Here is a 1,153,433-nt window from a genome sequence, read left to right on the forward strand (position 1 = left end):
TTCGATAACAAATGACGAAAACGGACTGATTTCACAGGTTCTTACTACATATGAAAATTTTTCACATTCTCCTGTGCAACGCGGCTGTTATTCCTCGTTTGATGCAAAATCTTAAGTTCCTAGCTCATGTCCAAGTCACCAAAGAAGGGTAAAAAGTCAATAATCGATACGTAAAACTTGAATTGTACTTCTTCTTACTGGCTATTACATCAACTTAGAAGCTTCATCTGTGTTCTACTATGGTGCTTTTAGTGTCTCCGCATACCGCAGCACGCGACATAGCTTTTCAGTCGATAAATGTAACTGTTTCAGACGGAAGTGCGGCCAGTGTGACGATCTGGCTTTAAGTCGATTCGATAACAAATGACGACAACGGACGGATTTCTCAGGTTTTTACTACATACGAACACTTTTCTCATTCTCCCGTGCAACGCGGATGCTAGTCCTCCTTTCATGCAAAATCTTAAGTTCCTAGCTCATGTACAAGGCACCAAAGAAGGGTAGAAAGTCAATAATCGATACTTAAAACTTGAATTGTACTACTTCTTACTGGCTTTTACATCAACTTAGAAGATTCATCTGTGTTCTACTATGGTGCTTATAGTGTCTCCGCATACCGCAGCACGCGACATAGCTTTGCAGATGATATGACACCCGTTTCAGAGAGAAGAGCGGCCAATGTGACGATCTGGCTTTAAGTCGATTCGATAACTAATGACGAAAACGGACGGATTTCTCAGGATTTTACTACATACTAACGCTTTTCACATTCTCCCGTGCAACGGGGCTGCTAGTCCACCTTTGATGCAAAATCTTAAGTTCCTAGCTCATGTCCAAGGTACCAAAGAAGGGTAAAAAGTCAATAATCGATACCTAAAACTTGAATTGTACTACTTCTTACTGGCAATACATTAACTTAGAAGCTTCATCTGTGTTCTACTATGGTGCTTTTGGTGTCTTCGCATACTGCAGCAGGCGACATAGCTTTTCAGACGATAAGTACAACCATTTTAGAGAGAAGAGCGGCGAATGTGACGATCGGGCTTTAAGTCGATTCGATAACAAATGACGAAAACGGACGGATTTCTCAGGTTTTTACTACATATGAACACTTTTCACATTCTCCCGTGCAACTCGGCTGCTAGTCCTCCTTTCATGCAGAATCTTAAGGTCCTAGCTCATGTCCAAGGCAGCAAAGTAGGGTAAAAGGTCAAAAATCGATACCTAAAACTTGAATTGTACTTCTTCTTACTGGCTATACATCAACTTAGAAGCTTCATCTGTGTTCTACTATGGTGCTTTTAGTGTCTCCGCATACCGCAGCACGCGACATAGCTTTGCAGACAATAAATGTAACCGTTTCAGACAGAAGAGCGGCCAATTTGACGATCTGGCTTTAAGTCGATTCGATAACAAATAACGAAAGCGGACAGATTCCTCAGGTTTTTACTACATATGAAAACTTTTCACATTCTCCCGTGCAACGGGGCTGCTAGTCCTCCTTTGATGCAAAATCTTAAGTTCCTAGCTCATGTCCAAGGCACCAAAGAAGGGTAAAAAGTCAATAATCGATACCTAAAACTTGAATTTTGCTACTTCTTACTGGCTATTACATCAACTTAGAAGCTTCATCTGTGTTCTACTATGGTGCTTTTAGTGTCTCCGCATACCGCAGAACGCGACATAGCTTTGCAGACGATAAATGTAACCGTTTCAGACAGATGTGCGGCCAGTGTGACAATCTGGCTTTAAGTCGATTCGATAACAAATAAGGAAAACGGACGGATTTCTCAGGTTTCTGCTACATATGAACACTTTTCACATTCTCCCGTGCAACGCCGATGCTAGTCCTCCTTTCATGCAAAATCATAAGTTCCTAGCTCATGTCCAAGGCATCAAAGAAGGGTAAAAAGTCAATAACCTATACCTAAAACTTAAATTGTACTACTTCTTACTGGCTATTACATTAACTTAGAAGCTTCATCTGTGTTCTACTATGGTGCTTTTAGTGTCTCCGCATACCGCAGCACGCGACATAGCTTTGCAGACGATAAATGTAACCGTTTCAGACAGAAGTGCGCCCAGTGTGACGATCTGGCCTTAAGTCGATTCGATAACAAATAAGGAAAACGGACGGATTTCTCAGGTTTTTGCTACATATGAACACTTTTCACATTCTCCCGTGCAACGCCGATGCTAGTCCTCCTTTCATGCAAAATCATAAGTTCCTAGCTCATGTCCAAGGTACCAAAGAAGGGTAAAAAGTCAATAATCGATACCTAAAACTTGAATTGTACTACTTCTTACTGGCAATACATTAACTTAGAAGCTTCATCTGTGTTCTACTATGGTGCTTTTGGTGTCTTCGCATACTGCAGCAGACGACATAGCTTTTCAGACGATAAGTACAACCATTTTAGAGAGAAGAGCGGCGAATGTGACGATCGGGCTTTAAGTCGATTCGATAACAAATGACGAAAACGGACGGATTTCTCAGGTTTTTACTACATATGAACACTTTTCACATTCTCCCGTGCAACTCGGCTGCTAGTCCTCCTTTCATGCACAATCTTAAGGTCCTAGCTCATGTCCAAGGCAGCAAAGTAGGGTAAAAGGTCAAAAATCGATACCTAAAACTTGAATTGTACTTCTTCTTACTGGCTATACATCAACTTAGAAGCTTCACCTGTGTTCTACTATGGTGCTTTTAGTGTCTCCGCATACCGCAGTACGCGACATAGCTTTGCAGACGATAAATGTAACCGTTTCAGACAGATGTGCGGCCAGTGTGACGATCTGGCTTTAAGTCGATTCGATAACAAATAAGGAAAACGGACGGATTTCTCAGGTTTCTGCTACATATGAACACTTTTCACATTCTCCCGTGCAACGCCGATGCTAGTCCTCCTTTCATGCAAAATCATAAGTTCCTAGCTCATGTCCAAGGCATCAAAGAAGGGTAAAAAGTCAATAACCTATACCTAAAACTTAAATTGTACTACTTCTTACTGGCTATTACATTAACTTAGAAGCTTCATCTGTGTTCTACTATGGTGCTTTTAGTGTCTCCGCATACCGCAGCACGCGACATAGCTTTGCAGACGATAAATGTAACCGTTTCAGACAGAAGTGCGGCCAGTGTGACGATCTGGCCTTAAATCGATTCGATAACAAATAAGGAAAACGGACGGATTTCTCAGGTTTTTGCTACATATGAACACTTTTCACATTCTCCCGTGCAACGCCGATGCTAGTCCTCCTTTCATGCAAAATCATAAGTTCCTAGCTCATGTCCAAGGTACCAAAGAAGGGTAAAAAGTCAATAATCGATACCTAAAACTTGAATTGTACTACTTCTTACTGGCAATACATTAACTTAGAAGCTTCATCTGTGTTCTACTATGGTGCTTTTGGTGTCTTCGCATACTGCAGCAGACGACATAGCTTTTCAGACGATAAGTACAACCATTTTAGAGAGAAGAGCGTCGAATGTGACGATCGGGCTTTAAGTCGATTCGATAACAAATGACGAAAACGGACGGATTTCTCAGGTTTTTACTACATATGAACACTTTTCACATTCTCCCGTGCAACTCGGCTGCTAGTCCTCCTTTCATGCAGAATCTTAAGGTCCTAGCTCATGTCCAAGGCAGCAAAGTAGGGTAAAAGGTCAAAAATCGATACCTAAAACTTGAATTGTACTTCTTCTTACTGGCTATACATCAACTTAGAAGCTTCATCTGTGTTCTACTATGGTGCTTTTAGTGTCTCCGCATACCGCAGCACGCGACATAGCTTTGCAGACAATAAATGTAACCGTTTCAGACAGAAGAGCGGCCAATTTGACGATCTGGCTTTAAGTCGATTCGATAACAAATAACGTAAGCGGACAGATTCCTCAGGTTTTTACTACATATGAAAACTTTTCACATTCTCCCGTGCAACGGGGCTGCTAGTCCTCCTTTGATGCAAAATCTTAAGTTCCTAGCTCATGTCCAAGGCACCAAAGAAGGGTAAAAAGTCAATAATCGATACCTAAAACTTGAATTTTGCTACTTCTTACTGGCTATTACATCAACTTAGAAGCTTCATCTGTGTTCTACTATGGTGCTTTTAGTGTCTCCGCATACCGCAGTACGCGACATAGCTTTGCAGACGATAAATGTAACCGTTTCAGACAGATGTGCGGCCAGTGTGACGATCTGGCTTTAAGTCGATTCGATAACAAATAAGGAAAACGGACGGATTTCTCAGGTTTTTACTACATACGAACACTTTTCTCATTCTCCCGTGCAACGCGGATGATAGTCCTCCTTTCATGCAAAATCTTAAGTTCCTAGCTCATGTACAAGGCACCAAAGAAGGGTAGAAAGTCAATAATCGATACTTAAAACTTGAATTGTACTACTTCTTACTGGCTTTTACATCAACTTAGAAGATTCATCTGTGTTCTACTATGGTGCTTATAGTGTCTCCGCATACCGCAGCACGCGACATAGCTTTGCAGATGATATGACACCCGTTTCAGAGAGAAGAGCGGCCAATGTGACGATCTGGCTTTAAGTCGATTAGATAACAAATGACGAAAACGGACGGATTTCACAGGTTTTTAATACATATGACCACTTTCCACATTCTCCCGTGCAACGCGGCTGCTAGTCCCACTTTCATGCAAAATCTTAAGTTCCTAGCTGATGTCCAAGGTACCAAAGAAGGGTAAAAAGTCAATAATCGATACCTAAAACTTGAATTGTACTACTTCTTACTGGCTATTACATCAACTTAGAAGCTTCATCTGTGTTCTACAATGGTGCTTTTGGTGTCTTCGCATACTGCAGCACGGGACATAGCTTTTGAGACGATAAGTACAACCATTTTAGAAAGAAGAGCGGCCAATGTGACGATCGTTCTTTAAGTCGATTCGATAACAATTGACGAATACGGACGGATTTCTCAAGTTTTTACTACATATGAACACTTTTCACATTCTCCCGTGCAACTCGGCTGCTAGTCCTCCTTTCATGCACAATCTTAAGGTCCTAGCTCATGTCCAAGGCAGCAAAGAAGGGTAAAAAGTCAATAATCGATACCTAAAACTTGAATTGTACTGCTTTTGAATGGCTATTACATCAACTTAGATGCTTCATCTGTGTTCTACTATGGTGCTATTAGCGTCTCCGCATACCGCAGCACGCGACATTGCTTTGCAGACGATAACTACAACCGTTTCAGAGAGAAGAGCGGCCAATGTGTAGATCTGGCTTTAAGTCGATTCGATAACAAATGACGAAAACGGACGGATTTTTCAGGGATTTTACTACATATGAAAACTTTTCATATTCTCCCGTGCAACGCAGCTGCTAGTCCTCCTTTCATGCAAAATCTTAAGTTCCTAGCTCATGTCCAAGGCACCAAAGAAGGGTAAGAAGTCAATAATCGATACCTAAAACTTGAATTGTACTACTTCTTACTGGCTATTACATCAACTTAGAAGCTTCATCTGTGTTCTACTATGGTGCTTTTAGTGTCTCCGCATACCGCAGCACGCGACATAGCTTTGCAGACGACAAGTACAACCGTTTCAGAGAGAAGAGCGGCCAATGTGACGATCTGGCTTTAAGTCGATTCGATAACAAATGACGAAAACGGACGTATTTCTCTGGTTATTACTACATACGAACGCTTTTCACATTCTCCCGTGCAACGGGGCTGCTAGTCCTCCTTTGATGCAAAATCTTAAGTTCGTAGCTCATGTCGAAGTCACCAGAGAAGGGTAAAATGTCAATAATCTATAATTAAAGCTTGAATTTTTTTACTTCTTACTGGCTATTACATCAACTTAGAAGCTTCATCTGTGTTCTACTATGGTGATTTTAGTGTCCCCGCATACTGCAGCAAGCGACTTAGCTTTGCACACGATACGTACAACCTTTTTAGAGAGAAGTGCGGTCAATGTGACGATCTGGCTTTAAGTCGATTCGATAACAAATGACGAAAACGGACTGATTTCACAGGTTCTTACTACATATGAAAATTTTTCACATTCTCCTGTGCAACGCGGCTGTTATTCCTCGTTTGATGCAAAATCTTAAGTTCCTAGCTCATGTCCAAGTCACCAAAGAAGGGTAAAAAGTCAATAATCGATACGTAAAACTTGAATTGTACTTCTTCTTACTGGCTATTACATCAACTTAGAAGCTTCATCTGTGTTCTACTATGGTGCTTTTAGTGTCTCCGCATACCGCAGCACGCGACATAGCTTTTCAGTCGATAAATGTAACTGTTTCAGACGGAAGTGCGGCCAGTGTGACGATCTGGCTTTAAGTCGATTCGATAACAAATGACGACAACTGACGGATTTCTCAGGTTTTTACTACATACGAACACTTTTCTCATTCTCCCGTGCAACGCGGATGCTAGTCCTCCTTTCATGCAAAATCTTAAGTTCCTAGCTCATGTACAAGGCACCAAAGAAGGGTAGAAAGTCAATAATCGATACTTAAAACTTGAATTGTACTACTTCTTACTGGCTTTTACATCAACTTAGAAGATTCATCTGTGTTCTACTATGGTGCTTATAGTGTCTCCGCATACCGCAGCACGCGACATAGCTTTGCAGATGATATGACACCCGTTTCAGAGAGAAGAGCGGCCAATGTGACGATCTGGCTTTAAGTCGATTAGATAACAAATGACGAAAACGGACGGATTTCACAGGTTTTTAATACATATGACCACTTTCCACATTCTCCCGTGCAACGCGGCTGCTAGTCCCACTTTCATGCAAAATCTTAAGTTCCTAGCTGATGTCCAAGGTACCAAAGAAGGGTAAAAAGTCAATAATCGATACCTAAAACTTGAATTGTACTACTTCTTACTGGCTATTACATCAACTTAGAAGCTTCATCTGTGTTCTACAATGGTGCTTTTGGTGTCTTCGCATACTGCAGCACGGGACATAGCTTTTGAGACGATAAGTACAACCATTTTAGAAAGAAGAGCGGCCAATGTGACGATCGTTCTTTAAGTCGATTCGATAACAATTGACGAATACGGACGGATTTCTCAGGTTTTTACTACATATGAACACTTTTCACATTCTCCCGTGCAACTCGGCTGCTAGTCCTCCTTTCATGCACAATCTTAAGGTCCTAGCTCATGTCCAAGGCAGCAAAGAAGGGTAAAAAGTCAATAATCGATACCTAAAACTTGAATTGTACTACTTTTGAATGGCTATTACATCAACTTAGATGCTTCATCTGTGTTCTACTATGGTGCTATTAGCGTCTCCGCATACCGCAGCACGCGACATTGCTTTGCAGACGATAACTACAACCGTTTCAGAGAGAAGAGCGGCCAATGTGTAGATCTGGCTTTAAGTCGATTCGATAACAAATGACGAAAACGGACGGATTTTTCAGGGATTTTACTACATATGAAAACTTTTCATATTCTCCCGTGCAACGCAGCTGCTAGTCCTCCTTTCATGCAAAATCTTAAGTTCCTAGCTCATGTCCAAGGCACCAAAGAAGGGTAAGAAGTCAATAATCGATACCTAAAACTTGAATTGTACTACTTCTTACTGGCTATTACATCAACTTAGAAGCTTCATCTGTGTTCTACTATGGTGCTTTTAGTGTCTCCGCATACCGCAGCACGCGACATAGCTTTGCAGACGACAAGTACAACCGTTTCAGAGAGAAGAGCGGCCAATGTGACGATCTGGCTTTAAGTCGATTCGATAACAAATGACGAAAACGGACGGATTTCTCTGGTTATTACTACATACGAACGCTTTTCACATTCTCCCGTGCAACGGGGCTGCTAGTCCTCCTTTGATGCAAAATCTTAAGTTCGTAGCTCATGTCGAAGTCACCAGAGAAGGGTAAAATGTCAATAATCTATAATTAAAGCTTGAATTTTTTTACTTCTTACTGGCTATTACATCAACTTAGAAGTTTCATCTGTGTTCTACTATGGTGATTTTAGTGTCCCCGCATACTGCAGCAAGCGACTTAGCTTTGCACACGATACGTACAACCTTTTTAGAGAGAAGTGCGGTCAATGTGACGATCTGGCTTTAAGTCGATTCGATAACAAATGACGAAAACGGACTGATTTCACAGGTTCTTACTACATATGAAAATTTTTCACATTCTCCTGTGCAACGCGGCTGTTATTCCTCGTTTGATGCAAAATCTTAAGTTCCTAGCTCATGTCCAAGTCACCAAAGAAGGGTAAAAAGTCAATAATCGATACGTAAAACTTGAATTGTACTTCTTCTTACTGGCTATTACATCAACTTAGAAGCTTCATCTGTGTTCTACTATGGTGCTTTTAGTGTCTCCGCATACCGCAGCACGCGACATAGCTTTTCAGTCGATAAATGTAACTGTTTCAGACGGAAGTGCGGCCAGTGTGACGATCTGGCTTTAAGTCGATTCGATAACAAATGACGACAACGGACGGATTTCTCAGGTTTTTACTACATACGAACACTTTTCTCATTCTCCCGTGCAACGCGGATGCTAGTCCTTCTTTCATGCAAAATCTTAAGTTCCTAGCTCATGTACAAGGCACCAAAGAAGGGTAGAAAGTCAATAATCGATACTTAAAACTTGAATTGTACTACTTCTTACTGGCTTTTACATCAACTTAGAAGATTCATCTGTGTTCTACTATGGTGCTTATAGTGTCTCCGCATACCGCAGCACGCGACATAGCTTTGCAGATGATATGACACCCGTTTCAGAGAGAAGAGCGGCCAATGTGACGATCTGGCTTTAAGTCGATTAGATAACAAATGACGAAAACGGACGGATTTCACAGGTTTTTAATACATATGACCACTTTCCACATTCTCCCGTGCAACGCGGCTGCTAGTCCCACTTTCATGCAAAATCTTAAGTTCCTAGCTGATGTCCAAGGTACCAAAGAAGGGTAAAAAGTCAATAATCGATACCTAAAACTTGAATTGTACTACTTCTTCCTGGCTATTACATCAACTTAGAAGCTTCATCTGTGTTCTACAATGGTGCTTTTGGTGTCTTCGCATACTGCAGCACGGGACATAGCTTTTGAGACGATAAGTACAACCATTTTAGAAAGAAGAGCGGCCAATGTGACGATCGTTCTTTAAGTCGATTCGATAACAATTGACGAATACGGACGGATTTCTCAGGTTTTTACTACATATGAACACTTTTCACATTCTCCCGTGCAACTCGGCTGCTAGTCCGCCTTTCATGCACAATCTTAAGGTCCTAGCTCATGTCCAAGGCAGCAAAGAAGGGTAAAAAGTCAATAATCGATACCTAAAACTTGAATTGTACTACTTTTGAATGGCTATTACATCAACTTAGATGCTTCATCTGTGTTCTACTATGGTGCTATTAGCGTCTCCGCATACCGCAGCACGCGACATTGCTTTGCAGACGATAACTACAACCGTTTCAGAGAGAAGAGCGGCCAATGTGTAGATCTGGCTTTAAGTCGATTCGATAACAAACGACGAAAACGGACGGATTTTTCAGGGATTTTACTACATATGAAAACTTTTCATATTCTCCCGTGCAACGCAGCTGCTAGTCCTCCTTTCATGCAAAATCATAAGTTCCTAGCTCATGTCCAAGGCACCAAAGAAGGGTAAGAAGTCAATAATCGATACCTAAAACTTGAATTGTACTACTTCTTACTGGCTATTACATCAACTTAGAAGCTTCATCTGTGTTCTACTATGGTGCTTTTAGTGTCTCCGCATACCGCAGCACGCGACATAGCTTTGCAGACGACAAGTACAACCGTTTCAGAGAGAAGAGCGGCCAATGTGACGATCTGGCTTTAAGTCGATTCGATAACAAATGACGAAAACGGACGGATTTCTCTGGTTATTACTACATACGAACGCTTTTCACATTCTCCCGTGCAACGGGGCTGCTAGTCCTCCTTTGATGCAAAATCTTAAGTTCGTAGCTCATGTCGAAGGCACCAAAGAAGGGTAAAATGTCAATAATCTATACCTAAAGCTTGAATTTTTTTACTTCTTACTGGCTATTACATCAACTTAGAAGCTTCATCTGTGTTCTATTATGGTGCTTTTAGTGTCTCCGCATACCGCAGCACGCGACATAGCTTTGCAGACGATATGACAACCGTTTCAGAGAGAAGAGCGGCCAATGTGACGATCTGGCTTTAAGTCGATTCGATAACAAATGACGAAAACGGACAGATTTCACAGGTTCTTACTACATATGAAAATTTTTCACATTCTCCTGTGCAACGCGGCTGTTAGTCCTCGTTTGATGCAAAATCTTAAGTTCCTTGCTCATGTCCAAGGCACCAAAGAAGGGTAAAAAGTCAATAATCGATACGTAAAACTTGAATTGTACCACTTTTTACTGGCTATTACATCAACTTAGAAGCTTCATCTGTGTTCTACTATGGTGCTTTTAGTGTCTCCGCATACCGCAGCACGCGACATAGCTTTGCAGACAATAAATGTAACCGTTTCAGACAGAAGAGCGGTCAATGTGACGATCTGGCTTTAAGTCGATTCGATAACAAATGACGAAAACGGACAGATTTCTCAGGTTTTTACTACATATGAACGCTTTTCACATTCTCCCGTGCAACGCGGCTGCTAGTCCTCTTTTCATGCAATATCATAAGTTCCTAGCTCAAGTCCAAGGCACCAAAGAAAGGTAAAAAGTCAATAACCTATACCTAAAACTTGAATTGTACTACTTCTTACTGGCTATTACATCAATTTAGAAGCTTCATCTGTGTTCTACTATGGTGTTTTTAGTGTCTCCGCATACCGCAGCACGCGACATAGCTTTGCAGACGAAAAATACAACCATTTCAGAGAAAAGAGCGGCCAATGTGACGATCTGGCTTTAAGTCGATTCGATAACTAATGACGAAAACGGACGGATTTCTCAGGATTTTACTACATACTAACGCTTTTCACATTCTCCCGAGCAACGGGGCTGCTAGTCCACCATTGATGCAAAATCTTAAGTTCCTAGCTCATGTCCAAGGTACCAAAGAAGGGTAAAAAGTCAATAATCGATACCTAAAACTTGAATTGTACTACTTCTTACTGGCAATACATTAACTTAGAAGCTTCATCTGTGTTCTACTATGGTGCTTTTGGTGTCTTCGCATACTGCAGCAGGCGACATAGCTTTTCAGACGATAAGTACAACCATTTTAGAGAGAAGAGCGGCGAATGTGACGATCGGGCTTTAAGTCGATTCGATAACAAATGACGAAAACGGACGGATTTCTCAGGTTTTTACTACATATGAACACTTTTCACATTCTCCCGTGCAACTCGGCTGCTAGTCCTCCTTTCATGCAGAATCTTAAGGTCCTAGCTCATGTCCAAGGCAGCAAAGTAGGGTAAAAGGTCAAAAATCGATACCTAAAACTTGAATTGTACTTCTTCTTACTGGCTATACATCAACTTAGAAGCTTCATCTGTGTTCTACTATGGTGCTTTTAGTGTCTCCGCATACCGCAGCACGCGACATAGCTTTGCAGACAATAAATGTAACCGTTTCAGACAGAAGAGCGGCCAATTTGACGATCTGGCTTTAAGTCGATTCGATAACAAATAACGAAAGCGGACAGATTCCTCAGGTTTTTACTACATATGAAAACTTTTCACATTCTCCCGTGCAACGGGGCTGCTAGTCCTCCTTTGATGCAAAATCTTAAGTTCCTAACTCATGTCCAAGGCACCAAAGAAGGGTAAAAAGTCAATAATCGATACCTAAAACTTGAATTTTGCTACTTCTTACTGGCTATTACATCAACTTAGAAGCTTCATCTGTGTTCTACTATGGTGCTTTTAGTGTCTCCGCATACCGCAGTACGCGACATAGCTTTGCAGACGATAAATGTAACCGTTTCAGACAGATGTGCGGCCAGTGTGACGATCTGGCTTTAAGTCGATTCGATAACAAATAAGGAAAACGGACGGATTTCTCAGGTTTCTGCTACATATGAACACTTTTCACATTCTCCCGTGCAACGCCGATGCTAGTCCTCCTTTCATGCAAAATCATAAGTTCCTAGCTCATGTCCAAGGCATCAAAGAAGGGTAAAAAGTCAATAACCTATACCTAAAACTTAAATTGTACTACTTCTTACTGGCTATTACATTAACTTAGAAGCTTCATCTGTGTTCTACTATGGTGCTTTTAGTGTCTCCGCATACCGCAGCACGCGACATAGCTTTGCAGACGATAAATGTAACCGTTTCAGACAGAAGTGCGGCCAGTGTGACGATCTGGCCTTAAGTCGATTCGATAACAAATAAGGAAAACGGACGGATTTCTCAGGTTTTTGCTACATATGAACACTTTTCACATTCTCCCGTGCAACGCCGATGCTAGTCCTCCTTTCATGCAAAATCATAAGTTCCTAGCTCATGTCCAAGGTACCAAAGAAGGGTAAAAAGTCAATAATCGATACCTAAAACTTGAATTGTACTACTTCTTACTGGCAATACATTAACTTAGAAGCTTCATCTGTGTTCTACTATGGTGCTTTTGGTGTCTTCGCATACTGCAGCAGACGACATAGCTTTTCAGACGATAAGTACAACCATTTTAGAGAGAAGAGCAGCGAATGTGACGATCGGGCTTTAAGTCGATTCGATAACAAATGACGAAAACGGACGGATTTCTCAGGTTTTTACTACATATGAACACTTTTCACATTCTCCCGTGCAACTCGGCTGCTAGTCCTCCTTTCATGCAGAATCTTAAGGTCCTAGCTCATGTCCAAGGCAGCAAAGTAGGGTAAAAGGTCAAAAATCGATACCTAAAACTTGAATTGTACTTCTTCTTACTGGCTATACATCAACTTAGAAGCTTCATCTGTGTTCTACTATGGTGCTTTTAGTGTCTCCGCATACCGCAGCACGCGACATAGCTTTGCAGACAATAAATGTAACCGTTTCAGACAGAAGAGCGGCCAATTTGACGATCTGGCTTTAAGTCGATTCGATAACAAATAACGAAAGCGGACAGATTCCTCAGGTTTTTACTACATATGAAAACTTTTCACATTCTCCCGTGCAACGGGGCTGCTAGTCCTCCTTTGATGCAAAATCTTAAGTTCCTAGCTCATGTCCAAGGCACCAAAGAAGGGTAAAAAGTCAATAATCGATACCTAAAACTTGAATTTTGCTACTTCTTACTGGCTATTACATCAACTTAGAAGCTTCATCTGTGTTCTACTATGGTGCTTTTAGTGTCTCCGCATACCGCAGTACGCGACATAGCTTTGCAGACGATAAATGTAACCGTTTCAGACAGATGTGCGGCGAGTGTGACGATCTGGCTTTAAGTCGATTCGATAACAAATAAGGAAAACGGACGGATTTCTCAGGTTTCTGCTACATATGAACACTTTTCACATTCTCCCGTGCAACGCCGATGCTAGTCCTCCTTTCATGCAAAATCATAAGTTCCTAGCTCATGTCCAAGGCATCAAAGAAGGGTAAAAAGTCAATAATCGATACCTAAAACTTAAATTGTACTACTTCTTACTGGCTATTACATCAACTTAGAAACTTCATCTGTGTTCTACTATGGTGCTTTTAGTGTCTCCGCATACCGCAGCACGCGACATAGCTTTGCAGACGACAAGTACAACCGTTTCAGAGAGAAGAGCGGTCAATGTGACGATCTGGCTTTAAGTCGATTCGATAACAAATGACGAAAACGGACAGATTTCTCAGGTTTTTACTACATATGAACGCTTTTCACATTCTCCCGTGCAACGCGGCTGCTAGTCCTCTTTTCATGCAATATCATAAGTTCCTAGCTCAAGTCCAAGGCACCAAAGAAAGGTAAAAAGTCAATAACCTATACCTAAAACTTGAATTGTACTACTTCTTACTGGCTATTACATCAATTTAGAAGCTTCATCTGTGTTCTACTATGGTGTTTTTAGTGTCTCCGCATACCGCAGCACGCGACATAGCTTTGCAGACGAAAAATACAACCATTTCAGAGAAAAGAGCGGCCAATGTGACGATCTGGCTTTAAGTCGATTCGATAACTAATGACGAAAACGGACGGATTTCTCAGGTTTTTGCTACATACGAACGCTTTTCACATTCTCCCGTGCAACGCGGCTGCTACTCCTCCTTTCATGCAAAATCATAAGTTCCTAGCTCATGTCCAAGGCACCAAAGAAGGGTAAAAAGTCAATAATCGATACCTAAAGCATGAATTTTTTTACTTCTTACTGGCTATTACATCAACTTAGAAGCTTCATCTGTGTTTTATTATGGTGCTTTTAGTGTCTCCGCATACCGCAGCAAGCGACTTAGCTTTGCACACGATACGTACAACCATTTTAGAGAGAAGAGCGGCCAATGTGACGATCTGGCTTTAAGTCGATTCGATAACAAATGACGAAAACGGACAGATTTCTCAGATCTTACTACATATGAAAATTTTTCACATTCTCCCGTGCAACGCGGCTGTTAGTCCTCGTTTGATGCAAAACCTTAAGTTCCTAGCTCATGTCCAAGGCACCAAAGAAGGGTAAAAAGTCAATTATCGATACGTAAAACTTGAATTATACTACTTCTTACTGGGTATTACATCAACTTAGAAGCTTCATCTGTGTTGTACTATGGTGCTTATAGTGTCTCCGCATACCACAGCACGCGACATAGCTTTGCAGACAATAAGTACAACCCTTTCAGAGAGAAGAGCGGCCAATGTGACGATCTGGCTTTAAGTCGATTCGATAACAAACGACGAAAACGGACGGATTTCTCAGGTTTTTACTACATATGAACACTTCTCACATTCTCCCGTGCAACTCGGCTCCTAGTCCTCCTTTCATGCAGAATCTTAAGGTCCTAGCTCATGTCCAAGACACAAAGAAGGGTAAAAAGTCAATAATCGATAACTAAAACTTGAATTGTACTTCTTCTTACTGGCTATACATCAACTTAGAAGCTTCATCTGTGTTCTACTATGGTGCTTTTAGTGTCTCCGCATACCGCAGCACGCGACATAGCTTTGCAGACAATAAATGTAACCGTTTCAGACAGAAGAGCGGCCAATGTGACGACCTGGCTTTAAGTCGATTCGATAACAAATGACGAAAGCGGACAGATTTCTCAGGTTTTTACTACATATGAAAACTTTTCACATTCTCCCGTGCAACGGGGCTGCTAGTCCTCCTTTGGTGCAAAATCTTAAGTTCCTAGCTCATGTCCAAGGCACCAAAGAAGGGTAAAAAGTCAATAATCGATACCTGAAACTTGAATTGTACTACTTCTTACTGGATATTACATCAACTTCGAAGCTTCATCTGTGTTCTACTATGGTGCTTTTAGTGTCTCCGCATACCGCAGCACGCGACATTGCTTTGCAGACGATAAGTACAACCGTTGTCGAGAGAAGAGCGGCCAATGTGACGATCTGGCTTTAAGTCGATTCGATAACAAATGACGAAAACGGAGGGATTTCTCAGGTTTTTACTACATATGAACACTTTCCACATTCTCCCGTGCAACGCGGCTGCTGGTCCTCGTTTCATGCAAATCCTTAAGTTCCTAGCTCATGTCCAAGCCACCAAAGAAGGGTAAAAAGTCAAGAATGGATACCTAAAACTTGAATTGTACTACTTCTTACTGGCTATTACCTCAACTTAGAAGCTTCATCTGTGTTCTACTATGGTTCTTTTAGTGTCTCCGCATGCCGCAGCACGCGACATAGCTTTGCAGACGATAAGTACAACCGTTGTCGAGAGAAGAGCGGCCAATGTGACGATCTGGCTTTAAGTCGATTCGATAACAAATGACGAAAACGGAGGGATTTCTCAGGTTTTTACTACATATGAACACTTTCCACATTCTCCCGTGCAACGCGGCTGCTGGTCCTCGTTTCATGCAAATCCTTAAGTTCCTAGCTCATGTCCAAGCCACCAAAGAAGGGTAAAAAGTCAAGAATGGATACCTAAAACTTGAATTGTACTACTTCTTACTGGCTATTACCTCAACTTAGAAGCTTCATCTGTGTTCTACTATGGTTCTTTTAGTGTCTCCGCAAGCCGCAGCACGCGACATAGCTTTGCAGACGATAAGTACAAACGTTTCAGTGAGAAGAGCTGCCAATGTGACATTCTGACTTTAAGTAGATTCGATAATAAATGACGAAAACGGACAGATTTCTCAGGTTCTTACTACATATGAAAATTTTTCACATTCTCCCGTGCAACGCGGCTGTTATTCCTCGTTTGATGCAAAATCTTAAGTTCCTAGCTCATGTCCAAGGCACCAAAGAAGGGTAAAAAGTCAATAATCGATACGTAAAACTTGAATTGTACTACTTCTTACTGGGTATTACATCAACTTAGAAGCTTCATCTGTGTTGTACTATGGTGCTTATAGTGTCTCCGCATACCACAGCACGCGACATAGCTTTGCAGACAATAAGTACAACCCTTTCAGAGAGAAGAGCGGCCAATGTGACGATCTGGCTTTAAGTCGATTCGATAACAAATAAGGAAAATGGACGGATTTCTCAGGTTTTTGCTACACATGAACACTTTTCACATTCTCCCGTGCAACGCCGAAGCCAGTCCTCCTTTCATGCAAAATCATAAGTTCCTAGCTCAAGTCCAAGGCACCAAAGAAGGGTAAAAAGTCAATAACCTATACCTAAAACTTGAATTGTACTACTTCTTACTGGCTATTACATCAATTTAGAAGCTTCATCTGTGTTCTACTATGGTGTTTTTAGTGTCTCCGCATACCGCAGCACGCGACATAGCTTTGCAGACGAAAAATACAACCATTTCAGAGAAAAGAGCGGCCAATGTGACGATCTGGCTTTAAGTCGATTCGATAACAAATGACGAAAACGGACGGATTTCTCAGGATTTTACTACATACGAACGCTTTTCACATTCTCCCGTGCAACGGGGCTGCTAGTCCTCCTTTGATGCAAAATCTTAAGTTCCTAGCTCATGTCCAAGGCACCAAAGAAGGGTAAAAAGTCAATAATCGATACCTAAAACGTGAATTTTGCTACTTCTTACTGGCTATTACATCAACTTAGAAGCTTCATCTGTGTTCTACTATGGTGCTTTTAGTGTCTCCGCATACCGCAGCACGCGACATAGCTTTGCAGACGATAAATGTAACCGTTTCAGACAGAAGTGCGGCCAGTGTGACGATCTGGCCTTAAGTCGATTCGATAACAAATGAGGAAAACGGACGGATTTCTCAGGTTTTTGCTACATATGAACACTTTTCACATTCTCCCGTGCAACGCCGATGCTAGTCCTCCTTTCATGCAAAATCATAAGTTCCTAGCTCATGTCCAAGGCATCAAAGAAGGGTAAAAGGTCAATAATCGATACCTAAAACGTGAATTTTGCTACTTCTTACTGGCTATTACATCAACTTAGAAGCTTCATCTGTGTTCTACTATGGTGTTTTTAGAGTCTCCGCATACCGCAGCACGCGACATAGCTTTGCAGACGAAAAATACAACCATTTCAGAGAAAAGAGCGGCCAATGTGACGATCTGGCTTTAAGTCGATTCGATAACAAATGACGAAAACGGACGGATTTCTCAGGAATTTACTACATACGAACGCTTTTCACATTCTCCCGTGCAACGGGGCTGCTAGTCCTCCTTTGATGCAAAATCTTAAGTTCGTAGCTCATGTCGAAGGCACCAAAGTAGTTTAAAAAGTCAATAATCGATACCTAAAGCTTCAATTTTTCTACTTCTTACTGGCTATTACATCAACTTAGAAGCTTCATCTGTGTTTTACTATGGTGCTTTTAGTGTCTCCGCATACCGCATCACGCGACATAGCTTTGCAGACGATAAATGCAACCGTTTCAGACAGAAGTGCGGTGAGTGTGACGATCTGGCTTTAAGTCGATTCGATAACAAATGACGAAAACGGACGGATTTCTCAGGTTTTTGCTACATACGAACGCTTTTCACATTCTCCCGTGCAACGCGGCTGCTACTCCTCCTTTCATGCAAAATCATAAGTTCCTAGCTCATGTCCAAGGCACCAAAGAAGGGTAAAAAGTCAATAATCGATACCTAAAGCATGAATTTTTTTACTTCTTACTGGCTATTACATCAACTTAGAAGCTTCATCTGTGTTTTATTATGGTGCTTTTAGTGTCTCCGCATACCGCAGCAAGCGACTTAGCTTTGCACACGATACGTACAACCATTTTAGAGAGAAGAGCGGCCAATGTGACGATCTGGCTTTAAGTCGATTCGATAACAAATGACGAAAACGGACAGATTTCTCAGATCTTACTACATATGAAAATTTTTCACATTCTCCCGTGCAACTCGGCTCCTAGTCCTCCTTTCATGCAGAATCTTAAGGTCCTAGCTCATGTCCAAGACACAAAGAAGGGTAAAAAGTCAATAATCGATAACTAAAACTTGAATTGTACTTCTTCTTACTGGCTATACATCAACTTAGAAGCTTCATCTGTGTTCTACTATGGTGCTTTTAGTGTCTCCGCATACCGCAGCACGCGACATAGCTTTGCAGACAATAAATGTAACCGTTTCAGACAGATGAGCGGCCAATGTGACGACCTGGCTTTAAGTCGATTCGATAACAAATGACGAAAGCGGACAGATTTCTCAGGTTTTTACTACATATGAAAACTTTTCACATTCTCCCGTGCAACGGGGCTGCTAGTCCTCCTTTGGTGCAAAATCTTAAGTTCCTAGCTCATGTCCAAAGCACCAAAGAAGGGTAAAAAGTCAATAATCGATACCTGAAACTTGAATTGTACTACTTCTTACTGGATATTACATCAACTTCGAAGCTTCATCTGTGTTCTACTATGGTGCTTTTAGTGTCTCCGCATACCGCAGCACGCGACATTGCTTTGCAGACGATAAGTACAACCGTTGTCGAGAGAAGAGCGGCCAATGTGACGATCTGGCTTTAAGTCGATTCGATAACAAATGACGAAAACGGAGGGATTTCTCAGGTTTTTACTACATATGAACACTTTCCACATTCTCCCGTGCAACGCGGCTGCTGGTCCTCGTTTCATGCAAATCCTTAAGTTCCTAGCTCATGTCCAAGCCACCAAAGAAGGGTAAAAAGTCAAGAATGGATACCTAAAACTTGAATTGTACTACTTCTTACTGGCTATTACCTCAACTTAGAAGCTTCATCTGTGTTCTACTATGGTTCTTTTAGTGTCTCCGCATGCCGCAGCACGCGACATAGCTTTGCAGACGATAAGTACAACCGTTGTCGAGAGAAGAGCGGCCAATGTGACGATCTGGCTTTAAGTCGATTCGATAACAAATGACGAAAACGGAGGGATTTCTCAGGTTTTTACTACATATGAACACTTTCCACATTCTCCCGTGCAACGCGGCTGCTGGTCCTCGTTTCATGCAAATCCTTAAGTTCCTAGCTCATGTCCAAGCCACCAAAGAAGGGTAAAAAGTCAAGAATGGATACCTAAAACTTGAATTGTACTACTTCTTACTGGCTATTACCTCAACTTAGAAGCTTCATCTGTGTTCTACTATGGTTCTTTTAGTGTCTCCGCATGCCGCAGCACGCGACATAGCTTTGCAGACGATAAGTACAAACGTTTCAGTGAGAAGAGCTGCCAATGTGACATTCTGACTTTAAGTAGATTCGATAATAAATGACGAAAACGGACAGATTTCTCAGGTTCTTACTACATATGAAAATTTTTCACATTCTCCCGTGCAACGCGGCTGTTATTCCTCGTTTGATGCAAAATCTTAAGTTCCTAGCTCATGTCCAAGGCACCAAAGAAGGGTAAAAAGTCAATAATCGATACGTAAAACTTGAATTGTACTACTTCTTACTGGGTATTACATCAACTTAGAAGCTTCATCTGTGTTGTACTATGGTGCTTATAGTGTCTCCGCATACCACAGCACGCGACATAGCTTTGCAGACAATAAGTACAACCCTTTCAGAGAGAAGAGCGGCCAATGTGACGATCTGGCTTTAAGTCGATTCGATAACAAATAAGGAAAATGGACGGATTTCTCAGGTTTTTGCTACACATGAACACTTTTCACATTCTCCCGTGCAACGCCGATGCCAGTCCTCCTTTCATGCAAAATCATAAGTTCCTAGCTCATGTCCAAGGCATCAAAGAAGGGTAAAAAGTCAATAATCGACACCTAAAACTTGAATTGTACTACTTCTTACTGGCTATTACATCAACTTAGAAGCTTCATCTGTGTTCTACTATGGTGCTTTTAGTGTCTCCGCATAACGCAGCACGCGACATAGCTTTGCAGACGACAAGTACAACCGTTTCAGAGAGAAGAGCGGTCAATGTGACGATCTGGCTTTAAGTCGATTCGATAACAAATGACGAAAACGGACAGATTTCTCAGGTTTTTACTACTTATGAAAACTTTTCACATTCTCCCGTGCAACGCGGCTGCTAATCCTCCTTTCATGCAAAACCTTACGTTCCTGGCTCATGTATAAGGCAACAAAGACGGGTAGAAAGTCAATAATGGATACCTAAACCTTGAATTGTACTACTTCTTACTGGCTTCTACGTCAATTTAGAAGCTTCATCTGTGTTCTACTATGGTGTTTTTAGTGTCTCCGCATACCGCAGCACGCGACATAGCTTTGCAGACGAAAAATACAACCATTTCAGAGAAAAGAGCGGCCAATGAGACGATCTGGCTTTAATTCGATTCGATAACAAATGACGAAAACGGACTGATTTCTCAGGATTTTACTACATACGAACGCTTTTCACATTCTCCCGTGCAACGGGGCTGCTAGTCCTCCTTTGATGCAAAATCTTAAGTTCGTAGCTCATGTCGAAGGCACCAAAGAAGGGTAAAAAGTCAATAATCGATACCTAAAACTTGAATTGTACTACTTCTTACTGGCTATTACATCAACTTAGAAGCTTCATCTGTGTTCTACTATGGTGCTTTTAGTGTCTCCGCATACCGCAGCACACGACATAGCTTTGCAGACGATAAATGCAACCGTTTCAGACAGACGTGCGGTCAGTGTGACGATCTGGCTTCAAGTCGATTTGATAACAAATGACCAAAACGGACAGATTTCTCAGGTTTTTAATACTTATGAAAACTTTTCACATTCTCCCGTGCAACGCGGCTGCTAGTCATCCTTTCATGCAAAACCTTAAGGTCCTAGATCATGTCCAAGGCACCAAAGATAGCTAAAAAGTCAATAATCGATACCTAAAACTTGAACTGTACTACTTCTTACTGGATATTACATCAACTTAGAAGCTTCATCTGTGTTCCACTATGGTGCTTTTAGTGTCTCCGCATACCGCAGCACGCGACATTGCTTTGCAGACGATAAGTACAACCGTTGTCGAGAGAAGAGCGGCCAATGTGACGATCTGGCTTTAAGTCGATTCGATAACAAATGACGAAAACGGAGGGATTTCTCAGGTTTTTACTACATATGAACACTTTCCACATTCTCCCGTGCAACGCGGCTGCTGGTCCTCCTTTCATGCAAAACCTTAAGTTCCTAGCTCATGTCCAAGCCACCAAAGAAGGGTAAAAAGTCAAGAATGGATACCTAAAACTTGAATTGTACTACTTCTTACTGGCTATTACCTCAACTTAGAAGCTTCATCTGTGTTCTACTATGGTTCTTTTAGTATCTCCGCATACCGCAGTACGCGACATAGCCTTGCAGACGATAAATGTAACAGTTTCAGACAGAAGTGCGGCCAATGTGACGATCTGGCTTTAAGTCGATTCGATAACAAATAACGAAAACGGACGGATTTCTCAGGTTTTTACTACATATGAACACTTTTCACATTCTCCCGTGCAACTCGGCTGCTAGTCCTCTTTTCATGCAGAATCTTAAGGTCTTAGCTTATGTACAAGGCACCAAAGGCAGCTAAAAAGTAAATAATCGATACCTAAAACTTGAACAGTATTACTTCTTACTGGCTATTACATCAACTTAGAAGCTTCATCTGTGTTCTACTATGGTACTTTTAGTGTCTCCGCATACCGTAGCACGCGACATAGCTTTTCAGACGATAAGTACAACCATTTTAGAGAGAAGAGCGGCCAATGTGACGATCGGTCTTTAAGTCGATTCGATAACAAATGACGAAAATGGACGGATTTCTCAGGTTTTTACTACATATGAACACTTTTCACATTCTCCCGTGCAACTCGGCTGCTAATCCTCCTTTCATGCAGAATCTTAAGGTCCTAGCTCATGTCCAAGGCAGCAAAGAAGGGTAAAAAGTCAATAATCGATACCTAAAACTTGAATTGTACTACCTCTTACTGGATATTACGTCAACTTCGAAGCTTCATCTGTGTTCTACTATGGTTCTTTTAGTGTCTCCGCATACCGCAGCACGCGACATAGCTATGCAGACGATAAGTACAAACGTTTCAGTGAGAAGAGCTGCCAATGTGACGATCTGACTTTAAGTAGATTCGATAATAAATGACGAAAACGGACAGATTTCTCAGGTTCTTACTACATATGAAAATTTTTCACATTCTCCCGTGCAACGCGGCTGTTAGTCCTCGTTTGATGCAAATTCTTAAGTTCCTAGCTCATGTCCAAGGCACCAAAGAAGGGTAAAAAGTCAATAATCGATACGTAAAACTTGAATTGTACTACTTCTTACTGGGTATTACATCAACTTAGAAGCTTCATCTGTGTTGTACTATGGTGCTTATAGTGTCTCCGCATACCACAGCACGCGACATAGCTTTGCAGACAATAAGTACAACCCTTTCAGAGAGAAGAGCGGCCAATGTGACGATCTGGCTTTAAGTCGATTCGATAACAAACGACGAAAACGGACGGATTTCTCAGGTTTTTACTACATATGAACGCTTCTCACATTCTCCCGTGCAACTCGACTCCTAGTCCTCTTTTCATGCAGAACCTTAAGGTCCTAGCTCATGTCGAAGGCACCAAAGCCAGCTAAAAAGTCAATAATCGATACCTGAAACTTGAATTGTACTACTTCTTACTGGCAATTACATCAACTTAGAAGCTTCATCTGTGTTCTACTATGGTGCTTTTGGTGTCTTCGCATACTGCAGCACGCGACATAGCTTTTCAGACGATAAGTACAACCATTTTAGAGAGAAGTTCGGCCAATGTGACGATCGGGCTTTAAGTCGATTCGATAACAAATGACGAAAACGGACGGATTTCTCAGGTTTTTACTACATATGAACACTTTTCACATTCTCCCGTGCAACTCGGCTCCTAGTCCTCCTTTCATGCAGAATCTTAAGGTCCTAGCTCATGTCCAAGACAGCAAAGAAGGGTAAAAAGACAATAATCGATACCGAAAACTTGAATTGTACTACTTCTTACTGGCTATACATCAACTTAGAAGCTTCATCTGTGTTCTACTATGGTGCTTTTAGTGTCTCCGCATACCGCAGCACGCGACATAGCTTTGCAGACAATAAATGTAACCGTTTCAGACAGAAGAGCGGCCAATGTGACGACCTGGCTTTAAGTCGATTCGATAACAAATGACGAAAGCGGGCAGATTTCTCAGGTTTTTACTACATATGAAAACTTTTCACATTCTCCCGTGCAACGGGGCTGCTAGTCCTCCTTTGATGCAAAATCTTAAGTTCCTAGCTCATGTCCAAGGCACCAAAGAAGGGTAAAAAGTCAATAATCAATACCTAAAACTTGAATTTTGCTGCTTCTTACTGGCTATTACATCAACTTAGAAGCTTCATCTGTGTTCTACTATGGTGCTTTTAGTGTCTCCGCATACCGCAGCACGCGACATAGCTTTGCAGACGATAAATGTAACGGTTTCAGACAGAAATGCGGCCAGTGTGACGATCTGTCTTTAAGTCGATTCGATAACAAATAAGGAAAACGGACGGATTTCTCAGGTTTTTGCTACATATGAACACTTTTCACATTCTCCCGTGCAACGCCGATGCCAGTCCTCCTTTCATGCAAAATCATAAGTTCCTAGCTCATGTCCAAGGCATCAAAGAAGGGTAAAAAGTCAATAATCGACACCTAAAACTTGAATTGTACTACTTCTTACTGGCTATTACATCAACTTAGAAGCTTCATCTGTGTTCTACTATGGTGCTTTTAGTGTCTCCGCATACCGCAGCACGCGACATAGCTTTGCAGACGACAAGTACAACCGTTTCAGAGAGAAGAGCGGTCAATGTGACGATCTGGCTTTAAGTCGATTCGATAACAAATGACGAAAACGGACAGATTTCTCAGGTTTTTACTACTTATGAAAACTTTTCACATTCTCCCGTGCAACGCGGCTGCTAATCCTCCTTTCATGCAAAACCTTACGTTCCTAGCTCATGTATAAGGCAACAGAGACGGGTAGAAAGTCAATAATGGATACCTAAACCTTGAATTGTACTACTTCTTACTGGCTTCTACGTCAATTTAGAAGCTTCATCTGTGTTCTACTATGGTGTTTTTAGTGTCTCCGCATACCGCAGCACGCGACATAGCTTTGCAGACGAAAAATACAACCATTTCAGAGAAAAGAGCGGCCAATGAGACGATCTGGCTTTAATTCGATTCGATAACAAATGACGAAAATGGACGGATTTCTCAGGTTTTTACTACATACGAACGCTTTTCACATTCTCCCGTGCAACGGGGCTGCTAGTCCTCCTTTGATGCAAAATCTTAAGTTCGTAGCTCATGTCGAAGGCACCAAAGAAGGGTAAAAAGTCAATAATCGATACCTAAAACTTGAATTGTACTACTTCTTACTGGCTATTACATCAACTTCGAAGCTTCATCTGTGTTCTACTATGGTTCTTTTAGTATCTCCGCATACCGCAGTACGCGACATAGCCTTGCAGACGATAAATGTAACAGTTTCAGACAGAAGTGCGGCCAATGTGACGATCTGGCTTTAAGTCGATTCGATAACAAATGACGAAAACGGAGGGATATCTCAGGTTTTTACTACATATGAACACTTTCCACATTCTCCCGTGCAACGCGGTTGCTGGTCCTCCTTTCATGCAAAACATTAAGTTCCTAGCTCATGTCCAAGCCACCAAAGAAGGGTAAAAAGTCAAGAATGGATACCTAAAACTTGAATTGTACTACTTCTTACTGGCTATTACCTCAACTTAGAAGCTTCATCTGTGTTCTACTATGGTTCTTTTAGTGTCTCCGCATACCGCAGTACGCGACATAGCCTTGCAGACGATAAATGTAACAGTTTCAGACAGACGTGCGGCCAATGTGACGATCTGGCTTTAAGTCTATTCGATAACAAATAACGAAAACGGACGGATTTCTCAGGTTTTTACTACATATGAACACTTTTCACATTCTCCCGTGCAACTCGGCTGCTAGTCCTCTTTTCATGCAGAATCTTAAGGTCCTAGCTTATGTACAAGGCACCAAAGGCAGCTAAAAAGTAAATAATCGATACCTAAAAATTGAACTGTATTACTTCTTACTGGCTATTACATCAACTTAGAAGCTTCATCTGTGTTCTACTATGGTACTTTTAGTGTCTCCGCATACCGTAGCACGCGACATAGCTTTTCAGACGATAAGTACAACCATTTTAGAGAGAAGAGCTGCCAATGTGGCGATCGGTCTTTAGGTCGATTCGATAACAAATGACGAAAACGGACGGATTTCTCAGGTTTTTACTACATATGACCTCTTTGCACATTCTCCCGTGCAACGCGGCTGCTAGTCCCAGTTTCATGCAAAATCTTAAGTTCCTAGCTCATGTATAACTCAACAAAGAAGGGTAAAAAGTCAATAATGTATACCTAAAACTTGAATTGTACTACTTCTTACTGGCTATTACATCAATTTAGAAGCTTCATCTGTGTTCTACTATGGTGCTTTTAGTGTCTCCGCATACCGCAGCACACGACATAGCTTTGCAGACGATAAATGTAACCGTTTCAGACAGAAGTGCGGCCAGTGTGACGATCTGGCTTTAAGTCGATTCGATAACAAATAAGGAAAACGGACGGATTTCTCAGATTTTTGCTACATATGAACACTTTTCACATTCTCCCGTGCAACGCCGATGCTAGTCCTCCTTTCATGCAAAATCATAAGTTCCTAGCTCATGTCCAAGGCATCAAAGAAGGGTAAATAGTCAATAATCGACACCTAAAACTTGAATTGTACTACTTCTTACTGGCTATTACATCAACTTAGAAGCTTCATCTGTGTTCTACTATGGTGCTTTTAGTGTCTTCGCATACTGCAGCACGCGACATAGCTTTTCAGACGATAAGTACAACCATTTTAGAGAGAAGAGCGGCCAATGTGACGATCGGGCTTTAAGTCGATTCGATAACAAATGACGAAAACGGACGGATTTCTCAGGTTTTTACTACATATGAACACTTTTCACATTCTCCCGTGCAACTCGGCTGCTAGTTCTCCTTTCATGCAGAATCTTAAGGTCCTAGCTCATGTCCAAGACACAAAGAAGGGTAAAAAGTCAATAATCGATACCTAAAACTTGAATTGTACTTCTTCTTACTGGCTATACATCAACTTAGAAGCTTCATCTGTGTTCTACTATGGTGCTTTTAGTGTCTCCGCATACCGCAGCACGCGACATAGCTTTGCAGACAATAAATGTAACCGTTTCAGACAGAAGAGCGGCCAATGTGACGACCTGGCTTTAAGTCGATTCGATAACAAATGACGAAAGCGGACAGATTTCTCAGGTTTTTACTACATATGAAAACTTTTCACATTCTCCCGTGCAACGGGGCTGCTAGTCCTCCTTTGATGCAAAATCTTAAGTTCCTAGCCCATGTCCAAGGCACCAAAGAAGGGTAAAAAGTCAATAATCGATACCTAAAACTTGAATTGTACTACTTCTTACTGGATATTACATCAACTTAGAAGCTTCATCTGTGTTCTAATATGGTGCTTTTAGTGTCTCCGCATACCGCAGCACGCGACATAGCTTTCCAGACGATAAATGTAACCGTTTCAGACAGAAGTGCGGCCAGTGTGACGATCTGGCTTTAAGTCGATTCGATAACAAATAAGGAAAACGGACGGATTTCTCAGGTTTTTGCTACATATGAACACTTTTCACATTCTGCCGTGCAACGCGGCTGCTACTCCTCCTTTCATGCAAAATCTTAAGTTCCTAGCTTATGTCCAATGCTGCAAAGAAGGGTAAAAAGTCAATAATCGATAACTAAAACTTGAATTGTACTACTTCTTACTGGATATTACATCAACTTAGAAGCTTCATCTGTGTTCCACTATGGTGCTTTTAGTGTCTCCGCATACCGCAGCACGCGACATTGCTTTGCAGACAACAAGTACAACCGTTTCAGAGAGAAGAGCGGTCAATGTGACGATCTGGCTTTAAGTCGATTCGATAACAAATGACGAAACGGACAGATTTCTCAGGTTTTTACTACTTATGAAAACTTTTCACATTCTCCCGTGCAACGCGGCTGCTAATCCTCCTTTCATGCAAAACCTTACGTTCCTAGCTCATGTATAAGGCAACAAAGACGGGTAGAAAGTCAATAATGGATACCTAAACCTTGAATTGTACTACTTCTTACTGGCTTCTACATCAATTTAGAAGCATCATCTGTGTTCTACTATTGTGTTTTTAGTGTCTCCGCATACCGCAGCACGCGACATAGCTTTGCAGACGAAAAATACAACCATTTCAGAGAAAAGAGCGGCCAATGAGACGATTTGGCTTTAAGTCGATTCGATAACAAATGACGAAAACGGACTGATTTCTCAGGATTTTACTACATACGAACGCTTTTCACATTCTCCCGTGCAACGGGGCTGCTAGTCCTCCTTTGATGCAAAATCTTAAGTTCGTAGCTCATGTCGAAGGCACCAAAGAAGGGTAAAAAGTCAATAATCGATACCTAAAACTTGAATTGTACTACTTCTTACTGGCTATTACATCAACTTAGAAGCTTCATCTGTGTTCTACTATGGTGCTTTTAGTGTCTCCGCATACCGCAGCACACGACATAGCTTTACAGACGATAAATGCAACCGTTTCAGACAGAAGTGCGGTCAGTGTGACGATCTGGCTTCAAGTCGATTTGATAACAAATGACCAAAACGGACAGATTTCTCAGGTTTTTTATACTTATGAAAACTTTTCACATTCTCCCGTGCAACGCGGCTGCTAGTCATCCTTTCATGCAAAACCTTAAGGTCCTAGATCATGTCCAAGGCACCAAAGATAGCTAAAAAGTCAATAATCGATACCTAAAACTTGAACTGTACTACTTCTTACTGGATATTACATCAACTTAGAAGCTTCATCTGTGTTCCACAATGGTGCTTTTAGTGTCTCCGCATACCGCAGCACGCGACATTGCTTTGCAGACGACAAGTACAACCGTTATCGAGAGAAGAGCGGCCAATGTGACGATCTGGCTTTAAGTCGATTCGATAACAAATGACGAAAACGGAGGGATATCTCAGGTTTTTACTACATATGAACACTTTCCACATTCTCCCGTGCAACGCGGTTGCTGGTCCTCCTTTCATGCAAAACATTAAGTTCCTAGCTCATGTCCAAGCCACCAAAGAAGGGTAAAAAGTCATGAATGGATACCTAAAACTTGAATTGTACTACTTCTTACTGGCTATTACCTCACTTTAGAAGCTTCATCTGTGTTCTACTATGGTTCTTTTAGTGTCTCCACATACCGCAGTACGCGACATAGCCTTGCAGACGATAAATGTAACAGTTTCAGACAGACGTGCGGCCAATGTGACGATCTGGCTTTAAGTCTATTCGATAACAAATAACGAAAACGGACGGATTTCTCAGGTTTTTACTACATATGAACACTTTTCACATTCTCCCGTGCAACTCGGCTGCTAGTCCTCTTTTCATGCAGAATCTTAAGGTCCTAGCTTATGTACAAGGCACCAAAGGCAGCTAAAAAGTAAATAATCGATACCTAAAAATTGAACTGTATTACTTCTTACTGGCTATTACATCAACTTAGAAGCTTCATCTGTGTTCTACTATGGTACTTTTAGTGTCTCCGCATACCGTAGCACGCGACATAGCTTTTCAGACGATAAGTACAACCATTTTAGAGAGAAGAGCGGCCAATGTGGCGATCGGTCTTTAAGTCGATTCGATAACAAATGACGAAAACCGACGGATTTCTCAGGTTTTTACTAAATATGAACACTTTTCACATTCTCCCGTGCAACTCGGCTGCTAATCCTCCTTTCATGCAGAATCTTAAGGTCCTAGCTCATCTACAAGGCAGCAAAGAAGGGTAAAAAGTCAATAATCGATACCTAAAACTTGAATTGTACTACTTTTGAATGGCTATTACATCAACGTAGATGCTTCATCTGTCTTCTACTATGGTGCTTTTAGCGTCTCCGCATACCGCAGCATGCGACATTGCTTTGCAGACGATAAGTACAACCGTTTCAGAGAGAAGAGCGGCCAATGTGACGATCTGGCTTTAAGTCGAATCGATAACAAATGACGAAAACGGACAGATTTCTCATGTTTATACTACTTATGAAAACTTTTCACATTCTCAAGTGCAACGCGGCTGCTAGTCCTCCTTTCATACAAAATCTTAAGTTCCTAGCTCATGTCCAAGGCACCAAAGAAGGGTAAGAAGTCAATAATCGATACCTAAAACTTGAATTTTACTACCTCTTACTGGCTATTACATCAACTTAGAAGCTTCATCTGTGGTCTACTATGGTGCTTTTAGTGTCTACTCATACCGCAGCACGCGACATAGCTTAGCAGACGATAAATGTAACCGTTTCAGACAGAAGAGCGGCCAATGTGACGATCTGGCTTTAAGTCGATTCGATAACTAATGACTTAAGCGGACAGATTTCTCAGGTTTTTACTACATATTAAAACTTTTCACATTCTCCCGTGCAACGGCACTGCTAGTCCTGCTTTGATGCAAAATCTTAAGTTCCTAGCTCATGTCCAAGGCACCAAAGAAGGGTAAAAAGTCAAGAATGGATACCTAAAACTTGAATTGTACTACTTCTTACTGGCTATTACATCAACGTAGATGCTTCATCTGTCTTCTACTATGGTGCTTTTAGCGTCTCCGCATACCGCAGCATGCGACATTGCTTTGCAGACGATAAGTACAACCGTTTCAGAGAGAAGAGCGGAAAATGTGACGATCTGGCTTTAAGTCGAGTCGATAACAAACGACGAAAACGGACGGATTTCTCAGGGATTTTACTACTTATGAAAACTTTTCACATTCTCCCGTGCAACGGGGCTGCTAGTCCTCCTTTGATGCAAAATCTGAAGTTCCTAGCTCATGTCCAAGGCACCAAAGAAGGGTAAAAAGTCAATAATCGATACCTAAAACTTCAATTTTACTACTTCTTACTGGCTATTACATCAACTTAGAAGCTTCATCTGTGTTCTACTATGTTGCTTTTAGTGTCTCCGCATACCGCAGCACGCGATATAGCTTTGCAGACGACAAGTACAACCGTTTCAGAGAAAAGAGCGGCCAATGTGACGATCTGGCTTTAAGTCGATTCGATAACAAATGAAGAAAACGGACAGATTTCTCATGTTTATACTACTTATGAAAACTTTTCACATTCTCAACTGCAACGCGGCTGCTAAATCTCCTTTCATGCAAAATCTTAAGTTCCTAGCTCATGTATAAGGCAACAAAGAAGGGTAAAAAGTCAATAACGGATACCTAAAACTTGAATTGTACTACTTCTTACTGGCTATTACATCAATTTAGAAGCTTCATCTGTGTTCTACTATGGTGCTTTTAGTGTCTCCGCATACCGCAGCACGCGACATAGCTTTGGAGACGAAAAATACAACCATTTCAGAGAGAAGAGCGGCCAATGTGACGATCTGGCTTTAAGTCGATTCGATAACAAATGACGAAAACGGACAGATTTCTCAGGTTTTTACTACATATGAAAACTTTTCACATTCTCCAGTGCAACGCGGCTGCTAGTCCTCCTTTGATGCAAAATCTTAAGTTCCTAGCTCATGTCGAAGGCACCAAAGAAGGGTAAAAAGTCAATAATCGATACCTAAAGCTTGAATTTTTCTACTTCTTACTGGCTATTACATCAACTTAGAAGCTTCATCTGTGTTCTACTATCGTGCTTTTAGTGTCTCCGCATACCGCTGCACGCGACATAGCTTTGCAGACGATAAATGTAACCGTTTCAGACAGAAGTGCGGCCAGTGTGACGATCTGGCATTAAGTCGATTCGATAACACATGACGAAAAAGGACGGATTTCTCAGGATTTTACTACATACGAACGCTTTTCTCATTCTCCCGTGCAACGCGGCTGCTAGTCCTGCTTTCATGCAATATCATAAGTTCCTAGCTCAAGTCCAAGGCACCAAAGAAGGGTAAAAAGTCAATAACCTATACCTAAAACTTGAATTGTACTACTTCTTACTGGCTATTACATCAACTTAGAAGCTTCATCTGTGTTCTACTATGGTGCTTTTAGTGTCTCCGCATACCGCAGCACGCGACATAGCTTTGCAGACGATAAGTACAGCCGTTTCAGAGAGAAGAGCGGCCAATGTGAAGATCTGGCTTTAAGTCGTGTCGATAACAAATGACGAAAACGGACGGATTTCTCAGGGATTTTACTACATATGAACACTTTTCACATTCTCCCGTGCAACGGGGCTGCTAGTCCTCCTTTGATGCAAAATCTTAAGTTCCTAGCTCATGTCCAAGGCACCAAAGAAGGGTAAAAAGTCAATAATCGATACCTAAAACTTCAATTTTACTACTTCTTACTGGCTATTACATCAACTTAGAAGCTTCATCTGTGTTCTACTATGGTGCTTTTAGTGTCTCCGCATACCGCAGCGCGCGACATAGCTTTGCAGACGATAAATATAACCGTTTCAGACAGAAGCGCGGCCAGTGTGACTTTCTGGCTTTAAGTCGATTCGATAACAAATAACTAAAACGGACGGATTTCTCAGGTTTTTGCTACATATGAACACTTTTCACATTCTCCCGTGCAACGCGGCTGCTACTCCTCCTTTCATGCAAAATCATAAGTTCCTAGCTCATGTCCAAGGCACCAAAGCCATCTAAAAAGTCAATAATCGATACCTAAAACTTGAACCGTACTACTTCTTACTGGCTATTACATCAACTTAGAAGCTTCATCTGTGTTCTACTATGGTGCTTTTAGTGTTTCCGCATAACGCAGCACGCGACATAGTTTTGCAGACGATAAGTACAACCATTTCAGAGAGAAGAACGGCCAATGTGACGATCTGGCTTTAAGTCGATTCGATAACAAATGACGAAAACGGACGGATTTCTCAGGTTTTTACTACTTATGAAAACTTTTCACATTCTCCCGTGCAACGCGGCTGCTGGTCCTCCTTTCATGCAAAACCTTAAGTTCCTAGCTCATGTCCAAGGCACCAAAGCCGGCTAAAAAGTGAATAATCGACAACTAAAACTTGAATTGTATTTCTTCTTACTGGCTATTACTTCAACTTAGAAGCTTCTTCTGTGTTCTACTATGGTGTTTTTAGTGTCTCCGCATACCGCAGCACGCGACATAGCTTTGCAGACGATAAATGTAACCGTTTCAGACAGAAGTGCGGCCAGTGTGACTATCTGGCTTTAAGTCGATTCGATAACAAATAACTAAAACGGACGGATTTCTCAGGTTTTTGCTACATATGAACACTTTTCACATTCTCCCGTGCAACGCAGCTGCTACTCCTCCTTTCATGCAAAATCATAAGTTCCTAGCTCATGTCCAAGGCACCTAAGAAGGGGAAAAAGTCAATAATCGATACCTAAAACTTGAATAGTACTACTACTTACTGGCTATTACATCAACTTAGAAGCTTCATCTGTGTTCTACTATGGTGCGTTTAGTGTCTCCGCATACCGCAGCACTCGATATAGCTTTGCAGACGACAAGTACAACGGTTTCAGAGAGAAGAGCGGCCAATGTGATGATCTGGCTTTAAGTCGATTCGATAACAAATGACGAAAACGGACAGATTTCTCATGTTTTTACTACTTATGAAAACTTTTCACATTCTCCCGTGCAACGCGGCTGCTAATCCTCCTTTCATGCAAAATCTTAAGTTCCTAGCTCATGTCGAAGGCACCAAAGAAGGGTAAAAAGTCAATAATCGATACCTAAAGCTTGAATTTTTCTTCTTCTTACTGGCTATACATCAACTTAGAAGCTTCATCTGTGTTCTACTATGGTGCTTTTAGTGTCTCCGCATACCGCAGCACGCGACATAGCTTTGCAGACAATAAATGTAACCGTTTCAGACAGAAGAGCGGCCAATGTGACGACCTGGCTTTAAGTCGATTCGATAACAAATGACGAAAGCGGACAGATTTCTCAGGTTTTTACTACATATGAAAACTTTTCACATTCTCCCGTGCAACGGGGCTGCTAGTCCTCCTTTGATGCAAAATCTTAAGTTCCTAGCCCATGTCCAAGGCACCAAAGAAGGGTAAAAAGTCAATAATCGATACCTAAAACTTGAATTGTACTACTTCTTACTGGATATTACATCAACTTAGAAGCTTCATCTGTGTTCTAATATGGTGCTTTTAGTGTCTCCGCATACCGCAGCACGCGACATAGCTTTCCAGACGATAAATGTAACCGTTTCAGACAGAAGTGCGGCCAGTGTGACGATCTGGCTTTAAGTCGATTCGATAACAAATAAGGAAAACGGACGGATTTCTCAGGTTTTTGCTACATATGAACACTTTTCACATTCTGCCGTGCAACGCGGCTGCTACTCCTCCTTTCATGCAAAATCTTAAGTTCCTAGCTTATGTCCAATGCTGCAAAGAAGGGTAAAAAGTCAATAATCGATAACTAAAACTTGAATTGTACTACTTCTTACTGGATATTACATCAACTTAGAAGCTTCATCTGTGTTCCACTATGGTGCTTTTAGTGTCTCCGCATACCGCAGCACGCGACATTGCTTTGCAGACAACAAGTACAACCGTTTCAGAGAGAAGAGCGGTCAATGTGACGATCTGGCTTTAAGTCGATTCGATAACAAATGACGAAACGGACAGATTTCTCAGGTTTTTACTACTTATGAAAACTTTTCACATTCTCCCGTGCAACGCGGCTGCTAATCCTCCTTTCATGCAAAACCTTACGTTCCTAGCTCATGTATAAGGCAACAAAGACGGGTAGAAAGTCAATAATGGATACCTAAACCTTGAATTGTACTACTTCTTACTGGCTTCTACATCAATTTAGAAGCATCATCTGTGTTCTACTATTGTGTTTTTAGTGTCTCCGCATACCGCAGCACGCGACATAGCTTTGCAGACGAAAAATACAACCATTTCAGAGAAAAGAGCGGCCAATGAGACGATTTGGCTTTAAGTCGATTCGATAACAAATGACGAAAACGGACTGATTTCTCAGGATTTTACTACATACGAACGCTTTTCACATTCTCCCGTGCAACGGGGCTGCTAGTCCTCCTTTGATGCAAAATCTTAAGTTCGTAGCTCATGTCGAAGGCACCAAAGAAGGGTAAAAAGTCAATAATCGATACCTAAAACTTGAATTGTACTACTTCTTACTGGCTATTACATCAACTTAGAAGCTTCATCTGTGTTCTACTATGGTGCTTTTAGTGTCTCCGCATACCGCAGCACACGACATAGCTTTACAGACGATAAATGCAACCGTTTCAGACAGAAGTGCGGTCAGTGTGACGATCTGGCTTCAAGTCGATTTGATAACAAATGACCAAAACGGACAGATTTCTCAGGTTTTTTATACTTATGAAAACTTTTCACATTCTCCCGTGCAACGCGGCTGCTAGTCATCCTTTCATGCAAAACCTTAAGGTCCTAGATCATGTCCAAGGCACCAAAGATAGCTAAAAAGTCAATAATCGATACCTAAAACTTGAACTGTACTACTTCTTACTGGATATTACATCAACTTAGAAGCTTCATCTGTGTTCCACAATGGTGCTTTTAGTGTCTCCGCATACCGCAGCACGCGACATTGCTTTGCAGACGACAAGTACAACCGTTATCGAGAGAAGAGCGGCCAATGTGACGATCTGGCTTTAAGTCGATTCGATAACAAATGACGAAAACGGAGGGATATCTCAGGTTTTTACTACATATGAACACTTTCCACATTCTCCCGTGCAACGCGGTTGCTGGTCCTCCTTTCATGCAAAACATTAAGTTCCTAGCTCATGTCCAAGCCACCAAAGAAGGGTAAAAAGTCATGAATGGATACCTAAAACTTGAATTGTACTACTTCTTACTGGCTATTACCTCACTTTAGAAGCTTCATCTGTGTTCTACTATGGTTCTTTTAGTGTCTCCACATACCGCAGTACGCGACATAGCCTTGCAGACGATAAATGTAACAGTTTCAGACAGACGTGCGGCCAATGTGACGATCTGGCTTTAAGTCTATTCGATAACAAATAACGAAAACGGACGGATTTCTCAGGTTTTTACTACATATGAACACTTTTCACATTCTCCCGTGCAACTCGGCTGCTAGTCCTCTTTTCATGCAGAATCTTAAGGTCCTAGCTTATGTACAAGGCACCAAAGGCAGCTAAAAAGTAAATAATCGATACCTAAAAATTGAACTGTATTACTTCTTACTGGCTATTACATCAACTTAGAAGCTTCATCTGTGTTCTACTATGGTACTTTTAGTGTCTCCGCATACCGTAGCACGCGACATAGCTTTTCAGACGATAAGTACAACCATTTTAGAGAGAAGAGCGGCCAATGTGGCGATCGGTCTTTAAGTCGATTCGATAACAAATGACGAAAACCGACGGATTTCTCAGGTTTTTACTAAATATGAACACTTTTCACATTCTCCCGTGCAACTCGGCTGCTAATCCTCCTTTCATGCAGAATCTTAAGGTCCTAGCTCATCTACAAGGCAGCAAAGAAGGGTAAAAAGTCAATAATCGATACCTAAAACTTGAATTGTACTACTTTTGAATGGCTATTACATCAACGTAGATGCTTCATCTGTCTTCTACTATGGTGCTTTTAGCGTCTCCGCATACCGCAGCATGCGACATTGCTTTGCAGACGATAAGTACAACCGTTTCAGAGAGAAGAGCGGCCAATGTGACGATCTGGCTTTAAGTCGAATCGATAACAAATGACGAAAACGGACAGATTTCTCATGTTTATACTACTTATGAAAACTTTTCACATTCTCAAGTGCAACGCGGCTGCTAGTCCTCCTTTCATACAAAATCTTAAGTTCCTAGCTCATGTCCAAGGCACCAAAGAAGGGTAAGAAGTCAATAATCGATACCTAAAACTTGAATTTTACTACCTCTTACTGGCTATTACATCAACTTAGAAGCTTCATCTGTGGTCTACTATGGTGCTTTTAGTGTCTACTCATACCGCAGCACGCGACATAGCTTAGCAGACGATAAATGTAACCGTTTCAGACAGAAGAGCGGCCAATGTGACGATCTGGCTTTAAGTCGATTCGATAACTAATGACTTAAGCGGACAGATTTCTCAGGTTTTTACTACATATTAAAACTTTTCACATTCTCCCGTGCAACGGCACTGCTAGTCCTGCTTTGATGCAAAATCTTAAGTTCCTAGCTCATGTCCAAGGCACCAAAGAAGGGTAAAAAGTCAAGAATGGATACCTAAAACTTGAATTGTACTACTTCTTACTGGCTATTACATCAACGTAGATGCTTCATCTGTCTTCTACTATGGTGCTTTTAGCGTCTCCGCATACCGCAGCATGCGACATTGCTTTGCAGACGATAAGTACAACCGTTTCAGAGAGAAGAGCGGAAAATGTGACGATCTGGCTTTAAGTCGAGTCGATAACAAACGACGAAAACGGACGGATTTCTCAGGGATTTTACTACTTATGAAAACTTTTCACATTCTCCCGTGCAACGGGGCTGCTAGTCCTCCTTTGATGCAAAATCTGAAGTTCCTAGCTCATGTCCAAGGCACCAAAGAAGGGTAAAAAGTCAATAATCGATACCTAAAACTTCAATTTTACTACTTCTTACTGGCTATTACATCAACTTAGAAGCTTCATCTGTGTTCTACTATGTTGCTTTTAGTGTCTCCGCATACCGCAGCACGCGATATAGCTTTGCAGACGACAAGTACAACCGTTTCAGAGAAAAGAGCGGCCAATGTGACGATCTGGCTTTAAGTCGATTCGATAACAAATGAAGAAAACGGACAGATTTCTCATGTTTATACTACTTATGAAAACTTTTCACATTCTCAACTGCAACGCGGCTGCTAAATCTCCTTTCATGCAAAATCTTAAGTTCCTAGCTCATGTATAAGGCAACAAAGAAGGGTAAAAAGTCAATAACGGATACCTAAAACTTGAATTGTACTACTTCTTACTGGCTATTACATCAATTTAGAAGCTTCATCTGTGTTCTACTATGGTGCTTTTAGTGTCTCCGCATACCGCAGCACGCGACATAGCTTTGGAGACGAAAAATACAACCATTTCAGAGAGAAGAGCGGCCAATGTGACGATCTGGCTTTAAGTCGATTCGATAACAAATGACGAAAACGGACAGATTTCTCAGGTTTTTACTACATATGAAAACTTTTCACATTCTCCAGTGCAACGCGGCTGCTAGTCCTCCTTTGATGCAAAATCTTAAGTTCCTAGCTCATGTCGAAGGCACCAAAGAAGGGTAAAAAGTCAATAATCGATACCTAAAGCTTGAATTTTTCTACTTCTTACTGGCTATTACATCAACTTAGAAGCTTCATCTGTGTTCTACTATCGTGCTTTTAGTGTCTCCGCATACCGCTGCACGCGACATAGCTTTGCAGACGATAAATGTAACCGTTTCAGACAGAAGTGCGGCCAGTGTGACGATCTGGCATTAAGTCGATTCGATAACACATGACGAAAAAGGACGGATTTCTCAGGATTTTACTACATACGAACGCTTTTCTCATTCTCCCGTGCAACGCGGCTGCTAGTCCTGCTTTCATGCAATATCATAAGTTCCTAGCTCAAGTCCAAGGCACCAAAGAAGGGTAAAAAGTCAATAACCTATACCTAAAACTTGAATTGTACTACTTCTTACTGGCTATTACATAAACTTAGAAGCTTCATCTGTGTTCTACTATGGTGCTTTTAGTGTCTCCGCATACCGCAGCACGCGACATAGCTTTGCAGACGATAAGTACAACCGTTTCAGAGAGAAGAGCGGCCAATGTGAAGATCTGGCTTTAGGTCGTGTCGATAACAAATGACGAAAACGGACGGATTTCTCAGGGATTTTACTACATATGAACACTTTTCACATTCTCCCGTGCAACGGGGCTGCTAGTCCTCCTTTGATGCAAAATCTTAAGTTCCTAGCTCATGTCCAAGGCACCAAAGAAGGGTAAAAAGTCAATAATCGATACCTAAAACTTCAATTTTACTACTTCTTACTGGCTATTACATCAACTTAGAAGCTTCATCTGTGTTCTACTATGGTGCTTTTAGTGTCTCCGCATACCGCAGCGCGCGACATAGCTTTGCAGACGATAAATATAACCGTTTCAGACAGAAGCGCGGCCAGTGTGACTTTCTGGCTTTAAGTCGATTCGATAACAAATAACTAAAACGGACGGATTTCTCAGGTTTTTGCTACATATGAACACTTTTCACATTCTCCCGTGCAACGCGGCTGCTACTCCTCCTTTCATGCAAAATCATAAGTTCCTAGCTCATGTCCAAGGCACCAAAGCCATCTAAAAAGTCAATAATCGATACCTAAAACTTGAACCGTACTACTTCTTACTGGCTATTACATCAACTTAGAAGCTTCATCTGTGTTCTACTATGGTGCTTTTAGTGTTTCCGCATAACGCAGCACGCGACATAGTTTTGCAGACGATAAGTACAACCATTTCAGAGAGAAGAACGGCCAATGTGACGATCTGGCTTTAAGTCGATTCGATAACAAATGACGAAAACGGACGGATTTCTCAGGTTTTTACTACTTATGAAAACTTTTCACATTCTCCCGTGCAACGCGGCTGCTGGTCCTCCTTTCATGCAAAACCTTAAGTTCCTAGCTCATGTCCAAGGCACCAAAGCCGGCTAAAAAGTGAATAATCGACAACTAAAACTTGAATTGTATTTCTTCTTACTGGCTATTACTTCAACTTAGAAGCTTCTTCTGTGTTCTACTATGGTGTTTTTAGTGTCTCCGCATACCGCAGCACGCGACATAGCTTTGCAGACGATAAATGTAACCGTTTCAGACAGAAGTGCGGCCAGTGTGACTATCTGGCTTTAAGTCGATTCGATAACAAATAACTAAAACGGACGGATTTCTCAGGTTTTTGCTACATATGAACACTTTTCACATTCTCCCGTGCAACGCAGCTGCTACTCCTCCTTTCATGCAAAATCATAAGTTCCTAGCTCATGTCCAAGGCACCTAAGAAGGGGAAAAAGTCAATAATCGATACCTAAAACTTGAATAGTACTACTACTTACTGGCTATTACATCAACTTAGAAGCTTCATCTGTGTTCTACTATGGTGCGTTTAGTGTCTCCGCATACCGCAGCACTCGATATAGCTTTGCAGACGACAAGTACAACGGTTTCAGAGAGAAGAGCGGCCAATGTGATGATCTGGCTTTAAGTCGATTCGATAACAAATGACGAAAACGGACAGATTTCTCATGTTTTTACTACTTATGAAAACTTTTCACATTCTCCCGTGCAACGCGGCTGCTAATCCTCCTTTCATGCAAAATCTTAAGTTCCTAGCTCATGTCGAAGGCACCAAAGAAGGGTAAAAAGTCAATAATCGATACCTAAAGCTTGAATTTTTCTTCTTCTTACTGGCTATTACATCAACTTAGAAGCTTCATCTGTGTTCTACTATGGTGCTTTTAGTGTTTCCGCATAACGCAGCACGCGACATAGCCTTGCAGACGATAAGTACAACCGTTTCAGAGAGAAGAGTGGCCAATGTGACGATCTGGCTTTAAGTCGATTCGATAACAAATGACGAAAACGGACGGATTTCTCAGGTTTTTACTACTTATGAAAACTTTTCACATTCTCCCTTGCAACGCGGCTGCTGGTCCTCCTTTCATGCAAAACCTTAAGTTCCTAGCTCATGTCCAAGGCACCAAAGAAGGGTAAAAAGTCAAGAATGGATACCTAAAACTTGGATTGTACTACTTCTTACTGGCTATTACATCAACGTAGATGCTTCATCTGTCTTCTACTATGGTGCTTTTAGCGTCTCCGCATACCGCAGCATGCGAAATTGCTTTGCAGACGATAAGTACAACCGTTTCAGAGAGAATAGCGGCCAATGTGACGATCTGGCATTAAGTCGAGTCGATAACAAATGACGAAAACGGACGGATTTCTCAGGGATTTTACTACATATGAACACTTTTCACATTCTCCCGTGCAACGGGGCTGCTAGTCCTCCTTTGATGCAAAATCTTAAGTTCCTAGCTCATGTCCAAGGCACCAAAGAAGGGTAAAAAGTCAATAATCGATACCTAAAACTTGAATTTTACTACTTCTTACTGGCTATTACATCAACTTAGAAGCTTCATCTGTGTTCTACTATGGTGCTTTTGGTGTCTTCGCATACTGCAGCACGGGACATAGCTTTTCAGACGATAAGTACAACCATTTTAGAGAGAAGAGCGGCCAATGTGACGATCGGGCTTTAAGTCGATTCGATAACAAATGACGAAAACGGACGGATTTCTCAGGTTTTTACTACATATGAACACTTTTCACATTCTCCCGTTAACTCGGCTTCTAGTCCTCCTTTCTTGCAGAATCGTAAGGTCCTAGCTCATGTCCAAGGCACCAAAGAAGGGTAAAAAGTCAAGAATGGATACCTAAAACTTGAATTGTACTACTTCTTACTGGCTATTACATCAACGTAGATGCTTCATCTGTCTTCTACTATGGCGCTTTTAGCGTCTCCGCATACCGCAGCACGCGACATTGCTTTGCAGACGTTAAGTACAACCGTTTCAGAGAGAATAGCGGCCAATGTGACGACCTTTCTTTAAGTCGATTCGATAACAAATGACGAAAACGGACGGATTTCTCAGGGATTTTACTACATATGAACACTTTTCATATTCTCCCGTGCAACGCGGCAGCTAGTCCTCCTTTCATTCAAAATCTTAAGTTCCTAGCTCATGTCCAAGGCACCAAAGAAGGGTAAGAAGTCAATAATCGATACCTAAAACTTGAATTGTACTACTTCTTACTGTCTATTACATCAACTTAGAAGCCTCATCTGTGTTCTACTATGGTCTTTTAGTGTCTCCGCATACCGCAGCTCGCGACATAGCTTTGCAGACGGTAAATGTAACAGTTTCAGACAGAAGAGCGGCCACTGTGACGATCTGGCTTTAAGTCGATTCGATAACAAATGACGAAAGCGGACAGATTTCTCAGGTTTTTACTACATACGAACGCTTTTCACATTCTCCCGTGCGACGGGGCTGCTAGTCCTCCTTTGGTGCAAAATCTTAAGTTCGTAGCTCATGTCGAAGGCACCAAAGAAGTGTAAAAAGTCAATATTCGATACCTAAAGCTTGAATTTTTCTACTTCTTACTGGCAATTTCATCAACTTAGAAGCTTCATCTGTGTTCTACTATGGTGCTTTTAGTGTCTCCGCATACCGCAGCACGCGACATAGCTTTGCAGACGATAAATGTAACCGTTTCAGAGAGAAGAGCGGCCAGTGTGACGATCTGGCATTAAGTCGATTCGATAACACATGACGAAAACGGACGGATTTCTCAGGTTTTTACTACATATGAACGCTTTTCACATTCTCCCGTGCAACGCGGCTGCTAGTCCTCCTTTCATGCAATATCATAAGTTCCTAGCTCAAGTCCAAGCACCAAAGAAGGGTAAAAATTCAATAACCTATACCTAAAACTTGAATTGTACTACTACTTACTGGCTATTACATTAACTTAGAAACTTCATCTGTGTTCTACTATGGTGCTTTTAGTGTCTCCGCATACCGCAGCACGCGACATGGCTTTGCAGACGATAAATGTAACCGTTTCAGACAGATGTACGGCCAATGTGACGATCTGGCTTTAAGTCGAATCGATAACAAATGACGAAAACGGACGGATTTCTCAAGGTTTTTGCTCCATATGAACACTTTCCACATTCTCCCGTGCAACGCGGCTGCTAGTCCTCCTTTGATGCAAAATCATAAGTTCCTAGCTCATGTCCAAGGCACCAAAGAAGGGTAAAAAGTCAATAATCGATACCTAAAACTTGAATTCTACTACTTCTTACTGGCTATTACATCAACTTAGAAGCTTCATCTGTGTTCCACTATGGTGCTTCTAGTGTCTCCGCATATCACAGCACGCGACATAGCTTTGCAGACAATAAGTACAACCCTTTCAGAGAGAAGAGCGGCCAATGTGACGATCTGGCTTTAAGTCGATTCGATAACAAACGACGAAAACGGACGGATTTCTCAGGTTTTTACTACATATGAACACTTTTCACATTCTCCCGTGCAACTCGGCTCCTAGTCCTCCTTTCATGCAGAACCTTAAGGTCCTAGCTCATGTCGAAGGCACCAAAGCCAGCTAAAAAGTCAATAATCGATACCTGAAACTTGAATTGTACTACTTCTTACTGGCTATTACATCAACTTAGAAGCTTCATCTGTGTTCTATTATGGTGCTTTTAGTGACTCCGCATACCGCAGCACGCGACATAGCTTTGCAGACGATAATTACAACCGTTTCAGAGAGAAGAGCGGAAAAATGTGACGATCTGGCTTTAAGTCGATTCGATAACACATGACGAAAACGGACGAATTTCTCAGGTTTTTACTACATATGACCACTTTGCACATTCTCCCGTGCAACGCGGCTGCTAGTCCCACTTTCATGCAAAATCTTAAGTTCCTAGCTCATGTCCAAGGTACCAAAGAAGGGTAAAAAGTCAATAATCGATACCTAAAACTTGAATTTTGCTACTTCTTACTGGCTATTACATCAACTTAGAAGCTTCATCTGTGTTCTACTATGGTGCTTTTAGTGTCTCCGCATACCGCAGCACGCGACATAGCTTTGCAGACGATAAATGTAACCGTTTCAGAAAGAAGTACGGCCAATGTGACGATCTGGCTTTAAGTCGATTCGATAACAAATAAGGAAAACGGACGGATTTCTCAGGTTTTTGCTACATATGAACACTTTTCACATTCTCCCGTGCAACGCCGATGCTAGTCCTCCTTTCATGCAAAATCATAAGTTCCTAGCTCATGTCCAAGGCACCAAATAAGGTTAAAAAGTCAATAATCGATACCTAAAACTTGAATTCTACTACTTCTTACTGGCTATTACATCAACTTAGAAGTTTCATCTGTGTTCCACTATGGTGCTTTTAGTGACTCCGCATACCGCAGCACGCGACATAGCTTTGCAGACGATAATTACAACCGTTTCAGAGAGAAGAGCGGCCAATGTGACGATCTGGCTTTAAGTCGATTCGATAACAAATGACGAAAACGGACGGATTTCTCAGGTTTTTACTACATACGAACGCTTTTCACATTCTACCGTGCAACGCGGCTGCTACTCCTCCTTTCATGCAAGATCATAAGTTCCTAGCTCATGTCCAAAACACCAAAGAAGGGTAAAAAGTCAATAATCGATACCTAAAGCTTGAATTTTTTTACTTCTTACTGGCTATTACATCAACATAGATGCTTCATCTGTGTTTTACTATGGTGCTTTTAGTGTCTCCGCATACCGCAGCAAGCGACTTAGCTTTGCACACGATACATACAACAATTTTAGAGAGAAGAGCGGCCAATGTGACGATCTGGCTTTAAGTCGATTCGATAACAAATGACGAAAACGGACAGATTTCTCAGGTTCTTACTACATATGAAAATTTTTCACATTCTCCTGTGCAACGCGGCCGTTAGTCCTCGTTTGATGGAAAATCTTAAGTTCCTAGCTCATGTCCAAGGCACCAAAGAAGGGTAAAAAGAAAATAATCGATACGTAAAACTTGAATTTTACTACTTCTTACTGGGTATTACATCAACTTAGAAGCTTCATCTGTGTTGTACTATGGTGCTTATAGTGTCTCCGCATACCACAGCACGCGACATAGCTTTGCAGACAATAAGTACAGCCTTTCAGAGAGAAGAGCGGCCAATTTGACGATCTGGCTTTAAGTCGATTCTATAACAAACGACGAAAACGGACGGATTCCTCAGGTTTTTACTACATATGAACACTTTTCACATTCTCCCGTGCAACACGGCTGCAAGTCCTCCTTTCAGGCAAAATCTTAAGGTCATAGGTCATGTCCAAGCCACCAAAGCCGGCTAAAAAGTGAATAATCGACGCCTAAAACTTGTATTGTACTACTTCTTACTGGCTATTACATCAACGTAGATGCTTCATCTGTCTTCTACTATGGTGCTTTTAGCGTCTCCGCATACCGCAGCATGCGACATTGCTTTGCAGACGATAAGTACAACCGTTTCAGAGAGAAGAGCGGAAAATGTGACGATCTGGCTTTAAGTCGAGTCGATAACAAACGACGAAAACGGACGGATTTCTCAGGGATTTTACTACATATGAACACTTTTCACATTCTCCCGTGCAACGGGGCTGCTAGTCCTCCTTTGATGCAAAATCTTAAGTTCCTAGCTCATGTCCAAGGCACCAAAGAAGGGTAAAAAGTCAATAATCGATACCTAAAACTTCAATTTTACTACTTCTTACTGGCTATTACATTAACTTAGAAGCTTCATCTGTGTTCTACTATGGTGCTTTTAGTGTCTCCGCATACCGCAGCACGCGACATAGCTTTGCAGACGATAAATGTAACCGTTTCAGACAGAAGTGCGGCCAATGTGACGATCTGGCTTTAAGTCGATTCGATAACAAATGACGAAAACGGAGGGATATCTCAGGTTTTTACTACATATGAACACTTTCCACATTCTCCCGTGCAACGCGGTTGCTGGTCCTCCTTTCATGCAAAACATTAAGTTCCTAGCTCATGTCCAAGCCACCAAAGAAGGGTAAAAAGTCATGAATGGATACCTAAAACTTGAATTGTACTACTTCTTACTGGCTATTACCTCAACTTAGAAGCTTCATCTGTGTTCTACTATGGTTCTTTTAGTGTCTCCACATACCGCAGTACGCGACATAGCCTTGCAGACGATAAATGTAACAGTTTCAGACAGACGTGCGGCCAATGTGACGATCTGGCTTTAAGTCTATTCGATAACAAATAACGAAAACGGACGGATTTCTCAGGTTTTTACTACATATGAACACTTTTCACATTCTCCCGTGCAACTCGGCTGCTAGTCCTCTTTTCATGCAGAATCTTAAGGTCCTAGCTTATGTACAAGGCACCAAAGGCAGCTAAAAAGTAAATAATCGATACCTAAAAATTGAACTGTATTACTTCTTACTGGCTATTACATCAACTTAGAAGCTTCATCTGTGTTCTACTATGGTACTTTTAGTGTCTCCGCATACCGTAGCACGCGACATAGCTTTTCAGACGATAAGTACAACCATTTTAGAGAGAAGAGCGGCCAATGTGGCGATCGGTCTTTAAGTCGATTCGATAACAAATGACGAAAACCGACGGATTTCTCAGGTTTTTACTAAATATGAACACTTTTCACATTCTCCCGTGCAACTCGGCTGCTAATCCTCCTTTCATGCAGAATCTTAAGGTCCTAGCTCATCTCCAAGGCAGCAAAGAAGGGTAAAAAGTCAATAATCGATACCTAAAACTTGAATTGTACTACTTTTGAATGGCTATTACATCAACGTAGATGCTTCATCTGTCTTCTACTATGGTGCTTTTAGCGTCTCCGCATACCGCAGCATGCGACATTGCTTTGCAGACGTTAAGTACAACCGTTTCAGAGAGAAGAGCGGCCAATGTGACGATCTGGCTTTAAGTCGAATCGATAACAAATGACGAAAACGGACAGATTTCTCATGTTTATACTACTTATGAAAACTTTTCACATTCTCAAGTGCAACGCGGCTGCTAGTCCTCCTTTCATACAAAATCTTAAGTTCCTAGCTCATGTCCAAGGCACCAAAGAAGGGTAAAAAGTCAAGAATGGATACCTAAAACTTGAATTGTACTACTTCTTACTGGCTATTACATCAACGTAGATGCTTCATCTGTCTTCTACTATGGTGCTTTTAGCGTCTCCGCATACCGCAGCATGCGACATTGCTTTGCAGACGATAAGTACAACCGTTTCAGAGAGAAGAGCGGAAAATGTGACGATCTGGCTTTAAGTCGAGTCGATAACAAACGACGAAAACGGACGGATTTCTCAGGGATTTTACTACATATGAAAACTTTTCACATTCTCCCGTGCAACGGGGCTGCTAGTCCTCCTTTGATGCAAAATCTGAAGTTCCTAGCTCATGTCCAAGGCACCAAAGAAGGGTAAAAAGTCAATAATCGATACCTAAAACTTCAATTTTACTACTTCTTACTGGCTATTACATCAACTTAGAAGCTTCATCTGTGTTCTACTATGTTGCTTTTAGTGTCTCCGCATACCGCAGCACGCGATATAGCTTTGCAGACGACAAGTACAACTGTTTCAGAGAAAAGAGCGGCCAATGTGACGATCTGGCTTTAAGTCGATTCGATAACAAATGAAGAAAACGGACAGATTTCTCATGTTTATACTACTTATGAAAACTTTTCACATTCTCAACTGCAACGCGGCTGCTAAATCTCCTTTCATGCAAAATCTTAAGTTCCTAGCTCATGTATAAGCCAACAAAGAAGGGTAAAAAGTCAATAACGGATACCTAAAACTTGAATTGTACTACTTCTTACTGGCTATTACATCAATTTAGAAGCTTCATCTGTGTTCTACTATGGTGCTTTTAGTGTCTCCGCATACCGCAGCACGCGACATAGCTTTGGAGACGAAAAATACAACCATTTCAGAGAGAAGAGCGGCCAATGTGACGATCTGGCTTTAAGTCGATTCGATAACAAATGACGAAAACGGACAGATTTCTCAGGTTTTTACTACATATGAAAACTTTTCACATTCTCCAGTGCAACGCGGCTGCTAGTCCTCCTTTGATGCAAAATCTTAAGTTCCTAGCTCATGTCGAAGGCACCAAAGAAGGGTAAAAAGTCAATAATCGATACCTAAAGCTTGAATTTTTCTACTTCTTACTGGCTATTACATCAACTTAGAAGCTTCATCTGTGTTCTACTATCGTGCTTTTAGTGTCTCCGCATACCGCTGCACGCGACATAGCTTTGCAGACGATAAATGTAACCGTTTCAGACAGAAGTGCGGCCAGTGTGACGATCTGGCATTAAGTCGATTCGATAACACATGACGAAAAAGGACGGATTTCTCAGGATTTTACTACATACGAACGCTTTTCTCATTCTCCCGTGCAACGCGGCTGCTAGTCCTGCTTTCATGCAATATCATAAGTTCCTAGCTCAAGTCCAAGGCACCAAAGAAGGGTAAAAAGTCAATAACCTATACCTAAAACTTGAATTGTACTACTTCTTACTGGCTATTACATCAACTTAGAAGCTTCATCTGTGTTCTACTATGGTGCTTTTAGTGTCTCCGCATACCGCAGCACGCGACATAGCTTTGCAGACGATAAGTACAACCGTTTCAGAGAGAAGAGCGGCCAATGTGAAGATCTGGCTTTAAGTCGTGTCGATAACAAATGACGAAAACGGACGGATTTCTCAGGGATTTTACTACATATGAACACTTTTCACATTCTCCCGTGCAACGGGGCTGCTAGTCCTCCTTTGATGCAAAATCTTAAGTTCCTAGCTCATGTCCAAGGCACCAAAGAAGGGTAAAAAGTCAATAATCGATACCTAAAACTTCAATTTTACTACTTCTTACTGGCTATTACATCAACTTAGAAGCTTCATCTGTGTTCTACTATGGTGCTTTTAGTGTCTCCGCATACCGCAGCGCGCGACATAGCTTTGCAGACGATAAATATAACCGTTTCAGACAGAAGTGCGGCCAGTGTGACTTTCTGGCTTTAAGTCGATTCGATAACAAATAACTAAAACGGACGGATTTCTCAGGTTTTTGCTACATATGAACACTTTTCACATTCTCCCGTGCAACGCGGCTGCTACTCCTCCTTTCATGCAAAATCATAAGTTCCTAGCTCATGTCCAAGGCACCAAAGCCATCTAAAAAGTCAATAATCGATACCTAAAACTTGAACTGTACTACTTCTTACTGGCTATTACATCAACTTAGAAGCTTCATCTGTGTTCTACTATGGTGCTTTTAGTGTTTCCGCATAACGCAGCACGCGACATAGTTTTGCAGACGATAAGTACAACCATTTCAGAGAGAAGAACGGCCAATGTGACGATCTGGCTTTAAGTCGATTCGATAACAAATGACGAAAACGGACGGATTTCTCAGGTTTTTACTACTTATGAAAACTTTTCACATTCTCCCGTGCAACGCGGCTGCTGGTCCTCCTTTCATGCAAAACCTTAAGTTCCTAGCTCATGTCCAAGGCACCAAAGCCGGCTAAAAAGTGAATAATCGACAACTAAAACTTGAATTGTATTTCTTCTTACTGGCTATTACTTCAACTTAGAAGCTTCTTCTGTGTTCTACTATGGTGTTTTTAGTGTCTCCGCATACCGCAGCACGCGACATAGCTTTGCAGACGATAAATGTAACCGTTTCAGACAGAAGTGCGGCCAGTGTGACTATCTGGCTTTAAGTCGATTCGATAACAAATAACTAAAACGGACGGATTTCTCAGGTTTTTGCTACATATGAACACTTTTCACATTCTCCCGTGCAACGCGGCTGCTAATCCTCCTTTCATGCAAAATCTTAAGTTCCTAGCTCATGTCGAAGGCACCAAAGAAGGGTAAAAAGTCAATAATCGATACCTAAAGCTTGAATTTTTCTTCTTCTTACTGGCTATTACATCAACTTAGAAGCTTCATCTGTGTTCTACTATGGTGCTTTTAGTGTTTCCGCATAACGCAGCACGCGACATAGCCTTGCAGACGATAAGTACAACCGTTTCAGAGAGAAGAGCGGCCAATGTGACGATCTGGCTTTAAGTCGATTCGATAACAAATGACGAAAACGGACGGATTTCTCAGGTTTTTACTACTTATGAAAACTTTTCACATTCTCCCTTGCAACGCGGCTGCTGGTCCTCCTTTCATGCAAAACCTTAAGTTCCTAGCTCATGTCCAAGGCACCAAAGAAGGGTAAAAAGTCAAGAATGGATACCTAAAACTTGGATTGTACTACTTCTTACTGGCTATTACATCAACGTAGATGCTTCATCTGTCTTCTACTATGGTGCTTTTAGCGTCTCCGCATACCGCAGCATGCGACATTGCTTTGCAGACGATAAGTACAACCGTTTCAGAGAGAATAGCGGCCAATGTGACGATCTGGCATTAAGTCGAGTCGATAACAAATGACGAAAACGGACGGATTTCTCAGGGATTTTACTACATATGAACACTTTTCACATTCTCCCGTGCAACGGGGCTGCTAGTCCTCCTTTGATGCAAAATCTTAAGTTCCTAGCTCATGTCCAAGGCACCAAAGAAGGGTAAAAAGTCAATAATCGATACCTAAAACTTGAATTTTACTACTTCTTACTGGCTATTACATCAACTTAGAAGCTTCATCTGTGTTCTACTATGGTGCTTTTGGTGTCTTCGCATACTGCAGCACGGGACATAGCTTTTCAGACGATAAGTACAACCATTTTAGAGAGAAGAGCGGCCAATGTGACGATCGGGCTTTAAGTCGATTCGATAACAAATGACGAAAACGGACGGATTTCTCAGGTTTTTACTACATATGAACACTTTTCACATTCTCCCGTTAACTCGGCTTCTAGTCCTCCTTTCTTGCAGAATCGTAAGGTCCTAGCTCATGTCCAAGGCACCAAAGAAGGGTAAAAAGTCAAGAATGGATACCTAAAACTTGAATTGTACTACTTCTTACTGGCTATTACATCAACGTAGATGCTTCATCTGTCTTCTACTATGGCGCTTTTAGCGTCTCCGCATACCGCAGCACGCGACATTGCTTTGCAGACGTTAAGTACAACCGTTTCAGAGAGAATAGCGGCCAATGTGACGACCTTTCTTTAAGTCGATTCGATAACAAATGACGAAAACGGACGGATTTCTCAGGGATTTTACTACATATGAACACTTTTCATATTCTCCCGTGCAACGCGGCAGCTAGTCCTCCTTTCATTCAAAATCTTAAGTTCCTAGCTCATGTCCAAGGCACCAAAGAAGGGTAAGAAGTCAATAATCGATACCTAAAACTTGAATTGTACTACTTCTTACTGTCTATTACATCAACTTAGAAGCCTCATCTGTGTTCTACTATGGTCTTTTAGTGTCTCCGCATACCGCAGCACGCGACATAGCTTTGCAGACGATAAATGTAACAGTTTCAGACAGAAGAGCGGCCACTGTGACGATCTGGCTTTAAGTCGATTCGATAACAAATGACGAAAGCGGACAGATTTCTCAGGTTTTTACTACATACGAACGCTTTTCACATTCTCCCGTGCGACGGGGCTGCTAGTCCTCCTTTGGTGCAAAATCTTAAGTTCGTAGCTCATGTCGAAGGCACCAAAGAAGTGTAAAAAGTCAATATTCGATACCTAAAGCTTGAATTTTTCTACTTCTTACTGGCAATTTCATCAACTTAGAAGCTTCATCTGTGTTCTACTATGGTGCTTTTAGTGTCTCCGCATACCGCAGCACGCGACATAGCTTTGCAGACGATAAATGTAACCGTTTCAGAGAGAAGAGCGGCCAGTGTGACGATCTGGCATTAAGTCGATTCGATAACACATGACGAAAACGGACGGATTTCTCAGGTTTTTACTACATATGAACGCTTTTCACATTCTCCCGTGCAACGCGGCTGCTAGTCCTCCTTTCATGCAATATCATAAGTTCCTAGCTCAAGTCCAAGCACCAAAGAAGGGTAAAAATTCAATAACCTATACCTAAAACTTGAATTGTACTACTACTTACTGGCTATTACATTAACTTAGAAACTTCATCTGTGTTCTACTATGGTGCTTTTAGTGTCTCCGCATACCGCAGCACGCGACATGGCTTTGCAGACGATAAATGTAACCGTTTCAGACAGATGTACGGCCAATGTGACGATCTGGCTTTAAGTCGAATCGATAACAAATGACGAAAACGGACGGATTTCTCAAGGTTTTTGCTCCATATGAACACTTTCCACATTCTCCCGTGCAACGCGGCTGCTAGTCCTCCTTTGATGCAAAATCATAAGTTCCTAGCTCATGTCCAAGGCACCAAAGAAGGGTAAAAAGTCAATAATCGATACCTAAAACTTGAATTCTACTACTTCTTACTGGCTATTACATCAACTTAGAAGCTTCATCTGTGTTCCACTATGGTGCTTCTAGTGTCTCCGCATACCACAGCACGCGACATAGCTTTGCAGACAATAAGTACAACCCTTTCAGAGAGAAGAGCGGCCAATGTGACGATCTGGCTTTAAGTCGATTCGATAACAAACGACGAAAACGGACGGATTTCTCAGGTTTTTACTACATATGAACACTTTTCACATTCTCCCGTGCAACTCGGCTCCTAGTCCTCCTTTCATGCGGAACCTTAAGGTCCTAGCTCATGTCGAAGGCACCAAAGCCAGCTAAAAAGTCAATAATCGATACCTGAAACTTGAATTGTACTACTTCTTACTGGCTATTACATCAACTTAGAAGCTTCATCTGTGTTCTATTATGGTGCTTTTAGTGACTCCGCATACCGCAGCACGCGACATAGCTTTGCAGACGATAATTACAACCGTTTCAGAGAGAAGAGCGGCCAATGTGACGATCTGGCTTTAAGTCGATTCGATAACACATGACGAAAACGGACGAATTTCTCAGGTTTTTACTACATATGACCACTTTGCACATTCTCCCGTGCAACGCGGCTGCTAGTCCCACTTTCATGCAAAATCTTAAGTTCCTAGCTCATGTCCAAGGTACCAAAGAAGGGTAAAAAGTCAATAATCGATACCTAAAACTTGAATTTTGCTACTTCTTACTGGCTATTACATCAACTTAGAAGCTTCATCTGTGTTCTACTATGGTGCTTTTAGTGTCTCCGCATACCGCAGCACGCGACATAGCTTTGCAGACGATAAATGTAACCGTTTCAGAAAGAAGTACGGCCAATGTGACGATCTGGCTTTAAGTCGATTCGATAACAAATAAGGAAAACGGACGGATTTCTCAGGTTTTTGCTACATATGAACACTTTTCACATTCTCCCGTGCAACGCCGATGCTAGTCCTCCTTTCATGCAAAATCATAAGTTCCTAGCTCATGTCCAAGGCACCAAATAAGGTTAAAAAGTCAATAATCGATACCTAAAACTTGAATTCTACTACTTCTTACTGGCTATTACATCAACTTAGAAGTTTCATCTGTGTTCTACTATGGTGCTTTTAGTGACTCCGCATACCGCAGCACGCGACATAGCTTTGCAGACGATAATTACAACCGTTTCAGAGAGAAGAGCGGCCATAGTGACGATCTGGCTTTAAGTCGATTCGATAACAAATGACGAAAACGGACGGATTTCTCAGGTTTTTACTACATACGAACGCTTTTCACATTCTACCGTGCAACGCGGCTGCTACTCCTCCTTTCATGCAAGATCATAAGTTCCTAGCTCATGTCCAAAACACCAAAGAAGGGTAAAAAGTCAATAATCGATACCTAAAGCTTGAATTTTTTTACTTCTTACTGGCTATTACATCAACATAGATGCTTCATCTGTGTTTTACTATGGTGCTTTTAGTGTCTCCGCATACCGCAGCAAGCGACTTAGCTTTGCACACGATATATACAACAATTTTAGAGAGAAGAGCGGCCAATGTGACGATCTGGCTTTAAGTCGATTCGATAACAAATGACGAAAACGGACAGATTTCTCAGGTTCTTACTACATATGAAAATTTTTCACATTCTCCTGTGCAACGCGGCCGTTAGTCCTCGTTTGATGCAAAATCTTAAGTTCCTAGCTCATGTCCAAGGCACCAAAGAAGGGTAAAAAGAAAATAATCGATACGTAAAACTTGAATTTTACTACTTCTTACTGGGTATTACATCAACTTAGAAGCTTCATCTGTGTTGTACTATGGTGCTTATAGTGTCTCCGCATACCACAGCACGCGACATAGCTTTGCAGACAATAAGTACAACCCTTTCAGAGAGAAGATCGGCCAATTTGACGATCTGGCTTTAAGTCGATTCTATAACAAACGACGAAAACGGACGGATTTCTCAGGTTTTTACTACATATGAACACTTTTCACATTCTCCCGTGCAACTCGGCTCCTAGTCCTCCTTTCATGCAGAACCTTAAGGTCTTAGCTCATGTCGAAGGCACCAAAGCCAGCTAAAATGTCAATAATCGATACCTGAAACTTGAATTGTACTACTTCTTACTGGCAATTACATCAACTTAGAAGCTTCATCTGTGTTCTACCATGGTGCTTTTGGTGTCTTCGCATACTGCAGCACGCGACGTAGCTTTTCAGACGATAAGTACAACCATTTTAGAGAGAAGAGCGGCCAATGTGACGATCGGGCTTTAAGTCGATTCGATAACAAATGACGAAAACGGACGGATTTCTCAGGTTTTTACTACATATGAACACTTTTCACATTCTCCCGTGCAATTCGGCTGCTAGTCCTCCTTTCATGCAGAATCTTAAGGTCCTAGCTCATGTCCAAGACAGCAAAGAAGGGTAAAAAGTCAATAATCGATACCTAAAACTTGAATTGTACTACTTCTTAATGGCTATACATCAACTTAGAAACTTCATCTGTGTTCTACTATGGTGCTTTTAGTGTCTCCGCATACCGCAGCACGCGACATAGCTTTGCAGACAATAAATGTAACCGTTTCAGACAGAAGAGCGGCCAATGTGATGATCTGGCTTTAAGTCGATTCGATAACAAATGACGAAAGCGGACAGATTTCTCAGGTTTTTACTACATATGAAAACTTTTCACATTCTCCCTTGCAACGGGGCTGCTAGTAATCCTTTACTGCAAAATCGTAAGTTCCTAGCTCATGGCCATGGCACCAAAGAAGGGTAAAAAGTCAATAATCGATACCTAAAACTTGAATTTTGCTACTTCTTACTGGCTATTACATCAACTTAGAAGCTTCATCTGTGTTCTACTATGGTGATTTTAGTGTCTCCGCATACCGCAGCACGCGACATAGCTTTGCAGACGATAAATGTAACCGTTTCAGACAGAAGTGCGGCCAGTGTGACGATCTGGCTTTAAGTCGATTCGATAACAAATGACGAAAACGGACGGATTTCTCAGGTTTTTGCTACATATGAACACTTTTCACATTCTCCCGTGCAACGCCGATGCTAGTCCTCCTTTCATGCAAAATCATAAGTTCCTAGCTCATGTCCAAGGCATCAAAGAAGGGTAAAAAGTCAATAATCGATACCTAAAACTTGAATTGTACTACTTCTTACTGGCTATTACATCAACTTAGAAGCTTCATCTGTGTTCTACTATGGTGCTTTTAGTGTCTCCGCATACCGCAGCACGCGACATAGCTTTGCAGACGACAAGTACAACCGTTTCAGAGAGAAGAGCGGTCAATGTGACGATCTGGCTTTAAGTCGATTCGATAACAAATGACGAAAACGGATAGATTTCTCAGGTTTTTACTACTTATGAAAACTTTTCACATTCTCCCGTGCAACGCGGCTGCTAATCCTCCTTTCATGCAAAACCTTACGTTCCTAGCTCATGTATAAGGCAACAAAGACGGGTTGAAAGTCAATAATGGATACCTAAAACTTGAATTGTACTACTTCTTAATGGCTATTACTTCAAATTAGAAGCTTCATCTGTGTTCTACTATGGTGCTTTTAGTGTCTCCGCATACCGCAGCACGCGACATAGCTTTGCAGACGACAAGTACAACCGTTTCAGAGAGAAGAGCGGTCAATGTGACGATCTGGCTTTAAGTCGATTCGATAACAAATGACGAAAACGGACCGATTTCTCAGGTTCTTACTACATATGAAAATTTTTCACATTCTCCCGTGCAAGCGGCTGTTAGTCCTCGTTTGATGCAAAATCTTAAGTTCCTAGCTCATGTCCAAGACAGCAAAGAAAGGTAAAAAGTCAATAATCGATACCAAAAACTTGAATTGTACTACTTCTTACTGGCTATACATCAACTTAGAAGCTTCATCTGTGTTCTACTATGGTGCTTTTAGTGTCTCCGCATACCGCAGCACGCGACATAGCTTTGCAGACAATAAATGTAACCGTTTCAGGCAGAAGAGCGGCCAATGTGACGATCTGGCTTTAAGTCGATTCGATAACAAATGACGAAAGCGGACAGATTTGTCAGGTTTTTACTACATATGAAAACTTATCACACTCTCCCGTGCAACGGGGCTGCTAGTCCTCCTTTGATGCAAAATCTTAAGTTACTAGCTCATGTCCAAGGCACCAAAGAAGGGTAAAAAGTCAATAATCGATACCTAAAACTTGAATTTTGTTACTTCTTACTGGCTATTACATCAACTTAGAAGCTTCATCTGTGTTCTACTATGGTGCTTTTAGTGTCTCCGCATACCGCAGCACGCGACATAGCTTTGCAGACGATAAATTTAACCGTTTCAGACAGAAGTGCGGCCAGTGTGACGATCTGGCTTTAAGTCGATTCGATAACAAATAAGGAAAACGGACAGATTTGTCAGGTTTTTACTACATATGAACGCTTTTCACATTCTCCCGTGCAACGCGGCTGCTAGTCCTCCTTTCATGCAATATCATAAGTTCCTAGCTCAAGTCCAAGGCACCAAAGAAGGGTAAAAAGTCAATAACCTATACCTAAAACTTGAATTGTACTACTTCTTACTGGCTATTACATTAACTTAGAAACTTCATCTGTGTTCTACTATGGTGCTCTTAGTGTCTCCACATACCGCAGCACGCGACATGGCTTTGCAGACGATAAATGTAACCGTTTCAGACAGAAGTACGGCCAATGTGACGATCTGGCTTTAAGTCGATTCGATAACAAATAAGGAAAACGGACGGATTTCTCAGGTTTTTACTACATACGAACGCTTTTCACATTCTCCCGTGCAACGCGGCTGCTAGTCCTCCTTTCATGCAAAATCATTAGGTCCTAGCTCATGTCCAAGGCACCAAAGCCATCTAAAAAGTCAATAATCGATACCTAAAACTTGAACTGTACTACTTCTTACTGGCTATTACATCAACTTAGAAGCTTCATCTGTGTTCTACTATGGTGCTTTTAGTGTTTCCGCATAACGCAGCACGCGACATAGCCTTGCAGACGATAAGTACAACCGTTTCAGACAGAAGTACGGCCAATGTGACGATCTGGCTTTAAGTCGATTCGATAACAAATAAGGAAAACGGACGGATTTCTCAGGTTTTTACTACATACGAACGCTTTTCACATTCTCCCGTGCAACGCGGCTGCTAGTCCTCCTTTCATGCAAAATCATAAGGTCCTAGCTCATGTCCAAGGCACCAAAGCCATCTAAAAAGTCAATAATCGATACCTAAAACTTGAACTGTACTACTTCTTACTGGCTATTACATCAACATAGAAGCTTCATCTGTGTTCTACTATGGTGCTTTTAGTGTTTCCGCATAACGCAGCACGCGACATAGCCGTGCAGACGATAAGTACAACCGTTTCAGAGAGAAGAGCGGCCAATGTGACGATCTGGCTTTAAGTCGATTCGATAACAAATGACGAAAACGGACAGATTTCTCAGGTTCTTACTACATATGAAAATTTTTCACATTCTCCCGTGCAACGCGGCTGTTAGTCCTCGTTTGATGCAAAATCTTAAGTTCCTAGCTCATGTCCAAGGCACCAAAGAAGGGTAAAAAGTCAATAATCGATATGTAAAACTTGAATTGTACTACTTCTTACTGGGTATTACATCAACTTAGAAGCTTAATCTGTTTTGTACTATGGTGCTTATAGTGTCTCCGCATACCACAGCACGCGACATAGCTTTGCAGACAATAAGTACAACCCTTTCAGAGAGAAGAGCGGCCAATGTGACGATCTGGCTTCAAGTCGATTCGATAACAAACGACGAAAACGGACGGATTTCTCAGGTTTTTACTACATATGAACACTTTTCACATTCTCCCGTGCAACTCGGCACCTAGTCCTCCTTTCATGCAGAACCTTAAGGTCCTAGCTCATGTCGAAGGCACCAAAGCCAGCTAAAAAGTCAATAATCGATACCTGAAACTTGAATTGTACTACTTCTTACTGGCAATTACATCAACTTAGAAGCTTCATCTGTGTTCTACTATGGTGCTTTAGGTGTCTTCGCGTACTGCAGCGCGCGACATAGCTTTTCAGACGATAAGTACAACCATTTTAGAGACAAGAGCGGCCAATGTGACGATCGGGCTTTAAGTCGATTCGATAACAAATGACGAAAATAGACGGATTTCTCAGGTTTTTACTACATATGAACACTTTTCACATTCTCCCGTGCAACGCGGCTGCTAGTCTTCCTTTCTTGCAGAATCTTAAGGTCCTAGCTCATGTCCAAGACAGCAAAGAAGGGTAAAAAGTCAATAATCGATACCTAAAACTTGAATTGTACTACTTCTTACTGGCTATACATCAACTTAGAAGCTTCATCTGTGTTCTACTATGGTGCTTTTAGTGTCTCCGCATACCGCAGCACGCGACATAGCTTTGCAGACAATAAATGTAACCGTTTCAGACAGAAGAGCGGCCAATGTGACGATCTGGCTTTAAGTCGATTCGATAACAAATGACGAAAGCGGACAGATTTCTCAGGTTTTTACTACATATGAAAACTTTTCACATTCTCCCTTGCAACGGGGCTGCTAGTCCTCCTTTACTGCAAAATCGTAAGTTCCTAGCTCATGGCCATGGCACCAAAGAAGGGTAAAAAGTCAATAATCGATACCTAAAACTTGAATTTTGCTACTTCTTACTGGCTATTACATCAACTTAGAAGCTTCATCTGTGTTCTACCATGGTGCTTTTAGTGTCTCCGCATACCGCAGCACGCGACATAGCTTTTCAGTCGATAAATGCAACCGTTTCAGACAGAAGTGCGGTGAGTGTGACGATCTGGCTTTAAGTCGATTCGATAACAAATGATGAAAACGGACGGATTTCTGAGGTTTTTACTACATACGAACGCTTTTCACATTCTCCCGTGCAACGCGGCTGCTACTCCTCCTTTCATGCAAAATCATAAGTTCCTAGCTCATGTCCAAGGCACCAAAGAAGGGTAAAAAGTCAATAATCGATACCTAAAGCTTGAATTTTTTTACTTCTTACTGGCTATTACATCAACTTAGAATCTTCTTCTGTGTTCTACTATGGTGCTTTTAGTGTCTCCGCATACCGCAGCACGCGACATAGCTTTGCAGACGATAAATGTAACCGTTTCAGACAGAAGTGCGGCCAGTGTGACGATCTGGCTTTTAGTCGATTCGATAACAAATGACGAAAACGGACGGATTTCTCAGGTTTTTGCTACATATGAACACTTTTCACATTCTCCCGTGCAACGCCGATGCTAGTCCTCCTTTCATGCAAAATCATAAGTTCCTAGCTCATGTCCAAGCCATCAAAGAAGGGTAAAAAGTCAATAATCGATACCTAAAACTTGAATTGTACTACTTCTTACTGGCTATTACATCAACTTAGAAGCTTCATCTGTGTTCTACTATGGTGCTTTTAGTGTCTCCGCATACCGCAGCACGCGACATAGCTTTGCAGACGACAAGTACAACCGTTTCAGAGAGAAGAGCGGTCAATGTGACGATCTGGCTTTAAGTCGATTCCATAACAAATGACGAAAACGGATAGATTTCTCAGGTTTTTACTACTTATGAAAACTTTTCACATTCTCCCGTGCAACGCGGCTGCTACTCCTCCTTTCATGCAAAATCATAAGTTCCTAGCTCATGTCCAAGGCATCAAAGAAGGGTAAAAAGTCAATAATCGATACCTAAAACTTGAATAGTACTACTACTCACTGGCTATTACATCAACTTAGAAGCTTCATCTGTGTTCTACTATGGTGCTTTTAGTGTCTCCGCATACCGCAGCACGCGACATAGCTTTGCAGACGATAAATTTAACCGTTTCAGACAGAAGTGCGGCCAGTGTGACGATCTGGCTTTAAGTCGATTCGATAACAAATAAGGAAAACGGACGGATTTCTCAGGTTTTTACTACATACGAACGCTTTTCACATTCTCCCGTGCAACGCGGCTGCTAGTCCTCCTTTCATGCAAAATCATAAGGTCCTAGCTCATGTCCAAGGCACCAAAGCCATCTAAAAAGTCAATAATCGATACCTAAAACTTGAACTGTACTACTTCTTACTGGCTATTACATCAACTTAGAAGCTTCATCTGTGTTCTACTATGGTGCTTTTAGTGTTTCCGCATAACGCAGCACGCGACATAGCCTTGCAGACGATAAGTACAACCGTTTCAGACAGAAGTACGGCCAATGTGACGATCTTGCTTTAAGTCGATTCGATAACAAATAAGGAAAACGGACGGATTTCTCAGGTTTTTACTACATACGAACGCTTTTCACATTCTCCCGTGCAACGCGGCTGCTAGTCCTCCTTTCATGCAAAATCATAAGGTCCTAGCTCATGTCCAAGGCACCAAAGCCATCTAAAAAGTCAATAATCGATACCTAAAACTTGAACTTTACTACTTCTTACTGGCTATTACATCAACTTAGAAGCTTCATCTGTGTTCTACTATGGTGCTTTTAGTGTTTCCGCATAACGCAGCACGCGACATAGCCTTGCAGACGATAAGTACAACCGTTTCAGAGAGAAGAGCGGCCAATGTGACGATCTGGCTTCAAGTCGATTCGATAACAAACGACGAAAATAGACGGATTTCTCAGGTTTTTACTACATATGAACACTTTTCACATTCTCCCGTGCAACTCGGCTGCTAGTCATTCTTTCATGCAGAATCTTAAGGTCCTAGCTCATGTCCAAGACAGCAAAGAAGGGTAAAAAGTCAATAATCGATACCTAAAACTTGAATTGTACTACTTCTTACTGGCTATACATCAACTTAGAAGCTTCATCTGTGTTCTACTATGGTGCTTTTAGTGTCTCCGCATACCGCAGCACGCGACATAGCTTTGCAGACAATAAATGTAACCGTTTCAGACAGAAGAGCGGCCAATGTGACGATCTGGCTTTAAGTCGATTCGATAACAAATGACGAAAGCGGACAGATTTCTCAGGTTTTTACTACATATGAAAACTTTTCACATTCTCCCGTGCAACGGGGCTGCTAGTCCTCCTTTGATGCAAATTCTAAAGTTCCTAGCTCATGTCCAAGGCACCAAAGAAGTGTAAAAAGTCAATAATCGATATGTAAAACTTGAATTGTACTACTTCTTACTGGGTATTACATCAACTTAGAAGCTTAATCTGTGTTGTACTATGGTGCTTATAGTGTCTCCGCATACCACAGCACGCGACATAGCTTTGCAGACAATAAGTACAACCCTTTCAGAGAGAAGAGCGGCCAATGTGACGATCTTGCTTCAAGTCGATTCGATAACAAACGACGAAAACGGACGGATTTCTCAGGTTTTTACTACATATGAACACTTTTCACATTCTCCCGTGCAACTCGGCTCCTAGTCCTCCTTTCATGCAGAACCTTAAGGTCCTAGCTCATGTCGAAGGCACCAAAGCCAGCTAAGAAGTCAATAATCGATACCTGAAACTTGAATTGTACTACTTCTTACTGGCAATTACATCAACTTAGAAGCTTCATCTGTGTTCTACTATGGTGCTTTTGGTGTCTTCGCGTACTGCAGCGCGCGACATAGCTTTTCAGACGGTAAGTACAACCATTTTAGAGACAAGAGCGGCCAATGTGACGATCGGGCTTTAAGTCGATTCGATAACAAATGACGAAAATAGACGGATTTCTCAGGTTTTTACTACATATGAAAACTTTTCACATTCTCCCGTGCAACGGGGCTGCTAGTCCTCCTTTGATGCAAATTCTTAAGTTCCTAGCTCATGTCCAAGCCACCAAAGAAGGGTAAAAAGTCAATAATCGACACGTAAAACTTGAATTGTACTACTTCTTACTGGGTATTACATCAGCTTAGAAGCTTCATCTGTGTTCTACTATGGTGCTTATAGTGTCTCCGCATACCACAGCACGCGACATAGCTTTTCAGACAATAAGTACAACCCTTTCAGAGAGAAGAGCGGCCAATGTGACGATCTGGCTTTAAGTCGATTCGATAACAAACGACGAAAACGGACGGATTTCTCAGGTTTTTACTACGTATGAACACTTTTCACATTCTCCCGTGCAACTCGGCTCCTAGTCCTCCTTTCATGCAGAACCTTAAGGACCTAGCTCATGTCGAAGGCACCAAAGCCAGCTAAAAAGTCAATAATCGATACCTGAAACTTGAATTGTACTACTTCTTACTGGCAATTACATCAACTTAGAAGCTTAATCTGTGTTCTATTATGGTGCTTTTAGTGACTCCGCATACCGCAGCACGCGACATAGCTTTGCAGACGATAATTACAACCGTTTCAGAGAGAAGAGCGGCCAATGTGATGATCTGGCTTTAAGTCGATTCGATAACAAATGACGAAAACGGACGGATTTCTCAGGTTTTTACTACATATGACCACTTTGCACATTCTCCCGTGCAACGCGGCTGCTAGTCCCAGTTTCATGCAAAATCTTAAGTTCCTAGCTCATGTCCAAGGTACCAAAGAAGGGTAAAAAGTCAATAATCGATACCTAAAACTTGAATTGTACTACTTCTTACTGGCTATACATCAACTTAGAATCTTCATCTGTGTTCTACTATGGTGCTTTTGGTGTCTTCGCATACTGCAGCACGCGACATAGCTTTTCAGACGATAAGTACAACCATTTTGGAGAGAAGAGCGGCCAATGTGACGATCGGGCTTGAAGTCGATTCGATAACAAATGACGAAATCTGACGGATTTTTCAGGTTTTTACTACATATGAACACTTTTCACATTCTCCCGTGCAACTCAGCTGCTAGTCCTCCTTTCATGCAGAATCTTAAGGTCCTAGCTCATATCCAAGACAGCAAAGAAGGGTAAAAAGTCAATAATCGATACCAAAAACTTGAATTGTACTACTTCTTACTGGCTATACATCAACTTAGAAGCTTCATCTGTGTTCTACTATGGTGCTTTTAGTGTCTCCGCATACCGCAGCACGCGACATAGCTTTGCAGACAATAAATGTAACCGTTTCAGGCAGAAGAGCGGCCAATGTGACGATCTGGCTTTAAGTCGATTCGATAACAAATGACGAAAGCGGACAGATTTGTCAGGTTTTTACTACATATGAAAACTTATCACACTCTCCCGTGCAACGGGGCTGCTAGTCCTCCTTTGATGCAAAATCTTAAGTTCCTAGCTCATGTCCAAGGCACCAAAGAAGGGTAAAAAGTCAATAATCGATACCTAAAACTTGAATTTTGTTACTTCTTACTGGCTATTACATCAACTTAGAAGCTTCATCTGTGTTCTACTATGGTGCTTTTAGTGTCTCCGCATACCGCAGTACGCGACATAGCTTTGCAGAGGATAAATTTAACCGTTTCAGACAGAAGTGCGGCCAGTGTGACGATCTGGCTTTAAGTCGATTCGATAACAAATAAGGAAAACGGACAGATTTGTCAGGTTTTTACTACATATGAACGCTTTTCACATTCTCCCGTGCAACGCGGCTGCTAGTCCTCCTTTCATGCAATATCATAAGTTCCTAGCTCAAGTCCAAGGCACCAAAGAAGGGTAAAAAGTCAATAACCTATACCTAAAACTTGAATTGTACTACTTCTTACTGGCTATTACATTAACTTAGAAACTTCATCTGTGTTCTACTATGGTGCTTTTAGTGTCTCCACATACCGCAGCACGCGACATGGCTTTGCAGACGATAAATGTAACCGTTTCAGACAGAAGTACGGCCAATGTGACGATCTGGCTTTAAGTCGATTCGATAACAAATAAGGAAAACGGACGGATTTCTCAGGTTTTTACTACATACGAACGCTTTTCACATTCTCCCGTGCAACGCGGCTGCTAGTCCTCCTTTCATGCAAAATCATAAGGTCCTAGCTCATGTCCAAGGCACCAAAGCCATCTAAAAAGTCAATAATCGATACCTAAAACTTGAACTGTACTACTTCTTACTGGCTATTACATCAACTTAGAAGCTTCATCTTTGTTCTACTATGGTGCTTTTAGTGTTTCCGCATAACGCAGCACGCGACATAGCCTTGCAGACGATAAGTACAACCGTTTCAGAGAGAAGAGCGGCCAATGTGACGATCTGGCTTCAAGTCGATTCGATAACAAACGACGAAAATAGACGGATTTCTCAGGTTTTTACTACATATGAACACTTTTCACATTCTCCCGTGCAACTCGGCTGCTAGTCATTCTTTCATGCAGAATCTTAAGGTCCTAGCTCATGTCCAAGACAGCAAAGAAGGGTAAAAAGTCAATAATCGATACCTAAAACTTGAATTGTACTACTTCTTACTGGCTATACATCAACTTAGAAGCTTCATCTGTGTTCTACTATGGTGCTTTTAGTGTCTCCGCATACCGCAGCACGCGACATAGCTTTGCAGACAATAAATGTAACCGTTTCAGACAGAAGAGCGGCCAATGTGACGATCTGGCTTTAAGTCGATTCGATAACAAATGACGAAAGCGGACAGATTTCTCAGGTTTTTACTACATATGAAAACTTTTCACATTCTCCCGTGCAACGGGGCTGCTAGTCCTCCTTTGATGCAAATTCTAAAGTTCCTAGCTCATGTCCAAGGCACCAAAGAAGGGTAAAAAGTCAATAATCGATATGTAAAACTTGAATTGTACTACTTCTTACTGGGTATTACATCAACTTAGAAGCTTAATCTGTGTTGTACTATGGTGCTTATAGTGTCTCCGCATACCACAGCACGCGACATAGCTTTGCAGACAATAAGTACAACCCTTTCAGAGAGAAGAGCGGCCAATGTGACGATCTTGCTTCAAGTCGATTCGATAACAAACGACGAAAACGGACGGATTTCTCAGGTTTTTACTACATATGAACACTTTTCACATTCTCCCGTGCAACTCGGCTCCTAGTCCTCCTTTCATGCAGAACCTTAAGGTCCTAGCTCATGTCGAAGGCACCAAAGCCAGCTAAGAAGTCAATAATCGATACCTGAAACTTGAATTGTACTACTTCTTACTGGCAATTACATCAACTTAGAAGCTTCATCTGTGTTCTACTATGGTGCTTTTGGTGTCTTCGCGTACTGCAGCGCGCGACATAGCTTTTCAGACGGTAAGTACAACCATTTTAGAGACAAGAGCGGCCAATGTGACGATCGGGCTTTAAGTCGATTCGATAACAAATGACGAAAATAGACGGATTTCTCAGGTTTTTACTACATATGAAAACTTTTCACATTCTCCCGTGCAACGGGGCTGCTAGTCCTCCTTTGATGCAAATTCTTAAGTTCCTAGCTCATGTCCAAGCCACCAAAGAAGGGTAAAAAGTCAATAATCGACACGTAAAACTTGAATTGTACTACTTCTTACTGGGTATTACATCAGCTTAGAAGCTTCATCTGTGTTCTACTATGGTGCTTATAGTGTCTCCGCATACCACAGCACGCGACATAGCTTTTCAGACAATAAGTACAACCCTTTCAGAGAGAAGAGCGGCCAATGTGACGATCTGGCTTTAAGTCGATTCGATAACAAACGACGAAAACGGACGGATTTCTCAGGTTTTTACTACGTATGAACACTTTTCACATTCTCCCGTGCAACTCGGCTCCTAGTCCTCCTTTCATGCAGAACCTTAAGGACCTAGCTCATGTCGAAGGCACCAAAGCCAGCTAAAAAGTCAATAATCGATACCTGAAACTTGAATTGTACTACTTCTTACTGGCAATTACATCAACTTAGAAGCTTAATCTGTGTTCTATTATGGTGCTTTTAGTGACTCCGCATACCGCAGCACGCGACATAGCTTTGCAGACGATAATTACAACCGTTTCAGAGAGAAGAGCGGCCAATGTGATGATCTGGCTTTAAGTCGATTCGATAACAAATGACGAAAACGGACGGATTTCTCAGGTTTTTACTACATATGACCACTTTGCACATTCTCCCGTGCAACGCGGCTGCTAGTCCCAGTTTCATGCAAAATCTTAAGTTCCTAGCTCATGTCCAAGGTACCAAAGAAGGGTAAAAAGTCAATAATCGATACCTAAAACTTGAATTGTACTACTTCTTACTGGCTATACATCAACTTAGAATCTTCATCTGTGTTCTACTATGGTGCTTTTGGTGTCTTCGCATACTGCAGCACGCGACATAGCTTTTCAGACGATAAGTACAACCATTTTGGAGAGAAGAGCGGCCAATGTGACGATCGGGCTTGAAGTCGATTCGATAACAAATGACGAAATCTGACGGATTTTTCAGGTTTTTACTACATATGAACACTTTTCACATTCTCCCGTGCAACTCAGCTGCTAGTCCTCCTTTCATGCAGAATCTTAAGGTCCTAGCTCATATCCAAGACAGCAAAGAAGGGTAAAAAGTCAATAATCGATACCAAAAACTTGAATTGTACTACTTCTTACTGGCTATACATCAACTTAGAAGCTTCATCTGTGTTCTACTATGGTGCTTTTAGTGTCTCCGCATACCGCAGCACGCGACATAGCTTTGCAGACAATAAATGTAACCGTTTCAGGCAGAAGAGCGGCCAATGTGACGATCTGGCTTTAAGTCGATTCGATAACAAATGACGAAAGCGGACAGATTTGTCAGGTTTTTACTACATATGAAAACTTATCACACTCTCCCGTGCAACGGGGCTGCTAGTCCTCCTTTGATGCAAAATCTTAAGTTCCTAGCTCATGTCCAAGGCACCAAAGAAGGGTAAAAAGTCAATAATCGATACCTAAAACTTGAATTTTGTTACTTCTTACTGGCTATTACATCAACTTAGAAGCTTCATCTGTGTTCTACTATGGTGCTTTTAGTGTCTCCGCATACCGCAGTACGCGACATAGCTTTGCAGAGGATAAATTTAACCGTTTCAGACAGAAGTGCGGCCAGTGTGACGATCTGGCTTTAAGTCGATTCGATAACAAATAAGGAAAACGGACAGATTTGTCAGGTTTTTACTACATATGAACGCTTTTCACATTCTCCCGTGCAACGCGGCTGCTAGTCCTCCTTTCATGCAATATCATAAGTTCCTAGCTCAAGTCCAAGGCACCAAAGAAGGGTAAAAAGTCAATAACCTATACCTAAAACTTGAATTGTACTACTTCTTACTGGCTATTACATTAACTTAGAAACTTCATCTGTGTTCTACTATGGTGCTTTTAGTGTCTCCACATACCGCAGAACGCGACATGGCTTTGCAGACGATAAATGTAACCGTTTCAGACAGAAGTACGGCCAATGTGACGATCTGGCTTTAAGTCGATTCGATAACAAATAAGGAAAACGGACGGATTTCTCAGGTTTTTACTACATACGAACGCTTTTCACATTCTCCCGTGCAACGCGGCTGCTAGTCCTCCTTTCATGCAAAATCATAAGGTCCTAGCTCATGTCCAAGGCACCAAAGCCATCTAAAAAGTCAATAATCGATACCTAAAACTTGAACTGTACTACTTCTTACTGGCTATTACATCAACTTAGAAGCTTCATCTTTGTTCTACTATGGTGCTTTTAGTGTTTCCGCATAACGCAGCACGCGACATAGCCTTGCAGACGATAAGTACAACCGTTTCAGAGAGAAGAGCGGCCAATGTGACGATCTGGCTTCAAGTCGATTCGATAACAAACGACGAAAATAGACGGATTTCTCAGGTTTTTACTACATATGAACACTTTTCACATTCTCCCGTGCAACTCGGCTGCTAGTCATTCTTTCATGCAGAATCTTAAGGTCCTAGCTCATGTCCAAGACAGCAAAGAAGGGTAAAAAGTCAATAATCGATACCTAAAACTTGAATTGTACTACTTCTTACTGGCTATACATCAACTTAGAAGCTTCATCTGTGTTCTACTATGGTGCTTTTAGTGTCTCCGCATACCGCAGCACGCGACATAGCTTTGCAGACAATAAATGTAACCGTTTCAGACAGAAGAGCGGCCAATGTGACGATCTGGCTTTAAGTCGATTCGATAACAAATGACGAAAGCGGACAGATTTCTCAGGTTTTTACTACATATGAAAACTTTTCACATTCTCCCGTGCAACGGGGCTGCTAGTCCTCCTTTGATGCAAATTCTAAAGTTCCTAGCTCATGTCCAAGGCACCAAAGAAGGGTAAAAAGTCAATAATCGATATGTAAAACTTGAATTGTACTACTTCTTACTGGGTATTACATCAACTTAGAAGCTTAATCTGTGTTGTACTATGGTGCTTATAGTGTCTCCGCATACCACAGCACGCGACATAGCTTTGCAGACAATAAGTACAACCCTTTCAGAGAGAAGAGCGGCCAATGTGACGATCTTGCTTCAAGTCGATTCGATAACAAACGACGAAAACGGACGGATTTCTCAGGTTTTTACTACATATGAACACTTTTCACATTCTCCCGTGCAACTCGGCTCCTAGTCCTCCTTTCATGCAGAACCTTAAGGTCCTAGCTCATGTCGAAGGCACCAAAGCCAGCTAAGAAGTCAATAATCGATACCTGAAACTTGAATTGTACTACTTCTTACTGGCAATTACATCAACTTAGAAGCTTCATCTGTGTTCTACTATGGTGCTTTTGGTGTCTTCGCGTACTGCAGCGCGCGACATAGCTTTTCAGACGGTAAGTACAACCATTTTAGAGACAAGAGCGGCCAATGTGACGATCGGGCTTTAAGTCGATTCGATAACAAATGACGAAAATAGACGGATTTCTCAGGTTTTTACTACATATGAAAACTTTTCACATTCTCCCGTGCAACGGGGCTGCTAGTCCTCCTTTGATGCAAATTCTTAAGTTCCTAGCTCATGTCCAAGCCACCAAAGAAGGGTAAAAAGTCAATAATCGACACGTAAAACTTGAATTGTACTACTTCTTACTGGGTATTACATCAGCTTAGAAGCTTCATCTGTGTTCTACTATGGTGCTTATAGTGTCTCCGCATACCACAGCACGCGACATAGCTTTTCAGACAATAAGTACAACCCTTTCAGAGAGAAGAGCGGCCAATGTGACGATCTGGCTTTAAGTCGATTCGATAACAAACGACGAAAACGGACGGATTTCTCAGGTTTTTACTACGTATGAACACTTTTCACATTCTCCCGTGCAACTCGGCTCCTAGTCCTCCTTTCATGCAGAACCTTAAGGACCTAGCTCATGTCGAAGGCACCAAAGCCAGCTAAAAAGTCAATAATCGATACCTGAAACTTGAATTGTACTACTTCTTACTGGCAATTACATCAACTTAGAAGCTTAATCTGTGTTCTATTATGGTGCTTTTAGTGACTCCGCATACCGCAGCACGCGACATAGCTTTGCAGACGATAATTACAACCGTTTCAGAGAGAAGAGCGGCCAATGTGATGATCTGGCTTTAAGTCGATTCGATAACAAATGACGAAAACGGACGGATTTCTCAGGTTTTTACTACATATGACCACTTTGCACATTCTCCCGTGCAACGCGGCTGCTAGTCCCAGTTTCATGCAAAATCTTAAGTTCCTAGCTCATGTCCAAGGTACCAAAGAAGGGTAAAAAGTCAATAATCGATACCTAAAACTTGAATTGTACTACTTCTTACTGGCTATACATCAACTTAGAATCTTCATCTGTGTTCTACTATGGTGCTTTTGGTGTCTTCGCATACTGCAGCACGCGACATAGCTTTTCAGACGATAAGTACAACCATTTTGGAGAGAAGAGCGGCCAATGTGACGATCGGGCTTGAAGTCGATTCGATAACAAATGACGAAATCTGACGGATTTTTCAGGTTTTTACTACATATGAACACTTTTCACATTCTCCCGTGCAACTCAGCTGCTAGTCCTCCTTTCATGCAGAATCTTAAGGTCCTAGCTCATATCCAAGACAGCAAAGAAGGGTAAAAAGTCAATAATCGATACCAAAAACTTGAATTGTACTACTTCTTACTGGCTATACATCAACTTAGAAGCTTCATCTGTGTTCTACTATGGTGCTTTTAGTGTCTCCGCATACCGCAGCACGCGACATAGCTTTGCAGACAATAAATGTAACCGTTTCAGGCAGAAGAGCGGCCAATGTGACGATCTGGCTTTAAGTCGATTCGATAACAAATGACGAAAGCGGACAGATTTGTCAGGTTTTTACTACATATGAAAACTTATCACACTCTCCCGTGCAACGGGGCTGCTAGTCCTCCTTTGATGCAAAATCTTAAGTTCCTAGCTCATGTCCAAGGCACCAAAGAAGGGTAAAAAGTCAATAATCGATACCTAAAACTTGAATTTTGTTACTTCTTACTGGCTATTACATCAACTTAGAAGCTTCATCTGTGTTCTACTATGGTGCTTTTAGTGTCTCCGCATACCGCAGTACGCGACATAGCTTTGCAGAGGATAAATTTAACCGTTTCAGACAGAAGTGCGGCCAGTGTGACGATCTGGCTTTAAGTCGATTCGATAACAAATAAGGAAAACGGACAGATTTGTCAGGTTTTTACTACATATGAACGCTTTTCACATTCTCCCGTGCAACGCGGCTGCTAGTCCTCCTTTCATGCAATATCATAAGTTCCTAGCTCAAGTCCAAGGCACCAAAGAAGGGTAAAAAGTCAATAACCTATACCTAAAACTTGAATTGTACTACTTCTTACTGGCTATTACATTAACTTAGAAACTTCATCTGTGTTCTACTATGGTGCTTTTAGTGTCTCCACATACCGCAGCACGCGACATGGCTTTGCAGACGATAAATGTAACCGTTTCAGACAGAAGTACGGCCAATGTGACGATCTGGCTTTAAGTCGATTCGATAACAAATAAGGAAAACGGACGGATTTCTCAGGTTTTTACTACATACGAACGCTTTTCACATTCTCCCGTGCAACGCGGCTGCTAGTCCTCCTTTCATGCAAAATCATAAGGTCCTAGCTCATGTCCAAGGCACCAAAGCCATCTAAAAAGTCAATAATCGATACCTAAAACTTGAACTGTACTACTTCTTACTGGCTATTACATCAACTTAGAAGCTTCATCTTTGTTCTACTATGGTGCTTTTAGTGTTTCCGCATAACGCAGCACGCGACATAGCCTTGCAGACGATAAGTACAACCGTTTCAGAGAGAAGAGCGGCCAATGTGACGATCTGGCTTCAAGTCGATTCGATAACAAACGACGAAAATAGACGGATTTCTCAGGTTTTTACTACATATGAACACTTTTCACATTCTCCCGTGCAACTCGGCTGCTAGTCATCCTTTCATGCAGAATCTTAAAGTCCTAGCTCATGTCCAAGACAGCAAAGAAGGGTAAAAAGTCAATAATCGACACCTAAAACTTGAATTGTACTACTTCTTACTGGCTATACATCAACTTAGAAGCTTCATCTGTGTTCTACTATGGTGCTTTTAGTGTCTCCGCATACCGCAGCACGCGACATAGCTTTGCAGACAATAAATGTAACCGTTTCAGACAGAAGAGCGGCCAATGTGACGATCTGGCTTTAAGTCGATTCGATAACAAATGACGAAAGCGGACAGATTTCTCAGGTTTTTACTACATATGAAAACTTTTCACATTCTCCCGTGCAACGGGGCTGCTAGTCCTCCTTTGATGCAAATTCTAAAGTTCCTAGCTCAAGTCCAAGGCACCAAGGAAGGGTAAAAAGTCAATAATCGATATGTAAAACTTGAATTGTACTACTTCTTACTGGGTATTACATCAACTTAGAAGCTTAAACTGTGTTGTACTATGGTGCTTATAGTGTCTCCGCATACCACAGCACGCGACATAGCTTTGCAGACAATAAGTACAACCCTTTCAGAGAGAAGAGCGGCCAATGTGACGATCTGGCTTCAAGTCGATTCGATAACAAACGACGAAAACGGACGGATTTCTCAGGTTTTTACTACATATGAACACTTTTCACATTCTCCCGTGCAACTCGGCTCCTAGTCCTCCTTTCATGCAGAACCTTAAGGTCCTAGCTCATGTCGAAGGCACCAAAGCCAGCTAAAAAGTCAATAATCGATACCTGAAACTTGAATTGTACTACTTCTTACTGGCAATTACGTCAACTTAGAAGCTTCATCTGTGTTCTACTATGGTGCTTTTGGTGTCTTCGCGTACTGCAGCGCGCGACATAGCTTTTCAGACGATAAGTACAACCATTTTAGAGACAAGAGCGGCCAATGTGACGATCGGGCTTTAAGTCGATTCGATAACAAATGACGAAAATAGACGGATTTCTCAGGTTTTTACTACATATGAAAACTTTTCACATTCTCCCGTGCAACGGGGCTGCTAGTCCTCCTTTGATGCAAATTCTTAAGTTCCTAGCTCATGTCCAAGGCACCAAAGAAGGGTAAAAAGTCAATAATCGATACCCAAAGCTTGAATTTTTCTACTTCTTACTGGCTATTACATCAACTTAGAAACTTCATCTGTGTTCTACTATGGTGCTTCTAGTGTCTCCGCATACCGCATCATGCGACATAGCTTTGCAGACGATAAATGCAACCGTTTCAGACAGAAGTGCGGTGAGTGTGACGATCTGGCTTTAAGTCGATTCGATAACAAATGATGAAAACGGACGGATTTCTGAGGTTTTTACTACATACGAACGCTTTTCACATTCTCCCGTGCAACGCGGCTGCTACTCCTCCTTTCATGCAAAATCATAAGTTCCTAGCTCATGTCCAAGGCACCAAAGAAGGGTAAAAAGTCAATAATCGATACCTAAAGCTTGAATTTTTTTACTTCTTACTGGCTATTACATCAACTTAGAAGCTTCATCTGTGATTTACTATGGTGCTTTTAGTGTCTCCGCATACCGCAGCAAGCGACTTAGCTTTGCACACGATACGTACAACCATTTTAGAGAGAAGAGCGGCCAATGTGACGATCTGGCTTTAAGGCGATTCGATAACAAATGACGAAAACGGACCGATTTCTCAGGTTCTTACTACATATGAATATTTTTCACATTCTCCCGTGCAACGCGGCTGTTAGTCCTCGATTGATGCAAAATCTTAAATTCCTAGCTCATGTCCAAGGCACCAAAGAAGGGTAAAAAGTCAATAATCGACACGTAAAACTTGAATTGTACTACTTCTTACTGGGTATTACATCAGCTTAGAAGCTTCATCTGTGTTCTACTATGGTGCTTATAGTGTCTCCGCATACCACAGCACGCGACATAGCTTTTCAGACAATAAGTACAACCCTTTCAGAGAGAAGAGCGGCCAATGTGACGATCTGGCTTCAAGTCGATTCGATAACAAACGACGAAAACGGACGGATTTCTCAGGTTTTTACTACGTATGAACACTTTTCACATTCTCCCATGCAACTCGGCTCCTAGTCCTCCTTTCATGCAGAACCTTAAGGTCCTAGCTCATGTCGAAGGCACCAAAGCCAGCTAAAAAGTCAATAATCGATACCTGAAACTTGAATTGTACTACTTCTTACTGGCAATTACATCAACTTAGAAGCTTCATCTGTGTCCTATTATTGTGCTTTTAGTGACTCCGCATACCGCAGCACGCGACATAGCTTTGCAGACGATAATTACAACCGTTTCAGAGAGAAGAGCGGCCAATGTGACGATCTGGCTTTAAGTCGATTCGATAACAAATGACGAAAACGGACGGATTTCTCAGGTTTTTACTACATATGACCACTTTGCACATTCTCCCGTGCAACGCGGCTGCTAGTCCCAGTTTCATGCAAAATCTTAAGTTCCTAGCTCATGTCCAAGGTACCAAAGAAGGGTAAAAAGTCAATAATCGATACCTAAAACTTGAATTGTACTACTTCTTACTGGCTATACATCAACTTAGAATCTTCATCTGTGTTCTACTATAGTGCTTTTGGTGTCTTCGCATACTGCAGCACGCGACATAGCTTTTCAGACGATAAGTACAACCATTTTAGAGAGAAGAGCGGCCAATGTGACGATCGGGCTTTAAGTCGATTCGATAACAAATGACGAAATCTGACGGATTTTTCAGGTTTTTACTACATATGAACACTTTTCACATTATCCCGTGCAACTCAGCTGCTAGTCCTCCTTTCATGCAGAATCTTAAGGTCCTAGCTCATATCCAAGACAGCAAAGAAGGGTAAAAAGTCAATAATCGATACCAAAAACTTGAATTGTACTACTTCTTACTGGCTATACATCAACTTAGAAGCTTCATCTGTGTTCTACTATGGTGCTTTTAGTGTCTCCGCATACCGCAGCACGCGACATAGCTTTGCAGACAATAAATGTAACCGTTTCAGGCAGAAGAGCGGCCAATGTGACGATCTGGCTTCAAGTCGATTCGATAACAAATGACGAAAGCGGACAGATTTGTCAGGTTTTTACTACATATGAAAACTTATCACACTCTCCCGTGCAACGGGGCTGCTAGTCCTCCTTTGATGCAAAATCTTAAGTTCCTAGCTCATGTCCAAGGCACCAAAGAAGGGTAAAAAGTCAATAATCGATACCTAAAACTTGAATTTTGTTACTTCTTACTGGCTATTACATCAACTTAGAAGCTTCATCTGTGTTCTACTATGGTGCTTTTAGTGTCTCCGCATACCGCAGCACGCGACATAGCTTTGCAGACGATAAATTTAACCGTTTCAGACAGAAGTGCGGCCAGTGTGACGATCTGGCTTTAAGTCGATTCGATAACAAATAAGGAAAACGGACAGTTTTGTCAGGTTTTTACTACATATGAACGCTTTTCACATTCTCCCGTGCAACGCGGCTGCTAGTCCTCCTTTCATGCAATATCATAAGTTCCTAGCTCAAGTCCAAGGCACCAAAGAAGGGTAAAAAGTCAATAACCTATACCTAAAACTTGAATTGTACTACTTCTTACTGGCTATTACATTAACTTAGAAACTTCATCTGTGTTCTACTATGGTGCTTTTAGTGTCTCCACATACCGCAGCACGCGACATGGCTTTGCAGACGATAAATGTAACCGTTTCAGACAGAAGTACGGCCAATGTGACGATCTGGCTTTAAGTCGATTCGATAACAAATAAGGAAAACGGACGGATTTCTCAGGTTTTTACTACATACGAACGCTTTTCACATTCTCCCGTGCAACGCGGCTGCTAGTCCTCCTTTCATGCAAAATCATAAGGTCCTAGCTCATGTCCAAGGCACCAAAGCCATCTAAAAAGTCAATAATCGATACCTAAAACTTGAACTGTACTACTTCTTACTGGCTATTACATCAACTTAGAAGCTTCATCTGTGTTCTACTATGGTGCTTTTAGTGTTTCCGCATAACGCAGCACGCGACATAGCCTTGCAGACGATAAGTACAACCGTTTCAGAGAGAAGAGCGGCCAATGTGACGATCTGGCTTTAAGTCGATTCGATAACAAATGACGAAAACGGACAGATTTCTCAGGTTCTTACTACATATGAAAATTTTTCACATTCTCCCGTGCAACGCGGCTGTTAGTCCTCGTTTGATGCAAAATCTTAAGTTCCTAGCTCATGTCCAAGGCACCAAAGAAGGGTAAAAAGTCAATAATCGATATGTAAAACTTGAATTGTACTACTTCTTACTGGGTATTACATCAACTTAGAAGCTTAATCTGTGTTGTACTATGGTGCTTATAGTGTCTCCACATACCACAGCACGCGACATAGCTTTGCAGACAATAAGTACAACCCTTTCAGAGAGAAGAGCGGCCAATGTGACGATCTGGCTTCAAGTCGATTCGATAACAAACGACGAAAACGGACGCATTTCTCAGGTTTTTACTACATATGAACACTTTTCACATTCTCCCGTGCAACTCGGCTCCTAGTCCTCCTTTCATGCAGAACCTTAAGGTCCTAGCTCATGTCGAAGGCACCAAAGCCAGCTAAAAAGTCAATAATCGATACCTGAAACTTGAATTGTACTACTTCTTACTGGCAATTACATCAACTTAGAAGCTTCATCTGTGTTCTACTATGGTGCTTTTGGTGTCTTCGCATACTGCAGCGCGCGACATAGCTTTTCAGACGATAAGTACAACCATTTTAGAGACAAGAGCGGCCAATGTGACGATCGGGCTTTAAGTCGATTCGATAACAAATGACGAAAATAGACGGATTTCTCAGGTTTTTACTACATATGAACACTTTTCACATTCTCCCGTGCAACTCGGCTGCTAGTCATCCTTTCATGCAGAATCTTAAGGTCCTAGCTCATGTCCAAGACAGCAAAGAAGGGTAAAAAGTCAATAATCGGTACCTAAAACTTGAATTGTACTACTTCTTTCTGGCTATACATCAATTTAGAAGCTTCATCTGTGTTCTACTATGGTGCTTTTAGTGTCTCCGCATACCGCAGCACGCGACATAGCTTTGCAGACAATAAATGTAACCGTTTCAGACAGAAGAGCGGCCAATGTGTCGATCTGGCTTTAAGTCGATTCGATAACAAATGACGAAAGCGGACAGATTTCTCAGGTTTTTACTACATATGAAAACTTTTCACATTCTCCCGTGCAACGGGGCAGCTAGTCCTCCTTTGATGCAAATTCTTAAGTTCCTAGCTCATGTCCAAGGCACCAAAGAAGGGTAAAAAGTCAATAATCGATACCCAAAGCTTGAATTTTTCTACTTCTTACTGGCTATTACATCAACTTAGAAACTTCATCTGTGTTCTACTATGGTGCATCTAGTGTCTCCGCATACCGCATCACGCGACATAGCTTTGCAGACGATAAATGCAACCGTTTCAGACAGAAGAGCGGCCAATGTGACGATCTGGCTTTATGTCGATTCGATAACAAATGAAGAAAACGGACGGATTTCTCAGGTTTTTACTACATATGAACACTTTCCACATTCTCCCGTGCAACGCGGCTGCTGGTCCTCCTTTCATGCAAAACCTTAAGTTCCTAGCTCATGTCCAAGCCACCAAAGAAGGGTAAAAAGTCAATAATCGATACCTAAAACTTGAATTGTACTACTTCTTACTGGCTATACATAGAATCTTCATCTGTGTTCTACTATGGTGCTTTTGGTGTCTTCGCATACTGCAGCACGCGACATACCTTTTCAGACGATAAGTACAACCATTTTAGAGAGAAGTGCGGCCAATGTGACGATCGGGCTTTAAGTCGATTCGATAACAAATGACGAAAACGGACGGATTTCTCAGGTTTTTACTACATATGAACACTTTTCACATTCTCCCGTGCAACTCGGCTGCTATTCCTCCTTTCATGCAGAATCGTAAGGTCCTAGCTCATGTCCAAGACAGCAAAGAAGGGTAAAAAGTCAATAATCGATACCTAAAACTTGAATTGTACTACTTCTTACTGGCTATACATCAACTTAGAAGCTTCATCTGTGTTCTACTATGGTGCTTTTAGTGTCTCCGCATACTGCAGCACGCGACATAGCTTTGCAGACAATAAATGTAACCGTTTCAGACAGAAGAGCGGCCAATGTGACGATCTGGCTTTAAGTCGGTTCGATAACAAATGACGAAAGCGGACAGATTTCTCAGGTTTTTACTACATATGAAAACTTATCACATTCTCCCGTGCAACGGGGCTGCTAGTCCTCCTTTGATGCAAAATCTTAAGTTCCTAGCTCATGTCCAAGGCACCAAAGAAGGGTAAAAAGTCAATAATCGATACCTAAAACTTGAATTTTGCTACTTCTTACTGGCTATTACATCAACTTAGAAGCTTCATCTGTGTTCTACTATGGTGCTTTTAGTGTCTCCGCATACCGCAGCACGCGACATATCTCTGCAGACGATAAACGTAACCGTTTCAGACAGAAGTGCGGCCAGTGTGACGATCTGGCTATAAGTCGATTCGATAACAAATAAGGAAAACGGACGGATTTGACACGTTTTTACTACATATGAACGCTTTTCACATTCTCCCGTGCAACGCGGCTGCTAGTCCTCCTTTCATGCAATATCATAAGTTCCTAGCTCATGTCGAAGGCACCAAAGAAGGGTAAAAAGTCAATAATCGATACCTAAAGCTTGAATTTTTCTACTTCTTACTGGCTATTACATCAACTTAGAAACTTCATCTGTGTTCTACTATGGTGCTTTTAGTGTCTCCGCATACCGCAGCACGCGACATAGCTTTGCAGACGATAAATGTAACCGTTTCAGAGAGAAGAGCGGCCAGTGTGACGATCTGGCATTAAGTCGATTCGACAACAAATGACGAAAACGGACGGATTTCTCAGGTTTTTGTTACATATGAACACTTTCCACATTCTGCCGTGCAACGCGGCTGCTAGTCCTCCTTTCATGCAAAATCATAAGGTCCCAGCTCAAGTCCAAGGCACCAAAGCCATCTAAAAAGTCAATAATCGATACCTAAAACTTGAACTGTACTACTTCTTACTGGCTATTACATCAACTTAGAAGCTTCATCTGTGTTCTACTATGGTGCTTATAGTGTCTCCGCATACCACAGCACGCGACATAGCTTTGCAGACAATAAGTACAACCGTTTCAGAGAGAAGAGCGGCCAATGTGACGATCTGGCTTTAAGTCGATTCGATAACAAACGACGAAAACAGACGGATTTCTCAGGTTTTTTCTACATATGAACACTTTTCACATTCTCCCGTGCAACTCGGCTCCTAGTCCTCCTTTCATGCAGAACCTTAAGGTCCTACCTCATGTCGAAGGCACCAAAGCCAACTAAAAAGTCAATAATCGATACCTGAAACTTGAATTGAACTACTTCTTACTGGCAATTACATCAACTTAGAAGCTTCATCTGTGTTCTACTATGGTGCTTTTGGTGTCTTCGCATACTGCAGCACGCGACATAGCTTTTCAGACGATAAGTACAACCATTTTAGAGAAAAGAGCGGCCAATGTGACGATCGGGCTGTAAGTCGATTCGATAACAAATGACGAAATCGGACGGATTTCTCAGGTTTTTACTACATATGAACACTTTTCACATTCTCCCGTGCAACTCGGCTGCTAGTCCTCCTTTCATGCAGAATCTTAAGGTCCTAGCTCATGTCCAAGACAGCAAAGAAGGGTAAAAAGTCAATAATCGATACCTAAAACTTGAATTGTACTACTTCTTACTGGCTATAAATCAACTTAGAAGCTTCATCTGTGTTCTACTATGGTGCTTTTAGTGTCTCCGCATACCGCAGCACGCGACATAGCTTTGCAGACAATAAATGTAACCGTTTCAGACAGAAGAGCGGCCAATGTGACGATCTGGCTTTAAGTCGATTCGATAATAAATGACGAAAGCGGACAGATTTCTTAGGTTTTTACGACATATGAAAACTTTTCACATTCTCCCGTGCAACGGGGCTGCTAGTCCTCCTTTGATGCAAAATCTTAAGTTCCTAGCTCATGTCCAAGGGACCAAAGAAGGGTAAAAAGTCAATAATCGATACCTAAAACTTGAATTTTGCTCCTTCTTACTGGCTATTACATCAACTTAGAAGCTTCATCTGTGTTCTACTATGGTGCTTTTAGTGTCTCCGCATACCGCAGCACGCGACATAGCTTTGCAGACGATAAACGTAACTGTTTCAGACAGAAGTGCGGCCAGTGTGACGATCTCGCTTTAAGTCGATTCGATTACAAATAAGGAAAACGGACCGATTTCTCAGGTTTTTGCTACATATGAACACTTTTCACATTCTCCCGTGCAAAGCCGATGCTAGTCCTCCTTTCATGCAAAATCATAAGTTCCTGGCTCATGTCCAAGGCATCAAAGAAGGGTAAAAAGTCAATAATCGATACCTAAAACTTGAGTTGTACTACTTCTTACTGGCTATTACATCAACTTAGAAGCTACATCTGTGTTCTTCTATGGTGCTTTTAGTGTCTCCGCATACCACAGCACGCGACATAGCTTTGCAGACGACAAGTACAACCGTTTCAGAGAGAAGAGCGGTCAATGTGACGATCTGGCTTTAAGTCGATTCGATAACAAATGACGAAAACGGACTGATTTCTCAGGTTTTAACTACTTATGAAAACTTTTCACATTCTCCCGTGCAACGCGGCTGCTAATCCTCCTTTCATGCAAAACCTTACGTTCCTAGCTCATGTATAAGGCAACAAAGACGGGTAGAAAGTCAATAATGGATACCTAAAACTTGAATTGTACTACTTCTTACTGGCTTCTACATCAATTTAGAAGCTTCGTCTGTGTTCTACTATGGTGTTTTTAGTGTCTCCGCATACCGCAGCACGCGACATAGCTTTGCAGACGAAAAATGCAACCATTTCAGAGAAAAGAGCGGCCAATGTGACGATCTGGCTTTAAGTCGATTCGATAACAAATGACGAAAACGGACGGATTTCTCAGGATTTTACTACATACGAACGCTTTTCACATTCTCCCGTGCAACGGGGCTGCTAGTCCTCCTTTGATGCAAAGTCTTAAGTTCGTAGCTCATGTCGAAGGCACCAAAGAAGGGTAAAAAGTCAATAATCTATACCTAAAGCTTGAATTTTTCTACTTCTTACTGGCTATTACATCAACTTAGAAACTTCATCTGTGTTCTACTATGGTGCTTTTAGTGTCTCCTCATACCGCAGCACGCGACATAGCTTTGCAGACGATAAATGTAACCGTTACAGACAGAAGAGCGGCCAATGTGACGATCTGGCTTTAAGTCGAGTCGATGACAAATGACGAAAACGGACGGATTTCTCAGGGATTTTACTACATAAGAACACTTTTCACATTCTCCCGTGCAACGGGGCTGCTAGTGCTCCTTTGATGAAAAATCTTAAGTTCCTAGCTCATGTCCAAGGCACCAAAGAAGGGTAAAAAGTCAATAATCGATACCTAAAATGTCAATTTTACTACTTCTTACTGGCAATTACATCAACTTAGAAGCTTCATCTGTGTTCTACTATGGTGCTTTTAGTGTCTCCGCATACTGCAGCACGCGACATAGCTTTGCTGACGATAAATGTAACCGTTTCAGACACAAGTGCGGCCAGTGTGACGATCTAGCTTTTAGTCGATTCGATAACAAATAACTAAAACGGACGGATTTCTCAGGTTTTTGCTACATATGAACACTTTTCACATTCTCCCGTGCAACGCGGCTGCTACTCCTCCTTTCATGCAAAATCATAAGTTCCTAGCTCATGTCCAAGGCACCAAAGAAGGGAAAAAGTCAATAATCGATACCTAAAACTTGAATAGTACTACTACTTACTGGCTATTTCATCTGTTTTCAATTTTACTACTTCTTACTGGCAATTACATCAACTTAGAAGCTTCATCTGTGTTCTACTATGGTGCTTTTAGTGTCTCCTCATACCGCAGCACGCGATATAGCTTTGCAGACGACAAGTACAACCGTTTCAGAGAGAAGAGCGGCCAATGTGACGATCTGGCTTTAAGTCGATTCGATAACAAATGACGAAAACGGACAGATTTCTCAAGTTTTTACTACTTATGAAAACTTTTCACATTCTCAAGTGTAACGCGGCTGCTAATCCTCCTTTCATGCAAAATCATAAGTTCCTAGCTCATGTCCAAGGCACCAAAGCCATCTAAAAAGTCAATAATCGATACCTAAAACTTGAACTGTACTACTTCTTACTGGCTATTACATCAACTTAGAAGCTTCATCTGTGTTCTACTATGGTGCTTTTAGTGTTTCCGCATAACGCAGCACGCGACATAGCTTTGCAGACGATAAGTACAACCGTTTCTGAGAGAAGAGCGGCCAATGTGACGATCTGGCTTTAAGTCGATTCGATAACAAATGACGAAAACGGACAGATTTCTCAGGTTTTTACTACATATGAAAACTTTTCACATTCTCCCGTGCAACGCGGCTGCTATTCCTCCTTTGATGCAAAATCTTAAGTTCCTAGCTCATGTATAAGGCAACAAAGAAGGGTAAAAAGTCAATAATGGATACCTAAAACTTGAATTGTATTACTTCTTACTGGCTATTACATCAATTTAGAAGCTTCATCTGTGTTCTACTATGGTGCTTTTAGTGTCTCCGCATACCGCAGCACGCGACATAGCTTTGCAGACGATAAATGTAACCATTTCAGACAGAAGTGCGGCCAGTGTGACGATCTGGCATTAAGTCGATTCGATAACACATGACGAAAACGGACGGATTTCTCAGGTTTTTACTACATACGAACGCTTTTCACATTCTCCCGTGCAACGCGGCTGCTAGTCCTCCTTTCATGCAATATCATAAGTTCCTAGCTCAAGTCCAAGGCACCAAAGATGGGTAAAAAGTCAATAACCTATACCTAAAACTTGAATTGTACTACTTCTTACTGGCTATTACATCAACTTAGAAGCTTCATCTGTGTTCTACTATGGTGCTTTTAGAGTCTCCGCATACCGCAGCACGCGACATAGCTTTGCAGACGATAAGTACAACCGTTTCAGAAAGAAGAGCGGCCAATGTGACGATCTGGCTTTAAGTCGATTCGATAACAAATGACGAAAACGGACGGGTTTCTCAGGTTTTTACTACTTATGAAAACATTTCACATTCTCCCGTGCAACGCGGCTGCTGGTCCTCCTTTCATGCAAAACCTTAAGTTCCTAGCTCATGTCCAAGGCCCCAAAGAAGGGTAAAAAGTCAATAATCGATACCTAAAACTTGAATTGTAATACTTCTTACTGGCTATTACATCAACTTAGAAGCTTCATCTGTGTTCTACTATGGTGCTTTTAGTGTCTCCGCATACCGCAGCACGCGACATAGCTTTGCAGACGATAAATGTAACCGGTTCAGACAGAAGTGCGGCCAGTGTGACGATCTGGCTTTAAGTCGATTCGATAACAAATAACTAAAACGGACGGATTTCTCAGGTTTTTGCTACATATGAACACTTTTCACATTCTCCCGTGCAACGCGGCTGCTACTCCTCCTTTCATGCAAAATCATAAGTTCCTAGCTCATGTCCAAGGCACCAAAGCCATCTAAAAAGTCAATAATCGATACCTAAAACTTTAATAGTACTACTACTTACTGGCTATTACATCAACTTAGAAGCTTCATCTGTGTTCTATTATGGTGCTTTTAGTGTCTCCGCATACCGCAGCACGCGATATAGCTTTGCAGACGACAAGTACAACGGTTTCAGAGAGAAGAGCGGCCAATGTGACGATCTGGCTTTAAGTCGATTCGATAACAAATGACGAAAACGGACAGATTTCTCATGTTTTTACTACTTATGAAAACTTTTCACATTCTCCCGTGCAACGCGGCTGCTAATCCTCCTTTGATGCAAAACCTTAAGTTCCTAGCTCATGTATAAGGCAACAAAGAAGGGTAAAAAGTCAATAATGGATACCTAAAACTTGAATAGTACTACTTCTTACTGGCTATTACATCAATTTAGAAGCTTCATCTGTGTTCTACTATGGTGCTTTAAGTGTCTCCGCATACCGCAGCACGCGACATAGCTTTGCAGACGAAAAATACAACCATTTCAGAAAGAAGAGCGGCCAATGTGACGATCTGGCTTTAAGTCGATTCGATAACAAATGACGAAAACGGACAGATTTCTCAGGTTTTTACTACATCTGAAAACTTTTCACATTCTCCCGTGCAACGCGGCTGCTAGTCCTCCTTTGATGCAATATCTTAAGTTCCTAGCTCATGTCGAAGGCACCAAAGAAGGGTAAAAAGTCAATAATCGATACCTAAAGCTTGAATTTTTCTACTTCTTACTGGCTATTACATCAACTTAGAAGCTTCATCTGTGTTCTACTATCGTGCTTTTAGTGTCTCCGCATACCGCAGCACGCGACATAGCTTTGCAGACGATAAATGTAACCGTTTCAGACAGAAGAGCGGCCAATGTGACGACCTGGCTTTAAGTCGATTCGATAACAAATGACGAAAACGGACGGATTTCTCAAGTTTTAACTACATATGAACACTTTCCACATTCTCCCGTGCAACGCGGCTGCTACTCCTCCTTTCATGCAAAATCATAAGTTCCTAGCTCATGTCCAAGGCACCAAAGAAGGGAAAAAGTCAATAATCGATACCTAAAACTTGAATAGTACTACTACTTACTGGCTATTACATCTGTTTTCAATTTTACTACTTCTTACTGGCAATTACATCAACTTAGAAGCTTCATCTGTGTTCTACTATGGTGCTTTTAGTGTCTCCTCATACCGCAGCACGCGATATAGCTTTGCAGACGACAAGTACAACCGTTTCAGAGAGAAGAGCGGCCAATGTGACGATCTGGCTTTAAGTCGATTCGATAACAAATGACGAAAACGGACAGATTTCTCAAGTTTTTACTACTTATGAAAACTTTTCACATTCTCAAGTGTAACGCGGCTGCTAATCCTCCTTTCATGCAAAATCATAAGTTCCTAGCTCATGTCCAAGGCACCAAAGCCATCTAAAAAGTCAATAATCGATACCTAAAACTTGAACTGTACTACTTCTTACTGGCTATTACATCAACTTAGAAGCTTCATCTGTGTTCTACTATGGTGCTTTTAGTGTTTCCGCATAACGCAGCACGCGACATAGCTTTGCAGACGATAAGTACAACCGTTTCTGAGAGAAGAGCGGCCAATGTGACGATCTGGCTTTAAGTCGATTCGATAACAAATGACGAAAACGGACAGATTTCTCAGGTTTTTACTACATATGAAAACTTTTCACATTCTCCCGTGCAACGCGGCTGCTATTCCTCCTTTGATGCAAAATCTTAAGTTCCTAGCTCATGTATAAGGCAACAAAGAAGGGTAAAAAGTCAATAATGGATACCTAAAACTTGAATTGTATTACTTCTTACTGGCTATTACATCAATTTAGAAGCTTCATCTGTGTTCTACTATGGTGCTTTTAGTGTCTCCGCATACCGCAGCACGCGACATAGCTTTGCAGACGATAAATGTAACCATTTCAGACAGAAGTGCGGCCAGTGTGACGATCTGGCATTAAGTCGATTCGATAACACATGACGAAAACGGACGGATTTCTCAGGTTTTTACTACATACGAACGCTTTTCACATTCTCCCGTGCAACGCGGCTGCTAGTCCTCCTTTCATGCAATATCATAAGTTCCTAGCTCAAGTCCAAGGCACCAAAGATGGGTAAAAAGTCAATAACCTATACCTAAAACTTGAATTGTACTACTTCTTACTGGCTATTACATCAACTTAGAAGCTTCATCTGTGTTCTACTATGGTGCTTTTAGAGTCTCCGCATACCGCAGCACGCGACATAGCTTTGCAGACGATAAGTACAACCGTTTCAGAAAGAAGAGCGGCCAATGTGACGATCTGGCTTTAAGTCGATTCGATAACAAATGACGAAAACGGACGGGTTTCTCAGGTTTTTACTACTTATGAAAACATTTCACATTCTCCCGTGCAACGCGGCTGCTGGTCCTCCTTTCATGCAAAACCTTAAGTTCCTAGCTCATGTCCAAGGCACCAAAGAAGGGTAAAAAGTCAATAATCGATACCTAAAACTTGAATTGTACTACTTCTTACTGGCTATTACATCAACTTAGAAGCTTCATCTGTGTTCTACTATGGTGCTTTTAGTGTCTCCGCATACCGCAGCACGCGACATAGCTTTGCAGACGATAAATGTAACCGGTTCAGACAGAAGTGCGGCCAGTGTGACGATCTGGCTTTAAGTCGATTTGATAACAAATAACTAAAACGGACGGATTTCTCAGGTTTTTGCTACATATGAACACTTTTCACATTCTCCCGTGCAACGCGGCTGCTACTCCTCCTTTCATGCAAAATCATAAGTTCCTAGCTCATGTCCAAGGCACCAAAGCCATCTAAAAAGTCAATAATCGATACCTAAAACTTTAATAGTACTACTACTTACTGGCTATTACATCAACTTAGAAGCTTCATCTGTGTTCTATTATGGTGCTTTTAGTGTCTCCGCATACCGCAGCACGCGATATAGCTTTGCAGACGACAAGTACAACGGTTTCAGAGAGAAGAGCGGCCAATGTGACGATCTGGCTTTAAGTCGATTCGATAACAAATGACGAAAACGGACAGATTTCTCATGTTTTTACTACTTATGAAAACTTTTCACATTCTCCCGTGCAACGCGGCTGCTAATCCTCCTTTGATGCAAAACCTTAAGTTCCTAGCTCATGTATAAGGCAACAAAGAAGGGTAAAAAGTCAATAATGGATACCTAAAACTTGAATAGTACTACTTCTTACTGGCTATTACATCAATTTAGAAGCTTCATCTGTGTTCTACTATGGTGCTTTAAGTGTCTCCGCATACCGCAGCACGCGACATAGCTTTGCAGACGAAAAATACAACCATTTCAGAAAGAAGAGCGGCCAATGTGACGATCTGGCTTTAAGTCGATTCGATAACAAATGACGAAAACGGACAGATTTCTCAGGTTTTTACTACATCTGAAAACTTTTCACATTCTCCCGTGCAACGCGGCTGCTAGTCCTCCTTTGATGCAAAATCTTAAGTTCCTAGCTCATGTCGAAGGCACCAAAGAAGGGTAAAAAGTCAATAATCGATACCTAAAGCTTGAATTTTTCTACTTCTTACTGGCTATTACATCAACTTAGAAGCTTCATCTGTGTTCTACTATCGTGCTTTTAGTGTCTCCGCATACCGCAGCACGCGACATAGCTTTGCAGACGATAAATGTAACCGTTTCAGACAGAAGTGCGGCCAGTGTGACGATCTGGCATTAAGTCGATTTGATAACACATGACGAAAACGGACGGATTTCTCAGGTTTTTACTACATACGAACGCTTTTCACATTCTCCCGTGAACGCGGCTGCTAGTCCTCCTTTCATGCAATATCATAAGTTCCTAGCTCAAGTCCAAGGCACCAAAGAAGGTTAAAAAGTCAATAACCTATACCTAAAACTTGAATTGTACTACTTCTTACTGGCTATTACATCAACTTAGAAGCTTCATCTGTGTTCTACTATGGTGCTTTTAGTGTTTCCGCATAACGCAGCACGCGACATAGCCTTGCAGACGATAAGTACAACCGTTTCAGTGACAAGAGCGGCCAATGTGACGATCTGGCTTTAAGTCGATTCGATAACAAATGACGAAAACGGACGGGTTTCTCAGGTTTTTACTACTTATGAAAACTTTTCACATTCTCCCGTGCAACGCGGCTGCTGGTCCTCCTTTCATGCAAAACCTTAAGTTCCTAGCTCATGTCCAAGGCACCAAAGAAGGGTAATAAGTCAAGAATGGATACCTAAAACTTGAATTGTACTACTTCTTACTGGCTATTACATCAACGTAGATGCTTCATCTGTCTTCTACAATGGTGCTTTTAGCGTCTCCGCATACCGCAGCATGCGACATTGCTTTGCAGACGATAAGTACAACCGTTTCAGAGAGAAGAGCGGCCAATGTGACGATCTGGCTTTAAGTCGAGACGATAACAAATAACGAAAACGGACGGATTTCTCAGGGATTTTACTACATATGAACACTTTTCACATTCTCCCGTGCAACGCGGCTGCTACTCCTCCTTTCATGCAAAATCATAAGTTCCTAGCTCATGTCCAAGGCACCAAAGCCATCTAAAAAGTCAATAATCGATACCTAAAACTTTAATTGTACTACTACTTACTGGCTATTACATCAACTTAGAAGCTTCATCTGTGTTCTACTATGGTGCTTTTAGTGTCTCCGCATACCGCAGCACGCGATATAGCTTTGCAGACGACAAGTACAACGGTTTCAGAGAGAAGAGCGGCCAATGTGACGATCTGGCTTTAAGTCGATTCGATAACAAATGACGAAAACGGACAGATTTCTCATGTTTTTACTACTTATGAAAACTTTTCACATTCTCCCGTGCAACGCGGCTGCTAATCCTCCTTTCATGCAAAACCTTAAGTTCCTAGCTCATGTATAAGGCAACAAAGAAGGGTAAAAAGTCAATAATGGATACCTAAAACTTGAATTGTACTACTTCTTACTGGCTATTACATCAATTTAGAAGCTTCATCTGTGTTCTACTATGGAGCTTTTAGTGTCTCCGCATACCGCAGCACGCGACATAGCTTTGCAGACGAAAAATACAACCATTTCAGAAAGAAGAGCGGCCAATGTGACGATCTGGCTTTAAGTCGATTCCATAACAAATGACGAAAACGGACAGATTTCTCAGGTTTTTACTACATATGAAAACTTTTCACATTCTCCCGTGCAACGCGGCTGCTAGTCCTCCTTTGATGCAAAATCTTAAGTTCCTAGCTCATGTGGAAGGCACCAAAGAAGGGTAAAAAGTCAAGAATGGATACCTAAAACTTGAATTGTACTACTTCTTACTGGCTATTACATCAACGTAGATGCTTCATCTGTCTTCTACTATGGTGCTTTTAGCGTCTCCGCATACCGCAGCATGCGACATTGCTTTGCAGACGATAAGTACAACCGTTTCAGAGAGATGAGCGGCCAATGTGACGATCTGGCTTTAAGTAGAGTCGATAACAAATGACGAAAACGGACGGATTTCTCAGGGATTTTACTACATATGAACACTTTTCACATTCTCCCGTGCAACGGGACTGCTAGTCCTCCTTTGATGCAAAATCTTAAGTTCCTAGCTCATGTCCAAGGCACCAAAGAAGGGTAAAAAGTCAATAATCGATACCTAAAACTTGACTTTTCCTACTTCTTACTGGCAATTACATCAACTTAGAAGCTTCATCTGTGTTCTACTATGGTGCTTTTAGTGTCTCCGCATACCGCAGCACGCGACATAGCTTTGCAGACGATAAATGTAACCGTTTCAGACAGAGGTGCGGCCAGTGTCACGATCTGGCTTTAAGTCGATTCGATAACAAATGACGAAAACGGACAGATTTCTCAGGTTTTTACTACTTATGAAAACTTTTCACATTCTCCCGTGCAACGCGGCTGCTAATCCTCCTTTCATGCAAAACCTTAAGTTCCTAGCTCATGTATAAGGCAACAAAGAAGGGTTAAAAGTCAATAATGGATACCTAAAACTTGAATTGTACTACTTCTTACTGGCTATTACATCAATTTAGAAGCTTCATCTGTGTTCTACTATGGAGCTTTTAGTGTCTCCGCATACCGCAGCACGCGACATAGCTTTGCAGACGAAAAATACAACCATTTCAGAAAGAAGAGCGGCCAATGTGACGATCTGGCTTTAAGTCGATTCGATAACAAATGACGAAAACGGACAGATTTCTCAGGTTTTTACTACATATGAAAACTTTTCACATTCTCCCGTGCAACGCGGCTGCTAGTCCTCCTTTGATGCAAAATCTTAAGTTCCTAGATCATGTGGAAGGCACCAAAGAAGGGTAAAAAGTCAAGAATGGATACCTAAAACTTGAATTGTACTACTTCTTACTGGCTATTACATCAACGTAGATGCTTCATCTGTGTTCTACTATGGTGCTTTTAGCGTCTCCGCATACCGCAGCATGCGACATTGCTTTGCAGACGATAAGTACAACCGTTTCAGAGAGATGAGCGGCCAATGTGACGATCTGGCTTTAAGTCGAGTCGATAACAAATGACGAAAACGGACGGATTTCTCAGGGATTTTACTACATATGAACACTTTTCACATTCTCCCGTGCAACGGGACTGCTAGTCCTCCTTTGATGCAAAATCGTAAGTTCCTAGCTCATGTCCAAGGCACCAAAGAAGGGTAAAAAGTCAATAATCGATACCTAAAACTTGACTTTTCCTACTTCTTACTGGCAATTACATCAACTTAGAAGCTTCATCTGTGTTCTACTATGGTGCTTTTAGTGTCTCCGCATACCGCAGCACGCGACATAGCTTTGCAGACGATAAATGTAACCGTTTCAGACAGAGGTGCGGCCAGTGTGACGATCTGGCTTTAAGTCGATTCGATAACAAATGACGAAAACGGACAGATTTCTCAGGTTTTTACTACTTATGAAAACTTTTCACATTCTCCCGTGCAACGCGGCTGCTAATCCTCCTTTCATGCAAAACCTTAAGTTCCTAGCTCATGTATAAGGCAACAAAGAAGGGTAAAAAGTCAATAATGGATACCTAAAACTTGAATTGTACTACTTCTTACTGGCTATTACATCAATTTGGAAGCTTCATCTGTGTTCTACTATGGTGCTTTTAGTGTCTCCGCATACCGCAGCACGCGACATAGCTTTGCAGACGAAAAATACAACCATTTCAGAAAGACGAGCGGCCAATGTGACGATCTGACTTTAAGTCGATTCGATAACAAATGACGAAACCGGACGGGTTTCTCAGGTTTTTACTACATATGAAGACTTTTCACATTCTCCCGTGCAACGCGGCTGCTAGTCCTCCTTTCATGCAATATCATAAGTTCCTAGCTCAAGTCCAAGGCACCAAAGAAGGGTAAAAAGTCAATAACCTATACCTAAAACTTGAATTGTACTAATTCTTACTGGCTATTACATCAACTTAGAAGCTTCATCTGTGTTCTAACATGGTGCTTTTAGTGTCTCCGCATACCGCAGCACGCGACATAGCTTTGCAGACGATAAATGTAACCGTTTCAGACACAAGTACGGCCAGTGTAACGATCTGGCTTTAAGTCGATTCAATAACAAATGACGAAAACGGACGGATTTCTCAGGTTTTTGCTACATATGAACACTTTTCACATTCTCCCGTGCAACGCGGCTGCTAGTCCTCCTTCCATGCAAAATCATAAGTTCCTAGCTCAAGTCCAAGGCACCAAAGAAGGGTAAAAAGTCAATAAACTATACCTAAAACTTGAATTGTACTACTTCTTACTGGCTATTACATCAACTTAGAAGCTTCATCTGTGTTCTACTATGGTGCTTTTAGTGTCTCCGCATAACGCAGCACGCGACATAGCTTTGCAGACGATAAGTACAACCGTTTCAGAGAGAAGAGCGGCCAATGTGACGATCTGGCTTTAAGTCGATTCGATAACAAATGACGAAAACGGACGGGTTTCTCAGGTTTTTACTACTTATGAAAACTTTTCACATTCTCCCGTGCAACGCGGCTGCTGGTCCTCCTTTCATGCAAAACCTTAAGTTCCTAGCTCATGTCCAAGGCACCAAAGAAGGGTAATAAGTCAAGAATGGATACCTAAAACTTGAATTGTACTACTTCTTACTGGCTATTACATCAACGTAGATGCTTCATCTGTCTTCTACAATGGTGCTTTTAGCGTCTCCGCATACCGCAGCATGCGACATTGCTTTGCAGACGATAAGTACAACCGTTTCAGAGAGAAGAGCGGCCAATGTGACGATCTGGCTTTAAGTCGAGACGATAACAAATAACGAAAACGGACGGATTTCTCAGGGATTTTACTACATATGAACACTTTTCACATTCTCCCGTGCAACGCGGCTGCTACTCCTCCTTTCATGCAAAATCATAAGTTCCTAGCTCATGTCCAAGGCACCAAAGCCATCTAAAAAGTCAATAATCGATACCTAAAACTTTAATTGTACTACTACTTACTGGCTATTACATCAACTTAGAAGCTTCATCTGTGTTCTACTATGGTGCTTTTAGTGTCTCCGCATACCGCAGCACGCGATATAGCTTTGCAGACGACAAGTACAACGGTTTCAGAGAGAAGAGCGGCCAATGTGACGATCTGGCTTTAAGTCGATTCGATAACAAATGACGAAAACGGACAGATTTCTCATGTTTTTACTACTTATGAAAACTTTTCACATTCTCCCGTGCAACGCGGCTGCTAATCCTCCTTTCATGCAAAACCTTAAGTTCCTAGCTCATGTATAAGGCAACAAAGAAGGGTAAAAAGTCAATAATGGATACCTAAAACTTGAATTGTACTACTTCTTACTGGCTATTACATCAATTTAGAAGCTTCATCTGTGTTCTACTATGGAGCTTTTAGTGTCTCCGCATACCGCAGCACGCGACATAGCTTTGCAGACGAAAAATACAACCATTTCAGAAAGAAGAGCGGCCAATGTGACGATCTGGCTTTAAGTCGATTCCATAACAAATGACGAAAACGGACAGATTTCTCAGGTTTTTACTACATATGAAAACTTTTCACATTCTCCCGTGCAACGCGGCTGCTAGTCCTCCTTTGATGCAAAATCTTAAGTTCCTAGCTCATGTGGAAGGCACCAAAGAAGGGTAAAAAGTCAAGAATGGATACCTAAAACTTGAATTGTACTACTTCTTACTGGCTATTACATCAACGTAGATGCTTCATCTGTCTTCTACTATGGTGCTTTTAGCGTCTCCGCATACCGCAGCATGCGACATTGCTTTGCAGACGATAAGTACAACCGTTTCAGAGAGATGAGCGGCCAATGTGACGATCTGGCTTTAAGTAGAGTCGATAACAAATGACGAAAACGGACGGATTTCTCAGGGATTTTACTACATATGAACACTTTTCACATTCTCCCGTGCAACGGGACTGCTAGTCCTCCTTTGATGCAAAATCTTAAGTTCCTAGCTCATGTCCAAGGCACCAAAGAAGGGTAAAAAGTCAATAATCGATACCTAAAACTTGACTTTTCCTACTTCTTACTGGCAATTACATCAACTTAGAAGCTTCATCTGTGTTCTACTATGGTGCTTTTAGTGTCTCCGCATACCGCAGCACGCGACATAGCTTTGCAGACGATAAATGTAACCGTTTCAGACAGAGGTGCGGCCAGTGTCACGATCTGGCTTTAAGTCGATTCGATAACAAATGACGAAAACGGACAGATTTCTCAGGTTTTTACTACTTATGAAAACTTTTCACATTCTCCCGTGCAACGCGGCTGCTAATCCTCCTTTCATGCAAAACCTTAAGTTCCTAGCTCATGTATAAGGCAACAAAGAAGGGTTAAAAGTCAATAATGGATACCTAAAACTTGAATTGTACTACTTCTTACTGGCTATTACATCAATTTAGAAGCTTCATCTGTGTTCTACTATGGAGCTTTTAGTGTCTCCGCATACCGCAGCACGCGACATAGCTTTGCAGACGAAAAATACAACCATTTCAGAAAGAAGAGCGGCCAATGTGACGATCTGGCTTTAAGTCGATTCGATAACAAATGACGAAAACGGACAGATTTCTCAGGTTTTTACTACATATGAAAACTTTTCACATTCTCCCGTGCAACGCGGCTGCTAGTCCTCCTTTGATGCAAAATCTTAAGTTCCTAGATCATGTGGAAGGCACCAAAGAAGGGTAAAAAGTCAAGAATGGATACCTAAAACTTGAATTGTACTACTTCTTACTGGCTATTACATCAACGTAGATGCTTCATCTGTGTTCTACTATGGTGCTTTTAGCGTCTCCGCATACCGCAGCATGCGACATTGCTTTGCAGACGATAAGTACAACCGTTTCAGAGAGATGAGCGGCCAATGTGACGATCTGGCTTTAAGTCGAGTCGATAACAAATGACGAAAACGGACGGATTTCTCAGGGATTTTACTACATATGAACACTTTTCACATTCTCCCGTGCAACGGGACTGCTAGTCCTCCTTTGATGCAAAATCGTAAGTTCCTAGCTCATGTCCAAGGCACCAAAGAAGGGTAAAAAGTCAATAATCGATACCTAAAACTTGACTTTTCCTACTTCTTACTGGCAATTACATCAACTTAGAAGCTTCATCTGTGTTCTACTATGGTGCTTTTAGTGTCTCCGCATACCGCAGCACGCGACATAGCTTTGCAGACGATAAATGTAACCGTTTCAGACAGAGGTGCGGCCAGTGTGACGATCTGGCTTTAAGTCGATTCGATAACAAATGACGAAAACGGACAGATTTCTCAGGTTTTTACTACTTATGAAAACTTTTCACATTCTCCCGTGCAACGCGGCTGCTAATCCTCCTTTCATGCAAAACCTTAAGTTCCTAGCTCATGTATAAGGCAACAAAGAAGGGTAAAAAGTCAATAATGGATACCTAAAACTTGAATTGTACTACTTCTTACTGGCTATTACATCAATTTGGAAGCTTCATCTGTGTTCTACTATGGTGCTTTTAGTGTCTCCGCATACCGCAGCACGCGACATAGCTTTGCAGACGAAAAATACAACCATTTCAGAAAGACGAGCGGCCAATGTGACGATCTGACTTTAAGTCGATTCGATAACAAATGACGAAACCGGACGGGTTTCTCAGGTTTTTACTACATATGAAGACTTTTCACATTCTCCCGTGCAACGCGGCTGCTAGTCCTCCTTTCATGCAATATCATAAGTTCCTAGCTCAAGTCCAAGGCACCAAAGAAGGGTAAAAAGTCAATAACCTATACCTAAAACTTGAATTGTACTAATTCTTACTGGCTATTACATCAACTTAGAAGCTTCATCTGTGTTCTAACATGGTGCTTTTAGTGTCTCCGCATACCGCAGCACGCGACATAGCTTTGCAGACGATAAATGTAACCGTTTCAGACACAAGTACGGCCAGTGTAACGATCTGGCTTTAAGTCGATTCAATAACAAATGACGAAAACGGACGGATTTCTCAGGTTTTTGCTACATATGAACACTTTTCACATTCTCCCGTGCAACGCGGCTGCTAGTCCTCCTTCCATGCAAAATCATAAGTTCCTAGCTCAAGTCCAAGGCACCAAAGAAGGGTAAAAAGTCAATAACCTATACCTAAAACTTGAATTGTACTACTTCTTACTGGCTATTACATCAACTTAGAAGCTTCATCTGTGTTCTACTATGGTGCTTTTAGTGTCTCCGCATAACGCAGCACGCGACATAGCTTTGCAGACGATAAGTACAACCGTTTCAGAGAGAAGAGCGGCCAATGTGACGATCTGGCTTTAAGTCGATTCGATAACAAATGACGAAACCGGACGGGTTTCTCAGGTTTTTACTACATATGAACACTTTTCACATACTCCTGTGATACAGGGCTACTAGTCCTCATTTCATGCAAAATCTTAAGTTCCTAGCTCATGTCCAAGGCACCAAAGAAGGGTAAAAAGTCAAGAATGGATACCTAAAACTTTAATTGTACTACTTCTTACTGGCTATTACATCAACGTAGATGCTTCATCTGTCTTCTACTATGGTGCTTTTAGCGTCTCCGCATACCGCAGCATGCGACATTGCTTTGCAGACGATAAGTACAACCGTTTCAGAGAGAAGAGCGGCCAATGTGACGATCTGGCTTTAAGTCGAGTCGATAACAAATAACTAAAACGGACGGATTTCTCAGGTTTTTGCTACATATGAACACTTTTCACATTCTCCCGTGCAACGCGGCTGCTACTCCTCCTTTCATGCAAAATCATAAGTTCCTAGCTCATGTCCAAGGCACCAAAGCCATCTAAAAAGTCAATAATCGATACCTAAAACTTTAATAGTACTACTACTTACTGGCTATTACATCAACTTAGAAGCTTCATCTGTGTTCTACTATGGTGCTTTTAGTGTCTCCGCATACCGCAGCACGCGATATAGCTTTGCAGACGACAAGTACAACGGTTTCAGAGAGAAGAGCGGCCAATGTGACGATCTGGCTTTAAGTCGATTCGATAACAAATGACGAAAACGGACAGATTTCTCATGTTTTTACTACTTATGAAAACTTTTCACATTCTCCCGTGCAACGCGGCTGCTAATCCTCCTTTCATGCAAAACCTTAAGTTCCTAGCTCATGTATAAGGCAACAAAGAAGGGTAAAAAGTCAATAATGGATACCTAAAACTTGAATTGTACTACTTCTTACTGGCTATTACATCAATTTAGAAGCTTCATCTGTGTTCTACTATGGAGCTTTTAGTGTCTCCGCATACCGCAGCACGCGACATAGCTTTGCAGACGAAAAATACAACCATTTCAGAAAGAAGAGCGGCCAATGTGACGATCTGGCTTTAAGTCGATTCCATAACAAATGACGAAAACGGACAGATTTCTCAGGTTTTTACTACATATGAAAACTTTTCACATTCTCCCGTGCAACGCGGCTGCTAGTCCTCCTTTGATGCAAAATCTTTAGTTCCTAGCTCATGTGGAAGGCACCAAAGAAGGGTAAAAAGTCAAGAATGGATACCTAAAACTTGAATTGTACTACTTCTTACTGGCTATTACATCAACGTAGATGCTTCATCTGTCTTCTACTATGGTGCTTTTAGCGTCTCCGCATACCGCAGCATGCGACATTGCTTTGCAGACGATAAGTACAACCGTTTCAGAGAGATGAGCGGCCAATGTGACGATCTGGCTTTAAGTCGAGTCGATAACAAATGACGAAAACGGACGGATTTCTCAGGGATTTTACTACATATGAACACTTTTCACATTCTCCCGTGCAACGGGACTGCTAGTCCTCCTTTGATGGAAAATCGTAAGTTCCTAGCTCATGTCCAAGGCACCAAAGAAGGGTAAAAAGTCAATAATCGATACCTAAAACTTGACTTTTCCTACTTCTTACTGGCAATTACATCAACTTAGAAGCTTCATCTGTGTTCTACTATGGTGCTTTTAGTGTCTCCGCATACCGCAGCACGCGACATAGCTTTGCAGACGATAAATGTAACCGTTTCAGACAGAGGTGCGGCCAGTGTGACGATCTGGCTTTAAGTCGATTCGATAACAAATGACGAAAACGGACAGATTTCTCAGGTTTTTACTACTTATGAAAACTTTTCACATTCTCCCGTGCAACGCGGCTGCTAATCCTCCTTTCATGCAAAACCTTAAGATCCTAGCTCATGTATAAGGCAACAAAGAAGGGTAAAAAGTCAATAATGGATACCTAAAACTTGAATTGTACTACTTCTTACTGGCTATTACATCAATTTGGAAGCTTCATCTGTGTTCTACTATGGTGCTTTTAGTGTCTCCGCATACCGCAGCACGCGACATAGCTTTGCAGACGAAAAATACAACCATTTCAGAAAGACGAGCGGCCAATGTGACGATCTGGCTTTAAGTCGATTCGATAACAAATGACGAAACCGGACGGGTTTCTCAGGTTTTTACTACATATGAAGACTTTTCACATTCTCCCGTGCAACGCGGCTGCTAGTCCTCCTTTCATGCAATATCATAAGTTCCTAGCTCAAGTCCAAGGCACCAAAGAAGGGTAAAAAGTCAATAACCTATACCTAAAACTTGAATTGTACTAATTCTTACTGGCTATTACATCAACTTAGAAGCTTCATCTGTGTTCTAACATGGTGCTTTTAGTGTCTCCGCATACCGCAGCACGCGACATAGCTTTGCAGACGATAAATGTAACCGTTTCAGACACAAGTACGGCCAGTGTAACGATCTGGCTTTAAGTCGATTCAATAACAAATGACGAAAACGGACGGATTTCTCAGGTTTTTGCTACATATGAACACTTTTCACATTCTCCCGTGCAATGCGGCTGCTAGTCCTCCTTTCATGCAAAATCATAAGTTCCTAGCTCAAGTCCAAGGCACCAAAGAAGGGTAAAAAGTCAATAACCTATACCTAAAACTTGAATTGTACTAATTCTTACTGGCTATTACATCAACTTAGAAGCTTCATCTGTGTTCTACTATGGTGCTTTTACTGTCTCCGCATACCGCAGCACGCGACATAGCTTTGCAGACGATAAATGTAACCGTTTCAGACAGAAGTACGGCCAGTGTGACGATCTGGCTTTAAGTCGATTCGATAACAAATGACGAAAACGGACGGATTTCTCAGGTTTTTGCTACATATGAACAGTTTTTACATTCTCCCGTGCAACTCGGCTGCTAGTCCTCCTTTCATGCAAAATCATACGTTCCTAGCTCATGTCCAAGGCACCAAAGCCATCTAAAAAGTCAATAATCGATACCTAAAACTTGAAATGTACTACTTCTTACTGGCTATTACATCAACTTAGAAGCTTCATCTGTGTTCTACTATGGTGCTTTTAGTGTCTCCGCATAACGCAGCACGCGACATAGCTTTGCAGACGATAAGTACAACCGTTTCAGAGAGAAGAGCGGCCAATGTGACGATCTGGCTTTAAGTCCATTCGATAACAAATGACGAAAACGGACGGATTTCTCGGGTTTTTACTACTTATGAAAACTTTTCACATTCTCTCGTGCAACGCGGCTGCTGGTCCTCCTTTCATGCAAAACCTTAAGTTCCTAGCTCATGTCCAAGGCACCAAAGAAGGGTAAATAGTCAAGAATGGATACCTAAAACTTGAATTGTACTACTTCTTACTGGCTATTACCTCAACTTAGAAGCTTCATCTGTGTTCTACTATGGTTTTTTGAGTGTCTCCGCATACCGCAGCACGCGACATAGATTTGCAGACGATAAATGTAACAGTTTCAGACAGAAGTGCGGCCAATGTGACGATCTGGCTTTAAGTCGATTCGATAACAAATGACGAAACCGGACGGGTTTCTCAGGTTTTTACTACATATGAACACTTTTCACATACTCCTGTGATACAGGGCTACTAGTCCTCATTTCATGCAAAATCTTAAGTTCCTAGCTCATGTCCAAGGCACCAAAGAAGGGTAAACAGTCAATAATCGATAAATAAAACTTGAATTGTACTACGTCTTACTGGCTATTACATCAACTTAGAAGCTTCATCCATGTTCTACTATGGTGCTTTTGGTATCTCCACATACCGCAGCACGCGACATAGCTTTGCAGACGATAATTACAAACGTTGTAGAGAGAAGAGTGGCCAATGTGACGATTTGGCTTTAAGTCGATTCGATAACAAATGACGAAAATGACGGATTTCTCAGGCTTTTAGTACATATGAACACTTTTCACATTCTCCCGTGCACCTCGGCTGCTAGTCCTCCTTTCATGCAGGATCTTAAGTTCCTAGCTCATGTCCAAGCCACCAAAGCCAGCTTAATAGTCAATAATCCTTACCTAAATCTTGAATTGTACTACTTTTTTCTGGGTACTACATCAACTTAGAAGCTTCATCTGTGTTCTACTATGGTGCTTTTAGTGTTTCCGCATACCGCAGCACGCGACATAGCTTTGCAGACGATAAACGAAACTGTTTCAGACAGAAGTGCGGCCAATGTGTCGATCTGGCTTTAAGTAGATTCGATAACAAAAGACGAAAACGGACGTATTTATCAGGTTTTTACTACATATGAACACTTTTCACATTCTCCCGTGCAACAGGGCTACTAGTCCACATTTGATGCAAAATCTTAAGTTCCTAGCTCATGTCCAAGACACCAAAGATTGGTAATCAGTCAATAATCGATAAATAAAACTTGAATTGTACTACTTCTTACTGGATATTACATCAACTTAGAAGCTTCATCCGTGTTCTACTATGGTGATTTTAGTGTCTCCGCATACCGCAGCACGCGACATAGCTTTGCAGACGATAATTACAAACTTTGTAGAGAGAAGAGCGGCCAATGTGACGATCTGGCTTTAAGTCGATTCGATAACAAATGACGAAAACGGACGGATTTCTCAGGCTTTTTGTACATATGAACACTTTTCACATTCTCCCGTGCAACTCGGCTACTAGTCCTCTTTTCATGCAGAATCTTAAGGTCCTAGCTCATGTCCAAGCCAGTAAAGCCAGGTTAAAAGTCAATAATCGATACCTAAAACTTGAATTGTGCTACTTTTTACTGGGTATTACATCAACGTAGAAGCTTCATCTGTGTTCTACTATGGTGCTTTTAGTGTCTGCGCATACCGCAGCACGCGACATAGCTTTGCAGATGATAAGTACAACCGTTTCAGAGAGAAAAGCAGTCATTGTGACGATCTGGCTTTAAGTCGATTCGATAACAAATGACGAAAACGGACGGATGTCTCAGGTTTTTGCTACATAGGAACACTTTCCACATTCTCCCGTGCAACGCGGCTGCTACTCCTCCTTCATGCAAAATCTTAAGTTCCTAGCTCATGTCCAAGGCACCAAAGAACGGTAAAAAGTCAATAATCGATACCTAAAACTTGAATTTTACTACTTCTTACTGTCTATTACATCAACTTAGAACCTTCATATGTGTTCTACTATGGTTCTTTTAGTGTCTCCGCATCCCGCAGCATTCGACATAGCTTTGCAGACGATAAATGTAACCGTTTCAGTCAGAAGTGCGGTCAGTGTGACGATCTGGCTTTAAGTCGATTCGATAACAAATGACGAAAACGGACGGATTTCTCAGGTTTTTAGTACATATGAACACTTTTCACATTCTCCCGTGCAGCGCGGTTGCTAGTCCTGCTTTCATGCAAAGTCTTAAGTACTTAGCTCATGTCCAAGGCACCAAAGAAGGGTACATAGTCAACAATCGATAACTAAACCTTGATTTGTACTACTTCTTACTGGCTATTACATCAACTTAGAAGCTTCATCTGTGTTCTACCATGGTGCATTTAGTGTCTCCGCATATAGCAGCACGCGACATAGCTTTGCCGACGACAAGTACAACCGTTTCAGAGAAAAGAATGGCCAATGTGACGATCTGCCTTTAAGTCGATTCGACAACAAATGACAAAAAGTAACAGATTTCTCAAGTTTTTACTACATATGAACATTTTTCACTTTCTCCTGTGCAACTCGGCTGCTAGTCCTCCATTCATGCAGAATCTTAAGGTCCTAGTTCATGTCCACGGCACCAAAGCCAGCTTAAAGGTCAATATTCCATGCCTAAAACTTGAATTGTACTACTTCTTACAGGCTATTACATCAACTAAGAAGCTTCATCTGTGTTCTGCTATGGTGCTTTTAGTGTTTCCGCATACCGCAGCACGCGACATAGCGTTGCAGACGATAATTGTAACTGTTTCAGACAGAAGTGCGGCCAATGTAACGATCTGGCTTTAAGTTGATTCGATAACAAAGGACGAAAACAGACGGATTTCTCAGGTTTTTACTACATATGAACACTTTTCACATTCTTCCGTGCAACAGGGCTACTAGTCCACATTTCATGCAAAATCGTAAGTTCCTAGCTCATGTCCAAGGCACCAAAGATTGGTAAACAGTCAATAATCGATCAATAAAACTAAATTGTACTACTTCTTACTGGCTATTACATCAACTTAGAAGCTTCATCCCTGTTCTACTATGGTGCTTTTAGTGGCTCCGCATACCGCAGCACGCGACATAGCTTTGCAGACGATAATTACAACCTTTGTAGAGAGAAGAGCGGCCAATGTGACGATCTGGCTTTAAGTCGATTCGATAACAAATGACGAAAACGGCCGGATTTCTCAGGCTTTTTGTACATATGAACACTTTTCACATTCTTCCGTGCAACAGGGCTACTAGTCCTCATTTCATGCAAAATCTTAAGTTCCTAGCTCATGTCCAAGGCCCTAAAGAAGGGTAAACAGTCAATAATCGATAAATAAAACTTGAATTGCACTACTTCTTACTGGCTATAACATCAACTTAGAAGTTTCATCTGTGTTCTACTATGGTGCTTTTAGTGTCTCCGCATGCCGCAGCACGCGACATAGCATTGCAGACGATAATTACAACCGTTTCAGAGAGAAGAGCGGCCAATGTGACGATCTGGCTTTAAGTCGATTCGATAACAAATGACGAAAACGGACGGATTTCTCAGGTTTTTACCACATATGAACACTTTCCAAATTCTCCCGAGTAACGCGGCTGCTAGTCCTCCTTACATGCAAAATCTTAAGTTCCTAGCTCATGTCCAAGGCCCTAAAGAAGGGTAAACAGTCAATAATCGATAAATAATACTTGAATTGCACTACTTCATACTGGCTATAACATCAACTTAGAAGTTTCATCTGTGTTCTACTATGGTGCTTTTAGTGTCTCCGCATGCCGCAGCACGCGACATAGCATTGCAGACGATAATTACAACCGTTTCAGAGAGAAGAGCGGCCAATGTGACGTTCTGGCTTTAAGTCGATTCGATAACAAATGACGAAAACGGACGGATTTCTCAGGTTTTTACCACATATGAACACTTTCCAAATTCTCCCGAGTAACGCGGCTGCTAGTCCTCCTTACATGCAAAATCTTAAGTTCCTAGCTCATGTCCAAGGCACCAAAGAAGGGTAAAAAGTCAATAGCCGATTCCTAAAACTTGAATTGTACTTCTTCTTACTGGTTATTACATCAACTTAGATGCTTCATCTGTGTTCTACTATGGTGCTTTTAGTGTCTCCGCATATAGCAGCACGCGACATACCATTGCACACGATAAATGTAACCGTTTCAGAGCGAAGAGCGGCTAATGTGACGATCTGGCTTTAAGTCGATTCGATAACAAATGACAAAAACTGACGGATGTCTCAGGTTTTTAGTACATATGAACACTTTTTACGTTCTCCCGTGCAACTCGGCTGCTAGTCCTCCTTTCATGCAGAATCTTAAGGTCCTAGCTCATGTCCAAGGCACCAAAGCCAGCTTAAAGGTCAATAATCCATGCCTAAAACTTGAATTGTACTACTTCTTACTGGCTATTACATCAACTTAGAAGCTTCATCTGTGTTCTACTATGGTGCTTTTAGTGTTTCCGCATACCGCAGCACGCGACATAGCTTTGCAGACGACAAATGTAACTGTTTCAGACGGAAGTGCGGCCAATGTGACGATCAGGCTTTAAGTAGATTTGATAACAAATGACGAAAACGGACGGATTTCTCAGGTTTTTACTACATATGAACACTTTTCACATTCTCCCGTGCAACAGGGCTACTAGTCCACATTTCATGCAAAATCGTAAGTTCCTAGCTCATGTCCAAGGCACCAAAGATTGGTAAACAGTCAATAATCGATCAATAAAACTTGAATTGTACTACTTCTTACTGGCTATTACATCAACTTAGAAGCTTCATCCGTGTTCTACTATGGTGCTTTTAGTGGCTCCGCATACCGCAGCACGCGACATAGCTTTGCAGACGATAATTACAACCTTTGTAGAGAGAAGAGCGGCCAATGTGACGATCTGGCTTTACGTCGATTCGATAACAAATGACGAAAACGGCCGGATTTCTCAGGCTTTTTGTACATATGAACACTTTTCACATTCTTCCGTGCAACAGGGCTACTAGTCCTCATTTCATGCAAAATCTTAAGTTCCTAGCTCATGTCCAAGGCCCTAAAGAAGGGTAAACAGTCAATAATCGATAAATAAAACTTGAATTGCACTACTTCTTACTGGCTATAACATCAACTTAGAAGTTTCATCTGTGTTCTACTATGGTGCTTTTAGTGTCTCCGCATGCCGCAGCACGCGACATAGCATTGCAGACGATAATTACAACCGTTTCAGAGAGAAGAGCGGCCAATGTGACGATCTGGCTTTAAGTCGATTCGATAACAAATGACGAAAACGGACGGATTTCTCAGGTTTTTACCACATATGAACACTTTCCAAATTCTCCCGAGTAACGCGGCTGCTAGTCCTCCTTACATGCAAAATCTTAAGTTCCTAGCTCATGTCCAAGGCACCAAAGAAGGGTAAAAAGTCAATAGCCGATTCCTAAAACTTGAATTGTACTTCTTCTTACTGGTTATTACATCAACTTAGATGCTTCATCTGTGTTCTACTATGGTGCTTTTAGTGTCTCCGCATATAGCAGCACGCGACATACCATTGCACACGATAAATGTAACCGTTTCAGAGCGAAGAGCGGCCAATGTGACGATCTGGCTTTAAGTCGATTCGATAACAAATGACAAAAACTGACGGATTTCTCAGGTTTTTAGTACATATGAACACTTTTTACGTTCTCCCGTGCAACTCGGCTGCTAGTCCTCCTTTGATGCAGAATGTTAAGGTCCTAGCTCATGTCCAAGGCACCAAAGCCAGCTTAAAGGTCAATAATCCATGCCTAAAACTTGAATTGTACTACTTCTTACTGGCTATTACATCAACTTAGAAGCTTCATCTGTGTTCTACTATGGTGCTTTTAGTGTTTCCGCATACCGCAGCACGCGACATAGCTTTGCAGACGACAAATGTAACTGTTTCAGACGGAAGTGCGGCCAATGTGACGATCTGGCTTTAAGTAGATTCGATAACAAATGACGAAAACGGACGGATTTTTCAGGTTTTTTCTACATATGAACACTTTTCACATTCTCCCGTGCAGCTCGGCTGCTAGTCTTCCTTTCATGCTGAATCTTAAGGTCCTAGCTCATGTCCAAGGCACCAAAGCCAGCTTAAAGGTCAATAATCCATGCCTAAAACTTGAATTGTACTACTTCTTACTGGCTATTACATCAACTTAGAAGCTTCATCTGTGTTCTACTATGGTGCTTTTAGTGTTTCCGCATACCGCAGCACGCGACATAGCTTTGCAGACGACAAATGTAACTGTTTCAGACGGAAGTGCGGCCAATGTGACGATCTGGCTTTAAGTAGATTTGATAACAAATGACGAAAACGGACGGATTTCTCAGGTTTTTACTACATATGAACACTTTTCACATACTCCCGTGCAACAGGGCTACTAGTCCACATTTCATGCAAAATCGTAAGTTCCTAGCTCATGTCCAAGGCACCAAAGATTGGTAAACAGTCAATAATCGATCAATAAAACTTGAATTGTACTACTTCTTACTGGCTATTACATCAACTTAGAAGCTTCATCCGTGTTCTACTATGGTGCTTTTAGTGGCTCCGCATACCGCAGCACGCGACATAGCTTTGCAGACGATAATTACAACCTTTGTAGAGAGAAGAGCGGCCAATGTGACGATCTGGCTTTACGTCGAATCGATAACAAATGACGAAAACGGCCGGATTTCTCAGGCTTTTTGTACATATGAACACTTTTCACATTCTTCCGTGCAACAGGGCTACTAGTCCTCATTTCATGCAAAATCTTAAGTTCCTAGCTCATGTCCAAGGCCCTAAAGAAGGGTAAACAGTCAATAATCGATAAATAAAACTTGAATTGCACTACTTCTTACTGGCTATAACATCAACTTAGAAGTTTCATCTGTGTTCTACTATGGTGCTTTTAGTGTCTCCGCATGCCGCAGCACGCGACATAGCATTGCAGACGATAATTACAACCGTTTCAGAGAGAAGAGCGGCCAATGTGACGATCTGGCTTTAAGTCGATTCGATAACAAATGACGAAAACGGACGGATTTCTCAGGTTTTTACCACATATGAACACTTTCCAAATTCTCCCGAGTAACGCGGCTGCTAGTCCTCCTTACATGCAAAATCTTAAGTTCCTAGCTCATGTCCAAGGCACCAAAGAAGGGTAAAAAGTCAATAGCCGATTCCTAAAACTTGAATTGTACTTCTTCTTACTGGTTATTACATCAACTTAGATGCTTCATCTGTGTTCTACTATGGTGCTTTTAGTGTCTCCGCATATAGCAGCACGCGACATACCATTGCACACGATAAATGTAACCGTTTCAGAGCGAAGAGCGGCCAATGTGACGATCTGGCTTTAAGTCGATTCGATAACAAATGACAAAAACTGACGGATTTCTCAGGTTTTTAGTACATATGAACACTTTTTACGTTCTCCCGTGCAACTCGGCTGCTAGTCCTCCTTTGATGCAGAATGTTAAGGTCCTAGCTCATGTCCAAGGCACCAAAGCCAGCTTAAAGGTCAATAATCCATGCCTAAAACTTGAATTGTACTACTTCTTACTGGCTATTACATCAACTTAGAAGCTTCATCTGTGTTCTACTATGGTGCTTTTAGTGTTTCCGCATACCGCAGCACGCGACATAGCTTTGCAGACGACAAATGTAACTGTTTCAGACGGAAGTGCGGCCAATGTGACGATCTGGCTTTAAGTAGATTCGATAACAAATGACGAAAACGGACGGATTTTTCAGGTTTTTTCTACATATGAACACTTTTCACATTCTCCCGTGCAGCTCGGCTGCTAGTCTTCCTTTCATGCTGAATCTTAAGGTCCTAGCTCATGTCCAAGGCACCAAAGCCAGCTTAAAGGTCAATAATCCATGCCTAAAACTTGAATTGTACTACTTCTTACTGGCTATTACATCAACTTAGAAGCTTCATCTGTGTTCTACTATGGTGCTTTTAGTGTTTCCGCATACCGCAGCACGCGACATAGCTTTGCAGACGACAAATGTAACTGTTTCAGACGGAAGTGCGGCCAATGTGACGATCTGGCTTTAAGTAGATTTGATAACAAATGACGAAAACGGACGGATTTCTCAGGTTTTTACTACATATGAACACTTTTCACATACTCCCGTGCAACAGGGCTACTAGTCCACATTTCATGCAAAATCGTAAGTTCCTAGCCCATGTCCAAGGCACCAAAGATTGGTAAACAGTCAATAATCGATCAATAAAACTTGAATTGTACTACTTCTTACTGGCTATTACATCAACTTAGAAGCTTCATCCGTGTTCTACTATGGTGCTTTTAGTGGCTCCGCATACCGCAGCACGCGACATAGCTTTGCAGACGATAATTACAACCTTTGTAGAGAGAAGAGCGGCCAATGTGACGATCTGGCTTTACGTCGAATCGATAACAAATGACGAAAACGGCCGGATTTCTCAGGCTTTTTGTACATATGAACACTTTTCACATTCTTCCGTGCAACAGGGCTACTAGTCCTCATTTCATGCAAAATCTTAAGTTCCTAGCTCATGTCCAAGGCCCTAAAGAAGGGTAAACAGTCAATAATCGATAAATAAAACTTGAATTGCACTACTTCTTACTGGCTATAACATCAACTTAGAAGTTTCATCTGTGTTCTACTATGGTGCTTTTAGTGTCTCCGCATGCCGCAGCACGCGACTTAGCATTGCAGACGATAATTACAACCGTTTCAGAGAGAAGAGCGGCCAATGTGACGATCTGGCTTTAAGTCGATTCGATAACAAATGACGAAAACGGACGGATTTCTCAGGTTTTTACCACATATGAACACTTTCCAAATTCTCCCGAGTAACGCGGCTGCTAGTCCTCCTTACATGCAAAATCTTAAGTTCCTAGCTCATGTCCAAGGCACCAAAGAAGGGTAAAAAGTCAATAGCCGATTCCTAAAACTTGAATTGTACTTCTTCTTACTGGTTATTACATCAACTTAGATGCTTCATCTGTGTTCTACTATGGTGCTTTTAGTGTCTCCGCATATAGCAGCACGCGACATACCATTGCACACGATAAATGTAACCGTTTCAGAGCGAAGAGCGGCCAATGTGACGATCTGGCTTTAAGTCGATTCGATAACAAATGACAAAAACTGACGGATTTCTCAGGTTTTTAGTACATATGAACACTTTTTACGTTCTCCCGTGCAACTCGGCTGCTAGTCCTCCTTTCATGCAGAATCTTAAGGTCCTAGCTCATGTCCAAGGCACCAAAGCCAGCTTAAAGGTCAATAATCCATGCCTAAAACTTGAATTGTACTACTTCTTACTGGCTATTACATCAACTTAGAAGCTTCATCTGTGTTCTACTATGGTGCTTTTAGTGTTTCCGCATACCGCAGCACGCGACATAGCTTTGCAGACGACAAATGTAACTGTTTCAGACGGAAGTGCGGCCAATGTGACGATCTGGCTTTAAGTAGATTCGATAACAAATGACGAAAACGGACGGATTTTTCAGGTTTTTTCTACATATGAACACTTTTCACATTCTCCCGTGCAGCTCGGCTGCTAGTCTTCCTTTCATGCTGAATCTTAAGGTCCTAGCTCATGTCCAAGGCACCAAAGCCAGCTTAAAGGTCAATAATCCATGCCTAAAACTTGAATTGTACTACTTCTTACTGGCTATTACATCAACTTAGAAGCTTCATCTGTGTTCTACTATGGTGCTTTTAGTGTTTCCGCATACCGCAGCACGCGACATAGCTTTGCAGACGACAAATGTAACTGTTTCAGACGGAAGTGCGGCCAATGTGACGATCTGGCTTTAAGTAGATTTGATAACAAATGACGAAAACGGACGGATTTCTCAGGTTTTTACTACATATGAACACTTTTCACATACTCCCGTGCAACAGGGCTACTAGTCCGCATTTCATGCAAAATCGTAAGTTCCTAGCTCATGTCCAAGGCACCAAAGATTGGTAAACAGTCAATAATCGATCAATAAAACTTGAATTGTACTACTTCTTACTGGCTATTACATCAACTTAGAAGCTTCATCCGTGTTCTACTATGGTGCTTTTAGTGGCTCCGCATACCGCAGCACGCGACATAGCTTTGCAGACGATAATTACAACCTTTGTAGAGAGAAGAGCGGCCAATGTGACGATCTGGCTTTACGTCGAATCAATAACAAATGACGAAAACGGCCGGATTTCTCAGGCTTTTTGTACATATGAACACTTTTCACATTCTTCCGTGCAACAGGGCTACTAGTCCTCATTTCATGCAAAATCTTAAGTTCCTAGCTCATGTCCAAGGCCCTAAAGAAGGGTAAACAGTCAATAATCGATAAATAAAACTTGAATTGCACTACTTCTTACTGGCTATAACATCAACTTAGAAGTTTCATCTGTGTTCTACTATGGTGCTTTTAGTGTCTCCGCATGCCGCAGCACGCGACATAGCATTGCAGACGATAATTACAACCGTTTCAGAGAGAAGAGCGGCCAATGTGACGATCTGGCTTTAAGTCGATTCGATAACAAATGACGAAAACGGACGGATTTCTCAGGTTTTTACCACATATGAACACTTTCCAAATTCTCCCGAGTAACGCGGCTGCTAGTCCTCCTTACATGCAAAATCTTAAGTTCCTAGCTCATGTCCAAGGCACCAAAGAAGGGTAAAAAGTCAATAGCCGATTCCTAAAACTTGAATTGTACTTCTTCTTACTGGTTATTACATCAACTTAGATGCTTCATCTGTGTTCTACTATGGTGCTTTTAGTGTCTCCGCATATAGCAGCACGCGACATACCATTGCACACGATAAATGTAACCGTTTCAGAGCGAAGAGCGGCCAATGTGACGATCTGGCTTTAAGTCGATTCGATAACAAATGACAAAAACTGACGGATTTCTCAGGTTTTTAGTACATATGAACACTTTTTACGTTCTCCCGTGCAACTCGGCTGCTAGTCCTATTTCATGCAGAATCTTAAGGTCCTAGCTCATGTCCAAGGCACCAAAGCCAGCTTAAAGGTCAATAATCCATGCCTAAAACTTGAATTGTACTACTTCTTACTGGCTATTACATCAACTTAGAAGCTTCATCTGTGTTCTACTATGGTGCTTTTAGTGTTTCCGCATACCGCAGCACGCGACATAGCTTTGCAGACGACAAATGTAACTGTTTCAGACGGAAGTGCGGCCAATGTGACGATCTGGCTTTAAGTAGATTTGATAACAAATGACGAAAACGGACGGATTTCTCAGGTTTTTACTACATATGAACACTTTTCACATTCTCCCGTGCAACAGGGCTACTAGTCCACATTTCGTGCAAAATCGTAAGTTCCTAGCTCATGTCCAAGGCACCAAAGATTGGTAAACAGTCAATAATCGATCAATAAAACTTGAATTGTACTACTTCTTACTGGCTATTACATCAACTTAGAAGCTTCATCCGTGTTCTACTATGGTGCTTTTAGTGGCTCCGCATACCGCAGCACGCGACATAGCTTTGCAGACGATAATTACAACCTTTGTAGAGAGAAGAGCGGCCAATGTGACGATCTGGCTTTACGTCGAATCGATAACAAATGACGAAAACGGCCGGATTTCTCAGGCTTTTTGTACATATGAACACTTTTCACATTCTTCCGTGCAACAGGGCTACTAGTCCTCATTTCATGCAAAATCTTAAGTTCCTAGCTCATGTCCAATGCCCTAAAGAAGGGTAAACAGTCAATAATCGATAAATAAAACTTGAATTGCACTACTTCTTACTGGCTATAACATCAACTTAGAAGTTTCATCTGTGTTCTACTATGGTGCTTTTAGTGTCTCCGCATGCCGCAGCACGCGACATAGCATTGCAGACGATAATTACAACCGTTTCAGAGAGAAGAGCGGCCAATGTGACGATCTGGCTTTAAGTCGATTCGATAACAAATGACGAAAACGGACGGATTTCTCAGGTTTTTACCACATATGAACACTTTCCAAATTCTCCCGAGTAACGCGGCTGCTAGTCCTCCTTACATGCAAAATCTTAAGTTCCTAGCTCATGTCCAAGGCACCAAAGAAGGGTAAAAAGTCAATAGCCGATTCCTAAAACTTGAATTGTACTTCTTCTTACTGGTTATTACATCAACTTAGATGCTTCATCTGTGTTCTACTATGGTGCTTTTAGTGTCTCCGCATATAGCAGCACGCGACATACCATTGCACACGATAAATGTAACCGTTTCAGAGCGAAGAGCGGCCAATGTGACGATCTGGCTTTAAGTCGATTCGATAACAAATTACAAAAACTGACGGATTTCTCAGGTTTTTAGTACATATGAACACTTTTTACGTTCTCCCGTGCAACTCGGCTGCTAGTCCTCCTTTCATGCAGAATCTTAAGGTCCTAGCTCATGTCCAAGGCACCAAAGCCAGCTTAAAGGTCAATAATCCATGCCTAAAACTTGAATTGTACTACTTCTTACTGGCTATTACATCAACTTAGAAGCTTCATCTGTGTTCTACTATGGTGCTTTTAGTGTTTCCGCATACCGCAGCACGCGACATAGCTTTGCAGACGACAAATGTAACTGTTTCAGACGGAAGTGCGGCCAATGTGACGATCTGGCTTTAAGTAGATTCGATAACAAATGACGAAAACGGACGGATTTTTCAGGTTTTTTCTACATATGAACACTTTTCACATTCTCCCGTGCAGCTCGGCTGCTAGTCTTCCTTTCATGCTGAATCTTAAGGTCCTAGCTCATGTCCAAGGCACCAAAGCCAGCTTGTTGTTGTTGTTGTTGTTGTGGTCTTCAGTCCTGAGACTGGTTTGATGCAGCTCTCCATGCTACTCTATCCTTTGCAAGCTTCTTCATCTCCCAGTACCTACTGCAACCTACATCCTTCTGAATCTGCTTAGTGTACTCATCTCTCGGTCTCCCTCTACGATTTTTACCCTCCACACTGCCCTCCAATGCTAAATTTGTGATCCCTTGATGCCTCAAAACATGTCCTACCAACCGATCCCTTCTTCTAGTCAAGTTGTGCCACAAACTTCTCTTCTCCCCAATCCTATTCAATACCTCCTCATTAGTTACGTGATCTATCCACCTTATCTTCAGTATTCTTCTGTAGCACCACATTTCGAAAGCTTCTATTCTCTTCTTGTCCAAACTAGTTATCGTCCATGTTTCACTTCCATACATGGCTACACTCCAAACAAATATTTTCAAAAATGACTTCCTGACACTTAAATTTATATTCGATGTTAACAAATTTCTCTTCTTCAGAAACGCTTTCCTTGCCATTGCCAGTCTACATTTTATATCCTCTCTACTTCGACCATCATCAGTTATTTTACTTCCTAAATCGCAAAACTCCTTTACTACTTTAAGTGTCTCATTTCCTAATCTAATTCCCTCAGCATCACCCTATTTAATTGGACTACATTCCATTATCCTCGTTTTGCTTTTGTTGATGTTCATCTTATATCCTCCTTTTAAGACACTGTCCATTCCGTTCAACTGCTCTTCCAAGTCCTTTGCCGTCTCTGACAGAATTACAATGTCATCGGCGAACCTCAAAGTTTTTACTTCGTCTCCATGAATTTTAATACCTACTCCAAATTTTTCTTTTGTTTCCTTTACTGCTTGCTCAATATACAGATTGAATAACATCGGGGAGAGGCTACAACCCTGTCTCACTCCTTTCCCAACCACTGCTTCCCTTTCATGCCCCTCGACTCTTATGACTGCCATCTGGTTTCTGTACAAATTGTAAATAGCCTTTCGCTCCCTGTATTTTACACCTGCCACCTTTAGAATTTGAAAAAGAATATTCCAGTCAACATTGTCAAAAGCTTTCTCTAAGTCTACAAATGCTAGAAACGTAGGTTTGCCTTTTCTTAATATTTCTTCTAAGATAAGTCGTAAGGTCAGTATTGCCTCACGTGTTCCAACATTTCGACGGAATCCAAACTGATCCTCCCCGAGGTCCGCATCTACCAGTTTTTCCATTCGTCTGTAAAGAATTCGCGTTAGTATTTTGCAGCTGTGACTTATTAAACTGATAGTTCGGTAATTTTCACATCTGTCAGCACCTGCTTTCTTTGGGATTGGAATTATTATATTCTTCTTGAAGTCTGAGGGTATTTCGCCTGTCTCATACATCTTGCTCACCAGCTGGTAGAGTTTAGTCATGACTGGCTCTCCCAAAGCCGTCAGTAGTTCTAATGGAATGTTGTCTACTCTGGGGGCCTTGTTTCGACTCAGGTCTTTCAGTGCTCTGTCAAACTCTTCACGCAGTATCGTATCACCCATTTCGTCTTCATCTACATCCTCTTCCATTTCCATAATATTGTCCTCAAGTACATCACCCTTGTATAAACCTTCTACATACTCCTTCCACCTTTCTGCCTTCCCTTCTTTGCTTAGAACTAGGTTGCCATCTGAGCTCTTGATATTCATACACGTGGTTCTCTTCTCTCCAAAGGTCTCTTTAATTTTCCTGTAGGCAGTATCTATCTTACCCCTAGTGAGATAAGCTTCTACATCCTTACATTTGTCCTCTAGCCATCCCTGTTTAGCCATTTTGCACTTCCTGTCGATCTCATTTTTGAGACGTTTGTATTCCTTTTTGCCTGCTTCATTTACTGCATTTTTATATTTTCTCCTTTCATCAATTAAATTCAATATTCCTTCTGTTACCCAAGGATTTCTAGCAGCCCTCGTCTTTTTACCTACTTTATCCTCTGCTGCCTTCACTACTTCATCCCTCAGAGCTACCCATTCTTCTTCTACTGTATTTCTTTCCCCTATTCCTGTCAATTGTTCCCTAATGCTCTCCCTGAAACTCTGTACAACCTCTGGTTCTTTCAGTTTATCCAGGTCCCATCTCCTTAATTTCCCACATTTTTGCAGTTTCTTCAGTTTTAATCTACAGGTCATAACCAATAGATTGTGGTCAGAGTCCACATCTGCCCCTGGAAATGTCTTACAACTTAAAACCTGGTTCCTAAATCTCTGTCTTACCATTATATAATCTATCTGATACCTTTTAGTATCTCCAGGATTCTTCCACGTATACAACCTTCTTTCATGATTCTTAAACCAAGTGTTACCTATGACTAAGTTGTGCTCTGTACAAAATTCTACTAGGCGGCTTCCTCTTTCATTTCTTAGCCCCAATCCATATTCACCTACTATGTTTCCTTCTCTCCCTTTTCCTAGACTCGAATTCCAGTCACCCATTACTATTAAATTTTCGTCTCCCTTCACTATCTGAATAATTTCTTTTATTTCATCGTACATTTCTTCAATTTCTTCGTCATCTGCAGAGCTAGTTGGCATATAAACTTGTACTATTGTAGTAGGTGTGGGCTTCGTATCTATCTTGGCCACAATAATGCGTTCACTATGCTGTTTGTAGTAGCTTACCCGCATTCCTATTTTCCTATTCATTATTAAACCTACTCCTGCATTACCCCTATTTGATTTTGTGTTTATAACCCTGTCATCACCTGACCAGAAGTCTTGTTCCTCCTGCCACCGAACTTCACTAATTCCCACTATATCTAACTTTAACCTATCCATTTCAATTTTTAAATTTTCTAACCTACCTGCCCGATTAAGGGATCTGACATTCCACGCTCCGATCCGTAGAACGCCAGTTTTCCTTCTCCTGATAACGACATCCTCCTGAGTAGTCCCCGCCCGGAGATCCGAATGGGGGACTATTTTACCTCCGGAATATTTCACCCAAGAGGATGCCATCATCATTTAATCATACAGTAAAGCTGCATGTCCTCGGGAAAAATTACGGCTGTAGTTTCCCCTTGCTTTCAGCCGTTCGCAGTACCAGCACAGCAACGCCGTTTTGGTTAATGTTGCAAGGCCAGATCAGTCAATCATCCAGACTGTTGCCCCCGCAACTACTGAAAAGGCTGCTGCCCCTCTTCAGGAACCACACGTTTGTCTGGCCTCTCAACAGATACCCCTCCGTTGTGGTTGCACCTACGGTACGGCCATCTGTATCGCTGAGGCACGCAAGCCTCCCCACCAACGGCAAGGTCCATGGTTCATGGGGGGAAAGCCAGCTTAAAAGACAATAATCCATACCTAAAACTTGAATTGTACTACTTCTTACTCACTATTACATCAACTTAGAAGCTTCATCTGTGTTCTACTATTGTGCTTTTAGTGTCTCCGCATACCGCAGCACGCGACATAGCTTTGCAGACGATAAGTACAACCGTTTCAGAGAGAAGAGCGGCCAATGTGACGATCTGGTTTTAAGTCGATTCGATAACAAATGACGAAAACGGACGGATTTCTCAGGTTTTTAATACATATGAACACTTTTCACATTCTCCCGTGCTACAGGGCTGCTAGTCCTCATTTCATGCAAAATCTTAACTTCCTAGTTCATGTCCAAGGCACCAAAGAAGGGTAAACAGTCAATAATCGATAAATAAAACTTGAATTGTACTACTTCTTACTGGCTATTACATCAACTTAGAAGCTTCATCCGTGTTCTACTATGGTGCTTTTAGTGTCTCCGCATACCGCAGCACGCGACATAGTTTTGCAGACGATAATTACAACCGTTGTAGAGAGAAGAGCGGCCAATGTGACGATTTGGCTTTAAGTCGATTCGATAGCAAATGACGAAAACGGACGGATTTCTCAGGTTTTTTGTACATATGAACACTTGTCACATTGTCCCGTGCAACGCAGCTGCTAATCCTCCTTTCATGCAAAATCTTAAGTTCCTAGCTCATGTCCAAATCACCAAAGAAGGGTAAAAAGTCAATAATCGATACCTAAAACTTGATTTTTACTATTTCTTACTGGCTATTACATCAACTTAGAAGCTTCATCTGTGTTCTACTATGGTGCTTTTAGTGTCTCCGCATACCGCAGCACGCGACATAGTTTTGCAGACGATAATTACAACCGTTGTAGAGAGAAGAGCGGCCAATGTGACGATTTGGCTTTAAGTCGATTCGATAGCAAATGACGAAAACGGACGGATTTCTCAGGTTTTTTGTACATATGAACACTTGTCACATTGTCCCGTGCAACGCGGCTGCTAGTCCTCCTTTCTTGCAACATCTTTAGTTCCTAGCTCATGTCTAAGGCACCAAAGAAGGGTAAAAAGTCAATAATCGATAACTAAAACTTGAATTTTACAACTTCTTACTGGCCATTGCATCAACTTAGAAGCTTCATCTGTGTTGTACTATGGAGCTTTTAGTGTCTCCGCATACCGCAGCACGCGACATAGCTTTGCAGTCGATAATTACAACCGTTTCAGAGAGAAGAGCGGCCAATGTGACGATCTGGCTTTAAGTCGATTCGATAACAAATGACCAAAGGGGACGGATTTCTCAGGTTTTTACTACATATGAACTTTTCACGTTCTCCCGTGCAACTCGGCTGCTAGTCCTCCTTTCATGTCGAATCTTAAGGTCCTAGCTCATGTCCAAGCCACAGAGAAGGGTAAAAAAGTCAATAATCGATACCTAAACCTTGAATTGTACTACTTCTTACTGGCTAATACATCAACTTAGAAGCTTCATCTGTGTTCTACTATGGTGCTTTTAGTGTCTCCGTATACCGCAGCACACGACATGGCTTTGCAGACGATAAGTACACCCGTTTCAGAGAGAAAAGCGACCAATGTGACGATCTTGCTTTAAGTCGATTCGATAACAAATGACGAAAACATACGGATATCTCAGGTTTTTACTACATATGAACACTTTCCACATTCTCCCGTGCAAGGCGGCTGCTGGTCTTCCTTTTATGCAAAATCGTAAGTTCCTAGCTCATGTCCAAGGCACAAAAGAAGGGTAAAAAAGTCAAAATCGATACCTACAAATTGAATTGTCCTACTTCTTACTGGCTATTACATCTACTTAGAAGCTTCAACTGTGTTCTACTATGGTGCTTTCATTGTCTCTGCATACCGCAGCACGCGACATAGCTTTGCAGACGATGAGTACAACCGTTTCAGAGAGAAGAGCGGCCAATGTGACGATCTGGCTTTAAGTCGATTAGATAACAATTGACGAAAACGGACGGATTTCTCAGGTTTTTACTACATATGAACACTTTCCACATTCTCCCGTGCAACGCGGCTGCTAGTCCTCCATAAATGCTAAATCTTAATTTCCTAGCTCATGTCCAAATCACCGAAGAAGGGTAAACAGTCAATAATCGATAAATAAAACTTGAATTGTACTACTTCTTACTGGCTATTACATCAACTTAGAAGCTTCATCTGTATTCTACTATGGTGCCTTTAGTGTCTCCGCATACCGCAGCACGCGACATTGCTTTGCAGATGATAAGTACACTCGTTTCAGAGAGAAGAGCGGCCAATGTGACGATCTGGCTTTAAGTCGATTCGTTAACAAATGACGAAAACGGACGGATGTCTCAGTTTTTTACTACATATGAACACTTTCCAAATTGTCCCGAGCGACGCGGTTGCTAGTCCTCCTTTCATGCAAAATCTTAAGTTCCTAGCTCATGTCCAAGGCACCAAAGCCAGCTTAAAGGACAATAATCCATGCCTAAAACTTGAATTGCACTACTTCTTACCTACTATTACATCAACTTAGAAGCTTCATCTGTGTTCTACTATTGTGCATTTAGTGTCTCCGCATACCGCAGCACGCGACATAGCTTTGCAGACGATAAGTACAACCGTTTCAGAGAGAAGAGCGGCCAATGTGACGTTCTGACTTTAAGTCGATTCGATAACGAATGACAAAAAGGGACGCATTTCTCAGGTTTTTACTACATATGAACACTTTTCACGTTCTCCCGTGCAACTCGGCTGCTAGTCCTCTTTTCATGCAGAATGTTAAGGTCCTAGCTCATGTCCAAGGCACCAAAGCCAGCTTAAAGGTCAATAATCCATGCCTAAAACTTGAATTGTACTACTTCTTACTGGCTATTACATCAACTTAGAAGCTTCATCTGTGTTCTACTATGGTGCTTTTAGTGTTTCCGCATACCGCAGCACGCGACATAGCTTTGCAGACGACAAATGTAACTGTTTCAGACGGAAGTGCGGCCAATGTGACGATCTGGCTTTAAGTAGATTCGATAACAAATGACGAAAACGGACGGATTTCTCAGGTTTTTTCTACATATGAACACTTTTCACATTCTCCCGTGCAGCTCGGCTGCTAGTCTTCCTTTCATGCTGAATCTTAAGGTCCTAGCTCATGTCCAAGGCACCAAAGCCAGCTTGTTGTTGTTGTTGTTGTTGTTGTGGTCTTCAGTCCTGAGACTGGTTTGATGCAGCTCTCCATGCTACTCTATCCTGTGCAAGCTTCTTCATCTCCCAGTACCTACTGCAACCTACATCCTTCTGAATCTGCTTAGTGTACTCATCTCTCGGTCTCCCTCTACGATTTTTACCCTCCACACTGCCCTCCATTGCTAAATTTGTGATCCCTTGATGCCTAAAAACGTCCTACCAACCGATCCCTTCTTCTAGTCAAGTTGTGCCACAAACTTCTCTTCTCCCCAATCCTATTCAATACCTCCTCATTAGTTACGTGATCTATCCACCTTATCTTCAGTATTCTTCTGTAGCACCACATTTCGAAAGCTTCTATTCTCTTCTTATCCAAACTAGTTATCGTCCATGTTTCACTTCCATACATGGCTACACTCCAAACAAATATTTTCAAAAATGACTTCCTGACACTTAAATCTATATTCGATGTTAACAAATTTCTCTTCTTCAGAAACGCTTTCCTTGCCATTGCCAGTCTACATTTTATATCTTCTCTACTTCGACCATCATCAGTTATTTTACTTCCTAAATCGCAAAACTCCTTTACTACTTTAAGTGTCTCATTTCCTAATCTAATTCCCTCAGCATCACCCGATTTAATTGGACTACATTCCATTATCCTCGTTTTGCTTTTGTTGATGTTCATCTTATATCCTCCTTTCAAGACACTGTCCATTCCGTTCAACTGCTCTTCCAAGTCCTTTGCCGTCTCTGACAGAATTACAATGTCATCGGCGAACCTCAAAGTTTTTACTTCGTCTCCATGAATTTTAATACCTACTCCAAATTTTTCTTTTGTTTCCTTTACTGCTTGCTCAATATACAGATTGAATAACATCGGGGAGATGCTACAACCCTGTCTCACTCCTTTCCCAACCACTGCTTCCCTTTCATGCCCCTCGACTCTTATGACTGCCATCTGGTTTCTGTACAAATTGTAAATAGCCTTTCGCTCCCTGTATTTTACACCTGCCACCTTTAGAATTTGAAAAAGAATATTCCAGTCAACATTGTCAAAAGCTTTCTCTAAGTCTACAAATGCTAGAAACGTAGGTTTGCCTTTTCTTAATATTTCTTCTAAGATAAGTCGTAAGGTCAGTATTGCCTCACGTGTTCCAACATTTCGACGGAATCCAAACTGATCCTCCCCGAGGTCCGCATCTACCAGTTTTTCCATTCGTCTGTAAAGAATTCGCGTTAGTATTTTGCAGCTGTGACTTATTAAACTGATAGTTCGGTAATTTTCACATCTGTCAGCACCTGCTTTCTTTGGGATTGGAATTATTATATTCTTCTTGAAGTCTGAGGGTATTTCGCCTGTCTCATACATCTTGCTCACCAGCTGGTAGAGTTTAGTCATGACTGGCTCTCCCAAAGCCGTCAGTAGTTCTAATGGAATGTTGTCTACTCCGGGGGCCTTGTTTCGACTCAGGTCTTTCAGTGCTCTGTCAAACTCTTCACGCAGTATCGTATCACCCATTTCGTCTTCATCTACATCCTCTTCCATTTCCATAATATTGTCCTCAAGTACATCACCCTTGTATAAACCTTCTACATACTCCTTCCACCTTTCTGCCTTCCCTTCTTTGCTTAGAACTAGGTTGCCATCTGAGCTCTTGATATTCATACACGTGGTTCTCTTCTCTCCAGAGGTCTCTTTAATTTTCCTGTAGGCAGTATCTATCTTACCCCTAGTGAGTTAAGCTTCTACATCCTTACATTTGTCCTCTAGCCATCCCTGTTTAGCCATTTTGCACTTCCTGTCGATCTCATTTTTGAGACGTTTGTATTCCTTTTTGCCTGCTTCATTTACTGCATTTTTATATTTTCTCCTTTCATCAATTAAATTCAATATTTCTTCTGTTACCCAAGGATTTCTAGCAGCCCTCGTCTTTTTACCTACTTTATCCTCTGCTGCCTTCACTACTTCATCCCTCAGAGCTACCCATTCTTCTTCTACTGTATTTCTTTCCCCTATTCCTGTCAATTGTTCCCTAATGCTCTCCCTGAAACTCTGTACAACCTCTGGTTCTTTCAGTTTATCCAGGTCCCATCTCCTTAATTTCCCACATTTTTGCAGTTTCTTCAGTTTTAATCTACAGGTCATAACCAATAGATTGTGGTCAGAGTCCACATCTGCCCCTGGAAATGTCTTACAACTTAAAACCTGGTTCCTAAATCTCTGTCTTACCATTATATAATCTATCTGATACCTTTTAGTATCTCCAGGATTCTTCCACGTATACAACCTTCTTTCATGATTCTTAAACCAAGTGTTACCTATGACTAAGTTGTGCTCTGTACAAAATTCTACTAGGCGGCTTCCTCTTTCATTTCTTAGCCCCAATCCATATTCACCTACTATGTTTCCTTCTCTCCCTTTTCCTAGACTCGAATTCCAGTCACCCATTACTATTAAATTTTCGTCTCCCTTCACTATCTGAATAATTTCTTTTATTTCATCGTACATTTCTTCAATTTCTTCGTCATCTGCAGAGCTAGTTGGCATATAAACTTGTACTATTGTAGTAGGTGTGGGCTTCGTATCTATCTTGGCCACAATAATGCGTTCACTATGCTGTTTGTAGTAGCTTACCCGCATTCCTATTTTCCTATTCATTATTAAACCTACTCCTGCATTACCCCTATTTGATTTTGTGTTTATAACCCTGTCATCACCTGACCAGAAGTCTTGTTCCTCCTGCCACCGAACTTCACTAATTCCCACTATATCTAACTTTAACCTATCCATTTCAATTTTTAAATTTTCTAACCTACCTGCCCGATTAAGGGATCTGACATTCCACGCTCCGATCCGTAGAACGCCAGTTTTCCTTCTCCTGATAACGACATCCTCCTGAGTAGTCCCCGCCCGGAGATCCGAATGGGGGACTATTTTACCTCCGGAATATTTTACCCAAGAGGATGCCATCATCATTTAATCATACAGTAAAGCTGCATGTCCTCGGGAAAAATTACGGCTGTAGTTTCCCCTTGCTTTCAGCCGTTCGCAGTACCAGCACAGCAACGCCGTTTTGGTTAATGTTGCAAGGCCAGATCAGTCAATCATCCAGACTGTTGCCCCCGCAACTACTGAAAAGGCTGCTGCCCCTCTTCAGGAACCACACGTTTGTCTGGCCTCTCAACAGATACCCCTCCGTTGTGGTTGCACCTACGGTACGGCCATCTGTATCGCTGAGGCACGCAAGCCTCCCCACCAACGGCAAGGTCCATGGTTCATGGGGGGAAAGCCAGCTTAAAAGACAATAATCCATACCTAAAACTTGAATTGTACTACTTCTTACTCACTATTACATCAACTTAGAAGCTTCATCTGTGTTCTACTATTGTGCTTTTAGTGTCTCCGCATACCGCAGCACGCGACATAGCTTTGCAGACGATAAGTACAACCGTTTCAGAGAGAAGAGCGGCCAATGTGACGATCTGGTTTTAAGTCGATTCGATAACAAATGACGAAAACGGACGGATTTCTCAGGTTTTTAATACATATGAACACTTTTCACATTCTCCCGTGCTACAGGGCTGCTAGTCCTCATTTCATGCAAAATCTTAACTTCCTAGTTCATGTCCAAGGCACCAAAGAAGGGTAAACAGTCAATAATCGATAAATAAAACTTGAATTGTACTACTTCTTACTGGCTATTACATCAACTTAGAAGCTTCATCCGTGTTCTACTATGGTGCTTTTAGTGTCTCCGCATACCGCAGCACGCGACATAGTTTTGCAGACGATAATTACAACCGTTGTAGAGAGAAGAGCGGCCAATGTGACGATTTGGCTTTAAGTCGATTCGATAGCAAATGACGAAAACGGACGGATTTCTCAGGTTTTTTGTACATATGAACACTTGTCACATTGTCCCGTGCAACGCAGCTGCTAATCCTCCTTTCATGCAAAATCTTAAGTTCCTAGCTCATGTCCAAATCCCCAAAGAAGGGTAAAAAGTCAATAATCGATACCTAAAACTTGATTTTTACTATTTCTTACTGGCTATTACATCAACTTAGAAGCTTCATCTGTGTTCTACTATGGTGCTTTTAGTGTCTCCGCATACCGCAGCACGCGACATAGTTTTGCAGACTATAATTACAACCGTTGTAGAGAGAAGAGCGGCCAATGTGACGATTTGGCTTTAAGTCGATTCGATAGCAAATGACGAAAACGGACGGATTTCTCAGGTTTTTTGTACATATGAACACTTGTCACATTGTCCCGTGCAACGCGGCTGCTAGTCCTCCTTTCTTGCAACATCTTTAGTTCCTAGCTCATGTCTAAGGCACCAAAGAAGGGTAAAAAGTCAATAATCGATAACTAAAACTTGAATTTTACAACTTCTTACTGGCCATTGCATCAACTTAGAAGCTTCATCTGTGTTGTACTATGGAGCTTTTAGTGTCTCCGCATACCGCAGCACGCGACATAGCTTTGCAGTCGATAATTACAACCGTTTCAGAGAGAAGAGCGGCCAATGTGACGATCTGGCTTTAAGTCGATTCGATAACAAATGACCAAAGGGGACGGATTTCTCAGGTTTTTACTACATATGAACTTTTCACGTTCTCCCGTGCAACTCGGCTGCTAGTCCTCCTTTCATGTCGAATCTTAAGGTCCTAGCTCATGTCCAAGCCACAGAGAAGGGTAAAAAAGTCAATAATCGATACCTAAACCTTGAATTGTACTACTTCTTACTGGCTAATACATCAACTTAGAAGCTTCATCTGTGTTCTACTATGGTGCTTTTAGTGTCTCCGTATACCGCAGCACACGACATGGCTTTGCAGACGATAAGTACACCCGTTTCAGAGAGAAAAGCGACCAATGTGACGATCTTGCTTTAAGTCGATTCGATAACAAATGACGAAAACATACGGATATCTCAGGTTTTTACTACATATGAACACTTTCCACATTCTCCCGTGCAAGGCGGCTGCTGGTCTTCCTTTTATGCAAAATCGTAAGTTCCTAGCTCATGTCCAAGGCACAAAAGAAGGGTAAAAAAGTCAAAATCGATACCTACAAATTGAATTGTCCTACTTCTTACTGGCTATTACATCTACTTAGAAGCTTCAACTGTGTTCTACTATGGTGCTTTCATTGTCTCTGCATACCGCAGCACGCGACATAGCTTTGCAGACGATGAGTACAACCGTTTCAGAGAGAAGAGCGGCCAATGTGACGATCTGGCTTTAAGTCGATTAGATAACAATTGACGAAAACGGACGGATTTCTCAGGTTTTTACTACATATGAACACTTTCCACATTCTCCCGTGCAACGCGGCTGCTAGTCCTCCATAAATGCTAAATCTTAATTTCCTAGCTCATGTCCAAATCACCGAAGAAGGGTAAACAGTCAATAATCGATAAATAAAACTTGAATTGTACTACTTCTTACTGGCTATTACATCAACTTAGAAGCTTCATCTGTATTCTACTATGGTGCCTTTAGTGTCTCCGCATACCGCAGCACGCGACATTGCTTTGCAGATGATAAGTACACTCGTTTCAGAGAGAAGAGCGGCCAATGTGACGATCTGGCTTTAAGTCGATTCGTTAACAAATGACGAAAACGGACGGATGTCTCAGTTTTTTACTACATATGAACACTTTCCAAATTGTCCCGAGCGACGCGGTTGCTAGTCCTCCTTTCATGCAAAATCTTAAGTTCCTAGCTCATGTCCAAGGCACCAAAGCCAGCTTAAAGGACAATAATCCATGCCTAAAACTTGAATTGCACTACTTCTTACCTACTATTACATCAACTTAGAAGCTTCATCTGTGTTCTACTATTGTGCATTTAGTGTCTCCGCATACCGCAGCACGCGACATAGCTTTGCAGACGATAAGTACAACCGTTTCAGAGAGAAGAGCGGCCAATGTGACGTTCTGACTTTAAGTCGATTCGATAACGAATGACAAAAAGGGACGCATTTCTCAGGTTTTTACTACATATGAACACTTTTCACGTTCTCCCGTGCAACTCGGCTGCTAGTCCTCTTTTCATGCAGAATGTTAAGGTCCTAGCTCATGTCCAAGGCACCAAAGCCAGCTTAAAGGTCAATAATCCATGCCTAAAACTTGAATTGTACTACTTCTTACTGGCTATTACATCAACTTAGAAGCTTCATCTGTGTTCTACTATGGTGCTTTTAGTGTTTCCGCATACCGCAGCACGCGACATAGCTTTGCAGACGACAAATGTAACTGTTTCAGACGGAAGTGCGGCCAATGTGACGATCTGGCTTTAAGTAGATTCGATAACAAATGACGAAAACGGACGGATTTCTCAGGTTTTTTCTACATATGAACACTTTTCACATTCTCCCGTGCAGCTCGGCTGCTAGTCTTCCTTTCATGCTGAATCTTAAGGTCCTAGCTCATGTCCAAGGCACCAAAGCCAGCTTGTTGTTGTTGTTGTTGTTGTTGTGGTCTTCAGTCCTGAGACTGGTTTGATGCAGCTCTCCATGCTACTCTATCCTGTGCAAGCTTCTTCATCTCCCAGTACCTACTGCAACCTACATCCTTCTGAATCTGCTTAGTGTACTCATCTCTCGGTCTCCCTCTACGATTTTTACCCTCCACACTGCCCTCCATTGCTAAATTTGTGATCCCTTGATGCCTAAAAACGTCCTACCAACCGATCCCTTCTTCTAGTCAAGTTGTGCCACAAACTTCTCTTCTCCCCAATCCTATTCAATACCTCCTCATTAGTTACGTGATCTATCCACCTTATCTTCAGTATTCTTCTGTAGCACCACATTTCGAAAGCTTCTATTCTCTTCTTATCCAAACTAGTTATCGTCCATGTTTCACTTCCATACATGGCTACACTCCAAACAAATATTTTCAAAAATGACTTCCTGACACTTAAATCTATATTCGATGTTAACAAATTTCTCTTCTTCAGAAACGCTTTCCTTGCCATTGCCAGTCTACATTTTATATCTTCTCTACTTCGACCATCATCAGTTATTTTACTTCCTAAATCGCAAAACTCCTTTACTACTTTAAGTGTCTCATTTCCTAATCTAATTCCCTCAGCATCACCCGATTTAATTGGACTACATTCCATTATCCTCGTTTTGCTTTTGTTGATGTTCATCTTATATCCTCCTTTCAAGACACTGTCCATTCCGTTCAACTGCTCTTCCAAGTCCTTTGCCGTCTCTGACAGAATTACAATGTCATCGGCGAACCTCAAAGTTTTTACTTCGTCTCCATGAATTTTAATACCTACTCCAAATTTTTCTTTTGTTTCCTTTACTGCTTGCTCAATATACAGATTGAATAACATCGGGGAGATGCTACAACCCTGTCTCACTCCTTTCCCAACCACTGCTTCCCTTTCATGCCCCTCGACTCTTATGACTGCCATCTGGTTTCTGTACAAATTGTAAATAGCCTTTCGCTCCCTGTATTTTACACCTGCCACCTTTAGAATTTGAAAAAGAATATTCCAGTCAACATTGTCAAAAGCTTTCTCTAAGTCTACAAATGCTAGAAACGTAGGTTTGCCTTTTCTTAATATTTCTTCTAAGATAAGTCGTAAGGTCAGTATTGCCTCACGTGTTCCAACATTTCGACGGAATCCAAACTGATCCTCCCCGAGGTCCGCATCTACCAGTTTTTCCATTCGTCTGTAAAGAATTCGCGTTAGTATTTTGCAGCTGTGACTTATTAAACTGATAGTTCGGTAATTTTCACATCTGTCAGCACCTGCTTTCTTTGGGATTGGAATTATTATATTCTTCTTGAAGTCTGAGGGTATTTCGCCTGTCTCATACATCTTGCTCACCAGCTGGTAGAGTTTAGTCATGACTGGCTCTCCCAAAGCCGTCAGTAGTTCTAATGGAATGTTGTCTACTCCGGGGGCCTTGTTTCGACTCAGGTCTTTCAGTGCTCTGTCAAACTCTTCACGCAGTATCGTATCACCCATTTCGTCTTCATCTACATCCTCTTCCATTTCCATAATATTGTCCTCAAGTACATCACCCTTGTATAAACCTTCTACATACTCCTTCCACCTTTCTGCCTTCCCTTCTTTGCTTAGAACTAGGTTGCCATCTGAGCTCTTGATATTCATACACGTGGTTCTCTTCTCTCCAGAGGTCTCTTTAATTTTCCTGTAGGCAGTATCTATCTTACCCCTAGTGAGATAAGCTTCTACATCCTTACATTTGTCCTCTAGCCATCCCTGTTTAGCCATTTTGCACTTCCTGTCGATCTCATTTTTGAGACGTTTGTATTCCTTTTTGCCTGCTTCATTTACTGCATTTTTATATTTTCTCCTTTCATCAATTAAATTCAATATTTCTTCTGTTACCCAAGGATTTCTAGCAGCCCTCGTCTTTTTACCTACTTTATCCTCTGCTGCCTTCACTACTTCATCCCTCAGAGCTACCCATTCTTCTTCTACTGTATTTCTTTCCCCTATTCCTGTCAATTGTTCCCTAATGCTCTCCCTGAAACTCTGTACAACCTCTGGTTCTTTCAGTTTATCCAGGTCCCATCTCCTTAATTTCCCACATTTTTGCAGTTTCTTCAGTTTTAATCTACAGGTCATAACCAATAGATTGTGGTCAGAGTCCACATCTGCCCCTGGAAATGTCTTACAACTTAAAACCTGGTTCCTAAATCTCTGTCTTACCATTATATAATCTATCTGATACCTTTTAGTATCTCCAGGATTCTTCCACGTATACAACCTTCTTTCATGATTCTTAAACCAAGTGTTACCTATGACTAAGTTGTGCTCTGTACAAAATTCTACTAGGCGGCTTCCTCTTTCATTTCTTAGCCCCAATCCATATTCACCTACTATGTTTCCTTCTCTCCCTTTTCCTAGACTCGAATTCCAGTCACCCATTACTATTAAATTTTCGTCTCCCTTCACTATCTGAATAATTTCTTTTATTTCATCGTACATTTCTTCAATTTCTTCGTCATCTGCAGAGCTAGTTGGCATATAAACTTGTACTATTGTAGTAGGTGTGGGCTTCGTATCTATCTTGGCCACAATAATGCGTTCACTATGCTGTTTGTAGTAGCTTACCCGCATTCCTATTTTCCTATTCATTATTAAACCTACTCCTGCATTACCCCTATTTGATTTTGTGTTTATAACCCTGTCATCACCTGACCAGAAGTCTTGTTCCTCCTGCCACCGAACTTCACTAATTCCCACTATATCTAACTTTAACCTATCAATTTCAATTTTTAAATTTTCTAACCTACCTGCCCGATTAAGGGATCTGACATTCCACGCTCCGATCCGTAGAACGCCAGTTTTCCTTCTCCTGATAACGACATCCTCCTGAGTAGTCCCCGCCCGGAGATCCGAATGGGGGACTATTTTACCTCCGGAATATTTTACCCAAGAGGATGCCATCATCATTTAATCATACAGTAAAGCTGCATGTCCTCGGGAAAAATTACGGCTGTAGTTTCCCCTTGCTTTCAGCCGTTCGCAGTACCAGCACAGCAACGCCGTTTTGGTTAATGTTGCAAGGCCAGATCAGTCAATCATCCAGACTGTTGCCCCCGCAACTACTGAAAAGGCTGCTGCCCCTCTTCAGGAACCACACGTTTGTCTGGCCTCTCAACAGATACCCCTCCGTTGTGGTTGCACCTACGGTACGGCCATCTGTATCGCTGAGGCACGCAAGCCTCCCCACCAACGGCAAGGTCCATGGTTCATGGGGGGAAAGCCAGCTTAAAAGACAATAATCCATACCTAAAACTTGAATTGTACTACTTCTTACTCACTATTACATCAACTTAGAAGCTTCATCTGTGTTCTACTATTGTGCTTTTAGTGTCTCCGCATACCGCAGCACGCGACATAGCTTTGCAGACGATAAGTACAACCGTTTCAGAGAGAAGAGCGGCCAATGTGACGATCTGGTTTTAAGTCGATTCGATAACAAATGACGAAAACGGACGGATTTCTCAGGTTTTTAATACATATGAACACTTTTCACATTCTCCCGTGCTACAGGGCTGCTAGTCCTCTTTTCATGCAAAATCTTAACTTCCTAGTTCATGTCCAAGGCACCAAAGAAGGGTAAACAGTCAATAATCGATAAATAAAACTTGAATTGTACTACTTCTTACTGGCTATTACATCAACTTAGAAGCTTCATCCGTGTTCTACTATGGTGCTTTTAGTGTCTCCGCATACCGCAGCACGCGACATAGTTTTGCAGACGATAATTACAACCGTTGTAGAGGGAAGAGCGGCCAATGTGACGATTTGGCTTTAAGTCGATTCGATAGCAAATGACGAAAACGGACGGATTTCTCAGGTTTTTTGTACATATGAACACTTGTCACATTGTCCCGTGCAACGCAGCTGCTAATCCTCCTTTCATGCAAAATCTTAAGTTCCTAGCTCATGTCCAAATCACCAAAGAAGGGTAAAAAGTCAATAATCGATACCTAAAACTTGATTTTTACTATTTCTTACTGGCTATTACATCAACTTAGAAGCTTCATCCGTGTTCTACTATGGTGCTTTTAGTGTCTCCGCATATCACAGCACGCGACTTAGCTTTGCACGCGATAAATGTTACCGTTTCAGAGGGAAGAGCTGCCAATGTTACGATCTGGCTTTAAGTCGATTTGATAACAAGTGACGAAAACGGACGGACTTTTCAGGTTTTTGCTACATATGGACAAGTTTCACATTCTCCCGTGCAACAGGGCTACTAGTCCTCATTTCATGCAAAATCTTAAGTTCCTAGCTCATGTCCAAGGCACCAAAGAAGGGTAAACAGCCAATAATCGATAAATAAAACTTGAATTGTACTGCTTCTTACTGGCTATTACATCAACTTAGAAGCTCCATATGTATTCTACTATGGTGCCTTTAGTGTCTCCGCATACCGCAGCACGCGACATAGCTTTGCAGACGATAAGTACAACCGTATCAGAGAGAAGAGCGGCCAATGTGAGGATGTGGCTTTAAGTCGATTCGATAACAAATGAAAAAAAGGGACGGATTTCACAGGTTTTTACTACATATGAACACTTTTCACGTTCTCCCGTGCAATTCGGCTGCTAGACCTCTCTCTCATGTCGAATCTTAAGGTCCTAGCTCATGTCCAAGCCACCAAAGAAGGGTAATAAGTCAATAATCGATAACTAAAACTTGAATTGTACAACTTCTTACTGGCTATTACATCAACTTAGAAGTTTCAACTGTGTTCCACTATAGTGCTTTTAGTGTTTCCGCATATTGCAGCACGCGACATTGCTTTGCGGACGATAAGTACAACCGTTTCAGAGAGAAGAGCGGCCAATGTGACGATCTGGCGTTAAGTCGATTCGATAACAAATGATGAAAACGGACGGATTTCTCAGGGTTTTACTACATATGAACACTTTCCACATTCTCCCGTGCAACGCGGCTGCTAGTCCTCCTTTCATGCAACATCTTTAGTTCCTAGCTCATGTCTAAGGCACCAAAGAAGGGTAAAAAGTCAATAATCGGTACCTAAAACTTGAATTTTACAACTTCTTACTGGCAATTGCATCAACTTAGAAGCTTCATCTGTGTTCTACTATGGTGCTTTTAGTGTCTCCGCATACCGCAGCACGCGACATAGCTTTGCAGATGGTAAGTACACCCGTTTCAGAGTGAAGAGCGGCCAATGTGACGATCTGTCTTTAAGTCGATTCGATAACAAATGTGTAAAACGGACTGATTTCTCAGGGTTTTACTACATATGAACACTTTCCACATTCTCCCGTGCAACGCGGCTGCTAGTCCTCCTTTGATGCAGAATTTCAAGGTCCTAGCTCATGTCCAAGGCACCAAAGCCAGCTTAAAAGTCAATAATCCATGCCTAAAACTTGAATTGTACTACTTCTTACTGGCTATTTCATCAACTTAGAAGCTTCATCTGTGTTCTACTATGGAGCTTTTAGTGTCTCCGCATACCGCAGCACGCGACATAGCTTTGCAGTCGATAATTACAACCGTTTCAGAGCGAAGAGCGGCCAATGTGACGATCTGGCTTTAAGTCGATTCGATAACAAATGACCAAAGGGGACGGATTTCTCAGGTTTTTACTACATATGAACTTTTCACGTTCTCCCGTGCAACTCGGCTGCTAGTCCTCCTTTCATGTCGAATCTTAAGGTCCTAGCTCATGTCCAAGCCACAGAGAAGGGTAAAAAAGTCAATAATCGATACCTAAACCTTGAATTGTACTACTTCATACTGGCTAATACATCAACTTAGAAGCTTCATCTGTGTTCTACTATGGTGCTTTTAGTGTCTCCGTATACCGCAGCACACGACATGGCTTTGCAGACGATAAGTACACCCGTTTCAGAGAGAAAAGCGACCAATGTGACGATCTTGCTTTAAGTCGATTCGATAACAAATGACGAAAACGGACGGATATCTCAGGTTTTTACTACATATGAACACTTTCCACATTCTCCCGTGCAAGGCGGCTGCTGGTCTTCCTTTTATGCATAATCGTTAAGTTCCTAGCTCATGTCCAAGGCACAAAAGAAGGGTAAAAAAGTCAAAATCGATACCTAAAAATTGAATTGTACTACTTCTTACTGGCTATTACATCTACTTAGAAGCTCCAACTGTGTTCTACTATGGTGCTTTCATTGTCTCTGCATACCGCAGCACGCGACATAGCTTTGCAGACGATGAGTACAACCGTTTCAGAGAGAAGAGCGGCCAATGTGACGATCTGGCTTTAAGTCGATTAGATAACAATTGACGAAAACGGACGGATTTCTCAGGTTTTTACTACATATGAACACTTTCCACATTCTCCCGTGCAACGCGGCTGCTAGTCCTCCATAAATGCTAAATCTTAATTTCCTAGCTCATGTCCAAATCACCGAAGAAGGGTAAACAGTCAATAATCGATAAATAAAACTTGAATTGTACTACTTCTTACTGGCTATTACATCAACTTAGAAGCTTCATATGTATTCTACTATGGTGCCTTTAGTGTCTCCGCACACCGCTGCACGCGACATAGCTTTGCAGACGATACGTACAACCGTATCAGAGAGAAGAGCGGCCAATGTGAGGATGTGGCTTTAAGTCGATTCGATAACAAATGAAAAAAAGGGACGGATTTCACAGGTTTTTACTACATATGAACACTTTTCACGTTCTCCCGTGCAACTCGGCTGCTAGACCTCTCTTTCATGTCGAATCTTAAGGTCCTAGCTCATGTCCAAGCCACCAAAGAAGGGTAATAAGTCAATAATCGATAACTAAAACTTGAATTGTACTACTTATTACTGGCTATTACATCAACTTAGAAGTTTCAACTGTGTTCTACTATAGTGCTTTTAGTGTTTCCGCATACCGCAGCACGCGACATAGCTTTCCAGACGATAAGTACAACCGTTTCAGAGAGAAGAGCGGCCAATGTGACGATCTGGCGTTAAGTCGATTCGATAACAAATGACGAAAACGGACGGATTTCTCAGGGTTTTACTACATATGAACACTTTCCACATTCTCCCTTGCAACGCGGCTGCTAGTCCTCCTTTCATGCAACATCTTTAGTTCCTAGCTCATGTCTAAGGCACCAAAGAAGGGTAAAAAGTCAATAATCGATACCTAAAACTTGAATTTTACAACTTCTTACTCTCCATTACATCAACTTAGAAGCTTCATCTGTGTTCTACTATGGTGCTTTTAGTGTCTCCGCATACCGCAGCACGCGACATAGCTTTGCAGACGGTAAGTACACCCGTTTCAGAGTGAAGAGCGGCCAATGTGACGATCTGGCTTTAAGTCGATTCGTTAACAAATGACGAAAACGGACGGATGTCTCAGTTTTTTACTACATATGAACACTTTCCAAATTGTCCCGATCGACGCGGTTGCTAGTCCTCCTTTCATGCAAAATCTTAAGTTCCTAGCTCATGTCCAAGGCACCAAAGACAGCTTAAAGGACAATAATCCATGCCTAAAACATGAATTGCACTACTTCTTACTGACTATTACATCAACTTAGAAGCTTCATCTGTGTTCTACTATTGTGCATTTAGTGTCTCCGCATACCGCAGCACACGACATAGCTTTGCAGACGATAAATGTAACTGTTTCAGACAGAAGTGCGGCCAATGTGACGATCGGGCTTTAAGTAGATTCGATAACAAATGAAAAAAAGTTACAGATTTCACAGGTTTTTACTACATATGAACACTTTTCAAATTCTCACGTGCAACAGGGATACTAGTCCTCATTTCATGCAAAATCTTAAGTTCCTAGGTCATGTCCAAGGCACCAAAGAAGAGTAAAAAAACTCAATTATCGATACCTAAAACTTGAACTGTACTACTTCTACTGTCTATTACATCAACTCAGAAGCTTCAACTGTGTTCTACTATGGTGCTTTTAGAGTCTCCGCATATCGCAGCACGCGACATAGGTTGACACACGATAAATGTAACCGTTTCAGAGAGAAGAGCGGCTATTGTGACGATCTGGCTTTTAGTCGATTTGATAACAAATGACGAAAATGGACGGATTTCTGAGGTTTTTACCACATATGAACACTTTTCAGGATCTCCCGTGCAACTCGGCTACTAGTCATCCTCTCATGTCGAATCTTAAGGTCCTAGCTCACGTCCAAGCCACCAAAGAAGGGTAATAAGTCAATAATCGATAACTAAAACTTGAATTTTACTACTTCTTACTGGCTATTACATCAACTTAGAAGTTTCTACTGTGTTCTACTATGGTGCTTTTAGTGTCTCCGCATACCGCAGCACGCGACATAGCTTTGCAGACGATAAGTACACCCGTTTCAGAGTGAAGAGCGGCCAATGTGACGATCTGTCTTTAAGTCGATTCGATAACAAATGTCGAAAACGGACGGATTTCTCAGGGTTTTACTACATATGAACACTTTCCACATTCTCCCATGCAACGCGGCTGCTAGTCCTCCTTTGATGCAGAATTTCAAGGTCCTAGCTCATGTCCAAGGCACCAAAGCCAGCTTAAAAGTCAATAATCCATGCCTAAAACTTGAATTGTACTACTTCTTACAGGCTATTTCATCAACTTAGAAGCTTCATCTGTGTTCTACTATGGAGCTTTTAGTGTCTCCGCATACCGCAGCACGCGACATAGCTTTGCAGTCGATAATTACAACCGTTTCAGAGCGAAGAGCGGCCAATGTGACGATCTGGCTTTAAGTCGATTCGATAACAAATGACCAAAGGGGACGGATTTCTCAGGTTTTTACTACATATGAACTTTTCACGTTCTCCCGTGCAACTCGGCTGCTAGTCCTCCTTTCATGTCGAATCTTAAGGTCCTAGCTCATGTCCAAGCCACAGAGAAGGGTAAAAAAGTCAATAATCGATACCTAAACCTTGAATTGTACTACTTCATACTGGCTAATACATCAACTTAGAAGCTTCATCTGTGTTCTACTATGGTGCTTTTAGTGTCTCCGTATACCGCAGCACACGACATGGCTTTGCAGACGATAAGTACACCCGTTTCAGAGAGAAAAGCGACCAATGTGACGATCTTGCTTTAAGTCGATTCGATAACAAATGACGAAAACGGACGGATATCTCAGGTTTTTACTACATATGAACACTTTCCACATTCTCCCGTGCAAGGCGGCTGCTGGTCTTCCTTTTATGCATAATCGTTAAGTTCCTAGCTCATGTCCAAGGCACAAAACAAGGGTAAAAAAGTCAAAATCGATACCTAAAAATTGAATTGTACTACTTCTTACTGGCTATTACATCTACTTAGAAGCTTCAACTGTGTTCTACTATGGTGCTTTCATTGTCTCTGCATACCGCAGCACGCGACATAGCTTTGCAGACGATACGTACAACCGTATCAGAGAGAAGAGCGGCCAATGTGAGGATGTGGCTTTAAGTCGATTCGATAACAAATGAAAAAAAGGGACGGATTTCACAGGTTTTTACTACATATGAACACTTTTCACGTTCTCCCGTGCAACTCGGCTGCTAGACCTCTCTTTCATGTCGAATCTTAAGGTCCTAGCTCATGTCCAAGCCACCAAAGAAGGGTAATAAGTCAATAATCGATAACTAAAACTTGAATTGTACTACTTATTACTGGCTATTAGATCAACTTAGAAGTTTCAACTGTGTTCTACTATAGTGCTTTTAGTGTTTCCGCATACCGCAGCACGCGACATAGCTTTGCAGACGATAAGTACAACCGTTTCAGAGAGAAGAGCGGCCAATGTGACGATCTGGCGTTAAGTCGATTCGATAACAAATGACGAAAACGGACGGATTTCTCAGGGTTTTACTACATATGAACACTTTCCACATTCTCCCTTGCAACGCGGCTGCTAGTCCTCCTTTCATGCAACATCTTTAGTTCCTAGCTCATGGCTAAGGCACCAAAGAAGGGTAAAAAGTCAATAATCGATACCTAAAACTTGAATTTTACAACTTCTTACTGGCCATTACATCAACTTAGAAGCTTCATCTGTGTTCTACTATGGTGCTTTTAGTGTCTCCGCATACCGCAGCACGCGACATAGCTTTGCAGACGGTAAGTACACCCGTTTCAGAGTGAAGAGCGGCCAATGTGACGATCTGGCTTTAAGTCGATTCGTTAACAAATGACGAAAACGGACGGATGTCTCAGTTTTTTACTACATATGAACACTTTCCAAATTGTCCCGAGCGACGCGGTTGCTAGTCCTCCTTTCATGCAAAATCTTAAGTTCCTAGCTCATGTCCAAGGCACCAAAGACAGCTTAAAGGACAATAATCCATGCCTAAAACATGAATTGCACTACTTCTTACTGACTATTACATCAACTTAGAAGCTTCATCTGTGTTCTACTATTGTGCATTTAGTGTCTCCGCATACCGCAGCACACGACATAGCTTTGCAGACGATAAATGTAACTGTTTCAGACAGAAGTGCGGCCAATGTGACGATCGGGCTTTAAGTAGATTCGATAACAAATGAAAAAAAGTTACAGATTTCACAGGTTTTTACTACATATGAACACTTTTCAAATTCTCACGTGCAACAGGGCTACTAGTCCTCATTTCATGCAAAATCTTAAGTTCCTAGGTCATGTCCAAAGCACCAAAGAAGAGTAAAAAAACTCAATTATCGATACCTAAAACTTGAACTGTACTACTTCTACTGTCTATTACATCAACTCAGAAGCTTCAACTGTGTTCTACTATGGTGCTTTTAGAGTCTCCGCATATCGCAGCACGCGACATAGGTTGACACACGATAAATGTAACCGTTTCAGAGAGAAGAGCGGCTATTGTGACGATCTGGCTTTTAGTCGATTTGATAACAAATGACGAAAATGGACGGATTTCTGAGGTTTTTACCACATATGAACACTTTTCAGGATCTCCCGTGCAACTCGGCTACTAGTCATCCTCTCATGTCGAATCTTAAGGTCCTAGCTCACGTCCAAGCCACCAAAGAAGGGTAATAAGTCAATAATCGATAACTAAAACTTGAATTTTACTACTTCTTACTGGCTATTACATCAACTTAGAAGTTTCTACTGTGTTCTACTATGGTGCTTTTAGTGTCTCCGCATACCGCAGCACGCGACATAGCTTTGCAGACGATAAGTACACCCGTTTCAGAGTGAAGAGCGGCCAATGTGACGATCTGTCTTTAAGTCGATTCGATAACAAATGTCGAAAACGGACGGATTTCTCAGGGTTTTACTACATATGAACACTTTCCACATTCTCCCATGCAACGCGGCTGCTATTCCTCCTTTGATGCAGAATCTCAAGGTCCTAGCTCATGTCCAAGGCACCAAAGCCAGCTTAAAAGTCAATAATCCATGTCTAAAACTTGAATTGTACTACTTCTTTCTGGCTATTACATCAACTTAGAAGCTTCATCTGTGTTCTACTATGGTGCTTTTAGTGTCTCCGCATACCGCAGCACGCGACATAGCTTTGCAGTCGATAATTACAACCGTTTCAGAGAGAAGAGCGGCCAATGTGACGATCTGGCTTTAAGTCGATTCGATAACAATTGACGAAAACGGACGGATTTCTCAGGTTTTTACTACATACGAACACTTTCCAAATTGACCCGAGCGACGCGGTTGCTAGTCCTCCTTTCATGCAAAATCTTAAGTTCCTAGCTCAGGTCCAAGGCACCAAAGAAGGGTAAAAAGTCAATAATCGATACCTAAAACTTGAATTGTACTACTTCTTACTGGCTATTACATCTACTTAGAAGCTTCAACTGTGTTCTACTATGGTGCTTTCATTGTCTCCGCATACCGCAGCACGCGACATAGCTTTGCAGTCGATAATTACAACCGTTTCAGAGGGAAGAGCGGCCAATGTGACGATCTGGCTTTAAGTCGATTCGTTAACAATTGACGAAAACGGACGGATTTCTCAGGTTTTTACTACATATGGACACTTTTCTCATTCTCCCGTGTAACAGGGCTACTAGTCCTCATTTCAGGCAAAGTCCTAAGTTCCTAACTCATGCCCAAGTCACCAAAGAAGGGTAAACAGTCAATAATCGATAAATAAAACTTGAATTGTACTACTTCTTACTGGCTATTACATCAACTTAGAAGCTTCATCTGTGTTCTACTATGGTGCTTTTAGTGTCTCCGCATACCGCAGCACGCGACATAGCTTTGCAGACGGTAAGTACACAAGTTTCAGAGTGAAGAGCGGCCAATGTGACGATCTGTCTTTAAGTCGATTCGATAACAAATGACGAAAACGGACGGATTTCTCACGGTTTTACTACATATGAACACTTTCCACAATCTCCCATGCAACGCGGCTGCTAGTCCCCCTTTGATGCAGAATCTCAAGGTCCTAGCTCATGTCCAAGGCACCAAAGCCAGCTTAAATGTCAATAATCCATGCCTAAAACTTGAATTGTACTACTTCTTACTGGCTATCATCAACTTAGAAGCTTCATCTGTGTTCTACTATGGTGCTTTTAGTGTCTCCACATATCACAGCACGCGACATAGCTTTGCACACGATAAATGAAACCGTTTCTCGAAGGAAGAGCGGCCAATGTGACGATCTGGCTTTAAGTCGATTTGATAACAGATGACGAAAACGGACGGACTTCTCAGGCTTTTTGTACATATGAACACTTTTCACATTCTTCCGTGCAACAGGGCTACTAGTCCTCATTTCATGCAAAATCTTAAGTTCCTAGCTCATGTCCAAGGCCCTAAAGAAGGGTAAACAGTCAATAATCGATAAATAAAACTTGAATTGCACTACTTCTTACTGGCTATAACATCAACTTAGAAGTTTCATCTGTGTTCTACTATGGTGCTTTTAGTGTCTCCGCATGCCGCAGCACGCGACATAGCATTGCAGATGATAATTACAACCGTTTCAGAGAGAAGAGCGGCCAATGTGACGATCTGGCTTTAAGTCGATTCGATAACAAATGACGAAAACGGACGGATTTCTCAGGTTTTTACCACATATGAACACTTTCCAAATTCTCCCGAGTAACGCGGCTGCTAGTCCTCCTTACATGCAAAATCTTAAGTTCCTAGCTCATGTCCAAGGCACCAAAGAAGGGTAAAAAGTCAATAGCCGATTCCTAAAACTTGAATTGTACTTCTTCTTACTGGTTATTACATCAACTTAGATGCTTCATCTGTGTTCTACTATGGTGCTTTTAGTGTCTCCGCATATAGCAGCACGCGACATACCATTGCACACGATAAATGTAACCGTTTCAGAGCGAAGAGCGGCCAATGTGACGATCTGGCTTTAAGTCGATTCGATAACAAATGACAAAAACTGACGGACTTCTCAGGCTTTTTGTACATATGAACTCTTTTCACATTCTCCCGTGCAACAGGGCTACTAGTCCTCATTTCATGCAAAATGTTAAGTTCGTAGCTCATGTCCAAGGCACCAAAGAAGGTTAACAGTCATTAATCGATAAATAAAACTTGAAGTTTACTACTTCTTACTGGCTATTACATCAACTTAGAAGCTTCATCTGTGTTCTACTATGGTGCTTTTAGTGTCTCCGCATACCGCAGCACGCGACATAGCTTTGCAGACGATAAATGTACCCGTTTCAGACATAGGTGTGGCCGATGTGACGATTTGGCTTTAAGTCGATTCGATAACAAATGACGAAAACGGACGGATTTCTCAGGTTTTTACTACATATGAACACTTTTCACGTTCGCCCGTGCTACACTTCTGCTAATCCACCTTTCATGCAAAATATTAGGTTCCTAGCTCATGTCCAAGGCACCAAAGAAGGGTAAAAAGTCAATAATCAATACCTGAAACTTGAATTGTACTACTTCTTACTGGCTATTACATAAACTTAGAGGCTTCATCTGTGTTCTACTATGGTGCTTTTAGTGTCTCCGCATACCGCAGCACGCGACATAGCTTTGCAGACGATAAATGTAACCGTTTCAGACAGAAGAGCGGCCAAAGAGACGATCTGGCTTTAAGTCGATTCGATAACAAATGACGAGAACGGACGGATTTCTCAGGTTCTTACCACATATGAACACTTTTCACATTCTCCTGAGCAACGCGGCTGCTAGTCCTCCTTTCATGCAAAATCTTAAGTTCCTAGCTCATGTCCGAGTCGCCAAAGAAGGGTAAAAAGTCAATAAACGATACCTAAAACTTGAATAGTACTACTTCTTACTGGCTATTACATCAACTTAGAAGCTTCATCTGTGTTCTACTATGGTGCTTTTAGTGTCTCCGCATACCGCAGCACGTGACATAGATTTGCAGACGATAAGTACAACCGTTTCAGAGAGAAGAGCGGCCAATGTGACGATCAGGCTTTAAGTCGATTCGATAACAAATGACGAAAACGGACGGGTTTCTCAGGTTTTTACTACATATGAACATTTTTCACATTCGCCCGTGCTACGCGGCTGCTAGTCCTCCTTTAATGCAAAATCTTAAGTTCCTAGGTTTTGTCCAAGGCACCAAAGAAGGGTAAAAAGTCAATAATCAATACCTGAAAATTGAAGTGTACTACTTCTTACTGTCTATTACATCAACTTAGAAGCTTCATCTGTGTTCTACTATGGTGCTTTTAGTGTCTCCGCATACCGCAGCACACAAAATAGCTATGCAGACGATAAATGTAACCGTTTCAGACAGAAGTGTTCCCAATGTGAAGATCTGGGATTAAGTCGATTCGATAACAAATGACGAAAACGGACGGATTTCTCAAGTTTTTACCACATATGAACACTTTTCACATTCTCCCGTGCAACGCGGCTGCTAGTCCACCTTTCATGCAAAATCTTAAGTTCCTTGCTCATGTCAAAGGCACCAAAGAAGGGTGAAAAGTCAATAATCAATACCTAAAACTTGAATTGTACTACTTCTTAATGGTTATTACATCAACTTAGAAGCTTCATCTGTGTTCTACTATGGTGCTTTTAGTGTCTCCGCATACCGCAGCACGTGACATAACTTTGCAGACGGTAAATGTAACCGTTTCAGACACAAGTGCGGCCAATGTGACGATCTGGCTTTTAAGTCGATTCGGTAACAAATGAAGAAAACTCACGGATTTCTCAGGTTTTTACTAGATATGAACACTTTTCACATTCTCCCGTGCAAATCGGCTGCTAATCCTCCTTTCATGCAAAATCTTAAGTTCCTAGCTCAAGTCCAAGGCACCATAGAAGGGTAAAAAGTCAATAATCGAAACCTAAAACATGAATTGTACTACATCTTACTGCCTATTACATCAACTTAGAAGCTTCATCTGTGTTCTACTATGGTGCCTTTAGTGTCTCCACATACCGCAGCACGCGACATAGCTTTGCAGACGATAAATTTAACCGTTTCAGACAGAAGTGCGGCTAATGTGACGATCTGGCTTTAAGTCGATTCGATAACAAATGACGAAAACGGACGGATTTCTCAGGTTTTTACTACATATGAACACTTTTCACATTCTCCCGTGCAACTCGGGTGCTAATCCTCCTTTCATGCAAAATCTTAAGTTCATAGCTCATGTCCAAGGCAACAAAGAAGGGTAAAAAGTCAATAATCGATACCTAAAACTTGAATTTTACTACATCTTACTGGCTATTACATCAACTAAGAAGCTTCATCTGTGTTCTACTATGGTGCTTTTAGTGTCTCCGCATACCGCAGCACGTGACATAGATTTGCAGACGATAAGTACAACCGTTTCAGAGAGAAGAGCGGCCAATGTGACGACCAGGCTTTAAGTCGATTCGATAACAAATGACGAAAACGGACGGGTTTCTCAGGTTTTTACTACATATGAACATTTTTCACATTCGCCCGTGCTACGCGGCTGCTAGTCCTCCTTTAATGCAAAATCTTAAGTTCCTAGGTTTTGTCCAAGGCACCAAAGAAGGGTAAAAAGTCAATAATCAATACCTGAAAATTGAAGTGTACTACTTCTTACTGGCTATTACATCAACTTAGAAGCTTCATCTGTGTTCTACTATGGTGCTTTTAGTGTCTCCGCATACCGCAGCACACGAAATAGCTATGCAGACGATAAATGTAACCGTTTCAGACAGAAGTGTGCCCAATGTGACGATCTGGGATTAAGTCGATTCGATAACAAATGACGAAAACGGACGGATTTCTCAAGTTTTTACCACATATGAACACTTTTCACATTCTCCCGAGCAACGCGGCTGCTAGTCCACCTTTCATGCAAAATCTTAAGTTCCTTGCTCATGTCAAAGGCACCAAAGAAGGGTGAAAAGTCAATAATCAATACATAAAACTTGAATTGTACTACTTCTTAATGGTTATTACATCAACTTAGAAGCTTCATCTGTGTTCTACTATGGTGCTTTTAGTGTCTCCGCATACCGCAGCACGTGACATAACTTTGCAGACGGTAAATGTAACCGTTTCAGACACAAGTGCGGCCAATGTGACGATCTGGCTTTTAAGTCGATTCGGTAACAAATGAAGAAAACTTACGGATTTCTCAGGTTTTTACTAGATATGAACACTTTTCACATTCTCCCGTGCAAATCGGCTGCTAATCCTCCTTTCATGCAAAATCTTAAGTTCCTAGCTCAAGTCCAAGGCACCATAGAAGGGTAAAAAGTCAATAATCGAAACCTAAAACATGAATTGTACTACATCTTACTGCCTATTACATCAACTTAGAAGCTTCATCTGTGTTCTACTATGGTGCCTTTAGTGTCTCCGCATACCGCAGCACGCGACATAGCTTTGCAGACGATAAATGTAACCGTTTCTGACAGAAGAGCGGCCAAAGAGACGATCTGGCTTTAAGTCGATTCGATAACAAATGACGAGAACGGACGGATTTCTCAGGTTCTTACCACATATGAACACTTTTCACATTCTCCTGAGCAACGCGGCTGCTAGTCCTCCTTTCATGCAAAATCTTAAGTTCCTAGCTCATGTCCGTGTCGCCAAAGAAGGGTAAAAAGTCAATAAACGATACCTAAAACTTGAATCGTACTACTTCTTACTGGCTATTACATCAACTTAGAAGCTTCATCTGTGTTCTACTATGGTGCTTTTAGTGTCTCCGCATACCGCAGCTCGTGACATAGATTTGCAGACGATAAGTACAACCGTTTCAGAGAGAAGAGCGGCCAATGTGACGATCAGGCTTTAAGTCGATTCGTTAACAAATGACGAAAACGGACGGGTTTCTCAGGTTTTTACTACATATGAACATTTTTCACATTCGCCCGTGCTACGCGGCTGCTAGTCCTCCTTTAATGCAAAATCTTAAGTTCCTAGGTTTTGTCCAAGGCACCAAAGATGGGTAAAAAGTCAATAATCAATACCTCAAAATTGAAGTGTACTACTTCTTACTGGCTATTACATCAACTTAGAAGCTTCATCTGTGTTCTACTATGGTGCTTTTAGTGTCTCCGCATACCGCAGCACACGAAATAGCTATGCAGACGATAAATGTACCCGTTTCAGACATAGGTGTGGCCGATGTGACGATCTGGCTTTAAGTCGATTCGATAACAAATGACGAAAACGGACGGATTTCTCGGGTTTTTAAAACATATGAACACTTTTCACATTCTCCCGTGCAACGCAGCTGCTAGTCCTCCTTTAATGCAAAATCTTAAGTTTCTAGCTCATGTCCAAGGCACCAAAGAAGAGTAAAAAGTCAATAATCGATACCTAAAACTTGAATTGTAGTACTTCTTACTGGTTATTACATCAACTTAGAAGCTTCATCTGTGTTCTACTATGGTGCTTTTAGTGTCTCCGCATACCGCAGCACACGACATAACTTTGCAGACGATAAATGTAACCGTTTCAGAGAGAAGAGAGGCCAATGTGACGATCTGGCCTTAAGTCGATTTGATAACAAATGACGAAAACGGCCGAATACCTTAGGTTTTTACTACAAATGAACACTTTTCACACTCTCCCGTGTATCGCAGCTACTAGTCCTCCTTTCATGCAAAATCTTAAGGTCCTAGCTCACGTCCAAGGCACCAAAGCCGGCTAAAAAGTCAATAATCGATAACTAAAACGTGAATTGTACTACTTTTTACTTGCTATTACATAAACTTAGAAGCTTTTTCAGTGTTCTACTATGGTGCTTTTTGTGTCTCCGCATACCGCAGCACTCGACATAGCTTTGCAGACGATAAATGTAACCGTTTCAGAGAGAAGAGCAGACAATGTAACGTCCTGGCTTTAAGTCAATTCGATATCAAATGAAGAAAACCGACAGATTTCTCAGTTTTTTACTACATATGAACGCTTTAACACATTTTCCCGTGCAACGCGGCTGCTAGTCCTCCTTTCATGCAAAACCTTATGGTCCTAGCTCATGTCCAAGTGACTAAAGCCGGTTAAAAACTCAATAATCGAAAACTAAAACTTCAATTGTACTACCTATTACATCAACTTAGAAGCTTCTACTGTGTTCTACTATAAGGCTTTTAGTGTCTCCGCATACCGCACCCAACGTCATAACTTTGCAGACGGTAAATGTAACCGTTTCAGAGGGAAGAGCGGCCAATGTGATGATCTGGCTTTAAGTCGATTCGGTAACAAATGAAGAAAACGGACGGATTTCTCAGGTTTTTACTAGATATGAACACTTTTCACATTCTCCCGTGCAACTCGGCTGCTAATCCTCCTTTCATGCAAAATCTTAAGTTCCTAGCTCAAGTCCAAGGCACCATAGAAGGGTAAAAAGTCAATAATCGATACCTAAAACTTGAATTTTACTACATCTTACTGGCTATTACATCAACTAAGAAGCTTCATCTGTGTTCTACTATGGTGCTTTTAGTGTCTCCGCATACCGCAGCACGCGACATAGCTTTGCAGACGATAAATGTAACCGTTTCAGACAGAAGTGCGGCTAATGTGACGATCTGGCTTTAAGTCGATTCGATAACAAGTGACGAAAACGGACGGATTTCTCAGTTTTTTACTACATATGAACACTTTTCACATTCTCCCGTGCAACTCGGCTGCTAATCCTCCTTTCATGCAAAATCTTAAGTTCATAGCTCATGTCCAAGGCACCAAAGAAGGGTAAAAAGTCAATAATCGATACCTAAAACTTGAATTTTACTACATCTTACTGGCTATTACATCAACTAAGAAGCTTCATCTGTGTTCTACTATATTGCTTTTAGTGTCTCCGCATACCGCAGCACGCGACATAGCTTTGCAGACGATAAATGTAACCGTTTCAGACAGAAGACCGGCCAATGTGACGATCTGGCTTTAAGTCGATTCGATAACAAATGACGAAATCTCACGGATTTCTCAGGTTTTTACTACATATGAACACTTCTCACTGTCGCCCGTACACCGCGGCTGCTAGTCCTCCTTTCATGCAAAATCTTAAGCTCCTAGCTCATGTCCAAGGCACCAAAGAAGGGTAAAAAGTCAATAATCGATACCTAATACTTGCATAGTACTACTTCTTACTGGCTATTACATCAACTTAGAAGCTGCATCTGTGTTCTACTATGGTGCTTTTAGTGTCTCCGCATACCACAGCACGCGACATAGCTTTGCAGACGATAAATGTAACAGTTTCAGACAGAAGAGCGGCCAAAGAGACGATCTGGCTTTAAGTCGATTCGATAGCAAATGACGAGAACGGACGGATTTCTCAGGTTCTTACCACATATGAACACTTTTCACATTCTCCTGAGGAACGCGGCTGCTAGTCCTCCTTTCATGCAAAATCTTAAGTTCCTAGCTCATGTCCGAGTCGCCAAAGAAGGGTAAAAAGTCAATAATCGATACCTAAAACTTGAATAGTACTACTTCTTACTGGCTATTACATCAACTTAGAAGCTTCATCTGTGTTCTACTATGGTGCTTTTAGTGTCTCCGCATACCGCAGCATGTGACATAGCTTTGCAGGCGATAAGTACAACCGTTTCAGAGAGAAGAGCGGCCAATGTGACGATCTGGCTTTAAGACGATTCGATAACAAATGACGAAAACGGACAGGTTTCTCAGGTTTTTACTACATATGAACATTTTTCACATTCGCCCGTGCTACGCGGCTGCTATTCCTCCTTTAATGCAAAATCTTAAGTTCCTAGGTTTTGTCCAAGGCACCAAAGAAGGGTAAAAAGTCAATAATCAATACCTGAAAATTGAAGTGTACTACTTCTTACTGGCTATTACATCAACTTAGAAGCTTCATCTGTGTTCTACTATGGTGCTTTTAGTGTCTCCGCATACCGCAGCACACGACATAGCTATGCAGACGATAAATGTAACCGTTTCAGACAGAAGTGAGGCTAATGTGACGATCTGGGTTTAAGTCGATTTGATAACAAATGACGAAAACGGACGAATTTCTCAAGTTTTTACCACATATGGACACTTTTCACATTCTCCCGTGCAACGCGGCTGCTAGTCCACCTTTCATGCAAAATCTTATTTTCCTAGCTCATGTCAAAGGCACCAAAGAAGGGTGAAAAGTCAATAATCAATACCTAAAACTTCAATTGTACTACATCTTACTGGTTATTACATCAACTTAGAAGCTTCATCTGTGTTCTACTACGGTGCTTTTAGTGTCTCCGCATACCGCAGCACGTGACATAACTTTGCAGACGATAAATGTAATTGTTTCAGAGAGAAGAGAGGCCAATGTGACGATCTGGCCTTAAGTCGATTTGATAGCAAATGACGAAACCGGCCGAATACCTTAGGTTTTTACTACAAATGAACACTTTTCACACTCTCCCGTGTATCGCAGCTACTAGTCCTCCTTTCATGCAAAATCTTAAGGTCCTAGCTCACGTCCAAGGCACCAAAGCCGGCCAAAAAGTCAATAATCGATAACTAAAACGTGAATTGTACTACTTTTTACTTGCTATTACATAAACTTAGAAGCTTTTTCAGTGTTCTACTATGGTGCTTTTTGTGTCTCCGCATACCGCAGCACGCGACATAGCTTTGCAGACGATAAATGTAACCGTTTCAGAGAGAAGAGCAGAATATGTAACGTCCTGGCTTTAAGTCAATTCGATAACAAATGAAGAAAACCGGCAGATTTCTCAGTTTTTTACTACATATGAACGCTTTAACACATTTTCCCGTGCAACGCGGCTGCTAGTCCTCCTTTCATGCAAAATCTTATGGTCCTAGCTCATGTCCAAGTGACTAAAGCCGGTTAGAAACTCAATAATCAAAAACTAAAACTTCAATTGTACTACCTATTACATCAACTTAGAAGCTTCTACTGTGTTCTACTATAAGGCTTTTAGTGTCTCCGCATACCGCACCAAACGACATAGCTTTGCAGACATAAAATAAAACCGTTTCAGAGAGAAGAGCGACCTATGTAACGATCTTGCTTTAAGTCGATTTGATAACAATGACGAAAACGGAAAGATTTCTCAGGTTCTTACTACATATGATCACTTTTCACATTTTCCCGTGCAACGCAGCTTCTAGTCCTTCTTTCATGCAAAATCTTAAGGTCCTAGCTCATGCCCAAGGCACCAAAGCCGGCTAAAAAGTCAATAATCGATTGCTAAAACGTGAATTTTACTACTTCTTACTGGGTATTACATCAACTTAGAAGCTACTACTGTGTTATACTGTGCTGATTTTTGTGTCTCCGCATACCGCAGCACGCGACATAGCTTTGCAGACGATAAATGTAACCGTTTCAGAGACATGAGCGGCCAATGTGACGATCTGGCTTTAAGTCGATTCGATAACAAATGACCAAAACCGACGGATTTCTCAGGTTTTTACTACATATGAACACTTTTCACATTCTCCCCTGAAACGAGGCTGCTAGTCCTCCTTTCATGCAAAATCTTAAGGTCCTAGCTCATGTCCAAGGCACCAAAGCCGGCTAAAAAGTCAGTAATCGAAAACTAAAACTTGATTTGTGCTACTTCTTACTGGCTATTACATCAACTTAGAAGCTTCTTCTAAGTTCTAGTATAGTGCTTTTAGTGTCTCCGCATACCGCACCCAGCGACATAGCTTTGCAGACGATAAATGTAACCGTTTCAGAGGGTAGACCGGCCAATGTGACGATCTGCCTTTAAGTCGAATCGAAAACAAATTACGAACACGGACAGATTTCTCAGGTTTTTACTACATATGAACACTTTTCACATTCTCCCGTGCAACGCGGATGCTAGTAGTCCTTTTATTCAAAATCGTAACGTCCTAGCTCATGCCCAAGGCACCAAAAAAGGCTAAATAGTCAATAATCGATAACTAAAACGTGAATTGTACTACTTCTTACTAGGTATTACATCAACTTAGAAGCTACTTCTGTGTTCTACTATGGTGATTTTAGAGTCCCGCATAACGCAGCACGCGACATAGCTTTGCAGACGATAAATGTAACCGTTTCAGAGAGAAGAGCGGCCAATGTGACGATCTGCCTTTAAGTCGAATCGAAAACTAATTACGAACACGGATGGATTTCTCAGGTTTTTACTACATATGAACACTTTTCACATTCTCCCATGCAACGCGTCTAATAGTGCTCCTTTCATGCAAAATCTTAAGGTCCTAGCTGCTGTACAAGGCACCAAAGCCGGGTGAAAAGTGAATAATCGATAACGAATACTTGAATTGCACTACTTCTTACTGGCTATAACATCAACTTAGAAGCTTCTTCTGTGTTCTAGTATAGTGCTTTTAGTGTGTCCGCCTAACATAGCTCGCGACATAGCTTAGCAGACGATATATGTAACCGTTTCAGAGAGAAGAGCGCCCAATGTGACGATCTGGCCTTAAGTCGATTTGATAACAAATGACGAAAACGGTCGAATACCTTAGGTTTTTACTACAAATGAACACTTTTCACACTCTCCCGTGTATCGCAGCTACTAGTCCTCCTTTCATGCAAAATCTTAAGGTCCTAGCTCACGCCAAGGCACCAAAGCCGGCTAAAAAGTCAATAATCGATAACTAAAACGTGAATTGTACTACTTTTTACTTGCTATTACATAAACGTAGAAGCTTTTTCAGTGTTCTACTATGGTGCTTTTTGTGTCTCCGCATACCGCAGCACGCGACATAGCTTTGCAGACGATAAATGTAACCGTTTCAGAGAGAAGGGCAGACAATGTAACGTCCTGGCTTTAAGTCAATTCGATAACAAATGAAGAAAACGCACAGATTTCTCAGTTTTTTACTACATATGAACACTTTAACACATTTTCCCGTGCAACGCCTCTGCTAGTCCTCCTTTCATGCAAAATCTTATGGTCCTAGCTCATGTCCAAGTGACTAAAGCCGGCTAAAAACTCAATAATCGAAAACTAAAACTTCAATTGTACTACCTATTACATCAACTTAGAAGCTTCTACTGTATTCTACTATGAGGCTTTTAGTGTCTCCGCATACCGCACCCAACGACATAGCTTTGCAGACGATAAATGTAACCGTTTCAGAGGGAAGAGCGGCCAATGTGATGATCTGGCTTTAAGTCGATTCGATAACAAATGTCGAACACGGACGGATTTCTCAGGTTTTTACTACATATGAACACATTTCACATTCTCCCGTGCAACACGGCTGCTAGTGCTCCTTTCATGCCAAATCTTAAGGTCCTAGCTGCTGCACAAGGCACCAAAGTCGGGTGAAAAGTGAATAATCGATAACGAATACTTGAATTGCACTACTTCTTACTGGCTATAACATCAACTTAGAAGCTTCATCTGTGTTCTAGTATAGTGCTTTTAGTGTCTCCGCATAACGTAGCTCGCGACATATCTTTGGAGACGATAAATGTAACGGTTTCAGAGGGAAGAGCGGCCAATGTAACGATCTGGCTTTAATTCGATTCGAAAACAATTGAAGAAAACATACGGATTTCTCAGGTTTTCACTACATATGAACCCTTTTCACATTCTCCCGTGCCACGCGGCTGCTAGTCCTCCTTTCATGCAAAATCTTAAGATCCTAGCTCATGTCCAAGGCACCAAACCCGGCTAAAAAGTCAATAATCGATATCTAAAACGTGAATTGTGCTACTTCTTACTGGCTATTACACAAACTCAGAAGTTTTTTCAGTGTTTTACTATGGTGCTTTTAGTGTCTCCGCATACCGCAGCACGCGACATAGCATTGCAGACGATAAATGTAACCGTTTCAGAGAGAAGAGCGGCGAATGTACGTCCTGGCTTTAAGTCAATTCGATAACAAATGAAGAATACCGACAGATTTCTCAGTTTTTTACTACATATGAACACTTTAACACATTTTCCCGTGCAACACGGCTGCTAGTCCACCTTTCACGCAAAATCTTAAGGTCCTAGCTCATGTCCAAGGCACCAAAGCCGGCTAAAAAGTCAATAATCGATATCTAAAACGTGAATTATGCTACTTCTTACTGGCTATTACATAAACTCAGAAGTTTTTCAGTGTTTTACTATGGTGCTTTTAGTGTCTCCGCATACCGCAGCACGTGACATAGCTTTTCAGACGATAAATGTAACCGTTTCAGAGAGGAGAGCGGCCAATGTACAAATTAACAAATTACGAAAACGGACGGATTTCTCAGGTTTTTACTACATATGAACACTTTTCACATTCTCCCGTGCAACGCGGCTAATAGTCCTCCTTTCATGCAAAATCTTAATGTCCCAGCTGCTGTACAAGGTACCAAAGCCGGGTGAAAAGTGAATAATAGATAACGAATACTTGAATTACACTACTTCTTACTGGCTATAACATCAACTTAGAAGCTTCATCTGTGTTCTAGTATAGTGCTTTTAGTGTCTCCGCATTACGTAGCTCGCGACATATCTTTGGAGACGATAAATGTAACGGTTTCAGAGGGAAGAGCGGCCAATGTACGATCTGGCTTTAAGTCGATTCGATAACAATTGACGAAAACATACGGATTTCTCAGATTTCACTACATATGAACCTTTTCACATTCTCCCGTGCAACGCAGCTGCTAGTCCTCCTTTCATGCAAAATCTTATTGTTCCACCTCATGTCCAAGGAACCAAAGCCGGCTAAAAATCAATAATCAATAACCAATACTTGAATTGTACTGCTTCTGACTGGCTATTACAACAACTCAGAAGCTTCTTCTGTGTTCAACTATGGTGCTTTTAGTGTCTCCGCATATCGCAGCACGCGACATAGCTTTGCAGACGATAAATGTAACCGTTTCAGAGAGAAGAGCCGCATATGTGACGATCTGGCTTGAAGTCGATTCGATAACATATGACGAAAACGGAGGGATTTCACAGGTTTTACTATATATGAACATTTTTCACATTCTCCCGTGCAAAGCGGCTGCTACACTTCCCTTCATGCAAAATCGTAAAGTCCTAGCTCATTTCCAAGGAACCAAAGAAAAGTAAAAGTCAATAATCGATAACTAAAACTTGAATTATACTGTTTCTTACTGGCTATTACATCAACTGAGAAGCTTCATCTGTGTTCTACTATGGTGCTTTTAGTGTCTCCGCAAACCGCAGCACGCGACATAGCTTCGCAGACGACAAATGTAACCGTTTCAGAGAGAAAAGCGGCGAATGTACGTCCTGGCTTTAAGTCGATTCGATAACAAATGACGAAAACGGCCGGATTTCTCAGATTTTCACGACATATGAACACCTTTCACATTCTCCCGTGCAACGCGGCTGCTATTCCTCCTTTCATACAAAATCGTAAGGTCCTAGCTCATGCCCAAAGCATCAAAAATGGCTAAAAAGTGAATAATCGATAACTAAAACGTGAATTTTACTACTTTTTACTGGGTATTACATCAATTTAGAAGCTACTTCTGTGTTCTACTATGGTGATTTTAGTGACTCCGCATACCGCAACACGCGACATAGCTTTGCAGACGATAAATGTAACCATTTCAGATAGAAGAGCGGCCAATGTGGCGATCTGGCTTAAAGTCGATTTGATAACAAATGACGAAAACGGGCGAATATCTTACTTGCTATTACATAGCCGGGTAAATAGTCAAAAGTCGATAACTAAAACTTGAATTGTACTACCTGTTACTGGCTATTACATCTACTTAGAAGTTTCATCTGTGTTCTACTATGGTGCTGTTAGTGTCTCCGCATACCGCAGCACGCAACATAGCTTTGCAGACGATAAATGTAACCGTTTCAGAGAGAAGAGCGACCAATGTGACGATCTGGTTTTAAGTCGATTTGATAAGAAATGACGAAAATGGACGGATTTCTCAGGTTTTTACTACATATGAACACTTTTCACATTCTCCCGTGCAACGCAACGGTTAGTCCTCCTTTGATGCAAAACCTTAAGGTCCTAGCTCATGTCCAAGTCCGCAAAGCCAGCTAAAAAGTCAATAATCGATATCTAAAACGTTATTGTACTACTTCTTACTGGCTATCACAACAACTTAGAAGCTTCGTCTGTGTTCTACTATGGTGCTGTTAGTGTCTCCAGATACCGCAGCACGCGACATAGCTTTGCAGACGATAAATGTGACCGTTTCAGAGAGAAGAGCGACCAATGTGAAGACCTGGCTTTAAGTCGATTTGATAAGAAATGACGAAAACGGACGGAATTCTCAGGTTTTTAGTACATATGAACACTTTTCACATTCTCCCGTGCAACGCAGCTGCTAGTTCTCCTTTGATGCAAAATCTTAAGGTCCTAGCTCATGTCCAAGTCCCCAAAGCCAGCTAAAAAGTCAATAATCGATATGTAAAACGTTATTGTACTACTTCTTACTGGCTATTACATCAACTTAGAAGTTTCATCTGTGTTCCGCTATGGTGCTGTTAGTTTCTCCGCATACCGCAGCACGCGACGTAGCTTTGCAGACGATAAATGTAACCGTTTCAGAGAGAAGAGCGACCAATGAGACGATCTGGCTTTAAGTCGACTCGATAGCAAATGACGACAAAGGACGGATTTCTCTGGTTTTTACTACATATGAACACTTTTCGTATTCTCCCGAACAACGCTGATGCTAGTCCTTCTTTTATGCAAAATCGTAAGGTCCTAGCTCATGTCCAAGGCACCAAAGCCGGCACAAAAGGCAATAATCGATAAGTAAAACCTGATTTGTACTGCTTCTTACTGGCTATTACATCAACTTGGAAGCTTCTTCTGTGTTCTACTATGGTGCTGTTAGTGTCTCCGCATACCGCAGCACGCGACATAGCTTTGCAGACGATAAATGTAACCGTTTCAGAGATATGAGCGGCCAATGAGACGATCTGACATTAAGTCGATTCCATAACAAATGACGAAAACGGACGGATTTCCCAGGTTTTTACTACATATGAACACTATTTACATTCTCCCGTGCAACGCGGCTCCTAGTCCTCTTTCCGTGAAAAATCGTAATTTCCTAGCTCATGTCCAAGGCACCAAAGAGGCTAAATAGGCAATAATCGATAACTAATACTTGAATTGTGCTACATCTTACTTGCTATTACATAGCCGGGTAAATAGTCAAAAGTCGATAACTAAAACTTGAAATGTACTACCTGTTACTGGCTATTACGTCAACTTAGAAGTTTCATCTGTGTTCTACTATGGTGCTGTTAGTGTATCCGCATACCGCAGCACGCGACATAGCTTTGCAGACAATAAATGTAACCGTTTCAGAGAGAAGAGCGACCAATGTTACGATCTGGCTTTAAGTCGATTTGATAAGAAATGACGAAAACGGACGGATTTCTCAGGTTTTTACTACATATGAACACTTTTCACATTCTCCCGTGCAACGGAGCTGCTAGTCCTCCTTTGATGCAAAGTCTTAAGGTCCTAGCTCATGTCCAAGACCCCAAAGCCAGCTAAAAAGTCAATAATGGATATCTAAAACGTTATTGCACTACTTCTTACTGGCTATTACAACAACTTAGAAGTTTCTTCAGTGTTCTACTATGGTGCTGTTAGTGTCTCTGCATACCGCAGCACGCGACATAGCTTTGCAGACGATAAATGTAACCGTTTCAGAGAGAAAAGCGACCACTGTGACGATCTGGTTTTAAGTCGATTTGATATGAAATGACGAAAATGGACGGATTTCTCAGGTTTTTACTACATATGAACACTTTTCACATTCTCCCGTGCAACGCAACTGCTAGTCCTCCTTTGATGCAAAATCTTAAGGTCCTAGATCATGTCCAAGTCCCCAAAGCCAGCTAAAAAGTCAATAATCGATATCTAAAACGTTATTGTACTACTTCTTACTGGCTATCACAACAACTTAGAAGCTTCGTCTGTGTTCTACTATGGTGCTGTTAGTGTCTCCAGATACCGCATCTCGCGACATAGCTTTGCAGACGATAAATGTGACCGTTTCAGAGAGAAGAGCGACCAATGTGAAGACCTGGCTTTAAGTCGATTTGATAAGAAATGACGAAAACGGACGGAATTCTCAAGTTTTTAGTACATATGAACACTTTTCACATTCTCCCGTGCAACGCAGCTGCTAGTTCTCCTTTGATGCAAAATCTTAAGGTCCTAGCTCATGTCCAAGTCCCCAAAGCCAGCTAAAAAGTCAATAATCGATATCTAAATCGTTATTTTACTACTTCTTACTGGCTATTACATCAACTTAGAAGTTTCATCAGTGTTCTACTATGGTGCTATTAGTGTCTCTGCATACCGCAGCACGCGACATAGCTTTGCAGACGATAAATGTAACCGTTTCAGAGAGAAGAGCGACCAATGTGACGATCTGGCTTTAAGTCGATTTGATAAGAAATGACGAAAACGGACGGATTTCTCAGGTTTTTACTACATATGAACACTTTTCACATTCTCCCGAGCAACGCAGCTGCTAGTTCTCCTTTGATGAAAAATCTTAAGGTCCTAGCTCATGTCCGAGTCCCCAAAGCCAGCTAAAAAGTCAATAATCGGTACCTAAAACGTTATTGTACTACTTCTTACTGGCTATTACATCAACTTAGAAGTTTCATCTGTGTTCCGCTATGGTGCTGTTAGTGTCTCCGCATACCGCAGCACGCGACGTAGCTTTGCAGACGATAAATGTAACCGTTTCAGAGAGAAGAGCGACCAATGTGACGTTCTGGCTTTAAGTCGACTCGATAACAAATGACGACAAAGGACGGATTTCTCGGGTTTTTACTACATATGAACACTTTTCGTATTCTCCCGAACAACGCTGATGCTAGTCCTTCTTTTATGCAAAATCGTAAGGTCCTAGCTCATGTCCAAGGCACCAAAGCCGGCACAAAAGGCAATAATCGATGAGTAAAACCTGATTTGTACTGCTTCTTACTGGCTATTACATCAACTTGGAAGCTTCTTCTGTTTTCTACTATGGTGCTGTTAGTGTCTCCGCATACCGCAGCACGCGACATAGCTTTGCAGACGATAAATGTAACCGTTTCAGAGATATGAGCGGCCAATGAGACGATCTGACATTAAGTCGATTCGGTAACAAATGACGAAAACGGACGGATTTCTCAGGTTTTTACTACATATGAACACTATTTACATTCTCCCGTGCAACGCAGCTGCTAGTCATCTTTTGATGCAAAATCTTAAGGTCCTAGCTCACGTCCAAGTCCCCAAAGCCAGCTAAAAAGTCAATAATCGGTATCTAAAACGTTATATTACTACTTCTTACTGGCTATAACATCAACTTAGAAGCTTCGTCTGTGTTCTACTATGGTGCTCTTAGTGTCTCCACATACCGCAGCACGCGACATAGCTTTGCAGACGATAAATGTGACCGTTTCAGAGAGAAGAGCGACCAATGTGAAGACCTGGCTTTAAGTCGAATTGATAAGAAATGACGAAAACGGACGGATTTCTCAAATTTTAGTACATATGAACACTCTTCACATTCCCCCGGGCAACGCAGCTGCTAGTCCTCCTTTGATGCAAAATCTTAAGGTCCTAGCTCATGTCCAAGGACCCAAAGCCAGCTTAAAAGTCAATAATCGGTTTCTAAAACGTTATTGTACTACTTCTTACTGGCTATTACATCAACTTAGAAGTTTCATCTGTTTTCTACTATGGTGCTGTTAGTGTCTCCGCATACCACAGCACGCGACATAGCTTTGCAGACGATAAATGTAACCGTTTCAGAGAGAAGAGCGACCAATGTGACGATCTGGCTTTAAGTCGATTTGATACGAAATGACGAAAACGGACGGATTTCTCAGGTTTTTGCTACATTTGAACACTTTTTACCTTCTCCAGTGCAACGCAGCTGCTAGTGCTCCTTTGATGCAAAGTCTTAAGATACTAACTCATGTCCAAGACCCCAAAGCCAGCTAAAAAGTCAATAATCGGTATCTAAAACGTTATTGTACTACTTCTTACTGGCTATTACATCAACTTAGAAGTTTCATCTGTGTTCTACTATGAACCTGTTAGTGTCTCCGCATACCGCAGCACGCGACATAGCTTTGCAGACGATAAATGTAAACGTTTCAGGGAGAAGAGCGACCAATGTGACGATCTGGCTTTAAGTCGCTTTTATAAGAAATGACGAAAACGGACGGATTTCTCAGGTTTTTACTACATATGAACACTTTTCACATACTCCCGTGCAACGAGGCTGCTAGTCTTAGTTTCATGCAAAATCTTAAGGTCTTAGCTCATGTCCAAGACCTCAAAGCCAGCTAAAAAGTCAATAATCGATATCTAAAACGTTATTGCACTACTTCTTACCGGCAATTACATCATTTTAGAAGTTTCATCTGTTTTCTACTATGGTGCTGTTAGGGTCTCCGCTTACCGCAGCACGCGACATAGCTTTGCAGACGAGTAATGTAACCTTTGCAGAGAGAAGAGCGTCCAATGTGACGCCCTGGCTTTAAGTCGATTTGATAAGAAATTACGAAAACGGACGGATTTCTCAGGTTTTTACTGCATATGAACACTTTTTACATTCCCCGTGCAACGGAGCATCTAGTCCTCGTTTGATGCAAAATCTTAAGGTCCCAGCTCATGTCCAAGGCCCCAAAGCCAGCTAAAAAGTCAATAATCGATATCTAAAACGTTATTGTACTACTCCTTACTGGCTATTACAATAACTGAGAAATTTCATCTGTGTTCTATTAAGGTGCTGTTAGTGTCTCCGCATACCGCAGCACGCGACGTAGCTTTGCAGTTGATAAATGTAACCGTTTCAGGGAGAAGAGCGACCAATGTGACGATCTGGCTTTAAGTCGATTTGATAAGAAATGACGAAAACGGACGGATTTCTCAGGTTTTCACTACATATGAACACTTTTCACATTCTCCCGTGCAACGCAGCTGCAAGTTCTCCTTTGATGCAAAATCTTAAGGTCCTAGCTCATGTCCAAGGCCCCAAAGCAAGCTAAAAAGTCAATAATCGGAATCTAAAACGTTATTGTACTACTTCTTGCAGGCTATTACATCAACTTAGAAGTTTCATCTGTTTTCTACTATGGTGCTGTTAGTGTCTCCGCATACCGCAGCACGCGACATAGCTTTGCAGACAATAAATGTAACCGTTTCAGAGAGAAGAGCGACCAATGTGACGATCTGGCTTTAAGTCGATTTGATAAGAAATGACGATAACGGTCGGATTTCTCAGGTTTTTACTACATATGAACACTTTTCACATTCTCCCGTGCAACGCAGCTGCTAGTCCTCCTTTGATGCAAAGTCTTAAGGTCCTAGCTCATGTCCAAGACCACAACGCCAGCTAAAAAGTCAATAATCGATATCTAAAACGTTATTGCACTACTTCTTACTGGCTATTACATCAACTTAGAAGTTTCATCACTGTTCTACTGTGGTGCTGTTAGTGTCTCTGCATACCGCAGCACGCGACATTGCTTTGCAGACGATAAATGTAACCGTTTCAGAGAGAAGGGCGACCAATGTGACGATCTGGCTTTAAGTCGATTTGATAAGAAATGACGAAAACGGACGGATTTCTCAGGTTTTTACTACATATGAACACTTTTCACATACTCCCGTGCAACGAGGCTGCTAGTCTTAGTTTCATGCAAAATCTTAAGGTCTTAGCTCATGTCCAAGACCTCAAAGCCAGCTAAAAAGTCAATAATCGATATCTAAAACGTTATTGCACTACTTCTTACCGGCAATTACATCATTTTAGAAGTTTCATCAGTGTTTTACTATGGTGCTGTTAGTGTCTCCGCATACCGCAGCACGCGACATTGCTTTGCAGACGATAAATGTAACCGTTTCAGAGAGAAGAGCGACCAATGTGACGATCTGGCTTTAAGTCGATTTTATAAGAAATGACGAAAATGTACGGATTTTTCAGGTTTTTACTACATATGAACACTTTTCACATTCTCCCGTGCAACGCAGCTGCTAGTCCTCCTTTGATGCAAATTCTTAAGGTCCTTGCTCATGTCCAAGTCCCCAAAGCCAGCTAAAAAGTGAATAATCGATATCTAAAGTTATTGTACTACTTCTTACTGGCTATATCATCAACTTAGAAGTTTCATCTGTTTTCTACTATGGTGCTGTTAGGGTCTCCGCTTACCGCAGCACGCGACATAGCTTTGCAGACGAGTAATGTAACCTTTTCAGAGAGAAGAGCGTCCAATGTGACGTCCTGGCTTTAAGTCGATTTGATAAGAAATTACGAAAACGGACGGATTTCTCAGGTTTTTACTGCATATGAACACTTTTTACATTCTCCGTGCAACGGAGCATCTAGTCCTCGTTTGATGCAAAATCTTAAGGTCCTAGCTCATGTCCAAGGCCCCAAAGCCAGCTAAAAAGTCAATAATTGATATCTAAAACGTTATTGTACTACTCCTTACTGGCTATTACAATAACTGAGAAATTTCATCTGTGTTCTATTAAGGTGCTGTTAGTGTCTCCGCATACCGCAGCACGCGACGTAGCTTTGCAGTTGATAAATGTAACCGTTTCAGGGAGAAGAGCGACCAATGTGACGATCTGGCTTTAAGTCGATTTGATAAGAAATGACGAAAACGGACGGATTTCTCAGGTTTTCACTACATATGAACACTTTTCACATTCTCCCGTGCAACGCAGCTGCAAGTTCTCCTTTGATGCAAAATCTTAAGGTCCTAGCTCATGTCCAAGGCCCCAAAGCAAGCTAAAAAGTCAATAATCGGAATCTAAAACGTTATTGTACTACTTCTTGCAGGCTATTACATCAACTTAGAAGTTTCATCTATTTTCTACTATGGTGCTGTTAGTGTCTCCGCATACCGCAGCACGCGACATAGCTTTGCAGACAATAAATGTAACCGTTTCAGAGAGAAGAGCGACCAATGTGACGATCTGGCTTTAAGTCGATTTGATAAGAAATGACGATAACGGTCGGATTTCTCAGGTTTTTACTACATATGAACACTTTTCACATTCTCCCGTGCAACGCAGCTGCTAGTCCTCCTTTGATGCAAAGTCTTAAGGTCCTAGCTCATGTCCAAGACCACAACGCCAGCTAAAAAGTCAATAATCGATATCTAAAACGTTATTGCACTACTTCTTACTGGCTATTACATCAACTTAGAAGTTTCATCACTGTTCTACTGTGGTGCTGTTAGTGTCTCTGCATACCGCAGCACGCGACATTGCTTTGCAGACGATAAATGTAACCGTTTCAGAGAGAAGGGCGACCAATGTGACGATCTGGCTTTAAGTCGATTTGATAAGAAATGACGAAAATGGACGGATTTCTCAGGTTTTTAATACATATGAACATTTTTCACATTCTCCCGTGCAACGCAGCTGCTAGTTCTCCTTTGATGCAAAATCTTAAGGTCCTAGCTCATGTCCAAGGCCCCAAAGCCAGCTAAAAAGTCAGTAATCGGTATCTAAAACGTTATTGTACTACTTCTTACTGGCTATTACATCAACTTAGAAGTTTCATCTGTTTTCTACTATGGTGCTGTTAGTGTCTCCGCATACCACAGCACGCGACATAGCTTTGCAGACGATAAATGTAACCGTTTCAGGGAGAAGAGCGACCAATGTGACGATCTGGCTTTAAGTCGATTTGATACGAAATGACGAAAACGGACGGATTTCTCAGGTTTTTGCTACATTTGAACACTTTTTACCTTCTCCCGTGCAACGCAGCTGCTAGTGCTCCTTTGATGCTAAGTCTTAAGATACTAACTCATGTCCAAGACCCCAAAGCCAGCTAAAAAGTCAATAATCGGTATCTAAAACGTTATTGTACTACTTCTTACTGGCTATTACATCAACTTAGAAGTTTCATCTGTGTTCTACTATGAACCTGTTAGTGTCTCCGCATACCGCAGCACGCGACATAGCTTTGCAGACGATAAATGTAACCGTTTCAGGGAGAAGAGCGACCAATGTGACGATCTGGCTTTAAGTCGCTTTTATAAGAAATGACGAAAACGGACGGATTTCTCAGGTTTTTACTACATATGAACACTTTTCACATACTCCCGTGCAACGAGGCTGCTAGTCTTAGTTTCATGCAAAATCTTAAGGTCTTAGCTCATGTCCAAGACCTCAAAGCCAGCTAAAAAGTCAATAATCGATATCTAAAACGTTATTGCACTACTTCTTACCGGCAATTACATCATTTTAGAAGTTTCATCAGTGTTTTACTATGGTGCTGTTAGTGTCTCCGCATACCGCAGCACGCGACATTGCTTTGCAGACGATAAATGTAACCGTTTCAGAGAGAAGAGCGACCAATGTGACGATCTGGCTTTAAGTCGATTTTATAAGAAATGACGAAAATGTACGGATTTTTCAGGTTTTTACTACATATGAACACTTTTCACATTCTCCCGTGCAACGCAGCTGCTAGTCCTCCTTTGATGCAAATTCTTAAGGTCCTTGCTCATGTCCAAGTCCCCAAAGCCAGCTAAAAAGTGAATAATCGATATCTAAAGTTATTGTACTACTTCTTACTGGCTATATCATCAACTTAGAAGTTTCATCTGTTTTCTACTATGGTGCTGTTAGGGTCTCCGCTTACCGCAGCACGCGACATAGCTTTGCAGACGAGTAATGTAACCTTTTCAGAGAGAAGAGCGTCCAATGTGACGTCCTGGCTTTAAGTCGATTTGATAAGAAATTACGAAAACGGACGGATTTCTCAGGTTTTTACTGCATATGAACACTTTTTACATTCTCCGTGCAACGGAGCATCTAGTCCTCGTTTGATGCAAAATCTTAAGGTCCTAGCTCATGTCCAAGGCCCCAAAGCCAGCTAAAAAGTCAATAATTGATATCTAAAACGTTATTGTACTACTCCTTACTGGCTATTACAATAACTGAGAAATTTCATCTGTGTTCTATTAAGGTGCTGTTAGTGTCTCCGCATACCGCAGCACGCGACGTAGCTTTGCAGTTGATAAATGTAACCGTTTCAGGGAGAAGAGCGACCAATGTGACGATCTGGCTTTAAGTCGATTTGATAAGAAATGACGAAAACGGACGGATTTCTCAGGTTTTCACTACATATGAACACTTTTCACATTCTCCCGTGCAACGCAGCTGCAAGTTCTCCTTTGATGCAAAATCTTAAGGTCCTAGCTCATGTCCAAGGCCCCAAAGTAAGCTAAAAAGTCAATAATCGGAATCTAAAACGTTATTGTACTACTTCTTGCAGGCTATTACATCAACTTAGAAGTTTCATCTATTTTCTACTATGGTGCTGTTAGTGTCTCCGCATACCGCAGCACGCGACATAGCTTTGCAGACAATAAATGTAACCGTTTCAGAGAGAAGAGCGACCAATGTGACGATCTGGCTTTAAGTCGATTTGATAAGAAATGACGATAACGGTCGGATTTCTCAGGTTTTTACTACATATGAACACTTTTCACATTCTCCCGTGCAACGCAGCTGCTAGTCCTCCTTTGATGCAAAGTCTTAAGGTCCTAGCTCATGTCCAAGACCACAAAGCCAGCTAAAAAGTCAATAATCGATATCTAAAACGTTATTGCACTACTTCTTACTGGCTATTACATCAACTTAGAAGTTTCATCACTGTTCTACTGTGGTGCTGTTAGTGTCTCTGCATACCGCAGCACGCGACATTGCTTTGCAGACGATAAATGTAACCGTTTCAGAGAGAAGGGCGACCAATGTGACGATCTGGCTTTAAGTCGATTTGATAAGAAATGACGAAAATGGACGGATTTCTCAGGTTTTTACTACATATGAACATTTTCCACATTCTCCCGTGCAACGCAGCTGCTAGTTCTCCTTTGATGCAAAATCTTAAGGTCCTAGCTCATGTCCAAGGCCCCAAAGCCAGCTAAAAAGTCAGTAATCGGTATCTAAAACGTTATTGTACTACTTCTTACTGGCTATTACATCAACTTAGAAGTTTCATCTGTGTTCTACTATGGTCCTGTTAGTGTCTCCGCATACCGCAGCACGCGACATAGCTTTGCAGACGATAAAAGTAACCGTTTCAGAGAGAAGAGCGATCAATGTGACGATCTGGCTTTAAGTCGATTTGATAAGAAATGACGAAAACGGATGGATTTCTCAGGTTTTCACTACATATGAACACTTTTGACATTCTTACGTGATACGGAGCTGCTAGTCCTCCTTTGATGCAAAGTCTTAAGTTCTTAGCTCATGTCCAAGACCCCAAAGCCAGATAAAAAGTCAATAATCGATATCTAAAACGTTATTGCAATACTTCTTACTGGCTATTACAACAAGTTAGAAGTTTCATCAGTGTTCTACTATGGTGCTGTTAGTGTCTCTGCATACCGCAGCACGCGACATAGCTTTGCAGACGATAAATGTAACCGTTTCAGACAGAAGAGCGACCAATGTGACGATCTGGCTTTAAGTCGATTTGATAAGAAATGACGAAAATGGACGGATTTCCCAGTTTTTACTACATATGAACACTTTTCACATTCTCCCCTGTAATGCAGCTGCTAGTCCTCCCTTGATGCAAAATCTTAAGGTCCTAGCTCATGTCCAAGTCCCCAAAGCCAGCTAAAAAGTCAATAATCGATATCTAAAACGTTACTGCACTACTTCTTACTGGCTATTACATCAACTTAGAAGTTTCATTAGTGTTCTACTATGGTGCTGTTAGTGTCTCCGCATACCGCAGCACGCGACTTTGCTTTGCAGACGATAAATGTAACCGTTTCAGAGAGAAGAGCAACTAATGTGACGGTCTGGCTTTAAGCCGATTCGATAACAAATGACGAAAACGGACGGATTTCTCAGGTTTTTACTACATATGTACACTTTTCACAATCTCCCGGTGCAACGCGGATGTTAGTCTTCCTTTCATGCAAAATCTTAAGTTCCTAGCTCATGTCCAAGGCACCAAAGAAGGGTAAAAAGTCAATAATCGATAATTAAAACTTGAATTGTACTACTTCTTATTGGCTATTGCATCATCTTAGAAGCTTCATCTGTTTTCTACTATGGTGCTTTTAGTGTCTCGGCATACCGCAGCACGCGACATAGCTTTGCAGACGATAAATGTAATCGTTTCAGAGAGAAGAGCGGCCAATCTGACGATCTGGCTTTAAGGCGATTCGATAACAAATGACTAAACGGACGAGTTTCTTAGGTTTTTACTACATATGAACACTTTTAACATTCTCCCGTGCAACGCGACTGCTAGTCGTCCTTTCATGCAAAATCTTAAGTTCCTAGCTCATTTCCAAGGCACCGAAGAAGGGTAAAAAGTTTATAATCGATACCTAAAACCTGATTTGAACTACTTCTTACTGGCTATTACATCAACTTAGAAGCTTCATCTGAGTTCTACTATGGTGCGTTCAGTGTCTGCGCATACCGCAACACGCGACATAGGTTTGCAGACGATAAGTACAACCGTTTCAGAGAGAATTACGGCCTATGTGAAGATCTGGCTTTAAGCCGATTCGATAACAAATGACGAAAACGGACGGATTTCTCACGTTTTTACTACATATGAACACTTTTCACATTCGCCTGCACAACGCAGCCGCTAGTCCTCCTTTCATGCAAAATGTTAAGTTCCTAGCTCATGTCCAAGGCACCAAAGAAGGGTAAAAAGTCAATAATCCATACCTAAAACTTGAATTGTACTACTTCTCACTGGCTATTACATCGACTCAGAAGCTTCATCTGTGTTCTACTATGGTTCTTTTAGTGTCTGCGCATACCGCAGCACGCGACATAGCTTTGCAGACGATAAATGTAACCGTTTCAGACAGAAGAGCGGCCAATGTGATAATCTGGCTTTAAGTCATTTCGATAACAAATGAGGAAACGGACCGATTTCTTAGGTTTTTACTACATATGAACACTTTTCACATTCTCCCGTGCAACGCGGCTGCTAGTCCTCCTTTCATGCAAAATCTTAAGTTCCTAGCTCATGTCCAAGGCACCAAAGAAGGGTAAAAAGCCAATAATCGATACTTAAAACTTGAATTGTACTACTTCTTACTGGCTATTACATCAACTTAGAAGTTTCATCAGTGTTCTACTATGGTGCTGTTAGTGTCTCCGCATACCGCAGCACGCGACATAGCTTTGCAGACGATAAATGTAACCATTTCAGGGAGAAGAGCGACCAATGTGACGATCTGGCTTTAAGTCGATTTGATAAGAAATGACGAAAACGGACGGATTTCTCAGGTTTTTACTACATATGAACACTTTTCACATTCTCCCGTGCAACTCAGCTGCTAGTTCTCCTTTGATGCAAAATCTTAAGGTCCTAGCTCATGTCCAAGTCCCAAAGGCAGCTAAAAAGTCAATAATCGGTATCTAAAACGTTATTGTACTACTTCTTACAGGTTATTGCATCAACTTAGAAGTTTCATCAGTGTTCTACTATGGTGCTGTTTGTGTCTCTGCATACCGCAGCACGCAACATAGCTTTGCAGACGATAAATGTAACCGTTTCAGAGAGAAGAGTGACCAATGTGACGATCTGGCTTTAAGTCGCTTTTATAAGAAATGACGAAAACGGACGGATTTCTCAGGTTTTTACTACATATGAACACTTTTCACATTCTCCCGTGCAACGCAGCTGCTAGTCCTCCTTTGATGCAAAATCTTAAGGTCCTAGCTCATGTCCAAGTCCCCAAAGCCAGCTAAAAAGTCAATAATCGATATCTAAAACGTTATTGTACTACTTCCTACTGGCTATAACATCAACTTAGTAGCTTCGTCTGTGTTCTACTATGGTGCTCTTAGTGTCTCCACATACCGCAGCACGCGACATAGCTTTGCAGACGATAAATGTGACCGTTTCAGAGAGAAGAGCGACCAATGTGAAGACCTGGCTTTAAGTCGATTTGATAAGAAATGACGAAAACGGACGGATTTCTCATGTTTTAGTACATATGAACACTCTTCACATTCTCCCGGGCAACGCAGCTGCTAGTCCTCCTTTGATGCAAAATCTTAAGGTCCTGGCTCATGTCCAAGGCCCCAAAGCCAGCTAAAAAGTCAATAATCGGTTTCTAAAACGTTATTGTACTACTTCTTACTGGCTATTACATCAACTTAGAAGTTTCATCAGTGTTCTACTATGGTGCTGTTAGTGTCTCCGCATACCGCAGCACGCGACATAGCTTTGCAGACGATAAATGTAACCATTTCAGGGATAAGAGCGACCAATGTGACGAACTGGCTTTAAGTCGATTTGATAAGAAATGACGAAAATTGACTGATTTCTCAGGCTTTTACTACATATGAACACTTTTCACATTCTCCCGGGCAACGCAGCTGCTAGTCCTCCTTTGATGCAAAATCTTAAGGTCCTAGCTCATGTCCTAGGCCCCAAAGCCGGCTAAAAAGTCAATAATCGATATCTAAAACGTAATTGTACTACTTCTTACTGGCTATTACATCGACTTAGAAGTTTCATCTGTGTTCTACTATGGTGCTGTTAGTGTCTCCGCATACCGCAGCACGCGACATAGCTTTGCAGACGAGTAATGTAACCTTTTCAGAGAGAAGAGCGTCCAATGTGACGTCCTGGCTTTAAGTCGATTTGATAAGAAATTACGAAAACGGACGGATTTCTCAGGTTTTTACTGCACATGAACACTATTTACATTCTCCCGTGCAACGGAGCATCTAGTCCTCCTTTGATGCAAAATCTTAAGGTACTAGCTCATGTCGAAGGCCCCAAAGCCAGCTAAAAAGTCAATAATCGATATCTAAAACGTTATTGTACTACTCCTTACTGGCTATTACAATAACTGAGAAATTTCATCTGTGTTCTATTAAGGTGCTGTTAGTGTCTCCGCATACCGCAGCACGCGACGTCGCTTTGCAGACGATAAATGTAACCGTTTCAGGGAGAAGAGCGACCAATGTGACGATCTGGCTTTAAGTCGATTTGATAAGAAATGACGAAAACGGACGGATTTCTCAGGTTTTCACTACATATGAACACTTTTGACATTCTCCCGTGCAACGGAGCTGCTAGTCCTCCTTTGATGCAAAGTCTTAAGGTCCTAGCTCATGTCCAAGACCCCAAAGCCAGATAAAAAGTCAACAATCCATATCTAAAACGTTATTGCAATACTTCTTACTGGCTATTACAACAAGTTAGAAGTTTCATCAGTGTTCTACTATGGTGCTGTTAGTGTCTCTGCATACCGCAGCACGCGACATAGCTTTGCAGACGATAAATGTAACGGTTTCAGAAAGAAGAGCGACCAATGTGACGATCTGGCTTTAAGTCGATTTGATAAGAAATGACGAAAATGGACGGATTTCCCAGTTTTTACTACATATGAACACTTTTCACATTCTCCCGTGCAACGCAGCTGCTAGTCCTCCTTTGATGCAAAATCTTAAGGTCCTAGCTCATGTCCAAGTCCCCAAAGCCAGCTAAAAAGTCAATAATCGATATCTAAAACGTTATTGTACTACTTCCTACTGGCTATAACATCAACTTAGTAGCTTCGTCTGTGTTCTACTATGGAGCTGTTAGTGTCTCCGCATACCGCAGCACGCGACATTGCTTTGCAGACGATAAATGTAACCGTTTCAGAGAGAAGAGCGACCAATGTAACGATCTGGCTTTAAGTCGATTTGATAAGAAATGACGAAAACGGTCGGATTTCTCAGGTTTTTACTACATATGAACACTTTTCACATTCTCCCATGCAACTCGGCTGCTAGTCCTCCTTTCAAGCAGAATCTTACGGTCCTAGCTCATGTCCAAGGCACCAAAGCCAGCTAAAAAGTCAATAATCGATACCTAAAACTTGAATTGTGCTACCTCTTACTGGATATTACATCAACTTAGAAGCTTTATCTGTGTTCTACTATGGTGCTTTTAGTGCCTCCGCATACCGCAACACGCGACATAGCTTTGCAGACGATAAGTACAACCGTTTCAGAGAGAAGGGCGGCCAATGTGACGGTCTGGCTTTAAGCCGATTCGATAACAAATGACGAAAACGGACGGATTTCTCAGGTTTTTACTACATATGAACACTTTTCACAATCTCCCGTGCAACGCGGCTGTTAGTCCTCCTTTCATGCAAAATCTTAAGTTCCTAGCTCATGTCCAAGGCACCAAAGAAGGGTAAAAAGTCAATAATCGATAATTAAAACTTGAATTGTACTACTTCTTATTGGCTATTGCATCATCTTAGAAGCTTCATCTGTTTTCTACTATGGTGCTTTTAGTGTCTCGGCATACCGCAGCACGCGAAATAGCTTTGCAGACGATAAGTAAAACTGTTTCAGAGAGAAGAGCGGTCATTGTGACGATCTGGCTTAAGTCGTTTCGATAACAAATGACGAAAACGGACGGATTTCTCAGGTTTTTACTACATATGAACACTTTTCACATTCTCCCGTGCAACGCGGCTGCTAGTCCTCCTTTCATGCAAAATCTTAAGTACCTAGCTCATGTCCAAGGCACCAAAGAAGGGTAAAAAGTCAAAAATCGATACATAAAACTTGAATTGTACTACTTCTCACTGCCTATTACATCAACTTAGAAGTTTCATCTGTGTTCCGCTATGGTGCTGTTAGTGTCTCCGCATACCGCAGCACGCGACGTAGCTTTGCAGACGATAAATGTAACCGTTTCAGAGAGAAGAGCGACCAATGTGACGATCTGGCTTTAAGTCGACTCGATAACAAATGACGACAAAGGACGGATTTCTCGGGTTTTTACTACATATGAACACTTTTCGTATTCTCCCGAACAACGCTGATGCTAGTCCCTCTTTTATGCAAAATCGTAAGGTCCTAGCTCATGTCCAAGGCACCAAAGCCGGCACAAAAGGCAATAATCGATGAGTAAGACCTGATTTGTACTGCTTCTTACTGGCTATTACATCAACTTGGAAGCTTCTTCTGTTTTCTACTATGGTGCTGTTAGTGTCTCCGCATACCGCAGCACGCGACATAGCTTTGCAGACGATAAATGTAACCGTTTCAGAGATATGAGCGGCCAATGAGACGATCTGACATTAAGTCGATTCGGAAACAAATGACGAAAACGGACGGATTTCTCAGGTTTTTACTACATATGAACACTATTTACATTCTCCCGTGCAACGCAGCTGCTAGTCATCTTTTGATGCAAAATCTTAAGGTCCTAGCTCATGTCCAAGGCCCCAAAGCCAGCTAAAAAGTCAATAATCGATATCTAAAACATTATTGTACTACTCTTTGCTGGCTATTACAATAACTGAGAAATTTCATCTGTGTTCTACTATGGTGCTGTTAGTGTCTCCGCATACCGCAGCACGCGACGTAGCTTTGCAGACGATAAATGTAACCGTTTCAGGGAGAAGAGCGACCAATGTGACGATCTGGCTTTAAGTCGATTTGATAAGAAATGACGAAAATGGACGGATTTCTCAGGTTTTTACTACATATGAACGCTTTTCACATTCTCCCGTGCAACGCAGCTGCTAGTCATCTTTCGATGGAAAATCTTAAGGTCCTAGCTTATGTCCAAGACCAAAAAGCCAGCTAAAAAGACAATAATCGGTATCTAAAACGTTATTGTACTACTTCTTGCAAGCTATTACATCAACTTAGAAGTTTCATCACTGTTCTACTCTGGTGCTGTTAGTGTCTCTGCATACCGCAGCACGCGACATTGCTTTGCAGACGATAAATGTAACCGTTTCAGAGAGAAGGGCGACCAATGTGACGATCTGGCTTTAAGTCGATTTGATAAGAAATGACGAAAACGGACGGATTTCTCAGGTTTTTACTACATATGAACACTTTTCACATTCTCCCGTGCAACGCAGCTGCTAGTTCTCCTTTGATGCAAAATCTTAAGGTCCTAGCTCATGTCCGAGGTCCCAAAGCCAGCTAAAAAGTCAATAATCGGTATCTAAAACGTTATATTACTACTTTTTACTGGCTATAACATCAACTTAGAAGTTTCGTCTGTGTTCTACTATGGTGCTCTTAGTGTCTCCACATACCGCAGCACGCGACATAGCTTTGCAGACGATAAATGTGACCGTTTCAGAGAGAAGAGCGACCAATGTGAAGACCTGGCTTTAAGTCGAATTGATAAGAAATGACGAAAACGGACGGATTTCTCGTTTTTTAGTACATATGAACACTCTTCACATTCTCCCGGGCAACGCAGCTGCTAGTCCTCCTTTGATGCAAAATCTTAAGGTCCTAGCTCATGTCCAAGGCCCCAAAGCCAGCTTAAAAGTCAATAATCGGTTTCTAAAACGTTATTGTACTACTTCTTACTGGCTATTACATCAACTTAGAAGTTTCATCAGTGTTCTACTACGGTGCTGCTAGTGTCTCCGCATACCGCAGCACGCGACATAGCTTTGCAGACGATAAATGTAACCATTTCAGGGAGAAGAGCGACCAATGTGACGATCTGGCTTTAAGTCGATTTGATAAGAAATGACGAAAACGGACGGATTTCTCAGGTTTTTACTACATATGAACATTTTTCACATTCTCCCGTGCAACGCAGCTGCTAGTTCTCCTTTGATGCAAAATCTTAAGGTCCTAGCTCATGTCCGAGGCCCCAAAGCCAGCTAAAAAGTCAATAATCGGTATCTAAAACGTTATATTACTACTTCTTACTGGCTATAACATCAACTTAGAAGCTTCGTCTGTGTTCTACTATGGTGCTCTTAGTGTCTCCACATACCGCAGCACGCGACATAGCTTTGCAGACGATAAATGTGACCGTTTCAGAGAGAAATGCGACCAATGTGAAGACCTGGCTTTAAGTCGAATTGATAAGAAATGACGAAAACGGACGGATTTCTCATGTTTTAGTACATATGAACACTCTTCACATTCTCCCGGGCAACGCAGCTGCTAGTCCTCCTTTGATGCAAAATCTTAAGGTCCTAGCTCATGTCCAAGGCCCCAAAGCCAGCTTAAAAGTCAATAATCGGTTTCTAAAACGTTATTGTACTACTTCTTACTGGCTATTACATCAACTTAGAAGTTTCATCAGTGTTCTACTATGGTGCTGCTAGTGTCTCCGCATACCGCAGCACGCGACATAGCTTTGCAGACGATAAATGTAACCATTTCAGGGAGAAGAGCGACCAATGTGACGATCTGGCTTTAAGTCGATTTGATACGAAAAGACGAAAACGGACGGATTTCTCAGGTTTTTACTACATATGAACACTTTTCACATTCTCCCGTGCAACGCAGCTGCTAGTCCTCCTTTGCTGCAAAATCGTAAGGTCCTAGCTCATGCCCAAGTCCCCAAAGCCAGCTAAAAAGTGAATAATCGATATCTAAAGTTGTTGTACTACTTCTTACTGGCTATAACATCAACTTAGAAGTTTCATCTGTTTTCTACTATGGTGCTGTTAGTGTCTCCGCTTACCGCAGCACGCGACATAGCTTTGCAGACGATAAATGTGACCGTTTCAGAAAGAAGAGCGGCCAATGTGAAGACCTGGTTTTAAGTCGATTTGATAAGAAATGACAAAAACTGACGGATTTCTAAGGTTTTTACTACATATAAACACTTTTGACATTCTCCCGGGCAACGCAGCTGCTAGTCCTCCTTTGATGCAAAATCTTAAGGTCCTAGCTCATGTCCTAGGCCCCAAAGCCAGCTAAAAAGTCAATAATCGATATCTAAAACGTTATTGTACTACTTCTTACTGGCTATTACATCAACTTAGAAGTTTCATCTGTGTTCTACTATGGTGCTGTTAGTGTCTCCGCATACCGCAGCACGCGACATAGCTTTGCAGACGAGTAATGTAACCTTTTCAGAGAGAAGAGCGTCCAATGTGACGTCCTGGCTTTAAGTCGATTTGATAAGAAATTACGAAAACGGACGGATTTCTCAGGTTTTTACTGCATATGAACACTTTTTACATTCTCCGTGCAACGGAGCATCTAGTCCTCGTTTGATGCAAAATCTTAAGGTCCTAGCTCATGTCCAAGGCCCCAAAGGCAGCTAAAAAGTCAATAATCGATATCTAAAACGTTATTGTACTACTCCTTACTGGCTATTACAATAACTGAGAAATTTCATCTGTGTTCTATTAAGGTGCTGTTAGTGTCTCCGCATACCGCAGCACGCGACGTAGCTTTGCAGACGATAAATGTAACCGTTTCAGGGAGAAGAGCGACCAATGTGACGATCTGGCTTTAAGTCGATTTGATAAGAAATGACGAAAACGGACGGATTTCTCAGGTTTTTACTACATATGAACACTTTTCACATTCTCCCGTGCAACGCGGCTGCTAGTCCTCCTTTCATGCAAAATCTTAAGTACCTAGCTCATGTCCAAGGCACCAAAGAAGGGTAAAAAGTCATAAATCGATACATAAAACTTGAATTGTACTACTTCTCACTGCCTATTACATCAACTTAGAAGTTTCATCTGTGTTCCGCTATGGTCCTGTTAGTGTCTCCGCATACCGCAGCACGCGACGAAGCTTTGCAGACGATAAATGTAACCGTTTCAGAGAGAAGAGCGACCAATGTGACGATCTGGCTTTAAGTCGTCACGATAACAAATGACGACAAAGGACGGATTTCTCGGGTTTTTACTACATATGAACACTTTTCGTATTCTCCCGAACAACGCTGATGCTAGTCCTTCTTTTACGCAAAATCGTAAGTTCCTAGCTCATGTCCAAGGCACCAAAGCCGGCACAAAAGGCAATAATCGATGAGTAAAACCTGATTTGTACTGCTTCTTACTGGCTATTACATCAACTTGGAAGCATCTTCTGTTTTCTACTATGGTGCTGTTAGTGTCTCCGCATACCGCAGCACGCGACATAGCTTTGCAGACGATAAATGTAACCGTTTCAGAGATATGAGCGGCCAATGAGACGATCTGACATTAAGTCGATTCGGTAACAAATGACGAAAACGGACGGATTTCTCAGGTTTTTACTACATATGAACACTATTTACATTCTCCCGTGCAACGCAGCTGCTAGTCATCTTTTGATGCAAAATCTTAAGGTCCTAGCTCATGTCCAAGGCCCCAAAGCCAGCTACAAAGTCAATAATCGATATCTAAAACGTTATTGTACTACTCTTTGCTGGCTATTACAATAACTGAGAAATTTCATCTGTGTTCTACTATGGTGCTGTTAGTGTCTCCGCATACCGCAGCACGCGACGTAACTTTGCAGACGATAAATGTAACCGTTTCAGGGAGAAGAGCGACCAATGTGACGATCTGGCTTTAAGTCGATTTGATAAGAAATGACGAAAATGGACGGATTTCTCAGGTTTTTACTACATATGAACGCTTTTCACATTCTCCCGTGCAACGCAGCTGCTAGTTCTCCTTTGATGGAAAATCTTAAGGTCCTAGCTTATGTCCAAGACCCCAAAGCCAGCTAAAAAGACAATAATCGGTATCTAAAACGTTATTGTACTACTTCTTGCAAGCTATTACATCAACTTAGAAGTTTCATCTGTTTTCTACTATGGTGCTGTGAGTGTCTCCGCATACCGCAGCACGCGACATAGCTTTGCAGACAATAAATGTAACCGTTTCAGAGGGAAGAGCGACCAATGTGACGATCTGGCTTTAAGTCGATTTGATAAGAAATGACGATAACGGACGGATTTCTCAGGTTTTTACTACATATGAACACTTTTCACATTCTCCCGTGCAACGCAGCTGCTAGTCCTCCTTTGATGCAAAGTCTTATGGTCCTAGCTCATGCCCAAGACCACAAAGCCAGCTAAAAAGTCAATAATCGATATCTAAAACGTTATTGCACTACTTCTTACTGGCTATTACATCAACTTAGAAGTTTCATCACTGTTCTACTCTGGTGCTGTTAGTGTCTCTGCATACCGCAGCACGCGACATTGCTTTGCAGACGATAAATGTAACCGTTTCAGAGAGAAGGGCGACCAATGTGACGATCTGGCTTTAAGTCGATTTGATAAGAAATGACGAAAACGGACGGATTTCTCTGGTTTTTACTACATATGAACACTTTTCACATTCTCCCGTGCAACGCAGCTGCTAGTTCTCCTTTGATGCAAAATCTTAAGGTCCTAGCTCATGTCCGAGGCCCCAAAGCCAGCTAAAAAGTCAATAATCGGTATCTAAAACGTTATATTACTACATCTTACTGGCTATAACATCAACTTAGAAGTTTCGTCTGTGTTCTACTATGGTGCTCTTAGTGTCTCCACATACCGCAGCACGCGACATAGCTTTGCAGACGATAAATGTGACCATTTCAGAGAGAAGAGCGACCAATGTGAAGACCTGGCTTTAAGTCGAATTGATAAGAAATGACGAAAACGGACGGATTTCTCATTTTTTAGTACATATGAACACTCTTCACATTCTCCCGGGCAACGCAGCTGCTAGTCCTCCTTTGATGCAAAATCTTAAGGTCCTAGCTCATGTCCAAGGCCCCAAAGCCAGCTTAAAAGTCAATAATCGGTTTCTAAAACGTTATTGTACTACTTCTTACTGGCTATTACATCATCTTAGAAGTTTCATCAGTGTTCTACTATGGTGCTGCTAGTGTCTCCGCATACCGCAGCACGCGACATAGCTTTGCAGACGATAAATGTAACCATTTCAGGGAGAAGAGCGACCAATGTGACGATCTGGCTTTAAGTCGATTTGATAAGAAATGACGAAAACGGACGGATTTCTCAGGTTTTTACTACATATGAACACTTTTCACATTCTCCCGTGCAACGCAGCTGCTAGTTCTCCTTTGATGCAAAATCTTAAGGTCCTAGCTCATGTCCGAGGCCCCAAAGCCAGCTAAAAAGTCAATAATCGGTATCTAAAACGTTATGTTACTACTTCTTACTGGCTATAACATCAACTTAGAAGCTTCGTCTGTGTTCTACTATGGTGCTCTTAGTGTCTCCACATACCGCAGCACGCGACATAGCTTTGCAGACGATAAATGTGACCGTTTCAGAGAGAAGAGCGACCAATGTGAAGACCTGGCTTTAAGTCGAATTGATAAGAAATGACGAAAACGGACGGATTTCTCATGTTTTAGTACATATGAACACTCTTCACATTCTCCCGGGCAACGCAGCTGCTAGTCCTCCTTTGATGCAAAATCTTAAGGTCCTAGCTCATGTCCAAGGCCCCAAAGCCAGCTTAAAAGTCAATAATCGGTTTCTAAAACGTTATTGTACTACTTCTTACTGGCTATTACATCAACTTAGAAGTTTCATCAGTGTTCTACTATTGTGCTGCTAGTGTCTCCGCATACCGCAGCACGCGACATAGCTTTGCAGTCGATAAATGTAACCATTTCAGGGAGAAGAGCGACCAATGTGACGATCTGGCTTTAAGTCGATTTGATACGAAATGACGAAAACCGACGGATTTCTCAGGTTTTTACTACATATGAACACTTTTCACATTCTCCCGTGCAACGCAGCTGCTAGTCCTCCTTTGCTGCAAAATCTGAAGGTCCTAGCTCATGCCCAAGTCCACAAAGCCAGCTAAAAAGTGAATAATCGATATCTAAAGTTGTTGTACTACTTCTTACTGGCTATAACATCAACTTAGAAGTTTCATCTGTTTTCTACTATGGTGCTGTTAGTGTCTCCGCATACCGCAGCACGCGACATAGCTTGCAGACGAGTAATGTAACCTTTTCAGACAGAAGAGCGTCCAATGTGACGTCCTGGCTTTAAGTCGATTTGATAAGAAATTACGAAAACGGACGGATTTCTCAGGTTTTTACTGCATATGAACACTTTTTACATTCTCCGTGCAACGGAGCATCTAGTCCTCGTTTGATGCAAAATCTTAAGGTCCTAGCTCATGTCCAAGGCCCCAAAGCCAGCTAAAAAGTCAATAATCGATATCTAAAACGTTATTGTACTACTCCTTACTGGCTATTACAATAACTGAGAAATTTCATCTGTGTTCTATTAAGGTGCTGTTAGTGTCTCCGCATACCGCAGCACGCGACGTAGCTTTGCAGACGATAAATGTAACCGTTTCAGGGAGAAGAGCGACCAATGTGACGATCTGGCTTTAAGTCGATTTGATAAGAAATGACGAAAACGGACAGATTTCTCAGGTTTTCACTACATATGAACACTTTTCACATTCTCCCGTGCAACGCAGCTGCAAGTTCTCCTTTGATGCAAAATCTTAAGGTCCTAGCTCATGTCCAAGGCCCCAAAGCAAGCTAAAAAGTCAATAATCGGAATCTAAAACGTTATTGTACTACTTCTTACAGGCTATTACATCAACTTAGAAGTTTCATCTGTTTTCTACTATGGTGCTGTTAGTGTCTCCGCATACCGCAGCACGCGACATAGCTTTGCAGACAATAAATGTAACCGTTTCAGAGAGAAGAGCGACCAATGTGACGATCTGGCTTTAAGTCGATTTGATAAGAAATGACGATAACGGTCGGATTTCTCAGGTTTTTACTACATATGAACACTTTTCACATTCTCCCGTGCAACGCAGTTGCTAGTCCTCCTTTGATGCAAAGTCTTAAGGTCCTAGCTCATGTCCAAGACCACAAAGCCAGCTAAAAAGTCAATAATCGATATCTAAAACGTTATTGCACTACTTCTTACTGGCTATTACATCAACTTAGAAGTTTCATCACTGTTCCACTGTGGTGCTGTTAGTGTCTCTGCATACCGCAGCACGCGACATTGCTTTGCAGACGATAAATGTAACCGTTTCAGAGAGAAGAGCGACCAATGTGAAGACCTGGCTTTAAGTCGAATTGATAAGAAATGACGAAAACGGACGGATTTCTCATGTTTTAGTACATATGAACACTCTTCACATTCTCCCGGGCAACGCAGCTGCTAGTCCTCCTTTGATGCAAAATCTTAAGGTCCTAGCTCATGTCCAAGGCCCCAAAGCCAGCTTAAAAGTCAATAATCGGTTTCTAAAACGATATTGTACTACTTCTTACTGGCTATTACATCAACTTAGAAGTTTCATCAGTGTTCTACTATGGTGCTGCTAGTGTCTCCGCATACCGCAGCACGCGACATAGCTTTGCAGACGATAAATGTAACCATTTCAGGGAGAAGAGCGACCAATGTGACTATCTGGCTTTAAGTCGATTTGATACGAAATGACGAAAACGGACGGATTTCTCAGGTTTTTGCTACATTTGAACACTTTTTACCTTCTCCCGTGCAACGCAGCTGCTAGTGCTCCTTTGATGCAAAGTCTTAAGATACTAACTCATGTCCAAGACCCCAAAGCCAGCTAAAAAGTCAATAATCGATATCTAAATCGTTATTGCACTACTTCTTACTGGCTATTACATCAACTTAGAAGCTTCATCAGTGTTCTACTATGGTGCTGTTTGTGTCTCTGCATACCGCAGCACGCAACATAGCTTTGCAGACAATAAATGTAACCGTTTCAGAGAGAAGAGCCACCAATGTGACGATTTGGCTTTAAGTCGCTTTTATAAGAAATGACGAAAACGGACGGATTTCTCAGGTTTTTACTACATATGAACTCTTTTCACATACTCCCGTGCAATGAGGCTGCTAGTCTTGTTTCATGCAAAATCTTAAGGTCTTAGATCATGTCCAAGACCCCAAAGCCAGCTAAAAAGTCAATAATCGATATCTAAAACGTTATTGTACTACTTCTTACTGGCTATTACATCAACTTAGAAGCTTCATCACTGTTCTACTGTGGTGCTGTTAGTGTCTCTGCATACCGCAGCACGCGACATTGCTTTGCAGACGATAAATGTAACCGTTTCAGAGAGAAGGGCGACCAATGTGACGATCTGGCTTTAAGTCGATTTGATAAGAAATGACGAAAACGGACGGATTTCTCAGGTTTTTACTACATATGAACACTTTTCACATTCTCCCGTGCGACGCAGCTGCTAGTTCTCCTTTGATGCAAAATCTTAAGGTCCTAGCTCATGTCCGAGGCCCCAAAGCCAGCTAAAAAGTCAATAATCGGTATCTAAAACGTTATATTACTACTTCTTACTGGCTATAACATCAACTTAGAAGCTTCGTCTGTGTTCTACTATGGTGCTCTTAGTGTCTCCACATACCGCAGCACGCGACATAGCCCTGCAGACGATAAATGTGACCGTTTCAGAGAGAAGAGCGACCAATGTGAAGACCTGGCTTTAAGTCGAATTGATAAGAAATGACGAAAACGGACGGATTTCTCATGTTTTAGTACATATGAACACTCTTCACATTCTCCCGGGCAACGCAGCTGCTAGTCCTCCTTTGATGCAAAATCTTAAGGTCCTAGCTCATGTCCAAGGCCCCAAAGCCAGCTTAAAAGTCAATAATCGGTTTCTAAAACGTTATTGTACTACTTCTTACTGGCTATTACATCAACTTAGAAGTTTCATCAGTGTTCTACTATGGTGCTGCTAGTGTCTCCGCATACCGCAGCACGCGACATAGCTTTGCAGACGATAAATGTAACCATTTCAGGGAGAAGAGCGACCAATGTGACGATCTGGCTTTAAGTCGATTTGATAAGAAATGACGAAAACCGACGGATTTCTCAGGTTTTTACTACATATGAACACTTTTCACATTCTCCCGTGCAACGCAGCTGCTAGTTCTCCTTTGATGCAAAATCTTAAGGTCCTAGCTCATGTCCGAGGCCCCAAAGCCAGCTAAAAAGTCAATAATCGGTATCTAAAACGTTATATTACTACTTCTTACTGGCTATAACATCAACTTAGAAGCTTCGTCTGTGTTCTACTATGGTGCTCTTAGTGTCTCCACATACCGCAGCACGCGACATAGCTTTGCAGACGATAAATGTGACCGTTTCAGAGACAAGAGCGACCAATGTGAAGACCTGGCTTTAAGTCGAATTGATAAGAAATGACGAAAACGGACGGATTTCTCATGTTTTGTACATATGAACACTCTTCACATTCTCCCGGGCAACGCAGCTGCTAGTCCTCCTTTGATGCAAAATCTTAAGGTCCTAGCTCATGTCCAAGGCCCCAAAGCCAGCTTAAAAGTCAATAATCGGTTTCTAAAACGTTATTGTACTACTTCTTACTGGCTATTACATCAACTTAGAAGTTTCATCAGTGTTCTACTATGGTGCTGCTAGTGTCTCCGCATACCGCAGCACGCGACATAGCTTTGCAGACGATAAATGTAACCATTTCAGGGAGAAGAGCGACGAATGTGACGATCTGGCTTTAAGTCGATTTGATACGAAATGACGAAAACGGACGGATTTCTCAGGTTTTTACTACATATGAACACTTTTGACATTCTCCCGGGCAACGCAGCTGCTAGTCCTCCTTTGATGCAAAATCTTAAGGTCCTAGCTCATGTCCAAGGCCCCAAAGCCAGCTAAAAAGTCAATAATCGATATCTAAAACGTTATTGTACTACTCCTTACTGGCTATTACAATAACTGAGAAATTTCATCTGTGTTCTATTAAGGTGCTGTTAGTGTCTCCGCATACCGCAGCACGCGACGTAGCTTTGCAGACGATAAATGTAACCGTTTCAGGGAGAAGAGCGACCAATGTGACGATCTGGCTTTAAGTCGATTTGATAAGAAATGACGAAAACGGACGGATTTCTCAGGTTTTCACTACATATGAACACTTTTCACATTCTCCCGTGCAACGCAGCTGCAAGTTCTCCTTTGATGCAAAATCTTAAGGTCCTAGCTCATGTCCAAGGCCCCAAAGCAAGCTAAAAAGTCAATAATCGGAATCTAAAACGTTATTGTACTACTTCTTACGGGCTATTACATCAACTTAGAAGTTTCATCTGTTTTCTACTATGGTGCTGTTAGTGTCTCCGCATACCGCAGCACGCGACATAGCTTTGCAGACAATAAATGTAACCGTTTCAGAGAGAAGAGCGACCAATGTGACGATCTGGCTTTAAGTCGATTTGATAAGAGATGACGAAAATGGACGGATTTACCAGTTTTTACTACAATGAACACTTTTCACATTCTCCCGTGCAATGCAGCTGCTAGTCCTCCCTTGATGCAAAATCTTAAGGTCCTAGCTCATGTCCAAGTCCCCAAAGCCAGCTAAAAAGTCAATAATCGATATCTAAAACGTTATTGCACTAATTCTTACTGGCTATTACATCAACTTAGAAGTTTCATTAGTGTTCCACTATGGTGCTGTTAGTGTCTCCGCATACCGCAGCACGCGACTTTGCTTTGCAGACGATAAATGTAACCGTTTCAGAGAGAAGAGCGACTAATGTGACGATCTGGCTTTAAGTCGCTTTTATAAGAAATGACGAAAACGGACGGATTTCTCAGGTTTTTACTACATATGAACACTTTTCACATTCTCCCATGCAACTCGGCTGCTAGTCCTCCTTTCAAGCAGAATCTTACGGTCCTAGCTCATGTCCAAGGCACCAAAGCCAGCTAAAAAGTCAATAATCGATACCTAAAACTTGAATTGTGCTACCTCTTACTGGATTTTACATCAACTTAGAAGCTTCATCTGTGTTCTACTATGGTGCTTTTAGTGCCTCCGCATACCGCAACACGCGACATAGCTTTGCAGACGATAAGTACAACCGTTTCAGAGAGAAGGGCGGCCAATGTGACGGTCTGGCTTTAAGCCGATTCGATAACAAAAGACGAAAACGGACGCATTTCTCAGGTTTTTACTACATATGAACACTTTTCACATTCTCCCATGCAACTCGGCTGCTAGTCCTCCTTTCAAGCAGAATCTTACGGTCCTAGCTCATGTGCAAGGCACCAAAGAAGGGTAAAAAGTCAATAATCGATAATTAAAACTTGAATTGTACTACTTCTTATTAGCTATTGCATCATCTTAGAAGCTTCATCTGTTTTCTAATATGGTGCTTTTAGTGTCTCGGCATACCGCAGCACGCGACATAGCTTTGCAGACGATAAATGTAACCGTTTTAGACAGAAGAGCGGCCAATGTGATAATCTGGCTTTAAGTCATTTCGATAACAAATGAGGAAACGGACAGATTTCTTAGGTTTTTACTACATATGAACACTTTTCACATTCGCCTGTGCAACGCAGCCGCTAGTCCTCCTTTCATGCAAAATGTTAAGTTCCTAGCTCATGTCCAAGGCACCATACAAGGGTAAAAAGTCAATAATCCATATCTAAAACTTGAATTGTACTACCTCTCACTGGCTATTACATCGACTCACGAGCTTCATCTGTGCTCTACTATGGTTCTTTTAGTGTCTCCGCATACCGCAGCACGCGACATAGCTTTGCAGACGATAAATGTAACCGTTTCAGACAGAAGAGCGGCCAATGTGACAATCTGGCTTTAAGTCATTCCGATAACAAATGACGAAACGGACGGATTTCTTAGGTTTTTACTACATATGAACACTTTTCACATTCTTCCGTGCAACGCGGCGGCTAGTCCTCCTTTCATGCAAAATCTTAAGTTCCTAGCTCATGTCCAAGGCACCAAAGAAGGGTACAAAGCCAATAATCGATACTTAAAACTTGAATTGTACTACTTCTTACTGGCTATTACATCAACTTAGAAGCTTCATCTGTGATCTACTATGGTGCTTTTAGTGCCTCCGCATGCCGCAGCACGCGACAAAGCTTTGCAGACGATAAATGTAATCGTTTCAGACAGAAGAGCGGACAATGTGACGATCTGGCTTTAAGTCGATTCGATAACAAATGACGAAAACGGATAAATTTCTCAAGTTTTTACTACATATGAACACTTTTCACATTCTCCCGTGCAACGCGGCTGCTAATCCTCCTTTCATGCACAATCTTAATGTCCTAGCTCATGTCCAAGGCACCAAAGCCAGCTAAAACGTCAATAATCGATACCTAAAACTTGAATTCTACTACCTCTTATTGGCTATTACATCAACTTAGAAGCTTCATCTGAGTTCTACTATGGTGCGGTCAGTGTCTGCGCATACCGCAACACGCGACATAGGTTTGCAGACGATAAGTACAACCGTTTCAGAGAGAAGGGCGGCCAATGTGTAGATCTGGCTTTAAGCCGATTCGATAACAAATGACGAAAACGGACGGATTTCTCAAGTTTTTACTACATATGAACACTTTTCACAATCTCTCGCGCAACGCGGCTGCTAGTCCTCCTTTCATGCAAAATCTGAAGTTCCTAGCTCATGTTCAAGGCAGCAAAGAAGGGTAAAAAGTCAATAATCGATACTTAAAACTTAAATTGTACTACTTCTTACTGGCTATTACATTAACTTAGAAGCGTCATCTGTGTTCTACTATGGTGCTTTTACTGTCTCCGCATACCGCAGCACGCGACATAGCTTTGCAGACGATAAATGTAATCGTTCCAGACAGAAGAGCGGCCAATGTGACGATCTGGCTTTAAGTCGATTCGATAACAAATGACGAAAACGGATGGATTTCTCAAGTTTTTAGTACATATGAACACTTTTCACATTCGCCTGTGCAACGCAGCCGCTAGTCCTCCTTTCATGCAAAATGTTAAGTTCCTAGCTCATGTCCAAGGCACCATACAAGAGTAAAAAGTCAATAATCCATATCTAAAACTTGAATTGTACTACCTCTCACTGGCTATTACATCGACTCACGAGCTTCATCTGTGTTCTACTATGGTTCTTTTAGTGTCTCCGCATACCGCAGCACGCGACATAGCTTTGCAGACGATAAATGTAACCGTTTCAGACAGAAGAGCGGCCAATGTGACAATCTGGCTTTAAGTCATTTCGATAACAAATGACGAAACGGACGGATTTCTTAGGTTTTTACTACATATGAACACTTTTCACATTCTCCCGTGCCACGCGGCTGCTAGTCCTCCTTTCATGCAAAATCTTAAGTTCCTAGCTCATGCCCAAGGCACCGAAGAAGGGTACAAAGCCGATAATCGATACATAAAACTTGAATTGTACTACTTCTTACTGGCTATTATATCAACTTAGAAGCTTCATCTGTGTTCTACTATGGTGCTTTTAGTGTCTCCGCATGCCGCAGCACGCGACTTAGCTTTGCAGACGATAATTACAGCCTTTATAGAGAGAAGAGCGGCAAATGTGTCGATCTGGCTTTAAGTCGATTCCATAACAAATGACGAAAACGGACGTATTGCTCAGGTTTTTACTACATATGAACTCGTTTCACATTCTCCCGTGCCACGCGGCTGCTAGTCCTCCTTTCATGCAAAATCTTAAGATCCTAGCTCTTGTCCAAGGCACCAAAGAAGGGTAAAAGGTCAGTAATCGATACCTAAAACTTGAATTGTACTACTTCTTACTAGCTATTACATCAACTTAGAAGCTTCATCTGTGGTCTACTATGGTGCTTTTAGTGTCTCCGCATACCGCAGCACGCGACATAGCTTTGCAGATGATAAATGTAACCGTTTCAGACAGAAGAGCGGCTATTGTGACGATCTGTCTTTAAGTCGATTCGATAATAAATGACGAAAGCGGACAGATTTCTCAGGTTTTTACTACATATGAACACTTTTCACATTCTCCCAAGCAACTCGGCTGCTAGTCCTCCTTTCATGCAGAATCTTAAAGTCCTAGGTAATGTCCAAGGCACCAAAGCCAGCTAAAAAGTCAATAATCGATAACTAAAACTTGAATTGTACTACTTCTTACTGGCTATTACATCAACTTAGAAGCTTCATCTGTGGTCTACTATGGTGCTTTTAGTGTCTCCGCATACCGCAGCACGCGACATAGCTTTGCAGACGATAAATGTAATCGTTTCAGACAGAAGAGCGGCCAATGTGACGATCTGGCTTTAAGTTGATTCGATAACAAATGACGAAAACGGATGGATATCTCAAGTTTTTACTACATATGAACACTTTTCACATTCTCCCGTGCAACGCGGCTGCTAATCCTCCTTTCATGCAGAATCTTAATGTCCTAGCTCATGTCCAAGGCACCAAAGCCAGCTAAAACGTCAATAATCGATACCTAAAACTTGAATTCTACTACTTCTTAGTGGCTATTACATCAACTTAGAAGCTTCATCTGTGTTCTACTATGGTGCTTTTAGTGTCTCCGCATACCGCAGCACGCGACATAGCTTTGCAGACGATAAATGTAACCGTTTCAGACAGAAGAGCGGCTAATGTGACCATCTGGCTTTAAGTCGGTTCAATAACAAATGACGAAAACGGACGGATTTCTCAGGTTTTTACTACATATGAACACTTTTCACATTCTCTCGTGCAACTCGGCTGCTAGTCCTCCCCTCATGCAGAATCTGAAGGTCCTAGGTAATGTCCAAGGCACCAAAGCCAGCTAAAAAGTCAATAATCGATACCCAATACTTGAATAGTACTACTTCTTACTGGCAATTGCATCAACTAAGAAGATTCATCTGTGTTCTACTATGGTGCTTCTAGTGTCCCCGCACACCGCAGCACGCGACATAGCTTTGCAGACGATAAGTACAACCGTTTCAGAGAGAAGAGCGGCCAATGTGACGATCTATCTTTAAGTCGATTCGATAACAAATGACGAACACGGACGGATTTCTCAGGTTTTTACTACATATGAACACTATTCACATTCGCCTGTGCAACGCAGCCGCTAGTCCTCCTTTCATGCAAAATGTTAAGTTCCTAGCTCATGTCCAAGGCACCAAACAAGGGTAAAAAGTCAATAATCCATATTTAAAACTTGAATTGTACTACCTCTCACTGGCTATTACATCGACTCAGGATCTTCATCTGTGTTCTACTAAGGTTCTTTTAGTGTCTCCGCATACCGCAGCACGCGACATAGCTTTGCAGACGATAAATGTAACCGTTACAGACAGAAGAGCGGCCAATGTGACAATCCGGCTTTAAATCATTTCGATAACAAATGACGAAACGGACGGATTTCTTAGGTTTTTACTACATATGAACACTTTTCACATTCTCCCGTGCAACGCGGCGGCTAGTCCTCCTTTCATGCAAAATCTTGAGTTCCTAGCTCATGTCCAAGGCACCAAAGAAGGGTACAAAGCCAATAATCGATACATAAAACTTGAATTGTACTACTTCTTACTGGCTATTATATCAACTTAGAAGCTTCATCTGTGTTCTACTATGGTGCTTTTAGTGTTTCCGCATGCCGCAGCACGTGACGTAGCTTTGCAGCCGACCTTTATAGAGAGAAGAGCGGCCAATGTGTCGATCTGGCTTTAAGTCGATTCCATAACAAATGACGAAAACGGACGTATTTCTCAGGTTTTTACTACATATGAACTCTTTTCACATTCTCCCGTGCCACGCGGCTGCTAGTCCTCCTTTCATGCAAAATCTTAAGATCCTAGCTCTTGTCCAAGGCACCAAAGAAGGGTAAAAGGTCAGTAAACGATACCTAAAACTTGAATTGTACTACTTCTTACTAGCTTTTACATCAACTTAGAAGCTTCATCTGTGGTCTACTATGGTGCTTTTAGTGTCTCCGCATACCGCAGCACGCGAGATAGCTTTGCAGATGATAAATGTAACCGTTTCAGACAGAAGAGCGGCTAATGTGACGATCCGTCTTTAAGTCGATTCGATAACAAATGACGAAAGCGGACAGATTTCTCTGGTTTTTACTACATATGAACACTTTTCAGATTCCCCCATGCAACTCGGGTGCTAGTCCTCCTTTCAAGCAGAATCTTTCGGTCCTAGCTCATGTCCAAGGCAAAAAAGCCAGCTAAAAAGTCAATAATCGATACCTAAAACTAGAATTGTGCTACTTCTTACTGGCTATTACATCAACTTAGAAGCTTCATCTGTGTTCTACTTTGGTGCTTTTAGTGTCTTCGCATACCGCAGCGCGCGACATAGCTTTGCAGACGATAAGTACAACTGTTTCAGAGAGAAGAGCGGTCATTGTGACGATCTGGCTTAAGTCGTTTCGATAACAAATGACGAAAACGGACGGATTTCTTAGGTTTTTACTACATATGAACACTTTTCACATTCTCTCGTGCAACTCGGCTGCTAGTCCTCCTTTCATGCAGAATCTTAAAGTCCTAGGTAATGTCCAAGTCACCAAAGCCGGATAAAAAGTCAATAATCGGTAACTAAAACTTGAATTGTACTACTTCTTACTGGCTATTACATCAACTTAGAAGCTTCATCTGTGTTCTACTATGGTGCTTTTAGTGTCTCCGCATACCGCAGCACGCGACATAGCTTTGCAGACGATAAATGGAACCGTTTCGGACAGAAGAGCGGCTAATGTGACCATCTGGCTTTAAGTCGATTCTATAACAAATGACGAAAACGGACGGATTTCTCAGGTTTTTACTACATATGAACACTTTTCACATTCTCTCGTTCAACTCGGCTGCTAGTCCTCCTTTCATGCAGAATCTTAAAGTCCTAGGTAATGTCCAAGGCACCAAAGCCAGCTAAAAAGTCAATAATCGATACCTAATACTTGAATAGTACTACTTCTTACTGGCTATTGCAATCAACTAAGCAGATTCATCTGCGTTCTACTATGGTGCTTTTAGTGTCCCCGCATACCGCAGCACGCGACATAGGTTTGCAGACGATAAGTACAACCGTTTCAGAGAGAATTGCGGCCTATGTGAAGATCTGGCTTTAAGCCGAATCGATAACAAATGACGAAAACGGACGGATTCCTCACGTTTTTACTACATATGAACACCGTTTCACATTCACCTGTGCAACGCAGCCGCTAGTCCTCCTTTCATGCGAAATGTTAAGTTCCTAGCTCATGTCCAAGGCACCAAAGAAGGGTACAAATCCAATAATCGATACTTAAAACTTGAATTGTACTACTTCTTACTGGCTATTATATCAACTTAGAAGCTTCATCTGTCTTCTACTATGGTGCTTTTAGTGTCTCCGCATGCCGCAGCACGCGACGTAGCTTTGCAGACGATAATTACAACCTTTATAGAGAGAAGAGCGGCCAATGTGTCGATCTGGCTTTAAGTCGATTCCATAACAAATGACGAAAACGGACGTATTTCTCAGGTTTTTACTACATATGAACTCTTTTCACATTCTCCCGTGCCACGCGGCTGCTAGTCCTCCTTTCATGCAAAATCTTAAGATCCTAGCTCTTGTCCAAGGCACCAAAGAAGGGTAAAAGGTCAGTAATCGATACCTAAAACTTGAATTGTACCACTTCTTACTAGCTATTACTTCAACTTAGAAGCGTCATCTGTGTTCTACTACGGTGCTTTTAGTGTCTCCGCATACCGCAGCACGCGACTTAGCTTTGCAGACGATAAATGTAATCGTTTCAGACAGAAGAGCGGCCAATGTGACGATCTGGCTTTAAGTCGATTCGATAACAAATGACGAAAACTGACGGATTTCTCAAGTTTTTACTACATATGAACACTTTTCACATTCTCCCATGCAACTCGGCTGCTAATCCTCCTTTCATGCAGAATCTTAAGGTCCTAGCTCATGTCCAAGGCACCAAAGCCAGCTAACAAGTCAATAATCGATACCTAAAACTTGAATTCTACTACATCTTACTGGCTATTACAACAACCCAGAAGCGTCATCTGTGGTCTACTATGGTGCATCTAGTGTCTCCGCATACCGCAGCACGCGACATAGCTTTGCAGACGATAAATGTAACCGTTTCAGACAGAAGAGCGGCTAATGTGACGATCTGTCTTTAAGTCGATTCGATAATAAATGACGAAAGCGGACAGATTTCTCAGGTTTTTACTACATATGAACACTTTTCACATTCTCCCAAGCAACTCGGCTGCTAGTCCTCCTTTCATGCAGAATCTTAAAGTCCTAGGTAATGTCCAAGGCACCAAAGCCAGCTAAAAAGTCAATAATCGATAACTAAAACTTGAATTGTACTACTTCTTACTGCCTATTACATCAACTTAGAAGCTTCATCTGTGGTCTACTATGGTGCTTTTAGTGTCTCCGCATACCGCAGCACGCGACATAGCTTTGCAGACGATAAATGTAATCGTTTCAGACAGAAGAGCGGCCAATGTGACGATCTGGCTTTAAGTTGATTCGATAACAAATGACGAAAACGGATGGATATCTCAAGTTTTTACTACATATGAACACTTTTCACATTCTCCCGTGCAACGCGGCTGCTAATCCTCCTTTCATGCAGAATCTTAATGTCCTAGCTCATGTCCAAGGCACCAAAGCCAGCTAAAACGTCAATAATCGATACCTAAAACTTGAATTCTGCTACTTCTTAGTGGCTATTACATCAACTTAGAAGCTTCATCTGTGTTCTACTATGGTGCTTTTAGTGTCTCCGCATACCGCAGCACGCGACATAGCTTTGCAGACGATAAATGTAACCGTTTCAGACAGAAGAGCGGCTAATGTGACCATCTGGCTTTAAGTCGGTTCAATAACAAATGACGAAAACGGACGGATTTCTCAGGTTTTTACTACATATGAACACTTTTCACATTCTCTCGTGCAACTCGGCTGCTAGTCCTCCCCTCATGCAGAATCTGAAGGTCCTAGGTAATGTCCAAGGCACCAAAGCCAGCTAAAAAGTCAATAATCGATACCCAATACTTGAATAGTACTACTTCTTACTGGCAATTGCATCAACTAAGAAGATTCATCTGTGTTCTACTATGGTGCTTCTAGTGTCCCCGCACACCGCAGCACGCGACATAGCTTTGCAGACGATAAGTACAACCGTTTCAGAGAGAAGAGCGGCCAATGTGACGATCTATCTTTAAGTCGATTCGATAACAAATGACGAACACGGACGGATTTCTCAGGTTTTTACTACATATGAACACTATTCACATTCGCCTGTGCAACGCAGCCGCTAGTCCTCCTTTCATGCAAAATGTTAAGTTCCTAGCTCATGTCCAAGGCACCAAACAAGGGTAAAAAGTCAATAATCCATATTTAAAACTTGAATTGTACTACCTCTCACTGGCTATTACATCGACTCAGGAGCTTCATCTGTGTTCTACTAAGGTTCTTTTAGTGTCTCCGCATACCGCAGCACGCGACATAGCTTTGCAGACGATAAATGTAACCGTTACAGACAGAAGAGCGGCCAATGTGACAATCCGGCTTTAAATCATTTCGATAACAAATGACGAAACGGACGGATTTCTTAGGTTTTTACTACATATGAACACTTTTCACATTCTCCCGTGCAACGCGGCGGCTAGTCCTCCTTTCATGCAAAATCTTGAGTTCCTAGCCCATGTCCAAGGCACCAAAGAAGGGTACAAAGCCAATAATCGATACATAAAACTTGAATTGTACTACTTCTTACTGGCTATTATATCAACTTAGAAGCTTCATCTGTGTTCTACTATGGTGCTTTTAGTGTTTCCGCATGCCGCAGCACGTGACGTAGCTTTGCAGCCGACCTTTATAGAGAGAAGAGCGGCCAATGTGTCGATCTGGCTTTAAGTCGATTCCATAGCAAATGACGAAAACGGACGTAATTCTCAGGTTTTTATTACATATGAACTCTTTTCACATTCTCCCGTGCCACGCGGCTGCTAGTCCTCCTTTCATGCAAAATCTTAAGATCCTAGCTCTTGTCCAACGCACCAAAGAAGGGTAAAAGGTCAGTAAACGATACCTAAAACTTGAATTGTACTACTTCTTACTAGCTTTTACATCAACTTAGAAGCTTCATCTGTGGTCTACTATGGTGCTTTTAGTGTCTCCGCATACCGCAGCACGCGACATAGCTTTGCAGATGATAAATGTAACCGTTTCAGACAGAAGAGCGGCTAATGTGACGATCCGTCTTTAAGTCGATTCGATAACAAATGACGAAAGCGGACAGATTTCTCTGGTTTTTACTACATATGAACACTTTTCAGATTCCCCCATGCAACTCGGGTGCTAGTCCTCCTTTCAAGCAGAATCTTTCGGTCCTAGCTCATGTCCAAGGCAAAAAAGCCAGCTAAAAAGTCAATAATCGATACCTAAAACTAGAATTGTGCTACTTCTTACTGGCTATTACATCAACTTAGAAGCTTCATCTGTGTTCTACTTTGGTGCTTTTAGTGTCTTCGCATACCGCAGCGCGCGACATAGCTTTGCAGACGATAAGTACAACTGTTTCAGAGAGAAGAGCGGTCATTGTGACGATCTGGCTTAAGTCGTTTCGATAACAAATGACGAAAACGGACGGATTTCTCAGGTTTTTACTACATATGAACACTTTTCACATTCTCTCGTGCAACTCGGCTGCTAGTCCTCCTTTCATGCAGAATCTTAAAGTCCTAGGTAATGTCCAAGTCACCAAAGCCGGATAAAAAGTCAATAATCGGTAACTAAAACTTGAATTGTACTACTTCTTACTGACTATTACATCAACTTAGAAGCTTCATCTGTGTTCTACTATGGTGCTTTTAGTGTCTCCGCATACCGCAGCACGCGACATAGCTTTGCAGACGATAAATGGAACCGTTTCGGACAGAAGAGCGGCTAATGTGACCATCTGGCTTTAAGTCGATTCTATAACAAATGACGAAAACGGACGGATTTCTCAGGTTTTTACTACATATGAACACTTTTCACATTCTCTCGTTCAACTCGGCTGCTAGTCCTCCTTTCATGCAGAATCTTAAAGTCCTAGGTAATGTCCAAGGCACCAAAGCCAGCTAAAAAGTCAATAATCGATACCTAATACTTGAATAGTACTATTTCTTACTGGCTATTGCAATCAACTAAGCAGATTCATCTGCGTTCTACTATGGTGCTTTTAGTGTCCCCGCATACCGCAGCACGCGACATAGGTTTGCAGACGATAAGTACAACCGTTTCAGGGAGAATTGCGGCCTATGTGAAGATCTGGCTTTAAGCCGAATCGATAACAAATGACGAAAACGGACGGATTCCTCACGTTTTTACTACATATGAACACCGTTTCACATTCGCCTGTGCAACGCAGCCGCTAGTCCTCCTTTCATGCGAAATGTTAAGTTCCTAGCTCATGTCCAAGGCACCAAAGAAGGGTACAAATCCAATAATCGATACTTAAAACTTGAATTGTACTACTTCTTACTGGCTATTATATCAACTTAGAAGCTTCATCTGTCTTCTACTATGGTGCTTTTAGTGTCTCCGCATGCCGCAGCACGCGACGTAGCTTTGCAGACGATAATTACAACCTTTATAGAGAGAAGAGCGGCCAATGTGTCGATCTGGCTTTAAGTCGATTCCATAACAAATGACGAAAACGGACGTATTTCTCAGGTTTTTACTACATATGAACTCTTTTCACATTCTCCCGTGCCACGCGGCTGCTAGTCCTCCTTTCATGCAAAATCTTAAGATCCTAGCTCTTGTCCAAGGCACCAAAGAAGGGTAAAAGGTCAGTAATCGATACCTAAAACTTGAATTGTACCACTTCTTACTAGCTATTACTTCAACTTAGAAGCGTCATCTGTGTTCTACTACGGTGCTTTTAGTGTCTCCGCATACCGCAGCACGCGACTTAGCTTTGCAGACGATAAATGTAATCGTTTCAGACAGAAGAGCGGCCAATGTGACGATCTGGCTTTAAGTCGATTCGATAACAAATGACGAAAACTGACGGATTTCTCAAGTTTTTACTACATATGAACACTTTTCACATTCTCCCATGCAACTCGGCTGCTAATCCTCCTTTCATGCAGAATCTTAAGGTCCTAGCTCATGTCCAAGGCACCAAAGCCAGCTAACAAGTCAATAATCGATACCTAAAACTTGAATTCTACTACATCTTACTGGCTATTACAACAACCCAGAAGCGTCATCTGTGGTCTACTATGGTGCTTCTAGTGTCTCCGCATACCGCAGCACGCGACATAGCTTTGCAGACGATAAATGTAACCGTTTCAGACAGAATAGCGGCCAATGTGATGATCTGGCTTTAAGTCGATTCGATAACAAATGACGAAAACTGACGGATTTCTCAAGTTTTTACTACATATGAACACTTTTCACATTCTCCCATGCAACTCGGCTGCTAATCCTCCTTTCATGCAGAATCTTAAGGTCCTAGCTCATGTCCAAGGCACCAAAGCTACTAACAAGTCAATAATCGATACCTAAAACTTGAATTCTACTACACCTTACTGGCTATTACATCAACTTGGAAGCTTCATCTGTGGTCTACTATGGTGCTTTTAGTGTCTCCGCATACCGCAGCACGCGACATAGCTTTGCAGATGATAAATGTAACCGTTTCAGACAGAAGAGCGGCTAATGTGGCGATCTGTCTTTAAGTGGATTCGATAACAAATGACGAAAGCGGACAGATTTCTCAGATTTTTACTACATATGAACACTTTTCAGATTCCCCCATGCAACTCGGCTGCTAGTCCTCCTTTCAAGCAGAATCTTTCGGTCCTAGCTCATGTCCAAGGCAAAACAGCCAGCAAAAAAGTCAATAATCGATACCTAAAACTAGAATTGTGCTACTTCTTACTGGCTATTACATCAACTTAGAAGCTTCATCTGTGTTCTACTTTGGTGCTTTTAGTGTCTTCGCATACCGCAGCGCGCGACATAGCTTTGCAGACGATAAGTACAACTGTTTCGGAGAGAAGAGCAGTCATTGTGACGATCTGGCTTAAGTCGTTTCGATAACAAATGACGAAAACGGACGGATTTCTCAGGTTTTTACTACATATGAACACTTTTCACATTCTCTCGTGCAACTCGGCTGCTAGTCCTCCTTTCATGCAGAATCTTAAAGTCCTAGGTAATGTTCAAGTCACCAAAGCCGGCTAAAAAGTCAATAATCGATAACTAAAACTTGAATTGTACTACTTCTTACTGGCTATTACATCAACTTAGAAGCTTCATCTGTGTTCTACTATGGTGCTTTTAGTGTCTCCACATACCGCAGCACGCGACATAGCTTTGCAGATAATAAACGTAACCGTTTCAGACAGAAGAGCGGCCAATGTGACGATCTGGCTTTCAGTCGATTCAATAACAAATGACGAAAACTGACGGATTTCTCAGGTTTTTACTACATATGAACGCTTTTCACATTCTCCCGTGCAACGCGGCTGCTAGTGCTCCTTTCATGCAAAATCTTAAGTTCGTAGCTCATGTCCAAGGGATCAAAGAAGGGTAAAATGTCAATAATCGATAACTAAAACTTGAATTGTAGTACTTCTTACTGGCTATTACATCAACTTAGGAGCTTAATCTGTGTTCTACTAAAGTGCTTTTAGTGTCTCCGCATACCGCAGCACGCGACATATCTTTGCAGACGATAAATGTATCCGTTTCAGACAGAAGAGCGGCAAATGTGACGATCTGGCTTTAAGTCCATTCGATAACAAATGACGAAAAAGGACGGATTTCTCAGGTTTTTACTAAATATCAACACTTTTCACATTCTCCCGTGCAACTCGGCTGCTAGTCCTCCTTTCATGCAATATCTTAAGTTCCTAGCTCATGTCCAATGCACCAAAGAAGGGTAAAAAGTCAATAATCGATACCTAAAACTTCAATAGTACTACTCCTTACTGGCTATTACATCATCTTAGAAGCTTCATCTGTGTTCTTCTATGGTACTTTTAGTGTCTCCGCATTCCGCAGCACGCGACATAGCTTTGCAGACGATAAACGTAACCGTTTCAGACAGAAGAGCGGCCAATGTGACGATCTGGATTTAAGTCGATTCGATAACAATTGACGTAAACGGACGGATTTCTCAGGTTTTTACTACATATGAACACTTTTCACATTCTCACATGCAACGCGGCTGCTAGTGCTCCTTTCATGCAAAATCTTAAGTTCGTAGCTCATGTCCAAGGGATCAAAGAAGGGTAAAAAGTCAATAATCGATAACTAAAACTTGAATTGTACTACTTCTTACTGGCTATAACTTCAACTTCGAAGTTTCTTCTGTGTTCTACTATGGTGCTTTTAGTGTCTCCGCATACCGCAGCACGTGACATAGCCTTGCAGACGATAAACGTAACCATTTCAGAGAGAAAAGCGGCCAAAGTGACGATCTGGCTTTAAGTCGATTCGATAACAAATGACGAAAACGGACGGATTTCTCAAGTTTTAACTACATATGAACACTTTCCACATTCTCCCGTGCAACGCGGCTGCTAGCCCTCCTTCCATTCAAAATCTGTAGTTCCTAGCTCATGTCCAATGCACCAAAGAAGGGTAAAAAGTCAACAATCGATAATTAAAACTTGAAATGTACTACTTCTTAATGGCTATTACATCAACTTAGAAGCTTCATCTGTGTACTACTATGGTGCTTTTATTGTCTCCGCATACCGCAGCTCCTGACATAGCTTTGCAGACGATAAGTACAACTGTTTCAGAGAGGAGATGGCCAATGTGATGATCTGCCTTTAAGTCGATTCGATAACAAATTACGAAAACGGACGGATTTATCACGTTTTTACTACATAAGAACACTTTTCACATTCTCCCGTGCAACTCGGCTGCTAGTCCTCCTTTCATAAAAAATCTTAAGGTCCTAGGTCATGTCCAAGGCACCAAAGCCAGCAAAAAAGTCAATAATCGATACCTAAAACCTGAGTAGTACTACTTCTTACTGGCTATTACATAAACTTAGAAGCTTCATCTGTGTTCTACTATGGTGCTTTTGGTGTCTCCGCATACCGCAGCTCGTGAAATAGCTTTGCAGACGATAAGCACTACTGTTTCAGAGAGGAGATGGCCAATGTGACGATCTGGCTTTAAGTCGATTCGATAACAAATGACGAAAAAGGACGGATTTCTCAGGTTTTTATTAAATATGAACACTTTTCACATTCTACCCTGCAACTCGGCTGCTAGTCCTCCTTTCATGCAATATCTTCAGTTGCTAGCTCATGTCCAAGGCACCAAAGAAGGGTAAAAAGTCAATAATCGATACCTAAAATTTCAATTGTACTACTCCTTATTGGCTACTAAATCATCTTAGAAGCTTCATCTGAGTTCTTCTATGGTACTTTTAGTGTCTACGCAAACCACAGCACGCGACATAGCTTTGCAGACGATAGATGTATCCGTTTCAGACAGAAGAGCGGCCAATGTGGCGATCTGGCTTTAAGTCGATTCGATAACAAATGCCGAAAACGGACGGATTTCTCAGGTTTTTACTACATATGAAAACTTTTCACATTCTCCCGTGCAACGCGGCTGCTAGAGCTCCGTTCATGCAAAATCTTAAGTTCGTAGCTCATGTCCAAGGGATCAAAGAAGGGTAAAAAGTCAATAATCGATAACTAAAACTTGAATTGTAGTACTTCTAACTGGCTATTACATCAACTTAGAAGCTTCATCTGTGTTCACCTATGGTGCTTTTAGTGTCTCCGCATACCGCAGCACGCGACATAGCTTTGCAGACGATAAATGTATCCGTTTCAGACAGAAGAGCGGCCAATGTGATGATCTGGCTTTAAGTCTATTCGATAACAAATGACGAAAACGGACAGATTTTTCAGGTTTTTACTAAATATGAACAATTTTCACATACTCCCAAGCAACTCGGCTGCTTTGTCTTCGTTTCATGCAATATCTTAAGTTCCTAGCTCAAGTCAAAGGCACCAAAGAAGGGTAAAAAGTCAACAATCGATACCTAAAACTTGAATTGTACTACTCCTTTATTGGCTATTACAACAACTTAGAAGTTTCATCTGTGTACTACTATGGTGCTTTTATTGTCTCCGCATACCGCAGCTCGTGACATAGCTTTGCAGACGATAAGTACAACTGTTTCAGAGAGGAGATGGCCAATGTGACGATCTGGCTTTAAGTCGATTCGATAACTAATTACGAAAACGCACGGATTTATCACGTTTTTACTACATAAGAACACTTTTCACATTCTCCCATGCAACTCGGCTGCTAGTCCTCCTTTCATGCAGAATCTTAAGGTCCTAGCTTATGTCCAAGGCACCAACGCCAGCAAAAAAGTCAATAATCGATACCTAAAACCTGAGTTGTACTACTTCTTACTGGCTATTACATCAACTTAGAAGCTTCATCTGTGTTCGACTATGGTGCTTTTAGTGTCTCCGCATACCACAGCATGTGACGTAGGTTTGCAGACGATAAATGTATCCATTTCAGTCAGAAGAGCGGCCAATGTGACGCTCTGGCTTTGTCGATTCGATAACAAATGCCGAAAACGGACGGATTTCTCAGGTTTTTACTACATATGAACACTTTTCACATTCTCCCGTGCAACGCGGCTGCTAGTCCTCCTTTCATGCAAAATCATAAGTCCCTAGCTCATGTCCAAGGCACTAAAGAAGGGTAAAAAGTCAATAATTGATACTAAAACTTGAATTGTAGTACTTCTTACTGGCTATTACATCAACCTAGAAGCTTAATCTGTGTTCTACTAAAGTGCTTTTAGTGTCGCCGCATACCGCAGCACGCGACATAGCTTTGCAGACGATAAATGTATCCGTTTCAGACAGAAGAGCGGCCAATGTGACGATCTGGCTTTAAGTCGATTCGATAACAAATGACGAAAAAGGACGGATTTCTCAGGTTTTTACTAAATATGAACACTTTTCACATTTTCCCGTGGAACTCGGCTGCTAGTCCTCCTTTCATGCAATATCTTAAGTTCCTAGCTCATGTCCAAGGCACCAAAGAAGGGTAAAAAGTCAATAACCGATACCTAAAACTTCAATTGTACTACTCCTTACTGGCTATTACATCATCTTAGAAGCTTCATCTGTGTTCTTCTATGGTACTTTTAGTGTCTACGCAAACCACAACACGCGACATAGCTTTGCAGACAATAAATGTATCCGTTTGAGACAGAAGAGGGGCCAATGTGACGATCTGGCTTTAAGTCGATTCGATAACAAATGCCGAAAAAGGACGGATTTCTCAGGTTTTTACTACATATGAACACTTTTCACATTCTCCCGTGCAACGCGGCTGCTAGTGCTCCTTTCATGCAAAATCTTAAGTTCGTAGCTCATGTCCAAGGGATCAAAGAAGGGTAAAAAGTCAATAATCGATAACTAAAACTTGAATTGTAGTACTTCTTACTGGCTATTACATCAACTTAGAAGCTTAATCTGTGTTCTCCTAAAGTGCTTTTGTGTCTCCGCATACCGCAGCACGCGACATAGCTTTGCAGACGATAAATGTATCCGTTTCAGACAGAAGAGCGGCCAATGTGACGATCTGGCTTTAAGTCGATTCGATAACAAATGACGAAAAAGGATGGATTTCTCAGGTTTTTACTAAATATGAACACTTTTCACATTCTCCCGTGCAACTCGGCTGCTAGTCCTCCTTTCATGCAATATCTTAAGTTCCTAGCTCATGTCCAAGGCACCAAAGAAGGGTAAAAAGTCAATAATCGATACCTAAAACTTCAGTTGTACTACTCCTTACTGTCTATTACATCATCTTAGAAGCTTCATCTGTGTTCTTCTATGGTACTTTTAGTGTCTCCGCATTCCGCAGCACGCGACATAGCTTTGCAGTCTATAAACGTAACCGTTTCAGACAGAATAGCGGCCAATGTGACGATCTGGATTTAAGTCGATTCGATAACAAATGACGAAAACGGACGGATTTCTCAGGTTTTTACTACATATGAACACTTTTCACATTCTCCCATGCAACGCGGCTGCTAGTGCTCTTTCATGCAAAATCTTAAGGTCGTAGCTCATGTCCAAGGGATCAAAGAAGGGTAAAAAGTCAATAATCGATAACTAAAACTTGAATTGTAGTACTTCTTACTGGCTATTACATCAACTTAGAAGCTTAATCTGTGTTCTACTAAAATGCTTTTAGTGTCTCCGCATTCCGCAGGACGCGACATAGCTTTGCAGTCGATAAACGTAACCGTTTCAGACAGAAGAGCGGCCAATGTGACGATCTGGCTTTAAGTCGATTCGATAACAAATGACGAAAACGGACGGATTTCTCAGGTTTTAACTACATATGAACACTTTCCACTTTCTCTCGTGCAACGCGGCTGCTAGCCCTCCTTCCATGCAAAATCTGAAGTTCCTAGCTCATATCCAATGCACCAAAGAAGGGTAAAAAGTCAACAATCGATAATTAAAATTTGAAATGTACTACTTCTTAATGGCTATTACATCAACTTAGAAGCTTCATCTGTGTACTACTATGGTGCTTTTATTGTCTCCGCATACCGCAGCTCGTGACAAAGCTTTGCAGACGATAAGTACAACTGTTTCAGAGAGGAGATGGCCAATGTGACGATCTGGCTTTAAGTCGATTCGATAACAAATTACGAATACTGACGGATTTATCACGTTTTTACTACATAAGAACACTTTTCACATTCTCCCGTGCAACTCTGCTGCTAGTCCTCCTTTCATAAAGAATCTTAAGGTCCTAGGTCATGTCCAAGGCACCAAAGCCAGCAAAAAAGTCAATAATCGATACCTAAAACCTGAGTTGTACTACTTCTTACTGGCTATTACATCAACTTAGAAGCTTCATCTGTGTTCTACTATGGTGCTTTTAGTGTCTCCGCATACCGCAGCTCGTGAAATAGCTTTGCAGACGATAAGTACTACTGTTTCAGAGAGGAGATGGCCAATGTGACGATCTGGCTTTAAGTCGATTCGATAACAAATGACGAAAAAGGACGGATTTCTCAGGTTTTTATTAAATATGAACACTTTTCACATTCTCCCGTGCAACTCGGCTGCTAGTCCTCCTGTCACAAAGAATCTTAAGGTCCTAGGTCATGTCCAAGGCACCAAAGCCAGCAAAAAAGCAATAATCGATACCTAAAACCTGAGTTGTACTACTTCTTACTGGCTATTACATCAACTTAGAAGCTTCATCTGTGTTCTACTATGGTGCTTTTAGTGTCTCCGCATACCGCAGCTCGTGAAATAGCTTTGCAGACGATAAGTACTACTGTTTCAGAGAGGAGATGGCCAATGTGACGATCTGGCTTTAAGTCGATTCGATAACAAATGACGAAAAAGGACGGATTTCTCAGGTTTTTATTAAATATGAACACTTTTCACATTCTCCCGTGCAACTCGGCTGCTAGTCCTCCTTTCATGCAATATCTTAAGTTCCTAGCTCATATCCAAGGCACCAAAGAAGGGTAAAAATTCAATAATCGATACCTAAAACTTCAATTGTACTACTCCTTACTGGCTACTACATCATCTTAGAAGCTTCATCTGAGTTCTTCTATGGTATTTTTAGTGTCTACGCAAACCACAGCACGCGACATAGCTTTGCAGACGATAGATGTATCCGTTTGAGACAGAAGAGCGGAAAATGTGACGATCTGGCTTTAAGTCGATTCGATAACAAATGCCGAAAAAGGACGGATTTCTCAGGTATTTACTACATATGAACACTTTTCACATTCTCCCATGCAACGCGGCTGCTAGTCCTCTTTTCTTGCAAAGTCATAAGTATATAGCTCATGTCCAAGGAACCAAAGAAGGGTAAAAAGTCAATAATCGATACCCTAAACTTGAATTGTACTACTTCTTATTAGCTATTACATCAACTTAGGAGCTTCATCTGTGTTCTACTATGGTGCATTTTTGTGTCTCCGCATACCGCAGCACGCGACATAGCTTTGCAGACTATAAATGTAACCGTTTCAGACACAAGAGCGGCCAATGTGACGATCTGTCTTTAAGTCGATTCGATAACAAAGGACGAAAACGGACGGATTTCTCAGGTTTTTTGTGCATATGAACACTTTTCACATTCTCCCGTTCAACGCGGCTGCTAGTGCTCCTTTCATGCAAAATCATAAGTTCATAGCTCATGTCCAAGGCACCAAAGAAGGGTAAAAAGTCAATAATCGATACCTAAAACTTGAATTCTACTACTTCTTACTGGCTATTACATCAACTTAGAAGCTTCATCTGTGTTCTACTATGGTGATTTTAGTGTCTCCGCATACCGCAGCACGCGACATAGCTTTGCAGACGATAAATTTAACCGTTTCAGACAGAAGAGCGGCCAATGTGACGATCTGGCTTTAAGTCGATTCGATAACAAATGACGAAAACGTACGGATTTCTCAGGTTTTTACTACATATGAATACTTTTCACATTCTCGCGTGCAACGCGGCTGCTAGTCCTCCTTCCATGAAAACCTGAAGTTCCTAGCTCATGGCCAATGCACCAAAGAAGGGTAAAAAGTGAATAATCGATACTTAAAACTTGAATTGTACTGCTTCTTACTGGCTATTACATCCACTTAGAAGCTTCATCTGTGTTCTACTATGGTGCTTTTAGTGCCTCCGCATACCGCAGCACGCGACATAGCTTTGCAGACAATAAACGTAACCGTTTCAGACAGAAGAGCGGCAAATGTTGCGATCTGGCCTTAAGTCGATTCGATAACAAATGACGAAAACGTACGGATTTCTCAGGTTTTTACTACACATGAACACCTTTCACATTCTCCCGTGCAACTCGGCTGCTAGTCCACGTTTCATGCAATATCTTACGTTCCTAGCTCATGTCCAAGGCACCAAAGAAGGGTAAAAAGTCAATAATCGACACCTAAAACTTGAATTGTACTACATCGTACTGGCTATTACATCAACTTAGAAGCTTCATCTGTGCTGTTCTATGGTACTTTTAGTGTCTCCGCATACCGCAGCAAGCGACATAGCTTTTCAGACGATAAATGTATCCCTTTTCAGACAGAAGAGCGGCCAATGTGACGATCTGGCTTTAAGTCGATTGGATAACAAATGACGAAAACGGACGGATTTCTCAGGTTTTTACTACATATGAATACTTTTCACATTCTCGCGTGCAACACGGCTGCTAGTGCTCCTTTCATTCAAAATCTTAAGGTCCTAGCTCATGTCCAAGGCACCAAAGCCAGCTAAAAAGTCAATAATAGATACGTAAAACTTGAATTGTAGTACTTATTACTGCCTATTACATCAACTTAGAAGCTTCATCTGTGTTCTACTATGGTGTTTTTAGTGTCTCGGCATACCGCAGCACGCGACATAGCTTTGCAGACAATAAACGTAACCGTTTCAGACAGAAGAGCGGCCAATGTGACGATCTGGCTTTAAGTCGATTCGATAACAAATGACGAAAACTGACGGATTTCTCAGGTTTTTACTACATATGAACACTTTTCACATTCTCGCGTGCAACGCGGCTGCTAGTGCTCCTTTCATGCAAAATCTTAAGGTCCTAGCTCATGTCCAAGACACCAAAGCCAGCTAAATGTCAATAATCGGTACATAAAACTTGAATTGTAGTACTTCTTACTGGTTATTACATCAACTTAGATGCTTCATCTGTGTTCTACTATGGTGTTTTTATTTTTTCCGCATACCGCAGCACGCGACATAGCTTTGCAGACGATAAGTACAACCGTTTCCGAGACAAGAGCTGCCAATGTGACGATCTGGCTTTAAGTCGATTCGATAACAAATGACGAAAAAGGACGGATTTCTCAGGTTTTTACTACATATGAGACCTTTTCACATTCTCACGTGCAACGTGGCTGCTAGTCATCCTTTCATGCAAAATCTTAAGGTCCTAGCTCATGTCCAAGGCACCAAAGCCAGCAAAAAAGTCAATAATCGATACATAAAACCTGAGTTTTACTACTTCTTACTGGCTATTACATCAACTTAGAAGCTTCATCTGTGTTCTCCTATGGTGCTTTTAGTGTCTCCGCATGCCGCAGCACGCGACATAGCTTTGCAGACGATAAATGTAACTGTTTCAGACAGAAGAGCGGCCAAGGTGACGATCTGGCTTTAAGTCGGCTCGATAACAAATGACGAAAACGGACGGATTTCTCAGGTTTTTCCTACATACGAACACTTTTCACATTCTCCCATGCAACGCGGCTGCTAGTCCTCCTTTCATGCAAAATCATAAGTCCCTAGCTCATGTCCAAGGCACTAAAGAAGGGTAAAAAGTCATTAATCGATACCTAAAACTTGAATTGTTCTACTTCTTACTAGCTATAACATCAACTTAGGAACTTCATCTGTGTTCTACTATGGTGCATTTTTGTGTCTCCGCATACCGCAGCACGCGACATAGCTTTGCAGACGATAAGTACAACCGTTTCAGAGACAATAGCGGCCAATGTGACGATCTGGCTTTAAGTCGATTGGATAACCTATGACGAAAACGGACGGATTTATCAGGTTTATACTACATATGAACACTTTTCACATTCCCCCGTGCAACTCGGCTGCTAGTCCTCCCTTCATGCTGAATCTTAAGGTCCTAGCTCATGTCCAAGGCACCAAAGCCAGCAAAAAAGTCAATAATCGATACCTAAAACCTGAGTTGTACTACTTCTTACTGGCTATTACATCAACTTAGAAGCTTCATCTGTGCTCTACTATGGTGCTTTTAGTGTCTCCACATACCGCAGCACGCGACATAGCTTTGCAGACAATAAACGTAACCGTTTCAGACAGAAGAGCGGCCAATGTGACGATCTGGCTTTAAGTCGATTCGATAACAAATGACGAAAACGGACGGATTTCTCAGGTTTTTCCTACATATGAACACTTTTCACATTCTCCCATGCAACGCGGCTGCTAGTCCTCCTTTCATGCAAAATCATAGGTCCCTAGCTCATGTCCAAGGCACCAAAGAAATGTAAAAAGTCAATAATCGATACCTAGAACTTGAATTGTACTACTTCTTACTACCTATGACATCAACTTAGGAGCTTCATCTGTTTTCTACTATGGTGCTTTTTGTGTCTCCGCATACCGCAGCACGCGACATAGCTTTGCAGACGATAAATGTAACCGTTCCAGACAGAAGGGCGGCCAATGTGACGATCTAGCTTTAAGTCAACTAGATAACAAATGACAAAAAAGGATGGATTTCTCAGGTTTTTCCTACATAGGAACACTTTTCACATTCTCCCGTGCAACTCGGCTGCTAGTCCACGTTTCATGCAATATCTTAAGTTCCTAGCTCATATCCAAGGCACCAAAGAAGGGTAAAAAGTCAATAATCGATACCTAAAACTTGAATTCTACTACTTCTTACTGGCTATTACATCAACTTAGAAGCTTCATCTGTGTTCTACTATGAGCTTTTAGTGTCTCCGCATACCGCAGCACGCGATATAGCTTTGCAGACAATAAACGTAACCGTTTCAGACAGAAGAGCGGCCAATGTGACGATCTGGCTTTAAGTCGATTCGATAACAAATGACGAAAACTGACGGATTTCTCAGGTTTTTACTACATATGAACACTTTTCACATTCTCGCGTGCAACGCGGCTGCTAGAGCTCCTTTCATGCAAAATCTTAAGGTCCTAGGTCATGTCCAAGCCACCAAAGGCGGCTAAAATGTGAATAATCGACAACTAAAAGTAGAATTGTACTACTTCTTACTGGCTATTACTTCAACTTAGAAGCTTCTTCTGTGTTCTACTATGGTGCTTATAGTGTTTTCGCATACCGCAGCACGCGACATGGCTTTGCAGACGATAAATGTAACCGTCTTAGAGAGAAAAGCGGCCAATGTGATGATCTGGCTTTAAGTCGATTCGATAACAAATGACGAAAACAGACGGATTTCTCAGGTTTTTACTACATATGAACTCTTTTCACATTCTCCAGTGCAACGCTATTGTTAGTCCTCTTTTCATGCAAAATCGTAAGGTCCTAGGTCATGTCCAAGCCACCAAAGTCGGCTAAAAAGTGAATAATCGACAACTAAAACTTGAATTGTACTACTTCTTACTGGCTATTACTTCAACATAGAAGCTTCTTCTGTGTTCTACTATGGTGCTTATAGTGTCTTCGCATACCGCAGCACGCGACATAGCTTTGCAGACGATAAATGTAACCGTTTCAGACAGAAGTGCGGCCAATGTGACGATTTGGCTTTAAGTCGTTTCGATATCAAATGACGAAAACGGACGGATTTCTCAGGTGTTTACTACATATGAACACTTTTTACATTCTCCCGTACAAGGCGGCTGCTAGTCCTCCTTTCATGCAAAATGTTAAGGTCCTAGCTCATGTCCAAGGCACCAAAACCAGCTGAAAAGTCAATAATTGATAACTAAAACTTGAATTGTACTACTTCTTACTGGCTATTACATCAAATTAGAAGCTCCATCTGTCTTCTACTATGGTGCTTTTAGTGTCTCCGCATACCGCAGCACGCGACATAGCTTTGCAGACGATAAATGTAACCGTTTCAGAGAGAAGAGCGGCCAATGTGACGATCTGGCTTTAAGTCGATTTGATAACAAAAGACGAAAACGGACGGATTTCTAAGGTTCTTACTACATATGAACACTTTTCACATTCTCCCGTGCAACGCGGCTGCTAGTTCTCCTTTCATGCAAAATCTTATGGTCCTAGGTCATGTCCAAGCCACCAACGGCGGCTAAAATGTGAATAATCGACAACTAAAAGTAGAATTGTACTACTTCTTACTGGCTATTGCTTCAACTTAGCAGCTTCTTCTGTGTTCTACTATTATAGTGTCTTCGCATACCGCAGCAGGCGACATAGCTTTGCAGACGATAAATGTAACCGTCTCAGAGAGAAAAGCGGCCAATGTGATGATCTGGCTTTAAGTCGATTCGATAACAAATGACGAAAACAGACGGATTTCTCAGGTTTTTACTACATATGAACTCTTTTCACATTCTCCAGTGCAACGCTATTGTTAGTCCTCTTTTAATGCAAAATCGTAAGGTCCTAGGTCATGTCCAAGCCACCAAAGTCGGCTAAAAAGTGAATAATCGACAACTAAAACTTGAATTGTACTACTTCTTACTGGCTATTACTTCAACTTAGAAGCTTCTTCTGTGTTCTACTATGGTGCTTTTAGTGTCTTCGCATACCGCAGCACGCGACATATCTTTGCAGACGATAAATGTAACCGTCTCAGAGAGAAAAGCGTCCAATGTGATGATCTGGCTTTAAGTCGATTCGATAACAAATGACGAAAACGGACGGATTTCTCAGGTTTTTACTACATATGAACACTTTTCACATTCTCCCGTGCAACGCGGCTGCTAGTCCTCTTTTCATGCAAAATCGTAAGGTCCTAGGTCATGTCCAAGCCACCAAAGTCGGCTAAAAAGTGAATAATCGCCAACTAAAACTTGAATTGTACTACTTCTTACTGGCTATTACATCAACATAGAAGCTTCTTCTGTGTTCTACTATGGTGCTTATAGTGTCTTCGCATACCGCAGCACGCGACATAGCTTTGCAGACGATAAATGTAACCGTTTCAGACAGAGGTGCGGCCAATGTGACGATCTGGCTTTAAGTCGTTTCGATATCAAATGACGAAAACGGACGGATTTCTCAGGTGTTTACTACATGTGAACACTTTTTACATTCTCCCGTACAACGCGGCTGCTAGTCCTCCTTTCATGCAAAATCTTAAGGTCCTAGGTCATGTCCAAGCCACCAAAGCCGGCTAAAAAGTGAATAATCGACAACTGAAACTTGAATTGTACTACTTCTTACTGGCTATTACTTCAACTTAGAAGCTTCATCTGTCTTCTACTATGGTGCTTTTAGTGTCTCCGCATACCGCAGCACGCGACATAGCTTTGCAGACGATAAATGTAACCGTTTCAGACAGAAGAGCTTCCAATGTGACGATCTGGCTTTAAGTCGATTTGATAACAAATGACGAAAACGGACGGATTTCTAAGGTTCTTACTACATATGAACACTTTTCACATTCTCCCGTGCAACGCGGATGCTAGTCCTCCTTCCATGCAAAATCTTAAGGTCCTAGGTCATGTCCAAGTCACCAAAGCCGGCTAAAAAGTGAATAATCGACAACTGAAACTTGAATTGTACTACTTCTTACTGGCTATTACATCAACTTAGATGCTTCTTCTGTGTTCTACTATGGTGCTTATAGTGTCTTCGCATACCGCAGTACGCGACATAGCCTTGCAGACGATAAATGTAACCGTCTCAGAGAGAAGAGCGGCCAATGTGACGATCTGGCTTTAAGTCGATTCGATAACAAATGACGAAAACGGACGGATTTCTCAGGTGTTTACTACATATGAACACTTTTCACATTCTCCCGTGCAACGCAGCTGCTAGTCCTCCTTCCACGCAAAATCTTAAGTTCCTAGCGCATGTCCAAGACACCAAAAAAGGGTAAAAAGTCAATAATCGATACCTAAAACTAGAATTGTACTACTTCTTACTGGCTATTACTTCAGCTTAGAAGCTTCTTCTGTGTTCTACTATGGTGCTTATAGTGTCTTTGCATACCGCAGCACGCGACATAGCTATGCAGACGATAAATGTAACCGTCTCAGAGAGAAAAGCGGCCAATGTGATGATCTGGCTTTAAGTCGATTCGATAACAAATGACGAAAACAGACGGATTTCTCAGGTTTTTACTACATATGAACTCTTTTCACATTCTCCAGTGCAACGCTATTGTTAGTCCTCTTTTAATGCAAAATCGTAAGGTCCTAGGTCATGTCCAAGCCACCAAAGTCGGCTAAAAAGTGAATAATCGACAACTAAAACTTGAATTGTACTACTTCTTACTGGCTATTACTTCAACTTAGAAGCTTCTTCTGTGTTCTACTATGGTGCTTTTAGTGTCTTCGCATACCGCAGCACGCGACATATCTTTGCAGACGATAAATGTAACCGTCTCAGAGAGAAAAGCGTCCAATGTGATGATCTGGCTTTAAGTCGATTCGATAACAAATGACGAAAACGGACGGATTTCTCAGGTTTTTACTACATATGAACACTTTTCACATTCTCCCGTGCAACGCGGCTGCTAGTCCTCTTTTCATGCAAAATCGTAAGGTCCTAGGTCATGTCCAAGCCACCAAAGTCGGCTAAAAAGTGAATAATCGCCAACTAAAACTTGAATTGTACTACTTCTTACTGGCTATTACATCAACATAGAAGCTTCTTCTGTGTTCTACTATGGTGCTTATAGTGTCTTCGCATACCGCAGCACGCGACATGGCTTTGCAGACGATAAATGTAACCGTTTCAGACAGAGGTGCGGCCAATGTGACGATCTGGCTTTAAGTCGTTTCGATATCAAATGACGAAAACGGACGGATTTCTCAGGTGTTTACTACATGTGAACACTTTTTACATTCTCCCGTACAACGCGGCTGCTAGTCCTCCTTTCATGCAAAATCTTAAGGTCCTAGGTCATGTCCAAGCCACCAAAGCCGGCTAAAAAGTGAATAATCGACAACTGAAACTTGAATTGTACTACTTCTTACTGGCTATTACTTCAACTTAGAAGCTTCATCTGTCTTCTACTATGGTGCTTTTAGTGTCTCCGCATACCGCAGCACGCGACATAGCTTTGCAGACGATAAATGTAACCGTTTCAGACAGAAGAGCTTCCAATGTGACGATCTGGCTTTAAGTCGATTTGATAACAAATGACGAAAACGGACGGATTTCTAAGGTTCTTACTACATATGAACACTTTTCACATTCTCCCGTGCAACGCGGATGCTAGTCCTCCTTCCATGCAAAATCTTAAGGTCCTAGGTCATGTCCAAGTCACCAAAGCCGGCTAAAAAGTGAATAATCGACAACTGAAACTTGAATTGTACTACTTCTTACTGGCTATTACATCAACTTAGAAGCTTCTTCTGTGTTCTACTATGGTGCTTATAGTGTCTTCGCATACCGCAGTACGCGACATAGCCTTGCAGACGATAAATGTAACCGTCTCAGAGAGAAGAGCGGCCAATGTGACGATCTGGCTTTAAGTCGATTCGATAACAAATGACGAAAACGGACGGATTTCTCAGGTGTTTACTACATATGAACACTTTTCACATTCTCCCGTGCAACGCAGCTGCTAGTCCTCCTTCCACGCAAAATCTTAAGTTCCTAGCGCATGTCCAAGACACCAAAAAAGGGTAAAAAGTCAATAATCGATACCTAAAACTAGAATTGTACTACTTCTTACTGGCTATTACTTCAGCTTAGAAGCTTCTTCTGTGTTCTACTATGGTGCTTATAGTGTCTTTGCATACCGCAGCACGCGACATAGCTATGCAGACGATAAATGTAACCGTCTCAGAGAGAAAAGCGGCCAATGTGATGATCTGGCTTTAAGTCGATTCGGTAACAAATGACGAAAACGGATGGATTTCTCAGGTTTTTACTACATATGAACACTTTCCACATTCTCCCGTACAACGCGGCTGCTAGTCCTCCTTTCATGCAAAATGTTAAGGTCCCAGCTCATGTCCAAGGCACCAAAACCAGCTAAAAAGTCAATAGTTGATAACTAAAACTTGAATTGTACTACTTCTTACTGGCTATTACATCAACTTAGAAGCTTCATCTGTCTTCTACTATGGCGCTTTTAGTGTCTCCGCATACCGCAGCACGCGACATAGCTTTGCAGACGATAAATGTAACCGTTTCAGACAGACGTGCGCCCAATGTGACGAATTGGCTTTAGGTCGATTCGATAACAAATGACGAAAACGGACGGATTTCTCAGGTTTTTACTACATATGAATACTTTTAACATTCTCCCTTGCAACTTGGCTGCTAGTCTTCCTTTCATGCAGAATCTTAAGGTCCTAGCTCATGTCCAAGGCACCAAAGCAAGCTAAATAGCCAATAATCGATACCTAAAACTTGAATTGTACTACTTCTTACTGGCTATTACTTCAACTTAGAAGCTTCATCTGTGTTCTACTATGGTGCTTATAGTGTCTTCGCATACCGCAGCACGCGACATAGCTTTGCAGACGATAAATGTAACCGTCTCAGAGAGAAAAGCGGCCAATGTGATGATCTGGCTTTAAGTCGATTCGGTAACAAATGACGAAAACGGACGGATTTCTCAGGTTCTTACTACATATGAACACTTTTCACATTCTCCCGTGCAACGCGGCTGCTAGTCCTCTTTTCATGCAAAATCGTAAGGTCCTACGTCATGTCCAAGCCACCAAAGTCGGCTAAAAAGTGAATAATCGACAACTAAAACTTGAATTGTACTACTTCTTACTGGCTATTACTTCAACTTAGAAGCTTCTTCTGTGTTATACTTTGTGCTTTTAGTGTCTGCGCATACCGCAGCACGCGACATAGCTTTGCAGACGATAAATGTAACCGTTTCAGACAGAAGTGCGGCCAATGTGACGATCTGGCGTTAAGTCGTTTCGATATCAAATGACGAAAACGGACGGATTTCTCAGGTGTTTACTACATATGAACACATTTTACATTCTCCCGTACAACGCGGCTGCTAGTCCTCCTTTCATGCAAAATGTTAAGGTCCTAGGTCATGTCCAAGCCACCAAAGCCGGCTAAAATGTGAATAATCGACAACTGATACTTGAATTGTACTACTTCTTACTGGCTATTACATCAACTTAGATGCTTCATCTGTCTTCTACTATGGTGCTTTTAGTGTCTCCGCATACCGCAGCACGCGACATAGCTTTGCAGACGATAAATGTAACCGTTTCAGACGGAGGAGCTTCCAATGTGACGATCTGGCTTTAAGTCGATTTGATAACAAATGACGAAAACGGACGGATTTCTAAGGTTCTTACAACATATGAACACTTTTCACATTCTCCCGTGCAACGCGGCTGCTAGTCCTCATTTCATGCAAAATCTTAAGTTCCTAGCGCATGTCCAAGACACCAAAAAAGTGTAAAAAGTCAATAATCGATACCTAAAAGTTGAATTGTAGTACTTCTTACAGGCTATTACATCAACTTAAAAGCTTCATCTGTGTTCTACTATGGTGCTTTTAGTGTCTCCGTACATCGCAGCACGCGACATAGGTTTGCGGACGATAAGTACAACCGTTTCAGGAGAAGAGCGGCGAATGTGACGATCTGGCTTTAAGTCGATTCGATAACAAATTACGAAAGAGGACAGATTTCTCAGGTTTTTACTACATATGAACACTTTTCTCATTCTCCCGTGCAACTCGGCTGCTAGTACTCCTTTCATGCAGAATCTTAAGGTCCTAGCTCATGTCCAAGGCACCAAAGCCAGCTAAAAAGTCAATAATCGATACCTAAAACTTGAATTGTACTACTTCTTAAAGGCTATTACTTCAAATTAGAAGCTTCATCTGTGTTCTACTATGGTGCTTTTAGTGTCTCCGCAAACCGCAGCACGCGACATAGCTTTGCGGACGATAAGTACAACCGTTTCAGAGAGAAAAGCGGCCAATGTGACGATCTGGCTTTAAGTCGATTCGATAACAAATGACGAAAACGGAGAGGATTTCTCATGTTTTTACTACATATGAACACTTTTCACATTCTCCCGTGCAACTCGGCTGCTAGTCCTCCTTTCATGCAGAATCTTAAGGTCCTAGCTCATGTCCAAGGCACCAAAGCCACCTAAAAAGTCAATAATCGATACCTAAAACTTGAATTGTACTACTTCTTAATGGCTATTACTTCAAATTAGAAGCTTCATCTGTGTTCTACTATGGTGCTTTTAGTGTCTCCGCAAACCGCAGCACGCGACATAGCTTTGCGGACGATAAGTACAACAGTTTCAGAGAGAAGAGCGGCCAATGTGACGATCTGGCTTTAAGTCGATTCGATAACAAATTACGAAAACGGACAGGATTTCTCATGTTTTTACTACATATGAACACTTTTCTCATTCTACCGTGCAACTCGGCTGCTAGTCCTCCTTTCATGCAGAATCTTAAGTTCCTAGCTCATGTCCAAGGCACCAAAGCCAGCTAAAAAGTCAATAATCGATACCTAAAACTTGAATTGTACTACTTCTTAATGGCTATTACTTCAAATTAGAAGCTTCATCTGTGTTCTACTATGGTGCTTTTAGTGTCCCCGCAAACCGCAGCACGCGACATAGCTTTGCGGACGATAAGTACAACCGTTTCAGAGAGAAGAGCGGCCAATGTGACGATCTGGCTTTAAGTCGATTCGATAACAAATGACGAAAACTTACAGGATTTCTCATGTTTTTACTACATATGAACACTTTTCTCATTCTCCCGTGCAACTCGGCTGCTAGTCCTCCGTTCATGCTGAATCTTAAGTTCCTAGCTCATGTCCAAGGCACCAAAAAAGGGTAAAAGTTCAATAATCGATAGCTAAAACTTCAATTTTACTACTTCTTACTGGCTATTACATCAACTTAGAAGCTTCATCTGTGTTCTACTATGGTGCTTTTAGTGTCTCCGCATACCGCAGCACGCGACATAGCCTTGCGGATGATAAGGACAACCGTTTCAGAAAGAAGAGCGGCCAATGTGACGATCTGGATTTAAGTCGATTCGATAACAAATTACGAAAACAAACAGATTTCTCATTTTTTTACTACATATGAATACTTTTCTCATTCTCCCGTGCAACTCGGCTGCTAGTCCTCCTTTCATGCAGAATCTTAAGGTCCTAGCTCATGTCCAAGGCAACAAAGCCAGCTAAAAAGGCAATAATCGATACTTAAAACTTGAATTGTACTACTTCTTAATGGCTATTACTTCAAATTAGAAGCTTCATCTGTGTTCTACTATGGTGCTTTTAGTGTCTCCGCAAACCGCAGCACGCGACATAGCATTGCGGACGATAAGTACAACCGTTTCAGAGAGAAGAGCGGCCAATGTGACGATCCGGCTTTAAGTCGATTCGATAACAAATGACGAAAACGGACAGGATTTCTCATGTTTTTACTACATATGAACACTTTTCACATTCTCCCATGCAACTCTCTTGCTAGTCCTCCTTTCATGCAGAATCTTAAGTTCCTAGCTCATGTCCAAGGCACCAAAGCCAGCTAAAACGTCAATAATCGATACCTAAAACTTGAATTTTACTACTTCTTTCTAGCTATTACATCAACTTAGATGCTTCATCTGTGTTCTACTATGGTGCTTTTAGTGTCTCCGCGTACCGCACCACGCGACATAGCTTTGCAGACGATAAATGTAACCGTTTCAGTCAGAAGAGCGGCCAATGTGACGATCTGGCTTTAGGTCGATTCGATAAGAAGTGACGAAAACGGACGGATTTCTCAGGTTTTTACTACGTATGAACACTTTTCACATTCTCCTGTGCAACTCGGCTGCTAGTCTTCCTTTCATGCACAATCTTAAGTTCCTAGCTCATGTCCAAGGCACCAAAGAAGGGTAAAAAGTCAATAATCGATACCTAAAACTTGAATTGTACTACTTCTTACTGGCTATTACATCAACTTAGAAGCTTCATCTGTGTTCTACTATGGTGCTTTTAGTGTCTCCGCATACCGCAGCACGCGACATAGCCTTGCGGACAATAAGGACAACCGTTTCAGAGAGAAGAGCAGCCAATGTGACGATCTCGATTTAAGTCGATTTCATAACAAATGACGAAAACGGAAGAATTTCTCAGGTTTTTACTACATATGAACACTTTTCACATTCTCCCGAGCAACTCGGCTGCTAGTCCTCCTTTGATGCAGAATCTGAAGGTCCTAGCTCATGTCCAAGGCACCAAAGCCAGCTAAAAAGTCAATAATCGATACCTATAACTTGAATTGTTCTACTTCTTAATGGCTATTACATCAACTTAGAAGCTTCATCTGTGTTCTACTATGGTGCTTTTAGTGTCTCCGCATATCGCAGCACGCGACATAGCTTTGCGGACGATAAGTACAACCGTTTCAGGAGAAGAGCGGCGAATGTGACGATCTGGCTTTAAGTCGATTCGATAACAAATTACGAAAACGGACATATTTCTCATGTGTTTACTACATATGAACACTTTTCTCATTCTCCCGTGTAACTCGGCTGCTAGTCCTCCTTTCATGCAGAATCTTAAGGTCCTAGCTCATGGCCAAGGCACCAAAGCCAGCTAAAAAGTCAATAATCGATACCTAAAACTTGAATTGTACTACTTCTTAATGGCTATTACTTCAAATTAGAAGCTTCATCTGTGTTCTACTATGGTGCTTTTAGTGTCTCCGCATTCCGCAGCACGCGACATAGCCTTGCGGACGATAAGGACAACCGTTTCAGAGAGAAGAGCAGCCAATGTGACGATCTGAATTTAAGTCGATTTCATAACAAATGACGAAAACGGAAGGATTTCTCAGGTTTTTACTACATATGAACACTTTTCAAATTCTCCCGGGCAACTCGGCTGTAGTCCTCCTTTGATGCAGAATCTGAAGGTCCTAGCTCATGTCCAAGGCACCAAAGCCAGCTAAAAAGTCAATAATCGATACCTAAAACTTGAATTGTACTACTACTTAATGGCTATTACATCAACTTAGAAGCTTCATCTGTGTTCTACTATGGTGCTTTTAGTGTCTCCGCATATCGCAGCACGCGACATAGCTTTGCGGACGATAAGTACAACCGTTTCAGGAGAAGAGCGGCGAATGTGACGATCTGGCTTTAAGTCGATTTGATAACAAATTACGAAAACGGACAGATTTCTCAGGTGTTTACTACATATGAACACTTTTCTCATTCTCCCGTGCAACTCGGCTGCTTGTCCTCCTTTCATGCAGAATCTTAAGGTCCTAGCTCATGTCCAAGTCACCGAAGCCAGCTAAAACGTCAATAATCGATACTTAAAACTTGAATTTTACTACTTCTTTCTAGCTATTACATCAACATAAATGCTTCATCTGTGTTCTACTATGGTGCTTTTAGTGTCTCCGCGTACGGCACCACGCGACATAGCTTTGCAGACGATAAATGTAACCGTTTCAGTCAGAAGAGCGGCCAATGTGACGATCTGGGTTTAAGTCGATTCGATAACAAATGACGAAAACGGACGGATTTCTCAGGTTTTTACTACATATGATCACTTTTCACATTGTCCCATGCAACGAGGCTGCTAGTCCTCCTTTCATGCAAAATCTTTAGTTTCTAGCTCATGTCCAAGGCAACAAAGATGGGTAAAAAGTCAATAATCGATAACAGAACTTGAATTATACTACTTCATACTAACTATTATATCAACTTAGAAGCTTCATCTGTGTTCTACTATGGTGCTTTTAGTGTCTCCGCATACCGCAGCACGCGACATAGCTTTGCAGACGATAAGTACAACCGTTTCAGGAGAAGAGCGGCGAATGTGACGATCTGGCTTTAAGTCGATTCGATAACAAATTACGAAAGAGGACAGATTTCTCAGGTTTTAACTACATATGAACACTTTTCTCATTCTCCCGTGCAACTCGGCTGCTAGTACTCCTTTCATGCAGAATCTTAAGGTCCTAGCTCATGTCCAAGGCACCAAAGCCAGCTAAAAAGTCAATAATCGATACCTAAAACTTGAATTGTACTACTTCTTAAAGGCTATTACTTCAAATTAGAAGCTTCATCTGTGTTCTACTATGGTGCTTTTAGTGTCTCCGCAAACCGCAGCACGCGACATAGCTTTGCGGACGATAAGTACAACCGTTTCAGAGAGAAGAGCGGCCAATGTGACGATCTGGCTTTAAGTCGATTCGATAACAAATGACGAAAACGGAGAGGATTTCTCATGTTTTTACTACATATGAACACTTTTCACATTCTCCCGTGCAACTCGGCTGCTAGTCCTCCTTTCATGCAGAATCTTAAGGTCCTAGCTCATGTCCAAGGCACCAAAGCCACCTAAAAAGTCAATAATCGATACCTAAAACTTGAATTGTACTACTTCTTAATGGCTATTACTTCAAATTAGAAGCTTCATCTGTGTTCTACTATGGTGCTTTTAGTGTCTCCGCAAACCGCAGCACGCGACATAGCTTTGCGGACGATAAGTACAACAGTTTCAGAGAGAAGAGCGGCCAATGTGACGATCTGGCTTTAAGTCGATTCGATAACAAATTACGAAAACGGACAGGATTTCTCATGTTTTTACTACATATGAACACTTTTCTCATTCTACCGTGCAACTCGGCTGCTAGTCCTCCTTTCATGCAGAATCTTAAGTTCCTAGCTCATGTCCAAGGCACCAAAGCCAGCTAAAAAGTCAATAATCGATACCTAAAACTTGAATTGTACTACTTCTTAATGGCTATTACCTCAAATTAGAAGCTTCATCTGTGTTCTACTATGGTGCTTTTAGTGTCCCCGCAAACCGCAGCACGCGACATAGCTTTGCGGACGATAAGTACAACCGTTTCAGAGAGAAGAGCGGCCAATGTGACGATCTGGCTTTAAGTCGATTCGATAACAAATGACGAAAACTTACAGGATTTCTCATGTTTTTACTACATATGAACACTTTTCTCATTCTCCCGTGCAACTCGGCTGCTAGTCCTCCGTTCATGCTGAATCTTAAGTTCCTAGCTCATGTCCAAGGCACCAAAAAAGGGTAAAAGTTCAATAATCGATAGCTAAAACTTCAATTTTACTACTTCTTACTGGCTATTACATCAACTTAGAAGCTTCATCTGTGTTCTACTATGGTGCTTTTAGTGTCTCCGCATACCGCAGCACGCGACATAGCCTTGCGGATGATAAGGACAACCGTTTCAGAAAGAAGAGCGGCCAATGTGACGATCTGGATTTAAGTCGATTCGATAACAAATTACGAAAACAAACAGATTTCTCTTTTTTTTATTACATATGAATACTTTTCTCATTCTCCCGTGCAACTCGGCTGCTAGTCCTCCTTTCATGCAGAATCTTAAGGTCCTAGCTCATGTCCAAGGCAACAAAGCCAGCTAAAAAGGCAATAATCGATACTTAAAACTTGAATTGTACTACTTCTTAATGGCTATTACTTCAAATTAGAAGCTTCATCTGTGTTCTACTATGGTGCTTTTAGTGTCTCCGCAAACCGCAGCACGCGACATAGCATTGCGGACGATAAGTACAACCGTTTCAGAGAGAAGAGCGGCCAATGTGACGATCCGGCTTTAAGTCGATTCGATAACAAATGACGAAAACGGACAGGATTTCTCATGTTTTTACTACATATGAACACTTTTCACATTCTCCCATGCAACTCTCTTGCTAGTCCTCCTTTCATGCAGAATCTTAAGTTCCTAGCTCATGTCCAAGGCACCAAAGCCAGCTAAAACGTCAATAATCGATACCTAAAACTTGAATTTTACTACTTCTTTCTAGCTATTACATCAACTTAGATGCTTCATCTGTGTTCTACTATGGTGCTTTTAGTGTCTCCGCGTACCGCACCACGCGACATAGCTTTGCAGACGATAAATGTAACCGTTTCAGTCAGAAGAGCGGCCAATGTGACGATCTGGCTTTAGGTCGATTCGATAAGAAGTGACGAAAACGGACGGATTTCTCAGGTTTTTACTACGTATGAACACTTTTCACATTCTCCTGTGCAACTCGGCTGCTAGTCTTCCTTTCATGCACAATCTTAAGTTCCTAGCTCATGTCCAAGGCACCAAAGAAGGGTAAAAAGTCAATAATCGATACCTAAAACTTGAATTGTACTACTTCTTACTGGCTATTACATCAACTTAGAAGCTTCATCTGTGTTCTACTATGGTGCTTTTAGTGTCTCCGCATACCGCAGCACGCGACATAGCCTTGCGGACAATAAGGACAACCGTTTCAGAGAGAAGAGCAGCCAATGTGACGATCTCGATTTAAGTCGATTTCATAACAAATGACGAAAACGGAAGAATTTCTCAGGTTTTTACTACATATGAACACTTTTCACATTCTCCCGAGCAACTCGGCTGCTAGTCCTCCTTTGATGCAGAATCTGAAGGTCCTAGCTCATGTCCAAGGCACCAAAGCCAGCTAAAAAGCCAATAATCGATACCTATAACTTGAATTGTTCTACTTCTTAATGGCTATTACATCAACTTAGAAGCTTCATCTGTGTTCTACTATGGTGCTTTTAGTGTCTCCGCATATCGCAGCACGCGACATAGCTTTGCGGCGATAAGTACAACCGTTTCAGGAGAAGAGCGGCGAATGTGACGATCTGGCTTTAAGTCGATTCGATAACAAATTACGAAAACGGACATATTTCTCATGTGTTTACTACATATGAACACTTTTCTCATTCTCCCGTGTAACTCGGCTGCTAGTCCTCCTTTCATGCAGAATCTTAAGGTCCTAGCTCATGGCCAAGGCACCAAAGCCAGCTAAAAAGTCAATAATCGATACCTAAAACTTGAATTGTACTACTTCTTAATGGCTATTACTTCAAATTAGAAGCTTCATCTGTGTTCTACTATGGTGCTTTTAGTGTCTCCGCATTCCGCAGCACGCGACATAGCCTTGCGGACGATAAGGACAACCGTTTCAGAGAGAAGAGCAGCCAATGTGACGATCTGAATTTAAGTCGATTTCATAACAAATGACGAAAACGGAAGGATTTCTCAGGTTTTTACTACATATGAACACTTTTCAAATTCTCCCGAGCAACTCGGCTGTAGTCCTCCTTTGATGCAGAATCTGAAGGTCCTAGCTCATGTCCAAGGCACCAAAGCCAGCTAAAAAGTCAATAATCGATACCTAAAACTTGAATTGTACTACTACTTAATGGCTATTACATCAACTTAGAAGCTTCATCTGTGTTCTACTATGGTGCTTTTAGTGTCTCCGCATATCGCAGCACGCGACATAGCTTTGCGGACGATAAGTACAACCGTTTCAGGAGAAGAGCGGCGAATGTGACGATCTGGCTTTAAGTCGATTTGATAACAAATTACGAAAACGGACAGATTTCTCAGGTGTTTACTACATATGAACACTTTTCTCATTCTCCCGTGCAACTCGGCTGCTTGTCCTCCTTTCATGCAGAATCTTAAGGTCCTAGCTCATGTCCAAGTCACCGAAGCCAGCTAAAACGTCAATAATCGATACTTAAAACTTGAATTTTACTACTTCTTTCTAGCTATTACATCAACATAAATGCTTCATCTGTGTTCTACTATGGTGCTTTTAGTGTCTCCGCGTACGGCACCACGCGACATAGCTTTGCAGACGATAAATGTAACCGTTTCAGTCAGAAGAGCGGCCAATGTGACGATCTGGGTTTAAGTCGATTCGATAACAAATGACGAAAACGGACGGATTTCTCAGGTTTTTACTACATATGATCACTTTTCACATTGTCCCATGCAACGAGGCTGCTAGTCCTCCTTTCATGCAAAATCTTTAGTTTCTAGCTCATGTCCAAGGCAACAAAGATGGGTAAAAAGTCAATAATCGATAACAGAACTTGAATTATACTACTTCATACTAACTATTATATCAACTTAGAAGCTTCATCTGTGTTCTACTATGGTGCTTTTAGTGTCTCCGCATACCGCAGCACGCGACATAGCTTTGCAGACGATAAGTACAACCGTTTCAGAGAGAAGAGCGGCAAATGTGACGATCTGGCTTTAAGTTGATTCGATAACAAATGACGAAAACGGACGGATTTCTCAGGTTTTTACTACATATGAACACTTTTCACATTCTCCCGTGCAACTCGGCTGCTAGTCCTCCTTTCATGAAGAAACTTAAGTTCCTAGCTCATGTCCAAAGCACCAAAGCCAGCTAAAAAGTCAATAATCGGTACCTAAAACTTGAATTGTACTATTTCTTACTAGCTATTACATCAACTTAGATGCTTCATCTGTGTTCTACTATGTTGCTTTTAATGTCTCCGCATACCGCAGCACGCGTCATAGTTTTGCAGACGATAAGTACAATCGTTTCAGAGAGAAGAGCGGCAAATGTGACGATCTTGCTTTAAATCGATTTCATAACAAATGACGAAAACGGAAAGATTTCTCAGGTTTTTACTACATATGAACACTTTTCACATTCTCCCGAGCAACTCGGCTGTAGTCCTCCTTTGATGCAGAATCTGAAGGTCCTAGCTCATGTCCAAGGCGCAAAAGCCAGCTAAAAAGTCATTAATCGATACCTATAACTTGAATTGTACTACTACTTAATGGCTATTACATCAACTTAGAAGCTTCATCTGTGTTCTACTACGGTGCTTTTAGTGTCTCCGCATACCGCAGCACGCGACAGAGCTTTGCAGACGATAAGTACAACCGTTTCAGAGAGAAGAGCGGCAAATGTGACGATCTGGCTTTAAGTCGATTCGATAACAAATGACGAAAACGGACGGATTTCTCAGGTTTTTACTACATATGAACACTTTTCACATTCTCCCGTGCAACGCGGCTGCTAGTCTTCCTTTCATGCAAAATCTTAAAGTCCTAGGTCATGTCCAAGCCACCAAAGCCGTCTAAAAAGTGAATAATCGACAACTAAAACTTGAATTGTACTACATCTTACTGACTATTACATCAACTTAGAAGCTTCATCTGTGTTCTACTATGGTGCTTTTAGTGTCTCCGCATACCGCAGCACGCGACATAGCTTTGCAGACGATAAGTAAAACCGTTTCAGAGAGAAGAGTGGCCAATGTGACGATCTGGCTTTAAGTTGATTTGATAACTAATGACGAAAACGGACGGATTTCTCAGGTTTGTACTACATATGAACACTTTTCACATTCTCCCGTGCAACTCGGCTGCTAGTCCTCCTTTCATGAAGAAACTTAAGTTCCTAGCTCATGTCCAAAGCACCAAAGCCAGCTAAAGAGTCAATAATCGGTACCTAAAACTTGAATTGTACTATTTCTTACTAGCTATTACATCAACTTAGATGCTTCATCTGTGTTCTACTATGTTGCTTTTAATGTCTCCGCATACCGCAGCACGCGTCATAGTTTTGCAGACGATAAGTACAATCGTTTCAGAGAGAAGAGCGGCAAATGTGACGATCTTGCTTTAAATCGATTCGATAACAAATGACGAAAACGGATGGATTTCTCAGGTTTTTACTACATATGAACACTTTTCACATTCTCCCGTGCAACGCGGCTGCTAGACTTCCTTTCATGCAAAATCCTAATGTCCTAGGACATGTCCAAGCCAGCAAAGCCGGTTAAAAAGTGATTAATCGACAACTAAAACTTAAATAGTACTACTTCTTACTGGCTATTACTTCAACTTAGAAGCTTCTTCTGTGTTCTAATATGGTGCTTTTAGTGTCTCCGTATACCGCAGCACGCGACATAGCTTTGCAGACGATAAATCGTCTCAGAGAGAAAAGCGGCCAATGTGACGATCTGGCTTTAAGTCGATACGATAACAAATGACGAAAACGGACGGATTTCTCAGGTTTTTACTACATATGAACACTTTTCACATTCTCCCGTGCAACGCGGCTGCTAGTCTTCCTTTCCCGCAAAAGTATGAGGTCCTAGGACATGTCCAAGCCACCAAAGCCGGTTAAAAAGTGATTAAACGACAACTAAAACTTCAATAGTACTACTTTTTACTGGCTATTACTTCAACTTAGAAGCTTCTTCTCTGTTCTACTATGGTGCTTTTAGTGTTTCCGCATACCGCAGCACGCGACATAGCTTTGCAGACGATAAGTGCAACCGTTTCGGAGAGAAAAGCGGCCACTGTGACGATCTGGCTTTAAATCGATTCGATAACAAATGACGAAAACGGACGGATTTCTCAGGTTTTTACTACATATGAACACTCTTCACATTCTCCCGTGCAACGCGGCTGCTAGTCTTCCTTTCATGCAAAATCTTAAGGTCCTACGACATGTACAAGCCACCATAGTCCGTTAAAAAGTGATTAATCAACAATTAAAACTTAAATAGTACTACTTCTTACTGGCTATTACTTCAACTTAGAAGCTTCTTCTGTGTTCTAATATGGTGCTTTTAGTGTCTCTGCATACCGCAGCACGCGACATAGCTTTGCAGACGATAAATGTAACCGTATCAGAGAGAAAAGCGGCCTATGTGACTATCTGGCTTTAAGTCGATACGATAACATTATGATGAATACCCAAGGATTACTCAGGTTTTTACTACATATGAACACTTTTCACATTCTCCCGTGCAACGCGGCTGCTAGTCCTCCTTTCATGCAAAATCTTAAGGTCCTAGGTCATGTCCAAGCCACCAAAGCCGGCTAAAAAGTGAATAATCGACAACTAAAACTTGAATTTTACTACTTCTTACTGGCTATTACTTCAACTTAAAAGCTCCTTCTGTGCTCTACTATGATGCTTTAAGTGTCTCCGCATACCGCAGCACGCGACATAGCTTTGCAGACGAAAAATGTAACCGTCTCAGAGAGAAAAGCTGCCAACGTGACAATCTGGCTTTAAGTCGATTCGATAACAAATGACGAAAATGGACAGATTTCTCAGGTTTTTACTACATATGAACACTTTTCACATTCTCCCATGCAACGCGGCAGCTAGTCCTCCATTCATGCAAAATCTTAAGGTCCTAGGTCATGTCCAAGCCACCAAAGCCGGCTAAAAAGTGAATAATCGACAACTAAGACTTGAATTGTACTACTTCTTACTGGCTATTACTTCAACATAGAAGCTTCTACTGTGTTCTTATATGGTGCTTTTAGTGTCTCCGCATACCGCAGCACGCGACATAGCCTTGCAGACGATAAATGTAACCGTCTCAGAGAGAAAAGCGGCCAATGTGACGATCTGGCTTTAAGTCGATACGATAACAAATGACGAAAACGGACGGATTTCTCAGGTTTGTACTACATATGAACAGTTTTCACATTCTCCCGTGCAACTCGGCTGCTAGTCCTCCTTTCATGAAGAAACTTAAGTTCCTAGCTCATGTCCAAAGCACCAAAGCCAGCTAAAAAGTCAATAATCGGTACCTAAAACTTGAATTGTACTATTTCTTACTAGCTATTACATCAACTTAGATGCTTCATCTGTGTTCTACTATGTTGCTTTTAATGTCTCCGCATACCGCAGCACGCGTCATAGTTTTGCAGACGATAAGTACAATCGTTCCAGAGAGAAGAGCGGCAAATGTGACGATCTTGCTTTAAATCGATTCGATAACAAATGACGAAAACGGATGGATTTCTCAGGTTTTTACTACATATGAACACTTTTCACATTCTCCCGTGCAATGCGGCTGCTAGTCTTCCTTTCATGCAAAATCTTAAGGTCCTAGGTCATGTCCAAGCCACCAAAGCCGGCTAAAAAGTTGATAATCGACAACTAAAACTTAAATAGTACTACCTCTTACTGGCTATTACTTCAACTTAGAAGCTTCTTCTGTGTTCTAATATGGTGCTTTTAGTGTCTCCGCATACCGCAGCACGCGACATAGCTTTGCAGACGATAAATCGTCTCAGAGAGAAAACCGGCCAATGTGACGATCTGGCTTTATGTCGATACGATAACAAATGACAAAAACCCACGGATTTCTCAGGTTTTTACTACATATGAATACTTTTCACATTCTCCCGTGCAACGCGGCTGCTAGTCCTCCTTTCATGTAAAATCTTAAGGTTCCACCTCATGTCCAAGCCACCAAAGCCGGCTAAAAAGTGAATAATCGATAACTAAAACTTGAATTGTACTACTTCTTACTGGCTATTACTTCAACTTAGAAGCTTCTTCTCTGTTCTACTATGGTGCTTTTAGTGTCTCCGCATACCGCAGCACGCGACATAGCTTTGCAGACGATAAATGTAACCGTTTCAGAGAGAAGAGCGGCCAATGTGACGATCTGGCTTTAAATCGATTCCACAAAAAATGACGAAAACGGACGGATTTCTCAGGTTTTTACTACATATGAACACTTTTCACATTCTCCCGTGCAACGCGGCTGCTAGACTTCCTTTCATGCAAAATCCTAATGTCCTAGGACATGTCCAAGCCAGCAAAGCCGGTTAAAAAGTGATTAATCGACAACTAAAACTTAAATAGTACTACTTCTTACTGGCTATTACTTCAACTTAGAAGCTTCTTCTGTGTTCTAATATGGTGCTTTTAGTGTCTCCGTATACCGCAGCACGCGACATAGCTTTGCAGACGATAAATCGTCTCAGAGAGAAAAGCGGCCAATGTGACGATCTGGCTTTAAGTCGATACGATAACAAATGACGAAAACGGACGGATTTCTCAGGTTTTTACTACATATGAACACTTTTCACATTCTCCCGTGCAACGCGGCTGCTAGTCTTCCTTTCCCGCAAAAGTATGAGGTCCTAGGACATGTCCAAGCCACCAAAGCCGGTTAAAAAGTGATTAAACGACAACTAAAACTTCAATAGTACTACTTTTTACTGGCTGTTACTTCAACTTAGAAGCTTCTTCTCTGTTCTACTATGGTGCTTTTAGTGTTTCCGCATACCGCAGCACGCGACATAGCTTTGCAGACGATAAGTGCAACCGTTTCGGAGAGAAAAGCGGCCACTGTGACGATCTGGCTTTAAATCGATTCGATAACAAATGACGAAAACGGACGGATTTCTCAGGTTTTTACTACATATGAACACTCTTCACATTCTCCCGTGCAACGCGGCTGCTAGTCTTCCTTTCATGCAAAATCTTAAGGTCCTACGACATGTACAAGCCACCAAAGTCCGTTAAAAAGTGATTAATCAACAACTAAAACTTAAATAGTACTACTTCTTACTGGCTATTACTTCAACTTAGAAGCTTCTTCTGTGTTCTAATATGGTGCTTTTAGTGTCTCTGCATACCGCAGCATGCGACATAGCTTTGCAGACGATAAATGTAACCGTATCAGAGAGAAAAGCGGCCTATGTGACTATCTGGCTTTAAGTCGATACGAGAACATTATGATGAAAACCCAAGGATTACTCAGGTTTTTACTACATATGAACACTTTTCACATTCTCCCGTGCAACGCGGCTGCTAGTCCTCCTTTCATGCAAAATCTTAAGGTCCTAGGTCATGTCCAAGCCAACAAAGCCGGCTAAAAAGTGAATAATCGACAACTAAAACTTGAATTTTACTACTTCTTACTGGCTATTACTTCAACTTAAAAGCTCCTTCTGTGCTCTACTATGATGCTTTAAGTGTCTCCGCATACCGCAGCACGCGACATAGCTTTGCAGACGAAAAATGTAACCGTCTCAGAGAGAAAAGCTGCCAACGTGACAATCTGGCTTTAAGTCGATTCGATAACAAATGACGAAAATGGACAGATTTCTCAGGTTTTTACTACATATGAACACTTTTCACATTCTCCCATGCAACGCGGCAGCTAGTCCTCCATTCATGCAAAATCTTAAGGTCCTAGGTCATGTCCAAGCCACCAAAGCCGGCTAAAAAGTGAATAATCGACAACTAAAACTTGAATTGTACTACTTCTTACTGGCTATTACTTCAACATAGAAGCTTCTACTGTGTTCTAATATGGTGCTTTTAGTGTCTCCGCATACCGCAGCACGCGACATAGCCTTGCAGACGATAAATGTAACCGTCTCAGAGAGAAAAGCGGCCAATGTGACGATCTGGCTTTAAGTCGATACGATAACAAATGACAAAAACGGACTGATTTCTCAGGTTTTTACTACATATGAACACTTTTCACATTCTCCCGTGCAATGCGGCTGCTAGTCCTCCTTTCATGCAAATCCTTAAGGTCCTAGGTCATATCCAAGCCACCAAAGTCGGCTAAAATGTGAATAATCTATAATAAAAACTTGAATTGTACTACTTCTTACTGGCTATTACTTCAACTTAGAAACTTATTCTGAACTCTACTGTGGTGCTTTTAGTGTTTCCGTATACCGCAGCACGCGACATGGCTTTGCAGACGATAAATGTAACCGTTTCAGAGAGAAGAGCAGCCATTGTGACGATCTGGCTTTAAATCGATTCGATAACAAATGACGAAAACGGACGGATTTCTCAGGTTTTTACTACATATGAACACTTTTCACATTCTCCCGTGCAACGCAACTGCTAGTCCTCCTTTCATGTAAAATCTTAAGGTTCCACCTCATGTCCAATCCACCAAAGCCGGCTAAAAAGTGAATAATCGATAACTAAAACTTGAATTGTACTACTTCTTACTGGCTATTACATCAACTTAGAAGCTTCATCTGTGTTCTACTATGGTGCTTTTATTGTCTCCGCATACCGCAGCACGTGAAATAGCTTTGCAGACGATAAGTACTACTGTTTCAGAGAGGAGATGGCCAATGTGACGATCTGGCTTTAAGTCGATTCGATAACAAATGACGAAAACAGACGGATTTCTCAGGTTTTTACTACATATGAACTCTTTTCACATTCTCCAGTGCAACGCTATTGTTAGTCCTCTTTTCATGCAAAATCGTAAGGTCCTAGGTCATGTCCAAGCCACCAAAGTCGGCTAAAAAGTGAATAATCGACAACTAAAACTTGAATTGTACTACTTCTTACTGGCTATTACTTCAACTTAGAAGCTTCTTCTGTGTTCTACTATGGTGCTTATAGTGTCTTCGCATACCGCAGCACGCGACATAGCTTTGCAGACGATAAATGTAACCGTTTCAGACAGAAGTGCGGCCAATGTGACGATTTGGCTTTAAGTCGTTTCGATATCAAATGACGAAAACGGACGGATTTCTCAGGTGTTTACTACATATGAACACTTTTTACATTCTCCCGTACAACGCGGCTGCTAGTCCTCCTTTCATGCAAAATGTTAAGGTCCTAGCTCATGTCCAAGGCACCAAAACCAGCTGAAAAGTCAATAATTGATAACTAAAACTTGAATTGTACTACTTCTTACTGGCTATTACATCAAATTAGAAGCTTCATCTGTCTTCTACTATGGTGCTTTTAGTGTCTCCGCATACCGCAGCACGCGACATAGCTTTGCAGACGATAAATGTAACCGTTTCAGAGAGAAGAGCGGCCAATGTGACGATCTGGCTTTAAGTCGATTTGATAACAAAAGACCAAAACGAACGGATTTCTAAGGTTCTTACTACATATGAACACTTTTCACATTCTCCCGTGCAACGCGGCTGCTAGTCGTCATTTCATGCAAAATCTTAAGGTCCTAGGTCATGTCCAAGCCACCAAAGCCGGCTAAAAAGTGAATAATCGACAACTGAAACTTGAATTGTACTACTTCTTACTGGCTATTACTTCAACTTAGAAGCTTATTCTGTGTCCTACTATGGTGCTTTTAGTCTCTCCGCAGACCGCAGCACGCGAAATAGCTTTGCAGACGATAAATGTAACTGTTTCAGAGAGAAGAGCGGCCAATGTGATGATCTGGCTTTAAGTCGATTCGATAACAAATGACGAAAACGGACGGATTTCTCAGGTTTTTACTACATATGAACACTTTTCACATTCTCCCGTGCAACGCGGCTGCTAGTCCTCTTTTCATGCAAAATCTTAAGGTCCTAGGTCATGTCCAAGCCACCAAAGCCGGCTAAAAAGTGAATAATCGACAACTGTAACTTGAATTGTACTACTTCTTACTGGCTATTACATCAACTTAGAAGCTTCATCTGTCTTCTACTATGGTGCTTTTAGTGTCTCCGCATACCACAGCACGCGACATAGCTTTGCAGACGATAAATGTAACCGTTTCAGACAGACGTGCGCCCAATGTGACGAATTGGCTTTAGGTCGATTCGATAACAAATGACGAAAACGGACGGATTTCTCTGGTTTTTACTACATATGAATACTTTTAACATTCTCCCTTGCAACTTGGCTGCTAGTCCTCCTTTCATGCAGAATCTTAAGGTCCTAGCTCATGTCCAAGGCACCAAAGCAAGCTAAATAGCCAGTTTCGATACCTAAAACTTGAATTGTACTACTTCTTACTGGCTATTACTTCAACTTAGAAGCTTCTTCTGTGTTCTACTATGGTGCTTATAGTGTCTTCGCATACCGCAGCACGCGACATAGCTTTGCAGACGATAAATGTAACCGTCTCAGAGAGAAAAGCGGCCAATGTGATGATCTGGCTTTAAGTCGATTCGGTAACAAATGACGAAAACGGACGGATTTCTCAGGTTTTTACTACATATGAACACTTTTCACATTCTCCCGTGCAACGCGGCTGCTAGTCCTCTTTTCATGCAAAATCGTAAGGTCCTAGGTCATGTCCAAGCCACCAAAGTCGGCTAAAAAGTGAATAATCGACAACAAAAAGTAGAATTGTACTACTACTTACTGGCTATTACTTCAACTTAGAAGCTTCTTCTGTGTTCTACTATTATAGTGTCTTCGCATACCGTAGCACGCGACATAGCTTTGCAGACGATAAATGTAACCGTCTCAGAGAGAAAAGCGGCCAATGTGATGATCTGGCTTTAAGTCGATTCGATAACAAATGACGAAAACGGACGGATTTCTCAGGTTTTTACTACACATGAACACTTTTCACACTCTCCCGTGCAACGCGGCTGCTAGTCCTCTTTTCATGCAAAATAGTAAGGTCCTAGGTCATGTCCAAGCCACCAAAGTCGGCTAAAAAGTGAATAATCGCCAACTAAATCTTGAATTGTACTACTTCTTACTGGCTATTACATCAACATAGAAGCTTCTTCTGTGTTCTACTATGGTGCTTATAGTGTATCCGCATACCGCAGCACGCGACATAGCTTTGCAGACGATAAATGTAACCGTTTCAGACAGAAGTGCGGCCAATGTGACGATCTGGCTTTAAGTCGTTTAGATATCAAATGACGAAAACGGACGGATTTCTCAGGTGTTTACAACATGTGAACACTTTTTACATTCTCCCGTACAACGCGGCTGCTAGTCCTCCTTTCATGCAAAATCTTAAAATCCTAGGTCATGTCCAAGCCACCAAAGCCGGCTAAAAAGTGAATAATCGACAACTGTAACTTGAATTGTACTACTTCTTACTGGCAATTACATCAACTTAGAAGCTTCATCTGTCTTCTACTATGGTGCTTTTAGTGTCTCCGCATACCACAGCACGCGACATAGCTTTGCAGACGATAAATGTAACCGTTTCAGACAGACGTGCGCCCAATGTGACGAATTGGCTTTAGGTCGATTCGATAACAAATGACGAAAACGGACGGATTTCTCAGGTTTTTACTACATATGAATACTTTTAACATTCTCCCTTGCAACTTGGCTGCTAGTCCTCCTTTCATGCAGAATCTTAAGGTCCTAGCTCATGTCCAAGGCACCAAAGCAAGCTAAATAACCAGTTTCGATACCTAAAACTTGAATTGTACTACTTCTTACTGGCTATTACTTCAACTTAGAAGCTTTTTCTGTGTTCTACTATGGTGCTTATAGTGTCTTCGCATACCGCAGCACGCGACATAGCTTTGCAGACGATAAATGTAACCGTCTCAGAGAGAAAAGCGGCCAATGTGATGATCTGGCTTTAAGTCGATTCGGTAACAAATGACGAAAACGGACGGATTTCTCAGGTTTTTACTACATATGAACACTTTTCACATTCTCCCGTGCAACGCGGCTGCTAGTCCTCTTTTCATGCAAAATCGTAAGGTCCTAGGTCATGTCCAAGCCACCAAAGTCGGCTAAAAAGTGAATAATCGACAACAAAAAGTAGAATTGTACTACTTCTTACTGGCTATTACTTCAACTTAGAAGCTTCTTCTGTGTTCTACTATTATAGTGTCTTCGCATACCGTAGCACGCGACATAGCTTTGCAGACGATAAATGTAACCGTCTCAGAGAGAAAAGCGGCCAATGTGATGATCTGGCTTTAAGTCGATTCGATAACAAATGACGAAAACGGACGGATTTCTCAGGTTTTTACTACACATGAACACTTTTCACACTCTCCCGTGCAACGCGGCTGCTAGTCCTCTTTTCATGCAAAATAGTAAGGTCCTAGGTCATGTCCAAGCCACCAAAGTCGGCTAAAAAGTGAATAATCGCCAACTAAATCTTGAATTGTACTACTTCTTACTGGCTATTACATCAACATAGAAGCTTCTTCTGTGTTATACTTTGGTGCTTATAGTGTCTTCGCATACCGCAGCACGCGACATAGCTTTGCAGACGATAAATGTAACCGTTTCAGACAGAAGTGCGGCCAATGTGACGATCTGGCTTTAAGTCGTTTAGATATCAAATGACGAAAACGGACGGATTTCTCAGGTGTTTACTACATGTGAACACTTTTTACATTCTCCCGTACAACGCGGCTGCTAGTCCTCCTTTCATGCAAAATCTTAAGGTCCTAGGTCATGTCCAAGCCACCAAAGCCGGCTAAAAGGTGAATAATCGACAACTGTAACTTGAATTGTACTACTTCTTACTGGCTATTACATCAACTTAGAAGCTTCATCTGTCTTCTACTATGGTGCTTTTAGTGTCTCCGCATACCACAGCACGCGACATAGCTTTGCAGACGATAAATGTAACCGTTTCAGACAGACGTGCGCCCAATGTGACGAATTGGCTTTAGGTCGATTCGATAACAAATGACGAAAACGGACGGATTTCTCAGGTTTTTACTACATATGAATACTTTTAACATTCTCCCTTGCAACTTGGCTGCTAGTCCTCCTTTCATGCAGAATCTTAAGGTCCTAGCTCATGTCCAAGGCACCAAAGCAAGCTAAAAAGTGAATAATCGATAACTAAAACTTGAATTGTACTACTTCTTACTGGCTATTACATCAACTTAGAAGCTTCATCTGTGTTCTACTATGGTGCTTTTATTGTCTCCGCATACCACAGCACGTGAAATAGCTTTGCAGACGATAAGTACTACTGTTTCAGAGAGGAGATGGCCAATGTGACGATCTGGCTTTAAGTCGATTCGATAACAAATGACGAAAACAGACGGATTTCTCAGGTTTTTACTACATATGAACTCTTTTCACATTCTCCAGTGCAACGCTATTGTTAGTCCTCTTTTCATGCAAAATCGTAAGGTCCTAGGTCATGTCCAAGCCACCAAAGCCGGCTAAAAAGTGAATAATCGACAACTGAAACTTGAATTGTACTACTTCTTACTGGCTATTACTTCAACTTAGAAGCTTATTCTGTGTCCTACTATGGTGCTTTTAGTCTCTCCGCAGACCGCAGCACGCGAAATAGCTTTGCAGACGATAAATGTAACTGTTTCAGAGAGAAGAGCGGCCAATGTGATGATCTGGCTTTAAGTCGATTCGATAACAAATGACGAAAACGGACGGATTTCTCAGGTTTTTACTACATATGAACACTTTTCACATTCTCCCGTGCGACGCGGCTGCTAGTCCTCTTTTCATGCAAAATCGTAAGGTCCTAGGTCATTTCCAAGCCACCAAAGTCGGCTAAAAAGTGAATAATCGCCAACTAAAACTTGAATTGTACTACTTCTTACTGGCTATTACATCAACATAGAAGCTTCTTCTGTGTTCTACTATGGTGCTTATAGTGTCTTCGCATACCGCAGCACGCGACATAGCTTTGCAGACGATAAATGTAACCGTTTCAGACAGAAGTGCGGCCAATGTGACGATCTGGCTTTAAGTCGTTTAGATATCAAATGACGAAAACGGACGGATTTCTCAGGTGTTTACTACATGTGAACACTTTTTACATTCTCCCATACAACGCGGCTGCTAGTCCTCCTTTCATGCAAAATCTTAAGGTCCTAGGTCATGTCCAAGCCACCAAAGCCGGCTAAAAAGTGAATAATCGACAACTGTAACTTGAATTGTACTACTTCTTACTGGCTATTACATCAACTTAGAAGCTTCATCTGTCTTCTACTATGGTGCTTTTAGTGTCTCCGCATACCACAGCACGCGACATAGCTTTGCAGACGATAAATGTAACCGTTTCAGACAGACGTGCGCCCAATGTGACGAATTGGCTTTAGGTCGATTCGATAACAAATGACGAAAACGGACGGATTTCTCAGGTTTTTACTACATATGAATACTTTTAACATTCTCCCTTGCAACTTGGCTGCTAGTCCTCCTTTCATGCAGAATCTTAAGGTCCTAGCTCATGTCCAAGGCACCAAAGCAAGCTAAATAACCAGTTTCGATACCTAAAACTTGAATTGTACTACTTCTTACTGGCTATTACTTCAACTTAGAAGCTTCTTCTGTGTTCTACTATGGTGCTTATAGTGTCTTCGCATACCGCAGCACGCGACATAGCTTTGCAGACGATAAATGTAACCGTCTCAGAGAGAAAAGCGGCCAATGTGATGATCTGGCTTTAAGTCGATTCGGTAACAAATGACGAAAACGGACGGATTTCTCAGGTTTTTACTACATATGAACACTTTTCACATTCTCCCGTGCAACGCGGCTGCTAGTCCTCTTTTCATGCAAAATCGTAAGGTCCTAGGTCATGTCCAAGCCACCAAAGTCGGCTAAAAAGTGAATAATCGACAACTAAAACTTGAATTGTACTACTTCTTACTGGCTATTACTTCAACTTAGAAGCTTCTTCTGTGTTATACTTTGTGCTTTTAGTGTCTGCGCATACCGCAGCACGCGACATAGCTTTGCAGACGATAAATGTAACCGTTTCAGACAGAAGTGCGGCCAATGTGACGATCTGGCTTTAAGTCGATTCGATGACAAATGACGATACCGGACGGCTTTCTCAGGTTTTTACTACATATGAGCACTTGTCACATTCTCCCATGCAACGCGGCTGCTAGTCCTCCTTTCATGCAATATCTTAAGGTCCTATGTCATGTCCAAGCCACCAAAGGCGGCTAAAATGTGAATAATCGACAACTAAAAGTAGAATTGTACTACTTCTTACTGGCTATTACTTCAACTTAGAAGCTTCTTCTGTGTTCTACTATTATAGTGTCTTCGCATACCGTAGCACGCGACATAGCTTTGCAGACGATAAATGTAACCGTCTCAGAGAGAAAAGCGGCCAATGTGATGATCTGGCTTTAAGTCGATTCGATAACAAATGACGAAAACGGACGGATTTCTCAGGTTTTTACTACACATGAACACTTTTCACACTCTCCCGTGCAACGCGGCTGCTAGTCCTCTTTTCATGCAAAATAGTAAGGTCCTAGGTCATGTCCAAGCCACCAAAGTCGGCTAAAAAGTGAATAATCGCCAACTAAATCTTGAATTGTACTACTTCTTACTGGCTATTACATCAACATAGAAGCTTCTTCTGTGTTATACTTTGGTGCTTTTAGTGTCTCCGCATACCGCAGCACGCGACATAGCTTTGCAGACGATAAATGTAACCGTTTCAGACAGAAGAGCTTCCAATGTGACGATCTGGCTTTAAGTCGATTTGATAACAAATGACGAAAACGGACGGATTTCTAAAGGTTTTTACTACATATGAACACTTTTCACATTCTCCCGTGCAATGCGGCTGCTAGTCCCTCATTTCATGCAAAATCTTAAGGTCCTAGGTCATGTCCAAGCCACCAAAGCCGGCTAAAAAGTGAATAATCGACAACTGAAACTTGAATTGTACTACTTCTTACTGGCTATTACTTCAACTTAGAAGCTTATTCTCTGTTCTACTATGGTGCTTTTAGTCTCTCCGCAGACCGCAGCACGCGAAATAGCTTTCCAGACGATAAATGTAACCGTCTCAGAGAGAAAAGCGGCCAATGTGGTGATCTGGCTTTAAGTCGATTCGATAACAAATGACGAAAACGGACGGATTTCTCAGGTTTTTACTACATATGAACACTTTTCACATTTTCCCGTGCAACGCGGCTGCTAGTCCCCTATTCATGCAAAATCTTAAGGTCCTAGGTCGTGTCCAAGCCACCAAAGTCGGCTAAAAAGTGAATAATCGACAACTAAAACTTGAATTGTACTACTTCTTACTGGTTATTACATCAACATAGAAGCTTCTTCTGTGTTCTACTATGGTGCTTTCAGTGTCTCCGCATACCGAGGCCACGCGACATAGCTTTGCAGACGATAAGTACAACCGTTTCAGATGAAAAGCGGCCAATGTGACGATCTGGCTTTAAGTCGGTTAGATAACAAATGACGAAAACGGACGGATTTCTCAGGTATTTACTACATATGAACACTTTTCACATTCTCCCGTGCAACGCAGCTGCTAGTCCTCCTTCCATGCAAAATCTTAAGTTCCTAGCTCATGTCCAAGGAAACAAAAAAGTGTAAAAAGTCAATAATCGATACCTAAAACTTGAATTGTACTACTTCTTACTGGCTATTACATCAACTTAGAACTTTCTTCTGTGTTCTACTATGGAGCTTTTAGTGTCTCCGGATACCGCAGCATGCGACATAGCTTTGCAGACGATAAGTACAACCGTCTCAGAGAGAAAAGCGGCCAATGTGACGATCTGGCCTTAAGTCGATTCGATAACAAATGACGAAAACGGACGGATTTCTCAGGTTTTTACTACATATGAACACTTTTTACATTCTCCCGTGCAACGCGGCTGCTAGTCCTCCTTTCATGAAGAATCTTAATTTCCTAGCTCATGTCCAAGGCACCAAAGCCAGCCAAAAAGTCAATAATCGATACCTAAAACTTGAATTGTACTATTTCTTACTACCTATTACATCAACTTAGATGCTTCATCTGTGTTCTACTATGGTGCTTTTAGTGTCTCCGCATACCGCAGCACGCTACATAGCTTTGCAGACGATAAGTACAACCGTATCATAGAGAAGAGCGGCCAATGTGACGATCTGGCTTTAAGTCGATTCGATAACAAATGACGAAAACGGACGGATTTCTCAGGTTTTTACTACATATGAACACCTTTCACATTCTCCCGTGCAACTCGGCTGCTAGTCCTCCTTTAATGCAGAATCTTAAGGTCCTATCTCATGTCTAAGGCACCAAAGCCAGCTAAAAGGTCAATAATCGATACATGAAACTTGAATTTTACTACTTCTTACTGGCTATTACATCAACTTAGAAACTTCATCTGTGTTCTACTATGGTGCTTTTAGTGTCTCCGCATAACGCAGCACGCGACATAGCTTTGCGGACGATAAGGACAACCGTTTCAGAAAGAAGAGCGGCCAATGTGACGATCTGGCTTTAAGTCGATTCGATAACAAAAGACGAAAACGGACGGATTTCTCAGGTTTTTACTACATATGAACACTTTTCACATTCTCCCGTGAAACACGGCTGCTAGTCCTCCTTTCATGAAGAATCTTAAGTTCCTAGCTCATGTCCAAGGCACCAAAGCCAGCTAAAAAGTCAATAATCGATACCTAAAACTTGAATTGTACTATTTTTTACTAGCTATTACATCAACTTAGATGCTTCATCTGTGTTCTGCTATGGTGCGTTTAGTGTCTCCGCATACCGCAGCACGCGACTTAGGTTTGCAGACGATAAATGTAACCGTTTCAGACAGAACAGTAGCCAAATAGACGATCGGGCTTTAAGTCGATTCGATATCAAATGACGAACACGGACGGATTTCTCAGGTTTTTACTACACATGAACACTTTTCACATTCTCCCGTGCAGCGCGGCTGCTAGTCCTCCGTTCATGCAGAATCTTAAGTTCCTAGCTCATGTCCAAGGCACCAAAAAAGGGTAAAAAGTCAATAATCGATAGCTAAAACTTCAATTTTACTACTTCTTACTGGCTATTACATCAACTTAGAAGCTTCATCTGTGTTCTACTATGGTGCTTTTAGTGTCTCCGCATACCGCAGCACGCGACATAGCCTTGCGGACGATAAGGACAACCGTTTCAGAAAGAAGAGCGGCCAATGTGACGATCTGGATTTAAGTCGATTTCATAACAAATGACGAAAACGGACGGATTTCTCAGGTTTTTACTACATATGAACACTTTTCACATTCTCCCGTGCAACTCGGCTGCTAGTCCTCCTTTCATGCAGAATCTGAAGGTCCTAGCTCATGTCCAAGGCACCAAAGCCAGCTAAAAAGTCAATAATCGATACCTAAAACTTGAATTGTACTACTTCTTAAAGGCTATTACTTCAAATTAGAAGCTTCATCTGTGTTCTACTATGGTGCTTTTAGTGTCTCCGCAAACCGCAGCACGCGACATAGCTTTGCGGACGATAAGTACAACCGTTTCAGAGAGAAGAGCGGCCAATGTGACGATCTGGCTTTAAGTCGATTCGATAACAAATGACGAAAACGGAGAGGATTTCTCATGTTTTTACTACATATGAACACTTTTCACATTCTCCTGTGCAACTCGGCTGCTAGTCCTCCTTTCATGCAGAATCTTAAGGTCCTAGCTCATGTCCAAGGCACCAAAGCCACCTAAAAAGTCAATAATCGATACCTAAAACTTGAATTGTACTACTTCTTAATGGCTATTACTTCAAATTAGAAGCTTCATCTGTGTTCTACTATGGTGCTTTTAGTGTCTCCGCAAACCGCAGCACGCGACATAGCTTTGCGGACGATAAGTACAACCGTTTCAGAGAGAAGAGCGGCCAATGTGACGATCTGGCTTTAAGTCGATTCGATAACAAATGACGAAAACGGACAGGATTTCTCATGTTTTTACTACATATGAACACTTTCCTCATTCTCCCGTGCAACTCGGCAGCTAGTCCTCCTTTCATGCAGAATCTTAAGGTCCTAGCTCATGTCCAAGGCACCAAAGCCAGCTAAAAAGTCAATAATCGATACCTAAAACTTGAATTGTACTACTTCTTAATGGCTATTACTTCAAATTAGAAGCTTCATCTGTGTTCTACTATGGTGCTTTTAGTGTCCCCGCAAACCGCAGCACGCGACATAGCTTTGCGTACGATAAGTACAACCGTTTCAGAGAGAAGAGCGGCCAATGTGACGATCTGGCTTTAAGTCGATTCGATAACAAATGACGAAAACTTACAGGATTTCTCATGTTTTTACTACATATGAACACTTTTCTCATTCTCCCGTGCAACTCGGCTGCTAGTCCTCCGTTCATGCAGAATCTTAAGTTCCTAGCTCATGTCCAAGGCACCAAAAAAGGGTAATAGTTCAATAATCGATAGCTAAAACTTCAATTTTACTACTTCTTACTGGCTATTACATCAACTTAGAAGCTTCATCTGTGTTCTACTATGGTGCTTTTAGTGTCTCCGCATACCGCAGCACGCGACATAGCCTTGCGGATGATAAGGACAACCGTTTCAGAAAGAAGAGCGGCCAATGTGACGATCTGGATTTAAGTCGATTCGATAACAAATTACGAAAACAAACAGATTTCTCATTTTTTTACTACATATGAACACTTTTCTCATTCTCCCGTGCAACTCGGCTGCTAGTCCTCCTTTCATGCAGAATCTTAAGGTCCTAGCTCATGTCCAAGGCACCAAAGCCAGCTAAAAAGTCAATAATCGATACTTAAAACTTGAATTGTACTACTTCTTAATGGCTATTACTTCAAATCAGAAGCTTCATCTGTGTTCTACTATGGTGCTTTTAGTGTCTCCGCAAACCGCAGCACGCGACATAGCATTGCGGACGATAAGTACAACCGTTTCAGAGAGAAGAGCGGCCAATGTGACGATCTGGCTTTAAGTCGATTCGATAACAAATGACGAAAACGGACAGGATTTCTCATGTTTTTACTACATATGAACACTTTTCACATTCTCCCATGCAACTCTCTTGCTAGTCCTCCTTTCATGCAGAATCTTAAGTTCCTAGCTCATGTCCAAGGCACCAAAGCCAGCTAAAACGTCAATAATCGATACCTAAAACTTGAATTTTACTACTTCTTTCTAGCTATTACATCAACTTAGATGCTTCATCTGTGTTCTACTATGGTGCTTTTGGTGTCTCCGCGTACCGCACCACGCGACATAGCTTTGCAGACGATAAATGTAACCGTTTCAGTCAGAAGAGCGGCCAATGTGACGATCTGGCTTTAGGTCGATTCGATAAGAAGTGACGAAAACGGACGGACTTCTCAGGTTTTTACTACGTATGAACACTTTTCACATTCTCCTGTGCAACTCGGCTGCTAGTCTTCCTTTCATGCACAATCTTAAGTTCCTAGCTCATGTCCAAGGCACCAAAGAAGGGTAAAAAGTCAATAATCGATACCTAAAACTTGAATTGTACTACTTCTTACTGGCTATTACATCAACTTAGAAGCTTCATCTGTGTTCTACTATGGTGCTTTTAGTGTCTCCGCATACCGCAGCACGCGACATAGCCTTGCGGACGATAAGGACAACCGTTTCAGAGAGAAGAGCAGCCAATGTGACGATCTCGATTTAAGTCGATTTCATAACAAATGACGAAAACGGAAGAATTTCTCAGGTTTTTACTACATATGAACACTTTTCACATTCTCCCGAGCAACTCGGCTGCTAGTCCTCCTTTGATGCAGAATCTGAAGGTCCTAGCTCATGTCCAAGGCACCAAAGCCAGCTAAGAAGTCAATAATCGATACCTATAACTTGAATTGTTCTACTTCTTAATGGCTATTACATCAACTTAGGAGCTTCATCTGTGTTCTACTATGGTGCTTTTAGTGTCTCCGCATTCCGCAGCACGCGACATAGCCTTGCGGACGATAAGGACAACCGTTTCAGAGAGAAGAGCAGCCAATGTGACGATCTGAATTTAAGTCGATTTCATAACAAATGACGAAAACGGAAGGATTTCTCAGGTTTTTACTACATATGAACACTTTTCACATTCTCCCGAGCAACTCGGCTGTAGTCCTCCTTTGATGCAGAATCTAAAGGTCCTAGCTCATGGCCAAGGCACCAAAGCCAGCTAAAACGTCAATAATCGAAACCTAAAACTTGAATTGTACTACTTCTTAATGGCTATTACTTCAAATTAGAAGCTTCATCTGTGTTCTACTATGGTGCTTTTAGTGTCTCCGCGTACCGCACCACGCGACATAGCTTTGCAGACGATAAATGTAACCGTTTCAGTCAGAAGAGCGGTCAATGTGACGATCTGGGTTTAAGTCGATTCGATAACAAATGACGAAAACGGACGGATTTCTCAGGTTTTTAATACATATGATCACTTTTCATATTGTCCCATGCAACGCGGCTGCTAGTCCTCCTTTCATGCAAAATCTTTAGTTTCTAGCTCATGTCCAAGGCAACAAAGATGGGTAAAAAGTCAATAATCGATAACAGAACTTGAATTATACTACTTCATACTAACTATTATATCAACTTAGAAGCTTCATCTGTATTCTACTATGGTGCTTTTAGTGTCTCCGCATACCGCAGCACGCGACATAGCTTTGCAGACGATAAGTACAACCGTTTCAGAGAGAAGAGCGGCAAATGTGACGATCTGGCTTTAAGTTGATTCGATAACAAATGACGAAAACGGACGGATTTCTCAGGTTTTTACTACATATGAACACTTTTCACATTCTCCCGTGCAACGCGGCTGCTAGTCTTCCTTTCATGCAAAATCTTAGGGTCCTAGGTCATGTCCAAGCCACCAAAGCCGGCTAAAAAGTGAATAATCGACAACTAAAACTTGAATTGTACTACTTCTTACTGACTATTACATCAACTTAGAAGCTTCATCTGTGTTCTACTATGGTGCTTTTAGTGTCTCCGCATACCGCAACATAGCTTTGCAGACGATAAGTAAAACCGTTTCAGAGATAAGAGTGGCCAATGTGACGATCTGGCTTTAAGTCGATTTCATAACAAATGACGAAAACGGAAGGATTTCTCAGGTTTTTACTACATATGAACATTTTTCACATTCTCCCGAGCAACTCGGCTGTAGTCCTCGTTTGATGCAGAATCTGAAGGTCCTAGCTCATGTCCAAGGCACAAAAGCCAGCTAAAAAGTCATTAATCGATACCTATAACTTGAATTGTACTACTACTTAATGGCTATTACATCAACTTAGATGCTTCATCTGTGTTCTACTATGGTGCTTTTAATGTCTCCGCATACCGCAGCACGTGTCATAGCTTTGCAGACGATAAGTACAATCGTTTCAGAGAGAAGAGCGGCAAATGTGACGATCTGGCTTTAAGTCGATTCGATAACAAATGACGAAAACGGACGGATTTCTCAGGTTTTTACTACATATGAACACCTTTCACATTCTCCCATGCAACTCGGCTGCTAGTCCTCCTTTAATGCAGAATCTTAAGGTCCTATCTCATGTCTAAGGCACCAAAGCCAGCTAAAAGGTCAATAATCGATACCTGAAACTTGAATTTTACTACTTCTTACTGGTTATTACATCAACTTAGAAACTTCATCTGTGTTCTACTATGGTGCTTTTAGTGTCTCCGCATAACGCAGCACGCGACATAGCTTTGCGGACGATAAGTACAACCGTTTCTGAGAGAAGAGCGGCCAATGTGACGATCTGGCTTTAAGTCGATTCGATAACAAATGACGAAAACGGACGGATTTCTCAAGTTTTTACTACATATGAACACTTTTCACATTCTCCCGTGAAACACGGCTGCTAGTCCTCCTTTCATGAAGAATCTTAAGTTCCTAGCTCATGTCCAAGGCACCAAAGCCAGCTAAAAAGTCAATAATCGATACCTAAAACTTGAATTGTACTATTTTTTACTAGCTATTACATCAACTTAGATGCTTCATCTGTGTTCTGCTATGGTGCGTTTAGTGTCTCCGCATACCGCAGCACGCGACTTAGGTTTGCAGACGATAAATGTAACCGTTTCATACAGAACAGTAGCCAAATAGACGATCGGGCTTTAAGTCGATTCAGTATCAAATGACGAACACGGACGGATTTCTCAGGTTTTTACTACACATGAACACTTTTCACATTCTCCCGTGCAGCGCGGCTGCTAGTCCTCCGTTCATGCAGAATCTTAAGTTCCTAGCTCATGTCCAAGGCACCAAAAAAGGGTAAAAAGTCAATAATCGATAGCTAAAACTTCAATTTTACTACTTCTTACTGGCTATTACATCAACTTAGAAGCTTCATCTGTGTTCCACTATGGTGCTTTTAATGTCTCCGCATACCGCAGCACGCGACATAGCCTTGCGGACGATAAGGACAACCGTTTCAGAAAGAAGAGCGGCCAATGTGACGATCTGGATTTAAGTCGATTTCATAACAAATGACGAAAACGGACGGATTTCTCAGGTTTTTACTACATATGAACACTTTTCACATTCTCCCGTGCAACTCGGCTGCTAGTCCTCCTTTCATGCAGAATCTGAAGGTCCTAGCTCATGTCCAAGGCACCAAAGCCAGCTAAAAAGTCAATAATCGATACCTAAAACTTGAATTGTACTACTTCTTAAAGGCTATTACTTCAAATTAGAAGCTTCATCTGTGTTCTACTATGGTGCTTTTAGTGTCTCCGCAAACTTCAGCACGCGACATAGCTTTGCGGACGATAAGTACAACCGTTTCAGAGAGAAGAGCGGCCAATGTGACGATCTGGCTTTAAGTCGATTCGATAACAAATGACGAAAACGGACAGGATTTCTCATGTTTTTACTACATATGAACACTTTTCTCATTCTCCCGTGCAACTCGGCTGCTAGTCCTCCTTTCATGCAGAATCTTAAGGTCCTAGCTCATGTCCAAGGCACCAAAGCCAGCTAAAAAGTCAATAATCGATACCTAAAACTTGAATTGTACTACTTCTTAATGGCTATTACTTCAAATTAGAAGCTTCATCTGTGTTCTACTATGGTGCTTTTAGTGTCTCCGCAAACCGCAGCACGCGACATAGCTTTGCGGACGATAAGTACAACCGTTTCAGAGAGAAGAGCGGCCAATGTGACGATCTGGCTTTAAGTCGATTCGATAACAAATGACGAAAACTTACAGGATTTCTCATGTTTTTACTACATATGAACACTTTTCTCATTCTCCCGTGCAACTCGGCTGCTAGTCCTCCTTTCATGCAGAATCTTAAGTTCCTAGCTCATGTCCAAGGCACCAAAAAAGGGAAAAAGTTCAATAATCGATAGCTAAAACTTCAATTTTACTACTTCTTACTGGCTATTACATCAACTTAGAAGCTTCATCTGTGTTCTACTATGGTGCTTTTAGTGTCTCCGCATACCGCAGCACGCGACATAGCCTTGCGGATGATAAGGACAACCGTTTCAGAAAGAAGAGCGGCCAATGTGACGATCTGGCTTTAAGTCGATTCGATAACAAATTACGAAAACAAACAGATTTCTCATTTTTTTACTACATATGAACACTTTTCACATTCTCCCGTGCAACTCGGCTGCTAGTCCTCCTTTCATGCAGAATCTTAAGGTCCTAGCTCATGTCCAAGGCACCAAAGCCAGCTAAAAAGTCAATAATCGATACTTAAAACTTGAATTGTACTACTTCTTAATGGCTATTACTTCAAATTAGAAGCTTCATCTGTGTTCTACTATGGTGCTTTTAGTGTCTCCGCAAACCGCAGCACGCGACATAGCATTGCGGACGATAAGTACAACCGTTTCAGAGAGAAGAGCGGCCAATGTGACGATCTGGCTTTAAGTCGATTCGATAACAAATGACGAAAACGGACAGGATTTCTCATGTTTTTACTACATATGAACACTTTTCACATTCTCCCATGCAACTCTCTTGCTAGTCCTCCTTTCATGCAGAATCTTAAGTTCCTAGCTCATGTCCAAGGCACCAAAGCCAGCTAAAACGTCAATAATCGATACCTAAAACTTGAATTTTACTACTTCTTTCTAGCTATTACATCAACTTAGATGCTTCATCTGTGTTCTACTATGGTGCTTTTGGTGTCTCAGCGTACCGCACCACGCGACATAGCTTTGCAGACGATAAATGTAACCGTTTCAGTCAGAAGAGCGGCCAATGTGACGATCTGGCTTTAGGTCGATTCGATAAGAAGTGACGAAAACGGACGGACTTCTCAGGTTTTTACTACGTATGAACACTTTTCACATTCTCCTGTGCAACTCGGCTGCTAGTCTTCCTTTCATGCACAATCTTAAGTTCCTAGCTCATGTCCAAGGCACCAAAGAAGGGTAAAAAGTCAATAATCGATACCTAAAACTTGAATTGTACTACTTCTTACTGGCTATTACATCAACTTAGAAGCTTCATCTGTGTTCTACTATGGTGCTTTTAGTGTCTCCGCATACCGCAGCACGCGACATAGCCTTGCGGACGATAAGGACAACCGTTTCAGAGAGAAGAGCAGCCAATGTGACGATCTGGCTTTAAGTCGATTTCATAACAAATGACGAAAACGGAAGGATTTCTCAGGTTTTTACTACATATGAACATTTTTCACATTCTCCCGAGCAACTCGGCTGTAGTCCTCGTTTGATGCAGAATCTGAAGGTCCTAGCTCATGTCCAAGGCACAAAAGCCAGCTAAAAAGTCATTAATCGATACCTATAACTTGAATTGTACTACTACTTAATGGCTATTACATCAACTTAGATGCTTCATCTGTGTTCTACTATGGTGCTTTTAATGTCTCCGCATACCGCAGCACGTGTCATAGCTTTGCAGACGATAAGTACAATCGTTTCAGAGAGAAGAGCGGCAAATGTGACGATCTGGCTTTAAGTCGATTCGATAACAAATGACGAAAACGGACGGATTTCTCAGGTTTTTACTACATATGAACACCTTTCACATTCTCCCATGCAACTCGGCTGCTAGTCCTCCTTTAATGCAGAATCTTAAGGTCCTATCTCATGTCTAAGGCACCAAAGCCAGCTAAAAGGTCAATAATCGATACCTGAAACTTGAATTTTACTACTTCTTACTGGTTATTACATCAACTTAGAAACTTCATCTGTGTTCTACTATGGTGCTTTTAGTGTCTCCGCATAACGCAGCACGCGACATAGCTTTGCGGACGATAAGTACAACCGTTTCTGAGAGAAGAGCGGCCAATGTGACGATCTGGCTTTAAGTCGATTCGATAACAAATGACGAAAACGGACGGATTTCTCAAGTTTTTACTACATATGAACACTTTTCACATTCACCCGTGAAACACGGCTGCTAGTCCTCCTTTCATGAAGAATCTTAAGTTCCTAGCTCATGTCCAAGGCACCAAAGCCAGCTAAAAAGTCAATAATCGATACCTAAAACTTGAATTGTACTATTTTTTACTAGCTATTACATCAACTTAGATGCTTCATCTGTGTTCTGCTATGGTGCGTTTAGTGTCTCCGCATACCGCAGCACGCGACTTAGGTTTGCAGACGATAAATGTAACCGTTTCAGACAGAACAGTAGCCAAATAGACGATCGGGCTTTAAGTCGATTCAGTATCAAATGACGAACACGGACGGATTTCTCAGGTTTTTACTACACATGAACACTTTTCACATTCTCCCGTGCAGCGCGGCTGCTAGTCCTCCGTTCATGCAGAATCTTAAGTTCCTAGCTCATGTCCAAGGCACCAAAAAAGGGTAAAAAGTCAATAATCGATAGCTAAAACTTCAATTTTACTACTTCTTACTGGCTATTACATCAACTTAGAAGCTTCATCTGTGTTCCACTATGGTGCTTTTAGTGTCTCCGCATACCGCAGCACGCGACATAGCCTTGCGGACGATAAGGACAACCGTTTCAGAAAGAAGAGCGGCCAATGTGACGATCTGGATTTAAGTCGATTTCATAACAAATGACGAAAACGGACGGATTTCTCAGGTTTTTACTACATATGAACACTTTTCACATTCTCCCGTGCAACTCGGCTGCTAGTCCTCCTTTCATGCAGAATCTGAAGGTCCTAGCTCATGTCCAAGGCACCAAAGCCAGCTAAAAAGGCAATAATCGATACCTAAAACTTGAATTGTACTACTTCTTAAAGGCTATTACTTCAAATTAGAAGCTTCATCTGTGTTCTACTATGGTGCTTTTAGTGTCTCCGCAAACTTCAGCACGCGACATAGCTTTGCGGACGATAAGTACAACCGTTTCAGAGAGAAGAGCGGCCAATGTGACGATCTGGCTTTAAGTCGATTCGATAACAAATGACGAAAACGGACAGGATTTCTCATGTTTTTACTACATATGAACACTTTTCTCATTCTCCCGTGCAACTCGGCTGCTAGTCCTCCTTTCATGCAGAATCTTAAGGTCCTAGCTCATGTCCAAGGCACCAAAGCCAGCTAAAAAGTCAATAATCGATACCTAAAACTTGAATTGTACTACTTCTTAATGGCTATTACTTCAAATTAGAAGCTTCATCTGTGTTCTACTATGGTGCTTTTAGTGTCTCCGCAAACCGCAGCACGCGACATAGCTTTGCGGACGATAAGTACAACCGTTTCAGAGAGAAGAGCGGCCAATGTGACGATCTGGCTTTAAGTCGATTCGATAACAAATGACGAAAACTTACAGGATTTCTCATGTTTTTACTACATATGAACACTTTTCTCATTCTCCCGTGCAACTCGGCTGCTAGTCCTCCTTTCATGCAGAATCTTAAGTTCCTAGCTCATGTCCAAGGCACCAAAAAAGGGAAAAAGTTCAATAATCGATAGCTAAAACTTCAATTTTACTACTTCTTACTGGCTATTACATCAACTTAGAAGCTTCATCTGTGTTCTACTATGGTGCTTTTAGTGTCTCCGCATACCGCAGCACGCGACATAGCCTTGCGGATGATAAGGACAACCGTTTCAGAAAGAAGAGCGGCCAATGTGACGATCTGGATTTAAGTCGATTCGATAACAAATTACGAAAACAAACAGATTTCTCATTTTTTTACTACATATGAACACTTTTCACATTCTCCCGTGCAACTCGGCTGCTAGTCCTCCTTTCATGCAGAATCTTAAGGTCCTAGCTCATGTCCAAGGCACCAAAGCCAGCTAAAAAGTCAATAATCGATACTTAAAACTTGAATTGTACTACTTCTTAATGGCTATTACTTCAAATTAGAAGCTTCATCTGTGTTCTACTATGGTGCTTTTAGTGTCTCCGCAAACCGCAGCACGCGACATAGCATTGCGGACGATAAGTACAACCGTTTCAGAGAGAAGAGCGGCCAATGTGACGATCTGGCTTTAAGTCGATTCGATAACAAATGACGAAAACGGACAGGATTTCTCATGTTTTTACTACATATGAACACTTTTCACATTCTCCCATGCAACTCTCTTGCTAGTCCTCCTTTCATGCAGAATCTTAAGTTCCTAGCTCATGTCCAAGGCACCAAAGCCAGCTAAAACGTCAATAATCGATACCTAAAACTTGAATTTTACTACTTCTTTCTAGCTATTACATCAACTTAGATGCTTCATCTGTGTTCTACTATGGTGCTTTTGGTGTCTCAGCGTACCGCACCACGCGACATAGCTTTGCAGACGATAAATGTAACCGTTTCAGTCAGAAGAGCGGCCAATGTGACGATCTGGCTTTAGGTCGATTCGATAAGAAGTGACGAAAACGGACGGACTTCTCAGGTTTTTACTACGTATGAACACTTTTCACATTCTCCTGTGCAACTCGGCTGCTAGTCTTCCTTTCATGCACAATCTTAAGTTCCTAGCTCATGTCCAAGGCACCAAAGAAGGGTAAAAAGTCAATAATCGATACCTAAAACTTGAATTGTACTACTTCTTACTGGCTATTACATCAACTTAGAAGCTTCATCTGTGTTCTACTATGGTGCTTTTAGTGTCTCCGCATACCGCAGCACGCGACATAGCTTTGCGGACGATAAGTACAACCGTTTCAGGAGAAGAGCGGCGAATGTGACGATCTGGCTTTAAGTCGATTCGATAACAAATTACGAAAACGGACATATTTCTCATGTGTTTACTACATATGAAAACTTTTCTCATTCTCCCGTGCAACTCGGCTGCTAGTCCTCCTTTCATGCAGAATCTTAAGGTCCTAGCTCATGGCCAAGGCACCAAAGCCAGCTAAAAAGTCAATAATCGATACCTAAAACTTGAATTGCACTACTTCTTAATGGCTATTACTTCAAATTAGAAGCTTCATCTGTGTTCTACTATGGTGCTTTTAGTGTCTCCGCATTCCGCAGCACGCGACATAGCCTTGCGGACGATAAGGACAACCGTTTCAGAGAGAAGAGCAGCCAATGTGACGATCTGAATTTAAGTCGATTTCATAACAAAGACGAAAACGGAAGGATTTCTCAGGTTTTTACTACATATGAACACTTTTCACATTCTCCCGAGCAACTCGGCTGTAGTCCTCCTTTGATGCAGAATCTAAAGGTCCTAGCTCATGTCCAAGGCACCAAAGCCAGCTAAAAAGTCAATAATCGATACCTAAAACTTGAATTGTACTACTACTTAATGGCTATTACATCAACTTAGAAGCTTCATCTGTGTTCTACTATGGTGCTTTTAGTGTCTCCGCAAACCGCAGCACGCGACATAGCATTGCGGACGATAAGTACAACCGTTTCAGAGAGAAGAGCGGCCAATGTGACGATCTGGCTTTAAGTCGATTCGATAACAAATGACGAAAACGGACAGGATTTCTCATGTTTTTACTACATATGAACACTTTTCACATTCTCCCATGCAACTCTCTTGCTAGTCCTCCTTTCATGCAGAATCTTAAGTTCCTAGCTCATGTCCAAGGCACCAAAGCCAGCTAAAACGTCAATAATCGATACCTAAAACTTGAATTTTACTACTTCTTTCTAGCTATTACATCAACTTAGATGCTTCATCTGTGTTCTACTATGGTGCTTTTGGTATCTCCGCGTACCGCACCACGCGACATAGCTTTGCAGACGATAAATGTAACCGTTTCAGTCAGAAGAGCGGCCAATGTGACGATCTGGGTTTAAGTCGATTCGATAACAAATGACGAAAACGGACGGAATTCTCAGGTTTTTACTACATATGATCACTTTTCATATTGTCCCATGCAACGCGGCTGCTAGTCCTCCTTTAATGCAAAATCTTTAGTTTCTAGCTCATGTCCAAGGCAACAAAGATGGGTAAAAAGTCAATAATCGATAACAGAACTTGAATTATACTACTTCATACTAACTATTATATCAACTTAGAAGCTTCATCTGTATTTTACTATGGTGCTTTTAGTGTCTCCGCATACCGCAGCACGCGACATAGCTTTGCAGACGATAAGTACAACCGTTTCAGAGAGAAGAGCGGCAAATGTGACGATCTGGCTTTAAGTTGATTCGATAACAAATGACGAAAACGGACGGATTTCTCAGGTTTTTACTACATATGAACACTTTTCACATTCTCCCGTGCAACGCGGCTGCTAGTCTTCCTTTCATGCAAAATCTTAGGGTCCTAGGTCATGTCGAAGCCACCAAAGCCGGCTAAAAAGTGAATAATCGACAACTAAAACATGAATTGTACTACTTCTTACTGACTATTACATCAACTTAGAAGCTTCATCTGTGTTCTACTATGGTGCTTTTAGTGTCTCCGCATACCGCAGCACGCGACATAGCTTTGCAGACGATAAGTAAAACCGTTTCAGAGAGAAGAGCGGCCAATGTGACGATCTGGATTTAAGTCGATTCGAAAACAAATGACGAAAACGGACGGATTTCTCAGGTTTTTACTACATATGATCAGTTTTCACATTGTCCCATGCAACGCGGCTGCTAGTCCTCCTTTCATGCAAAATCTTTAGTTTCTAGCTCATGTCCAAGGCACCAAAGATGGGTAAAAAGTCAATAATCGATAACATAACTTGAATTATACTGCTTCATACTGACTATTACATCAACTTAGAAGCTTCATCTGTGTTTTACTATGGTGCTTTTAGTGTCTCCGCATACCGCAGCACGCGACATAGCTTTGCAGACGATAAGTACAACCGTTTCAGAGAGAAGAGCGGCAAATGTGACGATCTGGCTTTAAGTCGATTCTATAACAAATGACGAAAACGGACGGATTTCTCAGGTTTTTACTACATATCAACACTCTTCACATTCTCCCGTGCAACTCGGCTGCTAGTCCTCCTTTCATGAAGAAACTTAAGTTCCTAGCTCATGTCCAAGTCACCAAAGCCAGCTAAAAATCAATAATCGATACCTAACACTTGAATTGTACTACTATTTAATGGCTATTACATCAACTTAGAAGCTTCATCTGTGTTCTACTATGGTGCTTTTAGTGTCTCCGCATATCGCAGCACGCGACATAGCTTTGCAGACGATAAGTAAAACCGTTTCAGAGAGAAGAGTGGCCTATGTGACGATCTGGCTTTAAGTTGATTTGATAACTAATGACGAAAACGGACGGATTTCTCAGGTTTGTACTACATATGAACACTTTTCACATTCTCCCGTGCAACTCGGCTGCTAGTCCTCCTTTCATGAAGAAACTTAAGTTCCTAGCTCATGTCCAAAGCACCTAAGCCAGCTAAAAAGTCAATAATCGATACCTAAAACTTGAATTGTACTATTTCTTACTAGCTATTACATCAACTTAGATGCTTCATCTGTGTTCTACTATGGTGCTTTTAATGTCTCCGCATACCGCAGCACGTGTCATAGCTTTGCAGACGATAAGTACAATCGTTTCAGAGAGAAAAGCGGCAAATGTGACGATCTGGCTTTAAGTCGATTCGATAACAAATGACGAAAACGGACGGATTTCTCAGGTTTTTACTACATATGAACACTTTTTACATTCTCCCATGCACACGTGGCTGCTAGTCCTCCTTTCATGCAAAATCTTAATATCCTAACTCATGTCCAAGGCACCAAAGAAGGGTAAAAAGTCAATAATCGATACCTAAAACTTGAATTGTACTACTTCTTACTGGCTATTACATCAACTTAGAAACTTCATCCGTGTTCTACTATGGTGCTTTTAGGGTCTCCACATACCGCAGCACGCGACATAGCTTTGCAGACGATAAGTACAACCGTTTCAGGGAGAAGAGCGGCCAATGTGGCGATCTGGCTTTAAGTCGATTCGATAACAAATGGCGAAAACGGACGGATTCTCAGGTTTTTACTACATATGAACACTTTTCACATTCTCCTGTGCAACTCGGCTACTAATCCTCCTTTCATGCAGAATCTTAAGGTCCTAGCTCATGTCCAAGGCACCAAAGAAGAGAAAAAGTCAATAATCGATAGCAAAAACTTGAATTGTACTACTTCATACTGACTATTACATCAACTTGGAAGCTTCATCTGTGTTTTACTATGGTGCTTTTAGTGTCTCCGCATACCGCAGCACGCGACATAGCTTTGCAGACGATAAGTACAACCGTTCCAGAGAGAATAGCGGCAAATGTGACGATCTGGCTTTAAGTCGATTCGATAACAAATGACGAAAACGGACGGATTTCTCAGGTTTTTATTACATATGAACACTTTTCACATTCTCCCGTGCACACGCGGCTGCTAGTCCTCCTTTCATGCAAAATCTTAATATCCTAACTCATGTCCAAGGCACAAAAGAAGGGTAAAAAGTCAATAATCGATACCTAAAACTTGAATTGTATTACTTCTTACTGGCTATTACATCAACTTAGAAACTTCATCCGTGTTCTACTATGGTGCTTTTAGGGTCACCACATACCGCAGCACGCGACATAGCTTTGCAGACGATAAGTACAACCGTTTCAGAGAGAAGAGCGGCCAATGTGACGATCTTGCTTTAAATCGATTCGATAACAAATGACGAAAACGGATGGATTTCTCAGGTTTTTACTACATATGAACACTTTTCACATTCTCCCGTGCAACGCGGCTGCTAGTCTTCCTTTCATGCAAAATCTTAAGGTCCTAGGTCATGTCCAAGCCACCAAAGCCGGCTAAAAAGTTGATAATCGACAACTAAAACTTAAATAGAACTACCTCTTACTGGCTATTACTTCAACTTAGAAGCTTCTTCTGTGTTCTAATATGGTGCTTTTAGTGTCTCCGCATACCGCAGCACGCGACATAGCTTTGCAGACGATAAATCGTCTCAGAGAGAAAACCGGCCAATGTGACGATCTTTCTTTATGTCGATACGATAACAAATGACGAAAACCCACGGATTTCTCAGGTTTTTACTACATATGAATACTTTTCACATTCTCCCGTGCAACGCGGCTGCTAGTCCTCCTTTCATGTAAAATCTTAAGGTTCCACCTCATGTCCAAGCCACCAAAGCCGGCTAAAAAGTGAATAATCGATAACTAAAACTTGAATTGTACTACTTCTTACTGGCTATTACTTCAACTTAGAAGCTTCTTCTCTGTTCTACTATGGTGCTTTTAGTGTCTCCGCATACCGCAGCACGCGACATAGCTTTGCAGACGATAAATGTAACCGTTTCAGAGAGAAGAGCGGCCAATGTGACGATCTGGCTTTAAATCGATTCCACAACAAATGACGAAAACGGACGGATTTCTCAGGTTTTTACTACATATGAACACTTTTCACATTCTCCCGTGCAACGCGGCTGCTAGACTTCCTTTCATGCAAAATCCTAATGTCCTAGGACATGTCCAAGCCAGCAAAGCCGGTTAAAAAGTGATTAATCGACAACTGAAACTTAAATAGTACTACTTCTTACTGGCTATTACTTCAACTTAGAAGCTTCTTCTGTGTTCTAATATGGTGCTTTTAGTGTCTCCGTATACCGCAGCACGCGACATAGCTTTGCAGACGATAAATCGTCTCAGAGAGAAAAGCGGCCAATGTGACGATCTGGCTTTAAGTCGATACGATAACAAATGACGAAAACCCACGGATTTCTCAGGTTTTTACTACATATGAACACTTTTCACATTCTCCCGTGCAACGCGGCTGCTAGTTCTCCTTTCATGTAAAATCTTAAGGTTCCACCTCATGTCCAAGCCACCAAAGCCGGCTAAAAAGTGAATAATCGATAACTAAAACTTGAATTGTACTACTTCTTAATGGCTATTACTTCAACTTAGAAGCTTCTTCTGTGTTCTACTATGGTGCTTTTAGTGTCTCCGCATACCGCAGCACGCGACATAGCTTTGCAGACGATTAATGTAACCGTCTCAGAGAGAAAAGCGCCAATATCACGATCTGGCTTTAAGTCGATTCGATAACAAATGACGAAAACGGACGGATTTCTCAGGTTTTTACTACATATGAACACTTTTCACATTCTACCGTGCAACGCGGCTGCTAGTCCTCCTTTCATGCAAAATCTAAAGGTCCTAGGTCATGTCCAAGCCACCAAAGCCGGCTAAGAAGTGAATAATCGACAACTAAAACTTGAATTGTACTACTTCTTACTGGCTATTACTTCAACTTAGAAGCTTCATCTGTGTTCTACTATGGTCTTTTTAGTGTTTCCTCATACCGCAGCACGCGACATAGCTTTGCAGACGACAATTGTAACCGTTTCAGAGAGAAGATCGGCCAATGTGACGATCTGGCTTGAAATCGATTCGATAACAAATGACGAAAACGGACGGATTTCTCAGGTTTTTACTACATATGAACACTTTTCACATTCTCCCGTGCAACGCGGCTGCTAGTCCTCCTTTCATGCAAAATCTTAAGGTCCTAGGTCATGTCCAAGCCACCAAAGCCGGCTAAAAAGTGAATAATCGACAACTAAAACTTGAATTGTACTACTTCTTACTGGCTATTACTTCAACTTAAAAGCTCCTTCTGTGTTCTACTATGATGCTTTTAGTGTTTCCGCATACCGCAGCACGCGACATAGCTTTGCAGACGAAAAATGTAACCGTCTCAGAGAGAAAAGCGGCCAATGTGACGATCTGGCTTTAAGTCGATTCGATAACAAATGACGAAAATGGACAGATTTCTCAGGTTTTTACTACATATGAACACTTTTCACATTCTCCCATGCAACGCGGCAGCTAGTCCTCCATTCATGCAAAATCTTAAGGTCCTAGGTCATGTCCAAGCCACCAAAGCCGGCTAAAAAGTGATTAATCGACAACTAAAACTTCAATTGTACTACTTCTTACTTGCTATTACTTCAACTTATAAGCTTCTTCTGTGTTCTAATATGGTGCTTTTAGTGTCTCCGCATACCGCAGCACGCGACATAGCTTTGCAGACGATAAATGTAACCGTTTCAGAGAGAAGAGCGGCCAATGTGACGATCTGGCTTTAAATCGATTCGATAACAAATGACGAAAACGGACGGATTTCTCAGGTTTTTACTACATATGTACACTTTTCACATTCTCCCGTGCAACGCGGCTGCTAGTCTTCCTTTCCTGCAAAAGTATGAGGTCCTAGGACATGTCCAAGCCACCAAAGCCGGTTAAAAAGTGATTAAACGACAACTAAAACTTAAATAGTACTACTTTTTACTGGCTATTACTTCAACTTAGAAGCTTCTTCTCTGTTCTACTATGGTGCTTTTAGTGTTTCCGCATACCGCAGCACGCGACATAGCTTTGCAGACGATAAGTGCAACCGTTTCGGAGAGAAAAGCGCCCACTGTGACGATCTGGCTTTAAATCGATTCGATAACAAATGACGAAAACTGACGGATTTCTCAGGTTTTTACTACATATGAACACTCTACACATTCTCCCGTGCAACGCGGCTGCTAGTCTTCCTTTCATGCAAAATCTTAAGGTCCTACGACATGTACAAGCCACCAAAGTCGGTTAAAAAGTGATTAATCGACAACTAAAACTTAAATAGTACTACTTCTTACTGGCTATTACTTCAACTTAGAAGCTTCTTCTGTGTTCTAATATGGTGCTTTTAGTGTCTCTGCATACCGCAGCACGCGACATAGCTTTGAAGACGATAAATGTAACCGTATCAGAGAGAAAAGCGGCCTATGTGACTATCCGGCTTTAAGTCGATACGATAACATTATGATGAAAACCCAAGGATTACTCAGGTTTTTACTACATATGAACACTTTTCACATTCTCCCGTGCAACGCGGCTGCTAGTCCTCCTTTCATGCTAAATCTTAAGGTCCTAGGTCATGTCCAAGCCACCAAAGCCGGCTAAAAAGTGAATAATCGACAACTAAAACTTGAATTTTACTACTTCTTACTGGCTATCACTTCAACTTAAAAGCTCCTTCTGTGTTCTACTATGATGCTTTAAGTGTCTCCGCATACCGCAGCACGCGACATAGCTTTGCAGACGAAAAATGTAACCGTCTCAGAGAGAAAAGCTGCCAATGTGACAATCTGGCTTTAAGTCGATTCGATAACAAATGACGAAAATGGACAGATATCTCAGGTTTTTACTACATATGAACACTTTTCACATTCTCCCATGCAACGCGGCAGGTAGTCCTCCATTCATGCAAAATCTTAAGGTCCTAGGTCATGTCCAAGCCACCAAAGCCGGCTAAAAAGTGAATAATCGACAACTAAAACTTGAATTGTACTACTTCTTACTGGCTATTACTTCAACATAGAAGCTTCTTCTGTGTTCTAATATGGTGCTTTTAGTGTCTCCGCATACCGCAGCACGCGACATAGCTTTGCAGATGATAAATGTAACCGTCTCAGAGAGAAAAGCGGCCAATGTGACGATCTGGCTTTAAGTCGATACGATAACAAATGACGAAAACGGACTGATTTCTCAGGTTTTTACTACATATGAACACTTTTCACATTCTCCCGTGCATCGCGGCTGCTAGTCCTCCTTTCATGCAAATCCTTAAGGTCCTAGGTCATATCCAAGCCACCAATGTCGGCTAAAATGTGAATAATCTATAATTAAAACTTGAATTGTACTACTTCTTACTGGCTATTACTTCAACTTAGAAACTTATTCTGAGTTCTACTGTGGTGCTTTTAGTGTTTCCGTATACCGCAGCACGCGACATAGCTTTGCAGACGATAAATGTAACCGTTTCAGAGAGAAGAGCAGCCATTGTGACGATCTGGCTTTAAATCGATTCGATAACAAATGAAGAAAACGGACGGATTTCTCAGGTTTTTACTACATATGAACACTTTTCACATTCTCCCGTGCAACGCGGCTGCTAGTCCTCCTTTCATGTAAAATCTTAAGGTTCCACCTCATGTCCAATCCACCAAAGCCGGCTAAAATGTGAATGATCGATAACTAAAACTTGAATTGTACTACTTCTTACTGGCTATTACTTCAACTTAGTGCTTCTTCTGTGTTCTACTATGGTCCTTTTAGTGTCTCCGCATACCGCAGCACGCGACATAGCTTTGCAGACGATTAATGTAACCGTCTCAGAGAGAAAAGCGGCCAATATGACGATCGGGCTTTAAGACGATTCGATAACAAATGACGAAAACGGACGGATTTCTCAGGTTGTTACTACATATGAACACTTTTCACATTCTCCGTGCAACGCGGCTGCTAGTCTTCCTTTCATGCAAAATCTTAAGGTCCTAGGTCATGTCCAACCCACCAAAGCCAGCTAAAAAGTGATTAATCGACAACTATAACTTGAATTGTACTACTTCTTACTTGCTATTGCTTCAACTTGTAAGCTTCTTCTGTGTTCTAATATGGTGCTTTTAGTGTCTCCGCATACCGCAGCACGCGACATAGCTTTGCAGACGATAAATGTAACCGTCTCAGAGAGAAAAGCAGCCAATGTGTCGATCTGAATTTAAGTCGATTCGATAACAAATGACGAAAACGGACGGATTTCTTAGGTTTTTACTACATATGAACACTTTTCACATTCTGCCGTGCAACGCGGCTGCTAGTCCTCCTTTCATGCAAATCCTTAAGGTCCTAGGTCATATCCAAGCCACCAAAGCCGTCTAAAATGTGAATAATCTATAATTAAAACTAGAATTGTACTACTTCTTACTGGCTATTACTTCAACTTAGAAGCTTCTTCTGTGTTCTACTATGGTGCTTTTAGTGTTTCCGCATAACGCAGCACGCGACATAGCTTTGCAGACCATAAATGTAACCGTTTCAGAGAGAAGAGCGGCCAATGTGGCGATCTGGCTTTAAATCGATTCGATAACAAATGACGAAAACGGACGGATTTCTCAGGTTTTTACTACATATGAACACTTTTCACATTCTCCCGTGCAACGCGGCTGCTAGTCTTCCTTTCTTGCAAAATCTTAAGGTCCTAAGACATGTCCAAGCCACCAAAGCCGGTTAAAAAGTGATTCAACGACAACTAAAACTTAAATAGTACTACTTTTTACTGGCTATTACTTCAACTTAGAAGCTTCTTCTCTGTTCTACTATGGTGCTTTTAGTGTTTCCGCATACCGCAGCACGCGACATAGCTTTGCAGACGATAAATGTAAACGTTTCGGAGAGAAGAGCGGCCACTGTGACGATCTGGCTTTAAATCGATTCGATAACAAATGACGAAAACGGACGGATTTCTCAGGTTTTTACTGCATATGATCACTTTTCACATTCTCCCGTGCTACGCGGCTGCTAGTCTTCCTGTCATGCAAAATCTTAATGTCCTAGGTCATGTCCAAGCCACCAAAGCCGGTTAAAATGTGATTAATCGACAACTAAAACTTAAATAGTACTACTACGTACTGGCTATTACTTCTACTTAGAAGCTTCTTCTGTGTTCTAATATGGTGCTTTTAGTGTCTCCGCATACCGCAGCATGCGACATAGCTTTGCAGACGATTAATGTAACCGTTTCAGAGAGAAGAGCCGCCAACGTGACGATCTGGCTTTAAATCGATTCGATAACAAATGACGAAAACGGACGGATTTCTCAGGTTTTTACTACATATGAACACTTTTCACATTCTCCAGTGCAACGCGGCTGCTAGTCTTCCTTTCATGCAAAATCTTAAGGTTCCACCTCATGTCCAAGCCACCAAAGCTGGCTAAAACGTGAATAATCGATAACTAAAACTTGAATTGTACTACTTCTTACTGGCGATTACTTAGACTTAGAAGCTTCTTCTGTGTTCTACTATGGTGCGTTTAGTGTCTCCGCATACCGCAGCACGCGACATAGCTTTGCACACGATTAATGTAACCGTCTCAGAGAGAAATGCGGCCAATATGACGATCGGGCTTTAATCGATTCGATAACAAATGACGAAAACGGACGGATTTCTCAGGTTTTTACTACATATGGACACTTTTCACATTCTCCCGTGCAACGCGGCTACTAGTCCTCCTTTCATGCAAAATCGTAAGGTCCTAGGTCATGTCCAAGCCACCAAAGCCGGCTAAAAAGTGAATAATCGACAACTAAAACTTGAATTGTACTACTTCTTACTGGCTATTACTTCAACTTAGAAGCTTCTTCTGTGATCTACTATGGTGCTTTTAGTGTTTCCGCATAACGCAGCACGCGACATAGCTTTGCAGACCATAAATGTAACCGTTTCAGAGAGAAGAGCGGCCAATGTGACGATCTGGCTTTAAATCGATTCGATAACAAATGACAAAAACGGACGGATTTCTCAGGTTTTTACTACATATGAACACTTTTCACATTCTCCCGTGCAACGCGGCGCTAGTCTTCCTTTCATGCAAAATGTTAAGGTCCTAGGTCATGTCCAACCCACCAAAGCCAGCTAAAAAGTGATTAATCGACAACTATAACTTGAATTGTACTACTTCTTACTTGCTATTACTTCAACTTATAAGCTTCTTCTGTGTTCTAATATGGTGCTTTTAGTGTCTCCGCATACCGCAGCACGCGACATAGCTTTGCAGACGATAAATGTAACCGTTTCAGAGAGAAGAGCGGCCAATGTGACGATCTGGCTTTAAATCGATTCGATAACAAATGACGAAAACGGACGGATTTCTCAGGTTTTTACTACATATGAACACTTTTCACATTCTCCAGTGCAACGCGGCTGCTAGTCTTCCTCTCATGCAAAATCTTAAGGTCCTAGGTCATGTCCAAGCCACCAAAGCCGGCTAAAAAGTGAATAATCGACAACTTAAACTTGAATTTTTCTACTTCTTACTGGCTATTACTTCAACTTAGAAGCTTCTTCTGTGTTCTACTATGGTGCTTTTAGTGTCTCCGCATACCGCAGCACGCGACATAGCTTTGCAGACGATAAATGTAACCGTCTCAGAGAGAAAAGCGGCCAATGTGTCGATCTGAATTTAAGTCGATTCGATAACAAATGACGAAAACGGACGGATTTCTCAGGTTTTTACTACATATGAACACTTTTCACATTCTCCCATGCAACGCGGCTGCTAGTCCTCCTTTCATGCAAATCCTTAAGGTCCTAGGTCATATCCAAGCCACCAAAGCTGTCTAAAATGTGAATAATCTATATTAAAACTTGAATTGTACTACTTCTTACTCTCTATTACTTCAACTTAGAAACTTATTCTGAGTTCTACTGTGGTGCTTTTAGTGTTTCCGTATACCGCAGCATTCGACATAGCTTTGCAGACGATAAATGTAACCGTTTCGGAGAGAAAAGCGGCCAATGTGACGATCTGGCTTTAAGTCGATTCAATAACAAATGACGAAAATGGACAGATTTCTCAGGTTTTTACTACATACGAACACTTTTCACATTCTCCCGTGCAACGCGGCTGCTAGTCTTCCTTTCTTGCAAAATCTTAAGGTCCTAGGACATGTCCAAGCCACCAAAGCCGGTTAAAAAGTGATTCAACGACAACTAAAACTTAAATAGTACTACTTTTTACTGGCTATTACTTCAACTTAGAAGCTTCTTCTGTGTTCTAATATGGTGCTTTTAGTGTCTCCGCATACCGCAGCACGCGACATAGCTTTGCAGACGATAAATGTAACAGTCTCAGAGAGAAAAGCGGCCAATGTGACGATCTGGCTTTAATTCGATACGATAACAAATGACGAAAACCCATGGATTTCTTAGGTTTTTACTACATATGAACACTTTTCACATTCTCCCGTGCAACGCGGTTGTTAGTCCTCCTTTCGTACAAAATCTTAAGGTTCCATCTCATGTCCAAGCCACCAAAGCCGGCTAAAAAGTGAATAATCGATAACTAAAACTTGAATTGTACTACTTCTTACTGGCTATTACTTAGACTTAGAAGCTTCTTCTGTGTTCTACTATGGTGCTTTTAGTGTCTCCGCATACCGCAGCATGCGACATAGCTTTGCAGACGATTAATGTAACCGTCTCAGAGAGAAAACCGGCCAATGTGTCGATCTGAATTTAAGTCGATTCGATATCAAATGACGAAAACGGACGGATTCCTCAGGTTTTTACTACATATGAACACTTTTCACATTCTCCCGTGCAACGCGGCTGCTAGTCTTCCTTTCATGCAAAATCTTAAGGTTCCACCTCATGTCCAAGCCACCAAAGCCGGCTAAAAAGTGAATAATCGATAACTAAAACTTGAATTGTACTACTTCTTACTGGCTATTACTTCAACTTAGTGCTTCTTCTGTGTTCTACTATGGTCCTTTTAGTGTCTCCGCATACCGCAGCACGCGACATAGCTTTGCAGACGATTAATGTAACCGTCTCAGAGAGAAAAGCGGCCAATATGACGATCGGGCTTTAAGACGATTCGATAACAAATGACGAAAACGGACGGATTTCTCAGGTTGTTACTACATATGAACACTTTTCACATTCTCCGTGCAACGCGGCTGCTAGTCTTCCTTTCATGCAAAATCTTAAGGTCCTAGGTCATGTCCAACCCACCAAAGCCAGCTAAAAAGTGATTAATCGACAACTATAACTTGAATTGTACTACTTCTTACTTGCTATTGCTTCAACTTGTAAGCTTCTTCTGTGTTCTAATATGGTGCTTTTAGTGTCTCCGCATACCGCAGCACGCGACATAGCTTTGCAGACGATAAATGTAACCGTCTCAGAGAGAAAAGCAGCCAATGTGTCGATCTGAATTTAAGTCGATTCGATAACAAATGACGAAAACGGACGGATTTCTTAGGTTTTTACTACATATGAACACTTCTCACATTCTGCCGTGCAACGCGGCTGCTAGTCCTCCTTTCATGCAAATCCTTAAGGTCCTAGGTCATATCCAAGCCACCAAAGCCGTCTAAAATGTGAATAATCTATAATTAAAACTAGAATTGTACTACTTCTTACTGGCTATTACTTCAACTTAGAAGCTTCTTCTGTGTTCTACTATGGTGCTTTTAATGTTTCCGCATAACGCAGCACGCGACATAGTTTTGCAGACCATAAATGTAACCGTTTCAGAGAGAAGAGCGGCCAATGTGGCGATCTGGCTTTAAATCGATTCGATAACAAATGACGAAAACGGACGGATTTCTCAGGTTTTTACTACATATGAACACTTTTCACATTCTCCCGTGCAACGCGGCTGCTAGTCTTCCTTTCTTGCAAAATCTTAAGGTCCTAAGACATGTCCAAGCCACCAAAGCCGGTTAAAAAGTGATTCAACGACAACTAAAACTTAAATAGTACTACTTTTTACTGGCTATTACTTCAACTTAGAAGCTTCTTCTCTGTTCTACTATGGTGCTTTTAGTGTTTCCGCATACCGCAGCACGCGACATAGCTTTGCAGACGATAAATGTAAACGTTTCGGAGAGAAGAGCGGCCACTGTGACGATCTGGCTTTAAATCGATTCGATAACAAATGACGAAAACGGACGGATTTCTCAGGTTTTTACTGCATATGATCACTTTTCACATTCTCCCGTGCTACGCGGCTGCTAGTCTTCCTGTCATGCAAAATCTTAATGTCCTAGGTCATGTCCTAGCCACCAAAGCCGGTTAAAATGTGATTAATCGACAACTAAAACTTAAATAGTACTACTACGTACTGGCTATTACTTCTACTTAGAAGCTTCTTCTGTGTTCTAATATGGTGCGTTTAGTGTCTCCGCATACCGCAGCACGCGACATAGCTTTGCACACGATTAATGTAACCGTCTCAGAGAGAAATGCGGCCAATATGACGATCGGGCTTTAATCGATTCGATAACAAATGACGAAAACGGACGGATTTCTCAGGTTTTTACTACATATGGACACTTTTCAAATTCTCCCGTGCAACGCGGCTACTAGTCCTCCTTTCATGCAAAATCGTAAGGTCCTAGGTCATGTCCAAGCCACCAAAGCCGGCTAAAAAGTGAATAATCGACAACTAAAACTTGAATTGTACTACTTCTTACTGGCTATTACTTCAACTTAGAAGCTTCTTCTGTGATCTACTATGGTGCTTTTAGTGTTTCCGCATAACGCAGCACGCGACATAGCTTTGCAGACCATAAATGTAACCGTTTCAGAGAGAAGAGCGGCCAATGTGACGATCTGGCTTTAAATCGATTCGATAACAAATGAAGAAAACGGACGGATTTCTCAGGTTTTTACTACATATGAACACTTTTCACATTCTCCCGTGCAACGCGGCGCTAGTCTTCCTTTCATGCAAAATGTTAAGGTCCTAGGTCATGTCCAACCCACCAAAGCCAGCTAAAAAGTGATTAATCGACAACTATAACTTGAATTGTACTACTTCTTACTTGCTATTACTTCAACTTATAAGCTTCTTCTGTGTTCTAATATGGTGCTTTTAGTGTCTCCGCATACCGCAGCACGCGACATAGCTTTGCAGACGATAAATGTAACCGTTTCAGAGAGAAGAGCGGCCAATGTGACGATCTGGCTTTAAATCGATTCGATAACAAATGACGAAAACGGACGGATTTCTCAGGTTTTTACTACATATGAACACTTTTCACATTCTCCAGTGCAACGCGGCTGCTAGTCTTCCTCTCATGCAAAATCTTAAGGTCCTAGGTCATGTCCAAGCCACCAAAGCCGGCTAAAAAGTGAATAATCGACAACTTAAACTTGAATTTTTCTACTTCTTACTGGCTATTACTTCAACTTAGAAGCTTCTTCTGTGTTCTACTATGGTGCTTTTAGTGTCTCCGCATACCGCAGCACGCGACATAGCTTTGCAGACGATAAATGTAACCGTCTCAGAGAGAAAAGCGGCCAATGTGTCGATCTGAATTTAAGTCGATTCGATAACAAATGACGAAAACGGACGGATTTCTCAGGTTTTTACTACATATGAACACTTTTCACATTCTCCCATGCAACGCGGCTGCTAGTCCTCCTTTCATGCAAATCCTTAAGGTCCTAGGTCATATCCAAGCCACCAAAGCCGTCTAAAATGTGAATAATCTATATTAAAACTTGAATTGTACTACTTCTTACTCTCTATTACTTCAACTTAGAAACTTATTCTGAGTTCTACTGTGGTGCTTTTAGTGTTTCCGTATACCGCAGCATTCGACGTAGCTTTGCAGACGATAAATGTAACCGTTTCGGAGAGAAAAGCGGCCAATGTGACGATCTGGCTTTAAGTCGATTCAATAACAAATGACGAAAATGGACAGATTTCTCAGGTTTTTACTACATACGAACACTTTTCACATTCTCCCGTGCAACGCGGCTGCTAGTCTTCCTTTCTTGCAAAATCTTAAGGTCCTAGGACATGTCCAAGCCACCAAAGCCGGTTAAAAAGTGATTCAACGACAACTAAAACTTAAATAGTACTACTTTTTACTGGCTATTACTTCAACTTAGAAGCTTCTTCTGTGTTCTAATATGGTGCTTTTAGTGTCTCCGCATACCGCAGCACGCGACATAGCTTTGCAGACGATAAATGTAACAGTCTCAGAGAGAAAAGCGGCCAATGTGACGATCTGGCTTTAATTCGATACGATAACAAATGACGAAAACCCATGGATTTCTTAGGTTTTTACTACATATGAACACTTTTCACATTCTCCCGTGCAACGCGGTTGTTAGTCCTCCTTTCGTACAAAATCTTAAGGTTCCATCTCATGTCCAAGCCACCAAAGCCGGCTAAAAAGTGAATAATCGATAACTAAAACTTGAATTGTACTACTTCTTACTGGCTATTACTTAGACTTAGAAGCTTCTTCTGTGTTCTACTATGGTGCTTTTAGTGTCTCCGCATACCGCAGCATGCGACATAGCTTTGCAGACGATTAATGTAACCGTCTCAGAGAGAAAACCGGCCAATGTGTCGATCTGAATTTAAGTCGATTCGATATCAAATGACGAAAACGGACGGATTCCTCAGGTTTTTACTACATATGAACACTTTTCACATTCTCCCGTGCAACGCGGCTGCTAGTCTTCCTTTCATGCAAAATCTTAAGGTTCCACCTCATGTCCAAGCCACCAAAGCCGGCTAAAAAGTGAATAATCGATAACTAAAACTTGAATTGTACTACTTCTTACTGGCTATTACTTCAACTTAGTGCTTCTTCTGTGTTCTACTATGGTGCTTTTAGTGTCTCCGCATACCGCAGCACGCGACATAGCTTTGCAGACGATAAATGTAACCGTTTCAGAGAGAAGAGCGGCCAATGTGACGATCTGGCTTTAAATCGATTCGATAACAAATGACGAAAACGGACGGATTTCTCAGGTTTTTACTACATATGAACACTTTTCACATTCTCCCGTGCAACGCGGCGCTAGTCTTCCCTTCATGCAAAATCTTAAGGTCCTAGGTCATGTCCAAGCCACCAAAGCCGGCTAAAAAGTGAATAATCGACAACTTAAACTTGAATTTTTCTACTTCTTACTGGCTATTACTTCAACTTAGAAGCTTCTTCTGTGTTCTACTATGGTGCTTTTAGTGTCTCCGCATACCGCAGCACGTGACATAGCTTTGCAGACGATAAATGTAACCGTCTCAGAGAGAAAAGCGGCCAATGTGTCGATCTGAATGTAAGTCGATTCGATAACAAATGACAAAAACGGACGGATTTCTCAGGTTTTTACTACATATGAACACTTTTCACATTCTCCCGTGCTACGCGGCTGCTAGTCCTCCTTTCATGCAAATCCTTAAGGTCCTAGGTCATATCCAAGACACCAAAGCCGTCTAAAATGTGAATAATCTATAATTAAAACTTGAATTGTACTACTTCTTACTGGCTATTACTTCAACTTAGAAACTTATTCTGAGTTCTGCTGTGGTGCTTTTAGTGTTTCCGTATACCGCAGCATTCGACATAGCTTTGCAGACGATAAATGTAACCGTTTCAGAGAGAAGAGCGGCCAGTGTGACGATCTGGCTTTAAATCGATTCGATAACAAATGACGAAAACGGACGGATTTCTCAGGTTTTTACTACATATGAACACTTTTCACATTCTCCCGTGCAACGCGGCTGCTAGTCTTCCTTTCTTGCAAAATCGTAAGGTCCTAGGACATGTCCAAGCCACCAAAGCCGGTTAAAAAGTGATTCAACGACAACTAAAACTTAAATAGTACTACATTTTACTGGCTATTACTTCAAATTAGAAGCTTCTTCTGTGTTCTAATATGGTGCTTTTAGTGTCTCCGCATACCGCAGCACGCGACATTGCTTTGCAGACGATAAATGTAACAGTCTCAGAGAGAAAAGCGGCCAATGTGTCGATCTGAATTTAAGTCGATTCGATAACAAATGACGAAAACGGACGGATTTCTTAGGTTTTTACTACATATGAACACTTCTCACATTCTGCCGTGCAACGCGGCTGCTAGTCCTCCTTTCATGCAAATCCTTAAGGTCCTAGGTCATATCCAAGCCACCAAAGCCGTCTAAAATGTGAATAATCTATAATTAAAACTAGAATTGTACTACTTCTTACTGGCTATTACTTCAACTTAGAAGCTTCTTCTGTGTTCTACTATGGTGCTTTTAGTGTTTCCGCATAACGCAGCACGCGACATAGCTTTGCAGACCATAAATGTAACCGTTTCAGAGAGAAGAGCGGCCAATGTGGCGATCTGGCTTTAAATCGATTCGATAACAAATGACGAAAACGGACGGATTTCTCAGGTTTTTACTACATATGAACACTTTTCACATTCTCCCGTGCAACGCGGCTGCTAGTCTTCCTTTCTTGCAAAATCTTAAGGTCCTAAGACATGTCCAAGCCACCAAAGCTGGTTAAAAAGTGATTCAACGACAACTAAAACTTAAATAGTACTACTTTTTACTGGCTATTACTTCAACTTAGAAGCTTCTTCTCTGTTCTACTATGGTGCTTTTAGTGTTTCCGCATACCGCAGCACGCGACATAGCTTTGCAGACGATAAATGTAAACGTTTCGGAGAGAAGAGCGGCCACTGTGACGATCTGGCTTTAAATCGATTCGATAACAAATGACGAAAACGGACGGATTTCTCAGGTTTTTACTGCATATGATCACTTTTCACATTCTCCCGTGCTACGCGGCTGCTAGTCTTCCTGTCATGCAAAATCTTAATGTCCTAGGTCATGTCCTAGCCACCAAAGCCGGTTAAAATGTGATTAATCGACAACTAAAACTTAAATAGTACTACTACGTACTGGCTATTACTTCTACTTAGAAGCTTCTTCTGTGTTCTAATATGGTGCGTTTAGTGTCTCCGCATACCGCAGCACGCGACATAGCTTTGCACACGATTAATGTAACCGTCTCAGAGAGAAATGCGGCCAATATGACGATCGGGCTTTAATCGATTCGATAACAAATGACGAAAACGGACGGATTTCTCAGGTTTTTACTACATATGGACACTTTTCACATTCTCCCGTGCAACGCGGCTACTAGTCCTCCTTTCATGCAAAATCGTAAGGTCCTAGGTCATGTCCAAGCCACCAAAGCCGGCTAAAAAGTGAATAATCGACAACTAAAACTTGAATTGTACTACTTCTTACTGGCTATTACTTCAACTTAGAAGCTTCTTCTGTGATCTACTATGGTGCTTTTAGTGTTTCCGCATAACGCAGCACGCGACATAGCTTTGCAGACCATAAATGTAACCGTTTCAGAGAGAAGAGCGGCCAATGTGACGATCTGGCTTTAAATCGATTCGATAACAAATGAAGAAAACGGACGGATTTCTCAGGTTTTTACTACTTATGAACACTTTTCACATTCTCCCGTGCAACGCGGCGCTAGTCTTCCTTTCATGCAAAATGTTAAGGTCCTAGGTCATGTCCAACCCACCAAAGCCAGCTAAAAAGTGATTAATCGACAACTATAACTTGAATTGTACTACTTCTTACTTGCTATTACTTCAACTTATAAGCTTCTTCTGTGTTCTAATATGGTGCTTTTAGTGTCTCCGCATACCGCAGCACGCGACATAGCTTTGCAGACGATAAATGTAACCGTTTCAGAGAGAAGAGCGGCCAATGTGACGATCTGGCTTTAAATCGATTCGATAACAAATGACGAAAACGGACGGATTTCTCAGGTTTTTACTACATATGAACACTTTTCACATTCTCCCGTGCAACGCGGCGCTAGTCTTCCCTTCATGCAAAATCTTAAGGTCCTAGGTCATGTCCAAGCCACCAAAGCCGGCTAAAAAGTGAATAATCGACAACTTAAACTTGAATTTTTCTACTTCTTACTGGCTATTACTTCAACTTAGAAGCTTCTTCTGTGTTCTACTATGGTGCTTTTAGTGTCTCCGCATACCGCAGCACGTGACATAGCTTTGCAGACGATAAATGTAACCGTCTCAGAGAGAAAAGCGGCCAATGTGTCGATCTGAATGTAAGTCGATTCGATAACAAATGACAAAAACGGACGGATTTCTCAGGTTTTTACTACATATGAACACTTTTCACATTCTCCCGTGCAACGCGGCTGCTAGTCTTCCTTTCTTGCAAAATCGTAAGGTCCTAGGACATGTCCAAGCCACCAAAGCCGGTTAAAAAGTGATTCAACGACAACTAAAACTTAAATAGTACTACTTTTTACTGGCTATTACTTCAAATTAGAAGCTTCTTCTGTGTTCTACTATGGTGCTTTTAGTGTCTCCGCATACCGCAGCACGCGACATTGCTTTGCAGACGATAAATGTAACAGTCTCAGAGAGAAAAGCGGCCAATGTGTCGATCTGAATTTAAGTCGATTCGATAACAAATGACGAAAACGGACGGATTTCTTAGGTTTTTACTACATATGAACACTTCTCACATTCTGCCGTGCAACGCGGCTGCTAGTCCTCCTTTCATGCAAATCCTTAAGGTCCTAGGTCATATCCAAGCCACCAAAGCCGTCTAAAATGTGAATAATCTATAATTAAAACTAGAATTGTACTACTTCTTACTGGCTATTACTTCAACTTAGAAGCTTCTTCTGTGTTCTACTATGGTGCTTTTAGTGTTTCCGCATAACGCAGCACGCGACATAGCTTTGCAGACCATAAATGTAACCGTTTCAGAGAGAAGAGCGGCCAATGTGGCGATCTGGCTTTAAATCGATTCGATAACAAATGACGAAAACGGACGGATTTCTCAGGTTTTTACTACATATGAACACTTTTCACATTCTCCCGTGCAACGCGGCTGCTAGTCTTCCTTTCTTGCAAAATCTTAAGGTCCTAAGACATGTCCAAGCCACCAAAGCCGGTTAAAAAGTGATTCAACGACAACTAAAACTTAAATAGTACTACTTTTTACTGGCTATTACTTCAACTTAGAAGCTTCTTCTCTGTTCTACTATGGTGCTTTTAGTGTTTCCGCATACCGCAGCACGCGACATAGCTTTGCAGACGATAAATGTAAACGTTTCGGAGAGAAGAGCGGCCACTGTGACGATCTGGCTTTAAATCGATTCGATAACAAATGACGAAAACGGACGGATTTCTCAGGTTTTTACTGCATATGATCACTTTTCACATTCTCCCGTGCTACGCGGCTGCTAGTCTTCCTGTCATGCAAAATCTTAATGTCCTAGGTCATGTCCTAGCCACCAAAGCCGGTTAAAATGTGATTAATCGACAACTAAAACTTAAATAGTACTACTACGTACTGGCTATTACTTCTACTTAGAAGCTTCTTCTGTGTTCTAATATGGTGCGTTTAGTGTCTCCGCATACCGCAGCACGCGACATAGCTTTGCACACGATTAATGTAACCGTCTCAGAGAGAAATGCGGCCAATATGACGATCGGGCTTTAATCGATTCGATAACAAATGACGAAAACGGACGGATTTCTCAGGTTTTTACTACATATGGACACTTTTCACATTCTCCCGTGCAACGCGGCTACTAGTCCTCCTTTCATGCAAAATCGTAAGGTCCTAGGTCATGTCCAAGCCACCAAAGCCGGCTAAAAAGTGAATAATCGACAACTAAAACTTGAATTGTACTACTTCTTACTGGCTATTACTTCAACTTAGAAGCTTCTTCTGTGATCTACTATGGTGCTTTTAGTGTTTCCGCATAACGCAGCACGCGACATAGCTTTGCAGACCATAAATGTAACCGTTTCAGAGAGAAGAGCGGCCAATGTGACGATCTGGCTTTAAATCGATTCGATAACAAATGAAGAAAACGGACGGATTTCTCAGGTTTTTACTACATATGAACACTTTTCACATTCTCCCGTGCAACGCGGCGCTAGTCTTCCTTTCATGCAAAATGTTAAGGTCCTAGGTCATGTCCAACCCACCAAAGCCAGCTAAAAAGTGATTAATCGACAACTATAACTTGAATTGTACTACTTCTTACTTGCTATTACTTCAACTTATAAGCTTCTTCTGTGTTCTAATATGGTGCTTTTAGTGTCTCCGCATACCGCAGCACGCGACATAGCTTTGCAGACGATAAATGTAACCGTTTCAGAGAGAAGAGCGGCCAATGTGACGATCTGGCTTTAAATCGATTCGATAACAAATGACGAAAACGGACGGATTTCTCAGGTTTTTACTACATATGAACACTTTTCACATTCTCCAGTGCAACGCGGCTGCTAGTCTTCCTCTCATGCAAAATCTTAAGGTCCTAGGTCATGTCCAAGCCACCAAAGCCGGCTAAAAAGTGAATAATCGACAACTTAAACTTGAATTTTTCTACTTCTTACTGGCTATTACTTCAACTTAGAAGCTTCTTCTGTGTTCTACTATGGTGCTTTTAGTGTCTCCGCATACCGCAGCACGCGACATAGCTTTGCAGACGATAAATGTAACCGTCTCAGAGAGAAAAGCGGCCAATGTGTCGATCTGAATTTAAGTCGATTCGATAACAAATGACGAAAACGGACGGATTTCTCAGGTTTTTACTACATATGAACACTTTTCACATTCTCCCATGCAACGCGGCTGCTAGTCCTCCTTTCATGCAAATCCTTAAGGTCCTAGGTCATATCCAAGCCACCAAAGCCGTCTAAAATGTGAATAATCTATATTAAAACTTGAATTGTACTACTTCTTACTCTCTATTACTTCAACTTAGAAACTTATTCTGAGTTCTACTGTGGTGCTTTTAGTGTTTCCGTATACCGCAGCATTCGACGTAGCTTTGCAGACGATAAATGTAACCGTTTCGGAGAGAAAAGCGGCCAATGTGACGATCTGGCTTTAAGTCGATTCAATAACAAATGACGAAAATGGACAGATTTCTCAGGTTTTTACTACATACGAACACTTTTCACATTCTCCCGTGCAACGCGGCTGCTAGTCTTCCTTTCTTGCAAAATCTTAAGGTCCTAGGACATGTCCAAGCCACCAAAGCCGGTTAAAAAGTGATTCAACGACAACTAAAACTTAAATAGTACTACTTTTTACTGGCTATTACTTCAACTTAGAAGCTTCTTCTGTGTTCTAATATGGTGCTTTTAGTGTCTCCGCATACCGCAGCACGCGACATAGCTTTGCAGACGATAAATGTAACAGTCTCAGAGAGAAAAGCGGCCAATGTGACGATCTGGCTTTAATTCGATACGATAACAAATGACGAAAACCCATGGATTTCTTAGGTTTTTACTACATATGAACACTTTTCACATTCTCCCGTGCAACGCGGTTGTTAGTCCTCCTTTCGTACAAAATCTTAAGGTTCCATCTCATGTCCAAGCCACCAAAGCCGGCTAAAAAGTGAATAATCGATAACTAAAACTTGAATTGTACTACTTCTTACTGGCTATTACTTAGACTTAGAAGCTTCTTCTGTGTTCTACTATGGTGCTTTTAGTGTCTCCGCATACCGCAGCATGCGACATGGCTTTGCAGACGATTAATGTAACCGTCTCAGAGAGAAAACCGGCCAATGTGTCGATCTGAATTTAAGTCGATTCGATATCAAATGACGAAAACGGACGGATTCCTCAGGTTTTTACTACATATGAACACTTTTCACATTCTCCCGTGCAACGCGGCTGCTAGTCTTCCTTTCATGCAAAATCTTAAGGTTCCACCTCATGTCCAAGCCACCAAAGCCGGCTAAAAAGTGAATAATCGATAACTAAAACTTGAATTGTACTACTTCTTACTGGCTATTACTTCAACTTAGTGCTTCTTCTGTGTTCTACTATGGTGCTTTTAGTGTCTCCGCATACCGCAGCACGCGACATAGCTTTGCAGACGATAAATGTAACCGTTTCAGAGAGAAGAGCGGCCAATGGGACGATCTGGCTTTAAATCGATTCGATAACAAATGACGAAAACGGACGGATTTCTCAGGTTTTTACTACATATGAACACTTTTCACATTCTCCCGTGCAACGCGGCGCTAGTCTTCCCTTCATGCAAAATCTTAAGGTCCTAGGTCATGTCCAAGCCACCAAAGCCGGCTAAAAAGTGAATAATCGACAACTAAAACTTGAATTGTACTACTTCTTACTGGCTATTACTTCAACTTAGAAGCTTCTTCTGTGATCTACTATGGTGCTTTTAGTGTTTCCGCATAACGCAGCACGCGACATAGCTTTGCAGACCATAAATGTAACCGTTTCAGAGAGAAGAGCGGCCAATGTGACGATCTGGCTTTAAATCGATTCGATAACAAATGAAGAAAACGGACGGATTTCTCAGGTTTTTACTACTTATGAACACTTTTCACATTCTCCCGTGCAACGCGGCGCTAGTCTTCCTTTCATGCAAAATGTTAAGGTCCTAGGTCATGTCCAACCCACCAAAGCCAGCTAAAAAGTGATTAATCGACAACTATAACTTGAATTGTACTACTTCTTACTTGCTATTACTTCAACTTATAAGCTTCTTCTGTGTTCTAATATGGTGCTTTTAGTGTCTCCGCATACCGCAGCACGCGACATAGCTTTGCAGACGATAAATGTAACCGTTTCAGAGAGAAGAGCGGCCAATGTGACGATCTGGCTTTAAATCGATTCGATAACAAATGACGAAAACGGACGGATTTCTTAGGTTTTTACTACATATGAACACTTTTCACATTCTCCCGTGCAACGCGGCGCTAGTCTTCCCTTCATGCAAAATCTTAAGGTCCTAGGTCATGTCCAAGCCACCAAAGCCGGCTAAAAAGTGAATAATCGACAACTTAAACTTGAATTTTTCTACTTCTTACTGGCTATTACTTCAACTTAGAAGCTTCTTCTGTGTTCTACTATGGTGCTTTTAGTGTCTCCGCATACCGCAGCACGTGACATAGCTTTGCAGACGATAAATGTAACCGTCTCAGAGAGAAAAGCGGCCAATGTGTCGATCTGAATGTAAGTCGATTCGATAACAAATGACAAAAACGGACGGATTTCTCAGGTTTTTACTACATATGAACACTTTTCACATTCTCCCGTGCTACGCGGCTGCTAGTCCTCCTTTCATGCAAATCCTTAAGGTCCTATGTCATATCCAAGACACCAAAGCCGTCTAAAATGTGAATAATCTATAATTAAAACTTGAATTGTACTACTTCTTACTGGCTATTACTTCAACTTAGAAACTTATTCTGAGTTCTGCTGTGGTGCTTTTAGTGTTTCCGTATACCGCAGCATTCGACATAGCTTTGCAGACGATAAATGTAACCGTTTCAGAGAGAAGAGCGGCCATTGTGACGATCTGGCTTTAAATCGATTCGATAACAAATGACGAAAACGGACGGATTTCTCAGGTTTTTACTACATATGAACACTTTTCACATTCTCCCGTGCAACGCGGCTGCTAGTCTTCCTTTCTTGCAAAATCGTAAGGTCCTAGGACATGTCCAAGCCACCAAAGCCGGTTAAAAAGTGATTCAACGACAACTAAAACTTAAATAGTACTACTTTTTACTGGCTATTACTTCAAATTAGAAGCTTCTTCTGTGTTCTACTATGGTGCTTTTAGTGTCTCCGCATACCGCAGCACGCGACATTGCTTTGCAGACGATAAATGTAACAGTCTCAGAGAGAAAAGCGGCCAATGTGTCGATCTGAATTTAAGTCGATTCGATAACAAATGACGAAAACGGACGGATTTCTTAGGTTTTTACTACATATGAACACTTCTCACATTCTGCCGTGCAACGCGGCTGCTAGTCCTCCTTTCATGCAAATCCTTAAGGTCCTAGGTCATATCCAAGCCACCAAAGCCGTCTAAAATGTGAATAATCTATAATTAAAACTAGAATTGTACTACTTCTTACTGGCTATTACTTCAACTTAGAAGCTTCTTCTGTGTTCTACTATGGTGCTTTTAGTGTTTCCGCATAACGCAGCACGCGACATAGCTTTGCAGACCATAAATGTAACCGTTTCAGAGAGAAGAGCGGCCAATGTGGCGATCTGGCTTTAAATCGATTCGATAACAAATGACGAAAACGGACGGATTTCTCAGGTTTTTACTACATATGAACACTTTTCACATTCTCCCGTGCAACGCGGCTGCTAGTCTTCCTTTCTTGCAAAATCTTAAGGTCCTAAGACATGTCCAAGCCACCAAAGCCGGTTAAAAAGTGATTCAACGACAACTAAAACTTAAATAGTACTACTTTTTACTGGCTATTACTTCAACTTAGAAGCTTCTTCTCTGTTCTACTATGGTGCTTTTAGTGTTTCCGCATACCGCAGCACGCGACATAGCTTTGCAGACGATAAATGTAAACGTTTCGGAGAGAAGAGCGGCCACTGTGACGATCTGGCTTTAAATCGATTCGATAACAAATGACGAAAACGGACGGATTTCTCAGGTTTTTACTGCATATGATCACTTTTCACATTCTCCCGTGCTACGCGGCTGCTAGTCTTCCTGTCATGCAAAATCTTAATGTCCTAGGTCATGTCCTAGCCACCAAAGCCGGTTAAAATGTGATTAATCGACAACTAAAACTTAAATAGTACTACTACGTACTGGCTATTACTTCTACTTAGAAGCTTCTTCTGTGTTCTAATATGGTGCGTTTAGTGTCTCCGCATACCGCAGCACGCGACATAGCTTTGCACACGATTAATGTAACCGTCTCAGAGAGAAATGCGGCCAATATGACGATCGGGCTTTAATCGATTCGATAACAAATGACGAAAACGGACGGATTTCTCAGGTTTTTACTACATATGGACACTTTTCACATTCTCCCGTGCAACGCGGCTACTAGTCCTCCTTTCATGCAAAATCGTAAGGTCCTAGGTCATGTCCAAGCCACCAAAGCCGGCTAAAAAGTGAATAATCGACAACTAAAACTTGAATTGTACTACTTCTTACTGGCTATTACTTCAACTTAGAAGCTTCTTCTGTGATCTACTATGGTGCTTTTAGTGTTTCCGCATAACGCAGCACGCGACATAGCTTTGCAGACCATAAATGTAACCGTTTCAGAGAGAAGAGCGGCCAATGTGACGATCTGGCTTTAAATCGATTCGATAACAAATGAAGAAAACGGACGGATTTCTCAGGTTTTTACTACATATGAACACTTTTCACATTCTCCCGTGCAACGCGGCGCTAGTCTTCCTTTCATGCAAAATGTTAAGGTCCTAGGTCATGTCCAACCCACCAAAGCCAGCTAAAAAGTGATTAATCGACAACTATAACTTGAATTGTACTACTTCTTACTTGCTATTACTTCAACTTATAAGCTTCTTCTGTGTTCTAATATGGTGCTTTTAGTGTCTCCGCATACCGCAGCACGCGACATAGCTTTGCAGACGATAAATGTAACCGTTTCAGAGAGAAGAGCGGCCAATGTGACGATCTGGCTTTAAATCGATTCGATAACAAATGACGAAAACGGACGGATTTCTCAGGTTTTTACTACATATGAACACTTTTCACATTCTCCAGTGCAACGCGGCTGCTAGTCTTCCTCTCATGCAAAATCTTAAGGTCCTAGGTCATGTCCAAGCCACCAAAGCCGGCTAAAAAGTGAATAATCGACAACTTAAACTTGAATTTTTCTACTTCTTACTGGCTATTACTTCAACTTAGAAGCTTCTTCTGTGTTCTACTATGGTGCTTTTAGTGTCTCCGCATACCGCAGCACGCGACATAGCTTTGCAGACGATAAATGTAACCGTCTCAGAGAGAAAAGCGGCCAATGTGTCGATCTGAATTTAAGTCGATTCGATAACAAATGACGAAAACGGACGGATTTCTCAGGTTTTTACTACATATGAACACTTTTCACATTCTCCCATGCAACGCGGCTGCTAGTCCTCCTTTCATGCAAATCCTTAAGGTCCTAGGTCATATCCAAGCCACCAAAGCCGTCTAAAATGTGAATAATCTATATTAAAACTTGAATTGTACTACTTCTTACTCTCTATTACTTCAACTTAGAAACTTATTCTGAGTTCTACTGAGGTGCTTTTAGTGTTTCCGTATACCGCAGCATTCGACGTAGCTTTGCAGACGATAAATGTAACCGTTTCGGAGAGAAAAGCGGCCAATGTGACGATCTGGCTTTAAGTCGATTCAATAACAAATGACGAAAATGGACAGATTTCTCAGGTTTTTACTACATACGAACACTTTTCACATTCTCCCGTGCAACGCGGCTGCTAGTCTTCCTTTCTTGCAAAATCTTAAGGTCCTAGGACATGTCCAAGCCACCAAAGCCGGTTAAAAAGTGATTCAACGACAACTAAAACTTAAATAGTACTACTTTTTACTGGCTATTACTTCAACTTAGAAGCTTCTTCTGTGTTCTAATATGGTGCTTTTAGTGTCTCCGCATACCGCAGCACGCGACATAGCTTTGCAGACGATAAATGTAACAGTCTCAGAGAGAAAAGCGGCCAATGTGACGATCTGGCTTTAATTCGATACGATAACAAATGACGAAAACCCATGGATTTCTTAGGTTTTTACTACATATGAACACTTTTCACATTCTCCCGTGCAACGCGGTTGTTAGTCCTCCTTTCGTACAAAATCTTAAGGTTCCATCTCATGTCCAAGCCACCAAAGCCGGCTAAAAAGTGAATAATCGATAACTAAAACTTGAATTGTACTACTTCTTACTGGCTATTACTTAGACTTAGAAGCTTCTTCTGTGTTCTACTATGGTGCTTTTAGTGTCTCCGCATACCGCAGCATGCGACATAGCTTTGCAGACGATTAATGTAACCGTCTCAGAGAGAAAACCGGCCAATGTGTCGATCTGAATTTAAGTCGATTCGATATCAAATGACGAAAACGGACGGATTCCTCAGGTTTTTACTACATATGAACACTTTTCACATTCTCCCGTGCAACGCGGCTGCTAGTCTTCCTTTCATGCAAAATCTTAAGGTTCCACCTCATGTCCAAGCCACCAAAGCCGGCTAAAAAGTGAATAATCGATAACTAAAACTTGAATTGTACTACTTCTTACTGGCTATTACTTCAACTTAGTGCTTCTTCTGTGTTCTACTATGGTGCTTTTAGTGTCTCCGCATACCGCAGCACGCGACATAGCTTTGCAGACGATAAATGTAACCGTTTCAGAGAGAAGAGCGGCCAATGGGACGATCTGGCTTTAAATCGATTCGATAACAAATGACGAAAACGGACGGATTTCTCAGGTTTTTACTACATATGAACACTTTTCACATTCTCCCGTGCAACGCGGCGCTAGTCTTCCCTTCATGCAAAATCTTAAGGTCCTAGGTCATGTCCAAGCCACCAAAGCCGGCTAAAAAGTGAATAATCGACAACTTAAACTTGAATTTTTCTACTTCTTACTGGCTATTACTTCAACTTAGAAGCTTCTTCTGTGTTCTACTATGGTGCTTTTAGTGTCTCCGCATACCGCAGCACGTGACATAGCTTTGCAGACGATAAATGTAACCGTCTCAGAGAGAAAAGCGGCCAATGTGTCGATCTGAATGTAAGTCGATTCGATAACAAATGACAAAAACGGACGGATTTCTCAGGTTTTTACTACATATGAACACTTTTCACATTCTCCCGTGCTACGCGGCTGCTAGTCCTCCTTTCATGCAAATCCTTAAGGTCCTAGGTCATATCCAAGACACCAAAGCCGTCTAAAATGTGAATAATCTATAATTAAAACTTGAATTGTACTACTTCTTACTGGCTATTACTTCAACTTAGAAACTTATTCTGAGTTCTGCTGTGGTGCTTTTAGTGTTTCCGTATACCGCAGCATTCGACATAGCTTTGCAGACGATAAATGTAACCGTTTCAGAGAGAAGAGCGGCCATTGTGACGATCTGGCTTTAAATCGATTCGATAACAAATGACGAAAACGGACGGATTTCTCAGGTTTTTACTACATATGAACACTTTTCACATTCTCCCGTGCAACGCGGCTGCTAGTCTTCCTTTCTTGCAAAATCGTAAGGTCCTAGGACATGTCCAAGCCACCAAAGCCGGTTAAAAAGTGATTCAACGACAACTAAAACTTAAATAGTACTACTTTTTACTGGCTATTACTTCAAATTAGAAGCTTCTTCTGTGTTCTAATATGGTGCTTTTAGTGTCTCCGCATACCGCAGCACGCGACATTGCTTTGCAGACGATAAATGTAACAGTCTCAGAGAGAAAAGCGGCCAATGTGTCGATCTGAATTTAAGTCGATTCGATAACAAATAACGAAAACGGACGGATTTCTCAGGTTTTTACTACATATGAACACTTTTCACATTCTCCCGTGCATCGCGGCGCTACTCTTCCTTTCGTGCAAAGTCTTAAGGTCCTTGGTCATGTCCAACCCACCAAAGCCAGCTAAAAAGTGATTAATCGACAACTACAAGTTGAATTGTACTACTTCTTACTGGCTATTACTTCAACTTATCAGCTTCTTCTGTGTTCTAATATGGTGCTTTTAGTGTCTCCGCATACCGCAGCACGCGACATAGCTTTGCAGACGATAAATGTAACCGATTCGGAGAGAAGAGCGGCCAATGTGACGATCTGGCTTTTAATCGATTCGATAACAAATGACGAAAACGGACGGATTACTCAGGTTTTTACTACATATGAACACTTTTCACATTCTCCCGTGCAACGCGGCTGCTAGTCCTCCTTTCATGCAAATCCTTATGGTCCTAGGTCATATCCAAGCCACCAAAGCCGTCTAAAATGTGAATAATCTATAATTAAAACTTGAATTGTACTACTTCTTACTGGCTATTACTTCAACTTAGAAACTTATTCTGAGTTCTACTGTGGTGCTTTTAGTGTTTCCGTATACCGCAGCATTCGACATAGCTTTGCAGACGATAAATGTAACCGTTTCAGAGAGAAGAGCGGCCATTGTGACGATCTGGCTTTAATTCGATTCGATAACAAATGACGAAAACGGACGGATTTCTCAGGTTTTTACTACATATGAACACTTTTCACATTCTCCCGTGCAACGCGGCTGCTAGTCCTCCTTTCATGCAAAATCTTAAGGTCCTGGGTCATGTCCAAGCCACCAAAGCCGGCTAAAAAGTGAATAATCGACAACTAAAACTTGAATTGTACTACTTCTTACTGGCTCATACTTCAACTTATAAGCTTCTTCTGTGTTCTACTATGGTGCTTTTAGTGTTTCCGCATACCGCAGCACGCGACATAGCTTTGCAGACGATAAATGTAACCGTTTCAGAGAGAAGAGCGGCCAATGTGACGATCTGGCTTTAAATCGATTCGATAACAAATGACGAAAACGGACGGATTTCTCAGGTTTTTACTACATATGAACACTTTTCACATTCTCCCGTGCAACACGGCTGCTAGTCTTCCTCTCATGCAAAATCTTAAGGTCCTAGGTCATGTCCAAGCCACCAAAGCCGGCTAAAAAGTGAATAATCGACAACTTAAACTTGAATTTTTCTACTTCTTACTGGCTATTACTTCAACTTAGAAGCTTCTTCTGTGTTCTACTATGGTGCTTTTAGTGTCTCCGCATACCGCAGCACGCGACATAGCTTTGCAGACGATAAATGTAACCGTCTCAGAGAGAAAAGCGGCCAATGTGTCGATCTGAATTTAAGTCGATTCGATAACAAATGACGAAAACGGACGGATTTCTCAGGTTTTTACTACATATGAACACTTTTCACATTCTCCCGTGCAACGCGGCTGCTAGTCCTCCTTTCATGCAAATCCTTATGGTCCTAGGTCATATCCAAGCCACCAAAGCCGTCTAAAATGTGAATAATCTATAATTAAAACTTGAATTGTACTACTTCTTACTGGCTATTACTTCAACTTAGAAACTTATTCTGAGTTCTACTGTGGTGCTTTTAGTGTTTCCGTATACCGCAGCATTCGACATAGCTTTGCAGACGATAAATGTAACCGTTTCAGAGAGAACAGCGGCCATTGTGACGATCTGGCTTTAAATCGATTCGATAACAAATGACGAAAACGGACGGATTTCTCAGGTTTTTACTACATATGAACACTTTTCACATTCTCCCGTGCAACGCGGCTGCTAGTCTTCCTATCTTTCAACATCTTAAGGTCCTAGGACATGTCCAAGCCACCAAAGCCGGTTAAAAAGTGATTCAACGACAACTAAAACTTAAATAGTACTACTTTTTACTGGCTATTACTTCAACTTAGAACCTTCTTCTCTGTTCTACTATGGTGCTTTTAGTGTTTCCGCATACCGCAGCACGCGACATAGCTTTGCAGACGATAAATGTAACCGTTTCGGAGAGAAGAGCGGCCACTGTGACGATCTGGCTTTAAATCGATTCGATAACAAATGACGGAAACGGACGGATTTCTCAGGTTTTTACTACATATGAACACTTTTCACATTCTCCCGTGCAACGCGGCTGCTAGTCTTCCTTTCATGCAAAATCTTAAGGTTCCACCTCATGTCCAAGCCACCAAAGCTGGCTAAAAAGTGAATAATCGATAACTAAAACTTGAATTGTACTACTTCTTACTGGCTATTACTTAGACTTACAAGCTTCTTCTGTGTTCTACTATGGTGCTTTTAGTGTCTCCGCATACCGCAGCATGCGACATAGCTTTGCAGACGATTAATGTAACCGTCTCAGAGAGAAAAGCGGCCAATGTGTCGATCTGAATTTAAGTCGATTCGATAACAAATGACGAAAACGGACGGATTCCTCAGGTTTTTACTACATATGAACACTTTTCACATTCTCCCGTGCAACGCGGCTGCTAGTCTTCCTTTCATGCAAAATCTTAAGGTTCCACCTCATGTCCAAGCCACCAAAGCCGGCTAAAAAGTGAATAATCGATAACTAAAACTTGAATTGTACTACTTCTTAATGGCTATTACTTCAACTTAGTGCTTCTTCTGTGTTCTACTATGGTGCTTTTAGTGTCTCCGCATACCGCAGCACGCGACATAGCTTTGCACACGATTAATGTAACCGTCTCAGAGAGAAAAGCGGCCAATATGACGATCGGGCTTTAAGTCGATTCGATAACAAATGACGAAAACGGACGGATTTCTCAGGTTTTTACTACATATGAGCACTTTTCACATTCTCCCGTGCAACGCGGCTACTAGTCCTCCTTTCATGCAAAATCGTAAGGTCCTAGGTCATGTCCAAGCCATCAAAGCCGGCTAAAAAGTGAATAATCGACAACTTAAACTTGAATTTTTATACTTCTTACTGGCTATTACATCAACTTAGAAGCTTCTTCTGTGTTCTACTATGGTGCTTTTAGTGTCTCCGCATACCGCAGCACGCGACATAGCTTTGCAGACGATAAATGTAACCGTCTCAGAGAGAAAAGCGGCCAATGTGTCGATCTGAATTTAAGTCGATTCGATAACAAATGACGAAAACGGACGGATTTCTCAGGTTTTTACTACATATGAACACTTTTCACATTCTCCCGTGCAACGCGGCTGCTAGTCCTCCTTTCATGCAAATCCTTAAGGTAATAGGTCATATCCAAGCCACCAAAGCCGTCTAAAATGTGAATAATCTATAATTAAAACTAGAATTGTACTACTTCTTACTGGCTATTACTTCAACTTAGAAGCTTCTTCTGTGTTCTACTATGGTGATTTTAGTGTTTCCGCATAACGCAGCACGCGACATAGCTTTGCAGACCATAAATGTAACCGTTTCAGAGAGAAGAGCGGCCAATGTGGCGATCTGGCTTTAAATCGATTCGATAACAAATGACGAAAACGGACGGATTTCTCAGGTTTTTACTACATATGAACACTTTTCACATTCTCCCGTGCAACGCGGCTGCTAGTCTTCCTTTCTTGCAAAATCTTAAGGTCCTAAGACATGTCCAAGCCACCAAAGCCGGTTAAAAAGTGATTCAACGACAACTAAAACTTAAATAGTACTACTTTTTACTGGCTATTACTTCAACTTAGAAGCTTCTTCTCTGTTCTACTATGGTGCTTTTAGTGTTTCCGCATACCGCAGCACGCGACATAGCTTTGCAGACGATAAATGTAAACGTTTCGGAGAGAAGAGCGGCCACTGTGACGATCTGGCTTTAAATCGATTCGATAACAAATGACGAAAACGGACGGATTTCTCAGGTTTTTACTGCATATGATCACTTTTCACATTCTCTCGTGCTACGCGGCTGCTAGTCTTATTTCTTGCAAAATCTTAAGGTCCTAGGACATGTCCAAGCCACCAAAGCCGGTTAAAAAGTGATTCAACGACAACTAAAACTTAAATAGTACTACTTTTTACTGGCTATTACTTCAACTTAGAAGCTTCTTCTGTGTTCTAATATGGTGATTTTAGTGTCTCCGCATACCGCAGCACGCGACATAGCTTTGCAGACGATAAATGTAACAGTCTCAGAGAGAAAAGCGGCCAATGTGTTGATCTGAATTTAAGTCGATTCGATAACAAATGACGAAAACGGACGGATTTCTCAGGTTTTTACTACATATGAACACTTTTCACATTCTCCCGTGCAACGCGGCTGCTAGTCTTCCTTTCATACAAAATCTTAAGGTCCTAGGACATATCCAAGCCACCAAAGCCAGTTAAAAAGTGATTAATCGACAACTAAATCTTAAATATTACTACTTCTTACTGGCTATTACTTCAACTTAGAAGCTTCTTCTCTGTTCTACTATGGTGCTTTTAGTGTTTCCGCATACCGCAGCACGCGACATTGCTTTGCAGACGATAAATGTAACCGTTTCAGAGAGAAGAGCGGCCAATGTGACGATCTGGCTTTACATCGATTCGATAACAAATGACGAAAACGGACGGATTTCTCAGGTTTTTACTGCATATGAACACTTTTCACATTCTCCCGTGCAACGCGGCGCAACTCTTCCTTTCATGCAAAGTCTTAAGGTCCTAGGTCATGTCCAACCCACCAAAGCCAGCTAAAAAGTGATTAATCGACAACTACAACTTGAATTGTACTACTTCTTACTGGCTATTACTTCAACTTAGAAGCTTCTTCTGTGTTCTAATATGGTGCTTTTAGTGTCTCCGCATACCGCAGCACGCGACATAGCTTTGCAGACGATAAATGTAACCGTTTCAGAGAGAATAGCGGCCAATGTGACGATCTGGCTTTAAATCGATTCGATAACAAATGATGAAAACGGACGGATTCTCAGGTTTTTACTACATATGAACACTTTTCACATTCTCCCGTGCAACGCGGCTGCTAGTCCTCCTTTCATGCGAATTTATAAGGTCCTAGGTCATATCCAAGCCACCAAAGCCGGCTAATATGTGAATAATCTATAATTAAAACTTGAATTGTACTACTTCTTACTGGCTATTACTTCAACTTAGAAGCTTATTCTGAGTTATACTGTGATGCTTTTAGTGTTTCCGTATACCGCAGCACGCGACATAGCTTTGCAGACGATAAATGTAACCGTTTCAGAGAGAAGAGCGGCCATTTTGACGATCTGGCTTTAAATCGGTTCGATAACAAATGACGAAAACGGACGGATTTCTCAGGTTTTTACTACATATGAACACTTTTCACACCCTCTCGTGCAACGCGGCTGCTAGTCTTCCTTTCATGCAAAATCTTAAGGTTCCACCTCACTTCCAAGCCATCAAAGCCGGCTACAAAGTGAATAATCGACAACTAAAACTTGAATTGTACTACATCTTACTGGCTATTACTTCAACTTAGAAGCTTTTTCTGTGTTCTACTATGGTGCTTATAGTGTCTCCGCATACCGCAGCACGCGACATAGCTTTGCAGGCGATAAATGTAACCGTTTTGGAGAGAAGAGCGGCCAATGTGACGATCTGGCTTTTAATCGATTCGATAACAAATGACGAAAACGGACGGATTACTCAGGTTTTTACTACATATGAACACTTTTCACATTCTCCCGGGCAACGCGGCTGCTAGTTTTCCTTTCATGCAAAATCTTAAGGTCCTAGGACATGTCCAAGCCACCAAAACCTGGTTAAAAAGTGATTAAACGACAACTAAAACTTAAATAGTACTACTTCTTACTGGCTATTACTTCAACTTAGAAGCTTCTCTGTTCTAATATGGTGCTTTTAGTGTTTCCGCATACCGCAGCACGCGACATAGCTTTGCAGACGATTAATGTAACAGTCTCAGAGTGAAAAGCGGCCAATATGACGATCTGGCTTTAAGTCGATTCGATAACAAATGACGAAAACGGACGGATTTCTCAGGTATTTACTACATATGAACACTTTTCACATTCTCCCGTGCAACGCGGCTGCTAGTCCTCCTTTCATGCAAAATCTTAATATCCTAGGACATGTCCAAGCCACCAAAGCCGGTTAAAAAGTGATTAATCGACAACTAAAACTTAAATAGTACTACTTCTTACTGGCTATTACTTCAACTTAGAAGCTTCTTCTGTGTTCTACTATGGTGCATTTAGTGTCTCAGCATACCGCAGCACGCGACATAGCTTTGCAGACGATTAATGTAACCGTCTCAGAGAGAAAAAATCGGCCAATATGACGATCTGGCTTTAGGGCGATTCGATAACAAATGACAAAAACGGACGGATTCTCAGGTTTTTACTACATATGAACACTTTTCACATTCTCCCGTGCAACGTGGCTGCTATTCCTCCTTTCAAGCAAATTCGTAAGGTCTTAGGTCATATCCAAGCCACCAAAGCCGGCTAAAATGTGAATAATCTATAATTAAAACTTGAATTGTACTACGTCTTACTGGCTATTACTTCAACTTAGAAGCTTATTCTGAGTTCTACTGTGGTGCTTTTAGTGTTTCCGTATACCGCAGCACGCGACATAGCTTAGCAGACGATAAATGTAACCGTTTCAGAGAGAAGAGCGGCCATTGTGACGATCTGGCTTTAAATCGATTCGATAACAAATGACGAAAACGGACGGATTTCTCAGGTTTTTACTACATATGAACACTTTTCACATTCTCCCGTGCAACGCGGCTGCTAGTCTTCCTTTCATGCAAAATCTTAAGGTCCTAGGTCATGTCCAAGCCACCAAAGCCGGCTAAAAAGTGAATAATCGACAACTAAAACATGAATTGTACTACTTCTTACTGGCTATTACTTCAATTTAGAAGCTTCTTCTGTGTTCTACTATGGTGCTTTTAGTGTCTCCGCATACCGCAGCACGGGACATAGCTTTGCAGACGATAAATGTAACCGTCTCAGAGGAAAAAGCGGCCAATGTGTCGATCTGAATTTAAGTCGATGCTATAACAAATGACGAAAACGGACGGATTCTCAGGTTTTTACTACATATGAACACTTTTCACATTTTCCCGTTGCAACGTGGCTGCTAGTCCTCCTTTCAAGCAAATTCGTAAGGTCCTAGGTCATATCCAAGCCACCAAAGCCGGCTAAAATATGAATAATCTATAATTAAAACTTGAATTGTACTACTTCTAACTGGCTATTACTTCAACTTAGAAGCTTATTCTGAGTTCTACTGTGGTGCTTTTAGTGTTTCCGTATACCGCAACACGCGACATAGCTTTGCAGACGATAAATGTAACCGTTTCAGAGAGAAGAGCGGCCATTGTGACGATCTGGCTTTAAATCGATTCGATAACAAATGACGAAAACGGACGGATTTCTCAGGTTTTTACTACATATGAACACTTTTCACATTCTCCCGTTCAACGCGGCTGCTAGTCTTCGTTTCATGCAAAATCTTAAGGTTCCACCTCATGTCCAAGCCACGAAAGCCGGCTAAAAAGTGATTAAACGACAACTAAAACTTAAATAGTACTACTTCTTAATGGCTATTACTTCAACTTAGAAGCTTCTTCTGTGTTCTACTATGGTGCTTTTAGTGTCTCCGCATACCGCAGCACGCGACATAGCTTTGCAGACGATAAATGTAACCGTTTCGGAGAGAAGAGCGGCCAATGTGACGATCTGGCTTTAAATCGATTCGATAACAAATGACGAAAACGGACGGATTTCTCAGGTTTTTACTACATATGAACACTTTTCACATTCTCTCGTGCAACGCGGCTGCTAGTCTACCTTTCATGCAAAATCGTATTTCCTAGGACATGTTCAAGCCACAAAAGCAGGTTAAAAAGTGATTAATCGACAACTAACACTTAAATAGTACTACTTCATACTGGCTATTACTTCAACTTAGAAGCTTCTTCTCTTTTCTACTATGGTGCTTTTAGTGTCTCCGCATACCGCAGCACGCGACATAGCTTTGCAGACGATAAATGTAACCGTTTCAGAGAGAAGAGCGGCCAATGTGACGATCTGGCTTTAAATCGATTCGATAACAAATGACGAAAACGGACGGATTTCTCAGGTTTTTACTACATATGAACACTTTTCACATTCTTCCGTGCAACGCGGCTGCTAGTCTTCCTCTCATGCAAAATCTTAAGGTCCTAGGTCATGTCCAAGCCACCAAAGCCGGCTAAAAAGTGAATTATCGACAACTTAAACTTGAATTTTTATACTTCTTACTGGCTATTACTTCAACTTAGAAGCTTCTTCTGTGTTCTACTATGGTGCTTTTAGTGTCTCCGCATACCGCAGCACGCGACATAGCTTTGCAGACGATAAATGTAACCGTCTCAGAAAGAAAAGCGGCCAATGTGACGATCTGGCTTTAAATCGATTCGATAACAAATGACGAAAACGGACGGATTTCTCAGGTTTTTACTACATATGAACACTTTTCACATTCTCCCGTGCAACGCGGCTGCTAGTCCTCCTTTCATGCAAATCCTTAAGGTCCTAGGTCATATCCAAGCCACCAAAGCCGTCTAAAATGTGAATAATCTATAATTAAAACTTGAATTGTACTACTTCTTACTGGCTATTACTTCAACTTAGAAACTTATTCTGAGTTCTGCTGTGGTGCTTTTAGTGTTTCCGTATACCGCAGCATTCGACATAGCTTTGCAGACGATAAATGTAACCGTTTCAGAGAGAAGAGCGGCCATTGTGACGATCTGGCTTTAAATCGATTCGATAACAAATGACGAAAACGGACGGATTTCTCAGGTTTTTACTACATATGAACACTTTTCACATTCTCCCGTGCAACGCGGCTGCTAGTCTTATTTCTTGCAAAATCTTAAGGTCCTAGGACATGTCCAAGCCACCAAAGCCGGTTAAAAAGTGATTCAACGACAACTAAAACTTAAATAGTACTACTTTTTACTGGCTATTACTTCAACTTAGAAGCTTCTTCTGTGTTCTAATATGGTGCTTTTAGTGTCTCCGCATACCGCAGCACGCGACATAGCTTTGCAGACGATAAATGTAACACTCTCAGAGAGAAAAGCGGCCAATGTGTCGATCTGAATTTAAGTCGATTCGATAACAAATGACGAAAACGGACGGATTTCTCAGGTTTTTACTACATATGAACACTTTTCACATTCTCCCGTGCAACGCGGCTGCTAGTCTTCCTTTCATGCAAAATCTTAAGGTCCTAGGACATGTCCAAGCCACCAAAGCCAGTTAAAAAGTGATTAATCGACAACTAAATCTTAAATATTACTACTTCTTACTGGCTATTACTTCAACTTAGAAGCTTCTTCTCTGTTCTACTATGGTGCTTTTACTGTTTCCGCATACCGCAGCACGCGACATTGCTTTGCAGACGATAAATGTAACCGTTTCAGAGAGAATAGCGGCCAATGTGACGATCTGGCTTTAAATCGATTCGATAACAAATGATGAAAACGGACGGATTCTCAGGTTTTTACTACATATGAACACTTTTCACATTCTCCCGTGCAACGCGGCTGCTAGTCCTCCTTTCATGCGAATTCATAAGGTCCTAGGTCATATCCAAGCCACCAAAGCCGGCTAATATGTGAATAATCTATAATTAAAACTTGAATTGTACTACTTCTTACTGGCTATTACTTCAACTTAGAAGCTTATTCTGAGTTCTACTGTGGTGCTTTTAGTGTTTCCGTATACCGCAGCACGCGACATAGCTTTGCAGACGATAAATGTAACCGTTTCAGAGAGAAGAGCGGCCATTTTGACGATCTGGCTTTAAATCGATTCGATAACAAATGACGAAAACGGACGGATTTCTCAGGTTTTTACTACATATGAACACTTTTCACACCCTCTCGTGCAACGCAGCTGCTAGTCTTCCTTTAATGCAAAATCTTAAGGTTCCACCTCATTTCCAAGCCATCAAAGCCGGCTACAAAATGAATAATCGACAACTGAAACTTGAATTGTACTACATCTTACTGGCTATTACTTCAACTTAGAAGCTTCTCCTGTGTTCTACTATGGTGCTTTTAGTGTCTCCGCATACCGCAGCACGCGACATAGCTTTGCAGACGATAAATGTAACAGTCTCAGAGAGAAAAGCGGCCAATGTGTCGATCTGAATTATGTCGATTCGATAACAAATGACGAAAACGGACGGATTTCTCAGGTTTTTACTACATATGAACACTTTTCACATTCTCCCGTGCAACGCGGCTGCTAGTCTTTCTTTCATGCAAAATCTTAAGGTCCTAGGACATGTCCAAGCCACCAAAGCCAGTTAAAAAGTGATTAATCGACAACTAAATCTTAAATATTACTACTTCTTACTGGCTATTACTTCAACTTAGAAGCTTCTTCTCTGTTCTACTATGGTGCTTTTAGTGTTTCCGCATACCGCCTCACGCGACATTGCTTTGCAGACGATAAATGTAACCGTTTCAGAGAGAAGAGCGGCCAATGTGACGATCTGGCTTTAAATCGATTCGATAACAAATGACGAAAACGGACGGATTTCTCAGGTTTTTACTACATATGAACACTTTTCACATTCTCCCGTGCAACGCGGCGCTACTCTTCCTTTCATGCAAAGTCTTAAGGTCCTAGGTCATGTCCAACCCACCAAAGCCAGCTAAAAAGTGATTAATCGACAACTACAACTTGAATTGTACGACTTCTTACTAGCTATTACTTCAACTTATAAGCTTCTTCTGTGTTCTAATATGGTGCTTTTAGTGTCTCCGCATACCGCAGCACGCGACATAGCTTTGCAGACGATAAATGTAACCGTTTCAGAGAGAATAGCGGCCAATGTGACGATCTGGCTTTAAATCGATTCGATAACAAATGATGAAAACGGACGGATTCTCAGGTTTTTACTACATATGAACACTTTTCACATTCTCCCGTGCAACGCGGCTGCTAGTCCTCCTTTCATGCGAATTCATAAGGTCCTAGGTCATATCCAAGCCACCAAAGCCGGCTAATATGTGAATAATCTATAATTAAAACTTGAATTGTACTACTTCTTACTGGCTATTACTTCAACTTAGAAGCTTATTCTGAGTTCTACTGTGGTGCTTTTAGTGTTTCCGTATACCGCAGCACGCGACATAGCTTTGCAGACGATAAATGTAACCGTTTCAGAGAGAAGAGCGGCCATTTTGACGATCTGGCTTTAAATCGATTCGATAACAAATGACGAAAACGGACGGATTTCTCAGGTTTTTACTACATATGAACACTTTTCACACCCTCTCGTGCAACGCGGCTGCTAGTCTTCCTTTCATGCAAAATCTTAAGGTTCCACCTCATTTCCAAGCCATCAAAGCCGGCTACAAAGTGAATAATCGACAACTAAAACTTGAATTGTACTACATCTTACTGGCTATTACTTCAACTTAGAAGCTTCTTCTGTGTTCTACTATGGTGCTTTTAGTGTCTTCGCATACCGCAGCACGCGACATAGCTTTGCAGACGATAAATGTAACCGTTTCGGAGGGAAGAGCGGCCAATGTGACGATCTGGCTTTAAATCGATTCGATAACAAATGACGAAAACGGACGGATTTCTCAGGTTTTTACTACATATGAACACTTTTCACATTCTCTCGTGCAACGCGGCTGCTAGTCTTCCTTTCATGCAAAATCGTATTTCCTAGGACATGTTCAAGCCACAAAAGCAGGTTAAAAAGTGATTAATCGACAACTAACACTTAAATAGTACTACTTCATACTGGCTATTACTTCAACTTAGAAGCTTCTTCTCTTTTCTACTATGGTGCTTTTAGTGTCTCCGCATACCGCAGCACGCGACATAGCTTTCCAGACGATAAATGTAACCTTTTCGGAGAGAAGAGCGGCCAATGTGACGATGTGGCTTTAAATCGATTCGATAACAAATGACGAAAACGGACGGATTTCTCAGGTTTTTACTACATATGAACACTTTTCACATTCTCCAGTGCAACGCGGCTGCTAGTCTTCCTCTCATGCAAAATCTTAATGTCCTAGGTCATGTCCAAGCCACCAAAGCCGGCTAAAAAGTGAATAATCGACAACTTAAACTTGAATTTTTATACTTCCTACTGGCTATTACTTCAACTTAGAAGCTTCTTCTGTGTTCTACTATGGTGCTTTTAGTGTCTCCGCATACCGCAGCACGCGACATAGCTTTGCAGACGATAAATGTAACCGTCTCAGAGAGAAAAGCGGCCAATGTGGCGATCTGAATGTAAGTCGATTCGATAACAAATGACGAAAACGGACGGATTTCTCAGGTTTTTACTACATATGAACACTTTTCACATTCTCCCGTGCAACGCGGCTGCTAGTCCTCCTTTCATGCAAATCCTTAAGGTCCTAGGTCATATCCAAGCCACCAAAGCCGTCTAAAATGTGAATAATCTATAATTAAAACTTGAATTGTACTACTTCTTACTGGCTATTACTTCAATTTAGAAACTTATTCTGAGTTCTGCTGTGGTGCTTTTAGTGTTTCCGTATACCGCAGCATTCGACATAGCTTTGCAGACGATAAATGTAACCGTTTCAGAGAGAAGAGCGGCCATTGTGACGATCTGGCTTTAAATCGATTCGATAACAAATGACGAAAACGGACGGATTTCTCAGGTTTTTACTACATATGAACACTTTTCACATTCTCCCGTGCAACGCGGCTGCTAGTCTTATTTCTTGCAAAATCTTAAGGTCCTAGGACATGTCCAAGCCACCAAAGCCGGTTAAAAAGTGATTCAACGACAACTAAAACTTAAATAGTACTACATTTTACTGGCTATTACTTCAACTTAGAAGCTTCTTCTGTGTTCTAATATGGTGCTTTTAGTGTCTCCGCATACCGCAGCACGCGACATAGCTTTGCAGACGATAAATGTAACAGTCTCAGAGAGAAAAGCGGCCAATGTGTCGATCTGACTTTAAGTCGATTCGATAACAAATGACGAAAACGGACGGATTTCTCAGGTTTTTACTACATATGAACACTTTTCACATTCTCCCGTGCAACGCGGCTGCTAGACTTCCTTTCATGCAAAATCTTAAGGTCCTAGGACATGTCCAAGCCACCAAAGCCAGTTAAAAAGTGATTAATCGACAACTAAATCTTAAATATTACTGCTTCTTACTGGCTATTACTTCAACTTAGAAGCTTCTTCTCTGTTCTACTATGGTGCTTTTAGTGTTTCCGCATACCGCAGCACGCGACATTGCTTTGCAGACGATAAATGTAACCGTTTCAGAGAGAAGAGCGGCCAATGTGACGATCTGGCTTTAAATCGATTCGATAACAAATGACGAAAACGGACGGATTTCTCAGGTTTTTACTACATATGAACACTTTTCACATTCTCCCGTGCAACGCGGCGCTACTCTTCCTTTCATGCAAAGTCTTAAGGTCCTAGGTCATGTCCAACCCACCAAAGCCAGCTAAAAAGTGATTAATCGACAACTACAACTTGAATTGTACTACTTCTTACTAGCTATTACTTCAACTTATAAGCTTCTTCTGTGTTCTAATATGGTGCTTTTAGTGTCTCCGCATACCGCAGCACGCGACATGGCTTTGCAGACGATAAATGTAACCGTTTCAGAGAGAATAGCGGCCAATGTGACGATCTGGCTTTAAATCGATTCGATAACAAATGATGAAAACGGACGGATTCTCAGGTTTTTACTACATATGAACACTTTTCACATTCTCCCGTGCAACGCGGCTGCTAGTCCTCCTTACATGCGAATTCATAAGGTCCTAGGTCATATCCGAGCCACCAAAGCCGGCTAATATGTGAATAATCTATAATTAAAACTTGAATTGTAGTACTTCTTACTGGCTATTACTTCAACTTAGAAGCTTATTCTGAGTTCTACTGTGGTGCTTTTAGTGTTTCCGTATACCGCAGCACGCGACATAGCTTTGCAGACGATAAATGTAACCGTTTCAGAGAGAAGAGCGGCCATTTTGACGATCTGGCTTTAAATCGATTCGATAACAAATGACGAAAACGGACGGATTTCTCAGGTTTTTACTACATATGAACACGTTTCACACCCTCTCGTGCAACGCGGCTGCTAGTCTTCCTTTCATGCAAAATCTTAAGGTTCCACCTCATTTCCAAGCCATCAAAGCCGGCTACAAAGTGAATAATCGACAACTAAAACTTGAATTGTACTACATCTTACTGGCTATTACTTCAACTTAGAAGCTTCTTCTGTGTTCTACTATGGTGCTTTTAGTGTCTCCGCATACCGCAGCACGCGACATAGCTTTGCAGGCGATAAATGTAACCGTTTCGGAGAGAAGAGCGGCCAATGTGACGATCTGGCTTTTAATCGATTCGATAACAAATGACGAAAACGGACGGATTACTCAGGTTTTTACTACATATGAACACTTTTCACATTCTCCCGGGCAACGCGGCTGCTAGTTTTCCTTTCATGCAAAATCTTAAGGTCCTAGGACATGTCCAAGCCACCAAAGCTGGTTAAAAAGTGATTAAACGACAACTAAAACTTAAATAGTACTACTTCTTACTGGCTATTACTTCAACTTAGAAGCTTCTTCTCTTTTCTACTATGGTGCTTTTAGTGTCTCCGCATACCGCAGCACGCGACATAGCTTTGCAGACGATAAATGTAACCGTTTCAGAGAGAAGAGCGGCCAATGTGACGATGTGGCTTTAAATCGATTCGATAACAAATGACGAAAACGGACGGATTTCTCAGGTTTTTACTACATATGAACACTTTTCACATTCTCCAGTGCAACGCGGCTGCTAGTCTTCCTCTCATGCAAAATCTTAATGTCCTAGGTCATGTCCAAGCCACCAAAGCCGGCTAAAAAGTGAATAATCGACAACTTAAACTTGAATTTTTATACTTCCTACTGGCTATTACTTCAACTTAGAAGCTTCTTCTGTGTTCTACTATGGTGCATTTAGTGTCTCCGCATACCGCAGCACGCGACATAGCTTTGCAGACGATAAATGTAACCGTCTCAGAGAGAAAAGCGGCCAATGTGGCGATCTGAATGTAAGTCGATTCGATAACAAATGACGAAAACGGACGGATTTCTCAGGTTTTTACTACATATGAACACTTTTCACATTCTCCCGTGCAACGCGGCTGCTAGTCCTCCTTTCATGCAAATCCTTAAGGTCCTAGGTCATATCCAAGCCACCAAAGCCGTCTAAAATGTGAATAATCTATAATTAAAACTTGAATTGTACTACTTCTTACTGGCTATTACTTCAACTTAGAAACTTATTCTGAGTTCTGCTGTGGTGCTTTTAGTGTTTCCGTATACCGCAGCATTCGACATAGCTTTGCAGACGATAAATGTAACCGTTTCAGAGAGAAGAGCGGCCATTGTGACGATCTGGCTTTAAATCGATTCGATAACAAATGACGAAAACGGACGGATTTCTCAGGTTTTTACTACATATGAACACTTTTCACATTCTCCCGTGCAACGCGGCTGCTAGTCTTATTTCTTGCAAAATCTTAAGGTCCTAGGACATGTCCAAGCCACCAAAGCCGGTTAAAAAGTGATTCAACGACATCTAAAACTTAAATAGTACTACATTTTACTGGCTATTACTTCAACTTAGAAGCTTCTTCTGTGTTCTAATATGGTGCTTTTAGTGTCTCCGCATACCGCAGCACGCGACATAGCTTTGCAGACGATAAATGTAACAGTCTCAGAGAGAAAAGCGGCCAATGTGTCGATCTGAATTTAAGTCGATTCGATAACAAATGACGAAAACGGACGGATTTCTCAGGTTTTTACTACATATGAACACTTTTCACATTCTCCCGTGCAACGCGGCTGCTAGTCTTCCTTTCATGCAAAATCTTATGGTCCTAGGACATGTCCAAGCCACCAAAGCCAGTTAAAAAGTGATTAATCGACAACTAAATCTTAAATATTACTGCTTCTTACTGGCTATTACTTCAACTTAGAAGCTTCTTCTCTGTTCTACTATGGTGCTTTTAGTGTTTCCGCATACCGCAGCACGCGACATTGCTTTGCAGACGATAAATGTAACCGTTTCAGAGAGAAGAGCGGCCAATGTGACGATCTGGCTTTAAATCGATTCGATAACAAATGACGAAAACGGACGGATTTCTCAGGTTTTTACTACATATGAACACTTTTCACATTCTCCCGTGCAACGCGGCGCTACTCTTCCTTTCATGCAAAGTCTTAAGGTCCTAGGTCATGTCCAACCCACCAAAGCCAGCTAAAAAGTGATTAATCGACAACTACAACTTGAATTGTACTACTTCTTACTAGCTATTACTTCAACTTATAAGCTTCTTCTGTGTTCTAATATGGTGCTTTTAGTGTCTCCGCATACCGCAGCACGCGACATGGCTTTGCAGACGATAAATGTAACCGTTTCAGAGAGAATAGCGGCCAATGTGACGATCTGGCTTTAAATCGATTCGATAACAAATGATGAAAACGGACGGATTCTCAGGTTTTTACTACATATGAACACTTTTCACATTCTCCCGTGCAACGCGGCTGCTAGTCCTCCTTACATGCGAATTCATAAGGTCCTAGGTCATATCCGAGCCACCAAAGCCGGCTAATATGTGAATAATCTATAATTAAAACTTGAATTGTAGTACTTCTTACTGGCTATTACTTCAACTTAGAAGCTTATTCTGAGTTCTACTGTGGTGCTTTTAGTGTTTCCGTATACCGCAGCACGCGACATAGCTTTGCAGACGATAAATGTAACCGTTTCAGAGAGAAGAGCGGCCATTTTGACGATCTGGCTTTAAATCGATTCGATAACAAATGACGAAAACGGACGGATTTCTCAGGTTTTTACTACATATGAACACTTTTCACACCCTCTCGTGCAACGCGGCTGCTAGTCTTCCTTTCATGCAAAATCTTAAGGTTCCACCTCATTTCCAAGCCATCAAAGCCGGCTACAAAGTGCATAATCGACAACTAAAACTTGAATTGTACTACATCTTACTGGCTATTACTTCAACTTAGAAGCTTCTTCTGTGTTCTACTATGGTGCTTTTAGTGTCTCCGCATACCGCAGCACGCGACATAGCTTTGCAGACGATAAATGTAACCGTTTCGGAGAGAAGAGCGGCCAATGTGACGATCTGGCTTTTAATCGATTCGATAACAAATGACGAAAACGGACGGATTACTCAGGTTTTTACTACATATGAACACTTTTCACATTCTCCCGGGCAACGCGGCTGCTAGTTTTCCTTTCATGCAAAATCTTAAGGTCCTAGGACATGTCCAAGCCACCAAAGCTGGTTAAAAAGTGATTAAACGACAACTAAAACTTAAATAGTACTACTTCTTACTGGCTATTATTTCAACTTAGAAGCTTCTTCTCTGTTCTACTATGGTGCTTTTAGTGTTTCCACATACCGCAGCACGCGACATAGCTTTGCAGACGATTAATGTAACCGTCTCAGAGAGAAAAAATCGGCCAATATGACGATCTGGCTTTAAGGCGATTCGATAACAAATGACGAAAACGGACGGATTTCTCAGGTTTTTACTACATATGAACACTTTTCACATTCTCCCGTGCAACGCGGCTACTAGTCCTCCTTTCATGCAAAATCGTAAGGTCCTAGGTCATGTCCAAGCCACCAAAGCCGGCTAAAAAGTGAATAATCGACAACTAAAACTTGAATTGTACTACTTCTTACTGGCTATTACTTCAACTTAGAAGCTTCTTCTGTGTTCTACTATGGTGCTTTTAGTGTTTCCGCATACCGCAGCACGCGACATAGCTTTGCAGACGATAAATGTAACCGTTTCATAGAGAATAGCGGCCAATGTGACGATCTGGCTTTAAATCGATTCGATAACAAATGACGAAAACGGACGGATTTCTCAGGTTTTTACTACATATGAACACTTTTCACATGCTCCCGTGCAACGCGGCGCTAGTCTTCCTTTCATGCAAAATCTTAAGGTCCTAGGTCATGTCCAACCCACCAAAGCCAGCTAAAAAGTGATTAATCGATAACTAAAACTTGAATTGTACTACTTCTTACTGGCTATTACTTCAACTTATTAGCTTCTTCTGTGTTCTAATATGGTGCTTTTAGTGTCTCCGCATACCGCAGCACGCGACATAGCTTTGCAGACGATAAATGTAACCGTTTCAGAGAGAAGAGCGGCCAATGTGAAGATCTGGCTTTAAATCGATTCGATAACAAATGACGGAAACGGACGGATTTCTCAGGTTTTTACTACATATGAACACTTTTCACATTCTCCCGTGCAACGCGGCTGCTAGTCTTCCTTTCATGCAAAATATTAAGGTCCTAGGTCATGTCCAAGCCACCAAAGCCGGCTAAAAAGTGAATAATCGACAACTAAAACTTGAATTGTACTAATTCTTACTGGCTATTACTTCAACTTAGAAGCTTCTTCTGTGTTCTACTATGGTGCTTTTAGTGTCTCCGAATACCGCAGCACGCGACATAGCTTTGCAGACGATAAATGTAACCGTCTCAGAGGGAAAAGCGGCCAATGTGTCGATCTGAATTTAAGTCGATGCGATAACAAATGACGAAAACGGACGGATTCTCAGGTTTTTACTACATATGAACACTTTTCACATTCTCCCGTGCAACGTGGCTGCTATTCCTCCTTTCAAGCAAATTCGTAACATCCTAGGTCATATCCAAGCCACCAAAGCCGGCTAAAATGTGAATAATCTATAATTAAAACTTGAATTGTACTACTTCTTACTGGCTATTACTTCAACTTAGAAGCTTATTCTGAGTTCTACTGTGGTGCTTTTAGTGTTTCCGTATACCGCAGCACGCGACATAGCTTTGCAGACGATAAATGTAACCGTTTCAGAGAGAAGAGCGGCCATTGTGACGATCTGGCTTTAAATCGATTCGATAACAAATGACTAAAACGGACGGATTTCTCAGGTTTTTACTACATATGAACACTTTTCACATTCTCCCGTGCAACGCGGCTGCTACTCTTCCTTTCATGCAAAATCTTAAGGTCCTAGGTCATGTCCAAGCCACCAAAGCCGGCTAAAAAGTGAATAATCGACAACTAAAACATGAATTGTACTACTTCTTACTGGCTATTACTTCAACTTTGAAGCTTCTTCTGTGTTCTACTATGGTGCTTTTAGTGTCTCCGCATACCGCAGCACGGGACATAGCTTTCCAGACGATAAATGTAACCGTCTCAGAGGAAAAAGCGGCCAATGTGTCGATCTGAATTTAAGTCGATGCTATAACAAATGACGAAAACGGACGGAATCTCAGGTTTTTACTACATATGAACACTTTTCACATTCTCCCGTTGCAACGTGGCTGCTAGTCCTCCTTTCAAGCAAATTCGTAAGGTCCTAGGTCATATCCAAGCCACCAAAGCCGGCTAAAATATGAATAATCTATAATTAAAACTTGAATTGTACTACTTCTAACTGGCTATTACTTCAACTTAGAAGCTTAAACTGAGTTCTACTGTGGTGCTTTTAGTGTTTCCGTATACCGCAACACGCGACATAGCTTTGGAGACGATAAATGTAACCGTTTCAGAGAGAAGAGCGGCCATTGTGACGATCTGGCTTTAAATCGATTCGATAACAAATGACGAAAACGGACGGATTTCTCAGGTTTTTACTACATATGAACACTTTTCACATTCTCCCGTGCAACGCGGCTGCTAGTCTTCGTTTCATGCAAAATCTTAAGGTTCCACCTCATGTCCAAGCCACCAAAGCCGGCTAAAAAGTGATTAAACGACAACTAAAACTTAAATAGTACTACTTCTTACTGGCTATTACTTCAACTTAGAAGCTTCTTCTGTGTTCAACTATGGTGCTTTTAGTGTCTCCGCATACCGCAGCACGCGACATAGCTTTGCAGACGATAAATGTAACCGTTTCGGAGAGAAGAGCGGCCAATGTGACGATCTGGCTTTAAATCGATTCGATAACAAATGACGAAAACGGACGTATTTCTCAGGTTTTTACTACATATGAACACTTTTCACATTCTCCCGTGCAACGCGGCTGCTAGTCTTCCTTTCATGCAAAATCGTATTTCCTAGGACATGTTCAAGCCACAAAGCAGGTTAAAAAGTGATTAATCGACAACTAAAACTTAAATAGTACTACTTCATAATGGCTATTACTTCAACTTAGAAGCTTCTTCTCTTTTCTACTATGGTGCTTTTGGTGTCTCCGCATACCGCAGCACGCGACATAGCTTTGCAGACGATTAATGTAACTGTCTCAGAGAGAATGCGGCCAATATGACGATCTGGCTTTAAGTCGATTCGATAACAAATGACGAAAACGGACGGATTTCTCAGGTTTTTACTACATATGAACACTTTTCATATTCTCCCGTGCAACGCGGATGCTAGTCTTCATTTCATGCAAAATCTTAATGTCCTAGGACATGTCCAAGCCACCAAAGCCGGTTAAAACGTGATTAATCGACAACTGAAACTTAAATAGTACTACTTCTTACTGGCTATTACTTCAACTTAGAAGCTTCTTCTGTGTTCTAATATGATGCTTTTAGTGTTTCCGCATACCGCAGCACGCGACATACCTTTGCAGACGATAAATGTAACCGCCTCAGAGAGAAAAGCGGCCAATGTGACGATCTGGCTGTAAGTCGATACGATAACAAATGACGAAAACCCACGGATTTCTCAGGTTTTTACTACATATGAACACTTTTCACATTCTCCCGTGCAACGCGGCTGCTAGTCCTCCTTTCATGCAAAATCTTAAGGTTCCACCTCATGTCCAAGAAACCAAAGCCGGCTAAAAAGTGAATAATCGATAACTAAAACTTGAATTGTACTACTTCTTACTGGCTATTACTTCAACTTAGAAGCTTCTTCTGTGTTCAACTATGGTGCTTTTAGTGTCTCCGCATACCGCAGCATGCGACATAGCTTTGCAGACGATTAATGTAACCGTCTCAGAGAGAAAAGCGGCCAATGTGTCGATCTGAATTTAAGTCGATTCGATAACAAATGACGAAAACCGACGGATTTCTCAGGTTTTTACTACATATGAGCACTTTTCACATTCTCCCGTGCAACGCGGCTGCTAGTCCTCCTTTCATGCAAATTCTTAAGGTCCTAGGTCATATCCAAGCCACCAAAGGCGGCTAAAAAGTGAATAATCGATAACTAAAACTTGAATTGTACTACTTCTTACTGGCTATTATTTCAACTTAAAAGCTCCTTCTGTGTTCTACTATGGTGCTTTAAGTGTCTCCGCATACCGCAGCACGCGACATAGCTTTGCAGACGAAAAATGTAACCGTCTCAGAGAGAAAAGCGTCCAATGTGACGATCTGGCTTTAAGTCGATTCGATAACAAATGGCGAAAATGGACAGATTCCTCAGGTTTTTACTACATATGAACACTTTTCACATTCTCCTGTGCAACGCGGCTGCTAGTCCTCCTTTCATGCAAAATCTTAAGGTTCCACCTCATGTCCAAGCCACCAAAGCCGGCTAAAAAGTGAATAATCGATAACTAAAACTTGAATTGTACTACTTCTTACTGGCTATTATTTCAACTTAAAAGCTCCTTCTGTGTTCTACTATGGTGCTTTAAGTGTCTCTGCATACCGCAGCGCGCGACATAGCTTTGCAGACGATAAATGTAACCGTCTCAGAGAGAAAAGCGGCCAATGTGACGATCTGGCTTTAAGACGATTCGATAACAAATGACGAAAACGGACGGATTCCTCAGGTTTTTACTACATATGAACACTTTTCACATTCTCCCGTGCAACGCGGCTGCTCGTCCGCCTTTCATGCAAATTCTTAAGGTCCTAGGTCATATCCAAGCCACCAAAGCCGGCTAAAATGTGAATAATCTATAATTAAAATTTGAATTGTACTACTTCTTACAGGCTATTACTTCAACTTAGAAGCTTCTTCTGTGTTCTACTATGGTGCTTTTAGTGTCTCCGCATACCGCAGCATGCGACATAGCTTTGCAGACGATTAATGTAACCGTCTCAGAGAGAAAAGCGGCCAATGTGTCGATCTGAATTTAAGTCGATTCGATAACAAATGACGAAAACCGACGAATTTATCAGGTTTTTACTACATATTAGCACTTTTCACATTCTCCCGTGCAACGCGGCTGCTAGTCCTCCTTTCATGCAAATTCTTAAGGTCCTAGGTCATATCCAAGCCACCAAAGCCGGCTAAAATGTGAATAATCTATAATTAAAACTTGAATTGTACTACTTCTTACTGGCTATTACTTCAACTTAGAAGCTTATTCTGAGTTCTACAATGGTGCTTTTAGTGTTTCCGTATACCGCAGCACGCGACATAGCTTTGCAGACGATAAATGTAACCGCCTCAGAGAGAAAAGCGGCCAATGTGACGATCTGGCTTTAAGTCGATACGATAACAAATGACGAAAACCCACGGATTTCTCAGGTTTTTACTACATATGAACACTTTTCACATTCTCCCGTGCAACGCGGCTGCTAGTCCTCCTTTCATGCAAAATCTTAAGGTTCCACCTCATGTCCAAGCCACCAAAGCCGGCTAAAAAGTGAATAATCGATAACTAAAACTTGAATTGTACTACTTCTTACTGGCTATTATTTCAACTTAAAAGCTCCTTCTGTGTTCTACTATGGTGCTTTAAGTGTCTCTGCATACCGCAGCACGCGACATAGCTTTGCAGACGAAAAATGTAACCGTCTCAGAGAGAAAAGCGTCCAATGTGACGATCTGGCTTTAAGTCGATTCGATAACAAATGGCGAAAATGGACAGATTTCTCAGGTTTTTACTACATATGAACACTTTTCACATTCTCCCGTGCAACGCGGCTGCTAGTCTTCCTTTCATGCTAAATCCTAAGGTTCCACCTCATGTCCAAGCCACCATAGCCGGCTAAAAAGTGAATAATCGATAACTACAACTTGAATTGTACTACTTCTTACTGGCTATTACTTCAACTTAGAAGCTTCTTCTGTGTTCTAATATGGTGCTTTTAGTGTCTCCGCATACCGCAGCACGCGACATAGCTTTGCAGACGATAAATGTAACCGTCTCAGAGAGAAAAGCGGCCAATGTGGCGATCTGGCTTTAAGTCGATATGATAACAAATGACGAAAACCCACGGATTTCTCAGGTTTTTACTACATATGAACACTTTTCACATTCTCCCGTGCAACGCGGTTGCTATTCCTCCTTTCAAGCAAATTCGTAAGGTACTAGGTCATATCCAAGCCACCAAAGCCGGCTAAAATGTGAATAATCTATAATTAAAACTTGAATTGTACTACTTCTTACTGGCTATTACTTCAACTTAGAAGCTTCTTCTGTGTTCAACTATGGTGCTTTTAGTGTCTCCGCATACCGCAGCACGCGACATAGCTTTGCAGACGATAAATGTAACCGTTTCGGAGAGAAGAGCGGCCAATGTGACGATCTGGCTTTAAATCGATTCGATAACAAATGACGAAAACGGACGTATTTCTCAGGTTTTTACTACATATGAACACTTTTCACATTCTCCCGTGCAACGCGGCTGCTAGTCTTCCTTTCATGCAAAATCGTATTTCCTAGGACATGTTCAAGCCACAAAAGCAGGTTAAAAAGTGATTAATCGACAACTAAAACTTAAATAGTACTACTTCATAATGGCTATTACTTCAACTTAGAAGCTTCTTCTCTTTTCTACTATGGTGCTTTTGGTGTCTCCGCATACCGCAGCACGCGACATAGCTTTGCAGACGATTAATGTAACTGTCTCAGAGAGAATGCGGCCAATATGACGATCTGGCTTTAAGTCGATTCGATAACAAATGACGAAAACGGACGGATTTCTCACGTTTTTACTACATATGAACACTTTTCATATTCTCCCGTGCAACGCGGATGCTAGTCTTCATTTCATGCAAAATCTTAATGTCCTAGGACATGTCCAAGCCACCAAAGCCGGTTAAAACGTGATTAATCGACAACTGAAACTTAAATAGTACTACTTCTTACTGGCTATTACTTCAACTTAGAAGCTTCTTCTGTGTTCTAATATGATGCTTTTAGTGTTTCCGCATACCGCAGCACGCGACATACCTTTGCAGACGATAAATGTAACCGCCTCAGAGAGAAAAGCGGCCAATGTGACGATCTGGCTGTAAGTCGATACGATAACAAATGACGAAAACCCACGGATTTCTCAGGTTTTTACTACATATGAACACTTTTCACATTCTCCCGTGCAACGCGGCTGCTAGTCCTCCTTTCATGCAAAATCTTAAGGTTCCACCTCATGTCCAAGAAACCAAAGCCGGCTAAAAAGTGAATAATCGATAACTAAAACTTGAATTGTACTACTTCTTACTGGCTATTACTTCAACTTAGAAGCTTCTTCTGTGTTCAACTATGGTGCTTTTAGTGTCTCCGCATACCGCAGCATGCGACATAGCTTTGCAGACGATTAATGTAACCGTCTCAGAGAGAAAAGCGGCCAATGTGTCGATCTGAATTTAAGTCGATTCGATAACAAATGACGAAAACCGACGGATTTCTCAGGTTTTTACTACATATGAGCACTTTTCACATTCTCCCGTGCAACGCGGCTGCTAGTCCTCCTTTCATGCAAATTCTTAAGGTCCTAGGTCATATCCAAGCCACCAAAGGCGGCTAAAATGTGAATAATCTATAATTAAAACTTGAATTGTACTACTTCTTACTGGCTATTACTTCAACTTAGAAGCTTATTCTGAGTTCTACAATGGTGCTTTTAGTGTTTCCGTATACCGCAGCACGCGACATAGCTTTGCAGACGATAAATGTAACCGCCTCAGAGAGAAAAGCGGCCAATGTGTCGATCTGAATGTAAGTCGATTCGATAACAAATGACGAAAACGGACGGATTTCTCAGGTTTTTACTACATATGAACACTTTTCACATTCTCCCGTGCAACGCGGCTGCTAGTCCTCCTTACATGGAAAATCTTAATGTTCCACCTCATGTCCAAGCCACCAAAGCCGGCTAAAAAGTGAATAATCGATAACTAAAACTTGAATTGTACTACTTCTTACTGGCTATTATTTCAACTTAAAAGCTCCTTCTGTGTTCTACTATGGTGCTTTAAGTGTCTCCGCATACCGCAGCACGCGACATAGCTTTGCAGACGAAAAATGTAACCGTCTCAGAGAGAAAAGCGTCCAATGTGACGATCTGGCTTTAAGTCGATTCGATAACAAATGGCGAAAATGGACAGATTCCTCAGGTTTTTACTACATATGAACACTTTTCACATTCTCCTGTGCAACGCGGCTGCTAGTCCTCCTTTCATGCAAAATCTTAAGGTCCTAGGTCATGTCAAAGCCACCAAAGCCGGCTAAAAAGTGAATAATCGACAACTAAAACTTAAATTGTACTACTTCTTACTGGCTATTACTTCAACTTAGAAGCTTCTTCTGTGTTCTACTATGGTGTTTTATTGTCTCCGCATACCGCAGCGCGCGACATAGCTTTGCAGACGATAAATGTAACCGTCTCAGAGAGAAAAGCGGCCAATGTGACGATCTGGCTTTAAGTCGATTCGATAACAATGACGAAACCGGACGGATTTCTCAGGTTGTTACTACATATGAACACTTTTCACATTCTCCCGTGCAACGCGGCTGCTAGTCTTCCTTTCATGCAAAATCCTAAGGTTCCACCTCATGTCCAAGCCACCATAGCCGGCTAAAAAGTGAATAATCGATAACTACAACTTGAATTGTACTACTTCTTACTGGCTATTACTTCAACTTAGAAGCTTCTTCTGTGTTCTAATATGGTGCTTTTAGTGTCTCCGCATACCGCAGCACGCGACATAGCTTTGCAGACGATAAATGTAACCGTCTCAGAGAGAAAAGCGGCCAATGTGGCGATCTGGCTTTAAGTCGATATGATAACAAATGACGAAAACCCACGGATTTCTCAGGTTTTTAATACATATGAACACTTTTCACATTCTCCCGTGCAACGCGGCTGCTAGTCCGCCTTTCATGCAAATTCTTAAGGTCCTAGGTCATATCCAAGCCACCAAAGCCGGCTAAAATGTGAATAATCTATAATTAAAATTTGAATTGTACTACTTCTTACAGGCTATTACTTCAACTTAGAAGCTTCTTCTGTGTTCTACTATGGTGCTTTTAGTGTCTCCGCATACCGCAGCATGCGACATAGCTTTGCAGACGATTAATGTAACCGTCTCAGAGAGAAAAGCGGCCAATGTGTCGATCTGAATTTAAGTCGATTCGATAACAAATGACGAAAACCGACGAATTTATCAGGTTTTTACTACATATTAGCACTTTTCACATTCTCCCGTGCAACGCGGCTGCTAGTCCTCCTTTCATGCAAATTCTTAAGGTCCTAGGTCATATCCAAGCCACCAAAGCCGGCTAAAATGTGAATAATCTATAATTAAAACTTGAATTGTACTACTTCTTACTGGCTATTACTTCAACTTAGAAGCATATTCTGAGTTCTACAATGGTGCTTTTAGTGTTTCCGTATACCGCAGCACGCGACATAGCTTTGCAGACGATAAATGTAACCGCCTCAGAGAGAAAAGCGGCCAATGTGACGATCTGGCTTTAAGTCGATACGATAACAAATGACGAAAACCCACGGATTTCTCAGGTTTTTACTACATATGAACACTTTTCACATTCTCCCGTGCAACGCGGCTGCTAGTCCTCCTTTCATGCAAAATCTTAAGGTTCCACCTCATGTCCAAGCCACCAAAGCCGGCTAAAAAGTGAATAATCGATAACTAAAACTTGAATTGTACTACTTCTTACTGGCTATTATTTCAACTTAAAAGCTCCTTCTGTGTTCTACTATGGTGCTTTAAGTGTCTCTGCATACCGCAGCACGCGACATAGCTTTGCAGACGAAAAATGTAACCGTCTCAGAGAGAAAAGCGTCCAATGTGACGATCTGGCTTTAAGTCGATTCGATAACAAATGGCGAAAATGGACAGATTTCTCAGGTTTTTACTACATATGAACACTTTTCACATTCTCCTGTGCAACGCGGCTGCTAGTCCTCCTTTCATGCAAAATCTTAAGGTCCTAGGTCATGTCAAAGCCACCAAAGCCGGCTAAAAAGTGAATAATCGACAACTAAAACATGAATTGTACTACTTCTTACTGGCTATTACTTCAACTTAGAAGCTTCTTCTGTGTTCTACTACGGTGTTTTATTGTCTCCGCATACCGCAGCGCGCGACATAGCTTTGCAGACGATAAATGTAACCGTCTCAGAGAGAAAAGCGGCCAATGTGACGATCTGGCTTTAAGTCGATTCGATAACAATGACGAAACCGGACGGATTTCTCAGGTTGTTACTACATATGAACACTTTTCACATTCTCCCGTGCAACGCGGCTGCTAGTCTTCCTTTCATGCTAAATCCTAAGGTTCCACCTCATGTCCAAGCCACCATAGCCGGCTAAAAAGTGAATAATCGATAACTACAACTTGAATTGTACTACTTCTTACTGGCTATTACTTCAACTTAGAAGCTTCTTCTGTGTTCTAATATGGTGCTTTTAGTGTCTCCGCATACCGCAGCACGCGACATAGCTTTGCAGACGATAAATGTAACCGTCTCAGAGAGAAAAGCGGCCAATGTGGCGATCTGGCTTTAAGTCGATATGATAACAAATGACGAAAACCCACGGATTTCTCAGGTTTTTACTACATATGAACACTTTTCACATTCTCCCGTGCAACGCGGTTGCTATTCCTCCTTTCAAGCAAATTCGTAAGGTACTAGGTCATATCCAAGCCACCAAAGCCGGCTAAAATGTGAATAATCTATAATTAAAACTTGAATTGTACTACTTCTTACTGGCTATTACTTCAACTTAGAAGCTTATTCTGAGTTCTACTGTGGTGCTTTTAGTGTTTCCGTATACCGCAACACGCGACATAGCTTTGGAGACGATAAATGTAACCGTTTCAGAGAGAAGAGCGGCCATTGTGACGATCTGGCTTTAAATCGATTCGATAACAAATGGCGAAAACGGACGGATTTCTCAGGTTTTTACTACATATGAACACTTTTCACATTCTCCCGTAAAACGCGGCTGCTAGTCTTCGTTTCATGCGAAATCTTAAGTTTCCACCTCATGTCCAAGCCACCAAAGCCGGCTAAAAAGTGATTAAACGACAACTAAAACTTGAATTGTACTACTTCTTACTGGCTATTACTTCAACTTAGAAGCTTCTTCTGTGTTCTACTATGGTGCTTTTGGTGTCTCCGCATACCGCAGCACGCGACATAGCTTTGCAGACGATAAATGTAACCGTTTCGGAGAGAAGAGCGGCCAATGTGACGATCTGGCTTTAAATCGATTCGATAACAAATGACGAAAACGGACGGATTTCTCAGGTTTTTACTACATATGAACACTTTTCACATTCTCCCGTGCAACGCGGCTGCTAGTCTTCCTTTCATGCAAAATCGTATTTCCTAGGACATGTTCAAGCCACAAAAGCAGGTTAAAAAGTGATTAATCGACAACTAAAACTTAAATAGTACTACTTCATACTGGCTATTACTTCAACTTAGAAGCTTTTTCTCTTTTCTACTATGGTGCTTTTGGTGTCTCCGCATACCGCAGCACGCGACATAGCTTTGCAGACGATTAATGTAACCGTCTCAGAGAGAATGCGGCCAGTATGACGATCTGGCTTTAAGTCGATTCGATAACAAATGACTAAAACGGACGGATTTCTCAGGTTTTTACTACATATGAACACTTTTCATATTCTCCCGTGCAACTCGGATGCTAGTCTTCATTTCATGCAAAATCTTAATGTCCTAGGACATGTCCAAGCCACCAAAGCCGGTTAAAAAGTGATTAATCGACAACTAAAACTTAAATAGTACTACTTCTTACTGGCTATTACTTCAACTTAGAAGCTTCTTCTGTGTTCTAATATGATGCTTTTAGTGTTTCCGCATACCGCAGCACGCGACATACCTTTGCAGACGATAAATGTAACCGCCTCAGAGAGAAAAGCGGCCAATGTGACGATCTGGCTTTAAGTCGATACGATAACAAATGACGAAAACCCACGGATTTCTCAGGTTTTTACTACATATGAACACTTTTCACATTCTCCCGTGCAACGCGGCTGCTAGTCCTCCTTTCATGCAAAATCTTAAGGTTCCACCTCATGTCCAAGCCACCAAAGCCGGCTAAAAAGTGAATAATCGATAACTAAAACTTGAATTGTACTACTTCTTACTGGCTATTACTTCAACTTAGAAGCTTCTTCTGTGTTCAACTATGGTGCTTTTAGTGTCTCCGCATACCGCAGCACGCGACATAGCTTTGCAGACGAAAAATGTAACCGTCTCAGAGAGAAAAGCGGCCAATGTGTCGATCTGGCTTTAAATCGATTCGATAACAAATGGCGAAAATGGACAGATTTCTCAGGTTTTTACTACATATGAACACTTTTCACATTCTCCCGTGCAACGCGGCTGCTAGTCCTCCTTTCATGCAAAATCTTAAGGTCCTAGGTCATGTCATAGCCACCAAAGCCGGCTAAAAAGTGAATAATCGACAGCTAAAACTTGAATTGTACTACTTCTTACTGGCTATTACTTCAACTTAGAAGCTTCTTCTGTGTTCTACTATGGTGCTTTTATTGTCTCCGCATACCGCAGCGCGCGACATAGCTTTGCAGACGATAAATGTAACCGTCTCAGAGAGAAAAGCGGCCAATGTGACGATCTGGCTTTAAGTCGATTCGATAACAAATGACGAAAACGGACGGATTTCTCAGGTTTTTAATACATATGAACACTTTTCACATTCTCCCGTGCAACGCGGCTGCTAGTCCGCCTTTCATGCAAATTCCTAAGGTCCTAGGTCATATCCAAGCCACCAAAGCCGGCTAAAATGTGAATAATCTATAATTAAAACTTGAATTGTACTACTTTTTACAGGCTATTACTTCAACTTAGAAGCTTCTTCTGTGTTCTACTATGGTGCTTTTAGTGTCTCCGCATACCGCAGCATGCGACATAGCTTTGCAGACGATTAATGTAACCGTCTCAGAGAGAAAAGCGGCCAATGTGTCGATCTGAATTTAAGTCGATTCGATAACAAATGACGAAAACCGACGGATTTCTCAGGTTTTTACTACATATGAACACTTTTCACATTCTCCCGTGCAACGCGGCTGCTAGTCCTCCTTTCATGCAAATTCTTAAGGTCCTAGGTCATATCCAAGCCACCAAAGCCGGCTAAAATGTGAATAATCTATAATTAAAACTTGAATTGTACTACTTCTTACTGGCTATTACTTCAACTTAGAAGCTTATTCTGAGTTCTACAATGGTGCTTTTAGTGTTTCCGTATACCGCAGCACGCGACATAGCTTTGCAGACGATAAATGTAACCGCCTCAGAGACAAAAGCGGCCAATGTGACGATCTGGCTTTAAGTCGATACGATAACAAATGACGAAAACCCACGGATTTCTCAGGTTTTTACTACATATGAACACCTTTCACATTCTCCCGTGCAACGCGGCTGCTAGTCCTCCTTTCATGCAAAATCTTAAGGTTCCACCTCATGTCCAAGCCACCAAAGCCGGCTAAAAAGTGAATAATCGATAACTAAAACTTGAATTGTACTACTTCTTACTGGCTATTACTTCAACTTAGAAGCTTCTTCTGTGTTCAACTATGGTGCTTTTAGTGTCTCCGCATACCGCAGCACGCGACATAGCTTTGCAGACGATTAATGTAACCGTCTCAGAGAGAAAAGCGGCCAATATGACGATCTGGCTTTAAGTCGATTCGATAACAAATGCCGAAAACCCACGGATTTCTCAGGTTTTTACTACATATGAACACTTTTCACATTATCCCGTGCAACGCGGCTGCTAGTCCTCCTTTCATGCAAAATCTTAAGGTCCTAGGTCATGTCCAAGCCACTAAAGACGGCTAAAAAGTGAATAATCGACAACTAAAACTTGAATTGTACTACTTCTTACTGGCTATTACTTCAACTTAAAAGCTCCTTCTGTGTTCTACTATGGTGCTTTAAGTGTCTCCGCATGCCGCAGCACGCGACATAGCTTTGCAGACGAAAAATGTAACCGTCTCAGAGAGAAAAGCGTCCAATGTGACGATCTGGCTTTAAGTCGATTCGATAACAAATGGCGAAAATGGACAGATTTCTCAGGTTTTTACTACATATGAACACTTTTCACATTCTCCCGTGCAACGCGGCTGCTAGTCCTCCTTTCATGCAAAATCTTAAGGTCCTAGGTCATGTCAAAGCCACCAAAGCCGGCTAAAAAGTGAATAATCGACAACTAAAACTTGAATTGTACTACTTCTTACTGGCTATTACTTCAACTTAGAAGCTTCTTCTGTGTTCTACTATGGTGTTTTATTGTCTCCGCATACCGCAGCGCGCGACATAGCTTTGCAGACGATAAATGTAACCGTCTCAGAGAGAAAAGCGGCCAATGTGACGATCTGGCTTTAAGTCGATTCGATAACAATGACGAAACCGGACGGATTTCTCAGGTTGTTACTACATATGAACACTTTTCACATTCTCCCGTGCAACGCGGCTGCTAGTCTTCCTTTCATGCAAAATCCTAAGGTCCTACGTCATGTCCAACCCACCAAAGCCAGCTAAAACGTGATTAATCGACAACTACAACTTGAATTGTACTACTTCTTACTGGCTATTACTTCAACTTAGAAGCTTCTTCTGTGTTCTAATATGGTGCTTTTAGTGTCTCCGCATACCGCAGCACGCGACATAGCTTTGCAGACGATAAATGTAACCGTCTCAGAGAGAATAGCGGCCAATGTGGCGATCTGGCTTTAAGTCGATATGATAACAAATGACGAAAACCCACGGATTTCTCAGGTTTTTACTACATATGAACACTTTTCACATTCTCCCGTGCAACGCGGTTGCTAGTCCTCCTTTCATGCAAAATCTTAAGGTCCCACCTCATGTCCAAGCCACCATAGCCGGCTAAAAAGTGAATAATCGATAACTAAAACTTGAATTGTACTACTTCTTACTGGCTATTACTTCAACTTAGAAGCTTCTTCTGTGTTCTACTATGGTGTTTTATTGTCTCCGCATACCGCAGCGCGCGACATAGCTTTGCAGACGATAAATGTAACCGCCTCAGAGAGAAAAGCGGCTAATGTGACGATCTGGCTTTAAGTCGATACGATAACAAATGACGAAAACCCACGGATTTCTCAGGTTTTTACTACATATGAACACTTTTCACATTCTCCCGTGCAACGCGGCTGCTAGTCCTCTTTTCATGCAAAATCTTAAGGTTCCACCTCATGTCCAAGCCACCAAAGCCAGCTAAAAAGTGATTAATCGACAACTACAACTTGAATTGTACTACTTCTTACTGGCTATTACTTCAACTTAGAAGCTTCTTCTGTGTTCTAATATGGTACTGTTAGTGTCTCCGCATACCGCAGCACGCGACATAGCTTTGCAGACGAAAAATGTAACCGTCTCAGAGAGAAAAGCGTCCAATGTGACGATCTGGCTTTAAGTCGATTCGATAACAAATGGCGAAAATGGACAGATTTCTCAGGTTTTTACTACATATGAACACTTTTCACATTCTCCCGTGCAACGCGGCTGCTAGTCCTCCTTTCATGCAAAATCTTAAGGTCCTAGGTCATGTCAAAGCCACCAAAACCGGCTAAAAAGTGAATAATCGACAACTACAACTTGAATTGTACTACTTCTTACTGGCTATTACTTCAACTTAGAAGCTTCTTCTGTGTTCTGCTATGGTGTTTTTTTGTCTCCGCATACCGCAGCGCGCTACATAGCTTTGCAGACGATAAATGTAACCGTCTCAGAGAGAAAAGCGGCCAATGTGACGATCTGGCTTTAAGTCTATTCGATAACAAAGACGAAACCGGACGGATTTCTCAGGTTGTTACCACATATGAACACTTTTCACATTCTCCCGTGCAACGCGGCTGCTAGTCTTCCTTTCATGCAAAATCTTAAGGTCCTACGTCATGTCCAACCCACCAAAGCCAGCTAAAAAGTGATTAATCGACAACTACAACTTGAATTGTACTACTTCTTACTGGCTATTACTTCAACTTAGAAGCTCCTTCTGTGTTCTAATATGGTGCTTTTAGTGTCTCCGCATACCGCAGCACGCGACATAGCTTTGCAGACGATAAATGTAACCGTCTCAGAGAGAAAAGCGGCCAATGTGACGATCTGGCTTTAAGTCGATACGATAACAAATGACGAAAACCCACGGATTTCTCAGGTTTTTACTACATATGAACACTTTTCACATTCTCCCGTGCAACGCGGTTGGTAGTCCTCCTTTCATGCAAAATCTTAAGGACCCACCTCATGTCCAAGCCACCAAAGCCGGTTAAAAAGTGAATAATCGATAACTAAAACTTGAATTGTACTACTTCTTACTGGCTATTACTTCAACTTAGAAGCTTCTTCTGTGTTCTACTATGGTGCTTTTAGTGTCTCCGCATACCGCAGCATGCGACATAGCTTTGCAGACGATTAATGTAACCGTCTCAGAGAGAAAAGCGGCCAATGTGTCGATCTGAATTTAAGTCGATTCGATAACAAATGACGAAAACGGACGGATTTCTCAGGTTTTTAATACATATGAACACTTTTCACATTATCCCGTGCAACGCGGCTGCTAGTCCGCCTTTCATGCAAGTTCTTAAGGTCCTAGGTCATATCCAAGCCACCAAACCCGGCTAAAATGTGAATAATCTATAATTAAAACTTGAATTGTACTACTTCTTACTGGCTATTACTTCAACTTAGAAGCTTATTCTGAGTTCTACTGTGGTGCTTTTAGTGTTTCCGTATACCGCAGCACGCGACATAGCTTTGCAGACGATAAATGTAACCGTTTCAGAGAGAAGAGCGGCCATTGTCACGATCTGGCTTTAATTCGATTCGATAACAAATGACGAAAACGGACGGATTTCTCAGGTTTTTACTACATATGAAAACTTTTCACATTCTCCCGTGCAAAGCGGCTGCTAGTCTTATTTTCATGCAAAATCTTAAGGTCCTAGGACATGTCAAAGCCACCAAAGCCGGTTAAAAAGTGATTAAACGACAACTAAAACTTAAATATTACTACTTCTTACTGGCTATTACTTCAACTTAGAAGCTTCTTCTCTGTTCTACTATGGTGCTTTTAGTGTCTCCGCATACCGCAGCACGCGACATAGCTTTGCAGACGATTAATGTAACCGTCTCAGAGAGAAAAGCGGCCAATATGACGATCTGGCTTTAAGTCGATTCGATAACAAATGACGAAAACGGACGGATTTCTCACGTTTTAGCTACATATGAACACTTTTCACATTCTCCCGTGCAACGCGGCTACTAGTCTTCCTTTCATGCAAAATCTTAAGGTCCTAGGTCATGTCCAACCCACCAAAGCCAGCTAAAAAGTGATTAATCGACAACTACAACTTGTATTGTACTACTTCTTACTGGCTATTACTTCAACATATAAGCTTCTTCTGTGTTCTAATATGGTGCTTTTAGTGTCGCCGCATACCGCAGCACGCGACGTAGCTTTGCAGACGATAAATGTAACCGTTTCAGAGAGAAGAGCGGCCAATGTGACGATCTGACTTTAAATCGATTCGATAACAAATGACGAAAACGGACGGATTTCTCAGGTTTTTACTACATATGAACACTTTTCACATTCTCCCGCGCAACGCGGCTGCTAGTCCTCCTTTCATGCAAATTCTTAAGGTCCTAGGTCATATCCAAGCCACCAAACCCGGCTAAAATGTGAATAATCTATAATTAAAACTTGAATTGTACTACTCCTTACTGGCTATTACTTCAACTTAGAAGCTTATTCTGAGTTCTACTGTGGTGCTTTTAGTGTTTCCGCATACCGCAGCACGCGACATAGCTTTGCAGACGATAAATGTAACCGTTTCAGATAGAAGAGCGGCCAATGTGGCGATCTGGCTTTAAATCAATTCGATAACAAATGACGAAAACGGACGGATTTCTCAGGTTTTTACTACATATGAACACTTTTCACATTCTCCCGTGCAACGCGGCTGCTAGTCTTCCTTTCATGCAAAATCTTAAGGTCCTAGGACAGGTCCAAGCCACCAAAGCCGGTTAAAAAGTGATTAATCGACAACTAAAACTTAAATAGTACTACTTCTTACTGCCTATTACTTCAACTTAGAAGCTTCTTCTGTGTTCTAATATGGTGCTTTTAGTGTCTCCGCATTCCGCAGCACGAGACATAGCTTTGCAGACGATAAATGTAACCGTCTCAGAGAGAAAAGCGGCCAATGTGACGATCTGGCTTTAAGTCGATACGATAACAAATGACGAAAACCCACGGATTTCTCAGTTTTTTACTACATATGACCACTTTTCACATTCTCCAGTGCTACGCGGTTACTAGTCCTCCTTTCATGCAAAATCTTAAGCTTCCACCTCATGTCCAAGCCACCAAAGCCGGCTAAAAAGTGAATAATCGATAACTAAATCTTGAATTGTACTACTTCTTACTGGCTATTACTTCAACTTAGAAGCTTCTTCTGCGTTCTACTATGGTGCTTTTAGTGTCTCCGCATACCGCAGCATGCGACATAGCTTTGCAGACGATTAATGTAACCGTTTCAGAGAGAAAATCGTCCAATGTGACGATCTGGCTTTAAGTCGATTCGATAACAAATGGCGAAAATGGACAGATTTCTCAGGTTTTTACTACATATGAACACTTTTCACATTCTCCCGTGCAACGCGACTGCTAGTCCTCCTTTCATGCAAAATCTTAAGGTCTTAGGTCATGTCAAAGCCAACAAAGCAGGCTAAAAAGTGAATAATCGACAACTACAACTTGAATTGTACTACTTCTTACTGGCTATTACTTCAACTTAGAAGCTTCTTCTGTGTTCTGCTATGGTGTTTTTTTGTCTCCGCATACCGCAGCGCGCGACATAGCTTTGCAGACGATAAATGTAACAGTCTCAGAGAGAAAAGCGGCCAATGTGACGATCTTTCTTTAAGTCGATTCGATAACAAAGACGAAACCGGACGGATTTCTCAGGTTGTTACTACATATGAACACTTTTCACATTCTCCCGTGCAACGCGGCTGCTAGTCTTCCTTTCATGCAAAATCTTAAGGTCCTACGTCATGTCCAACCCACCAAAGCCAGCTAAAAAGTGATTAATCGACAACTACAACTTGAATTGTACTACTTCTTACTGGCTATTACTTCAACTTAGAAGCTTCTTCTGTGTTCTAATATGGTGCTTTTAGTGTCTCCGCATACCGCAGCACGCGACATAGCTTTGCAGACGATAAACGTAACCGTCTCAGAGAGTAAAGCGGCCAATGTGACGATCTGGCTTTAAGTCGATACGATAACAAATGACGAAAACCCACGGATTTCTCAGGTTTTTACTACATATGAACACTTTTCACATTCTCCCGTGCAACGCGGCTGCTAGTCCTCCTTTCATGCCAAATCTTAAGATTCCACCTCATGTCCAAGCCACCAAAGCCGGCTAAAAAGTGAATAATCGATAACTAAAACTTGAATTGTACTACTTCTTACTGGCTATTACTTCAACTTAGAAGCTTCTAGTGTGTTCAGCTATGGTGCTTTTAGTGTCTCCGGATACCGCAGCACGCGACATAGCTTTGCACACGATTAATGTAACCGTCTCAGAGAGAAAAGCGGCCAATATGACGATCTGGCTTTAAGTCGATTCGATAACAAATGCCGAAAACGGACGGATTTCTCAGGTTTTTACTACATATGAACACTTTTCACATTCTCCCGTGCAACGCGACTGCTAGTCCTCCTTTCATGCAAAATCTTAAGGGCCTAGGTCATGTCCAAGCCACCAAAGACGGCTAAAAAGTGAATAATCGACAACTAAAACTTGAATTGTACAACGTCTTACTGGCTATTACTTCAACTTAAAAGCTCCTTCTGTGTTCTACTATGGTGCTTTAAGTGTCTCCGCATACCGCAGCACGCGACATAGCTTTGCAGACGAAAAATGTAACCGTCTCAGAGAGAAAAGCGGCCAATGTGACGATCTGGCTTTAAGTCGATTCGATAACAAATGGCGAAAATGGACAGATTTCTAAGGTTTTTACTACATATGAACACTTTTCACATTCTCCCGTGCAACGCGGCTGCTAGTCCTCCTTTCATGCAAATTCTTAAGGTCCTAGGTCATGTCATAGCCAGCAAAGCTGGCTAAAAAGGGAATAATCGACAACTAAAACTTGAATTGTACTACTTCTTACTGGCTATTACTTCAACTTAGAAGCTTCTTCTGTGTTCTACTATGGTGCTTTTAGTGTCTCCGCATACCGCAGCGCGCGACATAGCTTTGCAGACGATAAATGTATCCGTCTCAGAGAGAAAAGCGGCCAATGTGACGATCTGGCTTTAAGTCTATTCGATAACAAAGACGAAACCGGACGGATTTCTCAGGTTGTTACTACATATGAACACTTTTCACATTCTCCCGTGCAACGCGGCTGCTAGTCTTCCTTTCATGCAAAATCTTAAGGTCCTACGTCATGTCCAACCCACCAAAGCCAGCTAAAAAGTGATTAATCGACAACTACAACTTGAATTGTACTACTTCTTACTGGCTATTACTTCAACTTAGAAGCTCCTTATGTGTTCTAATATGGTGCTTTTAGTGTCTCCGCATACCGCAGCACGCGACATAGCTTTGCAGACGATAAATGTAACCGTCTCAGAGAGAAAAGCGGCCAATGTGACGATCTGGCTTTAAGTCGATACGATAACAAATGACGAAAACCCACGGATTTCTCAGGTTTTTACTACATATGAACACTTTTCACATTCTCCCGTGCAACGCGGTTGCTAGTCCTCCTTTCATGCAAAATCTTAAGGACCCACCTCATGTCCAAGCCACCAAAGCCGGCTAAAAAGTGAATAATCGATAACTAAAACTTGAATTGTACTACTTCTTACTGGCTATTACTTCAACTTAGAAGCTTCTTCTGTGTTCTACTATGGTGCTTTTAGTGTCTCCGCATACCGCAGCATGCGACATAGCTTTGCAGACGATTAATGTAACCGTCTCAGAGAGAAAAGCGGCCAATGTGTCGATCTGAATTTAAGTCGATTCGATAACAAATGACGAAAACGGACGGATTTCTCAGGTTTTTAATACATATGAACACTTTTCACATTCTCCCGTGCAACGCGGCTGCTAGTCCGCCTTTCATGCAAGTTCTTAAGGTCCTAGGTCATATCCAAGCCACCAAACCCGGCTAAAATGTGAATAATCTATAATTAAAACTTGAATTGTACTACTTCTTACTGGCTATTACTTCAACTTAGAAGCTTATTCTGAGTTCTACTGTGGTGCTTTTAGTGTTTCCGTATACCGCAGCACGCGACATAGCTTTGCAGACGATAAATGTAACCGTTTCAGAGAGAAGAGCGGCCATTGTCACGATCTGGCTTTAAATCGATTCGATAACAAATGACGAAAACGGACGGATTTCTCAGGTTTTTACTACATATGAAATCTTTTCACATTCTCCCGTGCAAAGCGGCTGCTAGTCTTATTTTCATGCAAAATCTTAAGGTCCTAGGACATGTCAAAGCCACCAAAGCCGGTTAAAAAGTGATTAAACGACAACTAAAACTTAAATATTACTACTTCTTACTGGCTATTACTTCAACTTAGAAGCTTCTTCTCTGTTCTACTATGGTGCTTTTAGTGTCTCCGCATACCGCAGCACGCGACATAGCTTTGCAGACGATTAATGTAACCGTCTCAGAGAGAAAAGCGGCCAATATGACGATCTGGCTTTAAGTCGATTCGATAACAAATGATGAAAACGGACGGATTACTCAGGTTTTTACTACATATGAACACTTTTCACATTCTCCCGGGCATCGCGGCTGCTAGTTTTCCTTTCATGCAAAATCTTAAGGTCCTAGGACATGTCCAAGCCACCAAAGCTGGTTAAAAAGTGATTAAACGACAACTAAAACTTAAATAGTACTACTTCTTACTGGCTATTACTTCAACTTAGAAGCTTCTTCTCTGTTCTACTATGGTGCTTTTAGTGTTTCCGCATACCGCAGCACGCGACATAGCTTTGCAGACGATTAATGTAACAGTCTCAGAGAGAAAAGCGGCCAATATGACGATCTGGCTTTAAGGCGATTCGATAACAAATGACGAAAACGGACGGATTTCTCAGGTTTTTACTACAGATGAACACTTTTCACATTCTCCCGTGCAACGCGGCTACTAGTCCTCCTTTCATGCAAAATCGTAAGGTCCTAGGTCATGTCCAAGCCACCAAAGCCGGCTAAAAAGTGAATAATCGACAACTAAAACTTGAATTGTACTACTTCTTACTGGCTATTACTTCAACTTAGAAGCTTCTTCTGTGTTCTACTATGGTGCTTTTAGTGTTTCCGCATACCGCAGCACGCGACATGGCTTTGCAGACGATAAATGTAACCGTTTCAGAGAGAATAGCGGCCAATGTGACGATCTGGCTTTAAATCGATTCGATAACAAATGACGAAAACGGACGGATTTCTCAGGTTTTTACTACATATGAACACTTTTCACATTCTCCCGTGCAACGTGGCTGCTATTCCTCCTTTCAAGCAAATTCGTAAGGTCCTAGGTCATATCCAAGCCACCAAAGCCGGCTAAAATGTGAATAATCTATAATTAAAACTTGAATTGTACTAGTTCTTACTGGCTATTACTTCAACTTAGAAGCTTATTCTGAGTTCTACTGTGGTGCTTTTAGTGTTTCCGTATACCGCAGCACGCGACATAGCTTTGCAGACGATAAATGTAACCGTTTCAGAGAGAAGAGCGGCCATTGTGACGATCTGGCTTTAAATCGATTCGATAACAAATGACGAAAACGGACGGATTTCTCAGGTTTTTACTACATATGAACACTTTTCACATTCTCCCGTGCAACGCGGCTGCTAGTCTTCCTTTCATGCAAAATCTTAAGGTCCTAGGTCATGTCCAAGCCACCAAAGCCGGCTAAAAAGTGAATAATCGACAACTAAAACATGAATTGTACTACTTCTTACTGGCTATTACTTCAACTTAGAAGCTTCTTCTGTGTTCTACTATGGTGCTTTTAGTGTCTCCGCATAACGCAGCACGGGACATAGCTTTGCAGACGATAAATGTAACCGTCTCAGAGGAAAAAGCGGCCAATGTGTCGATCTGAATTTAAGTCGATGCTATAACAAATGACGAAAACGGACGGATTCTCAGGTTTTTACTACATATGAACACTTTTCACATTCTCCCGTTGCAACGTGGCTGCTAGTCCTCCTTTCAAGCAAATTCGTAAGGTCCTAGGTCATATCCAAGCCACCAAAGCCGGCTAAAATATGAATAATCTATAATTAAAACTTGAATTGTACTACTTCTAACTGGCTATTACTTCAACTTAGAAGCTTATTCTGAGTTCTACTGTGGTGCTTTTAGTGTTTCCGTATACCGCAACACGCGACATAGCTTTGGAGACGATAAATGTAACCGTTTCAGAGAAAAGAGCGGCCATTGTGACGATCTGGCTTTAAATCGATTCGATAACAAATGACGAAAACGGACGGATTTCTCAGGTTTTTACTACATATGAACACTTTTCACATTCTCCCGTGCAACGCGGCTGCTAGTCTTCGTTTCATGCAAAATCTTAAGGTTCCACCTCATGTCCAAGCCACCAAAGCCGGCTAAAAAGTGATTAAACGACAACTAAAACTTAAATAGTACTACTTCTTACTGGCTATTACTTCAACTTAGAAGCTTCTTCTGTGTTCTACTATGGTGCTTTTAGTGTCTCCGCATACCGCAGCGCGCGACATAGCTTTGCAGACGATAAATGTATCCGTCTCAGAGAGAAAAGCGGCCAATGTGACGATCTGGCTTTAAGTCTATTCGATAACAAAGACGAAACCGGACGGATTTCTCAGGTTGTTACTACATATGAACACTTTTCACATTCTCCCGTGCAACGCGGCTGCTAGTCTTCCTTTCATGCAAAATCGTAAGGTCCTACGTCATGTCCAACCCACCAAAGCCAGCTAAAAAGTGATTAATCGACAACTACAACTTGAATTGTACTACTTCTTACTGGCTATTACTTCAACTTAGAAGCTCCTTCTGTGTTCTAATATGGTGCTTTTAGTGTCTCCGCATACCGCAGCACGCGACATAGCTTTGCAGACGATAAATGTAACCGTCTCAGAGAGAAAAGCGGCCAATGTGACGATCTGGCTTTAAGTCGATACGATAACAAATGACGAAAACCCACGGATTTCTCAGGTTTTTACTACATATGAACACTTTTCACATTCTCCCGTGCAACGCGGTTGCTAGTCCTCCTTTCATGCAAAATCTTAAGGACCCACCTCATGTCCAAGCCACCAAAGCCGGCTAAAAAGTGAATAATCGATAACTAAAACTTGAATTGTACTACTTCTTACTGGCTATTACTTCAACTTAGAAGCTTCTTCTGTGTTCTACTATGGTGCTTTTAGTGTCTCCGCATACCGCAGCATGCGACATAGCTTTGCAGACGATTAATGTAACCGTCTCAGAGAGAAAAGCGGCCAATGTGTCGATCTGAATTTAAGTCGATTCGATAACAAATGACGAAAACGGACGGATTTCTCAGGTTTTTAATACATATGAACACTTTTCACATTCTCCCGTGCAACGCGGCTGCTAGTCCGCCTTTCATGCAAGTTCTTAAGGTCCTAGGTCATATCCAAGCCACCAAACCCGGCTAAAATGTGAATAATCTATAATTAAAACTTGAATTGTACTACTTCTTACTGGCTATTACTTCAACTTAGAAGCTTATTCTGAGTTCTACTGTGGTGCTTTTAGTGTTTCCGTATACCGCAGCACGCGACATAGCTTTGCAGACGATAAATGTAACCGTTTCAGAGAGAAGAGCGGCCATTGTCACGATCTGGCTTTAAATCGATTCGATAACAAATGACGAAAACGGACGGATTTCTCAGGTTTTTACTACATATGAAAACTTTTCACATTCTCCCGTGCAAAGCGGCTGCTAGTCTTATTTTCATGCAAAATCTTAAGGTCCTAGGACATGTCAAAGCCACCAAAGCCGGTTAAAAAGTGATTAAACGACAACTAAAACTTAAATATTACTACTTCTTACTGGCTATTACTTCAACTTAGAAGCTTCTTCTCTGTTCTACTATGGTGCTTTTAGTGTCTCCGCATACCGCAGCACGCGACATAGCTTTGCAGACGATTAATGTAACCGTCTCAGAGAGAAAAGCGGCCAATATGACGATCTGGCTTTAAGTCGATTCGATAACAAATGATGAAAACGGACGGATTACTCAGGTTTTTACTACATATGAACACTTTTCACATTCTCCCGGGCATCGCGGCTGCTAGTTTTCCTTTCATGCAAAATCTTAAGGTCCTAGGACATGTCCAAGCCACCAAAGCTGGTTAAAAAGTGATTAAACGACAACTAAAACTTAAATAGTACTACTTCTTACTGGCTATTACTTCAACTTAGAAGCTTCTTCTCTGTTCTACTATGGTGCTTTTAGTGTTTCCGCATACCGCAGCACGCGACATAGCTTTGCAGACGATTAATGTAACAGTCTCAGAGAGAAAAGCGGCCAATATGACGATCTGGCTTTAAGGCGATTCGATAACAAATGACGAAAACGGACGGATTTCTCAGGTTTTTACTACAGATGAACACTTTTCACATTCTCCCGTTCAACGCGGCTACTAGTCCTCCTTTCATGCAAAATCGTAAGGTCCTAGGTCATGTCCAAGCCACCAAAGCCGGCTAAAAAGTGAATAATCGACAACTAAAACTTGAATTGTACTACTTCTTACTGGCTATTACTTCAACTTAGAAGCTTCTTCTGTGTTCTACTATGGTGCTTTTAGTGTTTCCGCATACCGCAGCACGCGACATGGCTTTGCAGACGATAAATGTAACCGTTTCAGAGAGAATAGCGGCCAATGTGACGATCTGGCTTTAAATCGATTCGATAACAAATGACGAAAACGGACGGATTTCTCAGGTTTTTACTACATATGAACACTTTTCACATTCTCCCGTGCAACGTGTCTGCTATTCCTCCTTTCAAGCAAATTCGTAAGGTCCTAGGTCATATCCAAGCCACCAAAGCCGGCTAAAATGTGAATAATCTATAATTAAAACTTGAATTGTACTAGTTCTTACTGGCTATTACTTCAACTTAGAAGCTTATTCTGAGTTCTACTGTGGTGCTTTTAGTGTTTCCGTATACCGCAGCACGCGACATAGCTTTGCAGACGATAAATGTAACCGTTTCAGAGAGAAGAGCGGCCATTGTGACGATCTGGCTTTAAATCGATTCGATAACAAATGACGAAAACGGACGGATTTCTCAGGTTTTTACTACATATGAACACTTTTCACATTCTCCCGTGCAACGCGGCTGCTAGTCTTCCTTTCATGCAAAATCTTAAGGTCCTAGGTCATGTCCAAGCCACCAAAGCCGGCTAAAAAGTGAATAATCGACAACTAAAACATGAATTGTACTACTTCTTACTGGCTATTACTTCAACTTAGAAGCTTCTTCTGTGTTCTACTATGGTGCTTTTAGTGTCTCCGCATAACGCAGCACGGGACATAGCTTTGCAGACGATAAATGTAACCGTCTCAGAGGAAAAAGCGGCCAATGTGTCGATCTGAATTTAAGTCGATGCTATAACAAATGACGAAAACGGACGGATTCTCAGGTTTTTACTACATATGAACACTTTTCACATTCTCCCGTTGCAACGTGGCTGCTAGTCCTCCTTTCAAGCAAATTCGTAAGGTCCTAGGTCATATCCAAGCCACCAAAGCCGGCTAAAATATGAATAATCTATAATTAAAACTTGAATTGTACTACTTCTAACTGGCTATTACTTCAACTTAGAAGCTTATTCTGAGTTCTACTGTGGTGCTTTTAGTGTTTCCGTATACCGCAACACGCGACATAGCTTTGGAGACGATAAATGTAACCGTTTCAGAGAGAAGAGCGGCCATTGTGACGATCTGGCTTTAAAACGATTCGATAACAAATGACGAAAACGGACGGATTTCTCAGGTTTTTACTACATATGAACACTTTTCACATTCTCCCGTGCAACGCGGCTGCTAGTCTTCGTTTCATGCAAAATCTTAAGGTTCCACCTCATGTCCAAGCCACCAAAGCCGGCTAAAAAGTGATTAAACGACAACTAAAACTTAAATAGTACTACTTCTTACTGGCTATTACTTCAACTTAGAAGCTTCTTCTGTGTTCAACTATGGTGCTTTTAGTGTCTCCGCATACCGCAGCACGCGACATAGCTTTGCAGACGATAAATGTAACCGTTTCGGAGAGAAGAGCGGCCAATGTGACGATCTGGCTTTAAATCGATTCGATAACAAATGACGAAAACGGACGTATTTCTCAGGTTTTTACTACATATGAACACTTTTCCCATTCTCCCGTGCAACGCGGGTGCTAGTCCTCCTTTCATGCAAAATCTTAAGGTTCCACCTCATGTCCAAGCCACCAAAGCCGGCTAAAAAGTGAATAATCGATAACTAAAACTTGAATTGTACTACTTCTTACTGGCTATTACTTCAACTTAGAAGCTTCTTCTGTGTTAAACTATGGTGCTTTTAGTGTCTCCGCATACCGCAGCATGCGACATAGCTTTGCAGACGATTAATGTAACCGTCTCAGAGAGAAAAGCGGCCAATGTGACGATCTGAATTTAAGTCGATTCGATAACAAATGACGAAAACCGACGGATTTCTCAGGTTTTTACTACATATGAGCACTTTTCACATTCTCCCGTGCAACGCGGCTGCTAGTCCTCCTGTCATGCAAATTCTTAAGGTCCTAGGTCATATCCAAGCCACCAAAGCCGGCTAAAATGTGAATAATCTATAATTAAAACTTGAATTGTACTACTTCTTACTGGCTATTACTTCAACTTAGAAGCTTATTCTGAGTTCTACAATGGTGCTTTTAGTGTTTCCGTATACCGCAGCACGCGACATAGCTTTGCAGACGATAAATGTAACCGCCTCAGAGAGAAAAGCGGCCAATGTGACGATCTGGCTTTAAGTCGATACGATAACAAATGACGAAAACCCACGGATTTCTCAGGTTTTTACTACATATGAACACTTTTCACATTCTCCCGTGCAACGCGGCTGCTAGTCCTCCTTTCATGCAAAATCTTAAGGTTCCACCTCATGTCCAAGCCACCAAAGCCGGCTAAAAAGTGAATAATCGATAACTAAAACTTGAATTGTACTACTTCTTACTGGCTATTATTTCAACTTAAAAGCTCCTTCTGTGTTCTACTATGGTGCTTTAAGTGTCTCCGCATACCGCAGCACGCGACATAGCTTTGCAGACGAAAAATGTAACCGTCTCAGAGAGAAAAGCGTCCAATGTGACGATCTGGCTTTAAGTCGATTCGATAACAAATGGCGAAAATGGACAGATTTCTCAGGTTTTTACTACATATGAACACTTTTCACATTCTCCTGTGCAACGCGGCTGCTAGTCCTCCTTTCATGCAAAATCTTAAGGTCCTAGGTCATGTCAAAGCCACCAAAGCCGGCTAAAAAGTGAATAATCGACAACTAAAACTTGAATTGTACTACTTCTTACTGGCTATTACTTCAACTTAGAAGCTTCTTCTGTGTTCTACTATGGTGTTTTATTGTCTCCGCATACCGCAGCGCGCGACATAGCTTTGCAGACGATAAATGTAACCGTCTCAGAGAGAAAAGCGGCCAATGTGACGAACTGGCTTTAAGTCGATTCGATAACAAAGACGAAACCGGACGGATTTCTCAGGTTGTTACTACATATGAACACTTTTCACATTCTCCCGTGCAACGCGGCTGCTAGTCTTCCTTTCATGCAAAATCCTAAGGTTCCACCTCATGTCCAAGCCACCATAGCCGGCTAAAAAGTGAATAATCGATAACTACAACTTGAATTGTACTACTTCTTACTGGCTATTACTTCAACTTAGAAGCTTCTTCTGTGTTCTAATATGGTGCTTTTAGTGTCTCCGCATACCGCAGCACGCGACATAGCTTTGCAGACGATAAATGTAACCGTCTCAGAGAGAAAAGCGGCCAATGTGGCGATCTGGCTTTAAGTCGATATGATAACAAATGACGAAAACCCACGGATTTCTCAGGTTTTTAATACATATGAACACTTTTCACATTCTCCCGTGCAACGCGGCTGCTAGTCCGCCTTTCATGCAAATTCTTAAGGTCCTAGGTCATATCCAAGCCACCAAAGCCGGCTAAAATGTAAATAATCTATAATTAAAACTTGAATTGTACTACTTCTTACAGGCTATTACTTCAACTTAGAAGCTTCTTCTGTGTTCTACTATGGTGCTTTTAGTGTCTCCGCATACCGCAGCATGCGACATAGCTTTGCAGACGATTAATGTAACCGTCTCAGAGAGAAAAGCGGCCAATGTGTCGATCTGAATTTAAGTCGATTCGATAACAAATGACGAAAACCGACGGATTTCTCAGGTTTTTACTACATATGAGCACTTTTCACATTCTCCCGTGCAACGCGGCTGCTAGTCCTCCTTTCATGCAAATTCTTAAGGTCCTAGGTCATATCCAAGCCACCAAAGCCGGCTAAAATGTGAATAATCTATAATTAAAACTTGAATTGTACTACTTCTTACTGGCTATTACTTCAACTTAGAAGCTTATTCTGAGTTCTACAATGGTGCTTTTAGTGTTTCCGTATACCGCAGCACGGGACATAGCTTTGCAGACGATAAATGTAACCGCCTCAGAGAGAAAAGCGGCCAATGTGACGATCTGGCTTTAAGTCGATACGATAACAAATGACGAAAACCCACGGATTTCTCAGGGTTTTACTACATATGAACACTTTTCACATTCTCCCGTGCAACGCGGCTGCTAGTCCTCCTTTCATGCAAAATCTTAAGGTTCCACCTCATGTCCAAGCCACCAAAGCCGGCTAAAAAGTGAATAATCGATAACTAAAACTTGAATTGTACTACTTCTTACTGGCTATTATTTCAACTTAAAAGCTCCTTCTGTGTTCTACTATGGTGCTTTAAGTGTCTCCGCATACCGCAGCACGCGACATAGCTTTGCAGACGAAAAATGTAACCGTCTCAGAGAGAAAAGCGTCCAATGTAACGATTTGGCTTTAAGTCGATTCGATAACAATTGGCGAAAATGGACAGATTTCTCAGGTTTTTACTACATATGAACACTTTTCACATTCTCCTGTGCAACGCGGCTGCTAGTCCTCCTTTCATGCAAAATCTTAAGGTCCTAGGTCATGTCAAAGCCACCAAAGCCGGCTAAAAAGTGAATAATCGACAACTAAAACTTGAATTGTACTACTTCTTACTGGCTATTACTTCAACTTAGAAGCTTCTTCTGTGTTCTACTGTGGTGTTTTATTGTCTCCGCATACCGCAGCGCGCGACATAGCTTTGCAGACGATAAATGTAACCGTCTCAGAGAGAAAAGCGGCCAATGTGACGATCTGGCTTTAAGTCGATTCGATAACAATGACGAAACCGGACGGATTTCTCAGGTTGTTACTACATATGAACACTTTTCACATTCTCCCGTGCAACGCGGCTGCTAGCCTTCCTTTCATGCAAAATCCTAAGGTTCCACCTCATGTCCAAGCCACCATAGCCGGCTAAAAAGTGAATAATCGATAACTACAACTTGAATTGTACTACTTCTTACTGGCTATTACTTCAACTTAGAAGCTTCTTCTGTGTTCTAATATGGTGCTTTTAGTGTCTCCGCATACCGCAGCACGCGACATAGCTTTGCAGACGATAAATGTAACCGTCTCAGAGAGAAAAGCGGCCAATGTGGCGATCTGGCTTTAAGTCGATATGATAACAAATGACGAAAACCCACGGATTTCGCAGGTTTTTACTACATATGAAAACTTTTCACATTCTCCCGTGCAACGCGGTTGCTATTCCTCCTTTCAAGCAAATTCGTAAGGTACTAGGTCATATCCAAGCCACCAAAGCCGGCTAAAATGTGAATAATCTATAATTAAAACTTGAATTGTACTACTTCTTACTGGCTATTACTTCAACTTAGAAGCTTATTCTGAGTTCTACTGTGGTGCTTTTAGTGTTTCCGTATACCGCAGCACGCGACATAGCTTTGCAGACGATAAATGTAACCGTTTCAGAGAGAAGAGCGGCCATTGTGACGATCTGGCTTTAAATCGATTCGATAACAAATGACGAAAACGGACGGATTTCTCAGGTTTTTACTACATATGAACACTTTTCACATTCTCCCGTGCAACGCGTCTGCTAGTCTTCCTTTCATGCAAAATCTTAAGGTCCTAGGTCATGTCCAAGCCACCAAAGCCGGCTAAAAAGTGAATAATCGACAACTAAAACTTCAATTGTACTACTTCTTACTGGCTATTACTTCAACTTAGAAGCTTCTTCTGTGTTCTACTATGGTGCTTTTAGTGTCTCCGCATACCGCAGCACGGGACATAGCTTTGCAGACGATAAATGTAACCGTCTCAGAGGAAAAAGCGGCCAATGTGTCGATCTGAATTTAAGTCGATGCTATAACAAATGACGAAAACGGACGGATTCTCAGGTTTTTACTACATATGAACACTTTTCACATTCTCCCGTTGCAACGTGGCTGCTAGTCCTCCTTTCAAGCAAATTCTTAAGGTCCTAGGTCATATCCAAGCCACCAAAGCCGGCTAAAATATGAATAATCTATAATTAAAACTTGAATTGTACTACTTCTAACTGGCTATTACTTCAACTTAGAAGCTTCTTCTGAGTTCTACTGTGGTGCTTTTAGTGTTTCCGTATACCGCAACACGCGACATAGCTTTGGAGACGATAAATGTAACCGTTTCAGAGAGAAGAGCGGCCATTGTGACGATCTGGCTTTAAATCGATTCGATAACAAATGACGAAAACGGACGGATTTCTCAGGTTTTTACTACATATGAACACTTTTCACATTCTCCCGTGCAACGCGGCTGCTAGTCTTCGTTTCATGCAAAATCTTAAGGTCCTACCTCATGTCCAAGCCACCAAAGCCGGCTAAAAAGTGATTAAACGACAACTAAAACTTGAATTGTACTACTTCTTACTGGCTATTACTTCAACTTAGAAGCTTCTTCTGTGTTCTACTATGGTGCTTTTAGTGTCTCCGCATACCACAGCACGCGACATAGCTTTGCAGACGATAAATGTAACCGTTTCGGAGAGAAGAGCGGCCAATGTGACGATCTGGCTTTAAATCGATTCGATAACAAATGACGAAAACGGATGGATTTCTCAGGTTTTTACTACATATGAACACTTTTCACATTCTCCCGTGCAGCGCGGCTGCTAGTCTTCCTTTCATGCAAAATCGTATTTCCTAGGACATGTTCAAGCCACAAAAGCAGGTTAAAAAGTGATTAATCGACAACTAAAACTTAAATAGTACTACTTCATACTGGCTATTACTTCAACTTAGAAGCTTTTTCTCTTTTCTACTATGGTGCTTTTGGTGTCTCCGCATACCGCAGCACGCGACATAGCTTTGCAGACGATTAATGTAACCGTCTCAGAGAGATTGCGGCCAGTATGACGATCTGGCTTTAAGTCGATTCGATAACAAATGACGAAAACGGACGGATTTCTCAGGTTTTTACTACATATGAACACTTTTCATATTCTCCCGTGCAACTCGGATGCTAGTCTTCATTTCATGCAAAATCTTAATGTCCTAGGACATGTCCAAGCCACCAAAGCCGGTTAAAAAGTGATTAATCGACAACTAAAACTTAAATAGTACTACTTCTTACTGGCTATTACTTCAACTTAGAAGCTTCTTCTGTGTTCTAATATGATGCTTTTAGTGTTTCCGCATACCGCAGCACGCGACATACCTTTGCAGACGATAAATGTAACCGCCTCAGAGAGAAAAGCGGCCAATGTGACGATCTGGCTGTAAGTCGATACGATAACAAATGACGAAAACCCACGGATTTCTCAGGTTTTTACTACATATGAACACTTTTCACATTCTCCCGTGCAACGCGGCTGCTAGTTCTCCTTTCATGCAAAATCTTAAGGTTCCACCTCATGTCCAAGCCACCAAAGCCGGCTAAAAAGTGAATAATCGATAACTAAAACTTGAATTGTACTACTTCTTACTGGCTATTACTTCAACTTAGAAGCTTCTTCTGTGTTCAACTATGGTGCTTTTAGTGTCTCCGCATACCGCAGCACGCGACATAGCTTTGCAGACGAAAAATGTAACCGTCTCAGAGAGAAAAGCGGCCAATGTGTCGATCTGGCTTTTAATCGATTCGATAACAAATGGCGAAAATGGACAGATTTCTCAGGTTTTTACTACATATGAACACTTCTCACATTCTCCCGTGCAACGCGGCTGCTAGCCCTCCTTTCATGCAAAATCTTAAGGTCCTAGGTCATGTCATAGCCACCAAAGCCGGCTAAAAAGTGAATAATCGACAGCTAAAACTTGAATTGTACTACTTCTTACTGGCTATTACTTCAACTTAGAAGCTTCTTCTGTGTTCTACTATGGTGCTTTTATTGTCTCCGCATACCGCAGCGCGCGACATAGCTTTGCAGACGATAAATGTAACCGTCTCAGAGAGAAAAGCGGCCAATGTGACGATCTGGCTTTAAGTCGATTCGATAACAAATGACGAAAACCGACGGATATCTCAGGTTTTTACTACATATGAACACTTTTCACATTCTCCCGTGCAACGCGGCTGCTAGTCCTCCTTTCATGCAAATTCTTAAGGTCCTAGGTCATATCCAAGCCACCAAAGCCGGCTAAAATGTGAATAATCTATAATTAAAACTTGAATTGTACTACTTCTTACTGGCTATTACTTCAACTTAGAAGCTTATTCTTTGAGTTCTACAATGGTGCTTTTAGTGTTTCCGTATACCGCAGCACGCGACATAGCTTTGCAGACGATAAATGTAACCGCCTCAGAGAGAAAAGCGGCCAATGTCACGATCTGGCTTTAAGTCGATACGATAACAAATGACGAAAACCCACGGATTTCTCAGGTTTTTACTACATATGAACACTTTTCACATTCTCCCGTGCAACGCGGCTGCTAGTCCTCCTTTCATGCAAAATCTTAAGGTTCCACCTCATGTCCAAGCCACCAAAGCCGGCTAAATAGTGAATAATCGATAACTAAAACTTGAATTGTACTACTTCTTACTGGCTATTACTTCAACTTAGAAGCTTCTTCTGTGTTCTACTATGGTGCTTTTAGTGTCTCCGCATACCGCAGCACGCGACATAGCTTTGCAGACGATAAATGTAACCGTCTCAGAGAGAAAAGCGGCCAATGTGGCGATCTGGCTTTAAGTCGATATGATAACAAATGACGAAAATCCACGGATTTCTCAGGTTTTTACTACATATGAAAATTTTTCACATTCTCCCGTGCAACGCGGTTGCTATTCCTCCTTTCAAGCAAATTCGTAAGGTACTAGGTCATATCCAAGCCACCAAAGCCGGCTAAAATGTGAATAATCTATAATTAAAACTTGAATTGTACTACTTCTTACTGGATATTACTTCAACTTAGAAGCTTATTCTGAGTTCTACTGTGGTGCTTTTAGTGTTTCCGTATACCGCAGCACGCGACATAGCTTTGCAGACGATAAATGTAACCGTTTCAGAGAGAAGAGCGGCCATTGTGACGATCTGGCTTTAAATCGATTCGATAACAAATGACGAAAACGGACGGATTTCTCAGGTTTTTACTACATATGAACACTTTTCACATTCTCCCGTGCAACGCGTCTGCTAGTCTTCCTTTCATGCAAAATCTTAAGGTCCTAGGTCATGTCCAAGCCACCAAAGCCGGCTAAAAAGTGAATAATCGACAACTAAAACATGAATTGTACTACTTCTTACTGGCTATTACTTCAACTTAGAAGCTTCTTCTGTGTTCTACTATGGTGCTTTTAGTGTCTCCGCATACCGCAGCACGGGACATAGCTTTGCAGACGATAAATGTAACCGTCTCAGAGGAAAAAGCGGCCAATGTGTCGATCTGAATTTAAGTCGATGCTATAACAAATGACGAAAACGGACGGATTTCTCAGGTTTTTACTACATATGAACACTTTTCACATTCTCCCGTTGCAACGTGGCTGCTAGTCCTCCTTTCAAGCAAATTCTTAAGGTCCTAGGTCATATCCAAGCCACCAAAGCCGGCTAAAATATGAATAATCTATAATTAAAACTTGAATTGTACTACTTCTAACTGGCTATTACTTCAACTTAGAAGCTTCTTCTGAGTTCTACTGTGGTGCTTTTAGTGTTTCCGTATACCGCAACACGCGACATAGCTTTGGAGACGATAAATGTAACCGTTTCAGAGAGAAGAGCGGCCATTGTGACGATCTGGCTTTAAATCGATTCGATAACAAATGACGAAAACGGACGGATTTCTCAGGTTTTTACTACATATGAACACTTTTCACATTCTCCCGTGCAACGCGGCTGCTAGTCTTCGTTTCATGCAAAATCTTAAGGTTCCACCTCATGTCCAAGCCACCAAAGCCGTTAAAAAGTGATTAAACGACAACTAAAACTTGAATTGTACTACTTCTTACTAACTATTACTTCAACTTAGAAGCTTCTTCTGTGTTCTACTATGGTGCTTTTAGTGTCCCCGCATACCACAGCACGCGACATAGCTTTGCAGACGATAAATGTAACCGTTTCGGAGAGAAGAGCGGCCAATGTGACGATCTGGCTTTAAATCGATTCGATAACAAATGACGAAAACGGATGGATTTCTCAGGTTTTTACTACATATGAACACTTTTCACATTCTCCCGTGCAGCGCGGCTGCTAGTCTTCCTTTCATGCAAAATCGTATTTCCTAGGACATGTTCAAGCCACAAAAGCAGGTTAAAAAGTGACTAATCGACAACTAAAACTTAAATAGTACTACTTCATACTGGCTATTACTTCAACTTAGAAGCTTTTTCTCTTTTCTACTATGGTGCTTTTGGTGTCTCCGCATACCGCAGCACGCGACATAGCTTTGCAGACGATTAATGTAACCGTCTCAGAGAGAAAAGCGGCCAATGTGACGATCTGGCTGTAAGTCGATACGATAACAAATGACGAAAACCCACGGATTTCTCAGGTTTTTACTACATATGAACACTTTTCACATTCTCCCGTGCAACGCGGCTGCTAGTCCTCCTTTCATGCAAATTCTTAAGGTCCTAGGTCATATCCAAGCCACCAAAGCCGGCTAAAATGTGAATAATCTATAATTAAAACTTGAATTGTACTACTTCTTACTGGCTATTACTTCAACTTAGAAGCTTATTCTTTGAGTTCTACAATGGTGCTTTTAGTGTTTCCGTATACCGCAGCACGCGACATAGCTTTGCAGACGATAAATGTAACCGCCTCAGAGAGAAAAGCGGCCAATGTCACGATCTGGCTTTAAGTCGATACGATAACAAATGACGAAAACCCACGGATTTCTCAGGTTTTTACTACATATGAACACTTTTCACATTCTCCCGTGCAACGCGGCTGCTAGTCCTCCTTTCATGCAAAATCTTAAGGTTCCACCTCATGTCCAAGCCACCAAAGCCGGCTAAAAAGTGAATAATCGATAACTAAAACTTGAATTGTACTACTTCTTACTGGCTATTACTTCAACTTAGAAGCTTCTTCTGTGTTCTAATATGGTGCTTTTAGTGTCTCCGCATACCGCAGCACGCGACATAGCTTTGCAGACGATAAATGTAACCGTCTCAGAGAGAAAAGCGGCCAATGTGACGATCTGGCTTTAAGTCGATTCGATAACAAATGCCGAAAACGGACGATTTCTCAGGTTTTTACTACATATGAACACTTTTCACATTCTCCCGTGCAACGCGGCTGCTAGTCCTCCTTTCATGCAAAATCTTAAGGTCCTAGGTCATGTCCAAGCCACTAAAGACGGCTAAAAAGTGAATAATCGACAACTAAAACTTGAATTGTACTACTTCTTACTGGCTATTACTTCAACTTAAAAGCTCCTTCTGTGTTCTACTATGGTGCTTTAAGTGTCTCCGCATGCCGCAGCACGCGACATAGCTTTGCAGACGATAAATGTAACCGTCTCAGAGAGAAAAGCGGCCAATGTGGCGATCTGGCTTTAAGTCGATTCGATAACAATGACGAAACCGGACGGATTTCTCAGGTTGTTACTACATATGAACACTTTTCACATTCTCCCGTGCAACGCGGCTGCTAGTCTTCCTTTGATGCAAAATCCTAAGGTTCCACCTCATGTCCAAGCCACCATAGCCGGCTAAAAAGTGAATAATCGATAACTACAACTTGAATTGTACTACTTCTTACTGGCTATTACTTCAACTTAGAAGCTTCTTCTGTGTTCTAATATGGTGCTTTTAGTGTCTCCGCATACCGCAGCACGCGACATAGCTTTGCAGACGATAAATGTAACCGTCTCAGAGAGAAAAGCGGCCAATGTGGCGATCTGGCTTTAAGTCGATATGATAACAAATGACGAAAACCCACGGATTTCTCAGGTTTTTACTACATATGAACACTTTTCACATTCTCCCGTGCAACGCGGCTGCTAGTCTTCCTTTCATGCAAAATCTTAAGGTCCTAGGTCGTGTCCAAGCCACCAAAGCCGGCTAAAAAGTGAATAATCGACAACTAAAACATGAATTGTACTACTTCTTACTGGCTATTACTTCAACTTAGAAGCTTCTTCTGTGTTCTACTATGGTGCTTTTAGTGTCTCCGCATACCGCAGCACGGGACATAGCTTTGCAGACGATAAATGTAACCGTCTCAGAGGAAAAAGCGGCCAATGTGTCGATCTGAATTTAAGTCGATGCTATAACAAATGACGAAAACGGACGGATTCTCAGGTTTTTACTACATATGAACACTTTTCACATTCTCCCGTTGCAACGTGGCTGCTAGTCCTCCTTTCAAGCAAATTCGTAAGGTCCTAGGTCATATCCAAGCCACCAAAGCCGGCTAAAATATGAATAATCTATAATTAAAACTTGAATTGTACTACTTCTAACTGGCTATTACTTCAACTTAGAAGCTTCTTCTGAGTTCTACTGTGGTGCTTTTAGTGTTTCCGTATACCGCAACACGCGACATAGCTTTGGAGACGATAAATGTAACCGTTTCAGAGAGAAGAGCGGCCATTGTGACGATCTGGCTTTAAATCGATTCGATAACAAATGACGAAAACGGACGGATTTCTCAGGTTTTTACTACATATGAACACTTTTCACATTCTCCCGTGCAACTCGGATGCTAGTCTTCATTTCATGCAAAATCTTAATGTCCCAGGACATGTCCAAGCCACCAAAGCCGGTTAAAAAGTGATTAATCGACAACTAAAACTTAAATAGTACTACTTCTTACTGGCTATTACTTCAACTTAGAAGCTTCTTCTGTGTTCTAATATGATGCTTTTAGTGTTTCCGCATACCGCAGCACGCGACATACCTTTGCAGACGATAAATGTAACCGCCTCAGAGAGAAAAGCGGCCAATGTGACGATCTGGCTGTAAGTCGATACGATAACAAATGACGAAAACCCACGGATTTCTCAGGTTTTTACTACATATGAACACTTTTCACATTCTCCCGTGCAACGCGGCTGCTAGTCCTCCTTTCATGCAAAATCTTAAGGTTCCACCTCATGTCCAAGCCACCAAAGCCGGCTAAAAAGTGAATAATCGATAACTAAAACTTGAATTGTACTACTTCTTACTGGCTATTACTTCAACTTAGAAGCTTCTTCTGTGTTCAACTATGGTGCTTTTAGTGTCTCCGCATACCGCAGCACGCGACATAGCTTTGCAGACGAAAAATGTAACCGTCTCAGAGAGAAAAGCGGCCAATGTGTCGATCTGGCTTTAAATCGATTCGATAACAAATGGCGAAAATGGACAGATTTCTCAGGTTTTTACTACATATGAACACTTTTCACATTCTCCCGTGCAACGCGGCTGCTAGCCCTCCTTTCATGCAAAATCTTAAGGTCCTAGGTCATGTCATAGCCACCAAAGCCGGCTAAAAAGTGAATAATCGACAGCTAAAACTTGAATTGTACTACTTCTTACTGGCTATTACTTCAACTTAGAAGCTTCTTCTGTGTTCTACTATGGTGCTTTTATTGTCTCCGCATACCGCAGCGCGCGACATAGCTTTGCAGACGATAAATGTAACCGTCTCAGAGAGAAAAGCGGCCAATGTGACGATCTGGCTTTAAGTCGATTCGATAACAAATGACGAAAACGGACGGATTTCTCAGGTTTTTAATACATATGAACACTTTTCACATTCTCCCGTGCAACGCGGCTGCTAGTCCTCCTTTCATGCAAATTCTTAAGGTCCTAGGTCATATCCAAGCCACCAAAGCCGGCTAAAATGTGAATAATCTATAATTAAAACTTGAATTGTACTACTTCTTACAGGCTATTACTTCAACTTAGAAGCTTCTTCTGTGTTCTACTATGGTGCTTTTAGTGTCTCCGCATACCGCAGCATGCGACATAGCTTTGCAGACGATTAATGTAACCGTCTCAGAGAGAAAAGCGGCCAATGTGTCGATCTGAATTTAGGTCGATTCGATAACAAATGACGAAAACCGACGGATATCTCAGGTTTTTACTACATATGAACACTTTTCACATTCTCCCGTGCAACGCGGCTGCTAGTCCTCCTTTCATGCAAATTCTTAAGGTCCTAGGTCATATCCAAGCCACCAAAGCCGGCTAAAATGTGAATAATCTATAATTAAAACTTGAATTGTACTACTTCTTACTGGCTATTACTTCAACTTAGAAGCTTATTCTGAGTTCTACAATGGTGCTTTTAGTGTTTCCGTATACCGCAGCACGCGACATAGCTTTGCAGACGATAAATGTAACCGCCTCAGAGAGAAAAGCGGCCAATGTGACGATCTGGCTTTAAGTCGATACGATAACAAATGACGAAAACCCACGGATTTCTCATTTTTTTACTACATATGAACACTTTTCACATTCTCCCGTGCAACGCGGCTGCTAGTCCTCCTTTCATGCAAAATCTTAAGGCTCCACCTCATGTCCAAGCCACCAAAGCCGGCTAAAAAGTGAATAATCGATAACTAAAACTTGAATTGTACTACTTCTTACTGGCTATTACTTCAACTTAGAAGCTTCTTCTGTGTTCAACTATGGTGCTTTTAGTGTCTCCGTATACCGCAGCACGCGACATAGCTTTGCAGACGATTAATGTAACCGTCTCAGAGAGAAAAGCGGCCAATATGACGATCTGGCTTTAAGTCGATTCGATAACAAATGCCGAAAACGGACGATTTCTTAGGTTTTTACTACATATGAACACTTTTCACATTCTCCCGTGCAACGCGGCTGCTAGTCCTCCTTTCATGCAAAATCTTAAGGTCCTAGGTCATGTCCAAGCCACTAAAGACGGCTAAAAAGTGAATAATCGACAACTAAAACTTGAATTGTACTACTTCTTACTGGCTATTACTTCAACTTAAAAGCTCCTTCTGTGTTCTACTATGGTGCTTTAAGTGTCTCCGCATGCCGCAGCACGCGACATAGCTTTGCAGACGAAAAATGTAACCGTCTCAGAGAGAAAAGCGTCCAATGTGACGATCTGGCTTTAAGTCGATTCGATAACAAATGGCGAAAATGGACAGATTTCTCAGGTTTTTACTACATATGAACACTTTTCACATTCTCCCGTGCAACGCGGCTGCTAGTCCTCCTTTCATGCCAAATCTTAAGGTCCTAGGTCATGTCAAAGCCACCAAAGCCGGCTAAAAAGTGAATAATCGACAACTAAAACTTGAATTGTACTACTTCGTACTGGCTATTACTTCAACTTAGAAGCTTCTTCTGTGTTCTACTATGGTGTTTTATTGTCTCCGCATACCGCAGCGCGCGACATAGCTTTGCAGACGATAAATGTAACCGTCTCAGAGAGAAAAGCGGCCAATGTGACGATCTGGCTTTAAGTCGATTCGATAACAATGACGAAACCGCACGGATTTCTCAGGTTGTTACTACATATGAGCACTTTTCACATTCTCCCGTGCAACGCGGCTGCTAGTCTTCCTTTCATGCAAAATCCTAAGGTCCTACGTCATGTCCAACCCACCAAAGCCAGCTAAAACGTGATTAATCGACAACTACAACTTGAATTGTACTACTTCTTACTGGCTATTACTTCAACTTAGAAGCTTCTTCTGTGTTCTAATATGGTGCTTTTAGTGTCTCCGCATACCGCAGCACGCGACATAGCTTTGCAGACGATAAATGTAACCGTCTCAGAGAGAATAGCGGCCAATGTGGCGATCTGGCTTTAAGTCGATATGATAACAAATGACGAAAACCCACGGATTTCTCAGGTTTTTACTACATATGAACACTTTTCACATTCTCCCGTGCAATGCGGTTGCTAGTCCTCCTTTCATGCAAAATCTTAAGGTTCCACCTCATGTCCAAGCCACCATAGCCGGCTAAAAAGTGAATAATCGATAACTAAAACTTGAATTGTACTACTTCTTACTGGCTATTACTTCAACTTAGAAGCTTCTTCTGTGTTCTACTATGGTGCTTTTAGTGTCTCCGCATACCGCAGCACGCGACATAGCTTTGCAGACGATAAATGTAACCGCCTCAGAGAGAAAAGCGGCTAATGTGACGTTCTGGCTTTAAGTCGATACGATAACAAATGACGAAAACCCACGGATTTCTCAGGTTTTTACTACATATGAACACTTTTCACATTCTCCCGTGCAACGCGGCTGCTAGTCCTCTTTTCATGCAAAATCTTAAGGTTCCACCTCATGTCCAAGCCACCAAAGCCAGCTAAAAAGTGATTAATCGACAACTACAACTTGAATTGTACTACTTCTTACTGGCTATTACTTCAACTTAGAAGCTTCTTCTGTGTTCTAATATGGTGCTGTTAGTGTCTCCGCATACCGCAGCACGCGACATAGCTTTGCAGACGAAAAATGTAACCGTCTCAGAGAGAAAAGCGTCCAATGTGACGATCTGGCTTTAAGTCGATTCGATAACAAATGGCGAAAATGGACAGATTTCTCAGGTTTTTACTACATATGAACACTTTTCACATTCTCCCGTGCAACGCGGCTGCTAGCCCTCCTTTCATGCAAAATCTTAAGGTCCTAGGTCATGTCAAAGCCACCAAAGCCGGCTAAAAAGTGAATAATCGACAACTACAACTTGAATTGTACTACTTCTTACTGGCTATTACTTCAACTTAGAAGCTTCTTCTGTGTTCTGCTATGGTGTTTTTTTGTCTCCGCATACCGAAGCGCGCGACATAGCTTTGCAGACGATAAATGTAACAGTCTCAGAGAGAAAAGCGGCCAATGTGACGATCTGGCTTTAAGTCGATTCGATAACAAAGACGAAACCGGACGGATTTCTCAGGTTGTTACTACATATGAACACTTTTCACATTCTCCCGTGCAACGCGGCTGCTAGTCTTCCTTTCATGCAAAATCTTAAGGTCCTACGTCATGTCCAACCCACCAAAGCCAGCTAAAAAGTGATTAATCGACAACTACAACTTGAATTGTACTACTTCTTACTGGCTATTACTTCAACTTAGAAGCTTCTTCTGTGTTCTAATATGGTGCTTTTAGTGTCTCCGCATACCGCAGCACGCGACATAGCTTTGCAGACGATAAACGTAACCGTCTCAGAGAGTAAAGCGGCCAATGTGACGATCTGGCTTTAAGTCGATACGATAACAAATGACGAAAACCCACGGATTTCTCAGGTTTTTACTACATATGAACACTTTTCACATTCTCCCGTGCAACGCGGCTGCTAGTCCTCCTTTCATGCCAAATCTTAAGATTCCACCTCATGTCCAAGCCACCAAAGCCGGCTAAAAAGTGAATAATCGATAACTAAAACTTGAATTGTACTACTTCTTACTGGCTATTACTTCAACTTAGAAGCTTCTAGTGTGTTCAGCTATGGTGCTTTTAGTGTCTCCGCATACCGCAGCACGCGACATAGCTTTGCAGACGATTAATGTAACCGTCTCAGAGAGAAAAGCGGCCAATATGACGATCTGGCTTTAAGTCGATTCGATAACAAATGCCGAAAACGGACGGATTTCTCAGGTTTTTACGACATATGAACACTTTTCACATTCTCCCGTGCAACGCGACTGCTAGTCCTCCTTTCATGCAAAATCTTAAGGGCCTAGGTCATGTCCAAGCCACCAAAGACGGCTAAAAAGTGAATAATCGACAACTAAAACTTGAATTGTACTACGTCTTACTGGCTATTACTTCAACTTAGAAGCTTCTTCTGTGTTCTACTATGGTGCTTTTAGTGTCTCCGCATACCGCAGCGCGCGACATAGCTTTGCAGACGATAAATGTATCCGTCTCAGAGAGAAAAGCGGCCAATGTGACGATCTGGCTTTAAGTCTATTCGATAACAAAGACGAAACCGGACGGATTTCTCAGGTTGTTACTACATATGAACACTTTTCACATTCTCCCGTGCAACGCGGCTGCTAGTCTTCCTTTCATGCAAAATCTTAAGGTCCTACGTCATGTCCAACCCACCAAAGCCAGCTAAAAAGTGATTAATCGACAACTACAACTTGAATTGTACTACTTCTTACTGGCTATTACTTCAACTTAGAAGCTTCTTCTGTGTTCTAATATGGTGCTTTTAGTGTTTCCGCATACCGCAGCACGCGACATAGCTTTGCAGACGATAAATGTAACCGTCTCAGAGAGAAAAGCGGCCAATGTGACGATCTGGCTTTAAGTCGATACGATAACAAATGACGAAAACCCACGGATTTCTCAGGTTTTTACTACATATGAACACTTTTCACATTATCCCGTGCAACGCGGCTGCTAGTCCGCCTTTCATGCAAGTTCTTAAGGTCCTAGGTCATATCCAAGCCACCAAACCCGGCTAAAATGTGAATAATCTATAATTAGAACTTGAATTGTACTACTTCTTACTGGCTATTACTTCAACTTAGAAGCTTATTCTGAGTTCTACTGTGGTGCTTTTAGTGTTTCCGTATACCGCAGCACGCGACATAGCTTTGCAGACGATAAATGTAACCGTTTCAGAGAGAAGAGCGGCCATTGTCACGATCTGGCTTTAAATCGATTCGATAACAAATGACGAAAACAGACGGATTTCTCAGGTTTTTACTACATATGAAAACTTTTCACATTCTCCCGTGCAAAGCGGCTGCTAGTCTTATTTTCATGCAAAATCTTAAGGTCCTAGGACATGTCAAAGCCACCAAAGCCGGTTAAAAAGTGATTAAACGACAACTAAAACTTAAATATTACTACTTCTTACTGGCTATTACTTCAACTTAGAAGCTTCTTCTCTGTTCTACTATGGTGCTTTTAGTGTCTCCGCATACCGCGGCACGCGACATAGCTTTGCAGACGATTAATGTAACCGTCTCAGAGAGAAAAGCGGCCAATATGACGATCTGGCTTTAAGTCGATTCGATAACAAATGACGAAAACGGACGGATTTCTCAAGTTTTTACTACATATGAACACTTTTCACATTCTCCCGTGCAACGCGGCTACTAGTCTTCCTTTCATGCAAAATCTTAAGGTCCTAGGTCATGTCCAACCCACCAAAGCCAGCTAAAAAGTGATTAATCGACAACTACAACTTGTATTGTACTACTTCTTACTGGCTATTACTTCAACATATAAGCTTCTTCTGTGTTCTAATATGGTGCTTTTAGTGTCTCCGCATACCGCAGCACGCGACGTAGCTTTGCAGACGATAAATGTAACCGTTTCAGAGAGAAGAGCGGCCAATGTGACGATCTGACTTTAAATCGATTCGATAACAAATGACGAAAACGGACGGATTTCTCAGGTTTTTACTACATATGAACACTTTTCACATTCTCCCGTGCAACGCGGCTGCTAGTCCTCCTTTCATGCAAATTCTTAAGGTCCTAGGTCATATCCAAGCCACCAAACCCGGCTAAAATGTGAATAATCTATAATTAAAACTTGAATTGTACTACTCCTTACTGGCTATTACTTCAACTTAGAAGCTTATTCTGAGTTCTACTGTGGTGCTTTTAGTGTTTCCGCATACCGCAGCACGCGACATAGCTTTGCAGACGATAAATGTAACCGTTTCAGATAGAAGAGCGGCCAATGTGACGATCTGGCTTTAAGTCGATTCGATAACAAATGGCGAAAATGGACAGATTTCTCAGGTTTTTACTACATATGAACACTTTTCACAATCTCCCGTGCAACGCGGCTGCTAGCCCTCCTTTCATGCAAAATCTTAAGGTCCTAGGTCATGTCATAGCCACCAAAGCCGGCTAAAAAGTGAATAATCGACAGCTAAAACTTGAATTGTACTACTTCTTACTGGCTATTACTTCAACTTAGAAGCTTCTTCTGTGTTCTACTATGGTGCTTTTATTGTCTCCGCATACCGCAGCGCGCGACATAGCTTTGCAGACGATAAATGTAACCGTCTCAGAGAGAAAAGCGGCCAATGTGACGATCTGGCTTTAAGTCGATTCGATAACAAATGACGAAAACGGACGGATTTCTCAGGTTTTTAATACATATGAACACTTTTCACATTCTCCCGTGCAACGCGGCTGCTAGTCCTCCTTTCATGCAAATTCTTAAGGTCCTAGGTCATATCCAAGCCACCAAAGCCGGCTAAAATGTGAATAATCTATAATTAAAACTTGAATTGTACTACTTCTTACAGGCTATTACTTCAACTTAGAAGCTTCTTCTGTGTTCTACTATGGTGCTTTTAGTGTCTCCGCATACCGCAGCATGCGACATAGCTTTGCAGACGATTAATGTAACCGTCTCAGAGAGAAAAGCGGCCAATGTGTCGATCTGAATTTAGGTCGATTCGATAACAAATGACGAAAACCGACGGATATCTCAGGTTTTTACTACATATGAACACTTTTCACATTCTCCCGTGCAACGCGGCTGCTAGTCCTCCTTTCATGCAAATTCTTAAGGTCCTAGGTCATATCCAAGCCACCAAAGCCGGCTAAAATGTGAATAATCTATAATTAAAACTTGAATTGTACTACTTCTTACTGGCTATTACTTCAACTTAGAAGCTTATTCTGAGTTCTACAATGGTGCTTTTAGTGTTTCCGTATACCGCAGCACGCGACATAGCTTTGCAGACGATAAATGTAACCGTCTCAGAGAGAAAAGCGGCCAATGTGACGATCTGGCTTTAAGTCGATACGATAACAAATGACGAAAACCCACGGATTTCTCAGGTTTTTACTACATATGAACACTTTTCACATTCTCCCGTGCAACGCGGTTGCTAGTCCTCCTCTCATGCAAAATCTTAAGGACCCACCTCATGTCCAAGCCACCAAAGCCGGCTAAAAAGTGAATAATCGATAACTAAAACTTGAATTGTACTACTTCTTACTGGCTATTACTTCAACTTAGAAGCTTCTTCTGTGTTCTACTATGGTGCTTTTAGTGTCTCCGCATACCGCAGCATGCGACATAGCTTTGCAGACGATTAATGTAACCGTCTCAGAGAGAAAAGCGGCCAATGTGTCGATCTGAATTTAAGTCGATTCGATAACAAATGACGAAAACGGACGGATTTCTCAGGTTTTTAATACATATGAACACTTTTCACATTATCCCGTGCAACGCGGCTGCTAGTCCGCCTTTCATGCAAGTTCTTAAGGTCCTAGGTCATATCCAAGCCACCAAACTCGGCTAAAATGTGAATAATCTATAACTAAAACTTGAATTGTACTACTTCTTACTGGCTATTACTTCAACTTAGAAGCTTATTCTGAGTTCTACTGTGGTGCTTTTAGTGTTTCCGTATACCGCAGCACGCGACATAGCTTTGCAGACGATAAATGTAACCGTTTCAGAGAGAAGAGCGGCCATTGTCACGATCTGGCTTTAAATCGATTCGATAACAAATGACGAAAACGGACGGATTTCTCAGGTTTTTACTACATATGAAAACTTTTCACATTCTCCCGTGCAAAGCGGCTGCTAGTCTTATTTTCATGCAAAATCTTAAGGTCCTAGGACAGGTCCAAGCCACCAAAGCCGGTTAAAAAGTGATTAATCGACAACTAAAACTTAAATAGTACTACTTCTTACTGCCTATTACTTCAACTTAGAAGCTTCTTCTGTGTTCTAATATGGTGCTTTTAGTGTCTCCGCATTCCGCAGCACGAGACATAGCTTTGCAGACGATAAATGTAACCGTCTCAGAGAGAAAAGCGGCCAATGTGACGATCTGGCTTTAAGTCGATACGATAACAAATGACGAAAACCCACGGATTTCTCAGTTTTTTACTACATATGACCACTTTTCACATTCTCCCGTGCTACGCGGTTGCTAGTCCTCCTTTCATGCAAAATCTTAAGCTTCCACCTCATGTCCAAGCCACCAAAGCCGGCTAAAAAGTGAATAATCGATAACTAAATCTTGAATTGTACTACTTCTTACTGGCTATTACTTCAACTTAGAAGCTTCTTCTGCGTTCTACTATGGTGCTTTTAGTGTCTCCGCATACCGCAGCACGCGACATAGCTTTGCAGACGATTAATGTAACCGTTTCAGAGAGAAAAGCGTCCAATGTGACGATCTGGCATTAAGTCGATTCGATAACAAATGGCGAAAATGGACAGATTTCTCAGGTTTTTACTACATATGAACACTTTTCACATTCTCCCGTGCAACGCGGCTGCTAGTCCTCCTTTCATGCAAAATCTTAAGGTCCTAGGTCATATCAAAGCCAACAAAGCCTTCTAAAAAGTAAATAATCGACAACTACAACTTGAATTGTACTACTTCTTACTGGCTATTACTTCAACTTAGAAGCTTCTTCTGTGTTCTGCTATGGTGTTTTTTTGTCTCCGCATACCGCAGCGCGCGACATAGCTTTGCAGACGATAAATGTAACCGTCTCAGAGAGAAAAGCGGCCAATGTGACGATCTGGCTTTAAGTCGATACGATAACAAATGACGAAAACCCACGGATTTCTCAGGTTTTTACTACATATGACCACTTTTCACATTCTCCCGTGCAACGCGGCTGCTAGTCCTCCTTTCATGCCAAATCTTAAGATTCCACCTCATGTCCAAGCCACCAAAGCCGGCTAAAAAGTGAATAATCGATAACTAAAACTTGAATTGTACTACTTCTTACTGGCTATTACTTCAACTTAGAAGCCTCTAGTGTGTTCAGCTATGGTGCTTTTAGTGTCTCCGCATACCGCAGCACGCGACATAGCTTTGCAGACGATTAATGTAACCGTCTCAGAGAGAAAAGCGGCCAATATGACGATCTGGCTTTAAGTCGATTCGATAACAAATGCCGAAAACGGACGGATTTCTCAGGTTTTTACTACATATGAACACTTTTCACATTCTCCCGTGCAACGCGACTGCTAGTCCTCCTTTCATGCAAAATCTTAAGGGCCTAGGTCATGTCCAAGCCACCAAAGACGGCTAAAAAGTGAATAATCGACAACTAAAACTTGAATTGTACTACGTCTTACTGGCTATTACTTCAACTTAAAAGCTCCTTCTGTGTTCTACTATGGTGCTTTAAGTGTCTCCGCATACCGCAGCACGCGACATAGCTTTGCAGACGAAAAATGTAACCGTCTCAGAGAGAAAAGCGGCCAATGTGACGATCTGGCTTTAAGTCGATTCGATAACAAATGGCGAAAATGGACAGATTTCTAAGGTTTTTACTACATATGAACACTTTTCACATTCTCCCGTGCAACGCGGCTGCTAGTCCTCCTTTCATGCAAAATCTTAAGGTCCTAGGTCATGTCATAGCCACCAAAGCTGGCTAAAAAGTGAATAATCGACAACTAAAACTTGAATTGTACTACTTCTTACTGGCTATTACTTCAACTTAGAAGCTTCTTCTGTGTTCTACTATGGTGCTTTTAGTGTCTCCGCATACCGCAGCGCGCGACATAGCTTTGCAGACGATAAATGTATCCGTCTCAGAGAGAAAAGCGGCCAATGTGACGATCTGGCTTTAAGTCTATTCGATAACAAAGACGAAACCGGACGGATTTCTCAGGTTGTTACTACATATGAACACTTTTCACATTCTCCTGTGCAACGCGGCTGCTAGTCTTCCTTTCATGCAAAATCTTAAGGTCCTACGTCATGTCCAACCCACCAAAGCCAGCTAAAAAGTGATTAATCGACAACTACAACTTGAATTGTACTACTTCTTACTGGCTATTACTTCAACTTAGAAGCTCCTTCTGTGTTCTAATATGGTGCTTTTAGTGTCTCCGCATACCGCAGCACGCGACATAGCTTTGCAGACGATAAATGTAACCGTCTCAGAGAGAAAAGCGGCCAATGTGACGATCTGGCTTTAAGTCGATACGATAACAAATGACGAAAACCCACGGATTTCTCAGGTTTTTACTACATATGAACACTTTTCACATTCTCCCGTGCAACGCGGTTGCTAGTCCTCCTCTCATGCAAAATCTTAAGGACCCACCTCATGTCCAAGCCACCAAAGCCGGCTAAAAAGTGAATAATCGATAACTAAAACTTGAATTGTACTACTTCTTACTGGCTATTACTTCAACTTAGAAGCTTCTTCTGTGTTCTACTATGGTGCTTTTAGTGTCTCCGCATACCGCAGCATGCGACATAGCTTTGCAGACGATTAATGTAACCGTCTCAGAGAGAAAAGCGGCCAATGTGTCGATCTGAATTTAAGTCGATTCGATAACAAATGACGAAAACGGACGGATTTCTCAGGTTTTTAATACATATGAACACTTTTCACATTATCCCGTGCAACGCGGCTGCTAGTCCGCCTTTCATGCAAGTTCTTAAGGTCCTAGGTCATATCCAAGCCACCAAACCCGGCTAAAATGTGAATAATCTATAACTAAAACTTGAATTGTACTACTTCTTACTGGCTATTACTTCAACTTAGAAGCTTATTCTGAGTTCTACTGTGGTGCTTTTAGTGTTTCCGTATACCGCAGCACGCGACATAGCTTTGCAGACGATAAATGTAACCGTTTCAGAGAGAAGAGCGGCCATTGTCACGATCTGGCTTTAAATCGATTCGATAACAAATGACGAAAACGGACGGATTTCTCAGGTTTTTACTACATATGAAAACTTTTCACATTCTCCCGTGCAAAGCGGCTGCTAGTCTTATTTTCATGCAAAATCTTAAGGTCCTAGGACAGGTCCAAGCCACCAAAGCCGGTTAAAAAGTGATTAATCGACAACTAAAACTTAAATAGTACTACTTCTTACTGCCTATTACTTCAACTTAGAAGCTTCTTCTGTGTTCTAATATGGTGCTTTTAGTGTCTCCGCATTCCGCAGCACGAGACATAGCTTTGCAGACGATAAATGTAACCGTCTCAGAGAGAAAAGCGGCCAATGTGACGATCTGGCTTTAAGTCGATACGATAACAAATGACGAAAACCCACGGATTTCTCAGTTTTTTACTACATATGACCACTTTTCACATTCTCCCGTGCTACGCGGTTGCTAGTCCTCCTTTCATGCAAAATCTTAAGCTTCCACCTCATGTCCAAGCCACCAAAGCCGGCTAAAAAGTGAATAATCGATAACTAAATCTTGAATTGTACTACTTCTTACTGGCTATTACTTCAACTTAGAAGCTTCTTCTGCGTTCTACTATGGTGCTTTTAGTGTCTCCGCATACCGCAGCACGCGACATAGCTTTGCAGACGATTAATGTAACCGTTTCAGAGAGAAAAGCGTCCAATGTGACGATCTGGCATTAAGTCGATTCGATAACAAATGGCGAAAATGGACAGATTTCTCAGGTTTTTACTACATATGAACACTTTTCACATTCTCCCGTGCAACGCGGCTGCTAGTCCTCCTTTCATGCAAAATCTTAAGGTCCTAGGTCATGTCAAAGCCAACAAAGCCTTCTAAAAAGTAAATAATCGACAACTACAACTTGAATTGTACTACTTCTTACTGGCTATTACTTCAACTTAGAAGCTTCTTCTGTGTTCTGCTATGGTGTTTTTTTGTCTCCGCATACCGCAGCGCGCGACATAGCTTTGCAGACGATAAATGTAACCGTCTCAGAGAGAAAAGCGGCCAATGTGACGATCTGGCTTTAAGTCGATACGATAACAAATGACGAAAACCCACGGATTTCTCAGGTTTTTACTACATATGACCACTTTTCACATTCTCCCGTGCAACGCGGCTGCTAGTCCTCCTTTCATGCCAAATCTTACGATTCCACCTCATGTCCAAGCCACCAAAGCCGGCTAAAAAGTGAATAATCAATAACTAAAACTTGAATTGTACTACTTCTTACTGGCTATTACTTCAACTTAGAAGCTTCTAGTGTGTTCAGCTATGGTGCTTTTAGTGTCTCCGCATACCGCAGCACGCGACATAGCTTTGCAGACGATTAATGTAACCGTCTCAGAGAGAAAAGCGGCCAATATGACGATCTGGCTTTAAGTCGATTCGATAACAAATGCCGAAAACGGACGGATTTCTCAGGTTTTTACTACATATGAACACTTTTCACATTCTCCCGTGCAACGCGACTGCTAGTCCTCCTTTCATGCAAAATCTTAAGGGCCTAGGTCATGTCCAAGCCACCAAAGACGGCTAAAAAGTGAATAATCGACAACTAAAACTTGAATTGTACTACGTCTTACTGGCTATTACTTCAACTTAAAAGCTCCTTCTGTGTTCTACTATGGTGCTTTAAGTGTCTCCGCATACCGCAGCACGCGACATAGCTTTGCAGACGAAAAATGTAACCGTCTCAGAGAGAAAAGCGGCCAATGTGACGATCTGGCTTTAAGTCGATTCGATAACAAATGGCGAAAATGGACAGATTTCTAAGGTTTTTACTACATATGAACACTTTTCACATTCTCCCGTGCAACGCGGCTGCTAGTCCTCCTTTCATGCAAAATCTTAAGGTCCTAGGTCATGTCATAGCCACCAAAGCTGGCTAAAAAGTGAATAATCGACAACTAAAACTTGAATTGTACTACTTCTTACTGGCTATTACTTCAACTTAGAAGCTTCTTCTGTGTTCTACTATGGTGCTTTTAGTGTCTCCGCATACCGCAGCGCGCGACATAGCTTTGCAGACGATAAATGTATCCGTCTCAGAGAGAAAAGCGGCCAATGTGACGATCTGGCTTTAAGTCTATTCGATAACAAAGACGAAACCGGACGGATTTCTCAGGTTGTTACTACATATGAACACTTTTCACATTCTCCTGTGCAACGCGGCTGCTAGTCTTCCTTTCATGCAAAATCTTAAGGTCCTACGTCATGTCCAACCCACCAAAGCCAGCTAAAAAGTGATTAATCGACAACTACAACTTGAATTGTACTACTTCTTACTGGCTATTACTTCAACTTAGAAGCTCCTTCTGTGTTCTAATATGGTGCTTTTAGTGTCTCCGCATACCGCAGCACGCGACATAGCTTTGCAGACGATAAATGTAACCGTCTCAGAGAGAAAAGCGGCCAATGTGACGATCTGGCTTTAAGTCGATACGATAACAAATGACGAAAACCCACGGATTTATCAGGTTTTTACTACATATGAACACTTTTCACATTCTCCCGTGCAACGCGGCTGCTAGTCCGCCTTTCATGCAAGTTCTTAAGGTCCTAGGTCATATCCAAGCCACCAAACCCGGCTAAAATGTGAATAATCTATAATTAAAACTTGAATTGTACTACTTCTTACTGGCTATTACTTCAACTTAGAAGCTTATTCTGAGTTCTACTGTGGTGCTTTTAGTGTTTCCGTATACCGCAGCACGCGACATAGCTTTGCAGACGATAAATGTAACCGTTTCAGAGAGAAGAGCGGCCATTGTCACGATCTGGCTTTAAATCGATTCGATAACAAATGACGAAAACGGACGGATTTCTCAGGTTTTTACTACATATGAAAACTTTTCACATTCTCCCGTGCAAAGCGGCTGCTAGTCTTATTTTCATGCAAAATCTTAAGGTCCTAGGACATGTCAAAGCCACCAAAGCCGGTTAAAAAGTGATCAAACGACAACTAAAACTTAAATATTACTACTTCTTACTGGCTATTACTTCAACTTAGAAGCTTCTTCTCTGTTCTACTATGGTGCTTTTAGTGTCTCCGCATACCGCAGCACGCGACATAGCTTTGCAGACGATTAATGTAACCGTCTCAGAGAGAAAAGCGGCCAATATGACGATCTGGCTTTAAGTCGATTCGATAACAAATGACGAAAACGGACGGATTTCTCAAGTTTTTAGTACATATGAACACTTTTCACATTCTCCCGTGCAACGCGGCTACTAGTCTTCCTTTCATGCAAAATCTTAAGGTCCTAGGTCATGTCCAACCCACCAAAGCCAGCTAAAAGGTGATTAATCGACAACTACAACTTGTATTGTACTACTTCTTACTGGCTATTACTTCAACATATAAGCTTCTTCTGTGTTCTAATATGGTGCTTTTAGTGTCTCCGCATACCGCAGCACGCGACGTAGCTTTGCAGACGATAAATGTAACCGTTTCAGAGAGAAGAGCGGCCAATGTGACGATCTGACTTTAAATCGATTCGATAACAAATGACGCAAACGGACGGATTTCTCAGGTTTTTACTACATATGAACACTTTTCACATTCTCCCGTGCAACGCGGCTGCTAGTCCTCCTTTCATGCAAATTCTTAAGGTCCTAGGTCATATCCAAGCCACCAAACCCGCCTAAAATGTGAATAATCTATAATTAAAACTTGAATTGTACTACTCCTTACTGGCTATTACTTCAACTTAGAAGCTTATTCTGAGTTCTACTGTGGTGCTTTTAGTGTTTCCGCATACCGCAGCACGCGACATAGCTTTGCAGACGATTAATGTAACCGTCTCAGAGAGAAAAGCGGCCAATGTGACGATCTGGCTTTAAGTCGATACGATAACAAATGACGAAAACCCACGGATTTCTCAGTTTTTTACTACATATGACCACTTTTCACATTCTCGCGTGCTACGCGGTTGCTAGTCCTCCTTTCATGCAAAATCTTAAGCTTCCACCTCATGTCCAAGCCACCAAAGCCGGCTAAAAAGTGAATAATCGATAACTAAATCTTGAATTGTACTACTTCTTACTGGCTATTACTTCAACTTAGAAGCTGCTTCTGCGTTCTACTATGGTGCTTTTAGTGTCTCCGCATACCGCAGCATGCGACATAGCTTTGCAGACGATTAATGTAACCGTCTCAGAGAGAAAAGCGGCCAATGTGACGATATGGCTTTAAGTCGATACGATAACAAATGACGAAAACGGACGGATTTCTCAGTTTTTTACTACATATGACCACTTTTCACATTCTCCCGTGCAACGCGGTTGCTAGTCCTCCTTTCATGCAAAATCTTAAGGTTCCACCTCATGTCCAAGCCACCAAAGCCGGCTAAAAAGTGAATAATCGATAACTAAATCTTGAATTGTACTACATTTTACTGGCTATTACTTCAACTTAGAAGCTTCTTCTGTGTTCTACTATGGTGCTTTTAGTGTCTCCGCATACCGCAGCATGCGACATAGCTTTGCAGACGATTAATGTAACCGTCTCAGAGAGAAAAGCGGCCAATGTGTCGATCTGAATTTAAGTCGATTCGATAACAAATGACGAAAACGGACGGATTTCTCAGGTTTTTACTACATATGAACACTTTTCACATTCTGCCGTGCAACGCGGCTGCTAGTCCTCCTTTCATGCAAATTCTTAAGGTCCTACGTCATATCCAAGCCACAGAACCCGGCTAAAATGTGAATAATCTATAATTAAAACTTGAATTGTACTACTTCTTACTGGCTATTACTTCAACTTAGAAGCTTATTCTGAGTTCTACTGTGGTGCTTTTAGTGTTTCCGTATACCGCAGCACGCGACATAGTTTTGCAGACGATAAAAGTAACCGTTTCAGAGAGAAGAGCGGCCATTGTCACGATCTGGCTTTAAATCGATTCGATAACAAATGACGAAAACGGACGGATTTCTCAGGTTTTTACTACATATGAACACTTTTCACATTCTCCCGTGCAACGGGGCGCTAGTCTTCCTTTCATGCAAAATCTTAAGGTCCTAGGTCATGTCCAACCCACCAAAGCCAGCTAAAAAGTGATTAATCGACAACTAAAACTTGAATTGTACTACTTCTTACTGGCTATTACTTCAACTTAGAAGCTTCTTCTGTGTTCTACTATGGTGCTTTTAGTGTCTCCGCATACCGCAGCACGCGACATAGCTTTGCAGACGATAAATCGTCTCAGAAAGAAAAGCGGCCAATGTGATGATCTGGCTTTAAGTCGATACGATAACAAATGACGAAAACGGACGGATTTCTCAGGTTTTTACTACATATGAACACTTTTCACATTCTCCCGTGCAACGCGGCTGCTAGTCCTCCTTTCATGTAAAATCTTAAGGTCCACCTCATGTCCAAGCCACCAAAGCCGGCTAAAAAGTGAATAATCTATAATTAAAACTTGAATTGTACTACTTCTTACTGGCTATTACTTCAACATATAAGCTTCTTCTGCGTTCTAATATGGTGCTTTTAGAGTCTCCGCATACCGCAGCACGCGACATAGCTTTGCAGACAATAAATGTAACCGTCTCAGAGAGAATGCGGCCAATATGACGATCTGGCTTTAAGTCGATTCGATAACAAATGCCGAAAACGGACGGATTTCTCACGTTTTTACTACATATGAACACTTTTCACATTCTCCCGTGCAACGCGGCTGCTAGTCCTCCTTTCATGCAAAATCTTAAGGTCCTAGGTCATGTCCAAGCCACCAAAACCGGCTAAAAAGTGAATAATCGACAACTAAAACTTGAATTGTACTACTTCTTACTGGCTATTACTTCAACTTAGAAGCTTCTTCTGGGTTCTACTATGGTGCTTTTAGTGTTTCCGCATACCGCAGCACGCGACATAGCTTTGCAGACGATAAATGTAACCGTTTCGGAGAGAAGAGCGGCCACTGTGACGATCTGGCTTTAAATCGATTCGATAACAAATGACGAAAACGGACGGATTTCTCAGGTTTTGACTACATATGAACACTTTTCACATTCTCCCGTGCAACGCGGCTGCTAGTCTTCCTTTCATGCAAAATCTTAATGTCCTAGGACCTGTCCAAGCCACCAAAGCCGGTTAAAAAGTGATTAATCGACAACTAAAACTTAAATAGTGCTACTTCTTACTGGCTATTACTTCAACTTAGAAGCATCTTCTGTGTTCTAATATGGTGCTTTTAGTGTCTGCGCATACCGCAGCACGCGACATAGCTTTGCAGACGATAAATGTAACCGTTTCAGAGAGTCAATGTGACGATCTGGCTTTAAATCGATTCGATAACAAATGACGAAAACGGACGGATTTCTCAGGTTTTGACTACATATGAACACTTTTCACATTCTCCCGTGCAACGCGGCTGCTAGTCTTCCTTTCATGCAAATACTTAAGGTCCTAGGACATGTCCAAGCCACCAAAGCCGGCTAAAAAGTGAATAATCGACAACTAAAACTTCAATTGTACTACTTCTTACTGGCTATTACTTCAACTTAGAATCTTCTTCTGTGTTCTACTATGGTGCTTTTAGTGTCTCCGCATACCGCAGCACGCGACATAGCTTTGCAGACGAAAAATGTAACCGTCTCAGAGAGAAAAGCGGCCAATATAACGATCTGCCTTTAAGTCGATTCGATAACAAATGACGAAAACGGACGGATTTCTCAGGTTTTTACTACATATGAACACTTTTCACATTCTCCCGTGCAACCCGGCTGCTAGTCCTCCTTTCATGCAAAATCGTAAGGTCCTAGTTCATATCCAAGCCACCAAAGCCGGCTAGAAAGTGAATAATCGATAATTTAAACTTGAATTGTACTACTTCTTACTGGCTATTACTTCAACTTAGAAGCGTGTGTGTGTGTGTGTGTTTGAGGTTTACGAGCGCTAAACATCGTGGTCATCAGCGCCCAAGCGCATAGAAACAGGAACAGAGGCGGTGAAGGGACGAAGACGGACGCCGAACAAGGAGAACGGCTAAAAGACACAGGCCTGACGCAGTTCCAAATGCGCACATACAGAGGCAAAACAAGAGGAGAAGAAACACACTAAAAAAGGAAAGGAAACACAAGGAAAAGAGAACAGATACCGAAGTGAAACAAGGAGGTAATCGTGACTGGCGGACCTCTTACCTAAAAACTGGGTGAGCCAGTCACCCAGCAGCACATTAAAACCTTCTCCCTAAAATCCGAGGCAACAGATTGGACAGGACACAAAACCGTAAAACCTTAACCACAGTCGCTGCGTCGTCTTGCAAAATAGAGGGTAAATCCGGTGGCAAGGAAACCACCGCCCTCTGGTCAGAGAATAAAAGACAGTCAAGTAAAATGTGGCGGACAGTAATCTGGACGCCACAAGCACTGCAGATTGGGGGGTCCTCCCGCCAGAGTAAAAAACCATGCGTGAAGGGACTGTGTCCAATGCGGAGGCGAGTGAGGAGAACCTCATCCCGCCTGTATGACTGGTAGGACGTACGCCATGGTCGCGTAGTGGCCTTTACCATACGCAGCTTATTGTCAGAAACTGCCAACCACTCCTCTTCCCATTGATGCATAACACGAAAACGCAAAAGGGAGGTTACAGCATGGAGGGGGACGGCACATTCAACAACGTGAGGGAGGGAACATGCATCTTTGGCAGCCACATCCGCCAGTTCGTTGCCCCTAATACCCACGTGCCCCGGCACCCAGCAGAAAGAAACCTCCTTCCCCTGCCGTTGCAGGTGGAGTAGGGCATCATGGATGTTCTGGACGACCGTATCCGCTGGGTACAAGTGTTGAATGGTCTGAAGGGCACTCAGGGAGTCAGAACAGATGAGGAACTTAATACTGGGAACACATCTCATCTGCTCCAATGCCCGCAGTATTGCAAACAATTCGGCATCGAGGATGGTAAACACCGCAGGAAGCCGTAACTTGACGACTCGATCAGGGAAAACAACAGCACAACCAACAGTGTCCCCCTGTTTAGAGCCATCTGTGAATACAGGTACATGGTCCGGATGTTGGTTTAAAATATCGTAAAATAAGGAGGTAAAAACAAACGCCGGAGTGCAGTTCCTCCGGTTCTCCGACAAGTCTAAAAGGATGCTGGGCCTCTGGAGCAACCAGGGAGGCAGGCGAGTAAAACCTTGTCGTTGGGGGGCCACACGCTCCACACCAAGGGACTCAAGCAAATGCTTGGCACGAATCCCAAATGGTTTTGTTGCCCTGGGACGACTGGAAAAGAGACGTTCCATAGGCGGTCGGGCAACGGTAGGGTACGCAGGGGAGGTAGGACAGGCAAGGAAATGACACACCCGTCGCACCATGAGGAGTTTCCGCCGGATGGCGAGCGGCGGTTCCCCTGCCTCAGCACACAGGCTGGGGATGGGACTGGTACGGAAGGCACCAGTGGCCAGCCTGATACCCTCATGGTGTGTACTGCGTCAAGGATCTTCAGATACGAAGGCCTTGCTGACCCATACACGGTGCAAGCATAGTCAAGACGCGATCGGACGAAAGCCCTATAAAACTGCAGCAGACGCGCCCGATCTGCTCCCCAGGACTGATGGCTCAGACACTTCAAAATATTCAGTGCCTTCAGGGCCCGCACCTTGAGGTCTTTAAGGTGAGGCAACCAAGACAACTTGGAATCAAAAGTGAGGCCCAGGAACCTCACAGTGTCTCTAAAAGGAAGAACGGTGTCCCTCAGACGCAATTCAGGGGAGGTAAAAAGACGCCGAGAACGATTAAAATGAAGACACACAGATTTGTCTGCAGAAAAGGTAAAACCCGTCTTTGCAGTCCATGCCTCTAAGCGCTTTATCGTAAGCTGTAACTGCCGACTAGCACTGACAAGACTGGAGGAAGAACAGAAAACAGCAAAATCGTCCACAAACAAGGAGCATTGGGCAGGACTCCGGATAGTGGACGTGATACTGTTAATAGCAACGGCAAAGAGGGTGACACTTAAAACGCTGCCCTGAGGAACACCATTCTCCTGCACGTACAAATCCGATAGCACATTACCAACCCGATATCGAAAGAGGCGGTGAGAAAGAAAGGACCGAATGAAGATGGGGAGACGGCCACGAAAGCCCCACTCATGGAGTTGATTGAGGATAAGGCGGCGCCAAGTAGTGTCATACGCCTTATTAATATCAAAGAAGACCCCTAGACAATGCTGGTTACGTAGAAAGGCCTGCTGGATGGCGGCCTCAAGCAGGGTCAAGTTGTCTATAGTGGAACGACATCTCCGAAAGCCACACTGAGAGGGGCTAAGGAGCTGCCTGGTCTCGAGCAGCCAAACCAGGCGGCGGTTGACCATGCGTTCCAACGTCTTCCCAACACAGCTCGTCAAGGCAATACCCCGATAACTACTGGGATGCGTTCGGTCCTTCTCTGGTTTGAGGAGGGGAATCAAAATTGCCTCCCTCCACGAGTCAGGGTACGTGCCAGATAACCACATCATATTGAAACAGTTCAGGAGAACTTCCTTGGATGGCAGCGACAGGTGCCGCAGCATGCTGTACCGGATTTGATCATGACCAGGCGCAGTATCATGAGCCACAGACAGCGCAGAATCCAGCTCCCACATTGTGAAGGGGCAGTTATAGGGTTCAGAATTTAGAGACCGGAAGTCCAAGTGACCCCTTTCGACGGCAGTGCGGTAGCGGCAGAAATCTGGATCACAGTTAATAGTGGCGGTAGATTCCGCAAAATGCATGGCCAGTGTCTGGGCAATGTCTCTCGGCGCCGTGAGGAGACATCCCTGATGCAGCAATGCCGTGATAGGTAGCTGGCTGAGTTTCCCGGAAATCCTCCTGATGGCTTCCCATACTTTCGTAGAACTAGTGGAGCGAGAGATGGAATTCAAGAACGATTGCCATGACTGTCGTTTGCTCTCTTTAATCACCCGCCGCGCTCTGGCCCTTGCCACTCGAAAGGCCGCAAGATTGTCAGCTGAGGGACGGCACTTGAAGCGGCGCAGTGCTGCACGGCGGGCGCGGATGGCTGAGTGGCACTCAGTGGTCCACCAAGGGACAGGACGCCTCTTGGGATGACCGGATGACCGTGGGATGGACGATTCAGCAGCATGAGAGATCACGGCTGCAACATGGTCTACCCATTCGTGGACGCTGGCACGGTGTTCCAAAACAGCCAGTTGACTGAAAAGTGTCCAGTCAGCTCTGCAAAGGTGCCACCGGGGCGGCACTGGTAATGCCACAGCCTCATCCAGGAGGCGAATCCAGAGGGGGAAGTGGTCACTAGAATGGAGGTCAGCAGCAGCCTCCCACAGAGCAGAATCCGCGAGTGCTGGAGAGCAAAAGGAAAGGTCAATAGCCGATGACGATCCGGAAGCAGTACAGAAATGAGTGGGAGCACCAGAGTTGAGGAGGCACAGTTCTTCAGACATCATGACGCTTTCCAGAATGCGACCCCTGGGGCAAGTAGTCGGAGAGCCCCATAAGACATTATGAGCGTTGAAGTCCCCCAGAAGAAGAAATGGGCGAGGGAGTTGGCTAATAAGGTCCGTGAGAGCCTGAGTGTCTATCGCATCCGGAGGTGGTAAATAAACAGAACAGACTGTGAGCCTCCGACCCACAAGAATGTCAACTGCAACTGCTTGCAAGTCGGTGACGAGAGGGAGCTCAGATGAGGGGTGCACATCACGGACAAAAACTGCAACACCACCCTTTGCCCTTTGCCCCGTCAGATCATCTTTTCGATATGCGGTATAGCCGCGTAAAGAAGGAGAATCAGTGGCCCGAAAATGTGTCTCTTGGAGACATAAGCACAAGGGGCACTCTCGTATGAGGAGTTGTAATTCGGCCACATGCGTCCTGAAACCATTCAGGTTCCACTGTAATATGGGAGCCAGTGATGAGGGTGGCTGAACTTTCACCCTGCCTCTGTGCTTTCGAGGAGAGACCGTACTGGCCGGAGATTTATTCCTGGGGCGAGAAGATCGCCCCCGGTCGACATCAATGTCCATAAGATCCGATGACGACCCACGGGAGATGTCAGACAGTACAATGGCATCATCATCGGACCGACGCTGACTAGTCTCCTCAGGTGGCAGAACCTTCATCTTCTGAGGCTTTGTCTTGGGGAACTTGGAATGCAGAGCCTTGTCAACAGTTGGAGGTTGACTCGCCTGGGCAGAAGGCGCCATATGGGGGGAGGCTGGAAGTACCTCAATGTCAGCAACCACGGCCTTGTCCGATGTAGTGGGGAGAGCCGCAGATTGCAAAACAACCGCAGCAGCACAAGTGCACTGGCAAGCGCAGGTTTTAGTGCTAACGCTAGCAACCTCCGTTTGTGTAGCAACAGTGGCCAGTTGTACCGGTTTTTTGAGAGCGGAAGCGAAAGATGTGGAAAACACAGGAGGTTGCATGGCCTTAAAGATCTTCTTGGCCTCACCATAGGGGATGCGCTTAGATGTTTTAATCTCCTGTACCTTCCGCTCTTCGAGATAGATGGGGCAGATCCGGCTCCAGACAGGGTGACTCCCAGAGCAATTCACGCACTTCACAGGCGATGAGCAATCGGCTCCATCATGGGCAGGCTGACCACATTTACCACACGTGGCTATTCCATTGCACCCCAACGTAGTATGCCCAAAGCGCTGACATTTAAAACAGCGCATTGGGTTGGGGAAATATGGCCGTACGGACAAACGTAAGAACCCCGCTTTAACATGCTCCGGGAGTCTCGGGCAACTGAATGTGAGAATAAACGAGTCAGATTTGACGAGGTCCCCATTGACTCGTTTCATAATGTGCTGCACGTCAACAATTCCTTCGTCAGCCCACTCAGATTTTAGCACGTCTATGGGGATATCCACCAAGTCCCTACACGTCACAACACCCTTACTATAGTTCAAAGTGGAGTGGAGCTCGGTCTCGACAGCGTACTCTCCTAGACAATTTGCTTTCCGAAGGGCAGCGACTTGACGGGAACTAGAAGTTTCAACTAACAGAGTCCCATTGCGGAGTCGCTTTACAGATTTCAGTGTTCCTGCAATTCCCTCAAGACCCTTGTGGATGTAAAAGGGAGAAACCCTCTCAAAGCTACCCTCCTTCCTTTTAATAATCAAAAACACATTCTGATTATCAGCATGTGCTCCGTTACTACATTCTGTTAAATCTCTAGCAACACCAGGCGCTGGAGGACTCGCAGCGCGTAGCCGCTTTTTCGATTGGGTGTGTTTTCCTACCAGCGGCCCACCCAAGCCACTGGTAGGGGGAAAAGTAGAGGTCGAAGGGTCCATTGTGGTCCCACGAGCAGCTAGGGAACTAAAAGTCCGCTCAGACAGAGCCCCGCGTGCCTGAGTAAGCCTTATACAACTGGGGTGCGGCAGGTGCCCCAGAGGTTGCCCACTTACGACTGTTCCACCCCAACAGCCATGCATCTTCTAGGCGCGGAGCACACCGAAAGATTGAGGGGTTTTTATAGAGGTTGGCCTTCCTCGCAATCCAGACGGTCAAGCCATGATTACCATTCCCCGCAGCACACAACGTTTCACCGCCGCGCCGTACGGTGGTCGCTGAAGCATGTCCGGGGGTTACGGTGACAGGACACCGGCGGCGCAGACCAGTCCCCAGCTCAGGACCCCGGGGTCGCGAAGCCCGTACTCAGCAAGTGAATGCTGAGCCGATGGGGGGAACTTAGAAGCTTCTTCTGTGTTCTACTATGGTGGTTTTAGTGTTTCCGCATACCGCAGCACGCGACATAGCTTTGCAGACGATAAATGTAACCGTTACAGAGAGAAGAGCGGCCATTTTGACGATCTGGCTTTAAAACGATTCGATGACAAATGACGAAAACGGACGGATTTCTCAGGTTTTTACTACATATGAACACTTTTCACATTCTCCCATGCAACGCGGCTGCTAGTCCCCCTTTCATGCAAAATCTTAAGGTCCTAGGTCATGTCCAAGCCACCAAAGCCGGCTAAAAAGTGATTAATCGACAACTAAAACTTAAATAGTACTACTTCTTACTGGCTATTACTTCAATTTAGAAGCTTCTTCTGTGTTCTAATATGGTGCTTTTAGTGTCTCCGCATACCGCAGCACGCGACATAGCTTTGCAGACGATAAATGTAACCGTCTCAGAGAGAAAAGCGGCCAATGTGACGATATGGCTTTAAGTCGATTCGATATCAAATGACGAAAACGGACGGGTTTCTCAGGTATTTACTACATATGAACACTTTTCACATTCTCCCATGCAACGCGGCTGCTACACCTCCTTTCATGCAAAATCTTAAGGTCCTAGGTCATGTCCAAGCCACCAAAGACGGTAAAAAGTGAATAATCGATAATTAAAACTTGAATTGTACTACTTCTTACTGGCTATTACTTCAACTTAGAAGCTTCTTCTGTGTTCTACTATGGTGCTTTTAGTGTCTCCGCATACCGCAGCACGCGACATAGCTTTGCAGACGATAAATGTAACCGTCTCAGAGAGAAAAGCGGCCAATGTGACGATCTGGCTTTAAGTCGATTCGATAACAAAGACGAAACCGGACGGATTTCTCAGGTTGTTACTACATATGAACACTTTTCACATTCTCCCATGCAACGCGGCTGCTAGTCCTTCTTTCATGCAAAATCTTAAGGTCCTAGGTCATGTCCAAGCCACCAAAGCCGGCTAAACAGTGAATAATCGACAACTAAAACTTGAATTGTACTACGTCTTACTGGCTATTACTTCGACTTAGAAGCTTCTTCTGTGTTCTACTATGGTGCTTTTAGTGTTCCCGCATACCGCAGCAAGCGACATAGCTTTGCAGACGATAAATGTAACCGTTTCAGAGAGAAGAGCGGCCAACGTGACGATCTGGCTTTGAGTCGATTCGATAACAAATGACGAAAACGGACTGATTTCTCGGGTTTTTATTACATATGAACACTTTTCACAATCTCCCGTGTAACGCGGCTGCTAGTCCTCCTTTCATGCTAAATCTTAAGGTCCTAGGTCATGTCCAAGCCACCAAAGCCGGCTAAAAAGTGAATAATCGGCAACTAAAACTTGAATTGTACTACTTCTTACTGGCTATTACTTCAGCTTAGAAGCTCCTTCTGTGTTCTACTATGGTGTTTTTAGTGTCTCCACATACCGCAGCACGCGACATAGCTTTGCAGACGATAAATGTAACCGTCTCAGAGAGAAAAGCGGCCAATGTGACGATCTGGCTTTAAGTCGTTTCGATAACAAATGACGAAAACGGACGGATTTCTCAGGTTTTTACTCCATATGATCACTTTTCACATTCTCCCGTGCAACGCGGATGCTACTCCTCCTTTCATGCAAAATCTTAACGTCCTAGGTCATGTCCAAGCCACCAAAGCCGGCTAAAAAGTGAATAATCGATAATTAAAAATTGAATTGTACTATTTCTTACTGGCTATTACTTCAACTTAGAAGCTTCTTCTGTGTTCTACTATGGTGCTTTTAGTGTCTACGCATACGGCAGCACGCGACATAGCTTTGCAGACGATTAATGAAACCGTTTCAGAGAGAAGAGAGGCCAATGTGACGATCTGGCTTTAAATCGATTCGATAACAAATGACGAAAACGGACGGATTTCTCAGGTTTTTACTCCATATGAACACTTTTCACATTCTCCCATGCAACGCGGCTGCTAGTCCTCCTATAATGCAAAATCTTAAGGTTCCACCTCATGTCCAAGCCACCAAATCCGGCTAAAAAGTGAATAATCAATAACTAAAACTTGAATTGTACTACTTCTTACTGGCTATTACTTCAACTTAGAATCTTCTTCTGTGTTCTACTATGGTGCTTTTAGTGTTCCGCATACCGCAGCACGCGACATAGCTTTGCAGACGATAAATGTAACCGTCTCAGAGAGAAAAGTGGCCAATATAACGATCTGGCTTTAAGTCGATTCGATAACAAATGACGAAAACGGACGGATTTCTCAGGTTTTCACTACATATGAACACTTTTCACATTCTCCCGTGCAACGCGGCTGCTAGTCCTCCTTTCATGCAAAATCTTAAGGTCCTAGGTCATGTCCAAGCCACCAAATCCGGCTAAAAAGTGAATAATCGACAACTAAAACTTGAATTGTACTACTTCTTACTGGCTATTACTTCAACTTAGAAGCTTCTTCTGTGTTCTACTATGGTGCTTTTAGTGTCTCCACATACCGCAGCACGCGACATAGCTTTGCAGACGATAAATGTAACCGTCTCAGAGAGAAAAGCGGCCAATGTGACGATCTGCCTTCAAGTCTATTCGATAACAAATGACGAAAATGGACAGATTTCTCAGTTTTTTACTACATACGAACACTTTTCACATTCTCCCGTGCAACGCGGCTGCTAGTCCTCCTATAATGCAAGATCTTAAGGTTCCACCTCATGTCCAAGCCACCAAATCCGGCTAAAAAGTGAATAATCATTAACTAAAACTTGAATTGTACTACTTCTTACTGGCTATTACTTCAACTTAGAATCTTCTTCTGTGTTCTACTATGGTGCTTTTAGTATTCCGCATACCGCAGCACGCGACTTAGCTTTGCAGACGATAAATGTGACCGTTTCAGAGAGAAGAGCGGCCAATATAACGATCTGGCTTTAAGTCGATTCGATAACAAAAAACGAAAACGGACGGATTTCCCAGGTTTTCACTACATATGAACACTTTTCACAGTCTCCCGTGCAACGCGGCTGCTAGTCCTCCTTTCATGCAAAATCTTAAGGTCCTAGGTCATGTCCAAGCCACCAAAGCCGGCTAAAAAGTGAATAATCGACAACTAAAACTTGAATTGTACTACTTCTTACTGGCTATTACTTCAACTTAGAAGCTGATTCTGTGTTCTACTATGGTGCTTTTAGTGTCCCCACATACCGCAGCACGTGACATAGCTTTGCAGACGATAAATGTAACCGTCTCAGAGAGAAAAGCGGCCAATGTGACGATCTGGCTTTAAATCGATTCGATAACAAATGACGAAAACGGACGGATTTCTCAGGTTTTTACTCCATATGAACACTTTTCACATTCTCCCGTGCAACGCGGCTGCTAGTCCTCCTTTCATCAAAATCTTAAGGTTCCACCTCATGTCCAAGCCACCAAATCCGGCTATAAAGTGAATAATCAATAACTAAAACTTGAATTGTACTACTTCTTACTGGCTATTACTTCAACTTAGAATGTTCTTCTGTGTTCTACTATGGTGCTTTTAGTGTTCCGCATACCGCAGCACGCGACATAGCTTTGCAGACGATAAATGTAACCGTCTCAGAGAGAAAAGTGGCCAATATAACGATCTGGCTTTAAGTCGATTCGATAACAAATGACGAAAACGGACGGATTTCTCAGGTTTTCACTACATATGAACACTTTTCACATTCTCCCGTGCAACGCGGCTGCTAGTCCTCCTTTCATGCAAAATCTTAAGGTCCTAGGTCATGTCCAAGCCACCAAAGCCGGCTAAAAAGTGAATAATCGACAACTAAAACTTGAATTGTACTACTTCTTACTGGCTATTACTTCAACTTAGAAGCTTTTTCTGTGTTCTACTATGGTGCTTTTAGTGTCTCCACATACCGCAGCACGTGACATAGTTTTGCAGACGATAAATGTAACCGTCTCAGAGAGAAAAGCGGCCAATGTGACGATCTGGCTTCAAGTCTATTCGATAACAAATGACGAAAATGGACAGATTTCTCAGGTTTTTACTACATATGAACACTTTTCACATTCTCCCATGCAACGCGGCTGCTAGTCCTCCTTTCATGCAAAATCGTAAGATCCTTGGTCATGTCCAAGCCACCAAAGCCGGCTAAAAAGTGAATAATCGATAACTAAAACTTGAATTGTACTACTTCTTACTGCCTATTACTTCAACTTAGAAGCTTCTTCTGTGTTCTACTATGGTGCTTTTAGTGTCTCCACATACCGCAGCACGCGACATAGCTTCGCAGACGATAAATGTAACCGTTTCAGAGAGAAGAGCGGCCAATGTGACAATCTGGCTTTAAATCGATTCGATAACAAATGACGAAAACGGCCGGGTTTCTCAGTTTTTTACTACATACGAACACTTTTCACATTCTCCCGTGAAACGCGGCTGCTAGTCCTCCTATAATGCAAGATCTTAAGGTTCCACCTCATGTCCAAGCCACCAAATCCGGCTAAAAAGTGAATAATCATTAACTAAAACTTGAATTGTACTACTTCTTACTGGCTATTACTTCAACTTAGAATTTTCTTCTGTGTTCTACTATGGTGCTTTTAGTATTCCGCATACCGCAGCACGCGACTTAGCTTTGCAGACGATAAATGTAACCGTTTCAGAGAGAAGAGCGGCCAATATAAGGATCTGGCTTTAAGTCGATTCGATAACAAAAAACGAAAACGGACGGATTTCCCAGGTTTTCACTACATATGAACACTTTTCACAGTCTCCCGTGCAACGCGGCTGCTAGTCCTCCTTTCATGCAAAATCTTAAGGTCCTAGGTCATGTCCAAGCCACCAAAGCCGGCTAAAAAGTGAACAATCGACAACTAAAACTTGAATTATACTACTTCTTACTGGCTATTACTTCAACTTAGAAGCTTCTTCTGTGTTCTACTATGGTGCTTTTAGTGTCTCCACATACCGCATCACGCGACATAGCTTTGCAGACGATAAATGTAACCGTCTCAGAGAGAAAAGCGGCCAATGTGACGATCTGGCTTTAAGTCGATTCGATAACAAATGACGAAAATGGACAGATTTCTCAGGTTTTTACTACATATGAACACTTTTCACATTCTCCCGTGCAACGCGGGTGCTAGTCCTTCTTTCATGCAAAATCTTAAGGTCCTAGGTCATGTCCAAGCCACCAAAGCCGGCTAAAAAGTGAATAATCGACAACTAAAACTTGAATTGTACTACTTCTTACTGGCTATTACTTCAACTTAGAAGCTGATTCTGTGTTCTACTATGGTGCTTTTAGTGTCCCCACATACCGCAGCACGCGACATAACTTTGCAGACGATAAATGTAACCGTCTCAGAGAGAAAAGCGGCCAATGTGACGATCTGTCTTTAAATCGATTCGATAACAAATGACGAAAACGGACGGGCTTCTCAGGTTTTTACTCCATATGAACACTTTTCACATTCTCCCGTGCAACGCGGCTGCTAGTCCTCCTTTCATGCAAAATCTTAAGGTCCTAGGTCATGTCCAAGCCACCAAAGCCGGCTAAAAGGTGAATAATCGATAATTAAAAATTGAATTGTACTACTTCTTACTGGCTATTACTTCAATTTAGAAGCTTCTTCTATGTTCTACTATGGTGCTTTTAGTGTCTACGCATACGGCAGCACGCGACATAGCTCTGCAGACGATAAATGTAACCGTTTCAGAGTGAAGAGAGGCCAATGTGACGATCTGGCTTTAAATCGATTCGATAACAAATGACGAAAACGGACGGATTTCTCAGGTTTTTACTACATATGAACACTTTTCACATTCTCCCATGCAAAGCGGCTGCTAATCCTCCTTTCATGCAAAATCTAAAGGACCTAGGTCATGTCCAAGCCACCAAAGCCGGCTAAAAGGTGAATAATCGATAACTAAAACTTTAATTGTACTACTTCTTACTGGCTATTACTTCAACTTAGAAGTTTCTTCTGTGTTCTAATATGGTGCTTTTAGTGTCTCCGCATACCGCAGCACGCGACATAGCTTTGCAGACGATAAATGTAACAGTCTCAGAGAGAAAAGCGGCCAATGTGACGATCTGGCTTTAAGTCGATTCGATAACAAATGACGATAACGGACGGATTTCTCAGGTTTTTACTCCATATGAACACTTTTCACATTCTCCCGCGCAACGCGGCTGCTGGTCCTCCTTTTCATGCAAAATCTTAAGGTCCTAGGTCTTATCCAAGCCACCAAAGCCGGCTAAAAAGTTAATAATCGATAATTAAAACTTGAATTGTACTACTTCTTACTGGCTATTACTTCAACTTAGAAGCTTCTTCTGTGTTCTACTATGGTGCTTTTAGTGTTCCCGCATACCGCAGCACGCGACATAGCTTTGCAGACGATAAATGTAACCGTTTCAGAGAGAAGAGCAGCCAATGTGACGATCTGGTTTTAAATCGATTCGATAACAAATGACGAAAACGGCCGGGTTTCTCAGGTTTTTACTACATATGAACACTTTTCACATTCTCCCGTGCAACGCGGCTGCTAGTCCTCCTATCATGCAAAATCTTAAGGTTCCACCTCATGACCAAGCCACCAAATCCGGCTAAAAAGTGAATAATCAATAACTAAAACTTGAATTGTACTACTTCTTACTGGCTATTACTTCAACTTAGAATCTTCTTCTGTGTTCTACTATGGTGCTTTTAGTGTTCCGCATACCGCAGCACGTGACATAGCTTTGCAGACGATAAATGTAACCGTCTCAGAGAGAAAAGCGGCCAATATAACGATCTGGCTTTAAGTCGATTCGATAACAAATGACGACAATGGACAGATTTCTCAGGTTTTTACTACATATGAACACTTTTCACATTCTCCCATGCAACGCGGCTGCTAGTCTTCCTTTCATGCAAAATCGTAAGGTCCTTGGTCATGTCCAAGCCACCAAAGCCGGCTAAAAGGTGAATAATCGATAACAAAACTTGAATTGTACTACTTCTTACTGGCTATTACTTCAACTTAGAAGCTTCTTCTGTGTTCTACTATGGTGCTTTTAGTGTTCCCGCATACCGCAGCACGCGACATAGCTTTGCAGACGATAAATGTAACCGTCTCAGAGAGAAAAGCGGCCAATGTGACGATCTGGCTTTAAGTCGATTCGATAACAAATTACGATAACGGACGGATTTCTCAGGTTTTTACTCCATATGAACACTTTTCACATTCTCAAGCGCAACGCGGCTGCTAGTCCTCCTTTCATGCAAAATCTTAAGGTCCTAGGTGTTATTCAAGCCACCAAAGCCGGCAAAGAAGTGAATAATCGATAATTAAAACTTGAATTGTACTACTTCTTACCGGCTATTACTTCAACTTAGAAGCTTCTTCTGTGTTCCACTATGGTGCTTCTAGTGTTCCCGCATACCGCAGCACGCGACATAGCTTTGCAGACGATAAATGTAACCGTTTCAGAGAGAAGAGCGGCCAATGTGACGATCTGGCTTTAAATCGATTCGATAACAAATGACGAAAACAGACGGATTTCTTAGGTTTTCACTACATATGAACACTTTTCACATTCTCGCGTGCAACGCGGCTGCTAGTCCTCCTTTCATGCAAAATCTTAAGGTCCTAGGTCACGTCCAAGCCACCAAAGCCGGCTAAAAAGTGAATAATCGGCAACTAAACCTTGAATTGTACTACTTCTTACTGGCTATTACTTCAACTTAGAAGCTTCTTCTGTGTTCTACTATGGTGCTTTTAGTGTCTCCACATACCGCAGCACGCGACATAGCTTTGCAGACGATAAATGTATCCGTCTCAGAGAGAAAAGCGGCCAATGTGACGATCTGGCTTTAAGTCGATTCAATAACAAATGACGAAAATGGACAGATTTCTCAGGTTTTTACTACATATGAACACTTTTCACATTCTCCCGTGCAACGCGGCTGCTGGTCCTCCTTTCATGCAAAATCTTAAGGTCCTAGGTCATGTCCAAGCCACCAAAGCCGACTAAAAAGTGAATAATCGACAACTAAAACTTGAATTGTACTACTTCTTACTGGCTATTACTTCAACTTAGAAGCTCCTTCTGAGTTCTACTATGGTGCTTTTAGTGTCGCCACATACCGCAGCACGCGACATAGCTTTGCAGACGATAAATGTAACCGTCTCAGAGAGAAAAGCGGCCAATGTGACGATCTGGCTTTAAGTCGATTCGATAACAAATGACGATAACGGACGGATTTCTCAGGTTTTTACTCCATATGAACACTTTTCACATTCTCCCGCGCAACGCGGCTGCTAGTCCTCCTTTCATGCAAAATCTTAAGGTCCTAGGTCTTATCCAAGCCACCAAAGCCGGCTAAAAAGTGAATAATCGACAACTAAAACTTGAATTGTACTACTTCTTACTGGCTATTACTTCAACTTAGAAGCTTCTTCTGTGTTCTACTACGGTGCTTGTAGTGTCTCCACATACCGCAGCAAGTGCCATAGCTTTGCAGACGATAAATGTAACCGTCTCAGAGAGAAAAGCGGCCAATGTGACGATCTGCCTTTAAGTCGAATCAATAACAAATGACGAAAATGGACAGATTTCTCAGGTTTTTACTACATATGAACACTTTTCACATTCTCCCGTGCAACGCGGCTGCTGGTCCTCCTTTCATGCAAAATCGTAAGGTCCTAGGTCATGTCCAAGCCACCAAAGCCGGCTAAAAAGTGAATAATCGACAACTAAAACTTGAATTGTACTACTTCTTACTGGCTATTACTTCAACTTAGAAGCTTCTTCTGTGTTCTAATATGGTGCTTTTAGTGTTCCCGCATAGCGCAGCACGCGACATAGCTTTGCAGACGATAAATGTAACCGTCTCAGAGAGAAAAGCGGCCAATGTGACGATCTGGCTTTAAGTCGATTCGATAACAAATGACGATAACGGACGGATTTCTCAGGTTTTTACTCCATATGAACACTTTTCACATTCTCCCGCGCAACGCGGCTGCTAGTCCTCCTTTCATGCAAAATCTTAAGGTCCTAGGTCTTATTCAAGCCACCAAAGCCGGCAAAAAAGTGAATAATCGATAATTAAAACTTGAATTGGACTACTTCTTACCGGCTATTACTTCAACTTAGAAGCTTCTTCTGTGTTCCACTATGGTGCTTTTAGTGTTCCCGCATACCGCAGCACGCGACATAGCTTTGCAGACGATAAATGTAACCGTTTCAGAAAGAAGAGCGGCCAATGTGACGATCTGGCTTTAAATCGATTCGATAACAAATGACGAAAACGGCCGGGTTTCTCAGGTTTTTACTACATATGAACACTTTTCACATTCTCCCGTGCAACGCGGCTGCTAGTCCTCCTATCATGCAAAATCTTAAGGTTCCACCTCATGTCCAAGCCACCAAATCCGGCTAAAAAGTGAATAATCAATAACTAAAACTTGAATTGTACTACTTCTTACTGGCTATTACTTCAACTTAGAAGCTTCTTCTGTGTTCTACTATGGTGCTTTTAGTGTTCCGCATACCGCAGCACGCGACATAGCTTTGCAGACGATAAATGTAACCGTCTCAGAGAGAAAAGCGGCCAATATAACGATCTGGCTTTAAGTCGATTCGATAACAAATGACGAAAACGGACGGATTTCTCAGGTTTTCACTACATATGAACACTTTTCACATTCTCGCGTGCAACGCGGCGGCTAGTCCTCCTTTCATGCAAAATCTTAAGGTCCTAGGTCACGTCCAAGCCACCAAAGCAGGCTAAAAAGTGAATAATCGACAACTAAACCTTGAATTGTACTACTTCTTACTGGCTATTACTTCAACTTAGAAGCTTCTTCTGTGTTCTACTATGGTGCTTTTAGTGTCTCCACATACCGCAGCACGCGACATAGCCTAGCAGACGATAAATGTAACCGTTTCAGAGAGAAAAGCGGCCAATGTGACGATCTGGCTTTAAGTCGATTCAATAACAAATGAAGATAACGGATGGATTTCTCAGGTTTTTACTCCATATGAACACTTTTCACATACTCCCGTGCAACGCGGCTGCTAGTCCACCTTTCATGCAAAATCTTAAGGTCCTAGGTCTTATCCAAGCCACAAAAGCCGGCTAAAAAGTGAATAATCTATAATTAAAACTTGAATTGAACTACTTCTTACTGGCTATTGCTTCAACTTAGAAGCTTCTTCTGTGTTCTACTATGGTGCTTTTAGTGTCTCCGTATACGGCAGCACGCGACATAGCTTTGCAGACGATAAATGTAACCGTCTCAGAGAGAAAAGCGGCCAATGTGACGATCTGGCTTTAAGTGGATTCGATAACAAATACGAAACCGGACGGATTTCCCAGGTTTCTACTACATATGAACACTTTTCACATTCTCCCGTGCAACGCGGCTGCTAGTCCTCGTTTCATGCAAAATCTTAAGGTCCTAGGTCATGTCCAAGCCACCAAAGCCGGCTAAAAAGTGAATAATCGACAACTAAAACTTGAATTGTACTACTTCTTACTGGCTATTACTTCAACTTAGAAGCTTCTTCTGTGTTCTACTATGGTGCTTTTAGTGTCTCCACATACCGCAGCACGCGACATAGCATTGCAGACGATAAATGTAACCGTCTCAGAGAGAAAAGCGGCCAATGTGACGATCTCGCTTTAAGTCGATTCGATAACAAATGACGATAACGGACGGATTTCTCAGGTTTTTACACCATATGAACACTTTTCACATTCTCCCGTGCAACGCGGCTGCTAGTCCTCCTTTCATGCAAAATCTTAAGGTCCTAGGTCTTATCCAAGCCACCAAAGCCGGCTAAAAAAGTGAATAATCGATAATATAAACTTGAATTGTACTACTTCTTACTGGCTATTACTTCAACTTAGAAGCTTCTTCTGTGTTCTACTATGGTGATTTTAGTGTGCCCGCATACCGCAGCACGCGACATAGCTTTGCAGACGATAAATGTAACCGTTTCAGAGAGAAGAGCGGCCAATGTGACGATCTGGCTTTAAATCGATTCGATAACAAATGACGAAAACGGACGGATTTCTTAGGTTTTTACTACATATGAACACTTTTCACATTCTCCCGTGCAACGCGGCTGCTAGTCCTCCTTTCATGCAAAATCTTAAGGTCCTAAGTCATGTCCAAGCGACCAAAGCCGGCATAAAAGTGATTAGTCGACAACTAAAACATAAATAGTACTACTTCTTACTGGCTATTACTTCAATTTAGAAGCTTCTTCTGTGTTCTAATATGGTGCTTTTAGTGTCTCCGCATACCGCAGCACGCGACATAGCTTTGCAGGCGATAAATGTAACTGTCTCAGAGAGAAAAGCGGCCAATGTGACGATCTCGCTTTAAGTCGATTCGATAACAAATGACGATAACGGACGGATTTCTCAGGTTTTTACACCATATGAACACTTTTCACATTCTCCCGTGCAACGCGGCTGCTAGTCCTCCTTTCATGCAACATCTTAAGGTCCTAGGTCTTATCCAAGCCACCAAAGCCGGCTAAAAAGTGAATAATCGATAATATAAACTTGAATTGTACTACTTCTTACTGGCTATTACTTCAACTTAGAAGCTTCTTCTGTGTTCTACTATGGTGCTTTTAGTGTGCCCGCATACCGCAGCACGCGACATAGCTTTGGAGACGATAAATGTAACCGTTTCAGAGAGAAGAGCGGCCAATGTGACGATCTGGCTTTAAATCGATTCGATAACAAATGACGAAAACGGACGGATTTCTCAGGTTTTTACTACATATGAACACTTTTCACATTCTCCCGTGCAACGCGGCTGCTAGTCTTCCTTTCATGCAAAATCTTAAGGTCCTAAGTCATGTCCAAGCGACCAAAGCCGGCATAAAAGTGATTAGTCGAGAACTAAAACATAAATAGTACTACTTCTTACTGGCTGTTACTTCAACTTAAAAGCTTCTTCTGTGTTCCACTATGGTGCTTTTAGTGTTCCCGCATACCGCAGCACGCGACATAGCTTTGCAGACGATAAATGTAACCGTTTCAGAGAGAAGAGCGGCGAATGTGACGATCTGGCTTTAAATCGATTCGATAACAAATGACGAAAACGGACGGATTTCTCAGGTTTTTACTACATATGAACACTTTTCACATTCTCCCGTGCAACGCGGCTGCTAGTCTTCCTTTCATGCAAAATCTTAAGGTCCTAAGTCATGTCCAAGCCACTAAAGCCGGAGAAAAAGTGATTAGTCGACAACTAAAACTTAAATAGTACTACTTCTTACTGGCTATTACTTCAATTTAGAAGCTTCTTCTGTGTTCTAATATGGTGCTTTTAGTGTCTCCGCAGACCGCAACACGCGACATAGCTTTGCTGACGATAAATGTAACCGTCTCAGAGAGAAAAGCGGCCAATGTGACGATCTGGCTTTAAATCGATTCGATAACAAATGACGAAAACGGAAGGATTTCTCAGGTTTTTACTACATATGAACTCTTTTCACATTCTCCCGTGCAACGCGGCTGCTAGTCCTCCTTTCATGCAAAATCTTAAGGTCCTAGGTCTTATCCAAGCCACCAAAGCCGGCTAAAAAGTGAATAATCTATAATTAAAACTTGAATTGAACTACTTCTTACTGGCTATTGCTTCAACTTAGAAGCTTCTTCTGTGTTCTACTATGGTGCTTTAAGTGTCTCCGTATACGGCAGCACGCGACATAGCTTTGCAGACGATAAATGTAACCGTCTCAGAGAGAAAAGCGGTCAATGTGACGATCTGGCTTTAAATGGATTCGATAACAAATACGAAACCGGACGGATTTCCCAGGTTTTTACTACATATGAACACTTTTCACATTCTCCCGTGCAACGCGGCTGCTAGTCCTCCTTTCATGCAAAATCTTAAGGTCCTAGGTCATGTCCAAGCCACCTAAGCCGGCTAAAAAGTGAATAATCGACAACTAAAACTTGAATTGTACTACTTCTTACTGGCTATTACTTCAACTTAGAAGTTTCTTCTGTGTTCTAATATGGTGCTTTTTGTGTCTCCGCATACCGCAGCACGCGACAGAGCATTGCAGACGATAAATGTAACCGTCTCAGAGAGAAAAGCGGCCAATGTGACGATCTCGCTTTAAGTCGATTCGATAACAAATGACGATAACGGACGGATTTCTCAGGTTTTTACACCATATGAACACTTTTCACATTCTCCCATGCAACGCGGCTGCTAGTCCTCCTTTCATGCAAAATCTTAAGGTCCTAGGTCTTATCCAAGCCACCAAAGCCGGCTAAAAAGTGAATAATCGATAATATAAACTTGAATTGTACTACTTCTTACTGGCTATTACTTCAACTTAGAAGCTTCTTCTGTGTTCTACTATGGTGCTTTTAGTGTGCCCGCATACCGCAACACGCGACATAGCTTTGCAGACGATAAATGTAACCGTTTCAGAGAGAAGAGCGGCCAATGTGACGATCTGGCTTTAAATCGATTCGATAACAAATGACGAAAACGGACGGATTTCTCAGGTTTTTACTACATATGAACACTTTTCACATTCTCCCGTGCAACGCGGCTGCTAGTCCTCCTTTCATGCAAAATCTTAAGGTCCTAAGTCATGTCCAAGCGACCAAAGCCGGCATAAAAGTGATTAGTCGACAACTAAAACATAAATAGTACTACTTCTTACTGGCTATTACTTCAATTTAGAAGCTTCTTCTGTGTTCTAATATGGTGCTTTTAGTGTCTCCGCATACCGCAGCACGCGACATAGCTTTGCAGGCGATAAATGTAACCGTCTCAGAGAGAAAAACGGCCAATGTGACGATCTGGCTTTAAGTCGATTCGATAACAAATGACGAAAACGGACGGATTTATCAGGTTTTTACTTCATATGAACACTTTTCACATTCTCCCGTGCAACGCGGCTGCTAGTCTTCCTTTCATGCAAAATCTTAAGGTCCTAGGTCTTATCCAAGCCACCAAAGCCGGCTAAAAAGTAAATAATCGATAATTAAAACTTGAATTGTACTACTTCTTACTGGCTATTACTTCAACTTAGAAACTTCTTCTGTGTTCTACTATGGTGCTTTTAGTGTTCCCGCATACCGCAGCACGCGACATAGCATTTCAGACGATAAATGTAACCGTCTCAGAGAGAAAAGCGGCCAATGTGACGATCTGGCTTTAAGTCGATTCGATAACAAATGACGATAACGGACGGATTTCTCAGGTTTTTACTACATATGAACACTTTTCACATTCTCCCGTGCAACGCGGCTGCTAGTCCTCCTTTCATGCAAAATCTTAAGGTCCTAGGTCTTATCCAAGCCACCAAAGCCGGCTAAAAAGTGAATAATCGATAATAGAAACTTGAATTGTACTACTTCTTACTGGCTATTACTTCAACTTAGAAGCTTCTTCTGTGTTCTACTATGGTGCTTTTAGTGTGCCCGCATACCGCAGCACGCGACATAGCTTTGCAGGCGATAAATGTAACCGTTTCAGAGAGAAGAGCGGCCAATGTGACGATTTGGCTTTAAATCGATTCGATAACAAATGACGAAAACGGACGGATTTCTCAGGTTTTTACTACATATGAACACTTTTCACATTCTCCCGTGCAACGCGGCTGCTAGTCTTCCTTTCATGCAAAATCTTAAGGTCCTAAGTCATGTCCAAGCCACCAAAGCCGGAGAAAAAGTGATTAGTCGACAAATAAAACTTAAATAGTACTACTTCTTACTGGCTATTACTTCAATTTAGAAGCTTCTTCTGTGTTCTAATATGGTGCTTTTAGTGTCTCCGCATACCGCAGCACGCGACATAGCTTTGCAGGCGATAAATGTAACCGTCTCAGAGAGAAAAGCGGCCAATGTGACGATCTGGCTTTAAGTCGATTCGATAACAAATGACGATAACGGACGGATTTCTCAGGTTTTTACTTCATATGAACACTTTTCACATTCTCCCGTGCAACGCGGCTGCTAGTCCTCCTTTCATGCAGAATCTTAAGGTCCTAGGTCATGTTCAAGCCACCAAAGACGGCTAAAAAGTGAATAATCGACAACTAAAACTTGAATTGTACTACTTCTTACTGGCTATTACATCAACTTAGAAGCTTCTTCTGTACTCTACTATGGTGCTTTTAGTGTTTCCGCATACCGCAGCATGCGACATAGCTTTGCAGACGATAAATGTAACCGTCTCAGAGAGAAAAGCGGCCAATGTGACGATCTATCTTTAAGTCGATTCGATTACAAATGACGAAAAGAGACGGATTTCTCAGGTTTTTACTACGTATGAACACTTTTCACATTCTCCCTTGCAACGCGGCTGCTAGTCCTCCTTTCATGCAAAATCTTATGGTCCTAGGTCATGTCCAAGCCACCAAAGCCGGCTAAAAAGTGAATAATCGACAACTAAAACTTGAATTGTACAACTTCTTACTGGCTATTACTTCAACTTAGAAGATCCTTCTGTGTTCTAATATGGTGCTTTTAGTGTCTCCACATACCGCAGCACGCGACATAGCTTTGCAGACGATAAATGTAACCGTCTCAGAGAGAAAAGCGGCCAATGTGACGATCTCGCTTTAAGTCGATTCGATAACAAATGACGATAACGGACGGATTTCTCAGGTTTTTACACCATATGAACACTTTTCACATTCTCCCATGCAACGCGGCTGCTAGTCCTCCTTTCATGCAAAATCTTAAGGTCCTAGGTCATGTACAAGCCACCAAAGCCGGCTAAAAGGTGAATAATCGATAACTTAAACTTCAATTGTACTACTTCTTACTGGCTATTGCTTCAACTTAGAAGCTTCTTCTGTGTTCTACTATGGTGCTTTTAGTGTTTCCGCTTACCGCAGCACGCGACATAGCTTTGCAGACGATAAATGTAACCGTCTCAGAGAGAAAAGCGGCCAATGTGACGATCTGGCTTTAAGTCGATTCGATAACAAATGACGAAAACGGACGGATTTCTCAGGTTTTTACTACATATGAACACTTTTCACATTCTCCCGTGCAACGCGGCTGCTAGTCCTCCTTTCATGCAAAATCTTAAGGTCCTAGGTCTTATCCAAGCCACCAAAGCCGGCTAAAAAGTGAATAATCGATAATATAAACTTGAATTGTACTACTTCTTACTGGCTATTACTTCAACTTAGAAGCTTCTTCTGTGTTCTACTATGGTGCTTTTAGTGTGCCCGCATACCGCAGCGCGCGACATAGCTTTGCAGACGATAAATGTAACCGTTTCAGAGAGAAGAGCGGCCAATGTGACGATCTGGCTTTAAATCGATTCGATAACAAATGACGAAAACGGACGGATTTCTCAGGTTTTTACTACATACGAACACTTTTCACATTCTCCCGTGCAACGCGGCTGCTAGTCTTCCTTTCATGCAAAATCTTAAGGTCCTAAGTCATGTCCAAGCGACCAAAGCCGGCATAAAAGTGATTAGTCGACAACTAAAACATAAATAGTACTACTTCTTACTGGCTATTACTTCAATTTAGAAGCTTCTTCTGTGTTCTAATATGGTGCTTTTAGTGTCTCCGCATACCGCAGCACGCGACATAGCTTTGCAGGCGATAAATGTAACCGTCTCAGAGAGAAAAGCGGCCAACGTGACGATCTGGCTTTAAGTCGATTCGATAACAAATGACGATAACGGACGGATTTATCAGGTTTTTACTTCATATGAACACTTTTCACATTCTCCCGTGCAACGCGGCTGCTAGTCTTCCTTTCATGCAAAATCTTAAGGTCCTAGGTCTTATCCAAGCCACCAAAGCCGGCTAAAAAGTGAATAATCGATAATTAAAACTTGAATTGTACTACTTCTTACTGGCTATTACTTCAACTTAGAAACTTCTTCTGTGTTCTACTATGGTGCTTTTAGTGTTCCCGCATACCGCAGCACGCGACATAGCTTTTCAGACGATAAATGCAACCGTCTCAGAGAGAAAAGCGGCCAATGTGACGATCTCGCTTTAAGTCGATTCGATAACAAATGACGATAACGGACGGATTTCTCAGGTTTTTACTCCATATGAACACTTTTCACATTCTCCCGTGCAACGCGGCTGCTAGTCCTCCTTTCATGCAAAATCTTAAGGTCCTAGGTCTTATCCAAGCCACCAAAGCCGGCTAAAAAGTGAATAATCGATAATATAAACTTGAATTGTACTACTTCTTATTGGCTATTACTTCAACTTAGAAGCTTCTTCTGTGTTCTACTATGGTGCTTTTAGTGTGCCCGCATACCGCAGCACGCGACATAGCTTTGCAGGCGATAAATGTAACCGTTTCAGAGAGAAGAGCGGCCAATGTGACGATCTGCCTTTAAATCGATTCGATAACAAATGACGAAAACGGACGGATTTCTCAGGTTTTTACTACATATGAACACTTTTCACATTCTCCCGTGCAACGCGGCTGCTAGTCCTCCTTTCATGCAAAATCTTAAGGTCCTAAGTCATGTCCAAGCGACCAAAGCCGGCATAAAAGTGATTAGTCGACAACTAAAACATAAATAGTACTACTTCTTACTGGCTATTACTTCAATTTAGAAGCTTCTTCTGTGTTCTAATATGGTGCTTTTAGTGTCTCCGCATACCGCAGCACGCGACATAGCTTTGCAGGCGATAAATGTAACCGTCTCAGAGAGAAAAACGGCCAATGTGACGATCTGGCTTTAAGTCGATTCGATAACAAATGACGAAAACGGACGGATTTATCAGGTTTTTACTTCATATGAACACTTTTCACATTCTCCCGTGCAACGCGGCTGCTAGTCTTCCTTTCATGCAAAATCTTAAGGTCCTAGGTCTTATCCAAGCCACCAAAGCCGGCTAAAAAGTAAATAATCGATAATTAAAACTTGAATTGTACTACTTCTTACTGGCTATTACTTCAACTTAGAAACTTCTTCTGTGTTCTACTATTGTGCTTTTAGTGTTCCCGCATACCGCAGCACGCGACATAGCATTTCAGACGATAAATGTAACCGTCTCAGAGAGAAAAGCGGCCAATGTGACGATCTGGCTTTAAGTCGATTCGATAACAAATGACGATAACGGACGGATTTCTCAGGTTTTTACTACATATGAACACTTTTCACATTCTCCCGTGCAACGCGGCTGCTAGTCCTCCTTTCATGCAAAATCTTAAGGTCCTAGGTCTTATCCAAGCCACCAAAGCCGGCTAAAAAGTGAATAATCGATAATAGAAACTTGAATTGTACTACTTCTTACTGGCTATTACTTCAACTTAGAAGCTTCTTCTGTGTTCTACTATGGTGCTTTTAGTGTGCCCGCATACCGCAGCACGCGACATAGCTTTGCAGGCGATAAATGTAACCGTTTCAGAGAGAAGAGCGGCCAATGTGACGATTTGGCTTTAAATCGATTCGATAACAAATGACGAAAACGGACGGATTTCTCAGGTTTTTACTACATATGAACACTTTTCACATTCTCCCGTGCAACGCGGCTGCTAGTCTTCCTTTCATGCAAAATCTTAAGGTCCTAAGTCATGTCCAAGCCACCAAAGCCGGAGAAAAAGTGATTAGTCGACAAATAAAACTTAAATAGTACTACTTCTTACTGGCTATTACTTCAATTTAGAAGCTTCTTCTGTGTTCTAATATGGTGCTTTTAGTGTCTCCGCATACCGCAGCACGCGACATAGCTTTGCAGGCGATAAATGTAACCGTCTCAGAGAGAAAAGCGGCCAATGTGACGATCTGGCTTTAAGTCGATTCGATAACAAATGACGATAACGGACGGATTTCTCAGGTTTTTACTTCATATGAACACTTTTCACATTCTCCCGTGCAACGCGGCTGCTAGTCCTCCTTTCATGCAGAATCTTAAGGTCCTAGGTCATGTTCAAGCCACCAAAGACGGCTAAAAAGTGAATAATCGACAACTAAAACTTGAATTGTACTACTTCTTACTGGCTATTACATCAACTTAGAAGCTTCTTCTGTACTCTACTATGGTGCTTTTAGTGTTTCCGCATACCGCAGCATGCGACATAGCTTTGCAGACGATAAATGTAACCGTCTCAGAGAGAAAAGCGGCCAATGTGACGATCTATCTTTAAGTCGATTCGATTACAAATGACGAAAAGAGACGGATTTCTCAGGTTTTTACTACGTATGAACACTTTTCACATTCTCCCTTGCAACGCGGCTGCTAGTCCTCCTTTCATGCAAAATCTTATGGTCCTAGGTCATGTCCAAGCCACCAAAGCCGGCTAAAAAGTGAATAATCGACAACTAAAACTTGAATTGTACTACTTCTTACTGGCTATTACTTCAACTTAGAAGATCCTTCTGTGTTCTAATATGGTGCTTTTAGTGTCTCCACATACCGCAGCACGCGACATAGCTTTGCAGACGATAAATGTAACCGTCTCAGGGAGAAAAGCGGGCAATGTGACGATCTGGCTTTAAGTCGATTCCATAACAAATGTCGAAAATGGTCAGATTTCTCAGGTTTTTACTACATATGAACACTTTCACATTCTCACATGCAACGCGGCTGCTAGTCCTCCTTTCATGCAAAATCTTAAGGTCCTAGGTCATGTACAAGCCACCAAAGCCGGCTAAAAGGTGAATAATCGATAACTTAAACTTCAATTGTACTACTTCTTACTGGCTATTGCTTCAACTTAGAAGCTTCTTCTGTGTTCTACTATGGTGCTTTTAGTGTTTCCGCTTACCGCAGCACGCGACATAGCTTTGCAGACGATAAATGTAACCGTCTCAGAGAGAAAAGCGGCCAATGTGACGATCTGGCTTTAAGTCGATTCGATAACAAATGACGAAAACGGACGGATTTCTCAGGTTTTTACTACATATGAACACTTTTCACATTCTCCCGTGCAACGCGGCTGCTAGTCCTCCTTTCATGCAAAATCTTAAGGTCCTAGGTCATGTCGAAGCCACCAAAGCCGGCTAAAAGGTGAATAATCGATAACTAAAACTTGAATTGTACTACTTCTTACTGGCTATTGCTTCAACTTAGAAGCTTCTTCTGTATTCTACTATTATGCTTTTAGTGTTTCCTCATACCGCAGCATGCGACATAGCTTTGCAGACGATAAATGTAACCGTCTCAGAGAGAAAAGCGGCCAATGTGACGATCTGGCTTTAAGTGGATTCGATAACAAATACGAATCCGGACGGATTTCCCAGGTTTTTACTACATATGAACACTTTTCACATTCTCCCGTGCAACGCGGCTGCTAGTCCTCCTTTCATGCAAAATCTTAAGGTCCTAGGTCATGTCCAAGCCACCAAAGCCGGCTAAAAAGTGAATAATCGACAACTAAAACTTGAATTGTACTACTTCTTACTGGCTATTACTTCAACTTAGAAGTTTCTTCTGTGTTCTAATATGGTGTTTTGTGTCTCCGCATACCGCAGCACGCGACATAGCATTGCAGACGATAAATGTAACCGTCTCAGAGAGAAAAGCGGCCAATGTGACGATCTCGCTTTAAGTCGATTCGATAACAAATGACGATAACGGACGGATTTCTCAGGTCTTTACACCATATGAACACTTTTCACATTCTCCCGTGCAACGCGGCTGCTAGTCCTCCTTTCATGCAGAATCTTAAGGTCCTAGGTCATGTTCAAGCCACCAAAGACGGCTAAAAAGTGAATAATCGACAACTAAAACTTGAATTGTACTACTTCTTACTGGCTATTACATCAACTTAGAAGCTTCTTCTGTACTCTACTATGGTGCTTTTAGTGTTTCCGCATACCGCAGCATGCGACATAGCTTTGCAGACGATAAATGTAACCGTCTCAGAGAGAAAAGCGGCCAATGTGACGATCTATCTTTAAGTCGATTCGATTACAAATGACGAAAAGAGACGGATTTCTCAGGTTTTTACTACGTATGAACACTTTTCACATTCTCCCTTGCAACGCGGCTGCTAGTCCTCCTTTCATGCAAAATCTTATGGTCCTAGGTCATGTCCAAGCCACCAAAGCCGGCTAAAAAGTGAATAATCGACAACTAAAACTTGAATTGTACTACTTCTTACTGGCTATTACTTCAACTTAGAAGATCCTTCTGTGTTCTAATATGGTGCTTTTAGTGTCTCCACATACCGCAGCACGCGACATAGCTTTGCAGACGATAAATGTAACCGTCTCAGGGAGAAAAGCGGGCAATGTGACGATCTGGCTTTAAGTCGATTCCATAACAAATGTCGAAAATGGTCAGATTTCTCAGGTTTTTACTACATATGAACACTTTCACATTCTCACATGCAACGCGGCTGCTAGTCCTCCTTTCATGCAAAATCTTAAGGTCCTAGGTCATGTACAAGCCACCAAAGCCGGCTAAAAGGTGAATAATCGATAACTTAAACTTCAATTGTACTACTTCTTACTGGCTATTGCTTCAACTTAGAAGCTTCTTCTGTGTTCTACTATGGTGCTTTTAGTGTTTCCGCTTACCGCAGCACGCGACATAGCTTTGCAGACGATAAATGTAACCGTCTCAGAGAGAAAAGCGGCCAATGTGACGATCTGGCTTTAAGTCGATTCGATAACAAATGACGAAAACGGACGGATTTCTCAGGTTTTTACTACATATGAACACTTTTCACATTCTCCCGTGCAACGCGGCTGCTAGTCCTCCTTTCATGCAAAATCTTAAGGTCCTAGGTCATGTCGAAGCCACCAAAGCCGGCTAAAAGGTGAATAATCGATAACTAAAACTTGAATTGTACTACTTCTTACTGGCTATTGCTTCAACTTAGAAGCTTCTTCTGTATTCTACTGTTATGCTTTTAGTGTTTCCTCATACCGCAGCATGCGACATAGCTTTGCAGACGATAAATGTAACCGTCTCAGAGAGAAAAGCGGCCAATGTGACGATCTGGCTTTAAGTGGATTCGATAACAAATACGAATCCGGACGGATTTCCCAGGTTTTTACTACATATGAACACTTTTCACATTCTCCCGTGCAACGCGGCTGCTAGTCCTCCTTTCATGCAAAATCTTAAGGTCCTAGGTCATGTCCAAGCCACCAAAGCCGGCTAAAAAGTGAATAATCGACAACTAAAACTTGAATTGTACTACTTCTTACTGGCTATTACTTCAACTTAGAAGTTTCTTCTGTGTTCTAATATGGTGTTTTGTGTCTCCGCATACCGCAGCACGCGACATAGCATTGCAGACGATAAATGTAACCGTCTCAGAGAGAAAAGCGGCCAATGTGACGATCTCGCTTTAAGTCGATTCGATAACAAATGACGATAACGGACGGATTTCTCAGGTTTTTACACCATATGAACACTTTTCACATTCTCCCGTGCAACGCGGCTGCTAGTCCTCCTTTCATGCAAAATCTTAAGGTCCTAGGTCTTATCCAAGCCACCAAAGCCGGCTAAAAAGTGAATAATCGATAATATAAACTTGAATTGTACTACTTCTTACTGGCTATTACTTCAACTTAGAAGCTTCTTCTGTGTTCTACTATGGTGCTTTTAGTGTGCCCGCATACCGCAGCACGCGACATAGCTTTGCAGACGATAAATGTAACCGTTTCAGAGAGAAGAGCGGCCAATGTGACGATCTGGCTTTAAATCGATTCGATAACAAATGACGAAAACGGACGGATTTCTCAGGTTTTTACTACATACGAACACTTTTCACATTCTCCCGTGCAACGCGGCTGCTAGTCTTCCTTTCATGCAAAATCTTAAGGTCCTAAGTCATGTCCAAGCGACCAAAGCCGGCATAAAAGTGATTAGTCGACAACTAAAACATAAATAGTACTACTTCTTACTGGCTATTACTTCAATTTAGAAGCTTCTTCTGTGTTCTAATATGGTGCTTTTAGTGTCTCCGCATACCGCAGCACGCGACATAGCTTTGCAGGCGATAAATGTAACCGTCTCAGAGAGAAAAGCGGCCAACGTGGCGATCTGGCTTTAAGTCGATTCGATAACAAATGACGATAACGGACGGATTTATCAGGTTTTTACTTCATATGAACACTTTTCACATTCTCCCGTGCAACGCGGCTGCTAGTCTTCCTTTCATGCAAAATCTTAAGGTCCTAGGTCTTATCCAAGCCACCAAAGCCGGCTAAAAAGTGAATAATCGATAATTAAAACTTGAATTGTACTACTTCTTACTGGCTATTACTTCAACTTAGAAACTTCTTCTGTGTTCTACTATGGTGCTTTTAGTGTTCCCGCATACCGCAGCACGCGACATAGCTTTTCAGACGATAAATGTAACCGTCTCAGAGAGAAAAGCGGCCAATGTGACGATCTCGCTTTAAGTCGATTCGATAACAAATGACGATAACGGACGGATTTCTCAGGTTTTTACTCCATATGAACACTTTTCACATTCTCCCGTGCAACGCGGCTGCTAGTCCTCCTTTCATGCAAAATCTTAAGGTCCTAGGTCTTATCCAAGCCACCAAAGCCGGCTAAAAAGTGAATAATCGATAATATAAACTTGAATTGTACTACTTCTTATTGGCTATTACTTCAACTTAGAAGCTTCTTCTGTGTTCTACTATGGTGCTTTTAGTGTGCCCGCATACCGCAGCACGCGACATAGCTTTGCAGGCGATAAATGTAACCGTTTCAGAGAGAAGAGCGGCCAATGTGACGATCTGCCTTTAAATCGATTCGATAACAAATGACGAAAACGGACGGATTTCTCAGGTTTTTACTACATATGAACACTTTTCACATTCTCCCGTGCAACGCGGCTGCTAGTCTTCCTTTCATGCAAAATCTTAAGGTCCTAAGTCATGTCCAAGCCACCAAAGCCGGCATAAAAGTGATTAGTCGACAACTAAAACTTAAATAGTACTACTTCTTACTGGCTATTACTTCAATTTAGAAGCTTCTTCTGTGTTCTAATATGGTGCTTTTAGTGTCTCCGCAGACCGCAGCACGCGACATAGCTTTGCTGACGATTAATGTAACCGTCTCAGAGAGAAAAGCGGCCAATGTGACGATCTGGCTTTAAGTCGTTTCGATAACAAATGACGAAAACGGACGGATTTCTCAGGATTTTACTACATATGATCACTTTTCACATTCTCCCATGCAACGCGGCTGCTAGTCCTCCTTTCATGCAGAATCTTAAGGTCCTAGGTCATGTTCAAACCACCAAAGACGGCTAAAAAGTTAATAATCGATAACTAAAACTCGAATTGTACTACTTCTTACTGGCTATTACTTCAACTTAGAAGCTTCTTCTGTATTCTACTATTGTGCTTTTAGTGTTTCCGCATACCGCAGCACGCGACATAGCTTTGCAGACGATAAATGTAACCGTCTCAGAGAGAAAAGCGGCCAATGTGACGATCTCGCTTTAAGTCGATTCGATAACAAAAGACGAAAACGTACGGATTTCTCAGGTTTTTACTACATATGAACACTTTTCACATTCTCCCGTGCAACGCGGCTGCTAGTCTTCCTTTCATGCAAAATCTTAAGGTCCTAAGTCATGTCCAAGCGACCAAAGCCGGCATAAAAGTGATTAGTCGACAACTAAAACATAAATAGTACTACTTCTTACTGGCTATTACTTCAACTTAGAAGCCTCTTCTGTGTTCTACTATGGTGCTTTTAGTGTTCCCGCATACCGCAGCACGCGACATAGCTTTGCAGACGATAAATGTAACCGTTTCAGAGAGAAGAGCGGCCAATGTGACGATCTGGCTTTAAATCGATTCGATAACAAATGACGAAAACGGAAGGATTTCTCAGGTTTTTACTACATATGAACTCTTTTCACATTCTCCCGTGCAACGCGGCTGCTAGTCTTCCTTTCATGCAAACTCTTAAGGTCCTAAGTCATGTCGAAGCCACCAAAGCCGGCTAAAAAGTGGTTAATCGGCAACTAAAACTTAAATAGTACTACTTCTTACTGGCTATTACTTCAATTTAGAAGCTTCTTCTGTGTTCTAATATGGTGCTTTTAGTGTCTCCGCATACCGCAGCACGCGACATAGCTTTGCTGACGATAAATGTAACCGTCTCAGAGAGAAAAGCGGCCAATGTGACGATCTGGCTTTAAGTCGTTTCGATAACAAATGACGAAAACGGACGGATTTCTCAGGTTTTTACTACATATGAACACTTTTCACATTCTCCCGTGCAACGCGGTTGCTATTCCTCCTTTCAAGCAAATTCGTAAGGTCCTAGGTCATATCCAAGCCACCAAAGCCGGCTAAAATGTGAATAATCTATAATTAAAACTTGAATTGTACTACTTCTTACTGGCTATTACTTCAACTTAGAAGCTTATTCTGAGATCTACTGTGGTGCTTTTAGTGTTTCCGTATACCGCAGCACGCGACATAGCTTTGCAGACAATAAATGTAACCGTTTCAGAGAGAAGAGCGGCCATTGTGACGATCTGGCTTTAAATCGATTCGATAACAAATGACGAAAACGGACGGATTTCTCAGGTTTTTACTACATATGAACACTTTTCACATTCTCCCGTGCAACGCGGCTGCTAGTCTTCCTTTCATGCAAAATCTTAAGGTCCTAGGTCATGTCCAAGCCACCAAAGCCGGCTAAAAAGTGAATAATCGACAACTAAAACATGAATTGTACTACTTCTTACTGGCTATTACTTCAACTTAGAAGCTTCTTCTGTGTTCTACTATGGTGCTTTTAGTGTCTCCGCATACCGCTGCACGGGACATAGCTTTGCAGACGATAAATGTAACCGTCTCAGAGGAAAATGCGGCCAATGTGTCGATCTGAAGGTAAGTCGATGCTATAACAAATGACGAAAACGGACGGATTCTCAGGTTTTTACTACATATGAACACTTTTCACATTCTCCCGTTGCAACGTGGCTGCTAGTCCTCCTTTCAAGCAAATTTGTAAGGTCCTAGGTCATATCCAAGCCACCAAAGCCGGCTAAAATATGAATAATCTATAATTAAAACTTGAATTGTACTACTTCTAACTGGCTATTACTTCAACTTAGAAGCTTCTTCTGAGTTCTACTGTGGTGCTTTTAGTGTTTCCGTATACCGCAACACGCGACATAGCTTTGGAGACGATAAATGTAACCGTTTCAGAGAGAAGAGCGGCCATTGTGCCGATCTGGCTTTAAATCGATTCGATAACAAATGACGAAAACGGACGGATTTCTCAGGTTTTTACTACATATGAACACTTTTCACATTCTCCCGTGCAACGCGGCTGCTAGTCTTCGTTTCATGCAAAATCTAAAGGTTCCACCTCATGTCCAAGCCACCAAAGCCGGCTAAAAAGTGATTAAACGACAACTAAAACTTGGATTGTACTACTTCTTACTGGCTATTACTTCAACTTAGAAGCTTCTTCTGTGTTCTACTATGGTGCTTTTAGTGTCTCCGCATACCGCAGCACGCGACATAGCTTTGCAGACGATAAATGTAACCGTTTCGGAGAGAAGAGCGGCCAATGTGACGATCTGGCTTTAAATCGATTCGATAACAAATGACGAAAACGGACGGATTTCTCAGGTTTTTACTACATATGAACACTTTTCACATTCTCCCGTGCAACGCGGCTGCTAGTCTTCCTTTCATGCAAAATCGTATTTCCTAGGACATGTTCAAGCCACAAAAGCAGGTTAAAAAGTGATTAATCGACAACTAAAACTTAAATAGTACTACTTCATACTGTCTATTACTTCAACTTAGAAGCTTTTTCTCTTTTCTACTATGGTGTTTTTGGTGTCTCCGCATACCGCAGCACGCGACATAGCTTTGCAGACGATTAATGTAACCGTCTCAGAGAGAATGCGGCCAGTATGACGATCTGGCTTTAAGTCGATTCGATAACAAATGACGAAAACGGACGGATTTCTCAGGTTTTTACTACATATGAACACTTTTCATATTCTCCCGTGCAACTCGGATGCTAGTCTTCATTTCATGCAAAATCTTAATGTCCTAGGACATGTCCAAGCCACCAAAGCCGGTTAAAAAGTGATTAATCGACAACTAAAACTTAAATAGTACTACTTCTTACTGGCTATTACTTCAACTTAGAAGCTTCTTCTGTGTTCTAATATGATGCTTTTAGTGTTTCCGCATACCGCAGCACGCGACATACCTTTGCAGACGATAAATGTAACCGCCTCAGAGAGAAAAGCGGCCAATGTGACGATCTGGCTGTAAGTCGATACGATAACAAATGACGAAAACCCACGGATTTCTCAGGTTTTTACTACATATGAACACTTTTCACATTCTCCCGTGCAACGCGGCTGCTAGTCCTCCTTTCATGCAAAATCTTAAGGTTCCACCTCATGTCCAAGCCACCAAAGCCGGCTAAAAAGTGAATAATCGATAACTAAAACTTGAATTGTACTACTTCTTACTGGCTATTACTTCAACTTAGAAGCTTCTTCTGTGTTCAACTATGGTGCTTTTAGTGTCTCCGCATACCGCAGCACGCGACATAGCTTTGCAGACGAAAAATGTAACCGTCTCAGAGAGAAAAGCGGCCAATGTGACGATCTGGCTTTAAGTCGATTCGATAACAAATGACGAAAACGGACGGATTTCTCAGGTTTTTAATACATATGAACACTTTTCACATTCTCCCGTGCAACGCGGCTGCTAGTCCGCCTTTCATGCAAATTCTTAAGGTCCTAGGTCATATCCAAGCCACCAAATCCGGCTAAAATGTGAATAATCTATAATTAAAACTTGAATTGTACTACTTCTTACAGGCTATTACTTCAACTTAGAAGCTTCTTCTGTGTTCTACTATGGTGCTTTTAGTGTCTCCGCATACCTCAGCATGCGACATAGCTTTGCAGACGATTAATGTAACCGTCTCAGAGAGAAAAGCGGCCAATGTGTCGATCTGAATTTAAGTCGATTCGATAACAAATGACGAAAACCGACGGATTTCTCAGGTTTTTACTACATATGAACACTTTTCACATTCTCCCGTGCAACGCGGCTGCTAGTCCTCCTTTCATGCAAATTCTTAAGGTCCTAGGTCATATCCAAGCCACCAAAGCCGGCTAAAATGTGAATAATCTATAATTAAAACTTGAATTGTACTACTTCTTACTGGCTATTACTTCAACTTAGAAGCTTATTCTGAGTTCTACAATGGTGCTTTTAGTGTTTCCGTATACCGCAGCACGTGACATAGCTTTGCAGACGATAAATGTAACCGTCTCAGAGAGAAAAGCGGCCAATGTGTCGATCTGAATTTAAGTCGATACGATAACAAATGACGAAAACCCACGGATTTCTCAGGTTTTTACTACATATGAACACTTTTCACATTCTCCCGTGCAACGCGGCTGCTAGTCCTCCTTTCATGCAAAATCTTAAGGTTCCACCTCATGTCCAAGCCACCAAAGCCGGCTAAAAAGTGAATAATCGATAACTAAAACTTGAATTGTACTACTTCTTACTGGCTATTACTTCAACTTAGAAGCTTCTTCTGTGTTCTAATATGATGCTTTTAGTGTTTCCGCATACCGCAGCACGCGACATACCTTTGCAGACGATAAATGTAACCGCCTCAGAGAGAAAAGCGGCCAATGTGACGATCTGGCTGTAAGTCGATACGATAACAAATGACGAAAACCCACGGATTTCTCAGGTTTTTACTACATATGAACACTTTTCACATTCTCCCGTGCAACGCGGCTGCTAGTCCTCCTTTCATGCAGAATCGTAAGGTCCTAGGTCATGTCCAAGCCACTAAAGACGGCTAAAAAGTGAATAATCGACAACTAAAACTTGAATTGTACTACTTCTTACTGGCTATTACTTCAACTTAAAAGCTCCTTCTGTGTTCTACTATGGTGCTTTAAGTGTCTCCGCATACCGCAGCACGCGACATAGCTTTGCAGACGAAAAATGTAACCGTCTCAGAGAGAAAAGCGTCCAATGTGACGATCTGGCTTTAAGTCGATTCGATAACAAATGGCGAAAATGGACAGATTTCTCAGGTTTTTACTACATATGAACACTTTTCACATTCTCCCGTGCAACGCGGCTGCTAGTCCTCCTTTCATGCAAAATCTTAAGGTCCTAGGTCATGTCAAAGCCACCAAAGCCGGCTAAAAAGTGAATAATCGACAACTACAACTTGAATTGTACTACTTCTTACTGGCTATTACTTCTACTTAGAAGCTTCTTCTGTGTTCTACTATGGTGTTTTATTGTCTCCGCATACCGCAGCGCGCGACATAGCTTTGCAGACGATAAATGTAACCGTCTCAGAGAGAAAAGCGGCCAATGTGACGATCTGGCTTTAAGTCGATTCGATAACAATGACGAAACCGGACGGATTTCTCAGGTTGTTACTACATATGAACACTTTTCACATTCTCCCGTGCAACGCGGCTGCTAGTCTTCCTTTCATGCAAAATCCTGAGGTCCTACGTCATGTCCAACCCACCAAAGCCAGCTAAAACGTGATTAATCGACAACTACAACTTGAATTGTACTACTTCTTACTGGCTATTACTTCAACTTAGAAGCTTCTTCTGTGTTCTAATATGGTGCTTTTAGTGTCTCCGCATACCGCAGCACGCGACATAGCTTTGCAGACGATAAATGTAACCGTCTCAGAGAGAATAGCGGCCAATGTGGCGATCTGGCTTTAAGTCGATATGATAACAAATGACGAAAACCCACGGATTTCTCAGGTTTTTACTACATATGAACACTTTTCACATTCTCCCGTGCAACGCGGCTGCTAGTCCTCTTTTCATGCAAAATCTTAAGGTTCCACCTCATGTCCAAGCCACCAAAGCCAGCTAAAAAGTGATTAATCGACAACTACAACTTGAATTGTACTACTTCTTACTGGCTATTACTTCAACTTAGAAGCTTCTTCTGTGTTCTAATATGGTGCTGTTAGTGTCTCCGCATACCGCAGCACGCGACATAGCTTTGCAGACGATAAATGTAACCGTCTCAGAGAGAAAAGCGGCCAATGTGACGATCTGGCTTTAAGTCGATACGATAACAAATGACGAAAACCCACGGATTTCTCAGGTTTTTACTACATATGAACACTTTTCACATTCTCCCGTGCAACGCGGCTGCTAGTCCTCCTTTCATGCAAAATCTTAAGGTTCCACCTCATGTCCAAGCCACCAAAGCCGGCTAAAAAGTGAATAATCGATAACTAAAACTTGAATTGTACTACTTCTTACTGGCTATTACTTCAATTTAGAAGCTTCTTCTGTGTTCAACTATGGTGCTTTTAGTGTCTTCGCATACCGCAGCACGCGACATAGCTTTGCAGACGAATAATGTAACCGTCTCAGAGAGAAAAGCGGCAAATATGGCGATCTGGCTTTAAGTCGATTCGATAACAAATGCCGAAAACGGACGGATTTCTCAGGTTTTTACTACATATGAACACTTTTCACATTCTCCCGTGCAACGCGGCTGCTAGTCCTCCTTTCATGCAAAATCTTAAGGTCCTAGGTCATGTCCAAGCCACTAAAGACGGCTAAAAAGTGAATAATCGACAACTAAAGCTTGAATTGTACTACTTCTTACTGGCTATTACTTCAACTTAAAATCTCCTTCTGTGTTCTACTATGGTGCTTTAAGTGTCTCCGCATACCGCAGCACGCGACATAGCTTTGCAGACGAAAAATGTAACCGTCTCAGAGAGAAAAGCGGCCAATGTGACGATCTGGCTTTAAGTCGATTCGATAACAAAGACGAAACCGGACGGATTTCTCAGGTTGTTACTACATATGAACACTTTTCACATTCTCCCGTGCAACGCGGCTGCTAGTCTTCCTTTCATGCAAAATCTTAAGGTCCTACGTCATGTCCAACCCACCAAAGCCAGCTAAAACGTGATTAATCGACAACTACAACTTGAATTTTACTACTTCTTACTGGCTATTACTTCAACTTAGAAGCTTCTTCTGTGTTCTAATATGGTGCTTTTATTGTCTCCGCATACCGCAGCGCGCGACATAGCTTTGCAGACGATAAATGTAACAGTCTCAGAGAGAAAAGCGGCCAATGTGACGATCTGGCTTTAAGTCGATTCGATAACAAAGACGACACCGGACGGATTTCTCAGGTTGTTACTACATATGAACACTTTTCACATTCTCCCGTGCAACGCGGCTGCTAGCCTTCCTTTCATGCAAAATCTTAAGGTCCTACGTCATGTCCAACCCACCAAAGCCAGCTAAAAAGTGATTAATCGACAACTACAACTTGAATTGTACTACTTCTTACTGGCTATTACTTCAACTTAGAAGCTTCTTCTGTATTCTAATATGGTGCTTTTAGTGTCTCCGCATACCGCAGCACGCGACATAGCTTTGCAGACGATAAACGTAACCGTCTCAGAGAGTAAAGTGGCCAATGTGACGATCTGGCTTTAAGTCGATACGATAACAAATGACGAAAACCCACGGATTTCTCAGGTTTTTACTACATATGAACACTTTTCACATTCTGCCGTGCAACGCGGCTGCTAGTGCTCCTTTCATGCCAAATCTTAAGATTCCACCTCATGTCCAAGCCACCAAAGCCGGCTAAAAAGTGAATAATCGATAACTAAAACTTGAATTGTACTACTTCTTACTGGCTATTACTTCAACTTAGAAGCTTCTAGTGTGTTCAGCTATGGTGCTTTTAGTGTCTCCGCATACCGCAGCACGCGACATAGCTTTGCAGACGATTAATGTAACCGTCTCAGAGAGAAAAGCGGCCAATATGACGATCTGGCTTTAAGTCGATTCGATAACAAATGCCGAAAACGGACGGATTTCTCAGGTTTTTACTACATATGAACACTTTTCACATTCTCCCGTGCAACGCGACTGCTAGTCCTCCTTTCATGCAAAACCTTAAGGGCCTAGGTCATGTCCAAGCCACCAAAGCCGGCTAAAAAGTGAATAATCGACAACTAAAACTTGAATTGTACTACGTCTAACTGGCTATTACTTCAACTTAAAAGCTCCTTCTGTGTTCTACTATGGTGCTTTAAGTGTCTCCGCATACCGCAGCACGCGACATAGCTTTGCAGACGAAAAATGTAACCGTCTCAGAGAGAAAAGCGGCCAATGTGACGATCTGGCTTTAAGTCGATTCGATAACAAATGGCGAAAATGGACAGATTTCTAAGGTTTTTACTACATATGAACACTTTTCACATTCTCCCGTGCAACGCGGCTGCTAGTCTTCCTTTCATGCAAAATCTTAAGGTCCTACGTCATGTCCAACCCAACAAAGCCAGCTAAAACGTGATTAATCGACAACTACAACTTGAATTGTACTACTTCTTACTGGCTATTACTTCAACTTAGAAGCTTCTTCAGTGTTCTGATATGGTGCTTTTAGTGTCTCCGCATACCGCAGCGCGCGACATAGCATTGCAGACGATAAATGTAACAGTCTCAGAGAGAAAAGCGGCCAATGTGACGATCTGGCTTTAAGTCGATTCGATAACAAAGACGAAACCGGACGGATTTCTCAGGTTGTTACTACATATGAACACTTTTCACATTCTCCCGTGCAACGCGGCTGCTAGTCTTCCTTTCATGCAAAATCTTAAGGTCCTACGTCATGTCCAACCCACCAAAGCCAACTAAAAAGTGATTAATCGACAACTACAACTTGAATTGTACTACTTCTTACTGGCTATTACTTCAACTTAGAAGCTTCTTCTGTGTTCTAATATGGTGCTTTTAGTGTCTCCGCATACCGCAGCACGCGACATAGCTTTGCAGACGATAAACGTAACCGTCTCAGAGAGTAAAGCGGCCAATGTGACGATCTGGCTTTAAGTCGATACGATAACAAATGACGAAAACCGACGGATTTCTCAGGTTATTACTACATATGAACACTTTTCACATTCTGCCGTGCAACGCGGCTGCTAGTGCTCCTTTCATGCCAAATCTTAAGATTCCACCTCATGTCCAAGCCACCAAAGCCGGCTAAAAAGTGAATAATCGATAACTAAAACTTGAATTGTACTACTTCTTACTGGCTATTACTTCAACTTAGAAGCTTCTAGTGTGTTCAGCTATGGTGCTTTTAGTGTCTCCGCATACCGCAGCACGCGACATAGCTTTGCAGACGATTAATGTAACCGTCTCAGAGAGAAAAGCGGCCAATATGACGATCTGGCTTTAAGTCGATTCGATAACAAATGCCGAAAACGGACGGATTTCTCAGGTTTTTACTACATATGAACACTTTTCACATTCTCCCGTGCAACGCGACTGCTAGTCCTCCTTTCATGCAAAATCTTAAGGGCCTAGGTCATGTCCAAGCCACCAAAGACGGCTAAAAAGTGAATAATCGACAACTAAAACTTGAATTGTACTACGTCTAACTGGCTATTACTTCAACTTAAAAGCTCCTTCTGTGTTCTACTATGGTGCTTTAAGTGTCTCCGCATACCGCAGCACGCGACATAGCTTTGCAGACGAAAAATCTAACCGTCTCAGAGAGAAAAGCGGCCAATGTGACGATCTGGCTTTAAGTCGATTCGATAACAAATGGCGAAAATGGACAGATTTCTAAGGTTTTTACTACATATGAACACTTTTCACATTCTCCCGTGCAACGCGGCTGCTAGTCTTCCTTTCATGCAAAATCTTAAGGTCCTACGTCATGTCCAACCCACCAAAGCCAGCTAAAAAGTGATTAATCGACAACTACAACTTGAATTGTACTACTTCTTACTGGCTATTACTTCAACTTAGAAGCTCCTTCTGTGTTCTAATATGGTGCTATTAGTGTCTCCGCATACCGCAGCACGAGACATAGCTTTGCAGACGATAAATGTAACCGTCTCAGAGAGAAAAGCGGCCAATGTGACGATCTGGCTTTAAGTCGATACGATAACAAATGACGAAAACCCACGGATTTCTCAGGTTGTTACTACATATGAAAACTTTTCACATTCTCCCGTGCAAAGCGGCTGCTAGTCTTATTTTCATGCAAAATCTTAAGGTCCTAGGACATGTCAAAGCCACCAAAGCCGGTTAAAAAGTGATTAAACGACAACTAAAACTTAAATATTACTACTTCTTACTGGCTATTACTTCAACTTAGAAGCTTCTTCTCTGTTCTACTATGGTGCTTTTAGTGCCTCCGCATACCGCAGCACGCGACATAGCTTTGCAGACGATTAATGTAACCGTCTCAGAGAGAAAAGCGGCCAATATGACGATCTGGCTTTAAGTCGATTCGATAACAAATGTCGAAAACGGACGGATTTCTCAAGTTTTTACTACATATGAACACTTTTCACATTCTCCCGTGCAACGCGGCTACTAGTCTTCCTTTCATGCAAAATCTTAAGGTCCTAGGTCATGTCCAACCCACCAAAGCCAGCTAAAAAGTGATTAATCGACAACTACAACTTGTATTGTACTACTTGTTACTGGCTATTACTTCAACATATAAGCTTCTTCTGTGTTCTAATATGGTGCTTTTAGTGTCTCCGCATACCGCAGCACGCGACGTAGCTTTGCAGACGATAAATGTAACCGTTTCAGAGAGAAGAGCGGCCAATGTGACGATCTGACTTTAAATCGATTCGATAACAAATGACGAAAACGGACGGATTTCTCAGGTTTTTACTACATATGAACACTTTTCACATTCTCCCGTGCAACGCGGCTGCTAGTCCTCCTTTCATGCAAATTCTTAAGGTCCTAGGTCATATCCAAGCCACCAAACCCGGCTAAAACGTGAATAATCTATAATTAAAACTTGAATTGTACTACTCCTTACTGGCTATTACTTCAACTTAGAAGCTTATTCTGAGTTCTACTGTGGTGCTTTTAGTGTTTCCGCATACCGCAGCACGCGACATAGCTTTGCAGACGATAAATGTAACCGTTTCAGATAGAAGAGCGGCCAATGTGACGATCTGGCTTTAAATCGATTCGATAACAAATGACGAAAACGGACGGATTTCTCATGTTTTTACTACATATGAACACTTTTCACATTCTCCCGTGCAACGCGGCTGCTAGTCTTCCTTTCATGCAAAATCGTAAGGTCCTAGGACAGGTCCAAGCCACCAAAGCCGGTTAAAAAGTGATTAATCGACAACTAAAACTTAAATAGTACTACTTCTTACTGCCTATTACTTCAACTTAGAAGCTTCTTCTGTGTTCTAATATGGTGCTTTTAGTGTCTCCGCATTCCGCAGCACGCGACATAGCTTTGCAGACGATAAATGTAACCGTCTCAGAGAGAAAAGCGGCCAATGTGACGATCTGGCTTTAAGTCGATACGATAACAAATGACGAAAACCCACGGATTTCTCAGTTTTTTACTACATATTACCACTTTTCACATTCTCCCGTGCTACGCGGTTGCTAGTCCTCCTTTCATGCAAAATCTTAAGGTTCCACCTCATGTCCAAGCCACCAAAGCCGGCTAAAAAGTGAATAATCGATAACTAAATCTTGAATTGTACTACTTCTTACTGGCTATTACTTCAACTTAGAAGCTTCTTCTGCGTTCTACTATGGTGCTTTTAGTGTCTCCGCATACCGCAGCATGTGACATAGCTTTGCAGACGATTAATGTAACCGTTTCAGAGAGAAAAGCGTCCAATGTGACGATCTGGCTTTAAGTCGATTCGATAACAAATGGCGAAAATGGACAGATTTCTCAGGTTTTTACTACATATGAACACTTTTCACATTCTCCCGTGCAACGCGGCTGCTAGTCCGCCTTTCATGCAAGTTCTTAAGGTCCTAGGTCATATCCAAGCCACCAAACCCGGCTAAAATGTGAATAATCTATAATTAAAACTTGAATTGTACTACTTCTTACTGGCTATTACTTCAACTTAGAAGCTTCTTCTGTGTTCTGCTATGGTGTTTTTTTGTCTCCGCATACCGCAGCGCGCGACATAGCTTTGCAGACGATACATGTAACCGTCTCAGAGAGAAAAGCGGCCAATGTGACGATCTGGCTTTAAGTCGATTCGATAACAAAGACGAAACCGGACGGATTTCTCAGGTTGTTACTACATATGAACACTTTTCACATTCTCCCGTGCAACGCGGCTGCTAGTCTTCCTTTCATGCAAAATCTTAAGGTCCTACGTCATGCCCAACCCACCAAAGCCAGCTAAAACGTGATTAATCGACAATTGCAACTTGAATTGTACTACTTCTTACTGGCTATTACTTCAAATTAGAAGCTTCTTCTGTGTTCTAATATGGTGCTTTTATTGTCTCCGCATACCGCAGCGCGCGACATAGCTTTGCAGACGATAAATGTAACAGTCTCAGAGAGAAAAGCGGCCAATGTGACGATCTGGCTTTAAGTCGATTCGATAACAAAGACGAAACCGGATGGATTTCTCAGGTTGTTACTACATATGAACACTTTTCACATTCTCCCGTGCAACGCGGCTGCTAGTCTTCCTTTCATGCAAAATCTTAAGGTCCTACGTCATGTCCAACCCACCAAAGCCAGCTAAAAAGTGATTAATCGACAACTACAACTTGAATTGTACTACTTCTTACTGGCTATTACTTCAACTTAGAAGCTTCTTCTGTGTTCTAATATGGTGCTTTTAGTGTCTCCGCATACCGCAGCACGCGACATAGCTTTGCAGACGATAAACGTAACCGTCTCAGAGAGTAAAGCGGCCAATGTGACGATCTGGCTTTAAGTCGATACGATAACAAATGACGAAAACCCACGGATTTCTCAGGTTTTTACTACATATGAACACTTTTCACATTCTCCCGTGCAACGCGGCTGCTAGTCCTCCTTTCATGCAAAATCTTAAGGTCCTAGGTCATGTCATAGCCACCAAAGCTGGCTAAAAAGTGAATAATCGACAACTAAAACTTGAATTGTACTACTTCTTACTGGCTATTACTTCAACTTAGAAGCTTCTTCTGTGTTCTACTATGGTGCTTTTAGTGTCTCCGCATACCGCAGCGCGCGACATAGCTTTGCAGACGATAAATGTATCCGTCTCAAAGAGAAAAGCGGCCAATGTGACGATCTGGCTTTAAGTCTATTCGATAACAAAGACGAAACTGGACGGATTTCTCAGGTTGTTACTACATATGAACACTTTTCACATTCTCCCGTGCAACGCGGCTGCTAGTCTTCCTTTCATGCAAAATCTTAAGGTCCTACGTCATGTCCAACCCACCAAAGCCAGCTAAAAAGTGATTAATCGACAACTACAAGTTGAATTGTACTACTTCTTACTGGCTATTACTTCAACTTAGAAGCTCCTTCTGTGTTCTAATATGGTGCTTTTAGTGTCTCCACATACCGCAGCACGCGACATAGCTTTGCAGACGATAAATGTAACCGTCTCAGAGAGAAAAGCGGCCAATGTGACGATATGGCTTTAAGTCGATACGATAACAAATGACGAAAACCCACGGATTTCTCAGGTTTTTACTACATATGAACACTTTTCACATTCTCCCGTGCAACGCGGTTGCTAGTCCTCCTTTCATGCAAAATCTTAAGGACCCACCTCATGTCCAAGCCACCAAAGCCGGCTAAAAAGTGAATAATCGATAACTAAAACTTGAATTGTACTACTTCTTACTGGCTATTACATCAACTTAGAAGCTTATTCTGAGTTCTACTGTGGTGCTTTTAGTGTTTCCGTATACCGCAGCACGCGACATAGCTTTGCAGACGATAAATGTAACCGTTTCAGAGAGAAGAGCGGCCATTGTCACGATCTGGCTTTAAATCGATTCGATAACAAATGACGAAAACGGACGGATTTCTCAGGTTTTTACTACATATGAAAACTTTTCACATTCTCCCGTGCAAAGCGGCTGCTAGTCTTATTTTCATGCAATATCTTAAGGTCCTAGGACATGTCAAATCCACCAAAGCCGGTTAAAAAGTGATTAAACGACAACTAAAACTTAAATATTACTACTTCTTACTGGCTATTACTTCAACTTAGAAGCTTCTTCTCTGTTCTACTATGGTGCTTTTAGTGTCTCCGCATACCGCAGCACGCGACATAGCTTTGCAGACGATTAATGTAACCGTCTCAGAGAGAAAAGCGGCCAATATGACGATCTGGCTTTAAGTCGATTCGATAACAAATGACGAAAACGGACGGATTTCTCAAGTTTTTACTACATATGAACACTTTTCACATTCTCCCGTGCAACGCGGCTACTAGTCTTCCTTTCATGCAAAATCTTAAGGTCCTAGGTCATGTCCAACCCACCAAAGCCAGCTAAAAAGTGATTAATCGACAACTACAACTTGTATTGTACTACTTCTTACTGGCTATTACTTCAACATATAAGCTTCTTCTGTGTTCTAATATGGTGCTTTTAGTGTCTCCGCATACCGCAGCACGCGACGTAGCTTTGCAGACGATAAATGTAACCGTTTCAGAGAGAAGAGCGGCCAATGTGACGATCTGACTTTAAATCGATTCGATAACAAATGACGAAAACGGACGGATTTCTCAGGTTTTTACTACATATGGACACTTTTCACATTCTCCCGTGCAACGCGGCTGCTAGTCCTCCTTTCATGCAAATTCTTAAGGTCCTAGGTCATATCCAAGCCACCAAACCCGGCTTAAATGTGAATAATCTATAATTAAAACTTGAATTGTACTACTCCTTACTGGCTATTACTTCAACTTAGAAGCTTATTCTGAGTTCTACTGTGGTGCTTTTAGTGTTTCCGCATACCGCAGCACGCGACATAGCTTTGCAGACGATAAATGTAACCGTTTCAGATAGAAGAGCGGCCAATGTGACGATCTGGCTTTAAATCGATTCGATAACAAATGACGAAAACGGACGGCTTTCTCAGGTTTTCACTACATATGAACACTTTTCACATTCTCCCGTGCAACGCGGCTGCTAGTCTTCCTTTCATGCAAAATCTTAAGGTCCTAGGACAGGTCCAAGCCACCAAAGCCGGTTAAAAAGTGATTAATCGACAACTAAAACTTATATAGTACTACTTCTTACTGCCTATTACTTCAACTTAGAAGCTTCTTCTGTATTCTAATATGGTGCTTTTAGTGTCTCCGCATTCCGCAGCACGCGACATAGCTTTGCAGACGATAAATGTAACCGTCTCAGAGAGAAAAGCGGCCAATGTGACGATATGGCTTTAAGTCGATACGATAACAAATGACGAAAACCCACGGATTTCTCAGTTTTTTACTACATATGACCACTTTTCACATTCTCCCGTGCTACGCGGTTGCTAGTCCTCCTTTCATGCAAAATCTTAAGCTTCCACCTCATGTCCAAGCCACCAAAGCCGGCTAAAAAGTGAATAATCGATAACTAAATCTTGAATTGTACTACTTCTTACTGGCTATTACTTCAACTTAGAAGCTTCTTCTGCGTTCTACTATGGTGCTTTTAGTGTCTCCGCATACCGCAGCATGCGACATAGCTTTGCAGACGATTAATGTAACCGTCTCAGAGAGAAAAGCGGCCAATGTGTCGATCTGGCTTTAAGACGATTCGATAACAAATGATGAAAACGGACGGATTTCTCAGGTTTTTACTACATATGAACACTTTTCACATTCTGCCGTGCAACGCGGCTGCTAGTCCTCCTTTCATGCAAATTCTTAAGCTCCTAGGTCATATCCAAGCCACCAAACCCGGCTAAAATGTGAATAATCTATAATTAAAACTTGAATTGTACTACTTCTTACTATCTATTACTGCAACATATAAGCTTCTTCTGTGTTCTAATATGGTGCTTTTAGGGTCTCCGCATACCGCAGCACGCGACATAGCTTTGCAGACGATAAATGTAACCGTTTCAGAGAGAAGAGCGGCCAATGTGACGATCTGACTTTAAATCGATTCGATAACAAATGACGAAAACGGACGGATTTCTCAGGTTTTTACTACATATGAACACTTTTCACATTCTCCCGTCCAACGCGGCTGCTAGTCTTCCTTTCTTGCAAAATCTTAAGGTCCTAGGACAGGTCCAAGCCACCAAAGCCGGTTAAAAAGTGATTAATCGACAACTAAAACTTAAATAGTACTACTTCTTACTGCCTATTACTTCAACTTAGAAGCTTCTTCTGTATTCTAATATGGTGCTTTTAGTGTCTCCGCATTCCGCAGCACGCGACATAGCTTTGCAGACGATAAATGTAACCGTCTCAGAGAGAAAAGCGGCCAATGTGACGATATGGCTTTAAGTCGATACGATAACAAATGACGAAAACCCACGGATTTCTCAGTTTTTTACTACATATGACCACTTTTCACATTCTCCCGTGCAACGCGGTTGCTAGTCCTCCTTTCATGCAAATTCTTAAGGTTCCACCTCATGTCCAAGCCACCAAAGCCGGCTAAAAAGTGAATAATCGATAACTAAATCTTGAATTGTACTACATTTTACTGGCTATTACTTCAACTTAGAAGCTTCTTCTGTGTTCTACTATGGTGCTTTTAGTGTCTCCGCATACCGCAGCATGCGACATAGCTTTGCAGACGATTAATGTAACCGTCTCAGAGAGAAAAGCGGCCAATGTGTCGATCTGAATTTAAGTCGATTCGATAACAAATGACGAAAACGGACGGATTTCTCAGGTTTTTACTACATATGAACACTTTTCACATTCTGCCGTGCAACGCGGCTGCTAGTCCTCCTTTCATGCAAATTCTTAAGGTCCTACGTCATATCCAAGCCACAGAACCCGGCTAAAATGTGAATAATCTATAATTAAAACTTGAATTGTACTACTTCTTACTGGCTATTACTTCAACTTAGAAGCTTATTCTGAGTTCTACTGTGGTGCTTTTAGTGTTTCCGTATACCGCAGCACGCGACATAGCTTTGCAGACGATAAAAGTAACCGTTACAGAGAGAAGAGCGGCCATTGTGACGATCTGGCTTTAAATCGATTCGATAACAAATGACGAAAACGGACGGATTTCTCAGGTTTTTACTACATATGAACACTTTTCACATTCTCCCGTGCAACGCGGCGCTAGTCTTCCTTTCATGCAAAATCTTAAGGTCCTAGGTCATGTCCAACCCACCAAAGCCAGCTAAAAAGTGATTAATCGACAACTAAAACTTGAATTGTACTACTTCTTACTGGCTATTACTTCAACTTAGAAGCTTCTTCTGTGTTCTACTATGGTGCTTTTAGTGTCTCCGCATACCGCAGCACGCGACATAGCTTTGCAGACGATAAATCGTCTCAGAGAGAAAAGCGGCCAATGTGATGATCTGGCTTTAAGTCGATACGATAACAAATGACGAAAACGGACGGATTTCTCAGGTTTTTACTACATATGAACACTTTTCACATTCTCCCGTGCAACGCGGCTGCTAGTCCTCCTTTCATGCAAAATCTTAAGGTCCTAGGTCATGTCCAAGCCACCAAAACCGGCTAAAAAGTGAATAATCGACAACTAAAACTTGAATTGTACTACTTCTTACTGGCTATTACTTCAACTTAGAAGCTTCTTCTGGGTTCTACTATGGTGCTTTTAGTGTTTCCGCATACCGCAGCACGCGACATAGCTTTGCAGACGATAAATGTAACCGTTTCGGAGAGAAGAGCGGCCACTGTGACGATCTGGCTTTAAATCGATTCGATAACAAATGACGAAAACGGACGGATTTCTCAGGTTTTGACTACATATGAACACTTTTCACATTCTCCCGTGCAACGCGGCTGCTAGTCTTCCTTTCACGCAAAATCTTAATGTCCTAGGACCTGTCCAAGCCACCAAAGCCGGTTAAAAAGTGATTAATCGACAACTAAAACTTAAATAGTGCTACTTCTTACTGGCTATTACTTCAACTTAGAAGCATCTTCTGTGTTCTAATATGGTGCTTTTAGTGTCTCCGCATACCGCAGCACGCGACATAGCTTTGCAGACGATAAATGTAACCGTTTCAGAGAGCCAATGTGAAGATCTGGCTTTAAATCGATTCGATAACAAATGACGAAAACGGACGGATTTCTCAGGTTTTTACTACATATGAACACTTTTCACATTCTCCCGTGCAACGCGGCTGCTAGTCTTCCTTTCATGCAAATACTTAAGGTCCTAGGACATGTCCAAGCCACCAAAGCCGGCTAAAAAGTGAATAATCGACAACTAAAACTTGAATTGTACTACTTCTTACTGGCTATTACTTCAACTTAGAAGCTTCTTCTGTGTTCTACTATGGTGCTTTTAGTGTCTCCGCACACCGCAGCACGCGACATAGCTTTGCAAACGATATATGTAACCGTGTCAGAGAGAAAAGCGGCCAATATAACGATCTGGCTTTAAGTCGATACGATAACAAATGACTTAAACGGACGGATTTCTCAGGTTTTTACTACATATGAACACTTTTCACATTCTCCCATGCAACGCGGCTGCTAGACCTCCTTTCATGCAAAATCTTAAGGTCCTAGGTCATGTCCAAGCCACCAAAGCCGCCTAAAAAGTGAATAATCGATAACTAAAACTTGAATTGTACTACTTCTTACTGGCTATTACTTCAACTTAGAAGCTTCTTCTATGTTCTACTATGGTGCTTTTAGTGTGTCCGCATACCGCTGCACGCGACATAGCTTTGCAGACGATAAATGTAACCGTCTCAGAGAGAAAAGCGGCCAATGTGACGATCTGGCTTTAAGTCGATTCGATAACAAATGATGAAAACGGACGGATTTCTCAGGTTTTTACTACATATGAACACTTTTCACATTCTCCCATGCAACGCGGCTGCTAGTCCTCCTTTCATGCAAAATCTTAAGGTCCTATGTCATGCCCAAGCCACCAAAGCCGGCTAAAAAGTGAATAATCGACAACTAAAACTTCAATTGTACTACTTCTTACTGGCTATTACTTCAACTTAGAATCTTCTTCTGTGTTGTACTATGGTGCTTTTAGTGTCTCCGCATACCGCAGCACGCGACATAGCTTTGCAGACGATAAATGTAACCGTCTCAGAGAGAAACGCGGCCAATATAACGATCTGCCTTTAAGTCGATTCGATAACAAATGACGAAAACGGACGGATTTCTCAGGTTTTTACTACATATGAACACTTTTCACATTCTCCCGTGCAACCCGGCTGCTAGTCCTCCTTTCATGCAAAATCGTAAGGTCCTAGTTCATATCCAAGCCACCAAAGCCGGCTAGAAAGTGAATAATCGATAATTTAAACTTGAATTGTACTACTTCTTACTGGCTATTACTTCAACTTAGAAGCGTGTGTGTGTGTGTGTGTTTGAGGTTTACGAGCGCTAAACATCGTGGTCATCAGCGCCCAAGCGCATAGAAACAGGAACAGAGGCGGTGAAGGGACGAAGACGGACGCCGAACAAGGAGAACGGCTAAAAGACACAGGCCTGACGCAGTTCCAAATGCGCACATACAGAGGCAAAACAAGAGGAGAAGAAACACACTAAAAAAGGAAAGGAAACACAAGGAAAAGAGAACAGATACCGAAGTGAAACAAGGAGGTAATCGTGACTGGCGGACCTCTTACCTAAAAACTGGGTGAGCCAGTCACCCAGCAGCACATTAAAACCTTCTCTCTAAAATCCGAGGCAACAGATTGGACAGGACACAAAACCGTAAAACCTTAACCACAGTCGCTGCGTCGTCTTGCAAAATAGAGGGTAAATCCGGTGGCAAGGAAACCACCGCCCTCTGGTCAGAGAATAAAAGACAGTCAAGTAAAATGTGGCGGACAGTAATCTGGACGCCACAAGCACTGCAGATTGGGGGGTCCTCCCGCCAGAGTAAAAAACCATGCGTGAAGGGACTGTGTCCAATGCGGAGGCGAGTGAGGAGAACCTCATCCCGCCTGTATGACTGGTAGGACGTACGCCATGGTCGCGTAGTGGCCTTTACCATACGCAGCTTATTGTCAGAAACTGCCAACCACTCCTCTTCCCATTGATGCATAACACGAAAACGCAAAAGGGAGGTTACAGCATGGAGGGGGACGGCACATTCAACAACGTGAGGGAGGGAACATGCATCTTTGGCAGCCACATCCGCCAGTTCGTTGCCCCTAATACCCACGTGCCCCGGCACCCAGCAGAAAGAAACCTCCTTCCCCTGCCGTTGCAGGTGGAGTAGGGCATCATGGATGTTCTGGACGACCGTATCCGCTGGGTACAAGTGTTGAATGGTCTGAAGGGCACTCAGGGAGTCAGAACAGATGAGGAACTTAATACTGGGAACACATCTCATCTGCTCCAATGCCCGCAGTATTGCAAACAATTCGGCATCGAGGATGGTAAACACCGCAGGAAGCCGTAACTTGACGACTCGATCAGGGAAAACAACAGCACAACCAACAGTGTCCCCCTGTTTAGAGCCATCTGTGAATACAGGTACATGGTCCGGATGTTGGTTTAAAATATCGTAAAATAAGGAGGTAAAAACAAACGCCGGAGTGCAGTTCCTCCGGTTCTGCGACAAGTCTAAAAGGATGCTGGGTCTCTGGAGCAACCAGGGAGGCAGGCGAGTAAAACCTTGTCGTTGGGGGGCCACACGCTCCACACCAAGGGACTCAAGCAAATGCTTGGCACGAATCCCAAATGGTTTTGTTGCCCTGGGACGACTGGAAAAGAGACGTTCCATAGGCGGTCGGGCAACGGTAGGGTACGCAGGGGAGGTAGGACAGGCAAGGAAATGACACACCCGTCGCACCATGAGGAGTTTCCGCCGGATGGCGAGCGGCGGTTCCCCTGCCTCAGCACACAGGCTGGGAATGGGACTGGTACGGAAGGCACCAGTGGCCAGCCTGATACCCTCATGGTGTGTACTGCGTCAAGGATCTTCAGATACGAAGGCCTTGCTGACCCATACACGGTGCAAGCATAGTCAAGACGCGATCGGACGAAAGCCCTATAAAACTGCAGCAGACGCGCCCGATCTGCTCCCCAGGACTGATGGCTCAGACACTTCAAAATATTCAGTGCCTTCAGGGCCCGCACCTTGAGGTCTTTAAGGTGAGGCAACCACGACAACTTGGAATCAAAAGTGAGGCCCAGGAACCTCACAGTGTCTCTAAAAGGAAGAACGGTGTCCCTCAGACGCAATTCAGGGGAGGTAAAAAGACGCCGAGAACGATTAAAATGAAGACACACAGATTTGTCTGCAGAAAAGGTAAAACCCGTCTTTGCAGTCCATGCCTCTAAGCGCTTTATCGTAAGCTGTAACTGCCGACTAGCACTGACAAGACTGGAGGAAGAACAGAAAACAGCAAAATCGTCCACAAACAAGGAGCATTGGGCAGGACTCCGGATAGTGGACGTGATACTGTTAATAGCAACGGCAAAGAGGGTGACACTTAAAACGCTGCCCTGAGGAACACCATTCTCCTGTACGTACAAATCCGATAGCACATTACCAACCCGATATCGAAAGAGGCGGTGAGAAAGAAAGGACCGAATGAAGATGGGGAGACGGCCACGAAAGCCCCACTCATGGAGTTGATTGAGGATAAGGCGGCGCCAAGTAGTGTCATACGCCTTATTAATGTCAAAGAAGACCCCTAGACAATGCTGGTTACGTAGAAAGGCCTGCTGGATGGCGGCCTCAAGCAGGGTCAAGTTGTCTATAGTGGAACGACATCTCCGAAAGCCACACTGAGAGGGGCTAAGGAGCTGCCTGGTCTCGAGCAGCCAAACCAGGCGGCGGTTGACCATGCGTTCCAACGTCTTCCCAACACAGCTCGTCAAGGCAATACCCCGATAACTACTGGGATGCGTTCGGTCCTTCTCTGGTTTGAGGAGGGGAATCAAAATTGCCTCCCTCCACGAGTCAGGGTACGTGCCAGATAACCATATCATATTGAAACAGTTCAGGAGAACTTCCTTGGATGGCAGCGACAGGTGCCGCAGCATGCTGTACCGGATTTGATCATGACCAGGCGCAGTATCATGAGCCACAGACAGCGCAGAATCCAGCTCCCACATTGTGAAGGGGCAGTTATAGGGTTCAGAATTTAGAGACCGGAAGTCCAAGTGACCCCTTTCGACGGCAGTGCGGTAGCGGCAGAAATCTGGATCACAGTTAATAGTGGCGGTAGATTCCGCAAAATGCATGGCCAGTGTCTGGGCAATGTCTCTCGGCGCCGTGAGGAGACATCCCTGATGCAGCAATGCCGTGATAGGTAGCTGGCTGAGTTTCCCGGAAATCCTCCTGATGGCTTCCCATACTTTCGTAGAACTAGTGGAGCGAGAGATGGAATTCAAGAACGATTGCCATGACCGTCGTTTGCTCTCTTTAATCACCCGCCGCGCTCTGGCCCTTGCCACTCGAAAGGCCGCAAGATTGTCAGCTGAGGGACGGCACTTGAAGCGGCGCAGTGCTGCACGGCGGGCGCGGATGGCTGAGTGGCACTCAGTGGTCCACCAAGGGACAGGACGCCTCTTGGGATGACCGGATGACCGTGGGATGGACGATTCAGCAGCATGAGAGATCACGGCTGCAACATGGTCTACCCATTCGTGGACGCTGGCACGGTGTTCCAAAACAGCCAGTTGACTGAAAAGTGTCCAGTCAGCTCTGCAAAGGTGCCACCGGGGCGGCACTGGTAATGCCACAGCCTCATCCAGGAGGCGAATCCAGAGGGGGAAGTGGTCACTAGAATGGAGGTCAGCAGCAGCCTCCCACAGAGCAGAATCCGCGAGTGCTGGAGAGCAAAAGGAAAGGTCAATAGCCGATGACGATCCGGAAGCAGTACAGAAATGAGTGGGAGCACCAGAGTTGAGGAGGCACAGTTCTTCAGACATCATGACGCTTTCCAGAATGCGACCCCTGGGGCAAGTAGTCGGAGAGCCCCATAAGACATTATGAGCGTTGAAGTCCCCCAGAAGAAGAAATGGGCGAGGGAGTTGGCTAATAAGGTCCGTGAGAGCCTGAGTGTCTATCGCATCCGGAGGTGGTAAATAAACAGAACAGACTGTGAGCCTCCGACCCACAAGAATGTCAACTGCAACTGCTTGCAAGTCGGTGACGAGAGGGAGCTCAGATGAGGGGTGCACATCACGGACAAAAACTGCAACACCACCCTTTGCCCTTTGCCCCGTCAGATCATCTTTTCGATATGCGGTATAGCCGCGTAAAGAAGGAGAATCAGTGGCCCGAAAATGTGTCTCTTGGAGACATAAGCACAAGGGGCACTCTCGTATGAGGAGTTGTAATTCGGCCACATGCGTCCTGAAACCATTCAGGTTCCACTGTAATATGGGAGCCAGTGATGAGGGTGGCTGAACTTTCACCCTGCCTCTGTGCTTTCGAGGAGAGACCGTACTGGCCGGAGATTTATTCCTGGGGCGAGAAGATCGCCCCCGGTCGACATCAATGTCCATAAGATCCGATGACGACCCACGGGAGATGTCAGACAGTACAATGGCATCATCATCGGACCGACGCTGACTAGTCTCCTCAGATGGCAGAACCTTCATCTTCTGAGGCTTTGTCTTGGGGAACTTGGAATGCAGAGCCTTGTCAACAGTTGGAGGTTGACTCGCCTGGGCAGAAGGCGCCATATGGGGGGAGGCTGGAAGTACCTCAATGTCAGCAACCACGGCCTTGTCCGATGTAGTGGGGAGAGCCGCAGATTGCAAAACAACCGCAGCAGCACAAGTGCACTGGCAAGCGCAGGTTTTAGTGCTAACGCTAGCAACCTCCGTTTGTGTAGCAACAGTGGCCAGTTGTACCGGTTTTTTGAGAGCGGAAGCGAAAGATGTGGAAAACACAGGAGGTTGCATGGCCTTAAAGATCTTCTTGGCCTCACCATAGGGGATGCGCTTAGATGTTTTAATCTCCTGTACCTTCCGCTCTTCGAGATAGATGGGGCAGATCCGGCTCCAGACAGGGTGACTCCCAGAGCAATTCACGCACTTCACAGGCGATGAACAATCGGCTCCATCATGGGCAGGCTGACCACATTTACCACACGTGGCTATTCCATTGCACCCCAACGTAGTATGCCCAAAGCGCTGACATTTAAAACAGCGCATTGGGTTGGGGAAATATGGCCGTACGGACAAACGTAAGAACCCCGCTTTAACATGCTCCGGGAGTCTCGGGCAACTGAATGTGAGAATAAACGAGTCAGATTTGACGAGGTCCCCATTGACTCGTTTCATAATGTGCTGCACGTCAACAATTCCTTCGTCAGCCCACTCAGATTTTAGCACGTCTATGGGGATATCCACCAAGTCCCTACACGTCACAACACCCTTACTATAGTTCAAAGTGGAGTGGAGCTCGGTCTCGACAGCGTACTCTCCTAGACAATTTGCTTTCCGAAGGGCAGCGACTTGACGGGAACTAGAAGTTTCAACTAACAGAGTCCCATTGCGCAGTCGCTTTACAGATTTCAGTGTTCCTGCAATTCCCTCAAGACCCTTGTCGATGTAAAAGGGAGAAACCCTCTCAAAGCTACCCTCCTTCCTTTTAATAATCAAAAACACATTCTGATTATCAGCATGTGCTCCGTTACTACATTCTGTTAAATCTCTAGCAACACCAGGCGCTGGAGGACTCGCAGCGCGTAGCCGCTTTTTCGATTGGGTGTGTTTTCCTACCAGCGGCCCACCCAAGCCACTGGTAGGGGGAAAAGTAGAGGTCGAAGGGTCCATTGTGGTCCCACGAGCAGCTAGGGAACTAAAAGTCCGCTCAGACAGAGCCCCGCGTGCCTGAGTAAGCCTTATACAACTGGGGTGCGGCAGGTGCCCCAGAGGTTGCCCACTTGCGACTGTTCCACCCCAACAGCCATGCATCTTCTAGGCGCGGAGCACACCGAAAGATTGAGGGGTTTTTATAGAGGTTGGCCTTCCTCGCAATCCAGACGGTCAAGCCATGATTACCATTCCCCGCAGCACACAACGTTTCACCGCCGCGCCGTACGGTGGTCGCTGAAGCATGTCCGGGGGTTACGGTGACAGGACACCGGCGGCGCAGACCAGTCCCCAGCTCAGGACCCCGGGGTCGCCAAGCCCGTACTCAGCAAGTGAATGCTGAGCCGATGGGGGGAACTTAGAAGCTTCTTCTGTGTTCTACTATGGTGGTTTTAGTGTTTCCGCATACCGCAGCACGCGACATAGCTTTGCAGACGATAAATGTAACCGTTACAGAGAGAAGAGCGGCCATTGTGACGATCTGGCTTTAAAACGATTCGATGACAAATGACGAAAACGGACGGATTTCTCAGGTTTTTACTACATATGAGCACTTTTAACATACTCCCATGCAACGCGGCTGCTAGTCTCCCTTTCATGCAAAATCTTAAGGTCCTAGGTCATGTCCAAGCCACCAAAGCCGGCTAAAAAGTGATTAATCGACAACTAAAACTTAAATAGTACTACATCTTACTGGCTATTACTTCAATTTAGAAGCTTCTTCTGTGTTCTAATATGGTGCTTTTAGTGTCTCCGCATACCGCAGCACGCGACATAGCTTTGCAGACGATAAATGTAACCGTCTCAGAGAGAAAAGCGGCCAATGTGACGATATGGCTTTAAGTCGATTCGATAACAAATGACGAAAACGGACGGGTTTCTCAGGTATTTACTACATATGAACACTTTTCACATTCTCCCATGCAACGCGGCTGCTACTCCTCCTTTCATGCAAAATCTTAAGGTCCTAGGTCATGTCCAAGCCACCAAAGACGGTAAAAAGTGAATAATCGATAATTAAAACTTGAATTGTACTACTTCTTACTGGCTATTACTTCAACTTAGAAGCTTCTTCTGTGTTCTACTATGGTGCTTTTAGTGTCTCCGCATACCGCAGCACGCGACATAGCTTTGCAGACGATAAATGTAACCGTCTCAGAGAGAAAAGCGGCCAATGTGACGATCTGGCTTTGAGTCGATTCGATAACAAATGACGAAAACGGACTGATTTCTCAGGTTTTTACTACATATGAACGCTTTTCACATTCTCCCATGCAAAGCGGCTGCTAGTCCTACTTTCATGCAAAATCTTAAGGTCCTAGGTCATGTCCAAGCCACCAAAGCCGGCTAAAAAGTGAATAATCGACAACTAAAACTTGAATTGTACTACTTCTTACTGGCTATTACTTCAACTTAGAAGCTCCTTCTGTGTTCTACTATGGTGCTTTTAGTGTCTCCACATACCGCAGCACGCGACATAGCTTTGCAGACGATTAATGTAACCGTCTCAGAGAGAAAAGCGGCCAATGTGACGATCTGGCTTTAAGTCGATTTGATAACAAAGACGAAACCGGACGGATTTCTCAGGTTGTTACTACATATGAACACTTTTCACATTCTCCCATGCAACGCGGCTGCTAGTCCTTCTTTCATGCAAAATCTTAAGGTCCTAGGTCATGTCCAAGCCACCAAAGCCGGCTAAAAAGTGAATAATCGACAACTAAAACTTGAATTGTACTACTTCTTACTGGCTATTACTTCGACTTAGAAGCTTCTTCTGTGTTCTACTACGGTGCTTTTAGTGTTCCCGCATACCGCAGCAAGCGACATAGCTTTGCAGACGATAAATGTAACCGTTTCAGAGAGAAGAGCGGCCAACGTGACGATCTGGCTTTGAGTCGATTCGATAACAAATGACGAAAACGGACTGATTTCTCGGGTTTTTATTACATATGAACACTTTTCACAATCTCCCGTGTAACGCGGCTGCTAGTCCTCCTTTCATGCTGAATCTTAAGGTCCTAGGTCATGTCCAAGCCACCAAAGCCGGCTAAAAAGTGAATAATCGGCAACTAAAACTTGAATTGTACTACTTCTTACTGGCTATTACTTCAACTTAGAAGCTCCTTCTGTGTTCTACTATGGTGCTTTTAGTGTCTCCACATACCGCAGCACGCGACATAGCTTTGCAGACGATAAATGTAACCGTCTCAGAGAGAAAAGCGGCCAATGTGACGATCTGGCTTTAAGTCGATTCGATAACAAATGACGAAAATGGACAGATTTCTCAGGTTTTTACTACATATGAACACTTTTCACATTCTCCCATGCAACGCGGCTGCTAGTCCTCCTTTCATCAAAATCTAATGTCCTAGGTCATGTCCAAGCCACCAAAGCCGGCTAAAAAGTGAATAATCGATAACTAAAACTTGAATTGTACTACTTCTTACTGGCTATTACTTCAACTTAGAAGCTTCTTCTGTGTTCTACTATGGTGCTTTTAGTGTTTCCGCATACCCCAGCACGCGACATATCTTTGCAGACGATAAATGTCACCGTCTCAGAGAGAAAAGCGGCCAATGTGACGATCTGGCTTAAAATCGATTCGATAAAAAATGTCGAAAACGGACGGATTTCTCAGGTTTTTACTGCATATGATCACTTTTCACATTCTCCCGTGCAACGCGGCTGCTAGTCCTCCTTTCATGCAAAATCTTAACGTCCTAGGTCATATCCAAGCCACCAAAGCCGGCTAAAAAGTGAATAATCGATAATTAAAAATTGAATTGTACTATTTCTTACTGGCTATTACTTCAACTTAGAAGCTTCTTCTGTGTTCTACTATGGTGCTTTTAGTGTCTACGCATACGGCAGCACGCGACATAGCTTTGCAGACGATTAATGAAACCGTTTCAGAGAGAAGAGAGGCCAATGTGACGATCTGGCTTTAAATCGATTCGATAACAAATGACGAAAACGGACGGATTTCTCAGGTTTTTACTTCATATGAACACTTTTCACATTCTCCCGTGCAACGCGGCTGCTAGTCCTCCTATAATGCAAAATCTTAAGGTTCCACCTCATGTCCAAGCCACCAAATCCGGCTAAAAAGTGAATAATCAATAACTAAAACTTGAATTGTACTACTTCTTACTGGCTATTACTTCAACTTAGAATCTTATTCTGTGTTCTACTATGGTGCTTTTAGTGTTCCGCATACCGCAGCACGCGACATAGCTTTGCAGACGATAAATGTAACCGTCTCAGAGAGAAAAGTGGCCAATATAACGATCTGGCTTTAAGTCGATTCGATAACAAATGACGAAAACGGACGGATTTCTCAGGTTTTCACTACATATGAACACTTTTCACATTCTCCCGTGCAACGCGGCTGCTAGTCCTCCTTTCATGCAAAATCTTAAGGTCCTAGGTCATGTCCAAGCCACCAAAGCCGGCTAAAAAGTGAATAATCGACAACTAAAACTTGAATTGTACTACTTCTTACTGGCTATTACTTCAACTTAGAAGCTTCTTCTGTGTTCTACTATGGTGCTTTTAGTGTCTCCACATACCGCAGCACGCGACATAGCTTTGCAGACGATAAATGTAACCGTCTCAGAGAGAAAAGCGGCCAATGTGACGATCTGGCTTCAAGTCTATTCGATAACAAATGACGAAAATGGACAGATTTCTCAGGTTTTTACTACATATGAACACTTTTCACATTCTCCCATGCAACGCGGCTGCTAGTCCTCCTTTCATGCAAAATCGTAAGATCCTTGGTCATGTCCAAACCACCAAAGACGGCTAAAAAGTGAATAATCGATAACTAAAACTTGAATTGTACTACTTCTTACTGCCTATTACTTCAACTTAGAAGCTTCTTCTGTGTTCTACTATGGTGCTTTTAGTGTCTCCACATACCGCAGCACGCGACATAGCTTCGCAGACGATAAATGTAATCGTTTCAGAGAGAAGAGCGGCCAATGTGACAATCTGGCTTTAAATCGATTCGATAACAAATGACGAAAACGGCCGGGTTTCTCAGTTTTTTACTACATACGAACACTTTTCACATTCTCCCGTGCAACGCGGCTGCTAGTCCTCCTATAATGCAAGATCTTAAGGTTCCACCTCATGTCCAAGCCACCAAATCCGGCTAAAAAGTGAATAATCATTAACTAAAACTTGAATTGTACTACTTCTTACTGGCTATTACTTCAACTTAGAAGCTTCTTCTGTGTTCTACTATGGTGCTTTTAGTGTCTCCGCATACCGCAGCACGCGACATAGCTTTGCAGACGATAAATGTAACCGTCTCAGAGAGAAAAGCGGCCAATGTGACGATCTGGCTTTGAGTCGATTCGATAACAAATGACGAAAACGGACTGATTTCTCAGGTTTTTACTACATATGAACGCTTTTCACATTCTCCCATGCAAAGCGGCTGCTAGTCCTACTTTCATGCAAAATCTTAAGGTCCTAGGTCATGTCCAAGCCACCAAAGCCGGCTAAAAAGTGAATAATCGACAACTAAAACTTGAATTGTACTACTTCTTACTGGCTATTACTTCAACTTAGAAGCTCCTTCTGTGTTCTACTATGGTGCTTTTAGTGTCTCCACATACCGCAGCACGCGACATAGCTTTGCAGACGATTAATGTAACCGTCTCAGAGAGAAAAGCGGCCAATGTGACGATCTGGCTTTAAGTCGATTTGATAACAAAGACGAAACCGGACGGATTTCTCAGGTTGTTACTACATATGAACACTTTTCACATTCTCCCATGCAACGCGGCTGCTAGTCCTTCTTTCATGCAAAATCTTAAGGTCCTAGGTCATGTCCAAGCCACCAAAGCCGGCTAAAAAGTGAATAATCGACAACTAAAACTTGAATTGTACTACTTCTTACTGGCTATTACTTCGACTTAGAAGCTTCTTCTGTGTTCTACTACGGTGCTTTTAGTGTTCCCGCATACCGCAGCAAGCGACATAGCTTTGCAGACGATAAATGTAACCGTTTCAGAGAGAAGAGCGGCCAACGTGACGATCTGGCTTTGAGTCGATTCGATAACAAATGACGAAAACGGACTGATTTCTCGGGTTTTTATTACATATGAACACTTTTCACAATCTCCCGTGTAACGCGGCTGCTAGTCCTCCTTTCATGCTGAATCTTAAGGTCCTAGGTCATGTCCAAGCCACCAAAGCCGGCTAAAAAGTGAATAATCGGCAACTAAAACTTGAATTGTACTACTTCTTACTGGCTATTACTTCAACTTAGAAGCTCCTTCTGTGTTCTACTATGGTGCTTTTAGTGTCTCCACATACCGCAGCACGCGACATAGCTTTGCAGACGATAAATGTAACCGTCTCAGAGAGAAAAGCGGCCAATGTGACGATCTGGCTTTAAGTCGATTCGATAACAAATGACGAAAATGGACAGATTTCTCAGGTTTTTACTACATATGAACACTTTTCACATTCTCCCATGCAACGCGGCTGCTAGTCCTCCTTTCATCAAAATCTAATGTCCTAGGTCATGTCCAAGCCACCAAAGCCGGCTAAAAAGTGAATAATCGATAACTAAAACTTGAATTGTACTACTTCTTACTGGCTATTACTTCAACTTAGAAGCTTCTTCTGTGTTCTACTATGGTGCTTTTAGTGTTTCCGCATACCCCAGCACGCGACATATCTTTGCAGACGATAAATGTCACCGTCTCAGAGAGAAAAGCGGCCAATGTGACGATCTGGCTTAAAATCGATTCGATAAAAAATGACGAAAACGGACGGATTTCTCAGGTTTTTACTGCATATGATCACTTTTCACATTCTCCCGTGCAACGCGGCTGCTAGTCCTCCTTTCATGCAAAATCTTAACGTCCTAGGTCATATCCAAGCCACCAAAGCCGGCTAAAAAGTGAATAATCGATAATTAAAAATTGAATTGTACTATTTCTTACTGGCTATTACTTCAACTTAGAAGCTTCTTCTGTGTTCTACTATGGTGCTTTTAGTGTCTACGCATACGGCAGCACGCGACATAGCTTTGCAGACGATTAATGAAACCGTTTCAGAGAGAAGAGAGGCCAATGTGACGATCTGGCTTTAAATCGATTCGATAACAAATGACGAAAACGGACGGATTTCTCAGGTTTTTACTTCATATGAACACTTTTCACATTCTCCCGTGCAACGCGGCTGCTAGTCCTCCTATAATGCAAAATCTTAAGGTTCCACCTCATGTCCAAGCCACCAAATCCGGCTAAAAAGTGAATAATCAATAACTAAAACTTGAATTGTACTACTTCTTACTGGCTATTACTTCAACTTAGAATCTTATTCTGTGTTCTACTATGGTGCTTTTAGTGTTCCGCATACCGCAGCACGCGACATAGCTTTGCAGACGATAAATGTAACCGTCTCAGAGAGAAAAGTGGCCAATATAACGATCTGGCTTTAAGTCGATTCGATAACAAATGACGAAAACGGACGGATTTCTCAGGTTTTCACTACATATGAACACTTTTCACATTCTCCCGTGCAACGCGGCTGCTAGTCCTCCTTTCATGCAAAATCTTAAGGTCCTAGGTCATGTCCAAGCCACCAAAGCCGGCTAAAAAGTGAATAATCGACAACTAAAACTTGAATTGTACTACTTCTTACTGGCTATTACTTCAACTTAGAAGCTTCTTCTGTGTTCTACTATGGTGCTTTTAGTGTCTCCACATACCGCAGCACGCGACATAGCTTTGCAGACGATAAATGTAACCGTCTCAGAGAGAAAAGCGGCCAATGTGACGATCTGGCTTCAAGTCTATTCGATAACAAATGACGAAAATGGACAGATTTCTCAGGTTTTTACTACATATGAACACTTTTCACATTCTCCCATGCAACGCGGCTGCTAGTCCTCCTTTCATGCAAAATCGTAAGATCCTAGGTCATGTCCAAGCCACCAAAGCAGGCTAAAAAGTGAATAATCGACAACTAAAACTTCAATTGTACTACTTCTTACTGGCTATTACTTCAACATAGAAGCTTCTTCTGTGTTCTACTATGGTGCTTTTAGTGTTTCCGCATACCGCAGCACGCGACATAGCTTTGCAGACGATAAATGTAACCGTTTCAGAGAGAAGAGCGGCCAATGTGACGATCTGGCTTTAAGTCGATTCGATAACAAATGACGAAAACGGACGGATTTCTCAGGTTTTTACTACATATGAACACTTTTCACAGTCTCCCGTGCAACGCGGCTGCTAGTCCTCCTTTCATGCAAAATCTTAAGGTCCTAGGTCATGTCCAAGCCACCAAAGCCGGCTAAAAAGTGAACAATCGACAACTAAAACTTGAATTATACTACTTCTTACTGGCTATTACTTCAACTTAGAAGCTTCTTCTGTGTTCTACTATGGTGCTTTTAGTGTCTCCACATACCGCATCACGCGACATAGCTTTGCAGACGATAAATGTAACCGTCTCAGAGAGAAAAGCGGCCAATGTGACGATCTGGCTTTAAGTCGATTCGATAACAAATGACGAAAATGGACAGATTTCTCAGGTTTTTACTACATATGAACACTTTTCACATTCTCCCGTGCAACGCGGCTGCTAGTCCTCCTTTCATGCAAAATCTTAAGGTCCTAGGTCATGTCCAAGCCACCAAAGCCGGCTAAAAAGTGAATAATCGACAACTAAAACTTGAATTGTACTACTTCTTACTGGCTATTACTTCAACTTAGAAGCTGATTCTGTGTTCTACTATGGTGCTTTTAGTGTCCCCACATACCGCAGCACGCGACATAGCTTTGCAGACGATAAATGTAACCGTCTCAGAGAGAAAAGCGGCCAATGTGACGATCTGGCTTTAAATCGATTCGATAACAAATGACGAAAACGGACGGGTTTCTCAGGTTTTTACTCCATATGAACACTTTTCACATTCTCCCGTGCAACGCGGCTGCTAGTCCTCCTTTCATGCAAAATCTTAAGGCCCTAGGTCATGTCCAAGCCACCAAAGCCGGCTAAAAGGTGAATAATCGATAATTAAAAATTGAATTGTACTACTTCTTACTGGCTATTACTTCAATTTAGAAGCTTCTTCTGTGTTCTACTATGGTGCTTTTAGTGTCTACGCATACGGCAGCACGCGACATAGCTCTGCAGAAGATAAATGTAACCGTTTCAGAGTGAAGAGAGGCCAATGTGACGATCTGGCTTTAAATCGATTCGATAACAAATGACGAAAACGGACGGATTTCTCAGGTTTTTACTCCATATGAACACTTTTCACATTCCCCCGTGCAACGCGGCTGCTACTCCTCCTTTCATGCAAAATCTTAAGGTCCTAGGTCATGTCCAAGCCACCAAAGCCGGCTAAAAAGTGAATAATCGACAACTAAAACTTGAATTGTACTACTTCTTACTGGCTATTACTTCAACTTAGAAGTTTCTTCTGTGTTCTACTACGGTGCTTTTAGTGTCTCCACATACCGCAGCAAGTGCCATAGCTTTGCAGACGATAAATGTAACCGTCTCAGAGAGAAAAGCGGCCAATGTGACGATCTGCCTTTAAGTCGAATCAATAACAAATGACGAAAATGGACAGATTTCTCAGGTTTTTACTACATATGAACACTTTTCACATTCTCCCGTGCAACGCGGCTGCTGGTCCTCCTTTCTTGCAAAATCGTAAGGTCCTAGGTCATGTCCAAGCCACCAAAGCCGGCTAAAAAGTGAATAATCGACAACTAAAACTTGAATTGTACTACTTCTTACTGGCTATTACTTCAACTTAGAAGCTCCTTCTGTGTTCTACTATGGTGCTTTTAGTGTCGCCACATACCGCAGCACGCGACATAGCTTTGCAGACGATAAATGTAACCGTCTCAGAGAGAAAAGCGGCCAATGTGACGATCTGGTTTTAAGTCGATTCGATAACAAATGACGAAAATGGACAGATTTCTCAGGTTTTTACTACATATGAACACTTTTCACATTCTCCCATGCAACGCGGCTGCTAATCCTCCTTTCATGCAAAATCTAGAGGTCCTAGGTCATGTCCAAGCCACCAAAGCCGGCTAAAAGGTGAATAATCGATAACTAAAACTTTAATTGTACTACTTCTTACTGGCTATTACTTCAACTTAGAAGCTTCTTCTGTGTTCTACTATGGTGCTTTTAGTGTTCCCGCATACCGCAGCACGCGACATAGCTTTGCAGACGATAAATGTAACCGTTTCAGAGAGAAGAGCGGCCAATGTGACGATCTGGTTTTAAATCGATCGATAACAAATGACGAAAACGGCCGGCTTTCTCAGGTTTTTACTACATATGAACACTTTTCACATTCTCCCGTGCAACGCGGCTGCTAGTCCTCCTATCATGCAAAATCTTAAGGTTCCACCTCATGACCAAGCCACCAAATCCGGCTAAAAAGTGAATAATCAATAACTAAAACTTGAATTGTACTACTTCTTACTGGCTATTACTTCAACTTAGAATCTTCTTCTGTGTTCTACTATGGTGCTTTTAGTGTTCCGCATACCGCAGCACGTGACATAGCTTTGCAGACGATAAATGTAACCGTCTCAGAGAGAAAAGTGGCCAATATAACGATCTGGCTTTAAGTCGATTCGATAACAAATGACGACAATGGACAGATTTCTCAGGTTTTTACTACATATGAACACTTTTCACATTCTCCCATGCAACGCGGCTGCTAGTCTTCCTTTCATGCAAAATCGTAAAGTCCTTGGTCATGTCCAAGCCACCAAAGCCGGCTAAAAGGTGAATAATCGATAACAAAACTTGAATTGTACTACTTCTTACTGGCTATTACTTCAACTTAGAAGCTTCTTCTGTGTTCTACTATGGTGCTTTTAGTGTTCCCGCTAACCGCAGCACGCGACATAGCTTTGCAGACGATAAATGTAACCGTCTCAGAGAGAAAAGCGGCCAATGTGACGATCTGGCTTTAAGTCGATTCGATAACAAATGACGATAACGGACGGATTTCTCAGGTTTTTACTCCATATGAACACTTTTCACATTCTCCCGCGCAACGCGGCTGCTAGTCCTCCTTTCATGCAAAATCTTAAGGTCCTAGGTCTTATTCAAGCCACCAAAGCCGGCAAAAATGTGAATAATCGATAATTAAAACATGAATTGTACTACTTCTTACCGGCTATTACTTCAACTTAGAAGCTTCTTCTGTGTTCCACTATGGTGCTTTTAGTGTTCCCGCATACCGCAGCACGCGACATAGCTTTGCAGACGATAAATGTAACCGTTTCAGAGAGAAGAGCGGCCAATGTGACGATCTGGCTTTAAATCGATTCGATAACAAATGACGAAAACGGCCGGGTTTCTCAGGTTTTTACTACATATGAAAACTTTTCACATTCTCCCGTGCAACGCGGCTGCTAGTCCTCCTATCATGCAAAATCTTAAGGTTCCACCTCATGTCCAAGCCACCAAATCCGGCTAAAAAGTGAATAATCAATAACTAAAACTTGAATTGTACTACTTCTTACTGGCTATTACTTCAACTTAGAAGCTTCTTCTGTGTTCTACTATGGTGCTTTTAGTGTTCCGCATACCGCAGCACGCGACATAGCTTTGCAGACGATAAATGTAACCGTCTCAGAGAGAAAAGCGGCCAATATAACGATCTGGCTTTAAGTCGATTCGATAACAAATGACGAAAACGGACGGATTTCTCAGGTTTTCACTACATATGAACACTTTTCACATTCTCGCGTGCAACGCGGCTGCTAGTCCTCCTTTCATGCAAAATCTTAAGGTCCTAGGTCACGTAAAAGCCACCAAAGCCGGCTAAAAAGTGAATAATCGACAACTAAACCTTGAATTGTACTACTTCTTACTGGCTATTACTTCAACTTAGAAGCTTCTTCTGTGTTCTACTATGGTGCTTTTAGTGTCTCCACATACCGCAGCACGTGACATAGCTTTGCAGACGATAAATGTAACCGTCTCAGAAAGAAAAGCGGCCAATGTGACGATCTGGCTTCAAGTCGATTCAATAACAAATGACGAAAATGGACAGATTTCTCAGGTTTTTACTACATATGAACACTTTTCACATTCTCCCGTGCAACGCGGCTGCTGGTCCTCCTTTCATGCAAAATCTTAAGGTCCTAGGTCATGTCCAAGCCACCAAAGCCGGCTAAAAAGTGAATAATCGACAACTAAAACTTGAATTGTACTACTTCTTACTGGCTATTACTTCAACTTAGAAGCTCCTTCTGAGTTCTACTATGGTGCTTTTAGTGTCGCCACATACCGCAGCACGCGACATAGCTTTGCAGACGATAAATGTAACCGTCTCAGAGAGAAAAGCGGCCAATGTGACGATCTGGCTTTAAGTCGATTCGATAACAAATGACGATAACGGACGGATTTCTCAGGTTTTTACTCCATATGAACACTTTTCACATTCTCCCGCGCAACGCGGCTGCTAGTCCTCCTTTCATGCAAAATCTTAAGGTCCTAGGTCTTATCCAAGCCACCAAAGCCGGCTAAAAAGTGAATAATCGATAATTAAAACTTGAATTGTACTACTTCTTACTGGCTATTACTTCAACTTAGAAGCTTCTTCTGTGTTCTACTATGGTGCTTTTAGTGTTCCGCATACCGCAGCACGCGACATAGCTTTGCAGACGATAAATGTAACCGTCTCAGAGAGAAAAGCGGCCAATATAACGATCTGGCTTTAAGTCGATTCGATAACAAATGACGAAAACGGACGGATTTCTCAGGTTTTCACTACATATGAACACTTTTCACATTCTCCCGTGCAACGCGGCTGCTAGTCCTCCTTTCATGCAAAATCTTAAGGTCCTAGGTCATGTCCAAGCCACCAAAGCCGGCTAAAAAGTGAATAATCGACAACTAAAACTTGAATTGTACTACTTCTTACTGGCTATTACTTCAACTTAGAAGTTTCTTCTGTGTTCTACTATGGTGCTTTTAGTGTCTCCACATACCGCAGCACGCGACATAGCTTTGCAGACGATAAATGTAACCGTCTCAGAGAGAAAAGCGGCCAATGTGACGATCTGGCTTTAAGTCGATTCGATAACAAATGACGAAAATGGACAGATTTCTCAGGTTTTTACGACATATGAACACTTTTCACATTCTCCCGTGCAACGCGGCTGCTAGTCCTCCTTTCATGCAAAATCGTAAGGTCCTAGGTCATGTCCAAGCCACCAAAGCCGGCTAAAAAGTGAATAATCGACAACTAAAACTTGAATTGTACTACGTCTTACTGGCTATTACTTCAACTTATAAGCTCCTTCTGTGTTCTACTATGGTGCGTTTAGTGTCCCCACATACGGCAGCACGCGACATAGCTTTGCAGACGATAAATGTAACCGTCTCAGAGAAAAAAGCGGCCAATGTGACGATCTGGCTTTAAGTCGATTCGATAACAAATGACGAAGACGGACTGATTTCTCAGGTTTTTACTACATATGAACACTTTTCACATTCTCCCATGCAACGCGGCTGCTAGTCCTCCTTTCATGCAAAATCTTAAGGTCCTAGGTCATGTCCAAGCCACCAAAGCCGGCTAAAAGGTGAATAATCGATAACTAAAACTTGCATTGTACTACTTCTTACTGGCTATTACTTCAACTTAGAAGCTTCTTCTGTGTTCTATTATGGTGCTTTTAGTGTCTCCGCATACCGCAGCACGCGACATAGCTTTGGAGACGATAAATGTAACCGTCTCAGAGAAAAAAGCGGCCAATGTGACGATCTGGCTTTAAATCGATTCGATAACAAATGACGAAAACGGAAGGATTTCTCAGGTTTTTACTACATATGAACTCTTTTCACATTCTCCCGTGCAACGCGGCTGCTAGTCTTCCTTTCATGCAAACTCTTAAGGTCCTAAGTCATGTCGAATCCACCAAAGCCGGCTAAAAAGAGGTTAATCGACAACTAAAACTTAAATAGTACTACTTCTTACTGGCTATTACTTCAATTTAGAAGCTTCTTCTGTGTTCTAATACGGTGCTTTTAGTGTCTCCGCAGACCGCAGCACGCGACATAGCTTTGCTGACGATAAATGTAACCGTCTCAGAGAGAAAAGCGGCCAATGTGACGATCTGGCTTTAAGTCGTTTCGATAACAAATGACGAAAACGGACGGATTTCTCAGGTTTTTACTACATATGAACACTTTTCACATTCTCCCATGCAACGCGGCTGCTAGTCCTCCTTTCATGCAGAATCTTAAGGTCCTAGGTCATGTTCAAACCACCAAAGAGGGCTAAAAAGTTAATAATCGATAACTAAAACTTGAATTGTACTACTTCTTACTGGCTATTACTTCAACTTAGAAGCTTCTTCTGTATTCTACTATTGTGCTTCTAGTGTTTCCGCATACCGCAGCACGCGACATAGCTTTGCAGACAATAAATGTAACCGTCTCAGAGAGAAAAGCGGCCAATGTGACGATCTGGCTTTAAGTCGATTCAATAACAAATGAAGATAACGGACGGATTTCTCAGGTTTTTACTCCATATGAACACTTTTCACATACTCCCGTGCAACGCGGCTGCTAGTCCACCTTTCATGCAAAATCTTAAGGTCCTAGGTCTTATCCAAGCCACCAAAGCCGGCTAAAAAGTGAATAATCTATAATTAAAACTTGAATTGAACTACTTCTTACTGGCTATTGCTTGAACTTAGAAGCTTCTTCTGTGTTCTACTATGGTGCTTTTAGTGTCTCCGTATACGGCAGCACGCGACATAGCTTTGCAGACGATAAATGTAACCGTCTCAGAGAGAAAAGCGGCCAATGTGACGATCTGGCTTTAAGTGGATTCGATAACAAATACGAAACCGGACGGATTTCCCAGGTTTTTACTACATATGAACACTTTTCACATTCTCCCGTGCAACGCGGCTGCTAGTCCTCCTTTCATGCAAAATCTTAAGGTCCTAGGTCATGTCCAAGCCACCAAAGCCGGCTAAAAAGTGAATAATCGACAACTAAAACTTGAATTGTACTACTTCTTACTGGCTATTACTTCAACTTAGAAGTTTCTTCTGTGTTCTAATATGGTGCTTTTTGTGTCTCCGCATACCGCAGCACGCGACATAGCATTGCAGACGATAAATGTAACCGTCTCAGAGAGAAAAGCGGCCAATGTGACGATCTCGCTTTAAGTCGATTCGATAACAAATGACGATAACGGACGGATTTCTCAGGTTTTTACACCATATGAACACTTTTCACATCTCCCGTGCAACGCGGCTGCTAGTCCTCCTTTCATGCAAAATCTTAAGGTCCTAGGTCTTATCCAAGCCACCAAAGCCGGCTAAAAAAGTGAATAATCGATAATATAAACTTGAATTGTACTACTTCTTACTGGCTATTACTTCAACTTAGAAGCTTCTTCTGTGTTCTACTATGGTGATTTTAGTGTGCCCGCATACCGCAGCACGCGACATAGCTTTGCAGACGATAAATGTAACCGTTTCAGAGAGGAGAGCGGCCAATGTGACGATCTGGCTTTAAATCGATTCGATAACAAATGACGAAAACGGACGGATTTCTCAGGTTTTTACTACATATGAACACTTTTCACATTCTCCCGTGCAACGCGGCTGCTAGTCCTCCTTTCATGCAAAATCTTAAGGTCCTAGGTCTTATCCAAGCCACCAAAGCCGGCTAAAAAGTGAATAATCGATAATATAAACTTGAATTGTACTACTTCTTACTGGCTATTACTTCAACTTAGAAGCTTCTTCTGTGTTCTAATATGGTGCTTTTAGTGTGCCCGCATACCGCAGCACGCGACATAGCTTTGCAGACGATAAATGTAACTGTCTCAGAGAGAAAAGCGGCCAATGTGACGATCTGGCTTTAAGTCGATTCGATAACAAATGACGATAACGGACGGATTTCTCAGGTTTTTACTTCATATGAACACTTTTCACATTCTCCCGTGCAACGCGGCTGCTAGTCTTCCTTTCATGCAAAATCTTAAGGTCCTAGGTCTTATCCAAGCCACCAAAGCCGGCTAAAAAGTGAATAATCGATAATTAAAACTTGAATTGTACTACTTCTTACTGGCTATTACTTCAACTTAGAAACTTCTTCTGTGTTCTACTATGGTGCTTTTAGTGTTCCCGCATACCGCAGCACGCGACATAGCTTTGCAGACGATAAATGTAACCGTCTCAGAGAGAAAAGCGGCCAATGTGACGATCTCGCTTTAAGTCGATTCGATAACAAATGACGATAACGGACGGAGTTCTCAGGTTTTTACACCATATGAACACTTTTCACATTCTCCCGTGCAACGCGGCTGCTAGTCCTCCTTTCATGCAAAATCTTAAGGTCCTAGGTCTTATCCAAGCCACCAAAGCCGGCTAAAAAGTGAATAATCGATAATATAAACTTGAATTGTACTACTTCTTACTGGCTATTACTTCAACTTAGAAGCTTCTTCTGTGTTCTACTATGGTGCTTTTAGTGTGCCCGCATACCGCAGCACGCGACATAGCTTTGGAGACGATAAATGTAACCGTTTCAGAGAGAAGAGCGGCCAATGTGACGATCTGGCTTTAAATCGATTCGATAACAAATGACGGAAACGGACGGATTTCTCAGGTTTTTACTACATATGAACACTTTTCACATTCTCCCATGCAACGCGGCTGCTAATCCTCCATTCATGCAGAATCTTAAGGTCCTAGGTCATGTTCAAACCACCAAAGACGGCTAAAAAGTTAATAATCGATAACTAAAACTTGAATTGTACTACTTCTTACTGGCTATTACTTCAACCTAGAAGCTTCTTCTGTATTCTACTATTGTGCTTTTAGTGTTTCCGCATACCGCAGCACGCGACATAGCTTTGCAGACAATAAATGTAACCGTCTCAGAGAGAAAAGCGGCCAATGTGACGATCTGGCTTTAAGTCGATTCAATAACAAATGACGATAACGGACGGATTTCTCAGGTTTTTACTACATATGAACACTTTTCACATTCTCCCATGCAACGCGGCTGCTAATCCTCCATTCATGCAGAATCTTAAGGTCCTAAGTCATGTCCAAGCGACCAAAGCCGGCATAAAAGTGATTAGTCGACAACTAAAACATAAATAGTACTACTTCTTACTGGCTGTTACTTCAACTTAAAAGCTTCTTCTGTATTCTACTATTGTGCTTTTAGTGTTTCCGCATACCGCAGCACGCGACATAGCTTTGCAGACAATAAATGTAACCGTTTCAGAGAGAATAGCGGCCAATGTGACGATCTGGCTTTAAATCGATTCGATAACAAATGACGGAAACGGACGGATTTCTCAGGTTTTTACTACATATGAACACTTTTCACATTCTCCCATGCAACGCGGCTGCTAATCCTCCGTTCATGCAGAATCTTAAGGTCCTAGGTCATGTTCAAACCACCAAAGACGGCTAAAAAGTTAATAATCGATAACTAAAACTTGAATTGTACTACTTCTTACTGGCTATTACTTCAACTTAGAAGCTTCTTCTGTATTCTACTATTGTGCTTTTAGTGTTTCCGCATACCGCAGCACGCGACATAGCTTTGCAGACAATAAATGTAACCGTCTCAGAGAGAAAAGCGGCCAATGTGACGATCTGGCTTTAAGTCGATTCAATAACAAATGACGATAACGGACGGATTTCTCAGGTTTTTACTACATATGAACACTTTTCACATTCTCCCGTGCAACGCGGCTGCTAGTCCTCCTTTCATGCAAAATCTTAAGGTCCTAGGTCTTATCCAAGCCACCGAAGCCGGCTAAAAAGTGAATAATCGATAATATAAACTTGAATTGTACTACTTCTTACTGGCTATTATTTCAACTTAGAAGCTTCTTCTGTGTTCTACTATGGTGCTTTTAGTGTGGCCGCATACCGCAGCACGCGACATAGCTTTGCAGGCGATAAATGTAACCGTTTCAGAGAGAAGAGCGGCCAATGTGACGATCTGGCTTTAAATCGATTCGATAACAAATGACGAAAACGGACGGATTTCTCAGGTTTTTACTACATATGAACACTTTTCACATTCTCCCGTGCAACGCGGCTGCTAGTCTTCCTTTCATGCAAAATCTTAAGGTCCTAAGTCATGTCCAAGCCACCAAAGCCGGAGAAAAAGTGATTAGTCGACAACTAAAACTTAAATAGTACTACTTCTTACTGGCTATTACTTCAATTTAGAAGCTTCTTCTGTGTTCTAATATGGTGCTTTTAGTGTCTCCGCAGACCGCAGCACGCGACATAGCTTTGCTGACGATAAATGTAACCGTCTCAGAGAGAAAAGCGGCCAATGTGACGATCTGGCTTTAAGTCGTTTCGATAACAAATGACGAAAACGGACGGATTTCTCAGGTTTTTACTACATATGAACACTTTTCACATTCTCCCATGCAACGCGGCTGCTAGTCCTCCTTTCATGCAGAATCTTAAGGTCCTAGGTCATGTTCAAACCACCAAAGACGGCTAAAAAGTTAATAATTGATAACTAAAACTTGAATTGTACTACTTCTTACTGGCTATTACTTCAACTTAGAAGCTTCTTCTGTATTCTACTATTGTGCTTCTAGTGTTTCCGCATACCGCAGCACGCGACATAGCTTTGCAGACGATAAATGTAACCGTCTCAGAGAGAAAAGCGGCCAATGTGACGATCTCGCTTTAAGTCGATTCGATAACAAATGACGATAACGGACGGATTTCTCAGGTTTTTACACCATATGAACACTTTTCACATTCTCCCGTGCAACGCGGCTGCTAGTCCTCCTTTCATGCAAAATCTTAAGGTCCTAGGTCTTATCCAAGCCACCAAAGCCGGCTAAAAAGTGAATAATCGATAATATAAACTTGAATTGTACTACTTCTTACTGGCTATTACTTCAACTTAGAAGCTTCTTCTGTGTTCTACTAGGGTGCTTTTAGTGTGCCCGCATACCGCAGCACGCGACATAGCTTTGGAGACGATAAATGTAACCGTTTCAGAGAGAAGAGCGGCCAATGTGACGATCTGGCTTTAAATCGATTCGATAACAAATGACGAAAACGGACGGATTTCTCAGGTTTTTACTACATATGAACACTTTTCACATTCTCCCGTGCAACGCGGCTGCTAGTCTTACTTTCATGCAAACTCTTAAGGTCCTAAGTCATGTCAAATCCACCAAAGCCGGCTAAAAAGAGGTTAATCGACAACTAAAACTTAAATAGTACTACTTCTTACTGGCTATTACTTCAATTTAGAAGCTTCTTCTGTGTTCTACTATGGTGCTTTTAGTGTTCCCGCATCCCGCAGCACGCGACATAGCTTTGCAGACGATAAATGTAACCGTTTCAGAGAGAAGAGCGGCCAATGTGACGATCTGGCTTTAAATCGATTCGATAACAAATGACGAAAACGGAAGGATTTCTCAGGTTTTTACTACATATGAACTCTTTTCACATTCTCCCGTGCAACGCGGCTGCTAGTCTTCCTTTTATGCAAACTCTTAAGGTCCTAAGTCATGTCGAAGCCACCAAAGCCGGCTAAAAAGTGGTTAATCGACAACTAAAACTTAAATAGTACTACTTCTTACTGGCTATTACTTCAATTTAGAAGCTTTTTCTGTGTTCTAATATGGTGCTTTTAGTGTCTCCGCATACCGCAGCACGCGACATAGCTTTGCTGACGATAAATGTAACCGTCTCAGAGAGAAAAGCGGCTAATGTGACGATCTGGCTTTAAGTCGTTTCGATAACAAATGACGAAAACGGACGGATTTCTCAGGTTTTTACACCATATGAACACTTTTCACATTCTCCCGTGCAACGCGGCTGCTAGTCCTCCTTTCATGCAAAATCTTAAGGTCCTAGGTCTTATCCAAGCCACCAAAGCCGGCTAAAAAGTGAATAATCGATAATATAAACTTGAATTGTACTACTTCTTACTGGCTATTACTTCAACTTAGAAGCTTCTTCTGTGTTCTACTAGGGTGCTTTTAGTGTGCCCGCATACCGCAGCACGCGACATAGCTTTGGAGACGATAAATGTAACCGTTTCAGAGAGAAGAGCGGCCAATGTGACGATCTGGCTTTAAATCGATTCGATAACAAATGACGAAAACGGACGGATTTCTCAGGTTTTTACTACATATGAACACTTTTCACATTCTCCCGTGCAACGCGGCTGCTAGTCTTCCTTTCATGCAAAATGTTAAGGTCCTAAGTCGTGTCCAAGCGACCAAAGCCGGCATAAAAGTGATTAGTCGACAACTAAAACATAAATAGTACTACTTCTTACTGGCTATTACTTCAACTTAGAAGCTTCTTCTGTGTTCTACTATGGTGCTTTTAGTGTTCCCGCATCCCGCAGCACGCGACATAGCTTTGCAGACGATAAATGTAACCGTTTCAGAGAGAAGAGCGGCCAATGTGACGATCTGGCTTTAAATCGATTCGATAACAAATGACGAAAACGGAAGGATTTCTCAGGTTTTTACTACATATGAACTCTTTTCACATTCTCCCGTGCAACGCGGCTGCTAGTCTTCCTTTCATGCAAACTCTTAAGGTCCTAAGTCATGTGGAAGCCACCAAAGCCGGCTAAAAAGTGGTTAATCGACAACTAAAACTTAAATAGTACTACTTCTTACTGGCTATTACTTCAATTTAGAAGCTTCTTCTGTGTTCTAATATGGTGCTTTTAGTGTCTCCGCATACCGCAGCACGCGACATAGCTTTGCTGACGATAAATGTAACCGTCTCAGAGAGAAAAGCGGCCAATGTGACGATCTGGCTTTAAGTCGTTTCGATAACAAATGACGAAAACGAACGGATTTCTCAGGTTTTTACTACATATGAACACTTTTCACATTCTCCCGTGCAACGCGGCTGCTAGTCCTCCTTTCATGCAAAATCTTAAGGTCCTAAGTCATGTCCAAGCGACCAAAGCCGGCATAAAAGTGATTAGTCGACAACAAAAACATAAATAGTACTACTTCTTACTGGCTATTACTTCAATTTAGAAGCTTCTTCTGTGTTCTAATATGGTGCTTTTAGTGTCTCCGCATACCGCAGCACGCGACATAGCTTTGAGGGCGATAAATGTAACTGTCTCAGAGAGAAAAGCGGCCAATGTGACGATCTGGCTTTAAGTCGATTCGATAACAAATGACGATAACGGACGGATTTCTCAGGTTTTTACACCATATGAACACTTTTCACATTCTCCCGTGCAACGCGGCTGCTAGTCCTCCTTTCATGCAAAATCTTAAGGTCCTAGGTCTTATCCAAGCCACCAAAGCCGGCTAAAAAGTGAATAATCGATAATATAAACTTGAATTGTACTACTTCTTACTGGCTATTACTTCAACTTAGAAGCTTCTTCTGTGATCTACTATGGTGCTTTTAGTGTGCCCGCATACCGCAGCACGCGACATAGCTTTGGAGACGATAAATGTAACCGTTTCAGAGAGAAGAGCGGCCAATGTGACGATCTGGCTTTAAATCGATTCGATAACAAATGACGGAAACGGACGGATTTCTCAGGTTTTTACTACATATGAACACTTTTCACATTCTCCCATGCAACGCGGCTGCTAATCCTCCATTCATGCAGAATCTTAAGGTCCTAGGTCATGTTCAAACCACCAAAGACGGCTAAAAAGTTAATAATCGATAACTAAAACTTGAATTGTACTACTTCTTACTGGCTATTACTTCAACCTAGAAGCTTCTTCTGTATTCTACTATTGTGCTTTTAGTGTTTCCGCATACCGCAGCACGCGACATAGCTTTGCAGACAATAAATGTAACCGTCTCAGAGAGAAAAGCGGCCAATGTGACGATCTGGCTTTAAGTCGATTCAATAACAAATGACGATAACGGACGGATTTCTCAGGTTTTTACTACATATGAACACTTTTCACATTCTCCCATGCAACGCGGCTGCTAATCCTCCATTCATGCAGAATCTTAAGGTCCTAAGTCATGTCCAAGCGATCAAAGCCGGCATAAAAGTGATTAGTCGACAACTAAAACATAAATAGTACTACTTCTTACTGGCTGTTACTTCAACTTAAAAGCTTCTTCTGTATTCTACTATTGTGCTTTTAGTGTTTCCGCATACCGCAGCACGCGACATAGCTTTGCAGACAATAAATGTAACCGTTTCAGAGAGAAGAGCGGCCAATGTGACGATCTGGCTTTAAATCGATTCGATAACAAATGACGGAAACGGACGGATTTCTCAGGTTTTTACTGCATATGAACACTTTTCACATTCTCCCATGCAACGCGGCTGCTAATCCTCCATTCATGCAGAATCTTAAGGTCCTAGGTCATGTCCAAGCCACCAAAGCCGGCTAAAAAGTTAATAATCGACAACTAAAACTTGAATGGTACTACTTCTTACTGGCTATTACTTCAACTTAGAAGCTTCTTCTGTATTCTACTATTGTGCTTTTAGTGTTTCCGCATACCGCAGCACGCGACATAGCTTTGCAGACAATAAATGTAACCGTCTCAGAGAGAAAAGCGGCCAATGTGACGATCTGGCTTTAAGTCGATTCAATAACAAATGACGATAACGGACGGATTTCTCAGGTTTTTACTACATATGAACACTTTTCACATTCTCCCGTGCAACGCGGCTGCTAGTCCTCCTTTCATGCAAAATCTTAAGGTCCTAGGTCTTATCCAAGCCACCAAAGCCGGCTAAAAAGTGAATAATCGATAATATAAACTTGAATTGTACTACTTCTTACTGGCTATTATTTCAACTTAGAAGCTTCTTCTGTGCTCTACTATGGTGCTTTTAGTGTGCCCGCATACCGCAGCACGCGACATAGCTTTGCAGGCGATAAATGTAACCGTTTCAGAGAGAAGAGCGGCCAATGTGACGATCTGGCTTTAAATCGATTCGATAACAAATGACGAAAACGGACGGATTTCTCAGGTTTTTACTACATATGAACACTTTTCACATTCTCCCGTGCAACGCGGCTGCTAGTCTTCCTTTCATGCAAAATCTTAAGGTCCTAAGTCATGTCCAAGCCACCAAAGCCGGCATAAAAGTGATTAGTCGACAACTAAAACTTAAATAGTACTACTTCTTACTGGCTATTACTTCAATTTAGAAGCTTCTTCTGTGTTCTAATATGGTGCTTTTAGTGTCTCCGCAGACCGCAGCACGCGACATAGCTTTGCTGACGATAAATGTAACCGTCTCAGAGAGAAAAGCGGCCAATGTGACGATCTGGCTTTAAGTCGTTTCGATAACAAATGACGAAAACGGACGGATTTCTCAGGTTTTTACTACATATGAACACTTTTCACATTCTCCCATGCAACGCGGCTGCTAGTCCTCCTTTCATGCAGAATCTTAAGGTCCTAGGTCATGTTCAAACCACCAAAGACGGCTAAAAAGTTAATAATTGATAACTAAAACTTGAATTGTACTACTTCTTACTGGCTATTACTTCAACTTAGAAGCTTCTTCTGTATTCTACTATTGTGCTTCTAGTGTTTCCGCATACCGCATCACGCGACATAGCTTTGCAGACGATAAATGTAACCGTCTCAGAGAGAAAAGCGGCCAATGTGACGATCTCGCTTTAAGTCGATTCGATAACAAATGACGATAACGGACGGATTTCTCAGGTTTTTACACCATATGAACACTTTTCACATTCTCCCGTGCAACGCGGCTGCTAGTCCTCCTTTCATGCAAAATCTTAAGGTCCTAGGTCTTATCCAAGCCACCAAAGCCGGCTAAAAAGTGAATAATCGATAATATAAACTTGAATTGTACTACTTCTTACTGGCTATTACTTCAACTTAGAAGCTTCTTCTGTGTTCTACTAGGGTGCTTTTAGTGTGCCCGCATACCGCAGCACGCGACATAGCTTTGGAGACGATAAATGTAACCGTTTCAGAGAGAAGAGCGGCCAATGTGACGATCTGGCTTTAAATCGATTCGATAACAAATGACGGAAACGGACGGATTTCTCAGGTTTTTACTACATATGAACACTTTTCACATTCTCCCATGCAACGCGGCTGCTAATCCTCCATTCATGCAGAATCTTAAGGTCCTAGGTCATGTTCAAACCACCAAAGACGGCTAAAAAGTTAATAATCGATAACTAAAACTTGAATTGTACTACTTCTTACTGGCTATTACTTCAACCTAGAAGCTTCTTCTGTATTCTACTATTGTGCTTTTAGTGTTTCCGCATACCGCAGCACGCGACATAGCTTTGAAGACAATAAATGTAACCGTCTCAGCGAGAAAAGCGGCCAATGTGACGATCTGGCTTTAAGTCGATTCAATAACAAATGACGATAACGGACGGATTTCTCAGGTTTTTACTACATATGAACACTTTTCACATTCTCCCATGCAGCGCGGCTGCTAATCCTCCATTCATGCAGAATCTTAAGGTCCTAAGTCATGTCCAAGCGACCAAAGCCGGCATAAAAGTGATTAGTCGACAACTAAAACATAAATAGTACTACTTCTTACTGGCTGTTACTTCAACTTAAAAGCTTCTTCTGTATTCTACTATTGTGCTTTTAGTGTTTCCGCATACCGCAGCACGCGACATAGCTTTGCAGACAATAAATGTAACCGTTTCAGAGAGAAGAGCGGCCAATGTGACGATCTGGCTTTAAATCGATTCGATAACAAATGACGATAACGGACGGATTTCTCAGGTTTTTACTACATATGAACACTTTTCACATTCTCCCATGCAACGCGGCTGCTAATCCTCCATTCATGCAGAATCTTAAGGTCCTAGGTCATGTTCAAACCACCAAAGACGGCTAAAAAGTTAATAATCGATAACTAAAACTTGAATTGTACTACTTCTTACTGGCTATTACTTCAACTTAGAAGCTTCTTCTGTATTCTACTATTGTGCTTTTAGTGTTTCCGCATACCGCAGCACGCGACATAGCTTTGCAGACAATAAATGTAACCGTCTCAGAGAGAAAAGCGGCCAATGTGACGATCTGGCTTTAAGTCGATTCAATAACAAATGACGATAACGGACGGATTTCTCAGGTTTTTACTACATATGAACACTTTTCACATTCTCCCGTGCAACGCGGCTGCTAGTCCTCCTTTCATGCAAAATCTTAAGGTCCTAGGTCTTATCCAAGCCACCAAAGCCGGCTAAAAAGTGAATAATCGATAATATAAACTTGAATTGTACTACTTCTTACTGGCTATTATTTCAACTTAGAAGCTTCTTCTGTGTTCTACTATGGTGCTTTTAGTGTGCCCGCATACCGCAGCACGCGACATACCTTTGCAGGCGATAAATGTAACCGTTTCAGAGAGAAGAGCGGCCAATGTGACGATCTGGCTTTAAATCGATTCGATAACAAATGACGAAAACGGACGGATTTCTCAGGTTTTTACTACATATGAACACTTTTCACATTCTCCCGTGCAACGCGGCTGCTAGTCTTCCTTTCATGCAAAATCTTAAGGTCCTAAGTCATGTCCAAGCCACCAAAGCCGGAGAAAAAGTGATTAGTCGACAACTAAAACTTAAATAGTACTACTTCTTACTGGCTATTACTTCAATTTAGAAGCTTCTTCTGTGTTCTAATATGGTGCTTTTAGTGTCTCCGCAGACCGCAGCACGCGACATAGCTTTGCTGACGATAAATGTAACCGTCTCAGAGAGAAAAGCGGCCAATGTGACGATCTGGCTTTAAGTCGTTTCGATAACAAATGACGAAAACGGACGGATTTCTCAGGTTTTTACTACATATGAACACTTTTCACATTCTCCCATGCAAAGCGGCTGCTAGTCCTCCTTTCATGCAGAATCTTAAGGTCCTAGGTCATGTTCAAACCACCAAAGACGGCTAAAAAGTTAATAATCGATAACTAAAACTTGAATTGTACTACTTCTTACTGGCTATTACTTCAACTTAGAAGCTTCTTCTGTATTCTACTATTGTGCTTCTAGTGTTTCCGCATACCGCAGCACGCGACATAGCTTTGCAGACGATAAATGTAACCGTCTCAGAGAGAAAAGCGGCCAATGTGACGATCTCGCTTTAAGTCGATTCGATAACAAATGACGATAACGGACGGATTTCTAAGGTTTTTACACCATATGAACACTTTTCACATTCTCCCGTGCAACGCGGCTGCTAGTCCTCCTTTCATGCAAAATCTTAAGGTCCTAGGTCTTATCCAAGCCACCAAAGCCGGCTAAAAAGTGAATAATCGATAATATAAACTTGAATTGTACTACTTCTTACTGGCTATTACTTCAACTTAGAAGCTTCTTCTGTGTTCTACTAGGGTGCTTTTAGTGTGCCCGCATACCGCAGCACGCGACATAGCTTTGGAGACGATAAATGTAACCGTTTCAGAGAGAAGAGCGGCCAATGTGACGATCTGGCTTTAAATCGATTCGATAACAAATGACGAAAACGGACGGATTTCTCAGGTTTTTACTACATATGAACACTTTTCACATTCTCCCGTGCAACGCGGCTGCTAGTCTTCCTTTCATGCAAACTCTTAAGGTCCTAAGTCATGTCGAAGCCACCAAAGCCGGCTAAAAAGTGGTTAATCGACAACTAAAACTTAAATAGTACTACTTCTTACTGGCTATTACTTCAATTTAGAAGCTTCTTCTGTGTTCTAATATGGTGCTTTTAGTGTCTCCGCATACCGCAGCACGCGACATAGCTTTGCTGACGATAAATGTAACCGTCTCAGAGAGAAAAGCGGCCAATGTGACGATCTGGCTTTAAGTCGTTTCGATAACAAATGACGAAAACGGACGGATTTCTCAGGTTTTTACTACATATGAACACTTTTCACATTCTCCCATGCAACGCGGCTGCTAGTCCTCCATTCATGCAGAATCTTAAGGTCCTAGGTCATGTTCAAACCACCAAAGACGGCTAAAAAGTTAATAATCGATAACTAAAACTTGAATTGTACTACTTCTTACTGGCTATTACTTCAACTTAGAAGCTTCTTCTGTATTCTACTATTGTGCTTTTAGTGTTTCCGCATACCGCAGCACGCGACATAGCTTTGCAGACAATAAATGTAACCGTCTCAGAGAGAAAAGCGGCCAATGTGACGATCTGGCTTTAAGTCGATTCAATAACAAATGACGATAACGGACGGATTTCTCAGGTTTTTACTACATATGAACACTTTTCACATTCTCCCGTGCAACGCGGCTGATAGTCCTCCTTTCATGCAAAATCTTAAGGTCCAAGGTCTTATCCAAGCCACCAAAGCCGGCTAAAAAGTGAATAATCTATAATTAAAACTTGAATTGAACTACTTCTTACTGGCTATTGCTTCAACTTAGAAGCTTCTTCTGTGTTCTACTATGGTGGTTTAAGTGTCTCCGTATACGGCAGCACGCGACATAGCTTTGCAGACGATAAATGTAACCGTCTCAGAGAGAAAAGCGGCCAATGTGACGATCTGGCTTTAAATGGATTCGATAACAAATACGAAACCGGACGGATTTCCCAGGTTTTTACTACATATGAACACTTTTCACATTCTCCCGTGCAACGCGGCTGCTAGTCCTCCTTTCATGCAAAATCTTAAGGTCCTAGGTCATGTCCAAGCCACCAAAGCCGGCTAAAAAGTGAATAATCGACAACTAAAACTTGAATTGTACTACTTCTTACTGGCTATTACTTCAACTTAGAAGTTTCTTCTGTGTTCTAATATGGTGCTTTTTGTGTCTCCGCACACCGCAGCACGCGACATAGCATTGCAGACGATAAATGTAACCGTCTCAGAGAGAAAAGCGGCCAATGTGACGATCTCGCTTTAACTCGATTCGATAACAAATGACGATAACGGACGGATTTCTCAGGTTTTTACACCATATGAACACTTTTCACATTCTCCCATGCAACGCGGCTGCTAGTCCTCCTTTCATGCAAAATCTTAAGGTCCTAGGTCTTATCCAAGCCACCAAAGCCGGCTAAAAAGTGAATAATCGATAATATAAACTTGAATTGTACTACTTCTTACTGGCTATTACTTCAACTTAGAAGCTTCTTCTGTGTTCTACTATGGTGCTTTTAGTGTGCCCGCATACCGCAACACGCGACATAGCTTTGCAGACGATAAATGTAACCGTTTCAGAGAGAAGAGCGGCCAATGTGACGATCTGGCTTTAAATCGATTCGATAACAAATGACGAAAACGGACGGATTTCTCAGGTTTTTACTACATATGAACACTTTTCACATTCTCCCGTGCAACGCGGCTGCTAGTCTTCCTTTCATGCAAAATCATAAGGTCCTAAGTCATGTCCAAGCGACCAAAGCCGGCATAAAAGTGATTAGTCGACAACTAAAACATAAATAGTACTACTTCTTACTGGCTATTACTTCAATTTAGAAGCTTCTTCTGTGTTCTAATATGGTGCTTTTAGTGTCTCCGCATACCGCAGCACGCAACATAGCTTTGCAGGCGATAAATGTAACCGTCTCAGAGAGAAAAGCGGCCAATGTGACGATCTGGCTTTAAGTCGATTCGATAACAAATGACGATAACGGACGGATTTATCAGGTTTTTACTTCATATGAACACTTTTCACATTCTCCCGTGCAACGCGGCTGCTAGTCTTCCTTTCATGCAAAATCTTAAGGTCCTAGGTCTTATCCAAGCCACCAAAGCCGGCTAAAAAGTGAATAATCGATAATTAAAACTTGAATTGTACTACTTCTTACTGGCTATTACTTCAACTTAGAAACTTCTTCTGTGTTCTACTATGGTGCTTTTAGTGTTCCCGCATACCGCAGCACGCGACATAGCTTTTCAGACGACAAATGTAACCGTCTCAGAGAGAAAAGCGGCCAATGTGACGATCTCGCTTTAAGTCGATTCGATAACAAATGACGATAACGGACGGATTTCTCAGGTTTTTACTCCATATGAACACTTTTCACATTCTCCCGTGCAACGCGGCTGCTAGTCCTCCTTTCATGCAAAATCTTAAGGTCCTAGGTCTTATCCAAGCCACCAAAGCCGGCTAAAAAGTGAATAATCGATAATAGAAACTTGAATTGTACTACTTCTTACTGGCTATTACTTCAACTTAGAAGCTTCTTCTGTGTTCTACTATGGTGCTTTTAGTGTGCCCGCATACCACAGCACGCGACATAGCTTTGCAGGCGATAAATGTAACCGTTTCAGAGAGAAGAGCGGCCAATGTGACGATCTGGCTTTAAATCGATTCGATAACAAATGACGAAAACGGACGGATTTCTCAGGTTTTTACTACATATGAACACTTTTCACATTCTCCCGTGCAACGCGGCTGCTAGTCTTCCTTTCATGCAAAATCTTAAGGTCCTAAGTCATGTCCAAGCATCCAAAGCCGGAGAAAAAGTATTTAGTCGACAACTAAAACTTAAATAGTACTACTTCTTACTGGCTATTATTTCAATTTAGAAGCTTCTTCTGTGTTCTAATATGGTGCTTTTAGTGTCTCCGCATACCGCAGCACGCGACATAGCTTTGCAGGCGATAAATGTAACCGTCTCAGAGAGAAAAGCGGCCAATGTGACGATCTGGCTTTAAGTCGATTCGATAACAAATGACGATAACGGACGGATTTCTCAGGTTTTTACTTCATATGAACACTTTTCACATTCTCCCGTGCAACGCGGCTGCTAGTCCTCCTTTCATGCAAAATCTTAAGGTCCTAGGTCTTATCCAAGACACCAAAGCCGGCTAAAAAGTGAATAATCGATAATTGAAACTTGAATTGTACTACTTCTTACTGGCTATTACTTCAACTTAGAAGCTTCTTCTGTGTTCTACTATGGTGCTTTTAGTGTTCCCGCATACCGCAGCACGCGACATAGCTTTGCAGACGATAAATGTAACCGTTTTAGAGAGAAGAGCGGCCAATGTGACGATCTGGCTTTAAATCGATTCGATAACAAATGACGAAAACGGACGGATTTCTCAGGTTTTTACTACATATGAACACTTTTCACATTCTCCCGTGCAACGCGGCTGCTAGTCTTCCTTTCATGCAAAATCTTAAGGTCCTAAGTCATGTCCAAGCCACCAAAGCCGGCTAAAAAGTGATTAATCGACAACTAAAACTTAAATAGTACTACTTCTTACTGGCTATTACTTCAATTTAGAAGCTTCTTCTGTGTTCTAATATGGTGCTTCTAGTGTCTCCGCATACCGCAGCACGCGACATAGCTTTGCTGACGATAAATGTAACCGTCTCAGAGAGAAAAGCGGCCAATGTGACGATCTGGCTTTAAGTCGTTTCGATAACAAATGACGAAAACGGACGGATTTCTCAGGTTTTTACTACATATGAACACTTTTCACATTCTCCCGTGCAACGCGGCTGCTAGTCCTCCTTTCATGCAAAATCTTATGGTCCTAGGTCATGTCCAAGCCACCAAAGCCGGCTAAAAAGTGAATAATCGACAACTAAAACTTGAATTGTACTACTTCTTACTGGCTATTACTTCAACTTAGAAGATCCTTCTGTGTTCTAATATGGTGCTTTTAGTGTCTCCACATACCGCAGCACGCGACATAGCTTTGCAGACGATAAATGTAACCGTCTCAGGGAGAAAAGCGGCCAATGTGACGATCTGGCTTTAAGTCGATTCCATAACAAATGTCGAAAATGGTCAGATTTCTCTGGTTTTTACTACATATGAACACTTTCACATTCTCACATGCAACGCGGCTGCTAGTCCTCCTTTCATGCAAAATCTAAAGGTCCTAGGTCATGTACAAGCCACCAAAGCCGGCTAAAAGGTGAATAATCGATAACTTAAACTTCAATTGTACTACTTCTTACTGGCTATTGCTTCAACTTAGAAGCTTCTTCTGTGTTCTACTATGGTGCTTTTAGTGTTTCCGCATACCGCAGCACGCGACATAGCTTTGCAGACGATAAATGTAACCGTCTCAGAGAGAAAAGCGGCCAATGTGACGATCTGGCTTTAAGTGGATACGATAAGAAATACGAATCCGGACGGATTTCCCATGTTTTTACTACATATGAACACTTTTCACTTTCTCCCGTGCAACGCGGCTGCTAGTCTTCCTTTCATGCAAAATCTTAAGGTCCTAAGTCATGTCCAAGCGACCAAAGCCGGCATAAAAGTGATTAGTCGACAACTAAAACATAAATAGTACTACTTCTTACTGGCTATTACTTCAATTTAGAAGCTTCTTCTGTGTTCTAATATGGTGCTTTTAGTGTCTCCGCATACCGCAGCACGCGACATAGCTTTGCAGGCGATAAATGTAACCGTCTCAGAGAGAAAAGCGGCCAATGTGACGATCTGGCTTTAAGTCGATTCGATAACAAATGACGATAACGGACGGATTTATCAGGTTTTTACTTCATATGAACACTTTTCACATTCTCCCGTGCAACGCGGCTGCTAGTCTTCCTTTCATGCAAAATCTTAAGGTCCTAGGTCTTATCCAAGCCACCAAAGCCGGCTAAAAAGTGAATAATCGATAATTAAAACTTGAATTGTACTACTTCTTACTGGCTATTACTTCAACTTAGAAACTTCTTCTGTGTTCTACTATGGTGCTTTTAGTGTTCCCGCATACCGCAGCACGCGACATAGCTTTTCAGACGATAAATGTAACCGTCTCAGAGAGAAAAGCGGCCAATGTGACGATCTCGCTTTAAGTCGATTCGATAACAAATGTCGATAACGGACGGATTTCTCAGGTTTTTACTCCATATGAACACTTTTCACATTCTCCCGTGCAACGCGGCTGCTAGTCCTCCTTTCATGCAAAATCTTAAGGTCCTAGGTCTTATCCAAGCCACCAAAGCCGGCTAAAAAGTGAATAATCGATAATATAAACTTGAATTGTACTACTTCTTATTGGCTATTACTTCAACTTAGAAGCTTCTTCTGTGTTCTACTATGGTGCTTTTAGTGTGCCCGCATACCGCAGCACGCGACATAGCTTTGCAGGCGATAAATCTAACCGTTTCAGAGAGAAGAGCGGAAAATGTGACGATCTGCCTTTAAATCGATTCGATAACAAATGACGAAAACGGACGGATTTCTCAGGTTTTTACTACATATGAACACTTTTCACATTCTCCCGTGCAACGCGGCTGCTAGTCTTCCTTTCATGCAAAATCTTAAGGTCCTAAGTCAGGTCCAAACCACCAAAGCCGGAGAAAAAGTGATTAGTCGACAACTAAAACTTAAATAGTACTACTTCTTACTGGCTATTACTTCAATTTAGAAGCTTCTTCTGTGTTCTAATATGGTGCTTTTAGTGTCTCCGCATACCGCAGCACGCGACATAGCTTTGCTGACGATAAATGTAACCGTCTCAGAGAGAAAAGCGGCCAATGTGACGATCTGGCTTTAAGTCGTTTCGATAACAAATGACGAAAACGGACGGATTTCTCAGGATTTTACTACATATGATCACTTTTCACATTCTCCCATGCAACGCGGCTGCTAGTCCTCCTTTCATGCAGAATCTTAAGGTCCTAGGTCATGTTCAAACCACCAAAGACGGCTAAAAAGTTAATAATCGATAACTAAAACTTGAATTGTACTACTCCTTACTGGCTATTACTTCAACTTAGAAGCTTCTTCTGTATTCTACTATTGTGCTTCTAGTGTTTCCGCATACCGCAGCACGCGACATAGCTTTGCAGACGATAAATGTAACCGTCTCAGAGAGAAAAGCGGCCAATGTGACGATCTCGCTTTAAGTCGATTCGATAACAAATGACGATAACGGACGGATTTCTCAGGTTTTTACACCATATGAACACTTTTCACATTCTCCCGTGCAACGCGGCTGCTAGACCTCCTTTCATGCAAAATCTTAAGGTCCTAGGTCTTATCCAAGCCACCAAAGCCGGCTAAAAAGTGAATAATCGATAATATAAACTTGAATTGTACTACTTCTTACTGGCTATTACTTCAACTTAGAAGCTTCTTCTGTGTTCTACTATGGTGCTTTTAGTGTGCCCGCATACCGCAGCACGCGACATAGCTTTGGAGACGATAAATGTAACCGTTTCAGAGAGAAGAGCGGCCAATGTGACGATCTGGCTTTAAATCGATTCGATAACAAAAGACGAAAACGGACGGATTTCTCAGGTTTTTACTACATATGAACACTTTTCACATTCTCCCGTGCAACGCGGCTGCTAGTCTTCCTTTCATGCAAAATCTTAAGGTCCTAAGTCATGTCCAAGCGACCAAAGCCGGCATAAAAGTGATTAGTCGACAACTAAAACATATATAGTACTACTTCTTACTGGCTATTACTTCAACTTAGAAGCCTCTTCTGTGTTCTACTATGGTGCTTTTAGGGTTCCCGCATACCGCAGCACGCGACATAGCTTTGCAGACGATAAATGTAACCGTTTCAGAGAGAAGAGCGGCCAATGTGACGATCTGGCTTTAAATCGATTCGATAACAAATGACGAAAACGGAAGGATTTCTCAGGTTTTTACTACATATGAACTCTTTTCACATTCTCCCGTGCAACGCGGCTGCTAGTCTTCCTTTCATGCAAACTCTTAAGGTCCTAAGTCATGTCGAAGCCACCAAAGCCGGCTAAAAAGTGGTTAATCGACAACTAAAACTTAAATAGTACTACTTCTTACTGGCTATTACTTCAATTTAGAAGCTTCTTCTGTGTTCTAATATGGTGCTTTTAGTGTCTCCGCATACCGCAACACGCGACATAGCTTTGCAGACGATAAATGTAACCGTCTCAGAGAGAAAAGCGGCCAATGTGACGATCTGGCTTTAAGTCGTTTCGATAACAAATGACGAAAACGGACGGATTTCTCAGGTTTTTACTACATATGAACACTTTTCACATTCTCCCATGCAACGCGGCTGCTAGTCCTCCATTCATGCAGAATCTTAAGGTCCTAGGTCATGTTCAAACCACCAAAGACGGCTAAAAAGTTAATAATCGATAACTAAAACTTGAATTGTACTACTTCTTACTGGCTATTACTTCAACTTAGAAGCTTCTTCTGTATTCTACTATTGTGCTTTTAGTGTTTCCGCATACCGCAGCACGCGACATATCTTTGCAGACTATAAATGTAACCGTCTCAGAGAGAAAAGCGGCCAATGTGACGATCTGGCTTTAAGTCGATTCAATAACAAATGACGATAACGGACGGATTTCTCAGGTTTTTACTACATATGAACACTTTTCACATTCTCCCGTGCAACGCGGCTGCTAGTCCTCCTTTCATGCAAAATCTTAAGGTCCAAGGTCTTATCCAAGCCACCAAAGCCGGCTAAAAACTGAATAATCTATAATTAAAACTTGAATTGAACTACTTCTTACTGGCTATTGCTTCAACTTAGAAGCTTCTTCTGTGTTCTACTATGGTGCTTTAAGTGTCTCCGTATACGGCAGCACGCGACATAGCTTTGCAGACGATAAATGTAACCGTCTCAGAGAGAAAAGCGGAAAATGTGACGATCTGGCTTTAAGTGGATTCGATAACAAATACGAAACCGGACGGATTTCCCAGGTTTTTACTACATATGAACACTTTTCACATTCTCCCGTGCAACGCGGCTGCTAGTCCTCCTTTCATGCAGAATCTTAAGGTTTTAGGTCATGTCCAAGCCACCAAAGCCGGCTAAAAAGTGAATAATCGACAACTAAAACTTGAATTGTACTACTTCTTACTGGCTATTACTTCAACTTAGAAGTTTCTTCTGTGTTCTAATATGGTGCTTTTTGTGTCTCCGCATACCGCAGCACGCGACATAGCATTGCAGACGATAAATGTAACCGTCTCAGAGAGAAAAGCGGCCAATGTGACGATCTCGCTTTAAGTCGATTCGATAACAAATGACGATAACGGACGGATTTCTCAGGTTTTTACACCATATGAACACTTTTCACATTCTCCCATGCAACGCGGCTGCTAGTCCTCCTTTCATGCAAAATCTTAAGGTCCTAGGTCTTATCCAAGCCACCAAAGCCGGCTAAAAAGTGAATAATCGATAATATAAACTTGAATTGTACTACTTCTTACTGGCTATTACTTCAACTTAGAAGCTTCTTCTGTGTTCTACTATAGTGCTTTTAGTGTGCCCGCATACCGCAGCACGCGACATAGCTTTGCAGACGATAAATGTAACCGTTTCAGAGAGAAGAGCGGCCAATGTGACGATCTGGCTTTAAATCGATTCGATAACAAATGACGAAAACGGACGGATTTCTCAGGTTTTTACTACATATGAACACTTTTCACATTCTCCCGTGCAACGCGGCTGCTAGTCTTCCTTTCATGCAAAATCTTAAGGTCCTACGTCATGTCCAAGCGACCAAAGCCGGCATAAAAGTGATTAGTCGACAACTAAAACATAAATAGTACTACTTCTTACTGGCTATTACTTCAATTTAGAAGCTTCTTCTGTGTTGTAATATGGTGCTTTTAGTGTCTCCGCATACCGCAGCACGCGACATAGCTTTGCAGGCGATAAATGTAACCGTCTCAGAGAGAAAAGCGGCCAATGTGACGATCTGGCTTTAAGTCGATTCGATAACAAATGACGATAACGGACGGATTTATCAGGTTTTTACTTCATATGAACACTTTTCACATTCTCCCGTGCAACGCGGCTGCTAGTCTTCCTTTCATGCAAAATCTTAAGGTCCTAGGTCTTATCCAAGCCACCAAAGCCGGCTAAAAAGTGAATAATCGATAATTAAAACTTGAATTGTACTACTTCTTACTGGCTATTACTTCAACTTAGAAACTTCTTCTGTGTTCTACTATGGTGCTTTTAGTGTTCCCGCATACCGCAGCACGCGACATAGCTTTGCAGACGATAAATGTAACCGTCTCAGAGAGAAAAGCGGCCAATGTGACGATCTCGCTTTAAGTCGATTCGATAACAAATGACGATAACGGACGGATTTCTCAGATTTTTACTCCATATGAACACTTTTCACATTCTCCCGTGCAACGCGGCTGCTAGTCCTCCTTTCATGCAAAATCTTATGGTCCTAGGTCTTATCCAAGCCACCAAAGCCGGCTAAAAAGTGAATAATCGATAATATAAACTTGAATTGTACTACTTCTTACTGGCTATTACTTCAACTTAGAAGCTTCTTCTGTGTTCTACTGTGGTGCTTTTAGTGTGCCCGCATACCGCAGCACGCGACATAGCTTTGCAGGCGATAAATGTAACCGTTTCAGAGAGAAGAGCAGCCAATGTGACGATCTGGCTTTAAATCGATTCGATAACAAATGACGAAAACGGACGGATTTCTCAGGTTTTTACTACATATGAACACTTCTCACATTCTCCCGTGCAACGCGGCTGCTAGTCTTCCTTTCATGCAAAATCTTAAGGTCCTAAGTCATGTCCAAGCCACCAAAGCCGGAGAAAAAGTGATTAGTCGACAACTGAAACTTAAATAGTACTACTTCTTACTGGCTATTACTTCAATTTAGAAGCTTCTTCTGTGTTCTAATATGGTGCTTTTAGTGTCTCCGCATACCGCAGCACGCGACATAGCTTTGCAGGCGATAAATGTAACCGTCTCAGAGAGAAAAGCGGCCAATGTGACGATCTGGCTTTAAGTCGATTCGATAACAAATGACGATAACGGACGGATTTCTCAGGTTTTTACTTCATATGAACACTTTTCACATTCTCCCGTGCAACGCGGCTGCTAGTCCTCCTTTCATGCAAAATCTTAAGGTCCTAGGTCTTATCCAAGCCACCAAAGCCGGCTAAAAAGTGAATAATCGATAATTAAAACTTGAATTGTACTACTTCTTACTGGCTATTACTTCAACTTAGAAGCTTCTTCTGTGTTCTACTATGGTGCTTTTAGTGTTCCCGCATACCGCAGCACGCGACATAGCTTTGCAGACGATAAATGTAACCGTTTCAGAGAGAAGAGCGGCCAATGTGACGATCTGGCTTTAAATCGATTCGATAACAAATGACGAAAACGGACGGATTTCTCAGGTTTTTACTACATATGAACACTTTTCACATTCTCCCGTGCAACGCGGCTGCTAGTCTTCCTTTCATGCAAAATCTTAAGGTCCTCAGTCATGTCCAAGCCACCAAAGCCGGCTAAAACGTGATTAATCGACAACTAAAACTTAAATAGTACTACTTCTTACTGGCTATTACTTCAATTTAGAAGCTTCTTCTGTGTTCTAATATGGTGCTTTTAGTGTCTCCGCATACCGCAGCACGCGACATAGCTTTGCTGACGATAAATGTAACCGTCTCAGAGAGAAAAGCGGCCAATGTGACGATCTGGCTTTAAGTCGTTTCGATAACAAATGACGAAAACGGACGGATTTCTCAGGTTTTTACTACATATGAACACTTTTCACATTCTCCCATGCAACGCGGCTCCTAGTTCTCCTTTCATGCAGAATCTTAAGGTCCTAGGTCATGTTCAAGCCACCAAAGACGGCTAAAAAGTGAATAATCGACAACTAAAACTTGAATTGTACTACTTCTTACTGGCTATTACATCAACTTAGAAGCTTCTTCTGTACTCTACTATGGTGCTTTTAGTGTTTCCGCATACCGCAGCATGCGACATAGCTTTGCAGACGATAAATGTAACCGTTTCAGAGAGAAGAGCGGCCAATGTGACGATCTCCCTTTAAATCGATTCGATAACAAATGACGAAAACGGAAGGATTTCTCAGGTTTTTACTACATATGAACACTTTTCACATTCTCCCGTGCAACGCGGCTGCTAGTCTTCCTTTCATGCAAACTCTTAAGGTCCTAAGTCATGTCGAAGCCACCAAAGCCGGCTAAAAAGTGGTTAATCGACAACTAAAACTTAAATAGTACTACTTCTTACTGGCTATTACTTCAATTTAGAAGCTTCTTCTGTGTTCTAATATGGTGCTTTTAGTGTCTCCGCATACCGCAGCACGCGACATAGCTTTGCTGACGATAAATGTAACCGTCTCAGAGAGAAAAGCGGCCAATGTGACGATCTGGCTTTAAGTCGTTTCGATAACAAATGACGAAAACGGACGGATTTCTCAGGTTTTTACTACATATGAACACTTTTCACATTCTCCCATGCAACGCGGCTGCTAGTCCTCCATTCATGCAGAATCTTAAGGTCCTAGGTCATGTTCAAACCACCAAAGACGGCTAAAAAGTTAATAATCGATAACTAAAACTTGAATTGTACTACTTCTTACTGGCTATTACTTCAATTTAGAAGCTTCTTCTGTGTTCTAATATGGTGCTTTTAGTGTCTCCGCATACCGCAGCACGCGACATAGCTTTGCAGGCGATAAATGTAACTGTCTCAGAGAGAAAAGCGGCCAATGTGACGATCTGGCTTTAAGTCGATTCGATAACAAATGACGATAACGGACGGATTTCTCAGGTTTTTACTTCATATGAACACTTTTCACATTCTCCCGTGCAACGCGGCTGCTAGTCTTCCTTTCATGCAAAATCTTAAGGTCCTAGGTCTTGTCCAAGCCACCAAAGCCGGCTAAAAAGTGAATAATCGATAATTAAAACTTGAATTGTACTACTTCTTACTGGCTATTACTTCAACTTAGAAACTTCTTCTGTGTTCTACTATGGTGCTTTTAGTGTTCCCGCATACCGCAGCACGCGACATAGCTTTGCAGACGATAAATGTAACCGTCTCAGAGAGAAAAGCGGCCAATGTGACGATCTCGCTTTAAGTCGATTCGATAACAAATGACGATAACGGACGGATTTCTCAGGTTTTTACACCATATGAACACTTTTCACATTCTCCCGTGCAACGCGGCTGCTAGTCCTCCTTTCATGCAAAATCTTAAGGTCCTAGGTCTTATCCAAGCCACCAAAGCCGGCTAAAAAGTGAATAATCGATAATATAAACTTGAATTGTACTACTTCTTACTGGCTATTACTTCAACTTAGAAGCTTCTTCTGTGATCTACTATGGTGCTTTTAGTGTGCCCGCATACCGCAGCACGCGACATAGCTTTGGAGACGATAAATGTAACCGTTTCAGAGAGAAGAGCGGCCAATGTGACGATCTGGCTTTAAATCGATTCGATAACAAATGACGGAAACGGACGGATTTCTCAGGTTTTTACTACATATGAACACTTTTCACATTCTCCCATGCAACGCGGCTGCTAATCCTCCATTCATGCAGAATCTTAAGGTCCTAGGTCATGTTCAAACCACCAAAGACGGCTAAAAAGTTAATAATCGATAACTAAAACTTGAATTGTACTACTTCTTACTGGCTATTACTTCAACCTAGAAGCTTCTTCTGTATTCTACTATTGTGCTTTTAGTGTTTCCGCATACCGCAGCACGCGACATAGCTTTGCAGACAATAAATGTAACCGTCTCAGAGAGAAAAGCGGCCAATGTGACGATCTGGCTTTAAGTCGATTCAATAACAAATGACGATAACGGACGGATTTCTCAGGTTTTTACTACATATGAACACTTTTCACATTCTCCCGTGCAACGCGGCTGCTAGTCCTCCTTTCATGCAAATTCTTAAGGTCCTAGGTCTTATCCAAGCCACCAAAGCCGGCTAAAAAGTGAATAATCGATAATATAAACTTGAATTGTACTACTTCTTACTGGCTATTATTTCAACTTAGAAGCTTCTTCTGTGTTCTACTATGGTGCTTTTAGTGTGCCCGCATACCGCAGCACGCGACATAGCTTTGCAGGCGATAAATGTAACCGTTTCAGAGAGAAGAGCGGCCAATGTGACGATCTGGCTTTAAATCGATTCGATAACAAATGACGAAAACGGACGGATTTCTCAGGTTTTTACTACATATGAACACTTTTCACATTCTCCCGTGCAACGCGGCTGCTAGTCTTCCTTTCATGCAAAATCTTAAGGTCCTAAGTCATGTCCAAGCCACCAAAGCCGGCATAAAAGTGATTAGTCGACAACTAAAACTTAAATAGTACTACTTCTTACTGGCTATTACTTCAATTTAGAAGCTTCTTCTGTGTTCTAATATGGTGCTTTTAGTGTCTCCGCAGACCGCAGCACGCGACATAGCTTTGCTGACGATAAATGTAACCGTCTCAGAGAGAAAAGCGGCCAATGTGACGATCTGGCTTTAAGTCGTTTCGATAACAAATGACGAAAACGGACGGATTTCTCAGGTTTTTACTACATATGAACACTTTTCACATTCTCCCATGCAACGCGGCTGCTAGTCCTCCTTTCATGCAGAATCTTAAGGTCCTAGGTCATGTTCAAACCACCAAAGACGGCTAAAAAGTTAATAATTGATAACTAAAACTTGAATTGTACTACTTCTTACTGGCTATTACTTCAACTTAGAAGCTTCTTCTGTATTCTACTATTGTGCTTCTAGTGTTTCCGCATACCGCATCACGCGACATAGCTTTGCAGACGATAAATGTAACCGTCTCAGAGAGAAAAGCGGCCAATGTGACGATCTCGCTTTAAGTCGATTCGATAACAAATGACGATAACGGACGGATTTCTCAGGTTTTTACACCATATGAACACTTTTCACATTCTCCCGTGCAACGCGGCTGCTAGTCCTCCTTTCATGCAAAATCTTAAGGTCCTAGGTCTTATCCAAGCCACCAAAGCCGGCTAAAAAGTGAATAATCGATAATATAAACTTGAATTGTACTACTTCTTACTGGCTATTACTTCAACTTAGAAGCTTCTTCTGTGTTCTACTAGGGTGCTTTTAGTGTGCCCGCATACCGCAGCACGCGACATAGCTTTGGAGACGATAAATGTAACCGTTTCAGAGAGAAGAGCGGCCAATGTGACGATCTGGCTTTAAATCGATTCGATAACAAATGACGGAAACGGACGGATTTCTCAGGTTTTTACTACATATGAACACTTTTCACATTCTCCCATGCAACGCGGCTGCTAATCCTCCATTCATGCAGAATCTTAAGGTCCTAGGTCATGTTCAAACCACCAAAGACGGCTAAAAAGTTAATAATCGATAACTAAAACTTGAATTGTACTACTTCTTACTGGCTATTACTTCAACCTAGAAGCTTCTTCTGTATTCTACTATTGTGCTTTTAGTGTTTCCGCATACCGCAGCACGCGACATAGCTTTGAAGACAATAAATGTAACCGTCTCAGAGAGAAAAGCGGCCAATGTGACGATCTGGCTTTAAGTCGATTCAATAACAAATGACGATAACGGACGGATTTCTCAGGTTTTTACTACATATGAACACTTTTCACATTCTCCCATGCAACGCGGCTGCTAATCCTCCATTCATGCAGAATCTTAAGGTCCTAAGTCATGTCCAAGCGACCAAAGCCGGCATAAAAGTGATTAGTCGACAACTAAAACATAAATAGTACTACTTCTTACTGGCTGTTACTTCAACTTAAAAGCTTCTTCTGTATTCTACTATTGTGCTTTTAGTGTTTCCGCATACCGCAGCACGCGACATAGCTTTGCAGACAATAAATGTAACCGTTTCAGAGAGAAGAGCGGCCAATGTGACGATCTGGCTTTAAATCGATTCGATAACAAATGACGATAACGGACGGATTTCTCAGGTTTTTACTACATATGAACACTTTTCACATTCTCCCATGCAACGCGGCTGCTAATCCTCCATTCATGCAGAATCTTAAGGTCCTAGGTCATGTTCAAACCACCAAAGACGGCTAAAAAGTTAATAATCGATAACTAAAACTTGAATTGTACTACTTCTTACTGGCTATTACTTCAACTTAGAAGCTTCTTCTGTATTCTACTATTGTGCTTTTAGTGTTTCCGCATACCGCAGCACGCGACATAGCTTTGCAGACAATAAATGTAACCGTCTCAGAGAGAAAAGCGGCCAATGTGACGATCTGGCTTTAAGTCGATTCAATAACAAATGACGATAACGGACGGATTTCTCAGGTTTTTACTACATATGAACACTTTTCACATTCTCCCGTGCAACGCGGCTGCTAGTCCTCCTTTCATGCAAAATCTTAAGGTTCTAGGTCTTATCCAAGCCACCAAAGCCGGCTAAAAAGTGAATAATCGATAATATAAACTTGAATTGTACTACTTCTTACTGGCTATTATTTCAACTTAGAAGCTTCTTCTGTGTTCTACTATGGTGCTTTTAGTGTGCCCGCATACCGCAGCACGCGACATAGCTTTGCAGGCGATAAATGTAACCGTTTCAGAGAGAAGAGCGGCCAATGTGACGATCTGGCTTTAAATCGATTCGATAACAAATGACGAAAACGGACGGATTTCTCAGGTTTTTACTACATATGAACACTTTTCACATTCTCCCGTGCAACGCGGCTGCTAGTCTTCCTTTCATGCAAAATCTTAAGGTCCTAAGTCATGTCCAAGCCACCAAAGCCGGAGAAAAAGTGATTAGTCGACAACTAAAACTTAAATAGTACTACTTCTTACTGGCTATTACTTCAATTTAGAAGCTTCTTCTGTGTTCTAATATGGTGCTTTTAGTGTCTCCGCAGACCGCAGCACGCGACATAGCTTTGCTGACGATAAATGTAACCGTCTCAGAGAGAAAAGCGGCCAATGTGACGATCTGGCTTTAAGTCGTTTCGATAACAAATGACGAAAACGGACGGATTTCTCAGGTTTTTACTACATATGAACACTTTTCACATTCTCCCATGCAAAGCGGCTGCTAGTCCTCCTTTCATGCAGAATCTTAAGGTCCTAGGTCATGTTCAAACCACCAAAGACGGCTAAAAAGTTAATAATCGATAACTAAAACTTGAATTGTACTACTTCTTACTGGCTATTACTTCAACTTAGAAGCTTCTTCTGTATTCTACTATTGTGCTTCTAGTGTTTCCGCATACCGCAGCACGCGACATAGCTTTGCAGACGATAAATGTAACCGTCTCAGAGAGAAAAGCGGCCAATGTGACGATCTCGCTTTAAGTCGATTCGATAACAAATGACGATAACGGACGGATTTCTAAGGTTTTTACACCATATGAACACTTTTCACATTCTCCCGTGCAACGCGGCTGCTAGTCCTCCTTTCATGCAAAATCTTAAGGTCCTAGGTCTTATCCAAGCCACCAAAGCCGGCTAAAAAGTGAATAATCGATAATATAAACTTGAATTGTACTACTTCTTACTGGCTATTACTTCAACTTAGAAGCTTCTTCTGTGTTCTACTAGGGTGCTTTTAGTGTGCCCGCATACCGCAGCACGCGACATAGCTTTGGAGACGATAAATGTAACCGTTTCAGAGAGAAGAGCGGCCAATGTGACGATCTGGCTTTAAATCGATTCGATAACAAATGACGAAAACGGACGGATTTCTCAGGTTTTTACTACATATGAACACTTTTCACATTCTCCCGTGCAACGCGGCTGCTAGTCTTCCTTTCATGCAAACTCTTAAGGTCCTAAGTCATGTCGAAGCCACCAAAGCCGGCTAAAAAGTGGTTAATCGACAACTAAACCTTAAATAGTACTACTTCTTACTGGCTATTACTTCAATTTAGAAGCTTCTTCTGTGTTCTAATATGGTGCTTTTAGTGTCTCCGCATACCGCAGCACGCGACATAGCTTTGCTGACGATAAATGTAACCGTCTCAGAGAGAAAAGCGGCCAATGTGACGATCTGGCTTTAAGTCGTTTCGATAACAAATGACGAAAACGGACGGATTTCTCAGGTTTTTACTACATATGAACACTTTTCACATTCTCCCATGCAACGCGGCTGCTAGTCCTCCATTCATGCAGAATCTTAAGGTCCTAGGTCATGTTCAAACCACCAAAGACGGCTAAAAAGTTAATAATCGATAACTAAAACTTGAATTGTACTACTTCTTACTGGCTATTACTTCAACTTAGAAGCTTCTTCTGTATTCTACTATTGTGCTTTTAGTGTTTCCGCATACCGCAGCACGCGACATAGCTTTGCAGACAATAAATGTAACCGTCTCAGAGAGAAAAGCGGCCAATGTGACGATCTGGCTTTAAGTCGATTCAATAACAAATGACGATAACGGACGGATTTCTCAGGTTTTTACTACATATGAACACTTTTCACATTCTCCCGTGCAACGCGGCTGATAGTCCTCCTTTCATGCAAAATCTTAAGGTCCAAGGTCTTATCCAAGCCACCAAAGCCGGCTAAAAAGTGAATAATCTATAATTAAAACTTGAATTGAACTACTTCTTACTGGCTATTGCTTCAACTTAGAAGCTTCTTCTGTGTTCTACTATGGTGGTTTAAGTGTCTCCGTATACGGCAGCACGCGACATAGCTTTGCAGACGATAAATGTAACCGTCTCAGAGAGAAAAGCGGCCAATGTGACGATCTGGCTTTAAATGGATTCGATAACAAATACGAAACCGGACGGATTTCCCAGGTTTTTACTACATATGAACACTTTTCACATTCTCCCGTGCAACGCGGCTGCTAGTCCTCCTTTCATGCAAAATCTTAAGGTCCTAGGTCATGTCCAAGCCACCAAAGCCGGCTAAAAAGTGAATAATCGACAACTAAAACTTGAATTGTACTACTTCTTACTGGCTATTACTTCAACTTAGAAGTTTCTTCTGTGTTCTAATATGGTGCTTTTTGTGTCTCCGCACACCGCAGCACGCGACATAGCATTGCAGACGATAAATGTAACCGTCTCAGAGAGAAAAGCGGCCAATGTGACGATCTCGCTTTAACTCGATTCGATAACAAATGACGATAACGGACGGATTTCTCAGGTTTTTACACCATATGAACACTTTTCACATTCTCCCATGCAACGCGGCTGCTAGTCCTCCTTTCATGCAAAATCTTAAGGTCCTAGGTCTTATCCAAGCCACCAAAGCCGGCTAAAAAGTGAATAATCGATAATATAAACTTGAATTGTACTACTTCTTACTGGCTATTACTTCAACTTAGAAGCTTCTTCTGTGTTCTACTATGGTGCTTTTAGTGTGCCCGCATACCGCAACACGCGACATAGCTTTGCAGACGATAAATGTAACCGTTTCAGAGAGAAGAGCGGCCAATGTGACGATCTGGCTTTAAATCGATTCGATAACAAATGACGAAAACGGACGGATTTCTCAGGTTTTTACTACATATGAACACTTTTCACATTCTCCCGTGCAACGCGGCTGCTAGTCTTCCTTTCATGCAAAATCTTAAGGTCCTAAGTCATGTCCAAGCGACCAAAGCCGGCATAAAAGTGATTAGTCGACAACTAAAACATAAATAGTACTACTTCTTACTGGCTATTACTTCAATTTAGAAGCTTCTTCTGTGTTCTAATATGGTGCTTTTAGTGTCTCCGCATACCGCAGCACGCAACATAGCTTTGCAGGCGATAAATGTAACCGTCTCAGAGAGAAAAGCGGCCAATGTGACGATCTGGCTTTAAGTCGATTCGATAACAAATGACGATAACGGACGGATTTATCAGGTTTTTACTTCATATGAACACTTTTCACATTCTCCCGTGCAACGCGGCTGCTAGTCTTCCTTTCATGCAAAATCTTAAGGTCCTAGGTCTTATCCAAGCCACCAAAGCCGGCTAAAAAGTGAATAATCGATAATTAAAACTTGAATTGTACTACTTCTTACTGGCTATTACTTCAACTTAGAAACTTCTTCTGTGTTCTACTATGGTGCTTTTAGTGTTCCCGCATACCGCAGCACGCGACATAGCTTTTCAGACGATAAATGTAACCGTCTCAGAGAGAAAAGCGGCCAATGTGACGATCTCGCTTTAAGTCGATTCGATAACAAATGACGATAACGGACGGATTTCTCAGGTTTTTACTCCATATGAACACTTTTCACATTCTCCCGTGCAACGCGGCTGCTAGTCCTCCTTTCATGCAAAATCTTAAGGTCCTAGGTCTTATCCAAGCCACCAAAGCCGGCTAAAAAGTGAATAATCGATAATAGAAACTTGAATTGTACTACTTCTTACTGGCTATTACTTCAACTTAGAAGCTTCTTCTGTGTTCTACTATGGTGCTTTTAGTGTGCCCGCATACCACAGCACGCGACATAGCTTTGCAGGCGATAAATGTAACCGTTTCAGAGAGAAGAGCGGCCAATGTGACGATCTGGCTTTAAATCGATTCGATAACAAATGACGAAAACGGACGGATTTCTCAGGTTTTGACTACATATGAACACTTTTCACATTCTCCCGTGCAACGCGGCTGCTAGTCTTCCTTTCATGCAAAATCTTAAGGTCCTAAGTCATGTCCAAGCATCCAAAGCCGGAGAAAAAGTATTTAGTCGACAACTAAAACTTAAATAGTACTACTTCTTACTGGCTATTACTTCAATTTAGAAGCTTCTTCTGTGTTCTAATATGGTGCTTTTAGTGTCTCCGCATACCGCAGCACGCGACATAGCTTTGCAGGCGATAAATGTAACCGTCTCAGAGAGAAAAGCGGCCAATGTGACGATCTGGCTTTAAGTCGATTCGATAACAAATGACGATAACGGACGGATTTCTCAGGTTTTTACTTCATATGAACACTTTTCACATTCTCCCGTGCAACGCGGCTGCTAGTCCTCCTTTCATGCAAAATCTTAAGGTCCTAGGTCTTATCCAAGCCACCAAAGCCGGCTAAAAAGTGAATAATCGATAATTGAAACTTGAATTGTACTACTTCTTACTGGCTATTACTTCAACTTAGAAGCTTCTTCTGTGTTCTACTAAGGTGCTTTTAGTGTTCCCGCATACCGCAGCACGCGACATAGCTTTGCAGACGATAAATGTAACCGTTTTAGAGAGAAGAGCGGCCAATGTGACGATCTGGCTTTAAATCGATTCGATAACAAATGACGAAAACGGACGGATTTCTCAGGTTTTTACTACATATGAACACTTTTCACATTCTCCCGTGCAACGCGTCTGCTAGTCTTCCTTTCATGCAAAATCTTAAGGTCCTAGGTCATGTCCAAGCCACCAAAGCCGGCTAAAAAGTGATTAATCGACAACTAAAACTTAAATAGTACTACTTCTTACTGGCTATTACTTCAATTTAGAAGCTTCTTCTGTGTTCTAATATGGTGCTTCTAGTGTCTCCGCATACCGCAGCACGCGACATAGCTTTGCTGACGATAAATGTAACCGTCTCAGAGAGAAAAGCGGCCAATGTGACGATCTGGCTTTAAGTCGTTTCGATAACAAATGACGAAAACGGACGGATTTCTCAGGTTTTTACTACATATGAACACTTTTCACATTCTCCCGTGCAACGCGGCTGCTAGTCCTCCTTTCATGCAAAATCTTATGGTCCTAGGTCATGTCCAAGCCACCAAAGCCGGCTAAAAAGTGAATAATCGACAACTAAAACTTGAATTGTACTACTTCTTACTGGCTATTACTTCAACTTAGAAGATCCTTCTGTGTTCTAATATGGTGCTTTTAGTGTCTCCACATACCGCAGCACGCGACATAGCTTTGCAGACGATAAATGTAACCGTCTCAGGGAGAAAAGCGGCCAATGTGACGATCTGGCTTTAAGTCGATTCCATAACAAATGTCGAAAATGGTCAGATTTCTCTGGTTTTTACTACATATGAACACTTTCACATTCTCACATGCAACGCGGCTGCTAGTCCTCCTTTCATGCAAAATCTTAAGGTCCTAGGTCATGTACAAGCCACCAAAGCCGGCTAAAAGGTGAATAATCGATAACTTAAACTTCAATTGTACTACTTCTTACTGGCTATTGCTTCAACTTAGAAGCTTCTTCTGTGTTCTACTATGGTGCTTTTAGTGTTTCCGCATACCGCAGCACGCGACATAGCTTTGCAGACGATAAATGTAACCGTCTCAGAGAGAAAAGCGGCCAATGTGACGATCTGGCTTTAAGTGGATACGATAAGAAATACGAATCCGGACGGATTTCCCATGTTTTTACTACATATGAACACTTTTCACATTCTCCCGTGCAACGCGGCTGCTAGTCCTCCTTTCATGCAAAATCTTAAGGTCCTAGGTCATGTCCAAGCCACCAAAGCCGGCTAAAAAGTTAATAATCGACAACTAAAACTTGAATTGTACTACTTCTTACTGGCTATTACTTCAACTTAGAAGTTTCTTCTATGTTCTAATATGGTGCTTTTTGTGTCTCCGCATACCGCAGCACGCGACATAGCATTGCAGACGATAAATGTAACCGTCTCAGAGAGAAAAGCGGCCAATGTGACGATCTCGCTTTAAGTCGATTCGATAACAAATGACGATAACGGACGGATTTCTCAGGTTTTTACACCATATGAACACTTTTCACATTCTCCCGTGCAACGCGGCTGCTAGTCCTCCTTTCATGCAAAATCTTAAGGTCCTAGGTCTTATCCAAGCCACCAAAGCCGGCTAAAAAGTGAATAATCGATAATATAAACTTGAATTGTACTACTTCTTACTGGCTATTACTTCAACTTAGAAGCTTCTTCTGTGTTCTACTATGGTGCTTTTAGTGTGCCCGCATACCGCAGCACGCGACATAGCTTTGCAGACGATAAATGTAACCGTTTCAGAGAGAAGAGCGGCCAATGTGACGATCTGGCTTTAAATCGATTCGATAACAAATGACGAAAACGGACGGATTTCTCAGGTTTTTACTACATATGAACACTTTTCACTTTCTCCCGTGCAACGCGGCTGCTAGTCTTCCTTTCATGCAAAATCTTAAGGTCCTAAGTCATGTCCAAGCGACCAAAGCCGGCATAAAAGTGATTAGTCGACAACTAAAACATAAATAGTACTACTTCTTACTGGCTATTACTTCAATTTAGAAGCTTCTTCTGTGTTCTAATATGGTGCTTTTAGTGTCTCCGCATACCGCAGCACGCGACATAGCTTTGCAGGCGATAAATGTAACCGTCTCAGAGAGAAAAGCGGCCAATGTGACGATCTGGCTTTAAGTCGATTCGATAACAAATGACGATAACGGACGGATTTATCAGGTTTTTACTTCATATGAACACTTTTCACATTCTCCCGTGCAACGCGGCTGCTAGTCTTCCTTTCATGCAAAATCTTAAGGTCCTAGGTCTTATCCAAGCCACCAAAGCCGGCTAAAAAGTGAATAATCGATAATTAAAACTTGAATTGTACTACTTCTTACTGGCTATTACTTCAACTTAGAAACTTCTTCTGTGTTCTACTATGGTGCTTTTAGTGTTCCCGCATACCGCAGCACGCGACATAGCTTTTCAGACGATAAATGTAACCGTCTCAGAGAGAAAAGCGGCCAATGTGACGATCTCGCTTTAAGTCGATTCGATAACAAATGTCGATAACGGACGGATTTCTCAGGTTTTTACTCCATATGAACACTTTTCACATTCTCCCGTGCAACGCGGCTGCTAGTCCTCCTTTCATGCAAAATCTTAAGATCCTAGGTCTTATCCAAGCCACCAAAGCCGGCTAAAAAGTGAATAATCGATAATATAAACTTGAATTGTACTACTTCTTATTGGCTATTACTTCAACTTAGAAGCTTCTTCTGTGTTCTACTATGGTGCTTTTAGTGTGCCCGCATACCGCAGCACGCGACATAGCTTTGCAGGCGATAAATGTAACCGTTTCAGAGAGAAGAGCGGAAAATGTGACGATCTGCCTTTAAATCGATTCGATAACAAATGACGAAAACGGACGGATTTCTCAGGTTTTTACTACATATGAACACTTTTCACATTCTCCCGTGCAACGCGGCTGCTAGTCTTCCTTTCATGCAAAATCTTAAGGTCCTAAGTCAGGTCCAAACCACCAAAGCCGGAGAAAAAGTGATTAGTCGACAACTAAAACTTAAATAGTACTACTTCTTACTGGCTATTACTTCAATTTAGAAGCTTCTTCTGTGTTCTAATATGGTGCTTTTAGTGTCTCCGCATACCGCAGCACGCGACATAGCTTTGCTGACGATAAATGTAACCGTCTCAGAGAGAAAAGCGGCCAATGTGACGATCTGGCTTTAAGTCGTTTCGATAACAAATGACGAAAACGGACGGATTTCTCAGGATTTTACTACATATGATCACTTTTCACATTCTCCCATGCAACGCGGCTGCTAGTCCTCCTTTCATGCAGAATCTTAAGGTCCTAGGTCATGTTCAAACCACCAAAGACGGCTAAAAAGTTAATAATCGATAACTAAAACTTGAATTGTACTACTCCTTACTGGCTATTACTTCAACTTAGAAGCTTCTTCTGTATTCTACTATTGTGCTTCTAGTGTTTCCGCATACCGCAGCACGCGACATAGCTTTGCAGACGATAAATGTAACCGTCTCAGAGAGAAAAGCGGCCAATGTGACGATCTCGCTTTAAGTCGATTCGATAACAAATGACGATAACGGACGGATTTCTCAGGTTTTTACACCATATGAACACTTTTCACATTCTCCCGTGCAACGCGGCTGCTAGACCTCCTTTCATGCAAAATCTTAAGGTCCTAGGTCTTATCCAAGCCACCAAAGCCGGCTAAAAAGTGAATAATCGATAATATAAACTTGAATTGTACTACTTCTTACTGGCTATTACTTCAACTTAGAAGCTTCTTCTGTGTTCTACTATGGTGCTTTTAGTGTGCCCGCATACCGCAGCACGCGACATAGCTTTGGAGACGATAAATGTAACCGTTTCAGAGAGAAGAGCGGCCAATGTGACGATCTGGCTTTAAATCGATTCGATAACAAATGACGAAAACGGACGGATTTCTCAGGTTTTTACTACATATGAACACTTTTCACATTCTCCCGTGCAACGCGGCTGCTAGTCCTCCTTTCATGCAAAATCTTAAGATCCTAGGTCTTATCCAAGCCACCAAAGCCGGCTAAAAAGTGAATAATCGATAATATAAACTTGAATTGTACTACTTCTTATTGGCTATTACTTCAACTTAGAAGCTTCTTCTGTGTTCTACTATGGTGCTTTTAGTGTGCCCGCATACCGCAGCACGCGACATAGCTTTGCAGGCGATAAATGTAACCGTTTCAGAGAGAAGAGCGGAAAATGTGACGATCTGCCTTTAAATCGATTCGATAACAAATGACGAAAACGGACGGATTTCTCAGGTTTTTACTACATATGAACACTTTTCACATTCTCCCGTGCAACGCGGCTGCTAGTCTTCCTTTCATGCAAAATCTTAAGGTCCTAAGTCAGGTCCAAACCACCAAAGCCGGAGAAAAAGTGATTAGTCGACAACTAAAACTTAAATAGTACTACTTCTTACTGGCTATTACTTCAATTTAGAAGCTTCTTCTGTGTTCTAATATGGTGCTTTTAGTGTCTCCGCATACCGCAGCACGCGACATAGCTTTGCTGACGATAAATGTAACCGTCTCAGAGAGAAAAGCGGCCAATGTGACGATCTGGCTTTAAGTCGTTTCGATAACAAATGACGAAAACGGACGGATTTCTCAGGATTTTACTACATATGATCACTTTTCACATTCTCCCATGCAACGCGGCTGCTAGTCCTCCTTTCATGCAGAATCTTAAGGTCCTAGGTCATGTTCAAACCACCAAAGACGGCTAAAAAGTTAATAATCGATAACTAAAACTTGAATTGTACTACTCCTTACTGGCTATTACTTCAACTTAGAAGCTTCTTCTGTATTCTACTATTGTGCTTCTAGTGTTTCCGCATACCGCAGCACGCGACATAGCTTTGCAGACGATAAATGTAACCGTCTCAGAGAGAAAAGCGGCCAATGTGACGATCTCGCTTTAAGTCGATTCGATAACAAATGACGATAACGGACGGATTTCTCAGGTTTTTACACCATATGAACACTTTTCACATTCTCCCGTGCAACGCGGCTGCTAGACCTCCTTTCATGCAAAATCTTAAGGTCCTAGGTCTTATCCAAGCCACCAAAGCCGGCTAAAAAGTGAATAATCGATAATATAAACTTGAATTGTACTACTTCTTACTGGCTATTACTTCAACTTAGAAGCTTCTTCTGTGTTCTACTATGGTGCTTTTAGTGTGCCCGCATACCGCAGCACGCGACATAGCTTTGGAGACGATAAATGTAACCGTTTCAGAGAGAAGAGCGGCCAATGTGACGATCTGGCTTTAAATCGATTCGATAACAAATGACGAAAACGGACGGATTTCTCAGGTTTTTACTACATATGAACACTTTTCACATTCTCCCGTGCAACGCGGCTGCTAGTCTTCCTTTCATGCAAAATCTTAAGGTCCTAAGTCATGTCCAAGCGACCAAAGCCGGCATAAAAGTGATTAGTCGACAACTAAAACATATATAGTACTACTTCTTACTGGCTATTACTTCAACTTAGAAGCCTCTTCTGTGTTCTACTATGGTGCTTTTAGGGTTCCCGCATACCGCAGCACGCGACATAGCTTTGCAGACGATAAATGTAACCGTTTCAGAGAGAAGAGCGGCCAATGTGACGATCTGGCTTTAAATCGATTCGATAACAAATGACGAAAACGGAAGGATTTCTCAGGTTTTTACTACATATGAACTCTTTTCACATTCTCCCGTGCAACGCGGCTGCTAGTCTTCCTTTCATGCAAACTCTTAAGGTCCTAAGTCATGTCGAAGCCACCAAAGCCGGCTAAAAAGTGGTTAATCGACAACTAAAACTTAAATAGTACTACTTCTTACTGGCTATTACTTCAATTTAGAAGCTTCTTCTGTGTTCTAATATGGTGCTTTTAGTGTCTCCGCATACCGCAACACGCGACATAGCTTTGCAGACGATAAATGTAACCGTCTCAGAGAGAAAAGCGGCCAATGTGACGATCTGGCTTTAAGTCGTTTCGATAACAAATGACGAAAACGGACGGATTTCTCAGGTTTTTACTACATATGAACACTTTTCACATTCTCCCATGCAACGCGGCTGCTAGTCCTCCATTCATGCAGAATCTTAAGGTCCTAGGTCATGTTCAAACCACCAAAGACGGCTAAAAAGTTAATAATCGATAACTAAAACTTGAATTGTACTACTTCTTACTGGCTATTACTTCAACTTAGAAGCTTCTTCTGTATTCTACTATTGTGCTTTTAGTGTTTCCGCATACCGCAGCACGCGACATATCTTTGCAGACTATAAATGTAACCGTCTCAGAGAGAAAAGCGGCCAATGTGACGATCTGGCTTTAAGTCGATTCAATAACAAATGACGATAACGGACGGATTTCTCAGGTTTTTACTACATATGAACACTTTTCACATTCTCCCGTGCAACGCGGCTGCTAGTCCTCCTTTCATGCAAAATCTTAAGGTCCAAGGTCTTATCCAAGCCACCAAAGCCGGCTAAAAACTGAATAATCTATAATTAAAACTTGAATTGAACTACTTCTTACTGGCTATTGCTTCAACTTAGAAGCTTCTTCTGTGTTCTACTATGGTGCTTTAAGTGTCTCCGTATACGGCAGCACGCGACATAGCTTTGCAGACGATAAATGTAACCGTCTCAGAGAGAAAAGCGGCCAATGTGACGATCTGGCTTTAAGTGGATTCGATAACAAATACGAAACCGGACGGATTTCCCAGGTTTTTACTACATATGAACACTTTTCACATTCTCCCGTGCAACGCGGCTGCTAGTCCTCCTTTCATGCAGAATCTTAAGGTTTTAGGTCATGTCCAAGCCACCAAAGCCGGCTAAAAAGTGAATAATCGACAACTAAAACTTGAATTGTACTACTTCTTACTGGCTATTACTTCAACTTAGAAGTTTCTTCTGTGTTCTAATATGGTGCTTTTTGTGTCTCCGCATACCGCAGCACGCGACATAGCATTGCAGACGATAAATGTAACCGTCTCAGAGAGAAAAGCGGCCAATGTGACGATCTCGCTTTAAGTCGATTCGATAACAAATGACGATAACGGACGGATTTCTCAGGTTTTTACACCATATGAACACTTTTCACATTCTCCCATGCAACGCGGCTGCTAGTCCTCCTTTCATGCAAAATCTTAAGGTCCTAGGTCTTATCCAAGCCACCAAAGCCGGCTAAAAAGTGAATAATCGATAATATAAACTTGAATTGTACTACTTCTTACTGGCTATTACTTCAACTTAGAAGCTTCTTCTGTGTTCTACTATAGTGCTTTTAGTGTGCCCGCATACCGCAGCACGCGACATAGCTTTGCAGACGATAAATGTAACCGTTTCAGAGAGAAGAGCGGCCAATGTGACGATCTGGCTTTAAATCGATTCGATAACAAATGACGAAAACGGACGGATTTCTCAGGTTTTTACTACATATGAACACTTTTCACATTCTCCCGTGCAACGCGGCTGCTAGTCTTCCTTTCATGCAAAATCTTAAGGTCCTAAGTCATGTCCAAGCCACCAAAGCCGGCATAAAAGTGATTAGTCGACAACTAAAACATAAATAGTACTACTTCTTACTGGCTATTACTTCAATTTAGAAGCTTCTTCTGTGTTGTAATATGGTGCTTTTAGTGTCTCCGCATACCGCAGCACGCGACATAGCTTTGCAGGCGATAAATGTAACCGTCTCAGAGAGAAAAGCGGCCAATGTGACGATCTGGCTTTAAGTCGATTCGATAACAAATGACGATAACGGACGGATTTATCAGGTTTTTACTTCATATGAACACTTTTCACATTCTCCCGTGCAACGCGGCTGCTAGTCCTCCTTTCATGCAGAATCTTAAGGTTTTAGGTCATGTCCAAGCCACCAAAGCCGGCTAAAAAGTGAATAATCGACAACTAAAACTTGAATTGTACTACTTCTTACTGGCTATTACTTCAACTTAGAAGTTTCTTCTGTGTTCTAATATGGTGCTTTTTGTGTCTCCGCATACCGCAGCACGCGACATAGCATTGCAGACGATAAATGTAACCGTCTCAGAGAGAAAAGCGGCCAATGTGACGATCTCGCTTTAAGTCGATTCGATAACAAATGACGATAACGGACGGATTTCTCAGGTTTTTACACCATATGAACACTTTTCACATTCTCCCATGCAACGCGGCTGCTAGTCCTCCTTTCATGCAAAATCTTAAGGTCCTAGGTCTTATCCAAGCCACCAAAGCCGTCTAAAAAGTGAATAATCGATAATATAAACTTGAATTGTACTACTTCTTACTGGCTATTACTTCAACTTAGAAGCTTCTTCTGTGTTCTACTATAGTGCTTTTAGTGTGCCCGCATACCGCAGCACGCGACATAGCTTTGCAGACGATAAATGTAACCGTTTCAGAGAGAAGAGCGGCCAATGTGACGATCTGGCTTTAAATCGATTCGATAACAAATGACGAAAACGGACGGATTTCTCAGGTTTTTACTACATATGAACACTTTTCACATTCTCCCGTGCAACGCGGCTGCTAGTCTTCCTTTCATGCAAAATCTTAAGGTCCTACGTCATGTCCAAGCGACCAAAGCCGGCATAAAAGTGATTAGTCGACAACTAAAACATAAATAGTACTACTTCTTACTGGCTATTACTTCAATTTAGAAGCTTCTTCTGTGTTGTAATATGGTGCTTTTAGTGTCTCCGCATACCGCAGCACGCGACATAGCTTTGCAGGCGATAAATGTAACCGTCTCAGAGAGAAAAGCGGCCAATGTGACGATCTGGCTTTAAGTCGATTCGATAACAAATGACGATAACGGACGGATTTATCAGGTTTTTACTTCATATGAACACTTTTCACATTCTCCCGTGCAACGCGGCTGCTAGTCTTCCTTTCATGCAAAATCTTAAGGTCCTAGGTCTTATCCAAGCCACCAAAGCCGGCTAAAAAGTGAATAATCGATAATTAAAACTTGAATTGTACTACTTCTTACTGGCTATTACTTCAACTTAGAAACTTCTTCTGTGTTCTACTATGGTGCTTTTAGTGTTCCCGCATACCGCAGCACGCGACATAGCTTTGCAGACGATAAATGTAACCGTCTCAGAGAGAAAAGCGGCCAATGTGACGATCTCGCTTTAAGTCGATTCGATAACAAATGACGATAACGGACGGATTTCTCAGATTTTTACTCCATATGAACACTTTTCACATTCTCCCGTGCAACGCGGCTGCTAGTCCTCCTTTCATGCAAAATCTTATGGTCCTAGGTCTTATCCAAGCCACCAAAGGCGGCTAAAAAGTGAATAATCGATAATATAAACTTGAATTGTACTACTTCTTACTGGCTATTACTTCAACTTAGAAGCTTCTTCTGTGTTCTACTGTGGTGCTTTTAGTGTGCCCGCATACCGCAGCACGCGACATAGCTTTGCAGGCGATAAATGTAACCGTTTCAGAGAGAAGAGCAGCCAATGTGACGATCTGGCTTTAAATCGATTCGATAACAAATGACGAAAACGGACGGATTTCTCAGGTTTTTACTACATATGAACACTTCTCACATTCTCCCGTGCAACGCGGCTGCTAGTCTTCCTTTCATGCAAAATCTTAAGGTCCTAAGTCATGTCCAAGCCACCAAAGCCGGAGAAAAAGTGATTAGTCGACAACTAAAACTTAATTAGTACTACTTCTTACTGGCTATTACTTCAATTTAGAAGCTTCTTCTGTGTTCTAATATGGTGCTTTTAGTGTCTCCGCATACCGCAGCACGCGACATAGCTTTGCAGGCGATAAATGTAACCGTCTCAGAGAGAAAAGCGGCCAATGTGACGATCTGGCTTTAAGTCGATTCGATAACAAATGACGATAACGGACGGATTTCTCAGGTTTTTACTTCATATGAACACTTTTCACATTCTCCCGTGCAACGCGGCTGCTAGTCCTCCTTTCATGCAAAATCTTAAGGTCCTAGGTCTTATCCAAGCCACCAAAGCCGGCTAAAAAGTGAATAATCGATAATTAAAACTTGAATTGTACTACTTCTTACTGGCTATTACTTCAACTTAGAAGCTTCTTCTGTGTTCTACTATGGTGCTTTTAGTGTTCCCGCATACCGCAGCACGCGACATAGCTTTGCAGACGATAAATGTAACCGTTTCAGAGAGAAGAGCGGCCAATGTGACGATCTGGCTTTAAATCGATTCGATAACAAATGACGAAAACGGACGGATTTCTCAGGTTTTTACTACATATGAACACTTTTCACATTCTCCCGTGCAACGCGGCTGCTAGTCTTCCTTTCATGCAAAATCTTAAGGTCCTCAGTCATGTCCAAGCCACCAAAGCCGGCTAAAACGTGATTAATCGACAACTAAAACTTAAATAGTACTACTTCTTACTGGCTATTACTTCAATTTAGAAGCTTCTTCTGTGTTCTAATATGGTGCTTTTAGTGTCTCCGCATACCGCAGCACGCGACATAGCTTTGCTGACGATAAATGTAACCGTCTCAGAGAGAAAAGCGGCCAATGTGACGATCTGGCTTTAAGTCGTTTCGATAGCAAATGACGAAAACGGACGGATTTCTCAGGTTTTTACTACATATGAACACTTTTCACATTCTCCCATGCAACACGGCTCCTAGTTCTCCTTTCATGCAGAATCTTAAGGTCCTAGGTCATGTTCAAGCCACCAAAGACGGCTAAAAAGTGAATAATCGACAACTAAAACTTGAATTGTACTACTTCTTACTGGCTATTACATCAACTTAGAAGCTTCTTCTGTACTCTACTATGGTGCTTTTAGTGTTTCCGCATACCGCAGCATGCGACATAGCTTTGCAGACGATAAATGTAACCGTTTCAGAGAGAAGAGCGGCCAATGTGACGATCTCCCTTTAAATCGATTCGATAACAAATGACGAAAACGGAAGGATTTCTCAGGTTTTTACTACATATGAACTCTTTTCACATTCTCCCGTGCAACGCGGCTGCTAGTCTTCCTTTCATGCAAACTCTTAAGGTCCTAAGTCATGTCGAAGCCACCAAAGCCGGCTAAAAAGTGGTTAATCGACAACTAAAACTTAAATAGTACTACTTCTTACTGGCTATTACTTCAATTTAGAAGCTTCTTCTGTGTTCTAATATGGTGCTTTTAGTGTCTCCGCATACCGCAGCACGCGACATAGCTTTGCTGACGATAAATGTAACCGTCTCAGAGAGAAAAGCGGCCAATGTGACGATCTGGCTTTAAGTCGTTTCGATAACAAATGACGAAAACGGACGGATTTCTCAGGTTTTTACTACATATGAACACTTTTCACATTCTCCCATGCAACGCGGCTGCTAGTCCTCCATTCATGCAGAATCTTAAGGTCCTAGGTCATGTTCAAACCACCAAAGACGGCTAAAAAGTTAATAATCGATAACTAAAACTTGAATTGTACTACTTCTTACTGGCTATTACTTCAACTTAGAAGCTTCTTCTGTATTCTACTATTGTGCTTTTAGTGTTTCCGCATACCGCAGCACGCGACATATCTTTGCAGACAATAAATGTAACCGTCTCAGAGAGAAAAGCGGCCAATGTGACGATCTGGCTTTAAGTCGATTCAATAACAAATGACGATAACGGACGGATTTCTCAGGTTTTTACACCATATGAACACTTTTCACATTCTCCCGTGCAACGCGGCTGCTAGTCTTCCTTTCATGCAAAATCTTAAGGTCCTAAGTCATGTCCAAGCGACCAAAGCCGGCATAAAAGTGATTAGTCGACAACTAAAACATAAATAGTACTACTTCTTACTGGCTATTACTTCAATTTAGAAGCTTCTTCTGTGTTGTAATATGGTGCTTTTAGTGTCTCCGCATACCGCAGCACGCGACATAGCTTTGCAGGCGATAAATGTAACGTCTCAGAGAGAAAAGCGGCCAATGTGACGATCTGGCTTTAAGTCGATTCGATAACAAATGACGATAACGGACGGATTTATCAGGTTTTTACTTCATATGAACACTTTTCACATTCTCCCGTGCAACGCGGCTGCTAGTCTTCCTTTCATGCAAAATCTTAAGGTCCTAGGTCTTATCCAAGCCACCAAAGCCGGCTAAAAAGTGAATAATCGATAATTAAAACTTGAATTGTACTACTTCTTACTGGCTATTACTTCAACTTAGAAACTTCTTCTGTGTTCTACTATGGTGCTTTTAGTGTTCCCGCATACCGCAGCAAGCGACATAGCTTTGCAGACGATAAATGTAACCGTCTCAGAGAGAAAAGCGGCCAATGTGACGATCTGGCTTTAAGTGGATTCGATAACAAATACGAAACCGGACGGATTTCCCAGGTTTTTACTACATATGAACACTTTTCACATTCTCCCGTGCAACGCGGCTGCTAGTCCTCCTTTCATGCAAAATCTTAAGGTCCTAGGTCATGTCCAAGCCACCAAAGCCGGCTAAAAAGTGAATAATCGACAACTAAAACTTGAATTGTACTACTTCTTACTGGCTATTACTTAAACTTAGAAGTTTCTTCTGTGTTCTAATATGGTGCTTTTTGTGTCTCCGCATACCGCAGCACGCGACATAGCATTGCAGACGATAAATGTAACCGTCTCAGAGAGAAAAGCGGCCAATGTGACGATCTCGCTTTAAGTCGATTCGATAACAAATGACGATAACGGACGGATTTCTCAGGTTTTTACACACAATGAACACTTTTCACATTCTCCCATGCAACGCGGCTGCTAGTCCTCCTTTCATGCAAAATCTTAAGGTCCTAGGTCTTATCCAAGCCACCAAAGCCAGCTAAAAAGTGAATAATCGATAATATAAACTTGAATTGAACTACTTCTTACTGGCTATTACTTCAACTTAGAAGCTTCTTCTGTGTTCTACTATAGTGCTTTTAGTGTGCCCGCATACCGCAGCACGCGACATAGCTTTGCAGACGATAAATGTAACCGTTTCAGAGAGAAGAGCGGCCAATGTGACGATCTGGCTTTCAATCGATTCGATAACAAATGACGAAAACGGATGGATTTCTCAGGTTTTTACTACATATGAACACTTTTCACATTCTCCCGTGCAACGCGGCTGCTAGTCTTCCTTTCATGCAAAATCTTAAGGTCCTAAGTCATGTCCAAGCGACCAAAGCCGGCATAAAAGTGATTAGTCGACAACTAAAACATAAATAGTACTACTTCTTACTGGCTATTACTTCAATTTAGAAGCTTCTTCTGTGTTGTAATATGGTGCTTTTAGTGTCTCCGCATACCGCAGCACGCGACATAGCTTTGCAGGCGATAAATGTAACCGTCTCAGAGAGAAAAGCGGCCAATGTGACGATCTGGCTTTAAGTCGATTCGATAACAAATGACGATAACGGACGGATTTATCAGGTTTTTACTTCATATGAACACTTTTCACATTCTCCCGTGCAACGCGGCTGCTAGTCTTCCTTTCATGCAAAATCTTAAGGTCCTAGGTCTTATCCAAGCCACCAAAGCCGGCTAAAAAGTGAATAATCGATAATTAAAACTTGAATTGTACTACTTCTTACTGGCTATTACTTCAACTTAGAAACTTCTTCTGTGTTCTACTATGGTGCTTTTAGTGTTCCCGCATACCGCAGCAAGCGACATAGCTTTGCAGACGATAAATGTAACCGTCTCAGAGAGAAAAGCGGCCAATGTGACGATCTGGCTTTAAGTCGATTCGATAACAAATGACGATAACGGACGGATTTCTCAGATTTTTACTCCATATGAACACTTTTCACATTCTCCCGTGCAACGCGGCTGCTAGTCCTCCTTTCATGCAAAATCTTAAGGTCCTAGGTCTTATCCAAGCCACCAAAGCCGGCTAAAAAGTGAATAATCGATAATATAAACTTGAATTGTACTACTTCTTACTGGCTATTACTTCAACTTAGAAGCTTCTTCTGTGTTCTACTATGGTGCTTTTAGTGTGCCCGCATACCGCAGCACGCGACATAGCTTTGCAGGCGATAAATGTAACCGTTTCAGAGAGAAGAGCAGCCAATGTGGCGATCTGGCTTTAAATCGATTCGATAACAAATGACGAAAACGGACGGATTTCTCAGGTTTTTACTACATATGAACACTTCTCACGTTCTCCCGTGCAACGCGGCTGCTAGTCTTCCTTTGATGCAAAATCTTAAGGTCCTAAGTCATGTCCAAGCCACCAAAGCCGGAGAAAAAGTGATTAGTCGACAACTAAAACTTAAATAGTACTACTTCTTACTGGCTATTACTTCAATTTAGAAGCTTCTTCTGTGTTCTAATATGGTGCTTTTAGTGTCTCCGCATACCGCAGCACGCGACATAGCTTTGCAGGCGATAAATGTAACCGTCTCAGAGAGAAAAGCGGCCAATGTGACGATCTGGCTTTAAGTCGATTCGATAACAAATGACGATAACGGACGGATTTCTCAGGTTTTTACTTCATATGAACACTTTTCACATTCTACCGTGCAACGCGGCTGCTAGTCCTCCTTTCATGCAAAATCTTAAGGTCCTAGGTCTTATCCAAGCCACCAAAGCCGGCTAAAAAGTGAATAATCGATAATTAAAACTTGAATTGTACTACTTCTTACTGGCTATTACTTCAACTTAGAAGCTTCTTCTGTGTTCTACTATGGTGCTTTTAGTGTTCCCGCATACCGCAGCACGCGACATAGTTTTGCAGACGTTAAATGTAACCGTTTCAGAGAGAAGAGCGGCCAATGTGACGATCTGGCTTTAAATCGATTCGATAACAAATGACGAAAACGGACGGATTTCTCAGGTTTTTACTACATATGAACTCTTTTCACATTCTCCCGTGCAACGCGGCTGCTAGTCTTCCTTTCATGCAAAATCTTAAGGTCCTAAGTCATGTCCAAGCCACCAAAGCCGGCTAAAAAGTGATTAATCGACAACTAAAACTTAAATAGTACTACTTCTTACTGGCTATTACTTCAATTTAGAAGCTTCTTCTGTGTTGTAATATGGTGCTTTTAGTGTCTCCGCATACCGCAGCACGCGACATAGCTTTGCAGGCGATAAATGTAACCGTCTCAGAGAGAAAAGCGGCCAATGTGACGATCTGGCTTTAAGTCGTTTCGATAACAAATGACGAAAACGGACGGATTTATCAGGTTTTTACTTCATATGAACACTTTTCACATTCTCCCGTGCAACGCGGCTGCTAGTCTTCCTTTCATGCAAAATCTTAAGGTCCTAGGTCTTATCCAAGCCACCAAAGCCGGCTAAAAAGTGAATAATCGATAATTAAAACTTGAATTGTACTACTTCTTACTGGCTATTACTTCAACTTAGAAACTTCTTCTGTGTTCTACTATGGTGCTTTTAGTGTTCCCGCATACCGCAGCAAGCGACATAGCTTTGCAGACGATAAATGTAACCGTCTCAGAGAGAAAAGCGGCCAATGTGACGATCTGGCTTTAAGTCGATTCGATAACAAATGACCATAACGGACGGATTTCTCAGATTTTTACTCCATATGAACACTTTTCACATTCTCCCGTGCAACGCGGCTGCTAGTCCTCCTTTCATGCAAAATCTTAAGGTCCTAGGTCTTATCCAAGCCACCAAAGCCGGCTAAAAAGTGAATAATCGATAATATAAACTTGAATTGTACTACTTCTTACTGGCTATTACTTCAACTTAGAAGCTTCTTCTGTGTTCTACTATGGTGCTTTTAGTGTGCCCGCATACCGCAGCACGCGACATAGCTTTGCAGGCGATAAATGTAACCGTTTCAGAGAGAAGAGCAGCCAATGTGGCGATCTGGCTTTAAATCGATTCGATAACAAATGACGAAAACGGACGGATTTCTCAGGTTTTTACTACATATGAACACTTCTCACGTTCTCCCGTGCAACGCGGCTGCTAGTCTTCCTTTGATGCAAAATCTTAAGGTCCTAAGTCATGTCCAAGCCACCAAAGCCGGAGAAAAAGTGATTAGTCGACAACTAAAACTTAAATAGTACTACTTCTTACTGGCTATTACTTCAATTTAGAAGCTTCTTCTGTGTTCTAATATGGTGCTTTTAGTGTCTCCGCATACCGCAGCACGCGACATAGCTTTGCAGGCGATAAATGTAACCGTCTCAGAGAGAAAAGCGGCCAATGTGACGATCTGGCTTTAAGTCGATTCGATAACAAATGACGATAACGGACGGATTTCTCAGGTTTTTACTTCATATGAACACTTTTCACATTCTACCGTGCAACGCGGCTGCTAGTCCTCCTTTCATGCAAAATCTTAAGGTCCTAGGTCTTATCCAAGCCACCAAAGCCGGCTAAAAAGTGAATAATCGATAATTAAAACTTGAATTGTACTACTTCTTACTGGCTATTACTTCAACTTAGAAGCTTCTTCTGTGTTCTACTATGGTGCTTTTAGTGTTCCCGCATACCGCAGCACGCGACATAGTTTTGCAGACGTTAAATGTAACCGTTTCAGAGAGAAGAGCGGCCAATGTGACGATCTGGCTTTAAATCGATTCGATAACAAATGACGAAAACGGACGGATTTCTCAGGTTTTTACTACATATGAACTCTTTTCACATTCTCCCGTGCAACGCGGCTGCTAGTCTTCCTTTCATGCAAAATCTTAAGGTCCTAAGTCATGTCCAAGCCACCAAAGCCGGCTAAAAAGTGATTAATCGACAACTAAAACTTAAATAGTACTACTTCTTACTGGCTATTACTTCAATTTAGAAGCTTCTTCTGTGTTCTAATATGGTGCCTCTAGTGTCTCCGCATACCGCAGCACGCGACATAGCTTTGCTGACGATAAATGTAACCGTCTCAGAGAGAAAAGCGGCCAATGTGACGATCTGGCTTTAAGTCGTTTCGATAACAAATGACGAAAACGGACGGATTTCTCAGGTTTTTACTACATATGAACACTTTTCACATTCTCCCATGCAACGCGGCTCCTAGTTCTCCTTTCATGCAGAATCTTAAGGTCCTAGGTCATGTTCAAGCCACCAAAGACGGCTAAAAAGTGAATAATCGACAACTAAAACTTGAATTGTACTACTTCTTACTGGCTATTACATCAACTTAGAAGCTTCTTCTGTACTCTACTATGGTGCTTTTAGTGTTTCCGCATACCGCAGCATGCGACATAGCTTTGCAGACGATAAATGTAACCGTCTCAGAGAGAAAAGCGGCCAATGTGACGATCTATCTTTAAGTCGATTCGATTACAAATGACGAAAAGGGACGGATTTCTCAGGTTTTTACTACATATGAACACTTTTCACATTCTCCCGTGCAGCGCGGCTGCTAGTCCTCCTTTCATGCAAAATCTTATGGTCCTAGGTCATGTCCAAGCCACCAAAGCCGGCTAAAGAGTGAATAATCGACAACTAAAACTTGAATTGTACTACTTCTTACTGGCTATTACTTCAACTTAGAAGATCCTTCTGTGTTCTAATATGGTGCTTTTAGTGTCTCCACATACCGCAGCACGCGACATAGCTTTGCAGACGATAAATGTAACCGTCTCAGGGAGAAAAGCGGGCAATGTGACGATCTGGCTTTAAGTCGATTCCATAACAAATGTCGAAAATGGTCAGATTTCTCAGGTTTTTACTACATATGAACACTTTCACATTCTCACATGCAACGCGGCTGCTAGTCCTCCTTCCATGCAAAATCTTAAGGTCCTAGGTCATGTACAAGCCACTAAAGCCGGCTAAAAGGTGAATAATCGATAACTTAAACTTCAATTGTACTACTTCTTACTGGCTATTGCTTCAACTTAGAAGCTTCTTCTGTGTTCTACTATGGTGCTTTTAGTGTTTCCGCATACCGCAGCACGCAACATGGCTTTGCAGACGATAAATGTAACCGTCTCAGAGAGAAAAGCGGCCAATGTGACGATCTGGCTTTAAGTCGATTCGATAACAAATGACGAAAACGGACGGATTTCTCAGGTTTTTACTACATATGAACCCTTTTCACATTCTCCCGTGCAACGCGGCTGCTAGTCCTCCTTTCATGCAAAATCTTAAGGTCCTAGGTCATGTCCAAGCCACCAAAGCCGGCTAAAAGGTGAATAATCGATAACTAAAACTTTAATTGTACTACTTCTTACTGGCTATTACTTCAACTTAGAAGTTCTTCTGTGTTCTACTATGGTGCTTTTAGTGTCTCCGCATACGGCAGCACGCGACATAGCTTTGCAGACGATAAATGTAACAGTCTCAGAGAGAAAAGCGGCCAATGTGACGATCTGGCTTTAAGTGCATTCGATAACAAAGACGAAACCGGACGGATTTCTCAGGTTTCTACTACATATGAACACTTTTCACATTCTCCCGTGCAACGCGACTGATAGTCCTCCTTTCATGCAAAATCTTAAGGTCCTAGGTCATGTCCAAGCCACCAAAGCCGGCTAAAGAGTGAATAATCGACAACTAAAACTTGAATTGTACTACTTCTTACTGGCTATTACTTCAACTTAGAAGTTTCTTCTGTGTTCTAATATGGTGCTTTTAGTGTTCCCGCGTACCGCAGCACGCGACATAGCTTTGCAGACGATAAATGTAACCGTTTCAGAGAGAAGAGCGGCCAATGTGACGATCTGGCTTTAAATCGATTCGATAACAAATGACGAAAACGGACGGATTTCTCAGGTTTTTACTACATATGAACACTTTTCACATTCTCCCGTGCAACGCGGCTGCTAGTCTTCCTTTCATGCAAAATCTTAAGGTCCTAAGTCATGTCCAAGCCACCAAAGCAGGCTAAAAAGTGATTAATCGACAACTAAAACTTCAATTGTACTACTTCTTACTGGCTATTACTTCAATTTAGAAGCTTCTTCTGTGTTCTAATATGGTGCTTTTAGTGCCTCCGCATACCGCAGCACGCGACATAGCTTTGCTGACGATAAATGTAACCGTCTCAGAGAGAAAAGCGGCCAATGTGACGATCTGGCTTTAAGTCGTTTCGATAACAAATGACGAAAACGGACGGATTTCTCAGGTTTTTACTACATATGAACACTTTTCACATTCTCCCATGCAACGCGGCTGCTAGTCCTCCTTTCATACAAAATCGTAAGGTCCTAGGTCATGACCAAGCCACCAAAGCCGGCTAAAAGGTGAATAATCGATAACTAAAACATGAATTGTACTACTTCTTACTGGCTATTGCTTCAACTTAGAAGCTTCTTCTGTATTCTACTATGGTGCTTTGAGTGTTTCCTCATACCGCAGCATGCGACATAGCTTTGCAGACGATAAATGTAACCGTCTGAGAGAGAAAAGCGGCCAATGTGACGATCTGGCTTTAAGTCGATTCGATTACAAATGACGAAAAGGGACGGATTTCTCAGGTTTTTACTACATGTGAACACTTTTCTTATTCTCCCGTGCAACGCGGCTGCTAGTCCTCCTTTCATGCAAAATCTTAAGGTCCTAGGTCTTATCCAAGCCACCAAAGCCGGCTAAAAAGTGTATAATCGATAAATAAAACTTGAATTGTACTACTTCTTACTGGCTATTACTTCGACTTAGAAGCTTCTTCTGTGTTCTACTATGGTGCTTTTAGTGTTCCCGCATACCGCAGCACGCGAAATAGCTTTGCAGACGATAAATGTAACCGTTTCAGAGAGAAGAGCGGCCAATGTGACGATCTGGCTTTAATTCGATTCGATAACAAATGACGAAAACGGACGGATTTCTCAGGTTTTTACTACATATGAACACTTTTCACATTCTCCCGCGCAACGCGGCTGCTAGTCCTCCTTTCATGCAAAATCTTAAGGTCCTAGGTCTTATTCAAGCCACCAAAGCCGGCTAAAAAGTGTATAATCGATAAATAAAACTTGAATTGTACTACTTCTTACTGGCTATTACTTCAACTTAGAAGCTTCTTCTGTGTTCTACTATGGTGCTTTTAGTGTTCCCGCATACCGCAGCACGCGACATAGCTTTGCAGACGATAAATGTAACCGTTTCAGAGAGAAGAGCGGCCAATGTGACGATCTGGCTTTAATTCGATTCGATAACAAATGACGAAAACGGACGGATTTCTCAGGTTGTTACTACATATGAACACTTTTCACATTCTCCCGTGCAACGCGGCTGCTAGTCTTCCTTTCATGCAAAATCTTAAGGTCCTAAGTCATGTCCAAGCCACCAAAGCCGGCTAAAAAGTGATTAATCGACAACTAAAACTTCAATTGTACTACTTCTTACTGGCTATTACTTCAATTTAGAAGCTTCTTCTGTGTTCTAATATGGTGCTTTTAGTGCCTCCGCATACCGCAACACGCGACATAGCTTTGCTGACGATAAATGTAACCGTCTCAGAGAGAAAAGCGGCCAATGTGACGATCTGGCTTTAAGTCGTTTCGATAACAAATGACGAAAACGGACGGATTTCTCAGGTTTTTACTACATATGAACACTTTTCACATTCTCCCGCGCAACGCGGCTGCTAGTCCTCCTTTCATGCAAAATCTTAAGGTCCTATGTCTTATTCAAGCCACCAAAGCCGGCTAAAAAGTGAATAATCGATAATTAAAACTTGAATTGTACTACTTCTTACTGGCTATTACTTCAACTTAGAAGCTTCTTCTGTGTTCCACTATGGTGCTTTTAGTGTTCCCGCATACCGCAGCACGCGACATAGCTTTGCAGACGATAAATGTAACCGTTTCAGAGAGAAGAGCGGCCAATGTGACGATCTGGCTTTAAATCGATTCGATAACAAATGACGAAAACGGCCGGGTTTCTCAGGTTTTTACTACATATGAACACTTTTCACATTCTCCCGTGCAACGCGGCTGCTAGTCCTCCTATCATGCAAAATCTTAAGTTTCCACCTCATGTCCAAGCCACCAAATCCGGCTAAAAAGTGAATAATCAATAACTAAAACTTGAATTGTACTACTTCTTACTGGCTATTGCTTCAACTTAGAAGCTTCTTCTGTATTCTACTATGGTGCTTTTAGTGTTCCCGCATACCGCAGCACGCAACATAGCTTTGCAGACGATAAATGTAACCGTCTCAGAGAGAAAGCGTCCAATGTGACGATCTGGCTTTAAGTCGATTCGATAACAAATGACGAAAAGGGACGGATTTCTCAGGTTTTTACTACATGTGAACACTTTTCACATTCTCCCGTGCAACGCGGCTGCTAGTCCTCCTTTCATGCAAAATCTTAAGGTCCTACGTCATGTCCAAGCCACCAAAGCTTGCTAAAAGGTGAATAATCAATAACTAAAAGTTTAATTGTACTACTTCTTACTGACTATTACTTCAACTTAGAAGCTTCTTCTGTGTTCTACTATGGTGCTTTTAGTGTTCCCGCATACCGAAGCACGCGACATAGCTTTGCAGACGATAAATGTAACCGTTTCAGAGAGAAGAGCGGCCAACGTGTCGATCTGGCTTTAAATCGATTCGATAACAAATGACGAAAAAAGACAGATTTCTCAGGTTTTTACTACATATGAACACTTTTCACATTCTCCCGTGCAACGCGGCTGCTAGTCTTCCTTTCATGCAAAATCTTAAGGTCCTAGGTCATGTCCAAGCCACCAAAGCCGGCTAAAAAGTGATTAATCGACAACTAAAACTTAAATAGTACTACTTCATCTGGCTATTACTTCAATTTAGAAGCTTCTTCTGTGTTCTAATATGGTGCTTTTAGTGTCTCCGCATACCGCAGCACGCGACGTAGCTTTGCAGACGATAAATGTAACCGTCTCAGAGAGAAAAGCGGCCAATGTGACGATCTGGCTTTAAGTCGATTCGATAACAAATGACGATAACGGACGGATTTCTCAGGTTTTTACTACATATGAACACTTTCACATTCTCCCATGTAACGCGGCTGCTAGTCCTCCTTTCATGCAAAATCTTATGGTCCTAGGTCATGTCATTGCCACCAAAGCCGGCTAAAAAGTGAATAATCGATAATTAAAACTTGAATTGTACTACTTCTTACTGGCTATTACTTCAATTTAGAAGCTTCTTCTGTGTTCTAATATGGTGCTTTTAGTGCCTCCGCATACCGCAACACGCGACATAGCTTTGCTGACGATAAATGTAACCGTCTCAGAGAGAAAAGCGGCCAATGTGACGATCTGGCTTTAAGTCGTTTCGATAACAAATGACGAAAACGGACGGATTTCTCAGGTTTTTACTACATATGAACACTTTTCACATTCTCCCGCGCAACGCGGCTGCTAGTCCTCCTTTCATGCAAAATCTTAAGGTCCTATGTCTTATTCTAGCCACCAAAGCCGGCTAAAAAGTGAATAATCGATAATTAAAACTTGAATTGTACTACTTCTTACTGGCTATTACTTCAACTTAGAAGCTTCTTCTGTGTTCCACTATGGTGCTTTTAGTGTTCCCGCATACCGCAGCACGCGACATAGCTTTGCAGACGATAAATGTAACCGTTTCAGAGAGAAGAGCGGCCAATGTGACGATCTGGCTTTAAATCGATTCGATAACAAATGACGAAAACGGCCGGGTTTCTCAGGTTTTTACTACATATGAACACTTTTCACATTCTCCCGTGCAACGCGGCTGCTAGTCCTCCTATCATGCAAAATCTTAAGTTTCCACCTCATGTCCAAGCCACCAAATCCGGCTAAAAAGTGAATAATCAATAACTAAAACTTGAATTGTACTACTTCTTACTGGCTATTGCTTCAACTTAGAAGCTTCTTCTGTATTCTACTATGGTGCTTTTAGTGTTCCCGCATACCGCAGCACGCAACATAGCTTTGCAGACGATAAATGTAACCGTCTCAGAGAGAAAGCGTCCAATGTGACGATCTGGCTTTAAGTCGATTCGATAACAAATGACGAAAAGGGACGGATTTCTCAGGTTTTTACTACATGTGAACACTTTTCACATTCTCCCGTGCAACGCGGCTGCTAGTCCTCCTTTCATGCAAAATCTTAAGGTCCTACGTCATGTCCAAGCCACCAAAGCTTGCTAAAAGGTGAATAATCAATAACTAAAAGTTTAATTGTACTACTTCTTACTGGCTATTACTTCAACTTAGAAGTTTCTTCTGTGTTCTACTATGGTGCTTTTAGTGTCTCCGCATACGGCAGCACGCGACATAGCTTTGCAGACGATAAATGTAACCGTCTCAGAGAGAAAAGCGGCCAATGTGACGATCTGGCTTTAAATCGATTCGATAACAAATGACGAAAACGGACGGATTTCTCAGGTTTTTACTACATATGAACACTTTTCACATTCTCCCGTGCAACGCGGCTGCTAGTCCTCCTTTCATGCAAAATCTTAAGGTCCTAGGACATGTTCAAGCCATTAAAATACCAGCTTAAAAGTGAATAATCGATAACTAAAACTTGCATTGTACTACTTCTTACTGGCTATTACTTCAACTTAGAAGCTTCTTCTGTGTTCTATTATGGTGCTTTTAGTGTCTCCGCATACCGCAGCACGCGACATAGCTTTGCAGACGATAAATGTAACCGTTTCAGAGAGAAGAGCGGCCAATGTGACGATCTGGCTTTAAATCGATTCGATAACAAATGACGAAAACGGACGGATTTCTCAGGTTTTTACTACATATGAACACTTTTCACATTCTCCCGTGCAACGCGGCTGCTAGTCTTCCTTTCATGCAAAATGTTAAGGTCCTAGGTCATACCCAAGCCACCAAAGCCGGCTAAAATGTAAATAATCGATAATTAAAACTTAAATTGTACTACTTCTTACTGACTATTACTTCAACTTAGAAGCTTCTTCTGTGTTCTACTATGGTGCTTTTAGTGTTCCCGCATACCGAAGCACGCGACATAGCTTTGCAGACGATAAATGTAACCGTTTCAGAGAGAAGAGCGGCCAACGTGTCGATCTGGCTTTAAATCGATTCGATAACAAATGACGAAAAAAGACGGATTTCTCAGGTTTTTACTACATATGAACACTTTTCACATTCTCCCGTGCAACGCGGCTGCTAGTCTTCCTTTCATGCAAAATCTTAAGGTCCTAGGTCATGTCCAAGCCACCAAAGCCGGCTAAAAAGTGATTAATCGACAACTAAAACTTAAATAGTACTACTTCATCTGGCTATTACTTCAATTTAGAAGCTTCTTCTGTGTTCTAATATGGTGCTTTTAGTGTCTCCGCATACCGCAGCACGCGACGTAGCTTTGCAGACGATAAATGTAACCGTCTCAGAGAGAAAAGCGGCCAATGTGACGATCTGGCTTTAAGTCGATTCGATAACAAATGACGATAACGGACGGATTTCTCAGGTTTTTACCACATATGAACACTTTCACATTCTCCCATGTAACGCGGCTGCTAGTCCTCCTTTCATGCAAAATCTTATGGTCCTAGGTCATGTCATTGCCACCAAAGCCGGCTAAAAAGTGAACAATCGATAATTAAAACTTGAATTGTACTACTTCTTACTGGCTATTACTTCAATTTAGAAGCTTCTTCTGTGTTCTAATATGGTGCTTTTAGTGCCTCCGCATACCGCAACACGCGACATAGCTTTGCTGACGATAAATGTAACCGTCTCAGAGAGAAAAGCGGCCAATGTGACGATCTGGCTTTAAGTCGTTTCGATAACAAATGACGAAAACGGACGGATTTCTCAGGTTTTTACTACATATGAACACTTTTCACATTCTCCCGCGCAACGCGGCTGCTAGTCCTCCTTTCATGCAAAATCTTAAGGTCCTATGTCTTATTCTAGCCACCAAAGCCGGCTAAAAAGTGAATAATCGATAATTAAAACTTGAATTGTACTACTTCTTACTGGCTATTACTTCAACTTAGAAGCTTCTTCTGTGTTCCACTATGGTGCTTTTAGTGTTCCCGCATACCGCAGCACGCGACATAGCTTTGCAGACGATAAATGTAACCGTTTCAGAGAGAAGAGCGGCCAATGTGACGATCTGGCTTTAAATCGATTCGATAACAAATGACGAAAACGGCCGGGTTTCTCAGGTTTTTACTACATATGAACACTTTTCACATTCTCCCATGCAACGCGGCTGCTAGTCCTCCTATCATGCAAAATCTTAAGTTTCCACCTCATGTCCAAGCCACCAAATCCGGCTAAAAAGTGAATAATCAATAACTAAAACTTGAATTGTACTACTTCTTACTGGCTATTGCTTCAACTTAGAAGCTTCTTCTGTATTCTACTATGGTGCTTTTAGTGTTCCCGCATACCGCAGCACGCAACATAGCTTTGCAGACGATAAATGTAACCGTCTCAGAGAGAAAGCGTCCAATGTGACGATCTGGCTTTAAGTCGATTCGATAACAAATGACGAAAAGGGACGGATTTCTCAGGTTTTTACTACATGTGAACACTTTTCACATTCTCCCGTGCAACGCGGCTGCTAGTCCTCCTTTCATGCAAAATCTTAAGGTCCTACGTCATGTCCAAGCCACCAAAGCTTGCTAAAAGGTGAATAATCAATAACTAAAAGTTTAATTGTACTACTTCTTACTGGCTATTACTTCAACTTAGAAGTTTCTTCTGTGTTCTACTATGGTGCTTTTAGTGTCTCCGCATACCGCAGCACGCGACATAGCTTTGCAGACGATAAATGTAACCGTCTCAGAGAGAAAAGCGGCCAATGTGACGATCTGGCTTTAAATCGATTCGATAACAAATGACGAAAACGGACGGATTTCTCAGGTTTTTACTACATATGAACACTTTTCACATTCTCCCGTGCAACGCGGCTGCTAGTCCTCCTTTCATGCAAAATCTTAAGGTCCTAGGACATGTTCAAGCCATCAAAGACAGCTAAAAAGTGAATAATCGATAACTAAAACTTGCATTGTACTACTTCTTACTGGCTATTACTTCAACTTAGAAGCTTCTTCTGTGTTCTATTATGGTGCTTTTAGTGTCTCCGCATACCGCAGCACGCGACATAGCTTTGCAGACGATAAATGTAACCGTTTCAGAGAGAAGAGCGGCCAATGTGACGATCTGGCTTTAAATCGATTCGATAACAAATGACGAAAAAAGACGGATTTCTCAGGTTTTTACTACATATGAACACTTTTCACATTCTCCCGTGCAACGCGGCTGCTAGTCTTCCTTTCATGCAAAATCTTAAGGTCCTAGGTCATGTCCAAGCCACCAAAGCCGGCTAAAAAGTGATTAATCGACAACTAAAACTTAAATAGTACTACTTCATCTGGCTATTACTTCAATTTAGAAGCTTCTTCTGTGTTCTAATATGGTGCTTTTAGTGTCTCCGCATACCGCAGCACGCGACGTAGCTTTGCAGACGATAAATGTAACCGTCTCAGAGAGAAAAGCGGCCAATGTGACGATCTGGCTTTAAGTCGATTCGATAACAAATGACGATAACGGACGGATTTCTCAGGTTTTTACTACATATGAACACTTTCACATTCTCCCATGTAACGCGGCTGCTAGTCCTCCTTTCATGCAAAATCTTATGGTCCTAGGTCATGTCATTGCCACCAAAGCCGGCTAAAAAGTGAATAATCGATAATTAAAACTTGAATTGTACTACTTCTTACTGGCTATTACTTCAACTTAGAAGCTTCTTCTGTGTTCTACTATGGTGCTTTTAGTGATCCCGCATACCGCAGCACGCGACATAGCTTTGCAGACGATAAATGTAACCGTTTCAGAGAGAAGAGCGGCCAATGTGACGATCTGGCTTTAAATCGATTCGATAACAAATTACGAAAACGGACGGCTTTCTCAGGTTTTTACTACATATGAACACTTTTCACATTCTCCCGTGCAACGCGGCTGCTAGTCTTCCTTTCATGCAAAATGTTAAGGTCCTAGGTCATATCCAAGCCACCAAAGCCGGCTAAAATGTGAATATTCGAGAATTAAAACTTGAATTGTACTACTTCTTACTGACTATTACTTCAACTTAGAAGCTTCTTATGTGTTCTACTATGGTGCTTTTAGTGATCCCGCATACCGCAGCACGCGACATAGCTTTGCAGACGATAAATGTAACCGTTTCAGAGAGAAGAGCGGCCAATGTGACGATCTGGCTTTAAATCGATTCGATAACAAACGACGAAAACGGACGGATTTCTCAGGTTTTTACTACATATGAACACTTTTCACATTCTCCCGTGCAACGCGGCTGCTAGTACTCCTTTCATGCAAAATCTTATGCTTCTAGGTCATATCATAGCCACCAAAGCCGGCTAAAAAGTGACAATCGACAAATAAAACTTGAATTGTACTACATCTTACTGGCTATTACTTCAACTTAGAAGCTTCTTCTGTGTTCTGCTATGGTGCTTTTAGTGTCTCCGCATACGGCAGCACGCGACGTAACTTTGCAGACGATAAATGTAACCGTCTCAGAGAGAAAAGCGGCCAATGTGACGATCTGGCTTTAAGTGCATTCGATAACAAGACGAAACCGGACGGATTTCTCAGGTTTTTACTACATATGAACACTTTTCACATTCTCCCGTGCAACGCGACTGATAGTCCTCCTTTCATGCAAAATCTTAAGGTCCTAGGACATGTTCAAGCCATCAAAGACAGCTAAAAAGTGAATAATCGATAACTAAAACTTGCATTGTACTACTTCTTACTGGCTATTACTTCAACTTAGAAGCTTCTTCTGTGTTCTATTATGGTGCTTTTAGTGTCTCCGCATACCGCAGCACGCGACATAGCTTTGCAGACGATAAATGTAACCGTTTCAGAGAGAAGAGCGGCCAATGTGACGATCTGGCTTTAAATCGATTCGATAACAAATGACGAAAACGGACGGATTTCTCAGGTTTTTACTACATATGAACACTTTTCACATTCTCCCGTGCAACGCGGCTGCTAGTCTTCCTTTCATGCAAAATGTTAAGGTCCTAGGTCATACCCAAGCCACCAATGCCGGCTAAAATGTGAATAATCGATAATTAAAACTTAAATTGTACTACTTCTTACTGACTATTACTTCAACTTAGAAGCTTCTTCTGTGTTCTACTATGGTGCTTTTAGTGTTCCCGCATACCGAAGCACGCGACATAGCTTTGCAGACGATAAATGTAACCGTTTCAGAGAGAAGAGCGGCCAACGTGTCGATCTGGCTTTAAATCGATTCGATAACAAATGACTAAAAAAGACGGATTTCTCAGGTTTTTACTACATATGAACACTTTTCACATTCTCCCGTGCAACGCGGCTGCTAGTCTTCCTTTCATGCAAAATCTTAAGGTCCTAGGTCATGTCCAAGCCACCAAAGCCGGCTAAAAAGTGATTAATCGACAACTAAAACTTAAATAGTACTACTTCTTTCTGGCTATTACTTCAATTTAGAAGCTTCTTCTGTGTTCTAATATGGTGCTTTTAGTGTCTCCGCATACCGCAGCACGCGACGTAGCTTTGCAGACGATAAATGTAACCGTCTCAGAGAGAAAAGCGGCCAATGTGACGATCTGGCTTTAAGTCGATTCGATAACAAATGACGAAAACGGACGGAGTTCTCAGGTTTTTACTACATATGAACACTTTTCACATTCTCCCATGCAACGCGGCTGCTAGTCCTCCTTTCATGCAAAATCTTATGGTCCGAGGTCATGTCCAAGCCACCAAAGACGGCTAAAAAGTGAATAATCGATAACTAAAACTTGAATTGTACTACTTCTTACTGGCTATTACTTCAACTTAGAAGCTTCTTCTGTGTTCTACTGTGGTGCTTTTAGTGTCTCCGCATACCGCAGCAAGCGACATAGCTTTGCAGACGATAAATGTAACCGTCTCAGAAAGAAAAGCGGCCAATGTGACGATCTGGCTTTAAGTCGATTCGATAACAAATGACGAAAACGGACTGATTTCTCAGGTTTTTACTACATATGAACATTTTCACATTCACCAGTGCAACGCGGCTGCTAGTCCTCCTTCCATGCAAAATCTTAAGGTCCTAGGTCATGTCAAAGCAACCAAAGCCGGCTAAAAAGTGAATAATCGACAACTAAAACTTGAATTGTACTACTTCTTACTGGCTATTACTTCAACTTAGAAACTCCTTCTGTGTTCTACTATGTTGCTTTTAGTGTCTCCGCATATGGCAGCACGCGACATAGCTTTGCAGACGATAAATGTAACCGTCTCAGGGAGAAAAGCGGCCAATGTGACGATCTGGCTTTAAGTCGATTCGATAACAAATGACGAAAATGGTCAGATTTCTCAGGTTTTTACTACATATGAACACTTTCACATTCTCCCATGTAACGCGGCTGCTAGTCCTCCTTTCATGCAAAATCTTAAGGTCCTAGGTCATGTCCAAGCCACCAAAGCCGGCTAAAAGGTGAATAATCGATAACTTAAACTTGAGTTGTACTACTTCTTACTGGCTATTGCTTCAACTTAGAAGCTTCTTCTGTGTTCTACTATGGTGCTTTTAGTGTTTCCGCATACCGCAGCACGCGACATAGCTTTGCAGACGATAAATGTAACCGTCTCAGAGAGAAAAGCAGCCAATGTGACGATCTGGCTTTATGTCGATTCGATAACAAATGACGAAAACGGACGGATTTCTCAGGTTTTTACTACATCTGAACACTTTTCACATTCTCCCGTGCAACGCGGCTGCTGGTACTCCTTTCATGCAAAATCTTATGCTCCTAGGTCATATCATAGCCACCAAAGCCGGCTAAAAAGTGACAATCGACAAATAAAACTTGAATTGTACTACATCTTACTGGCTATTACTTCAACTTAGAAGTTTCTTCTGTGTTCTGCTATGGTGCTTTTAGTGTCTCCGCATACGGCAGCACGCGACGTAACTTTGCAGACGATAAATGTAACCGTCTCAGAGAGAAAAGCGGCCAATGTGACGATCTGGCTTTAAGTGCATTCGATAACAAAGACGAAACCGGACGGATTTCTCAGGTTTTTACTACATATGAACACTTTTCACATTCTCCCGTGCAACGCGACTGATAGTCCCCCTTTCATGCAAAACCTTAAGGTCGTAGGTCATGTTCAAGCCATGAAAGACAGCTAAAAAGTGAATAATCGATAACTAAAACTTGCATTGTACTACTTCTTACTGGCTATTGCTTCAACTTAGAAGCTTCTTCTGCATTCTACTATGGTGCTTTTAGTGTTTCCGCATATCGCAGCATGCGACATAGCTTTGCAGACGATAAATGTAACCGTCTCAGAGAGAAAAGCGGCCAATGTGACGATCTGGCTTTAAGGCGATTCGATAACAAATGACGAAAACGGACGGATTTCTCAGGTTTTTACTACATATGAACACTTTTCACATTCTCCAGTGCAACACGGCTGCTAGTCCTCCTTTCATGCAAAACCTTAAGGGCCAAGGTCATGTCCAAGCCACCAATGCCGGCTAAAACGTGAATAATCGATAACTAAAACTTGAATTGTACTACTTCTTACTGGCTATTGCTTCAACGTAGAAGCTTCTTCTGTGTTCTACTATGGTGCATTTAGTGTTTCCGCATACCGCAGCACGCGACATAGCTTTGCAGACGATAAATGTAACCGTCTCAGAGAGAAAAGCGGCCAATGTGACGATCTGGCTTTAGGTCGATTCGATAACAAATGACGAAAACGGACGGATTTCTCAGGTTTTTACTACATATGAACACTTTTCACATTCTCCCGTGCAACGCGGCTGCTAGTCCTCCTTTCATGCAAAATCGTAAGGTCCTAGGTCATGTCCAAGCCACCAAAGCCGGCAAAAAAGTGAATATTCGACAACTAAAACTTGAATTGTACTACTTCTTACTGGCTATTACTTCAACTTAGATGCTTCTTCTGTGTTCTACTATAGTGCTTTTAGTGTCTCCGCACACCGCATCACGCGACATAGCTTTGCAGACGATAAATGTAACCGTCTCAGAGAGAAAAGCGGCCAATGTGACGATCTGGCTTTAAGTCGATTCGATAACAAAGACGAAAATGGACAGATTTCTCAGGTTATTACTACATATGAACACTTTTCACATTCTCCCATGCAACGCAGCTGCTAGGTCTCCTTTCATGCAAAATCTTAAGGTCCTAGGTCATATCCAAGCCACCAAAGCCGGCTAAAAGGTGAATAATCGATAACTAAAATTTGAATTGTACTACTTCTTACTGGCTATTGCTTCAACTTAGAAGCTTCTTCTGTGTTCTACTATGGTGCTTTTAGTGTTTCCGCATACCGCAGCATCCGACATAGCTTTGCAGACGATAAATGTAACCGTCTCAGTGAGAAAAGCGGCCAATGTGACGATCTGGCTTTAAGTCGATTCGATAACAAATGAGGAAAAGGGACGGATTTCTCAGGTTTTTACTACATATGAACACTTTTCACATTCTCCCGTGCAACGCGGCTGCTAGTCCTCCTTTCATGCAAAATCTTATGGTCCTAGGTCATGTCACTGCCACCAAAGCCGGCTACAAAGTGACAATCGACAACTAAAACTTGAATTGTACTACTTCTTACTGGCTATTACTTCAACTTAGAAGCTTCTTCTGTGTTCTAATATGGTGCTTTTAGTGTCTCCGCATACGGCAGCACGCGAAATAGCTTTGCAGATGATAAATGTAACCGTCTCAGAGAGAAAAACGGCCAATGTGACGATCTGGCTTTAAGTCGATTCGATAACAAAGACGAAAACGGACAGATTTCTCAGGTTTCTACTACATATGAAAACTTTTCACTTTCTCCCGTGCAACGCGGCTGCTAGTCTTCCTTTCATGCAAAATCTTAAGGTCCTAGGTCATGTCCAAGCCACCAAAGACGGCTAAAAAGTGATTAACCGACAACTAAAACTTAAATTGTACTACTTCTTACCGGCTTTACTTCAATTTAGAAGCTTCTTCTGTGTTCTAATATGGTGCTTTTAGTGTCTCCGCATACCGCAGAACACGACATAGCTTTGCAGACGATAAATGTAACCGTCTCAGAGAGAAAAGCGGCCAATATGACGATCTGGCTTTAGGTCGATTCGATAACAAATGACGAAAACGGACGGATTTCTCAGGTTTTTACTACATATGAACACTTTTCACATTCTCCCATGCAACGCGGCTGCTAGTCCTCATTTTATGCAAAATCTTAAGGTTCTAGGGCATGTCCAAGCCACCAAAGCCGGCTATAAAGTGAATAATCGACAACTAAAACTTGAATGGTACTACTTCTTACTGGCTATTACTTCAACTTAGAAGCTTCTTCTGTGTTCTACTATGGTGCTTTTAGTGTTTCCGCATACCGCAGCACGCGACATAGCCTTGAAGACGATACATGTAACCGTCTCAGAGAGAAAAGCGGCCAATGTGACGATCTGGCTTTAAGTCGATTCGATAACAAATGACGAAAACGGACGGATTTCTCAGGTTTTTACTACATATGAACACTTTTAACATTCTCCCGTGCAACGCGGCTGCTAGTCCTACTTTCATGCAAAATCTTAAGGTTCCACCTCATGTCCAAGCCACCAAAGCCGGCTAAAAAGTGAATAATCAATAACTAAAACATGAATTGTACTACTTCTTACTGGCTATTACTTCAACTTAGAAGCTTCTTCTGTGTTCTACTACGGTGCTTTTAGTGTCTCCACATATCGCAGCACGTGACATAGCTTTGCAGACGATAAATGTAACTGTTTCAGAGAGAAAAGCGGCCAATGTGACGATCTGGCTTTAAGTCGATTCGATAACAAATGACGAAAACGGACGGATTTCTCATTTTTTTACCACATATGAACACATTTCACATTCTCCCGTGCAACGCGGCTGCAAGTACTCCTTTCATGCAGAATCTTAAGGTCCTAGGTCATGTCCAAGCCACCAAAGCCGGCTAAAAAGTGAATATTCGGCAACTAAACCTTGAATTGTACTACTTCTTACTGGCTATTACTTCAAATTAGAAGCTTCTTCTGTGTTCTACTATGGTGCTTTTAGTGTTTCGGCATACCGCAGCACGCGACATAGCTCTGCAGACGACAAATGTAACCGTTTCAGAGAGAAGAACGGCCAATGTGACGATCTGGCTTTAAGTCGATTCGATAACAAATGACGAAAACGGACGGATTTCTCAGGTTTTTACTACATATGAACACTTTTCACATTCTCCCGTGCAACGCGGCTGCTATTCCTCCTTTCATGCAAAATCGTAAGGTCCTAGGTCATGTCCAAGCCACCAAAGCCGGCAAAAAAGTGAATATTCGACAACTAAAACTTAAATTGTACTACTTCTTAATGGCTATTACTTCAACTTAGAAGCTTCTTCTGTGTTCTACTATGGTGCTTTTAGTGTCTCCGCACACCGCATCACGCGACATAGCTTTGCAGACGAAAAATGTAACCGTCTCAGAGAGAAAAGCGGCCAATGTGACGATCTGGCTTTAAGTCGATTCGATAACAAATGACGAAAACGGACGGATTTCTCAGGTTTTTACTACATATGAACACTTTTCACATTCTCCCATGCAACGCGGCTGCTAGTCCTCCTTTCATGCAAAATCGTAAGGTTCTAGGTCATGTCCAAGCCACCAAAGCCGGCTAAAAAGTGAATAATCGATAACTAAAACTTGAATTGTACTACTTCTTACTGGCTATTACTTCAACTTAGAAGCGTCTTCTGTGTTCTACTATGGTGCTTTTAGTGTCTCCACATACCGCAGCACGCGACATAGCTTTGCAGACGATAAATGTAACCGTCTCAGTGAGAAAAGCGGCCAATGTGACGATCTGGCTTTAAGTCGACTCGATAACAAATGACGAAAACGGACGGATTTCTCAGGTTTTTACTACATATGAACACTTTTCACATTCTCGCGTGCAACGCGGCTGCTAGTCCTCCTTTCATGCAAAATCTTAAGCTTCCACCTAATGTCAAAGCCACCAAAGCCGGCTAAAACGTGAATAATCGACAAGTAAAACTTGAATTGTACTACTTCGTACTGGCTATTACTTCAAATTAGAAGCTTCTTCTGTGTGCTACTATGGTGCTTTTAGTGTTTCGGCATACTTCAGCACGCGACATAGCTTTGCAGACGACAAGTGTAACCGTTTCAGGGAGAAGAACGGCCAATGTGACGACCTGGCTTTAGTCGATTCGATAACAAATGACGAATACGGACGGATTTTTCAGATTTTTACTACATATGTACACTTTTCACATTCTCCCGTGGAACGCGGCTGCTAGGTCTCCTTTCATGCAAAATCTTATGGTCCTAGGTCATGTCCAAGCCACCAAAGCAGGATAAAAAGTGAATAATCGACAACTAAAACTTGAATTGTACTACATCTTACTGGCTATTACTTCAACTTAGAAGCTTCTTCTGTGTTCTACTACGGTGCTTTTAGTGTCTCCGCATACCGCAGCACGCGACATAGCTTTGCAGACGATAAATGTAACCGTTTCAGATAGAAGAGCGGCCAATGTGACGATCTGGCTTTAAGTCGATTCGATAACAAATGACGAAAACGGACGGATTTCTCAGGTTTTTACTAAATATGAACTCTTTTCACATTCTCGCGTGCAACGCGGCTGCTACTCCTCCTTTCATGCAAAATATTAAGGTTCCACCTAATGTCGAAGCCACCAAAGCCGGCTAAAAAGTGAATAATCGACAACTAAAACTTGAATTGTTTTACTTCTTACTCTCTATTACTTCAACTTAGAAGCTTCTTCTGTGTTCTAATATGGTGCTTTTAGTGTCTCCGCATACCGCAGCACGCGACATAGCTTTGCAGACGATAAATGTAACCGTTTCAGACAGAAGAGCGGCCAATGTGACGATGTGGCTTTAAGTCGATTCGATAACAAATGACGAAAACGGACGGATTTCTCAGGTTTTTACTACATATGAACACTTTTCACATTCTCCCATGAAACGCGGCTGCTAGGTCTCCTTTCATGCAAAATCTTAAGGTCCTAGGTCACGTCCAAGCCACCAAAGCAGGCTAAAAAGTGAATAATCGACAACTAAAACTTGAATTGTACTACATCTTACTGGCTATTACTTCAACTTAGAAGATTCTTCTGTGTTCTACTATGGTGCTTTTAGTGTCTCCGCATACCGCAGCACGCGACATAGCTTTGCAGACGATAAATGTAACCGTTTCAGACAGAAGAGCGGCCAACGTGACGATCTGGCTTTAAGTCGATTCGATAACAAATGACGAAAACGGACAGATTTCTCAGGTTTTTACTACATATGAACACTTTTCACATTCTCGCGTGCAACGCGGCTGCTACTCCTCCTTTCATGCAAAATATTAAGGTTCCACCTAATGTCGAAGCCACCAAAGCCGGCTAAAAAGTGAATAATCGACAAATAAAACTTGAATTGTACTACTTCTTACTCTCTATTACTTCAACTTACAAGCTTCTTCTGTGTTCTACTATGGTGCTTTTAGTGTTTCCGCATACTGCGGCACGCGACATAACTTTGCAAACGATAAATGTAACTCTTTCAGAGAGAAGAACGGCCAATGTGACGATTTGGCTTTAAGTCGATTCGATAACAAATGACGAAAACGGACGGATTTCTCAGGTTTTTCTACATATGAACACTTTTCACATTCTCCCGTGCAACGCGGCTGCAAGTCCTCCTTTCATGTAAAATCTTAAGATCCTAGGTCATGTCCAAGCCACCAAAGCCGGCTAAAAAGTGAATAATCGACAACTAAAACTTGAATTGTACTACTTCTTACTGCCTATTACTTCAACTTAGAAGCTACTTCTGTGTTCTACTATGGTGCTTTTAGTGTCTCCGCATACCGCAGCACGCGACATAGCTTTGCAGACAATAAATGTAACCGTCTCAGAGAGAAAAGCGGCCAATGTGACGATCTGGCTTTAAGTCGACTCGATAACAAATGACGAAAACTGACGGATTTCTCAGATTTTTACTACATATGAACACTTTTCACATTCTCTCGTGAAACGCGGCTGCTAGTCCTCCTTTCATGCAAAATCTTAAAGTACTAGGTCATGTCCAAGCCACCAAAGCCGGCTAAAATGTGAATAATCGACAACTAAAACTTGAATTGTACTACTTCTTACTGGCTATTACTTCAACTTAGATGCTTCTTCTGTGTTCTACTATGGTGCTTTAAGTGTTTCCGCATACCGTAGCACGCGACATAGCTTTGCAGACGATAAATGTAACCGTCTCAGAGAGAAGAACGGCCAATGTGACGATCTGGCTTTAAGTCGATTCGATAACAAATGACGAAAGCGGACGGATTTCTGAGGTTTTTACTACATATGAACACTTTTCACATTCTCGCGGGCAACGCGGCTGCCACTCCTCCTTTCATGCAAAATCTTAAGGTCCTAGGTCATGCCCAAGACACCAATGCCGGCTAAAAAGTAAATAATCGACAACTAAAACTTGAATTGTACTACTTCTTACTGGCTATTACTTCAAATTAGAAGCTTCTTTTGTGTTCTACTATGGTGCTTTTAGTGTTTCCGCATACCGCAGCACGCGACATAGCTTTGCAGACGATATATGTAACCGTTTCAGAGAGAAGAGCGGCCAATGTGACGATCTGGCTTTAAGTCGATTCGATAACAAATGACGAAAACGGACGGATTTCTCAGGTTCTTACTACATATGAACACTTTTCACATTCTCCCGTGCAACGCGGCTGCTAGTCCTCCTTTCAAGCAAAATCTTAAGGTCCTAGGTCATGTCCAAGCCACCAAAGCCGGCAAAAACGTGAATAATCGACAACTAAAACTTGAATTGTACTACTTCTTACTGGCTATTACTTCAACTTAGAAGCTTCTTCTGTGTTCTACTATGGTGCTTTTAGTGTTCCGCATACCGCAGCACGCGACATAGCTTTGCAGACGATAAATGTAACCGTCTCAGAGAGAAAAGCGGCCAATATAACGATCTGGCTTTAAGTCGATTCGATAACAAATGACGAAAACGGACGGATTTCTCAGGTTTTCACTACATATGAACACTTTTCACATTCTCGCGTGCAACGCGGCTGCTAGTCCTCCTTTCATGCAAAATCTTAAGGTTCTAGGTCATGTCCAAGCCACCAAAGCCGGCTAAAAAGTGAATAATCGACAACTAAAACTTGAATGGTACTACTTCTTACTGGCTATTACTTCAACTTAGAAGCTTCTTCTGTGTTTTACTATGGTGCTTTTAGTGTCTCCGCTTACCGCAGCACGCGACATAGCTTTGCAGACGATATATGTAACCGTTTCAGAGAGAAGAGCGGCCAATGTGACGATCTGGCTTTAAGTCGATTCGATAACAAATGACGAAAACGGACGGATTTCTCAGGTTCTTACTACATATGAACACTTTTCACATTCTCCCGTGCAACGCGGCTGCTAGTCCTACTTTCATGCAAAATCTTAAGGTTCCACCTCATGTCCAAGCCACCAAAGCCGGCTAAATAGTGAATAATCAATAACTAAAACATGAATTGTACTACTTCTTACTGGCTATTACTTCAACTTAGAAGCTTCTTCTGTGTTCTACTATGGTGCTTTTAGTGTCTCCGCATATCGCAGCACGTGACATAGCTTTGCAGACGATAAATGTAACTGTTTCAGAGAGAAAAGCGGCCAATGTGACGATCTGGCTTTAAGTCGACTCGATAACAAATGACGAAAACGGACGGATTTCTCAGGTTTTTACTACATATGAACACTTTTCACATTCTCCCGTGGAACGCGGCTGCTAGTCCTCCTTTCATGCAAAATCTTAAGGTACTAGGTCATGTCCAAGCCACCAAAGCCGGCTAAAATGTGAATAATCGACAACTAAAACTTGAATTGTACTACTTCTTACTGGCTATTACTTCAACATAGAAGCTTCTTCTGTGTTCCACTGTGGTGCTTTTAGTGTTTTCGCATACGCCAGCACGCGAAATAGCTTTGCAGATGATAAATGTAACCGTCTCAGAGAGAAAAGCGGCCAATGTGACCACCTGGCTTTAAGTCGATTCGATAACAAAGACGAAAACGGACGGATTTCTCAGGTTTCTACTACATATGAAAACTTTTCACATTCTCCCATGCAACGCGGCTGCTAGTCTCCCTTTCATGCAAAATCTTAAGGTCCTAGGTCACGTCCAAGCCACCAAAGCCGGCTAAAAAGTGAATAATCGACAACTAAACCTTGAATTGTACTACTTCTTACTGGCTATTACTTCAACTTAGAAGCTTCTTCTGTGTTCTACTATGGTGCTTTTAGTGTCTCCACATACCGCAGCACGCGACATAGCTTTGCAGACGATAAATGTAACCGTCTCAGAGAGGAAAGCGGCCAATGTGACGATCTGGCTTAAAGTCGATTCGATAACAAAGACGAAAACGGACGGATTTCTCAGGTTTTTACTACATATGAACACTTTTCACATTCTCCCATGCAACGCGGCTGCTAGTCCTCCTTTCATGCAAAATCTTAAGGTTCTAGGTCATGTCCAAGCCACCAAAGCCGGCTAAAAAGTGAATAATCGACAACTAAAACTTGAATGGTACTACTTCTTACTGGCTATTACTTCAACTTAGAAGCTTCTTCTGTGTTTTACTATGGTGCTTTTAGTGTCTCCGCTTACCGCAGCACGCGACATAGCTTTGCAGACGATATATGTAACCGTTTCAGAGAGAAGAGCGGCCAATGTGACGATCTGGCTTTAAGTCGATTCGATAACAAATGACGAAAACGGACGGATTTCTCAGGTTCTTACTACATATGAACACTTTTCACATACTCCCGTGCAACGCGGCTGCTAGTCCTACTTTCATGCAAAATCTTAAGGTTCCACCTCATGTCCAAGCCACCAAAGCCGGCTAAATAGTGAATAATCAATAACTAAAACATGAATTGTACTACTTCTTACTGGCTATTACTTCAACTTAGAAGCTTCTTCTGTGTTCTACTATGGTGCTTTTAGTGTCTCCGCATATCGCAGCACGTGACATAGCTTTGCAGACGATAAATGTAACTGTTTCAGAGAGAAAAGCGGCCAATGTGACGATCTGGCTTTAAGTCGACTCGATAACAAATGACGAAAACGGACGGATTTCTCAGGTTTTTACTACATATGAACACTTTTCACATTCTCGCGGGCAACGCGGCTGCTACTCCTCCTTTCATGCAAAATCTTAAGGTCCTAGGTCATGCCCAAGCCACCAAAGCCGGCTAAAAAGTAAATAATCGACAACTATAACTTGAATTGTACTACTTCTTACTGGCTATTACTTCAACATAGAAGCTTCTTTTGTGTTCTACTATGGTGCTTTTAGTGTTTCCGCATACCGCAGCACGCGACATAGCTTTGCAGACGATATATGTAACCGTTTCAGAGAGAAGAGCGGCCAATGTGACGATCTGGCTTTAAGTCGATTCGATAACAAATGACGAAAAGGGACGGATTTCTCAGGTTCTTACTACATATGAACACTTTTCACATTCTCCCGTGCAACGCGGCTGCTAGTCCTCCTTTCAAGCAATATCTTATGGTCCTACGTCATGTCCAAGCCACCAAAGCCGGCAAAAACGTGAATAATCGACAACTAAAACTTGAATTTTACTACTTCTTACTGGCTATTACTTCAACTTAGAAGGTTCTTCTGTGTTCTACCATGGTGCTTTTAGTGTTTCGGCATACCGCAGCACGCGACATAGCTTTGCAGACGATAAGTGTAACCGTTTCAGAGAGAAGAACGGCCAATGTGACGATCTGGCTTTAAGTCGATTCGATGACAAATGACGAAAGCGGACGGATTTCTGAGGTTTTTACTACATATGAACACTTTTCACATTCTCGCGGGCAACGCGGCTGCTACTCCTCCTTTCATGCAAAATCTTAAGGTCCTAGGTCATGCCCAAGCCACCAAAGCCGGCTAAAAAGTAAATAATCGACAACTAAAACTTGAATTGTACTACTTCTTACTGGCTATTACTTCAAATTAGAAGCTTCTTTTGTGTTCTACTATGGTGCTTTTAGTGTTTCCGCATACCGCAGCACGCGACATAGCTTTGCAGACGATATATGTAACCGTTTCAGAGAGAAGAGCGGCCAATGTGACGATCTGGCTTTAAGTCGATTCGATAACAAATGACGAAAACGGACGGATTTCTCAGGTTCTTACTACATATGAACACTTTTCACATTCTCCCGTGCAACGCGGCTGCAAGTCCTCCTTTCATGTAAAATCTTAAGATCCTAGGTCATGTCCAAGCCACCAAAGCCGGCTAAAAAGTGAATAATCGACAACTAAAACTTGAATTGTACTACTTCTTACTGCCTATTACTTCAACTTAGAAGCTACTTCTGTGTTCTACTATGGTGCTTTTAGTGTCTCCGCATACCGCAGCACGCGACATAGCTTTGCAGACAATAAATGTAACCGTCTCAGAGAGAAAAGCGGCCAATGTGACGATCTGGCTTTAAGTCGACTCGATAACAAATGACGAAAACTGACGGATTTCTCAGATTTTTACTACATATGAACACTTTTCACATTCTCTCGTGAAACGCGGCTGCTAGTCCTCCTTTCATGCAAAATCTTAAAGTACTAGGTCATGTCCAAGCCACCAAAGCCGGCTAAAATGTGAATAATCGACAACTAAAACTTGAATTGTACTACTTCTTACTGGCTATTACTTCAACTTAGATGCTTCTTCTGTGTTCTACTATGGTGCTTTAAGTGTTTCCGCATACCGTAGCACGCGACATAGCTTTGCAGACGATAAATGTAACCGTCTCAGAGAGAAGAACGGCCAATGTGACGATCTGGCTTTAAGTCGATTCGATAACAAATGACGAAAGCGGACGGATTTCTGAGGTTTTTACTACATATGAACACTTTTCACATTCTCGCGGGCAACGCGGCTGCTACTCCTCCTTTCATGCAAAATCTTAAGGTCCTAGGTCATGCCCAAGACACCAATGCCGGCTAAAAAGTAAATAATCGACAACTAAAACTTGAATTGTACTACTTCTTACTGGCTATTACTTCAAATTAGAAGCTTCTTTTGTGTTCTACTATGGTGCTTTTAGTGTTTCCGCATACCGCAGCACGCGACATAGCTTTGCAGACGATATATGTAACCGTTTCAGAGAGAAGAGCGGCCAATGTGATGATCTGGCTTTAAGTCGATTCGATAACAAATGACGAAAACGGACGGATTTCTCAGGTTCTTACTACATATGAACACTTTTCACATTCTCCCGTGCAACGCGGCTGCTAGTCCTCCTTTCAAGCAATATCTTAAGGTCCTAGGTCATGTCCAAGCCACCAAAGCCGGCAAAAACGTGAATAATCGACAACTAAAACTTGAATTGTACTACTTCTTACTGGCTATTACTTCAACTTAGAAGCTTCTTCTGTGTTCTACTATGGTGCTTTTAGTGTTCCGCATACCGCAGCACGCGACATAGCTTTGCAGACGATAAATGTAACCGTCTCAGAGAGAAAAGCGGCCAATATAACGATCTGGCTTTAAGTCGATTCGATAACAAATGACGAAAACGGACGGATTTCTCAGGTTCTTACTACATATGAACACTTTTCACATTCTCCCGTGCAACGCGGCTGCTAGTCCTACTTTCATGCAAAATCTTAAGGTTCCACCTCATGTCCAAGCCACCAAAGCCGGCTAAATAGTGAATAATCAATAACTAAAACATGAATTGTACTACTTCTTACTGGCTATTACTTCAACTTAGAAGCTTCTTCTGTGTTCTACTATGGTGCTTTTAGTGTCTCCGCATATCGCAGCACGTGACATAGCTTTGCAGACGATAAATGTAACTGTTTCAGAGAGAAAAGCGGCCAATGTGACGATCTGGCTTTAAGTCGACTCGATAACAAATGACGAAAACGGACGGATTTCTCAGGTTTTTACTACATATGAACACTTTTCACATTCTCCCGTGGAACGCGGCTGCTAGTCCTCCTTTCATGCAAAATCTTAAGGTACTAGGTCATGTCCAAGCCACCAAAGCCGGCTAAAATGTGAATAATCGACAACTAAAACTTGAATTGTACTACTTCTTACTGGCTATTACTTCAACATAGAAGCTTCTTCTGTGTTCTACTGTGGTGCTTTTAGTGTTTTCGCATACGCCAGCACGCGAAATAGCTTTGCAGATGATAAATGTAACCGTCTCAGAGAGAAAAGCGGCCAATGTGACCACCTGGCTTTAAGTCGATTCGATAACAAAGACGAAAACGGACGGATTTCTCAGGTTTCTACTACATATGAAAACTTTTCACATTCTCCCATGCAACGCGGCTGCTAGTCTCCCTTTCATGCAAAATCTTAAGGTCCTAGGTCACGTCCAAGCCACCAAAGCCGGCTAAAAAGTGAATAATCGACAACTAAACCTTGAATTGTACTACTTCTTACTGGCTATTACTTCAACTTAGAAGCTTCTTCTGTGTTCTACTATGGTGCTTTTAGTGTCTCCACATACCGCAGCACGCGACATAGCTTTGCAGACGATAAATGTAACCGTCTCAGAGAGAAAAGCGGCCAATGTGACGATCTGGCTTAAAGTCGATTCGATAACAAAGACGAAAACGGACGGATTTCTCAGGTTTTTACTACATATGAACACTTTTCACATTCTCCCATGCAACGCGGCTGCTAGTCCTCCTTTCATGCAAAATCTTAAGGTTCTAGGTCATGTCCAAGCCACCAAAGCCGGCTAAAAAGTGAATAATCGACAACTAAAACTTGAATGGTACTACTTCTTACTGGCTATTACTTCAACTTAGAAGCTTCTTCTGTGTTTTACTATGGTGCTTTTAGTGTCTCCGCTTACCGCAGCACGCGACATAGCTTTGCAGACGATATATGTAACCGTTTCAGAGAGAAGAGCGGCCAATGTGACGATCTGGCTTTAAGTCGATTCGATAACAAATGACGAAAACGGACGGATTTCTCAGGTTCTTACTACATATGAACACTTCTCACATACTCCCGTGCAACGCGGCTGCTAGTCCTACTTTCATGCAAAATCTTAAGGTTCCACCTCATGTCCAAGCCACCAAAGCCGGCTAAATAGTGAATAATCAATAACTAAAACATGAATTGTACTACTTCTTACTGGCTATTACTTCAACTTAGAAGCTTCTTCTGTGTTCTACTATGGTGCTTTTAGTGTCTCCGCATATCGCAGCACGTGACATAGCTTTGCAGACGATAAATGTAACTGTTTCAGAGAGAAAAGCGGCCAATGTGACGATCTGGCTTTAAGTCGACTCGATAACAAATGACGAAAACGGACGGATTTCTCAGGTTTTTACTACATATGAACACTTTTCACATTCTCCCGTGGAACGCGGCTGCTAGTCCTCCTTTCATGCAAAATCTTAAGGTACTAGGTCATGTCCAAGCCACCAAAGCCGGCTAAAATGTGAATAATCGACAACTAAAACTTGAATTGTACTACTTCTTACTGGCTATTACTTCAACATAGAAGCTTCTTCTGTGTTCTACTGTGGTGCTTTTAGTGTTTTCGCATACGCCAGCACGCGAAATAGCTTTGCAGATGATAAATGTAACCGTCTCAGAGAGAAAAGCGGCCAATGTGACCACCTGGCTTTAAGTCGATTCGATAACAAAGACGAAAACGGACGGATTTCTCAGGTTTCTACTACATATGAAAACTTTTCACATTCTCCCATGCAACGCGGCTGCTAGTCTCCCTTTCATGCAAAATCTTAAGGTCCTAGGTCATGTCCAAGCCACCAAAGCCGGCTAAAAAGTGATTAATCGACAACTAAAACTTAAATAGTACTACTTCTTACTGGCATTAATTCAATTTAGAACCTTCTTCTGTGTTTTAATATGGTGCTTTTATTGTCTCCGCATACCGCAGCACGCGACATAGCTTTGCAGACGATAAATGTAACCGTCTCAGAGAGAAAAGCGGCCAATGTGACGATCTGGCTTTAAGTCGATTCGATAACAAATGACGAAAGCGGACGGATTTCTGAGGTTTTTACTACATATGAACACTTTTCACATTCTCGCGGGCAACGCGGCTGCTACTCCTCCTTTCATGCAAAATCTTAAGGTCCTAGGTCATGCCCAAGCCACCAAAGCCGGCTAAAAAGTAAATAATCGACAACTAAAACTTGAATTGTACTACTTCTTACTGGCTATTACTTCAAATTAGAAGCTTCTTTTGTGTTCTACTATGGTGCTTTTAGTGTTTCCGCATACCGCAGCACGCGACATAGCTTTGCAGACGATATATGTAACCGTTTCAGAGAGAAGAGCGGCCAATGTGACGATCTGGCTTTAAGTCGATTCGATAACAAATGACGAAAACGGACGGATTTCTCAGGTTCTTACTACATATGAACACTTTTCACATTCTCCCGTGCAACGCGGCTGCTAGTCCTCCTTTCAAGCAAAATCTTAAGGTCCTAGGTCATGTCCAAGCCACCAAAGCCGGCAAAAACGTGAATAATCGACAACTAAAACTTGAATTGTACTACTTCTTACTGGCTATTACTTCAACTTAGAAGCTTCTTCTGTGTTCTACTATGGTGCTTTTAGTGTTCCGCATACCGCAGCACGCGACATAGCTTTGCAGACGATAAATGTAACCGTCTCAGAGAGAAAAGCGGCCAATATAACGATCTGGCTTTAAGTCGATTCGATAACAAATGACGAAAACGGACGGATTTCTCAGGTTTTCACTACATATGAACACTTTTCACATTCTCGCGTGCAACGCGGCTGCTAGTCCTCCTTTCATGCAAAATCTTAAGATCCTAGGTCACGTCCAAGCCACCAAAGCCGGCTAAAAAGTGAATAATCGACAACTAAACCTTGAATTGTACTACTTCTTACTGGCTATTACTTCAACTTAGAAGCTTCTTCTGTGTTCTACTATGGTGCTTTTAGTGTCTCCACATACCGCAGCACGCGACATAGCTTTGCAGACGATAAATGTAACCGTCTCAGAGAGAAAAGCGGCCAATGTGACGATCTGGCTTTAAGTCGATTCGATAACAAAGACGAAAACGGACGGATTTCTCAGGTTTTTACTACATATGAACACTTTTCACATTCTCCCATGCAACGCGGCTGCTAGTCCTCCTTTCATGCAAAATCTTAAGGTTCTAGGTCATGTCCAAGCCACCAAAGCCGGCTAAAAAGTGAATAATCGACAACTAAAACTTGAATGGTACTACTTCTTACTGGCTATTACTTCAACTTAGAAGCTTCTTCTGTGTTTTACTATGGTGCTTTTAGTGTCTCCGCTTACCGCAGCACGCGACATAGCTTTGCAGACGATATATGTAACCGTTTCAGAGAGAAGAGCGGCCAATGTGACGATCTGGCTTTAAGTCGATTCGATAACAAATGACGAAAACGGACGGATTTCTCAGGTTCTTACTACATATGAACACTTTTCACATTCTCCCGTGCAACGCGGCTGCTAGTCCTACTTTCATGCAAAATCTTAAGGTTCCACCTCATGTCCAAGCCACCAAAGCCGGCTAAAAAGTGAATAATCAATAACTAAAACATGAATTGTACTACTTCTTACTGGCTATTACTTCAACTTAGAAGCTTCTTCTGTGTTCTACTATGGTGCTTTTAGTGTCTCCGCATATCGCAGCACGTGACATAGCTTTGCAGACGATAAATGTAACTGTTTCAGAGAGAAAAGCGGCCAATGTGACGATCTGGCTTTAAGTCGACTCGATAAGAAATGACGAAAACGGACGGATTTCTCAGGTTTTTACTACATATGAACACTTTTCACATTCTCCCGTGGAACGCGGCTGCTAGTCCTCCTTTCATGCAAAATCTTAAGGTACTAGGTCATGTCCAAGCCACCAAAGCCGGCTAAAAAGTGAGTAATCGACAACTAAAACTTGAATGGTACTACTTCTTACTGGCTATTACTTCAACTTAGAAGCTTCTTCTGTGTTCTACCATGGTGCTTTTAGTGTTTCGGCATACCGTAGCACGCGACATAGCTTTGCAGACGATAAGTGTAACCGTTTCAGAGAGAAGAGCGGCCAATGTGACGATCTGGCTTTAAGTCGATTCGATAACAAATGACGAAAACGGACGGATTTCTCAGGTTTTTACTACATATGAACACTTTTCACACTCTCTCGTGCAACGCGGCTGCTAGTCTTCCTTTCATGCAAAATCTTAAGGTTCCACCACATGTCCAAGCCTCCAAAGCCGGCAAAAACGTGAATAATCGACAACTAAAACTTGAATTGTTCTACTTCTTACTGGCTATTACTTCAACTTAGAAGCTTCTTCTGTGTTCTACTATGGTGCTTTTAGTGTTTCGGCATACCGCAGCACGCGACATAGCTTTGCAGACGATAAGTGCAACCGTATCAGAGAGAAGAGCGGCCAATGTGACGATCTGGCTTTAAGTCGATTCGATAACAAATGACGAAAAAGGACGGATTTCTCAGGTTTTTACTACATATGAACACTTTTCACACTCTCTCGTGCAACGCGGCTGCTAGTCTTCCTTTCATGCCAAATCTTAAGGTTCCACCTCATGTCCAAGCCATCAAAGCCGGCTAAAATGTGAATAATCGACAACTAAAGCTTGAATTGTACTACTTCTTACTGGCTATTACTTCAACTTAGAAGCTTTTTCTGTGTTTTACTATGGTGCGTTTAGTGTCTCCGCATACCTCAGCACGCGACATAGCTTTGCAGACGATAATTGTAACCGTCTCAGAAAGAAAAGCGGCCAATGTGACGATCTGTCTTTATGTCGATTCGATAACAAATGACGAAAGCGGACGGATTTCTCAGGTTTTTACTACATATGAACACTTTTCACATTCTCGCGTGCAACGCGGCTGCTACTCCTCCTTTCATGCAAAATATTAAGGTTCCACCTAATGTCAAAGCCACCAAAGCCGGCTAAATAGTGTATAATCGACAACTAAAACTTGAATTGTACTACTTCTTACTGGCTATTACTTCAACTTAGAAGCTTCTTCTGTGTTTTACTATGGTGCTTTTAGTGTCTCCGCTTACCGCAGCACGCGACATAGCTTTGCAGACGATAAGTGTAACCGTTTCAGAGAGAAGAGCGGCCAATGTGACGATCTGGTTTAAGTCGATTCGATAACAAATGACGAAAACGGACGGATTTCTCAGGTTTTTACTACATATGAACACTTTTCACACTCTCTCGTGCAACGCGGCTGCTAGTCTTCCTTTCATGCAAAATCTTAAGGTTCCACCTCATGTCCAAGCCATCAAAGCCGGCTAAAAAGTGAATAATCGACAACTAAAGCTTGAATTGTACTACTTCTTACTGGCTATTACTTCAACTTAGAAGCTTCTTCTGTGTTTTACTATGGTGCTTTTAGTGTCTCCGCATACCTCAGCACGCGACATAGCTTTGCAGACGATAATTGTAACCGTCTCAGAAAGAAAAGCGGCCAATGTGACGATCTGTCTTTATGTCGATTCGATAACAAATGACGAAAGCGGACGGATTTCTCAGGTTTTTACTACATATGAACACTTTTCACATTCTCGCGTGCAACGCGGCTGCTACTCCTCCTTTCATGCAAAATATTAAGGTTCCACCTAATGTCAAAGCCACAAAAGCCGGCTAAATAGTGTATAATCGACAACTAAAACTTGAATTGTACTACTTCTTACTGGCTATTACTTCAACTTAGAAGCTTCTTCTGTGTTTTACTATGGTGCTTTTAGTGTCTCCGCTTACCGCAGCACGCGACATAGCTTTGCAGACGATATACGTAACCGTTTCAGAGAGAAGAGCGGCCAATGTGACGATCTGGCTTTAAGTCGATTCGATAACAAATGACGAAAACGGACGGATTTCTCAGGTTCTTACTACATATGAACACTTTTCACATTCTCCCGTGCTACGCGGCTGCTAGTCCTCCTTTCAAGCAAAATCTTATGGTCCTACGTCATGTCCAAGCCACCAAAGCCGGCAAAAACGTGAATAATCGACAACTAAAAGTTGAATTGTACTACTTCTTACTGGCTATTACTTCAACTTAGAAGCTTCTTCTGTGTTCTACTATGGTGCTTTTAGTGTTTCGGCATACCGCAGCACGCGACATAGCTTTGCAGACGATAAGTGTAACCGTTTCAGAGAGAAGAGCGGCCAATGTGACATCTGGCTTTAAGTCGATTCGATAACAAATGACGAAAACGGACGGATTTCTCAGGTTTTTACTACATATGAACCCTTTTCACATTCTCCCATGCAACGCGGCTGCTAGTCCTCCTTTCATGCAAAATCTTAAGGTCCTAGGTCAAGTCCAAGCCACCAAAGCAGGCTAAAAAGTGAATAATCGACAACTAAAACTTCAATTGTACTACTTTTTACTGGCTATTACTTCAACATAGAAGCTTCTTCTGTGTTCTACTATGGTGGTTTTAGTGTTTCCGCATACCGCAGCACGCGACATAGCTTTGCAGACGATAAATGTAACCGTTTCAGAGAGAAGAGCGGCCAATGTGACGATCTGGCTTTAAGTCGATTCGATAACAAATGACGAAAACGGACGGATTTCTCAGGTTTTTACTACATATGAACACTTTTCACATTCTCCCTTGCAACGCGGCTACAAGTCCTCCTTTCACGCAAAATCTTAAGGTCCTAGGTGATGTCCAAGCCACCAAAGCCGGCTAAAAAGTGAATAATCGACAACTAAAACTTGAATTGTACTACTTCTTACTGGCTATTGCTTCAACGTAGAAGCTTCTTCTGTGTTCTACTATGGTGCTTTTAGTGTTTCCGCATACCGCAGCACGCGACATAGCTTTGCATACGATAAATGTAACCGTCTCAGAGAGAAAAGCGGCCAATGTGACGATCTGGCTTTAAGTCGATTCGATAACAAATGACGAAAACGGACTGATTTCTCAGGTTTTTATAACATATGAACACTTTTCACATTCTCCCGTGCAACGCGGCTGCTAGTCCTCCTTTCATGCAAAATCTTAAGGTACTAGGTCATGTCCAAGCCACCAAAGCAGGCTAAAAAGTGAATAATCGACAACTAAAACTTCAATTGTACTACTTCTTACTGGCTATTACTTCAACATAGAAGCATCTTCTGTGTTCTACTGTGGTGCTTTTAGTGTTTCCGCATACCGCAGCACGCGACATAGCTTTGCAGACGATAAATGTAACCGTTTCAGAGAGAAAAGCGGCCAATGTGACGATCTGGCTTTAAGTCGATTCGATAACAAATGACGAAAACGGACGGATTTCTCAGGTTTTTACTACATATGAACACTTTTCATATTCTGCCTTGCAACGCGGCTGCAAGTCCTCCTTTCACGCAAAATCTTAAGGTCCTAGGTGATGTCCAAGCCACCAAAGCCGGCTAAAAAGTGAATAATCGACAACTAAAACTTGAATTGTACTACTTCTTACTGTCTATTACTTCAACATAGAAGCTTCTTCTGTGTTCTACTATGGTGATTTTAGTGTTTCCGCATACCGCAGCACGCGACATAGCTTTGCAGACGATAAATGTAACCGTTTCAGAGAGAAGAGCGGCCAATGTGACGATCTGGCTTTAAGTCGATTCGATAACAAATGACGAAAACGAACGGATTTCTCAGGTTCTTACTACATATGAACACTTTTCACATTCTCCCGTGCTACGCGGCTGCTAGTCCTCCTTTCAAGCAAAATCTTATGGTCCTACGTCATGTCCAAGCCACCAAAGCCGGCTAAAAAGTGAATAATCGACAACTAAAACTTGAATTGTACTACTTCTTACTGGCTATTACTTCAACTTAGAAGCTTCTTCTGTGTTTTACTATGGTGCTTTTAGTGTCTCCGCATACCTCAGCACGCGACATAGCTTTGCAGACGATAGTTGTAACCGTCTCAGAAAGAAAAGCGGCCAATGTGACGATCTGTCTTTATGTCGATTCGATAACAAATGACGAAAGCGGACGGATTTCTCAGGTTGTTACTACATATGAACACTTTTCACATTCTCGCGTGCAACGCGGCTGCTACTCCTCCTTTCATGCAAAATACTAAGGTTCCACCAAATATCAAAGCCACCAAAGCCGGCTAAATAGTGTATAATCGACAACTAAAACTTGAATTGTACTACTTCTTACTGGCTATTAGTTCAACTTAGAAGCTTCTTCTGTGTTTTACTATGGTGCTTTTAGTGTCTCCGCTTACCGCAGCACGCGACATAGCTTTGCAGACGATAAATGTAACCGTCTCAGAGAGAAAAGCGGCCAATGTGACGATCGGGCTTTAAGTCGATTCGATAACAAATGACGAAAACGGAGGGATTTCTCAGGTTTTTACTACATATGAACCCTTTTCACAGTCTCCCATGCAACGCGGCTGCTAGTCCTCCTTTCATGCAAAATCTTAAGGTCCTAGGTCATGTCCAAGCCACCAAAGCAGGCTAAAAGTGAATAATCGACAACTAAAACTTCAATTGTACTACTTCTTACTGGCTATTACTTCAACATAGAAGCTTCTTCTGTGTTCTACTATGGTGCTTTTAGTGTTTCCGCATACCGCAGCACGCGACATAGCTTTGCAGACGATAAATGTAACCGTTTCACAGAGAAGAGCGGCCAATGTGACGATCTGGCTTTAAGTCGATTCGATAACAATTGACGAAAACGGACGGATTTCTCAGGTTTTTACTACATATGAACACTTTTCACATTCTCCCATGCAACGCGGCTGCTACTCCTCCTTTCATGCAACATCTTAAGGTCCTAGGTCATGTCCAAGCCACCAAAGCCGGCTAAAAAGTGAATAATCGACAACTAAAACTTCAATTGTACTACTTTTTACTGGCTATTACTTCAACGTAGTAGCTTCTTCTGTGTTCTACTATGGTGGTTTTAGTGTTTCCGCATACCGCAGCACGCGACATAGCTTTGCAGACGATAAATGTAACCGTTTCAGAGAGAAGAGCGGCCAATGTGACGATCTGGCTTTAAGTCGATTCGATAACGAATGACGAAAACGGACGGATTTCTCAGGTTTTTACTACATATGAACACTTTTCACATTCTCCCTTGCAACGCGGCTGCAAGTCCTCCTTTCACGCAAAATCTTAAGGTCCTAGGTGATGTCCAAGCCACCAAAGCCGGCTAAAAAGTGAATAATCGACAACTAAAACTTGAATTGTACTACTTCTTACTGGCTATTGCTTCAACGTAGAAGCTTCTTCTGTGTTCTACTATGGTGCTTTTAGTGTCTCCGCATACCGCAGCACGCGACATAGCTTTGCATACGATAAATGTAACCGTCTCAGAGAGAAAAGCGGCCAATGTGACGATCTGGCTTTAAGTCGATTCGATAACAAATGACGAAAACGGACTGATTTCTCAGGTTTTTACTACATATGAACACTTTTCACATTCTCCCATGCAACGCGGCTGCTAGTCCTCCTTTCATGCAACATCTTAAAGTCCTAGGTCACGTCCAATCCACCAAATCCGGCTAAAAAGTGAATAATCGACAACTAAAACTTGAATTGTACTACTTCTTACTGGCTATTACTTCAACATAGAAGCTTCTTCTGTGTTCTACTATGGTGCTTTTAGTGTTTCGGTATACTGCAGCACGCGACATAGCTTTGCAGACGATAAATGTAACCGTTTCAGAGAGAAAAGCGGCCAATGTGACGATCTGGCTTTAAGTCGATTCGATAACAAATGACGAAAACGGACGGATTTCTCAGGTTTTTACTACATATGAACACTTTTCATATTCTGCCTTGCAACGCGGCTGCAAGTCCTCCTTTCACGCAAAATCTTAAGGTCCTAGGTGATGTCCAAGCCACCAAAGCCGGCTAAAAAGTGAATAATCGACAACTAAAACTTGAATTGTACTACTTCTTACTGCCTATTACTTCAACATAGAAGCTTCTTCTGTGTTCTACTATGGTGATTTTAGTGTTTCCGCATACCGCAGCACGCGACATAGCTTTGCAGACGATAAATGTAACCGTCTCAGAGAGAAAAGCGGCCAATGTGACGATCTGGCTTTAAGTCGATTCGATAACAAATGACGAAAACGGACTGATTTCTCAGGTTTTTACTACATATGAACACTTTTCACATTCTCCCATGCAACGCGGCTGCTAGTCCTCCTTTCATGCAACATCTTAAAGTCCTAGGTCATGTCCAATCCACCAAAGCCGGCTAAAAAGTGAATAATCGACAACTAAAACTTGAATTGTACTACTTGTTACTGGCTATTACTTCAACATAGAAGCTTCTTCTGTGTTCTACTATGGTGCTTTTAGTGTTTCCGCATACCGCAGCACGCGACATAGCTTTGCAGACGATAAATGTAACCGTTTCAGAGAGAAGAGCGGCCAATGTGACGATCTGGCTTTAAGTCGATTCGATAACAAATGACGAAAACGGACGGATTTCTCAGGTTTTTACTACATATGAACACTTTTCACATTCTCCCTTTCAACGCGGGTGCAAGTCCTCCTTTCATGCAAAATCTTAAGGTCCTAGGTCATGCCCAAGCCACCAAAGCCGGCTAAAAAGTGAATAATCGACAACTAAAACTTGAATTGTACTACTTCTTACTGGCTATTGCTTCAACTTAGAAGCTTCTTCTGTGTTCTACTATGGTGCTTTTAGTGTCTCCGCATACCGCAGCACGCCACATAGCTTTGCATACGATAAATGTAACCGTCTCAGAGAGAAAAGCGGCCAATGTGACGATCTGACTTTAAGTCGATTCGATAACAAGTGACGAAAGCGGACGGATTTCTCAGGTTTTTACTACATATGAACATTTTTCACATTCTCGCGGGCAACGCGGCTGCTACTCCTCCTTTCATGCAAAATCTTAAGGTCCTAGGTCATGTCCAAGCCACCAAAGCCGGCTAAAAAGTGAATAATCGATAACTAAAACTTGAATTGTACTACTTCTTACTGGCTATTACTTCAACTTAGAAGCTTCTTCTGTGCTCTACTATGGTGCTTTTAGTGTCTCCGCATACCGCAGAACGCGACATAGCTTTGCAGACGATAAATGTAACCGTCTCAGAGAGAAAAGCGGCCAATGTGACGATCTGGCTTTAAGTCGATTCGATAACAAATGACGAAAACGGACTGATTTCTCAGGTTTTTACTACATATGAACACTTTTCACATTCTCCCATGCAACGCGGCTGCTAGTCCTCCTTTCATGCAACATCTTAAAGTCCTAGGTCATGTCCAATCCACCAAAGCCGGCTAAAAAGTGAATAATCGGCAACTAAATCTTGAATTGTACTACTTGTTACTGGCTATTACTTCAACATAGAAGCTTATTCTGTGTTCTACTATGGTGCTTTTAGTGTTTCCGCATACCGCAGCACGCGACATAGCTTTGCAGACGATAAATGTAACCGTTTCAGAGAGAAGAGCGGCCAATGTGACGATCTGGCTTTAAGTCGATTCGATAACAAATGACGAAAACGGACGGATTTCTCAGGTTTTTACTACATATGAACACTTTTCACATTCTCCCTTTCAACGCGGGTGCAAGGCCTCCTTTCATGCAAAATCTTAAGGTCCTAGGTGATGTCCAAGCCACCAAAGCCGGCTAAAAAGTGAATAATCGATAACTAAAACTTCAATTATACTACTTCTTACTGGCTATTACTTCAACATAGAAGCTTCTTCTGTGTTCTACTATGGTGCTTTTAGTGTTTCCGCATACCGCAGCACGCGACATAGCTTTGCAGACGATAAATGTAACCGTTTCAGAGAGAAGAGCGGCCAATGTGACGAACTGGCTTTAAGTCGATTCGATAACAAATGACGAAAACGGACTGATTTCTCAGGTTTTTACTACATATGAACACTTTTCACTTTCTCCCATGCAACACGGCTGCTAGTCCTCCTTTCATGCAAAATCTTAAGGTCCTAGGTCATGTCCAAGCCACCAAAGCAGGCTAAAAAGTGAATAATCGACAACTAAAACTTCAATTGTACTGCTTCTTACTGGCTATTACTTCAACATAGAAGCTTATTCTGTGTTCTACTATGGTGCTTTTAGTGTTTCCGCATACCGCAGCACGCGACATAGCTTTGCAGACGATAAATGTAACCGTGTCAGAGAGAAGAGCGGCCAATGTGACGATCTGGCTTTAAGTCGATTCGATAACAAATGACGAAAACGGACGGATTTCTCAGGTTTTTACTACATATGAACACTTTTCACATTCTCGCGGGCAACGCGGCTGCTACTCCTCCTTTCAAGCAAAATCTTAAGGTCCTAGGTCATGTCCAAGCCACCAAAGCCGGCTAAAAAGTGAATAATCGACAACTAAAACTTGAATTGTACTACTTCTTACTGTCTATTACTTCAACATAGAAGCTTCTTCTGTGTTCTACTATGGTGATTTTAGTGTTTCCGCCTACCGCAGCACGCGACATAGCTTTGCAGACGATAAATGTAACCGTTTCAGAGAGAAGAGCGGCCAATGTGACGATCTGGCTTTAAGTCGATTTGATAACAAATGACGAAAACGGACGGATTTCTCAGGTTTTTACTGCATATGAACACTTTTCACATTCTCCCGTGCAACGCGGCTGCTAGTCCTCCTTTCATGCAAAATCTTAAGGTCCTAGGTCATGCCCAAGCCACCAAAGCCGGCTAAAAAGTGAATAATCGACAACTAAAACTTGAATTGTACTACTTCTTACTGGATATTGCTTCAACTTAGAAGCTTCTTCTGCGTTCTACTATGGTGCTTTTAGTGTCTCCGCATACCTCAGCACGCGACATAGCTTTGCAGACGATAATTGTAACCGTCTCAGAAAGAAAAGCGGCCAATGTGACGATCTGTCTTTATGTCGATTCGATAACAAATGACGAAAGCGGACGGATTTCTCAGGTTTTTACTACATATGAACACTTTTCACATTCTCGCGTGCAACGCGGCTGCTACTCCTCCTTTCATGCAAAATATTAAGGTTCCACCTAATGTCAAAGCCACCAAAGCCGGCTAAATAGTGTATAATCGACAACTAAAACTTGAATTGTACTACTTCTTACTGGCTATTACTTCAACTTAGAAGCTTCTTCTGTGTTTTACTATGGTGCTTTTAGTGTCTCCGCTTACCGCAGCACGCGACATAGCTTTGCAGACGATAAGTGTAACCGTTTCAGAGAGAAGAGCGGCCAATGTGACGATCTGGTTTAAGTCGATTCGATAACAAATGACGAAAACGGACGGATTTCTCAGGTTTTTACTACATATGAACACTTTTCACACTCTCTCGTGCAACGCGGCTGCTAGTCTTCCTTTCATGCAAAATCTTAAGGTTCCACCTCATGTCCAAGCCATCAAAGCCGGCTAAAAAGTGAATAATCGACAACTAAAGCTTGAATTGTACTACTTCTTACTGGCTATTACTTCAACTTAGAAGCTTCTTCTGTGTTTTACTATGGTGCTTTTAGTGTCTCCGCATACCTCAGCACGCGACATAGCTTTGCAGACGATAATTGTAACCGTCTCAGAAAGAAAAGCGGCCAATGTGACGATCTGTCTTTATGTCGATTCGATAACAAATGACGAAAGCGGACGGATTTCTCAGGTTTTTACTACATATGAACACTTTTCACATTCTCGCGTGCAACGCGGCTGCTACTCCTCCTTTCATGCAAAATATTAAGGTTCCACCTAATGTCAAAGCCACAAAAGCCGGCTAAATAGTGTATAATCGACAACTAAAACTTGAATTGTACTACTTCTTACTGGCTATTACTTCAACTTAGAAGCTTCTTCTGTGTTTTACTATGGTGCTTTTAGTGTCTCCGCTTACCGCAGCACGCGACATAGCTTTGCAGACGATATACGTAACCGTTTCAGAGAGAAGAGCGGCCAATGTGACGATCTGGCTTTAAGTCGATTCGATAACAAATGACGAAAACGGACGGATTTCTCAGGTTCTTACTACATATGAACACTTTTCACATTCTCCCGTGCTACGCGGCTGCTAGTCCTCCTTTCAAGCAAAATCTTATGGTCCTACGTCATGTCCAAGCCACCAAAGCCGGCAAAAACGTGAATAATCGACAACTAAAAGTTGAATTGTACTACTTCTTACTGGCTATTACTTCAACTTAGAAGCTTCTTCTGTGTTCTACTATGGTGCTTTTAGTGTTTCGGCATACCGCAGCACGCGACATAGCTTTGCAGACGATAAGTGTAACCGTTTCAGAGAGAAGAGCGGCCAATGTGACATCTGGCTTTAAGTCGATTCGATAACAAATGACGAAAACGGACGGATTTCTCAGGTTTTTACTACATATGAACCCTTTTCACATTCTCCCATGCAACGCGGCTGCTAGTCCTCCTTCCATGCAAAATCTTAAGGTCCTAGGTCAAGTCCAAGCCACCAAAGCAGGCTAAAAAGTGAATAATCGACAACTAAAACTTCAATTGTACTACTTTTTACTGGCTATTACTTCAACATAGAAGCTTCTTCTGTGTTCTACTATGGTGGTTCTAGTGTTTCCGCATACCGCAGCACGCGACATAGCTTTGCAGACGATAAATGTAACCGTTTCAGAGAGAAGAGCGGCCAATGTGACGATCTGGCTTTAAGTCGATTCGATAACAAATGACGAAAACGGACGGATTTCTCAGGTTTTTACTACATATGAACACTTTTCACATTCTCCCTTGCAACGCGGCTACAAGTCCTCCTTTCACGCAAAATCTTAAGGTCCTAGGTGATGTCCAAGCCACCAAAGCCGGCTAAAAAGTGAATAATCGACAACTAAAACTTGAATTGTACTACTTCTTACTGGCTATTGCTTCAACGTAGAAGCTTCTTCTGTGTTCTACTATGGTGCTTTTAGTGTTTCCGCATACCGCAGCACGCGACATAGCTTTGCATACGATAAATGTAACCGTCTCAGAGAGAAAAGCGGCCAATGTGACGATCTGGCTTTAAGTCGATTCGATAACAAATGACGAAAACGGACTGATTTCTCAGGTTTTTATAACATATGAACACTTTTCACATTCTCCCGTGCAACGCGGCTGCTAGTCCTCCTTTCATGCAAAATCTTAAGGTACTAGGTCATGTCCAAGCCACCAAAGCAGGCTAAAAAGTGAATAATCGACAACTAAAACTTCAATTGTACTACTTCTTACTGGCTATTACTTCAACATAGAAGCATCTTCTGTGTTCTACTGTGGTGCTTTTAGTGTTTCCGCATACCGCAGCACGCGACATAGCTTTGCAGACGATAAATGTAACCGTTTCAGAGAGAAAAGCGGCCAATGTGACGATCTGGCTTTAAGTCGATTCGATAACAAATGACGAAAACGGACGGATTTCTCAGGTTTTTACTACATATGAACACTTTTCATATTCTGCCTTGCAACGCGGCTGCAAGTCCTCCTTTCACGCAAAATCTTAAGGTCCTAGGTGATGTCCAAGCCACCAAAGCCGGCTAAAAAGTGAATAATCGACAACTAAAACTTGAATTGTACTACTTCTTACTGTCTATTACTTCAACATAGAAGCTTCTTCTGTGTTCTACTATGGTGATTTTAGTGTTTCCGCATACCGCAGCACGCGACATAGCTTTGCAGACGATAAATGTAACCGTTTCAGAGAGAAGAGCGGCCAATGTGACGATCTGGCTTTAAGTCGATTCGATAACAAATGACGAAAACGAACGGATTTCTCAGGTTCTTACTACATATGAACACTTTTCACATTCTCCCGTGCTACGCGGCTGCTAGTCCTCCTTTCAAGCAAAATCTTATGGTCCTACGTCATGTCCAAGCCACCAAAGCCGGCAAAAACGTGACTAATCGACAACTAAAAGTTGAATTGTACTACTACTTACTGGCTATTACTTCAACTTAGAAGCTTCTTCTGTGTTCTACTATGGTGCTTTTAGTGTTTCGGCATACCGCAGCACGCGACATAGCTTTGCAGACGATAAGTGTAACCGTTTCAGAGAGAAGAGCGGTCAATGTGACATCTGGCTTTAAGTCGATTCGATAACAAATGACGAAAACGGACGGATTTCTCAGGTTTTTACTACATATGAACACTTTTCACACTCTCTCGTGCAACGCGGCTGCTAGTCTTCCTTTCATGCAAAATCTTAAGGTTCCACCTCATGTCCAAGCCATCAAAGCCGGCTAAAAAGTGAATAATCGACAACTAAAACTTGAATTGTACTACTTCTTACTGGCTATTACTTCAACTTAGAAGCTTCTTCTGTGTTTTACTATGGTGCTTTTAGTGTCTCCGCATACCTCAGCACGCGACATAGCTTTGCAGACGATAGTTGTAACCGTCTCAGAAAGAAAAGCGGCCAATGTGACGATCTGTCTTTATGTCGATTCGATAACAAATGACGAAAGCGGACGGATTTCTCAGGTTGTTACTACATATGAACACTTTTCACATTCTCGCGTGCAACGCGGCTGCTACTCCTCCTTTCATGCAAAATACTAAGGTTCCACCAAATATCAAAGCCACCAAAGCCGGCTAAATAGTGTATAATCGACAACTAAAACTTGAATTGTACTACTTCTTACTGGCTATTAGTTCAACTTAGAAGCTTCTTCTGTGTTTTACTATGGTGCTTTTAGTGTCTCCGCTTACCGCAGCACGCGACATAGCTTTGCAGACGATAAATGTAACCGTCTCAGAGAGAAAAGCGGCCAATGTGACGATCGGGCTTTAAGTCGATTCGATAACAAATGACGAAAACGGAGGGATTTCTCAGGTTTTTACTACATATGAACCCTTTTCACAGTCTCCCATGCAACGCGGCTGCTAGTCCTCCTTTCATGCAAAATCTTAAGGTCCTAGGTCATGTCCAAGCCACCAAAGCAGGCTAAAAGTGAATAATCGACAACTAAAACTTCAATTGTACTACTTCTTACTGGCTATTACTTCAACATAGAAGCTTCTTCTGTGTTCTACTATGGTGCTTTTAGTGTTTCCGCATACCGCAGCACGCGACATAGCTTTGCAGACGATAAATGTAACCGTTTCACAGAGAAGAGCGGCCAATGTGACGATCTGGCTTTAAGTCGATTCGATAACAATTGACGAAAACGGACGGATTTCTCAGGTTTTTACTACATATGAACACTTTTCACATTCTCCCATGCAACGCGGCTGCTACTCCTCCTTTCATGCAACATCTTAAGGTCCTAGGTCATGTCCAAGCCACCAAAGCCGGCTAAAAAGTGAATAATCGACAACTAAAACTTCAATTGTACTACTTTTTACTGGCTATTACTTCAACGTAGTAGCTTCTTCTGTGTTCTACTATGGTGGTTTTAGTGTTTCCGCATACCGCAGCACGCGACATAGCTTTGCAGACGATAAATGTAACCGTTTCAGAGAGAAGAGCGGCCAATGTGACGATCTGGCTTTAAGTCGATTCGATAACGAATGACGAAAACGGACGGATTTCTCAGGTTTTTACTACATATGAACACTTTTCACATTCTCCCTTGCAACGCGGCTGCAAGTCCTCCTTTCACGCAAAATCTTAAGGTCCTAGGTGATGTCCAAGCCACCAAAGCCGGCTAAAAAGTGAATAATCGACAACTAAAACTTGAATTGTACTACTTCTTACTGGCTATTGCTTCAACGTAGAAGCTTCTTCTGTGTTCTACTATGGTGCTTTTAGTGTCTCCGCATACCGCAGCACGCGACATAGCTTTGCATACGATAAATGTAACCGTCTCAGAGAGAAAAGCGGCCAATGTGACGATCTGGCTTTAAGTCGATTCGATAACAAATGACGAAAACGGACTGATTTCTCAGGTTTTTACTACATATGAACACTTTTCACATTCTCCCATGCAACGCGGCTGCTAGTCCTCCTTTCATGCAACATCTTAAAGTCCTAGGTCACGTCCAATCCACCAAATCCGGCTAAAAAGTGAATAATCGACAACTAAAACTTGAATTGTACTACTTCTTACTGGCTATTACTTCAACATAGAAGCTTCTTCTGTGTTCTACTATGGTGCTTTTAGTGTTTCGGTATACTGCAGCACGCGACATAGCTTTGCAGACGATAAATGTAACCGTTTCAGAGAGAAAAGCGGCCAATGTGACGATCTGGCTTTAAGTCGATTCGATAACAAATGACGAAAACGGACGGATTTCTCAGGTTTTTACTACATATGAACACTTTTCATATTCTGCCTTGCAACGCGGCTGCAAGTCCTCCTTTCACGCAAAATCTTAAGGTCCTAGGTGATGTCCAAGCCACCAAAGCCGGCTAAAAAGTGAATAATCGACAACTAAAACTTGAATTGTACTACTTCTTACTGTCTATTACTTCAACATAGAAGCTTCTTCTGTGTTCTACTATGGTGATTTTAGTGTTTCCGCATACCGCAGCACGCGACATAGCTTTGCAGACGATAAATGTAACCGTCTCAGAGAGAAAAGCGGCCAATGTGACGATCTGGCTTTAAGTCGATTCGATAACAAATGACGAAAACGGACTGATTTCTCAGGTTTTTACTACATATGAACACTTTTCACATTCTCCCATGCAACGCGGCTGCTAGTCCTCCTTTCATGCAACATCTTAAAGTCCTAGGTCATGTCCAATCCACCAAAGCCGGCTAAAAAGTGAATAATCGACAACTAAAACTTGAATTGTACTACTTGTTACTGGCTATTACTTCAACATAGAAGCTTCTTCTGTGTTCTACTATGGTGCTTTTAGTGTTTCCGCATACCGCAGCACGCGACATAGCTTTGCAGACGATAAATGTAACCGTTTCAGAGAGAAGAGCGGCCAATGTGACGATCTGGCTTTAAGTCGATTCGATAACAAATGACGAAAACGGACGGATTTCTCAGGTTTTTACTACATATGAACACTTTTCACATTCTCCCTTTCAACGCGGGTGCAAGTCCTCCTTTCATGCAAAATCTTAAGGTCCTAGGTCATGCCCAAGCCACCAAAGCCGGCTAAAAAGTGAATAATCGACAACTAAAACTTGAATTGTACTACTTCTTACTGGCTATTGCTTCAACTTAGAAGCTTCTTCTGTGTTCTACTATGGTGCTTTTAGTGTCTCCGCATACCGCAGCACGCCACATAGCTTTGCATACGATAAATGTAACCGTCTCAGAGAGAAAAGCGGCCAATGTGACGATCTGACTTTAAGTCGATTCGATAACAAGTGACGAAAGCGGACGGATTTCTCAGGTTTTTACTACATATGAACATTTTTCACATTCTCGCGGGCAACGCGGCTGCTACTCCTCCTTTCATGCAAAATCTTAAGGTCCTAGGTCATGTCCAAGCCACCAAAGCCGGCTAAAAAGTGAATAATCGATAACTAAAACTTGAATTGTACTACTTCTTACTGGCTATTACTTCAACTTAGAAGCTTCTTCTGTGCTCTACTATGGTGCTTTTAGTGTCTCCGCATACCGCAGAACGCGACATAGCTTTGCAGACGATAAATGTAACCGTCTCAGAGAGAAAAGCGGCCAATGTGACGATCTGGCTTTAAGTCGATTCGATAACAAATGACGAAAACGGACTGATTTCTCAGGTTTTTACTACATATGAACACTTTTCACATTCTCCCATGCAACGCGGCTGCTAGTCCTCCTTTCATGCAACATCTTAAAGTCCTAGGTCATGTCCAATCCACCAAAGCCGGCTAAAAAGTGAATAATCGGCAACTAAATCTTGAATTGTACTACTTGTTACTGGCTATTACTTCAACATAGAAGCTTCTTCTGTGTTCTACTATGGTGCTTTTAGTGTTTCCGCATACCGCAGCACGCGACATAGCTTTGCAGACGATAAATGTAACCGTTTCAGAGAGAAGAGCGGCCAATGTGACGATCTGGCTTTAAGTCGATTCGATAACAAATGACGAAAACGGACGGATTTCTCAGGTTTTTACTACATATGAACACTTTTCACATTCTCCCTTTCAACGCGGGTGCAAGTCCTCCTTTCATGCAAAATCTTAAGGTCCTAGGTGATGTCCAAGCCACCAAAGCCGGCTAAAAAGTGAATAATCGATAACTAAAACTTCAATTATACTACTTCTTACTGGCTATTACTTCAACATAGAAGCTTCTTCTGTGTTCTACTATGGTGCTTTTAGTGTTTCCGCATACCGCAGCACGCGACATAGCTTTGCAGACGATAAATGTAACCGTTTCAGAGAGAAGAGCGGCCAATGTGACGAACTGGCTTTAAGTCGATTCGATAACAAATGACGAAAACGGACTGATTTCTCAGGTTTTTACTACATATGAACACTTTTCACTTTCTCCCATGCAACACGGCTGCTAGTCCTCCTTTCATGCAAAATCTTAAGGTCCTAGGTCATGTCCAAGCCACCAAAGCAGGCTAAAAAGTGAATAATCGACAACTAAAACTTCAATTGTACTGCTTCTTACTGGCTATTACTTCAACATAGAAGCTTATTCTGTGTTCTACTATGGTGCTTTTAGTGTTTCCGCATACCGCAGCACGCGACATAGCTTTGCAGACGATAAATGTAACCGTGTCAGAGAGAAGAGCGGCCAATGTGACGATCTGGCTTTAAGTCGATTCGATAACAAATGACGAAAACGGACGGATTTCTCAGGTTTTTACTACATATGAACACTTTTCACATTCTCGCGGGCAACGCGGCTGCTACTCCTCCTTTCAAGCACAATCTTAAGGTCCTAGGTCATGTCCAAGCCACCAAAGCCGGCTAAAAAGTGAATAATCGACAACTAAAACTTGAATTGTACTACTTCTTACTGTCTATTACTTCAACATAGAAGCTTCTTCTGTGTTCTACTATGGTGATTTTAGTGTTTCCGCCTACCGCAGCACGCGACATAGCTTTGCAGACGATAAATGTAACCGTTTCAGAGAGAAGAGCGGCCAATGTGACGATCTGGCTTTAAGTCGATTTGATAACAAATGACGAAAACGGACGGATTTCTCAGGTTTTTACTGCATATGAACACTTTTCACATTCTCCCGTGCAACGCGGCTGCTAGTCCTCCTTTCATGCAAAATCTTAAGGTCCTAGGTCATGCCCAAGCCACCAAAGCCGGCTAAAAAGTGAATAATCGACAACTAAAACTTGAATTGTACTACTTCTTACTGGATATTGCTTCAACTTAGAAGCTTCTTCTGCGTTCTACTATGGTGCTTTTAGTGTCTCCGCATACCTCAGCACGCGACATAGCTTTGCAGACGATAATTGTAACCGTCTCAGAAAGAAAAGCGGCCAATGTGACGATCTGTCTTTATGTCGATTCGATAACAAATGACGAAAGCGGACGGATTTCTCAGGTTTTTACTACATATGAACATTTTTCACATTCTCGCGGGCAACGCGGCTGCTACTCCTCCTTTCATGCAAAATCTTAAGGTCCTAGGTCATGTCCAAGCCACCAAAGACGGCTAAAAAGTGAATAATCGATAACTAAAACCTGAATTGTACTACTTCTTACTGGCTATTACTTCAACTTAGAAGCTTCTTCTGTGCTCTACTATGGTGCTTTTAGTGTCTCCGCATACCGCAGCACGCGACATAGCTTTGCAGACGATAAATGTAACCGTTTCAGAGAGAAGAGCGGCCAATGTGACGATCTGGCTTTAAGTCGATTCGATAACAAATGACGAAAACGGACGGATTTCTCAGGTTTTTACTACATATGAACACTTTTCACATTCTCCCTTGCAACGCGGGTGCAAGTCCTCCTTTCATGCAAAATCTTAAGGTCCTACGTGATGTCCAAGCCACCAAAGCCGGCTAAAAAGTGAATAATCGATAACTAAAACTTGAATTGTACTACTTCTTACTGGCTATTGCTTCAACTTAGAAGCTTCTTCTGTGTTCTACTATGGTGCTTTTAGTGTCTCCGCATACCGCAGCACGTGACATAGCTTTGCAGACGATAAATGTAACCGTTTCAGAGAGAAGAACGGCCAATGTGACGATCTGGCTTTAAGTCGATTCGATAACAAATGACGAAAACGGACGGATTTATCAGGTTTTTACTACATATGAACACTTTTCACATTCTCCCGTGCAACGCGGCTGCTAGTCCTCCTTTCATGCAAAATCTTAAGTTCCTAGGTCATGTCCAAGCCACCAAAGCCGGCTAAAAAGTGAATAATCGATAACTAAAACTTGAATTGTACTACTTCTTACTGGCTATTACTTCAACTTAGAAGCTTCTTCTGTGCTCTACTATGGTGCTTTTAGTGTCTCCGCATACCGCAGAACGCGACATAGCTTTGCAGACGATAAATGTAACCGTCTCAGAGAGAAAAGCGGCCAATGTGACGATCTGGCTTTAAGTCGATTCGATAACAAATGACGAAAACGGACTGATTTCTCAGGTTTTTACTACATATGAACACTTTTCACATTCTCCCATGCAACGCGGCTGCTAGTCCTCCTTTCATGCAACATCTTAAAGTCCTAGGTCATGTCCAATCCACCAAAGCCGGCTAAAAAGTGAATAATCGGCAACTAAATCTTGAATTGTACTACTTGTTACTGGCTATTACTTCAACATAGAAGCTTCTTCTGTGTTCTACTATGGTGCTTTTAGTGTTTCCGCATACCGCAGCACGCGACATAGCTTTGCAGACGATAAATGTAACCGTTTCAGAGAGAAGAGCGGCCAATGTGACGATCTGGCTTTAAGTCGATTCGATAACAAATGACGAAAACGGACGGATTTCTCAGGTTTTTACTACATATGAACACTTTTCACATTCTCCCTTTCAACGCGGGTGCAAGTCCTCCTTTCATGCAAAATCTTAAGGTCCTAGGTGATGTCCAAGCCACCAAAGCCGGCTAAAAAGTGAATAATCGATAACTAAAACTTCAATTATACTACTTCTTACTGGCTATTACTTCAACATAGAAGCTTATTCTGTGTTCTACTATGGTGCTTTTAGTGTTTCCGCATACCGCAGCACGCGACATAGCTTTGCAGACGATAAATGTAACCGTTTCAGAGAGAAGAGCGGCCAATGTGACGAACTGGCTTTAAGTCGATTCGATAACAAATGACGAAAACGGACTGATTTCTCAGGTTTTTACTACATATGAACACTTTTCACTTTCTCCCATGCAACACGGCTGCTAGTCCTCCTTTCATGCAAAATCTTAAGGTCCTAGGTCATGTCCAAGCCACCAAAGCAGGCTAAAAAGTGAATAATCGACAACTAAAACTTCAATTGTACTGCTTCTTACTGGCTATTACTTCAACATAGAAGCTTATTCTGTGTTCTACTATGGTGCTTTTAGTGTTTACGCATACCGCAGCACGCGACATAGCTTTGCAGACGATAAATGTAACCGTGTCAGAGAGAAGAGCGGCCAATGTGACGATCTGGCTTTAAGTCGATTCGATAACAAATGACGAAAACGGACGGATTTCTCAGGTTTTTACTACATATGAACACTTTTCACATTCTCGCGGGCAACGCGGCTGCTACTCCTCCTTTCAAGCACAATCTTAAGGTCCTAGGTCATGTCCAAGCCACCAAAGCCGGCTAAAAAGTGAATAATCGACAACTAAAACTTGAATTGTACTACTTCTTACTGTCTATTACTTCAACATAGAAGCTTCTTCTGTGTTCTACAATGGTGATTTTAGTGTTTCCGCCTACCGCAGCACGCGACATAGCTTTGCAGACGATAAATGTAACCGTTTCAGAGAGAAGAGCGGCCAATGTGACGATCTGGCTTTAAGTCGATTTGATAACAAATGACGAAAACGGACGGATTTCTCAGGTTTTTACTGCATATGAACACTTTTCACATTCTCCCGTGCAACGCGGCTGCTAGTCCTCCTTTCATGCAAAATCTTAAGGTCCTAGGTCATGCCCAAGCCACCAAAGCCGGCTAAAAAGTGAATAATCGACAACTAAAACTTGAATTGTACTACTTCTTACTGGATATTGCTTCAACTTAGAAGCTTCTTCTGCGTTCTACTATGGTGCTTTTAGTGTCTCCGCATACCTCAGCACGCGACATAGCTTTGCAGACGATAATTGTAACCGTCTCAGAAAGAAAAGCGGCCAATGTGACGATCTGTCTTTATGTCGATTCGATAACAAATGACGAAAGCGGACGGATTTCTCAGGTTTTTACTACATATGAACATTTTTCACATTCTCGCGGGCAACGCGGCTGCTACTCCTCCTTTCATGCAAAATCTTAAGGTCCTAGGTCATGTCCAAGCCACCAAAGACGGCTAAAAAGTGAATAATCGATAACTAAAACCTGAATTGTACTACTTCTTACTGGCTATTACTTCAACTTAGAAGCTTCTTCTGTGCTCTACTATGGTGCTTTTAGTGTCTCCGCATACCGCAGCACGCGACATAGCTTTGCAGACGATAAATGTAACCGTTTCAGAGAGAAGAGCGGCCAATGTGACGATCTGGCTTTAAGTCGATTCGATAACAAATGACGAAAACGGACGGATTTCTCAGGTTTTTACTACATATGAACACTTTTCACATTCTCCCTTGCAACGCGGGTGCAAGTCCTCCTTTCATGCAAAATCGTAAGGTCCTACGTGATGTCCAAGCCACCAAAGCCGGCTAAAAAGTGAATAATCGATAACTAAAACTTGAATTGTACTACTTCTTACTGGCTATTGCTTCAACTTAGAAGCTTCTTCTGTGTTCTACTATGGTGCTTTTAGTGTCTCCGCATACCGCAGCACGTGACATAGCTTTGCAGACGATAAATGTAACCGTTTCAGAGAGAAGAACGGCCAATGTGACGATCTGGCTTTAAGTCGATTCGATAACAAATGACGAAAACGGACGGATTTATCAGGTTTTTACTACATATGAACACTTTTCACATTCTCCCGTGCAACGCGGCTGCTAGTCCTCCTTTCATGCAAAATCTTAAGGTCCTAGGTCATGTCCAAGCCACCAAAGCAGGATAAAAAGTGAATAATCGACAACTAAAACTTCAATTATACTACTTCTTACTGGCTATTACTTCAACATAGAAGCTTCTTCTGTGTTCTACTATGGTGCTTTTAGTGTTTCCGCATACCGCAGCACGCGACATAGCTTTGCAGACGATATATGTAACCGTTTCAGAGAGAAGAGCGGCCAATGTGACGAACTGGCTTTAAGTCGATTCGATAACAAATGACGAAAACGGACGGATTTCTCAGGTTTTTACTACATATGAACACTATTCACTTTCTCCCATGCAACGCGGCTGCTAGTCCTCCTTTCATGCAAAATCTTAAGGTCCTAGGTCATGTCCAAGCCACCAAAGCAGGCTAAAAAGTGAATAATCGACAACTGAAACTTCAATTGTACTGCTTCTTACTGGCTATTACTTCAACATAGAAGCTTCTTCTGTGTTCTACTATGGTGCTTTTAGTGTTTCCGCATACCGCAGCACGCGACATAGCTTTGCAGACGATAAATGTAACCGTTTCAGAGAGAAGAGCGGCCAATGTGACGATCTGGCTTTAAGTCGATTCGATAACAAATGACGAAAACGGACGGATTTCTCAGGTTTTTACTACATATGAACACTTTTCACATTCTCGCGGGCAACGCGGCTGCTACTCCTCCTTTCATGCAAAATCTTAAGGTCCTAGGTCATGTCCAAGCCACCAAAGCCGGCTAAAAAGTGAATAATCGACAACTAAAACTTGAATTGTACTACTTCTTACTGGCTATTACTTCAAATTAGAAGCTTCTTCTGTGTTCTACTATGGTGCTTTTAGTGTTTCGGTATACTGCAGCACGCGACATAGCTTTGCAGACGATAAATGTAACCGTTTCAGAGAGAAGAGCGGCCAATGTGACGATCTGGCTTTAAGTCGATTCGATAACAAATGACGAAAACGTACAGATTTCTCAGGTTTTTACTGCATATGAACACTTTTCACATTCTCCCGTGCAATGCGGCTGCTAGTCCTCCTTTCATGCAAAATCTTAAGGTCCTAGGTCATGCCCAAGCCACCAAAGCCGGCTAAAAAGTGAATAATCGACAACTAAAACTTGAATTGTACTACTTCTTACTTTCTATTGCTTCAACTTAGAAGCTTCTTCTGTGTTCTACTATGGTGCTTTTAGTGTCTCCGCATACCGCAGCACGCGACATAGCTTTGCATACGATAAATGTAACCGTCTCAGAGAGAAAAGCGACCAATGTGACGATCTGACTTTAAGTCGCTTCGATAACAAGTGACGAAAGCGGACGGATTTCTCAGGTTTTTACTACATATGAACACTTTTCACATTCTCCCTTGCAACGCGGCTGCTACTCCTCCTTTAATGCAAAATCTTATGGTCCTAGGTCATGTCCAAGCCACCAAAGACGGCTAAAAAGTGAATAATCGACAACTAAAACTTGAATTGTACTACTTCTTACTGGCTATTACTTCAACATAGAAGCTTATTCTGTGTTCTACTATGGTTTATTTAGTGTTTCCGCATACCGCAGCACGCGACATAGCTTTGCAGACGATAAATGTAACCGTTTCAGAGAGAAGAGCGGCCAATGTGACGATCTGGCTTTAAGTCGATTCGATAGCAAATGACGAAAACGGACGGATTTCTCAGGTTTTTACTACATATGAACATTTTTCACATTCTCCCTTGCAACGCGGGTGCAAGTCCTCCTTTCATGCAAAATCGTAAGGTCCTAGGTCATGTCCAAGCCACCAAAGCCGGCTAAAAAGTGAATAATCGATAACTAAAACTTGAATTGTACTACTTCTTACTGGCTATTGCTTCAACTTAGAAGCTTCTTCTGTGTTCTACTATGGTACTTTTAGTGTCTCCGCATACCGCAGCACGTGACATAGCTTTGCAGACGATAAATGTAACCGTCTCAGAGAGAAAAGCGGCCAATGTGACGATCTGTCTTTAAGTCGATTCGATAACAAATGACGAAAGCGGACGGATTTCTCAGGTTTTTACTACATATGAACACATTTCACATTCTCCCGTGCAACGCGGCTGCAAGTACTCCTCTCATGCAAATTCTTAAGGTCCTTGGTCATGTCCAAGCCACCAAAGCAGGCTAAAAAGTGAATAATCGACAACTAAAACTTCAATTGTACTACTTCTTACTGGCTATTACTTCAAATTAGAAGCTTCTTCTGTGTTCTACTATGGTGCTTTTAGTGTTTCGGTATACTGCAGCACGCGACATAGCTTTGCAGACGATAAATGTAACCGTCTCAGAGAGAAGAACGGCCAATGTGACGATCTGGCTTTAAGTCGATTCGATAGCAAATGACGAAAACGGACTGATTTCTCAGGTTTTTACTACATATGAACACTTTTCACATTCTCCCTTGCAACGCGGCTGCAAGTCCTCCTTTCATGCAAAATCTTAAGGTCCTAGGTCATGTCCAAGCCACCAAAGCAGGCCAAAAAGTGAATAATCGACAACTAAAACTTCAATTGTACTACTTCTTACTGGCTATTACTTCAACATAGAAGCTTCTTCTGTGTTTTACTATGGTGCTTTTAGTGTTTCCGCATACTGCAGCACGCGACATAGCTTTGCAGACTATAAATGTAACCGTTTCAGAGAGAAGAGCGGCCAATGTGACGAACTGGCTTTAAGTCGATTCGATAACAAATGATGAAAACGGACGGATTTCTCAGGTTTTTACTACATATGAACACGTTTCACTTTCTCCCATGCAACGCGGCTGCTAGTCCTCCTTTCATGCAAAATCTTAAGGTCCTAGGTCATGTCCAAGCCACCAAAGCAGGCTAAAAAGTGAATAATCGACAACTAAAACTTCAATTGTACTACTTCTTACTGGCTATTACTTCAACATAGAAGCTTCTTCTGTGTTCTACTATGGTGCTTTTAGTGTTTCCGCATACCGCAGCACGCGACATAGCTTTGCAGACGATAAATGTAACCGTTTCAGAGAGAAGAGCGGCCAATGTGACGATCTGGCTTTAAGTCGATTCGATAACAAATGACGAAAACGGACGGATTTCTCAGGTTTTTACTACATATGAACACTTTTCACATTCTCCCTTGCAACGCGGCTGCAAGTCCTCCTTTCACGCAAAATCTTAAGGTCCTAGGTCATGTCCAAGCCACCAAAGCCGGCTAAAAAGTGAATAATCGACAACTAAAACTTGAATTGTACTACTTCTTACTGGCTATTGCTTCAACTTAGAAGCTTCTTCTGTGCTCTACTATGGTGCTATTAGTGTCTCCGCATTACGCAGCATGCGACATAGCTTTGCAGACGATAAATGTAACCGTCTCAGAGAGAAGAACGGCCAATGTGACGATCTGGCTTTAAGTCGATTCGATAGCAAATGACGAAAACGGACGGATTTCTCAGGTTTTTACTACATATGAACACTTTTCACATTCTCCCTTGCAACGCGGGTGCAAGTCCTCCTTTCATGCAAAATCATAAGGTCCTAGGTGATGTCCAAGCCACCAAAGCCGGCTAAAAAGTGAATAATCGATAACTAAAACTTGAATTGTACTACTTCTTACTGGCTATTACTTCAACTTAGAAGCTTCTTCTGTGTTCTACTATGGTACTTTTAGTGTCTCCGCATACCGCAGCACGTGACATAGCTTTGCAGACGATAAATGTAACCGTCTCAGAGAGAAAAGCGGCCAATGTGACGATCTGTCTTTAAATCGATTAGATAACAAATGACGAAAGCGGTCGGATTTCTCAGGTTTTTACTACATAGGAACACTTTTCACATTCTCGCGGGCAACGCGGCTGCTACTCCTTTTTTCATGCAAAATCTTAAGGTCCTAGGTCATGTCCAAGCCACCAAAGCCGGCTAAAAAGTTATTAATCGACAACTAAAACTTGAATTGTACTACTTCTTACCGGCTATTACTTCAAATTAGAAGCTTCTTCTGTGTTCTACTATGGTGCTTTTAGTGTTTCGGTATACTGCAGCACGCGACATAGCTTTGCAGACGATAAATGTAACCGTTTCAGAGAGAAGAACGGCCAATGTGACGATCTGGCTTTAAGTCGATTCGATAACAAATGACGAAAACGGACGGATCTATCAGGTTTTTACTACATATGAACACTTTTCACATTCTCCCGTGCAACGCGGCTGCTAGTCCTCCTTTCATGCAAAATCTTAAGGTCCTAGGTCATGTCCAAGCCACCAAAGCAGGCCAAAAAGTGAATAATCGACAACTAAAACTTCAATTGTACTACTTCTTACTGGCTATTACTTCAACATAGAAGCTTCTTCTGTGTTCTACTATGGTGCTTTTAGTGTTTCCGCATACCGCAGCACGCGACATAGCTTTGCAGACTATAAATGTAACCGTCTCAGAGAGAAGAGCGGCCAATGTGACGAACTGGCTTTAAGTCGATTCGATAACAAATGACGAAAACGGACGGATTTCTCAGGTTTTTACTACATATGAACACTTTTAACATTCTCCCGTGCAACGCAGCTGCTAGTCCTCCTTTCATGCAAAATCTTAAGGTCCTAGGTCATGTCCAAGCCACCAAAGCCGGCTAAAGAGTGAATAATCGACAACTAAAACTTGAATTGTACTACTTCTTACTCGCTTTTACTTCAACTTAGAAGCTTCTTCTGTGTTCTACTATCGTGCTTTTAGTGTTTCGGTATACTGCAGCACGCGACATAGCTTTGCAGACTATAAATGTAACCGTTTCAGAGAGAAGAGCGGCCAATGTGACGAACTGGCTTTAAGTCGATTCGATAACAAATGACGAAAACGGACGGATTTCTCAGGTTTTTACTACATATGAACACTTTTCACTTTCTCCCATGCAACGCGGCTGCTAGTCCTCCTTTCATGCAAAATCTTAAGGTCCTAGGTCATGTCCAAGCCACCAAAGCAGGCTAAAAAGTGAATAATCGACAACTAAAACTTCAATTGTACTACTTCTTACTGGCTATTACTTCGACATAGAAGCTTCTTCTGTGTTCTACTATGGTGCTTTTAGTGTTTCCGCATACCGCAGCACGCGACATAGCTTTGCAGACGATAAATGTAACCGTTTCAGAGAGAAGAGCGGCCAATGTGACGATCTGGCTTTAAGTCGATTCGATAACAAATGACGAAAACGGACGGATTTCTCAGGTTTTTACTACATATGAACACTTTTCACATTCTCCCTTGCAACGCGGCTGCAAGTCCTCCTTTCACGCAAAATCTTAAGGTAATAGGTCATGTCCAAGCCACCAAAGCCGGCTAAAAAGTGAATAATCGACAACTAAAACTTGAATTGTACTAATTCTTACTGGCTATTGCTTCAACTTAGAAGCTTCTTCTGTGCTCTACTATGGTGCTATTAGTGTCTCCGCATACCGCAGCATGCGACATAGCTTTGCAGACGATAAATGTAACCGTCTCAGAGAGAAAAGCGGCCAATGTGACGATCTGGCTTTAAGTCGATTCGATATCAAATGACGAAAACGGACGGATTTCTCAGGTTTTTAGTACATATGAACACTTTTCACATTCTCCCGTGCAACGCGGCTACCAGTCCTCCTTTCAAGCAAAATCTTAAGGTTCTAGGTCATGTCCAAGCCAATAAAGCCGGCTAAAAAGTGAATAATCGATAACTAAAACTTGAATTGTACTACTTCTTACTGGCTATTACTTCAACTTAGAAGCTTCTTCTGTGTTCTACTATGGTACTTTTAGTGTCTCCGCATACCGCAGCACGTGACATAGCTTTGCAGACGATAAATGTAACCGTCTCAGAGAGAAAAGCGGCCAATGTGACGATCTGTCTTTAAATCGATTAGATAACAAATGACGAAAGCGGTCGGATTTCTCAGGTTTTTACTACATAGGAACACTTTTCACATTCTCGCGGGCAACGCGGCTGCTACTCCTCCTTTCATGCAAAATCTTAAGGTCCTAGGTCATGTCCAAGCCACCAAAGCCGGCTAAAAAGTTATTAATCGACAACTAAAACTTGAATTGTACTACTTCTTACCGGCTATTGCTTCAACTTAGAAGCTTCTTCTGTGCTCTACTATGGTGCTTTTAGTGTCTCCGCATACCGCAGCACGCGACATAGCTTTGCAGACGATAAATGTAACCGTCTCAGAGAGAAGAACGGCCAATGTGACGATCTGGCTTTAAGTCGATTCGATAACAAATGACGAAAACGGACGGATCTATCAGGTTTTTACTACATATGAACACTTTTCACATTCTCCCGTGCAACGCGGCTGCTAGTCCTCCTTTCATGCAAAATCTTAAGGTCCTAGGTCATGTCCAAGCCACCAAAGCAGGCCAAAAAGTGAATAATCGACAACTAAAACTTCAATTGTACTACTTCTTACTGGCTATTACTTCAACATAGAAGCTTCTTCTGTGTTCTACTATGGTGCTTTTAGTGTTTCCGCATACCGCAGCACGCGACATAGCTTTGCAGACTATAAATGTAACCGTTTCAGAGAGAAGAGCGGCCAATGTGACGAACTGGCTTTAAGTCGATTCGATAACAAATGACGAAAACGGACGGATTTCTCAGGTTTTTACTACATATGAACACTTTTAACATTCTCCCGTGCAACGCAGCTGCTAGTCCTCCTTTCATGCAAAATCTTAAGGTCCTAGGTCATGTCCAAGCCACCAAAGCCGGCTAAAGAGTGAATAATCGACAACTAAAACTTGAATTGTACTACTTCTTACTCGCTTTTACTTCAACTTAGAAGCTTCTTCTGTGTTCTACTATCGTGCTTTTAGTGTTTCGGTATACTGCAGCACGCGACATAGCTTTGCAGACTATAAATGTAACCGTTTCAGAGAGAAGAGCGGCCAATGTGACGAACTGGCTTTAAGTCGATTCGATAACAAATGACGAAAACGGACGGATTTCTCAGGTTTTTACTACATATGAACACTTTTCACTTTCTCCCATGCAACGCGGCTGCTAGTCCTCCTTTCATGCAAAATCTTAAGGTCCTAGGTCATGTCCAAGCCACCAAAGCAGGCTAAAAAGTGAATAATCGACAACTAAAACTTCAATTGTACTACTTCTTACTGGCTATTACTTCAACATAGAAGCTTCTTCTGTGTTCTACTATGGTGCTTTTAGTGTTTCCGCATACCGCAGCACGCGACATAGCTTTGCAGACGATAAATGTAACCGTTTCAGAGAGAAGAGCGGCCAATGTGACGATCTGGCTTTAAGTCGATTCGATAACAAATGACGAAAACGGACGGATTTCTCAGGTTTTTACTACATATGAACACTTTTCACATTCTCCCTTGCAACGCGGCTGCAAGTCCTCCTTTCACGCAAAATCTTAAGGTCCTAGGTCATGTCCAAGCCACCAAAGCCGGCTAAAAAGTGAATAATCGACAACTAAAACTTGAATTGTACTACTTCTTACTGGCTATTGCTTCAACTTAGAAGCTTCTTCTGTGCTCTACTATGGTGCTATTAGTGTCTCCGCATACCGCAGCATGCGACATAGCTTTGCAGACGATAAATGTAACCGTCTCAGAGAGAAGAACGGCCAATGTGACGATCTGGCTTTAACTCGATTCGATAGCAAATGACGAAAACGGACGGATTTCTCAGGTTTTTACTACATATGAACACTTTTCACATTCTCCCTTGCAACGCGGGTGCAAGTCCTCCTTTCATGCAAAATCTTAAGGTCCTAGGTGATGTCCAAGCCACCAAAGCCGGCTAAAAAGTGAATAATCGATAACTAAAACTTGAATTGTACTACTTCTTACTGGCTATTACTTCAACTTAGAAGCTTCTTCTGTGTTCTACTATGGTACTTTTAGTGTCTCCGCATACCGCAGCACGTGACATAGCTTTGCAGACGATAAATGTAACCGTCTCAGAGAGAAAAGCGGCCAATGTGACGATCTGTCTTTAAATCGATTAGATAACAAATGACGAAAGCGGTCGGATTTCTCAGGTTTTTACTACATAGGAACACTTTTCACATTCTCGCGGGCAACGCGGCTGCTACTCCTCCTTTCATGCAAAATCTTAAGGTCCTAGGTCATGTCCAAGCCACCAAAGCCGGCTAAAAAGTGATTAATCGACAACTAAAACTTGAATTGTACTACTTCTTACCGGCTATTACTTCAAATTAGAAGCTTCTTCTGTGTTCTACTATGGTGCTTTTAGTGTTTCGGTATACTGCAGCTCGCGACATAGCTTTGCAGACGATAAATGTAACCGTTTCAGAGAGAAGAACGGCCAATGTGACGATCTGGCTTTAAGTCGATTCGATAACAAATGACGAAAACGGACGGATCTATCAGGTTTTTACTACATATGAACACTTTTCACATTCTCCCGTGCAACGCGGCTGCTAGTCCTCCTTTCATGCAAAATCTTAAGGTCCTAGGTCATGTCCAAGCCACCATAGCAGGCCAAAAAGTGAATAATCGACAACTAATACTTCAATTGTACTACTTCTTACTGGCTATTACTTCAACATAGAAGCTTCTTCTGTGTTCTACTATGGTGCTTTTAGTGTTTCCGAATACCGCAGCACGCGACATAGCTTTGCAGACTATAAATGTAACCGTTTCAGAGAGAAGAGCGGCCAATGTGACGAACTGGCTTTAAGTCGATTCGATAACAAATGACGAAAGCGGTCGGATTTCTCAGGTTTTTACTACATATGAACACTTTTCACTTTCTCCCATGCAACGCGGCTGCTAGTCCTCCTTTCATGCAAAATCTTAAGGTCCTAGGTCATGTCCAAGCCACCAAAGCAGGCTAAAAAGTGAATAATCGACAACTAAAACTTCAATTGTACTACTTCTTACTGGCTATTACTTCAACATAGAAGCTTCTTCTGTGCTCTACTATGGTGCTATCAGTGTCTCCGCATACCGCAGCACGCGACATAGCTTTGCAGACGATAAATGTAACCGTCTCAGAGAGAAGAACGGCCAATGTGACGATCTGGCTTTAAGTCGATTCGATAGCAAATGACGAAAACGGACTGATTTCTCAGGTTTTTACTACATATGAACACTTTTCACATTCTCCCTTGCAACGCGGCTGCAAGTCCTTTTTTCATGCAAAATCTTAAGGTCCTAGGTGATGTCCAAGCCACCAAAGCCGGCTAAAAAGTGAATAATCGATAACTAAAACTTGAATTGTACTACTTCTTACTGGCTATTACTTCAACTTAGAAGCTTCTTCTGTGTTCTACTATGGTACTTTTAGTGTCTCCGCATACCGCAGCACGTGACATAGCTTTGCAGACGATAAATGTAACCGTCTCAGAGAGAAAAGCGGCCAATGTGACGATCTGTCTTTAAATCGTTTAGATAACAAATGACGAAAGCGGTCGGATTTCTCAGGTTTTTACTACATAGGAACACTTTTCACATTCTCGCGGGCAACGCGGCTGCTACTCCTCCTTTCATGCAAAATCTTAAGGTCCTAGGTCATGTCCAAGCCACCAAAGCCGGCTAAAAAGTGATTAATCGACAACTAAAACTTGAATTGTACTACTTCTTACCGGCTATTACTTCAAATTAGAAGCTTCTTCTGTGTTCTACTATGGTGCTTTTAGTGTTTTGGTATACTGCAGCACGCGACATAGCTTTGCAGACGATAAATGTAACCGTTTCAGAGAGAAGAACGGCCAATGTGACGATCTGGCTTTAAGTCGATTCGATAACAAATGACGAAAACGGACGGATCTATCAGGTTTTTACTACATATGAACACTTTTCACATTCTCCCGTGCAACGCGGCTGCTAGTCCTCCTTTCATGCAAAATCTTAAGGTCCTAGGTCATGTCCAAGCCACCAAAGCAGGCCAAAAAGTGAATAATCGACAACTAAAACTTCAATTGTACTACTTCTTACTGGCTATTACTTCAACATAGAAGCTTCTTCTGTGTTCTACTATGGTGCTTTTAGTGTTTCCGCATACCGCAGCACGCGACATAGCTTTGCAGACTATAAATGTAACCGTTTCAGAGAGAAGAGCGGCCAATGTGACGAACTGGCTTTAAGTCGATTCGATAACAAATGACGAAAACGGACGGATTTCTCAGGTTTTTACTACATATGAACACTTTTCACTTTCTCCCATGCAACGCGGCTGCTAGTCCTCCTTTCATGCAAAATCTTAAGGTCCTAGGTCATGTCCAAGCCACCAAAGCAGGCTAAAAAGTGAATAATCGACAACTAAAACTTCAATTGTACTACTTCTTACTGGCTATTACTTCAACATAGAAGCTTCTTCTGTGTTCTACTATGGTGCTTTTAGTGTTTCCGCATACCGCAGCACGCGACATAGCTTTGCAGACGATAAATGTAACCGTTTCAGAGAGAAGAGCGGCCAATGTGACGATCTGGCTTTAAGTCGATTCGATAACAAATGACGAAAACCGACGGATTTCTCAGGTTTTTACTACATATGAACACTTTTCACATTCTCCCTTGCAACGCGGCTGCAAGTCTTCCTTTCACGCAAAATCTTAAGGTCCTTGGTGATGTCCAAGCCACCAAAGCCAGCTAAAAAGTGAATAATCGACAACTAAAACTTGAATTGTACTACTTCTTACTGGCTATTGCTTCAACTTAGAAGCTTCTTCTGTGCTCTACTATGGTGCTATTAGTGTCTCCGCATACCGCAGCACGCGACATAGCTTTGCAGACGATAAATGTAACCGTCTCAGAGAGAAGAACGGCCAATGTGACGATCTAGCTTTAAGTAGATTCGATAACAAATGACGAAAACGGACGGATTTCTCAGGTTTTTACTACATATGAACACTTTTCACATTCTCCCATGCAACGCGGCTGCTAGTCCTCCTTTCATGCAACATCTTAAGGTCCTAGGTCATGTCCAAGCCACCATAGCCGGCTAAAAAGTGAATAATCGAAAACTAAAACTTGATTTGTAATACTTCTTACTGGCTATTACTTCAAATTAGAAGCTTCTTCTTTGTTCTACTATGGTGCTTTCAGTGTTTCGGTATACTGCAGCACGCGACATAGCTTTGCAGACGAGAAATGTAACCGTTTCAGAGAGAAGAACGGCCAATGTGACGATCTGGCTTTAAGTCGATTCGATAACGAATGACGAAAACGGACGGATTTATCAGGTTTTTACTACATATGAACACTTTTCACAATCTCCCGTGCAACGCGGCTGCTAGTCCTCCTTTCATGCAAAATCTTAAGGTCCAAGGTCATTCAGAAGCCACCAAAGCCGGCTAAAAAGTGAATAAACGACAACTAAAACTTGAATTGTACTACTTCTTACTGGCTATTGCTTCAACTTAGAAGCTTATTCTGTGTTCTACTATGGTGCTTTTAGTGTCTCCGCATACCGCAGCACGCGACATAGCTTTGCAGACGATAAATGTAACCGTCTCAGAGAGAAAAGCGGCCAATGTGACGATCTGGCTTTAAGTCGATTCGATAACAAATGACGAAAACGGACTGATTTCTCAGGTTTTTACTACATATGAACACTTTTCACATTCTCCCATGCAACGCGGCTGCTAGTCCTCCTTTCATGCAACATCTTAAAGTCCTAGGTCATGTCCAATCCACCAAAGCCGGCTAAAAAGTGAATAATCGACAACTAAAACTTGAATTGTACTACTTCTTACTGGCTATTACTTCAACATAGAAGCTTCTTCTGTGTTCTACTATGGTGCTTTTAGTGTTTCCGCATACCGCAGCACGCGACATAGCTTTGCAGACGATAAATGTAACCGTTTCAGAGAGAAGAGCGGCCAATGTGACGATCTGGCTTTAAGTCGATTCGATAACAAATGACGAAAACTGACGGATTTCTCAGGTTTTTACTACATATGAACACTTTTCACATTCTCGCGGGCAACGCGGCTGCTACTCCTCCTTTCATGCAAAATCTTAAGGTCCTAGGTCATGTCCAAGCCACCAAAGCAGGCCAAAAAGTGAATAATCGACAACTAAAACTTCAATTGTACTACTTCTTACTGGCTATTACTTCAAATTAGAAGCTTCTTCTGTGTTCTACTATGGTGCTTTTAGTGCTTCGGTATACTGCAGCGCGCGACATAGCTTTGCAGACGATAAATGTAACCGTATCAGAGAGAAGAACGGCCAATGTGACGATCTGGCTTTAAGTCGATTCGATAACAAATGACGAAAACGGACGGATTTATCAGGTTTTTACTACATATGAACACTTTTCACATTCTCCCGCGCAACGCGGCTGCTAGTCCTCCTTTCATGCAAAATCTTAAGGTCCTAGGTCATATCCAAGCCACCAAAGCAGGCTAAAAAGTGAATAATCGACAACTAAAACTTCAATTGTACTACTTCTTACTGGCTATTACTTCAACATAGAAGCTTCTTCTGTGTTCTACTATGGTGCTTTTAGTGTTTCCGCATACCGCAGCACGCGACATAGCTTTGCAGACGATAAATGTAACCGTTTCAGAGAGAAGAGCGGCCAATGTGACGAACTGGCTTTAAGTCGATTCGATAACAAATGACGAAAACGGACGGATTTCTCAGGTTTTTACTACATATGAACACTTTTCACTTTCTCCCATGCAACGCGGCTGCTAGTCCTAGTTTCATGCAACATCTTAAGGTCCTAGGTCATGTCCAAGCCACCAAAGCAGGCTAAAAAGTGAATAATCGACAACTAAAACTTCAATTGTACTACTTCTTACTGGCTATTACTTCAACATAGAAGCTTCTTCTGTGTTCTACTATGGTGCTTTTAGTGTTTCCGCATACCGCAGCACGCGACATAGCTTTGCAGACGATAAATGTAACCGTTTCAGAGAGAAGAGCGGCCAATGTGACGATCTGGCTTTAAGTCGATTCGATAACAAATGACGAAAACGGACGGATTTCTCAGGTTTTTACTACATATGAACACTTTTCACATTCTCCCTTGCAACGCGGCTGCAAGTCCTCCTTTCACGCAAAATCTTAAGGTCCTAGGTGATGTCCAAGCCACGAAAGCCGGCTAAAAAGTAAATAATCGACAACTAAAACTTGAATTGTACTACTTCTTACTGGCTATTGCTTCAACTTAGAAGCTTCTTCTGTGCTCTACTATGATGCTTTTAGTGTCTCCGCATACCGCAGTACGCGACATAGCTTTGCAGACGATAAATGTAACCGTCTCAGAGAGAAGAACGGCCAATGTGACGATCTGGCTTTAAGACGATTCGATAACAAATGAAGAAAACGGACGGATTTCTCAGGTTTTTACTACATATGAACACTTTTCACATTCTCCCATGAACGCGGCTGCTAGTCCTCCTTTCATGCAACATCTTAAGGTCCTAGGTCATGTCCAAGCCACCAAAGCCGGCTAAAAAGTGAATAATCGAAAACTAAAACTTGAATTGTACTACTTCTTACTGGCTATTACTTCAAATTAGAAGCTTCTTCTGTGTTCTACTATGGTGCTTTTAGTGTTTCGGTATACTGCAGCACGCGACATAGCTTTGCAGACGATAAATGTAACCGTTTCAGAGAGAAGAACGGCCAATGTGACGATCTGGCTTTAAGTCGATTCGATAACGAATGACGAAAACGGACGGATTTATCAGGTTTTTACTACATATGAACACTTTTCACATTCTTCCGTGCAACGCGGCTGCTAGTCCTCCTTTCATGCAAAATCTTAAGGTCCTAGGTCATGCCCAAGCCACCAAAGCCGGCTAAAAAGTGAATAATCGACAACTAAAACTTCAATTGTACTACTTCTTACTGGCTATTGCTTCAACTTAGAAGCTTCTTCTGTGCTCTACTATGGTGCTTTTAGTGTTTCCGCATACCGCATCACGCGACATAGCTTTGCAGACGATAAATGTAACCGTTTCAGAGAGAAGAGCGGCCAATGTGACGATCTGGCTTTAAGTCGATTCGATAACAAATGACGAAAACGGACGGATTTCTCAGGTTTTTACTACATATGAACACTTTTCACATTCTCCCTTGCAACGCGGCTGCAAGTCTTCCTTTCACGCAAATTCTTAAGGTCCTTGGTGATGTCCAAGCCACCAAAGCCGGCTAAAAAGTGAATAATCGACAACTAAAACTTGAATTGTACTACTTCTTACTGGCTATTGCTTCAACTTAGAAGCTTCTTCTGTGCTCTACTATGGTGCTATTAGTGTCTCCGCATACCGCAGCACGCGACATAGCTTCGCAGACGATAAATGTAACCGTCTCAGAGAGAAGAACGGCCAATGTGACGATCTAGCTTTAAGTCGATTCGATAACAAATGACGAAAACGGACGGATTTCTCAGGTTTTTACTACATATGAACACTTTTCACATTCTCCCATGCAACGCGGCTGCTAGTCCTCCTTTCATGCAACATCTTAAGGTCCTAGGTCATGTCCAAGCCACCATAGCCGGCTAAAAAGTGAATAATCGAAAACTAAAACTTGATTTGTAATACTTCTTACTGGCTATTACTTCTAATTAGAAGCTTCTTCTTTGTTCTACTATGGTGCTTTCAGTGTTTCGGTATACTGCAGCACGCGACATAGCTTTGCAGACGATAAATGTAACCGTTTCAGAGAGAAGAACGGCCAATGTGACGATCTGGCTTTAAGTCGATTCGATAACGAATGACGAAAACGGACGGATTTATCAGGTTTTTACTACATATGAACACTTTTCACAATCTCCCGTGCAACGCGGCTGCTAGTCCTCCTTTCATGCAAAATCTTAAGGTCCAAGGTCATTCACAAGCCACCAAAGCCGGCTAAAAAGTGAATAATCGACAACTAAAACTTGAATTGTACTACTTCTTACTGGCTATTGCTTCAACTTAGAAGCTTCTTCTGTGCTCTACTATGGTGCTATTAGTGTCTCCGCATACCGCAGCACGCGACATAGCTTTGCAGACGATAAATGTATCCGTCTCAGAGAGAAGAACGGCCAATGTGACGATCTAGCTTTAAGTCGATTCGATAACAAATGACGAAAACGGACGGATTTCTCAGGTTTTTACTACATATGAACACTTTTCACATTCTCCCATGCAACGCGGCTGCTAGTCCTCCTTTCATGCAACATCTTAAGGTCCTAGGTCATGTCCAAGCCACCATAGCCGGCTAAAAAGTGAATAATCGAAAACTAAAACTTGATTTGTAATACTTCTTACTGGCTATTACTTCAAATTAGAAGCTTCTTCTTTGTTCTACTATGGTGCTTTCAGTGTTTCGGTATACTGCAGCACGCGACATAGCTTTGCAGGCGATAAATGTAACCGTTTCAGAGAGAAGAACGGCCAATGTGACGATCTGGCTTTAAGTCGATTCGATAACGAATGACGAAAACGGACGGATTTATCAGGTTTTTACTACATATGAACTTTTTTCACATTCTCCCGTGCAACGCGGCTGCAAGTCCTCCTTTCATGCAAAATCTTAAGGTCCAAGGTCATGCACAAGCCACCAAAGCCGGCTAAATAGTGAATAATCGACAACTAAAACTTGAATTGTACTACTTCTTACTGGCTATTGCTTCAACTTAGAAGCTTCTTCTGTGTTCTACTATGGTGCTTTTAGTGTCTCCGCATACCGCAGCACGCGACATAGCTTTGCAGACGATAAATGTATCCGTCTCAGAGAGAAGAACGGCCAATGTGACGATCTAGCTTTAAGTCGATTCGATAACAAATGACGAAAACGTACGGATTTCTCAGGTTTTTACTACATATGAACACTTTTCACATTCTCCCATGCAACGCGGCTGCTAGTCCTCCTTTCATGCAACATCTTAAGGTCCTAGGTCATGTCCAAGCCACCATAGCCGGCTAAAAAGTGAATAATCGAAAACTAAAACTTGATTTGTAATACTTCTTACTGGCTATTACTTCAAATTAGAAGCTTCTTCTTTGTTCTACTATGGTGCTTTCAGTGTTTCGGTATACTGCAGCACGCGACATAGCTTTGCAGACGATAAATGTAACCGTTTCAGAGAGAAGAACGGCCAATGTGACGATCTGGCTTTAAGTCGATTCGATAACGAATGACGAAAACGGACGGATTTATCAGGTTTTTACTACATATGAACATTTTTCACATTCTCCCGTGCAACGCGGCTGCTAGTCCTCCTTTCATGCAACATCTTAAAGTCCTAGGTCATGTCCAATCCACCAAAGCCGGCTAAAAAGTGAATAATCGACAACTAAAACTTGAATTGTACTACTTCTTACTGGCTATTACTTCAAATTAGAAGCTTCTTCTGTGTTCTACTATGGTGCTTTTAGTGTTTCGGTATACTGCAGCGCGCGACATAGCTTTGCAGACGATAAATGTAACCGTTTCAGAGAGAAGAACGGCCAATGTGACGATCTGGCTTTAAGTCGATTCGATAACAAATGACGAAAACGGACGGATTTCTCAGGTTTTTACTACATATGAACACTTTTCACATTCTCCCGTGCAACGCGGCTGCTAGTCCTCCTTTCATGCAAAATCTTAAGGTCCTAGGTCATATCCAAGCCACCAAAGCAGGCTAAAAAGTGAATAATCGACAACTAAAACTTCAATTGTACTACTTCTTACTGGCTATTACTTCAACACAGAAGCTTCTTCTGTGTTCTACTATGGTGCTTTTAGTGTTTCCGCATACCGCAGCACGCGACATAGCTTTGCAGACGATAAATGTAACCGTTTCAGAGAGAAGAGCGGCCAATGTGACGAACTGGCTTTAAGTCGATTCGATAACAAATGACGAAAACGGACGGATTTCTCAGGTTTTTACTACATATGAACACTTTTCACTTTCTCCCATGCAACGCGGCTGCTAGTCCTCCTTTCATGCAAAATCTTAAGGTCCTAAGTCATGCCCAAGCCACCAAAGCCGGCTAAAAAGTGAATAATCGACAACTAAAACTTGAATTGTACTACTTCTTACTGGCTATTGCTTCAACGTAGAAGCTTCTTCTGTGTTCTACTATGGTGCTTTTAGTGTGTCCGCATACCGGAGCACGCGACATAGCTTTGCATACGATAAATGTAACCGTCTCAGAGAGAAAAGCGGCCAATGTGACGATCTGACTTTAAGTCGATTCGATAACAAGTGACGAAAGCGGACGGATTTCTCAGGTTTTTACTACATATGAACACTTTTCACTTTCTCCCATGCAACGCGGCTGCTAGTCCTCCTTTCATGCAAAATCTTAAGGTCCTAGGTCATGTCCAAGCCACCAAAGCAGGCTAAAAAGTGAATAATCGACAACTAAAACTTGAATTGTACTACTTCTTACTGGCTATTGCTTCAACTTAGAAGCTTCTTCTGTGTTCTACTATGGTGCTTTTAGTGTCTCCGCATACCGCAGCACGTGACATAGCTTTGCAGACGATAAATGTAACCGTCTCAGAGAGAAAAGCGGCCAATGTGACGATCTGTCTTTAAGGCGATTCGATAACAAATGACGAAAGCGGACGGATTTCTCACGTTTTTACTACATATGAACACTTTTCACATTCTCGCGGGCAACGCGGCTGCTACTCCTCCTTTCATGCAAAATCTTAAGGTCCTAGGTCATGCCCAAGCCACCAAAGCCGGCTAAAAAGTGAATAATCGACAACTAAAACTTGAATTGTACTACTTCTTACTGGCTATTGCTTCAACGTAGAAGCTTCTTCTGTGTTCTACTATGGTGCTTTTAGTGTCTCCGCATACCGCAGCACGCGACATAGCTTTGCAGACGATAAATGTAAACGTCTCAGAGAGAAGAACGGAAAATGTGACGATCTGGCTTTAAGACGATTCGATAACAAATGACGAAAACGGACGGATTTCTCAGGTTTTTACTACATATGAACACTTTTCACATTCTCCCATGCAACGCGGCTGCTAGTCCTCCTTTCATGCAACATCTTAAGGTCCTAGGTGATGTCCAAGCCACCAAAGCCGGCTAAAAAGTGAATAATCGAAAACTAAAACTTGAATTGTACTACTTCTTACTGGCTATTACTTCAAATTAGAAGCTTCTTCTGTGTTCTACTATGGTGCTTTTAGTGTTTCGGTATACTGCAGCACGCGACATAGCTTTGCAGACGATAAATGTAACCGTTTCAGAGAGAAGAACGGCCAATGTGACGATCTGGCTTTAAGTCGATTCGATAACGAATGACGAAAACGGACGGATTTATTAGGTTTTTACTACATATGAACACTTTTCACATTCTTCCGTGCAACGCGACTGCTAGTCCTCCTTTCATTCAAAATCTTAAGGTCCTAGGTCATGCCCAAGCCACCAAAGCCGGCTAAAAAGTGAATAATCGACAACTAAAACTTGAATTGTACTACTTCTTACTGGCTATTGCTTCAACGTAGAAGCTTCTTCTGTGTTCTACTATGGTGCTTTTAGTGTTTCGGTATACTGCAGCACGCGACATAGCTTTGCAGACGATAAATGTAACCGTTTCAGAGAGAAGAACGGCCAATGTGACGATCTGGCTTTAAGTCGATTCGATAACAAATGACGAAAACGGACGGATTCATCAGGTTTTTACTACATATGAACACTTTTCACATTCTCCCGTGCAACGCGGCTGCTAGTCCTCCTTTCATGCAAAATCTTAAGGTCCTAGGTCATGTCAAATCCACCAAAGCAAGCTAAAAAGTGAATAATCGAAAACTAAAACTTGAATTGTACAACTTCTTACTGGCTATTGCTTCAACTTAGAAGCTTCTTCTGTGTTCTACTATGGTGCTTTTAGTGTCTCCGCATACCGCAGCACGTGACATAGCTTTGCAGACGATAAATGTAACCGTCTCAGAGAGAAAAGCGGCCAATGTGACGATCTGTCTTTAAGGCGATTCGATAACAAATGACGAAAACGGACGGATTTCTCAGGTTTTTACTACATATGAACACTTATCACATTCTCGCGGGCAACGCGGCTGCTACTCCTCCTTTCATGCAAAATCTTAAGGTCCTAGGTCATGTCCAAGCCACCAAAGCCGGCTAAAAAGTGAATAATCGACAACTAAAACTTGAATTGTACTACTTCTTACTGGCTATTACTTCGAATTAGAAGCTTCTTCTGTGTTCTACTATGGTGCTTTTAGTGTTTCGGTATACTGCAGCACGCGACATAGCTTTGCAGACGATAAATGTAACCGTTTCAGAGAGAAGAACGGCCAATGTGACGATCTGGCTTTAAGTCGATTCGATAACAAATGACGAAAACGGACGGATTCATCAGGTTTTTACTACATATGAACACTTTTCACATTCTCCCGTGCAACGCGGCTGCTAGTCCTCCTTTCATGCAAAATCTTAAGGTCCTAGGTCATGTCCAAGCCACCAAAGCAGGCTAAAAAGTGAATAATCGACAACTAAAACTTCAATTGTACTACTTCTTACTGGCTATTACTTCAACATAGAAGCTTCTTCTGTGTTCTACTATGGTGCTTTTAGTGTTTCCGCATACCGCAGCACGCGACATAGCTTTGCAGACGATAAATGTAACCGTTTCAGAGAGAAGAGCGGCCAATGTGACGAACTGGCTTTAAGTCGATTCGATAACAAATGACAAAAACGGACGGATTTCTCAGGTTTTTACTACATATGAACACTTTTCACATTCTCCCGTGCAACGCGGCTGCTACTCCTCCTTTCATGCAAAATATTAAGGTTCCACCTAATGACCAAGCCACCAAAGCCGGCTAAAAAGTGAATAATCGACAATTAAAACTTGAATTCTACTACTTCTTACTGGGTATTACTTCAAATTAGAAGCTTCTTCTGTGTTCTACTAAGGTGCTTTTAGTGTTTCGGCATACCGCAGCACGCGACATAGCTTTGCAGACGATAAATGTAACCGTTTCAGAGAGAAGAACGGCCAATGTGACGATCTGGCTTTAAGTCGATTCGATAACAAATGAAGAAAACGGACGGAATTCCCAGGTTTTTACTACATATGAATACTTTTCACATTCTCCCATGCAACGCGGCTGCTAGTCCTCCTTTCATGAACATCTTAAGGTCCTAGGTCATGTCCAAGCCACCAAAGCCGGCTAAAAAGTGAATAATCGAAAACTAAAACTTGAATTGTACTACTTCTTACTGGCTATTACTTCAGATTAGAAGCTTCTTCTGTGTTCTACTATGGTGCTTTTAGTGTTTCGGTATACTGCAGCACGCGACATAGCTTTGCAGACGATAAATGTAACCGTTTCAGAGAGAAGAACGGCCAATGTGACGATCTGGCTTTAAGTCGATTCGATAACGAATGAGGAAAACGGACGTATTTATCAGGTTTTTACTACATATGTACGCTTTTCACATTCTCCCGTGCAACGCGGCTGCTAGTCCTCCTTTCATGCAAAATCTTAAGGTCCTAGGTCATGCCCAATCCACCAAAGCCGGCTAAAAAGTGAATAATCGACAACTAAAACTTGAATTGTACTACTTCTTACTGGCTATTACTTCAAATTAGAAGCTTCTTCTGTGTTCTACTAAGGTGCTTTTAGTGTTTCGGCATACCGCAGCACGCGACATAGCTTTGCAGACGATAAATGTAACCGTTTCAGAGAGAAGAGCGGCCAATGTGACGAACTGGCTTTAAGTCGATTCGATAACAAATGACGAAAACGGACGGATTTCTCAGGTTTTTACTACATATGAACACTTTTCACTTTCTCCCATGCAACGCGGCTGCTAGTCCTCCTTTCATGCAACATCTTAAGGTCCTAGGTCATGTCCAAGCCACCAAAGCAGGCTAAAAAGTGAATAATCGACAACTAAAACTTCAATTGTACTACTTCTTACTGGCTATTACTTCAACATAGAAGCTTCTTCTGTGTTCTACTATGGTGCTTTTAGTGTTTCCGCATACCGCAGCACGCGACATAGCTTTGCAGACGATAAATGTAACCGTTTCAGAGAGAAGAGCGGCCAATGTGACGATCTGGCTTTAAGTCGATTCGATAACAAATGACGAAAACGGACTGATTTCTCAGGTTTTTACTACATATGAACACTTTTCACATTCTCCCTTGCAACGCGGCTGCAAGTCCTCCTTTCACGCAAAATCTTAAGGTCCTAGGTGATGTCCAAGCCACCAAAGCCGGCTAAAAAGTGAATAATCGACATCTAAAACTTGAATTGTACTACTTCTTACTGGCTATTGCTTCAACTTAGAAGCTTCTTCTGTGCTCTACTATGGTGCTTTTAGTGTCTCCGCATACCGCAGCACGCGACATAGCTTTGCAGACGATAAATGTAACCGTCTCAGAGAGAAGAACGGCCAATGTGACGATCTGGCTTTAAGTCGATTCGATAACAAATGACGAAAACGGACGGATTTCTCAGGTTTTTACTACATATGAACACTTTTCACATTCTCCCTTGCAACGCGGCTGCAAGTCCTCCTTTCACGCAAAATCTTAATGTCCTAGGTGATGTCCAAGCCACCAAAGCCGGCTAAAAAGTGAATAATCGACAACTAAAACTTGAATTGTACTACTTCTTACTGGCTATTGCTTCAACTTAGAAGCTTCTTCTGTGCTCTACTATGGTGCTTTTAGTGTCTCCGCATACCGCAGCACGCGACATAGCTTTGCAGACGATAAATGTAACCGTCTCAGAGAGAAGAATGGCCAATGTGACGATCTGGCTTTAAGACGATTCGATAACAAATGACGAAAACGGACGGATTTCTCAGGTTTTTACTACATATGAACACTTTTCACATTCTCCCATGCAACGCGGCTGCTAGTCCTCCTTTCATGCAACATCTTAAGGTCCTAGGTCATGTCCAAGCCACCAAAGCCGGCTAAAAAGTGAATAATCGAAAACTAAAACTTGAATTGTACTACTTCTTACTGGCTATTACTTCAAATTAGAAGCTTCTTCTGTGTTCTACTAAGGTGCTTTTAGTGTTTCGGCATACCGCAGCACGCGACATAGCTTTGCAGACGATAAATGTAACCGTTTCAGAGAGAAGAGCGGCCAATGTGACGAACTGGCTTTAAGTCGATTCGATAACAAATGACGAAAACGGACGGATTTCTCAGGTTTTTACTACATATGAATACTTTTCACATTCTCCCATGCAACGCGGCTGCTAGTCCTCCTTTCATGAACATCTTAAGGTCCTAGGTCATGTCCAAGCCACCAAAGCCGGCTAAAAAGTGAATAATCGAAAACTAAAAGTTGAATTGTACTACTTCTTACTGGCTATTACTTCAGATTAGAAGCTTCTTCTGTGTTCTACTATGGTGCTTTTAGTGTTTCGGTATACTGCAGCACGCGACATAGCTTTGCAGACGATAAATGTAACCGTTTCAGAGAGAAGAACGGCCAATGTGACGATCTGGCTTTAAGTCGATTCGATAACGAATGAGGAAAACGGACGTATTTATCAGGTTTTTACTACATATGTACGCTTTTCACATTCTCCCGTGCAACGCGGCTGCTAGTCCTCCTTTCATGCAAAATCTTAAGGTCCTAGGTCATGCCCAATCCACCAAAGCCGGCTAAAAAGTGAATAATCGACAACTAAAACTTGAATTGTACTACTTCTTACTGGCTATTACTTCAAATTAGAAGCTTCTTCTGTGTTCTACTAAGGTGCTTTTAGTGTTTCGGCATACCGCAGCACGCGACATAGCTTTGCAGACGATAAATGTAACCGTTTCAGAGAGAAGAGCGGCCAATGTGACGAACTGGCTTTAAGTCGATTCGATAACAAATGAAGAAAACGGACGGATTTCTCAGGTTTTTACTACATATGAACACTTTTCACTTTCTCCCATGCAACGCGGCTGCTAGTCCTCCTTTCATGCAACATCTTAAGGTCCTAGGTCATGTCCAAGCCACCAAAGCAGGCTAAAAAGTGAATAATCGACAACTAAAACTTCAATTGTACTACTTCTTACTGGCTATTACTTCAACATAGAAGCTTCTTCTGTGTTCTACTATGGTGCTTTTAGTGTTTCCGCATACCGCAGCACGCGACATAGCTTTGCAGACGATAAATGTAACCGTTTCAGAGAGAAGAGCGGCCAATGTGACGATCTGGCTTTAAGTCGATTCGATAACGAATGACGAAAACGGACGGATTTATCAGGTTTTTACTACATATGAACACTTTTCACATTCTTCCGTGCAACGCGGCTGCTAGTCCTCCTTTCATGCAAAATCTTAAGGTCCTAGGTCATGCCCAAGCCACCAAAGCCGGCTAAAAAGTGAACAATCGACAACTAAAACTTGAATTGTACTACTTCTTACTGGCTATTGCTTCAACGTAGAAGCTTCTTCTGTGTTCTACTATGGTGCTTTTAGTGTGTCCGCATACCGGAGCACGCGACATAGCTTTGCATACGATAAATGTAACCGTCTCAGAGAGAAAAGCGGCCAATGTGACGATCTGACTTTAAGTCGATTCGATAACAAGTGACGAAAGCGGACGGATTTCTCAGGTTTTTACTACATATGAACACTTTTCACTTTCTCCCATGCAACGCGGCTGCTAGTCCTCCTTTCACGCAAAATCTTAATGTCCTAGGTGATGTCCAAGCCACCAAAGCCGGCTAAAAAGTGAATAATCGACAACTAAAACTTGAATTGTACTACTTCTTACTGGCTATTGCTTCAACTTAGAAGCTTCTTCTGTGCTCTACTATGGTGCTTTTAGTGTCTCCGCATACCGCAGCACGCGACATAGCTTTGCAGACGATAAATGTAACCGTCTCAGAGAGAAGAATGGCCAATGTGACGATCTGGCTTTAAGACGATTCGATAACAAATGACGAAAACGGACGGATTTCTCAGGTTTTTACTACATATGAACACTTTTCACATTTTCCCATGCAACGCGGCTGCTAGTCCTCCTTTCATGCAACATCTTAAGGTCCTAGGTCATGTCCAAGCCACCAAAGCCGGCTAAAAAGTGAATAATCGAAAACTAAAACTTGAATTGTACTACTTCTTACTGGCTATTACTTCAAATTAGAAGCTTCTTCTGTGTTCTACTAAGGTGCTTTTAGTGTTTCGGCATACCGCAGCACGCGACATAGCTTTGCAGACGATAAATGTAACCGTTTCAGAGAGAAGAGCGGCCAATGTGACGAACTGGCTTTAAGTCGATTCGATAACAAATGACGAAAACGGACGGATTTCTCAGGTTTTTACTACATATGAATACTTTTCACATTCTCCCGTGCAACGCGGCTGCTACTCCTCCTTTCATGCAAAATATTAAGGTTCCACCTAATGACCAAGCCACCAAAGCCGGCTAAAAAGTGAATAATCGACAACTAAAACTTGAATTCTACTACTTCTTACTGGGTATTACTTCAAATTAGAAGCTTCTTCTGTGTTCTACTAAGGTGCTTTTAGTGTTTCGGCATACCGCAGCACGCGACATAGCTTTGCAGACGATAAATGTAACCGTTTCAGAGAGAAGAACGGCCAATGTGACGATCTGGCTTTAAGTCGATTCGATAACAAATGAAGAAAACGGACGGAATTCCCAGGTTTTTACTACATATGAATACTTTTCACATTCTCCCATGCAACGCGGCTGCTAGTCCTCCTTTCATGAACATCTTAAGGTCCTAGGTCATGTCCAAGCCACCAAAGCCGGCTAAAAAGTGAATAATCGAAAACTAAAACTTGAATTGTACTACTTCTTACTGGCTATTACTTCAGATTAGAAGCTTCTTCTGTGTTCTACTATGGTGCTTTTAGTGTTTCGGTATACTGCAGCACGCGACATAGCTTTGCAGACGATAAATGTAACCGTTTCAGAGAGAAGAACGGCCAATGTGACGATCTGGCTTTAAGTCGATTCGATAACGAATGAGGAAAACGGACGTATTTATCAGGTTTTTACTACATATGTACGCTTTTCACATTCTCCCGTGCAACGCGGCTGCTAGTCCTCCTTTCATGCAAAATCTTAAGGTCCTAGGTCATGCCAAATCCACCAAAGCCGGCTAAAAAGTGAATAATCGACAACTAAAACTTGAATTGTACTACTTCTTACTGGCTATTACTTCAAATTAGAAGCTTCTTCTGTGTTCTACTAAGGTGCTTTTAGTGTTTCGGCATACCGCAGCACGCGACATAGCTTTGCAGACGATAAATGTAACCGTTTCAGAGAGAAGAGCGGCCAATGTGACGAACTGGCTTTAAGTCGATTCGATAACAAATGACGAAAACGGACGGATTTCTCAGGTTTTTACTACATATGAACACTTTTCACTTTCTCCCATGCAACGCGGCTGCTAGTCCTCCTTTCATGCAACATCTTAAGGTCCTAGGTCATGTCCAAGCCACCAAAGCAGGCTAAAAAGTGAATAATCGACAACTAAAACTTCAATTGTACTACTTCTTACTGGCTATTACTTCAACATAGAAGCTTCTTCTGTGTTCTACTATGGTGCTTTTAGTGTTTCCGCATACCGCAGCACGCGACATAGCTTTGCAGACGATAAATGTAACCGTTTCAGAGAGAAGAGCGGCCAATGTGACGATCTGGCTTTAAGTCGATTCGATAACAAATGACGAAAACGGACTGATTTCTCAGGTTTTTACTACATATGAACACTTTTCACATTCTCCCTTGCAACGCGGCTGCAAGTCCTCCTTTCACGCAAAATCTTAAGGTCCTAGGTGATGTCCAAGCCACCAAAGCCGGCTAAAAAGTGAATAATCGACATCTAAAACTTGAATTGTACTACTTCTTACTGGCTATTGCTTCAACTTAGAAGCTTCTTCTGTGCTCTACTATGGTGCTTTTAGTGTCTCCGCATACCGCAGCACGCGACATAGCTTTGCAGACGATAAATGTAACCGTCTCAGAGAGAAGAACGGCCAATGTGACGATCTGGCTTTAAGTCGATTCGATAACAAATGACGAAAACGGACGGATTTCTCAGGTTTTTACTACATATGAACACTTTTCACATTCTCCCTTGCAACGCGGCTGCAAGTCCTCCTTTCACGCAAAATCTTAATGTCCTAGGTGATGTCCAAGCCACCAAAGCCGGCTAAAAAGTGAATAATCGACAACTAAAACTTGAATTGTACTACTTCTTACTGGCTATTGCTTCAACTTAGAAGCTTCTTCTGTGCTCTACTATGGTGCTTTTAGTGTCTCCGCATACCGCAGCACGCGACATAGCTTTGCAGACGATAAATGTAACCGTCTCAGAGAGAAGAATGGCCAATGTGACGATCTGGCTTTAAGACGATTCGATAACAAATGACGAAAACGGACGGATTTCTCAGGTTTTTACTACATATGAACACTTTTCACATTCTCCCATGCAACGCGGCTGCTAGTCCTCCTTTCATGCAACATCTTAAGGTCCTAGGTCATGTCCAAGCCACCAAAGCCGGCTAAAAAGTGAATAATCGAAAACTAAAACTTGAATTGTACTACTTCTTACTGGCTATTACTTCAAATTAGAAGCTTCTTCTGTGTTCTACTAAGGTGCTTTTAGTGTTTCGGCATACCGCAGCACGCGACATAGCTTTGCAGACGATAAATGTAACCGTTTCAGAGAGAAGAGCGGCCAATGTGACGAACTGGCTTTAAGTCGATTCGATAACAAATGACGAAAACGGACGGATTTCTCAGGTTTTTACTACATATGAATACTTTTCACATTCTCCCATGCAACGCGGCTGCTAGTCCTCCTTTCATGAACATCTTAAGGTCCTAGGTCATGTCCAAGCCACCAAAGCCGGCTAAAAAGTGAATAATCGAAAACTAAAAGTTGAATTGTACTACTTCTTACTGGCTATTACTTCAGATTAGAAGCTTCTTCTGTGTTCTACTATGGTGCTTTTAGTGTTTCGGTATACTGCAGCACGCGACATAGCTTTGCAGACGATAAATGTAACCGTTTCAGAGAGAAGAACGGCCAATGTGACGATCTGGCTTTAAGTCGATTCGATAACGAATGAGGAAAACGGACGTATTTATCAGGTTTTTACTACATATGTACGCTTTTCACATTCTCCCGTGCAACGCGGCTGCTAGTCCTCCTTTCATGCAAAATCTTAAGGTCCTAGGTCATGCCCAATCCACCAAAGCCGGCTAAAAAGTGAATAATCGACAACTAAAACTTGAATTGTACTACTTCTTACTGGCTATTACTTCAAATTAGAAGCTTCTTCTGTGTTCTACTAAGGTGCTTTTAGTGTTTCGGCATACCGCAGCACGCGACATAGCTTTGCAGACGATAAATGTAACCGTTTCAGAGAGAAGAGCGGCCAATGTGACGAACTGGCTTTAAGTCGATTCGATAACAAATGAAGAAAACGGACGGATTTCTCAGGTTTTTACTACATATGAACACTTTTCACTTTCTCCCATGCAACGCGGCTGCTAGTCCTCCTTTCATGCAACATCTTAAGGTCCTAGGTCATGTCCAAGCCACCAAAGCCGGCTAAAAAGTGAATAATCGACAACTAAAACTTCAATTGTACTACTTCTTACTGGCTATTACTTCAACATAGAAGCTTCTTCTGTGTTCTACTATGGTGCTTTTAGTGTGTCCGCATACCGGAGCACGCGACATAGCTTTGCATACGATAAATGTAACCGTCTCAGAGAGAAAAGCGGCCAATGTGACGATCTGACTTTAAGTCGATTCGATAACAAGTGACGAAAGCGGACGGATTTCTCAGGTTTTTACTACATATGAACACTTTTCACTTTCTCCCATGCAACGCGGCTGCTAGTCCTCCTTTCATGCAAAATCTTAAGGTCCTAGGTCATGTCCAAGCCACCAAAGCAGGCTAAAAAGTGAATAATCGACAACTAAAACTTGAATTGTACTACTTCTTACTGGCTATTGCTTCAACTTAGAAGCTTCTTCTGTGTTCTACTATGGTGCTTTTAGTGTCTCCGCATACCGCAGCACGTGACATAGCTTTGCAGACGATAAATGTAACCGTCTCAGAGAGAAAAGCGGCCAATGTGACGATCTGTCTTTAAGGCGATTCGATAACAAATGACGAAAGCGGACGGATTTCTCACGTTTTTACTACATATGAACACTTTTCACATTCTCGCGGGCAACGCGGCTGCTACTCCTCCTTTCATGCAAAATCTTAAGGTCCTAGGTCATGTCCAAGCCACCAAAGCCGGCTAAAAAGTGAATAATCGACAACTAAAACTTGAATTGTACTACTTCTTACTGGCTATTACTTCAAATTAGAAGCTTCTTCTGTGTTCTACTATGGTGCTTTTAGTGTTTCGGTATACTGCAGCACGCGACATAGCTTTGCAGACGATAAATGTAACCGTTTCAGAGAGAAGAACGGCCAATGTGACGATCTGGCTTTAAGTCGTTTCGATAACAAATGACGAAAACGGACGGATTTATGAGGTTTTTACTACATATGAACACTTTTCACATTCTCCCGTGCAACGCGGCTGCTAGTCCTCCTTTCATGCAAAATCTTAAGGTCCTAGGTCATGTCCAAGCCACCAAAGCAGGCTAAAAAGTGAATAATCGACAACTAAAACTTCAATTGTACTACTTCTTACTGGCTATTACTTCAACATAGAAGCTTCTTCTGTGTTCTACTATGGTGCTTTTAGTGTTTCCGCATACCGCAGCACGCGACATAGCTTTGCAGACGATAAATGTAACCGTTTCAGAGAGAAGAGCGGCCAATGTGACGAACTGGCTTTAAGTCGATTCGATAACAAATGACGAAAACGGACGGATTTCTCAGGTTTTTACTACATATGAACACTTTTCACATTCTCCCGTGCAACGCGGCTGCTACTCCTCCTTTCATGCAAAATATTAAGGTTCCGCCTAATGTCCAAGCCACCAAAGCCGGCTAAAAAGTGAATAATCGACAACTAAAACTTGAATTCTACTACTTCTTACTGGCTATTACTTCAAATTAGAAGCTTCATCTGTGTTCTACTAAGGTGCTTTTAGTGTTTCGGCATACCGCAGCACGCGACATAGCTTTGCAGACGATAAATGTAACCGTTTCAGAGAGAAGAGCGGCCAATGTGACGAACTGGCTTTAAGTCGATTCGATAACAAATGACGAAAACGGACGGATTTCTCAGGTTTTTACTACATATGAACACTTTTTACTTTCTCCCATGCAACGCGGCTGCTAGTCCTCCTTTCATGCAACATCTTAAGGTCCTAGGTCATGTCCAAGCCACCAAAGCAGGCTAAAAAGTGAATAATCGACAACTAAAACTTCAATTGTACTACTTCTTACTGGCTATTACTTCAACATAGAAGCTTCTTCTGTGTTCTACTATGGTGCTTTTAGTGTTTCCGCATACCGCAGCACGCGACATAGGTTTGCAGACGATAAATGTAACCGTTTCAGAGAGAAGAGCGGCCAATGTGACGATCTGGCTTTAAGTCGATTCGATAACAAATGACGAAAACGGACGGATTTCTCAGGTTTTTACTACATATGAACACTTTTCACATTCTCCCTTGCAACGCGGCTGCAAGTCCTCCTTTCACGCAAAATCTTAAGGTCCTAGGTGATGTCCAAGACACCAAAGCCGGCTAAAAAGTGAATAATCGACAACTAAAACTTGAATTGTACTACTTCTTACTGGCTATTGCTTCAACTTAGAAGCTTCTTCTGTGCTCTACTATGGTGCTTTTAGTGTCTCCGCATACCGCAGCACGCGACATAGCTTTGCAGACGATAAATGCAACCGTCTCAGAGAGAAGAACGGCCAATGTGACGATCTGGCTTTAAGACGATTCGATAACAAATGACGAAAACGGACGGATTTCTCAGGTTTTTACTACATATGAACACTTTTCACATTCTCCCATGCACGCGGCTGCTATTCCTCCTTTCATGCAACATCTTAAGGTCCTAGGTCATGTCCAAGCCACCAAAGCCGGCTAAAAAGTGAATAATCGAAAACTAAAACTTGAATTGTACTACTTCTTACTGGCTATTACTTCAAATTAGAAGCTTCTTCTATGTTCTACTATGGTGCTTTTAGTGTTTCGGTATACTGCAGCACGCGACATAGCTTTGCAGACGATAAATGTAACCGTTTCAGAGAGAAGAACGGCCAATGTGACGATCTGGCTTTAAGTCGATTCGATAACGAATGACGAAAACGGACGGATTTATCAGGTTTTTACTACATATGAACACTTTTCACATTCTTCCGTGCAACGCGGCTGCTAGTCCTCCTTTCATGCAAAATCTTAAGGTCCTAGGTCATGCCCAAGCCACCAAAGCCGGCTAAAAAGTGAATAATCGACAACTAAAACTTGAATTGTACTACTTCTTACTGGCTATTGCTTCAACGTAGAAGCTTCTTCTGTGTTCTACTATGGTGCTTTTAGTGTCTCCGCATACCGCAGCACGCGACATAGCTTTGCAGACGATAAATGTAACCGTCTCAGAGAGAAGAACGGCCAATGTGACGATCTGGCTTTAAGACGATTCGATAACAAATGACGAAAACGGACGGATTTCTCAGGTTTTTACTACATATGAACACTTTTCACATTCTCCCATGCAACGCGGCTGCTAGTCCTCCTTTCATGCAACATCTTAAGGTCCTAGGTGATGTCCAAGCCACCAAAGCCGGCTAAAAAGTGAATAATCGAAAACTAAAACTTGAATTGTACTACTTCTTACTGGCTATTACTTCAAATTAGAAGCTTCTTCTGTGTTCTACTATGGTGCTTTTAGTGTTTCGGTATACTGCAGCACGCGACATAGCTTTGCAGACGATAAATGTAACCGTTTCAGAGAGAAGAACGGCCAATGTGACGATCTGGCTTTAAGTCGATTCGATAACGAATGACGAAAACGGACGGATTTATCAGGTTTTTACTACATATGAACACTTTTCACATTCTTCCGTGCAACGCGACTGCTAGTCCTCCTTTCATGCAAAATCTTAAGGTCCTAGGTCATGCCCAAGCCACCAAAGCCGGCTAAAAAGTGAATAATCGACAACTAAAACTTGAATTGTACTACTTCTTACTGGCTATTGCTTCAACGTAGAAGCTTCTTCTGTGTTCTACTATGGTGCTTTTAGTGTTTCGGTATACTGCAGCACGCGACATAGCTTTGCAGACGATAAATGTAACCGTTTCAGAGAGAAGAACGGCCAATGTGACGATCTGGCTTTAAGTCGATTCGATAACAAATGACGAAAACGGACGGATTCATCAGGTTTTTACTACATATGAACACTTTTCACATTCTCCCGTGCAACGCGGCTGCTAGTTCTCCTTTCATGCAAAATCTTAAGGTCCTAGGTCATGTCCAATCCACCAAAGCCGGCTAAAAAGTGAATAATCGAAAACTAAAACTTGAATTGTACAACTTCTTACTGGCTATTGCTTCAACTTAGAAGCTTCTTCTGTGTTCTACTATGGTGCTTTTAGTGTCTCCGCATACCGCAGCACGTGACATAGCTTTGCAGACGATAAATGTAACCGTCTCAGAGAGAAAAGCGGCCAATGTGACGATCTGTCTTTAAGGCGATTCGATAACAAATGACGAAAACGGACGGATTTCTCAGGTTTTTACTACATATGAACACTTATCACATTCTCGCGGGCAACGCGGCTGCTACTCCTCCTTTCATGCAAAATCTTAAGGTCCTAGGTCATGTCCAAGCCACCAAAGCCGGCTAAAAAGTGAATAATCGACAACTAAAACTTGAATTGTACTACTTCTTACTGGCTATTACTTCGAATTAGAAGCTTCTTCTGTGTTCTACTATGGTGCTTTTAGTGTTTCGGTATACTGCAGCACGCGACATAGCTTTGCAGACGATAAATGTAACCGTTTCAGAGAGAAGAACGGCCAATGTGACGATCTGGCTTTAAGTCGATTCGATAACAAATGACGAAAACGGACGGATTCATCAGGTTTTTACTACATATGAACACTTTTCACATTCTCCCGTGCAACGCGGCTGCTAGTCCTCCTTTCATGCAAAATCTTAAGGTCCTAGGTCATGTCCAAGCCACCAAAGCAGGCTAAAAAGTGAATAATCGACAACTAAAACTTCAATTGTACTACTTCTTACTGGCTATTACTTCAACATAGAAGCTTCTTCTGTGTTCTACTATGGTGCTTTTAGTGTTTCCGCATACCGCAGCACGCGACATAGCTTTGCAGACGATAAATGTAACCGTTTCAGAGAGAAGAGCGGCCAATGTGACGAACTGGCTTTAAGTCGATTCGATAACAAATGACGAAAACGGACGGATTTCTCAGGTTTTTACTACATATGAACACTTTTCACATTCTCCCGTGCAACGCGGCTGCTACTCCTCCTTTCATGCAAAATATTAAGGTTCCACCTAATGACCAAGCCACCAAAGCCGGCTAAAAAGTGAATAATCGACAACTAAAACTTGAATTCTACTACTTCTTACTGGCTATTACTTCAAATTAGAAGCTTCTTCTGTGTTCTACTAAGGTGCTTTTAGTGTTTCGGCATACCGCAGCACGCGACATAGCTTTGCAGACGATAAATGTAACCGTTTCAGAGAGAAGAGCGGCCAATGTGACGAACTGGCTTTAAGTCGATTCGATAACAAATGACGAAAACGGACGGATTTCTCAGGTTTTTACTACATATGAACACTTTTCACTTTCTCCCATGCAACGCGGCTGCTAGTCCTCCTTTCATGCAACATCTTAAGGTCCTAGGTCATGTCCAAGCCACCAAAGCAGGCTAAAAAGTGAATAATCGACAACTAAAACTTCAATTGTACTACTTCTTACTGGCTATTACTTCAACATAGAAGCTTCTTCTGTGTTCTACTATGGTGCTTTTAGTGTTTCCGCATACCGCAGCACGCGACATAGCTTTGCAGACGATAAATGTAACCGTTTCAGAGAGAAGAGCGGCCAATGTGACGATCTGGCTTTAAGTCGATTCGATAACAAATGACGAAAACGGACGGATTTCTCAGGTTTTTACTACATATGAACACTTTTCACATTCTCCCTTGCAACGCGGCTGCAAGTCCTCCTTTCACGCAAAATCTTAAGGTCCTAGGTGATGTCCAAGCCACCAAAGCCGGCTAAAAAGTGAATAATCGACAACTAAAACTTGAATTGTACTACTTCATACTGGCTATTGCTTCAACTTAGAAGCTTCTTCTGTGCTCTACTATGGTGCTTTTAGTGTCTCCGCATACCGCAGCACGCGACATAGCTTTGCAGACGATAAATGTAACCGTCTCAGAGAGAAGAACGGCCAATGTGACGATCTGGCTTTAAGTCGATTCGATAACAAATGACGAAAACGGACGGATTTCTCAGGTTTTTACTACATATGAACACTTTTCACATTCTCCCTTGCAACGCGGCTGCAAGTCCTCCTTTCACGCAAAATCTTAATGTCCTAGGTGATGTCCAAGCCACCAAAGCCGGCTAAAAAGTGAATAATCGACAACTAAAACTTGAATTGTACTACTTCTTACTGGCTATTGCTTCAACTTAGAAGCTTCTTCTGTGCTCTACTATGGTGCTTTTAGTGTCTCCGCATACCGCAGCACGCGACATAGCTTTGCAGACGATAAATGTAACCGTCTCAGAGAGAAGAATGGCCAATGTGACGATCTGGCTTTAAGACGATTCGATAACAAATGACGAAAACGGACGGATTTCTCAGGTTTTTACTACATATGAACACTTTTCACATTCTCCCATGCAACGCGGCTGCTAGTCCTCCTTTCATGCAACATCTTAAGGTCCTAGGTCATGTCCAAGCCACCAAAGCCGGCTAAAAAGTGAATAATCGAAAACTAAAACTTGAATTGTACTACTTCTTACTGGCTATTACTTCAAATTAGAAGCTTCTTCTGTGTTCTACTAAGGTGCTTTTAGTGTTTCGGCATACCGCAGCACGCGACATAGCTTTGCAGACGATAAATGTAACCGTTTCAGAGAGAAGAGCGGCCAATGTGACGAACTGGCTTTAAGTCGATTCGATAACAAATGACGAAAACGGACGGATTTCTCAGGTTTTTACTACATATGAATACTTTTCACATTCTCCCATGCAACGCGGCTGCTAGTCCTCCTTTCATGAACATCTTAAGGTCCTAGGTCATGTCCAAGCCACCAAAGCCGGCTAAAAAGTGAATAATCGAAAACTAAAAGTTGAATTGTACTACTTCTTACTGGCTATTACTTCAGATTAGAAGCTTCTTCTGTGTTCTACTATGGTGCTTTTAGTGTTTCGGTATACTGCAGCACGCGACATAGCTTTGCAGACGATAAATGTAACCGTTTCAGAGAGAAGAACGGCCAATGTGACGATCTGGCTTTAAGTCGATTCGATAACGAATGAGGAAAACGGACGTATTTATCAGGTTTTTACTACATATGTACGCTTTTCACATTCTCCCTTGCAACGCGGCTGCAAGTCCTCCTTTCATGCAAAATCTTAAGGTCCTAGGTCATGTCCAAGCCACCAAAGCCGGCTAAAAAGTGAATAATCGACAACTAAAACTTGAATTGTACTACTTCTTACTGGCTATTACTTCGAATTAGAAGCTTCTTCTGTGTTCTACTATGGTGCTTTTAGTGTTTCGGTATACTGCAGCACGCGACATAGCTTTGCAGACGATAAATGTAACCGTTTCAGAGAGAAGAACGGCCAATGTGACGATCTGGCTTTAAGTCGATTCGATAACAAATGACGAAAACGGACGGATTCATCAGGTTTTTACTACATATGAACACTTTTCACATTCTCCCGTGCAACGCGGCTGCTAGTCCTCCTTTCATGCAAAATCTTAAGGTCCTAGGTCATGTCCAAGCCACCAAAGCAGGCTAAAAAGTGAATAATCGACAACTAAAACTTCAATTGTACTACTTCTTACTGGCTATTACTTCAACATAGAAGCTTCTTCTGTGTTCTACTATGGTGCTTTTAGTGTTTCCGCATACCGCAGCACGCGACATAGCTTTGCAGACGATAAATGTAACCGTTTCAGAGAGAAGAGCGGCCAATGTGACGAACTGGCTTTAAGTCGATTCGATAACAAATGACGAAAACGGACGGATTTCTCAGGTTTTTACTACATATGAACACTTTTCACATTCTCCCGTGCAACGCGGCTGCTACTCCTCCTTTCATGCAAAATATTAAGGTTCCACCTAATGACCAAGCCACCAAAGCCGGCTAAAAAGTGAATAATCGACAACTAAAACTTGAATTCTACTACTTCTTACTGGCTATTACTTCAAATTAGAAGCTTCTTCTGTGTTCTACTAAGGTGCTTTTAGTGTTTCGGCATACCGCAGCACGCGACATAGCTTTGCAGACGATAAATGTAACCGTTTCAGAGAGAAGAACGGCCAATGTGACGATCTGGCTTTAAGTCGATTCGATAACAAATGAAGAAAACGGACGGAATTCTCAGGTTTTTACTACATATGAATACTTTTCACTTTCTCCCATGCAACGCGGCTGCTAGTCCTCCTTTCATGAACATCTTAAGGTCCTAGGTCATGTCCAAGCCACCAAAGCCGGCTAAAAAGTGAATAATCGAAAACTAAAACTTGAATTGTACTACTTCTTACTGGCTATTACTTCAGATTAGAAGCTTCTTCTGTGTTCTACTATGGTGCTTTTAGTGTTTCGGTATACTGCAGCACGCGACATAGCTTTGCAGACGATAAATGTAACCGTTTCAGAGAGAAGAACGGCCAATGTGACGATCTGGCTTTATGTCGATTCGATAACGAATGAGGAAAACGGACGTATTTATCAGGTTTTTACTACATATGTACGCTTTTCACATTCTCCCGTGCAACGCGGCTGCTAGTCCTCCTTTCATGCAAAATCTTAAGGTCCTAGGTCATGCCCAATCCACCAAAGCCGGCTAAAAAGTGAATAATCGACAACTAAAACTTGAATTGTACTACTTCATACTGGCTATTGCTTCAACTTAGAAGCTTCTTCTGTGCTCTACTATGGTGCTTTTAGTGTCTCCGCATACCGCAGCACGCGACATAGCTTTGCAGACGATAAATGTAACCGTCTCAGAGAGAAGAACGGCCAATGTGACGATCTGGCTTTAAGTCGATTCGATAACAAATGACGAAAACGGACGGATTTCTCAGGTTTTTACTACATATGAACACTTTTCACATTCTCCCTTGCAACGCGGCTGCAAGTCCTCCTTTCACGCAAAATCTTAATGTCCTAGGTGATGTCCAAGCCACCAAAGCCGGCTAAAAAGTGAATAATCGACAACTAAAACTTGAATTGTACTACTTCTTACTGGCTATTGCTTCAACTTAGAAGCTTCTTCTGTGCTCTACTATGGTGCTTTTAGTGTCTCCGCATACCGCAGCACGCGACATAGCTTTGCAGACGATAAATGTAACCGTCTCAGAGAGAAGAATGGCCAATGTGACGATCTGGCTTTAAGACGATTCGATAACAAATGACGAAAACGGACGGATTTCTCAGGTTTTTACTACATATGAACACTTTTCACATTCTCCCATGCAACGCGGCTGCTAGTCCTCCTTTCATGCAACATCTTAAGGTCCTAGGTCATGCCCAATCCACCAAAGCCGGCTAAAAAGTGAATAATCGACAACTAAAACTTGAATTGTACTACTTCTTACTGGCTATTACTTCAGATTAGAAGCTTCTTCTGTGTTCTACTATGGTGCTTTTAGTGTTTCGGTATACTGCAGCACGCGACATAGCTTTGCAGACGATAAATGTAACCGTTTCAGAGAGAAGAACGGCCAATGTGACGATCTGGCTTTAAGTCGATTCGATAACGAATGAGGAAAACGGACGTATTTATCAGGTTTTTACTACATATGTACGCTTTTCACATTCTCCCGTGCAACGCGGCTGCTAGTCCTCCTTTCATGCAAAATCTTAAGGTCCTAGGTCATGCCCAATCCACCAAAGCCGGCTAAAAAGTGAATAATCGACAACTAAAACTTGAATTGTACTACTTCTTACTGGCTATTACTTCAAATTAGAAGCTTCTTCTGTGTTCTACTAAGGTGCTTTTAGTGTTTCGGCATACCGCAGCACGCGACATAGCTTTGCAGACGATAAATGTAACCGTTTCAGAGAGAAGAGCGGCCAATGTGACGAACTGGCTTTAAGTCGATTCGATAACAAATGACGAAAACGGACGGATTTCTCAGGTTTTTACTACATATGAACACTTTTCACTTTCTCCCATGCAACGCGGCTGCTAGTCCTCCTTTCATGCAACATCTTAAGGTCCTAGGTCATGTCCAAGCCACCAAAGCAGGCTAAAAAGTGAATAATCGACAACTAAAACTTCAATTGTACTACTTCTTACTGGCTATTACTTCAACATAGAAGCTTCTTCTGTGTTCTACTATGGTGCTTTTAGTGTTTCCGCATACCGCAGCACGCGACATAGCTTTGCAGACGATAAATGTAACCGTTTCAGAGAGAAGAGCGGCCAATGTGACGATCTGGCTTTAAGTCGATTCGATAACAAATGACGAAAACGGACGGATTTCTCAGGTTTTTACTACATATGAACACTTTTCACATTCCCCCTTGCAACGCGGCTGCAAGTCCTCCTTTCACGCAAAATCTTAAGGTCCTAGGTGATGTCCAAGCCACCAAAGCCGGCTAAAAAGTGAATAATCGACAACTAAAACTTGAATTGTACTACTTCTTACTGGCTATTGCTTCAACTTAGAAGCTTCTTCTGTGCTCTACTATGGTGCTTTTAGTGTCTCCGCATACCGCAGCACGCGACATAGCTTTGCAGACGATAAATGTAACCGTCTCAGAGAGAAGAACGGCCAATGTGACGATCTGGCTTTAAGTCGATTCGATAACAAATGACGAAAACGGACGGATTTCTCAGGTTTTTACTACATATGAACACTTTTCACATTCTCCCTTGCAACGCGGCTGCAAGTCCTCCTTTCACGCAAAATCTTAATGTCCTAGGTGATGTCCAAGCCACCAAAGCCGGCTAAAAAGTGAATAATCGACAACTAAAACTTGAATTGTACTACTTCTTACTGGCTATTGCTTCAACTTAGAAGCTTCTTCTGTGCTCTACTATGGTGCTTTTAGTGTCTCCGCATACCGCAGCACGCGACATAGCTTTGCAGACGATAAATGTAACCGTCTCAGAGAGAAGAATGGCCAATGTGACGATCTGGCTTTAAGACGATTCGATAACAAATGACGAAAACGGACGGATTTCTCAGGTTTTTACTACATATGAACACTTTTCACATTCTCCCATGCAACGCGGCTGCTAGTCCTCCTTTCATGCAACATCTTAAGGTCCTAGGTCATGTCCAAGCCACCAAAGCCGGCTAAAAAGTGAATAATCGAAAACTAAAACTTGAATTGTACTACTTCTTACTGGCTATTACTTCAAATTAGAAGCTTCTTCTATGTTCTACTATGGTGCTTTTAGTGTTTCGGTATACTGCAGCACGCGACATAGCTTTGCAGACGATAAATGTAACCGTTTCAGAGAGAAGAACGGCCAATGTGACGATCTGGCTTTAAGTCGATTCGATAACGAATGACGAAAACGGACGGATTTATCAGGTTTTTACTACATATGAACACATTTCACATTCTTCCGTGCAACGCGGCTGCTAGTCCTCCTTTCATGCAAAATCTTAAGGTCCTAGGTCATGTCCAAGCCACCAAAGCAGGCTAAAAAGTGAATAATCGACAACTAAAACTTCAATTGTACTACTTCTTACTGGCTATTACTTCAACATAGAAGCTTCTTCTGTGTTCTACTATGGTGCTTTTAGTGTTTCCGCATACCGCAGCACGCGACATAGCTTTGCAGACGATAAATGTAACCGTTTCAGAGAGAAGAGCGGCCAATGTGACGAACTGGCTTTAAGTCGATTCGATAACAAATGACGAAAACGGACGGATTTCTCAGGTTTTTACTACATATGAACACTTTTCACATTCTCCCGTGCAACGCGGCTGCTACTCCTCCTTTCATGCAAAATATTAAGGTTCCACCTAATGACCAAGCCACCAAAGCCGGCTAAAAAGTGAATAATCGACAACTAAAACTTGAATTCTACTACTTCTTACTGGCTATTACTTCAAATTAGAAGCTTCTTCTGTGTTCTACTAAGGTGCTTTTAGTGTTTCGGCATACCGCAGCACGCGACATAGCTTTGCAGACGATAAATGTAACCGTTTCAGAGAGAAGAACGGCCAATGTGACGATCTGGCTTTAAGTCGATTCGATAACGAATGAGGAAAACGGACGTATTTATCAGGTTTTTACTACATATGTACGCTTTTCACATTCTCCCGTGCAACGCGGCTGCTAGTCCTCCTTTCATGCAAAATCTTAAGGTCCTAGGTCATGCCCAATCCACCAAAGCCGGCTAAAAAGTGAATAATCGACAACTAAAACTTGAATTGTACTACTTCTTACTGGCTATTACTTCAAATTAGAAGCTTCTTCTGTGTTCTACTAAGGTGCTTTTAGTGTTTCGGCATACCGCAGCACGCGACATAGCTTTGCAGACGATAAATGTAACCGTTTCAGAGAGAAGAGCGGCCAATGTGACGAACTGGCTTTAAGTCGATTCGATAACAAATGACGAAAACGGACGGATTTCTCAGGTTTTTACTACATATGAACACTTTTCACTTTCTCCCATGCAACGCGGCTGCTAGTCCTCCTTTCATGCAACATCTTAAGGTCCTAGGTCATGTCCAAGCCACCAAAGCAGGCTAAAAAGTGAATAATCGACAACTAAAACTTCAATTGTACTACTTCTTACTGGCTATTACTTCAACATAGAAGCTTCTTCTGTGTTCTACTATGGTGCTTTTAGTGTTTCCGCATACCGCAGCACGCGACATAGCTTTGCAGACGATAAATGTAACCGTTTCAGAGAGAAGAGCGGCCAATGTGACGATCTGGCTTTAAGTCGATTCGATAACAAATGACGAAAACGGACGGATTTCTCAGGTTTTTACTACATATGAACACTTTTCAAATTCTCCCTTGCAACGCGGCTGCAAGTCCTCCTTTCACGCAAAATCTTAAGGTCCTAGGTGATGTCCAAGCCACCAAAGCCGGCTAAAAAGTGAATAATCGACAACTAAAACTTGAATTGTACTACTTCTTACTGGCTATTGCTTCAACTTAGAAGCTTCTTCTGTGCTCTACTATGGTGCTTTTAGTGTCTCCGCATACCGCAGCACGCGACATAGCTTTGCAGACGATAAATGTAACCGTCTCAGAGAGAAGAACGGCCAATGTGACGATCTGGCTTTAAGTCGATTCGATAACAAATGACGAAAACGGACGGATTTCTCAGGTTTTTACTACATATGAACACTTTTCACATTCTCCCTTGCAACGCGGCTGCAAGTCCTCCTTTCACGCAAAATCTTAATGTCCTAGGTGATGTCCAAGCCACCAAAGCCGGCTAAAAAGTGAATAATCGACAACTAAAACTTGAATTGTACTACTTCTTACTGGCTATTGCTTCAACTTAGAAGCTTCTTCTGTGCTCTACTATGGTGCTTTTAGTGTCTCCGCATACCGCAGCACGCGACATAGCTTTGCAGACGATAAATGTAACCGTCTCAGAGAGAAGAATGGCCAATGTGACGATCTGGCTTTAAGACGATTCGATAACAAATGACGAAAACGGACGGATTTCTCAGGTTTTTACTACATATGAACACTTTTCACATTCTCCCATGCAACGCGGCTGCTAGTCCTCCTTTCATGCAACATCTTAAGGTCCTAGGTCATGTCCAAGCCACCAAAGCCGGCTAAAAAGTGAATAATTGAAAACTAAAACTTGAATTGTACTACTTCTTACTGGCTATTACTTCAAATTAGAAGCTTCTTCTATGTTCTACTATGGTGCTTTTAGTGTTTCGGTATACTGCAGCACGCGACATAGCTTTGCAGACGATAAATGTAACCGTTTCAGAGAGAAGAACGGCCAATGTGACGATCTGGCTTTAAGTCGATTCGATAACGAATGACGAAAACGGACGGATTTATCAGGTTTTTACTACATATGAACACTTTTCACATTCTTCCGTGCAACGCGGCTGCTAGTCCTCCTTTCATGCAAAATCTTAAGGTCCTAGGTCATGCCCAAGCCAATAAAGCCGGCTAAAAAGTGAATAATCGACAACTAAAACTTGAATTGTACTACTTCTTACTGGCTATTGCTTCAACGTAGAAGCTTCTTCTGTGTTCTACTATGGTGCTTTTAGTGTCTCCGCATACCGCAGCACGCGACATAGCTTTGCAGACGATAAATGTAACCGTCTCAGAGAGAAGAACGGCCAATGTGACGATCTGGCTTTAAGACGATTCGATAACAAATGACGAAAACGGACGAATTTCTCAGGTTTTTACTACATATGAACACTTTTCACATTCTCCCATGCAACGCGGCTGCTAGTCCTCCTTTCATGCAACATCTTAAGGTCCTAGGTCATGTCCAAGCCACCAAAGCCGGCTAAAAAGTGAATAATCGATAACTAAAACTTGAATTGTACTACTTCTTACTGGCTATTACTTCAAATTAGAAGCTTCTTCTGTGTTCTACTATGGTGCTTTTAGTGTTTCGGTATACTGCAGCACGCGACATAGCTTTGCAGACGATAAATGTAACCGTTTCAGAGAGAAGAACGGCCAATGTGACGATCTGGCTTTAAGTCGATTCGATAACAAATGACGAAAACGGACGGATTTATCAGGTTTTTACTACATATGAACACTTTTCACATTCTTCCGTGCAACGCGGCTGCTAGTCCTCCTTTCATGCAAAATCTTAAGGTCCTAGGTCATGCACAAGCCACCAAAGCCGGCTAAAAAGTGAATAATCGACAACTAAAACTTGAATTGTACTACTTCTTACTGGCTATTGCTTCAACGTAGAAGCTTCTTCTGTGTTCTACTATGGTGCTTTTAGTGTCTCCGCATACCGCAGCACGCGACATAGCTTTGCATACGATAAATGTAACCGTCTCAGAGAGAAAAGCGGCCAATGTTACGATCTGACTTTAAGTCGATTCGATAACAAGTGACGAAAGCGGACGGATTTCTCAGGTTTTTACTACATATGAACACTTTTCACATTCTCCCATGCAACGCCGCTGCTAGTCCTCCTTTCATGCAACATCTTAAGGTCCTAGGTCATGTCCAAGCCACCAAAGCCGGCTAAAAAGTGAATAATCGAAAACTAAAACTTGAATTGTTCTACTTCTTACTGGCTATTACTTCAAATTAGAAGCTTCTTCTATGTTCTACTATGGTGCTTTTAGTGTTTCGGTATACTGCAGCACGCGACATAGCTTTGCAGACGATAAATGTAACCGTTTCAGAGAGAAGAGCGGCCAATGTGACGAACTGGCTTTAAGTCGATTCGATAACAAATGACGAAAACGGACGGATTTCTCAGGTTTTTACTACATATGAACACTTTTCACATTCTCCCGTGCAACGCGGCTGCTACTCCTCCTTTCATGCAAAATATTAAGGTTCCACCTAATGACCAAGCCACCAAAGCCGGCTAAAAAGTGAATAATCGACAACTAAAACTTGAATTCTACTACTTCTTACTGGCTATTACTTCAAATTAGAAGCTTCTTCTGTGTTCTACTAAGGTGCTTTTAGTGTTTCGGCATACCGCAGCACGCGACATAGCTTTGCAGACGATAAATGTAACCGTTTCAGAGAGAAGAAAGCGCCAATGTGACGATCTGGCTTTAAGTCGATTCGATTAACGAATGAGGAAAACGGACGTATTTATCAGGTTTTTACTACATATGTACGCTTTTCACATTCTCCCGTGCAACGCGGCTGCTAGTCCTCCTTTCATGCAAAATCTTAAGGTCCTAGGTCATGCCCAATCCACCAAAGCCGGCTAAAAAGTGAATAATCGACAACTAAAACTTGAATTGTACTACTTCTTACTGGCTATTACTTCAAAATTAGAAGCTTCTTCTGTGTGTCTACTAAGGTGCTTTTAGTGTTTCGGCATACCGCAGCACGCGACATAGCTTTGCAGACGATAAATGTAACCGTTTCAGAGAGAAGAGCGGCCAATGTGACGAACTGGCTTTAAGTCGATTTCGATAACAAATGACGAAAACGGACGGATTTCTCAGGTTTTTTACTACATATGAAACACTTTTCACTTGCTCCCATGCAACGCGGCTGCTAGTCCTCCTTTCATGCAACATCTTAAGGTCCTAGGTCATGGTCCAAGCCACCAAAGCAGGCTAAAAAGTGAATAATCGACAACTAAAACTTCAATTGGTACTACTTTCTTACTGGCTATTACTTCAACATAGAAGCTTCTTCTGTGTTTCTACTATGGTGCTTTTTAGTGTTTCCGCATACCGCAGCACGCGACATAGCTTTGCAGACGATAAATGTAACCGTTTCAGAGAGAAGAGCGGCCAATGTGACGATCTGGCTTTTAAGTCGATTCGATAACAAAATGACGAAAACGGACGGATTTCTCAGGTTTTTACTACATAGAACACTTTTCACATTCTCTCCTTGCAACGCGGCTGCAAGTCCTCCTTTCACGCAAAATCTTAAGGTCCTAGGTGATGTCCAAGAGACCAAAGCCGGCTAAAAAGTGAATAATCGACAACTAAAACTTGAATTGTACTACTTCTTACTGGCTATTGCTTCAACTTAGAAGCTTCTTCTGTGCTCTACTATGGTGCTTTTAGTGTCTCCGCATACCGCAGCACGCGACATAGCTTTGCAGACGATAAATGTAACCGTCTCAGAGAGAAAGAACGGCCAATGTGACGATCTGGCCTTTAAGTCGATTCGATAACAAATGACGAAAACGGGACGGATTTCTCAGGTTTTTTACTACATATGAACACTTTTCACATTCTCCCTTGCAACGCGGCTGCAAGTCCTCCTTTCACGCAAAATCTTAATGTCCTAGGTGATGTCCAAGCCACCAAAGCCGGCTAAAAAGTGAATAATCGACAACTAAAACTTGAATTGTACTACTTCTTACTGGCTATTGCTTTCAACTTAGAAGCTTCTTCTGTGCTCTACTATGGTGCTTTTAGTGTCTCCGCATACCGCAGCACGCGACATAGCTTTGCAGACGATAAATGTAACCGTCTCAGAGAGAAGAATGGCCCAATGTGACGATCTGGCTTTAAGACGATTCGATAACAAATGACGAAAACGGACGGATTTCTCAGGTTTTTACTACATATGAACACTTTTCAATTCTCCCATGCAACGCGGCTGCCTAGTCCTCCTTTCATGCAACATCTTAAGGTCCTAGGTCATGTCCAAGCCACCAAAGCCGGCTAAAAAGTGAATAATCGAAAACTAAAACTTGAATTGTACTACTTCTTACTGGCTATTACTATCTGTCTCGCGTGTGTTTTTGGTGTTTCGGTATACTGCAGCACGCGACATAGCTTTGCAGACGATAAATGTAACCGTTTCAGAGAGAAGAACGGCCAATGTGACGATCTGGCTTTAAGTCGATTCGATAACGAATGACGAAAACGGACGGATTTATCAGGTTTTTACTACATATGAACACTTTTCACATTCTTCCGTGCAACGCGGCTGCTAGTCCTCCTTTCATGCAAAATCTTAAGGTCCTAGGTCATGCCCAAGCCAATAAAGCCGGCTAAAAAGTGAATAATCGACAACTAAAACTTGAATTGTACTACTTCTTACTGGCTATTGCTTCAACGTAGAAGCTTCTTCTGTGTTCTACTATGGTGCTTTTAGTGTCTCCGCATACCGCAGCACGCGACATAGCTTTGCAGACGATAAATGTAACCGTCTCAGAGAGAAGAACGGCCAATGTGACGATCTGGCTTTAAGACGATTCGATAACAAATGACGAAAACGGACGAATTTCTCAGGTTTTTACTACATATGAACACTTTTCACATTCTCCCATGCAACGCGGCTGCTAGTCCTCCTTTCATGCAACATCTTAAGGTCCTAGGTCATGTCCAAGCCACCAAAGCCGGCTAAAAAGTGAATAATCGATAACTAAAACTTGAATTGTACTACTTCTTACTGGCTATTACTTCAAATTAGAAGCTTCTTCTGTGTTCTACTATGGTGCTTTTAGTGTTTCGGTATACTGCAGCACGCGACATAGCTTTGCAGACGATAAATGTAACCGTTTCAGAGAGAAGAACGGCCAATGTGACGATCTGGCTTTAAGTCGATTCGATAACAAATGACGAAAACGGACGGATTTATCAGGTTTTTACTACATATGAACACTTTTCACATTCTTCCGTGCAACGCGGCTGCTAGTCCTCCTTTCATGCAAAATCTTAAGGTCCTAGGTCATGCACAAGCCACCAAAGCCGGCTAAAAAGTGAATAATCGACAACTAAAACTTGAATTGTACTACTTCTTACTGGCTATTGCTTCAACGTAGAAGCTTCTTCTGTGTTCTACTATGGTGCTTTTAGTGTCTCCGCATACCGCAGCACGCGACATAGCTTTGCATACGATAAATGTAACCGTCTCAGAGAGAAAAGCGGCCAATGTTACGATCTGACTTTAAGTCGATTCGATAACAAGTGACGAAAGCGGACGGATTTCTCAGGTTTTTACTACATATGAACACTTTTCACATTCTCGCGGGCAACGCGGCTGCTACTCCTCCTTTCATGCAAAATCTTAAGGTCCTAGGTCATGTCCAAGCCACCAAAGACGGCTAAAAAGTGAATAATCGATAACTAAAACTTGAATTGTACTACTTCTTACTGGCTATTACTTCAACTTAGAAGCTTCTTCTGTGCTCTACTATGGTGCTTTTAGTGTCTCCGCATACCGCAGCACGCGACATAGCTTTGCAGACGATAAATGTAACCGTCTCAGAGAGAAAAGCGGCCAATGTGACGATCTGGCTTTAAGTCGATTCGATAACAAATGACGAAAACGGACTGATTTCTCAGGTTTTTACTACATATGAACACTTTTCACATTCTCCCATGCAACGCGGCTGCTAGTCCTCCTTTCATGCAACATCTTAAAGTCCTAGGTCATGTCCAATCCACCAAAGCCGGCTAAAAAGTGAATAATCGAAAACTAAAACTTGAATTGTACTACTTCTTACTGGCTATTACTTCAAATTAGAAGCTTCTTCTGTGTTCTACTATGGTGCTTTTAGTGTTTCGGTATACTGCAGCACGCGACATAGCTTTGCAGACGATAAATGTAACCGTTTCAGAGAGAAGAACGACCAATGTGACGATCTTGCTTTTAGTCGATTCGATAACAAATGACGAAAACGGACGGATTTATCAGGTTTTTACTACATATGAACACTTTTCACATTCTTCCGTGCAACGCGGCTGCTAGTCCTCCTTTCATGCAAAATCTTAAGGTCCTAGGTCATGTCCAAGCCACCAAAGCAGGCTAAAAAGTGAATAATCGACAACTAAAACTTCAATTGTACTACTTCTTACTGGCTATTACTTCAACATAGAAGCTTCTTCTGTGTTCTACTATGGTGCTTTTAGTGTTTCCGCATACCGCAGCACGCGACATAGCTTTGCAGACGATAAATGTAACCGTTTCAGAGAGAAGAGCGGCCAATGTGACGAACTGGCTTTAAGTCGATTCGATAACAAATGACGAAAACGGACGGATTTCTCAGGTTTTTACTACATATGAACACTTTTCACTTTCTCCCATGCAACGCGGCTGCTAGTCCTCCTTTCATGCAAAATCTTAAGGTCCTAGGTCATGTCCAAGCCACCAAAGACGGCTAAAAAGTGAATAATCGATAACTAAAACTTGAATTGTACTACTTCTTACTGGCTATTACTTCAACTTAGAAGCTTCTTCTGTGCTCTACTATGGTGCTTTTAGTGTCTCCGCATACCGCAGCACGCGACATAGCTTTGCAGACGATAAATGTAACCGTCTCAGAGAGAAAAGCGGCCAATGTGACGATCTGGCTTTAAGTCGATTCAATAACAAATGACGAAAACGGACTGATTTCTTAGGTTTTTACTACATATGAACACTTTTCACATTCTCCCGTGCAACGCGGCTGCTAGTCCTCCTTTCATGCAAAATCTTAAGGTCCTAGGTCATGTCCAAGCCACCAAAGCAGACTAAAAAGTGAATAATCGACAACTAAAACTTCAATTGTACTACTTCTTACTGGCTATTACTTCAACATAGAAGCTTCTTCTGTGTTCTACTATGGTGCTTTTAGTGTTTCCGCATACCGCAGCACGCGACATAGCTTTGCAGACGATAAATGTAACCGTTTCAGAGAGAAGAGCGGCCAATGTGACGAACTGGCTTTAAGTCGATTCGATAACAAATGACGAAAACGGACGGATTTCTCAGGTTTTTACTACATATGAACACTTTTCACATTCTCCTGTGCAACGCGGCTGCTACTCCTCCTTTCATGCAAAATATTAAGGTTCCACCTAATGTCCAAGCCACCAAAGCCGGCTAAAAAGTGAATAATCGACAACTAAAACTTGAATTCTACTACTTCTTACTGGCTATTACTTCAAATTAGAAGCTTTTTCTGTGTTTTACTAAGGTGCTTTTAGTGTTTCGGCATACCGCAGCACGCGACATAGCTTTGCAGACGATAAATGTAACCGTTTCAGAGAGAAGAACGGCCAATGTGACGATCTGGCTTTAAGTCGATTCGATAACAAATGAAGAAAACGGACGGATTTCTCAGGTTTTTACTACATATGAATACTTTTCACATTCTCCCATGCAACGCGGCTGCTAGTCCTCCTTTCATGAACATCTTAAGGTCCTAGGTCATGTCCAAGCCACCAAAGCCGGCTAAAAAGTGAATAATCGAAAACTAAAACTTGAATTGTACTACTTCTTACTGGCTATTACTTCAGATTAGAAGCTTCTTCTGTGTTCTACTATGGTGCTTTTAGTGTTTCGGTATACTGCAGCACGCGACATAGCTTTGCAGACGATAAATGTAACCGTTTCAGAGAGAAGAACGGCCAATGTGACGATCTGGCTTTAAGTCGATTCGATAACGAATAAGGAAAACGGACGTATTTATCAGGTTTTTACTACATATGTACGCTTTTCACATTCTCCCGTGCAACGCGGCTGCTAGTCCTCCTTTCATGCAAAATCTTAAGGTCCTAGGTCATGCCCAATCCACCAAAGCCGGCTAAAAAGTGAATAATCGACAACTAAAACTTGAATTGTACTACTTCTTACTGGCTATTACTTCAAATTAGAAGCTTCTTCTGTGTTCTACTAAGGTGCTTTTAGTGTTTCGGCATACCGCAGCACGCGACATAGCTTTGCAGACGATAAATGTAACCGTTTCAGAGAGAAGAGCGGCCAATGTGACGAACTGGCTTTAAGTCGATTCGATAACAAATGACGAAAACGGACGGATTTCTCAGGTTTTTACTACATATGAACACTTTTCACTTTCTCCCATGCAACGCGGCTGCTAGTCCTCCTTTCATGCAACATCTTAAGGTCCTAGGTCATGTCCAAGCCACCAAAGCAGGCTAAAAAGTGAATAATCGACAACTAAAACTTCAATTGTACTACTTCTTACTGGCTATTACTTCAACATAGAAGCTTCTTCTGTGTTCTACTATGGTGCTTTTAGTGTTTCCGCATACCGCAGCACGCGACATAGCTTTGCAGACGATAAATGTAACCGTTTCAGAGAGAAGAGCGGCCAATGTGACGATCTGGCTTTAAGTCGATTCGATAACAAATGACGAAAACGGACGGATTTCTCAGGTTTTTACTACATATGAACACTTTTCACATTCTCCCTTGCAACGCGGCTGCAAGTCCTCCTTTCACGCAAAATCTTAAGGTCCTAGGTGATGTCCAAGCCACCAAAGCCGGCTAAAAAGTGAATAATCGACAACTAAAACTTGAATTGTACTACTTCTTACTGGCTATTGCTTCAACTTAGAAGCTTCTTCTGTGCTCTACTATGGTGCTTTTAGTGTCTCCGCATACCGCAGCACGCGACATAGCTTTGCAGACGATAAATGTAACCGTCTCAGAGAGAAGAACGGCCAATGTGACGATCTGGCTTTAAGACGATTCGATAACAAATGACGAAAACGGACGGATTTCTCAGGATTTTACTACATATGAACACTTTTCACATTCTCCCATGCAACGCGGCTGCTAGTCCTCCTTTCATGCAACATCTTAAGGTCCTAGGTCATGTCCAAGCCACCAAAGACGGCTAAAAAGTGAATAATCGACAACTAAAACTTGAATTGTACTACTTCTTACTGGCTATTGCTTCAACGTAGAAGCTTCTTCTGTGTTCTACTATGGTGCTTTTAGTGTCTCCGCATACCGCAGCACGCGACATAGCTTTGCATACGATAAATGTAACCGTCTCAGAGTGAAAAGCGGCCAATGTGACGATCTGACTTTAAGTCGATTCGATAACATGTGACGAAAGCGGACGGATTTCTCAGGTTTTTACTACATATGAACACTTTTCACATTCTCGCGGGCAACGCTGCTGCTACTCCTCCTTTCATGCAACATCTTAAGGTCCTAGGTCATGTCCAAGCCACCAAAGACGGCTAAAAAGGGAATAATCGATAACTAAAACTTGAATTGTACTACTTCTTACTGGCTATTGCTTCAACTTAGAAGATTCTTCTGTGTTCTACTATGGTGCTTTTAGTATCTCCGCATACCGCAGCACGTGACATAGCTTTGCAGACGATAAATGTAACCGTCTCAGAGAGAAAAGCGGCCAATGTCACGATCTGTCTTTAAGGCGATTCGATAACAAATGACGAAAACGGACTGGTTTCTCAGGTTTTTACTACATATGAACACTTTTCACATTCCCCATGCAACGCGGCTGCTAGTCCTTTCATGCAACTTCTTAAAGTCCTAGGTCATGTCCAATCCACCAAAGCCGGCTAAAAAGTGAATAATCGACAACTAAAACTTGAATTGTACTACTTCTTACTGGCTATTACTTCAACATAGAAGCTTCTTCTGTGTTCTACTAAGGTGCTTTTAGTGTTTCGGCATACCGCAGCACGCGACATAGCTTTGCAGACGATAAATGTAACCGTTTCAGAGAGAAGAGCGGCCAATGTGACGAACTGGCTTTAAGTCGATTCGATAACAAATGACGAAAACGGACGGATTTCTCAGGTTTTTACTACATATGAACACTTTTCACATTCTCCCATGCTACGCGGCTGCTAGTCCTCCTTTCATGCAACATCTTAAAGTCCTAGGTCATGTCCAATCCACCAAAGCCGGCTAAAAAGTGAATAATCGAAAACTAAAACTTGAATTGTACTACTTCTTACTGGCTATTACTTCAAATTAGAAGCTTCTTCTGTGTTCTACTATGGTGCTTTTAGTGTTTCGGTATACTGCAGCACGCGACATAGCTTTGCAGACGATAAATGTAACCGTTTCAGAGAGAAGAACGACCAATGTGACGATCTTGCTTTTAGTCGATTCGATAACAAATGACGAAAACGGACGGTTTTATCAGGTTTTTACTACATATGAACACTTTTCACATTCTCCCGTGCAACGCGGCTGCTAGTCCTCCTTTCATGCAAAATCTTAAGGTCCTAGGTCATGTCCAAGCCACCAAAGCAGGCTAAAAAGTGAATAATCGACAACTAAAACTTCAATTGTACTACTTCTTACTGGCTATTACTTCAACATAGAAGCTTCTTCTGTGTTCTACTATGGTGCTTTTAGTGTTTCCGCATACCGCAGCACGCGACATAGCTTTGCAGACGATAAATGTAACCGTTTCAGAGAGAAGAGCGGCCAATGTGACGAACTGGCTTTAAGTCGATTCGATAACAAATGACGAAAACGGACGGATTTCTCAGGTTTTTACTACATATGAACACTTTTCACTTTCTCCCATGCAACGCGGCTGCTAGTCCTCCTTTCATGCAAAATCTTAAGGTCCTAGGTCATGTCCAAGCCACCAAAGACGGCTAAAAAGTGAATAATCGATAACTAAAACTTGAATTGTACTACTTCTTACTGGCTATTACTTCAACTTAGAAGCTTCTTCTGTGCTCTACTATGGTGCTTTTAGTGTCTCCGCATACCGCAGCACGCGACATAGCTTTGCAGACGATAAATGTAACCGTCTCAGAGAGAAAAGCGGCCAATGTGACGATCTGGCTTTAAGTCGATTCGATAACAAATGACGAAAACGGACTGATTTCTCAGGTTTTTACTACATATGAACACTTTTCACATTCTCCCGTGCAACGCGGCTGCTAGTCCTCCTTTCATGCAAAATCTTAAGGTCCTAGGTCATGTCCAAGCCACCAAAGCAGACTAAAAAGTGAATAATCGACAACTAAAACTTCAATTGTACTACTTCTTACTGGCTATTACTTCAACATAGAAGCTTCTTCTGTGTTCTACTATGGTGCTTTTAGTGTTTCCGCATACCGCAGCACGCGACATAGCTTTGCAGACGATAAATGTAACCGTTTCAGAGAGAAGAGCGGCCAATGTGACGAACTGGCTTTAAGTCGATTCGATAACAAATGACGAAAACGGACGGATTTCTCAGGTTTTTACTACATATGAACACTTTTCACATTCTCCTGTGCAACGCGGCTGCTACTCCTCCTTTCATGCAAAATATTAAGGTTCCACCTAATGTCCAAGCCACCAAAGCCGGCTAAAAAGTGAATAATCGACAACTAAAACTTGAATTCTACTACTTCTTACTGGCTATTACTTCAAATTAGAAGCTTCTTCTGTGTTCTACTAAGGTGCTTTTAGTGTTTCGGCATACCGCAGCACGCGACATAGCTTTGCAGACGATAAATGTAACCGTTTCAGAGAGAAGAACGGCCAATGTGACGATCTGGCTTTAAGTCGATTCGATAACAAATGAAGAAAACGGACGGATTTCTCAGGTTTTTACTACATATGAATACTTTTCACATTCTCCCATGCAACGCGGCTGCTAGTCCTCCTTTCATGAACATCTTAAGGTCCTAGGTGATGTCCAAGCCACCAAAGCCGTCTAAAAAGTGAATAATCGAAAACTAAAACTTGAATTGTACTACTTCTTACTGGCTATTACTTCAGATTAGAAGCTTCTTCTGTGTTCTACTATGGTGCTTTTAGTGTTTCGGTATACTGCAGCACGCGACATAGCTTTGCAGACGATAAATGTAACCGTTTCAGAGAGAAGAACGGCCAATGTGACGATCTGGCTTTAAGTCGATTCGATAACGAATGAGGAAAACGGACGTATTTATCAGGTTTTTACTACATATGTACGCTTTTCACATTCTCCCGTGCAACGCGGCTGCTAGTCCTCCTTTCATGCAAAATCTTAAGGTCCTAGGTCATGCCCAATCCACCAAAGCCGGCTAAAAAGTGAATAATCGACAACTAAAACTTGAATTGTACTACTTCTTACTGGCTATTACTTCAAATTAGAAGCTTCTTCTGTGTTCTACTAAGGTGCTTTTAGTGTTTCGGCATACCGCAGCACGCGACATAGCTTTGCAGACGATAAATGTAACCGTTTCAGAGAGAAGAGCGGCCAATGTGACGAACTGGCTTTAAGTCGATTCGATAACAAATGACGAAAACGGACGGATTTCTCAGGTTTTTACTACATATGAACACTTTTCACTTTCTCCCATGCAACGCGGCTGCTAGTCCTCCTTTCATGCAACATCTTAAGGTCCTAGGTCATGTCCAAGCCACCAAAGCAGGCTAAAAAGTGAATAATCGACAACTAAAACTTCAATTGTACTACATCTTACTGGCTATTACTTCAACATAGAAGCTTCTTCTGTGTTCTACTATGGTGCTTTTAGTGTTTCCGCATACCGCAGCACGCGACATAGCTTTGCAGACGATAAATGTAACCGTTTCAGAGAGAAGAGCGGCCAATGTGACGATCTGGCTTTAAGTCGATTCGATAACAAATGACGAAAACGGACGGATTTCTCAGGTTTTTACTACATATGAACACTTTTCACATTCTCCCTTGCAACGCGGCTGCAAGTCCTCCTTTCACGCAAAATCTTAAGGTCCTAGGTGATGTCCAAGCCACCAAAGCCGGCTAAAAAGTGAATAATCGACAACTAAAACTTGAATTGTACTACTTCTTACTGGCTATTGCTTCAACTTAGAAGCTTCTTCTGTGCTCTACTATGGTGCTTTTAGTGTCTCCGCATACCGCAGCACGCGACATAGCTTTGCAGACGATAAATGTAACCGTCTCAGAGAGAAGAACGGCCAATGTGACGATCTGGCTTTAAGACGATTCGATAACAAATGACGAAAACGGACGGATTTCTCAGGTTTTTACTACATATGAACACTTTTCACATTCTCCCATGCAACGCGGCTGCTAGTCCTCCTTTCATGCAACATCTTAAGGTCCTAGGTCATGTCCAAGCCACCAAAGACGGCTAAAAAGTGAATAATCGACAACTAAAACTTGAATTGTACTACTTCTTACTGGCTATTGCTTCAACGTAGAAGCTTCTTCTGTGTTCTACTATGGTGCTTTTAGTGTCTCCGCATACCGCAGCACGCGACATAGCTTTGCATACGATAAATGTAACCGTCTCAGAGTGAAAAGCGGCCAATGTGACGATCTGACTTTAAGTCGATTCGATAACATGTGACGAAAGCGGACGGATTTCTCAGGTTTTTACTACATATGAACACTTTTCACATTCTCGCGGGCAACGCTGCTGCTACTCCTCCTTTCATGCAACATCTTAAGGTCCTAGGTCATGTCCAAGCCACCAAAGACGGCTAAAAAGTGAATAATCGATAACTAAAACTTGAATTGTACTACTTCTTACTGGCTATTGCTTCAACTTAGAAGATTCTTCTGTGTTCTACTATGGTGCTTTTAGTATCTCCGCATACCGCAGCACGTGACATAGCTTTGCAGACGATAAATGTAACCGTCTCAGAGAGAAAAGCGGCCAATGTCACGATCTGTCTTTAAGGCGATTCGATAACAAATGACGAAAACGGACTGATTTCTCAGGTTTTTACTACATATGAACACTTTTCACATTCTCCCATGCAACGCGGCTGCTAGTCCTTTCATGCAACTTCTTAAAGTCCTAGGTCATGTCCAATCCACCAAAGCCGGCTAAAAAGTGAATAATCGACAACTAAAACTTGAATTGTACTACTTCTTACTGGCTATTACTTCAACATAGAAGCTTCTTCTGTGTTCTACTAAGGTGCTTTTAGTGTTTCGGCATACCGCAGCACGCGACATAGCTTTGCAGACGATAAATGTAACCGTTTCAGAGAGAAGAGCGGCCAATGTGACGAACTGGCTTTAAGTCGATTCGATAACAAATGACGAAAACGGACGGATTTCTCAGGTTTTTACTACATATGAACACTTTTCACTTTCTCCCATGCAACGCGGCTGCTAGTCCTCCTTTCATGCAACATCTTAACGTCCTAGGTCATGTCCAAACCACCAAAGCAGGCTAAAAAGTGAATAATCGACAACTAAAACTTGAATTGTACTACTTCTTACTGTCTATTACTTCAACATAGAAGCTTCTTCTGTGTTCTAATATGGTGCTTTTAGTGTTTCCGCATACCGCAGCACGCGACATAGCTTTGCAGACGATAAATGTAACCGTTTCAGAGAGAAGAGCGGCCAATGTGACGATCTGGCTTTAAGTCAATTCGATAACAAATGACGAAAACGGACGGATTTCTCAGGTTTTTACTACATATGAACACTTTTCACATTCTCCCTTGCAACGCGGCTGCAAGTCCTCCTTTCACGCAAAATCTTAAGGTCCTAGGTGATGTCCAAGCCACCAAAGCCGGCTAAAAAGTGAATAATCGACAACTAAAACTTGAATTGTACTACTTCTTACTGGCTATTGCTTCAACTTAGAAGCTTCTTCTGTGCTCTACTATGGTGCTTTTAGTGTCTCCGCATACCGCAGCACGCGACATAGCTTTGCAGACGATAAATGTAACCGTCTCAGAGAGAAGAACGGCCAATGTGACGATCTGGCTTTAAGACGATTCGATAACAAATGACGAAAACGGACGGATTTATCAGGTTTTTACTACATATGAACACTTTTCACATTCTCGCGGGCAACGCGGCAGCTAGTCCTCCTTTCATGCAAAATGTTAAGGTCCTAGGTCATGTCCAAGCCACCAAAGCCGGCTAAAAAGTGAATAATCGAAAACTAAAACTTGAATTGTACTACTTCTTACTGGCTATTACTTCAACGTAGAAGCTTCTTCTGTGTTCTACTATGGTGCTTTTAGTGTCTCCGCATACCGCAGCACGCGACATAGCTTTGCATACAATAAATGTAACCGTCTCAGAGAGAAAAGCGGCCAATGTGACGATCTGACTTTAAGTCGATTCGATAACAAGTGACGAAAGCGGACGGATTTCTCAGGTTTTTACTACATATGAACACTTTTCACATTCTCGCGGGCAACGCTGCTGCTACTCCTCCTTTCATGCAAAATCTTAAGGTCCTAGGTCATGTCCAAGCCACCAAAGACGGCTAAAAAGTGAATAATCGATAACTAAAACTTGAATGGTACTACTTCTTACCGGCTATTACTTCAACTTAGAAGCTTCTTCTGTGCTCTACTATGGTGCTTTTAGTGTCTCCGCATACCGCAGCACGCGACATAGCTTTGCAGACGATAAATGTAACCGTCTCAGAGAGAAAAGCGGCCAATGTGACTATCTGGCTTTAAGTCGATTCGATAACAAATGACGAAAACGGACTGATTTCTCAGGTTATTACTACATATGAACACTTTTCACATTCTCCCATGCAACGCGGCTGCTAGTCCTCCTTTCATGCAACATCTTAAAGTCCTAGGTCATGTCCAATCCACCAAAGCCGGCTAAAAAGTGAATAATCGACAACTAAAACTTGAATTGTACTACTTCTTACTGGCTATTACTTCAAATTAGAAGCTTCTTCTGTGTTCTACTATGGTGCTTTTAGTGTTTCGGTATACTGCAGCACGCGACATAGCTTTGCAGACGATAAATGTAACCGTTTCAGAGAGAAGAGCGGCCAATGTGACGATCTGGCTTTTAGTCGATTCGATAACAAATGACGAAAACGGACGGATTTATCAGGTTTTTACTACATATGAACACTTTTCACATTCTCCCGTGCAACGCGGCTGCTAGACCTCCTTTCATGCAAAATCTTAAGGTCCTAGGTCATGTCCAAGCCACCAAAGCAGGCTAAAAAGTGAATAATCGACAACTAAAACTTGAATTGTACTACTTCTTACTGGCTATTACTTCAACATAGAAGCTTCTTCTGTGTTCTACTATGGTGCTTTTAGTGTCTCCGCATACCGCAGCACGCGACATAGCTTTGCAGACGATAAATGTAACCGTTTCAGAGAGAAGAGCGGCCAATGTGACGAACTGGCTTTAAGTCGATTCGATAACAAATGACGAAAACGGACGGATTTCTCAGGTTTTTACTACATATGAACACTTTTCACTTTCTCCCATGCAACGCGGCTGCTAGTCCTCCTTTCATGCAAAATCTAAAGGTCCTAGGTCATGTCCAAGCCACCAAAGCAGGCTAAAAAGTAAATAATCGACAACTAAAACTTCAATTGTACTACTTCTTACTGGCTATTACTTCAACATAGAAGCTTCTTCTGTGTTCTACTATGGTGCTTTTAGTGTTTCCGCATACCGCAGCACGCGACATAGCTTTGCAGACGATATATGTAACCGTTTCAGAGAGAAGAGCGGACAATGTGACGATCTGGCTTTAAGTCGATTCGATAACAAATGACGAAAACGGACGGATTTCTCAGGTTTTTACTACATATGAACACTTTTCACATTCTCCCTTGCAACGCGGCTGCTAGTCCTCCTTTCACGCAAAATCTTAAGGTCCTAGGTGATGTCCAAGCCACCAAAGCCGGCTAAAAAGTGAATTATCGACAACTAAAACTTGAATTGTACTACTTCTTACTGGCTATTGCTTCAACTTAGAAGCTTCTTCTGTGCTCTACTATAGTGCTTTTAGTGTCTCCGCAAACCGCAGCACGCGACATAGCTTTGCAGACGATAAATGTAACCGTCTCAGAGAGAAAGCGGCCAATGTGACGATCTGGCTTTAAGTCGATTCGATAACAAATGACGAAAACGGACGGATTTCTCAGGTTTTTACTACATATGAACACTTTTCACATTCTCCCATGCAACGCGGCTGCTAGTCCTCCTTTCATGCAACATCTTAAGGTCCTAGGTCATGTCCAAGCCACCATAGCCGGCTAAAAAGTGATTAATCGACAACTAAAACTTGATTTGTACTATTTCTTACTGGCTATTACTTCAAATTAGAAGCTTCTTCTGTGTTCTACTATGGTGCTTTTAGTGTTTCGGTATACTGCAGCACGCGACATAGCTTTGCAGACGATAAATGTAACCGTCTCAGAGAGAAAAGCGGCCAATGTGACGATCTGGCTTTAAGTCGATTCGATAACAAATGACGAAAACGGACTGATTTCTCAGGTTTTTACTACATATGAACACTTTTCACATTCTTCCATGCAACGCGGCTGCTAGTCCTCCTTTCATGCAACATCATAAAATCCTAGGTCATGTCCAATCCACCAAAGCCGGCTAAAAAGTGAATAATCGACAACTAAAACTTGAATTGTACTACTTCTTACTGGCTATTACTTCAACATAGAAGCTTCTTCTGTGTTCTACTATGGTGCTTTTAGTGTTTCCGCATACCGCAGCACGCGACATAGCTTTGCAGACGATAAATGTAACCGTTTCAGAGAGAAGAGCGGCCAATGTGACGATCTGGCTTTAAGTCGATTCGATAACAAATGACGAAAACGGACGGATTTCTCAGGTTTTTACTACATATGAACACTTTTCACATTCTCCCTTGCAACGCGGGTGCAAGTCCTCCTTTCATGCAAAATCTTAAGGTCCTAGGTGATGTCCAAGCCACCAAAGCCGGCTAAAAAGTGAATAATCGATAACTAAAACTTGAATTGTACTACTTCTTACTGGCTATTGCTTCAACTTAGAAGCTTCTTCTGTGTTCTACTATGGTGCTTTTAGTGTCTCCGCATACCGCAGCACGTGACATAGCTTTGCAGACGAGAAATGTAACCGTCTCAGAGAGAAAAGCGGCCAATGTGACGATCTGTCTTTAAGGCGATTCGATAACAAATGACGAAAGCGGACGGATTTCTCAGGTTTTTACTACATATGAACACTTTTCACATTCTCGCGGGCAACGCGGCTGCTACTCCTCCTTTCATGCAAAATCTTAAGGTCCTAGGTCATGTCCAAGCCACCAAAGCCGGCTCAAAAGTGAATAATCGACAACTAAAACTTGAATTGTACTACTTCTTACTGGCTATTACTTCAAATTAGAAGCTTCTTCTGTGTTCTACTATGGTGCTTTTAGTGTTTCGGTATACTGCAGCACGCGACATAGCTTTGCAGACGATAAATGTAACCGTTTCAGAGAGAAGAACGGCCAATGTGACGATCTGGCTTTAAGTCGATTCGATAACAAATGACGAAAACGGACGGATTTATCAGGTTTTTACTACATATGAACACTTTTCACATTCTCCCGTGCAACGCGGCTGCTAGTCCTCCTTTCATGCAAAATCTTAAGGTCCTAGGTCATGTCCAAGCCACCAAAGCAGGCTAAAAAGTGAATAATCGACAACTAAAACTTCAATTGTACTACTTCTTACTGGCTCTTACTTCAACATAGAAGCTTCTTCTGTATTCTACTATGGTGCTTTTAGTGTTTCCGCATACCGCAGCACGCGACATAGCTTTGCAGACGATAAATGTAACCGTTTCAGAGAGAAGAGCGGCCAATGTGACGAACTGGCTTTAAGTCGATTCGATAACAAATGACGAAAACGGACGGATTTCTCAGGTTTTTACTACATATGAACACTTTTCACATTCTCCCGTGCAACGCGGCTGCTACTCCTCCTTTCATGCAAAATATTAAGGTTCAACCTAATGTCCAAGCCACCAAAGCCGGCTAAAAAGTGAATAATCGACAACTAAAACTTGAATTGTACTACTTCTTACTGGCTATTACTTCAAATTAGAAGTTTCTTCTGTGTTCTACTAAGGTGCTTTTAGTGTTTCGGCATACCGCAGCACGCGACATAGCTTTGCAGACGATAAATGTAACCGTTTCAGAGAGAAGAACGGCCAATGTGACGATCTGGCTTTAAGTCGATTCGATAACAAATGAAGAAAACGGACGGGTTTCTCAGGTTTTTACTACATATACTTTTCACATTCTCCCATGCAACGCGGCTGCTAGTCCTCCTTTCATGAACATCTTAAGGTCCTAGGTCATGTCCAAGCCACCAAAGCCGGCTAAAAAGCGAATAATCGAAAACTAAAACTTGAATTGTACTACTTCTTACTGGCTATTACTTCAAATTAGAAGCTTCTTCTGTGTTCTACTATGGTGCTTTTAGTGTCTCCGCATACCGCAGCACGTGACATAGCTTTGCAGACGATAAATGTAACCGTCTCAGAGAGAAAAGCGGCCATTGTCACGATGTGTCTTTAAGGCGATTCGATAACAAATGACGAAAACGGACTGATTTCTCAGGTTTTTACTACATATGAACACTTTTCACATTCTCCCATGCAACGCGGCTGCTAGTCCTTTCATGCAACATCTTAAAGTCCTAGGTCATGTCCAATCCACCAAAGCCGGCTAAAAAGTGAATAATCGACAACTAAAACTTGAATTGTACTACTTCTTACTGGCTATTACTTCAACATAGAAGCTTCTTCTGTGTTCTACTAAGGTGCTTTTAGTGTTTCGGCATACCGCAGCACGCGACATAGCTTTGCAGACGATAAATGTAACCGTTTCAGAGAGAAGAGCGGCCAATGTGACGAACTGGCTTTAAGTCGATTCGATAACAAATGACGAAAACGGACGGATTTCTCAGGTTTTTACTACATATGAACACTTTTCACTTTCTCCCATGCAACGCGGCTGCTAGTCCTCCTTTCATGCAACATCTTAACGTCCTAGGTCATGTCCAAGCCACCAAAGCAGGCTAAAAAGTGAATAATCGACAACTAAAACTTGAATTGTACTACTTCTTACTGTCTATTACTCCAACATAGAAGCTTCTTCTGTGTTCTACTATGGTGCTTTTAGTGTTTCCGCATACCGCAGCACGCGACATAGCTTTGCAGACGATAAATGTAACCGTTTCAGAGAGAAGAGCGGCCAATGTGACGATCTGGCTTTAAGTCAATTCGATAACAAATGACGAAAACGGACGGATTTCTCAGGTTTTTACTACATATGAACACTTTTCACATTCTCCCTTGCAACGCGGCTGCAAGTCCTCCTTTCACGCAAAATCTTAAGGTCCTAGGTGATGTCCAAGCCACCAAAGCCGGCTAAAAAGTGAATAATCGACAACTAAAACTTGAATTGTACTACTTCTTACTGGCTATTGCTTCAACTTAGAAGCTTCTTCTGTGCTCTACTATGGTGCTTTTAGTGTCTCCGCATACCGCAGCACGCGACATAGCTTTGCAGACGATAAATGTAACCGTCTCAGAGAGAAGAACGGCCAATGTGACGATCTGGCTTTAAGACGATTCGATAACAAATGACGAAAACGGACGGATTTATCAGGTTTTTACTACATATGAACACTTTTCACATTCTCGCGGGCAACGCGGCTGCTAGTCCTCCTTTCATGCAAAATGTTAAGGTCCTAGGTCATGTCCAAGCCACCAAAGCCGGCTAAAAAGTGAATAATCGAAAACTAAAACTTGAATTGTACTACTTCTTACTGGCTATTACTTCAAATTAGAAGCTTCTTCTGTGTTCTACTATGGTGCTTTTAGTGTTTCGGTATACTGCAGCACGCGACATAGCTTTGCAGACGATAAATGTAACCGTTTCAGAGAGAAGAACGGCCAATGTGACGATCTGGCTTTAAGTCGATTCGATAACGAATGACGAGAACGGACGGATTTATCAGGTTTTTACTACATATGAACACTTTTCACATTCTTCCGGGCAACGCGGCTGCTAGTCCTCCTTTCATGCAAAATCTTAAGGTCCTAGGTCATGCCCAAGCCACCAAAGCCGGCTAAAAAGTGAATAATCGACAACTAAAACTTGAATTGTACTACTTCTTACTGGCTATTGCTTCAACGTAGAAGCTTCTTCTGTGTTCTACTATGGTGCTTTTAGTGTCTCCGCATACCGCAGCACGCGACATAGCTTTGCATACAATAAATGTAACCGTCTCAGAGAGAAAAGCGGCCAATGTGACGATCTGACTTTAAGTCGATTCGATAACAAGTGACGAAAGCGGACGGATTTCTCAGGTTTTTACTACATATGAACACTTTTCACATTCTCGCGGGCAACGCTGCTGCTACTCCTCCTTTCATGCAAAATCTTAAGGTCCTAGGTCATGTCCAAGCCACCAAAGACGGCTAAAAAGTGAATAATCGATAACTAAAACTTGAATTGTACTACTTCTTACCGGCTATTACTTCAACTTAGAAGCTTCTTCTGTGCTCTACTATGGTGCTTTTAGTGTCTCCGCATACCGCAGCACGCGACATAGCTTTGCAGACAATAAATGTAACCGTCTCAGAGAGAAAAGCGGCCAATGTGACTATCTGGCTTTAAGTCGATTCGATAACAAATGACGAAAACGGACTGATTTCTCAGGTTTTTACTACATATGAACACTTTTCACATTCTCCCATGCAACGCGGCTGCTAGTCCTCCTTTCATGCAACATCTTAAAGTCCTAGGTCATGTCCAATCCACCAAAGCCGGCTAAAAAGTGAATAATCGACAACTAAAACTTGAATTGTACTACTTCTTACTGGCTATTACTTCAAATTAGAAGCTTCTTCTGTGTTCTACTATGGTGCTTTTAGTGTTTCGGAATACTGCAGCACGCGACATAGCTTTGCAGACGATAAATGTAACCGTTTCAGAGAGAAGAGCGGCCAATGTGACGATCTGGCTTTTAGTCGATTCGATAACAAATGACGAAAACGGACGGATTTATCAGGTTTTTACTACATATGAACACTTTTCACATTCTCCCGTGCAACGCGGCTGCTAGACCTCCTTTCATGCAAAATCTTAAGGTCCTAGGTCATGTCCAAGCCACCAAAGCAGGCTAAAAAGTGAATAATCGACAACTAAAACTTGAATTGTACTACTTCTTACTGGCTATTACTTCAACATAGAAGCTTCTTCTGTGTTCTACTATGGTGCTTTTAGTGTCTCCGCATACCGCAGCACGCGACATAGCTTTGCAGACGATAAATGTAACCGTTTCAGAGAGAAGAGCGGCCAATGTGACGAACTGGCTTTAAGTCGGTTCGATAACAAATGACGAAAACGGACGGATTTCTCAGGTTTTTACTACATATGAACACTTTTCACTTTCTCCCATGCAACGCGGCTGCTAGTCCTCCTTTCATGCAAAATCTTAAGGTCCTAGGTCATGTCCAAGCCACCAAAGCAGGCTAAAAAGTGAATAATCGACAACTAAAACTTCAATTGTACTACTTCTTACTGGCTATTACTTCAACATAGAAGCTTCTTCTGTGTTCTACTATGGTGCTTTTAGTGTTTCCGCATACCGCAGCATGCGACATAGCTTTGCAGACGATAAATGTAACCGTTTCAGAGAGAAGAGCGGACAATGTGACGATCTGGCTTTAAGTCGATTCGATAACAAATGACGAAAACGGACGGATTTCTCAGGTTTTTACTACATATGAACACTTTTCACATTCTCCCTTGCAACGCGGCTGCTAGTCCTCCTTTCACGCAAAATCTTAAGGTCCTAGGTGATGTCGAAGCCACCAAAGCCGGCTAAAAAGTGAATAATCGACAACTAAAACTTGAATTGTACTACTTCTTACTGGCTATTGCTTCAACTTAGAAGCTTCTTCTGTGCTCTACTATAGTGCTTTTAGTGTCTCCGCAAACCGCAGCACGCGACATAGCTTTGCAGACGATAAATGTAACCGTCTCAGAGAGAAAGCGGCCAATGTGACGATCTGGCTTTAAGTCGATTCGATAACAAATGACGAAAACGGACGGATTTCTCAGGTTTTTACTACATATGAACACTTTTCACATTCTCCCATGCAACGCGGCTGCTAGTCCTCCTTTCATGCAACATCTTAAGGTCCTAGGTCATGTCCAAGCCACCATAGCCGGCTATAAAGTGATTAATCGACAACTAAAACTTGATTTGTACTATTTCTTACTGGCTATTACTTCAAATTAGAAGCTTCTTCTGTGTTCTACTATGGTGCTTTTAGTGTTTCGGTATACTGCAGCACGCGACATAGCTTTGCAGACGATAAATGTAACCGTCTCAGAGAGAAAAGCGGCCAATGTGACGATCTGGCTTTAAGTCGATTCGATAACAAATGACGAAAACGGACTGATTTCTCAGGTTTTTACTACATATGAACACTTTTCACATTCTTCCATGCAACGCGGCTGCTAGTCCTCCTTTCATGCAACATCTTAAAATCCTAGATCATGTCCAATCCACTAAAGCCGGCTAAAAAGTGAATAATCGACAACTAAAACTTGAATTGTACTACTTCTTACTGGCTATTACTTCAACATAGAAGCTTCTTCTGTGTTCTACTATGGTGCTTTTAGTGTTTCCGCATACCGCAGCACGCGACATAGCTTTGCAGACGATAAATGTAACCGTTTCAGAGAGAAGAGCGGCCAATGTGACGATCTGGCTTTAAGTCGATTCGGTAACAAATGACGAAAACGGACGGATTTCTCAGGTTTTTACTACATATGAACACTTTTCACATTCTCCCTTGCAACGCGGGTGCAAGTCCTCCTTTCATGCAAAATCTTAAGGTCCTAGGTGATGTCCAAGCCACCAAAGCCGGCTAAAAAGTGAATAATCGATAACTAAAACTTGAATTGTACTACTTGTTACTGGCTATTGCTTCAACTTACAAGCTTCTTCTGTGTTCTACTATGGTGCTTTTAGTGTCTCCGCATACCGCAGCACGTGACATAGCTTTGCAGACGAGAAATGTAACCGTCTCAGAGAGAAAAGCGGCCAATGTGACGATCTGTCTTTAAGGCGATTCGATAACAAATGACGAAAGCGGACGGATTTCTCAGGTTTTTACTACATATGAACACTTTTCACATTCTCGCGGGCAACGCGGCTGCTACTCCTCCTTTCATGCAAAATCTTAAGGTCCTAGGTCATGTCCAAGCCACCAAAGCCGGCTAAAAAGTGAATAATCGACAACTAAAACTTGAATTGTACTACTTCTTACTGGCTATTACTTCAAATTAGAAGCTTCTTCTGTGTTCTACTATGGTGCTTTTAGTGTTTCGGTATACTGCAGCACGCGACATAGCTTTGCAGACGATAAATGTAACCGTTTCAGAGAGAAGAACGGCCAATGTGACGATCTGGCTTTAAGTCGATTCGATAACAAATGACGAAAACGGACGGATTTCTCAGGTTTTTACTACATATGAACACTTTTCACATTCTCCCGTGCAACGCGGCTGCTAGTCCTCCTTTCATGCAAAATCTTAAGGTCCTAGGTCATGTCCAAGCCACCAAAGCAGGCTAAAAAGTGAATAATCGACAACTAAAACTTCAATTGTACTACTTCTTACTGGCTATTACTTCAACATAGAAGCTTCTTCTGTATTCTACTATGGTGCTTTTAGTGTTTCCGCATACCGCAGCACGCGACATAGCTTTGCAGACGATAAATGTAACCGTTTCAGAGAGAAGAGCGGCCAATGTGACGAACTGGCTTTAAGTCGATTCGATAACAAATGACGAAAACGGACGGATTTCTCAGGTTTTTACTACATATGAACACTTTTCACATTCTCCCGTGCAACGCGGCTGCTACTCCTCCTTTCATGCAAAATATTAAGGTTCAACCTAATGTCCAAGCCACCAAAGCCGGCTAAAAAGTGAATAATCGACAACTAAAACTTGAATTGTACTACTTCTTACTGGCTATTACTTCAAATTAGAAGCTTCTTCTGTGTTCTACTAAGGTGCTTTTAGTGGTTCGGCATACCGCAGCACGCGACATAGCTTTGCAGACGATAAATGTAACCGTTTCAGAGAGAAGAACGGCCAATGTGACGATCTGGCTTTAAGTCGATTCGATAACAAATGAAGAAAACGGACGGATTTCTCAGGTTTTTACTACATATACTTTTCACATTCTCCCATGCAACGCGGCTGCTAGTCCTCCTTTCATGAACATCTTAAGGTCCTAGGTCATGTCCAAGCCACCAAAGCCGGCTAAAAAGCGAATAATCGAAAACTAAAACTTGAATTGTACTACTTCTTACTGGCTATTACTTCAAATTAGAAGCTTCTTCTGTGTTCTACTATGGTGCTTTTAGTGTTTCGGTATACTGCAGCACGCGACATAGCTTTGCAGACGATAAATGTAACCGTCTCAGAGAGATAAGCGGCCAATGTGACGATCTGACTTTAAGTCGATTCGATAACAACTGACGAAAGCGGACGGATTTCTCAGGTTTTTACTACATATGATCACTTTTCACATTCTCGCGGGCAACGCGGCTGCTACTCCTCCTTTCATGCAAAATCTTAAGGTCCTAGGTCATGTCCAAGCCACCAAAGTCGGCTAAAAAGTTAATAATCGATAACTAAAACTTGAATTGTACTACTTCTTTCTGGCTATTACTTCAACTTAGAAGCTTCTTCTGTGCTCTACTATGGTGCTTTTAGTGTCTCCGCATACCGCAGCACGCGACATAGCTTTGCAGACGATAAATGTAACCGTCTCAGAGAGAAAAGCGGCCAATGTGACGATCTGGCTTTAAGTCGATTCGATAACAAATGACGAAAACGGACGGATTTCTCAGGTTTTTACTACATATGAACACTTTTCACATTCTCCCATGCAACGCGGCTGCTAGTCCTCCTTTCATGCAACATCTTAAAGACCTAGGTCATGTCCAAGCCACCAAAGCCGGCTAAAAAGTGAATAATCGACAACTAAAACTTGAATTTTACTACTTCTTACTGGCTATTAGTTCAACTTAGAAGCTTCTTCTGTGTTCTACTATGGTGCTTTTTGCGTCTAAGCATACCGCAGCAAGCGACATAGATTTGCAGACGATAAATGTAACCGTTTCAGACAGAAAAGCGGCCAATGTCACGATCTGGCTTTAAGTCGATTCGACAACAAGTGACGAAAACGAACGGATTTCTAAGGTTTTTACTACATATGAACACTTTTCACATTCTCCCATGCAACGCGGCTGCTAATCCTCCTTTCATGCAACATCTTAAAGTCCTAGGTCATGTCCAATCCACCAAAGCCGGCTAAAAAGTGAATAATCGACAACTAAAACTTGAATTGTACTACTTCTTACTGTCTATTACTTCAACATAGAAGCTTCTTCTGTGTTCTACTATGGTGCTTTTAGTGTTTCCGCATACCGCAGCACGTGGCATAGCTTTGCAGACGATAAATGTAACCGTCTCAGAGAGAAAAGCGGCCAATGTGACGATCTGACTTTAAGTCGATTCGATAACAAGTGACGAAAGCGGACGGATTTCTCAGGTTTTTACTACATATGAACACTTTTCACATTCTCGCGGGCAACGCGGCTGCTACTCCTCCTTTCATGCATAATCTTAAGGTCCTAGGTCATGTCCAAGCCACCAAAGACGGCTAAAAAGTGAATAATCGATAACTAAAACTTGAATTGTACTACTTCTTACTGGCTATTATTTCAACTTAAAAGCTCCTTCTGTGTTCTACTATGGTGCTTTAAGTGTCTCTGCATACCGCAGCACGCGACATAGCTTTGCAGACGATAAATGTAACCGTCTCAGAGAGAAAAGCGGCCAATGTGACGATCTGTCTTTAAGGCGATTCGATAACAAATGACGAAAGCGGACGGATTTCTCAGGTTTTTACTACATATGAACACTTTTCACATTCTCCCGTGCAACGCGGCCGCTACTCCTCCTTTCATGCAAAATATTAAGGTTCCACCTAATGTCCAAGCCACCAAAGCCGGCTAAAAAGTGAATAATCGACAACTAAAACTTGAATTGTACTACTTCTTACTGGCTATTACTTCAAATTAGAAGCTTCTTCTGTGTTCTACTAAGGTGCTTTTAGTGGTTCGGCATACCGCAGCACGCGACATAGCTTTGCAGACGATAAATGTAACCGTTTCAGAGAGAAGAACGGCCAATGTGACGATCTGGCTTTAAGTCGATTCGATAACAAATGAAGAAAACGGACGGATTTCTCAGGTTTTTACTACATATACTTTTCACATTCTCCCATGCAACGCGGCTGCTAGTCCTCCTTTCATGAACATCTTAAGGTCCTAGGTCATGTCCAAGCCACCAAAGCCGGCTAAAAAGCGAATAATCGAAAACTAAAACTTGAATTGTACTACTTTTTACTGCCTATTACTTCAAATTAGAAGCTTCTTCTGTGTTCTACTATGGGGCTTTTAGTGTTTCGGTATACTGCAGCACGCGACATAGCTTTGCAGACGATAAATGTAACCGTCTCAGAGAGATAAGCGGCCAATGTGACGATCTGACTTTAAGTCGATTCGATAACAAGTGACGAAAGCGGGCGGATTTCTCAGGTTTTTACTACATATGAACACTTTTCACATTCTCGCGGGCAACGCGGCTGCTACTCCTTCTTTCATGCAAAATCTTAAGGTCCTAGGTCATGTCCAAGCCACCAAAGCCGGCTAAAAAGTGAATAATCGACAACTAAAACTTGAATTGTACTACTTCTTACTGGCTATTACTTCAAATTAGAAGCTTCTTCTGTGTTCTACTATGGTGCTTTTAGTGTTTCGGTATACTGCAGCACGCGACATAGCTTTGCAGACGATAAATGTAACCGTTTCAGAGAGAAGAACGGCCAATGTGACGATCTGGCTTTAAGTCGATTCGATAACAAATGACGAAAACGGACGGATTTATCAGGTTTTTACTACATATGAACACTTTTCACATTCTCCCGTGCAACGCGGCTGCTAGTCCTCCTTTCATGCAAAATCTTAAGGTCCTAGGTCATGTCCAAGCCACCAAAGCCGGCTAAAAAGCGAATAATCGAAAACTAAAACTTGAATTGTACTACTTCTTACTGGCTATTACTTCAAATTAGAAGCTTCTTCTGTGTTCTAATATGGTGCTTTTAGTGTTTCGGTATACTGCAGCACGCGACATAGCTTTGCAGACGATAAATGTAACCGTCTCAGAGAGATAAGCGGCCAATGTGACGATCTGACTTTAAGTCGATTCGATAACAAGTGACGAAAGCGGACGGATTTCTCAGGTTTTTACTACATATGAACACTTTTCACATTCTCGCGGGCAACGCGGCTGCTACTCCTCCTTTCATGCAAAATCTTAAGGTCCTAGGTCATGTCCAAGCCACCAAAGTCGGCTAAAAAGTTAATAATCGATAACTAAAACTTCAATTGTACTACTTCTTACTGGCTATTACTTCAACTTAGAAGCTTCTTCTGTGCTCTACTATGGTGCTTTTAGTGTCTCCGCATACCGCAGCACGCGACATAGCTTTGCAGACGATAAATGTAACCGTCTCAGAGAGAAAAGCGGCCAATGTGACGATCTTTGCTTTAAGTCGATTCGATAACAAATGACGAAAACGGACTGATTTCTCAGGTTTTTACTACATATGAACACTTTTCACATTCTCCCATGCAACGCGGCTGCTAGTCCTCCTTTCATGCAACATCTTAAAGACCTAGGTCATGTCCAAGCCACCAAAGCCGGCTAAAAAGTGAATAATCGACAACTAAAACTTGAATTTTACTACTTCTTACTGGCTATTAGTTCAACTTAGAAGCTTCTTCTGTGTTCTACCATGGTGCTTTTTGCGTCTAAGCATACCGCAGCAAGCGACATAGATTTGCAGACGATAAATGTAACCGTTTCAGACAGAAAAGCGGCCAATGTGACGATCTGGCTTTAAGTCGATTCGACAACAAGTGACGAAAACGAACGGATTTCTAAGGTTTTTACTACATATGAACACTTTTCACATTCTCCCATGCAACGCGGCTGCTAGTCCTCCTTTCATGCAACATCTTAAAGTCCTAGGTCATGTCCAATCCACCAAAGCCGGCTAAAAAGTGAATAATCGACAACTAAAACTTGAATTGTACTACTTCTTACTGTCTATTACTTCAACATAGAAGCTTCTTCTGTGTTCTACTATGGTGCTTTTAGTGTTTCCGCATACCGCAGCACGCGACATAGCTTTGCAGACGATAAATGTAACCGTTTCAGTGAGAAGAGCGGCCAATGTGACGATCTGGCTTTAAGTCGATTCGATAACAAATGACGAAAACGGACGGATTTCTCAGGTTTTTACTGCATATGAACACTTTTCACATCCCGCGTGCAAAGCGGCTGCTAGTCCTCCTTTCATGCAAAATCTTAAGGTCCTAGGTCATGCCCAAGCCACCAAAGTCGGCTAAAAAGTGAATAATCGACAACTAAAACTTGAATTGTACTACTTCTCACTGGCTATTGCTTCAACGTAGAAGCTTCTTCTGTGTTCTACTATGGTGCTTTTAGTGTCTCCGCATACCGCAGCACGCGACATAGCTTTGCATACGATAAATGTAACCGTCTCAGAGAGAAAAGCGGCCAATGTGACGATCTGACTTTAAGTCGATTCGATAACAAGTGACGAAAGCGGACGGATTTCTCAGGTTTTTACTACATATGAACACTTTTCACATTCTCGCGGGCAACGCGGCTGCTACTCCTCCTTTCATGCAAAATCTTAAGGTCCTAGGTCATGTCCAAGCCACCAAAGACGGCTAAAAAGTGAATAATCGATAACTAAAACTTGAATTGTACTACTTCTTACTGGCTATTACTTCAACTTAGAAGCTTCTTCTGTGCTCTACTATGGTGCTTTTAGTGTCTCCGCATACCGCAGCACGCGACATAGCTTTGCAGACGATAAATGTAACCGTCTCAGAGAGAAAAGCGGCCAATGTGACGATCTGGCTTTAAGTCGATTCGATAACAAATGACGAAAACGGACGGATTTCTCAGGTTTTTACTGCATATGAACACTTTTCACATCCCGCGTGCAAAGTGGCTGCTAGTCCTCCTTTCATGCAAAATCTTAAGGTCCTAGGTCATGCCCAAGCCACCAAAGCTGGCTAAAAAGTGAATAATCGACAACTAAAACTTGAATTGTACTACTTCTCACTGGCTATTGCTTCAACGTAGAAGCTTCTTCTGTGTTCTACTATGGTGCTTTTAGTGTCTCCGCATACCGCAGCACGCGACATAGCTTTGCATACGATAAATGTAACCGTCTCAGAGAGAAAAGCGGCCAATGTGACGATCTGACTTTAAGTCGATTCGATAACAAGTGACGAAAGCGGACGGATTTCTCAGGTTTTTACTACATATGAACACTTTTCACATTCTCGCGGGCAACGCGGCTGCTACTCCTCCTTTCATGCAAAATCTTAAGGTCCTAGGTCATGTCCAAGCCACCAAAGACGGCTAAAAAGTGAATAATCGATAACTAAAACTTGAATTGTACTACTTCTTACTGGCTATTACTTCAACTTAGAAGCTTCTTCTGTGCTCTACTATGGTGCTTTTAGTGTCTCCGCATACCGCAGCACGCGACATAGCTTTGCAGACGATAAATGTAACCGTCTCAGAGAGAAAAGCGGCCAATGTGACGATCTGTCTTTAAGGCGATTCGATAACAAATGACGAAAGCGGACGGATTTCTCAGGTTTTTACTACATATGAACACTTTTCACATTCTCGCGGGCAACGCGGCTGCTACTCCTCCTTTCATGCAAAATCTTAAGGTCCTAGGTCATGTCCAAGCCACCAAAGCCGGCTAAAAATTGAATAATCGACAACTAAAACTTGAATTGTACTACTTCTTACTGGCTATTACTTCAAATTAGAAGCTTCTTCTGTGTTCTACTATGGTGCTTTTAGTGTTTCGGTATACTGCAGCACGCGACATAGCTTTGCAGACGATAAATGTAACCGTTTCAGAGAGAAGAGCGGCCAATGTGACGAACTGGCTTTAAGTCGATTCGATAACAAATGACGAAAACGGACGGATTTCTCAGGTTTTTACTACATATGAACACTTTTCACATTCTCCCGTGCAACGCGGCTGCTACTCCTCCTTTCATGCAAAATATTCTACATCTACATCTACATCTACATCCGTACTCCGCAAGCCACCTGACGGTGTGTGGCGGAGGGTACCCTGAGTACCTCTATCGGTTCTCCCTTCTATTCCAGTCTCGTATTGTACGTGGAAAGAAGGACTGTCGGTATGCTTCTGTGTGGGCTCTAATCTCTCTGATTTTATCGTCATGGTCTCTTCGCGAGATATACGTAGGAGGGAGCAATATACTGCTTGACTCTTCGGTGAAGGTATGTTCTCGAAACTTCAACAAAAGCCCGTACCGAGCTACTGAGCGTCTCTCCTGCAGAGTCTTCCACTGGAGTTTATCTATCATCTCCGTAACGCTTTCGCAATTACTAAATGATCCTGTAACGAAGCGCGCTGCTCTCCGTTGGATCTTCTCTATCTCTTCTATCAACCCTACCTGGTGCGGATCCCACACTGCTGAGCAGTATTCAAGCATTGGGCGAACAAGCGTACTGTAACCTACTTCCTTTGTTGTCGGATTGCATTTCCTTAGGATTCTTCCAATGAATCTCAGTCTGGCATCTGCTTTACCGACGATCAACTTTATATGATCATTCCATTTTAAATCACTCCTAATGCGTACTCCCAGATAATTTATGGAATTAACTGCTTCCAGTTGCTGACCTGCTATTTTGTAGCTAAATGATAAGGGACCTATCTTTCTATGTATTCGCATCACATTACACTTCGCTACATTGAGATTCAATTGCCATTCCGTGCACCATGCGTCAATTCGCTGCAGATCCTCCTGCATTTCAGTACAATTTTCCATTGTTGCAACCTCTCGATACACCACAGCATCATCTGCAAAAAGCCTCAGTGAACTTCCGATGTCATCCACCAGGTCATTTATGTATATTGTGAATAGCAACGGTCCTATGACACTCCCCTGCGGCACACCTGAAATCACTCTTACTTCGGAAGACTTCTCTCCATTGAGAATGACGTGCTGCGTTCTGTTATCTAGGAACTCCTCAATCCAATCACACAATTGATCTGATAGTCCGTATGCTCTTACTTTGTTCATTAAACGACTATGGGGAACTGTGTCAAACGCCTTGCGGAAGTCAAGAAACACGGCATCTACCTGTGAACCCGTGTCTAAGGCCCTCTGAGTCTCGTGGACGAATAGCGCGAGCTGGGTTTCACACGATCGTCTTTTTCGAAACCCATGCTGATTCCTACAGAGTAGATTTCTAGTCTCCAGAAAAGACATTATACTCGAACATAATACGTGTTCCAAAATTCTACAACTGATCGACGTTAGAGATATAGGTCTATAGTTCTGCACATCTGTTCGACGTCCCTTCTTGAGAACGGGGATGACCTGTGCCCTTTTCCAATCCTTTGGAACGCTTCGCTCTTCTAGAGACCTACGGTACACCGCTGCAAGAAGGGGGGCAAGTTCCTTCGCGTACTCTGTGTAAAATCGAACTGGTATCCCATCAGGACCAGCGGCCTTTCCTCTTTTGAGCGATTTTAATTGTTTCTCTATCCCTCTGTCGTCTACTTCGATATCTACCATTTTGTCAACTGTGCGACAATCTAGAGAAGGAAGCACAGTGCAGTCTTCCTCTGTGAAACAGCTTTGGAAGAAGACATTTAGTAATTCGGCCTTTAGTCTGTCATCCTCTGTTTCAGTACCATTTTGGTCACAGAGTGTCTGGACATTTTGTTTTGATCCACCTACCGCTTTGACATAGGACCAAAATTTCTTAGGATTTTCTGCCAAGTCAGTACATAGAACGTTACTTTCGAATTCATTGAAAGCCTCTCGCATAGCCCTCCTCACACTACATTTCGCTTCACGTAATTTTTGTTTGTCTGCAAGGCTTTGGCTATGTTTATGTTTGCTGTGAAGTTCCCTTTGCTTCCGCAGCAGTTTTCTAACTCGGTTGTTGTACCACGGTGGCTCTTTTCCATCTCTTACGATCTTGCTTGGCACATACTGCGACGGGTCAGGCTCTTATCGCGCAGTTTCCTTTCCCTGAAAGAAAATCCACCTACCTCGTTTCTTAGGTAGTTGCTGCACTCGCCTCTCCTGATAGCAGCTACTGGAAAAATTGCAGAAAAGCAGTGTTGAAGAAACTGCAATTTAATAGCCGCTCACCGGAGGCCGCGATACATGTTTGCTGAAATACAATCTATGAGCAATCTTCCTAAATAAATTGAGTTATTGGAATGGTAGTAATTGTTTACTCAAACGAGAACGCGAAGTTGGTAATTCTATTTAAGCTCTTTATTGTCTTTAAGCCTGATCATCAGCCCGCTAATCTACGTTTGAAGAAAGTTCAGTTCACAATTCTATCCACACTCAAACCCCGCCAGAATTAGCTTTCAAAGTTACGGAATTTACTTAACTGCAACACAGACGATTTTCTAACATACACGTTTGCAGTCGATGTTCAATAATAGTTCGTTTTTTTAACGTTAATGCTCGCCATAAGCACTTAGTAAAAGTTTACGAAGTACCGCCACGCTTTTAATTATTAAAGTTACTCGCGTCTTTCGCGGAACGAAAAGTCACAACTCGCTCAAACTCACACTACGCGTTACTGGACTCTTCCAGTCTCAAATCGCACAGTACCGAACCGATGAAGCCGTTTTATGACTTCTTTTTACACATTATTCGCGAGGACACATCAAGCATGTCTCTTCTCGATCACAGTTCCTTCGCGACTCCTCATCCACTCGCGACTCACTCTCCTAGTCTGCTAACCGTCCTCGCATCTCATTGGCTCACACATCACACAGCCAATCAGAATTAACTCTTTGGGTGCGCCTCGCGCCAAAATCTAGCACGCACCAGTCATGACTTCTGAATCATTTACGTCATGATTTCTTGTTACACAAAATTTACTGTATAATTTAACAAACCGAAAGGAAAACTAGACTTTACTTTATTTCCAGAAATTATTTAAATACTCGCGAACGTTCTGGCTGCTTGTACAATACCATACACTCTTGGACATCCGACATTCACTAAGATGGGGAACCACTGGCGACTCTGTTCCCACGGTTACATCGTCTGAACACTTGCGAGTTCCAACCTAGATTTTATACACTTGCAAAGAATGGCGAATGTCCCTCTTTCATTCACTCAGGCACACTCATTCACTCTCACCTACTCATATAAAATAACTGTTCACAAAAATTCAAAACATTTATGGTTTTAACAAAGTTATAGGTGAATTTCTAAAAGTAAAATTCTCAAAATAAATACAAAAGCACGGAAGGTGATTTTGTTTCATAGTTGGATGGTCACTGAAGGTGATCTATACATAATGGTATTTATTTAGACTCGAAAATTGTAGAAATTTGCGTTTTCTGTAAGATTTTTCTAATTTCCAAAATATGCAGGTTTCAAAGCTCAAATTTGGATGACTTATTTTTATTCATAACAGAAACTAGTATATTAACTTTTAATTTCCTCAGGTTCCTCAGTTAGAAGTTATTAAATATGAAAGTTCCACGTTATACACGCGGCTAGTTAGCGCACAGGTCTTACATTCTCACGGTACAGACATGCCATATGGTCGTACGTCAGACGAACGGACACCGGTAATCTGCCCGCTACAGCACATATGCTAATCTGATGGCTACTTTACAGTCTGTCTACATTTCACAGTAAATATTTGATAGAAAACTGTGCGCTCGCACTAGTTGCGACGCCACACACCTCCTGAGGAAACTAAATTTTTTCATTCATGACAAACTTTTAGTTTTCTAAAAAAAATTTCTATTAAAGATTTACTCAAACAGCTATTTAACATTTATAGTTCCTGTACATCAATCATCCACTTATACCTAGGGCTGACGACCTACAAAACATCTTATATCTAAACATGCACTTTTATCATCATTCAAAAAAAAAAATTTTTCAGATTACAAAATTCTATTTACAAATTCCTGAAAGAGAAAACAAACCTAAATACTATCTTGATGTACGTCACACGCACACTAACACTACTATCGCTATGGTGAGCGTCACTTTTTTACCACTTACACTTAAGATTTTGATAGCACTCGTAGTTCGACCGGGTCCTGCTTGGGAGGTCCATTTCAAGTCTCGTGCTACCACCTCTGTTTACTTCGGCGCACCTGAAACATCAGCTGGCCTCAGTTCCCTTTCTAACTGCTACGTCTTAACCTACAGCAGCGATAAATGGCGCTATCTGCTTGACTCTAAAGTCTCATATTTTTGATAAAATTTACTTTACAGTATGTACAATTTTCAAAATTTTTTTTTTTTTTTTTTTTTTTTTTTTAAGTGAAAAGTGAATTGACTTTCCTAATGCAGTACCGAAGTGGCACATTTACTCTTTAATTACTTCTTCATCTCATAATCAAACAAGTTATGGTTACATAAGAAATACTAAGAAAAACAATTCCTACAAATAGTTCACAAATACATAATAAATCTCCGCCAGCACTGGTGACTCTCCAGTTCCTGCACAATACACAACAATATAAAATATACACAAAATTATCAATATTACAATTCTGTCTCCAGGCAATCTCCTGTAGTCCTGTATCATAAATTAAACACTGAAAAATACATATTTACTTATTCATTTATCAACACTACAATCCTTATACTAATCTCTACGACAAACTTGGGGAGCTTTGTGTGTCTCTGGTCAAAAATGGAATCGATGTCATGGGTACTTTCCTCATCTCACATATCTGGAGTTACTTCAATTTCTTGTCAACATCAGGTTTTCTCTAGTCACATTCGGGTTTAATTTACAACTCTCATACTCATACTTCACACACTCAGGTTAGTATTTGTTAAAGCGTTTCCTACTAATCTGCGAAACCTCGTTACCCATACTTTCTAACATACATCCACCTCCTGAGTTACCAACGTCGCCTCAGCTCTGTTTACATTCGTAGCCTCACTTCCTTTTGTTTACAAACATCTCCTCTGTTTACCAACAAACGCCACCTCTGGTTACCAACATTAAGCTTTTTATTTACTCACCTTCGTAGCCTCACTTTTTCCTAATATCGAGCTAGCCAAACACTATGCTCATTCTTTCTCCTTTTCTCACATATTTCTCTTCATTTGACAGTCAGTCCTGCTGCACTGTCCCTTTAACTTAACTTCCTTTACCCCTTTGACAGTCAACCTTGTTGCACTGTACCTTTACTCATTTTACCACTAAATCACCTCCTGAGGCTCTGACTTCATTGAACAGACAGTTTTGCTGTACTGCTCCATTTCCTTTCCTAAACATTAGCTTAATGCTACGTCTTAACATATCGTTCTGTTACTTAACAAACAGCTTCAATGTTCGTCACCATATTTTCTGAGGCTCTTACATTTCTTAGTTATTTTACCTTTCTAAGGGCATTACTCACACCTTAGGCCAAACATTTACTTTACTGAGACTTATTACTTATCTGAGGTATCTTAATCCTTTTTGATTTTCTCTTACACTCATTCCTTACGCTTAACCTATACTGCACTGAGGTTCTTTCCTACTCATTACTTAAACACTTTATCACTTAAAACTACGATAGAGAAGAAGGAAAGACGATAGAATTTTAGTTCTGAATGAAAGAAGAGGTAGGTTGACAATACGGAAAAGAAAGTGGAAGGAATATTGTCAAACGACTCGAGACCTAGTGCTCGTCACGCACTTAGCTCTGCAAAGAGTGCAAAGCTCTCTGAGGTATCTACTCACTCCTGGCCACGTCTCTCTTTTGAACATATCTTTTCAAATCCACAATGTTCCTAAGCCCTAACACCTTATGTGATTTTACAAACTCCAGTCTATAAGCATTTGGGTGAGGCTTCTCTACGATTCTAAATGGGCCCACGTACTCATTATAGCCCTCCAAGAATTTCTCTGTTTTACAAATACATATAGGAAAATCATTCTGCTCAGGATCCTCACATAGCTGCTTACCGATGAAAGGTATAGTAATTAGTTTACCCTTAATTTTTACCATAACATCATTGGTAGAAAAATTCACCCATCCTTCATATTTATTCAAAAAGTCAGCCCCCACCAATATGTCTACACTCAGTCCATTTATAACTAAGAAGTTCTGTCTTATTTCTACTTCCTTAAATGCTATGGGTAGAAACACTTCCTGTTTTACTGTCTTCTTAGTCTTACCGGTTGCTACTACAATGTTCAAGCCACTTACTGGCATCTTAACAATCTGTTTACTGTTAGGGAGTTCATTTACCAAGTTCTGGGATACTGCACAGACTTCCGATCCAGTATCTATCAAACATTTAACTGGTTCATTTAATACTCTTAGCTCTACTATCGGTTGCCCTAAGTACTCTTTATTTATTTTGGGTTCTGCTTCCTCCAATAAATCTTGCACAATTTCTCTCCTTTCGAAGCCTGTCTTTTGGGTGGCAATCACATTCACACTTACAGGGTTTATTTCATGCTTATTATCACCCTCAATTCTAGTGGCAGCTCCTATTAGCCTATCCACTATTGCTAAGTCAAAACATTTTTCCAATATTTCCCCCTCTTTCTCATTAACCTCCTTTTCTACGACCCTATCCAAGGCGTCGTCATTAACCTCTACCTCCTCCTCTAATCTATCCTCTTCTTTGTAACTATCTACAACATCAATTATCTTATCAAGCACAGTCACAACCCTGCCATTATTACTGTTCTCACCCCTATCCGACAGCTCTTCATTAGTTCTACTGTGCATAATGTCTTTCTGATTATTACCCTTATAACTAGTACTTAGTTCTTCAATAAGTGGCTTCTTATGATTATTCTTACAGTTAATTGGTTCATTAACCTCCACTTGACTTAAAGCTACTATCTCTGTCTGTTTTACGTTATCCTCCCTAAATTTTGTAGCAACAACATTTATGTTAGGTGGTCGTTCAGGCTGCTTTCTTATGCATGGTTTTGCCAGCGGATTTAACTTTAAACGCTGTTGCCTACGATCGCCAGCACACTCGTAGACAATTAATGGTTTTCCGAGCGCGGTGCGTCATCACTATGCCTCCAGCTGACCGCCTCACCTCCTGACATCTGTCGGCCGCTGTCATACTGCTCGCGTTCATTGAACCTGTTAACATATGTTCTTCCTCTACCACGTGAACTGCCACGGTATCCGCCGCCTCTCTGAACACCCATCCTATTAATGTTTACATCCGCGCGATTGTCATTCTGCCTAGCAGGCGGGCGATGCTCCCTCCTCATGTTTTCTTCTTCTTTTTGGACGGATTCAACCCTTTCTAAATACTGTACGAACTTGTCAATGTTATCTCGGGGCGCAGATATGATCTTAGTTTTCCAGTTCCACGGTAGCTTATTTTCTACCCCTAATATGATCTGTTCTGTTTCTAACTTATTACTAAGGTAGGACAGAGTTGTTACCCACCTTTGAACAAATCGTTTGATGCCCTCTCTCTTGGGGTCATACTTCTCTCCCGACCAGAACCGATTAAGAACATCCATCTGCTTTCTCTTTCCCCAGTATTCCTCAAAGAACGCTAATTTAAATTCTGACAATTTCGCGTATTTTTCAGAGGCTAAATTCCCCCATACTCTGGCCTCTCCCATCAAATTTGAAGTGATAAAGCCTATCTTTTGTTTATCGCTCCATACTTTCGGCAAAACGTCTTCAAAATCGTTCCAAAATTCTCTGGGGTGCATGTTCTTACTTGGGTCAAATTTTAAAAACTGTCTGTGGGTAACATACGCAACCTCGGTAGATTCAATTATTCCACTGGAAATTATACTACCACTATGGTTAGAAACACACTGTTCTACTTTGGTTAGTCTGCATTCATGCCCACAAAGTTGCTCATTCACACTTTCACTGAAATGGCTTATGTGAGTCTCTAAATTATTGACCTTATTTACAACTTGCTCTCCAAGTTTCTCACACCGAATTTTGGTATCATTTACTTTACATTCTAAGGCGGCATGATTAATTTCATTGGAATTCTCTACCACTTTTATGTGCTCACATACTTTATCTAATTCTGCATCAACATGGGATTTAAATTGCTGTTGATCCTCAGTAACCTGTTCGATTCGTGTCGTCAATTCACTTTGCACTTGAACAATATTTTCTGTACATTCTAGTTTAACCTGCTGTATTTCAACATTTACTTTACTACTGAGCACTGCTAAATCTTGCTTCCAACAGTCTCTGAGATCGGATATTTTGGAATCTAAATCAGCGCCCATTTTAGTCATCTCATTACTTAAATCAGATCCTAATTTAGACATTTTTGAATCCATTTTACTTGACATATTAGTTTCCATTTGTGACATATTAGTTTCCAATTTTGATATACTGGAATCCATTTTTGACATACTGGAATCCATCTTACTTGACATATTGGAATCCAACACGTTCATCTTAGTTAATAGATTCATCAGCATACTGGCGACATTATCCTTCGCCCCCTCATTTGCTGATACAATGTCCCTATTAACATTAACTACCGGCATGGGTAACTGTAACTCACTGGGCACTGACATATTTGGATCTGACTCCAAACTATAATTAACATAGGATGAATCAGTCAAACTACTACTGAAATTGGGTTGAGACACGTCTAAACTAAAATTCATGGGGTCATTTTCCCCTGTCTCCATCCCACTATCACAACTTAGTTCCGCCTTTTTGTCACTTGGTTGAAACTCAGCCATTTTTCTCAGTTTGACTCCACAAACACACAAAGTTTTCAAAAGCACTGTACTTAACTCTGTGCTTCGGCGTGCTGCGTTGCTGCTAGATGAAACTGCGGGTCCGTTCACCATACACTGCAATGCTGTACCAGTTTCCGGGCCCCCGCTCGAATCAGCGCTGCCAACTGCCACTGCTGTCGTCGCCTCTGCGTAGTCTCCGTAGCTCGTCGTCTGCCAGACGCCGTCGTAGACTGCTATTCCAATCGGCGCGTAGTCACCGAAAAATTCTTCCGTTCCGTACAACACATTACAGTTCACGGACACTTTCACTGTCCTTCCTATTCACGTGGCGATATCAATTTGTACGCTACACAGTTCCTACACATAGCGAGCACTTCTGTATTGTCCGGTAATTGTCACTACTGCTTTTTTTTTGAAATTCACTGGAATTTACTATTTTTATTTCCCGGCCGATGCACCACTTGCGACGGGTCAGGCTCTTATCGCGCAGTTTCCTTTCCCTGAAAGAAAATCCACCTACCTCGTTTCTTAGGTAGTTGCTGCACTCGCCTCTCCTGATAGCAGCTACTGGAAAAATTGCAGAAAAGCAGTGTTGAAGAAACTGCAATTTAATAGCCGCTCACCGGAGGCCGCGATACATGTTTGCTGAAATACAATCTATGAGCAATCTTCCTAAATAAATTGAGTTATTGGAATGGTAGTAATTGTTTACTCAAACGAGAACGCGAAGTTGGTAATTCTATTTAAGCTCTTTATTGTCTTTAAGCCTGATCATCAGCCCGCTAATCTACGTTTGAAGAAAGTTCAGTTCACAATTCTATCCACACTCAAACCCCGCCAGAATTAGCTTTCAAAGTTACGGAATTTACTTAACTGCAACACAGACGATTTTCTAACATACACGTTTGCAGTCGATGTTCAATAATAGTTCGTTTTTTTAACGTTAATGCTCGCCATAAGCACTTAGTAAAAGTTTACGAAGTACCGCCACGCTTTTAATTATTAAAGTTACTCGCGTCTTTCGCGGAACGAAAAGTCACAACTCGCTCAAACTCACACTACGCGTTACTGGACTCTTCCAGTCTCAAATCGCACAGTACCGAACCGATGAAGCCGTTTTATGACTTCTTTTTACACATTATTCGCGAGGACACATCAAGCATGTCTCTTCTCGATCACAGTTCCTTCGCGACTCCTCATCCACTCGCGACTCACTCTCCTAGTCTGCTAACCGTCCTCGCATCTCATTGGCTCACACATCACACAGCCAATCAGAATTAACTCTTTGGGTGCGCCTCGCGCCAAAATCTAGCACGCACCAGTCATGACTTCTGAATCATTTACGTCATGATTTCTTGTTACACAAAATTTACTGTATAATTTAACAAACCGAAAGGAAAACTAGACTTTACTTTATTTCCAGAAATTATTTAAATACTCGCGAACGTTCTGGCTGCTTGTACAATACCATACACTCTTGGACATCCGACATTCACTAAGATGGGGAACCACTGGCGACTCTGTTCCCACGGTTACATCGTCTGAACACTTGCGAGTTCCAACCTAGATTTTATACACTTGCAAAGAATGGCGAATGTCCCTCTTTCATTCACTCAGGCACACTCATTCACTCTCACCTACTCATATAAAATAACTGTTCACAAAAATTCAAAACATTTATGGTTTTAACAAAGTTATAGGTGAATTTCTAAAAGTAAAATTCTCAAAATAAATACAAAAGCACGGAAGGTGATTTTGTTTCATAGTTGGATGGTCACTGAAGGTGATCTATACATAATGGTATTTATTTAGACTCGAAAATTGTAGAAATTTGCGTTTTCTGTAAGATTTTTCTAATTTCCAAAATATGCAGGTTTCAAAGCTCAAATTTGGATGACTTATTTTTATTCATAACAGAAACTAGTATATTAACTTTTAATTTCCTCAGGTTCCTCAGTTAGAAGTTATTAAATATGAAAGTTCCACGTTATACACGCGGCTAGTTAGCGCACAGGTCTTACATTCTCACGGTACAGACATGCCATATGGTCGTGACGTCAGACGAACGGACACCGGTAATCTGCCCGCTACAGCACATATGCTAATCTGATGGCTACTTTACAGTCTGTCTACATTTCACAGTAAATATTTGATAGAAAACTGTGCGCTCGCACTAGTTGCGACGCCACAATACTCATCTAACGCATATTGTACCATGGTTTTGAACTTTGTCCACTGATCCTCAACACTATCTGCACTTGAGACAAAACTTTTGTGTTGAGCCGTCAGGTACTCTGTAATCTGCTTTTTGTCACTTTTGCTAAACAGAAAAATCTTCCTACCTTTTTTAATATTTCTATTTACGGCTGAAATCATCGACGCAGTAACCGCTTTATGATCGCTGATTCCCTGTTCTGCATTAACTGATTCAAATAGTTCGGGTCTGTTTGTCACCAGAAGGTCTAATATATTATCGCCACGAGTCGGTTTTCTGTTTAACTGCTCAAGGTAGTTTTCAGATAAAGCACTTAAAAATATTTCACTGGATTCTTTGTCCCTGCCACCCGTTATGAACGTTTGAGTCTCCCAGTCTATATCCGGCAAATTAAAATCTCCACCCAGAACTATAACATGGTGGGGAAATCTACTCGAAATATTTTCCAAATTATTCTTCAGGTGCTGAGCCACAACAGCTGCTGAGCCCGGGGGCCTATAGAGACATCCAATTACCATGTCTGAGCCTGCTTTAACCGTGACCTTCACCCAAATCATTTCACAATTCGAATCTCCGTCAATTTCCTTCGATACTATTGCACTTCTTATCGCTATAAACACGCCTCCCCCTTCACTGTCCAGCCTATCTCTGCGGTATACATTCCAATCAGAGTTTAGGATTTCATTACTGTTTACGTCTGGTTTCAGCCAACTTTCTGTTCCTAGTACTATATGGGCGTTGTGACCGTTTATTAATGAGAGCAGTTCTGGGACCTTTCTATAGACGCTTCTGCAGTTTACTATTAGCACATTAATATTGTTATTCCAAGGTTATTAAGGTTCCACCTAATGTCCAAGCCACCAAAGCCGGCTAAAAAGTGAATAATCGACAACTAAAACTTGAATTGTACTACTTCTTACTGGCTATTACTTCAAATTAGAAGGTTCTTCTGTGTTCTACTAAGGTGCTTTTAGTGTTTCGGCATACCGCAGCACGCGACATAGCTTTGCAGACGATAAATGTAACCGTTTCAGAGAGAAGAACGGCCAATGTGACGATCTGGCTTTAAGTCGATTCGATAACAAATGACGAAAACGGACGGATTTCTCAGGTTTTTACTACATATGAACACTTTTCACATTCTCCCATGCAACGCGGATGCTAGTCCTCCTTTCATGAACATCTTAAGGTCCTAGGTCATGTCCAAGCCACCAAAGCCGGCTAAAAAGCGAATAATCGAAAACTAAAACTTGAATTGTACTACTTCTTACTGGCTATTACTTCAAATTAGAAGCTTCTTCTGTGTTCTACTATGGTGCTTTTAGTGTTTCGGTATACTGCAGCACGCGACATAGCTTTGCAGACGATAAATGTAACCGTCTCAGAGCGAAAAGCGGCAAATGTGACGATCTGGCTTTAAGTCAATTCGATAATAAATGACGAAAACGTGCGGATTTATCAGGTTTTCTACTACATATGAACACTTTTCACATTCTCCCGTGGAACGCGGCTGCTAGTCGCCGTTTCATGCAAAATCGTAAAGTCCTAGGTCATGTCCAATCCACCAAAGCCGGCTAAAAAGTGAATAATCGACAACTAAAACTTGAATTGTACTACTACTTCAACATAGAAGCTTCTTCTGTGTTCTACTATGGTGCTTTTAGTGTTTCCGCATACCGCAGCACGCGACATAGCTTTGCAGACGATAAATGTAACCGTTTCAAAGAGAAGAGCGGCCAATTTGACGATCTGGCTTTAAGTCGATTCGATAACAAATGACGAAAACGAACCGATTTCTCATGTTTTTAATACATATGAACACTTTTCACATTCTCCCGTGCAACGCAGCTGCAAGTCCTCCTTTCATGGAAAATCTTAAGGTCCTAGGTAATGTCCAAGCCTCCAAAGAAGGCTAAAAAAAATAATAATCGACAACTAAAACTTGAATTGTACTACTTCTTACTGGCTATTACTTCAACTTAGAAGCTTCTTCTGTATTCTACTATGTTGCTTTTAGTGTTTCGGCATACCGCAGCACGCGACATAGCTTTGCAGACGATAAATGTAACCGTTTCAGAGAGAAGATCGGACAATGTGACGATCTGGCTTTAAGTCGATTCGATAACAAATGACGAAAACGGACGGATTTCTCAGGTTTTTACTACATATGAGCACTTTTCACATTCTCCCGTGCAACGCGGCTGCAAGTCCTCCTTTCATGGAAAATCTTAAGGTCCTAGGTCATGTCCAAGCCACCAAAGCCGGCTAAAAAGTGAATAACCGACAACTAATACTTGAATTGTACTACTTCTTACTGGCTATTACTTTAACTTACAAGCTTCTTCTGTGTTCTACTATGGTGCTTTAAGTGTTTCCGCATACCGCAGCACGCGACATAGCTTTGCAGACGATAAATGTAACCGTTTCAGACAGAAGAGCGACCAAAGTGACGATGTGGCTTTAAGTCGATTCGACAACAAGTGACGAAAACGAACGGATTTCTAAGGTTTTTACTACATATGAACACTTTTCACATTTTCCCGTGCAACTCGGCTGCTAGTCCTCCTTTCATGCAAAATCTTATGGTCCTAGGTCATGTCATAGCCACCAAAGCCGGCTAAAAAGTGAATAATCGACAACTAAAACTTGAATTGTACTACATCTTACTGGCTATTACTTCAACTTAGAACCTTCTTCCGTGTTCTACTATGGTGCTTTTAGTGTTTACGCATACTGCAGCACGCGACATAGCTTTGCAGACGATAAATGTAACCGTCTCAGAGAGAAAAGCGGCCAATGCGACGATCTGGCTTTAAGTCGATTCGATAACAAATGACGAAAACGGACGGTCTTCTCAGGTTTTTACTACATATGAACACTTTTCACATTCTCCCGTGCAACGCGGCTGCTACTCCTCCTTTCATGCAAAATATTAAGGTTCCACTTAATGTCCAAGCCAGTAAAGCCGGCTAAAAAGTGAATAATCGACAACTAAAACTTGAATTGTACTACTTCTTACTGGCTATTACTTAAAATTAGAAGCTTCTTCTGTGTTCTACTAAGGTGCTTTTAGTGTTTCGGCATACCGCAGCACGCGACATAGCTTTGCAGACGATAAATGTAACCGTTTCAGAGAGAAGAACGGCCAATGTGACGATCTGGCTTTAAGTCGATTCGATAACAAATGACGAAAACGGACGGATTTCTCAGGTTTTTACTACATATGAACACTTTTCACATTCTCTCGAGCAACGCGGCTGCAAGTCCTCCTTTCATGGAAAATCTTAAGGGCCTAGGTCATGTCCAAGCCACCAAAGCCGGCTAAAAAGTGAATAATCGACAACTAAAACTTGAATTGTACTACTTCTTTCTGGCTATTACTTCAACATAGAAGCTTCTTCTGTGTTCTACTATGGTGCTTTTAGTGTTTCCGCATACCGCAGTACGCGACATAGCTTTGCAGACGATAAATGTAACCGTTTCAGAGAGAAGACCGGCCAATGTGACGATCTGGCTTTAAGTCGATTCGATAACAAATGACGAAATCGGACGGATTTCTCAGGTTTTTATTCATATGAACAGTTTTCACATTCTCCCTTGCAACGCGGGTGCAAGTCCTCCTTTCATGCAAAATCTTAAGGTCCTAAGTGATGTCCAAGCCACCAAAGCCGTCTAAAAAGTGAATAATTGACAACTAAAACTTGAATTGTACTACTTCTTACTGGCCATTGTTTCAACTTAGAAGCTTCTTCTGTGTTCTACTATGGTGCTTTTAGTGTCTCCGCATACCGCAGCACGCGACATAGCTTTGCAGACGATAAATGTAACCGTTTCAGAGAGAAGAGCGGCCAATGTGACGATCTGTCTTAAAGTCGATTCGATAACAAATGACGAAAACGGACGGATTTCTCAGGTTTTTACTACATATGAACACTTTTCACATTCTTGCGGGCAACGCGGCTGCTACTCCTCCTTTCATGCAAAATCTTAAGGTCCTAGGTCATGTCCAAGCCACCAAAGCCGGCTAAAAAGTGAATAATCGACAACTAAAACTTGAATAGTACTACTTCTTTCTGGCTATTACGTCAACTTAGAAGCTTTTCTGTGTTCTACTATGGTGCTTTTAGTGTTTCCGCATACCGCAGCACGCGACATAGCTTTGCAGACGATAAATGTAACCGTTTAAGAGAGAAGAGCGGCCAATGTGACGATCTGGCTTTCAGTCGATTCGATGACAAATGACGAAAGCGGACGGATTTCTCAGGTTTTTACTACATATGAACACTTTTCACATTCTCGCGTGCAACGCGGCTGCTAGTCCTCCTTTCATGCAAAATCTTAAGGTTCCACCTAATGTCAAAGCCACCAAAGCCGGCTAAATAGTGAATAATCGACAACTAAAACTTGAATTCTACTACTTCTTACTGGCTACTACTTCAACATAGAAGCTTCTTCTGTGTTCTACTATGGTGCTTTTAGAGTTTCGTCATACCGCAGCACGCGACATAGCTTTGCAGACGATAAATGTAACCGTCTCAGAGAGAAAAGCGGCCAATGTGACGATCTGCCTTTAAGTCGATACTATAACAAATGACGAAAACCCACGGATTTCTCAGGTTTTTACTACATATGAACACTTTTCACATTCTCCCGTGCAACGCGGCTGCAAGTCCTCCTTTCATGGAAAATCTTAAGGTCCCATGTCATGTCCAAGCCACCAAAGAAGGCTAAAAAGTGAATAATCGACAACTAAAACTTGAATTGTACTACTTCTTACTGGCTATTAGTTCAAATTAGAAGCTTCTTCTGTGTTCTCCTATGGTGCTTTTAGTGTTTCGGCATACCGCAGCACGCGACATAGCTTTGCAGACGATAAATGTAACTGTTTCAGAGAGAAGAACGGCTAATGTGACGATCTGGCTTTAAGTCGATTCGATAACAAATGACGAAAACGGACGGATTTCTCAGGTTTTTACTACATATGAACACTTTTCACATTCTCCCATGCAACGCTGCTGCTAGTCCTCCTTTTATGCAAGATCTTAAGGTCCTAGGTCATGTCCAAGCCACCAAAGACGGCTAAAAAGTGAATAATCGATAACTAAAACTTGAATTGTACTACTTCTTACTGGTTATTACTACAACTTAGAAGCTTCTTCTGTGTTTTACTATGGTGCTTTTAGTGTGTCCGCATACCGCAGCACGCGACATAGCTTTGCAGACGATAAATGTAACCGTTTCAAAGAGAAGAGCGGCCAATTTGACGATCTGGCTTTAAGTCGATTCGATAACAAATGACGAAAACGAACCGATTTCTCATGTTTTTAATACATATGAACACTTTTCACATTCTCCCGTGCAACGCAGCTGCAAGTCCTCCTTTCATGGAAAATCGTAAGGTCCTAGGTCATGTCCAAGCCACCAAAGAAGGCTAAAAAGTTAATAATCGACAACTAAAACTTGAATTGTACTACTTCTTACTTTCTATTACTTCAACTTAGAAGCTTCTTCTGTATTCTACTATGTTGCTTTTAGTGTTTCGGCATACCGCAGCACGCGACATAGCTTTGCAGACGATAAATGTAACGGTTTCAGAGAGAAGATCGGCCAATGTGACGATCTGGCTTTAAGTCGATTCGATAACAAATGACGAAAACGGACGGATTTCTCAGGTTTTTACTACATATGAGCACTTTTCACATTCTCCCGTGCAACGCGGCTGCAAGTCCTCCTTTCATGGAAAATCTTAAGGTCCTAGGTCATGTCCAAGCCACCAAAGCCGGCTAAAAAGTGAATAACCGACAACTAATACTTGAATTGTACTACTTCTTACTGGCTATTACTTTAACTTACAAGCTTCTTCTGTGTTCTACTATGGTGCTTTAAGTGTTTCCGCATACCGCAGCACGCGACATAGCTTTGCAGACGATAAATGTAACCGTCTCAGAGAGAAAAGCGCCCAATGTGACGATCTGGGTTCAAGTCGATTCGATAACAAATGACGAAAACGGACGGATTTCTCAGGTTTTTACTACATATGAACACTTTTCACATTCTCCCATGCAACGCGCCTGCAAGTCCTCCTTTCATGCAAAATCTTAAGGTCATAGGTCATGTCCAAGCCACCAAAGCAGGCTAAAAAGTGAATAATCGACAACTAAAACTTGAATTGTACTACTTCTTACTGGATATTACTTCAACATAGAAGCTTCTTCTGTGTTCTACTATGGTGCTTTTAGTGTTTCCGCATACCGCAGCACGCGACATAGCTTTGCAGACGATAAATGTAACCGTTTCAGACAGAAGAGCGGCCAAAGTGACGATGTGGCTTTAAGTCGATTCGACAACAAGTGACGAAAACGAACGGATTTCTAAGGTTTTTACTACATATGAACACTTTTGACATTTTCCCGTGCAACTCGGCTGCTAGTCCTCCTTTCATGCAAAATCTTATGGTCCTAGGTCATGTCATAGCCACCAAAGCCGGCTAAAAAGTGAATAATCGACAACTAAAACTTGAATTGTACTACTTCTTACTGGCTATTACTTCAACTTAGAACCTTCTTCTGTGTTCTACTATGGTGCTTTTAGTGTTTACGCATACTGCAGCACGCGACATAGCTTTGCAGACGATAAATGTAACCGTCTCAGAGAGAAAAGCGGCCAATGCGACGATCTGGCTTTAAGTCGATTCTATAACAAATGACGAAAACGGACGGATTTCTCAGGTTTTTACTACATATGAACACTTTTCACATTCTCCCGTGCAACGCGGCTGCTACTCCTCCTTTCATGCAAAATATTAAGGTTCCACTTAATGTCCAAGCCAGTAAAGCCGGCTAAAAAGTGAATAATCGACAACTAAAACTTGAATTGTACTACTTCTTACTGGCTATTACTTCAAATTAGAAGCTTCTTCTGTGTTCTACTAAGGTTCTTTTAGTGTTTCGGCATACCGCAGCACGCGACATAGCTTTGCAGACGATAAATGTAACCGTTTCAGAGAGAAGAACGGCCAATGTGACGATCTGGCTTTAAGTCGATTCGATAACAAATGACGAAAACGGACGGATTTCTCAGGTTTTTACTACATATGAACACTTTTCACATTCTCTCGTGCAACGCGGCTGCAAGTCCTCCTTACATGGAAAATCTTAAGGTCCTAGGTCATGTCCAAGCCACCAAAGCCGGCTAAAAAGTGAATAATCGACAACTAAAACTTGAATTGTACTACTTCTTACTGGCTATAACTTCAACTTAGAAGCTTCTTCTGTGTTCTACTATGGTGCTTTAAGTATTTCCGCATACCGAAGCACGCGACATAGCTTTGCAGACGATAAATGTAACCGTCTCAGAGAGAAAAGCGGCCAATGCGACGATCTGGCTTTAAGTCGATTCGATTACAAATGACGAAAACGGACTGATTTCTCAGGTTTTTACTACAAATGAACACTTTTCACATTCTCCCAAGCAACGCGCCTGCTAGTCCTCCTTTCATGCAAAATCTTAAGGTCCTAGGTCATGTCCAAGCCACCAAAGCAGGCTAAAAAGTGAATAATCGACAACTAAAACTTGAATTGTACTACTTCCTCCTGGCTATTACTTCAACATAGAAGCTTCTTCTGTGTTCTACTATGGTGCTTTTAGTGTTTCCGCATACCGCAGTACGCGACATAGCTTTGCAGACGATAAATGTAACCGTTTCAGAGAGAAGAGCGGCCAATGTGACGATCTGGCTTTAAGTCGATTCGATAACAAATGACGAAAACGGACGGATTTCTCAGGTTTTTACTACATATGAACACTTTTCACATTCTCCCTTGCAACGCGGGTGCAAGTCCTCCTTTCATGCAAAATCTTAAGGTCCTAAGTGATGTCCAAGCCACCAAAGCCGGCTAAAAAGTGAATAATTCACAACTAAAACTTGAATTGTACTACTTCTTACTGGCCATTGTTTCAACTTAGAAGCTTCTTCTGTGTTCTACTATGGAGCTTTTAGTGTCTCCGCGTACCGCAGCACGCGACATAGCTTTGCAGACGATAAATGTAACCGTTTCAGAGAGAAGAGCGGCCAATGTGACGATCTGGCTTTAAGTCGATTCGATAACAAATGACGAAAGCGGACGGATTTCTCAGGTTTTTACTACATATGAACACTTTTCACATTCTCGCGTGCAACGCGGCTGCTAGTCCTCCTTTCATGCAAAATCTTAAGGTTCCACCTAATGTCAAAGCCACCAAAGCCGGCTAAATAGTGAATAATCGACAACTAAAACTTGAATTCTACTACTTCTTACTGGCTATTACTTCAAATTAGAAGCTTCTTCTGTGTTCTACTATGGTGCTTTTAGTGTTTCGTCATACCGCAGCACGCGACATAGCTTTGCAGACGATAAATGTAACCGTCTCAGAGAGAAAAGCGGCCAATGTGACGATCTGGCTTTAAGTCGATACTATAACAAATGATGAAAACCCACGGATTTCTCAGGTTTTTACTACATATGAACACTTTTCACATTCTCCCGTGCAACGCGGCTGCAAGTCCTCCTTTCATGGAAAATCTTAAGGTCCCATGTCATGTCCAAGCCACCAAAGATGGCTAAAAAGTGAATAATCGACAACTAAAACTTGAATTGTACTACTTCTTAGTGGCTATTACTTCAACTTAGAAGCTTCTTCTGTGTTCTACTATGGTGCTTTTAGTGTTTCCGCATACCGCAGCACGCGACATAGCTTTGCAGACGATAAATGTAACCGTCTCTGAGAGAAAAGCGGCCAATGTGACGATCTGGCTTTAAGTCGATTCGATAACAAATGACGAAAACGGACGGATTTCTCAGGTTTTTACTACATATGAACACTTTTCACATTCTCGCGTGCAACGCGGCTGCTAGTCCTCCTTTCATGCAAAATCTTAAGGTTCCACCTAATGTCAAAGCCACCAAAGCCGGCTAAAATGTGAATAATCGACAACTAAAACTGGAATTGTACTACTTCTTACTGGCTATTACTTCAAATTAGAAGCTTCTTCTGTGTTCTCCTATGGTGCTTTAAGTGTTTCGGCATACCGCAGCACGCGACATAGCTTTGCAGACGATAAATGTAACTGTTTCAGAGAGAAGAACGGCTAATGTGACGATCTGGCTTTAAGTCGATTCGATAACAAATGACGAAAACGGACGGATTTCTCAGGTTTTTACTACATATGAACACTTTTCACATTCTCCCATGCAACGCTGCTGCTAGTCCTCCTTTTATGCAAGATCTTAAGGTCCTAGGTCATGTCCAAGCCACCAAAGACGGCTAAAAAGTGAATAATCGATAACTAAAACTTGAATTGTACTACTTCTTACTGGCTATTACTTTAACTTAGAAGCTTCTTCTGTGTTCTACTATGGTCCTTTTAGTGTCTCCGCATACCCCAGCACGTGACATAGCTTTGCAGACGATAAATGTAACCGTCTCAGAGAGAAAAGCGCCCAATGTGACGATCTGGCTTTAAGTCGATTCGATAACAAATGACGAAAACGGACTGATTTCTCAGGTTTTTACTACATATGAACACTTTTCAAATTCTCCCATGCAACGCGGCTGCTAGTCCTCCTTTCATGCAAAATCTTAAGGTCCTAGGTCATGTCCAAGCCACCAAAGCCGGCTAAAAAGTGAATAATCGACAACTAAAACTTGAATTGTACTACTTCTTTCTGGCTATTACTTCAACTTAGAAGCGTTTCTGTGTTCTACTATGGTGCTTTTAGTGTTTCCGCATACCGCAGCACGCGACATAGCTTTGCAGACGATAAATGTAACCGTTTCAGAGAGAAGAGCGGCCAATGTGACGATCTGGCTTTAAGTCGATTCGATAACAAATGACGAAAGCGGACAGATTTCTCAGGTTTTTACTACATATGAACACTTTTCACATTCTCGCGTGCAACGCGGCTGCTAGTCCTCCTTTCATGCAAAATCTTAAGGTTCCACCTAATGTCAAAGCCACCAAAGCCGGCTAAAAAGTGAATAATCGAAAACTAAAACTTGAATTGTACTACTTCTTACTGGCTATTACTTCAAATTAGAAGCTTCTTCTGTGTTCTCCTATGGTGCTTTTAGTGTTTCGGCATACCGCAGCACGCGACATAGCTTTGCAGACGATAAATGTAACTGTTTCAGAGAGAAGAACGGCCAATGTGACGATCTGGCTTTAAGTCGATTCGATAACAAATGACGAAAACGGAAGGATTTCTCAGGTTTTTACTACATATGAACACTTTTCTCATTCTCCCATGCACCGCTGCTGCTAGTCCTCCTGTTATGCAAAATCATAAGGTCCTAGGTCATGTCCAAGCCACCAAAGACGGCTAAAAAGTGAATAATCGATAACTAAAACTTGAATTGTACTACTTCTTACTGGCTATTTCTTCAACTTAGAAGCTTCTTCTGTGTTCTACTATGGTGCTTTTAGTGTCTCCGCATACCGCAGCACGCGACATAGCTTTGCAGACGAAAAAAATGTAACCGTTTCAAAGAGAAGAGCGGCCAATTTGACGATCAGGCTTTAAGTCGATTCGATAACAAATGACGAAAGCGGACGGGTTTCTCAGGTTTTTACTACATATGAACACTTTTCACATTCTCCCATGCAACGCTGTTGCTAGTCCTCTTTTCATGCAAAATCTTAAGGTCCTAGGTTATGTCCAAGCCACCAAAGACGGCTAAAAAGTGAATAATCGATAACTAAAACTTGAATTGTACTACTTCTTACTGGCTATTACTTCAACTTAGAAGTTTATTCTGTGTTCCACTATGGTGCTTTTAGTGTCTCCGCATACCGCAGCACGCGACATAGCTTTGCAGACGATAAATGTAACCGCCTCAGAGAGAAAAGCGGCCAATGTGACGATCTGGCTTTAAGTCGATTCGATAACAAATGACGAAAACGGACGGATTTCTCAGGTTTTTACTACATATGAACACTTTTCACATTCTCCCATGCAACGCGGCTGCTAGTCCTCCTTTCATGCTAAATCGTAAGGTCTTAGGTCATGTCCAAGCCACCAAAGCCGGCTAAAAAGTGAATAATCGACAGCTAAAACTTGAATTGTACTACTTCTTACTGGCTATTACTTCAACTTAGAAGCTTCTTCTGTGTTCTACTATGGTGCTTTTAGTGTTTCCGCATACCGCAGCACGCGACATAGCTTTGCAGACAACAAATGTAACCGTCTCAGGGAGAAAAGCGGCCAATGTGAAGATCTGGCTTTAAGTCGATTCGATAAAAAATGACGAAAACGGACGGATTTCTCAGGTTTTTACTGCATATGAACACTTTTCACATTCTCCCGTGCAACTCGGCTGCTAGTCCTCCTTTCATGCAAAATCTTAAGGTCCTAGGTCATGTCCAAGCAACCAAAACCGGCTAAAAAGTAAATAATCGACAACTAAAACTTGAATTGTACTACTTCTTACTGGCTATTACTTCAACTTAGAAGCTTCTTCTGTGTTGTTCTACGGTGCTTTTAGTGTTTCCGCATACCGCAGCACGCTAAATAGCTTTGCAGCCGATAAGTGTAACCGTTTCAGAGAGAAGAGCGATCTGGCTTTAAGTCGATTCGATATCAAATGACGAAAACGGACGGATTTCTCAGGTTTTTACTACATATGAACACTTTTCACATTCTCCCGTGCAACGCGGCTGGTAGTCCTCCTTCCATGCAAAATCTTAAGGTCCTAGGTCATGTCCAAGCCACCAAAGCCGGCTAAAAAGTGAATAATCGACAACTAAAACTTGAATTGTACTACGTCTTACTGGCTATTACTTCAACGTAGAAGCTTCTTCTGTGTTCTACTATCGTGCTTTTAGTGTCTCCGCATACCGCAGCACGCGACATAGCTTTGCAGACGATAAATGTGACCGTCTCAGAGAGAAAAGCGGCCAATGTGACGATCTGGCTATAAGTCGATTCGATAACAAATGACGAAAACGGACAGATTTCTCAGGTTTTTACTACATATGAACACTTTTCACATTCTCCCGTGCAACGTGGCTGCTAGTCCTCCTTTCATGCAAAATCTTAACGTTCCACCTCATGTCCAAGCCTCCAAATCCGGCTAAAAAGTGAATAATCGATAACTAAAACTTGAATTGTACAACTTCTTACTGGCTATCACTTCAACTTAGAAGCTTCTTCTGTGTTCTACTATGGTGCTTTTAGTGTCTCCGCATACCGCAGTTCGCGACATAGCTTTGCAGACGATTAATGTAACCGTCTCAGAGAGAAGAGCGGCCAATGTGACGATCTGGCTTTAAGGCGATTCGATAACAAATGACGAAAATGGACGGATTTCTCAGGTTTTTACTACATATGAACACATTTCACATTCTCCCATGCAACGCGGCTGCTAGTCCTCCTTTCATGCAAAATCTTAAGGTCCTAGGTCATGTCCAAGCCACCAAAGCCGGCTATCAGGTGAATAATCGATAACTAAAACTTGAATTGTACTACTTCTTACTGGCTATTGCATCAACTTAGAAGCTTCTTCTGTGTTCTACTATGGTGCTTTTAGTGTTTCCGCATAACGAAGCACACGACATAGCTTTGCAGACGATAAATGTAACCGTCTTAGAGAGAAAAGCGGCCTATGTGACGATCTGGCTTTAAGTCGATTCGATAACAAATGACGAAAACGTACGGATTTCTCAGGTTTTTACTACATATGAACACTTTTCTCATTCTCCCATGCAACGCGGCTGCTAGTCCTCCTTTCATGCAAAATCTTAAGGTCCTAGGGCATGTTCAAGCCAACAAAGGCGGCTAAAAAGTGAATAATTGACAACTAAAACTTCAATTGTACTACTTCTTACTGGCTATTACTTCAACATAGAAGCTTCTTCTGTGTTCTACTATGGTGCATTTAGTGTTTCCGCATACCGCAGCACGCGACATAGCTTTGCAGACGATAAATGTGACCATCTCAGAGAGAAAAGCGGCCAATGTGACGATCTGGTTTTAAGTCGATTCGATAAAAAAGGACGAAAACGGACGGATTTCTCAGGTTTTTACTGCATATGAACACTTTTCACATTCTCCCGTGCAACTCGGCTGCTAGTCCTCCTTTCATGCAAAATCTTAAGGTCCTAGGTCATGTCATAGCCACCAAAGCCGGCTAATAAGTGAACAATCGACAACTAAAACTTGAATTGTACTACTTCTTACTGGCTATTACTTCAACTTAGGAGCTCCTTCTGTGTTCTACTATCGTGCTTTTAGTGTTTCCGCATACCGCAGCACGCGACATAGCTTTGCAGACAACAAATGTAACCGTCTCAGAGAGAAAAGCGGCCAATGTGAAGATCTGGCTTTAAGTCGATTCGATAAAAAATGACGAAAACGGATGGATTTCTCAGGTTTTTACTGCATATGAACACTTTTCACATTCTCCCGTGCAACTCGGCTGCTAGTCCTCCTTTCATGCAAAATCTTAAGGTCCTAGGTCATGTCCAAGCCACCAAAACCGGCTAAAAAGTAAATAATCGCCAACTAAAACTTGAATTGTACAACTTCTTACTGGCTATTACTTCAACTTAGAAGCTTCTTCTGTGTTGTTCTATGGTGCTTTTAGTGTTTCCGCATACCGCAGCACGCAAAATAGCTTTGCAGCCGATAAGTGTAACCGTTTCAGAGTGAAGAGCGATCTGGCTTTAAGTCGATTCGATATCAAATGACGAAAACGGACGGATTTCTCAGGTTTTTACTACATATGAACACTTTTCACATTCTCCCATGCAACGCGGCTGATAGTCCTCCTTCCATGCTAAATCTTAAGGTCCTAGGTCATGTCCAAGCCAACAAAGCCGGCTAAAAAGTGAATAATCGACAACTAAAACTTGAATTGTACTACTTCTTACTGGCTATTACATAGAAGCTTCTTCTGTGTTCTACTATGGTGCTTTTAGTGTTTCCGCATACCGCAGCACGCGACATAGCTTTGCAGACAACAAATGTAACCGTCTCAGAGAGAAAAGCGGCCAATGTGACGATCTGGCTTTAAGTCGATTCGATAACAAATGACGAAAACGGACGGATTTCACAGGTTTTTACTACATATGAACACTTTTCACATTCTCCCATGCAACGCGGCTGCTAGACCTCCTTTCATGCAAAATCTTAAGGTCCTAGGGCATGTCCAAGCCAACAAAGGCTGCTAAAAAGTGAATAATTGACAACTAAAACTTCAATTGTACTACATCTTACTGGATATTACTTCAACATAGAAGCTTCTTCAGTGTTCTACTATGGTGCTTTTAGTGTTTCCGCATACCGCAGCACGCGACATAGCTTTGTAGACGATAAATGTACCATTTCAGAGAGAAGAGCGGCCAATGTGACGATCTGGCTTTAAGTCGATTCGATAACAAATGATGAAAACGGACGGATTTCTCAGGTTTGTACTACATATGAACACTTTTCACATTCTCCCGTGCAACGCGGCTGCTAGTCCTCCTTTCATGCAAAATCTTATGATCCTAGGTCATGTCATAGCCACCAAAGCCGGCTAAAAAGTGAACAATCGACAACTAAAACTTGAATTGTACTACTTCTTACTGGCTTTTACTTCAACTTAGAAGCTTCTTCTGTGTTCTACTATCGTGCTTTTAGTGTCTCCGCATACCGCAGCACGCGACATAGCTTTGCAGACGATAAATGTAACCGTCTCAGAGAGAAGAACGGCCAATGTGACGATCTGGCTATAAGTCGATTCGATAACAAATGACGAAAACGGACAGATTTCTCAGGTTTTTACTACATATGAACACTCTTCACATTCTCCCGTGCAACGCGGCTGCTAGTCCTCCTTTCATGCAAAATCTTAAGGTCCTAGGTCATGTCCAAGCCACCAAAGCCGGCTAAAGAGTGAATAATCGACAGCTAAAACTTGAATTGTACTACATCTTACTGGCTATTACTTCAACTTAGAAGCTTCATCTGTGTTCTACTATGGTGCCTTTAGTGTCTCCGCATACCGCAGCACGCGACATAGCTTTACAGACGATAAATGTAACCGTTTCAGAGAGAAAAGCGGCCAATGTGACGATCTGGCTTTAAGTCGATTCGATAACAAATGACGAAAACGGAAGGATTTATCAGGTTTTTACTACATATGAACACTTTTCACATTCTCCCATGCAACGCGGCTGCTAGTCCTCCTTTCATGCAAAATCTTATGGTCCTAGGTCATGTCATAGCCACCAAAGCCGGCTAAAAAGTGAACAATCGACAACTAAAACTTGAATTGTACTACTTCTTACTGGCTTTTACTTCAACTTAGAAGCTCCTTCAGTGTTCTACTATGGTGCTTTTAGTGTTTCCGCATACCGCAGCACTCGACATAGCTTTGTAGACGATAAATGTACCATTTCAGAGAGAAGAGCGGCCAATGTGACGATCTGGCTTTAAGTCGATTCGATAACAAATGATGAAAACGGACGGATTTCTCAGGTTTTTACTACATATGAACACTTTCCACATTCTCCCGTGCAACGCGGCTGCTAGTCCTCCTTTCATGCAAAATCTTAAGGTTCCACCTCATGTCCAAGCCAACAAAGCCGGCTAAAAAGTGAATAATCAATAACTAAAACTTGAATTGCACTACTTCTTACTGGCTATTACTTCAACTTAGAAGCATCTTCTGGGTTCTTCAATGGTGCTTTTAGTGTCTCCGCATACCGCAGCACGCGACATAGCTTTGCAGACGATAAATGTGACCGTCTCAGAGAGAAAAGCGGCCAATGTGACGATCTGGCTTTAAGTCGATTCGATAACAAATGACGAAAACGGACGGATTTCTCAGGTTTTTACTACATATGAACACATTTCACATTCTCCCGTGCAACGCGGCTGCAAGTACTCCTTTCATGCAAAATCTTAAGGTCCTAGGTCATGTCCAAGCCACCAAAGCCGGCTAAAAAGGGAATAATCGACAACTAAAACTTGAATAGTACTACTTATTACTGCCTATTACTTCAACTTAGAAGCTTCTTCTGTGTTCTACTATGGTGCTTTTAGTGTCTCCGCATACCGCAGCACGCGACATAGCTTTGCAGACAACAATTGTAACCGTCTCAGAGAGAAAAGGGGGCCAATGTGAGGATCTGGCTTTAAGTCGATTCGATAACAAATGACGAAAACGGGCGGATTTCTCAGGTTTTTACTACATATGAACACTTTTCACATTCTCCCATGCAACGCGGCTGCTAGTCCTCCTTTGATGCAAAATCTTAAGGTCCTAGGTCATGTCCAAGCCACCAAAGCCGGCTAAAATGTGAATAATCGACAACTAAAACTTGAATTGTACTACTTCTTACTGGCTATTACTTCAACTTAGAAGCTTCTTCTGTGTTCTACTATGGTGCTTTAAGTGTTTCCCCATACCGCAGCACGCGACATAGCTTTGCAGACGATAAATGTAACCATTTCAGAGAGAAGAGCGGCCAATGTGACGATCTGGCTTTAAGTCGATTCGATAACAAATGACGAAAACGGACGGATTTCTCAGGTTTTTACTACATATGAACACTTTTCACATTCTCCCTTGCAACGCGGCTGCAAGTCCTCCTTTGATGCAAAATCTTAATCTTCCACCTCATGTCCAAGCCACCAAAGCCGGCTAAAAAGTGAATAAACGACAACTAAAACTTGAATAGTACTACTTCTTACTGGCTATTACTTCAACTTAGAAGCTTCTTCTGTGTTCTACTATGGTGCTTTTAGTGTCTCCGCATACCGCAGCACGCGACATAGCTTTGCAGGCGATAAATGTAACCGTCTCAGAGAGAAAAGCGGCCAATGTGACGGTCTGGCTTTAAGTCGATGCGATAACAAATGACGAAGACGGACGGATTTCTCAGGTTTTCACTACATATGAACACTTTTCACATTCTCCCATGCAACGTGGCTGCTAGTCCTCCTTTCATGCAAAATCTTAAGGTAATAGGTCATGTCCAACCCACCAAAGCCGGCTAAAAAGTGAATAATCGACAACCAAAACTTCAATTGTACTACTTCGTACTGGCTGTTACTTCAACATAAAAGCTTCTTCTGTGTTCTCCTATGGTGCTTTTAGTGTCTCCGCAGACCGCAGCACGCGACATAACTTTGCAGACAATTAATGTAACCTTCTCAGAGTGAAAGGCGGCCAATGTGACGATCTGGCTTTAAGTCGATTCGATAACAAATGACGAAAGCGGACGGATTTCTCAGGTTTTTACTACATATGAACACATTTCACATTCTCCCGTGCAACGCGGCTGAAACTACTCCTTTCATGCAAATTCTTAATGTCCTAGGTCATGTCCAAACCACCAAATCCGGCTAAAATGTGAATAATAGACAACTATAACTTGAATTGTACTACTTCTTACTGGCTATTACTTCAACTTAGAAGTTTATTCTGTGTTCCACTATGGTGCTTTTAGTGTCTCCGCATACCGCAGCACGCGACATAGCTTTGCAGACGATAAATGTAACCGCCTCAGAGAGAAAAGCGGCCAATGTGACGATCTGGCTTTAAGTCGATTCGATAACAAATGACGAAAGCGGACAGATTTCTCAGGTTTTTACTACATATGAACACTTTTCACATTCTCGCGTGCAATGCGGCTGCTAGTCCTCCTTTCATGCAAAATCTTAAGGTTCCACCTAATGTCAAAGCCACCAAAGCCGGCTAAAAAGTGAATAATCGAAAACTAAAACTTGAATTGTACTACTTCTTACTGGCTATTACTTCAAATTAGAAGCTTCTTCTGTGTTCTCCTATGGTGCTTTTAGTGTTTCGGCATACCGCAGCACGCGACATAGCTTTGCAGACGATAAATGTAACTGTTTCAGAGAGAAGAACGGCCAATGTGACGATCTGGCTTTAAGTCGATTCGATAACAAATGACGAAAACGGAAGGATTTCTCAGGTTTTTACTACATATGAACACTTTTCTCATTCTCCCATGCACCGCTGCTGCTAGTCCTCCTGTTATGCAAAATCTTAAGGTCCTAGGTCATGTCCAAGCCACCAAAGACGGCTAAAAAGTGAATAATCGATAACTAAAACTTGAATTGTACTACTTCTTACTGGCTATTTCTTCAACTTAGAAGCTTCTTCTGTGTTCTACTATGGTGCTTTTAGTGTCTCCGCATACCGCAGCACGCGACATAGCTTTGCAGACGAAAAAAATGTAACCGTTTCAAAGAGAAGAGCGGCCAATTTGACGTTCAGGCTTTAAGTCGATTCGATAACAAATGACGAAAGCGGACGGGTTTCTCAGGTTTTTACTACATATGAACACTTTTCACATTCTCCCATGCAACGCTGCTGCTAGTCCTCTTTTCATGCAAAATCTTAAGGTCCTAGGTTATGTCCAAGCCACCAAAGACGGCTAAAAAGTGAATAATCGATAACTAAAACTTGAATTGTACTACTTCTTACTGGCTATTACTTCAACTTAGAAGTTTATTCTGTGTTCCACTATGGTGCTTTTAGTGTCTCCGCATACCGCAGCACGCGACATAGCTTTGCAGACGATAAATGTAACCGCCTCAGAGAGAAAAGCGGCCAATGTGACGATCTGGCTTTAAGTCGATTCGATAACAAATGACGAAAACGGACGGATTTCTCAGGTTTTTACTACATATGAACACTTTTCACATTCTCCCATGCAACGCGGCTGCTAGTCCTCCTTTCATGCTAAATCGTAAGGTCTTAGGTCATGTCCAAGCCACCAAAGCCGGCTAAAAAGTGAATAATCGACAGCTAAAACTTGAATTGTACTACTTCTTACTGGCTATTACTTCAACTTAGAAGCTTCTTCTGTGTTCTACTATGGTGCTTTTAGTGTTTCCGCATACCGCAGCACGCGACATAGCTTTGCAGACAACAAATGTAACCGTCTCAGGGAGAAAAGCGGCCAATGTGAAGATCTGGCTTTAAGTCGATTCGATAAAAAATGACGAAAACGGACGGATTTCTCAGGTTTTTACTGCATATGAACACTTTTCACATTCTCCCGTGCAACTCGGCTGCTAGTCCTCCTTTCATGCAAAATCTTAAGGTCCTAGGTCATGTCCAAGCAACCAAAACCGGCTAAAAGTAAATAATCGACAACTAAAACTTGAATTGTACTACTTCTTACTGGCTATTACTTCAACTTAGAAGCTTCTTCTGTGTTGTTCTATGGTGCTTTTAGTGTTTCCGCATACCGCAGCACGCTAAATAGCTTTGCAGCCGATAAGTGTAACCGTTTCAGAGAGAAGAGCGATCTGGCTTTAAGTCGATTCGATATCAAATGACGAAAACGGACGGATTTCTCAGGTTTTTACTACATATGAACACTTTTCACATTCTCCCGTGCAACGCGGCTGATAGTCCTCCTTCCATGCAATATCTTAAGGTCCTAGGTCATGTCCAAGCCACCAAAGCCGGCTAAAAAGTGAATAATCGACAACGAAAACTTGAATTGTACTACGTCTTACTGGCTATTACTTCAACGTAGAAGCTTCTTCTGTGTTCTTCTATGGTGCTTTTAGTGTCTCCGCATACCGCAGCACGCGACATAGCTTTGCAGACGATAAATGTAACCGTTTCAGAGAGAAGAACGGCCAATGTGACGATCTGGCTTTAAGTCGATTCGATAACAAATGACGAAAACGGACGGATTTCTCAGGTTTTTACTACATATGAACACTTTTCACATTCTCCCGTGCAACGCGGCTGCAAGTCCTCCTTTCATGGAAAATCTTAAGGTCCTAGGTCATGTCCAAGCCACCAAAGAAGGCTAAAAAGTGAATAATCGACAACTAAAACTTGAATTGTACTACTTCTTACTGGCTATTACTTCAACTTAGAAGATTCTTCTGTGTTCTACTATGGTGCTTTTAGTGTTTCCGCATACCGCACCACGCGACATAGCTTTGCAGACGATAAATGTAACCGTCTCAGAGAGAAAAGCGGCCAATGTGACGATCTGGCTTTAAGTCGATTCGAAAACAAATGACAAAAACGGACGGATTTCTCAGGTTTTTACTACGTATGAACACTCTTCACATTCTCCCGTGCAACGCGGCTGCTAGTCCTCCTTTCATGCAAAATCTTATGATTCTAGGTCATGTCATAGCCACCAAAGCCGGCTAAAAAGTGAACAATCGACAACTAAAACTTGAATTGTACTACTTCTTACAGGCTTTTACTTCAACTTAGAAGCTTCTTCTGTGTTCTACTATCGTGCTTTTAGTGTCTCCGCATACCGCAGCACGCGACGTAGCTTTGCAGACGATAAATGTGACCGTCTCAGAGAGAAAAGCGGCCAATGTGACGATCTGGCTATAAGTCGATTCGATAACAAATGACGAAAACGGACAGATTTCTCAGGTTTTTACTACATATGAACACTTTTCACATTCTCCCGTGCAACGTGGCTGTTAGTCCTCCTTTCATGCAAAATCTTAACGTTCCACCTCATGTCCAAGCCTCCAAATCCGGCTAAAAAGTGAATAATCGATAACTAAAACTTGAATTGTACAACTTCTTACTGGCTATCACTTCAACTTAGAAGCTTCTTCTGTGTTCTACTATGGTGCTTTTAGTGTCTCCGCATACCGCAGTTCGCGACATAGCTTTGCAGACGATTAATGTAACCGTCTCAGAGAGAAGAGCGGCCAATGTGACGATCTGGCTTTAGGGCGATTCGATAACAAATGACGAAAATGGACGGATTTCTCAGGTTTTTACTACATATGAACACATTTCACATTCTCCCATGCAACGCGGCTGCTAGTCCTCCTTTCATGCAAAATCTTAAGGTCCTAGGTCATGTCCAAGCCACCAAAGCCGGCTATCAGGTGAATAATCGATAACTAAAACTTGAATTGTACTACTTCTTACTGGCTATTGCATCAACTTAGAAGCTTCTTCTGTGTTCTACTATGGTGCTTTTAGTGTTTCCGCATAACGAAGCACACGACATAGCTTTGCAGACGATAAATGTAACCGTCTTAGAGAGAAATGCGGCCTATGTGACGATCTGGCTTTAAGTCGATTCGATAACAAATGACGAAAACGTACGGATTTCTCAGGTTTTTACTACATATGAACACTTTTCTCATTCTCCCATGCAACGCGGCTGCTAGTCCTCCTTTCATGCAAAATCTTAAGGTCCTAGGGCATGTTCAAGCCAACAAAGGCGGCTAAAAAGTGAATAATTGACAACTAAAACTTCAATTGTACTACTTCTTACTGGCTATTACTTCAACATAGAAGCTTCTTCTGTGTTCTACTATGGTGCATTTAGTGTTTCCGCATACCGCAGCACGCGACATAGCTTTGCAGACGATAAATGTGACCATCTCAGAGAGAAAAGCGGCCAATGTGACGATCTGGTTTTAAGTCGATTCGATAAAAAAGGACGAAAACGGACGGATTTCTCAGGTTTTTACTGCATATGAACACTTTTCACATTCTCCCGTGCAACTCGGCTGCTAGTCCTCCTTTCATGCAAAATCTTAAGGTCCTAGGTCATGTCATAGCCACCAAAGCCGGCTAATAAGTGAACAATCGACAACTAAAACTTGAATTGTACTACTTCTTACTGGCTATTACTTCAACTTAGGAGCTCCTTCTGTGTTCTACTATCGTGCTTTTAGTGTTTCCGCATACCGCAGCACGCGACATAGCTTTGCAGACAACAAATGTAACCGTCTCAGAGAGAAAAGCGGCCAATGTCAAGATCTGGCTTTAAGTCGATTCGATAAAAAATGACGAAAACGGACGGATTTCTCAGGTTTTTACTGCATATGAACACTTTTCACATTCTCCCGTGCAACTCGGCTGCTAGTCCTCCTTTCATGCAAAATCTTAAGGTCCTAGGTCATGTCCAAGCCACCAAAACCGGCTAAAAAGTAAATAATCGACAACTAAAACTTGAATTGTACAACTTCTTACTGGCTATTACTTCAACTTAGAAGCTTCTTCTGTGTTGTTCTATGGTGCTTTTAGTGTTTCCGCATACCGCAGCACGCAAAATAGCTTTGCAGCCGATAAGTGTAACCGTTTCAGAGAGAAGAGCGATCTGGCTTTAAGTCGATTCGATATCAAATGACGAAAACGGACGGATTTCTCAGGTTTTTACTACATATGAACACTTTTCACATTCTCCCATGCAACGCGGCTGATAGTCCTCCTTCCATGCAAAATCTTAAGGTCCTAGGTCATGTCCAAGCCACCAAAGCCGGCTAAAAAGTGAATAATCGACAACTAAAACTTGAATTGTACTACTTCTTACTGGCTATTACATAGAAGCTTCTTCTGTGTTCTACTATGGTGCTTTTAGTGTTTCCGCATACCGCAGCACGCGACATAGCTTTGCAGACAACAAATGTAACCGTCTCAGAGAGAAAAGCGGCCAATGTGACGATCTGGCTTTAAGTCGATTCGATAACAAATGACGAAAACGGACGGATTTCACAGGTTTTTACTACATATGAACACTTTTCACATTCTCCCATGCAACGCGGCTGCTAGACCTCCTTTCATGCAAAATCTTAAGGTCCTAGGGCATGTCCAAGCCAACAAAGGCTGCTAAAAAGTGAATAATTGACAACTAAAACTTCAATTGTACTACATCTTACTGGATATTACTTCAACATAGAAGCTTCTTCAGTGTTCTATTATGGTGCTTTTAGTGTTTCCGCATACCGCAGCACGCGACATAGCTTTGTAGACGATAAATGTACCATTTCAGAGAGAAGAGCGGCCAATGTGACGATCTGGCTTTAAGTCGATTCGATAACAAATGATGAAAACGGACGGATTTCTCAGGTTTGTACTACATATGAACACTTTTCACATTCTCCCGTGCAACGCGGCTGCTAGTCCTCCTTTCATGCAAAATCTTATGATCCTAGGTCATGTCATAGCCACCAAAGCCGGCTAAAAAGTGAACAATCGACAACTAAAACTTGAATTGTACTACTTCTTACTGGCTTTTACTTCAACTTAGAAGCTTCTTCTGTGTTCTACTATCGTGCTTTTAGTGTCTCCGCATACCGCAGCACGCGACATAGCTTTGCAGACGATAAATGTGACCGTGTCAGAGAGAAAAGCGGCCAATGTGACGATCTGGCTATAAGTCGATTCGATAACAAATGACGAAAACGGACGGATTTCTCAGGTTTTTACTACATATGAACACTTTTCACATTCTCCCGTGCAACGCGGCTGCAAGTACTCCTTTCATGCAAAATCTTAAGGTCCTAGGTCATGTCCAAGCCACCAAAGAAGGCTAAAAAGTGAATAATCGACAACTAAAACTTGAATAGTACTACTTATTACTGGCTATTACTACAACTTAGAAGCTTCTTCTGTGTTCTACTATGGTGCTTTTAGTGTCTCCGCATACCGCAGCACGCGACATAGCTTTGCAGACAACAAATGTAACCGTCTCAGAGAGAAAAGTGGGCCAATGTGAGGATCTGGCTTTAAGTCGATTCGATAACAAATGACGAAAACGGGCGGATTTCTCAGGTTTTTACTACATATGAACACTCTTCACATTCTCCCGTGCAACGCGGCTGCTAGTTCTCCTTTCATGCAAAATCTTAAGGTCCTAGGTCATGTCCAAGCCACCAAAGCCGGCTAAAGAGTGAATAATCGACAGCTAAAACTTGAATTGTACTACATCTTACTGGCTATTACTTCAACTTAGAAGCTTCATCTGTGTTCTACTATGGTGCCTTTAGTGTTTCCGCATACCGCAGCACTCGACATAGCTTTGTAGACGATAAATGTACCATTTCAGAGAGAAGAGCGGCCAATGTGACGATCTGGCTTTAAGTCGATTCGATAACAAATGATGAAAACGGACGGATTTCTCAGGTTTTTACTACATATGAACACTTTTCACATTCTCCCGTGCAACGCGGCTGCTAGTCCTCCTTTCATGCAAAATCTTAAGGTTCCACCTCATGTCCAAGCCACCAAAGCCGGCTAAAAAGTGAATAATCAATAACTAAAACTTGAATTGCACTACTTCTTACTGGCTATTACTTCAACTTAGAAGCATCTTCTGGGTTCTTCAATGGTGCTTTTAATGTCTCCGCATACCGCAGCACGCGACATAGCTTTGCAGACGATAAATGTGACCGTCTCAGAGAGAAAAGTGGGCCAATGTGAGGATCTGGCTTTAAGTCGATTCGATAACAAATGACGAAAACGGACGGATTTCTCAGGTTTATAGTACATATGAACACTTTTCACATTCTCCCGTGCAACGCGGCTGCTAATCCTCCTTTCGTGCAAAATCTTAAGGTCCTAGGTCATGTCCAAGCCACCAAAGCCGGCTAAAATGTGCATAATCGACAACTAAAACTTGAATTGTACTACTTCTTACTGGCTATTACTTCAACTTAGAAGCATCTTCTGTGTCTACTATGGTGCTTTAAGTGTTTCCCCATACCGCAGCACGCGACATAGCTTTGCAGACGATAAATGTAACCATTTCAGAGAGACGAGTGGCCAATGTCACGATCTGGCTTTAAGTCGATTCGATAACAAATGACGAAAACGGACGGATTTCTCAGGTTTATACTACATATGAACACTTTTCACATTCTCCCTTGCAACGCGGCTGCAAGTCCTCCTTTGATGCAAAATCTTAATCTTCCACCTCATGTCCAAGCCACCAAAGCCGGCTAAAAAGTGAATAATCAACAACTAAAACTTGAATAGTACTACTTCTTACTGGCTATTACTTCAACTTAGAAGCTTCTTCTGTGTTCTACTATGGTGCTTTTAGTGTCTCCGCATACCGCAGCACGCGACATAGCTTTGCAGGCGATAAATGTAACCGTCTCAGAGAGAAAAGCGGCCAATGTGACGATCTGGCTTTAAGTCGATGCGATAACAAATGACGAAGACGGACGGATTTCTCAGGTTTTCACTACATATGAACACTTTTCACATTCTCCCATGCAACGTGGCTGCTAGTCCTCCTTTCATGCAAAATCTTAAGGTAATAGGTCATGTCCAACCCACCAAAGCCGGCTAAAAAGTGAATAATCGACAACCAAAACTTCAATTGTACTACTTCGTACTGGCTGTTACTTCAACATAAAAGCTTCTTCTGTGTTCTCCTATGGTGCTTTTAGTGTCTCCGCAGACCGCAGCACGCGACATAACTTTGCAGACAATTAATGTAACCTTCTCAGAGTGAAAGGCGGCCAATGTGACGATCTGGCTTTAAGTCGATTCGATAACAAATGACGAAAACGGACGGATTTCTCAGGTTTTTACTACATATGAACACATTTCACATTCTCCCGTGCAACGCGGCTGAAACTACTCCTTTCATGCAAATTCTTAATGTCCTAGGTCATGTCCAAACCACCAAATCCGGCTAAAATGTGAATAATAGACAACTAAAACTTGAATTGTACTGCTTCTTACTGGCTATTACTTCAACTTAGAAGCTTCTTCTGTGTTCTACTATAGCGCTTTTAGTATCTCCGCATACCGCAGCACGCGACATAGCTTTGCAGACAGTATATGTAACCTTCTCAGAGAGAAAAGCGGCCTATGTGACGATCTGGCTTTAAGTCGATTCGATAACAAAAGACGAAAACGGACGGATTTCTCAGGTTTTTACTACATATGAACACTTTTCACATTTTCCCGTGCAACGCGGCTGCTATTCCTCCTTTCATGCAAAATCTTAAGGTCCTAGGTCATGTCCAAGCCACCAAAGCCGGCTAAAAAGTGAATAATCGACAACTAAAACTTGAATTGTACTAATTCTTACTGCCTATTACTTCAACTTAGAAGCTTCTTCTGTGTTCTACTATGGTGCTTTTAGTGTCTCCGCACACCGCAGCACGCGACGTAGTTTTGCAGACGATAAATGTAACCGTCTCAGAGAGAAAAGCGGCCAATGTGACGATCTGGCTTTAAGTCGATTCGATAACAAATGACGAAAACGGACGCATTTCTCAGGTTTTTACTACATATGAACACTTCTCACATTCTCCCATGCAACGCGGCTGCTAGTCCTCCTTTCATGCAAAATCTTAAGGTCCTAGGTCATGTCCAAGCCACCAAAGCCGGCTAAAATGTGAATAATCGACAACTAAAACTTGAATTTTACTATTTCTTACTGGCTGTTACTTCAATTTAGAAGCTTCTTCTGTGTTCTACTATGGTGCTTTTAGTGTTTCGGCATACCGCAGCACGCGAAATAGCTTTGTAGAGGATAAATGTAACCGTTTCAGAGAGAAGAGCGGCCAATGTGACGATCTGGCTTTAAGTCGATTCGATAACAAATGACGAAAACGGACGGATTTCTCAGGTTTTTACTACATATGAACACTTTTCACATTCTCCCGTGCAACGCAGCTGCTAGTCCTCCTTTCATGCAAAATCTTAAGGTCCTAGGTCATGTCCAAGCCACCAAAGCCGGCTAAAGAGTGAATAATCGACAACTAAAACTTGAATTGTACTACTTCTTACTCGCTTTTACTTCAACTTAGAAGCTTCTTCTGTGTTCTACTATCGTGCTTTTAGTGTCTCCGCATACCGCAGCACGCGACATAGCTTTGCAGACGATAAATGTAACCGTCTCAGAGAGAAGAGCGACCATGTGACGATCTGGCTTTAAGTAGATTCAATAACAAAGACGAAACCGGACGGATTTCTCAGGTTTTTACTACATATGAACACTTTTCACATTGTCCCTTGCAACGCGGCTTCAAGTCCTCCTTTGATGCAAAATCTTAATCTTCCACCTCATGTCCAAGCCACCAAAGCCGGCTAAAAAGTGAATAATCAACAACTAAAACTTGAATAGTACTACTTCTTACTGGCTATTACTTCAACTTAGAAGCTTCTTCTGTGTTCTACTATGGTGCTTTTAGTGTCTCCGCATACCGCAGCACGCGACATAGCTTTGCAGGCGATAAATGTAACCGTCTCAGAGAGAAAAGCGGCCAATGTGACGCTCTGGCTTTAAGTCGGTGCGATAACAAATGACGAAGACGGACGGATTTCTCAGGTTTTCACTACATATGAACACTTTTCACATTCTCCCATGCAACGTGGCTGCTAGTCCTCCTTTCATGCAAAATCTTAAGGTAATAGGTCATGTCCAACCCACCAAAGCCGGCTAAAAAGTGAATAATCGACAACCAAAACCTCAATTGTACTACTTCGTACTGGCTGTTACTTCAACATAAAAGCTTCTTCTGTGTTCTCCTATGGTGCTTTTAGTGTCTCCGCAGACCGCAGCACGCGACATAACTTTGCAGACAATTAATGTAACCTTCTCAGAGTGAAAGGCGGCCAATGTGACGATCTGGCTTTAAGTCGATTCGATAACAAATGACGAAAACGGACGGATTTCTCAGGTTTTTACTACATATGAACACATTTCACATTCTCCCGTGCAACGCGGCTGAAACTACTCCTTTCATGCAAATTCTTAATGTCCTAGGTCATGTCCAAACCACCAAATCCGGCTAAAATGTGAATAATAGACAACTAAAACTTGAATTGTACTGCTTCTTACTGGCTATTACTTCAACTTAGAAGCTTCTTCTGTGTTCTACTATAGCGCTTTTAGTATCTCCGCATACCGCAGCACGCGACATAGCTTTGCAGACAGTATATGTAACCTTCTCAGAGAGAAAAGCGGCCTATGTGACGATCTGGCTTTAAGTCGATTCGATAACAAAAGACGAAAACGGACGGATTTCTCAGGTTTTTACTACATATGAACACTTTTCACATTTTCCCGTGCAACGCGGCTGTTATTCCTCCTTTCATGCAAAATCTTAAGGTCCTAGGTCATGTGCAAGCCACCAAAGCCGGCTAAAAAGTGAATAATCGACAACTAAAACTTGAATTGTACTAATTCTTACTGCCTATTACTTCAACTTAGAAGCTTCTTCTGTGTTCTACTATGGTGCTTTTAGTGTCTCCGCACACCGCAGCACGCGACGTAGTTTTGCAGACGATAAATGTAACTGTCTCAGAGAGAAAAGCGGCCAATGTGACGATCTGGCTTTAAGTCGATTCGATAACAAATGACGAAAACGGACGGATTTCTCAGGTTTATACTACATATGAACACTTTTCACATTCTCCCTTGCAACGCGGCTGCAAGTCCTCCTTTGATGCAAAATCTTAATCTTCCACCTCATGTCCAAGCCACCAAAGCCGGCTAAAAAGTGAATAATCAACAACTAAAACTTGAATAGTACTACTTCTTACTGGCTATTACTTCAACTTAGAAGCTTCTTCTGTGTTCTACTATGGTGCTTTTAGTGTCTCCGCATACCGCAGCACGCGACATAGCTTTGCAGGCGATAAATGTAACCGTCTCAGAGAGAAAAGCGGCCAATGTGACGATCTGGCTTTAAGTCGATGCGATAACAAATGACGAAGACGGACGGATTTCTCAGGTTTTCACTACATATGAACACTTTTCACATTCTCCCATGCAACGTGGCTGCTAGTCCTCCTTTCATGCAAAATCTTAAGGTAATAGGTCATGTCCAACCCACCAAAGCCGGCTAAAAAGTGAATAATCGACAACCAAAACTTCAATTGTACTACTTCGTACTGGCTGTTACTTCAACATAAAAGCTTCTTCTGTGTTCTCCTATGGTGCTTTTAGTGTCTCCGCAGACCGCAGCACGCGACATAACTTTGCAGACAATTAATGTAACCTTCTCAGAGTGAAAGGCGGCCAATGTGACGATCTGGCTTTAAGTCGATTCGATAACAAATGACGAAAACGGACGGATTTCTCAGGTTTTTACTACATATGAACACATTTCACATTCTCCCGTGCAACGCGGCTGAAACTACTCCTTTCATGCAAATTCTTAATGTCCTAGGTCATGTCCAAACCACCAAATCCGGCTAAAATGTGAATAATAGACAACTAAAACTTGAATTGTACTGCTTCTTACTGGCTATTACTTCAACTTAGAAGCTTCTTCTGTGTTCTACTATAGCGCTTTTAGTATCTCTGCATACCGCAGCACGCGACATAGCTTTGCAGACAGTATATGTAACCTTCTCAGAGAGAAAAGCGGCCTATGTGACGATCTGGCTTTAAGTCGATTCGATAACAAAAGACGAAAACGGACGGATTTCTCAGGTTTTTACTACATATGAACACTTTTCACATTTTCCCGTGCAACGCGGCTGCTATTCCTCCTTTCATGCAAAATCTTAAGGTCCTAGGTCATGTCCAAGCCACCAAAGCCGGCTAAAAAGTGAATAATCGACAACTAAAACTTGAATTGTACTAATTCTTACTGCCTATTACTTCAACTTAGAAGCTTCTTCTGTGTTCTACTATGGTGCTTTTAGTGTCTCCGCACACCGCAGCACGCGACGTAGTTTTGCAGACGATAAATGTAACCGTCTCAGAGAGAAAAGCGGCCAATGTGACGATCTGGCTTTAAGTCGATTCGATAACAAATGACGAAAACGGACGCATTTCTCAGGTTTTTACTACATATGAACACTTCTCACATTCTCCCATGCAACGCGGCTGCTAGTCCTCCTTTCATGCAAAATCTTAAGGTCCTAGGTCATGTCCAAGCCACCAAAGCCGGCTAAAATGTGAATAATCGACAACTAAAACTTGAATTTTACTATTTCTTACTGGCTGTTACTTCAATTTAGAAGCTTCTTCTGTGTTCTACTATGGTGCTTTTAGTGTTTCGGCATACCGCAGCACGCGAAATATCTTTGTAGAGGATAAATGTAACCGTTTCAGAGAGAAGAGCGGCCAATGTGACGATCTGGCTTTAAGTCGATTCGATAACAAATGACGAAAACGGACGGATTTCTCAGGTTTTTACTACATATGAACACTTTTCACATTCTCCCGTGCAACGCAGCTGCTAGTCCTCCTTTCATGCAAAATCTTAAGGTCCTAGGTCATGTCCAAGCCACCAAAGCCGGCTAAAGAGTGAATAATCGACAACTAAAACTTGAATTGTACTACTTCTTACTCGCTTTTACTTCAACTTAGAAGCTTCTTCTGTGTTCTACTATCGTGCTTTTAGTGTCTCCGCATACCGCAGCACGCGACATAGCTTTGCAGACGATAAATGTAACCGTCTCAGAGAGAAGAGCGACCATGTGACGATCTGGCTTTAAGTAGATTCAATAACAAAGACGAAACCGGACGGATTTCTCAGGTTTTTACTACATATGAACACTTTTCACATTGTCCCTTGCAACGCGGCTTCAAGTCCTCCTTTGATGCAAAATCTTAATCTTCCACCTCATGTCCAAGCCACCAAAGCCGGCTAAAAAGTGAATAATCAACAACTAAAACTTGAATAGTACTACTTCTTACTGGCTATTACTTCAACTTAGAAGCTTCTTCTGTGTTCTACTATGGTGCTTTTAGTGTCTCCGCATACCGCAGCACGCGACATAGCTTTGCAGGCGATAAATGTAACCGTCTCAGAGAGAAAAGCGGCCAATGTGACGCTCTGGCTTTAAGTCGGTGCGATAACAAATGACGAAGACGGACGGATTTCTCAGGTTTTCACTACATATGAACACTTTTCACATTCTCCCATGCAACGTGGCTGCTAGTCCTCCTTTCATGCAAAATCTTAAGGTAATAGGTCATGTCCAACCCACCAAAGCCGGCTAAAAAGTGAATAATCGACAACCAAAACCTCAATTGTACTACTTCGTACTGGCTGTTACTTCAACATAAAAGCTTCTTCTGTGTTCTCCTATGGTGCTTTTAGTGTCTCCGCAGACCGCAGCACGCGACATAACTTTGCAGACAATTAATGTAACCTTCTCAGAGTGAAAGGCGGCCAATGTGACGATCTGGCTTTAAGTCGATTCGATAACAAATGACGAAAACGGACGGATTTCTCAGGTTTTTACTACATATGAACACATTTCACATTCTCCCGTGCAACGCGGCTGAAACTACTCCTTTCATGCAAATTCTTAATGTCCTAGGTCATGTCCAAACCACCAAATCCGGCTAAAATGTGAATAATAGACAACTAAAACTTGAATTGTACTGCTTCTTACTGGCTATTACTTCAACTTAGAAGCTTCTTCTGTGTTCTACTATAGCGCTTTTAGTATCTCCGCATACCGCAGCACGCGACATAGCTTTGCAGACAGTATATGTAACCTTCTCAGAGAGAAAAGCGGCCTATGTGACGATCTGGCTTTAAGTCGATTCGATAACAAAAGACGAAAACGGACGGATTTCTCAGGTTTTTACTACATATGAACACTTTTCACATTTTCCCGTGCAACGCGGCTGTTATTCCTCCTTTCATGCAAAATCTTAAGGTCCTAGGTCATGTGCAAGCCACCAAAGCCGGCTAAAAAGTGAATAATCGACAACTAAAACTTGAATTGTACTAATTCTTACTGCCTATTACTTCAACTTAGAAGCTTCTTCTGTGTTCTACTATGGTGCTTTTAGTGTCTCCGCACACCGCAGCACGCGACGTAGTTTTGCAGACGATAAATGTAACTGTCTCAGAGAGAAAAGCGGCCAATGTGACGATCTGGCTTTAAGTCGATTCGATAACAAATGACGTAAACGGACGCATTTCTCAGGTTTTTACTACATATGAACACTTCTCACATTCTCCCATGCAACGCGGCTGCTAGTCATCCTTTCATGCAAAATCTTAAGGTCCTAGGTCATGTCCAAGCCAACAAAGCCGGCTAAAATGTGAATAATCGACAACTAAAACTTGAATTTTACTATTTCTTACTGGCTGTTACTTCAACTTAGAAGCTTCTTCTGTGTTCTACTATGGTGCTTTTAGTGTTTCGGCATACCGCAGCACGCGAAATAGCTTTGTAGAGGATAAATGTAACCGTTTCAGAGTGAAGAGCGGCCAATGTGACGATCTTGCTTTAAGTCGATTCGATAACAAATGATGAAAACGGACGGATTTCTCAGGTTTTTACTACATATGAACACTTTTCACATTCTCCCATGCAACGCGGCTGCTAGTCCTCCTTTCATGCAAAATCTTAAGGTCCTAGGTCATGTCCAAGCCACCAAAGCCGGCTAAAGAGTGAATAATCGACAACTAAAACTTGAATAGTACTACTTATTACTGGCTATTACTTCAACTTAGAAGCTTCTTCTGTGTTCTACTATGGTGCTTTTAGTGTCTCCGCATACCGCAGCACGCGACATAGCTTTGCAGACAACAAATGTAACCGTCTCAGAGAGAAAAGGGGGCCAATGTGAGGATCTCACTTTAAGTCGATTCGATTACAAATGTGAAAACGCGCGGATTTCTCAGGTTCTTACTACATATGAACACTCTTCACATTCTCCCGTGCAACGCGGCTGCTAGTCCTCCTTTCATGCAAAATCTTAAGGTCCTAGGTCATGTCCAAGCCACCAAAGCCGGCTAAAGAGTGAATAATCGACACCTAAAACTTGAATTGTACTACTTCTTACTGGTTATTACTTCAACTTAGAACCTTCATCTGTGTTCTACTATGGTGCCTTTAGTGTCTCCGCATACCGCAGCACGCGACATAGCTTTGCAGACGACAAATGTGACCGTCTCAGAGAGAAAAGCGGCCAATGTGACGATCTGGCTTTAAGTCGATTCGATAACAAATGACGAAAACGGATAGATTTCTTATGTTTTTACTACATATGAACACTTTTCTCATTCTCCCGTGCAACGCGGCTGCTAGTCCTCCTTTGATGCAAAATCTTAAGGTTCCACCTCATGTCCGAGCCACCAAAGCCGGCTAAAAAGTGAATAATCGACAACTAAAACTTGAATAGTACTACTTCTTACTGGCTATTACTTCAACTTAGAAGCTTCTTCTGTGTTCTACTATGGTGCTTTTAGTGTCTCCGCATCCCGCAGCACGCGACATAGCTTTGCAGGCGATTATTGTAACCGTCTCAGAGAGAAAAGCGGCCAATGTGACGATCTGGCTTTAAGTCGATTCGATAACAAATGACGAAGACGGACGGATTTCTCAGGTTTTTACTACATATGAACACTTTTCACATTCTCCCATGCAACGTGGCTGCTAGTCCTCAATTCATGCAAAATCTTAAGGTCCTAGGTCATGTCCAAGCCACCAAAGCCGGCTAAAAAGTGAATAATCGACAACCAAAACTTCAATTGTACTACTTCTTACTGGCTGTTACTTCAACATAAAAGCTTCTTCTGTGTTCTACTATGGTGCTTTTAGTGTTTCCGCATACCGCAGCACGCGACATAGCTTTGCAGGCGATAAATGTAACCGTTTCAGAGAGAAGAGCGGCCAATGTGACGATCTGGCTTTAAGTCGATTCGATAACAAATGACGAAAACGGACGGATTTCTCAGGTTTTTACTACATATGAACACTTTTCACATTCTCCCGTGCAACGCAGCTGCTAGTCCTCCTTTCATGCAAAATCTTAAGGTCCTAGGTCATGTCCAAGCCACCAAAGCCGGCTAAAGAGTGAATAATCGACAACTAAAACTTGAATTGTACTACTTCTTACTCGCTTTTACTTCAACTTAGAAGCTTCTTCTGTGTTCTACTATCGTGCTTTTAGTGTCTCCGCATACCGCAGCACGCGACATAGCTTTGCAGACAACAAATGTAACCGTCTCAGAGAGAAGAGCGACCATGTGACGATCTGGCTTTAAGTAGATTCAATAACAAAGACGAAACCGGACGGATTTCTCAGGTTTTTACTACATATGAACACTTTTCACATTCTCCCAAGCAACGCGGCTGCTAGTCTTCCTTTCATGCAAAATCTTAATGTCCTAGGTCATGTCCAAGCCACCAAAGCCGTCTAAAAAGTGAATAATCGACAACTAAAAACTTGAATTGTACTACTTCTTACTGGCTATTACTTCAACTTAGAAGCATCTTCTGTGTTCTTCTATGGTGCTTTTAGTGTCTCCGCATACCGCAGCATGCGACATAGCTTTGCAGACAATAAATGTAACCTTCTCAGAGTGAAAGGCGGCCAATGTGACGATCTGGCTTTGAGTCGATTCGATAACAAATGACGAAAACGGACGGATTTCTCAGGTTTTTACTACATATGAACACCTTTCATATTCTCCCATGCAACGTGGCTGCTAGTCCTCATTTCAGGCAAAATCATAAGGTCCTAGGTCATGTCCAAGCCACCAAAGCCGGCTAAAAAGTAAATAATCGGCAACCAAAACTTCAATTGTACTACTTCTTACTGGCTGTTACGTCAACATAGAAGCATCTTCTGTGTTCTACTATGGTGCTTTTAGTGTTTCCGCATACCGCAGCACGCGACATAGCTTTGTAGACGATAAATGTAACCGTTTCAGAGAGAAGAGCGGCCAATGTGACGATCTGGCTTTAAGTCGATTCGATAACTAATGACGAAAACGGACGGATTTCTCAGGTTTTTACTACATATGAACACATTTCACATTCTCCCGTGCAACGCGGCTGAAACTACTCCTTTCATGCAAATTTTTAATGTCCTAGGTCATGTCCAAACCACCAAATCCGGCTAAAATGTGAATAATAGACAACTAAAACTTGAATTGTACTGCTTCTTACTGGCTATTACTTCAACTTAGAAGCTTCTTCTGTGTTCTACTATGGCGCTTTTAGTATCTCCGCATACCGCAGCACGCGACATAGCTTTGCAGACAGTATATGTAACCTTCTCAGAGAGAAAAGCGGCCAATGTGACGATCTGGCTTTAAGTCGATTCGATAACAAATGACGAAAACGGACGGATTTCTCAGGTTTTTACTACATATGAACACTTTTCACATTTTCCCGTGCAACGCGGCTGCTATTCCTCCTTTCATGCAAAATCTTAAGGTCCTAGGTCATGTCCAAGCCACCAAAGCCGGCTAAAAAGTGAATAATCGACAACTAAAACTTGAATTGTACTAATTCTTACTGGCTATTACTTCAACTTAGAAGCTTCTTCTGTGTTCTACTATGGTGCTTTTAGTGTCTCCGCACACCGCAGCACGCGACGTAGCTTTGCAGACGATAAATGTAACCGTCTCAGAGAGAAAAGCGGCCAATGTGACGATCTGGCTTTAAGTCGATTCGATAACAAATGACGAAAACGGACGGATTTCTCAGGTTTTTACTACATATGTACCTTTTTCACATTCTCCCATGCAACGCGGCTGCTAGTCCTCCTTTCATGCAAAATCTTAAGGTCCTAGGTCATGTCCAAGCCACCAAAGCCGGCTAAAATGTGAATAATCGACAACTAAAACTTGAATTGTACAATTTCTTACTGGCTATTACTTCAACTTAGAAGCTTCTTCTGTGTTCTACTATGGTGCTTTTAGTGTTTCGGCATACCGCAGCACGCGAAATAGCTTTGTAGAGGATAAATGTAACCGTTTCAGAGAGAAGAGCGGCCAATGTGACGATCTATCTTTAAGTCGATTCGATAACAAATGACGAAAACGGACGGATTTCTCAGGTTTTTACTACATATGAACACTTTTCACATTCTCCCGTGCAACGCGGCTTCTAGTCCTCCTTTCATGCAAAAACTTAAGGTCCTAGGTCATGTCCAAGCCACCAAAGCCGGCTAAAGAGTGAATAATCGACAACTAAAACTTGAATAGTACTACTTATTACTGGCTATTACTTCAACTTAGAAGCTTCTTCTGTGTTCTACTATGGTGCTTTTAGTGTCTCCGCATACCGCAGCACGCGACATAGCTTTGCAGACAACAAATGTAACCGTCTCAGAGAGAAAAGAGGGCCAATGTGAGGATCTCACTTTAAGTCGATTCGATTACAAATGACGAAAACGGGCGGATAACTCAGGTTTTTACTACATATGAACACTCTTCCCATTCTCCCATGCAACGCGGCTGCTAGTCCTCCTTTCATGCAAAATCTTAAGGTCCTAGGTCATGTCCAAGCCACCAAAGCCGGCTAAAGAGTGAATAATCGACAACTAAAACTTGAATTGTACTACTTCTTACTGGCTATTACTTCAACTTAGAAGCTTCATCTGTGTTCTACTATGGTGCCTTTAGTGTCTCCGCATACCGCAGCACGCGACATAGCTTTGCAGACGATAAATGTACCATTTCAGAGAGAAGAGCGGCCAATGTGACGATCTGGCTTTAAGTCGATTCGATAACAAATGATGAAAACGGACGGATTTCTCAGGTTTGTACTACATATGAACTCTTTTCACATTCTCCCGTGCAACGCGGCTGCTAGTCCTCCTTTCATGCAAAATCTTATGATCCTAGGTCATGTCATAGCCACCAAAGCCGTCTAAAAAGTGAACAATCGACAACTAAAACTTGAATTGTACTACTTCTTACTGGCTTTTACTTCAACTTAGAAGCTTCTTCTGTGTTCTACTATGGTGCTTTTAGTGTCTCCGCATACCGCAGCACGCGACATAGCGTTAAAGACGATAAATGTAACCGTCTCAGAGAGAAAAGCGGCCAATGTGACGATCTTTCTTTAAGTCGATTCGATAACAAATGATGAAAATGGACGCATTTCTCAGGTTTTTACCACAAATGAACACTTTTCACATTCTCCCGTGCAACGCGGCTGCCAGTCCTCCTTTCATGCATAATCTTAACGTCCTAGGTGATGTCCAAGCCACCAAAGCCGGCTAAAAAGTGAATAATCGACAACTAAAACTTGAATTGTACTACTTCTTACTGGCTATTACTTCAACTTAGAAGCATCTTCTGTGTTCTTCTATGGTGCTTTTAGTGTCTCCGCATACCGCAGCACGTGACATAGCTTTGCAGACGATAAATGTGACCGTCTCAGAGAGAAAGGCGGCCAATGTGACGATCTGGCTTTAAGTCGATTCGATAACAAATGACGAAAACGGACAGACGGATTTCTCAGGTTTTTACTACATATGAACCCTTTTCACATTCTCCCATGCAACGCGGCTGCTAGTCCTCCTTTCATGCAAAATCTTAAGGTCCTAGGGCATGTTCAAGCCAACAAAGGCGGCTAAAAAGTGAATAATTGACAACTCAAAACTTCAATTGTACTACTTCTTACTGGCTGTTACTTCAACATAAAAGCTTCTTCTGTGTTCTACTATGGTGCTTTTAGTGTTTCCGCATACCGCAGCACGCGACATAGCTTTGTAGACGATAAATGTAACCGTTTCAGAGAGAAGAGCGGCCAATGTGACGATCTGACTTTAAGTCGATTCGATAACAAATGACGAAAACGGACGGATTTCTCAGGTTTTTACTACATATGAACCCTTTTCACATTCTCCCATGCAACGCGGCTGCTAGTCCTCCTTTCATGCAAAATCTTAAGGTCCTAGGGCATGTTCAAGCCAACAAAGGCGGCTAAAAAGTGAATAATTGACAACTCAAAACTTCAATTGTACTACTTCTGACTGGCTATTACTTCAACTTAGAAGCATCTTCTGTGATCTTCTATGGTGCTTTTAGTGTCTCCGCATACCGCAGCACGCGACATAGCTTTGCAGACAATAAATGTAACCTTCTCAGAGTGAAAGGCGGCCAATGTGACGATCTGGCTTTTAGTCGATTCGATAACAAATGACGAAAACGGACGGATTTCTCAGGTTTTTACTACATATGAACACTTTTTACATTCTCCCATGCAGCGCGGCTGCTAGTCCTCCTTTCATGCAAAATCTTAAGGTCCTAGGTCATGTCCAAGCCACCAAAGCCGGCTAAAATGTGATAATCGACAACTAAAACTTGAATTGTACTATTTCTTACTGGCTATTACTTCAACTTAGAAGCTTCTTCTGTGTTCTACTATGGTGCTTTTAGTGTTTCGGCATACCGCAGCACGCAACATAGCTTTGTAGACGATAAATGTAACCGTTTCAGAGAGAAGAGCGGCCAATGTGACGATCTGGCTTTAAGTCGATTCGATAACAAATGACGAAAACCTACGGATTTCTCAGGTTTTTACTACATATGAACACTTTTCACATTCTCCCGTGCAGCGCGGCTGCTAGTCCTCCTTTCATGCAAAATCTTAAGGTCCTAGGTCATGTCCAAGCCACCAAAGCCGGCTAAAGAGTGAATAATCGACAACTAAAACTTGAATAGTACTACTTATTACTGGCTATTACTTCAACTTAGAAGCTTCTTCTGTGTTCTACTATGGTGCTTTTAGTGTTTCGGCATACCGCAGCACGCAACATAGCTTTGTAGACGATAAATGTAACCGTTTCAGAGAGAAGAGCGGCCAATGTGACGATCTGGCTTTAAGTCGATTCGATAACAAATGACGAAAACCTACGGATTTCTCAGGTTTTTACTACATATGAACACTTTTCACATTCTCCCGTGCAGCGCGGCTGCTAGTCCTCCTTTCATGCAAAATCTTAAGGTCCTAGGTCATGTCCAAGCCACCAAAGCCGGCTAAAGAGTGAATAATCGACAACTAAAACTTGAATAGTACTACTTATTACTGGCTATTACTACAACTTAGAAGCTTCATCTGTGTTCTACTATGGTGCCTTTAGTGTCTCCGCATACCGCAGCACGCGACATAGCTTTGCAGACGATAAATGTACCATTTCAGAGAGAAGAGCGGCCAATGTGACGATCTGGCTTTAAGTCGATTCGATAACAAATGATGAAAACGGACGGATTTCTCAGGTTTGTACTACATATGAACTCTTTTCACATTCTCCCGTGCAACGCGGCTGCTAGTCCTCCTTTCATGCAAAATCTTATGATCCTAGGTCATGTCATAGCCACCAAAGCCGTCTAAAAAGTGAACAATCGACAACTAAAACTTGAATTGTACTACTTCTTACTGGCTTTTACTTCAACTTAGAAGCTTCTTCTGTGTTCTACTATGGTGCTTTTAGTGTCTCCGCATACCGCAGCACGCGACATAGCGTTAAAGACGATAAATGTAACCGTCTCAGAGAGAAAAGCGGCCAATGTGACGATCTTTCTTTAAGTCGATTCGATAACAAATGATGAAAATGGACGCATTTCTCAGGTTTTTACCACAAATGAACACTTTTCACATTCTCCCGTGCAACGCGGCTGCCAGTCCTCCTTTCATGCATAATCTTAACGTCCTAGGTGATGTCCAAGCCACCAAAGCCGGCTAAAAAGTGAATAATCGACAACTAAAACTTGAATTGTACTACTTCTTACTGGCTATTACTTCAACTTAGAAGCATCTTCTGTGTTCTTCTATGGTGCTTTTAGTGTCTCCGCATACCGCAGCACGTGACATAGCTTTGCAGACGATAAATGTGACCGTCTCAGAGAGAAAGGCGGCCAATGTGACGATCTGGCTTTAAGTCGATTCGATAACAAATGACGAAAACGGACAGACGGATTTCTCAGGTTTTTACTACATATGAACCCTTTTCACATTCTCCCATGCAACGCGGCTGCTAGTCCTCCTTTCATGCAAAATCTTAAGGTCCTAGGGCATGTTCAAGCCAACAAAGGCGGCTAAAAAGTGAATAATTGACAACTCAAAACTTCAATTGTACTACTTCTTACTGGCTGTTACTTCAACATAAAAGCTTCTTCTGTGTTCTACTATGGTGCTTTTAGTGTTTCCGCATACCGCAGCACGCGACATAGCTTTGTAGACGATAAATGTAACCGTTTCAGAGAGAAGAGCGGCCAATGTGACGATCTGACTTTAAGTCGATTCGATAACAAATGACGAAAACGGACGGATTTCTCAGGTTTTTACTACATATGAACCCTTTTCACATTCTCCCATGCAACGCGGCTGCTAGTCCTCCTTTCATGCAAAATCTTAAGGTCCTAGGGCATGTTCAAGCCAACAAAGGCGGCTAAAAAGTGAATAATTGACAACTCAAAACTTCAATTGTACTACTTCTGACTGGCTATTACTTCAACTTAGAAGCATCTTCTGTGATCTTCTATGGTGCTTTTAGTGTCTCCGCATACCGCAGCACGCGACATAGCTTTGCAGACAATAAATGTAACCTTCTCAGAGTGAAAGGCGGCCAATGTGACGATCTGGCTTTTAGTCGATTCGATAACAAATGACGAAAACGGACGGATTTCTCAGGTTTTTACTACATATGAACACTTTTCACATTCTCCCGTGCAACGCGGCTGCTAGTTCTCCTTTCATTCTAAATCTTAACGTCCTAGGTGATGTCCAAGCCACCAAAGCCGGCTAAAAAGTGAAAAATCGACAACTAAAACTTGAATTGTACTACTTCTTACTGGCTATTGCTTCAACTTAGAAGCTTCTTCAGTGTTCTACTATGGTGCTTTTAGTGTCTCCGCATACCGCAGCACGCGACATAGCTTTGCAGACGATAAATGTAACCGTCTCAGAGAGAAAAGCGGCCAATGTGACGATCTGGCTTTAAGTCGATTCGATAACAAATGACGAAAACGGACGGATTTCTCAGGTTTTTACTACATATGAACACTTTTCACATTCTCCCATGCAACGCGGCTGCTAGTCCTCCTTTCATGCAAAATCTTAAGGTTCCACCTCATGTCCAAGCCACCAAAGCCGGCTAAAAAGTGAATAATCGACAACTAAAACTTGAATAGTACTACTTCTTACTGGCTGTTACGTCAACATAGATGCTTCTTCTGTGTTCTACTATGGTGCTTTTAGTGTTTCCGCATACCGCAGCACGCGACATAGCTTTGTAGACGATAAATGTAACCGTTTCAGAGAGAAGAGCGGCCACTGTGACGATCTGGCTTTAACTCGATTCGATAACAAATGACGAAAACGGACGGATTTCTCAGGTTTTTACTACATATGAACACATTTCACATTCTCCCGTGCAACGCGGCTGAAACTACTCCTTTCATGCAAATTCTTAAGGTCCTAGGTCATGTCCAAGCCACCAAAGCCGGCTAAAATGTGAATAATAGACAACTAAAACTTGAATTGTACTACTTCTTACTGGCTATTACTTCAACTTAGAAGCTTCTCCTGTGTTCTACTATGGTGCTTTTAGTGTTTCGGCATACCGCAGCACCCGACATAGCTTTGCAGACGATAAGTGTAACCGTTTCAGAGAGAAGAGCGGCCAATGTGACGATCTGGCCTTAAGTCGATTCGATAACAAATGACGAAAACGGACGGATTTCTCAGGTTTTTACTACATATGAACACTTTTCACATTCTCCCGTGCAACGCGGCTGCTAGTTCTCCTTTCATGCTAAATCTTAACGTCCTAGGTGATGTCCAAGCCACCAAAGCCGGCTAAAAAGTGAAAAATCGACAACTAAAACTTGAATTGTACTACTTCTTACTGGCTATTGCTGCAACTTAGAAGCTTCTTCAGTGTTCTACTATGGTGCTTTTAGTGTCTCCGCATACCGCAGCACGCGACATAGCTTTGCAGACGATAAATGTAACCGTCTCAGAGAGAAAAGCGGCCAATGTGACGATCTGGCTTTAAGTCGATTCGATAACAAATGACGAAAACGGACGGATTTCTCAGGTTTTTACTACATATGAACACTTTTTACATTCTCCCATGCAGCGCGGCTGCTAGTCCTCCTTTCATGCAAAATCTTAAGGTCCTAGGTCATGTCCAAGCCACCAAAGCCGGCTAAAATGTGATAATCGACAACTAAAACTTGAATTGTACTATTTCTTACTGGCTATTACTTCAACTTAGAAGCTTCTTCTGTGTTCTACTATGGTGCTTTTAGTGTTTCGGCATACCGCAGCACGCAACATAGCTTTGTAGACGATAAATGTAACCGTTTCAGAGAGAAGAGCGGCCAATGTGACGATCTGGCTTTAAGTCGATTCGATAACAAATGACGAAAACCTACGGATTTCTCAGGTTTTTACTACATATGAACACTTTTCACATTCTCCCGTGCAGCGCGGCTGCTAGTCCTCCTTTCATGCAAAATCTTAAGGTCCTAGGTCATGTCCAAGCCACCAAAGCCGGCTAAAGAGTGAATAATCGACAACTAAAACTTGAATTGAACTACCTCTTACTGGCTTTTACTTCAACTTAGAAGCATCTTCTGTGTTCTACTATCGTGCTTTTAGTGTCTCCGGATACCGCAGCGCGCGACATAGCTTTGCAGACGGTAAATGTAACCGTCTCAGAGAGAAGAGCGACCAATGTGACGATCTGGCTTTAAGTCGATTCAATAACAAAGACGAAACCGGACGGATTTCTCAGGTTTTTACTACATATGAACACTTTTCACATTCTCCCAAGCAACGCGGCTTCTAGTCTTCCTTTCATGCAAAATCTTAAGGACCTAGGTCATGTCCAAGCCACCAAAGCCGGCTAAAAAGTGAATAATCAATACCTAAAACTTAAATTGTACTACTTCTTACTGGCTATTGCTTCAACTTAGAAGCATGTTCTGTGTTCTACTATGGTGCTTTTATTGTCTCCGCATACCGCAGCACGCGACATAGCGTTAAAGACGATAAATGTAACCGTCTCAGAGAGTAAAGCGGCCAATGTGACGATCTGGCTTTAAGTCGATTCGATAACAAATGACGAAAACGGACGCATTTATCAGGTTTTTACCACATATGAACACTATTCACATCCTCCCGTGCAACGCGGCTGCTAGTCCTCCTTTCATGCATAATCTTAACGTCCTAGGTGATGTCCAAGCCACCAAAGCCGGCTAAAAAGTGAATAGTCGACAACTAAAACTTGAATTTTACTACTTCTTACTGGCTATTACTTCAACTTAGAAGCATCTTCTGTGTTCTTCTATGGTGCTTTTAGTGTCTCCGCATACCGCAGCACGCGACATAGCTTTGCAGACAATAAATGTAACCTTCTCAGAGAGAAAGGCGGCCAATGTGACGATCTGGCTTTAAGTCGATTCGATAACAAATGACGAAAACGGACGGATTTCTCATGTTTTTACTACATATGAACACTTTTCACATTCTCCCATGCAACGCGGCTGCTAGTCCTCCTTTCATGCAAAATCTTAAGGTCCTAGGTCATGTCCAAGCCACCAAAGCCGGCTAAAAAGTGATTTATCGACAACTAAAACTTGAATTTTACTATTTCTTACTGGCTATTACTTCAACTTAGAAGCTTCTTCTGAGTTCTAATATGGTACTTTTAGTGTCTCCGCATACCGCAGCACGCGACATAGCTTTGCAGACGATAAATGTGACCGTCTCAGAGAGAAAAGCGGCCAATGTGACGATCTGGCTTTAAGTCGATTCGATAACAAATGACGAAAACGGACGGATTTCTCAGGTTTTTACTACATATGAACACTTTTCACATTCTCCCGTGCAACGCGGCTGCTAGTTCTCCTTTGATGCAACATCTTAAGGTTCCACCTCATGTCCAAGCCACCAAAGCCGGCTAAAAAGTGAATAATCGACAACTAAAACTTGAATAGTACTACTTCTTACTGGCTGTTACGTCAACATAGATGCTTCTTCTGTGTTCTACTATGGTGCTTTTAGTGTTTCCGCATACCGCAGCACGCGACATAGCTTTGTAGACGATAAATGTAACCGTTTCAGAGAGAAGAGCGGCAACTGTGACGATCTGGCTTTAACTCGATTCGATAACAAATGACGAAAACGGACGGATTTCTCAGGTTTTTACTACATATGAACACATTTCACATTCTCCCGTTCAACGCGGCTGAAACTACTCCTTTCATGCAAATTCTTAAGGTCCTAGGTCCTGTCCAAGCCACCAAAGCCGGCTAAAATGTGAATAATAGACAACTAAAACTTGAATTGTACTACTTCTTACTGGCTATTACTTCAACTTAGAAGCTTCTTCTGTGTTCTACTATGGTGCTTTTAGTGTTTCGGCATACCGCAGCACCCGACATAGCTTTGCAGACGATAAGTGTAACCGTTTCAGAGAGAAGAGCGGCCAATGTGACGATCTGGCCTTAAGTCGATTCGATAACAAATGACGAAAACGGACGGATTTCTCAGGTTTTTACTACATATGAACACATTTCACATTCTCCCGTGCAACGCGGCTGAAACTACTCCTTTCATGCAAATTCTTAAGGTCCTAGGTCATGTCCAAGCCACCAAAGCCGGCTAAAATGTGAATAATAGACAACTAAAACTTGAATTGTACTACTTCTTACTGGCTATTACTTCAACTTAGAAGCTTCTTCTGTGTTCTACTATGGTGCTTTTAGTGTTTCGGCATACCGCAGCACCCGACATAGCTTTGCAGACGATAAGTGTAACCGTTTCAGAGAGAAGAGCGGCCAATGTGAAGATCTGGCCTTAAGTCGATTCGATAACAAATGACGAAAACGGACGGATTTCTCAGGTTTTTACTACATATGAACACTTTTCACATTCTCCCGTGCAACGCGGCTGCTAGTTCTCCTTTCATGCTAAATCTTACGTTCTAGGTGATGTCCAAGCCACCAAAGCCGGCTAAAAAGTGAATAATCGACAACTAAAACTTGAATTGTACTACTTCTTACTGGCTATTACTTCAACTTAGAAGCTTCTTCAGTGTTCTACTATGGTGCTTTTAGTGTCTCCGCATACCGCAGCACGCGACATAGCTTTGCAGACGATAAATGTAACCGTTTCAGAGAGTAGAGCGGCCAATGTGACGATCTGGCTTTAATTCGATTCGATAACAAATGACGAAAACGGACGGATTTCTCAGGTTTTTACTACATATGAACACTTTTCACATTCTCCCGTGCAACGCGGCTGCTAGTCCTCCTTTCATGCAAAATCTTAAGGTCCTAGGTCATGTCCAAGCCACCAAAGCCGGCTAAAATGTGAATAATCGACAGATAAAACTTCAATTGTACTACTTCTAACTGGCTATTACTTCAACATAGAAGCTTCTTCTGTGTTCTACTATGGTGCTTTTAGTTTTTCCGCATACCGCAGCACGCGACATAGCTTTGCAGACGATAAATGTAACCGTTTCAGAGAGTAGAGCGGCCAATGTGACGATCTGGCTTTAATTCGATTCGATAACAAATGACGAAAACGGACGGATTTCTCAGGTTTTTACTACATATGAACACTTTTCACATTCTCCCGTGCAACGCGGCTGCTAGTCCTCCTTTCATGCAAAATCTTAAGGTCCTAGGTCATGTCCAAGCCACCAAAGCCGGCTAAAATGTGAATAATCGACAACTAAAACTTGAATTGTACTATTTCTTACTGGCTATTACTTCAACTTAGAAGCTTCTTCTGTGTTCTACTATGGTGCTTTTAGTGTATCGGCATACCGCAGAACGCGACATAGCTTTGCAGACGATAAGTGCAACCGTTTCAGAGAGAAGAGCGGCCAATGTGACGATCTGGTTTTAAGTCGATTCGATAACAAATGACGAAAACGGACGGATTTCTCAGGTTTTTACTACATATGAACACTTTTCACATTCTCCCGTGCAACGCGGCTGCTAGTCTTCCTTTCATGCAAAATCTTAAGGTTCCACCGCATGTCCAAGCCACCAAAGCCGGCTAAAAAGTAAATAATCGACAACTAAAACTTGAATTGTACTACTTCTTACTGGCTATTGCTTCGACTTAGAAGCTTCTTCAGTGTTCTGCTATGGTGCTTTTAGTGTCTCCGCATACCGCAGCACGCGACATAGCTTTGCAGACGATAAATGTAACCGTCTCAGAGAGAAAAGCGGCCAATGTGACGATCTGGCTTTAAGTCGATTCGATAACAAATGACGAAAACGGACGGATTTCTCAGGTTTTTACTACATATGAACACTTTTCACATTCTCCCAAGCAACGCGGCTGCTAGTCCTCCTTTCATGCAAAATCTTAAGGTCCTAGGTCATGTCCATGCCACCAAAGCCGGCTAAAATGTGATAATCGACAACTAAAACTTGAATTGTACTATTTCTTACTGGCTATTACTTCAGCTTAGAAGCTTCTTCTGTGTTCTACTATGGTGCTTTTAGTGTTTCATCATACCGCAGCACGCGACATAGCTTTGTAGACGATAAATGTAACCGTTTCAGAGAGAAGAGCGGCCAATGTGACGATCTGGCTTTAAGGTGATTCGATAACAAATGACGAAAACCTACGGATTTCTCAGGTTTTTACTACATATGAACACTTTTCACATTCTCCCGTGCAGCGCGGCTGCTAGTCCTCCTTTCATGCAAAATCTTAAGGTCCTAGGTCATGTCCAAGCCACCAAAGTCGGCTAAAGAGTGAATAATCGACAACTAAAACTTGAATTGAACTACTTCTTACTGGCTTTTACTTCAACTTAGAAGCATCTTCTGTGTTCTACTATCGTGCTTTTAGTGTCTCCGGATACCGCAGCGCGCGACATAGCTTTGCAGACGATAAATGTAACCGTCTCAGAGAGAAGAGCGACCAATGTGACGATCTGGCTTTAAGTCGATTCAATAACAAAGACGAAACCGGACGGATTTCTCAGGTTTTTACTACATATGAACACTTTTCACATTCTCCCAAGCAACGCGGCTTCTAGTCTTCCTTTCATGCAAAATCTTAAGGACCTAGGTCATGTCCAAGCCACCAAAGCCGGCTAAAAAGTGAATAATCAATACCTAAAACTTAAATTGTACTACTTCTTACTGGCTATTGCTTCAACTTAGAAGCATGTTCTGTGTTCTACTATGGTGCTTTTATTGTCTCCGCATACCGCAGCACGCGACATAGCGTTAAAGACGATAAATGTAACCGTCTCAGAGAGGAAAGCGGCCAATGTGACGATCTGGCTTTAAGTCGATTCGATAACAAATGACGAAAAGGGACGCATTTATCAGGTTTTTACCACATATGAACACTATTCACATCCTCCCGTGCAACGCGGCTGCCAGTCCTCCTTTCATGCATAATCTTAACGTCCTAGGTGATGTCCAAGCCACCAAAGCCGGCTAAAAAGTGAATAGTCGACAACTAAAACTTGAATTTTACTACTTCTTACTGGCTATTACTTCAACTTAGAAGCATCTTCTGTGTTCTTCTATGGTGCTTTTAGTGTCTCCGCATACCGCAGCACGCGACATAGCTTTGCAGACAATAAATGTAACCTTCTCAGAGAGAAAGGCGGCGAATGTGACGATCTGGCTTTAAGTCGATTCGATAACAAATGACGAAAACGGACGGTTTTCTCAGGTTTTTACTACATATGAACACTTTTCACATTCTCCCATGCAACGCGGCTGCTAGTCCTCCTTTCATGCAAAATCTTAAGGTCCTAGGTCATGTCCAAGCCACCAAAGCCGGCTAAAAAGTGATTTATCGACAACTAAAACTTGAATTTTACTATTTCTTACTGGCTATTACTTCAACTTAGAAGCTTCTTCTGTGTTCTAATATGGTACTTTTAGTGTCTCCGCATACCGCAGCACGCGACACAGCTTTTCAGACGATAAATGTGACCGTCTCAGAGAGAAAAGCGGCCAATGTGACGATCTGGCTTTAAGTCGATTCGATAACAAATGACGAAAACGGACGGACTTCTCAGGTTTTTACTACATATGAACACTTTTCACATTCTCCCGTGCAACGCGGCTGCTAGTTCTCCTTTGATGCAACATCTTAAGGTTCCACCTCATGTCCAAGCCACCAAAGCCGGCTAAAAAGTGAATAATCGACAACTAAAACTTGAATAGTACTACTTCTTACTGGCTGTTACGTCAACATAGATGCTTCTTCTGTGTTCTACTATGGTGCTTTAGTGTTTCCGCATACCGCAGCACGCGACATAGCTTTGTAGACGATAAATGTAACCGTTTCAGAGAGAAGAGCGGCCACTGTGACGATCTGGCTTTAAGTCGATTCGATAACAAATGACGAAAACGGACGCATTTATCAGGTTTTTACCACATATGAACACTATTCACATCCTCCCGTGCAACGCGGCTGCTAGTCCTCCTTTCATGCATAATCTTAACGTCCTAGGTGATGTCCAAGCCACCAAAGCCGGCTAAAAAGTGAATAGTCGACAACTAAAACTTGAATTTTACTACTTCTTACTGGCTATTACTTCAACTTAGAAGCTTCTTCTGTGTTCTACTATGGTGCTTTTAGTGTTTCGGCATACCGCAGCACCCGACATAGCTTTGCAGACGATAAGTGTAACCGTTTCAGAGAGAAGAGCGGCCAATGTGACGATCTGGCCTTAAGTCGATTCGATAACAAATGACGAAAACGGACGGATTTCTCAGGTTTTTACTACATATGAACACTTTTCACATTCTCCCGTGCAACGCGGCTGCTAGTTCTCCTTTCATGCTAAATCTTACGTTCTAGGTGATGTCCAAGCCACCAAAGCCGGCTAAGAAGTGAATAATCGACAACTAAAACTTGAATTGTACTACTTCTTACTGGCTATTACTTCAACTTAGAAGCTTCTTCTGTGTTCTACTATGGTGCTTTTAGTGTCTCCGCATACCGCAGCACGCGACATAGCTTTGCAGACGATAAATGTAACCGTCTCAGAGAGAAAAGCGGCCAATGTGACGATCTGGCTTTAAGTCGATTCGATAACAAATCACGAAAACGGACGGATTTCTCAGGTTTTTACTACATATGAACACTTTTCACATTCTCCCGTGCAAGGCGGCTGTTAGTCCTCCTTTCATGCAAAATCTTATGGTCCGATGTCATGTCCCAGCCACTAAAGCCGGCTAAAAAGTGAATAATCGACAAATAAAACTTCAATTGTCCTACTTCTAACTGGCTATTACTTCAACATAGAAGCTTCTTCTGTGTTCTACTATGGTGCTTTTAGTTTTTCCGCATACCGCAGCACGCGACATAGCTTTGCAGACGATAAATGTAACCGTTTCAGAGAGTAGAGCGGCCAATGTGACGATCTGGCTTTAATTCGATTCGATAACAAATGACGAAAACGGACGGATTTCTCAGGTTTTTACTACATATGAACACTTTTCACATTCTCCCGTGCAACGCGGCTGCTAGTCCTCCTTTCATGCAAAATCTTAAGGTCTTAGGTCATGTCCAAGCCACCAAAGCCGGCTAAAATGTGAATAATCGACAACTAAAACTTGAATTGTACTATTTCTTACTGGCTATTACTTCAACTTAGAAGCTTCTTCTGTGTTCTACTATAGTGCTTTTAGTGTCTCCGCATACCGCAGCACGCGACATAGCTTTGCAGACGATAAATGTAACCGTCTCAGAGAGAAAAGCGGCCAATGTGACGATCTGGCTTTAAGTCGATTCGATAACAAATCACGAAAACGGACGGATTTCTCAGGTTTTTACTACATATGAACACATTTCACATTCTCCCGTGCAACGCGGCTGTTAGTCCTCCTTTCATGCAAAATCTTATGGTCCTAGGTCATGTCATAGCCACCAAAGCCGGCTAAAAAGTGAATAATCGACAACTAAAACATGAATTGTACTACTTCTTACTGGCTATTACTTCAACATAGGTGCTTCTTCTGTGTTCTACTATAGTGTTTTTAGTGTTTCCGCATAACGCAGCACGCGACATAGCTTTGTAGACGATAAATGTAACCGTTTCAGAGAGAAGAGGGTCCAATGTGACGATCTGGCTTTAAGTCGATTCGATAACAAATGACGAAAACGGACGGATTTCTCAGGTTTTTACTACATATGAACACTTTTCACATTCTCCTGTGCAACGCGGCTGCTGGTCGACCTTTCATGCAAAATCTTAAGGTCCTAGGTCATGTCCAAGCCACCAAAGCCGGCTAAAAAGTGAATAATCGACAACTAAAACTTCAATTGTACTACTTCTTACTATCTATTACTTCAACATAAAGCTTCTTCTGTGTTCTACTATGGTGCTTTTAGTGTCTCCGCATACCGCAGCACGCGACATAGCTTTGCAGACGATAAATGTAACCGTCTCAGAGAGAAATGCGGCCAATGTGACGATCTGGATTTAAGTCGATTCGATAACAAATGACTAAAACGGACGGATTTCTCAGGTTTTTACTACATATGAACACTTTTCACGTTCTCCCATGCAACGCGGCTACTAGTCCTCCTTTCATGCAAAATCTTATGGTCCTAGGTCATGCCATAGCCACCAAAGCCGGCTAAAAAGTGAATAATCGACAACTAAAACTTGAATTGTACTACTTCTTACTTTCTATTACTTCAATTTAGAAGCTTCTTCTGTGTTCTACTACGGTGCTTTTAGTGTTTCCGCATACTGCAGTACGCGACATAGCTTTGCAGACGATAAATGTAACCGTTTCAGAGAGGAGAGCGGCCAATGTGACGATCTGGCTTTAAGTCGATTCGATAACAAATGACGAAAACGGACGGATTTCTCAGGTTTTTACTACATATGAACACTTTTCACATTCTCCCGTGCAACGCTGCTGCTAGTCTTCTTTTCATGCAAAATCTTATGGTTCCACCTCATATCCAAGCCACCAAAGCTGGCTAAAAAGTGAATAACCGACAACTAAAACTTCAATTGTACTACTTCTTACTGGCTATTACTTCAACATAGGTGCTTCTTCTGTGTTCTACTATAGTGCTTTTAGTGTTTCCGCATAACGCAGCACGCGACATAGCGTTGTAGACGATAAATGTAACCGTTTCAGAGAGAAGAGCGGTCAATGTGACGATCTGGCTTTAAGTCGATTCGAAAACAAATGACGAAAACGGACGGATTTCTCAGGTTTTTACTACATATGAACACTTTTCACATTCTCCCGTGCAACGCCGCTGCTAGTCCTCCTTTAATGCAAAATCTTAAGGTCCTAGGTCATGTCCAAGCCACCAAAGCCGGCTAAAAAGTGAATAATCGACAACTAAAACTTGAATTGTATTACTTCTTACTGGCTATTACTTCAACTTACAAGCTACTTCTGTGTTCTTCTATGGTGCTTTTAGTGTCTCCGCATACCGCAGCACGCGACATAGCTTTGCAGACGATAAATGTAACCGTTTAAGAGAGTAGAGCGACCAATGTGACGATCTGGCTTTAATTCGATTCAATAACAAATGACGAAAACGGACGGATTTCTCAGGTTTTTACTACATATGAACACTTTTCACATTCTCCCGTGCAACGCGGCTGCTAGTCCTCCTTTCATGCAAAATCGTAAGGTCCTAGGTCATGTCCAAGCCACCAAAGCCGGCTAAAATGTGAATAATCGACAACTAAAACTTGAATTGTACTATTTCTTACTGGCTATTACTTCAACTTAGAAGCTTCTTCTGTGTTATACTATGGTGCTTTTAGTGTTTCGGCATACCACAGCACGCGACATAGCTTTCCATACGATAAGTGCAACCGTTTCAGAGAGAAGAGCGGCCAATGTGACGATCTGGCTTTAAGTCCATTCGATAACAAATCACGAAAACGGACGGATTTCTCAGGTTTTTACTACTTATGAACACTTTTCATATTCTCCCGTGCAACGCGGCTGTTAGTCCTCCTTTCTTGCAATATCTTATGGTCCTAGGTCATGTCATAGCCACCAAAGCCGGCTAAAAAGTGAATAATCGACAACTAAAACTTCAATTGTACTACTTATTATTATCTATTACTTCAACATAAAGCTTCTTCTGTGTTCTACTATGGTGCTTTTAGTGTTTCCGCATACCGCAGTACGGGACATAGCTTTGTAGACGATAAATGTAACCGTTTCAGAGAGAAGGGGGTCCAATGTGACGATCTGGCTTTAAGTCGATTCGATAACAAATGACGAAAACGGACGGATTTCTCAGGTTTTTACTACATATGAACACTTTTCACATTCTCCCGTGCAACGCGGCTGCTAGTTCTCCTTTGATGCAACATCTTAAGGTTCCACCTCATGTCCAAGCCACCAAAGCCGGCTAAAAAGTGAATAATCGACAACTAAAACTTGAATAGTACTACTTCTTACTGGCTGTTACGTCAACATAGATGCTTCTTCTGTGTTCTACTATGGTGCTTTAGTGTTTCCGCATACCGCAGCACGCGACATAGCTTTGTAGACGATAAATGTAACCGTTTCAGAGAGAAGAGCGGCCACTGTGACGATCTGGCTTTAAGTCGATTCGATAACAAATGACGAAAACGGACGCATTTATCAGGTTTTTACCACATATGAACACTATTCACATCCTCCCGTGCAACGCGGCTGCTAGTCCTCCTTTCATGCATAATCTTAACGTCCTAGGTGATGTCCAAGCCACCAAAGCCGGCTAAAAAGTGAATAGTCGACAACTAAAACTTGAATTTTACTACTTCTTACTGGCTATTACTTCAACTTAGAAGCATCTTCTGTGTTCTTCTATGGTGCTTTTAGTGTCTCCGCATACCGCAGCACGCGACATAGCTTTGCAGACAATAAATGTAACCTTCTCAGAGAGAAAGGCGGCGAATGTGACGATCTGGCTTTAAGTCGATTCGATAACAAATGACGAAAACGGACGGTCTTCTCAGGTTTTTACTACATATGAACACTTTTCACATTCTCCCATGCAACGCGGCTGCTAGTCCTCCTTTCATGCAAAATCTTAAGGTCCTAGGTCATGTCCAAGCCACCAAAGCCGGCTAAAAAGTGATTTATCGACAACTAAAACTTGAATTTTACTATTTCTTACTGGCTATTACTTCAACTTAGAAGCTTCTTCTGTGTTCTAATATGGTACTTTTAGTGTCTCCGCATACCGCAGCACGCGACACAGCTTTGCAGACGATAAATGTGACCGTCTCAGAGAGAAAAGCGGCCAATGTGACGATCTGGCTTTAAGTCGATTCGATAACAAATGACGAAAACGGACGGATTTCTCAGGTTTTTACTACATATGAACACTTTTCACATTCTCCCGTGCAACGCGGCTGCTAGTTCTCCTTTGATGCAACATCTTAAGGTTCCACCTCATGTCCAAGCCACCAAAGCCGGCTAAAAAGTGAATAATCGACAACTAAAACTTGAATAGTACTACTTCTTACTGGCTGTTACGTCAACATAGATGCTTCTTCTGTGTTCTACTATGGTGCTTTTAGTGTTTCCGCATACCGCAGCACGCGACATAGCTTTGTAGACGATAAATGTAACCGTTTCAGAGAGAAGAGCGGCCACTGTGACGATCTGGCTTTAACTCGATTCGATAACAAATGACGAAAACGGACGGATTTCTCAGGTTTTTACTACATATGAACACATTTCACATTCTCCCGTGCAACGCGGCTGAAACTACTCCTTTCATGCAAATTCTTAAGGTCCTAGGTCATGTCCAAGCCACCAAAGCCGGCTAAAATGTGAATAATAGACAACTAAAACTTGAATTGTACTACTTCTTACTGGCTATTACTTCAACTTAGAAGCTTCTTCTGTGTTCTACTATGGTGCTTTTAGTGTTTCGGCATACCGCAGCACCCGACATAGCTTTGCAGACGATAAGTGTAACCGTTTCAGAGAGAAGAGCGGCCAATGTGACGATCTGGCCTTAAGTCGATTCGATAACAAATGACGAAAACGGACGGATTTCTCAGGTTTTTACTACATATGAACACTTTTCACATTCTCCCGTGCAACGCGGCTGCTAGTTCTCCTTTCATGCTAAATCTTACGTTCTAGGTGATGTCCAAGCCACCAAAGCCGGCTAAGAAGTGAATAATCGACAACTAAAACTTGAATTGTACTACTTCTTACTGGCTATTACTTCAACTTAGAAGCTTCTTCTGTGTTCTACTATGGTGCTTTTAGTGTCTCCGCATACCGCAGCACGCGACATAGCTTTGCAGACGATAAATGTAACCGTCTCAGAGAGAAAAGCGGCCAATGTGACGATCTGGCTTTAAGTCGATTCGATAACAAATCACGAAAACGGACGGATTTCTCAGGTTTTTACTACATATGAACACTTTTCACATTCTCCCGTGCAAGGCGGCTGTTAGTCCTCCTTTCATGCAAAATCTTATGGTCCGATGTCATGTCCCAGCCACTAAAGCCGGCTAAAAAGTGAATAATCGACAAATAAAACTTCAATTGTCCTACTTCTAACTGGCTATTACTTCAACATAGAAGCTTCTTCTGTGTTCTACTATGGTGCTTTTAGTTTTTCCGCATACCGCAGCACGCGACATAGCTTTGCAGACGATAAATGTAACCGTTTCAGAGAGTAGAGCGGCCAATGTGACGATCTGGCTTTAATTCGATTCGATAACAAATGACGAAAACGGACGGATTTCTCAGGTTTTTACTACATATGAACACTTTTCACATTCTCCCGTGCAACGCGGCTGCTAGTCCTCCTTTCATGCAAAATCTTAAGGTCTTAGGTCATGTCCAAGCCACCAAAGCCGGCTAAAATGTGAATAATCGACAACTAAAACTTGAATTGTACTATTTCTTACTGGCTATTACTTCAACTTAGAAGCTTCTTCTGTGTTCTACTATAGTGCTTTTAGTGTCTCCGCATACCGCAGCACGCGACATAGCTTTGCAGACGATAAATGTAACCGTCTCAGAGAGAAAAGCGGCCAATGTGACGATCTGGCTTTAAGTCGATTCGATAACAAATCACGAAAACGGACGGATTTCTCAGGTTTTTACTACATATGAACACATTTCACATTCTCCCGTGCAACGCGGCTGTTAGTCCTCCTTTCATGCAAAATCTTATGGTCCTAGGTCATGTCATAGCCACCAAAGCCGGCTAAAAAGTGAATAATCGACAACTAAAACATGAATTGTACTACTTCTTACTGGCTATTACTTCAACATAGGTGCTTCTTCTGTGTTCTACTATAGTGTTTTTAGTGTTTCCGCATAACGCAGCACGCGACATAGCTTTGTAGACGATAAATGTAACCGTTTCAGAGAGAAGAGGGTCCAATGTGACGATCTGGCTTTAAGTCGATTCGATAACAAATGACGAAAACGGACGGATTTCTCAGGTTTTTACTACATATGAACACTTTTCACATTCTCCTGTGCAACGCGGCTGCTGGTCGACCTTTCATGCAAAATCTTAAGGTCCTAGGTCATGTCCAAGCCACCAAAGCCGGCTAAAAAGTGAATAATCGACAACTAAAACTTCAATTGTACTACTTCTTACTATCTATTACTTCAACATAAAGCTTCTTCTGTGTTCTACTATGGTGCTTTTAGTGTCTCCGCATACCGCAGCACGCGACATAGCTTTGCAGACGATAAATGTAACCGTCTCAGAGAGAAATGCGGCCAATGTAACGATCTGGATTTAAGTCGATTCGATAACAAATGACTAAAACGGACGGATTTCTCAGGTTTTTACTACATATGAACACTTTTCACGTTCTCCCATGCAACGCGGCTACTAGTCCTCCTTTCATGCAAAATCTTATGGTCCTAGGTCATGCCATAGCCACCAAAGCCGGCTAAAAAGTGAATAATCGACAACTAAAACTTGAATTGTACTACTTCTTACTTTCTATTACTTCAATTTAGAAGCTTCTTCTGTGTTCTACTACGGTGCTTTTAGTGTTTCCGCATACTGCAGTACGCGACATAGCTTTGCAGACGATAAATGTAACCGTTTCAGAGAGGAGAGCGGCCAATGTGACGATCTGGCTTTAAGTCGATTCGATAACAAATGACGAAAACGGACGGATTTCTCAGGTTTTTACTACATATGAACACTTTTCACATTCTCCCGTGCAACGCTGCTGCTAGTCTTCTTTTCATGCAAAATCTTATGGTTCCACCTCATATCCAAGCCACCAAAGCTGGCTAAAAAGTGAATAACCGACAACTAAAACTTCAATTGTACTACTTCTTACTGGCTATTACTTCAACATAGGTGCTTCTTCTGTGTTCTACTATAGTGCTTTTAGTGTTTCCGCATAACGCAGCACGCGACATAGCGTTGTAGACGATAAATGTAACCGTTTCAGAGAGAAGAGCGGTCAATGTGACGATCTGGCTTTAAGTCGATTCGAAAACAAATGACGAAAACGGACGGATTTCTCAGGTTTTTACTACATATGAACACTTTTCACATTCTCCCGTGCAACGCCGCTGCTAGTCCTCCTTTAATGCAAAATCTTAAGGTCCTAGGTCATGTCCAAGCCACCAAAGCCGGCTAAAAAGTGAATAATCGACAACTAAAACTTGAATTGTATTACTTCTTACTGGCTATTACTTCAACTTACAAGCTACTTCTGTGTTCTTCTATGGTGCTTTTAGTGTCTCCGCATACCGCAGCACGCGACATAGCTTTGCAGACGATAAATGTAACCGTTTAAGAGAGTAGAGCGACCAATGTGACGATCTGGCTTTAATTCGATTCAATAACAAATGACGAAAACGGACGGATTTCTCAGGTTTTTACTACATATGAACACTTTTCACATTCTCCCGTGCAACGCGGCTGCTAGTCCTCCTTTCATGCAAAATCGTAAGGTCCTAGGTCATGTCCAAGCCACCAAAGCCGGCTAAAATGTGAATAATCGACAACTAAAACTTGAATTGTACTATTTCTTACTGGCTATTACTTCAACTTAGAAGCTTCTTCTGTGTTATACTATGGTGCTTTTAGTGTTTCGGCATACCACAGCACGCGACATAGCTTTCCATACGATAAGTGCAACCGTTTCAGAGAGAAGAGCGGCCAATGTGACGATCTGGCTTTAAGTCCATTCGATAACAAATCACGAAAACGGACGGATTTCTCAGGTTTTTACTACTTATGAACACTTTTCATATTCTCCCGTGCAACGCGGCTGTTAGTCCTCCTTTCTTGCAATATCTTATGGTCCTAGGTCATGTCATAGCCACCAAAGCCGGCTAAAAAGTGAATAATCGACAACTAAAACTTCAATTGTACTACTTATTATTATCTATTACTTCAACATAAAGCTTCTTCTGTGTTCTACTATGGTGCTTTTAGTGTTTCCGCATACCGCAGTACGGGACATAGCTTTGTAGACGATAAATGTAACCGTTTCAGAGAGAAGGGGGTCCAATGTGACGATCTGGCTTTAAGTCGATTCGATAACAAATGACGAAAACAGACGGATATCTCAGGTTTTTACTACATATGAACACTTTTCACATTCTCCCGTGCAACGCGGCTGCTAGTCCTCCTTTCATGCAAAATCTTAAGGTCCTAGGTCATGTCCAAGCCACCAAAGCCGGCTAAAAAGTGAATAATCGACAACTAAAACTTGAATTGAACTACTTCTTACTGGCTATTACTTCAACTTAGAAGCTTCTTCTGTGTTCTACTATGGTGCTTTTAGTATCTCCGCATACCGCAGCACGCGACATAGCTTTGCAGACGATAAATGTAACCGTCTCAGAGAGAAAAGCGGCCAATGTGACGATCTGGCTTTAAGTCAATTCGATAACAAATGACTAAAACGGACGGATTTCTCAGGTTTTTACTACATATGAACACTTTTCACATTCTCCCATGCAACGCGGCTACTAGACCTCCTTTCATGCAAAATCTTACGGTCCTAGGTCATGTAAAAGCCACCACGCCGGCTAAAAAGTGAATAATCGATAACTAAAACTTGAATTGCACTACTTCTTACTGGCTATTACTTCAACTTAGAAGCTTATTCTGTGTTCTACTATGGTGCTTTTAGTGTCTCCGCATACCGCAGCACGCGACATAGCTTTACAGACGATAAATGTAACCGTCTCAGAGAGAAAAGCGGCCAATGTGAGGCTCTGGCTTTAAGCCGATTCGATAACAAATGACGAAAACGGACGGATTTCTCAGGTTTTTACTACATATGAACACTTTTCACTTTCTCCCGTGCAACGCGGCTGCTAGTCCTCCTTTCATGCAAAATCTTATGGTCCTAGGTCATGTCATGGCCACCAAAGCAAGCTAAAAAGTGAATAATCGACAACTAAAACTTGAATTGTACTACTTCTTACCTTCTATTACTTCAATTTAGAAGCTTCTTCTGTGTTCTACTATGGTGCTTTTAGTGTTTCCGCATACTGCAGTACGCGACATAGCTTTGCAGACGATAAATGTAACCGTTTCAGAGAGGAGAGCGGCCAATGTGACGATCTGGCTTTAAGTCGATTCGATAACAAATGACGAAAACGGACGGATTTCTCAGGTTTTTACTACATATGAACACTTTTCACATTCTCCCGTGCAATGCTGCTGCTAGTCTTCTTTTCATGCAAAATCCTATGGTTCCACCTCATGTCCAAGCCACCAAAGCTGGCTAAAAAGTGAATAATCGACAACTACAACTTCAATTGTACTACTTCTTACTGGCTATTACTTCAACATAGAAGCTTCTTCTGTGTTCTACTATAGTGCTTTTAGTGTTTCCGCATAACGCAGCACGCGACATAGCTTAGTAGACGATCAATGTAACCGTTTCAGAGAGAAGAGCGGCCAATGCGACGATCTTCCTTTAAGTCATTTCGATAACAAATGACGAAAACGGACGGATTTATCAGGTTTTTACCACATATGAACTCTTTTCACATTCTCCCGTGCAACGCGTCTGCCAGTCCTCCTTTCATGCAAAATCTTAACGTCCTAGGTCATGTCCAAGCCACCAAAGCCGGCTAAAAAGTGAATAATCGACAACTAAAACTTGAATTGTACTACTTCTTACTGGCTATTACTTCAACTTACAAGCTACTTCTGTGTTCTTCTATGGTGCTTTTAGTGTCTCCGCATACCGCAGCACGCGACATAGCTTTGCAGACGATAAATGTAACCGTTTCAGAGAGTAGAGCGGCCAATGTGACGATCTGGCTTTAATTCGATTCGATAACAAATGACGAAAACGGACGGATTTATCAGGTTTTTACTACATATGAACACTTTTCACATTCTCCCGTGCAACGCGGCTGTTAGTCCTCCTTTCATGCAAAATCGTAAGGTCCTAGGTCATGTCCAAGCCACCAAAGCCGGCTAAAATGTGAATAATCGACAACTAAAACTTGAATTGTACTATTTCTTACTGGCTATTACTTCAACTTAGAAGCTTCTTCTGTGTTATACTATGGTGCTTTTAGTGTTTCGGCATACCGCAGCACGCGACATAGCTTTCCAGACGATAAGTGCAACCGTTTCAGAGAGAAGAGCGGCCAATGTGACGATCTGGCTTTAAGTCCATTCGATAACAAATCACGAAAACGGACGGATTTCTCAGGTTTTTACTACTTATGAACACTTTTCATATTCTCCCGTGCAACGCGGCTGTTAGTCCTCCTTTCTTGCAATATCTTATGGTCCTAGGTCATGTCATAGCCACAAAAGCCGGCTAAAAATTGAATAATCGACAACTAAAACTTCAATTGTACTACTTCTTACTATCTATTACTTCAACATAAAGCTTCTTCTGTGTTCTACTATGGTGCTTTTAGTGTTTCCGCATACCGCAGCACGGGACATAGCTTTGTAGACGATAAATGTAACCGTTTCAGAGAGAAGAGGGTCCAATGTGACGATCTGGCTTTAAGTCGATTCGATAACAAATGACGAAAACAGACGGATATCTCAGGTTTTTACTACATATGAACACTTTTCACATTCTCCCGTGCAACGCGGCTGCTAGTCCTCCTTTCATACAAAATCTTAAGGTCCTAGGTCATGTCCAAGCCACCAAAGCCGGCTAAAAAGTGAATAATCGACAACTAAAACTTGAATTGAACTACTTCTTACTGGCTATTACTTCAACTTAGAAGCTTCTTCTGTGTTCTACTATGGTGCTTTTAGTATCTCCGCATACCGCAGCAAGCGACATAGCTTTGCAGACGATAAATGTAACCGTCTCAGAGAGAAAAGCGGCCAATGTGACGATCTGGCTTCAAGTCGATTCGATAACAAATGACTAAAACGGACGGATTTCTCAGGTTTTTACTACATATGAACACTTTTCACATTCTCCCATGCTACGCGGCTACTAGACCTCCTTTCATGCAAAATCTTACGGTCCTAGGTCATGTAAAAGCCACCAAGCCGGCTAAAAAGTGAATAATCGATAACTAAAACTTGAATTGCACTACTTCTTACTGGTTATTACTTCAACTTAGAAGCTTCTTCTGTGTTCTACTATGGTGCTTTTAGTGTCTCCGCATACCGCAGCACGCGACATAACTTTGCAGACGATAAATGTAACCGTCTCAGAGAGAAAAGCGGCCAATGTGACGCTCTGGCTTTAAGCCGATTCGATAACAAATGACGAAAACGGACGGATTTCTCAGGTTTTTACTACATATGAACACTTTTCACTTTCTCCCGTGCAACGCGGCTGCTAGTCCTCCTTTCATGCAAAATCTTATGGTCCTAGGTCATGTCATGGCCACCAAAGCCAGCTAAAAATTGAATAATCTACAACTAAAACTTGAATTGTACTACTTCTTACCTTCTATTACTTCAATTTAGAAGCTTCTTCTGTGTTCTACTATGGTGCTTTTAGTGTTTCCGCATACTGCAGTACGCGACATAGCTTTGCAGACGATAAATGTAACCGTTTCAGAGAGGAGAGCGGCCAATGTGACGATCTGGCTTTAAGTCGATTCGATAACAAATGATGAAAACGGACGGATTTCTCAGGTTTTTACTACATATGAACACTTTTCACATTCTCCCGTGCAACACTGCTGCTAGTCTTCTTTTCATGCAAAATCTTATGGTTCCACCTCATGTCCAAGCCACCAAAGCTGGCAAAGAAGTGAATAATCGACAACTACAACTTCAATTGTACTACTTCTTACTGGCTATTACTTCAACATAGAAGCTTCTTCTGTGTTCTACTATAGTGCTTTTAGTGTTTCCGCATAACGCAGCACGCGACATAGCTTTGTAGACGATCAATGTAACCGTTTCAGAGAGAAGAGCGGCCAATGCGACGATCTGCCTTTAAGTCGTTTCGATAACAAATAACGAAAACGGACGGATTTATCAGGTTTTTACCACATATGAACTCTTTTCACATTCTCCCGTGCAACGCGGCTGCCAGTCCTCCTTCCATGCAAAATCTTAACGTCCTAGGTGATGTGCAAGCCACCAAAGCCGGCTAAAAGGTGAATAATCGACAACTAAAACTTGAATTGTACTACTTCTTACTGGCTATTACTTCAACTTAGAAGCATCTTCTGTGTTCTTCTATGGTGCTTTTAGTGTCTCCGCATACCGCAGCACGCGACATAGCTTTGCAGACAATAAATGTAACCTTCTCAGAGAGAAAGGCGGTAAATGTGACGATCTGGCTTTAAGTCGATTCGATAACAAATGACGAAAACGGACGGATTTATCAGGTTTTTACTACACACGAAAACTTTTCACATTCTCCCATGCAACGCGGCTGCTAGTCCTCCTTTCATGCAAAATCGTAAGGTCCCAGGTCATGTCCAAGCCACCAAAGCCGGCTAAGAAGTGAATAATCAACAACTAAAACTTCAATTGTACTACTTCTTACTGGCTATTACTTCAACTTAGATGCTTCTTCTGTGTTCTCCTATGGTGCTTTTAGTGTCTCCGCAGACCGCAGCAATCGACATAGCTTTGCAGACGATAAATGTAATAGTCTCAGAAAGAAAAGCAGCCAATGTGAGGATCTGGCTTTAAGTCGATTCGATAACAAATGACGAAAACGGACGGATTTCCCATGTTTTTACTACATATGAACACTTTTCACATTCTCCCGTGCAACGCGGCTGCTAGTCCTCCTTTCATGCAAAATCTTAAGTTCCTAGGTCATGTCCAAGCCACCAAAGCCGGCTAAAAAGTGAATAATCGATAGTTAAAACTTGAATTGCACTACTTCTTACTGGCTATTACTTCAACTTAGAAGCTTCTTCTGTGTTCTACTATGGTGCTTTTAGTGTCACCGCATACCGCAGCACGCGACATAGCTTTGCAGACGATAAATGTAACCGTCTCAGAGAGAAAAGCGGCCAATGTGACGATCTGGCTTTAAGTCGATTCGATAACAAATGACGAAAACGGACGGATTTCTCAGGTTTTTACTACATATGAACACTTTTCACTTTCTCCCGTGCAACGCGGACGCTAGTCCTCCTTTCATGCAAAATCTTATGGTCCTAGGTCATGTCATAGCCACCAAAGCCGGCTAAAAAGTGAATAATCGACAACTAAAACATGAATTGTACTACTTCTTACTGGCTATTACTTCAACTTAGAAGCTTCTTCTGTGTTCTACTATGGTTCTTTTTGTGTTTCTGCATACTGCAGCACGCGACATAGCTTTGCAGACGATAAATGTAACCGTTTCAGAGAGTAGAGCGGCCAATGTGACTCTCTGGCTTTAAGTCGATTCGACGACAAATGACGAAAACGGACGGATTTCTCAGGTTTTTACTACATATGAACACTTTTCACATTCTCCCGTGCAACGCGTCTGCTAGTCCTCCTTTCATGCAAAATCTTAAGGTCCTAGGTCATGTCCAAGCTACCAATGCCGGCTAAAATGTGAATAATCGACAACTAAAACTTGAATTGTACTACTTCTTACTGGCTATTACTTCAACTTAGAAGCTTCTTCTGTGTTCTACTATGGTGCTTTTAGTGTTTCCGCATATCGCAGCACGCGACATAGCTTTGCAGAAGATTAATGTAACCGTTTCAGAGAGAAGAGGGGCCAATGTGTCGATCTGGCCTTAAGTCGATTCGATAACAAATGACGAAAACAGACGGATATCTCAGGTTTTTACTACATATGAACACTTTTCACATTCTCCCGTGCAACGCGGCTGCTAGTCCTCCTTTCATGCAAAATCTTAAGGTCCTAGGTCATGTCCAAGCCACGAAAGCCGGCTAAAAAGTGAATAATCGATAACTAAAACTTGAATTGCACTACTTCTTACTGGCTATTACTTCAACTTAGAAGCTTCTTCTGTGCTCTACTATGGTGCTTTTAGTGTCTCCGCATACCGCAGCACGCGACATAGCTTTGCAGACGATAAATGTAACCGTTTCAGAGAGAAAAGCGGTCAATGTGACGATCTGGCTTTAAGTCGATTCGATAACAAATGACGAAAACGGACGGATTTCTCAGGTTTTTACTACATATGAACACTTTACACTTTCTCCTGTGCAACGCGGACGCTAGTCCTCCTTTCATGCAAAATCTTATGGTCCTAGGTCATGTCATAGCCACCAAAGCCGGCAAAAAGTGAATAATCGACAACTAAAACTTGAATTGTACTACTTCTTACTCTCTATTACTTCAATTTAGAAGCTTCCTCTGTGTTCTACTATGGTGCTTTTAGTGTTTCCGCATACTGCAGTACGCGACATGGCTTTGCAGACGATAAATGTAACCGTTTCAGAGAGGAGAGCGGCCAATGTGACGATCTGGCTTTAAGTCGATTCGAAAACAAATGACGAAAACGGACGGATTTCTCAGGTTTTTACTACATATGAACAATTTTCACATTCTCCCGTGCAACGCGGCTGTTAGTCCTCCTTTCATGCAAAATCTTATGGTCCTAGGTCATGTCATAGCCACCAAAGCCGGCTAAAAAGTGAATAATCGACAACTAAAACATGAATTGTACTACTTCTTACTGGCTATTACTTCAACTTAGAAGCTTCTTCTGTGTTCTACTATGGTTCTTTTTGTGTTTCTGCATACTGCAGCACGCGACATAGCTTTGCAGACCATAAATGTAACCGTTTCAGAGAGTAGAGCGGCCAAGGTGACGCTCTGGCTTTAAGTCGATTCGATGACAAATGACGAAAACAGACGGATTTCTCAGGTTTTTACAACATATGAACACTTTTCACATTCTCCCGTGCAACGCGTTGGCTAGTCCTCCTTTCATGCAAAATCTTAAGGTCCTAGGTCATGTCATAGCCACCAAAGCCGGCTAAAAAGTGAATAATCGACAACTAAAACATGAATTGTACTACTTCTTACTGGCTATTACTTCAACTTAGAAGCTTCTTCTGTGTTCTACTATGGTTCTTTTTGTGTTTCTGTATACTGCAGCACGCGACATAGCTTTGCAGACGATAAATGTAACCGTTTCAGAGAGTAGAGCGGCCAATGTGACGCTCTGGCTTTAAGTCGATTCGACGACAAATGACGAAAACGGACGGATTTCTCAGGTTTTTACTACATATGAACACTTTTCACATTCTCCCGTGCAACGCGTCTGCTAGTCCTCCTTTCATGCAAAATCTTAAGGTCCTAGGTCATGTCCAAGCTACCAATGCCGGCTAAAATGTGAATAATCGACAACTAAAACTTCAATTTTACTACTTCTTACTGGCAATTGCTTCAACTTAGAAGCTTCTTCAGTGTTCTACTATGGTGCTTTTAGTGTCTCCGCATACCGCAGCACGCGACATAGATTTGCAGACGACAAATGTAACCGTCTCAGAGAGAAAAGCGGCCAATGTGACGATCTGGCTTTTTAGTCGATTCGATAACAAATGACGAAAACGGACGGATTTCTCAGGTTTTTACTACATATGAACACTTTTCACATTCTCCCGTGCAACGCGGCTGTTAGTCCTCCTTTCATGCAAAATCTTATGGTCCTAGGTCATGTCATAGCCACCAAAGCCGGCTAAAAAGTGAATAATCGACAACTAAAACTTGAATTGTACTACTTCTTACTGGCTATTACTTCAACTTAGAAGCTTTTTCTGTGTTCTACTATGGTGCTTTTAGTGTTTCCGCATATCGCAGCACGCGACATAGCTTTGCAGACGATAAATGTAACCGTTTCAGAGAGAAGAGGGGCCAATGTGACGATCTGGCCTTAAGTCGATTCGATAACAAATGACGAAAACAGACGGATATCTCAGGTTTTTACTACATATGAACACTTTTCACATTCTCCCGTGCAACGCGGCTGCTAGTCCTCCTTTCATGCAAAATCTTAAGGTCCTAGGTCATGTCCAAGCCACCAAAGCCGGCTAAAAAGTGAATAATCGATAACTAAAACTTGAATTGCACTACTTCTTACTGGCTATTACTTCAACTTAGAAGCTTCTTCTGTGCTCTACTATGGTGCTTTTAGTGTCTCCGCATACCGCAGCACGCGACATAGCTTTGCAGACGATAAATGTAACCGTCTCAGAGAGAAAAGCGGCCAATGTGACGATCTGGCTTTAAGTCGATTCGATAACAAATGACGAAAACGGACGGATTTCTCAGGGTTTTACTACATATGAACACTTTTCACTTTCTCCCGTGCAACGCGGACGCTAGTCCTCCTTTCATGCAAAATCTTATGGTCCGAGGTCATGTCATAGCCACCAAAGCCGGCAAAAAGTGAATAATCGACAACTAAAACTTGAATTGTACTACTTCTTACTCTCTATTACTTCAATTTAGAAGCTTCCTCTGTGTTCTACTATGGTGCTTTTAGTGTTTCCGCATACTGCAGTACGCGACATAGCTTTGCAGACGATAAATGTAACCGTTTCAGAGAGGAGAGCGGCCAATGTGACGATCTGGCTTTAAGTCGATTCGAAAACAAATGACGAAAACGGACGGATTTCTCAGGTTTTTACTACATATGAACAATTTTCACATTCTCCCGTGCAACGCGGCTGTTAGTCCTCCTTTCATGCAAAATCTTATGGTCCTAGGTCATGTCATAGCCACCAAAGCCGGCTAAAAAGTGAATAATCGACAACTAAAACATGAATTGTACTACTTCTTACTGGCTATTACTTCAACTTAGAAGCCTCTTCTGTGTTCTACTATGGTTCTTTTTGTGTTTCTGCATACTGCAGCACGCGACATAGCTTTACAGACGATAAATGTAACCGTTTCAGAGAGTAGAGCGGCCAAGGTGACGCTCTGGCTTTAAGTCGATTCGATGACAAATGACGAAAACGGACGGATTTCTCAGGTTTTTACTACATATGAACACTTTTCACATTCTCCCGTGCAACGCGTTTGCTAGTCCTCCTTTCATGCAAAATCTTAAGGTCCTAGGTCATCTCCAAGCTACCAAAGCCGGCTAAAATGTGAATAATCGACAACTAAAACTTGAATTGTACTATTTCTTACTGGCTATTACTTCAACTTAGAAGCTTCTTCTGTGTTCTACTATGGTGCTTTTAGTGTTTCGGCATACCGCAGCACGCGACATAGCTTTGCAGACGATAAGTGTAACCGTTTCAGAGAGAAGAGCGGCCAATGTGACGATCTAGCCTTAAGTCGATTCGATAACAAATGACGAAAACGGACGGATTTCTCAGGTTTTTACTACATATCAACACTTTTCACATTCTCCCGTGCAACTTGTCTGCTAGTCCTCCTTTCATGCAAAATCATGTGGTCCTAGGTCATGTCCAAGCCACCGAAGCCGGCTAAAAAGTGAATAATCGACAACTAAAACTTCAATTTTACTACTTCTTACTGGCTATTGCTTCAACTTAGAAGCTTCTTCAGTGTTCTACTATGGTGCTTTTAGTGTCTCCGCATACCGCAGCACGCGACATAGAGTTGCAGACGATAAATGTAACCGTCTCAGAGAGAAAAGCGGCCAATGTGACGATCTGGCTTTAAGTCGATTCGATAACAAATGACGAAAACGGACGGATTTCTCAGGTTTTTACTACATATGAACACTTTTCACTTTCTCCCGTGCAACGCGGACGCTAGTCCTCCTTTCATGCAAAATCTTATGGTCCTAGGTCATGTCCAAGCCAACAAAGCCGGCTAAAAAGTGAATAATCGTCAACTAAAACTTCAATTTTACTACTTCTTACTGGCTATTGCTTCAACTTAGAAGATTCTTCAGTGTTCTACTATGGAGCTTTTAGTGTCTCCGCATACCGCAGCACGCGACATAGCTTTGCAGACGATAAATGTAACCGTCTCAGAGAGAAAAGTGGCCAATGTGACGATCTGGCTTTAACACGATTCGATAACAAATGACGAAAACGGACGGATTTCTCAGGTTTTTAATACATATGAACACTTTTCACATTCTCCCGTGCAACGCGGCTGTTAGTCCTCCTTTAATGCAAAATCTTATGGTCCTAGGTCATGTCCAAGCCACCAAAGCCGGCTAAAAAGTGAATAATCGACAACTAAAACTTCAATTTTACTACTTCTTACTGGCTATTGCTTCAACTTAGAAGCTTCTTCAGTGTTCTACTATGGTGCTTTTAGTGTCTCCGCGTACCGCAGCACGCGACATAGCTTTGCAGACGATAAATGTAACCGTCTCAGAGAGAAAAGCGGCCAATGTGACGATCTGGCATTAAGACGATTCGATAACAAATGACGAAAACGGACGGATTTCTCAGGTTTTTACTACATATGAACACTTTTCACATTCTCCCGTGCAACGCGGCTGTTAGTCCTCCTTTCATGCAAAATCTTATGGTCCTAGGTCATGTCCAAGCCACCAAAGCCGGCTAAAAAGTGAATAATCGACAACTAAAACTTCAATAGTACTACTTCTTACTGGCTATTGCTATAACTTAGAAGCTTCTTCAGTGTTCTACTATGGTGCTTTTAGTGTCTCCGCATACCGCAGCACGCGACATAGATTTGCGGACGATAAATGTAACCGTCTCAGAGAGAAAAGCAGCCAATGTGACGATCTGGCTTTAAGACGATTCGATAACAAATGACGAAAACGGACGGATTTCTCAGGTTTCTACTACATATGAACACTTTTCACATTCTCCGGTGCAACGTGGCTGCTAGTCTTCCTTTCATGCAAAATTTTATGGTTCCACCTCATGTCCAAGCCACCAAAGCCGGCTAAAAAGTGAATAATCGACAACTAAAACTTGAATGGTACTACTTCTTACTGGCTATTACTTCAACATAGAAGCATCTTCAGTGTTCTACTATGGTGCTTTTAGTGTTTCCGCATAATGCAGCACGCGACATAGCTTTGTAGACGTTAAATGTAACCGTTTCAGAGAGAAGAGCGACCAATGTGACGATCTGGCTTTAAGTCGATTCGATAACAAATGACGAAAACGGACGGATTTCTCAGGTTTTTACTACATATGAACACTTTTCACATTATCCCGTGTAACGCGGCTGCTAGTCCTCGTTTCATGCAAAATCTTAAGGTCCTAGGTCATGTCCAAGCCACCAAAGCCGGCTAAAATGTGAATAATCGACAACTAAAACTTGAATTGTATTCCTTCTTACTGGCTATTACTTCAACTTAGAAGCTTCTTCTATGTCCTACTATGGTGCTTTTAGTGTCTCCGCATACCGCAGCACGCGACATAGCGTTGCAGACGATAAATGTAACCGTCTCAGAGTGAAAAGCGGCCAATGTGACGATCTGCCTTTAAGTCGATTCGATAACAAATGCCGAAAACGGACGGATTTATCAGGTTTTTACTACATATGAACACTTTTCACATTCTCCCGTGCAACGCGGCTGCCAGTCCTCCTTTCATGTAAAATCTTATGGTCCCAGATCATGTCCAAGCCACCAAAGACGGCTAAAAAGTGAATAATCGACAACTAAAACTTCAATTGTACTACTTCTTACTGGCTATTACTTCAACTTAGAAGCTTCTTCTGTGTTCTACTATGGTGCTTTTAGTGTTTCCGCATACTGCAGCACGCGACATTGCTTTGCAGACGATAAATGTAACCGTTTCAGAGAGTAGAGCGGCTAATGTGACTACGTGGCTTTAAGTCGATTCGATAACAAATGACGAAAACGGACGGATTTCTCAGGATTTTACTACATATCAACACTTTTCACATTCTCCCGTGCAACGCGTCTGCTAGTCCTCCTTTCATGCAAAATCTTATGGTCCTAGGTCATGTCCAAGCCACCAAAGCCGGCTAAAAAGTGAATAATCGACAACTAAAACTTGAATTGTACTACTTCTTACTGGCTATAACTTCAACTTCGAAGTTTCTTCTGTGTTCTACTATGGTGCTTTTAGTGTCTCCGCATACCGCAGCACGCGACATAGCTTTGCAGACGATAAATGTAACCGTCTCAGAGAGAAAAGCGGCCAATGTGACGATCTGGCTTTAAGTCGATTCGATAACAAATGACGAAAACGGACGGATTTCTCAGGTTTTTACTACATATGAACACTTTTCACTTTCTCCCGTGCAACGTGGCTGTTAGTCCTCCTTTCATGCAAAATCTTATGGTCCTAGGTCATGTCCAAGCCAACATAGCCGGCTAAAAAGTGAATAATCGACAACTAAAACTTCAATTGTACTACTTCTTACTGGCTATTGCTTCAACTTAGAAGCTTCTTCAGTGTTCTACTATGGTGCTTTTAGTGTCTCCGCATAACGCAGCACGCGACATAGCTTTGCAGACGATAAATGTAACCGTCTCAGAGAGAAAAGCGGCCAATGTGACGATCTGGCTTTAAGACGATTCGATAACAAATGACGAAAACGGACGGATTTCTCAGGTTTTTACTACATATGAACACTTTTCACATTCTCCCGTGCAACGCGGCTGTTAGTCCTCCTTGCATGCAAAATCTTATGGTCCTAGGTCATGTCCAAGCCACCAAAGCCGGCTAAAAAGTGAATAATCGACAACTAAAACTTCAATTGTACTACTTCTTACTGGCTATTGCTTCAACTTAGAAGCTTCTTCAGTGTTCTACTATGGTGCTTTTAGTGTCTCCGCATACCGCAGCACGCGACATAGCTTTGCAGACGATAAATGTAACCGTCTCAGAGAGAAAAGCGGCCAATGTGACGATCTGGCTTTAAGACGATTCGATAACAAATGACGAAAACGGACGGATTTCTCAGGTTTTTACTACATATGAACACTTTTCACATTCTCCGGTGCAACGTGGCTGCTAGTCTTCCTTTCATGCTAAATTTTATGGTTCCACCTCATGTCCAAGCCACCAAAGCCGGCTAAAAAGTGAATAATCGACAACTAAAACTTCAATTGTACTAATTCTTACTGGCTATTACTTCAACATAGAAGCTTCTTCAGTGTTCTACTATGGTGCTTTTAGTGTTTCCGCTTAACGCAGCACGCGACATAGCGTTGTAGACGATAAATGTAACCGTTTCAGAGAGAAGAGCGGCCAATGTGACGATCTGGCTTTAAGTCGATTCGATAACAAATGACGAAAACGGACGGATTTCTCAGGTTTTTACTACATATGAACACTTTTCACATTCTCCCGTGCAACGCGGCTGCTAGTCCTCCTTTCATGCAAAATCTTAAGGTCCTAGGTCATGTCCAAGCCACCAAAGCCGGCTAAAATGTGAATAATCGACAACTAAAACTTGAATTGTATTACTTCTTATTGGCTATTACTTCAACTTAGAAGCTTCTTCTGTGTTGTACTATGGTGCTTTTAGTGTCTCCGCATACCGCAGCACGCGACATAGCTTTGCAGACGATAAATGTAACCGTCTCAGAGAGAAAAGCGGCCAATGTGACGATCTGCCTTTAAGTCGATTCGATAACAAATGACGAAAACGGACGGATTTATCAGGTTTTTACCACATATGAACACTTTTCACATTCTCCCGTGCAACGCGGCTGTTAGTCCTCCTTTCATGCAAAATCTTATGGTCCTAGGTCATGTCCAAGCCAACAAAGCCGGCTAAAAAGTGAATAATCGTCAACTAAAACTTCAATTTTACGACTTCTTACTGGCTATTGCTTCAACTTAGAAGCTTCTTTAGTGTTCTACTATTGAGCTTTTAGTGTCTCCGCATACCGCAGCACGCGACATAGCTTTGCAGACGATACATGTAACCGTCTCAGAGAGAAAAGTGGCCAATGTGACGATCTGGCTTTAAGACGATTCGATAACAAATGACGAAAACGGACGGATTTCTCAGGTTTTTACTACATATGAACACTTTTCACATTCTCCGGTGCAACGTGGCTGCTAGTCTTCCGTTCATGCAAAATTTTATGGTTCCACCTCATGTCCAAGCAACCAATGTCGGCTAAAAAGTGAATAATCGACAACTAAAACTTCATTTGTACTACTTCTTACAGGCTATTACTTCAACATAGGAGCTTCTTCAGTGTTCTAGTATGGTGGTTTTAGTGTTTCCGCATAACGCAGCACGCGACATAGCTTTATAGACGATAAATGTAAACGTTTCAGCGAGAAGAGCGGCCAATGTGACGATCTGGCTCTAAGTCGATTCGATAACAAATGACGAAAACGGACGGATTTCTCAGGTTTTTAATACATATGAACACTTTTCACATTCTCCCGTGCAACGCGGCTGCTAGTCCTCCTTTCATGCAAAATCGTAAGGTCCTAGGTCATGTCCAAGCCACCAAAGCCGGCTAAAATGTGAATAATCGACAACTAAAACTTGAATTGTACTATTTCTTACTGGCTATTACTTCAACTTAGAAGCTTCTTCTGTGTTCTACTATGGTGCTTTTAGTGTATCGGCATACCGCAGAACGCGACATAGCTTTGCAGACGATAAGTGCAACCGTTTCAGAGAGAAGAGCGGAAAACGTGACGATCTGGTTTTAAGTCGATTCGATAACAAATGACGAAAACGGACGGATTTCTCAGGTTTTTACTACATATGAACACTTTTCACATTCTCCCGTGCAACGCGGCTGCTAGTCTTCCTTTCATGCAAAATCTTAAGGTTCCACCGCATGTCCAAGCCACCAAAGCCGGCTAAAAAGTAAATAATCGACAACTAAAACTTGAAGTGTACTACTTCTTACTGGCTATTGCTTCGACTTAGAAGCTTCTTCAGTGTTCTGCTATGGTGCTTTTAGTGTCTCCGCATACCGCAGCACGCGACATAGCTTTGCAGACGATAAATGTAACCGTCTCAGAGAGAAAAGCGGCCAATGTGACGATCTGGCTTTAAGTCGATTCGATAACAAATGACGAAAACGGACGGATTTCTCAGGTTTTTACTACATATGAACACTTTTCACATTCTCCCATGCAACGCGGCTGCTAGTCCTCCTTTCATGCAAAATCTTAAGGTCCTAGGTCATGTCCAAGCCACCAAAGCCGGCTAAAATGTGATAATCGACAACTAAAACTTGAATTGTACTATTTCTTACTGGCTATTACTTCAACTTAGAAGCTTCTTCTGTGTTCTACTATGGTGCTTTTAGTGTTTCGGCATACCGCAGCACGCGACATAGCTTTGTAGACGATAAATGTAACCATTTCAGAGAGAAGAGCGGCCAATGTGACGATCTGGCTTTAAGGTGATTCGATAACAAATGACGAAAACCTACGGATTTCTCAGGTTTTTACTACATATGAACACTTTTCACATTCTCCCGTGCAGCGCGGCTGCTAGTCCTCCTTTCATGCAAAATCTTAAGGTCCTAGGTCATGTCCAAGCCACCAAAGCCGGCTAAAGAGTGAATAATCGACAACTAAAACTTGAATTGAACTACTTCTTACTGGCTTTTACTTCAACTTAGAAGCATCTTCTGTGTTCTACTATCGTGCTTTTAGTGTCTCCGGATACCGCAGCGCGCGACATAGCTTTGCAGACGATAAATGTAACCGTCTCAGAGAGAAGAGCGACCAATGTGACGATCTGGCTTTAAGTCGATTCAATATCAAAGACGAAACCGGACGGATTTCTCAGGTTTTTACTACATATGAACACTTTTCACATTCTCCCAAGCAACGCGGCTTCTAGTGTTCCTTTCATGCAAAATCTTAAGGACCTAGGTCATGTCCAAGCCACCAAAGCCGGCTAAAAAGTGAATAATCAATACCTAAAACTTAAATTTTACTACTTCTTACTGGCTATTGCTTCAACTTAGAAGCATGTTCTGTGTTCTACTATGGTGCTTTTATTGTCTCCGCATACTGCAGCACGCGACATAGCGTTAAAGACGATAAATGTAACCGTCTCAGAGAGGAAAGCGGCCAATGTGACGATCTGGCTTTAAGTCGATTCGATAACAAATGACGAAAACGGACGCATTTATCAGGTTTTTACCACATATGAACACTATTCACATCCTCCCGTGCAACGCGGCTGCCAGTCCTCCTTTCATGCATAATCTTAACGTCCTAGGTGATGTCCAAGCCACCAAAGCCGGCTAAAAAGTGAATAGTCGACAACTAAAACTTGAATTTTACTACTTCTTACTGGCTATTACTTCAACTTAGAAGCATCTTCTGTGTTCTTCTATGGTGCTTTTAGTGTCTCCGCATACCGCAGCACGCGACATAGCTTTGCAGACAATAAATGTAACCTTCTCAGAGAGAAAGGCGGCGAATGTGACGATCTGGCTTTAAGTCGATTCGATAACAAATGACGAAAACGGACGGTTTTCTCAGGTTTTTACTACATATGAACACTTTTCACATTCTCCCATGCAACGCGGCTGCTAGTCCTCCTTTCATGCAAAATCTTAAGGTCCTAGGTCATGTCCAAGCCACCAAATCCGGCTAAAAAGTGATTTATCGACAACTAAAACTTGAATTTTACTATTTCTTACTGGCTATTACTTCAACTTAGAAGCTTCTTCTGTGTTCTAATATGGTACTTTTAGTGTCTCCGCATACCGCAGCACGCGACATAGCTTTGCAGACGATAAATGTGACCGTCTCAGAGAGAAAAGCGGCCAATGTGACGATCTGGCTTTAAGTCGATTCGATAACAAATGACGAAAACGGACGGATTTCTCAGGTTTTTACTACATATGAACACTTTTCACATTCTCCCGTGCAAGGCGGCTGTTAGTCCTCCTTTCATGCAAAATCTTATGGTCCTAGGTCATGTCCCAGCCACTAAAGCCGGCTAAAAAGTGAATAATCGACAAATAAAACTTCAATTGTACTACTTCTAACTGGCTATTACTTCAACATAGAAGCTTCTTCTGTGTTCTACTATGGTGCTTTTAGTTTTTCCGCATACCGCAGCACGCGACATAGCTTTGCAGACGATAAATGTAACCGTTTCAGAGAGTAGAGCGGCCAATGTGACGTTCTGGCTTTAATTCGATTCGATAACAAATGACGAAAACGGACGGATTTCTCAGGTTTTTACTACATATGAACACTTTTCACATTCTCCCGTGCAACGCGGCTGCTAGTCCTCCTTTCATGCAAAATCTTAAGGTCTTAGGTCATGTCCAAGCCACCAAAGCCGGCTAAAATGTGAATAATCGACAACTAAAACTTGAATTGTACTATTTCTTACTGGCTATTACTTCAACTTAGAAGCTTCTTCTGTGTTCTACTATAGTGCTTTTAGTGTCTCCGCATACCGCAGCACGCGACATAGCTTTGCAGACGATAAATGTAACCGTCTCAGAGAGAAAAGCGGCCAATGTGACGATCTGGCTTTAAGTCGATTCGATAACAAATCACGAAAACGGACGGATTTCTCAGGTTTTTACTACATATGAACACATTTCACATTCTCCCGAGCAACGCGGCTGTTAGTCCTCCTTTCATGCAAAATCTTATGGTCCTAGGTCATGTCATAGCCACCAAAGCCGGCTAAAAAGTGAATAATCGACAACTAAAACTTCAATTGTACTACTTCTTACTATCTATTACTTCAACATAAAGCTTCTTCTGTGTTCTACTATGGTGCTTTTAGTGTCTCCGCATACCGCAGCACGCGACATAGCTTTGCAGACGATAAATGTAACCGTCTCAGAGAGAAATGCGGCCAATGTAACGATCTGGATTTAAGTCGATTCGATAACAAATGACTAAAACGGACGGATTTCTCAGGTTTTTACTACATATGAACACTTTTCACGTTCTCCCATGCAACGCGGCTACTAGACCTCCTTTCATGCAAAATCTTACGGTCCTAGTTCATGTAAAAGCCACCAAAGCCGGCTAAAACGTGAATAATCGACAACTAAAACTTGAATTGCACTACTTCTTACTGGCTATTACTTCAACTTAGAAGCTTCTTCTGTGTTCTACTATGGTGCTTTTAGTGTCTCCGCATACCGCAGCACGCGACATAGCTTTGCAGACGATAAATGTAACCGTCTCAGAGAGAAAAGCGGCCAATGTGACGATCTGGCTTTAAGCCGATTCGATAACAAATGACGAAAACGGACGGATTCCTCAGGTTTTTACTACATATGAACACTTTTCACTTTCTCCCGTGCAACGCGGCTGCTAGTCCTCCTTTCATGCAAAATCTTATGGTCCTAGGTCATGCCATAGCCACCAAAGCCGGCTAAAAAGTGAATAATCGACAACTAAAACTTGAATTGTACTACTTCTTACTTTCTATTACTTCAATTTAGAATCTTCTTCTGTGTTCTACTACGGTGCTATTAGTGTTTCCGCATACTGCAGTACGCGACATAGCTTTGCAGACGATAAATGTAACCGTTTCAGAGAGGAGAGCGGCCAATGTGACGATCTGGCTTTAAGTCGATTCGATAACAAATGACGAAAACGGACGGATTTCTCAGGTTTTTACTACATATGAACACTTTTCACATTCTCCCGTGCAACGCTGCTGCTAGTCTTCTTTTCATGCAAAATCTTATGGTTCCACCTCATATCCAAGCCACCAAAGCTGGCTAAAAAGTGAATAACCGACAACTAAAACTTCAATTGTACTACTTCTTACTGGCTATTACTTCAACATAGGTGCTTCTTCTGTGTTCTACTATAGTGCTTTTAGTGTTTCCGCATAACGCAGCACGCGACATAGCGTTGTAGACGATAAATGTAACCGTTTCAGAGAGAAGAGCGGTCAATGTGACGATCTGGCTTTAAGTCGATTCGAAAACAAATGACGAAAACGGACGGATTTCTCAGGTTTTTACTACATATGAACACTTTTCACATTCTCCCGTGCAACGCCGCTGCTAGTCCTCCTTTAATGCAAAATCTTAAGGTCCTAGGTCATGTCCAAGCCACCAAAGCCGGCTAAAATGTGAATAATCGACAACTAAAACTTGAATTCTATTACTTCTTACTGGCTATTACTCCAACTTAGAAGCTTCTTCTGTGTTCTACTATGGTGCTATTAGTGTCTCCGCATACCGCAGCACGCGACATAGCGTTGCAGACGATAAATGTAACCGTCTCAGAGAGAAAAGCGGCCAATGTGACGATCTGCCTTTAAGTCGTTTCGATAACAAATGACGAAAACGGACGGATTTATCAGGTTTTTACCACATATGAACTCTTTTCACATTCTCCCGTGCAACGCGGCAGCCAGTCCTCCTTTCATGCAAAATCTTAACGTCCTAGGTCATGTCCAAGCCACCAAAGCCGGCTAAAAAGTGAATAATCGACAACTAAAACTTGAATTGTACTACTTCTTACTGGCTATTACTTCAACTTACAAGCTACTTCTGTGTTCTTCTATGGTGCTTTTAGTGTCTCCGCATACCGCAGCACGCGACATAGCTTTGCAGACGATAAATGTAACCGTTTAGGAGAGTAGAGCGACCAATGTGACGATCTGGCTTTAATTCGATTCGATAACAAATGACGAAAACGGACGGATTTCTCAGGTTTTTACTACATATGAACACTTTTCACATTCTCCCGTGCAACGCGGCTGCTAGTCCTCCTTTCATGCAAAATCGTAAGGTCCTAGGTCATGTCCAAGCCACCAAAGCCGGCTAAAATGTGAATAATCGACAACTAAAACTTGAATTGTACTATTTCTTACTGGCTATTACTTCAACTTAGAAGCTTCTTCTGTGTTATACTATGGTGCTTTTAGTGTTTCGGCATACCGCAGCACGCGACATAGCTTTCCATACGATAAGTGCAACCGTTTCAGAGAGAAGAGCGGCCAATGTGACGATCTGGCTTTAATTCGATTCGATAACAAATGACGAAAACGGACGGATTTCTCAGGTTTTTACTACATATGAACACTTTTCACATTCTCCCGTGCAACGCGGCTGCTAGTCCTCCTTTCATGCAAAATCTTAAGGTCTTAGGTCATGTCCAAGCCACCAAAGCCGGCTAAAATGTGAATAATCGACAACTAAAACTTGAATTGTACTATTTCTTACTGGCTATTACTTCAACTTAGAAGCTTCTTCTGTGTTCTACTATGGTGCTTTTATTGTCTCCGCATACTGCAGCACGCGACATAGCGTTAAAGACGATAAATGTAACCGTCTCAGAGAGGAAAGCGGCCAATGTGACGATCTGGCTTTAAGTCGATTCGATAACAAATGACGAAAACGGACGCATTTATCAGGTTTTTACCACATATGAACACTATTCACATCCTCCCGTGCAACGCGGCTGCCAGTCCTCCTTTCATGCATAATCTTAACGTCCTAGGTGATGTCCAAGCCACCAAAGCCGGCTAAAAAGTGAATAGTCGACAACTAAAACTTGAATTTTACTACTTCTTACTGGCTATTACTTCAACTTAGAAGCATCTTCTGTGTTCTTCTATGGTGCTTTTAGTGTCTCCGCATACCGCAGCACGCGACATAGCTTTGCAGACAATAAATGTAACCTTCTCAGAGAGAAAGGCAGCGAATGTGACGATCTGGCTTTAAGTCGATTCGATAACAAATGACGAAAACGGACGGTTTTCTCAGGTTTTTACTACATATGAACACTTTTCACATTCTCCCATGCAACGCGGCTGCTAGTCCTCCTTTCATGCAAAATCTTAAGGTCCTAGGTCATGTCCAAGCCACCAAAGCCGGCTAAAAAGTGATTTATCGACAACTAAAACTTGAATTTTACTATTTCTTACTGGCTATTACTTCAACTTAGAAGCTTCTTCTGTGTTCTAATATGGTACTTTTAGTGTCTCCGCATACCGCAGCACGCGACATAGCTTTGCAGACGATAAATGTGACCGTCTCAGAGAGAAAAGCGGCCAATGTGACGATCTGGCTTTAAGTCGATTCGATAACAAATGACGAAAACGGACGGATTTCTCAGGTTTTTACTACATATGAACACTTTTCACATTCTCCTGTGCAACGCGGCTGCTAGTTCTCCTTTGATGCAACATCTTAAGGTTCCACCTCATGTCCAAGCCACCAAAGCCGGCTAAAAAGTGAATAATCGACAACTGAAACTTGAATAGTACTACTTCTTACTGGCTGTTACGTCAACATAGATGCTTCTTCTGTGTTCTACTATGTTGCTTTTAGTGTTTCAGCATACCGCAGCACGCGACATAGCTTTGTAGACGATAAATGTAACCGTTTCAGAGAGTAGAGCGGCCACTGTGACGATCTGGCTTTAACTCGATTCGATAACAAATGACGAAAACGGACGGATTTCTCAGGTTTTTACTACATATGAACACATTTCACATTCTCCCGTGCAACGCGGCTGAAACTACTCCTTTCATGCAAATTCTTAAGGTCCTAGGTCATGTCCAAGCCACCAAAGCCAGCTAAAATGTGAATAATAGACAACTAAAACTTGAATTGTACTACTTCTTACTGGCTATTACTTCAACTTAGAAGCTTCTTCTGTGTTCTACTATGGTGCTTTTAGTGTTTCGGCATACCGCAGCACCCGACATAGCTTTGCAGACGATAAGTGTAACCGTTTCAGAGAGAAGAGCGGCCAATGTGACGATCTGGCCTTAAGTCGATTCGATAACAAATGACGAAAACGGACGGATTTCTCAGGTTTTTACTACATATGAACACTTTTCACATTCTCCCGTGCAACGCGGCTGCTAGTTCTCCTTTCATGCTAAATCTTACGTTCTAGGTGATGTCCAAGCCACCAAAGCCGGCTAAGAAGTGAATAATCGACAACTAAAACTTGAATTGTACTACTTCTTACTGGCTATTACTTCAACTTAGAAGCTTCTTCAGTGTTCTACTATGGTGCTTTTAGTGTCTCCGCATACCGCAGCACGCGACATAGCTTTGCAGACGATAAATGTAACCGTCTCAGAGAGAAAAGCGGCCAATGTGACGATCTGGCTTTAAGTCGATTCGATAACAAATCACGAAAACGGACGGATTTCTCAGGTTTTTACTACATATGAACACTTTTCACATTCTCCCGTGCAAGGCGGCTGTTAGTCCTCCTTTCATGCAAAATCTTATGGTCCTAGGTCATGTCCCAGCCACTAAAGCAGGCTAAAAAGTGAATAATCGACAAATAAAACTTCAATTGTACTACTTCTAACTGGCTATTACTTCAACATAGAAGCTTCTTCTGTGTTCTACTATGGTGCTTTTAGTTTTTCCGCATACCGCAGCACGCGACATAGCTTTGCAGACGATAAATGTAACCGTTTCAGAGAGTAGAGCGGCCAATGTGACGTTCTGGCTTTAATTCGATTCGATAACAAATGACGAAAACGGACGGATTTCTCAGGTTTTTACTACATATGAACACTTTTCACATTCTCCCGTGCAACGCGGCTGCTAGTCCTCCTTTCATGCAAAATCTTAAGGTCTTAGGTCATGTCCAAGCCACCAAAGCCGGCTAAAATGTGAATAATCGACAACTAAAACTTGAATTGTACTATTTCTTACTGGCTATTACTTCAACTTAGAAGCTTCTTCTGTGTTCTACTATAGTGCTTTTAGTGTCTCCGCATACCGCAGCACGCGACATAGCTTTGCAGACGATAAATGTAACCGTCTCAGAGAGAAAAGCGGCCAATGTGACGATCTGGCTTTAAGTCGATTCGATAACAAATCACGAAAACGGACGGATTTCTCATTTTTTTACTACATATGAACACATTTCACATTCTCCCGTGCAACGCGGCTGTTAGTCCTCCTTTCATGCAAAATCTTATGGTCCTAGGTCATGTCATAGCCACCAAAGCCGGCTAAAAAGTGAATAATCGACAACTAAAACATGAATTGTACTACTTCTTACTGGCTATTACTTCAACATAGGTGCTTCTTCTGTGTTCTACTATAGTGTTTTTAGTGTTTCCGCATAACGCAGCACGCGACATAGCTTTGTAGACGATAAATGTAACCGTTTCAGAGAGAAGAGGGTCCAATGTGACGATCTGGCTTTAAGTCGATTCGATAACAAATGACGAAAACAGACGGATATCTCAGGTTTTTACTACATATGAACACTTTTCACATTCTCCTGTGCAACGCGGCTGCTGGTCGACCTTTCATGCAAAATCTTAAGGTCCTAGGTCATGTCCAAGCCACCAAAGCCGGCTAAAAAGTGAATAATCGACAACTAAAACTTCAATTGTACTACTTCTTACTATCTATTACTTCAACATAAAGCTTCTTCTGTGTTCTACTATGGTGCTTTTAGTGTCTCCGCATACCGCAGCACGCGACATAGCTTTGCAGACGATAAATGTAACCGTCTCAGAGAGAAATGCGGCCAATGTAACGATCTGGATTTAAGTCGATTCGATAACAAATGACTAAAACGGACGGATTTCTCAGGTTTTTACTACATATGAACACTTTTCACGTTCTCCCATGCAACGCGGCTACTAGACCTCCTTTCATGCAAAATCTTACGGTCCTAGTTCATGTAAAAGCCACCAAAGCCGGCTAAAACGTGAATAATCGACAACTAAAACTTGAATTGCACTACTTCTTACTGGCTATTACTTCAACTTAGAAGCTTCTTCTGTGTTCTACTATGGTGCTTTTAGTGTCTCCGCATACCGCAGCACGCGACATAGCTTTGCAGACGATAAATGTAACCGTCTCAGAGAGAAAAGCGGCCAATGTGACGATCTGGCTTTAAGCCGATTCGATAACAAATGACGAAAACGGACGGATTCCTCAGGTTTTTACTACATATGAACACTTTTCACTTTCTCCCGTGCAACGCGGCTGCTAGTCCTCCTTTCATGCAAAATCTTATGGTCCTAGGTCATGCCATAGCCACCAAAGCCGGCTAAAAAGTGAATAATCGACAACTAAAACTTGAATTGTACTACTTCTTACTTTCTATTACTTCAATTTAGAATCTTCTTCTGTGTTCTACTACGGTGCTTTTAGTGTTTCCGCATACTGCAGTACGCGACATAGCTTTGCAGACGATAAATGTAACCGTTTCAGAGAGGAGAGCGGCCAATGTGACGATCTGGCTTTAAGTCGATTCGATAACAAATGACGAAAACGGACGGATTTCTCAGGTTTTTACTACATATGAACACTTTTCACATTCTCCCGTGCAACGCTGCTGCTAGTCTTCTTTTCATGCAAAATCTTATGGTTCCACCTCATATCCAAGCCACCAAAGCTGGCTAAAAAGTGAATAACCGACAACTAAAACTTCAATTGTACTACTTCTTACTGGCTATTACTTCAACATAGGTGCTTCTTCTGTGTTCTACTATAGTGCTTTTAGTGTTTCCGCATAACGCAGCACGCGACATAGCGTTGTAGACGATAAATGTAACCGTTTCAGAGAGAAGAGCGGTCAATGTGACGATCTGGCTTTAAGTCGATTCGAAAACAAATGACGAAAACGGACGGATTTCTCAGGTTTTTACTACATATGAACACTTTTCACATTCTCCCGTGCAACGCCGCTGCTAGTCCTCCTTTAATGCAAAATCTTAAGGTCCTAGGTCATGTCCAAGCCACCAAAGCCGGCTAAAATGTGAATAATCGACAACTAAAACTTGAATTCTATTACTTCTTACTGGCTATTACTCCAACTTAGAAGCTTCTTCTGTGTTCTACTATGGTGCTATTAGTGTCTCCGCATACCGCAGCACGCGACATAGCGTTGCAGACGATAAATGTAACCGTCTCAGAGAGAAAAGCGGCCAATGTGACGATCTGCCTTTAAGTCGTTTCGATAACAAATGACGAAAACGGACGGATTTATCAGGTTTTTACCACATATGAACTCTTTTCACATTCTCCCGTGCAACGCGGCAGCCAGTCCTCCTTTCATGCAAAATCTTAACGTCCTAGGTCATGTCCAAGCCACCAAAGCCGGCTAAAAAGTGAATAATCGACAACTAAAACTTGAATTGTACTACTTCTTACTGGCTATTACTTCAACTTACAAGCTACTTCTGTGTTCTTCTATGGTGCTTTTAGTGTCTCCGCATACCGCAGCACGCGACATAGCTTTGCAGACGATAAATGTAACCGTTTAAGAGAGTAGAGCGACCAATGTGACGATCTGGCTTTAATTCGATTCGATAACAAATGACGAAAACGGACGGATTTCTCAGGTTTTTACTACATATGAACACTTTTCACATTCTCCCGTGCAACGCGGCTGCTAGTCCTCCTTTCATGCAAAATCGTAAGGTCCTAGGTCATGTCCAAGCCACCAAAGCCGGCTAAAATGTGAATAATCGACAACTAAAACTTGAATTGTACTATTTCTTACTGGCTATTACTTCAACTTAGAAGCTTCTTCTGTGTTATACTATGGTGCTTTTAGTGTTTCGGCATACCGCAGCACGCGACATAGCTTTCCATACGATAAGTGCAACCGTTTCAGAGAGAAGAGCGGCCAATGTGACGATCTGGCTTTAATTCGATTCGATAACAAATGACGAAAACGGACGGATTTCTCAGGTTTTTACTACATATGAACACTTTTCACATTCTCCCGTGCAACGCGGCTGCTAGTCCTCCTTTCATGCAAAATCTTAAGGTCTTAGGTCATGTCCAAGCCACCAAAGCCGGCTAAAATGTGAATAATCGACAACTAAAACTTGAATTGTACTATTTCTTACTGGCTATTACTTCAACTTAGAAGCTTCTTCTGTGTTCTACTATAGTGCTTTTAGTGTCTCCGCATACCGCAGCACGCGACATAGCTTTGCAGACGATAAATGTAACCGTCTCAGAGAGAAAAGCGGCCAATGTGACGATCTGGCTTTAAGTCGATTCGATAACAAATCACGAAAACGGACGGATTTCTCAGGTTTTTACTACATATGAACACATTTCACATTCTCCCGTGCAACGCGGCTGTTAGTCCTCCTTTCATGCAAAATCTTATGGACCTAGGTCATGTCATAGCCACCAAAGCCGGCTAAAAAGTGAATAATCGACAACTAAAACATGAATTGTACTACTTCTTACTGGCTATTACTTCAACATAGGTGCTTCTTCTGTGTTCTACTATAGTGTTTTTAGTGTTTCCGCATAACGCAGCACGCGACATAGCTTTGTAGACGATAAATGTAACCGTTTCAGAGAGAAGAGGGTCCAATGTGACGATCTGGCTTTAAGTCGATTCGATAACAAATGACGAAAACAGACGGATATCTCAGGTTTTTACTACATATGAACACTTTTCACATTCTCCTGTGCAACGCGGCTGCTGGTCGACCTTTCATGCAAAATCTTAAGGTCCTAGGTCATGTCCAAGCCACCAAAGCCGGCTAAAAAGTGAATAATCGACAACTAAAACTTCAATTGTACTACTTCTTACTATCTATTACTTCAACATAAAGCTTCTTCTGTGTTCTACTATGGTGCTTTTAGTGTCTCCGCATACCGCAGCACGCGACATAGCTTTGCAGACGATAAATGTAACCGTCTCAGAGAGAAATGCGGCAAATGTAACGATCTGGATTTAAGTCGATTCGATAACAAATGACTAAAACGGACGGATTTCTCAGGTTTTTACTACATATGAACACTTTTCACGTTCTCCCATGCAACGCGGCTACTAGACCTCCTTTCATGCAAAATCGTACGGTCCTAGTTCATGTAAAAGCCACCAAAGCCGGCTAAACCGTGAATAATCGACAACTAAAACTTGAATTGCACTACTTCTTACTGGCTATTACTTCAACTTAGAAGCTTCTTCTGTGTTCTACTATGGTGCTTTTAGTGTCTCCGCATACCGCAGCACGCGACATAGCTTTGCAGACGATAAATGTAACCGTCTCAGAGAGAAAAGCGGCCAATGTGACGATCTGGCTTTAAGCCGATTCGATAACAAATGACGAAAACGGACGGATTCCTCAGGTTTTTACTACATATGAACACTTTTCACTTTCTCCCGTGCAACGCGGCTGCTAGTCCTCCTTTCATGCAAAATCTTATGGTCCTAGGTCATGTCCAAGCCACCAAAGCCGGCTAAAAAGTGAATAATCGACAACTAAAACTTGAATTGTACTACTTCTTACTGGCTATTACTTCAACTTAGAAGCTTCTTCTGTGTTCTACTATGGTGCTTTTAGTATCTCCGCATACCGCAGCACGCGACATAGCTTTGCAGACGATAAATGTAACCGTTTAAGAGAGTAGAGCGACCAATGTGACGATCTGGCTTTAATTCGATTCGATAACAAATGACGAAAACGGACGGATTTCTCAGGTTTTTACTACATATGAACACTTTTCACATTCTCCCGTGCAACGCGGCTGCTAGTCCTCCTTTCATGCAAAATCGTAAGGTCCTAGGTCATGTCCAAGCCACCAAAGCCGGCTAAAATGTGAATAATCGACAACTAAAACTTGAATTGTACTATTTCTTACTGGCTATTACTTCAACTTAGAAGCTTCTTCTGTGTTATACTATGGTTCTTTTAGTGTTTCGGCATACCGCAGCACGCGACATAGCTTTCCATACGATAAGTGCAACCGTTTCAGAGAGAAGAGCGGCCAATGTGACGATCTGGCTTTAAGTCCATTCGATAACAAGTCACGAAAACGGACGGATTTCTCAGGTTTTTACTACTTATGAACACTTTTCATATTCTCCCGTGCAACGCGGCTGTTAGTCCTCCTTTCTTGCAATATCTTATGGTCCTAGGTCATGTCATAGCCACCAAAGCCGGCTAAAAAGTGAATAATCGACAACTAAAACTTCAATTGTACCACTTCTTACTATCTATTACTTCAACATAAAGCTTCTTCTGTGTTCTACTATGGTGCTTTTAGTGTTTCCGCATACCGCAGCACGGGACATAGCTTTGTAGACGATAAATGTAACCGTTTCAGAGAGAAGAGGGTCCAATGTGACGATCTGGCTTTAAGTCGATTCGATAACAAATGACGAAAACAGACGGATATCTCAGGTTTTTACTACATATGAACACTTTTCACATTCTCCCGTGCAACGCGGCTGCTAGTCCTCCTTTCATGCAAAATCTTAAGGTCCTAGGTCATGTCCAAGCCACCAAAGCCGGCTAAAAAGTGAATAATCGACAACTAAAACTTGAATTGAACTACTTCTTACTGGCTATTACTTCAACTTAGAAGCTTCTTCTGTGTTCTACTATGGTGCTTTTAGTATCTCCGCATACCGCAGCAAGCGACATAGCTTTGCAGACGATAAATGTAACCGTCTCAGAGAGAAAAGCGGCCAATGTGACGATCTGGCTTCAAGTCGATTCGATAACAAATGACTAAAACGGACGGATTTCTCAGGTTTTTACTACATATGAACACTTTTCACATTCTCCCATGCAACGCGGCTACTAGACCTCCTTTCATGCAAAATCTTACGGTCCTAGGTCATGTAAAAGCCACCAAGCCGGCTAAAAAGTGAATAATCGATAACTAAAACTTGAATTGCACTACTTCTTACTGGCTATTGCTTCAACTTAGAAGCTTCTTCTGTGTTCTACTATGGTGCTTTTAGTGTCTCCGCATACCGCAGCACGCGACATAGCTTTGCAGACGATAAATGTAACCGTCTCAGACAGAAAAGCGGCCAATGTGACGCTCTGGCTTTAAGCCGAGTCGATAACAAATGAAGAAAACGGACGGATTTCTCAGGTTTTTACTACATATGAACACTTTTCACTTTCTCCCGTGCAACGCGGCTGCTAGTCCTCCTTTCATGCAAAATCTTATGGTCCTAGGTCATGTCATGGCCACCAAAGCCAGCTAAAAATTGACTAATCTACAACTAAAACTTGAATTGTACTACTTCTTACCTTCTATTACTTCAATTTAGAAGCTTCTTCTGTGTTCTACTATGGTGCTTTTAGTGTTTCCGCATACTGCAGTACGCGACATAGCTTTGCAGACGATAAATGTAACCGTTTCAGAGAGGAGAGCGGCCAATGTGACGATCTGGCTTTAAGTCGATTCGATAACAAATGACGAAAACGGACGGATTTCTCAGGTTTTTACTACATATGAACACTTTTCACATTCTCCCGTGCAACGCTGCTGCTAGTCTTCTTTTCATGCAAAATCTTATGGTTCCACCTCATGTCCAAGCCACCAAAGCTGGCAAAAAAGTGAATAATCGACAACTACAACTTCAATTGTACTACTTCTTACTGGCTATTACTTCAACATAGAAGCTTCTTCTGTGTTCTACTATAGTGCTTTTAGTGTTTCCGCATAACGCAGCACGCGACATAGCTTTGTAGACGATCAATGTAACCGTTTCAGAGAGAAGAGCGGCCAATGCGACGATCTGCCTTTAAGTCGTTTCGATAACAAATAACGAAAACGGACGGATTTATCAGGTTTTTACCACATATGAACTCTTTTCACATTCTCCCGTGCAACGCGGCTGCCAGTCCTCCTTCCATGCAAAATCTTAACGTCCTAGGTGATGTGCAAGCCACCAAAGCCGGCTAAAAGGTGAATAATCGACAACTAAAACTTGAATTGTACTACTTCTTACTGGCTATTACTTCAACTTAGAAGCTACTTCTGTGTTCTTCTATGGTGCTTTTAGTGTCTCCGCATACCGCAGCACGCGACATAGCTTTGCAGACAATAAATGTAACCTTCTCAGAGAGAAAGGCGGTAAATGTGACGATCTGGCTTTAAGTCGATTCGATAACAAATGACGAAAACGGACGGATTTCTCAGGTTTTTACTACACACGAAAACTTTTCACATTCTCCCATGCAACGCGGCTGCTAGTCCTCCTTTCATGCAAAATCGTAAGGTCCCAGGTCATGTCCAAGCCACCAAAGCCGGCTAAGAAGTGAATAATCAACAACTAAAACTTCAATTGTAACACTTCTTACTGGCTATTACTTCAACTTAGATGCTTCTTCTGTGTTCTCCTATGGTGCTTTTAGTGTCTCCGCAGACCGCAGCAATCGACATAGCTTTGCAGACGATAAATGTAATAGTCTCAGAAAGAAAAGCAGCCAATGTGAGGATCTGGCTTTAAGTCAAATTCGATAACAAATGACGAAAACGGACGGATTTCCCATGTTTTTACTACATATGAACACTTTTCACATTCTCCCGTGCAACGCGGCTGCTAGTCCTCCTTTCATGCAAAATCTTAAGTTCCTAGGTCATGTCCAAGCCACCAAAGCCGGCTAAAAAGTGAATAATCGATAGTTAAAACTTGAATTGCACTACTTCTTACTGGCTATTACTTCAACTTAGAAGCTTCTTCTGTGTTCTACTATGGTGCTTTTAGTGTCACCGCATACCGCAGCACGCGACATAGCTTTGCAGACGATAAATGTAACCGTCTCAGAGAGAAAAGCGGCCAATGTGACGATCTGGCTTTAAGTCGATTCGATAACAAATGACGAAAACGGACGGATTTCTCAGGTTTTTACCACATATGAACTCTTTTCACATTCTCCCGTGCAACGCGGCTGCCAGTCCTCCTTCCATGCAAAATCTTAACGTCCTAGGTGATGTGCAAGCCACCAAAGCCGGCTAAAAGGTGAATAATCGACAACTAAAACATGAATTGTACTACTTCTTACTGGCTATTACTTCAACTTAGAAGCTTCTTCTGTGTTCTACTATGGTGCTTTTAGTGTCTCCGCATACCGCAGCACGCGACATAGCTTTGCAGACGATAAATGTAACCGTCTCAGAGAGAAAAGCGGCCAATGTGACGATCTGGCTTTAAGCCGATTCGATAACAAATGACGAAAACGGACGGATTCCTCAGGTTTTTACTACATATGAACACTTTTCACTTTCTCCCGTGCAACGCGGCTGCTAGTCCTCCTTTCATGCAAAATCTTATGGTCCTAGGTCATGTCCAAGCCACCAAAGCCGGCTAAAAAGTGAATAATCGACAACTAAAACTTGAATTGTACTACTTCTTACTGGCTATTACTTCAACTTAGAAGCTTCTTCTGTGTTCTACTATGGTGCTTTTAGTATCTCCGCATACCGCAGCACGCGACATAGCTTTGCAGACGATAAATGTAACCGTTTAAGAGAGTAGAGCGACCAATGTGACGATCTGGCTTTAATTCGATTCGATAACAAATGACGAAAACGGACGGATTTCTCAGGTTTTTACTACATATGAACACTTTTCACATTCTCCCGTGCAACGCGGCTGCTAGTCCTCCTTTCATGCAAAATCGTAAGGTCCTAGGTCATGTCCAAGCCACCAAAGCCGGCTAAAATGTGAATAATCGACAACTAAAACTTGAATTGTACTATTTCTTACTGGCTATTACTTCAACTTAGAAGCTTCTTCTGTGTTATACTATGGTGCTTTTAGTGTTTCGGCATACCGCAGCACGCGACATAGCTTTCCATACGTTAAGTGCAACCGTTTCAGAGAGAAGAGCGGCCAATGTGACGATCTGGCTTTAAGTCCATTCGATAACAAGTCACGAAAACGGACGGATTTCTCAGGTTTTTACTACTTATGAACACTTTTCATATTCTCCCGTGCAACGCGGCTGTTAGTCCTCCTTTCTTGCAATATCTTATGGTCCTAGGTCATGTCATAGCCACCAAAGCCGGCTAAAAAGTGAATAATCGACAACTAAAACTTCAATTGTACCACTTCTTACTATCTATTACTTCAACATAAAGCTTCTTCTGTGTTCTACTATGGTGCTTTTAGTGTTTCCGCATACCGCAGCACGGGACATAGCTTTGTAGACGATAAATGTAACCGTTTCAGAGAGAAGAGGGTCCAATGTGACGATCTGGCTTTAAGACGATTCGATAACAAATGACGAAAACAGACGGATATCTCAGGTTTTTACTACATATGAACTCTTTTCACATTCTCCCGTGCAACGCGGCTGCTAGTCCTCCTTTCATGCAAAATCTTAAGGTCCTAGGTCATGTCCAAGCCACCAAAGCCGGCTAAAAAGTGAATAATCGACAACTAAAACTTGAATTGAACTACTTCTTACTGGCTATTACTTCAACTTAGAAGCTTCTTCTGTGTTCTACTATGGTGCTTTTAGTATCTCCGCATACCGCAGCAAGCGACATAGCTTTGCAGACGATAAATGTAACCGTCTCAGAGAGAAAAGCGGCCAATGTGACGATCTGGCTTCAAGTCGATTCGATAACAAATGACTAAAACGGACGGATTTCTCAGGTTTTTACTACATATGAACACTTTTCACATTCTCCCATGCAACGCGGCTACTAGACCTCCTTTCATGCAAAATCTTACGGTCCTAGGTCATGTAAAAGCCACCAAGCCGGCTAAAAAGTGAATAATCGATAACTAAAACTTGAATTGCACTACTTCTTACTGGCTATTGCTTCAACTTAGAAGCTTCTTCTGTGTTCTACTATGGTGCTTTTAGTGTCTCCGCATACCGCAGCACGCGACATAGCTTTGCAGACGATAAATGTAACCGTCTCAGAGAGAAAAGCGGCCAATGTGACGCTCTGGCTTTAAGCCGAGTCGATAACAAATGACGAAAACGGACGGATTTCTCAGGTTTTTACTACATATGAACACTTTTCACTTTCTCCCGTGCAACGCGGCTGCTAGTCCTCCTTTCATGCAAAATCTTATGGTCCTAGGTCATGTCATGGCCACCAAAGCCAGCTAAAAATTGAATAATCTACAACTAAAACTTGAATTGTACTACTTCTTACCTTCTATTACTTCAATTTAGAAGCTTCTTCTGTGTTCTACTATGGTGCTTTTAGTGTTTCCGCATACTGCAGTACGCGACATAGCTTTGCAGACGATAAATGTAACCGTTTCAGAGAGGAGAGCGGCCAATGTGACGATCTGGCTTTAAGTCGATTCGATAACAAATGACGAAAACGGACGGATTTCTCAGGTTTTTACTACATATGAACACTTTTCACATTCTCCCGTGCAACGCTGCTGCTAGTCTTCTTTTCATGCAAAATCTTATGGTTCCACCTCATGTCCAAGCCACCAAAGCTGGCAAAAAAGTGAATAATCGACAACTACAACTTCAATTGTACTACTTCTTACTGGCTATTACTTCAACATAGAAGCTTCTTCTGTGTTCTACTATAGTGCTTTTAGTGTTTCCGCATAACGCAGCACGCGACATAGCTTTGTAGACGATCAATGTAACCGTTTCAGAGAGAAGAGCGGCCAATGCGACGATCTGCCTTTAAGTCGTTTCGATAACAAATAACGAAAACGGACGGATTTATCAGGTTTTTACCACATATGAACTCTTTTCACATTCTCCCGTGCAACGCGGCTGCCAGTCCTCCTTCCATGCAAAATCTTAACGTCCTAGGTGATGTGCAAGCCACCAAAGCCGGCTAAAAGGTGAATAATCGACAACTAAAACTTGAATTGTACTACTTCTTACTGGCTATTACTTCAACTTAGAAGCTACTTCTGTGTTCTTCTATGGTGCTTTTAGTGTCTCCGCATACCGCAGCACGCGACATAGCTTTGCAGACAATAAATGTAACCTTCTCAGAGAGAAAGGCGGTAAATGTGACGATCTGGCTTTAAGTCGATTCGATAACAAATGACGAAAACGGACGGATTTCTCAGGTTTTTACTACACACGAAAACTTTTCACATTCTCCCATGCAACGCGGCTGCTAGTCCTCCTTTCATGCAAAATCGTAAGGTCCCAGGTCATGTCCAAGCCACCAAAGCCGGCTAAGAAGTGAATAATCAACAACTAAAACTTCAATTGTAACACTTCTTACTGGCTATTACTTCAACTTAGATGCTTCTTCTGTGTTCTCCTATGGTGCTTTTAGTGTCTCCGCAGACCGCAGCAATCGACATAGCTTTGCAGACGATAAATGTAATAGTCTCAGAAAGAAAAGCAGCCAATGTGAGGATCTGGCTTTAAGTCAAATTCGATAACAAATGACGAAAACGGACGGATTTCCCATGTTTTTACTACATATGAACACTTTTCACATTCTCCCGTGCAACGCGGCTGCTAGTCCTCCTTTCATGCAAAATCTTAAGTTCCTAGGTCATGTCCAAGCCACCAAAGCCGACTAAAAAGTGAATAATCGAGAGTTAAAACTTGAATTGCACTACTTCTTACTGGCTATTACTTCAACTTAGAAGCTTCTTCTGTGTTCTACTATGGTGCTTTTAGTGTCACCGCATACCGCAGCACGCGACATAGCTTTGCAGACGATAAATGTAACCGTCTCAGAGAGAAAAGCGGCCAATGTGACGATCTGGCTTTAAGTCGATTCGATAACAAATGACGAAAACGGACGGATTTCTCAGGTTTTTACTACATATGAACACTTTTCACTTTCTCCCGTGCAACGCGGACGCTAGTCCTCCTTTCATGCAAAATCTTATGGTCCTAGGTCATGTCATAGCCACCAAAGCCGGCTAAAAAGTGAATAATCGACAACTAAAACATGAATTGTACTACTTCTTACTGGCTATTACTTCAACTTAGAAGCTTCTTCTGTGTTCTACTATGGTTCTTTTTGTGTTTCTGCATACTGCAGCACGCGACATAGCTTTGCAGACGATAAATGTAACCGTTTCAGAGAGTAGAGCGGCCAATGTGACGCTCTGGCTTTAAGTCGATTCGACGACAAATGACGAAAACGGACGGATTTCTCAGGTTTTTACTACATATGAACACTTTTCACATTCTCCCGTGCAACGCGTCTGCTAGTCCTCCTTTTATGCAAAATCTTAAGGTCCTAGGTCATGTCCAAGCTACCAATGCCGGCTAAAATGTGAATAATCGACAACTAAAACTTCAATTTTACTACTTCTTACTGGCTATTGCTTCAACTTAGAAGCTTCTTCAGTGTTCTACTATGGTGCTTTTAGTGTCTCCGCGTACCGCAGCACGCGACATAGATTTGCAGACGATAAATGTAACCGTCTCAGAGAGAAAAGCGGCCAATGTGACGATCTGGCTTTAAGTCGATTCGATAACAAATGACGAAAAAGGAAGGATTTCTCAGGTTTTTACTACATATGAACACTTTTCACATTCTCCCGTGCAACGCGGCTGTTAGTCCTCCTTTCATGCAAAATCTTATGGCCCTAGGTCATGTCATAGCCACCAAAGACGGCTAAAAAGAGAATAATCGACAACTAAAACTTGAATTGTACTACTTCTTACTGGCTATTACTTCAACTTAGAAGCTTCTTCTGTGTTCTACTATGGTGCTTTTAGTGTTTCCGCATATCGCAGCACGCGACATAGCTTTGCAGAAGATTAATGTAACCGTTTCAGAGAGAAGAGGGGCCAATGTGTCGATCTGGCCTTAATTCGATTCGATAACAAATGACGAAAAGAGACGGATATCTCAGGTTTTTACTACATATGAACACTTTTCACATTCTCCCGTGCAACGCGGCTGCTAGTCCTCCTTTCATGCAAAATCTTAAGGTCCTAGGTCATGTCCAAGCCACCAAAGCCGGCTAAAAAGTGAATAATCGATAACTAAAACTTGAATTGCACTACTTCTTACTGGCTATTACTTCAACTTAGAAGCTTCTTCTGTGCTCTACTATGGTGCTTTTAGTGTCTCCGCATACCGCAGCACGCGACATAGCTTTGCAGACGATAAATGTAACCGTCTCAGAGAGAAAAGCGGTCAATGTGACGATCTGGCTTTAAGTCGATTCGATAACAAATGACGAAAACGGACGGATTTCTCACGTTTTTACTACATATGAACACTTTTCACTTTCTCCCGTGCAACGCGGACGCTAGTCCTCCTTTCATGCAAAATCTTATGGTCCTAGGTCATGTCATAGCCACCAAAGCCGGCAAAAAGTGAATAATCGACAACTAAAACTTGAATTGTACTACTTCTTACTCTCTATTACTTCAATTTAGAAGCTTCCTCTGTGTTCTACTATGGTGCTTTTAGTGTTTCCGCATACTGCAGTACGCGACATGGCTTTGCAGACGATAAATGTAACCGTTTCAGAGAGGAGAGCGGCCAATGTGACGATCTGGCTTTAAGTCGATTCGAAAACAAATGACGAAAACGGACGGATTTCTCAGGTTTTTACTACATATGAAAAATTTTCACATTCTCCCGTGCAACGCGGCTGTTAGTCCTCCTTTCATGCAAAATCTTATGGTCCTAGGTCATGTCATAGCCACCAAAGCCGGCTAAAAAGTGAATAATCGACAACTAAAACATGAATTGTACTACTTCTTACTGGCTATTACTTCAACTTAGAAGCTTCTTCTGTGTTCTACTATGGTTCTTTTTGTGTTTCTGCATACTGCAGCACGCGACAAAGCTTTGCAGACGATAAATGTAACCGTTTCAGAGAGTAGAGCGGCCAAGGTGACGCTCTGGCTTTAAGTCGATTCGATGACAAATGACGAAAACGGACGGATTTCTCAGGTTTTTACAACATATGAACACTTTTCACATTCTCCCGTGCAACGCGTTTGCTAGTCCTCCTTTCATGCAAAATCTTAAGGTCCTAGGTCATGTCATAGCCACCAAAGCCGGCTAAAAAGTGAATAATCGACAACTAAAACATGAATTGTACTACTTCTTACTGGCTATTACTTCAACTTAGAAGCTTCTTCTGTGTTCTACTATGGTTCTTTTTGTGTTTCTGTATACTGCAGCACGCGACATAGCTTTGCAGACGATAAATGTAACCGTTTCAGAGAGTAGAGCGGCCAATGTGACGCTCTGGCTTTAAGTCGATTCGACGACAAATGACGAAAACGGACGGATTTCTCAGGTTTTTACTACATATGAACACTTTTCACATTCTCCCGTGCAACGCGTCTGCTAGTCCTCCTTTCATGCAAAATCTTAAGGTCCTAGGTCATGTCCAAGCTACCAATGCCGGCTAAAATGTGAATAATCGACAACTAAAACTTCAATTTTACTACTTCTTACTGGCAATTGCTTCAACTTAGAAGCTTCTTCAGTGTTCTACTATGGTGCTTTTAGTGTCTCCGCATACCGCAGCACGCGACATAGATTTGTAGACGACAAATGTAACCGTCTCAGAGAGAAAAGCGGCCAATGTGACGATCTGGCTTTTTAGTCGATTCGATAACAAATGACGAAAACGGACGGATTTCTCAGGTTTTTACTACATATGAACACTTTTCACATTCTCCCGTGCAACGCGGCTGTTAGTCCTCCTTTCATGCAAAAGCTTATGGTCCTAGGTCATGTCATAGCCACCAAAGCCGGCTAAAAAGTGAATAATCGACAACTAAAACTTGAATTGTACTACTTCTTACTGGCTATTACTTCAACTTAGAAGCTTTTTCTGTGTTCTACTATGGTGCTTTTAGTGTTTCCGCATATCGCAGCACGCGACATAGCTTTGCAGACGATAAATGTAACCGTTTCAGAGAGAAGAGGGGCCAATGTGACGATCTGGCCTTAAGTCGATTCGATAACAAATGACGAAAACAGACGGATATCTCAGGTTTTTACTACATATGAACACTTTTCACATTCTCCCGTGCAACGCGTTTGCTAGTCCTCCTTTCATGCAAAATCTTAAGGTCCTAGGTCATGTCCAAGCTACCAAAGCCGGCTAAAATGTGAATAATCGACAACTAAAACTTGAATTGTACTATTTCTTACTGGCTATTACTTCAACTTAGAAGCTTCTTCTGTGTTCTACTATGGTGCTTTTAGTGTGTCGGCATACCGCAGCACGCGACATAGCTTTGCAGACGATAAGTGTAACCGTTTCAGAGAGAAGAGCGGCCAATGTGACGATCTAGCTTTAAGTCGATTCGATAACAAATGACGAAAACGGACGGATTTCTCAGGTTTTTACTACATATCAACACTTTTCACATTCTCCCGTGCAACTTGTCTGCTAGTCCTCCTTTCATGCAAAATCATGTGGTCCTAGGTCATGTCCAAGCCACCGAAGCCGGTTAAAAAGTGAATAATCGACAACTAAAACTTCAATTTTACTACTTCTTACTGGCTATTGCTTCAACTTAGAAGCTTCTTCAGTGTTCTACTATGGTGCTTTTAGTGTCTCCGCATACCGCAACACGCGACATAGAGTTGCAGACGATAAATGTAACCGTCTCAGAGAGAAAAGCGGCCAATGTGACGATCTGGCTTTAAGTCGATTCGATAACAAATGACGAAAACGGACGGATTTCTCAGGTTTTTACTACATATGAACACTTTTCACTTTCTCCCGTGCAACGCGGACGCTAGTCCTCCTTTCATGCAAAATCTTATGGTCCTAGGTCATGTCCAAGCCAACAAAGCCGGCTAAAAAGTGAATAATCGTCAACTAAAACTTCAATTTTACTACTTCTTACTGGCTATTGCTTCAACTTAGAAGATTCTTCAGTGTTCTACTATGGAGCTTTTAGTGTCTCCGCATACCGCAGCACGCGACATAGCTTTGCAGACGATAAATGTAACCGTCTCAGAGAGAAAAGTGGCCAATGTGACGATCTGGCTTTAACACGATTCGATAACAAATGACGAAAACGGACGGATTTCTCAGGTTTTTAATACATATGAACACTTTTCACATTCTCCCGTGCAACGCGGCTGTTAGTCCTCCTTTAATGCAAAATCTTATGGTCCTAGGTCATGTCCAAGCCACCAAAGCCGGCTAAAAAGTGAATAATCGACAACTAAAACTTCAATTTTACTACTTCTTACTGGCTATTGCTTCAACTTAGAAGCTTCTTCAGTGTTCTACTATGGTGCTTTTAGTGTCTCCGCATATCGCAGCACGCGACATAGCTTTGCAGAAGATTAATGTAACCGTTTGAGAGAGAAGAGGGGCCAATGTGTCGATCTGGCCTTAAGTCGATTCGATAACAAATGACGAAAACAGACGGATATCTCAGGTTTTTACTACATATGAACACTTTTCACATTCTCCCGTGCAACGCGGCTGCTAGTCCTCCTTTCATGCAAAATCTTAAGGTCCTAGGTCATGTCCAAGCCACCAAAGCCGGCTAAAAAGTGAATAATCGATAACTAAAACTTGAATTGCACTACTTCTTACTGGCTATTACTTCAACTTAGAAGCTTCTTCTGTGCTCTACTATGGTGCTTTTAGTGTCTCCGCATACCGCAGCACGCGACATAGCTTTGCAGACGATAAATGTAACCGTCTCAGAGAGAAAAGCGGTCAATGTGACGATCTGGCTTTAAGTCGATTCGATAACAAATGACGAAAACGGACGGATTTCTCAGGTTTTTACTACATATGAACACTTTTCACTTTCTCCCGTGCAACGCGGACGCTAGTCCTCCTTTCATGCAAAATCTTATGGTCCTAGGTCATGTCATAGCCACCAAAGCCGGCAAAAAGTGAATAATCGACAACTAAAACTTGAATTGTACTACTTCTTACTCTCTATTACTTCAATTTAGAAGCTTCCTCTGTGTTCTACTATGGTGCTTTTAGTGTTTCCGCATACTGCAGTACGCGACATGGCTTTGCAGACGATAAATGTAACCGTTTCAGAGAGGAGAGCGGCCAATGTGACGATCTGGCTTTAAGTCGATTCGAAAACAAATGACGAAAACGGACGGATTTCTCAGGTTTTTACTACATATGAACAATTTTCACATTCTCCCGTGCAACGCGGCTGTTAGTCCTCCTTTCATGCAAAATCTTATGGTCCTAGGTCATGTCATAGCCACCAAAGCCGGCTAAAAAGTGAATAATCGACAACTAAAACATGAATTGTACTACTTCTTACTGGCTATTACTTCAACTTAGAAGCTTCTTCTGTGTTCTACTATGGTTCTTTTTGTGTTTCTGCATACTGCAGCACGCGACAAAGCTTTGCAGACGATAAATGTAACCGTTTCAGAGAGTAGAGCGGCCAAGGTGACGCTCTGGCTTTAAGTCGATTCGATGACAAATGACGAAAACGGACGGATTTCTCAGATTTTTACAACATATGAACACTTTTCACATTCTCCCGTGCAACGCGTTTGCTAGTCCTCCTTTCATGCAAAATCTTAAGGTCCTAGGTCATGTCATAGCCACCAAAGCCGGCTAAAAAGTGAATAATCGACAACTAAAACATGAATTGTACTACTTCTTACTGGCTATTACTTCAACTTAGAAGCTTCTTCTGTGTTCTACTATGGTTCTTTTTGTGTTTCTGTATACTGCAGCACGCGACATAGCTTTGCAGACGATAAATGTAACCGTTTCAGAGAGTAGAGCGGCCAATGTGACGCTCTGGCTTTAAGTCGATTCGACGACAAATGACGAAAACGGACGGATTTCTCAGGTTTTTACTACATATGAACACTTTTCACATTCTCCCGTGCAACGCGGCTGCTAGTCCTCCTTTCATGCAAAATCTTAAGGTCCTAGGTCATGTCCAAGCTACCAATGCCGGCTAAAATGTGAATAATCGACAACTAAAACTTCAATTTTACTACTTCTTACTGGCAATTGCTTCAACTTAGAAGCTTCTTCAGTGTTCTACTATGGTGCTTTTAGTGTCTCCGCATACCGCAGCACGCGACATAGATTTGCAGACGACAAATGTAACCGTCTCAGAGAGAAAAGCGGCCAATGTGACGATCTGGCTTTTTAGTCGATTCGATAACAAATGACGAAAACGGACGGATTTCTCAGGTTTTTACTACATATGAACACTTTTCACATTCTCCCGTGCAACGCGGCTGTTAGTCCTCCTTTCATGCAAAATCTTATGGTCCTAGGTCATGTCATAGCCACCAAAGCCGGCTAAAAAGTGAATAATCGACAACTAAACCTTGAATTGTACTACTTCTTACTGGCTATTGCTTCAACTTAGAAGCTTCTTCAGTGTTCTACTATGGTGCTTTTAGTGTCTCCGCATCCCGCAGCACGCGACATAGCTTTGCAGACGATAAATGTAACCGTCTCAGAGAGAAAAGCGGCCAATGTGATGATCTGCCTTTAAGACGATTCGATAACAAATGACGAAAACGGACGGATTTCTCAGGTTTTTACTACATATCAACACTTTTCACATTCTCCCGTGCAACGCGTTTGCTAGTCCTTCTTTCATGCAAAATCTTAAGGTCCTAGGTCATGTCCAAGCTACCAAAGCCGGCTAAAATGTGAATAATCGACAACTAAAACTTGAATTGTACTATTTCTTACTGGCTATTACTTCAACTTAGAAGCTTCTTCTGTGTTCTACTATGGTGCTTTTAGTGTGTCGGCATACCGCAGCACGCGACATAGCTTTGCAGACGATAAGTGTAACCGTTTCAGAGAGAAGAGCGGCCAATGTGACGATCTAGCTTTAAGTCGATTCGATAACAAATGACGAAAACGGACGGATTTCTCAGGTTTTTACTACATATCAACACTTTTCACATTCTCCCGTGCAACTTGTCTGCTAGTCCTCCTTTCATGCAAAATCATGTGGTCCTAGGTCATGTCCAAGCCACCGAAGCCGGCTAAAAAGTGAATAATCGACAACTAAAACTTCAATTTTACTACTTCTTACTGGCTATTGCTTCAACTTAGAAGCTTCTTCAGTGTTCTACTATGGTGCTTTTAGTGTCTCCGCATACCGCAGCACGCGACATAGAGTTGCAGACGATAAATGTAACCGTCTCAGAGAGAAAAGCGGCCAATGTGACGATCTGGCTTTAAGTCGATTCGATAACAAATGACGAAAACGGACGGATTTCTCAGGTTTTCACTACATATGAACACTTTTCACTTTCTCCCGTGCAACGCGGACGCTAGTCCTCCTTTCATGCAAAATCTTATGGTCCTAGGTCATGTCCAAGCCAACAAAGCCGTCTAAAAAGTGAATAATCGTCAACTAAAACTTCAATTTTACTACTTCTTACTGGCTATTGCTTCAACTTAGAAGATTCTTCAGTGTTCTACTATGGAGCTTTTAGTGTCTCCGCATACCGCAGCACGCGACATAGCTTTGCAGACGATAAATGTAACCGTCTCAGAGAGAAAAGTGGCCAATGTGACGATCTGGCTTTAACACGATTCGATAACAAATGACGAAAACGGACGGATTTCTCAGGTTTTTAATACATATGAACACTTTTCACATTCTCCCGTGCAACGCGGCTGTTAGTCCTCCTTTAATGCAAAATCTTATGGTCCTAGGTCATGTCCAAGCCACCAAAGCCGGCTAAAAAGTGAATAATCGACAACTAAAACTTCAATTTTACTACTTCTTACTGGCTATTGCTTCAACTTAGAAGCTTCTTCAGTGTTCTACTATGGTGCTTTTAGTGTCTCCGCATACCGCAGCACGCGACATAGCTTTGCAGACGATAAATGTAACCGTCTCAGAGAGAAGAGCGGCCAATGTGACGATCTGGCATTAAGACGATTCGATAACAAATGACGAAAACGGACGGATTTCTCAGGTTTTTACTACATATGAACACTTTTCACATTCTCCCGTGCAACGCGGCTGTTAGTCCTCCTTTCATGCAAAATCTTATGGTCCTAGGTCATGTCCAAGCCACCAAAGCCGGCTAAAAAGTGAATAATCGACAACTAAAACTTCAATAGTACTACTTCTTACTGGCTATTGCTATAACTTAGAAGCTTCTTCAGTGTTCTACTATGGTGCTTTTAGTGTCTCCGCATACCGCAGCACGCGACATAGATTTGCGGACGATAAATGTAACCGTCTCAGAGAGAAAAGCAGCCAATGTGACGATCTGGCTTTAAGACGATTCGATAACAAATGACGAAAACGGACGGATTTCTCAGGTTTCTACTACATATGAACACTTTTCACATTCTCCGGTGCAACGTGGCTGCTAGTCTTCCTTTCATGCAAAATTTTATGGTTCCACCTCATGTCCAAGCCACCAAAGCCGGCTAAAAAGTGAATAATCGACAAATAAAACTTGAATTGTATTCCTTCTTACTGGCTATTACTTCAACTTAGAAGCTTCTTCTGTGTTCTACTATGGTGCTTTTAGTGTCTCCGCATACCGCAGCACGCGACATAGCGTTGCAGACGATAAATGTAACCGTCTCAGAGTGAAAAGCGGCCAATGTGACGATCTGCCTTTAAGTCGATTCGATAACAAATGACGAAAACGGACGGATTTATCAGGTTTTTACTACATATGAACACTTTTCATATTCTCCCGTGCAACGCGGCTGCCAGTCCTCCTTTCATGTAAAATCTTATGGTCCCAGATCATGTCCAAGCCACCAAAGACGGCTAAAAAGTGAATAATCGACAACTAAAACTTCAATTGTACTACTTCTTACTGGCTATTACTTCAACTTAGAAGCTTCTTCTGTGTTCTACTATGGTGCTTTTAGTGTTTCCGCATACTGCAGCACGCGACATTGCTTTGCAGACGATAAATGTAACCGTTTCAGAGAGTAGAGCGGCTAATGTGACTATGTGGCTTTAAGTCGATTCGATAACAAATGACGAAAACGGACGGATTTCTCAGGATTTTACTACATATCAACACTTTTCACATTCTCCCGTGCAACGCGTCTGCTAGTCCTCCTTTCATGCAAAATCTTATGGTCCTAGGTCATGTCCAAGCCACCAAAGCCGGCTAAAAAGTGAATAATCGACAACTAAAACTTGAATTGTACTACTTCATACTGGCTATTACTTCAACTTTGAAGTTTCTTCTGTGTTCTACTATGGTGCTTTTAGTGTCTCCGCATACCGCAGCACGCGACATAGCTTTGCAGACGATAAATGTAACCGTCTCAGAGAGAAAAGCGGCCAATGTGACGATCTGGCTTTAAGTCGATTCGATAACAAATGACGAAAACGGACGGATTTCTCAGGTTTTTACTACATATGAACACTTTTCACATTCTCCCGTGCAACGTGGCTGTTAGTCCTCCTTTCATGCAAAATCTTATGGTCCTAGGTCATGTCCAAGCCAACATAGCCGGCTAAAAAGTGAATAATCGACAACTAAAACTTCAATTGTACTACTTCTTACTGGCTATTGCTTCAACTTAGAAGCTTCTTCAGTGTTCTACTATGGTGCTTTTAGTGTCTCCGCATACCGCAGCACGCGACATAGCTTTGCAGACGATAAATGTAACCGTCTCAGAGAGAAAAGCGGCCAATGTGACGATCTGGCTTTAAGACGATTCGATAACAAATGACGAAAACGGACGGATTTCTCAGGTTTTTAATACATATGAACACTTTTCACATTCTCCCGTGCAACGCGGCTGTTAGTCCTCCTTTCATGAAAAATCGTATGGTCCTAGGTCATGTCCAAGCCACCAAAGCCGGCTAAAAAGTGAATAATCGACAACTAAAACTTCAATTGTACTACTTCTTACTGGCTACTGCTTCAACTTAGAAGCTTCTTCAGTGTTCTACTATGGTGCTTTTAGTGTCTCCGCATACCGCAGCACGCGACATAGCTTTGCAGACGATAAATGTAACCGTCTCAGAGAGAAAAGCGGCCAATGTGACGATCTGGCTTTAAGACGATTCGATAACAAATGACGAAAACGGACGGATTTCTCAGGTTTTTACTACATATGAACACTTTTCACATTCTCCCGTGCAACGCAGCTGTTAGTCCTCCTTGCATGCAAAATCTTATGGTCCTAGGTCATGTCCAAGCCACCAAAGCCGGCTAAAAAGTGAATAATCGACAACTAAAACTTCAATTGTACTACTTCTTACTGGCTATTGCTTCAACTTAGAAGCTTCTTCAGTGTTCTACTATAGTGCTTTTAGTGTCTCCGCATACTGCAGCACGCGACATAGCTTTGCAGACGATAAATGTAAACGTTTCAGAGAGTAGAGCCGCCAATGTGACTATGTGGCTTTAAGTCGATTCGATAACAAATGACGAAAAAGGACGGATTTCTCAGGTTTTTACTACATATGAACACTTTTCACATTCTCCGGTGCAACGTGGCTGCTAGTCTTCCTTTCATGCAAAATTTTATGGTTCCACCTCATGTCCAAGCCACCAAAGCCGGCTAAAAAGTGAATAATCGACAACTAAAACTTCAATTGTACTAATTCTTACTGGCTATTACTTCAACATAGAAGCTTCTTCAGTGTTCTACTATGGTGCTTTTAGTGTCTCCGCATACCGCAGCACGCGACATAGCGTTGCAGACGATAAATGTAACCGTCTCAGAGAGAAAAGCGGCCAATGTGACGATCTGCCTTTAAGTCGATTCGATAACAAATGACGAAAACGGACGGATTTATCAGGTTTTTACCACATATGAACACTTTTCACATTCTCCCGTGCAACGCGGCTGCCAGTCCTCCTTTCATGTAAAATCTTATGGTCCCAGATCATGTCCAAGCCACCAAAGACGGCTGAAAAGTGAATAATCGACAACTAAAACTTCAATTGTACTACTTCTTACTGGCTATTACTTCAACTTAGAAGCTTCTTCTGTGTTCTACTATGGTGCTTTTAGTGTTTCTGCATACTGCAGCACGCGACATTGCTTTGCAGACGATAAATGTAACCGTTTCAGAGAGTAGAGCGGCTAATGTGACTATGTGGCTTTAAGTCGATTCGATAACAAATGACGAAAACGGACGGATTTCTCAGGATTTTACTACATATCAACACTTTTCACATTCTCCCGTGCAACGCGTCTGCTAGTCCTCCTTTCATGCAAAATCTTATGGTCCTAGGTCATGTCCAAGCCACCAAAGCCGGCTAAAAAGTGAATAATCGACAACTAAAACTTGAATTGTACTACTTCTTACTGGCTATTACTTCAACTTTGAAGTTTCTTCTGTGTTCTACTATGGTGCTTTTAGTGTCTCCGCATACCGCAGCACGCGACATAGCTTTGCAGACGATAAATGTAACCGTCTCAGAGAGAAAAGCGGCCAATGTGACGATCTGGCTTTAAGTCGATTCGATAACAAATGACGAAAACGGACGGATTTCTCAGGTTTTTACTACATATGAACACTTTTCACATTCTCCCGTGCAACGTGGCTGTTAGTCCTCCTTTCATGCAAAATCTTATGGTCCTAGGTCATGTCCAAGCCAATATAGCCGGCTAAAAAGTGAATAATCGACAACTAAAACTTCAATTGTACTACTTCTTACTGGCTATTGCTTCAACTTAGAAGCTTCTTCAGTGTTCTACTATGGTGCTTTTAGTGTCTCCGCATACCGCAGCACGCGACATAGCTTTGCAGACGATAAATGTAACCGTCTCAGAGAGAAAAGCGGCCAATGTGACGATCTGGCTTTAAGACGATTCGATAACAAATGACGAAAACGGACGGATTTCTCAGGTTTTTAATACATATGAACACTTTTCACATTCTCCCGTGCAACGCGGCTGTTAGTCCTCCTTTCATGCAAAATCTTAAGGTCCTAGGTCATGTCCAAGCCACCAAAGCCGGCTAAAAAGTGAATAATCGACAACTTAAACTTCAATTGTACTACTTCTTACTGGCTACTGCTTCAACTTAGAAGCTTCTTCAGTGTTCTACTATGGTGCTTTTAGTGTCTCCGCATACCGCAGCACGCGACATAGATTTGCAGACGATAAATGTAACCGTCTCAGAGAGAAAAGCGGCCAATGTGACGATCTGGCTTTAAGACGATTCGATAACAAATGACGACAACGGACGGATTTATCAGGTTTTTACTACATATGAACACTTTTCACATTCTCCCGTGCAACGCGGCTGTTAGTCCTCCTTGCATGCAAAATCTTATGGTCCTAGGTCATGTCCAAGCCACCAAAGCCGGCTAAAAAGTGAATAATCGACAACTAAAACTTCAATTGTACTACTTCTTACTGGCTATTGCTTCAACTTAGAAGCTTCTTCAGTGTTCTACTATAGTGCTTTTAGTGTCTCCGCATACTGCAGCACGCGACATAGCTTTGCAGACGATAAATGTAAACGTTTCAGAGAGTAGAGCGGCCAATGTGACTATGTGGCTTTATGTCGATTCGATAACAAATGACGAAAACGGACGGATTTCTCAGGTTTTTACTACATATGAACACTTTTCACATTCTCCGGTGCAACGTGGCTGCTAGTCTTCCTTTCATGCAAAATTTTATGGTTCCACCTCATGTCCAAGCCACCAAAGCCGGCTAAAAAGTGAATAATCGACAACTAAAACTTCAATTGTACTAATTCTTACTGGCTATTACTTCAACATAGAAGCTTCTTCAGTGTTCTACTATGGTGCTTTTAGTGTTTCCGCATAACGCAGCACGCGACATAGCGTTGTAGACGATAAATGTAACCGTTTCAGAGAGAAGAGCGGCCAATGTGACGATCTGGCTTTAAGTCGATTCGATAACAAATGACGAAAACGGACGGATTTCTCAGGTTTTTACTACATATGAACACTTTTCACATTCTCCCGTGCAACGCGGCTGCTAGTCCTCCTTTCATGCAAAATCTTAAGGTCCTAGGTCATGTCCAAGCCACCAAAGCCAGCTAAAATGTGAATAATCGACAACTAAAACTTGAATTGTATTACTTCTTATTGGCTATTACTTCAACTTAGAAGCTTCTTCTGTGTTCTACTATGGTGCTTTTAGTGTCTCCGCATACCGCAGCACGCGACATAGCGTTGCAGACGATAAATGTAACCGTCTCAGAGAGAAAAGCGGCCAATGTGACGATCTGCCTTTAAGTCGATTCGATAACAAATGACGAAAACGGACGGATTTATCAGGTTTTTACCACATATGAACACTTTTCACATTCTCCCGTGCAACGCGGCTGTTAGTCCTCCTTTCATGCAAAATCTTATGGTCCTAGGTCATGTCCAAGCCAACAAAGCCGGCTAAAAAGTGAATAATCGACAACTTAAACTTCAATTGTACTACTTCTTACTGGCTACTGCTTCAACTTAGAAGCTTCTTCAGTGTTCTACTATGGTGCTTTTAGTGTCTCCGCATACCGCAGCACGCGACATAGCTTTGCAGACGATAAATGTAACCGTCTCAGAGAGAAAAGCGGCCAATGTGACGATCTGGCTTTAAGACGATTCGATAACAAATGACGAAAACGGACGGATTTCTCAGGTTTTTACTACATATGAACACTTTTCACATTCTCCCGTGCAACGCGGCTGTTAGTCCTCCTTGCATGCAAAATCTTATGGTCCTAGGTCATGTCCAAGCCACCAAAGCCGGCTAAAAAGTGAATAATCGACAACTAAAACTTCAATTGTACTACTTCTTACTGGCTATTGCTTCAACTTAGAAGCTTCTTCAGTGTTCTACTATAGTGCTTTTAGTGTCTCCGCATACTGCAGCACGCGACATAGCTTTGCAGACGATAAATGTAAACGTTTCAGAGAGTAGAGCGGCCAATGTGACTATGTGGCTTTATGTCGATTCGATAACAAATGACGAAAACGGACGGATTTCTCAGGTTTTTACTACATATGAACACTTTTCACATTCTCCGGTGCAACGTGGCTGCTAGTCTTCCTTTCATGCAAAATTTTATGGTTCCACCTCATGTCCAAGCCACCAAAGCCGGCTAAAAAGTGAATAATCGACAACTAAAACTTCAATTGTACTAATTCTTACTGGCTATTACTTCAACATAGAAGCTTCTTCAGTGTTCTACTATGGTGCTTTTAGTGTTTCCGCATAACGCAGCACGCGACATAGCGTTGTAGACGATAAATGTAACCGTTTCAGAGAGAAGAGCGGCCAATGTGACGATCTGGCTTTAAGTCGATTCGATAACAAATGACGAAAACGGACGGATTTCTCAGGTTTTTACTACATATGAACACTTTTCACATTCTCCCGTGCAACGCGGCTGCTAGTCCTCCTTTCATGCAAAATCTTAAGGTCCTAGGTCATGTCCAAGCCACCAAAGCCAGCTAAAATGTGAATAATCGACAACTAAAACTTGAATTGTATTACTTCTTATTGGCTATTACTTCAACTTAGAAGCTTCTTCTGTGTTCTACTATGGTGCTTTTAGTGTCTCCGCATACCGCAGCACGCGACATAGCGTTGCAGACGATAAATGTAACCGTCTCAGAGAGAAAAGCGGCCAATGTGACGATCTGCCTTTAAGTCGATTCGATAACAAATGACGAAAACGGACGGATTTATCAGGTTTTTACCACATATGAACACTTTTCACATTCTCCCGTGCAACGCGGCTGTTAGTCCTCCTTTCATGCAAAATCTTATGGTCCTAGGTCATGTCCAAGCCAACAAAGCCGGCTAAAAAGTGAATAATCGTCAACTAAAACTTCAATTTTACGACTTCTTACTGGCTATTGCTTCAACTTAGAAGCTTCTTTAGTGTTCTACTATAGAGCTTTTAGTGTCTCCGCATACCGCAGCACGCGACATAGCTTTGCAGACGATAAATGTAACCGTCTCAGAGAGAAAAGTGGCCAACGTGACGATCTGGCTTTAAGACGATTCGATAACAAATGACGAAAACGGACGGATTTCTCAGGTTTTTACTACATATGAACACTTTTCACATTCTCCGGTGCAACGTGGCTGCTAGTCTTCCTTTCATGCAAAATTTTATGGTTCCACCTCATGTCCAAGCAACCAATGCCGGCTAAAAAGTGAATAATCGACAACTAAAACTTCATTTGTACTACTTCTTACTGGCTATTACTTCAACATAGAAGCTTCTTCAGTGTTCTAGTATGGTGGTTTTAGTGTTTCCGCATAACGCAGCACGCGACATAGCTTTATAGACGATAAATGTAAACGTTTCAGCGAGAAGAGCGGCCAATGTGACGATCTGGCTTTAAGTCGATTCGATAACAAATGACGAAAACGGACGGATTTCTCAGGTTTTTACTACATATGAACACTTTTCACATTCTCCCGTGCAACGCGGCTGCTAGTCCTCCTTTCATGCAAAATCTTAAGGTCCTAGGTCATGTCCAAGCCACCAAAGCCGGCTAAAATGTGAATAATCGACAACTAAAACTTGAATTGTATTACTTCTTACTGGCTATTACTTCAACTTAGAAGCTTCTTCTGTGTTCTACTATGGTGCTTTTAGTGTCTCCGCATACCGCAGCACGCGACATAGCGTAGCAGACGATAAATGTAAACGTTTCAGAGAGTAGAGCGGCCAATGTGACTATGTGGCTTTAGGTCGATTCGATAACAAATGACGAAAACGGACGGATTTCTCAGGTTTTTACTACATATGAACACTTTTCACATTCTCCCGTGCAACGCGGCTGTTAGTCCTCCTTTCATGCAAAATCTTATGGTCCTAGGTCATGTCCAAGCCAACAAAGCCGGCTAAAAAGTGAATAATCGACAACTAAAACTTCAATTGTACTACTTCTTACTGGCTATTGCTTCAACTTAGAAGCTTCTTCAGTGTTCTACTATGGTGCTTTTAGTGTCTCCGCATACCGCAGCACGCGACATAGCTTTGCAGACGATAAATGTAACCGTCTCAGATAGAAAAGCGGCCAATGTGACGATATGGCTTTAAGACGATTCGATAACAAATGACGAAAAGGGACGGATTTCTCAGGTTTTTAATACATATGAACACTTTTCACATTCTCCCGTGCAACGCGGCTGTTAGTCCTCCTTTCATGCAAAATCGTATGGTCCTAGGTCATGTCCAACCCACCAAAGCCGGCTAAAAAGTGAATAATCGACAACTAAAACTTCAATTGTACTACTTCTTACTGGCTACTGCTTCAACTTAGAAGCTTCTTCAGTGTTCTACTATGGTGCTTTTAGTGTCTCCGCAACCCGCAGCACGCGACATAGCTTTGCAGACGATAAATGTAACCGTCTCAGAGAGAAATGCGGCCAATGTGACGATCTGGCTTTAAGACGATTCGATAACAAATGACGAAAACGGACGGATTCCTCAGGTTTTTACTACATATGAACACTTTTCACATTCTCCCGTGCAACGCGGCTGTTAGTCCTCCTTTCATGCACAATCTTATGGTCCTAGGTCATGTCTAAGCCACCAAAGCCGGCTAAAAAGTGAATAATCGACAACTAAAACTTGAATTGTACTACTTCTTACTGGCTATTGCTTCAACTTAGAAGCTTCTTCAGTGTTCTACTATGGTGCTTTTAGTGTCTCCGCATCCCGCAGCACGCGACATAGCTTTGCAGACGATAAATGTAACCGTCTCAGAGAGAAATGCGGCCAATGTGACGATCTGCCTTTAAGTCGATTCGATAACAAATGACGACAACGGACGGATTTATCAGGTTTTTACTACATATGAACACTTTTCACATTCTCCCGTGCAACGCGGCTGCCAGTCCTCCTTTCATGTAAAATCTTATGGTCCCAGGTCATGTCCAAGCCACCAAAGACGGCTAAAAAGTGAATAATCGACAACTAAAACTTCAATTGTACTACTTCTTACTGGCTATTACTTCAACTTAGAAGCTTCTTCTGTGTTCTACTATGGTGCTTTTAGTGTTTCCGCATACTGCAGCACGCGACATAGCTTTGCAGACGATAAATGTAACCGTTTCAGAGAGTAGAGCGGCCAATGTGACTACGTGGCTTTAAGTCGATTCGATAACAAATGACGAAAACGGACGGATTTCTCAGGTTTTTACTACATATGAACACTTTTCACATTCTCCCGTGCAACGCGGCTGTTAGTCCTCCTTTCATGCAAAATCTTATGGTCCTAGGTCATGTCCAAGCCAACAAAGCCGGCTAAAAAGTGAATAATCGACAACTAAAACTTCAATTGTACTACTTCTTACTGGCTATTGCTTCAACTTAGAAGCTTCTTCAGTGTTCTACTATGGTGCTTTTAGTGTCTCCGCATACCGCAGCACGCGACATAGCTTTGCAGACGATAAATGTAACCGTCTCAGAGAGAAAAGCGGCCAATGTGACAAACTGGCTTTAAGACGATTCGATAACAAATGACGAAAACGGACGGATTTCTCAGGTTTTTAATACATATGAACACTTTTCACATTCTCCCGTGCAACGCGGCTGTTAGTCCTCCTTTCATGCAAAATCGTATGGTCCTAGGTCATGTCCAAGCCACCAAAGCCGGCTAAAAAGTGAATAATCGACAACTAAAACTTCAATTGTACTACTTCTTACTGGCTACTGCTTCAACTTAGAAGCTTCTTCAGTGTTCTACTATGGTGCTTTTAGTGTCTCCGCAACCCGCAGCACGCGACATAGCTTTGCAGACGATAAATGTAACCGTCTCAGAGAGAAATGCGGCCAATGTGACGATCTGGCTTTAAGACGATTCGATAACAAATGACGAAAACGGACGGATTCCTCAGGTTTTTACTACATATGAACACTTTTCACATTCTCCCGTGCAACGCGGCTGTTAGTCCTCCTTTCATGCAAAATCTTATGGTCCTAGGTCATGTCTAAGCCACCAAAGCCGGCTAAAAAGTGAATAATCGACAACTAAAACTTGAATTGTACTACTTCTTACTGGCTATTGCTTCAACTTAGAAGCTTCTTCAGTGTTCTACTATGGTGCTTTTAGTGTCTCCGCATCCCGCAGCACGCGACATAGCTTTGCAGACGATAAATGTAACCGTCTCAGAGAGAAATGCGGCCAATGTGACGATCTGCCTTTAAGTCGATTCGATAACAAATGACGACAACGGACGGATTTATCAGGTTTTTACTACATATGAACACTTTTCACATTCTCCCGTGCAACGCGGCTGCCAGTCCTCCTTTCATGTAAAATCTTATGGTCCCAGGTCATGTCCAAGCCACCAAAGACGGCTAAAAAGTGAATAATCGACAACTAAAACATCAATTGTACTACTTCTTACTGGCTATTACTTCAACTTAGAAGCTTCTTCTGTGTTCTACTATGGTGCTTTTAGTGTTTCCGCATACTGCAGCACGCGACATAGCTTTGCAGACGATAAATGTAACCGTTTCAGAGAGTAGAGCGGCCAATGTGACTATGTGGCTTTAAGTCGATTCGATAACAAATGACGAAAACGGACGGATTTCTCAGGTTTTTACTACATATGAACACTTTTCACATTCTCCCGTGTAACGCGGCTGTTAGTCCTCCTTTCATGCAAAATCTTATGGTCCTAGGTCATGTCCAAGCCAACAAAGCCGGCTAAAAAGTGAATAATCGACAACTAAAACTTCAATTGTACTACTTCTTACTGGCTATTGCTTCAACTTAGAAGCTTCTTCAGTGTTCTACTATGGTGCTTTTAGTGTCTCCGCATACCGCAGCACGCGACATAGCTTTGCAGACGATAAATGTAACCGTCTCAGAGAGAAAAGCGGCCAATGTGACAAACTGGCTTTAAGACGATTCGATAACAAATGACGAAAACGGACGGATTTCTCAGGTTTTTAATACATATGAACTCTTTTCACATTCTCCCGTGCAACGCGGCTGTTAGTCCTCCTTTCATGCAAAATCGTATGGTCCTAGGTCATGGCCAAGCCACCAAAGCCGGCTAAAAAGTGAATAATCGACAACTAAAACTTCAATTGTACTACTTCTTACTGGCTACTGCTTCAACTTAGAAGCTTCTTCAGTGTTCTACTATGGTGCTTTTAGTGTCTCCGCAACCCGCAGCACGCGACATAGCTTTGCAGACGATAAATGTAACCGTCTCAGAGAGAAATGCGGCCAATGTGACGATCTGGCTTTAAGACGATTCGATAACAAATGACGAAAACGGACGGATTCCTCAGGTTTTTACTACATATGAACACTTTTCACATTCTCCCGTGCAACGCGGCTGTTAGTCCTCCTTTCATGCAAAATCTTATGGTCCTAGGTCATGTCTAAGCCACCAAAGCCGGCTAAAAAGTGAATAATCGACAACTAAAACTTGAATTGTACTACTTCTTACTGGCTATTGCTTCAACTTAGAAGCTTCTTCAGTGTTCTACTATGGTGCTTTTAGTGTCTCCGCATCCCGCAGCACGCGACATAGCTTTGCAGACGATAAATGTAACCGTCTCAGAGAGAAATGCGGCCAATGTGACGATCTGCCTTTAAGTCGATTCGATAACAAATGACGACAACGGACGGATTTATCAGGTTTTTACTACATATGAACACTTTTCACATTCTCCCGTGCAACGCGGCTGCCAGTCCTCCTTTCATGTAAAATCTTATGGTCCCAGGTCATGTCCAAGCCACCAAAGACGGCTAAAAAGTGAATAATCGACAACTAAAACATCAATTGTACTACTTCTTACTGGCTATTACTTCAACTTAGAAGCTTCTTCTGTGTTCTACTATGGTGCTTTTAGTGTTTCCGCATACTGCAGCACGCGACATAGCTTTGCAGACGATAAATGTAACCGTTTCAGAGAGTAGAGCGGCCAATGTGACTATGTGGCTTTAAGTCGATTCGATAACAAATGACGAAAACGGACGGATTTCTCAGGTTTTTACTACATATGAACACTTTTCACATTCTCCCGTGCAACGCGGCTGTTAGTCCTCCTTTCATGCAAAATCTTATGGTCCTAGGTCATGTCCAAGCCAACAAAGCCGGCTAAAAAGTGAATAATCGACAACTAAAACTTCAATTGTACTACTTCTTACTGGCTATTGCTTCAACTTAGAAGCTTCTTCAGTGTTCTACTATGGTGCTTTTAGTGTCTCCGCATACCGCAGCACGCGACATAGCTTTGCAGACGATAAATGTAACCGTCTCAGAGAGAAAAGCGGCCAATGTGACAAACTGGCTTTAAGACGATTCGATAACAAATGACGAAAACGGACGGATTTCTCAGGTTTTTAATACATATGAACACTTTTCACATTCTCCCGTGCAACGCGGCTGTTAGTCCTCCTTTCATGCAAAATCGTATGGTCCTAGGTCATGTCCAAGCCACCAAAGCCGGCTAAAAAGTGAATAATCGACAACTAAAACTTCAATTGTACTACTTCTTACTGGCTATTGCTTCAACTTAGAAGCTTCTTCAGTGTTCTACTATGGTGCTTTTAGTGTCTCCGCATCCCGCAGCACGCGACTTAGCTTTGCAGACGATAAATGTAACCGTCTCAGAGAGAAATGCGGCCAATGTGACGATCTGGCTTTAAGACGATTCGATAACAAATGACGAAAACGGACGGATTTCTCAGGTTTTTACTACATATGAACACTTTTCACATTCTCCGCTGCAACGTGGCTGCTAGTCTTCCTTTCATGCAAAATTTTATGGTTCCACCTCATGTCCAAGCCACCAAAGCCGGCAAAAAAGTGAATAATCGACAACTAAAACTTCAATTGTACTACTGCTTACTGGCTATTACTTCAACTTAGAAGCTTCTTCTGTGTTCTACTATGGTGCTTTTAGTGCTTCCGCATACTGCAGCACGCGACATAGCTTTGCAGACGATAAATGTAACCGTTTCAGAGGGTAGAGCGGCCAATGTGACTATGTGGCATAAAGTCGATTCGATAACAAATGACGAAAACGGACGGATTTCTCAAGTTTTTACTACATATGAACACTTTTCACATTCTCCCGTGCAACGCGTCTGCTAGTCCTCCTTTCATGCAAAATCTTATGGTCCTAGGTCATGTCCAAGCCACCAAAGCCGGCTAAAAAGTGAATAATCGACAACTAAAACTTCAATTGTACTACTTCTTACTGGCTATTATTTCAACTTTGAAGTTTCTTCTGTGTTCTACTATGGTGCTTTTAGTGTCTCCGCATACCGCAGCACGCGACATAGCTTTGCAGACGATAAATGTAACCGTCTCAGAGAGAAAAGCGGCCAATGTGACGATCTGGCTTTAAGTCGATTCGATAACAAATGACGAAAACGGACGGATTTCTCAGGTTTTTACTACATATGAACACTTTTCACATTCTCCCGTGCAACGCGGCTGTTAGTCCTCCTTTCATGCAAAATCTTATGGTCCTAGGTCATGTCCAAGCCAACAAAGCCGGCTAAAAAGTGAATAATCGACAACTAAAACTTCAATTGTACTACTTCTTACTGGCTATTACTTCAACTTAGAAGCTTCTTCTGTGTTCTACTATGGTGCTTTTAGTGTTTCTGCATACTGCAGCACGCGACATTGCTTTGCAGACGATAAATGTAACCGTTTCAGAGAGTAGACCGGCTAATGTGACTATGTGGCTTTAAGTCGATTCGATAACAAATGACGAAAACGGACGGATTTCTCAGGATTTTACTACATATCAACACTTTTCACATTCTCCCGTGCAACGCGTCTGCTAGTCCTCCTTTCATGCAAAATCTTATGGTCCTAGGTCATGTCCAAGCCACCAAAGCCGGCTAAAAAGTGAATAATCGACAACTAAAACTTGAATTGTACTACTTCTTACTGGCTATTACTTCAACTTTGAAGTTTCTTCTGTGTTCTACTATGGTGCTTTTAGTGTCTCCGCATACCGCAGCACGCGACATAGCTTTGCAGACGATAAATGTAACCGTCTCAGAGAGAAAAGCGGCCAATGTGACGATCTGGCTTTAAGTCGATTCGATAACAAATGACGAAAACGGACGGATTTCTCAGGTTTTTACTACATATGAACACTTTTCACATTCTCCCGTGCAACGTGGCTGTTAGTCCTCCTTTCATGCAAAATCTTATGGTCCTAGGTCATGTCCAAGCCAATATAGCCGGCTAAAAAGTGAATAATCGACAACTAAAACTTCAATTGTACTACTTCTTACTGGCTATTGCTTCAACTTAGAAGCTTCTTCAGTGTTCTACTATGGTGCTTTTAGTGTCTCCGCATACCGCAGCACGCGACATAGCTTTGCAGACGATAAATGTAACCGTCTCAGAGAGAAAAGCGGCCAATGTGACGATCTGGCTTTAAGACGATTCGATAACAAATGACGAAAACGGACGGATTTCTCAGGTTTTTAATACATATGAACACTTTTCACATTCTCCCGTGCAACGCGGCTGTTAGTCCTCCTTTCATGCAAAATCTTAAGGTCCTAGGTCATGTCCAAGCCACCAAAGCCGGCTAAAAAGTGAATAATCGACAACTTAAACTTCAATTGTACTACTTCTTACTGGCTACTGCTTCAACTTAGAAGCTTCTTCAGTGTTCTACTATGGTGCTTTTAGTGTCTCCGCATACCGCAGCACGCGACATAGCTTTGCAGACGATAAATGTAACCGTCTCAGAGAGAAAAGCGGCCAATGTGACGATCTGGCTTTAAGACGATTCGATAACAAATGACGAAAACGGACGGATTTCTCAGGTTTTTACTACATATGAACACTTTTCACATTCTCCCGTGCAACGCGGCTGTTAGTCCTCCTTGCATGCAAAATCTTATGGTCCTAGGTCATGTCCAAGCCACCAAAGCCGGCTAAAAAGTGAATAATCGACAACTAAAACTTCAATTGTACTACTTCTTACTGGCTATTGCTTCAACTTAGAAGCTTCTTCAGTGTTCTACTATAGTGCTTTTAGTGTCTCCGCATACTGCAGCACGCGACATAGCTTTGCAGACGATAAATGTAAACGTTTCAGAGAGTGGAGCGGCCAATGTGACTATGTGGCTTTATGTCGATTCGATAACAAATGACGAAAACGGACGGATTTCTCAGGTTTTTACTACATATGAACACTTTTCACATTCTCCGGTGCAACGTGGCTGCTAGTCTTCCTTTCATGCAAAATTTTATGGTTCCACCTCATGTCCAAGCCACCAAAGCCGGCTAAAAAGTGAATAATCGACAACTAAAACTTCAATTGTACTAATTCTTACTGGCTATTACTTCAACATAGAAGCTTCTTCAGTGTTCTACTATGGTGCTTTTAGTGTTTCCGCATAACGCAGCACGCGACATAGCGTTGTAGACGATAAATGTAACCGTTTCAGAGAGAAGAGCGGCCAATGTGACGATCTGGCTTTAAGTCGATTCGATAACAAATGACGAAAACGGACGGATTTCTCAGGTTTTTACTACATATGAACACTTTTCACATTCTCCCGTGCAACGCGGCTGCTAGTCCTCCTTTCATGCAAAATCTTAAGGTCCTAGGTCATGTCCAAGCCACCAAAGCCGGCTAAAATGTGAATAATTGACAACTAAAACTTGAATTGTATTACTTCTTATTGGCTATTACTTCAACTTAGAAGCTTCTTCTGTGTTCTACTATGGTGCTTTTAGTGTCTCCGCATACCGCAGCACGCGACATAGCGTTGCAGACGATAAATGTAACCGTCTCAGAGAGAAAAGCGGCCAATGTGACGATCTGCCTTTAAGTCGATTCGATAACAAATGACGAAAACGGACGGATTTATCAGGTTTTTACCACATATGAACACTTTTCACATTCTCCCGTGCAACGCGGCTGTTAGTCCTCCTTTCATGCAAAATCTTATGGTCCTAGGTCATGTCCAAGCCAACAAAGCCGGCTAAAAAGTGAATAATCGTCAACTAAAACTTCAATTTTACGACTTCTTACTGGCTATTGCTTCAACTTAGAAGCTTCTTTAGTGTTCTACTATAGAGCTTTTAGTGTCTCCGCATACCGCAGCACGCGACATAGCTTTGCAGACGATAAATGTAACCGTCTCAGAGAGAAAAGTGGCCAACGTGACGATCTGGCTTTAAGACGATTCGATAACAAATGACGAAAACGGACGGATTTCTCAGGTTTTTACTACATATGAACACTTTTCACATTCTCCGGTGCAACGTGGCTGCTAGTCGTCCTTTCATGCAAAATTTTATGGTTCCACCTCATGTCCAAGCAACCAATGCCGGCTAAAAAGTGAATAATCGACAACTAAAACTTCATTTGTACTACTTCTTACTGGCTATTACTTCAACATAGAAGCTTCTTCAGTGTTCTAGTATGGTGGTTTTAGTGTTTCCGCATAACGCAGCACGCGACATAGCTTTATAGACGATAAATGTAAACGTTTCAGCGAGAAGAGCGGCCAATGTGACGATCTGGCTTTAAGTCGATTCGATAACAAATGACGAAAACGGACGGATTTCTCAGGTTTTTACTACATATGAACACTTTTCACATTCTCCCGTGCAACGCGGCTGCTAGTCCTCCTTTCATGCAAAATCTTAAGGTCCTAGGTCATGTCCAAGCCACCAAAGCCGGCTAAAATGTGAATAATCGACAACTAAAACTTGAATTGTATTACTTCTTACTGGCTATTACTTCAACTTAGAAGCTTCTTCTGTGTTCTACTATGGTGCTTTTAGTGTCTCCGCATACCGCAGCACGCGACATAGCGTAGCAGACGATAAATGTAAACGTTTCAGAGAGTAGAGCGGCCAATGTGACTATGTGGCTTTAGGTCGATTCGATAACAAATGACGAAAACGGACGGATTTCTCAGGTTTTTACTACATATGAACACTTTTCACATTCTCCCGTGCAACGCGGCTGTTAGTCCTCCTTTCATGCAAAATCTTATGGTCCTAGGTCATGTCCAAGCCAACAAAGCCGGCTAAAAAGTGAATAATCGACAACTAAAACTTCAATTGTACTACTTCTTACTGGCTATTGCTTCAACTTAGAAGCTTCTTCAGTGTTCTACTATGGTGCTTTTAGTGTCTCCGCATACCGCAGCACGCGACATAGCTTTGCAGACGATAAATGTAACCGTCTCAGAGAGAAAAGCGGCCAATGTGACGATATGGCTTTAAGACGATTCGATAACAAATGACGAAAAGGGACGGATTTCTCAGGTTCTTAATACATATGAACACTTTTCACATTCTCCCGTGCAACGCGGCTGTTAGTCCTCCTTTCATGCAAAATCGTATGGTCCTAGGTCATGTCCAAGCCACCAAAGCCGGCTAAAAAGTGAATAATCGACAACTAAAACTTCAATTGTACTACTTCTTACTGGCTACTGCTTCAACTTAGAAGCTTCTTCAGTGTTCTACTATGGTGCTTTTAGTGTCTCCGCAACCCGCAGCACGCGACATAGCTTTGCAGACGATAAATGTAACCGTCTCAGAGAGAAATGCGGCCAATGTGACGATCTGGCTTTAAGACGATTCGATAACAAATGACGAAAACGGACGGATTCCTCAGGTTTTTACTACATATGAACACTTTTCACATTCTCCCGTGCAACGCGGCTGTTAGTCCTCCTTTCATGCACAATCTTATGGTCCTAGGTCATGTCTAAGCCACCAAAGCCGGCTAAAAAGTGAATAATCGACAACTAAAACTTGAATTGTACTACTTCTTACTGGCTATTGCTTCAACTTAGAAGCTTCTTCAGTGTTCTACTATGGTGCTTTTAGTGTCTCCGCATCCCGCAGCACGCGACATAGCTTTGCAGACGATAAATGTAACCGTCTCAGAGAGAAATGCGGCCAATGTGACGATCTGCCTTTAAGTCGATTCGATAACAAATGACGACAACGGACGGATTTATCAGGTTTTTACTACATATGAACACTTTTCACATTCTCCCGTGCAACGCGGCTGCCAGTCCTCCTTTCATGTAAAATCTTATGGTCCCAGGTCATGTCCAAGCCACCAAAGACGGCTAAAAAGTGAATAATCGACAACTAAAACTTCAATTGTACTACTTCTTACTGGCTATTACTTCAACTTAGAAGCTTCTTCTGTGTTCTACTATGGTGCTTTTAGTGTTTCCGCATACTGCAGCACGCGACATAGCTTTGCAGACGATAAATGTAACCGTTTCAGAGAGTAGAGCGGCCAATGTGACTACGTGGCTTTAAGTCGATTCGATAACAAATGACGAAAACGGACGGATTTCTCAGGTTTTTACTACATATGAACACTTTTCACATTCTCCCGTGCAACGCGGCTGTTAGTCCTCCTTTCATGCAAAATCTTATGGTCCTAGGTCATGTCCAAGCCAACAAAGCCGGCTAAAAAGTGAATAATCGACAACTAAAACTTCAATTGTACTACTTCTTACTGGCTATTGCTTCAACTTAGAAGCTTCTTCAGTGTTCTACTATGGTGCTTTTAGTGTCTCCGCATACCGCAGCACGCGACATAGCTTTGCAGACGATAAATGTAACCGTCTCAGAGAGAAAAGCGGCCAATGTGACGATATGGCTTTAAGACGATTCGATAACAAATGACGAAAAGGGACGGATTTCTCAGGTTTTTAATACATATGAACACTTTTCACATTCTCCCGTGCAACGCGGCTGTTAGTCCTCCTTTCATGCAAAATCGTATGGTCCTAGGTCATGTCCAAGCCACCAAAGCCGGCTAAAAAGTGAATAATCGACAACTAAAACTTCAATTGTACTACTTCTTACTGGCTACTGCTTCAACTTAGAAGCTTCTTCAGTGTTCTACTATGGTGCTTTTAGTGTCTCCGCAACCCGCAGCACGCGACATAGCTTTGCAGACGATAAATGTAACCGTCTCAGAGAGAAATGCGGCCAATGTGACGATCTGGCTTTAAGACGATTCGATAACAAATGACGAAAACGGACGGATTCCTCAGGTTTTTACTACATATGAACACTTTTCACATTCTCCCGTGCAACGCGGCTGTTAGTCCTCCTTTCATGCAAAATCTTATGGTCCTAGGTCATGTCTAAGCCACCAAAGCCGGCTAAAAAGTGAATAATCGACAACTAAAACTTGAATTGTACTACTTCTTACTGGCTATTGCTTCAACTTAGAAGCTTCTTCAGTGTTCTACTATGGTGCTTTTAGTGTCTCCGCATCCCGCAGCACGCGACATAGCTTTGCAGACGATAAATGTAACCGTCTCAGAGAGAAATGCGGCCAATGTGACGATCTGCCTTTAAGTCGATTCGATAACAAATGACGACAACGGACGGATTTATCAGGTTTTTACTACATATGAACACTTTTCACATTCTCCCGTGCAACGCGGCTGCCAGTCCTCCTTTCATGTAAAATCTTATGGTCCCAGGTCATGTCCAAGCCACCAAAGACGGCTAAAAAGTGAATAATCGACAACTAAAACATCAATTGTACTACTTCTTACTGGCTATTACTTCAACTTAGAAGCTTCTTCTGTGTTCTACTATGGTGCTTTTAGTGTTTCCGCATACTGCAGCACGCGACATAGCTTTGCAGACGATAAATGTAACCGTTTCAGAGAGTAGAGCGGCCAATGTGACTATGTGGCTTTAAGTCGATTCGATAACAAATGACGAAAACGGACGGATTTCTCAGGTTTTTACTACATATGAACACTTTTCACATTCTCCCGTGTAACGCGGCTGTTAGTCCTCCTTTCATGCAAAATCTTATGGTCCTAGGTCATGTCCAAGCCAACAAAGCCGGCTAAAAAGTGAATAATCGACAACTAAAACTTCAATTGTACTACTTCTTACTGGCTATTGCTTCAACTTAGAAGCTTCTTCAGTGTTCTACTATGGTGCTTTTAGTGTCTCCGCATACCGCAGCACGCGACATAGCTTTGCAGACGATAAATGTAACCGTCTCAGAGAGAAAAGCGGCCAATGTGACAAACTGGCTTTAAGACGATTCGATAACAAATGACGAAAACGGACGGATTTCTCAGGTTTTTAATACATATGAACACTTTTCACATTCTCCCGTGCAACGCGGCTGTTAGTCCTCCTTTCATGCAAAATCGTATGGTCCTAGGTCATGTCCAAGCCACCAAAGCCGGCTAAAAAGTGAATAATCGACAACTAAAACTTCAATTGTACTACTTCTTACTGGCTACTGCTTCAACTTAGAAGCTTCTTCAGTGTTCTACTATGGTGCTTTTAGTGTCTCCGCAACCCGCAGCACGCGACATAGCTTTGCAGACGATAAATGTAACCGTCTCAGAGAGAAATGCGGCCAATGTGACGATCTGGCTTTATGACGATTCGATAACAAATGACGAAAACGGACGGATTCCTCAGGTTTTTACTACATATGAACACTTTTCACATTCTCCCGTGCAACGCGGCTGTTAGTCCTCCTTTCATGCAAAATCTTATGGTCCTAGGTCATGTCTAAGCCACCAAAGCCGGCTAAAAAGTGAATAATCGACAACTAAAACTTGAATTGTACTACTTCTTACTGGCTATTGCTTCAACTTAGAAGCTTCTTCAGTGTTCTACTATGGTGCTTTTAGTGTCTCCGCATCCCGCAGCACGCGACATAGCTTTGCAGACGATAAATGTAACCGTCTCAGAGAGAAATGCGGCCAATGTGACGATCTGCCTTTAAGTCGATTCGATAACAAATGACGACAACGGACGGATTTATCAGGTTTTTACTACATATGAACACTTTTCACATTCTCCCGTGCAACGCGGCTGCCAGTCCTCCTTTCATGTAAAATCTTATGGTCCCAGGTCATGTCCAAGCCACCAAAGACGGCTAAAAAGTGAATAATCGACAACTAAAACATCAATTGTACTACTTCTTACTGGCTATTACTTCAACTTAGAAGCTTCTTCTGTGTTCTACTATGGTGCTTTTAGTGTTTCCGCATACTGCAGCACGCGACATAGCTTTGCAGACGATAAATGTAACCGTTTCAGAGAGTAGAGCGGCCAATGTGACTATGTGGCTTTAAGTCGATTCGATAACAAATGACGAAAACGGACGGATTTCTCAGGTTTTTACTACATATGAACACTTTTCACATTCTCCCGTGCAACGCGGCTGTTAGTCCTCCTTTCATGCAAAATCTTATGGTCCTAGGTCATGTCCAAGCCAACAAAGCCGGCTAAAAAGTGAATAATCGACAACTAAAACTTCAATTGTACTACTTCTTACTGGCTATTGCTTCAACTTAGAAGCTTCTTCAGTGTTCTACTATGGTGCTTTTAGTGTCTCCGCATACCGCAGCACGCGACATAGCTTTGCAGACGATAAATGTAACCGTCTCAGAGAGAAAAGCGGCCAATGTGACAAACTGGCTTTAAGACGATTCGATAACAAATGACGAAAACGGACGGATTTCTCAGGTTTTTAATACATATGAACACTTTTCACATTCTCCCGTGCAACGCGGCTGTTAGTCCTCCTTTCATGCAAAATCGTATGGTCCTAGGTCATGTCCAAGCCACCAAAGCCGGCTAAAAAGTGAATAATCGACAACTAAAACTTCAATTGTACTACTTCTTACTGGCTATTGCTTCAACTTAGAAGCTTCTTCAGTGTTCTACTATGGTGCTTTTAGTGTCTCCGCATCCCGCAGCACGCGACTTAGCTTTGCAGACGATAAATGTAACCGTCTCAGAGAGAAATGCGGCCAATGTGACGATCTGGCTTTAAGACGATTCGATAACAAATGACGAAAACGGACGGATTTCTCAGGTTTTTACTACATATGAACACTTTTCACATTCTCCGCTGCAACGTGGCTGCTAGTCTTCCTTTCATGCAAAATTTTATGGTTCCACCTCATGTCCAAGCCACCAAAGCCGGCAAAAAAGTGAATAATCGACAACTAAAACTTCAATTGTACTACTGCTTACTGGCTATTACTTCAACTTAGAAGCTTCTTCTGTGTTCTACTATGGTGCTTTTAGTGCTTCCGCATACTGCAGCACGCGACATAGCTTTGCAGACGATAAATGTAACCGTTTCAGAGGGTAGAGCGGCCAATGTGACTATGTGGCATAAAGTCGATTCGATAACAAATGACGAAAACGGACGGATTTCTCAAGTTTTTACTACATATGAACACTTTTCACATTCTCCCGTGCAACGCGTCTGCTAGTCCTCCTTTCATGCAAAATCTTATGGTCCTAGGTCATGTCCAAGCCACCAAAGCCGGCTAAAAAGTGAATAATCGACAACTAAAACTTGAATTGTACTACTTCTTACTGGCTATTATTTCAACTTTGAAGTTTCTTCTGTGTTCTACTATGGTGCTTTTAGTGTCTCCGCATACCGCAGCACGCGACATAGCTTTGCAGACGATAAATGTAACCGTCTCAGAGAGAAAAGCGGCCAATGTGACGATCTGGCTTTAAGTCGATTCGATAACAAATGACGAAAACGGACGGATTTCTCAGGTTTTTACTACATATGAACACTTTTCACATTCTCCCGTGCAACGCGGCTGTTAGTCCTCCTTTCATGCAAAATCTTATGGTCCTAGGTCATGTCCAAGCCAACAAAGCCGGCTAAAAAGTGAATAATCGACAACTAAAACTTCAATTGTACTACTTCTTACTGGCTATTGCTTCAACTTAGAAGCTTCTTCAGTGTTCTACTATGGTGCTTTTAGTGTCTCCGCATACCGCAGCACGCGACATAGCTTTGGAGACGATAAATGTAACCGTCTCAGAGAGAAAAGCGGCCAATGTGACGATCTGGCTTTAAGACGATTCGATAACAAATGACGAAAACGGACGGGTTTCTCAGGTTTTTAATACATATGAACACTCTTCACATTATCCCGTGCAACGCGGCTGTTAGTCCTCCTTTCATGCAAAATCGTATGGTCCTAGGTCATGTCCAAGCCACCAAAGCCGTCTAAAAAGTGAATAATCGACAACTAAAACTTCAATTGTACTACTTCTTACTGGCTATTGCTTCAACTTAGAAGCTTCTTCTGTGTTCTACTATGGTGCTTTTAGTGTCTCCGCATACCGCAGCACGCGACATAGCTTTGCAGACGATAAATGTAACCGTCTCAGAGAGAAAAGCGGCCAATGTGATGATCTGCCTTTAAGACGATTCGATAACAAATGACGAAAACGGACGGATTTCTCAGTTTTTTACTACATATGAACACTTTTCACATTCTCCCTTGCAACGCGGCTATTAGTCCTCCTTTCATGCATAATCTTATGGTCCTAGGTCATGTCCAAGCCACCAAAGCCGGCTAAAAAGTGAATAATCGACAACTAAAACTTCAATTGTACTACTTCTTACTGGCTATTGCTTCAACTTAGAGGCTTCTTCAGTGTTCTACTATGGTGCTTTTAGTGTCTCCGCATCCCGCAGCACGCGACATAGATTTGCAGACGATAAATGTAACCGTCTCAGAAAGAAAAGCAGCCAATGTGACGATCTGGCTTTAAGACGATTCGATAACAAATGACGAAAACGGACGGATTTCTCAGGTTTTTACTACATATGAACACTTTTCGCATTCTCCGGTGCAACGTGGCTGCTAGTCTTCCTTTCATGCAAAATTTTATGGTTCCACCTCATGTCCAAAAAACCAAAGCCGGCTAAAAAGTGAATAATCGACAACTAAAACTTCATTTGTACTACTTCTTACTGGCTATTACTTCAACATAGAAGCTTCTTCAGTGATCTACTATTGTGCTTTTAGTGTTTCCGCATAACGCAGCACGCGACATAGCTTTGTAGACGATAAATGTAACCGTTTCAGAGAGAAGAGCGGCCAATGTGACGATCTGGCTTTAAGTCGATTCGATAACAAATGACGAAAACGGACGGATTTCCCAGGTTTTTACTACATATGAACACTTTTCACATTCTCCCGTGCAACGCGGCTGCTAGTCCTCCTTTCATGCAAAATCTTAAGGTCCTAGGTCATGTCCAAGCCACCAAAGCCGGCTAAAAAGTGAATAATCGACAACTAAAACTTCAATTGTACTACTTCTTACTGGCTATTACTTCAACTTAGAAGCTTCTTCTGTGTTCTACTATGGTGCTTTTAGTGTTTCCGCATACTGCAGCACGCGACATAGCTTTGCAGACGATAAATGTAACCGTTTCAGAGAGTAGAGCGGCCAATGTGACTACGTGGCTTTAAGTCGATTCGATAACAAATGACGAAAACGGACGGATTTCTCAGGTTTTTACTACATATGAACACTTTTCACATTCTCCCGTGCAACGCGGCTGTTAGTCCTCCTTTCATGCAAAATCTTATGGTCCTAGGTCATGTCCAAGCCAACAAAGCCGGCTAAAAAGTGAATAATCGACAACTAAAACTTCAATTGTACTACTTCTTACTGGCTATTGCTTCAACTTAGAAGCTTCTTCAGTGTTCTACTATGGTGCTTTTAGTGTCTCCGCATACCGCAGCACGCGACATAGCTTTGCAGACGATAAATGTAACCGTCTCAGAGAGAAAAGCGGCCAATGTGACGATATGGCTTTAAGACGATTCGATAACAAATGACGAAAAGGGACGGATTTCTCAGGTTTTTAATACATATGAACACTTTTCACATTCTCCCGTGCAACGCGGCTGTTAGTCCTCCTTTCATGCAAAATCGTATGGTCCTAGGTCATGTCCAAGCCACCAAAGCCGGCTAAAAAGTGAATAATCGACAACTAAAACTTCAATTGTACTACTTCTTACTGGCTACTGCTTCAACTTAGAAGCTTCTTCAGTGTTCTACTATGGTGCTTTTAGTGTCTCCGCAACCCGCAGCACGCGACATAGCTTTGCAGACGATAAATGTAACCGTCTCAGAGAGAAATGCGGCCAATGTGACGATCTGGCTTTAAGACGATTCGATAACAAATGACGAAAACGGACGGATTCCTCAGGTTTTTACTACATATGAACACTTTTCACATTCTCCCGTGCAACGCGGCTGTTAGTCCTCCTTTCATGCAAAATCTTATGGTCCTAGGTCATGTCTAAGCCACCAAAGCCGGCTAAAAAGTGAATAATCGACAACTAAAACTTGAATTGTACTACTTCTTACTGGCTATTGCTTCAACTTAGAAGCTTCTTCAGTGTTCTACTATGGTGATTTTAGTGTCTCCGCATCCCGCAGCACGCGACATAGCTTTGCAGACGATAAATGTAACCGTCTCAGAGAGAAATGCGGCCAATGTGACGATCTGCCTTTAAGTCGATTCGATAACAAATGACGACAACGGACGGATTTATCAGGTTTTTACTACATATGAACACTTTTCACATTCTCCCTTGCAACGCGGCTGCCAGTCCTCCTTTCATGTAAAATCTTATGGTCCCAGGTCATGTCCAAGCCACCAAAGACGGCTAAAAAGTGAATAATCGACAACTAAAACATCAATTGTACTACTTCTTACTGGCTATTACTTCAACTTAGAAGCTTCTTCTGTGTTCTACTATGGTGCTTTTAGTGTTTCCGCATACTGCAGCACGCGACATAGCTTTGCAGACGATAAATGTAACCGTTTCAGAGAGTAGAGCGGCCAATGTGACTATGTGGCTTTAAGTCGATTCGATAACAAATGACGAAAACGGACGGATTTCTCAGGTTTTTACTACATATGAACACTTTTCACATTCTCCCGTGTAACGCGGCTGTTAGTCCTCCTTTCATGCAAAATCTTATGGTCCTAGGTCATGTCCAAGCCAACAAAGCCGGCTAAAAAGTGAATAATCGACAACTAAAACTTCAATTGTACTACTTCTTACTGGCTATTGCTTCAACTTAGAAGCTTCTTCAGTGTTCTACTATGGTGCTTTTAGTGTCTCCGCATACCGCAGCACGCGACATAGCTTTGCAGACGATAAATGTAACCGTCTCAGAGAGAAAAGCGGCCAATGTGACAAACTGGCTTTAAGACGATTCGATAACAAATGACGAAAACGGACGGATTTCTCAGGTTTTTAATACATATGAACACTTTTCACATTCTCCCGTGCAACGCGGCTGTTAGTCCTCCTTTCATGCAAAATCGTATGGTCCTAGGTCATGTCCAAGCCACCAAAGCCGGCTAAAAAGTGAATAATCGACAACTAAAACTTCAATTGTACTACTTCTTACTGGCTACTGCTTCAACTTAGAAGCTTCTTCAGTGTTCTACTATGGTGCTTTTAGTGTCTCCGCAACCCGCAGCACGCGACATAGCTTTGCAGACGATAAATGTAACCGTCTCAGAGAGAAATGCGGCCAATGTGACGATCTGGCTTTAAGACGATTCGATAACAAATGACGAAAACGGACGGATTCCTCAGGTTTTTACTACATATGAACACTTTTCACATTCTCCCGTGCAACGCGGCTGTTAGTCCTCCTTTCATGCAAAATCTTATGGTCCTAGGTCATGTCTAAGCCACCAAAGCCGGCTAAAAAGTGAATAATCGACAACTAAAACTTGAATTGTACTACTTCTTACTGGCTATTGCTTCAACTTAGAAGCTTCTTCAGTGTTCTACTATGGTGCTTTTAGTGTCTCCGCATCCCGCAGCACGCGACATAGCTTTGCAGACGATAAATGTAACCGTCTCAGAGAGAAATGCGGCCAATGTGACGATCTGCCTTTAAGTCGATTCGATAACAAATGACGACAACGGACGGATTTATCAGGTTTTTACTACATATGAACACTTTTCACATTCTCCCGTGCAACGCGGCTGCCAGTCCTCCTTTCATGTAAAATCTTATGGTCCCAGGTCATGTCCAAGCCACCAAAGACGGCTAAAAAGTGAATAATCGACAACTAAAACATCAATTGTACTACTTCTTACTGGCTATTACTTCAACTTAGAAGCTTCTTCTGTGTTCTACTATGGTGCTTTTAGTGTTTCCGCATACTGCAGCACGCGACATAGCTTTGCAGACGATAAATGTAACCGTTTCAGAGAGTAGAGCGGCCAATGTGACTATGTGGCTTTAAGTCGATTCGATAACAAATGACGAAAACGGACGGATTTCTCAGGTTTTTACTACATATGAACACTTTTCACATTCTCCCGTGCAACGCGGCTGTTAGTCCTCTTTTCATGCAAAATCTTATGGTCCTAGGTCATGTCCAAGCCAACAAAGCCGGCTAAAAAGTGAATAATCGACAACTAAAACTTCAATTGTACTACTTCTTACTGGCTATTGCTTCAACTTAGAAGCTTCTTCAGTGTTCTACTATGGTGCTTTTAGTGTCTCCGCATACCGCAGCACGCGACATAGCTTTGCAGACGATAAATGTAACCGTCTCAGAGAGAAAAGCGGCCAATGTGACAAACTGGCTTTAAGACGATTCGATAACAAATGACGAAAACGGACGGATTTCTCAGGTTTTTAATACATATGAACACTTTTCACATTCTCCCGTGCAACGCGGCTGTTAGTCCTCCTTTCATGCAAAATCGTATGGTCCTAGGTCATGTCCAAGCCACCAAAGCCGGCTAAAAAGTGAATAATCGACAACTAAAACTTCAATTGTACTACTTCTTACTGGCTATTGCTTCAACTTAGAAGCTTCTTCAGTGTTCTACTATGGTGCTTTTAGTGTCTCCGCATCCCGCAGCACGCGACTTAGCTTTGCAGACGATAAATGTAACCGTCTCAGAGAGAAATGCGGCCAATGTGACGATCTGGCTTTAAGACGATTCGATAACAAATGACGAAAACGGACGGATTTCTCAGGTTTTTACTACATATGAACACTTTTCACATTATCCGCTGCAACGTGGCTGCTAGTCTTCCTTTCATGCAAAATTTTATGGTTCCACCTCATGTCCAAGCCACCAAAGCCGGCAAAAAAGTGAATAATCGACAACTAAAACTTCAATTGTACTACTGCTTACTGGCTATTACTTCAACTTAGAAGCTTCTTCTGTGTTCTACTATGGTGCTTTTAGTGCTTCCGCATACTGCAGCACGCGACATAGCTTTGCAGACGATAAATGTAACCGTTTCAGAGGGTAGAGCGGCCAATGTGACTATGTGGCATAAAGTCGATTCGATAACAAATGACGAAAACGGACGGATTTCTCAAGTTTTTACTACATATGAACACTTTTCACATTCTCCCGTGCAACGCGTCTGCTAGTCCTCCTTTCATGCAAAATCTTATGGTCCTAGGTCATGTCCAAGCCACCAAAGCCGGCTAAAAAGTGAATAATCGACAACTAAAACTTGAATTGTACTACTTCTTACTGGCTATTATTTCAACTTTGAAGTTTCTTCTGTGTTCTACTATGGTGCTTTTAGTGTCTCCGCATACCGCAGCACGCGACATAGCTTTGCAGACGATAAATGTAACCGTCTCAGAGAGAAAAGCGGCCAATGTGACGATCTGGCTTTAAGTCGATTCGATAACAAATGACGAAAACGGACGGATTTCTCAGGTTTTTACTACATATGAACACTTTTCACATTCTCCCGTGCAACGCGGCTGTTAGTCCTCCTTTCATGCAAAATCTTATGGTCCTAGGTCATGTCCAAGCCAACAAAGCCGGCTAAAAAGTGAATAATCGACAACTAAAACTTCAATTGTACTACTTCTTACTGGCTATTGCTTCAACTTAGAAGCTTCTTCAGTGTTCTACTATGGTGCTTTTAGTGTCTCCGCATACCGCAGCACGCGACATAGCTTTGGAGACGATAAATGTAACCGTCTCAGAGAGAAAAGCGGCCAATGTGACGATCTGGCTTTAAGACGATTCGATAACAAATGACGAAAACGGACGGGTTTCTCAGGTTTTTAATACATATGAACACTCTTCACATTATCCCGTGCAACGCGGCTGTTAGTCCTCCTTTCATGCAAAATCGTATGGTCCTAGGTCATGTCCAAGCCACCAAAGCCGTCTAAAAAGTGAATAATCGACAACTAAAACTTCAATTGTACTACTTCTTACTGGCTATTGCTTCAACTTAGAAGCTTCTTCTGTGTTCTACTATGGTGCTTTTAGTGTCTCCGCATACCGCAGCACGCGACATAGCTTTGCAGACGATAAATGTAACCGTCTCAGAGAGAAAAGCGGCCAATGTGATGATCTGCCTTTAAGACGATTCGATAACAAATGACGAAAACGGACGGATTTCTCAGTTTTTTACTACATATGAACACTTTTCACATTCTCCCTTGCAACGCGGCTATTAGTCCTCCTTTCATGCATAATCTTATGGTCCTAGGTCATGTCCAAGCCACCAAAGCCGGCTAAAAAGTGAATAATCGACAACTAAAACTTCAATTGTACTACTTCTTACTGGCTATTGCTTCAACTTAGAGGCTTCTTCAGTGTTCTACTATGGTGCTTTTAGTGTCTCCGCATCCCGCAGCACGCGACATAGATTTGCAGACGATAAATGTAACCGTCTCAGAAAGAAAAGCAGCCAATGTGACGATCTGGCTTTAAGACGATTCGATAACAAATGACGAAAACGGACGGATTTCTCAGGTTTTTACTACATATGAACACTTTTCGCATTCTCCGGTGCAACGTGGCTGCTAGTCTTCCTTTCATGCAAAATTTTATGGTTCCACCTCATGTCCAAAAAACCAAAGCCGGCTAAAAAGTGAATAATCGACAACTAAAACTTCATTTGTACTACTTCTTACTGGCTATTACTTCAACATAGAAGCTTCTTCAGTGATCTACTATTGTGCTTTTAGTGTTTCCGCATAACGCAGCACGCGACATAGCTTTGTAGACGATAAATGTAACCGTTTCAGAGAGAAGAGCGGCCAATGTGACGATCTGGCTTTAAGTCGATTCGATAACAAATGACGAAAACGGACGGATTTCCCAGGTTTTTACTACATATGAACACTTTTCACATTCTCCCGTGCAACGCGGCTGCTAGTCCTCCTTTCATGCAAAATCTTAAGGTCCTAGGTCATGTCCAAGCCACCAAAGCCGGCTAAAATGTGAATAATCGACAACTAAAACTTGAATTGTATTACTTCTTACTGGCTATTACTTCAACTTAGAAGCTTCTTCTGTGTTCTACTATGGTGCTTTTAGTGTCTCCGCATACCGCAGCACTCGACATAGCGTTGCAGACGATAAATGTAACCGTTTCAGAGAGTAGAGCGGCCAATGTGACTATGTGGCTTTAAGTCGATTCGATAACAAATGACGAAAACGGACGGATTTCTCATTTTTTTACTACATATGAACACTTTTCACATTCTCCCGTGCAACGCGGCTGTTAGTCCTCCTTTCATGCAAAATCTTATGGTCCTAGGTCATGTCCAAGCCACCAAAGCCGGCTAAAAAGTGAATAATCGACAACTAAAACTTCAATTGTACTACTTCTTACTGGCTATTGCTTCAACTTAGAAGCTTCTACAGTGTTCTACTATGGTGCTTTTAGTGTCTCCGCATACCGCAGCACGCGACATAGCTTTGGAGACGATAAATGTAACCGTCTCAGAGAGAAAAGCGGCCAATGTGACGATCTGGCTTTAAGACGATTCGATAACAAATGACGAAAACGGACGGATTTCTCAGGTTTTTAATACATATGAACACTCTTCACATTATCCCGTGCAACGCGGCTGTTAGTCCTCCTTTCATGCAAAATCGTATGGTCCTAGGTCATGTCCAAGCCACCAAAGCCGGCTAAAAAGTGAATAATCGACAACTAAAACTTCAATTGTACTACTTCTTACTGGCTATTGCTTCAACTTAGAAGCTTCTTCAGTGTTCTACTATGGTGCTTTTAGTGTCTCCGCATACCGCAGCACGCGACATAGCTTTGCAGACGATAAATGTAACCGTCTCAGAGAGAAAAGCGGCCAATGTGATGATCTGGCTTTAAGACGATTCGATAGCAAATGACGAAAACGGACGGATTTCTCAGGTTTTTACTACATATGAACACTTTTCACATTCTCCCGTGCAACGCGGCTGTTAGTCCTCCTTTCATGCAAAATCTTATGGTCCTAGGTCATGTCCAAGCCACCAAAGCCGGCTAAAAAGTGAATAATCGACAACTAAAACTTCAATTGTACTACTTCTTACTGGCTATTGCTTCAACTTAGAAGCTTCTTCAGTGTTCTACTATGGTGCTTTTAGTGTCTCCGCATCCCGCAGCACGCGACATAGCTTTGCAGACGATAAATGTAACCGTCTCAGAGAGAAATGCGGCCAATGTGACGATCTGGCTTTAAGACGATTCGATAACAAATGACGAAAACGGACGGATTTCTCAGGTTTTTACTACATATGAACACTTTTCACATTCTCCGCTGCAACGTGGCTGCTAGTCTTCCTTTCATGCAAAATTTTATGGTTCCACCTCATGTCCAAGCCACCAAAGCCGGCAAAAAAGTGAATAATCGACAACTAAAACTTCAATTGTACTACTTCTTACTGGCTATTACTTCAACTTTGAAGTTTCTTCTGTGTTCTACTATGGTGCTTTTAGTGTCTCCGCATACCGCAGCACGCGACATAGCTTTGCAGACGATAAATGTAACCGTCTCAGAGAGAAAAGCGGCCAATGTGACGATTTGGCTTTAAGTCGATTCGATAACAAATGACGAAAACGGACGGATTTCTCATTTTTTTACTACATATGAACACTTTTCACATTCTCCCGTGCAACGCGGCTGTTAGTCCTCCTTTCATGCAAAATCTTATGGTCCTAGGTCATGTCCAAGCCACCAAAGCCGGCTAAAAAGTGAATAATCGACAACTAAAACTTCAATTGTACTACTTCTTACTGGCTATTGCTTCAACTTAGAAGCTTCTACAGTGTTCTACTATGGTGCTTTTAGTGTCTCCGCATACCGCAGCACGCGACATAGCTTTGGAGACGATAAATGTAACCGTCTCAGAGAGAAAAGCGGCCAATGTGACGATCTGGCTTTAAGACGATTCGATAACAAATGACGAAAACGGACGGATTTCTCAGGTTTTTAATACATATGAACACTCTTCACATTATCCCGTGCAACGCGGCTGTTAGTCCTCCTTTCATGCAAAATCGTATGGTCCTAGGTCATGTCCAAGCCACCAAAGCCGGCTAAAAAGTGAATAATCGACAACTAAAACTTCAATTGTACTACTTCTTACTGGCTATTGCTTCAACTTAGAAGCTTCTTCAGTGTTCTACTATGGTGCTTTTAGTGTCTCCGCATACCGCAGCACGCGACATAGCTTTGCAGACGATAAATGTAACCGTCTCAGAGAGAAAAGCGGCCAATGTGATGATCTGGCTTTAAGACGATTCGATAACAAATGACGAAAACGTACGGATTTCTCAGGTTTTTACTACATATGAACACTTTTCACATTCTCCCGTGCAACGCGGCTGTTAGTCCTCCTTTCATGCATAATCTTATGGTCCTAGGTCATGTCCAAGCCACCAAAGCCGGCTAAAAATTGAATAATCGACAACTAAAACTTCAATTGTACTACTTCTTACTGGCTATTGCTTCAACTTAGAAGCTTCTTCAGTGTTCTACTATGGTGCTTTTAGTGTCTCCGCATCCCGCAGCACGCGACATAGCTTTGCAGACGATAAATGTAACCGTCTCAGAAAGAAAAGCAGCCAATGTGACGATCTGGCTTTAAGACGATTCGATAACAAATGACGAAAACGGACGGATTTCTCAGGTTTTTACTACATATGAACACTTTTCTCATTCTCCGGTGCAACGTGGCTGCTAGTCTTCCTTTCATGCAAAATTTTATGGTTCCACCTCATGTCCAAGCAACCAAAGCCGGCTAAAAAGTGAATAATCGACAACTAAAACTTCATTTGTACTACTTCTTACTGGCTATTACTTCAACATAGAAGCTTCTTCAGTGTTCTACTATGGTGCTTTTAGTGTTTCCGCATAACGCAGCACGCGACATAGCTTTGTAGACGATAAATGTAACCGTTTCAGAGAGAAGAGCGGCCAATGTGACGATCTGGCTTTAAGTCGATTCGATAACAAATGACGAAAACGGACGGATTTCCCAGGTTTTTACTACATATGAACACTTTTCACATTCTCCCGTGCAACGCGGCTGCTAGTCCTCCTTTCATGCAAAATCTTAAGGTCCTAGGTCATGTCCAAGCCACCAAAGCCGGCTAAAATGTGAATAATCGACAACTACAACTTGAATTGTACTACTTCTTACTGGCTATTACTTCAATTTAGAAGCTTCTTCTGTGTTCTACTATGGTGCTTTTAGTGTCTCCGCATCCCGCAGCACGCGACATAGCTTTGCAGACGATAAATGTAACCGTCTCAGAGAGAAATGCGGCCAATGTGACGATCTGGCTTTAAGACGATTCGATAACAAATGACGAAAACGGACGGATTTCTCAGGTTTTTACTACATATGAACACTTTTCACATTCTCCCGTGCAACGCGGCTGTTAGTCCTCCTTTCATGCAAAATCGTATGGTCCTAGGTCATGTCCAAGCCACCAAAGCCGGCTAAAAAGTGAATAATCGACAACTAGAACTTCAATTGTACTACTTGTTACTGGCTATTGCTTCAACTTAGAAGCTTCTTCAGTGTTTTACTATGGTGCTTTTAGTGTCTCCGCATCCCGCAGCACGCTACATAGCTTTGCAGACGATAAATGTAACCGTCTCAGAGAGAAATGCGGCCAATGTGACGATCTGGCTTTAAGACGATTCGTTAACAAATGACGAAAACGGACGGATTTCTCAGGTTTTTACTACATATGAACACTTTTCACATTCTCCCGTGCAACGCGGCTGTTAGTCCTCCTTTCATGCAAAATCTTATGGTCCTAGGTCATGTCCAAGCCACCAAAGCCGGCTAAAAAGTGAATAATCGACAACTAAAACTTCAATTGTACTACTTCTTACTGGCTATTGCTTCAACTTAGAAGCTTCTTCAGTGTTCTACTATGGTGCTTTTAGTGTCTCCGCATCCCGCAGCACGCGACATAGCTTTGCAGACGATAAATGTAACCGTCTCAGAGAGAAATGCGGCCAATGTGACGATCAGGCTTTAAGACGATTCGATAACAAATGACGAAAACGGACGGATTTCTCAGGTTTTTACTACATATGAACACTTTTCACATTCTCCGCTGCAACGTGGCTGCTAGTCTTCCTTTCATGCAAAATTTTATGGTTCCACCTCATGTCCAAGCCACCAAAGCCGGCTAAAAAGTGAATAATCGACAACTAAAACTTCAATTGTACTACCTCTTACTGGCTATTACTTCAACTTAGAAGCTTCTTCTGTGTTCTACCATGGTGCTTTTAGTGTTTCCGCATACTGCAGCACGCGACATAGCTTTGCAGACGATAAATGTAACCGTTTCAGAGAGTAGAGCGGCCAATGTGACTATGTGGCTTAAAGTCGATTCGATAACAAATGACGAAAACGGACGGATTTCTCAGGTTTTTACTACATATGAACACTTTTCACATTCTCCCGTGCAACGCGTCTGCTAGTCCTCCTTTCATGCAAAATCTTATGGTCCTAGGTCATGTCCAAGCCACCAAAGCCGGCTAAAAAGTGAATAATCGACAACTAAAACTTGAATTGTACTACTTCTTACTGGCTATTACTTCAACTTTGAAGTTTCTTCTGTGTTCTACTATGGTGCTTTTAGTGTCTCCGCATACCGCAGCACGCGACATAGCTTTGCAGACGATAAATGTAACCGTCTCAGAGAGAAAAGCGGCCAATGTGACGATCTGGCTTTAAGTCGATTCGATAACAAATGACGAAAACGGACGGATTTCTCAGGTTTTTACTACATATGAACACTTTTCACATTCTCCCGTGCAACGCGGCTGTTAGTCCTCCTTTCATGCAAAATCTTATGGTCCTAGGTCATGTCCAAGCCAACAAAGCCGGCTAAAAAGTGAATAATCGACAACTAAAACTTCAATTGTACTACTTCTTACTGGCTATTGCTTCAACTTAGAAGCTTCTTCAGTGTTCTACTATGGTGCTTTTAGTGTCTCCGCATACCGCAGCACGCGACATAGCTTTGGAGACGATAAATGTAACCGTCTCAGAGAGAAAAGCGGCCAATGTGACGATCTGGCTTTAAGACGATTCGATAACAAATGACGAAAACGGACGGATTTCTCAGGTTTTTACTACATATGAACACTTTTCACATTATCCCGTGCAACGCGGCTGTTAGTCCTCCTTTCATGCAAAATCGTATGGTCCTAGGTCATGTCCAAGGCACCAAAGGCGTCTAAAAAGTGAATAATCGACAACTAAAACTTCAATTGTACTACTTCTTACTGGCTATTACTTCAACATAGAAGCTTCTTCAGTGTTCTACTATGGTGCTTTTAGTGTTTCCGCATAACGCAGCACGCGACATAGCTTTGTAGACGATAAATGTAACCGTTTCAGAGAGAAGAGCGGCCAATGTGACGATCTGGCTTTAAGTCGATTCGATAACAAATGACGAAAACGGACGGATTTCTGAGGTTTTTACTACATATGAACACTTTTCGCATTCTCCCGTGCAACGCGGCTGCTAGTCCTCCTTTCATGCAAAATCTTAAGGTCCTAGGTCATGTCCAAGCCACCAAAGCCGGCTAAAATTTGAATAATCGACAACTACAACTTGAAATGTATTACTTCTTACTGGCTATTACTTCAATTTTGAAGCTTCTTCTGTGTTCTACTATGGTGCTTTTAGTGTCTCCGCATCCCGCAGCACGCGACATAGCTTTGCAGACGATAAATGTAACCGTCTCAGAGAGAAATGCGGCCAATGTGACGATCTGCCTTTAAGACGATTCGATAACAAATGACGAAAACGGACGGATTTCTCAGGTTTTTACTACATATGAACACTTTTCACATTCTCCCGTGCAACGCGGCTGTTAGTCCTCCTTTCATGCAAAATCGTATGGTCCTAGGTCATGTCCAAGCCACCAAAGCCGGCTAAAAAGTGAATAATCGACAACTAAAACTTCAGTTGTACTACTTCTTACTGGCTATTGCTTCAACTTAGAAGCTTCTTCAGTGTTCTACTATGGTGCTTTTAGTGTCTCCGCATCCCGCAGCACGCGACATAGCTTTGCAGACGATAAATGTAAGCGTCTCAGAGAGAAATGCGGCCAATGTGACGATCTGGCTTTAAGACGATTCGATAACAAATGACGAAAACGGACGGATTTCTCAGGTTTTTACTACATATGAACACTTTTCACATTCTCCGGTGCAACGTGGCTGCTAGTCCTCCTTTCATGCAAAATTTTATGGTTCCACCTCATGTCCAAGCCACCAAAGCCGGCTAAAAAGCGAATAATCGACAACTAAAACTTCAATTGTACTACTTCTTACTGGCTATTACTTCAACTTAGAAGCTTCTTCTGTGTTCTACTATGGTGCTTTTAGTGTTTCCGCATACTGCAGCACGCGACATAGCTTTGCAGACGATAAATGTAACCGTTTCAGAGAGTAGAGCGGCCAATGTGACTATGTGGCTTAAAGTCGATTCGATAACAAATGACGAAAACGGACGGATTTCTCAGGTTTTTACTACATATGAACACTTTTCACATTCTCCCGTGCAACGCGTCTGCTAGTCCTCCTTTCATGCAAAATCTTATGGTCCTAGGTCATGTCCAAGCCACCAAAGCCGGCTAAAAAGTGAATAATCGACAACTAAAACTTGAATTGTACTACTTCTTACTGGCTATTACTTCAACTTTGAAGTTTCTTCAGTGTTCTAGTATGGTGCTTTTAGTGTCCCCGCATCCCGCAGCACGCGACATAGCTTTGCAGACGATAAATGTAACCGTCTCAGAGAGAAATGCGGCCAACGTGACGATCTGGCTTTAAGACGATTCGATAACAAATGACGAAAACGGACGGATTTCTCAGGTTTTTACTACATATGAACACTTTTCACATTCTCCCGTGCAACGCGGCTGTTAGTCCTCCTTTCATGCAAAATCGTATGGTCCTGGGTCGTGTCCAAGCCACCAAAGCCGGCTAAAAAGTGAATAATCGACAACTAAAACTTCAGTTGTACTACTTCTTACTGGCTATTGCTTCAACTTAGAAGCTTCTTCAGTGTTCTACTATGGTGCTTTTAGTGTCTCCGCATCCCGCAGCACGCGACATAGCTTTGCAGACGATAAATGTAACCGTCTCAGAGAGGAAAGCGGCAAATATGACGATCTGGCTTTAAGACGATTCGATAACAAATGACGAAAACGGACGGATTTCTCAGGTTTTTAATACATATGAACACTTTTCACATTATCCCGTGCAACGCAGCTGTTAGTCCTCCTTTCATGCAAAATCGTATGGTCCTAGGTCATGTCCAAGCCACCAAAGCCGGCTAAAAAGTGAATAATCGACAACTAAAACTTCAATTGTACTACTTCTTACTGGCTATTGCTTCAACTTAGAAGCTTCATCAGTGTTCTAGTATGGTGCTTTTAGTGTCCCCGCATCCCGCAGCACGCGACATAGCTTTGCAGACGATAAATGTAACCGTCTCAGAGAGAAATGCGGCCAATGTGACGATCTGCCTTTAAGACGATTCGATAACAAATGACGAAAACGGACGGATTTCTCAGGTTTTTACTACATATGAACACTTTTCACATTCTCCCGTGCAACGCGGCTGTTAGTCCTCCTTTCATGCAAAATCGTATGGTCCTAGGTCATGTCCAAGCCACCAAAGCCGGCTAAAAAGTGAATAATCGACAACTAAAACTTCAGTTGTACTACTTCTTACTGGCTATTGCTTCAACATAGAAGCTTCTTCAGTGTTCTACTATGGTGCTTTTAGTGTCTCCGCATCCCGCAGCACGCGACATAGCTTTGCAGACGATAAATGTAACCGTCTCAGAGAGAAATGCGGCCAATGTGACGATCTGGCTTTAAGACGATTCGATAACAAATGACGAAAACGGACGGATTTCTCAGGTTTTTACTACATATGAACACTTTTCACATTCTCCGGTGCAACGTGGCTGCTAGTCTTCCTTTCATGCAAAATTTTATGGTTCCACCTCATGTCCAAGCCACCAAAGCCGGCTAAAAAGCGAATAATCGACAACTAAAACTTATATTGTACTACTTCTTACTGGCTATTACTTCAACTTAGAAGCTTCTTCTGTGTTCTACTATGATGCTTTTAGTGTTTCCGCATACTGCAGCACGCGACATAGCTTTGCAGACGATAAATGTAACCGTTTCAGAGAGTAGAGCGGCCAATGTGACTATGTGGCTTAAAGTCGATTCGATAACAAATGACGAAAACGGACGGATTTCTCAGGTTTTTACTACATATGAACACTTTTCACATTCTCCCGTGCAACGCGTCTGCTAGTCCTCCTTTCATGCAAAATCTTATGGTCCTAGGTCATGTCCAAGCCACCAAAGCCGGCTAAAAAGTGAATAATCGACAACTAAAACTTGAATTGTACTACTTCTTACTGGCTATTACTTCAACTTTGAAGTTTCTTCTGTGTTCTACTATGGTGCTTTTAGTGTCTCCGCATACCGCAGCACGCGACATAGCTTTGCAGACGATAAATGTAACCGTCTCAGAGAGAAAAGCGGCCAATGTGACGATCTGGCTTTAAGACGATTCGATAACAAATGACGAAAACGGACGGATTTCTCAGGTTTTTAATACATATGAACACTTTTCACATTATCCCGTGCAACGCGGCTGTTAGTCCTCCTTTCATGCAAAATCGTATGGTCCTAGGTCATGTCCAAGCCACCAAAGCCGGCTAAAAAGTGAATAATCGACAACTAAAACTTCAATTGTACTACTTCTTACTGGCTATTGCTTCAACTTAGAAGCTTCTTCAGTGTTCTAGTATGGTGCTTTTAGTGTCCCCGCATCCCGCAGCACGCGACATAGCTTTGCAGACGATAAATGTAACCGTCTCAGAGAGAAAAGCGGCCAATGTGACGATCTGGCTTTAAGACGATTCGATAACAAATGACGAAAACGGACGGGTTTCTCAGGTTTTTAATACATATGAACACTCTTCACATTATCCCGTGCAACGCGGCTGTTAGTCCTCCTTTCATGCAAAATCGTATGGTCCTAGGTCATGTCCAAGCCACCAAAGCCGTCTAAAAAGTGAATAATCGACAACTAAAACTTCAATTGTACTACTTCTTACTGGCTATTGCTTCAACTTAGAAGCTTCTTCTGTGTTCTACTATGGTGCTTTTAGTGTCTCCGCATACCGCAGCACGCGACATAGCGTTGCAGACGATAAATGTAACCGTCTCAGAGAGAAAAGCGGCCAATGTGACGTTCTGCCTTTAAGTCGATTCGTTAACAAATGACGAAAACGGACGGATTTATCAGGTTTTTACCACATATGAACACTTTTCACATTCTCCCGTGCAACGCGGCTGCCAGTCCTCCTTTCATGTAAAATCTTAAGGTCCCTTGTCATGTCCAAGTCACCAAAGCCGGCTAAAAAGTGAATAATCGCCAACTAAAACTTCAATTGTACTACTTCTTACTGGCTATTACTTCAACTTAGAAGCATCTTCTGTGTTCTTCTATGGTGCTTTTAGTGTCTCTGCATACTGCAGCACGCGACATAGCTTTGCAGACAATAAGTGTAACCTTCTCAGAGAGAAAGGCGGCAAATGTGACGATCTGGCTTTAAGTCGATTCGATAACAAATGACGAAAACGGACGGATTTCTCAGGTTTTTACTACACATGAACACTTTTCACATTCTCCCATGCAACGCGGCTGCTACTCCTCCTTTCATGCAAAATCGTAAGGTCCCAGGTCATGTCCAAGCCACCAAAGCCGGCTAAAAAGTGAATAATCGACAACTAAAACTTCAATTGTACTACTTCTTACTGGCTATTACTTCAACTTAGAAGCTTCTTCTGTGTTCTCCTATGGTGCTTTTAGTGTCTCCGCAGATCGCAGCACGCGACATAGCTTTGCAGACGATAAATGTAACCGTTTCAGAGAGAAGAGCGGCAAATGTGACGATCTGGCTTTAAGACGATTCGATAACAAATGACGAAAACGGACGGATTTCTCAGGTTTTTACTACATATGAACACTTTTCACATTATCCCGTGCAACGCGGCTGTTAGTCCTCCTTTCATGCAAAATCGTATGGTCCCAGGTCATGTCCAAGGCACCAAAGGCGTCTAAAAAGTGAATAATCGACAACTAAAACTTCAATTGTACTACTTCTTACTGGCTATTACTTCAACATAGAAGCTTCTTCAGTGTTCTACTATGGTGCTTTTAGTGTTTCCGCATAACGCAGCACGCGACATAGCTTTGTAGACGATAAATGTAACCGTTTCAGAGAGAAGAGCGGCCAATGTGACGATCTGGCTTTATGTCGATTCGATAACAAATGACGAAAACGGACGGATTTCTCAGGTTTTTACTACATATGAACACTTTTCGCATTCTCCCGTGCAACGCGGCTGCTAGTCCTCCTTTCATGCAAAATCTGAAGGTCCTAGGTCATGTCCAAGTCACCAAAGCCGGCTAAAATTTGAATAATCGACAACTACAACTTGAAATGTATTACTTCTTACTGGCTATTCCTTCAATTTTGAAGCTTCTTCTGTGTTCTATTATGGTGCTTTTAGTGTCTCCGCATCCCGCAGCACGCGGCATAGCTTTGCAGACGATAAATGTAACCGTCTCAGAGAGAAATGCGGCCAATGTGACGATCTGCCTTTAAGACGATTCGATAACAAATGACGAAAACGGACGGATTTCTCAGGTTTTTACTACATATGAACACTTTTCACATTCTCCCGTGCAACGCGGCTGTTAGTCCTCCTTTCATGCAAAATCGTATGGTCCTAGGTCATGTCCAAGCCACCAAAGCCGGCTAAAAAGTGAATAATCGACAACTAAAACTTCAGTTGTACTACTTCTTACTGGCTATTGCTTCAACTTAGAAGCTTCTTCAGTGTTCTACTATGGTGCTTTTAGTGTCTCCGCATCCCGCAGCACGCGACATAGCTTTGCAGACGATAAATGTAACCGTCTCAGAGAGAAATGCGGCCAATGTGACGATCTGGCTTTAAGACGATTCGATAAGAAATGACGAAAACGGACGGATTTCTCAGGTTTTTACTACATATGAACACTTTTCACATTCTCCGGTGCAACGTGGCTGCTAGTCTTCCTTTCATGCAAAATTTTATGGTTCCACCTCATGTCCAAGCCACCAAAGCCGGCTAAAAAGCGAATAATCGACAACTAAAACTTCAATTGTACTACTTCTTACTGGCTATTACTTCAACTTAGAAGCTTCTTCTGTGTTCTACTATGGTGCTTTTAGTGTATCCGCATACTGCAGCACGCGACATAGCTTTGCAGACGATAAATATAACCGTTTCAGAGAGTATAGCGGCCAATGTGACTATGTGGCTTAAAGTCGATTCGATAACAAATGACGAAAACGGACGGATTTCTCAGGTTTTTACTACATATGAACACTTTTCACATTCTCCCGTGCAACGCGGCTGCTAGTCCTCCTTTCATGCAAAATCTTAAGGTCCTAGGTCATGTCCAAGCCACCAAAGCCGGCTAAAATGTGAATAATCGACAACTAAAACTTGAATTGTATTACTTCTTACTGGCTATTACTTCAACTTAGAAGCTTCTTCTGTGTTCTACTATGGTGCTTTTAGTGTCTCCGCCTACCGCAGCACGCGACATAGCGTTGCAGACGATAAATGTAACCGTCTCAGAGAGAAAAGCGGCCAATGTGACTATGTGCCTTTAAGTCGATTCGTTAACAAATGACGAAAACGGACGGATTTATCAGGTTTTTAACACATATGAACACTTTTCACATTCTCCCGTGCAACGCGGCTGCCAGTCCTCCTTTCATGTAAAATCTTAAGGTCCCTTGTCATGTCCAAGCCACCAAAGCCGGCTAAAAAGTGAATAATCGCCAACTAAAACTTCAATTGTACTACTTCTTACTGGCTATTACTTCAACTTAGAAGCATCTTCTGTGTTCTTCTATGGTGCTTTTAGTGTCTCCGCATACTGCAGCACGCGACATAGCTTTGCAGACAATAAGTGTAACCTTCTCAGAGAGAAAGGCGGCAAATGTGACGATCTGGCTTTAAGTCGATTCGATAACAAATGACGAAAACGGACGGATTTCTCAGGTTCTTACTACACATGAACACTTTTCACATTCTCCCGTGCAACGCGGCTGTTACTCCTCCTTTCATGCAAAATCGTATGGTCCTAGGTCATGTCCAAGCCACCAAAGCCGGCTAAAAAGTGAATAATCGACAACTAAACATGAATTGTACTACTTCTTACTGGCTATTACTTCAACTTAGAAGCTTCTTCTGTGTTCTACTATGGTGCTTCTAGCGTCTCCGCATCCCGCAGCACGCGACATAGCTTTGCAGACGATAAATGTAACCGTCTCAGAGAGAAATGCGGTCAATGTGACGATCTGGCTTTAAGACGATTCGATAACAAATGACGAAAACGGACGGATTTCTCAGGTTTTTACTACATATGAACACTTTTCACCTTCTCCGGTGCAACGTGGCTGCTAGTCTTCCTTTCATGCAAAATTTTATGGTTCCACCTCATGTCCAAGCCACCAAAGCCGGCTAAAAAGTGAATAATCGACAACTAAAACTTCAATTGTACTACTTCTTACTGGCTATTACTTCAACTTAGAAGCTTCTTCTGTGTTCTACTATGGTGCTTTTAGTGTTTCCGCATACTGCAGCACGCGACATAGCTTTGCAGACGATAAATGTAACCGTTTCAGAGAGTAGAGCGGCCAATGTGACTATGTGGCTTAAAGTCGATTCGATAACAAATGACGAAAACGGACGGATTTCTCAGGTTTTTAGTACATATGAACACTTTTCACATTCTCCCGTGCAACGCGTCTGCTAGTCCTCCTTTCATGCAAAATCTTATGGTCATAGGTCATGTCCAAGCCACCAAAGCCGGCTAAAAAGTGAATAATCGACAACTAAAACTTGAATTGTACTACTTTTTACTGGCTATTACTTCAACTTTGAAGTTTCTTCTGTGTTCTACTATGGTGTTTTTAGTGTCTCCGCATACCGCAGCACGCGACATAGCTTCGCAGACGATAAATGTAACCGTCTCAGAGAGAAAAGCGGCCAATGTGACGATCTGGCTTTAAGTCGATTCGATAACAAATGACGAAAACGGACGGATTTCTCAGGTTTTTACTACATATGAACACTTTTCACATTCTCCCGTGCAACGCGGCTGTTAGTCCTCCTTTCATGCAAAATCGTATGGTCCTAGGTCATGTCCAAGCCACCAAAGCCGGCTAAAAAGTGAATAATCGACAACTAAAACTTCAATTGTACTACTTCTTACTGGCTATTGCTTCAACATAGAAGCTTCTTCAGTGTTCTACTATGGTGCTTTTAGTGTCTCCGCATACCGCAGCACGCGACATAGCTTTGCAGACGATAAATGTAACCGTCTCAGAGAGAAAAGCGGCCAATGTGATGATCTGGCTTTAAGACGATTCGATAACAAATGACGAAAACGGACGGATTTCTCAGGTTTTTACTACATATGAACACTTTTCACATTCTCCCGTGCAACGCGGCTGTTAGTCCTCCTTTCATGCATAATCTTATGGTCCTAGGTCATGTCCTAGCCACCAAAGCCCGCTAAAATGTGAATAATCGACAACTAAAACTTCAATTGTACTACTTCTTACTGGCTATTGCTTCAACTTAGAAGCTTCTTCAGTGTTCTACTATGGTGCTTTTAGTGTCTCCGCATACCGCAGCAGGCGACATAGATTTGCAGACGATAAATGTAACCGTCTCAGAAAGAAAAGCAGCCAATGTGACGATCTGGCTTTAAGACGATTCGATAACAAATGACAAAAACGGACGGATTTCTCAGGTTTTTACTACATATGAACACTTTTCGCATTCTCCGGTGCAACGTGGCTGCTAGTCTTCCTTTCATGCAAAATTTTATGGTTCCACCTCATGTCCAAGCAACCAAAGCCGGCTAAAAAGTGAATAATCGACAACTAAAACTTCATTTGTACTACTTCTTACTGGCTATTACTTCAACATAGAAGCTTCTTCAGTGTTCTACTACGGTGCTTTTAGTGTTTCCGCATAACGCAGCACGCGACATAGCTTTGTAGACGATAAATGTAACCGTTTCAGAGAGAAGAGCGGCCAATGTGACGATCTGGCTTTAAGTCGATTCGATAACAAATGACGAAAACGGACGGATTTCTCAGGTTTTTACTACATATGAACACTTTTCACATTCTCCCGTGCAACGCGGCTGCTAGTCCTTATTTCATGCAAAATCTTAAGGTCCTAGGTCATGTCCAAGCCACCAAAGCCGGCTAAAATGTGAATAATCGACAACTACAACTTGAATTGTATTACTTCTTACTGGCTATTACTTCCATTTAGAAGCTTCTTCTGTGTTCTACTATGGTGCTTTTAGTGTCTCCGCATACCGCAGCACGCGACATAGCGTTGCAGACGATAAATGTAACGGTATCAGAGAGAAAAGCGGCCAATGTGACGATCTGCCTTTAAGTCGATTCGATAAAAATGACGAAAACGGACGGATTTCTCAGGTTTTTACTACATATGACACTTTTCACATTCTCCGGTGCAACGTGGCTGCTAGTCTTCCTTTCATGCAAAATTTTATGGTTCCACCTCATGTCCAAGCCACCAAAGCCGGCTAATAAGTGAATAATCGACAACTAAAACTTGAATTGTACTACTTCTTACTGGCTATTGCTTCAACTTAGAAGCTTCTTCTGTGTTCTACTATGGTGCTTTTAGTGTCTCCGCATACCGCAGCACGCGACATAGCTTTGCAGACGATAAATGTAACCTTTTCAGAGAGAAGAGCGGCCAATGTGACGATCTGGCTTTAAGTCGATTCGATAACAAATGACGAAAACGGACGGATTTCTCAGGTTTTTACTACATATGAACACTTTTCACATTCTCCCGTGCAACGCGGCTGCTAGTCCTCCTTTCATGCAAAATCTTAAGGTCCTAGGTCATGTCCAAGCCACCAAAGCCGGCTAAAAAGTGAATAATCGACAACTAAAACTTGAACTGTATTACTTCTTACTGGCTATTACTTCAACTTAGAAGCTTCTTCTGTGTTCTACTATGGTGCTTTTAGTGTCTCCGCATACCGCAGCACGCGACATAGCGTTGCAGACGATAAATGTAACCGTCTCAGAGAGAAAAGCGGCCAATGTGACGTTCTGCCTTTAAGTCGATTCGTTAACAAATGACGAAAACGGACGGATTTATCAGGTTTTTACCACATATGAACACTTTTCACATTCTCCCGCGCAACGCGGCTGCCAGTTCTCCTTTCATGTAAAATCTTAAGGTCCCTTGTCATGTCCAAGCCACCAAAGCCGGCTAAAAAGTGAATAATCGACAACTAAAACTTCAATTGTACTACTTCTTACTGGCTATTACTTCAACTTAGAAGCATCTTCTGTGTTCTTCTATGGTGCTTTTAGTGTCTCCGCATACTGCAGCACGCGACATAGCTTTGCAGACAATAAGTGTAACCTTCTCAGAGAGAAAGGCGGCAAATGTGACGATCTGGCTTTAAGTCGATTCGATAACAAATGACGAAAACGGACGGATTTCCCAGGTTTTTACTACACATGAACACTTTTCACATTCTCCCATGCAACACGGCTGCTAGTCCTCCTTTCATGCAAAATCGTAAGGTCCCAGGTCATGTCCAAGCCACCAAAGCCGGCTAAAAAGTGAATAATCGACAACTAAAACTTCAATTGTACTACTTCTTACTGGCTATTACTTCAACTTAGAAGCTTCTTCTGTGTTCTCCTATGGTGCTTTTAGTGTCTCCGCAGATCGCAGCACGCGACATAGCTTTGCAGACGATAAATGTAACCGTTTCAGAGAGAAGAGCGGCAAATGTGACGATCTGGCTTTAAGTCGATTCGATAACAAATGACGAAAACGGACGGATTTCTCAGGTTTTTACTACATATGAACACTTTTCACATTCTCCCGTGCAACGCGGCTGTTAGTCCTCCTTTCATGCAAAATCTTATGGTCCTAGGTCATGTCCAAGCCACCAAAGCCGGCTAAAAAGTGAATAATCGACAACTAAAACATGAATTGTACTACTTCTTACTGGCTATTACTTCAACTTAGAAGCTTCTTCTGTGTTCTACTATGGTGCTTTTAGTGTTTCCGCATACCGCAGCACGCGACATAGCTTTGTAGACGATAAATGTAGCCGTTTCAGACTGAAGAGGGGCCAATGTGACGATCTGACTTTAAGTCGATTCGATAACAAATGACGAAAACGGACGGATTTCTCAGGTTTTTACTACATATGAACACTTTTCACATTCTCCCGTGCAACGCGTCTGCTAGTCCTCCTTTCATGCAAAATCTTAAGGTCCTAGGTCATGTCCAAGCCACCAAAGCCGGCTAAATAGTGAATAATCGACAACTAAATTTGAATTGAAATACTTCTTACTGGCTGTTACTTCAACTTAGAAGCTTCTTCAGTGTTCTACTATGGTGCTTTTAGTGTCTCCGCATACCGCAGCAGGGGACATAGATTTGCAGACGATAAATGTAACCGTCTCAGAGAGAAAAGCAGCCAATGTGACGATCTGGCTTTAAGACGATTTGATAACAAATGACGAAAACGATGGATTTCTCAGATTTTTACTACATATAAACACTTTTCACATTCTCCCGTGCAACGCGGCTGCTAGTCCTCCTTTCATGCAAAATCTTAAGGTCCTAGGTCATGTCCAAGCCACCAAAGCCGGCTAAAAAGTGAATAATCGACAACTAAAACTTGAGTTGTATTACTTCTTACTGGCTATTACTTCAACTTAGAAGCTTCTTCTGTGTTCTACTATGGTGCTTTTAGTGTCTCCGCATACCGCAGCACGTGACATAGCGAAGCAGACGATAAATGTAACCGTCTCAGAGAGAAAAGCGGCCAATGTGACGATCTGCCTTTAAGTCGATTCGATAACAAATGACGAAAACGGACCGATTTCTCAGGTTTTTACTACACATGAACACTTTTCACATTCTCCCATGCAACGCGGCTGCTAGTCCTCCTTTCATGCAAAATCGTAAGGTCCCAGGTCATGTCCAAGCCACCAAAGCCGGCTAAAAAGTGAATAATCGACAACTAAAACTTCAATTGTACTACTTCTTACTGGCTATTACTTCAACTTAGAAGCTTCTTTTGTGTTCTCCTATGGTGCTTTTAGTGTCTCCGCAGATCGCAGCACGCGACATAGCTTTGCAGACGATAAATGTAACCGTTTCAGAGAGAAGAGCGGCAAATGTGACGATCTGGCTTTAAGTCGATTCGATAACAAATGACGAAAACGGACGGATTTCTAAGGTTTTTACTACATATGAACACTTTTCACATTCTCCCGTGCAACGCGTCTGCTAGTCCTCCTTTCATGCAAAATCTTATGGTCCTAGGTCATATCCAAGCCACCAAAGCCGGCTAAAAAGTGAATAATCGACAACTAAAACTTGAATTGTACTACTTCTTACTGGCTATTGATTCAACTTTGAAGTTTCTTCTGTGTTCTACTATGGTGCTTTTAGTGTCTCCGCATACCGCAGCACGCGACATAGCTTTGCAGACGATAAATGTAACCGTCCCAGAGAGAAAAGCGGCCAATGTGACGATCTGGCTTTAAGTCGATTCGATAACAAATGACGAAAACGGACGGATTTCTCAGGTTTTTACTACATATGAACACTTTTCACATTCTCCCGTGCAACGCGGCTGTTAGTCCTCCTTTCATGCAAAATCTTATGGTCCTAGGTCATGTCCAAGCCACCAAAGCCGGCTAAAAAGTGAATAATCGACAACTAAAACTTCAATTGTACTACTTCTTTCTGGCTATTGCTTCAACTTAGAAGCTTCTTCAGTGTTCTACTATGGTGCTTTTAGTGTCTCCGCATACCGCAGCACGCGACATAGCTTTGCAGACGATAAATGTAACCGTCTCAGAGAGAAAAGCGGCCAATGTGACGATCTGGCTTTAAGTCGATTCGATAACAAATGACGAAAACGGACGGATTTCTCAGGTTTTTACTACATATGAACACTTTTCACATTCTCCCGTGCAACGCGGCTGTTAGTCCTCCTTTCATGCAAAATCTTATGGTCCTAGGTCATGTACAAGCCACCAAAGCCGGCTAAAAAGTGAATAATCGACAACTAAAACTTCAATTGTACTACTTCTTACTGGCTGTTGCTTCAACTTAGAAGCTTCTTCAGTGTTATACTATGGTGCTTTTAGTGTCTCCGCATACCGCAGCACGCGACATAGCTTTGCAGACGATAAATGTAACCGTCCCAGAGAGAAAAGCGGCCAATGTGACGATCTGGCTTTAAGTCGATTCGATAACAAATGACGATAACGGACGGATTTATCAGGTTTTTACCACATATGAACACTTTTAACATTCTCCCGTGCAACGCGGCTGCCAGTCCTCCTTTCATGTGAAATCTTAAGGTTCCTTGTCATGTCCAAGCCACCAAAGCCGGCTAAAAAGTGAATAATCGACAACTAAAACTTCAATTGTACTATTTCTTACTGGTTATTACTTCAACTTAGAAGCATCTTCTGTGTTCTTCTATGGTGCTTTTAGTGTCTCCGCATACTGCAGCACGCGACATAGCTTTGCAGACATTAAGTGTAACCTTCTCAGAGAGAAAGGCGGCAAATGTGACGATCTGGCTTTAAGTCGATTCGATAACAAATGACGAAAACGGACGGATTTCTCAGGTTTTTACTACACATGAACACTTTTCACACTCTCCCATGCAACATGGCTGCTAGTCCTCCTTTCATGCAAAATCGTAAGGTCCCAGGTCATGTCCAAGCCACCAAAGCCAGCTAAAAAGTGAATAATCGAGAACTAAAACTTCAATTGTACTACTTCTTACTGGCTATTACTTCAACTTAGAAGCTTCTTCTGTGTTCTCCTATGGTGCTTTTAGTGTCTCCGCAGATCGCAGCACGGGACATAGCTTTGCAGACGATAAATGTAACCGTTTCAGAGAGAAGAGCGGCAAATGTGACGATCTTGCTTTAAGTCGATTCGATAACAAATGACGAAAACGGACGGATTTCTCAGGTTTTTACTACATATGAACACATTTCACATTCTCCCGTGAAACGCGGCTGTTAGTCCTCCTTTCATGCAAAATCTTATGGTCCTAGGTCATGTCCAAGCCACCAAAGCCGGCTAAAAAGTGAATAATCGGCAACTAAAACATGAATTGTACTACTTCTTACTGGCTATTACTTCAACTTAGAAGCTTCTTCTGTGTTCTACTATGGTGCTTTTAGTGTTTCCGCATACCGCAGCACGCGACATAGCTTTGTAGACGATAAATGTAACCGTTTCAGAGAGAAGAGGGGCCAATGTGACGATCTGACTTTAAGTCGATTCGATAACAAATGACGAAAACGGACGGATTTCTCAGGTTTTTACTACATATGAACACTTTTCACATTCTCCCGTGCAACGCGGCTGCTAGTCCTCCTTTCATGCAAAATCTTAAGATCCTAGGTCATATCCAAGCCACCATAGCCGGCTAAATAGTGAATAATCGACAACTAAATTTGAATTGAAATACTTCTTACTGGCTATTACTTCAACTTAGAAGCTTCTTCTGTGTTCTACTATGGTGCTTTTAGTGTTTCCGCATACTGCAGCACGCGACATAGCTTTGCAGACGATAAATGTAACCGTTTCAGAGAGTAGAGCGGCCAATGTGACTATGTGGCTTTAAGTCGATTCGATAACAAATGACGAAAACGGACGGATTTCTAAGGTTTTTACTACATATGAACACTTTTCACATTCTCCCGTGCAACGCGTCTGCTAGTCCTCCTTTCATGCAAAATCTTATGGTCCTAGGTCATATCCAAGCCACCAAAGCCGGCTAAAAAGTGAATAATCGACAAATAAAACTTCAATTGTACTACTTCTTACTGGCTATTGATTCAACTTTAAAGTTTCTTCTGTGTTCTACTATGGTGCTTTTAGTGTCTCCGCATACCGCAGCACGCGACATAGCTTTGCAGACGATAAATGTAACCGTCCCAGAGAGAAAAGCGGCCAATGTGACGATCTGGCTTTAAGTCGATTCGATAACAAAGGACGAAAACGGACGGATTTCTCAGGTTTTTACTACATATGAACACTTTTCACATTCTCCCATGCAACGCGGCTGTTAGTCCTCCTTTCATGCAAAATCTTATGGTCCTAGGTCATGTCCAAGCCACCAAAGCCGGCTAAAAAGTGAATAATCGACAACTAAAACTTCAATTGTACTACTTCTTTCTGGCTATTGCTTCAACTTAGAAGCTTCTTCAGTGTTCTACTATGGTGCTTTTAGTGTCTCCGCATACCGCAGCACGCGACATAGCTTTGCAGACGATAAATGTAACCGTCTCAGAGAGAAAAGCGGCCAATGTGACGATCTGGCTTTAAGTCGATTCGATAACAAATGACGAAAACGGACGGATTTCTCAGGTTTTGACTACATATGAACACTTTTCACATTCTCCCGTGCAACGCGGCTGTTAGTCCTCCTTTCATGCAAAATCTTATGGTCCTAGGTCATGTCCAAGCCACCAAAGCCGGCTAAAAAGTGAATAATCGACAACTAAAACTTCAATTGTACTACTTCTTACTGGCTATTGCTTCAACTTAGAAGCTTCTTCAGTGTTCTACTATGGTGCTTTTAGTGTCTCCGCATACCGCAGCAGGCGACATAGATTTGCAGACGATAAATGTCACCGTCTCAGAGAGAAAAGCAGCCAATGTGACGATCTGGCTTTAAGACGATTTGATAACAAATGACGAAAACGATGGATTTCTCAGTATTTTACTACATATGAACACTTTTCACATTCTCCCGTGCAACGCGTCTGCTAGTCCTCCTTTCATGCAAAATCTTAAGGTCCTAGGTCATGTCCAAGCCACAAAAGCCGGCTAAATAGTGAATAATCGACAACTAAATTTGAATTGAAATACTTCTTACTGGCTATTACTTCAACTTAGAAGCTTCTTCAGTGTTCTACTATGGTGCTTTTAGTGTTTCCGCATACTGCAGCACGCGACATAGCTTTGCAGACGATAAATGTAACCGTTTCAGAGAGTAGAGCGGCCAATGTGACTATGTGGCTTTAAGTCGATTCGATAACAAATGACGAAAACGGACGGATTTCTCAGGTTTTTACTACATATGAACACTTTTCACATTCTCCCGTGCAACGCGTCTGCTAGTCCTCCTTTCATGCAAAATCTTAAGGTCCTAGGTCATATCCAAGCCACCAAAGCTGGCTAAAAAGTGAATAATCGACAACTAAAACTTGAATTGTACTACTTCTTACTGGCTATTACTTCAACTTTGAAGTTTCTTCTGTGTTATACTATGGTGCTTTTAGTGTCTCCGCATACCGCAGCACGCGACATAGCTTTGCAGACGATAAATGTAACCGTCCCAGAGAGAAAAGCGGCCAATGTGACGATCTGGCTTTAAGTCGATTCTATAACAAATGAAGAAAACGGACGGATTTCTCAGGTTTTTACTACATATGAACACTTTTCACATTCTCCCGTGCAACGCGGCTGTTAGTCCTCCTTCCATGCAAAATCTTATGGTCCTAGGTCATGTCCAAGCCACCAAAGCCGGGTAAAAAGTGAATAATCGACAACTAAAACTTCAATTGTACTACTTCTTACTGGCTGTTGCTTCAACTTAGAAGCTTCTTCAGTGTTCTACTATGGTGCTTTTAGTGTCTCCGCATACCGCAGCAGGCGACATAGATTTGCAGACGATAAATGTAACCGTCTCAGAGAGAAAAGCAGCCAATGTGACGATCTGGCTTTAAGACGATTTGATAACAAATGACGAAAACGATGGATTTCTCAGGTTTTTACTACATATGAACACTTTTCACATTCTCCAGTGCAACGTGGCTGCTAGTCTTCCTTTCATGCAAAATTTTATGGTTCCACCTCATGTCCAAGCCACCAAAGCCGGCTAAAAAGTGAATAATCGACAACTAAAACTTCAATTGCACTACTTCTTACTGGCTATTACTTCAACATAGAAGCTTCTTCAGTGTTCTACTATGGTGCTTTTAGTGTTTCCGCATACTGCAGCACGCGACATAACTTTGCAGACGATAAATGTAACCGTTTCAGAGAGTAGAGCGGCCAATGTGACTATGTGGCTTTAAGTCGATTCGATAACAAATGACGAAAACGGACGGATTTCTCAGGTTTTTACTACATATGAACACTTTTCACATTCTCCCGTGCAACGCGTCAGCTAGTCCTCCTTTCATGCAAAATCTTAAGGTCCTAGGTCACGTCCAAGCCACCAAAGCCGGCTAAATAGTGAATAATCGACAACTAAATTTGAATTGAAATACTTCTTACTGGCTATTACTTCAACTTAGAAGCTTCTTCAGTGTTCTACTATGGTGCTTTTAGTGTTTCCGCATACTGCAGCACGCGACATAGCTTTGCAGACGATAAATGTAACCGTTTCAGAGAGTAGAGCGGCCAATGTGACTATGTGGCTTTAAGTCGATTCGATAACAAATGACGAAAACGGACGGATTTCTCAGGTTTTTACTACATATGAACACTTTTCACATTCTCCCGTGCAACGCGTCTGCTAGTCCTCCTTTCATGCAAAATCTTATGGTCCTAGGTCATATCCAAGCCACCAAAGCCGGCTAAAAAGTGAATAATCGACAACTAAAACTTGAATTGTACTACTTCTTACTGGCTATTACTTCAAATTTGAAGTTTCTTCTGTGTTATACTATGGTGCTTTTAGTGTCTCCGCATACTGCAGCACGCGACATAGCTTTGCAGACAATAAGTGTAACCTTCTCAGAGAGAAAGGCGGCAAATGTGACGATATGGCTTTAAGTCGATTCGATAAGAAATGACGAAAACGGACGGATTTCTCAGGTTTTTACTACACATGAACACTTTTCACATTCTGCCATGCAACGCGGCTGCTAGTCCTCCTTTCATGCAAAATCGTAAGGTCCCAGGTCATGTCCAAGCCACCAAAGCCAGCTAAAAAGTGAATAATCGACAACTAAAACTACAATTGTACTACTTCTTACTGGCTATTACTTCAACTTAGAAGCTTCTTCTGTGTTCTACTATGGTGCTTTTAGTGTTTCCGCATACTGCAGCACGCGACATAGCTTTGCAGACGATAAATGTAACCGTTTCAGAGAGTAGAGCGGCCAATGTGACTATGTGGCTTTAAGTCGATTCGATAACAAATGACGAAAACGGACGGATTTCTAAGGTTTTTACTACATTTGAACACTTTTCACATTCTCCCGTGCAACGCGTCTGCTAGTCCTCCTTTCATGCAAAATCGTACGGTCCTAGGTCATATCCAAGCCACCAAAGCCGGCTAAAAAGTGAATAATCGACAACTAAAACTTGAATTGTAGTACTTCATACTGGCTATTGATTCAACTTTGAAGTTTCTTCTGTGTTCCTCTATGGTGCTTTTAGTGTCTCCGCATACCGCAGCACGCGACATAGCTTTGCAGACGATAATAGTAACCGTCCCAGAGAGAAAAGCGGCCAATGTGACGATCTGGCTTTAAGTCGATTCGATAAGAGGTGACGAAAACGGACGGATTTCTCAGGTTTTTACTACATATGAACACTTTTCACATTCTCCCGTGCAACGCGGCTGTTAGTCCTCCTTTCATGCAAAATCTTATGGTCCTAGGTCATGTCCAAGCCACCAAAGCCGGCTAAAAAGTGAATAATCGACAACTAAAACTTCAATTGTACTACTTCTTTCTGGCTATTGCTTCAACTTCGAAGCTTCTTCAGTGTTCTACTATGGTGCTTTTAGTGTCTCCGCATACCGCAGCACGCGACATAGCTTTGCAGACGATAAATTTAACCGTCTCAGAGAGAAAAGCGGCCAATGTGACGATCTGGCTTTAAGTCGATTCGATAACAAATGACGAAAACGGACGGATTTCTCAGGTTTTTACTACATATGAACACTTTTCACATTCTCCCGTGCAACGCGGCTGTTAGTCCTCCTTTCATGCAAAATCTTATGGTCCTAGGTCATGTCCAAGCCACCAAAGCCGGCTAAAAAGTGAATAATCGACAACTAAAACTTCAATTGTACTACTTCTTACTGGCTATTGCTTCAACTTAGAAGCTTCTTCAGTGTTCTACTATGGTGCTTTTAGTGTCTCCGCATACCGCAGCACGCGACATAGCTTTGCAGACGATAAATGTGACCGTCTCAGAGAGAAAAGCGGCCAATGTGACGATCTGGCTTAAAGTCGATTCGATAAGAGGTGACGAAAACGGACGGATTTCTCAGGTTTTGACTACATATGAACACTTTTCACATTCTCCCGTGCAACGCGGCTGCTAGTCCTCCTTTCATGCAAAATGTTAAGGTCCTAGATCATGTCCAAGCCACCAAAGCCGGCTAAAATGTGAATAATCGACAACTAAAACTTGAATTGTATTTCTTCTTACTGGCTATTACTTTAACTTAGAAGCTTCTTCTGTGTTCTACTATGGTGCTTTTAGTGTCTCCGCAGATCGCAGCACGCGACATAGCTTTGCAGACGATAAATGTAACCGTCTCAGAGAGAAAAGCGGCCAATGTGACGATCTGGCTTTAAGTCAATTCGATAACAAATGACGAAAACGGACGCATTTCTCAGGTTTTTACCACATATGAACACTTTTCACATTCTGCCATGCAACGCGGCTGCTAGTCCTCCTTTCATGCAAAATCTTAAGGTCCTAGGTCATGTCCAAGCCACCAAAGCCGGCTAAAAAGTGAATAATCGACAACTAAAACTTCAATTGTACTACTTCTTACTTTCTATTACTTCAACTTAGAAGCTTCTTCTGTGTTCTCCTATGGTGCTTTTAGTGTCTCCGCATACCGCAGCACGCGACATAGCTTTGCAGACGATAAATGTAACCGTCTCAGAGAGAAAAGTGGCCAATGTGACGATCTGGCTTTAAGTCAATTCGATAACAAATGACGAAAACGGACGCATTTCTCAGGTTTTTACCACATATGAACACTTTTCGCATTCTGCCATGCAACGCGGCTGCTAGTCCTCCTTTCATGCAAAATCTTAAGGTCCTAGGTCATGTCCAAGCCACCAAAGCCGGCTAAAAAGTGAATAATCGACAACTAAATTTGAATTGAAATACTTCTTACTGGCTATTACTTCAATTTAGAAGCTTCTTCTGTGTTCTACTATGGTGCTTTTAGGGTTTCCGCATACTGCAGCACGCGACATAGCTTTGCAGACGGTAACTGTAACCGTTTCAGAGAGAAGAGAGGCCAATGTGACGATCTGGCTTTAAGTCGATTCGATAACAAATGACAAAAACGGACGGATTTCTCAGGTTTTTACTACATATGAACACTTTTCACATTCTCCCGTGCAACGCGGCTGCTAGTCCTCCTTTCATGCAAAATCTTATGGTCCTAGGTCATGTCCAAGCCACCAAAGCCGGCTAAAAAGTGAATAATCGACAACTAATACTTGAATTGTACTACTTCTTACTGGCTATTACTTCAACTTAGAAGCTTCTTCTGTGTTCTACTATGGTGCTTTTAGTGTCTCCGCATACCGCAGCACGCGACATAGCTTTGCAGACGATAAATGTAACCGTCTCAGAGAGAAAAGCAGCCAATGTGACGAACTGGCTTTAAGTCGATTCGGTAACAAATGACGAAAACGGAGGGATTTCTCAGGTTTTTACTACATATGAACTCTTTTCACTTTCTCCCATGCAACGCGGCAACTAGTCCTCCTTTCATGCAAAATCTTATGGTCCTAGGTCATGTCCAAGCCACCAAAGCCGGCTAAAAAGTGAATAATCGACAACTAAAACTTCAATTGTACTACTTCTTACTATCTATTACTTCAACATAGAAGCTTCTTCTGTGTTCTATTATGGTGCTTTTAGTGTTTCCGCATAACGCAGCACGCGACATAGCTTTGTAGACGATAAATGTAACCGTTTCAGAGAGAAGAGCGGCCAATGTGACGATCTGGCTTTAAGACGATTTGATAACAAATGACGAAAACGATGGATCTCTCAGGTTTTTACTACATATGAACACTTTTCACATTCTCCGCTGCAACGTGGCTGCTAGTCTTCCTTTCATGCAAAATTATATGGTTCCACCTCATGTCCAAGCCACGAAAGCCGGCTAAAAAATGAATAATCGACAACTACAACTTCAATTGTATTTCTTCTTACTGGCTATTACTTCAACTTAGAAGCTTCTTCTGTGTTCTACTATGGTGCTTTTAGTGTCTCCGCATACCGCAGCACGCGACATAGCGTTGCAGACGATAAATGTAACCGTCTCAGAGAGAAAAGCGGCCAATGTGACGATCTGCCTTTAAGGCGATTCAAAAACAAATGACGAAAACGGACGGATTTATCAGGTTTTTACCACATATGAACACTTTTCACATTCTCCCGTGCAACGCGGCTGCCAGTCCTCTTTTCATGTAAAATCTTATGGTCCCAGGTCATGTCCAAGCCACCAAAGCCGGCTAAAAAGTGAATAATCGACAACTAAAACTTCAATTGTACTACTTCTTACTGGCTATTACTTCAACTTAGAAGCTTCTTCTGTGTTCTACTATGGTGCTTTTAGTGTCTCCGCATACCGCAGCACGCGACATAGCTTTGCAGACGATAAATGTAACCGTCTCAGAGAGAAAAGCGGCCAATGTGACGATCTGGCTTTAAGTCAATTCGATAACAAATGACGAAAACGGACGCATTTCTCAGGTTTTTACCACATATGGACACTTTTCACATTCTGCCATGCAACGCGGCTGCTAGTCCTCCTTTCATGCAAAATCTTAAGGTCCTAGGTCACGTCCAAGCCACCAAAGGCGGCTAAAAAGTGAATAATCGACAACTAAAACTTCAATTGTACTACTTCTTACTTTCTATTACTTCAACTTAGAAGCTTCTTCTGTGTTCTCCTATGGTGCTTTTAGTGTCTCCGCAGACCGCAGCACAAGACATAGCTTTGCAGACGATAAATGTAACAGTCTCAGAGAGAAAAGCAGCCAATGTGAGGATCTGGCTTTAAGACGATTTGATAACAAATGACGAAAACGATGGATTTCTCAGGTTTTTACTACATATGAACACTTTTCACATTCTCCGGTGCAACGTGGCTGCTAGTCATCCTTTCCTGCAAAATTTTATGGTTCCACCTCATGTCCAAGCCACCAAAGCCGGCTAAAAAGTGAATAATCGACAACTAAAACTTCAATTGCACTACTTCTTGCTGGCTATTACTTCAACATAGAAGCTTCTTCTGTGTTCTACTATGGTGCTTTTAGTGTCTCCCCACACCGCAGCACGCGACATAGCTTTGCAGACGATAAATGTAACCGTTTCAGAGAGTAGAGCGGCCAATGTGACTATGTGGCTTTAAGTCGATTCGATAACAAATGACGAAAACGAACGGATTTCTCAGGTTTTTACTACATATGAACACTTTTCACATTCTCCCGTGCAACGCGTCTGCTAGTCCTCCTTTCATGCAAAATCTTAAGGTCCTAGGTCATGTCCAAGCCACCAAAGCCGGCTAAATAGTGAATAATCGACAACTAAATTTGAATTGAAATACTTCTTACTGGCTATTACTTCAACTTAGAAGCTTCTTCAGTGTTCTACTATGGTGCTTTTAGTGTTTCCGCATAATGCAGCACGCGACATAGCTTTGCAGACGATAAATGTAACCGTTTCAGAGAGTAGAGCGGCCAATGTGACTATGTGGCTTTAAGTCGATTCGATAACAAATGACGAAAACGGACGGATTTCTCAGGTTTTTACTACATATGAACACTTTTCACATTCTCCCGTGCAACGCGGCTGCTAGTCCTCCTTTCATGCAAAATGTTAAGGTCCTAGGTCATGTCCAAGCCACCAAAGCCGGCTAAAATGTGAATAATCGACAACTAAAACTTGAATTGTATTTCTTCTTACTGGCTATTACTTTAACTTAGAAGCTTCTTCTGTGTTCTACTATGGTGCTTTTAGTGTCTCCGCAGATCGCAGCACCCGACATAGCTTTGCAGACGATAAATGTAACCGTCTCAGAGAGAAAAGCGGCCAATGTGACGATCTGGCTTTAAGTCAATTCGATAACAAATGACGAAAACGGACGCATTTCTCAGGTTTTTACCACATATGAACACTTTTCACATTCTGCCATGCAACGCGGCTGCTAGTCCTCCTTTCATGCAAAATCTTAAGGTCCTAGGTCATGTCCAAGCCACCAAAGCCGGCTAAAAAGTGAATAATCGACAACTAAAACTTCAATTGTACTACTTCTTACTTTCTATTACTTCAACTTAGAAGCTTCTTCTGTGTTCTCCTATGGTGCTTTTAGTGTCTCCGCAGACCGCAGCACGTGACATAGCTTTGCAGACGATATATGTAACAGTCTCAGAGAGAAAAGCGGCCAATGTGACGATCTGGCTTTAAGTCGATTCGATAACAAATGACGAAAACGGACGGATTTATCAGGTTTTTACCACATATGAACACTTTTCACATTCTCCCGTGCAACGCTGCTGCCAGTCCTCTTTTCATGTAAAATCGTATGGTCCCAGGTCATGTCCAAGCCACCAAAGCCGGCTAAAAAGTGAATAATCGACAACTAAAACTTCAATTGTACTACTTCTTACTGGCTATTACTTCAACTTAGATGCTTCTTCTGTGTTCTACTATGGTGCTTTTAGTGTCTCCGCATACCGCAGCACGCGACATAGCTTTGCAGACTATAAATGTAACCGTTTCAGAGAGAAGAGCGGCCAATGTGACGATCTGGCTTTAAGTCGATTCGATAACAAATGACGAAAACGGACGGATTTCTCAGGTTTTTACTACATATGAACACTTTTCACATTCTCCCGTGCAACGCGGCTGCTAGTCCTCCTTTCATGCAAAATCTTAAGGTCCTAGGTCATGTCCAAGCAACCAAAGCCGGCTAAAAAGTGAATAATCGACAACTTAATTTGAATTGAAATACTTCTTACTGGCTATTACTTCAACTTAGAAGCTTCTTCTGTGTTCTACTATGGTGCTTTTAGGGTTTCCGCATACTGCAGCACGCGACATAGCTTTGCAGACGATAACTGTAACCGTTTCAGAGAGAAGAGAGGCCAATGTGACGATCTGGCTTTAAGTCCATTCGATAACAAATGACAAAAACGGACGGATTTCTCAGGTTTTTACTACATATGAACACTTTTCACATTCTCCCGTGCAACGCGGCTGCTAGTCCTCCTTTCATGCAAAATCTTATGGTCCTAGGTCATGTCCAAGCCACCAAAGCCAGCTAAAAAGTGAATAATCGACAACTAATACTTGAATTGTACTACTTCTTACTGGCTATTACTTCAACTTAGAAGCTTCTTCTGTGTTCTACTATGGTGCTTTTAGTGTCTCCGCATACCGCAGCACGCGACATAGCTTTGCAGACGATAAATGTAACCGTCTCAGAGAGAAAAGCGGCCAATGTGACGAACTGGCTTTAAGTCGATTCGATAACAAATGACGAAAACGGACGGATTTCTCAGGTTTTGACTACATATGAACACTTTTCACATTCTCCCGTGCAACGCGGCTGCTAGTCCTCCTTTCATGCAAAATGTTAAGGTCCTAGGTCATGTCCAAGCCACCAAAGCCGGCTAAAATGTGAATAATCGACAACAAAAACTTGAATTGTATTACTTCTTACTGGCTATTACTTCAACTTAGAAGCTTCTTCAGTGTTCTACTATGGTGCTTTTAGTGTCTCCGCATACCGCAGCACGCGACATAGCTTTGCAGACGATAAATGTAACCGTCTCAGAGAGAAAAGCGGCCAATGTGACGATCTGGCTTAAAGTCGATTCGATAAGAGGTGACGAAAACGGACGGATTTCTCAGGTTTTTACTACATATGAACACTTTTCACATTCTCCCGTGCAACGCGGCTGTTAGTCCTCCTTTCATGCAAAATCTTATGGTCCTAGGTCATGTCCAAGCCACCAAAGCCGGCTAAAAAGTGAATAATCGACAACTAAAACTTCAATTGTACTACTTCTTACTGGCTATTGCTTCAACTTAGAAGCTTCTTCAGTGTTCTACTATGGTGCTTTTAGTGTCTCCGCATACCGCAGCAGGCGACATAGATTTGCAGACGATAAATGTAACCGTCTCAGAGAGAAAAGCAGCCAATGTGACGATCTGGCTTTAAGACGATTTGATAACAAATGACGAAAACGATGGATCTCTCAGGTTTTTACTACATATGAACACTTTTCACATTCTCCGCTGCAACGTGGCTGCTAGTCTTCCTTTCATGCAAAATTTTATGGTTCCACCTCATGTCCAAGCCACCAAAGCCGGCTAAAAAGTGAATAATCGACAGCTAAAATTTCAATTGTACTACTTCTTACTGGCTATTACTTGAACATAGAAGCTTCTTCAGTGTTCTACTATGGTGCTTTTAGTGTTTCCACATAACGCAGCACGCGACATAGCGTTGCAGACGATAAATGTAACCGTCTCAGAGAGAAAAGCGGCCAATGTGACGATCTGCCTTTAAGTCGATTCAAAAACAAATGACGAAAACGGACGGATTTATCAGGTTTTTACCACATATGAACACTTTTCACATTCTCCCGTGCAACGCGGCTGCCAGTCCTCTTTTCATGTAAAATCTTATGGTCCCAGGTCATGTCCAAGCCACCAAAGCCGGCTAAAAAGTGAATAATTGACAACTAAAACTTGAATTGTACTACTTCTTACTGGCTATTACTTCAACATAGAAGCTTCTTCTGTGTTCTACTATGGTGCTTTTAGTGTCTCCGCATACCGCAGCACGCGACATAGCTTTGCAGACGATAAATGTAACCGTCTCAGAGAGAAAAGCGGCCAATGTGACGATCTGGCTTTAAGTCAATTCGATAACAAATGACGAAAACGGACGCATTTCTCAGGTTTTTACCACATATGAACACTTTTCGCATTCTGCCATGCAACGCGGCTGCTAGTCCTCCTTTCATGCAAAATCTTAAGGTCCCAGGTCATGTCCAAGCCACCAAAGCCGGCTAAAAAGTGAATAATCGACAACTAAAACTTCAATTGTACTACTTCTTACTTTCTATTACTTCAACTTAGAAGCTTCTTCTGTGTTCTCCTATGGTGCTTTTAGTGTCTCCGCAGACCGCAGCACGTGACGTAGCTTTGCAGACGATATATGTAACAGTCTCAGAGAGAAAAGCGGCCAATGTGACGATCTGGCTTTAAGTCGATTCGATAACAAATGACGAAAACGGACGGATTTCTCAGGTTTTTACTACATATGAACACTTTTCACATTCTCCCGTGCAACGCGGCTGCTAGACCTCCTTTCATACAAAATCTTAAGGCCCTAGGTCATGTAAAAGCCACCAAAGCCGGCTAAAAAGTGAATAATCGACAACTAAAACTTTAATTGTACTACTTCTTACTAACTATTACTTCAACATAGAAGCTTCTTCTGTGTTCTACTATGGTGCTTTTAGTGTTTCCGCATACCGCAGCACGCGACATAGCTTTGCAGACGATAAATGTAACCGTTTCAGAGAGAAGAGGGGACAATGTGACGATCTGGCTTTAAGTCGATTCGATAACAAATGACGAAAACGGACGGATTTCTCAGGTTTTTACTACATATGAACACTTTTCACATTCTCCCGTGCAACGCGGCTGCTAGTCCTCCTTTCATGCAAAATCTTAAGGTCCTAGGTCATGTCCAAGCAACCAAAGCCGGCTAAAAAGTGAATAATCGACAACTTAATTTGAATTGAAATACTTCTTACTGGCTATTACTTCAACTTAGAAGCTTCTTCTGTGTTCTACTATGGTGCTTTTAGGGTTTCCGCATACTGCAGCACGCGACATAGCTTTGCAGACGATAACTGTAACCGTTTCAGAGAGAAGAGAGGCCAATGTGACGATCTGGCTTTAAGTCCATTCGATAACAAATGACAAAAACGGACGGATTTCTCAGGTTTTTACTACATATGAACACTTTTCACATTCTCCCGTGCAACGCGGCTGCTAGTCCTCCTTTCATGCAAAATCGTATGGTCCTAGGTCATGTCCAAGCCACCAAAGCCGGCTAAAAAGTGAATAATCGACAACTAATACTTGAATTGTACTACTTCTTACTGGCTATTACTTCAACTTAGAAGCTTCTTCTGAGTTCTACTATGGTGCTTTTAGTGTCTCCGCATACCGCAGCACGCGACATAGCTTTGCAGACGATAAATGTAACCGTCTCAGAGAGAAAAGCGGCCAATGTGACGAACTGGCTTTAAGTCGATTCGATAACAAATGACGAAAACGGACGGATTTCTCAGGTTTTTACTACATATGAACTCTTTTCACTTTCTCCCATGCAATGCGGCAACTAGTCCTCCTTTCATGCAAAATCTTATGGTCCTAGGTCATGTCCAAGCCACCAAAGCCGGCTAAAAAGTGAATAATCGACAACTAAAACTTCAATTGTACTACTTCTTACTATCTATTACTTCAACATAGAAGCTTCTTCTGTGTTCTATTATGGTGCTTTTAGTGTTTCCGCATAACGCAGCACGCGACATAGCTTTGTAGACGATAAATGTAACCGTTTCAGAGAGAAGAGCGGCCAATGTGACGATCTGGCTTTAAGTCGATTCGATAACAAATGACGAAAACGGACGGATTTCTCAGGTTTTTACTACATATGAACACTTTTCACATTCTCCCGTGCAACGCGGCTGTTAGTCCTCCTTTCATGCAAAATCTTATGGTCCTAGGTCATGTCCAAGCCACCAAAGCCGGCTAAAAAGTGAATAATCGACAACTAAAACTTCAATTGTACTACTTCTTACTGGCTATTGCTTCAACTTAGAAGCTTCTTCAGTGTTCTACTATGGTGCTTTTAGTGTCTCCGCATACCGCAGCAGGCGACATAGATTTGCAGACGATAAATGTAACCGTCTCAGAGAGAAAAGCAGCCAATGTGACGATCTGGCTTTAAGACCATTTGATAACAAATGACGAAAACGATGGATCTCTCAGGTTTTTACTACATATGAACACTTTTCACATTCTCCGCTGCAACGTGGCTGCTAGTCTTCCTTTCATGCAAAATTTTATGGTTCCACCTCATGTCCAAGCCACCAAAGCCGGCTAAAAAGTGAATAATCGACAACTAAAATTTCAATTGTACTACTTCTTACTGGCTATTACTTGAACATAGAAGCTTCTTCAGTGTTCTACTATGGTGCTTTTAGTGTTTCCACATAACGCAGCACGCGACATAGCGTTGCAGACGATAAATGTAACCGTCTCAGAGAGAAAAGCGGCCAATGTGACGATCTGCCTTTAAGTCGATTCAAAAACAAATGACGAAAACGGACGTATTTATCAGGTTTTTACCACATATGAACACTTTTCACATTCTCCCGTGCAACGCGGCTGCCAGTCCTCTTTTCATGTAAAATCTTATGGCCCCAGGTCATGTCCAAGCCACCAAAGCCGGCTAAAAAGTGAATAATTGACAACTAAAACTTGAATTGTACTACTTCTTACTTGCTATTACTTCAACATAGAAGCTTCTTCTGTGTTCTACTATGGTGCTTTTAGTGTCTCCGCATACCGCAGCACGCGACATAGCTTTGCAGACGATAAATGTAACCGTCTCAGAGAGAAAAGCGGCCAATGTGACGATCTGGCTTTAAGTCAATTCGATAACAAATGACGAAAACGGACGCATTTCTCAGGTTTTTACCACATATGAACACTTTTCGCATTCTGCCATGCAACGCGGCTGCTAGTCCTCCTTTCAAGCAAAATCTTAAGGTCCTAGGTCATGTCCAAGCCACCAAAGCCGGCTAAAAAGTGAATAATCGACAACTAAAACTTCAATTGTACTACTTCTTACTTTCTATTACTTCAACTTAGAAGCTTCTTCTGTGTTCTCCTATGGTGCTTTTAGTGTCGCCGCAGACCGCAGCACGTGACATAGCTTTGCAGACGATATATGTAACAGTCTCAGAGAGAAAAGCGGCCAATGTGACGATCTGGCTTTAAGTCGATTTGATAACAAATGACGAAAACGGACGGATTTCTCAGGTTTTTACTACATATGAACACTTTTCACATTCTCCCGTGCAACGCGGCTGCTAGACCTCCTTTCATACAAAATCTTAAGGCCCTAGGTCATGTAAAAGCCACCAAAGCCGGCTAAAAAGTGAATAATCGACAACTAAAACTTTAATTGTACTACTTCTTACTAACTATTACTTCAACATAGAAGCTTCTTCTGTGTTCTACTATGGTGCTTTTAGTGTTTCCGCATACCGCAGCACGCGACATAGCTTTGCAGACGATAAATGTAACCGTTTCAGAGAGAAGAGGGGACAATGTGACGATCTGGCTTTAAGTCGATTCGATAACAAATGACGAAAACGGACGGATTTCTCAGGTTTTTACTACATATGAACACTTTTCACATTCTCCCGTGCAACGCGGCTGCTAGACCTCCTTTCATACAAAATCTTAAGGCCCTAGGTCATGTAAAAGCCACCAAAGCCGGCTAAAAAGTGAATAATCGACAACTAAAACTTTAATTGTACTACTTCTTACTAACTATTACTTCAACATAGAAGCTTCTTCTGAGTTCTACTATGGTGCTTTTAGTGTTTCCGCATACTGCAGCACGCGACATAGCTTTGCAGACGATAACTGTAACCGTTTCAGAGAGAAGAGAGGCCAATGTGACGATCTGGCTTTAAGTCCATTCGATAACAAATGACAAAAACGGACGGATTTCTCAGGTTTTTACTACATATGAACACTTTTCACATTCTCCCGTGCAACGCGGCTGCTAGTCCTCCTTTCATGCAAAATCTTATGGTCCTAGGTCATGTCCAAGCCACCAAAGCCGGCTAAAAAGTGAATAATCGACAACTAATACTTGAATTGTACTACTTCTTACTGGCTATTACTTCAACTTAGAAGCTTCTTCTGTGTTCTACTATGGTGCTTTTAGTGTCTCCGCATACTGCAGCACGCGACATAGCTTTGCAGACGATAAATGTAACCGTCTCAGAGAGAAAAGCGGCCAATGTGACGATCTGGCTTAAAGTCGATTCGATAAGAGGTGACGAAAACGGACGGATTTCTCAGGTTTTTACTACTTATGAACACTTTTCACATTCTCCCGTGCAACGCGGCTGTTAGTCCTCCTTTCATGCAAAATCTTATGGTCCTAGGTCATGTCCAAGCCACCAAAGCCGGCTAAAAAGTGAATAATCGACAACTAAAACTTCAATTGTACTACTTCTTACTGGCTATTGCTTCAACTTAGAAGCTTCTTCAGTGTTCTACTATGGTGCTTTTAGTGTCTCCGCATACCGCAGCAGGCGACATAGATTTGCAGACGATAAATGTAACCGTCTCAGAGAGAAAAGCAGCCAATGTGACGATCTGGCTTTAAGACGATTTGATAACAAATGACGAAAACGATGGATCTCTCAGGTTTTTACTACATATGAACACTTTTCACATTCTCCGCTGCAACGTGGCTGCTAGTCTTCCTTTCATGCAAAATTTTATGGTTCCACCTCATGTCCAAGCCACCAAAGCCGGCTAAAAAGTGAATAATCGACAACTAAAATTTCAATTGTACTACTTCTTACTGGCTATTACTTGAACATAGAAGCTTCTTCAGTGTTCTACTATGGTGCTTTTAGTGTTTCCACATAACGCAGCACGCGACATAGCGTTGCAGACGATAAATGTAACCGTCTCAGAGAGAAAAGCGGCCAATGTGACGATCTGCCTTTAAGTCGATTCAAAAACAAATGACGAAAACGGACGGATTTATCAGGTTTTTACCACATATGAACACTTTTCACATTCTCCCGTGCAACGCGGCTGCCAGTCCTCTTTTCATGTAAAATCTTATGGTCCCAGGTCATGTCCAAGCCACCAAAGCCGGCTAAAAAGTGAATAATTGACAACTAAAACTTGAATTGTACTACTTCTTACTGGCTATTACTTCAACATAGAAGCTTCTTCTGTGTTCTACTATGGTGCTTTTAGTGTCTCCGCATACCGCAGCACGCGACATAGCTTTGCAGACGATAAATGTAACCGTCTCAGAGAGAAAAGCGGCCAATGTGACGATCTGGCTTTAAGTCAATTCGATAACAAATGACGAAAACGGACGCATTTCTCAGGTTTTTACCACATATGAACTCTTTTCGCATTCTGCCATGCAACGCGGCTGCTAGTCCTCCTTTCATGCAAAATCTTAAGGTCCTAGGTCATGTCCAAGCCACCAAAGCCGGCTAAAAAGTGAATAATCGACAACTAAAACTTCAATTGTACTACTTCTTACTTTCTATTACTTCAACTTAGAAGCTTCTTCTGTGTTCTCCTATGGTGCTTTTAGTGTCTCCGCAGACCGCAGCACGTGACATAGCTTGCAGACGATATATGTAACAGTCTCAGAGAGAAAAGCGGCCAATGTGACGATCTGGCTTTAAGTCGATTCGATAACAAATGACGAAAACGGACGGATTTCTCAGGTTTTTACTACATATGAACACTTTTCACATTCTCCCGTGCAACGCGGCTGCTAGACCTCCTTTCATACAAAATCTTAAGGCCCTAGGTCATGTAAAAGCCACCAAAGCCGGCTAAAAAGTGAATAATCGACAACTAAAACTTTAATTGTACTACTTCTTACTAACTATTACTTCAACATAGAAGCTTCTTCTGTGTTCTACTATGGTGCTTTTAGTGCTTCCGCATACCGCAGCACGCGACATAGCTTTGCAGACGATAAATGTAACCGTTTCAGAGAGAAGAGGGGACAATGTGACGATCTGGCTTTAAGTCGATTCGATAACAAATGACGAAAACGGACGGATTTCTCAGGTTTTTACTACATATGAACACTTTTCACATTCTCCCGTGCAACGCGGCTGCTAGTCCTCCTTTCATGCAAAATCTTAAGGTCCTAGGTCATGTCCAAGCAACCAAAGCCGGCTAAAAAGTGAATAATCGACAACTTAATTTGAATTGAAATACTTCTTACTGGCTATTACTTCAACTTAGAAGCTTCTTCTGTGTTCTACTATGGTGCTTTTAGGGTTTCCGCATACTGCAGCACGCGACATAGCTTTGCAGACGATAACTGTAACCGTTTCAGAGAGAAGAGAGGCCAATGTGACGATCTGGCTTTAAGTCCATTCGATAACAAATGAAAAAATCGGACGGATTTCTCAGGTTTTTACTACATATGAACACTTTTCACATTCTCCCGTGCAACGCGGCTGCTAGTCCTCCTTTCATGCAAAATCTTATGGTCCTAGGTCATGTCCAAGCTACCAAAGCCGGCTAAAAAGTGAATAATCGACAACTAATACTTGAATTGTACTACTTCTTACTGGCTATTACTTCAACTTAGAAGCTTCTTCTGTGTTCTACTATGGTGCTTTTAGTGTCTCCGCATACCGCAGCACGCGACATAGCTTTGCAGACGATAAATGTAACCGTCTCAGAGAGAAAAGCGGCCAATGTGACGAACTGGCTTTAAGTCGATTCGATAACAAATGACGAAAACGGACGGATTTCTCAGGTTTTTACTACATATGAACTCTTTTCACTTTCTCCCATGCAATGCGGCAACTAGTCCTCCTTTCATGCAAAATCTTATTGTCCTAGGTCATGTCCAAGCCACCAAAGCCGGCTAAAAAGTGAATAATCGACAACTAAAACTTCAATTGTACTACTTCTTACTATCTATTACTTCAACATAGAAGCTTCTTCTGTGTTCTATTATGGTGCTTTTAGTGTTTCCGCATAACGCAGCACGCGACATAGCTTTGTAGACGATAAATGTAACCGTTTCAGAGAGAAGAGCGGCCAATGTGACGATCTGGCTTTAAGTCGATTCGATAACAAATGACGAAAACGGACGGATTTCTCAGGTTTTTACTACATATGAACACTTTTCACATTCTCCCGTGCAATGCGGCTGCTAGTCCTCCTTTCATGCAAAATCTTAAGGTCCTAGGTCATGTCCAAGCCACCAAAGCCTGCTAAAATGTGAATAATCGACAACTAAAACTTGAATTGTATTACTTCTTACTGGCTATTACTTCAACTTAGAAGCTTCTTCAGTGTTCTACTATGGTGCTTTTAGTGTCTCCGCATACCGCAGCACGCGACATAGCTTTGCAGACGATAAATGTTACCGTCTCAGAGAGAAAAGCGGCCAATGTGACGATCTGGCTTAAAGTCGATTCGATAAGAGGTGACGAAAACGGACGGATTTCTCAGGTTTTTACTACATATGAACACTTTTCACATTCTCCCGTGCAACGCGGCTGTTAGTCCTCCTTTCATGCAAAATCTTATGGTCCTAGGTCATGTCCAAGCCACCAAAGCCGGCTAAAAAGTGAATAATCGACAACTAAAACTTCAATTGTACTACTTCTTACTGGCTATTGCTTCAACTTAGAAGCTTCTTCAGTGTTCTACTATGGTGCTTTTAGTGTCTCCGCATACCGCAGCAGGCGACATAGATTTGCAGACGATAAATGTAACCGTCTCAGAGAGAAAAGCAGCCAATGTGACGATCTGGCTTTAAGACGATTTGATAACAAATGACGAAAACGATGGATCTCTCAGGTTTTTACTACATATGAACACTTTTCACATTCTCCGCTGCAACGTGGCTGCTAGTCTTCCTTTCATGCAAAATTTTATGGTTCCACCTCATGTCCAAGCCACCAAAGCCGGCTAAAAAGTGAATAATCGACAACTAAAATTTCAATTGTACTACTTCTTACTGGCTATTACTTGAACATAGAAGCTTCTTCAGTGTTCTACTATGGTGCTTTTAGTGTTTCCACATAACGCAGCACGCGACATAGCGTTGCAGACGATAAATGTAACCGTCTCAGAGAGAAAAGCGGCCAATGTGACGATCTGCCTTTAAGTCGATTCAAAAACAAATGACGAAAACGGACGGATTTATCAGGTTTTTACCACATATGAACACTTTTCACATTGTCCCGTGCAACGCGGCTGCCAGTCCTCTTTTCATGTAAAATCTTATGGTCCCAGGTCATGTCCAAGCCACCAAAGCCGGCTAAAAAGTGATAAAAGACAACTAAAACTTCAATTGTACTACTTCTTACTGGCTATTACTTCAACTTAGAAGATTCTTCTGTGTTCTACTATGGTGCTTTTAGTGACTCCGCATACCGCAGCACGCGACATAGCTTTGCAGACGATAAATGTAACCGTCTCAGAGAGAAAAGCGGCCAATGTGACGATCTGGCTTTAAGTCAATTCGATAACAAATGACGAAAACGGACGCATTTCTCAGGTTTTTACCACATATGAACACTTTTCACATTCTGCCATGCAACGCGGCTGCTAGTCCTCCTTTCATGCAAAATCTTAAGGTCCTAGGTCATGTCCAAGCCACCAAAGCCGGCTAAAAAGTGAATAATCGACAACTAAAACTTCAATTGTACTACTTCTTACTTTCTATTACTTCAACTTAGAAGCTTCTTCTGTGTTCTCCAATGGTGCTTTTAGTGTCTCCGCAGACCGCAGCACGTGACATAGCTTTGCAGACGATAAATGTAACAGTCTCAGAGAGAAAAGCGGCCAATGTGACGATCTGGCTTTAAGTCGATTCGATAACAAATGACGAAAACGGACGGATTTCTCAGGTTTTTTCTACATATGAACACTTTTCACATTCTCCCGTGCAACGCGGCTGCTAGTCCTCCTTTCATGCAAAATCTTAAGGTCCTAGGTCATGTCCAAGCCACCAAAGCCGGCTAAAAAGTGAATAATCGACAACTAAATTTGAATTGAAATACTTCTTACTCGCTATTACTTCAACTTAGAAGCTTCTTCTGTGTTCTACTATGGTGCTTTTAGGGGTTCCGCATACTGCAGCACGCGACATAGCTTTGCAGACGATAAATGTAACCGTTTCAGAGAGAAGAGGGGCCAATGTGACGATCTGGCTTTAAGTCGATTCGATAACAAATGACGAAAACGGACGGATTTCTCAGGTTTTTACTACATATGAACACTTTTCACATTCTCCCGTGCAACGCGGCTGCTAGTCCTCCTTTCATGCAAAATCTTATGGTCCTAGGTCATGTCCAAGCCACCAAAGCCGGCTAAAAAGTGAATAATCGACAACTAAAACTTGAATTGTACTACTTCTTACTGGCTATTACTTCAACTTAGAAGCTTCTTCTGTGTTCTACTATGGTGCTTTTAGTGTCTCCGCATACCGCAGCACGCGACATAGCTTTGCAGACGATAAATGTAACCGTCTCAGAGAGAAAAGCGGCCAATGTGACGAACTGGCTTTAAGTCGATTCGATAACAAATGACGAAAACGGACGGATTTCTCAGGTTTTTACTACATATGAACTCTTTTCACTTTCTCCCATGACACGCGGCAACTAGTCCTCCTTTCATGCAAAATCTTATGGTCCTAGGTCATGTCCAAGCCACCAAAGCCGGCTAAAATGTGAATAATCGACAACTAAAACTTAAATTGTACTACTTCTTACTGGCTATTACTTCAACTTAGAAGCTTCTTCTGTGTTCTCCTATGGTGCTTTTAGTGTCTCCGCAGACCGCAGCACGCGACATAGCTTTGCAGACGATAAATGTAACAGTCTCAGAGAGAAAAGCAGCCAATGTGACGATCTGGCTTTAAGTCGATTCGATAACAAATGACGAAAACGGACGCATTTCTGAGGTTTTTACCACATATGAACACTTTTCACATTCTCCCGTGCAACGCAGCTGCTAGTCCTCCTTTCATGCAAAATCTTAAGGTCCTAGGTCATGTCCAAGCCACCAAAGCCGGCTAAAAAGTGAATAATCGACAACTAAAACTTCAATTTTACTACTTCTTACTGGCTATTACTTCAACTTAGAAGCTTCTTCTGTGTTCTACTATGGTGCTTTTAGTGTCTCCGCATACCGCAGCACACGACATAGCTTTGCAGACGATAAATGTAACCGTCTCAGAGAGAAAAGCGGCCAATGTGACGATCTGGCTTTAAGTCGATTCGATAAAAAATGACGAAAACGGACGGATTTCTCAGGTTTTTACTACATATGAACACTTTTCACATTCTCCCATACAACGCGGCTGCTAGACCTCCTTTCATGCAAAATCTTAAGGTCCTAGGTCATGAAAAAGCCGCCAAAGCCGGCTAAAAAGGTGAATAATCGATAACTAAAACTTGAATTGCACTACTTCTTACTGGCTATTACTTCAACTTTGAAGTTTCTTCTTTGTTCTACAATGGTGCTTTTAGTGTCTCCGCATACCGCAGCACGCGACATAGCTTTGCAGACGATAAATGTAACCGTCTCAGAGAGAAAAGCGGCCAATGTGACGTTCTGGCTTTAAATCGATTCGATAACAAATGACGAAAACGGACGGCTATTGCTTCAACTTAGAAGCCTCTTCAGTGTTCTACTATGGTGCTTTTAGTGTCTCCGCATACCGCAACACGCGACATAGCTTTGCAGACGATAAATGTAACCGTCTCAGAGAGAAAAGCGGCCAAATTGACGATCTGGGTTTAAGTCGATTCGATAACAAATGACGAAAACTGACGGATTTCTCAGGTTTTTACTACATATGAACAGTTTTCACATTCTCCCGTGCAACGCGGGTGCTAGTCCTCCTTTCATGCAAAATCATAAGGAGCTAGGTCATGTCCAAGCCACCAAAGCCAGCTAAAAAGTGAATAATCGACAACAAAAACTTGAATTGTACTACTTCTTACTGGCTATTACTTTAACTTAGAAGCTTCTTCTGTGTTCTACTATGGTGCTTTTAGTGTTTCGGCATACCCTAGCACCCGACATTGCTTTGCAAACGATAAGTGTAACCGTTTCAGAGAGAAGAGCGGTTATGTGACGATCTGGCTTTAAGTCGATTCGATAGCAAATGACGAAAACGGACGGATTTCTCAGGTTTTTATTACATATGAACACTTTTTATATTCCCCCGTGCAACGCGGCTGCCAGTCCTCCTTTCATGCAAAATCTTATGGTCCTAGGTCATGTCCAAGCAACCAAAGCCGGCTAAAAAGTGAATAATCGACAACTAAAACTTGAATTGTACTACTTCTTACTGGCTATTACTTCAACTTTGAAGTTTCTTCTGTGTTCTACTATGGTGCTTTTAGTGTCTCCGCATACCGCAGCACGCGACATAGCTTTGCAGACGATAAATGTAACCGTCTCAGAGAGAAAAGCGGCCAATGTGACGATCTGGCTTTAAGTCGATTCGATAACAAATGACGAAAACGGACGGCTATTGCTTCAACTTAGAAGCTTCTTCAGTGTTCTACTATGGTGCTTTTAGTGTCTCCGCATAGCGCAGCACGCGACATAGCTTTGCAGACGATAAATGTAACCGTCTCAGAGAGAAAAGCGGCCAATGTGACGATCTGGCTTTAAGACGATTCGATAACAAATGATGAAAACGGACGGATTTCTCAGGTTTTTAATACATATGAACACTTTTCACATTATCCCGTGCAACGCGGCTGTTAGTCCTCCTTTCATGCAAAATCTTAAGGTCCTAGGTCATGTCCAAGCCACCAAAGCCGGCTAAAATGTAAATAACCGACAACTAAAACTTGAATTGTATTACTTCTTACTGGCTATTACTTCAACTTAGAAGCTTCTTCTGTGTTCTACTATGGTGCTTTTAGTGTCTCCGCATCCCGCAGCACGCGACATAGATTTGCAGACGATAAATGTAACCGTCTCAGAAAGAAAAGCAGCCAATGTGACGATCTGGCTTTAAGACGATTCGATAACAAATGACGAAAACGGACGGATTTCTCAGGTTTTTACTACATATGAACACTTTTCGCATTCTCCGGTGCAACGTGGCTGCTAGTCTTCCTTTCATGCATAATTTTATTTTTCCACCTCATGTCCAAGAAACCAAAGCCGGCTAAAAAGTGAATAATCGACAACTAAAACTTCATTTGTACTACTTCTTACTGGCTATTACTTCAACATAGAAGCTTCTTCAGTGTTCTACTATGGTGCTTTTAGTGTTTCCGCATAACGCAGCACGCGACATAGCTTTGTAGACGATAAATGTAACCGTTTCAGAGAGAAGAGCGGCCATTGTGACGATCTGGCTTTAAGTCGATTCGATAACAAATGACGAAAACGGACGGATTTCTCAGGTTTTTACTACACATGAACACTTTTCACATTCTCCCATGCAACGCGGCTGCTAGTCCTCCTTTCATGCAAAATCGTAAGGTCCCAGGTCATGTCCAAGGCACCAAAGCCGGCTAAAAAGTGAATAATCGACAACTAAAACATGAATTGTACTACTTCTTACTGGCTATTACTTCAACTTAGCAGCTTCTTCTGTGTTCTACTATGGTGCTTTTAGTGTTTCCGCATACCGCAGCACGCGACATAGCTTTGTAGACGATAAATGTAACCGTTTCAGAGAGAAGAGGGGCCAATGTGACGATCTGACTTTAAGTCGATTCGATAACAAATGACGAAAACGGACGGATTTCTCAGGTTTTTACTACATATGAACACTTTTTACATTCTCCCGTGCAACGCGGCTGCTAGTCCTCCTTTCATGCAAAATCTTAAGGTCCTAGGTCATGTCCAAGCCACCAAAGCCGGCTAAATAGTGAATAATCGACAACTAAATTTGAATTGAAATACTTCTTACTGGCTATTACTTCAACTTAGAAGCTTCTTCTGTGTTCTACTATGGTGCTTTTAGTGTTTCCGCATACTGCAGCACGCGACATAGCTTTGCAGACGATAAATGTAACCGTTTCAGAGAGTAGAGCGGCCAATGTGACTATGTGGCTTTAAGTCGATTCGATAACAAATGACGAAAACGGACGGATTTCTCAGGTTTTTACTACATATGAACACTTTTCACATTCTCCCGTGCAACGCGTCTGCTAGTCCTCCTTTCATGTAAAATCTTATGGTCCTAGGTCATATATAAGCCACCAAAGCCGGCTAAAAAGTGAATAATCGACAACTAAAACTTGAATTGTACTACTTCTTACTGGCTATTGATTCAACTTTGAAGTTTCTTCTGTGTTCTACTATGGTGCTTTTAGTGTCTCCGCATACCGCAGCACGCGACATAGCTTTGCAGACGATAAATGTAACCGTCCCAGAGAGAAAAGCGGCCAATGTGACGATCTGGCTTTAAGTCGATTCGATAACAAATGACGAAAACGGACGGATTTCTCAGGTTTTTACTACATATGAACACTTTTCACATTCTCCCGTACAACGCGGCTGTTAGTCCTCCTTTCATGCAAAATCTTATGGTCCTAGGTCATGTCCAAGCCACCAAAGCCGGCTAAAAAGTGAATAATCGACAACTAAAACTTCAATTGTACTACTTCTTTCTGGCTATTGCTTCAACTTAGAAGCTTCTTCAGTGTTCTACTATGGTGCTTTTAGTGTCTCCGCATACCGCAGCACGCGACATAGCTTTGCAGACGATAAATGTAACCGTCTCAGAGAGAAAAGTGGCCAATGTGACGATCTGGCTTTAAGACGATTCGATAACAAATGACGAAAACGGACGGATTTCTCAGGTTTTTACTACATATGAACACTTTTCACATTCTCCCGTGCAACGCGGCTGTTAGTCCTCCTTTCATGCAAAATCTTTTGGTCCTAGGTCATGTCCAAGCCACCAAAGCCGGCTAAAAAGTGAATAATCGACAACTAAAACTTCAATTGTACTACTTCTTTCTGGCTATTGCTTCAACTTAGAAGCTTCTTCAGTGTTCTACTATGGTGCTTTTAGTGTCTCCGCATACCGCAGCACGCGACATAGCTTTGCAGACGATAAATGTAACCGTCTCAGAGAGATAAGCGGCCAATGTGACGATCTGACTTTAAGACGATTCGATAACAAATGACGAAAACGGACGGATTTCTCAGGTTTTTACTACATATGAACACTTTTCACATTCTCCCGTGCAACGCGGCTGTTAGTCCTCCTTTCATGCAAAATCTTATTATCCTAGGTCATGTCCAAGCCACCAAAGCCGGCTAAAAAGTGAATAATCGACAACTAAAACTTCAATTGTACTACTTCTTACTGGCTATTGCTTCAACTTAGAAGCTTCTTCAGTGTTCTACTATGGTGCTTTTAGTGTCTCCGCATACCACAGCAGGCGACATAGATTTGCAGACGATAAATGTAACCGTCTCAGAGAGAAAAGCAGCCAATGTGACGATCTGGCTTTAAGACGATTTGATAACAAATGACGAAAACGATGGATTTCTCAGGTTTTTACTACATATGAACACTTTTAACATTCTCCGGTGCAACGTGGCTGCTAGTCTTCCTTTCATGCAAAATTTTATGGTTCCACCTCATGTCCAAGCCACCAAAGCCGGCAAAAATGTGAATAATCGACAACTAAAACTTCAATTGCACTACTTCCTACTGGCTATTACTTCAACATAGAAGCTTCTTCAGTGTTCTACTATGGTGCTTTTAGTGTTTCCGCATACTGCAGCACGCGACATAGCTTTGCAGACGATAAATGTAACCGTTTCAGAGAGTAGAGCGGCCAATGTGACTATGTGGCTTTAAGTCGATTCGATAACAAATGACGAAAACGGACGGATTTCTCAGGTTTTTACTACATATGAACACTTTTCACATTCTCCCGTGCAACGCGTCTGCTAGTCCTCCTTTCATGCAAAATCTTATGGTCCTAGGTCATATCCAAGCCACCAAAGCCGGCTAAAAAGTGAATAATCGACAACTAAAACTTGAATTGTACTACTTCTTACTGGCTATTACTTCAACTTTGAAGTTTCTTCTGTGTTCTACTATGGTGCTTTTAGTGTCTCCGCATACCGCAGCACGCTACATAGCTTTGCAGACGATAAATGTAACCGTTTCAGAGAGAAGAGCGGCCAATGTGACGATCTGGCTTTAAGTCGATTCGATAACAAATGACGAAAACGGACGGATTTCTCAGGTTTTTACTACATATGAACACTTTTCACATTCTCCCGTGCAACGCGGCTGCTAGTCCTCCTTTCAGGCAAAATGTTAAGGTCCTAGGTCATGTCCAAGCCACCAAAGCCGGCTAAAATGTGAATAATCGACAACTAAAACTTGAATTGTATTTCTTCTTACTGGCTATTACTTCAACTTAGAAGCTTCTTCTGTGTTCTACTATGGTGTTTTTAGTGTCTCCGCATACCGCAGCACGCGACATAGCGTTGCAGACGATAAATGTAACCGTCTCAGAGAGAAAAGCGGCCAATGTGACGGTCTGCCTTTAAGTCGATTCGATAACAAATGACGAAAACGGACGGATATATCAGGTTTTTACCACATATGAACACTTTTCACATTCTCCCGTGCAACGCGGCAGCCAGTCCTCTTTTCATGTAAAATCTTATGGTCCCAGGTCATGTCCAAGCCACCAAAGCCGGCTAAAAAGTGAATAATCGACAACTAAAACTTCAATTTTACTACTTCTTACTGGCTATTACTTCAACTTAGAAGCTTCTTCTGTGTTCTACTATAGTGCTTTTAGTGTCTCCGCATACCGCAGCACGCGACATAGCTTTGCAGACGATAAATGTAACCGTCTCAGAGAGAAAAGCGGCCAATGTGACGATCTGGCTTCAAGTCAATTCGATAACAAATGACGAAAACGGACGCATTTCTCTGGTTTTTACTACATATGAACACTTTTCACATTCTGCCATGCAACGCGGCTGCTAGTCCTCCTCTCATGCAAAATCTTATGGTCCTAGGTCATGTCCAAGCCACCAAAGCCGGCTAAAAAGTGAATAATCGACAACTAAAACTTCAATTGTACTACTTCTTACTTTCTATTACTTCAACTTAGAAGCTTCTTCTGTGTTCTCCTATGGTGCTTTTAGTGTCTCCGCAGACCGCAGCACGTGACATAGCTTTGCAGAAGATAAATGTAACAGTCTCAGAGAGAAAAGCGGCCAATGTGACGATCTGGCTTCAAGTCAATTCGATAACAAATGACGAAAACGGACGCATTTCTCTGGTTTTTACTACATATGAACACTTTTCACATTCTGCCATGCAACGCGGCTGCTAGACCTCCTTTCATGCAAAATCTTAAGGTCCTAGGTCATGTAAAAGCCACCAAAGCCGGCTAAAAAGTGAATAATCGACAACTAAAACTTTAATTGTACTACTTCTTACTGGCTATCACATCAACATAGAAGCTTCTTCTGTGTTCTACTATGGTGCTCTTAGTGTTTCCGCATACCGCAGCACGCGACATAGCTTTGCAGACGATAAATGTAACCGTTTCAGAGAGAAGAGGGGCCAATGTGACGATCTGGCTTTAAGTCGATTCGATAACAAATGACGAAAACGGACGGATTTCTCAGGTTTTTACTACATATGAACACTTTTCACATTCTCCCGTGCAACGCGGCTGCTAGTCCTCCTTTCATGCAAAATCTTAAGGTCCTAGGTCATGTCCAAGCCACAAAAGCCGGCAAAAAAGTGAATAATCGACAACTAAATTTGAATTGAAATACTTCTCACTGGCTATTACTTCAACTTAGAAGCTTCTTCAGTGTTCTACTATGGTGCTTTTAGGGTTTCCGCATACTGCAGCACGCGACATAGCTTTGCAGACGATAAATGTAACCGTTTCAGAGAGAAGAGGGGCCAATGTGACGATCTGGCTTTAAGTCGATTCGATAACAAATGACGAAAACGGACGGATTTCTCAGGCTTTTACTACATATGAACACTTTTCACATTCTCCCGTGCAACGCGGCTGCTAGTCCTCCTTTCATGCAAAATCTTATGGTCCTAGGTCATGTCCAAGCCACCAAAGCCGGCTAAAAAGTGAATAATCGACAACTAAAACTTGAATTGTACTACTTCTTACTGGCTATTACTTCAACTTAGAAGCTTCTTCTGTGTTCTACTATGGTGCTTTTAGTGTCTCCGCATACCGCAGCACGCGACATAGCTTTGCAGACGATAAATGTAACCGTCTCAGAGAGAAAAGCGGCCAATGTGACGAACTGGCTTTAAGTCGATTCGATAACAAATGACGAAAACGGACGGATTTCTCAGGTTTTTACTACATATGAACTCTTTTCACTTTCTCCCATGACACGCGGCAACTAGTCCTCCTTTCATGCAAAATCTTATGGTCCTAGGTCATGTCCAAGCCACCAAAGCCGGCTAAAATGTGAATAATCGACAACTAAAACTTAAATTGTACTACTTCTTACTGGCTATTACTTCAACTTAGAAGCTTCTTCTACGTTCTCCTATGGTGCTTTTAGTGTCTCCGCAGACCGCAGCACGCGACACAGCTTTGCAGACGATAAATGTAACAGTCTCAGAGAGAAAAGCAGCCAATGTGACTATGTGGCTTTAATTCGATTCGATAACAAATGACGAAAACGGACGCATTTTTCAGGTTTTTACTACATATGACCACTTTTCACATTCTCCCGTGCAACGCGGCTGTTAGTCCTCCTTTCATGCAAAATCTTATGGTCCTAGGTCATGTCCAAGCCACCAAAGCCGGCTAAAAAGTGAATAATCAACAACTAAAACTTCAATTGTACTACTTCTTTCTGGCTATTGCTTCAACTTAGAAGCTTCTTCAGTGTTCTACTATGGTGCTTTTAGTGTCTCCGCATACCGCAGCACGCGACATAGCTTTGCAGACGATAAATGTAACCGTCTCAGAGAGAAAAGCGGCCAATGTGACGAACTGGCTTTAAGACGATTCGATAACAAATGACGAAAACGGACGGATTTCTCAGGTTTTTACTACATATGAACACTTTTCACATTCTCCCGTGCAACGCGGCTGTTAGTCCTCCTTTCATGCAAAATCTTATTATCCTAGGTCATGTCCAAGCCACCAAAGCCGGCTAAAAAGTGAATAATCGACAACTAAAACTTCAATTGTACTACTTCTTACTGGCTATTGCTTCAACTTAGAAGCTTCTTCAGTGTTCTACTATGGTGCTTTTAGTGTCTCCGCATACCACAGCAGGCGACATAGATTTGCAGACGATAAATGTAACCGTCTCAGAGAGAAAAGCAGCCAATGTGACGATCTGGCTTTAAGACGATTTGATAACAAATGACGAAAACGATGGATTTCTCAGGTTTTTACTACATATGAACACTTTTCACATTCTCCGGTGCAACGTGGCTGCTAGTCTTCCTTTCATGCAAAATTTTATGGTTCCACCTCATGTCCAAGCCACCAAAGCCGGCTAAAATGTGAATAATCAACAACTAAAACTTCAATTGCACTACTTCTTACTGGCTATTACTTCAACATAGAAGCTTCTTCAGTGTTCTACTATGGTGCTTTTAGTGTTTCCGCATACTGCAGCACGCGACATAGCTTTGCAGACGATAAATGTAACCGTTTCAGAGAGTAGAGCGGCCAATGTGACTATGTGGCTTTAAGTCGATTCGATAACAAATGACGAAAACGGACGGATTTCTCAGGTTTTTACTACATATGAACACTTTTCACATTCTCCCGTGCAACGCGGCTGCTAGTCCTCCTTTCAGGCAAAATGTTAAGGTCCTAGGTCATGTCCAAGCCACCAAAGCCGGCTAAAATGTGAATAATCGACAACTAAAACTTGAATTGTATTTCTTCTTACTGGCTATTACTTCAACTTAGAAGCTTCTTCTGTGTTCTACTATGGTGCTTTTAGTGTCTCCGCATACCGCAGCACGCGACATAGCGTTGCAGACGATAAATGTAACCGTCTCAGAGAGAAAAGCGGCCAATGTGACGATCTGCCTTTAAGTCGATTCGATAACAAATGACGAAAACGGACGGATATATCAGGTTTTTACCACATATGAACACTTTTCACATTCTCCCGTGCAACGCGGCTGCTAGTCCTCCTTTCAGGGAAAATGTTAAGGTCCTAGGTCATGTCCAAGCCACCAAAGCCGGCTAAAAAGTGAATAATCGACAACTAAAACTTGAATTGTATTTCTTCTTACTGGCTATTACTTCAACTTAGAAGCTTCTTCTGTGTTCTACTATGGTGCTTTTAGTGTCTCCGCATACCGCAGCACGCGACATAGCTTTGCAGACGATAAATGTAACCGTCTCAGAGAGAAAAGCGGCCAATGTGACGATCTGGCTTCAAGTCAATTCGATAACAAATGACGAAAACGGACGCATTTCTCTGGTTTTTACTACATATGAACACTTTTCACATTCTGCCATGCAACGCGGCTGCTTGTCCTCCTTTCATGCAAAATCTTAAGGTCCTAAGTCATGTCCAAGCCACCAAAGCCGGCTAAAAAGTGAATAATCGACAACTAAAACTTCAATTGTACTACTTCCTACTTTCTATTACTTCAACTTAGAAGCTTCTTCTGTGTTCTCCTATGGTGCTTTTAGTGTCTCCGCAGACCGCAGCACGTGACATAGCTTTGCAGAAGATAAATGTAACAGTCTCAGAGAGAAAAGCGGCCAATGTGACGATCTGGCTTTAAGTCGATTCGATAACAAATGACGAAAACGGACGGATTTCTCAGGTTTTTACTACATATGAACACTTTTCACATTCTCCCGTGCAACGCGGCTGCTAGACCTCCTTTCATGCAAAATCTTAAGGTCCTAGGTCATGTAAAAGCCACCAAAGCCGGCTAAAAAGTGAATAATCGACAACTAAAACTTTAATTGTACTACTTCTTACTGGCTATCACATCAACATAGAAGCTTCTTCTGTGTTCTACTATGGTGCTCTTAGTGTTTCCGCATACCGCAGCACGCGACATAGCTTTGCAGACGATAAATGTAACCGTTTCAGAGAGAAGAGGGGCCAATGTGACGATCTGGCTTTAAGTCGATTCGATAACAAATGACGAAAACGGACGGATTTCTCAGGTTTTTACTACATATGAACACTTTTCACATTCTCCGGTGCAACGTGGCTGCTAGTCTTCCTTTCATGCAAAATTTTATGGTTCCACCTCATGTCCAAGCCACCAAAGCCGGCAAAAATGTGAATAATCGACAACTAAAACTTCAATTGCACTACTTCTTACTGGCTATTACTTCAACATAGAAGCTTCTTCAGTGTTCTACTATGGTGCTTTTAGTGTTTCCGCATACTGCAGCACGCGACATAGCTTTGCAGACGATAAATGTAACCGTTTCAGAGAGTAGAGCGGCCAATGTGACTATGTGGCTTTAAGTCGATTCGATAACAAATGACGAAAACGGACGGATTTCTCAGGTTTTTACTACATATGAACACTTTTCACATTCTCCCGTGCAACGCGTCTGCTAGTCCTCCTTTCATGCAAAATCTTATGGTCCTAGGTCATATCCAAGCCACCAAAGCCGGCTAAAAAGTGAATAATCGACAACTAAAACTTGAATTGTACTACTTCTTACTGGCTATTACTTCAACTTTGAAGTTTCTTCTGTGTTCTACTATGGTGCTTTTAGTGTCTCCGCATACCGCAGCACGCTACATAGCTTTGCAGACGATAAATGTAACCGTTTCAGAGAGAAGAGCGGCCAATGTGACGATCTGGCTTTAAGTCGATTCGATAACAAATGACGAAAACGGACGGATTTCTCAGGTTTTTACTACATATGAACACTTTTCACATTCTCCCGTGCAACGCGGCTGCTAGTCCTCCTTTCAGGCAAAATGTTAAGGTCCTAGGTCATGTCCAAGCCACCAAAGCCGGCTAAAATGTGAATAATCGACAACTAAAACTTGAATTGTATTTCTTCTTACTGGCTATTACTTCAACTTAGAAGCTTCTTCTGTGTTCTACTATGGTGTTTTTAGTGTCTCCGCATACCGCAGCACGCGACATAGCGTTGCAGACGATAAATGTAACCGTCTCAGAGAGAAAAGCGGCCAATGTGACGGTCTGCCTTTAAGTCGATTCGATAACAAATGACGAAAACGGACGGATATATCAGGTTTTTACCACATATGAACACTTTTCACATTCTCCCGTGCAACGCGGCTGCCAGTCCTCTTTTCATGTAAAATCTTATGGTCCCAGGTCATGTCCAAGCCACCAAAGCCGGCTAAAAAGTGAATAATCGACAACTAAAACTTCAATTTTACTACTTCTTACTGGCTATTACTTCAACTTAGAAGCATCTTCTGTGTTCTACTATAGTGCTTTTAGTGTCTCCGCATACCGCAGCACGCGACATAGCTTTGCAGACGATAAATGTAACCGTCTCAGAGAGAAAAGCGGCCAATGTGACGATCTGGCTTCAAGTCAATTCGATAACAAATGACGAAAACGGACGCATTTCTCTGGTTTTTACTACATATGAACACTTTTCACATTCTGCCATGCAACGCGGCTGCTAGTCCTCCTCTCATGCAAAATCTTATGGTCCTAGGTCATGTCCAAGCCACCAAAGCCGGCTAAAAAGTGAATAATCGACAACTAAAACTTCAATTGTACTACTTCTTACTTTCTATTACTTCAACTTAGAAGCTTCTTCTGTGTTCTCCTATGGTGCTTTTAGTGTCTCCGCAGACCGCAGCACGTGACATAGCTTTGCAGAAGATAAATGTAACAGTCTCAGAGAGAAAAGCGGCCAATGTGACGATCTGGCTTCAAGTCAATTCGATAACAAATGACGAAAACGGACGCATTTCTCTGGTTTTTACTACATATGAACACTTTTCACATTCTGCCATGCAACGCGGCTGCTAGACCTCCTTTCATGCAAAATCTTAAGGTCCTAGGTCATGTAAAAGCCACCAAAGCCGGCTAAAAAGTGAATAATCGACAACTAAAACTTTAATTGTACTACTTCTTACTGGCTATCACATCAACATAGAAGCTTCTTCTGTGTTCTACTATGGTGCTCTTAGTGTTTCCGCATACCGCAGCACGCGACATAGCTTTGCAGACGATAAATGTAACAGTTTCAGAGAGAAGAGGGGCCAATGTGACGATCTGGCTTTAAGTCGATTCGATAACAAATGACGAAAACGGACGGATTTCTCAGGTTTTTACTACATATGAACACTTTTCACATTCTCCCGTGCAACGCGGCTGCTAGTCCTCCTTTCATGCAAAATCTTAAGGTCCTAGGTCATGTCCAAGCCACAAAAGCCGGCAAAAAAGTGAATAATCGACAACTAAATTAGAATTGAAATACTTCTCACTGGCTATTACTTCAACTTAGAAGCTTCTTCAGTGTTCTACTATGGTGCTTTTAGGGTTTCCGCATACTGCAGCACGCGACATAGCTTTGCAGACGATAAATGTAACCGTTTCAGAGAGAAGAGGGGCCAATGTGACGATCTGGCTTTAAGTCGATTCGATAACAAATGACGAAAACGGACGGATTTCTCAGGCTTTTACTACATATGAACACTTTTCACATTCTCCCGTGCAACGCGGCTGCTAGTCCTCCTTTCATGCAAAATCTTATGGTCCTAGGTCATGTCCAAGCCACCAAAGCCGGCTAAAAAGTGAATAATCGACAACTAAAACTTGAATTGTACTACTTCTTACTGGCTATTACTTCAACTTAGAAGCTTCTTCTGTGTTCTACTATGGTGCTTTTAGTGTCTCCGCATACCGCAGCACGCGACATAGCTTTGCAGACGATAAATGTAACCGTCTCAGAGAGAAAAGCGGCCAATGTGACGATCTGCCTTTAAGTCGATTCGATAACAAATGACGAAAACGGACGGATATATCAGGTTTTTACCACATATGAACACTTTTCACATTCTCCCGTGCAACGCGGCTGCTAGTCCTCCTTTCAGGGAAAATGTTAAGGTCCTAGGTCATGTCCAAGCCACCAAAGCCGGCTAAAAAGTGAACAATCGACAACTAAAACTTGAATTGTATTTCTTCTTACTGGCTATTACTTCAACTTAGAAGCTTCTTCTGTGTTCTACTATGGTGCTTTTAGTGTCTCCGCATACCGCAGCACGCGACATAGCTTTGCAGACGATAAATGTAACCGTCTCAGAGAGAAAAGCGGCCAATGTGACGATCTGGCTTCAAGTCAATTCGATAACAAATGACGAAAACGGACGCATTTCTCTGGTTTTTACTACATATGAACACTTTTCACATTCTGCCATGCAACGCGGCTGCTAGTCCTCCTTTCATGCAAAATCTTAAGGTCCTAAGTCATGTCCAAGCCACCAAAGCCGGCTAAAAAGTGAATAATCGACAACTAAAACTTCAATTGTACTACTTCCTACTTTCTATTACTTCAACTTAGAAGCTTCTTCTGTGTTCTCCTATGGTGCTTTTAGTGTCTCCGCAGACCGCAGCACGTGACATAGCTTTGCAGAAGATAAATGTAACAGTCTCAGAGAGAAAAGCGGCCAATGTGACGATCTGGCTTTAAGTCGATTCGATAACAAATGACGAAAACGGACGGATTTCTCAGGTTTTTACTACATATGAACACTTTTCACATTCTCCCGTGCAACGCGGCTGCTAGACCTCCTTTCATGCAAAATCTTAAGGTCCTAGGTCATGTAAAAGCCACCAAAGCCGGCTAAAAAGTGAATAATCGACAACTAAAACTTTAATTGTACTACTTCTTACTGGCTATCACATCAACATAGAAACTTCTTCTGTGTTCTACTATGGTGCTCTTAGTGTTTCCGCATACCGCAGCACGCGACATAGCTTTGCAGACGATAAATGTAACCGTTTCAGAGAGAAGAGGGGCCAATGTGACGATCTGGCTTTAAGTCGATTCGATAACAAATGACGAAAACGGACGGATTTCTCAGGTTTTTACTACATATGAAAACTTTTCACATTCTCCCGTGCAACGCGGCTGCTAGTCCTCCTTTCATGCAAAATCTTAAGGTCCTAGGTCATGTCCAAGCCACCAAAGCCGGCTAAAAAGTGAATAATCGACAACTAAATTTGAATTGAAATACTTCTTACTGGCTATTACTTCAACTTAGAAGCTTCTTCTGTGTTCTACTATGGTGCTTTTAGGGTTTCCGCATACTGCAGCACGCGACATAGCTTTGCAGACGATAAATGTAACCGTTTCAGAGAGAAGAGGGGCCAATGTGACGATCTGGCTTTAAGTCGATTCGATAACAAATGACGAAAACGGACGGATTTCTCAGGCTTTTACTACATATGAACACTTTTCACATTCTCCCGTGCAACGCGGCTGCTAGTCCTCCTTTCATGCAAAATCTTATGGTCCTAGGTCATGTCCAAGCCACCAAAGCCGGCTAAAAAGTGAATAATCGACAACTAAAACTTGAATTGTACTACTTCTTACTGGCTATTACTTCAACTTAGAAGCTTCTTCTGTGTTCTACTATGGTGCTTTTAGTGTCTCCGCATACCGCAGCACGCGACATAGCTTTGCAGACGATAAATGTAACCGTCTCAGAGAGAAAAGCGGCCAATGTGACGAACTGGCTTTAAGTCGATTCGATAACAAATGACGAAAACGGACGGATTTCTCAGGTTTTTACTACATATGAACTCTTTTCACTTTCTCCCATGCAACGCGGCAACTAGTCCTTCTTTCATGCAAAATCTTATGGTCCTAAGTCATGTCCAAGCCACCAAAGCCGGCTAAAATGTGAATAATCGACAACTAAAACTTAAATTGTACTACTTCTTACTGCCTATTACTTCAACTTAGAAGCTTCTTCTGTGTTCTCCTATGGTGCTTTTAGTGTCTCCGCAGACCGCAGCACGCGACACAGCTTTGCAGACGATAAATGTAACAGTCTCAGAGAGAAAAGCGGCCAATGTGACTATGTGGCTTTAATTCGATTCGATAACAAATGACGAAAACGGACGCATTTTTCAGGTTTTTACTACATATGACCACTTTTCACATTCTCCCGTGCAACGGGGCTGCTAGTCTTCCTTTCATGCAAAATCTTATGGTTCCACCTCATATCCAAGCCACCAAAGCAGGCTAAAAAGTGAATAATCGACAACTAAAACTTCAATTGTACTACTTCTTACTATCTATTACTTCAACATAGAAGCTTCTTCTGTGTTCTATTATGGTGCTTTTAGTGTTTCCGCATAACGCAGCACGCGACATAGCTTTGTAGACGATAAATGTAACCGTTTCAGAGAGAAGAGCGGCCAATGTGACGATCTGGCTTAAAGTCGATTCGATAACAAATGACGAAAACGGACGGATTTCTCAGGTTTTTACTACATATGAACACTTTTCACATTCTCCCGTGCAACGCGGCTGCTAGTCCACCTTTCATGCAAAATCTTAAGGTCCTAGGTCATGTCCAAGCCACCAAAGCCTGCTTAAATGTGAATAATCGACAACTAAAACTTGAATTGTATTACTTCTTACTGGCTATTACTTCAACTTAGAAGCTTCTTCTGTGTTCTACTATGGTGCTTTTAGAGTCTCCGCATACCGCAGCACGCGACATAGCGTTGCAGACGATAAATGTAACCGTCTCAGAGAGAAAAGGGGCCAGTGTGACGATCTGCCTTTAAGTCGATTCGATAACAAATGACGAAAACGGACGGATTTCTCAGGTTTTTACTACATATGAACACTTTTCACATTCTCCCGTGCAACGCGGCTGTTAGTCCTCCTTTCATGCAAAATCTTATGGTCCTAGGTCATGTCCAAGCCACCAAAGCCGGCTAAAACGTGAATAATCGACATCTAAAACTTCAATTGTACTACTTCTTTCTGGCTATTGCTTCAACTTAGAAGCTTCTTCAGTGTTCTACTATGGTGCGTTTAGTGTCTCCGCATACCGCAGCACGCGACATAGCTTTGCAGACGATAAATGTAACCGTCTCAGAGAGAAAAGCGGGCAATTTGACGATCTGGCTTTAAGTCGATTCGATAACAAATGACGAAAACGGACGGATTTCTCAGGTTTTTACTACATATGAACACTTTTCACATTCTCCCATGCAACGCGGCTGCAAGTCCTCCTTTCATGCAAAATCTTAACGTCCTAGGTCATGTCCAAGCCACCAAAGCCGGCTAAAAAGTGAATAATCACCAACTAAAACTTGAATTGTACTACTTCTTACTGGCTATTACTTCAACTTAGAAGCATCTTCTGTGTTCTTCTATGGTGCTTTTAGTGTCTCCGCATACCGCAGCACGCGACATAGCTTTGCAGAAAATAAATGTAACCTTCTCAGAGAGAAAGGCGGCCAATGTGACGATCTGGCTTTAAGTCGATTCGATAACAAATGACGAAAACGGACGGATTTCTCAGGTTTTTACTACATATGAACACTTTTTATATTCCCCCGTGCAACGCGGCTGCCAGTCCTCCTTTCATGCAAAATCTTAACGTCCTAGGTGATGTCCGAGCTACCAATGCCGGCTAAAAAGTGAATAATCGACAACTAAAACTTGAATTGTAATACTTATTACTGGCTATTACTTCAACTTAGAAGCTTCTTCTGTGTTCTACTATGGTGCGTTTAGTGTCTCCGCATACCGCAGCACGCGACATAGCTTTGCAGACGATAAATGTAACCGTCTCAGAGAGAAAAGCGGCCAATTTGACGATCTGGCTTTAAGTCGATTCGATAACAAATGACGAAAACGGACTGATTTCTCAGGTTTTTACTACATATGAACACTTTTCACATTCTCCCATGCAACGCGGATGCTAGTCCTCCTTTCATGCAAAATCTTAACGTCCTAGGTCATGTCCAAGCCACCAAAGCCGGCTAAAAAGTGAATAATCACCAACTAAAACTTGAATTGTACTACTTCTTACTGGCTATTACTTCAACTTAGAAGCATCTTCTGTGTTCTTCTATGGTGCTTTTAGTGTCTCCGCATACCGCAGCACGCGACTTAGCTTTGCAGACAATAAATGTAACCTTCTCAGAGAGAAAGGCGGCCAATTTGACGATCTGGCTTTAAGTCGATTCGATAACAAATGACGAAAACGGACGGATTTCTCAGGTTTTTACTACATATGAACACATTTCACATTCTCCCGTGCAACGCGGCTGCAAGTACTCCTTTCATGCAAATTCTTAAGGTCCTTGGTCATGTCCAAGCCACCAAAGCCGGCTAAAAAGTGAATAATCGACAACTAAAAGTTGAATTGTACTACTTCTTACTGGCTATTACTTCAACTTAGAAGCTTCTTCTGTGTTCTACTATGGTGCTTTTAGTGTCTCCGCATACCGCAGCATGCGACATAGCTATGCAGACAATAAATGTAACCTTCTCAGAGAGAAAAGCAGCCAATGTGACGATCTGGCTTTAAGTCGATTCGATAACAAATGACGATAACGGACGGGTTTCTCAGGTTTTTACTACATATGAACACTTTTCACATTCTCCCGTGCAACGCGGCTGCCAGTCCTCCTTTCATGCAAAATCTTAAGGTCCTAGGTCATGTCCAAGCCACCAAAGTCATCTAAAAAGTGAATAATCGACAACTAAAAGTTGAATTGTACTACTTCTTACTGGCTATTACTTCAACTTAGAAGCTTCTTCTGTGTTCTACTATGGTGCTTTTAGTGTTTCTGCAGACCGCAGCACGCGACATAGCTTTGCAGACGATAAATGTAACAGTCTCAGAGAGAAAAGCAGCCAATGTGACGATCTGGCTTTAAGTCGATTCGATAGAAAATGACGAAAACGGACGGATTTCTCAGGTTTTTACTACATATGAACACTTTTCACTTTCTCCCGTGCAACGTGGCTGCTAGTCTTCCTTTCATGCAAAATCTTATGGTTCCACCTCATGTCCACGCCACCAAAGCCGGCTAAAAAGTGAATAATCGACATCTAAAACTTCAATTGTACTACTTCTTACTGGCTATTACTTCAACATAGAAGCTTCTTCTGTGTTCTACTATGGTGCTTTTAGTGTTTCTGCATAATGCAGCACGCGACATAGCTTTGTAGACGATAAATGTAACCGTTTCAGAGAGAAGAGCAGCCAATATGACGATCTGGCTTTAAGTCGATTCGATACCAAATGACGAAAACTGACGGAATTCTCAGGTTTTTGCTACATATGAACACTTTTCACATTCTCCCGTGCAACGCGGCTGCTAGTCCTCCTTTCATGCAATATCTTAAGGTCCTAGGTCATGTCCAATCCACCAAAGCCGGCTAAAAAGTTAATAATCGACAACTAAAACTTCAATTGTACTACTGCTTACTGGCTATTACTTCAACTTAGAAGCTTCTTCTGTGTTCTACTATGGTGCTTTTAGTGTCTCCGCATACCGCAGCACACGACATAGCTTTGCAGACGATAAATGTAACCGTCTCAGAGAGAAAAGCGGCCAATGTGACGATCTGGCTTTAAGTCGATTCGATAACAAATGACGAAAACGCAAGCATTTCTCAGGTTTTTACCACATATGAACACTTTTCACATTCTCCAGTGCAACGCGGCTGCAAGTCCTCCTTTCATGCATAATCTTAACGTCCTAGGTGATGTCCAAGCCACCAAAGCCGGCTAAAAAGTGAATAATCGACAACTAAAACTTTAATTGTACTACTTCTTACTGGCTATTACTTCAACTTAGAAGCATCATCTGTGTTCTTCTATGGTGCTTTTAGTGTCTCCGCATACTGCAGCACGCGACATAGCATTGCAGACAATAAATGTAACCTTCTCAGAGAGAAAGGCGGCCAATGTGACGATCTGGCTTTAAGTCGATTCGATAACAAATGATGAAAACGGACGGATTTCCTAGGTTTTTACTACATATGAACACTTTTCACATTCTGCCATGCAACTCGGCTGCTAGTCCTCCTTTCATGCAAAATCTTAAGGTCCTAGGTCATGTCCAGGCCACCAAAGCCGGCTAAAAAGTGAATAAACGACAACTAAAACTTCAATTGTGCTACTTCTTACTTTCTTTTACTTCAACTTAAAAGCTTCTTCTGTGTTCTCCTATGGTGCTTTTAGTGTCTCCGCAGACCGCAGCACGCGACACAGCTTTGCAGACGATAAATGTAACAGTCTCAGAGAGAAAAGCGGCCAATGTGACTATGTGGCTTTCATTCGATTCGATAACAAATGACGAAAACGGACGCATTTTTCAGGTTTTTACTACATATGACCACTTTTCACATTCTCCCGTGCAACGTGGCTGCTAGTCTTCCTTTCATGCAAAATCTTATGGTTGCACCTCATATCCAAGCCACCAAAGCCGGCTAAAAAGTGAATAATCGACAACTAAAACTTCAATTGTACTACTTCTTACTATCTATTACTTCAACATAGAAGCTTCTTCTGTGTTCTATTATGGTGCTTTTAGTGTTTCCGCATAACGCAGCACGCGACATAGCTTTGTAGACGATAAATGTAACCGTTTCAGAGAGAAGAGCGGCCAATGTGACGATCTGGCTTAAAGTCGATTCGATAACAAATGACGAAAACGGACGGATTTCTCAGGTTTTTACTACATATGAACACTTTTCACATTCTCCCGTGCAACGTGGCTGCTAGTCCACCTTTCATGCAAAATCTTAAGGTCCTAGGTCATGTCCAAGCCACCAAAGCCTGCTAAAATGTGAATAATCGACAACTAAAACTTGAATTGTATTACTTCTTACTGGCTATTACTTCAACTTAGAAGCTTCTTCAGTGTTCTACTATGGTGCGTTTAGTGTCTCCGCATACCGCAGCACGCGACATAGCTTTGCAGACGATAAATGTAACCATCTCAGAGAGAAAAGCGGCCAATTTGACGATCTGGCTTTAAGTCGATTCGATAACAAATGACGAAAACGGACGGATTTCTCAGGTTTTTACTACATATGAACACTTTTCACATTCTCCCATTCAACGCGGATGCTAGTCCTCCTTTCATGCAAAATCTTAACGTCCTAGGTCATGTCCAAGCCACCAAAGCCGGCTAAAAAGTGAATAATCAACAACTAAAACTTGAATTGTACTACTTCTTACTGGCTATTACGTCAACTTAGAAGCATCTTCTGTGTTCTTCTATGGTGCTTTTAGTGTCTCCGCATACCGCAGCACGCGACATAGCTTTGCAGACAATAAATGTAACCTTCTCAGAGAGAAAGGCGGCCAATTTGACGATCTGGCTTTAAGTCGATTCGATAACAAATTACGAAAACGGACGGATTTCTCAGGTTTTTACTACATATGAACACTTTTCACATTCTCCCGTGCAACGCGGCTGCTAGTCTTCCTTTCATGCAAAATCTTATGGTTCCACCTCATGTCCACGCCACCAAAGCCGGCTAAAAAGTGAATAATCGACAACTAAAACTTCAATTGTACTACTTCTTACTGGCTATTACTTCAACATAGAAGCTTCTTCTGTGTTCTACTATGGTGCTTTTAGTGTTTCTGCATAACGCAGCACGCGACATAGCTTTGCAGACGATAAATGTAACAGTCTCAGAGAGAAAAGCAGCCAATGTGACGATCTGGCTTTAAGTCGATTCGATAAAAAATGACGAAAACGGACGGATTTCTCAGGTTTTTACTACATATGAACACTTTTCACTTTCTCCCGTGCAACGTGGCTGCTAGTCTTCCTTTCATGCAAAATCTTATGGTTCCACCTCATGTCCACGCCACCAAAGCCGGCTAAAAAGTGAATAATCGACAACTAAAACTTCAATTGTACTACTTCTTACTGGCTATTACTTCAACATAGAAGCTTCTTCTGTGTTCTACTATGGTGCTTTTAGTGTTTCTGCATAACGCAGCACGCGACATAGCTTTATAGACGATAAATGTAACCGTTTCAGAGAGAAGAGCAGCCAATGTGACGATCTGGCTTTAAGTCGATTCGATACCAAATGACGAAAACTGACGGAATTCTCAGGTTTTTGCTACATATGAACACTTTTCACATTCTCCCATGCAACGCGGCTGCTAGTCCTCCTTTCATGCAATATCTTAAGGTCCTAGGTCATGTCCAATCCACCAAAGCCGGCTAAAAAGTTAATAATCGACAACTAAAACTTCAATTGTACTACTGCTTACTGGCTATTACTTCAACTTAGAAGCTTCTTCTGTGTTCTACTATGGTGCTTTTAGTGTCTCCGCATACCGCAGCACACGACATAGCTTTGCAGACGATAAATGTAACCGTCTCAGAGAGAAAAGCGGCCAATGTGACGATCTGGCTTTAAGTCGATTCGATAACAAATGACGAAAACGCAAGCATTTCTGAGGTTTTTACCACATATGAACACTTTTCACATTCTCCCGTGAAACGCGGCTGCAAGTCCTCCTTTCATGCATAATCTTAACGTCCTAGGTGATGTCCAAGCCACCAAAGCCGGCTAAAAAGTGAATAATCGACAACTAAAACTTTAATTGTACTACTTCTTACTGGCTATTACTTCAACTTAGAAGCATCATCTGTGTTCTTCTATGGTGCTTTTAGTGTCTCCACAGACCGCAGCACGCGACATTGCTTTGCAGACGATAAATGTAACCGTCTCAGAGAGAAAAGCGGCCAATGTGACGATCTGGCTTTAAGTCGATTCGATAAAAAATGACGAAAACGGACGGATTTCTCAGGTTTTTACTACATATGAACACTTTTCACTTTCTCCCATACAACGCGGCTGCTAGACCTCCTTTCATGAAAATCTTAAGGTCCTAGGTCATGTAAAAGCCGCCAAAGTAGGCTAAAAAGTGAAGAATCGATAACTAAAACTTGAATTGCACTACTGCTTACTGGCTATTACTTCAACTTAGAAGCTTCTTCTGTATTCTACTATGGTGCTTTTAGTGTCTCCGCATACCGCAGCATGCGACATAGCTTTGCAGACGATAAATGTAACCGTCTCAGAGAGAAAAGCGTCCAAATTGACGATCTGGCTTTAAGTCGATTCGATAACAAATGACGAAAACTGACGGATTTTTCAGGTTTTTACTACATATGAACAGTTTTCACATTCTCCCGAGCAACGCGGCTGCTAGTCCTCCTTTCATGCAAAATCTTAAGGTGCTAGGTCATGTCCAAGCCACCAAAGCCGGCTAAAATATGAATAATCGACAACTAAAACTTGAATTGTATTACTTCTTACTGGCTATTACTTCAACTTAGAAGCTTCTTCTGCGTTCTACTATGGTGCTTTTAGTGTCTCCGCATACCGCAGCACGCGACATAGTTTTGCAGATGATAAATGTAACCTTCTCAGTGAGAAAGGCGGCCAATGTGACGATCTGGCTTTAAGTCGATTCGATAACAAATGACGAAAACGGACGGATTTCCTAGGTTTTTACTACATATGAACACTTTTCACATTCTGCCATGCAACTCGGCTGCTAGTCCTCCTTTCATGCAAAATCTTAAGGTCCTAGGTCATGTCCAGGCCACCAAAGCCGGCTAAAAAGTGAATAAACGACAACTAAAACTTCAATTGTGCTACTTCTTACTTTCTTTTACTTCAACTTAAAAGCTTCTTCTGTGTTCTCCTATGGTGCTTTTAGTGTCTCCGCAGACCGCAGCACGCGACATAGCTTTGCAGACGATAAATGTAACCGTCTCAGAGAGAAAAGCGGCCAATGTGACGATCTGGCTTTAAGTCGATTCGATAAAAAATGACGAAAACGGACGGATTTCTCAGGTTTTTACTACATATGAACACTTTTCACATTCTCCCATACAACGCGGCTGCTAGACCTCCTTTCATGCAAAATCTTAAGGTCCTAGGTCATGTAAAAGCCGCCAAAGCCGGCTAAAAAGTGAATAATCGATAACTAAAACTTGAATTGCACTACTTCTTACTGGCTATTACTTCAACTTAGAAGCTTCTTCTGTATTCTACTATGGTGCTTTTAGTGTCTCCGCATACCGCAGCATGCGACATAGCTTTGCAGACGATAAATGTAACCGTCTCAGAGAGAAAAGCGGCCAAATTGACGATCTGGCTTTAAGTCGATTCGATAACAAATGACGAAAACTGACGGATTTCTCAGGTTTTTACTACATATGAACAGTTTTGACATTCTCCCGAGCAACGCGGCTGCTAGTCCTCCTTTCATGCAAAATCTTAAGGTGCTAGGTCACGTCCAAGCCACCAAAGCCGGCTAAAATGTGAATAATCGACACCTAAAACTTGAATTGTATTACTTCTTACTGGCTATTACTTCAACTTAGAAGCTTCTTCTGCGTTCTACTATGGTGCTTTTAGTGTCTCCGCATACCGCAGCACGCGACATAGTTTTGCAGATGATAAATGTAACCTTCTCAGAGAGAAAGGCGGCCAATGTGACGATCTGGCTTTAAGTCGATTCGATAACAAATGACGAAAACGGACGGATTTCTCAGGTTTTTACTACATATGAACACATTTCACATTCTCCCGTGCAACGCGGCTGCAAGTACTCCTTTCATGCAAATTCTTAAGGTCCTAGGTCATCTCCAAGCCACCAAAGCCGGCTAAAAAGTGAATAATCGACAACTAAAACTTGAATTGTACTACTTCTTACTGGCTATTGCTTCAACTTAGAAGCTTCTTCAGTGTTCTACTATGGTGCGTTTAGTGTCTCCGCATACCGCAGCACGCGACATAGCTTTGCAGACGATAAATGTAACCATCTCAGAGAGAAAAGCGGCCAATTTGACGATCTGGCTTTAAGTCGATTCGATAACAAATGACGAAAACGGACGGATTTCTCAGGTTTTTACTACATATGAACACTTTTCACATTCTCCCATTCAACGCGGATGCTAGTCCTCCTTTCATGCAAAATCTTAACGTCCTAGGTCATGTCCAAGCCACCAAAGCCGGCTAAAAAGTGAATAATCACCAACTAAAACTTGAATTGTACTACTTCTTACTGGCTATTACGTCAACTTAGAAGCATCTTCTGTGTTCTTCTATGGTGCTTTTAGTGTCTCCGCATACCGCAGCACGCGACATAGCTTTGCAGACAATAAATGTAACCTTCTCAGAGAGAAAGGCGGCCAATGTGACGATCTGGCTTTAAGTCGATTCGATAACAAATGACGAATACGGACGGATTTCTCAGGTTTTTACTACATATGAACACTTTTTATATTCCCCCGTGCAACGCTGCTGCCAGTCCTCCTTTCATGCAAAATCTTAACGTCCTAGGTGATGTCCGAGCTACCAATGCCGGCTAAAAAGTGAATAATCGACAACTAAAACTTGAATTGTAATACTTATTACTGGCTATTACTTCAACTTAGAAGCTTCTTCTGTGTTCTACTATGGTGCGTTTAGTGTCTCCGCATACCGCAGCACGCGACATAGCTTTGCAGACGATAAATGTAACCGTCTCAGAGAGAAAAGCGGCCAATTTGACGATCTGGCTTTAAGTCGATTCGATAACAAATGACGAAAACGGACGGATTTCTCAGGTTTTTACTACATATGAACACTTTTCACATTCTCCCATGCAACGCGGATGCTAGTCCTCCTTTCATGCAAAATCTTAACGTCCTAGGTCATGTCCAAGCCACCAATGCCGGCTAAAAAGTGAATAATCACCAACTAAAACTTGAATTTTACTACTTCTTACTGGCTATTACTTCAACTTAGAAGCATCTTCTGTGTTCTTCTATGGTGCTTTTAGTGTCTCCGCATACCGCAGCACGCGACATAGCTTTGCAGACAATAAATGTAACCTTCTCAGAGAGAAAGGCCGCCAATTTGACGATCTGGCTTTAAGTCGATTCGATAACAAATGACGAAAACGGACGGATTTCTCAGGTTTTTACTACATATGAACACATTTCACATTCTCCCGTGCAACGCGGCTGCAAGTACTCCTTTCATGCAAATTCTTAAGGTCCTTGGTCATGTCCAAGCCACCAAAGCCGGCTAAAAAGTGAATAATCGACAACTAAAAGTTGAATTGTACTACTTCTTACTGGCTATTACTTCAACTTAGAAGCTTCTTCTGTGTTCTACTATGGTGCTTTTAGTGTCGCCGCATACCGCAGCATGCGACATAGCTATGCAGACAATAAATGTAACCTTCTCAGAGAGAAAAGCGGCCAATGTGACGATCTGGCTTTAAGTCGATTCGATAACAAATGACGAAAACGGACGGGTTTCTCAGGTTTTTACTACATATGAACACTTTTCACATTCTCCCGTGCAACGCGGCTGCCAGTCCTCCTTTCATGCAAAATCTTAAGGTCCTAGGTCATGTCCAAGCCACCAAAGTCATCTAAAAAGTGAATAATCGACAACTAAAAGTTGAATTGTACTACTTCTTACTGGCTATTACTTCAACTTAGAAGCTTCTTCTGTGTTCTACTATGGTGCTTTTAGTGTTTCTGCAGACCGCAGCACGCGACATAGCTTTGCAGACGATAAATGTAACAGTCTCAGAGAGAAAAGCAGCCAATGTGACGATCTGGCTTTAAGTCGATTCGATAAAAAATGACGAAAACGGACGGATTTCTCAGGTTTTTACTACATATGAACACTTTTCACTTTCTCCCGTGCAACGTGGCTGCTAGTCTTCCTTTCATGCAAAATCTTATGGTTCCACCTCATGTCCACGCCACCAAAGCCGGCTAAAAAGTGAATAATCGACAACTAAAACTTCAATTGTACTACTTCTTACTGGCTATTACTTCAACATAGAAGCTTCTTCTGTGTTCTACTATGGTGCTTTTAGTGTTCTGCATAACGCAGCACGCGACATAGCTTTATAGACGATAAATGTAACCGTTTCAGAGAGAAGAGCAGCCAATGTGACGATCTGGCTTTAAGTCGATTCGATACCAAATGACGAAAACTGACGGAATTCTCAGGTTTTTGCTACATATGAACACTTTTCACATTCTCCCGTGCAACGCGGCTGCTAGTCCTCCTTTCATGCAATATCTTAAGGTCCTAGGTCATGTCCAATCCACCAAAGCCGGCTAAAAAGTTAATAATCGACAACTAAAACTTCAATTGTACTACTGCTTACTGGCTATTACTTCAACTTAGAAGCTTCTTCTGTGTTCTACTATGGTGCTTTTAGTGTCTCCGCATACCGCAGCACACGACATAGCTTTGCAGACGATAAATGTAACCGTCTCAGAGAGAAAAGCGGCCAATGTGACGATCTGGCTTTAAGTCGATTCGATAACAAATGACGAAAACGCAAGCATTTCTGAGGTTTTTACCACATATGAACACTTTTCACATTCTCCCGTGAAACGCGGCTGCAAGTCCTCCTTTCATGCATAATCTTAACGTCCTAGGTGATGTCCAAGCCACCAAAGCCGGCTAAAAAGTGAATAATCGACAACTAAAACTTTAATTGTACTACTTCTTACTGGCTATTACTTCAACTTAGAAGCACCATCTGTGTTCTTCTATGGTGCTTTTAGTGTCTCCGCAGACCGCAGCACGCGACATTGCTTTGCAGACGATAAATGTAACCGTCTCAGAGAGAAAAGCGGCCAATGTGACGATCTGGCTTTAAGTCGATTCGATAAAAAATGACGAAAACGGACGGATTTCTCAGGTTTTTACTACATATGAACACTTTTCACTTTCTCCCATACAACGCGGCTGCTAGACCTCCTTTCATGAAAATCTTAAGGTCCTAGGTCATGTAAAAGCCGCCAAAGCCGGCTAAAAAGTGAAGAATCGATAACTAAAACTTGAATTGCACTACTGCTTACTGGCTATTACTTCAACTTAGAAGCTTCTTCTGTATTCTACTATGGTGCTTTTAGTGTCTCCGCATACCGCAGCATGCGACATAGCTTTGCAGACGATAAATGTAACCGTCTCAGAGAGAAAAGCGTCCAAATTGACGATCTTGCTTTAAGTCGATTCGATAACAAATGACGAAAACTGACGGATTTTTCAGGTTTTTACTACATATGAACAGTTTTCACATTCTCCCGAGCAACGCGGCTGCTAGTCCTCCTTTCATGCAAAATCTTAAGGTGCTAGGTCATGTCCAAGCCACCAAAGCCGGCTAAAATGTGAATAATCGACAACTAAAACTTGTATTGTATTACTTCTTACTGGCTATTACTTCAACTTAGAAGCTTCTTCTGCGTTCTACTATGGTGCTTTTAGTGTCTCCGCATACCGCAGCACGCGACATAGTTTTGCAGATGATAAATGTAACCTTCTCAGTGAGAAAGGCGGCCAATGTGACGATCTGGCTTTAAGTCGATTCGATAACAAATGACGAAAACGGACGGATTTCCTAGGTTTTTACTACATATGAACACTTTTCACATTCTGCCATGCAACTCGGCTGCTAGTCCTCCTTTCATGCAAAATCTTAAGGTCCTAGGTCATGTCCAGGCCACCAAAGCCGGCTAAAAAGTGAATAAACGACAACTAAAACTTCAATTGTGCTACTTCTTACTTTCTTTTACTTCAACTTAAAAGCTTCTTCTGTGTTCTCCTATGGTGCTTTTAGTGTCTCCGCAGACCGCAGCACGCGACATAGCTTTGCAGACGATAAATGTAACCGTCTCAGAGAGAAAAGCGGCCAATGTGACGATCTGGCTTTAAGTCGATTCGATAAAAAATGACGAAAACGGACGGATTTCTCAGGTTTTTACTACATATGAACACTTTTCACATTCTCCCATACAACGCGGCTGCTAGACCTCCTTTCATGCAAAATCTTAAGGTCCTAGGTCATGTAAAAGCCGCCAAAGCCGGCTAAAAAGTGAATAATCGATAACTAAAACTTGAATTGCACTACTTCTTACTGGCTATTACTTCAACTTAGAAGCTTCTTCTGTATTCTACTATGGTGCTTTTAGTGTCTCCGCATACCGCAGCATGCGACATAGCTTTGCAGACGATAAATGTAACCGTCTCAGAGAGAAAAGCGGCCAAATTGACGATCTGGCTTTAAGTCGATTCGATAACAAATGACGAAAACTGACGGATTTCTCAGGTTTTTACTACATATGAACAGTTTTGACATTCTCCCGAGCAACGCGGCTGCTAGTCCTCCTTTCATGCAAAATCTTAAGGTGCTAGGTCACGTCCAAGCCACCAAAGCCGGCTAAAATGTGAATAATCGACAACTAAAACTTGAATTGTATTACTTCTTACTGGCTATTACTTCAACTTAGAAGCTTCTTCTGCGTTCTACTATGGTGCTTTTAGTGTCTCCGCATACCGCAGCACGCGACATAGTTTTGCAGATGATAAATGTAACCTTCTCAGAGAGAAAGGCGGCCAATGTGACGATCTGGCTTTAAGTCGATTCGATAACAAATGACGAAAACGGACGGATTTCTCAGGTTTTTACTACATATGAACACATTTCACATTCTCCCGTGCAACGCGGCTGCAAGTACTCCTTTCATGCAAATTCTTAAGGTCCTAGGTCATCTCCAAGCCACCAAAGCCGGCTAAAAAGTGAATAATCGACAACTAAAACTTGAATTGTACTACTTCTTACTGGCTATTACTTCAACTTGGAAGCTTCTTCTGTGTTCTACTATGGTGCTTTTAGTGTCTCCGCATACCGCAGCACGCGACATAGCTATGCAGACAATAAATGTAACCTTCTCAGAGAGAAAAGCGGCCAATGTGACGATCTGGCTTTAAGTCGTTTCGATAACAAATGACGAAAACGGACGGGTTTCTCAGGTTTTTACTACATATGAACACTTTTCACATTCTCCTGTGCAACGCGGCTGCCAGTCCTCCTTTCATGCAAAATCGTAAGGTCCTAGGTCATGTCCAAGCCACCAAAGTCATCTAAAAAGTGAATAATCGACAACTAAAAGTTGAATTGTACTACTTCTTACTGGCTATTTCTTCAACATAGAAGCTTCTTCTGTGTTCTACTATGGTGCTTTTAGTGTTTCTGCATATCGCAGCACGCGACATAGCTTTGCAGACGATAATTATAACCGTCTCAGAGAGAACAGCGGCCAATGTGACGATCTGGCTTTAAGTCGATTCGATAACAAATGACGAAAACGGACACATTTCTCAGGTTTTTACTACATATGAACACTTTTCACATTCTCCCATGCAACGCGGCTGCTAGACCTCCTTTCATGCAAAATCTTAAGGTCCTAGGTCAAGTCCAAGTCACCAGAGACGGCTAAAATGTAAAAAATCGACAACTAAAACTTGAATTGTATTACTTCTTACTAATTATTACTTCAACAAAATCTTAAGGTCCTAGGTCATGTAAAAGCCACCAAAGCCGGCTGAAAAGTGAATAATCGATAATTAAAACTTGAATTGTACTACTTCTTACTAACTATTACTTCAACTTAGAAGCTTCTTCTGTGTTCTACTATGGTGCTTTTAGTGTCTCCGCACACCGCAGCACGCGACATTGCTTTGCAGACGATAAATGTAACCGTTTCAGAGAGAAGAGCGGCCACTGTGACGATCTGGCTTTAAATCGATTCGATAACAAATGACGAAAACGGATGGATTTCGCAAGTTTTTACTACATATGAACACTTTTCACATTCTCCCATGCAACGCGGCTGCTAGTCCTCCTTTCATGCAAAATCTTAAGGTCCTAGGTCATGTCCAGGCCACCAAAGCCGGCTAAAAAGTGAATAAACGACAACTAAAACTTCAATTGTGCTACTTTTTACTTTCTTTTACTTCAACTTAAAAGCTTCTTCTGTGTTCTCCTATGGTGCTTTTAGTGTCTCCGCAGACCGCAGCACGCGACATAGCTTTGCAGACGATAAATGTAACCGTCTCAGAGAGAAAAGCGGCCAATGTGACGATCTGGCTTTAAGTCGATTCGATAAAAAATGACGAAAACGGACGGATTTCTCAGGTTTTTACTACATATGAACACTTTTCACATTCTCCCATACAACGCGGCTGCTAGACCTTCTTTCATGCAAAATCTTAAGGTCCTAGGTCATGTAAAAGCCGCCAAAGCCGGCTAAAAAGTGAATAATCGATAACTAAAACTTGAATTGCACTACTTCTTACTGGCTATTACTTCAACTTAGAAGCTTCTTCTGTATTCTACTATGGTGCTTTTAGTGTCTCCGCATACCGCAGCATGCGACATAGCTTTGCAGACGATAAATGTAACCGTCTCAGAGAGAAAAGCGGCCAAATTGACGATCTGGCTTTAAGTCGATTCGATAACAAATGACGAAAACTGACGGATTTCTCAGGTTTTTACTACATATGAACTGTTTTGACATTCTCCCGAGCAACGCGGCTGCTAGTCCTCCTTTCATGCAAAATCTTAAGGTGCTAGGTCACGTCCAAGCCACCAAAGCCGGCTAAAATGTGAATAATCGACAACTAAAACTTGAATTGTATTACTTCTTACTGGCTATTACTTCAACTTAGAAGCTTCTTCTGCGTTCTACTATGGTGCTTTTAGTGTCTCCGCATACCGCAGCACGCGACATAGTTTTGCAGATGATAAATGTAACCTTCTCAGAGAGAAAGGCGGCCAATGTGACGATCTGGCTTTAAGTCGATTCGATAACAAATGACGAAAACGGACGGATTTCTCAGGTTTTTACTACATATGAACACATTTCACATTCTCCCGTGCAACGCGGCTGCAAGTACTCCTTTCATGCAAATTCTTAAGGTCATAGGTCATCTCCAAGCCACCAAAGCCGGCTAAAAAGTGAATAATCGACAACTAAAACTTGAATTGTACTACTTCTTACTGGCTATTACTTCAACATAGAAGCTTCTTCTGTGTTCTACTATGGTGCTTTTAGTGTTTCTGCATAATGCAGCACGCGACATAGCTTTGTAGACGATAAATGTAACCGTTTCAGAGAGAAGAGCAGCCAATATGACGATCTGGCTTTAAGTCGATTCGATACCAAATGACGAAAACTGACGGAATTCTCAGGTTTTTGCTACATATGAACACTTTTCACATTCTCCCGTGCAACGCGGCTGCTAGTCCTCCTTTCATGCAATATCTTAAGGTCCTAGGTCATGTCCAATCCACCAAAGCCGGCTAAAAAGTTAATAATCGACAACTAAAACTTCAATTGTACTACTGCTTACTGGCTATTACTTCAACTTAGAAGCTTCTTCTGTGTTCTACTATGGTGCTTTTAGTGTCTCCGCATACCGCAGCACACGACATAGCTTTGCAGACGATAAATGTAACCGTCTCAGAGAGAAAAGCGGCCAATGTGACGATCTGGCTTTAAGTCGATTCGATAACAAATGACGAAAACGCAAGCATTTCTCAGGTTTTTACCACATATGAACACTTTTCACATTCTCCAGTGCAACGCGGCTGCAAGTCCTCCTTTCATGCATAATCTTAACGTCCTAGGTGATGTCCAAGCCACCAAAGCCGGCTAAAAAGTGAATAATCGACAACTAAAACTTTAATTGTACTACTTCTTACTGGCTATTACTTCAACTTAGAAGCATCATCTGTGTTCTTCTATGGTGCTTTTAGTGTCTCCGCATACTGCAGCACGCGACATAGCTTTGCAGACGATAAATGTAACCTTCTCAGAGAGAAAGGCGGCCAATGTGACGATCTGGCTTTAAGTCGATTCGATAACAAATGATGAAAACGGACGGATTTCCTAGGTTTTTACTACATATGAACACTTTTCACATTCTGCCATGCAACTCGGCTGCTAGTCCTCCTTTCATGCAAAATCTTAAGGTCCTAGGTCATGTCCAGGCCACCAAAGCCGGCTAAAAAGTGAATAAACGACAACTAAAACTTCAATTGTGCTACTTCTTACTTTCTTTTACTTCAACTTAAAAGCTTCTTCTGTGTTCTCCTATGGTGCTTTTAGTGTCTCCGCAGACCGCAGCACGCGACACAGCTTTGCAGACGATAAATGTAACAGTCTCAGAGAGAAAAGCGGCCAATGTGACTATGTGGCTTTCATTCGATTCGATAACAAATGACGAAAACGGACGCATTTTTCAGGTTTTTACTACATATGACCACTTTTCACATTCTCCCGTGCAACGTGGCTGCTAGTCTTCCTTTCATGCAAAATCTTATGGTTGCACCTCATATCCAAGCCACCAAAGCCGGCTAAAAAGTGAATAATCGACAACTAAAACTTCAATTGTACTACTTCTTACTATCTATTACTTCAACATAGAAGCTTCTTCTGTGTTCTAGTATGGTGCTTTTAGTGTTTCCGCATAACGCAGCACGCGACATAGCTTTGTAGACGATAAATGTAACCGTTTCAGAGAGAAGAGCGGCCAATGTGACGATCTGGCTTAAAGTCGATTCGATAACAAATGACGAAAACGGACGGATTTCTCAGGTTTTTACTACATATGAACACTTTTCACATTCTCCCGTGCAACGTGGCTGCTAGTCCACCTTTCATGCAAAATCTTAAGGTCCTAGGTCATGTCCAAGCCACCAAAGCCTGCTAAAATGTGAATAATCGACAACTAAAACTTGAATTGTATTACTTCTTACTGGCTATTACTTCAACTTAGAAGCTTCTTCAGTGTTCTACTATGGTGCGTTTAGTGTCTCCGCATACCGCAGCACGCGACATAGCTTTGCAGACGATAAATGTAACCATCTCAGAGAGAAAAGCGGCCAATTTGACGATCTGGCTTTAAGTCGATTCGATAACAAATGACGAAAACGGACGGATTTCTCAAGTTTTTACTACATATGAACACTTTTCACATTCTCCCATGCAACGCGGATGCTAGTCCTCCTTTCATGCAAAATCTTAACGTCCTAGGTCATGTCCAAGCCACCAAAGCCGGCTAAAAAGTGAATAATCACCAACTAAAACTTGAATTGTACTACTTCTTACTGGCTATTACGTCAACTTAGAAGCATCTTCTGTGTTCTTCTATGGTGCTTTTAGTGTCTCCGCATACCGCAGCACGCGACATAGCTTTGCAGACAATAAATGTAACCTTCTCAGAGAGAAAGGCGGCCAATGTGACGATCTGGCTTTAAGTCGATTCGATAACAAATGACGAATACGGACGGATTTCTCAGGTTTTTACTACATATGAACACTTTTTATATTCCCCCGTGCAACGCGGCTGCCAGTCCTCCTTTCATGCAAAATCTTAAGGTCCTAGGTGATGTCCGAGCTACCAATGCCGGCTAAAAAGTGAATAATCGACAACTAAAACTTGAATTGTAATACTTATTACTGGCTATTACTTCAACTTAGAAGCTTCTTCTGTGTTCTCCTATGGTGCGTTTAGTGTCTCCGCATACCGCAGCACGCGACATAGCTTTGCAGACGATAAATGTAACCGTCTCAGAGAGAAAAGCGGCCAATTTGACGATCTGGCTTTAAGTCGATTCGATAACAAATGACGAAAACGGACTGATTTCTCAGGTTTTTACTACATATGAACACTTTTCACATTCTCCCATGCAACGCGGATGCTAGTCCTCCTTTCATGCAAAATCGTAACGTCCTAGGTCATGTCCAAGCCACCAATGCCGGCTAAAAAGTGAATAATCACCAACTAAAACTTGAATTTTACTACTTCTTACTGGCTATTACTTCAACTTAGAAGCATCTTCTGTGTTCTTCTATGGTGCTTTTAGTGTCTCCGCATACCGCAGCACGCGACATAGCTTTGCAGACAATAAATGTAACCTTCTCAGAGAGAAAGGCGGCCAATTTGACGATCTGGCTTTAAGTCGATTCGATAACAAATTACGAAAACGGACGGATTTCTCAGGTTTTTACTACATATGAACACATTTCACATTCTCCCGTGCAACGCGGCTGCAAGTACTCCTTTCATGCAAATTCTTAAGGTCCTTGGTCATGTCCAAGCCACCAAAGCCGGCTAAAAAGTGAATAATCGACAACTAAAAGTTGAATTGTACTACTTCTTACTGGCTATTACTTCAACTTAGAAGCTTCTTCTGTGTTCTACTATGGTGCTTTTAGTGTCGCCGCATACCGCAGCATGCGACATAGCTATGCAGACAATAAATGTAACCTTCTCAGAGAGAAAAGCGGCCAATGTGACGATCTGGCTTTAAGTCGATTCGATAACAAATGACGAAAACGGACGGGTTTCTCAGGTTTTTACTACATATGAACACTTTTCACATTCTCCCGTGCAACGCGGCTGCCAGTCCTCCTTTCATGCAAAATCTTAAGGTCCTAGGTCATGTCCAAGCCACCAAAGTCATCTAAAAAGTGAATAATCGACAACTAAAAGTTGAATTGTACTACTTCTTACTGGCTATTACTTCAACTTAGATGCATCTTCTGTGTTCTACTATGGTGCTTTTAGTGTTTCTGCAGACCGCAGCACGCGACATAGCTTTGCAGACGATAAATGTAACAGTCTCAGAGAGAAAAGCAGCCAATGTGACGATCTGGCTTTAAGTCGATTCGATAAAAAATGACGAAAACGGACGGATTTCTCAGGTTTTTACTACATATGAACACTTTTCACTTTCTCCCGTGCAACGTGGCTGCTAGTCTTCCTTTCATGCAAAATCTTATGGTTCCACCTCATGTCCACGCCACCAAAGCCGGCTAAAAAGTGAATAATCGACAACTAAAACTTCAATTGTACTACTTCTTACTGGCTATTACTTCAACATAGAAGCTTCTTCTGTGTTCTACTATGGTGCTTTTAGTGTTTCTGCATAACGCAGCACGCGACATAGCTTTATAGACGATAACTGTAACCGTTTCAGAGAGAAGAGCAGCCAATGTGACGATCTGGCTTTAAGTCGATTCGATACCAAATGACGAAAACTGACGGAATTCTCAGGTTTTTGCTACATATGAACACTTTTCACATTCTCCCGTGCAACGCGGCTGCTAGTCCTCCTTTCATGCAATATCTTAAGGTCCTAGGTCATGTCCAATCCACCAAAGCCGGCTAAAAAGTTAATAATCGACAACTAAAACTTCAATTGTACTACTGCTTACTGGCTATTACTTCAACTTAGAAGCTTCTTCTGTGTTCTACTATGGTGCTTTTAGTGTCTCCACATACCGCAGCACACGACATAGCTTTGCAGACGATAAATGTAACCGTCTCAGAGAGAAAAGCGGCCAATGTGACGATCTGGCTTTAAGTCGATTCGATAACAAATGACGAAAACGCAAGCATTTCTGAGGTTTTTTACCACATATGAACACTTTTCACATTCTCCCGTGAAACGCGGCTGCAAGTCCTCCTTTCATGCATAATCTTAACGTCCTAGGTGATGTCCAAGCCACCAAAGCCGGCTAAAAAGTGAATAATCGACAACTAAAACTTTAATTGTACTACTTCTTACTGGCTATTACTTCAACTTAGAAGCATCATCTGTGTTCTTCTATGGTGCTTTTAGTGTCTCCACAGACCGCAGCACGCGACATTGCTTTGCAGACGATAAATGTAACCGTCTCAGAGAGAAAAGCGGCCAATGTGACGATCTGGCTTTAAGTCGATTCGATAAAAAATGACGAAAACGGACGGATTTCTCAGGTTTTTACTACATATGAACACTTTTCACTTTCTCCCATACAACGCGGCTGCTAGACCTCCTTTCATGAAAATCTTAAGGTCCTAGGTCATGTAAAAGCCGCCAAAGTAGGCTAAAAAGTGAAGAATCGATAACTAAAACTTGAATTGCACTACTGCTTACTGGCTATTACTTCAACTTAGAAGCTTCTTCTGTATTCTACTATGGTGCTTTTAGTGTCTCCGCATACCGCAGCATGCGACATAGCTTTGCAGACGATAAATGTAACCGTCTCAGAGAGAAAAGCGTCCAAATTGACGATCTGGCTTTAAGTCGATTCGATAACAAATGACGAAAACTGACGGATTTTTCAGGTTTTTACTACATATGAACAGTTTTCACATTCTCCCAAGCAACGCGGCTGCTAGTCCTCCTTTCATGCAAAATCTTAAGGTGCTAGGTCATGTCCAAGCCACCAAAGCCGGCTAAAATGTGAATAATCGACAACTAAAACTTGTATTGTATTACTTCTTACTGGCTATTACTTCAACTTAGAAGCTTCTTCTGCGTTCTACTATGGTGCTTTTAGTGTCTCCGCATACCGCAGCACGCGACATAGTTTTGCAGATGATAAATGTAACCTTCTCAGTGAGAAAGGCGGCCAATGTGACGATCTGGCTTTAAGTCGATTCGATAACAAATGACGAAAACGGACGGATTTCCTAGGTTTTTACTACATATGAACACTTTTCACATTCTGCCATGCAACTCGGCTGCTAGTCCTCCTTTCATGCAAAATCTTAAGGTCCTAGGTCATGTCCAGGCCACCAAAGCCGGCTAAAAAGTGAATAAACGACAACTAAAACTTCAATTGTGCTACTTCTTACTTTCTTTTACTTCAACTTAAAAGCTTCTTCTGTGTTCTCCTATGGTGCTTTTAGTGTCTCCGCAGACCGCAGCACGCGACATAGCTTTGCAGACGATAAATGTAACCGTCTCAGAGAGAAAAGCGGCCAATGTGACGATCTGGCTTTAAGTCGATTCGATAAAAAATGACGAAAACGGACGGATTTCTCAGGTTTTTACTACATATGAACACTTTTCACATTCTCCCATACAACGCGGCTGCTAGACCTCCTTTCATGCAAAATCTTAAGGTCCTAGGTCATGTAAAAGCCGCCAAAGCCGGCTAAAAAGTGAATAATCGATAACTAAAACTTGAATTGCACTACTTCTTACTGGCTATTACTTCAACTTAGAAGCTTCTTCTGTATTCTACTATGGTGCTTTTAGTGTCTCCGCATACCGCAGCATGCGACATAGCTTTGCAGACGATAAATGTAACCGTCTCAGAGAGAAAAGCGGCCAAATTGACGATCTGGCTTTAAGTCGATTCGATAACAAATGACGAAAACTGACGGATTTCTCAGGTTTTTACTACATATGAACAGTTTTGACATTCTCCCGAGCAACGCGGCTGCTAGTCCTCCTTTCATGCAAAATCTTAAGGTGCTAGGTCACGTCCAAGCCACCAAAGCCGGCTAAAATGTGAATAATCGACACCTAAAACTTGAATTGTATTACTTCTTACTGGCTATTACTTCAACTTAGAAGCTTCTTCTGCGTTCTACTATGGTGCTTTTAGTGTCTCCGCATACCGCAGCACGCGACATAGTTTTGCAGATGATAAATGTAACCTTCTCAGAGAGAAAGGCGGCCAATGTGACGATCTGGCTTTAAGTCGATTCGATAACAAATGACGAAAACGGACGGATTTCTCAGGTTTTTACTACATATGAACACATTTCACATTCTCCCGTGCAACGCGGCTGCAAGTACTCCTTTCATGCAAATTCTTAAGGTCCTAGGTCATCTCCAAGCCACCAAAGCCGGCTAAAAAGTGAATAATCGACAACTAAAACTTGAATTGTACTACTTCTTACTGGCTATTACGTCAACTTAGAAGCATCTTCTGTGTTCTTCTATGGTGCTTTTAGTGTCTCCGCATACCGCAGCACGCGACATAGCTTTGCAGACAATAAATGTAACCTTCTCAGAGAGAAAGGCGGCCAATGTGACGATCTGGCTTTAAGTCGATTCGATAACAAATGACGAATACGGACGGATTTCTCAGGTTTTTACTACATATGAACACTTTTTATATTCCCCCGTGCAACGCTGCTGCCAGTCCTCCTTTCATGCAAAATTTTAACGTCCTAGGTGATGTCCGAGCTACCAATGCCGGCTAAAAAGTGAATAATCGACAACTAAAACTTGAATTGTAATACTTATTACTGGCTCTTACTTCAACTTAGAAGCTTCTTCTGTGTTCTACTATGGTGCGTTTAGTGTCTCCGCATACCGCAGCACGCGACATAGCTTTGCAGACGATAAATGTAACCGTCTCAGAGAGAAAAGCGGCCAATTTGACGATCTGGCTTTAAGTCGATTCGATAACAAATGACGAAAACGGACTGATTTCTCAGGTTTTTACTACATATGAACATTTTTCACATTCTCCCATGCAACGCGGATGCTAGTCCTCCTTTCATGCAAAATCTTAACGTCCTAGGTCATGTCCAAGCCACCAATGCCGGCTAAAAAGTGAATAATCACCAACTAAAACTTGAATTTTACTACTTCTTACTGGCTATTACTTCAACTTAGAAGCATCTTCTGTGTTCTTCTATGGTGCTTTTAGTGTCTCCGCATACCGCAGCACGCGACATAGCTTTGCAGACAATAAATGTAACCTTCTCAGAGAGAAAGGCCGCCAATTTGACGATCTGGCTTTAAGTCGATTCGATAACAAATGACGAAAACGGACGGATTTCTCAGGTTTTTACTACATATGAACACATTTCACATTCTCCCGTGCAACGCGGCTGCAAGTACTCCTTTCATGCAAATTCTTAAGGTCCTTGGTCATGTCCAAGCCACCAAAGCCGGCTAAAAAGTGAATAATCGACAACTAAAAGTTGAATTGTACTACTTCTTACTGGCTATTACTTCAACTTAGAAGCTTCTTCTGTGTTCTACTATGGTGCTTTTAGTGTCGCCGCATACCGCAGCATGCGACATAGCTATGCAGACAATAAATGTAACCTTCTCAGAGAGAAAAGCGGCCAATGTGACGATCTGGCTTTAAGTCGATTCGATAACAAATGACGAAAACGGACGGGTTTCTCAGGTTTTTACTACATATGAACACTTTTCACATTCTCCCGTGCAACGCGGCTGCCAGTCCTCCTTTCATGCAAAATCTTAAGGTCCTAGGTCATGTCCAAGCCACCAAAGTCATCTAAAAAGTGAATAATCGACAACTAAAAGTTGAATTGTACTACTTCTTACTGGCTATTACTTCAACTTAGAAGCTTCTTCTGTGTTCTACTATGGTGCTTTTAGTGTTTCTGCAGACCGCAGCACGCGACATAGCTTTGCAGACGGTAAATGTAACAGTCTCAGAGAGAAAAGCAGCCAATGTGACGATCTGGCTTTAAGTCGATTCGATAAAAAATGACGAAAACGGACGGATTTCTCAGGTTTTTACTACATATGAACACTTTTCACTTTCTCCCGTGCAACGTGGCTGCTAGTCTTCCTTTCATGCAAAATCTTATGGTTCCACCTCATGTCCACGCCACCAAAGCCGGCTAAAAAGTGAATAATCGACAACTAAAACTTGAATTGTACTACTTCTTACTGGCTATTACTTCAACATAGAAGCTTCTTCTGTGTTCTACTATGGTGCTTTTAGTGTTTCTGCATAACGCAGCACGCGACATAGCTTTATAGACGATAAATGTAACCGTTTCAGAGAGAAGAGCAGCCAATGTGACGATCTGGCTTTAAGTCGATTCGATACCAAATGACGAAAACTGACGGAATTCTCAGGTTTTTGCTACATATGAAGACTTTTCACATTCTCCCGTGCAACGCGGCTGCTAGTCCTCCTTTCATGCAATATCTTAAGGTCCTAGGTCATGTCCAATCCACCAAAGCCGGCTAAAAAGTTAATAATCGACAACTAAAACTTCAATTGTACTACTGCTTACTGGCTATTACTTCAACTTAGAAGCTTCTTCTGTGTTCTACTATGGTGCTTTTAGTGTCTCCGCATACCGCAGCACACGACATAGCTTTGCAGACGATAAATGTAACCGTCTCAGAGAGAAAAGCGGCCAATGTGACGATCTGGCTTTAAGTCGATTCGATAACAAATGACGAAAACGCAAGCATTTCTGAGGTTTTTACCACATATGAACACTTTTCACATTCTCCCGTGAAACGCGGCTGCAAGTCCTCCTTTCATGCATAATCTTAACGTCCTAGGTGATGTCCAAGCCACCAAAGCCGGCTAAAAAGTGAATTATCGACAACTAAAACTTTAATTGTACTACTTCTTACTGGCTATTACTTCAACTTAGAAGCACCATCTGTGTTCTTCTATGGTGCTTTTAGTGTCTCCGCAGACCGCAGCACGCGACATTGCTTTGCAGACGATAAATGTAACCGTCTCAGAGAGAAAAGCGGCCAATGTGACGATCTGGCTTTAAGTCGATTCGATAAAAAATGACGAAAACGGACGGATTTCTCAGGTTTTTACTACATATGAACACTTTTCACTTTCTCCCATACAACCCGGCTGCTAGACCTCCTTTCATGAAAATCTTAAGGTCCTAGGTCATGTAAAAGCCGCCAAAGCCGGCTAAAAAGTGAAGAATCGATAACTAAAACTTGAATTGCACTACTGCTTACTGGCTATTACTTCAACTTAGAAGCTTCTTCTGTATTCTACTATGGTGCTTTTAGTGTCTCCGCATACCGCAGCATGCGACATAGATTTGCAGACGATAAATGTAACCGTCTCAGAGAGAAAAGCGTCCAAATTGACGATCTGGCTTTAAGTCGATTCGATAACAAATGACGAAAACTGACGGATTTTTCAGGTTTTTACTACATATGAACAGTTTTCACATTCTCCCGAGCAACGCGGCTGCTAGTCCTCCTTTCATGCAAAATCTTAAGGTGCTAGGTCATGTCCAAGCCACCAAAGCCGGCTAAAATGTGAATAATCGACAACTAAAACTTGAATTGTATTACTTCTTACTGGCTATTACTTCAACTTAGAAGCTTCTTCTGCGTTCTACTATGGTGCTTTTAGTGTCTCCGCATACCGCAGCACGCGACATAGTTTTGCAGATGATAAATGTAACCTTCTCAGTGAGAAAGGCAGCCAATGTGACGATCTGGCTTTAAGTCGATTCGATAACAAATGACGAAAACGGACGGATTTCCTAGGTTTTTACTACATATGAACACTTTTCACATTCTGCCATGCAACTCGGCTGCTAGTCCTCCTTTCATGCAAAATCTTAAGGTCCTAGGTCATGTCCAGGCCACCAAAGCCGGCTAAAAAGTGAATAAACGACAACTAAAACTTCAATTGTGCTACTTCTTACTTTCTTTTACTTCAACTTAAAAGCTTCTTCTGTGTTCTCCTATGGTGCTTTTAGTGTCTCCGCAGACCGCAGCACGCGACATAGCTTTGCAGACGATAAATGTAACCGTCTCAGAGAGAAAAGGGGCCAATGTGACGATCTGGCTTTAAGTCGATTCGATAAAAAATGACGAAAACGGACGGATTTCTCAGGTTTTTACTACATATGAACACTTTTCACATTCTCCCATACAACGCGGCTGCTAGACCTCCTTTCATGCAAAATCTTAAGGTCCTAGGTCATGTAAAAGCCGCCAAAGCCGGCTAAAAAGTGAATAATCGATAACTAAAACTTGAATTGCACTACTTCTTACTGGCTATTACTTCAACTTAGAAGCTTCTTCTGTATTCTACTATGGTGCTTTTAGTGTCTCCGCATACCGCAGCATGCGACATAGCTTTGCAGACGATAAATGTAACCGTCTCAGAGAGAAAAGCGGCCAAATTGACGATCTGGCTTTAAGTCGATTCGATAACAAATGACGAAAACTGACGGATTTCTCAGGTTTTTACTACATATGAACAGTTTTGACATTCTCCCGAGCAACGCGGCTGCTAGTCCTCCTTTCATGCAAAATCTTAAGGTGCTAGGTCACGTCCAAGCCACCAAAGCCGGCTAAAATGTGAATAATCGACAACTAAAACTTGAATTGTATTACTTCTTACTGGCTATTACTTCAACTTAGAAGCTTCTTCTGCGTTCTACTATGGTGCTTTTAGTGTCTCCGCATACCGCAGCACGCGACATAGTTGTGCAGATGATAAATGTAACCTTCTCAGAGAGAAAGGCGGCCAATGTGACGATCTGGCTTTAAGTCGATTCGATAACAAATGACGAAAACGGACGGATTTCTCAGGTTTTTACTACATATGAACACATTTCACATTCTCCCGTGCAACGCGGCTGCAAGTACTCCTTTCATGCAAATTCTTAAGGTCCTAGGTCATCTCCAAGCCACCAAAGCCGGCTAAAAAGTGAATAATCGACAACTAAAACTTGAATTGTACTACTTCTTACTGGCTATTACTTCAACTTGGAAGCTTCTTCTGTGTACTACTATGGTGCTTTTAGTGTCTCCGCATACCGCAGCACGCGACATAGCTATGCAGACAATAAATGTAACCTTCTCAGAGAGAAAAGCGGCCAATGTGACGATCTGGCTTTAAGTCGTTTCGATAACAAATGACGAAAACGGACGGGTTTCTCAGGTTTTTACTACATATGAACACTTTTCACATTCTCCTGTGCAACGCGGCTGCCAGTCCTCCTTTCATGCAAAATCGTAAGGTCCTAGGTCATGTCCAAGCCACCAAAGTCATCTAAAAAGTGAATAATCGACAACTAAAAGTTGAATTGTACTACTTCTTACTGGCTATTTCTTCAACATAGAAGCTTCTTCTTCGTTCTACTATGGTGCTTTTAGTGTTTCTGCATATCGCAGCACGCGACATAGCTTTGCAGACGATAATTATAACCGTCTCAGAGAGAACAGCGGCCAATGTGACGATCTGGCTTTAAGTCGATTCGATAACAAATGACGAAAACGGACACATTTCTCAGGTTTTTACTACATATGAACACTTTTCACATTCTCCCATGCAACGCGGCTGCTAGACCTCCTTTCATGCAAAATCTTAAGGTCCTAGGTCAAGTCCAAGTCACCAGAGACGGCTAAAATGTAAAAAATCGACAACTAAAACTTGAATTGTATTACTTCTTACTAACTATTACTTCAACAAAATCTGAAGGTCCTAGGTCATGTAAAAGCCACCAAAGCCGGCTGAAAAGTGAATAATCGATAACTAAAACTTGAATTGTACTACTTCTTACTAACTATTACTTCAACTTAGAAGCTTCTTCTGTGTTCTACTATGGTGCTTTTAGTGTCTCCGCACACCGCAGCACGCGACATTGCTTTGCAGACGATAAATGTAACCGTTTCAGAGAGAAGAGCGGCCACTGTGACGATCTGGCTTTAAATCGATTCGATAACAAATGACGAAAACGGATGGATTTCGCAAGTTTTTACTACATATGAACACTTTTCACATTCTCCCATGCAACGCGGCTGCTAGTCCTCCTTTCATGCAAAATCTTAAGGTCCTAGGTCATGTCCAGGCCACCAAAGCCGGCTAAAAAGTGAATAAACGACAACTAAAACTTCAATTGTGCTACTTTTTACTTTCTTTTACTTCAACTTAAAAGCTTCTTCTGTGTTCTCCTATGGTGCTTTTAGTGTCTCCGCAGACCGCAGCACGCGACATAGCTTTGCAGACGATAAATGTAACCGTCTCAGAGAGAAAAGCGGCCAATGTGACGATCTGGCTTTAAGTCGATTCGATAAAAAATGACGAAAACGGACGGATTTCTCAGGTTTTTACTACATATGAACACTTTTCACATTCTCCCATACAACGCGGCTGCTAGACCTTCTTTCATGCAAAATCTTAAGGTCCTAGGTCATGTAAAAGCCGCCAAAGCCGGCTAAAAAGTGAATAATCGATAACTAAAACTTGAATTGCACTACTTCTTACTGGCTATTACTTCAACTTAGAAGCTTCTTCTGTATTCTACTATGGTGCTTTTAGTGTCTCCGCATACCGCAGCATGCGACATAGCTTTGCAGACGATAAATGTAACCGTCTCAGAGAGAAAAGCGGCCAAATTGACGATCTGGCTTTAAGTCGATTCGATAACAAATGACGAAAACTTACGGATTTCTCAGGTTTTTACTACATATGAACAGTTTTGACATTCTCCCGAGCAACGCGGCTGCTAGTCCTCCTTTCATGCAAAATCTTAAGGTGCTAGGTCACGTCCAAGCCACCAAAGCCGGCTAAAATGTGAATAATCGACAACTAAAACTTGAATTGTATTACTTCTTACTGGCTATTACTTCAACTTAGAAGCTTCTTCTGCGTTCTACTATGGTGCTTTTAGTGTCTCCGCATACCGCAGCACGCGACATAGTTTTGCAGATGATAAATGTAACCTTCTCAGAGAGAAAGGCGGCCAATGTGACGATCTGGCTTTAAGTCGATTCGATAACAAATGACGAAAACGGACGGATTTCTCAGGTTTTTACTACATATGAACACATTTCACATTCTCCCGTGCAACGCGGCTGCAAGTACTCCTTTCATGCAAATTCTTAAGGTCATAGGTCATCTCCAAGCCACCAAAGCCGGCTAAAAAGTGAATAATCGACAACTAAAACTTGAATTGTACTACTTCTTACTGGCTATTTCTTCAACATAGAAGCTTCTTCTGTGTTCTACTATGGTGCTTTTAGTGTTACCGCATATAGCAGCACGCGACATAGCTTTGCAGACGATAAATATAACCGTCTCAGAGAGAACAGCGGCCAATGTGACGATCTGGCTTTAAGTCGATTCGATAACTAATGACGAAAACGGACACATTTCGCAGGTTTTTACTACATATGAACACTTTTCACATTCTCCCATGCAACGCGGCTGCTAGTCCTCCTTTCATGCAAAATCTTAAGGTCCTAGGTCATGTCCAAGTCACCAGAGACGGCTAAAATGTAAAAAATCGACAACTAAAACTTGAATTGTATTACTTCTTACTAACTATTACTTCAACTTAGAAGCTTCTTCTGTGTTGTACTATGGTGCTTTTAGTGTCTCCGCTTACAGCAGCACGCGACATAGCTTTGCAGACGATAAATGTAACCGTTTCAGAGAGAAGAGCGGCCAATGTGACGATCTGGCTTCAAGTCGATTTGATAACAAATGACCAAAACGGACGGATTTCGTAGGTTTTTACTACATATGAACACTTTTGACATTCTCCCGTGCAACGCGGCTGCTAGTCCTCCTTTCATGCAAAATCTTAAGGTCCTAGGTCATGTAAAAGCCACCAAAGCCGGCTAAAAAGTGAATAATCGATAACTAAAACTTGAATTGTACTACTTCTTACTGGCTATTACTCCAACTTGGAAGCTTCTTCTGTGTTCTACTATGGTGCTTTTAGAGTCTCCGAACACCGCAGCATGCGACGTAGCTTTGCAGACGATAAATGTAACCGTCTCAGAGAGAAAAGCGGCCAATGTGACGATCTGGCTTTAAGTCGATTCGATAACAAATGACGAAAACGGACGGGTTTCTCAGGTTTTTACTACATATGAACACTTTTCACATTCTCCCATGCAACGCGGCTGCTAGACCTCCTTTCATGCAAAATCTTAAGGTCCTAGGTCAAGTCCAAGCCACCAAAGCCGGCTGAAAAGTGAATAATCGATAACTAAAACTTGAATTGTACAACTTCTTACTAACTATTACTTCAACTTAGAAGCTTCTTCTGTGTTCTACTATGGTGCTTTTAGTGTCTCCGCACACCGCAGCACGCGACATAGCTTTGCAGACGATAAATGTAACCGTTTCAGAGAGAAGAGCGGCCACTGTGACGATCTGGCTTTAAATCGATTCGATAACAAATGACGAAAACGGATGGATTTCGCAAGCTTTTACTACATATGAACACTTTTCACATTCTCCCGTGCAACGCGGCTGCTAGTCCTCCTTTCATGCAAAATCTTAACGTCCTAGGTCATGTCCAAGCCCTCAAAGCCGGCTAAAATGTGAATAATCGACTACTAAAACTTGAATCGTATAACTTCTTACTGGCTATTACTTCAACTTAGAAGCTTCTTCTGTGTTCTACTATGGTACTTTCAGTGTCTCCGCATACCGCAGCACGCGACATAGCTTTGCAGACGATAAATGTAACCGTCTCAGAGAGAAAAGCGGCCAATGTGACGATCTGGCTTTAAGTCGATTCGATAACAAATGACGAAAACGGACGGATTTCTCAGGTTTTGTACTTCATATGAACACTTTTCACATTCTCCCATGCAACGCGGCTGCTAGACCTCCTTTCATGCAAAATCTTAAGGTCCTAGGTCATGTAAAAGCCACCAAAGCCGGCTAAAAAGTGAATAATCGATAACTAAAACTTGAATCGTACTACTTCTTACTGGCTATTACTTCAACTGAGAAGCTTCTTCTGTGTTCTACTATGGTACTTTCAGTGTCTCCGCATACCGCAGCACGCGACATAGCTTTGCAGACGATAAATGTAACCGTCTCAGAGAGAAAAGCGGCCAATGTGACGATCTGGCTTTAAGTCGATTCGATAACAAATGACGAAAACGGACGGATTTCTCACGTTTTTACTACATATGAACACTTTTCACATTCCCCCTTGCAACGCGGCTGCCAGTCCTCCTTTCATGCAAAATTTTAACGTCCTAGGTGATGTCCAAGCCACAAAAGCCGTCTAAAAAGTGAATAATCGACGCCTAAAACTTGAATTGTACTACTTCTTGCTGGCTATTGCTTCAACTTAGAAGCTTGTTCTGTGTTCCACTATGGTTCTTTTAGTGTCTCCGCATCCCGCAGCACGCGACATAGCTTTGCAGACGATAAATGTAACCGTCTCAGAGAGAAAAGCGGCCAATGTGACGATATAACTTTAAGTCGATTCGATAACAAATGACGAAAACGGACGGATTTCTCAGGTTTTTACTACAAATGAACACTTTTCACATTCCCCCGTGCAACGCGGCTGCCAGTCCTCCTTTCATGCAAAATCTTAACGTCCTAGGTCATGTCCAAGCCACCAAAGCCGGCTAAAAAGTGAATAATCGACAACTAAAACTTGAATTGTACTACCTCTTACTGGCTATTACTTCAACTTAGAAGCTTCTTCTGTGTTCTACTATGGTGCTTTTAGTGTTTCGGCATACCGCAGCACGCGACATAGCTTTGCAGACGATAAGTGTAACCGTTTCAGAGAGTAGAGCGGCCAATGTGACGATCTGGCTTTAAGGCGATTCGATAACAAATGACGAAAACGGACGGATTTCTCAGGTTTTTACTACATATGAACACTTTTCACATTCTCCCGTGCAACGCGGCTGCTAGTGCACCTTTCATGCAAAATCTTAAGGTCCTAGGTGATGTCCAAGCCACCAAAGCCTGCTAAAATGTGAATAATCGACAACTAACACTTGAATTGTATTACTTCTTACTGGCTATTACTTCAACTTAGAAGCTTCTTCTGTGTTCTACTATGGTGCTTTTAGTGTCTCCGCATACCGCAGCACGCGACATAGCGTTGCAGACGATAAATGTAACCGTCTCAGAGAGAAAAGGGGCCAGTGTGACGATCTGGCTTTAAGTCGATTCGATAACAAATGACGAAAACGGACGGATTTCTCAGGTTTTTACTACATATGAACACTTTTCACATTCTCCCGTGCAACGCGGCTGTTAGTCCTCCTTTCATGCAAAATCTTATGGTCCTAGGTCATGTCCAAGCCACCAAAGCCGGCTAAAAAGTGAATAATCGACAACTAAAACTTCAATTGTACTACTTCTTTCTGGCTATTGCTTCTTCAGTGTTCTACTATGGTGCGTTTAGTGTCTCCGCATACCGCAGCACGCGACATAGCTTTGCAGACGATAAATGTAAACGTCTCAGAGAGAAAAGCGGCCAATTTGACGATCTGGCTTTAAGTCGATTCGATAACAAATGACGAAAACGGACGGATTTCTCAGGCTTTTACTACATATGAACACTTTTCACATTCTCCCATGCAACGCGGATGCTAGTCCTCCTTTCATGCAAAATCTTAACGTCCTAGGTCATGTCCAAGCCACCAAAGCCGGCTAAAAAGTGAGTCGATTCGATAACAAATGACGAAAACGGACGGATTTCTCAGGTTTTTACTACATATGAACACTTTTTATATTCCCCCGTGCAACGCGGCTGCCAGTCCTCCTTTCATGCAAAATCTTAACGTCCTAGGTGATGTCCGAGCTACCAATGCCGGCTAAAAAGTGAATAATCGACAACTAAAACTTGAATTGTACTACTTATTACTGGCTATTACTTCAACTTAGAAGCTTCTTCTGTGTTCTACTATGGTGCGTTTAATGTCTCCGCATACCGCAGCACGCGACATAGCTTTGCAGACGATAAATGTAACCGTCTCAGAGAGAAAAGCGGCCAATTTGACGATCTGGCTTTAAGTCGATTCGATAACAAATGACGAAAACGGACGGATTTCTCAGGTTTTTACTACATATGAACACTTTTCACATTCTCCCATGCAACGCGGATGCTAGTCCTCCTTTCATGCAAAATCTTAACGTCCTAGGTCATGTCCAAGCCACCAAAGCCGGCTAAAAAGTGAATAATCACCAACTAAAACTTGAATTGTACTACTTCTTACTGGCTATTACTTCAACTTAGAAGCATCTTCTGTGTTCTTCTATGGTGCTTTTAGTGTCTCCGCATACCGCAGCACGCGACATAGCTTTGCAGACAATAAATGTAACCTTCTCAGAGAGAAAGGCGGCCAATTTGACGATCTGGCTTTAAGTCGATTAGATAACAAATGACGAAAACGGACGGATTTCTCAGGTTTTTACTACATATGAACACATTTCACATTCTCCCGTGCAACGCGGCTGCAAGGACTCCTTTCATGCAAATTCTTAAGGTCCTTGGTCATGTCCAAGCCACCAAAGCCGGCTAAAAAGTGAATAAATGACAACTAAAAGTTGAATTGTACTACTTCTTACTGGCTATTACTTCAACTTAGAAGCTTCTTCTGTGTTCTACTATGGTGCTTTTAGTGTCTCCGCATACCGCAGCATGCGACATAGCTATGCAGACAATAAATGTAACCTTCTCAGAGAGAAAAGCGGCCAATGTGACGATCTGGCTTTAAGTCGATTCGATAACAAATGACGAAAACGGACGGGTTTCTCAGGTTTTTACTACATATGAACACTTTTCACATTCTCCCGTGCAACGCGGCTGCCAGTCCTCCTTTCATGCAAAATCTTAAGGTCCTAGGTCATGTCCAAGCCACCAAAGTCATCTAAAAAGTGAATAATCGACAACTAAAAGTTGAATTGTACTACTTCTTACTGGCTATTACTTCAACTTAGAAGCTTCTTCTGTGTTCTACTATGGTGCTTTTAGTGTTTCTGCAGACCGCAGCACGCGACATAGCTTTGCAGACGATAAATGTAACAGTCTCAGAGAGAAAAGCAGCCAATGTGACGATCTGGCTTTAAGTCGATTCGATAAAAAATGACGAAAACGGACGGATTTCTCAGGTTTTTACTACATATGAACACTTTTCACTTTCTCCCGTGCAACGTGGCTGCTAGTCTTCCTTTCATGCAAAATCTTATGGTTCCACCTCATGTCCACGCCACCAAAGCCGGCTAAAAAGTGAATAATCGACAACTAAAACTTCAATTGTACTACTTCTTACTGGCTATTACTTCAACTTAGAAGCTTCTTCTGTGTTCTACTATGGTGCGTTTAGTGTCTCCGCATACCGCAGCACGCGACATAGCTTTGCAGACGATAAATGTAACCGTCTCAGAGAGAAAAGCGACCAATTTGACGATCTGGCTTTAAGTCGATTCGATAACAAATGACGAAAACGGACGGATTTCTCAGGTTTTTACTACATATGATCACTTTTCACATTCTCCCATGCAACGCGGATGCTAGTCCTCCTTTCATGCAAAGTCTTAACGTCCTAGGTCATGTCCGAGCCACCAAAGCCGGCTAAAAAGTGAATCATCACCAACTAAAACTTGAATTGTACTACTTCTTACTGGCTATTACTTCAACTTAGAAGCATCTTCTGTGTTCTTCTATGGTCCTTTTAGTGTCTCCGCATACCGCAGCACGCGACATAGCTTTGCAGACAATAAATGTAACCTTCTCAGAGAGAAAGGCGGCCAATTTGACGATCTGGCTTTAAGTCGATTCGATAACAAATGACGAAAACGGACAGATTTCTCAGGTTTTTACTACATATGAACACATTTCACATTCTCCCGTGCAACGCGGCTGCAAGTACTACTTTCATGCAAATTCTTAAGGTCCTTGGTCATGCCCAAGCCACCAAAGCCGGCTAAAAAGTGAATAATCGACAACTAAAAGTTGAATTGTACTACTTCTTACTGGCTATTACTTCAACTTAGAAGCTTCTTCTGTGTTCTACTATGGTGCTTTTAGTGTCTCCGCATACCGCAGCATGCGACATAGCTATGCAGACAATAAATGTAACCTTCCCAGAGAGAAAAGCGGCCAATGTGACGATCTGGCTTTAAGTCGATTCGATAAAAAATGACGAAAACGGACGGATTTCTCAGGTTTTTACTACATATGAACACTTTTCACTTTCTCCCGTGCAACGTGGCTGCTAGTCTTCCTTTCATGCAAAATCTTATGGTTCCACCTCATGTCCACGCCACCAAAGCCGGCTAAAAAGTGAATAATCGACAACTAAAACTTCAATTGTACTACTTCTTACTGGCTATTACTTCAACTTAGAAGCTTCTTCTGTGTTCTACTATGGTGCGTTTAGTGTCTCCGCATACCGCAGCACGCGACATAGCTTTGCAGACGATAAATGTAACCGTCTCAGAGAGAAAAGCGACCAATTTGACGATCTGGCTTTAAGTCGATTCGATAACAAATGACGAAAACGGACGGATTTCTCAGGTTTTTACTACATATGAACACTTTTCACATTCTCCCATGCAACGCGGCTGCTAGTCCATCTTTCATGGAAAATCTTAAGGTCCTAGGTCATGTCCAAGCCACCAAAGTCATCTAAAAAGTGAATAATCGACAACTAAAAGTTGAATTGTACTACTTCTTACTGGCTATTACTTCAACTTAGAAGCTTCTTCTGTGTTCTACTATGGTGCTTTTAGTGTTTCTGCAGACCGCAGCACGCGACATAGCTTTGCAGACGATAAATGTAACAGTCTCAGAGAGAAAAGCAGCCAATGTGACGATCTGGCTTTAAGTCGATTCGATACCAAATGACGAAAACTGACGGAATTCTCAGGTTTTTGCTACATATGAACACTTTTCACATTCTCCCGTGCAACGCGGCTGCTAGTCCTCCTGTCATGCAAAATCTTAAGGTCCTAGGTCATGTCCAATCCACCAAAGCCGGCTAAAAAGTGAATAATCGACAACTAAAACTTCAATTGTACTACTTCTTACTGGCTATTACTTCAACTTAGAAGCTTCTTCTGTGTTCTACTATGGTGCTTTTAGTGTCTCCGCATACCGCAGCACACGACATAGCTTTGCAGACGATAAATGTAACCGTCTCAGAGAGAAAAGCGGCCAATGTGACGATCTGGCTTTAAGTCGAATCGATAACAAATGACGAAAACGCAAGCATTTCTCAGATTTTTACCACATATGAACACTTTTCACATTCTCCCGTGCAACGCGGCTGCAAGTCCTCCTTTCATGCATAATCTTAACGTCCTAGGTGATGTCCTAGCCACCAAAGCCGGCTAAAAAGTGAATAATCGACAACTAAAACTTTAATTGTACTACTTCTTACTGGCTATTACTTCAACTTAGAAGCATCATCTGTGTTCTTCTATGGTGCTTTTAGTGTCTCCGCATACTGCAGCACGCGACATAGCTTTGCAGACAATAAATGTAACCTTCTCAGAGAGAAAGGCGGCCAATGTGACGATCTGGCTTTAAGTCGATTCGATAACAAATGACGAAAACGGACGGATTTCCTAGGTTTTTACTACATATGAACACTTTTCACATTCTGCCATGCAACTCGGCTGCTAGTCCTCCTTTCATGCAAAATCTTAAGGTCCTAGGTCATGTCCAGTCCACCAAAGCCGGCTAAAAAGTGAATAAACGACAACTAAAACTTCAATTGTGCTACTTCTTACTTTCTTTTACTTCAACTTAAAAGCTTCTTCTGTGTTCTCCTATGGTGCTTTTAGTGTCTCCGCAGACCGCAGCACGCGACATAGCTATGCAGACGATAAATGTAACCGTCTCAGAGAGAAAAGCGGCCAATGTGACGATCTGGCTTTAAGTCGATTCGATGAAAAATGACGAAAACGGACGGATTTCTCAGGTTTTTACTACATATGAACACTTTTCACTTTCTCCCATACAACGCGGCTGCTAGACCTCCTTTCATGCAAAATCTTAAGGTCCTAGGTCATGTAAAAGCCGCCAAAGCCGGCTAAAAAGTGAATAATCGATAACTAAAACTTGAATTGCACTACTTCTTACTGGCTATTACTTCAACTTAGAAGCTTCTTCTGTATTCTACTATGGTGCTTTTAGTGTCTCCGCATACCGCAGCATGCGACATAGCTTTGCAGACGATAAATGTAACCGTCTCAGAGAGAAAAGCGGCCAAATTGACGATCTGGCTTTAAGTCGATTCGATAACAAATGACGAAAACTGACGGATTTCTCAGGTTTTTACTACATATGAACAGTTTTCACATTCTCCCGAGCAACGCGGCTGCTAGTCCTCCTTTCATGCAAAATCTTAAGGTGCTAGGTCATGTCCAAGCCACCAAAGCCGGCTAAAATGTGAATAATCGACAACTAAAACTTGAATTGTATTACTTCTTACTGGCTATTACTTCAACTTAGAAGCTTCTTCTGCGTTCTACTATGGTGCTTTTAGTGTCTCCGCATACCGCAGCACGCGACATTGTTTTGCAGATGATAAATGTAACCTTCTCAGTGAGAAAGGCGGCCAATGTGACGATCTGGCTTTAAGTCGATTCGATAACAAATGACGAAAACGGACGGATTTCCTAGGTTTTTACTACATATGAACACTTTTCACATTCTGCCATGCAACTCGGCTGCCAGTCCTCCTTTCATGCAAAATCTTAAGGTCCTAGGTCATGTCCAGGCCACCAAAGCCGGCTAAAAAGTGAATAAACGACAACTAAAACTTCAATTGTGCTACTGCTTACTTTTTTTTACTTCAACTTAAAAGCTTCTTCTGTGTTCTCCTATGGTGCTTTTAGTGTCTCCGCAGACCGCAGCACGCGACATAGCTTTGCAGACGATAAATGTAACCGTCTCAGAGAGAAAAGCGGCCAATGTGACGATCTGGCTTTAAGTCGATTCGATAAAAAATGACGAAAACGGACGGATTTCTCAGGTTTTTACTACATATGAACACTTTTCACATTCTCCCATAGAACGCGGCTGCTAGACCTCCTTTCATGCAAAATCTTAAGGTCCTAGGTCATGTCCAGGCCACCAAAGCCGGCTAAAAAGTGAATAAACGACAACTAAAACTTCAATTGTGCTACTTCTTACTTTCTTTTACTTCAACTTAAAAGCTTCTTCTGTGTACTCCTATGGTGCTTTTAGTGTCTCCGCAGACCGCAGCACGCGACATAGCTTTGCAGACGATAAATGTAACCGTCTCAGAGAGAAAAGCGGCCAATGTGACGATCTGGCTTTAAGTCGATTCGATGAAAAATGACGAAAACGGACGGATTTCTCAGGTTTTTACTACATATGAACACTTTTCACTTTCTCCCATACAACGCGGCTGCTAGACCTCCTTTCATGCAAAATCTTAAGGTCCTAGGTCATGTAAAAGCCGCCAAAGCCGGCTAAAAAGTGAATAATCGATAACTAAAACTTGAATTGCACTACTTCTTACTGGCTATTACTTCAACTTAGAAGCTTCTTCTGTATTCTACTATGGTGCTTTTAGTGTCTCCGCATACCGCAGCATGCGACATAGCTTTGCAGACGATAAATGTAACCGTCTCAGAGAGAAAAGCGGCCAAATTGACGATCTGGCTTTAAGTCGATTCGATAACAAATGACGAAAACTGACGGATTTCTCAGGTTTTTACTACATATGAACAGTTTTCACATTCTCCCGAGCAACGCGGCTGCTAGTCCTCCTTTCATGCAAAATCTTAAGGTGCTAGGTCATGTCCAAGCCACCAAAGCCGGCTAACATGTGAATAATCGACAACTAAAACTTGAATTGTATTACTTCTTACTGGCTATTACTTCAACTTAGAAGCTTCTTCTGCGTTCTACTATGGTGCTTTTAGTGTCTCCAAATACCGCAGCACGCGACATAGTTTTGCAGATGATAAATGTAACCTTCTCAGTGAGAAAGGCGGCCAATGTGACGATCTGGCTTTAAGTCGATTCGATAACAAATGACGAAAACGGACGGATTTCCTAGGTTTTTACTACATATGAACACTTTTCACATTCTGCCATGCAACTCGGCTGCTAGTCCTCCTTTCATGCAAAATCTTAAGGTCCTAGGTCATGTCCAGGCCACCAAAGCCGGCTAAAAAGTGAATAAACGACAACTAAAACTTCAATTGTGCTACTTCTTACTTTTTTTTACTTCAACTTAAAAGCTTCTTCTGTGTTCTCCTATGGTGCTTTTAGTGTCTCCGCAGACCGCAGCACGCGACATAGCTTTGCAGACGATATATGTAACCGTCTCAGAGAGAAAAGTGGCCAAATTGACGATCTGGCTTTAAGTCGATTCGATAAAAAATGACGAAAACGGACGGATTTCTCAGGTTTTTACTACATATGAACACTTTTCACATTCTCCCATAGAACGCGGCTGCTAGACCTCCTTTCATGCAAAATCTTAAGGTCCTAGGTCATGTAAAAGCCGCCAAAGCCGGCTAAAAAGTGAATAATCGATAACTAAAACTTGAATTGCACTACTTCTTACTGGCTATTACTTCAACTTAGAAGCTTCTTCTGTATTCTACTATGGTGCTTTTAGTGTCTCCGCATACCGCAGCATGCGACATAGCTTTGCAGACGATAAATGTAACCGTCTCAGAGAGAAAAGCGGCCAAATTGACGATCTGGCTTTAAGTCGATTCGATAACAAATGACGAAAACTGACGGATTTCTCAGGTTTTTACTACATATGAACAGTTTTCACATTCTCCCGAGCAACGCGGCTGCTAGTCCTCCTTTCATGCAAAATCTTAAGGTGCTAGGTCACGTCCAAGCCACCAAAGCCGGCTAAAATGTGAATAATCGACAACTAAAACTTGAATTGTATTACTTCTTACTGGCTATTACTTCAACTTAGAAGCTTCTTCTGCGTTCTACTATGGTGCTTTTAGTGTCTCCGCATACCGCAGCACGCGACATAGTTTTGCAGATGATAAATGTAACCTTCTCAGAGAGAAAGGCGGCCAATGTGACGATCTGGCTTTAAGTCGATTCGATAACAAATGACGAAAACGGACGGATTTCTCAGGTTTTTACTACATATTAACACATTTCACATTCTCCCGTGCAACGCGGCTGCAAGTACTCCTTTCATGCAAATTCTTAAGGTCCTAGGTCATCTCCAAGCCACCAAAGCCGGCTAAAAAGTGAATAATCGACAACTAAAACTTGAATTGTACTACTTCTTACTGGCTATTACTTCAACTTAGAAGCTTCTTCTGTGTTCTACTATGGTGCTTTTAGTGTCTCCGCATACCGCAGCACGCGACATAGCTATGCAGACAATAAATGTAACTTTCTCATAGAGAAAAGCGGCCAATGTGACGATCTGGCTTTAAGTCGTTTCGATAACAAATGACGAAAACGGACGGGTTTCTCAGGTTTTTACTACATATGAACACTTTTCACATTCTCCTGTGCAACGCGGCTGCCAGTCCTCCTTTCATGCAAAATCTTAACGTCCTAGGTCATGTCCAAGTCACCAGAGACGGCTAAAATGTAAAAAATCGACAACTAAAACTTGAATTGTATTACTTCTTACTAACTATTACTTCAACTTAGAAGCTTCTTCTGTGTTGTACTATGGTGCTTTTAGTGTCTCCGCTTACAGCAGCACGCGACATAGCTTTGCAGACGATAAATGTAACCGTTTCAGAGAGAAGAGCGGCCAATGTGACGATCTGGCTTCAAGTCGATTTGATAACAAATGACGAAAACTGACGGATTTCGCAGGTTTTTACTACATATGAACACTTTTCACATTCTCCCGTGCAACGCGGCTGCTAGTCCTCCTTTCATGCAAAATCTTAAGGTCCTAGGTCATGTAAAAGCCACCAAAGCCGGCTAAAAAGTGAATAATCGATAACTAAAACTTGTATTGTACTACTTCTTACTGGCTATTACTCCAACTTGGAAGCTTCTTCTGTGTTCTACTATGGTGCTTTTAGAGTCTCCGCACACCGCAGCATGCGACGCAGCTTTGCAGACGATAAATGTAACCGTCTCAGAGAGAAAAGCGGCCAATGTGACGATCTGGCTTTAAGTCGATTCGATAACAAATGACGAAAACGGACGGGTTTCTCAGGTTTTTACTACATATGAACACTTTTCACATTCTCCCATGCAACGCGGCTGCTAGACCTCCTTTCATGCAAAATCTTAAGGTCCTAGGTCAAGTCCAAGCCACCAAAGCCGGCTGAAAAGTGAATAATCGATAACTAAAACTTGAATTGTACTACTTCTTACTAACTATTACTTCAACTTAGAAGCTTCTTCTGTGTTCTACTATGGTGCTTTTAGTGTTTCGGCATACCGCAGCACGCGACATAGCTTTGCAGACGATAAGTGTAAGCGTTTCAGAGAGTAGAGCGGCCAATGTGACCAACTGGCTTTAAGGCGATTCGATCACAGATGACGAAAACGGACATATTTCTCAGGTTTTTACTACATATGAACACTTTTCACATTCTCCCGTGCAACGCGGCTGCCAGTCCTCCTTTCATGCAAAATCTTAACGTCCTAGGTCATGTCCAAGCCACCAAAGCCGGCTAAAAAGTGAATAATCGACAACTAAAACTTGAATTGTACTACCTCTTACTGGCTATTACTTCAACTTAGAAGCTTCTTCTGTGTTCTACTATGGTGCTTTTAGCGTTTCCGCATACTGCAGCGCGCGACATAGCTTTGCAGACGATAAATGAACCGTTGCAGAGAGTGGAGCGGCCAATGTGACGATCTGGCTTTAAGTCGATTCGATAACAAATGACGAAAACGGACGTATTTCTCAGGTTTTTACTACATATGAACACATTTCACATTCTCCCGTGCAACGCGGCTGCAAGTACTCCTTTCATGCAAAATCTTAAGGTCCTAGGTCATGTCCAAGCCACCAAAGGCGGCTAAAAAGTGAATAATCGACAACTAAAACTTTAATTGTAGTACTTCTTACTGGCTATTACTTCAACTTAGAAGCTTCTTCTGTGTTCTACTATGGTGCTTTTAGTGTTTCAACATACCACAGCACGCGACATAGCTTTGCAGACGATAAATGTAACCGTTTCAGAGAGAAGAGCGGCCAATGTGACGATCTGGCTTTAAGTCGATTCGATAACAAATGACGAAAACGGACGGATTTCTCATGTTTTTACTACATATGAACACTTTTCACATTCTCCCGTCCAACGCGGCTGCTAGTCCTCCTTTCATGCAAAATCTTAAGGTCCTAGGTCATGTCCAAGCCACCAAAGCGGGCTAAAATGAGAATAATCGACAACTAAAACTTAAATTGTACTATTTCTTACTGGCTATTACTTCAACTTAGAAGCTTCTTCTGTGTTCTACTATGGTGCTTTTAGTGTTTCGGCATACCGCAGCACGCGACATAGCTTTGCAGACGATAAGTGTAACCGTTTCAGAGAGTAGAGCGGCCAATGTGACGATCTGGCTTTAAGGCGATTCGATAACAAATGACGAAAACGGACGGATTTCTCAGGTTTTTACTACATATGAACACTTTTCACATTCTCCCATGCAACGCGGCTGCTAGACCTCCTTTCATGCAAAATCTTAAGGTCCTAGGTCATGTAAAAGCCACCATAGCCGGCTAAAAAGTGAATAATCGACAACTAAAACTTGAATTCTACTACTTCTTACTGGCTATTACTTCAACTTAGAAGCTTCTTCTGTGTTCTACTATGGTGCTTTTAGTGTCTCCGCACACCGCAGCACGCGACATAGCTTTGCAGACGATAAATGTAACCGTCTCAGAGAGAAAAGCGGCCAATGTGACGATCTGGCTTTAAGTCGATTCGATAACAAATGACGAAAACGGACGGATTTCTCAGGTTTTTACTACATATGAACACTTTTCACATTCTCCCATGCAACACGGCTGCTAGACCCCCTTTCATGCAAAATCTTAAGGTCCTAGGTCATGTCCAAGCTACCAAAGCCGGCTGAAAAGTCAATAATCGATAACTAAAACTTGAATTTTAATACTTCTTACTGGCTATTACTTCAACTTAGAAGCTTCTTCTGTGTTCTACTAAGGTGCTTTTAGTGTCTCCGCATACCGCAGCACGCCACATAGCTTTGCAGACGATAAATGTAACCGTCTCAGAGAGAAAAGCGGCCAATGTGACGATCAGGCTATAAGTCGATTCGATAACAAATGAAGAAAACAGACGGATTTCTCAGGTTTTTACTACATATGAACACTTTTCACATTCTCCCATGCAACGCGGCTGCTAGTCCTCCTTTCATGCAAAATCTTAAGGTCCTAGGTCATGTCGAAGCCACCAAAGCCAGCTAAAAAGTGAATGATCGACAACTAAAACTTCAATTGTACTACTTCTTACTGGCTATTACTTCAACTTAGAAGCTTCTTCTGTGTTCTCCTATGGTGCTTTTAGGGTCTCCGCAGACGGCAGCACGCTACATAGCTTTGCAGACGATAAATGTAACAGTCTCATAGAGAAAAGCGGCCAATGTGACGATCTAGCTTTAAGTCGATTCGATAACAAATGACGAAAACGGACGGATTTCTGTGGTTTTTACTACATATGAACACTTTTCACATTCTCCCATGCAACGCGGCTGCTAGTCCTCCTTTCATGCAAAATCTTAAGGTCCTAGGTCATGTCGAAGCCACCAAAGCCAGCTAAAAAGTGAATGATCGACAACTAAAACTTCAATTGTACAGCGTCTTACTGGCTATTACTTCAACATAGAAGCTTCTTCTGTGTTCTACTATGGTGCTTTTAGTGTTTCCGCATACCGCAGCACGCGACATAGCTTTGTAGACGATAAATGTAACCGTTTCAGAGAGAAGGGCGGCCAATGTGACGATCTAGCTTTAAGTCGATTCGATAACAAATGACGAAAACGGACGGATTTATCAGGTTTTTACTACATATGAACACATTTCACATTCTCCCGTGCAACGCGGCTGCAAGTACTCCTTTCATGCAAAATCTTAAGGTCCTAGGTCATGTCCAAGCCACCATAGCCGGCTAAAAAGTGAATAAACGACAGCTAAAACTTGAATTGTACTACTTCGTACTGGCTATTACTTCAACTTAGAAGCTTATTCTGTGTTCTTCTATGGTGCTTTAAGTGTCTCCGCATACCGCAGCACGCGACATAGCTTTGCAGACGATAAATGTAACTGTCTCAGAGAGAAATTCGGCCAATGTGACGATCTGGCTTTAAGTCGATTCGATAACAAATGACGAAAACGGATTGATTTCTCAGGTTTTTACTACATATGAACACTTTTCACATTCTCCCATACAACGCGGCTGCTAGTCCTCCTTTCATGCAAAATCTTAAGGTCCTAGGTCATATCCAAGCCACCAAAGCCGGCTAAAAAGTGAATAAATGATAGTTAAATCTTGAATTGTACTACATCTTACTGGCTGTCTCTTCAACTTAGAAGCTTCTTCTGTGTTCTACTATGGTGCTTTTAGTGTTTCCGCATAGCGCAGCACGCGACATAGCTTTGTAGACGATAAATGTAACCGTCTCAGAGAGAAAGGCTGCCAATGTGACGATCTGGCTTTAAGTCGATTCGATAACAAATGCCGAAAACGGACGGATTTCTCAGGTTTTTACTACATATGAACACTTTTCACATTCTCCCATACAACGCGGCTGCTAGTCCTCCTTTCATGCAAAATCTTATGGTCCTAGGTCATGTCATAGCCACCAAAGCCGGCAAAAAAGTGAATAATCGACATCCAAAACTTGAATTGTACTACCTCTTACTGGCTATTCCTTCAACTTAGAAGCTTCTTCTGTGTTCTACTATGGTGCTTTTAGTGTTTCCGCATACTGCAGCACGCGTCATAGCTTTGCAGACGATAAATGTAACCGTTTCAGAGAGAAGAGCGGCCAACGTGACGATCTGGCTTTAAGTCGATTCGATAACAAATGACAAAAACGGACGGATTTCTCAGGTTTTTACTACATATGAACACTTTTCACATTCTCCCGTGCAACGCGGCTGCTAGTCCTCCTTTCATGCAAAATCTTAAGGTCCTAGGTGGTGTCCAAGCCACCAAAGCCGGCTAAAAAGTGAATAATCGACAACTACAACTTGAATTGTACTACTTCTTACTGGCTATTGCTTCAACTTAGAAGCTTCTTCTGTGTTCTACTATGGTGCTTTTAGTGTCTCCGCATACCGCAGCACGCGACTTAGCTTTGCAGACGATAAATGTAACCGACTCAGAGAGAAAAGCGGCCAATGTGACGATCTGGCTTTAAGTCGATTCGATAACAAATGACGGAAACGGACGGTTTTCTCAGGTTTTTACTACATATGAACACTTTTCACATTCTCCCGTGCAACGCGGCTGCTAGTCCTCCTTTCATGCAAAATCTTAAGGTCCTAGGTCATATCCAAGCCACCAAAGCCGGCTAAAAAGTGAATAATCGATAATTAAAACTTGAATTGTACTACATCGTACTGGCTGTTTCTTCAACTTAGAAGCTTCTTCTGTGTTCTACTATGGTGCTTTTAGTGTTTCCGCATACCGCAGCACGTGACATAGCATTGCAGACGATAAATGTAACCGTTTCAGAGAGAAGAACGGCCAATGTGACGATCTGGCTTTAAGTCGATTCGATAACAAATGACGAAAACGGACGGATTTCTCAGGATTTTAGTACATATGAACACTCTTCACATTCTCCTATGCAAAGCGGCTGCTAGACCTCCTTTCATGCAAAATCTTAAGGTCCTAGGTCATGTAGAAGCCAACAAAGTCGGCTAAAAGGTGAATAATCGACAACTAAAACTCTAATTCTACTACCTCTTACTGGCTATTTCTTCAACTTAGATGCTTCTTCTGTGTTCTACTATGGTGCTTTTAGTGTCTCCGCACACCGCAGCACGCGACATAGCTTTGCAGCCGATAAATGTAACCGTCTCAGAGAGAAAAGCGGCCAATGTGACGATCTGGCTTCAAGTCGATTCGATAACAAATGACGAAAACGGACGGATTTCTCAGGTTTTTACTTCATATGAACACTTTACACATTCTCCCATGCAACGTGGCTGATAGACCTCCTTTCATGCAAAATCGTAAGGTCCTAGGTCATGTAAAAGCCACCAAAGCCGGCTAAAAAGTGAATAATCGATAACTAAAACTTGAATTATACTACGTCTTACTGGCTATTACTTCAACTTAGAAGCTTCTTCTGTGTTCTACTATGGTGCTTTTAGTGTCTCCGCATACCGCAGCACGCGACATACCTTGGCAGACGATAAATGTAACCGTCTCAGAGAGAAAAGCGGCCAATGTGACGATCTGGCTTCAAGTCGATTCGATAACAAATGACGAAAAAGGACGGATTTCTCAGGTTTTTACTACATATGAACATATTTCACATTCTCCCGTGCAACGCGGCTGCAAGTACTCCTTTCATGCAAAATCTTAAGGTCCTAGTTCATGTCCAAGCCACCAAAGCCGGCTAAAAAGTGAATAATCGACAACTAAAACTTGAATTGTACTACTTCTTACTGGCTATTACTTCAACTTAGAAGCTTCTTCTGTGTTCTACTATGGTGCTTTTAGTGTCTCCGCACACCGCAGCACGCGACATAGCTTTGCAGACGATAAATGTAACCGTCTCAGAGAGAAAAGCTGCCAATGTAACGATCTTGCTTTAAGTCGATTCGAGAACAAATGACGAAAACGGACGGATTTCTAAGGTTTTTACTACATATGAACACTTTTCACAGTATCCCATGGAACGCGGCTGCTAGTCCTCCCTTCATGCAAAATCTTAAGGTCCTTGGTCATGTCCAAGCCACCAAAGCCGGCTAAAGAGTGAATAATCGACAACTAAAACTTCAATTGTACAGCGTCTTACTGGCTATTACTTCAACATAGAAGCTTCTTCTGTGTTCTACTATGGTGCTTTTAGTGTTTCCGCATACCGCAGCACGCGACATAGCTTTGTAGACGATAAATGTAACCGTTTCAGAGAGAAGGGCGGCCAATGTGACGATCTAGCTTTAAGTCGATTCGATAACAAATGACGAAAACGGACGGATTTATCAGGTTTTTACTACATATGAACACATTTCACATTCTCCCGTGCAACGCGGCTGCAAGTACTCCTTTCATGCAAAATCTTAAGGTCCTAGGTCATGTCCAAGCCACCATAGCCGGCTAAAAAGTGAATAAACGACAGCTAAAACTTGAATTGTACTACTTCTTACTGGCTATTACTTCTACTTAGAAGCTTCTTCTGTGTTCTACTATGGTGCTTTTAGTGTTTCCGCATAGCGCAGCACGCGACATAGCTTTGCAGACGATAAATGTAACCGTCTCAGAGAGAAAGTCTGCCAATGTGACGATCTGGCTTTAAGTCGATTCGATAACAAATGACGAAAACGGACGGATTTCTCAGGTTTTTACTACATATGAACACTTTTCACATTCTCCCATACAACGCGGCTGCTAGTCCTCCTTTCATGCAAAATCTTATGGTCCTTGGTCATGTCATAGCCACCAAAGCCGGCAAAAAAGTGAATAATCGACATCCAAAACTTGAATTGTACTACCTCTTACTGGCTATTACTTCAACTTAGAAGCTTCTTCTGTGTTCTACTATGGTGCTTTTAGTGTTTCCGCATACTGCAGCACGCGTCATAGCTTTGCAGACGATAAATGTAACCGTTTCAGAGAGAAGAGCGGCCAACGTGACGATCTGGCTTTAAGTCGATTCGATAACAAATGACAAAAACGGACGGATTTCTCAGGTTTTTACTACATATGAACACTTTTCACATTCTCCCGTGCAACGCAGCTGCAAGTCCTCCTTTCATGCAAAATCTTAAGGTCCTAGGTGGTGTCCAAGCCACCAAAGCCGGCTAAAAAGTGAATAATCGACAACTACAACTTGAATTGTACTACTTCTTACTGGCTATTGCTTCAACTTAGAAGCTTCTTCTGTGTTCTACGATGGTGCTTTTAGTGTCTCCGCATACCGCAGCACGCCTCTTAGCTTTGCAGACGATAAATGTAACCGTCTCAGAGAGAAAAGCGGCCAATGTGACGATCTGGCTTTAAGTCGATTCGATAACAAATGACGGAAACGGACGGTTTTCTCAGGTTTTTACTACATATGAACACTTTTCACATTCTCCCGTGCAACGCGGCTGCTAGTCCTCCTTTCATGCAAAATCTTAAGGTCCTAGGTCATATCCAAGCCACCAAAGCCGGCTAAAAAGTGAATAATCGATAATTAAAACTTGAATTGTACTACATCTTACTGGCTGTTTCTTGAACTTAGAAGCTTCTTCTGTTTTCTACTATGGTGCTTTTAGTGTTTCCGCATACCGCAGCACGCGACATAGCATTTCAGACGATAAATGTAACCGTTTCAGAGAGAAGAACGGCCAATGTGACGATCTGGCTTTAAGTCGATTCGATAACAAATGACGAAAACGGACGGATTTCTCTGGTTTTTACTACATATGAACACTTTTCACATTCTCCCGTGCAACGCGGCTAAAAGTCCTCCTTTCATGCAAAATCTTAAGGTCCTAGGTCATGTCCAAGCCACCAAAGCCGGCTATAAAGTGAATAATCGACAACTAAAACTTGAATTGTACTACTTCTTACTTTCTGTTTCTTCAACTTAGAAGCTTCTTCTGTGTTCTACTATGGTGCTTTTAGTGTTTCCGCATACCGCAGCACGCGGCATAGCTTTGCAGACGATAAATGTAACCGTTTCAGAGAGAAAAGCGGCCAATGTGACGATCTGGCTTTAAGTCGATTCGATAACAAATGACGAAAGCGGACGGATTTCTCAGGTTTTTACCACATATGAACATATTTCACATTTTCTTGTGCAACGCGGCTGCCAGTCCTCCTTTCATGCAAAATCTTAACGTCCTAGGTAATATCCATTCCACCAAAGCCGGCTAAAAAGTGAATAATCGACAACTAAAACTTGAATTGTACTACTTCTTACTGGCTATTGCTTCAACATAGAAGCTCCTTCTGTGTTCTACTATGGTGCTTTTAGTGTCTCCGCATACCGCAGCACGCGACATAGCTTTGCAGACGATAAATGTAACCGTCTCAGAGAGAAAAGCGGCCAATCTGACGATATGGCTTTAAGTCGATTCGATAACAAATGACGAAAACGGACGGATTTCTCAGGTTTTTATTACATATGAACACTTTTCACATTCTCCCGTGCAACGCGGCTGCTAGTCCTCCTTTCATGCAAAATCGTATGGTCCTAGGTCATGTCCAAGCCACCAAAGCCGGCTAAAAAGTGAATAATCGACAACAAAAACTTGAATTGTACTACTTCTTACTGGCTATTACTTCAACTTAGAAGCTTCTTCTGTGTTCTACTATGCTGCTTTTTGTGTTTCCGCATACAGCAGCACGCGACATAGCTTTGCAGACGATAAATGTAACCGTTTCAGAGAGTAGAGCGGCCAATGTGACGATCTGGCTTTAAGTCGATTCGATAACAAATTACGAAAACGGACGGATTTCTCAGGTTTTTACTACATATGAACACTTTTCACATTCTCCCGTGCAACGCGGCTGCTAGTCTTCCTTTCATGCAAAATCTTAAGGTTCCACCTAATGTCCAAGCCACCAAAGCCGGCTAAAAAGTGAATAATCGACAACTAAAACTTAAATTGTACTACTTCTTACTGGCTATTACTTCAACATAGAAGCTTCTTCTGTGTTCTACTATGGTGCTTTTAGTGTCTCCGCACACCGCAGCACGCGAGATAGCGTTGCAGACGATAAATGTAACCGTTTCAGAGAGAAAAGCGGCCAATGTGACGATCTGGCTTTAAGTCGATTCGATAACAAATGACGAAAACGGACGGATTTTTCAGGTTTTTACTACATATGAACACTTTTCACATTCTCCCGTGCAACGCGGCTGCAAGTACTCCTTGCATGCAAAATGTTAAGGTCCTAGGTCATGTACAAGCCACCAAAGCCGGCTAAAATGTGAATAATCGACAGCTAAAACTTGAATTGTACTACTTCTTACTGGCTATTACTTCAACATAGAAGCTTCTTCTGTGTTCTACTATGGTGCTTTTAGAGTCTCCGCATACCGCAGCACGCGAATAAGCTTTGCAGACGATAAATGTAACCGTCTCAGAGAGAAAAGCGGCCTATGTGACGATCTGGCTTTAAGTCGATTCGATAACAAATGACGGAAACGGAAGGATTTCTCAGGTTTTTACTACATATGAACACTTTTCACATTCTCCCGTGCAACGCGGCTGCTAGTCCTCCTTTCATGCAAAATCTTAAGGTCCTAGGTCATATCCAAGCCACCAAAGCCGGCTAAAAAGTGAATAATCGATAATTAAAACTTGAATTGTACTACATCTTACTGGCTGTTTCTTCAACTTAGAAGCCTCTTCTGTGTTCTACTATGGTGCTTTTAGTGTTTCCGCATACCGCAGCACGCGACATAGCTTTGCAGACGATAAATGTAACCGTTTCAGAGAGAAGAACGGCCAATGTGACGATCTGGCTTTAAGTCGATTCGATAACAAATGCCGAAAACGGACGGATTTCTCAGGTTTTTACTACATATGAACACTTTTCACATTCTCCCGTGCAACGCGGCTGCAAGTCCTCCTTCCACGGAAAATCTTAAGGTCCTAGGTCATGTCCAAGCCACCAAAGCCGGCTATAAAGTGAATAATCGACTACTTGAATTGTACTACTTCTTACTGGCTGTTTCTTCAACTTAGAAGCTTCTTCTGTGTTCTACTATGGTGCTTTTAGTGTTTCCGCATACCGCAGCACTCGACATAGCTTTGCAGACGATAAATGTAACCGTCTCAGAGAGAAAGGCGGCCAATGTGACGATCTGGCTTTAAGCCGATTCGATAACAAATGACGAAAACGGACTGATTTCTCAGGTTTTTACTACATATGAACACTTTTCACATTCTCCCATGCAACGCGGCTGCTAGTCATCCTTTCATGCAAAATCTTAAGGTTCCACCACATGTCCAAGCCACCAAAGCCGGCTAAAAAGTGAATATTCGACAACTAAAACTTGAATAGTACTACTTCTTACTGGCTATTACTTCAACTTAGAAGCTTCTTCTGTGTTCTACTATGGTGCTTTTAGTGTCTCCGCATACCGCAGCTCGCGACATAGCTTTGAAGACAACAAATGTAACCGTCTCAGAGAGTAAAGCGGAAAATGTGACGATCTGGCTTTAAGTCGATTCGATAACAAATGACAAAAACGGACGGATTTCTCAGGGTTTTACTACATATGAACACTTTTCACATTCTACCGTGCAACGCGGCTGCTAGTCCTCCTTTCATGCAAAATCTTAAGGTCCTAGGTCATGTCCAAGCCACCAAGGCCGGCTAAAAAGTGAATAATCGACAACTAAAACTTGAATTGTACTACTTCTTACTGGCTATTACTTCAACTTAGGAGCTTCTTCTGTGTTCTACTATGGTGCTTTTAGTATCTCCACACACCGCAGCACGCGACACAGCTTTGCGGGCGATAAATGTAACCGTCTCAGAGAGAATAGCGGCCAATGTGACGATCTGGCTTAAGTCGATTCGATAACAAATGACGAAAACGGACGTATTTCTCAGGTTTTTACTACATATGAACACTTTTCACATTCTCCCGTTTAACGCGGCTGCTAGTCCTCCTTTCATGCAAAATCATAAGGTCCTAGGTCATGTCCAAGCCACCAAGGCGGCTAAAAAGTGAATAATCGACAACTAAAACTTGAATTGTACTACTTCTTACTGGCTATTACTTCAACTTAGAAGCTCCTTCTGTGTTCTACTATGGTGCTTTTAGTGTTTCGGCATATCGCAGCACGCGACATAGCTTTGCAGACGCTAAATTTAACCGTTTGAGAGAGAAAAATGGAAAATGTGACGATCTGGCTTGAAGTCAATTCGATAACAAATGACGAAAATGGACGGATTTCTCAGGATTTTACTACTTATGAACAATTTTCACATTCTCGTGTGCAACGCGGCTGCTAGTCCTCCTTTCATGCAAAATCTTAAGGTCCTAGGTCATGTCCAAGCCACCAAAGCCGGCAAAAAAGTGAATAATCGACAATTAAAACTTCAATTTTACTACTTCTTACGGACTATTACTTGAACATAGAAGCTTCTTCTGTGTTCTGCTATGGTGCTTTTAGTGTTTCCGCATACCGCAGCACGCGACATAGCTTTGTAGACGATAAATGTAACCGTTTCAGAGAGAAGAGCGGCTAATGCGACGATCTGGCTTTAAGGCGATTCGATAACAAATGGTGAAAACGGACGGATTTCTTAGGTTTTTACTACATATGAACACCTTTCACATTCTCCCCTGCAACGCGGCTGCTAGTCCTCCTTTCATGGAAAATCTTAAGGTACTAGGTCATGTCCAAGCCACCAAAGCCGGCTAAAAAGTGAATAATCGACAACTAAAACTTGAATTGTTCTACTTCTTACTGGCTATTACTTCAACTTAGAGGCTTCTTCTGTGTTGTACTATGGTGCTTTTAGTGTTTCCGCATATCGCAGCACGCGACATAGCTTTGCAGACGATAAGTGTAACCGTTTCAGAGAGAAGAGCGGCCAATGTGACGATCTGGCTTTAAGTCGATTCGATAACAAATGACGAAAACGGACTGATTTCTCAGGTTTTTACTACATATGAGCACTTTTCACATTCTCCCGTGCAACGCGGCTGCTAGTCGTCCTTTCATGCAAAATCTTAAGGTTCAACCTCATGTCCAAGCCACCAAAGCCAGCTAAAAAGTGAATAATCGACAACTAAAACTTGAATTGTACTACTTCTTACTGGCTATTACTTCAACTTAGAAGCTTCTTCTGTGTTCTACTATGGTGCTTTTAGTGTTTCGGCATACCGCAGCACGCGACATAGCGTTGCAGACGATAAATGTAACCGTTTCGGAGAGAAGAGCGGCCAATGTGACGATCTGGCATTAAGACGATTCGATAACAAATGGCGAAAACGGACGGTTTTCTCAGGTTTTTCCTACATATGAACACTTTTCACATTCTCCCGTGCAACGCGGCTGCTAGTCTTCCTTTCATGCAAAATCTTAAGGTCCTAGGTCATGTCCAAGCGCCCAAAGCCGGCAAAAATGTGAATAATCGACAACTAAAACTTGAATTGTATTACTTCTTACTGGCTATTACTTCAACTTAGAAGCTTCTTCTGTGTTCTACTATGGTGCTTTTAGTGTCTCCGCATACCGCAGCACGCGACATAGCTTTGCAGACGATAAATGTAATCGTCTCAGAGAGAAAAGCGGCCGATGTGACGATCTGGCTTTAAGTCGATTCGATAACAAATGACGAAAACGGACGCATTTCTCAGGTTTTTCCAACATATGAACACTTTTCACATTCTACCGTGCAACGCGGCTGCTAGTCCTCCTTTCATGCAAAATCTTAAGGTCCTAGGTCATGTCCAAGCCACCAAAGCCGGCTAAAAAGTGAATAATCGACAACTAAAACTTGAACTGTACTACTTCTTACTGGCTATTACTTCAACTTAGAATCTTCTTCTGTGTTCTACTATGGTGCTTTTAGTGTCTCCGCATACCGCAGCACGCGACATAGCTTTGCAGACGATAAATGTAACCGTCTCAGAGAGAAAAGCTGCCAATGTGACGATCTGGCTTTAAGTCGATTCTATAACAAATGACGAAAACGGACGGATTTCTCAGGTTTTTACTACATATGTACACTTTTCACATTCTCCCGTGCAACGCGGCTGCTAGTCTTCCTTTCATGCAAAATCTTAAGGTTCCACCGCATGTCCAAGCCACCAAAGCCGGCTAAAAAGTGAATAATCGACAACTAAAACTTGAATTGTACTACTTCTTACTGGCTATTACTTCAACTTAGAAGCTCCTTCTGTGTTCTACTATGGTGCTTTTAGTGTTTCCGCATACCGCAGCACGCGACATAGCTTTGTAGACGATAAATGTAACTGTTTCAGAGAGAAGAGCGGCCAATGTGACGATCTGGCTTTAAGTCGATTCGATAACAAATGAAGAAAACGGACGGATTTCTTAGGTTTTTACTACATATGAACACCTTTCACATTCTCCCGTGCAACGCGGCTGCTAGTCCTCCTTTCATGGAAAATCTTAAGGTCCTAGGTCATATCCAAGCCACCAAAACCGGCTAAAAAGTGAATAATCGACAACTAAAACTTGAATTGTACTACTTCTTACTGGCTATTACTTCAACTTAGAAGCTTCTTCTGTGTTCTACTATGGAGCTTTTAGTGTCTCCGCATACCGCAGCACGCGTCATAGCTTTCCAGACGATAAGTGTAACCGTTTCAGAGAGAAAAGAGTCCAATGTGACGATCTGGCTTTAATACGATTCGATAACTAATGACGAAAACGGACGGATTTCTCAGGTTTTTACTACATATGAACACTTTTCACATTCTCCCGTGCAACGCGGCTGCAAGTACTCCTTGCATGCAAAATCTTAAGGTCCTAGGCCATGTCCAAGCCACCAAAGCCGGCAAAAAAGTGAATAATCGACAATTAAAACTTCAATTTTACTACTTCTTAGGGACTATTACTTGAACATAGAAGCTTCTTCTGTGTTCTGCTATGGTGCTTTTAGTGTTTCCGCATACCGCAGCACGCGACATAGCTTTGTAGACGATAAATGTAACCGTTTCAGAGAGAAGAGCGGCTAATGCGACGATCTGGCTTTAAGGCGATTCGATAACAAATGGTGAAAACGGACGGATTTCTTAGGTTTTTACTACATATGAACACCTTTCACATTCTCCCCTGCAACGCGGCTGCTAGTCCTCCCTTCATGCAAAATCTTAAGGTCCTTGGTCATGTCCAAGCCACCAAAGCCGGCTAAAGAGTGAATAATCGACAACTAAAACTTCAATTGTACAGCGTCTTACTGGCTATTACTTCAACATAGAAGCTTCTTCTGTGTTCTACTATGGTGCTTTTAGTGTTTCCGCATACCGCAGCACGCGACATAGCTTTGTACACGATAAATGTAACCGTTTCAGAGAGAAGGGCGGCCAATGTGACGATCTAGCTTTAAGTCGATTCGATAACAAATGACGAAAACGGACGGATTTATCAGGTTTTTACTACATATGAACACATTTCACATTCTCCCGTGCAACGCGGCTGCAAGTACTCCTTTCATGCAAAATCTTAAGGTCCTAGGTCATGTCCAAGCCACCATAGCCGGCTAAAAAGTGAATAAACGACAGCTAAAACTTGAATTGTACTACTTCTTACTGGCTATTACTTCTACTTAGAAGCTTCTTCTGTGTTCTACTATGGTGCTTTTAGTGTTTCCGCATAGCGCAGCACGCGACATAGCTTTGCAGACGATAAATGTAACCGTCTCAGAGAGAAAGTCTGCCAATGTGACGATCTGGCTTTAAGTCGATTCGATAACAAATGACGAAAACGGACGGATTTCTCAGGTTTTTACTACATATGAACACTTTTCACATTCTCCCATACAACGCGGCTGCTAGTCCTCCTTTCATGCAAAATCTTATGGTCCTTGGTCATGTCATAGCCACCAAAGCCGGCAAAAATGTGAATAATCGACATCCAAAACTTGAATTGTACTACCTCTTACTGGCTATTACTTCAACTTAGAAGCTTCTTCTGTGTTCTACTATGGTGCTTTTAGTGTTTCCGCATACTGCAGCACGCGTCATAGCTTTGCAGACGATAAATGTAACCGTTTCAGAGAGAAGAGCGGCCAACGTGACGATCTGGCTTTAAGTCGATTCGATAACAAATGACAAAAACGGACGGATTTCTCAGGTTTTTAGTACATATGAACACTTTTCACATTCTCCCGTGCAACGCAGCTGCAAGTCCTCCTTTCATGCAAAATCTTAAGGTCCTAGGTGGTGTCCAAGCCACCAAAGCCGGCTAAAAAGTGAATAACCGACAACTACAACTTGAATTGTACTACTTCTTACTGGCTATTGCTTCAACTTAGAAGCTTCTTCTGTGTTCTACTATGGTGCTTTTAGTGTCTCCGCATACCGCAGCACGCGACTTAGCTTTGCAGACGATAAATGTAACCGTCTCAGAGAGAAAAGCGGCCAATGTGACGATCTGGCTTTAAGTCGATTCGATAACAAATGACGGAAACGGACGGTTTTCTCAGGTATTTACTACATATGAACACTTTTCACATTCTCCCGTGCAACGCGGCTGCTAGTCCTCCTTTCATGCAAAATCTTAAGGTCCTAGGTCATATCCAAGCCACCAAAGCCGGCTAAAAAGTGAATAATCGATAATTAAAACTTGAATTGTACTACATCTTACTGGCTGTTTCTTGAACTTAGAAGCTTCTTCTGTTTTCTACTATGGTGCTTTTAGTGTTTCCGCATACCGCAGCACGCGACATAGCATTTCAGACGATAAATGTAACCGTTTCAGAGAGAAGAACGGCCAATGTGACGATCTGGCTTTAAGTCGATTCGATAACAAATGACGAAAACGGACGGATTTCTCTGGTTTTTACTACATATGAACACTTTTCACATTCTCCCGTGCAACGCGGCTAAAAGTCCTCCTTTCATGCAAAATCTTAAGGTCCTAGGTCATGTCCAAGCCACCAAAGCCGGCTATAAAGTGAATAATCGACAACTAAAACTTGAATTGTACTACTTCTTACTTTCTGTTTCTTCAACTTAGAAGCTTCTTCTGTGTTCTACTATGGTGCTTTTAGTGTTTCCGCATACCGCAGCACGCGGCATAGCTTTGCAGACGATAAATGTAACCGTTTCAGAGAGAAAAGCGGCCAATGTGACGATCTGGCTTTAAGTCGATTCGATAACAAATGACGAAAGCGGACGGATTTCTCAGGTTTTTACCACATATGAACACATTTCACATTTTCTTGTGCAACGCGGCTGCCAGTCCTCCTTTCATGCAAAATCTTAACGTCCTAGGTAATATCCATTCCACCAAAGCCGGCTAAAAAGTCAATAATCGACAACTAAAACTTGAATTGTACTACTTCTTACTGGCTATTGCTTCAACTTAGAAGCTCCTTCTGTGTTCTACTATGGTGCTTTTAGTGTCTCCGCATACCGCAGCACGCGACATAGCTTTGCAGACGATAAATGTAACCGTCTCAGAGAGAAAAGCGGCCAATCTGACGATATGGCTTTAAGTCGATTCGATAACAAATGACGAAAACGGACGGATTTCTCAGGTTTTTATTACATATGAACACTTTTCACATTCTCCCGTGCAACGCGGCTGCTAGTCTTCCTTTCATGCAAAATCTTAAGGTTCCACCTAATGTCCAAGCCACCAAAGCCGGCTAAAAAGTGAATAATCGACAACTAAAACTTGAATTGTACTACTTCTTACTGGCTATTACTTCAACATAGAAGCTTCTTCTGTGTTCTACTATGGTGCTTTTAGTGTCTCCGCACACCGCAGCACGCGAGATAGCGTTGCAGACAATAAATGTAACCGTTTCAGACAGAAAAGCGGCCAATGTGACGATCTGGCTTTAAGTCGATTCGATAACAAATGACGAAAACGGACGGATTTCTCAGGTTTTTACTACATATGAACACTTTTCACATTCTCCCGTGCAACGCGGCTGCAAGTACTCCTTGCATGCAAAATGTTAAGGTCCTAGGTCATGTACAAGCCACCAAAGCCGGCTAAAATGTGAATAATCGACAGCTAAAACTTGAATTGTACTACTTCTTACTGGCTATTACTTCAACATAGAAGCTTCTTCTGTGTTCTACTATGGTGCTTTTAGTGTCTCCCCACACCGCAGCACGCGACATAGCGTTGCAGACGATAAATGTAACCGTCTCAGAGAGAAAAGCGGCCAATGTGACGATCTGGCTTTAAGTCGATTCGATAACAAATGACGAAAACGGACGGATTTCTCAGGTTTTTACTACATATGAACACTTTTCACATTCTCCCGTGGAACGCGGCTGCTAGTCCTCCTTTCATGCAAAATCTTAAGGTACTAGGTCATGTCCAAGCCACCAAAGCCGGCTAAAATGTGAATAATCGACAACTAAAACTTGAATTGTACTACTTCTTACTGGCTATTACTTCAACTTAGAAGCTTCTTCTGTGTTCTACTATGGTGCTTTTAGTGTCTCCGCATACCGCAGCTCGCGACATAGCTTTGAAGACAACAAATGTAACCGTCTCAGAGAGTAAAGCGGAAAATGTGACGATCTGGCTTTAAGTCGATTCGATAACAAATGACGAAAACGGACGGATTTCTCAGGGTTTTACTACATATGAACACTTTTAACATTCTCCCATACAACGCGGCTGCTAGTCCTCCTTTCATGCAAAATCTTAAGGACCTAGGTCATGTCCAAGCCACCAAAGCCGGCTAAAAAGTGAATAATCGACAACTAAAACTTGTATTGTACTACTTCTTACTGGCTATTGCTTCAATTTAGAAGCTTCTTCTGTGTTCTACTATGGTGCTTTTAGAGTCTCCGCATACCGCAGCACGCGAATAAGCTTTGCAGACGATAAATGTAACCGTCTCAGAGAGAAAAGCGGCCTATGTGACGATCTGGCTTTAAGTCGATTCGATAACAAATGACGGAAACGGAAGGATTTCTCAGGTTTTTACTACATATGAACACTTTTCACATTCTCCCGTGCAACGCGGCTGCTAGTCCTCCTTTCATGCAAAATCTTAAGGTCCTAGGTCATATCCAAGCCACCAAAGCCGGCTAAAAAGTGAATAATCGATAATTAAAACTTGAATTGTACTACATCTTACTGGCTGTTTCTTCAACTTAGAAGCCTCTTCTGTGTTCTACTATGGTGCTTTTAGTGTTTCCGCATACCGCAGCACGCGACATAGCTTTGCAGACGATAAATGTAACCGTTTCAGAGAGAAGAACGGCCAATGTGACGATCTGGCTTTAAGTCGATTCGATAACAAATGACAAAAACGGACGGATTTCTCAGGTTTTTACTACATATGAACACATTTCACATTCTCCCGTGCAACGCGGCTGCAAGTACTCCTTTCATGCAAAATCTTAAGGTCCTAGGTCATGTCCAAGCCACCATAGCCGGCTAAAAAGTGAATAAACGACAGCTAAAACTTGAATTGTACTACTTCTTACTGGCTATTACTTCTACTTAGAAGCTTCTTCTGTGTTCTACTATGGTGCTTTTAGTGTTTCCGCATAGCGCAGCACGCGACATAGCTTTGCAGACGATAAATGTAACCGTTTCAGAGAGAAGAGCGGCTAATGCGACGATCTGGCTTTAAGGCGATTCGATAACAAATGGTGAAAACGGACGGATTTCTTAGGTTTTTACTACATATGAACACCTTTCACATTCTCCCCTGCAACGCGGCTGCTAGTCCTCCCTTCATGCAAAATCTTAAGGTCCTTGGTCATGTCCAAGCCACCAAAGCCGGCTAAAGAGTGAATAATCGACAACTAAAACTTCAATTGTACAGCGTCTTACTGGCTATTACTTCAACATAGAAGCTTCTTCTGTGTTCTACTATGGTGCTTTTAGTGTTTCCGCATACCGCAGCACGCGACATAGCTTTGTACACGATAAATGTAACCGTTTCAGAGAGAAGGGCGGCCAATGTGACGATCTAGCTTTAAGTCGATTCGATAACAAATGACGAAAACGGACGGATTTATCAGGTTTTTACTACATATGAACACATTTCACATTCTCCCGTGCAACGCGGCTGCAAGTACTCCTTTCATGCAAAATCTTAAGGTCCTAGGTCATGTCCAAGCCACCATAGCCGGCTAAAAAGTGAATAAACGACAGCTAAAACTTGAATTGTACTACTTCTTACTGGCTATTACTTCTACTTAGAAGCTTCTTCTGTGTTCTACTATGGTGCTTTTAGTGTTTCCGCATAGCGCAGCACGCGACATAGCTTTGCAGACGATAAATGTAACCGTCTCAGAGAGAAAGTCTGCCAATGTGACGATCTGGCTTTAAGTCGATTCGATAACAAATGACGAAAACGGACGGATTTCTCAGGTTTTTACTACATATGAACACTTTTCACATTCTCCCATACAACGCGGCTGCTAGTCCTCCTTTCATGCAAAATCTTATGGTCCTTGGTCATGTCATAGCCACCAAAGCCGGCAAAAAAGTGAATAATCGACATCCAAAACTTGAATTGTACTACCTCTTACTGGCTATTACTTCAACTTAGAAGCTTCTTCTGTGTTCTACTATGGTGCTTTTAGTGTTTCCGCATACTGCAGCACGCGTCATAGCTTTGCAGACGATAAATGTAACCGTTTCAGAGAGAAGAGCGGCCAACGTGACGATCTGGCTTTAAGTCGATTCGATAACAAATGACAAAAACGGACGGATTTCTCAGGTTTTTACTACATATGAACACTTTTCACATTCTCCCGTGCAACGCAGCTGCAAGTCCTCCTTTCATGCAAAATCTTAAGGTCCTAGGTGGTGTCCAAGCCACCAAAGCCGGCTAAAAAGTGAATAATCGACAACTACAACTTGAATTGTACTACTTCTTACTGGCTATTGCTTCAACTTAGAAGCTTCTTCTGTGTTCTACTATGGTGCTTTTAGTGTCTCCGCATACCGCAGCACGCGACTTAGCTTTGCAGACGATAAATGTAACCGTCTCAGAGAGAAAAGCGGCCAATGTGACGATCTGGCTTTAAGTCGATTCGATAACAAATGACGGAAACGGACGGTTTTCTCAGGTTTTTACTACATATGAACACTTTTCACATTCTCCCGTGCAACGCGGCTGCTAGTCCTCCTTTCATGCAAAATCTTAAGGTCCTAGGTCATATCCAAGCCACCAAAGCCGGCTAAAAAGTGAATAATCGATAATTAAAACTTGAATTGTACTACATCTTACTGGCTGTTTCTTGAACTTAGAAGCTTCTTCTGTTTTCTACTATGGTGCTTTTAGTGTTTCCGCATACCACAGCACGCGACATAGCATTTCAGACGATAAATGTAACCGTTTCAGAGAGAAGAACGGCCAATGTGACGATCTGGCTTTAAGTCGATTCGATAACAAATGACGAAAACGGACGGATTTCTCTGGTTTTTACTACATATGAACACTTTTCACATTCTCCCGTGCAACGCGGCTAAAAGTCCTCCTTTCATGCAAAATCTTAAGGTCCTAGGTCATGTCCAAGCCACCAAAGCCGGCTATAAAGTGAATAATCGACAACTAAAACTTGAATTGTACTACTTCTTACTTTCTGTTTCTTCAACTTAGAAGCTTCTTCTGTGTTCTACTATGGTGCTTTTAGTGTTTCCGCATACCGCAGCACGCGGCATAGCTTTGCAGACGATAAATGTAACCGTTTCAGAGAGAAAAGCGGCCAATGTGACTATCTGGCTTTAAGTCGATTCGATAACAAATGACGAAAGCGGACGGATTTCTCAGGTTTTTACCATATATGAACACATTTCACATTTTCTTGTGCAACGCGGCTGCCAGTCCTCCTTTCATGCAAAATCTTAACGTCCTAGGTAATATCCATTCCACCAAAGCCGGCTAAAAAGTCAATAATCGACAACTAAAACTTGAATTGTACTACTTCTTACTGGCTATTGCTTCAACTTAGAAGCTCCTTCTGTGTTCTACTATGGTGCTTTTAGTGTCTCCGCATACCGCAGCACGCGACATAGCTTTGCAGACGATAAATGTAACCGTCTCAGAGAGAAAAGCGGCCAATCTGACGATATGGCTTTAAGTCGATTCGATAACAAATGACGAAAACGGACGGATTTCTCAGGTTTTTACTACATATGAACACTTTTCACATTCTCCCGTGGAACGCGGCTGCTAGTCCTCCTTTCATGCAAAATCTTAAGGTACTAGGTCATGTCCAAGCCACCAAAGCCGGCTAAAATGTGAATAATCGACAACTAAAACTTGAATTGTACTACTTCTTACTGGCTATTACTTCAACTTAGAAGCTTCTTCTGTGTTCTACTATGGTGCTTTTAGTGTCTCCGCATACCGCAGCTCGCGACATAGCTTTGAAGACAACAAATGTAACCGTCTCAGAGAGTAAAGCGGAAAATGTGACGATCTGGCTTTAAGTCGATTCGATAACAAATGACGAAAACGGACGGATTTCTCAGGGTTTTACTACATATGAACACTTTTAACATTCTCCCATACAACGCGGCTGCTAGTCCTCCTTTCATGCAAAATCTTAAGGACCTAGGTCATGTCCAAGCCACCAAAGCCGGCTAAAAAGTGAATAATCGACAACTAAAACTTGTATTGTACTACTTCTTACTGGCTATTGCTTCAATTTAGAAGCTTCTTCTGTGTTCTACTATGGTGCTTTTAGAGTCTCCGCATACCGCAGCACGCGAATAAGCTTTGCAGACGATAAATGTAACCGTCTCAGAGAGAAAAGCGACCTATGTGACGATCTGGCTTTAAGTCGATTCGATAACAAATGACGGAAACGGAAGGATTTCTCAGGTTTTTACTACATATGAACACTTTTCACATTCTCCCGTGCAACGCGGCTGCTAGTCCTCCTTTCATGCAAAATCTTAAGGTCCTAGGTCATATCCAAGCCACCAAAGCCGGCAAAAATGTGAATAATCGATAATTAAAACTTGAATTGTACTACATCTTACTGGCTGTTTCTTCAACTTAGAAGCCTCTTCTGTGTTCTACTATGGTGCTTTTAGTGTTTCCGCATACCGCAGCACTCGACATAGCTTTGCAGACGATAAATGTAACCGTTTCAGAGAGAAGAACGGCCAATGTGACGATCTGGCTTTAAGTCGATTCGATAACAAATGCCGAAAACGGACGGATTTCTCAGGTTTTTACTACATATGAACACTTTTCACATTCTCCCGTGCAACGCGGCTGCAAGTCCTCCTTCCATGGAAAATCTTAAGGTCCTAGGTCATGTCCAAGCCACCAAAGCCGGCTATAAAGTGAATAATCGACTACTTGAATTGTACTACTTCTTACTGGCTGTTTCTTCAACTTAGAAGCTTCTTCTGTGTTCTACTATGGTGCTTTTAGTGTTTCCGCATACCGCAGCACTCGACATAGCTTTGCAGACGATAAATGTAACCGTCTCAGAGAGAAAGGCGGCCAATGTGACGATCTGGCTTTAAGCCGATTCGATAACAAATGACGAAAACGGACTGATTTCTCAGGTTTTTACTACATATGAACACTTTTCACATTCTCCCATGCAACGCGGCTGCTAGTCATCCTTTCATGCAAAATCTTAAGGTTCCACCACATGTCCAAGCCTCCAAAGCCGGCTAAAAAGTGAATAATCGACAACTAAAACTTGAATTGTTCTACTTCTTACTGGCTATTACTTCAACTTAGAGGCTTCTTCTGTGTTGTACTATGGTGCTTTTAGTGTTTCCGCATATCGCAGCACTCGACATAGCTTTGCAGACGATAAGTGTAACCGTTTCAGAGAGAAGAGCGGCCAATGTGACGATCTGGCTTAAGTCGATTCGATAACAAATGACGAAAACGGACGTATTTCTCAGGTTTTTACTACATATGAACACTTTTCACATTCTCCCGTGCAACGCGGCTGCTAGTCCTCCTTTCATGCAAAATCTTATGGTCCTAGGTCATGTCCAAGCCACCAAGGCGGCTAAAAAGTGAATAATCGACAACTAAAACTTGAATTGTACTACTTCTTACTGGCTATTACTTCAACTTAGAAGCTCCTTCTGTGTTCTACTATGGTGCTTTTAGTGTTTCGGCATATCGCAGCACGCGACATAGCTTTGCAGACGCTAAATTTAACCGTTTGAGAGAGAAAAATGGAAAATGTGACGATCTGGCTTGAAGTCAATTCGATAACAAATGACGAAAATGGACGGATTTCTCAGGATTTTACTACTTATGAACAATTTTCACATTCTCGTGTGCAACGCGGCTGCTAGTCCTCCTTTCATGCAAAATCTTAAGGTCCTAGGTCATGTCCAAGCCACCAAAGCCGGCAAAAAAGTGAATAATCGACAATTAAAACTTCAATTTTACTACTTCTTACGGACTATTACTTGAACATAGAAGCTTCTTCTGTGTTCTGCTATGGTGCTTTTAGTGTTTCCGCATACCGCAGCACGCGACATAGCTTTGTAGACGATAAATGTAACCGTTTCAGAGAGAAGAGCGGCTAATGCGACGATCTGGCTTTAAGGCGATTCGATAACAAATGGTGAAAACGGACGGATTTCTTAGGTTTTTACTACATATGAACACCTTTCACATTCTCCCCTGCAACGCGGCTGCTAGTCCTCCTTTCATGGAAAATCTTAAGGTACTAGGTCATGTCCAAGCCACCAAAGCCGGCTAAAAAGTGAATAATCGACAACTAAAACTTGAATTGTTCTACTTCTTACTGGCTATTACTTCAACTTAGAGGCTTCTTCTGTGTTGTACTATGGTGCTTTTAGTGTTTCCGCATATCGCAGCACGCGACATAGCTTTGCAGACGATAAGTGTAACCGTTTCAGAGAGAAGAGCGGCCAATGTGACGATCTGGCTTTAAGTCGATTCGATAACAAATGACGAAAACGGACTGATTTCTCAGGTTTTTACTACATATGAGCACTTTTCACATTCTCCCGTGCAACGCGGCTGCTAGTCGTCCTTTCATGCAAAATCTTAAGGTTCAACCTCATGTCCAAGCCACCAAAGCCAGCTAAAAAGTGAATAATCGACAACTAAAACTTGAATTGTACTACTTCTTACTGGCTATTACTTCAACTTAGAAGCTTCTTCTGTGTTCTACTATGGTGGTTTTAGTGTTTCGGCATACCGCAGCACGCGACATAGCGTTGCAGACGATAAATGTAACCGTTTCGGAGAGAAGAGCGGCCAATGTGACGATCTGGCATTAAGACGATTCGATAACAAATGGCGAAAACGGACGGTTTTCTCAGGTTTTTACTACTTATGAACACTTTTCACATTCTCCCGTGCAACGCGGCTGCTATTCTTCCTTTCATGCAAAATCTTAAGGTCCTAGGTCATGTCCAAGCGCCCAAAGCCGGCAAAAATGTGAATAATCGACAACTAAAACTTGAATTGTATTACTTCTTACTGGCTATTACTTCAACTTAGAAGCTTCTTCTGTGTTCTACTATGGTGCTTTTAGTGTCTCCGCATACCGCAGCACGCGACATAGCTTTGCAGACGATAAATGTAATCGTCTCAGAGAGAAAAGCGGCCGATGTGACGATCTGGCTTTAAGTCGATTCGATAACAAATGACGAAAACGGACGCATTTCTCAGGTTTTTCCAACATATGAACACTTTTCACATTCTACCGTGCAACGCGGCTGCTAGTCCTCCTTTCATGCAAAATCTTAAGGTCCTAGGTCATGTCCAAGCCACCAAAGCCGGCTAAAAAGTGAATAATCGACAACTAAAACTTGAATTGTACTACTTCTTACTGGCTATTACTTCAACTTAGAATCTTCTTCTGTGTTCTACTATGGTGCTTTTAGTGTCTCCGCATACCGCAGCACGCGACATAGCTTTGCAGACGATAAATGTAACCGTCTCAGAGAGAAAAGCTGCCAATGTGACGATCTGGCTTTAAGTCGATTCTATAACAAATGACGAAAACGGACGGATTTCTCAGGTTTTTACTACATATGTACACTTTTCACATTCTCCCGTGCAACGCGGCTGCTAGTCTTCCTTTCATGCAAAATCTTAAGGTTCCACCGCATGTCCAAGCCACCAAAGCCGGCTAAAAAGTGAATAATCGACAACTAAAACTTGAATTGTACTACTTCTTACTGGCTATTACTTCAACTTAGAAGCTCCTTCTGTGTTCTACTATGGTGCTTTTAGTGTTTCCGCATACCGCAGCACGCGACATAGCTTTGTAGACGATAAATGTAACTGTTTCAGAGAGAAGAGCGGCCAATGTGACGATCTGGCTTTAAGTCGATTCGATAACAAATGAAGAAAACGGACGGATTTCTTAGGTTTTTACTACATATGAACACCTTTCACATTCTCCCGTGCAACGCGGCTGCTAGTCCTCCTTTCATGGAAAATCTTAAGGTCCTAGGTCATGTCCAAGCCACCAAAACCGGCTAAAAAGTGAATAATCGACAACTAAAACTTGAATTGTACTACTTCTTACTGGCTATTACTTCAACTTAGAAGCTTCTTCTGTGTTCTACTATGGAGCTTTTAGTGTCTCCGCATACCGCAGCACGCGTCATAGCTTTCCAGACGATAAGTGTAACCGTTTCAGAGAGAAAAGAGTCCAATGTGACGATCTGGCTTTAATACGATTCGATAACTAATGACGAAAACGGACGGATTTCTCAGGTTTTTACTACATATGAACACTTTTCACATTCTCCCGTGCAACGCGGCTGCAAGTACTCCTTGCATGCAAAATCTTAAGGTCCTAGGCCATGTCCAAGCCACCAAAGCCGGCTAAAAAGTGAATATTCGACAACTAAAACTTGAATAGTACTACTTCCTACTGGCTATTACTTCAACTTAGAAGCTTCTTCTGTGTTCTACTATGGTGCTTTTAGTGTCTCCGCATACCGCAACTCGCGACATAGCTTTGAAGACAACAAATGTAACCGTCTCAGAGAGTAAAGCGGAAAATGTGACGATCTGGCTTTAAGTCGATTCGATAATAAATGAAAAAACGGACGGATTTCTCAGGGTTTTACTACATATGAACACTTTTCACATTCTACCGTGCAACGCGGCTGCTAGTCCTCCTTTCATGCAAAATCTTAAGGTCCTAGGTCATGTCCAAGCCACCAAGGCCGGCTAAAAAGTGAATAATCGACAACTAAAACTTGAATTGTACTACTTCTTACTGGCTATTACTTCAACTTAGAAGCTTCTTCTGTGTTCTACTATGGTGCTTTTAGTGTCTCCACACACCGCAGCACGCGACACAGCTTTGCGGGCGATAAATGTAACCGTCTCAGAGAGAATAGCGGCCAATGTGACGATCTGGCTTAAGTCGATTCGATAACAAATGACGAAAACGGACGTATTTCTCAGGTTTTTACTACATATGAACACTTTTCACATTCTCCCGTGCAACGCGGCTGCTAGTCCTCCTTTCATGCAAAATCTTAAGGTCCTAGGTCATGTCCAAGCCACCAAGGCGGCTAAAAAGTGAATAATCGACAACTAAAACTTGAATTGTACTACTTCTTACTGGCTATTACTTCAACTTAGAAGCTCCTTCTGTGTTCTACTATGGTGCTTTTAGTGTTTCGGCATATCGCAGCACGCGACATAGCTTTGCAGACGCTAAATTTAACCGTTTGAGAGAGAAGAATGGAAAATGTGACGATCTGGCTTGAAGTCAATTCGATAACAAATGACGAAAATGGACGGATTTCTCAGGATTTTACTACTTATGAACACTTTTCACATTCTCGTGTGCAACGCGGCTGCTAGTCCTCCTTTCATGCAAAATCTTAAGGTCCTAGGTCATGTCCAAGCCACCAAAGCCGGCAAAAAAGTGAATAATCGACAATTAAAACTTCAATTTTACTACTTCATACGGACTATTACTTGAACATAGAAGCTTCTTCTGTGTTCTGCTATGGTGCTTTTAGTGTTTCCGCATACCGCAGCACGCGACATAGCTTTGTAGACGATAAATGTAACCGTTTCAGAGAGAAGAGCGGCTAATGCGACGATCTGGCTTTAAGGCGATTCGATAACAAATGGCGAAAACGGACGGATTTCTTAGGTTTTTACTACATATGAACACCTCTCACATTCTCCCCTGCAACGCGGCTGCTAGTCCTCCTTTCATGGAAAATCTTAAGGTACTAGGTCATGTCCAAACCACCAAAGCCGGCTAAAAAGTGAATAATCGACAACTAAAACTTGAATTGTTCTACTTCTTACTGGCTATTATTCCAACTTAGAGGCTTCTTCTGTGTTGTACTATGGTGCATTTAGTGTTTCCGCATATCGCAGCACGCGACATAGCTTTGCAGACGATAAGCGTAACCGTTTCAGAGAGAAGAGCGGCCAATGTGACGATCTGGCTTTAAGTCGATTCGATAACAAATGACGAAAACGGACTGATTTCTCAGGTTTTTACTACATATGAGCACTTTTCACATTCTCCCGTACAACGCGGCTGCTAGTCGTCCTTTCATGCAAAATCTTAAGGTTCAACCTCATGTCCAAGCCACCAAAGCCAGCTAAAAAGTGAATAATCGACAACTAAAACTTGAATTGTACTACTTCTTACTGGCTATTACTTCAACTTAGAAGCTTCTTCTGTGTTCTACTATGGTGCTTTTAGTGTTTCGGCATACCGCAGCACGCGACATAGCGTTGCAGACGATAAATGTAACCGTTTCGGAGAGAAGAGCGGCCAATGTGACGATCTGGCATTAAGACGATTCGATAACAAATGGCGAAAACGGACGGTTTTCTCAGGTTTTTACTACATATGAACACTTTTCACATTCTCCCGTGCAACGCGGCTGCTAGTCTTCCTTTCATGCAAAATCTTAAGGTCCTAGGTCATGTCCAAGCGCCCAAAGCCGGCAAAATTGTGAATAATCGACAACTAAAACTTGAATTGTATTACTTCTTACTGGCTATTACTTCAACTTAGAAGCTTCTTCTGTGTTCTACTATGGTGCTTTTAGTGTCTCCGCATACCGCAGCACGCGACATAGCTTTGCAGACGATAAATGTAATCGTCTCAGAGAGAAAAGCGGCCGATGTGACGATCTGGCTTTAAGTCGATTCGATAACAAATGACGAAAACGGACGCATTTCTCAGGTTTTTCCAACATATGAACACTTTTCACATTCTACCGTGCAACGCGGCTGCTAGTCCTCCTTTCATGCAAAATCTTAAGGTCCTAGGTCATGTCCAAGCCACCAAAGCCGGCTAAAAAGTGAATAATCGACAACTAAAACTTGAATTGTACTACTTCTTACTGGCTATTACTTCAACTTAGAATCTTCTTCTGTGTTCTACTATGGTGCTTTTAGTGTCTCCGCATACCGCAGCACGCGACATAGCTTTGCAGACGATAAATGTAACCGTCTCAGAGAGAAAAGCTGCCAATGTGACGATCTGGCTTTAAGTCGATTCTATAACAAATGACGAAAACGGACGGATTTCTCAGGTTTTTACTACATATGAACACTTTTCACATTCTCCCGTGCAACGCGGCTGCTAGTCCTCCTTTCATGCAAAATCTTATGGTCCTAGGTCATGTCATAGCCACCAAAGCCGGCTAAAAAGTGAATAATCGACAACTAAAACTTGAATTGTACTACTCCTAACTGGCTATTACTTAAACTTAGAAGCTTCTTCTGGGTTCTACTATGGTGCTTTTAGTGTTTTGGCATACCGTAGCACGCGACATAGCTTTGCAGACGATAAATGTAACCGTCTCAGAGAGAAACGCGGCCAATGTGACGATCTGGCTTGAAGTCGATTCGATAACAAATGACGAAAAGGGACGGATTTCTCAGGTTTTTCCAACATATGTACACTTTTCACATTCTCCCGTGCAACGCGGCTGCTAGTCTTCCTTTCATGCAAAATCTTAAGGTTCCACCGCATGTCCAAGCCACCAAAGCCGGCTAAAAAGTGAATAATCGACAACTAAAACTTGAATTGTACTACTTCTTACTGGCTATTACTTCAACTTAGAAGCTCCTTCTGTGTTCTACTATGGTGCTTTTAGTGTTTCGGCACATCGCAGCACGCGACATAGCTTTGCAGACGATAAATGTAACCGTTTGGGAGAGAAGAATGGAAAATGTGACGATCTGGCTTGAAGTCAATTCGATAACAAATGACGAAAATGGACGGATTTCTCAGGATTTTACTACTTATGAACACTTTTCACATTCTCCCGTGCAACGCGGCTGCTAGTCCTCCTTTCATGCAAAATCTTAAGGTCCTAGGTCATGTCCAAGCTACCAAAGCCGGCAAAAAAGTGAATAATCGACAATTAAAACTTCAATTGTACTACATCTTACTGGCTATTACTTCAACATAGAAGCTTCTTCTGTGTTCTACTATGGTGCTTTTAGTGTTTCCGCATACCGCAGCACGCGACATAGCTTTGTAGACGATAAATGTAACTGTTTCAGAGAGAAGAGCGGCCAATGTGACGATCTGGCTTTAAGTCGATTCGATAACAAATGAAGAAAACGGACGGATTTCTTAGGTTTTTACTACATATGAACACCTTTCACATTCTCCCGTGCAACGCGGCTGCTAGTCCTCCTTTCATGGAAAATCTTAAGGTCCTAGGTCATGTCCAAGCCACCAAAACCGGCTAAAAAGTGAATAATTGACAACTAAAACTTGAATTGTACTACTTCTTACTGGCTATTACTTCAACTTAGAAGCTTCTTCTGTGTTCTACTATGGAGCTTTTAGTGTCTCCGCATACCGCAGCACGCGTCATAGCTTTCCAGACGATAAGTGTAACCGTTTCAGAGAGAAAAGAGTCCAATGTGACGATCTGGCTTTAATACGATTCGATAACTAATGACGAAAACGGACGGATTTCTCAGGTTTTTACTACATATGAACACTTTTCACATTCTCCCGTGCAACGCGGCTGCTAGTCCTCCTTTCATGCAAAATCTTATGGTCCTAGGTCATGTCATAGCCACCAAAGTCGGCTTAAAAGTGAATAATCGACAACTAAAACTTGAATTGTACTACTCCTTACTGGCTACTACTTCAACTTAGAAGCTTCTTCTGGGTTCTACTATGGTGCTTTTAGTGTTTTGGCATACCGTAGCACGCGACATAGCTTTGCAGACGATAAATGTAACCGTTTGAGAGAGAAGAATGGCCAATATGACGATCTGGCTTTAAGTCGATTCGATAACAAATGAAGAAAACGGACGGATTTCTCAGGTTTTTACTGCATATGAACACTTTTCACATTCTACCGTCCAACGCGGCTGCTAGTCCTCCTTTCATGCAAAATCCTAAGGTCCTAGGCCATGTCGAAGCCACCAAAGCCGGCTAAAAAGTGAATAATCGACAACTAAAACTTGAATTGTACTACTTCTTACTGGCTATTACTTCAACTTAGAGGCTTCTTCTGTGTTCTACTATGGTGCTTTTAGTGTTTCCGTATATCGCAGCACGCGACATAGCTTTGCAGACGATAAGTGTAACCGTTTCAGAGAGAAGAGCGGCCAATGTGACGATCTGGCTTTAAGTCGATTCGATAACAAATGACGAAAACGGACGGATTTCTCAGGTTTTACTACATATGAACACTTTTCACATTCTCCCGTGCAACGCGGCTGCTAGTCCTCCTTTCATGCAAAATCTTAATGTCCTAGGTCATGTCCAATCGACTAAAGCCGGCAAAAATGTGAATAATCGACAACTAAAACTTGAATTGTATTTCTTCTTACTGGCTATTACTTCAACTTAGAAGCTTCTTCTGTGTTCTACTATGGTGCTTTTAGTGTCTCCGCATACCGCAGCACGCGACATAGCTTTGCAGACGATAAATGTAACCGTCTCAGAGAGAAAAGGGGCCAATGAGACGATCTGGCTTTAAGTCGATTCGATAACAAATGACGAAAACGGACGGATTTCTCAGGTTTTTACTACATATGAACACTTTTCACATTCTCCCGTGCAACGTGGCTGCTAGTCTTCCTTTCATGCAAAATCTTAAGGTTCCACCGCATGTCCAAGCCACCAAAGCCGGCTAAAAAGAAAATAATCGACATCTAAAACTTGAATTGTACTACTTCTTACTGGCTATTACTTCAACTTAGAAGCTCCTTCTGTGTTCTACTATGGTGCTTTTAGTGTTTCGGCATATCGCAGCACGCGACATAGCTTTGCAGACGATAAATGTAACCGTTTGTGAGAGAAGGATGGCCAATGTGACGATCTGGCTTGAAGTCAATTCGATAACAAATGACGAAAACGGACGGATTTCTCAGGTTTTTACTACTTATGAACACTTTTCACATTCTCCCATGCAACGCGGCTGCTAGTCCATCTTTCATGGAAAATCTTAAGGTCCTAGGTCATGTCCAAGCCACCAAAGCCGGCTGAAAAGTGAATAATCGACAACTAAAACTTGAATTGTACTACTTCTTACTGGCTATTACTTCAACTTAGAAGCTTCTTCTGTGTTCTACTATGGAGCTTTTAGTGTCTCCGCATACCGCAGCACGCGACATAGCTTTGCAGACGATAAGTGTACCCGTTTCAGAGAGAAAAGAGACCAATGTGACGATCTGGCTTTAAGTCGATTCGATAACAAATGACGAAAACGGACGGATTTCTCAGTTTTTTACTACATATGAACACTTTTCACATTCTCCCGTGCAACGCGGCTGCTAGTCCTCCTTTCATGCAAAATCTTATTGTCCTAGGTCATGTCATAGCCACCAAAGCCGGCTAAAAAGTGAATAATCGACAACTAAAACTTGAATTGTACTACTTCTTACTGGCTATTACTTCAACTTAGAATCTTCTTCTGTGTTCTACTATGGTGCTTTTAGTGTCTCCGCATACCGCAGCACGCGACATAGCTTTGCAGACGATAAAAGTAACAGACTCAGAGAGAAAAGGGGCCAATGAGACGATCTGGCTTTAAGTCGATTCGATAACAAATGACGAAAACGGACGGATTTCTCAGGTTTTTACTACATATGAACACTTTTCACATTCTCCCGTGCAACGCGGCTGCTAGTCTTCCTTTCATGCAAAATCTTAAGGTTCCACCGCATGTCGGATCCACCAAAGCCGGCTAAAAAGTGAATAATCGACAACTAAAACTTGAATTGTACTACTTCTTACTGGCTATTACTTCAACATAGAAGCTTCTTCTGTGTTCTACTATGGTGCTTTTCGTGTTTCCACATACCGCAGCACGCGACATAGCTTTGCAGACGATAAATGTAACCGTTTCAGAGAGAAGAGCGGCCAATATGACGATCTGGCTTTAAGTCGATTCGATAACAAATGACGAAAACGGACGGATTTCTCAGGTTTTTACTGCATATGAACACATTTCACATTCTTTCGTGCAACGCGGCTGCTAGTCCTCCTTTCATGCAAAATCTTAAGGTTCAACCTCATGTCCAAGCCACCAAAACCGGCTAAAAGTGAATAATCGACAACTAAAACTTGAATTGTACTACTTCTTACTGGCTATTACTTCAACTTTGAAGCTTCTTCTGTGTTCTACTATGGAGCTTTTAGTGTCTCCGCATACCGCAGCACGCGACATAGCTTTGCAGACGATAAGTGTAACCGTTTCAGAGAGAAGAGCGGCCAATATGACGATCTGGCTTTAAGTCGATTAATAACAAATGACGAAAACGGACATATTTCTCAGGTTTTTACTACATATGAACACTTTTCACATTCTCCCGTGCAACGCGGCTGCTAGTCCTCCTTTCATGCAAAATCTTATGGTCCTAGGTCATGTCATAGCCACCAAAGCCGACAAAAAAGTGAATAATCGACAACTAAAACTTGAATTGTACTACTCCTTACTGGCTATTACTTCAACTTAGAAGCTTCTTCTGGGTTCTACTATGGTGCTTTTAGTGTTTTGGCATACCGTAGAACGCGACATAGCTTTGCAGACGATAAATGTAACCGTCTCAGAGAGAAAAGCGGCCAATGTGACGATCTGGCTTGAAGTCGATTCGATAACAAATGACGAAAAGGGACGGATTTCCCAGGTTTTTCCAACATATGTACACTTTTCACATTCTCCCGTGCAACGCGGCTGCTAGTCCTCCCTTCATGCAAAATCTTATGGTCCTAGGTCATGTCATAGCCACCAAAGTCGGCTTAAAAGTGAATAATCGACAACTAAAACTTGAATTGTACTACTTCTTACTGGCTATTACTTCAACTTAGATTCTTCTTCTGTGTTGTTCTATGGTGCTTTTAGTGTTTCCGCATACCGCAGCACGCGACATAGCTTTGCAGACGATAAGTGTAACCGTTTCAGAGAGAAGAGCGGCCAATGTGACGATCTGGCTTTAAGTCGATTCGATAACAAATGACGAAAACGGACTGATTTCTCAGGTTTTTACTACATATGAGCACTTTTCACATTCTCCCGTGCAACGCGGCTGCTAGTCGTCCTTTCATGCAAAATCTAAAGGTTCAACCTCATGTCCAAGCCACCAAAGCCGGCTAAAAAGTGTATAATCGACAACTAAAACTTGAATTGTACTACTTCTTACTGGCTATTACTTCAACTTAGAAGCTTCTTCTGTGTTCTACTATAGTACTTTTAGTGTTTTGGCATATCGCAGCACGCGACATAGCTTTGCAGACGATAAATGTAACCGTTTCAGAGAGAAGAGCGGCCAAAGTGACGATCTGGCATTAAGACGATTCGATAACAAATGGCGAAAACGGACGGTTTTCTCAGGTTTTTACTACATATGAACAATTTTCACATTCTCCCGTGCAACGCGGCTGCTAGTCCTCCTTTCATGCAAAATCTTAAGGTCCTAGGTCATGTCCAAGCGACCAAACCCGGCTAAAAAGTGAATAATCGACAACTAAAACTTGAATTTTACTACTTCTTACTGGCTATTACTTCAACTTAGAATCTTCTTCTGTGTTCTACTATGGTGCTTTTAGTGTCTCCGCATACCGCAGCACGCGACATAGCTTTGCAGACGATAAGTGTAACCGTTTCAGAGAGAAAAGAGACCAATGTGACGATCTGGCTTTGAGTCGATTCGATAACAAATGACGAAAACGGACGGATTTCTCACTTTTTTACTACATATGAACACTTTTCACATTCTCCCGTGCAACGCGGCTGCTAGTCTTCCTTTCATGCAAAATCTTAAGGTTCCACCGCATGTCCAAGCCACCAAAGCCGGCTAAAAAGTGAATAATCGACAACTAAAACTTGAATTGTACTACTTCGTACTGGCTATTACTTCAACATAGAGGCTTCTTCTGTGTTCTACTATGGTGCTTTTAGTGTTTCGGCATACCGCATCACGCGACATAGCTTTGCAGACGATAAATGTAACCGTTTCAGAGAGAAGAGCGGCCAATATGACGATCTGGCTTTAAGTCGATTCGATAACAAATGACGAAAACGGACGGATTTCTCAGGTTTTTACTGCATATGAACACATTTCACATTCTTTCGTGCAACGCGGCTGCTAGTCCTCCTTTCATGCAAAATCTTAAGGTTCAACCTCATGTCCAAGCCACCAAAACCGGCTAAAAGTGAATAATCGACAACTAAAACTTGAATTCTACTACTTCTTACTGGCTATTACTTCAACTTAGAAGCTTCTTCTGTGTTCTACTATGGAGCTTTTAGTGTCTCCGCATTCCGCAGCACGCGACATAGCTTTGCAGACGATAAGTGTAACCGTTTCAGAGAGAAGAGCGGCCAATATGACGATCTGGCTTTAAGTCGATTAATAACAAATGACGAAAACGGACATATTTCTCAGGTTTTTACTACATATGAACACTTTTCACATTCTCCCGTGCAACGCGGCTGCTAGTCCTCCTTTCATGCAAAATCTTATGGTCCTAGGTCGTGTCATAGCCACCAAAGCCGGCTAAAAAGTGAATAATCGACAACTAAAACTTGAATTGTACTACTCCTTACTGGCTATTACTTCAACTTAGAAGCTTCTTCTGGGTTCTATTATGGTGCTTTTAGTGTTTTGGCATACCGTAGCACGCGACATAGCTTTGCAGACGATAAATGTAACCGTCTCAGAGAGAAAAGCGGCCAATGTGACGATCTGGTTTGAAGTCGATTCGATAACAAATGACGAAAAGGGACGGATTTCTCAGGTTTTTCCAACATATGTACACTTTTCACATTCTCCCGTGCAACGCGGCTGCTAGTCCTCCTTTCATGCAAAATCTTAAGGTCCTAGGTCATGTCCAAGCCACCAAAGCCGGATAAAAAGTGAATAATCGACAACTAAAACTAGAATTGTACTACTTCTTACTGGCTATTACTTCAACTTAGAAGCTTCTTCTGTGTTCTACTATGGTGCTTTTAGTGTCTCCGCATACCGCAGCACGCGACATAGCTTTGCAGACGATAAATGTAACCGTCTCAGAAAGAAAAGTGGCCAATGAGACGATCTGGTTTTAAGTCGATTACATAACAAATAACGAAAACGGACGGATTTCTCAGGTTTTTACTAATATGAACACTTTTCACATTCTCCCGTGCAACGCGGCTGCTAGTCTTCCTTTCATGCAAAATCTTAAGGTTCCACCGCTTGTCCAAGCCACCAAAGCCGGCTAAAAAGTGAATAATCGACAACTAAAACTTGAATTGTACTACTTCTTACTGGCTATTACTTCAACTTAGAAGCTCCTTCTTTGTTCTACTATGGTGCTTTTAGTGTTTCGGCATATCGCAGCACGCGACATAGCTTTGCAGACGATAAATGTAACCGTTTGAGAGAGAGGAATGGAAAATGTGACGATCTGGCTTGAAGTCAATTCGATAACAAATGACGAAAATGGACGGATTTCTCAGGTTTTTACGACATATGAACACTTTTCACATTCTACCGTCCAACGCGGCTGCTAGTCCTCCTTTCATGCAAAATCCTAAGGTCCTAGGTCATGTCCAAGCCACCAAAGCCGGCTAAAAAGTGAATAATCGACAACTAAAACTCGAATTGTACTACTTCTTACTGGCTATTACTTCAACTTAGATTCTTCTTCTGTGTTGTACTGTGGTGCATTTAGTGTTTCCGCATATCGCAGCACGCGACATAGCTTTGCAGACGATAAGTGTAACCGTTTCAGAGAGAAGAGCGGCCAATGTGACGATCTGGCTTTAAGTCGATTCGATAACAAATGACGAAAACGGACTGATTTCTCAGGTTTTTACTACATATGAGCACTTTTCACATTCTCCCGTGCAACGCGGCTGCTAGTCGTCCTTTCATGCAAAATCTAAAGGTTCAACCTCATGACCAAGCCACCAAAGCCGGCTATAAAGTGAATAATCGACAACTAAAACTTGAATTGTACTACTTCTTACTGGCTATTACTTCAACTTAGAAGCTTCTTCTGTGTTCTACTATGGTACTTTTAGTGTTTTGGCATATCGCAGCACGCGACATAGCTTTGCAGACGATAAATGTAACCGTTTCAGAGAGAAGAGCGGCCAAAGTGACTATCTGGCATTAAGACGATACGATAACAAATGGCGAAAACGGACGGTTTTCTCAGGTTTTTACTACATATGAACAATTTTCACATTCTCCCGCGTAACGCGGCTGCTAGTCCTCCTTTCATGCAAAATCTTAAGGTCCTAGGTCATGTCCAAGCGACCAAACCCGGCAAAAATGTGAATAATCGACAACTAAAACTTGAATTTTACTACTTCTTACTGGCTATTACTTCAACTTAGAATCTTCTTCTGTGTTCTACTATGGTGCTTTTAGTGTCTCCACATACCGCAGCACGCGTCATAGCTTTGCAGACGATAAATGTAACCGTCTCAGAGAGAAAAGGGGCCAATGAGACGATCTGGCTTTAAGTCGATTCGATAACAAATGACGAAAACGGACGGATTTCTCAGGTTTTTACTACATATGAACACTTTTCACATTCTCCCGTGCAACGCGGCTGCTAGTCTTCCTTTCATGCAAAATCTTAAGGTTCCACCGCATGTCCAAGCCACCAAAGCCGGCTAAAAAGTGAATAATCGACAACTAAAACTTGAATTGTACTACTTCTTACTGGCTATTACTTCAACTTAGAAACTCCTTCTGTGTTCTACTATGGTGCTTTTAGTGTTTCGGCATATCGCAGCACGCGACATAGCTTTGCAGACGATAAATGTAACCGTTTGAGAGAGAAGAATGGCCAATGTGACGATCTGGCTTGAAGTCAATTCGATAACAAATGACGAAAATGGACGGATTTCTCAGGTTTTTACTACTTATGAACACTTTTCACATTCTCCCATGCAACGCAACTGCTAGTCCTCCTTTCATGCAAAATCTTAAGGTCCTAGGTCATGTCCAAGCCACCAAAGCCGGCAAAAAAGTGAATAACCGACAACTAAAACTTCAATTGTACTACTTCTTACTGGCTATTACTTCAACTTAGAAGCTTCTTCTGTGTTCTACTATGGAGCTTTTAGTGTCTCCGCATACCGCAGCACGCGACATAGCTTTGCAGACGATAAGCGTAACCGTTTTAGAGAGAAAAGAGAAAAATGTGACGATCTGACTTTAAGTCGATTCGATAACAAATGACGAAAACGGACGGATTTCTCAGTTTTTTACTACATATGAACACTTTTCACATTCTCCCGTGCAACGCGGCTGCTAGTCCTCCTTTCATACAAAATCTTATTGTCCTAGGTCATGTCATAGCCAAAAAAGCCGGCAAAAAGTGAATAATCGACAACTAAAACTTGAATTGTACTACTTCTTACTGGCTATTACTTCAACTTAGAAGCTTCTTCTGTGTTATACTGTGGTGCTTTTAGTGTTTCCGCATATCGCAGCACGCGACATAGCTTTGCAGACGATAAGTGTAACCGTTTCAGAGAGAAGAGCGACCAATCTGACGATCTGGCTTTAAATCGATTCGATAACAAATGACCAAAACGGACATATTTCTCAGGTTTTTACTACATATGAACACTTTTCACATTCTCCCGTGCAACGCGGCTGCTAGTCCTCCTTTCATACAAAATCTTATTGTCCTAGGTCATGTCATAGCCAAAAAAGCCGGCTAAAAAGTGAATAATCGACAACTAAAACTTGAATTGTACTACTTCTTACTGGCTATTACTTCAACTTAGAAGCTTCTTCTGGGTTGTACTATGGTGCTTTTAGTGTTTCGGCATACCGTAGCACGCGACATAGCTTTGCAGACGATAAATGTAACCGTTTGAGAGAGAAGAATGGCCAATGTGACGATCTGGCTTTAAGTCGATTCGATAACAAATGACGAAAACGGACGGATTTCTAAGGATTTTACTACTTATGAACACTTATTACATTCTACCATGCAACGCGGCTGCTAGTCCTCCTTTCATGCAAAATCCTAAGGTCCTAGGTCATGTCCAAGCCAAAAAAGCCGGCTAAAAAGTGAATAATCGACAACTAAAACTTGAATTGTACTACTTCTTACTGGCTATTACTTCAACTTAGAAGCTTCTTCTGTGTTGTACTGTGGTGCTTTTAGTGTTTCCGCATATCGCAGCACGCGACATAGCATTGCAGACGATAAATGTAACCGTTTGAGAGAGAAGAATGGCCAATCTGACGATCTAGCTTTAAGTCGATTCGATAACAAATGACGAAAACGGACGGATTTCACAGGTTTTTACTACTTATGAACACTTATTAAATTCTACCGTGCAACGCGGCTGCTAGTCCTCTTTTCATGCAAAATCCTAAGGTCCTAGGTCATGTCCAAGCCAAAAAAGCCGGCTAAAAAGTGAATAATCGACAACTAAAACTTGAATTGTACTACTTCTTACTGGCTATTACTTCAACATAGAAGCTTCTTCTGTGTTGTACTATGGAGCTTTTAGTGTCTCCGCATACCGCAGCACGCGACATAGCTTTGCAGACGATAAGTGTAACCGTTTTAGAGAGAAAAGAGAAAAATGTGACGATCTGACTTTAAGTCGATTCGATAACAAATGACGAAAACGGACGGATTTCTCAGTTTTTTACTACATATGAACACTTTTCACATTCTCCCGTGCAACGCGGCTGCTAGTCCTCCTTTTATGCAACATCTTAAGGTCCTAGGTCATGTCCAAGCGACAAAAGCCGGCAAAAATGTGAATAATCGACAACTAAAACTTGAATTGTATTACATCTTACTGGCTATTACTTCAACTTAGAAGCTTCTTCTGTGTTCTACTATGGTGCTTTTAGTGTCTCCGCAGACCGCAGCACGCGACATAGCTTTGCAGACGATAAATGTAACGGTCTCAGAGAGAAAAGCGGCAAATGTGACGATCTGGCTTTAAGTCGATTCGATAACAAATGACGAAAATGGACGGATTTCTCAGGTTTTTCCAACATATGAACACATTTCACATTCTCCCGTGCAACGCGGCTGCTAGTCCTCCTTTCATGCAAAATCTTAAGGTCCTAGGTCATGTCCAAGCCACCAAAGCCGGCTAAAAAGTGAATAATCGACAAGTAAAACTTGAATTGTACTACTTCTTACTGGCTATTACTTCAACATAGAAGCTTCTTCTGTGTTGTACTATGGTGCTTTTAGTGTCTCCGCATACCGCAGCACGCGACATAGCTTTGCAGACGATAAATGTAACCGTCTCAGAGAGAAAAGCGGCCAATGAGACGATCTGGCTTTAAGTCGAATCGATAACAAATGACGAAAGCGGACGGATTTCTCAGTTTTTTACAACATATGAACACTTTTCACATTCTCCCGTGCAACGCGGCTGCTAGTCCTCCTTTCATGCAAATTCTTATTGTCCTAGGTCATGTCATAGCCAAAAAAGCCGGCTAAAAAGTGAATAATCGACAACTAAAACTTGAAATGTACTACTTCTTACTGGCTATTACTTCAACTTAGAAGCTTCTTCTGTGTTGTACTGTGGTGCTTTTAGTGTTTCCGCATATCGCAGCACGCGACATAGCTTTGCAAACGATAAGTGTAACCGTTTCAGAGAGCAGAACGGCCAATGTGACTATCTGGCTTTAAATCGATTCGATAACAAATGACGAAAACGGACGGATTTCGCGGGTTTTTACTACATATGAACACTTTTCACATTCTCCCGTGCAACGCGGCTGCTAGTCCTCCTTTCATGCAAAATCCTAAGGTCCTAGGTCATGTCCAAGCCAAAAAAGCCGGCTAAAAAGTGAATAATCGACAACTAAAACTTGAATTGTACTACTTCTTACTGGCTATTACTTCAACTTAGAAGCTTCTTCTGTGTTGTACTGTGGTGCTTTTAGTGTTTCCGCATATCGCAGCACGCGACATAGCTTTGCAGACGATAAGTGTAACCGTTTCAGAGAGAAGAGCGGCCAATGTGACGATCTGGCTTTAAGTCGATTCGATAACAAATGACGAAAACGGACGGATTTCTCAGGTTTTTTCAACATTTGAACACTTTTCACATTCTCCCGTGCAACGCGGCTGCTAGTCCTCCTTTCATGCAAAATCTTAAGGTCCTAGGTCATGTCCAAGCCACCAAAGCCGGCTAAAAAGTGAATAATCGACAACTAAAACTTTAATTGTACTACTTCTTACTGGCTATTACTTCAACTCAGAAGCTTCTTCTGTGTTGTACTGTGGTGCTTTTAGTGTTTCCGCAGTTCGCAGCACGCGACATAGCTTTGCAGACGATAAGTGTAACCGTTTCAGAGAGAAGAGCGGCCAATGTGACGATCTGGCTTTAAGTCGATTCGATAACAAATGACGAAAACGGACATATTTCTCAGGGTTTTAGTACATATCAACACTTTTCACATTCTCATGTGCAACGCGGCTGCTAGTTGTTCTTTCATGTAAAATCTTAAGGTTCAACCTCATGTCCAAGCCACCAAAGCCGGCTAAAAAGTGAATAATCGACAATTAAAACTTGAATTGTATTACTTCTTACTGGCTATTACTTCAACTTAGAAGCTTCTTCTGTGTTCTACTATGGTGCTTTTAGTGTTTCGGCTTATCGCAGCACGCGACATAGCTTTGCAGACGATAAATGTAACCGTTTCAGAGAGAAGAGCCTCCAATGTGACGATCTGGCATTAAGACGATTCGATAACAAATGGCGAAAACGGTCGGATTTCTCAGGTTTTTACTACATGTGAACACTTTTCACATTCTCCCGTGCAACGCGTCTGCTAGTCCTCCTTTTATGCAAAATCTTAAGGTCCTAGGTCATGTCCAAGCGACAAAAGCCGGCAAAATGTGAATAATCGACAACTAAAACTTGTATTGTATTACTTCTTACTGGATATTACTTCAACTTAGAAGCTTCTTCTGTGTTCTACTATGGTGCTTTTAGTGTCTCCGCATACCGCAGCACGCGACATAGCTTTGCAGACGATAAATGTAACCGTCTCAGAGAGAAAAGGGGCAAATGTGACGATCTGGCTTTAAGTCGATTCGATAACAAATGACGAAAACGGACGGATTTCTCAGGTTTTTCCAACATATGAACACTTTTCACATTCTCCCGTGCAACGCGGCTGCTAGTCCTCCTTTCATGCAAAATCTTAAGGTCCTAGGTCATGTACAAGCCACCAAAGCCGGCTAAAAAGTGAATAATCGACAACTAAAACTTGAATTGTACTACTTCTTACTGGCTATTACTTCAACTTAGAAGCTTCTTCTGTGTTCTACTATGGTGCTTTTAGTGTCTCCGCATACCGCAGCACGCGACATAGCTTTGCAGACGATAAATGTAACCGTCTCAGAGAGAAAAGGGGCCAATGAGACGATCTAGCTTTAAGTCAAATCGATAACAAATGAAGAAAACGGACGGATTTCTCAGTTTTTTACTACATATGAACACTTTTCACATTCTCCCGTGCAACGCGGCTGCTAGTCCTCCTTTCATGCAACATCTTATTGTCCTAGGTCATGTCATAGCCACCAAAGCCGGCTAAATAGTGAATAATCGACAACTAATACTTGAATTGTACTACTTCTTACTGGCTATTACTTCAACTTAGAAGCTTCTTCTGTGTTGTACTGTGGTGCTTTTAGTGTATCCGCATATCGCAGCACGCGACATAGCTTTGCAGACGATAAGTGTAACCGTTTCAGAGAGAAGAGCAGCCAATGTGACGATCTGGCTTTAAGTCGATTCGATAACAAATGACGAAAACGGACGGATTTCTCAGGTTTTTCCAACATATGAACACTTTTCACATTCTCCCGTGCAACGCGTCTGCTAGTCCTCCTTTCATGCAAAATCGTAAGGTCCTAGGTCATGTCCAAGTCACCAAAGCCGGCTAAAAAGTGAATAATGGACAACTAAAACTTGAATTGTACTACTTCTTACTGGCTATTACTTCAACTTAGAAGCTTCTTCTGTGTTCTACTATGGTGCTTCTAGTGTCTCCGCACACCGCATCACGCGACATAGCTTTGCAGACGATAAATGTAACCGTTTGAGAGAGAAGAATGGCCAATGTGACGATCTGGCTTTAAGTCGATTCGATAACAAATGACGAAAACGGACGGATTTCACAGGTTTTTACTACTTATGAACACTTATTACATTCTACTGTGCAACGCGGCTGCTAGTCCTCCTTTCATGCAAATTCCTAAGGTCCTAGATCATGTCCAAGCCAAAAAAGCCGGCTAAAAAGTGAATAATCGACAACTAAAACTTGAATTGTACTACTTCTTACTGGCTATTACTTCAACTTAGAAGCTTCTTCTGTGTTGTACTGTGGTGCTTTTAGTGTTTCCGCATATCGCAGCACGCGACATAGCTTTGCAGACGATAAGTGTAACCGTTTCAGAGAGAAGAGGGGCGAATGTGACGATCTGGCTTTAAGTCGATTCGATAACAAATGACGAAAACGGACGGATTTCTCAGGTTTTTACTACATATGAACACATTTCCCATTCTCCCGTGCAACGCGGCTGCTAGTCCTCCTTTCATGCAAAATCTTATGGTCCTAGGTCATGTCATAGCCACCAAAGCCGGCTAAAAAGTGAATAGTCGACAACTAATACTTGAATTGTACTACCTCTTACTGGCTATTACTTCAACTTAGAAGCTTCTTCTGTGTTCTACTATGGTGCTTTTAGTGTTTCGGCATATCGCAGCACGCGACATAGCTTTGCAGACGATAAATGTAACCGTTTCAGAGAGAAGAGCCTCCAATGTGCGATCTGGCATTAAGACGATTCGATAACAAATGTCGAAAACGGACGGTTTTCTCAGGTTTTTACTACATGTGAACACTTTCCACATTCTCCCGTGCAACGCGTCTGCTAGTCCTTCTTTTATGCAAAATCTTAAGGTCCTAGGTCATGTCCAAGCGACCAAAGCCGGCAAAAATGTGAATAATCGACAACTAAAACTTGAATTGTATTACTTCTTACTGGCTATTACTTCAACTTAGAAGCTTCTTCTGTGTTCTACTATGGTGCTTTTAGTGTCTCCGCATACCGCAGCACGCGACATAGCTTTGCAGACGATAAATGTAACCGTCTCAGAGAGAAAAGCGGCAAATGTGACGATCTGGCTTTAAGTCGATTTGATATCAAATGACGAAAACGGACGGATTTCTCAGGTTTTTCCAACATATGAACACTTTTCACATTCTCCCGTGTAACGCGGCTGCTAGTCCTCCTTTCATGCAAAATCTTATTGTCCTAGGTCATGTCATAGCCACCAAAGCCGGCTAAAAAGTGAATAATTGACAACTAATACTTGAATTGTACTACTTCTTACTGGCTATTACTTCAACTTAGAAGCTTCTTCTGGGTTGTACTATGGTGCTTTTAGTGTTTTGGCATACCGTAGCACGCGATATAGCTTTGCAGACGATAAATGTAACCGTTTGAGGGAGAAGAATGTCCAATGTGACGATCTGGCTTTAAGTAGATTCGATAACAAATGACGAAAACGGACGGATTTCACAGGTTTTTACTACTTATGAACACTTATTACATTCTACCGTGCAACGCGGCTGCTAGTCCTCCTTTCATGCAAAATCCTAAGGTCCTAGGTCATGTCCAAGCCAAAAAAGCCGGCTAAAAAGTGAAAAATCGACAACTAATACTTGAATTGTACTACTTCTTACTGGCTATTACTTCAACTTAGAAGTTTCTTCTGGGTTGTACTATGGTGCTTTTAGTGTTTTGGCATACCGTAGCACGCGACATAGCTTTGCAGACGATAAATGTAACCGTTTGAGAGAGAAGAATGGCCAATGTGACGATCTGGCTTTAAGTCGATTCGATAACAAATGACGAAAACGGACGGATTTCACAGGTTTTTACTACTTATGAACACTTATTACATTCTACCGTGCAACGCGGCTGCTAGTCCTCCTTTCATGCAAATTCCTAAGGTCCTAGATCATGTCCAAGCCAAAAAAGCCGGCTAAAAAGTAAATAATCGACAACTAAAACTTGAATTGTACTACTTCTTACTGGCTATTACTTCAACTTAGAAGCTTCTTCTGTGTTGTACTGTGGTGCTTTTAGTGTTTCGGCATATCGCAGCACGCGACATAGCTTTGCAGACGATAAATGTAACCGTTTCAGAGAGAAGAGCCTCCAATGTGACGATCTGGCATTAAGACGATTCGATAACAAATGGCAAAAACGGACAGATTTCTCAGGTTTTTACTACATGTGAACACTTTTCACATTCTCCCGTGCAACGCGTCTGCTAGTCCTCCTTTTATGCAAAATATTAAGGTCCTAGGTCATGTCCAAGCGACCAAAGCCGGCAAAAATGTGAATAATCGACAACTAAAACTTGAATTTTATTACTTCTTACTGGCTATTACTTCAACTTAGAAGCTTCTTCTGTGTTCTACTATGGTGCTTTTAGTGTCTCCGCATACCGCAGCACGCGACATAGCTTTGCAGACGATAAATGTAACCGTCTCAGAGAGAAAAGCAGCAAATATGACGATCTGGCTTTAAGTCGATTCTATAACAAATGACGAAAACGGACGGATTTCTCAGGTTTTTACTACATATGAACACTTTTTACATTCTCCCGTGCAACGCGGCTGCTAGTCCTCCTTTCATGCAAAATCTTAAGGTCCTAGGTCATGTCCAAGCCACCAAAGCCAGCTCAAAAGTGAATAATCGACAACTAAAACTTGAATTGTACTACTTCTTACTGGCTATTACTTCAACTTAGAAGCTTCTTCTGTGTTCTACTATGGTGCTTTTAGTGTCTCCGCATACCGCAGCACGCGACATAGCTTTGCAGACGATAAATGTAACCGTTTGAGAGAGAAGAATGGCCAATGTGACGATCTGGCTTTAAGTCGATTCGATAACAAATGACGAAAACGGACGGATTTCTCAGGTTTTTACTGCATATGAACACTTTTTACATTCTACCGTGCAACGCGGCTGCTAGTCCTCCTTTCATGGAAAATCTTAAGGTACTAGGTCATGTCCAAGCCACCAAAGCCGGCTAAAAAGTGAATAATCGACAACTAAAACTTGAATTGTACTACTTCTCACTGGCTATTACTTCAACTTAGAAGCTTCTTCTGTGTTCTACTATGGTGTTTTTAGTGTTTCCGTATATCGCAGCACGCGACATAGGTTTGCAGACGATAAGTGTAAACGTTTTAGAGAGAAGAGCGGCCAATGTGACGATCTGGCTTTAAGTCGATTCGATAACAAATGACGAAAACGGACGGATTTCTCAGGTTTTACTACATAAGAACACTTTTCACATTCTCCCGTGCAACGCGGCTGCTAGTCCTCCTTTCATGCAAAACCTTAATGTCCTAGGTCATGTCCAAGCGACCAAAGCCGGCAAAAATGTGAATAATCGACAACTAAAACTTGAATTCTATTTCTTCTTACTGGCTATTACTTCAACTTAGAAGCTTCTTCTGTGTTCTACTATGGTGCTTTTAGTGTCTCCGCATACCGCAGCACGCGACATAGCTTTGCAGACGATAAATGAAACCGTCTCAGAGAGAAAAGCGGCCAATGTGACGATGTGGCTTTAAGTCGATTCGATAACAAATGACGAAAACGGACGGATTTCTCAGGTTTTTCCAACATATGAACACTTTTCACATTCTCCCGTGCAACGCGGCTGCTAGTCCTCCTTTCATGCAAAATCTTAAGGTCCTAGGTCATGTCCAAGCCACCAAAGCCGGCTAAAAAGTGAATAATCGACAACTAAAACTTGAATTGTACTACTTCTTACTGGCTATTACTTCAACTTAGAAGCTTCTTCTGTGTTCTACTATGGTGCTTTTAGTGTCTCCGCATACCGCAGCACGCGACATAGCTTTGCAGACGATAAATGTAACCGTCTCAGAGAGAAAAGCGGCCAATGAGACGATCTGGTTTTAAGTCGATTCGATAGCAAATGACGAAAACGGACGGATTTCTCAGGTTTTTACTACATATGAACACTTTTCACATTCTCCCGTGCAACGCGGCTGCTAGTCTTCCTTTCATGCAAAATCTTAAGGTTCCACCGCATGTCCAAGCCACCAAAGCCGGCTAAAATGCGAATAATCGACAAATAAAACTTGAATTGTACTACTTCTTACTGGCTATTACTTCAACTTAGAAGATTCTTCTGTGTTCTACTGTGGTGATTTTAGTGTCTCCGCATACCGCAGCACGTGACATATCTTTGCATACAATAAATGTAACCGTCTCAGAGAGAAAAGCGACCAATGTGACGATCTGGCTTTAAGTCAATTCGATAACAAATGACGAAAATGGACGGATTTCTCAGGTTTTTACTACATATGAACACTTTTCACATTCTCCCATGCAACGCGGCTGCTAGTCCTCCTTTCATGCAAAATCTTAAGGTCCTAGGTCGTGTCCAAGCCACCATAGCCGGCTAAAAAGTGAATAATCGACAACTAAAACTTGAATTGTACTACTTCTTACTGGCTATTACGTCAACTTAGAAGCTTCTTCTGTGTTCTACTATGGTGCTTTTATTGTTTCGGCATACCGCAGCACGTTACATAGCTTTGCAGACGATAACTGTAACCGTTTCAGAGAGAAGAGCGGCCAATGTGACGATCTGGCTTTAAGTCGATTCGATAACAAATGACGAAAACGGACGGATTTCTCAGGTTTTCACTACATATGAACACTTTTCACATTCTCCCATGCAACGCGGCTGTTAGACCTCCTTTCATGCAAAATCTTAAGGTCCTAGGTCATGTCCAAGCCACCAAAGCCGCCTAAAAAGTGAATAATCGACAAGTAAAACTTGAATTGTACTACTTCTTACTGGCTATTACGTCAACTTAGAAGCTTCTTCTGTGTTCTACTATGGTGCTTTTATTGTTTCGGCATACCGCAGCACGTTACATAGCTTTGCAGACGATAACTGTAACCGTCTCAGAGAGAAAAGCGGCAAATGTGACGATCTGGCTTTAAGTCGATTCGATAACAAATGACGAAAACGGACGGATTTCGCAGGTTTTTACTACATATGAACACTTTTCACATTCTCCCGTGCAACGCGGCTGCTAGTCCTCCTTTCATGCAAAATCCTAAGGTCCTAGGTCATGTCCAAGCCAAAAAAGCCGGCTAAAAAGTGAATAATCGACAACTAAAACTTGAATTGTACTACTTCTTACTGGCTATTACTTCAACTTAGAAGCTTCTTCTGTGTTGTACTGTGGTGCTTTTAGTGTTTCCGCATATCGCAGCACGCGACATAGCTTTGCAGACGATAAGTGTAACCGTTTCAGAGAGAAGAGCGGCCAATGTGACGATCTGGCTTTAAGTCGATTCGATAACAAATGACGAAAACGGACGGATTTCTCAGGTTTTTTCAACATTTGAACACTTTTCACATTCTCCCGTGCAACGCGGCTGCTAGTCCTCCTTTCATGCAAAATCTTAAGGTCCTAGGTCATGTCCAAGCCACCAAAGCCGGCTAAAAAGTGAATAATCGACAACTAAAACTTTAATTGTACTACTTCTTACTGGCTATTACTTCAACTCAGAAGCTTCTTCTGTGTTGTACTGTGGTGCTTTTAGTGTTTCCGCAGTTCGCAGCACGCGACATAGCTTTGCAGACGATAAGTGTAACCGTTTCAGAGAGAAGAGCGGCCAATGTGACGATCTGGCTTTAAGTCGATTCGATAACAAATGACGAAAACGGACATATTTCTCAGGGTTTTAGTACATATCAACACTTTTCACATTCTCATGTGCAACGCGGCTGCTAGTTGTTCTTTCATGTAAAATCTTAAGGTTCAACCTCATGTCCAAGCCACCAAAGCCGGCTAAAAAGTGAATAATCGACAATTAAAACTTGAATTGTACTACTTCTTACTGGCTATTACTTCAACTTAGAAGCTTCTTCTGTGTTCTACTATGGTGCTTTTAGTGTTTCGGCTTATCGCAGCACGCGACATAGCTTTGCAGACGATAAATGTAACCGTTTCAGAGAGAAGAGCCTCCAATGTGACGATCTGGCATTAAGACGATTCGATAACAAATGGCGAAAACGGTCGGATTTCTCAGGTTTTTACTACATGTGAACACTTTTCACATTCTCCCGTGCAACGCGTCTGCTAGTCCTCCTTTTATGCAAAATCTTAAGGTCCTAGGTCATGTCCAAGCGACAAAAGCCGGCAAAATGTGAATAATCGACAACTAAAACTTGTATTGTATTACTTCTTACTGGATATTACTTCAACTTAGAAGCTTCTTCTGTGTTCTACTATGGTGCTTTTAGTGTCTCCGCATACCGCAGCACGCGACATAGCTTTGCAGACGATAAATGTAACCGTCTCAGAGAGAAAAGGGGCAAATGTGACGATCTGGCTTTAAGTCGATTCGATAACAAATGACGAAAACGGACGGATTTCTCAGGTTTTTCCAACATATGAACACTTTTCACATTCTCCCGTGCAACGCGGCTGCTAGTCCTCCTTTCATGCAAAATCTTAAGGTCCTAGGTCATGTACAAGCCACCAAAGCCGGCTAAAAAGTGAATAATCGACAACTAAAACTTGAATTGTACTACTTCTTACTGGCTATTACTTCAACTTAGAAGCTTCTTCTGTGTTCTACTATGGTGCTTTTAGTGTCTCCGCATACCGCAGCACGCGACATAGCTTTGCAGACGATAAATGTAACCGTCTCAGAGAGAAAAGGGGCCAATGAGACGATCTAGCTTTAAGTCAAATCGATAACAAATGAAGAAAACGGACGGATTTCTCAGTTTTTTACTACATATGAACACTTTTCACATTCTCCCGTGCAACGCGGCTGCTAGTCCTCCTTTCATGCAACATCTTATTGTCCTAGGTCATGTCATAGCCACCAAAGCCGGCTAAATAGTGAATAATCGACAACTAATACTTGAATTGTACTACTTCTTACTGGCTATTACTTCAACTTAGAAGCTTCTTCTGTGTTGTACTGTGGTGCTTTTAGTGTATCCGCATATCGCAGCACGCGACATAGCTTTGCAGACGATAAGTGTAACCGTTTCAGAGAGAAGAGCAGCCAATGTGACGATCTGGCTTTAAGTCGATTCGATAACAAATGACGAAAACGGACGGATTTCTCAGGTTTTTCCAACATATGAACACTTTTCACATTCTCCCGTGCAACGCGTCTGCTAGTCCTCCTTTCATGCAAAATCTTAAGGTCCTAGGTCATGTCCAAGTCACCAAAGCCGGCTAAAAAGTGAATAATGGACAACTAAAACTTGAATTGTACTACTTCTTACTGGCTATTACTTCAACTTAGAAGCTTCTTCTGTGTTCTACTATGGTGCTTCTAGTGTCTCCGCACACCGCATCACGCGACATAGCTTTGCAGACGATAAATGTAACCGTTTGAGAGAGAAGAATGGCCAATGTGACGATCTGGCTTTAAGTCGATTCGATAACAAATGACGAAAACGGACGGATTTCACAGGTTTTAACTACTTATGAACACTTATTACATTCTACTGTGCAACGCGGCTGCTAGTCCTCCTTTCATGCAAATTCCTAAGGTCCTAGATCATGTCCAAGCCAAAAAAGCCGGCTAAAAAGTGAATAATCGACAACTAAAACTTGAATTGTACTACTTCTTACTGGCTATTACTTCAACTTAGAAGCTTCTTCTGTGTTGTACTGTGGTGCTTTTAGTGTTTCCGCATATCGCAGCACGCGACATAGCTTTGCAGACGATAAGTGTAACCGTTTCAGAGAGAAGAGGGGCGAATGTGACGATCTGGCTTTAAGTCGATTCGATAACAAATGACGAAAACGGACGGATTTCTCAGGTTTTTACTACATATGAACACATTTCCCATTCTCCCGTGCAACGCGGCTGCTAGTCCTCCTTTCATGCAAAATCTTATGGTCCTAGGTCATGTCATAGCCACCAAAGCCGGCTAAAAAGTGAATAGTCGACAACTAATACTTGAATTGTACTACCTCTTACTGGCTATTACTTCAACTTAGAAGCTTCTTCTGTGTTCTACTATGGTGCTTTTAGTGTTTCGGCATATCGCAGCACGCGACATAGCTTTGCAGACGATAAATGTAACCGTTTCAGAGAGAAGAGCCTCCAATGTGCGATCTGGCATTAAGACGATTCGATAACAAATGTCGAAAACGGACGGTTTTCTCAGGTTTTTACTACATGTGAACACTTTCCACATTCTCCCGTGCAACGCGTCTGCTAGTCCTTCTTTTATGCAAAATCTTAAGGTCCTAGGTCATGTCCAAGCGACCAAAGCCGGCAAAAATGTGAATAATCGACAACTAAAACTTGAATTGTATTACTTCTTACTGGCTATTACTTCAACTTAGAAGCTTCTTCTGTGTTCTACTATGGTGCTTTTAGTGTCTCCGCATACCGCAGCACGCGACATAGCTTTGCAGACGATAAATGTAACCGTCTCAGAGAGAAAAGCGGCAAATGTGACGATCTGGCTTTAAGTCGATTTGATATCAAATGACGAAAACGGACGGATTTCTCAGGTTTTTCCAACATATGAACACTTTTCACATTCTCCCGTGTAACGCGGCTGCTAGTCCTCCTTTCATGCAAAATCTTATTGTCCTAGGTCATGTCATAGCCACCAAAGCCGGCTAAAAAGTGAATAATTGACAACTAATACTTGAATTGTACTACTTCTTACTGGCTATTACTTCAACTTAGAAGCTTCTTCTGGGTTGTACTATGGTGCTTTTAGTGTTTTGGCATACCGTAGCACGCGATATAGCTTTGCAGACGATAAATGTAACCGTTTGAGGGAGAAGAATGTCCAATGTGACGATCTGGCTTTAAGTAGATTCGATAACAAATGACGAAAACGGACGGATTTCACAGGTTTTTACTACTTATGAACACTTATTACATTCTACCGTGCAACGCGGCTGCTAGTCCTCCTTTCATGCAAAATCCTAAGGTCCTAGGTCATGTCCAAGCCAAAAAAGCCGGCTAAAAAGTGAAAAATCGACAACTAATACTTGAATTGTACTACTTCTTACTGGCTATTACTTCAACTTAGAAGTTTCTTCTGGGTTGTACTATGGTGCTTTTAGTGTTTTGGCATACCGTAGCACGCGACATAGCTTTGCAGACGATAAATGTAACCGTTTGAGAGAGAAGAATGGCCAATGTGACGATCTGGCTTTAAGTCGATTCGATAACAAATGACGAAAACGGACGGATTTCACAGGTTTTTACTACTTATGAACACTTATTACATTCTACCGTGCAACGCGGCTGCTAGTCCTCCTTTCATGCAAATTCCTAAGGTCCTAGATCATGTCCAAGCCAAAAAAGCCGGCTAAAAAGTAAATAATCGACAACTAAAACTTGAATTGTACTACTTCTTACTGGCTATTACTTCAACTTAGAAGCTTCTTCTGTGTTGTACTGTGGTGCTTTTAGTGTTTCGGCATATCGCAGCACGCGACATAGCTTTGCAGACGATAAATGTAACCGTTTCAGAGAGAAGAGCCTCCAATGTGACGATCTGGCATTAAGACGATTCGATAACAAATGGCAAAAACGGACAGATTTCTCAGGTTTTTACTACATGTGAACACTTTTCACATTCTCCCGTGCAACGCGTCTGCTAGTCCTCCTTTTATGCAAAATATTAAGGTCCTAGGTCATGTCCAAGCGACCAAAGCCGGCAAAAATGTGAATAATCGACAACTAAAACTTGAATTTTATTACTTCTTACTGGCTATTACTTCAACTTAGAAGCTTCTTCTGTGTTCTACTATGGTGCTTTTAGTGTCTCCGCATACCGCAGCACGCGACATAGCTTTGCAGACGATAAATGTAACCGTCTCAGAGAGAAAAGCAGCAAATATGACGATCTGGCTTTAAGTCGATTCTATAACAAATGACGAAAACGGACGGATTTCTCAGGTTTTTACTACATATGAACACTTTTTACATTCTCCCGTGCAACGCGGCTGCTAGTCCTCCTTTCATGCAAAATCTTAAGGTCCTAGGTCATGTCCAAGCCACCAAAGCCAGCTCAAAAGTGAATAATCGACAACTAAAACTTGAATTGTACTACTTCTTACTGGCTATTACTTCAACTTAGAAGCTTCTTCTGTGTTCTACTATGGTGCTTTTAGTGTCTCCGCATACCGCAGCACGCGACATAGCTTTGCAGACGATAAATGTAACCGTTTGAGAGAGAAGAATGGCCAATGTGACGATCTGGCTTTAAGTCGATTCGATAACAAATGACGAAAACGGACGGATTTCTCAGGTTTTTACTGCATATGAACACTTTTTACATTCTACCGTGCAACGCGGCTGCTAGTCCTCCTTTCATGGAAAATCTTAAGGTACTAGGTCATGTCCAAGCCACCAAAGCCGGCTAAAAAGTGAATAATCGACAACTAAAACTTGAATTGTACTACTTCTCACTGGCTATTACTTCAACTTAGAAGCTTCTTCTGTGTTCTACTATGGTGTTTTTAGTGTTTCCGTATATCGCAGCACGCGACATAGGTTTGCAGACGATAAGTGTAAACGTTTTAGAGAGAAGAGCGGCCAATGTGACGATCTGGCTTTAAGTCGATTCGATAACAAATGACGAAAACGGACGGATTTCTCAGGTTTTACTACATAAGAACACTTTTCACATTCTCCCGTGCAACGCGGCTGCTAGTCCTCCTTTCATGCAAAACCTTAATGTCCTAGGTCATGTCCAAGCGACCAAAGCCGGCAAAAATGTGAATAATCGACAACTAAAACTTGAATTCTATTTCTTCTTACTGGCTATTACTTCAACTTAGAAGCTTCTTCTGTGTTCTACTATGGTGCTTTTAGTGTCTCCGCATACCGCAGCACGCGACATAGCTTTGCAGACGATAAATGAAACCGTCTCAGAGAGAAAAGCGGCCAATGTGACGATGTGGCTTTAAGTCGATTCGATAACAAATGACGAAAACGGACGGATTTCTCAGGTTTTTCCAACATATGAACACTTTTCACATTCTCCCGTGCAACGCGGCTGCTAGTCCTCCTTTCATGCAAAATCTTAAGGTCCTAGGTCATGTCCAAGCCACCAAAGCCGGCTAAAAAGTGAATAATCGACAACTAAAACTTGAATTGTACTACTTCTTACTGGCTATTACTTCAACTTAGAAGCTTCTTCTGTGTTCTACTATGGTGCTTTTAGTGTCTCCGCATACCGCAGCACGCGACATAGCTTTGCAGACGATAAATGTAACCGTCTCAGAGAGAAAAGCGGCCAATGAGACGATCTGGTTTTAAGTCGATTCGATAGCAAATGACGAAAACGGACGGATTTCTCAGGTTTTTACTACATATGAACACTTTTCACATTCTCCCGTGCAACGCGGCTGCTAGTCTTCCTTTCATGCAAAATCTTAAGGTTCCACCGCATGTCCAAGCCACCAAAGCCGGCTAAAATGCGAATAATCGACAAATAAAACTTGAATTGTACTACTTCTTACTGGCTATTACTTCAACTTAGAAGATTCTTCTGTGTTCTACTGTGGTGATTTTAGTGTCTCCGCATACCGCAGCACGTGACATATCTTTGCATACAATAAATGTAACCGTCTCAGAGAGAAAAGCGACCAATGTGACGATCTGGCTTTAAGTCAATTCGATAACAAATGACGAAAATGGACGGATTTCTCAGGTTTTTACTACATATGAACACTTTTCACATTCTCCCATGCAACGCGGCTGCTAGTCCTCCTTTCATGCAAAATCTTAAGGTCCTAGGTCGTGTCCAAGCCACCATAGCCGGCTAAAAAGTGAATAATCGACAACTAAAACTTGAATTGTACTACTTCTTACTGGCTATTACGTCAACTTAGAAGCTTCTTCTGTGTTCTACTATGGTGCTTTTATTGTTTCGGCATACCGCAGCACGTTACATAGCTTTGCAGACGATAACTGTAACCGTTTCAGAGAGAAGAGCGGCCAATGTGACGATCTGGCTTTAAGTCGATTCGATAACAAATGACGAAAACGGACGGATTTCTCAGGTTTTCACTACATATGAACACTTTTCACATTCTCCCATGCAACGCGGCTGTTAGACCTCCTTTCATGCAAAATCTTAAGGTCCTAGGTCATGTCCAAGCCACCAAAGCCGCCTAAAAAGTGAATAATCGATAACTAAAACTTGAATTGTACTACTTCTTACTGGCTATTACTTCAACTTAGAAGCTTCTTCTGTGTTCTACTATGGTGCTTTTAGTGTTTCCGCATACTGCAGCACGCGACTTAGCTTTGCAGACGATAAATGTATACGTTTCAGAGAGAAAAGCGGCTAATGTGACGATCTGGCTTTAAGTCGATTCGATACAAATGGCGAAAACAGACGGATTTCTCACGTTTTTACTACATATGAACACTTTTCACATTCTCCCATGCAACGCGCCAGCAAGTACTCCTTTCATGCAAAATCTTAAGGTTCCACCGCATGTCCAAGCCACCAAAGCCGGCTAAAAAGTGAATAATCGACAACTAAAACTTGAATTGTACTACTTCTTACTGGCTATTACTTCAACTTAGAAGCTCCTTCTGTGTTCTACTATGGTGCTTTTAGTGTTTCGGCATATCGCAGCAAGCGACATAGCTTTGCAGACGATAAATGTAACCGTTTGAGAGAGATGAATGGCCAATGTGACGATCTGGCTTGAAGTCAATTCGATAACAAATGACGAAAATGGACGGATTTCTCAGGTTTTTACTACATATGAACACTTTTCACATTCTCCCATGCAACGCGGCTGTTAGACCTCCTTTCATGCAAAATCTTAAGGTCCTAGGTCATGTCCAAGCCACCAAAGCCGCCTAAAAAGTGAATAATCGATAGCTAAAACTTGAATTGTACTACTTCTTACTGGCTATTACTTCAACTTAGAAGCTTCTTCTGTGTTCTACTATGGTGCTTTTAGTGTCTCCGCATACCGCAGCACGCGACATAGCTTTGCAGACGATAAATGTAACCGTCTCAGAGAGAAAAGCGGCAAATGTGACGATCTGGCTTTAAGTCGATTCCATAACAAATGACGAAAACGGACGGATTTCTCAGGTTTTTCCAACATATGAACACTTTTCACATTCTCCCGTGCAACGCGGCTGCTAGTCCTCCTTTCATGCAAAATCATAAGGTCCTAGGTCATGTCCAAGCGACCAAAGCCGGCAAAAATGTGAATAATCGACAACTAAAACTTGAATTCTATTTCTTCTTACTGGCTATTACTTCAACTTAGAAGCTTCTTCTGTGTTCTACTATGGTGCTTTTAGTGTCTCCGCATACCGCAGCACGCGACATAGCTTTGCAGACGATAAATGAAACCGTCTCAGAGAGAAAAGCGGCCAATGTGACGATGTGGCTTTAAGTCGATTCGATAACAAATGACGAAAACGGACGGACCTCAGGTTTTTACTACATATGAACACTTTTCACATTCTCCCGTGCAACGCGGCTGCTAGTCTTCCTTTCATGCAAAATCTTAAGGTTCCACCGCATGTCCAAGCCACCAAAGCCGGCTAAAAAGTGAATAATTAACAACTAAAACTTGAATTGTACTACTTCTTACTGGCTATTACTTCAACATAGAAGCTCCTTCTGTGTTCTACTATGGTGCTTTTAGTGTTTCGGCATATCGCAGCACGCGACATAGCTTTGCAGACGATAAATGTAACCGTTTGAGAGAGAAGAATGGCCAATGTGACGATCTGGCTTGAAGTCAATTCGATAACAAATGACGAAAATGGACGGATTTCTCAGGTTTTTACTACTTATGAACATTTTTCACATTCTCCCATGCAACGCGGCTGCTAGTCCTCCTTTCATGCAAAATCTTAAGGTCCTAGGTCATGTCCAAGAAACCAAAGCCGGCTAAAAAGTGAATAATCGACAACTAAAACTTCAATTGTACTACTTCTTACTGGCTATTACTTCAACATAGAAGCTTCTTCTGTGTTCTACTATGGTGCTTTTAGTGTCTCCGCATACCGCAGCACGCGACATAGCTTTGCAGACGATAAATGTAACCGTTTGAGAGAGAAGAATGGCCAATGTGACGATCTGGCTTTAAGTCGATTCGATAACAAATGACGAAAACGGACGGATTTCTCAGGTTTTTACTGCATATGAACACTTTTTACATTCTACCGTGCAACGCGGCTGCTAGTCCTCCTTTCATGGAAAATCGTAAGGTACTAGGTCATGTCCAAGCCACCAAAGCCGGCTAAAAAGTGAATAATCGACAACTAAAACTTGAATTGTACTACTTCTTACTGGCTATTACTTCAACTTAGAAGCTTCTTCTGTGTTCTACTATGGTGCTTTTAGTGTTTCCGTATATCGCAGCACGCGACATAGGTTTGCAGACGATAAGTGTAAACGTTTTAGAGAGAAGAGCGGCCAATGTGACGATCTGGCTTTAAGTCGATTCGATAACAAATGACGAAAACGGACGGATTTCTCAGGTTTTACTACATAAGAACACTTTTCACATTCTCCCGTGCAACGCGGCTGCTAGTCCTCCTTTCATGCAAAATCTTAATGTCCTAGGTCATGTCCAAGCGACCAAAGCCGGCAAAAATGTGAATAATCGACAACTAAAACTTGAATTCTATTTCTTCTTACTGGCTATTACTTCAACTTAGAAGCTTCTTCTGTGTTCTACTATGGTGCTTTTAGTGTCTCCGCATACCGCAGCACGCGACATAGCTTTGCAGACGATAAATGAAACCGTCTCAGAGAGAAAAGCGGCCAATGTGACGATGTGGCTTTAAGTCGATTCGATAACAAATGACGAAAACGGACGGATTTCTCAGGTTTTTCCAACATATAAACACTTTTCACATTCTCCCGTGCAACGCGGCTGCTAGTCCTCCTTTCATGCAAAATCTTAAGGTCCTAGGTCATGTCCAAGCCACCAAAGCCGGCTAAAAAGTGAATAATCGACAACTAAAACTTGAATTGTACTACTTCTTACTGGCTATTACTTCAACTTAGAAGCTTCTTCTGTGTTCTACTATGGTGCTTTTAGTGTCTCCGCATACCGCAGCACGCGACATAGCTTTGCAGACGATAAATGTAACCGTCTCAGAGAGAAAAGCGGCCAATGAGACGATCTGGTTTTAAGTCGATTCGATAGCAAATGACGAAAACGGACGGATTTCTCAGGTTTTTACTACATATGAACACTTTTCACATTCTCCCGTGCAACGCGGCTGCTAGTCTTCCTTTCATGCAAAATCTTAAGGTTCCACCGCATGTCCAAGCCACCAAAGCCGGCTAAAAAGCGAATAATCGACAAATAAAACTTGAATTGTACTACTTCTTACTGGCTATTACTTCAACTTAGAAGATTCTTCTGTGTTCTACTGTGGTGATTTTAGTGTCTCCGCATACCGCAGCACGCGACATATCTTTGCATACAATAAATGTAACCGTCTCAGAGAGAAAAGCGACCAATGTGACGATCTGGCTTTAAGTCCATTCGATAACAAATGACGAAAATGGACGGATTTCTCAGGTTTTTACTACATATGAACACTTTTCACATTCTCCCATGCAACGCGGCTGCTAGTCCTCCTTTCATGCAAAATCATAAGGTCCTAGGTCGTGTCCAAGCCACCATAGCCGGCTAAAAAGTGAATAATCGACAACTAAAACTTGAATTGTACTACTTCTTACTGGCTATTACGTCAACTTAGAAGCTTCTTCTGTGTTCTACTATGGTGCTTTTATTGTTTCGGCATACCGCAGCACGTTACATAGCTTTGCAGACGATAACTGTAACCGTTTCAGAGAGAAGAGCGGCCAATGTGACGATCTTGCTTTAAGTCGATTCGATAACAAATGACGAAAACGGACGGATTTCTCAGGTTTTCACTACATATGAACACTTTTCACATTCTCCCATGCAACGCGGCTGTTAGACCTCCTTTCATGCAAAATCTTAAGGTCCTAGGTCATGTCCAAGCCACCAAAGCCGCCTAAAAAGTGAATAATCGATAACTAAAACTTGAATTGTACTACTTCTTACTGGCTATTACTTCAACTTAGAAGCTTCTTCTGTGTTCTACTATGGTGCTTTTAGTGTTTCCGCATACTGCAGCACGCGACTTAGCTTTGCAGACGATAAATGTATACGTTTCAGAGAGAAAAGCGGCCAATGTGACGATCTGGCTTTAAGTCGATTCGATAACAAATGGCGAAAACAGACGGATTTCTCACGTTTTTACTACATATGAACACTTTTCACATTCTCCCATGCAACGCGCCTGCAAGTACTCCTTTCATGCAAAATCTTAAGGTTCCACCGCATGTCCAAGCCACCAAAGCCGGCTAAAAAGTGAATAATCGACAACTAAAACTTGAATTGTACTACTTCTTACTGGCTATTACTTCAACTTAGAAGCTCCTTCTGTGTTCTACTATGGTGCTTTTAGTGTTTCGGCATATCGCAGCACGCGACATAGCTTTGCAGACGATAAATGTAACCGTTTGAGAGAGAAGAATGGCCAATGTGACGATCTGGCTTGAAGTCAATTCGATAACAAATGACGAAAATGGACGGATTTCTCAGGTTTTTACTACATATGAACACTTTTCACATTCTCCCATGCAACGCGGCTGTTAGACCTCCTTTCATGCAAAATCTTAAGGTCCTAGGTCATGTCCAAGCCACCAAAGCCGCCTAAAAAGTGAATAATCGATAGCTAAAACTTGAATTGTACTACTTCTTACTGGCTATTACTTCAACTTAGAAGCTTCTTCTGTGTTCTACTATGGTGCTTTTAGTGTCTCCGCATACCGCAGCACGCGACATAGCTTTGCAGACGATAAATGTAACCGTCTCAGAGAGAAAAGCGGCAAATGTGACGATCTGGCTTTAAGTCGATTCGATAACAAATGACGAAAACGGACGGATTTCTCAGGTTTTTCCAACATATGAACACTTTTCACATTCTCCCATGCAACGCGGCTGCTAGTCCTCCTTTCATGCAAAATCATAAGGTCCTAGGTCATGTCCAAGCCACCAAAGCCGGCTAAAAAGTGAATAATCGACAACTAAAACTTGAATTGTACTACTTCTTACTGGCTATTACTTCAAATTAGAAGCTTTTTCTGTGTTCTACTATGGTGCTTTTAGTGTCTCCGCATACCGCAGCACGCGACATAGCTTGGCAGACGATAAATGTAACCGTCTCAGAGAGAAAAGTGGCCAATGAGACGATCTGGCTTTAAGTCGATTCGATAACAAATGACGAAAACGGACGGACCTCAGGTTTTTACTACATATGAACACTTTTCACATTCTCCCGTGCAACGCGGCTGCTAGTCTTCCTTTCATGCAAAATCTTAAGGTTCCACCGCATGTCCAAGCCACCAAAGCCGGCTAAAAAGTGAATAATCGACAACTAAAACTTGAATTGTACTACTTCTTACTGGCTATTACTTCAACATAGAAGCTCCTTCTGTGTTCTACTATGGTGCTTTTAGTGTTTCGGCATATCGCAGCACGCGACATAGCTTTGCAGACGATAAATGTAACCGTTTGAGAGAGAAGAATGGCCAATGTGACGATCTGGCTTGAAGTCAATTCGATAACAAATGACGAAAATGGACGGATTTCTCAGGTTTTTACTACTTATGAACATTTTTCACATTCTCCCATGCAACGCGGCTGCTAGTCCTCCTTTCATGCAAAATCTTAAGGTCCTAGGTCATGTCCAAGAAACCAAAGCCGGCTAAAAAGTGAATAATCGACAACTAAAACTTCAATTGTACTACTTCTTACTGGCTATTACTTCAACATAGAAGCTTCTTCTGTGTTCTACTATGGTGCTTTTAGTGTTTCCGCATACCGCAGCACGCGACATAGCTTTGTAGACGATAAATGTAACCGTTTCAGAGAGAAGAGCGGCCAATGTGACGATCTGGCTTTAAGACGATTCGATAACAAATGGCGAAAACGGACGGATTTCACAGGTTTTTACTACATATGAACACTTTTCACATTCTCCCGTGCAACGCGGCTGCTAGTCCTCCTTTCATGGAAAATCTTAAGGTACTAGGTCATGTCCAAGCCACCAAAGCCGGCTAAAAAGTGAATAATCGACAACTAAAACTTGAATTGTACTACTTCTTACTGGCTATTACTTCAACTTAGAAGCTTCTTCTGTGTTCTACTATGGAGCTTTTAGTGTCTCCGCATACCGCAGCACGCGACATAGCTTTGCAGACGATAAGTGTAACCGTTTAAGAGAGAAAAGGGACCAATGTGACGATCTGGCTTTAAGTCGATTCGATAACAAATGACGAAAAGGGACGGATTTCTCAGGTTTTTACTACGTATGAACACTTTTCACATTCTCCCGTGCAACGCGGCTGCTAGTCTTCCTTTCATGCAAAGTCTTAAGGTCCTAAGTCATGTCCAAGCCACCAAAGCCGGCTAAAAAGTGAATAATCGACAACTAAAACTTGAATTGTACTACTTCTTACTGGCTATTACTTCAACTTAGAAGCTTCTTCTGTGTTCTACTATGGAGCTTTTAGTGTCTCCGCATACCGCAGCACGCGACATAGCTTTGCAGACGATAAGTGTAACCGTTTCAGATAGAAAAGAGACCAATGTGACGATCTGGCTTTAAGTCGATTCGATAACAAATGACGAAAACGGACGGATTTCTCAGGTTTTTACTACATATGAACACTTTTCACATTCTCCCGTGCAACGCGGCTGCTAGTCTTCCTTTCATGCAAAATCTTAAGGTCCTAAGTCATGTCCAAGCCACCAAAGCCGGCTAAAAAGTGATTAATCGACAACTAAAACTTAAATAGTACTACTTCTTACTGGCTATTACTTCAATTTAGAAGCTTCTTCTGTGTTCTAATATGGTGCTTCTAGTGTCTCCGCATACCGCAGCACGCGACATAGCTTTACTGACGATAAATGTATCCGTCTCAGAGAGAAAAGCGGCCAATGTGACGATTTGGCTTTAAGTCGTTTCGATAACAAATGACGAAAACGGACGGATTTCTCAGGTTTTTACTGCATATGAACACTTTTTACATTCTACCGTGCAACGCGGCTGCTAGTCCTCCTTTCATGCAAAATCCTAAGGTCCTAGGTCATGTCCAATCCACCAAAGCCGGCTAAAAAGTGAATAATCGACAACTAAAACTTGAATTGTATTACTTCTTACCGGCTATTACTTCAACTTAGAAGCTTCTTCTGTGTTCTACTATGGTGCTTTTAGTGTCTCCGCATACCGCAGCACGCGTCATAGCTTTGCAGACGATAAATGAAACCGTCTCAGAGAGAAAAGCGGCCAATGTGACGATCTGGCTTTAAGTCGATTCGATAACAAATGACGAAAACGGACCGATTTCTGAGGTTTTTCCAACATATGAACACTTTTCACATTCTCCCGTGCAACGCGGCTCCTAGTCCTCCTTTCATGCAAAATCTTAAGGTCCTAGGTCATGTCCAAGCCACCAAAGCCGGCTAAAAAGTGAATAATCGACAACTAAAACATGAATTGTACTACTTCTTACTGGCTATTACTTCAACTTAGAAGCTTCTTCTGTGTTCTACTATGGTGCTTTTAGTGTCTCCGCATACCGCAGCACGCGTCATAGCTTTGCAAACGATAAATGTAACCGTCTCAGAGAGAAAAGCGGCCAATGAGACGATCTGGCTTTAAGTCGATTCGATAGCAAATGACGAAAACGGACGGATTTCTCAGGTTTTTACTACATATGAACACTTTTCACAATTCTCCCATGCAACACGGCTGCTAGTCTTCCTTTCATGCAAAGTCTTAAGGTTCAACCGCATGTCCAAGCCACCAAAGTCGGCTAAAAAGCGAATAATCGACAACTAAAACTTGAATTGTACTGCTTCTTACTGGCTATTACTTCAACTTAGAAGCTCCTTCTGTGTTCTACTATGGTGCTTTTAGTGTTTCGGCATATCGCAGCACGCGTCATAGCTTTGCAGACGATAAATGTAACCGTTTGAGAGAGAAGAATGGCCAATGTATCGATCTGGCTTGAAGTCAATTCGATAACAAATGACGAAAATGGACGGATTTCTCAGGTTTTTACTACATATGAACACTTTTCAAATTCTCCCATGCAACTCGGCTGTTAGACCTCCTTTCATGCAAAATCTTGAGGTCCTAGGTCATGTCAAAGCCACCAAAGCCGGCTAAAAAGTGAATAATCGACAACTAAAACTTGAATTGTACTACTTCTTACTGACTATTACTTCAACTTAGAAGATTCTTCTGTGTTCTACTGTGGTGCTTTTAGTGTCTCCGCATACCGCAGCACGCGACATAGCTTTGCAGACAATAAATGTAACCGTCTCAGAGAGAAAGCGGCCAATGTGACGATCTGGCTTTAAGTCCATTCGATAACAAATGACGAAAATGGACGGATTTCTCAGGTTTTTACTACATATGAACACTTTTCACATTCTCCCATGCAACGCGGCTGCTAGTCCTCCTTTCATGCAAAATCTTAAGGTCCTAGGTCATGTCCAAGCCACCAAAGCCGGCTAAAAAGTGAATAATCGACAACTATAACTTGAATTGTACTACTTCTTACTGGCTATTACTTCAACATAGAAGCTCCTTCTGTGTTCTACTATGGTGCTTTTAGTGTTTCGGCATATCGCAGCACGCGACATAGCTTTGCAGACGATAAATGTAACCGTTTGAGAGAGAAGAATGGCCAATGTGACGATCTGGCTTGAAGTCAATTCGATAACAAATGACGAAAATGGACGGATTTCTCAGGTTTTTACTACTTATGAACATTTTTCACATTCTCCCATGCAACGCGGCTGCTAGTCCTCCTTTCATGCAAAATCTTAAGGTCCTAGGTCATGTCCAAGAAACCAAAGCCGGCTAAAAAGTGAATAATCGACAACTAAAACTTCAATTGTACTACTTCTTACTGGCTATTACTTCAACATAGAAGCTTCTTCTGTGTTCTACTATGGTGCTTTTAGTGTTTCCGCATACCGCAGCACGCGACATAGCTTTGTAGACGATAAATGTAACCGTTTCAGAGAGAAGAGCGGCCAATGTGACGATCTGGCTTTAAGACGATTCGATAACAAATGGCGAAAACGGACGGATTTCTCAGGTTTTTACTACATATGAACACTTTTCACATTCTCCCGTGCAACGTGGCTGCTAGTCCTCCTTTCATGGAAAATCTTAAGGTACTGGGTCATGTCCAAGCCACCAAAGCCGGCTAAAAAGTGAATAATCGACAACTAAAACTTGAATTGTACTACTTCTTACTGGCTATTACTTCAACTTAGAAGCTTCTTCTGTGTTCTACTATGGAGCTTTTAGTGTCTCCGCATACCGCAGCACGCGACATAGCTTTGCAGACGATAAGTGTAACCTTTTCAGAGAGAAAAGAGACCAATGTGACGATCTGGCTTTAAGTCGATTCGATAACAAATGACGAAAACGGACGGATTTCTCAGGTTTTTACTACATATGAACACTTTTCACATTCTCCCGTGCATCGCGGCTGCTAGTCTTCCTTTCATGCAAAATCGTAAGGTCCTAAGTCATGTCCAAGCCACCAAAGCCGGCTAAAAAGTGATTAATCGACAACTAAAACTGAAATAGTACTACTTCTTACTGGCTATTACTTCAATTTAGAAGCTTCTTCTGTGTTCTAATATGGTGCTTCTAGTGTCTCCGCATACCGCAGCACGCGACATAGCTTTGCTGACGATAAATGTAACCGTCTCAGAGAGAAAAGCGGCCAATGTGACGATCTGGCTTTAAGTCGTTTCGATAACAAATGACGAAAACGGACGGATTTCTCAGGTTTTTACTGCATATGAACACTTTTTACATTCTACCGTGCAACGCGGCTGCTAGTCCTCCTTTCATGCAAAATCCTAAGGTCCTAGGTCATGTCCAATCCACCAAAGCCGGCTAAAAAGTGAATAATGGACAACTAAAACTTGAATTGTATTACTTCTTACTGGCTATTACTTCAACTTAGAAGCTTCTTCTGTGTTCTACTATGGTGCTTTTAGTGTCTCCGTACACCGCAGCACGCGACATAGCTTTGCAAACGATAAATGTAACCGTCTCAGAGAGAAAAGCGGCCAATGAAACGATCTGGCTTTAAGTCGATTCGATAGCAAATGACGAAAACGGACGGATTTCTCAGGTTTTTACTACATATGAACACTTTTCACAATTCTCCCATGCAACGCGGCTGCTAGTCTTCCTTTCATGCAAAGTCTTAAGGTTCCACCGCATGTCCAAGCCACCAAAGTTGGCTAAAAAGCGAATAATCGACAACTAAAACTTGAATTGTACTGCTTCTTACTGGCTATTACTTCAACTTAGAAGCTCCTTCTGTGTTCTACTATGGTGCTTTTAGTGTTTCGGCATATCGCAGCACGCGTCATAGCTTTGCAGACGATAAATGTAACCGTTTGAGAGAGAAGAATGGCCAATGTGTCGATCTGGCTTGAAGTCAATTCGATAACAAATGACGAAAATGGACGGATTTCTCAGGTTTTTACTACATATGAACACTTTTCAAATTCTCCCATGCAACTCGGCTGTTAGACCTCCTTTCATGCAAAATCTTGAGGTCCTAGGTCATGTCCAAGCCACCAAAGCCGGCTAAAAAGTGAATAATCGACAACTAAAACTTAAATTGTACTACTTCTTACTGGCTATTACTTCAACTTAGAAGATTCTTCTGTGTTCTACTGTGGTGCTTTTAGTGTCTCCGCATACCGCAGCACGCGACATAGCTTTGCAGACAATAAATGTAACCGTCTCAGAGAGAAAGCGGCCAATGTGACGATCTGGCTTTAAGTCCATTCGATAACAAATGACGAAAACGGACGGATTTCTCAGGTTTTTACTACATATGAACACTTTTCACATTCTCCCATGCAACGCGGCTGCTAGTCCTCCTTTCATGCAAAATCTTAAGGTCCTAGGTCATGTCCAAGCCACCAAAGCCGGCTAAAAAGTGAATAATCGACAACTAAAACTTGAATTGTACTACTTCTTACTGGCTATTACTTCAACATAGAAGCTCCTTCTGTGTTCTACTATGGTGCTTTTAGTGTTTCGGAATATCGCAGCACGCGACATAGCTTTGCAGACGATAAATGTAACCGTTTGAGAGAGAAGAATGGCCAATGTGACGATCTGGCTTGAAGTCAATTCGATAACAAATGACGAAAATGGACGGATTTTTCAGGTTTTTACTACTTATGAACATTTTTCACATTCTCCCATGCAACGCGGCTGCTAGTCCTCCTTTCATGCAAAATCTTAAGGTCCTAGGTCATGTCCAAGAAACCAAAGCCGGCTAAAAAGTGAATAATCGACAACTAAAACTTCAATTGTACTACTTCTTACTGGCTATTACTTCAACATAGAAGCTTCTTCTGTGTTCTACTATGGTGCTTTTAGTGTTTCCGCATACCGCAGCACGCGACATAGCTTTGTAGACGATAAATGTAACCGTTTCAGAGAGAAGAGCGGCCAATGTGACGATCTGGCTTTAAGACGATTCGATAACAAATGGCGAATACGGACGGATTTCTCAGGTTTTTACTACATATGAACACTTTTCACATTCTCCCGTGCAACGCGGCTGCTAGTCCTCCTTTCATGGAAAATCTTAAGGTACTAGGTCATGTCCAAGCCACCAAAGCCGGCTAAAAAGTGAATAATCGACAACTAAAACTTGAATTGTACTACTTCTTACTGGCTATTACTTCAACTTAGAAGCTTCTTCTGTGTTCTACTATGGAGCTTTTAGTGTCTCCGCATAACGCAGCACGCGACATAGCTTTGCAGACGATAAGTGTAACCTTTTCAGAGAGAAAAGAGACCAATGTGACGATCTGGCTTTAAGTCGATTCGATAACAAATGACGAAAACGGACGGATTTCTCAGGTTTTTACTACATATGAACACTTTTCACATTCTCCCGTGCAACGCGGCTGCTAGTCTTCCTTTCATGCAAAATCTTAAGGTCCTAAGTCATGTCCAAGCCACCAAAGCCGGCTAAAAAGTGATTAATCGACAACTAAAACTTAAATAGTACTACTTCTTACTGGCTATTACTTCAATTTAGAAGCTTCTTCTATGTTCTAATATGGTGCTTCTAGTGTCTCCGCATACCGCAGCACGCGACATAGCTTTGCTGACGATAAATGTAACCGTCTGAGAGAGAAAAGCGGCCAATGTGACGATCTGGCTTTAAGTCGTTTCGATAACAAATGACGAAAACGGACGGATTTCTCAGGTTTTTACTGCATATGAACACTTTTTACATTCTACCGTGCAACGCGGCTGCTAGTCCTCCTTTCATGCAAAATCCTAAGGTCCTAGGTCATGTCCAATCCACCAAAGCCGGCTAAAAAGTGAATAATGGACAACTAAAACTTGAATTGTATTACTTCTTACTGGCTATTACTTCAACTTAGAAGCTTCTTCTGTGTTCTACTATGGTGCTTTTAGTGTCTCCGCATACCGCAGCACGCGTCATAGCTTTGCAGACGATAAATGAAACCGTCTCAGAGAGAAAAGCGGCCAATGTGACGATCTGGCTTTAAGTCGATTCGATAACAAATGACGAAAACGGACGGATTTCTCAGGTTTTTCCAACATATGAACACTTTTCACATTCTCCCGTGCAACGCGGCTCCTAGTCCTCCTTTCATGCAAAATCTTAAGGTCCTAGGTCATGTCCAAGCCACCAAAGCCGGCTAAAAAGTGAATAATCGACAACTAAAACATGAATTGTACTGCTTCTTACTGGCTATTACTTCAACGTAGAAGCTTCTTCTGTGTTCTACTATGGTGCTTTTAGTGTCTCCGCACACCGCAGCACGCGACATAGCTTTGCAAACGATAAATGTAACCGTCTCAGAGAGAAAAGCGGCCAATGAGACGATCTGGCTTTAAGTCGATTCGATAACAAATGACGAAAACGGACGGATTTCTCAGGTTTTTACTACATATGAACACTTTTCACAATTCTCCCATGCAACGCGGCTGCTAGTCTTCCTTTCATGCAAAGTCTTACGGTTCCACCGCATGTCCAAGCCACCAAAGTCGGCTAAAAAGCGAATAATCGACAACTAAAACTTGAATTGTACTACTTCTTACTGGCTATTACTTCAACTTAGAAGCTCCTTCTGTGTTCTACTATGGTGCTTTTAGTGTTTCGGCATATCGCAGCACGCGTCATAGCTTTGCAGACGATAAATGTAACCGTTTGAGAGAGAAGAATGGCCAATGTGTCGATCTGGCTTGAAGTCAATTCGATAACAAATGACGAAAATGGACAGATTTCTCAGGTTTTTACTACATATGAACACTTTTCACATTCTCCCATGCAACGCGGCTGCTAGTCCTCCTTTCATGCAAAATCATAAGGTCCTAGGTCATGTCCAAGCCACCATAGCCGGCTAAAAAGTGAATAATCGACAACTAAAACTTGAATTGTACTACTTCTTACTGGCTATTACGTCAACTTAGAAGCTTCTTCTGTGTTCTACTATGGTGCTTTTATTGTTTCGGCATACCGCAGCACGTTACCTAGCTTTGCAGACGATAAGTGTAACCGTTTCAGAGAGAAGAGCGGCCAATGTGACGATCTGGCTTTAAGTCGATTCGATAACAAATGACGAAAACGGACGGATTTCTCAGGTTTTTACTACATATGAACACTTTTCACATTCTCCCATGCAACGCGGCTGTTAGACCTCCTTTCATGCAAAATCTAAAGGTCCTAGGTCATGTCCAAGCCCCCAAAGCCGCCTAAAAAGTGAATAATCGATAACTAAAACTTGAATTGTACTACTTCTTACTGGCTATTACTTCAACTTAGAAGCTTCTTCTGTGTTTTACTATGGTGCTTTTAGTGTTTGCGCATACTGCAGCACGCGACATAGCTTTGCAGACGATAAATGTAACCATTTCAGAGAGAAAAGCGGCCAATGTGACGATCTGGCTTTAAGTCGATTCGATAACAAATGGCGAAAACAGACGGATTTCTCACGTTTTTACTACATATGAACACTTTTCACATTCTCCCGTGAACGCGCCTGCAAGTACTCCTTTCATGCAAAATCTTAAGGTCCTAGGTCATGTCCAAGCCACCAAAGCCGGCTAAAAAGTGAATAATCGACTACTAAAACTTGAATTGTACTACTTCTTACTGGCTATTACTTCAACTTAGAAGCTTATTCTGTGTTCTACTGTGTTGCTTTTAGTGTCTCCGCATACCGCAGCACGCGACATAGCTTTGCAGACAGTAAATGTAACCTTCTCAAAGAGAAAAGTGGCCAATGTGACGATCTGGCTTTAAGTCGATTCGATAACAAATGACGAAAACGGACGGATTTTTAAGGTTTTTCCAACATATGAACACTTTTCACATTCTCCCGTGCAACGCGGCTGGTAGTCCTCCTTTCATGCACAATCTTAAGGTCCTAGGTCATGTCCAAGCCACCAAAGCCGGCTAAAAAGTGAATAATCGACAACTAAAACTTGAAATGTACTACTTCTTACTGGCTATTACGTCAACTGAGAAGCTTCTTCTGTGTTCTACTATGGTGCTTTTATTGTTTCGGCATACCGCAGCACGTTACATAGCTTTGCAGACGATAAGTGTAACCGTTTCAGAGAGAAGAGCGGCCAATGTGACGATCTGGCTTTAAGTCGATTCGATAACAAATGACGAAAACGGACGGATTTCTCAGGTTTTTACTACATATGAACACTTTTCACATTCTCCCATGCAACGCGGCTGTTAGACCTCCTTTCATGCAAAATCTTAAGGTCCTAGGTCATGTCCAAGCCACCAAAGCCGGCTAAAAAGTGAATAATCGACAACTAAAACTTGAATTGTACTACTTCTTACTGGCTATTACGTCAACTGAGAAGCTTCTTCTGTGTTCTACTATGGTGCTTTTATTGTTTCGGCATACCGCAGCACGTTACATAGCTTTGCAGACGATAAATGTAACCGTTTCAGAGAGAAAAGCGGCCAATGTGACGATATGGCTTTAAGTCGATTCGATAACAAATGACGAAAACAGACAGATTTCTCACGTTTTTACTACATATGAACACTTTTCACATTCTCCCATGCAACGCGCCTGCAAGTACTCCTTTCATGCAAAATCTTAAGGTCCTAGGTCATGTCCAAGACACCAAAGCCGGCTAAAAAGTGAATAATCGACTACTAAAACTTGAATTGTACTACTTCTTTCTGGCTATTACTTCGACTTAGAAGCTTCTTCTGTGTTCTACTGTGGTGCTTTTAGTGTCTCCGCATACCGCAGCACGCGACATAGCTTTGCAGACAGTAAATGTAACCTTCTCAGAGAGAAAAGTGGCCAATGTGACGATCTGGCTTTAAGTCGATTCGATAACAAATGACGAAAACGGACGGATTTCTCAGGTTTTTACTACATATGAACACTTTTCACATTCTGCCGTGCAACGCGGCTGCTAGTCCTCCTTTCATGCACAATCTTAAGGTCCTAGGTCATGTCCAACCACCAAAGCTGGCTAAAAAATGAATAATCGACAACTAAAACTTGAATTGTACTACTTCTTACTGGCTATTACTTCAACTTAGAAGCTTCTTCTGTGTTCTACTATGGTGCTTTTAGTGTCTCCGCACACCGCAGCACGCGACATAGCTTTGCAGACGATAAAAGTAACCTTCTCAGAGAGAAAAGCGGCCAATGTGACGATCTGGCTTTAAGTCGAGTCGATAACAAATGACGAAAACGGACGGATTTCTCAGGTTTTTACTACATATGAACACTTTTCACAATTCTCCCATGCAACGCGGCTGCTAGTCTTCCTTTCATGCAAAGTCTTAAGGTTCCACCGCATGTCCAAGCCACCAAAGTTGGCTAAAAAGCGAATAATCGACAACTAAAACTTGAATTGTACTGCTTCTTACTGGCTATTACTTCAACTTAGAAGCTCCTTCTGTGTTCTACTATGGTGCTTTTAGTGTTTCGGCATATCGCAGCACGCGTCATAGCTTTGCAGACGATAAATGTAACCGTTTGAGAGAGAAGAATGGCCAATGTGTCGATCTGGCTTGAAGTCAATTCGATAACAAATGACGAAAATGGACGGATTTCTCAGGTTTTTACTACATATGAACACTTTTCAAATTCTCCCATGCAACTCGGCTGTTAGACCTCCTTTCATGCAAAATCTTGAGGTCCTAGGTCATGTCCAAGCCACCAAAGCCGGCTAAAAAGTGAATAATCGACAACTAAAACTTGAATTGTACTACTTCTTACTGGCTATTACTTCAACTTAGAAGATTCTTCTGTGTTCTACTGTGGTGCTTTTAGTGTCTCCGCATACCGCAGCACGCGACATAGCTTTGCAGACAATAAATGTAACCGTCTCAGAGAGAAAGCGGCCAATGTGACGATCTGGCTTTAAGTCCATTCGATAACAAATGACGAAAACGGACGGATTTCTCAGGTTTTTACTACATATGAACACTTTTCACATTCTCCCATGCAACGCGGCTGCTAGTCCTCCTTTCATGCAAAATCTTAAGGTCCTAGGTCATGTCCAAGCCACCAAAGCCGGCTAAAAAGTGAATAATCGACAACTAAAACTTGAATTGTACTACTTCTTACTGGCTATTACTTCAACATAGAAGCTCCTTCTGTGTTCTACTATTATCGCAGCACGCGTCATAGCTTTGCAGGCGATAAATGTAACCGTTTGAGAGAGAAGAATGGCCAATGTGTCGATCTGGCTTGAAGTCAATTCGATAACAAATGACGAAAATGGACGGATTTCTCAGGTTTTTACTACATATGAACACTTTTCAAATTCTCCCATGCTACTCGGCTGTTAGACCTCCTTTCATGCAAAATCTTAAGGTCCTAGGTCATGTCCAAGCCACCAAAGCCGGCAAAAAAGTGAATAATCGACAACTAAAACTTGAATTGTACTACTTCTTACTGGCTATTACTTCAATATAGAAGATTCTTCTGTGTTCTACTGTGGTGCTTTTAGTGTCTCCGCATACCGCAGCACGCGACATAGCTTTGCAGACAATAAATGTAACCGTCTCAGAGAGAAAGCGGCCAATGTGACGATCTGGCTTTAAGTCCATTCGATAACAAATGACGAAAATGGACGGATTTCTCAGGTTTTTACTACATATGAACACTTTTCACATTCTCCCATGCAACGCGGCTGCTAGTCCTCCTGTCATGCAAAATCATAAGTTCCTAGGTCATGTCCAAGCCACCATAGCCGGCTAAAAAGTGAATAATCGACAACTAAAACTTGAATTGTACTACTTCTTACTGGCTATTACGTCAACTGAGAAGCTTCTTCTGTGTTCTACTATGGTGCTTTTATTGTTTCGGCATACCGCAGCACGTTACATAGCTTTGCAGACAATAAGTGTAACCGTTTCAGAGAGGAGCGGCCAATGTGACGATCTGGCTTTAAGTCGATTCGATAACAAATGGCGAAAACAGACGGATTTCTCACGTTTTTACTACATATGAACACTTTTCACATTCTCCCGTGCAACGCGCCTGCAAGTACTCCTTTCATGCAAAATCTTAAGGTCCTAGGTCATGTCCAAGCCACCAAAGCCGGCTCAAAAGTGAATAATCGACAACTAAAACATGAATTGTACTACTTCTTACTGGCTATTACTTCAACTTAGAAGCTTCTTCTGTGTTCTACTATGGTGCTTTTAGTGTCTCCGCATACCGCAGCACGCGACATAGCTTTGCAGACGATAAATGTAACCGTCTCAGAGAGAAAAGGGGCCAATGAGACGATCTGGCTTTAAGTCGATTCGATAACAAATGAAGAAAACGGACAGATTTCTCAGGTTTTTACCACATATGAACACTTTTCACATTCTCCCGTGCAACGCGGCTGCTAGTCTTCCTTTCATGCAAAATCTTAAGGTTCCACCGCATGTCCAAGCCACCAAAGCCGGCTAAAAAGTGAATAATCGACAACTAAAACTTGAATTGTACTACTTCTTACTGGCTATTACTTCAACTTAGAAGCTCCTTCTGTGTTCTACTATGGTGCTTTTAGTGTTTCGGCATATCGCAGCACGCGACATAGCTTTGCAGACGATAAATGTAACCGTTTGAGAGAGAAGAATGGCCAATGTGACGATCTGGCTTGAAGTCAATTCGATAACAAATGACGAAAATGGACGGATTTCTCAGATTTTTACTACTTATGAACACTTTCCACATTCTCCCATGCAACGCGGCTGCTAGTCCTCCTTTCATGCAAAATCTTAAGGTCCTAGGTCATGTCCAAGAAACCAAAGCCGGCAAAAAAGTGAATAATCGACAACTAAAACTTGAATTGTACTACTTCTTACTGGCTATTACTTCAACATAGAAGCTTCTTCTGTGTTCTACTATGGTGCTTTTAGTGTTTCCGCATACCGCAGCACGCGACATAGCTTTGTAGACGATAAATGTAACCGTTTCAGAGAGAAGAGCGGCCAATGTGACGATCTGGCTTTAAGAAGATTCGATAACAAATGGCAAAAACGGACGGATTTCTCAGGTTTTTACTACATATGAGCACCTTTCACATTCTCCCGTGCAACGCGGCTGCTAGTCCTCCTTCATGGAAAATCTTATGGTCCTAGGTCATGTCATAGCCACCAAAGCCGGCTAAAAAGTGAATAATCGACAACTAATACTTGAATTGTACTACTTCTTACTGGCTATTACTTCAACTTAGAACCTTCTTCTGGGTTCTACTATGGTGCTTTTAGTGTTTTGGCACACCGTGGCACGCGACATAGCTTTGCAGACGATAAATGTAACCGTTTGAGAGAGAAGAATGGCCAATGTGACGATCTGGCTTTAAGTCGATTCGATAACAAATGACGAAAACGGACGGATTTCTCAGGTTTTTACTGCATATGAACACTTTTTACATTCTACCGTGCAACGCGGCTGCTAGTCCTCCTTTCATGCAAAATCCTAAGGTCCTAGGTCATGTCCAATCCACCAAAGCCGGCTAAAAAGTGAATAATCGACAACTAAAACTTGAATTGTACTACTTCTTACTGGCTATTACTTCAACTTAGAAGCTTCTTCTGTGTTCTACTATGGTGCTTTTATTGTTTCGGCATACCGCAGCACGTTACCTAGCTTTGCAGACGATAAGTGTAACCGTTTCAGAGAGAAGAGCGGCCAATGTGACGATCTGGCTTTAAGTCGATTCGATAACAAATGACGAAAACGGACGGATTTCTCAGGTTTTTACTACATATGAACACTTTTCACATTCTCCCATGCAACGCGGCTGTTAGACCTCCTTTCATGCAAAATCTAAAGGTCCTAGGTCATGTCCAAGCCCCCAAAGCCGCCTAAAAAGTGAATAATCGATAACTAAAACTTGAATTGTACTACTTCTTACTGGCTATTACTTCAACTTGGAAGCTTCTTCTGTGTTCTACTATGGTGCTTTTAGTGTTTGCGCATACTGCAGCACGCGACATAGCTTTGCAGACGATAAATGTAACCATTTCAGAGAGAAAAGCGGCCAATGTGACGATCTGGCTTTAAGTCGATTCGATAACAAATGGCGAAAACAGACGGATTTCTCACGTTTTTACTACATATGAACACTTTTCACATTCTCCCGTGAACGCGCCTGCAAGTACTCCTTTCATGCAAAATCTTAAGGTCCTAGGTCATGTCCAAGCCACCAAAGCCGGCTAAAAAGTGAATAATCGACTACTAAAACTTGAATTGTACTACTTCTTACTGGCTATTACTTCAACTTAGAAGCTTATTCTGTGTTCTACTGTGTTGCTTTTAGTGTCTCCGCATACCGCAGCACGCGACATAGCTTTGCAGACAGTAAATGTAACCTTCTCAAAGAGAAAAGTGGCCAATGTGACGATCTGGCTTTAAGTCGATTCGATAACAAATGACGAAAACGGACGGATTTCTCAGGTTTTTCCAACATATGAACACTTTTCACATTCTCCCGTGCAACGCGGCTGGTAGTCCTCCTTTCATGCACAATCTTAAGGTCCTAGGTCATGTCCAAGCCACCAAAGCCGGCTAAAAAGTGAATAATCGACAACTAAAACTTGAAATGTACTACTTCTTACTGGCTATTACGTCAACTGAGAAGCTTCTTCTGTGTTCTACTATGGTGCTTTTATTGTTTCGGCATACCGCAGCACGTTACATAGCTTTGCAGACGATAAGTGTAACCGTTTCAGACAGAAGAGCGGCCAATGTGACGATCTGGCTTTAAGTCGATTCGATAACAAATGACGAAAACGGTCGGATTTCTCAGGTTTTTACTACATATGAACACTTTTCACATTCTCCCATGCAACGCGGCTGTTAGACCTCCTTTCATGCAAAATCTTAAGGTCCTAGGTCATGTCCAAGCCACCAAAGCCGGCTAAAAAGTGAATAATCGACAACTAAAACTTGAATTGTACTACTTCTTACTGGCTATTACGTCAACTGAGAAGCTTCTTCTGTGTTTTACTATGGTGCTTTTATTGTTTCGGCATACCGCAGCACGTTACATAGCTTTGCAGACGATAAATGTAACCGTTTCAGAGAGAAAAGCGGCCAATGTGACGATATGGCTTTAAGTCGATTCGATAACAAATGAAGAAAACAGACGGATTTCTCACGTTTTTACTACATATGAACACTTTTCACATTCTCCCATGCAACGCGCCTGCAAGTACTCCTTTCATGCAAAATCTTAAGGTCCTAGGTCATGTCCAAGACACCAAAGCCGGCTAAAAAGTGAATAATCGACTACTAAAACTTGAATTGTACTACTTCTTTCTGGCTATTACTTCGACTTAGAAGCTTCTTCTGTGTTCTACTGTGGTGCTTTTAGTGTCTCCGCATACCGCAGCACGCGACATAGCTTTGCAGACAGTAAATGTAACCTTCTCAGAGAGAAAAGTGGCCAATGTGACGATCTGGCTTTAAGTCGATTCGATAACAAATGACGAAAACGGACGGATTTCTCAGGTTTTTACTACATATGAACACTTTTCACATTCTGCCGTGCAACGCGGCTGCTAGTCCTCCTTTCATGCACAATCTTAAGGTCCTAGGTCATGTCCAACCACCAAAGCTGGCTAAAAAATGAATAATCGACAACTAAAACTTGAATTGTACTACTTCTTACTGGCTATTACTTCAACTTAGAAGCTTCTTCTGTGTTCTACTATGGTGCTTTTAGTGTCTCCGCACACCGCAGCACGCGACATAGCTTTGCAGACGATAAATTTAACCTTCTCAGAGAGAAAAGCGGCCAATGTGACGATCTGGCTTTAAGTCGAGTCGATAACAAATGACGAAAACGGACGGATTTCTCAGGTTTTTACTACATATGAACACTTTTCACATTCTCCCATGCAACGCGGCTGTTAGACCTCCTTTCATGCAAAATCTTATGGTCCTAGGTCATGTCCAAGCCACCAAAGCCGGCTAAAAAGTGAGTAATCGATAACTAAAACTTGAATTGTACTACTTCTTACTGGCTATTACTTCAACTTAGAAGCTTCTTCTGTGTTCTACTGTGTGCTTTTAGTGTCTCCGCATACCACAGCACGCGACATAGCTTTGCAGACGATAAATGTAACCATCTCAGAGAGAAAAGTGGCCAATGTGACGATCTGGCTTTAAGTCGATTCGATAACAAATGACGAAAAAGGACGGATTTCTCAGGTTTTTACTACATATGAACCCTTTTCACATTCTCCCGTGCAAAGCGGCTGCTAGTCCTCCTTTCATGCAAAATCTTAAGGTCCAAAGCCGGCTAAAAAGTGAATAATCGACAACTAAAACTTGAATTGTACTACTTCTTACTGGCTATTACTTCAACTTAGAAGCTTCTTCTGTGTTCTACTATGGTGCTTCTAGTGTCTCCGCACACGGCAGCACCCGACATAGCTTTGCAGACGATAAATGTAACCTTCTCAGAGAGAAAATCGGCCAATGTGACGATCTGGCTTTAAGTCGATTCGATAACAAATGACGAAAACGGACGGATTTCACAGGTTTTTAGTACATATGAACACTTTTCACATTCTCCCATGCAACGCGGCTGTTAGACCTCCTTTCACGCAAAATCGTAAGGTCCTAGGTCATGTCCAAGCCACCAAAGCCGGCTAAAATGTGAATAATCGATAACTAAAACTTGAATTGTACTGCTTCTTACTGGCTATTACTTCAACTTAGAAGCTCCTTCTGTGTTCTACTATGGTGCTTTTAGTGTTTCGGCATATCGCAGCACGCGTCATAGCTTTGCAGGCGATAAATGTAACCGTTTGAGAGAGAAGAATGGCCAATGTGTCGATCTGGCTTGAAGTCAATTCGATAACAAATGACGAAAATGGACGGATTTCTCAGGTTTTTACTACATATGAACACTTTTCAAATTCTCCCATGCTACTCGGCTGTTAGACCTCCTTTCATGCAAAATCTTAAGGTCCTAGGTCATGTCCAAGCTACCAAAGCCGGCAAAAAAGTGAATAATCGACAACTAAAACTTGAATTGTAGTACTTCTTACTGGCTATTACTTCAATATAGAAGATTCTTCTGTGTTCTACTGTGGTGCGTTTAGTGTCTCCGCATACCGCAGCACGCGACATAGCTTTGCAGACAATAAATGTAACCGTCTCAGAGAGAAAGCGGCCAATGTGACGATCTGGCTTTAAGTCCATTCGATAACAAATGACGAAAATGGACGGATTTCTCAGGTTTTTACTACATATGAACACTTTTCACATTCTCCCATGCAACGCGGCTGCTAGTCCTCCTGTCATGCAAAATCATAAGTTCCTAGGTCATGTCCAAACCACCATAGCCGGCTAAAAAGTGAATAATCGACAACTAAAACTTGAATTGTACTACTTCTTACTGGCTATTACGTCAACTGAGAAGCTTCTTCTGTGTTCTACTATGGTGCTTTTATTGTTTCGGCATACCGCAGCACGTTACATAGCTTTGCAGACAATAAGTGTAACCGTTTCAGAGAGAAGAGCGGCCAATGTGACGATCTGGCTTTAAGTCGATTTGATAACAAATGACGAAAACGGACGGATTTCTCAGGTTTTTACTACATATGAACACTTTTCACATTCTCCCATGCAACGCGGCTGTTAGACCTCCTTTCATGCAAAATCTTAAGGTCCTAGGTCATGTCCAAGCCACCAAAGCCGCCTAAAAAGTGAATAATCGATAACTAAAACTTGAATTGTACTACTTCTTACTGGCTATTACTTCAACTTAGAAGCTTCTTCTGTGTTCTACTATGGTGCTTTTAGTGTTTCCGCATACTGCAGCACGCGACATAGCTTTGCAGACGATAAATGTAACCGTTTCAGAGAGAAAAGCGGCCAATGTGACGATCTGGCTTTAAGTCGATTCGATAACAAATGGCGAAAACAGACGGATTTTTCACGTTTTTACTACATATGAACACTTTTCACATTCTCCCGTGCAACGCGCCTGCAAGTACTCCTTTCATGCAAAATCTTAAGGTCCTAGGTCATGTCCAAGCCACCAAAGCCGGCTCAAAAGTGAATAATCGACAACTAAAACATGAATTGTACTACTTCTTACTGGCTATTACTTCAACTTAGAAGCTTCTTCTGTGTTCTACTATGGTGCTTTTAGTGTCTCCGCATTCCGCAGCACGCGACATAGCTTTGCAGACGATAAATGTAACCGTCTCAGAGAGAAAAGGGGCCAATGAGACGATCTGGCTTTAAGTCGATTCGATAACAAATGAAGAAAACGGACAGATTTCTCAGGTTTTTACTACATATGAACACTTTTCACATTCTCCCGTGCAACGCGGCTGCTAGTCTTCCTTTCATGCAAAATCTTAAGATTCCACCGCATGTCCAAGCCACCAAAGCCGGCTAAAAAGTGAATAATCGACAACTAAAACTTGAATTGTACTACTTCTTACTGGCTATTACTTCAACTTAGAAGCTCCTTCTGTGTTCTACTATGGTGCTTTTAGTGTTTCGGCATATCGCAGCACGCGACATAGCTTTGCAGACGATAAATGTAACCGTTTGAGAGAGAAGAATGGCCAATGTGACGATCTGGCTTGAAGTCAATTCGATAACAAATGACGAAAATGGACGGATTTCTCAGGTTTTTACTACTTATGAACACTTTCCACATTCTCCCATGCAACGCGGCTGCTAGTCCTCCTTTCATGCAAAATCTTAAGGTCCTAGGTCATGTCCAAGAAACCAAAGCCGGCAAAAAAGTGAATAATCGACAACTAAAACTTGAATTGTACTACTTCTTACTGGCTATTACTTCAACATAGAAGCTTCTTCTGTGTTCTACTATGGTGCTTTTAGTGTTTCCGCATACCGCAGCACGCGACATAGCTTTGTAGACGATAAATGTAACCGTTTCAGAGAGAAGAGCGGCCAATGTGACGATCTGGCTTTAAGAAGATTCGATAACAAATGGCAAAAACGGACGGATTTCTCAGGTTTTTACTACATATGAGCACCTTTCACATTCTCCCGTGCAACGCGGCTGCTAGTCCTCCTTTCATGGAAAATCTTATGGTCCTAGGTCATGTCATAGCCACCAAAGCCGGCTAAAAAGTGAATAATCGACAACTAATACTTGAATTGTACTACTTCTTACTGGCTATTACTTCAACTTAGAACCTTCTTCTGGGTTCTACTATGGTGCTTTTAGTGTTTTGGCATACCGTAGCACGCGACATAGCTTTGCAGACGATAAGTGTAACCGTTTCAGAGAGAAGAGCGGCCAATGTGACGATCTGGCTTTAAGTCGATTCGATAACAAATGACGAAAACGGACGGATTTCTCAGGTTTTCACTACATATGAACACTTTTCACATTCTCCCATGCAACGCGGCTGTTAGACCTCCTTTCATGCAAAATCTTAAGGTCCTAGGTCATGTCCAAGCCACCAAAGCCGCCTAAAAAGTGAATAATCGATAACTAAAACTTGAATTGTACTACTTCTTACTGGCTATTACTTCAACTTAGAAGCTTCTTCTGTGTTCTACTATGGTGCTTTTAGCGTTTCCGCATACTGCAGCACGAGACTTAGCTTTGCAGACGATAAATGTAACCGTTTCAGAGAGAAAAGCGGCCAATGTGACGATCTGGCTTTAAGTCGATTCGATAACAAATGGCGAAAACAGACGGATTTCTCACGTTTTTACTACATATGAACACTTTTCACATACTCCCATGCAACGCGCCTGCAAGTACTCCTTTCATGCAAAATCTTAAGGTTCCACCGCATGTCCAAGCCACCAAAGCCGGCTAAAAAGTGAATAATCGACAACTAAAACTTGAATTGTACTACTTCTTACTGGCTATTACTTCAACTTAGAAGCTCCTTGTGTGTTCTACTATGGTGCTTTTAGTGTTTCGGCATATCGCAGCACGCGACATAGCTTTGCAGACGATAAATGTAACCGTTTGAGAGAGAAGAATGGCCAATGTGACGATCTGGCTTGAAGTCAATTCGATAACAAATGACGAAAATGGACGGATTTCTCAGGTTTTTACTACATATGAACACTTTTCACATTCTCCCGTGCAACGCGGCTGCTAGTCTTCCTTTCATGCAAAATCTTAAGGTTCCACCGCATGTCCAAGCCACCAAAGCCGGCTAAAAAGTGAATAATCGCCAACTAAAACTTGAATTGTACTACTTCTTACTGGCTATTACTTCAACTTAGAAGCTCCTTCTGTGTTCTACTATGGTGCTTTTAGTGTTTCGGCATATCGCAGCACGCGACATAGCTTTGCAGACGATAAATGTAACCGTTTGAGAGAGAAGAATGGCCAATGTGACGATCTGGCTTGAAGTCAATTCGATAACAAATGACGAAAATGGACGGATTTCTCAGGTTTTTACTACTTATTAACACTTTTCACATTCTCCCATGCAACGCGGCTGCTAGTCCTCCTTTCATGCAAAATCTTAAGGTCCTAGGTCATGTCCAAGAAACCAAAGCCGGCAAAAAAGTGAATAATCGACAACTAAAACTTGAATTGTACTACTTCTTACTGGCTATTACTTCAACATAGAAGCTTCTTCTGTGTTCTACTATGGTGCTTTTAGTGTTTCCGCATACCGCAGCACGCGACATAGCTTTGTAGACGATAAATGTAACCGTTTCAGAGAGAAGAGCGGCCAATGTGACGATCTGGCTTTAAGACGATTCGATAACAAATGGCAAACACGGACGGATTTCTCAGGTTTTTACTACATATGAGCACCTTTCACATTCTCCCGTGCAACGCGGCTGCTATTCCTCCTTTCATGGAAAATCTTAAGGTACTAGGTCATGACCAAGCCACCAAAGCCGGCTAAAAAGTGAATAATCGACAACTAAGACTTGAATTGTACTACTTCTTACTGGCTATTACTTCAACTTAGAAGTTTCTTCTGTGTTCTACTATGGAGCGTTTAGTGTCTCCGCATACCGCAGCACGCGACATAGCTTTGCAGACGATAAGTGTAACCGTTTCAGAGAGAAAAGAGACCAATGTGACGATCAGGCTTTAAGTCGATTCGATAACAAATGACGAAAACGGACGGATTTCTCAGGTTTTTACTACATATGAACACTTTTCACATTCTCCCGTGCAACGCGGATGCTAGTCCTCCTTTCATGCAAAATCTTATGGTCCTAGGTCATGTCATAGCCACCAAAGCCGGCTAAAAAGTGAATAATCGACAACTAATACTTGAATTGTACTACTTCTTACTGGCTATTAATTCAACTTAGAACCTTCTTCTGGGTTCTACTATGGTGCTTTTAGTGTTTTCGCATACCGTAGCACGTGACATAGCTTTGCAGACGATAAATGTAACCTCTTGAGAGAGAAGAATGGCCAATGTGACGATCTGGCTTTAAGTCGATTCGATAACAAATGACGAAAACGGACGGATTTCTCAGGTTTTTACTGCATATGAACACTTTTTACATTCTACCGTGCAACGCGGCTGCTAGTCCTCCTTTCATGCAAAATCCTAAGGTCCTAGGTCATGTCCAATCCACCAAAGCCGGCTAAAAAGTGAATAATCGACAACTAAAACTTGAATAGTACTACTTCTTACTGGCTATTACTTCAACTTAGAAGCTTCTTCTGTGTTCTACTATGGTGCTTTTAGTGTTTCCGTATATCGCAGCACGCGACATAGCTTTGCAGACGATAAGTGTAACCGTTTCAGAGAGAAGAGCGGCCAATGTGACGATCTGGCTTTAAGTCGATTCGATAACAAATGACGAAAACGGACAGATTTCTCAGGTTTTACTACATATGAACACTTTTCACATTCTCCCGTGCAACGCGGCTGCTAGTCCTCCTTTCATGCAAAATCTTAATGTCCTAGGTCATGTCCAAGCGACTAAAGCAGGCAAAAATGTGAATAATCGACAACTAAAACTTGAATTGTATTTCTTCTTACTGGCTATTACTTCAACTTAGAAGCTTCTTCTGTGTTCTACTATGGTGCTTTTAGTGTCTCCGCATACCGCAGCACGCGACATAGCTTTGCAGACGATAAATGAAACCGTCTCACAGAGAAAAGCGGCCAATGTGACGATCTGGCTTTAAGTCGATTCGATAACAAATGACGAAAACGGACGGATTTCTCAGGTTTTTACTACATATGAACACTTTTCACATTCTCCCATGCAACGCGGCTGTTAGACCTCCTTTCATGCAAAATCTTAAGGTCCTAGGTCATGTCTAAGCCATCAAAGCCGCCTAAAAAGTGAATAATCGATAACTAAAACTTGAATTGTACTACTTCTTACTGGCTATTACTTCAACTTAGAAGCTTCTTCTGTGTTCTACTATGGTGCTTTTAGTGTTTCCGCATACTGCAGCACGCGACTTAGCTTTGCAGACGATAAATGTAACCGTTTCAGAGAGAAAAGCGGCCAATGTGACGATCTGGCTTTAAGTCGATTCGATAACAAATGGCGAAAACAGACGGATTTCTCACGTTTTTACTACATATGAACACTTTTCACATTCTCCCATGCAACGCGCCTGCAAGTACTCCTTTCATGCAAAATCTTAAGGTTCCACCGCATGTCCAAGCCACCAAAGCCGGCTAAAAAGTGAATAATCGACAACTAAAACTTGAATTGTACTACTTCTTACTGGCTATTACTTCAACTTAGAAGCTCCTTCTGTGTTCTACTATGGTGCTTTTAGTGTTTCGGCATATCGCAGCACGCGACATAGCTTTACAGACGATAAATGTAACCGTTTGAGAGAGAAGAATGGCCAATGTGACGATCTGGCTTGAAGTCAATTCGATAACAAATGACGAAAATGGACGGATTTCTCAGGTTTTTACTACATATGAACACTTTTCACATTCTCCCATGCAACGCGGCTGTTAGACCTCCTTTCATGCAAAATCTTACGGTCCTAGGACATGTCCAAGCCACCAAAGCCGCCTAAAAAGTGAATAATCGATAACTAAAACTTGAATTGTACTACTTCTTACTGGCTATTACTTCAACTTAGAAGCTTATTCTGTGTTCTACTATGGTGCTTTTAGTGTCTCCGCATACCGCAGCACGCGACATAGCTTTGCAGACGATAAATGTAACCGTCTCAGAGAGAAAAGCGGCAAATGTGACGATCTGGCTTTAAGTCGATTCCATAACAAAAGACGAAAACGGACGGATTTCTCAGGTTTTTCCAACATATGAACACTTTTCACATTCTCCCGTGCAACGCGGCTGCTAGTCCTCCTTTCATGCAAAATCTTAAGGTCCTAGGTCATGTCCAAGCCACCAAAGCCGGCTAAAAAGTGAATAATGGACAACTAAAACTTGAATTGTACTATTTCTTACTGGCTATTACTTCAACTTAGAAGCTTTTTCTGTGTTCTACTATGGTGCTTTTAGTGTCTCCGCATACCGCAGCACGCGACATAGCTTTGCAGACGATAAATGTAACCGTCTCAGAGAGAAAAGGGGCCAATGAGACGATCTGGCTTTAAGTCGATTCGATAACAAATGACGAAAACGGACAGATTTCTCAGGTTTTTACTACATATGAACACTTTTCACATTCTCCCGTGCAACGCGGCTGCTAGTCTTCCTTTCATGCAAAATCTTAAGGTTCCACCGAATGTCCAAGCCACCAAAGCCGGCTAAAAAGTGAATAATCGACAACTAAAACTTGAATTGTACTACTTCTTACTGGCTATTACTTCAACATAGAAGCTCCTTCTGTGTTCTACTATGGTGCTTTTAGTGTTTCGGCATATCGCAGCACGCGACATAGCTTTGCAGACGATAAATGTAACCGTTTGAGAGAGAAGAATGGCCAATGTGACGATCTGGCTTGAAGTCAATTCGATAACAAATGACGAAAATGGACGGATTTCTCAGGTTTTTACTACATATGAACACTTTTCAAATTCTCCCATGCAACTCGGCTGTTAGACCTCCTTTCATGCAAAATCTTGAGGTCCTAGGTCATGTCCAAGCCACCAAAGCCGGCTAAAAAGTGAATAATCGACAACTAAAACTTGAATTGTACTACTTCTTACTGGCTATTACTTCAACTTAGAAGATTCTTCTGTGTTCTACTGTGGTGCTTTTAGTGTCTCCGCATACCGCAGCACGCGACATAGCTTTGCAGACAATAAATGTAACCGTCTCATTGAGGAAAGCAGCCAATGTGACGATCTGGCTTTAGGTCGATTCGATAACAAGTGACGAAAACGGACGGATTTCTCAGGTTTTTACTACATACGAACATTTTCACATTCTCCCGTGCAACGCGGCTGCTAGTCCTCCTTTCATGCAAAATCTTATTTTCATAGTTCATGTCCAAGCCACCAAAGCCGTCTAAAAAGTGAATAATCGACAACTAAAAGTTGAATTGTACTACTTCTTACTGGCTATTACTTCAACTTAGAAGCTTCTTCTGTGTTCTACTATGGTGCTTTTAGTGTCTCCGCACACCGCAACACGCGACATAGCTTTGCAAACGATAAATGTAACCGTCTCAGAGAGAAAAGCGGCCAATGAGATGATCTGGCTTTACGTCGATTCGATAGCAAATGACGAAAACGGACGGATTTCTCAGGTTTTTACTACATATGAACACTTTTCACAATTCTCCCATGCAACGCGGCTGCTCGTCTTCCTTTCATGCAAAGTCTTAAGGTTCCACCGCATGTCCAAGCCACCAAAGCCGGCTAAAAAGCGAATAATCGACAACTAAAACTTGAATTGTACTGCTTCTTACTGGCTATTACTTCAACTTAGAAGCTCCTTCTGTGTTCTACTATGGTGCTTTTAGTGTTTCGGCATATCGCAGCACGCGACATAGCTTTGCAGACGATAAATGTAACCGTTTGAGAGAGAAGAATGGCCAATGTGACGATCTGGCTTGAAGTCAATTCGATAACAAATGACGAAAATGGACGGATTTCTCAGGTTTTTACTACATATGAACACTTTTCAAATTCTCCCATGCAACTCGGCTGTTAGACCTCCTTTCATGCAAAATCTTGAGGTCCTAGGTCATGTCCAAGCCACCAAAGCCGGCTAAAAAGTGAATAATCGACAACTAAAACTTGAATTGTACTACTTCTTACTGGCTATTACTTCAACTTAGAAGCTTCTTCTGTGTTCTACTATGGTGCTTTTAGTGTCTCCGCACACCGCAGCACGCGACATAGCTTTGCAAACGATAAATGTAACCGTCTCAGAGAGAAAAGCGGCCAATGAGATGATCTGGCTTTACGTCGATTCGATAGCAAATGACGAAAACGGACGGATTTCTCAGGTTTTTACTACATATGAACACTTTTCACATTCTCCCGTGCAACGCGGCTGCTAGTCCTCCTTTCATGCAAAATCTTAAGGTCCTAGGTCATGTCCAAGCCACCAAAGCCGGCTAAAAAGTGAATAATGGACAACTAAAACTTGAATTGTACTATTTCTTACTGGCTATTACTTCAACTTAGAAGCTTTTTCTGTGTTCTACTATGGTGCTTTTAGTGTCTCCGCATACCGCAGCATGCGACATAGCTTTGCAGACGATAAATGTAACCGTCTCAGAGAGAAAAGGGGCCAATGAGACGATCTGGCTTTAAGTCGATTCGATAACAAATGACGAAAACGGACAGATTTCTCAGGTTTTTACTACATATGAACACTTTTCACATTCTCCCGTGCAACGCGGCTGCTAGTCTTCCTTTCATGCAAAATCTTAAGGTTCCACCGAATGTCCAAGCCACCAAAGCCGGCTAAAAAGTGAATAATCGACAACTAAAACTTGAATTGTACTACTTCTTACTGGCTATTACTTCAACATAGAAGCTCCTTCTGTGTTCTACTATGGTGCTTTTAGTGTTTCGGCATATCGCAGCACGCGACATAGCTTTGCAGACGATAAATGTAACCGTTTGAGAGAGAAGAATGGCCAATGTGACGATCTGGCTTGAAGTCAACTCGATAACAAATGACGAAAATGGACGGATTTCTCAGGTTTTTACTACATATGAACACTTTTCAAATTCTCCCATGCAACTCGGCTGTTAGACCTCCTTTCATGCAAAATCTTGAGGTCCTAGGTCATGTCCAAGCCACCAAAGCCGGCTAAAAAGTGAATAATCGACAACTAAAACTTGAATTGTACTACTTCTTACTGGCTATTACTTCAACTTAGAAGATTCTTCTGTGTTCTACTGTGGTGCTTTTAGTGTCTCCGCATACCGCAGCACGCGACATAGCTTTGCAGACAATAAATGTAACCGTCTCATTGAGGAAAGCAGCCAATGTGACGATCTGGCTTTAAGTCGATTCGATAACAAGTGACGAAAACGGACGGATTTCTCATGTTTTTACTACATACGAACATTTTCACATTCTCCCGTGCAACGCGGCTGCTAGTCCTCCTTTCATGCAAAATCTTATTTTCATAGTTCATGTCCAAGCCACCAAAGCCGTCTAAAAAGTGAATAATCGACAACTAAAACTTGAATTGTACTACTTCTTACTGGCTATTACTTCAACTTAGAAGCTTCTTCTGTGTTCTACTATGGTGCTTTTAGTGTCTCCGCACACCGCAACACGCGACATAGCTTTGCAAACGATAAATGTAACCGTCTCAGAGAGAAAAGCGGCCAATGAGATGATCTGGCTTTACGTCGATTCGATAGCAAATGACGAAAACGGACGGATTTCTCAGGTTTTTACTACATATGAACACTTTTCACAATTCTCCCATGCAACGCGGCTGCTCGTCTTCCTTTCATGCAAAGTCTTAAGGTTCCACCGCATGTCCAAGCCACCAAAGCCGGCTAAAAAGCGAATAATCGACAACTAAAACTTGAATTGTACTGCTTCTTACTGGCTATTACTTCAACTTAGAAGCTCCTTCTGTGTTCTACTATGGTGCTTTTAATGTTTCGGCATATCGCAGCACGCGACATAGCTTTGCAGACGATAAATGTAACCGTTTGAGAGAGAAGAATGGCCAATGTGACGATCTGGCTTGAAGTCAATTCGATAACAAATGACGAAAATGGACGGATTTCTCAGGTTTTTACTACATATGAACACTTTTCAAATTCTCCCATGCAACTCGGCTGTTAGACCTCCTTTCATGCAAAATCTTGAGGTCCTAGGTCATGTCCAAGCCACCAAAGCCGGCTAAAAAGTGAATAATCGACAACTAAAACTTGAATTGTACTACTTCTTACTGGCTATTACTTCAACTTAGAAGCTTCTTCTGTGTTCTACTATGGTGCTTTTAGTGTCTCCGCATACCGCAGCACGCGACATAGCTTTGCAGACGATAAATGTAACCGTCTCAGAGAGAAAAGCGGCAAATGTGACGATCTGGCTTTAAGTCGATTCCATAACAAATGACGAAAACGGACGGATTTCTCAGGTTTTTCCAACATATGAACACTTTTCACACTCTCCCGTGCAACGCGGCTGCTAGTCCTCCTTTCATGCAAAATCTTAAGGTCCTAGGTCATGTCCAAGCCACCAAAGCCGGCTAAAAAGTGAATAATGGACAACTAAAACTTGAATTGTACTATTTCTTACTGGCTATTACTTCAACTTAGAAGCTTCTTCTGTGTTCTACTATGGTGCTTTTAGTGTCTCCGCACACCGCAACACGCGACATAGCTTTGCAAACGATAAATGTAACCGTCTCAGAGAGAAAAGCGGCTAATGAGATGATCTGGCTTTACGTCGATTCGATAGCAAATGACGAAAACGGACGGATTTCTTAGGTTTTTACTACATATGAACACTTTTCACATTCTCCCGTGCAACGCGGCTGCTAGTCCTCCTTTCATGCAAAATCTTAAGGTCCTAGGTCATGTCCAAGCCACCAAAGCCGGCTAAAAAGTGAATAATGGACAACTAAAACTTGAATTGTACTATTTCTTACTGGCTATTACTTCAACTTAGAAGCTTTTTCTGTGTTCTACTATGCTGCTTTTAGTGTCTCCGCATACCGCAGCACGCGACATAGCTTTGCAGACGATAAATGTAACCGTCTCAGAGAGAAAAGGGGCCAATGAGACGATCTGGCTTTAAGTCGATTCGATAACAAATGACGAAAACGGACAGATTTCTCAGGTTTTTACTACATATGAACACTTTTCACATTCTCCCGTGCAACGCGGCTGCTAGTCTTCCTTTCATGCAAAATCTTAAGGTTCCACCGAATGTCCAAGCCACCAAAGCCGGCTAAAAAGTGAATAATCGACAACTAAAACTTGAATTGTACTACTTCTTACTGGCTATTACTTCAACATAGAAGCTCCTTCTGTGTTCTACTATGGTGCTTTTAGTGTTTCGGCATATCGCAGCACGCGACATAGCTTTGCAGACGATAAATGTAACCGTTTGAGAGAGAAGAATGGCCAATGTGACGATCTGGCTTGAAGTCAATTCGATAACAAATGACGAAAATGGACGGATTTCTCAGGTTTTTACTACATATGAACACTTTTCAAATTCTCCCATGCAACTCGGCTGTTAGACCTCCTTTCATGCAAAATCTTGAGGTCCTAGGTCATGTCCAAGCCACCAAAGCCGGCTAAAAAGTGAATAATCGACAACTAAAACTTGAATTGTACTACTTCTTACTGGCTATTACTTCAACTTAGAAGATTCTTCTGTGTTCTACTGTGGTGCTTTTAGTGTCTCCGCATACCGCAGCACGCGACATAGCTTTGCAGACAATAAATATAACCGTCTCATTGAGGAAAGCAGCCAATGTGACGATCTGGCTTTAAGTCGATTCGATAACAAGTGACGAAAACGGACGGATTTCTCAGGTTTTTACTACATACGAACATTTTCACATTCTCCCGTGCAACGCGGCTGCTAGTCCTCCTTTCATGCAAAATCTTATTTTCATAGTTCATGTCCAAGCCACCAAAGCCGTCTAAAAAGTGAATAATCGACAACTAAAACTTGAATTGTACTACTTCTTACTGGCTATTACTTCAACTTAGAAGCTTCTTCTGTGTTCTACTATGGTGCTTTTAGTGTCTCCGCACACCGCAACACGCGACATAGCTTTGCAAACGATAAATGTAACCGTCTCAGAGAGAAAAGCGGCCAATGAGATGATCTGGCTTTACGTCGATTCGATAGCAAATGACGAAAACGGACGGATTTCTCAGGTTTTTACTACATATGAACACTTTTCACAATTCTCCCATGCAACGCGGCTGCTCGTCTTCCTTTCATGCAAAGTCTTAAGGTTCCACCGCATGTCCAAGCCACCAAAGCCGGCTAAAAAGTGAAAAATCGACAACTAAAACTTGAATTGTACTACTTCTTACTGGCTATTACTTCAACTTAGAAGCTTTTTCTGTGTTCTACTATGGTGCTTTTAGTGTCTCCGCATACCGCAGCACGCGACATAGCTTTGCAGATGATAAATGTAACCGTCTCAGAGAGAAAAGGGGCCAATGAGACGATCTGGCTTTAAGTCGATTCGATAACAAATGACGAAAACGGACGGATTTCTCAGGTTTTTACTACATATGAACACTTTTCACATTCTCCCGTGCAACGCGGCTGCTAGTCTTCCTTTCATGCAAAATCTTAAGGTTCCACCGAATGTCCAAGCCACCAAAGCCGGCTAAAAAGTGAATAATCGACAACTAAAACTTGAATTGTACTACTTCTTACTGGCTATTACTTCAACATAGAAGCTCCTTCTGTGTTCTACTATGGTGCTTTTAGTGTTTCGGCATATCGCAGCACGCGACATAGCTTTGCAGACGATAAATGTAACCGTTTGAGAGAGAAGAATGGCCAATGTGACGATCTGGCTTGAAGTCAATTCGATAACAAATGACGAAAATGGACGGATTTCTCAGGTTTTTACTACATATGAACACTTTTCAAATTCTCCCATGCAACTCGGCTGTTAGACCTACTTTCATGCAAAATCTTGAGGTCCTAGGTCATGTCCAAGCCACCAAAGCCGGCTAAAAAGTGAATAATCGACAACTAAAACTTGAATTGTACTACTTCTTGCTGGCTATTACTTCAACTTAGAAGATTCTTCTGTGTTCTACTGTGGTGCTTTTAGTGTCTCCGCATACCGCAGCACGCGACATAGCTTTGCAGACAATAAATGTAACCGTCTCATTGAGGAAAGCAGCCAATGTGACGATCTGGCTTTAAGTCGATTCGATAACAAGTGACGAAAACGGACGGATTTCTCAGGTTTTTACTACATACGAACATTTTCACATTCTCCCGTGCAACGCGGCTGCTAGTCCTCCTTTCGTGCAAAATCTTATGGTCATAGTTCATGTCCAAGCCACCAAAGCCGTCTAAAAAGTGAATAATCGACAACTAAAACTTGAATTGTACTACTTCTTACTGGCTATTACTTCAACTTAGAAGCTTCTTCTGTGTTCTACTATGGTGCTTTTAGTGTCTCCGCACACCGCAGCACGCGACATAGCTTTGCAAACGATAAATGTAACCGTCTCAGAGAGAAAATTGGCCAATGAGACGATCTGGCTTTACGTCGATTCGATAGCAAATGACGAAAACGGACGGATTTCTCAGGTTTTTACTACATATGAACACTTTTCACAATTCTCCCATGCAACGCGGCTGCTAGTCTTCCTTTCATGCAAAGTCTTAAGGTTCCACCACATGTCCAAGCCACCAAAGCCGGCTAAAAAGCGAATAATCGACAACTAAAACTTGAATTGTACTGCTTCTTACTGGCTATTACTTCAACTTAGAAGCTCCTTCTGTGTTCTACTATGGTGCTTTTAGTGTTTCGGCATATCGCAGCACGCGTCATAGCTTTGCAGACGATAAATGTAACCGTTTGAGAGAGAAGAATGGCCAATGTGTCGATCTGGCTTGAAGTCAATTCGATAACAAATGACGAAAATGGAAGGATTTCTCAGGTTTTTACTACATATGAACACTTTTCAAATTCTCCCATGCAACTCGGCTGTTAGACCTCCTTTCATGCAAAATCTTGAGGTCCTAGGTCATGTCCAAGCCACCAAAGCCGGCTAAAAAGTGAATAATCGACAACTAAAACTTGAATTGTAAACTTCTTACTGGCTATTACTTCAACTTAGAAGATTCTTCTGTGTTCGACTGTGGTGCTTTTAGTGTCTCCGCATACCGCAGCACGCGACATAGCTTTGCAGACAATAAATGTAACCGTCTCATTGAGGAAAGCAGCCAATGTGACGATCTGGCTTTAAGTCGATTCGATAACAAGTGACGAAAACGGACGGATTTCTCAGGTTTTTACTACATACGAACATTTTCACATTCTCCCGTGCAACGCGGCTGCTAGTCCTCCTTTCATGCAAAATCTTATGGTCATAGTTCATGTCCAAGCCACCAAAGCCGTCTAAAAAGTGAATAATCGACAACTAAAACTTGAATTGTACTACTTCTTACTGCCTATTACTTCAACTTAGAAGATTCTTCTGTGTTCTACTATGGTGCTTTTAGTGTCTCCGCACACCGCAGGACGCGACATAGCTTTGCAGACGATAAATATAACCGTCTCAGAGAGAAAAGCGGCCAATGTGACGATCTGGCTTTAAGTCGATTCGATAACAAAAGACGAAAACGGACGGATTTCTCAGGTTTTTAGTACATATGAACACTTTTCACATTCTCCCATGCAACGCGGCTGCTAGTCCTCCTTTCATGCAAAATGTTAAGGTCCTAGGTCATGTCCAAGCCACCAAAGCCGGCTAAAAAGTGAATAATCGACAACTAAAACTTGAATAGTACTACTTCTTACTGGCTATTACTTCAACTTAGAAGCTTCTTCTGTGTTCTACTATGGTGCTTTTAGTGTTTCTGCTTACCGCAGCACGCGACATAGCTTTGCAGACGATAAATGTAACCGTCTCAGAGAGAAAAGCGGCCAATGTGACGATCTTACTTTAAGTCGATTCGATAACAAATGACGAAAACGGACGGATTTCTCAGGTTTTTACTACATATGAACACTTTTCACATTCTCCCGTGCAACGCGGCTGCTAGTCCTCCTTTCATGCAAAATCTTAAGGTCGTAGGTCATGTCTAAGCCACCAAAGCCGGCTAAAAAGTGAATAATCGACAACTAAACTTGAATAGTACTACTTCTTACTGGCTATTACTTCAACTTAGAAGCTTCTTCTGTGTTCTACTATGGTGCTTTTAGTGTCTCCGCACACCGCAACACGCGACATAGCTTTGCAAACGATAAATGTAACCGTCTCAGAGAGAAAAGCGGCCAATGAGATGATCTGGCTTTACGTCGATTCGATAGCAAATGACGAAAACGGACGGATTTCTCAGGTTTTTACTACATATGAACACTTTTCACAATTCTCCCATGCAACGCGGCTGCTCGTCTTCCTTTCATGCAAAGTCTTAAGGTTCCACCGCATGTCCAAGCCACCAAAGCCGGCTAAAAAGTGAAAAATCGACAACTAAAACTTGAATTGTACTACTTCTTACTGGCTATTACTTCAACTTAGAAGCTTTTTCTGTGTTCTACTATGGTGCTTTTAGTGTCTCCGCATACCGCAGCACGCGACATAGCTTTGCAGATGATAAATGTAACCGTCTCAGAGAGAAAAGGGGCCAATGAGACGATCTGGCTTTAAGTCGATTCGATAACAAATGACGAAAACGGACGGATTTCTCAGGTTTTTACTACATATGAACACTTTTCACATTCTCCCGTGCAACGCGGCTGCTAGTCTTCCTTTCATGCAAAATCTTAAGGTTCCACCGAATGTCCAAGCCACCAAAGCCGGCTAAAAAGTGAATAATCGACAACTAAAACTTGAATTGTACTACTTCTTACTGGCTATTACTTCAACATAGAAGCTCCTTCTGTGTTCTACTATGGTGCTTTTAGTGTTTCGGCATATCGCAGCACGCGACATAGCTTTGCAGACGATAAATGTAACCGTTTGAGAGAGAAGAATGGCCAATGTGACGATCTGGCTTGAAGTCAATTCGATAACAAATGACGAAAATGGACGGATTTCTCAGGTTTTTACTACATATGAACACTTTTCAAATTCTCCCATGCAACTCGGCTGTTAGACCTACTTTCATGCAAAATCTTGAGGTCCTAGGTCATGTCCAAGCCACCAAAGCCGGCTAAAAAGTGAATAATCGACAACTAAAACTTGAATTGTACTACTTCTTGCTGGCTATTACTTCAACTTAGAAGATTCTTCTGTGTTCTACTGTGGTGCTTTTAGTGTCTCCGCATACCGCAGCACGCGACATAGCTTTGCAGACAATAAATGTAACCGTCTCATTGAGGAAAGCAGCCAATGTGACGATCTGGCTTTAAGTCGATTCGATAACAAGTGACGAAAACGGACGGATTTCTCAGGTTTTTACTACATACGAACATTTTCACATTCTCCCGTGCAACGCGGCTGCTAGTCCTCCTTTCGTGCAAAATCTTATGGTCATAGTTCATGTCCAAGCCACCAAAGCCGTCTAAAAAGTGAATAATCGACAACTAAAACTTGAATTGTACTACTTCTTACTGGCTATTACTTCAACTTAGAAGCTTCTTCTGTGTTCTACTATGGTGCTTTTAGTGTCTCCGCACACCGCAGCACGCGACATAGCTTTGCAAACGATAAATGTAACCGTCTCAGAGAGAAAATTGGCCAATGAGACGATCTGGCTTTACGTCGATTCGATAGCAAATGACGAAAACGGACGGATTTCTCAGGTTTTTACTACATATGAACACTTTTCACAATTCTCCCATGCAACGCGGCTGCTAGTCTTCCTTTCATGCAAAGTCTTAAGGTTCCACCACATGTCCAAGCCACCAAAGCCGGCTAAAAAGCGAATAATCGACAACTAAAACTTGAATTGTACTGCTTCTTACTGGCTATTACTTCAACTTAGAAGCTCCTTCTGTGTTCTACTATGGTGCTTTTAGTGTTTCGGCATATCGCAGCACGCGTCATAGCTTTGCAGACGATAAATGTAACCGTTTGAGAGAGAAGAATGGCCAATGTGTCGATCTGGCTTGAAGTCAATTCGATAACAAATGACGAAAATGGACGGATTTCTCAGGTTTTTACTACATATGAACACTTTTCAAATTCTCCCATGCAACTCGGCTGTTAGACCTCCTTTCATGCAAAATCTTGAGGTCCTAGGTCATGTCCAAGCCACCAAAGCCGGCTAAAAAGTGAATAATCGACAACTAAAACTTGAATTGTAAACTTCTTACTGGCTATTACTTCAACTTAGAAGATTCTTCTGTGTTCGACTGTGGTGCTTTTAGTGTCTCCGCATACCGCAGCACGCGACATAGCTTTGCAGACAATAAATGTAACCGTCTCATTGAGGAAAGCAGCCAATGTGACGATCTGGCTTTAAGTCGATTCGATAACAAGTGACGAAAACGGACGGATTTCTCAGGTTTTTACTACATACGAACATTTTCACATTCTCCCGTGCAACGCGGCTGCTAGTCCTCCTTTCATGCAAAATCTTATGGTCATAGTTCATGTCCAAGCCACCAAAGCCGTCTAAAAAGTGAATAATCGACAACTAAAACTTGAATTGTACTACTTCTTACTGGCTATTACTTCAACTTAGAAGATTCTTCTGTGTTCTACTATGGTGCTTTTAGTGTCTCCGCACACCGCAGGACGCGACATAGCTTTGCAGACGATAAATATAACCGTCTCAGAGAGAAAAGCGGCCAATGTGACGATCTGGCTTTAAGTCGATTCGATAACAAAAGACGAAAACGGACGGATTTCTCAGGTTTTTAGTACATATGAACACTTTTCACATTCTCCCATGCAACGCGGCTGCTAGTCCTCCTTTCATGCAAAATGTTAAGGTCCTAGGTCATGTCCAAGCCACCAAAGCCGGCTAAAAAGTGAATAATCGACAACTAAAACTTGAATAGTACTACTTCTTACTGGCTATTACTTCAACTTAGAAGCTTCTTCTGTGTTCTACTATGGTGCTTTTAGTGTTTCTGCTTACCGCAGCACGCGACATAGCTTTGCAGACGATAAATGTAACCGTCTCAGAGAGAAAAGCGGCCAATGTGACGATCTTACTTTAAGTCGATTCGATAACAAATGACGAAAACGGACGGATTTCTCAGGTTTTTACTACATATGAACACTTTTCACATTCTCCCGTGCAACGCGGCTGCTAGTCCTCCTTTCATGCAAAATCTTAAGGTCGTAGGTCATGTCTAAGCCACCAAAGCCGGCTAAAAAGTGAATAATCGACAACTAAACTTGAATAGTACTACTTCTTACTGCCTATTACGTCAACTTAGAAGCTTCTTCTGTGTTCTACTATGGTGCTTTTAGTGTCTCCGCACACCGCAGCACGTGACATAGCTTTGCAGACGATAAGTGCAACCGTTTCAGAGAGAAGAGCGGCCAATGTGACGATCTTACTTTAAGTCGATTCGATAACAAATGACGAAAACGGACGGATTTCTCAGGTTTTTACTACATATGAACACTTTTCACATTCTCCCATGCAACGCGGCTGCTAGTCCTCCTTTCATGCAAAATCTTAAGGTCATAGGCCATGTCCAAGCCACCAAAGCCGGCTAAAAAGTGAATAATCGACAACTAATATCTGAATTGTACTACTTCTTACTGGCTATTACTTCAACTTTGAAGCTTCTTCTGTGTTCTACTATGGTGCTTTTAGTGTCTCCGCATACCGCAGCACGCGACATAACTTTGCAGAGGGATAAATGTAACCGTCTCAGAGAGAAAAGCGGCCATTGTGGCGATCTGGCTTTAAGTCGATTCGATAAGAAATGACGAAAACGGACGGATTTCTCAGGTTTTTACTACATATGAACACTTTTCACATTCTCCCGTGCAACGCAGCTGCTAGTCCTCCTTTCATGCAAAGTCTTAAGGTCCTAGGTCATGTCCAAGCCACCAAAGCCGGCTAAAAAGCGAATAATCGACAACTAAAACTTGAATTGTACTACTTCTTACTGCCTATTACTTCAACTTAGAAGCTTCTTCTGTGTTGTACTATGGTGCTTTTAGTGTCTCTGCATACCGCAGAACGCGACATAGCTTTGCAGAGGATAAATGTAACCGTCTCAGAGAGAAAAGCGGCCAATGTGACGATCTGGCTTTAAGTCGATTCGATAACAAATTACGAAAACGGACGGATTTCTTAGGTTTTTACTACATATGAACACTTTTCACATTCTCCCGTGCAACGCGGCTGCAAGTCCTCCTTTCATGCAAAATCTTAAGGTCCTAGGTCATGTCCAAGCCACCAAAGCCGGCTAAAATGTGAATAATCGACAACTAAAACTTGAATTGTACTACTTCTTACTGGCTATTACTTCAACTTAGAAGCTTATTCTGTGTTCTACTATGGTGCTTTTAGTGTTTCCGCATACCGCAGCACGCGACATAGCTTTGCAGACGATAAATGTAACCGTTTCAGAGAGAAGAGCGGCCAATGTGACGATCTGGCTTTAAGTCGATTCGGTAACAAATGACGAAAACGGACGGATTTCGCAGGTTTTTACTACATATGAACACTTTTCACATTCTCCCGTGCAACGCGGCTGCTAGTCCTCCTTTCAAGCAAAATCTTAAGGTCCTAAGTCATGTCCAAGCCACCAAAGCCGGCTAAAAAGTGAATAATCGACAACTACAACTTGAATTGTACTACTTCTTACTGGCTATTACTTCAACTTAGAAGCTTATTCTGTGTTCTACTATGGTTCTTTTAGTGCCTCCGCATACCGCAGCACGTGACATAGCTTTGCAGACGATAAATGTAACCGTGTCAGAGAGAAAAGCGGCCAATGTGACGATATGGCTTTAAGTCGATTCGATAACAAATGACGAAAACGGACGGATTTCTCAGGTTTTTCCTACATATGAACACTTTTCACATTATCCCGTGCAACGCGGCTGCAAGTCCTCCTTTAATGCAAAATTTTAACGCCCTAGGTGATGTCCAAGCCACCAAAGCCGTCTAAAAAGTGAATAATCGACAACTAAAACTTGAATTGTACTACTTCTTTCTGGCTATTGCTTCAACTTAGAAGCTTCTTCTGTGTTCTACTATGGTTCTTTTAGTGTCTCCGCATCCCGCAGCACGCGACATAGCTTTGCAGACGATAAATGTAACCGTCTCAGAGAGAAAAGCGGCCAATGTGACATTCTGGCTTTAAGTCGATTCGATAACAAAAGACGAAAACGGACGGATTTCTAAGGTTTTTAGTACATATGAACACATTTCACATTCTCCCATGCAACGCGGCTGCTAGTCCTCCTTTCATGCAAAATTTTAAGGTCCTAGCTCATGGCCAAGGCACCAAAGCCAGCTAAAATGTCAATAATCGATAACTAAAACTTGAATTGTACTACTTCTTACTAGCTATTACGTCAACTTAGAAGCTTCTTCTGTGTTCTACTATGGTGCTTTTAGTGTCTCCGCACACCGCTGCACGCGACATAGCTTTGCAGACGATAAGTGTAACCGTTTCAGAGAGAAGAGCGGCCAATGTGACGATCTGGCTTTAAGTCGATTCGGTAACAAATGACGAAAACGGACGGATTTCGCAGGTTTTTACTACATATGAACACTTTTCACATTCTCCCGTGCAACGCGGCTGCTAGTCCTCCTTTCATGCAAAATCTTATGGTCCTAGGTCATGTCCAAGCCGCCAAAGCCGGGTAAAAAGTGAATAATCGACAACTAAAACTTGAATTGTACTACTTCTTACTGGCTATTACTTCAACTTAGAAGATTCTTCTGTGTTCTACTATGGTGCTTTTAGTGTCTCCGCACACCGCAACACGCGACATAGCTTTGCAAACGATAAATGTAACCGTCTCAGAGAGAAAAGCGGAAAATGAGATGATCTGGCTTTACGTCGATTCGATAGCAAATGACGAAAACGGACGGATTTCTCAGGTTTTTACTACATATGAACACTTTTCACATTCTCCCGTGCAACGCGGCTGCTAGTCCTCCTTTCATGCAAAATCTTAAGGTCCTAGGTCATGTCCAAGCCACCAAAGCCGGCTAAAAAGTGAATAATGGACAACTAAAACTTGAATTGTACTATTTCTTACTGGCTATTACTTCAACTTAGAAGCTTTTTCTGTGTTCTACTATGGTGCTTTTAGTGTCTCCGCATACCGCAGCACGCGACATAGCTTTGCAGACGATAAATGTAACCGTCTCAGAGAGAAAAGGGGCCAATGAGACGATCTGGCTTTAAGTCGATTCGATAACAAATGACGAAAACGGACAGATTTCTCAGGTTTTTACTACATATGAACACTTTTCACATTCTCCCGTGCAACGCGGCTGCTAGTCTTCCTTTCATGCAAAATCTTAAGGTTCCACCGAATGTCCAAGCCACCAAAGCCGGCTAAAAAGTGAATAATCGACAACTAAAACTTGAATTGTACTACTTCTTACTGGCTATTACTTCAACATAGAAGCTCCTTCTGTGTTCTACTATGGTGCTTTTAGTGTTTCGGCATATCGCAGCACGCGACATAGCTTTGCAGACGATAAATGTAACCGTTTGAGAGAGAAGAATGGCCAATGTGACGATCTGGCTTGAAGTCAATTCGATAACAAATGACGAAAATGGACGGATTTCTCAGGTTTTTACTACATATGAACACTTTTCAAATTCTCCCATGCAACTCGGCTGTTAGACCTCCTTTCATGCAAAATCTTGAGGTCCTAGGTCATGTCCAAGCCACCAAAGCCGGCTAAAAAGTGAATAATCGACAACTAAAACTTGAATTGTACTACTTCTTACTGGCTATTACTTCAACTTAGAAGATTCTTCTGTGTTCTACTGTGGTGCTTTTAGTGTCTCCGCATACCGCAGCACGCGACATAGCTTTGCAGACAATAAATGTAACCGTCTCATTGAGGAAAGCAGCCAATGTGACGATCTGGCTTTAAGTCGATTCGATAACAAGTGACGAAAACGGACGGATTTCTCAGGTTTTTACTACATACGAACATTTTCACATTCTCCCGTGCAACGCGGCTGCTAGTCCTCCTTTCATGCAAAATCTTATTTTCATAGTTCATGTCCAAGCCACCAAAGCCGTCTAAAAAGTGAATAATCGACAACTAAAACTTGAATTGTACTACTTCTTACTGGCTATTACTTCAACTTAGAAGCTTCTTCTGTGTTCTACTATGGTGCTTTTAGTGTCTCCGCACACCACAACACGCGACATAGCTTTTCAAACGATAAATGTAACCGTCTCAGAGAGAAAAGCGGCCAATGAGATGATCTGGCTTTACGTCGATTCGATAGCAAATGACGAAAACGGACGGATTTCTCAGGTTTTTACTACATATGAACACTTTTCACAATTCTCCCATGCAACGCGGCTGCTCGTCTTCCTTTCATGCAAAGTCTTAAGGTTCCACCGCATGTCCAAGCCACCAAAGCCGGCTAAAAAGCGAATAATCGACAACTAAAACTTGAATTGTACTGCTTCTTACTGGCTATTACTTCAACTTAGAAGCTCCTTCTGTGTTCTACTATGGTGCTTTTAGTGTTTCGGCATATCGCAGCACGCGACATAGCTTTGCAGACGATAAATGTAACCGTTTGAGAGAGAAGAATGGCCAATGTGACGATCTGGCTTGAAGTCAATTCGATAACAAATGACGAAAATGGACGGATTTCTCAGGTTTTTACTACATATGAACACTTTTCAAATTCTCCCATGCAACTCGGCTGTTAGACCTCCTTTCATGCAAAATCTTGAGGTCCTAGGTCATGTCCAAGCCACCAAAGCCGGCTAAAAAGTGAATAATCGACAACTAAAACTTGAATTGTACTACTTCTTACTGGCTATTACTTCAACTTAGAAGCTTATTCTGTGTTCTACTATGGTGCTTTTAGTGTTTCCGCATACCGCAGCACGCGACATAGCTTTGCAGACGATAAATGTAACCGTTTCAGAGAGAAGAGCGGCCAATGTGACGATCTGGCTTTAAGTCGATTCGGTAACAAATGACGAAAACGGACGGATTTCGCAGGTTTTTACTACATATGAACACTTTTCACATTCTCCCGTGCAACGCGGCTGCTAGTCCTCCTTTCAAGCAAAATCTTAAGGTCCTAAGTCATGTCCAAGCCACCAAAGCCGGCTAAAAAGTGAATAATCGACAACTACAACTTGAATTGTACTACTTCTTACTGGCTATTACTTCAACTTAGAAGCTTATTCTGTGTTCTACTATGGTTCTTTTAGTGCCTCCGCATACCGCAGCACGTGACATAGCTTTGCAGACGATAAATGTAACCGTGTCAGAGAGAAAAGCGGCCAATGTGACGATATGGCTTTAAGTCGATTCGATAACAAATGACGAAAACGGACGGATTTCTCAGGTTTTTCCTACATATGAACACTTTTCACATTATCCCGTGCAACGCGGCTGCAAGTCCTCCTTTCATGCAAAATTTTAACGCCCTAGGTGATGTCCAAGCCACCAAAGCCGTCTAAAAAGTGAATAATCGACAACTAAAACTTGAATTGTACTACTTCTTTCTGGCTATTGCTTCAACTTAGAAGCTTCTTCTGTGTTCTACTATGGTTCTTTTAGTGTCTCCGCATCCCGCAGCACGCGACATAGCTTTGCAGACGATAAATGTAACCGTCTCAGAGAGAAAAGCGGCCAATGTGACATTCTGGCTTTAAGTCGATTCGATAACAAAAGACGAAAACGGACGGATTTCTAAGGTTTTTAGTACATATGAACACATTTCACATTCTCCCATGCAACGCGGCTGCTAGTCCTCCTTTCATGCAAAATTTTAAGGTCCTAGCTCATGGCCAAGGCACCAAAGCCAGCTAAAATGTCAATAATCGATAACTAAAACTTGAATTGTACTACTTCTTACTAGCTATTACGTCAACTTAGAAGCTTCTTCTGTGTTCTACTATGGTGCTTTTAGTGTCTCCGCACACCGCTGCACGCGACATAGCTTTGCAGACGATAAGTGTAACCGTTTCAGAGAGAAGAGCGGCCAATGTGACGATCTGGCTTTAAGTCGATTCGGTAACAAATGACGAAAACGGACGGATTTCGCAGGTTTTTACTACATATGAACACTTTTCACATTCTCCCGTGCAACGCGGCTGCTAGTCCTCCTTTCATGCAAAATCTTATGGTCCTAGGTCATGTCCAAGCCGCCAAAGCCGGGTAAAAAGTGAATAATCGACAACTAAAACTTGAATTGTACTACTTCTTACTGGCTATTACTTCAACTTAGAAGATTCTTCTGTGTTCTACTATGGTGCTTTTAGTGTCTCCGCACACCGCAACACGCGACATAGCTTTGCAAACGATAAATGTAACCGTCTCAGAGAGAAAAGCGGAAAATGAGATGATCTGGCTTTACGTCGATTCGATAGCAAATGACGAAAACGGACGGATTTCTCAGGTTTTTACTACATATGAACACTTTTCACATTCTCCCGTGCAACGCGGCTGCTAGTCCTCCTTTCATGCAAAATCTTAAGGTCCTAGGTCATGTCCAAGCCACCAAAGCCGGCTAAAAAGTGAATAATGGACAACTAAAACTTGAATTGTACTATTTCTTACTGGCTATTACTTCAACTTAGAAGCTTTTTCTGTGTTCTACTATGGTGCTTTTAGTGTCTCCGCATACCGCAGCACGCGACATAGCTTTGCAGACGATAAATGTAACCGTCTCAGAGAGAAAAGGGGCCAATGAGACGATCTGGCTTTAAGTCGATTCGATAACAAATGACGAAAACGGACAGATTTCTCAGGTTTTTACTACATATGAACACTTTTCACATTCTCCCGTGCAACGCGGCTGCTAGTCTTCCTTTCATGCAAAATCTTAAGGTTCCACCGAATGTCCAAGCCACCAAAGCCGGCTAAAAAGTGAATAATCGACAACTAAAACTTGAATTGTACTACTTCTTACTGGCTATTACTTCAACATAGAAGCTCCTTCTGTGTTCTACTATGGTGCTTTTAGTGTTTCGGCATATCGCAGCACGCGACATAGCTTTGCAGACGATAAATGTAACCGTTTGAGAGAGAAGAATGGCCAATGTGACGATCTGGCTTGAAGTCAATTCGATAACAAATGACGAAAATGGACGGATTTCTCAGGTTTTTACTACATATGAACACTTTTCAAATTCTCCCATGCAACTCGGCTGTTAGACCTCCTTTCATGCAAAATCTTGAGGTCCTAGGTCATGTCCAAGCCACCAAAGCCGGCTAAAAAGTGAATAATCGACAACTAAAACTTGAATTGTACTACTTCTTACTGGCTATTACTTCAACTTAGAAGATTCTTCTGTGTTCTACTGTGGTGCTTTTAGTGTCTCCGCATACCGCAGCACGCGACATAGCTTTGCAGACAATAAATGTAACCGTCTCATTGAGGAAAGCAGCCAATGTGACGATCTGGCTTTAAGTCGATTCGATAACAAGTGACGAAAACGGACGGATTTCTCAGGTTTTTACTACATACGAACATTTTCACATTCTCCCGTGCAACGCGGCTGCTAGTCCTCCTTTCATGCAAAATCTTATTTTCATAGTTCATGTCCAAGCCACCAAAGCCGTCTAAAAAGTGAATAATCGACAACTAAAACTTGAATTGTACTACTTCTTACTGGCTATTACTTCAACTTAGAAGCTTCTTCTGTGTTCTACTATGGTGCTTTTAGTGTCTCCGCACACCACAACACGCGACATAGCTTTTCAAACGATAAATGTAACCGTCTCAGAGAGAAAAGCGGCCAATGAGATGATCTGGCTTTACGTCGATTCGATAGCAAATGACGAAAACGGACGGATTTCTCAGGTTTTTACTACATATGAACACTTTTCACAATTCTCCCATGCAACGCGGCTGCTCGTCTTCCTTTCATGCAAAGTCTTAAGGTTCCACCGCATGTCCAAGCCACCAAAGCCGGCTAAAAAGCGAATAATCGACAACTAAAACTTGAATTGTACTGCTTCTTACTGGCTATTACTTCAACTTAGAAGCTCCTTCTGTGTTCTACTATGGTGCTTTTAGTGTTTCGGCATATCGCAGCACGCGACATAGCTTTGCAGACGATAAATGTAACCGTTTGAGAGAGAAGAATGGCCAATGTGACGATCTGGCTTGAAGTCAATTCGATAACAAATGACGAAAATGGACGGATTTCTCAGGTTTTTACTACATATGAACACTTTTCAAATTCTCCCATGCAACTCGGCTGTTAGACCTCCTTTCATGCAAAATCTTGAGGTCCTAGGTCATGTCCAAGCCACCAAAGCCGGCTAAAAAGTGAATAATCGACAACTAAAACTTGAATTGTACTACTTCTTACTGGCTATTACTTCAACTTAGAAGCTTCTTCTGTGTTCTACTATGGTGCTTTTAGTGTCTCCGCATACCGCAGCACGCGACATAGCTTTGCAGACGATAAATGTAACCGTCTCAGAGAGAAAAGCGGCAAATGTGACGATCTGGCTTTAAGTCGATTCCATAACAAATGACGAAAACGGACGGATTTCTCAGGTTTTTCCAACATATGAACACTTTTCACATTCTCCCGTGCAACGCGGCTGCTAGTCCTCCTTTCATGCAAAATCTTAAGGTCCTAGGTCATGTCCAAGCCACCAAAGCCGGCTAAAAAGTGAAAAATCGACAACTAAAACTTGAATTGTACTACTTCTTACTGGCTATTACTTCAACTTAGAAGCTTTTTCTGTGTTCTACTATGGTGCTTTTAGTGTCTCCGCATACCGCAGCACGCGACATAGCTTTGCAGATGATAAATGTAACCGTCTCAGAGAGAAAAGGGGCCAATGAAACGATCTGGCTTTAAGTCGATTCGATAACAAATGACGAAAACGGACGGATTTCTCAGGTTTTTACTACATATGAACACTTTTCACATTCTCCCGTGCAACGCGGCTGCTAGTCTTCCTTTCATGCAAAATCTTAAGGTTCCACCGAATGTCCAAGCCACCAAAGCCGGCTAAAAAGTGAATAATCGACAACTAAAACTTGAATTGTACTACTTCTTACTGGCTATTACTTCAACATAGAAGCTCCTTCTGTGTTCTACTATGGTGCTTTTAGTGTTTCGGCATATCGCAGCACGCGACATAGCTTTGCAGACGATAAATGTAACCGTTTGAGAGAGAAGAATGGCCAATGTGACGATCTGGCTTGAAGTCAATTCGATAACAAATGACGAAAATGGACGGATTTCTCAGGTTTTTACTACATATGAACACTTTTCAAATTCTCCCATGCAACTCGGCTGTTAGACCTACTTTCATGCAAAATCTTGAGGTCCTAGGTCATGTCCAAGCCACCAAAGCCGGCTAAAAAGTGAATAATCGACAACTAAAACTTGAATTGTACTACTTCTTGCTGGCTATTACTTCAACTTAGAAGATTCTTCTGTGTTCTACTGTGGTGCTTTTAGTGTCTCCGCATACCGCAGCACGCGACATAGCTTTGCAGACAATAAATGTAACCGTCTCATTGAGGAAAGCAGCCAATGTGACGATCTGGCTTTAAGTCGATTCGATAACAAGTGACGAAAACGGACGGATTTCTCAGGTTTTTACTACATACGAACATTTTCACATTCTCCCGTGCAACGCGGCTGCTAGTCCTCCTTTCATGCAAAATCTTATGGTCATAATTCATGTCCAAGCCACCAAAGCCGTCTAAAAAGTGAATAATCGACAACTAAAACTTGAATTGTACTACTTCTTACTGGCTATTACTTCAACTTAGAAGCTTCTTCTGTGTTCTACTATGGTGCTTTTAGTGTCTCCGCACACCGCAGCACGCGACATAGCTTTGCAAACGATAAATGTAACCGTCTCAGAGAGAAAATCGGCCAATGAGACGATCTGGCTTTACGTCGATTCGATAGCAAATGACGAAAACGGACGGATTCTCAGGTTTTTACTACATATGAACACTTTTCACAATTCTCCCATGCAACGCGGCTGCTCGTCTTCCTTTCATGCAAAGTCTTAAGGTTCCACCGCATGTCCAAGCCACCAAAGCCGGCTAAAAAGCGAATAATCGACAACTAAAACTTGAATTGTACTGCTTCTTACTGGCTATTACTTCAACTTAGAAGCTTCTTCTGTGTTCTACTATGGTGCTTTTAGTGTTTCGGCATATCGCAGCACGCGTCATAGCTTTGCAGACGATAAATGTAACCGTTTGAGAGAGAAGAATGGCCAATGTGTCGATCTGGCTTTAAGTCAATTCGATAACAAATGACGAAAATGGACGGATTTCTCAGGATTTTACTACATATGAACACTTTTCAAATTCTCCCATGCAACTCGGCTGTTAGACCTCCTTTCATGCAAAATCTTGAGGTCCTAGGTCATGTCCAAGCCACCAAAGCCGGCTAAAAAGTGAATAATCGACAACTAAAACTTGAATTGTAAACTTCTTACTGGCTATTACTTCAACTTAGAAGATTCTTCTGTGTTCTACTGTGGTGCTTTTAGTGTCTCCGCATACCGCAGCACGCGACATAGCTTTGCAGACAATAAATGTAACCGTCTCATTGAGGAAAGCAGCCAATGTGACGATCTGGCTTTAAGTCGATTCGATAACAAGTGACGAAAACGGACGGATTTCTCAGGTTTTTACTACATACGAACATTTTCACATTCTCCCGTGCAACGCGGCTGCTAGTCCTCCTTTCATGCAAAATCTTATGGTCATAGTTCATGTCCAAGCCACCAAAGCCGTCTAAAAAGTGAATAATCGACAACTAAAACTTGAATTGTACTACTTCTTACTGGCTATTACTTCAACGTAGAAGATTCTTCTGTGTTCTACTATGGTGCTTTTAGTGTCTCCGCACACCGCAGGACGCGACATAGCTTTGCAGACGATAAATATAACCGTCTCAGAGAGAAAAGCGGCCAATGTGACGATCTGGCTTTAAGTCGATTCGATAACAAAAGACGAAAACGGACGGATTTCTCAGGTTTTTAGTACATATGAACACTTTTCACATTCTCCCATGCAACGCGGCTGCTAGTCCTCCTTTCATGCAAAATGTTAAGGTCCTAGGTCATGTCCAAGCCACCAAAGCCGGCTAAAAAGTGAATAATCGACAACTAAAACTTGAATAGTACTACTTCTTACTGGCTATTACTTCAACTTAGAAGCTTCTTCTGTGTTCTACTATGGTGCTTTTAGTGTTTCTGCTTACCGCAGCACGCGACATAGCTTTGCAGACGATAAATGTAACCGTCTCAGAGAGAAAAGCGGCCAATGTGACGATCTTACTTTAAGTCGATTCGATAACAAATGAAGAAAACGGACGGATTTCTCAGGTTTTTACTACATATGAACACTTTTCACATTCTCCCGTGCAACGCGGCTGCTAGTCCTCCTTTCATGCAAAATCTTAAGGTCGTAGGTCATGTCTAAGCCACCAAAGCCGGCTAAAAAGTGAATAATCGACAACTAAACTTGAATAGTACTACTTCTTACTGCCTATTACGTCAACTTAGAAGCTTCTTCTGTGTTCTACTATGGTGCTTTTAGTGTCTCCGCACACCGCAGCACGTGACATAGCTTTGCAGACGATAAGTGCAACCGTTTCAGAGAGAAGAGCGGCCAATGTGACGATCTTACTTTAAGTCGATTCGATAACAAATGACGAAAACGGACGGATTTCTCAGGTTTTTACTACATATGAACACTTTTCACATTCTCCCATGCAACGCGGCTGCTAGTCCTCCTTTCATGCAAAATCTTAAGGTCATAGGCCATGTCCAAGCCACCAAAGCCGGCTAAAAAGTGAATAATCGACAACTAATATCTGAATTGTACTACTTCTTACTGGCTATTACTTCAACTTTGAAGCTTCTTCTGTGTTCTACTATGGTGCTTTTAGTGTCTACGCATACCGCAGCACGCGACATAACTTTGCAGAGGGATAAATGTAACCGTCTCAGAGAGAAAAGCGGCCATTGTGGCGATCTGGCTTTAAGTCGATTCGATAAGAAATGACGAAAACGGACGGATTTCTCAGGTTTTTACTACATATGAACACTTTTCACATTCTCCCGTGCAACGCAGCTGCTAGTCCTCCTTTCATGCAAAGTCTTAAGGTCCTAGGTCATGTCCAAGCCACCAAAGCCGGCTAAAAAGCGAATAATCGACAACTAAAACTTGAATTGTACTACTTCTTACTGCCTATTACTTCAACTTAGAAGCTTCTTCTGTGTTGTACTATGGTGCTTTTAGTGTCTCTGCATACCGCAGAACGCGACATAGCTTTGCAGAGGATAAATGTAACCGTCTCAGAGAGAAAAGCGGCCAATGGGACGATCTGGCTTTAAGTCGATTCGATAACAAATTACGAAAACGGACGGATTTCTTAGGTTTTTACTACATATGAACACTTTTCACATTCTCCCGTGCAACGCGGCTGCAAGTCCTCCTTTCATGCAAAATCTTAAGGTCCTAAGTCATGTCCAAGCCACCAAAGCCGGCTAAAATGTGAATAATCGACAACTAAAACTTGAATTGTACTACTTCTTACTGGCTATTACTTCAACTTAGAAGCTTATTCTGTGTTCTACTATGGTGCTTTTAGTGTTTCCGCATACCGCAGCACGCGACATAGCTTTGCAGACGATAAATGTAACCGTTTCAGAGAGAAGAGCGGCCAATGTGACGATCTGGCTTTAAGTCGATTCGGTAACAAATGACGAAAACGGACGGATTTCTCAGGTTTTTACTACATATGAACACTTTTCACATTCTCCCGTGCAACGCGGCTGCTAGTCCTCCTTTCAAGCAAAATCTTAAGGTCCTAGGTCATGTCCAAGCCACCAAAGCCGGCTAAAAAGTGAATAATCGACAACTACAACTTGAATTGTACTACTTCTTACTGGCTATTACTTCAACTTAGAAGCTTATTCTGTGTTCTACTATGGTTCTTTTAGTGCCTCCGCATACCGCAGCACGTGACATAGCTTTGCAGACGATAAATGTAACCGTGTCAGAGACAAAAGCGGCCAATGTGACGATATGGCTTTAAGTCGATTCGATAACAAATGACGAAAACGGACGGATTTCTCAGGTTTTTCCTACATATGAACACTTTTCACATTATCCCGTGCAACGCGGCTGCAAGTCCTCCTTTCATGCAAAATTTTAACGCCCTAGGTGATGTCCAAGCCACCAAAGCCGTCTAAAAAGTGAATAATCGACAACTAAAACTTGAATTGTACTACTTCTTTCTGGCTATTGCTTCAACTTAGAAGCTTCTTCTGTGTTCTACTATGGTTCTTTTAGTGTCTCCGCATCCCGCAGCACGCGACATAGCTTTGCAGACGATAAATGTAACCGTCTCAGAGAGAAAAGCGGCCAATGTGACATTCTGGCTTTAAGTCGATTCGATAACAAAAGACGAAAACGGACGGATTTCTAAGGTTTTTAGTACATATGAACACATTTCACATTCTCCCATGCAACGCGGCTGCTAGTCCTCCTTTCATGCAAAATGTTAAGGTCCTAGCTCATGGCCAAGGCACCAAAGCCAGCTAAAATGTCAATAATCGATAACTAAAACTTGAATTGTACTACTTCTTACTAGCTATTACGTCAACTTAGAAGCTTCTTCTGTGTTCTACTATGGTGCTTTTAGTGTCTCCGCACACCGCTGCACGCGACATAGCTTTGCAGACGATAAGTGTAACCGTTTCAGAGAGAAGAGCGGCCAATGTGACGATCTGGCTTTAAGTCGATTCGGTAACAAATGACGAAAACGGACGGATGTCGCAGGTTTTTACTACATATGAACACTTTTCACATTCTCCCGTGCAACGCGGCTGCTAGTCCTCCTTTCATGCAAAATCTTATGGTCCTAGGTCATGTCCAAGCCGCCAAAGCCGGCTAAAAAGTGAATAATCGACAACTAAAACTTGAATTGTACTACTTCTTACTGGCGATTACTTCAACTTAGAAGATTCTTCTGTGTTCTACTATGGTGCTTTTAGTGTCTCCGCACACCGCAGCACGCGACATAGCTTTGCAGACGATAAATGTAACCGTCTCAGAGAGAAAAGCGGCCAATGTGACGATCTGGCTTTAAGTCGATTCGATAACAAATGACGAAAACGGACGGATTTCTCACGTTTTTACTACATATGAACACTTTTCACATTCCCCCTTGCAACGCGGCTGCCAGTCCTCCTTTCATGCAAAATTTTAACGTCCTAGGTGATGTCCAAGCCACAAAAGCCGTCTAAAAAGTGAATAATCGACGCCTAAAACTTGAATTGTACTACTTCTTGCTGGCTATTGCTTCAACTTAGAAGCTTGTTCTGTGTTCCACTATGGTTCTTTTAGTGTCTCCGCATCCCGCAGCACGCGACATAGCTTTGCAGACGATAAATGTAACCGTCTCAGAGAGAAAAGCGGCCAATGTGACGATATAACTTTAAGTCGATTCGATAACAAATGACGAAAACGGACGGATTTCTCAGGTTTTTACTACATATGAACACTTTTCACATTCTCCCGTGCAACGCGGGTGCTAGTCCTCCTTTCATGCAAAATCTTATGGTCCTAGGTCATGTCATAGCCACCAAAGCCGACTAAAAAGTGAATAATCGACAACTAAAACTTGAATTGTACTACTTCTTACTGGCTATCACTTCAACTTAGAAGCTTCTTCTGTGTTCTACTATGGTGCTTTTAGTGTTTCCGCATACTGCAGCACGCGACATAGCTTTGCAGACGATAAATGTAACCGATTCAGAGAGAAGAGCGGCCAAGGTGACGATCTGGCTTTAAGTAGATTCGATAACAAATGACGAAAACGGGCGGATTTCTCAGGTTTTTGCTACATATGAACACATTTCACATTTCCCGTGCAACGCGGCTGCAAGTACTCTTTTCATGCAAAATCTTAAGGTCCTAGGTCATGTCCAAGCCACCAAAGCCGGCTAAAAAGTGAATAATCGACAACTAAAACTTGAATTGTACTACTTCTTACTGGCTATTACTTCAACTTACAAGTTTCTTCTGTGTTCCACTATGGTGCTTTTAGTGTCTCCGCATACCGCAGCACGCGACATAGCATTGCAGACAATAAATGAAACCTTCTCAGAGAGAAAAGTGGCCAATGTGGCGATCTGGCTTTAAGTCGATTCGATAACAAAAGACGAAAACGGACGGATTTCTCAGGTTTTTCGTACATATGAACACTTTTCACATTCTCCCATGCAACGCGGCTGCTAGTCCTCCTTTCTGCAAAATCTTAAGGTTCCACCTCATGTCCAGGGCACCAAAGCCGGCTAAAAATCAATAATCGATAACCAAAACCTGAATTGTACTGCTTCTTACTGGCTATTGCTTCAACTTAGAAGCTTCTTCTGTGTTCTACTATGGTGCTTTTAGTGTCTCCGCACACCGCAGGACGCGACATAGCTTTGCAGACGATAAATATAACCGTCTCAGAGAGAAAAGCGGCCAATGTGACGATCTGGCTTTAAGTCGATTCGATAACAAAAGACGAAAACGGACGGATTTCTCAGGTTTTTAGTACATATGAACACTTTTCACATTCTCCCATGCAACGCGGCTGCTAGTCCTCCTTTCATGCAAAATGTTAAGGTCCTAGGTCATGTCCAAGCCACCAAAGCCGGCTAAAAAGTGAATAATCGACAACTAAAACTTGAATAGTACTACTTCTTACTGGCTATTACTTCAACTTAGAAGCTTCTTCTGTGTTCTACCATGGTGCTTTTAGTGTTTCTGCTTACCGCAGCACGCGACATAGCTTTGCAGACGATAAATGTAACCGTCTCAGAGAGAAAAGCGGCCAATGTGACGATCTTACTTTAAGTCGATTCTATAACAAATGACGAAATCGGACGGATTTCTCAGGTTTTTACTACATATGAACACTTTTCACATTCTCCCATGCAACGCGGCTGCTAGTCCTCCTTTCATGCAAAATCTTAAGGTCATAGGCCATGTCCAAGCCACCAAAGCCGGCTAGAAAGTGAATAATCGACAACTAATATCTGAATTGTACTACTTCTTACTGGCTATTACTTCAACTTTGAAGCTTCTTCTGTGTTCTACTATGGTGCTTTTAGTGTCTCCGCATACCGCAGCACGCGACATAACTTTGCAGAGGGATAAATGTAACCGTCTCAGAGAGAAAAGCGGCCATTGTGGCGATCTGGCTTTAAGTCGATTCGATAAGAAATGACGAAAACGGACGGATTTCTCAGGTTTTTACTACATATGAACACTTTTCACATTCTCCCGTGCAACGCAGCTGCTAGTCCTCCTTTCATGCAAAGTCTTAAGATCCTAGGTCATGTCCAAGCCACCAAAGCCGGCTAAAAAGCGAATAATCGACAACTAAAACTTGAATTGTACTACTTCTTACTGCCTATTACTTCAACTTAGAAGCTTCTTCTGTGTTGTACTATGGTGCTTTTAGTGTCTCTGCATACCGCAGAACGCGACATAGCTTTGCAGAGGATAAATGTAACCGTCTCAGAGAGAAAAGCGGCCAATGTGACGATCTGGCTTTAAGTCGATTCGATAACAAATTACGAAAACGGACGGATTTCTTAGGTTTTTACTACATATGAACACTTTTCACATTCTCCCGTGCAACGCGGCTGCAAGTCCTCCTTTCATGCAATATCTTAAGGTCCTAGGTCATGTCCAAGCCACCAAAGCCGGCTAAAATGAGAATAATCGACAACTAAAACTTGAATTGTACTACTTCTTACTGGCTATTACTTCAACTTAGAAGCTTATTCTGTGTTCTACTATGGTGCTTTTAGTGTTTCCGCATACCGCAGCACGCGACATAGCTTTGCAGACGATAAATGTAACCGTTTCAGAGAGAAGAGCGGCCAATGTGACGATCTGGCTTTAAGTCGATTCGGTAACAAATGACGAAAACGGACGGATTTCTCAGGTTTTTACTACATATGAACACTTTTCACATTCTCCCGTGCAACGCGGCTGCTAGTCCTCCTTTCAAGCAAAATCTTAAGGTCCTAAGTCATGTCCAAGCCACCAAAGCCGGCTAAAAAGTGAATAATCGACAACTACAACTTGAATTGTACTACTTCTTACTGGCTATTACTTCAACTTAGAAGCTTATTCTGTGTTCTACTATGGTTCTTTTAGTGCCTCCGCATACCGCAGCACGTGACATAGCTTTGCAGACGATAAATGTAACCGTGTCAGAGAGAAAAGCGGCCAATGTGACGATATGGCTTTAAGTCGATTCGATAACAAATGACGAAAACGGACGGATTTATCAGGTTTTTCCTACATATGAACACTTTTCACATTATCCCGTGCAACGCGGCTGCAAGTCCTCCTTTCATGCAAAATTTTAACGCCCTAGGTGATGTCCAAGCCACCAAAGCCGTCTAAAAAGTGAATAATCGACAACTAAAACTTGAATTGTACTACTTCTTTCTGGCTATTGCTTCAACTTAGAAGCTTCTTCTGTGTTCTACTATGGTTCTTTTAGTGTCTCCGCATCCCGCAGCACGCGACATAGCTTTGCAGACGATAAATGTAACCGTCTCAGAGAGAAAAGCGGCCAATGTGACATTCTGGCTTTAAGTCGATTCGATAACAAAAGACGAAAACGGACGGATTTCTAAGGTTTTTAGTACATATGAACACATTTCACATTCTCCCATGCAACGCGGCTGCTAGTCCTCCTTTCATGCAAAATGTTAAGGTCCTAGCTCATGGACAAGGCACCAAAGCCAGCTAAAATGTCAATAATTGATAACTAAAACTTGAATTGTACTACTTCTTACTAGCTATTACGTCAACTTAGAAGCTTCTTCTGTGTTCTACTATGGTGCTTTTAGTGTCTCCGCACACCGCTGCACGCGACATAGCTTTGCAGACGATAAGTGTAACCGTTTCAGAGAGAAGAGCGGCCAATGTGACGATCTGGCTTTAAGTCGATTCGGTAACAAATGACGAAAACGGACGGATTTCGCAGGTTTTTACTACATATGAACACTTTTCACATTCTCCCGTGCAATGCGGCTGCTAGTCCTCCTTTCATGCAAAATCTTATGGTCCTAGGTCATGTCCAAGCCGCCAAAGCCGGCTAAAAAGTGAATAATCGACAACTAAAACTTGAATTGTACTACTTCTTACTGGCTATTACTTCAACTTACAAGTTTCTTCTGTGTTCCACTATGGTGCTTTTAGTGTCTCCGCATACCGCAGCACGCGACATAGCATTGCAGACAATAAATGAAACCTTCTCAGAGAGAAAAGTGGCCAATGTGGCGATCTGGCTTTAAGTCGATTCGATAACAAAAGACGAAAACGGACGGATTTCTCAGGTTTTTCGTACATATGAACACTTTTCACATTCTCCCATGCAACGCGGCTGCTAGTCCTCCTTTCTGCAAAATCTTAAGGTTCCACCTCATGTCCAGGGCACCATAGCCGGCTAAAAATCAATAATCGATAACCAAAACCTGAATTGTACTGCTTCTTACTGGCTATTGCTTCAACTTAGAAGCTTCTTCTGTGTTCTACTATGGTGCTTTTAGTGTCTCCGCATACCGCAGCACGCGACATAGCTTTGCAGACGATAAATGTAACCGTCTCAGAGAGAAAAGCGGCCAATATGACGATCTGGCTTTAAGTCGATTCGATAACAAATGACGAAAACGGACGGATTTCTCAGGTTTTTACTACATAGGAACACTTTTCACATTCTCCCGTGCAAAGCGGCTGCTAGTCCTCCTTTCATGCAAAATCTTAAGGTCATAGGCCATGTCCAAGCCACCAAAGCCGGCTAAAAAGTGAATAATCGACAACTAATATCTGAATTGTACTACTTCTTACTGGCTATTACTTCAACTTTGAAGCTTCATCTGTGTTCTACTATGGTGCTTTTAGTGTCTCCGCATACCGCAGCACGCGACATAGCTTTGCAGACGATAAATGTAACCGTGTCAGAGAGAAAAGCGGCCAATGTGACGATCTGGCTTTAAGTCGATTCGATAACAAATGACGAAAACGGACGGATTTCTCACGTTTTTACTACATATGAACACTTTTCACATTCTCCCGTGCAACGCGGCTGCTAGTCCTCCTTTCAAGCAAAATCTTAAGGTCCTAGGTCATGTCCAAGCCACCAAAGCCGGCTAAAAAGTGAATAATCGACAACTACAACTTGAATTGTACTACTTCTTACTGGCTATTACTTCTACTTAGAAGCTTCTTCTGTGTTCTACTATGGTGCTTTTAGTGTCTCCGCACACCGCTGCACGCGACATAGCTTTGCAGACGATAAGTGTAACCGTTTCAGAGAGAAGAGCGGCCAATGTGACGATCTGGCTTTAAGTCCATTCGGTAACAAATGACGAAAACGGACGGATTTCGCAGGTTTTTACTACATATGAACACTTTTCACATTCTCCCGTGCAACGCGGCTGCTAGTCCTCCTTTCATGCAAAATCTTATGGTCCTAGGTCATGTCCAAGCCGCCAAAGCCGGCTAAAAAGTGAATAATCGACAACTAAAACTTGAATTGTACTACTTCTTACTGGCTATTACTTCAACTTAGAAGATTCTTCTGTGTTCTACTATGGTGCTTTTAGTGTCTCCGCACACCGCAGCACGCGACATAGCTTTGCAGACGATAAATGTAACCGTCTCAGAGAGAAAAGCGGCCAATGTGACGATCTGGCTTTAAGTCGATTCGATAACAAATGACGAAAACGGACGGATTTCTCACGTTTTTACTACATATGAACACTTTTCACATTCCCCCTTGCAACGCGGCTGCCAGTCCTCCTTTCATGCAAAATTTTAACGTCCTAGGTGATGTCCAAGCCACAAAAGCCGTCTAAAAAGTGAATAATCGACGCCTAAAACTTGAATTGTACTACTTCTTGCTGGCTATTGCTTCAACTTAGAAGCTTGTTCTGTGTTCCACTATGGTTCTTTTAGTGTCTCCGCATCCCGCAGCACGCGACATAGCTTTGCAGACGATAAATGTAACCGTCTCAGAGAGAAAAGCGGCCAATGTGACGATATAACTTTAAGTCGATTCGATAACAAATGACGAAAAAGGACGGATTTCTCAGGATTTTACTACATATGAACACTTTTCACATTCTCCCGTGCAACGCGGGTGCTAGTCCTCCTTTCATGCAAAATCTTATGGTCCTAGGTCATGTCATAGCCACCAAAGCCGACTAAAAAGTGAATAATCGACAACTAAAACTTGAATTGTACTACTTCTTACTGGCTATCACTTCAACTTAGAAGCTTCTTCTGTGTTCTACTATGGTGCTTTTAGTGTTTCCGCATACTGCAGCACGCGACATAGCTTTGCAGACGATAAATGTAACCGATTCAGAGAGAAGAGCGGCCAAGGTGACGATCTGGCTTTATGTAGATTCGATAACAAATGACGAAAACGGGCGGATTTCTCAGGTTTTTGCTACATATGAACACATTTCACATTTCCCGTGCAACGCTGCTGAGAGTACTCTTTTCATGCAAAATCTTAAGGTCCTAGGTCATGTCCAAGCCACCAAAGCCGGCTAAAAAGTGAATAATCGACAACTAAAACTTGAATTGTACTACTTCTTACTGGCTATTACTTCAACTTACAAGTTTCTTCTGTGTTCCACTATGGTGCTTTTAGTGTCTCCGCATACCGCAGCACGCGACATAGCATTGCAGACAATAAATGAAACCTTCTCAGAGAGAAAAGTGGCCAATGTGGCGATCTGGCTTTAAGTCGATTCGATAACAAAAGACGAAAACGGACGGATTTCTCAGGTTTTTCGTACATATGAACACTTTTCACATTCTCCCATGCAACGCGGCTGCTAGTCCTCCTTTCTGCAAAATCTTAAGGTTCCACCTCATGTCCAGGGCACCAAAGCCGGCTAAAAATCAATAATCGATAACCAAAACCTGAATTGTACTGCTTCTTACTGGCTATTGCTTCAACTTAGAAGCTTCTTCTGTGTTCTACTATGGTGCTTTTAGTGTCTCCGCATACCGCAGCACGCGACATAGCTTTGCAGACGATAAATGTTACCGTCTCAGAGAGAAAAGCGGCCAATATGACGATCTGGCTTTAAGTCGATTCGATAACAAATGACGAAAACGGACGGATTTCTCAGGTTTTTACTACATATGAACACTTTTCACATTATCCCGTGCAAAGCGGCTGCTAGTCCTCCTTTCATGCAAAATCTTAAGGTCATAGGCCATGTCCAAGCCACCAAAGCCGGCTAAAAAGTGAATAATCGACAACTAATATCTGAATTGTACTACTTCTTACTGGCTATTACTTCAACTTTGAAGCTTCATCTGTGTTCTACTATGGTGCTTTTAGTGTCTCCGCATACCGCAGCACGCGACATAGCTTTGCAGACGATAAATGTAACCGTGTCAGAGAGAAAAGCGGCCAATGTGACGATATGGCTTTAAGTCGATTCGATAACAAATGACGAAAACGGACGGATTTCTCACGTTTTTACTACATATGAACACTTTTCACATTCTCCCGTGCAACGCGGCTGCTAGTCCTCCTTTCAAGCAAAATCTTAAGGTCCTAGGTCATGTCCAAGCCACCAAAGCCGGCTAAAAAGTGAATAATCGACAACTACAACTTGAATTGTACTACTTCTTACTGGCTATTACTTCTACTTAGAAGCTTATTCTGTGTTCTACTATGGTTCTTTTAGTGCCTCCGCATACCGCAGCACGCGACATAGCTTTGCAGACGATAAATGTAGCCGTGTCAGAGAGAAAAGCGGCCAATGTGACGATCTGGCTTTAAGTCGATTCGATAACAAATGGCGAAAACGGACGGATTTCTCAGGTTTTTCCTACATATGAACACTTTTCACATTATCCCGTGCAACGCGGCTGCAAGTCCTCCTTTCATGCAAAATCTTAAGGTCCAAGGTCATGTCCAAGCCACCAAAGCCGGCTAAAAAGTGAATAATCGACAACTAAAATTTGAATTGTACTACTTCTTACTGGCTATTACTTCAACTTAGAAGCTTCTTCTGTGTTCTGTGGTGCTCTTAGTGTCTCCGCATATTGCAGCACGCGAAATAGCTTTGCAGACGATACGTGTAACCGTCTCAGAGAGAAAAGCGGCCAATGTGACGATCTGGCTTTAAGTCGATTCGATAACAAATGACGAAAACGGACGGATTTCTCATGTTTTTACTTCATATGAACACTTTTCACATTCTCCCATGCAACGCGGCTGCTAGTCCTCCTTTCTGCAAAATCTTAAGGTTCCACCTCATGTCCAGGGCACCAAAGCCGGCTAAAAATCAATAATCGATAACCAAAACCTGAATTGTACTGCTTCTTACTGGCTATTGCTTCAACTTAGAAGCTTCTTCTGTGTTCTACTATGGTGCATTTAGTGTCTCCGCATACCGCAGCACGCGACATAGCTTTGCAGACGATAAATGTAACCGTCTCAGAGAGAAAAGCGGCCAATATGACGATCTGGCTTTAAGTCGATTCGATAACAAATGACGAAAACGGACGGATTTCTCAGGTTTTTACTACATAGGAACACTTTTCACATTCTCCCGTGCAAAGCGGCTGCTAGTCCTCCTTTCATGCAAAATCTTAAGGTCATAGGCCATGTCCAAGCCACCAAAGCCGGCTAAAAAGTGAATAATCGACAACTAATATCTGAATTGTACTACTTCTTACTGGCTATTACTTCAACTTTGAAGCTTCATCTGTGTTCTACTATGGTGCTTTTAGTGTCTCCGCATACCGCAGCACGCGACATAGCTTTGCAGACGATAAATGTAACCGTGTCAGAGAGAAAAGCTGCCAATGTGACGATCTGGCTTTAAGTCGATTCGATAACAAATGACGAAAACGGACGGATTTCTCACGTTTTTACTACATATGAACACTTTTCACATTCTCCCGTGCAACGCGGCTGCTAGTCCTCCTTTCAAGCAAAATCTTAAGGTCCTAGGTCATGTCCAAGCCACCAAAGCCGGCTAAAAAGTGAATAATCGACAACTACAACTTGAATTGTACTACTTCTTACTCTCTATTACTGCTACTTAGAAGCTTCTTCTGTGTTCTACTATGGTGCTTTTAGTGTCTCCGCACACCGCTGCACGCGACATAGCTTTGCAGACGATAACAGTAACCGTTTCAGAGAGAAGAGCGGCCAATGTGACGATCTGGCTTTAAGTCGATTCGGTAACAAATGACGAAAACGGACGGATTTCGCAGGTTTTTACTACATATGAACACTTTTCACATTCTCCCGTGCAACGCGGCTGCTAGTCCTCCTTTCATGCAAAATCTTATGGTCCTAGGTCATGTCCAAGCCGCCAAAGCCGGCTAAAAAGTGAATAATCGACAACTAAAACTTGAATTGTACTACTTCTTACTGGCTATTACTTCAACTTAGAAGATTCTTCTGTGTTCTACTATGGTGCTTTTAGTGTCTCCGCACACCGCAGCACGCGACATAGCTTTGCAGACGATAAATGTAACCGTCTCAGAGAGAAAAGCGGCCAATGTGACGATCTGGCTTTAAGTCGATTCGATAACAAATGACGAAAACGAACGGATTTCTCACGTTTTTACTACATATGAACACTTTTCACATTCCCCCTTGCAACGCGGCTGCCAGTCCTCCTTTCATGCAAAATTTTAACGTCCTAGGTGATGTCCAAGCCACAAAAGCCGTCTAAAAAGTGAATAATCGACGCCTAAAACTTGAATTGTACTACTTCTTGCTGGCTATTGCTTCAAGTTAGAAGCTTGTTCTGTGTTCCACTATGGTTCTTTTAGTGTCTCCGCATTCCGCAGCACGCGACATAGCTTTGCAGACGATAAATGTAACCGTCTCAGAGAGAAAAGCGGCCAATGTGACGATATAACTTTAAGTCGATTCGATAACAAATGACGAAAACGGACGGATTTCTCAGGTTTGTACTACATATGAACACTTTTCACATTCTCCCGTGCAACGCGGGTGCTAGTCCTCCTTTCATGCAAAATCTTATGGTCCTAGGTCATGTCATAGTCACCAAAGCCGACTAAAAAGTGAATAATCGACAACTAAAACTTGAATTGTACTACTTCTTACTGGCTATCACTTCAACTTAGAAGCTTCTTCTGTGTTCTACTATGGTGCTTTTAGTGTTTCCGCATACTGCAGCACGCGACATAGCTTTGCAGACGATAAATGTAACCGATTCAGAGAGAAGAGCGGCCAAGGTGACGATCTGGCTTTAAGTAGATTCGATAACAAATGACGAAAACGGGCGGATTTCTCAGGTTTTTGCTACATATGAACACATTTCACATTTCCCGTGCAACGCGGCTGCAAGTACTCTTTTCATGCAAAATCTTAAGGTCCTAGGTCATGTCCAAGCCACCAAAGCCGGCTAAAAAGTGAATAATCGACAACTAAAACTTGAATTGTACTACTTCTTACTGGCTATTACTTCGACTTACAAGTTTCTTCTGTGTTCCACTATGGTGCTTTTAGTGTCTCCGCATACCGCAGCACGCGACATAGCATTGCAGACAATAAATGAAACCTTCTCAGAGAGAAAAGTGGCCAATGTGGCGATCTGGCTTTAAGTCGATTCGATAACAAAAGACGAAAACGGACGGATTTCTCAGGTTTTTCGTACATATGAACACTTTTCACATTCTCCCATGCAACGCGGCTGCTAGTCCTCCTTTCTGCAAAATCTTAAGGTTCCACCTCATGTCCAGGGCACCAAAGCCGGCTAAAAATCAATAATCGATAACCAAAACCTGAATTGTACTGCTTCTTACTGGCTATTGCTTCAACTTAGAAGCTTCTTCTGTGTTCTACTATGGTGCTTTTAGTGTCTCCGCATACCGCAGCACGCGACATAGCTTTGCAGACGATAAATGTAACCGTCTCAGAGAGAAAAGCGGCCAATATGACGATCTGGCTTTAAGTCGATTCGATAACAAATGACGAAAACGGACGGATTTCTCAGGTTTTTACTACATATGAACACTTTTCACATTCTCCCGTGCAAAGCGGCTGCTAGTCCTCCTTTCATGCAAAATCTTAAGGTCATAGGCCATGTCCAAGCCACCAAAGCAGGCTAAAAAGTGAATAATCGACAACTAATATCTGAATTGTACTACTTCTTACTGGCTATTACTTCAACTTTGAAGCTTCATCTGTGTTCTACTATGGTGCTTTTAGTGTCTCCGCATACCGCAGCACGCGACATAGCTTTGCAGACGATAAATGTAACCGTGTCAGAGAGAAAAGCGGCCAATGTGACGATCTGGCTTTAAGTCGATTCGATAACAAATGACGAAAACGGACGGATTTCTCACGTTTTTACTACATATGAACACTTTTCACATTCTCCCGTGCAACGCGGCTGCTAGTCCTCCTTTCAAGCAAAATCTTAAGGTCCTAGGTCATGTCCAAGCCACCAAAGCCGGCTAAAAAGTGAATAATCGACAACTACAACTTGAATTGTACTACTTCTTACTGGCTATTACTTCTACTTAGAAGCTTATTCTGTGTTCTACTATGGTTCTTTTAGTGCCTCCGCATTCCGCAGCACGCGACATAGCTTTGCAGACGATAAATGTAGCCGTGTCAGAGAGAAAAGCGGCCAATGTGACGATCTGGCTTTAAGTCGATTCGATAACAAATGGCGAAAACGGACGGATTTCTCAGGTTTTTCCTACATATGAACACTTTTCACATTATCCCGTGCAACGCGGCTGCAAGTCCTCCTTTCATGCAAAATCTTAAGGTCCAAGGTCATGTCCAAGCCACCAAAGCCGGCTAAAAAGTGAATAATCGACAACTAAAATTTGAATTGTACTACTTCTTACTGGCTATTACTTCAACTTAGAAGCTTCTTCTGTGTTCTGTGGTGCTCTTAGTGTCTCCGCATATTGCAGCACGCGAAATAGCTTTACAGACGATACGTGTAACCGTCTCAGAGAGAAAAGCGGCCAATGTGACGATCTGGCTTTAAGTCGATTCGATAACAAATGACGAAAACGGACGGATTTCTCATGTTTTTACTTCATATGAACACTTTTCACATTCTCCCGTGCAACGCGGCTGCAAGTCCTCCTTTCAAGCAAAATCTTAAGGTCCTAGGTCATGTCCAAGCCACCAAATCCGGCTAAAAAGTGAATGATCGATACCTATAACTTGACTTGTACTACTTCTTACTTTCTATTACATCAACATAGAAGTTTCATCTGTGTTCTACTACTGAACTTTTAGTGTCTCCGCATACCGCAGAACGCGACATAGCTTTGCAAACGATAAGTACAACCGTCTAAGAGAGAAGAGCGGCCAATGTGACGATCTAATTTTAAGTCGATTCGATAACAAATGACGAAAACGGACGGATATCTAAGGTTTTTACTACATATGAACACTTTTCACATTCTCCCGTGCAACGCGGCTGCTAGTCCTCCTTTCATACAAAATCGTATGGTCCTAGGTCATGTCATAGCCACCAAAGCCGGCTAAAAAGTGAACAATCGACAACTAAAACTTGAATTGTACTACTTCTTACTGGCTATTACTTCAACTTAGAAGTTTCTTCTATGTTCTACTATGGTGCTTTTAGTGTCTCCGCATACCGCAGCGCGCGACATAGCTTTGCAGACGATAAATGTAACCGTTTCAGACAGAAGAGCGGCCAATGTGACGATCTGGCTTTAAGTCGATTCGATAACAAATGACGAAAACGGACGGATTTCTCAGCTTTTTACTACATATGAACACTTTTCACACTCTCCCGTGCAACGCGGCTGCTAGTCCTCCTTTCATGCAAAATCTTAAGGTCCTAGTTTATGTCCAAGCCACGAAAGCCGGCTAAAAAGTGAATAATCGACAACTAAAACTTGAATTGTACTACTTCTTACTGGCTATTACTGCAACTTAGAAGCTTCTTCTGTATTCTACTATGGTGCTTTTAGTGTTTCCGCATACCGCATCACGCGACATAGCTTTTGCAGACGATAAATATAACCGTTTCAGAGAGAAGAGCGGCCAATGTGACGATCTGGCTTTAAGTCGATTCGATAACAAATGACGAAAACGGACGGATTTCTCAGGTTTTTACTACATATGAACACTTTTCACATTCTCCCGTGCAACGCGGCAGCTAGTCCTCCTTTCAAGCAAAATCGTAAGGTCCTAGGTCATGTCCAAGCCACCAAAGCCGGCTAAAAAGTGAATAATCGACAACTACAACTTGAATTGTACTACTTCTTACTGGCTATTACTTCAACTTAGAAGCTTATTCTGTGTTCTCCTATGGTTCTTTTAGTGTCTCCGCATACCGCAGCACGCGACATAGCTTTGCAGACGATAAATGTAACCGTTTCAGAGAGAAAAGCGGCCAATGTGACGATCTGGCTTTAAGTCGATTCGATAACAAATGACGAAAACGGACGGATTTCTCAGGTTTTTACTACATATGAACACTTTTCACATTCTCCCGTGCACCGCGGCTGCTAGTCCTCCTTTCATGCAAAATATTAAGGTCCCAGGTCATGTCCAAGCCACCAAAGCCGGCTAAAATGTGAATAATCGACAACTAAAATTTGAATTGTACTACTTCTTACTGGCTATTACTTCAACTTAGAAGCTTCTTCTGTGTTCTATGGTGCTCTTAGTGTCTCCGCATATTGCAGCACGCGACATAGCTTTGCAGACGATAAATGTAACCGTCTCAGAGAGAAAAGCGGCCAATGTGACGATCTGGCTTTAAGTCAATTCGATAACAAATGACGAAAACGGAGGGATTTCTCATGTTTTTACTACATATGAACACTTTTCACATCCTCCCGTGCAACGCGGCTGCAAGTCCTCCTTCCATGCAAAATCTTATGGTCCTAGGTAATGTCCAAGCCACCAATGCGGGCTAAAAAGTGAATAATCGACAACTAAAACTTGAATTGTACTACTTCTTACTGGCTATTACTTAAACTTAGAAGTTTCTTCTGTGTTCTACTATGGTGCTTTTAGTGTTTCGGCTTACCGCAGCACGCGACATATCTTTGCAGACGATAAATGTAACCGTTTTAGAGAGAAGAATGGCCAATGTGACGATCTTCCTTCAAGTCGATTCGATAACAAATGACGAAAACGGACGGATTTCTCATGTTTTTACTACATATGAACACTTTTCACATTCTCCCGTGCAACGCGGCTGCAAGTCCTCCTTTCATACAAAATCTTATGGTCCTAGGTCATGTCCAAGCCACCAATGCCGGCTAAAAAGTGAATAATCGACAACTAAAACTTGAATTGTACTACTGCTTACTGGCTATTACTTCAACTTAGAAGCTTCTTCTGTGTTCTACTACGGTGCTTTTAGTGTCTCCGCATACCGCAGCACGCGACATAGCTTTGCAAACGATAAGTACAACCGTCTAAGAGAGAAGAGCGGCCAATGTGACGATCTAATTTTAAGTCGATTCGATAACAAATGACGAAAACAGACGGATTTCTCAGGTTTTTACTACATATGAACACTTTTCACATTCTCCCTTGCAACGCGGCTGCTAGTGCTCCTTTCATGCAAAATGTTAAGGTCCTAGCTCATGGCCAAGGCACCAAAGCCAGCTAAAATGTCAATAATCGATAACTAAAACTTGAATTGTACTACTTCTTACTGGCTATTACGTCAACTTAGAAGCCTCTTCTGTGTTCTACTATGGTGCTTTTAGTGGCTCCACATACCGCAGCACGCGACATAGCTTTGCAGACTATAAATGTAACCGTCTCAGAGAGAAAAGCGGCCAATGTGACGATCTGGCTTTAAGTCGATTCGATAACAAATTACGAAAACGGACGGATTTCTTAGGTTTTTAGTACATATGAACACTTTTCACATTCTCCAGTGCAACGCGGCTGCAAGTCCTCCTTTCATGCAAAATCTTAAGGTCCTAGGTCATGTCCAAGCCACCAAAGCCGGCTAAAATGTGAATAATCGACAACTAAAACTTGAATTGTACTACTTCTTACTGGCTATTACTTCAACTTAGAAGCTTCTTCTGTGTTCTACTATGGTGCTTTTAGTGTCTCCGCATACCGCAGCAGGCGACATAGATTTGCAGACGATAAATGTAACCAACTCAGAGAGAAAAGCAGCCAATGTGACGATCTGGCTTTAAGTCGATTCGGTAACAAATGACGAAAACGGAAGGATTTCTCAGGTTTTTACTACATATGAACACTTTTCACATTCTCCCGTGCAACGCGGCTGCTAGTCCTCCTTTCAAGCAAAATCTTAAGGTCCTAGGTCATGTCCAAGCCACCAAAGCCGGCTAAAAAGTGAATGATCGACAACTACAACTTGAATTGTACTACTTCTTACTGGCTATTACTTCAACTTAGAAGCTTATTCTGTGTTCTACTATGGTTCTTTTAGTGCCTCCGCATACCGCAGCACGCGACATAGCTTTGCAGACGATAAATGTAACCGTTTCAGACAGAAGAGCGGCCAATGTGACGATCTGGCTTTAAGTCGATTCGATAACAAATGACGAAAACGGACGGATTTCTCAGCTTTTTACTACATATGAACACTTTTCACACTCTCCCGTGCAACGCGGCTGCTAGTCCTCCTTTCATGCAAAATCTTAAGGTCCTAGTTTATGTCCAAGCCACGAAAGCCGGCTAAAAAGTGAATAATCGACAACTAAAACTTGAATTGTACTACTTCTTACTGGCTATTACTTCAACTTAGAAGCTTCTTCTGTGTTCTGTGGTGCTCTTAGTGTCTGCGCATAATGCAGCACGCGACATAGCTTTGCAGACGATAAATGTAACCGTCTCAGAGAGAAAAGCGGCCAATGTGACGATCTGGCTTTAAGTCGATTCGATAACAAATGACGAAAACGGAGGGATTTCTCATGTTTTTACTACATATGAACACTTTTCACATCCTCCCGTGCAACGCGGCTGCAAGTCCTCCTTTCATGCAAAATCTTATGGTCCTAGGTCATGTCCAAGCCACCAATGCGGGCTAAAAAGTGAATAATCGACAACTAAAACTTGAATTGTACTACTTCTTACTGGCTATTACTTAAACTTAGAAGCTTCTTCTGTGTTCTACTATGGTGCTTTTAGTGTTTCGGCTTACCGCAGCACGCGACATATCTTTGCAGACGATAAATGTAACCGTTTTAGAGAGAAGAATGGCCAATGTGACGATCTTCCTTCAAGTCGATTCGATAACAAATGACGAAAACGGACGGATTTCTAAGGTTTTTACTACATATGAACACTTTTCACATTCTCCCGTGCAACGCGGCTGCTAGTCCTCCTTTCATACAAAATCGTATGGTCCTAGGTCATGTCATAGCCACCAAAGCCGGCTAAAAAGTGAACAATCGACAACTAAAACTTGAATTGTACTACTTCTTACTGGCTATTACTTCAACTTAGAAGTTTCTTCTGTGTTCTACTATGGTGCTTTTAGTGTCTCCGCATACCGCAGCGCGCGACATAGCTTTGCAGACGATAAATGTAACCGTTTCAGACAGAAGAGCGGCCAATGTGACGATCTGGCTTTAAGTCGATTCGATAACAAATGACGAAAACGGACGGATTTCTCAGCTTTTTACTACATATGAACACTTTTCACACTCTCCCGTGCAACGCGGCTGCTAGTCCTCCTTTCATGCAAAATCTTAAGGTCCTAGTTTATGTCCAAGCCACGAAAGCCGGCTAAAAAGTGAATAATCGACAACTAAAACTTGAATTGTACTACTTCTTACTGGCTATTACTGCAACTTAGAAGCTTCTTCTGTATTCTACTATGGTGCTTTTAGTGTTTCCGCATACCGCAGCACGCGACATAGCTTTTGCAGACGATAAATATAACCGTTTCAGAGAGAAGAGCGGCCAATGTGACGATCTGGCTTTAAGTCGATTCGATAACAAATGACGAAAACGGACGGATTTCTCAGGTTTTTACTACATATGAACACTTTTCACATTCTCCCGTGCAACGCGGCTGCTAGTCCTCCTTTCAAGCAAAATCGTAAGGTCCTAGGTCATGTCCAAGCCACCAAAGCCGGCTAAAAAGTGAATAATCGACAAATACAACTTGAATTGTACTACTTCTTACTGGCTATTACTTCAACTTAGAAGCTTATTCTGTGTTCTACTATGGTTCTTTTAGTGTCTCCGCATACCGCAGCACGCGACATAGCTTTGCAGACGATAAATGTAACCGTTTCAGAGAGAAAAGCGGCCAATGTGACGATCTGGCTTTAAGTCGATTCGATAACAAATGACGAAAACGGACGGATTTCTCAGGTTTTTCCTACATATGAACACTTTTCACATTATCCCGTGCAACGCGGCTGCAAGTCCTCCTTTCATGCAAAATCTTAAGGTCCTAGGTCATGTCCAAGCCACCAAAGCCGGCTAAAAAGTGAATAATCGACAACTAAAATTTGAATTGTACTACTTCTTACTGGCTATTACTTCAACTTAGAAGCTTCTTCTGTGTTCTATGGTGCTCTTAGTGTCTCCGCATATTGCAGCACGCAACATAGCTTTGCAGACGATAAATGTAACCGTCTCAGAGAGAAAAGCGGCCAATGTGACGATCTGGCTTTAAGTCGATTCGATAACAAATGACGAAAACGGAGGGATTTCTCATGTTTTTACTACATATGAACACTTTTCACATCCTCCCGTGCAACGTGGCTGCAAGTCCTCCTTTCATGCAAAATCTTATGGTCCTAGGTCATGTCCAAGCCACCAATGCGGGCTAAAAAGTGAATAATCGACAACTAAAACTTGAATTGTACTACTTCTTACTGGCTATTACTTAAACTTAGAAGCTTCTTCTGTGTTCTACTATGGTGCTTTTAGTGTTTCGGCTTACCGCAGCACGCGACATATCTTTGCAGACGATAAATGTAACCGTTTTAGAGAGAAGAATGGCCAATGTGACGATCTTCCTTCAAGTCGATTCGATAACAAATGACGAAAACGGACGGATTTCTCATGTTTTTACTACATATGAGCACTTTTCACATTCTCCCGTGCAACGCGGCTGCAAGTCCTCCTTTCATACAAAATCGTATGGTCCTAGGTCATGTCCAAGCCACCAATGCCGGCTAAAAAGTGAATAATCGACAACTAAAACTTGAATTGTACTACTGCTTACTGGCTATTACATCAACTTAGAAGCTTCTTCTGTGTTCTACTACGGTGCTTTTATTGTCTCCGCATACCGCAGCACGCGACATAGCTTTGCAAACGATAAGTACAACCGTCTAAGAGAGAAGAGCGGCCAATGTGACGATCTAATTTTAAGTCGATTCGATAACAAATGACGAAAACGGACGGATTTCTCAGGTTTTTACTACATATGAACACTTTTCACATTCTCCCGTGCAACGCGGCTGCTAGTGCTCCTTTCATGCAAAATGTTAAGGTCCTAGCTCATGGCCAAGGCACCAAAGCCAGCTAAAATGTCAATAATCGATAACTAAAACTTGAATTGTACTACTTCTTACTGGCTATTACGTCAACTTAGAAGCCTCTTCTGTGTTCTACTATGGTGCTTTTAGTGTCTCCACATACCGCAGCACGCGACATAGCTTTGCAGACTATAAATGTAACCGTCTCAGAGAGAAAAGCGGCGAATGTGAGGATCTGGCTTTAAGTCGATTCGATAACAAATGACGAAAACGGGCGGATTTCTCAGGTTTTTACTACATATGAAAACTTTTCACATTCTCCCATGCAACGCGGCTGCTAGTCCTCCTTTCATGATAAATCTTATGGTCCTAGATCATGTCCAAGCCACGAAAGCCGGCTAAAAAGTGAATAATCGACAACTAAAACTTGAAATGTACTACTTCTTACTGGCTACTGCTTCAACTTAGAAGCTTCTTCTGTGTTCTACAATGGTGCTTTTAGTGTCTTCGCATACCGCAGCACGCGACATAGCTTTGCAGACGATAAATGTAACCTTTTCAGCAGAAGAGCGGCCAATGTGACGATCTGGCTTTAAGTCGATTTAGTAACAAATGACGAAAACGGACGGATTTTTCAGGTTTTTACTACATATGAACACTTTTCACATTCTCCCGTGCAACGCGGTTGCAAGTCCTCCTTTCATGCAAAATCTTAAGGTCCTAGGTCCTGTCCAAGCCACCAAAGCCGGCTAAAAAGTGAATAATCGACAACTAAAACTTGAATTGCACTACTTCTTACTGGCTATTGCTTCAACTTAGAATCTTCTCCTATGTTCTACTATGGTGCTTTTAGCATCTCCGCATACCGCAGCACGCGACATAGCTTTGCAGACGATAAATGTAACCGTTTCAGACAGAAGAGCGGCCAATGTGACGATCTGGCTTTAAGTCGATTCGATAACAAATGACGAAAACGGACGGATTTCTCAGCTTTTTACTACATATGAACACTTTTCACATTCTCCCGTGCAACGCAGCTGCTAGTCCTCCTTTGATGCAAAATCTTAAGGTTCCACCTTATGTCCAAGGCACCAAAGCCGGCTAAAAATCAATAATCGATAACCTAAACTTGAATTGTACTACTTCTTACTGGCCATTGCTTCAACTTCGAAGCTTCATCTGTGTTCTACTATGGTGCTTTTAGTGTCTCCGCATACCGCAGCACGTGACATAGCTTTGCAGACGATAAAAGTAACCGTTTCAGAGAGAAGAGCGGCCTATGTGACGATCTGGCTTTAAGTCGATTCGATAACAAATGACGAAAACGGACGGATTTCTCAGGTTTTTACTACATATGAACCCTTTTCACATTCTCAGATGCAACGCAGCTGCTAGTCCACCTTTCATGCAAAATCTTAAGGTTCCACCTCCTGTCCAAGGCACCAAAGCCGGCTAAAAATCAATAATCGATAACCAAAACTTGAATTGTACTACTTCTTACTGGCCATTGCTTCAACTTAGAAGCTTATTCTGTGTTCTACTATGGTGCTTTTAGTGTCTCCGCATACCGCAGCACGCGACATAGCTTTGCAGACGATAAATGTAACCGTCTCAGAGAGAAAAGCGGCCAATATGACTATCTGGCTTTAAGTCGATTCGATAACAAATTACGAAAACGGACGGATTTCTCAGGTTTTTACTACATATGAACACTTTTCACATTCTCCCGTGCACCGCGGCTGCTAGTCCTCCTTTCATGCAAAATCTTAAGGTTCCACCTCATATCCAAGGCACCAAAGCCGGCTAAAAATCAATAATCGATAACCAAAACTTGAACTGTACTGCTTCTTATGGCTATTGCTTCAACTTAGAAGCTTCTTGTGTGTTCTACTGTGGTGCTTTCAGTGTCTCCGCATACCGCAGCACGCGACATTGCTTTGCAGACGATAAATGTAACCGTCTCAGAGAGAAAAGCGGCCAATGTGACGATCTGGCTTTAAGTCGATTCGATAACAAAAGACGAAAACGGACGGATTTCTCAGGTTTTTACTACATATGAACACCTTTCACATTCTCCCGTGCAACGCGGCTACCAGTCCTCATTTCATGCAAAATCTTAAGGTCCTAGGTCATGTCCAAGCCACCGAAACTGGCTACAAAGTGAATAATCGACAACTAATACTTGAATTGTACTACTTCTTACTGGCTATTACTTCAACTTAGAAGCTTCTTCTGTGTTCTACTATGGTGCTCTCAGTGTCTCCGCATACCGCAGCAGGCGACATAGCAGACGATGAATGTAACCGATTCAGAGAGAAGAGCGGCCAATGTGACGATCTGGCTTTAAGAAGATTAGATAACAAATGACGAAAACGGGCGGATTTCTCAGGTTTTTACTACATATGAACCCTTTTCACATTCTCCCGTGCAACGCAGCTGCTAGACCTCCTTTCATGCAAAATCTTAAGGTTCCACCTCATGTCCAAGGCACCAAAGCCGCTAAAAACAATAATCGATAACCAAAACTTGAATTGTACTGCTTCTTATGGCTATTGCTTCCACTTAGAAGCTTCTTCTGTGTTCTACTATGGTGCTTTTAGTGTCTCCGCATACCGCAGCACGCGACATTGCTTTGCAGACGATAAATGTAACCGTGTCAGAGAGAAAAGCGGCCAATGTGACGATCTGGCTTTAAGTCGATTCGATAACAAATGACGAAAACGGACGGATTTCTCAGGTTTTTACTACATATGAACACCTTTCACATTCTCCCGTGCAACGCGGCTACCAGTCCTCCTATCATGCAAAATCTTAAGGTCCTAGGTCATGTCCAAACCACCAAAACTTTCTAAAAAGTGAATAATCGACGCCTAAAACTTGAATTGTACTACTTCTTACTGGCTATTACTTCAACCTAGAAGCTTCTCCTGTGTTCTACTATGGTGCTTTTAGTGTCTCCGCATACTGCAGCACGCGACATAGCTTTGCAGACGATAAATGTAACCGTCTCAGAGAGAAAAGCGTCAATGTGATGATCTGGCTTTAAGTCGATTCGATAACAAATGACGAAAACGGACGGATTTCTCAGGTTTATACTACATATGAACACTTTTAACATTCTCCCGTGGAACGCGGCTGCTAGTCCTCCTTTCATGCAAAATCGTAAGGTACTAGGTCATGTCCAAGCCAATAAAGCCGCCTAAAAAGTGAATAATCGACAACTAATATTGAATTGTACTACTTGTTACTTTTTATTGCTTCAACTTAGAAGCTTCTTCTGTGTTCTACTATGGTGCTTTTAGTGTCTCCGCATACCGCAGCACGCGACATAGCTTTGCAGACGATAAATGTAACCGATCCAGAGAGAAGAGTGGCCAATGTGACGATCTGGCTTTAAGTAGATTAGATAACATATGACGAAAACGGACGGATTTCTCAGGTTTTTAGTACATATGAACACTTTTTCACATTCTCCCGAGCAACGCGACTGCTAGTCCTCCTTTCATGCAAAATCTTAAGGTCCTAGGTCATGTCCAAGCCACCAAAGCCGGCTAAAAAGTGAATAATCGACGCCTAAAACTTGAATTGTACTACTTCTTACTGGCTATTACTTCAACTTAGAAGCTTCTTCTGTGTTCTACTATGGTGCTTTTAGTGTCTCCGCATACCGCAGCACGTGACATAGCTTTGTAGACGATAAACGTAACCGTTTCAGAGAGAAAAGCGGCCATAGTGACGATCTGGCTTTAAGTCGATTCGATAACAAATGACGAAAACGGACGGATTTCTGAGGTTTTTACTACATGCGAACCCTTTTCACATTCTCCTGTGCAACGCGGCTGCTAGTCCTCCTTTCAAGCAAAATCTTAAGATTCCACCTCATGTCCAAGGCACCAAAGCCGGCTAAAAATCAATAATAGATAACCAAAACATTGAAATGTACTACTTCTTACTGACCATTGCTTCAACTTAGAAGCTTATTCTGTGTTCTACTATGGTGCTTTTAAGGTCTCCGCATACCGCAGCACGCGACATAGCTTTGAGGACGATAAATGTAACCGTCTCAGAGAGAAAAGCGGCCAATGTGACGATCTGGCTTTAAGTCGATTTGATAACAAAAGACGAAAACGAACGGAGTTCTCAGGTTTTTACTACATATGAACACTTTTCACATTCTCCCGTGCACCGCGGCTGCTAGTCCTCCTTTCATGCAAAATCTTAAGGTCCTAGGTCATGTCCAAGCCACCACAGCCGGCTAAAATGTGGATAATCGACAACTAACACTTGAATTGTACTACTTCTTACTGGCTATTGCTTTAACTTAGAAGCTTCTTCTGTGTTCTACTATGGTGCTTTTAGTATCTCCGCATACCGCAGCACGCGACATAGCTTTGCAGACGATAAATGTAATCGTCTCAGAGAGAAAAGCGGCCAATGTGGCGATCTGGCTTTGAGTCGATTCGATAACAAATGCCGAAAACGGACGGATTTCTCAGGTTTTTACTACATATGAACACTTTTCACATTCTCCCGTGCAACGCGGCTGCTAGTCCTCCTTTCATGCAAAATCTTAAGGTACTAGGTCATGTCCAAGCCAATAAAGCCGGCTAAAAAGTGAATAATCGACAACTAATACTTGATTTGTACTACTCGTTACTTTTTATTGCTTCAACTTAGAAGCCTCTTCTGTGTTCTACTATGGTGCTTTTAGTGTCTCCGCATACCGCAGCACGAGACATAGCCTTGCAGACGATAAACGTAACCATTTCAGAGAGAAAAGCGGCCAAAGTGACGATCTTACTTTAAGTCGATTCGATAACAAATGACGAAAACGGACGGATTTCTCAGGTTTTTAGTACATATGAACACTTTTCACATTCTCCCGTGCAACGCGGCTGCTAGTCCTCCTTTCATCCAAAATCTTAGGGTACTGGGTCATGTCCAAGCCAATAAAGCCAGCTAAAAAGTAAATAATCGACAACTAATACTTGAATTGTACTACTTGTTACTTTTTATTGCTTCAACTTAGAAGCTTCTTCTGTGTTCTACTATGGTGCTTTTAGTGTCTCCGCATACCGCAGCACGTGACATAGTTTTGCAGACGATAAACGTAACCGTCTCAGAGAGAAAAGCGGCAATAGTGACGAACTGGCTTTAAGTCGATTCGATAACAAATGACGAAAACGGACGGATTTCTCAGGTTTTTGCTACATATGAACACTTTTCACATTCTCCCGTGCACCGCGGCTGCTAGTCCTCCTTTCATGCAAAATATTAAGGTCCTAGGTCATATCCAAGCCACCAAAGCCGGCTAAAATGTGAATAATCGACAACTAAAACCTGAATTGTACTACTTCTTACTGGCCATTGCTTCAACTTAGAAGCTTCATCTGTGTTCTACTATGGTGCTTTTAGTGTCTCCGCATACCGCAGCACGCGACATAGCTTTGCAGAAGATAAATGTAACCGTCTCAGAGAGAAAAGAGGCGAATGTGACGATCTGGCTTTAAGTCGATACGATAACAAATTACGAAAACGGACGGATTTCTCAGGTTTTTACTACATATGAACCCTTTACACATTCTCCCGTGCAACGCAGCTGCTAGTCCTCTTTTCATGCAAAATGTTAAGGTTCCACCTCTTGTCCAAGTCACCAAAGCCGCTAAAAATCAATAATCGATAACCAAAACTTGAATTGTACTGCTTCTTATGGCTATTGCTTCAACTTAGAAGCTTTTTCTGTGTTCTACTATGGTGCTTTTAGTGTCTCCGCATACCGCAGCACGCGACGTAGCTTTGCAGACGATAAGTGTAACCGTCTCAGAGAGAAAAGCGGCCAATGTGACGATCTGGCTTTAAGTCGATTCGATCACAAATGACGAAAACGGACGGATTTCTCAGGTTTTTACTACATATGAACTCCTTTCACATTCTCCCGTGCAACGCGGCTACCAGTCCTCCTTTCATGCAAAATCTTAAGGGCCTAGGTCATGTCCAAGCCACCAAAGACGGCTAAAAAGTGAATAATCGACGCCTAAAACTTGAATTTTACTACTTCTTACTGGCTATTACTTCAACTTAGAAGCTTCTTCTATGTTCTACTATGGTGCTCTTAGTGTCTCCGCATACCGCAGCACGCGACATAGCTTTGCAGACGATAAATGTAACCGTCTCAGAGAGAAAAGCGGCCAATGTGACGATCTGGCTTTAAGTCGATTCGATAACAAATGACGAAAACGGACGGATTTATCAGGTTTTTAGTACATATGAACACTTTTCACAGTCTCTCGTGCAACGCGGCTGCTAGTCCTCCTTTCATGCAAAATCTTAAGGTACTAGGTCATGTCCAAGCCAATAAAGCCGGCTAAAAAGTCAATAATCGACAATTAATACTTGAATTGTACTACTTGTTACTTTATATTGCTTCAACTTAGAAGCTTCTTCTGTGTTCTACTATGGTGATTTTTGTGTCTCCGCATACCGCAGCACGTGACATAGCTTTGCAGACGATAAACGTAACCGTTTCAGAGAGAAAATCGTCCATAGTGACGATCTGGCTTTAAGTCGATTCGATAACAAATGACGAAAACGAACGGATTTCTCAGGTTTTTACTACATATGAACACTTTTCACATTCTCCCGTGCACCGCGACTGCTAGTCCTCCTTTCATGCAAAATATTAAGGTCCTAGGTCATGTCCAAGCCACCAAAGCCGGCTAAAATGTGAATAATAGATAGCCAAAACTTGAATTGTACTACTTCTTACTGGCTATTGCTTCAAATTAGAAGCTTCTTCTGTGTTCTAATATGGTGCTTTTAGTGTCTCCGCATACCGCAGCACGCGACATAGCTTTGCAGACGGTAAATGTAACCGATTCAGAGAGAAGAGCGGCCAATGTGACGATCTGGCTTTAAGTAGATTCGGTAACAAATGACGAAAACGGGCGGATTTATCAGGTTTTTGCGACATATGAACCCTTTTCACATTCTCCCGTGCAACGCAGCTGCGAGTCCTTCTTTCATGCAAAATCTTAAGGTTCCACCTCATGTCCAAGGCACCAAAGCCGGCTAAAAATCAATAATCGGTAACCAAAACTTGAATTGTACTGCTTCTTATGGCTATTGCTTCAACTTAGAAGCTTCTTCTGTGTTCTACAATGGTGCTTTTAGTGTCTCCGCATACCGCAGCACGCGACATTGCATTGCAGACGATAAATGTAACCGTCTCAGAGAGAAAAGCGGCCAATGTGACGATCTGGCTTTAAGTCGATTCGATAACAAATGACGAAAACGGACGGATTTCTCAGGTTTTTACTACATATGAACACCTTTCACATTCTCCCGTGCAACGCGGCTACCAGTCCTCCTATCATGCAAAATCTTAAGGTCCTAGGTCATGTCCAAGCCACCAAAACTTTCTAAAAAGTGAATAATCGACGCCTAAAACTTGAATTGTACTACTTCTTACTGGCTATTACTTCAACCTAGAAGCTTCTTCTGTGATCTACTATGGTGCTTTTAGTGTCTCCGCATACCGCAGCACGCGACATAGCTTTGCAGACGATAAATGTAACCGTCTCAGAGAGAAAAGCGTCAATGTGACGATCTGGCTTTAAGTCGATTCGATAACAAATGCCGAAAACGGACGGATTTCTAAGGTTTTTACTACATATGAACACTTTTAACATTCTCCCGTGGAACGCGGCTGCTAGTCCTCCTTTCATGCAAAATCGTCCAAGCCAATAAAGCCGCCTAAAATGTAAATAATCGACAACTAATATTGAATTGTACTACTTGTTACTTTTTATTGCTTCAACTTAGAAGCTTCTTCTGTGTTCTACTATGGTGCTTTTAGTGTCTCCGCATACCGCAGCACGCGACATAGCTTTGCAGACGATAAATGTAACCGTCTCAGAGAGAAAAGCGGCCAATGTGGCCATCTGGCTTTAAGTCGATTCGATAACAAATGACGAAAACGGATGGATTTCTCAGGTTTTTAGTACATATGAACACTTTTTCACATTCTCCCGTGCAACGCGACTGCTAGTCCTCCTTTCATGCAAAATCTTAAGGTCCTAGGTCATGTCCAAGCCACCAAAGCCGGCTAAAAAGTGAATAATCGACGCTTAAAACTTGAATTGTACTACTTCTTACTGGCTATTACTTCAACTTAGAAGCTTCTTCTGTGTTCTACTATGGTGCTTTTAGTGTCTCCGCATACCGCAGCACTTGACATAGTTTTGTAGACGATAAACGTAACCGTTTAAGAGAGAAAAGCGGCCATAGTGACGATCTGGCTTTAAGTCGATTCGATAACAAATGACGAAAACGTACGGATTTCTGAGGTTTTTACTACATACGAACCCTTTTCACATTCTCCCGTGCAACGCGGCTGCTAGTCCTCCTTTCAAGCAAAATCTTAAGGTTCCACCTCATGTCCAAGGCATCAAAGCCGGCTAAAAATCAATAATAGATAGCCAAAACTTGAATTGTACTACTTCTAACTGGCCATTGCTTCAACTTAGAAGCTTATTCTGTGTTCTGCTATGGTGCTATTAGTGTCTTCGCAAACCGCTGCTCGCGACATAGCTTTGAGGACGATAAATGTAACCGTCTCAGAGAGAAAAGCGGCCAATGTGACGATCTGGCTTTAAGTCGTTTTGATAACAAAAGACGAAAACGAACGGATTTCTCAGGTTTTTACTACATATGAACACTTTTCACATTCTCCCGTGCACCGCGGCTGCTAGTCCTCCTTTCATGCAAAATATTAAGGTCCTAGGTCATGTCCAAGCCACCAAAGCCGGCTAAAATGTGGATAATCGACAACTAACACTTGAATTGTACTACTTCTTACTGGCTATTGCTTCAACTTAGAAGCTTCTTCTGTGTTCTACTATGGTGCTTTTAGTGTCTCCGCATACCGCAGCACGCGACATAGCTTTGCAGACGATAAATGTAACCGATTCAGAGAGAAGAGCGGCCAATGTTACGATCTGGCTTTAAGTAGTTTAGATAACAAATGACGAAAACGGGCGGATTTCTCAGGTTTTTACTACATATGAACCCTTTTCACATTCTCCCGTGCAACGCAGCTGCTAGTCCTCCTTTCATGCAAGATCTGAAGGTCCTAGGTCATGTCCAAGCCACCAAAACTGGCTAAAAAGTGAATAATCGACGCGTAAAACTTGAATTGTACTACGTCTTACCGGCTATTACTTCAACTTAGAAGCTTCTTCTGTGTTCTACTATGGTGCTTTTAGTGTCTCCGCATACCGCAGCACGTGAGATAGCTTTGCAGACGATAAACGTAACCGTTTCAGAGAGAAGAGCGGCCAATGTGACGATCTGGCTTTAAGTAGATTCGATAACAATTGACGAAAACGGGCGGATTTCTCAGGTTTTTACTACATATGAACGCTTTTCACATTTTCCCGTGCAACGCAGCTGCTAGTCCTCCTTTCATGCAAAATCTTAAGGTTCGACCTCATGTCCAAGGCACCAAAGCCGGCTAAAAATCAATAATCGATAACCAAAACATAAATTGTACTACTTCTTACTGACCATTGCTTCAACTTAGAAGCTTATTCTGTGTTCTACTATGGTGCTTTTAAGGTCTCCGCATACCGCAGCACGCGACATAGCTTTGCAGACGATAAATGTAACCGTCTCAGAGAGAAAAGCGGCGAATGTGACGATCTGGCTTTAAGTCGATTCTATAACAAATGACGAAAACGGAAGGATTTCTCAGGTTTTTACTACATATGAACACTTTTCACATTCTCCCGTGCAACGCGGCTGCTAGTCCTCCTTTCATGCAAAATCTTAAGGTCCTAGGTCATGTCCAAGCCACCAAAGCCGGCTAAAAAGTGAATAATCGACGCTTAAAACTTGAATTGTACTACATCTTACTGGCTATTACTTCAACTTAGAAGCTTCTTCTGTGTTCTACTATGGTGCTTTTAGTGTCTCCGCATACCGCAGCACTTGACATAGTTTTGTAGACGATAAACGTAACCGTTTAAGAGAGAAAAGCGGCCATAGTGACGATCTGGCTTTAAGTCGATTCGATAACAAATGACGAAAACGTACGGATTTCTGAGGTTTTTACTACATACGAACCCTTTTCACATTCTCCCGTGCAACGCGGCTGCTAGTCCTCCTTTCAAGCAAAATCTTAAGGTTCCACCTCATGTCCAAGGCATCAAAGCCGGCTAAAAATCAATAATAGATAGCCAAAACTTGAATTGTACTACTTCTTACTGGCCATTGCTTCAACTTAGAAGCTTATTCTGTGTTCTGCTATGGTGCTATTAGTGTCTTCGCATACCGCTGCTCGCGACATAGCTTTGAGGACGATAAATGTAACCGTCTCAGAGAGAAAAGCGGCCAATGTGACGATCTGGCTTTAAGTCGTTTTGATAACAAAAGACGAAAACGAACGGATTTCTCAGGTTTTTACTACATATGAACACTTTTCACATTCTCCCGTGCACCGCGGCTGCTAGTCCTCCTTTCATGCAAAATCTTAAGGTCCTAGGTCATGTCCAAGCCACCAAAGCCGGCTAAAATGTGGATAATCGACAACTAACACTTGAATTGTACTACTTCTTACTGGCTATTGCTTCAACTTAGAAGCTTCTTCTGTGTTCTACTATGGTGCTTTTAGTGTCTCCGCATACCGCAGCACGCGACATAGCTTTGCAGACGATAAATGTAACCGATTCAGAGAGAAGAGCGGCCAATGTGACGATCTGGCTTTAAGTAGTTTAGATAACAAATGACGAAAACGGGCGGATTTCTCAGGTTTTTACTACATATGAACCCTTTTCACATTCTCCCGTGCAACGCAGCTGCTAGTCCTCCTTTCATGCAAAATCTTAAGGTTCCACTTCTTGTCCAAGGCACCAAAGCCACTAAAAAACAATAATCGATAACCAAAACTTGAATTGTACTGCTTCTTATGGCTATTGCTTCAACTTAGAATCTTCTTCTGTGTTCTGCTATGGTGCTTTTAGTGTCTCCGCATACCGCAGCACGTGACATAGTTTTGCAGACGATAAACGTAACCGTCTCAGAGAGAAAAGCGGCAATAGTGACGATCTGGCTTTAAGTCGATTCGATAACAAATGACGAAAATGGACGGATTTCTCAGGTTTTTACTACATATGAACACTTTTCACATTCTCCCGTGCACCGCGGCTGCTAGTCCTCCTTTCATGCAAAATATTAGTGTCCTAGGTCATGTCCAAGCCACCAAAGCCGGCTAAAATGTGAATAATCGACAACTAAAACTTGAATTGTACTACTTCTTACTGGCTATTGCTTCAACTTAGAAGCTTATTCTGTGTTCTACTATGGTGCTTTTAGTATCTCCGCATACCGCAGCACGCGACATAGCTTTGCAGACGATAAATGTAACCGATTCAGAGAGAAGAGCGGCCAATGTGACGATCTGGCTTTAAGTAGATTCGATAACAATTGACGAAAACGGGCGGATTTCTCAGGTTTTTACTACATATGAACGCTTTTCACATTTTCCCGTGCAACGCGGCTGCTAGTCCTCCTTTCATGCAAAATCATAAGGTTCCACCTCTTGTCCAAGGCACCAAAGCCGCCTAAAAAGTGAATAATCGATAACCAAAACTTGAATTGTACTGCTTCTTATGGCTATTGCTTCAGCTTAGAAGCTTCTTCTGTGTAATACTATGGTGCTTTTAGTGTCTCCGCATACCGCAGCACGCGACATAGCTTTGCAGACGATAAATGTAACCGTCTCAGAGAGAAAAGCGTCCAATGTGACGATCTGGCTTTAAGTCGATTCGATAACAAAAGACGAAAACGGACGGATTTCTCAGGTTTTTACTACATATGAACACTTTTCACATTCTCCCATGCAACGCGGCTGCTAGTCCTCCTTTCATGCAAGATCTGAAGGTCCTAGGTCATGTCCAAGCCACCAAAACTGGCTAAAAAGTGAATAATCGACGCGTAAAACTTGAATTGTACTACGTCTTACCGGCTATTACTTCAACTTAGAAGCTTCTTCTGTGTTCTACTATGGTGCTTTTAGTGTCTCCGCATACCGCAGCACGTGAGATAGCTTTGCAGACGATAAACGTAATCGTTTCAGAGAGAAGAGCGGCCAATGTGACGATCTGGCTTTAAGTAGATTCGATAACAATTGACGAAAACGGGCGGATTTCTCAGGTTTTTACTACATATGAACGCTTTTCACATTTTCCCGTGCAACGCAGCTGCTAGTCCTCCTTTCATGCAAAATCTTAAGGTTCGACCTCATGTCCAAGGCACCAAAGCCGGCTAAAAATCAATAATCGATAACCAAAACATAAATTGTACTACTTCTTACTGACCATTGCTTCAACTTAGAAGCTTATTCTGTGTTCTACTATGGTGCTTTTAAGGTCTCCGCATACCGCAGCACGCGACATAGCTTTGCAGACGATAAATGTAACCGTCTCAGAGAGAAAAGCGGCGAATGTGACGATCTGGCTTTAAGTCGATTCTATAACAAATGACGAAAACGGAAGGATTTCTCAGGTTTTTACTACATATGAACACTTTTCACATTCTCCCGTGCAACGCGGCTGCTAGTCCTCCTTTCATGCAAAATCTTAAGGTCCTAGGTCATGTCCAAGCCACCAAAGACGGCTAAAAAGTGAATAATCGACGCCTAAAACTTGAATTGTACTACTTCTTACTGGCTATTACTACAACATAGAAGCTTCTTCTGTGTTCTACTATGGTGCTTTTAGTGTCACCGCATACCGCAGCACGCGACGTAGCTTTGCAGACGATAAATGTAACCGTCTCAGAGAGAAAAGCGGCCAATGTGACGATCTGGCTTTAAGTCGATTCGATAACAAATGACGAAAACGGACGGATTTCTCAGGTTTTTACTACATATGAACACCTCTCACATTCTCCCGTGCAACGCTTCTACTAGTCCTCCTTTCATGCAAAATCTTAAGGTCCTAGGTCATGTCCAAGCCACCAAACTGGCTAAAAAGTGAATAATCGACGCCTAAAACTTGAATTGTACTAATTCTTACTGGCTATTACTTCAACTTAGAAGCTTCTTCTGTGTTCTACTATGCTGCTTTTAGTGACTCCGCATACCGCAGCACGCGACATAGCTTTGCAGACGATAAATGTAACCGTCTGAGAGAGAAAAGCGGCCAATGTGACGATCTGGCTTTAAGTCGATTCGATAACAAAAGACGAAAACGGACGGATTTCTCAGGTTTTTACTACATATGAACACTTTTCACATTCTCCCGTGCAACGCGGCTGCTAGTCCTCCATTCATGCAAAATCTTAAGGTCCTAGGTCATGTCCAAGCCACCAAAACTGGCTAAAAAGTGAATAATCGACGCCTAAAACTTGAATTGTACTACTTCTTACCGGCTATTACTTCAACTTAGAAGCTTCTTCTGTGTTCTACTATGGTGCTTTTAGTGTCTCCGCATACCGCAGCACGCGACGTAGCTTTGCAGACGATAAATGTAACCGTCTCAGAGAGAAAAGCGGCCTATGTGACGTTCTGGCTTTAAGTCGATTCGATAACAAATGACGAAAACGGACGGATTTCTCAGGTATTTACTACATATGAACACTTTTCACATTCTCCCGTGCAACGCAGCTGCTAGTCCTCCTTTCATGCAAAATCTTAAGGTTCCACCTCTTGTCCAAGGCACCAAAGCCGCTAAAAAACAATAATCGATAACCAAAACTTGAATTGTACTGCTTCTTATGGCAATTGCTTCAACTTAGAAGCTTCTTCTGTGTTCTACTATGGTGCTTTTAGTGTCTCCGCATACCGCAGCACGTGACATAGTTTTGCAGACGATAAACGTAACCGTCTCAGAGAGAAAAGCGGCAATAGTGACGATCTGGCTTTAAGTCGATTCGATAACAAATGACGAAAACGGGCGGATTTCTCAGGTTTTTACTACATATGAACGCTTTTCACATTTTCCCGTGCAACGCGGCTGCTAGTCCTCCTTTCATGCAAAATCATATGGTTCCACCCATTGTCCAAGGCACCAAAGCCGCCTAAAAAGTGATTAATCGATAACCAAAACTTGAATTGTACTGCTTCTTATGGCTATTGCTTCAGCTTAGAAGCTTATTCTGTGTAATACTATGGTGCTTTTAGTGTCTCCGCATACCGCAGCACGCGACATAGCTTTGCAGACGATAAATGTAACCGTCTCAGAGAGAAAAGCGGCCAATGTGACGATCTGGCTTTAAGTCGATTCGATAACAAATGACGAAAACGGACGGATTTCTCAGGTTTTTACTACATATGAACACTTTTCACATTCTCCCGTGCAACGCGGCTGCTAGTCCTCCATTCATGCAAAATCTTAAGGTCCTAGGTCATGTCCAAGCCACCAAAACTGGCTAAAAAGTGAATAATCGACGCCTAAAACTTGAATTGTACTACTTCTTACCGGCTATTACTTCAACTTAGAAGCTTCTTCTGTGTTCTACTATGGTGCTTTTAGTGTCTCCGCATACCGCAGCACGCGACGTAGCTTTGCAGACGATAAATGTAACCGTCTCAGAGAGAAAAGCGGCCTATGTGACGATCTGGCTTTAAGTCGATTCGATAACAAATGACGAAAACGGACGGATTTCTCAGGTTTTTAGTACATATGAACACTTTTCACATTCTCCCGTGCAACGCGGCTGCAAGTCCTCCTTTCATGCAAAATCTTAAGGTCCTAGGTCATGTCCAAGCCACCAAAGCCGGCTAAAAAGTGAATAATCGACGCCTAAAACTTGAATTGTACTACTTCTTATGGCTATTACTTCAACATAGAAGCTTCTTCTGTGTTCTACTATGGTGCTTTTAGTGTCTCTGCATACCGCAGCACGCGACATAGCTTTGCAAACGATAAATGTAACCGTCTCAGAGAGAAAAGCGGCCAATGTGACGATCTGGCTTTAAGTCGATTCGATAACAAATGACGAAAACGGACGGATTTCTCAGGTATTTAGTACATATGAACACTTTTCACATTCTCCCGTGCAACGCAGCTGCTAGTCCTCCTTTCATGCAAAATCTTAAGGTTCCACCTCTTGTCCAAGGCACCAAAGCCACTAAAAAACAATAATCGATAACCAAAACTTGAATTTTACTGCTTCTTATGGCTATTGCTTCAACTTAGAATCTTCTTCTGTGTTCTGCTATGGTACTTTTAGTGTCTCCGCATACCGCAGCACGTGACATAGTTTTGCAGACGATAAACGTAACCGTCTCAGAGAGAAAAGCGGCAATAGTGACGATCTGGCTTTAAGTCGATTCGATAACAAATGACGAAAATGGGCGGATTTCTCAGGTTTTTACTACATATGAACACTTTTCACATTCTCCCGTGCACCGCGGCTGCTAGTCCTCCTTTCATGCAAAATCTTAAGGTCGTAGGTCATGTCCAAGCCACCAAAGCCGGCTAAAATGTGAATAATCGACAACTAAAACTTGAATTGTACTACTTCTTACTGGCTATTGCTTCAACTTAGAAGCTTATTCTGTGTTCTACTATGGTGCCTCTAGTATCTCCGCATACCGCAGCACGCGACATAGCTTTGCAGACGATAAATGTAACCGATTCAGAGAGAAGAGCGGCCAATGTGACGATCTGGCTTTAAGTAGATTCGATAACAATTGACGAAAACGGGCGGATTTCTCAGGTTTTTACTACATATGAACGCTTTTCACATTTTCCCGTGCAACGCGGCTGCTAGTCCTCCTTTCATGCAAAATCGTAAGGTTCCATCTCTTGTCCAAGGCACCAAAGCCGCCTAAAAAGTGAATAATCGATAACCAAAACTTGAATTGTACTGCTTCTTATGGCTATTGCTTCAGCTTAGAAGCTTCTTCTGTGTAATACTATGGTGCTTTTAGTGTCTCCGCATACCGCAGCACGCGACATAGCTTTGCAGACGATAAATGTAACCGTCTCAGAGAGAAAAGCGGCCAATGTGACGATCTGGCTTTAAGTCGATTCGATAACAAAAGACGAAAACGGACGGATTTCTCAGGTTTTTACTACATATGAACACTTTTCACATTCTCCCATGCAACGCGGCTGCTAGTCCTCCTTTCATGCAAGATCTGAAGGTCCTAGGTCATGTCCAAGCCACCAAAACTGGCTAAAAAGTGAATAATCGACGCGTAAAACATGAATTGTACTACGTCTTACCGGCTATTACTTCAACTTAGAAGCTTCTTCTGTGTTCTACTATGGTGCTTTTAGTGTCTCCGCATACCGCAGCACGTGAGATAGCTTTGCAGACGATAAACGTAACCGTTTCAGAGAGAAGAGCGGCCAATGTGACGATCTGGCTTTAAGTAGATTCGATAACAATTGACGAAAACGGGCGGATTTCTCAGGTTTTTACTACATATGAACGCTTTTCACATTTTCCCGTGCAACGCAGCTGCTAGTCCTCCTTTCATGCAAAATCTTAAGGTTCGACCTCATGTCCAAGGCACCAAAGCCGGCTAAAAATCAATAATCGATAACCAAAACATAAATTGTACTACTTCTTACTGACCATTGCTTCAACTTAGAAGCTTATTCTGTGTTCTACTATGGTGCTTTTAAGGTCTCCGCATACCGCAGCACGCGACATAGCTTTGCAGACGATAAATGTAACCGTCTCAGAGAGAAAAGCGGCGAATGTGACGATCTGGCTTTAAGTCGATTCTATAACAAATGACGAAAACGGAAGGATTTCTCAGGTTTTTACTACATATGAACACTTTTCACATTCTCCCGTGCAACGCGGCTGCTAGTCCTCCTTTCATGCAAAATCTTAAGGTCCTAGGTCATGTCCAAGCCACCAAAGACGGCTAAAAAGTGAATAATCGACGCCTAAAACTTGAATTGTACTACTTCTTACTGGCTATTACTACAACATAGAAGCTTCTTCTGTGTTCTACTATGGTGCTTTTAGTGTCACCGCATACCGCAGCACGCGACGTAGCTTTGCAGTCGATAAATGTAACCGTCTCAGAGAGAAAAGCGGCCAATGTGACGATCTGGCTTTAAGTCGATTCGATAACAAATGACGAAAACGGACGGATTTCTCAGGTTTTTACTACATATGAACACCTCTCACATTCTCCCGTGCAACGCTTCTACTAGTCCTCCTTTCATGCAAAATCTTAAGGTCCTAGGTCATGTCCAAGCCACCAAACTGGCTAAAAAGTGAATAATCGACGCCTAAAACTTGAATTGTACTAATTCTTACTGGCTATTACTTCAACTTAGAAGCTTCTTCTGTGTTCTACTATGCTGCTTTTAGTGTCTCCGCATACCGCAGCACGCGACATAGCTTTGCAGACGATAAATGTAACCGTCTCAGAGAGAAAAGCGGCCAATGTGACGATCTGGCTTTAAGTCGATTCGATAACAAAAGACGAAAACGGACGGATTTCTCAGGTTTTTACTAGATATGAACACTTTTCACATTCTCCCGTGCAACGCGGCTGCTAGTCCTCCATTCATGCAAAATCTTAAGGTCCTAGGTCATGTCCAAGCCACCAAAACTGGCTAAAAAGTGAATAATCGACGCCTAAAACTTGAATTGTACTACTTCTTACCGGCTATTACTTCAACTTAGAAGCTTCTTCTGTGTTCTACTATGGTGCTTTTAGTGTCTCCGCATACCGCAGCACGCGACGTAGCTTTGCAGACGATAAATGTAACCGTCTCAGAGAGAAAAGCGGCCTAAGTGACGATCTGGCTTTAAGTCGATTCGATAACAAATGACGAAAACGGACGGATTTCTCAGGTTTTTAGTACATATGAACACTTTTCACATTCTCCCGTGCAACGCGGCTGCAAGTCCTCCTTTCATGCAAAATCTTAAGGTCGTAGGTCATGTCCAAGCCACCAAAGCCGGCTAAAAAGTGAATAATCGACGCCTAAAACTTGAATTGTACTACTTCTTATGGCTATTACTTCAACATAGAAGCTTCTTCTGTGTTCTACTATGGTGCTTTTAGTGTCTCTGCATACCGCAGCACGCGACATAGCTTTGCAAACGATAAATGTAACCGTCTCAGAGAGAAAAGCGGCCAATGTGACGATCTGGCTTTAAGTCGATTCGATAACAAATGACGAAAACGGACGGATTTCTCAGGTATTTACTACATATGAACACTTTTCACATTCTCCCGTGCAACGCAGCTGCTAGTCCTCCTTTCATGCAAAATCTTAAGGTTCCACCTCTTGTCCAAGGCACCAAAGCCGCTAAAAAACAATAATCGATAACCAAAACTTGAATTGTACTGCTTCTTATGGCTATTGCTTCAACTTAGAAGCTTCTTCTGTGTTCTACTATGGTGCTTTTAGTGTCTCCGCATACCGCAGCACGTGACATAGTTTTGCAGACGATAAACGTAACCGTCTCAGAGAGAAAAGCGGCAATAGTGACGATCTGGCTTTAAGTCGATTCGATAACAAATGACGAAAACGGACGGATTTCTCAGGTTTTTACTACATATGAACACTTTTCACATTCTCCCGTGCACCGCGGCTGCTAATCCTCCTTTCATGCAAAATATTAAGGTCCCATGTCATGTCCAAGCCACCAAAGCCGGCTAAAATGTGAATAATCGACAACTAAAACTTGAATTGTACTACTTCTTACTGGCTATTGCTTCAACTTAGAAGCTTATTCTGTGTTCTACTATGGTGCTTTAAGTATCTCCGCATACCGCAGCACGCGACATAGCTTTGAAGACTATAAATGTAACCGATTCAGAGAGAAGAGCGGCCAATGTGACGATCTGGCTTTAAGTAGATTCGATAACAATTGACGAAAACGGGCGGATTTCTCAGGTTTTTACTACATATGAACGCTTTTCACATTTTCCCGTGCAACGCGGCTGCTAGTCCTCCTTTCATGCAAAATCATATGGTTCCACCCATTGTCCAAGGCACCAAAGCCGCCTAAAAAGTGATTAATCGATAACCAAAACTTGAATTGTACTGCTTGTTATGGCTATTGCTTCAGCTTAGAAGCTTCTTCTGTGTAATACTATGGTGCTTTTAGTGTCTCCGCATACCGCAGCACGCGTCATAGCTTTGCAGACGATAAATGTAAACGTCTCAGAGAGAAAAGCGGCCAATGTGACGATCTGTCTTTAAGTCGATTCGATAACAAATGACGAAAACGGACGGATTTCTCAGGTTTTTACTACATATGAACACTTTTCACATTCTCCCGTGCAACGCGGCTGCTAGTCCTCCTTTCATGCAAAATCTTAAGGTCCTAGGTCATGTCCAAGCCACCAAAGACGGCTAAAAAGTGAATAATCGACGCCTAAAACTTGAATTGTACTACTTCTTACTGGCTATTACTACAACATAGAAGCTTCTTCTGTGTTCTACTATGGTGCTTTTAGTGTCACCGCATACCGCAGCACGCGACATAGCTTTGCAGACGATAAATGTAACCGTCTCAGAGAGAAAAGCGGCCAGTGTGACGATCTGGCTTTAAGTCGATTCGATAACAAAAGACGAAAACGGACGGATTTCTCAGGTTTTTACTACATATGAACACTTTTCACATTCTCCCGTGCAACGCGGCTGCTAGTCCTCCATTCATGCAAAATCTTAAGGTCCTAGGTCATGTCCAAGCCACCAAAACTGGCTAAAAAGTGAGTAATCGACGCCTAAAACTTGAATTGTACTACTTCTTACCGGCTATTACTTCAACTTAGAAGCTTCTTCTGTGTTCTACTATAGTGCTTTTAGTGTCTCCGCATACCGCTGCACGCGACGTAGCTTTGCAGACGATAAATGTAACCGTCTCAGAGAGAAAAGCGGCCTATGTGACGATCTGGCTTTAAGTCGATTCGATAACAAATGACGAAAACGGACGGATTTCTCAGGTTTTTAGTACATATGAACACTTTTCACATTCTCCCGTGCAACGCGGCTGCAAGTCCTCCTTTCATGCAAAATCTTAAGGTCCTAGGTCATGTCCAAGCCACCAAAGCCGGCTAAAAAGTGAATAATCGACGCCTAAAACTTGAATTGTACTACTTCTTATGGCTATTACTTCAACATAGAAGCTTCTTCTGTGTTCTACTATGGTGCTTTTAGTGTCTCTGCATACCGCAGCACGCGACATAGCTTTGCAAACGATAAATGTAACCGTCTCAGAGAGAAAAGCGGCCAATGTGACGATCTGGCTTTAAGTCGATTCAATAACAAATGACGAAAACGGACGGATTTCTCAGGTATTTACTACATATGAACACTTTTCACATTCTCCCGTGCAACGCAGCTGCTAGTCCTCCTTTCATGCAAAATCTTAAGGTTCCACCTCTTGTCCAAGGCACCAAAGCCGCTAAAAAACAATAATCGATAACCAAAACTTAAATTGTACTGCTTCTTATGGCTATTGCTTCAACTTAGAAGCTTCTTCTGTGTTCTACTATGGTGCTTTTAGTGTCTCCGCATACCGCAGCACGTGACATAGTTTTGCAGACGATAAACGTAACCGTCTCAGAGAGAAAAGCGGCAATAGTGACGATCTGGTTTTAAGTCGATTCGATAACAAATGACGAAAACGGACGAATTTCTCAGGTTTTTACTACATATGAACACTTTTCACATTCTCCCGTGCACCGCGGCTACTAGTCCTCCTTTCATGCAAAATATTAAGGGCCCAGGTCATGTCCAAGCCACCAAAGCCGGCTAAAATGTGAATAATCGACAACTAAAACTTGAATTGTACTACTTCATACTGGCTATTGCTTCAACTTAGAAGCTTATTCTGTGTTCTACTATGGTGCTTTTAGTATCTCCGCATACCGCAGCACGCGACATAGCTTTGAAGACGATAAATGTAACCGATTCAGAGAGAAGAGCGGCCAATGTGACGATCTGGCTTTAAGTAGATTCGATAACAATTGACGAAAACGGGCGGATTTCTCAGGTTTTTACTACATATGAACGCTTTTCACATTTTCCCGTGCAACGCGGCTGCTAGTCCTCCTTTCATGCAAAATCATATGGTTCCACCCATGGTCCAAGGCACCAAAGCCGCCTAAAAAGTGAATAATCGATAACCAAAACTTGAATTGTACTGCTTCTTATGGCTATTGCTTCAGCTTAGAAGCTTCTTCTGTGTAATACTATGGTGCTTTTAAGGTCTCCGCATACCGCAGCACGCGACATAGCTTTGCAGACGATAAATGTAACCGTCTCAGAGAGAAAAGCGGCGAATGTGACGATCTGGCTTTAAGTCGATTCTATAACAAATGACGAAAACGGAAGGATTTCTCAGGTTTTTACTACATATGAACACCTCTCACATTCTCCCGTGCAACGCTTCTACTAGTCCTCCTTTCATGCAAAATCTTAAGGTCCTAGGTCATGTCCAAGCCACCAAACTGGCTAAAAAGTGAATAATCGACGCCTAAAACTTGAATTGTACTAATTCTTACTGGCTATTACTTCAACTTAGAAGCTTCTTCTGTGTTCTACTATGCTGCTTTTAGTGTCTCCGCATACCGCAGCACGCGACATAGCTTTGCAGACGATAAATGTAACCGTCTCAGAGAGAAAAGCGGCCAATGTGACGATCTGGCTTTAAGTCGATTCGATAACAAATGACGAAAACGGACGGATTTCTCAGGTTTTTACTACATATGAACCCTTTTCTCAATAACCCGTGCAACGCAGCTGCTAGTCCTCCTTTCATGCAAAATCTTAAGGTTCGACCTCATGTCCAAGGCACCAAAGCCGGCTAAAAATCAATAATCGAAAACCAAAACATGAATTGTACTACTTCTTACTGACCATTGCTTCAACTTAGAAGCTTATTCTGTGTTCTACTATGGTGCTTTTAAGGTCTCCGCATACCGCAGCACGCGACATAGCTTTGCAGACGATAAATGTAACCGTCTCAGAGAGAAAAGCGGCGAATGTGACGATCTGGCTTTAAGTCGATTCTATAACAAATGACGAAAACGGAATGATTTCTCAGGTTTTTACTACATATGAACACCTCTCACATTCTCCCGTGCAACGCTTCTACTAGTCCTCCTTTCATGCAAAATCTTAAGGTCCTAGGTCATGTCCAAGCCACCAAACTGGCTAAAAAGTGAATAATCGACGCCTAAAACTTGAATTGTACTAATTCTTACTGGCTATTACTTCAACTTAGAAGCTTCTTCTGTGTTCTACTATGCTGCTTTTAGTGTCTCCGCATACCGCAGCACACGACATAGCTTTGCAGACGATAAATGTAAACGTCTCAGAGAGAAAAGCGGCCAATGTGACGATCTGGCTTTAAGTCGATTCGATAACAAATGACGAAAACGGACGGATTTCTCAGGTTTTTACTACATATGAACACTTTTCACATTCTCCCGTGCAACGCGGCTGCTAGTCCTCCTTTCATGCAAAATCTTAAGGTCCTAGGTCATGTCCAAGCCACCAAAGACGGCTAAAAAGTGAATAATCGACGCCTAAAACTTGAATTGTACTACTTCTTACTGGCTATTACTACAACATAGAAGCTTCTTCTGTGTTCTACTATGGTGCTTTTAGTGTCACCGCATACCGCAGCACGCGACATAGCTTTGCAGACGATAAATGTAACCGTCTCAGAGAGAAAAGCGGCCAATGTGACGATCTGGCTTTAAGTCGATTCGATAACAAAAGACGAAAACGGACGGATTTCTCAGGTTTTTACTACATATGAACACTTTTCACATTCTCCCGTGCAACGCGGCTGCTAGTCCTCCATTCATGCAAAATCTTAAGGTCCTAGGTCATGTCCAAGCCACCAAAACTGGCTAAAAAGTGAGTAATCGACGCCTAAAACTTGAATTGTACTACTTCTTACCGGCTATTACTTCAACTTAGAAGCTTCTTCTGTGTTCTACTATGGTGCTTTTAGTGTCTCCGCATACCGCTGCACGCGACGTAGCTTTGCAGACGATAAATGTAACCGTCTCAGAGAGAAAAGCGGCCTATGTGACGATCTGGCTTTAAGTCGATTCGATAACAAATGACGAAAACGGACGGATTTCTCAGGTTTTTACTACATATGAACACTTTTCACATTCTCCCGTGCAACGCGGCTGCAAGTCCTCCTTTCATGCAAAATCTTAAGGTCCTACGTCATGTCCAAGCCACCAAAGCCGGCTAAAAAGTGAATAATCGACGCCTAAAACTTGAATTGTACTACTTCTTATGGCTATTACTTCAACATAGAAGCTTCTTCTGTGTTCTACTATGGTGCTTTTAGTGTCTCTGCATACCGCAGCACGCGACATAGCTTTGCAAACGATAAATGTAACCGTCTCAGAGAGAAAAGCGGCCAATGTGACGATCTGGCTTTAAGTCGATTCAATAACAAATGACGAAAACGGACGGATTTCTCAGGTATTTACTACATATGAACACTTTTCACATTCTCCCGTGCAACGCAGCTGCTAGTCCTCCTTTCATGCAAAATCTTAAGGTTCCACCTCTTGTCCAAGGCACCAAAGCCGCTAAAAAACAATAATCGATAACCAAAACTTAAATTGTACTGCTTCTTATGGCTATTGCTTCAACTTAGAAGCTTCTTCTGTGTTCTACTATGGTGCTTTTAGTGTCTCCGCATACCGCAGCACGTGACATAGTTTTGCAGACGATAAACGTAACCGTCTCAGAGAGAAAAGCGGCAATAGTGACGATCTGGTTTTAAGTCGATTCGATAACAAATGACGAAAACGGACGGATTTCTCAGATTTTTACTACATATGAACACTTTTCACATTCTCCCGTGCACCGCGGCTGCTAGTCCTCCTTTCATGCAAAATATTAAGGGCCCAGGTCATGTCCAAGCCACCAAAGCCGGCTAAAATGTGAATAATCGACAACTAAAACTTGAATTGTACTACTTCTTACTGGCTATTGCTTCAACTTAGAAGCTTATTCTGTGTTCTACTATGGTGCTTTTAGTATCTCCGCATACCGCAGCACGCGACATAGCTTTGAAGACGATAAATGTAACCGATTCAGAGAGAAGAGCGGCCAATGTGACGATCTGGCTTTAAGTAGATTCGATAACAATTGACGAAAACGGGCGGATTTCTCAGGTTTTTACTACATATGAACGCTTTTCACATTTTCCCGTGCAACGCGGCTGCTAGTCCTCCTTTCATGCAAAATCATATGGTTCCACCCATGGTCCAAGGCACCAAAGCCGCCTAAAAAGTGAATAATCGATTACCAAAACTTGAATTGTACTGCTTCTTATGGCTATTGCTTCAGCTTAGAAGCTTCTTCTGTGTAATACTATGGTGCTTTTAAGGTCTCCGCATACCGCAGCACGCGACATAGCTTTGCAGACGATAAATGTAACCGTCTCAGAGAGAAAAGCGGCGAATGTGACGATCTGGCTTTAAGTCGATTCTATAACAAATGACGAAAACGGAAGGATTTCTCAGGTTTTTACTACATATGAACACCTCTCACATTCTCCCGTGCAACGCTTCTACTAGTCCTCCTTTCATGCAAAATCTTAAGGTCCTAGGTCATGTCCAAGCCACCAAACTGGCTAAAAAGTGAATAATCGACGCCTAAAACTTGAATTGTACTAATTCTTACTGGCTATTACTTCAACTTAGAAGCTTCTTCTGTGTTCTACTATGCTGCTTTTAGTGTCTCCGCATACCGCAGCACGCGACATAGCTTTGCAGACGATAAATGTAACCGTCTCAGAGAGAAAAGCGGCCAATGTGACGATCTGGCTTTAAGTCGATTCGATAACAAATGACGAAAACGGACGGATTTCTCAGGTTTTTACTACATATGAACCCTTTTCACAATCTCCCGTGCAACGCAGCTGCTAGTCCTCCTTTCATGCAAAATCTTAAGGTTCGACCTCATGTCCAAGGCACCAAAGCCGGCTAAAAATCAATAATCGATAACCAAAACATGAATTGTACTACTTCTTACTGACCATTGCTTCAACTTAGAAGCTTATTCTGTGTTCTACTATGGTGCTTTTAAGGTCTCCGCATACCGCAGCGCGCGACATAGCTTTGCAGACGATAAATGTAACCGTCTCAGAGAGAAAAGCGGCGAATGTGACGATCTGGCTTTAAGTCGATTCTATAACAAATGACGAAAACGGAAGGATTTCTCAGGTTTTTACTACATATGAACACCTCTCACATTCTCCCGTGCAACGCTTCTACTAGTCCTCCTTTCATGCAAAATCTTAAGGTCCTAGGTCATGTCCAAGCCACCAAACTGGCTAAAAAGTGAATAATCGACGCCTAAAACTTGAATTGTACTAATTCTTACTGGCTATTACTTCAACTTAGAAGCTTCTTCTGTGTTCTACTATGCTTTTTTTAGTGTCTCCGCATACCGCAGCACGCGACATAGCTTTGCAGACGATAAATGTAACCGTCTCAGAGAGAAAAGCGGCCAATGTGACGATCTGGCTTTAAGTCGATTCGATAACAAAAGACGAAAACGGACGGATTTCTCAGGTTTTTACTACATATGAACACTTTTCACATTCTCCCGTGCAACGCGGCTGCTAGTCCTCCATTCATGCAAAATCTTAGGGTCCTAGGTCATGCCCAAGCCACCAAAACTGCCTAAAAAGTGAATAATCGACGCCTAAAACTTGAATTGTACTACTTCTTACCGGCTATTACTTCAACTTAGAAGCTTCTTCTGTGTTCTACTATGGTGCTTTTAGTGTCTCCGCATACCGCAGCACGCGACGTAGCTTTGCAGACGATAAATGTAACCGTCTCAGAGAGAAAAGCGGCCTATGTGACGATCTGGCTTTAAGTCGATTCGATAACAAATGACGAAAACGGACGGATTTCTCAGGTTTTTAGTACATATGAACACTTTTCACATTCTCCCGTGCAACGCGGCTGCAAGTCTTCCTTTCATGCAAAATCTTAAGGTCGTAGGTCATGTCCAAGCCACCAAAGCCGGCTAAAAAGTGAATAATCGACGCCTAAAACTTGAATTGTACTACTTCTTATGGCTATTACTTCAACATAGAAGCTTCTTCTGTGTTCTACTATGGTGCTTTTAGTGTCTCTGCATACCGCAGCACGCGACATAGCTTTGCAGACGATAAATGTAAACGTCTCAGAGAGAAAAGCGGCCAATGTGACGATCTGGCTTTAAGTCGATTCGATAACAAATGACGAAAACGGACGGATTTCTCAGGTTTTTACTACATATGAACACTTTTCACATTCTCCCGTGCAACGCGGCTGCTAGTCCTCCTTTCATGCAAAATCTTAAGGTTCGACCTCATGTCCAAGGCACCAAAGCCGGCTAAAAATCAATAATCGATAACCAAAACATGAATTGTACTACTTCTTACTGACCATTGCTTCAACTTAGAAGCTTATTCTGTGTTCTACTATGGTGCTTTTAAGGTCTCCGCATACCGCAGCACACGACATAGCTTTGCAGACGATAAATGTAACCGTCTCAGAGAGAAAAGCGGCCAATGTGACGATCTGGCTTTAAGTCGATTCGATAACAAAAGACGAAAACGGACGGATTTCTCAGGTTTTTACTACATATGAACACTTTTCACATTCTCCCGTGCAACGCGGCTGCTAGTCCTCCATTCATGCAAAATCTTAAGGTCCTAGGTCATGCCCAAGCCACCAAAACTGGCTAAAAAGTGAATAATCGACGCCTAAAACTTGAATTGTACTACTTCTTACCGGCTATTACTTCAACTTAGAAGCTTCTTCTGTGTTCTACTATGGTGCTTTTAGTGTCTCCGCATACCGCAGCACGCGACATAGCTTTGCAGACGATAAATGTAACCGTCTCAGAGAGAAAAGCGGCCAGTGTGACGATCTGCCTTTAAGTCGATTCGATAACAAATGACGAAAACGGACGGATTTCTCAGGTTTTTACTACATATGAACACCTCTCACATTCTCCCGTGCAACGCTTCTACTAGTCCTCCTTTCATGCAAAATCTTAAGGTCCTAGGTCATGCCCAAGCCACCAAAACTGGCTAAAAAGTGAATAATCGACGCCTAAAACTTGAATAGTACTACTTCTTACCGGCTATTACTTCAACTTAGAAGCTTCTTCTGTGTTCTACTATGGTGCTTTTAGTGTCTCCGCATACCGCAGCACGCGACGTAGCTTTGCAGACGATAAATGTAACCGTCTCAGAGAGAAAAGCGGCCTATGTGACGATCTGGCTTTAAGTCGATTCGATAACAAATGACGAAAACGGACGGATTTCTCAGGTTTTTAGTACATATGAACACTTTTCACATTCTCCCGTGCAACGCGGCTGCAAGTCCTCCTTTCATGCAAAATCTTAAGGTCGTAGGTCATTTCCAAGCCACCAAAGCCGGCTAAAAAGTGAATAATCGACGCCTAAAACTTGAATTGTACTACTTCTTATGGCTATTACTTCAACATAGAAGCTTCTTCTGTGTTCTACTATGGTGCTTTTAGTGTCTCTGCATACCGCAGCACGCGACATAGCTTTGCAAACGATAAATGTAACCGTCTCAGAGAGAAAAGCGGCCAATGTGACGATCTGGCTTTAAGTCGATTCGATAACAAATGACGAAAACGGACGGATTTCTCAGGTATTTACTACATATGAACACTTTTCACATTCTCCCGTGCAACGCAGCTGCTAGTCCACCTTTCATGCAAAATCTTAAGGTTCCACCTCTTGTCCAAGGCACCAAAGCCGGCTAAAATGTGAATAATCGACAACTAAAACTTGAATTGTATTACTTCTTACTGGCTATTGCTTCAACTTAGAAGCTTCTTCTGTGTTCCACTATGGTGCTTTTAGTGTCTCCGCATACCGCAGCACGTGACATAGTTTTGCAGACGATAAACGTAATCGTCTCAGAGAGAAAAGCGGCCAATGTGACGATCTGGCTTTAAGTCGATTCGATAACAAATGACGAAAACGGACGGATTTCTCAGGTTTTTACTACATATGAACACTTTTCACATTCTCCCGTGCAACGCGGCTGCTAGTCCTCCTTTCATGCAAAATCTTAAGGTCGTAGGTCATGTCCAAGCCACCAAAGACGGCTAAAAAGTGAATAATCGACGCCTAAAACTTGAATTGTACTACTTCTTACTAGCTATTACTACAACATAGAAGCTTCTTCTGTGTTCTACTATGGTGCTTTTAGTGTCACCGCATACCGCAGCACGCGACATAGCTTTGCAGACGATAAATGTAACCGTCTCAGAGAGAAAAGCGGCCTATGTGACGATCTGGCTTTAAGTCGATTCGATAACAAATGACGAAAACGGACGGATTTCTCAGGTTTTTACTACATATGAACCCTTTTCACAATCTCCCGTGCAACGCAGCTGCTAGTCCTCCTTTCATGCAAAATCTTAAGGTTCGACCTCATGTCCAAGGCACCAAAGCCGGCTAAAAATCAATAATCGATAACCAAAACATGAATTGTACTACTTCTTACTGACCATTGCTTCAACTTAGAAGCTTATTCTGTGTTCTACTATGGTGCTTTTAAGGTCTCCGCATACCGCAGCACACGACATAGCTTTGCAGACGATAAATGTAACCGTCTCAGAGAGAAAAGCGGCCAATGTGACGATCTGGCTTTAAGTCGATTCGATAACAAAAGACGAAAACGGACGGATTTCTCAGGTTTTTACTACATATGAACACTTTTCACATTCTCCCGTGCAACGCGGCTGCTAGTCCTCCATTCATGCAAAATCTTAAGGTCCTAGGTCATGCCCAAGCCACCAAAACTGGCTAAAAAGTGAATAATCGACGCCTAAAACTTGAATTGTACTACTTCTTACCGGCTATTACTTCAACTTAGAAGCTTCTTCTGTGTTCTACTATGGTGCTTTTAGTGTCTCCGCATACCGCAGCACGCGACATAGCTTTGCAGACGATAAATGTAACCGTCTCAGAGAGAAAAGCGGCCAGTGTGACGATCTGCCTTTAAGTCGATTCGATAACAAATGACGAAAACGGACGGATTTCTCAGGTTTTTACTACATATGAACACTTTTCACATTCTCCCGTGCAACGCGGCTGCTAGTCCTCCATTCATGCAAACTCTTAAGGTCCTAGGTCATGCCCAAGCCACCAAAACTGGCTAAAAAGTGAATAATCGACGCCTAAAACTTGAATAGTACTACTTCTTACCGGCTATTACTTCAACTTAGAAGCTTCTTCTGTGTTCTACTATGGTGCTTTTAGTGTCTCCGCATACCGCAGCACGCGACGTAGCTTTGCAGACGATAAATGTAACCGTCTCAGAGAGAAAAGCGGCCTATGTGACGATCTGGCTTTAAGTCGATTCGATAACAAATGACGAAAACGGACGGATTTCTCAGGTTTTTAGTACATATGAACACTTTTCACATTCTCCCGTGCAACGCGGCTGCAAGTCCTCCTTTCATGCAAAATCTTAAGGTCGTAGGTCATTTCCAAGCCACCAAAGCCGGCTAAAAAGTGAATAATCGACGCCTAAAACTTGAATTGTACTACTTCTTATGGCTATTACTTCAACATAGAAGCTTCTTCTGTGTTCTACTATGGTGCTTTTAGTGTCTCTGCATACCGCAGCACGCGACATAGCTTTGCAAACGATAAATGTAACCGTCTCAGAGAGAAAAGCGGCCAATGTGACGATCTGGCTTTAAGTCGATTCGATAACAAATGACGAAAACGGACGGATTTCTCAGGTATTTACTACATATGAACACTTTTCACATTCTCCCGTGCAACGCAGCTGCTAGTCCACCTTTCATGCAAAATCTTAAGGTTCCACCTCTTGTCCAAGGCACCAAAGCCGGCTAAAATGTGAATAATCGACAACTAAAACTTGAATTGTATTACTTCTTACTGGCTATTGCTTCAACTTAGAAGCTTCTTCTGTGTTCCACTATGGTGCTTTTAGTGTCTCCGCATACCGCAGCACGTGACATAGTTTTGCAGACGATAAACGTAATCGTCTCAGAGAGAAAAGCGGCCAATGTGACGATCTGGCTTTAAGTCGATTCGATAACAAATGACGAAAACGGACGGATTTCTCAGGTTTTTACTACATATGAACACTTTTCACATTCTCCCGTGCACCGCGGCTGCTAGTCCTCCTTTCATGCAAAATATTAAGGTCCCAGGTCATGTCCAAGCCACCAAAGCCGGCTAAAATGTGAATAATCGACAACTAAAACTTGAATTGTACTACTTCTTACTGGCTATTGCTTCAACTTAGAAGCTTATTCTGTGTTCTACTATGGTGCTTTTAGTATCTCCGCATACCGCAGCACGCGACATAGCTTTGAAGACGATAAATGTAACCGATTCAGAGAGAAGAGCGGCCAATGTGACGATATGGCTTTAAGTAGATTCGATAACAATTGACGAAAACGGGCGGATTTCTCAGGTTTTTACTACATATGAACGCTTTTCACATTTTCCCGTGCAACGCGGCTGCTAGTCCTCCTTTCATGCAAAATCATATGGTTCCACCCATTGTCCAAGGCACCAAAGCCGCCTAAAAAGTGAATAATCGATAACCAAAACTTGAATTGTACTGCTTCTTATGGCTATTGCTTCAGCTTAGAAGCTTCTTCTGTGTAATACTATGGTGCTTTTAAGGTCTCCGCATACCGCAGCACGCGACATAGCTTTGCAGACGATAAATGTAACCGTCTCAGAGAGAAAAGCGGCGAATGTGACGATCTGGCTTTAAGTCGATTCGATAACAAAAGACGAAAACGGACGGATTTCTCAGGTTTTTACTACATATGAACACTTTTCACATTCTCCCGTGCAACGCGGCTGCTAGTCCTCCATTCATGCAAAATCTTAAGGTCCTAGGTCATGCCCAAGCCACCAAAACTGGCTAAAAAGTGAATAATCGACGCCTAAAACTTGAATTGTACTACTTCTTACCGGCTATTACTTCAACTTAGAAGCTTCTTCTGTGTTCTACTATGGTGCTTTTAGTGTCTCCGCATACCGCAGCACGCGACATAGCTTTGCAGACGATAAATGTAACCGTCTCAGAGAGAAAAGCGGCCAGTGTGACGATCTGCCTTTAAGTCGATTCGATAACAAATGACGAAAACGGACGGATTTCTCAGGTTTTTACTACATATGAACCCTTTTCACAATCTCCCGTGCAACGCAGCTGCTAGTCCTCCTTTCATGCAAAATCTTAAGGTTCGACCTCATGTCCAAGGCACCAAAGCCGGCTAAAAATCAATAATCGATAACCAAAACATGAATTGTACTACTTCTTACTGACCATTGCTTCAACTTAGAAGCTTATTCTGTGTTCTACTATGGTGCTTTTAAGGTCTCCGCATACCGCAGCACACGACATAGCTTTGCAGACGATAAATGTAACCGTCTCAGAGAGAAAAGCGGCCAATGTGACGATCTGGCTTTAAGTCGATTCGATAACAAAAGACGAAAACGGACGGATTTCTCAGGTTTTTACTACATATGAACACTTTTCACATTCTCCCGTGCAACGCGGCTGCTAGTCCTCCATTCATGCAAAATCTTAAGGTCCTAGGTCATGCCCAAGCCACCAAAACTGGCTAAAAAGTGAATAATCGACGCCTAAAACTTGAATTGTACTACTTCTTACCGGCTATTACTTCAACTTAGAAGCTTCTTCTGTGTTCTACTATGGTGCTTTTAGTGTCTCCGCATACCGCAGCACGCGACATAGCTTTGCAGACGATAAATGTAACCGTCTCAGAGAGAAAAGCGGCCAGTGTGACGATCTGCCTTTAAGTCGATTCGATAACAAATGACGAAAACGGACGGATTTCTCAGGTTTTTACTACATATGAACACTTTTCACATTCTCCCGTGCAACGCGGCTGCTAGTCCTCCATTCATGCAAACTCTTAAGGTCCTAGGTCATGCCCAAGCCACCAAAACTGGCTAAAAAGTGAATAATCGACGCCTAAAACTTGAATAGTACTACTTCTTACCGGCTATTACTTCAACTTAGAAGCTTCTTCTGTGTTCTACTATGGTGCTTTTAGTGTCTCCGCATACCGCAGCACGCGACGTAGCTTTGCAGACGATAAATGTAACCGTCTCAGAGAGAAAAGCGGCCTATGTGACGATCTGGCTTTAAGTCGATTCGATAACAAATGACGAAAACGGACGGATTTCTCAGGTTTTTAGTACATATGAACACTTTTCACATTCTCCCGTGCAACGCGGCTGCAAGTCCTCCTTTCATGCAAAATCTTAAGGTCGTAGGTCATTTCCAAGCCACCAAAGCCGGCTAAAAAGTGAATAATCGACGCCTAAAACTTGAATTGTACTACTTCTTATGGCTATTACTTCAACATAGAAGCTTCTTCTGTGTTCTACTATGGTGCTTTTAGTGTCTCTGCATACCGCAGCACGCGACATAGCTTTGCAAACGATAAATGTAACCGTCTCAGAGAGAAAAGCGGCCAATGTGACGATCTGGCTTTAAGTCGATTCGATAACAAATGACGAAAACGGACGGATTTCTCAGGTATTTACTACATATGAACACTTTTCACATTCTCCCGTGCAACGCAGCTGCTAGTCCACCTTTCATGCAAAATCTTAAGGTTCCACCTCTTGTCCAAGGCACCAAAGCCGGCTAAAATGTGAATAATCGACAACTAAAACTTGAATTGTATTACTTCTTACTGGCTATTGCTTCAACTTAGAAGCTTCTTCTGTGTTCCACTATGGTGCTTTTAGTGTCTCCGCATACCGCAGCACGTGACATAGTTTTGCAGACGATAAACGTAATCGTCTCAGAGAGAAAAGCGGCCAATGTGACGATCTGGCTTTAAGTCGATTCGATAACAAATGACGAAAACGGACGGATTTCTCAGGTTTTTACTACATATGAACACTTTTCACATTCTCCCGTGCACCGCGGCTGCTAGTCCTCCTTTCATGCAAAATATTAAGGTCCCAGGTCATGTCCAAGCCACCAAAGCCGGCTAAAATGTGAATAATCGACAACTAAAACTTGAATTGTACTACTTCTTACTGGCTATTGCTTCAACTTAGAAGCTTATTCTGTGTTCTACTATGGTGCTTTTAGTATCTCCGCATACCGCAGCACGCGACATAGCTTTGAAGACGATAAATGTAACCGATTCAGAGAGAAGAGCGGCCAATGTGACGATATGGCTTTAAGTAGATTCGATAACAATTGACGAAAACGGGCGGATTTCTCAGGTTTTTACTACATATGAACGCTTTTCACATTTTCCCGTGCAACGCGGCTGCTAGTCCTCCTTTCATGCAAAATCATATGGTTCCACCCATTGTCCAAGGCACCAAAGCCGCCTAAAAAGTGAATAATCGATAACCAAAACTTGAATTGTACTGCTTCTTATGGCTATTGCTTCAGCTTAGAAGCTTCTTCTGTGTAATACTATGGTGCTTTTAAGGTCTCCGCATACCGCAGCACGCGACATAGCTTTGCAGACGATAAATGTAACCGTCTCAGAGAGAAAAGCGGCGAATGTGACGATCTGGCTTTAAGTCGATTCGATAACAAATGACGAAAACGGAAGGATTTCTCAGGTTTTTACTACATATGAACACTTTTCACATTCTCCCGTGCAACGCGGCTGCTAGTCCTCCTTTCATGCAAAATCTTAAGGTCCTAGGTCATATCCAAGCCACCAAAGACGGCTAAAAAGTGAATAATCGACGCCTAAAACTTGAATTGTACTACTTCTTACTGGCTATTACTACAACATAGAAGCTTCTTCTGTGTTCTACTATGGTGCTTTTAGTGTCACCGCATACCGCAGCACGCGACATAGCTTTGCAGACGATAAATGTAACCGTCTCAGAGAGAAAAGCGGCCAATGTGACGATCTGGCTTTAAGTCGATTCGATAACAAATGACGAAAACGGACGGATTTCTCAGGTTTTTACTACATATGAACACCTCTCACATTCTCCCGTGCAACGCTTCTACTAGTCCTCCTTTCATGCAAAATCTTAAGGTCCTAGGTCATGTCCAAGCCACCAAACTGGCTAAAAAGTGAATAATCGACGCCTAAAACTTGAATTGTACTAATTCTTACTGGCTATTACTTCAACATAGAAGCTTCTTCTGTGTTCTACTATGCTGCTTTTAGTGTCTCCGCATACCGCAGCACGCGACATAGCTTTGCAGACGATAAATGTAACCGTCTCAGAGAGAAAAACGGCCAATGTGACGATCTGGCTTTAAGTCGATTCGATAACAAAAGACGAAAACGGACGGATTTCTCAAGTTTTTACTACATATGAACACTTTTTACATTCTCCCGTTCATCTCGGCTGCTAGTCCTCCTTTCATGCAAAATCTTAAGGTCCTAGGTCATGTCCAACCCACCAAAACTGGCTAAAAAGTGAATAATCGACGCCTAAAACTTGAATTGTACTACTTCTTACCGGCTATTACTTCAACTTAGAAGCTTCTTCTGTGTTCTACTATGGTGCTTTTAGTGTCTCCGCATACCGCAGCACGCGACGTAGCTTTGCAGACGATAAATGTAACCGTCTCAGAGAGAAAAGCGGCCAATGTGACGATCTGGCTTTAAGTCGATTCGATAACAAATGACGAAAACGGACGGATTTCTCAGGTTTTTGCTACATATGAACACTTTTCAATTTCTCCCGTGCAACGCAGCTGCAAGTCCTCCTTTCATGCAAAATCTTTAGGTACTAGGTCATGTCGAAGCCAATAAAGCCGGCTAAAAAGCGAATAATCGACAACTAATACTTGAATTGTACTACTTGTTACTTTTTATTGCTTCAACTTAGAAGCTTCTTCTGTGTTCTACTATGGTGCTTTTAGTGTCTCCGCATACCGCAGCATGTGACATAGCTTTGCAGACGATAAACGTAACCATTTCAGAGAGAAAAGCGGCCATAGTGACGATCTGGCTTTAAGTCGATTCGATAACAAATGACGAAAACGGACGGATTTCTCAGGTTTTTACTACATATGAACCCTTTTCACATACTCCCGTGCAACGCAGCTACTAGTCCTTCTTTCAAGCAAAATCTTGAGGTTCGACCTCATGTCCAAGGCACCAAGGCCGCCTAAAGATCAATAATCGAGAGCCAAAACTTGAATTGTACTACTTCTTACTGGCCATTGCTTCAACTTAGAAGCTTATTCTGTGTTCCACTATGGTGCTTTTAGTGTCTCAGCATACCGCAGCACGCGACATAGCTTTGCAGACGATAAATGTAACCGTCTCAGAGAGAAAAGCGGCCAATGTGACGATCTGGCTTTAAGTCGATTCGATAACAAATGACGAAAACGGACGGATTTCTCAGCTTTTTACTACATATGAACACTTTTCACATTCTCCCGTAAAACGCGGCTGCTAGTCCTACTTTCATGCAAAATCTTAAAGTCCTAGGTCATGTCCAAGCCACCAAAGCCGGCTAAAGAGTGAATAATCGACGCCTAAAACTTGAATTGTACTACTTCTTACTGGCTATTACTTCATTTTAGAAGCTTCTTCTGTGTTCTACTATGGTGCTTTTAGTGTCTCCGCATACCACAGCACGTGACATAGGTTTGCAGACGATAAATGTAACCGTCTCAGAGAGAAAAGCGGCCAATGTGACGATCTGGCTTTAAGTCGATTCGTTAACAATTGACGAAAACGGACGGATATCACAGGTTCTTACTACATATGAACACCTTTCACATTCTCCCGTGCAACGCGGCTACCAGTCCTCCTTTCATGCAAAATCTTAAGGTCCTAGGTCATGTCCAAGCCACCAAAACTGGCTAAAAAGTGAATAATCGACGCCTAAAACTTGAATTGTACTACTTCTTACTGGCTATTACTTCAACTTAGAAGCTTCTTCTGTGTTCTACTATGGTGCTTTTAGTGTCTCCGCATACCGCAACACGTGACATAGCCTTGCAGACGATAAACGTAACCATTTCAGAGTGAAAAGCGGCCAATGTGACGATCTGGCTTTAAGTCGATTCGATAACAAATGACGAAAACGGACGGATTTCTCAGGTTTTTACTACATATGAACACCTTTCACATTCTCCCGTGCAACGCCGCTACCAGTCCTCCTTTCATGCAAAATCTTAAGGTCCTAGGTCATGTCCAAGCCACCAAAACTGGCTAAAAAGTGAATAATCGACGCCTAAAACTTGAATTGTACTACTTCTTACTGGCTATTACTTCAACTTAGAAGCTTCTTCTGTGTTCTACTATGGTGCTTTTAGTGTCTCCGCATACCGCAGCACGCGACATAGCTTTGCAGACGATAAATGTAACCGGCTCAGAGAGAAAAGCGGCCAATGTGACGATCTGGCTTTAAGTCGATTCGATAACAAATGACGAAAACGGACGGATTTCTTAGGTTTTTAGTACATATGAACACTTTTCACATTCTCCCGTGCAACGCGGCTGCAAGTCCAACTTTCATGCAAAATCTTTAGGTACTAGGTCATGTCCAAGCCAATAAAGCCGGCTAAAAAGTAATTAATCGGCAACTAATACTTGAATTGTACTACTTGTTACTTTTTATTGCTTCAACTTAGAAGCTTCTTCTGTGTTCTACTATGGTGTTTTTAGTGTCTCCGCATACCGCAGCACGTGACATAGCTTTGCAGACGATAAACGTAACCATTTCAGAGAGAAAAGCGGCCATAGTGACGATCTGGCTTTAAGTCGATTCGATAACAAATGACGAAAACGGACGGATTTCTCAGGTTTTTACAACATATGAACCCTTTTCACATACTCCCGTGCAACGCAGCTGCTAGTCCTTCTTTCAAGCAAAATCTTGAGGTTCGACCTCATGTCCAAGGCACCAAAGCCGGCTAAAGATCAATAATCGATAGCCAAACTTGAATTGTACTACTTCTTACTGGCCATTGCTTCAACTTAGAAGCTTATTCTGTGTTCCACTATGGTGCTTTTAGTGTCTCCGCATACCGCAGCACGCGACATAGCTTTGCAGACGATAAATGTAACCGTCTCAGAGAGAAAAGCGGCCAATGTGACGATCTGGCTTTAAGTCGATTCGATAACAAATGACGAAAACGGACGGATTTCTCAGGTTTTTGCTACATATGAACACTTTTCACATTCTCCCGTGCAACGCAGCTGCAAGTCCTCCTTTCATGCAAAATCTTTAGGTACTAGGTCATGTCGAAGCCAATAAAGCCGGCTAAAAAGCGAATAATCGACAACTAATACTTGAATTTTACTACTTGTTACTTTTTATTGCTTCAACTTAGAAGCTTCTTCTGTGTTCTACTATGGTGCTTTTAGTGTCTCCGCATACCGCAGCACGTGACATAGCTTTGCAGACGATAAACGTAACCATTTCAGAGAGAAAAGCGGCCATAGTGACGATCTGGCTTTAAGTCGATTCGATAACAAATGACGAAAACGGACGGATTTCTCAGGTTTTTACTACATATGAACCCTTTTGACATACTCCCGTGCAACGCAGCTACTAGTCCTTCTTTCAAGCAAAATCTTGAGGTTCGACCTCATGTCCAAGGCACCAAGGCCGCCTAAAGATCAATAATCGAGAGCCAAAACTTGAATTGTACTACTTCTTACTGGCCATTGCTTCAACTTAGAAGCTTATTCTGTGTTCCACTATGGTGCTTTTAGTGTCTCAGCATACCGCAGCACGCGACATAGCTTTGCAGACGATAAATGTAACCGTCTCAGAGAGAAAAGCGGCCAATGTGACGATCTGGCTTTAAGTCGATTCGATAACAAATGACGAAAACGGACGGATTTCTCAGCTTTTTACTACATATGAACACTTTTCACATTCTCCCGTGCAACGCGGCTGCTAGTCCTACTTTCATGCAAAATCTTAAAGTCCTAGGTCATGTCCAAGCCACCAAAGCCGGCTAAAGAGTGAATAATCGACGCATAAAACTTGAATTGTACTACTTCTTACTGGCTATTACTTCATTTTAGAAGCTTCTTCTGTGTTCTACTATGGTGCTTTTAGTGTCTCCGCATACCACAGCACGTGACATAGGTTTGCAGACGATAAATGTAACCGTCTCAGAGAGAAAAGCGGCCAATGTGACGATCTGGCTTTAAGTCGATTCGTTAACAATTGACGAAAACGGACGGATATCACAGGTTCTTACTACATATGAACACCTTTCACATTCTCCCGTGCAACGCGGCTACCAGTCCTCCTTTCATGCAAAATCTTAAGGTCCTAGGTCATGTCCAAGCCACCAAAACTGGCTAAAAAGTGAATAATCGACGCCTAAAACTTGAATTGTACTACTTCTTACTGGCTATTACTTCAACTTAGAAGCTTCTTCTGTGTTCTACTATGGTGCTTTTAGTGTCTCCGCATACCGCAACACGTGACATAGCCTTGCAGACGATAAACGTAACCATTTCAGAGTGAAAAGCGGCCAATGTGACGATCTGGCTTTAAGTCGATTCGATAACAAATGACGAAAACGGACGGATTTCTCAGGTTTTTACTACATATGAACACCTTTCACATTCTCCCGTGCAACGCGGCTACCAGTCCTCCTTTCATGCAAAATCTTAAGGTCCTAGGTCATGTCCAAGCCACCAAAACTGGCTAAAAAGTGAATAATCGACGCCTAAAACTTGAATTGTACTACTTCTTACTGGCTATTACTTCAACTTAGAAGCTTCTTCTGTGTTCTACTATGGTGCTTTTAGTGTCTCCGCATACCGCAGCACGCGACATAGCTTTGCAGACGATAAATGTAACCGGCTCAGAGAGAAAAGCGGCCAATGTGACGATCTGGCTTTAAGTCGATTCGATAACAAATGACGAAAACGGACGGATTTCTTAGGTTTTTAGTACATATGAACACTTTTCACATTCTCCCGTGCAACGCGGCTGCAAGTCCTCCTTTCATGCAAAATCTTTAGGTACTAGGTCATGTCCAAGCCAATAAAGCCGGCTAAAAAGTAATTAATCGACAACTAATACTTGAATTGTACTACTTGTTACTTTTTATTGCTTCAACTTAGAAGCTTCTTCTGTGTTCTACTATGGTGTTTTTAGTGTCTCCGCATACCGCAGCACGTGACATAGCTTTGCAGACGATAAACGTAACCATTTCAGAGAGAAAAGCGGCCATAGTGACGATCTGGCTTTAAGTCGATTCGATAACAAATGACGAAAACGGACGGATTTCTCAGCTTTTTACTACATATGAACACTTTTCACATTCTCCCGTGCAACGCGGCTGCTAGTCCTACTTTCATGCAAAATCTTAAAGTCCTAGGTCATGTCCAAGCCACCAAAGCCGGCTAAAAAGTGAATAATCGACGCCCAAATCTAGAATTGTACTACTTCTTACTGGCTATTACTACAACATAGAAGCTTCTTCTGTGTTCTACTATGGTGCTTTTAGTGTCACCACATACCGCAGCACGCGACATAGCTTTGCAGACGATAAATGTAACCGTCTCAGAGAGAAAAGCGGCCAATGTGACGATCTGGCTTTAAGTCGATTCGATAACAAATGACGAAAACGGACAGATTTCTCAGGTTTTTACTACATATGAACACCTTTCACATTCTCCCGTGCAACGCTTCTACTAGTCCTCCTTTCATGCAAAATCTTAAGGTCCTAGGTCATGTCCAAGCCACCAAACTGGCTAAAAAGTGAATAATCGACGCCTAAAACTTGAATTGTACTAATTCTTACTGGCTATTACTTCAACTTAGAAGCTTCTTCTGTGTTCTACTATGCTGCTTTTAGTGTCTCCGCATACCGCAGCACGCGACATAGCTTTGCAGACGATAAATGTAACCGTCTCAGAGAGAAAAGCGGCCAATGTGACGATCTGGCTTTAAGTCGATTCGATAACAAAAGACGAAAACGGACGGATTTCTCAGGTTTTTACTACATATGAACACTTTTCACATTCTCCCGTGCACCGCGGCTGCTAGTCCTCCTTTCATGCAAAATATTAAGGTCCCAGGTCATGTCCAAGCCACCAAAGAGGGCTAAAATGTGAATAATCGACAATTAAAACTTGAATTGTACTACTTCTTACTGGCTATTGTTTCAACTTAGAAGCTTATTCTGTGTTCTACTATGGTGCTTTTAGTATCTCCGCATACCGCAGCACGCGACATAGCTTTGAAGACGATAAATGTAACCGATTCAGAGAGAAGAGCGGCCAATGTGACGATCTGGCTTTAAGTAGATTCGATAACAATTGACGAAAACGGGCGGATTTCTCAGGTTTTTACTACATATGAACGCTTTTCACATTTTCCCGTGCAACGCGGCTGCTAGTCCTCCTTTCATGCAAAATCATAAGGTTCCACCTCTTGTCCAAGGCACCAAAGCCGCCTAAAAAGTGAATAATCGATAACCAAAACTTGAATTGTACTGCTTCTTATGGCTATTGCTTCAGCTTAGAAGCTTCTTCTGTGTAATACTATGGTGCTTTCAGTGTCTCCGCGTACCGCAGCACGCGACATAGCTTTGCAGACGATAAATGTAACCGTCTCAGAGAGAAAAGCGGCCAATGTGACGATCTGGCTTTAAGTCGATTCGATAACAAATGTCGAAAACGGACGGATTTCTCAGGTTTTTACTACATATGAACACTTTTCACATTCTCCCATGCAACGCGGCTGCTAGTCCTCCTTTCATGCAAGATCTTAAGGTCCTAGGTCATGTCCAAGCCACCAAAACTGGCTAAAAAGTGAATAATCGACGCCTAAAACTTGAATTGTACTACGTCTTACCGGCTATTACTTCAACTTAGAAGCTTCTTCTGTGTTCTACTATGGTGCTTTCAGTGTCTCCGCATACCGCAGCACGTGAGATAGCTTTGCAGACGATAAACGTAACCGTTTCAGAGGGAAAAGCGGCCAATGTGACGATCCGGCTTTAAGTAGATTCGATAACAAATGAAGAAAACGGACGGATTTCTCAGGTTTTTACTACATATGAACCCTTTTCACAATCTCCCGTGCAACGCAGCTGCTAGTCCTCCTTTCATGCAAAATCTTAAGGTTCGACCTCATGTCCAAGGCACCAAAGCCGGCTAAAAATCAATAATCGATAACCAAAACATGAATTGTACTACTTCTTACTGACCATTGCTTCAACTTAGAAGCTTATTCTGTGTTCTACTATGGTGCTTTTAAGGTCTCCGCATACCGCAGCACGCGACATAGCTTTCCAGGCGATAAATGTAACCGTCTCAGAGAGAAAAGCGGCGAATGTGACGATCTGGCTTTAAGTCGATTCTATAACAAATGACGAAAACGGAAGGATTTCTCAGGTTTTTACTACATATGAACACTTTTCACATTTTCCCGTGCAACGCGGCTGCTAGTCCTCCTTTCATGCAAAATCTTAAGGTCCTAGGTCATGTCCAAGCCACCAAAGACGGCTAAAAAGTGAATAATCGACGCCTAAAACTTGAATTGTACTACTTCTTACTGGCTATTACTACAACATAGAAGCTTCTTCTGTGTTCTACTATGGTGCTTTTAGTGTCACCACATACCGCTGCACGCGACATAGCTTTGCAGACGATAAATGTAACCGTCTCAGAGAGAAAAGCGGCCAATGTGACGATCTGGCTTTAAGTCGATTCGATAACAAATGACGAAAACGACGGATTTCTCAGGTTCTTACTACATATGAACACCTCTCACATTCTCCCGTGCAACGCTTCTACTAGTCCTCCTTTCATGCAAAATCTTAAGGTCCTAGGTCATGTCCAAGCCACCAAACTGGCTAAAAAGTGAATAATCGACGCCTAAAACTTGAATTGTACTAATTCTTACTGGCTATTACTTCAACTTAGAAGCTTCTTCTGTGTTCTACTATGCTGCTTTTAGTGTCTCCGCATACCGCAGCACGCGACATAGCTTAGCAGACGATAAATGTAACCGTCTCAGAGAGAAAAGCGGCCAATGTGACGATCTGGCTTTAAGTCGATTCGATAACAAAAGACGAAAACGGACGGATTTCTCAGGTTTTTACTACATATGAACACTTTTCACATTCTCCCGTGCAACGCGGCTGCAAGTCCTCCTTTCATGCAAAATCATAAGGTCCTAGGTCATGTCCAAGCCACCAAAGCCGGCTAAAAAGTGAATAATCGACGCCTAAAACTTGAATTGTACTACTTCTTATGGCTATTACTTCAACATAGAAGCTTCTTCTGTGTTCTACTATGGTGCTTTTAGTGTCACCACATACCGCAGCACGCGACATAGCTTTGCAGACGATAAATGTAACCGTCTCAGAGAGAAAAGCGGCCAATGTGACGATCTGGCTTTAAGTCGATTCGATAACAAATGACGAAAACGGACGGATTTCTCAGGTTCTTACTACATATGAACACTTTTCACATTCTCCCATGCAACGCGGCTGCTAGTCCTCCTTTCATGCAAGACCTTAAGGTCCTAGGTCATGTCCAAGCCACCAAAACTGGCTAAAAAGTGAATAATCGACGCCTAAAACTTGAATTGTACTACGTCTTACCGGCTATTACTTCAACTTAGAAGCTTCTTCTGCGTTCTACTATGGTGCTTTTAGTGTCTCCGCATACCGCAGCACGTGAGATAGCTTTGCAGACGATAAACGTAACCGTTTCAGAGAGAAAAGCGGCCAATGTGACGATCTGGCTTTAAGTAGATTCGATAACAAATGAAGAAAACGGACGGATTTCTCAGGTTTTTACTACATATGAACCCTTTTCACAATCTCCCGTGCAACGCAGCTGCTAGTCCTCCTTTCATGCAAAATCTTAAGGTTCGACCTCATGTCCAAGGCACCAAAGCCGGCTAAAAATCAATAATCGATAACCAAAACATGAATTGTACTACTTCTTACTGACCATTGCTTCAACTTAGAAGCTTATTCTGTGTTCTACTATGGTGCTTTTAAGGTCTCCGCATACCGCAGCACGCGACATAGCTTTGCAGACGATAAATGTAACCGTCTCAGAGAGAAAAGCGGCGAATGTGACGATCTGGCTTTAAGTCGATTCTATAACAAATGACGAAAACGGAAGGATTTCTCAGGTTTTTACTACATATGAACACTTTTCACATTTTCCCGTGCAACGCGGCTGCTAGTCCTCCTTTCATGCAAAATCTTAAGGTCCTAGGTCATGTCCAAGCCACCAAAGACGGCTAAAAAGTGAATAATCGACGCCTAAAACTTGAATTGTACTACTTCTTACTGGCTATTACTACAACATAGAAGCTTCTTCTGTGTTCTACTATGGTGCTTTTAGTGTCACCACATACTGCAGCACGTGACATAGCTTTGCAGACGATAAATGTAACCGTCTCAGAGAGAAAAGCGGCCAATGTGACGATCTGGCTTTAAGTCGATTCGATAACAAATGACGAAAACGGACGGATTTCCAGGTTTTTACTACATGTGAACACCTCTCACATTCTCCCGTGCAACGCTTCTACTAGTCCTCCTTTCATGCAAAATCTTAAGGTCCTAGGTCATGTCCAAGCCATCAAACTGGCTAAAAAGTGAATAATCGACGCCTAAAACTTGAATTGTACTAATTCTTACTGGCTATTACTTCAACTTAGAAGCTTCTTCTGTGTTCTACTATGCTGCTTTTAGTGTCTCCGCATACCGCAGCAAGCAACATAGCTTTGCAGACGATAAATGTAACCGTCTCAGAGAGAAAAGCGGCCAATGTGGCGATCTGGCTTTAAGTCGATTCGATAACAAAAGACGAAAACGGACGGATTTCTCAGGTTTTTACTACATATGAACACTTTTCACATTCTCCCGTGCAACGCGGCTGCTAGTCCTCCTTTCATGCAAAATCTTAAGGTCCTAGGTCATGTCCAAGCCACCAAAACTGGATAAAAAGTGAATAATCGACGCCTAAAACTTGAATTGTACTACTTCTTACCGGCTATTACTTCAAGTTAGAAGCTTCTTCTGTGTTCTACTATGGTGCTTTTAGTGTCTCCGCATACCGCAGCACGCGACGTAGCTTTGCTGACGATAAATGTAACCGTCTCAGAGAGAAAAGCGGCCAATGTGACGATCTGGCATTAAGTCGATTCGATAACAAATGACGAAAACGGACGGATTTCTCAGGTTTTTAGTACATATGAACACTTTTCACATTCTCCCGTGCAACGCGGCTGCAAGTCCTCCTTTCATGCAAAATCATAAGGTCCTAGGTCATGTCCAAGCCACCAAAGCCGGCTAAAAAGTGAATAATCGACGCCTAAAACTTGAATTGTACTACTTCTTATGGCTATTACTTCAACATAGAAGCTTCTTCTGTGTTCTACTATGGTGCTTTTAGTGTCTCCGCATACCGCAGCACGCGACATAGCTTTGCAGACGATAAATGTAACCGTCTCAGAGAGAAAAGCGGCCAATGTGACGATCTGGCTTTAAGTCGATTCGATAACAAATGACGAAAACGGACGGATTTCTCAGGTTTTTAGTACATATGAACACTTTTCACATTCTCCCGTGCAACGCGGCTGCAAGTCCTCCTTTCATGCAAAATCTTTAGGTACTAGGTCATGTCCAAGCCAATAAAGCCGGCTAAAAAGTGAATAATCGACAACTAATACTTGAATTGTACTACTTGTTACTTTTTATTGCTTCAACTTAGAAGCTTCTTCTGTGTTCTACTATGGTGCTTTTAGTGTCTCCGCATACCGCAGCACGTGACATAGCTTTGCAGAAGATAAACGTAACCATTTCAGAGAGAAAAGCGGCCATAGTGACGATCTGGCTTTAAGTCGATTCGATAACAAATGACGAAAACGGACGGATTTCTCAGGTTTTTACTACATATGAACCCTTTTCACATACTCCCGTGCAACGCAGCTACTAGTCCTTCTTTCAAGCAAAATCTTGAGGTTCGACCTCATGTCCAAGGCACCAAAGCCGGCTAAAGATCAATAATCGATAGCCAAAACTTGAATTGTACTACTTCTTACTGGCCATTGCTTCAACTTAGAAGCTTATTCTGTGTTCCACTATGGTGCTTTTAGTGTCTCCGCATACCGCAGCACGCGACATAGCTTTGCAGACGATAAATGTAACCGTCTCAGAGAGAAAATCGGCCAATGTGACGATCTGGCTTTAAGTCGATTCGATAACAAATGACGAAAACGGACGGATTTCTCAGCTTTTTACTACATATGAACACTTTTCACATTCTCCCGTGCAACGCGGCTGCTAGTCCTACTTTCATGCAAAATCTTAAAGTCCTAGGTCATGTCCAAGCCACCAAAGCCGGCTAAAAAGTGAATAATCGACGCCTAATACTTGAATTGTACTACTTCTTACTGGCTATTACTTCATTTTAGAAGCTTCTTCTGTGTTCTACTATGGTGCTTTTAGTGTCTCCGCATACCACAGCACGCGACATAGCTTTGCAGACGATAAATGTAACCGTCTCAGAGACAAAAGCGGCCAATGTGACGATCTGGCTTTAAGTCGATTCGTTAACAAATGACGAAAACGGACGGATATCTCAGGTTCTTACTACATATGAACACCTTTCACATTCTCCCGTGCAACGCGGCTACCAGTCCTCCTTTCATGCAAAATCTTAAGGTCCTAGGTCATGTCCAAGCCACCAAAACTGGCTAAAAAGTGAATAATCGACGGCTAAAACTTGAATTGTACTACTTCTTACTGGCTATTACTTCAACTTCGAAGCTTCTTCTGTGTTCTACTATGCTGCTTTTAGTGTCTCCGCATACCGCAGCACGCGACATAGCCTTGCAGACGATAAACGTAACCATTTCAGAGAGAAAAGCGGCCATAGTGACGATCTGGCTTTAAGTCGATTCGATAACAAATGACGAAAACGGACGGATTTCTCAAGTTTTTACTACATATGAACCCTTTTGACATTCTCCCGTGCAACGCAGCTTCTAGTCCTCCTTTCAAGCAAAATCTTAAGGTTCGACCTCATGTCCAAGGCACCAAAGCCGGCTAAAGATCAATAATCGATAGCCAAGACTTGAATTGTACTACTTCTTACAGGCCATTGTTTCAACTTAGAAGCTTATTCTGTGTTCCACTATGGTGCTTTTAGTGTCTCCGCATACCGCAGCACGCGACATAGCTTTGCAGACGATAAATGTAACCGTCTCAGAGAGAAAAGCGGCCAATGTGACGATCTGGCTTTAAGTCGATTCGATAACAAATGACGAAAACGGACGGATTTCTCAGGTTTTTAGTACATATGAACACTTTTCACATTCTCCCGTGCAACGCGGCTGCTAGTCCTCCTTTCAAGCAAAATCTTAAGGTACTAGGTCATGTCCAAGCCAATAAAGCCGGCTAAAAAGTGAATAATCGACAACTAAAACTTGAATTGTACTACTTCGTACTGGTTATTGCTTCAACTTAGAAGCTTCTTCTGTGTTCTACTATGGTGCTTTTAGTGTCTCCGCATACCGCAGCACGCGACATAGCTTTGCAGACGATAAATGTAACCGTCTCAGAGATAAAAGCGGCCAATGTGGCGATCTGGCTTTAAGTCGAATCGATAACAAATGACGAAAACGGACGGATTTCTCAGGTTTTTAGTACATATGAACACTTTTCACATTCTCCCGTGCAACGCGGCTGCTAATCCTCCTTTCATGCAAAATCTTAAGGTACTAGGTCATGTCCAAGCCAATAAAGCCGGCTAAAAAGTGAATAATCGACAACTAATACTTGAATTATACTACTCGTTACTTTTTATTGCTTCAACTTAGAAGCTTCTTCTGTGTTCTACTATGGTGCTTTTAGTGTCTCCGCATACCACAGCACGTGACATAGCCTTGCAGACGATAAACGTAACCATTTCAGAGAGAAAAGCGGCCAATGTGACGATCTGGCTTTAAGTCGATTCGATAACAAATGACGAAAACGGACGAATTTCTCAGGTTTTTACTACATATGAACACCTTTCACATTCTCCCGTGCAACGCGCCTACCAGTCCTCCTTTCATGCAAAGTCTTAAGGTCCTAGGTCATGTCCAAGCCACCAAAACTGGCTAAAAAGTGAATAATCGACGCCTAAAACTTGAATTGTACTACATCTTACTGGCTATTACTTCAACTTAGAAGCTTCTTCTGTGTTCTACTATGGTGCTTTTAGTGTCTCCGCATACCGCAGCACGCGACATAGCTTTGCAGACGATAAATGTAACCGGCTCAGAGAGAAAAACGGCCAATGTGACGATCTGGCTTTAAGTCGATTCGATAACAAATGACGAAAACGGACGGATTTCTTAGGTTTTTAGTACATATGAACACTTTTCACATTCTCCCGTGCAACGCGGCTGCAAGTCCTCCTTTCATGCAAAATCATTAGGTACTAGGTCATGTCCAAGCCAATAAAGCCGGCTAAAAAGTGAATAATCGACAACTAATACTTGAATTGTACTACTTGTTACTTTTTATTGCTTCAACTTAGAAGCTTCTTCTGTGTTCTACTATGGTGTTTTTAGTGTCTCCGCATACCGCAGCACGTGACATAGCTTTGCAGACGATAAACGTAACCATTTCAGAGAGAAAAGCGGCCATAGTGACGATCTGGCTTTAAGTCGATTCGATAACAAATGACGAAAACGGACGGATTTCTCAGGTTTTTACAACATATGAACCCTTTTCACATACTCCCGTGCAACGCAGCTGCTAGTCCTTCTTTCAAGCAAAATCTTAAGGTTCGACCTCATGTCCAAGGCACCAAAGCCGGCTAAAGATCAATAATCGATAGCCAAAACTTGAATTGTACTACTTCTTACTGGCCATTGCTTCAACTTAGAAGCTTATTCTGTGTTCCACTATGGTGCTTTTAGTGTCTCCGCATACCGCAGCACGCGACATAGCTTTGCAGACGATAAATGTAACCGTCTCAGAGAGAAAATAGGCCAATGTGACGATCTGGCTTTAAGTCGATTCGATAACAAATGACGAAAACGGACGGATTTCTCAGCTTTTTACTACATATGAACACTTTTCACATTCTCCCGTGCAACGCGGCTGCTAGTCCTACTTTCATGCAAAATCTTAAAGTCCTAGGTCATGTCCAAGCCACCAAAGCCGGCTAAAAAGTGAATAATCGACGCCTAATACTTGAATTGTACTACTTCTTACTGGCTATTACTTCATTTTAGAAGCTTCTTCTGTGTTCTACTATGGTGCTTTTAGTGTCTCCGCATACCACAGCACGCGACATAGCTTTGCAGACGATAAATGTAACCGTCTCAGAGACAAAAGCGGCCAATGTGACGATCTGGCTTTAAGTCGATTCGTTAACAAATGACGAAAACGGACGGATATCTCAGGTTCTTACTACATATGAACACCTTTCACATTCTCCCGTGCAACGCGGCTACCAGTCCTCCTTTCATGCAAAATCTTAAGGTCCTAGGTCATGTCCAAGCCACCAAAACTGGCTAAAAAGTGAATAATCGACGGCTAAAACTTGAATTGTACTACTTCTTACTGGCTATTACTTCAACTTCGAAGCTTCTTCTGTGTTCTACTATGCTGCTTTTAGTGTCTCCGCATACCGCAGCACGCGACATAGCCTTGCAGACGATAAACGTAACCATTTCAGAGAGAAAAGCGGCCATAGTGACGATCTGGCTTTAAGTCGATTCGATAACAAATGACGAAAACGGACGGATTTCTCAAGTTTTTACTACATATGAACCCTTTTGACATTCTCCCGTGCAACGCAGCTTCTAGTCCTCCTTTCAAGCAAAATCTTAAGGTTCGACCTCATGTCCAAGGCACCAAAGCCGGCTAAAGATCAATAATCGATAGCCAAGACTTGAATTGTACTACTTCTTACAGGCCATTGTTTCAACTTAGAAGCTTATTCTGTGTTCCACTATGGTGCTTTTAGTGTCTCCGCATACCGCAGCACGCGACATAGCTTTGCAGACGATAAATGTAACCGTCTCAGAGAGAAAAGCGGCCAATGTGACGATCTGGCTTTAAGTCGATTCGATAACAAATGACGAAAACGGACGGATTTCTCAGGTTTTTAGTACATATGAACACTTTTCACATTCTCCCGTGCAACGCGGCTGCTAGTCCTCCTTTCAAGCAAAATCTTAAGGTACTAGGTCATGTCCAAGCCAATAAAGCCGGCTAAAAAGTGAATAATCGACAACTAAAACTTGAATTGTACTACTTCGTACTGGTTATTGCTTCAACTTAGAAGCTTCTTCTGTGTTCTACTATGGTGCTTTTAGTGTCTCCGCATACCGCAGCACGCGACATAGCTTTGCAGACGATAAATGTAACCGTCTCAGAGATAAAAGCGGCCAATGTGGCGATCTGGCTTTAAGTCGAATCGATAACAAATGACGAAAACGGACGGATTTCTCAGGTTTTTAGTACATATGAACACTTTTCACATTCTCCCGTGCAACGCGGCTGCTAATCCTCCTTTCATGCAAAATCTTAAGGTACTAGGTCATGTCCAAGCCAATAAAGCCGGCTAAAAAGTGAATAATCGATTACTAATACTTGAATTATACTACTCGTTACTTTTTATTGCTTCAACTTAGAAGCTTCTTCTGTGTTCTACTATGGTGCTTTTAGTGTCTCCGCATACCACAGCACGTGACATAGCCTTGCAGACGATAAACGTAACCATTTCAGAGAGAAAAGCGGCCAATGTGACGATCTGGCTTTAAGTCGATTCGATAACAAATGACGAAAACGGACGAATTTCTCAGGTTTTTACTACATATGAACACCTTTCACATTCTCCCGTGCAACGCGCCTACCAGTCCTCCTTTCATGCAAAGTCTTAAGGTCCTAGGTCATGTCCAAGCCACCAAAACTGGCTAAAAAGTGAATAATCGACGCCTAAAACTTGAATTGTACTACATCTTACTGGCTATTACTTCAACTTAGAAGCTTCTTCTGTGTTCTACTATGGTGCTTTTAGTGTCTCCGCATACCGCAGCACGCGACATAGCTTTGCAGACGATAAATGTAACCGGCTCAGAGAGAAAAACGGCCAATGTGACGATCTGGCTTTAAGTCGATTCGATAACAAATGACGAAAACGGACGGATTTCTCAGGTTTTTACAACATATGAACCCTTTTCACATACTCCCGTGCAACGCAGCTGCTAGTCCTTCTTTCAAGCAAAATCTTAAGGTTCGACCTCATGTCCAAGGCACCAAAGCCGGCTAAAGATCAATAATCGATAGCCAAACTTGAATTGTACTACTTCTTACTGGCCATTGCTTCAACTTAGAAGCTTATTCTGTGTTCCACTATGGTGCTTTTAGTGTCTCCGCATACCGCAGCACGCGACATAGCTTTGCAGACGATAAATGTAACCGTCTCAGAGAGAAAAGCGGCCAATGTGACGATCTGGCTTTAAGTCGATTCGATAACAAATGACGAAAACGGACGGATTTCTCAGCTTTTTACTACATATGAACACTTTTCACATTCTCCCGTGCAACGCGGCTGCTAGTCCTACTTTCATGCAAAATCTTAAAGTCCTAGGTCATGTCCAAGCCACCAAAGCCGGCTAAAAAGTGAATAATCGACGCCCAAAACTTGAATTGTACTACTTCTTACTGGCTATTACTTCATTTTAGAAGCTTCTTCTGTGTTCTACTATGGTGCTTTTAGTGTCTCCGCATACCACAGCACGCGACATAGCTTTGCAGACGATAAATGTAACCGTCTCAGAGAGAAAAGCGGCCAATGTGACGATCTGGCTTTAAGTCGATTCGTTAACAAATGACGAAAACGGACGGATATCTCAGGTTTTTACTACATATGAACACATTGAACATTCTCCCGTGCAACGCGGCTACCAGTCCTCCTTTCATGCAAAATCTTAAGGTCCTAGGTCATGTCCAAGCCACCAAAACTGGCAAAAAAGTGAATAATCGACGCCTAAAACTTGAATTGTACTACATCTTACTGGCTATTACTTCAACTTAGAAGCTTCTTCTGTGTTCTACTATGCTGCTTTTAGTGTCTCCGCATACCGCAGCACGCGACATAGCTTTGCAGACGATAAATGTAACGGTCTCAGAGAGAAAAGCGGCCAATGTGACGATCTGGCTTTAAGTCGATTCGATAACAAATGACGAAAACGGACGGATTTCTCAGGTTTTTAGTACAAAGGAACACTTTTCACATTCTCCCGCGCAACGCTTCTGCAAGTCCTCCTTTCATGCAAAATCTTAAGGTAATAGGTCATGTCCAAGCCAATAAAGCCGGCTAAAAAGTGAATAATCGACAACTAATACTTGAATTGTACTACTCGTTACTTTTTATTGCTTCAACTTAGAAGCTTCTTCTGTGCTCTACTACGGTGTTTTTAGTGTCTCCGCATACCGCAGCACGTGACATAGCCTTGCAGACGATAAACGTAACCATTTCAGAGAGAAAAGCGGCCATAGTGACGATCTGGCTTTAAGTCGATTCGATAACAAATGACGAAAACGGACGGATTTCTCAGGTTTTTACTACATATGAACCCTTTTCACATTCTCCCGTGCAACGCAGCTGCTAGTCCTCCTTTCAAGCAAAATCTTAAGGTTCGACCTCATGTCCAAGGCACCAAAGCCGGCTAAAGATCAATAATCGATAGCCAAGACTTGAATTGTACTACTTCTTACTGGCCATTGTTTCAACTTAGAAGCTTATTCTGTGTTCGACTATGGTGCTTTTAGTGTCTCCGCATACCGCAGCACGCGACATAGGTTTGCCGACGATAAATGTAACCGTCTCAGAGAGAAAAGCGGCCAATGTGACGATCTGGCTTTAAGTCGATTCGATAACAAATGACGAAAACGGACGGATTTCTCAGGTTTTTAGTACATATGAACACTTTTCACATTCTCCCGTGCAACGCGGCTGCTAGTCCTCCTTTCAAGCAAAATCTTAAGGTAGTAGGTCATGTCCATGCCAATAAAGCCGGCTAAAAAGTGAATAATCGACAACTAAAACTTGAATTGTATTACTTCGTACTGGTTATTGCTTCAACTTAGAAGCTTCTTCTGTGTTCTACTATGGTGCTTTTAGTGTCTCCGCATACCGCAGCACGCGACATAGCTATGCAGACGATAAATGTAACCGTCTCAGAGAGAAATGCGGCCAATGTGGCGATCTGGCTTTAAGTCGTTTCGATAACAAATGACGAAAACGGACGGATTTCTCAGGTTTTTAGTACATATGAACACTTTTCACATTCTCCCGTGCAACGCGGCTGCTAATCCTCCTTTCATGCAAAATCTTAAGGTACTAGGTCATGTCCAAGCCAATAGAGCCGGCTAAAAAGTGAATAATCGACAACTCTTACATGAATTGTACAACTTGTTACTTTTTATTGCTTCAACTTAGAAGCTTCTTCTGTGTTCTACTATGGTGCTTTTAGTGTCTCCGCATACCGCAGCACGTGACATTGCTTTGCAGACGATAAACGTAACCATTTCAGAGAGATAAGCGGCCATAGTGACGATCTGGCTTTAAGTCGATTCGATAACAAATGACGAAAACGGACGGATTTCTCAGGTTTTTACTACATATGAACCCTTTTCACATACTCCCGTGCAACGCAGCTGCTAGTCTTTCTTTCAAGCAAAATCTTAAGGTTCGACCTCATGTCCAAGGCACCAAAGCCGGCTAAAGATCAATAATCGATAGACAAAACTTGAATTGTACTACTTCTTACTGGCCATTGCTTCAACTTAGAAGCTTATTCTGTGTTCCACTATGGTGCTTTTAGTGTCTCCGCATACCGCAGCACGCGACATAGCTTTGCAGACGATAAATGTAACCGTCTCAGAGAGAAAAGCGGCCAATGTGACGATCTGGCTTTAAGTCGATTCGTTAACAAATGACGAAAACGGACGGATATCTCAGGTTTTTACTACATATGAACACCTTTCACATTCTGCCGTGCAACGCGGCTACCAGTCCTCCTTTCATGCAAAATCTTAAGGTCCTAGGTCATGTCCAAGCCACCAAAACTCGCTAAAAAGTGAATAATCGACGCCTAAAACTTGAATTGTACTACTTCTTACTGGCTATTACTTCAACTTAGAAGCTTCTTCTGTGTTCTACTATGCTGCTTTTAGTGTCTCCGCATACCGCAGCACGCGACATAGCTTTGCAGACGATAAATGTAACCGTCTCAGAGAGAAAAGCGGCCAATGTGACGATCTGGCTTTAAGTCGATTCGATAACAAATGACGAAAACGGACGGATTTCTCAGGTTTTTAGTACATAGGAACACTTTTCACATTCTCCCGTGCAACGCTTCTGCAAGTCCTCCTTTCATGCAAAATCTTAAGGTAATAGGTCATGTCCAAGCCAATAAAGCCGGCTAAAAAGTGAATAATCGACAACTAATACTTGAATTGTACTACTCGTTACTTTTTATTGCTTCAACTTAGAAGCTTCTTCTGTGTTCTACTATGGTGCTTTTAGTGTCTCCGCATACCGCAGCACGTGACATAGCCTTGCAGACGATAAACGTAACCATTTCAGAGAGAAAAGCGGCCATAGTGACGATCTGGCTTTTAGTCGATTCGATAACAAATGACGAAAACGGACGGATTTCTCTGGTTTTTACTACATATGAACCCTTTTCACATTCTCCCGTGCAACGCAGCTGCTAGTCCTCCTTTCAAGCAAAATCTTAAGGTTCGGCCTCATGTCCAAGGCACCAAAGCCGGCTAAAGATCAATAATCGATAGCCAAGACATGAATTGTACTACTTCTTACTGGCCATTGCTTCAACTTAGAAGCTTATTCTGTGTTCCACTATGGTGCTTTTAGTGTCTCATCATACCGCAGCACGCGACATAGCTTTGCAGACGATAAATGTAACCGTCTCAGAGAGAAAAGCGGCCAATGTGACGATCTGGCTTTAAGTCGATTTGATAACAAAAGACGAAAACGAACGGATTTCTCAGGTTTTTACTACATATGAACACTTTTCACATTCTCCCGTGCACCGCGGCTGCTAGTCCTCCTTTCATGCAAAATCTTAAGGTTCCTCCTCATGTCCAAGGCACCAAAGCCGGCTAAAAGTCAATAATCGATAGCCATAACTTGAATTGTACTGCTTCTTATGGGTATTGCTTCAACTTAGAAGCTTTTTCTGTGTTCTACTATGGTGCTTTTAGTGTCTCCGCATACTGCAGCACGTGACATAGCTTTGCAGACGATAAACGTAACCGTTTCAGAGAGAAAAGCATCCAATATGACGATCTGGCTTTAAGTCAATTCGATAACGAATGACGAAAACGGACGGATTTCTCAGGTTTTTACTACATATGAACCCTTATCACATTCTCCCGTGCAACGCGGCTGCTAGTCCTCCTTTCAAGCAAAATCTTAAGGTACTAGGTCATGTCCAAGCCAATAAAGCCGGCTAAAAAGTGAATAATCGACAACTAAAACTTGATTTGTACTACTTCGTACTGGTTATTGCTTCAACTTAGAAGCTTCTTGTGTGTTGTACTATGGTGATTTTAGTGTCTCCGCATACCGCAGCACATGACATAGCTTTGCAGACGACAAACGTAACCGTTTCAGAGAGAAAATCGTCCATAGTGACGATCTGGCTTTAAGTCGATTCGATAACAAATGACGAAAGCGAACGGATTTCTCAGGTTTTTACTACATATGAACATTTTTCACATTCTCCCGTGCACCGCGGCTGCTAGTCCTCCTTTCATGCAAAATATTAAGGTCCTAGGTCATGTCCAAGCCACCAAAGCCGGCTAAAATGTGAATAATCGATAGCCAAAACTTGAATTGTACTACTTCTTACTGGCTATTGCTTCAACTTAGAAGCTTCTTCAGTGTTCTACTATGGTGCTTTTAGTGTCTCCGCATACCGCAGCACGCGACATAGCTTTGCAGACGATAAATGTAACCGATTCAGAGAGAAGAGCGGCCAATGTGACGATCTGGCTTTAAGTAGATTCGGTAACAAATGACGAAAACGGGCGGATTTCTCAGGTTTTTTCTACATATGAACCCTTTTCACATTCTCCCGTGCAACGCAGCTGCTAGTCCTCCTTTCATGCAAAATCTTAAGGTTCCACCTCATGTCCAAGGCACCAAAGCCGGCTAAAAATCAATAATCGATAACCAAAACTTGAATTGTACTGCTTCTTATGGGTATTGCTTCAACTTAGAAGCTTCTTCTGTGTTCTACTATGGTGCTTTTAGTGCCTCCGCATACCGCAGCACGCGACATAGCTTTGCAGACGATAAATGTAACCGTCTCAGAGACAATGGCGGCCATAGTGACGATCTGGCTTTAAGTCGATTCGATAACAAATGACGAAAACGGACGGATTTCTCAGGTTTTTACTACATATGAACACCTTTCACATTCTCCCGTGCAACGCGGCTACCAGTCCTCCTTTCATGCAAAATCTTAAGGTCCTAGGTCATGTCCAAGCCACCAAAACTTTCTAAAAAGTAAATAATCGACGCCTAAAACTTGAATTGTACTACTTCTTACTGGCTATTACTTCAACCTAGAAGCTTCTTCTGTGTTCTACTATAGTGCTTTTAGTGTCTCCGCATACCGCAGCACGCGACATAGCTTTGAAGACGATAAATGTAACCGTCTCAGAGAGAACAGCGTCAATGTGACGATCTGGCTTTAAGTCGATTCGATAACAAATGACGAAAAGGGACGAATTTCTCAGGTTTTTACTACATATGAACACTTTTCACATTCTCCCGTGGAACGCGGCTGCTAGTCCTCCTTTCATGCAAAATCGTAAGGTACTAGGTCATGTCCAAGCCAATAAAGCCGCCTAAAAAGTGAATAATCGACAACTAATATTGAATTGTACTACTTGTTACTTTTTATTGCTTCAACTTAGAAGCTTCTTCTGTGTTCAACTATGGTGCTTTTAGTGTCTCCGCATACCGCAGCACGCGACATAGCTTTGCAGACGATAAATGTAACCGATTCAGAGAAAAGAGCGGCCAATGTGACGATCTGGCTTTAAGTAGATTAGATAACAAATGACGAAAACGGGCGGATTTCTCAGGTTTTTACTACATATGAACCCTTTTTACATTCTCCCGTGCAACGCAGCTGCTAGTCCTCCTTTCATGCAAAATCTTAAGGTTCCACCTCTTGTCCAAGGCACCAAAGCCGCTAAAAAACAATAATCGATAACTAAAACTTGAATTGTACTGCTTCCTATGGCTATTGCTTCAACTTAGAAGCTTCTTCTGTGTTCTACTATGGTGCTTTTAGTGTCTCCGCATACCGCAGCACGCGACATAGCTTTGCAGACGATAAATGTAACCGTCTCAGAGAGAAGAGCGTCAATGTGACGATCTGGCTTTAAGTCGATTCGATAACAAATGACGAAAACGTACGGATTTCTGAGGTTTTTAATACATACGAACCCTTTTCACATTCTCCCGTGCAACGCGGCTGCTACTCCTCCTTTCATGCAAAATCTTAAGGTTCCACCTCATGTCCAAGGCACCAAACCCGGCTAAAAATCAATAATCGATAGCCAAAACTTGAATTGGACTATTTCTTACTGGCCATTGCTTAAACTTAGAAGCTTATTCTGTGTTCTACTATGGTGCTTTTAGTGTCTTCGCATACCGCTGCTCGCGACATAGCTTTGAGGACGATAAATGTAACCGTCTCAGAGAGAAAAGCGGCCAATGTGACGATCTGGCTTTAAGTCGATTTGATAACAAAAGACGAAAACGAACGGATTTCTCAGGTTTTTACTACATACGAACACTTTTCACATTCTCCCGTGCACCGCGGCTGCTAGTCCTCCTTTCATGCAAAATCTTAAGGTTCCACCTCATGTCCAAGGCACCAAAGCCGGCTAAAAATCAATAATCGATAGCCAAAACTTGAATTGTACTACTTCTTACTGACCATTGCTTCAACTTAGAAGCTTATTCTGTGTTCTACTATGGTGCTTTCAGTGTCTCCGCATACCGCAGCACGTGACATAGCTTTGCAGACGATAAACGTAACCGTTTCAGAGAGAAAAGCATCCAATGTGACGATCTGGCTTTAAGTCGATTCGATAACGAATGACGAAAACGGACGGATTTCTCAGGTTTTTACTACATATGAACCCTTTTCACATTCTCCCGTGCAACGCGGCTGCTAGTCCTCCTTTCAAGCAAAATCTTAAGGTACTAGGTCATGTCCAAGCCAATAAAGCCGGCTAAAAAGTGAATAATCGGCAACTAAAACTTGATTTGTACTACTTCGTACTGGTTATTGCTTCAACTTAGAAGCTTCTTGTGTGTTCTACTATGGTGGTTTTAGTGTCTCCGCATACCGCAGCACGTGACATAGCTTTGCAGACGATAAACGTAACCATTTCAGAGAGAAAAGCGGCCATAGTGAGGATCTGGCTTTAAGTCGATTCGATAACAAATGACGAAAGCGAACGGATTTCTCAGGTTTTTTCTACATATGAACACTTTTCACATTCTCCCGTGCACCGCGGCTGCTAGTCCTCCTTTCATGCAAAATATTAAGGTCCTAGGTCATGTCCAAGCAACCAAAGCCGACTAAAATGTGAATAATCGATAGCCAAAACTTGAATTGTACTACTTCTTACTGCCTATTGCTTCAACTTAGAAGCTTCTTCTGTGTTCTACTATGGTGCTTTTAGTGTCTCCGCATACCGCAGCACGCGACATAGCTTTGAAGACGATAAATGTAACCGTCTCAGAGAGAAAAGCGGCCAATGTGACGATCTGGCTTTAAGTCGATTCGATAACAAATGACGAAAACGGACGGATTTCTCAGGTTTTAGTACATATGAACACTTTTCACATTCACCCGTGCAACGCGGCTGCTAGTCCTCCTTTCATGCAAAATCTTAAGGTCCTAGGTCATGTCCAAGCCACCAAAGACGGCTAAAAAGTGAATAATCGACGCCTAAAACTTGAATTGTACTACTTCTTACTGGCTACTACTTCAACATAGAAGCTTCTTCTGTGTTCTACTATGGTGCTTTTAGTGTCTCCGCATACCGCAGCACGCGACATAGCGTTGCAGACGATAAATGTAACCGTCTCAGAGAAAAAAGCGGCCAATGTGACGATCTGGCTTTAAGTCGATTCGATAACAAATGACGAAAACGGACGGATTTCTCAGGTTTTTACTACATATGAACACCTCTCACATTCTCCCGTGCAACGCTTCTACTAGTCCTCCATTCATGCAAAATCTTAAGGTCCTAGGTCATGTCCAAGCCACCAAACTGGTTAAAAAGTGAATAATCGACGCCTAAAACTTGAATTGTACTAATTCTTACTGGCTATTACTTCAACTTATAAGCTTCTTCTGTGTTCTACTATGGTGCTTTTAGTGTCTCCGCATACCGCAGCACGCGACATAGCTTTGCAGACGAAAAATGTAACCGTCTCAGAGAGAAAAGCGGAAAATGTGACGATCTGGCTTTAAGTCGATTCGATAACAAATGACGAAAACGGACGGATTTCTCAGGTTTTTAGTACATATGAACTCTTTTCACATTCTACCGTGCAACGCGGCTGCTAGTCCTCCTTTCATGCAAAATCTTAGGGTACTCGGTCATGTCCAAGCCAATAAAGCCGGCTAAAAAGTAAATAATCGACAACTAATACTTGAATTGTACTACTTGTTACTTTTTATTGCTTCAACTTAGAAGCTTCTTCTGTGTTCTACTATGGTGCTTTTAGTGTCTTCGCATACCGCAGCACGTGACATAGCTTTGCAGACGATAAACGTAACCGTTTCAGAGAGGAAAGCGGCAATAGTGACGATCTGGCTTTAAGTCGATTCGATAACAAATGACGAAAACGGACGGATTTCTCAGGTTTTTAGTACATATGAACACTTTTCACATTCTCCCGTGCACCGCGGCTGTTAGTCCTCCTTTCATGCAAAATATTAAGGTCCTAGGTCATGTCCAAGCAACCAAACTGGCTAAAAAGTGAATAATCGACGCCCAAAACTTGAATTGTACTAATTCTTACTGGCTATTACTTCAACATAGAAGCTTCTTATGTGTTCTACTATGGTGCTTTTAGTGTCTCCGCATACCGCAGCACGCGACATAGCTTTGCAGACGATAAACGTAACCGTCTCAGAGAGAAAAGCGGCCAATGTGACGATCTGGCTTTAAGTTGATTCGATAACAAATGACGAAAACGGGCGGATTTCTCAGGTTTTTACTACATATGAACTCTTTTCACATACTCCCGTGCAACGCGGCTGCTAGTCCTCCGTTCATGCAAAAACTTAAGGTTCCACCTCTTGTCCAAGGCACCAAAGCCGCTAAAAATCAATAATCGATAACCAAAACTTGAATTGTACTGCTTCTTATGGCTATTGCTTCAACTTAGAAGCTTCTTCTGTGTTCTACTATGGTGCTTTTAGTGTCTCCGCATACCGCAGCACGCGACATAGCTTTGCAGACGATAAATGTAACCGTCTCAGAGAGAAAAGCGGCCAATGTGACGATCTGGCTTTAAGTCGATTCGATAACAAATGACGAAAACGGACGGATTTCTCAGGTTTTTAGTACATATGAACACTTTTCACATTCTCCCGTGCAACGCGGCTGCAAGTCCTCCTTTCATGCAAAATCTTTAGGTACTAGGTCATGTCCAAGCCAATAAAGCCGGCTAAAAAGTGAATAATCGACAACTAATACTTGAATTGTACTACTTGTTACTTTTTATTGCTTCAACTTAGAAGCTTCTTCTGTGTTCTACTATGGTGCTTTTAGTGTCTCCGCTTACCGCAGCACGTGACATAGCTTTGCAGACGATAAACGTAACCATTTCAGAGAGAAAAGCGGCCATAGTGACGATCTGGCTTTAAGTCGATTCGAGAACAAATGACGAAAACGGACGGATTTCTCAGGTTTTTACTACATATGAACCCTTTTCACATTCACCCGTGCAACGCGGCTGCTAGTCCTTCTTTCAAGCAAAATCTTAAGGTTCGACCTCATGTCCAAGGCACCAAAGCCGGCTAAAGATCAATAATCGATAGCCAAAACTTGAATTGTACTACTTCTTACTGGCCATTGCTTCAACTTAGAAGCTTATTCATTGTTCCACTATGGTGCTTTTAGTGTCTCCGCATACCGCATACGCGACATAGCTTTGCAGACGATAAATGTAACCGTCTCAGAGAGAAAAGCGGCCAATGTGACGATCTGGCTTTAAGTCGATTCGATAACAAATGACGAAAACGGACGGATATCTCAGGTTTTTACTACATATGAACACCTTTCACTTTCTCCCGTGCAACGCGGCTACCAGTCCTCCTTTCATGCAAAATCTTAAGGTCCTAGGTCATGTCCAAGCCACCAAAACTGGCTAAAAAGTGAATAATCGACGCCTAAAACTTGAATTGTACTACTTCTTACTGGCTATTACTTCAACTTAGAAGCTTCTTCTGTGTTCTACTATGGTGCTTTTAGTGTCTCCGCATACCGCAGCACGCGACATAGCTTTGCAGACGATAAATGTAACCGTCTCAGAGAGAAAAGCGGCCAATGTGACGATCTGGCTTTAAGTCGATTCGATAACAAATGACGAAAACGGACGGATTTCTCAGGTTTTTAGTACATATGAACACTTTTCACATTCTCCCGTGCAACGCGGCTGCTAATCCTCCTTTCATGCAAAATATTAAGGTCCTAGGTCATGTCCAAGCCACCAAAGCCGGCTAAAATGTGAATAATCGATAGCCAAAACTTGAATTGTACTACTTCTTACTGACTATTGCTTCAACTTAGAAGCTTCTTCTGTGTTCTACTATGGTGCTTTTAGTGTCTCCGCATACCGCAGCACGCGACATAGCTTTGAAGACGATAAATGTAACCGTCTCAGAGAGGAAAGCGGCCAATGTGACGATCTGGCTTTAAGTCGATTCGATAACAAATGACGAAAACGGACGGATTTCTCAGCTTTTTAGTACATATGAACACTTTTCACATTCACCCGTGCAACGCGGCTGCTAGTCCTCCTTTCATGCAAAATCTTAAGGTCCTAGGTCATGTCCAAGCCACCAAAGACGGCTAAAAAGTGAATAATCGACGCCTAAAACTTGAATTGTACTACTTCTTACTGGCTATTACTTCAACATAGAAGCTTCTTCTGTGTTCTACTATGGTGCTTTTAGTGTCTCCGCATACCGCAGCACGCGACATAGCGTTGCAGACGATAAATGTAACCGTCCCTGAGAGAAAAGCGGCCAATGTGACGATCTGGCTTTAAGTCGATTCGATAACAAATGACGAAAACGGACTGATTTCTCAGGTTTTTACTACATATGAACACCTCACACATTCTCCCGTGCAACGCTTCTACTAGTCCTCCATTCATGCAAAATCTTAAGGTCCTAGGTCATGTCCAAGCCACCAAACTGGTTAAAAAGTGAATAATCGACGCCTAAATCTTGAATTGTACTAATTCTTACTGGCTATTACTTCAACTTAGAAGCTTCTTCTGTGTTCTACTATGGTGCTTTTAGTGTCTCCGCATACCGCAGCACGCGACATAGCTTTGCAGACGATAAATGTAACCGTCTCAGAGAGAAAAGCGGAAAATGTGACGATCTGGCTTTAAGTCGATTCGATAACAAATGACGAAAACGGACGGATTTCTCAGGTTTTTAGTACATATGAACTCTTTTCACATTCTACCGTGCAACGCGGCTGCTAGTCCTCCTTTCATGCAAAATCTTAGGGTACTGGGTCATGTCCAAGCCAATAAAGCCGGCTAAAAAGTAAATAATCGACAACTAATACTTGAATTGTACTACTTGTTACTTTTTATTGCTTCAACTTAGAAGCTTCTTCTGCGTTCTACTATGGTGCTTTTAGTGTCTCCGCATACCGCAGCACGTGACATAGCTTTGCAGACGATAAACGTAACCGTTTCAGAGAGGAAAGCGGCAATAGTGACGATCTGGCTTTAAGTCGATTCGATAACAAATGACGAAAACGGACGTATTTCTCAGGTTTTTAGTACATATGAACACTTTTCACATTCTCCCGTGCTCCGCGGCTGTTAGTCCTCCTTTCATGCAAAATATTAAGGTCCTAGGTCATGTCCAAGCAAACAAACTGGCTAAAAAGTGAATAATCGACGCCTAAAACTTGAATTGTACTAATTCTTACTGGCTATTACTTCAACTTAGAAGCTTCTTCTGTGTTCTACTATGGTGCTTTTAGTGTCTCCGCATACCGCAGCACGCGACATAGCTTTGCAGACGATAAACGTAACCGTCTCAGAGAGAAAAGCGGCCAATGTGACGATCTGGCTTTAAGTTGATTCGATAACAAATGACGAAAACGGGCGGATTTCTCAGGTTTTTACTACATATGAACCCTTTTCACATACTCCCGTGCAACGCGGCTGCTAGTCCTCCGTTCATGCAAAAACTTAAGGTTCCACCTCTTGTCCAAGGCACCAAAGCCGCTAAAAATCAATAATCGATAACCAAAACTTGAATTGTACTGCTTCTTATGGCTATTGCTTCAACTTAGAAGCTTCTTCTGTGTTCTACTATGGTGCTTTTAGTGTCTCCGCATACCGCAGCACGCGACATAGCTTTGCAGACGATAAATGTAACCGTCTCAGAGAGAAAAGCGGCCAATGTGACGATCTGGCTTTAAGTCGATTCGATAACAAATGACGAAAACGGACGGATTTCTCAGGTTTTTAGTACATATGAACACTTTTCACATTCTCCCGTGCAACGCGGCTGCAAGTCCTCCTTTCATGCAAAATCTTTAGGTACTAGGTCATGTCCAAGCCAATAAAGCCGGCTAAAAAGTGAATAATCGACAACTAATACTTGAATTGTACTACTTGTTACTGGCCATTGCTTCAACTTAGAAGCTTATTCATTGTTCCACTATGGTGCTTTTAGTGTCTCCGCATACCGCATACGCGACATAGCTTTGCAGACGATAAATGTAACCGTCTCAGAGAGAAAAGCGGCCAATGTGACGATCTGGCTTTAAGTCGATTCGATAACAAATGACGAAAACGGACGGATTTCTCAGCTTTTTACTACATATGAATACTTTTCACATTCTCCCGTGCAACGCGGCTGCTAGTCTTACTTTCATGTAAAATCTTAAAGTCCTAGGTCATGTCCAAGCCACCAAAGCCGGCTACAAAGTGAATAATCGACGCCTAAAACTTGAATTGTACTACTTCTTACTTCCTATTACTTCATTTTAGAAGCTTCTTCTGTGTTCTACTATGGTGCTTTTAGTGTCTCCGCATACCACAGCACGCGACATAGCTTTGCAGACGATAAATGTAACCGTCTCAGAGAGAAAAGCGGCCAATGTGACGATCTGGCTTTAAGTCGATTCGATAACAAATGACGAAAACGGACGGATATCTCAGGTTTTTACTACATATGAACACCTTTCACATTCTCCCGTGCAACGCGGCTACCAGTCCTCCTTTCATGCAAAATCTTAAGGTCCTAGGTCATGTCCAAGCCACCAAAACTGGCTAAAAAGTGAATAATCGACGCCTAAAACTTGAATTGTACTACTTCTTACTGGCTATTACTTCAACTTAGAAGCTTCTTCTGTGTTCTACTATGGTGCTTTTAGTGTCTTCGCATACCGCAGCACGCGACATAGCTTTGCAGACGATAAATGTAACCGTCTCAGAGAGAAAAGCGGCCAATGTGGCGATCTGGCTTTAAGTCGATTCGATAACAAATGACGAAAACGGACGGATTTCTCAGGTTTTTAGTACATATGAACACTTTTCACATTCTCCCGTGCAACGCGGCTGCTAATCCTCCTTTCATGCAAAATCTTAAGGTACTAGGTCATGTCCAAGCCAATAAAGCCGGCTAAAAAGTGAATAATCGACAACTAAAACTTGAATTGTACTACTTCGTACTGGTTATTGCTTCAACTTAGAAGCTTCTTCTGTGTTCTACTATGGTGCTTTTAGTGTCTTCGCATACCGCAGCACGCGACATAGCTTTGCAGACGATAAATGTAACCGTCTCAGAGAGAAAAGCGGCCAATGTGGCGATCTGGCTTTAAGTCGATTCGATAACAAATGACGAAAACGGACGGATTTCTCAGCTTTTTAGTACATATGAACACTTTTCACATTCACCCGTGCAACGCGGCTGCTAGTCCTCCTTTCATGCAAAATCTTAAGGTCCTAGGTCATGTCCAAGCCACCAAAGACGGCTAAAAAGTGAATAATCGACGCCTAAAACTTGAATTGTACTACTTCTTACTGGCTATTACTTCAACATAGAAGCTTCTTCTGTGTTCTACTATGGTGCTTTTAGTGTCTCCGCATACCGCACCACGCGACATAGCTTTGCAGACGATAAATGTAACCGTCTCAGAGAGAAAAGCGGCCAATGTGACGATCTGGCTTTAAGTCGATTCGATAACAAATGACAAAAACGGACGGATTTCTCAGGTTTTTAGTACATATGAACACTTTTCACATTTTCCCGTGCAACGCGGCTGCTAATCCTCCTTTCATGCAAAATCTTAAGGTACTAGGTCATGTCCAAGCCAATAAAGCCAGCTAAAAAGTGAATAATCGACAACTCTTACATGAATTGTACTACTTGTTACTTTTTATTGCTTCAACTTAGAAGCTTCTTCTGTGTTCTACTATGGTGCTTTTAGTGTCTCCGCATACCGCAGCACGTGACATAGCTTTGCAGACGATAAACGTAACCGTTTCAGAGAGAAAAGCGGCCATAGTGACGATCTGGCTTTAAGTCGATTCAATAACAAATGACGAAAACGGACGGATATCTCAGGTTTTTACTACATATGAACACCTTTCACATTCTCCCGTGCAACGCGGCTACCAGTCCTCCTTTCATGCAAAATCTTAAGGTCCTAGGTCATGTCCAAGCCACCAAAACTGGCTAAAAAGTGAATAATCGACAACTAATACTTGAATTGTACTACTTGTTACTTTTTATTGCTTCAACTTAGAAGCTTCTTCTGTGTTCTACTATGGTGCTTTTAGTGTCTCCGCATACCGCAGCACGTGACATAGCTTTGCAGACGATAAACGTAACCATTTCAGAGAGAAAAGCGGCCATAGTGACGATCTGGCTTTAAGTCGATTCGATAACAAATGACGAAAACGGACGGATTTCTCAGGTTTTTACTACATATGAACCCTTTTCACATACTCCCGTGCAACGCAGCAGCTAGTCCTTCTTTCAAGCAAAATCTTAAGGTTCGACCTCATGTCCAAGGCACCAAAGCCGGCTAAAGATCAATAATCGATAGCCAAAACTTGAATTGTACTACTTCTTACTGGCCATTGCTTCAACTTAGAAGCTTATTCATTGTTCCACTATGGTGCTTTTAGTGTCTCCGCATACCGCAGCACGCGACATAGCTTTGCAGACGATAAATGTAACCGTCTCAGAGAGAAAAGCGGCCAATGTGACGATCTGGCTTTAAGTCGATTCGATAACAAATGACGAAAACGGACGGATTTCTCAGCTTTTTACTACATATGAACACTTTTCACATTCTCCCGTGCAACGCGGCTGCTAGTCCTACTTTCATGCAAAATCTTAAAGTCCTAGGTCATGTCCAAGCCACCAAAGCCGGCTAAAAAGTGAATAATCGACGCCTAATACTTGAATTGTACTACTTCTTACTGGCTATTACTTCATTTTAGAAGCTTCTTCTGTGTTCTACTATGGTGCTTTTAGTGTCTCCGCATACCACAGCACGCGACATAGCTTTGCAGACGATAAATGTAACCGTCTCAGAGACAAAAGCGGCCAATGTGACGATCTGGCTTTAAGTCGATTCGTTAACAAATGACGAAAACGGACGGATATCTCAGGTTCTTACTACATATGAACACCTTTCACATTCTCCCGTGCAACGCGGCTACCAGTCCTCCTTTCATGCAAAATCTTAAGGTCCTAGGTCATGTCCAAGCCACCAAAACTGGCTAAAAAGTGAATAATCGACGGCTAAAACTTGAATTGTACTACTTCTTACTGGCTATTACTTCAACTTCGAAGCTTCTTCTGTGTTCTACTATGCTGCTTTTAGTGTCTCCGCATACCGCAGCACGCGACATAGCCTTGCAGACGATAAACGTAACCATTTCAGAGAGAAAAGCGGCCATAGTGACGATCTGGCTTTAAGTCGATTCGATAACAAATGACGAAAACGGACGGATTTCTCAAGTTTTTACTACATATGAACCCTTTTGACATTCTCCCGTGCAACGCAGCTTCTAGTCCTCCTTTCAAGCAAAATCTTAAGGTTCGACCTCATGTCCAAGGCACCAAAGCCGGCTAAAGATCAATAATCGATAGCCAAGACCTGAATTGTACTACTTCTTACTGGCCATTGCTTCAACTTAGAAGCCTCTTCTGTGTTCTACTATGGTGCTTTTAGTGTCTCCGCATACCGCAGCACGTGACATAGCCTTGCAGACGATAAACGTAACCATTTCAGAGAGAAAAGCGGCCAAAGTGACGATCTGGCTTTAAGTCGATTCGATAACAAATGACGAAAACGGACGGATTTCTCAGGTTTTTACTACATATGAACCCTTTTCACATTCTCCCGTGCAACGCAGCTTCTAGTCCTCCTTTCAAGCAAAATCTTAAGGATCGACCTCATGTCCAAGGCACCAAAGCCGGCTAAAGATCAATAATCGATAGCCAAGACCTGAATTGTACTACTTCTTACTGGCCATTGCTTCAACTTAGAAGCTTATTCTGTGTTCCACTATGGTGCTTTTAGTGTCTCCGCATACGGCAGCACGCGACATAGCTTTGCAGACGATAAATGTAACCGTCTCAGAGAGAAAAGCGGCCAATGTGACGATCTGGCTTTAAGTCGGTTCGATAACAAATGACGAAAACGGACGGATTTCTCAGGTTTTTAGTACATATGAACACTTTTCACATTCTCCCGTGCAACGCGGCTGTTAGTCCTCCTTTCATGCAAAATCTAAAGGTTCTAACTCTTGTCCAAGGCACCAAAGCCGCTAAAAATCAATAATCGATAACCAAAACTTGAATTGTACTGCTTCTTATGGCTATTGCTTCAACTTAGAAGCTTCTTCTGTGTTCTACTATGGTGCTTTTAGTGTCTCCGCATACCGCAGCACGCGACATAGCTTTGCAGACGATAAATGTAACCGTCTCAGAGAGAAAAGCGGCCAATGTGACGATCTGGCTTTAAGTCGATTCTATAACAAATGACGAAAACGGACGGATTTATCAGGTTTTTAGTACATATGAACACTTTTCACATTCTCCCGTGCAACGCGGCTGCAAGTCCTCTTTTCATGCAAAATCTTTAGGTACTAGGTCATGTCCAAGCCAATAAAGCCGGCTAAAAAGTCAATAATCGACAATTAATACTTGAATTGTACTACTTGTTACTTTTTATTGCTTCAACTTAGAAACTTCTTCTGTGTTCTACTATGGTGCTTTTAGTGTCTCCGCATACCGCAGCACGTGACATAGCTTTGCAGACGATAAACGTAACCATTTCAGAGAGAAAAGCGGCCATAGTGACGATCTGGCTCTAAGTCAATTCGATAACAAATGATGAAAACCGACGGATTTCTCAGGTTTTTACTACATATGAACCCTTTTCACATACTCCCGTGCAACGCAGATGCTAGTCCTTCTTTCAAGCAAAATCTTAAGGTTCGACCTCATGTCCAAGGCACCAAAGCCGGCTAAAGATCAATAATCGATAGTTAAAACTTGAATTGTACTACATCTTACTGGCCATTGCTTCAACTTAGAAGCTTATTCATTGTTCCACTATGGTGCTTTTAGTGTCTCCGCATACCGCAGCACGCGACATAGCTTTGCAGACGATAAATGTAACCGTCTCAGAGAGAAAAGCGGCCAATGTGACGATATGGCTTTAAGTCGATTCGATAACAAATGACGAAAACGGACGGATTTCTCAGCTTTTTACTACATATGAACACTTTTCACATTCTCCCGTGCAACGCGGCTGCTAGTCCTACTTTCATGCAAAATCTTAAAGTCCTAGGTCATGTCCAAGCCACCAAAGCCGGCTACAAAGTGAATAATCGACGCCTAAAACTTGAATTGTACTACTTCTTACTGGCTATTACTTCATTTTAGAAGCTTCTTCTGTGTTCTACTATGGTGCTTTTAGTGTCTCCGCATACCACAGCACGCGACATAGCTTTGCAGACGATAAATGTAACCGTCTCAGAGAGAAAAGCGGCCATAGTGACGATCTGGCTTTAAGTCGATTCGATAACAAATGACGAAAACGGACGGATATCTCAGGTTTTTACTACATATGAACACCTTTCACATTCTCCCGTGCAACGCGGCTACCAGTCCTCCTTTCATGCAAAATCTTAAGGTCCTAGGTCATGTCCAAGCCACCAAAACTGGCTAAAAAGTGAATAATCGACGCCTAAAACTTGAATTGTACTACTTCTTACTGGCTATTACTTCAACTTAGAAGCTTCTTCTGTGTTCTACTATGCTGCTTTTAGTGTCTCCGCATACCGCAGCACGCGACATAGCTTTGCAGACGATAAATGTAACCGTCTCAGAGAGAAAAGCGGCCAATGTGACGATCTGGCTTTAAGTCGATTCGATAACAAATGACGAAAACGGACGGATTTCTCAGGTTTTTAGTACATATGAACACTTTTCACATTCTCCCGTGCAACGCGGCTGCTAGTCCTCCTTTCAAGCAAAATCTTAAGGTACTAGGTCATGTCCAAGTCAATAAAGCCGGCTAAAAAGTGAATAATCGACAACTAAAACTTGAATTGTACTACTTCGTACTGGTTATTGCTTCAACTTAGAAGCTTCTTCTGTGTTCTACTATGGTGCTTTTAGTGTCTCCGCATACCGCAGCACGCGACATAGCTTTGCAGACGATAAATGTAACCGTCTCAGAGAGAAAAGCGGCCAATGTGGCGATCTGGATTTAAGTCGATTCGATAACAAATGACGAAAACGGACGGATTTCCCAGGTTTTTAGTACATATGAACACTTTTCACATTCTCCCGTGCAACGCGGCTGCTAATCCTCCTTTCGTGCAAAATCTTAAGGTACTAGGTCATGTCCAAGCCAATAAAGCCGGCTAAAAAGTGAATAATCGACAACTAATACTTGAATTGTACTACTCGTTACTTTTTATTGCTTCAACTTAGAAGCCTCTTCTGTGTTCTACTATGGTGCTTTTAGTGTCTCCGCATACCGCAGCACGTGACATAGCCTTGCAGACGATAAACGTAACCATTTCAGAGAGAAAAGCGGCCAATGTGACGATCTGGCTTTAAGTCGATTCGAGAACAAATGACGAAAACGGACGGATTTCTCAGGTTTTTACTACATATGAACCCTTTTCACATTCTCCCGTGCAACGCAGCTTCTAGTCCTCCTTTCAAGCAAAATCTTAAGGATCGACCTCATGTCGAAGGCACCAAAGCCGGCTAAAGATCAATAATCGATAGCCAAGACTTGAATTGTACTACTTCTTACTGGCCATTGCTTCAACTTAGAAGCTTATTCTGTGTTCCACTATGGTGCTTTTAGTGTCTCCGCATACGGCAGCACGCGACATAGCTTTGCAGACGATAAATGTAACCGTCTCAGAGAGAAAAGCGGCCAATGTGACGATCTGGCTTTAAGTCGGTTCGATAACAAATGACGAAAACGGACGGATTTCTCAGGTTTTTAGTACATATGAACACTTTTCACATTCTCCCGTGCAACGCGTCTGTTAGTCCTCCTTTCATGCAAAATCTAAAGGTTCCAACTCTTGTCCAAGGCACCAAAGCCGCTAAAAGTCAATAATCGATAACCAAAACTTGAATTGTACTGCTTCTTATGGCTATTGCTTCAACTTAGAAGCTTCTTCTGTGTTCTACTATGGTGCTTTTAGTGTCTCCGCATACCGCAGCACGCGACATAGCTTTGCAGACGATAAATGTAACCGTCTCAGAGAGAAAAGCGGCCAATGTGACGATCTGGCTTTAAGTCGATTCGATAACAAATGACGAAAACGGACGGATTTCTCAGGTTTTTAGTACATATGAACACTTTTCACATTCTCCCGTGCAACGCGGCTGCAAGTCCTCCTTTCATGCAAAATCTTTAGGTACTAGGTCATGTCCAAGCCAATAAAGCCGGCTAAAAAGTGCATAATCGACAACTAATACTTGAATTGTACTACTTGTTACTTTTTATTGCTTCAACTTAGAAGCTTCTTCTGTGTTCTACTATGGTGCTTTTAGTGTCTCCGCATACCGCAGCACGTGACATAGCTTTGCAGACGATAAACGTAACCATTTCAGAGAGAAAAGCGGCCATAGTGACGATCTGGCTCTAAGTCGATTCGATAACAAATGACGAAGACGGACGGATTTCTCAGGTTTTTACTACATATGAACCCTTTTCACATACTCCCGTGCAACGCAGCTGCTAGTCCTTCTTTCAAGCAAAATCTTAAGGTTCGACCTCATGTCCAAGGCACCAAAGCCGGCTAAAGATCAATAATCTATAGCCAAAACTTGAATAGTACTACTTCTTACTGGCCATTGCTTCAACTTAGAAGCTTATTCATTGTTCCACTATGGTGCTTTTAGTGTCTCCGCATACCGCAGCACGCGACATAGCTTTGCAGACGATAAATGTAACCGTCTCAGAGAGAAAAGCGGCCCATGTGACGATCTGGCTTTAAGTCGATTCGATAACAAATGACGAAAACGGACGGATTTCTCAGCTTTTTACTACATATGAACACTTTTCACATTCTCCCGTGCAACGCGGCTGCTAGTCCTACTTTCATGCTAAATCTTAAAGTCCTAGGTCATGTCCAAGCCACCAAAGCCGGCTACAAAGTGAATAATCGACGCCTAAAACTTGAATTGTACTACTTCTTACTGGCTATTACTTCAACTTAGAAGCTTCTTCTGTGTTCTACTATGCTGCTTTTAGTGTCTCCGCATACCGCAGCACGCGACATAGCTTTGCAGACGATAAATGTAACCGTCTCAGAGAGAAAAGCGGCTTATGTGACGATCTGGCTTTAAGTCGATTCGATAACAAATGACGAAAACGGACGGATTTCTCAGGTTTTTAGTACATATGAACACTTTTCACATTCTCCCGTGCAACGCGGCTGCTAGTCCTCCTTTCAAGCAAAATCTTAAGGTACTAGGTCATGTCCAAGTCAATAAAGCCGGCTAAAAAGTGAATAATCGACAACTAAAACTTGAATTGTACTACTTCGTACTGGTTATTGCTTCAACTTTGAAGCTTCTTCTGTGTTCTACTATGGTGCTTTTAGTGTCTCCGCATACCGCAGCACGTGACATTGCTTTGCAGACGATAAACATAACCGTTTCAGAGAGAAAAGCGGCCAATGTGACGATCTGGCTTTAAGTCGATTCGATAACAAATGACGAAAACGGACGGATTTCTCAGGTTTTTACTACATATGAACCCTTTTCACATTCTCCCGTGCAACGCAGCGCCTAGTCCTCCTTTCATGCAAAATCTTAAGGTTCCACCTCATGCCCAAGGCACCAAAGCCGGCTAAAACTCAATAATCGATAACCAAAACTTGAATTGTACTACTTCTTACTGGCCATTGCTTCAACTTAGAAGCTTATTCTGTGTTCCACTATGGTGTTTTTAGTGTCTCCGCATACCGCAGCACGCGACATAGCTTTGCAGACGATAAATGTAACCGTCTCAGAGAGAAAAGCGGCCAATGTGACGATCTGGCTTTAAGTCGGTTCGATAACAAATGACAAAAACGGACGGATTTCTCAGGTTTTTAGTACATATGAACACTTTTCACATTCTCCCGTGCAACGCGGCTGTTAGTCCTCCTTTCATGCAAAATCTAAAGGTTCCACCTCTTGTCCAAGGCACCAAAGCCGCTAAAAATCAATAATCGATAACCAAAACTTGAATTGTACTGCTTCTTATGGCTATTGCTTCAACTTAGAAGCTTCTTCTGTGTTCTACTATGGTGCTTTTAGTGTCTCCGCATACCGCAGCACGCGACATAGCTTTGCAGACGATAAATGTAACCGTCTCAGAGAGAAAAGCGGCCAATGTGACGATCTGGCTTTAAGTCGATTCGATAACAAAAGACGAAAACGGACGGATTTCTCAGGTTTTTACTACATATGAACCCTTTTCACATTCTCCCGTGCAACGCAGCTTCTAGTCCTCCTTTCAAGCAAAATCTTAAGGATCGACCTCATGTCGAAGGCACCAAAGCCGGCTAAAGATCAATAATCGATAGCCAAGACTTGAATTGTACTACTTCTTACTGGCCATTGCTTCAACTTAGAAGCTTATTCTGTGTTCCACTATGGTGCTTTTAGTGTCTCCGCATACGGCAGCACGCGACATAGCTTTGCAGACGATAAATGTAACCGTCTCAGAGAGAAAAGCGGCCAATGTGACGATCTGGCTTTAAGTCGGTTCGATAACAAATGACAAAAACGGACGGATTTCTCAGGTTTTTAGTACATATGAACACTTTTCACATTCTCCCGTGCAACGCGGCTGTTAGTCCTCCTTTCATGCAAAATCTAAAGGTTCCACCTCTTGTCCAAGGCACCAAAGCCGCTAAAAATCAATAATCGATAACCAAAACTTGAATTGTACTGCTTCTTATGGCTATTGCTTCAACTTAGAAGCTTCTTCTGTGTTCTACTATGGTGCTTTTAGTGTCTCCGCATACCGCAGCACGTGACATTGCTTTGCAGACGATAAACATAACCGTTTCAGAGAGAAAAGCGGCCAATGTGACGATCTGGCTTTAAGTCGATTCGATAACAAATGACGAAAACGGACGGATTTCTCAGGTTTTTACTACATATGAACCCTTTTCACATTCTCCCGTGCAACGCAGCGTCTAGTCCTCCTTTCATGCAAAATCTTAAGGTTCCACCTCATGCCCAAGGCACCAAAGCCGGCTAAAACTCAATAATCGATAACCAAAACTTGAATTGTACTACTTCTTACTGGCCATTGCTTCAACTTAGAAGCTTATTCTGTGTTCCACTATGGTGTTTTTAGTGTCTCCGCATACCGCAGCACGCGACATAGCTTTGCAGACGATAAATGTAACCGTCTCAGAGAGAAAAGCGGCCAATGTGACGATCTGGCTTTAAGTCGATTCGATAACAAATGACGAAAACGGATTGATTTCTCAGGTTTTTACTACATATGAACACTTTTCACATTCTCCCGTGCACCGCGGCTGCTAGTCCTCCTTTCATGCAAAATATTAAGGTCCTAGGTCATGTCCAAGCCACCAAAGCTGGCTAAAATGTGAATAATCGACAACTAAAACTTGAATTGTACCACTTCTTACTGGCTATTGCTTCAACTTAGAAGCTTCTTCTGTGTTCTACTATGGAGCTTTTAGTGTCTCCGCATAGCGCAGCACGCGACATAGCTTTGCAGACGATAAATGTAACCAATTCAGAGAGAAGAGCGGCCAATGTGACGATCTGGCTTTAAGTCGATTCGATAACAAATGACGAAAACGGGCGGATTTCTCAGGTTTTTACTACATATGAACCCTTTTCACATTCTCCCGTGCAACGCAGCTGCTAGTCCTCCTTTCATGCAAAATCTTAAGGTTCCACCTCTTGCCCAATTCACCAAAGCCGCTAAAAATCAATAAACGATAAACAAAACTTGAATTGTACTGCTTCTTATGGCTATTGCTTCAACTTAGAAGCTTCTTCTGTGTTCTACTATGGTGCTTTTAGTGTCTCCGCATACCGCAGCACGCGACATAGCTTTGCAGACGATAAATGAAAGCGTCTCAGAGAGAAAAGCGGCCAATGTGACGATCTGGCTTTAAGTCGATTCGATAATAAATGACGAAAACAGACGGATTTCTCAGGTTTTTACTACAAATGAACACTTTTCACATTCTCCCGTGCAACGCGGCTGCTAGTATTCCTTTCATGCAAAATCTTAAAGTCCTAGGTCATGTCCAAGCCACCAAAGCCCTCTAAAAAGTGAATAATCAACGCCTAAAACTTGAATTGTACTACTTCTTACTGGCTATTACTTCATCTTAGAAGCTTCTTCTGTGTTCTACTATGGTGCTTTTAGTGTCTCCGCATACCGCAGCACGCGACATACCTTTGCAGACGATAAATGTAACCGTCTCAGAGAGAAAATCGGCCAATGTGAAGATCTGGCTTTAAGTCGATTCGATAACAAATGACGAAAACGGACGGATTCCTCAGGTTTTTAGTACATATGAACACTTTTCACATTCTCCCGTGCAACGCGGCTGCTAGTCCTCCTTTCAAGCAAAATCTTAAGGTACTAGGTCATGTCCATGCCAATAAAGCCGGCTAAAAAAAGAATAATCGACAACTAAAACTTGATTTGTACTACTTCGTACTGGTTATTGCTTCAACGTAGAAGCTTCTTGTGTGTTCTACTATGGTGCTTTTAGTGTCTCCACATACCGCAGCACGTGACATAGCTTTGGAGACGATAAACGTAACCGTTTCAGAGAGAAAAGCGGCCAATGTGACGATCTGGCTTTAAGTAGATTCGATAACAAATGACGAAAACGGACGGATTTCTCAGGTTTTTACTACATATGAACCCTTTTCACATACTCCCGTGAACGCAGCTGCTAGTCCTCCTTTCATGCAAAATCTTAAGGCTCCACCTCATGTCCAAGGCACCAAATCCGGCTAAAAATCAATAATCGATAACCAAAACTTGAATTGTACTGCTTGTTAAGGCTATTGCTTCAACTTAGAAGCTTCTTGTGTGTTCTACTATGCTGCTTTTAGTGTCTCCGCATACCGCAGCACGTGACATAGCTTTGCAGACGATAAACGTAACCGTTTCAGAGAGAAAAGCGGCCAATGTGACGATCTGGCTTTAAGTCGATTCGATAACAAAAGACGAAAACCGACGGATTTCTCAGGTTTTTACTACATATGAACACTTTTCACATTCTCCCGTGCAACGCGGCTGCTAGTCCTCCTTTCATGCAAAACCTTAAGGTTCCACCTCTTGTCCAAGGCACCAAAGCCGCAAAAAATCAATAATCGATAACCAAAACTTGAATTGTACTGCTTCTTACGGTTATTGCTTCAACTTAGAAGCTTCTTCTGTGTTCTACTATGGTGCTTTTAGTGTCTCCGCATACCGCAGCACGCGACATAGCTTTGCAGACGATAAATGTAACCGTCTCAGAGAGAAAAGCGGCCAATGTGACGATCTGGCTTTAAGTCGGTTCGATAACAAATGACGAAAACGGACGGATTTCTCAGGTTTTTAGTACATATGAACACTTTTCACATTCTCCCGTGCAACGCGGCTGCTAGTCCTCCTTTCATGCAAAATCTTAAGGTCCTAGGTCATGTCCAAGCCACCAAAGCCGGCTAAAAAGTGAATAATCGACGCCTAAAACTTGAATTGTACTACTTCGTACTGGTTATTGCTTCAACTTTGAAGCTTCTTCTGTGTTCTACTATGGTGCTTTAAGTGTCTCCGCATACCGCAGCACGTGACATTGCTTTGCAGACGATAAACGTAACCGTTTCAGAGAGAAAAGCGGCCAATGTGACGATCTGGCTTTAAGTCGATTCGATAACAAATGACGAAAACGGACGGATTTCTCAGGTTTTTACTACATATGAACCCTTTTCACATTCTCCCGTGCAACGCAGGTGCTAGTCCTCCTTTCATGCAAAATCTTAAGGTTCCACCTCATGCCCAAGGCACCAAAGCCGGCTAAAACTCAATAATCGATAACCAAAACTTGAATTGTACTACTTCTTACTGGCCATTGCTTCAACTTAGAAGCTTATTCTGTGTTCTACTATGGTGCTTTTAGTGTCACTGCATACCGCAGCACGCGACATAGCTTTGCAGACGATAAATGTAACCGTCTCAGAGAGAAAAGCGGCCAATGTGACGATCTGGCTTTAAGTCGATTCCATAACAAATGACGAAAACGGATTGATTTCTCAGGTTTTTACTACATATGAACACTTTTCACATTCTCCCGTGCACCGCGGCTGCTAGTCCTCCTTTCATGCAAAATATTAAGGTCCTAGGTCATGTCCAAGCCACCAAAGCTGGCTAAAATGTGAATAATCGACAACTAAAACTTGAATTGTACTACTTCTTACTGGCTATTGCTTCAACTTAGAAGCTTCTTCTGTGTTCTACTATGGAGCTTTTAGTGTCTCCGCATAGCGCAGCACGCGACATAGCTTTGCAGACGATAAATGTAACCAATTCAGAGAGAAGAGCGGCCAATGTGACGATCTGGCTTTAAGTCGATTCGATAACAAATGACGAAAACGGGCGGATTTCTCAGGTTTTTACTACATATGAACCCTTTTCACATTCTCCCGTGCAACGCAGCTGCTAGTCCTCGTTTCATGCAAAATCTTAAGGTTCCACCTCTTGCCCAATTCACCAAAGCCGCTAAAAATCAATAAACGATAAACAAAACTTGAATTGTACTGCTTCTTATGGCTATTGCTTCAACTTAGAAGCTTCTTCTGTGTTCTACTATGGTGCTTTTAGTGTCTCCGCATACCGCAGCACGCGACATAGCTTTGCAGACGATAAATGAAAGCGTCTCAGAGAGAAAAGCGGCCAATGTGACGATCTGGCTTTAAGTCGATTCGATAATAAATGACGAAAACAGACGGATTTCTCAGGTTTTTACTACATATGAACACTTTTCACATTCTCCCGTGCAACGCGGCTGCTAGTATTCCTTTCATGCAAAATCTTAAAGTCCTAGGTCATGTCCAAGCCACCAAAGCCCTCTAAAAAGTGAATAATCGACGCCTAAAACTTGAATTGTACTACTTCTTACTGGCTATTACTTCATCTTAGAAGCTTCTTCTGTGTTCTACTATGGTGCTTTTAGTGTCTCCGCATACCGCAGCACGCGACATACCTTTGCACACGATAAATGTAACCGTCTCAGAGAGAAAAGCGGCCAATGTGAAGATCTGGCTTTAAGTCGATTCGATAACAAATGACGAAAACGGACGGATTTCTCAGGTTTTTAGTACATATGAACACTTTTCACATTCTCCCGTGCAACGCGGCTGCTAGTCCTCCTTTCAAGCAAAATCTTAAGGTACTAGGTCATGTCCATGCCAATAAAGCCGGCTAAAAAAAGAATAATCGACAACTAAAACTTGATTTGTACTACTTCGTACTGGTTATTGCTTCAACCTAGAAGCTTCTTGTGTGTTCTACTATGGTGCTTTTAGTGTCTCCACATACCGCAGCACGTGACATAGCTTTGCAGACGATAAACGTAACCGTTTCAGAGAGAAAAGCGGCCAATGTGACGATCTGGCTTTAAGTAGATTCGATAACAAATGACGAAAACGGACGGATTTCTCAGGTTTTTACTACATATGAACCCTTTTCACATACTCCCGTGAACGCAGCTGCTAGTCCTCCTTTCATGCAAAATCTTAAGGCTCCACCTCATGTCCAAGGCACCAAATCCGGCTAAAAATCAATAATCGATAACCAAAACTTGAATTGTACTGCTTGTTAAGGCTATTGCTTCAACTTAGAAGCTTCTTGTGTGTTCTACTATGCTGCTTTTAGTGTCTCCGCATACCGCAGCACGTGACATAGCTTTGCAGACGATAAACGTAACCGTTTCAGAGAGAAAAGCGGCCAATGTGACGATCTGGCTTTAAGTCGATTCGATAACAAATGACGAAAACCGACGGATTTCTCAGGTTTTTAGTACATATGAACACTTTTCACATTCTCCCGTGCAACGCGGCTGTTAGTCCTCCTTTCATGCAAAATCTAAAGGTTCCACCTCTTGTCCAAGGCACCAAAGCCGCTAAAAATCAATAATCGATAACCAAAACTTGAATTGTACTGCTTCTTATGGCTATTGCTTCAACTTAGAAGCTTCTTCTGTGTTCTACTATGGTGCTTTTAGTGTCTCCACATACCGCAGCACGCGACATAGCTTTGCAGACGATAAATGTAACCGTCTCAGAGAGAAAAGCGGCCAATGTGACGATCTGGCTTGAAGTCGATTCGATAAGAAATTACGAAAACGGACGGATTTCTCAGGTTTTTACTACATATGAACACTTTTCACATTCTCCCGTGCACCGCGGCTGCTAGTCCTCCTTTCATGCAAAATATTAAGGTCCTAGGTCATGTCCAAGCCACCAAAGCCGGCTAAAATGTGAATAATCCACAACTAAAACTTGAATTGTACTACTTCTTACTGGCTATTGCTTCAACTTAGAAGCTTCTTCTGTGTTCTACTATGGTGCTTTTAGTGTCTCCGCATACCGCAGCACGCGACATAGCTTTGCAGACGATAAATGTAACCGATTCAGAGAGAAGAGCGGCCAATGTGACGATATGGCTTTAAGTAGATTCGATAACAAATGACGAAAACGGGCGTATTTCTCAGGTTCTTGCTACATATGAACCCTTTTCACATTCTCCCGTGCAACGCAGCTGCTAGTCCTCCTTTCATGCAAAATCATAAGGTTCCACCTCATGTCGAAGGCACCAAAGCCGGCTAAAAATCAATAAACGATAACCAAAACTTGAATTGTACTGCTTCTTATGGCTATTGCTTCAACTTAGAAGCTTCTTCTGTGTTTTACTATGGTGCTTTTAGTGTCTCCGCATACCGCTGCCCGCGACATAGCTTTGCAGACGATAAATGTAACCGTCTCAGAGAGAAAAGCGGCCAATGTGACGATCTGGCTTTAAGTCGATTCGATAACATATGACGAAAACGGACGGATTTCTCAAGTTTTTAGTACATATGAACACTTTTCACATTCTCCCGTGCAACGCGGCTGCTAGTCCTCCTTTCATGCAAAACCTTGAGGTTCCACCTCTTGTCCAAGGCACCAAAGCCGCAAAAAATCAATAATCGATAACCAAAACTTGAATTGTACTGCTTCTTACGGCTATTGCTTCAACTTAGAAGCTTCTTCTGTGTTCTACTATGGTGCTTTTAGTGTCTCCGCATACCGCAGCACGCGACATAGCTTTGCAGACGATAAATGTAACCGTCTCAGAGAGAAAAGCGGCCAATGTGACGATCTGGCTTTAAGTCGGTTCGATAACAAATGACGAAAACGGACGGATTTCTCAGGTTTTTAGTACATATGAACACTTTTCACATTCTCCCGTGCAACGCGGCTGCTAGTCCTCCTTTCATTCAAAATCTTAAGGTCCTAGGTCATGTCCAAGCCACCAAAGCCGGCTAAAAAGTGAATAATCGACGCCTAAAACTTGAATTGTACTACTTCGTACTGGTTATTGCTTCAACTTTGAAGCTTCTTCTGTGTTCTACTATGGTGCTTTAAGTGTCTCCGCATACCGCAGCACGTGACATTGCTTTGCAGACGATAAACGTAACCGTTTCAGAGAGAAAAGCGGCCAATGTGACGATCTGGCTTTAAGTCGATTCGATAACAAATGACGAAAACGGACGGATTTCTCAGGTTTTTACTACATATGAACCCTTTTCACATTCTCCCGTGCAACGCAGCTGCTAGTCCTCCTTTCATGCAAAATCTAAAGGTTCCACCTCATGCCCAAGGCACCAAAGCCGGCTAAAACTCAATAATCGATAACCAAAACTTGAATTGTACTACTTCTTACTGGCCATTGCTTCAACTTAGAAGCTTATTCTGTGTTCTACTATGGTGCTTTTAGTGTCTCCGCATACCGCAGCACGCGACATAGCTTTGCAGACGATAAATGTAACCGTCTCAGAGAGAAAAGCGGCCAATGTGACGAGCTGGCTTTAAGTCGATTCGATAACAAATGACGAAAACGGATTGATTTCTCAGGTTTTTACTACATATGAACACTTTTCACATTCTCCCGTGCACCGCGGCTGCTAGTCCTCCTTTCATGCAAAATATTAAGGTCCTAGGTCATGTCCAAGCCACCAAAGCTGGCTAAAATGTGAATAATCGACAACTAAAACTTGAATTGTACTACTTCTTACTGGCTATTGCTTCAACTTAGAAGCTTCTTCTGTGTTCTACTATGGAGCTTTTAGTGTCTCCGCATAGCGCAGCACGCGACATAGCTTTGCAGACGATAAATGTAACCAATTCAGAGAGAAGAGCGGCCAATGTGAAGATCTGGCTTTAAGTCGATTCGATAACAAATGACGAAAACGTGCGGATTTCTCAGGTTTTTACTACATATGAACCCTTTTCACATTCTCCCGTGCAACGCAGCTGCTAGTCCTCCTTTCATGCAAAATCTTAAGGTTCCACCTCTTGCCCAATTCACCAAAGCCGCTAAAAATCAATAAACGATAAACAAAACTTGAATTTTACTGCTTCTTATGGCTATTGCTTCAACTTAGAAGCTTCTTCTGTGTTCTACTATGGTGCTTTTAGTGTCTCCGCATACCGCAGCACGCGACATAGCTTTGCAGACGATAAATGAAAGCGTCTCAGAGAGAAAAGCGGCCAATGTGACGATCTGGCTTTAAGTCGATTCGATAATAAATGACGAAAACAGACGGATTTCTCAGGTTTTTACTACATATGAACACTTTTCACATTCTCCCGTGCAACGCGGCTGCTAGTATTCCTTTCATGCAAAATCTTAAAGTCCTAGGTCATGTCCAAGCCACCAAAGCCCTCTAAAAAGTGAATAATCGACGCCTAAAACTTGAATTGTACTACTTCTTACTGGCTATTACTTCATCTTAGAAGCTTCTTCTGTGTTCTACTATGGTGCTTTTAGTGTCTCCGCATACCGCAGCACGCGACATACCTTTGCAGACGATAAATGTAACCGTCTCAGAGAGAAAAGCGGCCAACGTGACGATCTGGCTTTAAGTCGGTTCGATAACAAATGACGAAAACGGACGGATTTCTCAGGTTTTTAGTACATATGAACACTTTTCACATTCTCCCGTGCAACGCGGCTGTTAGTCCTCCTTTCATGCAAAATCTAAAGGTTCCACCTCTTGCCCAAGGCACCAAAGCCGCAAAAAATCAATAATCGATAACCAAAACTTGAATTGTACTGCTTCTTACGGCTATTGCTTCAACTTAGAAGCTTCTTCTGTGTTCTACTATGGTGCTTTTAGTGTCTCCGCATACCGCAGCACGCGACATAGCTTTGCAGACGATAAATGTAACCGTCTCAGAGAGAAAAGCGGCCAACGTGACGATCTGGCTTTAAGTCGGTTCGATAACAAATGACGAAAACGGACGGATTTCTCAGGTTTTTAGTACATATGAACACTTTTCACATTCTCCCGTGCAACGCGGCTGTTAGTCCTCCTTTCATGCAAAATCTAAAGGTTCCACCTCTTGTCCAAGGCACCAAAGCCGCTAAAAATCAATAATCGATAACCAAAACTTGAATTGTACTGCTTCTTATGGCTATTGCTTCAACTTAGAAGCTTCTTCTGTGTTCTACTATGGTGAACACGCGATCTAGTGTATACCGCAGCACGCGACATAGCTTTGCAGACGATAAATGTAACCGTCTCAGAGAGAAAAGCGGCCAATGTGACGATCTGGCTTGAAGTCGATTCGATAAGAAATTACGAAAACGGACGGATTTCTCAGGTTTTTACTACATATGAACACTTTTCACATTCTCCCGTGCACCGCGGCTGCTAGTCCTCCTTTCATGCAAAATATTAAGGTCCTAGGTCATGTCCAAGCCACCAAAGCCGGCTAAAATGTGAATAATCCACAACTAAAACTTGAATTGTACTACTTCTTACTGGCTATTGCTTCAACTTAGAAGCTTCTTCTGTGTTCTACTATGGTGCTTTTAGTGTCTCCGCATACCGCAGCACGCGACATAGCTTTGCAGACGATAAATGTAACCGATTCAGAGAGAAGAGCGGCCAATGTGACGATATGGCTTTAAGTAGATTCGATAACAAATGACGAAAACGGGCGTATTTCTCAGGTTCTTGCTACATATGAACCCTTTTCACATTCTCCCGTGCAACGCAGCTGCTAGTCCTCCTTTCATGCAAAATCATAAGGTTCCACCTCATGTCGAAGGCACCAAAGCCGGCTAAAAATCAATAAACGATAACCAAAACTTGAATTGTACTGCTTCTTATGGCTATTGCTTCAACTTAGAAGCTTCTTCTGTGTTTTACTATGGTGCTTTTAGTGTCTCCGCATACCGCAGCCCGCGACATAGCTTTGCAGACGATAAATGTAACCGTCTCAGAGAGAAAAGCGGCCAATGTGACGATCTGGCTTTAAGTCGATTCGATAACATATGACGAAAACGGACGGATTTCTCAAGTTTTTAGTACATATGAACACTTTTCACATTCTCCCGTGCAACGCGGCTGCTAGTCCTCCTTTCATGCAAAACCTTGAGGTTCCACCTCTTGTCCAAGGCACCAAAGCCGCAAAAAATCAATAATCGATAACCAAAACTTGAATTGTACTGCTTCTTACGGCTATTGCTTCAACTTAGAAGCTTCTTCTGTGTTCTACTATGGTGCTTTTAGTGTCTCCGCATACCGCAGCACGCGACATAGCTTTGCAGACGATAAATGTAACCGTCTCAGAGAGAAAAGCGGCCAATGTGACGATCTGGCTTTAAGTCGGTTCGATAACAAATGACGAAAACGGACGGATTTCTCAGGTTTTTAGTACATATGAACACTTTTCACATTCTCCCGTGCAACGCGGCTGCTAGTCCTCCTTTCATTCAAAATCTTAAGGTCCTAGGTCATGTCCAAGCCACCAAAGCCGGCTAAAAAGTGAATAATCGACGCCTAAAACTTGAATTGTACTACTTCGTACTGGTTATTGCTTCAACTTTGAAGCTTCTTCTGTGTTCTACTATGGTGCTTTAAGTGTCTCCGCATACCGCAGCACGTGACATTGCTTTGCAGACGATAAACGTAACCGTTTCAGAGAGAAAAGCGGCCAATGTGACGATCTGGCTTTAAGTCGATTCGATAACAAATGACGAAAACGGACGGATTTCTCAGGTTTTTACTACATATGAACCCTTTTCACATTCTCCCGTGCAACGCAGCTGCTAGTCCTCCTTTCATGCAAAATCTAAAGGTTCCACCTCATGCCCAAGGCACCAAAGCCGGCTAAAACTCAATAATCGATAACCAAAACTTGAATTGTACTACTTCTTACTGGCCATTGCTTCAACTTAGAAGCTTATTCTGTGTTCTACTATGGTGCTTTTAGTGTCTCCGCATACCGCAGCACGCGACATAGCTTTGCAGACGATAAATGTAACCGTCTCAGAGAGAAAAGCGGCCAATGTGACGAGCTGGCTTTAAGTCGATTCGATAACAAATGACGAAAACGGATTGATTTCTCAGGTTTTTACTACATATGAACACTCTTCACATTCTCCCGTGCACCGCGGCTGCTAGTCCTCCTTTCATGCAAAATATTAAGGTCCTAGGTCATGTCCAAGCCACCAAAGCTGGCTAAAATGTGAATAATCGACAACTAAAACTTGAATTGTACTACTTCTTACTGGCTATTGCTTCAACTTAGAAGCTTCTTCTGTGTTCTACTATGGAGCTTTTAGTGTCTCCGCATAGCGCAGCACGCGACATAGCTTTGCAGACGATAAATGTAACCAATTCAGAGAGAAGAGCGGCCAATGTGAAGATCTGGCTTTAAGTCGATTCGATAACAAATGACGAAAACGTGCGGATTTCTCAGGTTTTTACTACATATGAACCCTTTTCACATTCTCCCGTGCAACGCAGCTGCTAGTCCTCCTTTCATGCAAAATCTTAAGGTTCCACCTCTTGCCCAATTCACCAAAGCCGCTAAAAATCAATAAACGATAAACAAAACTTGAATTTTACTGCTTCTTATGGCTATTGCTTCAACTTAGAAGCTTCTTCTGTGTTCTACTATGGTGCTTTTAGTGTCTCCGCATACCGCAGCACGCGACATAGCTTTGCAGACGATAAATGAAAGCGTCTCAGAGAGAAAAGCGGCCAATGTGACGATCTGGCTTTAAGTCGATTCGATAATAAATGACGAAAACAGACGGATTTCTCAGGTTTTTACTACATATGAACACTTTTCACATTCTCCCGTGCAACGCGGCTGCTAGTCCTCCTTTCATGCAAAATCTTAAAGTCCTAGGTCATGTCCAAGCCACCAAAGCCCCCTAAAAAGTGAATAATCGACGCCTAAAACTTGAATTGTACTACTTCTTACTGGCTATTACTTCATCTTAGAAGCTTCTTCTGTGTTCTACTATGGTGCTTTTAGTGTCTCCGCATACCGCAGCACGCGACATACCTTTGCAGACGATAAATGTAACCGTCTCAGAGAGAAAAGCGGCCAACGTGACGATCTGGCTTTAAGTCGGTTCGATAACAAATGACGAAAACGGACGGATTTCTCAGGTTTTTAGTACATATGAACACTTTTCACATTCTCCCGTGCAACGCGGCTGTTAGTCCTCCTTTCATGCAAAATCTAAAGGTTCCACCTCTTGCCCAAGGCACCAAAGCCGCAAAAAATCAATAATCGATAACCAAAACTTGAATTGTACTGCTTCTTACGGCTATTGCTTCAACTTAGAAGCTTCTTCTGTGTTCTACTATGGTGCTTTTAGTGTCTCCGCATACCGCAGCACGCGACATAGCTTTGCAGACGATAAATGTAACCGTCTCAGAGAGAAAAGCGGCCAACGTGACGATCTGGCTTTAAGTCGGTTCGATAACAAATGACGAAAACGGACGGATTTCTCAGGTTTTTAGTACATATGAACACTTTTCACATTCTCCCGTGCAACGCGGCTGTTAGTCCTCCTTTCATGCAAAATCTAAAGGTTCCACCTCTTGTCCAAGGCACCAAAGCCGCTAAAAATCAATAATCGATAACCAAAACTTGAATTGTACTGCTTCTTATGGCTATTGCTTCAACTTAGAAGCTTCTTCTGTGTTCTACTATGGTGCTTTTAGTGTCTCCACATACCGCAGCACGCGACATAGCTTTGCAGACGATAAATGTAACCGTCTCAGAGAGAAAAGCGGCCAACGTGACGATCTGGCTTTAAGTCGGTTCGATAACAAATGACGAAAACGGACGGATTTCTCAGGTTTTTAGTACATATGAACACTTTTCACATTCTCCCGTGCAACGCGACTGTTAGTCCTCCTTTCATGCAAAATCTAAAGGTTCCACCTCTTGTCCAAGGCACCAAAGCCGCTAAAAATCAATAATCGATAACCAAAACTTGAATTGTACTGCTTCTTATGGCTATTGCTTCAACTTAGAAGCTTCTTCTGTGTTCTACTATGGTGCTTTTAGTGTCTCCACATACCGCAGCACGCGACATAGCTTTGCAGACGATAAATGTAACCGTCTCAGAGAGAAAAGCGGCCAATGTGACGATCTGGCTTTAAGTCGATTCGATAAGAAATTACGAAAACGGACGGATTTCTCAGGTTTTTACTACATATGAACACTTTTCACATTCTCCCGTGCAACGCGACTGTTAGTCCTTCTTTCATGCAAAATATTATAGTCCTAGGTCATGTCCAAGCCACCAAAGCCGGCTAAAATGTGAATAATCCACAACTAAAACTTCAATTGTACTACTTCTTACTGGCTATTGCTTCAACTTAGAAGCTTCTTCTGTGTTCTACTATGGTGCTTTTAGTGTCTCCGCATACCGCAGCACGCGACATAGCTTTGCAGACGATAAATGTAACCGATTCAGAGAGAAGAACGGCCAATGTGACGATATGGCTTTAAGTAGATTCGATAACAAATGACGAAAACGGGCGTATTACTCAGGTTCTTGCTACATATGAACCCTTTTCACATTCTCCCGTGCAACGCAGCTGCTAGTCCTCCTTTCATGCAAAATCATAAGGTTCCACCTCATGTCGAAGGCACCAAAGCCGGCTAAAAATCAATAATCGATAACCAAAACTTGAATTGTACTGCTTCTTATGGCTATTGCTTCAACTTAGAAGCTTCTTCTGTGTTCTACTATGGTGCTTTTAGTGTCTCCGCATACCGCAGCACGCGACATAGCTTTGCAGACGATAAATGTAACCGTCTCAGAGAGAAAAGCGGCCAATGTGACGATCTGGCTTTAAGTCGATTCGATAACATATGACGAAAACGGACGGATTTCTCAAGTTTTTAGTACATATGAACACTTTTCACATTCTCCCGTGCAACGCGGCTGCTAGTCCTCCTTTCATGCAAAACCTTGAGGTTCCACCTCTTGTCCAAGGCACCAAAGCCGCAAAAAATCAATAATCGATAACCAAAACTTGAATTGTACTGCTTCTTACGGCTATTGCTTCAACTTAGAAGCTTCTTCTGTGTTCTACTATGGTGCTTTTAGTGTCTCCGCATACCGCAGCACGCGACATAGCTTTGCAGACGACAAATGTAACCGTCTCAGAGAGAAAAGCGGCCAATGTGACGATCTGGCTTTAAGTCGGTTCGATAACAAATGACGAAAACGGACGGATTTCTCAGGTTTTTAGTACATATGAACACTTTTCACATTCTCCCGTGCAACGCGGCTGGTAGTCCTCCTTTCATGCAAAATCTTAAGGTCCTAGGTCATGTCCAAGCCACCAAAGCCGGCTAAAAAGTGAATAATCGACGCCTAAAACTTGAATTGTACTACTTCGTACTGGTTATTGCTTCAACTTTGAAGCTTCTTCTGTGTTCTACTATGGTGCTTTAAGTGTCTCCGCATACCGCAGCACGTGACATTGCTTTGCAGACGATAAACGTAACCGTTTCAGAGAGAAAAGCGGCCAATGTGACGATCTGGCTTTAAGTCGATTCGATAACAAATGACGAAAACGGACGGATTTCTCAGGTTTTTACTACATATGAACCCTTTTCACATTCTCCCGTGCAACGCAGCTGCTAGTCCTCCTTTCATGCAAAATCTTAAGGTTCCACCTCATGCCCAAGGCACCAAAGCCGGCTAAAACTCAATAATCGATAACCAAAACTTGAATTGTACTACTTCTTACTGGCCATTGCTTCAACTTAGAAGCTTATTCTGTGTTCCACTATGGTGCTTTTAGTGTCTCCGCATACCGCAGCACGCGACATAGCTTTGCAGACGATAAATGTAACCGTCTCAGAGAGAAAAGCGGCCAATGTGACGAGCTGGCTTTAAGTCGATTCGATAACAAATGACGAAAACGGATTGATTTCTCAGGTTTTTACTACATATGAACACTTTTCACATTCTCCCGTGCACCGCGGCTGCTAGTCCTCCTTTCATGCAAAATATTAAGGTCCTAGGTCATGTCCAAGCCACCAAAGCTGGCTAAAATGTGAATAATCGACAACTAAAACTTGAATTGTACTACTTCTTACTGGCTATTGCTTCAACTTAGAAGCTTCTTCTGTGTTCTACTATGGAGCTTTTAGTGTCTCCGCATAGCGCAGCACGCGACATAGCTTTGCAGACGATAAATGTAACCAATTCAGAGAGAAGAGCGGCCAATGTGACGATCTGGCTTTAAGTCGATTCGATAACAAATGACGAAAACGGGCGGATTTCTCAGGTTTTTACTACATATGAACCCTTTTCACATTCTCCCGTGCAACGCAGCTGCTAGTCCTCCTTTCATGCAAAATCTTAAGGTTCCACCTCTTGCCCAATTCACCAAAGCCGCTAAAAATCAATAAACGATAAACAAAACTTGAATTGTACTGCTTCTTATGGCTATTGCTTCAACTTAGAAGCTTCTTCTGTGTTCTACTATGGTGCTTTTAGTGTCACCGCATACCGCAGCACGCGACATAGCTTTGCAGACGATAAATGAGAGCGTCTCAGAGAGAAAAGCGGCCAATGTGACGATCTGGCTTTAAGTCGATTCGATAATAAATGACGAAAACAGACGGATTTCTCAGGTTTTTACTACATATGAACACTTTTCACATTCTCCCGTGCAACGCGGCTGCTAGTATTCCTTTCATGCAAAATCTTAAAGTCCTAGGTCATGTCCAAGCCACCAAAGCCCTCTAAAAAGTGAATAATCGACGCCTAAAACTTGAATTGTACTACTTCTTACTGGCTATTACTTCATCTTAGAAGCTTCTTCTGTGTTCTACTATGGTGCTTTTAGTGTCTCCGCATACCGCAGCACGCGACATACCTTTGCAGACGATAAATGTAACCGTCTCAGAGAGAAAAGCGGCCAATGTGAAGATCTGGCTTTAAGTCGATTCGATAACAAATGACGAAAACGGACGGATTTCTCAGGTTTTTAGTACATATGAACACTTTTCACATTCTCCCGTGCAACGCGGCTGCTAGTCCTCCTTTCAAGCTAAATCTTAAGGTACTAGGTCATGTCCATGCCAATAAAGCCGGCTAAAAAAAGAATAATCGACATCTAAAACTTGATTTGTACTACTTCGTACTGGTTATTGCTTCAACGTAGAAGCTTCTTGTGTAATCTACTATGGTGCTTTTAGTGTCTCCACATACCGCAGCACGTGACATAGCTTTGCAGACGATAAACATAACCGTTTCAGAGAGAAAAGCGGCCAATGTGACGATCTGGCTTTAAGTAGATTCGATAACAAATGACGAAAACGGACGGATTTCTCAGGTTTTTACTACATATGAACCCTTTTCACATACTCCCGTGAACGCAGCTGCTAGTCCTCCTTTCATGCAAAATCTTAAGGCTCCACCTCATGTCCAAGGCACCAAATCCGGCTAAAAATCAATAATCGATAACCAAAACTTGAATTGTACTGCTTGTTAAGGCTATTGCTTCAACTTAGAAGCTTCTTCTGTGTTCTACTATGGTGCTTTTAGTGTCTCCGCATACCGCAGCACGCGACATAGCTTTGCAGACGATAAATGTAACCGTCTCAGAGAGAAAAGCGGCCAATGTGACGATCTGGCTTTAAGTCGGTTCGATAACAAATGACGAAAACGGACGGATTTCTCAGGTTTTTAGTACATATGAACACTTTTCACATTCTCCCGTGCAACGCGGCTGTTAGTCCTCCTTTCATGCAAAATCTAAAGGTTCCACCTCTTGTCCAAGGCACCAAAGCCGCTAAAAATCAATAATCGATAACCAAAACTTGAATTGTACTGCTTCTTATGGCTATTGCTTCAACTTAGAAGCTTCTTCTGTGTTCTACTATGGTGCTTTTAGTGCCTCCGCATACCGCAGCACGCGACATAGCTTTGCAAACGATAAATGTAACCGATTCAGAGAGAAGAGCGGCCAATGTGACGATATGGCTTTAAGTAGATTCGATAACAAATGACGAAAACGGGCGTATTTCTCCGGTTCTTGCTACATATGAACCCTTTTCACATTCTCCCGTGCAACGCAGCTGCTAGTCCTCCTTTCATGCAAAATCATAAGGTTCCACCTCATGTCGAAGGCACCAAAGCCGGCTAAAAATCAATAATCGATAACCAAAACTTGAATTGTACTGCTTCTTATGGCTATTGCTTCAACTTAGAAGCTTCTTCTGTGTTCTACTATGGTGCTTTTAGTGTCTCCGCATACCGCAGCACGCGACATAGCTTTGCAGACGATAAATGTAACCGTCTCAGAGAGAAAAGCGGCCAATGTGACGATCTGGCTTTAAGTCGATTCGATAACATATGACGAAAACGGACGGATTTCTCAAGTTTTTAGTACATATGAGCACTTTTCACATTCTCCCGTGCAACGCGGCTGCTAGTCCTCCTTTCAAGCAAAATCTTAAGGTACTAGGTCATGTGCAAGCCAATAAAGCCGGCTAAAAAGTGAATAATCGACAACTAAAACTTGAATTGTACTACTTCGTACTGGTTTTTGGTTCAACTTAGAAGCTTCTTCTGTGTTCTACTATGGTGCTTTTAGTGTCTCCGCATACCGCAGCACGTGACATAGGTTTGCAGACAATAAACGTAACCGTTTCAGAGAGAAAAGCGGCCAATGTGACGATCTGGCTATAAGTCGATTCGATAACAAATGACGAAAACGGACGGATTTCTCAGGTTTTTGCTACATATGAAACCTTTTCACATTCTCCCGTGCAACGCAGCTGCTAGTCCTCCTTTCATGCAAAATCTTAAGGTTCCACATCATGTCCAAGGCACCAAAGCCGGCTAAAAATCAATAATCGATAACCAAAACTTGAATTGTACTACTTCTTACTGGCCATTGCTTTAACTTAGAAGCTTCTTCTGTGTTCTACTATGGTGCTTTTAGTGTCTCCGCATACCGCAGCACGCGACATAGCTTTGCAGACGATAAATGTAACCGTCTCAGAGGGAAAAGCGGCCAATGTGACGATCTGGCTTTAAGTCGATTCGATAACAAATTACGAAAACGGACAGATATCTCATGTTTTTACTACATATGAACACATTTCACATTCTCCCGTGCACCGCGGCTGCTAGTCCTCCTTTCATGGAAAATATTAAGGTCCTAGGTCATGTCCAAGCCACTAAAGCCGGCTAAAATGTGAATACTCGACAACTAAAACTTGAATTGTACTACTTCTTACTGGCTATTGCTTCAACTTAGAAGCTTCTTCTGTGTTCTACTATGGTGCTTTTAGTGTCTCCGCATACCGCAGCACGCGACATAGCTTTGCAGACGATAAATGTAACCGTCTCAGAGAGAAAAGCGGCCAATGTGACGATCTGGCTTTAAGGCGATTCGATAACAAATTACGAAAACGGACGGATTTCTCAGGTTTTTACTACATATGAACACTTTTCACATTCTCCCGTGTAACGCGGCTACTAGTCCTCCTTTCATGCAAAATCTTAAGGTCCGAGGTCATGACCAAGCTACCAAAACTGGCTAAAAAGTGAATAATCGACGCCTAAAACTTGAATTGTACTACATCTTATTGGCTATTACTTCAACTTAGAAGCTTCTTCTGTGTTCTACTATGGTGCATTTAGTGTCTCCGCATACCGCAGCACGCGACATAGCTTTGCAGACGATAAATGTAACCGTTTCAGAGAGAAAAGCGGCCAATGTGACGATCTGGCTTTAAGTCGATTCTATAACAAATGACGAAAACGAACGGATTTCTCAGGTTTGTACTACATATGAACACTTCTCACATTCTCCCGTGCAACGCAGCTGCTAGTCCTCCTTTCATGCAAAGTCTTAAGGTCCTAGGTCATGTCCAAGCCACCAAAGCCGGCTAAAAAGTGAATAATCTCCAACTAAATCTTGAATTGTACTACATCTTACTCACTATTGCTTCAACTTAGAAGCTTCTTCTGTGTTCTACTTTGGTGCTTTTAGTGTCTCCGCATACCGCAGCACGCGACATAGGTTTGCAGACGATATATGTAACCGTCTCAGTGAGAAAAGCGGCCAATGTGACGATCTGGCTTTAAGTCGATTCGATATCAAATGACGAAAACGGACGGATTTCTCAGGTTTTTAGTACATATGAACACTTTTCACATTCTCCCGTGCAACGCGGCTGCTAGTCCTCCTTTCAAGCAAAATCTTAAGGTACTAGGTCATGTCCAAGCCAATAAGGCCGGCTAAAAAGTGAATAATCGACAACTAAAACTTGATTTGTACTACTTCGTACTGGTTATTGCTTCAACTTAGAAGCTTCTTCTGTGTTCTACTATGGTGCTTTTAGTGTCTCCACATACCGCAGGACGTGACATAGCTTTGCAGACGATAAACGTAACCGTTTCAGAGAGAAAAGCGGCCAATGTGACGATCTGGCTTTAAGTCGATTCGATAACAAATGACGAAAACGGACGGATTTTTCAGGTTTTTACTACATATGAACCCTTTTCACATACTCCCGTGAACGCAGCTGCTAGTCCTCCTTTCATGCAAAATCTTAAGGCTCCACCTCATGTCCAAGGCACCAAAGCCGGCTAAAAATCAATAATCGATACCCAAAACTTGAATTGTACTTCTTGTTAAGGCTATTGCTTCAACTTAGAAGCTTATTCTGTGTTCTACTATGGTGCTTTTAGTGTCTCCGCATACCGCAGCACGTGACATAGCTTTGCAGACGATAAACGTAACCGTTTCAGAGAGAAAAGCGGCCAATTTGACGATCTGGCTTTAAGTCGATTTGTTAACAAATGACGAAAACGGACGGATTTCTCAGGTTTTTACTACATATGAACCCTTTTCACATTCTCCCGTGCAACGCGGCTGCTAGTCCTCCTTTCATGCAAAATCTTAAGGTTCCACCTCTTGTCCAAGGCACCAAAGCCGCAAAAAATCAATAATCGATAACCAAAACTTGAATTGTACTGCTTCTTACGGCTATTGCTTCAACTTAGAAGCTTCTTCTGTGTTCTACTATGGTGCTTTTAGTGTCTCCGCATACCGCAGCACGCGACATAGCTTTGCAGACGATAAATGTAACCGTCTCAGAGAGAAAAGCGGCCAATGAGACTATCTGGCTTTAAGTCGGTTCGATAACAAATGACGAAAACGGACGGATTTCTCAGGTTTTTAGTACATATGAACACATTTCACATTCTCCCGTGCCACGCGGCTGCTAGTCCTCCTTTCATGCAAAATCTAAAGGTTCCACCTCTTGTCCAAGGCACCAAAGCCGCTAAAAATCAATAATCGATACCCAAACTTGAATTCTACTGCTTCTTATGGCTATTGCTTCAACTTAGAAGCTTCTTCTGTGTTCTACTATGGTGCTTTTAGTGTCTCCACATACCGCAGCACGCGACATAGCTTTGCAGACGATAAATGTAACCGTCTCAGAGAGAAAAGCGGCCAATGTGACGATCTGGCTTGAAGTCGATTCGATAAGAAATTACGAAAACGGACGGATTTCTCAGGTTTTTACTACATATGAACACTTTTCACATTCTCCCGTGCACCGCGGCTGCTAGTCCTCCTTTCATGCAAAATATTAAGGTCCTAGGTCATGTCCAAGCCACCAAAGCCGGCTAAAATGTGAATAATCCACAACTAAAACTTGAATTGTACTACTTCTTACTGGCTATTGCTTCAACTTAGAAGCTTCTTCTGTGTTCTACTATGGTGCTTTTAGTGTCTCCGCATACCGCAGCACGTTACATAGCTTTGCAGACAATAAACGTAACCGTTTCAGAGAGAAAAGCGGCCAATGTGACGATCTGGCTTTAAGTCGATTCGATAACAAATGACGAAAACGGACGGATTTCTCAGGTTTTTACTACATATGAAACCTTTTCACATTCTCCCGTGCAACGCAGCTGCTAGTCCTCCTTTCATGCAAAATCTTAAGGTTCCACCTCATGTCCAAGGCACCAAAGCCGGCTAAAAATCAATAATCGATAACCAATACTTGAATTGTACTACTTCTTACTGGCCATTGCTTCAACTTAGAAGCTTCTTCTGTGTTCTACTAAGGTGCTTTTAGTGTCTCCGCATACCGCAGCACGCGACATAGCTTTGCAGACGATAAATGTAACAGTCTCTGAGAGAAAAGCGGAGAATGTGACGATCTGGCTTTAAGTCGATTCTATAACAAATGACGAAAACGGAAGGATTTCTCAGGTTTTTACTAAATATGAACCCTTCTCACATTCTCCCGTGCAACGCAGCTGCTAGTCCTCCTTTCATGCAAAATCATAAGGTTCCACCTCATGTCCAAGGCACCAAAGCCGGCTAAAAATCAATTATCGATAACCAAAACTTGAATTGTACTGCTTCTTATGGCTATTGCTTCAACTTAGAAGCTTCTTCTGTGTTCTACTATGGTGCTTTTAGTGTCTCCGCTTACCGCAGCACGCGACATAGCTTTGCAGACGATAAATGTAACCGTCCCAGAGAGAAAAGCGGCCAATGTGACGATCTGGCTTTAAGTCGATTCGATAACAAATGACGAAAACGGACGGATTTCTCAGGTTTTTACTACATATGAACACTTTTCACATTCTCCCGTGCAACGCGGCTGCTAGTCCTCCTTTCATGCAAGATCTTAAGGTCCTAGGTCATTTCCAAAGCCACCAAAGCCGGCTAAAAAGAGAATAATAGACGCCTAAAACTTGAATTGTACTACTTCTTACTGGCTATTACTTCAACATAGAAGCTTATTCTGTGTTCTACTATGGTGCTTTTAGTGTCTCCGTATACCGCAGCACGCGACATAGCTTTACAGACGATAAATGTAACCGTCTCAGAGAGAAAAGCGGCCAATGTGACGATCTGGCTTTAAGTCGATTCGATTACAAATGACAAAAACGGACGGATTTCTCAAGTTTTTAGTACATATGAACACTTCACTTTCTCCCGTGCAACGCGGCTGCTAGTCCTCTTTTCAAGCAAAATCTTAAGGTACTAGGTCATGTGCAAGCCAATAAAGCCGGCTAAAAAGTGAATAATCGACAACTAAAACTTGAATTGTACTACTTCGTACTGGTTATTGTTTCAACTTACAAGCTTCTTCTGTGTTCTACTACGGTGCTTTTAGTGTCTCCGCATACCGCAGCACGTGACATAGCTTTGCAGACAATAAACGTAACCGTATCAGAGGGAAAAGCGGCCAATGTGACGATCTGGCTTTAAGTCTATTCGATAACAAATGACGAAAACGGACGGATTTCTCAGGTTTTTACTACATATGAACACTTTTCACATTCTACCGTGCACCGCGGCTGCTAGTCATCCTTTCATGCAAAATATTAAGGTCCTAGGTCATGTCCAAGCCACCAAAGCCGGCTAAAATGTGAATAATCGACAACTAAAACTTGAATTGTACTACTTCTTACTGGCTATTGCTTCAACTTAGAAGCTTCTTCTGTGTTCTACTATGGTGCTTTTAGTGTCTCCGCATACCGCAGCACGCGACATAGCTTTGCAGACGATAAATGTAACCGATTCAGAGAGAAGAGCGGCTAATGTGACGATCTGGCTTTAAGTCGATTCGATAACAAATGACGAAAACGGACGGATTTCTCAGGTTTTTACTACATATGAACACATTTCACATTCTCCCGTACAACGCGGCTGTTAGTCCTCCTTTCATGCAAAGTCTTAAGGTCCTAGGTCATGTCCAAGCCACCAAAGCCGGCTAAAAAGTGAATAATCGACAACTAAATCTTGAATTGTACTACATTTTACTGACTATTGCTTCAACTTAGAAGCTTCTTCTGTGTTCTACTTTGGTGCTTTTAGTGTCTCCGCAAACCGCAGAACGCGACATAGCTTTGCAGACGATAAATGTAACAGTCTCTGAGAGAAAAGCGGAGAATGTGACGATCTGGCTTTAAGTCGATTCTATAACAAATGACGAAAACGGAAGGATTTCTCAGGTTTTTACTAAATATGAACCCTTTTCACATTCTACCGTGCAACGCAGCTGCTAGTCCTCCTTTCATGCAAGATCTTAAGGTCCTAGGTCATTTCCAAGCCATCAAAGCCGGCTAAAAAGGGAATAATAGACGCCTAAAACTTGAATTGTACTACTTCTTACTGGCTATTACTTCAACATAGAAGCTCTATTCTGTGTTCTACTATGGTGCTTTTAGTGTCTCCGTATACCGCAGCACGCGACATAGCTTTACAGACGATAAATGTAACCGTCTCAGAGAGAAAAGCGGCCAATGTGACGATCTGGCTTTAAGTCGATTCGATTACAAATGTCAAAAACGGACGGATTTCTCAAGTTTTTAGTACATATGAACACTTCACATTCTCCCGTGCAACGCGGCTGCTAGTCCTCTTTTCAAGCAAAATCTTAAGGAACTAGGTCATGTGCAAGCCAATAAAGCCGGCTAAAAAGTGAATAATCGACAACTAAAACTTGAATTGTACTACATCGTACTGGTTATTGTTTCAACTTAGAAGCTTCTTCTGTGTTCTACTATGGTGCTTTTAGTGTCTCCGCATACCGCAGCACGTGACATAGCTTTGCAGACAATAAACGTAACCGTTTCAGAGAGAAAAGCGGCCAATGTGACGATCTGGCTTTAAGTCGATTCGATAACAAATGACGAAAACGGACGGATTTCTCAGGTTTTTACTACATATGAACACTTTTCACATTCTCCCGTGCACCGCGGCTGCTAGTCATCCTTTCATGCAAAATATTAAGGTCCTAGGTCATGTCCAAGCCACCAAAGCCGGCTAAAATGTGAATAATCGACAACTAAAACTTGAATTGTACTACTTCTTACTGGCTATTGCTTCAACTTAGAAGCTTCTTCTGTGTTCTAGTATGGTGCTTTTAGTGTCTCCGCATACCGCAGCACGCGACATAGCTTTGCAGACGATAAATGTAACCGATTCAGAGAGAAGAGCGGCCAATGTGACGATCTGGCTTTAAGTCGATTCGATAACAAATGACGAAAACGGACGGATTTCTCAGGTATTTACTACATATGAACACATTTCACATTCTCCCGTACAACGCGGCTGTTAGTCCTCCTTTCATGCAAAGTCTTAAGGTCCTAGGTCATGTCCAAGCCACCAAAGCCGGCTAAAAAGTGAATAATCGACAACTAAATCTTGAATTGTACTACATTTTACTGACTATTGCTTCAACTTAGAAGCTTCTTCTGTGTTCTACTAAGGTGCTTTTAGTGTCTCCGCATACCGCAGCACGCGACATAGCTTTGCAGACGATAAATGTAACCGTCTCAGAGAGAAAAGCGGCTAATGTGACGATCTGGCTTTAAGTCGATTCGATAACAAATGACGAAAACGGACGGATATCTCAGGTTTTTACTACATATGAACACTTTTCACATTCTCCCGTGCAACGGGGCTGCTAGTCCTCCTTTCATGCAAAATCTTAAGGTCCTAGGTCATTTCCAAGCCACCAAAGCCGTCTAAAAAGTGAACAATCGACAACCAAAACTTGAATTGTACTCCTTCTTACTGGCTATTGCTTCAACTTAGAAGCTTCTTCTGTGATCTACTATGGTGCTTTTAGTGTCTCTGCATACCGCAGCACGGGACATAGGTTTGCAGATGATAAATGTAACCGTCTCAGGGAGAAAAGCGGCCAATGTGACGATCTGGCTTTAAGTCGATTCGATAACAAATGACGAAAACGAACGGATTTCTCAGGTTTTTACTACATATGAACACTTTTCACATTCTCCCGTGCAACGCAGCTGCTAGTCCTCCTTTCATGCAAAGTCTTAAGGTCCTAGGTCATGTCCAAGTCACCAAAGCCGGATAAAAAGCGAATTTTTGACAACTAAAACTTGAATTGTACTACTTCTTACTGCCTATTACTTCAACTTAGAAGCTTCTTCTGTGTTGTACTATGGTGCTTTGTCTCTGCATACCGCAGAACGCGACATAACTTTGCAGAAGATAAATGTAACCGTCTCAGAGAGAAAAGCGGCCAATGTGACGATCTGGCTTTAAGTCGATTCGATAACAAATGACGAAAACGGACGGATTTCTCAGGTTTTTACTACATATGACCACATTTCACATTCTCCCGTACAACGCGGCTGTTAGTCCTCCTTTCATGCAAAATCTTAAGGTCCTAGGTTATGTCCAAGCCACCATAGCCGGCTAAAAAGTGAATAATCGACAACTAGAACTTGAATTGTACTACTTGTTACTGGTTATTGCTTCAACTTAGAAGCTTCTTCTGTGTTCTACTATGGTGCATTTAGTGTCTCCGCATACCGCAGCACGTGACATAGCTTTGCAGACGTAAAACTAACCGTTTCAGCGAGAAAAGCGGCCAATGTGACGATCTGGCTTTACGTCGATTCGATAACACATGACGAAAACGGACGTATTTCTCAGGTTTTTACTACAAATGAACACTTTTCACATTCTCCCGTGCAACGCGGCTGCAAGTCCTACTTTCATGCAAAATCTTAAGTTCCTACATCATGTCCAAGCCACCAAAGCCGGCTAAAAAGTGAATAATCGACAACTAAAACTTGAATTGTACTACTTCTTACTGACTATTACTTCAACTTAGAAGCTTCTTCTGTGTTCTACTATGGTGCTTTTAGTGTTTCCGCATACCGCAGCACACGACATATCTTTGCAGACGATAAATGTAACCGTCTAAGAGAGAAAAGCGGCCAATGTGACGATCTGGCTTTAAGTCGATTCGATAACAAATGACGATAACGGACGGATTTCTCAGGATTTTACTACATATGAACCCTTTTTACATTCTCCCGCCAACGCGGCTGCTAGTCCTCCTTTCATGCAAAATCTTAACGTTCCACCTCATGTCCAAGGCACCAAAGCCGGCTACAAATCAATTGTCGATAAACAAAACAAGAATTGTACTGCTTCTTACTGACTATTGCTTCAACTTAGAAGTTTCTTCTGTGTTCTACTATGGTGCTTTTAGTGTTTCCGCATACCGCAGCACGCGACATAGCTTTGCAGACGATAAATGTAACCGTCTCAGAGAGAAAAGCGGCCAATGTGACGATCTGGCATTAAGTCGATTCGATAACAAATGACGAAAACGGACGGATTTCTCAGGTTTTTACTACATATGAAAACTTTTTACATTCTCCCGTGCAAAGGGGCTGCTAGTCCTCCTTTCATGCAAAATCTTGAGGTCCTAGGTCATGTCCAAACCACCAAAGCCGGCTAAAAAGTGAATAATCGACAACTAAAACTTCAATTGTACTACTTCTTACTGGCTATTACTTCAACTTAGAAGCTTCTTCTGTGTTCTACTATGGTGCTTTTAGTGTCTCCGCATACCGCAGCACGCGACGTAGCTTTGCAGACGATAAATATAACCGTCTCAGAGAGAAGAACGGCCAATGTGACGATCTGGCTTTAAGTCGATTCGATAACAAATAACGAAAACGGACGGATTTCTCAGGTGTTTACTATATATGAGCACATTTCACATTCTCCCGTGCAACGCGGCTGCTAGTCCTCCTTTCATGCAAAGTCTTAAATTCCTACATCATGTCCAAGCCAGCAAAGCCGGCTAAAAAGTGAATAATCGACAACTAAAACTTGAATTGTACTACTTCTTACTGGCTATTACTTCAACTTAGAAGCTTCTTCTGTGTTTTACTATGGTGCTTTTAGTGTCTCCGCATACCGCAGCACGCGACATAGCTTTGCAGACGACAAATGTAACCGTTTCTGAAAGAAGAGTGGCCAAAGTGACGATCTTGCTTTAAGTCGATTCGATAACAAATGACGAAAACGGACGTATTTCTCAGGTTTTTACTACATATGAACCCTTTTCTCATTCTCCCGTGCAACGCGGCTGCTAGTCCTCCTTTCATGCAAAATCTTAAGGTTCCACCTCATGTCCAAGGCACCAAAGCCGGCTAAAAATCGATACTCGATAACCAAAACTTATATTGTACTGCTTCTTACTGGCTATTGCTTCAACTTAGAAGATTTTTCTGTGTTCTACTATGGTGCTTTTAGTGTCTCCGCATACCGCAGCACGCGACATAGCTTTGCAGACGATAAATGTAACCGTCTCAGAGAGAAAAGCGGCCAATGTGACGATCTGGCTTTAAGTCGATTCGATAACAAATTACGAAAACGGACGGATTTCTCAGGTTTTTACTACATATGAACCCTTTTCACATTCTAACCTGCAACGCGGCTGCTAGTCCTTCTCTCATGCAAAATCTTAAGATACCACCTTATGTCCAAGACACCAAAGCCGGCAAAAAATTAATAATCGATAACCAAAACTTGAATTGTACTGCTTCTTACTGGCTATTGCTTCAACTTAGAAGCTTCTTCTGTATTCTACTATGGTGCTCTTAGTGTCTCCGCATACCGCAGCACGCGACATAGCTTTGCAGACGATAAATGTAACCGTCTCAGAGAGAAAAGCGGCCAAAGTGACGATCTGGCTTTAAGTCGATTCGATAACTAATGACGAAAACGGACGGATTTCTCAGGTTTTTACTACATATGAACCCTTTTCTCATTCTCCCGTGCAACGCGGCTGCTAGTCCTCCTTTCATGCAAAATCTTAATGTTCCACCTCATGTCCAAGGCACCAAAGCCGGCTAAAAATCGATAATGGATAACCAAAACTTAAATAGTAGTGCTTCTTACTGGCTATTGCTTCAACTTAGAAGATTTTTCTGTGTTCTACTATGGTGCTTTTAGTGTCTCCGCATACCGCAGCACGCGACATAGCTTTGCAGACGATAAATGTAACCGTCTCAGAGAGAAAAGCGGCCAATGTGACGATCTGGCTTTAAGTCGATTCGATAACAAATGACGAAAACGGACTGATTTCTCAGGTTTTTACTACATATGAACCCTTTTTACATTCTCCCGTGCAACGCGGCTGCTAGTCCTCCTTTCATGCAAAATCTTAAGTTTCCACCTTATGTCCAAGACACCAAAGCCGGCAAAAAATTAATAATCGATTACCAAAACTTGAATTGTACTGCTTCTTACTGGCTATTGCTTCAACTTAGAAGATTCTTCTGTGTTCTACTATGGTGCATTTGGGGTCTCCGCATACCGCAGCACGCGACATAGCTTTGCAGACGAAAAATGTAACCGTCTCAGAGAGAAAAGCGGCGAATGTGACGATCTGGCTTTAAGTCGATTCGATAACAAATTACGAAAACGGACGGATTTCTCAGGTTTTTACTACATATGAACCCTTTTCACATTCTAACCTGCAACGCGGCTGCTAGTCCTTCTCTCATGCAAAATCTTAAGATACCACCTTATGTCCAAGACACCAAAGCCGGCAAAAAATTAATAATCGATAACCAAAACTTGAATTGTACTGCTTCTTACTGGCTATTGCTTCAACTTAGAAGCTTCTTCTGTATTCTACTATGGTGCTCTTAGTGTCTCCGCATACCGCAGCACGCGACATAGCTTTGCAGACGATAAATGTAACCGTCTCAGAGAGAAAAGCGGCCAAAGTGACGATCTGGCTTTAAGTCGATTCGATAACTAATGACGAAAACGGACGGATTTCTCAGGTTTTTACTACATATGAACCCTTTTCTCATTCTCCCGTGCAACGCGGCTGCTAGTCCTCCTTTCATGCAAAATCTTAATGTTCCACCTCATGTCCAAGGCACCAAAGCCGGCTAAAAATCGATAATGGATAACCAAAACTTAAATAGTAGTGCTTCTTACTGGCTATTGCTTCAACTTAGAAGCTTCTTGTGTGTTCTACTATGGTGCTTTTAGTGTCTCCGCATACCGCAGCACGCGACATAGCTTTGCAGACGATAAATGTAACCGTCTCAGAGAGAAAAGCGGCCAATGTGACGATCTGGCTTTAAGTCGATTCGATAACAAATGACGAAAACGGACTGATTTCTCAGGTTTTTACTACATATGAACCCTTTTTACATTCTCCCGTGCAACGCGGCTGCTAGTCCTCCTTTCATGCAAAATCTTAAGATTCCACCTTATGTCCAAGACATCAAAGCCGGCAAAAAATTAATAATCGATTACCAAAACTTGAATTGTACTGCTTCTTACTGGCTATTGCTTCAACTTAGAAGATTCTTCTGTGTACTACTATGGTGCATTTGGGGTCTCCGCATACCGCAGCACGCGACATAGCTTTGCAGACGAAAAATGTAACCGTCTCAGAGAGAAGAGCGGCTAATGTGACGATCTGGCTTTAAGTCGATTCGATAACAAATTACGAAAACGGACGGATTTCTCAGGTTTTTACTACATATGAACACTTTTCACATTCTCCCGTGCAACGCGGCTGCTAGTCCTCCTTTCATGCAATATCTTAATGTTCCACCTCATGTCCAAGGCACCAAAGCCGGCTAAAGATCAATAATCGATAGCCAAAACTTGAATTGTACTACTTCTTACTGGCCATTGCTTCAACTTAGAAGCTTATTCATTGTTCCACTATGGTGCTTTTAGTGTCTCCGCATACCGCATACGCGACATAGCTTTGCAGACGATAAATGTAACCGTCTCAGAGAGAAAAGCGGCCAATGTGACGATCTGGCTTTAAGTCGATTCGATAACAAATGACGAAAACGGACGGATTTCTCAGCTTTTTACTACATATGAATACTTTTCACATTCTCCCGTGCAACGCGGCTGCTAGTCCTACTTTCATGCAAAATCTTAAAGTCCTAGGTCATGTCCAAGCCACCAAAGCCGGCTAAAAAGTGAATACTTGACAACTAAAACTTGAATTGTACTACTTCTTACTGGCTATTACTTCACTTTAGAAGCTTCTTCTGTGTTCTACTATGGTGCTTTTAGTGTTTCCGCATACCGCAGCACGCGACATAGCTTTGCAGACGATAAATGTAACCGTCTCAGAGAGAAAAGCGGCCAATGTGACGATCTGGCTTTAAGTCGATTCGATAACAAATGACGAAAACGGACGGATTTCTCAGGTTTTTACTACATATGAACCCTTTTCACATTCTCCCGTGCAACGCGGCTGCTAGTCCTCCTTTCATGCAAAATCTTATGGTTCCACCTCATGTCCTTGGCACCAAAGTCGGCTAAAATTCAATATTCGATAACCAAAACTTGAATTGTACTGCTTCTTACTGGCTATTGCTTCAACTTAGAAGCTTCTTCTGTGTTCTACTATGGTGCTTTTAGAGTCTCCGCATACCGCAGCAGGCGACATAGCTTTGCAGACGATAAATGTAACCGTCTCAGAGAGAAAAGCGGCCAATGTGACGATCTGGCTTTAAGTCGATTCGATAACAAATGACGAAAACGGACTGATTTCTTAGGTTTTTACTTTTCACATTCTCCCGTGAAACGGGGCTGCTAGTCCTCCTTTCATGCAAACTCTTAAGGTTCCACCTCATGTCCAAAGCACCAAGGCCGGCTAAAAATCAATAATCGACAACCAAAACTTGAATTGTACAGCTTCTTACTGGCTATTGCTTCAACTTAGAAGCTTCTTTTGTGTTCTACTATGGTGCATTTAGTGTCTCCGCATACCGCAGCACGCGACATAGCTTTGCAGACTATAAATGTAACCGTCTCAGAGAGAAAAGCGGCCAATGTGACGATCTGGCTTTAAGTCGATTCGATAACAAATGACGAAAACGGACGGATTTCTCAGGTTTTTACTACATATGAACCCTTTTCACATTCTCCCCTGCAACGCGGCTGCTAGTCCTCCTTTCATGCAAAATCTTAATGTTCCACCTCATGTCCAAGGCACCAAAGCCGCCTAAAATTAATAATCGATAACCAAAACTTGAATTGTACTGCTTCTTACTGGCTATTGCTTCAACTTAAAAACTTCATCTGTGTTCTAATATGGTGCTTTTAGTGTCTCCGCATACCGCAGCACGAGACATAGCTATGCAGACGATAAATGTAACCGTCTCAGAGAGAAAAGCGGCCAATGTGACGATCTGGCTTTAAGTCGATTCGATAACAAATGACGAAACCGGACGGATTTCTCAGCTTTTTACTACATATGAACACTTTTCACATTCTCCCTTGCAACGCGGCTGCTAGTCCTCCTTTCATGCAAAATCTTAATGTTCCACCTCATGTCCAAGACACCAAAGCCGGCAAAAAATTAATAATCGATAACCAAAACTTGAATTGTACTGCTTCTTACTGGCTATTGCTTCAACTTAGAAGATTTTTCTGTGTTCTACTATGGTGCTTTTAGTGTCTCCGCATACCGCAGCACGCGACATAGCTTTGCAGACGATAAATGTAACCGTCTCAGAGAGAAAAGCGGCCAATGTGCGATCTGGCTTTAAGTCGATTCGATAACAAATGACGAAAACGGACGGATTTCTCAGGTTTTTACTACATATGAACCCTTTTTACATTCTCCCGTGCAACGCGGCTGCTAGTCCTCTTTTTATGCAAAATCTTAAGATTCCACCTTATGTCCAAGACACCAAAGCCGGCAAAAAATTAATAATCGATAACCAAAACTTGAATTGTACTGCTTCTTACTGGCTATTGCTTCAACTTAGAAGCTTCTTCTGTGTTCTACTATGGTGCTCTTAGTGTCTCCGCATACCGCAGCACGCGACATAGCTTTGCAGACGATAAATGTAACCGTCTCAGAGAGAAAAGTGGCCAATGTGACGATCTGGCTTTAAGTCGATTCGATAACAAATGACGAAAACGGACGGATTTCTCAGGTTTTTACTACATATGAACACTTCTCACATTCTGCCGTGCAACGCGGCTGCTAGTCCTCCTTTCATGCAAAATCTTAATGTTCCACCTCATGTCCAAGGCACCAAAGTCGGTTAAAAATCGATAATGGATAACCAAAACTTGAATTGTACTGCTTCTTACTGGCTATTGCTTCAACTTAGAAGATTCTTCTGTGTTCTACTATGGTGCATTTGGGGTCTCCGCATACCACAGCACGCGACATAGCTTTGCAGACGAAAAATGTACCGTCTCAGAGAGAAAAGCGGCGAATGTGACGATCTGGCTTTAAGTCGATTCGATAACAAATTACGAAAACAGACGGATTTCTCAGGTTTTTACTACATATGAACACTTTTCACATTCTCCCGTGCAACGCGGCTGCTAGTCCTCCTTTCATGCAAAATCTTAATGTTCCACCTCATGTCCAAGGCAACAAAGCCGCCTAAAATCAATTATCGATAACAAAAACTTGAATTGTACTGCTTCTTACTGGCTATTCCTTCAACTTAAAAGCTTCATCTGTGTTCTAATATGGTGCTTTTAGTGTCTCCGCATACCGCAGCACGAGACATAGCTATGCAGACGATAAATGTAACCGTCTCAGAGAGAAAAGCGGCCAATGTGACGATCTGGCTTTAAGTCGATTCGATAACAAATGACGAAAACGGACGGATTTCTCAGGTGTTTACTATATATGAACACTTTTCACATTCTCCCGAGCAACGCGGCTGCTAGTCCTCCTTTCATGCAAAATCTTATGTTCCTAGGTCATGTCCAAGCCACCAAAGCCGGCTAAAAAGTGAATACTTGACAACTAAAACTTGAATTGTACTACTTCTTACTGGCTATTACTTCAACTTAGAAGCTTCTTCTGTGTTCTACTATGGTGCTTTTAGTGTTTCCGCATACCGCAGCACGCGACATAGCTTTGCAGACTATAAATGTAACCGTCTCAGAGAGAAAAGCGGCCAATGTGACGATCTGGCTTTAAGTCGATTCGATAACAAATGACGAAAACGGACTGATTTCTCAGGTTTTTACTACATATGAACCCTTTTTACATTCTCCCGTGCAACGTGGCTGCTAGTCCTCCTTTCATGCAAAATCTTAAGATTCCACCTTATGTCCAAGACACCAAAGCCGGCAAAAAATTAATAATCGATTACCAAAACTTGAATTGTACTGCTTCTTACTGGCTATTGCTTCAACTTAGAAGATTCTTCTGCGTTCTACTATGGTGCATTTGGGGTCTCCGCATACCGCAGCACGCGACATAGCTTTGCAGACGAAAAATGTAACCGTCTCAGAGAGAAAAGCGGCCAATGTGACGATCTGGCTTTAAGTCGATTCGATAACAAATTACGAAAACAGACGGATTTCTCAGGTTTTTACTACATATGAACACTTTTCACATTCTCCCGTGCAACGCGGCTGCTTGTCCTCCTTTCATGCAAAATCTTAATGTTCCACCTCATGTCCAAGGCAACAAAGCCGCCTAAAATCAATAATCGATAACAAAAACTTGAATTGTACTGCTTCTTACTGGCTATTGCTTCAACTTAAAAGCTTCATCTGTGTTCTAATATGGTGCTTTTAGTGTCTCCGCATACCGCAGCACGAGACATAGCTATGCAGACGATAAATGTAACCGTCTCAGAGAGAAAAGCGGCCAATGTGACGATCTGGCTTTAAGTCGATTCGATAACAAATGACGAAAACGGACTGATTTCTTAGGTTTTTACTTTTCACATTCTCCCGTGAAACGGGGTTGCTAGTCCTCCTTTCATGCAAACTCTTAAGGTTCCACCTCATGTCCAAAGCACCAAGGCCGGCTAAAAATCAATAATCGACAACCAAAACTTGAATTGTACAGCTTCTTACTGGCTATTGCTTCAACTTAGAAGCTTCTTTTGTGTTCTACTATGGTGCATTTAGTGTCTCCGCATACCGCAGCACGCGACATTGCTTTGCAGACTATAAATGTAACCGTCTCAGAGAGAAAAGCGGCCAATGTGACGATCTGGCTTTAAGTCGATTCGATAACAAATGACGAAAACGGACGGATTTCTCAGGTTTTTACTACATATGAACCCTTTTCACATTCTCCCCTGCAACGCGGCTGCTAGTCCTCCTTTCATGCAAAATCTTAATGTTCCACCTCATGTCCAAGGCACCAAAGCCGCCTAAAATTAATAATCGATAACCAAAACTTGAATTGTACTGCTTCTTACTGGCTATTGCTTCAACTTAAAAACTTCATCTGTGTTCTACTATGGTGCTTTTAGTGTCTCCGCATACCGCAGCACGAGACATAGCTATGCAGACGATAAATGTAACCGTCTCAGAGAGAAAAGCGGCCAATGTGACGATCTGGCTTTAAGTCGATTCGATAACAAATGACGAAACCGGACGGATTTCTCAGCTTTTTACTACATATGAACACTTTTCACATTCTCCCTTGCAACGCGGCTGCTAGTCCTCCTTTCATGCAAAATCTTAATGTTCCACCTCATGTCCAAGACACCAAAGCCGGCAAAAAATTAATAATCGATTACCAAAACTTGAATTGTACTGCTTCTTACTGGCTATTGCTTCAACTTAGAAGATTTTTCTGTGTTCTACTATGGTGCTTTTAGTGTCTCCGCATTCCGCAGCATGCGACATAGCTTTGCAGACGATAAATGTAACCGTCTCAGAGAGAAAAGCGGCCAATGTGACTTTCTGGCTTTAAGTCGATTCGATAACAAATGACGAAACCGGACGGATTTCTCAGGTTTTTACTACATATGAACACTTTTCACATTCTCCCTTGCAACGCGGCTGCTAGTCCTCCTTTCATGCAAAATCTTAATGTTCCACCTCATGTCCAAGACACCAAAGCCGGCAAAAAATTAATAATCGATAACCAAAACTTGAATTGTACTGCTTCTTACTGGCTATTGCTTCAACTTAGAAGATTTTTCTGTGTTCTACTATGGTGCTTTTAGTGTCTCCGCATACCGCAGCACGCGACATAGCTTTGCAGACGATAAATGTAACCGTCTCAGAGAGAAAAGCGGCCAATGTGCGATCTGGCTTTAAGTCGATTCGATAACAAATGACGAAAACGGACGGATTTTTCAGGTTTTTACTACATATGAACCCTTTTTACATTCTCCCGTGCAACGCGGCTGCTAGTCCTCCTTTTATGCAAAATCTTAAGATTCCACCTTATGTCCAAGACACCAAAGCCGGCAAAAAATTAATAATCGATAACCAAAACTTGAATTGTACTGCTTCTTACTGGCTATTGCTTCAACTTAGAAGCTTCTTCTGTCTTCTACTATGGTGCTCTTAGTGTCTCCGCATACCGCAGCACGCGACATAGCTTTGCAGACGATAAACGTAACCGTCTCAGAGAGAAAAGTGGCCAATGTGACGATCTGGCTTTAAGTCGATTCGATAACAAATGACGAAAACGGACGGATTTCTCAGGTTTTTACTACATATGAACACTTTTCACATTCTGCCGTGCAACGCGGCTGCTAGTCCTCCTTTCATGCAAAATCTTAATGTTCCACCTCATGTCCAAGGCACCAAAGTCGGCTAAAAATCGATAATGGATAACCAAAACTTGAATTGTACTGCTTCTTACTGGCTATTGCTTCAACTTAGAAGATTCTTCTGTGTTCTACTATGGTGCATTTGGGGTCTCCGCATACCGCAGCACGCGACATAGCTTTGCAGACGAAAAATGTACCGTCTCAGAGAGAAAAGCGGCGAATGTGACGATCTGGCTTTAAGTCGATTCGATAACAAATTACGAAAACAGACGGATTTCTCAGGTTTTTACTACATATGAACACTTTTCACATTCTCCCGTGCAACGCGGCTGCTAGTCCTCCTTTCATGCAAAATCTTAATGTTCCACCTCATGTCCAAGGCAACAAAGCCGCCTAAAATCAATTATCGATAACAAAAACTTGAATTGTACTGCTTCTTACTGGCTATTCCTTCAACTTAAAAGCTTCATCTGTGTTCTAATATGGTGCTTTTAGTGTCTCCGCATACCGCAGCACGAGACATAGCTATGCAGACGATAAATGTAACCGTCTCAGAGAGAAAAGCGGCCAATGTGACGATCTGGCTTTAAGTCAATTCGATAACAAATGACGAAAACGGACGGATTTCTCAGGTGTTTACTATATATGAACACTTTTCACATTCTCCCGTGCAACGCGGCTGCTAGTCCTCCTTTCATGCAAAATCTTATGTTCCTAGGTCATGTCCAAGCCACCAAAGCCGGCTAAAAAGTGAATACTTGACAACTAAAACTTGAATTGTACTACTTCTTACTGGCTATTACTTCAACTTAGAAGCTTCTTCTGTGTTCTACTATGGTGCTTTTAGTGTTTCCGCATACCGCAGCACGCGACATAGCTTTGCAGACTATAAATGTAACCGTCTCAGAGAGAAAAGCGGCCAATGTGACGATCTGGCTTTAAGTCGATTCGATAACAAATGACGAAAACGGACGGATTTCTCAGGTTTTTACTACATATGAACACTTTTCACATTCTGCCATGCAACGCGGCTGCTAGTCCTCCTTTCATGCAAAATCTTAATGTTCCACCTCATGTCCAAGGCACCAAAGTCGGCTAAAAATCGATAATGGATAACCAAATTTTAAATTGTACTGCTTCTTACTGGCTATTGCTTCAACTTAGAAGATTTTTCTGTGTTCTACTATGGTGCTTTTAGTGTCTCCGCATACCGCAGCATGCGACATAGCTTTGCAGACGATAAATGTAACCGTCTCAGAGAGAAAAGCGGCCAATGTGACGATCTGGCTTTAAGTCGATTCGATAACAAATGACGAAAACGGACTGATTTCTCAGGTTTTTACTACATATGAACCCTTTTTACATTCTCCCGTGCAACGTGGCTGCTAGTCCTCCTTTCATGCAAAATCTTAAGATTCCACCTTATGTCCAAGACACCAAAGCCGGCAAAAAATTAATAATCGATTACCAAAACTTGAATTGTACTGCTTCTTACTGGCTATTGCTTCAACTTAGAAGATTCTTCTGTGTTCTACTATGGTGCATTTGGGGTCTCCGCATACCGCAGCACGCGACATAGCTTTGCAGACGAAAAATGTAACCGTCTCAGAGAGAAAAGCGGCCAATGTGACGATCTGGCTTTAAGTCGATTCGATAACAAATGACGAAAACGGACGGATTTCTCAGGTGTTTACTATATATGAACACTTTTCACATTCTCCCGTGCAACGCGGCTGCTAGTCCTCTTTTCATGCAGAATCTTAATGTTCCACCTCATGTCCAAGGCACCAGAGCCTCATAAAAATCAATAATCGATAACCAAAACTTGAATTGTACTGCTTATTACTGGTTATTGCTTCAACTTAGAAGCTTCTTCTGTGTTCTACTATGGTGCTTTTAGTGTCTCCGCATACCGCAGCACGCGACATAGCTTTGCAGACGATAAATGTAACCGATTCAGAAAGAAGAGTGGCCAATGTGACGATCTGGCTTTAAGTCGATTCGATAACAAATGACGAAAACGGACGGATTTCTTAGGTTTTTACTACATATGAACCCTTTTCTCATTCTCCCGTGCAACGCGGCTGCTAGTCCTCCTTTCATGCAAAATCTTAAGGTTCCACCTCATGTCCAAGGCACCAAAGCCGGCTAAAAATCAATAATCGATAACCAAAACTTGAATTGTACTGCTTCTTACTGACTATTGCTTCATTTTAGAAGATTCTTTTGTGTTCTACTATGGTGCTTTTATTGTTTCCGCATTCCGCAGCATGCGACATAGCTTTGCAGACGATAAATGTAACCGTCAGAGAGAAAAGCGGCCAATGTGACTTTCTGGCTTTAAGTCGATTCGATAACAAATGACGAAAACGGACGGATTTCTCAGGTTTTTACTACATATGAACACTTTTCACATTATCCCTTGCAACGCGGCTGCTAGTCCTCTTTTCATGCAAAATCTTAAGGTCCTAGGTCATGTCCAAGCCACCAAAGCCGGCTAAAAAGTGAATAATCGACAACTAAAACTTCTATTGTACTACTTCTTACTGGCAATTGCTTCAACTTAGAAGCTTCTTCTGTGTTCTACTATGGTGCTTTTAGTGTCTCCGCATACCGCAGCACGCAACGTAGCTTTGCAGACGATAAATGTAACCGTCTCAGAGAGAAAAGCGGCCAATGTGACGATCTGGCTTTAAGTCGATTCGATAACAAATGACGAAAACGGACGGATTTCTCAGGTGTTTATTATATTTGAACACTTTTCACATTCTACCGTGGTACGCGGCTGCTAGTCCTCCTTTCATGCAAAATCTTAAGGTTCCGCCTCATGTCCATGGCACTAAAGCCCCCTAAAAATCAATATTCGATAACCAAAACTTGAATTGTGCTGCTTCTTACTGGCTATTGCTTCAACTTAGAAGCTTCTTCTGTGCTCTACTATGGTGCTTTTAGAGTCTCCGCATACCGCAGCACGTGACATAGCTTTACAGACGATAAATGTAACCGTCTCAGAGAGAGAAGCGGCCAATGTGACGATCTGGCTTTAAGTCGATTCAGTAACAAATGACGAAAACGGACGGATTTCTCAGGTTTTTACTACATATGAACCCTTTATCACATTCTCCCGTGCAACGCGGCTGCTAGTCCTCCTTTCACTCAAAATCTTAAGGTCCTAGGCCATGTCCAAGCCACCAAAGCCGGCTTATAAGTGAATAATCGACAACTAAAACTTCAATTGTACTACTTCTTACTGGCTATTGCTTCGACTTAGAAGATTCTTCTGTGTTCTACTATGGTGCTTTTAGTGTCTCCGCATACCGCAGCACGAGACATAGCTTTGCAGACGACAAATGTAACCGTCTCAGAGAGAAAAGCGGCCAATGTGACGATCTGGCTTTAAGTCGATTCGATAACAAATGACGAAAACGGACGGATTTCTCAGGTTTTACTACATATCAACACTTTTCACATTCTCCCGTGCAACGCGGCTGCTAGTCCTCCTTTCATGCAAAATCTTAAGGTCTTAGGTCATGTCCAAGCCACCAAACCCGGCTAAAAAGTGAATAATCGACAACTAAAACTTGAGTTGTACTACTTCTTACTGGCTATTACTTCAACTTAGAAACTTCCTCTGTGTTCTACTATGGTGCTTTTAGTGTCTCCGCATACCGCAGCACGCGACGTAGCTTTGCAGACGATAAATGTAACCGTCTCAGAGAGAAAAGCGGCCAATGTGACGATCTGGCTTTAAGTCGATTCGATAACAAATGACGAAAACGGACGGATTTTTCAGGTTTTTACTACATATGAACCCTTTTCACATTCTCCCGTGCAACGCGGCTGCTAGTCCTCCTTTCATGCAAAATCTTAACGTCCTAGGTCATGTCCAAGGCACCAAAGCCGGCTAAAAATCAATAATCGATAACCAAAACTTGAACTGTAATGCTTCTTACTGACTATTGCTTCACCTTAGAAGCTTCTTATGTGTTCTACTATGGTGCTTTTAGAGTTTACGCATACCGCAGCACGCGACATAGCTTTGCAGACTATAAATGTATCCGTCTCAGAGAGAAAAGCGGCCAATGTGACGATCTGGCTTTAAGTCGATTCGATAACATATGACGAAAACGGACTGATTTCTCAGGTTTTTACTTTTCACATTCTCCCGTGCAACGGGGCTGCTAGTCCTCCTTTCATGCAAAATCTTAAGGTTCCACTTTATGTCCAAAGCACCAAGGCCGGCTAAAAATCAATAATCGATAAACAAAACTTGAATTGTACTGCTTCTTACTGGCTATTGCTTCAACTTAGAAGCTTCTTCTGTGATCTACTATGGTGCTTTTAGTGTCTCCGCATACCGCAGCACGCGACATAGCTTTGCAGACGAAAAATGTAACCGTCTCAGAGAGAAAAGCGGCCAATGTGACGATCTGGCTTCAAGTCGATTCGATAACAAAAGACGATAACGGACGGATTTCTCATGTTTTTACTACATATGAACCCTTTATCACATTCTCCCGTGCAACGCGGCTGCTAGTCATCCTTTCATGCAAAATCTTAAGGTCCTAGGTCATGTCCAAGCCACCAAAGCCGGCTAAAAAGTGAATAATCGACAACTAAAACTTGAATTGTACTACTTCTTACTGGCTATTGCTTCAACTTAGAAGCTTCTTCTGTGTTCTACTGTGGTGCTTTTAGTGTCTCCGCATACCGCACCACGCGACATAGCTTTGCAGACGATAAATGTAACCGTCTCAGAGAGAAAAGCGGCCAATGTGACGATCTGGCTTAAAGTCGATTCGGTAACAAATGACGAAAACGGACGGATTTCTCAGGTTTTTACTACATATGAACACTTTTCACATTCTCCCGTGCAACACGGCTGCAAGTCCTCCTTTCATGTAAAATCTTAAGGTCCTAGGTCATGTCCAAGCCACCAAAGCCGGCTAAAAAGTGAGTAATCGACCATTAAAACTTGAATTGTACTACTTCTTACTGGTTATTACTTCAACTTAGAAGCTTCTTCTGTGTTCTACTATGGTGCATTTAGTGTCCCTGCATACCGCAGCACGCGACATAGCTTTGCAGACGATAAATGTAATGGTCTCAGAGAGAAAAGCGGCCAATGTGACGATCTGGCTTTAAGTCGATTCGATAACAAATGACGATAACGGACGGATTTCTCAGGTTTTTACTACATATGAACCCTTTTCACATTCTCCCGTGCAACGGGGCTGCTAGTCCTCCTTTCATGCAAAATCTTAAGATTCCACCTTATGTCCAAGGCACCAAAGCCGGCCAAAAATCAATAATCGATAACCAAAACTTGAATTGTACTGCTTCTTACTGGCTATTGCTTCAACTTAGAAGCTTCTTCTGTGTTCTACTATAGTGCTTTTAGTGTCTCCGCATACCGCAGCACGCGACATAGCTTTGCAGACGATAAATGTAACCGTCTCAGAGAGAAAAGCGGCCAATGTGACGATCTGGCTTTAAGTCGATTCGATAACAAATGACGAAAACGGACGTATTTCTCAGGTTTTTACTAGATATGAACCCTTTTCACATTCTCCCGTGCAACGCGGCTGCTAGTCCTCCTTTCATGCATAATCTTAAGGTTCCACCTCATGTCCATGGCACCAAAGCCGGCTAAAAATCAATTTTCGATAACCAAAACTTGAATTGTACGGCTTCTTACTGGCTATTGCTTCAAATTAGAAGCTTCTTCTGTGTTCTGCTATGGTGCTTTTAGAATCTCCGCATACCGCAGCACGCGACATAGCTTTGCAGACGATAAATGTAACCGTCTCAGAGAGAAAAGCGGCCAATGTGACGATCTGGCTTTAAGTCGATTCGATAACAAATGACGAAAACGGACTGATTTCTCAGGTTTTTACTTTTCACATTCTCCCGTGCAACGGGGCTGCTAGTCCTCCTTTCATGCAAAATCTTTACGTTCCACCTCATGTCCAAGGCACCAAAACCCCCTAAAAATCAATAATCGATAACCAAAACTTGAATTGTACTGCTTCTTACTGGCTATTGCTTCAACTTAGAAGATTCTTCTGTGTTCTACTATGGTGCTTTTAGTGTCTCCGCATACCGCAGCACGCGACATAGCTTTGAAGACGAAAAATGTATCCGTCTCAGAGAGAAAAGCGGCCAATGTGACGATCTGGCTTTAAGTCGATTCGGTAACAAATGACGAAAACGGACGGATTTCTCAGGTTTTTACTACATATGAACACTTTTCACATTCTCCCGTGCAACACGGCTGCAAGTCCTCCTTTCATGTAAAATCTTAAGGTCCTAGGTCATGTCCAAGCCACCAAAGCCGGCTAAAAAGTGAGTAATCGACATCTAAAACTTGAATTGTACTACTTCTTACTGGCTATTACTTCAACTTAGAAGCTTCTTCTGTGTTCAACTATGGTGCTTTTAGAGTCTCCGCATACCGCAGCACGGGACATAGCTTTGCAGACGAAAAATGTAACCGTCTCAGAGAGAAAAGCGGCCAATGTGACGATCTGGCTTTAAGTCGATTCGATAACAAATGACGAAAACGGACGGATTTCTCAGGTTTTTACTACATATGAACCCTTTTCATATTCTCCCGTGCAACGCGGCTTCTAATCCTCCTTTCAGGCAAAATCTTAACGTCCTAGGTCATGTCCAAGCCACCAAAGCCGGCTAAAAATCAATAATCGATAACTAAAACTTGATTTGTACTGCTTCTTACTGACTATTGCTTCAGCTTAGAAGCTTCTTATGTGTTCTACTATGGTGCTTTTAGAGTTTCCGCATACCGCAGCACGCGACATAGCTTTGCAGACGATAAATGTAACCGTCTCAGAGAGAAAAGCGGCCAATGTGACGATCTGGCTTTAAGTCGATTCGATAAGAAATGACGAAAACGGACGGATTTCTCAGGTTTTTACTACACATGAAACCTTTTCTCATTCTCCCGTGCAACGCGGCTGCTAGTCCTCCTTTCATGCAAAATCTTAAGGAATCTACCTCATGTCCAAGGCACCAAAGTCGGCTAAAAATCAATAATCGATAACCAAAACTTGAATTGTACTGCTTCTTACTGGCGATTCCTTCAACTTAGAAGCTTCTTCTGTGTTCTACTATGATGCTTTTAGAGTCTCCGCATACCGCAGCACGGGACATAGCTTTGCAGACGATAAATGTAACCGTCTCAGAGAGAAAAGCGGCGAATGTGACGATCTGGCTTTAAGTCGATTCGATAACAAATGACGAAAATGGACTGATTTCTCAGGTTTTTACTTTTCACATTCTCCCGTGCAACGGGGCTGCTAGTCCTCCTTTCATGCAAAATCTTAAGGTCCTAGGTCATGTCCAAGCCACCAAAGCCGGCTAAAAAGTGAATAATCGACAACTAAAACTTGAATTGTACTACTGGCTATTGCTTCAACTTAGAAGCTTCTTCTGTGTTCTACTATGGTGCTTTTAGTGTCTCCGCATACCGCAGCACGCAACGTAGCTTTGCAGACGATAAATGTAACCGTCTCAGAGAGGAAAGCGGCCAATGTGACGACCTGGCTTTAAGTCGATTCGATAACAAATGACGAAAACGGACGGATTTCTCAGGTGTTTATTATATTTGAACACTTTTCACATTCTACCGTGGTACGCGGCTGCTAGTCCTCCTTTCATGCAAAATCTTAAGGTTCCACCTCATGTCCATGGCACTAAAGCCCCCTAAAAATCAATATTCGATAACCAAAACTTGAATTGTGCTGCTTCTTACTGGCTATTGCTTCAACTTAGAAGTTTCTTCTGTGTTCTACTATGGTGCTTTTAGTGTCTCCGCATACCGCAGCACGAGACATAGCTTTGCAGACGACAAATGTAACCGTCTCAGAGAGAAAAGCGGCCAATGTGACGATCTGGCTTTAAGTCGATTCGATAACAAATGACGAAAACGAACGGATTTCTCAGGTTTTTACTACATATCAACACCTTTCACATTCTCCCGTGCAACGCGGCTGCTAGTCCTCCTTTCATGCAAAATCTTAAGGTCCTAGGTCACGTCCAAGCCACCAAACCCGGCTAAAAAGTGAATAATCGACAACTAAAACTTGAGTTGTACTACTTCTTACTGGCTATTACTTCAACTTAGAAACTTCTTCTGTGTTCTGCTATGGTGCTTTTAGTGTCTCCGCATACCGCAGCACGCGACGTAGCTTTGCAGACGATAAATGTAACCGTCTCAGAGAGAAAAGCGGCCAATGTGACGATCTGGCTTTAAGTCGATTCGATAACATATGACGAAAACGGACTGATTTCTCAGGTTTTCACTTTTCACATTCTCCCGTGCAACGGGGCTGCTAGTCCTCCTTTCATGCAAAATCTTAAGGTTCCACATTATGTCCAAAGCACCAAGGCCGGCTAAAAATCAATAATCGATAAACAAAACTTGAATTGTACTGCTTCTTACTGGCTATTGCTTCAACTTAGAAGCTTCTTCTGTGATCTACTATGGTGCTTTTAGTGTCTCCGCATACCGCAGCACGAGACATAGCTTTGCAGACGACAAATGTAACCGTCTCAGAGAGAAAAGCGGCCAATGTGACGATCTGGCTTTAAGTCGATTCGATAACAAATGACGAAAACGAACGGATTTCTCAGGTTTTTTCTACATATCAACACCTTTCACATTCTCCCGTGCAACGCGGCTGCTAGTCCTCCTCTCATGCAAAATCTTAAGGTCCTAGGTCACGTCCAAGCCACCAAACCCGGCTAAAAAGTGAATAATCGACAACTAAAACTTGAGTTGTACTACTTCTTACTGGCTATTACTTCAACTTAGAAACTTCTTCTGTGTTCTGCTATGGTGCTTTTAGTGTCTCCGCATACCGCAGCACGCGACGTAGCTTTGCAGACGATAAATGTAACCGTCTCAGAGAGAAAAGCGGTTAATGTGACGATCTGGCTTTAAGTCGATTCGGTAACAAATTACGAAAACGGACGGATTTCTCAGGTTTTTACTACATATGAACACTTTTCACATTCTCCCGTGGAACGCGGCTGCTAGTCCTCCTTTCATGCAAAATCTTAAGATTCCACCTTATGTCCAAGACACCAAAGCCGGCCAAAAATCAATAATCGATAACCAAAACTTGAATTGTACTGCTTCTTACTGGCTATTGCTTCAACTTAGAAGCTTCTTCTGTGTTCTACTATAGTGCTTTTAGTGTCTCCGCATACCGCAGCACGCGACATAGCTTTGCAGACGATAAATGTAACCGTCTCAGAGAGAAAAGCGGCGAATGTGACGATCTGGCTTTAAGTCGATTCGATAACAAATGACGAAAACGGACGGATTTCTCAGGTTTTTACTAGATATGAACCCTCTTCACATTCTCCCGTGCAACGCGGCTGCTAGTCCTCCTTTCATGCATAATCTTAAGGTTCCACCTCATGTCCATGGCACCAAAGCCGGCTAAAAATCAATTTTCGATAACCAAAACTTGAATTGTACGGCTTCTTACTGGCTATTGCTTCAAATTAGAAGCTTCTTCTGTGTTCTGCTATGGTGCTTTTAGAATCTCCGCATACCGCAGCACGCGACATAGCTTTGCAGACGATAAATGTAACCGTCTCAGAGAGAAAAGCGGCCAATGTGACGATCTGGCTTTAAGTCGATTCGATAACAAATGACGAAAACGGACTGATTTCTCAGGTTTTTACTTTTCACATTCTCCCGTGCAACGGGGCTGCTAGTCCTCCTTTCATGCAAAATCTTAACGTTCCACCTCATGTCCAAGGCACCAAAACCCCCTAAAAATCAATAATCGATAACCAAAACTTGAATTGTACTGCTTCTTACTGGCTATTGCTTCAACTTAGAAGATTCTTCTGTGTTCTACTATGGTGCTTTTAGTGTCTCCGCATACCGCAGCACGCGACATAGCTTTGAAGACGAAAAATGTATCCGTCTCAGAGAGAAAAGCGGCCAATGTGACGATCTGGCTTTAAGTCGATTCGATAACAAATGACGAAAACGGACGGATTTCTCAGGCTTTTACTACATATGAACCCTTTTCATATTCTCCCGTGCAACGCGGCTTCTAGTCCTACTTTCAGGGATAATCCTAAGGTCCTAGGTCATGTCCAAGCCACCAAAGCCGGCTAAAATGTGAATACTCGTCAACTAAAACTTGAATTGTACTACTTCTTACTCGCTATTGCTTCAACTTAGAAGCTTCTTCTGTGTTCAACTGTGGTGCTTTTAGAGTCTCCGCATACCGCAGCACGGGACATAGCTTTGCAGACGAAAAATGTAACCGTCTCAGAGAGAAGAGCGGCCAATGTGACGATCTGGCTTTAAGTCGATTCGATAACAAATGACGAAAACGGACTGATTTCTCTGGTTTTTACTTTTCACATTCTCCCGTTCCACGCGGCTGCTAGTCCTCCTTTCATGCAAAATCTTAACGTTCTACCTCATGTCCAAGGCACCAAAGCCCCCTAAAAATCAATAATCGATAACAGAAACTTGAATTGTACTGACTCTTACTGGCTATTGCTTCAACTTAGAAGATTCTTCTGTGTTCTACTATGGTGCTTTTAGTGTCTCCGCATACCGCAGCACGCGACATAGCTTTGCAGACGAAAAATGTAACCGTCTCAGAGAGAAAAGCGGCCAATGTGACGATCTGGCTTTAAGTCGATTCGATAACAAAAGACGATAATGGACGGATTTCTCATGTTTTTACTACATATGAACCCTTTATCACATTCTCCCGTGCAACGCGGCTTCTAGTCATCCTTTCATGCAAAATCTTACGGTCCTAGGTCATGTCCAAGCCACCAAAGCCGTCTAAAAAGTGAATAATCGACAACTAAAACTTGAATTGTACTACTTCTTACTGGCTATTGCTTCAACTTAGAAGCTTCTTCTGTGTTCTACTATGGTGCTTTTAGGGTCTCCGCATACCGCACCACGCGACATAGCTTTGCAGACGATAAATGTATCCGTCTCAGATAGAAAAGCGGCCAATGTGACGATCTGGCTTTAAGTCGATTCGATAACGAATGACGATAACGGACGGATTTCTCAGGTTTTTACTACATATGAACCCTTTATCACATTCTCCCGTGCAACGCGGCTGCTAGTCCTCCTTTCATGCAAAATCTTATGGTCCTAGGTTATGTCCAAGCCACCAAAGCTGGCTAAAAAGTGAATAATCGACAACTAAAACTTGAATTGTACTACTTCTTACTGGCTATTGCTTCAACTTAGAAGCTTATTCTGTGTTCTACTATGGTGCTATTAGTGTCTCCGTATACCGCAGCACGCGACATAGCTTTGCATACGATAAATGTAACCGATTCAGAGAGAAGAGCGGCCAATGTGACGATCTGGCTTTAAGTCGATTCCAAAACAAATGACGAAAACCGACGGATTTCTCAGATTTTTGCTACATATGAACCCTTTTCACATTCTCCCGTGCAACGCGGCTGCTAGTCCTCTTTCATGCATAATCTTAAGGTTCCACCTCATGTCTATGGCACCAAAGCCGGCTAAAAATCAATTTTCGATAACCAAAACATGAATTGTACGGCTTCTTACTGGCTATTGCTTCAAATTAGAAGCTTCTTCTGTGTTCTGCTATAATGCTTTTAGAATCTCCGCATACCGCAGCACGCGACATAGCTTTGCAGACGATAAATGTAACCGTCTCAGAGAGAAAAGCGGCCAATGTGACGATCTGGCTTTAAGTCGATTCCATAACGAATGACGAAAACGGACTGATTTCTCAGGTTTTTACTTTTCACATTCTCCCGTGCAACCGGACTGCTAGTCCTCCTTTCATGCAAAATCTTAACGTTCCACCTCATGTCCAAGGCACCAAAGCCCCCTAAAAATCAATAATCGATAACCTAAACTTGAATTGTACTGCTTCTTACTGGCTATTGCTTCAACTTAGAAGATTCTTCTGTGTTCTACTATGGTGCTTTTAGTGTCTCCGCATACCGCAGCACGCGACATAGCTTTGCAGACGAAAAATGTATCCGTCTCAGAGAGAAAAGCGGCCAATGTGACGATCTGGCTTTAAGTCGATTCGATAACAAATGACGAAAACGGACGGATTTCTCAGGTTTTTACTACATATGAAACCTTTTCATATTCTCCCGTGCAACGCGGCTGCTAGTCCTCCTTTCATGTAAAATCTTAAGGTCCTAGGTCATGTCCAAGCCACCAAAGCCGGCTAAAAATCAATAATCGATAACCAAAACTTGTATTGTACTGCTTCTTACTGACTATTGCTTCAACTTAGAAGCTTCTTATGTGTTCTACTATGGTTCTTTTAGAGTTTCCGCATACCGCAGCACGCGACATAGCTTTGCAGACTATAAATGTAACCGTCTCAGAGAGAAAAGCGGCCAATGTGACGATGTGGCTTTAAGTCGATTCGATAACAAAAGACGATAACGGACGGATTTCTCATGTTTTTACTACATATGAACCCTTTATCACATTCTCCCGTGCAACGCGGCTGCTAGTCATCCTTTCATGCAAAATCTTAAGGTCCTAGGACATGTCCAAGCCACCAAAGCCGGCTAAAAAGTGAATAAACGACAACTAAAACTTGAATTGTACTACTTCTTACTGGCTATTGCTTCAACTTAGAAGCTTCTTCTGTGTTCTACTATGGTGCTTTAAGTGTCTCCGCATACCGCACCACGCGACATAGCTTTGCAGACGATAAATGTAACCGTCTCAGAGAGAAAAGCGGCCAATGTGACGATCTGGCTTTAAGTCGATTCGGTAACAAATTACGAAAACGGACGGATTTCTCAGGTTTTTACTACATATGAACACTTTTCACATTCTCCCGTGCAACACGGCTGCAAGTCCTCCTTTCATGTAAAATCTTAAGGTCCTAGGTCATGTCCAAGCCACCAAAGCCGGCTAAAAAGTGAGTAATCGACCATTAAAACTTGAATTGTACTACTTCTTACTGGCTATTACTTCAACTTAGAAGCTTCTTCTGTGTTCTACTATGGTGCATTTAGTGTCTCTGCATACCGCAGAACGCGACATAGCTTTGCAGACGATAAATGTAATGGTCTCAGAGAGAAAAGCGGCCAATGTGACGATCTGGCTTTAAGTCGATTCGATAACAAATGACGATAACGGACGGATTTCTCAGGTTTTTACTACATATGAACCCTTTATCACATTCTCCCGTGCAACGCGGCTGCTAGTCCTCCTTTCATGCAAAATCTTAAGGTCCTAGGTTATGTCCAAGCCACCAAAGCTGGCTAAAAAGTGAATAATCGACAACTAAAACTTGAATTGTACTACTTCTTACTGGCTATTGCTTCAACTTAGAAGCTTCTTCTGTGTTCTACTATGGTGCTTTTAGTGTCTCCGTATACCGCAGCACGCGACATAGCTTTGCAGACGATAAATGTAACCGATTCAGAGAGAAGAGCGGCCAATGTGACGATTTGGCTTTAAGTCGATTCCATAACAAATGACGAAAACGGACGGATTTCTCAGGTTTTTACTACATATGAACCCTTTTCACATTCTCCCGTGCAACGCGGCTGCTAGTCCTCCTTTCATGCAAAATCTTAAGATTCCACCTTATGTCCAAGTCACCAAAGCCGGCCAAAAATCAATAATCGATAACCAAAACTTGAATTGTACTGCTTCTTACTGGCTATTGCTTCAACTTAGAAGCTTCTTCTGTGTTCTACTATAGTGCTTTTAGTGTCTCCGCATACCGCAGCACGCGACATAGCTTTGCTGACGATAAATGTAACCGTCTCAGAGAGAAAAGCGGCCAATGTGACGATCTGGCTTTAAGTCGATTCGATAACAAATGACGAAAACGGACGGATTTCTCAGGTTTTTACTAGATATGAACCCTCTTCACATTCTCCCGTGCAACGCGGCTGCTAGTCCTCCTTTCATGCATAATCTTAAGGTTCCACCTCATGTCCATGGCACCAAAGCCGGCTAAAAATCAATTTTCGATAACCAAAACTTGAATTGTACGGCTTCTTACTGGCTATTGCTTCAAATTAGAAGCTTCTTCTGTGTTCTGCTATGGTGCTTTTAGAATCTCCGCATACCGCAGCACGCGACATAGCTTTGCAGACGATAAATGTAACCGTCTCAGAGAGAAAAGCGGCCAATGTGACGATCTGGCTTTAAGTCGATTCGATAACAAATGACGAAAACGGACTGATTTCTCAGGTTTTTACTTTTCACATTCTCCCGTGCAACGGGGCTGCTAGTCCTCCTTTCATGCAAAATCTTAACGTTCCACCTCATGTCCAAGGCACCAAAACCCCCTAAAAATCAATAATCGATAACCAAAACTTGAATTGTACTGCTTCTTACTGGCTATTGCTTCAACTTAGAAGACTCTTCTGTGTTCTACTATGGTGCTTTTAGTGTCTCCGCATACCGCAGCACGCGACATAGCTTTGAAGACGAAAAATGTATCCGTCTCAGAGAGAAAAGCGGCCAATGTGACGATCTGGCTTTAAGTCGATTCGATAACAAATGACGAAAACGGACGGATTTCTCAGGCTTTTACTACATATGAACCCTTTTCATATTCTCCCGTGCAACGCGGCTTCTAGTCCTACTTTCAGGGATAATCCTAAGGTCCTAGGTCATGTCCAAGCCACCAAAGCCGGCTAAAATGTGAATACTCGTCAACTAAAACTTGAATTGTACTACTTCTTACTCGCTATTGCTTCAACTTAGAAGCTTCTTCTGTGTTCAACTATGGTGCTTTTAGAGTCTCCGCATACCGCAGCACGGGACATAGCTTTGCAGACGAAAAATGTAACCGTCTCAGAGAGAAGAGCGGCCAATGTGACGATCTGGCTTTAAGTCGATTCGATAACAAATGACGAAAACGGACTGATTTCTCTGGTTTTTACTTTTCACATTCTCCCGTTCCACGCGGCTGCTAGTCCTCCTTTCATGCAAAATCTTAACGTTCTACCTCATGTCCAAGGCACCAAGGCCCCCTAAAAATCAATAATCGATAACAGAAACTTGAATTGTACTGACTCTTACTGGCTATTGCTTCAACTTAGAAGATTCTTCTGTGTTCTACTATGGTGCTTTTAGTGTCTCCGCATACCGCAGCACGCGACATAGCTTTGCAGACGAAAAATGTAACCGTCTCAGAGAGAAAAGCGGCCAATGTGACGATCTGGCTTTAAGTCGATTCGATAACAAAAGACGATAATGGACGGATTTCTCATGTTTTTACTACATATGAACCCTTTATCACATTCTCCCGTGCAACGCGGCTTCTAGTCATCCTTTCATGCAAAATCTTACGGTCCTAGGTCATGTCCAAGCCACCAAAGCCGTCTAAAAAGTGAATAATCGACAACTAAAACTTGAATTGTACTACTTCTTACTGGCTATTGCTTCAACTTAGAAGCTTCTTCTGTGTTCTACTATGGTGCTTTTAGGGTCTCCGCATACCGCACCACGCGACATAGCTTTGCAGACGATAAATGTATCCGTCTCAGATAGAAAAGCGGCCAATGTGACGATCTGGCTTTAAGTCGATTCGATAACGAATGACGATAACGGACGGATTTCTCAGGTTTTTACTACATATGAACCCTTTATCACATTCTCCCGTGCAACGCGGCTGCTAGTCCTCCTTTCATGCAAAATCTTATGGTCCTAGGTTATGTCCAAGCCACCAAAGCTGGCTAAAAAGTGAATAATCGACAACTAAAACTTGAATTGTACTACTTCTTACTGGCTATTGCTTCAACTTAGAAGCTTATTCTGTGTTCTACTATGGTGCTATTAGTGTCTCCGTATACCGCAACACGCGACATAGCTTTGCATACGATAAATGTAACCGATTCAGAGAGAAGAGCGGCCAATGTGACGATCTGGCTTTAAGTCGATTCCAAAACAAATGACGAAAACCGACGGATTTCTCAGATTTTTGCTACATATGAACCCTTTTCACATTCTCCCGTGCAACGCGGCTGCTAGTCCTCTTTCATGCATAATCTTAAGGTTCCACCTCATGTCTATGGCACCAAAGCCGGCTAAAAATCAATTTTCGATAACCAAAACATGAATTGTACGGCTTCTTACTGGCTATTGCTTCAAATTAGAAGCTTCTTCTGTGTTCTGCTATAATGCTTTTAGAATCTCCGCATACCGCAGCACGCGACATAGCTTTGCAGACGATAAATGTAACCGTCTCAGAGAGAAAAGCGGCCAATGTGACGATCTAACTTTAAGTCGATTCCATAACGAATGACGAAAACGGACTGATTTCTCAGGTTTTTACTTTTCACATTCTCCCGTGCAACCGGACTGCTAGTCCTCCTTTCATGCAAAATCTTAACGTTCCACCTCATGTCCAAGGCACCAAAGCCCCCTAAAAATCAATAATCGATAACCTAAACTTGAATTGTACTGCTTCTTACTGGCTATTGCTTCAACTTAGAAGATTCTTCTGTGTTCTACTATGGTGCTTTTAGTGTCTCCGCATACCGCAGCACGCGACATAGCTTTGCAGACGAAAAATGTATCCGTCTCAGAGAGAAAAGCGGCCAATGTGACGATCTGGCTTTAAGTCGATTCGATAACAAATGACGAAAACGGACGGATTTCTCAGGTTTTTACTACATATGAAACCTTTTCATATTCTCCCGTGCAACGCGGCTGCTAGTCCTCCTTTCATGTAAAATCTTAAGGTCCTAGGTCATGTCCAAGCCACCAAAGCCGGCTAAAAATCAATAATCGATAACCAAAACTTGTATTGTACTGCTTCTTACTGACTATTGCTTCAACTTAGAAGCTTCTTATGTGTTCTACTATGGTTCTTTTAGAGTTTCCGCATACCGCAGCACGCGACATAGCTTTGCAGACTATAAATGTAACCGTCTCAGAGAGAAAAGCGGCCAATGTGACGATGTGGCTTTAAGTCGATTCGATAACAAAAGACGATAACGGACGGATTTCTCATGTTTTTACTACATATGAACCCTTTATCACATTCTCCCGTGCAACGCGGCTGCTAGTCATCCTTTCATGCAAAATCTTAAGGTCCTAGGACATGTCCAAGCCACCAAAGCCGGCTAAAAAGTGAATAAACGACAACTAAAACTTGAATTGTACTACTTCTTACTGGCTATTGCTTCAACTTAGAAGCTTCTTCTGTGTTCTACTATGGTGCTTTAAGTGTCTCCGCATACCGCACCACGCGACATAGCTTTGCAGACGATAAATGTAACCGTCTCAGAGAGAAAAGCGGCCAATGTGACGATCTGGCTTTAAGTCGATTCGGTAACAAATTACGAAAACGGACGGATTTCTCAGGTTTTTACTACATATGAACACTTTTCACATTCTCCCGTGCAACACGGCTGCAAGTCCTCCTTTCATGTAAAATCTTAAGGTCCTAGGTCATGTCCAAGCCACCAAAGCCGGCTAAAAAGTGAGTAATCGACCATTAAAACTTGAATTGTACTACTTCTTACTGGCTATTACTTCAACTTAGAAGCTTCTTCTGTGTTCTACTATGGTGCATTTAGTGTCTCTGCATACCGCAGAACGCGACATAGCTTTGCAGACGATAAATGTAATGGTCTCAGAGAGAAAAGCGGCCAATGTGACGATCTGGCTTTAAGTCGATTCGATAACAAATGACGATAACGGACGGATTTCTCAGGTTTTTACTACATATGAACCCTTTATCACATTCTCCCGTGCAACGCGGCTGCTAGTCCTCCTTTCATGCAAAATCTTAAGGTCCTAGGTTATGTCCAAGCCACCAAAGCTGGCTAAAAAGTGAATAATCGACAACTAAAACTTGAATTGTACTACTTCTTACTGGCTATTGCTTCAACTTAGAAGCTTCTTCTGTGTTCTACTATGGTGCTTTTAGTGTCTCCGTATACCGCAGCACGCGACATAGCTTTGCAGACGATAAATGTAACCGATTCAGAGAGAAGAGCGGCCAATGTGACGATTTGGCTTTAAGTCGATTCCATAACAAATGACGAAAACGGACGGATTTCTCAGGTTTTTACTACATATGAACCCTTTTCACATTCTCCCGTGCAACGCGGCTGCTAGTCCTCCTTTCATGCAAAATCTTAAGATTCCACCTTATGTCCAAGTCACCAAAGCCGGCCAAAAATCAATAATCGATAACCAAAACTTGAATTGTACTGCTTCTTACTGGCTATTGCTTCAACTTAGAAGCTTCTTCTGTGTTCTACTATAGTGCTTTTAGTGTCTCCGCATACCGCAGCACGCGACATAGCTTTGCTGACGATAAATGTAACCGTCTCAGAGAGAAAAGCGGCCAATGTGACGATCTGGCTTTAAGTCGATTCGATAACAAATGACGAAAACGGACGGATTTCTCAGGTTTTTACTAGATATGAACCCTCTTCACATTCTCCCGTGCAACGCGGCTGCTAGTCCTCCTTTCATGCATAATCTTAAGGTTCCACCTCATGTCCATGGCACCAAAGCCGGCTAAAAATCAATTTTCGATAACCAAAACTTGAATTGTACGGCTTCTTACTGGCTATTGCTTCAAATTAGAAGCTTCTTCTGTGTTCTGCTATGGTGCTTTTAGAATCTCCGCATACCGCAGCACGCGACATAGCTTTGCAGACGATAAATGTAACCGTCTCAGAGAGAAAAGCGGCCAATGTGACGATCTGGCTTTAAGTCGATTCGATAACAAATGACGAAAACGGACTGATTTCTCAGGTTTTTACTTTTCACATTCTCCCGTGCAACGGGGCTGCTAGTCCTCCTTTCATGCAAAATCTTAACGTTCCACCTCATGTCCAAGGCACCAAAACCCCCTAAAAATCAATAATCGATAACCAAAACTTGAATTGTACTGCTTCTTACTGGCTATTGCTTCAACTTAGAAGACTCTTCTGTGTTCTACTATGGTGCTTTTAGTGTCTCCGCATACCGCAGCACGCGACATAGCTTTGAAGACGAAAAATGTATCCGTCTCAGAGAGAAAAGCGGCCAATGTGACGATCTGGCTTTAAGTCGATTCGATAACAAATGACGAAAACGGACGGATTTCTCAGGCTTTTACTACATATGAACCCTTTTCATATTCTCCCGTGCAACGCGGCTTCTAGTCCTACTTTCAGGGATAATCCTAAGGTCCTAGGTCATGTCCAAGCCACCAAAGCCGGCTAAAATGTGAATACTCGTCAACTAAAACTTGAATTGTACTACTTCTTACTCGCTATTGCTTCAACTTAGAAGCTTCTTCTGTGTTCAACTATGGTGCTTTTAGAGTCTCCGCATACCGCAGCACGGGACATAGCTTTGCAGACGAAAAATGTAACCGTCTCAGAGAGAAGAGCGGCCAATGTGACGATCTGGCTTTAAGTCGATTCGATAACAAATGACGAAAACGGACTGATTTCTCAGGTTTTTACTACATATGAACCCTTTATCACATTCTCCCGTGCAACGCGGCTGCTAGTCCTCCTTTCATGCAAAATCTTAACGTTCCACCTCATGTCCAAGGCACCAAAGCCCCCTAAAAATCAATAATCGATAACCAAAACTTGAATTGTACTGCTTCTTACTGGCTATTGCTTCAACTTAGAAGATTCTTCTGTGTTCTACTATGGTGCTTTTAGTGTCTCCGCATACCGCAGCACGCGACATAGCTATGCAGACGAAAAATGTAACCGTCTCAGAGAGAAAAGCGGCCAATGTGACGATCTGGCTTTAAGTCGATTCGATAACAAATGACGAAAACGGACGGATTTCTCAGGTTTTTACTACACATGAAACCTTTTCTCATTCTCCCGTGCAACGCGGCTGCTAGTCCTCCTTTCCTGCAAAATCTTAAGGATTCTACCTCATGTCCAAGGCACCAAAGTCGGCTAAAAATCAATAATCGATAACCAAAACTTGAATTGTACTGCTTCTTACTGGCGATTCCTTCAACTTAGAAGCTTCTTCTGTGTTCTACTATGATGCTTTTAGAGTCTCCGCATACCGCAGCACGGGACATAGCTTTGCAGACGATAAATGTAACCGTCTCAGAGAGAAAAGCGGCCAATGTGACGATCTGGCTTTAAGTCGATTCGATAACAAATGACGAAAACGGACTGATTTCTCTGGTTTTTACTTTTCACATTCTCCCGTGCAACGCGGCTGCTAGTCCTCCTTTCATGCAAAATCTTAAGTTTCCACCTTATGTCCAAAGCACCAAGGCCGGCTACAAATCAATAATCGATAAACAAAACTTGAATTGTACTGCTTCTTACTGGCTATTGCTTCAACTTAGAAGCTTCTTCTGTGTTCTACTATGGTGCTTTTAGTGTCTCCGCATACCGCAGCACGCGACATAGCTTTGCAGACGATAAATGTAACCGTCTCAGAGAAAAAAGCGGCCAATGTGACGATCTGGCTTTAAGTCGATTCGATAACAAAAGACGATAATGGACGGATTTCTCATGTTTTTACTACATATGAACCCTTTATCACATTCTCCCGTGCAACGCGGCTTCTAGTCATCCTTTCATGCAAAATCTTACGGTCCTAGGTCATGTCCAAGCCACCAAAGCCGTCTAAAAAGTGAATAATCGACAACTAAAACTTGAATTGTACTACTTCTTACTGGCTATTGCTTCAACTTAGAAGCTTCTTCTGTGTTCTACTATGGTGCTTTTAGGGTCTCCGCATACCGCACCACGCGACATAGCTTTGCAGACGATAAATGTATCCGTCTCAGATAGAAAAGCGGCCAATGTGACGATCTGGCTTTAAGTCGATTCGATAACGAATGACGATAACGGACGGATTTCTCAGGTTTTTACTACATATGAACCCTTTATCACATTCTCCCGTGCAACGCGGCTGCTAGTCCTCCTTTCATGCAAAATCTTATGGTCCTAGGTTATGTCCAAGCCACCAAAGCTGGCTAAAAAGTGAATAATCGACAACTAAAACTTGAATTGTACTACTTCTTACTGGCTATTGCTTCAACTTAGAAGCTTATTCTGTGTTCTACTATGGTGCTATTAGTGTCTCCGTATACCGCAGCACGCGACATAGCTTTGCATACGATAAATGTAACCGATTCAGAGAGAAGAGCGGCCAATGTGACGATCTGGCTTTAAGTCGATTCCAAAACAAATGACGAAAACCGACGGATTTCTCAGATTTTTGCTACATATGAACCCTTTTCACATTCTCCCGTGCTACGCGGCTGCTAGTCCTCTTTCATGCATAATCTTAAGGTTCCACCTCATGTCTATGGCACCAAAGCCGGCTAAAAATCAATTTTCGATAACCAAAACTTGAATTGTACGGCTTCTTACTGGCTATTGCTTCAAATTAGAAGCTTCTTCTGTGTTCTGCTATAATGCTTTTAGAATCTCCGCATACCGCAGCACGCGACATAGCTTTGCAGACGATAAATGTAACCGTCTCAGAGAGAAAAGCGGCCAATGTGACGATCTGGCTTTAAGTCGATTCGATAACGAATGACGAAAACGGACTGATTTCTCAGGTTTTTACTTTTCACATTCTCCCGTGCAACCGGACTGCTAGTCCTCCTTTCATGCAAAATCTTAACGTTCCACCTCATGTCCAAGGCACCAAAGCCCCCTAAAAATCAATAATCGATAACCTAAACTTGAATTGTACTGCTTCTTACTGGCTATTGCTTCAACTTAGAAGATTCTTCTGTGTTCTACTATGGTGCTTTTAGTGTCTCCGCATACCGCAGCACGCGACATAGCTTTGCAGACGAAAAATGTATCCGTCTCAGAGAGAAAAGCGGCCAATGTGACGATCTGGCTTTAAGTCGATTCGATAACAAATGACGAAAACGGACGGATTTCTCAGGTTTTTACTACATATGAAACCTTTTCATATTCTCCCGTGCAACGCGGCTGCTAGTCCTCCTTTCATGTAAAATCTTAAGGTCCTAGGTCATGTCCAAGCCACCAAAGCCGGCTAAAAATCAATAATCGATAACCAAAACTTGTATTGTACTGCTTCTTACTGACTATTGCTTCAACTTAGAAGCTTCTTATGTGTTCTACTATGGTTCTTTTAGAGTTTCCGCATACCGCAGCACGCGACATAGCTTTGCAGACTATAAATGTAACCGTCTCAGAGAGAAAAGCGGCCAATGTGACGATCTGGCTTTAAGTCGATTCGATAACAAATGACGAAAACGGACGGATTTCTCAGGTTTTTACTACATATGAAACCTTTTCATATTCTCCCGTGCAACGCGGCTGCTAGTCCTCCTTTCATGTAAAATCTTAAGGTCCTAGGTCATGTCCAAGCCACCAAAGCCGGCTAAAAATCAATAATCGATAACCAAAACTTGTATTGTACTGCTTCTTACTGACTATTGCTTCAACTTAGAAGCTTCTTATGTGTTCTACTATGGTTCTTTTAGAGTTTCCGCATACCGCAGCACGCGACATAGCTTTGCAGACTATAAATGTAACCGTCTCAGAGAGAAAAGCGGCCAATGTGACGATCTGGCTTTAAGTCGATTCGATAACAAATGACGAAAACGGACTGATTTCTCAGGTTTTTACTTTTCACAATCTCCCGTGCAACGGGGCTGCTAGTCCTCCTTTCATGCAAAATCTTAAGGTTCCACCTTATGTCCATAGTAACAAGGCCGGCTAAAAATCAATAATCGATAACCAAAACTTGAATTGTACTGCTTCTTACTGGCTATTGCATCAACTTAGAAGCTTCTTCTGTGTTTTACTATGGTGCTTTTAGTGTCTCCGCATACCGCAGCACGCGACATAGCTTTGCAGACAATAAAAGTAACCGTCTCAGAGAGAAGAGCGGCCAATGTGATGATCTGGCTTTAAGTCGATTCGATAACAAATGACGAAAACGGACGGATTTGTCAGGTTCTTACTACATATGAACGCTTTTCACATTCTCCCGTTCCACGCGGCTGCTAGTCCTCCTTTCATGCAAAATCTTAAGATTCCACCTTATGTCTAAGGCACCAAAGCCGGCCAAAAATCAATAATCGATAAACAAAACTAGAATTGTACTGCTTCTTACTGGCTATTGCTTCAACTTCGAAGCTTCTTCTGTGTTCTAATATTGTGCTTTTAGTGTCTCCGCATACCGCAGCACGCGACATAGCTTTGCAGACGATAAATGTAACCGTCTCAGAGAGAAAAGCGGCCAATGTGACGATCTGACTTTAAGTCGATTCGATAACAAATGACGAAAACGGACGGAGTTCTCAGGTTTTTACTACATATGAACACTTTTCACATTCTCCCGTGCAACACGGCTGCAAGTCCTCCTTTCATGCAAAATTTTAAGGTATTAGGTCATGTCCAAGCCACCAAAGCCGGCTAAAAAGTGAGTAATCGACAACTAAAACTTGAATTGTACTACTTCTTACTGGCTATTACTTCAACTTAGAAGCTTCTTCTGTGATCTACTATGGTGCATTTAGTGCCTCTGCATACCGCAGCACGCGACATAGCTTTGCAGACGATAAATGTAATGGCCTCAGAGAGAAAACCGGCCAATGTGACGATCTGGCATTAAGTCGATTCGATAACAAATGACAATAACGGACGGATTTCTCAGGTTTTTACTACATATGAACCCTTTATCACATTCTCCCGTGCAACGCGGCTGCTAGTCCTCCTTTTATGCGAAATCTTAACGTTCCACCTCTTGTCCAAGGCACCAAAGCCCCCTAAAAATCAATAATCGATAACCAAAACTTGAATTGTACTGCTTCTTACTGGCTATTTCTTCAACTTAGAAGAATCTTCTGTGTTCTACTATGATGCTTTTAGTGTCTCCGCATACCGCAGCACGCGACATAGCTTTGCAGACGAAAAATGTAAACGTCTCAGAGAGAAAAGCGGCCAATGTGACGATCTGGCTTTAAGTCGATTCAATAACAAATGACGAAAACGGACGGATTTCTCAGGTTTTTACTACATATGAAACCTTTTCATATTCTCCCGTGCAACGCGGCTTCTAGTCCTACTTTCAGGCATAATCATAAGGTCCTAGGTCATGTCCAAGCCACCAAAGCCGGCTAAAAATCAATAATCGATAACCAAAACTTGAACTGTACTGCTTCTTACTGACTATTGCTTCAACTTAGAAGATTCTTCTGTGTTCTACTATGGTTCTTTTAGAGTTTCCGCATACCGCAGCACGCGACATAGCTTTGCAGACTATAAATGTAACCGTCTCAGAGAGAAAAGCGGCCAATGTGACGATCTGGCTTTAAGTCGATTCGATAACAAATGACGAAAACGGACGGATTTATCAGGTTTTTACTACATATGAAACCTTTTCTCATTCTCCCGTGCAACGCGGCTGCTAGTCCTCCTTTCATGCAAAATCTTAAGGTTCCACCTCATGTCCAAGGCAACAAAGCCGGCAAAATATCAATAATCGATAACCAAAACTTGAAGTGTACTGCTTCTTCCTGGCGATTCCTCCAACTTTGAAGCTTCTTCTGTGTTCTACTATGGTGCTTTTAGAGTCTCCGCATACCGCAGCACGCGACATAGCTTTGCAGACGATAAATGTAACCGTCTCAGAGAGAAAAGCGGCCAATGTAACGATCTGGCTTTAAGTCGATTCGATAACAAATGACGAAAACGGACGGATTTCTTAGGTTTTTACTTTTCACATTCTCCCGTGCAGCACGGCTGCAAGTCCTCCTTTCAGGCAAAATCTTAAGGTCATAGGTCATGTCCAAGCCACCAAAGCCGGCTAAAAGGTGAATAATCGACGCCTAAAACTTGTATTGTACTACTTCTTACTGGCTATTACTTCAACTTAGAAGCTTCTTCTGTGTTCTACTATGGTGCTTTTAGTGTCTCCGCATACCGCAGCACGCGACATAGCTTTGCAGACGATAAATGTAACCGTCTCAGAGAGAAAAGCGGCCAATGTGACGATCTGGCTTTAAGTCGATTCGATAACAAATGACGAAAACGGACGGATTTCTCAGGTTTTTACTACATATGAACCCTTTTCACATACTCCCGTGCAACTCAGCTGCTAGTCCTCCTTTCATGCAATATCTTAAGGTTCCACCTCATGTCCAAGGCACCAAAGCTATCTAAAAATCAATAATCGATAACCAAAACTTGAATTGTACTGCTTCTTACTGGCTATTGCTTCAACTTAGAAGCTTCTTCTGTGTTCTACTATGGTGCTTTTAGTGTCTCCGCATACCGCAGCACGCGACATTGCTTTGCAGACGATAAAAGTAACCGTCTCAGAGAGAAAAGCGGCCAATGTGACGATCCAGCTTTAAGTCGAATCGATAACAAATGACGAAAACGGACGGATTTCCAGGTGTTTACTATATATGATCACTTTTCACATTCTCCCTTGCAACGCGGCTGCTAGTCCTCCTTTCAAGCATAATCTTAAGGTCTTAGGTCATGTCCAAGCCACCAAAGCCGGCTAAAAAGTGAATAATCGACAACTAAAACTTCAATTGTACTACTTCTTACTGGCTATTACTTCAACTTAGAAGTTCTTCTGTGTTCTACTATGGTGCTTTTAGTGCCTCCGCATACCGCAGCACGCGACATAGCTTTGCACACGATAAATGTAACCGATTCAGAGAGAAGAGCGGCCAATGTGACGATCTGGCTTGAAGTCGATTCCATAACAAATGACGAAAACGGACGGATTTCTCAGGTTTTTACTACATATGAACACTTTTCACATTCTCCCGTGCAACACGGCTGCAAGTCCTCCTTTCATGCAAAATATTAAGGTCCTAGGTCATGTCCAAGCCACCAAAGCCGGCTAAAAAGTGAGTAATCGACAACTAAAACTTGAATTGTACTACTTCTTACTGGCTATTACTTCAACTTAGAAGCTTCCTCTGTGTTCTACTATGGTGCATTTAGTGTCTATGCATACCGCAGCACGCGACATAGCTTTGCAGACGATAAATGTAATGGCCTCAGAGAGAAAAGCGGCCAATGTGACGATCTGGCTTTAAGCCGATTCGATAACAAATGACAATAACGGACGGATTTCTCAGGTTTTTACTACATATGAACCCTTTATCACATTCTCCCGTGCAACGCGGCTGCTAGTCCTCCTTTTATGCGAAATCTTAACGTTCCACCTCATGTCCAAGGCACCAAAGCCCCCTAAACATCAATAATCGATAACCAAAACTTGAATTGTACTGCTTCTTACTGGCTATTGCTTCAACTTAGAAGAATATTCTGTGTTCTACTATGGTGCTTTTAGTGTCTCCGCATACCGCAGCACGCGACATAACTTTGCAGACGAAAAATGTAAACGTCTCAGAGAGAAAAGCGGCCAATGTGACGATCTGGCTTTAAGTCGATTCAATAACAAATGACGAAAACGGACGGATTTCTCAGGTTTTTACTACATATGAACCCTTTTCATATTCTCCCGTGCAACGCGGCTTCTAGTCCTACTTTCAGGCATAATCATAAGGTCCTAGGTCATGTCCAAGCCACCAAAGCCGGCTAAAAATCAATAATCGATAACCAAAACTTGAACTGTACTGCTTCTTACTGACTATTGCTTCAACTTAGAAGATTCTTATGTGTTCTACTATGGTTCTTTTAGAGTTTCCGCATACCGCAGCACGCGACATAGCTTTGCAGACTATAAATGTAACCGTCTCAGAGAGAAAAGCGGCCAATGTGACGATCTGGCTTTAAGTCGATTCGATAACAAATGACGAAAACGGACGGATTTATCAGGTTTTCACTACATATGAAACCTTTTCTCATTCTCCCGTGCAACGCGGCTGCTAGTCCTCCTTTCATGCAAAATCTTAAGGTTCCGCCTCATGTCCAAGGCAACAAAGCCGGCAAAATATCACTAATCGATAACCAAAACTTGAATTGTACTGCTTCTTACTGGCGATTCCTCCAACTTAGAAGCTTCTTCTGTGTTCTACTATGGTGCTTTTAGAGTCTCCGCATACCGCAGCACGCGACATAGCTTTGCAGACGATAAATGTAACCGTCTCAGAGAGAAAAGCGGCCAATGTAACGATCTGGCTTTCAGTCGATTCGATAACAAATGACGAAAACGGACGGATTTCTCAGGTTTTTACTTTTCACATTCTCCCGTGCAGCACGGCTGCAAGTCCTCCTTTCATGCAAAATTTTAAGGTCCTAGGTCATGTCCAAGCCACCAAAGCCGGCTAAAAAGTGAATAATCGACGCCTAAAACTTGAATTGTACTACTTCTTACTGGCTAATACTTCAACTTAGAAGCTTCTTCTGTGTTCTACTATGGTGCTTTTAGTGTCTCCGCATACCGCAGCACGCGACATAGCTATGCAGTCGATAAATGTAACCGTCTCAGAGAGAAAAGCGGCCAATGTGACGATCTGGCTTTAAGTCGATTCGATAACAAATGACGAAAACGGACGGATTTCTCAGGTTTTTACTACATATGAACCCTTTTCACATACTCCCGTGCAACGCGGCTGCTAATCCTCCTTTCATGCAAAATCTTAAGGTACTAGGTCATGTCCAAGCCAATAAAGCCGGCTAAAAAGTGAATAATCGACAACTAATACTTGAATTGTACTACTCGTTACTTTTTATTGCTTCAACTTAGATACCTCTTCTGTGTTCTACTATGGTGCTTTTAGTGTCTCCGCATACCGCAGCACGCGACATAGCTTTGCAGACGAAAAATGTAAACGTCTCAGAGAGAAAAGCGGCCAATGTGACGATCTGGCTTTAAGTCGATTCAATAACAAATGACGAAAACGGACGGATTTCTCAGGTTTTTACTACATATGAAACCTTTTCATATTCTCCCGTGCAACGCGGCTTCTAGTCCTACTTTCAGGCATAATCATAAGGTCCTAGGTCATGTCCAAGCCACCAAAGCCGGCTAAAAATCAATAATCGATAACCAAAACTTGAACTGTACTGCTTCTTACTGACTATTGCTTCAACTTAGAAGATTCTTCTGTGTTCTACTATGGTTCTTTTAGAGTTTCCGCATACCGCAGCACGCGACATAGCTTTGCAGACTATAAATGTAACCGTCTCAGAGAGAAAAGCGGCCAATGTGACGATCTGGCTTTAAGTCGATTCGATAACAAATGACGAAAACGGACGGATTTATCAGGTTTTTACTACATATGAAACCTTTTCTCATTCTCCCGTGCAACGCAGCTGCTAGTCCTCCTTTCATGCAATATCTTAAGGTTCCACCTCATGTCCAAGGCACCAAAGCTGGCTAAAAATCAATAATCGATAACCAAAACTTGAATTGTACTGCTTGTTAAGGCTATTGCTTCAACTTAGAAGCTTCTTCTGTGTTCTACTATGGTGCTTTTAGTGTCTCCGCATACCGCAGCACGCGACATTGCTTTGCAGACGATAAAAGTAACCGTCTCAGAGAGAAAAGCGGCCAATGTGACGATCTGGCTTTAAGTCGAATCGATAACAAATGACGAAAACGGACTCATTTCTCAGGTGTTTACTATATATGATCACTTTTCACATTCTCCCTTGCAACGCGGCTGCTAGTCCTCCTTTCATGCAAAATCTTAAGGTCTTAGGTCATGTCCAAGCCACCAAAGCCGGCTAAAAAGTGAATAATCGACAACTAAAACTCCAATTGTACTACTTCTTACTGGCTATTAGTTCAACTTAGAAGTTCTTCTGTGTTCTACTATGGTGCTTTTAGTGCCTCCGCATACCGCAGCACCCGACATACCTTTGCACACGATAAATGTAACCGATTCAGAGAGAAGAGCGCCCAATGTGACGATCTGGCTTGAAGTCGATTCCATAACAAATGACGAAAACGGACGGATTTCTCAGGTTTTTACTACATATGAACCCTTTTCACATTCTCCCGTGCAACGCGGCTGCTAGTCCTCCTTTCATGCAAAATCTTAAGATTCCACCTTATGTCCAAGGCACCAAAGCCGGCCAAAAGTCAATAATCGATAACCAAAACTTGAATTGTTCTGCTTCTTACTGCCTATTGCTTCAACTTAGAAGCTTCTTCTGTGTTCTACTATGGTGCTTTTAGTGTCTCCGCATACCGCAGCACGCGATATAGCTTTGCAGACGAAAAATGTAACCGTCTCAGAGAGAAAAGCGGCCAATGTGACGATCTGGCTTTATGTCGATTCGATAACAAATGACGAAAATTGACGGATGTCTCAGGTTTTTACTACATATGAACCCTTTTCATATTCTCCCGTGCAACGCGGCTTCTAGTCCTCCTTTCAGGCAAAATCTTAAGGTCCTAGGTCATGTCCAAGCCACCAAAGCCGGGTAAAAATCAATAATTGATAACCAAAAATTGAATTGTACTGCTTGTTACTGACTATTGCTTCAACTTAGAAGCTTCTTATGTGTTCTACTATGGTGCTTTTAGAGTTTCCGCATACCGCAGCAGGCGACATAGCTTTGCAGACTATAAATGTAACCGTCTCAGAGAGAAAAGCGGCCAATGTGACGATCTGGCTTTAAGTCGAATCGATAACAAATGACGATAACGGACGGATTTCTCAGGTGTTTTCTATATATGTACACTTTTCACATTCTCCCGTGCAACGCGCCTGCTAGTCCTCCTTTCATGCAAAATCTTAAGGTCCTAAGTCATATCCAAGCCACCAAAGCCGGCTAAAATGTGAATAATCGACAACTAAAACTTGAATTGTACTACTTCTTACTGGCTATTGCTTCAACTTAGAAGCTTCTTCTGTGTTCTACTATGGTGCTTTTAGTGTCTCGGCATACCGCACCCAGCGACATAGCTTTGCAGACGATAAATGTAACCGTTTCAGAGAGAAGAGCGGCCAATGTGCGATCTGGCTTTAAGTCGATTCGATAACAAATGACGAAAACGGACGGATTTCTAAGAGTTTTTACTACATATGAATACTTTTCACATTCTCCCGTGCCACGCTGCTGCTAGTTCTCGTTTCATGCAAAATCTTAAGGTCCTAGCTCATGCCCAAAATACCAAAAAAGGCTAAGAAGTCAATAATCGATAAATTAACGTGAATTGTACTACTTCTTACTGGGTATTACATCAACTTAGAAGCTTCATCTGTGTTCTACTATGGTGCTTCTAGTGACTCCGCATACAGCAGCACGCAACATAGCTTTGCAGACGATAAATGTAACCGTTTCAGAGAGAAGAGCGGCCAATGTGACGATCTGGCTTTACGTCGATTCGATAACAAATGCCGAAAACGGACGGATTTCTCAGGTTTTTACTACATATGAACCCTTTTCATATTCTCCCGTGCAACGCGACTGCTAGTCCTCCTTTCATGCAAAATCTTAAGGTTCCACCTCATGTCCAAGGCACCAAAGCTGGCTAAAAATCAATAATCGATAACCAAAACTTGAATTGTACTGCTTGTTAAGGCTATTGCTTCAACTTAGAAGCTTCTTCTGTGTTCTACTATGGTGCTTTTAGTGTCTCCGCATACCGCAGCACGCGACATTGCTTTGCAGACGATTAAAGTAACCGTCTCAGAGAGAAAAGCGGCCAATGTGACGATCTGGCTTTAAGTCGAATCGATAACAAATGACGAAAACGGACGGATTTCTCAGGTGTCTACTATTTATGAACACTTTTCACATTCTCCCTTGCAACATGGCTGCTAGTCCTCCTTTCATGCAAAATCTTAAGGTCCTAGGTCATGTCCAAGACACCAAAGCCGGCTAAAAAGTGAATAATCGACAACTAAAACTTCAATTGAACTACTTCTTACTGGCTATTAGTTCAACTTAGAAGTTCTTCTGTGTTCTACTATGGTGCTTTTAGTGTCTCCGCATACCGCAGCACGCGACATAGCTTTGCACACGATAAATGTAACCGATTCAGAGAGAAGAGCGGCCAATGTGACGATCTGGCTTGAAGTCGATTCGATAACAAATGACGAAAACGGACGGATTTCTGAGGTTTTTACTACATATGAACCCTTTTCATATTCTCCCGTGCAACGCGGCTTCTAGTCCTCCTTTCATGCAAAATCTTAAGGTCCTAGGTCATGTCCAAGCCACCAAATCCGGCTAAAAATCAATAATCGATAACCAAAACTTGAATTGTACTGCTTCTTACTGACTATTTCTTCAACTTAGAAGCTTCTTCTGTGTTCTACTATGGTACTTTTAGAGTTTCCGCATACCGCAGCACGCGACATAGCTTTGCAGACGATAAATGTAACCGTCTCATAGAATAAAGCGGCCAATGTGACGATCTGGCTTTAAGTCGATTCGATAACAAATGACGATAACGGACGGATTTCTCAGGTTTTTACTACATATGAACCCTTTTCACATTCTCCCGTGCAACGCGGCTGCTAGTCCTCCTTTTATGCAAAATCTTAAGGTCCTAGGTCATGTCCAAGCCACCAAAGCCGGCTAAAGAGTGAATAATCGACAACTAAAACTTGAATTCTACTACTTCTTACTGGCTATTGCTTCAACTTAGAAGCTTCTTCTGTGTTCTACTATGGTGCTTTTAGTGTCTCCGCATACCGCAGCTCGCGACATAGCTTTGCAGACGATAAATGTAACCGACTCAGAGAGAAGAGCGGCCAATGTGACGATCTGGCTTTAAGTCGATTCGATAACAAATGACGAAAACGGACGGATATCTCAGGTTTTTACTACATATGAACCCTTTTCACATTCTCCCGTGCAACGCGGCTGCTAGTCCTCCTTTCATGCAAAATCTTAAGATTCCACCTTATGTCCAAGGCACCAAAGCCGGCCAAAAGTCAATAATCGATAACCAAAACTTGAATTGTTCTGCTTCTTACTGCCTATTGCTTCAACTTAGAAGCTTCTTCTGTGTTCTACTATGGTGCTTTTAGTGTCTCCGCATACCGCAGCACGCGATATAGCTTTGCAGACGAAAAATGTAACCGTCTCAGAGAGAAAAGCGGCCAATGTGACGATCTGGCTTTATGTCGATTCGATAACAAATGACGAAAACGGACGGATATCTCAGGTTTTTACTACATATGAACCCTTTTCATATTCTCCCGTGCAACGCGGCTTCTAGTCCTCCTTTCAGGCAAAATCTTAAGGTCCTAGGTCATGTCCAAGCCACCAAAGCCGGGTAAAAATCAATAATTGATAACCAAAAATTGAATTGTACTGCTTCTTACTGACTATTGCTTCAACTTAGAAGCTTCTTATGTGTTCTACTATGGTGCTTTTAGAGTTTCCGCATACCGCAGCACGCGACATAGCTTTGCAGACTATAAATGTAACCGTCTCAGAGAGAAAAGCGGCCAATGTGACGATCTGGCTTTAAGTCGAATCGATAACAAATGACGATAACGGACGGATTTCTCAGGTGTTTTCTATATATGTACACTTTTCACATTCTCCCGTGCAACGCGGCTGCTAGTCCTCCTTTCATGCAAAATCTTAAGGTCCTAAGTCATATCCAAGCCACCAAAGCCGGCTAAAATGTGAATAATCGACAACTAAAACTTGAATTGTACTACTTCTTACTGGCTATTGCTTCAACTTAGAAGCTTCTTCTGTGTTCTACTATGGTGCTTTTAGTGTCTCGGCATACCGCACCCAGCGACATAGCTTTGCAGACGATAAATATAACCGTTTCAGAGAGAAGAGCGGCCAATGTGCGATCTGGCTTTAAGTCGATTCGATAACAAATGACGAAAACGGACGGATTTCTAAGAGTTTTTACTACATATGAATACTTTTCACATTCTCCCGTGCCACGCTGCTGCTAGTTCTCGTTTCATGCAAAATCTTAAGGTCCTAGCTCATGCCCAAAGCACCAAAAAAGGCTAAAAAGTCAATAATCGATAAATTAACGTGAATTGTACTACTTCTTACTGGGTATTACATCAACTTAGAAGCTTCATCTGTGTTCTACTATGGTGCTTCTAGTGACTCCGCATACAGCAGCACGCGACATAGCTTTGCAGACGATAAATGTAACCGTTTCAGAGAGAAGAGCGGCCAATGTGACGATCTGGCTTTACGTCGATTCGATAACAAATGCCGAAAACGGACGGATTTCTCAGGTTTTTACTACATATGAACCCTTTTCATATTCTCCCTTGCAACGCGACTGCTAGTCCTCCTTTCATGCAAAATCTTAAGGTTCCACCTCATGTCCAAGGCACCAAAGCTGGCTAAAAATCAATAATCGATAACCAAAACTTGAATTGTACTGCTTGTTAAGGCTATTGCTTCAACTTAGAAGCTTCTTCTGTGTTCTACTATGGTGCTTTTAGTGTCTCCGCATACCGCAGCACGCGACATTGCTTTGCAGACGATTAAAGTAACCGTCTCAGAGAGAAAAGCGGCCAATGTGACGATCTGGCTTTAAGTCGAATCGATAACAAATGACGAAAACGGACGGATTTCTCAGGTGTCTACTATTTATGAACACTTTTCACATTCTCCCTTGCAACATGGCTGCTAGTCCTCCTTTCATGCAAAATCGTAAGGTCCTAGGTCATGTCCAAGACACCAAAGCCGGCTAAAAAGTGAATAATCGACAACTAAAACTTCAATTGAACTACTTCTTACTGGCTATTAGTTCAACTTAGAAGTTCTTCTGTGTTCTACTATGGTGCTTTTAGTGTCTCCGCATACCGCAGCACGCGACATAGCTTTGCACACGATAAATGTAACCGATTCAGAGAGAAGAGCGGCCAATGTGACGATCTGGCTTGAAGTCGATTCGATAACAAATGACGAAAACGGACGGATTTCTGAGGTTTTTACTACATATGAACCCTTTTCATATTCTCCCGTGCAACGCGGCTTCTAGTCCTCCTTTCATGCAAAATCTTAAGGTCCTAGGTCATGTCCAAGCCACCAAATCCGGCTAAAAATCAATAATCGATAACCAAAACTTGAATTGTACTGCTTCTTACTGACTATTTCTTCAACTTAGAAGCTTCTTCTGTGTTCTACTATGGTACTTTTAGAGTTTCCGCATACCGCAGCACGCGACATAGCTTTGCAGACGATAAATGTAACCGTCTCATAGAGTAAAGCGGCCAATGTGACGATCTGGCTTTAAGTCGATTCGATAACAAATGACGATAACGGACGGATTTCTCAGGTTTTTACTACATATGAACCCTTTTCACATTCTCCCGTGCAACGCGGCTGCTAGTCCTCCTTTTATGCAAAATCTTAAGGTCCTAGGTCATGTCCAAGCCACCAAAGCCGGCTAAAGAGTGAATAATCGACAACTAAAACTTGAATTCTACTACTTCTTACTGGCTATTGCTTCAACTTAGAAGCTTCTTCTGTGTTCTACTATGGTGCTTTTAGTGTCTCCGCATACCGCAGAACGCGACATAGCTTTGCAGACTATAAATGTAACCGTCTCAGAGAGAAAAGCGGCCAATGTGACGATCTGGCTTTAAGTCGAATCGATAACAAATGACGAAAACGGACGGATTTCGCAGGTGTTAACTATATATGAACACTTTTCACATTCTCCCGTGCAACGGGGCTGCTAGTCCTCCTTTCATGCAAAATCCTAAAGTCCGAGGTCATGTCCAAGCCACCAAAGCCGGCTAAAAAGTGAATAATCGACAACTAAAACTTCAATTGTACTACTTCTTACTGGCTATTACTTCAACTTAGAAGCTTCTTCTGTGTTCTACTATGGTGCTTTTAGTGTCTCCGTATGGCGCAGCACGCGACATAGCTTTGCACACGATAAATGTAACCGTTTCAGAGAGAAGAGCGGCCAATGTGACGATCTGGCTTTACGTCGATTCGATAACAAATGCCGAAAACGGACGGATTTCTCAGGTTTTTACTACATATGAACCCTTTTCATATTCTCCCGTGCAACGCGGCTGCTAGTCCTCCTTTCATGCAAAATCTTAAGGTCCTAGGTCATGTCCAAGCCACCAAAGCCGGCTAAAAGTCAATAATCGATAACCAAAACTTTAATTGGACTGCTTCTTACTGGCTATAGCTTCAACTTAGAAGTTCTTCTGTGTTCTACTATGGTGCTTTTAGTGTCTCCGCATACCCCAGCACGCGACATAGCTTTGCATACGATAAATGTAACCGTCTCAGAGATAAAAGCGGCCAATGTGACGATCTGGCTTTAAGTCGATTCGATAACAAATGACGAAAACGGACGGATTTCTCAGGTTTTTGCTAAATATGAAAACTTTTCACATTCTGCCGTGCAACGCGGCTGCTAGTCCTCCTTTCATGCTAAATCTTAAGGTCCTAGGTCATGTCCTAGCCACCAAAGCCGGCTAAAAAGTGAACAATCTACAACTAAAACTTGAATTGTACTACCTCTTACTGGCTATTACTTCAACTTAGAAGCTTCTTCTGTGTTCTACTATGGTGCTTTTAGAGTCTCCGCATACCGCATCACGCGACATAGCTTTGCAGACGATATATGTAACCGTCTCAGAGAGAAAAGCGGCCAATGTGACGATCTGGCTTTAAGTCGATTCGATAACAAATTACGATAACGGACGGATTTCTCAGGTTTTTACTACATATGAACCCTTTTCACATACTCCCGTGCAACGCGGCTGCTAGTCCTCCTTTCATGCAAAATCTTAAGGTCCTAGGTCATGTCCAAGCCACCGAAGCCGGCTAAAGAGTGAATAATCGACAACTAAAACTTGAATTCTACTACATCTTACTGGCTATTGCCTCAACTTAGAAGCTTCTTCTGTGTTCTACTATGGTGCATTTAGTGTCTCAGCATACCGCAGCATGCGACATCGCTTTGCAGACGATAAATGTAACCGATTCAGAGAGAAGAGCGGCCAATGTGACGATCTGGCTTTAAGTCGATTCGATAAAAAATGACGGAAACGGACGGATTTCTCAGGTTTTTACTACATATGAACCCTTTTCACATTCTCCCGTGCAACGCGGCTGCTAGTCCTCCAATAATGCAAAATCTTAAGATTCCACCTTATGTCCAAGGCACCAAAGACGGCCAAAGTTCAATAATCGATAACCAAAACTTGAATTAGACTGCTTCTTACTGGCTATTGGTTCAACTTAGAAGCTTCTTCTGTGTTCTACTATGGTGCTTTTAGTGTCTCCGCATACCGCAGCACGCGACATAGCTTTGCAGACGATAAATGTAACCGACTCAGAGAGAAGAGCGGCCAATGTGACGATCTGGCTTTAAGTCGTTTCGATAACAAATGACGAAAACGGACGGATATCTCAGGTTTTTACTACATATGAACCCTTTTCACATTCTCCCGTGCAACGCGGCTGCTAGTCCTCCTTTCATGCAAAATCTTAAGATTCCACCTTATGTCCAAGGCACCAAAGCCGGCCAAAAATCAATAATCGATAACCAAAACTTGAATTGTACTGCTTCTTACTGGCTATTGCTTCAACTTAGAAGCTTCTTCTGTGTTCTACTATGGTGCTTTTAGTGTCTCCGCATACCGCAGCACGCGACATAGCTTTGCAGACGAAAAATGTAACCGTCTCAGAGAGAAAAGCGGCCAATGTGACGATCTGGCTTTATTTCGATTCGATAACAAATGACGAAAACGGACGGATTTCTCAGGTTGTTACTACATATGAATCCCTTTCATATTCTCCCGTGCAACGCGGCTTCTAGTCCTCCTTTCAGGCAAAATCTTATGGTCCTAGGTCATGTAAAAGCCAGCAAAGCCGGGTAAAAGTCAATAATCGATAACCAAAACTTGAATTTTACTGCTTCTTACTGAGTATTGCTTCAACTTAGAAGCTTCTTATGTGTTCTACTATGGTGCTTTTAGTGTTTCCGCATACCGCGGCACGCGACATAGCTTTGCAGACGATAAATGTAACCGTCTCATAGAGAAAAGCGGCCAATGTGACGATCTGGCTTTAAGTTGTTTCGATATTAAATGACGATAACCGACGGATTTCTCAGGTTTTTACTACATATGAACCCTTTTCACATTCTCCCGTGCAACGCGGCTGCTAGTCCTCCTTTCATGCAAAATCTTAAGGTCCTAGGTCATGTCCAAGCCACCAAAGCCGGCTAACGAGTGAATAATCGACAACTAAAACTTGAATTCTACTACTTCTTACTGGCTATTGCTTCAACTTAGAAGCATCTTCTGTGTTCTACTATGGTGCTTTTAGTGTCTTCGCATACCGCAGCACGCGACATAGCTTTGCAGACGATAAATGTAACCGTCTCAGAGAGAAAAGCGGCCAATGAGACGATCTGGCTTTAAGTCGATTCGATAACAAATGACGAAAACGGACGGATTTCTCAGGTTTTTACTACATATGAACACTTTTCACATTCTCCCGTGCAACGCGGCTGCTAGTCCTCCTTTCAAGCAATATCTTAAGATTCCACCTTATGTCCAAGACACCAAAGCCCCCTAAAAATCAATAATCGATAACCAAAACTTGAATTGTACTGCTTCTTACTGGCTATTGCTTCAACTTAGAAGTTCTTCTGTGTTCTACTATGGTGCTTTTAGTGTCTCCGCATACCGCAGCACGCCACATAGCTTTGCAGACGAAAAATGTAACTGTCTCAGAGAGAAAAGCGGCCAATGTGACGATCTGGCTTTAAGTCGATTCGATAACAAATGACGAAAACGGACGGATTTCTCAGGTGTTTACTATATATGAACACTTTTCACATTCTGCCGTGCAACGGGGCTGCTAGTCCTCCTTTCATGCAAAATCCTAAGGTCCTAGGTCATGTCCAAGCCACCAAAGCCGGCTAAAAAGTGAATAATCGACAACTAAAACTTCAATTGTACTACTTCTTACTGGCTATTACTTCAACTTAGAAGCTTCTTCTGTGTTCTACTATGGTGCTTTTAGTGTCTCCGCATACCGCAGCACGCGACATAGCTTTGCAGACTATAAATGTAACCGTCTCAGAGAGAAAAGCGGCCAATGTGACGATCTGGCTTTAAGTCGATTCGATAACAAATGACGAAAACGGACGGATTTCTCAGGTTTTTACTACATATGAAACCTTTTCCCATTCTCCCGTGCAACGCGGCTGCTAGTCCTCCTTTCATGCAAAATCTTAAGGTTGCACCTCATGTCCAAGGCACCAAAGCCGACTAAAAATCAATAATCGATGAACAAAACTTGAATTGTACTGCTTCTTACTGGCGATTCCTTCAACTTAGAAGCTTCTTCTGTGTTCTACTATGGTGCTTTTAGAGTCTCCGCATACCGCAGCACGCGACATAGCTTTGCAGACGATAAATGTAACCGTCTCAGAGAGAAAAGCGGCCAATGTGACGATCTGGCTTTAAGTCGATTCGATAACAAATGACGAAAACGGACGGATTTCTCAGGTTTTTACTACATATGAACCCTTTTCACATTCTCCCGTGCAACGCGGCTGCTAGTCCTCCTTTCATGCTAAATCTTAAGGTCCTATGTCGTGTACAAACCACCAAAGCCGGGTAAAAGTCAATAATCGATAACCAAAACTTGAATTGTAATGCTTCTTACTGACTATTGCTTCAACTTAGAAGCTTCTTATGTCTTCTACTATGGTGCTTTTAGTGTTTCCGCATACCGCAGCACGCGACATAGCTTTGCAGACTATAAATGTAACCGTCTCAGAGAGAAAAGCGGCCAATGTGACGATCTGGCTTTAAGTCGATTCGATAACAAATGACGAAAACGGACGGATTTCTCATGTGTTAACTATATATGAACACTTTTCACATTCTCCCGTGCAACGGGGCTGCTAGTCCTCCTTTCATGCAAAATCCTAAAGTCCTAGGTCATGTCCAAGCCACCAAAGCCGGCTAAAAAGTGAATAATCGACAACTAAAACTTCAATTGTACTACTTCTTACTGGCTATTACTTCAACTTAGAAGCTTCTTCTGTGTTCTACTATGGTGCTTTTAGTGTCTCCGTATGGCGCAGCACGCGACATAGCTTTGCACACGATAAATGTAACCGTTTCAGAGAGAAGAGCGGCCAATGTGACGATCTGGCTTTACGTCGATTCGATAACAAATGCCGAAAACGGACGGATTTCTCAGGTTTTTACTACATATGAACCCTTTTCATATTCTCCCGTGCAACGCGGCTGCTAGTCCTCCTTTCATGCAAAATCTTAAGGTCCTAGGTCATGTCCAAGCCACCAAAGCCGGCTAAAAGTCAATAATCGATAACCAAAACTTTAATTGGACTGCTTCTTACTGGCTATTGCTTCAACTTAGAAGTTCTTCTGTGTTCTACTATGGTGCTTTTAGTGTCTCCGCATACCCCAGCACGCGACATAGCTTTGCAGACGATAAATGTAACCGTCTCAGAGATAAAAGCGGCCAATGTGACGATCTGGCTTTAAGTCGATTCGATAACAAATGACGAAAACGGACGGATTTCTCAGGTTTTTACTACATATGAAACCTTTTCTCATTCTCCCGTGCAACGCGGCTGCTAGTCCTCCTTTCATGCAAAATCTTAAGGTTCCACCTCATGTCCAAAGCACCAAAGCCGACTAAAAATCAATAATCGATGACCAAAACTTGAATTGTACTGCTTCTTACTGGCGATTCCTTCAACTTAGAAGCTTCTTCTGTGTTCTACTATGGTGCTTTTAGAGTCTCCGCATACCGCAGCACGCGACATAGCTTTGCAGACGAAAAATGTAACCGTCTCAGAGAGAAAAGCGGCCAATGTGACGATCTGGCTTTAAGTCGATTCGATAACAAATGACGAAAACGGACGGATTTCTCAGGTGTTTACTATATATGAACACTTTTCACATTCTGCCGTGCAACGGGGCTGCTAGTCCTCCTTTCATGCAAAATCCTAAGGTCCTAGGTCATGTCCAAGCCACCAAAGCCGGCTAAAAAGTGAATAATCGACAACTAAAACTTCAATTGTACTACTTCTTACTGGCTATTACTTCAACTTAGAAGCTTCTTCTGTGTTCTACTATGGTGCTTTTAGTGTCTCCGCATACCGCAGCACGCGACATAGCTTTGCAGACTATAAATGTAACCGTCTCAGAGAGAAAAGCGGCCAATGTGACGATCTGGCTTTAAGTCGATTCGATAACAAATGACGAAAACGGACGGATTTCTCAGGTTTTTACTACATATGAAACCTTTTCCCATTCTCCCGTGCAACGCGGCTGCTAGTCCTCCTTTCATGCAAAATCTTAAGGTTGCACCTCATGTCCAAGGCACCAAAGCCGACTAAAAATCAATAATCGATGAACAAAACTTGAATTGTACTGCTTCTTACTGGCGATTCCTTCAACTTAGAAGCTTCTTCTGTGTTCTACTATGGTGCTTTTAGAGTCTCCGCATACCGCAGCACGCGACATAGCTTTGCAGACGAAAAATGTAACCGTCTCAGAGAGAAAAGCGGCCAATGTGACGATCTGGCTTTAAGTCGATTCGATAACAAATGACGAAAACGGACGGATTTCTCAGGTTTTTACTACATATGAACCCTTTTCACATTCTCCCGTGCAACGCGGCTGCTAGTCCTCCTTTCATGCAAAATCTTAAGGTCCTATGTCGTGTACAAACCACCAAAGCCGGGTAAAAGTCAATAATCGATAACCAAAACTTGAATTGTAATGCTTCTTACTGACTATTGCTTCAACTTAGAAGCTTCTTATGTCTTCTACTATGGTGCTTTTAGTGTTTCCGCATACCGCAGCACGCGACATAGCTTTGCAGACTATAAATGTAACCGTCTCAGAGAGAAAAGCGGCCAATGTGACGATCTGGCTTTAAGTCGAATCGATAACAAATGACGAAAACGGACGGATTTCTCAGGTGTTAACTATATATGAACACTTTTCACATTCTCCCGTGCAACGGGGCTGCTAGTCCTCCTTTCATGCAAAATCCTAAAGTTCTAGGTCATGTCCAAGCCACCAAAGCCGGCTAAAAAGTGAATAATCGACAACTAAAACTTCAATTGTACTACTTCTTACTGGCTATTACTTCAACTTAGAAGCTTCTTCTGTGTTCTACTATAGTGCTTTTAGTGTCTCCGTATGGCGCAGCACGCGACATAGCTTTGCACACGATAAATGTAACCGTTTCAGAGAGAAGAGCGGCCAATGTGACGATCTGGCTTTACGTCGATTCGATAACAAATGCCGAAAACGGACGGATTTCTCAGGTTTTTACTACATATGAACCCTTTTCATATTCTCCCGTGCAACGCGGCTGCTAGTCCTCCTTTCATGCAAAATCTTAAGGTCCTAGGTCATGTCCAAGCCACCAAAGCCGGCTAAAAGTCAATAATCGATAACCAAAACTTTAATTGGACTGCTTCTTACTGGCTATTGCTTCAACTTAGAAGTTCTTCTGTGTTCTACTATGGTGCTTTTAGTGTCTCCGCATACCCCAGCACGCGACATAGCTTTGCAGACGATAAATGTAACCGTCTCAGAGATAAAAGCGGCCAATGTGACGATCTGGCTTTAAGTCGATTCGATAACAAATGACGAAAACGGACGGATTTCTCAGGTTTTTACTACATATGAAACCTTTTCTCATTCTCCCGTGCAACGCGGCTGCTAGTCCTCCTTTCATGCAAAATCTTAAGGTTCCACCTCATGTCCAAAGCACCAAAGCCGACTAAAAATCAATAATCGATGACCAAAACTTGAATTGTACTGCTTCTTACTGGCGATTCCTTCAACTTAGAAGCTTCTTCTGTGTTCTACTATGGTGCTTTTAGAGTCTCCGCATACCGCAGCACGCGACATAGCTTTGCAGACGATAAATGTAACCGTCACAGAGAGAAAAGCGGCCAATGTGACGATCTGGCTTTAAGTCGATTCGATAACAAATGACGAAAACGGACGGATTTCTCAGGTTTTTACTACATATGAACCCTTTTCACATTCTCCCGTGCAACGCGGCTGCAAGTCCTCCTTTCATGCAAAATCTTAAGGTCCTAGGTCATGTGCAAGCCAGCAAAGCCGGGTAAAAGTCAATAATCGATAACCAAAACTTGAATTTTACTGCTTCTTACTGAGTATTGCTTCAACTTAGAAGCTTCTTATGTGTTCTACTATGGTGCTTTTAGTGTTTCCGCATACCGCGGCACGCGACATAGCTTTGCAGACAATAAATGTAACCGTCTCATAGAGAAAAGCGGCCAATGTGACGATCTGGCTTTAAGTTGTTTCGATATTAAATGACGATAACCGACGGATTTCTCAGGTTTTTACTACATATGAACCCTTTTCACATTCTCCCGTGCAACGCGGCTGCTAGTCCTCCTTTCATGCAAAATCTTAAGGTCCTAGGTCATGTCCAAGCCACCAAAGCCGGCTAACGAGTGAATAATCGACAACTAAAACTTGAATTCTACTACTTCTTACTGGCTATTGCTTCAACTTAGAAGCATCTTCTGTGTTCTACTATGGTGCTTTTAGTGTCTTCGCATACCGCAGCACGCGACATAGCTTTGCAGACGATAAATGTAACCGTCTCAGAGATAAAAGCGGCCAATGTGACGATCTGGCTTTAAGTCGATTCGATAACAAATGACGAAAACGGACGGATTTCTCAGGTTTTTACTACATATGAACACTTTTCACATTCTCCCGTGCAACGCGGCTGCTAGTCCTCCTTTCAAGCAATATCTTAAGATTCCACCTTATGTCCAAGACACCAAAGCCCCCTAAAAATTAATAATCGATAACCAAAACTTGAATTGTACTGCTTCTTACTGGCTATTGCTTCAACTTAGAAGTTCTTCTGTGTTCTACTACGGTGCTTTTAGTGTCTCCGCATACCGCAGCACGCCACATAGCTTTGCAGACGAAAAATGTAACCGTCTCAGAGAGAAAAGCGGCCAATGTGACGATCTGGCTTTAAGTCGATTCGATAACAAATGACGAAAACGGACGGATTTCTCAGGTGTTTACTATATATGAACACTTTTCACATTCTGCCGTGCAACGGGGCTGCTAGTCCTCCTTTCATGCAAAATCCTAAGGTCCTAGGTCATGTCCAAGCCACCAAAGCCGGCTAAAAAGTGAATAATCGACAACTAAAACTTCAATTGTACTACTTCTTACTGGCTATTACTTCAACTTAGAAGCTTCTTCTGTGTTCTACTATGGTGCTTTTAGTGTCTCCGCATGCCGCAGCACGCCACATAGCTTTGCACACGATAAATGTAACCGTTTTAGAGAGAAGAGCGGCCAATTTGACGATCTGGCTTTACGTCGATTCGATAACAAATGCCGAAAACGGACGGATTTCTCAGGTTTTTACTACATATGAACCCTTTTCATATTCTCCCGTGCAACGCGGCTGCTAGTCCTCCTTTCATGCAAAATCTTAAGGTCCTAGGTCATGTCCAAGCCACCAAAGCCGGCTAAAAAGTGAACAATCTACAACAAAAACGTGAATTGGACTGCTTCTTACTGGCTATTGCTTCAACTTAGAAGCTTCTTCTGTGTTCTACTATGGTGCTTTTAGTGTCTCCGCAGCACGCGACATAGCTATGCAGACGATAAATGTAACCGTCTCTGAGAGAAAAGCGGCCAATGTGACGATCTGGCTTTAAGTCGATTCGATAACAAATGACGAAAACGGACGGATTTCTCAGGTTTTTACTACATATGAACTTTTTTCACATTATCCCGTGCAACGCGGCTGCTAGTCCTCCTTTCATGCAAAATCTTAAGGTTCCACCTCATGTCCAAGGCACCAAAGCCGTCTAAAAATCAATAATCGATAACCAAAACTTGAATTGTACTGCTTCTTACTGGCAATTGCTTCAACTTAGAAGCTTCTTCTGTGTTCTACTATGAAGCTTTTAGAATCTCCGCATACCGCAGCACGCGACATAGCTTTTCAGACGATAAATGTTACCGTTTCAGAGAGAAAAGCGACCAATGTGACGATCTGGCTGTATGTCGATTCGATAACAAATGACGAAAACGGACTGAGTTCTCAGGTTTTTACTACATATGAACACTTTTCACATTCTCCCGTGCAACGGGGCTGCTTGTCCTCTTTTCAGGCAAAATCTCAAGGTACTAGGTCATGTCCAAGCCTCCAAAGCCGGCTAAAAAGTTAACACTCGACAACTAAAACTTGAATTGTACTACTTCTTACTGGCTATTACTTCAACTTAGAAGCTTCTTCTGTGTTCCACTATGGTGCTTTTAGTGTCTCTGCATACCGCAGCATTCGACATAGCTTTGCAGACGATAAATGTAACCGTCTCATAGAGAAAAGCGGCCAATGTGACCATCTGGCTTTAAGTCGATTCGATAACAAATGACGAAAACGGACGGATTTCTCAGGTTTTTACTACATATAAACCCTTTTCACATACTCCCGTGCAACGCGGCTGCTAGTCCTCCTTTCATGCAAAATCTTAAGGTCCTAGGTCATGTCCAAGCCACCAAAGCCGGCTAAAGAGTGAATAATCGAACACTAAAACTTGAATTGTACTACTTCTTACTGGCTATTGCTTGAACTTAGAAGCTTCTTCTGTGTTCTACTATTGTGCTTTTAGTGTCTCCGCATACCGCAGCACGCGACATAGCTTTGCAGACGATAAATGTAACCGATTCAGAGAGAAGAGCGGCCAATGTGACGATCTGGCTGTAAGTCGATTCGATAACAAATGTCGAAAACGGACGGATTTCTCAGGTTTTTACTACATATGAACCCTTTTTACATTCTCCCGTGCAACGCGGCTGCTAGTCCTCCTTTCATGCAAAATCTTAAGGTCCTATGTCATGTGCAAGCCACCAAAGCCGGGTAAAAGTCAGTAATCGATAACCAAAACTTGAAATGTACTGCTTATTACTGGCTATTGCTTCAACTTAGAAGCTTCTTCTGTGTTATACTATGGTGCTTTTAGTGTCTCAGCATACCGCAGCACGCGACATAGCTTTGCAGACGATAAATGTAACCGATTCAGAGAGAAGAGCGGCCAATGTTACGATCTGGCTTTAAGTCGATTCGATAACAAATGACGAAAACGGACGGATTTCTCAGGTTTTTACTACATATGAACCCTTTTTACATTCTCCCGTGCAACGCGGCAGCTAGTCCTCCTATCATGCAAAATCTTAAGATTCCACCTTATGTCTAAGGCACCAAAGACGGCCAAAAATCAATAATCGATAACCAAAACTTGAATTGGACTGCTTCTTACTGGCTATTGCTTCGACTTAGAAGCTTCTTCTGTGTTCTACTATGGTGCTTTTAGTTGTCTCCGCATACCGCAGCACGCAACATAGCTTTGCAGACGATAAATGTAACCGTCTCGGAGAGAAAAGCGGCCAATGTGACGATCTGGCTTTAAGTCGATTCGATAACAAATGACGAAAACGGACGGATTTCTCAGGTTTTTACTACATATAACCACTTTTCACATTCTCCCGTGCAACGCGGCTGCTAGTCCTCCTTTCATGCAAAATCTTAAGGTTCCACCTCATGTCCAAGGCACCAAAGCCGGCTACATATCAATAATCGATAACCAAAACTTGAATTGTACTTCTTCTTACTGGCTATTGCTTCAACTTAGAAGCTTCTTCTGTGTTCTACTATGGTGCTTTTAGTGTTTCCGCATACCGCAGCACGCGACATATCTTTGCAGACGATAAATGTAACCGTCTCAGAGAGAAAAGCGGCCAATGTCACGATCTGGCTATGAGTCGATTCGATAACAAATGACGAAAACGGACGGATTTCTCAGGTTTTTACTACATATGAACCCTTTTCACATTCTCCCGTGCAACGCGGCTGCTAGTCCTCCTTTCATGCAAAATCTTAAGGTCCTAGGTCATGTGCAAGCCACCAAAGCCGGGTAAAAGTCAATAATCGATAACCAAAACTTGAATTGTACTGCTTCTTACTGAATATTGCTTCAACTTAGAAGCTTCTTATGTCTTCTACTATGGTGCTTTTAGTGTTTCCGCATACCGCAGCACGCGACATAGCTTTGCAGACTATAAACGTAACCGTCTCAGAGAGAAAAGCGGCCAATGTGACGATCTGGCTTTAAGTCGAATCGATAACAAATGACGAAATCGGACGGATTTCTCAGGTGTTTACTATATATGAACACTTTTCACATTCTTCCGTGCAACGCGGCTGTTAGTCCTCCTTCCATGCAAAATCTTAAGGTCCTAGGTCATGTCCAAGCCACCAAAGCCGGCTAAAAAGTGAATAATCGACAACTAAAAATTGAATTGTACTACTTCTTACTGGCTATTACATCAACTTAGAAGCTTCTTCTGTGTTCTACTATGGTGCTTTTAGTGTCTCCGCATACCGCAGCACGCGACATAGCTTTGCAGACGACAAATGCAACCGATTCAGAGAGAAGAGCGGCCAATGTGACGATCTGGCTTTAAGTCGATTCGATAACAAATGACGAAAACGGACGGATTCCTCAGGTTTTTACTACATATGAACCCTTTTCACATTCTCCCGTGCAACGCGGCTGCTAGTCCTCCTTTCATGAGAAATCTTAAGATTCCACCTTATGTCCAAGGCACCAAAGCCGGCCAAAAATCAATAATCGATAACCAAAACTTGAATTGGACTGCTTCTTACTGGCTATTGCTTCAACTTCGAAGCTTCTTCTGTGTTCTACTATGGTGCTTTTAGTGTCTCCGCATACCGCAGCACGCGACATAGCTTTGCAGGCGATAAATGTAACCGTCTCAGAGAGAAAAGCAGCCAATGTGACGATCTGGCTTTAAGTCGATTCGATAACAAATGAGGAAAACGGACGGATTTCTGAGGTTTTTACTTCTCTCATTCTCCCGTGCAACGGGACTGCTAGTCCTCCTTTCATGCAAAATCTTAAGGTTCCACCTCATGTCCAAGGCACCAAAGCCGTCTAAAAATCAGTAATCGATAACTAAAACGTGAATTGTACTGCTTCTTACTGGCTATTGCTTCAACTTAGAAGATTCTTCTGGGTTCTACTATGGTGCCTTTAGTGTCTCCGCATACTGCAGCACGCGACATAGCTTTGCTGACGATAAATGTAACCGTCTCAGAGAGAAAAGCGGCCAATGTGACGATCTGGCTTTAAGTCGATTCGATAACAAATGACGAAAACGGACGGATTTCTCAGGTTTTTACTTCTCTCATTCTCCCGTGCAACGGGACTGCTAGTCCTCCTTTCATGCAAAATCTTAAGGTTCCACCTCATGTCCAAGGCACCAAAGCCGTCTAAAAATCAGTAATCGATAACCAAAACGTGAATTGTACTGCTTCTTACTGGCTATTGCTTCAACTTAGAAGATTCTTCTGGGTTCTACTATGGTGCCTTTAGAGTCTCCGCATACTGCAGCACGCGACATACCTTTGCAGACGAAAAATGTAACCATCTCAGAGAGAAAAGCGGCCAATGTGACGATCTGGCTCTAAGTCGATTCGATAACAAATGACGAAAACGGACGGATTTCTCAGCTTTTTACTACATAAGAACACTTTTCACATTCTCCCGTGCAACGCGGCTGCTAGTCCTCCTTTCATGCAAAATCTTAATGTTCCACCTCATGTCCAAGGCACCAAAGCCGCCTAAAAATCAATAATCGATAACCAAAACTTGAATTGTACTCCTCCTTACTGGGTATTGCTTCAACTTCGAAGCTTCTTCTGTGTTCTACTATGGTGCTTTTGATGTCTCCGCATTCCGCAGCACGCGACATAGCTGTCCACACAATAAAAGTAACCGTTTCAGAGAGAAGAGCGGCCAATGAGACGATCTGGCTTTAAATCGATTCGATAACAAATGACGAAAACGGACGGATTTCTCAGGTTTTTACTACATATGAACACTTTTCACATTCTCGCGTGCAACGCGGCTGCTAGTTTTCCTTTCATGCAAAATCTTAATGTTCCACCTCATGTCCAAGGCACCTAAGCCGACTAAAAATCAATAATCGATAACCAAAACGTGAATTGTACTGCTTCTTACTGGCTATTGCTTCAACTTAGAAGCTTCCTCTGTGTTCTACTATGGTGCTTTTAGTGTCTCCGCATACCGCAGCACGCGACATAGCTTTGCAGACGATAAATGTAACCGTCTCAGAGAGAAAAGCGGCCAATGTGACGATCTGGCTTTAAGTCGATTCGATAACAAATGACGAAAACGTAGGGATTTATCAGGTTTTTACTACATATGAACACTTTTCACATACTCCCGTGCAACGCGGCTGCTAGTCCTCCTTTCATGCAAAATCGCGAGGTCTTAGGTCATGTCAAAGCCACCAAAGCCGGCTAAAAAGTGAATAATCGACAACTAAAACTTCAATTGTACTACTTCTTACTGGCTATTACTTCAACTTAGAAGCTTCTTCGGTGTTCTACTATGGTGCTTTTAGTGTCTCCGCATACCGCAGCACGCGACGTAGCTTTGCAGACGATAAATGTAACCGTCTCAGAGAGAAAAGCGGCCAATGTGACGATCTTGCTTTAAGTCGATTCGATAACAAATGACGAAAACGGACGGATTTCTCAGGTTTTTACTACATATGAACCCTTTTTACATTCTCCCGTGCAACGCGGCTGCTAGTCCTCCCTTCATGCAAAATCTTAAGGTTCCACCTCATGTCCAAGGCACCAAGGCCGGCGAAAAATCAATAATAGATAACCAAAACTTGAATTGTACTGCTCCTTACTGGCTATTGCTTCAACTTAGAAGATTCTTCTGTGTTCTACTATGGTGCTTTTAGTGTCTCCGCATACCGCAGCACGCGACATAGCTTTGCAGACGAAAAATGTAACCGTCTCAGAGAGAAAAGCGGCCAATGTGACGATCTGGCTTTAAGTCGATTCGATAACAAATTACGAAAACGGACGGATTTCTCAGGCTTTTACTACATATGAACCCTTTTCACATTCTCCCGTGCAACGCGGCTGCTAGTCCTCCTTTCATGCAAAATCTTAAGGTCCTAGGTCATATCCAAGCCACAAAAGCCGGCTAAAAAGTGAATAATCCACAACTAAAACTTGAATTGTACTACTTCTTACTGGCTATTGCTTCAACTTAGAAGCTTCTTCTGTGTTCTACTATGGTGCTTTTAGTGTCTCTGCATACCGCAGCAGGCGACATAGCTTTGCAGACGATAAATGTAACCGTCTCATAGAGAAAAGCGGCCAAAGTGACGATCTGGCTTTAAGTTGATTCGATAACAAATGACGATAACGGACGGATTTCTCAGGTTTTTACTACATATGAACCCTTTACACATTCTCCCGTGCAACGCGGCTGCTAGTCCTCCTTTCATGCAAAATGTTAAGGTCCTAGGTCATGTCCAAACCACCAAAGCCGGCTAAAGAGTGAATATTCGACAACTAAAACTTGAATTGTACTACTTCTTACTGGATATTGCTTCAACTTAGAAGCTTCTTCTGTGTTCTACTATGGTGCTTTTAGTGTCTCCGCATACCGCAGCACGCGACATAGCTTTGCAGACGACAAATGCAACCGATTCAGAGAGAAGAGCGGCCAATGTGACGATCTGGCTTTAAGTCGATTCGATAACAAATGACGAAAACGGACGGATTTCTCAGGTTTTTACTACATATGAACCCTTTTCACATTCTCCCGTGCAACGCGGCTGCTAGTCCTCCTTTCATGAGAAATCTTAAGATTCCACCTTATGTCCAAGGCACCAAAGCCGGCCAAAAATCAATAATCGATAACCAAAACTTGAATTGGACTGCTTCTTACTGGCTATTGCTTCAACTTCGAAGCTTCTTCTGTGTTCTACTATGGTGCTTTTAGTGTCTCCGCATACCGCAGCACGCGACATAGCTTTGCAGGCGATAAATGTAACCGTCTCAGAGAGAAAAGCAGCCAATGTGACGATCTGGCTTTAAGTCGATTCGATAACAAATGAGGAAAACGGACGGATTTCTGAGGTTTTTACTTCTCTCATTCTCCCGTGCAACGGGACTGCTAGTCCTCCTTTCATGCAAAATCTTAAGGTTCCACCTCATGTCCAAGGCACCAAAGCCGTCTAAAAATCAGTAATCGATAACTAAAACGTGAATTGTACTGCTTCTTACTGGCTATTGCTTCAACTTAGAAGATTCTTCTGGGTTCTACTATGGTGCCTTTAGTGTCTCCGCATACTGCAGCACGCGACATAGCTTTGCTGACGATAAATGTAACCGTCTCAGAGAGAAAAGCGGCCAATGTGACGATCTGGCTTTAAGTCGATTCGATAACAAATGACGAAAACGGACGGATTTCTCAGGTTTTTACTTCTCTCATTCTCCCGTGCAACGGGACTGCTAGTCCTCCTTTCATGCAAAATCTTAAGGTTCCACCTCATGTCCAAGGCACCAAAGCCGTCTAAAAATCAGTAATCGATAACCAAAACGTGAATTGTACTGCTTCTTACTGGCTATTGCTTCAACTTAGAAGATTCTTCTGGGTTCTACTATGGTGCCTTTAGAGTCTCCGCATACTGCAGCACGCGACATACCTTTGCAGACGAAAAATGTAACCATCTCAGAGAGAAAAGCGGCCAATGTGACGATCTGGCTCTAAGTCGATTCGATAACAAATGACGAAAACGGACGGATTTCTCAGCTTTTTACTACATAAGAACACTTTTCACATTCTCCCGTGCAACGCGGCTGCTAGTCCTCCTTTCATGCAAAATCTTAATGTTCCACCTCATGTCCAAGGCACCAAAGCCGCCTAAAAATCAATAATCGATAACCAAAACTTGAATTGTACTCCTCCTTACTGGGTATTGCTTGAACTTCGAAGCTTCTTCTGTGTTCTACTATGGTGCTTTTGATGTCTCCGCATTCCGCAGCACGCGACATAGCTGTCCACACAATAAAAGTAACCGTTTCAGAGAGAAGAGCGGCCAATGAGACGATCTGGCTTTAAATCGATTCGATAACAAATGACGAAAACGGACGGATTTCTCAGGTTTTTACTACGTATGAACACTTTTCACATTCTCGCGTGCAACGCGGCTGCTAGTTTTCCTTTCATGCAAAATCTTAATGTTCCACCTCATGTCCAAGGCACCTAAGCCGACTAAAAATCAATAATCGATAACCAAAACGTGAATTGTACTGCTTCTTACTGGCTATTGCTTCAACTTAGAAGCTTCCTCTGTGTTCTACTATGGTGCTTTTAGTGTCTCCGCATACCGCAGCACGCGACATAGCTTTGCAGACGATAAATGTAACCGTCTCAGAGAGAAAAGCGGCAAATGTGACGATCTGGCTTTAAGTCGATTCGATAACAAATGACGAAAACGTAGGGATTTATCAGGTTTTTACTACATATGAACACTTTTCACATACTCCCGTGCAACGCGGCTGCTAGTCCTCCTTTCATGCAAAATCGCGAGGTCTTAGGTCATGTCCAAGCCACCAAAGCCGGCTAAAAAGTGAATAATCGACAACTAAAACTTCAATTGTACTACTTCTTACTGGCTATTACTTCAACTTAGAAGCTTCTTCTGTGTTCTACTATGGTGCTTTTAGTGTCTCCGCATACCGCAGCACGCGACGTAGCTTTGCAGACGATAAATGTAACCGTCTCAGAGAGAAAAGCGGCCAATGTGACGATCTTGCTTTAAGTCGATTCGATAACAAATGACGAAAACGGACGGATTTCTCAGGTTTTTACTACATATGAACCCTTTTTACATTCTCCCGTGCAACGCGGCTGCTAGTCCTCCCTTCATGCAAAATCTTAAGGTTCCACCTCATGTCCAAGGCACCAAGGCCGGCGAAAAATCAATAATAGATAACCAAAACTTGAATTGTACTGCTCCTTACTGGCTATTGCTTCAACTTAGAAGATTCTTCTGTGTTCTACTATGGTGCTTTTAGTGTCTCCGCATACCGCAGCACGCGACATAGCTTTGCAGACGAAAAATGTAACCGTCTCAGAGAGAAAAGCGGCCAATGTGACGATCTGGCTTTAAGTCGATTCGATAACAAATTACGAAAACGGACGGATTTCTCAGGCTTTTACTACATATGAACCCTTTTCACATTCTCCCGTGCAACGCGGCTGCTAGTCCTCCTTTCATGCAAAATCTTAAGGTCCTAGGTCATATCCAAGCCACAAAAGCCGGCTAAAAAGTGAATAATCCACAACTAAAACTTGAATTGTACTACTTCTTACTGGCTATTGCTTCAACTTAGAAGCTTCTTCTGTGTTCTACTATGGTGCTTTTAGTGTCTCTGCATACCGCAGCAGGCGACATAGCTTTGCAGACGATAAATGTAACCGTCTCATAGAGAAAAGCGGCCAAAGTGACGATCTGGCTTTAAGTTGATTCGATAACAAATGACGATAACGGACGGATTTCTCAGGTTTTTACTACATATGAACCCTTTACACATTCTCCCGTGCAACGCGGCTGCTAGTCCTCGTTTCATGCAAAATGTTAAGGTCCTAGGTCATGTCCAAGCCACCAAAGCCGGCTAAAGAGTGAATATTCGACAACTAAAACTTGAATTGTACTACTTCTTACTGGATATTGCTTCAACTTAGAAGCTTCTTCTGTGTTCTACTATGGTGCTTTTAGTGTCTCCGCATACCGCAGCACGCGACATAGCTTTGCAGACGACAAATGCAACCGATTCAGAGAGAGGAGCTTCCAATGTGACGATCTGGCTTTAAGTCGATTCGATAACAAATGACGAAAACGGACGGATTTCTCAGGTTTTTACTACATATGAACCCTTTTCACATTCTCCCGTGCAACGCGGCTGCTAGTCCTCCTTTCATGAGAAATCTTAAGATTCCACCTTATGTCCAAGGCACCAAAGCCGGCCAAAAATCAATAATCGATAACCAAAACTTGAATTGGACTGCTTCTTACTGGCTATTGCTTCAACTTCGAAGCTTCTTCTGTGTTCTACTATGGTGCTTTTAGTGTCTCCGCATACCGCAGCACGCGACATAGCTTTGCAGGCGATAAATGTAACCGTCTCAGAGAGAAAAGCAGCCAATGTGACGATCTGGCTTTAAGTCGATTCGATAACAAATGACGAAAACGGACGGATTTCTGAGGTTTTTACTTCTCTCATTCTCCCGTGCAACGGGACTGCTAGTCCTCCTTTCATGCAAAATCTTAAGGTTCCACCTCATGTCCAAGGCACCAAAGCCGTCTAAAAATCAGTAATCGATAACCAAAACGTGAATTGTACTGCTTCTTACTGGCTATTGCTTCAACTTAGAAGATTCTTCTGGGTTCTACTATGGTGCCTTTAGTGTCTCCGCATATTGCAGCACGCGACATAGCTTTGCTGACGATAAATGTAACCGTCTCAGAGAGAAAAGCGGCCAATGTGACGATCTGGCTTTAAGTCGATTCGATAACAAATGACGAAAACGGACGGATTTCTCAGGTTTTTACTTCTCTCATTCTCCCGTGCAACGGGACTGCTAGTCCTCCTTTCATGCAAAATCTTAAGGTTCCACCTCATGTCCAAGGCACCAAAGCCGTCTAAAAATCAGTAATCGATAACCAAAACGTGAATTGTACTGCTTCTTACTGGCTATTGCTTCAACTTAGAAGATTCTTCTGGGTTCTACTATGGTGCCTTTAGAGTCTCCGCATACTGCAGCACGCGACATACCTTTGCAGACGAAAAATGTAACCATCTCAGAGAGAAAAGCGGCCAATGTGACGATCTGGCTCTAAGTCGATTCGATAACAAATGACGAAAACGGACGGATTTCTCAGCTTTTTACTACATAAGAACACTTTTCACATTCTCCCGTGCAACGCGGCTGCTAGTCCTCCTTTCATGCAAAATCTTAATGTTCCACCTCATGTCCAAGGCACCAAAGCCGCCTAAAAATCAATAATCGATAACCAAAACTTGAATTGTACTCCTCCTTACTGGGTATTGCTTCAACTTCGAAGCTTCTTCTGTGTTCTACTATGGTGCTTTTGATGTCTCCGCATTCCGCAGCACGCGACATAGCTGTCCACACAATAAAAGTAACCGTTTCAGAGAGAAGAGCGGCCAATGAGACGATCTGGCTTTAAATCGATTCGATAACAAATGACGAAAACGGACGGATTTCTCAGGTTTTTACTACATATGAACACTTTTCACATTCTCGCGTGCAACGCGGCTGCTAGTTTTCCTTTCATGCAAAATCTTAATGTTCCACCTCATGTCCAAGGCACCTAAGCCGACTAAAAATCAATAATCGATAACCAAAACGTGAATTGTACTGCTTCTTACTGGCTATTGCTTCAACTTAGAAGCTTCCTCTGTGTTCTACTATGGTGCTTTTAGTGTCTCCGCATACCGCAGCACGCGACATAGCTTTGCAGACGATAAATGTAACCGTCTCAGAGAGAAAAGCGGCCAATGTGACGATCTGGCTTTAAATCGATTCGATAACAAATGACGAAAACGTAGGGATTTATCAGGTTTTTACTACATATGAACACTTTTCACATACTCCCGTGCAACGCGGCTGCTAGTCCTCCTTTCATGCAAAATCGCGAGGTCTTAGGTCATGTCCAAGCCACCAAAGCCGGCTAAAAAGTGAATAATCGACAACTAAAACTTCAATTGTACTACTTCTTACTGGCTATTACTTCAACTTAGAAGCTTCTTCTGTGTTCTACTATGGTGCTTTTAGTGTCTCCGCATACCGCAGCACGCGACGTAGCTTTGCAGACGATAAATGTAACCGTCTCAGAGAGAAAAGCGGCCAATGTGACGATCTTGCTTTAAGTCGATTCGATAACAAATGACGAAAACGGACGGATTTCTCAGGTTTTTACTACATATGAACCCTTTTTACATTCTCCCGTGCAACGCGGCTGCTAGTCCTCCCTTCATGCAAAATCTTAAGGTTCCACCTCATGTCCAAGGCACCAAGGCCGGCGAAAAATCAATAATAGATAACCAAAACTTGAATTGTACTGCTCCTTACTGGCTATTGCTTCAACTTAGAAGATTCTTCTGTGTTCTACTATGGTGCTTTTAGTGTCTCCGCATACCGCAGCACGCGACATAGCTTTGCAGACGAAAAATGTAACCGTCTCAGAGAGAAAAGCGGCCAATGTGACGATCTGGCTTTAAGTCGATTCGATAACAAATTACGAAAACGGACGGATTTCTCAGGCTTTTACTACATATGAACCCTTTTCACATTCTCCCGTGCAACGCGGCTGCTAGTCCTCCTTTCATGCAAAATCTTAAGATCCTAGGTCATATCCAAGCCACAAAAGCCGGCTAAAAAGTGAATAATCCACAACTAAAACTTGAATTGTACTACTTCTTACTGGCTATTGCTTCAACTTAGAAGCTTCTTCTGTGTTCTGCTATGGTGCTTTTAGTGTCCCCGCATACTGCAGCACGCGACATAGCTTTGCAGACGATAAATGTTACCGTTTCAGAGAGAAGAGCGGCCAATGTAACGGTCTGGCTTTAAATCGATTCGATAGCAAATGACGAAAATGTGCGGATTTATCAGGTTTTTACTACATATGAACACTTTTCACATTCTCCCGTGCAACGCCGCTGCTAGTCGTCCTTTCATGCAAAATCGTAAGGTCCTAGCCAATGTCCAAGGCACCACAGTCTTCTAAAAAGTCAATAATCGATAACTAAGACGTGAATTGTACTACTTCTTACTGGCTATTACATCAACATAGAAGCTTCTTCTGGGTTCTACTATGGTGCTTTTAGTGTCTCCGCATACCGCAGCACGCGACATAGCTTTGCAGACGATAAATGTAACCGTTTCAGACCGAAGAGCGGCCAATGTGACGATCTGGCTCTAAGTCGATATGATAACAAATGACGAAAACAGACGGATATCTCAGGTTTTTACTACATATGAACACATTTCACATTCTCCAGTGCAACGCGGGTGCTAGTCCTCCTTTCATGCTAAATCTTAAGGTCCTAGGTCATATCCAAGCCACCAAAGCCGGCTAAAAAGTGAATAATCCACAACTGAAACTTGAATTTTACTACTTCTTACTGGCTATTGCTTCAACTTAGAAGCTTCTTCTGTGTTCCAGTATGGTGCTTTTAGTGTCTCCGCATACCGCAAAACGCGACATAGCTTTGCAGACGATAAATGTAACCGTCTCAGAGAGAAAAGCGGCCAATGTGACGATCTGGCTTTAAGTCGATTCGATAACAAGTGACGAAAACGGACGGATTTATCAGGTTTGTACTACATATGAACACTTTTCACATTCTCCCGTGCAACGCGGCTGCTAGTCGCCCTTTCATGCAAAATCTTAAGGTCCTAGCTCTTGGCCAAGGCACAAAAGCTGGCAAAAAGGTCAATAATCGATAACTAAAACTTGAATAGTACTACTTCTAACTTACTATTACATTCTCTTAGAAGCTTCTTCTATGTTCTACTATGGTGCTTTTAGCGTCTCCGCATACCGCAGCACGCGACATAGCTTTACAGACGATAAATGTTACCGTTTCAGAGAGAAGAGCGGCCAATGTAACGGTCTGGCTTTAAATCGATTCGATAGCAAATGACGAAAACGTGGGGATTTATCAGGTTTTTACTATATATGAACCCTTCTTACATACTCCCGTGCAATCTACATATGAAATCTTTTCACATTCTTCCGTGCAACGTGGCTGCTAGACCTTCTATCATGCAAAATCTTAAGATCCTAGGTCATGTCCAAGCCACCAAAGCCGGCTAAAAAGTGAATAATCGAAAACAAAAACTTGAATTGTACTACTTCTTACTGGCTATTGCTTCGCCTTAGGAGCTTCTTCTGTGTTCTACTATTGTGCTTTTAGTGTCTCCGCATACCGGAGCACGCGACATAGCTTTGCAGACGATACATGTAACCGTTTCAGAGAGAAGAGCGGCCAATGTGACGATCTGGCTTAAAGTCGATTCGATAACAAATGACGAAAACGGACGGATTTATCTGGTTTGTACTACATATGAACACTTTTCACATTCTCCCGTGCAACGCGGCTGCTAGTCGCCCTTTCATGCAAAATCTTAAGGTCCTAGCTCATGGCCAAAACACCAAAGCCGGCAAAAAAGTCAATAATCGATAACTAAAACTTGAATAGTACTTCTTCTAACTTACTATTATATTCTCTTAGAAGCTTCTTCTGTGTTCTACTATGGTGCTTTTAGTGTCTCCGCATACCGCAGCACGCGACATAGCTTTGCAGACGATAAATGTTACCGTTTCAGAGAGAAGAGCGGCCAATGTAACGGTCGGGCTTTAAATCGATTCGATAGCAAATGACGAAAACGTGCGGATTTATCTGGTTTTCTACTACATATGAACACTTTTCACATTCTCCCGTGGAACGCGGCTGCTAGTCGCCGTTTCATGCAAAATCGTAAAGTCCTAGGTCATGTCCAAGCCACCAAAGCCGGCTAAAAAGTGTATAATCGACAACTAAAACTTAAATTGTACTACTTCTTACTGGCTATTGCTTCGCCTTAGGAGCATCGTCTGTGTTCTACTATTGTGCTTTTAGTGTCTCCGCATACCGCAGCACGCGACATAGCTTTGCAGACGATAAATGTAACGGTTTCAGAGCGAAGAGCGGCCAATGTGACGATCTGGCTCGAAGTCGATATGATAACAAATGACGAAAACAGACGGATTTCTCAGGTTTTTACTACATATGAACACTTTTTACATTCTCCCGTGCAACGCGGCAGCTAGTCCTCCTTTCATGCAAAATCTTAAGGTCCTAGGTCATATCCAAGCCACCAAAGCCGGCTAAAAAGTGAATAATCAACAACTAAAACTTGATTTGTACTACATCTTACTGGATATTACTTCAACTTAGAAGCTTCTTCTGAGTTCTACTATGGTGCTTTTAGTGTCTCCGCATACCGCAGCACGCGACATAGCTTTGCAGACGATAAATGTAACTGTCTCAGAGAGAAGAGCGGCCTTTGTGACGATCTGGCTCTAAGTCGATATGATAACAAATGACGAAAACAGACGGATTTCTCAGGTTTTTACTACGTATGAACACTTTTCACATTCTCCCGTGCAACGCGGCTGCTAGTCGCCCTTTCATGCAAAATCTTAAGGTCCTAGCTCATGGCCAAGGCACAAAAGCTGGCAAAAAGGTCAATAATCGATAACTAAAACTTGAATAGTACTACTTCTAACTTACTATTACATTCTCTTAGAAGCTTCTTCTGTGTTCTACTATGGTGCTTTTAGTGTCTCCGCATACCGCAGCACGCGACATAGCTTTACAGACGATAAATGTTACCGTTTCAGAGAGAAGAGCGGCCAATATAACGGTCTGGCTTTAAATCGATTCGATAGCAAATGACGAAAACGTGGGGATTTATCAGGTTTTTACTACATATGAACACTTTTCACATACTCCCGTGCAACGCGGCTGCTAGTCGCCCTTTCATGCAAAATCTTAAGGTCCTAGCTCATGGCCAAGGCACCAAAGCCGGCAAGAAAGTCAATAATCGATAACTAAAACTTGAATAGTACTACTTCTATCTTACTATTACATTCTCTTAGAAGCTTCTTCTGTGTTCTACTATGGTGCTTTAGGGGGCTCCGCATACCGCAGCACGCGACATAGCTTTGCAGACGATAAATGTAACCATTTCAGAGAGAAGAGCGTCCAATGTGACGATCTGGGTTTAAGTCGATTCGATAACAAATGACGAAAACGTACGGATTTCTCAAGTTTTTACTACATATGAAATCTTTTCACATTCTTCCGTGCAACGCGGCTGCTAGACCTTCTATCATGCAAAATCTTAAGATCCTAGGTCATGTCCAAGCCACCAAAGCCGGCTAAAAAGTGAATAATCGAAAACAAAAACTTGAATTGTACTACTTCTTACTGGCTATTGCTTCGCCTTAGGAGCTTCTTCTGTGTTCTACTATTGTGCTTTTAGTGTCTCCGCATACCGCAGCACGCGACATAGCTTTGCAGACGATACATGTAACCGTTTCAGAGAGAAGAGCGGCCAATGTGACGATCTGGCTTAAAGTCGATTCGATAACAAATGACGAAAACGGACGGATTTATCTGGTTTGTACTACATATGAACACTTTTCACATTCTCCCGTGCAACGCGGCTGCTAGTCGCCCTTTCATGCAAAATCTTAAGGTCCTAGCTCATGGCCAAAACACCAAAGCCGGCAAAAAAGTCAATAATCGATAACTAAAACTTGAATAGTACTTCTCCTAACTTACTATTACATTCTCTTAGAAGCTTCTTCTGTGTTCTACTATGGTGCTTTTAGTGTCTCCGCATACCGCAGCACGCGACATAGCTTTGCAGACGATAAATGTTACCGTTTCAGAGAGAAGAGCGGCCAATGTAACGGTCGGGCTTTAAATCGATTCGATAGCAAATGACGAAAACGTGCGGATTTATCAGGTTTTCTACTACATATGAACACTTTTCACATTCTCCCGTGGAACGCGGCTGCTAGTCGCCGTTTCATGCAAAATCGTAAAGTCCTAGGTCATGTCCAAGCCACCAAAGCCGGCTAAAAAGTGTATAATCGACAACTAAAACTTAAATTGTACTACTTCTTACTGGCTATTGCTTCGCCTTAGGAGCATCGTCTGTGTTCTACTATTGTGCTTTTAGTGTCTCCGCATACCACAGCACACGACATAGCTTTGCAGACGATAAATGTAACCGTTTCAGAGAGAAGAGCGGCCAATGTAACGGTCTGGCTTTAAATCGATTCGATAGCAAATGACGAAAACGTGCGAATTTATCAGGTTTTTACTACATATGAACACTTTTCACATTCTCCCGGGCAACGCTGCTGCTAGTCGCCCTTTCATGCAAAATCTTAAGGTCCTAGCCAATGTCCAAGGCACCAAAGCCTTCTAAAAAGTCAACAATCGATAACTAAGACGTGAATTGTACTACTTCTTACTGGCTATTACATCAAAATAGAAGCTTCTTCTGTGTTCTACTATGGTGCTTTTAGTGTCTCCGCATACTGCAGCACGCGACATAGCTTTGCAGACGATAAATGTAACGGTTTCAGAGCGAAGAGCGGCCAATGTGACGATCTGGCTCGAAGTCGATATGATAACAAATGAAGAAAACAGACGGATTTCTCAGGTTTTTACTACATATGAACACTTTTTACATTCTCCTGTGCAACGCGGCTGCTAGTCCTCCTTTCATGCAAAATCTTAAGGTCCTAGGTCATATCCAAGCCACCAAAGCCGGCTAAAAAGTGAATAATCGACAACTAAAACTTGATTTGTACTACATCTTACTGGATATTACTTCAACTTAGAAGCTTCTTCTGCGTTCTACTATGGTGCTTTTAGGTTCTCCGCATACCGCAGCACGCGACATAGCTTTGCAGACGATAAATGTAACTGTCTCAGAGAGAAGAGCGGCCTTTGTGACGATCTGGCTCTAATTCGATATGATAACAAATGACGAAAACAGACGGATTTCTCAGGTTTTTACTACATATGAACACTTTTCACATTCTCCCGTGCAACGCGGCTGCTAGTCGCCCTTTCATGCAAAATCTTAAGGTCCTAGCCAATGTCCAAGGCACCAAAGCCTTCTAAAAAGTCAATAATCGATAAATAAGACGTGAATTGTACTACTTCTTACTGGCTATTACATCAACATAGAAGCTTCTTCTGTGTTCTACTATGGTGCTTTTAGTGTCTCCGCATACCGCAGCACGCGACATAGCTTTGCAGACGATAAATGTAACCGTTTCAGAGCGAAGAGCGGCCAATGTGACGATCTGGCTCTAAGTCGATATGATAACAAATGACGAAAACAGACGGATTTCTCAAGTTTTTACTACATATGAACACTTTTCACATTCTCCCGTGCAACGCGGCAGCTAGTCCTCCTTTCATGCAAAATCTTAAGGTCCTAGGTCATGTCCAAGCCACCAAAGCCGGCTAAAAAGTGAATAATCGACAACTAAAACTTGAATTGTACTACTTCTTACTGGATATTGCTTCAACTTAGAAGCTTCTTCTATGTTCTACTATGGTGCTTTTAGTGTCTCCGCATACCGCAGCACGCGACATAGCTTTGCAGACGATAAATGTAACCGTCTCAGAGAGAAAAGTGTATAATTTGACGATCTGGCTTTAAGTCGATTCGATAACAAATGACGAAAACGGACGTATTTCTCAGGTTTTTACTACATATCAACACTTTTCACATTCTCCCGTGCAACGCACCCTCTAGTCCTCCTTTCATGCAAAATCTTAAGGTCCTAGCTCACGTCCAATGCCCCATAGCCCCCTAAATGTCAATAATCGATAACTTAAACGTGAACTGTACTACTTCTTACTGGCTATTACATAAACTTAGAAGCTTTTTCTGTGTTCTACTATGGTGCTTTTAGTGTCTCGCACATTCCGCAGCACGCGACATAGCTTTGCAGACGATAAATGTAACCGTTTCAGAGAGAAGAGCGGCCAATTTGACGATCTGGCTCTAAGTCGATTCGATAACATATGACGAAAAGAGACGGATTTCTCAGGTTTTTACTACATATGAACACTTTTCACATTCTACCTTGCAACGTGGCTGCTAAACCTCCTTTCATGCAAAACCTTAAGGTCCTAGGTCATGTCCAGGCCACCAAAGCCGGCTAAAAAGTGAATAATCGACAACTAAAACTTGAATTGTACTACTTCTTACTGGCTATTGCTTCAACTTAGAAGCTTCTTCTGTGTTCTACTATGGTGCTTTTAGTGTCTCCACATACCGCAGCACGCGTCATAGCTTTGCAGACGATAAATGTAACCGTTTCAGAGAGAAGAGCGTCCAATGTGACGTTCTGGCTCTAAGTCGATATGATAACAAATGACGAAAACAGACGGATTTCTCAGGTTTTACTACATATGAACACTTTTCACATTCTCCCGTGCAACGCGGCTGCTAGTCCTCCTTTCATGCAAAATCTTAAGGTCCTAGGTCATGTCCAAGCCACCAAAGCCGGCTAAACAGGGTATAATCGACAACTAAAACTTAAATTGTACTACTTCTTACTGGCTATTGCTTCAACTTAGAAGCTTCTTCTGTGTTCTACTATGATGCTTTTAGTGTCTCCGCATACCGCAGCACGCGACATATCTTTTCAGACACTTCTCACATTCTCCCGTGCAACGCGGCTGCTAGTCCTCCTTCCATGCAAAAACTTAAGTACCTAGGTCGTGTCCAAGCCACCAAAGCCGGCTAAAGAGTGAATAATCGACAACTAAAACTTGAATTGTACTACTTCTTACTGGCAATTGCTTCAACTTAGAAGCTTCTTCTGTGTTCTACTATGGTGCTTTTAGTGTCTCCACATACCGCAGCACGCGACATAGCTTTGCAGACGATAAATGTAACCGTTTCAGAGAGAAGAGCGGCAAATGTGACGAAATGGCTTTAAGTCAATTCGATAACAAATGACGAAAACGGAGTGATTTCTCAGGTTTTTACTACATATGAACATTTTTCACATTCTCCCGTGCAACGCGGCTAATAGTCCTCCTTTCATGCAAAATCTTAAGGTCCTAGCTCATGTAAAGGGCACCAAAGCCGGCTAAAAAGTGAATAATCGATAACTAGAATGTGAATTGTACTACTTATTACTGGCTATTACATCAACTTAGAAGCTTCTTCTGTGTTGTACTATGGTGCTTTAAGTGTCTCCGCATACTGCACCCAGCGACATAGCTTTGCAGACGATAAATAACACCGTTTCAGAGGGAAGGGCGGCCAATGTGACGATCTGGCTTAAAGTCGATTCGATAACAAATGACGAAAACGGCCGGATATCTCATGTTTTTACTACATATGAACACTTTTCACATTCGCCCGTGCAATGCGGCTAATATTCCGCCTTTCATGCAAAATCTTAAGGTCCTAGCTGCTGTACAAAGCACCAAACTCGGCTAAAAATCAATAATCGATAAACAATACTTGAATTGTACTGCTTCTTACTGGCTATTGCTTCAACTTAGAAGATTTTTCTGTGTTCTACTATGGTGCTTTTAGTGTCTCCGCGTACCGCAGCACGCGACATAGCTTTGCAGACGATAAATGTAACCGTCTCAGAGAGAAGAGCGGCCAATGTGGCGATCTGGCTTTAAGTCGATTCGATAACAAATGACGAAAACGGCCGGATATCTCAGGTTTTTACTACATATGAACACTTTTTACATTCTCCCGTGCAACGCGGCTAATATTCCGCCATTCATGCGAAATCTTAAGGTCCTAGCTCATGCCCTAGGCCCCAAAAAATTATAAAAAGTCAATAATCGATAACTAAAACATGAATTGTACTGCATCTTACTGGGTATTACATCAACTTATAACCTGCTTTTGTGTTCTACTATGGTGCTTTTAGTGTCTCCGCATACCGCAACACGCGACATAGTTCTGCAGACGATAAATGTTACCGTTTCAGAGAGAAGAGCGGCAAAAGTGACGATCTGGCTTAAAGTCGGTTTGATAACAAATGAGGAAAACGGGCGAATATCTTAGGTTTTTACTACATATCAACACTTTTCACATTCTCCCGTGCAACGCAGCTCCTAGGTATCCTTTCATGCAAAATCGTAAGGTCATAGCTCATGTCCAAGGTACCAAAGCCGGCTAAAAAGTCTATAATCGATAACTAAAACTTGAATTGTAATACTTCTTACTGGCTATTACATCAACTTAGAAGTTTTTCTGTGTTCTACTATGGTGCTTTTAGTGACTCCGAATACTGCAGCACGCGTCATAGCTTCGCTGACGATAAATGTAATCGTTTCAGAGAGAAGAGCGGCCAATGTGACCATGTGGCTTTAAGTCGATTCGATAACAAATGACGAAAACGGACGGATTTTTCAGGTTTTTACTACATATGAAACACTTTTCCCATTTTCCCGTGCAACGCGGCTGCTAGTCCTCCTTTCATGCAAAATCTTAAGGTCCTAAGTCATATCCAAGCCACCAAAGCCGGCTAAAATGTGAATAATCGACAACTAAAACTTGAATTGTACTACTTCTTACTGGCTATTGCTTCAACTTAGAAGCTTCTTCTGTGTTCTACTACGGTGCTTTTAGTGTCTCGGCATACCGCACCCAGCGACATAGCTTTGCAGACGATAAATGTAACCGTTTCAGAGAGAAGAGCGGCCAATGTGCGATCTGCCTTTAAGTCGATTCGATAACAAATGACGAAAACGGACGGATTTCTAAGAGTTTTTACTACATATAAATACTTTTCACATTCTCCCGTGCCACGCTGCTGCTAGTTCTCCTTTCATGCAAAATCTTAAGATCCTAGCTCATGCCCAAAGCACCAAAAAAGGGTAAAAAGTCAATAATCGATAAATTAACGTGAATTGTACTACTTCTTACTAGGTATTACATCAACTTAGAAGCTTCATCTGTGTTCTACTATGGTGCTTCTAGTGACTCCACATACAGCAGCACGCGACATAGCTTTGCAGACGACAAATGTAACCGTTTCAGAGAGAAGAGCGGGCAATGTGACGAACTGGCTTTAAGTCGATTTGACAACAAATGACGGAAACGGGCGGATTTCTTAGGTTTTTACTACAAATGAGCACTTTTCACAGTCTCCCGTGCAACGCGGCTGCTAGTCCTGCTTTCATGCAAAATCGTAACGTCCTAGCTTATGCCCAAGGCACGAAAGCCGAATAAAAAGTCAATGATCGATAACTAAAACTGGAATTGTACTACTTCTTACTGTCTATTACAACAACTTAGAAGCTTCTTCTGTGTTCTACTATGCTGCCTTTAGTGTCTCCGCATACCGCAGCACGCGACATAGCGTTGCAGACGATAAATGTAACTGTTTCAGAGAGAAGAGCCACCAATGAGTCGATCTGGCTTTAAGTCGATTCGATAACAAATGACGGAAACGGAGGGAATTCTCAGGTTTTTACTATATATGAACATTTTTCACATTCTCCCGTGCAAAGCGGCTGCTACAGTTCCCTTCATGCAAAATCGTAACGTCCTAGCTCATGTCCAAGGTACCAAAGCCGGCTAAAAAGTCAGTAATCGATAACTAAAACTTGCATTGTACTACTTACTGGCTATTACTTCAACTTAGAAGCTTCCTCTGTGTTCTACTATGGTGCTTTTTGTGTCTCCGCATACCGCATCACGCGACATAGCTATACAGACGATAAATGTAACCGTTTCAGAGACAAGAGCTGCCAATGTAACGATCTGGCTTTCAGTCGATTTGATAACAAATGAGATAAAGGGACGGATGTCTCAGGTGTTTACTACATAAGAAAAATATTCAAATTCTCCCATGCAACGCAGCTGCTAGTCGTCCATTTTTGCAATATCGTAAGGTACTAGCTCCTGTCCAAGGTACCAAGCTGGGCTAAAAAGTCAATAATCGATAACTAAAACTTGCATTGTACTACTTACTGGCTATTACTTAAACTTAGAAGCTTCTTCTGTGTTCTGCTATGGTGCTTTTAGTGTCTACGCATACCGCATCACGCGACATAGCTTTCCAGACTATAAATGTAACCGTTTCAGTGAGAAGAGCGACCAATGTGACGATCTGGCTTTAAGTCGATTTGATAACAAATGACGAAACCGAACGGATTTCTAAGGTTTTTACTACAAATGAACACTTAACACATTCTCCCGTGCAACGCGGCTGCTAGTGGTCCTTTCATGCAAAGTCTTAAGGTCCTAGATCACGTCCAACGCACCCAGGAAGGGTAAAAGGTCAATAATCGATAACTAAAACTTTAATTGTAATGTTTCTTACTGACTATTACATGAACTTAGAAGCTTCTTCTGTGTTCAACTGCGGTGCTTTTAGTGTCTTGCGCATACGGCAGCACGCGACATAGCTTTGCAGACGATAAATGTAACCGTTTCAGAGAGAAGAGCGGCCAGTGTGACGATCTGGTTTTAAGTCGAACAGATAACAAATAACGAAAACGGCCGGATTTTTCAGGTTTTTTCTACATATAAACACTTTTCAGATTCTCCTGTGCAACGCGGCTGCTAGACTTCCCATCAAGCAAAATCGTAGGGTTCTAGCTTATGTCCAAGGCACCAAAGGAAGGTAAAAGGTAAATAATCAATAACTAAAACTTGAATTTTACTGTCTCTTACTGGCTATTACGTCAACATAGAAGCTTTTTCTGTGTTCTCCCATGGTGCTTTTAATGTCTGGCCCATACCGCAGCACGCGACATAGCTTTGCAGACGATAAATGTAACCGTTTCAGAGAGAAGAGCGGCCAATGTAACGTCCTTGCTTTAAGTCGATTCGATAACAAATGAAGAAAACTGACGGATTTCTAAGGTTGTTACTACATATGAACACTTTTCACATTGTCTCGAGCAACGCGGCTGCTAATCCTCCTTTCATACAAAATCGTAAGGTCCTAGCTCATGTCCAAGGCACCAAAGAAGGCTAGAAATTCAATAATCGATAGTTAAAACTTGAATTGTACTAAATCTTACTGGCTATTACAAAACCGAATAAAAAGTCAAAAACCGATAACTAAAACTTGAATTGTACCACTTCTTACTGGCTATTACATCAACTTAGAAGCTTCTACTGTGGTGCCTTTAGTGTCTCCGCATACCGCACCCAGCGACATAGCTTTGCAGGCGAAAAATGTAACCGTTTCAGAGGGAAGTGCGGCCAATGTGACGATCTGGGTTTAAGTCGACTCGATAACAAATGACGAAAACGGCCGGAATTCTCAGGTTTTTACTACATATTAACACTTTTCACGTTCCCTCGTGCAACGCGGCTGCTAGTCCTCCTTTCATGCAAAATCTTAAGGTCCTAGATCATGTACAAGGCACCTAAGCCGGCTGAAAAGTGAATAATCGATAACGAAAACTTGAATTGTACTACTTCTTACTGGCTATAACATAAACTTAGAAGCTTCCTCTGTGTTCCACTATGGTGCTTTTAGTGTCTCCGCATACCGCACCCAGCGACATAGCTTTGCAGACGATAAATCTAACCAGTTCAGAGAGAAGAGCGGCCAATGTAACGTCCTTGCCTTAAGTCGATTCGATAACAAATGACGAAAACGGACGGACTTCTCAGTTTGTTACTACATATGAACACTTTTCACATTGTCCCGAGCAACGCGTATGCTACTCCTCCTTTCATACAAAATCGTAAGGTCCTAGCTCATGTCCAAGGCATCAAAAAAGGTTAAAAATTCAATAATCGGTAATTAAAACTTGAATTTTACTACATCTTACTGGCTATTACATAGCAGAATAAAAAGTCAAAAACCAATAACTAAAACTTGATTGTACTACTGCTTACTGGCTGTTACATCAACTTAGAAGGTTCTTCTGTGTTCTACTATGGTGCTTTTAGTGTCTCCGCATACTTTAACACGCGAAATAGCTATGCAGACGATAAATGTAACCGTTTCAGAGACAAGTGCTGCCAATGTAACGATCTGGCTTTAAGTCGATTCGATAACAAATGACGAAAACGGAAGGATTTCTCAGGTTTTTACCACGTATGAACACTTTTCACATTCTCCCGTGCAATTCGGCTGCTAGTCCTCCTTTCATGCAAAATCTTAAGGTCCTAGCTCATGACCAAAGCACCAAAGCCGGCTAAAAAGTCAATAAACGACAACTAGAACTTTAGTTGTACTACTTCTTACTGGGTATTACATCAACTTAGAAGCTTCTTCTGTGTTCTACTATGGTGCTTTTAGTGTCTCCGCATACCGCACCCAGCGACATAGCTTAGCAGCCGATAAATGTAACCGTTTCAGAGGGAAGTGCGTCCCATAAGACGATCTGGCTTTAAGTCGATTCGATAACAAATGACGAAAACGGACGAATTTCTCAGGTTTTTAATACATATGAACACTTTTCACATTCTCCAGTGCAACGCGGCTAATTGTCCTCCTTTCATGCAAGATCTTAAGGTCCTAGCTCATGTCCAATGCACCAAAGCCGGCTAAATAGTCAATAATCGATAACTAAAACGTGAATTGTACTACTTCTTAATGCCTATTACATAAACGTAGAAGCTTTATCAGTGTTCTACTATGGTGCTTTTACTGTCTCCGCATACGGCATCACGCGACACAGCTTTGCAGTCGATAAATGTAACCGTTTCTGAGAGAAGAGCGGCCAACGTGACGATCTGGGTTTAAGTCCATTCGATAACAAATGACGAAAACTGACGGATTTCTCAGGTTTTTACTATATATGAACACTTTTCCCATTCTCCCGTGCCCGCGGATTCTAGTCCTCCTTTCATGCAAAATCATAAAGACCTAGCTCATGTCTAAGGTATGAAAGCCGGCTAAAAAGTCAATAATCGATAACTAAAACTTGAATTGCACTGTTTCTTACTGGCTAATACATGAACTTAGAAACTTCTGCTGTGTTGTACTATGGTGCTTTTAGTGACTCCGCATACCGCAACACTCGACATAGCTTTGCACACGATAAATGTAACCGTTTCAGAGAGAAGAGCGGACAATGTGAGGAACTGGCTTTAAGTCGATTTGACAACAAATGACGAAAACGGGCGGATTTTTTAGGTTTTTACTACAAATGAGCACTTTTCACAGTCTCCCGTGCAACGCGGCTGCTAGTCCTCCTTTCATGCAAAATCTTAAGGTCCTAGCTTATGCCCAAGGCACGAAAGCCGAATAAAAAGTCAATAATCGATAACTAAAACTTGAATTGTACTACTTCTTACAGTCTATTACAACAACTTAGAAGCTTCTTCTGTGTTCTACTATGCTCCTTTTAGTGTCTCGCCCATACCGCAGCACGCGACATAGCTTTGCAGACGATAAATGTAACTGTTTCAGAGAGAAGAGCCACCAATGAGACGATCTGGCTTTAAGTCGATTCGATAACAAATGACGGAAACGGAGGGAATGCTCAAGTTTTTACTATATATGAACATTTTTCACATTCTCCCGTGCAAAGCGGCTGCTACAGTTCCCTTCATGCAAAATCGTAACGTCCTAGCTCATGTCCAAGGTACCAAAGCCGGCTAAAAAGTCAGTAATCGATAACTAAAACTTGCATTGTACTACTTACTGGCTATTACTTCAACTTAGAAGCTTCCTCTGTGTTCTACTATGGTGCTTTTTGTGTCTCCGCATACCGCAGCACGAGACATAGCTTTGCAGACGATAAATGTAACCGTTTCAGAGAGAAGAGCGGCCTACGGGACGATCTTGGTTTAAGTCTATTCGATAACAAATGACGATAACGGACGGATTTCTCAGGTTTTTACTATATATGAACACTTTTCACATTCTCCCGCGCAAAGCGGCTGGTACACTTCGATTCATGCAATATCTTAAGGTAATAGCTCATGTCCAAGGCAACAAAGAAGGGTAAAAGATCAATAATCGATAACGAAAACTTGAATTGTACTGTTTCTTACTGGCAATTACATCAACTTGGAAGTTTCTTCTGTGTTGTACTATGGTGCTTTTAGTGTCTCCGCATACTGGAGCACGCGACATTGCTTTGCAGATGATAAGTGTAACCGTTTCAGAGAGAAGAGCGGCCAATGTAACGTCCTTGCCTTAAGTCGATTCGATAACGAATGACGAAAACGGACGGAGTTCTCAGTTTGTTACTACATATGAATTCTTTTCACATTGTCCCGAGCAACACGGCTGCTAATCCTCCTTTCATACATAATCGTAAGGTCCTAGCTCATGTCCAAGGCACCAAAAAAGGCTAAAAATTCAATAATCGATAATTAAAACTTGAATTGTAATACATCTTACTGGCTATTACATAGCAAAATAACAAGTCAAAAACCAACTACTAAAACTTGATTGTACTACTGCTTACTGGCTGTTACATCAACTTAGAAGGTTCTTCTGTGTTCTGCTATGGTGCTTTTAGTGTCTCTGCATACCGCATCACGCGACATAGCTTTCCAGACGATAAATGTAACCGTTTCAGAGACAAGTGCTGCCAATGTAACGATCTGGCTTTAAGTCGATTTGATAACAAATGACGAAAAGGGACGGATATCTCAGGTGTTTCCTACATAAGAACAATTTTCACATTCTCCCATGCAATGCGGCTGCTAGTCCTCCTTTCATGCAAAATCTTAAGGACCTAGAGCATGTACAAGGCACCAAAGCCGGCTGAAAAGTGAATAATCGTTAACGAAAACTTGAATTGTACTACTTCTTACTGGCTATTACATCAACTTAGAAGCTTCTTCTGTGTTCTACTATGGTGCTTTTAGTGTCTCCGCATACCGCACCCTGCGACATAGCTTAGCAGCCGATAAATGTAACCGTTTCAGAGGGAGGACCGGTCAATAAGGCGATCTGGCTGTAAGTCGATTCGATAACAAATGACGAAAACGGAAGGATTTCTCAGGTTTTTACCACGTATGAACAGTTTTCACATTCTCCCGTGCAATTCGGCTGCTAGTCCTCCTTTCATGCAAAATCTTAAGGTCCTAGCTCATGACCAAAGCACCAAAGCCGGCTAAAAAGTCAATAATCGACAACTAGAACTTTAGTTGTACTACTTCTTACTGGGTATTACATCAACTTAGAAGCTTCATCTGTGTTCTACTATGGTGCTTTTAGTGTCTCCGAATACCGCACCCAGCGACATAGCTTAGCAGCCTATAAATGTAACCGTTTCAGAGGGAAGTGCGTCCAATAAGACGATCTGGCTTTAAGTCGATTCGATAACAAATGACGAAAACGGCCGGATTTCTCAGGTTTTTAATACATATGAACACTTTTCAGATTCTCCCGTGCAACGCGGCTAATAGTCCTCCTTTCATGCAAGATCTTAAGGTCCTAGCTCATGTCCAATGCACCAAAGCCGGCTAAATAGTCAATAATAGATAACTAAAACGTGAATTGTACTACTTCTTAATGCCTATTACATAAACGTAGAAGCTTTATCAGTGTTCTACTATGGTGCTTTTACTGTCTCCGCATACGGCATCACGCGACACAGCTTTGCAGACGATAAATGTAACCGTTTCAGAGAGAAGAGCGGCCAACGTGACGATCTGGGTTTAAGTCGATTCGATAACAAATGACGGAAACGGAGGGAATTCTCAGGTTTTTACTATATATGAACATATTTCACATTCTCCCGTGCAAAGCGGCTGCTACAGTTCCCTTCATGCAAAATCGTAACGTCCTAGCTCATGTCCAAGGTACCAAAGCCGGCTAAAAAGTCAGTAATCGATAACTAAAACTTGCATTGTACTACTTACTGGCTATTACTTCAACTTAGAAGCTTCCTCTGTGTTCTACTATGGTGCTTTTTGTGTCTCCGCATACCGCAGCATGAGACATAGCTTTGCAGACGATAAATGTAACCGTTTCAGAGAGAAGAGCGGCCTACGTGACGATCTTGGTTTAAGTCTATTCGATAACAAATGACGATAACGGACGGATTTCTCAAGGTTTTTACTATATATGAACACTTTTCACATTCTCCCGCGCAAAGCGGCTGGTACACTTCGATTCATGCAATATCTTAAGGTAATAGCTCATGTCCAAGGCACCAAAAAAGGGTAAAAGATCAATAATCGATAACGAAAACTTGAATTGTACTGTTTGTTACTGGCAATTACGTCAACTTGGAAGTTTCTTCTGTGTTCTACTATGGTGCTTTTAGTGTCTCCGCATACTGGAGCACGCGACATTGCTTTGCAGATGATAAGTGTAACCGTTTCAGAGAGAAGAGCGGCCAATGTAACGTCCTTGCCTTAAGTCGATTCGATAACAAATGACGAAAACGGACGGACTTCTCAGTTTGTTACTACATATGAACACTTTTCACATTGTCCCGAGCAACGCGGCTGCTAATCCTCCTTTCATACAAAATCGTAAGGTCCTAGCTCATGTCCAAGGCACCAAAACAGTCTAAAAATTCAATAATCGATAATTAAAACTTGAATTGTAATACATCTTACTGGCTATTACATAGCAAAATAAAAAGTCAAAAACCAATAACTAAAACTTGATTTTACTACTGCTTACTGGCTGTTACATCAACTTAGAAGGTTCTTCTGTGTTCTACTATGGTGCTTTTAGTGTCTCCGCATACCTTAGCACGCGACATAGCTATACAGACGATAAATGTAACCGTTTCAGAGACAAGAGCTGCCAATGTAACGATCTGGCTTTAAGTCGGTTTGATAACAAATGAGGAAAAGGGACGGATATCTCAGGTGTTTACTACATAAGAAAAATATTCAAATTCTCCCATGCAACGCAGCTGCTAGTCGTCCATTTTTGCAATATCGTAAGGTCCTAGCTCCTGTCCAAGGTACCAAAGCGGGCTAAAAAGTCAATAATCGATAACTAAAACTTGCATTGTACTACTTATTACTGGCTATTACTTCAACTTAGAAGCTTCTTCTGTGTTCTGCTATGGTGCTTTTAGTGTCTCTGCACACCGCATCACGCGACATAGCTTTCCAGACTATAAATGTAACCGTTTCAGTGAGAAGAGCGACCAATGTGACGATCTGGCTTTAATTCGATTTGATAACAAATGACGAAACCGAACGGATTTCTAAGGTTTTTACTACAAATGAACACTTAACACATTCTCCCGTGCAACGCGGCTGCTAGTGGTCCTTTCATGCAAAGTCTTAAGGTCCTAGATCAAGTCCAACGCAAACAGGAAGGGTAAAAGATCAATAATCGATAACTAAAACTTGAATTGTAATGTTTCTTACTGACTATTACATGAACTTAGAAGCTTCTTCTGAGTTCAACTGTGGTGCTTTTAGTGTCTTGCGCGTACGGCAGCACGCGACATAGCTATGCAGACGATAAATGTAACCGTTTCAGACAGAAGAGTGGTTAATGTAACGATCTGGCTTTAAGTCTATTTGATAACAAATGAGGAAAAGGGACGGATATCTCAGGTGTTTACTACATAGGAAAATTATTCAAATTCTCCCATGCAACGCAGCTGCTAGTCGTCCATTCTTGCAATATCGTAAGGTCCTAGCTCCTGTCCAAGATACCAAAGCGGGCTAAAAAGTCAATAATCGATAACTAAAACTTGCATTGTACTACTTATTACTGGCTATTACTTCAACTTAGAAGCTTCTTCTGTGTTCTGCTATGGTGCTTTTAGTGTCTCTGCATACCGCATCACGCGACATAGCTTTCCAGACTATAAATGTAACCGTTTCAGTGAGAAGAGCGACCAATGTGACGATCTGGCTTTAAGTCGATTTGATAACAAATGACGAAACCGAACGGATTTCTAAGGTTTTTACTACAAATGAAGACTTAACATATTCTCCCGTGCAACGCGGCTGCTAGTGCTCCTTTCATGCAAAGTCTTATGGTCTTAGCTTATGTCCAAGGCACCCAGGAAGGGTAAAAGGTCAATAATCGATAACTAAAACTTGAATTGTAATGTTTCTTACTGGCTATTACATGAACTCAGAAGCTTCTTCTGTGTTCAACTATGGTACTTTTAGTGTCTTGCGCATACCGCAGCACGCGACATAGCCTTTCAGACTATAAATGTAACCGTTTCAGAGGGAAGAGCGGATAATGTGACGATCTAACTTTAAGTCGACTCCATAACAAATGACGAAAACGGCAGGATTTCTCAGGTTTTATCTAGATATGAACACTTTCCTCCCGTGCAACGCGGCTGCTAGTCCTCCTTTCATGCAGAATCGTAAGGTCCTAGCTCATGTACAAGGCACCAAAGCCGGCTGAAAAGTGAATAATCGATAACGAAAACTTGATTTGTACTACTTCTTACTGGCTATTACATGAACTTAGAAGCATCTTCTGTGCTCTACTATGGTGCTTTTAGTGTCTCCGCATACCGCAGCACGCGACATAGCTTTCCAGACGATAAATGTAACTGTTTCAGAGACAAGAGTTGCCAATGTGACGAACTGGCTTAAAGTCGATTTGATAACAAATGACGAAAACGGACGGATTTCTCAGGTTTTTACTACAAATGAACACTTTTCACATTGTCCCGAGCATCGCGGCTGCTAATCCTCCTTTCATACAAAATCGTAAGGTCCTACCTCATGTCCAAGGCACCATAAAGCTAAAAATTCAATAATCGATAATTAAAACTTGAATTGTACAACATCTTACTGGCTATTACATAGCAGAATAAAAAGTCAAAAACCAATAACTAAAACTTGATTGTACTACTGCTTACTGGCTGTTACATCAACTTAGAAGGTTCTTCTGTGTTCTACTATGGTGTTTTTAGTGTCTCCGCATACTTTAGCACGCGACATAGCCATGCAGACGATAAATGTAACCGTTTCAGAGACAAGTGCTGCCAATGTAACGATCTGGCTTTAAGTCGATTTGGTAACAAATGACGAAAAGGGACGGATATCTCAGGTGTTTACTACATAAGAACAATTTTCACATTCTCCCATGCACGCAGCTGCTAGTCGTCCATTCTTGCAATATCGTAAGGTCCTAGCTCATGTCCAAGGTACCAAAGCGGGCTAAAAAGTCAATAATCGATAACTAAAACTTGGATTGTACTACTTCTTACTGGCTATTACTTCAACTTAGAAGCTTCTTCTGTGTTCTGCTATGGTGCTTTTAGTGTTTCCGCATACCGCATCACGCGACATAGCTTTCCAGACAATAAATGTAACCGTTTTAAGAGAAGAGCGACCAATGTGACGATCTGGCTTTAAGCCGATTTGATAACAAATGACGAAAACAAACGGATTTCTAAGGTTTTTACTACAAATGAACACTTAACACATTCTCCCGTGCAACGCGGCTGCTAGTGCTCCTTTCATGCAAAATCGTAAGGTCCTAGCTCATGTACAAGGCACCAATGCCGGCTAAAAAGTGAATAATCGATAACAAAAAACTTGATTTGTACTACTTCTTACTGGCTATTACATGAACTTAGAAGCATCTTCTGTGTTCTACTATGGTGCTTTTAGTGTCTCCGTATACCGCAGCACGCGACATAGCTTTGCAGACGATAAATGTAACCGTTTCAGAGAGAAGAGCGCCCAATGTATCGATATGGCTTTAAGTCGATTCAATAACAAATGGCGAAAACGGACGGATTTCTCAGGTTTTTACTACATATGAACACTTTTCACATTCTCCCGTGCAAGGCGGCTGCTAGACTTAGCTTCATGTAAAATCTTTAGGTCCTAGCTCATGTCCAAGGCACCAAAGAAGGGTAAAAGGTCAATAATCGATAACTAAAACTTGAATTGCACCGTTTGTTACTGGCTATTACATCAACTTAGAAGCTTCTTCTGTGTTCTACTATGGTGCTTTTAGTGTCTTGCGCATACCGCAGCACGCGACATAGCTTTCCAGACGATAAATGTAACCGTTTCAAAGAGAAGAGCGGCCAATGTGACTATCTTTCTATATGTCGGTTCGATAACAAATGACGAAAACGGACGGATTTCTCAGGTTTTTACTACATATGAACACTTTTCACATTCTCTCGTGCAATGCGGCTTCTAGACTTCCCTTCATGCAAAATCCTAAGGTCGTAGCCCATGTCCAAGGCACCAAAGCCGGCTAAAAATCAATAATCGATAACCAAAACTTGAGTTGTACTGCTCCTTAGTGGCTGTTACATCAAATTAAAAGCTTCTTCTGTGTTCTACTATGGTGCTTCCAGTGTCTCCGCATACCGCAGCACGCGACAAAGCTTTGCACATGATATATGTAACCGTTTCAGGTTGAAAACGGCCAATGTGATGATCTGGCATTACGTCGATTCGAAAGCAGATGACGAAAACGGGCGGGTTTCTTAGGTTTTTACTGCACATGAAAACTTTTCACATTCTCCCGTGCAACGTGGTTGCTAGACGTCCCCTCATGCCAAATCTTGAGGTCGTAGCCCATGTCCAAGGCACCAAAGCTGGCTAAAAATTCAATAAACGATAACTAAAACTTGATTTGTACTGCTTCTTACTGGCTATTACACGAAATTAAAAGCTTCTTCTGTGTTCTACTATGGTGGTTTTAGTGTCTCCGCAATCGCAGCACGCTACATAGCATTGCAAACGATAAATGTAACCGTTTCAGAGAGAAAACGGCCAATGTGACGATCTCGCATTACGTGGATTCAAAAGCAGATGTGAAAACGGGCGGATTTGTTAGGTTTTTAGTTCATATGAACACTTTTCACATTCTCTCGTGTAACGTGGCTGCCAGACCTTGTTTAATGCCAAATCTTAAGGTAGTAGGTCATTTTACTGGCAAAGCCGGCTAATAAATCAATAATCGATAACTAAAACCTGAATTGTACTGTTTCCTACGGGCTACTTACATAAACCTAGAAGCTTCTTCTATGTTCTACTGTGTTGCTATTAGTGCCTCCGCATACCGCAGCACACAACATAAGTTTGCAGACGATGAAGGTAACCGCTTCACAGAGAAATTTCAAATTCTGTGTCTGTGTCTATTGCCTGCTCATATAGTTTAAAGCAGGTTGCTCTAAATGCCCAGTGGATCTGATTCCCGTGATACCCATTCTAAACAATCTCGGATTGGGAAAGACCAAGCTCAGCTTATACTTATAGTCTGGGAAGTTGACATATCTTAGACAGTAAAATATGATGGTTAAAGATGTCCACTGAGTATTCCCATATACACTGAAGTTAGCTTTGAACAACAAATTATTAATTGGCCACCTACTCTTGACTCAATAGCTACTAAGATCTTTCACTGGTGAAGGAGTTGACGACGTTGTTACGTCCATTAGAGGCTTCTGTAGTTTTCTGAGAATGATGTGATATAATTGTGCCTTGTGATTTTCTGTGGAGTTCCAGAATAAGTTCTACACTGGTGCAGGACATTCATTCCTGCTGTTCTTATTCGAGGCAATCCTGGATTCTGAATCTCAAGCACCAGTGGATTAGAAACAGCAATGCAACCTCTGTCTTCCTGGCTGTCCACTATTTCAAAGTGCTGTGGTTGACAGTCTCTTCTCATTGTGCAGTGCTTGTAGATTATTGTAAATGGATAAACTGCAATATTTAGAACATCTCATTCTAAACTTTCTAAAGAACGAGACTTTTCTGTCGCGACCACTTTTTGTGTGAGGTGATAAATACCAGGAATTTTGTTGCATTTTGAGAACCTAATGGTGACATACATTAGTGTCTGTGTAAATTAATGGAACTGGATTTTTTCTGAGGTCGGCAGTTTTCCGAAGGTCGGCGTTTTCCCACGATATCGTCGTTTTTCCCCGAGGCTGGCGGTTTACCCCGAGGTCGGCGTTTTTCCCCCGAGGTCGGCGTTTTACCCCGACGTCGGCGTTTTTCCCTCGACGTCTGCGTTTTTCCCCGAGGTCGGCGTTTTTTCCCTAGGTCTGCGTTTTTGCACCGAGGTCGGATCGGCGATTTTTTCCCCGAGGTCCAGAAATCTACGAATATATTGAAAATCCAAAGTATTTTCATGTATATCGAACTATACTGATATGTCATGTCATCTTGAAACATATATCCGACCACTAGATATCGGTATTTATCGAGATAGCGATATATTTCGATATATCTATTTATTTCGAGAATCGTTTTCTTAGGGGTACAGATTTATTTCGAGACGTCCAGTTTTTTCCCATTATCGATTTATTTCGGTATATTGACTTATTTCGAGGCACACATTATATCGAGATGTCGATTTATTTCGAGATATCTATCTATACTGAGGAGTCCATTTATTTCGAGGTATCGATTGGTTTCGAAGTACACGTTTACGTCGAGTTATCGATTTATTTTGATATACCGACGCAATCGGGTTGTCTATATATTTCGAGGTATCGATATATTTCAATGTATCGGTGTACTTCAGATATCAATTAATATCGAGACATCGATATATTTCAAGGAACCTCTATATCTCAAGTAATCCATAAATTTCTAGATATCGTATTTTTAGAGATATCTTTATATTACGAGGTACCATTATATTTCAAGATATCGATATGTTTCTATACCTCGATTTATCTCGAGAGCTCCTTGAGTTTAGAGATATCGTTCTATATGGTAAGCTGAATGCATCTAGATGTCGATATATTTCGGGATATCGAATCATTTCGATGTAGCAGTCTTTTGGAGGTGTCGATTTATTTCGAAGTTTCGATTTTTCTCATTGTGTCGATTTATTTCGAGGTTGCGATTTATTTCGGGGTGGCCTTTTATTTCTAGGTGTTGATTTATTTCGAGGTGTCGATATATTTCGATGTGACGATATATTTCGACGTTACTTGTCGACTGCATCAGCTTAGAACCTATTTCGTACAGAGTGGTGCGACTGCATACCTCAGAAGGCGACATTGATATCCAGACGATGAATGTAAACGTTTCCGAGAGAAAAGCGTCCAATGTGACGAATTGGCACTACGTCATTATGAAAACAAATGACGGAAACGTGAGGTTTCTGAAACTCAAACTGCTGCCAACTTTCACCCCAACCCCTCCTCACTCTCCCCAGTCGTGGCGATCAGCTGGTGTGATAGAAATGGACACAGGAAAGTAATAACGTTCCATGAAATCCCATTCTAGGGAGGTTCAAGGGTAAATGTTCCAGACGGTTTATTTGCATTAAGACACGCATACTGGACATCTACAATGTCACATCTGCCAGATCGTTTCTATTGTCAGCAGTGGAAAACAAAACAGCGTACTGAAAAAGCCATAGTGAAACGCGGTTTTTGGTAGACGAAATAATAGGAATACTCTAGCCACTGATAATGATGATCTAATGAGAATTCTGGTATTGTTTTGAAAGATGCATTTCAATATGCATTGAACGTAGCTCCAAATTATTTTGAGAATTATAATTGCGGTATGATGAATCTACACTGGAGATTTGGTAATGCAAAACATTTCGATCTGAGAATACTTTACGTGATAGAACGGCATTGACCTTGTGTGTCATTAGGGTAAAGTTAATTTGCCGCCATTAACAAAAAATTTATCCGCCATTAACATAAAATCTATTTTTCAGCGCACTTCAATAAGGACTCACTTCAGATGATTGGACAATTAAAGAGAACTCAAACCGTTATTTTAATAGTATTCGTAGGTCCAATGCAGCATTTACCGTGGACAGTCCCTGAGCCAAGACTGTCAATTTTATGTAGGGAGCACTACTTTAAGAAAGCACTCCGTGTTCAGGCCACAAGTGGCCAATCAGGACCATCCGACCGCCACGTCATTCGCACTGAGGGTGGAGGAGGAGCTGGCTCTCCCACTCGTTGTGGTAGTTTCCTTTGACTTGAGCCGCTACTATTCGGTCGAGTAGTTCCTCAATTGGCATCGCAAAGCTGAGTGCAACCCGAAAAATGGAAACAGCGCATAGCGGATCGGATGGTCACCCATCCAAGTGCCGACCACGCCCGAAAGTGCTAAACTTCAGTGATCTGACGGGAACCGGTGTATCCACTGCGGCAAGGCCGTTGCCCCTCCAACTTTTACATGATATTTTTGATCGTAGATCAGGTCTGATGGCTGGAAAGAATGGACGTTTACCATGTTATGCACATTTATATTTTCACTACGTCGACACAGCTGGTCCAATTTCGACCACAGGTGATGGTAGCCATAATGATGGAGCCAAGCATCCTGTGTACATTAGTTGCACCCATGTGTGTGGGGATCACAGCATTCGTGACATTTAAATTTGTTACTTCTTTGGTACTATATTCGCAATAAATTTTGCAGACAGTATCCGCATATGACGCTGAATGTACCTACAAAATTATATCATTGTACGACACATGTTTCAGGAGATACGTCATAAAAACTCAGGACAAGGCCAGACGCTGCATAGTACGGACGTGGACGCACAGCTGTAAATAAATGCCTGGTCAACACCAAGCTTTTCCGCTAGTCATCTATACAGATAAAAAAATCCCCAATATTGCCCACCAGCGTATTTTTGAAAAACCTTTATTTTGTCATCCATTTTTTTCCTGTAAAAATCGTAAAAGCCGAGCATCATTGTGTTTTTAAAAATCGTTTCCTATTGTCATCTCTTTTTATGTATTTTAAACCATCTATCGCTTGTGTAACCTGTGGCTACAAGTCCATTCCCTTTATGGGGTAATCGAAATAATGAACAACGGAAAAAAGTGTGGGTCAATTTCTTCCTCATTTTTCGGAACTTCTGATAATAGTAAATCGTTGGCCCTTTGAGGGCGTGGTAGGTACATACAAGAGATTAGTGTAAGATTAGAATTTGGGTTAGATACAGTGCCAGGAGGTTTTGTTTCTATCTGGCTAGCTTCAGAGTACTTCACCATCTACTAAGTGATGAGTTTCATTGGGAATGGTGTGTTCTGTGCTAGGTCTACCCTTACTCCACAATGCTGTTCCCTCGATGCTATTAAAACCAGGATGTTATCAAAATATATGCACAGTGGCAGACTGGAGTCTGCAGAAATATTTCCAGTGGTGGGGAGGGGAGAAGGCGCGTCGGGGCTGGAATGCATGATTCTGAAACTGGCACTCTGTGTACAAATCAGCTGGTCAGTTACGAGGTGCATCAAGCTACAAGACCCTAACTGTATAAGCGCTACAACTGGTCAAAGCTAAGGTTTAGCAGTATTGTGGAGAATTCTTATCTGGAAGAGTATGGGTATACTGTAACGAATAAAAACTCTTTACTCCAGATTCCAAGGATGGTTAGGGGCGACGGGTGAAAGTGCCCTTTTGCCAATCCTCCCCTCCCCACCTCCTCCCCTCCCCCTCCCCTTCCCCCTCGCGGACGCCAATGGCTGGCCCGTTCATTTTGAGAACATCAGAGTTGCAGTAACCTTTCTGAGAAACTGTTCTAGATGTCCTTGCGCGTCAATCTTACCACTCAGAACAGCAGTGGGAATGTCGGTTATCGCTGAAACAACTGGTTTTCGGCTCTTATCAGTTTCCCAGCCTCACTTTAACCTAATTGTTAAAGCCCGTCACAATACCAGTTCTTGTAATAACCGATTTTCAGTCTTTTATTTACATTATTTCCTCTAGTAAACGTAGAAATCAAACAAAGATTAAAAAAATTTTATTTTCTCAGTTTATTGATAAATGGAATCAAAACGTCAAATACATTTATGACGACCTGCAGCCGTCCAGAACGAAATTAGAATTATATTAATACCGTCAGCTGCTCACGGGTGTCGATAAATATCAACGGGGACAGGTGACAATGTGTGCACGTCTGGGACTCGAACCGGGATATCCTGCTTACGTGGCAGGCGCTCTGCCCATCTGAGCCACCGAGGGCACAGACGATAGTGTGACTGCAGGTACTATCTCGCGCACGCCTCCCGCGAGACTCACATTCTCACCTTGCATATGCACACACTACATTCGTAGTGTCCCACACCAACACACTCATTACTTGTGGAACACATTCTTACCAAGTCCCGTAGCAGTTCGGGGAATACTTGTGCATCTTCACAGAAGAAGGTCATGGCTGGTATTGCCAGAACCATATACTTATATGGATATGGACATGTCTTCCACGAGGAATGAGTGTGTTGGAGTGGGACTCTACGACTGTAGTGTATGGACATTCAAGGTGAGAATGTGAGTCTCGCAGGAGGCGTGCGCGAGATAGTCCCTGCAGTCGAACCATACACTGTGCCCTCGGTGGCCTAGATGGATAGAGCGTCTGTCATTTTAGCAAGAGATCCCGGGTTCGAGTCCCGGTCGCGGCACACATTTTCACTTGTCCACGTTGATATTTATCAACGCCCTTGAGCAACTGACGGTATTAATATAATTCTAATTTCTTTCAATTAAATAGTCCAATAAAACTTTGTCCGATGTTCGCTGCTTCTCTCAAAATATAGCGAGTGCTTCTATACTACAGAAAACTGCCAGTATTATCCTACTGATTTTAGTTTTTAGAACTCTGATCAAAAATTATATTGAAATCGGTTATCACAGCACTATGCGGGCATTACGTATAGTCCAGCGATAAAGAGTGAAAACTGCGGCAGGAGAACTCTCTTTTTCGTTTTAATTTCTCTGTTAAAGGCTAAAAGCAGATAACGGCATACTACGTAGACACAGGCAGCAGATCACGCACTTTCTATTTTTATCCCGAACTATGAATGATTTGTAAAATTTTAACTTTTTTCCTTGTATGATGTCGCAAGTGACCAAATCGACCATTGTGCTTCACTCGTACTGCATATCGTAAAATACTTCCAGGCTTTCAGATGGTGCCATTCTGTGTTACAACTGACGTTCGACAACAGCGAGAAACTGCGTCCATTCTCGCGAACTGCTTGTATAACAGGCACGCACAGTATTGTCTCGGCAATGTTGGACCAATTCATTTGTTGCTCGTTTCTATCAGCAGTGTTATTAAAGCGGCATACATCACTTTACCCATTTTTTCTGTAATAACGCAGTATTTTAGAACTATGGAAATCTTACGAATAAAAATTACTCGTCCTTTTTAAAAAAGGTTTATTTGAAAACTAAAAATTTTACTACGACAGCTGTGGCTAATTGGTATATCTGTTTTTACGTGGTTATCAGGAAAAAATAAAAAGATACTTGTTATAACCGAGAGCAAACAAATACCGAAAGACATCGGTTATTCAGAACTAAAATACCCATGTCGTTATAACTGATCGGTTTTTCTATCTCTAAACTGCAATGTCGCCACAGAAAAGTGTGTCGTTCCATCAATGTCCATAGCAACTTTGAGATATGTAAGTGTTTATGCGCAATATCGGCAAATGGAAACACGAAGTGGTAATAAGCACCTGAGCGATAGAATTTATTTCACAGTCAGAAAAGTCGAGTGAGAGACAAGACTGAATCACTGTAATAGAAATTATATGGAAAGCTGTGCAAAGGAAAATTTCCAGTTCTTTCGTGGATTCCAAAATTGAAGCCAAGTCCGGGACATCAAGGTGACATAGTCTTATACGGATAGTATTCCATGACTAACGTAATTGGCCCACATACTGTACTGGTATACTGATAATATTACACTACTAAGGTAATTTACCTGAAGTAATTTACAAACATGTAACTATAACATTCGCTACTACTCATTACGCTAATTGACCTTCAGCCATTAAGCGCAAGCGCAGATCTCAGTTATGATACGTGCGCCATCCAAAAATTTATCAAGGTGGTAACTCAACACAACTACAAACGATCATTGTGTGCAAAATAAATAGAACACCTCATAAGAAGAACATGACGGGTTTGAATCATTCCCACCGCAAAGGATGAAATATTCAGGCTTGCACATAAGACCACTTGATAACTAACCAGAAATTCAGATTAGTTGTAGCTTCGGTGACAATCGCCTTTTTTACATTTTCCCCGTAAACTAGATAATTATGAAACGTAACAACTACTCTAAAATATCTGCAGCAACGGACTTGCCGCGGAGGTTACATCGGTTCACGTGAGATCACCGAAGTTAAGTTGCGTTGTCGGGCGTTGAAGGCAATTGGATGGGTGATCATCCAGTCCGCCATGCGCTCTTGCCATTTTTCGGGGTGCACTAAGCCTCATGATGCCAATCGAGGAGTTACTCGACCCAATAGTAGCGGCTCCGGTCAAAGAAAACCATCATAACGACTGGGAGAACAGTGAGCTGACCCCCGCCCCTCCTGTTCGCATCCTCCACGGATGATGACACGGCGGTCGGATGGTCCCGTCCCAGCAGGCCACTCGTGGCCTGAAGACGGAGTGCTTACAAAGCAAACTACTCTCCAGTGGATGGTCGTACTACTGAGACCTTGATTCCTGGCATCAATAACAGATGGCAGCACAAGAGGTTGCCTTACGCCTACTGCCGAATTTTGCGATCTGTCGTAAGCCTGCGTAAGCACGTGGGGCCTTCCGTCTTAAGTGCAAGCATATCCATTGCGTTTTCTGCCGCGCGACTTGAGTGGAATGTTTCATTATTTCTGAAATATTATAGAAATGTTTTTCGTTGTATATCCTCACAATCGGTACTGAATTCACTGTAAAATTACTTGCTCACTTTTCGGAACTTCCGTTCATAGTAAATCGATACTATTTGAAGCCGTGGTAGACACGAGTCTAGTGTGCTTCACCTACAGCACCTTCTGTGTCAGTCTCGGTTCCTATGTCGCTGATTTCACAACTAACAGTTCGTTATCTACTGAGTATACTGTCTGTTGCACGACACTATCCCTCCCACGCTGCTAAATGTAGGTCGTCGGCAAAATATGACTGCAGTGGAACAAGGGCGTCTGCAGAAATTTCCCCAGGAGGTGGTGGTGGCATTGTTAGTGTGTGTGTGTGTGTGTGTGTGTGTGTGTGTGTGTGTGTGTGTGCGTGTGTGTGTGGAGGCCATTACTATGAAATTCACGCAGTCCAGACCGCCAAGGAAAATAAACCTTGAGATTTGGAAAGGGTGTTGATCTTATACCGCTTATGCTGCATATTTCGAAATTCCACCTCTAAGGGGGATACACAGGAAATGAAAGGATTTTTGAAACATGTAGCTATTAAGGTAATTTTGAAGCTTGGCAGACGAAAACTTGTATCTGGTTTCTAGGTCAGAAATAAAGAAATATGTGTTCCAGTATTATTGGGAATTTAACCTCTATGAGGTGAAATAGTGGATGAACATTTTATTTTGAGATAAAAAATTATGGAAGAACTATGGAAGTATTTTTAAGGCTACATCTACGAAAATTGGTATTTGACTTCAAGGTTACAAATAAGAAAATACGTATTTTCGTGTTTTTGGAAGTTCAACCTCTAAGGGGATGAAATAGAGTGAGCTGGTGCGTTTCTGGCGCCAGTTTCCGTCGATCGTTGTTTCGATCTTTGAGTCGCGGTCCAGAGGACACTGCTCCCTAAGCGACTGTAGTAGTTCCCTGTGCGGCCCAACATCGGGCTTACCGCGCTTACACTGGACACAGTTGCCAACAAATCGCCTGCCATCACCATATAGGTTGGGCCAAAACATGTGTTCCCGAACTCGGTTCAAGGACTTGTAGAACCCCAAATGATCCCCTACCGCCGAATAGTGGAAATATCTGAGTGCCATGCTAACTCGTTCCTGTGGAATACAGACCTTCCCTTCACCACGGTTGTCTTCCCCTTTACACAAGACCCCCCCCCCCACCCCCCGAAGACCTCGCCATCCGCCAACTGCTGCCGAATCGGTCCCCACCCGGGGTCCTCAACCTGTTTGCCGGCTAAGTCGCAGAAGAAGCCGGGTGTCTCGGAGAGAAGGAAATTCTCCCCAAGATCCGGCTCCACGTGGCCCTTGCCTTCCCTAGACTCTACCGCGAACATACGGCTGAGAGCGTCGCCAATTCATTGTCTCTTCCACTAATATGCCGAACCTGGAGATAAGTCTTGTCATCTTAACTTCGGTATGATTTTTAGCGATCTTATTAATCAAAGTTTAAGGGCTGGCACTGGCCAAGTAACTCACGGAGGCTCATTGGTTTCAGTCCAGTTGTATTGCTCACCTGTTCTCCAGATAAGGTTGTGTAGTTTATGTCTCAGAGAAGTGTCTGCCCTTGATGTGTGTTTTGTTAGAGATAATTGGCAGCGGTCGACGCTAACATACTGCGAGCAGAGCACCACGGCGGCAGAGAGATATTTAAGGCCATGTCCTCTCCTTTACATCCTGGGTTATGTTGTCACTTTTGCGTGATTCCATCTTTCCGGTGCTGAACTATAGCATCCAAAGTTCAATTGCATTGCCAAGTTGAGTATATTTCTATGTCATTCTCTGCCTCGTGGATCTCTTGTATTGATTAGAATCCTTAGTCTGCTCGCGTCTATCGCCAATTCACGCGAAATATTGAAGCAACCTTATTTTAAGGGTATTGTCATATAGTCATGTTCTAGTTGTAATCATTCTAAGAATATTGTTGATTAATCAACTGAGTAAGTAAATTTGAAGGTCCGTTTGGTCAAAATTAAAGGACCCCCTTAATTGTTTTACTCATTTTTATACAGTTTTGTTTAGGAAAGTTGGCTAGCCGAACGTTAAATATCTGTATTCTTACGCTTAATCTGTTTCTCCCCTGATTGCAAGTAGTGAGAGTTCTGCTATGAATTTTATGGACATTTGTGCTATTTTAGTAAAGCTTTACCTAAGTATATTTACATAGTCATATTCAAATTTCAAGTTTTACGGGTCTCGTTCCACTTATTTATTATTTGTCCAACTGATCTGGCCTTGTAAGGCAGTCTCCTCTATTATTGTGATTGTGATTTTATAATGCTTTTGATTGTAATAAAATATGTAGCAACTACAACGGATTACTATTGTGATTTTGGTGTGTCACTACCATACCCCATTTCATAGAGGATGAAATGTTTCATGAAATATATGAAAACCTGTTTTTGATACATTCAACCATTAAGAGGGGTGGAATATAGGATGTAATGTTTTATGAAAGTATTTCAGTGCGAAAGAATTTTTAAAGCGAAATCTATGAAAATTGTGTTATTGAAAAATACGTGTTTCACTGTTTTTGGAACTACAACCTCCAAGAAGGTGCAATAGGAGCACAGGTTTCACTGACCCATAGCCTTCCAGCCCAACCTGCAAAGTATATGGACTTGAAATTTGATGAAGGTGTAAATCTTACGCTGAAAGCATCATTTAAGAAGAGATTGTTCGAAATTTCACTCCTAAGGGGGTGAAATATGGGTTGAAAGTTTTTTTTAATATATGTCCCTATGTCCCTATTGAAGCTATAACTACAAAACTACGAAAATTGATATTTGGTGTCTCAGTCAGAAACAAAAAAGAAACAAGTTTTTAGCATTTTCCGAAATTCTTCCATTGGGGGATAAAATAATTAGTGAAGGTTTTTTGAAAATAAATAATTATTAAAGAACTACTGAACCATTTCTATAGCTACATCTATGAAAATAGGTATTTGACATCTCGGTTGGATGTAAAATAAATGTGTTTCGTTGCTTTTGGAAATTTAACTCACTAACAGAGTGAAATAGGGGATGAAATGTTTTATGAAATATTTCACTATGAAAGAATTTTTAGAATTAAATGGATGAAGATTTGAATTTGGCTCCTCGGCTCTAAATAGAAGAATATGTGTTTAATTGTTTTTGAAAACCCAACCCCTAAAGGGTGTGAGATGTTTCAGAAAATGGTTCATTATGAAAGGATTGCTAAATATATCTGACAATTCGTATTCGGCTAATGTGTTACAATTTTTAAAAACTACGTGTTTTTCTGGTTTTGGAACTTCGAGCATAAGGGGATGAAAATTTTAATGAAATATTTATTGCGTTATATTAAAATATTTTAAATCTGCATCTATGAAAACCGGTATTTCACTTCTCAATTAGATATAAAGAAATATGCGTTAGGGAATGAAAGACTCTACGGAGATATCACCACAAGAATACAAACGGCTTGATTAACAAAAACCTTGGACTCCAGCTGTCAGCATTGCTTTTTGATCATTCAGTAAAAGACCATGCTTCAACGGTGCTAAGTTTAGAAAGTTTAGAAAGTGTTGCAGTTTATAAAAGACATAAAAAAACGATTAAAGAAAAAAATTCTTTGCAGACCATGAACGGTCTACGCAAGTAGAGAAGCGGATGATAAGCTAGCTCTTTATGCAAATGAGTTGGTCAGTGTACGTTCCGAGACATGTCATGCAGCAGGAACGGAATCCTATAGTTGCTACGATTGGCTAAAGGAAAAGTTTTGCAGAATCACTCGAAATCACTTCTGCAAGTGGCTAAGAATCTCGTAATGAATAAAAATTCTGTACTGAGAATTCCAAGGTGGGAGATGCAAGATTCCTCCCTCCCCCTTCCCCCTCCTCACAATGCTATCCTTCTTTACCTACAGCAAAAAATAAATAAATTAATTAATAAACAAAACTAGAGAAACTTCTACTGTGAAACTATTTGCATACAAGAGAACGGCCCTTGAAATTTAACTCTTCAAAGTTTTAAGCCCTGCTCATTCCGGATATTGATTAGAAAGTGTTAATCCACAGGTGAAACCTGAGTATATAATCCCTGTGACATTTGATCAACGGTGTTCCATAAGGACAGGTTCTCATTCAAAACGTTCGAAAATTCAATTTCTTTGTAGTTGCATTTTTTAAAGGTGTACTTGTCTAGACTCTTGGAACGGAAAGGTTTTTTTTTTAATCCGTGCTTTACACAAGTTTCTACAGTCCATTGTTTGAAGCAGTGTCACGGCTGCCATGAGCCGCGCGGGGTACCCGCCATGTCTCCAACGCCTTGTCACGGTTCGCGCGGCTCCCCCCGTTGGAGGTTCGAGTCCTCCCTCGGGCATGGTTGTGTGTGTGTGTTGTCCTTAGCATAAGTTACTGTAAGTAGTGTGTAAACATAGGGACTGATGGTTCAAATGGTTCTGAGCACTTTGGGACTTAACATCTGAGGTCATCAGTTTCCTAGAACTTAGAACGACTTAAACCTAACTAAATTAAGGACATCACACACATCCATGCTCGAGGCAGGATTTGAACCTGCGACCGTAGCGGGCGCGTGGCTCCCGACTGAAGCTTCTACAACCGCTCGGCCACATCGGCCGGTCTGTCATGTATTCTAGAAGAGCTGCACGGTCGTCGGTGGCGCCTGTTCTTTCGAGAAGAGTTACTATCTTCATATCTATGGTTAAACGTTACCCAGCCATTGACCTTCGTCTGTGCGAATGCGCACAGGTTGCCGGAACTCACCTTAGTGTGAGCCAGTAATGAGTGGATGGACAAATACCTATTAAGTACATTACGTAATCGGATTGTGGACGTTTGAGGATGTGAGTCTCACGGGAAGCGTGCGAGGGATAAATTCCTGCAGTCCTGATGTTCATTTGTGCCCTCGATGGCTCAGATGGATTGGGCGTCTGACATGTAAGCAGGAGATCTTGGGTTCGAGTCCCAGTAGGGGCACACTTTTCAGCTGTCCCCATCGAAGTATATCAACAACACCTGTTGGCAGCTGAGGGTTTCAATTAATTATCAGTTGTGAAGGTGATTCGATGAACCCTTTGCCAGGAACTTTAATGTGTTTTGCAGGGTATCCATATAGATGTAGATGATAACTCGTCCCGTGTCGCACGTGCTCAAAATGATTCATACTGCAGAATGCATGCAAACATACTCACCGAAAATACGGACGAATATCAAGTGCAGGCTGCCGAGTGCTACATATCCAGCTTAGACAGATCGGCTTTTCATCTACATCTACATGACTACATCTACATGACTACTCTGCAATTCACATTTAAGTGCTTGGCAGAGGGTTCATCGAACCACAATCATACTATCCCTCTACTATTCCACTCCCGAACAGCGAGCGGGAAAAACGAACACCTAAACCTTTCTGTTCGAGCTCTGATTTCTCTTATTTTATTTTGATGATCATTCCTACCTATGTAGGTTGGGCTCAACAAAATATTTTCGCATTCGGAACAGAAAGTTGGTGACTGAAATTTCGTAAAAAGGTCTCGCCGCGACGAAAAACGTCTATGCTGTAATGACTTCCATCCCAACTCGTGTATCATATCTGCCACACTCTCTCCCCTATAACGCGATAATACAAAACGAGCTGCCCTTCTTTGCACCCTCTCGATGTCCTCCGTCAATCCCACCTGGTAAGGATCCCACATCGCGCAGCAATATTCTAACAGAGGACGAACGAGTGTAGTGTAAGCTGTCCCTTTAGTGGACTTGTTGCATCTTCTAAGTGTCCTGCCAATGAAACGCAACCTTTGGCTCGCCTTCCCGACAATATTATCTATGTGGTCCTTCCAACTGAAGTTGTTTGTAATTTTAACACCCAGGTACTTAGTTGAATTGACTGCCTTGAGAATTGTACTATTTATCGAGTAATCGAATTCCAACGGATTTCTTTTGGAACTCATGTGGATCATCTCACACTTTTCGTTATTTAGCGTCAACTGCCACCTGACACACCATACAGCAATCTTTTCTAAATCGCTTTGCAGCTTATACTGGTCTTCGGATGACCTTACTAGACGGTAAATTACAGCATCATCTGCGAACAACCTAAGAGAACTGCTCAGATTGTCACCCAGGTCATTTATATAGATCAGGAACAGTAGAGGTCCCAGGACGCTTCCCTGGGGAACACCTGATATCACCAGTTTTACTCGATGATTTGCCGTCTATTACTGCGAACTGCGACCTTCCTGCCAAGAAGAACAGGAAGTTGCTGTCTAGGAACAATCAGAGGTAGAGGAAGGGTTGATAAATACTACTTTAATTGCAGACTAAACGTAAATAACGAAAATACATTTTTGGTAAAAATTTGTCAAAAATAATCGTTTGCCCTCCGTATTGGATTAGCTGTTTTGAATATTGAAAATCTGACTTCAGATTCGTTTTCAGCGACATTAAGAATATATATGTAACACTCAGTTCATGCAAATCGAAGTAATAATATAACTAAATGTTTTCCCTAAACTTTGAACACTTTTTTTTCGAGTAACGATTTTCTCAGAACGGCATGCAGTATAAATTAAAAGTGGTTCGATCTCTTAACTTCTACCTCTGACCCCTAAAAGTAAACACTTTTCTTAGGAACTTATAGCTATAATATGACATTTGTTAATATTAACTAATTTTTGTGTAGGCATAAGGAGTGAAACAAACCCCCCAAAATCGAACTCAAAGTTCGAATTAGCACTGTATCGTTAAATTTAAGGTTGTTTCATTGCGGTTAGGTATGCGCTCCCATAAATTTTATGTATTATCGACTGATGTTATCCATTTTCAATTTCAAAGAAATAATGTAGTATCAACTGATGTTACCCATTTTTGAATTCAGGTAACATCTCAGGTGCCACACTGCACGCACTCTACGTACTCCAGTCTCGCAGGCCCTTGATCAAATCATAATTACGGGCGCCATTTTTTATTGAAAATCTAAAATTAAGCTCATAGTATTATCACTCGTAATTCCCAAACAGATCCTTCGAATGTATTGTCATTGTCTCAAAAAAAATTTCAAATGTACCCTTTTTCGCTCGTTTGTATGAGAACCTGGCCGTAACGCCGGAATATAGTCACGAGATTTTTTTTCAGAGATGCTGTACGTTCGCGAGAAGACTTTCGTTCTGCGCGTGTCGAAGGACAGTCCTCAGATATTACTGTGTGTGTGCTACTCAGTCGTGCCATTTAAGTGTACATCTTTGCATAGTTTTCCTTTCACGATGTAAACAGTGTTCCGCTCAGTTGCTAACTGGCCAGTTAGTGGTTCCGAAGGTATCGGATGTGCGGTGCGTTCGGTCTGCTAGGACAACAGCAGACTAGCGTGGTGCGATGGCAGAAGCAGACACTGAGGGAGCTAGCTGCTGGGACGCCAGCGAACAATTTATGCCAAGTAAGACGAAGAGGACTATTCTAAAATTACGAGCCGTCTCAAAAGTGTTTACCATTGGTAAATCTTGCAGTTGAGTCTGACAAAACTGGCAGTTTTGCCTACAGATACATTACAGAGAGAGATACAGGAAATCCCCCCACCCCCCTCAATGAATTTTTGTTTGTGATGACAGGCCGATTGGTAGTGTAGCCCGAGATCTAAGTTAGGTTGGAAGGTGGTAATTTGATTGAGAGTTGTTTACGCCAACGATTATGAATGCCGACTAAACGTTGTGCGAGCAGATTGCCCTGTAGCGTAGCCTAGTGTTTCCGCCCGCGCCACATTTAACACACATTCTCTAACTGTGTACAAAAGTCTCACAACAGCAACGATAACTACGTTTCTTGTGGGGGGAGGGTAGAGTCCACTATGTAACTTTCACTGCAAATTTTAGTAACCGCCGAAACTAACCGAAATAGAAGCGTAATTTTAACTATATTTCCTTTTGTGGGAAAATAATGGTTCTCCTCTTTCGGCAGCAACTGTAATATGTAGGCGACTTATTAGTTTTTTTTAAAACTATGAATCATGATTTCAATAGACGCAGTGCTTTTTTTACGTTACTTGATTTGTGGTCTATAGTAAACAATGCAACGAACTGGTAAATTCTTTAAAGTTTGACGTGTGTTACATAGACGACGTCTGCAATGTTCGTAAAGCCAAGTTTGCATATATTCTGTGTCTGTTTTTTTGGCCATGTACTGTATAATTAAGGGGAGGAGGATTATGTTCAAGGAGCAGTGTATTAGCAGTCTATGGAGAAATTGAGAATTTGGATCTAACGAACGGCATGCTCGGGCAGTTCGTGCTATTCTGTTGACCACTGTGTAATTGGGACACAGTGATTATGGCCTCTCCCTAGTAACCAGGGGACTCGGGTGCTAATCCTGGTCTGGCACAAATTTTCAAGTGCCCATTGACTAAAGTCTGTGCCCATTGTCAGCTAATGTCATTGTTTCGGTGTTAAATTGTATTTTGTTTACGATACGTAGTTTAGCTTTTTCATGGATAACAGCTTTGAAAAGCGTATAGGTTATATTGATATTCTCTCGTCGTTAGTCCAAGGCAACTATAGCGATTTATAAACACAGCTGTAGTTCGTATTAAGCCTACATACGTAATTGTGTCCTGTTTTTCTTTACCAAGAATTACTTCGTAAGTAATTCCCCTGTAGTGGTATTTTGTTTTAGTATTTTGTTTAAATATTTATAGACTGCAAGCTTGGATGAAATATGAAACACATGTCCGAAGTTCTTGTTGATTCTGCAGATACTGTTTCATCCGTACTAGGGGCCAAAACATTTCATCTAATACAGAAGGACACAATTTGTCTCGAGATTTAGCAATTTTTCGTAATAGTTGCCTTGCTTCGATATATTTTTCTCTAATTCTTGTTTGGATTTAATCTTAAAACACACTAACTCTTCCACCAGTTATTCGATATGTGGTTTCATACCTTTCGTAGCCTAGAGTTCCTAAACGGTCGATAATATTAATAATTTCCTTTCTCAATTTTATTTTCTGTAAAATCTCCTGTTTATGGTTATTGCTAACGTGTTTCACGTTCTCACTTTTATTATTTTTATTTTTCTAGTTTTGTGACTGGTAGCCAAATGTTCTTTGAATCTGGTTTTTAATTCTGAAATAGTAACAGATGAAGGTCAAGAGAAGATTGCGATATATTTGAGGAGAGTGGCTTGGAGATTTTCTATAATAGACGTACACAGGTCATGGGGATCCTTACCTATATAAATTTACTTCGAGTGTGATGTAGCCCATTCTCTTGTCATGATCTCGGCCGTATCGTAGCACATTGTCTCGGTTAGGTTGGAGATTTCTGTTGAGAGTTGCCGAAGTCAACGAAAGTGATTACAAAGTAAAGACTGTGCTAACAGAACGATCTGTAGCGTAGTCCAACACGTTCTTTCTGTCCTTTTAAAGCCTCTTTTAATTAAAAATAACTAAAGCTGCAAGATACAATCACAAAAACTGTGTTACGTAATAGAGTAATCCCAGACTATTGTTGTGTAAGTTGTGTGCGTACAGTATTTTTTTTTGTCAGTGAATATACATTTTTTTACTCATTTGCTGGGTTTCAGTTTTCCCCTTTAACGGCAAAAAACCTTTTCCTGTGAAGGGCCCATTAGCTTGTCGGTTATATTTGTGACTTTCTCGACGGTCAGTAATTTCGTGATAGTCCATCCACCGGCGTCATTGTTAACATCGAATATAGATTTAAGTATTAGGAAGGCTAATATGAAGCTAATGCATGAGTAGGTCTAACAATTAATAAAAATAGAAATGTGGGTAAGATACTACAAACAGCATAGTGAACGCATTGTTGTGGCCAAGATAGCCACGAATCCCACGCCTACCAAAGTCGTAAAAGTAGTCCGCAGATGATTATGAAACTGATGGAATGTGTGATGAGATAAAAGAAATCATTCAGATAGTGATGGGAGATGAAAATTTAATATTGATGGGTGACTGGAATTCGACAGTAGGAAATGGAAGAAAAGGAAACGTAGTAGGTGAATATGGAATGGGGGTAAAAAATGAAAGAGGAAGCCGCCTGGTAGGTTTTTTCCCAGAGCATAACTTAATCATAGCTAACACTTGGTTCAAAAATCATAAAAGACCTGGAGATACTGCAATATTTCATATAGATTATATAATGGTAAGACAGAGATTTAGGAACCATATTTTAAATTGTATGACATTTCCAGGGGCAAATGTGGTCTCTGATCACAGTATATTGATTATGAACTGTAGATAAAAACTGAAGAAACTGTAAAAAGGTGGGAATTTAAGGAGATGGGACCCGAAAGAACTGACAGAATCAGAAGTTGTACAGTGTTTCAGGAAGAGCATTAGGGAACGATCTACAGGAATGGGGGAAAGTAATACAGTGTGATGGGGGATCTGAGTGGTGTACTGTCAAGGGGGAGGGGGTTCCTCAGGGATCAGTGTTGGGGCCGCTCCTGTTCCTTATTTATATAAATGATATGCCCTCAAGTATTACGGGTAACTCAAAAATATTTCTGTTTGCTGATGACACTAGCTTGGTAGTAAAGGATGTTGTGTGCAACATTGACTCCGTTTCAAGTAGTGCAGTACATGACCTCAGTCAATGGCTTATAGAAAATAAACTAACGTTAAATCACAGTAAGATTCAGTTTTTACAGTTTCTAACACACAATTCAACAAAACCTGACGTTTTAATCTCACAGCATGGGCATATGATTAGTGATACTAAACGGTTCAAATTCCTAGGTGTTCAAATAAATAGTAAGGTGTTGTGGAAAGCCCACGTTCAGGATCTTGCTCAAAGACTTAATACTGCCATTTTCACTATTCGAACGGTACCGAAAGTGAGTGATACTTCGACAAGTAAATTAGTCTACTTTGCCTATTTCCATTCACTTATGTCATATGGTATTATGTTTTTGGGTAACTCTTCCCATTCTAGAAGGATATTTTTGGCTCAGAAACTGGAGGTTCGGGCAAAAAGTGGTGTGAGTTCACGAACCACTTGTCGACCTCTGTTCAGGGAGTCTGGGTATTTTGACCTTGGCCTCTCAATATGTATATTCCTTATTGTCGTTTCTTGTTACCAATATTAGTTTATTTCCAACAATAAGCAGCTTTCACTCGGTTAATACTCGGGAGAAATCAAACCTCCATTTGGATCGGACTTCCTTAACTCTTGTGCAAAAATTTGTGCAGTATACTGCTACATCCATTTTCAATAAGCTGCTACTCGAATTCAAAAATCTTAGCAGTAATCCACGCGCTTTCAAATCGAAACTGGAGTGTTTCCTCATGGGTCACTCCTTCTATTCTGTCGAGGAGTTAATTGAAAAATTAAGCTGATTCTCATTGTACTGCTGATAGCGTTTGCTTAAACTTATGGACTGATTTTCTCTCAGGTTCATGAACATGTATTTTTATCTGTTATTACTTTTATGTTGTAAGTTCATGTGTCGCCCTAACCGCCGTCTGCTTCACGTCTGCTGTTCAGCGAGCTACCTTAATTTAAGTATTAACTGTATTTTTCTTACTTGTCACTTCTTCTTCCGTGTGTTTTTGCTTTTAGGAAGCTTTAATTGTCGAGTGCTAGTAATACAGTTACATAGATTTCGTGTTTGTTTTGAATACAGTCAGAGAGAGTCCTTGTAGTCAGCCATAGTGCCAGTAATGCTAGTGTTTGTTTTGAATACAGTCCAGAGACAGGTAGTACTATTTTCATTGTTTTCTACAAGAAGTCGTTAGCAATCACAGTTTAGTCAGTAATCAGCCA

Source organism: Schistocerca gregaria, chromosome 10, assembly GCF_023897955.1.
Source record: "Schistocerca gregaria isolate iqSchGreg1 chromosome 10, iqSchGreg1.2, whole genome shotgun sequence".
In the NCBI taxonomy this organism is placed as follows: Eukaryota; Metazoa; Arthropoda; class Insecta; order Orthoptera; family Acrididae; genus Schistocerca; species Schistocerca gregaria.